The sequence below is a fragment of the Tachypleus tridentatus genome, chromosome 13 (assembly GCF_004210375.1).
Source record: "Tachypleus tridentatus isolate NWPU-2018 chromosome 13, ASM421037v1, whole genome shotgun sequence".
In the NCBI taxonomy this organism is placed as follows: Eukaryota; Metazoa; Arthropoda; class Merostomata; order Xiphosura; family Limulidae; genus Tachypleus; species Tachypleus tridentatus.
In genome coordinates, this window is record NC_134837.1 from 213,352,624 (window position 1) to 214,424,578 (window position 1,071,955).

The 1,071,955-nt window shown below is 34.5% G+C and overlaps 13 protein-coding genes and 4 long non-coding RNA genes across 38 annotated transcripts; 12 read left to right on the top strand and 5 right to left on the bottom strand.

The window, feature by feature from the left end:
- Positions 1–19,716: 19,716 nt before the first annotated feature.
- On the bottom strand, positions 19,717–78,126 carry Cog7 (conserved oligomeric Golgi complex subunit 7). Of its 5 annotated transcripts, none has more exons than XM_076477441.1 (24): positions 77,813–78,126; positions 74,333–74,422; positions 73,428–73,472; positions 66,687–66,742; positions 66,498–66,582; positions 64,206–64,295; positions 62,720–62,788; positions 61,814–61,849; positions 56,124–56,244; positions 52,359–52,441; positions 47,972–48,082; positions 46,644–46,808; positions 46,172–46,226; positions 38,103–38,230; positions 36,698–36,772; positions 35,505–35,570; positions 34,767–34,908; positions 31,958–32,069; positions 31,452–31,546; positions 27,835–27,965; positions 24,517–24,600; positions 23,743–23,857; positions 21,512–21,643; positions 19,717–20,701 (listed from the first exon to the last, which is right to left on the bottom strand). In XM_076477441.1, the coding sequence occupies exons 3-24, from the start codon at positions 73,434–73,436 to the stop codon at positions 20,538–20,540; spliced, it is 2,124 nt and encodes a 707-aa protein (XP_076333556.1). In that variant the 5' UTR covers positions 73,437–73,472; positions 74,333–74,422; positions 77,813–78,126; the 3' UTR covers positions 19,717–20,537. The 5 variants fall into 5 exon arrangements, with proteins under 5 accessions (XP_076333556.1, XP_076333554.1, XP_076333553.1 ...); XM_076477439.1 differs by lacking the exon at positions 77,813–78,126 and adding an exon at positions 77,412–77,579 and having other exon boundaries at positions 31,452–31,543; XM_076477438.1 differs by lacking the exon at positions 77,813–78,126 and adding an exon at positions 77,412–77,579.
- A 3,937-nt stretch (positions 78,127–82,063) lies between these two features.
- LOC143237820 (protein C19orf12 homolog) lies at positions 82,064–83,642 on the top strand. The gene is made up of 3 exons (XM_076477452.1): positions 82,064–82,102; positions 82,210–82,388; positions 82,851–83,642. The coding sequence occupies exons 2-3, from the start codon at positions 82,229–82,231 to the stop codon at positions 83,102–83,104; spliced, it is 414 nt and encodes a 137-aa protein (XP_076333567.1). The 5' UTR covers positions 82,064–82,102; positions 82,210–82,228; the 3' UTR covers positions 83,105–83,642.
- Positions 83,643–91,447: 7,805 nt separating this feature from the next.
- Positions 91,448–98,101, top strand: LOC143237821 (protein C19orf12 homolog). 2 transcript variants are annotated; one of them, XM_076477454.1, is made up of 3 exons: positions 91,448–91,562; positions 94,742–95,152; positions 95,628–98,101. In XM_076477454.1, exons 2-3 carry the CDS (start codon positions 94,993–94,995, stop codon positions 95,888–95,890), a joined length of 423 nt encoding a protein of 140 aa, XP_076333569.1. In that variant the 5' UTR covers positions 91,448–91,562; positions 94,742–94,992; the 3' UTR covers positions 95,891–98,101. The 2 variants fall into 2 exon arrangements, with proteins under 2 accessions (XP_076333569.1, XP_076333568.1); XM_076477453.1 differs by lacking the exon at positions 91,448–91,562 and having other exon boundaries at positions 94,532–95,152.
- Positions 98,102–133,246: 35,145 nt separating this feature from the next.
- Positions 133,247–135,327, top strand: LOC143236458 (uncharacterized). Its single transcript, XM_076474739.1, has 3 exons — positions 133,247–133,533; positions 133,987–134,342; positions 134,433–135,327. The coding sequence occupies exons 1-3, from the start codon at positions 133,356–133,358 to the stop codon at positions 135,294–135,296; spliced, it is 1,398 nt and encodes a 465-aa protein (XP_076330854.1). The 5' UTR covers positions 133,247–133,355; the 3' UTR covers positions 135,297–135,327.
- A 1,131-nt stretch (positions 135,328–136,458) lies between these two features.
- On the top strand, positions 136,459–161,530 carry LOC143240133 (vesicle-associated membrane protein-associated protein A-like). The gene is made up of 7 exons (XM_076482064.1): positions 136,459–136,694; positions 141,235–141,387; positions 153,726–153,829; positions 154,371–154,451; positions 158,061–158,147; positions 158,574–158,672; positions 160,203–161,530. Exons 1-7 carry the CDS (start codon positions 136,634–136,636, stop codon positions 160,419–160,421), a joined length of 804 nt encoding a protein of 267 aa, XP_076338179.1. The 5' UTR covers positions 136,459–136,633; the 3' UTR covers positions 160,422–161,530.
- A 941-nt stretch (positions 161,531–162,471) lies between these two features.
- LOC143240135 (uncharacterized) lies at positions 162,472–162,752 on the top strand. Its single transcript, XR_013021593.1, has 2 exons — positions 162,472–162,606; positions 162,644–162,752. It is a non-coding gene; the product is annotated as an uncharacterized LOC143240135 (long non-coding RNA).
- A 3,311-nt stretch (positions 162,753–166,063) lies between these two features.
- LOC143236459 (uncharacterized) lies at positions 166,064–205,997 on the bottom strand. The gene is made up of 20 exons (XM_076474740.1): positions 205,905–205,997; positions 201,495–201,607; positions 197,912–198,001; positions 197,475–197,615; positions 191,882–191,980; positions 191,461–191,559; positions 186,928–187,014; positions 185,892–185,975; positions 184,802–184,897; positions 182,313–182,429; positions 180,773–180,895; positions 178,148–178,252; positions 176,713–176,781; positions 175,616–175,714; positions 174,340–174,399; positions 172,431–172,556; positions 170,202–170,315; positions 168,138–168,239; positions 166,602–166,685; positions 166,064–166,426 (listed from the first exon to the last, which is right to left on the bottom strand). Exons 2-20 carry the CDS (start codon positions 201,525–201,527, stop codon positions 166,064–166,066), a joined length of 2,091 nt encoding a protein of 696 aa, XP_076330855.1. The 5' UTR covers positions 201,528–201,607; positions 205,905–205,997.
- Positions 205,998–206,504: 507 nt separating this feature from the next.
- Positions 206,505–221,906, top strand: LOC143238218 (mitochondrial import inner membrane translocase subunit Tim21). The gene is made up of 6 exons (XM_076478259.1): positions 206,505–206,672; positions 209,236–209,506; positions 210,315–210,377; positions 210,883–211,054; positions 218,714–218,813; positions 221,414–221,906. Exons 2-6 carry the CDS (start codon positions 209,236–209,238, stop codon positions 221,510–221,512), a joined length of 705 nt encoding a protein of 234 aa, XP_076334374.1. The 5' UTR covers positions 206,505–206,672; the 3' UTR covers positions 221,513–221,906.
- A 6,001-nt stretch (positions 221,907–227,907) lies between these two features.
- Positions 227,908–245,399, top strand: LOC143238749 (uncharacterized). 3 transcript variants are annotated; one of them, XM_076479256.1, is made up of 4 exons: positions 227,908–228,897; positions 235,346–235,434; positions 240,088–240,280; positions 242,896–245,399. In XM_076479256.1, exons 1-4 carry the CDS (start codon positions 228,147–228,149, stop codon positions 243,159–243,161), a joined length of 1,299 nt encoding a protein of 432 aa, XP_076335371.1. In that variant the 5' UTR covers positions 227,908–228,146; the 3' UTR covers positions 243,162–245,399. The 3 variants fall into 3 exon arrangements, with proteins under 3 accessions (XP_076335371.1, XP_076335370.1, XP_076335369.1); XM_076479255.1 differs by having other exon boundaries at positions 227,915–228,897; positions 235,349–235,434; positions 240,085–240,280; XM_076479254.1 differs by having other exon boundaries at positions 227,917–228,897; positions 240,085–240,280.
- A 21,357-nt stretch (positions 245,400–266,756) lies between these two features.
- On the bottom strand, positions 266,757–285,999 carry LOC143238698 (uncharacterized). Its single transcript, XM_076479153.1, has 4 exons — positions 285,097–285,999; positions 280,230–280,318; positions 278,504–278,708; positions 266,757–276,492 (listed from the first exon to the last, which is right to left on the bottom strand). The coding sequence occupies exons 1-4, from the start codon at positions 285,821–285,823 to the stop codon at positions 276,215–276,217; spliced, it is 1,299 nt and encodes a 432-aa protein (XP_076335268.1). The 5' UTR covers positions 285,824–285,999; the 3' UTR covers positions 266,757–276,214.
- A 30,679-nt stretch (positions 286,000–316,678) lies between these two features.
- Positions 316,679–328,884, top strand: LOC143238825 (GTP-binding protein GEM-like). Its single transcript, XM_076479388.1, has 4 exons — positions 316,679–317,572; positions 322,359–322,447; positions 324,346–324,532; positions 327,300–328,884. Exons 2-4 carry the CDS (start codon positions 322,412–322,414, stop codon positions 327,563–327,565), a joined length of 489 nt encoding a protein of 162 aa, XP_076335503.1. The 5' UTR covers positions 316,679–317,572; positions 322,359–322,411; the 3' UTR covers positions 327,566–328,884.
- A 13,553-nt stretch (positions 328,885–342,437) lies between these two features.
- On the top strand, positions 342,438–364,773 carry LOC143238655 (GTP-binding protein REM 1-like). The gene is made up of 4 exons (XM_076479070.1): positions 342,438–344,241; positions 349,316–349,404; positions 361,035–361,233; positions 362,729–364,773. The coding sequence occupies exons 1-4, from the start codon at positions 343,581–343,583 to the stop codon at positions 363,010–363,012; spliced, it is 1,233 nt and encodes a 410-aa protein (XP_076335185.1). The 5' UTR covers positions 342,438–343,580; the 3' UTR covers positions 363,013–364,773.
- A 2,646-nt stretch (positions 364,774–367,419) lies between these two features.
- Positions 367,420–804,238, bottom strand: LOC143237651 (neural-cadherin-like). Its single transcript, XM_076477141.1, has 36 exons — positions 804,103–804,238; positions 800,116–801,404; positions 607,914–608,105; positions 606,314–606,560; positions 601,553–601,769; positions 600,076–600,187; positions 598,466–598,858; positions 596,917–597,155; positions 596,447–596,572; positions 589,353–589,691; positions 588,240–588,430; positions 584,468–584,660; positions 582,329–582,511; positions 580,182–580,368; positions 434,925–435,068; positions 410,010–410,125; positions 403,269–403,433; positions 399,878–400,202; positions 399,148–399,378; positions 394,319–394,578; positions 393,269–393,528; positions 392,767–392,900; positions 391,338–391,586; positions 388,866–389,075; positions 383,664–383,954; positions 383,064–383,311; positions 382,518–382,795; positions 381,032–381,380; positions 379,409–379,651; positions 377,876–378,056; positions 377,254–377,420; positions 376,012–376,315; positions 374,679–374,859; positions 372,860–373,101; positions 372,061–372,306; positions 367,420–371,113 (listed from the first exon to the last, which is right to left on the bottom strand). The coding sequence occupies exons 2-36, from the start codon at positions 801,368–801,370 to the stop codon at positions 370,836–370,838; spliced, it is 8,976 nt and encodes a 2,991-aa protein (XP_076333256.1). The 5' UTR covers positions 801,371–801,404; positions 804,103–804,238; the 3' UTR covers positions 367,420–370,835.
- Positions 690,057–690,965, top strand: LOC143237652 (uncharacterized). Its single transcript, XR_013020182.1, has 2 exons — positions 690,057–690,098; positions 690,389–690,965. It is a non-coding gene; the product is annotated as an uncharacterized LOC143237652 (long non-coding RNA).
- A 28,798-nt stretch (positions 804,239–833,036) lies between the features above and the next one.
- LOC143239055 (uncharacterized) lies at positions 833,037–857,198 on the top strand. 12 transcript variants are annotated; one of them, XR_013021002.1, is made up of 7 exons: positions 833,037–833,244; positions 840,759–840,799; positions 841,764–841,800; positions 845,080–845,183; positions 846,879–846,960; positions 851,517–851,660; positions 856,449–857,196. It is a non-coding gene; the product is annotated as an uncharacterized LOC143239055 (long non-coding RNA). The 12 variants fall into 12 exon arrangements; XR_013021005.1 differs by having other exon boundaries at positions 833,238–833,349; XR_013020996.1 differs by lacking the exon at positions 833,037–833,244 and adding an exon at positions 834,981–835,339 and having other exon boundaries at positions 856,449–857,197.
- A 5,734-nt stretch (positions 857,199–862,932) lies between these two features.
- LOC143237607 (protein tiptop-like) lies at positions 862,933–969,601 on the top strand. Of its 4 annotated transcripts, none has more exons than XM_076477046.1 (2): positions 862,933–863,095; positions 965,698–969,601. In XM_076477046.1, exons 1-2 carry the CDS (start codon positions 863,056–863,058, stop codon positions 968,754–968,756), a joined length of 3,099 nt encoding a protein of 1,032 aa, XP_076333161.1. In that variant the 5' UTR covers positions 862,933–863,055; the 3' UTR covers positions 968,757–969,601. The 4 variants fall into 4 exon arrangements, with proteins under 4 accessions (XP_076333161.1, XP_076333164.1, XP_076333162.1 ...); XM_076477049.1 differs by lacking the exon at positions 862,933–863,095 and adding an exon at positions 905,412–905,492; XM_076477047.1 differs by lacking the exon at positions 862,933–863,095 and adding an exon at positions 919,761–919,903.
- Positions 969,602–975,446: 5,845 nt separating this feature from the next.
- LOC143237608 (uncharacterized) lies at positions 975,447–1,053,365 on the bottom strand. The gene is made up of 3 exons (XR_013020161.1): positions 1,053,190–1,053,365; positions 1,053,072–1,053,103; positions 975,447–975,697 (listed from the first exon to the last, which is right to left on the bottom strand). It is a non-coding gene; the product is annotated as an uncharacterized LOC143237608 (long non-coding RNA).
- Between the last annotated feature and the right edge of the window lie 18,590 nt (positions 1,053,366–1,071,955).

A 1,071,955-nucleotide genomic window follows, 5' to 3' on the forward strand; every position in this document is an offset into this window, starting at 1 on the left:
ATTAAACCACACAAAAATGAAATTAAGAGTAGGAAATGCGGATGACGTCACCATAGGCGTAAGGGAGAGGTATAGGGAAAGGTATTTGAGGATCTGTCATCCCTCTGAGCCCCAACTCAGACAGCATGTTTATGTGTTAAAGTTGGGTGAGTAAATTTGTTTACAGACAAACTACCAGTACCGTAATCCTGTTGAGTTTTAATACTTGCCCCCAGGTTTTGCTAGATGTGTTTCTTACAACATAAATTGATCGGTTTGTGCGGGGCGTCTCAATGACTACGAGATTAGACATATTCCATAACACGTGATAAACACCAAACACCTCTAGTACAAAATACACTTTGAGCCACATGCTCTGATAAAAAATGACAAACCAATTGGTTTGACTTGAATTTCGCGCTAAACTACAAGAGGGCTGTCTGCGTTAGCCGTCCCTAATTTAGTAGTGTAAGACTAGAAAGAAGGCATATAGTCATCGCTACCAGCCGCCAAGTCTTGGATTACTCTTTTACCAGTGAATAATGGGATTGATCGAACAATAGAGCGCCCCCACGGCTAAAAGGGAGAACATGTTTAGTGTGACGGGGATTAGATCCCGCACCCTTCAGATTGCGGCTAAAGCGCCCTAACCACCTGGTCATACCGGACCTCTTATTCAGTCGCTACAGTTGCAAAGGTTGTATGTCAAGGTAGTACCTGGGTCTCAAGTGTTAATTTTGTAAATATTACAAGCGGGCCTATCCGAGTTGGGACTGAGCATACAATTAAACGGGCCCTTTGAAAAGGAGAAACTGCCTCACATACCTGTCCGCTATTGCGGTTGATAAACTTATGTTATAAACCATCCTTACGATACGAAAAACATAAATTACATACGAATGAATCGTGTATTAGCCATATTTCCACATCCATCGATTGACCAATATATATGTATCTGACTTAGACATTTACCTCTGCTGACCCAACGGATTCTGAACAAGTTAAATATATATTTTACACATTTCCATTACAAAACAGTTTCAGAATGGTTCGATATAGTAGTTACTGCGAGAAAATTGTCTGAGCTGCTGTTTTGTCGTGATTCTACAATTTAAGTATGAAAGAAACTACTCTACGACATAAATATGAACTAAGTCGCATCCTTTTGTACCAGCCAGGTAGTTTGATTTACCAAAAAGCGCCTTAATATGAGATATTTGGAGGTTAACTCTTTTCAAGTTTCGAGCCCCCAAACCCCAAACCTATATTCTTCCCACTGATAAACCATTTGATGATAGTTTTCGCGGTGTTTTTATGAAAGAAAGCTGACTACCCCATATAAAAAAAACTGTTTGATTACTGTCTGTTTTGTTTAAATTCTGTGCAAATCTACACGAGGGATATCTGCGCTAGCCATCCCTAATTTAGTAGGGTAAGACCAGGGGAAAGGCAGCTAGTCATCAATATCCACCGCCAAATCTTGGGCTACTCTTTTACCAACGAAAAGTGTGATTTACCATTACATTATAACGCCCCCATCGCTGAAAGGGCGAACATGTTTGGTGTGTTGGGGAATCGAACCCGCGACCTTCAGATTACGAGTCGAGCGACCTAGCCACCTGGTCGCTCGGTTGATTAATGTTTATGACACACAAGTCAGAGACGAATCAATGTTATGTAAATGTAGTGCACAATGTCTATTTGTTATAGAGCATCAGCGAAACGTTTTAATGAAAAATAACACATTTTATTGTCTTTCAATCTTTATACGTTTTACAGTAATTCCTGTATGCTAAATCCGAAAATATGAATTCTTCTCCATCACGTACAGAATTTTCACAAAACGTCATATATACTTTTATATAAGTGAATCATTTTCATTTAAATCAGGTCACATTTTGTTATGCTTAAAATGTTGACAACCACTAGATATAGATTTCTCTAGACCAATCGCAACATGAGACTTGTAGATCGTTCTAGTGTGGCACCTATGCCACCTCGGGCTATCTGTTGTGTCCACAGAGGGGAATCGAACCCCTGATTTTAGCGTTGTAAATCCATAGACTTACAGCTGTCCCAGTGAGGGACCGATCATTTTAAAACCCAATTCTAAAATGATCGGTCCTTCTGCATAATAAAAATGTTCATTGTGGTAAACGAAATAACAATTTAATCTAAGTTTTTTCTTGTCGATTTCTAAAAAAATCTTTGTGATAAAAAAAAAAAAAATTTAAATCTACATAACCGGATGGGCCCCGGATGATTAGGGCGCTCGACTCATATTCAGTCATGTGGGCGTTATAATGTTACGGTCAATCCCATTATTTGTTGGTAAAAGCGTAGCCCAAGATTTGGCGGAGGGTAGTGATGACTAGCTACCCTCCCTCTAGTCTCACACTGCTAAATTATGGTAGGCAAGTGCAGATAGTCCTCGTGTAGCTTTACGTGAAAACTAAAAAAGAAACTAAGCTGAATTCTGAACAATTTTCTCTTAAAAACCAAAACAGCTTTCATGAAGTTTTAATTCGCATGCCTATGTAATCAATGGTTAGATGGTTTTATTATTGTTGTGTATGTTGCTATGGAGGAAAGAAGAAGTTTTTAATTTAAAATAATTATTATTAAGAATGTTTTTTATTTCACCGAGTTTTGTCCTCAATTTTAAACTTCTTTTTGTAAAGTCTAGTTTCGCTACTTCCTTTTTGGTATGTTGCCATAGCGTCTAAATACCAAAGGCACCAAAGACAGCCTTTCAACCAGTTTAATACTATTGATGTTGACGTTTACATATGTAGAAAGTTAAACTGTGTACAGATTATGAAAAGTTTTTGCACTGAATTAATATATATTAAATTTTATGCTCACTACATATATAAACATATTGTTTTCTTCATTGTGGTATAAGGTTCCCTTGCAAGCCAGCCAATCACCTCCACGCACGTTTTTGTACACTGTGAGAGGAAAACCCGTAATATAGGCATATCACAACACGAATAGTTTATAGCAATATAACAAACTTTGAAAATAATTACTGCTAATCATTTAATGTAAGAATTTGCTTTAAACAACAAAACTACGTAGTGGACTCCTTGGTATAAACGTGTAGGAATTTCAAGATTACAAACAAAATGACATCGTTCAAACATAACAACAACAAAACGAGACGACAACAAAAGCTATTGTCCAACGTTGTTTATGCTGATTTGTATTAAGTGGAATACGACATCTTCGCCATAACAAATATATGAGTGGTTATACGTCGGAAGAACTCTGTGAAAAAGAAAGGGTTATACAGTATTAAATTTGTTGGTAATTGAACGAACCTTAAGAGCTACAGTGGACAAAAGGCCCAATATAATCGTTTACACACGGTTCCCAGCGGCAGGCCTCTCGACAAAGATCTGTCTGTTCTTTTAAGTTCAACTAAACATGATAGGTCAGAAAATAGGTCGCTTTCAACAAATTCAAATAGGACTGGTCGCGCGCCGATCGACTGCACCTCATCAATCAAGTACGGGGGAAATTGTTGAAAAGAAATTTGACTTTTGTGGACTCGGTCGGTGCTTGCCAAAAGACATACAGAAAAAAACTTTACATTAATTCTTTCACCCCACATACCTGGGCCGTAATAAAAGATTCTATTAGACTATCACACCTGAAAGCCACAAGGACGGAGGGAAATTCAAGGTTCATTTGTCATCCACAGAAGCAAGCCTGGATAAGTTTCCTCGCTGCATCCATAAAAAGAATCTGTGGTGCATATGTAAAGAAACCAAGCTGTGTGAGGGTCCAAGTAACCACATTTAATGATAGATGGAAACAACCAACCCTAGTGACTCCACAAATATTTCCAGGTGTATTCAAACAAAAAGAAACTTATGTTCTGAAGTTTCAACCTCACCAACAGAGAAAAAAAACAGGGGTTGCCTCAACAGTTTCTCCCGTGTCAGGGAAAAGGACAATATTTACCGCTTTCCTCCACTTTCTTTTGGGAGTAGATTTCATCCGCAATATTTAGTTCGAGGCAGGAAGACATTAATCTTTTTTTTAACAAATGGTCTATTGACAGCAAGTTGATAGGAGATACAGACACGATGAAGTTAATTAATTATGGTGTTAGATCAGGGGTCGTCTCTTTTTAGATTTTTATGGATATTACACGAGTTTTAAAATGTCTTGTTGTAGATTTGGTTTCACTTATCAATCCGTTGCGTTTACTACCAAGTATGCTTTTAATGCCAACACATACAGAACGTTATTTATCACAACCCCCCTTTTAAGCCAGACATATTCACGTATTATATGTTACAAATCTCAACAGTAATTATAGTTACGAAAAAAAAAAAAAACATTGAAGAATCAGTCACGAAGCTAGTAGTATCACCTGAAGAAAATCGAAAAGAATTCAAGACTGGATGCTCTTATTTGTCCGTAGACCCACAATTTTCAAATTCGGGGTTTGATTCACTAAGATGGACAGAGAAAAAGTTTGTTTGCTAGTTTTCACATTTCGCGCAAAGCTACAGGAGGGCTATCACCGCTAGCCGTCCCTAATTTATCAGTGTAAGAATACAGAGTCACCACCACCCACCGCCAACTCTTGAGCTACTCTTTTACCAACGAATAGTGGGATTGACCGTTACTTATAACGCCCCCACGGTTGAAAAGGCGAGCATGTTTGGTGCGACTGGGATTCGAACACGCAACCCTCAGATTACGAGACGAACGCCTTAACCCACCTGGCCAGAGCGAAAGTAGCTCATTGTATGACTTAACTATAAAAACGACTCATTCTTTCCTCACTTTTTACTACACAGAAATAATTCATAAACTCTCTATAACAGTGTTTAAATTATTAAAACAAATATCGTGCATAATGCGAGAATTAGCGGTACTTGAGACTACAACAAAACATCCTGTATTTGCAAAAAAAGTGCACTGTATGTTAATCGGTTTATCCTGTGAAATCTGCGCGTACGCAAATTTCAAATCTGTTTACGTCTTCCGATAAAAGGATAACAAGTCATTCGTGGGAATAGAATTTTTGGCAATTTCACGAAGAAACATTTCACTTGCACAACATAAATATTTAAGGCTTATTCAACTGCACATTAATAAATATTTAAATGGCTCCATCTGTGGTTTACACTGTACAATAAAATGATATGACTTAATGTTTATAGAGATGGCCTGGTTGTCAATATTTCGAGACCAAAATGCTTTCTTTGTATGCCTGATTGACGCAAGAACGTCAAATGCAAGAGCCAAAACACATCTTAAAATCCCATCAGTCTTGCCCCGCCACCTATTGACGGTAATAAGAAAGTTTACACTGTTTCTAGTCAAAGTAGAAAATAAAGATCCAACTACTTTTTAAGTGAACCAACGAAACTACATTCTCACATTTGGGTTTTAAAAAAATGTCTGCATCTCGAGAACAGTTGCGATAAAATATCCCTTCAAAAGACCTTGGTATTTTAAAATGCCAGTTAAAAGTACGTCCCGTTCTGTTGAAATTCATGGATAAAACCTTGTAAGTGGGTTCTCCAGGTACACCATTATTAATCATGTTTGTTTGTTTTATTTTTAAAATTAGCGCAAAACTACACACGGGTTATCTGTGCTAGCTGTCCATAATTTAGCAGGGTATGACTAAAGGGAAGGCAACTAGTCATCACCATCCATCGTCAACTCTTGGGCTACTCTTTTACCAATGAACAGCAGGATTGACCGTAACATTATAACGCCCCCACGGCTGAAAGACCCTCGGATTACGAGTCGAGTGCCTTAACCACCTGACCATGCAAGGCCTATTAATTATGTAAGCACGCTTTCAAACAAAACAATGTTGTTACATTGGGATTTCAAAAGAAGTAGAACCGTTCTGTGGCCCACTTTTCAGTAGCAACATGGATCATAGCTAAGTACAAGAGTTAACATTTACCTCCAGTCAGAAGACCATGGATGATTATAGCTTAAATCTTCAAAAGGCGAAACGCCATTCCGGAACGGTCCGCCCCTATGTAACTACTAGGCCTACAGCAGTAGTTCCCCATTTGTGGATGTCCTTCATGTGGTCCATTGGAAAAATTGCATAATTACGGAAGTGTCTTGGAAGCGTAATGTATAGAACCAAGTTGTGACTCGCGGAAATATAAATGTAAAAATAATAAATTTAAACACCAACAAAATAAAATACAATCATTATCGAACTTTGCTCGTTGCAATTAACCAGACTCCCAATTTACCCCACACGCATGAAACCAAGTCTCAAAAATGATTCACGTTAAAACCGTATAGTTATAAGCGTGCTATGTGCTGTCACTGCCATTGGCTTAAATGTTATTTCAAAAACGACGAATAAAGGAAAATTACAAGTTATTTAGATATCCACGTCACTTAACTAAGTTACACCCCCCTCCAGCGGCACAGCGGAATGTCTGCAGCCTCACAACGCTAGAACCCATGTTTTGATACCTGTTTTAGACAGAGCACAAATAGCCCATTGTGCTTAATTAAAAACAAAATAAGTTACGTGAAACGAATAAAACCCTCAGCTAACCCCAGTTTCCGTTCACTATGCCCTCCAGTGGCACAGCGGTATATCTGGGGGCTCACATCGCTAAAAACCAGGTTTCGATACCAGTGGTGGGCAGAGCACCGATAGCCCATTGTGTAGCTTTGTGCTTAATGCTAAAACGAACCGTTCACTACTGGTGGGGTTTTCAACTTCGCGCAAAGCCACACGAGGGGTATCTGCCCTAGCTGTCCCTAATTTATCAGTGAAAGGGAATGTAATTACCACCAACCACCAGCTCATTTATCAACGAATAATGGGATTGATGGTCACATTATATCGTCCACACGCCTGAAATGGCGACCATTTTTGGTGTCACGGGAATTAGAACCCGCGACCCTAAAGGCTCCGAGTCTAGTGCCCTAACCGACCCTTTTCAATCTTGTAGAAACAAGAAATACATCAAGAGGTTTAACTTGATAGACAATGAAGTTAAAATGTGTGTGTGTATGTATAAACGAAAACATGTTACAGTTATTTTATATGCTGTTATGGTATTTCATATCTTGTGAATTTTTATATAAATAAAAAAAATATGTTACAATGGTGATAACCAGACAGGGTTTTTCGCAATAAAATTCTAACCCCTAAAAAGTTAACGGTTCATACGCTTATGCACTGTCCATAAAAATATTTCCTTTTCCATGCTCTCGTGATTTTACTACTCTTGTTTCACGTTACTCCACAGACTGTCTCTGTTTTATAGCCTGTGTTAGCTCATATTCAAGTTTAGTTTCTGTGCACCGTCACGGGGTTACTTCTGACAATTTTATCAGAGAATGTAGCCTTTATTATCCTAGTGGCGAGTTCGTGAACTAGTGAAACGTGCATTTTTCGGCGAAGCTATAAAGAATAAGTCTTCAAATGGCTTTGAGATGACTCAACAGAAGTTGTTCTAGGAGTTATAAAGATCGTAATATAGAAAAAAAAAAAAGTCCCTTTTTCTAACGTTCATCAATGCTTAGGGAAATTCTTTTTCAAAACGTGTCTTTAAACCACTTTTAATGCAACGACTCGGTTTAATAGCTACTGGAGGAATGGTTATATTAGGCTTTTAATTCAGAAACATCCTGAAACATATAACTGAAAGGGGTTTGCCAAAATAAGTTTACAGAAATTAAACTTTTACTGTTATCGTTACATTCAGTACGCCACCTAACGGTAGACTAGTTCATCATACACGTAACGTGCGAACTGAAGCTAAGGTTTTATGATTCAAACATAAAGCCTTAGAATAAGAATTCATATGAGTATAACGTCAATATGAAAGATTTGTTTTATAGGAACGTCACAGTTTGACGACTTGTCGAATTAAAACGTTGACATCCACGTTTCGGTTGATGACAACACTTTCTATGGACAAAGCAGTATCATGCACTACAAAACTTTGTAGAAATTATTATTAGTTTCCAATTGTTGATATTAGTTGGTTTTTCCAATTCTACTTTCTTTAACTCGCAAATGGGCTACTCTTTTACCAATGACTAGTGGGATTGACTGTAACTTTATAACGCAACTATGACTGAAAGGACGAGCGTGTTCGGTGACCAAGATCTGAATCCGCGAACCTCAGATCATGAGGTGCGCCTCTTACTTGCCAGGTCAGTAACCACTTAGAGACCTTCAGCTCGAGCCACCCCCCCCCCCCCCAAAACAAAACAAACAACAAAACAAAACAAACAAACGATATAAACAAAATATGCAAATTGGAAAATAGTTTCTTCCTGGGAATAAAACATTTTAGTCATAACCTAAAACTCGAAGTGAGTTATCCAGAACACTCGTATCACATGAAGTGGATTAATTCTATGTTATTTGGCCCGGCATGGCCAGCGGGGTTAAGGCGTTCGACTCGTAATCTGAGGGTCGCGGGTTCGAATCCCCGTCACACCAAACATGCTCGCCCTTTCAACTGTGGGGACGTTATAATGTGACGGTCAATCCCACTATTCATTGGTAAAAGAGTAGCCCAAGATGACTAGCTGCCTTTCCTCTAATCTTACACTGCTATATTAGGGACGGCTAACGCAGATAGCCCTTGAGTAGCTTTGTGTGAAATTCAAAACAAACAATCTACGTTATTCCGTATATTTTTTTATAGTTTTGTTGTTGCTATTATGTGATGGTGAGAAGCACCATCTTCAGGGAATAATATTATTACTCCCAGCGGTTCGTGCTTTAAAGGTGAATTTTACAGAAAAACGAAAACTTCGCAGTCAAAAGAATTACTCATACTGACTAATTTTGCAGGTTTACATTTTTTAATAAAAAATATATGCTAATAAATGAAACATAGAACTTGGTGCAGAAAGAGCTATTTCCGAGCGGCAATCCGAATGTTTTAGTTTTTACGTTTGCCGCTAGGAAAAGTACTGTGACGTAATAGTTGCCAAACAAACCGCCAACGCGTTGAATGTAAATAAAGATGGCCAGTGCATATGGAGAAACAGAGGCGGAGTCTGTTTTGACTTTGTGTTCTGAACAGTGTCGAGTAGCACCATATCAATTCAAACCTACTCTGAACGAACCTAGAACAGTTACTTTTGACACAGATCTGACAAGTTCTAGTGATGAGGACAGTTCCACGAGCGAGAGTAGCGGAACTGTGAGTGATACTGATAGCGTCCAGGCCGGTTACGAGTCTGAGAAATAATATTATATATTAAAATAACATGCTTTATGAGGGTTATGAAATTTACATTTAATATGATAATGTCAAAGTACTGTGTTAAGATTAATATTATTATGATGAGTTAAGACAATTTGTTATGGAGTTTATATTTGATTTTCTACAAGTCGACAATTTTTTTTGTTTAAAAATGCATAACATGTACTTGATTACTTCAACATGTTTAAGACATAGTCTTATTTCAATTTATCTTGAAATGTTAAATTTGAAAAATGGAATTCTTCCAGCTTTACCATATTTAAAAATGATACAAAAACGTCTACAGAATGATCTACCAGCTTTTAAACTTTGAATATACTCTATTTGGGATAGATTTGTCCACTGTCTATACTAAGAAATCAAGGTTTCACTGACTTTCAGGTGCCACAAATGCAAAACACACTCATGAATATGAAATGTGTATGTCTAGTTACATTCTTCAAAAAATTGGAATTTTTAAATTATTATATTATACTAGTTATAGTTTATCGCTTTATACTGCACACCTTTAAGTTTATTCTTTTCGTGATGGCTTCAGAGGGGTGGAACCTGTACCCTGCAGGTTGAGATCAGTCCTCAACTCTACACGAGGAAAGATGGTGGGAAAGATCCTGTCTACTGCTGATGGTTTTTTTCAGTCTCAACCTGCCTGGCTTGAAACCCACGGAATCCAAAACAGTGTGATCCGACACAAAACATGAGCGTTCAAAGTGATCTTGACAAAGCTTTGAATAGTGTGAAGGAGTCCAGTTCTTCCTATTGACCATCCGCACCCACTGTCGCCACCTTGCCAGTTCCTTCTCCTTGCATGGAAACGAAAAGAAGCTTTTGCCCGATGCCGAACCGTTTTTACAACCATAAGCAACGCAGTAAACCATGTTATCATAAAACAAACATAAAGTAGCAATATCAAGACAAAAAATAGTCTCACCAAATATGTAATCCGAAAACAGCACCGATAGATTTACATAAAATACCACACTGAAAGGAACAAATTGGTCGGCGCGCAACGAAACGTGTTTGGCAACTATTACGCCATAGTTGTAAAACGTCACGGAAACAGCCGAACGACCGAGAGGAACTTGAGTTCGAGGACCCGCATAATTTGTTTCATTTTTTACTCAAAAACTAAAGTGTTTAAAATTATGGCAACCACACAGGAATTATACCTAACCAAAGTACAGTTTCTAAGGCAATTATTGAATTTGTTGAAAATTCACCTTTAAGAACATAATTTACATTTTTCCCATTTCAATAGTAACAGCAATATTATTCCCTCAATCAGTTGAAAACAGTGAACTGTTGTTTCAGTTGCAAGACGTTATGGCCTAACATACACCTGTTAACTTATGTCTATATTACAGATAAAATAATAGTTTAAGATGCGTTAAACCATTTCTTTACACTTCATTTAATTTTCATACCCCTGATATATTTAATATTTTTAGCCCAACTATTAACATTTATTTCATTAAAGGCACGAAGACGATGCAATTTAGAGAGCCTTTTTGTCCCCCTTCTTTGGATGTTAGAGCAAATTTAACTTGTAGCTATTTTTTAAGCCTATAACTATAGAAGCATAGTTGCTACATATTATAGAAAAACAAAGTATTATCTCCGCTAACTTATGTGGTTCTTTAGATATTTCGGGGAGAAGCCTGATTAGAGAAAATAAGAAAAAAAAACTAATGAAACGTGAAAAACTTAACATTTCTTTGATATACCCAAATGATTTTTAGGCTAGTTTTAAATTCTCTTGAATTTTTGGAATAGCGGGTACTTGTTTACCGAAATTACTGTTCATGCAAATGAATCCTTCCTGTAATTTTATACCTTCTTTACCATCAGTACCAAAAGTCATATCTATGTTACCATCGTTTTTCTTTTCTTTCTTTTTTACTTTTTAAATTATTCTAGTCAGCAGAATATTAACGCGACGTTTAAAGTTCATTCCTATTAATATTTTCCCCTTTCCCAAATACAAGTTTTGATAGCCTTTTAAACTATCGTAAAACTGCTGGCACTTCCTCCATTATCGTAGACTTTTAGACTAGAAAATTAGTAATGACAGTGAAGAAATGTATACTGGATATAAGATTCTACTCATCGTTATTCAAAATATTTTGTAACTATGCAGCCCGCTTCAGTAACTTAACAGTACGATCAGTAACTATGCAGCCCGCTTCAGTAACTTAACAGTACGACAGCACCTTTCAAAATACGTCTGTTTTATCTGAACGATAAATATATTTCACCACCACCCCTCTTGCGAACTGAAACTCAGTCTCTTAGCTTAGGTAAGGATTATATTTTAGTTTTGCTTACTAGGCTGTTATAGTTCCCTGGTGTCAACTACTGCAACTATTTATTTATTTTTACTTATTACAAAAATTCTATACTAATTCATCATTTTCTACATGGAAGGATTTTCATTAAAGATCTTATATAAATATCAGTAACAAATTATTATATTGGCTGGCACAGGACATTTTGTGACGGGTAAAACCAACAGTTTCCACATCCATTTTTCTTGTATTATATCCTGCCTCCTAATTCTTATGAGCTACGCTATTCATAGGGCTATCTGCTGTGTTCACCGAGGGGAATTGAATCCCTGATTGTAGTGTTGCAAATTCGAAGACTTACCGCTGTGAGCCGGGGGAACGCTATTTAATAGACAGTTCTTTAATATTCTTCTTTTAATTACGATCATAGGTATTATTTTAATAGAATTGTAACCAAATATTCCACTATTCAGGGACCTGAATTCATTCTTTGAAATAGTGTCATCCCCCTATTGAGCAATGTAAAGTAAAAAAAACAACAAAAAAAACATTTCGCCAATACACATTACATTTTTTGTAAATAAATTAAGCATAAGAAACACTGTATATTTCTAAATGTAAAACCCGAAGCCCAAGAATAAAGTATTTTCAACGTCTAAACACAAGCTATCTGAACCAACTTGTCACATTCCGTCAATTTCTTTTTATGGATATTTACCGCGCCCGCGTCGCGCTCAACATGCTCGCCCTCCCAGCCGTGGGGTGTATAATGTGACGGTCAATCCCACTATTCGTTGGTAAAAGAGTAGCCCAAGAGTTGGCGGTGGGTGGTGATGACTAGCTGCCTTCCCTCTAGTCTTACACTGCTAAATTAGGGACGGCTAGCACAGATAGCCCTCGAGTAGCTTTGTGCGAAATTCCAAAACAAACAAAACAAAACAAAAGGATATTTACCTAAACCACACAACTATGTGCAGTACAAGTCGTGTTTGATATTTTCTTTCATTTTACCAAGAGCGTTTCCTCGACTACGATATAATTTTCTTGTTATAACTGCCACCTTGGACTTTCGTGGATAATCATCTTATTTTCGAAAAAGGAAACATCAAACTTACTACCACATGTTAATAATATGCCAGTCACTGTATGTAAGTTAATTTTAAGATTTTCTAAATAACCCTATACCATTTCTTCGATATGTTGGCAATACCAAAATTTTTCCAGTTATTTCATAAGTACTTCACACCTCTCCTCTAATTGCTTATTTTATAAATATCCTACACCCTTTCTCCAGTTATTTACTTTGTAAATACCTTATATTTTTTCTTCACTTACATTTTTACACCTAATATCCTTTACTAAAATATTTACTATGTAAATACTTTAATATACTCTTTGGCCCGGCATGGCTAGGTGGGTTAAGGCGTTCGAGTCGTAATCTGAGGGTCGCGGGTTCTAATCATGGTCGTACCAAGCATGCTCGCCCTTTCAACCATGAGGGCGTTATAATGTGACAGTCAATCCCATTATTCGTTGGTTAAAAAGTAGTCCAAGAGTTGGCAGTGGGTGGTGATGACTAGCTGCCTTTCCTTTAGTCTTACACTGCCAAATTAGGGACGGCTAGCACAGATAGCCCTCGTGTAGCTTTGCTCGAAATTCCAAACAATATCCTTTTTTTTTTTTTATTTATTTTATAAATAACTTACACCCCTTCTTCAGTTACTTGGTTTCTAAATACTCTACGTCTTTCCTCTACTTGTTTTGTAAATATCCTGTCATTTTTTGCTAATTACTTCTTTTGTAAATACTCTCTATCCTTCCTCAGATTACTTAATATGTAAATACTATGTATCCTTTCTCGAGGTACACATTTTATTTCTGATAAAATTCCTTCCATATCAATTTTAAGTTTGGTATTAACGTTTTACTTCTGTCATTATGCCACGTTTATAGCAGACTAAATAAAATTTTCTACCTCTTCAAGCCTTGTACGAAAGTCTTCCCAAAACTTGGAGTGTACAAATGAATACATTTTGTGTATAGATAAAACCTTTAACTCGATTAACGAACAAGTATTTTAAAGTAATTAACATACTTTCGTCCCTGGTGTGGTCTCTATAACAAACAAGTTCCACTAACGATTGAGTTGTTACATTTCAGAACATTTGCAAACGTCCTGATATCAACCAGAAGAACCTTGTTCTCTGCCAGTATCATGTTGTTTGATATAGAAGCAGAATTGCAGAAGTAAATAAACAAATATGTCTAAAATAGTTTAAACATTTAATTATAACACATCTGAATTATTCAGTGATAATAATTAGAAACATAGCAGCACAAATAACAAAATAAGAACAGGTCTTATAAAGCTTCTATGATATCCACAACATCTGACAAATTCAGTGGAAATAGAAACACGTGAAAGATAAAAATAATACATTTGCCATAATTTACAAGATACTTTAACAGGTCACAGATGTACTAGTTTCTTGTTACTACTTCCTACTACTGGTTTTTTTTATATACTATTTTGCAATACAATAACAAATCACTAATGATGAATACGATGTTCAATATGTCATAACTGAGATGTAAAGGAAGGTTTAGCATGGGAAATCCATATAACAATAGATATAAAAATAGGCTTAATTGTCACTATTGTAATGCTAGAAGTATAAGAAATAAAACAGATGGTTTCAGGGCACTAGTAAAAATAACAGATTTTAATATAATGGGAATACCTGAAACATGATTTGTTGGTAACAAGCATGTGTTAGTTAATCTTTAAGTTTTTATTCTATGTAGTGAACTATGTGCATGTTTTTGTAACTTTATTCTGAAGATAAATATATATTTCTTAACAGATAAAATTACCTCAGTGCTCCCTTTAATCAGGTTGTCAACTTATGCCAGGACTCACCAGAACTTGGAACTAGTTCTTTGCAGTAATCTAAACTACTTGTATTTTGCAAAGCAAGTAGAGTTCTATTATTTCTTAGTATTCCTTGGCACCTCTGTTTGAATAGTAAATAAATAAGCATTGTTAACTTGCAGAAAAATTGCTATTCCATACATTGTGAGGCCAGGCCCTGCCAATGGTCAGTACCTGTAGTTCTTTAAGGTAAACTTCCCAAATGATTTAAATGATTGAGGCCAAACACATTTGTTCATAAAAACATTATTTGGTTGCTATCCAGCTAACTCATTAATCATTACAACATAGTAATATTTCAATACTTAACTGAGTAAAACATCATAACTTAATTGGAAGTTCACTTCACCTTATTGAAATCACTTACTTAAATCTTTACATTGTTTTTATCTCACTCACTTGTCATTTAAAGCAGTGTTTTATTGTCTTACATCTATACACACATCATAAGAGAATTATTTTGGAAAATATTGCAAAATAGGAAACAGTCAGATAAAGTTTCTCGATTTATTTGGGGAACAAACTTGCAAACAGGATGATGCTTGTTAGTTTCTACTATTTTTTTTACATACTATTTAGCAATGTAATGGATGGTTTACACTTACATAAGAAAGGGTCTGGCATATTTGCAAAGGCTATTAATTCAGCATTAATGACTAAATAGGACTAGATAGCAGTGATGGCAAAAATAAACAAAATTGCAATGTAGAGGAAAGTTTATCACAGTGACTTGATGAAAAAAAAAAATGAGGGTTGTTATAAATGGAGTTAAGTCACACTGGATTAATGTTGTAAGTGGTGAACCTCAGGGCTCAAGTTGTAGAACCACTGTTCGTTTTTATTTACATTGATTACATAGATGAAGAAACAGTCAATAAATTACTTAAATTTGCTGTTAATATTAAGATCTTGGGTGTTGCTGGCTGTGAAGAGGGTCCTGCTAATTTACAAAAGATTTACATCATTTAGAGAATAGGGCAAATAAATGGCAGATGGGTTTTAATTATAACAAATACAAGATAATGCATGTGGATTATTATAATTTGAATTATAAGTATAATTGGGACGGCAATAACCTTTACAGTATCATGAAAGAAAAGGAACTTGGTGTAATGGTTGATCAGTCTCTTAAGACATCCAAGCAGTATAGTGACGCTAGTATAGAGGAAATTGGATTTTAATTTGTATCTACAGAATTATTGAATACAAGTTTAAAGAGGTTATATATCATTGTATAGCCTGCTGGTTAGGCCATTTTTGGAGCATTGTTTTCAGTCATGGGAAAGACACTGAATTGTTGGAAAGGGTTCAAAGAAGGGCTTACAAAAATGGTACCTGGGAGGGAAGGATTGTCATATAAGGAGAGATTAAGACCCTTAAAACTGTTTTTACTTGAAAAAAGAAGAGTTAGAGAGGATCTGGTTGAAGTGTTTAAGATTGTAAATAAACTGATAATGTTAATACATCACTGTTTTTCATACTTAACTGTAGGACAAGAAGACATGAGTATTGATGTAGGTAAGATAAAAATGTCTTCAGCTAAGACAATTTTATTTCTCAAATAGGGTGGTTGGCCTTTGGATATTGTAGAGGCAGTAAGTTTGAGCGAGTTCAAAAGAAAACTTGACAGATATATGAATGATAAGGGCTGTCTTTAATTTTCTTTTAATAGTTTTAGCTTGGCATAGAAGATGGAAAGGCTGATATGTATGAACAGGTTCCTCACTGTGCCTAAAAATTATGTTATATGTATGTATCTATCTAAATATATGTCTATAATAATATAGTACCATCTACTGAAATAGCAACACAAACAAAAATCCATAAAAATGTTCACATTTGGATAATCAAGAAAAATAACTACAGTATGTGCAATAACCATTTCTTTATAACAGAACATTATTTTAAATAAAAGTTTTCTCCTCAGCACAATCACACGACTTTCTCTAGAAATGCACGTGAGAGTTTAATTATATGTTTATTAATTACTTTGTAAATATAGTACCAAAAAAATGAAGTTCTCAAAAAGAAACTGTTATTTTCTCAATAGAGTGCCACTTTTAATATGTAAAAACATTATAGTTTATTTAAGCACAATCCAAACACTTTCCCCATGTTGTACTGTCCAAGAAAAATCCTTTTTAATAAAATGTTCACTTTTTCTAAACTTGTTTCAATGAGGTAGGAATACTATGAACAGTAATTATTAGCACAAACAGTGACCCTTAGGGCTGTGTTTCTTATAGTTTGTTTTAATGATAAAACTGTGATGTAGATAGGATGTTGCATGCAATGATATACAGGATAGTTTTGCAATGATGATACAATAACATATAATGTAAGGTTTTGCAGTGAAGATATAATAATTTATATGATAAAATGTTATACTAACAATGCAACGATACATACGTGGCAGGCTGATTAATCGAATACTTTCAACTAGTCAGTTATTCACACATAAGAATAAAACTTTCTATTTTCAGCTTGACATGGATTTCTGTATAAATTTTTAAAGAACCCTTTGTTTATCACGATAAAACTGCTTTAGGTGAACGATTTACACTTAACTTAACTTTTTAATCATAAAAAGTCTTACATGCAAGTGTATGGTATATAAGAAACAGTATGAAACCTGTTAAAAGCTGAAGACATGACACATACCAATTTGTGGGTTTCTAATAATTATCCTTGGATTTAATGTTTGTTTGTTGTCAAACACAAAGCTACATAATTCTGTACTTTGCCCATTAAAGGAATCAAAACCTGGTTTTTAGCATTACAAGTCTTCACTTTTATTTTTAAGCCACTTAGGGGTTAGATTTTGTGATTAAACTTGTAAAGATTCTTCTCACAATGTATTATAGATAATATATAATTCATGCCAATCCTAGTGAAACAAAAACAGTAGAACATTTAGTATTTGGCAAGAATTTGTGACAATACTCAAAGACCTCTCTGTGGAAATGAAAATAACTTATAAGGTAGAAACTGATATATTACAAAAAATATTAAAATCATGATACCATGAAACATATATTTAATTAGAAATGTTTCAGAATATTTTCCTAATACACTACAGGTATGAAAAACTCAAAAATAAAATTAATTAACATCCTTATAAGTATAGCAACATCACAAGCTGATAAACATGAAAATATTGGTATAATGAAGAAGTTCAGAAAAAATACATTAAAATGATTAATATGTTTACATTGTACATTATAAGCTGTAAAAAAAACAACTGGTAGAAACACAAAGTGTGTGTGCTAAGAACTCTTTAAACAAAGAAGTTAAAGTTTACTGTACTGGGTGGTGTTCAAGCAGTACATTGAAATGGACAGGCTTTGTTTTTCCTTTTTTTGCCATTTCGTATCTCACTAAAGCTGGTCATAATTAAACAGGAATGCTGTTTGTGTAAACAGGTTTAAGAATTAATGGTAACACATACTGTTAAGACTGATATTAGTCCACACCTACTAATTTCTGACATAATTATACGAGCTAGTCATTCACCATTATCCAATCATTACTTATCCTGAGTAACACTGGTTATATTTGTGGCTTGTAAGCAATTTTTAAATTAAAGATACTCTTATTATTCAGATAAACAAGGTAAACATGAACAGCAGGCACCACAGTAACTAGCTACGAAACCATGTAACCAACGTCGATTAGCCACGTCCTAATCTTTAAAGGTTGTGTACAAGTAGTAATCATGAATGTTGTCATGCAGCTGAGCCAGTGGAAGTTGTAACAGCCAATGCTTTGTTTATTTGGATAGTTGGAATAATCAAAACTAGTAACAATTACAAACACTACTTTACACAATGCTAATCAATGTATGTGATTAAACTGATTATGTTTATTAATGGAGTTTACAACCTACTTTCAGTTGAAACCAAAACAACCAACCACCTATGAATCTTAAAAAAAAGAATTGTATCTGTGGAACATTAAGTTCCAGATATGCTAATACCCTTATGTACTTTAAGCTACAGCCTCAAAAATCCACTTGACATGAAGATTTGTAAAATGGGAGAAGTTCCAAACATTAATAAGTTTATTTTAATAATTTAATACTGAAACTTGTACAGTTGTTTAATGAGATGAACTACAAAAAATTACTTCAGGTTTTCTGGCTAAAAAACCAAATTTGCATCTTCTATTACTTATAGGTGATAGCAGAGAATGTAAAAAGGTCTATTCAGAAACATACACACAAATATTATTCAGTAGAGAACTTATAAGTGGTGCAATGGAAGCACAAAGTTCGGTTGAAACCTAAACTTATGATTCTACTTGCATGTAAGCACCAAGACCAGTTGGAACCTGAACTTATGATTCTACTTGCATGTAAGCACCAAGACCAGTTGGAACTTAAACTTATGATTCTACTTGTATGTAAGCACCAAGACCAGTTGGAACCTGAACTTATGATTCTACTTGCATGTAAGCACCAAGACCAGTTGGAACCTAAACTAATGATTCTACTTGCATGTAAACACCAAGACCAGTTGGAACCTGAACTTATGATTCTACTTGCATGTAAGCACCAAGACCAGTTGGAACCTGAACTTATGATTCTACTTGCATGTAAACACCAAGACCAGTTGGAACCTGAACTAATGATTCTACTTGCATGTAAACACCAAGACCAGTTGGAACCTGAACTTATGATTCTACTTGCATGTAAGCACCAGGATCAGTTGAAACCTGAACGTATGATTTGGTGTGTTTCAACCTTTCATATGCTTTTACTTTCTATAAACTGTTCGTTACCTAATTCATTCAGTTGAAGATTTAAAACCGAAGTACTGTACCTGCATTTTAACTTGAATTTGAGTATTCTTAGCCAAACAAACAAAACACAGTTAAATTCATAGCTCTACTCTGTTTATCATACAAACAATAAAGTTTCTGTCTTTAGATTCAATAGGTAAATTTTGAAATACCCAAAAAGCTCCAAAACTGGTATCATTTAGCTAAAGCTAACTGTAACCAGCAAGTGGGTCTGTGGATCAACTAGCACATCAAACAAATGTGGTTTGTTCAACAGAGCCAATTATGATTTTAAGCACTTTCTTATATTAGCTTGTTATCAAACATGCATTTTCATACTTTATTTTCCCTGCAGTTGAATTCCAATCATGTGAATTTCTCTTATTTACTTCAATCTTCCAAATGAAGCCTCTTATATTTGGTGAAGATCCCTGACCTAGTTTTAGACATTATTAGAAATTCCTATAATGTCTGTAATAAAATAAAGGAGATACAATTCAATTGCTCATTTTTATTGTCTTCTACACCCTATACAATCTGCTAAACTAACATCCCAGTACTGTCCTTTTGATCAGTATCAAAATAGTAATTTCATTTTATAGTATACTTTTATCATATGGATTAATATAAATATTACATGTATTTTGAAAGTAATATAATTAGAGTTTTGTTTAATGTTACACATAGCACTGTATTTTTTTTAAATTATTGACATCTGCAATTGGTAAAATGTGGAAATAACTTATCCACACACACGTTCTTAGGGTAGAACAATTAAACCCAGTAACATCCAGTCAGGATTTTTGGAACTTTCTGACCTGCTAACAAATTATTCCAAGATTCACCAATTACTGCCTCTTTTCAACATTTGTTTTTCCTTCCTTCCTTCAACAAAACCTCAACACCACTTAAGAGGTTCAGTTATTTATCAGCATCCATGATATTCTTGTTTCAAAGAATTATCAATTTACAATTAATTATAATATGAAACAAAAAAATGTGAACACATGGGAAACTTTGAAATAAGAAACATTTGTATGTTAATTTCTCTAAAGATACAAACAAACTAAACCTTGATATAATGAACATTTCTCACAATTAACTGTCTCAGTTTCTAGAACATTTCTGACAGATTCTCTTTGAAGTCCAGTCAAATATATGATAGAAATTTCATCACAATTCAATGGCTTTGGAAAATAATTAGTGTCTAAGAGACCATAACAACTCCATGTGCTTATCACCAACATATGTCAGCTGCATTAAGTGGTGTGCTTTTCCAACAAACATTTATTTATACCTTTCTGATGAGACTGTTTATTACTCAATACCCCTCATACTTCTGATGCAACTGACTAGGTGAGCTTGCTTCCCTTGACCAGCAGCAGTGAACCCTGAAGCATCAGCTCGTAGAAGAGTTTTAACATCTTGTAGGTTCTCCAATGGAGAAAGTCCCAAGTCTTCAACCACAGCAATCAGGTACTCTGTAAAAAATGATACAATTACACTGTGAAATTACCAGTAAGCCACTGAAAGAACTAGATCCTCAACTAAAGCAGTTGAGAAATCTGTAGATAATGGCACAAATACACTGTCAAATTACCAGTAAGCCAATAAGATGACTAGATCCTTAACTAAAGCCACTGGGTAATCTGTAGGTAATGGCACAAATACACTGTCAAATTACCAGTAAGCCAATAAGATGACTAGATCCTTAACTAAAGCCACTGGGTAATCTGTAGGCAATGACACAAATACACTGTCAAATTACCAGTAAGCCAATAAGATAACTAGATCCTTAACTAAAGCCACTGGGTGATCTGTAGGTGATGACACAACTACACTGTCAAATTACCAATAAGCCAATAAGATGATTAGATCCTTAACTAAAGCCACTGGGTAATCTGTAGGCAATGACACAAATACACTGTCAAATTACCAGTAAGCCAATAAGATAACTAGATCCTTAACTAAAGCCACTGGGTGATCTGTAGGTGATGACACAACTACACTGTCAAATTACCAATAAGCCAATAAGATGACTAGATCCTTAACTAAAGCCACTGGGTGATCTGTAGGTGATGACACAACTACACTGTCAAATTACCAATAAGGCAATAAAAGTCTGAGGTTATTAACCACATTATTCACATTTGCTATCCATAATTCTTTTAGTTTTGAATAAACTGCAGGTCAAAACAAATCTCTTGAATACACATATGATATAAACTTTAATATTTTTGTTCACAGTATTTTTATTATTTAACTAATTGCACACTGTAAAATGTACTCACCAATATCAATAATAAGTTGCTGAATAGCATGAGGAGTGAGATGAGAGACTTCTAGTATTTTCTCCACATACATTTCCATAGTTCCCCTTGCTAAACATCCAACTAGATAATCAGCTACGTGTTCTACAGTATCTGTATAGTGATTTAATAATCTGTTTTTTACTAAAAAATATCTTACAAGAGAAAGCTTGTTTACAGAACTTTAGTAATAAGCAACAACATTTAAACTAAAACCAAAGTTTACAGCCAGTGCACAAGTGATGTGCAGTAAAATGTGTTTTACCTACTTTTTACCCAACTATACAGTTTAAGTTTTATCAGCTAGGTGCATCTCTGTATGCTTCAGAAAATTTAGTTCCAAACTTAAGATGACACCATATTAGCAGCCAAAACATAAGATAGTTTCTTATTAATAATTAAGAGACTTAAGTGAAGTTGAACGGATAAAACAGAAATAGTTTTAAGTCTTAAAAGACTTCCCTGAAGATGGCACCATACTAGCAATCAAAACATAGGTTAAAAACTAGTTAGTAATTAAAATCTAGTGAAACAGTCAATAACCAGTTTATAGCATTACATAGCATCTGATTCACAACCAAAACCTTTTGCAGTCCAGTTGGTTCCTACAACTATTGCTGAGTTAAGAACAATATGCAAATAGGTAAATGGCTTAGAATGAAAATATTTTTAGTTAAAGTTGCATTAATTTTTCAAAAAGAACTAATATAAATTGAAGTAATTTTCTATAATTTTTTACATTGTGAACCATTGTTTTCAAAAAATGTAAACAAATTCTTCCTTTATTCACATAATTAAAAATTTTTACCATTGATTTAAACTTGAATGATTTGATTGTTTATCACTAAGCACAAAGCTACATGACAGGATATCCAGAGATAACAGTGGATTAGAGAAAAGCAAACAAAAGGTGCAGCAGACCAATACACATTTTTGCCAGGTGTGGGTCATCCTCTCTTAGGGGGTCTGAGGACTTCTCCTCTGGAAAAGTTTTCATAGAATGGAGGTCTCTTCCAAACAAATTGATACTCCATTGTATTTATTTAATAAAATGTTTGTGAAATTTGCTCGTGCACATTTGGCATTAGTATAACTTGTAATTAGTGTCTATTTAGTGAAGCATGGGTTCTGTAGTGCGCCTATCCCCAAACTTGTTGTACGTATGGCACACCAAATTTATTGAAGTACACAAAAATCATCCTACTACTCCCCACAAATCCAGTGAATTCTCAGAGCTAAATCAGGAAAAAAATTGTTTTTAATCAAATGAAAAAACAGACAAATTGAGGAGACAGTGTATTCAAAGTAATCTACATCAAAGTTTACATGAAAATTTGAAAAACTAAGAGTGTTGACCACATTTAGATCAAGTGTGCAAAATGAAAAACAAAGGGCTACATTTGAATGCTATCATGTGGTTAAATGGCTAGTGTACAAGATGAAATGTGGTATACAATGATAAAATGTTCTGTAGAATCAAATTTTAATGTTATTAACAATGGATGGCTCATAAAACATCCAACATTGAACAGATTATTTTCTTGGAAATACCTCTCTAGGTTTATTGACTTGTCCTGGCTCATTATATCTTTCACTACCACAAGTGACAACTAACAGAGCCTCTTACTAGACAGAAGGCTGCCTTTGGCTCGTGTTCACCCAGTCACATTGCATGCTATAAATTTTCATGGGGTAGATTGTTTACAGCCAGATGATGTGACTGAATGGAGTCTGGACATTTCAATAAGGACTCTATCCCCATTTTCTCATGAAATTCCCTCACAAAATAAGTCCTTAACAAGTTTGTTTCTCTGATAGATTGTTCATCACATAAAAGGACTGATGGATCAATGCTGAAATATTAGGAATTGCAAAAAATGAATAACTGTCCTATAATGTACTCATGAAAAGGTGCATTTTAATATATATGTTTTCTACGATTAATCATTTAGAAGATAGGGACAGACATTTGGCTATTATATACAGATGCTTTGAAATGACAAAGACATACCAATTTGAACTTTTATTCCATTGCAAATGGCACGATATAAAATGTATAAAATAGAAAGCCATTAATTTTAAAATGTTTTTCAGTTAAAAACTGTTCAAATAAAATCAGGATTACTATTTTTATTTTAATTTTGTGTCCTGGATACCTAAAAAGTGCTTGATAGTTTCATTCCCCTACAACACAAAGAAAAAATGATGCTTACCATGTTCAGAAGTATATGGTAGTTTACCATGTTTTAAAGCAGTATGGAGAGCTGGATTTTCTTCTAAGGCAAATGGCTCAATATGTTGAGGTAAAGTCATCAAATACTGCCCAATCTAATTATTAAAACAAAAAATGCCAAATAACATAATTATTTCTCAAAAACTGTAAAAATTGGGTTTTAAAAGACCATGTCTATGAAATGAGAAAAAAACTGTTTACACCATCTGCTAATAAAAATGATTTATGTATTAAATAAGAAGCATACAGTTAAATATTTAAAAATAAACTCTATCCAGTAAAATAGAATTGTTTAATTAATTAAATATTTGTTTTTAAATCTAACAATACCGATTCAAAGGAAGTAAGGTAATCAACAATGAACACAAATCTGATTATCAGCCACCTAAGAAAGCATAAATATACATACTCTACTGAACTATTTATTTAAAGTTAATTTTCAGCAAAATTAGGTAAAAATAACAAACTTAAAACATGGAAATTTCCTTAACATCAGTTAAAAAATATTAATTAATAACTTCATTGAAAGAGCAAAGTTAAATTTTGAAACATAAAATGGTTTCTTTCACAAGTTCTCTGTATTTCAATTAATATAAGTTAACAGATTGATTTTAGGTTTTGTTAACACATTTGTTCACATAATACATATATTTTAGTACATGCTAAATTAAATAATGTTTGATAGCAACTAAACTTAATGCAATTTTTGGAAAAATCTAATAAACCAGTAAGAGATAATTTTTGTTTTCAGTACCTGGGTGATATACTCTTGTGGAGATAGACTAAACACTGGCAAGTCCAGAGTTACAGTTCCCCCTGGATTTTCTAACTTCCATATCTACAGAATAGAAAGTATCTTTCTTACAAATATACAAGGCAAAATAACACTTTAGAAAACGTTCTCTACACAGATATCAAGAAACATATCAGTGCTGGTTTAATGGGGTTACTCATCAGCACTAATTTTCTTGTTTGTGACAATTTTTTTATAATAAAATTTATAAGTATAAAACTGAGGAATCCCATAGTTAGGTGGATAAATACATAGGTAAAACATCCATATAAACAAGACAGGTTATAAAATTACTTCTCAATATTTTCATGTATTTTCTCAGGAAAACAACTAAAAGAAAAATCAAGAAAGCTGTATTAATAAGAAACAAACTGACAAACAGTTGTCCTGGTTTTCCACTACATTCATTCAACCGTGGTATTTCAGCCACTTCATTATTTTTGTTTTTCATTTTCCAGTATAGCCACTTTATAAGTTTTAAATCTATTTCTAGTATTCAATCAACCTACTTCTAAATAATCCACAAATTAAAATATCTATACACATACCTTAACATACTCAAAGATTTGTATGAGTGAATCAAGAATCATTTCCATTTTTCTTTTTAGAAAACTGATTTGTGATACAAATTGACAATCATTACTGTAACACCACTCATTAGGGTTATTGTAACACTATTTGTTATGATTATAGTAATTTTATTCATTATTTATTTTAATACTGGTCATTATGATTACTGTAATACCACTGATTAGCAGAATTGTAACAAAAAGCAACTTTTGACTTTTAAAAATTCAGAACACATAAGATTCAAACCTTCCACAGTACTAATTTGTATAATTTATTGTTAACATCACCATAACTATAGTTCATATTTGATTGAAAATCACTTTCATTTTATAGGTAATGCATAAAAAAGAAATAAAACATTTACACACAGCTTTGAAATAGGTTATGAAGAAGAGTAATTGCTTTTTAATATTTTAAATACATACAAGAAAAATGCATGTTGTAATGCACATATTTGATGCAATGTGTGATACTCACATAGTTACATACAATAAGCTGACATTCAAATTCACAGTACTGCAGCCAACTGAAACTACTACAGCTGACTTAGGCAAAATACATCCTCATTTAATGTACACCATTATACACACTGTTTAACATAAAGATAATAATAAATAAACCACAAAACAGAATGGAGTAGTGTTAGCAGTTTCATTAGAAAACAAATACAAATATTCAACTATAATAGAAAATTACAAGATAAAGTGTTATTATCAGTCACATAAAAAAAAACCCATTAATTTATCAAATATACACTTTGAGTAAAAAGATTAATCAAATGAGTAACTTATAATACAAGAAATATCATAAATAAACAATAAAACATTACCAGCTAACATTTACACTGCAGTTAGTAAATAACACTTTTCTTATGTCTCCCAGATTAGGCATTTATTGATGCAATTCAACTAATAGACATACTACACCTTCTTACTCAGCAGCAAGTCCTAGCTGCTATACCACATGTCACAAGGATATTTATTAAACCTTTTAACTCAGCAGCATACCCTAGCTGCTATACCAAATGTGACAAAGATATTTATAAATTAAACCTTCTCACTCAGCAGTATGTCATAGCTGTAATACTAAATGTGACAATGATATTTATTAATTAAACCTTCTCACTCAGCAGTATGTCATAGTTGTAATACTAAATGTGACAAAGATATTTATTAAATCTTCTCACTCAGCAGTATGTCACAGCTGTAATACTAAATGTGACAAAGATATTTATTAAATCTTCTCACTCAGCAGTATGTCATAGCTGTAATACTAAATGTGACAAAGATATTTATTAAATCTTCTCACTCAGCAGTGTGTCCTAGCTGTCATACCAAATGTGACAAAGATATTTATTAAATCTTCTCACTCAGCAGTGTACCCAAGCTGTCATACTAAATGTGACAAAGATATTTATTAAACTTTCTCACTCAGCAGTGTGTCATAGCTGTCATACTAAATGTGACAAAGATATTTATTAAACTTTCTCACTCAGCAGTGTGTCATAGCTGTCATACTAAATGTGACAAAGATATTTATTAAATCTTCTCACTCAGCAGTGTGTCCTAGCTGTCATACCATATGTGACAAAGATATTTATTAAATCTTCTCACTCAGCAGTGTGTCCTAGCTGTCATACTAAATGTGACAAAGATATTTATTAAACCTTCTCACTCAGCAGTGTGTCATAGCTGTCATACTAAATGTGACAAAGATATTTATTAAACCTTCTCACTCAGCAGTATGTCATAGCTGTAATACTAAATGTGACAAAGATATTTATTAAATCTTCTCACTCAGCAGTATGTCATAGCTGTATACTAAATATGACAAAGATATTTATTAAATCTTCTCACTCAGCAGTGTAGCCAAGCTGTCATACTAAATGTGACAAAGACATTTATTAAATCTTCTCACTCAGCAGTGTGTCCAAGCTGTAATACTAAATGTGACAAAGATATTTATTAAACCTTCTTACTCAGCAGTGTGTCATAGCTGTTATACTAAATGTGACAAAGATATTTATTAAACCTTCTTACTCAGCAGTGTGTCCAAGCTGTCATACTAAATGTGACAAAGACATTTATTAAACCTTCTTATTCAGCAGTGTGTCATAGCTGTAATACTAAATGTGACAAAGATATTTATTAAATCTTCTCACTCAGCAGTATGTCATAGCTGTAATACTAAATGTGACAAAGACATTTATTAAACCTTCTTACTCAGCAGTGTGTCATAGCTGTCATACTAAATGTGACAAAGATATTTATTAAATCTTCTCACTCAGCAGTATGTCATAGCTGTCATACTAAATGTGACAAAGATATTTATTAAACCTTCTTATTCAGCAGTATGTCATAGCTGTCATACTAAATGTGACAAAGATATTTATTAAACCTTCTTATTCAGCAGTATGTCATAGCTGTCATACTAAATGTGACAAAGATATTTATTAAACCTTCTTATTCAGCAGTATACCCTAGCTGTCATACTAAATGTGACAAAGATATTTATTAAACCTTCTTACTTAGCAGTGTGTCATAGCTGTTATACTAAATGTGACAAAGATATTTATTAAACCTTCTCACTCAACAGTGTGTCACAGCTGTCACACCACATATAACAAAAGTAATGAGAACCTTTTAAAAATCAGAAAAAACTGCCACTAGATCATAGTTTATACTACATTTTTAAGAAGCAAATTATTACCTCCATTGTTGGAACTGGAGAAAGATGTGATTTAATCTGGTCAAACACAATATCAAAAGCCAGCTGGCCAGCCTGAGCACAGGTGTTCTTTACTCTCTCACAGCTGTCATTGAGGAGGAAAACGTCATCTTCTAAGATATTCAGAATGTCATAAAACATGACTATCAGCACAAATATATAACATAGAACACCTTCTCATGCATCTTTTCTTTTCACATGTTGTCAATCCAACAGCAATTTTCATTTTAAGATAAAGAAAAAAACAATACTTTCTTGCATTGGAAAAGTGTCAAATTTCACATGCAAGATTTTTATAATGTCCAGATAGCCATCAAATAGTTCTTAAGAAAAAAACTTTATATAAAATCTGTTATTTTCACTAATAAATTTCTGTACAGGTTCAATGAATTTCAATGGTCTCGTAACCACAATATAAAATAAGAAATATATATAAATTATGCCTTTTTCATTCTAGAATGATTACAAATTATAACAAGAAAACATGCTTCGACTAAATAGCTTAAATCTTATAACCTTATACGTTTATATTTATTTATTATTTTATTACATTAACTTTTCAGCCCTGCTTGGCTAACAATAAAGAAATTACAGTGACATGGTTTGGCTTGTTTTGAATTTCATACAAAGCTACTCGAGGGCTATCTGCGTTAGCCACCCCTAATTTAGCAGTGTAAGATTAGAGGGAAGGCAGCTAGTCATCACCACCCACTGTCAACTCTTGGGCTACTCTTTTACCAATGAATAATGAGATTGACCGTCACATTATAACACTACCATGGCTGAAAGGGCAAGCATGTTTGGTATGACAGGGATTAGAACCCACGATTCTCAAATTATGAGTTGAGCGCCTTAACCACCTGGCCATGCCAGGTCCAGTGACATGGCACATGTTCATTGATGTTACTATATCCAATAATATAAAACTGACCATTAGTCTTTATAAAGTGACCCATCTTGGCTGTGTTTTAGCAGACTAGTATTTTGTAAAATACAATCCCATTTCAATTATTATATATTATATATGTATATATATTATTACTATTTACAAACAAGTTCTTAAATTTCTCTTTTACAACATAAAACTGAAACTAAAGTAAAGCAAATATATATCTTTACTTGCTACAACATTTGTACTCGACTCCTGCTTGTCATAGTTTGCTAAACCTTAAGGAATTTCACACTTGGAGGATGTGAAATAAAATACTTTTTTATAGGTTTTTCTATAGATAATTATGAATAAAAAAAACAAAAAAACATACATTATTATTTGAATATCATATAATTCCATTATAAATTATCAAGTTTACTAAATAGGCTGTATTTGGGTCTTAAAAAATATGAAATTTCAAACAAGCTAAAGACAGAACTTACTAGGATAAAGGTAACTCTCAAAAAAAGAAATGATGCCCTTATATTTTAAAATGGCTGAGAAACCTACTACAGAGACATTGTGAGCTTTTACTGGTTATTCACATATCATATACAAAAGTAAGTGTATATTAAGGGACTATTTTCCAATAATGGAAAGAAATGAGCTAGGCCACAGTGTTTGATTCAGTATATGAGCAATATCACAGTAAACAGAAAAGAAAAAGAGATTCTTATTTTATATACTAGCTTATTGACAATGAGTTCCTAATTCATACAACTTTGTATTTTGACATCAAACATTTAATTTGAACCAGTGTTGCATTAAACATACCATGTGACATACAAAAAGTTTGTGCTTTGTTTAATATTTACTTTTAAATTTAAAAAAAACTAAATAATGTATAATACAAAAATTTGAATTATAATATACAATTTGATACCACACTTACTTTGTGATTTAAATTCATAAAAATTAGTTGAATAAAATTTTGAATGCAAGTAAAAAAACTCAACTTTACATCCATGACCCTTCTGGAAAGGATTAACAAGACTTTATGTTTAAATAGATAAGGTAATATCTGGAGGCTTTAAGTAACTTAAAAATTGTAGGTTTGGTTTGAATAGGTATTAATTTAATTAAATCTTGGAAAAGGTTGCTTTGGTATTTTTAACCTGAAAGTACCTATGCATCACAGGGATTAAATGACATGACTCAGAAATAGTAATCCATAATTCAAAGCACCTGAGAGGTTAACATTTGAACAGCACACAAAACTTTGAATAACTACTGTTAGCCACATAACTGATTTAACCGATACCTTTGAATCCCCAGTTCAGTACGTTAACTGCCAGACCACTAACAAATGTTATTAAACTAAATGTTGGAAGAGGAAATTTATTTTACTGTTCATGAAGATTTTCTGATTATCTCTGAAGATTGCTATAAAAGTAAACAAAACACTGAAAGAATATAAAATAAGTTATAATGTAACAACTTATTACAATAACTCCCCCATTTATGCTTGGGATGCTTTGCTAGAAAATGCAATGTTAAGGTGGATTAATGTAAAATAGCCACTATTTCCCCACTGACTCACCCTAACAAGGGATTATGCATTTCTTGAGACTAAGTTTAGGGCATCTGGACTTAATTTAACCAATGTCAAGACACAGAAAATTAATAAATCAACACAGAATAATTGTGATTAAGGGTTTGGAAAAGGTTTGGTGCAAAAATAATCCCAGGGTAGACAACACACGATTGAAGCCAAGAGAAGCTTTGACCTAATTCCTAAGAGTTTAAAAATACCTACATTATGCACCTATTTTTCAAGATGCAGAATAGGGGTATACATGAGGTTTCAATTTTTTGTTTTAAGCTGTCAAAAACAATGTTAAACCAGATTTAACCAACTTATTCTGTATATTGTTCCCTAATTACTTGATGCTTTACATCAGACCAATGTAAACAGATATGAAGTGAGACAGTTACAATACAAGAACATTGAAGTGAAAGTAAAAAAAAAATGTAGTAATGTGTAAACCACATTAAATGTGCTATATCCAGTGCCAACAAAACCTTTCACCCATTGTTATAGCTCATTAGGCCAGCAGAAATACAACAGATACAGCTGTGGTTGAAGTGCTACTAACAGGGTCAATTACAGGAATGACAATTATTTCATTGCAAACAAGGTCGTGAACTGTAATTTTCATACACTTTATTTAAGGTGTCACAAGTCATAGTAAGTTTTATGATTTTTATTAACAACAAATTATTTCTCTAACACAAAATTCTTTACTATTATTATTAATATTACTCCAATTAATCTCTCACAAAAATGACACATCATTAAAGAAGTCTGCTTTAGATCAACATATTAATTCTTTCATATTTGTTTGTACAAAATTCTCAACTACTTCATAGCCAATGACATGAAAGAGACATTAGGCATGTAAGCATAGAATTAATCAATTTCTATCTCTAGAGGATTGGACAAGTTTGTGATAAAACAAACACATAAACCCAATATGTACATCTACTTGAGCTTGAAACCAATGTGTACAAAGAAGAGATACCAGTTAATTTTAGCACTTAACCAGTTAGCTTGTAAGGAGTCCGTGCTTTATTATATTTACAAATTAGATGCTCTTGAATTTATAAAACAAATCTGTACAAAGTAATTTCACAACAAGCATAAAAATACACATTTTCTAAGCCTTACGTGATTGTATGGTTGTCACAAGTTCTCGCAATTCGTTCTTCATTGGCGATGTTAGAAACAAATCAACATAGGAATGAAAAGGATTCAAACACCTTCTGAAAGGAGAGACAATACATAAAACACTAACGCTGCAAAATAGTGGAGCATTCTTCTTGCTTGCATCAGAACCATGAAGTACTCCAGACTTTAAAGCATTTTTTACCTTATCCTAACAAAATTCAAAGCATAATGCATTTTCCAGTCTCTCTTTCAAAATGCTTCTTTACAAAACTTGAAACTTTTGTAATTATCTTTCCCTCCTGGCAATGTCCTTGTTCTTAAATATTTTAAAATAAACTTTCAAAATATTTGACAAGTATCTGACAACATTCTCCGAAAGTCAAGACAAAATTAAGAAAGGTATGACGACACTTCCCGATTTAAAACAAAAACAAGAAAGTACTCAAGACTTCAGACAAATTTAAAAGGTGCATAAAGAACTAAAAATAATGTTTTTAGTGTTTTACCTTTCATTCTCTTCTTCTTGCAATGTCAATGAATACCCTAACTTTTTAATGGTTTCTCTTACATGGCTGATTAATGCCTGTTCAAAAGTTTCAAGCTGCAAGAAGAATTCACCTGCAATTCATAGAGATTTTCAACATATCATAGTGTTATTTTAAACAATTATTTAAAAAAAACTATCTAGCTTAATTACATACAAATTTTCCCACAAGCTGGGGATGATCTTTGTGATGAATGGAATTTTCCAAAATGGATATTTAGTTAAAATTATAATGCTGCAAAAAGAAAACACCTGAAGTTTGACAATGTTTTTTTTTTAATTAAATAAAAATAATAAGATTAGAGGCTCAAAATATTTCATGAATGAATTCTAGATCTGGAATATTTGTTAAATTTACAGTTGTGCTAGTCTGATTTAAACTGTGATCAATCTGAAATAGTTAAAGTGGAAATCATACTCAGCACTGTTTTACGTTACAAATGAAAATGGTACCTGTGTCAGAGTCCACATATTAACAGACTCATTTCACAGCTTAACAAAACTGGTTATGTTTGTTTGTTTTTGAAAGCTACACGAGGGTTATCTACACCAGCCTCCCTTATTTAGCAGTGTAAGACCAGAGGGAAGGCAGATAGTCATCACAACCCACCGTGAACTTTTGGGCTACTCTTTTACCAATGAACAGTAGGATTGACTGTCACATAATAATGCACCCACAGCTGAAGGGGCGAGCATGTTTAGTGTGACGGGGATTCTAACCCGCAATCCTCGGATTACAAGTCAACCACTTGGCCATGCCAGGCAAAATAAAAGAGGAAATAAATATAAATTATGGTTCTCTTCATACTAGAATGATGACATGAAAATACAAATGTTTAGTCTCATAATGTTATATATTCATAATTTTTTTATAAAAATGCATGCTGAAAATATCTACATATAATTCATGTTTTTACACACACACACTACTTAACTTTTTGAGCCATTTGAGGATGTACTTAACCCCAAAGAAGGTTCACTTTGTCACTTGGTGTGTTAGGATATGGAAATAATTTATTTACCAAATTTGAAGGAAGCAAAAAATTAGTAGTAAATATATTACAGTCACGTTAACAACTGATGAGCATCTGGAGTCCAACAAAACCTCAAGATGTAATTAAAAAACCAAAATCCAAGTCTCTTTACCATTTCTCTTACTTGAGCAATACATAAAGTTTTAAGTAGTAAGTACAATAATACTGTCATTCTCAGTGGAAACAGAGCTAGAAAAAACTTGCTGAGAGTAGAATATTGAAGATATTGTACAAGGAAGTACGTGAAATTTGTACTTGTGAAAGTGAATCTTTTCTTTCAAAAGTAGCAACAGTTGGTTAGGAAATTATAGATAAAACTTTGCACTATATTTCAGTTAAAAGTTCCTCAAGTGAAGAAAATGAAACTAATACATTAATTAGAAAAGGCAAAGTCAGTTTTCATGAAGTTGAAGACCATCAATAGGAAGAATGAATTCTCCACAAACATCTCAAGATCTAAATAACTTCATATTTCAAATAGGTACTGAATAAGGGGAAAAAGACCAAGTTCAGATGAATACTTGATTTCAAGCACTGAATATATAACGACCTGAACCAGGACGATGCATAAGAATAAGGTGGTGTCTTCTGCCAAACATAAGAAGTTAGAAATCACTATGAATTATAACAAAATGAAAGGTAGAGTACACACCTTGAATAAACTTCTTCACACTTACTCTACTATGCAGATGACCCAACAGTGCCCTTTGGCTGTTTTCTATATTATGTTGGATACTTCTATCATTAGTACTTTCATTATGTTATCTATTAATCCAAATTGGAACAATAAATAAAAAACATATTGAAGATAATTTTTTACTGAACTTGAAACAGAACTTGTGGAGGAGGAGATCAAAACGTGAGGATGTCAACCCTCAAAATGCCTGTCAAGACCATTCTGCATGAAAATTATGGCACAGAAATTGACTGTGCTTATTGTCCTAATTCTGCTTCACTTTACCAAAAACATCATCACAAACTTGTCCCAGATCTAAGGACCATGATATAAAAAAGTTATGCTCTCTTCATTAAGGAAAATAGTTTTTAGTAAGTATACCAGAAATAAATGCTCCAATTGTATATAGTAATAATTATGAAAATTTTTAAATGTTTTTTCAGAGTATCTTTATGTATTATTACCTGGTTTTATCATGTATTATTCTAAGAGAATACAGGGAAATTACAGTGAATTGTAACATCTTATTTCAAAGTGGAATCTCTTGGAACCCAGATGTACCTCATTTTGGGTAGAAAAAGGGTGTGATGAGAAGGGTTAACACGTGCAACTACCACTTTTCACAGGATGAAATCAGTGAGAAAGAATATAATAAAATAACAAAATCTATTTCTTCCAGTTACAAAAACAAAATTAAACTTGAATGATAAGACCATGCAAATGGGATGTGAATACAAATAAGATTTCTTCCAAGATAAACCAGTTAACACTACTGCATTTATTTCTCAAGAGAAAGATTATACATACAGATATTAAGTTTGAAGGTTAATAGATATTTCTTACAGTTCAACTTGCACCACTCATGAAAATGTCAATAGATATTTCTTACAGTTCAAGTTGCATGACTCATGAAAATGTCAATAGATATTTCTTACAGTTCAAGTTGCATGACTCATGAAAATGTCAACAGCTATTTCTTACAGTTCAATTTGTGCCACTCATGAAAATATGAGCAAATACTAGAAATACTAATAAAAGGTTAAAAACAGAAATATTATTACCTATAAACTGTAAAGAATGTAATGTGTGCTGAAACAGCATCCACGAGTCTGTTAGGTACTTGTTTCGGTCTCTATGAGTGTTAGCTGGTTTCAGTTGTTCTAGCATCTTACTCACTTTATTGGTGTAACCAGCAAATAAATCCTAAAAGTACAACAAGAAAAAAAAAAAAAAAAAAGGACTCCAGAAATCATGCTAAAACTTGATTTTTCTAACTCAGCAAGTGTAACATAAAGAGGCAGCACAACACTACCACCTACAGGCATGATATATAAATGTTTTTATTAACAAAAAAAGCATTATCTATAGGAAACAATTTTTCTCTGAAAATTGTAATGAAATAAAAGAACGTCTACAAAGAAAAGAAAATGTTGTGTAACGAATACTCAGATGCATAAATATCTATTTATATATTGTTAATTATAAAAATCTTCAGATACACACACAAAATTATGTAAACATTCCACCTCATGAGGAAGCATGAATTCATACAGAATAATCCTCCTCTAAATCAACAAATTAACTCACATTAAGAAAAACCACGTATTACAACTGTATATGTGATACTAGCAAAAACTGATAAGGTTATATAACAGACTTTCCTACCTTCAAGAGTTGAATCAAGTCAGAATATGTATACCCACATTACTTCTTGTTCAAACCTCTTCTTTTACAGTCAGTTTCCATTATATCAGGCTAAGAAAAACTATATTATGCATTATTCAACCTATCTATCTTACCTTTAAAGACTCGATTAAATCAGGATAGGAACAGCCACGTGTTAAAAACTGACATCGGTTTTCTGCCTATAACATTTCAAAAACCATTAAATTAAATGCAGTAATAAAAAATTGTACATGTTTAGCTACAACTAGTGTCAGTGGTGAACAGATTAATTACTATATAATAACAGTGTAGTTTGAATGACTTCCTATTATTATGTGAAATGAAGAAAATTCATTGAAATGCACTAACAGTCAACCAAGAAATAATGAACACACAAAAATGACTCATTTATTTGTTTATCAAGGATAACAAGTTAACACAAATTAAGTTTCTTTAAAACTATTCCTTTCTGGATTGCTTGCAAATTTATGTTATAATTTTATTTACAGATTTTTGCCATACCATGTCATTTAAAACTTTTGTTAACATTTTTGGAGTTAAAATTAGACTTAGTTTATAAATGATAAAAATAGCATTGAGTACTTGTTGTTTTTCTTCCAAATTTGTCTATTTTGTATTTCAAATAAACAGATGTGTGAAGTTAACATTTCAGACCTATCTTCTATCTTCAGTACAACCTTTTATTTAATACCAGAACTTATCAGTTGGGCTGGAAAATGATAAAATCGTTATCCAGTTTATGTGATTTTTATTGCAAAAGCTAAGACCACCAACTTCCAAAGCCTTACCAGTTATCAGTGTATAAGCTATAACATTTAAAATTAAAGCAAAATTATAAACAATTTTTCATAAAACATTCACATTACTTGACACTTTCTAAAATTATCCTTAAAATTAGAATTGTTAAGTAGCTTTTTAAATTCTGACAAAAGCAAATAACATTCGACACCCGACTCTGTGGTTCATTTTCAAGGAAGAGAAAATAACTGACAAAATAAGTAACACTGCTTGTTTTTTAATTTGGCACAAAACTCCACGAGGGCTATCTGCACTAGTTGTCTTTAATTTAGCAATGTAAGACTAGAGGGAAGACAGCTAGTCATCACCACCTACTGTCAACTCTTGGGCTTCTCTTTTACCAACAAATAGTGGAACTGACCATCACAATATAATGCCCCACGGCTGAAATGGTGAACATGTTTTGTGTGACAGGGATTCGAACCTGCAACAACCCTCAGATTACGAGTTGAGCGTCTTAACCACCTGACCATGCCAAGCTATGTAATGCTGATATACTAACACTTACTTCTTCGGCAAAGTTCAGTATCCTGTTGGTAGATTCTCCAAGTAATTGTACTAAATCCATTAGATCATCTGCTTCCTATAAAGAGAAAAGAAAAACATCTTACCTATAATACCCTAATTTCCTTAGAATATGAAGTAAATACAGGTATTTAAACCTTGGCTCTACTTCATAAAGATCAGCAAAAAAAACTAAAATAAAGCTTAAATTATTTGGTTTAGTTTGTTTAGAATTGCATGCAAAGCTACACAAGAGCTATCTGTGCTGGCCATCCCTAATTTAGCAGAAAAAAGACTAGAAGGAAGGCATCTACTAATCTCCACCCACCTTTAACTCTTGGACTACACTGTTATCAACAAATAGTAGGATTGACCATCATATAATAATGTTCCAATGGCTGAAAGGGTAAAGATGCTTAGTAGAATGGAAGTTCAAACCCTCAACCAATAGATTGTAAATTAAGGACCCTGACCACCTGGGCTGTGCAGGCCTCAACTTATATCATTCATGGTTAAAAAAAAAAACAAGAAATGTTATATATTTGTAGAACCATGCAATGCCCAACTTCAGGGTGACACAGATGTACACATCTGGGGAACAATTCTTACCTCATAACTATGTAGACAGACACACCAGCCCCATGATTATGTAGATAGAGATACCAACTCAAGAACTTAGTAGATAGAAATACCAATCCAATTTCTATGTAGACAAATGCATGGTGGCACATTGCTAACCACATGTTCATGTAATAAGCTATATCTGGGTTACATTTCCAACTTCTTAGGTAGCTTGGTAGGTTAATCAACTTAAAGTCCATGTACATAAAAGTACCTATGTTACAGTTCTAGTCAAAGGGTATATAAATATACATAACAAGATATAAAGTTCAATTTTTAAGGTTACACAGATATATCTCTATGTGAATTCAATTTTTAATACTAGTGTAACATATTAGAAATTAAACACGAGAAACAGACACAGCAGGATATGAGGAAAGAATTTCCAGCAATTAGTCACTGACCAATAACTACTTGTAATTGTGAAATGAAGAAGTAACAAACAAGATTGTAAAAGCCAGCTAAATAATCAGTAATCAATTTTGCAGTGGCAATAAAATAATGCTAAGATTACAAGTCCATATAATACAGGCAATTTCCAATGAAAGCATATATTGGGTAGACTAGCAAACAGCCCTATGCTGAAGGTGTACACTAAAGGTTGGTTAAATTGTTACTGCTCTGGCATACATTTCTTTGTTGAATTGTTTTTCATATCTTGCTTTTTTCTGTTTATTCTACTTTGTCTTGTTTTGACTGCATAGAGTCAAACACTCATCGACCCAGCACATGCTTTTCGACTAGACTTCCACATATGTGCATAAAAAAGAAAAAGAAACAAGTCTTACAAAAGTAATAGTAGAAAGCTTGGAATGTAGTAGTCTTCCTTCCAAACTTGCATACTTCTCCATAAGTGGTCTGTATGGAGCATACAAAGTCTGGGCTAACATTGCTGTGTGAGGTTTCTGGAGATTGTCTGTGAAAATCAGAATAAAACTTAGTAATACTATACTTTCTTTTCACAGGTTAAAACTACAACAGGGTCAAATTTGTGATAGGTCACTTGCCCTAAAAAACCCAAAGTTTTCTGAACTGTGACACTATTTGACAGGGACGTTGGTGCCACGAAAACATTACATTTAACCAAGTTAAATGTCTCTTGGTCAAACAGTTTATATTTTAAAGGTCAATAAATATTCAACCTGTAAATGCTCTCAGGTAAGACTCAGTGACATTGAAGTATCAAGATGGATGACCAAAATCAGGTTGGATACTTAAGTTCACAGTATCCTTTTAATTTATACCAAATATCAGCCTAAGACCTTGATGGGATCAGGAGGTATTCATTCAATACATCACATCATTTTAGTTTTATGGGTGATAAACTTTGGAATGACAGGAAAGGAAAAACAGCTTGTTCAACTCATTCTCTTAATAATGTAATAACATTAGCACAACAAGGGACATGAATAACTGATTCATAAATATAGAAGAAAAGGTGATGTGATAATTTCACAGAAATTGTAAACCTCAGCAGATTATTACAGTCTATAATTACAGCTGATGACCTTTTTGAATACTTCTGAAATTTATTGTACTTTAAGTCATTCCTGTCATACTTGTGGGGATCGCCAACAGGAAAATTTGGTCTGGTCCTACAACTAAAACTGTTTGGATGCTATGAAAATCAAAAACCTCAAGCTATATGGAAAAACTTAGCTCTGACCTCATGACATTCTTGTAAACAAAAACCAGTCATCATCTGCAAATGTGTTCACAGACAACATAGCTACTGATCTCTTCCACTGATCTCTCTCAGGTTCCTAACTTTTACAGTTTTCCATATCTTAGATACAGAAATCTCTCAGAGTTAATTTTAAGAGCTAATCAACAACTGCACAGAAGGAATTGAGTTGCTACGTTCCTGTTTCCAGCACTGTGCATCCAGCTGTACACAAAAAATTTTCTTCTTAGTGTCGTGTTCACTTGCTGTAAGGTATTCAAAATGAAGGCTAAAGAAAGCGTACTCACAGCATTATAAAAGAGCTGTTGGGGGTGAGAATTGAAGTATTTTACCTTCAAAAGACTTGCTTTGACTGCAAATCATTTGGCAATTTCATCAATGTCAACACAGGGTTCTTTATCCAGGTTCATTGCAAAAAAATGTTATTTTGCTAGCTTTCCAAAGTCTTTCTGTTCATATGCAAGTGATTTCTTTTTGGTTCTTGTACTGTGAAACAGTACCATGCAAGAAGTAAAATGGGTATTTCACCTCAATCTTTATTTTAAATACACAAAGAGCCTATTCACAACTAAACTGACAGCAAAGGGACCATTAGTAAGCAGTTTAAAATGACAACATTCAAGTATTATTAAATTTCATACCAGTATTACATTGTAATAGCTATCACTTGAATGCAGTATTAGCACACTGAACTGTTGTAGGCACCAGAGGTGTCCTATACATGTTTCTTACAAACTGACTTAACCCTATACACCATCTACATTGTTTTTCCTTTCTTGTTTTTCCTAAATTTATTATCCATGAAACTACAATGACCAGAAGTCATGAGAGAATACCTCCTTACCCCATACTGATTTTAATATAAATTAAAATAGACGATTTTAAATTACCATATCCAACAATGATTTTAATCATCTAAGTCAGTGTTGACAGTCCAACATTCAAGGTCAAAATTATTTATGTTAAAAAAATTGTGATACTTGGGTGAAGAATAAAAATAAAAACGTTCTTAATACTTTTAGTTCATCAACCTGATCTGAAAACCATTTCAGGTCAAATATTTGGTTACCTCTTCAATAACCATCTGATCAAGAAATATGATACTTGACTAAAATCTGTCACTGTGACATCAACATTCTTACTAACGACCACTACAATTGAAATTACAATCAAAACCCATCCTGAAGTGATTAATTTAACATGCATTGACCTGAAAGTCTTAATTATTTCTTTAACAAAAATATTAAATGTCAATACAAATATTTACGGTAAATTTCACATGCAAGTTACATAAGAATATGATATCATAAGCTTAATTTTCATTCAGTTGGTAATGGTAATTTTGTCAGCTAATAATTAACTTGCTTTCATGTGCATTTCATTAATCTTTCCAATGCTAAAATTTAAGATTTGAAAGAAAAAAAATGCCACAGACAAAAATCAATACAAAAGTTCCAAGGACTATTTATGACAGAGACTAATAATCATAGATATAAACAAATTCTTTAAAGGTATACTAGTCAAAATTATATTCTTTAATTAGTTCACAAAACAAAGTTCAAAATGCTAAAACGTTTCCAGCATTAACTATTAACTATTTCATTTATACAATCACATCAAAACAGTGTAGGATGATCAGACGTCCTGGTTTTGCAGAGAGTCCTGTTTTTTGGTAGTTTGTTCTAGTGTCCTGAAAAAATTCTTAGGAAGCATAAATTGTTCAAGTTTTATATAAAAAAAAAGTCATTAAACTGTTAGACATATTGAAACACAAATTTAACAGGACTACAAGCCTTACTCACTGTTCTAACACATACCCTCCTACCACCAAACTCTCTTGAAAGTTGTTTTTGCACAGTTAGTATCACAATCTGTGCATGGTTTTTAGTCATTATAAGGTCAGTAGATCTACAGCAGTTGATTTATGTTTGATGGATGATTAAACATCAATGGATCTACAGCACTTCATTAATGTTTGGTGGATGATTAAACATCAGTAGATCTACAGCAACTGATTTATGTTTTGGTGGATAATTAAACATCAGTAGATCTACAGTAGTTGATTAATGTTTGGTGGATGATTAAATGTCAGTAGATCTACAGCAGTTGATTAATGTTTGGTAGATGATTACAGGTCAGTAGACCTACAGCAGTTGGTTACTGTTTGGTTGAAGATTAAATGTCAGGGACTGTTCTCTAACATTTTTATTAAAAAGTTCTAACCCATCATTGTGTTAAAAAAAAGTGTTTGTTTTTTCAGATACTGTGAAAGCAAATTGCTCCTTTTAAAAGACAAGTACACTGGATAATGAAGTTCTCAGATTGGACATTCCAAGTCCGACTGGCAAGAAAAAGAACAAGCACCATTCTGAAATGAGAGACAAGGGCTGGACTATCCCAGTTTTGAAATCTCGTATCACTCTAACACAATGTAAAATCCTCACATCTAACAAAAGCTTGAAACTTGCAGTTTTAAGAAAATTACACCCTGATATAGACCAAATCTTTATTCTTTAAGTTTCAACTAAAGTAAAAGTATTTGATATACAAGTTTGTATTTTATTTATATTTAAGTTTTATTTCTTTCATGTTTTCATAACTGGTTTTAACTGTTAGTGATGTTTGTATCCCTACCAAATATCTTATTTATACAGTAATAACAGTTCTTTTGAAACCCCCTTACAACAAGCTTATACTATGTTAAAAGTATTTATAACAGCTAACCTATCTTCAAGCTATCCAAATACAGTCCTAGAAACACAGTCAACAGCTTGTTATAAAATGCTATGGAATTTTTTGTGTATTTTATCAATGATACAACATAGCTGAGGTTGAGAAAGTTTCTACACCCAAAATTAGGATCTACACTTTTTCATTTTTCTTACTTTCCTCCACTTAGTAATTCACAATCTATAAGATTCCCATACTTTTAATTTCCATTCACTTTCATTTTTTATTTTTACAACCATCATACCTATGGCTAGTTAACCCTGTTTCTTTATGCCTTTTTATTTAGAAATATTTTTTTTTGCCTTAATTATTCTTCAATTATATTTTTTCCAAATCATATGGGTTTTCAGGCACTTTTAAGTTTCATTTTGAATTTACTTATGGATAAAGAGCATTTTATTATAATTTACATATTTTTAAATTTTTTTAGAACTAGTTTTTAAAACCAATCTTACTCTAAAAGCTGTAAATTGTAATCAAATATAAATTTTAGGTTTGTTTGAGAGCCATCCTTTGATGAATCTAAACTTCCAGAGTATAATACTCCCTCTTAATGTTTTTTTAGCAGAGCCGTGTTCATCTTTAGTTCTTTCGAGGACACAGAAAAGTTTTAAAACAATGTTTTACAAGCTTTATATGCATTTTGCCTATGATTAGTTTTGGCCTCATAAACACGACCCTTTAGAAATACTTTATGATAAAAAGAGATTATATAAATCACAACAAAGAGCCTGATAACCTGAACATGAGTGAAATATTTCCCTTATTTCATCAAAAGGTACTTATGAATTCATTCTTGAAGAAAAAAAAACTACCTTTTTGTGCTTGTTATAGTCTTCATACTAGAAGTTATAAATTAGTGAGTGTATGCTCACAACATTTAGTAGGTAATCAGTGAATGTTATAAAGCTTTCACACAGAAAATATCAGATTTTTAAATTAAGTCTCAAAATTTGTTAAGCAATGTTTTTCTCGTACTGTTTTCTTTTCGCATGCTGCCTATGCAATGTACAAAATAATTTTTATTTGAAGATTAAAAGTCATTGTATGCATTAGAATATCTTCACATTTCACAAGTAAAATCCTTATAATGGCCAGATAACAACCAAACATTACTTAAGATACACTTTATATCTCTGTATAGGTTCAGTTGATCTGACCGATCTCGTAACCACCATAAAAAAAAAAAAAAGGAAATAAACATAAATTATGCCCTTTTCATTCTAGAATGACTACAAATTATAACAAGAAAACATGTTTAGACTAAACAGCTTCAATCTTCTAACGTTATAAATTTATATTTATTATTTTTATTATATTAACCTGTAAACTGTGCCTGGCTTACAATATGGAAGTTACAATTATGCAGTGCATGTATATTAATGCTATCATAGTCAATAATATAAAACTGATCATTACTTTTTACAAAGTGACCTATCTTGGATGTGTTTTAGTAAACTAATATTAGTAAAACACTGCCAATTTTCAATTATTATACATTATATATGTATATAGATTATTATTTATAAACAAGTTCTTAAACTTTTTAAAACATGGAACAGTAAATAAAGAAATAAAGCAAACAATTATCTGTTAATTATGACCTTTGTACTCAACTGCTGCTTGTCATAGCTTGCTACGCCTTAAGAAATTTCACACTGGGAAGATGTGGAACAAAATTTTTTCAGGTTTTTTTTATATATACATTTAAATAACCAAAAAATCATAACTTACTTCATCAATACCACAGCATTCCATAGTAATTTATCAGATTCAGTAACTAAGTTGTATTTGTACCTTAAAAAATATGAAATTTTGAACAGGCTAGAGACACAACTTACCAGATTGAAAGTTTGTCTCAGAAGAAAGAGAGAACACTATTACGTATGAAAATGCCTGAGAAAGTTACTAAGGGGATATTCTGAGATTTTGATTGGTTATTTAAATATCATATATAGAAGTTAGTGCATGTAAGGGACTGTTTTCAAAAACAGAAAGAAGTGACCTGGGCCAATATGTTTGATTCACTAAATATTATATCTCAGCCACTACAAAAGAGAAAGGCTTTTAATTTAAGTTCTAGCTCTTCAATATTGTTAATTTGAGTTCCTACTGTGTACAAAGCTATAGATTTTGTATTTTGACATCACAAACATCTAATATGAACCAGTTCTGCATTCAACATAACATGTGACACATAAAAAATCAGTATTTTGGTGGTGGTGTTTTTCATATTACTTTTCAGTTAAGAATTTAAATAATGTATAATATAAAAATTTGAATTATAGTCTACAGTTGATAATTACATAAATTCATAAAATAATAGCTCAATAAAATTGTGAATGCGAGTCAACAAACACAATGACATGGCCTTTCACCTATGACCTGTCCTGAAGGTGTTAATCATGATACATTTTTATGTTATACAAGTAACAGTACATTTAACTTCAAGGATTTAATATTTTTTAATATTACTCTAAAATTCTTATTGTTGTTTTTAAAGTTATTTTTTTCTGAAATCTTGTGTTTTTCTAAAGTTAATACCACAATATTTTTTGTTTTTAATATGCATTTTTTTACTAAAAATGTATCTAAAATTATGGATGCACAAACATTTGTCATCACCATCATCTGTAAACTCTTGATTTACTCTTTTATCAAAAAATAATGGGATTGACTATACATTATTACTTCCTCAAGACTGAAAAGACAAGCTTGTTTGGCAGGATGGGAATTTGAACTCACAAACCTATAATTGCATGTTAAGCATCCTAACCACATGGCCATGCACATATGGTAAAAAAACTAAATATCTATTGCTTCTTTTAACAGCCAGTCCAAACTATCTTATCAGGCATATTGTGAATGATGATGCATATGTACTAGAAGTATCACGTTTAAATGGTACGTCTCACTAACTCTATTTCTAAAGCACAAATGATCATTATTTCCTGTTTTCATACATTTTAAGTGTCTTTAAACATTATTCTTAAAGTAAAAGTCTACAATACTCATTTTACTGAAAGGTTGAAAAATTTTAAAATACACAAAACGTGTTAAAAGTTACAGCATGGAAATTTTGAAGGGTAATTGGAGTCAAAAGACTGGTCAAATGAACTGAGCCTGTTTTGAAAGAGTTAAAAAAATTTCTGTTATGAGTTATTAGGTGTATTTAAATAGACCTAACAAAATCAAAATGAGCTTGTCGTCCTGAATTATCAGCCACGGCTACTGTGGCTTTGTTGTGTATTTTTAAATCATTCTTATAAAATCAAAACTGAAAAACTTATGTATGTACACGAAGGAAATGTTTCAGAACAAACTACACGTATCCTGTTGTCACAAAGTTGTTTTAGAGGAATATAACTAATGAACTCCTGTTGTATATAGGTTGTTGAAAAAGTTTACTTGCAAAGATAGAAACCACTAGGGAAAGGTGCAATTAGAGATTACCATTAGAAATACTAACCACAGTATTCATACCCCACTGAAAAGAATTTAGAGAAATAAACATTTTCTAAAAAAGGATTTTTTTGCACTGTAACAATATTTGGATTGTAATGTTTTTATGTATTAAAAGTGGTACCCCTTATTGAGAAAATAACAGTTTCTTTTTAAGAACTCCATTTTCTTAGTACTTTACAAAATACATCAATAAAGATATAACCAAACCCTCATATACAGTCTTGGTAAAAGTCATGTTCTTGTTTTAGGAGAGTACTTCTGTTTAAAATTATGTTCTGTTATAAAGAAATGGTTGTTGCACATATTGTAGATATTTTTATAATTATCTAAATCTTGAATACCCAATGTGAATTTTTTTTATGGATTTTTGTGTTGTCGGTGCTATTCGAAGGTGCTATGTAATATGTATTAATTCAGTTACATACATAAAAGAGCAGATACTACGACTATTATAATATGAATACATGGACACTATCATTCTGGTCATCAAAGTGCTCATTTGATGAGTGTATTTCAAGAGACAAGTTGCATATTATTTAAGATAAGACAAATTTGACTTTTTTCATGAAGATTAGAGCGCATGTTACATTCTTTATAATTTGGACAATAATATATTCAGGAAATTACAGTATACTGTATCAGAATGTGATTATTTTTATTTAGTATAATACTTCTAAAGAAAAAAGGATGGCCCATAATGACTTGAGACAAGAATGATAAGTAACTTTTGTCCAGATACAACGAAGTGCAAATATATGCCAAACTTATTAAGATTCATCTCACTTATACAAAGCTATGGATAAACTGTTAACAGTACACTGATGAAACAATCTAAATTTCACAATTTACATGCTGAAACTTACTAGTACAAGAAAAAAGTTATTTTGAATAAAAGTTATGGCTACTACTGTTTGACTTTAAGGATGAAAATCCTAAAATAAAAACTAAAAAAAACAAACTTAATCAACAAAATCTTACCAGAATCAATGGAGGTAATGGCTAGTTCTATACCTCTAGCAAATCTATCAGTAATCTGAAAAATAAAGTTTTACTGCTGAAATCATTTACAAAATTTAGGTAAGTGGAAACACTTAGTTGTTATTAAAATTTAAAAAAACATCAACAAGAAGTCCATCCAGTTCTCAGTTTAAAAGAAATAAATTGCAAAACAGGAGCATCAGTACACAAGTTTCATAAACCCATTTACTAAATGTATCTTTATTTTCAAACCTTATGCAAGTAACTAATCTCAAAAATGCTTTGATTGAATATATGGTCTACACTGGAAGGAAAAGACAATACTTTTATTGGTTTTGCAACATCCTTTTCAGAATTCTGGAAAAACTGTCACACACCTTGTGATTATTATCCAAAACTGATGAAATTTATTCAATTTTGGTTTGTATTCAAATATAGAAATTTATTATCAAACCCATGTGTGAAGCTTCACCTGTTTAAGGTCAATTAAAAATAGCAATGGATTATCCTGTTGTTTCAGAGCTGCCTTGATACAGAAGTGGAGGCTGGGTTCGAGGCTAGATAGCACATCAACCATCACCTCGGAAAGTATTTCTACAGATGACAGATCCAAGAATACTTGACCTAACCAACTTGTCTGGAAGAAACAATAATTGCCTATTACTCATAAACTGAGCAAGTGTAACTACATTTATTGTTCACAAGACTATAAACTAAAAACTGCAGTATTTACATAACTATTTAACTTGCTTTTAAATGTCTATACTAAAGTAACACTGATCATGAAATATTTCTGCTGTAATTGACACAGAAGCAAAATCAAACAAGAAGATATTGGTATTTGAAATCTAAACAGAAGTGTAAAATTATTTACCCATTACAACACAAACTGAACATAAAATCACATTTCTAACTATGTGGTGACAAAGCACAGAACATTATAAAAAGGTTAAATTATGATACTGTAATAACAGAATACATTATTGAAAAGTGTGTGATTCAACTGTACATGAAATTTAATATGAGTTCTTATAAAGAACTCATGAACTGAAAGATGTTTATCAAAAATGTACTGTAAATAAATAGGCAATAATACTTTCTCTCCTGCAAAGTGGATAATATCTGAGGAAGGTTTTTTGTTGACAGCTCGTCCTGTCTTTGTTAATTTACATTCATACCAAGTCCTTCATAAGGTGAAGAATAAGCTAGAAATATTAACATCAATAAACACAAGAAAAGAGCAGTATATATATATATATATAAAAACGAAAAAAAGAAGACAGAATTCTTAATAGCTAATGGCACTCAAAATTCGTTCAGGCAGGATTAGAGTAAATTAATCTATGAGACCTTTTCTCCTTTTTATCAGCTATATTTTTGTGTATCAGCAATAACAAGTATTAGGATGCACATATACTCAATTTTATTTTATTACCTGTCAATAAAATAATCTGTGAGGCCTTGGGCATGGTCAAATACCTCAGTCAAAAGGGTTTGACCTCATGAGTCCAAAACTGCAATTATATCTCCAATTAGTCAAGAGATGACAGAGCTATTAACTAAATGTTTGTAGCTAAAAAACAAACAAACTCTGAGCCATTATATGAGCTATGGAGAAAAAAACCTTCCTCATATGTTTATCACACAGCCCAGATTTATGTTCAGATAAGAAAAAGTGGATAATATCTGAAAGACAAACTTTACATCAGAATTATGATTTAGTTAATACAAATAAATGTGAACAGCTTGAAAAATTAAAACTAATACAACACTTTTAAACACTGGAAACAACATATTCACCTGTGAATGCCATGTAGAAGACAAGATGTCATAAAAGTTGTTCAACCAATCAGTGATGGTTCCATCAGGATCTATTTCCACAATCTGACGCCATTGTTGTAACAGATGTTCCTTGAGGTGAAGATAAGCATTTAATTAACAATAACTTTTCACTGTGAAAGAAAAACTTCTAACCAAAACAGCCACCATAGTATTTGTCAAAGGGAGCAGATAAATCTTTTTTTTTTATCAATTCAGTTTTATTGTTGGAGTAAACACAGTTATATAGAGTATTATTTAATTAGTGTATTTCTGAAGTTCTTTCCAGTCAAGTACAATATGTTTTTGACAATTATTCCATGGGTTTGAAGAAATAGAGCTGCTACAAACAATTCTAACAATGATGAATTGTCAAGTAAGCAAAAAATGCCAACTAAATGTATAGTGTTACATTTGAATAACGTTCAAGAAGAAAAGGAGTACACTCAATAAGGGTATACCTCTTAACCTAGAAAATAACAGAAGAAAGGGAAAAGGACCTTACATGTCACAGAGATGAGCAAAATGATATCATGAGCAACTGAGCACCTGCACACAAGCAGTTGGTGAGCCAATACGTTTAGTGTGGTTAGGGCACAATCAGACCATATGACATGTGCTCACTTCAACTCTACTGAATACACTAACTGAAGAAAAAGGTCATATTAACTGTTTGATGAATGATCTGCACTGAAAGGACAGTGTTATCATTATCCCATTTCTCATCACTGCTGCAAAAAATAGTGTGAAACTCTCCGAGTGGATTGTGACTGGCTGAACAACCAGAAATGGCAGGAAATGAGAATATCCTCAAAGAACCTCCAGAAGTTCAAATACATTGATGTAGAATGAGTGCATATTCTATATTGGAGTTGGTAAAGGAATACTGGAAGTAGTATTGGCATGATCCAGCCACAATTACAATTCCTCAAGTAAAGAATAGAGGACAATGAAATCCAAGAAAGAATCCCTTAGATCCAAAAGATCTACTGGAGGTGTTGTGTGTATGATCTAAAGGAATGAGACATTCCAAAAAAACCAAAGTCTCCAAAAGTGAAAGAAACCCTTGTACAAGACAAAAACAAGAAGCACAGATTGTGATGACCAGATACTTCATAGCTTGCAGACAAAGAGAAGGCTGAACCTGGCTGAGACAACAGATAAAGAAAATGCCATGATGTACAAAACACTGAGTAGGCATGAGAAAGGAATTAAAGGAATTTGTTGTCTTTACAAGTCAGTCTACAAAGTAGCCTCCTGTAAAAGAAAGAAAAAAGTACATGTGAGAAAAGGATACCATCCAAGAATGGGCAATCAAGAAATGAATCATTCTAAAAAAATAATGACAGGCCTAAGCTGAGAAAATGGTGAGAAAATACCCTGATGATATTAATTAATACAAAAGGGATCATGGCCAGTATTTTTAAAAGGGAAGAGCATGGAACTGGAAAACATGAATTTGGAAAAAGAACCACAAACAGACTTGGAAGGCGAAGAAAAGGAATCGCGAAGAGGAACAAAGAGGAATTGGGAGAAAGACAATGGGTGTGAAAATGAACAGTGTCAGCAGAAACTAAAATCAACTTCTGGGAAAGATGGGTAACCATCAGATAGTCACACTGACAAGAAGAGTGATAAACTAGACGCTGCATAATGGGAAGATGAGAGAAGAGGAAGCATTGGAAGATGGAACAGGAAAGGTAGGGATAGGCTGATCTAGTTAAGATGAATAGGAATGAAAGGACAAGGCAGAGAAAGAAAAAAACCTAGAAAGATAATGAGGACTGAAGTCATGCAACCTCAGGCCAGGTATCCAATAAGAAATTAACATTACCAAAGATGTCCAGGCAAAGAAAGCGAGCCTGACAAAGACCATGAACATGAGGAGGAGGTAGATATACAGTAGAGGAATGTAACTCAACTTATTAAGCCCAAATTGCAAGGTAACTAAGTAAGGATTGTGGAGCAGAAGTGGAAGAGGCTAAGATAGCAAAGAGAAGAGAAAAATATCTATAGAAAACCCATCTGAAGCATGAAGTGTATCAGACAAAAGGTGAAAGGAAGAGAGGGAATAAAGAAGAGTAGTGATAAAAGTATGACACAGATGCAAAATTGGAAACCAGAGAGCAAAACAGAAGCCAAAGGGTCTGATCCCCAAGTAGACTAAATAGATATCAGCAAGGTGTCTAAAAAGGAAAGGAAGAATGGCTGCAAGTCAGGACAAAGGAGTCATGAAAGCAAGGGGCACAAAATATTTGGGTGTAAGTGAGGAGATTTTAGAGAAAAGACAAAACAATCCCAAGATTTTGTTCATGACTAGAAGTACAAGTAATATCAAAGAATGTAAACAAAAGAAAAGGAAATAAGCATACCTGAGAATGAAACCTAGAAGGTTAAAGTTATTCCTCAAACGATTAGTCACTATCCAAAGATAATAAAGTTAAACTTGTAGTCCAATAGACCATTCAAGACTTAGGAGAAAGAAATCTGGCTGAAGGGACAGGGTAGGAGGCCTAGTAATGTAGTAATCCACAACGTGTCGAACAAAATCTGCAAGATCCTCAAAAGTTAAGGCTTCTATAAGCTATAACATATAATGGCCTGTATACCATCACCACTTAAACAGGATCCTATAGAAGGCATCATTATTTAAGAATTCAAGATAGTAATGAACACTTTTGAAACAAAAGCCAGTATAAAACGAAAATAACAGCTCTGTTAATAAACACAAATCACATCAAATTGAACTCAGAAGAGAAACTTGAACATGTCTATTATCCCCAATAACAATGTGCTTCAGATGGAAGGACATTACGTAACTCTCTTCAAATTTCTTTCCAATAGTAAAACCAGTGGATGAATTGTTTGGAACTTGACAGAAACTTTCATAAAAGTATGTAGTTGGAGAACATATTTAATTTGGATTTTTTCTGATATTTATATCAAAAAATTGTTCATTAGCTTTTTGTGCTTGGTATCTAAACAATCCACCTGCAAAATGAAAATCATTTTGAGCATAAAACATTTTTTTTTATCTTATACTTCTCTCATTTCATTTGCATAATTTCTAGAACCTGCTATATAAATACAAAATCTTTTTTTGAGATAAATGTTCATATTATTTTCATTTTTCTCAACCATACCACTACTTCTAGCTACTATCACCAATATACAGTGCAATGAAATGCTTAAAACCAAGAAATAGAAATATGAACATGCCTTTTAAGTCTTCAAAGAATAATCTTAAAATAACTTTCTTGGGTCATATTTCATGTCCTCACCTCTTCACTTATAGTTTATTTTTAATGCTTTATATTCTTTTCCTTATTACTGTTGATTATTTAAGCCAATACACATCAAAGGGTACCCACAGACAACAGAAAGGTATGAATGGTAAATATAACATAGCCACTAACAAAATCTTTTTATATAAGTTTAGTAACAATGAATTTTAAAACACAAAGAACATATAATTAAGTCAATTATAAAAGTAAAATCTAAATACAATTTAAGTGTATATCTAATTATAACATATTTAGGTTAGGTAAGAAACATCTAAAATGCTGCCATGAACAAAGCAACCAACAATAGTGCAAGCAGTTTACATCTACCCAAGGATGACAATTTGGGTCAATTTCAAATTAACTATTGTTGTATTGCAGTGTCAAATGAGCTCTTTCTAACAACTGTAATTACATACATCGAACTTTTAAAGCTCAACATGAAAATAGAAATCAAAACTGTCTGGGATTGACATAAATTTATTCCTTGTTTCAACTGCATTAAGTGAAATAACATTGAAACATATGTGTAAGAAGGTCAAGTAACGATATTTTCATTTAGACTACCTTGTACATGACTACCTCTTTATACTTCAAGATATACTCTCCAAAATTTTGCCAATATTTATAGCCTGTAAGTTATGTGACAAAAGAGAGAGATTTCAATACTGCTTTCAACATTTCTTTTGAAATAGGGGAATAAAAACTAAAATAATAACAAACTTTTAACTATAAAGTACATGATAATAATAACTTTATTGAAATATATTGATAACAAAGTGGTTTGAATAAATTTCAATGTAACTCAGTAATATATGAAGAAAGGGTTTTAAAATGGTGTTGCCATTATGGGGTTGATGACAAGGTAAAGAATTAAGTTATGAAAAGTGCATAGGGGTGCTACTGTGCACAGAAGTTGTGCTATCCTCCTACTGTTTTATAATGACATCAGCATGCACCAGCTTAATGTACTTAAAACACATGAATTTAAGTGGAAGCTAATTCAAGACTAGAGTTGATGTGCATTATCATCTTGAAATTAAAAGATTTCTGATAAATTTTCAAAGCAAGTTCTATCAGTCACATACCTTCTGACATTTATGGTAGCATTTCTGCAATTCAGACAGTCTCTTTATATCCCGAAAGATCTTCACATATGACTGGGCAGCCTCTATCAAAAACATCAGCACAAGCATCATTTCATTAGCCACAACAAATGTTTTACTTATATATAAAAAACAAAATTTCTTTAATTATGTATTTTTACTAAACATTCATCCATTAATACATGAACTCATAGTATATAATGTTCAGAAAGTAAAAAAATTTCTGGTTTAGATTAAAAATACTTTTCTTCATCTGAAAATTGTCAAATCTCATTTGTATAATCTTTAAAATCTCCTAAATGAATTTGAAATTTTTTTCAATAAAACTTTATATTTTATCTGTCACTTTCTCTACAAAACTAGACACATTCAGCTAATCTAAATAGCCTCCATAAAAAAAATCAAAATTACTTTTTCTTTCTGGAATGACAGTGGATTGTAAGAGGTAACAACAGTTGCTTATCCTGAACAGCTTAAAATTGTAACAGTATACACCTGCTTCTATTTAAATTTTACTGTTTTATTGCTTTTTAAACAGTGTCTAACTAATAATTCCACCACAAAAGTTGTAAATCACTAAGCAAATTAATAGCTCATACACATACTTCACGATACTTTTTTTTTGTTATCTTACCTGATCTAACATGATACATTTGTACATTTTATACATTAGTTGTTTTTGTAATATTAAATAAAGAATAAAAATCAAAAACAAAAAGTAAAGCATTTACCCAAGTTCTCTTTTTTTTTTGTTATTGGCTATCAGGAAAAGTTAAGCCTACTTTTTATGTAACTAATTATTTGTACTAGTACATTAAAAATTTTATCTCATTAAAAAATGTACCTGAAAATAAAGAACAACAACATGCATGATGTTCTGTAAGTGTTAAAATTTATCTGCCTTTCTAACTGTGTAATAAGAGCCTTTAACTAATTCAACAAAGGCTTGATAAACTAGACAACTTATGTGACCTCTTTGTACTCTTTTAAAATCTTTATAGCTTTAATAATTTTAAGATTCAGTACAGTGTGTATATATTCAAAAAATTTGGTTGTCTTTCAGTTAATGTATTACAAGTCTTTTACATACAAAAAAAACAATATTTTTGGTGAAATATTTTAATAAACTAAAATAAAAATTTGTCTATTAATACTGAGTATTTGTTTTGAATAGTCTTTGTGCAAGGTAATTTTCATGTTAAGATTAAAATTACTTTTCCTTATCTCAAAAATCTCAAATTTTCTTTGTGTAATCCCTAAAACTTTTTATCTCAACTACCCTAACTCAAAACAGGATTTGTAAATTGGCTGACCTCATAACTACCAAAATAAAATCAAGATATATCTAAATTACCCCTTTTTTCTTTCTACAGGGTGTTTGGAAAGTCACTGTGCAGTTTTGTAATCATATTTTATTCAGTCTATTTCAAGCCAGAAACTGATAGTGATGTTTAGAAACAAAATAAGAAGACTCCAGGCCTGTATTGATGCCAATGGGGGTCACTTTCAACATTGTTTATAATTGTTATTCATATTTACCTCCTGTATTCTATATTGAAACATGTCTGTTAATAAATAGTGCACAGTGACTTTCCAAACACCCTGTAGAATGACTTCAAATTGTAACATGAAACTAGTTTAATTTATCCTAAATAGTTTTAAGCTTGTAACAGTTTACATCTGTTTATAATTAAACGTTATTGTTTTATTGCCCTTTGATCCATGTATAACTCTTATCTACACCATTATAAGTTGTCAATCACACAGAGCACATGCAGCTTACATTACACATGTGCTGCTCATGTAGTAGCCTTGTGAAACATTTTTATTATCATTATTTATTTTACCTAATCTAATCTTACCTAACCTAAAAAGATCCCTATTTGTACATTATAGTTATTTTTAATAATAAATGAAGAATAGCTGTGAAAAACAAAAAAAATAAACTACATAATATTCATTTTTCTTGTCATCAACTGCCAAGGACATTTAAGCCTACTTTTTATAGTGGTAATAAAGCACTAAATTTTTATTTAATAAAATAATGCACCAAAGAACATGGACTAATAACATGCAAAATGTAGACAACTTCCCCCACCCCTCACAATTTTTCTGGCTTTTTAATTGTGCAGCAACAGCCATTACATATTCATCCAAGTTTGTCATTAAATTTCTCATTGGAATGTTGCTTGCACTCTGAGTAAAATTAACTATCATCTATTCAGAACACAGCATTATGCAATATGTCACTTGATAGATTAAAACCTTTTTTATCAGTCATACGTAATATATAATTAAATATTAGAGGAAACTATGAACATGTTCTCAAAAAAAGATGTGAAAAGTGTGTATTGCAGGAAGAGTTTGAGTTTGTACTGATAACTCTGTAACCAAACAAAACTGAAGTCTGAAAGAATTATGATTTGTCTGAGAAATGACATTTCTATAGGAAGTAATTTATGTTTAATTTCTTACTCTTTCAAGGGGTGGTGGAAAAAATAGAGAAGAGAAAATGTGTAGAGAAAATATGTCATGTGTGTCTCACTAGGGGTAATTCAGGATTTTTTAGAACTGTTTGTTTTTTTAATTTTGTGCAAAGCTACACGAGGGCTATCTGCCCTATCAATCACCAGTTAAGCAGTGTAAGACTAGAGGGAAGGCAGCTAGTCATCACCACCCACCACCAACTATTGGGCTACTCTTTTTACCAATGAATAATGGGATTGACCATCACATTATAATATCCTTACGGCTGAAAGAGCGAGCATGTTTGGTGTAACAGGGATTTGAACCCATAACCCTCAGATTACAAATTGAGTGCCTTAACCATCTGGCCATACCAGGCCTGCCTTTTAGAATTAAAAAAGTAAAGCTTATATACTATTAAAAATATGGATTATTAGCTAAGATTTTATGCTACACTAATTGGCATAACATAGACATAAAATAGTTTAACAAAATTTTGAATGCAAGACACTAAAAGTTTCTCTTACACATAATAAAGAATACCTGGGTTGAAAGAGTTAAAAATGTAGCTAAGCCTTTAGATATGAATATTACAAGAGAAATTTTCAAACTACAGGCAAAATAGTCAATATTCTGTACAAAAAGCAACATAGCATAATACATCATTTTTGATATAATAAAACTTTGGCTTTCTACTGGCTAAAATAACATAGTATAAAGGATCACAGAAAACTATTAGTAATTTGTGAAAGATAGAATGTGACAAGTGGCCCAATTTTTTAGTTTATGAATCCATAAACTAATAATATTGAAGGCTATAAAAAGTATGCTTTCCTTTAGTAATATGTATACTATAATGACTAATTTACATTAAATTCCAAATTTCCATAGTAGTGTTAAAAAACTAGAAAAGAGAGAAGACCTGGAAAACAAATGACACGTTTCATACTTTTAACATTAAAATCTGATTTATTAACTATGTTTTAATGCTAAATTTATTCATATATAACTATAATAATATATTGATTATATAGTTTAATAGAACAACTTTATGTGGAAAAGAATAAACTGGAGAAAACTTTACATTCTATTTTTATCACTTCTTCAAACATATTTACACAGTATAAACACAACTTATTCATTTCCCATACTTTTATGTTTATAATTAACAATGCAAGTAAAAAGATACATTTTAGGAATCTGATACTTATTCACAGTATTCTCATTATTTAAAGAGATAAACTCATGTATTATTTCATGTGGTAACATGGAACAACTCACCTACTGACTGAACATTAAATGCTGCAACTAATGGTGGACTCAACATTGCCTCTAGCCTGTTCTTTAGCTCTTCTAGTTGCTGGCATCGTTCCTTGTAATCAGGAACATCCACCAAAATTTCCTGAGAAAGGTATATGTAAAATTAACTAGTCTTATAATATACGTAACTTTCTCAGTGCAAAGCTACACAATTGTTATCTACATTTTGTTCACTGCATGGAATTGAATCCTAGATTTTTAGCACTAAGTCCATAACCTTACTGCTGACCTACCAGAAGACCCTCACAATATGTTCTAAACCTTTACTAGACATCCAGTAGAGATGCGAAGAACAATTAACAGCTTTTAAAGAAATAAAAATTGTATACATTTTTGTATTGAAAATCAAAGTTTATGATGTAATACTTCATTACTTAATTTAAATAAATGTAAATACACAGCTACAAAGTTAGTTATCTGTGTTTTACTCACCACTGGTGTCAAAATGTAATTTTTAAGTCATAATACTACAGACCTATTACAGAACAACTAGGTTACAACTTTTATATATTTGATAATTTTCACACGAATCAAATGTGATTACTACTTTTGAATGAATTCTAAGCTGTCAGTATAGTTTTTATCATTCTTATAAGAAATAGTGCAGAGCCCATAAAGTACTACCACCCTAACCTTGCTTCACATTTCAAAGCTAACCTAAATAAATATATTTTGCAAAATCAAGCTTGACCAACAAAGGTACACAAAAGTACAGTTGAGGCAGCTGAAAGTTGGTAAATTCCTTTGCAAGTCAAACAAAATTAAGATCATTCATGAAATGAAATCATGGTGTATTCATGAAATAATTACATTATGTAACACAAATTTTGTTCCTGGATAGTATGTTATTTCTTAATCGCTTTTGTTGTAAAAGTACAGAAAATGGCCATTAATCTCTTCAAACTTTGCTTTTGTGACCTGGATAATGAAATTTAAAAATTATCCTATTTTCTATGTAAAAACGAGCAAATTTGCACATTTTCATTTACATAAGGTCTGAATAAAACATCATATGAATCAAGATTTACATGTATTTATACTAAAGTTATACAAAAATGTTTAGAAGTGAGTAGTTTTTCGAGATTTACGACTGTAATGTAAATCACTTTCACGTACCAGCCCCCAAATATAGTCTCCAATCATGTTTTTGTTATACACTCTCAGGTCACAAAAGCAAAGTTTGAAGAGAAAAAAATAGGTCTTTTCCATTTTGAAATAAGAAATTGGGAAATAACACTTTCTGGTCAGGAACAATAAAAAGTAAAAATTGTGTTACATAGTGTTATTGGTAAAAACCAGTTAGATTAACAACTTATAATACATAGAAAAGCCACTGCATTTTGGTAACACTACTTTCTAACAATGGGTTTTATGTCATGTTGCTTAGCAACGAAAGTGTGACCTATTATTCTTGTTAGTCTGTGTATTTATGGTATAAAATGAAACGTACAGACAACAACAACCATAAAATATTTTGTTGATTTCTCAAGTAAATAAGTTTGTTTCTTTTATTAAAATCACTAGAGACATAACAGAAAATAGTTTAACTCAGGAATGATTTAAGTTCAACACCATGAGATCCATACATAGTTTTGTACTCTGTTGTATAACACAGATCTTTATAATAATCTTTCAAAAACTGTAATATGTTTGTATTCTTATGTAACATATGAGCTATTTAGGATATAAATTTTGAAATATACTAATAGAAAGTTCATATAGATATACGTGATACTCATTATAACTGATAATTATCATACACATATCTGCAGCTCATTCTAGTAGAGTAGTTACAGATGATAGTGAACTTGGTCTGAACAAAATTTTTTTGGAATGCCAGACATTGAAGTGTTCAGTGTAACACAGGCCTGGCTCTTCAGGGAATTCAGTATAGTAGGTCATCATTACTATATTCCCTGTATATATTCAACAGTTCTTTTGGGGTCCTTTTACTTTTTCGAGAGATGGAATAGACAATAAACCATGGATTGATTTCTCTACTTCACATTTTTATTACCGTCTCTCTTTTGTTTTGCTGTAAGTACTGTATTCTCACCTTTTCAAAGCCACCATTTATGTGGTATGTCAACAGTTTTTTATAACAGTACCAAGATAACCAGAATATTTCAATTTTGTATTTCATGTAATTATTATATTTCTCAACATGATAGGGTACACAGAACTGGGATATTCCTCTAAAATATGTTTTATTCTTTTCAACCAATGTAACTTCATACTTTGTGGCAGTTAGCAGAACATCTTTTTTGTCAATCCATTGCACAGTTAGAATATTATCATACCTTACAAATACACTTCTGAATTTCAGTAGACCTTCTTCAGCAGAGATTTCTTTTGGAGGGATTCTCTTTGGTCTTGCTGTCCCTGTCACATATGTCTTTCTCAAACATAAATACTCAGCTAACCTCAAACTGAAATATCAATTGTTAACAATTATATGTTGTCTTTGGTCAAGTACACTTAGTGCAAAATACACTACAATTCTCTCTGAAACCAAAAGGTTTTGGGACATATCAAACAGCAATTAGTACATGTCCTTTCCATAATATATGCTGAAACTTCAGGTATACCCACATGAATTAATTCTTGTTGGTAGCATAAGGAAAAGTTTCAAATCAAAATATTATCTCTTGGTTTTTATATATTGTCAGAAAGCTAACCTACCCTTCCAAATTACCAAAAATTCATCAACTGCAATGTCTTCCCTTTCATTGACTACATTCTTATATTTTCATGCAAGAGGTTACAGAAAGTTACTATTTGAGTTTAATCATGCTCTCTTTGAACATCTGCAAAATTTGAGAAACAAGAATTTTATGAAAGTAGAGAATCTGTCCCAACTTACAATGTCACTGCAGTAAAAATAAATTTCCCCAAAAACAGAAAAGAGTGATACCAATATTGATAAGGTTGGTTAAACTTACACAATCCACCATATAAAAACAATGCCACAAACACATACCACTCAACAGTAGCAACATCAGGCTACTTGATTTCATAAATTTTGCTCAATGTAATCAGGATTTGTGATGAAATGTTCTCCAACATTTATACATCCACACAAATAATACAATAACTTCTTCACTTAAAAAAAAAGTTTGAAATAATTACTATATTTTTTACTGACCATATTTGTATTGAGGTTTATTATTTCAAATGGCTAGTTCAATGGAGCATTGTCTTTAGGCTTTGCATCAGTAAATAGATTGAAAATTAGTTGTCACTCAGTCAATGTTTACCTTGCAACTGGCACTGGTTCTTTCACCTCAGAAGAGGTGTCACTATCACCTGATGATAAATCCAGTCTGTGGATGAATTACTCACACGTTAGTTCCAAAGTGCACCCATATAAACCAATCATGATTACGAAGAAGAGTTAATTTACCGATGATATCATGACTTTTGTCAGAGGTAGCTAAATGATATGGCAAATTGATAGAAAAGAAAGCAAAATTATATGGCGTTTCTGCTTTTAGCCATAAATGTTATAGTGTGCAAGTATGTACCTATTATGAAAGGTTCAAAATTGACATTTATCATGAAATTAAGTGTATTGATTCAAGTACTTGACTCTAAGCAAGGTGATCCACACTATGTCTTTATTTTAAGCTTATTATACCAACACTTACTACACTTATAAGGTTTCACAGAAACTCTCTTCATGCCCCCTTGCACCCCCATCTCTAAATTCATAATAGGAAGACAGTAATAAAACTATTCTATCTGCATAAATGCATTTTGGCTTTTACAACTCTGAAGCATCACTAAATATCTGGATGCCTCAAATAATTACTTTAATAAACAGGAAGTAATGAAGTTAAGAAAATATATGTATGAATTAATGATGTTTATAGAACAGTGACAGCTCCAAGATCATACCAAAAAAGATGTTGCCATATGATCAAATAATATCTAGTTCATGTAGAACTGACAATGTCAAGGACAATAAAGGAGTATTTTAAACAGAGGTTCAGAGAAAGCCACTGAGAAACATCCACTATTTGTTCAGATTTGAACAGACAGATACTATCAAGGTTAAAAGGGGTTACTCAAGCTATAAAGTAAAGATGAGAAACTGTCCATTGTATGTTTGAGTTGAAGTGAATTGACACTATCGAGGTTAATAGGGGTTAAGAAAAATTGGTGTTGAAACCAAGATGAATCTTGGATGGTAGACTGACACTACAGTATGGGTGATTGTTTTCAAGGGAATGATAAACTAACAAACTTAGAAGTTTGTAAACAAGAAAGAAACCTTTACCATTTGTTAATGCATAAGTATGAACTATTAGTAACTAACTAGCTGAAGAAATCACAAACAAAAAGTCAGCTGACACCATGGTACAAAGATTAGGCTGATAATTCCCCCCTCAGCTAATATAAAAGGTCGTAGAACAAACGTCAGATTATTCAAAATCTAGCAAGCAATCTGACACAAATGATGTCATCATCTAGAAAGCTCAAATCTCAGATCTCATCTTTGTCAGAAGAAAGGAGAGAAGTCAAGAAGAAATCAATGAACAAGTATAGAAGATGTCTCTTGTTGTTAGTAAAAACCAGCCCATTTCATGCCAAAGCTCTCCATAAGTAATTTTAATGCCATTCTTTCTTAAACATCAGTGATCATGTTAATAGAGTTAAAATGATTGCCTGTAATAAACATGAATAAAGATACATATATGTGTGTGTGTGTGAATACTAAGTGTTTGATGACTCAAATAAAAAGTGTTATTGGAAGTCCTAGTCTCAAGTCTCTTCAATTTGTCTTAACTATAAATCCTCAAGTTAGTACCTGTGTGCTCCATTCGCACACTTCATCCTCACCATAAATAAATATTTCATGTAACAACATATAATATTTTTTTAACATTATATCTCAAGTACTCTGTGGCTAAAATAAAACTATTAAAAATCCACCTGAAACAAAAACTTGCATTCAAGCAATATACATTTTTGTTCCTAACTAAATATAATAAGTTTTTGTGTTGGTCACTGCTGGTACGACTCAACATAACATCACAATGAGAAAGTCACTCAATGTAAATATCACACCAACACTAATTGTGGACACCTTCAGTAATTCTAAATTTAAACATTTATCATATTCAAACTACACTTTATTGAATCTTTTACAACAGTTTCTTGGATTTTCTTTAAGATATACTTGAACTTTGACCCTTTTTTACAGAAATCAAAAGAGTGACTCATCTAAATGCAACTTATAATTCATATTACAGGGTATTTGAAGAGTCTCGAACCATAGATGATTTACCACTTTTATTAATTGACATTTTCTCAAGACTGCTTAAGGCATGAGTATACAAAGAGATGATCTGGAACAACATATCAGTGACAAGTGTTGGACCACTGTCATTAATAAAAGTATGCTTCACAATATTCAGAGAACAGAAATACCATCTCCAAACTTGTTTTCAGTTGCAAGGACAGCACGTGAAACATGTTCTATAAATTAACTGAAGTACCTAAAGTTTCAGACACTCTGTGTATTGATTCTTATGAAGATGAATAATTCAATTAACTTATCAAAAATTAAAGTGTGTGCTAGATAACAACAACAGCAAACATGCAAAAAACAACAACACTGATAAGTAAGTTCAGAAAGTAGAACTTACCAGACTATTCTGCATTCCTATTAACTTCCCAGCAATCTATGAAAAGGAAAAAATGAAAATGGTTAAAAATTTCAAAACACAAAAAAAACTAAAAATAATTCAAAAGTTTATTATCTGTGAATGAACAAGATGTTTTATCCATTCCATGTATGTTTTAGAAAAATGTCCCAAATGCATTGCAAAATGATCCTACAATTTGTCTATCTTAATCCCATAAAAACGTTTTACACACACACAGCATCTGAAATATAAAGAATTCTACTAATTACATTTACATAAGGTAGTGTTTTGTTGGAATATATTGTATACCTAAATAAGTTTAAATACGTAAAAGTCCACAGAAAGAAGTCTCAATGTATATTCCATTACCTTAATGCACAGAAAAAGCAGATTTTAATAATAATGCATGTACACACATAATCTAAAATCAGACATCTGTCAATATTAAATCCTGCTGCAGATGACCAAACAGATTCTTTCTTGTCCACAGGTACCTTTTGTAACATAAATTATCAATGTAATTGTATTAATAGTCAAAATGTTTCATCAATACAAACTCCATAATGATGTTTTGTAGATTATTAAAGTGAAACAGAACTTTGATATTTTAAAGTCTTTCTTGACATATAGTACTTGAATTAAAAGTTACATGACGAAATGATATGTGAGAACTACTTATCATCACATCAGATTTAAATTACAAGAGATAATTTTATAACCAGCACATAATCAAGTAATTTTACTATTTAAAAAAACAAACTGGAAAGTGTCTTGCACACAAAACTATGAGAAAGTTATCACGTTTCCAAAACACTATACATTCTTGATTATTTGTAGTCGAGAATGAACTAACGTACATTACAGATTTTTAAAATTAATGTGATCAAAAATAAATAATGCACGTACAGCGCTGACAGCTCCCGACTCAAAAACCTGTTCTACATCAGATGACAAAGTTGTCCAATTGTCAGCTTCCTGTAATAAAAGAAATGATAAATATACAATCAAGGTTATTATTAAATCATTAGTTTGCAAGACCTTTTCTAATGCAATGCATTTCTTATCCATAACACTAACATATTGTGATTTGTAAACATTGTTTTTCCTTCTATATTCAATACATTCCTGAAAAAAAAAGTCCAGAGTTGTAAATGTCTCATTACCAAAATATTTCCCAAACCATGTTCTTGTTTAATTTATCATCACCTTAATATTTGAAGAATAAACTGTTAATAGTGATATCTTGTTAAACATTTTCCAGTCAAATCACTATAACTCCTGTCAGGTATTTGTGTAGCAAAACTAAATACATAATACCACTTAAGACCAACAAATACAACTTATACAAGTGAAGGTATAGCACTTCCTAATAATGTGATTATTTTCTTTCAGAGTTTGATATTCTAGGTGACAGGTCACCTATAAAAACTGACTTGGTGTTTGAGAGATTTCAGTAAATTTTTCATTAAAAAACTTTTTTGCATATACAGTAATATTTGTAATATAATTAAATATCACTGAAAAGACTGTCACACCATATAAAGTTCCAATCAATACAAAAATACTAGAAATAAACTCCAAATTCACAAAATTCTGTACAGACTTTATTTCTTTCATTTAATGTCAGTTAATAAACATAGATGCGTAATAATTATACGTAAAAGATTGTGCAAGTAGTTCAACTTCAAAGCACTGTAAATATGAACTTTCCTCAACAAGTAGTGTGTATGTACATTTTGTTTATGCTTAAATTGCATAACTCACACAAAACTGAAAACTGGGTTTCAAACTTCCCTGCCACTAGCTTAAAAGGAACTGCTCTAGCTCCTGTAGTTTACTGCTCACTTATGACTATCACTGATATTTAACAACCTCTAATCTTTATTAATAGCACATTTAAGATGACTAAAAAAAAGGAATTTTCATCTAATTCTAAACTTGATGACTCACAAAAAAGACATTTTTGAAGTCTTGATTAACTCCTTAAGAAACATTAATCCAATTTTTATTAGATATTGGGAAATGACTTCTATTTAAGTCATGTAATACAATACAGTTACTTCAAAGGGTCTAAAATGAAAATTATAACAAACTGATGAAAGTGTTATTATGCCATAACTTTTTCAAACATTGAACAGTATTTGATGTAACAGTTGTCAGCCTAGAAGAGGATTTATATAGCTTAAGAAAGCATGTCCAAAATCTTAGGTAACAATCAGGTAATACTGGCTTTAAGCTAATACAATCAGTATTAAATGTAAAGGAGCTCTTAAGAAAACACTGACTGAAATAAGCTGTATATTGTTGGAAACACAAGAAGTACTGTGACTAGTAGTCTGGATGTATTTCTCATCTTGTCATTCTTATAACATCATTTACAAGTTAAACTAACTCTTAAAGCTTTGTTTGCTTCCTGCATTCTAGACTTGACAGTATCAATCTTCAGTAGATTCTTCATAGATGTAGTTGAATCTCTTTCCACCTAAACATGAGAGAATAATTTATTTTTGGTTTATCAAATAATACAATCAAATATACATACATGTATGTTTTAAAAAAACAACAACAATTATTCTAAGGCTTAAAAACTAGCTTACAAAACATGACTTTAAGGTTCAAGATAAAAATGAGAAAGATAATTTTTGTTGACAAATTTATTAATAATGATTTCTTTCAGCTTAACTCTCTCACAATAGAATCTGTCAATTTGACAGAAAACATAACTTATTACCCATTCAAAGCCTTTATAGATTTAATAGTTCTAGTGTGTATATCTTCACAAAATTTTAGTCATTCAGTTAACATTATAAGTCTTTCATGTTAAAAAAAATCACATTTTTAGTAAAGTGTATTTTAATAAACTAAGATAAAGATTTGTACATGAATATATTAAGTATTTGTTTTGAATAGTATGTGTGCCAAGTACTTTTCATGTTAAAATTACAAATACTTTTCCTTGTCTCACAATTCCTTCATGTAATCCCTAAAACTACCTAAACATATTTCAAGCTTTGTTTTCACTAAAACTTTAAATTCGATCAGTTATTTTCTCTACCTTATCTAAAAAGGAATCATTAAAGTTCACTGACCTCGTAACAGTGCACCTTTGTTTTATTACCTGTTTGATTGTTCTTTGAACCATGTCTAACTACAACCTGTGCCATTATAAATTACTCAGAGAACATGCAGCTCATATGCATGCTTCTTGAGCCATTTTTATTATACTATTGTTATTTATTTTATAAACATGAAAAACAAGAAATAAAGTACTTACCCAAACCTTTTTCTTGTTGTTGATTGTCAAAAACACATAAGCCTACTATTTTAGAGTAATAGTAGTAATCCATTAAATAATTTTTATTTAATTAAATAATATATTAAAGAACATACACTAACAAAATACAAAAAATAGACAAATTCCCCTAACTAACAAAATTTTTCTGACTTTCTAAGTATGTGGCAAGAGCCATATTCAAGCTAGCTGTTAAGTTTCTAAAGAGTGCACTGTTTGTATTCTGAGTGAAACTGACTCTTAACTGTTTTGAATATAACATTATACAATATGTCATTTGATAGATGGAACCTTGAACTTCTTCTAGTTACAGGTAATACATAATTGTGCACAAAAGAAGTATTAACAAATCCTGAAAGACAGGATGTGACAGGCACAGTAGGAGGATTCTGATTTTCTATTCAATAGCTCTCTGTAAACACCCAACACTGATGGCTATAAAAATTATGATTTGTCTGAGCAATGACAATATTATTGTGAATAATTTAACTTGTACTTATTGGAAGAGCAGTGAATAAATTAGAGAAGAGAAAGCCTAGAGAGAATATATCGCATTTCTCACACAACAGAAAATTCAGGATTTTTTTTAACTATTGTCTTTTAGAATTAGGAACTTAAAACTTAAATACTATTAAAAATATGGATTATTAGCTAAGATTTTATGCTATACTACTTGGTATAACAAAGAAGTTTGATAAAAATTTGGATATGAGACACTAAAACTTTCTGTCATGCTGAGTGAAGGATAGTCATGGCAAAAGGTTTACTTCTTTTGTGGCTTTGACTTGGCTTGTAAATAAATACATCCTGAGATCCCACAGGCTAATGAAGATCCTTAAAATCTGGAATTTATTGAAGAGAATCACAGGGATTTGAAAAATTGTATTAACCCTTTGAGGTTCAGAAAGGTGTCACTGATATCCCATGTATTGTTCTTCTAACACTGGTGATACTCAAACAGATGGAAAGTAAATTTTTACCAATATGTTTTCTTGGTTAATCTTCATTTAAAGCTAACAGGAAGTTGCCTGTACTAAAATCAATTGAAACTATGAATGATGGTGACTTACATAAAAAAAAGGATCTGATTCAAAAGTTTATAATATTAGAGAAGAATTTTAATAATAAAACCATTCAGGTATACATTTGAGGTTGTATCAACCTCCCATCTTATCATCATATTTTGTTACGATAAAATGGAAATGTTATTGCAGGAATTAAATCAATAAAATCCCAGGATTCAGAAAAATCTTTGGGACTGCAACCTCCTCATTCTAAACTGTCATAATACAGTTAATATGTTACACATATTTTCTTCTCTAAGTTTAAACAAGGAAAAATAATAAAGTAGAGGACATTTTTTTAAATCATTCATATTTTTGTTGGTCTTACTTTAATAAAATCCTCCTTTACAGTTTTCATCTGTTCTTGAAGTAGTTGTGCTTCTTGTCTCATTGTTTCCACTTCTCTTAGAACCCTAAAATACACAAATTTTCTCTCGTATATAAATGTCCACATTGCAAGATTCTGTTAAAAAAAAAGTTTTCTAGTTTTCTAATATCCAGTGCATTGATAACTTACCTAGGGAGACTTTGAAGAACTTGTTGAGCTGTGTCTTCTAAAGCACTATTAACTTTCTGAAATCATAAAGAATTTACACATAAAGAAAAGAAAATTCTTACATATTCTAACATAATCACAGTGGTATTATTTGGAAAAACAAGAAATGATATAATTAAATTTATAATGGCATAACACAAAAATAACAAAAATCTAAATATTTTTATCATCCCTTAATGTATTTCAGAGTATTATTTAGTTTAATTTCATTTTTGCTAACATCGACAAACATTTTTTGATCTGTCAACTACAACCTTCTCTCATTAAAGTGAATAATATCAAAACATTTCCCTTAAAACTGTCAGCGAGTGTTCTGAAGCCACACATCAGTGAAGGTACTCAAAATACTGTCCTTGAGTTGTATTAAACTTTTCTTGACTGAAGAGTCAATCACATCTCAATTTTTGTTTATTACCACAAAGAAAATACTTAACCAAATTACACAAAACTTGGTACAAATTAACTTACTGAATAATACCTAATTATCAATTCAAACACATTCCCTTAATTTGATCCATTTTTTTATAATTCTTTTATACTGTGCAATTTCCAAAAGTTTAAGATTGTTTTGAAAAACATTAAAAGTACTCTTTCATATTCAATTTCAGTTTCTTATTCTTGACCAGAGTGTTCTCTATTATATAGACTGTCAATTTCAACATGACTGATGTTGATTGACAGAGATATCCATTCTGATAACTTACTTTGTCAATTGCAATAGGTACAACTTCCAACTCTACACAGTGAAAAACACCATAAAATCTGACAAAGAATTATGGTTACCTGTTCTTTATGAATGCCATTACAATTAATCTTCTAACATCAGGTATGGTCTAAGGTTGGTCATTTTGATTGACCTCATAACCATGTAACTATAAATACAATAACACTTACTATAGCAACAGTATCTTCACAAAATTTGGTAAGCTTTTTTTAACCACTACAACTAACTTGTAAGCAAAAATCATATCTTTTAACCCTTTCACAATGGACTCGATATAACATACAAGTTCGTTTACACATTTACACACTAAGTATTTGCACCATAACGTTTGATACACTATGAGAATCTTCACAAAATTTGGTAGACATTCAACAAATATTTCAAGTATTTTATACACAAAAAATAAGATTTTTTAATGTAATATTTTTATTAAAGATTTGTTTGTGAAAATAGAATCTGTTTCATTGCTAGTCTCAGTGCAAAGTGATTTCATGTTACAATTAACGAAACTATTTGTCCCAAATTCTCAAATATTATTTGCATAATATCTAAAACCTCCTAAATACACTTCATTTGTTTTCAGTAAGAATTTATATTTTATGGTATTTTCTAAACTCTAACAATGTGGTGTCTGTCACTTGACCAATATTGTAACCATCATTAAAAAAAAAGGGAAATATAAATTATGCTTTTCTTGCACAAGAATGACGATGTATTATAAGTTGAAAATACAAATGTTTAGTCTAAGTAGCTTAAGTCTCATAATGTTATGCATTTATAATTTTTATTATAAATAAAAGTCATGCATAGCTAGCATTACACAACTTGCACTGATGAGGTGCACATGCACTCATGTCACTGTAACCAATAGCATATAACTAGCCTTTAGTCTTTCCTGTCTTGACTGTATTTTGATGAACTAGTATTTTGCAATATTCAGTCACCTTTCAATTATTATACATTATATATGTATATAGATTATTGCTATTTAGAAATGAGTTATGAAACATTTTTTACAATATAGAAAAATAAAGTACAGCAAACATTTATCTCTTCTACCTATGACCTTTGAACTCAACTACTGTTGGACACAGATTGCTAAGCCTTTTAAAAGTTTACATGTGGAAGTGAGCAAACAATTTTTTTTTAGGATTTATGTATACAGTTGAATAACCACAAAATCATACACATCTACACTTATACCATCAAATTACACTATAATTTTTAAAGCTTAGTAACTAAGGTTTATTTAGATTTAAAAAAAAAAGAAACTTCAAGCAGACTAAAGACACAAACTCCTGAAAATGTGGATCCAAAGAACATGTAGGCTTTTCACAAATTAAAATAGCTGAGAAAACATTCTGAGGATATCCTAAGCTGTTGATTGGTTATTCACATGTCTTTCACATTAAAGTTTAATTCTTTATACTTGATCAGAATAGTATGGGTATATAAGGGACCATTTCAAAAAATGGAAATAGTTGAACTGGGCCACTGTGTTTGATTAGTACATAAGTAACATCTTGGCAAAATAAAAAATATGAGGTTCTTATTTTATATTCTAGACTGTAAGTATTAGAAATTTGAGTTACTAATTTGTAAGAAGTTATAGACTCAGTATTTTAACATCACAAACATCTAATATCAAACAACACTGCATTCAACATATGATGTAACTCACTAAAATCTATATTTAAATGTGTTCTTTTAAATTACGAAATCAACTCACATAAGTTTGAATTATAATATACAATTTGATTCCAAAATTATTAATATAAATTCATAAAATAGTAGTTAAATAAAATTTTGAATGCAAACCAACAAATAAGATGACATGTCCTTTGAACTACGACCCCCTGCATAAGGGTTCATTAAGTACTTTTACTCGTAACTTGCCTGAAAATGTACACAGTCAGTCTCACAAGTTTACTCAGATTTTATTTGTATAAACTCTACAATCTCCTACAGAATGTCAAATTGTTTTAGTAAAACTATATAGTTTTGAGGTTATTTTCTCTACACTTGAAACTGTATAAATTTAGTCTATTTGATTGAACTGATAAAAACTTCATAAAAATACAATTTTTTTTAGAATGCTTACACACTATTTACTTTTAAAACAAAATTTAACAGATTTTCATTTAGTTTCACTTCTTCTTAGTTGAAGTTAGACCTTTTCAGAGTAGAGTGATAGCTATTTATATCATTGAACATTCTGGGTGTGCATTAAATCCAGTTACCAGCATGAACTTTTCAAATTACACAACACTGCACGTGCTGGGCAGATTTTACCATTCATAACAAGAATTGTTTTTATATGGTTTTATTGAGGTTTTCTTATTTTTACTTGTATAACAATAAAGAATATACTTATACATATATAAATAAAAATAATAATTTAATACTTACAATTTTTATAGTTTTTCTTTCAAGCTTTTCCCCTCATATAATAGAAGTTAACATCAAAGCTTAACCCTAATTCTAAGCAATGCTATTGTCTCAAACATTATTTGTTAAAATTATAATATGCAATTTAGAATATGAAATTATTGTATAATGTACATACACTAGAACATCTTAAAGCTAATATGCTATATCTGGGTTTCTAACTAAGCAGGAAATGGCTTAAATAGTTCCCATATCTGATCAACCATAACTATTGAAAGTAATACACCATTCAAATCTGCTCAGTTCAAGAGCTTGAGATCCCACAAGTGTTAGCAAACTGTTTGCTTTTTTTGCTATAAATATAGCAGATATTAGAGATAATGTATGACACTATTCAAAAGAGGGTTGCTCTATGAATAACTTGGCATATGGTTTTCACTTTACTGTTTACTAGCTGCATTGCCCAAGTTTTTAAAAGAAAAACAACCTGCTTTCTCTGTTTTCCAATTCCATATTTTGATAGTTAAAAAATATTTAGTGAATTTAGGAAGGAAAACCACCTCTGGTCTGATTTTTTTAAAGATAAATAACAACCAGTTTTAAATCAAAGCTTTCTTGTGAATGTTTTATATGCAAGAATAAATACACCTTTATGGAGAATATTTAAATTATCTTATACATGTATGAGTACCCATCCTGGCAAACAGGATAAGCCTAACTTCATCATCCATCATTCCTCCTCAAGTATTAATATTTCAAATTTAAATTTATGAATGTGATACCTTATTCACATTATGACACTGATGTGTGAATTATATTACAAATAAAATTCAATATTGTACTTTACAATGTATCAAAAGAAAAAAAATCCACTTCCAGGTGTCACGACAGCCAGACAGAAAAACAAAACAAAAAACAACATTTGCTGACTTGACTTAAATTTCATTTTACACAGTAAGTTTTGTACATTAAACCTTACTCTTTTCATGCAGTCTATTTTATGGTAGACAATATAATTTTATTTTACAGGCTAAACCTATGTTTTGCTTTTTCACACTAACTATCTAAACTGCCATCACTGGATGTAGTTATCCTTCAGACCAGACCAGTATTTCACATTTTTGGCACAGTGTCCACGACCAGTATTTCACATTTTTGGCACAGTGTCCACATAATTTCTGCTTCCACCACTACACTATCCCTCTACCTTCTCTCTTACTTTCCCTGAGACCTTTTTCTACCCTAGGTTGCTATTTCAACGTTCTTAATGTCCACCTATTATTGGAATACACTGCAACATGCCCAGCTCACTTCCATTTAATTCTCAGAATGAACTTTACTGATCTATTATATTTAATGTTTTTCTTATTCTCTCACTCTCCATTTGTCTTGTAATATTACATAAAGTTGTTTTTTTTACCACAGCTATTTATGTGGTTTCTATCTTTTTCCTTATCTCTTTTGTTAATACCCATGTTTGGTCAACATATATTAAGGTTCATTGTACACATTGATTGGTGATCTCTTTCTTCAAAGTGATGGGGATATCTTCATTCTCTGGAATTTCTTCATAATTCCAAAACTTCACCATCTGGCCTCCATATTTACCATAATTTCTTCCTTGTGTTTTCCATTCTGAAGGTTTGTCCTAAATGTTTGTTCTTCCTCTATTTCTCCACTCTCAATGTTGATGGTATCTGTGTCATAATAGTTTATATATCTGGCTTTTGTCTTATGTACTTTCAATCCTGCTTTATTAGTACTATCATTCAAACTATCTAATATGGCTTCCATTTTTCTTTTGTTAAGTTCATAAAGAGAGCTACATCATCTACAAATCTTAGATCTGTCAATGTATCACCATCTAATATTATACCTTCATTCTGTAACTGAGTTTATCTAAATATTTATTGAAAAGTTGCTGCACACAGATCTGGAAATATTGGATAATTCTGTCTCACCCCTCTCTATCTTTAATTACAGATGATACCCCTTTATCACACATAACATACTAATTCTGCAGACATATTTTTGTGTGTGAAGTTAAATATGATGTATTAATAAATATATAATTAATAATAAATAACTAAACCTGCCTGTCTATTCTAATGGTAATAAAAAAATACAATATCCAGGTTCACCCCATCTTCTGCCTCATATGGGTGCTCTACCAGTTACACTGACTTTAATCTCATTGTACACATATTATAATTTAAGCCTCATTCCTTTGACATAGGCTATTTTATGGCTGATGGCATTATTCTATTTTATGGGTTCAGTCTACTGTTTGTTTTTTAATACATTATCATTCTAATTCTGCGTAAAGAACCCTATAACGCTATATTATAAAATAAATGTTAACTCAAACTTAGCAAAAAGTCACATCTGCACAGAAATGTAATGAATATTAATGATAAAATTACCAGTTCAGGTATCACACGATAGATGGGTGGCATATAAACAAAACAAAAATTGTAATTTCTCTCACCTTCACATGAGGTTAGGGTGACCTATGCAGTGAATGTGACAGAAAAACAAGCAAACAAGCTTACATACACAGAGAGATTTTGAGTTTTTTATACATATGTATCTCCATAAAGCAAAAAGCTTTCTGGGTACAAACTGATGGTTTAATTTAGGAACATGCATAAGTTCAAAATTATAAAGATAGTTAGCAGATTGTATATGGTGCAGAAACAATAAGAAGTGAACAATTTGGAGTAAATAAGTTGTCACGTAATACAGACAAGGGAAGACTAACAAGTTAATATTTCCTTTTGAAATTACAATTTTAAAACTAATGTAACATTAAAATTTAAATTACAAACCACAAATAGTTCATTAATGGTAAAATATCATAATTACATGATGAAACTTCGTAAAATGGACGGCAACTGCCTGTTATGGAGACAGAAGTGTAGAGGACGATGTTTCAAAAGTCTTCCACCTTTCGTATTCAAGTCAGTGTCTGTGTAGGTGCTGACGGTCTTTTACAGTGTCCTGGTGCACTGTGGAGAGCGTGTTGGGATTGGTTGGATTATCATTGTTTCTGTTTGGAGGAGAGATTTCCTGTAGATTCAACCAATGGTAGCCATAGGTTACTCACCTCTAATCCGGAATCTGTCTATGCCGATAATTCTAGTTTTCTCTTAGTTTATTCTGTGTCCAGTTGACGTGGCATGCTCTACAATAGCTGAATTTTGTGTTTTCATGAGTCTTGTACTATTAGTACCTACACACACACTGACCTGAAGACAAAAGGCAGGAAACTTTCGAAGTGTTATCCTCTACACTTGTGTCTCCACAACAGGCATTTGCTGTCCATTCTACAAAGTTTCACCATGAACACTCTGCCTAAGCACTCTATCAAAGAATAGCATAATTACATTTAGGAAGTAACTATGTAAAAAAAAAAACAATGCTTATTATTCACAAGAACTGTTCTTTTTTTTATTAAAAGATAACATAAATAATTTTTTTTTAATTCTAGGATCATTAACAATGTGCAACATATCTTACACATACAAGACACAGACAACTGATATATTTATGTAACAACTAATTTTGGTAACTTAAAATGAAATATGTACCTGAATCATTAGCTGTAGTTTCAGCACTAAGTTAGTGGCATATTGCTAGAAGAAATTAAACAAGTCAATTAATTAATTGTATCAAAATGCAAACTTTTAACAGTTTCATGTGAAAATTGAAAACATATCTCAAACACAATAAAAAAATTCAGATTTACCAACATCAGAATGATGGGAAAAGCAGTGAAATAAAAGTCAATCCTGACATTGGAATCGATTTCAAGAATTAGAATGGAATGCATTTTAAAAAATATCTTTAGTAACTTGAGATCTACAGTAAGATATTCTTTCTAAAAGCTTGATGTTAACTCCTTAAATCCAAGTGGATGCTCCTAGCATCTTGATTTACACATTGGATGGTGACAGCATCTGATAACATTTATGTTCTCTGACTGAAAACTAACCCAAATGATGTTACTTTCCACAAAATTAAAAAATTAGAATTTTATAAAGTATGGTGACACTACAAGAAAATCATGAAAATAATTCTGGCAGAATGCCACCAAAATTACAGATTTAAAGAATTAATGCTTTAGTGTCACACATCATTACATCAACAAGTCATATGTTTTAATTAAATAAACAAAATATATCAGGTATTGAACAACAAACCATATATCAGAGAAAGGTGAGATGTTACAAGACAGATTTAAATTTTATTAAAAACAATAATCTTAATCTTCACTTTCCTCCAAAGCAAAATGTATTTATAAACCAGTTATTACAATACACTGTTTATTCAAGACAGTTAAGTGTAAAAATAAGAAAACAAAGTGATTTGTAAAAAAAATGAAAACTCTTATTCTATGTTTACTTCATATCTTTCTTCTTCGAATAACCACAATAATCTGCAAGTAATAAAAGCTATTTGAAGTACAATTGAATTAGTATAAAAGTTAATACACCTCTTTATTTTTCTGGGCATCAGGTGAATGAAAAGTGGTGTTGATCCACTCTTTAGCATCAAAATTATCATTCGAGAAAGCTGACAAATCCTGAAAAAAAAAAGGCCAATAACCAATAAAAACAGACATCTTAATTTTAACAGTAAATACACAGAATGAATAATTGTAAAAATAAAAAAAATTAAAATAATATTAACTCCACATAAAATTTTTAATTACTTGGTCTCATAATAATCTGTATTTATTGTCAATGACTTTAAACTTGAGTGATGCACACATGAAATTGTTCAAAATATTCCAGTAGTGAAAAAAAATACAGATAATGACCATCCACAACACTGATGACAAATGGCTGTTTTTGCTCTGCAGTAACAACACAAGGACAGGTACCTAGATTTTAAATTCCCTATTCCACTAAAATGGTTACAAGTAGTTTCTGCTTTTACACAGTCTATCAACTATGCAGCAGTTATGGTTTCTAGTGGTCCATTTATGGGATAAAATGGTGTATGACTACCAAAAGATTTCTATCATTATAAAGTTATAGTGTGAACTCCCACATGCAATTGCATGTTAGAGAAATACTGGCATGGTGACTTACATGTGTGGCTGGTTGAATGGGACACTTACTTCACTGGTATTCAGTCTTTATAACAATAATATGCCTTGAAGAAATGTGAGAATCAGTAAATGTGGAGTTCACCTGAGCATTTTTCAAGTTGTGATACTTACCATTAAAACTGTAATCTACAACCAATGTACATTTTTGTGACATGTTTTATACTGTATTTGAAAAGATATAACAAGAATGGCTGATACTTTTACATACCATTTGCAGATAAATATATTATCCAATATGATGATATACTGTCACTTTATATATGCTGAGATTATCTTACTATCAATTGTGCTTTGTGAAAAGCTTTAGAGAATAGCTTGTGAAACCTCTCTTAAATCTGTATATACATCTATACTGATGTAGTTCTAAGTGAGATTCCTATTTCATGTGCAAAAAATGCTGCTTTCATAACTTAACTGTGCTAACAAATTGTTTAAGTTTCTTAATCTATATGTGTAAGATTAACACACTCAGAACCATCTTTGCAGAAGTTATTAAAACATTCTGGCTTGTTCAGGACAGCACAAATTTCAGACGGGTACTTCCAATGGATCAAATCTTCAACAAAAACTGTGCTTTTGTCCCAATTTATAACACTTCTATTCCATCACAAAATATCAGGTACATTGTCTCTTATCTATAGTCAAGGTCAAGACATACCTCTATTATTTATACTTCTGAGTGCACAGAACCCACTAATAATAGTTGCCCTTATCTAAAGTTTAAACTCGTTCATAAAATCAATAACTGTTCTTATTATAATAGTTAGATAACTGATAAGGAAGCAAAAACTATACAAAGTATTTTGATAAAGCCTGTTAATTTTTATACAAATATACTCTTCAAAAAAAGAAATGCAAAAGACAAAATTTGAGACATATTGTTAACAAGTTTATTCTGGGTAGTTCTGTATGACATGTGTGAAACTTTGCACATTCACTGCTGAACATCCAAAGTCTGCAAAGGCGAAGTCCACGCTCACTAGTTGAAGTTTAATGTCACTCAACGTCAGTAACGAGTATGCCCCCCGTGAGCATCAATAACTGCTTGGCATCTCCTGCCCATGGAAGCGATGAGATGACGAATCACATTCTGTGGAATGGCTGTCCACTCAGCCTGCAAAGCTGCTGCAAGCTGAGGTACAGTCTGAGGTTGAGATTGTCGCCGTCGCAGACGTCAGTCCAACTCATCCCAAAGATGTTCGATGGGATTTAAATCTGGTGATCTGGAGGGCCAGGGAAGAACGTTGATGTTGTGGTGTCTCAAGAAGACAGTGGTGAGTGGGGCTGTGTGAGGACGGGCGTTGTCATGTTGAAAACGTCGTTGACGTTCACCACTTGATGTGGTTGCACATGGGGCCTAAGAATCTCGTCGACAGTTGCGTACGGTCTGATTGGAAATCCTACGCAGTCCTGGTATGGTTGAGGCAGTAGACGTCGCAGTGGTGGTCCTATCCTGAAGGTGACGTAACCGGATGTGGCGATCTTGTGCAGGCGTGGTCACACGAGGTCTGCCAGATAGCGGACAGTCACAAGTTGATCCATGTTGTTGGTGACAATTCCATAGCTTTGTGATGGTGCTTGGGTGGACATTCACAGCTCTGGCAACATCTCATCAAGATTCGCCTTCTTCCAAGCGACCAATCGCATTGTTGCATTGTGCTTCAGTCAGTCTTGGCGTAACTGTATTGAGTGACAGTGGCTTAACACTGAGCTATGGAAACCAAGAACCCGTCACTTTTATAGGGATTTTGCACGTTGCACTTGCAGAACATTCAGATCTCTCAAACAAATTTATTGGACACGAATGCGTTTTGGCAAAAAATCTGTTTTCCTCCATTTTCAAAGTGCACAACTTTTATTGTCATTTTGGTCTGACAATCAGTGCCTTAACACGTGTAACATCACATACTCTGAACTTGTAACGTTATTACATATATTTCTCTTTAAAATAACAAAAATATCCCTTTTGCATTTCTTTTTTTGAAGAGTATATAATTACTTCTTTAATAATGGAGATTTCACTCGTATATACAATTACTTCTTTAGATATATTACTATTGCTCTTACTAGTAGTATATGTTTATAATTATACTGTAAACATAGCATTGCTTCCATGGTTTGTGACGTTCATTTAATTGATTTATATATAACTACAAGTAACAATTTTGTCATTTATTAACCAAACAGTATTAGTATTAGGGTTATTAAGTTTTTGAATGTATTCATTACATGTACTGAATTATTTCTTTTGATAATCTGTACTAATCATAATAATACTATTTGAATTAAAGGTTTGCTTAGGTAGATAACTGACAACTAGTCACCACAGTATTTCACAGAGCACAGTAACTCGCATTAACAGTAAACCCTATCGTAGAGTACATGGGGTTTCGAGATGCAAGAGTTAATATCCTTCAAATTTAATGTCCAAAAAAATTAACACGAAAGGAACGTTTACCATATAAGATAAATAAACTTTTCACTGAAACCTAATCTCAAAAGAACAAATTATAAATTAATTGTTCACGTCAGTGAATATTTTAATACCTAAGCTAAACTAGCTACGGTATGATACACTTTACAAGAGATTATGCTACGTGAGAGTTACACCAACTAAACCTTTTCGTTAAATGGACCATTAAGTTATTTTTTATTATTATTTCACAAAATTCGTTAAACCAAATATAACAAACAGAAACAATAATTTTTCCTTCTAAATTTCACAAACAGAAAGTACGTATTATTTCATATTTTATATTTCAATAAAAACGAGTTAGAAAAGCCAAATATATTAATGCGTAACATATATTTTTTATAATGTTTAAATGTATGTAGAAATGAATTTCAACGGTTGCACACCTGGTAATGGCCTAGCGCGTAAGGCGTGCGACTCGTAATCCGAGGGGCGCGGGTTCGCGCCCGCGTCGCGCTAAACACGCTCGCCCTCCCAGCCGTGGGGGCGTTATAATGTGACGGTCAATCCCACTATTCGTTGGTAAAAGAATAGCCCAAGAGTTGGAGGTGGGTGGTGATGACTAGCTGCCTTCCCTCTAGTCTCACACTGCTAAATTAGAAACGGCTAGCACAGATAGCCCTCGAGTAGCTTTGTGCGAAATTCCAAAACAAACAAACAAAGCACATCGTGATTGGTAAACAATCACGAAATTAATACTGAATGCGGATCTAATATTTTCTATGTCAAGTTCTAAATATTAAATACACTATAATGTATATGTTTTGCAAAATTTACTAAAAGAGTTAATTATAAAACAGTTTTAAAAGACACAGGATAAAATTTTAATTGAATTTTTAGCGCAAAGGTACACAATTGGCTACGTATGCTTTGTCAACTGTGAAATGGGTTTACCAATGTATATTTATTTTAATATTCATATTTTAGTTAATTATATATTTAGAAATACATGTAACTTTTCTTGTTAAATGATAAATTACGAAAGTCTCGCCTATTCTCTAAATTTGCAGAAGATTCTTGAGTATAAGAATCAACAATATACATTTTACGAAAGCACAAGAGCACTGATGGCGAATTTATGATACGCGACAAAACTTTTGCTGGGACACCGCATACACCACTACTTCTTGATTCTTTAAACCTTAGAGCTAACCGATAATAAATAAATATACATATAATAATAATTATTATTATTGCCAAATGCAGCAGGAAATGATTTTTTCCAAAGTGGTAGCAGAGAGAAGTGCTTACAGGAGATGTCTCACGCCCTCTTAGTGCCAGCTTTGCTGTTACTGAAACATGTAGGATCGGATGACACGTTTTGCATTCTTGAAAACCCAGTATACACATTAATATTTGTGTCGAAATGGAAGTGAAGTGTTGGCATTGGCTTCGCTCTGCTTACATCTTTTTTATGTTGTTTGTCAGTGAATACTGGATGTTTAGTGATAATAACAATAAATATGCATTTATTCAGGTCGGGTTCATTTCCCGGCATGGGAATGAAAGTTTTGCCCGGCATGGCCAGGTGGGTTAAGGCGTGCGATTCGTAATCCGAGGATCGCGAGTTTTCGCATCCCCGTCGCGCCAATCATGCTTGCCCTTTTAGCCGTGGGGAACGTTATATTGTGACGTTCAATCCCACTATTCGTTGGTAAAAGTGTAGCCCAAGAGTTTGCAGTGGGTGGTGATGACAAGCTGCCTTCCCTTTAGTCTGACACTGTTAAATTATGGCCGGCTAGCGCAAAAGCCCTCGTATAGCTTTGCTCAATGCTCGCCCTCCCAGCCTTGGGGGCGTTATAATGTGACGGTCAATCCCACTTTTCGTTGGTAAAAGAGTAGCCCAAGAGTTGGCGGTGGGTGGTGATGACTAGCTGCCTTTCCTCTAGTCTTACACTGCTAAATTAGGGACGGCCAGCACAGATAGCCCTCGAGTAGCTTTGTGCGAAATTCCAAAAACCAACCAAACCAACCAGCTTTGCTCAAAATTCAAAATAAACCAAAAGAAATCCTTACCCTTAAAAATAGTCCATTATTATTGTTACAAAGTCATTAATTTTATTTCATGTGAATTACTGTAGTTATTAATAACGTGTAACTTCTAAAGCTCTTTCATATTAAATAATTCAGGATAATAATAAATGATAATCTGATGTTAAAAATCACCATAGGCACGCAAGAGAATTTTTTGGAAGGTTATCATCAATTTTCAACCAACTTATAAGGACGTTTGCCATCTCTGCACTAGAGTTTCTTGGAATATTGCTACCAAATCAATTTTCGAGAACATCGCCCTAAAAGTTTATAAACCGACGAACCTGTAGACAGTTTAATATTGTTGGTTTCCTTCAGCTAGTATATTATAAACCTCGGAAACACAAATTGTGGAAAACGCTTATTAAATAAAGAACTACAGATATTTGACCAGGAACGTTTATAGATTCCTAACAGCATAAACTATTCAACGTGAGAGAATTAACTTCAGACGTTAGTATTTCTACGAGGACATTAAATATATTCGTCAATGAAAACTGAGCTTACAAACCGCGTGAGGCTAGCCAACAATAGAGAAAGCTAGTTTTACTTTTAAGAGAAGTGCACATGCGTATTTACATTGAATTAATTCGCTCTCCGTGAACCACCGTTAAAAGACTCAGTATTGTATGTAAGTTTCTAAAACTCTTATATATAAACCATTACTTGTGATAAAGGTTATTACAAATTGTATTGTTGTTTGTATATTAAAATATATTTGTGTTACGAAAGAAAATTGCGAAAAAAGAAAGAAACAATAGAGAAAGCTAGTTTTACTTTTAAGAGAAGTGCACATGCGTATTTACATTGAATTAATTCGCTCTCCGTGAACCACCGTTAAAAGACTCAGTATTGTATGTAAGTTTCTAAAACTCTTATATATAAACCATTACTTGTGATAAAGGTTATTACAAATTGTATTGTTGTTTGTATATTAAAATATATTTGTGTTACGAAAGAAAATTGCGTGTATCAATCTTATTGGTAGATATCATAAAATTTGTAACATATCAACATTGAATTAACTTCTAGATAAAAACTAAAATTGCCGGCTATTTGATATCGTAATGCCTAACAAGACTCGTCTGAAATAAATTACAATTCCTAACAAGATATTATAAAAGCCCAGCACAGCCAGATGGATAAGGCGCTCAACTCGTAATCGGATGATCGCGAGTTCGAATCACTTTCACATTTAACAAGCTCGCACTTTCAGCCGTGGGGGCGTTATAAAGGGACGATCAATCCCACTATTCGTTGGTAAAAGACTAGCTCAAGAGATGGCGGTTGGTGGTGATAAGTAGCTGCTTTCTCTCTAGTCTTACATTGCTAAATTAGGAACGGCTAGTGCAGACGGCTTTCGTGTAACTTTGCACGATATTCAAAGCAAACCAAACCAAAACTGGTTAAACATAACTCATTGTTAACTAAGCGTAGACAGAATAAGTAACGGGTCTAAATGATGAAATTAATATAAATGTTTAAATGTAGAAGAAATTGTGACAACTAACAATCTTCTTGTAAAACTTTGTATTTAAGAGGATCTTGCGCTCTTTTTTAAATCTACAAAATACGGACACAGCACTATTTATTCATTAGTTGATTGTATTGCAACAAAGCCCTTTCAGTAGCGGGGATGTTATTGACCCTGGTTCATCCCACTCTTCGTTAGTGATAGAGAAACCCAAGAGCTGGCGTTGGGTGACGTGACATTACTAGCTGCCTTCCCTCTGGTCTATCATTGCTAACTTAGAGAAGGCTAACTAGGACAGCACTGGTATTACTTCACGCGAAATTCTGAACAAACCAAACCGAAATTCTTCGCAAGTAAATTTGTGTAGTTTGAACTTGAAACTTTGTGTTATATCATTCCATTATGTTTCATCTCATCTTAAGCAAAACAGACATGGTTCTTTTTCCAAATACTCAGAACATAACTTTGGTATTTACAATGTCTTTTGTAAATACAAGTTTTGGAAAAATTTTGTTTGTTTGTCTTGAATTTGGCCCGGAATGGCCAAACGTGTTAAGGCGTGCGACTCGTAATCTGAGAGTCGCGGGTTCGCATCCCCGTCGCGCCAAACATGTTTGCTCTTTCAGCCGTGGGGGCGTTACAATGTGACGGTCAATCCCATTATTCTTTGGTAAAAGAGTAGCCCAAGAGTTGGCGGTGGGTGATGATGACTAGCTGCCTTCTCTCTAGTCTTACACTGCTAAATTAGAGACAGCTAGTACAGATAGCCCTCGAGTAGCTTTGTGCGAAATTTAAAAAACAAACAAAGGAAAACAAAACTTGTCTTGAATTTCGCGCAAAGCTGCACAAGAGCTATCTGCACTAGCTGTGTCTAATTTAGCAGTTTAAGACTAGAGGGAATGCTGCTAGTCATCACCATCCACCGCCTATTCTTGAGCTACTTTTTTACCAAAAAAAACCAGCCTGGTTTTGTTTGAACAACCCAACCTATCATTCAACGTAAATCATTTTGTTTATTGCATGTGTTTTTCTTGTCAACAGTTGATAAGACGTTTTTTCATATCACTGCACACGTTTTTTTCAGATAAATGGTTAAGACTGGAGATAAGTTTCGAAACTGAAACTTTGAAAGGGAAACTGGGCAGTCAGGACCGAAAACGCTCTATAGGTATATAATAGTACTTAGCACTTTCCGGTAATCAAGAGACTTTTAAGTTTAAATTTCTGAATTAAGCTACATTTATATCTATATCTATCTGTATATATATATATCAGAATTAAAGACTTAGTAAAGATGCCTGTCGATACGGACGAGTTAATGAATATTTTGATGATCCTGGCATCAGAGGAAAACCTTAAAGTTACAGTGAATGAATCAGTAAAAGGTGGGCTTCTTACAGGAACATCCGCAGCGCTTGGAGGTTTACTCATGGGTCCAGTTGGTCTTGCAGTTGGTATGTGGGCTTAGCTTTTATTCTTACTTTTTATTTCAGGTATTGTAGTTCGTACACGTGACTAAAACAAATTTTCACATTTACATTTTTACATAAGTACATGGGACGGAAAGTAGTAATAATTCCTTTTTGTGATATTATTAGTAGCATAAGTTCTTGTTCTTTAGTAGTCAATAACAAAACTCCTTATATTCCTATTGACAGAAGGAAGAAAACTTATGAAGTCAGCGATGTACTTTACAAGTAATAAGAAATTTTTTACACAATTGGTTTCCAAGATATAGATTTTCCGCTGTATGTTTATGTGCGAATGTTAACTTAAAGCTTAGTTACATGAAGTACAAACAAGAAGCACTGGAAATATTGGTTTCAAAACCCTTGTTTTAGTAAACTAAAATGTATTATATTTTACTTTTATTTTATATGATTAACTAATTCCCAAATATTAATATATGGTCTTAGGTGGTGCGGTTGGTGGTTGTGCGGCATCTTACATGGCTGCAGACAAGTTTAAACCTGTTGTTGAAGTATTACAAGAAATGTCTTATGATAAGAAGAAAAGGCTTGCACAAGCTGTTAAAAATGTAATATCTAATCTGAATATTACTGATGTGGCTAAATTGGCAGTTTTACTTTCCAGAAATACTGCTGTTAGAAAAATGGTTATTGATGCTGTAATATCATTTCTCAGAAATGAATTAAATTATAAAGTTTGATAATTAGCTTCAGAGTCTGAGTTTACAGTTTCTAAAGATGTATTTTAACAACAATAAATTTACTGTGAGGGGTGAATGGAAACACAGGTCTACTTGAGTGTGTGTGTGTCTTTTCTTATAGCAAAGCCATATTGGGCTATCTGCTGAGTCTATGTCTATTTGAAAAAACTTAATATCTGTTCATACTGTTCATTGCTCTCACTGAATTGTATAAATTTTGCTACATGCTTTACTTGTATGAGATGTCTCATTGGACACAGAAGTACTTTTGCATTATAACTAAAAATTCAAAGATCCCAAACTATGCAATTGAATTTCAACCTGACATTACCATATTGTACAAATTATGTTTCGTTAACTGAGATTTCAAAAACAACTATGAAATCTAACCATTATATCTGAAATGTGGATAATAGACTTAACTAACTTTCTTAATATAAATTGTTTTTGTTTTGTTTTTTGGCTCTAACAGAGCCAAACAGAGTTTATCAGGTATGGTGACAATTATTTGGAAAAAATGAAAATAATTTTAGCAGAATACCCCAAAATTTACAGATTTAAAGATTTAATGCTTTAAAGTCACACATCATAACATCAACAATTTATAATATGCTTTAAATTTAATGAATAAAATGTATCAGATATTGAGCAACAAAACAATATATCAAAGAAAGGTGAAACGTTACAAGACAGATTTATATTTTATTTAAAACTATAATCTTTAATCTTCACTTGCCTCCAGAGCAAAATGTATTTATAAACCAGTTGTTACAATACACTGTTTATTCAAGACAGTTAACTGTAAAAATAAAAAAAAACAAAAAACGAAGTGATATATCAGAAACAAAAAATCTTGTTTCATGTTCACGTTATATCTTTCTTTTATGATATACATCAGAAGGTGTGGTTGTGCTGAACGCTTATTAATCGGGAAACTAAATATATTTGACTAGGAACGTTTATAGATTTCTAACCTTATAAACTGTTCAACGTAAGAGAGTTAGCTTCAGACATTAGTTTTCCATGATGCTTTAAATATTTTCCTCAATGAAAACTGAGCTTACAAACCGCGTGAGGCCAGCCAAAAATAGAGTTAGCTAGTTTTATTTTTAAGAGATGTGCACATGCTTATCGACATAGAATTAATTCGCTCTCCGTGAACCGTCGATAAAAGACTCAGTATTGTTTGTAAGTTTCTAAAACTATTGTATATAAACCATTATTTGTAATAAAGGTTATTATAAATTGTATTGTTGTTTGTATATTAAAATATATTTGTGTCACGAAAGAAAATTGCGTGTATCAATCTTGTTGGTAGATATCATAAAATTTGTTACATATCAACATTGAATTAATTTGTAGACGAAACTTAAAATTGACGGCTATTTGATATCGTAGTACCTAACAAGACTCGTCTGAAATAAATTATAATTCGTAACAACAGTGAACATTATAAAGGCCCAGCACAGCCAGGTGAATAAGGTGCTCGACTCGTAATCGGATGGTCGTGAGGGCGAATCACTTTCACACCAAACATGCTCGCCCTTTCAGCCGTGTCGGTGTTATTATGTACGATCAATCCCGCTATTCGTTGGCAAAAAAGTAGCCCAAGAGTTGGTGGTGGGTGGTGATGACTAGCTGCCTTCCCTCTAGTTTTACACTTGTTAATTAAAGACGGCTAGCGCAGTTAGCCCTCGTGTAACTTTGCGAGATTACGAGTCGAGTGCTTTAATCAATCTTGTTTTGTTTGAACAACTCAATCTATCATTCAACGAAAATCATTTTGTTTATTGCATGCGTTTTTCTTGTCAACAGTTGACAAGACGTTTTTCATATCACTGCACAATTCTTCAGATAAATGGTTAAAACTGGGGATAAGTTTCGAAACTGAAACTTTGAAAGTGAAAGTGGGCAGTCAGAACCGAAAACGCTCCATAGGTATATAATAATACTTAGAACTTTCCAGTAATCAAGAGACTTTTAAGTTTAAAGTTCTGAATTAAGCAATAACAAAATTCCTTATCCTCATACTGACAGAAGGAAGAAAACTTATGAAGTCAGCGATGTACTTTGCAAGTAATAAGAAATTTCTTACACAATTGGTTTCCAAGATATAAATTTTCTGCTGTATGTTTATGTGTGAATGTTAACTTAAAGCTTAGTTACATGAAGTACAAACAAGAATCACTGGCAATATTGGTTTCAAAACCCTTGTTTTAATAAACTAAAATTTATATTTTATTTTTATTTTATATAATTAACTAATTCCCAAATATTAATATAGGATCTTAGGTGGTGCAGTTGGTGGTTGTGCAGCATCTTACATGGCTGCAGACAAGTTTAAACCTGTTGTTGAAGTATTACAAGAAATGTCTTATGATAAGAAGAAAAGATTGGTAGATGCTGTTACAGATGTAACATCCAATCTGAATATTACTGATGTGGCTAAATTGGCAGTTTTACTTTCCAGAAATACTGCTGTTAGAAAAATGGTTATTGATGGTGTAATATCATTTCTCAGAAATGAATTAAATTATGAAGTTTGATAATTAACTCTTGATTCTGAGTTTACAGTTTCTAAAGATGTATTTTAACAACAATAAATTTACTGTGAGGGGTGAATGGAAACACAGGTCTGCTTGAGTGTGTGTGTGTCTTTTGTTATAGCAAAGCCATATTGGGGTATCTGCTAAGTCTATGTCTATTTGAGAAAATTTAATTTCTGTTTGTACTATTCATTGCTCTCACTGAATTGTATAAATTTTGCTACATGCTTTACTTGTATGAGATGTCTCATTGGACACAGAAGTACTTTTGCATTATAACTAAAAATTCAAAGATCCCAAACTATGCAATTGAATTTCAACCTGACATTACCATATTGTACAAATTATGTTTCATTAACTGAGATTTCAAACACAACTATGAAATCTAACCATTATATCTGAAATAATAGACTTGACTAGCTTTCTTAATATAAATTGTTTTTGTTTTGTTTTTCTAACAGAGTCAAACAGATTTTATCAGGTATGGTGACAATTATTAGGAAATCATGAAAATAATTCTGGCAGAATGCCACCAAAATTTACAGATTTAAAGAATTAATGCTTTAGTGTCACACATCATTACATCAACAAGTCATATGTTTTAATTAAATAAACAAAATATATCAGGTATTGAGCAACAAAACAATATATCAGAGAAAGGTAAGACGTTACAAGACAGATTTAAATTTTATTTAAAACAATAATCTTAATCTTCACTTTCCTCCAAAGCAAAATGTATTTATAAACCAGTTATTACAATACACTGTTTATTCAAGACAGTTAACTGTAAAAATAAGAAAAACAAAGTGATTTGTAAAAAAAAATGAAAACTCTTATTCTATGTTTACTTCATATCTTTCTTCTCTAAATAATCATAATAATCTGCAAGTAATAAAAGCTATTTAAAGTACAATTGAATTAGTATAAAAAGTTAATACACCTCTGTATTTTTCTGGTCATCAGAGGAATGAAAAGTGGTGTTGATCCACTCTTTAGCATCAAAATTATCATTTGAGAAATCTGACAAATCCTGAAAAAAAAAAGGCCAATAACCAATAAAAACAGACATCTTAATTGTAACAGTAAATATGCAGAATGAATAATTGTAAAAATCAAAAAATTTAAAATAATATTAACTCCACAGAAAATTTTTAATTACTTGGTCTCATAATAATCTGTATTTATTGTCAATGATTTTAAACTTGAGTGATGCACACATGAAATTGTTCAAAATATTCCAGTAGTGAAAAAAAACACAGATAATGACCATTACAACACTGATGACAAATGGCTGTTTATGCTCTGCAGTAACAACACAAGGACAGGTACCTAGATTTTAAATTCCCTATTCCACTAAAATGGTTACAAGTAGTTTCTGCTTTTACACAGTCTATCAACTATTCAGCAGTTATGATTTCTAGTGGTCCATTTATGAGATAAATTGGTGTATGACCACCAAAAGATTCCTATCATTATAAAGTTATAGTGTGAACTCCCACATGTAATTGCATGTTAAAGAAATACTGGCATGGTGACTTACACGTGTGGCTGGTTGAATGGGACACTTACTTCACTGGTATTCAGTCTTTATAACAATAGTAAGTCTTTATGAACTGTGAGGATCAGAAAATGTGGAGTTTGCCTTGGTATTTTTCTAATTTCCAAGGTGTGATACTTGCCATTAAAACTGTAACCCACAACCAATGTAGATCCTTTATCTAAATATTCAAACTCGTTCATAAAATCAATAACTGTTCTTATTATAATAGTTATATAACTGAGAAGGAAACAAAACCTGTATAAAGTATTTAGGTAAAGAGTGTTAATTTTTATACAGATATAATTACTTCTTTAATAATCAGGATTTGACTCCTATATACAATTACTTCTTTAGATTTATTACTATATGTTTATAATTATACTATAAACATAGCATCGCTTCCATGGTTTGAGACGTGTTATTTTGTTTCTCTGCTGAGCCCACCGAGGGGAATCGAACCCCTGATTTTAGCGTTATAATTCTGAACACATACCGCTGTACTGGCGGGGGGATGGTTTAAGACGTACATTGAATTGATTTGTGTATAACAACAAATGCCAATTTAGTAATTTATTTACCAAACAGTACTAGTATTAGGTTTAGTAAGTTTTTGAATATATTCATTACATATACTGAATTATTATCATTATTTCACAAAATTCGTCAAACCAAATATAACAAATAGAAACAATAATATTTTCTTCTAAATTTCACAAACAGAAAATACGTATTATTTCATATTTTTATAATTTTTAAATGTATCTAGAGATGAATTTCAACGGTTGCACACCTGGTAAACAATCACTGAATGCGGATCCAATATTTTCTATGTCAAATTCTAAATATTAAATACAGTATAATGGTATATATTTTGCAAAATTTACTAAAAGAGTTAATTATAAAACAGTTTTAAAAGACACAGGATAAAATTTTATTTGAATTTTTAGCGCAAAGGTACACAATTGGCTGTGTATGCTTTGTCAACTGTGAAACGGATTTACTTTTGTATCTTTATTTTAATATTCATATTTCAGTTAAATATATATTTAGAAATACATGTAATTTTTTTGTTATATGTGTATTGCGAAACTCTCGCCTATTGTCTAAATTTGTTGAAGATTTTTGAATGTAAGAATCAACAATATATGTTTTACGAAAGCACAAGAGCACTGATGGCGAATTTATGACACTCGAAAAAACTTTTGCTGGCACGCAGCACGCACTATCGCTTCTTGATTCCTTAAACCCTAGCACTATCCGATAATAAATATATATACGAATAAGCGTTATGATTTTTTTCCAACCCAGGAGCAGTGAGAAATGTTCATAGAAGACGTCTCACGCCCTCTTGAGAACAACTGTGCAATTGCGGAAATATGTGACATCGGATGACAATTTAATTCCTTGCAAACCCAGTGTACACACCTGTGTTTAAGTAAAAAAAGAAGTGAAGTGTTGGTATTGGCTTTACTCTACTTATATTTTTCTTTAGTTGTTTGTGAGTGAATACTGGATATTTGTGATAATAATGTTAAATACACATTCATTTTTTCAGAGTTTGTGTGTTTTTATAGCATAGCTACATTGGGCTATCTGCTGAGTCTATCGAGGAGAATCGAACTCCTAATTTTAGCATGGTAAATCCTAAAACTTACTGCTGTATAAGTAGGGGATTTTTTGCAGTAAATATATGAATTGTGTTATTTGGTGTGACACACATATATTTTTGGTTAGTTAGTTAATTATAGATTTATTTTTATATCAATAACAAATTTTGACATGTTATGTTACGGTAAATTAGACTACCGTATTTAAGTTAATTGGTGAGATATGTATGAATTTTATTTACCCCTTTCAGCTTGTCAGAATGTGAGCTCAACCAATAAAGAAATAAAAACGATCAAATGGAAGGAGTATCAGCAGAGATTTTCAAGAATCGCGGACTGAAAGATTTGGCAGAAAGGGTGATAAAGCATTATGTATCTTATACTCTAAAACAGTGGTTTAAAGAGCTTTCTCTGTAAAACGGCATTATTAACCTGTTCATAAATGAGTTTGTGATAAGAATGAGCACGAGCAAAACAACCAAATACAAGTCTAATATAAAATATCTGTCATTATTGGTGCAGCAGCAAAAGTCTCACCAAAGCTCGTCATTTCACAAAATGCTTTCTCTTAATAGTAAAACAATGAATAAACATAAATAAGCAAGAAGACTCCTTCCTTTTTCTTACCCTGCATGGCTAGGTGATTAAGGCACTCGACTCGTAATTCGAGGGTCGCGGGTTTGAATCCTCGTCACATCAAACATGCTCGTCCTTTCAGCCGTGGGGGCGTTATAATATGTTAGCCAAACCCATTATTCGTTGGTAAAAGTGTAGCCCAAGAGTTGGCAGTGGGTGGTGATGACAAGCTGCCTTCCCTTTAGTCTGACACTATTAAATTAGGGCCGACTAGCGCAGAAAGCCCTCGTATAGTTTTGCTCAAAATTCAAAATAAACCAAAAGAAATCGTTACCCTTAAAAATAGTCCATTATTATTGTTACAAAGTCATTAATTTTATTTCTTGTGAATTACTACAGTTATTAATAACGTGTAACTTCTAAAACTCTTTCATATAAAATATTTCAGGATAATAATAAATGATAATCTGATGTTAAAAATCACCATAGGCACGCAAGAGAATTTTTTGTAAGGTTATCATCAATTTTGAACCAACTTTCAAGGACGTTTGCCATCTCTGCACTTGGGTTTCTTGAAATATTGCTACCAAATCAATTTTCGAGAACATCGCCCTAAAAGTTTATAAACCGACGAACTTGTAGACAGTTTAATATTGTTGGTTTCCTTCAGCCAGTATACTATAAACCTCGGAAACTATAATTGAGGAAAACGCTTATTAAATGGTAAACTACATATATTTGACCAGGAACGTTCATAGATTTATAACATTATACACCGTTCAACTTCAGAAAATTATTCTTGACATTGGTATTTCTACAAGGACATTAGATATGTTTTTCAATGAAAACTGGGCTTACAAACAGCTTGAGGCCAGCCAACAATAGAGCAAGGTACCTTTACTTTAAAGAGAAATGCAACTGCGTATCGACATAGAATTAATTCGCTCTCCGTGAACCGTCGATAAAAGATTAAGTTCCGGAACAAGTAAAAGACTCAGCATTTTTTGTAAATTTCTAAAACTCTTGCATATAAACCATTATTTATTATAAAGGTTATTACAAACTGTATTGTTGTTGGTAAATTAAAATATATTTGTGTAAAAAAGGAAAATTGTGTGTATCAATCTTGTTGGCAGATATAAAATTACATATCAACATTGAATAAACTTCTATATCAAAACTAAAATTGGTGGTAATTTGAAATCGTAATACCTAACGAGACTCGTCCGAAAACATTGTATTACCTAACAACTGCGAATATTATAAAAACAGATCTTGTGTCGTAAGACTGTAAACTTACCGCTGACCATAAAAGGGGTTTGTTAGGCATCACAAATACATAGAGTTACCAATGCTTCTTCTGCTACATTAAATATTTTGAATTATTTAACAAAAATAATTCTATACAACCTTAATGAATTGATTTGTTTTTTCAATTATGCTTTCTACATGTTTCATTTATTTCTATGGTTCGGCATGGTCAGGTGGTTAAGGTACTCGACTCGTAATCTGAGGGTCTTTGTTTCGAATCTCTGTCACACAATACATGCTCGCCCTTTCAGCCATGGGGGCGTTATAATGTTACAGTCAATCCCACTATTCGTTGGTAAAATAATAGCTCAAGAGTTGGCAGTGGGTGGTGATGACTAGCTGCCTTCCCTCTAGTCTTAAACTGCTAAATTAGGGACGGCTAGCGCAGATAACCATCGTGTAGCTTTGCGCGAAATTCTTACAAATCATTTACTTGTAAGACTAACTTTCTTGTGACGTAATTGTATAAGTTTCCGGTTAAACATGCTAACTCATTGTTAACTAATGTATAGAGAATGAGGAACAGGGCTAAATGATTGAATTAATATACAATTTTTAAATGAAGAAATTTTTAGAACTCACGTTTTTTATTTGAAACATTGTATTTTAGAATATCATATATTTTTGTAAAATCAACAAAATAGATACATACTATTATTTATTCACTGCTTGTTTGTATTACAACAAAACCCTTTCATTAGAGGGGACGTTATTGAGCTTGGTCCTTCCCACTATTCGATAGTGAAAGAGTAGGCACTGGGTGACGTTGACTTGCTGCCTTTCCTTTGGTCCATCATTGCTAACTTAGAGAAGACTAGCTAAGATAGCGCTGGTGTTGCTTTGCACGAAATTCTGAACAAACCAAACTGACTTTCTTCGTAAGTAAATTTGTGCTTTAAATTTAAAACTTTGTTTTGTATCATTCCAGTATATTTTATCTCACTTTAAGCAAAATAGACATAGTTTTTATTCTAAATACTCAAAACACCAATTTGGAATTTAGAACGTCTTTTGTAAATACAAGTGTTGGAAAAGTTTTGTTTGACTAACCCAACTTATCATCCCACGTCAATTTTTTTTTTGTTTATTGCATTCATTTTTCTTGTGAACAGTTGATAAGAGGTTTTTGATAACACTGTTCACGTTCTTCAGATCAATGTTTTCGACCAGAGATAACTAAGTTTCGAAACTGAAACTTTGAAAGTGAAGGTGTGCAGCCAGGACGAAAAACGCCCAATAAGTATTTAGTACTTTCCGGTAAACCAGAGATTGTTGAGTTAAAAATTTCGAATTAAAATACATTTATATACATATATATGTCAGAATTAAAGACTTTGTAAAGATGCCTGTCGATACGGACGAGTTAATGAATATTTTGAAGATCCTGGCATTAGGAGAAAACACTAAAGTGACAGGTACGAATCAATGATAGATGGCATGATTGCGGGAACGTCCACAAAAGTGGAAGGTATGCTTATTTATGGATCCAGTCGGTCTTGCAATTGGTATATCGGGTCAGTTTTTTTTTCATTTTTATTTTTGTTGTTTGAAGTATTGAACTTTGTACACATGACTTAATTTTATAACACCTTAACAAAAAGATATGCTAAACTTTAAAAGAAATGCTGCAGGTTTTTTTTTTATTATTACTCCAAAAGGACAAAATAAACCTTTCAGTTAAAGGGACCGTTGAATTAATTATTATTTGACAAAACTTGTTAATATAAACGAAATATAACAAACAGAAACAATAATTTATCCTTTTAGATTACACGATAACAGAGTGTGAATTAGTTCACATATTTTGTGCCAATACAAACTAGCCAGAAAAGTCAAATATTTCAATGTGTAACTTTTTTTTTTATACATGTACATTTTAAATATAGGTAGAGAAAAATTAAAGTGGTTACACACCTGGCAAATATCATAAAAGTAATACTGAATGCCGATATAATATTTTTCTGTGCCAAGTTCTAAATATATAATACAGTATAATGGTATGATTTTGCAAAATTTACTTAAAAGGTTAATTATAAAAGAATTTCAAAAGCCACAGTGAAAAGTTTCATTTTATCTTTATCGCAAAGGTACACATTTGGCTGTATATGCTTTGCCCACTGCGGAATTGATTTACTAATGAATATTTATTTTAACATCCATGTTTGTTTCAGTTAAATATATATTTATAAATGCGCGTAATTTAAATACTTAAATGTGTATTGCGAAAGTCCCGCCTTTTCTCTAAATTTCAAGAAGATTCTCGAGTGTAAGAATCAACTATATGTTTTATGAAAACAGTAGCTACCTTCGAATGTTGTTAGTAACTGAACTTTCGAGAATCTCACCTTAAAAATTTATAAATCGACACGCCTGTAAATAGTTTACTATTATTGGTTTGCTACAGGGATTAGACCTTAAGTACCACGTCGGTACAGCGGTAAGTCTGCAGATTTACAATGGTAAAATCAGGAGTTCGATTTCTCTTGGTGGAGTCAGCAAATAGCCCAATGTGGTTTTGCTATAAGAAAACACAAACACACAAATATGTACTATTACCTTGTGTTCTTCTGTTACACGAATTATGTTGGAATATTTAACACAGATATTTTACATAAAGTTAGTGAATTAACTTATTTCTTCAATAACACTTTTTACATGTTTCATTTATTTGTAAGACTGATTTTCTTATAACGTAATTGTACACATTTCCGGTTAAACATGATAACTCATTGTTAACTAAGTAGACAGAATGAGTAACAAGGCTAAATGATTAAATTAATATATAATTTTTAATGCAGAAGAAAAAATTTACAACTCACATTTTTTCTTGTAAAACATTGTATTTTAGAAGATCATACATTTTTGTTAACTCAACAAAATGGGTACAAACAGTTATTTATTCATTGGTTATTTGCATTGCAACAAAGGCCTTTCAGCAGCGGGGACGTTAATAAACTTGGTCCATCCCATTGTTCCTCACTGAAAGAGAAGCCCAAGAGCTGGCGTTGTGTGGCGTTGACTAGTTGCCTTCCCTCTGGTCTATCATTGCTAACTGAAAGAAGGCTAGCTTAGGTAACCCTGAAGTATCTTTGCGTGTGTCTCGGCATGGTCAGGGGGTAAAGGCACTTGACTCGTAATCTCGGAATCGTAGTCGCGAGTTCGAATCCCTATTACACCAAACATGCTCACCCTTTCAGTTCGTAGAGACGCTATTATGCGTCCGCCAATCCAACTCTTAGCTGGTAAAAGAGTAGCCCAAGAGTTGGTGGTGGGTGGTGACGATTAGTTGCTTTCTCTCTTATCTTACACTACTGGCCCGGCATGGCCTAGCGCACTAAGGCGTGCGCTTCGTAATCTGAGGGTCGCGGGTTCGCGCCCGAATCGCGCCAAACATGCTCGCCCTCCTAGCCGTGGGGGCGTTATAATGTGACGGTCAATCCCACTATTCGTTGCTAAAAGAGTAGCCCAAGAGTTGGCGGTGGGTGGTGATGACTAGCTGCCTTCCCTCTAGTCTTACACTGCAAAATTAGGGACGGCTAGCACAGATAGCCCTCGAGTAGCTTTGTGCGAAATTCAAACAAACAAACAAACATAATCTGCTAGATTAGACACGGCTAGCGCAAATAACACTCGTGTAGCTTTGCAAGAAATTCAAAACAAACAAGGTTTGCGCGAAATTTCCAACAAACTGACAGCGGACTTTTTTCGTGAGTATATTTGTGTAGTTTAAATTGGAAAATTCGTGTTATACCATTCCAGTATGTTTTATCCCATTTTAAGCAAAATAAACCTAATTTTTGTATTCTAAATATTCAGCGCTAAATCTACGGATTTACAACGCTAAAATCAAGGTTTGGTTTCCCCTTGGTGGGCACAGCAGATAGCCCGATGTGGCTTTGCCATAAGAAAAACACATACACATGTAAGAAAGCATAAAGTTTGGTATTTACAATGATTTTTGTAAACATCGTTTTAAAAAGAACTTAAAGTAGTCCACCGTGTCCTTCCACGTTTGTCTGTTATTATTATTATTTTGTATTGTCCTTGTTTCTCTTAGCAACAGATGATAAAGAGATTTTTGACACCAGCACTCGGGTGGGAAATAAATTCTCAGGAGAAATGGATAAGACTGAAGAAAACCCGTGCGAAAGTGATACTTGAGCGTTAAACCAGGACGTCAGGAATAAAAACGCCCTATAAGTATATAATAACACTAAGCACTGCCCGGTAATCCAGAGGCTTTTAAGTTTGAAGATTTGAATTAAACTACATTTATTTTTAAATATCATAATTAAAGACTTTGTGGAAATGCCTGTTGATTTAGACGATTTGATGAACATTTTGATGATCCTTGTATCAGAGGAAAACCTTAAAGTCACAGTGACCGAATCACTGAAAGGTGGCATAATTACAGGAACATCCGCAGCGCTTGGAGGTTTACTCATGGGTCCGGTTGGTCTTGCAGTTGGTATGTAGGCTTAGTTTTTATTCTTATTTTTGTGATTTCAGGTATTGTATTTCGTACACATGACTTACACAAATTCTAGCATTGACATTTTTACATAAGTACATGGGACTACTAGTAGTAATACTATTACTAACAGTAATCCTTATAGTAATACTGCTGGTAGTACAAGTTCCACTTTAGTAGTCAATAACAAAATTCCTTATCTTCATATTGACAGAAGGAAGAAAACTTATGAAGTCAGCAATGTACTTTGCAAGTAATTAGAAATTTCTTACACAATTGGTTTCCAAGATATAGATTTTCTGCTGTATGTTTATGTGTGAATCTTAACTTAAAGCTCAGTTACATAAAGTACAAACAAGAATCACTGGCAATATTGGTTTCAAAACCCTTGTTTTAGTAAACTAAAATTTATTATATTTTACTTTTATTTCATATAATTAACTAATTCCCAAATATTAATATATGGTCTTAGGTGGTGCAGTTGGTGGTTGTGCAGCATCTTACATGGCTGCAGACAAGTTTAAACCTGTTGTTGAAGTATTACAAGAAATGTCTTATGATAAGAAGAAAAGACTGGTAGATGCTGTTACAGATGTAACATCCAATCTGAATATTACTGATGTGGCTAAATTGGCAGTTTTACTTTCTGGAAATACTGCAGTGAGAAGAATGGTTATTGATGCTGTAATATCATTTCTCAGAAATGAATTAAATTATAAAGTGTTTGATAATTAGCTTCAGAGTCTGAGTTTACAGTTTCTAAAGATGTATTTTAACAACACAATAAATTTACTGTGAGGAGTGAATAGAAACAGAGGTTTACATGAGAAAATTTAATTTGTATTTATACTGTTCGTTACTCTCACTGAATTCTATAACATTTTCTTTATGCTTTATTTGTGTAATATGTCTCATTAGACATGGAAGTACTTTTGGATTATACTCAGCATTACATTATAACACTGAATGTGAAGATATCATCCTATGCAATTGGATTTCAACTTGATATCTCCATATTCTATGAATAATGTTTCATTAATGGAATATAAAACACAACTATGAAATCTAACCATTATAACTGAAATGTGGAAGATAGACTTGACCAGCTTTCATAATGGAAATTGTTTTTTTTAACAGAGCCAAATATATTTTAATGTAGATATAAAATGATGAGATAAATACATATAATTCAACAAACACAAATTATTATTTAGTGAGAATAGGTTTATTATCGAGAGCCTGATAATGCATTATGGTTTGAATATCAGTTTAAATGGTGCTAAACAACTAAAAAAATAAAATCTCACATTTCTTGTAGTTTTTAGAGAGTAATTTAATCAAACATGAACCATTATATTGTTCTGGTAATGATTTTTCAAAAACATATTTGAAATAGTTTGAAATTCTTGGATTGATGTTGGAAAAACAAAGATGAAAGCTAAAATTTTGATGTTAGGAATTAAAGATTAATGGTGAAACTCTCTATATATGTTCACATTTACAATGACACTTAGAACTCTTACGGTTAGAGATCTTTTATGTCAAGTGACCAAAATGGTGCATTTCATTGTATTTTTATGTATGTGTATATATATATATTACAGAAAAGCTCAATTTAATGTTGTTAGTGCTATTTTTGTATAATGCAGATGTTTAAACTAATTTGTACTTTTCAACTATGTAGCCCTTCTAGTCAGGGTACTTTTAATTTTCCACAAAAATTGTGCAGTTTGAAAGTTAACTATTGAGTAAGAATTTAAAAAAAAAACTGTATATCTTTCATAAATACTTAATATTTACCCTTGAAGCATTAATCAGTACAACTGATTGTTAAAATTCAGTGGTGTTAGAAACAGTAAAGTTAAGGGAATATGAGAAGTATCGATAAGTATTTAAGTAATGAGGACTGGGTGTTAGTTTTTTCTTTAAGTTTAGTTTACTGGATGGAACAGTATTATTATGACTTTAGAAGTTGAGGATGTAAGTGACAGTATGCAATATTTCAATGCCATAAAAGTAGTGTGTTAGTGTTATGTTACACAGAATGTAGTCTCCACATCTTTTTGTCATTTGTGATCTATATATATAATCATGTGTTTTGCTCATTATAAAAATATTCAATAAACTATAATACTTTAGATATTTTTAATTAAAGAGCTTTGATAGAAAATGTTTCATTTCTTATGTGATAGGATGCCATGACTTGCAATCTCTCTGAGGCACAGAATTGAAACCTATCACAAAATGTACTTTTACTTTCAGTCATGGGAGAGTTATAAAGTTATAGTCAATTCCACTGTTCATTGATCAAGTGTATCATAAGAGTTGTTTTGAGTGGTGTTGACAATTAGGCTTCCCTTTAGTCTGTTTTTTTTTATCATAATAAGGAATAGCTAGTGCAGGTAGTTTTTGAGTAGCTTTGTGAAAAATTTAGTCAAGCAATAATAATAGGACAATGTGTTGTATATATGTTAAATTGAGTTTTATCAAATATTCATGGTATTAAAGTGTATGGTTACTATGACCAGTAAATATTTTCTGATCATAGTAATCTATTGTTAGTCATAGTTAAAATTCTGATGATCCTTTTGAATACTGAGAAGTGTGAGAAAAATTTGTGATATATTTTAACAATGTAACGTACCAGAGATTTGTGCTATTCATGATTTGATGAAACTTTTAAAACTTTCTTCATATAAGTTTATTTAGAGCAAATTAGTGATATAAAAATAAAAGTAACAGTACCAGATTGGTTTGATATTGAAAAATTACAAAAGATTATTATCGTTTTGAGAAGCCTATAACAAATGTGTTAAACAGTGTGTTTTAATTTATTGAATATTTTTAGATGAATATGTCTTTTCTTTTAAGTAAGTGAGTTAAATAGAAGTTTAAGAAATTTATTATGATGTTTTTGTGCAGTAAAACATGCTTTGGACAAGCAAATATATCTTTGTAACTTATTTTATTAGAAGTGATATTAAGAAAGTTTTTTACCTTGGTACTACTGAATTAAATCAACATCACACATGCATAACTTCAGTTAGAATAATCAAAGTACTTGCAACAAGTGATTTGAGGTACAGTTAACTTCTGCTGTTCTGGGATGATATTAGATACAATTGTAAAGAGTAAAGATGTAAGAATATAAGATATTACAAGATCTGGAACATTTAATTTATATCTGAGCTAGTTAACCGAATTATATGTGGACACATGTTTTTTTAATAGCTGAAATTTTCAAAATATAAAAATGTTTTTCAAGTATTAAAGCCTTTTATTATCAAGTATAACATATAAACACATCTATAGGACTGGATTATTTTTAAGCAATACATATATAAAGGATAAAATTGGTCACTATTTTGATGTGGCATTAAACTGGAAGTAGAAGCTCTAAACGAAGTAATAAATATATGTATATTTCATCATTTTCTTCACATTTAATGTGTTTTTATAACCTTTTTGAAGTAGATAACACTTGGGTGATAATTTATATTTGAGTCACTAACTTTTCAAGTGGAAATGGTCATTAAGAAATATTTATTGTGCCAGAAAGTATATATATATATTAACAATCCTTGAACAACCAATGAAAACATGTCCTTCTGTGTAGACAATAGGGTCATTCCATGTCAAATCATCCAGGGGGCTGCAGGTTACCCCCACAGAATGCCTTGAAAAATTCACATGTGCTCATCTACCCATATAATGAAAAATTGCCAAAGATTAGATCAATATCTCTAATAGTTTCTGATTTACAGCCCTGTAAAATTTAGTTAATTTTTGTTTAATTTTGGCAAATTCATTTTCAGGCAATTTTGGTTGCTCAAAGCTGCAAGAGTAATGGTGGTAGAAGGCTGAAATTTGCTACACATTGACTGAATTAATCTCACAGAATTCAAAAATGGTCTCAAACCAAGTTTATCTCCCTTAGGATTAGCATAGTGAGGCAGTAAAATCACCTAAAATCCCAAAATTGTAAAAAACATTGGTTTATGTAATAAGCCATTGCTCTAAGACTTAATATGATGCAAAGCTGAATTTTGTCTTCAAATTTTCTATAACATATCAGTTGATAAATCAGCAGTTGTTGTAATTAAAAGTCTATTAGATCTCCTGTAAAAAAATTTAGTTGCATGCAACTTTTTATGATTTATCTAAAAATAGCCCCACGTCAGGCCACAGTTTGATCATGTCACCAGTTATTCAGCCTTTTCAGATTTTTACCATATATTCTTACATCTCTGAATGTGATCTACAAAAAAAATCAGGATTGTGTTCAACCTACTTTTTAGGTTATAATTTTTTTAAAGTATCCTCTGACCATACATTTTTTATTTAAAAACAATTCAGTTCAGGTATACATATGCAAAAATGGCTCGTTTGGGTTGAGAAAATATTTTACATAGAAGAGCGAACAACGTTTCGACCTTCTTCGTCATGTGGGTTTTCTCGACATCACTAATTCAGTTCAGGTGTTACTGTGTGCAAATATATCCATACAATTTTGAAAAATACCTGTCAAAATATTATGAATCCCACTGAAATATTCTAACCAGCCTTTCACAATGTTAAATAATAAAGTTGTAAGAAACAGTAAAGAATTAATTCATTTCTAAACAAGTTTATTGGCATAACTAGTTAGATCACGTGGCAATGTAAATATATTGTGTATGCATTACAGTTATGCAGATATGGCTGAGTTTAAGATTCATAATATAATAAATACAAAGGTAAGTCAGACACAAAAAGAACAGTGCTACAACAGGGGATAACTGAGAAAGATTATAGTCGCACCAAACTGCAATAATCGTGACAATGAAATGTTTCAAAAACTGCTTTGGTGATAAATTAGTCTTAAGAACATCAAATAAAAGTTGCTTTGTTCAGACAACTTGAATAAACTTCTGAAATTCGAGTTTGATTATGTTGAGATCACTTTGACTTAGAACATAGTGGCGAGCACTACTGCCTTGCATGGTAGGTGCACTTATCAGGCAAAGAATATGTTGGAAAGGAATCCAGCTTTCATCTTTACATGACCTTGCAGGCCATGAGAACAGTTCGTTTCTTGATGTTTTCATAAATGACACCAACACATTGGAATGTTCATCTGATCTATCTTTTATGTTTCCCACATACCATTCATGATCATATATGCATGCCACATATTTCCCTGACTGATAATTGTCATTGCTATCATTAGACCTTATTTGAGCTGCTGCAGCATCACTTTCACTGCTACTACCAACAGTTACAACTGTGTACACATCATCATCTGATAGCCTTCTCATATACAATTTGTTGGTAGAATAAAGCTATGATGTGACCTAATACCTGTTAGTTTTACATTTTTCATAGTGCTCAAGTAGATCAAACTTTACACAGTTCTGCAGACTGATTCCTGATTGACAAGAAAGAACTGAATACCCTGCATGTGGTCCTTTGCCCAATGGTACATGTCAGAGACACTTAAAATTTGATAATTTATCATTTTTCACAACCTTGATTTTTTGAAGATCATGTTCAGAGATGTAAGAATATATGGTAAAGGCTGATTAGAATATTTCAATGGGATTCATAAATTATTTCACAATTGTATGGATATATTTGCACACAGTAACACACCTGAATTGAAGTTTTTTTTCAAGTAAACAACGTATGGTCAGAGGATACTTTAAAAAATTATAACTCAAAAAGTAGGTTGAACACCATCTTGATTTTTTTTGTAGATCATATTTAGAGATGAAAGAATATATGGTAAAAATCTGAAAAGGCTGAATAACTGGTGACATGGTCAAACTCTAGCCTGAAGTAGGGCTATTTTTAGCGAAATCATAAAAAGTTGGATGCAACTAAATTTTTTTACAGGAGATCTAATAGACTTTTAATTACAACAATTGCTGATTTATCAACTGATATAAGAAATTTGAAAACAAAATTTAGCTTTGTATCATATTAAGTCTTAGAGCTATGGCTAATTACATAAACCAATGTTTTTTTACAATTTTGGGTTTTCAGGTGATTTTACAGCCTCACTATGCAAATCCTAAGAGAGATAAACTTAGTTTGAGACCATTTTTGAATTCTGTGATATTAATTTAGTCGGTGTAGCAAATTTTAGCCTTCTACCACCATTACTTTTGTAGCTTTAAGCAGCCAAAGTTGCCCAAAAATGAATTTGCAAAAATAAATAAATTAACTAAATTTTCTAGGGCTGTAAATCAGAAACTTTTCGAAATATTGATGTAATCTTTGGCAATTTTTCATTATATGGGTAGATGAGCACATGTGCATTTTTTCCAGGCATTTTGAGGGGGTCATCTGGAAAATTTTCCAAAATCTGGATGATTTGACATAGAATGACCCAATAAGCAGATTTTAGAATGGTGTGTTTTGATAAACAATTATTAAGTCACTCATCTTAAAATAACTGAAAAAAGGCATTAATTGAGAACATCCCTATAGTATGCTTGATGAAAATTTATTCCATGTTTACTAATTAAGTTACTGTCTGAATGCACAAATTGGGGGGCGAGTGGTTAGTGTGCCTGTCTGTAAATTTTACATTTTATGGTTCATGTCCCATTACAATAGAAATGTTCTCCACACACACCTGGTTATATTATAAAATTGATAGTTACATAATTGTTTTTTTGAATAAGAGTATTACAAGTGTTGCTGATATGTGCTGTTAAATGTTAACTAGCTATGTTCCATCTGGCCCATCAGCTCAAATTTAGGTAACCCTTGCCGAACTTTGAACAAATTTGTGGGTGTGAAAGCAAAACAAAGATAAATGTAAGAAAATTCATATTGGTAGATTGTATGACTATACACTGAAACATACCTGACCCCTTGCTGTTGTTGAAAACTGAAAGTGAAATAATCTTAAAAAAATAAGAACTTTCCACCTTTTATGTTATCCAATATTTTATGGCAGTTTATGTACCAGTCAGTGAGTTCAAAAGAATGCTTGAATCTACAATGAAATATTCATTTTCAAAACATTTTATATGAACAATGCATTTCTCAATCTTGTATTGGTTCCTATTAAGAATTTATATTAACAATATTTCTCGAGTTATATTTTGTAAAATGATTTAAAATAACTTTGAGTTTTCTAAAATTGTTATAAGTTGTACCAATAGTAGAATATTTAGACAGTTATGCTGGTGTTGAGTGGTAGTTGAAATATGATATTAAACTGATCACTCACTCTGTACTAGTCATATTATAGGTTTAGTTATTCTCTAAGAGATTACTTTCATTTTTAAAGAAAATATTTTAAGAAATTTACTAAAATATATTGATAGACGATGTGTACTGACAGGAAGCAAAATATATTTTATAATTTGAATGGGGATAACCTTGACAATGTTATGAAAGAAAGGGATCTTGATGTAATATTTGATCAGTCTCTAAAGCTATCTAAGCATTGTGCTTTTCCTGCTTGTAGGGCAAATAGGTTTTTATATTGTATCTACAAAAATATTGAATACAAGTCTAAAGAGGTTATAATTTCATTGTACAGGTCACTTATTAGACCACATTTGGAATAGTGTGTTCAGTCTTAGGCTCCTTATGCTATTAACCTGTTGACCGCCAAGTATTTCAGCTGCTACAATACAACTCTGCCTCTTCATTTTATAACTTTTTTCGTGATGCCATTTTAGATCGCAAGTGAAACAATTTGTAAGTAGGTCAAATGTATGTATGATGCTGACATCTAGCGTTGAAGTTAGGTATTATAGAGAACGAATTAACTCGTCCATGGCACTGTGTTACCGATCGGCATGAACGAGTTATCTCGTCTATGGCACTGAACAGGTTAAAGACATTGGAATGTAGGAAAGGGTGTCTAAGATGGAAGGGGTCATTAAGCAAGGAAGGGATGAATTCTTTCAAATTGTTTTCTCTTGAAAAAAAACAACATTTGAGGTGTGTTTGTGATCTGATTGAGGTGTTAAAGATTGTAAAAGTAATTGCTAGTGTTGATGCATTGTGCTTTTTCTTGTAACAGTAAGAATAGAAAGAGCAGGGGAAACAAGTAAACATTTTGGCAGAATAGGAGTCATATTCAGCAAAGACAATTTTGTTTTTCTAACAGAGTGGTTAGACTTTTGAACTGATTACCTTCAGATGTTAATGGAGACATTAAATTTAATAAAGTTTAAAAGAAAGCTTGGTAAGTATATGAATGACAAGGGCTGGCTGTAATGATCTTTTATTTTATTTATTAATAGTTTTATCTTAGTTAGAAGATGGAACAGCCAAGATGGACTAATACATTCAGTGTTATCTGAAAACATTATATTTATTAAGTAAACATGATGAAATGTATTTTACATATGCATGTTTTAACATCTTAATCTGGTTGAAGCCACAACTAGTGTTGTTCATGCAGTGGCTCAGTTGGAACTTTGCTAATACAATATTCAAATTTAAAGATTGGTTCACTGCATGTGGACAAAGAACTGATATCCCATTGTAAAGCTTTGCACAACAAAAACAATAAGTGTTTGCCCTGTATCAACCAGTCTGCCAAATTCTGGTATGTGGTTGAAATATCGTTACACATTCATCTTTACTTTCATGAATTAAATTATAAAGTGTTTGATAATTAGCTTCAGATTCTGAGTTTACAGTTTCTAAAGATGTATTTTAACAACACAATAAACTTACTGTGAGGAGTGAATGGAAACAGAGGTTTACATGAGAAAATTTAATTTGTATTTATTCTGTTCATTACTCTCACTGAATTCTATAACATTTTCTTCATGCTTTATTTGTGTAAGATGTCTCATTAGACTTGGAAGTACTTTTGGATTATGCTCAGCATTACATTGTAACATTGAATGTGAAGCTATCATCCTATGCAATTGGATTTCTACTTGGCATCTCCATATTCTCAGAGATACCAACCATAACGATTTGAGCATAATCATTACCATTTTGGTGCATACATTACAACTATACGCTTATACAGACAAATATTACGACTTGTTCCAACTCCCAAATTATTATATATTATATAGGCCTTTGCAAAAAAGTGATAAATTGATTCCCAAGGGCTTGAAAAGGGTGAAAAGAAAATTTCTAGTGAGATACAAATAAATTTTGAAAGTAAATAAAAGACATAGTCCAAATGGCTACTTGCGATAATCATGTTTGTGCTTGAAATAATAAAAAAATATTGTATCTCCGACGTCCACCAATAGTTTGAGTGCGGTGCTTCTCCACACTGGGTATGTGGGGGAAGCCATAGTTACGTCATCAGTGTTTGTCAGCCAATCAGCGCTCGCGTAGATGGGTATTTCTCGTTTCCTAAGCGGCAAAGAAACAACAATGCGATCGTTAACAAGATGGAAAAAAGAGAGGCCTCGTTCACCAGATTGTCTTTTTTTTGACAAATCTAAAAGGACTAAAATTGTGAATCAAAAATTTAGGAAAGAGTATAGAGCAAAATATCCTGTGATTGCATCAAAAGTCAGTGACAGTCATGCGTTTTGTACAGTTTGTCACATCGATTTTTCTGTGGCACGTGGCGGGATAAACGATTGTTCCAGACAAACAAAATCGGCATCTCATCAATAAAAGGCTGAGGCGAAGACAAAAACGATGCAGATAACATTTATGAGTAAGAATTCAGAATATGAAACCATAAATGCAGAAGTGATGTTCACGCAATTTTTCATTGCTTATAATTTACCCCAAGCTGTAGCCGATCAAGAATTTTTTAAAAATTTATTTATTAAATACACAAAACACAGTCATAAATGAGCAATCCTTAGCAGTAATAAATAATAATAGTTATAATAATAATATAATAATAAACAGCTCAGTGACATTGATCAGGCCTAGTAGCCGCAAATGATAAAGGGCTGTGTCTACAATCATTAGACTCAGTCATTTGAAATAATTGGCATCTCTGTATTCTATGAATAATGTTTCATTTACTGGGATATAAAACACAACTATGAAATCTAACCATTATAACTGAAATGTGGAGATAGACTTGACCAGCTTTCATAATGGAAATTGTTTTTTTTTAACAGAGCTAAATATATTTTAATGTAAATATAAAATGATGAGATTAATACATATAATTCAACAAACACAAATTATTATTTAGTGAGAATAGGTTTATTATCGAGAACCTGATAATGCATTATTGTTTAAATATCAGTTTAAATGGGGCTAAACAACTAAAAAAATAAAATTCACATTTCTTGTAGTTTTTAGAGAGTAATTTAACCAAACAAGAACCAATATATTGTTCTGGTAATGATTGTTCAAAAACATATTTGAAATAGTTTGAAATTCTTGGATTGATGCTGGAAAACAAAGATGAAAGCTAGAATTTTGATGTTAGGAATTAGAGATTGATGGTGAAACTCACTATATGTTCACATTTACAGCGACACTGAGAACTCTTAAGGTTAGAGATCTTTTATGTCTAGTGATCAAAATGGTGCATTTCATTGTATTTTTATGTATGTGTGTATATATATATATATATATTACAGAAAAGCTCAATTTAATGTTGTTAGTGTTAGTTTTGTATAATGCAGATATTTAAACTTATATATACTTTGTATATGTAGCCTTTCTAGTCAGAGTACTTCTAATTTTCCACAAAAATTGTGCAGTTTGAAAGTTGACTATTTAGTAAGACTTTAAAAAAAACATTGCATATCTTTCATAAATACTTAATATTTACCCTTGAAGCATTAATCAGTACAACTGATTGTTAAAATTCAGTGGTGTTAGAAACACTAAAGTTAAAGGAATATAAGAAGTATCAATAAGTATTTAAGTAATGAGGACTGGGTGTTAGTTTTTTCTTTAAGTTTACTTTACTGGATGGAACAGTATTATTATGACATTAGAAGTTGAGGATATAAGTGACAGTATGCAATATTTCAATGCCATAAAAGTAGTGTGTTAGTGTTATGTTACACAGAATGTAGTCTCCACATCTTTTTGTCATTTGTGATCTATATATATAATCATGTGTTTTGCTCATTATAAAAATATTCAATAAACTATAATACTTTAGATATTTTTAATTAAAGAGCTTTGATAGAAAATGTTTCATTTCTTATGTGATAGGATGCCATGACTTGCAATCTCTCTGAGGCACAGAATTGAAACCTATCACAAAATGTACTTTTACTTTCAGTCATGGGAGAGTTATAAAGTTATAGTCAATTCCACTGTTCATTGATCAAGTGTATCATAAGAGTTGTTTTGAGTGGTGTTGACAATTAGGCTTCCCTTTAGTCTGTTTTTTTTTATCATAATAAGGAATAGCTAGTGCAGGTAGTTTTTGAGTAGCTTTGTGAAAAATTTAGTCAAGCAATAATAACAGGACAATGTGTTGTATATATGTTAAATTGAGTTTTATCAAATATTCATGGTATTAAAGTGTATGGTTACTATGACCAGTAAATATTTTCTGATCATAGTAATCTATTGTTAGTCATAGTTAAAATTCTGATGATCCTTTTGAATACTGAGAAGTGTGAGAAAAATTTGTGATATATTTTAACAATGTAACGTACCAGAGATTTGTGCTATTCATGATTTGATGAAACTTTTAAAACTTTCTTCATATAAGTTTATTTAGAGCAAATTAGTGATATAAAAGTAACAGTACAAGATTGGTTTGATATTGAAAAATTACAAAAGATTATTATCGTTTTGAGAAGCCTATAACAAATGTGTTAAACAGTGTGTTTTAATTTATTGAATATTTTTAGATGAATATGTCTTTTCTTTTAAGTAAGTGAGTTAAATAGAAGTTTAAGAAATTTATTATGATGTTTTTGTGCAGTAAGACATGCTTTGGACATGCAAATATATCTTTGTAACTTATTTTATTAGAAGTGATATTAAGAAAGTGTTTTACCTTGGTACTACTGAATTAAATCAACATTACACATGCATAACTTCAGTTAGAATAATCAAAGTACTTGCAACAAGTGATTTGAGGTACAGTTAACTTCTGCTGTTCTGGGATGATATTAGATACGATTGTAAAGAGTAAAGATGTAAGAATATAAGATATTACAAGATTTGGAACATTTAATTTATATCTGAGCTAGTTAACCGAATTATATGTGGACACATGTTTTTTTAATAGCTGAAATTTTCAAAATATAAAAATGTTTTTCAAGTACTAAAGCCTTTTATTATCAAGTATAACATATAAACACATCTATAGGACTGGATTATTTTTAAGCAATACATATATAAAGGATAAAATTGGTCACTATTTTGATGTGGCATTAAACTGGAAGTAGAAGCTCTAAACGAAGTAATAAATATATGTATATTTCATCATTTTCTTCACATTTAATGTGTTTTTATAACCTTTTTGAAGTAGATAACACTTGGGTGATAATTTATATTTGAGTTACTAACTTTTCAAGTGGAAATGGTCATTAAGAAATATTTATTGTGCCAGAAAGTATATATATAGTAACAATCCTTAAACATCTAAGAAAACATAAGCTTCTGTGAAGACAATAAGCAGATTTTAGAAAGGTGTGTTTTGATAAATAATTATTTAGTCACTCATCTTAAAATAACAGAAAAAAGGCATTAATTGAGAACATCCCTATAGTATGCTTGATGAAAATTTATTCCATGTTTACTAATTAAGTTACTGCCTGAATGAAGGAGTTGGGGGGTTGGTGGTCAGTGTGCGTGTCAAAAGTTATAACAATAGTAGAATATTTAGACAGTTATGCTGGTGTTGAGTGGTAGTTAAAATATGATATTAAACTGATCGTTCACTCTGTACTAGTCATATTATAGGTTTAGTTATTCTCTGAGGGATTACTTTTATTTTTAAAGAAAATATTTTAAGAAATTAAAAAAGAATTGATAGATGACTTGTACTGGCAGGAAGCAAAATGAAATTATATTTTAAAAATATATTTTATAATTTGAATGGGGATAACCTTGACATTGTTATGAAAGAAAGGGATCTTTATGTAATAGTTGATCAGTCTCTAAAGCTATCCAAGGATTGTGCTGGTTGTAAGGCATATGGTATTTGATATTGTGTCTATAAAAATATTGAATACAAGTCTAAAGAGGTTATAATTTCATTGTATAGGTCACTTGTTAGACCACATTTGGAATAGCGTGTTCAGTCTTGAATTATTGGAAAGAGTTGCTGGAATGTTGCCTAAAATGGAAGGGGTCATCATGTGAGGGGAGGCTGAAATCTTTCAAATTGTTTTCTCTTGAAAAAAAAGATTTGGGGGGGTGATCTGATTGAGGTGTTTAAGGCTGTAAAGGTAATTTAATCATAGTTTCAAGTGTTTTACTACAAACAATAAAATTATCACAATAGTTCAGGAGTTAAACATTCCAAATTTGTTAGGTGTGATAATTGCAACAAATGAGTTTTGTCTGGAAACTCTGGACTGCTCTGTACTTTTACTGAAGCTAGCAGTCAGGGTGTTGAATTTATGTACAGTGGTACCTCGATTCTTGAACTTAATCCATTCCAGAAGGCTGTTTGAAAACCGAATCAGTTTTTCCCATAAGAAATACTGTAAATTAAATTAATCCATTACAGACCTCCTAAAATTACGCATTATGAAGCATTTTAAGTAAAAATATTGCTTATTTATACCTGTATAATAATACTTACATTCATAAAGTCAACCACAAAAACTATAAACACAATAAAAAAACAGTAAATGAAAATTTAACTGCACTTTACATGTGCTGAGGAGAACTGATGGCGTAAGTGATAGGTGGTGAGGAATGTGGAGAGTAGGAGGATTATTATTGTTTGGAAGGGGTCACCTTCCATACATAAAACCGAACATAAAAATGTTCAGTAACTCTCCTTCTGGGGTTCTGTCTCTTTGCACGCTACATTCTGGTTGAGACTCACTGGACCTATTTCTCACTAAAAACTTGTCTAATGATGTTTGTTTCTGCCTGCATTTTAAAATGTTTCTGAAGTAAGACATGGCATTGTCATTGAAAATGTTTATGCTGCAGTTTGCTACAGCTTTGTCAGGGTGAAATCTTTCCACAGAACTTTGTAATTCTCCCCATTTTCCACACATTTCCTTGATTAGTGAACTAGGAACATCTTTCCTTCCCTCCTCCTCATCTGAAGACACTTAGTTGCTTTCTTTTGCCTCTTGGTGTGGATTTCTGTACGTGGTGAGGGGACCTCCCAGGGAAGGTTCTGTTCTTTCTGGTTACCTCCTCTGGGATTTAAACCTCTACCCATGTGTTTGCTGTGCATGGAGACCCGTGAAGGGGAGGAAAGGATCCTGGTGGTTGAGGGGTCCAACCCTAACACACCACATTGGCCTTGAATTCCTGTAGACGGGCGGCCTTTGGGTGGCCCCTCTTGAGTCAGTCGGCTAGTCCACTTGGGCAAGAGTCAACCAAGTACCAGTGTTGGAAGTTTTCAGCAGGTGTTGTGGACATTGTGTCTGATGCTGGTGTTTGGGTATAGTGCTCACAAAACCCTGGCATTGCTGCAATGTCCTTGCATGACATTATAGTGCTTCCCCACGTAGGGCTCCATGATGGGTGGGGTCAGTGGGTATCAAAGTTTTCCTTTTTTCCTACGGATCCTCTTACAAAAAATTTAAATAAAATAGTGAAAAAACAGTCAATAGGTAAACGACTATGGCTTGAAAACTCTGAGAAGCAATCTCCAACGTCTGTAACACACGTACCTCATTTTCTTATATTACATTCTCTTTCAGAAAAACATTTAAGGCAAATGCCCCTCTTTTTTATTCAGAAGGGACTAGAGGGACTCGCTGGCTCTCCAAAGTCAGTAAAGAAGCTTCGATCTGGAGACATATTGGTTGAAACATCCACATCCCAACACAGTGAACTCCTCTTGAATTCAAAGGCAATTAGGAATGTACCTATTGAGGTTACCCCTCATGCTACCTTGAATTCATCACGAGGAGTTATTGTTGAGAAGGATTTGAAGAACGTCCCCGAGTCAGAAATTCTTGCTGGTGTCTCCACTTAAGGAGTTTCTGCAGTGAGGCGCATCTCCACTCGCAAAGATGGAATTACACTGCTGACAAATATTCTCCTTTTGATATTTATATCACCACGTGCACCTGCCACCATCAAGGCAGATTATCAAAATTTTCCATTGTCAGAGGTTCGGCCACTCAAAGATGTCATGTCGTGGTTTCCTGACATGTGCTTGTTGTGGTGGCAAGGATCACGATGCTTATGAGTGTGACACAGACTCACATTGTGTCAACTGCAATGGTTCTCACCATTCCTACTTTCATTCTTGCCCAAAATGGTTGGAGGAAAAAGAGGTGCAGCATTTGAAAACAACCCATAACATTAGTTATCTTGAGGCTCGGAAATTGCTGTCCACCACTTCATCTCGGACATATGCTGCTGCACTTCGTTCCACAACTACAGTGGCAGTGCAGACAGATCTCTCTGTGCTTCCAAGAGAATCGTTTTCAAAACATATGAAAAGCCTTTTGCTCTCCATGGTTAAAAAGGTTGATGAATCAATTTCTACACCCATCTCTGTTCCTCCAATACATTTCAACAAACCCCAAGATCCACATCCTTTGGTTTCAAATACAGGCATTTCTTCAGATACATCTTTTTCTCCCACCCCAAGATGCAAAGCAATCATTCGTTTGCATCCTCAGTCACTGGAATCTCCTTCCAACAACGAAGACCTGCCCAATCGACCCAGGGCAGGATCCATCGAGGTTGATAGACCTCCTCCAATTAAGGACAGTAAGGAAAAAAGACGTGGTCATAAACAGAAGGGTTCTCCAGCCACTTCACATACCCATCATTAAAAATGACCACCTTGATACAATGGAACTGTTGAGGTTTACATTATAATCTGGATGATATCAAAACACTGATTGCTTCTTACCATCCTGTATGTCTTTCCTTACAAGAAACATTTCTAAAACCTGCTGATATAGTTACCATTCGGCAGTTTTCTCTATACAGAAATGACAGGCTGTGTGATGGACGAGTACATGGAGGGGTGGCATTATTGGTTGATCAGCATATGCCCACCCTGTCTTTGTCACTCAACACACCCTTGGAGGCCGTAGCCATCCGTGTTTCCTTGGGTCATACCATCACTGTTTGTTCTCTCTACCTGTCCCCTGGAGAGACATATGATCAATCAGACCTTGATGCTCTCGTTGAACAGTTGTCATCTCCATTTCTAATCCTGGGGGACTTTAATGGACATCATTCCCTCTGGGGAAGTGCTGTTATTGATAGGAGGGGTCGCTCTGTAGAGTATATGCTCTCTGATCACAATCTTTCTCTTTTCAATACTGGTTCTTCCACTTATTTTCAGGCACCTAGTCAGTCCTTTACCGCTATTGATCTCTCGGTCTGCTCCCCTTCATTATTTTCCCATTTTTCATGGAGGGTTGACAATAATCCACTATGTAGTGATCATTTTCCTATACTTTTGAGAAAGACTGGCATTAGTCGATGCCACCCTACCCGCGTGCCCCTGTGGAAGCTAGATCAGGTAGACTGGTCCACTTTCACTTCTCTCGCAGAACTTGATCCTGCCATTGTGAATCAGCCATCAATAGACGACTGTGTGACAGCAGTAACTGACTGTATTATACAAGCAGCTGCTCAGTGTATTCCTAAAATCTCGCCACGTTTTCCACGATATCCTCGTCCGTGGTGGAATCCTGCTTGCCACTTGGCACGAAAGGCTCAAAAACGGGCCTGGGATACTTTCCGTAGATATCTCACACTTTCGAACCACATCGCTTTCCAATGGGCCCGTGCATATACTAGGTGGGTAAGACGTCAAAGCCAGAAGGAATCTTCGATTAAATTCACAACTAGCATATCTTCTACCACCAGTTCCAAGATCATATAAGACAGGATTCGAAAGGGCAGTAGGCACGACAAATCTGTCCCCCTTTCCATCTTACTCTCTGATGGCCAAGAGGAAGCTGGTGTCTGGAGCATCGCCGATACTCTAGGTGAAAGCTTTTGCTTGTTCCTCCACCTTCTTGGCCATCAAGCCTCGGGCAGAGCGTTCACCTCGTTTCTTTTGAACTGACTGTCTCTTTGACTATAATTGTCCCTTTACACTGGTGGAACTGAAAATGGCCCTTCATCGGTCTGGCCGTACATCTGTTGGACCTGATGATATACACTATGACATGCTGCGCTATCTCTCTCCTGCTTTTCTTGATATTCTTCTAATTGTTTGTAACCGAATCTACCAGGAGATTGTTTTTTCTGATGCCTGGCACCAGGCTATTATCTTACCTTTCTCTAAACCTGGGAAAGATCCCAAGATTCCTTCACACTACCGTCCAATTGCTTTGACGAGCTGTCTCTGTAAGACCTTAGAGAGGATGGTTGATGCTCGTCTTGTTTGGTTCCTTGAATCAAACAACCTCCTCTCGCCCACCCAGTGTGGGTTCCGACGACAGCATTCCACCACGAACCACCTACTTCGACTTGAAACATCAATCAGAGAAGTCTTTCTCAAACGCCAACATCTTGTATCAATATTCTTTGACATTGAGAAGGCTTATGACACAACATGGTGGTATGGCGTTTTGCGAGACCTCCATACATATGGGTTCCGTGGCCATTTACCCATGCTTGTTAAAATTTTTTTTAAAGGACAGGAGATTTCAAGTTCGCGTGGGTTCAACACTTTCCTGTTCTTTTGTACAGGAACTTGGAGTCCATCAGGGCTGTCTTTTGAGTGTCACACTTTTCAGTATAAAGATAAATGCCATCACTGAACAACTCCCTCTCACTGTTGCGAATAGGCTGTATGTCGACGAATTTCACATCTCGTGTCAGTCGTCAAACATGAGATATATTGAGCGGCAACCACAAACTGCCCTCAATCGTGTACTGAAGTGGACTATGGCGAACGGCTTTAATTTTTTTCTCTCTCTAAAACCGTTTGCGTGCACTTTTGCCATCAATGGGGTATTCACCCTGATCCTGAACTTCATACCGGTGAAGTTTCGCTGCCAGTGGTCCCTGAGTCCAAGTTCTTGGGGCTTATCTTTGACCGTAAGCTGACCTTTATACCACATCCTCTGTGTCCTCTCTACTACCAGTTGGGGAGCAGATCGATGTTCTGTTAAAGGTATATCGTGCTCTTATTCGATCAAAACTCGACTATGGATCAATGGTCTATTGCTCTGCCAGACCTTTGGCCATAAAGATGCTGGACCCCATTCATCACCAAGGACTTCGACTCTGCACTGGGGCTTTCTGCACCTCTCCAGTTCAAAGCTTATCCATTGAATCTCATGAACCTTTTTTGCACCTTTGCCGTTTGCAACTATCTTTACTATATTCTTTTAAACTTCGTTCCTTACCAAAGCATCCCACCTGGGATGTGTTTTCCTTCCTCAGTGGGCTGTACTTTTTCAGAACAGACGATCTGCCATTGCTCCTTTTGGCCTTTGCATCCAGGCGCAATTGGATGAATTGGGTCTGTTTTTGGATAACATTGCAGAATCGACAGGTCAGCCCATCCCACCATGGCTTATTACAGCCCCCAAATGTGACCTTTCTTTCAGTCATTTGAAAAAGGCAGATACTCCAGATTGGAAGTACCGTCTTTTATTTAATGAACATCTTTCAATCAACCATTTCGTTACAATTTATACAGATGGTTCCAAATCAGGTAATTCTGTGGTATCTGCCATGGTTTGCTGCGGTTCGGTGGTTGCGTGCAGAATCTCCTCTACAGCTTCTGTGTTCACTGCTGAACTGTATGCCATATCTCTTGCCCTGGATGATATTGAAGCTGAGCAGTACTCCAACTGCACTATTTATACTGACTCGCTTCGTTCTCTACTGGCCCTGGAATCGCTACACGTTGGCTCACACCCTGTTCTTGCTGATATTCAAATTCGACTGGCCCATTTCTCATTCACTGCTACTTCTATCCAGTTTTTTTTTGATACCAGGCCATGTTGGTATTCGCGGGAACGAGCTTGCAGACACGGCAGCTAAATCTATCTACTCAGGCACTATCACCACTGTGCCTATTCCGTACATGGACTATGGTCCTGTATTCAAGGCTCGGCTCCGTGCCAGCTGGCAGTCCACTTGGAGTGAGCAACGCGACAACAATCTTTTTTTAAATAAAACCCTATATTGGGCTTTGGCCATCTAGCTTCCGTAAGGTTCGGAAGGAGGAAGTTGTTCTAACTAGACTACGCATTGGTCACAGTTTTTTAACTCATCGTTTTCTTTTATCTGGAACTGTTGCACCAGTGTGTAGTTTGTGTAACACTCAAATCACTGTAAGCTACATTTTACTTTCTTGCCATCGTTACGACTCTCAACGACGGCACTATTTTAAACACGTTTTTTCCCAGGGTTTATCTGTAACATTGGACAGTGTTATTGGTGATGGTGACACTGTCCACCTTGATAAAGTTTATAGTTTTTTAATAACCATTAATCTTTTTAATCTCATTTAAGTGTTGGATATTTATTCCTTACATCTTTTTAATTGTGGTTCCCTTTTCAAAGTTTCAATCTGTAGTTCAATTTGAAATTGGAAAATGGCCAGAACATTAAATAAAAACGACACCAGGACTGGAAAGGCCAACTTCAGGTGACTAACGCTGCTGTTTGAACTATCCGTTTGAACTACCCGTTAGTCGTCCTGGCGAGTTGTTATTCCAATTTTGCTGCATGTCTTTTAAACTTTTATTACTTTACCCTTTGGAACTGGCCATAATGATACATAACCCGGAACCAGGACTGGAAAGACCAACTTCAGGTAACTGTCGGTGGTTCTAGTACTTGCCTGTTAGCCTTCCTGGCGGGTTATGATCATTACCATTCTGCTACAGGAAGTCCTTTTCAACTTTATTGATTGGATGTCAACATCGGTTTTATGCAATTTTCTGTTTTTAATTGCTGTTTTGTTTTTATCTTCGTTTACTTTTACAAATTTTACTACATTTGCTTTACTTTTATCTTTTTACTGGACATTTGGCTACTCATTATTACGATTTTGCTATATTTCTTTTAAAACTTCTATTATTTTACATTTTGATAATGGCTGTTATGACACATAACAAGGAACCAGGACTGGAAAGGCCAACTTCAGGTGACTGACGGTGGTTCTTGTACTTACCTGTTAGTCTTCCTGGCAGCTTATGATCATTACCATTTTGCTAGAGTAAATACCTTACAACTTCTTATACTCTGTTTTCTCTCTTAACATTGTAGACTAGGTGTCAACATTGGTTTTATACTTTTTTGTTTTACCTTCATTTCCATTTATGTCTTTTACTACATTTATTTATTTTTACATTTTCACCGGATGTTTGGCGCAGATAGCCTCGCTGCTTTGTGCCATAAAACACTAAATCAATCAATCAATCAATCCTTGACACAATATGAATAGAATAATCTGTGGGGTAAGTAGGAAGAAGAGTTAGATTTTCTACCCTGGGGCACAGGTGAAAGACATAACTGACAGAGCAAAAGATAAAATTAAGGGGACTGGCAATGATATAGATTTTGTTGTGAGCATAGAGGCTAATGATATAAAGAAGAGTAAATCAGACGAGCTAATTAATAAAGACAAAGGGTTGATAGAAGCATTCAAAGATAAATACCATAACTTCATTGTGTCAGAGATACTACCAAGAATTAACTAGGACTGAATGCTAGGCTGAAATTAATATTTAAGGAAAAGCAGATTAGCTGGTCTGACTTGTGAGATCAGTTTAGTGAGTGGAGGGACATTTTTTGAATGGATGGTTTACAATCAAGTAAAAAAAGGTCTGGCATGTTTGCAAGGACCAATAACTCAGTTGTAAGGGAAGTTTTAAAATAGGACTAAATAGTGGTAAGGGCAAAGATAAACTAAATGAAACGTAACTGAGAAAAAGAGAAAAGTTTAGCATAGGAAATATGCCTAAAAGTAGTTATAAGAATAGGCTTAATTGTGACTGCTGTGATGATAGAAGAATAAGAAATAAATTAAATGACTTTAAGACAGTGGCAGGAATAGAAACTTTTGATGTGACAGTAATAACTGAAACATGGTTAAGTGTAGGTGATTTTAATGACAGAAATTTCTTTGAAATACATAACTATAGGTTTTTTAATGGGGAAAGTGTAATAAAGAAAGGAGTAGGAGTAGTTCTGTATGTAAAGTGTGAGTTATAAACTGCTGGCTAAAATCTTAAGGCCAACGAACATAAATAAAAATATGCATTTTGTGTTGTCAGACTCAACCACTTATTTGAATAGAGCTTCGAAAAATGAAAATAAGAAAAGGGGAAAACATCTTTTTTAGCATTTAATAAGGAAAATGTGAACACTATGAAATTAGCCTAAATACTAGCTGGTCAAAAGTTTAAGACCATACCAAAAAGAAGTCCTAAATAGGGTAGGAAATGCTCAACAAGAGGTCTCAGTAGTGAGTTGCATGGCCGTCATTGCGAATAACTTCAAACATTCGCTTTGGCATGGTTGATATAAGCGTTTATAGAAGGCTGGATGGAATTTTATTCAAAGTTGTGAAGGTGACTTCACGAAGATCATGCACTGTTTGGAATTGACGTCCATTTCTATAGACTTTCTTTGCTATCCACCCCAAACATTTTCAATGGGGTTAAGTTTGGGTGAACACGCTGGATTGTCCAAAAGAATCACGTTATTCACCATGAAAAAGTCCTTTGTTCTGCAGACATTGTGGATTGCAGCGTTGTTCTTCTGAAAAATCCAGTCATTTCCACACAAGCGAGGGCCTTCAATCAGTAAGGATGCTCTCTCCAACATGCAAATGTAGCCAGCTGCTGTTTGACGCTCCTGTATAACCGGAAGCTCCATTGTTCCATGGAAAGAGAAAGCACTCCAGATCATGATGGAACCTCCTCCACTGTGTCGTGTAGAAAATGTCTTCGGTGGGATATCCTTATTGTGCAGTAACGTTGGAAGCTATCTGCACCATCTAGGTTAATTTGTTTCTTATGAGAGAACAAAATCTTCTTCCATCTTTCTACGTCCCATGTTTGGTGCTTCTCAGCAAAGTTTACCTGAGCTCTTTCGTGGTGTGGAAGGAGGCGTAGCCTTTGAAGACGTTTACGGTTTTTAAAGCTTTTCTCTCGTAGATGTCGGCTTATTGTTCTTGAGCTGTATTCTGCATCCGTAAGGGCCTTAATCTGGCTCGACAATCGGTTGGTGTCTTCCTGGACAATCCGTCGAATCCTCCTGCTCAATGCCAGCGAAATTTTCTTTGGCCGACCACTTGAAATTCTCGTTCCGTATCCCTCAGGGTCTTTTAAGAAAGTTGCAACAGCAGTTTTACTTCTCCCAATGTCACCAGCGATGGCATGTTGAGAGAGACCTTGCTTTTGCAGCTCGACAATTCTGCCACTTTCCAAACTCTGTCAACTTTTTAGCCTTTGCCATGTTTTTACCCAATGTAACACAGGAGATGTCAGTGGGAGATGTTGACAACGCTAATGCTTGAACACAAATGACTAAATTTCGTTACGTGTTTACCGATTATCGCTTCGTTTCAGTATGGTCTTAAACTTTTGACCAGCGAGTATTTAGACTAATTTTATAGTGTTCACATTTTCTCTATTAAATGCTAAAAAAGTTTTTTATTTTTATCTTCCCTTTTTTTATTTTCATCTTTCGAAACTCTACTCAAATATATGGTTGAGTCTAACAACGCAAAATGCATATTTTTTCTTTATGTTCATTAGCCTTAAGATTTTGGCCAGCAGTGTATCTTGTTGAAGTTGACACCATTAAGGATAATAGCAAGGAGACTGAATTCATTTGGGTTTATGTTTGTTTATAACAAGCGAAAAGGCTCTTAATAGGAATTTTCTTGCAGACCACCATATGAAAATCATGAAATTTGTGAGAAACTTTAGAGTGAGATTGAGATTTCAACTATTAATTAAGTCATAATTATGGGTGATTTTAATTTCAGACATGCTGATTGGGTGAAGCTAGTGTCACACCATGAGGTCAAAAGTGTCTGGAAACTGTTCAAGATGGATTTCTTTATCAATTGCTCAAGAAAACTTCTAACAATAATACTATTTTAGATTTATTTTTAACTTCTAATACAATAATGGTTAAGAGGATGAAAATTGGGGAACACCTAGGTACAAATAATCATTGTTGCATTAATTTGATGTTTAGTTGCATATCAAAATCAGGAATAATGATATTTTGATTCCAAATTATTGGATGGGCCAAGAAAAATGACTGCCACATTTAATGTATTAGATGCGACTTTCATAGCTGAGGGCCTGGCATGGCCAAGCGTGTTAAGGCGTGCGACTTGTAATCTGAGGGTCGCGGGTTCGCATCCCCGTTGCGCCAAACATGCTCGCCCTTTCAGCCGTGGGGGCGTTATAATGTGATGGTCAATCGCACTATTCACTAGTAAAAGAGAAGCCCAAGAGTTGGCGGTGGGTGGTGATGACTAGCTGCCTTCCCTCTAGTCTTACACTACTAAATTAGGGACGGCTAGCACAGATAGCCCTCGAGTAGCTTTGTGCGAAATTCAAAACAAACAAGGCCTGGCATGGCCGAGCGCGATAAGGCATGCGCTCGGAATCTGAGGGTCGCGGGTTCGCATCCGAGTCGCGCTAAACATGCTCGCCCTCCCAGCCGTGGGGGCGTTATAATGTGACGGTCAATCCCACTATTCGTTGGTAAAAGAGTAGCCCAAGAGTTGACGGTGGGTGGTGATGACTAGCTGCCTTCCCTTTAGTCTTACACTACTAAATTAGGGACGGCTAGCACAGATAGCCCTCGAGTAGCTTTGTGCGAATTTCAAAACAAACGAAACAAACAAACAAAACAAACAAACAAATCATAGCTGAGGATCTCTTTTGTTTCAAAACAAGGAACATTACCTAGCTTGCCAGCAGAAAAGATCATTGCTAAACATATTCTGTATGCATAAACATTTGAAAATTGTTGATATTTATTAAGTTGATAGCAAACAAGAAAACAAATGGTAGGTAGTATTAGGTTGTTCAGAAATAAATGCCATTTTTTATCTGCGAAATTTAGAAAAGTATAAATCAGTGTTGTAAAACATGTTTTAATCAAAGTAAGCTTCAACACTTTTTCCAACGTTAAGTTTCTATGGTCAATGAGTTTCCTGAAAACTTCTTTTGCGGCTGTCTGGTTTTGAAAGTTTTTATTGTTGAAAAATTTGTCAAAGTGCTTGAAAAATGAAAATTTGTAAGGGAAATGTTCGGGAATAAGATGGATAAAGCAGCGCCTTGATTTCCAAATTGTTCAATTTTTGGAGCGTCATCCTAAGCAGGTCTCATAACGCCTATTTTGTTGACCTTTAGTCAGCTCGTGTGGGACCCACTTATCCAACTTCTTCCTTTTTCCAATCGCACTCAAATGGTTGACAATGCTTGATTTGCTTGTCCTTAGCTTTTCTGTAATCTCATGTACTGTTGTGCGAGGGCCTGTTTCAACTGTTTCTTTAATGTATTTTTATTTAAGGATGGCTTCCTTCCACGACCTTCGTGGTCTTCAAAACTTTCATCTCCATGTCGAAACCTTTGGAACCAATGCTGAATTGTACGTTCAGTAACAAATCCTTGGCCAAATACTTGATTGATGTTCCGTGTAGTTTCGATAACTTTTTGTCCAAGTTTGAAATCGTAGAGGAAAACCAGACGAAAGCCCTTTTCGTCCATGCTACCTTGGGGTTGCGAAACTTACTCTGTATACAGTTGATACAGCAGATAGTTAAGACATCTTGTAAGCGACAAACGTTGGATTAAACCAACTAAACAATGGTAAGTTACTCATTATTCATCTTCTAAATATTATTGTGAGAATCCCGACATTTATTTCTGGATAACGTTATACATCATTACCATTAGATTTTTAATCTCGCTTCAAGCACACATATATTATCATGTTTACGTTACTTGAGGATTTTAGTTTATTTTTACAGAATAATTCCAGTCCTAATACCAGAGCTGTAATGGTATGTGCTCTTGGGGAGTTTGGTTGATTGGTTGATTGGCAAGCGTTTTATGGCACAAAGCAACTGGGCTATCTGCGCAAAATAACTGATAAAAAATTAAACGTAAAGTTAAATTAATAAAATTCGTGAAAAGGAATCACTTTGAAACAAAGTATAATTTTGAATTAAAACTTAAATAGCGTTAAATCCAACTGTTATATCCAATTTACAGCAATAAGAGAGAAAGTACAGTAACACAAGGTTTAGAAGACTTTCTGTAGCATAGCTTTAATTATCATGACTTGCTAAGATGACTAACGGGTAAGTTCAAACATCAAACATCAGCTTTGGTCACCTGAAGTTGGCCTTTCCTGCCCTGGTTTCGAGTTATTTTATCTCACGACCATTTTCTAATTTCATATTGAACTGATTTTACTTTAATTGATAATAAGGAATCATATTAAAACAAAGTCTAATTTATGAATTAAAAACTTAAATAGCCTTAAAAAGACCAATGGCCTTAAAAAAAAAAAACATTTGTAAGGTGGTCAGTGTCACCAAAGCGTCAGGAATAAACCTAGGGACAGAACATGTCTAAAACATGTTGAGAATCGTAACGACGGCATGACAGTAAAATGTGGACTACTGGGACCTGAGTGTCACACAGACAACACATTGGGGCATCAGCCCCAAATAAAAGAAAATGATGAGTTTAAAAACTCTGATCAATGAATAGTCTAGTTACGATAACTTCCTCTTTCAGAGTGTTAAGGAAACAAGACGGCCAAAGTTCAATAGAGCGTTTTATCTGGAAAAGCTTGTTTTCACGTTGCTTATTCCATGTCGACTGTCAAGTGGAACAGCGCTGAGCTTTGAATACAGGACCATAGTCCATGTATGGAACAGGCACAGCAGTGATAGCACCAAAGCAGACAGACTTAGTTGCGGTGTTGGCGAGCTCGTTCCAGCGAATACCAACGTGTCCTTGTATCCAGAAGAACTGGATTGAAGTAGATGTTAAAAAGAAGTGGGCCAGTTGGTTTTGAATATAGGCAAGAACAGGGTGAGAACTAACGTGAAGTGATTCCAGGGCCAGTAGAGAACTAAGCGAATTGGTATAAATAGTACAATTCAAGTACTTCTCAGCTTCTTTGTGATCCAGGGCAAGAGAAATTGCACACAGTTTGGCAGTGAACACAAAAACTGTAGAGGGGATTCTGTGCACAACCACCGAATCACAACAAACCATAGTAGAATCTACAGAGTCACCTAATTTCGAACCATCTGTAGAAATGGTAATGGAAGGATGGTTCAAAAATGTTCAGCAAATAAAAGACGGCACTTCTAATCGGGGGTATCTGCTTTTCTCAGATGACTTTAAAAAAGGTCATATTTAGGAATGGTAATAAGCCATGGTGGGATGGGCTGACTAGTGGATGAAGTAATGTTATCCAAGGATAGACCTAACTCATCCAACTGCACCTGGATACGAAGGCCAAAAGGTACAATGGCAGATCGTTTGTTCTGAAAAAGCATGACCCACTGAGGAAGGAAAACATCACAAGATGGGATGCTATGGTAAGAATCAAAGTTTTGAAGCATACAGTAAAGACAGTTGCAAATGGCAGAGATATAGAGGAGGTTCATGGTACTCTGTGTACAAACTCTAGACTTAGGATGTATGGAAAGTCCTGGTGCAGAGTCGAAGCTCCTGATGATGAACGAGGTCCAGCACTTTCAAGGTCAAGGTCCTAGCAGAGTCATAGACTAGAGATCCATAGTCCAGTTTTGATCAAGTAAGAGCACAATATATCTTTAGCATAGAACATTGATCAGCTCCCCAAGTGGTGAAAGAGAGGACACAGAGGATGTTCAGTGCTCTTGTATATTTGACTCGTAGCTGCTTGATATGTGGTATCAGCTTATGGTCAAAGATAAGTCTCAGGGACCATGAGTTTAGGATTGGGGTGAAGACCCTGTTGTTCACGTAAGAGAAGTTTAAAGGGTTTGCTTTTAACTGAAGTGGTCCACTTCAGTAAACGACTTAAGGCAGTCTGTAGCTGCTGCTCAATAAACCTCATGTTCGACGACTGACATGAGATGTAGAAGTCATTGACATAGAACTCATTTCCAACAGTAAGAGAGAGTTCTTCAGTGATGGCATTAATCTTTATACTGAAAAGTGTGACACTCAAAATACAGCTCTGAGGGTCTCCAAGTTTCTGTAGGAAAGAATTGGAAAGTGTCGAACCCCCACAGACTTGGAATCGCCTGCTCATTAAACAAATTTAATAAAAATGTACAAATGGCCACGCAACCCATATAAATGGAGGTCTCGCAAAATGCCATACCTCAACGTAGTATCGTAAGCATTCACAAGGTAAAATAATATTAATACAAAATGTTGTCATTTAAGAAAGGCTTCTTTGATCAACGTTTCAAATTGAATCAGGTAGTCCATGGTGGAGCATTATCGTCGGAACCCACACTGGGTGGGCGAGAGGATTTTGTTTGATTCCAGAAACGAAATAAGACGAGCATTAACCATCCTCTTCAAAGTCTTGTAGAGAGAGCTCGTCAATGCAATTGGACAGTAGTTTAAAGAAATTTTGGGAGGCTTCCAAGGCTTAGAGAATGGTAGGATAATAGCCTGGTGCCATGCATCAGGAAAAAATATTTTCCTGCCAGATCTGTTTAACAACAACCAAAAGAATAGCAAGAGAAGTAGGAGATAGATGGCGCAGCATCTCGTAGTGTATATCATCAGGTTCGATTGATGTTCTGCCAGACCAGTGAAGGGCTAGTTTGAGTTACACTAGTGTAAAGGGGCAATTATAGTCATAGAAACTATCAACCCAAAAGGAAAGAGGTGATTGCTCTGCTCGAGTTTTGGTAGCTAAGAAGGTGGAGGATGAAGCAGAAGTGCTAGATATCTGGTAAAAGCTTTCACTGAGAGAGAGACACTGGCCACCAGAGAGCAAGATTGAAAGAGGGACAGAATGATACTGCCTACTGACCTTTTGAATCTTGTTCCATATCACTTTGAAACTGGTGGTAGAAGACATTTTGGTTGTGAATTTGGTCCAATATTCTCTCTGGCTTTGACGCCCTACCTGCCGAGCATGTGCATGGGCCTACTAGAAAATGATGTAGTTCAAGAGTGTGCGATACCTACAGAAGTTATTCCATGCCCTTTTTGAATCTTCCATGCCATGTGGCAGGAAGGATTCCACCACAGATAAGGACATCGTGGAAAACGTGTCACGGTTTTAGGAATACATTGAGCAGCTGCTTGTATAATATAGTCAGTCACTGCTTCTATGCAGTTGTCTATCGACAGCTTACAGATGACGGCATAATCAAGTTCTGCGAGAGCAGTTAAAGAAGACCAGTTGGCTTGACTCAGCTTTCACAGGGACACGCGGATTGGGGGGACATCGATCACAGCCAGTCTCTCTCAAAATGATAGGAAAATGATCACTGCTTCGTGGGTTACTGTCAACCCTCCATGAAAAATGGGAGAATAGTGAAAAGGAAGAAACTGAGAGATCAACAGCAGTAAAAGACTGACTAGATACATGAAAATAGTATAAGAACAAGTCCTGAAAAGAGATTGTGATCTGAGAGCATATTCTCTACAGAGTGAACTCTCCCATCAATATTAGCACCTCCCCAGAGAGGATTATGTCCATTAAAGTCCCCCAGGATTAAAAAGGGAGATGGCAACTGTTCAACAAGAGCATCAAGGTCTAATCGATTATAGCATTCTCCAGAAGACAGGTGGAGGGTACAAACAGTGATGGTACGACCCAAGGAAACATGGATGGCTATGGCTTCCAATGGTGTGTTGAATGGCAAAGAGAAGGTGGGCGCATGCTGATCGACCATCAGTGTCACCTCTCCATGCACTCTTGCATCACACAACCTGTCATTTCTGTACAAAGAAAACTGCCGAAAGATGACTGTATTGGCAGATTTCAGAAATGTTTCCTGTAAGGAAATACATACAGGATGGTAAAAATCAATCAGTACTTTGATGTCATCCCAATTAGAAAGTAAATATCGACAATTCTACTTATCAAAGTGGGCATTTTAGTTTACGTATAGGCAAATTGGGTGGAGAGCTCTTCTGTTTTCGACCACATTTATTTATTTGAGGGAGGTCTATCGACCTCCATAGATCCTGCTTCGGGTCAATTAGGCAAGTTTCTGTTATTGAAAGAAGATTTCAGCAACTGAGGACGTGAACTGATGATCGTTTTGCATCTCGGGGCCGGCCAGATAAGAAGATGGACCAGAGGAAATGTCCACACCAAGAACAAAAGGAAGCAGATCTGGAGGTCTGCAGGAACGAATGGTAGGGACAGAGATGGGTGTTGACGATGATTCATCAACTTTCTTAACCATAGAGGTCAAGAGTCTTTTCATATGGTTTCAGAATGATTCTTTTGGAGGCATGAATAGATCGGTCTGTACTCCCACTGTAGCAGTGGAACGAAGTGCAGCAGCATATGTTTGAGGTGAAGTGGTGGACAGTAACTTTTGAGCCTCAGGGTAATAAATGTTTTGAATCGTTTTCAAATGCTGTACATCTTTTTCTTCCACTCACTTAGGACAGAACGAAATTAAAATGGATGAGAGTCACTACAATTAATGCAATGAGGGTCTGTTCCACACTCATAGACATCATGGTCCTAAGCCCCACAATTAGCACACGTCAAGGATCCACAACATGATTTCTTTGAGTGACCAAACTGCTGATATTGGAAACATCTGAGAGAGTTTCAGAATCTATTACCATACTTTGCAACTCAGATAACTTGCCTTGATGGTGGCAGGTGGATGTGTTGATGTAAATATGAAAATTAGGACATTATTCAGCATCATAATTCCATTTTTTTGCGAGTGGAGGTACGTCTCACTGCAGAAACTCCTTGGGTGGAGAAACCAGCGAGAGTTGCTGACTCGGTGATGCTTTTCAAATCCCTCTCAACAATAGCTCTTTGTGACGTATTCAAAGTAGCATTGGGAGTAACCTCAATGGGTATATTCCCAATTGCCTTCGAATGCAAGAGGAATTAACTGTGTTTAGAAGTAGATGTTTCCACCAATATGTCACCAGAGTGAAGCTTTTTGACTGACTTAGGAGAGCCAGCAAGTCCCTCTAGTCCCTTGTGAATAACAAAGGAGACATTTGCCTTAAAGATTTGTCTGGAAGAGAATATGGAATAAAAAATAAGGTGCAGGTGTTACAAGGGTTGAAGATTGCTGCTTAGAATCTTCAAGACGTGGCCGTTTAGCTATGGACCGTTTTTTCACTATTTTAATTAGATTTTTATTTGGGGGATCCATAATAAAGAAAGAATATTTTGGTGTCCATTGACCCCACGTATCATGGATTCCTACAGTGCCAAACAAGAACATTGTACCAATAACAGGGTTTCATAAGCACTATACCCAAACGTCAACATAAGATACAATGTCCACAACCCATTGAGAACATCCAACATTGGTACTTGGTTGACCCAAGCCCAAGAGAACCAGTCAATTGACCCTGGGGGCCACCCCAAGGCTGTCCATCTACAGGAATTTAAGGCCAAAGTGGTATGTTAGGGTTGGACCCCTCAACTACCAGGATTCTCTTCTCCCCTTCACGGGTCGTCACGCACAGCAAACACGTGGGTGGATGTTTAGATCCCAGAGGAGGTAAACTGAAAGAACAGAACTTTCTCTGGGAGGTGTCCTCACCACATACAGGAATCTACGTCGAGGGGTGGGTAGTTTGTTTTGGATTATTTGGTAAAGAAGTAGTAATACATATTTCATTCCATTTCATAGTTATGAAAACGTTAGCATTCTATATGTTCGATTACAAGTTCTACAAATTACATATTCCAACCTGATATTCAACTTGTAATAAACCCTGACTTCACAAATAACTCTAAAGAGACTTTCTCAGTATTCAAAAAATTGAACTAACTGACCAACTTATTAGACTCATAGAAACAAAATTACTAACAAATTGCTTGACTTAGTAAAAATAATAATAATTGATAATTATGATAATTACTTTAGCCAATAAATAATACTGTGCCAAAACTCTTGAAATGTCTTGATTAAAACATCGATAACAACAATGTAATTACACCATTCAAAATTAGAAACTTGTGTAGTATCAGGAAATATATGCATTTTGTGTCGTTTTGTTTGAGTGTAGAATTTTTCAAACACATCGCTTATTCCATATATTATACAATTCTGATATAACAGATGGTCAAGAAAGTAAAGTTATTTTTGCTTTTGTTACTTCCAGTTCTTTATTTTTCACCTGTGATAACATTTGGTCTCTCCATGGGGAAGATAGATGTAAAGTTGCATTTCACGTACAAAAGTGAACAGAAGTTTTCTCAAATGGTAGAACACGTGACATCTAGAGGTTACAACTAAGAACACATAAAGGCACAGACTATTGGAGCTATAGCCTCATTCATAAACTAAAAAAAAAGAACATTTTATGCCCGTATAAAATATACTTGTCTTAATTCTTAAGAGAAATGATTCATAAAGACTTCTATATTCACTTAATTCACATATCGACATTTAATTACCTTCTAAGTGAAAAGTACAGTTTGACACAGTTTCAGACTATTTGAAATCGTATTACCTAACGAAATAAATTGGGGACTCGCACGAGGTAAATTACAAAATGTACAATACAAAACTTAACGTTCATCCTTACAGACGACCAATATAAAGCCATCAAAAATCTGATTAGAATGCATCCTACGGACGTGGAGAGCTTCACAGAGAAGAAATTGTTTGATCTACTACTCTCTGCAAGACAGGATTAGTTGAAAAAAACCGTCAGAATTCAAGGAATAAAAAATTCTGAGAATGATGTGTGATCAAACTCTAAAATCAACATTCCAAGATGTCCTAAAAACCTCACTGATACGAAAAAATCGAAAACAGAAAAAAAAGATAAACATATTCCACTAAAAATGGCTGATATGAAATAAAGGTTTTAATATTCAGAACGTTTCGGGCCAGGATGCCTTTATTCTGATGATTTTTACAGTTTTAAAATCACTGGAGAAAGAACGTACTAGCCATATCCGTGGTCTAAGTATTCCTTTTTTCCTATTTTTTTATTCCCAAATGTTCTGATAATCTTAAGGATACATATATGCCTCATGTCAAACAATTATTCAGGAAAAAGATTATTTTCGATGCTAAAAAGGGCAAAAAACACACTTCGACTAAATACACTGGTACTTTTGTGCATACGAAATGACTTGTTAGAATTGATTAACACCAAACAGTCCATAAATGCCTTACTACAAAAAGAGCTTGGGAGAAAGCAGTTTAAATAAGTATTGATGACATAATCAACAACTACGTCTGGGCGTATTATGTGAATACTAGTGTGACGCAAGAATTTTTATGTTTGTTTATAAATGTGTTTACGAATTCATGAGTTGTCGAGTTCATGTGTTTATGGTTTCATTCTGTTTGTATGCTACAGATACGGCAAAAAGTGTTCGTACCCTATCGTCGTGAGTAGTGTTTTCCTCATAACTTAAAAAATATCACGATTATAATAATGAAAGTACAGTATATTATAAATATTATACTAACACACATCTACATATATTTTTATGTGAATTAAACGACAAATAAACTGTTTATAAACAAATAACCAAACATAGGAGGGGCAGAAAGTGTTCGTGCGTCCACTTTAATGGTCATTTGTGTGTGTAGCCTTTCAGGTGAATTACTTGGCGCAATCTCTCCTCATAGCCTTTCACGATCATTTTACAGTACTCGACTGGTATTTCCTTCCAGTATTCTTTATAGAAGGCCTTCAACTCTTGCAAGTTTTTCGGATGACGCTGATGAACCTTGGTCTTCAACTCATGCCAAACGTTTTCAATTGGGTTGAGATCGGGTGACTGCGATGGCCACTCCAGAACGCTTATATTGTTCCTCTGCAAGCAGGATTGCATATATTTCGATGTGTGCTTAGGGTCATTGTTGTGCTGGAAGATCCAACGACGCCCAAGCTACAAGTTCCGAGCACCATTTTTGATATTAGTGCCTAATATATCAACGCACTCTTCTTTTTCATGGTTCTGTTGACGCAGAGAAGGCTGTTTACACCAGAAGAGCAGAAGAAACCCCATAGCATGATCGAGCCACCTCCGTGTTTAGCTTTAGGGACGGTCTTCTTTAGAAGATTTCGTTCCCCCTTCTTACAGAATATATAGCGAACATCATTGTGGCCGAAAAGCTCGATTTTAATCTCGTCTGACCAAAGAATACTCTTCCAATAGGTAAAGGGTTTATCTACATGCTTTCTTGCATACCTCAATCGTGCTTCTAAATGAACAGGCTTTAAATATGGAGTTCTACGAGGACGGCATGCTTTGAACCCAGAAGAGCGTAACATGTTCGTAACTGTAGAGGTGCTTACTTCAACCCCAGTTTCTGTATGTCATTATGTGTTAAGCGAGGGTTTCTACTAACTTCTCCGAGAACCTTCCTCTTGGTTCTCTCTGGAATTTTGGTGGGGCATCCGGAACGATGGAGGTTAGCAGTTGATCCTGTAAGCTTAAACTTGCCAATTATGCTTTGAACAGTAGATTTCGGTTTTTTAAATCACTGGGCAGTTGTTTCCTGTTCGCCACAATGACCAAGAAGATAATGACGGAGACGATGCTAAGTTGCCGGAAGTACATTTTTGGCTAAATTCCAATAATTATGAACCCAGTGTCTAGTTCTGGAATGGTATAATGTAGTTTATTCTGCTCCTCCTATTTTTGGTTATTTGTTTATAAACAGTTTATTTGTCGTTTAATTTACATACAAATTCATGTATATGTGTGCTATTATTATATTTATAATGTATTATACTTCTATTAGCCTAATCGTGATACTTTTTAAGTTATGAGCAAAAAAACCACGCGGGACGTATTATGAGTGTGTTCATTTTTAATTAATTAATTCTTTTCATTTGCACTTGCCATAGATTTTATCTAGGTTAAGTATCCGAATCAGGCAAATCCTAGAACCAGAACTGTAGAGTATAAGTTAGCAAAATGGATTGAAGTGTGGCTGGATGGCAGAAAGTAGAGGGAATTCAACCAAACTGTAGGTTACTTCAGGACCTAGTGTTAGGACTTTTAGTCTTTTTTATTTACATCACTGATCTAGATGAAGAGATATTCAACAAATTACTTAAGTTTGCAGATGATATTAGCATCTTGGGTATTTCTAGCTCTGAAAAATATACTGTTGATTTTCAAAAGGATTTAGATGACTTAGTGAGTTGGGCAAATAAATGGCAGATGAATTTTAATTATAATAAATTCAAGACAACACATGTGAATTGTAAGTATAAAATTTGGTTGGAATAACCTTAACAGTGTTAGGAATGAAAAGGATTTTGGTGTAATAGTCGACCAGTCTCTAAAACAATCCAAGCAGTGTGCTGTTGCTACTTGTGGGACATATAGGATTCCAGGTTGCATTTACAGAAATATTGAATATACGTCTGGAGAAGTTATAATTTCCTTGTACAGTTCACTAGTTATACCAAATTCGGAATATTGTATTCAGTCTTGAGCAGGCCCGCAGGGCTGGTTTCCCAACAGGGGAGTCGTTACCCTGACCCCTCCGAAAAAGCAACATCATATCTTTGTTATTAAGAATCATAAAACGTAAACATAAAATTTTCATTGCAGGTAATGTTTTTACTTTTCTAACATATATGATATAAAAACAAATAAAATTCAAATAAGCAATAAGTTTTCACGAATTTTTCTGACGAGCAAACGCATTTATAATTTCTTCCATTTTGTTCTCCATTACAAAATTTGTTATTTTCCTTTCAGTATTCAAAATGGTGACATGAGACAGTTTTTTTCGTCCAATGGTAGAACTTAACTTAGTTTTGATTCGATGTAAAGCAGAGAATGAACTTTTAGCAGAACATAAGTAATGAGATATCATTTTTAGCATCTTATTTTTCTGGTTGCTTCATGACAGAAGAGAGACTGAAAAGAATATCTTGATCATTTTCATCGAAACGAAATCAAATTTGCTCTTTAAAAGCTTGAACAATGGGAGAGAAGATGGCGTCTGTTGCATAAGAGGTTGGACTATAACAATCTGCAGTAGCAGATGCAAATCCAGCTTCTAAGGCACGTTCTGTCGGTATTCGGCGGCGAGGAACGGTCAGTTTTTGAAACTGATATGTTGTTCTTCCTTAATTATTTATTTTATAACTTTCATCAGATTTGTGGCTTTGTTCCATAGCTTCAAAATGTTTTCGTTTATTTCTAGTGATTTAAGGTTTTTGATTGCCGCATCAGCAGATTTTCTCGCCAAAAAGACATCCATCTTTTTCTGGTTGAAGGTAAGTTGACAGAGATGAAGTTTCATGTAAAGTTTTTTCCAAGACTAGGAACGTGAAGATGATTTCTAAGTCACAAATTGAAACTAAAAGGCCTTTATCTGTGGCCAAAGCGCTGGGATCGTTTGAAACAATTTTAAGAAGGACAAGAATTGTAGCATCTCTTCAAGGCTGCCGCTGCGGCCTGTTTTAAGGCCCAGTGAGTCTCAATCTGAGACTGAAGTACAATGACTTTCTCTTTGTGACTTCTTTTAATTTCCTGAAAAGTTTGGTGACACTTGGAACTTCACTCGACAAAAGAATAAATTTAATGCATTGTTTCTATAGTGTTTCTCAGTGATTGAGTTTTTAAAAGGTTTTTGAACGGAAAGATTAAGTAAATGAGCAAAACAATGAACATAATTTGATTTTGGGGCCACTGTTTTGATTTGACTTTGAAGACCCAACTAAAGTTCACCTTTTATGTTACTTGGCTTATTATCAAAGACAGGTTGAGACCCTTTTGCACCAAAGGTTCTGTAATCAATCCAAAAAGGGCTTAGGCTTTCGTTGATTTCACCAAGAATAAGCCTAAAACGTTTCTTTAATAACACCTTCTGAAACGTAGAGAAAGCAGACAGAAAGTTGCTCGTCACAAATGATATCCATGGTTACATCTGCGATGACGGAGAAAAAAACACTGGACTTTACTTAATTGGTTATTAATTTTCTCACATTCATCGCAACCAGATTCAAAATCTCATTTTGAATATTCCAAATAAACCATTGTTTACGTCGGCCAACTAGCTCTGTGAACTTTCCCTTAAACCATGAAAGATCCCTACTCCACAGGTGCAAAAGTTCAAGAAAATTCCCTCGATTTACATCAGTAGGATCACATACATCATGGTCACCTTTAATGGCAATGTATTGTTCGCAAGAAAAACGAATGTTTCTATCACTTTTGAAAGATAAAGTCTGTTCAGTTGTATTTCATTTTCCCTTTGTTTATTGGCTTGAACTAGTACAGAGCTCTGACGAATTTCTGTTACTTTTGAATGGATCCATGCTCTTATTGAATTTTGATGGCTTACACTTTTAGCGTGTTTTTGCAATTTTTCTGGTTTTGACCATTTAACAAATGTAAATATCTTACAAGATTTTGGAGCAAAAGTTTTATGAGGATAACAAGTTGCAGAATAGGAATCTTGATTATAAAATACTCAAGATAATTTTTATACCATTTAGATTTAAATGAAAACGAAACCCATAGATAGGAATTTGGAAAGTTGTGGTTGTTGTGGACCGACAAATTTAAAACCACTAGCTTTTCTGCCGACTGCTCTCTCCGAATAGTTTCATTTTGATCCTCTTCTAAATTGTCACTGGATGAATCAGAATTTATTAGGAGAAGTTCCACCTCTTCCAAAAGAGCTTCATCCTGAAAGTCGTGTGCCTTTTTTGAAACAGTACTTTCGACTTTTGTCAAAACTAAATCAGTCAAACTTTTTTTCTTGAGAGTTTGAATCATTCTTTACTTCTCTTTGTTTGTTTGTTTGGAATTTCGCACAAAGCTACTCGAGGGCTATCTGTGCTAGCCGTCCCTAATTTAGCAGTGTAAGACTAGAGGGAAGGCAGCTAGTCATTACCACCCACCGCCAACTCTTGGGCTACTCTTTTTACCAACGAATAGTGGGATTGACCGTCACATTATACACCTCCACGGCTGGGAGGGCGAGCATGTTTGGCGCGACGCAGGCGCGAACCCGCGACCCTCGGATTACGAGTCGCACGCCTTACGCGCTTGGCCATGCCGGGCCCTCTACTTCTCTTGACTTTTCATTAGTTTTGATTTCCATGAGTGATGAGGTAGATGGAGCTGAAGAAAAACTTTGGCATATATATTTTTTTCGATTTTGATACTATTTCAGAGAACTTTGGACTTCTACCTGTCTTCAACATATCACTGTGGCGGCTTTAAATATGTCTGTTTCTATAGTCATTGTCCATAAAGTTTCTCACATTCTAATCATTTGACACTATGATTATTATTTGCATCTCTTTTTTCAGGCATCATTGTACTTATTACGAAAAAGATCTGAAACTCAAAAAGGTAAAAAGTGATTAGTCCTAAAATGGGGGAAAAAATCAATGAAATGAAAACGGCTCATGTAATCTTAAAAACAAAAAAGTATTCTATATATTCATTATTTAAAAGACATTTCTGACCTCCATGCCCTGGTCAGTCTAAAATACAAAAAAAAGTCCGAAAATTAATGTATTAAATTTTATTAAATTATTCAGAAACTATAAATATATTTTAGATAAAAATAAACATTTAACAATACAATTAAGAAAATAATATTTTTATTATCTAATTAAAATACCAGACTTAAAAAAGTGGTTTTCTTCTAAAAACTTTATTCTCTTTATATATTTTTTGTATATTTATCTCATAAATATTAATTACAAAACAGAAAAAAAATCTTTATATTTATTATTCAACCATAACGAGACGGAAAAGAAAAAAAAAATACAGAATTACGTTGGTCATTCAATTATCTGGCTTGATCCAGTGTTCAGTTTTTTACTGACATGCATAGGCTCGTGCTCCGACGGTGAGGAAATGAGTGAAGAAAAACAAAATTCAAATCTTAATCTCGATATTCTTATAGAGGTTTTGCGTGTGACGTCACTCTTGACCTAGTTACTGCTGACCGCCATGATGGGTGGCACGCTCGGCGTGTTTATATTCCAACACAAGGGTGATTCATAGTCAAAAGTGCGCGATGGTACACTCGTGTTGTGCATTTAACTGTTCAAATCGACATGGACAGGTGGAAAATGTGTCATACTACAGATTTCCTAAAGATCCAGACCGAAGAAGACGATGGATTGCAGCTGTCAATAGGAAAAACTGGACACCCACAGAGCACACCAGACTTTGTAGTAAACATTTTGTGTCAGGTATGTATAATTCATCTATAGCCGGGCTGAATAAATTGAAACTTACATGCATGATATGTGTATAGCAGAACACACTGCAGCACCACTCAAAGAAATTTTTTGCACACTTTTCTTTTACTTTTAAATAACTGAATAGTAAATTTACTGAAGGAACAATATCATTCATGATGAATAGGTTATATAGCAATTTGTACATTAAGACAAAATGTTAATATTCTTAAAGGACCAATTTAAGTGATTCATCAGAAAACCACAACTGGCACAAGATTAAAAAGTGTGCAAATAATTACTTTGTTGGCTGTACATTCAGTTGTTAAACAATGTTCAGCATATTCAGTTATATATATATATATATTCAGTTAAAAGTGTACAGTGTATCTGTTATATATATAAATATTATCTGATGATGCCTGTAGATCTATATCTTAAGTAAATTATTGTACTCTGTTTAAGGGACGAAGAGTGATGATTCCCTATCACCTGACTATGTACCTTCCATATTTCATTTTACACGTTCTCCCCTGAAGAGAAGGAAAGCTGCTGAATTGTGTAAATATGAAAACAGGAAAGAAGTGACCAAAAGGAGAAAAGAACAACAAAAGAGACATGAAGCTGCTGCTGGGCTGCTTGACCTTGCTTTCATAGAATCTGCTGGCACTGCTGCCACTGATAGCAGCTGTACTGATTCTGCTGATGAACTTGAAGCTACATATGATACTTTTGACTTGTGTACATCACAATATACAACTGAGACATGTATGCAGACGGAAATATCATTCACAGACTTAGTTAGACTTGAATCTGAATGCTAACAGTTGCGGAATGAAGTCCTCCATTATAAAAGTGTAGCAAAAGCGAACTGTTTCGAAGATGCTACTTTTGCAAATGACGACGAGTAGGTCAAATACTGTACAGGTCTGCCGTCATATGCAGTGATGATGATCATATTCAACCAAATTTACAGATATTTCCGAGATACACAGTCAGTCTCTAAATTTCAACAATTCATATTGACACTCATGAGACTGCGATTGGATGTGCCACTGCAGCTCTTAGGATACATATTTGGATTGCACACCTCAACAGTATCACGCATATTTCAGGAGGTCATAAATGTCATGAATATTCGACTGGTACCAAAATTTCTTTTCTGGCCTGAGAGAGAGGAACTAAGAATGAGGTTGCCCGTGTCTTTTCGTGAGAAGTTTTCAAAGTGTGCCTGCATCATTGATTGTTTCGAAATATTCATACAGCGGCCGTCAGACCTCCAGGCACGAGCAGACACCTATTCAAGTTACAAGTCCCATAATACTGTCAAATACCTCATAGGTATTGCTCTGCAAGGAGTTGTAATTTTTATCTCAAAGGGATGGGGAGGACGAACAAGTGATGTCCATCTTACCGAAAACTGTGGGTTTTTAGCCAATATAATTCCTGGTGATGTTATACTGGCAGACCGTGGGTTCACTATATCTGAATCTGTTGCTTTCTGTAATGCAGAACTTAAAATACCAGCTTTTACAAAAGGAAAACAACAGCTTAGTGCACTGGATGTTGAAACTTCACGTGTCCTTGCTTCTGCGAGAATACATGTTGAGAGGGTGATCGGCATGGTACGCCAAAAGTATTCTATGCTTGAAAGTACTATTCCAATTACGCTGTTACAAACTGATCAAAGTTGTAATTTAACAACATTAGACAAAATAGTAAGAGTGGCATGTGCTCTAACAAACATCTCTCCATCTGTTGTGCCATTTGATTGACATTGTCCTATATATATTTATTGTACATAAGACACACTTTTATTTTGTTTACATTTCAGTATTCATTCATGGGTGCTTGTTTAAGAGTTACACTTTTGCATAGTTTAAAACTACCTTGTTAAAAAAATTGTACTTCTGGAAATCTTAAATAATACATAATGCATGCTAGAAATTCATATCTTAAATTTTATTTTGCCTGCAAACACGTATGTTGTGAAGCATAATAAACAGCATGAATATCTACATATTGCACTCTGTCTAATTATTTTCATCCATTAATATTTCATATCCTTGGCTAAAAAGGGTGAATATAAATTATAATGTATAGTGACAGCACATTGAGATAAAATACACTGTACTTGTATATAACATCCATGCTAAAGAGGTGAAATTTACATGTGAATAGTACTGAATACAGCAGTTGTTAACTCGTTCAGCCACCCAATATGGCGGTATGTTTACAAACCTCGTTGTGGTCACGTGACACTAATAGGTTCACGCAAAACCTCTATAGTAATTTTCTGTCTCTCTATCCGTATCATATTTCTTCCCTATTCCTTCCATATTTTCTTTCCTTTTCTCCTCTCCTTTTACTTTTCTTTATTTCCCTCCGTGAGTGTATGGTTTTCTCTAAAGTGGGGAGTCAAATGATTTCTCCTGACCTCTTACGATTGTAAGATTGTAAAGGAACAGCATAATAATTTTCATATTTAATAGTCAAAGTAGTATGATTTAGGGCCACATTAATCTTCAGAGGGTGGGAGTCATCTTCAATGGAGATAGTTTCATTTTTGTAATAAGATGGTTAGCCTTTTGAATGGGTTTTCGTGGAGTGGTGAGGAGAAAGTAAACTTAAGTGAGTTAAGAAAACGTTTAATGTGTATATGAATGACAAAGGCTCACTTTAAAGTTTTTATTATTATTATTATTGTAATTTAATATAGAGGATGTAACAGCCGTGAAGAAGCGGTAAATCCTATGTTGTCTCACAAAGTTTTGTTCTGTTAACATTTCGTTGTTTTACTACGTGAATCTTGTAGAGTACTTATTTCTGTAGGTGTGGGGTGTAAAAAAGAAAAAAAAATCCTGTCTAACATTATGGTTGTTTTTCATCCCAAAAAAACAATAAGAAAATCCTCTGTTCATAATTAACTGTCAGGTCTTCAAAAACAACTGAGCATGCGCAATAATGAAATAGTTTAATCTTCAAGGGAAGAAAGTAGGAAAGTTTTTCTCGTCATCAGATTGCCGAAATTGTACATTCTTTACTTTAGTGTTATTTAGTTATTGAAAAAAAATCAAGTACTCACTGTTGAAGGGAGATACAAACACTTGCAATGTCTAAATTGCTAGAGCAAGTTTTGCATTTGGATCCGGATACAGAGTTGCACTTTAAAGGTAGGCCTAAGTTAGGCTTAACAGATCTTTATTCTTGGTGAACATCATACTAATAGTTTATGTTAATTTTAAGCTCAATATATTTGTTAAAGTAAATTTTTAAAGGCTATCTATTAAATAACGTACAGTGATTTTCGTATTTTGCAGTGATATGTTAACGTAAGCTCGAGTTGTAATTCAACATAAGTGCTTATTTTATCACTTTCTCTAAAAAAAAATCAAACTCGAACAATTGAGAATATGAAAATCTGAGAGCTATACATTTATATACAAGTGTCGTTAATATGAAATTTATAATTCTTTTAAATTTGAGCTTTAAGATTTGCGGATTTGAGCAATGTTCAAATTGGAATCAAATAATCCAAGCCAATATTGTATATTATTACATTTTACACTGCAATTCATGATTGCTGACGCATTTATTATAATTTACATTATATATTACAAGTTGCAGTCTCCAAAAATTTTGTTTTATCCTGAAGAATGTCTTAATCTTTTATTAAAAATAAAAAAAAGTGAAGTTTGAAAAATGTTAAACAACATTGAATTGTAAGAAAGCACAGTGATTATTTACATGATAAAATGTACAAAATTCTATAGATTTTAATAAGTAATCAAACTTTGTTGAGCTAGATTTATACTTAATTTAGTCTTTTAGTTTTCCTGATTAAGGATGGCTCAAGTATTAAGGTTGAAGATTAAGACAGCATTAAAGTTTCAAATCAATCTTGTGGCTTTTGTCATTAAATGAGTTGGCTTGGTTGACAAAGGCATATTACAAAGTAACATTTTGTTCAGATGTCTTATATTCTTATTGAATTAAAATATTTAAAATGAGGTCTAAATTAATATTAGGTTTTTAACAACATGTAAGAGTTGAAATAGTATGTTAAGAAAATGTTTACTATTATTAATATATTGTGTGTTTTAATTACCACAATATGAACAAATTAATCAAGACAAAAAACATAACAGCAAGATACCTGGCAAGTGAGAACAACCTTTCAGGTACTAAATAGCTGAAAATTTGAACATTGATTAGCTAAGATAATAATAACTGATAATTACAAAATAATTATATTACCACAAATATAAATGATCATACTGAAATCCTATCAGTATTCATGGTTGTGAAATTATGGAGTACTAGGTATCTACTATTTGGGGGACTATTCCTGGAATCTTGCAGCAAACACACTAAAACAATCCATATTTATTTTTCCAGTGAAAATGTTTTATTCAGATAATTTCATTAAGCTTGAATAGAAATCAGTTTTGTAATTTACTATTACTCATTTTTTGAAGTCAAATGAAAGCTTTGGATAACTGGATATTTGGTATTTTGAAGATTGTTTAGAGCTGCTGTGTATCTAGCCAGTAAAGAATCAAAAATAACTGGCCATAATCTACTTAACTAACCAAATATGGTGAATGACAAGCAAAAATGCAAGATGCTTTTAATCTTATAAACTAAGCTACTAATTTGCTATAATTGTATTGTAGTCCATGTTTTAATTCTTAGTGTTTCTTAAAATGTATATAGTTGTTTAACTGTAAGGAGTTTAACATAACATTGTGGTCATGATCTTATTGTCTGGAATGTTCTCCAAAGTATAGAAAATAATTTAAACTATATTAAAAAAAAAGTAAATTATTTTTAGTTATTTTGTTGGTAAATGAGTAATCAGTGTATGGATTGGTTAGTTTGTCTGTTACTGCAATATTCACTGCTATGAATATTTAATTTGTGCCAGGACAAAGAAAATATAGGAATTTCGCAATTATGTGGAATTTTGGTAATATTCAACGTGAAGTAAAACTTTTTAACAATGGTATCATCATAGGTAGTGTATTTAGTACATTTGAAATTATTCTCCAAGTTAGTAAATAAAATAGTGAAGAAGATAACTATCAGGCATTGATATTTATCTTGTCAAATAATTTGGGGTGTTACACTAGAAAAGTCTTAAGCAGAATTTAGGAGCAGAGGAAGAGTTTAAATTTGGTCAGTTATCTACATGCTTGAAAGAAAATATTAATTGGAATGTAACTAATTCATATATGCTGTAATGAATGACAATATGTATGGAGTATAGTTAATCTAAGTGAATGTCCATCTTTAAAGTAAGCTGTTTCATTCATAATGGACAAAGTATTATTTAAAGTTGCAGACAAAAAAACTAAAAGTACTCTCTCAGAACTATAGAATAGTCATAAGAAATAATGTGGTGGAGGTCTAGAAGAGTTCAGAGGTGTAATTCGACAAATTTTACACAGAAAGGAAGGTTTCATTTATACATTAAAAATGCATATTTCTTGGTACTGTAGAAAAAATCTTTTGGGAAATAAGAACTACTTCCAAAGGATTACAAGAAAAAGAAACTACTGTAAGTTTGGAAAACATGAATATTACATTAAGAATATGATAAATGAACTGTTCATAATAAATCAAGGGGATAATATTTCTCATAGATGAAAATAATCTAGCTACTCTAACTAAAATAAGATGTACAGTGTTTCAATGTTTAAAGAAAGGAGCACAAATCAGTGGTTTCTTTTATGGGAAGCCTTGCAAATTGTTGAATATTTGTTTTAAGGCTACCTTTGTTTGATCTTTGACTTTATGTGGTAATGAATGGTCTGAAGTTGCCTCTAGAGATGAAGCAAGGAAATGGATTGATGCAAACGGCAAGTGGTCCTAAATTTCCAGTAATAAGAAATTTAGAATTTGCCCTCACTGTGGGAAGCTTTTCTGTACAGTGTGATGTGCAGGTAATTGACACTTTTGTAATGGGGAAAAAATTTTTTTTGAAAAGAAACCTGCATTTTGGTATACAATGTACCATGTCACTTTGCCATCTGTAATAATATAAAATCATTCCAAATGATTGGTGACAGCATGGTTTAGTGTTTGTTGTATTATCTTCTTGTAGTCACTTTAGTATTTATACTATAAATTTTGATACGGTATGTGTATTTTCACAAAATCTGGTAGGCTTTTAGTAAAAAAGATAGTTTTATACCAAAAAATCTTTTTTTTTTATGAAGTGTTTTAAGTAAAGATTTGTTTGTAAAATAGTGAGTCTGTTTTGTGACTAGTTCAAGTGCAAAGTGATTTTCATGCCATGATTAAAGAACTATTCATCCCCAAAATCTCAAATATGATTTATGTAATCTCTAAAATATCCTAAATGCATTTCAAATGTTTGCTTTGTGTAAGGTTATATTGTCTTATTTTCTCTACCCTAACTATGCGAGGTCTATAAATTTGACTGACCTTGTGACCACTATAAAAATATTAGGAAATAAATAATTCTTGCTTTTTCATCCAAGAATGACAACAAAATAAGTCATGAAAATACAAATGTTTAGTCTAAGTAGCTTAAGTCTTATGACATTAATTTTTATTATATTGACCTTTTAGTCATACCTGGTGAACATGAGAATTAATTTTTACAAAGTAACCCTCTCCTTTGCTGTGTTTTTGTAAACTATTATTTTGTAATATATAGTTAAATTTAAATTATTATACTTCCATGTATATAGATTACTATTTAAAAACAAGTTATTTAAACTTTTTTCTTAAAACATGGAACAATAAATAAAAAAGTAAGGCAAACAATACTCTCTTCTAGCTATGATCTTTGTAATTGGCTGTTTCCTGAAATAGGTTGCCAAGCCTTTTAAAATTTTGCATGTGGAGGATATTAATTTTTTTTATACATACAGTTGAATAACCAGAAAATAATAATGAATTACTATATTTCTGCTATATATTAGGTCTTAAAAAGTATGGAATTTCAAACAGACTAAAGACTAAACCTACCTCATTGAAATCTTGTTTGAAAAGAACATGGTAGCCTTTTCACAAATTAAAATGGATGAGAAAAAACACTAGCCTTTTAGGCTGTTGATTGGTTATTCACATATCATATATGGAAGTAAGTGTATACAAGAGATCGATTGTGAAAATGTAAAGAGCTGAATGGAACCACTGTTTGATTCAGTTTGTAATCCATATTTCAACAAAATGAAAAGATATGAGATTCCTATTCTATATTTTAGCTTGTCAATATTGATAATTTGAGCTCTTAATTTGTACAAAACTAGACTTAATGTTTGGGATGCCAAAACATTTAATTGGAACCATTGCTGCATTCAACATACCATATTACTCACTAAAATTTATATTTAGGTGTGTTCATTTAATATGCACTTCTGAGAAACACTCTAATATATAATACTAAAGCTTGAATTATAATCTACAATTTGATACCACCCTTATTGACATAAATTCCTAAAATAGTAAGTTGTTCAATAAAATTTTGAATGAGTTGTCAAACATATGACTTTCAGTCATTAACCTGTTGCAATCGGGTTAATTAGATTTGATGTTTGTTGCTTAATGAGTGTGATTGTGTCTTGTATGTGTTAGGAAGTCTAAATTATGATTTACTCTTATTAGTTTAGGCTCTTATCTATTCAATTTGACTTGTGTTATTTATTTAGAGGATAATTTTTTTTTCTTTTCCTTTTTTAGGACCCTTCACAGATGTTGTTACTTCCTACCTAAGTTTGTACAATCCATCAGAACGAAGAGTATGCTTCAAAGTAAAAACAACAGCCCCAAAGAGATATTGTGTACGACCAAATAGTGGATTTATAGAACCAAAAGAAACGATGCATGTAGCAGGTGAATTTGCAGCACATAAGATCCATGTTGGTGTATATTATAAAGTACATTTGATGGCCCAACAGAAAATAGTTATGCCTTAAACAGTGAAAATGAGTGATGGTTATATTACATATATTGCAGTGACCATTTTGTACATCTTTGTCTATTACTTAGAGCTACCCAAATTCTTAGCATAGTGATGTAGTCTAAATTAAATTTGAGCTTCATACTGTTGTAGTTTTTTTATTATACAATGCTAAAAACCAAGATATAAAAAAACAACAAAAACAAATTGAAGAATGTTTTTTTTAAACTGCATGTAAGTTTTTCTTCTCAATTTATTACATTGTCTTTATTACAGTATCAATAACAGTATGTAGGATAAAAATTAAACTAAAAATCATATTCAGCCATGTTGGTGTTAATTATTGGAGAGTTTTGCATCTTATGGGGGGGATATATGACCTTAGAAAAATTGTTTTTTTTCATATTTTTTTAATGTTTGGAATTGATAGTACTGTATTATAAATAGGTTACTAGATTAAACTTTTATATATGGTAGTTGTTTCTGTATATGTTAATTATATAAAGATGAATATGATGCAAGGCTTGACATTAATGGGGCAACTGAGTGATGCATTCAGATTAGTTGTTGATATGTTGCTAGCTTGATTAGGCTAGTGGCTTAATATTGACTTTTTGTTGTATTGAAAAATTTGATTTCTTGCAAAACTGATTTTATAACTTCTCAAAATCAGCATTTGAAAATTGTTTGTTTCAAAGCATGAAAGGAATTTGTTTAAGAGCTAGTCTTTCTTTTTCTGTGTATCTACATCAGTACACTGCTTGGTTTATTTTGAAGATTCTAGATTCACAGTAGTGGGAAAAATTAACAAATTGTCTTTGGATATATATTTTGCATTTACAGTATTTTTATTGTCTATTTATCTATTAAATAGTTTAATTGAAAGTGCAGGATCTTGGTACATTGGACCAACTCAATGCTGGTGAAGGAATATTCACTTTAAGTATGAAACTACTTTGTATGTTTAAATAAAATGTGGCATGCTGTTACTAAAATGTACAAGTTTGTTGTACACAAAAAGTTGCATGATTTATAAGGTTAATCGTACTCAAGATTTGTCTTTGACTGGTAGCATTGATTTAACTCAGACTAACAATTTGAAGTGCAAGGTGATCTACATGTGAAGAATAAAAAATAAGTTTGCTCATTGTAAATTTTGCACATTGCATTTGCATAACATCTAGGATTTTTACAACACTCATCTACAGTTTTTTTACTATTTCTGTGGCTCTTGTTTCTGTTACTTACCTTCCTTTACTTTGAATTATCATTAAACCAGCAATGTAGGGTCTGATGAATAGTTGATAATCTGACATGAAGCACATAACACCATGTTAAATAGCATTCTGTAAAAGGTTATGCTTGTTTTTTTGTTCCACACATGGACATAGGGTTAAACAAAACCATCATTTTAGAGTCCAGTAAAAGGTAAGTGGATAATTTTAAGTATTTAAAAAAAAAATATTATAAAAGAATGTGGCATTTCCTGAATTTTTTTCTTGGGACTTTAACCATATGGAAGTAATGAAGTAAAGAAGAAACTGAATAAAAACAGTTAGTGTAACATTAAAGGCCACAAAATTGCTAAAAGTGTATGTATTATCATAAAATATGTGACGGTAGAGGCTATACTTTTTTCCCCAAATTATTTCCTCCTCTTCATAAATGTTTTCAGTAGTAACACAAGTAAAATATATTCTGCATAATATGGGAGATTGTTTATGTGGTCTCCATTCACTTCAGGAAAATTATTTTTAAAGCATTAAACTATTCTAGTATCAAGAATAAAACTGGCAAATTATCACACATATATTCTATAAGATTTTCAAAACAGTTTTCATTATCACATGGGGAATCAACAATTATTTACTAACTCTCAATTTTTCCACTTTAGTTTGTTGAGTCAGATACACATTTGTAAACTAGCTGTTGTAGCTGAGTGTCATGTGGAGATTATGGGACTTGTAGGCACACGTTAAAAAATTTAGATGAAAACATCTGTACAAGTTACACTTTTCATATAATTGTATTGTTCCTAACATTAGAATATGGTATAAAACATAAGGAATTAACTGCCCTCTGTCTTCTTCCAGTTCTGAATATTTTCATCATTTAGAGGTTGAGTACATTATATTGAAATGATTTTGAAGCTTCACAACATTGGTGCAGTCCATGCTACCACATTAGATGAAATATTAAAACTGAGATGAATAACTATTTTATTCTTAACTTGATAATCAACTTGCATTCATTGGCTCAGAAAAGATTCTGTAAATGTATTGTTAATACTAATAACTAGTTGTAAATTACATTTAATTATCTAATTGGAAATTTTTTGTTTGCATAAAAATATGCAAGTTGCATTACTACTCATTGAACATAAATTATCAATGGATAGGCATGGTCAAGAAATTGTAGATTTTTCTGATAAAGGCACCAACCTTGGAACAGTATTAGTGGTATTTGATATTCTTGTTAGTTCTAAATATGTTGGTGCCCCATTTTGTGGCATTTGTACATGTACGAGTTGGTTTAATATTTTGTTACCTCATATAAAATATGACATCTTACCTTTTCCTTTATCTTCATCAGCCTTTGGAGGAAATCCTCCAATCAAGCATGTGGACCAACCCTAACGTGTTTATCTTCCATTATTCATATAGCATTGTAGTTTTAGCTTCCATGAGGTTTTTGCCTTCCACCTATTATTGTTTTTGAGACTTTGGTGTGAGTCTGACAATGGTCAAGTCTTTATTAACACTTTCTTTTCTTTCAAGGGCCCATTCTTCATACCTTCATACATGGACTCTACTCTGTGGCATGTGGTGCATGCCTGTGTATTCTTTAAATCTTAAATTCATACTGTGCTATTTGCTTCATAAATTGGGCTGTCTTGAATTTTACTGTCAATCAATTTCATGGGTGAATTGGAAGGGAATAGCTGCCTATCTCTGCCATGCCTTATTTGAATAAATCACTGTGGTTCTCTTTTCAAAATAGCATTTCACAGTCACCTATTGCATTGTCTAAGGTTTTGATGCTTCTCCAGACTCTACAACACATTCTCAGCCTACCTTTTTTCAAGTGGAGTACAAGAGTCCTTACCACTTATAACAGTTCCAAGCCACTAGGGTGTTTTAACTATGGAGGTACCCTGCTGGAAGGGTTCCACATAAAATTACTATAGCCATTCAGTTTTGAGTAGGTAGGTGGTGTTCTGCTGATGTAGCAGACATAACGTTCTCTGCAGTTAATCATACAGTGAAGTGAGACGTCAAAAGGTGTTGTCATTGATGTCAATACCCAGAGGGCTAGTTTTGGATTTAGAATGAACTAATCAACATAAGTCCTCACAGGTTTCAGTCTGTTTTTTTCCCTCATTTTCCTCCATCTGTGTACAGGAATATATGGGATTATTTTGGTTTTATTCTTGGCTCTCCCTTGTTTTATTACGTGGTTGATATTGTTTTTGGATGGTTTCAATGTTTCATGGTTGCAGGAGTTGATTGCATGACATAGAGTTCCTTTGGATACCTTATGTCAAATTCTAAGATTGATAACTTAGAGCTAATCCTGTGTCATACCCAGGAATTGGTGTGGTTCTCAATTCCCCAGTTCGTGGGTATGATGTAAAGATGGTATGATCTTTATCCTACCCTTGCATGGATCTTGATACCTCACAAAGATGTTTTGAATGAAGTTTACGTGCAGTCTGCCACATCCTAACCACTCTACCATAGAATGCACCCTTATTTACCCACTTTTTATTGTGGGATTGAGTGACTGTATTTTCCTCCTGTTAGGATCACTTTCCTATCACATTCTCTCCCACAGGAATATGCTTCTTTCATTTTCCACCCTGATTTCTTGCATGTTACACAAATGGGGAATAGTATACCTAGATCAGAAGTGGTGCAGTTCCTTTCTTTGGGTCTTTGGATCTGATTCTTTCATCTATGGAGTTATCCTTGGGGTACTTTTGGGGGGTACATCTGTTTTTCTCTTTCACCAGTTCCTTCTGTTAATCAGTGTGAGATTCTAGCTAATCTTGTGTGAAGAGAGAAGTACCATGTGGGAAGTTGTAATTTTTCTATACTGAAAATTTATTTCTCTTGCACTTTCCACCCTTTCTCCCCCTCCTTTCTAGTACTTCTGTCACCTGTAATCTTTGAAGTGATTATTTGGTAGAAGCACATAGAGGTAGTTACAAGTGTTACATGAGTGTAATATGCTCCTATTGGTGGAAAAGTGACTCATGATGATCTGCATTAGGGACATGTTGTAATCATTCCAACAGAGAGGAGTTTAATGCTTGCAACTTGCATAATAAAAAGATTTGCATATAGAGGGCAGCAACAAACAGAAACTGTTAATCTTATGAGAGGAGAGACGTACCTTACAGAAATACATTTTCAGAATAGGAAAATAACTTTCTACACTTGTTCCTTGGTGTTAGTACTCCAAACACAGTTCTTTAAAGATATCAGTCACTTGTTCATATTCCAGAAAATATTTGAGTGTTGTAAGTACAACAAAGAAATTTCGCATATCTGACTTTTCTAGTGTGAAAATGTAGCAAGAGATGCAGTTTGTTAAATCTGACAAAATATAAAGTGATTAATGTATATAAAATTGTTCTATTTTAAAAGCCATTTACATGCAATGGATTTGTATGTAATTCCATTGCACTAGCACAATGAGGTATGCAGAAGTGGTGACTTAATACACTTACATTGCCTCTCACAACGTTTTGCATCTATATTTGATTAATTTGTATGTGGCCCATGAAGTTTTACTCTGTTGGATTGGGCAAGTCTGAGTTCTTAGAATGTAAAGTTTGCTTTCATACATGAATACCTTGGTATACATTACAATAGATCCATCGAACCAGTGCATCATTTTTAGGGTGGTAATCTTTGTGTGAATCATCCTTGTTTTGTATTTAGAAAAAAAAAATCCATTTGAATTAAATCACATATGTGCATTCACTTGTCCTATCTTGCATGGCAACAAACTTTTCTGGCTCATGAATACACTAATCTGACATGTAATCAGGAGCCTGTTACAGTTCTCAAAAGGTACCAATCACGGATCACAATAAATCATGTCTCAGAAAAATTTCTTTTGTCACAACCTAGAAAAGGAATTGCACAAAGTTGCATAAAAAAAAAAGAAATAAGGGCAAATAACTCGAGACTGAACCGAGGGTGTCTGCAATTGCATGAATAAACAAAAATTTCCCGTTCTTTCCTTTTGTCAGATTGCATCAAAAGTTTAAGATGTATTTGATTAACAATAGGGTTTGCCAACACAACATCTGTGTATGGATCATTATATGTGCTTGAATGCATCTGAGGACTGAAACCCTTTGTTGTGGATTCCTGTATGTGGTGAGGGGACCTCCAAAAGAAGGTTCTGTTCTTACAGTTTACCTCCTCTAGGATCTAAACATCCACCTGTGTGTTTGCCGTGCGTGGTAACTCGTGAAGAGGAGGAGAGAATCCTGGTGGTTGAGGGGTCCAATCCAACACACCACTTTGGCCTTAAATTCCTGTAAATGGGCAGTCTTGGGGTGGCCCCCAGGATCAATCATTTGGGCCAGGGTCAACTGAGTACCAGCATAAGACGTCCACAACGGGTGTTGTGGACATTGTGTCTGACACTGTTGTTCGGGTATAGTGCTCACAAAACCCTGGCATCACTGCAGTGTCCTTCTTTGACATTGTAGTGCATCCCCTTGTAGGGCTCCATGGTGTGTGGGGTCAGTGGGCACCTAAAAATTTTCTATTTATTATGGATACTCCTAAAACAATAAAAATAACAACTTGAAACCATCGAGAAAAACCTGACTACTGCTAAACGACCACACATTGATGAATCTGTACAGCCTAACTCGCACGACCACACATTGATGAATCTGTACAGCCTAACTCGCCACTTGAATCTGTCCTGTGATTTCTAATTTTGCATTCCTTAAGTGACAAACCTCAAGGACAGATGTCTCCATTTTTTATTCAGAAGGGCTTGCTGGCTCCCCTAAATTGGCAAAAAAGCTACATTCGGGAGACATCTTAGAGGAAACATCTTCATCACAGCATTCTAAACTCTTCCTGACATCAAAAGCCTTGGGAGACATACCCATTGAAGTCACTCCTCATTCCACTTTGAAAGTCATAGTTGAAAGAGATTTAAGGACTGTCCCTGAATCGGAGATCCTCACAGGTCTTGCCAGCCAAGGTGTCACAGCAGTGCTCTGAATCTTAACTCAGACGGAATTCTGGAACCAACAAATGTTCTAATACTAACATTTACTGTACCATGTCCTCCCACCACAATAAAAGCAGGATATCTGAATTGTAAAGTGTGACCTTATATTCCTAATCCTGTACGATGTTTCCATTGTCAACAATTTGGTCATTCAAAACAATCTTGCCATGGTTCCTTGACCTGTGCCCATTTTGGTGGTAAAGACTATAATGCCATGGAATGCCAACTCGAACCACATTGTATAAACTGTAATGGTACGCATCCTTCTTATTTTACCTCTTGCCCTAAATGGGTAGAAGAAAAAGAAGTATAACATCTCAAGACAGTTAACAATCTCACTTGCACAGAGGCTTGAAAATTATTATTGCCTATTTCGACCAGAACTTATGCTTCTGTAACCTGTTCTACTACTACAGTAGGAGTCCAAACAGACTTTACCCTATCCCCTGCACAATCTTCACCAGCAAATCTTAATGAAACACTTCTCAAAATTAACACAGTTCACAAATTAGTTTTTCCTTCCATCTCTGTCCTGACCACACCTTCCAGTCATTGCCAAACTTCACCTTTTTCAAGTCAAGATGTTTCTATGGGGTCTCCCTCTCTTGATACCCCAAAAATTAAACAAACAACTCGTCTGTGCCCTCAATCATTAGTACGTGTACCGATAAATTCAGACCCGACCATTCGAGCTAGAGCAGGATCCATAGAGGGCGATAGACCTACATCCAATAAAGAAGAAAACGAGGTTGCAAGGAGAAGGACTTTCTACCGTCTTCTTCTTTGAAATAATTACATATGGCCACACTAATCCAATGGAACTGTTGAGATTTTCAATCAAATGTGACTGACATCAAAGATCTGATTGACTTTTATCATCCCACATGTCTTTCTTTGCAGGAAACATTTCTACAGCTTACAAATACAGTTACTATCTGCCACTATTCATTATACCGGAACGACAGTCTATGCGTAGGATGGGGACATGGAGGAGTTGCATTGCTGGTTGATCAGCATGTGCCCAGTTAGTCCCTGTCATTGACCACACCCTTGGAGGCTGTAGCCATCTGTGTCTCCTTGGGCTGTACCATCACTATTTGCTCTCTATACCTTACACCTGAAGTGCTTTATAATCAATCGGACCTCGATACCCTAATTGAGCAACTGCCTAACCCCTTTTCAATCTTGGGAGATTTCAGTGGGCATAATCCCCTCTGGGGTGGCTCCCGTAGTGATATGAGAGGGCACGCCATAGAGCATATGCTCCTGAACCACAACCTGGCTCTATTCAGTACTGGCTCTTACACACATTTTCATGCACCTAGTCAGTCTTTACAGCTATAGATCTTTCTGTCTGTTCCCCTTTGCTATTCACTCACTTTTCCTGGGAGGTTGATATTAATCCACGAAGTAGTGATCATTTTTCCATCAACTTACGAGAGATTGGCCGTGATCAGTACCACCTGACCCACGTACCTCAGTGGAAGTTGGTCCGGGCCAATTGGCCTTCTTTCGCTATTCTCTTGGAACTTGATCCTGCCATCTTATGTAAATCATCAATAGATGATTGTATAGCAGCAGTAACCAACAGTATTATACAAGCTGCTACTTGATGCATCTTTAAAACCTTGACATGTCCCCTAGGGCATCCTCACCCTTGGTAGAATTCTGCCTGTTCTATAACACAGGGAAAACTCGGAGGCATGCTTGGGATAAATTTTGAAGATACCCCATGCTCTCAAGCCGCATTGCATTTCAGCAAGCTCGTGCACACGCTCGGCAAGTTCAATGTCAAAGCCAGAAGGAATCTTGGATTAAATACACCTCCAGCATTTCTTCAACCACCAGCAGAAAAGTTATATGGGATAAGATCCTGAGGGTGAGTGGAAGATATACTTCTGCCCCCCTCTCTATTTTAATATCTGATGGCTATCAAGTTGCAGATGCACAGAGCATTGCCAATACTCTTGGGGACTTCTCTCGTATCTCTAGCTCTTCAAACTTATCCTCTTCCATTTTAGCCATTAAAACACAGGTGGAGTATCTGCCTCTTTCCTTTTCAACTGACCATTTCTATGACTACAGTCGTTCTCTTACACGTATGGAACTCAAACTTGCTATTAATCGGTCTGGCAATACATTAGTCGGACCTGATAATATACATTATGAGATGTTATGCCATCTTTTCCAGAACTCTCTTACTATTCTCCTAGCTGTCTTTAATCGGATATGGCAGGAAAATGTGTATCCAGATGCTTGGCGACAAGCTATCATACTCCCTATTCTGAAACCTGGGAAGGATGCAATGATTTTTTCAAATTATCTTCCCATTGCTTTGACAAGTTGTCTCAGTAAGATCTTAGAGAGGATAATCAATGCCTGCCTCATTTGGTTTCATGAATCAAACAACCTCCTCTCACCTACTCAGTGTGGGTTCCGTAGACAATGTTCTATGATAGGCCACTTAATTTACCTTGAAACATCAATCAGAGAAGCCTTTTTAAGGTGACAACATTGTTGTCTTGTTGCTGTTTTTTGATTTGGAAAAAGCTTACAATACAACATGGAGATATGGCATTTTACGAGACCTTCACTCATATGGATTGGGTGGAAACTTACCCCTTTTCATCCAGCAATTCTTAATAAAGCACAAATTCCAAGTCTATGTGGGCTCAACACTTTCTCATTTTTTGCCGCAGGAACTTGGAGTCCCTCAGGGCTGTATTCTGAGTGTTACACTTTTCATTATAAAGATTGCCATCACTGAACAGCTAACCCCAACAGTTGCAAAGCCTTTTGTTGATGACTCCCATCTCATGTCACTCATCAAACATGAGGTTTATTGAATGGCAGCTACAAACTGCCATCAATCGGATACTGAAGTGGACCACGGCAAATGGTTTTTCTGCTACAAACAGGGAATCTACCTAGATACAGAACTCTGTCTTGATGATGATGTACTTCCTGTCATCCCTGAGGCAAAGTTCTTAGGACTTCTATTTGATTGTAAATTAAATTTTATATTGCACATCAAGCAACTTCGTATCAAATGTCTAAAAGCATTGAACTTTCTCAGTTTCCTCTCTTCTACTTTTTGGGGAGCAGATCAATAATCCATGCTCAAAATTTATTGTGCTCTCGTTCGATCCAAACTTGACTATTGGTCTGTGGTCTATGGTTCTTTCAGAACCTCAGCACTGAAAATGTTGGGTCCTGTCTATCACCAGGGGCTTCGGCTTTGCATTGGAGCTTTTCGTACTTCTCCTTTGCAAAGTCTGTATGTGGAATCTCATGAACCTCCTCTATATATTTGCTGTTTGCAACTGTCTCTAATGTATGCTTCCAAACTCTGATCTTTACCACAGCATCTTACCTGGAGTTGTGTTTTCCAACCACAATGAACCACACTTTTTAATAACAGAAAATATGCCATTGTTCCTTTTAATCTCCGTATCCAGGCAAATTAGAAGATTTGGATTTATCCTTGAATAACATTGCAGTTTCTTCAAATCAGCCTATTCCATCATGGCAAATTACTGTCCCCAATTGTAACCTATCTTTGAGTCATCTGAGGAAAGCAGATGCACCCGATTGGAAATATCACTCTTTTTTTTGCTGAATATCTTTCATATGATCCATCCATTTCTATATATATATATATATATACAGATGGTTCCAAATCGGGTGACTCAGTGGGCTCAGCATTGGTTTGTGACAGTTCGATTGTGGCACACAGACTCCTCCGACAGTTTCTGTTTTCACTGCCAAATTGTATGCCATCTCTCTTGCCCTAAATCATATTGAAATAATGCAATATACAAATTGTACAATATATACAGACTCACTCAGCTGTCTATTGGCCCTGGAATCATTCCATGATAGTCACCACCCTCTTCTCATCAATATTGAAAACAAACTGGCCCATCTTTCTCTCTCATTTGTCTCTGTCCAATTCTTTTTGAATATTAGGTCATGTTGGTATTTATGGGAATGAGCTGGCCAACAGAGCAGCAAAGTCTGTCTGTTCTGGATCTATCATGCCAGTACCCATTCCATACATGGACTATGGTCCAGTTATCAAATCCAGACTGTACACCAGATGACAGGCAATGTGGAATGAGCAACACAATAACAAGCTTTTTCAAATCAAACTTTCTCTAGGTCTTTGGCCCTCTTGCTTCTGTAAGGATTGAAGAGAGGAGGTTGTTTTGGCAAGGCTACACATTGGTCACAGTTTTTTAACCCACCACTTCGTTTTATCTGGAACTGCTGCACCAATGTGTGGTCTATGTGGCACTCAGATCACAATCATCCACATTTTATTGTCATGCCATCATTACAACCTAGAATGACAACACGACTTTAAAGATATTTGTAAGACGGGTTTGCCCTTGACTTTGACCCATGTTATAGGTGATACTGCCCATCTCACTCATGTTTTTACATTTTTAAGAGCCATTGGTCTTTTACACTTAATTTAAGGTTTTTTATCAGACTATATAGTGTTTTAGCATGATTTCTTTTACACATTTCAATTTTTACTTTGACTTAAACCCAAGACTGGAAAGGCCAACTCAGATGACTGACTGCAAATTTGATCTTGATGCTTCAGTCTTCCTGGCAAGTCTTAATTTTACATGTTTTAGTTTTTCTTTTTCTTTTGAACTGAACCTAGGACTGGAAGGCTAACTTCAGGTGACTGTTGGCAAGGGTGTACTTCTTGCTTCAGTCTTCCTGACAGTTCCTAATTTTACATATTTTACTTTTTACTTTAATAGCCCTATACCTATACTGTACCACATCTTGTCTGGCACAGATAGCCTTAGTTTTGTGCCAATACCTACCTACCTACCTGAGGACTGAACAATTATTTTTGATGTATAGAGAATGTACTTTTTTGTTGTATTCTTCCTGAAAGAATTTAGTTTGACAAATGTAGCACTTAATCTAGTCTATGACTGGTGTAGGCATTCACCTTGAACTACATGGATCTGGGAATTTAACTAATTATGTATTTTACCATTTTATTGACTTAATAAAAGACAATGAATTTTGTTTCAGGGATAAATAATGCTGTATTGTGAGTTTTGTATGAACACACTTTTGAAGTGAAATATGAACAGTCCTTTGAAATGAATAACAGTGCATTTGATGTATTGTAGACCTTGAAATTAAATGATAGTCTAGTTCTTTTGTTTTTAATAAAACAATCTTGCTGTACCTTACAAATGCATAGTCAGTATAGCCCAATTAAACCATTGTAGTAAAAGCAAACACTAGAAATATTGTTAATGCATCTACATGAACTAAACAATTTTTAAAAAATTGCAGTTGTGTAAAACAACACTTTTGAAAACATCATCCAAGGTAAAACTGGTGCATTTAAACCAAAAGTAATAACAGTTGTACTAAATCGGCAGACTATACTTCTAACTACTTGGAAGTGAGATTAAGATATTATGTATGTGTTAGATGCTAGAATTTGTAAACTTTGTATCTGAGATTTTAGTTTTCCAATTGCAACATTTTTGCTTTTATTGTAAAAAATCTCCAGTTCTGGTAAAGTATTGAATTATGTTTCTCTGCAATACAGATGTTATGTGTATTAAGTATAATGTTAGTCTTTTTGGTGTTTTTTTATTTTCTGTTTAGTAATTTATATTTACTACTTTGCAATAGTTTATTTCCTGTTTTGTATTTGGCATCATATAAGAAACCATGTCATTTTTGCAAAATATTAAGATATGGAACTAAAAACAATAAAGGAAAATAAGAGAAATTAACTTTTTAATATGTTGCATGCTTGTAAAGTTTTTAACATAGGTTATGAAAAAATCTTTCATACTTTATTTAGTATAAAAATGGCATTTATGTTTTAAATTTTATTTTCATTAATTTTTTTTAGGACATTTTGGGAGAACAGCAACTAGGTAAAATTTTAATCTTTAAATATGAATGTATTCTTGGAAGTTATAAAAATAATTTACACAATAATTATTTACAGTTATGCTTCAGCCATTTGAATATGATCCACATGAGAAACATAAACACAAATTCATGGTCCAGACAATGTTTGCTCCAAGTGGAGATGTCAGCCTTGAAACTTTGGTACGTTGTGTTATTTATTAGGTGCTAAGCTTCAGATTCTTAGAGAAATCTGCTTGTATTAACAAATTTTATGACTGGGGTTCAATGTGGATAAAGTGGGTTCATGAAACTTTTCAATAATTAGATTCTTAAGAATTGGAAAAATTGTCTTTTGATTTATACTAAAATTCTGTACTTATCTAGTGTTACGGTTTGAAGTGTGGTTGAATTTTTTATCACATCCTGTTAGTTTTGTAACTGTTGTTATTTCAAGTTGTATATTAATCTTCAGGAAATGAGTTCTGTGAATTATAGTGAGACTCAAATTCTGGATATTTAACAAAATTTATACAAACAATTTAAATATAACTTAAATTCTAGAATCTCCAGTTATTTATATGTTGAACATTATTAAGGAATGCTAATGTAAAGAATTTATATTTTTTCCCCAATCATCTCTGGAAATTTTATTAAATTTCTAAGTATATGTAAGTTTATTATAGAATATATAGTTAAAACATATTACTTAAATAAATAATAAAATGAGATTTTGTTGTTCCAGTGGAAAGATGCAAACTCTGAAAACCTTATGGATTCCAAACTAAAATGTGTTTTTGACCCTCCACCTGAGATGACTCCTCAGGTAAATACAATAATGATAAAATTGTCTCGTTCACAGAATACCATAAACTTTTTTTTAAAAAAAAGCTTGCCAAACCATAATGGGATTTGTATACTATGCTGCCTCTTCTTGTTTTTAATTGTGAAACATTTTTATAAACTATCTAAAAGGGAACATCTGGTTTGCAGACTACAGTAGAGAACTACTAAGTGAAACTGTGAGTACCTATATAATTGTAGAAACATTGTATGTCAGTCAGTATGTGCATTTATGCATGCTAGTTTACATGGAAGCCCAATAATTCTATTGGCTAATTATACCTTGGTAATTTTTCATTTATATCAGTGCAGATGTGAACAATATTTAAATGTGCATTGTTTTACATGATTGCAAATTTATGTAGATTATATTTTCAACTTTAAATACAGTTGCTTCTGTCACATAAACATGCAAGGAAAATATTAAGTGAATTCTTTACTTTTGTGTGGTAGGACTTAAATGTTTTGTATGCAAAGCATGAGTTTACGTGCTATATAACTTATAGCTATTAGCTGTAATAGTCACTACTACAATTTCGTTTTTTTTTTATGCTCTACAGTTAATGTATCATGCAAAGTAAAATAATTTACAGGTTTCAGGTGATATACAAGTGTTATTTAGAGACATGTACAGACAAGAAATTTGCAAAAAGAAATATGTTAGTTGATTTTTGTGCTTCTTACCATAATGTAAAGAAGTTCATTAATTTATAATTGCCTTTGAAATTAACTCAATATAGATACCTAAAATTGGCAGTTAGGCCTAAGTGTATCTCAGGACAGCTGGTATGGGTATTAATGCATTCACTAATAAGGCAGAGAATAGTGCTTTGACTTTCTTAGGTCATCTTCAGGTTAACATGAAGAGAGTTTGCAAAAAACCATTGCGATGCACATGTTTCAGGGACAAGAGGGTAAATGGTACGGATTGTAGGGGACATTACAGTTAGATGTTAGGTTATTAATTTGTATGGGTATAAAGGTGTTCCTTCATATCAATTTTAAATTTCTGTTTTAGCTGTATAAGTAGGGCTTCTTTGATTGTGCATTTGTTTCCCTGCTCAGTATCTGTGTGTTTTCTATGGTTGTGTTTGACTTGCAGTGGTCAAAACAGGTGTGAATGTTTTTTTTCTATGAATCTGGTTTCCATTTTTCTACTTGTTTCTTCAATATAGAAGTTGTGGCAGTTATCACATTGTATTTTATAAATTATGTTGGTGTTGTGTTCATCAGTGTAGTTTTTACATAGTATGGACTTGTTTTATACCTGGTTTTTGATACCATTGTCATAGGAAAATTAACAGTAAATGAAAGGGTGACATATAAAGAGTTGATTTTTTTTATAGCTCTTTATACAATAACTTAAAAAATGCACAATTTTATAATACTGTTTTATCAATAAATTGAACATGAAAAAATCTAAGGATCTTAGTGAAATATAGTGATTTAATCATGAAGTCAAAGTGTTTATACAAAACACAGTGTACAGAGATATTTCATTAATAATCATTCCATGGTTTTTTTTTTAAGAAGTAGCAACACACTTTTTAAAATTTGCAGAAGGACTAACTTATATTTTGTACAGAATTTTTTTGTTTTAGCCAGAATGTTTTTTACCAATTTTTTTATTTGTAGCTAACATTTCAGCTTTATAAACAAGGAGTCATCCATAGCCATGTCAATTAAAATTCTTTTAGGCAGGATTAGAGTAAATTAATCAGATGTTTTATAAGCTATACTTTTGTATGCCAGCAATACCAACAAGCATACATGATTTAATTTTATCACTTCTTAGGTATATACCAACCTACCCTCAAATTGAAATTTTTTTTATGTAGGTTTAAAGTAATGTATGAGATCTTGAGTATGGTAAAATGTATCAATTGAATGAGTTTGACCTTCTCAATCCAAAACTGTTATTAGATCTCAAATTGATCAAAAGATGACAGAGCTATGAGCTACAAGTTTATACTTAAAAACATTTGCAGCTATTATGTTCAGTATGGAACAGATATCTATTTATGTACTAGCCTGAACCTTAGGCAACAACCCATAATTTATGCATCTGATGAGATCATAGAGATTTGGAAACAATCACATCTGTGTGTGAATTTGGTCAGTTTTTGTAATGTGACATGGCAGACCTCTGTGGGCTAGTCATTGGAGCTTTACCATTACCACCAGTCACACCAATTGTATATTAAAGTGAGGTATGTTGTTGCAAGTGAAGCACACAAGTCACTAACTCAAGGAATTTACAATTACAAAAAGGATTTGATTTTGAGACTGAGGTTCAGAAAACATTACTTTTTAATAAACTATATCAAGATATTTTATTACATATAGATTACTAAAGTATTTTATACACCTTCAGTATGAAAACTATTAAACTCATCAATTTGAACTGGTAAGTGTTCTCTAATTATACTTTCAATAACATCCATTAAATTACTCAATACTACCAGTAAGTTATCAATTATTATACTGACTGAACTTTGTTCATTCATACATTAACACAACACATCTAATCCTAGCTGTTATTTGATTCAAGAAAGAGGTGGCAATAATTTGTGTGTATTACTCGCATAGAGTTTAAGTAGAAGACATTCAACACATGCAGCGTGGTGAAAGACATGGCTTCTTGTTTAAAGCCTGGAATCTGATAGAGATTAATATTTTGGCCCAAAACAGGTATACTGAATCTTTCAAATGTTCTTGCATATTTCCAAGTGGTGCACACACCTACCTGCTTGTATGTTTGGCACTTGATCAGTTGATTTTTTTTTGTATACTCACTGTGATTCTCAGAACCAAAACCACCTGATCATTGGTTATTGATAAAGATGATAAATTGGTGGTCTGCTTACTTGTGTATCTCCTCTCATTTTTGGTATATATCCTACATTAATGTTTCAGTGATTCCCTTTGTAGTAACTGTGTCCAAGTTAATGTAAACATTACTTGTAGCTTTTATTATACTACAGTGGTGTTGATTTGTTGATAACAATCTTGTTTTCAGTCTCTCTATAAAGAGATTTTCACAAATAAACTCCTGATTCTGGTACCATTGTTTGTAGGTATTGTAAATATCTACTTGGTATTATTGATATACTTTTTATCCTTGGTCAGTTTTCATTATGTAACTTACTTTATGCATTACTTTTTTTCTTCTTATTGCACACTTGTACCTTTTCATAATATGCATATATTCACTTCTTGAAGCATATGAGCTATGGCAAACTACCCAAAATGCTTCATTTTATATGTATTCACATACTGTTGTCTGTAATCACAGTTAATTGATAATTGCCTGATCCAGCTATATATATATAGTTCATAATATTTTATATATGAATTTGTTCTTTTTAAGGACATTGGTATTCTAAACTTTTCTGTTGATAGAATAAATAGCTGTTAAAAAAAAGTTCTTGCCATAAAGGATTTCTCATTGAAAAGTATAAAAAGTTGCATGTTGATTATCTTCCAGAAACAAAATTTAAAATAGTTGTTAATGGAATGAACCCTAATTTCCCTTTCATATGCTGTCTGTAAACTGCTAAAGATAAATGACTTATGGCTTTTCTACTTATAGAATGACTTAGACTCTAATATTGGTGTAGAAGAAAAATCCATATTGATTAAACCATCTACTGACACAGTACTAAAGTCCTCTCCAAAGGTAAGTCTTTCCTGTCCTGTAATTGTTTCTACCTTTTATGTGATTATTTTCATTATGTATTAACACAGTAATGTTTTCAAGTATTCTTAGACTTGAATTAATAGAAAGTATGCAATTTTTTAGTATTTCAGTACCTAAGACATTACTTAAATATAATTACCCAGTACTTTTTGTTTGTGTGAAGGTTATTTGAATGTTGATGACTTTAATGATTTCTATACTTACCAGTACATATAACAACATATTGGTTGTAGTGGAACTAAACTTTTCAGCTTACTTTGTAAAGAGTCTTTGACCCAACCTTTTTTTGGAGTTACATTTAAACCATTGAATATTTTTGCTGTACAACCATGGGGGTAATTAGAATGGTGTATTTTAGAACTGAGGATGTCATGAGCCAGATTTGGTTTATGTTTTTCATTACAGGCTACCAGTGCTGACCAAGAGTTGAAGAAGGTTCAAGAGGAATGTAAAAGGTTAAAGGATGAGCTAGCCCAGCTTCAACAGTTAAACAGCAAGCTTAAGGTAACTAGAAAGAGATCAATTCTTGATCAAACAGTGATGGATTATTTCATTAATCAGGCAATGAAATAATAGTTATCTTCTAAGTCACCAATTTAACTACTGTCATGATTGAAAAAACCAAGCAATCGTGTAGTGGTCATGCTAGACTGCCTTAAAAAAAACTGTTTTCAACCATAGTGCCTATTTTTTGTCATATCAAAATAGGTATTTTCCTGTGTAACATTGTTTCAGGTTTTTATTAAATTAACATATGGGATTCCACAATTAATGGTTTCATTTTCTGACTGGATTCTGCCATTATAGATTTTTGGTTAACATTGTATATCAAAGCAATAACATCTTGTAGTCCTTGCTTTTTGGTTTTAGTTTCACTTAGTTGATCCATGATGGCTTTCTCTTTTTGGACTAAGGTTAGCACTTGAATTTTCTTTTTCGTATCTTCTGGATGCTGTCTGGCTGCTGCTATATTCTCTAGGAGAGCTGATGTTACTTTGAAATTAGACATGCCACCAATTAAATGAATATGCTCTATGCTCTCCTCTGAGCAACTAGAGAAACCTCTTGCATGCTCTCAACTATCTGTCCATGAGATAGAATTAGAAGTTTAAAAAAACCTACTCAAACTGTTAAACTTTGACATGAGCTTTTCTTTCTTACATAATTATTCAGGAATGAATCCACATACTCATTTTTTCAGTGGATCATAATCTTTAAAATAATGACAGCCATAACTAGGTAAGGTTTTTACACTCTCTATAAAGTCATAGTATTCTTCCCTGGCACTTTTGTTTGTCCCTTCATCCAGATGTTGCAGTTCAGTCAGTTTCTCTAACAGAAGTTTGAAGTGATGTTTGCAAACATCTGGCTTATAAACAATATTGTCAGGGTTGAGACAGTTTAGATGTCGAGCAAATGTAAAGATGATCAGTGTTTTCTCAGTTAAATGTTTCACAACAATGTATAAAAATTCTTTTACATTTCATACAAGACTGCATGACTGGTAAGTCTTGCATGTTTTGTAATATAAACTGGGTTACTAAAGTCTTGCACATCTATTTTCAGGAGTTTTATAACACTTGAGGTGACACGATGTAAAATGCTACCTTTTAATAAAGCAAAGAAATATTTAGAAAACATTTGATAATTTTAAACCATTAGGCATTTTCCAACTTTGTTTTATAAACACTATGCTTTTATATATCTTTATTTCCTGCATTTATAAATATAAATGTGACTAATGTTAATGTACAAAAATGTCTCCTCTCAAATTATGGCTACATCAAAGCAAGGTCAGATATTACAATGAAAATAATTTAGAAACTATGTACAACTCTGTAATTGTTTTTATTGTGTTAATTTCCTCACTTTTTTAATTACTTTAAATCTCATTATTTTATTTCTTAACCACAATAATAAAAAAGTTAAAATGAAAGACAAACTGATGAAACACATTTTGTGGTAAAATTCACTACACAATAGTTTGCCATTACAACCTGGTAAATACAGTTAAGATTTTTGTTATTTCTGTAGGAAGAACAACCAAGGCAGCGGACTGCTCATAGAACAACAGAATCCCCGTCTGTTATTGAGAAACATGATTCTTCACATAGTGACAGTATATGGTCAACAAACACCACTGTTCCTTTAGTAGGATTGGAGGAGGTGCAACAGCAAACCTCTATGATGTTTCTCTTTGTTATTGTTGCTGCTTTTGTATTAGGGTTCTTAACAGGCAAGTTTTTACTATAAAGTTGAAAAAGTGCAGTTCATTTTGGCCATTTGTCCTTCTGTCATTCAGTCTGGAAATTTAATAAATCTCTGAGGCTAACTGCCATTCTAATTCTGCTCTATTCTGTTCACTAGTAGAGTGGCTAATGGGGGATAAATATTACTGCTGAGATACGAAGTCAGTGGTGTGCATTCACTGTGGATGAAATGAACAAGTTTAACTTATTAGACTTGAAAGCTTTTATTGTAAAGCCATTAAGTACTGAAAGTTATCATTTGCAGATATGTTATTGGTTTATAAAAATGTGTATATTATTAAAAAAAAAAAGCTTGTATCTTTGACTCTGAAAGGATAAAAATAGCTTGTCTAAAAATAACTTTGAAAGGGGTTTGGTTTGTGGTAAACATTCAGAAGTTTGTTCATTTCTTTAAATCCCTCAACTTCTGATTTTGTGACAAAGTTTCTTATAAGTGTCATTAATTTAAGAGTTAAGGTTGTCATATTATGAAACTTTTTCCCTCGTACTGGATATTATAATTGTAGTGTAAGCCTTAATACATTAATTTGTTGAGGGAAAAAGTTCAAAAGAACTTTCAATATAATTAAAAAAGGTAACACTGTTTTAGGCAACTTTAAAACAAAAAGTATAATACTTCCACCACTATTAGGTCTATTGTATATTTAATGCAATTATTTTAAAATTCAGACCCTTACAGTTTTTGAAGAAAACCCAGTATCCCATACAGAATGTACTTGTTAAAAAATATAATAACCACAATAATTTTGTTTTAATATCATACCAGTTATGATACTTCCATTTGGAGTCAACTTGGAGTGACATCTCTTCAGTGTTGAAGGTTTAAAAGGAATATATTCTTTTGTATTAAAACATACAATATTACTTAATTTTGAGAAGTTACTAACATCACCAAATTATCTAATTTGATATGAGGAAATTTTTTGTAGCATTCTTTTTGATTTCAAGTTTATTATCAGGGAATAAATTTGCTATCATAACTTAGATTGTTAACACATTCACTGTAGCTGGCTTAATAGGATAAACAGTTGTATGTTTAATTAAGAATTGTGTAAAAGCTGAATAAAAAATGAAAAGGATTCACATCTTAAAGTTATCGTTGTATACTTTTTTGGTTACTTCATATACCCAGTTGAAATGTCTACCTTAAGTGAAGTTTGAGATGTATATATAATTGGAATTTATATTTAGATTTTCTCTTGTATTGTAGACATTTTAAATACAAGGCTTTGTATGACAAATTTTGTGTTTAAAATTATATAAGAAGTACACCTATAGTTTTTAGCTTTTATTGCTAAATTAGGTACAGTTAAGCTAGAAATGAATGACTCTCCCATCCCTAGTTTACAAAACTTGTCTGCTGAGCTAATGCTTTGTCTACATTTTAGGGTAAGGTATTTGGTTGAGAAAAGCATTAGATATATATGTTGGGATATTGTTAACAGGCACTTGTTAATTTTTTAAAATCTTTTTAAGCTACAGTGCACAAATTCTAAACCTTGGTAATAAATGTTAAGTGTACTATATTGATTTGAAAGTTACATGCTTTTATGGTGTACATTTATCTTTGTAACTGCAAAAACAAAATGCAAATTTCAAATCCCATTTAACTAAAAACTTCTAAGAGTCTTCAGTCTGTGTATTCCAACACTTACGTTCGTGATCATAAAAACATTATAATTTTGGAATGTTAAAGTGACTTGTACATTGTAAGACTTTACATATCAGCTCTAATTTTTGCAGCAGTAATCTAAATTTGCGATGTCAGAGATTATTTTCAATGCTCGTATCAGAATAACAAGAACATTTTTTTAATTTAAAACCATAAGGGCTAAAACTTTTAAAGGCAACTAAGCCAGGGTTATATTTCTATTAAAGTTCTCTCTTGATTTAGTTAAAACTTAACATTTGTGTGCAGCCTCTGTTGAAAGAAAACATATAATTAAATTCTTTTCATTTGTTTGGTACTGTTAAAAGAATGTTATTAAAAATGGCTGGTTAGCAGATGGTAGAATGAAACTTTTATTATAGGGGTTCATTTCTCCAAGTTAAGCTTTTCAAGCATTTGATTCCTAACAGTTCCATGGTTTAGATCTCATTAATTTTATCAAATTAACTTTTTAACTGGAATAATTTGTGTCAGTATTTTACAGAAGTCATTTTGGTAGGTATGTTCTGAAAACTTGTGGATAATGTGAAATATAGTCTTATTGAACTAATGTAATGTCACCAGATATATGGTTTTTATTACATTGATTAATGTGCTGGACTAGGAAACTCTGTAGACATGTTTGATTTTTTTAAAACTCAACATTACCTGCTGTGGACTTGATTTTTTTGTAATAGTGGAAATGATAAACTTTCTCAGTTCTGTACTGTTGCAGAAATAACTGTGATGAGTTAGTTAACTAAAGTGCATGTACCTTCAACTTTATATAGGGCATTCATACAATTTGAGTAAGAAACAAACATTATAGCAAATTTATATAAAAAAAATCATTCATAAACAAAATACAAAGTTGAAACCATTTTGTCTTAGAATAATTAACTTAAAAAACAATCACTTTAAAAGTAAAGTGTTTTTGGAATTAACATTTTCAATATTTTTTCTTTCTAAAATAATATATTTTTCAAGACATTATTTACATAAATAATATGCAAATTATTACAAGTAAAAGCAAAAAAAGACACATCCTAAGAATAACTTTTCCAGTGGTCTGCTTGAATTAAATCACATAACTTACTGTATGTGTATATGGATGTTATGTATAAGAGATGGGAAACATTCTATCTCATTCTGTTTACACATGAAAATATACAAAAATCAAACATTTTGAAATTCCACAACATATTAATAATAAAGAAAGGATTTTATATAAAATTATTACGATAAACTGTTAATTTACAGAAAATTTGAAGTTACACAAAACATTAGAGTAGAGGTTAATTAACAAACTTAAAATGTGAAATGGTTTGAAAAGCACCATATAAATGACTGGAAGTACCCCACTTCCTTTTTTTGTAAACTTTACTTTTAAGGGAAGGTTCTATTGATATTACCCAGTTTGTTTGTCCTGACTGCTATCCGTTCTGTTGCTTCTCCGATTCATTTGCGATAACAGTTCTGTGAAAAGGCCCTTTAATGGTCCAACTGCAATTCTAGATCAAATGCTGAATATACCTTAAGTGTCATTTAAATTTCTAGAATAACTACACCAATGTAGTTCTTATGATAACCATAAAGTGAAAGTTATGATTCTAAATCCCTTTGCTAATTACACTAGATAGATACTATAATTTCAAATGAGCAAAAATATACAGAAGCTTAAAATCTACTCTAATTTGATCCTCAATTTTAAGATGCAAGTGAAATTTATGAAGGAATATTAAAATTTTGAAACCTGTACTTATCTAACTCATATACACATTATTGATGATGTTTTGCATAAAAACTTCAATTATAATTCCTAATACACCACACCTTTATTGGGTTAACAGTCATTACCACAGTAATAGCTGACTGGAGTTTCAGTAAATTAGAAAAAAAGATAGGATTACACAAGTTTTTCACTCACAGCATAATTACTATTTCACAGTAAATTTAGATATGGCTCATCAATGTAACACAATGGATATTTTGCATTTGTTGCTGGAATTTTGAGTAAAAACAGGCTACTCTTCCTCTATTTTTAATATCTATTTCTGGTTCTTGGTCTGGAGGGGAAGGCTTCAGTTATTTTTAAGAGAAGGAAAAGCATGTATTGGGAATATTCTTGTTTCAATAAACAAAAAGCCAAATGTGCTAGTAACTTACTTTCTACTGTAGTAGTTTTCTTTGCAGTGACTGATATATTATGTTGAAAAGGTTAGCAGTAATATAACTGTCATAAAACTACCATTTTGTTTTGAAGCTTGTTTAACTGGTACTACTAATTGTACTGAAATTCATGTTTTGGGTTTTTACCATAAGCAGTTCTTACTTAGGTAAGGACAGTCATTAACCATTAATTTAAAAGCACAATAAGATGACATTCAGTAAGTTAAAAAATAAAAAAATAACGTTTTAACATCCAGTTTGCAGGCTTATGGGACAGAATTTGTGGGATTGGGTAAGTTACAGAGGGATGTCATGGTTTCCAGTAGTCAGGTTAGAGCCTGAAACAAGTGTACTTTGATAAAGAAATGAATATTTTCATTTTAATAAACTACACTTTATTGCCTAAAGAACTTGACTGTAATGAAGTGGGGTTTGCCAAACTATGTTTCTCTTGAACAAAATGCTAGCAATGTTTATGTTTGACAGGTATTGCACTTAGCCATCTCACAGCAGCAGGTTTGGATAAGCCTTTATTAACCATCTCTAGAGACAATATTCTTGGAAAATAGCTTTAGAAAGATTATGAACCAAATTCTCATATTGTGCAGCCACTGTCACGTGTGGAATTTTAAATGTGTTCCTGTACTTGCAAACTGGATGATACAAATACAAGTATGTTCAAGCACAAACAACAAAACATTCTTACAATTGTGGAACACATTATTCTCTTCAATGGGTTGTATTCCAACACTTTGGTAAATTAAATACTTGGACAACAATTATTTTGAGGTGTAAGTGTACAACGCAATATTGCCCATTATATGCCATCTTCATTACTTGTTGCATCATAACTCTTGAAGATGCTACATGACAATAACTTTTCAAATAGTTCACAAAGTTTATAACAGCAATAATTTAAAAGGAGTTAAAACCATGAAAAAACATATTGCACCTTGATAAGAAACAAAACTATGGACTATATTTAATTTTTTAAGGAGGAACCTCCATTAAATAATACTGACAAAAGTTTGGGTTGCCAGCTTCTGTAATTATTATTAAAAATAAGCAGGGTTACAAGAGTGCATAAACTTCGACTTTACATTGTAAAAATAAAATATATAAAGATGAAAGACATAGTAGGCAGTTCATCCAATTAACTTTTTACATGTTATCTCATTCAGATAATATAAATATCTGTAAAGTACACTTGATGTTAATATAGGATTGCCTCTGACACACTGACTAGACATTAACTCTATAATTCAATTATCATATAAAGTAAATATTAATAACTGGGAAATAACTGCTACTTACAACACATTACTAAAGCATAAAATGACTTTTACACTTAATCGTAATAAATGGCTCTATGTTTTTATTACTAAAATAATAACAATGAAGAACCTTCACTAGTGCCTAGGGAATGATTTTGCCATTATTTAATAATACTAACAGGTATCCTTCCATTACGGATACCATAAAATAGCTTTACAGAATTGGGTAAAAGGATCCATTGATGTACAAATTTACCAAAGGTATCTAATAATAGAATCTGCTTTTGTAGTTAAAACACTGTTAGTAATCATATATTACTCACAAACACCTATCAGAGGATTTTCTAGGAAAGATGAGAAAAACAGTCTGTTAATTATTATTTTAACATTAGGCCCCTAACAACACACTAACTACAATGCCATCTATAAAAATGGGTGTTATGACAAATAAGGTAAAATATACCTTTAAGGCTATTTTCAGCCTGAATTCAGAAAGTATATATTTTTTTCTATAATGTAATACAAGAGTATTATTCAAAGGATAGAACAACGAGCATGATTCAACTCATACTTCTGATTCCATCTTTCACCATATTCTTCTTCTATCTCTCCATCGTCTATCTCTTCCTCAACAACAGGTTCATATGCTACTGGCTGGTATTGCAGAGAGCAGGCATGGCAGGCCGGCCGAAGCCAGCTGTGGTACAAGTAGAAGGGTAGGTTGACGATACTGTGGTAGAAACGTTTGTGGTGAAACAACCCATAGTGAAGGTGCTTGTGATGAGGAGGAAATGTTCTCGGAACAAGCCAATTTGGTCGATGTTGTTCTCTTGGAACATGGTAAAGGAACATTTCTTTGGATACAGCCCAAGGATTGGGTTCAGGGGTGTGATAAGCCTACAACATACATTAAATGAAATAGTTCATGATATCTGGATCTTTTCACAAAGTGTGCAGAAGGAAAAAAAAAGAGTCTAAATTTGATTCTAATAAAAGCACCATGTAACCTTTACTGAATATAATCATAAACAATATGTTTTAATTGAATCAATAAGTAAACCAAATGCTTCACATTACCTTTTCCCAGTCGATTTAATAAGGCTTCCATTAAGGGAGCACCCCGGACTTCAGCAAAATCAATAGGCTCCATTCCATTCTTCATAGAAAAAATAAAAATACACAAGATGAAAAAGAGAGAGAGACCACATATAAGGTAAAACTGCAAAATACGCCCTCAAATAATTTGAGATGAGAATCTTCCTCTAATTGGTATATTTCTAGTTTTTTCAATGTTGACTAAAAGCAAAATATTTTGCTGTTCCAATAACACACTAAGATGAATTTTCATAAATTAAATGTCATATTTTTTCCCACATAACAATAACTAACCAGAATTACAGATATGTTTTCTCCAAGTAACAAAATTGTGTTAATGATGTAGAAAATTCATTGAAAATTTGCATGTTAATTTTAAAAAATGGAATAACTTCAAAAAAATGACAAGATATTATCAAGGAGCAGGAAGAAGTGAGAAAGTGATTGTTCAGCTAAAAGCAAATTTGGTTGAGACTGGCTAGAGAAAGAACTAGAAAACAGAGAATTCATTAAAAGTTGGTTTACCAGGAAGTGTATTATAGATAAACTACATTTCATGTGGTTGCTCTGTAGTTTCTACCCATGAAACTACTACAAAAAAAGATTGAACTGTCAAGTAATAAACAAAATTTGGCTAATTTACAACTGTAAAATTTAAGGGCATCATGTCTGTCAAATATATGTAGAACAATATAGAGAATAATGCACCAAAGAGATTCTTTTAAAACTAACAGTCAGGATATGATAATTAATCAATGTTTCAAACCAATAAAGAAATATATCATCATCTAAATGCAAAAAGGAAAATTTGACACAGACCAAATAAATATTAAGAAAAACAAAATTAGACTGTTAACTTTTTATTTGCTATTAGAAGACATCAGAAAAACCTCTGTGGTCAAATTAGTGTCTTTACCACAACAATACTTTAAATACAGGATTTCTTGACTAATACAAAATAATTCTAATCAGAGACAAATTCTGCAAGCCCACTTGTCTTAAGCCTAATATTAATTAAGCCCTTAAGTACGATCTGTATTTGATAAAGAGATAAATTAACATTATAACTTGTGGATATTTTTTGCTTTAGTTTAGCTAAAGCTAAATGTTATTGTAGTTAATACTACCAATAAATAAACTTAAATGTAATTCTATAACCTAATGTTAGACCTTTTTAAAAACTTTGTCTACTAAAGTATATTTACACCTGCCTTTTGTCTATGTCCATAAAATAAATGCACATGCATTTAGATAGCAAGCTGTGTGTATATTTTCAGAACTGACAAAAACCAAGTATTACTATAATAGGTAAAAAACTTGTAATGCATTACATAAACTCCAAAGTAAATAAATTTACTTGATCTCACTTTCTAAAAAAAATATTTTTTTATCCACAGACAGCCTTATTCATTGTTTAATAAGATTCTGAATAGAACTGTGACAGCATACTTCATCAAAATAACAATAAAACAAGCATCATGTTCTAACAGGTCTGACCCTGATATGCACATACCTTGTCTAACACGTGTTCAGAACAACCATGGTCGAGCAGCTTTCTACGAATCGGTCCAGCTTCAGTCATACCATAAGCATAGTGTAATGCAGTACGATGATACTGCAAGAAAATATATGCTTTTAAATAAAACTTTAACAGTTTAACAGGCCCCTTGTGAGCTAATGGAGGACACTTTTGTTGAAAAAAACCCTACCCAATCCGTTTATAATTGGAATTAGAATTTAAATTTTTGGGCATTTTTATTGGGTAAAAAAAGGCACTTCCTATGTTGTTTTAGCATTAGTGTAGTGATTTGAAGTGGTAAAGTAAATGAAATTCATTGGCACATCGTGAGTTTAACAGCCAAACATAAGATACACGAGAGTCTCCAAATGACACACAGAGATATTCAGGAACCATTAAGAACCAACCTGATTGATAATGTGCAGCAAGCAGAGTACAATATTATAACTGTAACTTGTTTCAAAGTGTTCCTGTCTGCTTATCCTTCTCATTTGACCTTCCCTACTGAATTGTAGAGGAAATCGTTCATATCTCAATTGAAAACTAAACATAGAAAGGTGACAGTAGAAACATGAAAGTTTGGTAGTTGCTTAATTAATAATGCTGAGAATATTGCTTTGTTGGTGTCTGAGAAAGTTATCTTCAAAATCACCCTCTTTGACAGTTTTCAGATTGAACTGAGTTTTAATATTAAATAAATTGTAGTGTGAAGACACCCCTTTGCTCCTGATAGAAATGTTAAAACATTCATAAACTCCTCATACAGAGTTTAAGACTGTTTTTTTTTTCAGAAATTAACACAAAGCGACTCAAGGGGTATTACTGCTAGCCATCCATAATTTTAAACTGATAGACTAAAGGGAGTGTAGCAAGTCAACAGCACCCACTGCCATCTTTTGGGTAACTGTAATTAACTAATTGGATGTGACCATCACTTTTAAACTTACTAATGGCCCTAAAGTAAGAAGCATGATTTTTCTAACTGTAACAGGACATGAATCATGGGCCCATGGATCCATCAGCCACATACAGTCCAGGGAAGATGGAAATAAAAGTGCTATTTTAAATTACAAATATTTTGTATACGTAAAATGTTCTATGATGAGAAATAATTTTAGTTCATGTAAATCCTTCACATCTATATAATAGCTTCCAGTTTCTTTCATACTGACATTATGAACATAAAACTCTCTCTTTTCAAACTGGGATTTTTTTTGGGTGTAAAACAAATTTTTAAGTGAGGTAAATCAAGTACAAAGGTTTAGAAATGATATAACAAATATTTTTAAGCCTAGAAATCACAGAAACCACGTGGCTCATCATTAAAATATATACCACAAGCTGAAATACTGATGGGGAATGTTTAAACTTACTTAAAACAATGTAAATTTATCATTAATCATATCTTTCAATGTAATAACTTTAATACAGACTTTATCTCAAAATTTTAAAATTATAACAAATCTCTTTTCATAAATAAATTTGCAATTTGTTTCCCATCCTCCAACAAATAGATTTTGAGGTGATCTCATCCTTGAACACCCTACACCTCAAAAGGTTGGGAGTAATTAACCAACAGGATTTATAAAACAGAAATAGGATGAAGTTCATTCTTGTCCATCTTAGGTAATTCTCCATAGTTAATAGTGCTTACATACAAAGTTTGGTTGAGATTGGTCCAATATTCTTGGAGAAGTTAGGGTGCAAGGAAACATGCATTTTGTTTCATCTTTATACTGCATATATATGTAAAAACTGTGTAATTCAGTGTCATTTTCAGTGAAAGAACAAAACGAACAAACAAACAAAAAACATAGATATCACATGAACTCCCATGCATACACACAGAAAATAAAAATCAGAGGCTATAATGTACCCCTTGCATTTTATGTCGTTTTCTATTGTGTTTGAAAACATGATCTGTTTTTAATATTTTGATCTTTAATACTTAGTCAAATAAAAAATAACAGACTATAATATACCTTGTATATTTTATGCTGTTTTCCACTACATTAGACTAGATTAACTACATCTAGTATTTTGATCTTTAGTACTCACTTGATCAAACAGAGAGTCTACGGACTCTTCTGAAGGTTTATGGAGTAGGATAGCATTAACAATGAGTTCGTGGTTATGTAGAACTGCACGGTGTAGTAGAGGAAGTCCATCACCCTAAAACATAACTTAGAAATTGAAAAACAGCAATTGAAAACATGCAGTGAAATAAATATTTAATATTGAAGATAAAAATAATACAAGTAAAATACTAATTATTTTTTCTTTCAGCTGTCTATCCAAATGAGATTATTATCTGTAAATATATCAGACCCTCTTTTTCAAGGATGTAACAAATCGTTCAATGTCTAACTAAGCCTTAAAAGAAGAAACTGAAACTAAATAAAATACTGGAGAAATTGTTACTTGAAAATTTGTGTTTATGTTGGACATATTCTGATGCACTGAATTCATCTAACACTGTACTATACCCTGGATCTGTTTGTGTATGTTTCCCATTCAATGTGCTTTGAAAGATGAATAAGCTGTGCCTTAGGCAAATGGTGTGTGATGTGAAATTTAAAAAAAAAAAACAACAACCTAAGTTGTGGTTCACATGAAAAGGTAAAAGGATTTTCACAATTTTGAGATGATTAGTGCTTTAATCTTTGATTTTATACATAACAAACATAAGCTTTGATGAAAAGTAGCTTATTAGTAATAAGCACATTCATGAGACATTTGAGATGTTAATTGTCATCCTCTTAGGGATTCTGTTTATAATTTGAAACTACATACACATCTATCACATCACTAAACCTGACATCATCTGTTACCAGTCACTAGACATGTAAACTTTTATATCCCACATCATTAATCACCAATCACTAGACATGTAAGCTTTTACATTCCATCCATTATCTGTTAGTAAACATCTAAATTTTGATACTCCATATCCTCCATTAAACGTCACTAAACACCTATACTTCGATAATCCACATTGTCCATTACATGTCACTAATAATCTACACTTCGATACTCCACATTGTCCATTACACGTCACTAATAATCTACACTTTGATACTCCACATTGTCCATTACACGTCACTAATAATCTACACTTCGATACTCCACATTGTCCATTACACGTCACTAATAATCTACACTTCTATACTCCACATCATCCATTACATGCCACTAAACATATACACTTTGATACTCCACATCATCCATTACATGCCACTAAACACCTACACTTTGATACTCCACATTGTCCATCACACGTCACTAAACACCTACACTTCGATACTCCACATTGTCCATTACACGTCACTAATAATCTACACTTCTATACTCCACATCGTCCATTACACGTCACTAAACATATACACTTTGATACTCCACATCATCCATTACATGCCACTAAACATATACACTTTGATACTCCACATCATCCATTACATGCCACTAAACACCTGCACTTTGATACTCCACATTGTCCATCACACGTCACTAAACACCTACACTTCGATACTCCACATTGTCCATTACACGTCACTAATAATCTACACTTCTATACTCCACATCGTCCATTACACGTCACTAAACATATACACTTTGATACTCCACATCATCCATTACATGCCACTAAACATATACACTTTGATACTCCACATCATCCATTACATGCCACTAAACACCTACACTTTGATACTCCACATTGTCCATCACACGTCACTAAACACCTACACTTCAATACTCCACATTGTCCATTACACGTCACTAAATACCTACACTTCAATACTCCACATTGTCAATAAACTAAACTTTAACACTCCACATACACTAACCTTTAATACCCCAAATACATTTAATATTATATATCACTAAAAATGCACCCAATACCACATGCCACCAAATATTCTACATATATCAATGTTTTACTCAACATTCATAAACTTTAATAATCCATATACATCAATAATCAATGTACCAGTAAACAATTAAACTTTAATATTATAGATATATCCAAACTTCACAGCTCTGTATACATCCAACTCTACGCACTAACAAACATCCTGACTTCAATACTACACATACATTACCATGTACCTATGCATCAACTCTTTAAATTATCAGTTCATACTATCTAGAAATTATCAATTCTAAGTACAGAGTAACTTTACATATTTGACATAACAGCAAAATTCACCATTTTGAGAGTAAATTACACCTTGGTTTACAATTTTCTTGCTTAATACTAAAAAAATGGAAACATTTTACAAGAGTTACCTTTGGTCTTCCGCCCCAACAAATATTTGGTTCCAATAGATTTGAACTTCTTTCAAACATGCACAATTCTGAAAAGTCTGTAGGGTCCCCTCTTTCAACTGCATCAGCTAATTTAGCTATTTGATTCTAAATCATTCAATGAACCAGCATAAAAACTCAGGACTTAAAATGAATAAAACAGTTCAAGTCAAGACATTCAGGGTGAATTGAGTTTAAAAAAACATGTTTTCTGAGAATTTCATGAACACTCTCCAACTTTTATTCATTTTACATTTGTTGGAATCTGTGTATTATATCAAAATCTCTACTGATTTTTGCTTTATTTACATATAAGTTGAATGTAGACCATTAGTAGAAGGAAAACGATAAAAAAATCAACTTTTAAAGTTAATCCTCTTACAAAAAAAATAGTTTAAATACAAATATTATATAAAAAACAAACAAACCAATAACACGCTTCAGTGATTGTGACACTTTTTCATTGGGTAATTTGTTACATTTTTATTTTCAGTATATAGTAACTTACCAATTTTGTTAAAAAAATAAAATTTAAGCAATATTTGTTATCCCTTGGTATACCAAAAGAAGCACATTATGTACCCAAAGTTTTTAGAACAAGTTACAATGTACACAGTGTGGTTATGATTTCAAGACTGGCTTGCATCGTGCTGTTGTGTTTTTGAGCAATCCATATTACTCCAACAATTTTGGTCTACTCAGTTGTTAGCTGTGTATTAATGTGCAACGGGCTGACATTCAATCCAGGAGAAGTCTATCACCATTGTTATCCACCTCTAACATAAAAAGCTGGAGTTCAGCACTGAATCCTAAGAGCCATCTTGGCATGAGATGGATCTGACTTGTGACAATGTTTACTACAATATACTCACTATGATCTAACATCTTACAAAACATAATCATTATATTACTTTTCCAGACAACCAGAGATACATAACTGAACAGAAACTAATCAAAATTATGGATTTCAATTATTTCAACTATCTAATTAACCAATACATTACCACCAAACTGGTTAGCTTTGTCTTTGCTACGCAGGTTCTGTGCCACTGTCACCAATATTTTAGCTCTTAACTAGAGGAAAGGCAATGAGCTGCCAGCACTTGCCACAAATATTTGTTTTTCACTTTTATGTACCAAGGTTTGATTGCCTGATAAATTAATTGAACATAACTGATTAATGGGGCTGTTGACTAATTTACTAACAAATAGCACTAATGATCAAACTCTAAATCAGTTAAACTGTTACCATACAAATCAACTGCATGCGAGTAACATTTTAGTGGAACCTTAAACTAAAATTGTTATTAAACTATTAAAAATGAAAACCCACAAACTAGGTACATTGTTCAATGATTATTTGTAAAGTGCTTATCCAAAGACACTTCTACACTAACAAATGACCTTCAATGAAACAAGTCTTACTATAATGGATAAAATGTTGAATTAATCTATCATGAAAGTTTCCTATGGATAAATAAATGTGCCCATTTAATTGTGACAAACATTCTCATATGTTACAAATGTTCCCTATATGTTAATAAATGTTACAAAAGGGCCTAATCTATCTAAAATCATTTTCATGTAATTAGCTACAGGACGTAAAACTATTGCAAAGTTAGTTTCCCCATATTTATTATTAAAAGCCAAATTTAATACTATATGTCTAGTTAAAGTATAGTATTAGTAACTGTGTTACATGTTTGTTTTTTTAGTAGAGGTTTTGAGCATAGCCTCCTGTCTCTAGAATGAGTACAACTTCCTATTAACACTACATCAAAGTAATATTTTGAGAAAAACCAATCATGCAGAATAACCAGACATAAACAGAACATGATATATAGATAATACTATCAAGCTATGACCTTGATTACTTCAGCTAAAAACTCACCTGGTAGATAGTAATTTTCTGAGCAAAAATACTTAAGGACGGATCTTCAGTGGGCCCATTCTACGTAACCATGCAATACATAAACAAATATTATTAAAAGGAGAACTTAGTCTACTGTTTATCTATTCTATCCAAGTTGTTTCAGAAATATCTAAACAGTAAACATAAGTTCTGAGAGCACTTCATCTTCTGTTATTTTATATAAAGTCCCAAAATAATTATTACCAGTCTTAACAACTAGTTAAACCAGAAAAATGAAAAACACTTCTTGAAGAACTATTTTAAAATGTAAGTAGGAAAATAAAGCACAGTTACATTAATTGAAGTAACTAGAAAAGTTTGGATAATTTAAGCTAACCTTACCTAACCGGCTGGGCAGTCGTTTAAGTTTTAAGTCTTACAAACCCTGGAGGGCTTGTAAGACAACCTGGGGCACTCAGAAACTTTTGTTTCTCTTCAGCCCCGAATGTCTTGCAACATTAAGCATTATTTTAATTTTGTGGATTACGCATCTGACAAGTTTAAAGTAGGTCTCAAGAATGTTGGGAAGAGCTGTGACAGAAGGCTCGGAGAGGCTCAAAAGAAATGCAGGAGTGATGCTTGCTTGATGGTCTTGGATAAATGCTGATGAAACTAGAAGGGACCCAGGCTGAGATGAAGCATCTAGTTCACATTTTGATTAATTATCCAATGATTTAGTTAACTGGAAAGTATAAGAAGCATGTGGTCTAGATTTAACATTAACTAGAATTCATGCAGAGACACCTTTTCAGGGCACAGTCGTTAGAGCTACAGGCTCTAGGTTAGATTCCAGTATCAAGGTGTACCTGCTTAAGAACCTTGTAAATGTAAATACTAAAGCTTTCCTTCATTGTCTTTTTTCGCTTTTCTTGTCTCCAGCTTGTACGGCTTTCTGCCCTTCTACACAGCTTTACCCGACACTTGTGGAGCCATGTTGAAAAGTAAAATTTATCTGCCTTTCTCTCCCTATCTGTTATTCTCTTAAAAAGAATCCCTAACCTAATTGGATTGGACGAGTTAATCTAAGTTAACCAACTTCTTTATGTACTGCAAAAACTTGAATGGGAACAATTCTTCCAAAAACAACTTTCTTGTGTAATTTAAAGCTTGTTTCAATCATTTCATCTTATAAATAGAATAGGATCTGAAAATGTAAAAAGGTAAGTTTGGTAATCAAACACAAGCTCACTGTCACATCTTTTGCTTGTGTTTACCAGTGTATAATAGTAATTGTAGGAAAAAAAACTGTGTTTACCTCAGGACAAACATCGAGCAAATGATCATAGCCACGAAGAGCCAAAATTTTCCTCTTTTCTGGAAACTTCTTTGGATATTTTATCCACTGGGTAACATACTGAATAGAAGTTATAGTGTTACAACCTTTACTTTATCTGACACATGTCAACAATATTTCTTCATTACTTAACCCACAGGAAAGAAATCAATTGTACATTAACAACTTGGTATCATTTTATCTGTTAATTCAAAATCACTCAGGTTCACAATTTGCACATACTTCTAAATGGTGTATGTAAAACAAAAACATAACTATTTAAAACCATAAAAGACTGTGTGTGTGTGTGTTGGAGGTTAAGGTTGATGCCAGAGTCTTCCATTTTTCTTTACCTTATTGTTTTGTTGGGTGAGGAAGTTGTACTTCTGGGCTCTTGATTTTCAGTCGTTTTAGTATATTTTTCTCATTTTATCTTTATATATGTGTAAAAGTTTACATTTCTGAAGTATGCTTGTTGCTTTTCCAAAACGTATATCTTTTATGTCTTTATCAATTCTGCACTTGAATATTTTGTCGAAAATGTTTACACATACATTCATCATAGATAATGTAACTTGTATAACAAAAGTGTTTCTACAAGTTTCATAATAAATAAAAAGTGATATTTCATCAGTAGCATTCTAAGAACTGTTGGTGAAGAAGACAATTAAAGATTCCAAACAACATTCATAAAGTTTACCAGTAAGATTAAAAATTAAGTTCTACGTCAGTTATAAAAACAAAGCAATAATATTTATCTGTTTAAGCTTAAAGCTGAACAAAGAGCTATCTTTACCATACCAACTACAATGTTGCATTTGTTTTCTCCATGTTCTTCTAATGTAAAACGTTAATTTTTTGGGGGTGGTTGGGTGGTAGGGGGTGGAATAAATCCTCATAAATATAAACTGACAAAATCTTGAAATATATAATGCTCAAATATTAACAGAATGGTTTCTGAGAATTTGTCAGTTAAAAAAATTACAAAATTTATAAAAAATTAATATGTATACATACAACTCATGAGCACATAGGAATATTTATATATGTAACACACATAAACGACAAAAAATATTTACCTTATCAATTATTTTAGCATAAACTTTCTTCCCCACTTTCAGTGCCTGATCACGAACAGTGTAATTATCCTGTTTAAATCAAACATAATAAACTTAACAACAGTAGCAACATAAGTAGACATCAACTACTGTTATTCAGTTCTAAGCTAAAGAGTTTCTCCAATGAGATCCAAATTCTAATAAATAAATAGAGGATCAGAGTTTGAAAAAACAACAACAAAAAACAGAAAAGTTAAAGATAATACATAAAAATGTGTCACTGTTTACATTAATTAATGGAATACTATTTGGATAAGAAACAAAATGTGAACTTGTTTACGTCAAATTCACAATGCCGTGGACTCAATCAGATTTATTGCACTTTAATAGGCATCTTTTGTAATATGTCTTAAATATACAAGAAACTTTTCAAGACTGTAAAAATTAAAGAATCTCTCCATACAGATATCAAGATAAACCATCAAATTTAAGTTTTATGTCTTACAAAAATAACTTTATATTTTATAATCAAAAAATATTAATAGTAAGTAAATTTAAAATTGTCAATGTATAACTAAAAATTACCCTCTCCTGATAAACAGCCAGACACCAGAACCTTGATAAAATAATATAACCATCATAAAATAAAAAAAAAATAATTAAGAGTTTGTAAATACAGAAGTTTATTTATTACATGTACATAAAAACAACTTTTAAAACTAACAACGTTTTTTCATTTTAAACCTACTTACAAAGAAAGTACTGTAATGTCTAAGAGTAAGATTTTAGCCTTTAAAACCCATAATTCCTTTAACTTATTACATGTGAAACAAGGGTTAAAACAGACATGGATTCTCATATAGGCCAGAGAAATCAACCACTCCTGTGTATTCCCGTGGCACTCTTTGTTTAATATAATTACTTGTAGGTATGACACACATATGCCTGGCAAGAGAAACATTTGGGGTACTGAACATTTCTGCACATTTAAAAACAAATCTTTCCCTCTAACTGTTACAATCCATGTGTAATCATAACCAGTGTGAAAGTATACTTGTGGAATAAATCACTAAACAAGCAGATGATTATATTCAAAAGACACAAGTATGAAAAACCAAACCAAACTAACTTGAATTTTTTTTTATTTCAGTAACTTTCTGCAGTGATTCCATTTTGGGAAAAACTACCAGTACATATTTCCAAGCTCATCAAGGAAGCTCATCCAGTGTAATTACTACATTCTCTTGTGAGAACTCTAAATTCCCAAAGAACTGGCATTAGGGTTCAACTGAAATCCTTATTTTGGAGGTACAGTTCAATCAATATATATTTTTATGTTTTATAACTCAAACAAAATATATATAATGTCATCCATTTATTTAAAATGGCACTATCACACACAAACAACCAGTTTACTAATAATGAAATCACTATATTAATTCATCACAACTCCCACCTGGTTCCTGTCAGATACAAGTGTTGGTCCACCTCTTGAAACCAACAGTTCAAAGACTTCAGGCTTCACTGAATTAAGGACAGCTACTTCCAATACAGATTTTCCCTATTTTTCAATGACAATATAAATTTACTTCAGGCTTCACACAATTAAGGACACCTTCTTATACAAATTTTCTCGATTGAAACCGTTTCATTCAATAAAACAAAAAAAGAAAATTATGACAAAGAAATTCAACTTTACCAATAACTAGCATAAAAATAAATTCTGAATTTAATCATTCTCAAACGAGTTTTAATGAAGGGTGGCATTGATCACAAATCAGTGTTTCCTAATTCATGTGATACCTTTTCAGTAACAGGATATTAATTGGTTTGATAATGCATATTTTGAAACAGTTTACTGACATAGTTAAGATGATGTTTTAAAGACAACTCACTCATTTTAACCTACCAAAAGAATAGATGGTTACTCCTTTTCTTTAAAGTATGATTTACATGTTCAATAAAGGATCACTTCTCCTTTTAATACAATGTGGTGTTATTGATACACTAAAAATTCAACCACACCTTTGTAGTACAGATTAAGTAATGCAATAAAAAAACAAATGACACCTTTACAGTACAGATTAAATAATACAATAAAAGACCACTGTCACCTTTATCATATAGATTAAATAATACGATAAAGGATCACTGCTACTTTACAGCATAGATTAAATAATGCAATAAACAATCACTGCTACTTTACTGCATAGATTAAATAATGCAATAAACAATCACTGCTACCTTACGACATAGATTAAATAATGCAATAAACAATCACTGCTACTTTACAGCATAGATTAAATAATGGAATAAACAATCACTGCTACTTTACAGCATAGATTAAATAATGTAATAAACAATCACTGCTACCTTACGACATAGATTAAATAATGCAATAAACAATCACTGATACTTTACAGCATAGATTAAATAATGTAATAAACAATCACTGATACTTTACAGCATAGATTAAATAATGCAATAAACAATCACTGCTACCTTACAACATAGATTAAATAATGGAATAAACAATCACTGCTACTTTACAGCATAGATTAAATAATGTAATAAACAATCACTGCTACCTTACGACATAGATTAAATAATGCAATAAACAATCACTGCTACTTTACAGCATAGATTAAATAATGTAATAAACAATCACTGCTACCTTACGACATAGATTAAATAATGCAATAAACAATCACTGATACTTTACAGCATAGATTAAATAATGTAATAAACAATCACTGCTACTTTACAGCATAGATTAAATAATGTAATAAACAATCACTGCTACTTTACAGCATAGATTAAATAATGCAATAAACAATCACTGCTACTTTACAGCATACATTAAATAATGCAATAAACAATCACTGCTACCTTACGACATAGATTAAATAATGCAATAAACAATCACTGCTACTTTACAGCATAGATTAAATAATGCAATAAAAAATCACTGCTACTTTACAGCATAGATTAAATAATGTAATAAACAATCACTGCTACCTTACGACATAGATTAAATAATGCAATAAACAATCACTGATACTTTACAGCATAGATTAAATAATGTAATAAACAATCACTGCTACTTTACAGCATAGATTAAATAATGCAATAAACAATCACTGCTACTTTACAGCATACATTAAATAATGCAATAAACAATCACTGCTACCTTACTACATAGATTAAATAATGCAATAAACAATCACTGCTACTTTACAGCATAGATTAAATAATGCAATAAACAATCACTGCTACTTTACAGCATAGATTAAATAATGTAATAAACAATCACTGCTACCTTACGACATAGATTAAATAATGCAATAAACAATCACTGATACTTTACAGCATAGATTAAATAATGTAATAAACAATCACTGCTACTTTACAGCATACATTAAATAATGCAATAAACAATCACTGATACTTTACAGCATAGATTAAATAATGCAATAAACAATCACTGCTACCTTACGACATAGATTAAATAATGTAATAAACAATCACTGCTACCTTACGACATAGATTAAATAATGTAATAAACAATCACTGCTACCTTACGACATAGATTAAATAATGTAATAAACAATCACTGACATAGATTAAATAATGCAATAAACAATCACTGCTACTTTACAGCATAGATTAAATAATGTAATAAACAATCACTGCTACCTTACGACATAGATTAAATAATACAATAAACAATCACTGCTACTTTACAGCATAGATTAAATAATGCAATAAACAATCACTGCCACCTTTGTAGTATGGATTAAATAATACAAGAAAGGATTGACTCGACCTTTATACTATGGATTAAAAAATACAATAAAGGACTGAATTAACCTTTACAGTATGGGTTAAATAATACAATAAAGGAATGACTCAACCTTTACTGTATGGATTAAGTAATGCTAATGTTTATTGTCATTCAGTTGACATTATGAGCGTCATAAATGCATGTTGTTACATGTAATTCCTGTTTAAATAAATTTCACTTCAAACAGTTTGCAAATGACAAATTTAATCTTTATGAGAAATTGAGATTGTGTATTACTTTGTGGAGAAGCTTGCTGAGCAGTTCTTCCAATCTGACTGATCGTCCTTCAGGTAGCAAAGCCTGTATTACAGACAGAGGCATATCATCTTGCAAGGCTACAAATAACACAGGCATTTCGTACTGTGAAAACAAAATGAAAAGAAAATTAGGCATTTGGTCACATAAAAGCACAAATAAAAAATAATATATTGTAGAAAATGTGGAAAGTAGTCCAAAAAGTGAAATTACTGCAAGATAACCACATGTGGTTTGGTTTATTTTGAATTTTGTGCAAAACTACAAGAGGGCTATCTGCATCACTAATTTAGCAGTGTAAGTCATTTCCATCCATTGCCAACTCTTGGGCTACTCTTTCAGCAACGAATAATGAGATTGACTGTCAGAACAATGAACACTTATATATATATATATATAAATTGTTTATAGTAGGCTTACAACTTGCATTTGTTGTTTTTTACAATATTAAGAACTTTCACCCTAAATCTTAGTCAGGCTTGTTTGTCTGTATCCATTGTACTTCGTATTCTACATAACTCTGCATTTATGCAAAGCAGACATAAAAAATATTTTATAAAAATGCAAGCCTGCTTCTACCTTATAGTATTTAATGATAAATATTAATTAAATTGTATTTTTGAAAGCCAACAGATCCTTTTTTGTTTCATGAACAGCAAAGACAGCCTATAAAAATATAGTGGTTCTCAAAATGTATAAGCAGTGCTCTCCCTTCCTCTTGTCTGTGGTATCTGACATGGCACATCCATAAACATATAAACAATATTCCACTATTACTATATATTTAAAAATTGTTGTGTGTGCACCACAAATTTAAACACACATCATTTAAGTGTGTTTAAGAGCATACAACAGAAAAACTACTATTTAGTTTTCTTCCAAAGCAACAGGATTTTTTTCTTGTTATTTTATCAATAGTTATGGATCACTTTAAAAATAAATGTAAATAAGTGTAAACACATGTTGTGGATTGATATTATTATGGCAAAATTTCTGCAACAGAGCACAGATATTTATAAAACTGTGGAAAAGTTCATCTGATCTGGAAGCTGATATCAGTTCAATCTGTGGAAAACAATGCAAATTTAGGGAACATGCTCACCCAAAGTGTGGTTAGGCTCAAGAATTTCTAGAAACAAAGTGCTGCCAAAGCCGAAACTGTTGGCAGTGGTTGATTATTATACCCAGTGAATTGTATTAAACATAATCACAATCTAGGTAGGATTAAAATGCTTTAAAATGGTTTCTTTTTTAACTTAGCACTCAAATTTGTGGAGGTTATGTGAATGACATTAGCTTCAAAATCCAATAAAAATATATTTGTTTGCTGTTAGGCACAAAACTGTATATTAGGCTGTCTTCTCTGGTTGTCTCAAATATGGAAAACCAATTTGTGGAGTAATAAGCACCTAAGACTTACAACTGAGCCACCAGATGGTATAAAATATATGTTTTATGATTGTTTCTGAACTGCAAGGAATGTAATCATAGAGATCATGTATCTTAACATGTCTGTACTCACATCATCTTGGTCCCTCATCATAGTGTAAATACGACAGCCATGGTCCACAAATAATCTTACCATCTCAGCATCTTTTTTCTGGAGCACAAAATACAAAATGGGAGCTCCACGGGCACTCTTAAAAATAAAAAAAATTTAAACTCCAAAATGCACCAGCAAATTCTTTGTCTTAAAAGTTTCTTGTGTAAACCTACAATTTGTAAAATCATAATTAGAAATATACAAAATTTTATAACAAAAATATTACAAAAAAGAACCAGAATACTCAACAGCAGATCATTTCAAGCTTTGAAGATCACAATATGCACCATCATGCTCCTTTACTTTATTATTTTATTTGCTCAAAAATGTTAGATATTTGCAATGTATCAAAGACTGTGTGTTCTACCTTTTAATCTCTGCATTTTGTATGTTAAGATGCAAGAAGGATCTCCCATTATTAAAATGGTAACCACTAACATTCACTTTATAACCATGACATTTTACACTTTCAAAACCAATTTTTATATACTCATACAGGACATATAAACACTTACAATACTAATCTGACAAAGTTCCTATATACAAAGTTTACCAACTTTATAATTCAAACAATATAAAATTCAGCTTAATATTTTTTCTTTCCAGAAAAATATTTTTTACAATATGCAACAAAAAAAACACACTTTCAGTTCTAGACGAAGCAATATTCATTTACTGGCCAACAGTCTACTTCTGTCCTTTCATCAAGAGAGGACTAACTACTAGAACAGGAGTATTATAGTTGTGACTTTTGAAAAAGGTGTAAAATGCTATTTAAGATGGTTGCTAAGGTATTTTTATGCAAACATAGCAGTTTGGGATTTAATGGACTGCTCATGCCTGTTTACAGTGTAGAATGACAATTTAAACCTCTACTCTGTGGCATTTTACAAGTCAAGATGTCATCATGCTTTAGGTGTAAGGAGTGGTCCATAAAGCCAACACCCTAAAAAAGTACCAAATAACAAATTAAAACCTTATTTTGAGATCTTGAAGGTTACATACGTTCATTTGTTACCAAATCCAACCAAATTAAAAAAAAACACCATGATTACAATATGTAACAAAAATAACAACTCTGGCTACAATACATTAAATCATTACACCACTTTTCATCAGAGTAATTCACATAATTGTAATCATTAAAGAAATAAAATGAAAAACAATCAGAAAAGATTATACTGTTATTAAACAAGAATATTAAGATAAAATAAGTTTGCTGTGAGATCTTACAAAAAAAATGGGAACACTTTAAATATACGAGTTACTCTATTCTAAGTGTAAGTTCCATCCATAACAATGTGACAAGGTTCCTCTATTTTGGGTGTAAGTTTCATCCATAACAATGTGACAAGGTTACTCTATTCTGAGTGTAAGTTTCATCCATAACAATGTGACAAGGTTACTCTATTCTGAGTGTAAGTTTCATCCATAAAAATGTGACAAGGTTACTCTATTCTGAGTGTAAGTTTCATCCATAACAATGTGACAAGGTTACTCTATTCTGAGTGTAAGTTTCATCCATAACAATGTGACAAGGTTACTCTATTCTGAGTGTAAGTTTCATCCATAACAATGTGACAAGGTTACTCTATTTTGGGTGTAAGTTTCATCCATAAAAATGTGACAAGGTTACTCTATTCTGAGTGTAAGTTTCATCCATAACAATGTGACAAGGTTACTCTATTCTGAGTGTAAGTTTCATCCATAACAATGTGACAAGGTTACTCTATTTTGAGTGTAAGTTTCATCCATAATAATGTGACAAGGTTACTCTATTTTGAGTGTACGTTTCTTCCATAACAATGTGACAAGGATACTCTATTCTGAGTGTAAGTTTCATCCATAACAATGTGACAAGGTTACTCTATTTTGAGTGTACATTTCTTCCATAACAATGTGACAAGGATACTCTATTCTGAGTGTAAGTTTCATCCATAACAATGTGTACATTTCTTCCATAACAATGTGACAAGGATACTCTATTCTGAGTGTAAGTTTCATCCATAACAATGTGACAAGGTTACTCTATTTTGAATGTAAGTTTCATCCATAACAATGTGACAAGGTTACTCTATTTTGAATGTAAGTTTCATCCATAACAATGTGACAAGGATACTCTATTTTGAGTGTACGTTTCTTCCATAACAATGTGACAAGGATACTCTATTCTGAGTGTAAGTTTCATCCATAACAATGTGACAAGGTTACTCTATTTTGAATGCAAGTTCCATCCATAATAATATAAAACTTGTGATATTTTACATTGAGTATTTGTTATAGCATCTGTTTTTACATAAAAGAAAAGTGAAATATTACTTCTCACATTCCAGTTTTGTTTTATGACTTGGTTGTTCAATTTTAGTTTCAAAACAATTTTAACACAGCCATGTCAACAGAATGTAAAATCTCCTTTTGTTTCAGAATTGTTTTTATTAGAAACATGAAGAAACAAAGGTAAAGCTTACTAAATTTCTCAAGTCTAGCTGCAACTTATTTCTGTGGTTTGTTAACATATGTTGAACCCCAAGGACATTTCCAGCAAGAACATGATGCACCAGTCTCTACAGAAAAAATCAAACTTGTCCATTTTTATCACAAACTTTCTGCAGAGTTCATGAGGTCATAAAGTGTACACAGTATTACATAATTACCAAAGATCCTAGCTTTAAGATTTTCAAACCATAATATAACCATTCTTGGCAATTAATAATGGTGCTTAGTGTCTTTCTTAAACTTAGTTCAGTATCTGACCAGTGAGACCAGTAACTCAGTGACTTTCTCACAGGGTAACAACTGACATAAAAAGAAAATAAATTAAAAGTGATTTCACTTTATTCTTCAAATTAAAAAAGCTAAAAAACAGTTGTTTCTCATAAATATTTGAAACACAAGATTAATCATATTTTAAGATAACATGATTAGAACAATATGCTAAATGCCTCATGCTAACAAATTGTTAATAGTATTTTTTAGAAGTGGAAATCATCCTATAAATCTTGAAATGTTTATTACTGTTCATACATTCATTAAAACTTTAGAGCTTTAAAGAGTAGCTAGTAGTTTACAGTAAAAACTAACTAGGTATAACATAATATAATGGTTTGAAACAACATGGGACCTACTGGTTATTTCAGCTGTTCCATCCTCTGAACTAAAACTATTGATAAATAAATTTTGAAAAGGAAAATAAAATATCTTAAAACCAGCCTTTATCATTCAAATACTTATCAAGCTTTCACTTAAATATACTGTCTCTACAGTACCTGCCAGCAACCTATTCCAAAAGCCAGCCACCCTATTAGAAAAATAAAACTTAGCTGAAGATGACTCCTACCATGCCAAAAATAACTAACATTTTTTTGTACTCTTTTAATGACTGGAATTAGTGAATATATATAAAGTATAATGTTGAGGTAAATGTTTTCCAGTTACTAATTTGATAAAATAATATAAATCTTACAAAGGTTAGCAACATAACTAATATAATAGGCTGCATTAAAGACCATTTTAATTTTTTGTTTTAATACAGTACTAGAAAAAAATGTGAAGAACTACCATAGAAAATTCGATGTTGATTATCAAGCCAATAACTTCCTCGTGACCACTTTCCAAGGCCAGATCTCTTAGTGATTTTCCATCCTTCAAAAATATTAATAAGTAAAAATATCAGTACTACATTATGAAATTTTTGATATTTCTAGCAATTAAAAAATATCAGAGTATACTAAACAATAATAGGTTGGCTGACAATGATTTACAAGAATAAGGTGAAGATTTTATTGATGGTGGAACAAACTATTTGACAGATATGTTGTGAAATAAACTAAATCTGTGTTCTGACCAACTGTAAAAAAAATTCAATTTTTCTTTAAAAAACAAAACAATAACAAAAATCCTTTGGAGACCTTATTTTTTTCTGTATTAGAGTCAACGTGACTGTTAAACATCTTTTACAATACTACCAAGTAAAAATGTTTTCTTCATGAAAGTGTTTAATACTTTTTTGAAGAAATTATACTCATGATTTTGACTGAGACCTTTCTAAAACTACAAGGTTCCCCCACTGGGACAGCAGTAAGTCTAATGCTAAAATGAAGGGTTTGATTTCCCTTGGTGGACAGAGCAGATAGCCCAATGTAGCTTTGCTGTAAGAAAACACACACACAAAACCACAAGAAAAATTTCTGAGCATGAATATGCTGATATTTTACCAAGTCAAAATCTAATACGTAGTAATACTTGAAAAAAAACTCTGCAAAGATTCTTCATTTGACAAGTTTTCTAATATGAGTAGCATTACAAACACTGCTGTGATTTTCTCAGTTAGCCTAAAGAGTCCTAGTAATTGGGTGAAAGGTCTCTCTGAAACTGGAAATAGTATATATACTAAATTTGTGATTTAAAAATTAAATCTTTGGTATTTTTAGTAAAAACAATATTTTTACCCAATTATTGTTTACAGCTATTACAATAACATTTTAAAATTTGCTTTTAAGTTTCAAGAATATCACTACTAGTTTTCATTTTATTTCTGAGTACTAATGTAGAAAACAGGAAACTTGTAAAGGTAACATTGCTAGAATTCACTTACTCTATGCAAATCAGTTTTACACCACAGATTTATCAAGCGCCTAACATCTTCAATATTACCCAGGGAAACAGCCCTCCAAAGACCTGGCTGAAAATAAAAGGATGAAGTTATATTAAAGATTAGCTCTTTATGTCTGTTATTCCTTACAAACCAACAATAATTCTTGATGATAAGAAATCCATTTTAAGTAAAAATGTATCTCAGAACAGCTGGTATGGATATTAACAGTTTTATTGACAAGCAGCGAACAACAAGCATAGGAAGGTCAAAACATTGTTCTATGCTTATCAGTAAAAGTGTTAATACCCATACAAGCTGTTCTGAGATACAAATCAACAATAGTACATGAAAATAATTTCAAAAAGTCAATGTTTAATTTCTGTGTAACTTTGCTTCACACACACGAGTTTGTTTTGAGATATTTCTACTAATGTAAATAAAACAACAGTCTATATATACATACATATCTTCATATATGTCTTCAGAATGTACCTTTATTAGCTCACTATTTCACTACTGCAGTTTTCTCAGGAGCTATCATTATCCTACAAGCTCATTACTCCAGTTGAAAAAGAATAAACTCTGGTCACAGAGAAATGTTCAATTTATCTTGATTATAACTGATTGAGTCTTTAAAAGACTGAATAAAATAATACAACTTACATGGATTACACTGTTTTATATTAACATAAATGAGACAAAAAATCTTTGGTTCTATGCATCATAAAATGTTACAAATTATTGTGCTTTTAGAAATATGAAAACATGTCACTCCTTTGCTCAGGTAATCAATTTCTGTAATGCTATTTCAGACTATCATGACATATTTCCCTGACTGATATAAACCAGGAATGTTAGTCTAAAAAAAAAATCAGAATTTGTGCAGAAAATAGAATGATTTCATTTTTCCAGTTACTTTCCCACCATGAGGTTATGAAACCTGCAGAGTAAAATGTATAAAATGCATGATTTTCACTTATTCAAGATGATTTAATACATGGTAATTGGCAACAAATTAAACTCCATATTTATGAACTGTCTCTATTTGGCAAGCATTATGCAACAAGACACAATTTGTAATTGTTGTGGTTTATAATTTTGTGTTATTTTCTGGGTATTGAGTAGCCATTAAAGTTAACATTTTCTTAACCTAAAAATATATTTCTGATAGACACTCAGCTCTTCACACAGACTAGCTTCATTCCTTGTGCATCTGTCTATGAGATTTGTATGTCACTGGCCTTAAGCTAACTTCCACCTAAAAATGACAAAGTGTATCAGTGCATGATGATGTCATCATGCAATAATACTCCTTTACTAACAGGAGGGTGACACAACCTCCTTGAGCAGTAACTTCCCTTCAGCACTGGAACTCAAATTAATTTCAATCTTTAATAAGGCAAGAAGAAAATGCAATGGAGGATGGGTGTATGGAGATAAGTATCTGTTGGATATACATTTTCCGATAAGAAAAATTTTAATTTTAGAAAAGACACTTCTTTTCCTCACTCAAAATACCTAAGTTCCCACATTGAAGTAATGGAGGGACCAGTTCAAAAGTTAAACTTAGGTGATCCCCCTTCAGAAAATTTCAGAAGGGAAAGCCCATGGAGTGTGAGACCCGAAAGAAGGAGTACATACCCATTGGAATATGCATCTTGTCTTAGTCAGGATATACTCTTCACCTGGAAACAACAGACGGAAATGAAAAGAGCTCCAAGTATTATAGGAATGGTCAGAATGAGACCATGACCAACCATCCACCTGCACACAAGTAGTTGGCAAGCCAATAAATATAGTGCAGTTAGGGTCTGATTAGACTGTACAGTGTGTGCTGCTCTCAACTCTACTGGACAGACTCTGGCTGCAGGAGAAAGGCTCATTAGCTGTTTAAATGGTGACCCATACTAAACACACAGTGTCAGCATTGCTTCATTTTTCACTGGTGCTGTGCACAATGGTGAGGAACTCTTTATTGTTCACCTCATAAGTGTCCATAATCTGGTAAGTTACAAGGGTTTCCTGTGTTCCACTTCAAGAAGGGAAGAGAATTCTCACTGGGGAGACATAGAGAAGTACCTGGATCCCCATCAGATGTCCACCAGAAAGGTTTTTTACTGGAGAATTGTGTAGAAATTGGGAATTAGAAAGTGAAACAGAAGTTAGTGGGTTCATTCCCAAGCTGGTAAAATGGTTTTCAAGAGTGTGAATCAGGGCAAGGATAAAAAAGGCATGAACGAGGGGAGAACAAGGCACGTGGGTATGGGAGCATAGAATTAATCAGGTGAAAGAGGAAAAACAAAGCAAGCTTGAGAGTAAGTCTCATGTTGTAAAAAACAGGAGGAATCAAAACACATGGCCAAAAAGAGATACAAAAGAATATATCTGAGAAATATGTCCAGAAAAAAATTAGAAGGTTGAGGATTTGCTTCTAGTGATAAAACAGTACAAAATACAAACCATGGTGGAGGTGGTGAAACAAACAGTTGAAATAAATACCATCATAGTTATACTCAATCTGAGGTAAATGACTATCTACTTATTGGTAGAAGGAGGTCTAGCTTGCATGAGAGAACCCATAACATGGTGAACATATGCAGTAACATTCTCAACAGACAATAGCCTTTCAGGGGCCACAGAATATACAATAAGTAATGCCATCACCATTATGGGATAAGATAGAAGTCACCATAACATGATAATTCACACTGATACTGTTTTTTGATACTCTAGTAATAAAAGAAAAAGTAAACTGGAACAAAATAAAGTTTTGTTAACTCACTGATGGAGGGGTATTGTTGCATGATAATGTCACCATGCACTAGCATAGTGCACATTAAACATGATTTTAAAGTGGGAATTAACTTAAGGCTAGTGGCATGTAAATCTCACAGGTAGATATGCCAGGAATGAACCTATTCTGTGTGTGGAAGTGCTATCTCAAAATTTGGTTACACTTCTTTTGTAGTTTTCTTTGTGTTCCTGATTTTTGTGGTATTTTGGTGGAAGTTGTATCCTCATATGCCAGAGTTTTATACTGAAATCAATTTTTTTTGCATATTTTTAATTTTTGTGGCTGCAGTTGATGCCCCCACCCCTTTACTTCACTTTGTTGGTGTTGGGTAAATAATAAGCTTACATCTAATTTTTCTTTTCAATTTCCTCTGATATGGAACTCTTGTTGTTGTTTTCTTCCTGTGTTTTTTTTGGACACACATTCCTCATTAAATGGCTTTAATTTTAACTTTATTCTGATGAAACAAATATGGCTGTCACAACTTCTGAGTTGGCTAACTATCAATAAGATTTTTAGTTTGTTGATATTATGTTCTGTGTTACATGAAGGCTTTTCAGTCTAGTTTGGGTACAATTGTAGAAGTACAAATGTTTATATGATTATTTTATTCCCATAACAAATTTACTAAATTATGCTACATCTGACCCATAAAATGTAAATAAAAAAATATTCCTGAAATTTAAATTAACAGTTGGATCAGAATAGTATAATCTGTGGTTAAAATTTGGAATGATTCTACCAAAATAGAAATAGTTGTCATCTTAATATTTACATAAAATTGTGGTAGGAGGTATAATGAAACTGAAAGTTGAAACAAAAAGCTTCACAAATATGCAAATAAAGAAAGATGTTGTGAAAATACAATCAAGATGTGAATATATAAATATGCATAAGAAAAAAATGTATACCTACACATTGCCACAATTATATTCATTGTAATGTGATACAAATTACTTAACCTTACAAAAGAAATTGTCTTTCTGAGTTAAATTCTTTTGGTTTCTTTTGAATTTCACTCAAAGCTACACAAGGGCTATCTGTGCTAGCCATCCCTAATTTAACAGTGTAAGACTAAAGGGAAGGCAGTTTGTCATCACCACCCACCATCAACTTTTGGACTACTCTTTTACTAATGAATAGTGGGATTGACTGTTACATTATAACAACCCCATGGCTGAGAGGGCGAGCATGTTTAGTGAGATGGGGATTTGAACTCATGATCCTCAGATTACAAGTTGAGTGCCTTAACCATCTGGTTATGCTGGGCCTCTGAGTTAAAAGAAGGTTGTATTTGTGGGTGGGTAAAATTTTAAGATCTATCCTATCAAAATATCGAGCAGCTGGTAGATAAGTTAACTGAGCTTAATGTAACCAAATTACTTATTAGTTGTTTTTTTTTGGTTAAACATGATGACTGTCTAGGTGACAATAAAAGTATTACTTAAAAAAAATGTCAACTATTTCATTTTAATTTAATTGTCCATCAAACACTTCATGTTTCATTTATCTTCATTGTTTCAGTACATTAAACTAGTAATTTCACAAGTTCTTACTAAAGTTAAAATTTAAATCTTTTGTACTTTTCTAAATTATAGATAATTTTAAAGAAAGTACCAAGTTAACTCACCCTTGTACCTTCTGGACTCATTTCGTACTTGACAAGTTTGAAACTAACAGAATAACACACACAGTTTTGTCTCCCTCGTGCAAGATATTTCTACAAATAACATACTTACAAAATATTTTTCAAAGACCTGAAGCAGTACAATATCTTCTCTTGAGGATCTGTCCACTTGATAAAGCCTATACACTTCTTCAACAAGGGTGATTCCTCCCTAACATGCAAGAATGCTTATATTATAATATGAAACAAGAGCATTAAGGACCAATAGTACATCCAGAGAGCTGTTAAGAACATTATTCTCAATGTTAGCTACATATGCTTACTCACCTGAAACTAGTGGGGAAAAAATCATCCATCTGTACAAAATTACGTTTTTTATTGGGTTTTTTTCATTTAAGCAAAGATAATTCCTATTTCAGGCTGGAATACAGTTTATAGCAATTCTTAACTGCTAATTTAAAAAAAATGTACAATGTTTTAAACAGAACCTGAACTCTACCATGAAGCTTCATGTTTCAGCACTTGTGTCTTACCTCATCCAAAGCATGCATGTCAGCTCCACATTGTAGTAAAGCATCACACAGGGTGTGATCTTTCCCTTCTAATGCATAAAACAGTGGTGTATGGTTAGCCTAGGGATATAAGAATGTATGTTTAAGAGGGTAAAGAACCATACTACATATCAGAAACCAAATACAAGAATGAAGGAAACCTGCATGCAAAGAAAGTAAGTAAATTTAGTTTCTTATATTTAGAGCTTGGACTTGCACACTGCAGTGTTTGATGTAAAGTAATTCTGTTACTAATAGAAATGGGAATAGTGTTTGTGAAAGGTGCAGTTGCACCTCAAAAAAGTTGCTGAAAGAAGCAACTCAGTATTTCAAAATGGTTAACAATGAAAAACCAATGACTTCATTTGTTCAACAACTCACCAAATATTGGTTTTATCAGACCAGAGATACAGAAAATGGGGTGTAGAAGGTTCTGCACCCTCCCTTCCCCCATAGTTTGAGACATGTATATTATCATAAGAAATATCTGAGTTTTATGATTTTTCAAAAACCCCAAATCCAAAATTTTTCTTGTATTTAAGTGTATACTATCCAACAAGTTTAAAAGGATTTAATTATTTTGTTCAGTTGCAGTAAAATATAATGTGTGTGGTAAGGGTATTAAAACTTTAATTAAAATAAAAAACAGAACAGTGTTTCAACCTTCTTGGTCATCTTCAAGGTTAATCTCTTTGTTGTGAAGCACAAAAAAAAACTTTGGTACTTGAAAGCAGAGCACAGACAGCCCATTATGTAACTTTACACCTAACAACAAACAGATATAATAGCAATATTTTGATTACATGGATACTTGGATTAACTGAAAGGGGTATCAATTAGAAACTCTAATTTTGATTAGTTGATTATTATTGTGACAACCAATTTAATCATAATTTCAGTTAATTAAATAACCAAAAACAGTAATAATCAGAAGTTATAATTTCTTTATACTGAAAATTTATTTCTCATAGATACTTCTACTCAAAGGTTAGCTATTATTATTCAGTGCTGCCCTCTATATTCAAACTTTTTCTTTATGCATGCCACAAGCCTTGCACACACTCCTTGTCAGAATTAATACATTCCATCATGTCTCTCAAGCAAATCATCATGTGTCATCTATTAACCAACAGTAGAATGGTATGCTCACAAGACACATGTGACTCTCTCTACACTCCTTTAACCAAACCTTTGCTTCAAAATTGGGCAGAAAATTAGAGAAACAAAGAAATGGGGAGGAAGGTTTGGAAGTATAGCAAAATTATAACTACATATGTTATTACCTCCTATTGTAAGATTAGCTAGAATTCCAGAATGAGGGAGAGGAGAGACTGGTGTGAATGAATAACAGAAGCACCCTTGACAGCATCTGAAGGATACCCCTGACCATAAGAGAAGCAGATCTATAGATCCGAGGAGGGAAGCTGCACCACTTCTGAGCCAGGTATGCTCTTTGTCTGTATGTAAAAATTTGTAAAATACAAGAATGAAAATTTTGAGGTGTAGATTGTATAGGGTGCACCAGACCATGCCTGTCAAGTCAACTGTATCCAAAACCTCCTCTACTGGGAACCAACATCCACGTGAGGAGAGGATGAGGATCAGACTGTCTTCACCTTCAGCTCAAGAATTGGTGATTAAGATTACACCAATTCCTGGGTACTAAACAAGGACTAACACCCTACAGTAATCTGGCACTAGCTGTCCAGCATCAAGAGGATGGATTCATCTTATGTGAGGATCTATGTTGATTGATTCACACAAATGCAGCACCTCAATGCTTGAAACTGACATCCACTGAAGGTAAGATAAGTGCTTCCAATCAAAAGAGGTGAACTTGCTGTGTGACAGATCAACTCCAGGTGTTCTAGAATGTGTAACAGGAAACCTCATCAACCTGAAGGTGATGGATCAACTCATCTGTATATCTAAATGAATAGTAGGAGGCCATGTCAACCAGTTTGATGAACGCCCAATGAACCCCCAAAAATTTGAGAACATTGATATGCAAGATGAGTTTGCATACCAACGGCCATAAGCTTCATGATGACTGATCCAAGCCCCCATCTCTGAAGAGAAGCATTCATGAACAGATAAACATCTGGGCATGGAGAAGGCAGTGGCACTCCTGCTAATGTATTGGCTTTGTTGAGCCATCACAGAAGAAAAGGTGGAAGAGAAATGGTAGTGGAAAGAGGAACCTGTGCAAGGCTCCATCATTTGTGAAGTATCCATTGCAGAGATATCATTTGGGCATAACCAAGGAGAACCAATGTGTTCATTGAAGACCACATCCTCAAAAGGAAAAAAAACATCTAGAGCAGTAAATAACAAAGCAGAGAGGGCAGAGTGAACTAAAAGTTCCATAGAGCTAAGGCATAAAGAGAAGGGAGAGCTAAATTGATATTGGTGTTGACAAAACCCCCCAAATGCACCAAATATTGGATGGGTCAAAGGACTGATTTCTCCAATTTTATTAACCAGCCCACTCGGGTTGCCACACAAAAGAATTCATAAGTGTGATTGGTTAGTTCCTGTTCATTATGAGATAGAAGTAGCCAGTCATCTATGTAAAGATGAAACTCCAACCAGAGAGTATAAATATGATGAGTAGAGGCTTGAATTATATGATAAAACACATAAGGAGCCAAGATACGTCTGAAGGGAAGAGCTGAAAGGGAAGAGTGAAGGGCTATTAGGATGTTTAGATAGGCATTGGAGACATCCATTTTTGTTATTCATGATCCCAGGGATAATGCCTATTTCAAAATGAGAAAGGACTCCATAGTGAACTTAGGGAGCTCAGTGAAATGGTTGAGGCATGACAAATAGATGACTGATTGGCAATCCTCAGCTTTCTTGGGGATCATAAAAAGATGGGAATAAAATTCCTCCTAAGGTTGGTAAATTGGTTTAATAGCCCACTGAAAAAACAAATCTTGAACTACCTCTGACAAATGCTGGTGAGTCACAGTGTGAGAAGAAATGGGAAGTGGGAAAAGAAAAATTAGAACAAGTCTCCATGAAAGAAATTTTGTAACCCATTGATCCTTGACATAGTCAGTGAGAGAGAAAATCCTACAATCTAGCTCCAACTGACCCCTACCAGTCAGTTACAGGATATGACAGACAATACGTTGCCAATGATCTTGATGAAAGAAAGTACCCAGATTGGAAGGCAAAGGTAAAGGTTGGGAGGCAGAATAGGATGTAAGGAAAGCTCAGATCAAGACAAATTAACCATAGAAGTTAAAGGGGTGGACTGTTGTTGGGTAGACATTACTTGAGGCTAAATATTGTCAGAGACAGTGTCAAAGACTTAATGTCAAAGAAAAGAAGAGAGACAAAAATCTCTGAAATAAGTGGAGGACAAATTAACTAAAGCCAGAATGGAATTCCTACCTGTAGAGTCCTAACAACAAAGAAACCATGTATGTAACAACAGAGGTGAGGTGGAAATAGGAGTCAAAGTGGAAGAGAGAAGGTGAAGGATTCTGGCAGAAAATCCCTAAGAATTTCTGTGGAGAGCCTTTGAGAGGAGATGTATAGAAGACAGATACCAGAGGAAAGTAATAAGGGTAACACAAAAACAAGAGTACTGAGCATGTGTGCAGTTAACATTAGATTCAGAAGTCACTGCCTGAAGAGGCAACAAGGAACTCAACTGGAGGTCCAAAAACAAAAATACAACCTGATGGTAAGTTAGCATGTACTGATCAAGAGGCTCTTGAGGGAATGGCATACTTATTCTGTTACCTAACTGCTCCCAGAAAGTGTTCAGTGTGGACCTAAATATCAGGAGAGGTAGGAAAAACCAAAAAGGCTTAAGAAGAATGTTCATGCAATAAGGAAGGATGACGAACATAAGAAATGGGAAAAAGGAAAAACAAACAAACCTGATGTACAAAATCTATAAATGCCAGAAAAGGCCTTCTGGAATCTTCAAGCTGAAACTAGGAAGAAAGAGCATACTGAAGAACATCAGCTGAATCTGAAGAAGCACAAGTGACTTCAGTGGATAAAGGATGACCCAAGTATCATTCAATCTCCTGATGGACCAAATCGGAAAGATCCACTATCGAGTCACCTGCATTAGGCCTGACACAGATCTGTTATCAGTGTGACCCCTGAAGTGGTAAGGTTGACTTTGGAATTCATAACTTATAATAATATAATATAAAATGCATAAAAAACTAGCACAGAAAAATGACAACAATAAACTGGGAGAAAAGTGGTAATGTATAACCAAAAAAATTAAACTTCTTTGAATGAAAATCAAAAGTATATCACATGGGAGTTGCGAAGCACAAAACTTTTGTATTCAAAAGATGAAAAACAAGAAGTGGAGGCTTGATAGAGGTGTTTAGAGAGAGTTACATGCATCATAAGAGCATACTATGCTACTACCAGTTAAAAGATGATGAATGAAAAACTTGTTGGAATGTACTAATTCCAACACAGGGGGTTTGCAAGGCTTGTAGCATGCACAAAGAAAGCGATTGCATATAGAAAGCAGCACTGAATGAGAATACCTAAACTTGTGAATAGATGTAAGTAGTGTATTGAAAACCTTCACTTTACTTAATTGATTATATTTGTGATACATGACTTTAACAAAACTTTGATCATTGATTTTCTTAATATTGGAAAACAGTTGCAATTGAAAATAATAATTTTAATTAGTTGATTATTTTCATAACTAGTGATATAATTGTGATTTTTATTAACTGAAAGTTGTCCTAAGCAGAATCATTGATTTCAATTTATCTATTTAATCATTAGTTTAATAAATCAGTTAATTTCCATGACACTAATCAATATAATGAATTAAATCACCAGAATCCACAAACTGGCAAAAAAAAATCAAAGAAAGAAAAAAGGAGCAAAGTTTGTGGAAAATAGTATTGTACATAAAGCATAATTTTATAACCTAACCCTAAAAAATAAAGAAAAGAAACAATGGCAATATTTGATATAAAGTTTAATTTAAATATTCTCAATTGTTTTAATATTTTAACTGCTCTATGAAACTACCTGAAAAATTCTATGAAAGTAAGAAAAAAATGTGGGTAGAGAAGAAAGGAAAATTCTTTGAGCATTAACTACTAAACCTTTCAAGTAAGGTGATAGTGAGCTAATTATCTAGTCAGACCTTTGAATAGCAAATTTATCAACTGTTGTCAAAACATAATTCTCTTTCAAAACATGACTGCTTTTGAAATAAAATAAAATTTTATTTTTGTAAACTATCATATTTTTCATGAAAAGATTCTTAACAATAAACAAAATACATCAAATCACAGAATTATTAATCAAGGCTTAAGACAAATCTCTTAACCTTTAAAAGAAAAATGAAGTGAAATAACTTGTGAAAAAAATAATATATTTTAAGCATAAATTCCTACCAAAATTCTTCACATTATCAACATGACATTTTTTAAACATTATATATTACTTAACAAAAAATAATATTTGTGTGTACTCTTTGGTTTTTGTTCAATTAAGTTCGAAGAATGAAACCTGTAGAACTCGAATAATTTTATGCTTATTTTTTTATATGAAAAAGCAAACTTACATTGTCTCGTATTTCTGTTCCTGCGCCAGCATCAGTTAGCATGAATACTATTTCTTGTCTACATTTGTCAAATGCTTTATTTGGTTTTTCATCAACAAAAGGCCTGTGGCAAGCTAACACATGAAGCAAGCTTTCACGATCCTAAGCAATTAGTTAAGTTTCTTTTAGTAGGTTTATAAACTATAAAGCATTCATAAATTTCATTCTTTAATAAATAAGTACCTATTAATAAAAATTCGATTATGTATTATCATATATTCTCTCACCTTTTCTCCAAGAAACAAAACAGGAAAGTTAAAAACCTTGATTATTAAATATATGTTCTGGTTGCAAAAGTTTCAAACTTCAAACTTAATTATTGATTAGATGATTTATGAAGCTTGTATAAATAAAGATTTATAAAATAAAGCTAATAAATAGGAAAAAAGACAACTGACCTCTTTCACAAAGTGTGGAGATACACCTTCATCTAGTAGTTTTCTCACATTAGTAGCATTACATTCCAAAACTGCATGATACAGCTCTCTCTGTAGTTGTAAAACATGTTTATATACTTTTGTTACCTGATAATTATGTCCACTTTCATAAAAGATCCAGATATACAATGTCTGTACTCATTTTTGTTTTTTTAAATACTATTAACTGTTTAACACCTACTTGTTATGGTTAGTTTGTACTTGTTGCTATACATGGGCATGTAATTGGTTTTTCTACCTTCTCTAGTAATACCCAAATACTCAAAACTATTTCTTATCACTGTCACAGCAGCAACAGATAGCAGATACAGTTGCCAGCACTGCTTTCTTCAAGTTGCTTTATCCATAGTTCTGTAGTAAGTAATATTACCTCTTCTAACAAGAAAGTTTCAGTATTCTAATTAATTTGCTGACTATAACACTCATTAATGATGTGTGAGAACATAAGTCATGAGATGGCACTGTTCAATGTACGAAGAAAGCAAGTTAATATTTTGAACCTATGCACACTTTATCAGTTCAATTCTCCATTAGATGACCAATAAGAAGGACCTACTCTCTTCTGAGAGATCTTTGTGTTCGGTATCAGTGTTCAATCTCGAGAGAAAGAAAGCAACAAGACTGAACACCAACTGTGGGTTTGTGTGATAGTCATCTTTTCATTGTTTAAATAAAGATTTTATTTGTTTGTTCAAAGTGTTGTACACTAAAAAGAAGACATAGTAGTATTACCTCTGTCACACAGTTCTTGCAAATATCCCAGGCAAACTCTGCCTTTATTGAGAAACTTTATCTGATACCTGTCAGAGAATTATTCCCATCCATGAATACCACATTGCTATATCAGTAGTTTCAACCATCAATTTCTTTTATAAATGCAAATTTGGTACATTTAATTAAAATGAGCCACTAACTCTATGGTGTTTCATGTGCAAGTAATGCTAATGAAACTGTATTGTTATTTCTCTTTTATCTAATGCTGATATAGTTGAGAAATAGTATGTTACACCATGCCATTTCCTTTACTGCCCTTGTTGCACAGCTTCCAACCACACAGTGCCCATTGTAATGTATAATTCTGCAATTATGGTACCAAGACGGATGTCATGTTTTAAATACAGTATGCAAGTAAGTATATGTAGTGACATATGTTTCCTAACACACACATTAAATAATGTTTTCACATTATAAAGCTTAAGCCTAACAAAATTTTTAAAATTAATTAAACCTTAGGGTTGCACTCCTTCACTAGTAAAGTAGTCAATGTATGTATCAGTGTCACAACCTATTGCAACATAACGTCAAGAGTTTGCCAGTGTCCAAACAACATATAATGGTCAGTTGACAGCATTATACAATGTCCACACCACAACTTCAGAAACCAAATCTTACATTCAGCTAGAATGGAATCCCAAATACAAAACATGCAATACAGAAATGCTCCCTCCCCTTCTTCACTAAAGTAGTGACCCCATCTGTAAGATAGGTAGCATTGTTAATCTTAACTAACAACACATTTAAGTTAAAACAATGTTTTCTAAGTACATGTTGCCTACACTGTACACCACTGTTACTCTTTTTATTTTATACTTTTAAACTGGTTGAACCAAAGAAACAAGCATGTCAAAAATATGGCATAAATACATTCTACAGTCCAAAAGAAATATTAAATTGCCTTAGAATAAATAGAATTAAAATATAAAGACCTATTAGTTTTATCACTGTTATTATACTCAACTTATCTCTTTTTTACTTCACTACTTCATGATAAAAACAACACAAGCAGTATAATAAGATATATAATAAAATATATAATTTTAATGTTTACAAAACAATAATCAAATTTATGGTAATTTATAATGTAAAATTGATTTTACTTAAAACTACAGAAATTTATTTAAAAGTTTCATTATGTTTTTGTTGTACCTCAGAATGTTCATAACATGTTTAATTTTTCTTTCATCATATGTTAAAGACAGAGTACATAAAAATATTTTGGAAACAAATGTACACACATTTGTTTTGAATAAAAAATGTATAATATTTGATAATACCTACTATTAATGTAGATTTCTAGCTTTCAACCTGTGGTTGTCTGCAGATGCATTAAGAGTACATAACGGTAAGGATCAAGTTTCCATATTAAGATAAAATAAAAAGAATTTATGTTTGATTAATGTTTTTTGTTTTCTTATAGCAAAGCCACATCAGGCGATCTGCTGTTTGATTAAACAAAAAGGATTTACAATTTTCAATGAATTACATGTTTAGTTAGGCCAGTGTCGCATCTACATTGCAGAATGTGTAAGATTGTTTTCTGAAGAGGTACATGTTGAAAAAAAAAAAAGGTTTGAGAACCACTAATGTAATAACTGCAAGTGCTTGCAACATATAAAGTAAAATAAAACACAAGTTTTTTTGAAAGAATGAGTGTTATGTATAATATACTAAAATTGGCAAAGCAATTATGCAAATAAAAATGCAGTATTATAAATCAATGAAAGATTACAAAAGTGTAGATTTAGTTTGAAAGGAACATGCTTTACTGGAGACTGACTAAAAAATAACTTTAAACCAATGTGGCTAATTGTATAAACCTACAAGGGACATTTAAGAAAAACAGAGAAAACTTCTGATGTGCCTGTAATTTATATAAGTGTAGCCACAATTTAAAAATATAAACTTCTTTGAGTGCACTATGTTCTGAGAGGCATCTATTTATTACTGACATACAAAACATGTTAACAGTGACCTTTGGAGAACTTGTGTCTCTTAAGTAGACAGTGAGAAACAATTTAGCCAAAGCATTTTAAAGAAACTTTTCAATGTTACTCAGTAGATCTAGTCTTAATGTTTTCCTGCAAGTAAAAATATTCACAGTGTGTATATTATTATTTAATTCATCAATAGAATATTCTGGTGCATTCAAAATCAAAAGTTTTAAACAGAATTTAATCACAAGGGAAAAAACTTGTACCATTAACAACTGGTAAATACTGAAATCTTTTGAAACAGAAATAGTTTTTTTATCAAAACTTAAGAAAAAAGTTTTTCCTTTTAACAACCTGTTTTTTTAAGTATTTAATCATAACTGCAGTTACTATGTTTGTTATGCTATTTATGATGTCCTTAATATATTGTAAATACAAGAAAAATTAAGAAAGTCAAATTATATAAAATTAATATAAAAGCTGGATTTTCTAGTAATAACTTTCTCGGTAACATGAAAGGGATTATTTTATATTTTACTACAATACACTTAACTAAGAAGTTTTTTCAGAGTTTTCATTATTGTCAGAGGAAAAATAAAAACAACACCAACAATCTGAAATGTCCAAAAAAGTTAACTGACACATAATAAACTATTCGTAAAACAAGTAAGAAAATATATAGAAAATAAGTGTATTTTATATGCTGAATGACATTATAAAACATTGTTATGCAGTTCATAATATAATAAGCAAGTTTAACATCTAAATATTATACTTTATGTGCTACCAGTGAGCATGGCTAATGAAATAAGATTACTGAACAATTAACTTACCTTTCTATGAATATCTGCCTCAGCACTATCCATACCTTAGAAATACCTATTACAGATGTTCTCATTACATTAACTGTCCACGTTGTGATACTCAACCACTCTAAATATGTGTTCTATCAAGAAAAATTAAAAATAATTAGATAATAGTCATAAACTGACTAATGATTACACAACAGTAAACTGATATATTCTCAATTTTTGTCGACTGGATTAACTGGAAGTCATTTTCCATGAATAGACACAAAACATACTATTCACACACATACTTAAAAGTTGATAAATTGTATAAAAACAAATTATTGTGAAAGTGGTGTCTACTAGGACTTGACTTTTAAATACCATACAGTGAATTATTTATTTCATGTATTCTTAGTTTATGAATATCTATTATTAAATTTAACTACTTTGAATAGTGTCATTTAAAAAAAAAAAAAAAAACTGTTCTACTTTTATAATTACATGTAATTCTTTTCCCATCTGGTAAACAAGTTATCTGTCATCAAGCTGAACATTATTTATTGATTTAAAACAACATTTTAAAAAATGAAGACATAAAAATGGTAAGTTTAAAATCACTAAAGGTACCTATGTATTGTCTTAACAACTATGTTGTTAAAGATGTTCTTTCGCAATACTGTGCACACATTCAACTTTTTTTTTCTACACTGTTAAAAACAAATTTAATATCACTATTTCTTACTTTCAGGTTATATAATCCACACACACACACACAAAATGAACAAATTACAAACTTCAGACATAAATGAAGTTCAGCTTTTATTGTTTTATTGTTAAATTTGAAAGTTTTCTTCACCTTAATAAAACCTAATGGTTTCTTAATTTCTCATATTCCAATACAGAAAATAACATGTTAAAAAGATAATCTACCTTTACACATGATTCCCATATACACACACATGCATAACTACTCCAGATTTGTACTCATTTCCATAAGTGAACTAACAAGTTACAAAGACGTTTTTTCTAACTGTCAGGTTGATACATATGAAATGTTAGATTTTTAAAGGAAAATGCAAAACAAGTACATATTTTTGCTTTTTAATTTATTTCATGGAAATAAGATCCTTTGGACTCAATACACTTCTGGCATTGACTTGTAAGTTTATAAATGCCATCTTTAAAGAACTGGATATCCTTTGATGCATTGAAGTCTTCAAAGGCACTTTCAAAAAATGTAAAAATGTTTAAAAAGTTAATTTCTACAGGAATGATCTTGTGAACATGGTGGATGAGAAAATACTACTGATGATCAGGATATCCAATTAATTAAACAGTATATTCTAATCACTTGAATTAAGAATGCACAAAAAGTATACTAGCTCTATTTTTAATTACTAAATTAATCTTTAGTTCTGATTTTTGTTGGCAGCCTGTTTTGTTCAGAAGTTAATTAAATACAAGTACACACTAGTTTTCACTCTGTACAACTGTCTTCTTTGCAATACACTCTCAGTATGCTGAGAAGTTCTTGTGAAAGTGATGACAAGAAACCCACTTGAAGTAAAATGTACCTCAATACGGCTGGTATGAATAGTAAAACTTTTATTAGAAGAAAGGAGAGAACCACATTTTGACCTTCTTGATTCATCTTTAGGTTAACAGTCTAGCACTTTGATATATATTATACAATATTTGTTTAGAAATGAGAGCAAGGTACTTTCAACAACTTAAACTATAACATCAGTTACTGTCAACCACATTTGTCTTTAAAAAAAGATATATAAAAATACAGGAAAGCAGCAAATTTTAAACTATGGAAAAGTTAAATTATTCAAAGTAACTGTTGACAAGTAAACAGAAACAGTTACATTTCTTTTAACTTTTTTTTTCTGTATCAATTTCTGCAAGTGCACTGAAGTAATACATACTAAAAAAAAATACTAGTAGTATAATTCTGTACAACATTTTCAATGCTAATTTACTATATATCAACAAATTACAGGCAAACAAAATAGCACACAACAGTATAGCAATTTTCTTTTATAAGTTAAAAACAAAATGAGCACACTCAAATACTTGTGTTTTTAACTTGTATATCACACTAACAATTTTTCTGATGTCCTAACTATCTTTTTTGTAAATTTAATAACGAGAAAGAAGGAACTAATAACAATGAAATATAATAAACAACATTTTTCAAAATTAATTTTTTCCACTTCACACTCTACAATTTGGCCAAGCAAATATCCAAATGTTATTACTTGTACCAGTGATGGCCATTCTTAGTTGTGGGCCCTTGTACAGAATATATTCTGGCCCCATTTGAACCCCTTCTCAAGACAAACTTTGTTATATAACTATATACTTTAGAATACTGGAACATGTCTGGATTAGGGCTTGGTGGGCCCCTATGTACTGCACAGTCTGCACAAACTGTAGTACAACTGATATGTACTCCAGATAATCTAATGCACATATTTACTTAGTGTATTCATCGGAAATATTTTGCACAAGTTTGTCATTACAAAATAGGTACACGGTATTAACTGTTATAAAGTGTTCTTACGTTATTTCTGCCGTGTTAGACTACTTTTGATTACCCTTTATATTCCACTTAAATCTTTGATTTTCAAACTCGATGTACGGCTGCATATGCTTAATTCCTTTGTCTCATTATATTATAAAACAAGATAATGTAATGGTTTAATTGAATACTATTCTGTACTGTAATTATACAATGTAGCTTTTTTCTTTTCACCGATTTTCTCTTTTAAACCTACAACAATAAATTGTAATTCTTTTGTAGCAGTCCTAAAGTTAAGACCATGAAAATAAAGTTGTCTTAAAAATTTTATTCTTCAAGCAGTTTTGTAAAAATGTGCTTAGCATCTGAGTACTATGTAAAACCACATAAAACAGCAGATATTCTGATAAACTCCCATGTTAATGAATGTCATCTCGCTCTTTTAAACAGTTCATGGTGAACTTTTCCCCTTTCATATGCTTATAAACTACAAGTTATTTATATTAAAACTTGTATGACTTTAAACAAAAGATCTCTCATAACTGACTTAACTAGCTAAGAAAACCTTTTTATTTAATTATGTTGCTTTTTCATATTTTATATATGCATTTAATTTATTTTTACAATGACAGAATTTTAAGTCACATAGCAAATTTAATAAATTTATTAGTGCTTTCCTAAAACAATATTTTCTCTATGTGATAAAATGCAAAATATGATTTTCAAGAAAAAATATTTTTAAACATGGAACCTTTCCACTTAAAATATTTTTTTGTAGTTCCTGACAATTAAACATGAAGACCAAAATTATATTAATAAGCTCAAAAAATTGCAACAAAATAGATAAAAATGTTTTCTACATATCAATAAATCAACATATTATGCAATATTTCAGTCTTATGCCTACTTCAGAAAAAGAACAAAATATAACTGACTATAGCATCACCGTAGAGAGTTAGTTTGAATGTATATGTTTAATTTGAGTAGGTTATTAGTCACAACTATCAATTAGATAAGTGACTAACTGTGCAATTTCATCAGCCTCCCATTTGTTTAATTAACTTGCAGTAGAAATTACTTTGCTGTAAATTAAATGGATAATATATTTCAAAACTCTTCATGAACAAAAACATAAATGTGCTAATAATTTCTATTTTCCAGTGAAGTGGTTTTTCATTCTTAATGTATCAAGTGCTTTCAAATCAACACATACAAAAATGCAATTGATAAAACACTTACTGTTTTAAAGTTTAACTGAAAAACAAATAAACAAACTTGCATCAAACAACTTATGATTCAAATTTCTAGTTTAACTGTAAAAGTCCATGGAAATGTACTGTCACTGTTACATACATCACAGAGATAATTTATCTAATCATATTAACTATTTTGTTTGCTTTAGACTTATTACCGATTTTTAGTTTTGCAAAAATAATGCAAAAGGTATTGAAATGTATTTATAATTTAAACAAGTACAGTGACTTTACCTTAGTTTCTACCACGTTTATATATTTTTTTAAATTTTACTATTTTATGAAGAAATTAAGGATTTTATTTGTTATTGTACTTTTTATTCTTACTTTAATTATTTTATTAATTATGAGGTTAGAAATATAACTGCTTAATTATAAAATTCTTGTTTGGTGGAAGAAAATTTATGTGGAACTGTGATAGTCCCATCTCGGAAAACAAAAAACAACGTTATGACTTTTATAGTTTTCATATGTATAAATCGCATTTGCAGCAACTGTAGGCTTAACTTTAGAACTTATCTTTAGCGTTATCATTTATATAATTCTATTTGCATATAAAAAAGCTTACTCTGTTACTAAATTTTCTCCTTAGGGCTGTTATTAGAAAGAAACAGTTACATATGAAATGTTATAATAATAATAATGGATATAAAATACGTCATATTATCATACCTTTGGAAACTTGATACAAAAAAGTACTGAAACTTTATTCTGCCATCTATTGGTTCAACAGTGGAATCTTACACGCTTCTAAATAGTTCTCTTGTTACTATGATATTTAATGGATAAGATAGATGAAATAATATTTAAATTTGTAACCATTTAATTAATGAAGTTACCTCACGTCAAGTTCGAACTTAGATTTTTTTTTGTTTATCACGTATTTCAATTCTTGACAAGCAGCTCCAAATTTCTTGATGTTGAATGTAAAAAAAGAAGTCAGTATGACATTTATTCAATATCTTGTGTTATTGTACATAAAAGCAAACACGTTTATTTGATTACAAGTGTCTCAAACTTGTTTATTGATGGAAACGTCGTAAATTGTACGAAAAATATTTTTAAATTATTTCGCATGACACATTAAAATAAGAAAACTGAAGTATAAGGAAACTACAGTTTTATTATTTTGTTAAAGCTTGAAATTTTACAATATATATATATATTTAATATTCAGTACAACTATATTAAATTCCGTAATCGAAGGTTTTCTACATTTTAAGTTTTCCAAAAGCGAATTCTACAAAAAATAAAATGGTGTGAAAGTTTAATTAATAGAGATGGCGCTAGTTGCTATTATAAGAAAATTTGGGTGGTCAAAGTGAAAAGAGTTTTTAATAAGTTTAAAATTGTCGTTGTAGTTTCCAAATTAAGATAATGTTTATTATTTAACTTTCAAAACATTTTTAGGATTTTGTTTTAAGTATCGTGATTGTCACAGTAAGTAAACTAACACTGATATATGCCAGTTTTATTATATGATTGAATGTTTAAACTACTAATACTAGTACTATTGAACCCTGTAGTAGTACAAATTGTACATTTATAGTTAATTTGTACTTTTTACCTGTTATAGCAGTGAAAGTGCTAATAATGCTAGTTATGATCATTTTTTAGTTTCAAAGATTTATAAAGTGCTATAGTAATTTTTAGTAGTATACTAGTTATTACTATCATACAAAAAAGTGTAATTGTAAACTGCAGTAATAAGTTAATGTAAATAACATCCCAACACAGAACCTTTTCGCTTCATAGATGAGTTAAATCTAAGATTTTTTAATTAAGTCTGTGAGTTAGAGAGCTTGGATAAGCTGTAGAATGTATTGTATCTTACAATATTGAACTTTAACTGTTCAAGTTAGAAAAAAAACTACTTTGGTAAATGGCTTGGGAAAAGTCACTTTAGTGATAGAAGAACTGATTATTAATAACAGTGTTCAACTATGAAGATGTTAAGTTTAAGGGGTTTGCAAGACTGCATTCCTTTTGCACAAAATTGTACTATTATGTATTGGTAGAAGTGCTTATGTTTAGTCAAATACCATACACAACCAAGTGGCAGATTTAAGGTTGTGTGGACCCATGGGCTAATAATTATTGTGGGCCTTCATCTCATTTAATTTTACGTAGAATAAACTTACCAAAGGACCCTGATGCTGGGTCCCATCTAGCCCCTACCTAAATACACTACTTACAACCTATTTACACTGTTGCACCTTATAGCAAAAAGTAAGCATGGTTGAGACTTTCTTGTCTATTTTTGTCAACAGAACTCAGAAAAACTGTGGAGAAAATGTCATTATTACCAATAATATTAGTTTATTTAGCTGAAGAACCAGATTTCATTTTGGATGTGGTGTGAGTTTCACTCTCTCATATCCTTGAAATTATTTATGTTTGGCCAGACTGGTGGTTAATTCAGATTCTAGATACTGCAGGAAGCTCAAACCTATAATTTAAAAGGAAGAGAGTACTAGAAAGCTTTGGAATCAATTCTTTAAATATCTTTCCCCTGATGCACTTGCAGACTGGGTGTTAAGTAAGTGGAGAGAAGTTTTACATTAGTAAAAAGAAAGAGTCATTCTTGGTCTTGTTACCTGTATGATGTAGTTTAGTATAGAGTTTGACCTGATAAGTTGTACAGGTCCTAATATTAGCTAAATAGCAGGAATTCAGCAAATTTTAGTAATTATATATAGACGTAAACAGGTAACTTATGAGTCTTACCCCCAAGTGATACATAAAAGAAAAAGAGATCAGGCCGAAAGAAAATAAATATTATTATGTGTTATAAGTACTTTATTACTTAGTTCAGAAGTCATCATTTAAATATAGTCTAAATCCAAATATTATTTTATGAAGTTTTTAGTGGAAAATCAAACCTTTCTTTGATTTATATATCCATTTGGCTGTAGTTCTAATTATTAAGTGTTATTATAATGTCAGTAATGTTAGTAGCACACAAATTTATATACACTCTGGAAGTTTTTGTTGGAATAATCCATAAATTGTATTCATTTTTATTTAGGCCTGCTTTTATACATAAAGTTTACTGAAATACTTAACATTAATCTCTAGGTCATCATTTATTGTAACTGAAAGCCATCTGCAACACATTTCCTACATAATCTAAATTTTGTTGCAAAGGACCATAATTTTCATGACAACCAGCAACAGCCAGGATTTATAATGTTATCATCAAATTTAAGATGTGTTGTCCAATCCTTCAGCTGTATTATTGGTATAAATCAAAAAGTAGCAAAGGTTTTAACATTGAGCCTTAAAGCACCCCACTTGTGTAATTAATCCAGTTTGGCTAAACCCCATTTCTATCAAACTTCTACATCCTTTTATCCAGACATACTAAGATCCATCAAGACAACTTATCCTCCACTCCTGTAGAGATAATTTTAATTATTATTTTGTGTGGCACCTTAACAGCTGCTTTCTTACCTACATATACATAAGCAGTAATTGTTTCAAAGAGTGTAAAAAGGATTAAAGAGGCAATGTTTTCCCTCTTGTAAACAGTGTCAACTAATGTAACTATTCCAGGAAAACTGTAAACTTTATGAAATTATGTTGCAAATAATCTTTTATAAGACTTTCAAAATGTTTTCCTATCATTGATATAAGACTGATAGTTACCTGAACAATATCTGTCACGTCTGATCATTTTTATCATCCAACCATTGAAAATCAGTACATTCTAAGCATTATAAGTTTTTGGTTTTTGATACTGCATACATCTAAATAGTTCACTCTATTAACCACATTGATCATTGGACTAATTTTTAATTTTGACATAAGTAACTTGCTTTAATCAGAAATGATTGATAAATATTGATTATTCAGGTAAATACTTACTGATGCACAAAATACTTTACCACAAAAAAAAAACCAACAAACTCCTTCACATTAGGACTATAACATTATAATTATATTTTTCTGGTATAATTGTAATATATCTTTAATTTACAATGATTTCTTTTATGCTTTCTAGATGAAGAATATGCCATTACCTTCAAGATTTCAGCTTGATGTCTTGAAAAGAATTTGGCAAAAAAATTGTCTCACTCATTACAGTGAAACTATTCACACTGTACTTTGTTCTTGTTTGATACAAAACAATATTAATATGATGGCATCCAGGTGTATGGTAACAACAAAAGGTTTATATCAAGTTTCTAAAACTGATGATACAGAAAAAGAAAAATCTGCTATTGCAAAAGTAAGGGAAAGCCCTTATGCTCATTTAACATTTGGTCAGAAAGGTATGATTTCATTTATTTGTAAGTTTTAAACACCTATGTTTTTTTTTTAATGATCCCAATGCTGAAAAATCAGAATGTTTAAGAAAAAACTAAATAGTTTATAACAAAAAATGTTAAACTTTTTAAAACTATTTCAAATTACACACATGTAATTGATATGGATGTGAAAATGTTTTTATATTCAGCTAGTAGAAATGAAGATAGTATTTGGGGTTTGAACTTGCACTATTACTAACATGGGGGAATTTTTTTTGTATGAATTCAATGATGCTACTTAAATCTTTTAAGGAGATGTGTTATAAAAGTTGTGAGGAAAACATACGTTTAATACAGAGTGGAATTATAAATACAGTTATGTAAACTCATTTTAAAGAGGATACAAATTAATTGTGGAAAAAATGTGTGGATTTATTATTTTATGAAAGAGTTAGTGAAAATTTTTGCACTGATATTGGTTATTGAACATTGGCTATTTTTAGTTTGTTTAAAATGCCATTCAGATGCTAATGTCATTTACTTGATATGTTGTGCAATTTCAAAATGTTTTTGAAATTATTTTTATATCTCTCAATGTTAAATATATGGAAAAATTAAATATGTGTCTGAAAGTTTCCTTGAAAAAAAATGAACACAAGTTTCTTTTTCCAGTGCATAAAAAAGTAGTATTTTTCAGAAGTTTAGAAGTAAACAAAAATCTATTTTATGTGATACATATTTGGACTTATATGATGTTTATTGATATCTTTGAGAATATGTTTTGTGAATGGTTTCTAGTAAAGCACTGGTAATGCTTTGTTTTCCTGTTAAGTGAAAGAAACAACCAAAGATGCAAGCTATTTGGGAGTTATCATTGCTGGTATTGGCATAACAGGTAAGAAATTATTTGTCAGCCCACAGTTAAACTAACTGTTGAATACTGTATTTTAGAACAGCTGGTATGGGACTTTCTTAGGTCATTTTCAGGTTAAGAAAAAGAGAATTTGAACATGACTTTTGATAGACACATGTCTTAGGGATGAGAGTATAAACAGGTACGGGATTGTAGGGGGTGTTGAAGCTGGATGTCAGGTTATTAATTAGTATAGGTATAAAGGTATTCCTTTATATTGGTTTTAGTTGCTGTGTAAGAAGGGTTGAATATTGTGAACAAAGTATATTGTGTTTTAAGTTTGGTTGAATGACAGTAATTGTGATTCCCAGTGAATGTGTTAACAAACTGACAAGAAGAAATATATTTCCCATCAAATATATAAAAGCTGGGTTTTATAAATGTGTTTTTTCACACAGTACCACAAAAATTACTGTTGTGTGTAGCTGTGTAAGTCTTGAGTGTTATTCTGATTCTTTTGTTTATCTACCCATTTTTCGTCCAATAGGAATAATGTTTTATACAATATTTCGGGAACTTTTTTCTGGACATAGCCCAAATTCTGTTTATTCTGATGCCTTGCAACTGTGTAGAGCAGATCCTTTAATTGTCCAGAAGCTGGGAGAACCTATCAAGGGCTATGGTGAACGAACATCCCGTGGGAGAAGAAGACATGTAAGGTACATCAAAATAGGTTAAAAATCAAATTTCTTTTTTTCTTTTTTGCAATAATTCTCTGACTAATGTATTAATCAAAGTTGAGTATGTGAAAACCTGAAAAATGCTCTAGGCAAAAACAACTTATAACCAAATAAAACTTTACATTGATTATCTCCAAAACAGTCTACTCTTCTATCATCCAAAGCTATTTTGATTCTGGATTGCCCTTTAAATATTGCTAACATTTCTCACTAACAGGGCATTAGTCTTTTATACCCAATCAGCTTAATGTCATTTCAGAATATGTGCTAATCTTCTGACTATCGTCCATCAATCATACTGCATCCTCTATATTAGTGCAGCTTGCTTCCACTAGTATTTCAAAGCAGTCCTCACTTTCTTGATTGTAGAGAATTGTTTTAACTCACTCTCCACATGACTACAACATTTTAATTATGCTCGATCACAGATTTATAAAGTTTAAAGTTCTGAATTGTTGTGTTTGATTTTTGGTGTTTGTTTTCTAAATTATAATTTATTTATGTGTTTGAGATTTAATATGACAGATGATGAAATCACCATGACAGTAGACTCTAGTTCCAATAATAGTCCTTAGGTCTTAGGGTTAGCAGTGGCTGCTGGTGAAGTACAGGCTATGGTTTGTAAGCAGTTTGTGTCTTACATTCAGCTGATAATTTCTTCCTGTCACATTAAGATTTTTGAATGGATATAAATACCGAGTGGAAATTATTTTCTACTGCACCTTCTACCTGTCACCACACCTCCATTTAATTTTCTGGATTAGGTTTGTTTTTTGTTTTTTTCCCAAGAGATCTGTAATAAGTCATTTAGAGTGTATTTCTTATTCCCTGTAGATAAATCCCTATTTAGTGAGTTTGTATGAGCTAGTTAGGTTTAACTTATTTTCCTCACAAGATAATTTAGGTTTTTCATGTATTTTCTGCTCCATGTTTAGTAAGTTAGATTTTTATAATTCTTTTACCATCTTAACTACTCGAGTTCAAATTTGCATTAGAGTTTAATTATTACTTTATTGTTGTTTAATATTTGGTATGAGTTTTTGTATAACAGTAATGTTTGAGTAATTGTAACTTCAGCTAGTTTTGTGACTTTATATTTTCTTTTGCTGTTTGTTAGTTAGTTTGTATGTTTCTTTCTCTTTCTTTACTGCTAGTCACATATAATTGAGAATTAGTTTTGAGTACAATTTTGTTATTGTTAATTGGGTGCATTTCCATTCTCATATTTGTGAGGGTAAGTTTTACTTTTATATCCTTTGCTTTATAAGTTTTTTTAATAAACTTATTAATTCTATATTTACATGTATTTAAACTTGTAAGTTCCTTTAATGGATTGTAATTTAGGTGTTGCTTATAGTTATGTTTTGGGTCAAATTTCATAGTTTTGCAAGTTTGTTATTTGTATGTGTTTTATAGACTACAAACTTCTAGGTTTTATTAGTTCATCACTTGGGAGTACTTTCTTTATGTATGATTCATTTGTATTTCTTTGTATACTTTTAATGACAGTCTATTGGTTCTGTTTAAAGGCTTTTGCCTTCAGTTTCATTCCCTCTCATCTGCTTCCCAGATCTCTTTGGGATTGTACCTCTTTCAGTCATTTTGCCCAGTCTTTTCATCTAGGAGGTTCACATCTTCCAGTTGTGGATGCTGCTATTCAATCCTTTTTTGGTTCTGTTTTTTTTTTCAAGTGGTATGCTTTTTTACCCATCATTTCCACTTATTGGGTCTTCAAACCCTTCTTTTCATGAATGGTTGGCTCCTGCTCACGTCTTTTTGTACCCCATCAGTCAATCATGTCTATTTACTTCATAACGTAGGATTTTTTTATGAAGTTGGAGAAGTCTTGTTTCCTCCACATAGTGTCTTGTTCATTTGGGAGCTTTCTTCAATTTCCATTTTCGTCAGGCCTAGCTTTTTCCCTTTTGGATCTGGGTTAAGGAATGAGCGGTTACAAAAGCCCTATCTTCTTCTTCTCTCTTTACACATGAGATTTTATCTCTGTAGGGAATGTGGGCTTTCTTGGGTTGGGTGCACATGTTCCCATCAGTGGATAGTTCTTGACCAGTGTTACTTCTCTCACAATATCTTGGACCATCCCTGGGATTAGGGTCAATCTTTCCTGATGGTTTGACAGAAACTTGACCTTAGTAAGGATTTCCATTCTTTTGCCTTGTCCTGAGTCTCATCTCTCCGTCTTTGCTTTCTTGATGTATTGGGAGACTTTCCCTAATTTCTAAGAGATTTCTTGTTAGTGGTCAGTTGAGGAGGCTATTCTGTATGTCAACATTCTAAAACTTTTAGCAGTTTGTTGGGTTCTGTTTCATTTCCTCCCGCTCCTGTGGAGACAGGTGGTTCTAATTCATTCATACAATTCCCTTGTCCTCAGCTAGATCACCAAGAAAGGAGGTAACAATTCCAGATCTATGTATTTTCAGACTCTGTATCTAGTGTATTGGGGCAATGACCATGACATGACAGTTCTGGCATGTCATATTTGTGGAATTATGTATTTTGTGACAAGATTGCTTATCTCACCCCCACCAGGTTCTCATCATAGAGTAGTCCCTTCATTCTCAGGTATTTTAATAGGTGTGTTCTTAACTGGGCAACCACACATAGAATTGTTACCAGCCATTGGAATGTCAAACTTCTTTTCTTTTGGTATCTTGTTCCATACCCCTCAGCTCTAGGTGTGAATGCATTCAGTCAAGATTGGAGGGGTCTTCCAGAATAATTTTTCTTATCCAGACCATAACTTGCCCTGTAGTATTCATTGCCTCATGTTGGCTGGCTCATACATGGTTTCCTCTGTTCTGGCCCTTACTGGAGCAGTAGCCACTATCTTTTCCTCCATCCTAACAACCATGATCTGATGTATTTCACCCAAACATCAGCATATTTGAGCATGGCTTTTGTCTGGTAATTATCCTAGCTCAGGGATTTACCCCTAATGTAGTGCCTTTCCTTGCTGTTACCTGTGATCTTCTTCATTGTCTTTGTACCAGTGACATTGGTCTTTCCCTTGGGTCCATTTATAGTGGCTTCTTCCCATCCTATTCTTCTGTTACTCATCTGTCCCAGTTCTTCACCTGGTTATATGATCAAGAGTTTTTCCATATCAGCTATTGCAAATTATAAGGCTGCTCTGCTGAATGTTTTTCAAAATGCATTCTTCTCCCAGGTTATTTCTGTTCTTGTTTGTTTTTTTTGTCTAGTTCATCCACCGCATGACTTTGTTCTGCTTGATTGGGATCTCCTTGTTGTCCTTTATGTCCTGTCTTGTTGTCCCTTTGAATCCTTTGCAATATGTTTCTTGTCCTATCTTTCCCTTCAAATCTATCTCCTCCTCCTTCTGGCCCATCCTTGTTCTGATATTCATTTATGCACTTACTGTTTCCTACATCCTTTACTATTCCTCCTATGTTGTTTTCTATCTAGATCAGGCCTTTCTTCCCAGAACATCAGCTGCTTAGGTTGTTCAGTTTTTTTTTCTCCTCTTTCCTTGTCTTCCATTTTCTATTGATATTCCCATTTGAATCTGTATCAACTACTTTATCCACTTCATTCCCTGCTCTGTTATGTGGCTCATATTGCCTCCTTCCTGTCTATTTGTTCAATGGAATACCTCTGTTTCTAGAGGTCTATCACCTGTTGCACTCACTGGTGGTGCTCATCAGTTCATACAACTGGCATATTCTAGCTTGTCCATTGAAGATTACTATTTATGTAATGTTTCTTCATACCACAATCATCATCTAACTATGTCTTTAGCTGCTTGAATCCACCATCCATTGGAAGAGATTTTTCTGGCTGGTATATGGGCAGTTACCTATACATTTGTTGCAATGATCTACCTGTGTCTTCTTTGGGCAGGTATCATCTTCCTCCCATGGTGATTCTACATATATCTGTTTGCCTTTAAGTAGGGTACAATGACACATTATGATTTTTTATCTTATTTAATTTATTTACAATATAATTCAGGATCCCTTAAACTAGTGGGTATTACTTGGTTAGGTATTCTTAATATTGCATTAACACTAAATCTGTAAACTTTAATGTTTACTATTGAGATGGGGTGTATCGGTAAGACCAGCAGCCACTTGTCCAGTGCATGAATGTGTGTGTGTATATATATAATTGCTGTTTCATATACATGAAAAACTGTGACTCATGGAATTCCTAATTAAAAGATATGGAGATTTCTTCCCTTTCCACTGACCTTTGAATCTTCCAGTTGGGGTTTTTCTACTTTTCAGAATAGGGAATTACAAATACACATTTCACTTTCTTTGGTGTGTCATTCCTCCATACTTTCCAATGCATATTGTCCCCTCTTGTATTCTAATGGAGCATGAGAGTCTTTGCCACTTCTGTTTCCCAGTTGCTGGAGTGGTGGACCGAGGAGGTTTCTTGCTGAATGAGTTTTATATAACAAATATAGACTTTACATAATTGAATACTCACTCAGCAAGAAGATGTCTCTCAGTGTCACACCCATTACTGAACAATGATTATACAACAACATAATATTAAAAATCCAAGTGCACTTTCTTTAGATGTTTTCTGCCCACATGGACTATACTTGGCATAGTTAATGTTTTTTTGCCCAGATGAATTGGATTTGGCATAATTTGACATATCCCATGGTGTTTTAGCCTAGGCAGAGGACACCTGGCCATATTATTGAATATTGTGTATCTGAGGCACTTTTGGATGTTTTTTGCTCAGTTGGACCACACTTATTGATCTCACATGCTTATACAGGGTGCTTTCACTTGATGTTTTTGGCCTGGATGGACCACACTTTGCCTATTTATATACATTTTATATCCCTTCATCCATAGCCACATATAATTATTTCATTTTTTATGGCACCACACTATGACTAGTTATAACTATGTTTGGTTCTATGGCATGCTACCTGTGTGGATGATGTATAAAGTAACAGACTGGTTATAAAAACTCTGATGATAATGTTAACACATGCCTGTAATTATTATTTCTTAGTCCTATGTACCTAAGTTGCTTCCATTGGATGTTTTGCCTTGGTATATCAAATGTGCCATACTCTGATGTAACATAAGGCACTACCCTTATCACTTTATACAGGCCTGTTGTTGCTTCTGTACTAGACTTTCCTTGTTTTTCAACACCCAGCTGTTTCAAGTCATGGTTATACAGCCCTTTCCACTGATTTGGTATTGTATGTTTTTGTTTTGTTTTTTAATGAATACATTGGTGCCTGGTGACTCAGTTCTGCCCCCTTTGTCTTCCTGTGTTAATTGCTAGGTGAAGCAAATATCTGTTCCAGAAGTAGTGCTCTACCCCACTGGTGTGCTTTCTTTTCATATTCTTGCACACCAATTCTTTCAGTACAGTTGATAGAATAGTAGAGGAAGCTAGCTTGCTAGTATAGAGATCACAATAAGATTGGTGGAAGGTAGTCACATGATTAGCACATGTACTGGAATAGTGTTAAACTGGTGTGTTATAAAAGACTGGTGCATTTGTAATGAAAAAATTTAGCAGTGCTTAGAGGGCAGTCCAGGATTAAGATAGCTTGAGGTAAGTACTTATTGGAAGTGCATTTTCAGCATTAAAAAAATTTAACTTTTAGTTAAGCAGTTTGAACAAAGTAAACTGTGGTAAAAAGTGCTCACTTTAAAATTAGGAGAATGTATTGGGTTGAGCCAGTAGTTAGCTTCTGAAAATGAAAAGTGTTACCATCAGAAACAAACATGTATTGTCTTTAAACACTTATTGACACATGAATATTCTGTAAACCATGTGAACCCCCATTATTCCAGTTGACAAAACATTAATTGCAGGTATCTGAATGCTTAATTAACCATACTGTTATTTTTGATGAGTCGCTAACAGTGTTTGTAAATAGGGCTGTCAGTTATTGTGCTGTTCTGTATACAGGTAAGTTTAAAATAGGCATTAGAATTGGGTTATACAGGTTTTCCAAGGATAATACTTGAAAAAAAAATTTAGATAAATACAATTAAGTGACAGTCTATTTTAGATTTGAAGTCATGGGAACCATCGGGCTACAACAATAATTTTTGTGGGAACTATTATGTTACAGATATTTAAATTTTGCTGCAGTTTGTATTATTATATTGAATATTTTCAAAAGAAGATATATTAACAAAATGAGTGTTTGACATCACTCACTTAAACGTAACATAGGCCAAGCAAGATAGAATTTTTTTCTGGTAGATAATTGGTGGGCAGAGTGCGATACATGTAGTACGTTATATATAGTGTAAATTAATATATTACATGTAGTACGTTATATATAGTGTAAATTAATATATTACACCTCACCCACAAACAACCAACATACATGTAGTACGTTATATATAGTGTAAATTAATATATTACACCTCACCCACAAACAACCAACATACATGTAGTATGTTATATATAGTGTAAATTAATATATTACATGTAGTACGTTATATATAGTGTAAATTTATATTACATGTAGTGTAAATTAATATATTACACCTCACCCACAAACAACCAACATACATATATAGTGTAAATTAATATATTACACCTCACCCACAAACAACCAACATACATCCAGTTTAAATTAATAAGTGATACATGTAGTACGTTATATATAGTGTAAATTTATATATTACACCTCACCCACAAACAACCAACATACATCCAGTTTAAATTAATAAGTGATTTGCCCTTATTGATGTAGGTCTTCACTGACCCTCCGGTATAAATGCTAATCAGATAATTTAGAACAAATTGGGCCAGCTTATAATATCATTTTATTGGGCATCAAGGAACAAGAAGCAGGAAGGTCAGTCGTTCTTAATATCTAGGTTTATCTAAGCTTTGAAAATGACTAGCTTTCCTTGCCGTAATACTTACTTTGTAATTGATTATTGTGGTTATGGAAATTTCCTTTCCCAACCAGTAATCTGCATGTGCCATAAGAAACAATAAAACTCACCTGTAAACATAACCTTGTTTATAAATCAGTATGTTTTGTTTAATAAACTGTTCATGAAACCTGAACAGAAAGTTGGAAATTTAGAAAGTTGGAAATCTAGAGTTAGAGTAGGATGGCGTGACTGTAAGTTAGAGTAGGATGGCGTGACTGTAAGTTAGAATAGGATGGTGTGACTGTAAGTTAGAGTAGGATGGCGTGACTGTAAGTTAGAGTAGGATGGCGTGACTGTAAGTTAGAGTAGGATGGCGTGACTGTAAGTTAGAGTAGGATGGCGTGACTGTAAGTTAGAGTAGGACAGTGTGACTGTAAGTTAGAGTAGGACAACGTGACTGTAAGTTAGAGTAGGACAGTGTGACTGTAAGTCAACTTGTGTTTATCTGTCTTGAATAGGTTAGGATATACAAATTGTATCTTAGCAGGTTTGTAGAAAAACAGTAAATGAATTGATATTAGATGCTTTTACTAACATCTTTTTTCTTGTCAGCTCCTCAACTATTTTTAATGTGCTACAATATTTTTTAAAGAACAAGGGGGGAGGTATACAACATTCTTGTTTGGTTGGTATGAAAAAAAATTCTAATGCATAGTTTTTCCAAAAAAATTAATTAAGCGTTGAGGTTTATTGCAAAGTTTATGCTTTGTCTTTTCAGCCATTATGAGTATAAAAAGGATGGTATTAATTACATGAGAATGAAGTTCTACATTGAAGGAAGTCACAGAAAGGGAACTGTTCATTTAGAAGTAAAGGAAGTAAGTTTGTTATAAGATTTAATGAATGCGGTTTAGAAAGAATAATTATTGAAATCTGTAAGGTGCTCCAAATAAGTTAGTTATTAAACATTATTTTGAGGTATTGTTACAAATACAACAGTTTATGTAGTTTTACATTGTTACTTCAAAGATTTTGTTGTTTTATTTGGTTAATTTTTAAGCATGTGCTGATATGAATTTTATCAGTTTATGTTGTTTGTTGTACTCTGTGTTTGTTCATGATTATAGTTTATTAAAGACTTTTAAATTGTACGTGATAGTGAATGTACAATTACATCAATATACATGACTACATATAAATTAATGTATATTTGTATATTATTACTTTTAAAACATATTTATATGCATCTGTACTGATAAATATCACTGTTTATGTATGTAAAACACAAAAGTGTATTATACATTTTGTATATATGTGCACAACTGAATCTTTATACATAACTGTATGTACATAACATACACATAATATATTATACATTTTCTACAAATATATACGCAACTGTCTCAACATACATAACACACACAAATATACAAGAAACAATACACAATTTGAAACAGAAATCCACCAAAAAATTACCCATACTGGACTATACATTCTTTGGGACTCAGCACATGAAACAAAACAAAAACTAGACATACTAAGAAATCAAATAAACACAGCCATAAAACTATCATCACCAGATAAAATTAACGATAAATTAGACAAAATAAAACAATACTTCATCAACATCAATAAGTGTCCTCCACAAACTGTAGAAAACATTATACGCACACACCCAGACAAAAAGCAAAATCATCTAACAAAAGTAAATATATCTCGCAAATTAATAAATCACGAAACCATATACTTGCTGCATACCATATATTCCCGACATGAGCAGAAAAATAACCAACATTTGGTAAAAACTAGCAAGAAAATATGACATTCCAGTTAGTACCAAATTTATTCAAAAATCAGGCACAAAACTGAGATCTATACTATGTAAAAACTACACTGACAAACACCACACCAACATTATTTATAAAATATAATGTGATAACTGCTATGACTTCTATATTGGAGAAACAAGTAGAAAAATAAAAACCAGATTCAAAGAACATAAAAACTTACCTTCACACGTTTTCGAACACTGCAAATCAAATAAACACAACATAACCACAGAAAACACCCAAATACTAAATAAAGAAACAAACACAAAATTAAAGAAGTCTTACTTATACAACAACTCAAGAGCAAAATAAACCAATACAAAGGAACACCTTTATACCTAGATTAATAAATATATCCAACATCTAAGCACGTCCTCTACATTCCTACACTCAGTTACACAACTACCTTCAAACATGTGGTCAGCTACCGGTCAGTAACCCTTTCTTTCTTTGTGAACCTAATGATGACCGAAGAAGTCGAAACCTTGTTTGCTCCTCTAGTAGTGCTTTCTCTACCAATACCAGCTGTTTTTAAATATATAAAATGTCTAAAATGTTGCCGTTGTTCAGTTTGAAATTTTGGATTGAAAGAATCAGTTGACATTATAATATTTTAAAATGGCTGAGAAAGTTAGGGGTAAGCATCTTTAATAATAAAGGTATAGGGTTAAGGAACCTTGTGTAAATCCTAAATGTTAGCTTGCCCACTCTGTTATTATTAGAAATAGAATGTATACACACGTGTCTTGTCTGAAGAATAAACAGTTATTTGTTTTGTAAAGGTGTGCTGTTGTTGTACTATGATAGATTCAGACAAATGATTGGGATATTTATTGTTTTTCAGAATTTATAGTGCATGGTCAAGGGATATAGACATTTTGACAACAACAAAAAATTTTTTCTCTCCAGATAATAATAATAAAATTTTCTACTTCACACAATGTTTTGCCATCACAACTTCAGAACTGTTCTTATAATATTAACCTGTAGTGGTGAAATGTTGTCCAAAATAATCCTTTTTTTTTTCTTTTTTTTCTTAATTTGTATCCAACTATATACAAAGGTTTACTGTTATTGTGGTTTTTTATTTTGTTTCTTTTTTTTAAAAGCTAGTTATGCATTCCTTTTATTTTACAATACGATTATCTAATGGATTTGATTTTCATTTTTTGATGTGATAAAATGTTATATTGTACTTTAGTAACATTATGGTTTATTTTTCAGAAAATGTTATTTGAAGAAAAATAACAGAGAAATAAACTATTTTTTAAAAATGTTGTATTTTCTGTGCCCTTGTTCATAGGATTAAGCTGATTAAAAGTGAAGTTCAATTGAAATTTGTGTTTATGGATGGAGGATTTCTGCATTTTTAACTGCATTATTAACTTAGTAAAAATATGGGTGACTCAAACACCAAATAGAGCATTTGGATGTAAAGCTAATAATTTCTCTGATTGTTTAACCACTCATTTCTTGTTGGTATTTTTGTATCAGTTTGTAATGTATGTTGTGTTTGTCTCTTTGAAGATGTCACATGTCTGAAACTTTGGTATTTAGACATTAGCTGTTCTATTTATTATTCACTATAAGAACCGCTTTTTTTATTTATGTGTCTCCACCTTGATTTGTGCATCATTTTTCTCCCACAGAACAAGCAAGGAAAGTATGACTATCGATACCTACTGGTAGATTTAGAAGGCTATCCACCTGATTCAGTCATCCTTCAGGATAATAGATCATTTATGTGAACATCTGCAGAGAAAGAAGTTAAGATAGAAAACTAAAACAAAAACGTTTTGCTGTTTGACTAAGATGGTTGAAAAGTTTAAGGAAAAAAATTACATTTTATTCACAGTAATTGTTAGAACAGAATGTTTAGTTTTATATTTTTTTAAATAACATAGGTTAGCCATTGTAATCATCACAGCAATTGTCATCAGAACTGTCAAAAATATTTGTGTACTGAGTTAACATGTACTGTATGGGCAACAGGAGGCTTAAAGTGATCATTATTCTGTTGTCTTTAGACACCAGAAATAATGAAGACTAAACATTGAATAGACTAAAAATAGTTTGTTGTTCCTTAAAATTATTAATTGAAGTTGAGAAAGATTCTACAGTAATAAAAGTGTTTCTTTTGCTGTCGTGTGTATTTCAGATGGTTCTTCTTTGTCACATAAAGAACTAGTAAAGCAGCATCTGAGAAAATACAGACTTCATGAAAATGTTTTTGAACAACTGTTCCACTTGATAAATGCATTTACTCAAACTTTACACTAATTAAAATGTTTCCAAGTCTTACTTTTATATAAATCATAAAAATTCTGTCATTTTAAGTGTTCACTTCCATAAATCACAACAATGTTTTACTCAGTTGCTACACTTCTATAAATCACAAGAATGTGTTTTTTAAGCAAGTGTTACACTTCCATGAATCAGAAAAATGTTTTAAGCAAGTGTTACTTTTCCAGTAATCACAAGAATGTTTTACTAAAATGCTACATTTCCAGAACTCAAAATAATGTTTTCTTCGAATGCTACACTTCCAGAAATCACTGTAATGTTTTTCCTTAAGTGTTACAGTAATGTTTAACACAAGTGCTACACTGACATAAGTCACTGTAATGTTTTTCCTCAAGTGTTACAGTAATGTTTAACACAAGTGCTACACTGACATAAATCACTGTAATGTTTTCCTCAAGTGTTACATTTCCAGAAGACACAAGAATTCCTTTCTTTTAATCACTTCCAAATTAGGGACAACGATCGCAATTGTGCAAAATTCAAACCAATTTCCACTGCCACTAGATTGTTGTATAAAAAAGGGTTAATATACTGATTGCATTTGGAATGTGTTAGGGATGGTATAGTACACACACACACACACACACACACACACAATTAACTACATCTCAAAACACAGAAAAAGGGACATCAATTATAAATATACATATATATCTAAACTAAAATGCTCAAATTATTTCTAAACATTTTATGTCATTTTCCGTGTATGACAGTATCGTTGGCAAGTAATGAAATTAAGCGAAATCAGTAAACTGACTGTATGTGAGATTAATAATTTTATTATAATTAGAGGTAGTAAGTTTGAAAATCATGAGTAACTCGATCAGATAGTTAAGTCCGATGAAGTGCGGAATACGTCTTAACTTTAGCAGTAAAAGAAAAAAAGTTATATTATGTCATCAAAAGATGGCGTTACGTGTAAGAGGTCATACTTTTAAATTTCAAGAAGATGCTAGTACTGGATAGTTATTTGTTCTGACAAATGAGGAAGTAAAAGAGAATCAACCTAAATCAAAGATGTAAATAAATTGCTGTGATATATATATCCAAGTTAATACAATATATTGAATCTTTACATGGGTTAGACGGGCATATCAGAATTCCACAAAGTTCAAGTATGATGATTTCTAATTTTGATGTAATCATTATCATAACTGATTTACCTTTAGCAGACAATTATCTGCCATTATGAGTTCTTCGCACTACAGCGGTAAGTGTCTACAGATTCACAACGCTAAAAGCAGGGGTTCGATTCTCCTCGGTGGACTCAGCAGATAATCATCATGATCCGAATAACAGCACTGATTTTCATTTTTATAGTGGTCCAAGCGAGGCTCAATGGTTAGCGAGTCAGTATGTGGGTTTTACGGATAAAGCGTTCTTACGTTGGGTAATGCTGACTGGTTGCCCCTGTCCTTGTAATATAACATTTCAACATTAGAACGAATAACCAACTTGGATTTTGGGTAGCTTTAAGCAAACACTTTTATTACAAGCTTACAAAAGAAAATGTCGAAAGTGTATATCGGCAAGACGTCTCGAACTCTGGACTCTTTTGAAATGCTGCTCAACTTGCTATACGTGAGGATTACTTAATCTCTATAAGAAAACACGTCAGGATAAGTTCAGTTTTTATTCACCTGATTAATAAATTTGTATCACATGTTAATACGTACACAGTCACGTTGTTAATGCGAACAGAGTCACGTAAATGCTTAATCTCTCTGTAGTTTCTTGGTTACTTAATCATCTGCAGTCACCTAATTACGAAATTCGTCCCTCTTAACGTGACTGCTAAATCCCTTTTTTGTTACCTATAGACGCCATCCTTTCATAGGTGAATCTCAATGGTTCAGTGGTAAATTTAAAAGCTTATATCACTAAACTCCATATTTCGATTCTTAAGGTAGGCACTACACATGTGGTTTTGCACTTAACAACAAACAAACCCTTTAAAGTTACTTAAATATTTTATTCCCTGTTATTAAGTGATCAGGACGTTCGACTCACAATCTGAGGGTCGTGGATTCGAATTCCCGTCACCCTAACTACGCTCGCCCTTTCAGGCGTGGGGGCGATATAACATGATGGTCAATCTTACTATTCCTTGGTAAAACAGTAGCTCAAGAGTTGGCGGTGGATGGTAATGACTAACTGCCTTCCTTCTAGTCTTACACTGCAAAATTAAAGACGGCTAGCACAGATAGACCTCGTGTAGTTTTGCGCGAAATTCATGAAACAAACAATCCATGTAGCTATACAACTACTCAATTTGCTGATGTCATCTGGATATTAATATCTGGGGCTCCTTCACTATCTAATTCTTTGTAATCCTCTTATATCATAGGTACGTAATACAGAGCATTTCTTACAAATAACTTGAATAATACGTTGCTAAAAACAACTAATACAAAATACAAATTTACTACTACAATAGCAGGGCTACAAGATAATTTTCGTTTTTTTTTAATTTTAGAAACTTGTAATAGCTTTCCTAGACGGTGAAGCTAAGTTTGAAAGTTTATAGCCCTATAAATTTGGTTTCGATACCAGCGGTGGACAGAGCACATAACCCATTACGTAGCCCTGTGTTTACCTACAAAGAGACATAACTCTTTTTCTATTGTTGTTATTGTTGTTGCAGTACGATTCTCAAGGTAGTTGTTAATGCAGTCTGTGAGCAGCACTTGTTTCATTGTTTATAAACGGTTTCTAGATCCTTCGAAATTTCATACCCATCTGACTATCTACGTTAAGCTGCTCTCTAGTCAGTACGTGTTAATCTGGGTTAAAGACGAGATGCTAGTTACTGTAATTTCCACTTGGCAATATGAACGAGGTTTTTGAAAACAAGTAAATATCGCATGAAGTTAAACTTATTATGTGTGTTAAGTTTCTGCAAACTAAGAGAAACTGTATCCGCAAGCGCTGTGAACTATCGTATGAAAAATGATGGAGGTATGTAAAAGATACGCGCACTATGACATCTCCAGTGTTTTATATGGAAAAAAAGAAGGTTTGCTCCAGAAATTGGATCTCTTGTAAGTTGGATCACCTTTCTAATCCGTTTATTTAGAGAACTTCGAAATTTAGCAAACCCTTTTCACTCACGTATTTCTTTAACAAAAAATAGTGCTATTAACAGTTAACTAAAGAAAGCAACACTACAGCAACCGAAGCGTGCTATACTTTAAGGTGTTTAAACAGTTTCTTTGATCTATGGAGATTTTCGAAATGAAAACAGCCAGGTCAGAGACCCCTACGATCCAAAAGTATCTGTCTCTAATTTTGAACTGTTGACCTAATAGCTGGTGCTTTTCGTACGCGCGAAATGTGTCCAGTACCTTAACATCTCGAATCCCAGACCTGCAGGTTCACAGCTCTACTCATTAATAGCTACGTCCGCCCCATATAATATCTAATATAACTGAGTGTTAATAGAAAGTTGTATTGGTGGCGAATGGTTTTTGTGACACTTAAAAAACCTATATATTTTTGTTTATTCACTAATATACACACCACTCGTTTTCTACCCACTATCTGGCTCGACTCGTAATCTAAGGATGGCGGGTTTGAATCCCCGTCACACCACACATGCTCGCCTTCTCGGCCGTGGGAGCGTTATTACGTGACGGTCAACCTCACTATACGTTGGTAAAAATAGTAACCCAAGAGTTGGCGGTAGGTGGTGATGATTAGCTGCCTTCTTTTTAATTTTACACTGTTAAATTCGGGATGATAGCTCTCTTGTAACTTTGCGTGAAATTCGAAACAAACTCTCCTACTGACTCAAACATGAATATATATATATACCGTACCTTTTCTACCCACCCTAATATACATATTTCATCTTTTTTACCCACCCTAATATATACTCTACACCTTTCCTATTCTACCCTAATATACACGCCACACCTTTCTTTTCTACCCTAATATACACGAATTATAGTTTCTATTTTCAGGTCATCTTTCATGATATTTTGTTTTTGCTTCTTTTAATGAACGCATCGGCAAGTGGTTAAGGCACTCGACTCGTAATGTGAGGGTCGCGGGTTCGAATCCCTGTCACACCAAACATGCTCACCCTTTCAGCGGTGGGGGTGTTATAATGTTATAGTCAATTCGTTGGTAAAAGAGTAGCCCAAGAATCGGCGGTTGGTGGTGTTGGTTAGCTGCCTTCCCTCTAGTCTTACAGTGCTAAATTAGGGACGGCGAACGTGAATAGCCTTCGAATAGCTTTGCACGAAATTCAAAACAAACACAAATTTATAATGAAAATGTATGTATTAACTATTTTTACTGAAGCTGTTTTGTTATAATTTTCGTCAAGTATAAACTTGTACCTCATAGCTCCATCATTTCTTAACCAATTTGAGATGTAACTATAGCTTTAGACTTAGAAGGTGTCATAGATCAAGTTACTCTAATCCTACTTTAAAGAATTTCAATTTGACGGTAGGCTGGTAAAGGCTCTGATAAGAAATAAAATTAAACCAGTTATACGCGCGCCACAAGCTTGGTATTGTTGGTGTACAAAAACATAGCTAATAGAAAGGGTAAAAAGGTCTCATAGATTATTTAATCTAATTTACTACTATGAGACAATAGGTCTCATAGATTATTTAATATAATCCTGCCTACAAAAAGTTCAAGTGCCGCGGATATTGAGGATTACCTCTGTTTTTTTCCCCTAGAGCTCGTAAAGTAGTAAGAGGTATATAGAATTAGAATTTAACCTACTTTTCTATGCCTATTTAACCCAGGCGCCTTTGATGGCTCAAGGATAAGTCCGAAGGCTTGTAGCGCTAAATGTCGGGTTTCGATACTCTCGGTACAGATACTTCGTTCTGTAGCTATACACTTAACGACAAGACAAAGCTAACACTGTCACGTTGGGTCTCCTCTGAACCCAACAAGCGTCAGCCGTGTTTGAATCCTGGTATATTATGTTTAACATATCCAATTAAGCATGATACAATTACTAATATTGTTTTGTTTTGACAAGTGAAATAATTACGTTTGCTATAAATTAACTTCACTCACTTTAAAACTGAAATCCACAAAAAAGCTAACCATCTTTATTTCTGAAATATAGTGACTTTCAACCCATCACAGCGTAACGTGTATATTCGTTCTTATTGGTACCTCTGATGCGACACTACTAGATAAATACCCGCAGGGTCTCCGAAAGTGTTCTGTTTCGAGAGTAAATAAATCCAAAATTAAGAGTAACAAATATGTTTTATTTCTTGCTTTTGAAGTTCATATGTCATGCTGTAGTGTAGCCCACAGAATGTATGGCACTTTTCGCGATTCATAGCATACGCATGTTCTACTGACATTACCACAATGTACATTGCAACGTTACATGTATCTTATGTGACGTTATTTCAGTGTCTACATACTGACTAACAACTCATTATTGTACAGTGGTGCGAATTTTTATAACAGGTGACCCCTCCAGCTGGCCTTCGGCCCCATTTTGGGAAAATTGTATATTTAAAACTAGGACATTCCGTCCATATTGAAGTGTCAAGACTAGCGTAAGTTCCAGAGTTATTGCTTAACGTTTTAATTATAAGTATAAAATAAGATAAAAATAGTCCACTTATGAACTTGTTTTGTTGTTGTTGTTTCGGTTCCTTTGAATATTTTCCCTAACACGCTTCTTTTTTCTGTAAGTGTTACATTTGACAAGCATTTTAAGAACGACGGAACCTTTGAGCTCAAAATATATGAAATGTTTGCAACCATTTCTCTAGTTTAGACATTTGGGAGTTTACAGTGTGTCACTTTGAGTGTACCAGAGACTAAATACGCAAGCAAACTATTAGGCTGCGCATGTGTGACGTTATGACGTGCGAGGCGTTTTGTGAACGGATAAAACCACGCTGTCTCGTGAGGTCGAAAGATACTCGTTGTTGATATCATGAAGGAAACGTGGTTAAGGAATACGGAAAACTTCTTGCAAATGTTGCGTAATTAAAATACTTTATAAAGAACTTGTTACTTACAAAATAACCCGCTGTTTTTTGGTCAGTTTAATCTTATCGTATTATCTGGAAGTGACCAGGAATCATGACCTTGGAAGAAAGTTTGGAAGGAGACACTGATGTGAGCCCCCCTATTCCTAGAGCTACTTTGTTGGGCCATGTCTCTCACCTACGGAGTACTCCTAATCTTCTCAAACTAAACCAGCACGAAGCCACATGCCGTCGCGATCGTGGAGGGTCACTTAGCGTCGGTCCAGGAACAAAGTTAACAGTGTCACGAGCCAGCAGTCCTCAGCTTAGGAGCACAAGCCGAAGCTCTCTGAAGCAAGATAACACAGTTGGTCGGTCCCAGTCCATGAGAACAGCCCAAAGACCGAGGTCTTTGGAGCCCAGTAGCCGTTTTCGGCAAAGAATCGCCAGTATTCCAGTTGACATGGCTCTTCAACTAGACCGCAATCTAACCACCCGGTCCTCGTCTGATCAAACCCTACTCTTGCCAGTCGAGATGAGTGACTTGGAGAGACTAAGAAACTTTTCCGTAACATCCAAGGGAGTGATAAACCGAGGGGACTCTTTCCGCTCCAAGTCTTGGAGCAATCACAGTATCTCGTCTGTCGGATCTCAGCCTCCTCCTGGCAATAACACACCACCATCTACTCCCAACTTGTCATCGGTAGCTTTGCCTGGTGTTGAGACCCCGGATGTGCCTCCCGTTATTATCACCGAGAGCGTTCGATACCGAGTGTTAATATCTGGCAGTCCAGCTGTCGGGATATCCTCTCTTACGTCCCAGTTCCTGACATCTGAGTACATCTGTGCTTATGAAACCTCTCAAGGTATGTATTTATGCAACAAATGTTTGTTACAGAATAGTTGTGAATATTATGGGCAATTTAGTCAGTGAAGATTCCTGAGCAACACGTGAGAAACACAACACTTTACACCCCTTAACTGTGTGTCCAGCGAGGGGGATCAAACCCTTGATTTTATAAAGTGTTGTAAATCTGAAGAGTTACTGCTATTCCACCGGTGGACCATCTGCTAACCCTGACACTGCAAGTGAAAGGTACTCGAGTTTGTAAAGAATAGTATGACTGAAATAAAAGAAATGGAACCTGTTTAGCTGATATGACGGGTCAAATCTGCACGATAATTGATAACATAGTTCGTTGCTTACAATAAGAATTCACCAACGTGAGCAAGTTAAGTCCAAGCAATATGTATGACATATGTGCATTAGACAATATGGTGACATCATGTAACGTTTTACAAGATAAACGTTATAACTATCTCTATCCAAATATTCAGAGATGTCGAGCACAGCTGGTTGATTAATGGTAAGAATTGATATTGATCATTAAATGGCAAAAATATATTCTGGTCACTAGTTGGCAAAGATATTACTGATTAAAAATGGTGAAAACAATACAAGTCACTTAGTAACAAAAATAAAACACAATCACCAGATAACGAAAGTATTACTAGCCACTAGGTGGCTAAAATTGCACTAGTTACTCGGTGGCGAAAATAATAAAGCCGCGAAGGAGCGAGAGTAATAAGGCCACCTGATGGGTAAAAATAGTACCAATCACTAGGTTGTTGGAATTATTAGAGTCCCGTTGAAAATTTTCCAGGTGGGCAAAGTAATGTGAAATTTTGAATTGAATAAAGAAAATATTGTGTTGTTCATTTTCCAGATGAGGGCAAGTGGCTCCTTCCAATATACCAAGGATACAACAACTGACGTTCAGTTAAGAAAGAAAATAAAACTGATCGGAGGGTGGCGGAGAGAGAAACATATCACTTAATTGTGAAAACTATTCAATTTTCTGTATTTCGTAAGAAAATTTCAATGCTCACTTTGAAAGAAATTCCTTATTAACATGGTTGTTAAAGGGAAAGCCACAGTGGGCTATCTACAGTGGCTGCCGCGGGGAATCGAGTTCTGGACTTCAGTGTTATAAGTCCGTAAGAGACTCCAAGCTTCAGTGACCTTTGGCTACCACTTCAGTAATCTAGTGAACCCTTTCCCTGGCCAAGTACTTGTAACGTTTTAGCCTAACGTGGCCAAATAAACACGTCCCTTTTGACGATCTTTGATAATGGTGTCATTCGCCGGATTAATAAACGAACAAAATCGCACCTAGAACGGTTTCTATTCAAAATGATTTTAATTATCGAATCGACTGTTGAAATATTTTCAAGACAGTGACATAGCCATGTTTTACATTCGAAGAGGATGGGGGTAGAAAGTTTTAAGGGAGACCAATAAATTAGAAACCTGAAATTGATCTAAGTTGTTAATAAAATGGTCGTTAAAACAGTCAACTGCAATAAGTGTTTATAGAGGTTTCATTTATCTTTTATTAAATGATACAAAACGAGTTTATTATTTACAAAAGCTGAGTGATCGGTATGCCTAGATTTATTCAGGAGCCCTTATTTGGTTACGCCTCCGTTTAAGAAGTAAGGCACTAGTAATAGTTTTCTTTGATCAATATAAATAAATATAAACCGAAGTTGATTTTCTATAAGGTCTTCCATCGAGATCATTTGTGAATATACATATATATAGTTATAATTTTCAAGCTAAAGCCTTGTTTTTTAAATCTTAAGTTTTCAAGTCTTTTTATTTTAACACTGAAGTTTGATCATGTTTTTTTCAGATCTTTCATTTCAACATTAAAGTTTTTTCATTTTTTTCAGCTCTTTTCATTTTAACACTGAAGTTTGATTATGTTTTTTCCCTCAATAATTTCAGGGAAAAGAAGACGTTTTCTCAAACGCAAAATAAAAACAACATTTATATTCTTCGGCATATTTTGATTCGAGTTGAATTTTATTTCACATAAAAGGATTTTAAGGTATTCCGATTTTCTTTACCTTTCCTAAATTGTTGAGTGAAAAGAAGAAAATCGCTCTTTTGCTGGGAACCCCTTAAGGGTAACATATATCTCGTATTACGGATAATTGTTCTAGCTATTTAGTTAAAAGGGCTAAGAAGACTTATGCAGGCGTGAAAACTTTTCAAACTGTGGTTCTGTCGTCTTCGTAGAAGACTATTTAAAACGTGTTTTCCTGTTGAAAACTTACTAGTAGGTGGGTTGTTTATTAATAACGGTTTTCTGATTCCTCTCCATACCTTACCAGTCCATAACTGAAGGTCTGTATTCAGTTGTTGGCCTGAGTCGTAGTTGAAGGTTTTCATTCAGTTGTTGGCTTGAGTTACTTTGTATTCGCAACCGTCGTTTACTGATTGTTTTGGTCATGACATAGTCTTGTCGCTAGGGCACGAGGTGTCGTGGGATCTAACTCCATTACAGAAAATGCTCATCTCTTTTAACAGTGTGATCATTATTATGCGATTGTCAATCCCACTAGTCATTGGTAAGTCACTTGAAAATTAGCGCAGATAGCCCTTGACTAGCTTTGCACGAAATTCAACAAACAACTAAACAATACTAAATACTTTTGGTATTCAGTATTTGCTAAATACTTTTGGTGCTATGTTTCTCGTCGTTACAAAAATTTCTCAACTCCACTTGTAAGATAAGATACAACAACAGATAAGATACAACAACCGTAGATGTGAATGTATAAAAGTACTGAAAATGTTAGATTCTCAAATAATCACGTTACTTTGTAATTTATAATGAGTTACTTATTTCAATATCTCAGGTCGTCATATTGACTGCTCATAGCTATTTTGATGTTTTGAATACTAAATTAGATAATAAATAACTATTAAATCAAAAAGAGTAATTAAAGAGAGATTACATACGCTCGACCCGTCGCTCCTTTTCGAGAATGCCTGCGTTTATAGTGGATAACATCAAATTTCAGCTTCGTAAGCTACAGAAGATCTATCTCAGATCGAGAGTGATCAAAGATCCAGATAATGATTTTTAGTGGGGAAGTATCTGAACCTTTATCTGCCCAAGAGATACCGTGTTTCTCCGATAATAAGACCTACCCATAAAATAAGACCTAGTGTGATTTTTGGGGATAGTTTTAATATAAGCCCTACCCTTAAAATAAGCCCTAGTTAAGAGTGGCAGGAAGAGGAAAGAAATAAAAAAAATTAATTTATTAATTAGTTTAATAGTTAGTTAATTAGTTTGTTTAATTATTAATCAGTTCGTTTAATAGTTTAATAATAGTTTATTTTAAATGGTTAGTTTAATAGTTTTACTTTGTAACTTCATTTTTTTAGTATATCAAAATAAGACATCCCCCGAAAATAAGCCCTAGTGTCATATTTTGGAGTGAAAATTAATATAAGCCCTGTCTTATTTTCGGAGAAACACGGTATGATACAAATATGATCTACACTTTACAGAAAAACAAAGAAAGCATGGTAATCTGTTTATTGAAACAATTTAGCAAACTGACCTGAAGTATCCATTCTGATGACCCGTTTCAATAATGAATTAAACATCTTGTAACCAACCGTATTGTTACCGCGTGTTGCTTTACTGAAGCAAACTACAATATTTATATTAAGTGTCCTAGATTTCGCTTTCTTAAAACTTGACTCAGAGATTAATTATTGATATGTTAAAAAAAATAAGGCTTAGTTCTTTCGATTACGAAAAGTTTATCGAGGAATATTGAAAATGGAAAGAGATATTATTATCGTACAGAACAAAAACAAACAAAAAACACGCAAGTCTCTTATTCGAAATTAATGGCTTGTTTGTGAATTTCGCGCAAAGCTGCACTAGGGCTATCTGCGCTAGCTGTCCGTAATTTAGCAGTGTACGACTAGAGGGAAGTCAGGTAGTCATCACCACCCACTGCCGCCTATTTTTGGGCTACTCTTTTACCAACGAATAGTGGAATTGACCGTCACATTATAACGCTCCCATGACTGAAAGAGCGAGTATGTTTAGTGTAACGGGAATTCGAATCCACGATACTCAGACTGCAAGTCGAGCACTCTAACAACCTGGCCATACCGGATCAAAATGAATGGATTTCGTGATTTCCTTCTTTTCGTTCGGTAAAAAAGAAACTGTCGGGAATTTGATTCATTGCTGATTAATATGAAGCTTTTAATTTATTACATATTGACATCTCTGTTTCTCCGTAACAAATTATACAAAATAACATAAATAAACGACCTTAAAAAAACTAAATAAATTAAAGGCGCGGCATGACCAGGCAGTTAGGGAGCTCGACTCGTAATATGAGGGTCGCGGGTTCGAATCCCGTCGCACCACACATGTTTACCCTTAAGTCACAGAGCGTTATAATGTGACGGTCACTCCCACTATTCGTTGGTAAGAGAATAGCCCAAGAGTTGGCAGTGGGTGGTGATGACTAGCTGCCTTTTCTCTAGTCTTACATTGCTAAATTAGGGACGGCTAGCGCAGATAGTCCTCGTGTAGCTTTGGGCGAAATTCAAAAATAAACAAAAAATTAACTAGATAACGATAAACATATTGTTTGAGAGGAAGAATTCGTAATAATTCTTTCTGTTAAAAGTGCAACTATTTTCGGTTCGTATAATTAGTTAAAAATAGTCCTAACGCTATTTGTCAGAAACTGCAGCCCAATTCTTTATTTATTTTCAAAACAAAAGTAAAGAAAGTAAGAAGAACAGCGAAAAGGAATTGTATATTTGTGAAAGCAGATCGTGGATGTCCTAGATAAGAACTGGGTTGATTATGAAGGTGGTATTCCCTACTCACGTTTAGAGATAGACACACACACGTGGCACCATCTTGGTTTAGTTTCCGAGATCATAAAAGGAAACTTGAAAAAGAGATCTTCAATATTCGTTCAGTTCAGTTATGATGTTTTGTGAGTCCAGTAAGCCCGAAAAAAACATTAATTAATACTATCAGCTCACCAGTCTTGTATAATTTTTAAGTTGTCAACTGCATTTATTGTGTTCAAATAGTTAAGCATGAGGGCTATTCTCAAAACCTTATGCTCTCTCTCAAGCCTAAAGATCGGCAGATTGGTATTAAAGTAACATTGACCTTTATTCCTCACTAAAGTCCTAATTGCAGGATTTTATATAGCGTAATTAATATGATGTTATGAGTTTAATCATAGACCCGGCATGGCCAGGTGGGTTAAGGCGTTCGACTCCTAATCCGAGGGTTGTGGGTTTGAATTCCGGTCACACCAAACACACTCGCCCTTTCAGCCGTGGGGGCGTTATAATATTACGGTCAATTCCACTATTTGTTGGTAAAGGAGCAGCCCAAGAGTTGGTGGTGAGTGGTGATGACTTGCTGCCTTCCCTCTAGTCTTACTCTGGAAAATTAGGGACGGCTAGCGCAGATAGCCCTTGTGTAGCTTTGCGCGAAATTAAAACACAAAATAGTTTAATCACGATTATATTTCAATGGAGCAACGAGAAAACAAAAGTAAATCAATCAACTGGTGATAATGTGTCGATTCGTTAAAGTGAACATTCAAACAATATGAACAACCAGAAACATTCTTAGTTTTTAAATTAAACTTTACAAAGATGCTATTAATATTTCAATAATGTTTGTTTTATTGCACCTTAATTTGAACCTTCAATGATTATTTTCCCGAATAAAAGTACTTAAATCGTATTAATCTAATTCAATTAAAGCGATAATAAATCCATAGAGTTAGTTTGTTCGTCTGTTTTTGAATTCGCGCAAAGCTACACGAGGGTTATCTGCGCTAGCCGTTCGTAATTTATCAGTGAAAGACCAGAAGAAAGACAGATAGTCATCACTACCCACCGCCAGCTTTTGGGCTACTCTTTTACCAACAAGTAGTAGGATCGACCGTCACATTATATTACCTCCATGATTGAAAGGGCGAGCATGTTTTGATGTAATGGGGATTCGAACCCGTGACCCACAAATTACCAAAAGAACGGAGATAACACACTCTACATATCACTTATTTATTATTATTGGAGGAAACAAATGTGTTTATTACTGTAAACTTAAGAGCCTTATCTACTGACACTGTATTGTACTTCCTTATTTTTCTTATTTGATAAAAATAAAAGTATTTTATCAAATGGTTAGTTCATGTAGTGTTGCTGCATGCAAGTCAAAGTTGAAACACACTCTGTCATCGTTGGAGTTGTCGACTAAAGTAAAACTATCGAATCGTTATGATCATGGAATTATACTATAATAAAATATTTCATCATGAAAATTACAATTAAATACGACCTCAAATATCGCCATCTTAATTATGGTTGACTATAGCGGGACGATTTTGAACACATTTGGAGTTAAGCCTTGTTATAGTTAACCTTGTTTTTTTTTTCTACACTAACAGCAGAAGTGAACGAGAAGTCAGTGACTATAGTTCTGAATGGACAAGAGACAGAGTTGCTTTTTGTGGAACATTCTCTTCTGGATAACATGGTAAGGGAAATAAAAACTTTAGTAAAATAATATGAATCTCCGTTTTCAGCCTAGCATGGCCTAATCCATGGGGCACTCGATTTGCAACCCGAGGGTCACTGATTCGGATCTAATCCCCAAATATGCTTGTCTTTTTAGCCGTGAGGATGTTACAGTAAGACGGATAACCGCACTATTCTTGGTGAAGAGTTTTCGATAGATTGTGTTGACCAGCTGCTTTCACTCTTGTTTATCACTTCAAAATTGGGGCTGGCTATCACAGATAACTCTTGAATAGCTTTGAGCGAAATTCAAATGAGCAAACACTATTTTCACTATCAATATACTCCATAGTTATACAAACATGGAGACGTTAACCGATGGATTCCTACATAATTTACCATATTATTTCATGAAACATTGGTACAAGAATGACTTGCTATAGACCTTCAGTGGAAGAGCGGTATATCTGCGGACTCATACTGCTAAAACCTGGGTTCCGATACCCGTAGTGGGCAAAGCACAGATAGCCCATTGTGTAGCTTTGTACTTAATACAAAAAACAAACATACTTACAATACGAACCTTATCGTTACTGCATACATTACGAAGATAGCTCTAAGTATATATACAAATGTAAGGAATAAAAATAAAGCAACGCCACCTAACGCTAGTCTACTAATTATCATTAGTTTTAATTTCCTGTGACAGTAAATGCTCTTGTCAATAAGAGGTATAGAGTTGATCGAAATAAGACCTAATAACAGGGCGTGAATGGATCCACGATCAAGCGAGCGCTTATGGGTGGATTCTGGAGTTATACTGGTTTACTATACTTCCCTCCTCTCCGAAGGAATTATATTACCAAATGAATGAATAACCAAAGATGGGCATGATGAGGCTGCAGTTACATAAATAGACATTTGCACAAAGAAAGTTTTTATTGTGGCCAAAAAGGGAGGCCCCATGGGTCCTTAGCCCCCTCTGAATCCGTCACTGGTCGTAGGAATTTACAATTAATGACAAATGTGAAATACGTCTTGCAGTCTTCGCGAAGTGTAGAACTTTGCACAAACGGATGAAGCGAAAATGTGTTTAACATTGATATTATTATAATTACCACTTGGACATAGCCTTGAAAGTGAGGGCGTCAACTAGCTAATCTCTGGCCTCCTTGTGTTAAGTAAACTAACGTAAACTAACATTCATCATTTACTTGGGGGAGGGGGGGAGAAAGAAGTCATATGAACCTGACACTCACAGGTGTACAAGATCTAAAGTCCGATGCCTACAAGAGAGTTATAACCTATTTTTAAAACTTCAAAGTAATTTCTAAAAATATTCGTTTCAGTTAATAGATAAGTGACAGTTTCAGCTATGACTACCATGGTGATATGTTTGTGGATATATACCACAAGAACTCGGGTTTCAATACCCATGATGAGAAGAGCACAGCTAGCCGTTTGTTTAGCTTTTTGTCTTAATAACAATCAACAATAAATTGAAATAATTATAAATAATAAATTAAAGACTTTATTCATCGTTGTTGCCATTGTACATTTAACTTATGTTTATAAAAAATTCACATTTTAAAAATTAATTGTTAAAAAATATAATGTATGATGAAAAATATGTTTTTCTTGTGTTTTAAGTCGGCATCATATTCTAAATAGTAAAAACAATGAAAAATTCAGTAATATCTTTAGGACTTTTATTTTAAAATATTTTCCATTAGAAATTTGAAGTTTACACAAATACATTTATTCTTTCGATTGTTTGTTTGTTTGTTTTCAATTTCGCGCAAAGCTATTCAAGGGCTATCTGTGCTAGCCGTCCCTAATTTAGCAGTGTAAGACTAGAGGAAAGGCAGATAGTCATCACCACCCACCGCCAACTCTTGTGCTACTCTTTTACCAACGAATAATGGGACTGACCGTAACATTATAACGCACCCACGTCTGAAAGGGCGAGCATGTTTGATGTGACGGAGACTAGAACCCGCAACCCTCAGATTACGAGTCGAGTGCCTTAACCACCTGGCATTTATTCTTTCGTGAAATTAATTTGTAGCTGTGGCATAAGGGCTCATAGAATGCCTCTGAGTTGTTTTGTTGTTGATGTTTTCCTTCAAGTATAAACTTTTAGCTTACAGTTCTGCCATGTCTTGATCGATTTGAGATCTAATAATTACAATTTTGGTCTCGGGACCTCAAATTCTTTCAATTGATGTATTTAACTACGCCCAAGGTCTCATATACCAATTAACTTTAATCCTACCTGACCGAATTTCAATTTGAGGGTTGGAGGGTTAAAGATCCCGATAAGTAATAAAATTAAATCAGGTATACCCTTTGGAAGTATATTAGTTCGCTCAAAACAAAACTATAGGAAAAGTTATTATTATTTCACAGTTCGATGTGAACAGACATCGAAAGAAGCGCAGTCAATATGTAAACAAACAGCAAAGCAAAACAGGGATGTACCTGTAATCTTTTAAAGGATAATTTTAACACTAAGTGGTTGCGCCTATAACGACGCACAATTTTTTACATCTTTCAGAAATGACTCATGGGTAATGTTCGTCACATTGATAAAGAATATTTACATTTATACCTGCTCACTGTTCTTTTTTCACAGATTAAAACCAAAATAAGGCTACTTATGGGCATAATTTACTTACGAGAGGGACATATACCCTCTTTTGTTTTTCAGTAATGGGAGATTGTCAGTAATAGCTATCGATATATCTAATTCTTCATTTTGGAACCAGAATTATGCGCGTGAGGCTAATTTAATCAATAATGTTTATGATATTAAGTTGGGTAAACAACTTGTGTAATATAATTAATTTGCTATACTGTACAGCTCATTTAAACACATGAAAAATAATTTCTATGTGAGAATTGGAAAATAGTAAACAGTTTCAATATTCACAGACTTCAAATAATTCATTGGAAAGAAAGTTACTAGAATTCATGACAAACATTGTACTAGTAAGTACTGTTGTTGGAGTATTAAGGAGATTCATTCGAGCAAAACATTACTCGGATTCATGACAAATATTACACTAGGAAGCGTTTTTGAAAAGCTGCATTACCATAGCAATTACGCGTTAACTCTGATGTTCTGCCATCGAGAGTATTAAAACTATACATAATATACCACGCTTTAGAAAGAATCACAAAGGGAGAATATGATGTTCAACAACATTTTTTTAAATCTTTTAGTTGCGGATTTGTACTTTGAAGCCCGTAGTTCTTAAGTTATAACTCAAAGGAAAAATGCTTTTAGGTCACTTTTGGAATTCTAGTAATTTCAGTGTTATTCCTACCTTAAACTAAAAATAAAAAGATTGAAATGAATTAGGTGTAGCCTAGTGTGCTACAACTACGAATCTGAAGGTTCGTGGCGCTACCCCATTGCCTCAAAATACGCTCAGCGCTTTGGGTTAATGTATGCGTTAGAAGAGATACAGTCAAAGCCCACTATTTGTTTGTTTCTTGTTAAACGTAGAGCTACGCCATGAGCTTCCTATGATACGCTCACCACAGGTATCAAAACCTGTTTTTAGGGTTACAATTCTCCAGACTTACCGATGAGCCACCATAGGACTTGTCAATAATAACTACAGAAATAGTGGTCAGTGGTATTGGCTAGCTGTTGTCACTCTGATCCATCAGCTCAAAATTAGGGAAATCTCTGAGTATAACTATGTGTTTAAAAAAAAGTCCAAATTCTTAAAATGAATGAGAATACAAATAATTTATTTTGGGAAGAATCTTTATATTGTGAGATTTCATTTAAATAACACTGCTCGTGAACGATTTTCTTAAAAACAAACACTTATGAGCGAACGTCAAGAGAAATATTCAAAGCGTATTAACACATCATATAAATGAATGAATGGAATTTTTAACTTTGGTACTTTCATATTTAGTTTTTCGCATACACAAGTTAAATTTATTATGTTACACCATCCATTTAAAATGTCGTTTCCATTTGATAATAATATTTCAGTTATACCAAGAAATCTGTTATATTAAAATATCCAGAATGTTTGTATTTACATTTGTTAGTTTATGTTTAAACGCAAAGCTGCACAAGGGTCACCTGCTTTTTGACCACCGCAGGTTTTGAATCAGGATTTTAACTCTATAAGTCCTCTGTTTTACTGCCTAACTTGATTTTATTTGAACTAGGGGGTATTTTCTAAAATGTAAAAGCTATTCAACGTAGTAAAAAGAGGTTAAATATTTTTTTTACTCGGACGAAACGTTTCGTGTAAATCATGTTGTATAGAAACACGTTAAAAATATGTATAATGAACATGTAAATGGAACAGACAATTTTTACGATTTCAAGACGAATTTCCGAGTAAAAGTAAATGAATTACAAAAATAAGTGATGTTAAGCCTAGTCGTTTCTGCTATCATTATTATACATTTTAGTGAAATGTTATAATTTAACAAATACGTATATAGTCTTTCTTTTTATCCCTTCTTACCATTTTCGTTCATTTTTTACTTTCAAAGAACATTTATTTGATTTAATATAATATTTTCAGTAGCTACACAATGTGTACGTACGGTATTTAGGCCTAATGTAATTTTTTTTATACACACGTTTATATATATATATATACATACACAAATAAATATATTTTGTTTTTAGCAGCCGCAGGTACTTCCGGAAACTTCTACCTTTGATGCTTTTGCTGTCATTTATTCTGTAACCAACAAACATAGCTTTCAGCACGCTAAAAACTTACTTCAGCAGATCCGTGACACCGTGAGCATCAACAGTAAAGCTGTTATCCTCGTCGGCAACAAGAGTGACCTAGTTAGATTGAGAGTAGTGACAAGTGACGGTACGATTGTTTCTGTTTATATTGTGTGTGTGTGTTTGTCCGTGACTATAAGGGAAGAGGAAGGTGTCGAAACATCGCAAGAATTATTTGAAACATTTTTTTTTAATTAGAGATAAAAGGTGCCACTTAATTTCATGTTGGCAATTTATATATTTTTTCTCAATTGTTGAAATTTTCAATCTGGCTGAGCGTTACCCAAGCATATCGAAATCAGAGATACCCTTGGGCTCAAGTGTTATGTATCCCTAATTGTTAACGACAGCAGGAAGCAAAGACAGCCAACAGCCTTCTATGTCATAATAGACTTTGAAACTGATTGATGAGAGTGACTGTTAATATCATGATAAATTATAGTCGAAACTACGGAGCATATTCAGAGGAATGATGTCTCGAATCTCGGACCTTTCGTCCGTCCCCTCATAAGCTAAAAATTAGACCATATACGACCACTTTCTCATCAAACCTAACTATAGAGGGACGCCATTTGTGGAGGGGCAACTGCTCTCTCTCTCCTAGAATAATAAAAGAACCTGGTAATAAAGCATCAGTTTACCGTCTTTATGTGCTGTTAAGCTCCATCAGTTCGTCCCCACCCCTCAAATCTCCATTGTTCTTGTTACTATCTTACTTAGCTCTAACTGACTACTCCAACTAACCCATATTTACTTATTAAATGTTACAATGCTTCTCAACAGTTCTTTATTCCACATCCATTGCTTGTAAGTTATTTGTTTTGAGTCATTGCCAGGTAGCAAAGTGTTAATGAGAGCGAAAAAAGAAAAAAAAACTATGGAGGGCGCTTTAGTAGAAATATATAAGTAATATAAAATTGGCAAAAAAAAAACGTTTTACTAAACGACAATGCTTGGAAATAAAACCAAAATAAGTCACTACGACACGATTATTCTGTAGTTAAAACTAAGCTACACTTAACCTAAAAACAAGTTTGTTTTTTTGCTTTAAGTAAATACAGCTATGGCTTAGGTTTGTTTTGAATTTTCGCGCAAAGCTACTCGAGGGTTATCTGCGCTAGCGACCCTCGGATTGCGAGTCGAGTGCCTTAACTACATTGCCAAAAGTTTTGGAACGAGACATAGTTAAAAACTTTAATACAAACGTGGTATGGGTCTTTTCTGTAGCATCATTTAATGAAACAATATGCAAAGTGACGTCACAAGAGTCTACCGTAAACCATAACGGTAATTTGCAGTACATTCCACGATTTTCCAAAGCTTCCATAGTTCTTGGCCCGGTCAGGGAGCTTGGTACTTAATCTGAGAGTCAAGGGTTCGAATCCCCGTACCCCCAAACATGCTTACCCTTTCAGCCTTGGGGGGCGTTATAATGTTGTGACCAATCCCACTATCCATTCACAGTGGGTGGTGATGACTATCTGCCTTCCCTCTAGTCTTACACTACTAAATAAGAGACGGTTGGAGAACATCCCTCGAGTAGCTTTGCGCGAAATTTGAAACAAACCAAACCACTGAAGAACTCAATGAGACGCTGAAGGGGTAAAGTTATACTTCAGTTTCTACCATGCAACCTTCAATCGTAACTATATGCAGCAAGATTCATCCGAAGTAGCATTGGATAATTCTAGAGTTATCCAAAAAAAATTATCATAGCTACATGTATTAAAGAGCAATAGTTACTCTAAGACACTTTAATACCAACAAAACATTTCAATATATTATTTCAGAGCACAATGGTTTTGTACCTTATTTCATAGCGTAACATTTCAGTATCTTTATTTGTGTAGCATAATGTTTTCGGTACCTTATTTTACAGCATTTGGTAGAACAGGTTTTTTTTCTGAAAATAATGAATAATTCTGAGAAACTACGTCTTGAAAACCAAATGAGCTTTAAATACCAAAAAAAAAAAGAGAAAAAATATAATTAACGTTTTGGTTCTTTTTGTAATAAAACGTCCTTTGAATGATACTGGTAGTTGTTTTTCATGATGACGAGAAACCCACTTGAAGTAAAAATGTATTCTAAAGATGTCTCGTAAGGGTGTTAAAACGTTGATTAAAATAAAGTACAGAACAACGTTTCGACTTTAAAGAGGTTAAAAAAAACTCCTATTTCTTAACCTGAAGACGACCTAAAAAGATTGAAACGTTTTTTTGTATTTTATTTTAATTAAAGTGTTAATACCCGTACCAGCCATACCATATCATACCAGCCGTCTTTAAAATGTATTGGTAGCCGTTTTGTTTACAGAGTATTTTATGCTCTGTGTGGAACAAGCTGTATATTATAGTTTGTTAAATATATGTATAATATACACGTGTTACATTATTTTCGTATTGTTTGCTTGGTAAGTGGACTTAGAATCGACCTTAATTTCTGAAATTAGTTAATTCTCGTGAGATATTACAGGGATTACGGTCGAAAATATGATTAAAAACAATGCCACGAAATGATAAATCGATATCATTATAATCTTTTGTTATTGCATTATCTGCTTTTGTTAGACTGGTGTATGAAATTAACTAAATTATTTACTGATTTTTTTTTTTCATACTTATTCATGTAATTAGCTTTGAGATCAGGAGTTACTGATAATTTTCTTAAGTTTGTTTTTCTATTTTTCTTTTTCACCTCTAGAGGGCCGAGCCGCAGCGATATATTTTAACTGTAAGTTTATAGAGACTTCAGCAGGAATAAACCATCACGTGGACGAGCTTCTGGTAGGTATTCTTACCCAGATCCGGTTAAAACTGCAGCATCCGGAGAAAGTAAATGAAAAGAAGGAAAAGTCCAAAAGTCGCTCGTCACTAGTGTGCCCCGAAAGAGCTAGAGGTTTTATCAAACGGATTCTGCGTAGGTCTTCAACCAAGTCGAGATTGTGTGACAATTTAAATGTTTTGTAAAGAGAAATTAATCGAACTTCGCAAATGCTTTTAAAAAATTATTGTGGCTGTTTGTCTGTCAAGATCTTTGACGATTATAATATACTGAGTACGCTGAACGTGGCCGTCTCTAAAGCAAAGATTTGATTATAAGTTGTAATAATCGGATCTTTTTAACTCGTTAAATGCACGTGTAACTAGGTGTTGCCATAATGTTTGGAGTAAATCCTTGGAGATATTCAGAAATAATTTTCAACAAAACAGAGGCATAGCCGGGAAGTGGAGCATAGCTCACTGAAAAATCGGGGCATATTTATTATATATAATTTTTTTCAGATTTTATATATAATAAAAACTGGTTTTGTATCAAGTAAATAAAAAATAAAACTTCCATAAACATTATTATTATTATATTAATTTTGATTTGTTTTAATGATAACTTTATTAAAAATTTATATAAATTTAAGCTTTTAATTTATTTTCCCCTTACACTGGATATGTCACTGCAATATATTCAATGTTGGCTTAACGTGTTGGCTTAACATGTAGGGGTGTCTAGAAAATTACATTTTTTATTTCACGAGGTTAAAGTTGGATCACTTTCAGTGCTTCATTTCTAGAGAAAACAGAAAGGTATTAATTTTGGTTTATTTTACTGAATTTCGCGTAAAGCTACACGAGAGCTATTTACGCTCGCCGTCCCTAATTTAGCAATGCAAGTCAAGAGAGAAGGCAGCCAGTCATCAGCACCCACCGCTAACAACTTTTGGGCTACTGTTTCACCAAAGAATGATGGTATTGACCGTCACATTATAATGCTCCCAAGGTTGAAAAAGCGAGAATGTTTAGTGGGACGAGGATTTAAACCAGCGACCCTCAGATTGGGCCAAAAAGTAATGGACCCTTGTTGACCAGTGGAGAAGGAATTTTGAGTTGTTTTAAATAGTTTAATTTAGATTCAATTGAAGCCACTAGGATATGGAACTGCAGTGGAATAATGTAGCTGAGTGCGTTAATTAGATATAAACTCGCAATGCAACTGAGGCAGATTCAAAATTATAGTGTTTATATCTTTAAGCTAAAATGAGCAGTATCAATATAGGTTCCAGATATCGGTTTGTTTGTTGTAAAATTTCGCGCAAAGCCACACGAGGACTGCACTAGCCGTCTTTAATCTAACAATGTTAGACTAGAGGGAAGGCAGCTGGTCATCACTACCCAACCGCCAACTATTGGGCTACTCTTATACCAACGAATAGTGGGGTTGATCGTAATATTATAACGTCCCCACGACAGAGATTCGAAAATGTAACCTATATTAAAGTTAATTATTGAAACGATGTCTATAATTGTTTCTAAACACAACAAATAAATGATGGACACGCTATCCATTTATTCCTTTTTTTTTATGGCAGTGTCACCCCCCAAACATTTTGTTCTTATTTCGTAAAAGGTGGGATTAGTAAGTAGAATATTTAGTTTGCTTTAAATAATTCCGAAATGCAGAGAAAAATGCTCTTGGCCTCGACTCATCGTCATGACCTAGCTTGGAATCGAACTCTTCCGAAAAGAGAAGCCCGCGAGCAGAATGTCTACTGACTTACAACGCCAGAAGTCAGTATTCAATATCCCATTGTACTGCTTTGTGCTTAACTTCCAACAAAGAAACCGAAAAGAGAAAAAACACGTGAGAATTATTCACACGAGTGTTGTCACGTGATTTGTATAACGAGCTTAAACTAGATTTCTTCTAGGCATGTATAATATATTTTAATTTTTTTTAAGTATAAGGTATATTATTTAACTGTGTTCCACAGCTCAGAGAGATTACAGGTCTTCCAAGATATGCATGTTTGAATACGATGGTTCTACGTACAGTTCTACCGTACAGACCTTTCTGTATATGCAATGATTAACTTTTATCTAATTTTTTTTTAAATCTCGTTAGTTTAACGTATTCGGTTAAAACCTGACTGGAAATAATTTTTACTGAGAAGTGTTCTTTACGTCACAGCTAGTTTGACTTATGTTTAAAACACTTTTTAAATTTTGCAACAATAATACGTTTGATAAAGTAGGATTACTCCATGAAAACTGTTTTCGAACGCTTTGTGTGGAATTTACAGCTCATAATGTTCACTGTCTTCCCGTTTTCTCGATTTTTTAGTATATTTTGTTTGTAATAGTCAGTCAGTTGGCTGTACTGTCAAGGTGATGTTATAATCACGGAAATAAAACGCTTGTCTCTTGAACTTGTACTTGGAAATAAATGGAAAAATGTCTCTGATGATTTCTTTTTGCCATACATCATAATTTAACTATATTATATTTAACTACATTTTAAATTTTAGTGTGAATTAAAACTTGCTATTTCATACTTTCAACGCTAAAAACACGTTGATAGAGCATGGATAGCCCACTGTGTACCTTTGCGGTTAATTACAAACAAACAAAACATTTCTATGTCTTATGGAGCTTTTGTTCAAATGTAATTTTTATGCTTAATGATTTTTTTCACATTTGCTTTCAGCCGTATTGCATTTTTTTCTTGAGCCTTATGGCATTTTTTTTTTTTGTTCCTACATGTCTTGTGCAGGTTTTCGTTAACGCACAGAATTCTAGTATCTTATTCTACATTGGCATTTGACTTTGGATGTTTTTGGAGACCACCATATGCTTTTTAAAAATGTTCAGAACGAAATTATATGGAAGATCCTAATCTGTACAGTAAATTTTAAAACAAAATGATGAACTTTACTTATAAATGTATTCTGTTATGTTCAAAAAGTGAATTATATTTACTAGACACACCAACCTAGTTTATCAAACCATAATAAGTAAATATAGCCATTATTGTTAAAAATCAAGAAGAATATTTGATAAGCTAATAGCAAGATTTCAACGGAATTTTTCTAGTAAATAACTGCTTTTGGTAATTTTAAGTTATTCTTCAACTATGTTACATTTGTTACGCCATCTAGCAGTTTATTTGAACACATAAAGTAGGTTAATTGCCAATAGGACTTAATTGTATCTCCATCAGTGGCGTAACTACGGTGCAGCAGAGACATCAAAGCGAGAAGGACGGGGAACTTAGGGGGCCGACGATAGATAGACAATATGACAAATTTATTCCTTGTCCATATTGTTTTTGGGAGGGAAACAAAAAGTTAATTACGCCACTGATTTTCATTGAACGTAAAAATGAAAAAAAAATTAACATTTCGTATTTTTGCACCCTCTCCTGAAGTCTTTGGTAATCCTGTTGGAGATCGCGACTCACAATTTGGGAACTCTCTTATGTCTTATCAGAATTTAGGTCTATTTAAGAAATTTTGAAGGATCAGTGTGAGACGCCTTTTCTCTTTCTCGACCAGTTTTGGGAACGCTTGGTAACTAAATTGAAGTTGCACACCAAAAACAATTTCCAAATGTTGTCCTTAAACTATCTAAACTTAAATTTCCTTAAATTTTTGTTGAGATAACTAATGTATTTGAATATTTAAAAAAAGACAATTTTAATTCAAGTGGTTTCTAACATACAAAAATAACGTGGATAAATTACTTTCAATATCAAAAAACCTACTGTCGAATGAGGAACCTATGAGATCGTAACAGCTCGTATTATCCATTTAACTAATTTTTGTAGTTTGAAAATAAAAAACGCGGTAACAACTATTTTAACAGTAGAAGGACAATTTCTAATTAACACGAAGACGACAATATACACATGTCATCAAACATAATGATGTGAAGTTGTGCACAAGAGATTTATTGAATTTTGTAAAAGCTACAACTTAAATATTACAGGATAGATGGCGCTATGTGTCATATGCTTCTGGAAGTTCAGCCAGAGTGAACGATATGTTTTTGGTTGTCCTTTTTGTTAGATTACATGTTTTACCAGTAATGGAATATTAGAGACATGTTTAATAAAACTTGATACTGAGTAGGAATGACAGCATGGTGTGGCTAATTAATTTTTGACACATATCTCTATCTACTGACGCCCATGTTTATAATAGAACATCAAACCTGACATGGGAATTAAAAAAAACAACAATCCTGCCAGTCTTTCAGTGGTGAATTATTTTTCTCTGATGATTGGATAAACTCGAAGAATAATTTTCACGAAAATTTGGGGGTCATAGTGAAAGACAAAACAACCGTGACTAAATTATGTGCGAAATATATATTTTGAACTTGCTATTTTGAGCCTAAATGCCACTGTATGCAAACCTTCAACTAAACGGCCGGGTCAAAGTCTCCTAACTTGTAACCACTGATCAGAAATAGAGCAGCCAATCAGTAGCTTCCGCTACCACAAAAGTCTTGTCCGATTTCTGTCACTTTAAGAACGTATCCAAGGTTGAAAGTGCGAAGATTGATTAGTTGCATTACAGCTCGAACGTCGGATCCTACGACACGCAGCCCGAAACGTTAACCACTAGGCCGTGTTTGATTGATTATAGAAGGCGTCTTTGAATTGACCAGTACTGTTTTTTTAATGTTTCTTATACTTTACTTGTTAAAAACAGGAAAACAAAAACAAACAAATAAACAAGAACTAAAGGAACTACGTTAATTCTATGCTTGATAAGAAATTATAATAAACACTGTGTCACATGATATACACAAATACATTGTTCATTCTGTATTTACGAGATGCAGCGTTGTATATACGAATAGTACATACGTCACGCCTTGTCTGAACCATTTTTTTGTAAATTTTTATGTTATTTGTGCTTTTTAGAATAAATCTCCTACGTAAACAAACCTCACCAGGCAAGACTTTAAGTCACCTTAACTTAAAAAGTTTCATTCTAAGTGATTTACGGCCTGCGTATTTTAACATCCATCTCTCTGTCTACTGACAGAACGTAACTAAGACAGTTGTCTCTTCTATAGAAAGTCGTATATATGTCTCTTTCTACACTTTGTTATTCGTTTCATTGATACCTCAGGTTTGTTTATTGTTTTCAAGCGCAAAGCTACACAGTGGATTATCTGTGCTGTGCCAACCACGGGTGTTAAAACCCGGTTTCTACCGTTATAAATCTTCAGACTTACCGCTGAGGCAGGACTAATATTATAAGAGCAAATAAAGGAGACACACTTAAAAACATATAGCGTAAAACTATCGCTACCTGGTGACGAGCGTGACAACAACTTTTTTTTTCGTGCTACATGCAAAAGACAAATTGTCTTTAAAGTCATTATCCATGAATACGCAAAGCAATTTGATCCGATGTGTTTTTTTACTTATTGTTTCATAGGCACATGGTGTAACTAACGCCCGCGACCTCTATGTTGTGGAGTTGTGCCAAAATAATTTTAAAAAATAACCCCGCCTCGTGCTATCTTTTATCCTCATACATTTAAACAACGCTTGAATACAGACCTGAGTGAAGTGAATCCGGTTTCTGTGGGTGGTTGTGAGAAAATGTCCACACAACTCCATCATCCCGGCAACGGTTCCCTTTGCCGAGAGAAAAAAAAATGACCTAGTTTTGTTTATACTGTTATAGTAGGTCACCCTCGTGGAACGGCTAAAATTAAACGTTCATTCGGGTCATGCATGGTATAGTTTCTAGTTAAAAATCCTCATCAAGTGTCTAACTATTTCGCTTTCTTCATTAATCGTTTTCACCAAACTACTATGAAAACAAAGCATACTTTGTATTCCCAAGTAAACAGTATGATAACCTAGTGTACATTACTATTCCAATTGCAGTGGATTATCATACTGTTTACTTGGGAGAACGATGTGCACTGGATTATCGTAGAGTCGGGTTTATAGTGTACATTTGGCTGTAATGTGAACTTGGTGTTATGATGTATGCTAGGCTACATTGTGCATGCATGATAAAAGCGCACTCAGGGTTTTGATGTACACTGGTTTAGCGTGCATTTGAGGTTATAATGTATACTGTGATATAATGTGTACTTAGGGTTATAATGTACACTGTGATATGTGTGCAAACAGGATAATACTATACACGGGATTACAGTGCATTCAGGATTATAATGTAAGCTGGACTAGTGCAATGGAAATTATAATGTGAACTTGGGATTGTGAAGTACATTAGGTCATGGTCTGCAGTCGAAGTTATAATGTAGTTATAGTATATTGGCTTAAGTAACCACTGAGTTATAATGTATGTACACTGTGTTATACTGAACTTGCGGTTATAACGTACACTGAGTTATAGTGACATTTTTTTTGGTTATAATGTACACTGGGTTATAGTGACCTTTTGGTTATAACCTACACTGGGTTATAGTAATCTTTTGGTTATAATGTACACTGGGTTATGCTTTACTTTGTGTTACAATGAACTTCGTACTTTGGGTTAATGTACATTTAATTATGGTATATTCCATACGATAATGTAAATGTAGTAATAGTGAACTCATGGTTATAATTTACACTAGGACCTAATGTATACTTAGAGTTATAATATATATTTAATGCATCCTGGGCTACTACGTACACAGGGTTATGTTCCCTTCACTGTTATAGTGTGGTTTGGGTTATATTGGACTCTGACGGTATGTATTTTCTGTAATTTAGGGTTATGTAAATATTGTTTTGCAGAGTAGTAGATGTGTATTGATATATATCATATATATACACTAGCTTATGTGTGCTTAAACTGACATGCTCACCACAAAGACACGTTCTATTAGTTTTAAAGAAGAAATTTGATCCTTTTAAACATTTAATGTTTTAATTTAACAGTTCCTTAACATTTAACTTACGGACACCTATATAATGACAGATTGACAGCTGTTAAAATACCTTACGTTATCACAACTAGATTGAGGATTATTAGAAACCTTACGATAAGACAAGTGGTAAAGCCAGTTTCCATCGATTGTCGTGCCCACCTAAAGGTCACAACTATAAACTTCATTGTGGTGAGAGTTGTGCGTATCTTGGGCGTTTCCTCTTTTAAAAGTATATTCGATTAGCTTGTGCAAGATAAGACTCAAGCAGGATCCGTTCCGACTATATATATAACTTGACATTTCAGATAAGACTCAAGCAGGATCCGTTCCGACTATATATATAACTTGACATTTCAGATAAGACTCAAGCAGGATCCGTTCCGACTATATATATAACTTGACATTTCAGATAAGACTCAAGCAGGATCCGTTCCGACTATATATATAACTTGACATTTCAGATAAGACTCAAACAGGATCCGTTCCGACTATATATATAACTTGACATTTCAGATAAGACTCAAGCAGCATCCGTTCCGACTATATATATAACTTGACATTTCCCTATTACTCTTTCCACTTAATACTAAAATATACCAAAACATTGACCCGACATTTGGCGAAAGTTTTATATAGTAAGGAAGGTCAACATTATTATTTCATTATAAAGTTTCATAACAAAGAAAACTGGATGTCTGTAAAAATAGTTTCAGCGAAATATACGGTACCACGGAATTCAGTATTTTTGTGTTTTAATAGCTCATATTATCTTACTTATCTGTTAAATATGAATCAGTGACTTTAAAATATTTTTGCTATTTCAAGAAAAAATAACAAACAAAGTAGGAGGCGCTTGTTTTTCAGAAAGGTTTGTCTGTTTTGGAATTAAGCATAAAGCTACACAAAGGGCTATCAGTGTTTTCCTCACCACGGTTAACTAATGCTTTGCTTAGAAACCTTTAATGTGATACGTGAGAGATAATCGATGTTATTGCAGTGTTTTTTTTTTAACCATGTTCAGTTGTCTGACGTCGTATAACACTGAAAATAAGATTCAATACCTCCAGTGGACAGAACACAGATAACCCACTTCGAAGTTCAATGCTTAACGACAAAAATGTATTTTAAGTTTTAAATTCGCATTTTCCAAAATGTAACTTGTTTAAGTAATTGAAATTATACATATTTTTGTTCTTTTGATAAACTTTTCTCGCTATATATCTCTAATGTTAATTAATAAATTAATAAAAATGTTATTTCTTGTTTTGTTTTGAATTTTGCGCAAAGTCACAGAAGAGCTATCTGCGCTAACCGTTCCTAAGACTAGAGGGAAAGCAGCCAGTCATTACCACCCACTGCTAACTCTTGGGCTACTCTTTTACCAAAAAGGGCGAGCATGTTCGGTGTTATGGTGATTCGAACCCGCGGATTGTTATTTCTTGATGATGGAAGCCTTATACTTCATGTATTCTTTAACAAATTAACATTATAAATGTATAACTTGGTTACATTTGTTATACCGCCTTAATAATTAGGTGCTTGTTAACATTGTAACGTAAATCATATCATTTTCTCAGCTGTAAAGTTCGTCAGCAGTTTTGAAATGTCTGAGTTGAAGTGTTTTAAGTACGTTCTGTCCCAGATGTGTTTGTGTTTTCTTATTGCAAAGCCACAATTCTATCTTCTGAGTCCACCGAGGGTGATCGAACCCTGATTTTAGCGTTGTAAATCCGTAGACATTTCGTTGTACTAGGGATGGGCTGTCCCAGATAAATGATTGTAACAGTGTTATGGAAGCAAAAAAATAACTTGAAAAAGCTAAAGCCGTAAATCGACGAAACAAAAATAAATATTTGTAAATTAGTGATGATTTATAGAAAGTAAGTCTTCTATCAGAAAAATAGTAATGTGATAAAAAGAGAAAATAATGAAACACTATGTGATAAAAAAATGTCTTAGATATAATATGACGTCAGATTCAAGTTATTATAATATAGTGCTTCCATCTTATGTCAAACGAGTGAACTAGCCTCAAATGTTGAGTAATGATTTGTTTGGCTTCGTTCATGTAGCGCAAAAAACAAAACATTAATACAGACAAAGTACTCGTATTTTAAGCCTAAGGTTTGGGAATACCCAATAAATTAAAAAAATCATTATTATTTTCCTTTATCTCCTAACGGTCTAAACATAAAAAGCAAGTTTGGTGTGAAGTCCAGAGAGAGAGAGAGAAAGTGTGTGTTTTCTTATAATAAAGCTTCGTCGGGATATCTGCTGTGTACACCGAGGGAGATCGTTGTAAATCTGAAGACTTACCAAGAGAGAGAGAGAATATTGAAGTTTCATATTGTTTAACTTACATGAATATTTAATAAAGGATTAATTACACAAAGCCACATGATTGGGTAATGAACATTACAAAATCGTGTTTTTAACTATTTCTGTTTACAGTGGTCGACTTTCTTAAAGACCAAGCCTTATCTTGCATTAAATTTTAAATTACAAAACGATCACAAATTTAGAAATTATTATAAGAAAAACACGTGTTTAAAAATTAGTTTATATTTGCTTTGAAATCTCTTACTGAGTTTTGTAGAATATTACTTATCGTTGATTAAATTTTGAGTTAGGGAAATAAACTGTTTTAAATAAATTTAAGGGGTGTTTTTAAAAATAAATTGTTTTAAATAAGTTTAAGGGGTGTTTTTAAAAACAAACTGTTTTAAATACGTGTAAGGGGTGTTTTTTAAAAATAAACTGTTTTAAATAAGTTTAAGTGATGTTTTTAAAAATAAACTGTTTTAAATAAGTTTAAGTGGTGTTTTTAAAAATAAATTGTTTTAAATACGTTTAAGGGGTGTTTTTAAAAATAAACTGTTTTAAATAAGTTTAATGGGTGTTTTTTAAAATAAACTGTTTTAAATAAGGGGTGGTTTTAAAAATTGTCTATTAAGTTGTAATTGGTTAATTCTGTACTTTATTCGCAAATAAAAAACATTACGATGCAATTATTAAGTAGCGTTATCAGATGTGTGTGTTGTTTTTATAGCAAAACCACAAGTCATGTCATGAGTCCACCGAGGAGAATAGAAAGCCTGATTTTAGTATTGCAAATCCATAGACATACCGCTGTACCAGCGGAGGGCATTATCAGATACGTCCCACGGTGTAACGTTTTATGTTTGTTTGTATGTTTTATTAATTTTTAACATTTCCTTCCTACTAGATGGTACATGCTTTGTATAAGCATTCTCTGTTTTGTTTTGTATCCTCTTCGTATACTATATCGAATGTAGTTTAGAATATCAGTTATTTAGAACACATTGCTTTATATAATATGTAAGTAAAATTGAATTTTTATTTATTTATTTGTAATTAAGCACAATGGGCTATCTGTGCTCTGCCACCAGGGATATCGATTGGATATCTGCGTTAGTTGTCCCTAATTTAGCAGTGTAAAGCAGCTAGTTATCACCACCCACCGCCAACTCTTGGGCTACTCTTTCACCAACGCATAGTGGGATTGACCATCACATTATAACACACTCACGGCTGAAAAGGTTAGCATGTTTGGTACGACGGGGATTTGAACCCGCGATCCTCAGATTACGAGTCGTACGCCTTAACCCACCTGGCCATGCCGGGCCGTCCAGTTATATCGAAAGTAGGTTTCTAGCGTTGTAAGTCCGCAGATGCACCGCTGTGACACTAGGTGGAAGATTAAAAGTGAATTGAATCGTATTAGCCTCGTTGATTTCTGAACTATTAAATTGCATGATATTTTAAATTAATATTTCAGAGAAATCGAACGATACTTAATTTATAAACGATCTATGCTTATAGAAAGTTGTTCTTGTAGCTTTGTTTTATCACTCTGAAGAGGCCCGGCATGACCAGGTGGTTAAGGCACTGAGGCCCGGCATGGCCAGGTGGCTAAAGCACTCGACTCGCAATCTGATGGTCGCGGGTTCGACTCCCTATCGCGCCAAACATGCTCGCCATTTCAGCCGTGGGGTCGTTATAATGTGATGGTCAATCTCACTACTCGTTGGTAAAAGAGTAGCCTAAGAGTTGGCGGTGGGTGGTGATGACTAGCTGCCTTCCCTCTAGTCTCACACTACTAAATTAGGGACGGCTAGCACAGATAGCTCTCGTGTAGCTTTGTGTGAAATTAAAAAAAATGTTTGTCTAAAGAATTAATAAATAACTTAGTATAAACTGTCTTCGTTTTTTTAGCAGTAGCAACTGTATAAAACCAACCGTATAATACCAACTGTATAATACTAACTGTATAAAACCAATTGTACCTTTTGTTTTGATTTTTTCTTATTTTCATCCACGTGTTCAGTTGAATGTATCACGTACAATATAAAGAGAAAATGCTTCCCGCACCTGGAACATAAAGCAGAAACAACAACAATATTTCTATTAGTTTCTATTTAATATTTGACCAGAAGCCAAATTGAACCGTTGTCATGGATACGGGATTGTTCTGAGTACCGCTCTACCAAACCCGTACGTGGGTGGTGGTTGGAGTGAAGTATTAGTGATTAAAAAAAATATATGTATATAACTTTCTGATAGTTGTATCTCAGCCATACTGCTGACCTCTGTTATTGAATGAAATGCATTGTCAGTTTGTTTGTTTTGAATTTCGCGCAAAGCTACACGAAAGTTATCTGCGCGAGACGTCCTTAATTTGGCAAATAGAGCAAAAGAAACTGTTCATCACCCCCCTTAACTTTTCGACTACTCCTTTACTAACAAATAATAGGAATGACTGTAAGTTTATAACGCAGTCACGGCTGAAATGGCGAGCATGTTTGGAGTGATGGGGATTCGAACCCGCGACCCTCATATTACGAGTTGAACGCCCAAACCACCTGGACATATCAGGCCACGCGTCGTCAGCAAATGGATATTGCGGACATAGTGATTAGAAACTCTATCACATTCTGTTCAGCTTGGAGAAACCTAACAGACCAAATACAGAATTTGGTGTTCAAAGCAAACAAAAATGTACAATAAGCCTAACAGTGGCGTTGAATGATAAATATAAATGATGAACGCTGTGATGTGACAACCACAAGAATGGAACACCGAATTTTAGAGTTATAGGTCCTCAAACGTATCGCTGAGCCCCGGGGATTATCAAACCCCTAAAGTTAGCGGAATTTTGAGTTATAAGTCCGAAAATTTATCTCTGTCACGCCAGAAGACACTATTATTGATTTATAAACTGTGAAAAAACGAACTGTTTTCAGGCCTGCACATTTCATTTTAGACTATATTAGTGATACATACATCTGTTGTCTTTTGTTTGTTTTCGAATTTCGCGCAAAGCTACACAAGGACTATCTGCGTTACTCGTCCCTAATTTAGCAGTGTAAGACTAGAGGGAAGTCACCACCACCCATCTCCAACTTTTAGGTTACTCTTTTACCAAAGAATAGTGGGATTGACCGTACCATTATAATGCCCCCACTGCTGAAAGAGCGAGCATATTTGGTGTGACGGGGCTGTTGTTGCTAGTTTTGTTTCTTTTTTCTGTTGTCAGAAAATATTTGGTCAACATTAAATTGACAGTATATATATATACCAACAGGGGGCGCAAATGATATCACGTTAATTAATTTTATATTTTATTCCGTTAAAAGATATAATGTAAATAATTTGTCAGAGATTTCGAAAAATTGCTTTTTTGGTTTACGACTGTAAATGCAGTAGAAACCTCAGCATTTATTACAATATAGTCCTGTTTTGGTTTCCGTAAGTCTTTTATGTAAGACTCGTATTTTATTAGGAACTCTTGATCTGACAAATTCATGAGCCTGCGACCAAGTTTGCACGTAAACAGTTTTAGAAAACGTGTTTGACAGACAATGTGGTCACTAGATATATGATTAAAATAATCGTGTTTGATGTTTTTAGATACTTTATATTCCTGTTGAAGGTAGTTTGGAGGTAATAGAAATTATATATAAATTCTGAAACTGTCATTGAAACTTAAGTATGCTATACGAAGTTGTATTTCTATCAGCCAATTAGACACTCTCAACGATACCAGGTAGTAACAGATGCCATAAGTTGTAAAGACATCCTATGGTTCGATATTAAAACTCTAAATACATAAATATTAATTTCTTTTTACAAGAATTATATCCTACCTGTCTTGAACGGGTTCGAAACCCGCCACTGAAATGTTCTTGTTTGGAATCGTGGTTGGCGTTATATTGTGATAGTTAATCTATCTTTTCATTTTTAAAAGACAAGCTAAACGTTGGCGGTGTATGATGTTGACTAGACGCCTTTCTTCTGCAGTCTATCACTGGTAAATTATGGATGTCTAGTGGATATAGTCCTCGAATACCTTTTCGTGAAATTTTAAAAAATGAAAGAAACAAATTGTTTGTGGCGTCCTCAGTTGCACTGATTTTCATTAAAGTTATCGATTGGCCCGGCATGGCCAAGCGTGTCAAGGCGTTCGACTCGTAATCCGAGGGTCGCGGGTTCGAATCGCGGTCGCACCAAACATGCTCGGCCTTTCAGCCGTGGGGGCATTATAATGTGACGGTCAATCCCACTATTCGTTGGTAAAAGAGTAGCCCAAGAGTTGGCGATGGGTGATGTTGACTAGCTGCCTTCCCTCTAGTATTACACTGCTAAATTAGGGACGGCTAGCGCAGATAGCCCTCGTGTAGCTTTGCGCGAAATTCAAAACAAACAAACAAAAGTTATCGATCAGGGTCCGTATATTTATTAGTGGTTAGTTATTGAGAGTAAATCTGAAATTTGCTGGTTTTTTTCTCATTTATAAAAGAAAGAAACTGCGCGTAGTATACAAATGTATAAAACCTTTTTTTAAATATCAAATGCAATCATAAGATAGAACTAAGCGTATTTACGTTGTCTTGACTGGAAGTTTGAAAGCTTTCAATGAAGAAGTATATCAGGTTTTAAGTATCTTTAAAATAACCTGTTTAGATCGAGAATATATGGCATATATATATATATATATATATATACAGAAGAATAATGTTGTTTTTTCTCTGAGCGCTTGCTCTTCCCATTGAAAAATAAGAGAGGTTGTAATCTTAAGGTATCGAATAACTTGTCAGTGAAAGAGATCATTGTTTATTTTCCTATCCTATGCTCTACTTCAGTAATGCATTTTTCTCCACAAGAAGGTTCGCGTGATACCCAAGGTGAATGAGCCAATTCCATAGGTAACTAGGGTAACAGGAAGTTAGCTACTTTCTTGACTAACCTTCAACAGTTAAAAATAAATTCACTTACACGCATTAACATTACAAAAATGTAAATACAAACTTTATAATTAAATAAGGAGTTAAAAACACGTAATGAACTACAAGTCTATCATGCACTGTTTGTGATACTCCAAGGTAAACACGTGTTATATAATATTTACAGCTATTTGCCCATAAGGTAATATTACTGCCACCTTGAGTTATAACGTGGAAACCAAATTTATAAATAGAATTATTACAATATACAAAAAACTTTACCGTTCACTTTAGCAAAACGAAGTGCTTGTGTAACATAGAAAAGTTGTTACCATGGAGACTGAAATATTTGAAGGTGAATCCTTATTCGTTGGTGTTGGCGTGTCAAATAAAGATGTCTGATGCTAAAATTATCTCAGAAGCTCGTAACGTTGCTACGTAACTTTTTTTTTCTGATATGATAATTCCAGATGTCAGTGTTTACACTGGCAATGTGAGTTTCAGCCCTATCAAGTGGTTTTAAAAACCAGCTTCAGAAGAGGTAGAAAATAAGCCTAGAATGGAAGAGAAACGTATGTTATGGAAATACGTACAGAGCTCAGAGTGTATTACAAATAGACATCGGCAAAAGGGTCAAATTATTTAATGTGTCATAATTAACTGACCCGATCACTTTGGAATTCAACGTACAGACACTTATGAGTATGAAATTCTATGATATTGAAGTTTTTATAGTGTTTTTATTTATTTAACGGGGATCTAGAAACCAGTAATCACTTCTTGCTGGCTATGTCAGAACGATGAGGTGAAGAACATGAAGTAGTTCAGGAGTTAAAAATTATGAGTCACAAAACCCGCTTATAGTTATAATAGTAGAATGTTATACAAGTATTTATATGTAATCTTGACAAAGTAAAAACAACACTCTCATATCTGATTAAAAAATAAAATAATTTAATTGTTTTTGAATTTGGCGCAAAGCTACACGAGGGCTGTCTGTACTAGTCGTTCCTAATTTAGTAGCGTAAGATTAGAGGGAAGGCAGCTAGTCATCACTACCCACCGCCAACTCTTGGGCTACTCTTTTACCAAAGAAAGGTGGGGCCGATCGTAACATTATAACGCTCCAATGATTGAAAGGGCGAGCATGTTTGGTGCGACGGGAATTCAAACTCGTGACCGTCGGATTATGGGTCGAGTGTTTTAACCATCTGGCCATGCCGTACCTCGTATCGTTTTTAACAACACTGGTAACAAATTTTACAGTTTGGTGCTTAATAAAAAAAACAAATGTTATGACTTCAAATCTTCACAACAAGTAAATTGGTCTAAAGAAGGTAAACCATTAAAAATAATTATTTCTGTCTTGCTCTGAAACTTAATCTCGTTTCTGAGCTTTTAATTAGATTAATGATTGCTTGGTTGTTTTTGAATTTCGCGCAAAGATATACTAGGACTATCTGCGCTAGTTATCCCTAATTTAGCAGTGTAAGACTAAATGGAAAGCAGCTAGCCATCACTATCCACCGCTAATACTTGGACTACTTTTTTACAAGGAATAGTGGGATTGAGTGTACGTTTATAACCCCTTCATGGCTGAAAGGGTGAGCATAATTACTGGGACGGGAATTCGTAGCTGCGATCCTCATATTACGAGTCGAGCGTCGTAACCACCTGTCCATGCTGAGTCTAGATGTAGTGAAAGAAACCTTCTAACATCATGTTTATATCTGTTTACAACTGATCTTGTTTACTGAAACCATAGATATTTTACTAATGATTTTAATCCATGTTTCTCTATCTTAAAAACTATGAATTTAATTTAGGTTAGTAGTGTCCTATTTTCTGTAATGCAAATCTGATGACACACCTTGGAAATCATCAGTTTATCAAATTTTAGATGGGTGACGATGCTGGGTGCTCAGTTCCCTAGTGAAAACGACCTGTACAATACTTCCTCATAATCGGCGAGTGTTTTAACTCAATTTGGTAAATCTCGATCTCTTTACAAACTATAATTTCTACAGATTGCAACTTTTTAAATTATGATTACGTTCATTTTCATTAATTTTACTGATTTTTATCATTTTATAATTGTTTATACTTTTTTTAATGACTCCCAATGTCTCAGTGGTAAGGCTTGGGTCTTATAGTGCTAGAAATCGGGTTTCGATAACTGCGAGTGGTTGGGGCAGAGTATAGATTACATTTTAAACTTTTAGTTTAAGAGTAAACAAAATTATGTTGGGTAAAAAAATTATTTTGCTGTACATTTCTTTCGTGGTTCCATCTCTCAGATAATTATTAGCTTCTTATCTTTTCACAAAAAGGGAAGTTTTCCAGCTTGAGAAGTGTTATCACCGAATTTCGTGAGTTAATTTTGAACTCAAATCGAATCCTCAGTTTCTCCACATTCTCATTTCAACTAGCTATCATATAATTCTTATCATTCTTCAACCTCTCATCGTCTTCATCTCAACTAGTTATTAAATAATTCTTATCATTTTTCAACCTCTCATCGTCTTCATCTCAACTAGTTATTATATGATTCTTGTCATTCTTCAACCTCTCATCGTCTTCATCTCAACTAGTTGTCATATAATTCTTGTCATTTTTCAACCTCTCATCGTCTTCATCTCAACTAGTTATTATATGATTCTTATCATTCTTCAACCTCTCATCGTCTTCATCTCAACTAGTTATCATATAATTCTTATCATTCTTCAACCTCTCATCGTCTTCATCTCAACTAGTTATCATATAATTCTTATCATTCTTCAACCTCCCATCGTCTTCATTTCAACTAGCTATCATATGATTCTTATCATTCTTCAACCTCTCATCGTCTTCATCTCAACTAGTTATCATATAATTCTCATCATTCTTCAACCTCTCATTGTCTTCATCTGAACTAGCTATCATATAATTCTTATCATTTTTCAACCTCTCATTGTCTTCATCTCAACTAGTTATTATATAATTCTTATCATTCTTCAACCTCTCATCGTCTTCATCTCAACTAGTTGTCATATAATTCTTATCATTTTTCAACCTCTCATCGTCTTCATCCCAACTAGTTATTATATGATTCTTATCATTCTTCAACCTCTCATCGTCTTCATCTCAACTAGTTATTATATGATTCTTATCATTCTTCAACCTCCCATCGTCATCTCAACTAGTTATCATATAATTCTCATCATTCTTCAACCTCTCATCGTCTTCATTTCAACTAGTTATCATATAATTCTTATCATTCTTCAACCTCTCATCGTCTTCATCTCAACTAGTTATTATATGATTCTTATCATTCTTCAACCTCTCATCGTCTTCATTTCAACTAGTTATCATATGATTCTTATCATTCTTCAACCTCTCATCGTCTTCATCTCAACTAGTTATTATATGATTCTTATCATTCTTCAACCTCTCATCGTCTTCATTTCAACTAGCTATCATATAATTCTTATCATTTTTCAACCTCTCATTGTCTTCATCTCAACTAGCTATCATATAATTCTTATCATTTTTCAACCTCTCATCGTCTTCATTTCAACTAGCTATCATATAATTCTTATCATTTTTCAACCTCCCATCGTCTTCATATCAACTAGTTATCATATAATTCTCATCATTCTTCAACCTCTGATCGTCTTCATTTCAACTAGCTATCATATAATTCTCATCATTCTTCAACCTCTCATCGTCTTCATTTCAATTAGTATCATATAATTCTTATCATTCTTCAACCTCTCATCGTCTTCATCTCAACTAGTTATTATATGATTCTTATCATTCTTCAACCTCTCATCGTCTTCATTTCAACTAGTTATCATATAATTCTCATCATTCTTCAACCTCTCATCGTCTTCATTTCAACTAGCTATCATATAATTCTTATCATTTTTCAACCTCTCATCGTCTTCATCTCAACTAGTTATGATATAATTATTATCATTCTTCAACCTCTCATCGTCTTTATTTCAACTAGCTGTCATATAATTCTTATCGTTTTTCAACCTCTCATCGTCTTCATTTCAACTAGCTGTCATATAATTCTTATCATTTTTCAACCTCTCATCGTCTTCATCTCAACTAGTTATGATATAATTCTTATCATTTTTCAACCTCTCATCGTCTTCATTTCAACTAGCTATCATATAATTCTTATCATTTTTCAACCTCCCATCGTCTTCATCTCAACTAGTTATCATATAATTCTCATCATTCTTCAACCTCTCATCGTCTTCATTTCAACTAGCTATCATATAATTCTTATCATTCTTCAACCTCTCATCGTCTTCATTTCAACTAGTTATCATATAATTCTTATCATTCTTCAACCTCTCATCGTCTTCATTTCAACTAGTTATCATATAATTCTTATCATTTTTCAACCTCTCATCGTCTTCATTTCAACTAGTTATCATATAATTCTTATCATTCTTCAACCTCTCATCGTCTTCATCTCAACTAGCTATCATATAATTCTTATCATTTTTCAACCTCTCATCGTCTTCATCTCAACTATTCTTATCATATCAAATTCTTATTATTTTTCAACCTCTCATCGTCTTCATTTCAACTAGCTATCATATAATTCTTATCGTTTTTCAACCTCTCATCGTCTTCATCTCAACTAGTTATGATCATATAATTCAACCTCTCATCGTCTTCATTTCAACTAGCTGTCTCATTCATTCATCGTCTTCATCTCAACTAGTTATCATATGATTCTTATCATTCTTCAACCTCTCATCGTCTTCATTTCAACTAGTTATCATATATAATTCTTATCGTTGTTCAACTTGTTCTCATATGTCTTCATCTTCAACCTCTAGTTATTATATAATTCTTATCATTCTTTAACCTCTCATCGTCTTCATCTCAACTAGTTGTCATATAATTCTTATCATTTTTCAACCTCTCATCGTCTTCATTTCAACTAGTTATCATATAATTCTTATCATTCTTCAACCTCTCATCGTCTTCATCTCAACTAGCTATCATATAATTCTTATCATTTTTCAACCTCTCATTGTCTTCATCTCAACTAGCTATCATATAATTCTTATCATTTTTCAACCTCTCATCGTCTTCATTTCAACTAGTTATCATATAATTCTTATCATTCTTCAACCTCTCATCGTCTTCATCTCAACTAGTTATCATATAATTCTTATCATTTTTCAACCTCTCATCGTCTTCATCTCAACTAGTTATCATATAATTATAATCAATCTTCATTCCCAGCTTGTGTAGCTTTGCGCGAAATTCAAAACAAAGAAACAAAATCTAGATTGACTACTTATCACATAATTCTTATGAAAGAAAGTTGTTTTAATTATCAGGTTTTGACCTTTACTTTGAATATGGTAGCACTATTACTAGCAGTTTATCAGGAAGATAAAATTTCGAAACTGCAATCAGTGTAATTAACATTTCATTGAACATAATATCAGTAAAGTCACTATACGTTTCACTCGTATCAAAACCAATTTAATTCTGTAAGGAATATAAACAAGCGTTTTAAATAAATTAATTTTAAATTAATTAAGAACGAAATGAACAGAACATCCCGTGAAAGGCCTATTTTTGAAATACTCCAATTTCAAAGCTGATTTGATGATTCCATATCTGAGAACAACAACAATGGCACACTTAACTCCTTACGTTCAAGTGTGACATTTATATTTGGGTGTTCATTCTATGAAGTTCCTTCATGTGATCTTGTAACTGTTAAAAGTAAACTCTTGTATAAGTAAAATCTGTAAATAAATCTCCTATGGTAAATGGTTTAAACTGAGGAGGTAATTCTTTCAACCATTGTTTTGAACTATTCCTCATGAATAAGCTCACCATAGCATGTTTTAATGTTTGTCTAAGTTGTGAATCCTAAAAATGGTTAATTTTTATGTTAAGATAGTTATTGCATTGTTACTTGTTTTAAATGTATGTCATTGACAAACTTAAGTTATGATGTTTGTGTGCTAAGTAATCAGGTTCCATTTACTTTAAATGTGGTTTTGAAACAGAAGTTTAGTGATAAAGCTAAACTCAGTTTATCAGCTTTAATTTATTTCTGAATGGACGTGGCAAGCGTGTCGAGCTGCTGATACTAGGGTTCAAGTTGTAATGACGCTACTTAAAATGTGAACACGTTAGATAGGTTGTAGACAACCTTATTTTTCGGTTTAAAATAGCTGCCTTCTGGTACGTCAGTAGTTTAGAATTAGAGATTGTATACCTGAATCAAAATGATCTTTGACCTGGCCATCTAGCGGTCGGTAGTTCCCAACCGAGACTGTTCCTCAGTTTCAGTCATCTGAAGTACATAATGTTCCATTTAGACTAAGTTCGTAACACCATAATTTATTTCTCCATGTTATAATTTTCCTAATTAACATTTTTATCTATTTATTAGCAAACCAGGCTATTGCGAACTGATTTAATTATCGCTTATGCTCGAAATTATCATGTATGAATTGAAAATGTGAACAGAAAGGCTTATTACAATGTTGCTTTGTTAGTTTAGAATTTCATACCAACCTATTTCAGGGCCATTTGCGATAACAGTATCTAATTTTGAAACGATAAACCAGAGAGAAGGAAAGAAATCAACAACACCCACCACCAACTCTTGGACTACGAATAGTGGGATTGACCATCACATTGTAACGCACCAACAGATGAAAGGACGAGCATATTCTGGGAGAGGATTCAAACCCGCAACACTTAAATGCCAGGACCCGTCGTTAAAATTTATATCTTTAAGCAGGTTTTAAACCAGTTTATTTCGCAACACTTTTTAAGTACTTGTTTATGGTTATATATTAGATAGTAAAATATTTTATCTGCCTTAGCCGAACTTCTGAAAAATAAACAAAAAACAACCCATTTTATTATTTATTTATATAATCAGTTGATACGTCGAGACTGGTCTGTGAGTACGAAGATTCATGGTTTGCGGCGTGTTGCCTTAAACGTTTGAGGCTGTAAATAAATTACAAGAATGACAATTAAATCATTTATTTTATTGTAGTATCCCAAGAGTTGGCAGTGAGTCTTGTTGACTATTATAGTATCCCAAGAATTGACAGTGGGTCTTGTTGACTATTATAGTATCCCAAGAGTTGGCAGTGGGTCTTGTTGACTATTATAGTATCCCAAGAATTGACAGTGGGTCTTGTTGACTATTATAGTATCCCAATAATTGACAGTGGGTCTTGTTGACTATTATAGTATCCCAAGAGTTGGCAGTGGGTCTTGTTGACTATTATAGTATCCCAAGAGGTGGTAGTGGGTCTTGTTGACTATTATAGTATCCCAAGAGTTGGCAGTGGGTCTTGTTGACTATTATAGTATCCCAAGAGTTGGCAGTGGGTCTTGTTGACTATTATAGTATCCCAAGAGTTGGCAGTGGGTCTTGTTGACTATCTGCTCTATCGGTTTGAAATGAGGGCGACAGTTATGTGCAAATAATCTTCCTGTAGCTTTGCGCGAAAATTTTTGAAACAAAATAACAAAGATATGGACGAAAAACCTTATTAAATTGTAAACTGTGGAAAACGTCCATCTGTATATTAATATTTTATTCATGTACAATCTCTGAAGCACAGTATGCCTTTACATATCAATTCATGGATTTTGAGTTCAGTTTCTATGCACCTAACCTATGCATTAGAAGTCATACATTGTCTGCTTTTTATAGCCATAACTCAGGAAAGAAACCTTATATAATATTCCAGGAAGAACTAAAACCCCTCACCAAGCTTCGACATCACATTAAGCCACAATTAAACTAAATAAAGAGGAGGGGAAGATGACGTTATACAGTTGGAGTGTCGTGATAAGTTTTATCTAGTAAAGTGCAGAGAACAAGGTTTCAAACAAATATACATCAATCAACAACAATGGTTCGGAACAAGAGTTAGCGTTAGTATGTTCCCTAAATATGGCTTGCAATTTCGTGCATTTATCGTTTCTTTCATTAATATTACTGTTTATTTTACTTAGCAAATCGGGAATAATTACTTTAATTTTATTTATCGTTTTTTATTATTATACTTTTATTTTTTTAAAAGGCAATTTGTCATGAATAGTTACAAATTTGTATTTAGGGATAACCTAAAATTCTTAAGCTGGTCGAACCTTGTAAGATATTATTGGGATTACGGCCGAAAATGTCTTTGTCAATAAGAGTAATTAAGAGATGAAACAATGCATTTCGATGTTTCTTATTGAAAACGCAGTAAAAAGTATAAGTTATCAGCTATATATATGGACAGGTGTGATATTTAATTTTGCTCTATGCTTGTAGCTTACTGTGCTTAGAAATTATTATTACTATATAGTAATTTTGAATAAAGGGAATTATGTTAAGATGACCAACCATACGCAAGATGACAGCAGGAAATTTGTGAAGAAAATTAAGTAACTAATACTTACAAAACAAACAAAAGTTACCAAGATATTTGTCACAGTCTAAGAAGTTCAAAATTATATCTGGGAGTTTTTACAGTGAAAATTGTTCAGTGTGCGATTTGTCTAAAGTTCATAAAATAGCTCTAAAACAAGTAGTTCTAACTCTTGTTACGTACTGTAACAGATTATGGAATTTTGTAGTATGCATGGGTATGTTTTTTTTTTAGCAAAACCTCAGCGGGCTATCTGCTGTATCCACCGAAGGTAATCGAACCCCTGAGTTTAGCGTTGTATTGTAGTATGCAAGTAATAACTTTGTTACTGAAATAATATTAACTTTGTTAGCATCTACTGAATTTTACATTTAACAAAGACGTGTATAATGCTAATTATGACAGTTCTTTTCGTCCTCCAGTGACACAGTGGTATTTCTGCGTACTTACAACGTTAGAACCTGGGTTTCGATACCTCTGGTGGGCAGAGCACAGATAGTCCACTCGGTTGTTTTGTGCTTAGCTTCAAAACTTCAAACAAACACTTTTTCGTCTCGGCATAGCGGCTCATAGTATGGTTTCTGGGTGTTGTTGGCTCCCCCCCCCCCAAGTACAAACTTTTAGTTCGTAGCTCCGTCATCTCTTGACCGATTTTAGATCTAATTACAGTTTTGGACTCAGGATGTCAAAAACTTTCAATTGATGTATTTGAACACGCCCAACGTCTTATAGATTAATTTACTTTAATCCTACCTAAAGTAATTTCAGTTTGAGGGTTGGTTGGTAGAGATCCTGATGAGTAATAGAATTGAATCTGGTATACGCACGCCCCTCGTTTGGTATTGCTGGCGCACAAAAATATATCTAACAAAAAGGGAAAAAATCACTTAAATTAATTTACTCTAACCCTGCCTAAAAGTATTTCATTTGCTGCGGCTACTAAGGATTCCCTCTTGTTTCTTTATACCAATGTTCCGTTGCAATGTTTTCTATTTTTATTTTCGGACATAATAAATGAGATTTGTAAGGAATCAGATTTTGTGTTACTAAAAACTTATGATAAACTTGATACTATGACCACGGTCAATTTGTTGTTGAGTTGATATGGACGAAAACCAACTATATTAAGGAGCTCATTATACATTTGGAAACATTGTTGACCAGTCGTGACCTATTAAATAGTTTTATAGCAAAATAACAAACAAAAACACCTGGTTTACCAAACATTTATTGAGTTAACAAATAAATAAAAATACGTGAACTTTGTATCTATTATCAAAGTCTGTTCAAGACCTTTTCACATACTCTGATGAACCACGGGCTAATAAAACCCTTTTTTAACCCATTTTACTATGGAAGGTAAGTATTTGGCTCAATTTATCGTTTCTCGGTATCAAATCCATGTTGAAACGATTTCTCAAAGCATTTTAAAAGTATACTTCCAAATATAAAGTTTGTCATTGAGTATGAACAATAATACAGTTTGTCATTTTGGATACTTAGATGTATAATTATTAACATTTTTGGATACTTTGGTATTTGGTTATCAACATATTTGGATACTTATATATTTAATCATCAAAATGTTTGATACATTGGTACTTAATTATCAACGTTTGTGGATACTTTAATACTTAATAATCAAGATAATTTTAAAATGGGTGTCTCTCAGAAACAAATCTTTCCAGAAATTTATGGTCGTGTCGTAAAAATTGAATTTAGTTAAAATCCTTGTTGATAATATTTACAGCATTGTAAGCAATTAATCGTTTTTACGTGATAGAGGAACTCGTCAACTCATTTCTTTTGCGTAACGACCAATAGTAATCTGGATAATTACGTTAAATGTTACAATAACTATATTGCTGCACTTTCATAGATGTATACAGAAAAATAATTTAAAATGCTAAGATTCTAAGTGATAGGGACGAACCATTCATCTTAGATAAACAGATATATTTGTAATCTCATCCTGATACACATCCCAGTGGTACAGCGAAGTTATGACGCTATAAACCAGGTTTCGATACCCGTGATGGGCAGAGCACAAGTAGCCCCCTGTTTAGCTTTGTGCTTAACTATAAACAATCAAACCATCCTGATACAACTGTTTTCTTTACATCTACTACTTCGTACACTTTACAACTGGCTCATGCGTATGTCAGTAAACCCATGTATTTTAATAGAGATATACAAGTACAAGCACTTTCCCCCAGCTGGCTTTCTCTGCACATGTTAACAACTTTCATATATCTAGCTCAATCCAAACACTGTAAACAGACATATCTGCCTGAGCTGCCCACATAACTGAAGTCAACACAGCTTTGTGTCCAACTTATCTAATCTATGGGGATTTGTAATGAAAATAAACCTGAGTTCCTGTTTTATTTAGCCTCTCCTTTTAAAGTGATTTGAGTGTTCCTGTTTTATTAAAACGTCACGTGTTTAACACTTGGCATAAAAAAATAGCTTCCCAGGATTTTCATTGTGGATTATTTTTTGAATTTCTTTTCCACACGTAAAACATGTTCACAACAAACTTGTGGTGTTTTACCACATACGTTTTGTTTCTGTTAGAGGAAATTCAGTATCTCACTATTTAGGGTTAAAATGTAGATGTTGTTCTCATAGTTCCACTCATACGATCCCCGAGGGGATCCGGTAAGTCTACAAATTTCTGTCTATTGTTTTTGAATTTCGCGCAAAGCTGCACGGGGGCTATCTGCGCTAGCCGTCCCTAATTTAGCAGTGTAAAACTAGAGGAAAGGAAGCTAGTCATCACCACCCACCGCCAACTCTTGGGCTACTCTGTTACCAACGAATAGGTGGGATTGACCGCACATTATAACGCCCCCACGGCTGAAAGGGCGAGCATGTTTGGTGTGACAGAGATTCGAACCTGAGATCCTCGCATTATGAGTCGAGTGCCTTAACCACCTGGTCATGCCAGGCCTGTCTATGGACTTGAACGCTAAAATATGTGGACCGAATCCCCACGGTGGACACGGTAGATAGCCCAATGTGGCTTTTCACTTATAAACAATCTACGAACATATTTCACAAGATCTGACGCTATATAAATTATACTATGTGTTTGCTTGTTTTTTCGGTATTAATGGCGAAGCTCTTAACACACGTTTCCGAATTTGTAATCATTTCTCTATTGAAGGACTGGTTTCACTTGAGACTAATATTTAAACACTTGTGGCTTTTATTTTAGACTGGTAACTCTCAGCAAACACAAATTTAGAAAATTTATAATTCCTTTTGAAAAGGAATAATAATCAAATTTACCTACCTCCCTTACCGCACCTGGTGGCTCAGCGGTAAGCTTGAGGGTTTATAACGACAATAGGATTTAGGTATTCACGATGACATGTAGTTTTGCATAAAAACATTAAGTGGCAAATGCTAACTCTTTTTCTTTGTAGTATGTGTGTTTTCTTATAGCAAAGCCACATCGGGCTATCTGTTGGGTCTACCGAAGGACATCGAACCCCTGATTTTATCATCGTAAATCAGTAGACTTACACTCTATATTATAATAACACAAATTTAATCCAGTCAAACAGTTCTGTTTGTTGAACATTTTCCTTTGCTATTAGCTCTTAATTCTTTCCTACAAACATACCATAAGCCACTAAAACATTTTCTTCTATAATCGCAACAGCCACTACGGGTATCGAAGTCTTGTTTATAGCGTTGTAATTTCGCAGACATACCGTTGTGTCACTTGTGGGCGCGATATGAATTTGACATTAAAAGCAAAACTGGTTATAAAGAAAATCACCCATAAATCAGCCTTTATTTACTACAATATTCGATAAAGTTTTCTTAACACATACAATCTGAGGGTCACGAATTTAAATCACCGTTCAACCAAACATGCTCGCCCTTTCAGCAGTGTGGGCATTATAATGTTATTATCAATACCACTAATCGTTGGTAAAAGAGTAGTCCAAGAGTTGGTGGTGGGTAGTGATGACTAGCTGCCTTTTCTCTAATTTTGTACTGCTAAATTAGACACGTCTAGCGCAGATAGCTCTTGTGTCGCTTCTAATTAAGCACAAAGCTACACAATTGGCTATCTGGCTCTGATTATCATGGGTATTAAAACTCGGTTTCTAGCCTTGTAAGTCCGTAGATACACAGCATTGCTCCTGTGAGCCAGTAGAGTAAGAAAGAGGCAGTGATACGTAATTCAGTTAGAGAGAGGGCGCTTAGTAACAACCGAAAAAAGTTCGAAGTTTAATTGAAAAAAAAAAGACAGAATATATTTGCGAAACTAAAACCTATTTTAACACAATACCTGTTAATTTAGTGGATTACTCTGGGGTAGGGGTACGATTCCCCTCGGTAGACTCAGCAGATAGTCCAATGTGGCTTTGTTATAAGAAAACACACATTACTCTGGGGTAGATACCATGAGAGTAGCATGTATCGCAACAGATCAGGAAAAGTCATCAGGAAAATTATCTTAAAATTAGGTAAATTATGCACAATTGTTTATTTATTACGATATAACTTATTAACTGATGTGGCTTGGCATGGCCAGGTTGTTAAGGCACTCGTCTCGTAAACCGAAGGCCACGGTTTCCAATCCCCATCACACCAAACATGTTCGCCTTTTCAGCCGTGGGGACGTTATAATGTGACGATCAATCCCACTATTCGTTGGTAAAAGAGTAGCCAAAGAGTCGGCGGTGAGTGGTGATGACTAGCTGCCTTTTCTCTAGTCTTACAGTGCTAAATTACGGACGGCTAGCGCAGATAGCAGTCGAGTAGCTTTCCGCAAAATTTCAAACAAACCATTAGTAGTTGTTAAAATATAGTTGAGATGTTACAAAACCAGCAAATGAAGTCGTTAGTTGTTTTTCTACAAACTTCCAGCATTAAAATATTTTAATTCTTCATTCAACTACTTGACCATTTATAGATTAAGCTTAAAACCATAAAAACATTGCATTATAACTAATTGTATAGACAATGTTCATACAACCATCTTCAGGATAGAATTTAAACTTTTAAGACGTTGAATTATAAGCAATCTTAAAGACTATATCGACACAACCCGTTGGACTATCACCAATTTTGTAAACAACACTGACATAACCGTCTTCAGATTATAATTTAAACCTCCAAAGTGTTTAATTATTATCAGTCTTATAAACAATATTGACGCACAACTATCCCCATATTAAACTTAAAACCTTTAATACAGTGAATTATCCATAATATGATAGACAGTATTGACTCAACCATCATCAGATTATAATTTAAGCTCTAAATGGTTGGATTAACATCAGTTTTATAAACAATACTGACATAACCTGTTAGATTATCGCCACTCGTTCAGACAGTATTGAAACAATCATTTCCAGATTAGATTTTAAAGCACTAAAAGGTTGGATTATGAACAATATTGACATAACTGTCTCCACATTAGGAGTTAAACCTGTCAAATGTTGGATTATCACGAATATAGAAAACAAATCAAGGTGAGTTGAATGCTATCTCTGAAACTATTAGTCCGAAGTAGTAATGCAACAACTATAGAACAGGAATTCTCCAACATTTCAGACCTGCGGAGCTTCACATTAGAAAGAAAAAATATTCCAGAGCCTTAATAAAAGAAATACACTAAAAATAGAAACAATCGGTCACTAGCACCAGATGAAGATTACTTCAAACTTTTAGAATATAAATTTATTAAAAATATTAATATTTAAAGAAAATATTTTACTTATACTTAACTTGTTCATTAATTTCTGCTCACAAAATTTATATCGGTAAAAGTACAGAGTACTTATTTATTTATTAGTGGCTTGGATGGGCTTGCTTTTGTTCACAAAGTAGTTCAATATTTAGAGTTATGGTTGTTACCCGTAAGCGCAAATCATCTTCAATATTTAGTCTGTTTCTATATTTGGTCTTTGTAGCTGTATACAATGAAAATGTTTGCTCACAAACATATGTTATTGGAAAACGCATCAAAAGTTTCAAAGCTCTGTTACTTATTTCAGGGTATTTCATGGCCATTTGAATCCAAAATTGTGTAATTTCTTCCTGCTGAAGTTTTGTTTTTAGGGTGCAATCAGTTGAAATTTCTAAAAGCTGTTCTTTCTCTTTCAAAGGCAAATCGTTGGTATTTGCAGAGTCAACAATTTTGAATCAACAGTAATTTTTTTAAATGAGGAGGAAAGTAATCTTCATTATTTGTACACAAATCAGATATGTGCTGCATGACTGAAACTTTTGCATTTTCACTTAAGGAACTTTCATTCATAAGTAAAAAAAAACTACTGAGATTTTCGAAGCAATCAAGTTATTCCATGAGTATGTATTCACCCCAAAGGTTTTAGCTTACGTTGAATCGCTTCTATTTTACTCTGAACTATGAAGTACGTTACCTTGTAGTATTCACTTCATTTAGATAGACAAATACGTCCAAAAGGTAAGACACTTTCTGTATCCAGCATTTGTCCCTTAATTTGTATGCAAGTTCAAAATGGCATTCAAATTAAAAGAAATCTATTTCCTCACGCAGTTCGCAAAACCGAGCAAGCACTTTTTCCTGAAAAAGTCATCTGACTTCAATATGAAGCAACAAATTTTTATGCAAACTACCCATATTCTCACAGAGTAAACTAAAGATCCTCACATTGAGTAGTCTTGATTTTATAAAATTAATTATTTTTATGACATCATCCAATACCTCTTTTAAGTATTCTGGCATTCGTTTAATTGCAAGTGCACGACAATGAAGACAGCAGTGGATACTCTCGATGTCCAGGTTTTTTTTTTTTATTAGTGCATCTGAAAACTTTTCAATCATAGTTGCAGTCCCATCAGTGCAAATACTTGAGCAAAGCTGCCATTAGATCTCATGTTCTTCTATAAATAAATCGAGCAGTTTAAATATTTCTTCTCCTGTTGTTTGAGTCGCCAAAGGTTTGCAAATTAGCATGTCTTCTTCAAAACCAGCTTCGTGAATATAGCGAACAAACACAAGCAACATCGCATAATCTGTGACATCTATTGATTTATCCATATGAAGCGAAAAAGTTGAATTTGCTTTTACTCGTCTTATTAACTCCATTAAGCAATTTGCTGATATATCCTTGATTTTTCGAGAAACTGAGTTGTTAGAAAGGGTCACAGAGTTAATGTTTTTAAGAAATCTCTCATCAATCGTGCACTTTACCAAATCTTTTGCGCATGGTTTTATCAAATCTGCAATTGTATGAGCTTCATCTGCTTTTACAATACGGTAACTAATACGATATGAAGCAATAAGTGCATCTTTGTTGTCCTTATGGACAAACGAATGAAATGTAGCTTTTCTTGGATTTAATTGTAAATACTTTATTTTGAAATACTCGGAAGCTGGATTTTTTTAATTGGGAGTGTTTGGTTTCGAGATGTCGTTTTAACTTTGTTGGATGTAAACTACTGTTACTCAACACTGTTCTACATTCAACACACAATCCACTAAGTTCATCTTCATCACCTGTCCATGTAAAGCCATACTCATTTAAACTTTCATCATACTTTATTTTCTTTCTTGTTTCTGTACTTCTTGCATCATCCTGCATTAAAGTGCTTGTACACGATGATAACGCCGATAAATTCGTATTAGGCCTAGCCCTGGGAAGGTTTTTACTCGTATCAGATTTATTACTTATATTCAGCCACTTATCCATTATAAGGGTGTCAACTAATTATTAATTTGTCTAAAAACGTATTCTTATATCTTCGGCACTTCAAAAGTATTTTCACGGACACAAATTAGCTTCTTAATAAAAGCTCTCTAGCTCAAGCACTTGCGTTTTATCACCACACAATGACAAGCTGATCTGAGATCAGTGTTGTCAAAACGAAGTCAGAAATAAACATTTGTGGACAAAAGGCTAGGCCACTAGGACAATATATTTTTCTAAATGAAAAGGGTAACCTATTGTTTTTACATCTTTTTTTAACAGAAATTTTTAAGCCAAACAACAAAATCTTAAGCCACATCTGACGTGCGTCAAAATCTCGAACGAAATGAAACATGACGTCATAGAGCTCTCTGGTACCAAGTGTGTCTAATTTAACTGCAACGAATCTAACCTAACCTAACAATTACCAATTATAATTTCTATAAATATAATTATACTTCATATAAATATACTTTGAAATTGAAACAAGTGATACTGCATCGAATCCGTGATGACGATAAAACCCACTTGTAGAGAAAATTATATGTTTAAAAACAGCTGGTATGGGTAGAGAAGGCACTAGTAGAGAATCGAACAACGTTTCGACCTTCTTCTGTCATCGTCAGGTTCACAAAGATAGAAAGAGGTAATGATTTCTTTCTTTGTGAACTTACTAGTGCTTTCTCTACCCATACCAGCCATTTTTAAACATATAATGATACTGCATCTAATTGTATCACAATGTTTTAAATTTGGACAAGTTTTAGCTATGACGTCATGTTTCATTTTGTTTCATTTCTTTCGAGATTCAGCCGCTAATCCATATCTGGCTTTTAAATAACAGTTGGCATCACTACCCAGGGTTGGTTGATGTTTCATACGAAAATTACTAGGCTATCTTGCATCTCCAATGACGCATGCGATCTTGAGATGGAGCCATACGTACTCGCACTCAGTGGCACCACTGTCGAAGTTAATTGATTTTGTATTAACACCTTCACCGCAAGAACTTCCCCTACGCTAAATAAAATCATCTGGCGTTAGGCAGCATTAAATATTAAAAGGCCTAATACGCGATAAACGTGTTATATTAAAGATATATTTTACTTCTTTGTACAGCGTATTCTGATTCAATTTTATAGTTTGAGAAAAAAATATTAACATTCTGAAATTTCTTCGCGGGGCCCCAGATAACTATGGCGGAGCCCAAGAGCTCCACGGAGCATAGCTTGGAAAACCATGCTGTAGAGCATAATAATGTATTACCCTAGACTCTTTCTTTTTCTTATGCGTTTCGCACACATTTGCACAGTTTCTAAAAATCGAAAATATTTCAATTTCACACAGGAGTGGGGGACTTGCAAATAATGACTTGTAAATAATGCTGATTTATGCAAACCAACATTTGGCAACTTCCCTTTAATTCTTTTGGAACTTACTCCATGTTTCTATAGCCACTTTACATACCATGGCCATCTTCATGTACTGTCCCCTATAAAGTGGTATAAATATAATAAGTTACAACCCACAGAAGCAATGATTCACAAAACATGACACAGAACGCTAATGAAGAATGTATTGACACAGTGTTACTCTATGCATAATGCCAACATAATGCTGTAGCAGCAAGTAGAATTTGTGAAGCAAAATTTTCTGGACATCGAAATTCAAAACGTGTCCTGAGTTTTATGCATTGTTTGCTGTCTTCAAGAAATAGGCGCTACAAACCAGTACAACAGTCAGATCGGTCAGAGATAGCCATACATCCTCGTGATCATATCATACATAGTTGTACTTGTTTCAATTGTTTTTATATATCCACACTCATAAGCCCAAGAATTATTGATTTAGGAAGTGACCATTGCCAAAGATTAGTAGTACGTTTGCTGTATTACCACAAGTTTCATCCTCACCATGTCCATTGTCAGCAAGGTCTTTAAGAAGAAGACTGTAACCCTCAAGTAAAATTTTGTAAGTGGTTCATTACAATGTTGGATGAAGATCCACAGTTTCTGTCGTGGGTCATGTGGTCAGTTATCGCAAAATGGCGTGGTCAACACCCATAATATAGAATTAACTTGATTTGACCTTTATAACATGATCCTCCCAATCTGCATAAACACCCTAAGTTTTCGATTTTATACATCTACTTCACAACAATAAAAAATCCACCCTGTATATGTATACCTCTCGTGCTTACCTATAAGGTTTGTATATGATAAATTAAGTTGTAGGTTGTATGGTTCTCCAACCCCTTATGCAACCCCATCTTAATTCATACAAATATCTTTAACGTATATATTTCCGAACAACAGTAAATATATATATTTATATATACAGTGGGTGAACAGAAAGAAACACCCCATCAAAAAGTTGTTAATTTATTATAGCTATAACTTGTTATATTTGGGCTAATTCAATGGTCCTTATATTTGTTTTAACACTTTGTTCTGAATTCACTGTTTCAACCAAACTTACTTTCAATCAAATCACGATATAGTACAAAGAACCGTTGACAAGAAATCGATTTTAAAGTTTTAAAGCTTTTAGTTGTAAAGATTTTCCACTTCTTTCAGGGGATTGGTGCACGAACCATTTACACGTCTGCCTCAGAAGAGAGAAAAAAACAAACTGATAAAACTTAGGAGTTTTTACTTTTTAAAAGGAAATCACACCTATTGTTTTAACTTTTAAATAAGTTCATTTTTGTTTATACAGCTATTGTAAAATACATCCTATTAGAAGGAGGTGTTGTTACCTTTTGATGAACACTATGGGCATCACTGCTTTTCATTTGAACCAACACTGAAAGGTGAAAATAGGTGCCGTAGTAGGTGTCTTCCGGACGAGGGTCGTTTTAATTATTAAGTAAAGTTAACCCTAGTAATTTTTATGCAACTTATGCTTTCGGGGTTCTCGCCTTCAAAGGCGAAGTCGATTTGTTTAGTTTTATTCATCGTTATAATAGTTCACAAAGTATTTTACAAAACCTGCAGATTGTCACAGGATCTTGTCTTCAGCACAGCTTTATCTAGAATCCTTTTTAAACAAACCTTAGGCTTGGAACCGGACCAGAACGAGAACATTCCTGGGACTGTTAGGGTTACCAATTCTTGCTGTTTCTTTAGTTTCTTCTGGTATTGCCATTTTAATCGGATCTGACTGAGGATTCCCACCAATAGGTCATCCACTTGGTGGTTTATTCCTGTTGATGTTTCAATAAATTTCCAGTTATGTGCTGTTGCTATGGCTTGTCCCTCTACCGGAATATAAAAGGTAAAATAATTTAAAATGTATATAGCTAATTTCATCACCCTTTGACGATTGGCATAAAACAACAAGTTTAGTTTAAAACATATATTGACAACTGTCGTATTGAGATAAAGGACTTTTCCTAGCTTCTTCTGTACCAACCACAGGTGTGAAAATTACTCGGTTGTAAAACATACAATTTTCATTCACCGACGAATTGATCTTATAAAAACTTCACAATTAATAATCTGCCTTTTAAAACGGCACCCTGGACCAAATTAATAACAGAAATAAGAGTAGGACAACTGGCGAGATACAGCTCCCAAAACGTTTGCCGCAATCTGCTAATTGTTTGTTTGTTTTTGAATTTCGCAGATAGCACTCGTGTAGCTTTGCGCTTCCCTCTAAGACTAGAGGGAAGGCAGCTAATCACCTCCACACATCGCCAACTCTTGGGCTACTCTTTTACCAACGAACAGTGGGATTGACCGTCACATTATAACGTCCCCACGGCTGAGAGGGCAAACATGTTTGGGGCGACAGGGATTCGAACTCGCGACTCTCAGATTACGAGTCGAACGCCTTAACCCACCTGGCCATGCCGGGCAAAATAGCTAATAACTAAAATAAATAAGTAAATAATTCAATTTACACATGTTTGGAACGTTTATAAAGTAGACCAATCAAACGTGGAATAAAATAACAGTGTACATTAATACCAATCAAACGTGGAATAAAATAACAGTGTACATTAATATTTGAATAAATATAAAAACTTATGTTCTAATTCAACTCGGTCTCATCTGATGTTGCCACGTGAACTTGGTTAAACGTTGCGAACACAATAAACAAAAGTTTTACAAAGTGAAACCGGTAAAAAACTTATTAATATTTAATAATTATTATGGTTTAAACGCCTTTTATAAGCTTGTGTCGTATGATCATAATTATATTTTTGATAATACTGCACAACAGAGTTTTTGCTTCTTGAACACTGTTGGGTGTTCCTTATAAATTTTTGGCTGCTGATCACGAAAATCGCATCCAAATTTACCCATCACGTACCGTTTCATAGAAATCTTCAGTTTCACTAGGACATTGCTACAATGTAAAAACGATATCAGGGCAACTGGAATCTGTCAATTCTTGCTGACTACTGTTGGACACTGCAACGTGATGCATCGGACATTGAATACAAACGAAAATCAGAAGCAAAACACTTTTAATTATGTTGAACTTAAAAGCGTATTAGAAACATAAACGCAATTAAATACGTCATTGCTGGTAAACAGTTAACTGTCTATTTATCAGAGTTCCTATGTGACGAAGCAAAACCAAAACTATATTTGTGCATACCCACCAGGTACCTGTCACAATCATCAAAAACTTTTCAGGAAGCAAAACTTTTAAAAAAATTGTTGTGCCGTGTAATTCATTGATATTTTATCAATAGTATTCTGGTCAGTACTGTGTTTATCGTATCCCATCTAGTTTAATGAGCTCCGTATTGAGCAAAACGCGTCGTGGCAAAAAAATACGACGGATATAGTGTGGTTAATAAACAACAACAACAAAACCCGTAGGGAACTGAACAAAGAATTTAGTATTAAAATATAATAGGCATAATATTAATAATAATTAATACTAAATAATATTAATTTCTTAGGACAAGTATAGAAATGAACAAAAACTCTATAACCCGAGTGATTTCGAAAGGTGGACCTTTCTTCTTTAGGGACAAATTAGGACAAGTATAGTTATTTATAATCATGGTTCACCAGCGTTCACACCATAACGACCGTTGTAGTAGCAGATGGCTTAGATAAATATTGTTACAACCATATCTTTTTTTTTTATAGTCTAAACCAGTGTATCGTAAGTACAGCAGTGGCAGAAATTTATTAAAATAACAACTGTTATGACGTGACGCCATGACAGTTGCTTGCACTGCATTCTCTAGCATCCTGTTGGACTTTACACTTTTAGTCAGATATCTACGGCAAATGTTTAATACCAACCTTTTCTAGTAACTTTCCGTATTCTTGCCAGGTCTGTCTTGTTTCCAACTAAGATTGCAGCTTTGTTACTATTGGATGTTTCTGAAGTTACAATAAGATTAATGATTTCTTTGCTTTTCCGGAAGCTTCTCTTATCTGTGACAGAATATACTACCATGTAGGCGTCCAAGCGTATGGCTGAGCTCGAATGGTCTTTCATTTGGTCCTAAGAAAACAAAAAGAAAACAAAGAAAAAACAAATAACAGTTAGCTTGTTTTTTGTATTCACAGAACACTAGATTAAATTAAGCTTGTAACAATTGCTTCACGTAGCTACTAAAAAACAGTTTTGCAATTTCAGGGAGTAAAACAACTCCAACACATAAAAAAGAGGTAGATAAACGGAATAGAGAACTTATGCAAGCCATAACGCTACGTTTAGTTACATCCTTTGTGGAGTCTTGCTTAAAGAACAGTGTTTTGTATGCGTTAAGTCTGTTTTTCAATGAAACTTTAGGCAGGGTAAACATACCAGGTTTGAGAACTTTAATGGGTTGTATCAGCCTTTTGAGCAAAAAGAAGACAACGTTTCGGCTTCTATATTGAGACCGCAGTATAGAAGCCGAAACGTCGTCCTCTGTTCACTCAAAAGGCAGATACAGTCCATTAAAGTTCTCAGAGTTTGGACTGCTTTACTTATACATCGAGGGATGTTTGGGTAAACAAAAGAGGGACTAAGCATTTCATGTTTTCAGTTATGTTTTTTAGTCACTAATTTCCTGACACCTCAGGAAAAAAAAGTGCGTCTTATACACCGAAAAATACGGCATTTAACCAGAAGTTTATTAAATAGAATTTTCCAAAATATGCAATTAAAACAAAGTCAAACAATTTAGAAAAAAAAAGAAAAGAGTGTTAATGAATAAGTCTTGAACCCACTTTTCACAAGGGAAGTGGATAATAAAATTGTGTAAGTATAAATAATGATTAAGAGGCAACACTATTTTGTCTACTTCGGAGAATATTTCAAGACGTCGATTTTGAAATATCATTAAAGTGGTATTAGCTCACAACCCGTTAAGTATTAATTAATAAATTATATTTGTCAGTAATTTTCTATGTCATTGTATTGATATTTTCGAATAAAACTGTAACTCATGTGACAAGTTAGGCAGTCTCCACTGGGGCTCAGGTACAGTCGTTCAGTCGTTTGAAGGACTGCTTAAAGGTTTGTTTTGTTTTGTTTTAAATTTCGCGCAAAGCTAGACGAGAGCTATCTGAGATATTACGATCAATCCCACTATTCGTTAGTAACTTTATAACACCCTTACAACTGAAAAGGCGAGCATGTTTAGTGTGAAGAGGATTCGAATCCTCGACTTTCAGATTATGAGTCAAGCGCGTTAATCCCGTGGCTATGCTGGATTACTGATTAAAGTGACAGCATTAATTAACAACTGTTGTAACCGAATAAAGGAATTCGACGCCATCTTTAAAATGCGCTCAAGATGAAAGAGAGGAACATGCGCAGCGGCCTCGAGATGTGAACTTGGACTTTAGATATACAGTTTAACACGTGAAACTCCAGACCACACCCGTTTCATTTACACGTACGAATAATTTTATTTTATAACACAAGTCACTAAGAACTTGCTTGTTTTCTTATTTTAGATGATTAAAAAGTTCTATAGATTTAACAGGTTTTTCAACACAGAAATTGTATTTATTAATAAAAGTCTAAACATACCAAAAATTTGTCTGCTGTGCATTCCACAAAAACTAGCTCTGATTCCTCTTCATTTAATACAACAGTCACAGATTTTTCGTTCTCACTTTCTGAAAAGTAAAGCGACATCTTAATATAAAATTCACATGTTTATTCCTCTCACCATCTATAAAGTACAGTTAGATCACATGTAGAAGCGTCAAAAGTGTATCGTTCTTATCACGTGGAAAATATATTTAGATCATAGATATAAAAGCCACAGATTTCTCATTCCCACAAAGTAGAAAGTACAGCTATGTCATACAGACATAAACAAATGGTTAGATGATGCTAAGTACAACAGTCACCATCTTTAATTTCTAAAGAACGAGAAATTTTGTCTTATCGTGTACTAATTAATTAGTTACTTCGAACAATAAACTTATAAATGCAGAATAAGAAACACACTATTTGGCTTACTAAATGTGTACGTGTGCATTTTTTCCTTTCAAGTCTGTTTGGAAAAGAAAAGGCTTACTTGGTGATTTTAGTATCGAATGGATTTAGTTCATCGTTTTCAAGAAATCGTTTCATGATAAAGTTAGATCTCATTGATTGAAATAGTTTCTTATCATATTAGTTCCATTGAATACATAAAGAATGTGTTTTTTTGTTCACCATCTTCCACTTTAGATATTCGAAACATTACGTTTAAACTAGAAAACAAAAAACTGGATTAAAGTTGATTTGCAGCAATTTTCATTCATCCATTTGATAAAATATTTAATTTTCAGTTTATTGTACAATGTTTCCCGTCGACTCAGAGAAAAGCTTATGGATTTATGACATTAAACACCGGAATTCGACACCCGCAATTGGCATTACGCAAGTAAACAAATACCTAATATTTTGCAATGCATAAACAAAAAATATGGATAAAAACACTCAATATACAGCCCGTGGTTCAGCGGTAAGCCTGGAAACTAATCATGATAGAATTCGGAGTCCGATCCATGCGATGGGCGCATCGCATACAGCCAGTTATATGTTTGCGCTTAACAACACAAAACGAAATAACTCCCCTACCTTCAGTGACACCGCGGAATGTCCGCGACGCTACAAACCAGGTTTAGATATACGTGATGGGAAGAGCACAAGTAGCCCCCTGTTTAGCTTTGTGCTTAACTATAAACAATCAAACCATCCTGATACAACTATTTTCTTTACATCTACTACTTCGTACACTTTACAACTGGCTCATGCGTATGTCAGTAAACCCATGTATTTTAATAGAGATATACAAGTACAAGCACTTTCTCCCAGCTGGCTTTCTCTGTACATGTTAACAACTTTCATATATCTAGCTCAATCCAAACACTGTAAACAGACATATCTGCCTGAGCTGCCCACATAACTGAAGTCAACACAGCTTTGTGTCCAACTTATGCAATCTATGGGGATTTGTAATGAAAATAAACCTGAGTTCCTGTTTTATTTAGCCTCTCCTTTTAAAGTGATTTGAATGTTCCTTTTTTATTAAAACGTCACGTGTTAAACACTTGGCATAAAAAAAATAGCTTCCCAGGATTTTCATTGTGGATTATTTTTTGAATTTCTTTTCCACACGTAAAACATGTTCACAACAAACTTGTGGTGTTTTACCACATACGTTTTGTTTCTGTTAGAGGAAATTCAGTATCTCACTATTTAGGGTTAAAATGTAGATGTTGTTCTCATAGTTCCACTCATACGACCCCGAGGGGATCCGGTAAGTCACGGACTTACAACACCCATTGTGTTGGTTTGCGCTTAACTTCAAACAAACAAGTAAATTGAAAACACAGTGCTTTGAAATGGAGTGAAATTCGATAAGACATTTTTTAATGGTTAAACTGATTAAGTAATCAAAACCATTAGATCTTCAAATGTCATTGAATTTACAACTTTTTTTTTGTATTCACTCATTTCCAGTCAAGGTAAAAAAAGAAAAGTTGCTGCTTTGTCGCAAAGGAGCCAAACCGTCAGTCCTATAAAAACCAACAAAGAAAAACGTAACTCGAACTAATAGAATGACTCCCACATCTGTCCTCTTCTCAGCATCTCAGAAGCCTGACGTTTTCTTCCTGTGAGCTAGTTGTGTAATTTGATTTGAATTTCGCGCAAAGCTACACGGGGGCTATCTGCATTAGCCGTCCCTAACTTAGCAATGTAAGACTAGCAGGAAGGCAGTTAGTCATCACCACTCACCGCCAACTCTTGGGTTACTCTTTTACCACTGACCCTCACATTATAACGCCCTCACGGCTGATAGGGCGAGCATCTTTGGAGTTAGGGGGGATTCGAACTGGACACCCTCAGAGTAGGAGGTGAGTGCCTTGACCACCTGACCATATTGGATTGTAGGTTTAAGGTCTATTTACGAATATCACGTTTCTTTTTTCTATCTTTCATGGTTATATTCTTCCACAAAATAAATCGAATTTTTAGGGATTTTCTTAAACTTTAAAAGTTTATCATCCTGTTGGTTTTGTTGCTGAATTACGTTTTATAGTTTTAAATAAACCAGATTTACTGTTTTTGCTATGGGACAATAAGTAATGAGTGTTATAAACATTAAGGAAGTTTAAGTTTCTGTGTACATAACCAATACAGCGTCAGCTTAAGCGTAATAACATATCTGATCAACCACAGAATCAGAAAACACAGTTTTTGTACAATTTTGTTGTGTGAAAAAACCTGGAGACATAACATGTATTATTTTAACGTTTTCTATTATTGAGAATGGAGGATCTTTGGATTGTTTGGTGAATATGAAGTAACAGTTTAATGATAAGAAAAATATCTGTCTTCTTAGCTCACAGTTTCATGAGCTAACGGTAGGTCTAACTTCACAAAGAACGCCAACCAACAATCACTTACCCGCGGTTTGTTTATTATGTCTGGTATTTCTCGCATGTTCACTACTTCCTTCAAATACTTTTTTATATTCATGAAACTGAAGTAACAGACGAGATGACTGACAAATTCACTATCTTACTAATGAAATCAATTATATTAACAGACTCGCACAGTAATCTGTCTAATCTCGCCTAACTCATTTAGTATTTTCGAGAAAATTCCGTGTATTAAGCCACGCGCTCTCCACGTGACATCAATATTCCCTCTGGCGAAATAACGATGTGAAAGTCTGGATAAAGAACAAAACAAAACCTTAAACAGTATTTTGTATAGATGTTTGATCTGTAATCCCTGATTCGCAATTACTTTGACTTACTGACTTCCATTAGCTTGATTCTTCATTTCTTCTCCAATCTTATTTTTTTCAGAAATACCAAGATGCATCTACTCTCCTTGAATTTAATTAAGTTGTTTAGTTTGTTTTGAATTTCGCGCAAAGCTACTCGAGGGCTATCTGCGCTAGCCGTCTATAATTTAGCAGTGTATGACTAGAGGGAAAGCAGCTAGTCATCACCACCCACCGCTAACTCTTGGGCTACTCCTTTACCAACGAATAGTGGGATTGACCGTCACATTATAACGCCCCAATGGTTGAGAGGGCAAACATGTTTGGTGTGACGGGGATTCGAACCTGCGACCCTAAGATTACGCACGAGTCGAGTGCCTTAACCACCTGGCCATGCCTGGCCTAGTTGTTTAGAGTCGGGCACAAAGCACCACAACGGGCTATCTGTGCTTTGCCCACCATGGGTATCGAAACCCGATTTCAAGCAGTGTAAGTCCATTTCTTATATTTCTAAAGCATTGCTATCACACATTGTATTCGAAGTGTAGATCCACATGACGCATTTTTGTATAATAGAAGCATATTCAGTTATATATGTATATGTATATATGGTTTGGGTTTGTTAGAGATAAGCCGCATTGGGCTATCTGCTTTGTTCACCGCGGGGAATCTAATCCCGGATTTTTGGTGTTGTAAATGCGTAAATTTACCGTTGTTCCACGGAGAGGCAGATATATATATATACATATAAATAATACTTATAATACAGAGTTATTTTTATGAATTGGCTGTGCTTCCTGCATTAGTTAGGCTGCCTGAATTCTCCGTTTTGTTTTGCTTGGTGCTGAATCATATGTAGTGACGCAGTCTGAAGTTCGGGGTGACGTAAGTAGAAATAGACGCATTTGTTTCATTCAAACAATTAGCTGTGACATTTGAGAAATTTACTTCTAGTTTACTTTTATTCTTTAAAGTAATTAAATTCTTTAATTAAAAGAAGAAAGTGGAAAAATACAAAAACATTGCTTTACTTCTTTTCACCTGATATACTACATTTATTATACTCGATTTTTTAGTCTGGTGTTTCTTACAATTACAGGGTAAATGTCACATTATTTGTGTTTAAAAGTAAGAGACAGAAAAACAATAGCTTTCCTCACTTTAGAACTTTAAAATGAAGAGTTTTGACTTAAAGTTTCAAATTTCGACAGCACTTTTACCCATATTTCACAGAGCACTTTCTTAGGTTTCCATGTGTTGTACATAATTATGTTAAGGACTAGACCTGAACTAGTTCAGGATTGACCGTCATCTTTCTAAATTCGAATTAGCTAAACAGAATCATTGTCACAAATTTATATTAAAAACCAAAACTGGATACTTTACTAATATTTTGCCAAAATTTGTTTTTGTTTTGTATAGAAATACATAATTGTTGTTTACGTGTTTCATTATTTTTATGTTCATACGTATTGATTCACAGAATGATTACAGAATCTTATGGCGAAGAAAACACAAAACGAATGAGATTCGAACCCACGGTCCTGCAAAGCGAACAAGTCGTCTGATTATCTCATTTATAATATTTTGTTTAGTTTGGTTAGGGGCATGAGTTCGAATCCCTCCTTGAAGTACAGAATGACACCATACTTTTTAAACTCTTACCATGTGAAATATCATAAGCACAGATGTACTCGGAGGTTGTAAACTGGGTTATTAAAGACGACTTCCCAACTTCTGATGCCCCCACAACTAGCACTCTGAACCTTTCCGTATCCGTGACGACTACGGGGAGGAATTCTGGAGGTTCATGAGGAGGGAGTTGAATACTGGGGGATCTGGGAGGAGTTACGCCAATAAAATACTCTGCTCCCACGGACGAGACACTGTGCGTGCTGCGAGACCTGGAACGAAAGGAGTCCCCTCGATTGACGATACCCTTAGACGTTACCGAGAAATTTCGGAGTCGCTGGAAGTCATCTTCATCGTCTGGTGATGAAAGCGAATGACTGGACGATGATCGAAAGGGGGTTAAATTATTAGGAAGCAAGCTACATTTTCCGGAAGTGCTAGCGATCCTCCGCCGGAAACTACTCGACGGAAAAGCCGTTTCAGGCTTCTTGTGATCCCGTAGGGACTGAGACCTATTCATGCCTTTACATATGTTATTGGCCTGTGGCATGTTCCCTTGAGATATAGGAGAATGCTGATCTGAGGTATCAGACGTCTCATTGTCCTTATCCCCCGTCAAGGAAATAGTGGGGACCAGAAATACCCCACTTTTATCCTGGTCATTTAGCGTTCTTAAATCGGGCGCGCTTCTTGGGGAATAATTAGTCAGCTGTCGTGGACTTAGCAAGCTGTTAAGGAAGTCTTGCGTGAGAACTGGCATTTTTTTACAGTTTAAATTCAATCAACGTATAGTCTACTGTAAAACGGAGGTTTGGTTTTAATATCTGCTATCTTTACTTCCTCTGGTTAGTACCCGAATTCAAAATTTCACTATTATTAACTTCAAAATCAAACACAAATATAACGTGATACTCAACATTCAACCTGAAACGTTCTGTCTCCGTTCGCAACAGCCGCAGAGTTAGATATTTATTAGTCAGAGAAATCACGTGGTCATGGCTGTGACGTCACTGTAAGAGGCACGAGCTTATGACCATGGCCACTGTTTTCAAATAGACCAGCACTCCTAGTGGCTCAGCAGCAAATCTGCAGATTACGAGAGTAAAAAAGGGGATTTCAACAATCTTAGTTACCAAAACACAGTATTTCATATGTGCACTGAACAGTAACTAAAGCAATCAAATAGAACAAGCTTACACAGTGAAGACAAAAAAAACAACAACAAATAAAAAAATACAAACTACATTTTAATTTTTCTCAAAAACAGCCAAATTAAAATTTGCTTATCAAGGTATGCTTATTGCTTTTAAACACAAAGCTACACAGTGGGAATTAATCTCCCAAGATTTCCACACGGGGAAGTGGGGAGAGTACTAGTTAAAAAGAAAGACAAATAAATGTACCTCCCACCTCCAGTGGCACAACTGTATGTCTGCAAAATTGCAAGACTATAAACCACGTTTCGATACCCGTGGTGGCCAGAGCACCGATAGCCCATTCTGTAGCTTTGTGCTTAACTTTAAACAAACAAAACAATGCGATAAATGTAAGATTGGATATAAATTAATTTGTACACACTTCATTCTATGACGTGAATAGTTTCAAATAGTAAGTTTATTTTAATGTCTAATTTTTTTTTGGTAATAAAAGTTAATAGTGAGAAAAGTTCCTTCTATCGATCTTGTTTAAAAAATATTTTTTATATGAACTTGGTCATAAATTCATGGTTAAATTCATCATATTTCATAAAGTTTAGTAACTGGTATTTCTTGTCCTCCCAAATGATAGGGCCAGCATGGTCAGGTGGATAAGGCACTCAACTCGTAATCCGAGGGTCGCGGGTTCTAATCACTGTCGTACCAAACATGCTCAGCCGTGGGGGCGTTATAAAATGACGATCAATCCCATCTATTAGTTGGTAAAAGAGTAGCCCAAGAAGTGGCGGTGGATGGTTATGATTAGCTGCCTTTCCTCTAGCCTTACGCTACTAACTTAGGGACGGCTAACGCAGATAGCCCTTGTGTAGCTTTGCGCGAAATTCAAAACAAACCAAACCCCAATGATAGACAATATATAAAGAAAGAAATTTATCGAAAAGTAAAAGATGGCGACGCTTTTAGTTGTGGTTTTCAAATTTATTCAATCATAAAATCAACAGAAACTTCAGGATATCCAACAAATAATGTCGTTCCCCTCACTCCCCCGTGATTCAGCTTCAAGCTCAAGAGTTTATAACGCTAAAACTCGAGTTTCGATCTCTGCGGTGGGAACAATGCTCAATGTGCAATTGTACACTTAAGAACAATCCAGCAAACAATGGAGGATACATTTAAAAATGCATGTATCGTTTACCAAACGTTTTCGTATGTGTGTGTTTTTTGTCCTTTTTTGTTTACAGTCGATTAACGAGTTCTTGTTTATTTAGATAAATTTAGATAACGGGCTATTTTCACTTATTTGTCCTAGTCAACAGCATCCAGCCTTGTTGGAATTAACCGTCACTCTTATGACGCATCCACGGTTCCAAATACGGAGTGCGTTTTAAAGGAAGCAGGCCAGGCATTGTACAATCTATAGACCACGCTTCAACACATCTTGAATAATCAATTTTACACAGACGTGACATGATAATCGTTATCAAATAATAAGGAAAGAGGAACTCGATATATGAATTTTTGACGCCTTTACTCACTGCTCAAGAAACCGTTTTCAGATGATCTCAAATAGATTTCTAAGACTTGACGTTCATGAAGTAAAATATATAAATGTATTGACGTCTGTCCTTGTTCTGGTATTGAAAATCTTGGCTTATGACTTGAGTTAATTGGGTACTTCTCATATCAAACTAAAGTGTACTGGATTATGACGAAAAGAGAAAACTAATTGTAATCCAGCTAATGCTTCATGTAGTGACGCCCTTGGCCACGCCCTACGCCCTAGTGTCTTGCAAAGTTCAGTTTGTTCCATGGAATAATAAGTTTTTTAAGTTCTTGAAATTGTCTCTGTTTATTAAACAGTAAAGAAACTAAAGGTAGACGTGTGTGTTTTTCTTATGGCAAAGTCACGTGGTTATCTGCCGAGTTCACCAAGGGGAATCGAACCCCTGATTTTAGCGTTGTAAAACTTAGACTTAACGCTATATTAGCGGGGACAAAGGTAGAAGTAGAGACACAATCATGTTACTATTAGAAAACCCTATAAGATTAAAGTTGAATTACAGAAAAACCATGAAATTTGATACCAGAAGGGTAACAAAGGATCGAAATCCTGAAGGCATTTCCAATACGTGACAATTTTTTTTTTTCAAATATTTGATATCCTTTTTGTCCTATGAAACTAATGCACATGAAAACACATCTCTAACATATAGCTTGAAATTTTACTTTCATAAGTACTGTTATGAAAAATCCAAACTAGAAATGCGAATTTAAAATGATTACAATTTGAAGTAATAGAAATAATGGACTTTGTGGGTCTGATGTGACAACTTTTTAGAAAAAAGTAATAAAACATGTGTTTTTCAACCAGTTTTTTTTATTATTTTGCTAAATGTGTTATATGTTTGGCTATTATGGCTCTTCATTTTTATAAATTACTTTCTCCTTCAGTTGAACTGAACGGAGTGAGAATTAGTGAAATCATGATTCCTAGCCAGTTTCCACAGAACACCTTCCACCACGTCCAACACAAACAGCAAAGTTTCTTGTATAATAAGTGTCCTATTTAAAACACAAACAATAAAGTTTCTTGTATAATAGAAATCTTATTTAACACAGGAACAACAAAATTTTTGTAGCATAATAATCCTCTTGTAAAACACAAATAATAAATATTTTGTTACATAATAACCCTATTCTAAGTGACAAACAATAAATTTTTATCGAGAGTAATTTTCTCATTCGAAACTGATGAAGAATATTTTATTAAAAATTCCCTTAAACTAGATTTATTCAAGGCCTCAAAATACGACATTAGAAACCCAAGTTTACGATATTAACGAGTTACCTCTGTTATTACGAGTGTTTGTTCGTTGCTGTTAAGCACAAAGCTGTAAAATGGGCTTTTTGTGCTATGCCCACTGTGGATGATCCAAAGCTGATTTTTATCTTCATAAACCCTCTAACTTATCACTAAGTCATCGGAGGGCGTTATGAATGAGAAATCTCTTATAATTATAGATCACCAAGTTAACTTTTGGCCTTTGGACTCCAAGTTATCAAAGTTTAAAACATAAACAGTGGTGTCCCAAACAGTGGAAAAGGTAAAGAGACGGCCTGAATGTTTGCTCGTTTGTGTATGTGGGTGCAAAGCTGCAAAAGAGTTATTTGCGCCATGCTTAACCCTACACGGCCTGGGTGTTTTGGATTTTATAGATTTGAATTATATAGTGTAAAGTCTTCACCACTAACAAAAAATTCGAACTGTTCTTAAAAATTACTTTAATGTGTGTAAAAACATTGAAATTCAATACTTTTAATTACAAATTACAAGTGAAATCTTATGTTGGAAGGTCCAAATCGCACCTGTTGTAACATTCATCTTTCTCATTTTCTACTGATTATGTTAAGTCTTCCTGTCTTCATGATTGAAGCATTATAAGTCAATGCAGACCTAAATATCACCCTTAGGTACTTTACTACTAGATGATTTTATTTGCATACTTTAAAGTCTGACAGAATTGTAAAATACGTTCAAATGTGGTTCTCCCAGGTGGGACAGTGGTAACTACAAGGCTAACTTTAAGTATTGGTTTCTCCGAGAGAGACAACATTAAAACACATATACAGTTTTTACCATAACTATAAAAACTTACATAGTAAATAAATGATGGACATTAAAACTGTGCTTGAAACTTGGCGCCACAGGTAGAAATAATGGTTGGAATGTACGTCGTTATGTTCGAATGAAATTAGGGTTAATAAGGCTAGTTGTTATTCCAATTGCGATTCGATGTTTGTTGCTGTTGATCATAGGGGTAGGATGTGACTAGAAACCTAATGGTTAATACAAACACACGGTATTTTCAACCTCAACAGTATCTTATGTTATATGCGACAAAAGCAGTCAGGTCATTGACTCCAACGTTCAAGTACAGTAGTCCATGAATAAAAACAACTCACCAATGGAAGTGCAACCAGTTAAAATCATTCGCTACTTTTAACGTAAAAGCAGAATTAACTATTACGTTTATAACGTTCCCATAATTAAACACGCGGAGCGTGTCAGTGGCTTAAGTTCGAACCTTGGACCTTTTGATACGCAGCTGGATTCCATAAACACTCTCATATAATTATGTTTATCCATAAATAAATGTCTTCTGCTACTTTGTATCTGTTGTTAGTGTTATATTTGGGTTTGGTTTGGTTTGAATTTCACCCAAAGATACACTAAGGCTATCTTCGCTAGCCGTTCCTAATTTAGCAGTGTAAAACAAGGGTGAAGGCAGCTAGTAATCACCACCCACCGCCAACTCTTGGACTACTCTTTTACTAACAAATAGTGGGACTGATCGTAACATTATAACGTCCTCACGGTTGAAAGGACGAGCGTGTTTGGTGCGACGGGGATTCGAACTCATGACCCTCAGATTGCGAGTCGAGCGCCCTAACCACCTGGTTATGTCGGGCCTCGATAGAGGGCACTGAACTGTTTGTTCTTATTCTATTGATCTTTCACAATTCGACATTAACAAGTTCATGCGGTGCATTCATCTATACATCTGTCTTTACACGCACGCACTGTATGGGTATTTATTTATACGTAGACGTGTGTGCGCGTGCATTTATGTCGATACGTGTATATGTATGTGTATATCTCCATCTACTGACTGTTACCGCGATGTTAAATGACAAAAGCTCGAGGCAGCCTAAATTACTTAAAGCTAACGTCAGTGAGAAGCCTTTGAAGCAGATTTTTTTTGTTTTAGTCGCGGCATAGTGGCTCATAGAATGGCTCTGAGTTTATAGCTCCATCTCTTGGTTGATTCGAGATTTAATTACAGCCGCGGCTATTGGGAATTCTCAAATCTTAAAATGGGCGAAGGAAGAGTTTATTGAGTAAATGAAAGGAGCATCAAAAAACAAAATATGTTTTAAAATCATGAAAAATATTCTGAATCATTTGCAATAATAAATGAAAAATTAATCGAGTGATGAATAGAAAATTTTGATGATTCAAACTTTGTATGTGTTGACTTCTTGTCTCTAGTTTCACACATTTTGTACGCGGTTAGAAATCCTTTGTAATTAAATGAACTGTTGGAAAACAAAAATAAATAAAAGAAAAAATAGGTAAGCCAAGATTTTTAGACAGAAAAACATTAATAATAGAAACATAGGTACTGCGCTGTTTAGTTTTTGTTAATTAAGCACAAAGTTATACGATGGGCTATTTGTTGTGCCTGCCACCTGTATTTGAACCTATTTATTAACATGGTAAGTCCATTACTGTTGAATCACAGAATCAAATACAAATTCTAGAGAAATAACAACTTGTTTACCTTCAAGAATAAAATGCAGTCTCTCAAATACGCCCCTCAGTTGCACGATGTAATGTCTGTGGACTTACAAAACTAGAATCCAGGTTTCGATACCCGTGCTGGGCAGAACACAGATACCCCATTGTGTTTAACTATACAAAAACAAGTAAACTCAAAACTTTCAAACACACGTCCATCCACAAGACTCAAATAAAATCTACCGATATAGATTGGTTATTATGGTCTTGAGTAACTTAAACTGAAATTTCTGTGTAAGGCGAGGCGTAATGGAGTTAAATATAAGTTTCTAACAATAAAATTATATTCCTATATCTCCATAAACAAGTAAGAATATAGTACAAGGTTGTTGTTTTTTTAGTGAAAATTTACACAATAGTATATATGCACTTTGTCCATAGCTCCGAATTTTAAGCATTGTAAGCCTCCTAATTCACCGGGGACAGTATTGTTTGTACACTGTCCCTGGTCGTTAAGGCAGTATGAAAATTAAAATGGCGCTAAAATTAATATTTTGCGACTTAATAGTAATTTATTTAGAGGATTAAAAGCTTTTGAAAATTAACATTCCAAATGAGTTCATTATTATTTCAAACATGTTTTTAATTCCTTTTTGATGCTCCGTCTGAATTATTAGTGTTTTTGGCTCATGGATTCCCATTTTAAAGCAATTACATCTCTAAATGTTTCTAATCCCCACTGCTAAACATTTGAACCTTTTAACGATTTTAACTTTGACTGAAAATTGTACTATATTTTATAGTTGTTGAGAATAGCTAAGAAAAAAACAAACAAAAACTTTCTGGAGGCTTAGTAACTTATATTCCGAAGATGATAAATGTTAGGCATAGAAATACTTCAACAACAAATCTAATTTTGTTTTTTTAGGTTTCTATCATGTAAAGTACACACACAACAATTTAGATTTGCACAAACACACACACAAATGTTTAAATTGAAGGCTGAAAAGTTAGGTTTGACAAATATACATGTCAGTGTTACAAACAGTTTCTGTTATAGCTATATTGGAATCTAGTAAAGGGGTGTTTATCATTTCAAGTATATTAATACAAAGTAATTCTTTCTATTGTATATAAAAAATCAGATTTGTTTAAAAAGTTTCTTTAGGTTCTGACAACTGAATATTGGTCCGGTATGGCCAGGTGGTTAAGGCACTGGACTCGTAATCCTAGAGTCGCAGGTTCGAATCCCCGTCACACCAAACATGCTTGTCCTTTCAGCCGTGAAATGTGACGGTCAATCCCACTATTCGTTGGTAAAAAGGGTAGCCCACGAGTTGGTGATGGGTGGTAGTAATTAGGCTGCCTTCCCTTTAGTCTTACACTGCTATATTAGGGACGGCTAGCGCAGATAGCCATCGTGTAGCTTTGCGAGAAATCCAAACCAAACCAACTGAATATTAAAGAACAAAACTGAAAAAAATCTCCCTCTCTCTCTTTTTTCCTGACACGGCGACCTTCTAATAAACTTAATTATTTTCAGCAAGAGCTGTACTACTTCTTTGAGGCTCTAATCCGATCCGCAGCCCTGAGACAAACAGAGAAAAGACATGAGTTGGAAAAAAAATCAAAAGATCTTGGGACCAGAATTCTCTTGACGCTAGAACTTTAGTGAAGTTATTATTATGTTAGCGAGAATATTTTCCTTTGGCAGAACAATATGTGGATAGATGGCTGGATAGATAGCTAGACAAATAGATAATATAAAAACTGTAAATTGCAGTTGGTTCCACAATGACATAGCTGTTCTATTTCTGTAGTTCAAATCGATAATTTTCTAATTTGTAGTCGATTTCATCGTCACGCACTTGCTATCTCATCATACAATTTGAACGGCTGTCCACAACGAGAAGGTGTTAGAAATAAATATCCCCATTAATTATTCTCAGAGGAAATTATTGCGTTGAATGCAACGTTCGCTGGCAAATAATTACTTGACTAACTCGTTAACATTCTTAAATACAACATGAAAGTCATTACAGCACATATCATTCAATGCTTGCCTTTTCAGATACTATTTTTGAAGGAATTGGACCTAATGGCTAGTGTGCCGAGCTTCGGATTGGAAGGCCGATGGTTGGAGCCTGCACTATGTCACTGAGCATGCGCCGTACTTTGATTTATGAGCGTTTGACGAAAGTGACAAACCAATCTCGCTACTTTGTTAAGATTAGATCTGTATGGAGCGCTGATGTAGTTCACTGGTTTTCCTCCTTTCGGTGGGAAATTCTAATGTAGAAATAGTTATGCCTGAAATTGTGTAGTCTTCAGATTCAAAATACTAAGATACTAGATGTGTAAAGGAGGTTGTCACACGTGAGGTGTTATGTGGAAATAATTAAATAACTCTAAATATTTTGAAAAAATCAGATAAGATAGAATGAGTGTCCTAATTTTTATAATAACTTGTAATTTGTGAAGACATTATACCAGCTACAATCAAGTACAATTCTACGACAAATAGGACCTGGTAAAGGTATCAGAGGAAGTAGTGTACCTTTTAAGTTTTACAATAAATTAAGCCTTATAAAAACACCAGAGAAGATCACATCTAGCTGCTGTGTTCAGCAGTATACATTTTCAAAATACATACAATTCACAGAATAATTACATTAACTTTTGTTGGAAATTATACGCTGCTAAAATATGTCTATATGTGAATAATATGTTTGTTTAGAATTAAGCACAAAGCTCCGCAATGGGCTATCTGTGCTCTATCCACCACGTGTGTCGAAACCCGGTTTTAGTGGTGTAAGTCGGCAGACATACCACTGTGCCACAAGGGGAAGGGCGTGAATAATATAGATTATTGTATTATTCTAACATTTGAGCATTCCAATTTTGTAATGTGTGTTGTTTTTCTGTATGGACCCTAATTGAGAACTAACTAACAACAACAAGTTGGTAATTTTGAATTTAATGATTTATCTTGTATCATATATCATCTTTTCATTTAATTAAGTGTTGCTATTACAATTTACGTTAGCGTCGACGTAAGAAAAGTTTCATGACTCTCACCAGTGGTGCCCTCCAGTGGCACAACGACACGTCTGCGAACTCACACCGCTAGAACACAGATAGCCCATTGCGTAGTTTTGTGCTTAATTCCAAAAACAACGTAATAAACAAACTCACCAGTGACTGCTTACATATGTCTTGACTGTTGACCAAAAGCAGTCAAATAGTCAGTGTTTCGGTTTGCGTATTCGAGGTTCATTTGGTTCCAGCACCATTACTGCCGAAATAAAATTACACTCCGCTCATTGGGTTTGTGAACGTTTTTGTAAGCCAAATCCCAATATTTTATTAGAATGCCCATAAGTTGGAGATGGATGGTGTTGACTAGCTGCCTTCTTTCTAGTCTATCACTTCAAAATTAGAGACAGTTAATGCTGAGAGCTCTCGAATAAGTTTGTGCGAAATTCAAAAAGAACAACAACCCAGATTTCCAGAAAAAATTATAGATGATTGTGAACTGGCTATTACATCCTTAAAGTTGTCCAGTATTGCAAACTATTTTTCGCACGCACAAAATTCATAATAAAAGTGTGGTTTTATGTATATAAACATGTTTAACAAATGGGTTGTATAATTGATTGTACAACTGTTGTATTCAGTATCTTTAACAGTACTAACGCGTTCTCTTGGAACTTACTTTCAGTCATCCTCTAAATACATTTTATAAAGTTAGGATAACTGTCAATAGATGGCAATAAAATTCGAAACAATTGGCAGTAGTTTATTGAGTTAAAAATTATTGTTTTATATTTATTATCATATTCTTGCGGTGGTTTCTGAGATCAGAGATTCGGATGTATACATTTTAAACTCCATTATAATAGGATTCTTGGACTATAATATCTTGAATTTTCTTTGTTTTAGAGCAAAGCCACATTCGACTCTCTGCTGTGTCCATCGCTGGAAAAGAAATCGAACCTCGAGTTTTAGCGTTATAAGACCTTAGAACTATCGTTATATCACCAGCAGACATTATATCTTATAACATTTTCTTCCGTAAGATCCTGGATTAGTTTCTCATAAAGTATTTACTTATCTTACTGACTATTACAAGGTGTACAGGCCCGGCATGGCCAGGTGGTTAAGGTACTCGACTTGTAATCTGAAAGTTGCTGGTTTGAATCTCCATCACACCAAAGATGCTCGTCCTTTCATCCATGGGGGCATTGTAATATGATGGTCAATTCAACTATTTGTTGACAAAAGATTTAGCGGTGAGTGGTGATGACTAGCTGTTTTCTCTCTAGTCTTATACTACTAAATTAGGGACGGCTAGCGCAGATAGACCTCGAGTAGCTTTGCGCGAAATTCAAGAAACAAACAGACAAGGTGTACAAAGAGAATGTCTCTCGGTGGCACAACGGTATATCTGTGGGTTTATAAACGTCAAAATAGTTGTTGTTTGTAGTTAAGCACAAAGCTACACAATGAGCTATATGTGCTCTGCTCACCACGTGTATCAAGATCTGGTTCCTAGCAGTATAAGTCTGCAGACATATCGCTGCGTCACTGGAGTAGGAGGCTATAACGCTATAAATCGGGTTTCAGTACCCGAGATGGACAGAACACAGTTAGTTCATTGTCTAGATTTATGCTTAACTATAAACAAACCAAGAGAATTTTCAGTTGGTGGTCGTTGTACGTAATCCTAAAATGGATTCCCTATTGAAATTATGATAAAATGTTCGCGGAACATGCTCGCCTTTGGAGCTATGAAGGCATTATAGTGTAATGGTCCATCCCATTTTCCGGCACCATAGCAAAAATTTTTTGTCACCCGCCCCCTATTCGCTAAGTGACATTTCTTTCACAGATTTTATAAGTTCATTACTTTGATTTCACATGGGTAGGTTCTGTTATAAATTTCATCGTTGATAAAGGTTTGTATAGTATGATATAGGGTTAATTTGGTACTGGTCGAAGAAATAAGTTTTGGTCTTCTTCAAAGTTGACACTTGGTGATTTAACAGAGAGACACAACAGTAGATTGCGTAAGATTTATTCATGCATAAAAGAAAGGTGGTAGAAAGTACTGAAAATAGTAAGAAATCTTTTCAAAATATTCATATTTCTTAAAGAAATATATTTTCATATCCTGTTGATCATGCATATATTTAAAAGGATTACAGGGGAAAAATGTAATATTTTATTGAAGACAAACAATATTTAAAAAACAAACACTAGCAGTACTAGATATACATCGGCAGGATCGTCGAAGAACGAGTAACAAATGTTTTTATTTCTTGCTTTTGAAGTTAATGTGTCATGCTGTGTTATAGCCTACAAAGAGCACAATTTTTCTCGTGATTCACGGCATGCACACGTTTTACTGACGTTACGACAATACAAACTGCAAAGTTAAACTTCCCTTATGCGACATCATTTTAGCGTCTGCTGACTGACTGAGAGATATCACATACCGTATTCTAGCGCGACTGGTTATAAGAAATTATTCCTCTAGGCGGGGCCCGACATGACCAGGTGGTTAAGGCACTCGATTCGTAACCCGAAAGTCGCGGATTCGAATCCCCGTCACACCAAACATGCTCGCCCTTTCAGCCGTGGGGGCCTTTATAATGTTACGGTCAATCCCACTATTTGTTGGTAAAAGAGTAACCCAAGAGTTGGCAATGGGTGGTGACGACTAGCCGTCTTCCCTCTAGTCTTACATTGCTAAATCAGGGACGGCTAGCGCAGATAGCAGTCAGTAGCTTTGTGCGAAATTCAAATCAAACCAAAACCTCCAGGCGGCCATTAGTCCCTTGTTGGAGGAATAAATACTTAGAATGTAAAAAAAGCAAGGTTTAATATCTTACATTTGTGATATAATTCTGGTCATTATGAACATCCGCAGGCTGCAGTGTTAGCTATAAAAATCCGATAGTAGGAATATTTTAAAAGAATTTGCATCTAATATCGGTGAGAAAGGAAAAAGAGAATCGATAAATTTTCGAGTATCTCGGATTTTGTAATTAATTTAATTTCGTTGAAAACACTTAGTATACATGCCAAACAGTTATACAGTTTCTTAAAATCTAAAAAAACAAAAACAAAAACTGTTTAGTCTCAGCAGTAAAATCAGAAATAATTTAGAGCGATAATGTACTGACGAAAAACACTTGACCAAAAAATTTTAAACTACATAAAAGAGGCTACTGTTGTCTTCCATTTACAAATGGCAAGTCCGTTGTTTACAAGAAAACCGTTTTAGTCTCTTTTAGGATACGTTTGTTTGTTGTTAAGCGTAAAGCTACAAAATGAACTATCGGTGTTGTACTCACCACAGGTGTTGAAACTCGGTTTTTAGCGACATAAACCTTCATATTTGTCGCTGGGCCATTATTGGAGCTTTTTCGGATAGGAGAAATATGATTAAAATTTGTGTATATGTTGAATTTCTTTTTAAATTTCTCCTTCTAAATGTGGTTAATTTCGTATTACATAACTGTATTTTTACGGGAAGGAGGTAGGCTAAATGTTAAGTGTGGCTTCTGTTGACGAAACGTTACAAAAATATACATCTGTTGTGCAGATCGTATTAGAATGTAGCTAAACCTTGAGTTCGTAGATTGGTTCTTTAAATACAGAGCTTTTATTACAAAAATAACATTAAAATATGACTATAGTGTTCCGCGCGATGATGGAATACTCCCAGAATGCGCAATGCATTATGGAAATAGAGTCGAACTCCCATTAGTCAATTCACTTAAAAATTGTGTTTTATACAACATTATAAAGTATTATATTACTGCATTCTAAAGTGAAGCGGCTTTGGAGCTCCAGTTGATGATTGTTTTTGTTTGTAGTTCCTTTCTCATCTGACATCAATCTTATGTTTTAAGACTAGTGTTTTTTTAAGGCATACCAGTTTTCTTCGACAAAAGTATGAGATTTATTAATGTTCGTATAAGAATACGTTTTTTTTTCTTCCTCTTATGATACACCACTAACTCTAGTGTTATATCTTAGATGCTTACATGGCACATCTACTTAAAACAGACAAGATTCCAAAGTGGTGTTGAGATTTCGAAATTCCAGCGATGCATTCTGCGAATATGGCAACATCGCATTGAAATAACCATCAAATATCCTGACTGCTATCTGCTCCAAAGTCTTCTACGTCAACGAATTTTATTTGATTGTCGTTATAACGTCCTGTTAGTCGCTTTCTACATAAATGTTCACACACCATTTTGCTATTATTTTTCACGATGGTCAAACAAGCCCTTTCGATAACATGTTTTTCCCTTATTCTTTCAATAAGGTTCTCAAAATAAAAACGTACGTGCAGGAACACAAAATATCTTTAATACATCAAGAACATAAACTCTATTTAAATTTAAGTAAAAAAATTCTCCTAGCAACAGATTATATTAGGTTTCTGTGTTGAAGCTACTTTTATAGGAAAATGTGATTTACTATGACAGATTTATCATTAGATGAGAGTTGTTGACATTATCAGGCACGTGCTCTGGAGGTTTTACTACACGTGGGCGGTGTTTATTCAGAAGCATCAGATTCTTTCCTGATTTTCTGGAGGCGAGAGCTGGCCTTGTGGCAGAGCTCTAGTTTAAGGAGAAGGGTTTGGGTTTGCATGTGTGCGATACAACACAATACTTCCCGCACCTTAATCCATGGTGCGTCATAAGAATGATAGCCAATCCTGTTAAGATGGATGTTTTAGGCGCTGGTTACTGGTTGGCTTACCTTTTGTTAGTGGTTCAAAATTAGGAACAACGGCAGATGGCTTCCGTAGCTTTGCAGTTTTTTAATTTGTTTGTGAATAACAGTTTATAACAAAAGCCACCGCTGGATGGCTAAACCATACAGAATCCTTTCTTTTGACGTGTGTTAAGCCTAAAATCACACTTATGCTTTCGTCTTAAGTAAATTCAAATAGACTAGTGTTTTATAAGCTCATTGGTTACTGTCTGCTTATCTAAGATAATGAAGTGCGGCCGCCTTTGGTGGCGGTCTCTTTTATTTAAACATAATACGTTATCATTTAAAATTATTGGCGAAGGAGACTTCTTTCGTCACTTGTGAGCCCAGCATGACCAGGTGGTTAGAGCACTCAATTTGTAATCTGAGGGTCACGGGTTCAAATCTTATCACACCAAACACGCTCACCCTTTCAGCGGTGGGTCGTTATAGTGGTACGATCAATCCCACTATTCAATGGTAAAAGAGTAACCCAAGAGTTGGCGGTGGATGGTGATGACTAGTTGCTTTCTCTCGAGCCTTAAACTGCTAAATTAGTGACGGCTAGCGCAGATAGTCCTCGTGTAGCTTTGCGCGAAATTCAAAACAAACTAAACCAAAAACAAACAATAGCTGGTGGAGCAATGGAACCCAACGATGTTGTTACTAATCACGTAAACTGCAGATTTATTTTTTTCACATATTCTTCTTAACTTGTCCAATTGATATACCAAATAAAAGATGTTTAATAATAGATTTTCAGATCTACCTTTTGGCTCCAACGAGTCACTATCCAAGATGCCTTTTGTTAAAAAAAAGAACTCGTCAGATAGGTTGAGCAATAACCCGCAATCCTCGGATTACGAGTAGAGTGCATTAACCACCTGGCCATGCCAGGCTGAACGATAAGAGACACAAGTTCTTTCGAATCCGAAATGAGCCTGGCCCGGCATGGCCAAACGTGTTAAGGCGTGCGACTCGTAATCTGAGGGTCGCGGGTTCGCATCCCCATCGCGCCAAACATGCTCGTCCTTTCAGCCGTGGGAGCGTTATAATGTTTCGATCAATCCCACTATTTGTTGGGAAAAACAATTCCACTATTTGTTGGTAAAAAGAGTAGCCCAAGAGTTAGCGGTGGGTGGTGATGACTAGCTGCCTTCCCTCTAGTCTTACACTGCAAAATTAGAAACGGCTAGCACAGATAGCCGTCGAGTAGCTTTGTGCGAAATTAAAACAAACAAACAAACAAACATAACTTGTTAGTTAATATAAGGTATGAAAAACATTAATTTTATTAGTAACAATTAAGGGGGCCTGGCATGGCCTAGCGCGTTAAGGCGTGCGCTTCGTAATCTGAGGGTCGCGGGTTCGCGCCCGCGTCGCGCTAAATATGCTCGCCCTCCCAGCCGTGGGAGTGTATAATGTGACGGTCAATCCCACTATTCGTTGGTAAAAGAGTAGCCCAAGAGTTGGCGGTGGGTGGTGATGACTAGCTGCCTTCCCTCTAGTCTTACACTGCTAAATTAGGGACGGCTAGCACAGATAGCCCTCGAGTAGCTTTGTGCGAAATTCCCAAACAAACAAACAAACTATTATCATAATTAAACAAACAAACAATTAAACTATTATCATAATTAAATAACATCAAATATTATTGGACATATAATTATGAGTTGTGAAGCCGTACTTAGAACACCATATATATTTAATTTTTGAAGAACAAACAAATGTCACACGTTGTCTTATGGAGAAACGCCTTTAATTCATTTTATTGTAGCTTTTTTAAAGAGATAATACGAAGATGCGCCATCTATACAACATACGTTTGCTGACCTAAGAATATGTTTTAAATCATGTTGAATACTATGTGTGTGTAGACTCTGTACTAACTGAACCGGAAAACATTTTTAGCAAAGGTTTTACCTCACTTTACTGTTAGATACTAACACATTTTAATGCAATAATTGCAATTCATTCTTTTAGTATCGAAAAGCCAAAATGAACTTTAACCTCTTTGATGATTTTTGACTGACACAGCTTTTCTGCAGCTTTTGTCCCCTATAGGCTGTTGTTGTCGTTTTCTTAGAGCAAAGCTAACAATAAGCCATTTGTACCTTGTTAACCGCAGGGAATCAAACCCTAGAATTTACGTTGTAAGTCCTTAAAATTACCGCTGATTTGATGGAACACAGGTTATTTCATGTAATATTCAATCATTAAACATTTTGCAGAATTAGAGTGGACAAAATACACTATTAGAAATCTTGAATAAATATAACTGTATTTAAAATTAAGGTTCTGAAAGCGGATTTTTGGTTTCTTCGGAACATTTCTGTAAATGTAGAAGTTGGTAAGCTATGTTGGTATTACTTTGTTATAGTACATATATTGTACATAAATAATGTTTTGCACGTGTTTATCTTTTTCATAGTATTAACTTTTCATATAAAATAATAATGTACAAATGTATATTTTCACCAGATGACAGCGTTGTGAATTATATCCAAGAAAAAATACCCTTAGAAATTTCATAATACGCTTACCTATTCGTTGGTAAAAGAGTAGCCCAAGAGTTGGCGGTAGGTGGTGATGACTAGCTGCCTTTCCTCTAGTCTTACACTGCTAAATTAGGGACGGCTAGCGCAGATAGCTCTCGAGTAGCTTTGCGCGAAATTAAACCAAACAAAAACCACACGATTATAAATTTAATTTAACTAACAATGTTTTGAAACTCTGTATTCACTAACAATTACGATTTGCAAATCTCTTTTTTATGCAGGGCGTATATGTTTACGTATTGTAAACTGATCAACTGTACCATATGTTGTTCTTCAATCTTGTAACTTTATTTATTGATTTAACATATTATATTATAAAAACCACTAGTTGTCTAGAATGTTTCTTGGGCAGTAATTTGAATTTTTCACCTCTGATGATGGACAATGATTATGTCTGAAACAAGTAAGGTAAATTTCGTTATGTCTTACTAAAAGTACAAAAAAGTACAAACAACAGTCGTTTTTTGCACAATAAAAGGAAATATATATTATTAATTACAGCTGACTAATTATGGTAATACACCATCAGTGAAAGGTAGATACATTATTAATTACAGCTGATTAGTAATGGTAATAGAGTTGACATCAGTGAAAGATAAACATATTATTAATTACAACTGACTAGTTACGGTAACACAATCACCATAAATGAAAGGTAGATATATAATAAATTATAGGTGACTAGTTGTGGTAACACAGATACAATGATTAGGGTTACAATTTTTATTTTTCTTGACATTAAACTGGTACTAAAATTCTTCATTACATCATGCCTCCTTCCCTCAGTGACACAGGGGTATGTCTGCAGACTTCCAACGCCACCTGGTTTCAGATAGCCCATTGTGTAACGTTGTGCTTAATTGTTGTTATTTTTTGCAAGCAAGCAAGCATAAAGCTACAGGATGGACTCTCTGTGCTCTGCTCGCTTTAGGTATCGAAACCAGGTTTATAGCTTTGTAAGTCTGCCGTCACTAATTTAAGAGTGTAAGACAAGAGAGAAGGCAGCTACTAGTTACCACCCACCGCCAATACTTGAGCTTCTTTTTATCAACGAATAGTGGGAGTGACCATAACATTATAACGTCCCAACGGCTGAAAGAATGAGCGTGTTTGGTGTGACAGAGGTTCAAACTTGGGACCCTCGGAAGTAATAAAATTAAGGGTATATATATATGTGCGTGTGTGTGTATAAGATATTATCAATATAGTGAGCACTTTAGTTGAATTTATGATGTTACCTTTGTTAACCATTTATAATTCCATTGTTGTTAGCTGTTTAATGTTTTTGTTTTTTTAACTTTAATTCGTACTGAAATATTTTTGTTTAAAAATATAACCATATTTTAGTGGCACACGGATTAGATAAAAGGTAGAATTCTTGATATCTGAGCTCACGATTAGATTCTTTTCCACTCCATACCGTAAAATAATCCCCCACAATTTAAGTTGTAGGTAGATTACAAGAGTGACAGTCAATCTTTTAGCTTGAAGGTGGGTGGTAGAGCACTGCTGGATGTCTGCTTCCTTCTGGTCATTAGTTCAAAATTAGCGACGGTTGCACGTTGCCATAATAGCTTTGCCATAAATACAGAAAACATATCATTATAGCCAAAACGTATATGATTTTTCCTTGCCTATCACTTGACCTTGCTAGCAAGAGAGTCTAATATCTTCATAACACTATTCAGAGAGTCTGTTCATATACAAAACAAAGAAGAAACACATACATGTTCATGAACATAGACATAGCTTTAAGGGGACCAGATGTATTGGTTTAGTATTGGCTATTTTTAAACCCAAAATATACAATGGGTTATTTATACTCTGCTCATCACGAGTATACAAATCCATTTTTAGGATCGTAAGTCTGCAGACTTGCCTCTGAACCACTTGATAGTAAATGACTAGACGTGACCTGGTACTTAGCGTGTCTGAGAGTGGAATAGTCAGATTTCGAGATGTGATGCTGTAGGCGCGTCATAAAAGCAACAGTCAATTTTATTACTCAATTCAACGAACAGGGCGGCAGATGCTCTGATACTTTTCTTCTGGACAATGGTTCAAAATTAAGAAACTTAGTGGCTATCTATCTTGTGGCTTCGAGCTGAAAATTCTAGTTCTTTTCTAAAAATTGTGTTAAATTTATCCTCATCAGAGCCTAGCGGAGGTTTAGTGGTTAGTGTTAAGAAATTATTACATGAGTTTCCGTGGTTCGTGACTGTTTACTGCAAAAATAACAGTAATCATAATAATGAAAGCACTATAAGATTGATAGTCAAATCCTACTATTCAGGTCTGACAAAAGTAGTCCAAAAATTGTTTGTGGATGGTGTTATATTTTCTGAAGTTTTAATACTTTAAAATCTGGAAAGCATAGCGCAGTAAGCCCTCTAGTAACTTTGCGCGAAGTTCATCAAAGAAACAAATTGACATTGGTGTTTGTTTGTTTTAGAATTTCGCGCAAAGCTACACCATGGCTATCAGGGCTACTAGGAAAAGCAGCTAGTAATCACCACCCATCACCAACTCTTGGGCTATTCTTTTATCAACGAATAGTGAAATTGACAGTAACTTTATAACGCCCTCACGGCTGAAAGAACAAACAAGAGTGTGACGGGGATTCGAATCCGCGACCCTCGGATTACGATTTGAGTGCCTTAACCATCTGGCAATGCCGCGCCTCTCAGCGACAAGCCCGAGGATTTATAATGCTCCCCCCTCTCCCCAGTGGCTCAAGGGCAAGCTTCAAGACTGAAAACAGGGTTTCGATATCCACTGTGGGCACAGAACAAATAGCTCATTGTAAAGCTTTGTGCTTAACAAGAAACAAACTGTAGTTTCTGGTTATGTAAATACTACACGGTTTTATCCTTACTTAAAAAAATATGTTAAACTGTGAAGTAAACATAATGGAATACTCAAGAGCCGCGGAATTTAATTATTTTAGGCAGGATTAGAGTAAATTAATCTACGATACCCTTGTTTTCGTTTTTATTAGGTAGGTTTTTGTGCTCCAGTGATACCAAGCTTGGAGCGCGCGTATACCCAATTTGATTTTATTACTCATCACGATCTTTACCAGCTACCCTCATACTGAAAATTGTTTAGTCAGGTTTAGAGTAAATTAATCTATGAAACTTTGGGTAGATATATCATTCAAAATGGTTTAACCTCCTGAGTCCAAAACTGTAATCAGATCTCAAATCGGACAAGAGGTGACTGAGCTATGACCTAAACGTTTGTACTTGAAAACAACAACAACATACATAAAGGAAAAATACAGAGCCGTTTTCCCGCAGCTAAAAAATAGCGTCTTAAAAACTATTTGACTGCTACAAGAAATAAAATATTGACTTTTAATACATCTCTTTTCAGCAAAATTTAGTTTTAGCTCGAAACTTTTGTGGAAAACCTAGTCACACCCACTCAAAAACATAACCCCTGTTGGAAACATTCAGTTTCAAATGATAAGTTTGTTTGGTTTTTATTAAGAGCAAAGGTACACAATGAGCTACTTGTGCTTCGGCCGCCACGTCTATATAAACCCGAATTTTAGTGCTGTAAGACTAATGCTCAACTATGAACTCACTATGAAAATATTTCTTAGGCTAAAACTTCTCTATTTGATTGAGTTAACGTCAACTGAACTAGTGTTGCAAGCCTTTTTATAAACCTAACGTATCAGGGCTTGCGAAACAGTTTTTCAGGATTCTATGACCAAACATAAATAAATAAATAATCGATGATAGAAATAAATAAATATTATTGTGTTATTAATTATTACAATAGAAAATTAACTTGGAGTGCAAACTATATTTGTCATATCCAAGCCGGCCTGTTGAGACCTGGTATGGACGAAAGGCCTCGCTGGCACTGGATATGGCAGATGTTACGTGGGCATTGTTTACATGTTGAAATCATGTTGCGCTGACCTAAAATTCACGACTCAGTTTAGTAAACATGTAAACATTTCTTAATAATTTTAATTGGTGGCAGTCAATTGTAACTGTTTGTTTTTGTTGTCATATGCTGATATTTAATTCGTTGATATGAACAAAGCAAATCGAAGGAAATAAATAACTTTTGATCTGATATGACCGATATATGGTTGGTTTGATGTTTTATGGCGCAAAGCAACTAGGCTATCTGCGGCAAGTGACCGATATATTCCTTACTGGTTTACACTCTGTAGTCTTGTTTACATTAAACGAGCTCATATCACAGCTACATCATCTTCCTGAAAGCTGAAATAGTTAATTCCGCTGTTGATGTAAAAAAAAAAAAGTATGATGTTTTCATTGATTCAAATTCTTAATATTGTTGCATTTAGCTATTGTTATTGACTGCCTATTACGAAACATTTTGGTTTCTGTTTCCATTAGTGTTGTGTATTTAATATCAGACGACAAAACGGAACTAAATTATTTTATCTACTTGAGTTTGTTTGTTTGTTTTGAATTTCGCGCAAAGCTATTCGAGGGCTATCTGCGCTAGCCGTCTCTAATTTAGCAGTGTAAGACTAGAGGAAAGGAAGCTAGTCATCACCACCCACCGCCAACTCTTGGGCTACTCTTTTATCAACGAATAGTGGGATTGACCGTCACATTATAACGCCCCCACGGCTGAAAGGGGGAGCATGTTTGGTGCGACCGGGATTGGAACCCGCGACCCTCAGATTACGAGTCGTACGCCTTAACACGTTTGGCCATGCCGGGCCATCTACTTCAGAAAATATAGAATTTCCAGGGAAGTGAACTGACGTCATTTCAACAACGTCACTGTTGTTGTTGTTTTTACTACAGAAGATTTTGTAGGTTACGAAAATCAATATTTATTATTTTGCTGGTTAAAGTAATATTAAGTGACGTAATTATTATTTGTGCTATAGAGCAACGATTTCGAAACTGTGATTTTTCGCGGACTTCCTAAATTGTTTTTCTTTGAAGGGGAGGACGAAGCGTGTGTGTTTCTTTATATCAAAGCCACATTTGGCTATCTGCTGAGTCCAACGAGGGGAATCAAACCCCTGATTTTAGTGTTGTAACTCCGTATATTTACTGCTTTACCGCGGGGAAGGGGAGGAATCAGTGACCCCCATAATAACAGTATAATTTAACAAAACATAATAAGTACGTATAAATCACTAGAACGTCAATATTTATCACAGACTTAACATTCTAAATTTAATACTATAGATGCACTTGTTTTTGTAAACAAAGTTTTGCGATCTTTGGCGTAATATTTCTCAGCTTGAATCCCAAGTCGGGTTTAGCCTTCCTGTTTGGATTTCAGGGTCGTAAGAGATCCTGTCTCGCAAATAGCACCAGAAAACGAACTGATATATTTCAAGTTCTGGGTATTCTCCAGTTCCCTGAATCCAGAACTATAATAGAGGATTTCTTTTAATATCTCGATCTTAATATTCCGTTCCAAGAAACTTCCAACAAGAACTCTTTGAAGTTTTATGGAGAAACAAGCGGGCGGGTCATTATTTCACGTTGCGCAAAAATTCATGAATAGAGAATATTTTCTCTCTTTAATTTAAAAGCCGTATGATGTGGAATTTTAGTCTTTTCCGCTTAACTTATACGTATTCATCCAACTTGTATACCTGAATTTTCAAACCTCATGTTTTGAGTTTGTCCAGGGAGCTTTTTTTTTTTTACATAATTAAGAAACATTTCTGGATAACATCTGAAGAGCGATCACGCACTAAAGTTTCAGATCTTCTGCTATCGAGTTACCAGTAATTTAATTGGAAAACATGCCTTTCCCTTTTGTTGACTTATTAGTTTTTTCGCTGTTGTTTTTTGAGCGCTTTCATCAAGATGGAAATATTTCCAATTGTACAGCTCTGTGCAAAATGGATAACGTTTTGTGTGTTTGTTTTTCGTATTGCAAAGCCACAAAGGGTTATCTCCTCAGTCCACCGAGGGAAATCTAACCGCTGATTTTAGCGTTGTAAATCCGGAGACATACAGCTGTACTAGTGGGGGTCATGAAAAGTTAATTTTATTTTATAAATTTCGTACAGAGCTACATGAGGGCTATCTGCTCTAGTCTTTTCTGAATTAAGAATGGTAAACTAGAGGGAAGAAGCTACTGAATATCACTCACCGCCAACTCTACTAACCCGTATCAATGAAAAGTGGATTAATCATTCTATTATAACGAAATGTTTAGTGCAATATTAATGTCATAGCGCTGGCAAGCAAGTAATATGTGAGAGATGGTGACTTTAGTACCATTTAACTCGTACATTGGTTGGTCCTCCCTTTTCAAATATCTGCCACAAAACTAAGGCTAATGAGAAAACGTATTAGAACAAGTTCCTCTTTTTGATCTGATAACTGTGGAAACCACTTTCACAAGGTACGAGAGAGAAAACTTGGTAAGAGAAGACGCTAGAATTAAATAAAACTTTAAAATAAGTTATTCCTACGACTATAGTACTAGTTTACTTCTATTGCTGTAAGTTCTAAGAAAACAGTAAATTAAGAATATTAGATAAAAAACTTAATAGTCCCACATCTAATTCTACTTTGTTTCTACTACTATTATGCTTAGGAAAAGTTTCTGTATAAAAGCATTAAACTTATGGGATGAATTTCAAGATTTAGTTCTGCCTCTGTTTATATTACTAATTTGTTTTCATATTGGTGTTAGGCCTAATCAGTCAAAGCAATACCAAATACTCTAAAAACCTTACTTAAATACTAATTTAAGTGTATTGAATGTCTAGAATTTTTAAAATGTTCTCTAATAATTTATTAATCTATAAACACATATGTGTAGGTTGCTAAATGAAACTAAATCCCTTGATAAGACGTACAAAACAAGGTTCTCTTTTTGATTCAATAAACGTAGAAACCACTTTCGTAAACCATTATGCGTTATGTAAATGTACTTACATCACCATCGAACATAAATCCAGCACAAAGGCTGTCTGTTGTTATTGATTGTTGCTGTGGCAACATGAAAGACCCTCATCGGCCGACATTTTTAGCTTGTTGATATAAAGTGTACGTGAAATGGGAAGCGCTTAACAATAACACACGCTGCAAATACATTACGCCATAAATTATATGTATTACTTTGAATAAAAACTTTAATGTAATTATTTATAACTCCAATACTCAAAATCTTATGTGAAATAAATTTAACTTTATTGATTACTATGTGGACGAAATGGATTTGCTAAGAAATTCATTTCCAGATTTATATATGATCAACTTACATTTCCATTACTATGTTTGTCTTGTAAAAGTTAATATAATTCGGTTATCGTTTTGTTTTGCAGGGATACCATACGTTTTCTATCCTATTAATTCATATATATACAGTCCCCCGCTGGGACAGCGGTAAGTCTATTGATTTACAACGCTAAAGTCAGGGATTCGATGTGGCTTTGCTGTAAGAAAAAAGACGCACGCACTCACATATAATTCAGTTATATCTTTGAAATGCTGTTTGTTTTTCAATTTCGCGCAAAGCTACATGAGGGCTACCAGCGCTAGTCGTTCCTAATTTAGCAGTGTAAGACTAGAAGGAATGCAGCTAATCATCACCACCTAACGCCAACTCTTGGACTCTTCTTTTACCAATGAATAATGGGATTGATCGTAACACTATAACGTCCCAACGGCTGAAAGGGTGCGCATGTTTTGTGTGATGAGGGTTCGAATCCGTGACATGCAGGTTATAAGTCGAGCGCCCTAATCACTTGGCCATGTGTTGGTAAAAGAGTAGTCCTAGAGTTGGCGGTGGGTGGTGATGACTAGCTGCCTTCTCTCTAGTCTTACACTGCTAAATTAGGGACGGCTAGCGCAAATAGCCCTCTTGTAGCTTTGCGCGAAACTCAAACCAAACCAAACCAAAATGATTATTTTTTACGAAGATAATTTTTATAATACAGTAAATATTTTGACAAAAGAATGACTGTATTGGTTAGATATAAGAACCGCAGAGACTACGATGAAGTTCAATATTTCAATAAGTCAGTTAAGCCTACATTAGAGAAACAACTGCATTGTTACAAACGTTTACCAAGTCATCCTGAAGAGAAAATATCTGTGGTTTTAGTGATCCATTTTTCAAACTGTATTTAAAAATAAACTTTCTTCGACATTCACACAATTTTTTTATGGTTGTACATATTAAAACTTTCGTTTATATTTGTACACAAGGTTTAATCAGTTTAGCTGGCGTCATCAGGTGAGATAGATATGAGAACTGAACTTAACAGAAATTAATTGTATAAAAAGTATTTATCGGTCGGAAGTTAACCAGAGAGCTGCAGAATGAGCTATCTGTGCTCTGGTCATCATGGATCTCGAAATCCCGTTTCTAGTGTTGTAAGTCTGCAGACATTCCGCTGTGCCACTAGGGGAGGGAGCATGTGTGATGTTTGTGTTTTACTCACATCGGGCTATCTGCTATGCCCACCGAACCCCTGATTTTAGCATTGTAAATCCGTAGACTTACCGCTGTTCCACAGGGGCACATAAAACAAAAAAGGAATCACGTGAGAATCTATAACGATATAAATCTACAAGGGTGTGGTTAGCCTAAAATTTTTATTTCGTATTTCGTCAGCCAATAGAAATCGTTTTGCCCATGCAAACAAGTTAATTTCTCTTGTCGTCATCCAAAACTGTTTAACAGTTTCTGATGATTCCTATCGAGACTAGCGTAAAAAAGATACAGGAACCATACATTTACTCATTTATTAGTGTGATCCAAATTAACATATATTAAGAACAGTGTGAATCACTGAAGGCTTAAGTAGCTCATGAGAATACAATAATTAAATATATTTTGTAATGTAAGTTTGTGAACAAAAGTAGTGTATAATGGTCTTACAATGACGTCAGGGTCAAAACTTATTTTGCCATATTGGACGTCAAGTGCTTAATTTCGTCTTTAGTAAACATGACTAATTTGTATCTTAATATCACGTTATCTGACGCTGTAGAGCATCTCAATGTTATGATAAATAGATATATCAAGAAACTGAAGAGCCGTAGAACGTTTGATCCGTATCTTTTGTCATGTATTGATATCGATCGCTGATTATTGATAGAAGGAAAAGTCCGACGTCCAATCCGACGACGTTGAATGAAACAGGATATTATTATGAGCAAGACGTCAATAGAACCTTCAATATTGTTCTTATTAGTAAACGTCAGAAAGCTCTACACTGGGCTGAATACATTTAATTTAGACTGATATTTTATTTATGCATAATTCTGACTTTTTTCTGCAAAATTGTCCATTCATTTCTCTAATTTGTTTTAATGTTTTTGGCCTATTACTGTGTCATTTTACCCAGGTTGCTTATTGATTTTTGTTTGTTTCTTTTTGAATTTCGCACAAAGCTACACGAGAACTATCTGCGCTAGCCATCCCTAACTTAGCAGTGTAAGACTAGAGGGAAGGCAGCTAGTCATGATCACCCACCACTAACTCTTGGGCTACTCGTTTACCAACTAAAAGTGGGATTGACCGTAACATTATAACGCCCCCACGGCTAAAGGGAGCATGTTTGGTGTGACGGGGATTCGAACCCGCAACCCTCGGATTACGAGTCGAGTGCCTTAACCACCTGGCCATGCCGGGCCAGGCTTTGTAATAAGATTATGGTTTTTGCAATACTAAATCCAAGGGTTCGATTTTCGCGGTAGACAGAATGAAAAGTATCTTTTTACTGGGAAAACAACAACGACTATCGTTATCTTTCATAAGATCAGAACCATCACTTTGTTATTTGTTTCTGAGTAGCTTCATTTTATGAACCATCTGAAATTGCTCCTAGCCTGAGGCTTTTGAAGAAAAACATTCACTATTTTTTCCACTTAAAACAAGGCAATTAAAAATTGTTAATTTAAAAAGAGGAACAGGAACTACTGAAACGAGTGTGTTTGTGTGTTTTTCTTATAGCAAAGCCACATCGGGCTATCTGCTCAGCCCACCGATGGAAATCGAACCCCTGATTTTAGCGTTGTAAATCCGGAGACATACCGCTGTACTAGCGAGGGGCCTGCTGAAACGAATTGAATCAAAATGCAAAGATTTATATTTTAAAACTCATAACTAGAAACTCGAATGTTCTTTTTTAAATTGGCTGAAAATAGTGTGTACGTTATTTTCTCAAGCTATGAATCCACATTTTGACTTTAGTACAATTGATAAGTACTGTAGACATGGAGTCAAAATAAGGAGTTGAGAAAATAATGTGGACTATTTTCAACCTATTCTGTTTACTATTTTAGAGTATCTAGTTGTAGATTTGAAAATATAATATTTACATTTTGTTTCAACTTGTTTATGTATATAATTGATGATCTCCCATTTTAAATATCTTGTTGTTTAATATTTTCATGTCCATTTAAGAAGAATAAAATTCAAGTTACATTCGTACATTTACCATCAGTTGAATATTGCATGTTTTCCAACACTACTGCAAGCATTGGCTTCCATTCCATTCAACTATTATTTACTGAGTCAGATGGGTTTGTGCCTGAGGTTATTGTAAACATACGCTTAACAAGCGTCGAGTACAAAGAAAGCCGCTCACAACAACATCATATATATTATGTATTTATAGTCACGTAAATCAACGTTCAAGGCAAAAATTATAAACTTTTTAAGTTGGCCATAAACATTCCCATTGTTGGTGTAATATGCTCAGCCGATTTTGCTCTAAGACTATGAAACAGAAATATGAAATAATAAAATAATACTAAAATATGCACTCACAATTTCTGCAAAGTACGAAAATTTGTAGAATAAATCACCATTCACAAGAGTAGAAAAATCTACTGTGGTAATCAGTAAAATAGTCGGAAAAACCATGTAGAGAAAACAGCGAACTTGAAATGTGATGAACGCTCAGTGAAAAAGTTTTCAGTTAATGTGCTGTAAGTAACACAGTTTATTTTCCAGTTAATGCGCATTAGTTAAACACAGGATTTTTTTTTCAATGGCAGGAAAGCAAAGGACTCAGAAAATATTTTCCGGGCGAAAAACGAAGTCGCTTGAATTAATTTCAAACTACATTCATTACTGCGTTCATCAATGTTGTCCAGGTTTCAGTAAAATACTTGTAACCATTTTCTTTTTCTGTAGTGGTTCATAAAACTATAATCAATAATAATAAAGCTGGAGATACTGTTATAATCTCTCATTAACACAGTCTGCGGACTTATGATAATATAAACCAGATTTCGATATCCGCGGTGAGAAGAGCACAGATTGCCCTTTGCATAACTTTTTGTTTTATAATAAACAACAACAAACAATGATCCAACTAGTATACAATGGAGCATTTCTGACTGGTATAACAATGCTTAAATGGCTTTGAAGACCTCGTGTTGATAGCAAAGAAAGTAGAATATTTTAGAAAGTGGAAATCTCGACTTTCAATAATTAACTTAAACACAGCGCTACATCCTTCGCGGTAGTTTGTTTAGTGGCAGCGCATAGATGTTGACGCTGTATGCCTAGTCGCTTTTACTGTAGGCTTCGACGCTTAAATGGCCGGTAGCGATGAAACAATTTATAAAATATCTCCTTCTCTCTCAAGAATTAATATGAAAATTGTCCTATAATCTGTGCATGAATCGTTTTTTATTAGGTTTGCCCAGATTTAATAAATATTCATAGTCATTTTTTGTAGGATTGTGAAACAATAATAATAATAAGAACAAATGGATGTTATTTTGAATTTTGTCTAACAATCGGAAAATCGAATTTTTTTGCTGTTATCGATATTTTAGCAGCCTCAGCCATTGGGATAGAAGGTCTTAAGCATTGTTTCAAAGACAAGTCTGTTTTTAAGATGGTTTTGGTTTGTATATTCTAAATTAATTATTATGAAATTCCTGGACGATCTATATTGTGAACCACAACAGTGATTTATGATAAGAGCTTTGCTTACTTAACTTTAATTAGTCGATCAAATGCAGTACATAAACTTACCACTGGAAGGGTATGTGTTTGTTAAGCACGAAGCTACACAATGTGGTATCTGCATTGCAACCACCACAAGTATCAAATCCCACTTTTTTAGCGTTATAAATCTTCAGGCTTACCCCTTGGCCACCGAGGGGTCCACTAGAGGGGATTTCTGAAAGACACTGCTCAACTATTTCACCAAATACTTTTTATACATCCTGTATGTGTAATGGTGCCATAGTTAAAGCTACACAAGCGCTACATATGCACAACTAATCCTAATTTTGAACTGATGGACTAGAAGAAAGACAGTCAACAGCATACACTTTCAACTCTTGTTTGATTGGATAGTGAAATTTTAATTTTACTCATAAGCGCACAATTATGGTTGCAAAATGCGGCTTTGGGACGCAAATCATGAGCCGTTAAATTCACAATCCAGACGCACTAATCACTAAACCACGATTAACTCAGGATATCATTGTAACTTATTCGATGACAATGATTACAGGACTGTTTAGCTTAGCAGTTATTATTTAATCCATTTAGTGATTCCACATTTAATGAATATTTAGTTTTCATAATAAGAGTGTTAAAAGTTAATTATAATAAAAGTAATAGTTATGATAAATTTCGTTACGTAACTCGATATGAGTGGTGTAATTCAGTTGTTGTAGTACTGTTGACGTCATCTTTCGCAAAACCTCTTAAGTTTTCTTGTTATGTGAGTATTTTTACATCAAAGCGTCATAAAGTTTATAGAAAGTTCAAGGCTTTAGTTGAGTAAGATATATATATATAGGTGACCAAGTGAAGTTCAGTCAAACATAGATAGAAAACGTGAAGGAGTTATCTGGCGTGTGAGTGATTAACCTTAACGGGTGATATCTTAAAGCGAGTTTCACAGTTCAACAGAAGTAAGAAGAATAATTTGTCTTTTTAAAGAATGCGCTAAAGTAACTGAACTAATCTCTGCGGGCTTTGAAGAAAAGGAGATAATTATTTAAAATTCTGAATACAACTGTGGTAGCCTACGGAGTAACGTAACTGAATCTATAGCAGATTGTACAGTAGGAAAAAGAGCAGAGAAAAATAATTTGATTTGTCAGCTGGATTCTAAAGTAATTGAATCATTGCGTGTGGACTTTCGAGAAGAAAAGTGAATTATTTAGAATTTTAGATAAGACTGTGATTCCCTACAATGTAAAGAATTTTTGTACATACATTTGACATGTTTTGAATGTATATTATTTTTTTACAAGGGAATAATGTGCTTGTCGTTTATTGTCTAAATTTGTCGCTAACAAGTCACAGGTACCTACTGTAGATGAATCTCAGCCCAGTCTTATTTAAAAAAACTGGTAGAATCAAATTTAAATTGGCCATTGTTGATGAGCATTAAACCTAAGAACAGATTAGCGGATAAATTGGAAAAAATTACATTATATAATACTTTAAAAGAAAAAATAATTAGTTATAGATAAAAACTAAAGATTAGCAGAAGACAGGGTTTCACATTAACATCAAAATACGTATAAGTGACGTTATAATTCCGATTTCAATACCTTCAGTGAGAAAAAGTACAGGCATCCCAATGTATAGTTTTGTGCTTGACCAAAAACAAGCTCTTTGCTTATTTTATTGTTCGTTTAAGATATAATTTTGTTTATGGAAGGAAAGTTTCCAAAATTTAATCTAGCAACACCGACGTTGTTTGAAGAATTATAAACAAACAAATCTAATACTTTTTGAATTCCTTTTATTTCCAGTTTTGTAATTTCAAGTAAATCCGGTTTTAGTCCAAAACCAGATATAGATTTTTGAAAAAAATTATTAAGTTTAGCACAGTTGGCAATAAGGCTGTGAAATGTCTGATGTTTAGTTTGGTAATGATTCTTGTCAAAATTTGTCAGTTAGAATATATTACTTTGCAATAATTATGCTTAGAATAGAACTATATTTAACAAAAACACATTAGCTTACAAACTGTTTTTTAATTTGTAAGTGATAAACTTGAGGACGTATAACCTACAAATCCAGATTCGATACAAGTGATGGGCACAAAGCAGATATTCTATCCAAACGATGCTGACATCAGGCACGAGCATGCACATCAAAAGAAAACTTCTAAGCTTCAAAATAAGGATTGTATTGAAACGTATTAGTGGTTACCAGCGTCTAAAATATCTGAAGTCTCATTTGGGAGAAAGACGTATTGTTTTCATGGAAAAAATAATACGAATAAAAATTAGCCTGTAAATATTTGATTGTCTGAAACCTTCAGATTGCTATTGTTGAATTAAAACGGCTTACCTTCAAAACTAACTGCTTTTCTAAAATCTACTCCAAAGGTAATATGAAACAGATTGGGAGGTGTGATAGTATAGGTTAATCCCACTATTCTTTGGTAAAAGATTTGGCGATAGGTGGTGATGACTAGCTGCCTTCCCTCTAGTCTTGTACTGTTAAATTAGAGACGGTTGCCGCAGATAGCCCTCGTGTAGTTTTGCTGGAAATTAAAAAAACAAACAAACATGAACAACAATGAACATCTATTTCCTTGATAAAAAGATAATGCTTGTATATTTTTTATGATATATCTTCCAAATACATGTTATTTCGTATTTTCATTTTTAATGTGATATAGTTTTAAAATGTAAATAATACTTAAAAAAACTTTTTGAACTATTTTCTCGATCAATTATTTCTTTTAAAAGTTACTTTTATTTCCTACAATCATTAGCCTTCCCTCACCAAATATTATCGTATAAATTTCTTTTTAGTAAAACACAAATAGGGCTTTGTCTTCGATAGGCTTCCTAACGTCCTACGCTAAGTTACGATAAACCGTCTGATTGGCGGTGACAGTAACGTTCTCATCTGACCGTGCGCACTGCTAGAAAAGTTAACATTTGTTGTGACGTTACTTTATACCTCATGTGAAGATCGTTGAATATACATTATATATATATATTTTATAAACCTCACTTTTAACTATAATAGTTTCGGAGTAGACTAGCTCTAGACACGCAGAAAACGTTTTTAAGTTTAATCGCAGAAATCATCTGATATAGAAAGTTGGCCATGATTTAGATCCACAAATTTGGAAAGAACAGGAAAGACTTGACCATGGCTTCTCGGATTCCACAAAGTGCACCGGACTTGCGACGCTTCTCATGTCATGAGGTCTCACACCACAGTAAAAGACGTTCTTTGACACCTGCAATGGACAATCTAACGCACGTTCCAAATACTTCTTCTGCCACCATCGTTCGTCGAAGTAGTAAACAACGGCCTTTGGAAGATCCCGCCTTCTTCCAGAAGAAAAACACGGAACCAAAGAAAACAAGGCGATCGTATTCCATGCACAGTTGGGATTTAATTAGATCTTCCCCATTCCAAAAGAGATTCTCAAGTTATCCAATCGAAGACAGCTTCATACAACAAAACGGCACAATTTTCAACCCTAGTGAAGGCAAAGGATTCTATCAAATGTTAAGAAACTTTTTTAACATCCCAAGGTGTAATAAACCAAGGTGATTCTTTCCGCTCCCATAAGGTGAGATTATCAACTGAAAACCTCCAACTTCACCAGATTTTTATAAACACTGACATCGTGTGCCCACTTTCTGCCCGAAAGAACAACATTTCTGATACCTCGTATAAGATTACAATCAGCGGAAGCCTCGATGTTGGCAAGTCTCTTCTAGCCCGTCAGTTTACAACATCTGAGTGCATCTACACTTACAATAGTTTGAAGGGTTAGTCCTCTCACTTTTAGTATTGTTTTATTACAGCTAGTTATATATCGTCCTATCTTCTATTTCAAATTCTTTATCGCCATAAGATAATAACCCGAAAAAGTTTCTTTAGAGCAGTGAGGATATAGCTCTGTTAAGTAAGATGTATAAGTAACTAAAGATCAGCTATAATGGTGTAAAATAAGAATCACTGCATTAATATATATTAAAGAGTGATCAAAAATAAAAAATAATTTATAACTTTATTTTGTGGTGATGTGTTCGTCAGATTAATAGAATAAAAAAAGAGAGAAGGAAGGTAGATAGATAGCTGGTATTTGAGTAATCTCTTTAAGAGAGTAAACTGTTAATCACGTTCAAAGTAGTATTATATGTACATCAAGCATCCATAAAATAAACGAGCATTTAAATGTTTACTATATCTAATGGAGAACTAAAGTAAGATTTTTTAATGTATCAAATGTATTTTTATAAATATATCTTATTAGAATGAGACCCCTCGTAGACTTGGGTTCTATCTAACCTATAAAAATGTATAATCACAAAGGGTTGAAAAATATTTATTATTAATTACAATTCAAGTGGTTTTAATCGTTAGATTAGAGACATGGCTATATACTCGGCGAAATTTGTGGAAATACGGCCATTAGGAGAGTCTGATTGTTCTTTCTGTGAACCCCATTTCCAAGCTGACAAAACATTGTTATAATTAATTACATCTGTCATAGGACATCCGAATTAAGTCTATTATATTTTTAACACCGCATTTTTAGTTAATTCCTTAGGAATTTTCAAGATTTATAAGAATGTATAATAACAGTGTTCCAACCACACCATGGTCTCCATTTCACACGACATATCTCGTTCAATGAAAAGCTCATCAGAACAGCTGGAAAACAGAAAAAACAACAACAAGAAACAACAGAACAGCGCCCAAAGATCTATTTATATAAGTTATTTGTTACAACAACAATTGCTGCGGTTTGAGTGAAACGCGTCGTTGTTGATGAATATGGTGAACGTAGAGTTGTTGGGATACTATTATTATACACTATTCGATTTTTGAATGTCCTTTAGAAGCTAAATAAAAAAATTCAGTGTCAAAAAGTATAGTAGGCATAATACTACCTTTTTATTCTTCCTGTTTAGTATTTAGAAATACAAAATAGAAATGGGCAATTATTTGACCTATTGAATAACTTACATAGTAAGTAGTGTTAAACCAATAAGCTATGCAATGTTGTAGTTACTCAGTTTTTTGTTTTCAATATATGATGGCCAGCTTAGTAACGTTTCATTTAATCACTTCACTTAAGTTTTATATCTAATTTACTCGATCTGTATGAAGTGATGCAGTGCGATTTCCTATGCATTATTGGTAATTATGTCCAAAGTACCTTAATTGCTGTATTTTAACCATGATAACTACAATGTAAACTGTGTTGATACATGTACGTGAAATAAAGTCATAGTGTAATAATACTGAACATATATCATTAATGAAGTCTTTGAACAGAACGTTTATATAATATTTATAGATGGAAATACATATTATCACCAATTTCTTCAGTGTATTAAAATGTGTGTGTGCGTGCGTGTCGGGGGGTCTTGTTTCTGGCCTAAAGATTTCTGTCGGTGGAACTGTATGTAAGCAGAACCTATTTAAGTTTCTGACCAAAGACACGTACAATACTCTGGCATTGTATTGTATGTAACAACTGTATCAAAAAATTAGTACTTCATATATTATTCCAGCCAAGTTCCTCGTTTTATGCCCATTATGGGCATAAGACATTGTTCAGAAGAGCAAACAAATTAAAAGTTTTTCTTATGATATATAAAAAAGATTGTAGCCAGTAGTTTCAGTAGGAAAACTTGACACAGCTTCTTCTGGGCTAGGCTCGGCATAGCCAAGTGGTTAAGGCACTCTACTCGTAATCCGAGAGTCGCAGGTTCGAATTCCTGTCACACCAAACATGCTCGCCCTATGAGCCGTGGGGGCGTTATAATGTAACGGTCAATCCCACTATTCGTTGGTAAAAGAGTAGCCCAAGAGTTGGCGGTGGGTAGTGATGACTAGCTGCCTTCCCTCCAGTCTTACACTGCTAAATTAGAGACTGTTAGCGTAGATAGCCCTCGTGTAGCTTTGCGCGAAATTCAAAATAAATCAAACCAATCTTCTGGGCTATTCCTGGTAACGTAATCATTGTTTTGAAGTTAGTTTCAATGTTCTGGTGTTCAGATTGTAATGCATCCCAGCTGATCCTGGTTCCCTTTTCGAAAAGTAATCTTTGGGCTACATTGAAACAAATTACATCAAACTTAGCTGAAACCTTCTGAGCGAATGAATTAAGTTTCATCCTTTCTGTATATGATATTCTACTATTTAAAGTTCTCAAAATTAAAGTTTCTCATATCTTTTGTTATTAAAGTCTATAGGAATATACTTTTTTTTTAAAATTCGCACAAAGCTACTCGAGGGCTATCTGTGCTAGCCGTCCCTAATTTAATAGTGTAAGACTAGAGGGAAGGCAGCTAGTCATCACCACCCACCGCCAACTCTTGGGCTACTCTTTTAACAACGAATAGTGGAATTGAACGTCACATTATAACGCTCCCACGGCTGAAAGGGTGAGCATGTTTGGCGCGACGGGAATGAGAACCCGCGACCCTCAGATTACGAGTCGCACGTCTTAACACGCTTGGCCATGCCGAGCCTCTATAGGTATATACACATATAATTTAAGAACAACAATTGCCATGTTGCATTATCTAATCCTTTCTATCCACTTAACTGAACTTTAAAATAAAATATTCATAGACAGTCTTTATCATTCAAATGTTTATCAGGTTAATCTCTTTAAATTGGCCCGGCATGGCCTAGCGCGTAAGGCGTGCGACTCGTAATCCGAGGGTCGCGGGTTCGCGCCCGCGTCGCGCTAAACATGCTCGCCCTCCCAGCCGTGGGGGTGTATAATGTGATGGTCAATCCCACTATTCGTTGGTAAAGAGTAGCCCAAGAGTTGGCGGTGGGTGGTGATGACTAGCTGCCTTCCTTCTAGTCTTACACTGCTAAATTAGGGACGGCTAGCACAGATAGCCCTCGAGTAGCTTTGTGCGAAATTTCCAAACAAACAAACAAACAAACAAACAAAACTCGTTAAATTAACTGTACCCACCATATCTGAAGGGAACTGATTACAAAGGCCAACCACTCTGTTAGAAAAATAAAGCTGTTTAAAATGAAGACGACTCCTACTCTTCCAGAATTTATATTTGTGTCCTATCGTTCTACCAGTCTCACCATTAAGTACGAAAAAAGATGGTGCATCAACTATAAATTCTCTTCTCAATCTTAAACACCGAAATTATATCCCTTTTAACTCTTCTCTCCAATTAATTCAGTCACCCAATTCACAACAGATAAGTTATCGTTGATGCAATTCAAAAAGAGGAAAGATCCTGACAGTGAGCCCTAAGGGACCCCTCCTATTGATATTAATCCAGTTTGATTAAGCTCTATTTATAACAATTTACAACACTTTCTTCTACCTAGCCAGTTTCCTGTCTAATGAAACAATCTACCCGTCAGATCTAGAGAAATGGCTTTTTATGCAAGTATAATGTTGGTCACCTTGTCGAATACTTTATGAAAATCCAACTACACCAAATCCACGCCCGTACCCTCATCATCGTAAGCAGTAATCTCTTTAAATAATGTCAAAAGATTTCTAAGGCTAGATTTTCTCCCAGTGTAACCATATAAGTTTGAATATATTTTAATTTCGCTTGTAAATGTGTGATACGGCTCATTTTTGAATAAGGAAGAGTTATGAAATGGCCTATTACTATGCAAGCTATTTCAAAATATTTTTCTAGTTAACACTGATGATTAATATAGCACATCTTAAACTATTTTATGCTGTTTAATAACACTTAAATAAATTTATCGTAAACTATCAAAACATATTTGTATAAAACATACAATATAACATTACAAATAAATAAAAATTAGTACAGGAAATAAAAACACGAAAAGTCATTTCCACCAATGTCTTTCGTGCACAACGTCCTCAGGCGGCATCGCCGTAAACGTAACGAATCATAGCACTAAAAATCGGGTTTCGATACTTGCGTGGACAGAACATAGAAAACTTATTATTCATTTTTATGTTTAACAACAAACAAACAAAAAATATCAAAACATTTTCTCTCCGGCGGATCATCGGTAAGTTCATGACCTAAAACTCCAAAATCCGGAGTTCGATTATCCGTAGTGGACCGCCCAGAAATGTGTGTTTTCATATAGCAAAGCCATCTCGGGCTATCTGCTGAGTCCACCGAGGGGAACCGAACTCTTGATTTTAGCGTTGTAAATTCGTAGACTTACCGCTGTACTAGTGGGGGAACCGTGCGGAAGTAGCCCAATGTTTAGCTTTGCGCTGGAAGAGAACATGAGTATCGCAAAGTGGCGATGAGTTCTTTCTAAATATTGAGTAAAAAAATAAAGCATGATTTGTTTATTATATAGATAGCTTATATGGATTTGTACTCTTCATAAATCTAAACTACTTCCAATTTTGTACACCACTTTGATACGAGAAACAAGATAGAAGCTACAGTGTGTAGGTTGTTTAGAATGTAGATTGTAAAGGAAAAACGTTATATGTTTTACTATTGCTCAAATTTTTATGCATTCACTTTTATCCTCTAAAAACAATTGATTTTCTGTAAGTTAAATTAAAATGTGATAGTTAATTTTCTTCTTTTGTTAACGTTTCTCTAGATGATGGAGATGATATATCAGTGAATGTTGTATTAAAGCAAGATGAATCCAAGATGGTTTTTTCAGAGCGAAACCTGGAGGATGATAAGGTAAAAAAGATTCTTCTTTCAGGTTTTTATTACATTTTTGAGCTAAACAGGTGGTTTTTGGTTTCATATTATTTATAAAATTTCCGTAAAGATCTCAGATGTCAAAAATTAGCGGTGACCAATAATTACTGTTAAAATATATCTCTGAAAGTTAATGTCTCGTGATTAACTATTCACTGTTGAAGGATTCCAATTTTGAAATTCTGATTCTCTGTAACTTTATTTGTGAAAAAACAACGTTGATTTCACATAAGAATAACATATACACAACCTACTGCTTTTAGAATTAAGACATATTAATCACAAATCAAAAGTGGAAAGTTTTTATTTAAATATATTTTAGAGTAATTAAAAACAAAAAAAATCGTAGGTGACATTGACAACAGTGAAAATCCAAAGTTTTCTTTGAATTTATATGTGCTATTAGAAGTAAAAATATGTAGTTTACTTGTAAATCGAAAACAATGCTTGTTTTCATGTTGCACCGTGTCATTTTAAACCACCACTATTTTTTTTTGCATTTTGAAAACTAATATCAGATTAACAGGTTGTCTTAGAAACGAACTAAAATTGTTATTATCGACAGAGCGTTCTGTAATTCCAATTATGATTCCATTAGAAATGGACACTGCTTTTGTTTCAGCTCTGTGTAATTACTCAAGTATCGGTAACAATAAAAACATTTAATGAATTGAGGCAAAATAATTGCAAGGTTATGATTATTGCTAAAAATAAATTATGTGGTTTTGTTTATTATTTAACATCAAGATTGCTTTCTGATGAAGCTTTCAGAGTGCAGTTGTTCAGAAGCGCCATTTTAGGTTTGTGTGACACGCTGTTGGATGCAAATAACATCAGTTAATTAAATGAAAGATTGTTTACAATACACGAAATCACACGAAGAAACAAAAGCTTTAACAAGATGGCTTTCCTTCTCCTAGAACTCTTGTTTAATTATAAAAAGCAAATAAAAAGAAGGTATTTTGTATATACTGAACGTGACACGCGCATAAGATTTATATGATTTAAACAAAATTCAAAGGCTTTTTACTTTAGTGCTGTTTAGATATATATAGGTAGATGAAAACTTAGTACTGTACTTGGTATATTCAACCCGAGAAGCACCTAATATGAAAAATGGATTAAATGGTTAGGTGAAAAATCATACTTTAAGAATAGTCATACCTAATTTAGAAATGTTGACTAGAGAAAGGACAACCAGTCAGCAGCTATAGGCATGTTCAGCGGCTCGAACCGTGGACTTCTCGATTCGCTTCCTGGAACGCTAACGCCTCAGCCTCGTCAAATATATATGTTAACAATCGAGAATCATTTAGTATAATTGTATAAATTTGTGAGAAAAAAGAAAAGAAATCCAGTATTCTTCAACTTTTTGTAGTTTAACTCAACATCCTTGTACTGTATTGTCCATTTTACTGGTTAATGATAGGACTTTTGTTTTCAGTTTTGTTTATTGTACAATTTTAGAAGCTGAAATGGGTATAGAGAACGTATAAATCAAAGTCACCGTCTGTATCAACTTGTTCAACCCTGTTTGTGCACAGAAAGGGAAAACAGAGAGATATGAAACTAGATTATCAGGAAATGTTATTATTGTTATTTTATTTTATAAATGGAGTTCAATAACACATAGGTTAAAATTTAATTTTAAAATTTAATTGAAATATATACAGTATTTAATATTTTACCTCGAGCTCCAAATTTTAGCGTTATGTGTTTGTAAACTTAACAGCGGACTCACCTAGGGAGGGGCACGTTTCTTACTATTTTTGTATATATTTTAATTTGGTGTTGGGTAAGAGTATTCGCGAATAAATGAACATTACCGAGTAATTTTGTCACTTGCTACGTAATATATCACTTCTTTCCTTTAACAGTGTCCGGAATTGCTTTGTACCATGCGCAGTGCAGATGCTCACGTGATCGTCTATTCTATAGCAGATTATTCAAGCTTTCAGTACGCCACACGTTTTTTAAAACGACTATCAGCTAGGGTAATTAAACCGACTATCTTGGTGGGAAACAAAACTGACCTGGTTCGTCTGCGTACAGTAACTACAAGTGGTAAGTATTGGTTTAGAAATAACACGCCTTATCATACACTTTAAATATAGGGTGTTACGAATGTTGAAAAAGAGGGATCCATTTAGTTTATACAGATATTTTAATCGTAGGGTGTTGCGTAACTTTAGATGGAATGTGTTATCCTCAACATCGAACTCTAAGCATCACTTGTTGTCAGGTAACTTTAAAAGGATGATGACATTACGTATTTCAAAGTGAGTATAACTTATTCTTAACGTTGTTTAGCGCAAACTCGGGCTTAACATGAGTCATATCTATAAAGCTAAGTAAAATGACATCTTACATTCTCCAGAATGTAACTTTATTAGTTCAGAGTTAGTATTAAAATGACCCTTACTTTAAATAGCTTTATCTGCCTTAGAAGTCAATATAAATTCACTCCAAACACGGGAAAACCGTTATAATTTACATTTGTTATGCAGGCAGAAATCTATAAACAGAAGTTGTTTCGTAACTGTAAATGGAACGCATTACTTAATTTCAGTCATAGCATGTCACTTATCTTAAACAGGTGTTATGTAGATACATAAAACTTTATGAAGAAAAGAAATAAGTGGCGAAGCCATAGTGGGGATCAGAGGTGGGCCCCCAGAAAGATTGGGTAATCTTGTAAATGGTGCATTTTGATGGTATAATTATCTCATTTTTAATATTTTAAATATGTTTTATACAAATGTGGGTACAATGAAAGGTATACGATCGCATGCGTTACAAAAAGTGTTTTACTATATATTTGTTTGAAACTAGGGTTACTAAGCTCGACAGATTCCACAGAACAACTGTCATAATATTAGCTTAAAACACATGTACACAAGCTCCAACTATTATATTGAAACACAAGTACTCCAGTTTCAACTACTATATTGAAACATGTATTCTCCCACTTCAAATACTATATTGAAAGACGTATACTCCAGCTTAGACCACTATACTGAAACACATATATTCCACTCCAACCACTATAGTTAAACACGTATATTCCAGCTTCAACTACTATATTGAAATACGCATTCTCTAGCTTCAACTACTATATTGAAACATACGTACTCCAGCTTGAACTACTATATTGAAACATGTATACTCCAGCTTAGACCACTATACTGAAACACATATATTCCACTCCAACCACTATAGTTAAACACGTATATTCCAGCTTCAACTACTATATTGAAATACGCATTCTCTAGCTTCAACTACTATATTGAAACATACGTACTCCAGCTTGAACTACTATATTGAAACATGTATACTCCAGCTTAGACCACTATACTGAAACACATATATTCCACTCCAACCACTATAGTTAAACGCGTATATTCCAGCTTCAACTACTATATTGAAACACGCATTCTCTAGCTTCAACTACTATATTGAAACATACGTACTCCAGCTTCAACTACTATATTGAAACACGCATTCTCTAGCTTCAACTACTATATTGAAACATACGTACTCCAGCTTCAACTACTATATTGAAACACGCATTCTCTAGCTTCAACTACTATATTGAAACATTCGTACTCCAGCTTCAACTACTATATTGAAACACGCATTCTCTAGCTTCAACTACTATATTGAAACATACGTACTCCAGCTTGAACTACTATATTGAAACTTGTATACTCCATGTTCAACTACTATATTGAAATATACGTACTCCAGTTTCAACTACTATTTTAAAACATGTATTCTCCAACTTCAAATACTATATTGAAACACGTATACTCCAGCTCAGACTACTATACTGAAACACATATATTCCACTCCAACCACTATAGTGAAACACATATACTCCAGCTTCAACTACTATACTGTAACATATATTCTCCAGATTCAACTACTATATAGGAACACACGTACTCCAGCTTGAACTACTATATTGAAACATGTAAACTCCAGGTTCAACTACTATATTGAAACACGCATTCTCTAGCTTCAACTACTATATTGAAACATACGTACTCCAGCTTGAACTACTATATTGAAACTTGTATACTCCATGTTCAACTACTATATTGAAATATACGTACTCCAGTTTCAACTACTATTTTAAAACATGTATTTTCCAACTTCAAATACTATATTGAAACACGTATACTCCAGCTCAGACTACTATACTGAAACACATATATTCCACTCCAACCACTATAGTGAAACACATATACTCCAGCTTCAACTATTATACTGTAACATATATTCTCCAGATTCAACTACTATATAGAAACACACGTACTCCAGCTTGAACTACTATATTGAAACATGTAAACTCCAGGTTCAACTACTATATTGAAACATATGTACTCCTGCTTCAACGACTATATTGTACAGTATTTTTATGTATTTATAATAAAATAAAACAAACAAACTGTACAACCCAGATATACTCTACAGAGCCCATTAATTTGTATTCCAGTAACTTTGTTTGTAGTTAAACAAAAACTGTACAATGGGCTACATGTTTTGTGCCCACCACAGTTATCGAAACCCGTTTTTTGTGTTATACGCCTTCAGACATACTGCTTAACCATTCGGTGAAACTGGATTTGTAGCTCGAGTTTCATTATGCGTTTCTTAATATATTATATTTTTATCTGTAAGATATAAGTTTAGTTTTAAATATTTATTCTATAATTATTTTGTTTATGTAGCTAAAGTTATTTTGTGATGTGTAAGTTCTAGTGTATTAATAAAAAAGTGTTGTTTACGTTTTTCTATACCAAAACATTGTATCTTGTTGTCTCACCAGAGGGTTGTAGCTTGGCGAGGCAACACGGCTGCAAATTTATAGAAACATCGGCTTGTTTGAACTATCACGTAGATGATCTTCTTGTTGGGGTCCTGACTCAAATTCGACTAAACAATTGTGGTGGAAAACAATATCAGGAAAAACCAACATCCATTAGTCTGAAAATGGAGTGGAAAGCTGCGTATTCCAGAAGAAAAGAAACTTTTTCACGCGCATTCTTGAAAAGTTGTTTAAACAGTCACGAAGGTGTGAAAATTTATACGTGATCTGATGAAAAGGTTAAAGGTGATATAAACTTACTTTACACCGTCTTACTGAAACAACAATCTTTTCTAAAGACGAGATTCTAATGAAATGCCCATCAACTCTAGCCGGACAGCTATTTAGTGACTTTTCACCAGTTTCAAGGACAATACCTTAGAAGACACTTGTGTGAATGTAGACTAGAATTAATGTGCATTTTAGAGGATCCCTTGTATTTGAATGTATGACGAAACATTTTTCTGGTGAAACCGATTTGGACATTTTCTGGTTCACATTTTCGTTGGCAATGGTACTTAGATGTGGTTAAAAAGGTTCGTTTCAGGTTTGGAAAGTAGTGTTAATGATTGTAAGCAGAATCACAGAGATTGCTTAAAAGATTCATAACAAGATATATGTACAATTCAAGTGGTGATACATACATACATATGTATGTGTTAAAATGTATTAAGTCATTTAATTATGTAATATTCATGTGTATTCATATACATATATATATTATAAATGTGTTAGATGTTTAAAATGTGGAAATTTGTGTATATACATATATGAGCGGCTCGTAGAATGGCTCTGTGTGTGTATTTTTTTCAAGTACAAACTTTTAGTTCATTGTTCCGTCATCTCTAGACCGATCTGACATCTAATTATAACTTTCAACTCAGGAGGCCAATTCCTTTCCATTGATACATTTGACCACGCATAATCTCTTAGAAACTAATTCATTCTAATCCTGCTTAAAGTAATTTTAATTAGATGGGAGGCTCGTAGGTATCCTTATGAGTAATATAATCGAATGAGAGGTAAGCGCGCGCTCCACGCTTGGTAATGCTGGCGCACAAAAATTTAGCTAATAGAAAAGGACACAAAGGTCTCATGGACTAATTTGCTGTAATTAGATCTCAAATCGGTCAAGAGATAGAGCTGTGAGCTAAACGTTTGTACTTGAAAAATAAAAAGGAATCCTCAGTAGCCATAGCATTTCAAATTGTTTTAGGGAAGGTTAGAGCAAATTAGTCCAAAGGGACTCCTGAAAAATCACTTGACGACTTAGTGTCTTTTGCGTTGTGTTTCTTACCCATGTGCTTAGTTTCTCCTTTTTCTTTGTATGATAATAAGTTTATTTGTGTTTGGACGAAGTTTCGGGAAGATCTGAGTTGTGGCTACTAATGGCTGTGTGTATGCGTTATCTATCATAAATATTTTGAAACGTAAGAATAATAAGTCAGATTTCCATGTTTTGACTCTGATTTGTTGAAAAATCGAAGTTAGTTATTTTTCATGTAACAAAACGTTGACGTTTTCCCTATAAGATACAACTTACCTCTTTCAATCTTTATGCTTCTCACAGTTTATTTAGTTTTTAAAGCAAAAAAAAAAAAATTCATGAAAAGTTCACTTGATATAACTAGAACAAAACACCAGCTTTTAATGAGCTCAAGCTTTCCGGTACGTAACCAGTTTTAGTAAACTCGATACCATAGTTTGATACAAAATCTTTTAATAAACTCGGGAATGCTGCTACGCAAATAGATTTTGTCAAGATTGTAATTTCATAAATTAGCTTTTAATGAACCTAAGATTTCCGGTACGTAATCAGTTTTAATAAGCTCAGGAATGTCAGTACTAAGATTATAAGAAAGTGACATCCAGTGAAAGGTTTGAACATAATGCTTTCATCAGCTATAGTATTTTTCAGAAAACAAGAATTTACTATATCTCTTTCTTCATGTTTACAACAGGAAGAGTTTTCATCACTTCTGTTTGGAATATGTATTTCATCAGAGGCCACTAGAGTATTGGTTTAAATCTGAGGGACATAGTAATATAGAAAGGGGAGATCACAGGCTTTCTATAAATAAACTACTCACCTGAGAAAACTGCACTTTTATAGTTACCAACAGTCATGGTGAAAAAAATGGACTGATCGTATTGGTGCGAAGAAAGATTGTTACACTTGGGCGGATGGGGGGTGCATAATGGTACAATTTGGGAACCACTGCTCTTGGATTTATACAATGTTTAGAAATGAAACAGATATGTATTTTCTAGCAACAACTACAACACTTCAGTGGTGAACCCCCCCCCCCAATAAAAAACAAACAAAAAAACAAAAAAAAACCTTTACACCAATTAAGAAAGACTATTATTGAGAACCAATCATGTTTAGGGACGTATTCCTCTATATCTTTATCGATGCTGAATGGTACTTGTAACACAAATTACAGTAAATATATAAATGAACTGGTGAAAACAAAAGAACAATGGAAAATTAAATACCTTATAACCAGAAAGATTAACTCACAGAGATGAATAACTATAGCTTGCCTGTGAATACAGATAACACTGAAGAAATCAGATTGTAACAATAATAAACAAATATATATCATAGAAAGTGAAAAGATGAAATAGTATAATTTACACATTACAATCAAAAAATTATATAATAAACGAACTAGAAAGCAGTTATACTCTGACAATAGTATTGTTTGTTTAGAATTAAACAACAAAGCTAAACAATGAACTATCTGTACTATGCCCACCACAGGACAAACTGCTGTACCACTGGGGAACGTGACAATATTAAACAAATATTATAAGTGACAAGTAAGAACAGTGTAATTTATGTTTCTTAGTTAATATACTACATAATAAATATAAATTAGATGACATTCATATCCTAACAATAGTAAACAAATATATACTACATAAAGTGACAAATAGTGTAATAACAGTATAATTTACACATTAATAAATTATTACTCAAATATCAAAACGTAATTGTACCTGATGCCTGTGTCTGGTGGAAGGTAAAACAACATTCACTGTAGAAGTTGCTAACCCTCACTTATCCACTATTCTTTTCTTCTGTGTTATTTAACTCAATAAGCAACGTCTCAGAACCTTAAAATATCTACAGCTATGATATATTCTCGCTTGTACCCGAAAATAAAGCATAAACGAAATATATGGTAAAATAATTGTTGCGTGATGTAATCTGGTGGAGAAAACCAAAAATAGACTTGTATTTTCAAGACGGCCGGTTTGGGTATTAGCACTTGAATTAAAATAAAGTACAGAATAATGTTTCGACCTTCTTAGGTCATCTTCAGATTAACAAAAAAGAAAAAAACACACCTTAAAAATAAATAATTTTTATCAACCTTGAAATAACTCCCGCTGAACGTCATTAGGCTTAAGAAATCAAAACATGTGAGAGTTATATTCGCCTTAACAGAAAAGAAGTATTCCAGACAGCCAAAATTACCAGAGGTGAAGACAAAATTCACGAGATTGTAAACTTTACTAACCGTTTTTGGCAGTTATGTTTGATAACGAAGGGCAGTTGAAATGAGTCATGGCCACTTACCTTTCTCTTTGTTGTTTATTATACAGTTAGAAATAAAAAGACAAAGACATGGATATTTAATGAAAATGTTCAGTCAAACTTGTAACCACAGTTCAAAACCAAACTGGTTAAAACTTGCAGGTTATTCCACTTTGGACAACACAGAATTCGTGGATACAATGAAAATAAAACTAAACTTGTATACAGTAACATTAAATTTGAAGTCTTCAAGAAAGTAGTATAGTTAAAACTAATATAAAATATACTGAGTCTATGGAAGAAACTGGTGATAATATGAAAGCATATTTTGTTGTTTAAAAAATGTGGATTTCACTCTGTTGGCCCAGCATGTCCAGGTGGTTAAAGTGTTCAACTCACAATTTGCAGGTTGTGGGTTCGAAACCTCATTCCACCAAACATGCTCTCCATTTCAATTATAATGTACGGTCAGTTCCACTATTCGTTGGTAAAAGAGTAACCCAACATTTGACTGTGGATGATGATGAAGACTAGTTACCTCCTCTTTAGTCTTTTACTGCTAAATTAAAGACGGCTGGCACAGATAGCCCTCGTAAAGTTTTGCGCGAAATTCATCGTGTCATCCGTAGGAAATTATGAACAATTTCACGAGTTGGATGCTGTGCTAAGTTTTATTATCTTTTGGAAAAAAATCCTGAGTAAATCAGTGGTAAGTTTATAGGTTTGCAATGTTAAAATGGGAGGTTCGATTCCCACAGGTGGACAGAGCGTAGATAGCCTATTGTGTAGCCTTGCGCTAACACAAACAAACAAACCTTTACGTAAAAATTTATAAGGAAAAAGAATGTTAAAAATGACACCTACGAAATAAGTCAGGTAACACGAGTAATTGCCACTTTTGTTAAAATGCACAAAGATTCAGTATATTAGAGTTTAGATTCTATCATGTCCGATCGTAATTGATACGATTTTATAATCTTTTGCCTTATTCGTTTTGACAACATTCTTGTAACAATAATATATTTTTCAAAACGGATTTAAATAGCGATTGAAGTGAAAGATTCGGTATGGCCAAAACCTCCATGAAAGAAACGGCTTGTACAAAGTACCAGGTGTCGTTTCTGGTGCCCAAATATATATATGTTATAATTATTATTAGAATTTTTGAACAAAACTACAAAAAGGTTTTTCCCACATATCTATTCCGTAATTTTGTAAGGAAAGATAAGAGAAAGGGCAGCTAGTCAACAGCATCCACCGTTAATTTTGGAGCCGATATTATTTAACCCAATAATGGAATTTGACTGTCACCCTTATAATGCATTCATGACCCCAAAATCTGAAATGCTTTTTGCTTTTTATAGACAACGAGACACAAGCCATGATCTTTAGAACTGACAGTCCGAAAATTCTGACATTTAAACCACGTTATGCTCTTCAAAGCTTTTGAATTGGCCTATATGAAAAATAAATTTATTGACGTTTTCGTAGTATCGATTTTCCCGGAGTTATATGTAACGAATTTCACGTCATCTGTTATTAGCATAAAACGTATCAGTTGAAGTTCATTCTTAGGTTTTAGACACCATCTTGTAAAGGTATGCATGTTAAATTATAGTAGCAGAAAGGTAAGCACTGAAATCCCACTTTTAGTAGGAAATAAATTAATATTCAGATAGCTATTTTCTTACCATTTGGAAGTACATCATTATTTCGACGGTACCTGAAAACAAACTAGTTGATATCGATCAAGACGCATTTCCTTGGAGCAGGAGCAACTAAAACTATCAGAATGACGTTTCGCCCACTCTGCTCATGAAAAATTAATGAAGTGCTCACCTGCATAGATCAAACTCCAAATTCTGGCGTAAAGCATACCGCTGAGTGATCAGGATCTTAAATTACTAATTACGAAATTGTAGTAATTATCTGTTGCTTTGATTCTTCGAATAACGTTAATAAACAGTAACAAAGGGTCTGCTGGATAAAACAGATCTGCCCTTTAGCAATGTTATAAATGCTTGTAACATAAATAAATAAGTTTTATTAGGATTACTCGTTCCGCTACATTCTTAATGAGCCCATATGTCGTACTAAGAAAGTATTATACACTGAGGCTTGAGAGAAGCAGAAATGTTTGCCATCATCTTTAAATGTTAAAAAACAAATAAAACACATGTTACGGAAAGAGGGGAAAACCAACTGAATACAAGTTTTTTCAAACTGATTATGCAACAGTTGTTTGTTTGTTTTGAATTTCGTGCAAAGCTACACGAGAACTATCTGAAATAGCCATCCATAACATAGCAGTGAAAGACTAGAGAGGGGGCAGCTAGTTATCACCACCTGCCGTCAACTCTTGGGTCACTATTTTACCATTGAATAGTGGGACTGACCGATAAATTATAACGTCTCAACGGTTGATATGGGAAGCATGTTTGGGGGGGGGGGGTGATGGCGATTCGAAGCCGCAATCTCCTTGATTTAAGTTTAGTAAGATTACATTAAATCCCTTTCTCAAAATCTTAGGTTTGGAGAATGGTAATGATGTATGGTTGTATTTCAACCTCACAGAATTGGCTATTGTTACCACGTGTTCGAAGGTTCTTTTAGAAATACCTTCGAGACTAAATTATAACATATCAGCTTATGAAGATTAACCCTGAACTGTTTGATGAAACAGAAGCAAAGATAACACTGGTCAACAAAATTTTTGTTGCATTTATATCAAACAATTGGTATTACATAATTTCTTGCCCTGATTTCAGATCTGAAGTTAGTTTTTTCCTCAGTGCTCTACTTTTTTTGCAATCAAGGTATTTGAAAATCTCAAAATTTCGTCATCATCACATTGACGTCGTAGTCTATCATGAAAAATATGTGATAAAATATGTTATAAAACTCTTTAATATAGCTGGGCAATAAAAAAGAAAATGCAAGATAGTATAAATGTATTCAAGTTATTTATATTAATTCAATTTATTTATATAAAACTGATTAGTAGATAAGACATTTGCTACTATGAGGAGGGAAAGCTCAATTGCAGTCTACTCAGGCATGAATTTCCGCTTGTAGCTCTTGCGTTTGTGGACTGTCTCAGGGCATTCTCGTTTAATGCTCCAGCAGTAATCTGCCATCATATGTTTGTCCCATCTCCCTTGGTAACGCTCTTCCATGGTCTTGAGGTCCTGATGGAACCGCTTGCCTTGCTCGTCACTTATAGCTCCTGGGTTCTCAGGGAATCTATCAAGATGACTGTACAGGTAATGGAGTTTGACACTCATGTTACATCCAAGGTCGCGAAAAGCTGACAACATATTCGTTACAAGGGTTTCATAGTTGTCAGCTTTTTTATTACCGAGAAAGTTTGCCATCACCGCCACAAATGAAAGCCATGCAGTCCTTTCCTTGTCGTTCATCTTTCTGGCAAATTCTTGATCACGCACAAGTGCACGAATCTGTGGTCCATCAAAAACACCTGTCTTGATCTTCTCGAAGGACAAACCAGGGAGCACAGAAAATATGTGTTGGAAGCATTCACCGTCAGTATTCAACGCCTTCATAAACTTTATATGCAAAACGGCTCGTTTGGGTTGAGAAAATATTTTACACAAACTGTTTCATCAAGCCCAGCATGATATGGAGAGGAGGAAATATGATCTTTTCCTCAAATGACAGACAATTGGATCGTTGACAATATTTGGCATACCTGCCTTCAGAGTCTCACGTATGGGCCACTCCTTCTGGTTCCAGTGCTTTTCTCGAGCTCGGCTGTCCCACATGCAAAGATAGCAGGGGTACTTTGTAAATCCTCTTTGTTGACCTAGGAGGAAAGTAACCATTTTGAGGTCCACACAAATTGTCCAGTTGTGCTCGTGGTATTTTAGTAGGTCAGTCACAGTCTTAATGACATTATATTCCTCTCGTAAATACACAGAGTGTCCAATTGGAACAGCTGCATAGACATTGTCATTATGAAGTAGAACGCACTTCAAACTTTGCTTAGAACAATCTAGAAATAATCGCCAGTCATTTGGATGGTATACTGGCATCCCTAATTCCTGGAGAAGACCTGAGATATTATGACAATAAACAAACATATTCTCCTCTGTAAAATATGGCACAAAAGCCTGCTCCCGATTTCGGAAGTATGACACTTTAGTTGTATGGCTCAGCTGATTCTTTTCTTGCATCCTGGAAGCTAACACTTCAGCTGCATTTTGGAGAGACCCAAATCACGCACAAGGTCATTCAACTCTGGCTGGCTAAACTGTTGAGGAGTTAATGACTGTGGGGTCTCATAAGAAGGATCGCCAGATTCTGAAAGTATTTCTTGAGTTTCATCAGCAGTCTCTTGCTCTTGGTCACTACCCACATCTTCAGATGGAAGAAATCCTTTAAAAACTGGGATTGGGAGCTCATCAGAGTGCAGAGTAGGTCGGATTGCTGAGGGGATACTAGGATATGAGATTTTGTGTCTGTTTTTCTTGCCAATGCCCTTTGTATTGACCAGACAAAATAGTAGTCAGTTGTGTGGTCCATCGGTTCTCGCCAGGTCATGGGAATTCCGAAAGGTAAACCCTTACGTTTCCCTTTTGTCCAGTCACGCAGCATTTCCTCGCAGTTATGACACACAATATGTGGGGCCCATTTCTTGTCTTGGTCACCAAGAGCAAGTCCAAAGTACGCTTTATAAGCACGCCTCAGAAATGATGTTATATTACGCCTTTGACGAATAAGCGTGAAGCATCCACAAATATAACAGAAAGCGTCCGGCTTGTTCTCACATTGACGTCTCCTTGTAGCCATGATCAGATCTGAAACAAAATCTAAACAATTTTAATATCTCTGTTGATAACATAAACGTGTAAGTAATTAACACGTTTCCTGCGATGGGACCCACCGGTGTCCCACTATTGTCTTACCTTTAACTAAGTTGCAGGCAAGAGACAAGTGTAACGACAACCTCACGTTATCATAGCTCATGCAGCACTGAAGCTGACAGATGTACAAGAGCATCGCAGCAGTTGCCGGTTTGCCAATATAGGCATCGCAGGAAACGTGTTAATTTGACCACAAACGGCTAGAATGAAAAAACTTAAAATTGCATTAAAACTAGAGCATGTAGAGCTGAACCGTTTTCATATTTGAATTTAGCAGGTCACAAAGGGTAAGAATAAGTAAAAAAATCTTATGCAACTGAGATTTCGAAAAAATTTGTTGACCTGTGTAATACGAAAGAAAATTAATGGCTTTACGGGTAACGGAATAATGCTTAAAACAAGTTCAGTAAAACTTGCGCACAATTTTAAAACAAAATATTTCACGTTTTCTACCTTCTTGGTATGGCACGTCCTAGAAGTTATCATGTAGAAATATAAATCCGAATATAAAATGTCATTCTACATTTTAGGTTCGAAGAAGGGATAACAAGGAAACCCCACGATTTATAGAAAAGAATACTGATGAACTAAAGAAAAACAATTATTATTTTTTCGTTGCTGGTGTTGTCGAATAAATAAGTGATTGGTTTAAGTGAATTAAATTAACAGTTGAATTTTTGATAGGTTTCTTGTGAAATATATCTTATTACAGTGTTTTGATGCCTTAAACACAAAACACACTTTAAAAGAAATATTTATTTTTATAGATATATTCGATAACTGGAAAGTTTGATTTCTTCGTTTAACGCAAAAAACACTCAGTGCATTATTTGAGCAAAGTCTTTTGTTTGGATCCATCTTTGAAATATAGCGTTATAAGTTTTTGTGTTTACCACTGAGCCAGGGTCGCAGGTTCGAATTCCCGTCACACCAAACATGTTCGCCTTTTCAGCCATAAGGATGTTATAATGTGACGGTCAGTCGCACTATTCGTTGGCAAAATAGTACCCCAAGAGTTGGCGGTGGGTGGTGAGGACTAGCTGCCTTCCCTCTAGTCTTACATTGCTAAATTAGGGAAGACTAGCGCAGTTAACCCTCGTGTAGCTTTGCGTGAAATAAAAAAAACAACTGAGCCAACGCGGATTTCCATTCATTAAGGTCTTACCTGTCTATTAATTTGTAAAAAACCCTCCACTTCAGTGGCACAAGGGTATTTCTGTGGACTTACAACGCTAGAAATTAGGTGTCGATACCTGCGGTGGGCAGAGCACAGATGACCCATTGTTTAGTTTTGTGCTTAATATTAAACAAACAAACATACAGAGTTTGTATATAAATGTATATATATTTCCATATTTCGTCTGTGATGAATTAGTGTACAAGTATAGTGTTAACCCGCAAGAAAAGTTACGTAAAAATGCCACCGTTACCATCTGACGCTACTGTGTGACGTGTTCACGGGCTCTACTAATTTTGGCTTGTTTATCTCTTCCTTTTCGTATTTTATGCATTTTAGCAAAAGAAGTAAAGCAAAGCAAAAAGTATTTATAGGAAAAAAGTTACCACTTATACCTAATTCGTTGCTTGTTTCCATTTATTAAATTACTCCAGGTAATGACGTAATGATCGGTTATCTTTAAGAGGAGACAGCTGTTAAAATACAGAAATACTACTAAACATATATCCGTAACTGTTTTTGGAGTGTATCAAACATGACTTTGATGGCTGTCATCAATAAGCGTTGATGTTCTTGAGAACGTCTCTAAAAGCAGATTGTACGTTGCACCCATGGCAACAACTCAATGTACACTAGATCCGCGTAAACGCTTACGTATACAGGACGAGAATGAAGAAAACTCCATATTTCAACATTTCAAAATAGGATTCTCCACTGTAGAGATAAAAATAACAAAATTTAAATCTTCAAAAATTACTCTTAATGACAAACAATATTAACAATAAAATAATGGAAAATTACGTGTTCCCCCCTAGAAAAAAAATGAGACTGACCGTTATTCCAGCTTAAAATCTGCCTGTTCTAAGGAAGTAAACTTTCACCAGAGGCTCATATGAATTCGTCAGAGTTTGGATATCACAGAATGTCTTAGCCCATGTTGCCCTGTGTTCCTAAATGAACTTTCTTACAATTTATCATTGCTCCCATATCTTTCTTTTTGAACACGAGAGTTATTCGTGTCAGCTTGCAGAATATTTAGTACCAATGAACGCTGCTCAGAACAGGCCCGGCATGGCAATGTGGTTAAGGAGCACGACTCGCAATCTGAAGATCGTGAGTTTGAATCCTGGTTCCACCAAATATGTTCGCTCTTTCAGCCGTGGGGACGTTATAAAGGTACGATCAACCCCACTATTCGTTGGCAAAAGAGTAGCCCAAGAGTCAATCCCACTATTCGTTGGTAAAAGAGTAGCCCAAGAGTCAGCGGTGGGTGATGGTAACTAGTTGCCTTCCATTTAGTCTTACACTGCTAAGTTAGGGACGGCTAACGCAGAGAGTCCTCGCGTAGCTTTGCGTGAAAGTCAAAAACAAAGAAACAAACTGTCCAGAACATGTTGTCTGTATAAAGCAGCTTCTTTTAAGGATGTGTTGAGATGAGAATGAAGAAAAGCACAGTGAGCATCTTTGATCAGAAGTTTTAAAACATCTGGACTGTGTTCATATTTTCTTAGATAATACTTATTTTGCGTGTTAAGACACGGATCACGATATAAGAACACTTTTTTTTATAATATACTCTTATTAAATGGGGGTTTCCTTTATTATCACGCTACATGTAAGAATACTGCAGTGGCTGGCATATATTCTTAATGGCAGAATAATATCAGACGTTTAATATGGAAACTACAATTATAATTATTACTTTGTTTTGTAATCTGGCTTGGAATAAAAAAATGCTTGTTCTTTCAAGCATGGAGCGTTGTAATGTTACGATTAATCCCATTATTCATTGGTAAAAATTAGCCAAAGAGTTGGTGGTGAGTTTTTATTTACTAGCTACCTTCCCTCCAGTACAGTGGTTCCCAACCAGGGTGCGAGATAACATTTGTTTTGGCCACCTTCACCTTTATTCTTAAATAAATAATTACTGTGAGGGGTGCGAGAACATATTAAACTTTTAGGGCATAAAAGGTTGGGAACCACTGGTCTAGTATAACATTAGGGATGGTTAACGTAGGTAGCCAAGTGTAAAACTGCACGAAATAAAAACAAACAATTAATAATTTATAACCATTTATATATATTGTCTAATCCATAACACAGTGCTTTAAAATGTATTACATGACAACAACAGTCATAAAATTCCAAATGACAAAGAACTGTTAACCCCTTCTTTTCCTTTTCCATGGTAGTTTTGGGATTTAAACTTTAAATTTAAGAATTTAACGTTTACAATAACCGGAGATGTTCAGAAACAACTATTTCTCTTTATCTCGTCCAAGGTTATATATAGATCGATACTTCTTGAAAGAGTAAACAAACAAATAAAAAACGTGACAATTATGATAACACTATTCATGACCATGTTGAATTGAGCCAACATAAGCGACTGGAAATGAAAAAAGGTCGAGAAAAGCATTAAGTCAACCCTTAAGTTACTTTTTATATCCTTTTACAAACAGTAGGGTCTATATATTGCAACATATTGATTAACGTTTAGTTTTGGCAGTAAGAATACTCAGTGTAAAAAAACTGACAAAACATGGATGAAATCACCTATTTTCTAGATAAGATATGTTAATAACCTATTAGTTATCGTTAAGATTAATTGCAAAATCAGCATTACTTTTTCTGTCACTTTATATGACGATACTTTATATGTAATTAAGGAACTTGTAACCATCAGAGTCATGGATTCATAAACAATTTCTTACATAATTGGTTTGTTGGTTGCGGTTAAACACAAAGCCACACAGTGGGCTGTGTTGTGTCAATCACGGATGTGAAACCCCTATTTTAATCGTTGTTAGCCTGTAGATTTCGTACATTGGTAGTTAACTGGTTGTATGTAAAGGCAAGGCTACCCAATTAATTGCCTGTGCTGTGCCATCTAGGGGTATCGAACCCCGATTTTAAGCGTTGTAAACTTGCATTGATGGTGGTAGGACATATAATTAATGACGAACAATGTATGTGAAAAGCTACTGATGGTGATACGGACACTCCCGATAATTCTGGGTTTAATGTTTCTGACATTTCTTCCACACTTAGTTCCTCAAACAACAAAATATTGAACATTTATGGTAAATAATAATACAAAGAAATGTACTCATCAATATCCTTAAATTATGATTACATTCTCAGATCATAATTTATTCTACGGTGTTAGAATGTTCTTCATTTTCGGATCCGGCACGGCTAGGTGGTTAAGACATTCGACTCGTAATCTGAGGGCTGCGGATTCGAGCCCCCGTCATACCTAACATGCTCACCCTTTCAGCCATGGAAGTTATAATGTTACAGTCAATCCCACTATTCGCTGGTAAAAGAGTAGCCCAAGAGTTGGCGGTGAGTGGTGATGACTAGTTGCCTTCCCTTTAGTGTTAAACTGCTAAATTAGGGACGGCTAGCGCAGATAGCCCTAGTGTAGCTTTGCGAGAAATTCAAACCTTAATTTTTAATTCGTGTCGTAGTGCAATCAATTTTTGGTTTCCCCGTTAATTTTCTTAATTATTATGAGTTATTTCCTTAAACGTTTGACATTTCTATTTACGTCTTTCACAATATTTAAGTTACACCCCGTTTACTTTTCAAAACTAATTTCTTAATTAATTGGATAAATTATTATTTTTTTCAGTGGAATTTTCTTTCTTAATACCTTTCTTAATGCCCCCCGCTAGTACAGCGGTATGTCTACTGATTTACAACGCTAAAATCAGGGGGTTGATTTCCCTCGGTAGGCTTAGTAGATAGCCCGATGTGGCTTTGCTATAAGAAAACATACACTTCATGCCTGCGAACCTTTACTGTTTTAACCGTTTCTCTTTCATTCTTGCCTTTATTTGTATTAAAATGCTAAATGCTCGTTATTCATGGCAGTTTTCATTAAACAAAGAACCTTTTTTTATAATTCCTTGAATGTAACCTACTTTTGGTAAAGTGGTAAATCCACCACTTCTAACGAAAGAGATAATTCTTGTAGAAAGCATCGATGCCACTATTTCGGAGCTACTGAGAAATATTTAAGTGGAGAAGAAACATTTTAAGCCAGAAACCAAAAAGTGCAAGTAAACAAACGAAAGTCAGAAACTTCAAAGGGTCAAGATAATTCGTTTTCTAAGCAAGCACGTGCTGTTACTGACTCCTTCCTTGAAAAACAATTAAAAGAATATACTAAGTAAAAATCTGTATTTGAACATTCTTTATGTACCAGTCACATAAATACTGTTGATCATCAAATATCCAACGTTAAAGATAATAAGCCAGTTAAAACCATACCCCATATTTATAGACGAGGTTTCGTGCAAGAGTTTCAAAATAGTCTTTTTATATCAGGAACAGAAGAAATACGTGGTTTTTAGAGACGTGAAAGAAAGACGATATATATAAATATATGGGGCACTTTCTTAATTTCATTATAGAAAGTTAAAACTTTTTTTAATGAAATGTTTTATCCAATGAAAGCAGGTTGCTGGAGAGATTTTCTTTGTTTTTTGGATACCTGTGTAACGCTACTTAAGAGTTGTACGTGCAAACCGTTTATAATTTTAAAGTTTTAGACTGGCCATATTGCGCACAAATAGTTAAGAGCATATACAGCCAAATCGTGTATGACTAAATAGTAGAATTTCATGGTCACTCTTGTAGTGCACTCATAGCCTTAAAGTGCAGAGTGCAGCCTCCCTCCTGGCACAGCGGCGTGTCTGCGGACTTACAACGCTAGAAACCGGTTTTCGATACCCTTGGTGGGCAGAGCACAAATAACTCATTGTGCAGCTCGGTGCTTAAGTACAGAAAAGCAAGCATTCCCAGTAACGATAGACCTGTAGGTCCACAATATGGAATTATAGCCACTAAACCATTTAGTGGAACGTAACAGTAAAATGGATTCAAAAGGCTCTGGAAGTTATAAAAGAAATGATATTATTCAAGACTGAAAACAGGTAGTTGTGTTTACTTTTCAGAAATTCGATTAAATTTCTTTGACAAAAAAAAAAGATGATAAACTTTCGTTGCTTTCCACCATATTGTTTTCTCCCTATTTTGTTTAAGATCTCGACTAAGTTGTAGTTATATTTTAGATGTGGATGAAGACATGTTCTATAATGAAAAACGCTACATGTTCGTCATATCATCATGTAATATATGTTCCTTCTTCCTACTGTTAAATATACTCCTGACATCGAATCCAACTGAACTTACCGAACATTTTGCTGTTGCACATACGATGCTACAGATTGAGCAGAACCCGAACACATGGAGGAAGGCAGAGTACAGGAACTTATTCTGGAAATTCAGGTGAATCCGGATAGTTTTGATTAATTGGTCTACTTTGCCGCTTTAGTTGTATAAAACGCAATAAACCATAGGGCTCATTTTTTCTTTAAGAACTAACTTTTCCTAAAATCCTTCTTTTTATAGGAAAAAAGTGGTGTCTTCATCAAGGTTAAAGATATCGGAAATATTTCCGGAAAAGGAAGTAAAATCCCTCGAAAAAAAAATTTTGACATCTACAATTCATTGTATCTTGCTATCTTGTCCATCTAATAAAACTTATCTCATAAATTCATACTTACAGCTATAATTAAGAATTTTGCTGATAAGAAGGTAAGGGGAATATTTTAAAATTACCTTGCTGCGCTACTCTTCCCGTTGAATAATTTCAGATGCCAAAACACTGAGTATCGCGCAGAGGTTTAGGCTGGATTTTAAGCCTCGAGGATCTTTTCTTCTGAAGCTTTCCTTCAGTAAAGTCTCCACAAGATGTATCACGATAATATTATCGATACATTCACTAATTTTTAGTCCATTGAAATTGTGTGACAATTAGCTTTCTTCTGGTTAAGAATTGGTTTTCTTAGCTTAAAGGCAAGAAATTACGACATTATGAAGAATGAAGAAGAAACTGGAGGTATACATAACATCACATTCAAATAGACAGTGGATGATAATATAGTTATTCAGCAGTATGGTGATATTACCTTTCGTCCATAGTTCTGAATTGTGTTTTTATATGAGAAAGAACACGTGTAATTCTGCCCTTTTTGACAGTACTTTGATATTCACTCTCATCCATCTTTTGAATTCAGTTCTCATTCGTCTTCTTAGTTCAAGAGTTTACACTATTCTCTGTCACCAATCTTTCTGAATCTAGTTGTTACATGTATTCTTACTGATACACGTATTTAATAGCATTCTGATATTTATTGACCCTGTTCCTGCTTATTCCATTTTTACCCTAAACCATGCAGTTTTTGCCTTGCTTTAATAAATGAAACACTTTTTTGATCAGCGTCAGTTTGCAGCTCGTGAAATTAACTTTGTTTATAACATTCAAAGAAGTGATGAAAATACGTTTCTGCGTATGAGGGGGCTGCGATACATCCAGGTAACGTTTAGAGTTATTTACATAAGTTCTGAACTCAGGAGTATTAACGTCATCGAATCACGTGGTGGCAAGTCGCCAGGATAAAATGGCTCATAAAATATACATCCTCCGAATCGTAATGCATGATGAAGGGATCTTTGTAAAAGCAGAGTGAGGAATCGAAGACCTCTTCTCTTCAGGACTAGCTCGACAGTTGACAAAACAGTTCAACTACCTGTACCATCTAGGGAAAGCCACTAACCTGGCCATGTCTGGAAACAAATTGGATGACAGGATTTTTGAATATCCGAAACAATCAGTGTTGTATAAACTCTTTCCTAAAAGCACACCTGATCTTCATCGACTAGTTCCATCTGTACCAGTTACTTCCAGACAGTATTCTGTTCCTTCCACATCAGAAACGCGAAGAATAAACTGTGCTAATGATCTAGAGGTGCCCCAAAGAATGTGTAATCAGCCAGATGAAATTCAGAAGGCCAAATATGACACAAAACAGAATATCAAAAAAATTAATAGAACACGTACTTTAGAAATTCCACCAGAAAAATACTGCGTTGAAACAAATCGTAATTTTCATCGTCAACGTGTAGCCAGTGTACCTGACAACAGTATGATGAGCAAGGAAATTCATCCATTCTTCTCTAACGACGACTTGGCTTTTCAGCGACTTCGAAACTTCTCAATCGAGTCCAAACGAGTGATCAATAAAGGGGACTCTTTTCGTTTCAAAGAGGAACTTGCCCCTAAAACGTTAGATGTCCCACACCTCCCTGGTCAGTCAGTGTTACAAGTCTGTAAAAAGAGCAGCTACGAGGTCGTTGTTACAGGCTCTACCGAGGTTGGCAAATCGTCTTTGATATGCCAGTTCACTACCTCTGAATATATTTGTAGTTATGACGAAACTCAAGGTATGTATCAAATTCTTAGCAGGAAAGAACTAATTAATTAATTAATTACTAAAGAACTAATTTGTATCAATATTACCATTATTAAAAAATTAGGAGCTACTTCTGTAGGCCTTCTCCCTCAGAGGCACAGAGGAATATCTGCGGACTCACACCACAAGAAACTGCATTTCGATACCCGTGGTGGGCAGAGCACAAATAGCCCATAGTGTAGCTTTGTGCTTAATTTCAAACAAACAAACACTCTTGCAGAGAAATGATTAAGATCACTCAGCACTGGATAAAATAATGTTTTGCAATTCAGGTTTCTGTAATATTTTAAATTAATTTATTACGGTTTAATTTTAATAAAAAGGTGAAAACTGAGACTGAACCGAACCCTAACTCGGTTTCAGTTCTTTCTAGATGTTAATGTTATATTTCATTTCCGATCGAAACATTTATTTTTGCTTTTGCATCTGCACGAGTTCTTAAACAAGTCACGATGATTTCGTTTTTATATCTTATTCTGATTTCCGTATACGAACATTTAAAATCAAAACCACAAAACAGTCAAGAATGTTCCATAAACTTAATAAACAAAGAACAATGAATACAAAAATGAAAATCAGAAATATATATTAATTACAGAAAGCTGTAAAAAGTAGACAATTTCATTAACCCCTCATCCGAAAAAATTCATCACAGCGGTTCTCAAACTTTAGTGTCCGCCGGTGGGACAGCGTCAAGTCTTGGAACTTACAACGCTAAAATCAAGGGGTTCGATTCCTCTTGGTGGATAGAGCAGACAGCCCGATGTGGCTTTGCTATAAGAAAACACTTAAACTTTAGCAACTCAAGAACCACTTTTTATTATCCTGAATAAAAAAAGACTCCATATAAACGGAAAACTGTATTGCAGAATTAAATGTTTTGTCCCCCGCTAGTGCAGCGGTATGTCTACGGATTTACAACCCTAAAATAAGGTGTTCGATTCCCCTAGGTGAGCTCAGCAGATAGCCTGATGTGGCTTTGCTATAAGAAAAACACACACACATTAAATGCCTTAAATCGTATAAACATTTTTATTAGTTATTTTCCAAATGTTGGTGAAGAATCAGTATCAGAAATGTTTGTTTGTTTGTTTTTGAATTTCGCACAAAGCTACTCGAGGGCTATCTGTGCTAGCCGTCCCTAATTTTGCAGTGTAAGACTAGAGGAGAGGCAGCTAGTCATCACCACCCACCGCCAACTCTTGGGCTACTCTTTTACCAACGAATAGTGGGATTGACCGTCACACTATAACACCCCACGGCTGAAAGGGCGAGCATGTTTGGCGCGACAGGGATGCGAACCCGCGACCCTTAGATTACGAGTCGCACGCCTTAACACGCTTGGCCATGCCGGGCCAGTATCAGCAATACAAAACAAATTAAATGGAGTGGAGGAGGGGGCATATACTTATTCACAATCTTTCAAATGATACTACCAGCGGGGATCAGGAAATCATCTTTCATGGTGACAAATAACTGCAAAAACAGAAACGGGTGTGCTTGAAACTTATGTTACTGACTTGGTCATTTAGTCAATGTGTCACATGAGACGCCGTACTGATCTAATTATTTAGCCCACGTATCACAAGAAATGTTGTAGTGATCAGGTCATTTAGTTATGTTTTGCATGAGATGCCATTCAGGCTAAAATATCAAGTCATAATAAGAAATAAGTTGAAATTTCAACAGTATGATTATAATGAAATTTCACAGGGTTTGTTTGTTGTTTTTTTAAAATTAAGCACAAAGCTGCACAGTGGGTGTTCTGCCCACCACGGGTATCGAAACCCGGTTTTTAGCGTTGTAAGGGTTTGTTTGAAGACAGATTATATTGTTTGTGTCCCTCACTGGAACAGCAGTAATTCTTAAGATTTAAAACGCTCAAATCAGGGGTTCGATTCCCCTCGGTGGACACAGCAGATAGCCTGATGTGACTTTGCTATAAGAAATATATAAACACAAATATATATGTTTTTTTATTTATGGTAAACTTACTAACGCTATTTTCTGCTGTCCCTAATCAGAAGGAAAACAATTGGTCAGCAGCATCACACAATCCACTAAGAAAACTAAGGAACCGACTGCAATTTTTATAACGCATCCATAAGTTAAAGTGCAAAAATGATTCGAACCCGGCTAACTAGTTCAGAAATCCTGAGATATTCCAGAGGCTCAATATCAACGCCCGTTTGAAGATAGACTTTTGAAAACAATAAAATTATCAAATTTACAGAAACTACGAAACGTAGGGCTATTTAAATTACCTTTTTTTTATTTGTATTATACTGTCGGTATGTTATCTGCTTGTCAGGAGCGGTTATCCACACGTTGGGAGATGTTGGATAACTTCAAACTATTTTGATGAGTAATTAAGCAATTTATATGCACATCCAGGCTATGAACGTATAGCTTTAGGCGATTGGGCTAGTTTTATTTTCTCAACTTGATTTTTCAATTAAAATGTAAATTTAGGGTTTATAAAGGTGGTTCATTTGGTGTTGTGTCAGAATTTTTTGGTTTAAACATTTGGGTATACCATTCCCTATCCTTTTTTAATATTATAAGCTGCCTTTTTCTTCTAAGCCCCTCTAGTACAGTTCTACCTCTCCCAGTTCTCTGTACTTTGTTATTGTTTTTGTTTTACTCTGGCAATGTGTATTTATTTATACACTGATAAATACAAATGTGTAGACAAAAAATAAATAAAACACGCTAATGTCATCCCATTTTTGTATTCTTAAACTGGTCACCTGGATGACTTCTATTCAAATTACTGCAGCAAACATTAAAAATATTTGTAGTATGTTGTTTTATAGGCAAGGGCGCATTAACTTATAGGCTTTCAAAGCTTGGGTCTAAAGCGCCACATCTTAGTGAAAAAATCGAAATGGTTTTAATTTTTCTCAATTTTAAAATATTAAAAACATTTCTTAAGATGCGCCCCTTAAATTTTTGAATTTTGTAATACCTTCCTCCACATTTATACTTTTTCTCTCTGTTTCCTCTCACCTTTGTTATTTGATGTATTTTATAAAATCGAAACTTATAATAAAAACAAATTTTCATTAATTTTTGCATTTTAATTTACTGTTGTTGTCGTGTTGATTGATAGCCTTGTTGATGAGTCATTCGAGAAGAAAATGGCACCTTTCAAATAGTAGTTTTTAGAGCGTCAGTTAACCTCAATATGCCCCTGTTTATAGGCTCACATTTTCAGACTGTTTCACAGTATAAAATTGGATTCCAACACACAAGCATGTTAATGGTAAAAAACAAAATACGACATTGTTGGTATAATAAAATTAATTATTATTCTTATTAGATATTTCAGCTATTTAGTTTCAATAACACAATTATCATCATCAGGCACTGTGACTACAATACAGGCTAAGCTTACACTGCATTTACTAACCCTGATGACGTTAAAAGAAATTATACGACCACGTACTGAAAAACGACATAGATATATAGGCTCATATTTTGTTTACCCAGAGAATATACAACAGTTTCCTAACGTGGCTAGTTTAATTACTAATCAATCCATAAGCCAGAATATTTGATAAAACAAAAATGTTTTGGTTGTTGTGAAGCTCAAAAGTTTTCAATGGGTTATCTGTGATCTGCCCGTCACGGGTATCGAAGCCCCAGTTGTATCGTCGTAAGCCTGCAGACTTAGTGCTGAGCCACTGAAGAGCAACAAAAACTGATACAGTTTGAATTACGCCAAATATGAAGATTTTATCTCTCTTTTTTTTTAAAAAAAAACTGCTGTGAATGATTAAAGAACAATCCCATCAAAAATATTTAGACTGTATTAATCCAGGCAGGTTATTTGCAAAACGTCTATTATAACTTGTTTTATATAAAAAAATCTGTCTCTTCATATATGCAATACAGCAGTTCTAAACATATGTTTAATGCTTGGTATTTTACAAAAATTAAAAATTAGGAAGATAAAAATAGACTTTTTGGCTGCTAAAAGACCACAGAAACACAAACACGCATATATTTTATATATATATAAAACACTATAGCATTTCTTTCACTGTATCCACCCATTGATGTAAACCCAAACATTTATTTTGGTTTGGTTATTATTAAGTACAAGACTACACAGTGGATTACCTGTGCTTTGTCCTCTACGGGTATCGAAATCCAAATATATAGCTTCGTGAGACTACGGAGTTACCACTGAGCCGCTTACGTGCCAAACATTTGGTAGTCATCCAAAACTATATAAATTCAACACTTTCCTAAATATAACTATCTATTAGAGACCCATATAATACTTGGATAAAATAATCTGTTTTCGTTTTGTAACAGGAGAATTTTCAATCACGTATTAATGATTTCTTTATATTATATGTTTATCAAAAATCTTTTTTCTCTGAATTTTTCTTTGTTGGAACCTTTATATAACACCTTTCGCAGGTTACTCAGACAAGTGGGCCGAACGCAACCTATTGGTTAGAATGATATACTTCGGATGTGATGTTCGCGCCTGTTACCTCCGAAAAAACAAAAAATCGTAAAATAAATCGCGTCCCACAATTTAGAAGTTTGGGCGCATTATACAAGTGATGGTCAAATCCCACTATTTGTTCTGACAAGAGTAAACCCAACAGGTGAAGGTGAGTGGAGATGACTAGCAACTTTCCATCTAGTCTATTATTTCCAAATTAGCACAGAAAACCCTCGTATAGTTTGCGCGAAAATCAACGAAACAAACCTAACAATCAGGACATATTTGTTTCCATGTGTCCTTGCAAATCTCGCTCTGATTGGATCAACGTCTTCAATTCAACCAAGAGCTGCTGTTTAAAATAAAACTTTCTCTCACTGGATGAAAAAATCACATTTATATACACGAGGATAGGGGTTGAGATAAAAATGAAATCGTTTTTGTTGTTATTTTTCTAAAGGATTAATAAGTCTATAAAAACAATTCTGTTTCATGTAATATTTCTAATAAGAGTCAAGTAGGTCCAATAGACAGAAGAAAATGCTCGTTTATCAATGTTTTATTTCGTTTTTTTTCTTTCTAGAAGAAGGAGATGAAAAACTGGTAACAGTCATTTTAAACGGAGAAGAATTCGATCTTTTGTTTATTGAACAAACACTGAGGGAAAGAAAGGTATTTCATTTGGAAGCAAAAAAGAAAAATCAATTAATATATAGTTTGTGAATTTATTGTTCGTTTGTTTGTTTTTTAATTTCGCGCAAAGCTACACGAGGGCTATCTACGCTAGCCGTTCCTAGTTCAGCAGCGTTATAATATGACGGTCAATCCTACTATTCGTTGGTAAGAGAGTAGCCCAAGAGTTGGCGATGGGTGGTGATGACTTGCTGCCATCCCTCTAGTGCAGATAGAACTCATGTAGCTTTGCGCGAAATTCAAAACAAACAAACATTCACTTGGTTAATGTCATTTTTTATATAAATTTTATCAAAGTATTGAAATGAGCAACTTAGGAATCTGTGTTTTATTGGTTTAACGTTGGTACATTTATGAATTAAATTGGTATTTGTTGATCTAGGTTCCCTGAAAGCTGTAAAGATTATTCCGTTTTTTATTGCTATAATATCTTAATGTGTTCCAGTGCTACATTAGTCCAAGTAGAACAGGCATATTAACTGGTCTAATGAGCCCGGCATGGCCAAGCGTGTTAAGGCGTGCGATCTCGTAATCTGAGGGTCGCGGGTTCGCATCTCCGTCGCACCAAACATGCTTGCCCTTTCAGCCATGGGGGCGTTATAATGTGACGGTCATTCCTACTATTCGTTGGTAAAAAAGTAGCCCAAGAGTTGGCGGTGGGTGGTGATGACTAGCTGCCTTTCCTCTAGTCTTACACTGCTAAATTAGGAACGGCTAGCACAGATATCCCTCGAGTAGCTTTGTGGGAAATTCAAAAAAACAAAACTGGTCTAATGTACTGTTTGTATATTTTAATTATGTTTTCTCATTGCCATGTCTTATTTCAGATTTAAGTGGTATGGTTATTCCACGTTTATTTTAGGATCATGCTTTTGCCGATGGATGTGAGGATATTTAGAAAAGCTGAGTTTAAGTGCGTTGAAGGAGGTTTTTTTTTTCAGTATTTTAATCGGTTTTGAAAACAGAACAAGTTTTGTTTTAGGGTCATTTATTTTCATCCTGTGTTTCGACAATTTGATTCAGACCAGGTTGTAAATTTATAGTTGCAATTGAGGGCGTTGCAGAGCTTTTCCAGATCGCCACAACGTCTGACGTTAAATTAAAATTTGGATCATTTAATGGTATATCACATACATGAAGAAAAGGATAAGACTAACTATCTCTACCTGGAACGCCTGCCTCAGGAGTAAAATATTCTGAATTGGTGGTTCACATTTACTATACATTTTCCATTTTCTAAAAAGTTAGGAAACCAGTGAATAACACCTATTGGTAATTTCCACCGTTTGAGTTTAAGACTCAAACCATTATGCCATACAGTGCTGAGTGCTTTTTATATATCAAGAAAACGGGCAGTAATGCATTTTTTATTATTAAAACTATCTACCATTGTTTCAGTTAACCTAACCAAATGATCTCTTGTTTGCCGAAATTTTCTGAAACCATTTTAAACTTTAGTTAATTTTGATGTGACCTCCAGAAAAGTGGAAATCTTACTGCTAATAATCCTACAGAACTGATCAGACTAATTGATCGGTAGCTTACCGGTTTATTCGCTGGTTTGTCTTACTTTGGAAACATAAAGACATTAGCTTGCTTCCAAGAGGTTGGGGTATAACCAGAGTTAATGGAAAGGTCAAAGAATGCTATTAAGGGTCAAACAATTTTTGAGTACTCTTTATTTTAGAAAAATGGCTTTGTATTCCATTCTCAGCTGGAACTTTATTTTAGGTTTGTTTTCTAGAGATAATGTTTTTTGTTTTTGTTATTGTCTATGTTACTTTACTTGTATAATTATTGTTGCTTAAAATTTGTGGGTTTGTTGCAGTTACTTGGAAATTTAGTGGTAGCCCGTAAGTCCCTACTCATCCATATGTTATTATGTTATATTCAATAATACTAATGATGAGTTGAAGGCAGCTGTTACCGCGGCATTTGGAACAATAACCCCTGCTATGTTGAGGAAAATGTCTCACAGAACATGGCGTCGCATAATATTATGCAGCGAGAATGAGGGACAGCACGCAGATACACTGGATACATAAGATATATGGATGGGTAGGAACTTACGGGCCATCCTGTATATAGTCACTTACTGTGTTACAATAACGTAAGTCTACATCTGGTTCTTTGTGTGTTTTAAAGAGTTTCCTTAGCTGCTTTTTTAAAAACTCCAGATTTTTGATGGTTTGTAAGACTGAATATGTTTTACACCCATATGTAAATCACTTCAGATGTGGCCAAAAGTTTTAGGATCTTTATTTACCTTTGAACAATTGCCACACTTATAGTGTTTAAACTGTTATATTTCGTTTCTTATTTGGTTTCTCAGATTGTTTATTTTAGTTTTCATGTATGGATCTCTTGTACTGATCTATCAACTTCTCAGGTGATGACGTTATTTCACAATGTGAAAAATCACACCATTTGGATGTGATGTTTCCATTCATTTTGAGTATTCTTTGTGCTACAACTTTGGTAAGGCACTCAGTAATTGTTTAATAATCAACAATATCAGATAAACTATCTGATATATTTATTGTTGTTTTTGGTAATAACTGATCTGGGAAATTTAAATATTCTTCTCAGTTGGCTTTTTTTTTTGTAATTTAGATTTTCTTATGGGTTAGCTTATTGTTATGAATACGAAATCAAAAATATGTTAATTAGTAAATTATCACAATCACTGTTAAATCCAACATTAAAATTTGAACATTTATTACTAACATTTGATGAACTTATACACAGATTTAATGTATTGAAAGATAGTGTGTGTTGGAGTCGTAGCATTCAACATCACATATACACTACTTTCTAGAAATTCCAACTACTTTCTTCCAGTCGCTGTGGTTTTCTTAATCTAAAATATTTATGTTTGTTATTCAGATCTGCAATAATTATTACGTTATTATTATTTTGACTTAGGTTATTTAATAAACTAATACCCTTTTTTTAGGGTGGAGAACAATAAATATATACCTGTTATTGTTACTATAATTATTTAATATATGCATATCTATTGCTATACATTCGTTGATAATTTTAACCTCTATCTCTGTTACAGGGCGCAGATAGCCTAGTTGCTTTGCACCAATAAACGTCAACTAACCTTGTTACATACAGATGGGGTTGTCTTGTAAATTACAGTAATACTTTTATTTGGTTAAGTTTTATTTACTCTGTATTTTCTTATTGAATTATAACTTACTAATTTTAAAGTACTATAAGTTTTTAACATAGTTTCTGTTATAACTAAAGCATCAATATATGCATGTACTAATATATTCTTGATCTGGTGTATCTTGGAAGCAAGACTACCTTAGATATGTATATGTTATACAAAGAGTGAAGTTTTAAGACACGAATTGTAAGTGTGACATGATTAGTATAATGTGATTTTTCGCTCTTGTAACTATAAGCTTTAAGCAACCTTTTTATTATTTTGAGGCTTTTGAAGTTATTTAACAAAGTGATAGAAAGCGTGTTCAGTTGCTTCCATTATTGGATTTTTTAAAATATATTTTGGTATAACAATTGTATTCGTTAGTTAGTTCATTCATTGAGTTTGTTTCACATTTTCCCTTATTTTATGGTTGTGACTTCTTTGAATGCTTGTAACTAGTTTTGGTGAGAAGTGCTTTTGTGTTTGTGTTTCAGGTGTAGGTAGAAGAAGTGTTTCATATGGTGTTTGTTTTGTTTCCTGTCAGTTTGGTCCAGTTATACTGCAGTTAATATTATGTATTCTTGTATTTTACAATTACAATAAAATGAATTTCGTTGTTCTCTCTTGGATTGAGTAATGTGATGTTTCCCACCACAGTCCACGCAGCATGGGAGGAAATTAAAGGCCGCTTCTACATGGCCGTACAGTTGACAATTGTATCATAGTGTTAGAACTACTGAGGGCACCTCAATTTCTTCTACTTGAAATCTCTAATACCAGAGAATGATTTCATTTGATATAAAATTCTGGACAGCTTATGCGTATTCTGTATAAACTTCGATTATGTTTGTGTGTTCCTGTGTTTTTGTTGATGAAATTCTTTGAACCTTTGTAAAAGATATGTTGTTTTGTGTTAATTATTCTTCTATTTGTTGTGTTTAGCTGTTTTAATGAATTCCTCTGATTACAAAGCATTGTGTTTGTGGTTTCATCACTGTTAAGTGTAAAGAAATATTTCAAGATTTGAAAGCATCTTTGGGGGAATTTCGAAGTAGTATGTTTAGTTCAGACGGGTCTGTACTTCTGATTAAAACGCCATCTTTAGTTAAGCGTTTGATGGCTATTTGTTTAGTATTTGGCTTATATATCCTAACTTCCAGGGGCGTAGATTTTTTACAACTAATGAGGGGGATGATTTTTGCAACCACTTATGTGGACTGTTCAATTTGCAAATTGGTAATCTCTGATTACGTGTACATGAAAGCTGTAAACATGCAGTAACACAGTAATCTTGTTGCCACGATACTTCAAAGTTTCCATGTAGGTTTGTATAAGTGAGGTGTTGTGAACATTTTCAAAATGTTAATAGAATAAAGACAAATGTGTCACAAATTAACTGCCACATGAATTTATTCCTGCACACTGCAGAGTATAAAAGATAGCCATTATATTTGACAAGGTTACTAATAATTATCATTGCATGAATTACGTTTTCAAATATCAATAAAATTAGTAATTACCCTTGATAAGTTTATATCTACTGAAAAACTGTTCATGTTGTTTGATAAAAATAATTAAAATGTCTTTGCGAACTCTTGAAAATTGAGTCCAGTCAGTGCATCAAGTATAGTCGAGGATATTGTTTCACCAGTTGTATTGGAAACACTGTACAAACCAAGAAATGTCTCATGGACGTAAAGGTTCTCATCTACGTATCGTACACATATTGCTTCCTGTTCGGGACCTGTAACATCTTGAGTGCCATCAACCATTAATGTAAAGATTTTACTTTGCTGCACTTCGTGTGCTATGTTCCTCAGTATTTGATGGCTGAACATCTCCATTATTTCACTCTGAGCCTGGAATGATGTGAATGTGGTTTTCTTTGACAAGTAGCCGTCAACTCAGGATCTTCCTCTTCCAGGAGCTTCATTAACTGCAGGAAGTTCCCTTCCGTATCAGTATGTCCACGTAATGCTAAACCTTGACGCAGTAAGAAACGTAAACTTCTGAATATTTTGGCTAGACTTCTTTTGCATTCTTCCTGCTGCTTCTATTTTCCATCATGTAGCTGGACAGTCACTGGAGTTACATCAAGTGAACCTTCTGGAGATATAGCGAATCTGTGCTGAGAGGAGGATTGGTGTTCGTTGAATTTCTGTTTTGCCTTTTTGCAGTTACAAAAACCGGTGGATATGAAGGTGTACTCCACTGGCCTCTCCAATGTCCCTGTAAAAAGTCCTCTACTTTCCGCCTTGGCACAACGAAAGCATATGACTTTTTGAGTCTGATTGTCGAAGTGCAGCCATGGGAACTCATTAAATCACTTGCCCTAGAAGTTGATATTTTGAGATTTTGCTTTCTGTTGTGGTATTAGTTGTACGTCTGGATCATATGGTTTTCCACACTGTATCTGTGGAGTGTCAGATTTTTCATTACTGCACAAACTTGTTTCACAACTATCTGGTGGTTCATGATGTGCAATAATTGCACAAGCATTTTCAGACTCATCCTCTGACGAACATGGTATTTCCTCTGTATGGCAAGTTTCTATTCCTTTGCTTGAGGTTGTTGGATTATCTGCATCTGCAGTGTCACTTGTAGTACTAGTAACTGGCTTGCAGAACTGTCTAATATTGAAAAGTTTCAAACACTTGCTTGTCATAATTGGAATCTGTTTCCCAGATGACTCAACAAGCTAAAATACAGTCTTTATTGAAAAACTCTAACGTACAACGAACGAAGACAGAATAAAATTGAAGTAGGACTGAACTGTACAATGTATTTTAGGCGAATGCGCGAACCTCACAGTGACTACCAAGCCGACTGACCGCCTGGGCATCGCTGGAACAATACTGTGTGCTAGTTACATCACAAGTAACTGCAAGTTTCTCGAAAAATACTTAAACAATCGCAAATATATTATATTCCTGTTAAAGCTCATCAAAAGGCAAACGCGTTGTGATATAATGTCTATAAGCATGTCTATTGAATAAAAACATCTAAACAAAAACTAGCAATACAATTCAAGTAGAGGCTTCAGGCCTTTGAAATCGGTCCTTTTGTGTTCTGATTATACAAGAAAATACAATATTTTTACTATCTATGATAAGAGAATATATTGTTCTTTTATCATAAAGCACCAGCACTTTATTAGAGGGCGGTGATAATCTGAAATTTCATGGATTAATGAGGGCCACAAACACAGGTTTAATGGTCAGTGGCTTCGGCAGCTGAGGAGAGTAAGGCGTTCGACAATAAAACCGGCTAGACATGAATAAGAACAAATGGCGTAGGAAAACCGCACAATATACACATAAGATTGATGCAGCTATAAGCTACAAATGGCCTGCCAGATCTCGATCACAGAAGTTTACGCTTGGGAGTAATATTTTCGAATTTCATGCTTTGTTCAAGCTGTTGTGATGAAAATGTTACTTAATCTTACACTACATACAAGACGTAGGTAGATTCTGTGATAGTGCTTGTAAACCTTGCATGTATGCTTAGGCCTACTGACTGATACTTACGAACTATCGCTTAGAAGCACGCCTATATTAAAGATGTACATTTCGGCTACTGAAAAAGCCTACATCTAGGCCTAATTATGTAATTCTATTGGTAAGAACACGAAAATCACAAGAACAAAGACAAAATTTGTAGGCCTGTGATGCAATAAAACAATTCAACAGACCAAACTGTAGGGAGGATGATTGTATGCACCATACCCCCACCTAAAATGAAGGGGGAATGTATCCCCCATCCCCCCAGGATCTATGCCCCTGCTATCTTCAACCACTAATTTTAGTTCTTCATATAACTTAATACATCTTCGTTTATTACGACATATTCTGGGGTTCTTTTGTTGTTTGTTTTACTTGTGGTTGTTTCGAAATCGCGTTTGTTTTACGTTCCTTACTGGTTACGAGTGTGAAACTGTCACTTGTTATTTTAGTGTAGAATTATACAGGGCGTATTTCAGTATGGTTTCTCAGCAACATTATGAGTTGTATCCATTTCTTTTTCACTATTTCATGGTCCAGAGAGCTAGCGATGGCCTTCTGTAGAAATAGTGTTAAGTTCATTCTTAGCAACTAAAATTAGGTTGTCCAAGTTTGTTTTACTGTTACTAAAGGCGCCATGTACACAAGACTTACTGTATAAGTTGCTTCTTCAGTTACAGGTATACTTATAGAATCGGGGACTCTAGTTCTTGTATTCGTAGTTGATTTCATTGCTGAATCCTTCAGGATAAAATGCGCACAACGACCACACGCTTTCCACAGATTTCTTTGTTGTATTTATTTGTTTTGACTTTTGTCCTGTCGATGACGTACCTATATATTAGTAGAAAGCTGTTTCGTTGCCACTGCTTCTTTAAGAGATTGTCGTGTGTATATGTCCAAGCGTAGCAAAGATCGCCATTTTTCTGAATTAGGCTTAATGTGATGTCCGTTTAAAACGGTTTTATCTCAACCTAAAATATATATGTCTTACTACTTCAAGCGCTCAAATCAGAATCTTCAAACATGCACACTGTCTAGATCCTTTCTATCGATCTGGGAGGGCCAGATATTATCTTAGTAGCTTGCATACCGTAAATGAAAATTTTAGATTCTAATATTCTTTTCATGATTCTTATCTGATTATTGGTATTATATAGTCTGGATATGGACAATAATTTGCTTCATAATATTCTGTATTTGTGACTTGTGGGATTTGAATTATGAAGTTACATAATTAGGTGGATTACATCTGGTATTACTGGAGTAAAGCGTTGTTTGACAATTGCTATGTATCGGGTGATGCAATCTTCTCGATTTTGTAGGTTTTGATACTGTCAAGAAAGTATTTTTTACTGCTTCTATAATTAAGTTTACTGTTTATTCTTGGGTCGTTTAGGTTGAATGAAGGTTAAAATATACTTTCGTTAACGCCAAATTTTATTTGGTATATATTTTCGCTAATGAAAAACATTTTCATAAAAATAACGAATGACGGACAGTGTGCGAAACTTCTAACGCACGATGACGCCAGTATCGATGCAGTCCTAACACTGTACCTGCATGCTTCGGTCAATAAGTCCGTTTGAGCAGTACATGAATTTCATTCAAAAACATGATAATTATTTCATCAATTCCACTAAAATTGGTGATAAATGTGAAAATTGCAATTTTAATATGACTAAGACGGAAGTCAAATGCAGTAAAGTTTAACCTATTGGCAGAAAAACAACATAATAGCCCTGGCATGGCAAGGTAGTTAGAGCGCTGGACTCGCAATTTGAGGCTCGCATCGAATCCCCTTCCCACCAAACATGCTTGCCGTTTCAGCCGTGGGGACGTATATAATGTAACAATCAATTCCATTATTCGTTGGTAAATGAGTAGCCAAAGAGTTGATGATGACTAGCTGTTTTCTCTCTAGTTTTAAACTGTTAAATTAGAGACGGCTAGTGCAGATAGCCCTTGTGTAGCTTTGTGCGACCGTCACTCCAAAGAAGTTAATGTTCTAAGTGGTGTGTTCAAACAACAAAATAATATATATTATGTATATACATTACTTTTATAATATCTACTAACAACCACTTCCCAGACCTACTATAGATTTTAACATACATCGTAAGTATTATAAAAATATTACTATCTATCAAGTATCATGCGTTACATAAGCCTCGTCATAGGCCTATAAAATGATTTTTTTTTACAATAGGCTTAGCTGAATGGGACGTGGTGGGGAGAGTATATTAGTTCTCTAATTTGTACAAAATTGTGCAGGCCTCTTTTATGAAGTCAATAAACAGGATATTAGTAGTCAGAGATATGAATACTTTTCGTCCAGTTTCATCAAAGGTAGAATTGAAATAGTTCGTGATGTAGTGGGCTAATATTTCTTTGATTGGCTCCACTCACTGCTGTGTGCTGTAGTTTCGCTTATTGAAGACTCATCAGCACAGCTCGAGATGGCAAATCAAAGAAATGCATGTAGGCTTCTCCTAACGGTGATCTGTATACAACAGCAATGGATTTCTAAGCCTTAAGTTACTTCACTGGTGATTGAAAATGACTTAAAAACCCATTAAGGATATTAGTAGGCCTAACGGGCCAATAAGAACGTAGATCTAAATATATATAGGCCTGTATATAAGCCTATTATATAGGCTATATGACATTTTGCGATTTTACGAAATATGATTTACACATAACAGCTTGAGCCTCTTAAAGAATTATGATTGGGTATATTTAAGCCATGACATAGAAATTATGTACACAAGATCATATATAATTTCAAAAGGCCATGGAAATAAGACTGTTAGTAATTGTTGATACATTATGACAGTAGAACCTAGGTCTAGTATTATCGCTTACCTCTAAATACACTCTGTTTTTATGCGTTTCGTTTTGAACCCTCTTTGCTTCAGTTCTTTTCTCATTTTGGATAAGAATCTATGCTTCGAATCTGCCAGCAGAGAAACGGGTCTCTCATATTCTGTATCGTACAATCGGCAACCTGTATACATGAAATAATTTAACAGACGACAGAGATAGGGACCACTTGATTTTATTGCCATCTAGTGAGTACTTCCTGCAATGATCCTCATTATATTTGTACTCTCGTAAAAAGCAGTTTCTATAGCACGCCGCTCACAGTTACTAAGGCCTAACTTTCATCTTTTCTTTCAGACGCTCTCTTGCACTATTGCTTGCAGGTAAAATAACTTAAGAATTTAAATCCAAAATTGTAAGATTATACAAATGTTTCTCAAACTCTTTTATCATATTCTATAATGTTTGAGAAGTAATTAATACAGAATCACCTACATGATTCTTGCAAATATGAAATAAATAACTCTTATTTCAGGATCCGGCATGGCCAGGTGGCTTAGGCACTCGGCTTGCAGTCTAAGGGTCATGGGTTCAAATCCCCGTCGCACCAAACATGTTTTCTCTCTCAGCCATGGAGTCGTTATAATGTTACGGTCAATCCCACTATTCATTGGTAAAAGAGAAGCTCAAGAGTTGGCGGTAGGTGGTGACGACTAGCTGCCTTCTCTCTAATCTTACATTACTCAATTAGGGACGGCTAGCGCAGATAGCTCTTGAGTAGCTTTGCGCGGAATTCACAATAAGAAAAATAACTCTTATTTAAAATTTGTTGAACTGTATTACAATGTTTCCAAATATATTAACATTGGCATTATTTTGAATAAATTTCAACTATTTTTCTTGAAGATACACACAAATTAAATGAACAAAAAATAGTCAAACTACATACCCAAAAAATATTTAACTATTCACTTTATCCAATTCATCTCAAAATACACTACTTCATACCTAAATTTATTTAAGAATCGATAACATTTTCAAACGTACTACTTTTGTTTTGCTTCTGGCATTATTTAAATTTTTGACTTTTTTTTTTAATTTCAAGCAAAGCTACACAATAGTCATCTGCACCATCCAGCATCACTTATGTAACGAAAAACATTATATTTTCGAACATTATAACTATTGATTCGAATTTTGCACATGTAATTTCCCTGCATTACAAAGTTATATTAAATACATTGTTGTCAGCCATTGTTACTACCAAACATGCTCGCACTTTCAACTATGGGAGAATTACAATTTTACAGTCAATCCCACAATTCGATGGTAAAAGAGTAGCCCAAGAGTTGGCTGTGGGTGGTGATGACTAGCCACCTCCTCTCTAGTTTTCACTTCTAAATTAGAGATATCTAGCGCAAATAGCCCTCGTGTTGCTTTGCACGAAATTTCAAAACAAGCCATTATTATGTAAACAGAACTTTTATCATGATAAGTTAGTTAGCTGTTTATTGTATTACAATTAACACATTCATACAAAAGTTCCGAATTAAATGTATGAAGTAATATATATATATCAAAATCAAACAAATATAAAAAGTGTTATAAATAAAAAAAATAGTTTGGTTTCAATTTCGCGCAAAGCTACACGAGGGATATCCGGACTAGCCGTCCCTAATTTAGCAATGTAAGGCTAGAAGGAAGACAGCTGGTCATCACCACCCAACGCCAACTCTTAGGCTACTGTTTTACCAATGAATAATGGGATTGACCGTTACATATAACGCCCTCACGGCTGAAAGGGAGAGCATGTTTGTTGTGAAGGGGATTCGAACCCGCGACCCTCGGATTACGAGTCGAGTGCCTTAACCACCGATCCCATAAAAAAAGAGATAGGCTATCGACACTTTTATTTTAACTTTTTGTAATTTATTTAAATAAAGACCTTTATCTTATTTTTTTGTAATTTTTCCAAGCATAAAAATTATCACCATTATTTATTTTCTAATAAGTGTATTTATGACACACAAAATAAATTGTTTAATATTATTATAATATTCATCGTAAGAGTCATATTATTTTCAGTGCTAAATCATTTTTCTTTAACGTATTCTTACCAGACAGACATGGATCTTACCTTACCAACTGATAACGCTGATGCCTACGTGGTTGTATATTCAGTAACAAATAGAGAAAGCTTCCACCGAGCCAAAAACATTTTAAACTACATCAAAAAACAAAATGATGAAGACAAGAAAGCCATTATTTTAGTTGGAAACAAGACGGACTTAGCACGGTTAAGGACCGTTGGAACTAATGGTAAGAGATGCAGCTTAATTGGTTGTTATAGTTAGTAGTTATTGTCATCAGAAATTTTGTTGATATCTTCTTCACATAATTTTGATTTCTTCCACTGCTCCAACACTTTGAACACTTGAGAATTCTTGTTCTTTGGTCACTTTTACTGTTGTAGCCACTTTATTCCTGTTCGAAAATTTTGACGTAAAAAGATAAAAGTAAAGTCAGGCTTTACTATGTTAATTTTCGGGGATACAAACATGGACGTATGCATAAAGTTTTCCAGGATGGGGGAACAAAGTAGTGTGAAATTGTGAATTGAATTGAACAAATCATGTAAGTATGCTGAATGAATCAGTAAAAAGGATTATGTTCCTCATTTTTCAGATTGGGTAAAGTACTCCTCTTGCCTCCTCCCCTGGCTTCATATTACACTACAAAATTGACATTTCTCCAGTTCAAATCAAAAGAAATTTAATTCTCCTTTTGATGTATTTTTCTCTCACTACAGGAGCAAGTTCACCGACAGGAATCGAACACCTGATTTTAGCATTGTAAATCTGAAGAGTTAACGCTGTCCCACCAGGAGACATTATTATGCTCTAAGGACGTTACAAATTTAAAAAAAGATTTATATATATTTTTTTATTTCGCGCAAAGCTACATGATGGCTATCTGCGCTAACCCTCTCTAATTTAGCAGTGTAACACTAAAGAGAAGGCAGCTAGCCATCACTACCCACCTCCCACTCTTGGGTTACTCTTTTATCAACAAATAGTAGGATTGACTGTCACATTATAACGTCTCCACGGCTGAAAGGGCGAGCATGTTTGGTGGGATAGGGATTCGAACCCGCAACCCTCGGATTACGAGTTGAGTGTCTTAACCACCTGGCCATGTCGGGCCCAACAATAAGCTATTCTTACAGTATTTGGTGATTCTATCCACTCGTTTATATTACGTGAACAACAACAAAAATGATTGACATTTCTATTTAATACAACAGTGAAGCACAAGTAACCTGAAAATATGATACAATCGTGCTCTCTGTCCACGTAACTACTTCGCAGGGTGTGGATGGATCTTCATCAAATTTTGTATGGTTCATTAGGCCCATATGAGGATACACAGAAATTTTCATCTTTCCATTTTGCAGTTTTTATGGGCGTTTTTTCCAGTTCTTCAACCCGTGTTGAAACAACTTTACTACATTTGACACAGAGGTTTGCAGAATCAAGGCACATACATCAAAATTTGCAGTTACACATTTTGTGCTTAGCTTTTTTTTTTTTCTCAATTACATATAAAGGAAGCAACTTTTCATATCCTAAGATAACCTTTCATTAATCATGGATTTACATAACTTCCGTCCATTGAACGGGTACTCCCACTAGTTATGCAATAATTAAATACATTTTGCATATCCACAACAGAAGAAAGGTTATTACTAATAGGATTTTGTTCTAAAGTTACATCTATTATAAACATTCTTTCTCACTTTTTTTTTCTCTTTCAGCTGGCAGAGATTTGGCAACATCTCAGAGATGTAAATTCATTGAAACTTCAACAGGCATCAATTTTAATGTCGACGAACTACTGGTTGGAATACTCAGTCAAATTCGGTTGAAGCGCTCTCATGCAGACAGATGCGAAAAGCAGCGCAATTCAGTGAGTTTGGACACAACCATAGGTCTATCATTAAGAGCAGACAGTTCCTTTAGAGTCAAGGGTAGGGTCATACAGTTCTTTCAAAAAACCTGTTGCAAATCGAAGTCTTGTGTGAATCTACAAATTATATAAGAACAAATCAAGTTAAGAGGAACATAAAGAAAAGCATAACAAAAAACATTATCTACACTTTACATGATTTGTATCACAAATGTTAGACCTCTTGTTTTCTAATGCTTCCATAGCTTATGATATTTAAACCATTACACGGTTTATACCGTTTAAAGTGTTTTAGGAAGTTATTACTGTTGTTAGATAATCTCACGACCGGGATATATAAAGATTTACTTTATTTGGTGCAAACGATTAACAAATTCTGATCAAAAGTAAGCCACGTAGTTAAGAATTAGATTAATTTTATAAATAATTTATAAAATAATAAAGTCGATACTGCATAACAAATCACTTGGAAACAGTTTATATCATAAATCACAACACCAGGAAATTGAATATATGATTATAAGAATGCACTGAAGTAATGCTGATCATATTTTCGGGCGTAATTCCAAATGCGTCACGTGTTATAGTAAAACCACTTGGGGCTATCTGCTGTGTCCACCGAGGGAAATCGAACCCCCGAATTTAGTATTATAAATTCGAAGACTTGCCGCTGTCCCAACGTGGGACAGGTCACGTTTTGAACGTTTTTATAATGTATACTACAGTGCAACCTATTTTTCTTAATTATATTTAATATTTTTCATAAAAAGAATTGCTAAGATGAAGGTCAAAGGAAATTAAAATTAATTGTAAATAAAGTGTTCTCAATAAAGCTGAACATTTTTATAGGTCAATATTGCTGAACACTTCTATAGATACTAAATAAACACACAATTCTGCATTACTTTGAATTAATTGAAGCCAGGTTTTTTTATACGTTTTATAGATTTCATTCCTTTAAGAGAAATCTCCAATTCTGTGATTTAATGGAATTAAAATGTTTTGTTAAATCTGTTTGTTATTGGGCCAATCGGTATAATGTTATACTTTGTTAGTTGTACTGCTCTTTAAGTTCATGATACAAAAATATCTTTATTTTTCTTATTACGTTTAGAAAGAAGACATGTAAAATAATCCATTAATTTATCTGCTCGTGCATGTAAATTAAATATTACATTAAGTATTATTAGATGATATTTTACATATTACAAGTTATGAGCTGTCTTCAGTATTATATTTTAAAGTTGCTGTAACAAAACTCTAAGTTACAATTTAAACACCAGATGGCGCAAGATTTTAAAGAATGGTATATGTTGTAAACATACAGTACATTATTTCTTATTTGGTCAAATAACTTGATCATTAGTTTAGGCAAATAAATAAAGAATGTTAACTGACAGGTTTTTCTAAAGCATGAGACTGTGAAACAGAATTTTATAAATTTCTTAAACGGAATCAAATATGCAAATTGATATTCCAAATTACTAAGTTAATAAAAGTTATCACTTTTCCTTACGCCCTCCACCCAAATACTGCAAATAAACAGTCTATAAATATTAACAAAGTGTAAAGGCAATACATTAAATTTATTTCACTTTTTTCATGACGAAGTACTGGCATGTACAATGGACTAGTTTTAATATAAAAAATCTACATGAAACAATGCAACATCAAACAATGCCTTTCTTCATTTTAATACAGCAGAATCACAATTAATTCAACAAGTACTACTGAGGTTTCAGAATTTTTATTTTTAAGGTATTATTTCACACCCACAGTTTAAGTGAAAATAAAACTATTTTATTTCTTCAATAACAAACGTTTGCCACTTGCCTATTCCAAAATTTACTTCAAGCAACTGCGCTATCGTGTTGTACATGTAAGACCGTAACAAAAAATGCTAAATTTTTATTAAACAAAAGTTAAAAATGATCATCAAACAACATAAAAACTTTATATACTTGGAGAATAAACCCCTTATCTAATTTTTAACCACAATCAAGTCTGACACTACGGTGATCAGACTTGGGTATTAATAACTCTGAAGAAGCTGTAATAACTTTTCGCTGCACGTGGCACCCTCTCTGCAAGATATGAAAGATCATCCATGAGGAAAGGAGGAATTATTTGTTTTCTTATAGCAAAGCCACATCGGGCTATCTGCTGGGAATGGAGGGAAGGAAAAAAAACAACTTTCTATTTAATAGAGCCAGTCGATTTATTATGTTGTTGGACAACTTTTATCAACGCAATCTGTAAGTTGTGAGTGTCAGTGATTTAATTATCAAATTACTTATGTATAAACAGATCCTAAATTGTGATGTGAAATCTTAAATTCCGCCATATTTTCAAGAATATCTATGTTAAGTGTACGTTTCAGGAATTAAGATGGGTTCTAAAATCACAGTCATCTGGCTTGAAGAAGAATTATCTAAGACACCTAAGTAATTTATCACCACTCTTCATATGATTGGTTGTTACGAAAGTTGTGTCATGATGACGTCACGTTCATGTAATCAAAATAATTATGATCTACAGCGACAGTTTTGTCGAATGAATGTTTCATAGTGATTAAGGCTTGTCATAACACCCCAGGTTCTACAAAACATTCGACTGTTGTAATACAAAAAAAAAAAAAAGACAGTTAACGATTATCTTTAAGAGAGAGAGAGATATTCGTCACATTTATATAGTTTTATTTAACATTTATTAACTGTCACACTTAACATATTTTCGACATATGAAGCTATCATATAAATTTAAAAGCAAATCAATCAGTAACGTTGAAATTTGGCGTGGAAGATATCAGATAACTCCAAATACCAGTAAACTGTTTATTTATTAAACTACTACCACAAACACTTTATTGACTCTAATTACATTTGTTTTGTTTTATTGTTTTAGCACAGAGCAACAAAATAGGTTATCTGCGATCTATCCATTGATTGTAGAGAACCCCGAATTCTAGCGTTATGAGCCCCTGCAGCTTAAGTATGAGTAGTTAAGTGTGTGTGTGAGTTCTAATAACGAAATTCAAAATACATGAGCACCCGAGTGGCACAGCAGCAAGCCTGATGTTTTATAACGTGTTTTGATACCTGTGGTGGGCATAACATATATATATATATATATCTAATTCTACAGCTTGGTGTTTAACAACAAACAAAGCTTATAAACAGTTTTTAATATTTTGTTTGCTTGTTTCGAATATTCGCGCAAAGTTACACAAAACACTCCTTAATTTTGAGCTGAATAGACTAGAAGGAAGGCAGCTAGTCAACAATTCTCACCGCAAACTCTTAGGCGACTTTAATATAATCCTGGAATTCGAGCTTTACTCTTACAATGGACTTATTGGTCACGAATTCTGGAATTCACGGTTCAGTACCCAAATGTTATTGGATGAGACCTAGAATTACCGCTTTATGACTGACGGGACCTGTTAGGGTTAACTTTGATATTTCATAAATCATGGGTAACGTAATGATTAATACCTTAACGACTTTAGCATCCGGTTTACTATCATGATACAGTCATATGAACCAAAACCATAGTCGGATAGTTTTCCTTTAAACATAAATTTGTACTGTGGCTGTCAGTGTTGTCTACTCCATAAGTCGAGCCCTGAAAGTTAATTTACAGCCCTCTAGCTTATTTTTGAGCTACCAATTAATAGAACGAATGTACACAAAATTATCTTTTATGTTTTTTTTAATTTCGCACAAAGCTACTCGAGGTCTATCTGTGCTAGCCGTCCCTAATTTAGCAGTGTAAGACTAGAGGGAAGGCAGCTAGTCATCACCACCCACCGCCAACTCTTGAGCTACTCTTTTACCAATGAATAGTGGGATTGATAGTCACATTATAACGCCCCCACGGCTGAAAGGGCGAGCATGTTTAGCACGACGGGGATGCGAACCCGCGACCCTCAGATTACGAGTCGCACGCCTTAACACGCTTGGCCATGCCGGGCCTATCTTTTATGAAAACTAATAATTCACGAAATTTACAGAGGGAGTGTCACCTTTAAAAAGCTTTTAAACGATCAGTAAATTTGTTTAAAAATTAACTGAATTCTAACTTATACTTTTTAAATCCTAAGTACGCTAACAAACACACACAAGCACATGTAAAACAACGCAAAATTAACGAATGTTAGCCTGCAGTTATTAAACTTAACACTAAATGACTGTGTTCTAACTCTGTTGAAGGAGATTACTTAATAATATTTCTAAATAACTTCTAAACAAAAGCTCAAGGTTTTATAACGCCAAAACTTTGGTGTTTCTCACGAAGTAGGTAGGTCGTTGTAATATAAAAGAAACATTTCTTTCATCAAATGTGCAATAATAAGGAAGTACTAGTATCATTGGCCTGGCATGGCCAAGTGCGTAAGGCGTGCGACTCCTAATCCGAGGGTCGCGGGTTCGCGCCCGCGTCGCGCCAAACATGCTCGCCCTCCCAGCCGTGGGGGCGTTATAATGTTACGATCAATCCCACTATTCGTTGTTAAAAAGTAGCCCAAGAGTTGGCGGTGGGTGGTGATGACTATCTGCCTTCCCTCTAGTCTTACACTGCTAAATTAGGGACGGCTCGGTGCAGTGGGCTAACAACCTACTCACTTAAATACTTGTTGAAGAATCCGCAAGCGATTGCGGCCCTATGTTCCTAGATGGAATCTAATGGTGATAACTAACTAACTAGTATCATTAATATATTTATTAAGTCCTCTAGTGGTCAACATTAAGCTCAAAGACTTATAACGCCAAAAGTTTGGTGTTCGATCCTTGTCATTTTGTTAGAAAGCAGATAGCGAGTTGCGATATAACAAAGTCATTTATTTTATGAAGTGCGTACGTGAAGGGGCGGCTGACAATTAAGACATCCATGTAAATAATGACTATCTTATGTTTCATAAACCTATCATTGTCAGTCATCCTTTTGGTATTTTAAGCAAATCAAAAATGTCAAATAAAATTGTATTACTATCAACCAAAATGTTTAAAAATCTCATTGGAGGTTCTAAAAAAAGTGAAGAAAGCATCTGTCTCAATTCGTTAAGTCAAGTGATGTTTCAAAGCGCTCCCTGGTAGTTAGAGATTGCAAATTAGAGTTAAAAACAAGTAGAACGCAATAGAACATTTTGTAATGTTGTACACATGTCAAATATTTCTTTAATAAATAAATTTATATAGTCATTAAACAGTTGGTCCAATGTATGTCATGGCATTATTCACATACCTAAACTAGTTTAGGTTAAAATGTAGTGAAGTAAAACAGCCTCAAAACCCTATAGATATTTTGAAATATCTTTCTTTTGGGTAAATTACATTTAAAATATTCTATAGTTCACACTAAACCAAGAAAATGACAAATACATACTCTGAAACAAATAAAGTTTAGAATTATATATAAATATATATATACTTTTTTTGAAGAATGTAAAAATTAAAGGTCATACCATTCTGTATACTCACTATTTGTACCAACAGCTTGGTGTAGGAAACTTTCCATCTATATAAAATTTAACAAGTACATTCAGGAACCTAATTTCATAAAATATTAAAAACTGAAAAGGAAAATACAAATTTCTTGTAAAAAAACAAACATGTAAACAAAACATTTATATGAACTGACAAAATTATATGGAATGAAATATGTACAATGCCTTTAAATTAAAGTTATATATTCTGCAAATATACAACTCTTACAAATGAACGATACATAATCTTGGAAATATACACAACTCTTACAAATTAAAGTCACGCAATCTTCAAAATGTACAATGGTAACAAATTAAAGTTATACAACCAACAAAATATTATAAATGAAAATATCACAAGTAATTAATAAATTGAGTAATTTAGTTATAAAAACAAACGTTTGTGACAAAATTTTGTGAACCATTCAAGGGGCTTTTGTTCTTAATTTGTCATTTCTGTAAAATATGCATTTTATTTCTTTAAAGACAAGGGTAGCAAGACTTAGAAATGAAGTTGTTTTTTTTAAGGAAATAAGAAAAATACCTTGAGTCAAATGACATTTTATATATTACTTTGTAGTAACTGACCCTTTAGTAAGTCAAATTATAATGAGGATGAGGTATAAAACAGAAGCAATTTATTTGAAATAGTTTATAAAGTCACAAAATCAAAAACATAACTTGTGTAAAAACAACAGCAAAAACTAGTTAACAAACATTTGGTTCTTGATAGTGATGTAGTTTTGATGAATGAGAAAAAATTGTTTAAAAATTAAAATAATTTTGTAGTATACTACGAATGGTGGAACAACAACCAAATTATAAATTGCTGTTTATGTTAGAAACTTTACACTAATCACATCTTTAAAAACAAAGACACCAAAATCTAATCTTCCAACATTTCATATTGGCAAAAACATGTTTACAAAATTCTGGTGTCTTATTTCGTGTTTCTATGTAACTAAAAATAATTCTTGATCCACGTTGAACAAAAACAAAAGCTAGAATTAAAGAAACTTTTTCTTAATTTATAAAACAAAGAGGAGGATTCAACCATCAAAGTAGAACAGTGTTGCACGTAAACATTAAAAGTACTGGATGCAGCATGTCTTAGTGATTAGTGCTTTGTACTCTTAGTTGAAGAGTTGCTGACTTGAGACTAATCCATGCTATGTCATTTACTCCTTGGGCAAGATTATTTACCTCAAGTAGTTCAGTTGATCCAACTGTATAATGGAGGTTAAATTCTGATGGACTAACATCCCATTCTTACACTTACAGAAAAGAACTTAGGCATCTGCCTTTTAGGCACAAATAGGGTTAACTTCCTTAGTTAATTATATTAATGAGTATACTTAACACAGACAGTCAACATGGTTAGTAAGAGGTGTAGGCATATTGTGTTAAAAGAAACGCACGTGTTCCTACAAACAAATTATAGCTATTTTAGGAGCAGAAATTATTAGTTCCATGTTTCACTTCCAAAAGATTGTTATTAAAGTTATTCTTTTCTATAATACTTGATACCTTTACAAGAGTTATTTTTACAATTCATTCATATATATCATTACAGTGGACTTGCTTATTGAATCATTTTAGTCTAAAATTATTTTATAGTCTCCAAGTATCAGATGGATATAGCCATTTGAAATGGTGCACTATATTTCTTGAGCATGCTGGTTATTGATAACTATTGTTATTATTATCTTTTGCTTTTGTTTCAAAACATTTTTCTTTTTATTATGCTTAAAAAATTCACAGCATCTAAAATATGAAAGTGAAAGCCAAGAAATTAAATATGAAATAAATATTAATATTTCATTAGATTTATTCTTATTTCATTACATTTTGAACAAAGCCCATTACGATATGGACAATGAATAAAGGTTTTTTTTAAATTTTGGTAGATGAAATCATTGCAACAAATTTATGGTATCTTCTATAAACAAAAATAGAAGAAAATTATTTGCACAATAACAATTCTGTGATAAATTGCATTGCTTTCCATTTACATAAAAAAGTTTGTTCAGCTGTCGAAGTTTCAGTTCAAGGGAATAAAACAGTTACCTCAATATTGAGCTCAAATTGTGAGACCTCATGATTTATTCATACGTACTGACTTCTCATAAACATGTACCAGTTAAATTAAGCCATTTAGGAAGAGTTGTAGTCAGACATCGAGATTTAAATAAAGTTTCAAGTAACTTAAGGCTGCCTAAAATTAAAATAATCAAATTATTTGCAGTATGAACAAACCTCAGATTTCAGACAGACTTTGTCTTCTTAAAAACATTTACTACTTACAAACAAATCTTATTCTAAAAAGTTCTGAGATGACACACAATATCAACATTGTATCATCTTGATCTTCTTCCTGCTTCATACTGATGAACACTGGAGGGGCAGAATGACATAAAATCTTATTAAATGGCATCGATTGGTAACCAAAACTCGTGCATTAAAAATACAGACATTATTCTTTGTCACTTTCACCTTGTCCATACATGTCAGCTAATTTGGAAAATCGTGGTCCCCAGTCTGTAAGATAATCAAAATCTTGCTCATTGTCCTCGGTAGTAGATGCTAGAGAACTCAATGAGCCACCAGAGCTGCCACTTCCTTCGTATGCATAGTTCCTAAAATCATCGTAAGGTGGAGCACTGGGATCACTGTCTGTCTTTTGTAGCCTATCAAATAATAATTCTTCACCTGAGATGGGATACTTACCATAATGAACTTGTGGAAGTTGATCTGAATAATAACAAAAAAACAAAAAAAACATTGCTCAACCAATCTAAATTAAAAACACTTTGAACAAATTACTAAAGACTTTAATATATTAATATTGATGTTAGAATGTTACTAGATAGTTTTAATTTAATATACTTTTGAATAAAAAAAGAATTGAAATTTTATGCCAATCATTTTGAACTGTATAATTACACTTTAATAGTAACAGTAAATGAAAAACAACTGTTTTGAATTTCGTGCACAGCTACTCTAGGGCTATCTGCACTAGCCATCTCTAATTTAGCAGTGTAATATTAGAGGGAAGGCAGCTAGTCATTGCCACCCACAGCCAACTCTTGGGCTACTCTTTTACCAACGAATAGAGGGATTACTGTCACATTATAATGCCCCCACGGCTGAAAGGGCAAACATGTTTGGTGTGATGGGGAGTCGAAACCCGTGATCCTCAGATTACAAGTCGAGTGCTTTAACCACCTTGCTATGCTGGACTGAATGAAAAACAACTGCAAGAATATATACTGCAAAGTGTGCATATGTTCAATCCTATCAAAAACAAACTAAAAAAATCTTTTTTTGGCAGTGTATTATAATTTATATTTTCTGAAAATATTTACTGTTCTGATTTTCCTTATAAAGAACTACTTCATTTGATAAATTCCTGTCCATTTCAGATAAAGCTGCTTAATTACTGTTGTGTTAAATATAGAAATTTACTGGAAAAATTAAACATTTTTGAAGCCAGAATAGGCAATAAAGTAAACTTAAAACATGTAACATTGAAGTAATGATTAAACTAAGAGAATACTTAATATGTCTTTATACTGTTGCTAAATCAATTTACTTCTAATCAGGTCAGGCTTGGCTGTAAGTAAATGCTTTTACTAATGCAAAAACAAGAACTGTTGTAAAACTTTGACTTATGTTTAATAAAACCTCTGATGATTAACCTTTTCTTTCATCTTCTTGTGGTTGGATAATATGAGGCACAGAAACAAGAGAGACATCTGGTTGTGTAACATTGGGATCCACTGGAACTTTCAATATATTTCTGTTAAAGCCAATCATGTCCTCTTCGCCTCCTCCTTCATCAGCATAGGTGATGACATTCTCTCTGGTGTCATCTCTTATGTATGAATTAATTTTTTCTTTTGGTTTATGATTCTTGGTATACACCACAATGATGAGTACTAAAACTAAAAAAAAGAAACTTTCTATTGTCTTAAAAATGAAGGTTAAACAATTGTCAGATTTTTTATATGAACCAAAAGCTCCTAATACCTTTTCATTGTTATGGGTTGACTTCCTTATAACCAATGTGTAAACAAAAATGCCACTTCTGGGTTTTAGTTCACAAGGTAAAGATGATAATGAAGTCTCTTTCTGTGTTTATGTTTGCAGTGGGTTATTTTGTTCTATAGAAAATTTCAGCAATACATAACATAATACCTATATGTAGAATGTGTGAAAGTTGTGGTGGAAGTTTAAATTTGCAAGTTACATTCTGATTTCATTCATTATGCTATCATATTAAAAGTTTTATTACTTTTGATTTGAAAGGGATAAAACCATCATTTATCACTTCAGTTGTAAAAAAACAAGACAAATCTTTACCAAAAAATATACATTTAGTAGTTTAAGATTTTAGAAACAGTCCTTCACTTAACTCACTTTTTTCAAATATATCACATAAGCGACAACAAAGCTGTACAGTGTCCTAAAAACCTATTTTACCAAGAAAATACCCACCTAAGATAAACAACAAGCAGACCAGAATGGCTGCTAAGGCACCCATGCTAAGTTTAATGGCATTGGCTTCCACAAGTATTTTACAGTTAACACCAGTGTATCCATCAGAGCATAAACAGTAGAAACCTTTTCCATCCGGTAGATCCACACAACTTCCACCATTATAGCAGGGATCAAAAAAACATTCATCAGCATCTGTGCAGTTTTGTCCGTCTGGGGTCTTCACAAATCCATCAGGACACCTAGAGGATTCAGTAAGAAATGACATCACATAACAAAATAGTTTTGACAAGTAAAGGGTAGATGTAGTTAAGCTGAATGAAAATATGCCAAAGATTTCTACAGGAATGTGGTAAAACTATCTATTCTGACCTTTGGAAACTGTAACTTTCCACATTTAATGAGAACAAATAAAAATTGTTAACACTTTTTATTGATAAGCAGAGAACAACATTTTGACCTTCCTAGATCATCTTCTTTGTTAACCTGAAGATGACCCAGGAAGGTCAAAACACTGTTCTCAACTTATCAATAAAAGGTTAATACCCATTCCAGCCATTCTAAGATACATTTTTATTTCAAGTGAGTTTCTTGTCATCAAAAAATAAAGGTTCTGTTAAAGGATGGGATGGGTGATATAGACCACTAGGTCCCATGTTGTCCCAAAACATTATGTTATGTTATCTGTAAAACCTTTGAAGAGAGTTCTGTTTGATTAGTGTTCTTCTTATAGCAAAGCCACATCATGCTATCTGCTGAGTCCACTGAGGGGAATCAAACCCCTGATTTTAGCACTGTAATTCTGTAAACTTACCACTGTACCAGCAGGGGACGGTTTGATTAGAAAGAGTTTTTAGTTGTTTATAGTAAACTCTGCAGTAAAAGTACCTTGAACATCTTTGATAATGCTTACACACACAGCAATCATGCTCTTATGTTGATGTCTATGAGGATAAAAAGGCAGAAAAATGGAACTTCTGACTTTGCAGTAGATAGCAACATAACATCAATAATAGTACATTACTGGTATATTGTATTGCTGAAAGATATGGGGATTAGAGAATACACAATGAAAATACACTACTTTAAACTTTGTTAGAGTTCCAGTTGAACTTTAATGAGTTGTTAAATCACACACTTTTGAAGTTTTACCAAAACATTGATTCACAGATTAAGAACTGGAAGAACTAACCTAAATAAACATTAGCAAAATGCACATGTGTGTTTTAAAATGACATTTTAACAGGATACCAAAATTGAAATAACATTCACTATAAGGAAACAATAAATGTTTTTATATTAATGGTTGTTTGGTGTAAGTGTTTCCAGTTCCAGTTTCAAGACTAAACAAAATGTAGAAGTGAATTTAAAAAACAACAACAAATTTTTATAAATATTTAACTTAGCACTCTAATTAACTATTATTCAATCTTTTCTTTCTAAACAGCTACAGAATTTATGTAGAAAGACAAGTTATAAATACTAAAATATTCAACTTTGGTACTAACTGCCTCATTAATAAAACAACAACAACTGGAATAAAAAATATTTGAGACTAATGATGATGGTAATGACACAAAGTTCCAATGCAATGAGTCACTTACAAAGTTACACAAGTTTTAATACGAAATTTAAATGTTATGTGTTGTTCTTTCACACTTTATTCTTAAAAACTTAATATGAAAATTGCAATTTTAATGGGTCATATAAATAACTAATTTTCACAAATTAACCCTCACATTTACTGAAACACCAACACTTTCACTAATAGATGGACACATGTAACAGGATGACATGAAGTAAATTAAAATAAATGAACCCGCATTCGTGAAGTAGCCAAATATCTCTACAGATGAAGGGAGGTGGACAGATGACCCCTTTACATGGGTAGTTAGACGGACATCCATGAATCAAGTTGTTCCACTCTATTACTGCAGCATTCTCGGAGCCATTCTCCATGGGCAGGAAACGTTTGTTTAGCCGAATATCACTTATGCAACCTAAATCATACAGGGTATTCAGAAAATGTAGAAATTACATTTTTCTCATAAACCACAAAATATTCTTGCTAACAAAACAATCATACTAAAAAAAACAAAATGCCTACTGTATGCATATTGCAGGAGCCAGCAGCATCTAGTCACATTCTAGAATAAATCTGTATTCAAATTTTATAAAAATGATAAAAAAATACTTCAAAGGATAATATAAAAATGTTTTTTTCTAGAAAAATCTTGTAAAATATGAAATATGTTCAAGACATTTTAAAAATACAATAATTGAACATTGGATCCTGGATTAAACAGTTGGATCAAACATGCCCAATAATGATGATTCCAAGACAGATATATCGTTGGATGTGCTAATAATGCTTATCTTTAATTAATTATTACATACAATTTAAAATGGCTATCAGATGAGCTGTTAAATACTGACTACTGTTAATCCAGGACTGAAACAATAGTAGATCCTGGTTATATATGTTTGTTAGATATGCAAATCTGACTTCTTTGATACTGAGAGGAGTATCATGTTCTCTAAACTTCTCTTCAGCATGTGTCTGAATTAAACAGAATATGTGAACAATTTTTGAAGTTCTACAAAAAATAGGTTCTTTTATTACAGAACCTGAAACCTAATGCAATGTTTAATCATTGATTCAAAGACTAAAATACTGAACCTCAATAGCTTTTTTTTATCTTGCAAAAAAGTTTTTTAATGTTGGATCAAGTTGTCTTTCAATTTATGTTTAAACAGAAATCTGCACAAAATATTATATGTGTTGTACTTACTGTATGTTAAACCCAGATATTTAGCATCATAAACCATATACTTACTTCTGAGTCATCAGTGGTCATCAGATCTTTAAAATCTGAATAATCTGCTAATGAATACTTATTTTAAGCTATGTGAGGCCTTGTATTATAACAGAAATTAGGCTTTATAGAAAACAAGTGACATACTTTATAAGGATGAAAAAGCACCAGACCTTCAGAAAAACCTTTAGTGCAAAAATAAGAACTCGAACAGTTTATCTAGTTTAAGATCCAAGAATACCCTAATTTCCACAGAACTTCAAGGACTCCCTCTAATGGATGTTCAGTTGATAATAAGAAAATAACAGATAGAGATTGTTTGGAAAAATTACAAACCTTCCTGAAAATCGTTATCCACTAAAGTTACACCTGGACCAACGTATTGAACATCGCCTCCAGCAACAACATTTTGTTTTTCAATCTCCATTTCCTGGTGTTGATTCTCATAATTTAACAGCTCATTGTAACGACGTCCACCTCCACCATCAAGAGTGATACTGGCTGTGCTCCCATGTCTCAAAACTAATACTGAATGCCACTGACCATCACTGACCATAACATGAGGTAGCCAAATCTCCCTTTCATCTGTTGTTCTATAGGGATTCAGGTTGAATCGAAGTCGAAGTTTTTTGTCTCTGATCTGGAAACAAAAAAGACATATAGACAGTGAGATTTGAAATAAAACACAATAAATAATTTGTCACAAAAACCTATAGATAAATAAACATCAGAAAAGCATAACACTTTATTTCAACAACAAATTAAGAAATAACTAAAAATCAGAGACCTCAATAATATGCATAAACATCACACAGAAATTATTCATTATATCAAACCTGTAAACAGGAGTCAATGATGTTTCCACAGTAACAATTACTTTAAAACAGTTTTATTAAAATTATATATACAACCAATCAGGTTATAAATTCATTAAAGTGGTGGTTTCAAGGGGTTAGGACAATGTACATTTCAACCATTAAGAAATGCTAATATAAACTGCACATTAGAAACCTTTGTAATCTGTTCTGATGTGTTCATAACTTCAAAACACAGACTGTAATATACCCAGAATTTTCAAAATCTAATTACATTAACAATACAATAGAGTGTTTGTAGTAATATATTCTGTGGTTTTAAGGACTTTCTTTTTTCTGCATTGAATCTAGCACTAAAATAAAAGTGTGTATGGAATTGTCAATGTTATTGTGTCAAAAGTATACATAATACAATACTCTAGTAAAATGTATATGTTTCTCAGATTATTCAACCAAATTTATCTTTTAATTCATTACCTATTTGGTTTTTAACAAATAAACAACAAAAATATCTGTAAATAAAGTATTTTTATTGTTGAACATAAAAGCATTGGAAACTATGAAAGAAATACCAAGAAAGTGAAGTTAACACTGTTACAATCTTGTGAATTTATAAAATATACCAGCAGCTTATTGTGAAGAGAATTGTTTTTATACTTATACAAATCTCTTTTAAACACACACATCAGAATGTTTAAATGTGTTATATCAAGAGTGGAAAGCAGTTTAAAACAAATTTTAAAATATACAGCACCATACTTACTTCTAGGATAAAATATTCACGACTGTGCTTGCTGGTAGCTCTGAAAAGTTCACCATGCTTTTGTCGGGTTCGAAACTGCAGCTGAATGTCTGTTTTATATGGGTTTGGTGTGAAGGAAAGGGCATATTTAATGTAGCTGCTTTGCTGAAACATTTTGGACTGAGTTGCTGAAAAAAACAAAAGATTTGTCTTAACTTGCTTTTTTACACACTTGTTAAACATAAAGCTAATGCTTTTACTAAATTAGATTCCAAACAAAACTTATAAATAAGTTAAGAATCAAGATAAATCACAACTAAATTCTTTTAAACTATGATTTAATATAAAGTGCAGGATTTTCTTTCAAGCAAACCAAGAGTCATTCCTACTAGAATTATAAACTCATGTTTTTCACACTAGAAATCCCTCTAATCATGAGTCACTCATGCATACTTACGTTCATCACAGTTACAAACCTTGTCAACCAAATAACATTCATCACATTAAGGACCTTGCAAACCCAAGTGAGATATGTGTATTTATCAAGGCCAGGACTATGTTAGGCAAGTGAATGCTCACTTAAGTTTATTTTGTACTACAGCAAGAACTTTGCAATTAAGCTGATCAACAAAAATGAACTTACGCTTATCACAGCGAGGACCTTGCCATCCAGGGTGACAGATACAGAAAGCCATATAATATGATGCTTCACAATAGCCATGTTCACAATTTGATGTGATATTGTTGTCAAAACATTTCCTATCAGCTGGTGAGCATCCAGCCTGGCTTCCTGCTGAGCTTCCAGGAGAAGCCAGGTCATAAAACTAGAAAACAATTGTATGAAATTACACATGTCATATACCCCACATAGTTGTTCTTAATTAAGTTTTTTCTCAAAAATAATTATTTATCAGTTGTAAAATAAATGCATTTTCTATACTAGATATTGTGTGTCAGTCACTGCAAGTTCTTTATGTTTTAAAGTTTATAATTTATACTCAATATTTGTTTTTTGTTAACCACCAAGCTTCATGATAGATTACTTGTGCTGTGCCCATCATAGGATTTTGGCATTATAAGCTCACTGATCTACCCCTAAGCTAGGGAGGGGTGTGCAGACTCAATAAATGTGTGGGCAAAGCTAGAAGTAAATAAATCACAGAGAAAAACCTATGTTCAGGGAAGCATGCTTCCCTCATCCACTTCAAATCTTTATAATCAGAGCAGAAATTTGGGCTTGTTGTGATACAGTGGAGGTTAAAGATATGATGGAGATTATGAAAAGAAATACATAAGAAATTAATGTGAACATACAATTACTTGAGGTAAATTTAACAAAATGTAAACTATTAAAGTGTAAAGTATATGTTTATATCAATAATTTTGCCCCTCAGGGACACAGAGGTATATCTGCAGACTTACAATGTAAGAAACTGGGTTCTGATACTTTTGGGTATCTTTGTGCTCAATTGCAAACAAACAAACAAAATCAATAATTTGAACACATTTAAAATTGTCTTTCAATTAATTGATTATCTTATTACTTACAACCTTACAGTTATTTTATTTACTACCAGAAACTACATCCACACAATTTATTGAAAATATTATCAAATTCATAGATGTTAGAAATAAAATGTTTATGTGAGCAAAGTTAGAAGTAATTTACAGAGAGAAGCTATGTTCAAGGAAGAATGATTCTCTCACCCACTCCAAATTTATACAACTAGAATGGCAATTTTGGCTTGTTTTGTTGCAGTGGAGATTAATGATATGACAGAGATTATGAAAAAAAAAAACACATGAGAAATTATTGTGAAAGTGAGCATTTTAATAACTATCTTACATTATATTATATATCTCTTTTATACAACTTTCAGGCTAGTGTAAGCATACCTGTACATCTGAAACATTTAATGACTAATAAATAATAAGATTGCTTATTTTAAACATTTTAATGATTAGGGATCTGGTGGTGGGTTACTAAATTATACTATAATTATTCAATATGTAAGTGTTGATAAAAATTGAAGATTTTTAATAAAGCAATCAAAAATACAAAGGAAAACATTACATACAAAATTTGTTCAAGGGTTGCATTATACAGACTGACAATAAATGTGAGTTTAAAATTTATTTCTTACCATACTATTGTGAAAGTTTTGTTGTTTCTTACCACACTATTGTGAATGACATTTCTAATACATCCTTCAAATCCACTGCGCATATGCTGATATTTCCATTTAAAGTTTAGAATTTTATGATGGACTCCTCCAAGCTGTAAGGGGCCATTTACATTAAGAAATTCATTAAATGGAGATATTGTTCCAGTCCCTTCACACCTGGACCTGTCAGTGGTTGGTGGGTCTGTGTTCTTATGGTGAGAATCAATGCAATGGTCTATCATCATGCGCACATTCTGGAAATGATAAGAAAGGAATGAAACTAGTGTTACTGCTTAGAGGTACACCAGTTTGGGCTCTTGTTTATATGTTTAGAATTAAATGCATATTATTCTTCTAAATACACCATCTATTTTACCCAATAACTTATAATTCTATAAAAGTATCTCAAATAAAGTTTTTACTCTGGAGAATTTCAATAACGATTTCATTCTTCAGATATATTGTTGTTACCAATTAACATCTTCACAAGTAAACTGAATGATCTTCTTCAGAAAGTTTTCATAATTTTCTTTCTTTCTTTCTTTTATCCTCTATACTCTTATTTATTCTACTAACACTCATAAATATTTTTCAAGACCCTCAATGAGTACTAGCAATAAAGTTCAAAATATGATAAAAAATAGAAATTGTAATAAAATAACCTACAACAACAACAACTAACATAAATTCTACAGTGAACTGCTACTAAAATGTTCATGTAACTACAGTTTTTCATGTTGACTATGATGTTTGGAATAACAACAGAAACTTGGCCATTATATTTAAATCGTCCTATCCAAATTCTTCAAGGCACAGAAATCATTTCCTAAGAATGGATTATGTTAATTTATACTTCAGTATTTAAAATTCTTCTCGTACTTATTCAAGTTTTTATCCAAGTGATTATTTTATCCATGATTATTATATTGAGACCTCTTCAGTTTTTTTAGTACTCTCAAACAGTATGCATGAACAGAAGTTATGAAGATATTAATATGTACAGTAAAATTTTGGTTTTTAGGTTCAATAGCTGATGGTAAACATAAAAAATAACACTTAGTAAATGTGAAGTGACATTAAAGAATAGATTTTTTATTTTATTATTTTAATTGTATTTTTTAGTTACAAAGTCTAGACAGAATGATAGTTAGGGAACTAAACTTTTACCTCTGCTGTTATTAGAGACTGTTGAGTAACATTTTAACCATTAGCTTAACTCTCAAATTGTCAATCTGTTTTTATATCATTTACACTCAGAGTGGGCCCACATGTCTCATACCGAACAATAATTTCATATTTTTCAACTGTTACAGAACATAGTGAACTCCAACTGCAATTCATATGATTAAGTGCAATACATGTGTTTACATTTTTTTGTGTGGTTTATGCACTGTTAGGGATCCTGTAATCAACAGTCATGGACCTATTAGCACCTTTCTGAGTAAATAGTTTAGAAAAAAAACGTGTTTAGTATTATCTATATTTAATCTTGAGAATCCTATTTTCTTAACCACAAAGTTGTAAAAATATTCATTTCTGTAAATGAATACAATCCCGTTTATTTACACATTCTGTTGAAGAGTTCACATTAAAGACAAAGTACACGTGTAAAAAATACAGTAAAACATCATTACCTCTCTATCCCAGAATATGTCCAGTTGGTGCCAGGACCCATCATTTAAGGGTTTTAATGTGTTAACTATTACTTGTGTAGTACCAGAACCAAAATCAATGAGCAATCTTGGCCTTCCTTTCCTAAGTTCTAGTGACACGAAATCTTGAATACCTTCTTCTCCATTGTCAGGCTCAGAAATAGGTCCATTATAGAGAAGTAACCCATTTTCTGACTTAGTCATAAACTCTATACTGAGGTGAGAATTTTCACACTGCTCCAGTGGAGGGAACCAAGCCCATCCATTTCCATTGAAAAAACGAGTTGTTTGCTGACACTGTGGACCTCTGAATCCTTGTGGGCAGTGACATCTATGATATTAAAACTCAAGTTATGATGTGAGTTATATCTACACATGTGCTCCCTTTATCTGTTTTCTTTCACACACATCAGTGTTTAAATTTAATGTTCAACTGAAATAAAAAAAAAAAAAACAATACAGATATAGATATTAAAGTCAGTACTATGCCACTCTCACCAAAACCATTGTTTTACCAGTGTTAGATTTATCAAATGAGCTGAACCAAATAACTGATAGAATTTTACACTGAATAAAACTACAATATGTGAATGTTTGTGTGTGTAAGGAAAGAACAGTACTGATGAAGTGTTCCATTATTGTATTTACTTAGACAATGATGCTCATATCAAGAACTACAAAATGGATATTTATTTCCATCTATGTCTAATTCAGATAAGTCAGGTATTCTAAATGACTCTGTTAACATTATTCCAGAAGCTATAATTGATCTGTGAGGTACTAAGAGCACCTTTAATGGTTCTTTACCATACCAGAACAAGGCATGTATATAAGAAAAAGGAACCATTTCATGGCTGACCACTACTATTACAAGCTATATGCAAGGAATAGGAACCATTTCTTAACTGATCTCACACCTCATTTTACACTATGGATTACACTTAATAAACAGGAGTACAGCACCTTCATACAATTAAAAAAGTAATTTTTAATACAGAGATCCCTTTCACCAACAGTTAGTTTCCAGTTATCATACTAGATAGGTTTACAATAATGAATGCAGATTTCTTATGCTAGTAAATAATTATTTGAAGTGAAAGTACATGAAATTATGGTAAAGCTACTGAGGCTAACTGTTGACCAAAGCAAAGGCAGCCAGTCAGCAGCATCATATTAGTAAATCCAAGTTATAAGTCTTAAAGTGTTTCAAATGCTAAAAAATATTTTGTTATACTGTATGGATTCAAGTGCACCTCACAGGTTTCAGAATACAAACCTCTACCATGAGGTTACCTCTGCTTCAAATATAAAAAACAAAGAAACATTCATTATGAATTTTTTGAATGACAAATATTAAATTAAAAAGTATAAAAATTTAAACTACTGGAAAATTCCAATTTTTTCTTATACAATTTTTGATAAAATTCTTAAATCAAAACTATGAATAAAATCCATTACAGTTACTCACTTTATGCCACTTCCAATGACTGCACACCTTCCACCATTGAGACAAGTTGGAGGATACTTTTGACAAGTTTCAGGCTCCGAGAATTCTCGAGCTCCACACACACACTGAGGTTTTACCCAACTATTGATTCCAACGAATGCAGTTTTATTGGCATTTACGATGATTGGGTGCTTCTCCACCATAAGTTTGCTGGTACAGCTACCTTCACAGTTAACATTTTCATATAAACACTCATCAATTCCTACCATGATGATGTTTATGCCTACAGATTGTTCAATCTGGAAGAAAAAAAGTTCCAAAGTATTTGTCATTTCCTACTTAATATTCATGCCCATATTTTTTTAACCTGGAAATAAGAAGGTATAAGGCATTCATAAATTTGTCCTGTAATGTTTATACTTAGTGAATGTTCAAAATGAACAGACTAAATTATATAAAGTTAACAAAGAATCTGTCCTTAATAATAATTAAGATTAAAAATTAAAACTTGATATCTTTTTATTAGATAAGGCAATCTTATAAAATATTATAAAGGTTTTAACTTACCAGTTCCCTGTTTAAGTCCACTGCTCCATTCAACATACTGGCTTTGTAGTATGGAGAACCATGTGCAGCAAACCTTAAGTCAGCTATAGGAGGCCGTTCCTGTTTTGGATACACAGTAAAAATATTGATGTTTTTGCGATCTATTTTTAAGATCCTTGCCAATGTGTCTCTGAACTTGTTAAACTTGCTCTTCTTGACTACTTGGCTCTTCCAATCCAAAACACGCACAAAGTCCTCAGCAGAAGTTCCTAAAGAAGTTTGAGAGTTATTAGCTGTTGAGTGATTTTGATGCTTATTAGAAAAATAAAAAGAAGCATGACATACACAAGGAATTTTTCTACTGATATTTTCCATGAAATGCAAGTTTACTCTCAGTCAATACATAATTTAATATTCTACAAGCAAGGATGAATTCAACTCATATACACATAAAGAGTGACAATGAAATCTTTTTTAAGTTAGGTTCATTTTTACAAACACCTCAACTGTCAATACTACTTTTAGTACTAGGATAAGAGCAGTTTAGGTTCTTTTTTTTTCATGTTACAAGTTTAACTGTATTTAAAAAATAAACTTAGAAATGCTAGGTCTCACACTTACCAAGGATTCTGACAGATCCAGAATTATAGATGGCTTCCTCTGGAATTTCTTGCACTGTTACATCTACTGTGGCAGAAACTGATTTTGTGTGTTGACGATCAAATATATCAAAGGAAAGAGAATATTTGCCACCAGGTGTTACTTCTTTCATGAAAAGAGTTCCAGTTTCTGGATCCAACTGAAAGTTGGGATGGGGTACATTATTATCCCAAGCAAAGACCTTATCCAGCAAATCCCAGTCATCCAAATCGCTAACATGTACACGTCCAATGGGTGTGCTGGAAGCTTGCCCTAAAGTTTAAACATAGCCATATTAAAAATTTTCAGATTTATCAGCCTTATATTTGTCTTTAGAACTAACAGAAATAGCCATTAATGTCTAAAAATATCCAATTTTTATGGCCACTATATACACTGGTCCAAAGATTTAAGGCTTGAAATTTATTCTTCTAATTTTGAACAAAAGGCTAGTGGTGGAAAATATATTAATGTGTTTTTTTATTTGCTTCTATACACTTTATTTTAAATGCAATGTATGTAAATGAATTATCAAGTTTCTATAGTTGTACTCAAATATGCACCGTTTTTACAACATTAAGATTCTACAGATTAAAATTTTAACAAGTAATTCTCACCAGAATAAATTCTTTTATGGGTTTGAGACCCTGTTCCAACAACACTTTGTGATTCTCTTTATAAAATAATTCTGAAAGTTTTACCTTAGCTAAAATCCTAAGTTTGTTTATCTTTATATGAGTTATTTTTTAGTTATACTACCTAGGCTATTGCATTTGTAACTTTAATCTTTGAATTGAGTTGTGTAGCTACTGGTTACTGAGAAAGATATTTTATTTTCACCATAGAACCTGGAGAATTTATGCTAATATACAGTACTGATATTGCCTAAAACGTTTTGTTTTTAATCAGTATTCTGTTTTTAGGATTTACTATGCACCAATTATTAAATCAGTATTGTTATCAGATGACAGTACAATATCAGAAGTTCTCAACAGTGGTATTCTACCTGTAAATGTATAAAGGAAAATGTGATTTGCATTCAGGTTTAAAAATCAGATATATGCCCATTATTTACTTTGTATCAGTAGTGCCACTATTAGCAAATATCTATATCAATGAGTTTGATCACCATGGATACAAATAATGGAAAATGAATTTGTTAATTTGAAAAGTATCAACTTTTTCTTGTTTTTGGCAAATGTTCAAATTTATGTTGGAATGGCAAAAATTTAATTCATTTTGAAAAGATTATTGTTCAGTAGCCAGATGCAAATATGTCAGAAAAATTGTATGGGTGCATCTCTTCTATTTCTTTGTATTAAGAATGCTAACTTGAGCTATATATTTAAAGTGACATTTAGTACTGAATTAATAAAAACATTAGAAGGATGATACTATTAATCTTTTTGTGGTCTTCGTTTTAGTGCAAGTTCTTTCCTGATAAACCTACCAACCAATGTTATCAAGAAAGAAACCAAATACTGCTAAATATCCTCCTGATCAGAATAGCAAGTTAGTATCAAATAAACTTCCACAAAGAAAAAAAATAAGACCAGAAATGAGTCTATCAACTCAATGTTGAAGGCTTATCTAAAGAAAAGGGAAACTTACTTTTGAAATAATTCTGTAACAACAACAACGTGAACATTGTTCTCTTACAAGAAGCCCATCTAGAAATCCATTGAAACCACAGAAGTCACATTCCTGGATACTGTCTTTTTATGAGAAGAGGTCACAAAAAATATGAAACAGCAACGTACATCAAGAGTGGTCTCACAAACAATGCTGAAGCTGTTCCAACAATGACCTTTTCTTCAATCCACCAAAGTCCATGATCTGAAGGTCATCAATGTATACACAGACTTCCACAAGTATTAAGGTCATCCTGGTATTCACTGATGTAAAGTGTTTAGCAATACTTACCAGAGACTTCAACAGTCATGAACATATGTGAGACTCTGTCAGCAATAATACTGCTGGAGAACAACATGTACATTGAGTAAAAAATCTCACTTTCCTGTAGGGTGTGAAACAACTTAGCTAGATAGACAAAAGAACTATACTCCTGGCTTCTGTTTCAATTCCTGCATCAGCAAAGGTACAAATCTTACCTATTCATTAAAAAACCTCCAAGGTTTTCTCATATCCCAAAGTCAACTTAGCCTTCTCTACATCAATAGTGAAATTCCAGTGGTTACATCAAGGCCAAAATCATGTTAGAACTTTTGAAAAGGCAAGTGAGAGTAATGTACAAGGGATGTTAAAAGGGAAGGACCTTAATGATGAAAAAGGGTGGTTTTCAAGCAGCATAAGGTGAGCATGTTTTTCTTCAAAAGATAGGGGATGTTATAGGATATTATGGGGACCATGGGTTGCTTCTGATACACATGGCATAAGATTCTCAGAAACAAACAGATCCTCTTTTATTCCCATACACTTAGTTTTAGTTTTAGAAAGTAAAAGTATTTATTAGACAAAGTAGTGAATTACTGCATAGTAACACATAATAGCATATCAAAATTATTTTTTACAATAAAAACTTGCAAGTCCTTACATGTCATTCATTTTAATGCTTGCAGCTACAAAATTAGGGAAAGCAGCATCTAGTGTCAATGGCATTTACTAGGAGTTTCTGATGGAACTTGGACCAAGGGGATGGGCATGGTTGGCAAATCCATGTACTAGAATTCTGCACACTTGAAACATTCTTGCAGATAAAAATCATTGTAATTATGAAACCAGAGAAGTATCTCAAGGATGATCAAAGCTACTGACCAAATTCCTTACCCTCACTTAGATACAAGATCCTTGAATACCTCATTTTAAACAGAACTGACCTTATCCTTCACTTCACTATGTCTCCATTTCAAGTCTGATACTGGAAAGGTAAAAGCTGTTCTGAGCAGACCTTTGCTCTTAAATTCACAAACAGATGGCACTAATAGCAACAGATGAAGATTGATATCATTTTAGTAGACCTTTAATGTGTTTATGATACACTATGCTCCTTAAACTGTTAAAATTAATTAGATGTGTGAAAACACTGCACTTATAATACCAAAGATCAGCAATGGACTGTTCAAAATACATTTTGGGAAGAAATGTTGTGTTCCTACCTTGAACAATGGGACACCACAGAGGTCAGTACTTGATTCAGCCTTTTTAACACCTACACAGCAGATCTTTTCTAAACAAGATCAATGATGGTTGCTTACACAGACAATCTTGCTCTTACAGCCTGGTTGTAAGACTTTCACAAGATTGAAATACACCTTACACAATACATTAAGCTCCATGAAGCTTACTTCTTGAAATGGTTGATTCACTTAAATCTTACAAAGACAATCATCACATTCTTTTACATGAGCAACTTACTTGCTAAATGTGAACCTGATGTCTGTTTATGTGAGTGTTCTTTGGAACACTCTTTAACATTGAAATATCTAGGCCTAGCCTTAGATTGTTCAGTAACCTACCACCTCCTGAACACTAGAGCAAAGATCAAATCCATAGTGAACCTGATATCAAAACTATAGCATAAAAGTAAACACTTTAAAAAGTGCTACACTTTCATCAGTCATTTCAGCAGAAAGTTACAGTTGCTTGACATGAGCAAACAAGTATTACATTGATATCCACTTAAAATCATCTGTAAAAGTAATAACTAGAGCCCTAAAACTAATGTAAAATGAATGGCTTCCTGCACTAACACATTAATTCATCATCAGTTCTCTGTGAGAGAAGCATTATCAAAGCATAAGATTGATTTATATGAAATCCTGTAATTGCAATAACAAAGACTTGCAGAACCCGTGTCACAGCTGACTCTACTGGTTCATCATAAGAAGCTTCATATCTTGGTATCACTCTTCTATAATTCGTTCAAAAGACTCATGGATTAAAAGTGATGTTAGAAACCAACACCATATTCAAAACACATAAAAAAGACATACCAGAGAGAGTTTGCAACTTGTACCTGGCAACAGTCAGTTGCAAACTCTCTCTCTGTTAACCAGAAGATGACTTTGGAAGGTTGAAATGTTGTTCTCTGCTTATTAAAAAATATGTGAATAATATTTTTGCCAGCCATTATGGGATACATTGTTATTTCAAGTGGGTTTTTCATCATCAAGGAATGAAAACAATGAGTTGCAAAACTTCATCAACTGTCGTGTGAGTTAGTTCACAACACAGATGTTTGTTGTTCAACATAATTTACAATTTAAACAATGGGTTGCCAATCATGAGTATAAAAATTTGATTTTTAGCATTATAAGTATTCCCTTCAGATTTACCACTGAGACACAAGGTAAATACTGATAGGTAAATTATTTGTGTGAAATGAGTAAAAAATGTAGACAAGAAACTAAGGATATTCAGGAAAACAGCAAGGACCATACCATACCAATAAAAGCATTAGCAGACAAATATGTCAGTTAAAGATATCCTCAAGTACAAATGACTTTCTGAAAGGGCAGAGGTTACTCATATATCACAGTTACTCTCTAACCTGTGAAAGGTAACATTTTCTTACTCTTAAAATATGAAAGGTAACATTTTCTTACTCTTAAAATATATTCCCAACAGATGCTTACCTCCTTTTATCCTGGAATGCCCTCAAAGTATTGATATAATTTGTTGCTAACAGTGCACCAGTCTCTTATACCCTAACAGTTTCATGTCATTTTAGAACATATGCTGGTCATGTGGCTACTCTCCTACAGTTGTACTGCAGCCTCTATACTAGTGGCAAATCAGTGGGGAGGAAGAGTGGGAAGATGGGAACACATTTTCATTGTAAGAAAATTTTATTTATGAAATGTTCTTACATTTCTCTCACCCAAAGCTAGAGTCCCACACTGCAAAGGCTACTTTTCTAATCTGTGAAAATTGCAATGCCTAACTTTCCACTATTTATACATTTTTAATGTGATCATACATCCTAATTGGCTTTTTGTTATTTTGTAATTTTTCTAAAGCTTAGAGAAACACACACATACACATTATTTCAAATTTCATCTTTAAACATGGCCCAAGAACTGATGACTTATCAAGAATACCTTAGCAGACATTTTGTCAGTTACAATAGGCTGAAATATGAGGAAGTGATGGGAGTATGAGAAACGTTATGAACTTTAAACATACATTGCAGTTACCATAATTTTAACAACAGTGAAAACACACCTTTAAATGTATAGACAAAAATTTCTTTCCGATCTGGAAGCATAAGATTGTCATTTTCATCACCAATTATCACAGTTAAAGTACTAGTGCCAGTCATTGATAGTGCTCCACTGTCCTTAATTAGAATGGGTACATGGTATTCCTTTTTCTCCTCTCGGTCAAATTCTACTTTAGACCTTACTATTGCCATCCCATCTCCATCAGCACCATCTGGAAAATGTAAAAAAAATATATTTGTTAAAAATACAGTTTGCACTACAGAGCAGAATATTTTGAATGTAAGTGATGATGTATGTGATTTCAATCTACTTACAGTTACTGCTACCAGTAGTCATTTAGCTTTTTTTTTAATCACCAACAGTAATAAATTTATTGAAGGTGGGTAAAATTAGGGTTCATTTCTAACTGTACATATGTGTGTTTAATACTATTTATTTAAAGTTCATTAACAGATGTTTTTCCAAATTTTGCAAAACCTAAGATTTACAAACAAAATGTATTAGAATGAAATAAACAATCTATCTTTTTACTCCTAAAACTATTGTTCCTCTAAAAAAAAATTCACTGTTTTTTCAAAGAATGAAAGCAATTCAAATTAGGTTAGATTTTTAGGTAAAATTAACAAAAAAGTGAATGTATAAATTGTTACCTTTACTTTGTATTATTAATTATATGCAGCTATAGGTAGAAGACATTAAAACAAATATAAAACCAGATAAAGATACTTTGATCATGATGTCTAAAAACACGTAGGTTCAAGAAGTCTTGATACAAAATGATGAAAACCCTAAAACCTGATTGTTTTTGAAAGGTGGACCTTTTTTCTTTAGGGCAAACTGGGAATGTTAGTGCAATTGACTGAATGTTTTACAAAGAGAGTTGTGTGGATGTCATTTAGGTCATCCAGTTTTCCAGGAAATGTTTAGTATATTTTTCCACATACCATTGTATCTCATTTCTGATACAATGTAGCTGATTATGAGAGCATCATATAAAAAGGTGATAAGGATATTTTGCTTCAGAAATATATATATATACTTATACATATATAAAATTATATTTAAGTATCTAAGTAAAATAAAGGTAACAGCCAGAGACTGGTTGATAAAAACTATGTTCAGCTTATTAAATTTATACAAACAAGTAAGAAAAATTTATTTTAAACAAAGAGTAAGTTTTAGGAGAGTTAGAGGTCACATTACATGAAAGAAATAAGCAAAGAACAAAAATGATTTTTCTGACAGAGATGAAAAAAATAATCAGAGATCACTGATTCCAAGAACTAGATTAACTCAAAAAGGTTAAACAATGTTTAGTTTTGCAATTCAATAAGATTCTTTAATTTCCATATATATATAATTTTTTTCAGCCAATACTAAAGCAATATATCTCTAACAAATTTTTACATAACACTGTTGCCACCGGCTATATTGTATTGGAAATGTGACACTTACAATAGTACAGAGAAAAATATACAAAACATTTCATGGAAAACCAGTTGAGCTTCATAATGTCTTATAAACTCTCTAAATATCACTCACATGATTACACAACCATTCCCAATTTGACCCTTAAGAAGAAAGGTCCACCTTTTAAAAGTGCTCAGGTTATATGGTTCTTCTCATTTTGTATCAATAAATATTTATTTTTTGCAAAAACTTATATTTATATGTTACTAATTGTATCCTCAAATACTTTTTCTTCCCATCAGGTTTGCATAAGAATGTAAGCAGATGATGTGCTTTAACTAAGAAGAGGTGATTTGTATTTAGAGTACTTGTGAAAAGCTACATCTGTGTATAGGCATTTCTAATTTTAAACTGAAAAAACTATGGAAAATAGAGAGAGAACAAATATTCAACAACTTCCACAGCCAACTATTAGGCTACTAACATCTGATTGAATAACAGGATTTGATAACAACTTTTATAGTTCACCTAAATTCCCAGTGAGTAGTGTGCAGTGCAATAAGATGCAAACAGTAAACCTTGACGTTTGCAGTCTATTAACACTAACTAGGCTATGACTGGCTCCATAAAGCTATGGTAAAATTCAAATACAATGATCAAAAGATTATTTAGCAAAACCTAAAAATCAAATCATTTTGAAATGAAATAATTTCACATGGAAAAACGTAACAGCTCATTAATTACTGTGTCTCAAAACATTATTCAAATCATAAATTACCTCGTACTGGAAATACAATAAAAAATGAAGTATCAAAGAAAATATACATGCAAGTTCTCTTCTTTTATTACATTATTATCTCACTTTATTACATGCACATTGCAACTGCATAGACTGCTCTTAACACTTCCACTATAAAAGAAATACAAATCACTTTCTTCAGAAGCTGTCTAAAAATATGTTTTTACTTTATGCCAAAATTTTACCACGTGGCCACTTTTTTTGATTTTTTAAAATTATGTATATTCTAATACTATAGAGCATGTGATTAATTTTGTTACTTACCAGCATCATTTTCAACTTCAAAGAAGCTTTTTATTGCTGGTGGGGCATTGAAGTCCATACGAAATGTAAAAGGAGGGCCATTGTTTTTTGATCTATCATCATCATCTGTTGCTCTGATTTCTACAACTTTTTGTGGTGGTTTGTTTTCATAGACCACTGGGCGGTAATCTTTAAGAAACCTTGGAGCATTGTCATTTACATCATCCACAGTTACTGTAAGTGTGGCAGTAGCAGTGAGAGCAGGAGTTCCTAGAAACATGTACTTTATTTGATCAACTTTTAAGAAAAATAAAACAAGATGAAGTTTGAGAACAATGATACAGAGTATTAAATACATGAATTTTCTTAACAGTTTTTACATATATATAAGTGAATATATAATCTGAACTTTGATCATTTGATAATTTAGCTACTCATTGTTATGTATGACTATCAACCAAGTGGAATCATTTGGCTTCACTCCCCTACCAAAAAAATATTTAAAATTAATTGATTTAAGCTTTGTGAGATACACTCACACAACAACAGAAACAATAAAATGTACTTTTTCCGATTCCAGTGACACAGCTATAGAACCAAGTGTCAACGTCTTATCAAATTGGAAACAATCCATGTAACTGTATCAGAAACAATAATACAAAATGTAGCAATATAATACATTTTACTCAAATCCCTACACTAAAACTAGTTCAAGCATTAAGTGTCTTTCTTATTTTGTGTGTCATTTTCTTAGAAAATATTTCATTAAAAATTTTAGAAATTCTTCTTAAACTAACAGAAATATTCAAGAAATGTGTTGTAACGAAAGTTTCTTCCAGGAGCTTAAAAGTTGTTTCATAGCAAAATCAGGCGAAGATAATAAGTTCATAGCAACTCCTTAACTACTGTTTTAAGGAGAATTCAACCAATAACAGTATTCCTGGAATTACACTAATGGACTTAAATTGCCTAGCAGAGTTACCGAAGAAATACATCTCAGTGTTAAAAACTCATTCTGAAGATTAAATCCTTTATTACAGTAATTCACAAAGTGGCTTTAGCTCCCAAATCCAAAACATTACTGCAAGCAAATACAATGGACTTTATGCAGAAAAAGTTAATTAACTTAATATTAAGTAAGTGTTACAAAATACTTAGCTGCAACATTATAGCAGTAAATAATAAACTGTTAATTTTAATGTTGTATTAAGCCAATAATTTAAAATGTACTTCCATTTATTATTAATTAAAGATACTCAAATTAAGCAAAAATACTCAAATACTTAGATTTATTTATGTTCAGTATCTGCTAATTCATTTCTTTAATTATTAAAATAAATCAGTCAACTTATTATACCAACAACGTTTTAAGAAGTCATATATACCTGACATATATATACATAAAATTTAGGCTTGATGTATATGTAATGTAAACTGCATCATTTCTTACCATCATCTATTGCCAACACCTTAATTTCGTACCGTGGGATATCTTCTCGATCCAACTGTCTCTGTACTCGAACTTCTCCTTGTTGGTCGATGTTGAACTGTCTCCTCCTATCTGATGCTCGTTCAATAGCATAACTATAAAACATGACCAGTTATGAAGTCATACATATAAAATGACTCTAGAACAGTAGCTGGACACATTCAAAGAAATTTAAACATTTCTGTCTATTAGTGTGATCATAAACACAAATTTAAAATATCAAAGAAAATTTGATATGCTACCTTAATCTCATCTTCAGAAGATAAATCTTTCAGAATATCTAGCTCAATTGTTAGCCAAACATTTTTATTTTCCAATGCATGGATATTTTTGTATTAATTTACATTAACTTTAAATATAATTACTATACATTTTTGCAAAACAATGTATGCAAAAGTACCTTAAAATGTACAAGTTTTAAGACACAGACTTAATAGTAATGTCATTCTTTAGAATACTGTACCTGACTTTTGATGTGCCTGCTTTTTCAGGATCTACAGCTGTAAATTTTGTTACACCCCTGCCAATTTCTGCATCCTCTGGGATGATCTCATGTATATTAGCCTTTAAAAACTTTGGTGAATTGTCATTAATATCTCGGATGCGCACCTGTATTTGAGCTCGATCTATGTGTCGTGGGTCTAATGACTGGCCACCATCATCGCTGACTTGTATGGTTATGTTGAAGCCATATCTCTGATTAATATCTTCAAAGTCGAGAGGCTATATAGAAAAAAACAAAACATAGTTGAAGATATTAAAATGTTTTCTTTAAAAGCAATATACATTAATGCAAAATTTTTTATAAAAAAGTTGAGAACATAATTTGGTAAAAAATTATCTTTAAAGGTTTGATTTAATTATCATACATGGTTAAGGCAAGAAGCTTTAAAACTTTAAAAATATTTTTTGTCATACATAATACAACACATACACAGTGTTCCAAAATTATTTCTAAAAAAATACAACATTGTAAAATAAAATATTGCAAAATTACAAAAGCAAATATGTTGACACTTTGTATAATTTGAAATAATTATATCAAGTTTCTCATCACCAGGTGGCAGTCACTAATACCAATAAAGCCTGAAGTTGTTCAATATAAATATTTTCTTATAATTATCTGGAGTGTAAAGGCAGTTTTATTTGTATACCTTTATTATCAGAATTTGTTCATTATTAATTCCAAAAGAAAACCATCTACATTTTAATGTGCATACCTATTGAATAATCATAATAAAATGTTCTTCAGTAACTGAAGTATATATTTTGTAAAAATAAACATGTTTACAATAGCCAACTCTTTCATGATAGCTGAGCAAAAATTGTCTGTAATTAAAAACTAGAATCTGCAACAATAAAAACAAAATGATTCCTATCAAAATTTTAAAATTATTATTACTAAAGCATAGCTTATATAAATGTGTATATACACATGCTACTAATACTTATGCATCTGAATAAAACTCATAGCCCTGCATTTGTTGTAGTTAAATGTGATAAGTTTAAGTACCTTGGTTATTTTAAGAGAGCCAGTTCCATCAGGGTTAGTGAGCATCGTAAATTTATCAGAACCAAAAGCAGTCTCAAGAACTTCATAACTGAAACGGTTAGTTTCCAGTAGATCTTTATCGTTAACTGACACAACGAGAATAGACTCCTGGGGGATATTGTCTCCATCAGTCTCATCTACCTCCACATTCCAAATACTTTTGGTAAACCTTGGGGGCATATCATTGATGTCCTTCACTTTAATAGTAGCTGTACCTGTTCCTGTGGTACAGAAATAGGTAATTCTTTTGAATAAATACATCCTGTTTGAAAAAAACTTTAAAACAGCCAGATGAGCTAATAAAAATGTATTACCTTCAGAAAGAAAAATGTCTGTTACAATTAAGTTTTCTTTTTTCTCTTTGACCCTATAAAATATTTCATATACTCAAGTATACTCCAGCTAAATAAGGAGCTGAATATTTGTGCTATGCCCATTGCAGTTACTAAAACTCAATATTTATCATTACAAAACATAAGATTCATCATTAAGCAATCAGGGATGATAACTAAGGTTAGAAACAGTACTAGTTATTGTTTCTTAAATAAGTGTGCAACATACAAAAATCACAAAAAAAACCTTGTTTTAAAAATATTATTATGAATAACAAGTTAGTGGTAAAGAAATAGAATACTGAAAAAATGAAGAAAAAAGAAACAAACAAAACAAAAATAAGACTGATTCAACAAATCTAAAAATTCAAAATTTATTTAGATCTAAAAACTGATCAACTATACCAATGTCATTTCAAATTGTGTATAAATACAAAGGTAGTGGCTGTAATCCCGCTTTCATTGGAAAGGCAACATGCCAATTACACTTGCAAACACATAGGAGTACCAGTCAAAATAAGAGAGCTGTCAAGTCCTTCAGATTTTAACTTTCACTCATAGTGAAAATATTAACCATCCCATTCTGATTAAAGCTTTGAAAATCATCTAATCTCGACAATCAAATAATGAATTATTAATTAAAAGAGTAGTAATCTTTTTCAAATTAGCTCTTAATTATGACTTAACTTGCTTTTAATTTATTTAATTATTTTACCTTGGACTTCTTCTTTATGAAATATCAAAAACTAAGAAGTGTCAAAATCTTTGTATTTAACATTTTACCTTTTTTAATAAAACTTAATGAGGAAATATTAATAATTCAAGAAGTTTAAGTACTCAGTCTGTTGCCATTTTGTAAGTGTCACAGTCTGTTTATCTTGCTAGCAAACATTTAGTCAACATTAAACTTTGATTCCTATCTAATGAATCTGTTACTATGAATAATATTTTCCTAATACAGCAGTGTTCTTGCTGTCGCTTCAACACAAAGTTACACAATAAACTACCTGCACTCAGTTTGTAATAGAGAATTGAACCCTGGAGTTTAACATTGTAAGTCTAGAAACTTATCGCTGACTGGCATGGGTGACAGTAGAGTTCTTAGCAGATTCTGTCCTATAGTTCCTAGCTTTTATTCTATTTAATAGCCACAAAGAACAAATGTATGGATCCATAATACAGTTTAAATTTGTTTCCCAAAACGGAAAATAACAAATCTTTAATTGTGTTGATTTGCATGCAATAATTCACATGCATTGTACTTATCCTAAATGTTAGAAATAATCAATAATATAATTTTAGTAGCGGGCAAATTATATGTATGCATCTGCTTATTTTTTTTTCTCTTTCCGTGATTAGTTTCAAAAGGACCAGTAACGCTATTTATTGTGCACAAATAATTACAAAATGTGCAGATAGATGGCGATAATAATATTGTGGGTTATCTGTTTGTTGTTAAATGTGAAACTACACAATAGGCTGTCTGTGCTGTGCTCACTCTGGGGTATAAAAACTCACTTTATAGCGCTGTAAGAACCCCGTGATTTACCACGGAGCATTTTCGATTGACATGTTATTATAAGTATCATAGCTTTTGTAAACTCACATCAAAAATTAAAATGCTTAACTTTCTACTATTTTCAAGAAACTACACATACATGCATTGCTGATAGCATGTACATCGATGAATAAAGTCCTGCTGCACGAGTGATCCGACAGATTGTTTGTTATATAGTGTTTGTTGGAAGATAGGAAACTAAGAAATGGCAACAGTACATGAATATTGAATTCTGTGGTTCAGCGTCCAGGCACACTAATCAGTGCTATACACCTGATCCAATAATAAGAGAAATATTACCTTTCCAATAATAACCAATCTAACTAGGTAAACACTTAAGTACTGTAAACAGTTACATGACAGTGATGGTACATATAAAGTTTTGTAATCGGTATCTTCAATTTCGGCAGTAATTTATGTATCCGTGGGCAAAACACTTGGAATAAGGATCTCAAATGTTTAGACTTAACCATTCGTAATTTTGAACTATTAACCAGAGAAAGAACAGCCACTGCCAAAAGGGCTTTGTCCAGTTTTGAAGCAATTAATGAAACTGACTGTCACTTTTAAAATCTGCCCATGGTTCAAAGTGTGAGATGTGTTCGACAGCATCATGGCAAAACTTGGGCCTCTGACCATAGTCTGGTATGCTAACCACTAGGTTACATACAATCTTCTTGAGAAATAATTTTTTTCTTCCCATTACAGGAGAAGAGAAGTAATATAACATCATAATTAAAGTCTTACACAAAAATAATGAATTATACAAAAATTAGTGTTTCTGTTAAGGTATTATGGGAACAGTCCAATAATAAATCCCTTCCCTTTGAAGTGATTTTACATTCCAACATATCCTAGGGCCTCCCACTGTACCATGATCATGTAACAGTGAGATAAGGTATAGGCTAAGTTGTTCAGTGAATGTGATATTTTCTAACATGTACTCATTCCATAATACTTTCCACAGAGAATGAAAACAAAAAACGTGCATACAAAACTTTCTGAATTTAATAAAAGGTCCTTATTCATAGTACAGCAGGAGTACAGAATGTAGATGGCCTACTGTGTAGCTTTCCACAAAAGAAAAATAACAAACAAAATTATTGATGAATGTTATATATATTTTGTACTCTGAAGACAATGATAGCCATATACAATATAGAGGGGAAAGTAGTACTTTTTTTTTTTAATAGAACAACACCTTACCTTTGATACAGAGTATTCAAGTAATACAATAGGATAACAACATACCTTTAATATGGAGTACTTGATACATACCACAGAATAGCCCCTTGCCTTTGATGCAGACTATTGATAAATACTACAGGATAGAACCTTACCTCTGGTGTGGAATATTCTATAAATATTACAGGATAGCACCTTACCTTTGATGCAGAGTATTGATAAATACCACAGGATAGAACCTTACCTTTGATGTAGAGTATTCAATAAGTATGACAGGACAGAACCTTACCTTTGTTATAGAGTATTTAATAAATATTATAGGATAGCACCTTATCTTTGATGTGGATTATTCAATAAATATTACAGGACAGTACGTTACCTTTGATATGGAGTATTCAATAAATATCATAGGATAGCAACTTTCCTATGACATGGAGTATTCTATAGAATACCAAAGGATAGTAACTTACCTTTAATTTTCTTCCTGCTAGCTACAGCTCCTTTATTTTCAAATGTCATACATTTAAACTTGTATGCACTTTCAGTCAATATAACTAACACTACCGATATGCTCCCATGTAGAAACAGTGAAGGTAGCTTACTAACCATTTTATGCACATGAGCAATAAACTACATTGAATGCTTGTTTATAATTAATACACAAACATTTTTAAATTTTTGTTTTAAACTGTAAGAAAGACATCAGACATTGAGTCTGATTTTTGAACATGTTTGTAGAGTCACAACTTCCATAAAAACTAAGCAATCCTAATAAATAAATAGGCCACGAAATATTACTCTTAAGTAAATAAAAAGATCTTTACAACTAATTAGAAAATATAAAAGAAAAGAGTCTGTTGACTAAAATATGTCAATATTTGATAACTATAAAAAATATTCTACAACGAGTTAATGTGCAAAACTTTCACTTATAACACTGATAACTTTACAAGTTAGGGTTAAAAAATGTTTACTTTTTTGAGCAAGATATTTCATGCTGTCTCAGTTATTTTTATAAAGCTTTAAAGATTACAGGAGTGCAATAACTACAACAAAAAAGATCGTACATTCACACATTGGATTCAGGGGTGATTATGGGGTTGTAGTCCTCCCATTTCTGATGGATTATTAAACAAACAAAATGTGAACTTTTTCCAAAATGTTTAATGATCTGGTAGGAAAACAGTATACACTTCAAAAACATAATAACCCTGGATCCAGCTTCTAATGGTATGTAGTGGCACTTTTTTCCTGTTATAAAATGAAACAAAAATGTTTTTAACTTGAAGTGAAAAACAAAGAGTGCATACATGTCTTAAGAGATGATGGTCATTTGGCTGATATATGAATGACAGGTTCTCCGTTTTTAAGATTTTTTAAAAAACAATTTTAAGTCCGTAAGTGAATTTTTTGTTTTGTTTTATTGTGTATTTTGGACTGTTATCAACAATAAAAGATCATTTGGAAGCATTTTAATAACAAAAAAAAACATTATATAATCACAACACAGTCCCAAAATCAATTACCTTTCTCTGCATGCTTAAAGGGCTTTTCTTTTGTAATCTAAAAGTAAATAACTTGACAATAAGTGACAAGTAGTCTGGGTAAAATGTGACAAATAACAGAAATACAGCTCAGGTAAAGTATTTAAGACAACATACAGTTCAGATGTGAAATACAATACATATAATACTTATTCATTCATTCCATCTTACCTGAAAGCCTTCCTCCATCTGTAGCAACGACTTTAATAGTATACTCAGGGTTTGTCTCCCTGTCAAGACAGCACACTGCTGTAGAGATAACCCCTGTATCTTTGTCAATCATAAAGATCAGCTCTCCATTTTCATTCACAGGATTCTGTTCGATGGAATAAGTTAACCTAGCATTCTCACCTTCTTCTGTATCATCATAATCCGTAGCTGTCATAGTCATTACAGTCATGCCTTAAAATATATATAAAGTATCACCCTAGAGTGTATCACTATAAACGATGGGCAGTGATGCATTAATTTGGTTCAATTAAAAACTGAGTATCTTATCATTCTGACAGTTTCTTCTTTATTTGTGGTATACTTGATATTTTTAAGTTATGTGACAACATTAACTAGATTTTCTTGCATTTAGCCATTGTTAATTTAGAACTGCTTACAAGTAAAAACAACTAGTAAACAGCAGTCTCCCCCTACATGATTACTTTTAATCAGACAGTGGGATTGACTGTCACACTTATAACACCCAAAGCTAAAACAGAGTGGAACATGTATGGCAGTATATCACAGTTCAATCCTTATCTTTGGAAACTTTGTTAGTAACATTAACACATGTTAATTAATAGGTCACACGGGGTCCTTTGTTAACTATTTGGTAAAACAGGTTTTTTTTATTTTTAAAACACTAAGTCTTCTATTTTAAAATCGTTTGCAAGCTTCTAGGTTATCTCACCTGCTGGTCCGTCCTCCGTTACGTTTCCAACATAGATAGATGATGGAAAGAAGGGAGAGTTATCATTAATATCCTTGAGATTCACAAGCACATCTGCATATCCAACCAACCCATTTCCACCCTCATCTTCGGCGAAAACAGTAAATCGCCAATGTGAACGGCCACGCGGCCGATCACGATCTAACGGTTTAAGAACGTAGATCTCTCCAGTCGAGCTGTTGATTGCAAATTTGTTCTGAGCTGGATTATCGTCTTCAATTCCTTGGCCCGTCAGGAAATACACAATAGCCTGGGGGCGGTCTCGATCACCATCCGTGGCTGTGACCTATGGAAACACGTTCTTTATATCAATGTTGCTTTTTGTTATTATCATTGTTTGTTATTTTTCAATTAGACATCTTAATGACATCCAATGCAAAGCTAAGCGGCTAAATTAATGGAGGTCACTGCAGGAGTAAGTTTTTGAAGATTCTAAAACACAGGCAGGCATATGTTGTTGAAACACAAGTTACCGTCAACCTTGTAACACAGACATTTGTTTTTGGAACACAAGTTGCCATCAACCATGGAACACGGGCATTTGTTGTTGTAACACAAGTTACTATCAACAATGAAATACGGATAGTTGTTGTTGGAACACAACTTACCGTCAGCCATGGAACACAAGTTACCATCAACCATGGAACACGGGCATTTGTTGATAGAACTTGACTTATCATTCAGCTGTTGCATGGCAGATGATAATTTAGTCCATAGATATAGTAGCCTTTCCAAACACAATTGACTTTATTTAGATATCCTCAGAACCAAAAACTAAGAGGGTAATCGAATAGCATATAGCTCTGTTGTAGAGTGGAGAGCCTTGTTTAGCTATGACGTTATCATAATGTTGATATAAAGCGTGCTAGTTAAAAACACTCACTGCCAGCTCTTGCGCTACTAAGTTATAATCGAATAATGGAATTTCAATGCCACCGTTGTTGTGCATTCATGACACTAAAGTGACGGAAACGGGTCACGAACCATGAATCCGCAGTCCGGATAGGTTTACTTCTAGGCCACGCTTAGCCCAACACGTCAAGGAACTGCAGTGACGTAACTTGAGTTTCAGAAGTGTATGTGCGTGGCGTATGACAGTAGAGGTGGTAAAAAGCAATGTATTTCGCTCTGTGTGTGTGCGTGCGTGTGTATTAGTTTGTTATAACTTAAAGAACAAGCCGAAACAAAAATAAATTACAGAAATTACGCTGCATTAATATAAAAGATCCCAAGGTACAAACTATAATGTGCAGAGTTTTTGTTTATTTTTATTTCGGCTTGTTGTTTAAGTTATAACAAACTAATATAATTTGTTAGAGGTTTGGATTTGCTGTTTTTAACGCAGACCATTACATACACACACACATACATATATGTAATGTACTTCATACAAACCATAAAAAACGGTTTACTGCCTGAGTTGCCCGTGATAACTGAACATTTTACTGACCAGTTGCTATAACAGTAATTTACTGCATTGTGAAGAGGACATTTCCCATCCTTGAAAAACGAGGGGAGGATATATTCCCGTGAAAACTACGCATGTGCATTCGCAAGGGGGAAAGGGGAAGTTGCCTTCCCTTGGATTACCAATTTTGCTTTTCCCTGGTTATAGCTTCGATATCATTTTCTCATATTGCGCCCTCTGTAATATGTCCTGTATGGAACCACATGTAGTACGCATATCAGAAATCGTCTTGACGAATGAGGAGTTATTCTTATTATTTTTGAATTTTGGGCAAAGCTACACGAGTGCTATCTGTACTAGCCGTCCTTTAGTTAGCAGTGAACGACTAGAGGGAAGGTAGGTAGTTATCACCACCCACCTCTTACCAACAAATAGTGGGACTGACCGTCGTCATGGACGTGCCTGTCTTTACAGAGTATTACAAGGGAAAGCACTATACAACCTTTGGTTCTGCCTTTGATAGAACGACATTAACCACGTATTAATTTGAAATATGGGCCATAGACGTGCCTCTCACTATAGAATATTACTAGGCAACACAATATATAACCTTGTGTGTGTGTGTGTGTTTTTTTTTTGGGGGGGAGGGAGGGAGATCTTTAAAAGCAAAATATTAACTACATATTGGTTCGAAACTTTGTACCACCGCGAAGAAAGGGCATTACCCTTCAAACTTCCTCAAGTTTACCAGTTTCATATAAGTAATGACATTAAAGAAAACATCTCTTTGTTTTCACTGTGTATTTAAAAATACACCTGGCAACAGGAAAGTTGTTTATGTACGTGGCAACGAAAGGGTTATGTAAATACACACACACACAGTTGCAAGAATTACTAAACAAAAGAAACTAAAACACACAAGAAATGGGAACTGAGAAGCTAACCCTTGCTATGTATTCATTACAAACGACTACGGCTTAGAAAAATCTTAAAGTAATTAATATTTTTGCAGCATCAACTAAAGCAACGTAAGCAAAAGTCAACTTATAATGTTCATATTCTCCCAAAATAAAGATTTAAATAGTAATATTAATAATAATATCAGGTCGAATGCAACAAGCAAACGAAAAGAGAAAAGATACAAGTACAAAAATGTTTTTTGTTTTTTTTAAATTAATAGGTTGTACAATAGTGGTTTTTAGTTTGTTAAACTTTTACATTAGAAACAATGTGCACACTGGAATGGTTGGAATTAGAAGTTGATTGTGAATGGATTCAAAATTTTGAAAATAAATTGCCTGGACATGAAGATAGAAGTAACAACAACAACAAAATTCATGCTCTACAGACATTTGTCAACACTACATATCTTATTCTATAATATGAACGAGCAAGGCGATCACAGCATGCTAAAAACAAATATATATTTATCAGTGATGTCGAGAAAACCCACTGGTAGAGAAATATATATGCAAAAACGGCTCGTTTGGGTTGAGAAAATATTTTACGTAGAAGAGCGAACAACCTTTCGACCTTCGGTCATCGTCAGGTTCACAAAGAAAGAAAGAGGTAACTGACCGGAAGCTGACCAGATGTTTGGAAGGGGTTGTGTAACTGAGTGTCGGAATGTAGAGGGCGGTGTTAGATGTTTGAATATATAATTTTATAATAAAATTATATATTATATATAACCCCTTCCAAACATGTGATCAGCTTCCGGTCAGTTACCTCTTTCTTTCTTTGTGAACCTGACGATGACCGAAGAAGGTCGAAACGTTGTTCGCTCTTCTAAGTAAAATATTTTCTCAACCCAAACGAGCCGTTTTTGCATAAATATATATTTAGTAGGAAGTGTGGGAGAACCAATCAGAAAACAGGCTCAGAAACTAAAAACAAATATATATTCAGCATGAAGTGGGAGATCCAATAAGAAAAGAGGCTGACCTGTAACACACGTTTCGGAAGGTTCCTATTATCCTCCTCAGTAATCTGCGTTTCGTAGGTGGGTCGGTCGAAGACGGGGGGGTTATCATTCACATCCTTAATGTGGATAACCACGGTGGTATAGTTCTCGTTCAAGTTATCCGACGCCACCAAACGGAGCTTGTACTACAAAAACAAACAAAAAACAAACCCATCGTTAAGGAAACATCGGAGATCTATAGCTCCGCTGACTCGAGGCTGAGGAATTGCGATCTACAAAACAAATAGGTACTTTAATTAGTTGCAGCAAAATAGAACACTCTGTCGTGTTTACTTCTACTGGTCTGTGGAAATGAAGTGAGAAGATGGTACTCTTCGAAAAATAGACTGCAAAACTAGAGTAACTGAGAGACTAATGATCATTCATTGACATAAAAACATTGATTTTCAATCATAAAAAAGGATATCTATCTGATCACCCATTTGTCCACTTAAACATACATCCACTCATCAAAACTCTGTTTCTAAATATTTCTTAAAAGTCAATACTTTCTAAATACAAATTATTTACTGCGTGTTATCAAACGAAAACAAAAAAACTGTAGTAAAATCAATCGTTGACTTGAGCAGTTGTAGCTACACATATCTGATGTATTAATTTGAATAATTCACAATGAGTTACGTGATTGACAGTGATTATATCGACAGTTTGAATTTCTTTCTTTTCGTCACTCCGAGTTATTTCCAGATCACAAAGTTTTGGTTGTAGATTCGTTCTTTTGTTTCCCCCTACTGCTTCTTTTCTTGTCTGTGCTCTCCAATGGTTCTGAACAATTCGAATGTTCTTTATCACAGCGAACACTGGACACAACTCTTTATCACAGCGAACACTGGACATAACTCTTTATCACAGCGAACACTGGACACAACTTTTTTTCACAGTGAACACATGTTAGACAAGGCCAAAATATTAATGTTAAAAAAAAAGCAACACTGGACCTTTAGCATACTCGACTGCATAATATACGAGTTTCATTAAGGTTAATTTAGTACGATTTATTAATATTTAACACTGTATGTAAAACAGATTTAGAACCAGTACTTTTATATATATAATTAAAATAAGTACTTATGTTAACTTTAGCAAGCACGCTAATACAACAAGAATAATTAATATGCTGTAATTATTCACAAAGTGAGATTTTTTTTCTGTGGTACTCTACATGGTGACATCATAGAATATCACACAGTATAATACATCAAGGACATATATATATATCATTATATTTTCCTGCGAATGTGATTAATGCTTCGATAACTAACGATTTAATCAATAACTATTTTTTTGTTAATTGTACATTAATTACCAAGCTTTTAAAGTTATCCATCAACCTGGTTAACTTTAATTGGTGGTTTATAATTGTCTTGTGTTTGTTAACTGCTTTTTAATGTTAATGATGCTCAATAATCATTGGATAAAAATAGATCATTCAATATTCTATGTTTATTCTCATAACTACAACGATACTCAGCGAGATTTAATGAAATGAATGAAAAAAGTATGGAATAATATATTTTTTTAAATTGTCAAATCTCGAATTAGTAAGAGTTATGGAAATAACAAACAAGTATTCCATCAAGGCGAAAGTACAACCTTTCGTACAACATGCTAGATAAATTTTAAACCAATCACTGTAAAACACCAGAGTTAATCAAAGCAGAGACTACAGAACAATAAATAGACAATTTCACTACTCTTATAGACTCCATTAATACAAAAACACATCAGTGTAATGGAACATCTGAAAAAGCTATCGATCCCAAATGAGATTTTAATCCACGTATCAAACAAATCAGATGGACGGTTTACCTTGCTGGCTTTATTTCAGTCGGTATAACAACTTCAATATAATTACTGAAGTTTAGATTAAGTTCGAATCGGTGGAGACATCCCAGCTGACTTTACAAACTCCAGTAGAGCATATCTAATACGTAAACGTCAACAGTCAAGCTTTAAGGAAACATTTATTTAGTCAAGATTCCAGTTACCATATTTTAAGCTGTGTTTTATTGTTTTTTTTACAAATTAGGTTTCTTTCAAATCTTGAGCAAAGCTACACTAGGGCTATCTACGCTAACCTTCCCTAATTTAGCACTAAAAGACTAAAGAAAAGGCAGCTCGTCATTACCACCCACCGCCAACTCTTGGACTACTCTTTTACTAAGGAGTTGTGGGATTGACTGTCCCATTAAAACGCCACCATGACTAAAAGAGCGAGCATGTTCGGCTTGACGAGGATTCAAACCAGCGACTCTCAGATGGCGAGTCGAGTGTTTTAATTACCTGGCCATCCCGGACCCGTTAAAACGTTCAAAAGTCTATTAACTAAACAAGACCAAAAACCTTGTGATATGAAGTGATGAAAACTCTCTAATCCGAGAGGTAAACCTTTCTTCTTCAGGTCCCTTTGAAATATAAAGGTAGACTTTCGAAAGCGCTCACGTTACAGGGTGTTTATTGTTTTACATCCAGAGTTCTTGAATCTCCGTGTTTCTCTAACATAACGAAACAACAAATCAAGAAGTCAACAATACGTATAAAGTGGTGATGGCTCATTGGGTCAGCACTACTAACAACATGCTGAAAATCTGTCAACACGACAATATCAAAAACACGTTGTTGGTTTGTCAAAACAACAATATCAATAACACATTGTTATTTCTCGACACGACAGTATCAATAACACGTTGTTTATTTGTGAAAATAAAAATAGCAACAACAAACTGATATTCTGTCAACACGACAGTATCAATAACACGTTGACAGTTTGTCAACAAAATAAGACGAATAACGAACTGATACTTTGTCAACACAACATCAACAACACGTTGTTAGTTTGTCAACACAATAAGACAAATAACGAATTGATACTTTGTCAACACAACAATATCAACAACACATTGTTAGTTTGTCTACACAAGAATAAATTGTAACTAGTTTTATTACTTCACTTACTAAAAATGTCCAACAGATTTGTTCTGTTGTAACAAACACAATATTATTTGTTGAACAATTTGACAATTCACAAAAATCAAGAACAGAAGATTTTACATATATTTCAGATAATGGTGTCAGCTCTTTCTCTTTAGAAACCAGGGCGATTTATTGGAGGCGTTATTTCGGTTTGAGCTCTCTCCAGTTCCCGTTTCTTGCGTTACAAAGATTGCTATGTATTTACGCCTAACTTAAATTCTTAATGGCCACTTAAAGTGAGTTAGTATTCCTTTTAAATTTTCGAACGGTTTTCAATTGGTATTTTATGGGATTTGTAAGAAATCAAGCAGAATTCTTCATATGTACTGTTATCATTCCTCAAGGAATAGGTTCTGATTTTATTACAAGTTCAATGAAACGTAAACCAAGTTAAACTCTTCTGTTTTTTTTATCCACGCACGTGTAACTGCATACACGATCAAGAAAGTGTAGAATAACCTGAAACATTTATCCCTAGTCATTCATATACTTTGACTAATATTTCAAGCTTTAAATTTCCAGTTTTAACGTCCAAATAGTCATCGTTTGAGCTTGTGTTAGGTTGCGCTATGTCTGCGGACTTAGAACGTGGTGGGTAGACCAAAGATGGCCTATTGTGCAGCTTAGTGCTTCACTTCAAACAAACAAGGTGGTAGATGTTTTTGGAGCGTCAAACATGCCTGACTAAGGCGAATAAACTGTTACTAGCACAGAATAAAGTCAGTTTACAATTTTTATTTTCTTACCAAGAAGCACCATCTGGTGAGTTCCACTGGAACTTACAAAGAAGAACAAGCACTCACTCTAAATGTTGTACAAATAATGGTTAAAACCTATTAATAGAGCTAAAAATGCATTTAAAAATAAACAGTTTTATAAATTGAAATGTAAACAAATCTTATTTAATTTAGAACGGACTTACAGTTCGTTCCTTAAATATTAATATTAACGTTACTCATGGAACCTTTAGTATGTAAACCTTTTATATACTTCACATTATCAATACTCTTAGCTAAGGAATACAGCTGCTTGGTTCTGTTTTGTTAGGCCCCGGCATGGCCAGGTGCTTAAGGCACTCGACTCATAATCCGAGGGTCGCGGGTTCGAATACCCATCACACTAAACATGCTCGTCCTTTCAGCCATGGTGGCGTTAAAATTTACGATCAATCACACTATTCGTTGTTAAATGAGTAGCCAAAGAGTTGGCGGTGGGTGGTGATGACTAGCTGTCTTCCCTTTAACCTTACACTGCTAAATTAGGGACGGCTAGCGCAGATACCCCTCGTGTAGTTTTGTGCAAAATTCAAACCAAACCAAACCTGTTTTGTTGTATAAACTTTGTATTAGATTTATGGGCGGTTCTATAGTTTCTCAAAGCAGTAGATTATGTCAGTTTGTTCGAAGTGATGGAAGGCAGCTAGTCAGTTAATACCACCTTCAGCTAACTCGTTACAATGAACAGTGGGATGTGACCGTCAGTCTGAATGGCTTTTCATGTTAATACACAAGTTGTTCACTATGTTACTTTGGTAAAAATTACATGTAACATATTTGTTGCGACAGTTGACTTCACTCGTTTACACATTTTTTGTTGCGACAACTGATTTCACTCGTTTACACATTTTTTGTTGCGACAGCTGACTTTACTCATTTACACATTTTTTGTTGCTACAGCTGACTTCACTCGTTTACACATTTTTTATCTCCGAATGTTTTTAGAACTTTATATTACGTAAACTTTTAACATGGAAATATATTCACTCACGTTTCCAAAAGCAGTTCTGTGTTCTTATTGCCAGAAAATATGAGATAACAAACGCATCATGTTTTTTGTGAAATCCCAGTAGGTGGCTCTTTCCTCTGGTTTCCAAATTATTTGATGGTTTAGTATGCTGCTATTGGGTTGCCAGAATTCTATCTTACCTGTTCGAACGAGAGTTCCGACAAAGTTTTAAGATTATTCCGTGTGGAATAAATTACTCTTTCGCTTTGTAGCAACAACGAATTTTTCCCACTGGAATTTTTTTTCCTCTTTTTTGCGTCACGTAATTTCCTTGCGTCTGTACTTGCGAATATTAGGGTTCCTTAGAAGTAATCCACGTGGTGAGATGTTCGGATGTTTGCTTATACAACCTTCATGCACGCAGAATGTTCAAGTGTACTTAGGATTACAAATTAAGAGAATGATAGAGTTAGGCTTAACATTTATAGTACGTATCAAAATATTTACGCAACAATTGCTTTAGGGATAGAAACTGAGAACAAGTAAACAATTTAGCTTATTGCAAAAATTGCGAATTTCAACAACTATAATAAATTACAAATGTTAGTGTAAAAAACCGACAAAGTACATACAGATGTGTGGTTTGTTAAACTGTAAACTTCATATATATTTTGAATCATATTTAAACTACAATATTTGGTAACACTTTCTTTAAAAACTACAGATGCAATAGAAACCCGCCTCAAGAAACTGTATTAGTTGTTGTTTTTTTTTTTTTTTTTTGGAAGAACTGGAAGCTAGTTAAATATTTCAAGTCGATGAGAGCTGAGTCCTCACAAAGAATCAAATCACCATGGATACAGAAGTAACTAATTACTGTTAATTTTTTGTTCAGGAAGAGAACCAATTTATACAAGTTTAACGACAACATACACTACAGTTTAGAGAGCTTTTTGTAATCTTTTAACGTGTTTCTTCAGGCAATTCAATATAAGTAGCAACAATGTGTTCATACTTTACAACCATTGTAAACAAGAGTGAAACAGAAGGTAAGCAGTTCATGAGGGAAAACACTTGACAATCGTCTCTAAACATATTTAAGTATGCATTTCACCTGATAAACCATATGTGCAGTCAGCATGTCACTGGAATTAGAGACAAACAATTACAGTTATGGAGGTAGGGTAACAAATATTGTATACGTAGGTGAACATATTGTTTATAACTTACACAATAACACCGTAACATAGAGATGTATAAACTACAAACTCGTACAAAAACACATATAATGCACAGTCTTTGCTTCTTTTAAAAAGAAAATACGTTATTCATAGTTAGGTTTGAATTTCGCGTAAAGCTATAGAAGGGAAATCTGCGCTAGCCGCCTCTAAATTTGCAGTGAAAAACCAGAGGGAAGGCAGCTATTCATCACCCTTCGCCGTCAAATCTTGGGCTGCTCTTTCACCAACGAAAAGAAGGATTGACCGTCACATTATAATGCCTCCACGGCTGAAAGGGTGAGCACGTTTGGTGTGACGGAGATTCGAACCCGCGACCCTCAGATTACGAGTCGAACGTCTTATTTGTTTGTTTTTCTTGTAGAAAAGCCACATCGAACTATCTGCTGAGCCCACCGAGAGGAATTGAACCCCTGATTTTAGTGTTGTAAATCCGGAGACATACCGCTCTACTAGCGGGGGGCGTCGAACGTCTTAACCCACCTGGCCATGCCGAGCCCTTTGAAAAGGAATAAGGTTGACAAACTGACAGAAAAAGAAACTTTATCCCTTTACAGACAAACTATATAAACAACATTTTTATATTAATCCAGTCAAAGTAAATACTAATGAATCATTTAAAAAATTAACGTAAATAAATCATCAGATTTTAAATCATGCGTTAAACTCCCAATTCATAATAATTTTTTTTTTTCCGGATAGGCTAAAAGATGTTAATTATAAATAGTCACACAAATATTGTGCTTTCTTTTAATAATATCTCACCTCTTGCCGAGTTTCGTAGTCTAAAGGTCCAGCAACATAGATAGCACCGGTTTCATTTTTAACTGCAAACGCGCCACCTATGTTTCCTTGGGTGATTTCATATCGGATTTTCGAAGCTGCAAGAAAAAACTCATTAAACCGCAAAAATACTGATTTTACAACGGTACAAATTAAAGGAAAACAAGCTTTACATAAATACATATTATTTCAATTACTAATTTTCCAGTTGGCAGATGAGAGATTACAGATTCAGTACTATTGTTTCAATTTGTAACTGAACCAAAAACAATTACAGTGAAAAAACACCCAAAAACTATATAATGGTTTCTATTAAGTAGAATTTAAAATAAAAAAAATTTAAAGTGCACTAAGATTTGTTTGTCTGTACAAAGCTACATAATGAAGGTTGTTTGTGCTGTGCCAACCACAGATATCGAAATATGGTGTTTAGCGTTATAAGTTTTCAGATTTACTGTGGATTTGGTTTGTTTTGTTTTGAATTTCGCGCAAAGCTATACGAGGGCTATCTACGCTAGCTGTCCCTAATTTAGCAGTATAAGACTAGAGGGAAACCAACTAGTCATCACCACCCACATCACATTATAACGCCCCTATGGCTGAAAGGGCGAGCACGTTTGGTATGACGGGGATTCGAACTCGCGACCCTCAAATTACGAGTCGAGTGCCTTAACCACCTGGCCATGCTGGGCCTTTACCGTGACGCCAGTGAGGAGCTAGAAACTGAGAATCATAAATTTTGATCACCATATTGACTTCCGTTTATTTTATTTCTCTTCTTCAACAGTACATAAGTGTTGATTTGAATACAAATGAGCATCAATAAACGTTGCCTTGAGTAAAATGATGTTCGAGGATACTTTATATTTAAGGATGGGTATAATATGCCGAAGAAAATAAGAGAAAACATGTTAAACAACGTAGGTGAAAGTTTACGAAACACACTGTACCACCTTTAAGTTCTTCCTGAATATAACTAATGATCCTTAGTGTGCTATTAGTAAAAATGAGTTCACGTAAAAACAATTAGTTTATAAGCAACAAGCTGAGGTACCCGTATGTGGGTGGATGCTATGATGAATAACATAAAAGTAATAAAGTAGTGGCGGTAGGTGTGCTTTTTGTTACCCAATTTCAACACCCAGTTTTAAATATCCTTCCACAGTCCCTTACGTGATTGATTAATTTACGGCCATTGGCCATAGAGGTATGTTAGAGACCGAAGTAGAAAGTTTACTGATCAAATTAAGAAATAGGTAAAATTCAAGAAATGACTCTTTATATCAGCCTTATGATGGCTGTTGTGGTAGAACTTCACTCGAGTTTATGTATTATTGAAACAGTAACGGCCATTTTCTCATTGCATTCCTCCATAGACAGCGCTAACGCACTCTTTATGTGTGCCTTCCACCATATTGTGTGAATGTTGTGTTATAAGAATGTAATGCCATCTATGAATATAGTTAACGTTGACTTATGTAAAATATAATAATAGCTCAACAACAGCAATAACGGGGTACAGGAGTTGTGAACAACCCAGTAACATGACCATTGTTCCAAACTATCATTCCACAAAGACTGTTTGAGATTGATCCAGTGACGTAGTAGTAGTTAAAGAAAGGATAAACAGACAGACAAATAAATTTGTGTACTTTATATATACAGGTAACGAATGACTTTAAATATTTTCTTTTTTTATAACCACTGACAGTGTAAAGGAGACACTCTGAGGACGAACTTCGTTATTTGTAATAATAAGAGAAAAACAACCATTGTTTTTGTTTTTTGTTTTTTCACAAAAGGATTTGGCATGGCCAGGTGGTTAGAGCGTTTGACTTGCAAACTGGGAGTCGCGGGTTCGAATTCCCGTTCCACCAAACATTTTCGCCCTTACGTCCGTGGGGACGTTATAATGTGTTAATCAGTCCCACTATTTCTCGGTAAAGGAGTAGCCTAATATTTGGTGGTGGGTGGTGATGACTAGCTCCCTTCTCTATCGTCTGTCATTGCTAAATGAGGGACGGCTAGCGCAAGTAGCCCTTGTGTAGCTTTTCGCGAAATTCAACTCAATATACTTCTTCCAAAAGAAAGAGTTGAAATTATTTTGGCTTCCTCTCTTTATCTCCAGAATAACAAATGAATGGATGAACTCAAGCTCTGTATTTTCAAACGTACACTGGAGTTCGAGCTCAAAATTTAGAGGTTTAACTTCACAGTCATTCACGATGTAGCTAAGTGAATACTGTGTCGGGCAGCGGATAGGGGTTTCGGTGTCGAATAAGTTTGGTTTGGTTTGTTTTGAATTTCGCGCAAAGCTACACAAGGCCTATTTGCACTAGCCATTCTTAATTTAGCAGTGTAAGACTAGAAGGAAGGCAGCTAGTCATCACCACCCACCGCCACCTCTTGGGCTACTCTTTTACCAACGAAGAGTGAGACTAACCGTGGCGTTATAACGCTCCATGGCTGAAAGGGCGAACATGTTTGGTGTGACAGGGATTCGAGTCCGCGACCCTCAGTTTACGAGTCGAGTGCCTTAACCACTTGGCCGTAACGGGCCGTGTCTAGTGAGAAGGCCACATATACATGTGATTAGTGATCATAAGATACTTGTTCACCACAACAAAATGAAGCAGTATTAACCCATATCTAGTTACCACGCAATAGTGTTGTTTCTATGTTTTAGTAGGAATAAAAGAAAAAGCACAATTAGTTGAGCGCAAAAAAGGGGTCAATCGTTATTAAATACAAAAGAAATGAGGTTTTCTTGTCTGTACGAAGTGTCTGTTATTTTTATTTCCCCTTAAAGCCGAAATTGCCTCAGTATTTTGTTTTGCATAGTCTCACGGCGGGTTTAACTCTAATGCTGTTTCAAACTACCAATAAATCCATCACCTGCACGAAATTAAAATGATATAAAACCAAACTCAACAGGCAGATGCAGTTCCAAAAAATCCCAAAACGACGGATATCTTCGCTATCCATCCTTAAGTTAATAGTGACGAATTATAGGAAAGGTCATCATCATCTACTGTCAACTCTCGGACTACTATTTCAACAACGAATAGTGGGATTGACCATAACATTATAACGCTCCCAAGGATGATAGGGAGAATATGTTCCAACCCGTGATCCCCAGACTGTGAATCGAGTGCCATAACCACTAAGACATGCCAGGGCACCTGTTGAGGGAAGAGGAAACAACGTTTCAGTTTCTATACTCAGGCCTCAATAGTTCTCATGTTTCCACTAAAATATTTTCAACCTGAACAAAGCCTTATAGTTACACTTGCAAAGCAGTCAGCTTATAAAATCCTTAGAAAAGCTGAAACGTTGTATCCTCTTTTCCTGCAGTTCATTAAAGTTCTCACATCTAACAACGTTTTTTTTTTACTGCAGTTCTATTGAACGCACATCACCAATCTGAAAAAACAAAACAAACAACAACAAAAAACTTTCATGTCAGTGGAAATCACAAAGTGGGGATAATTTACAAGTGTTAAAATACTGTCAACGGTATCTGTCTACAAGAGAGCAGTAAATACATGTATTTAATTATTGCAAGATATCTAAAGAGATCAGAAGTGCATATTGAGAATTCCCCTAATGACACATAACGTTCTTAGTGTTTCTGGTTAAGTTTTAAGACTAAAAGCAATCACTTGATTTTACGATGTAATATTAGTTTGGTTTACAACAACTTTAGCCCAAGATAAACCAATAAAAAGGAACACCTTTATACCAATATTAATAAGTATAATCAAACATCTAAGCACGCCCTCTACATTCCTACACTCAATTACACAACCCCCTTCAAACATGTGGTCAGATATCGGTCAGTTACCTCTTTCTTTGTGAACCTGACGATGACCGAAGAAGGTCGAAACGTTGTTCGCTCCTTTACATAAAATTTTCTCAATCCATACCAGCCGTTTTTAAATATATAGTTTGGTTTACAGTTTCACACGCTGCAAAGTGCACATGTCTGCTCTATAAATGATAAAACGAGATGCCACCAACACATTTCTATCAATTCCTTTTGTCTGGAATACAATCGATATTATTTTTGTTGACATTAGCTGTAATGACAATTCTAGTGACATTTTCATTATTTCGAAGAAGGTTGAATTGAACAATATGAGAAAGATAGAGAGAGAAGATGACGTAACGTTCCAAAGAAAAAAATTCAAAAGCTATGGATTTTCTTTGTTATCAAGCACAAAGCTACACAATGGGTAATTGTACTGTGTCCACCAATGGTATCAAAACCCAATTTTCTAGAGTTATAGACTTTCAGATTGGTTGTTGAGACAACAGCAGGAGTGATGGCAACAGTTAAGGAAAGAAATTCATTGGAAAAATCATATCAATCCACAAAGCACGAGGTAAAATTACATAAAATGTAATGAAATTATGGGTGTGTGTGTGATCTGCAATATTATACAATGAGAATTGTTTATAGGGAATAAATGTAGGGGCAGGGCGTAGTATTTAGCGATCTCTTACAGCAAATCCTAGGATTCGCGGCCCGCTACCGCAAAACTTCCCTCCACACTTTGGGACCGTTGGTGCTTTATATGAGTGATGGTGAATACCCACTATTCGATCAGTCAAGAACAGCCAAAAAGTTTTCGGCGGATGCTGTTAACAAGCAGCCTTACTTCTAATCTATAAGGTTAAACATTAAGAATGGCTGTGTGTGTATAGCTCTTGTGTAGGCGAGTGCAAAAAGAGTCAATTCGAATAAAATAACATATTTCACTCAAATATTTATAAACAAGTATAACATCTGTGAAAATTCATAGCATACAACAACTACGCTAACTAATCTTTCAAACGTTATTTTGAACGACTGTTTACAGTTTTCAAGTCAGTGTTGTAATAAACTCCGAAAAAGCCCTCGATAAAACCTCTCGCCATTCATACAACTTGTTGTATTTGTTTGATTGTTTGTTTTTTAATTTCGCGCAAAGCTACACGAGAGCTATCTGCGCTAGCTATCATTAATTTAGTAATGTTAGACTAGAGGGAAGGCAGCTAGTCATCACAATCCACTGCCAACTCTTGAGCTATTCTTTTACCAACGAACAGTGGGATTGATCGTGACTTTATAACGCCCCCACGGCTGAAAGAGCGAGCTTGTTTGGTGTAACGGGGATTTGAACCCGCGACCCTGGGATTAAGGGTCGAGTGTCTTAACCACGTGGCCATGCCGGGCCTTGTTGTTTGAAATTCAGCACAAAGTTACACAATGGGCTACCTGTGCTTTGCCCACCACGAGTATCGACATCCGGTTGCTAGCGTTGTAAGTCCACAAACATATCGCTGTGCCACTGAGGTGGGGGCTGCATATCAGAGACAAAATTTTCTGAATATAAAGAAAGCTAATCCTGAGACCCTCTCCTTGATGGGTTCTCAACTTCTGAACCGTGTTATGAAAAATTTAAACCTAAATGGAGATATTTAAGTTGGACGGTCCATAAAGAGATCATGGATCCTAGTCTGCGAGTCTTTAAAATACCTTTTCTCCATTGCGAGAACACTATATAGAAAATTTCCAGAATTAAAATGGTTGTTGGAAATCGCTCCTCATACGCTAATACCACATTTTCAAATAAATTAGTGGAACCTGAAAACCCAAAAATATATTTGATCGACCACTTTTGGGACTGCTTATGACTCTCTCTAACATTTTGTCTCCGTTTATATTCTTTGCGGTGAAAAGCGAACGTGCAGAGGTTATGAAGTGTTTTTTCCCAGGATCTGTGGAACGAGTTCAAAGATGATGTGTGTATCGGAAAGTTGTGAAAACTAGACAATAGGGTTTGGTTATTTTTTCTTAAGTGCTCAATTTGATTTTAATGTTGCTCAATAAAGGATATCATTAATCTGCCCATACCGAGACTTTTTTTTTCGTTATTACCCCCCCCCCCAGCTTTACTGATGAGCTACCGGGGAACTATTCTATGGTTATTTGCGTTAGCTACCCTTAATTTTCAGCTGATAGACTAAAAAAGAAAGGCAACTAGTCAACAGCTCACACTGAAAATTCATGGTATATTCAAATCAAATAGTAGGAATTGACCATCACTCCTATAACGCACATACAGCCCCAAAGGGCGAAACGCGTTTTGCGACAAACGAAACGCAAAACGTGGAAACTTAGATTCACGGTCGGGAATGCGAACTACCACGCTACCCCTGTCCCTAAGTGTCACGTGTACGGGTAAAAATTGAAATTTACTGCACACACACACAGACATACTCTCTCGAAAATGCAAAAGTAAATAAAAAAAAACGCACGTGCCAAAAAAAAACAAAACGGATGGACGAAGAAAATTGCTAATTAGCCTTTATGAAATGGTAGTTTAATCTGTGAAACGCAAATTTTACGAAGTTTAGAAGCCCATGTACTAGATCTAAAGACTCTTCTGTTGATAGCCAAGGTTTGACAATTCACTGTGCCGAGCACTCAAAGTTTTATCTGCATCTCTCAAAAATGGTGCACAGATTTTGACGTAATGTCTCGTCAGCACGTGACTGTGATGTCACAATATGTTAGTGTAGGCTGTTTATTATATGCTTTAACTTCTCTTACAAAGAAAAATAACTGAAATGTGTGAAAGGTAAATATTAAGCACCTTATATGTGTAATAAAATCTCAGACGCAATTTGTTGTTCGCGACCAGACTTCCTGATTTTCAAGTCGCTTTAATTCTTAATAGCATTTCGTTATCTACACTTCCAGTTATTTCAAACAGATTTTTGGAAATTAAAATATCGCATTTCACGAGAGCACGTGTTGAACAAGTAGTTAATTTGTTGTGAATTTTAGTATTTATTTGTTCTTTTTTCCTTTTTACTCTCGTCTTCTTAGTGTGGAACCGATGTAAGCGCTCTCACACTAGCCGGCGAAAATAATTAACTACAAAACTTCCGTGTTAAGGACTAGTTCTATTTTCAACTGGGAACTGATTTTGAAGTCTCGCGGAAGATTTGAACTCACGTTGTAATTTGACTTGTGGAAAAGTCTTTCTATTACTCTTTCTTCATGATCTGAATAAATTAAACAGCATAAAATGTAAGCGACAATTATAAATACTTACATTTTAGAGGCGTCGAATTTCGTAACTAGGGTTAGTACGTTATCGCAGCAGTTTCTCAATATTTATGTTAACAAATTGCTTTGGAAAACAGTTCCTACTTAACATTTTTCCAGTTTATCCAGTTCTTCTAATAGAAGCCCGTATCATCTAGAATTCCTAGCAGATGTCTTGTAGGTCGTTCTCGTAGTGTTACCAACATGCCTGAGTTCAAATCTTCCGTGAGACTTCAAAATCAGTTCCCAGTTAAAGATAGAACTAGTCCTTAACGCGGAAGTCGTGTAGTTGATTATTTTCGCTGGCTAAAGGTGTAAGGGCACTTACATCGTTTCCACATCAAGAAGACGAGAAGAAAAAGGATAAAAGAACAAATAAATACTAAAATTCACAACAAATTAACTACTTGTTCAACACGTGCTCTCATGAAATGCGATATTTCAATTTCCAAAAATCTGTTCAAATTAACTAGAAGTGCAGATAACGAGATGCTATTAAGAATTAGAGCGACTTGTAAATCAGAAAAATAACTCTGTTCCCTAACAACACTCTACAGCTAAGCACGTAGAAGACACTTCACGTGAAAATCTACAAACGTAAATTATGATCTTACCAACAAAATAAAAGATACTATGCGTGTTTGTAACGAGCATATTACATTAATTGACACATTGGATTTTGCATCGGATCGCTTAAATTTATATGAAGATCATAATACATACAACAATAAGACGACAAGCGTTTCATCTAATAGAGGAAGACACACACCTAATGATTATAAAACAAAGAAACAATTACGAGAAGAGCGCCTACTCTGACTATGATACTCAGCACTTTCTGTATATGTAAGGCGGAACATAAATTAAGGCTACGAGATGTTAACGGTACAGTTAATATCATTTTCTGCATTAAACCTGTCGCTACATTTAAAAAATATAGCACAACATATCACCATATTAGCGTCATATGAGCGTTCCTTTCTGGTGGAACACCACAAAGAAATTAGGCAAAAATATTGTTACCATAAGCGCTAATGATTTTGAACAGATACCGGTCATCATTTGTCTAATGCTGTCCTCTCCACTGATTGTAATCAAACGCTAGAGCCAACGATATTCCCAGGAAAATGCTACTTGTGGTATTTTAATTTGTCTAGTTTCAGGTTTCTGACAACTTTTAGTTGTCAGTGTGTGAAGTTCATGTCGTAATCAGTGAACTTTGAATAATCATAATCTTACGAAACAGTAATAACAAGCATAACAAAATTAAAATTGGCATGAACCGAGGATCCGATGATGCTAATAATATAATGTTAGCAATCTGGTCCTCACGTTAGAATCAAACAGTGCTAATAATACAAAATTAACAATGTGGCTGTCAACTGAAAAATCAAATAAAGTTAAAAATGCTGCTCTCAACTGAGAATCGAATTATATTAATAACACGGTTCTTAACATAAGGTCAGTCAGTTTCTAATTGGTAAATACAGAAGTCACTGAACCTACGGATTACTTAACTAACGAGACGTCAAAAAAGTATCAACATTTCATTCGCAAAATATTTTTTTATATATTAGATGATTTGGTTTGTTTTGAATTTCGCGCAAAGCTACTCGAGGGCTATCTGTGCTAGCCGTCCCTAATTTAGCAGTGTGTAAGACTATAAGAAAGGTAGCTAGTTATCACCACCCAACGCCAACTCTTGAGCAACTCTTTTACCAACAAATAGTGGGATTGTCCGTCACTTTATAACGCCTCCACGGCTGAAAGGGCGAGCATGTTTGGTGTGACGGGGATTCGAACCCGCGACCCTCGGATTACGAATCGAGTGCCTTAACCACCTGGCCATACCGGGCTATGTCAGATGGTCACAGTATCATTTAACCGAATGTCTTCTGGGAATATACGCTGTCTTCTCGCCCCGATTTTTAACAGCTAGATTATGTGTTGAAAAAAAAAAAGCCTTTTAAGTATTTAAAAATCCTGAGAATGGAAACATAAGTAGCCAACTCAGGTTTCATTATCCCTAGATCTTTGGAAAGCCGACCGTGGCATTATTAAATTCAACTGATGATTGTATATGTTGTTTTGTAAAATTAGTAAATGATATTAGTTTCGATTATATTAAACTGTTACTGTGTTTAGAAAATAAAATATTACTAAGTTCATAACATCATAAACCAATGTCATGTTTAGTAGATAAAACAGTGTCCATTTCGTATGATCATAAACCATTAACAAATTTATAAGATAAAACAGTACGCCCTTCAGTGAATCATAAACCACTATCATTTTAAAAGAAACTTTATTCGGGTTATAAACAAAATGATTAAAAAACGTTTCGCTAGATTTCATCTTCATCAATTGACCGTCTGATAAGAAAGCAGTAAAATAATAATGATAAAGTATCATCCAAGAAGTTTGTTTATAGTCGAACACAAAACTACACAATGGGCGACCTGTGCTCTGCCCACAATAGGTATCGAAACCCGGTTTAAGTGTTGCAAGTCCATAGACATACCGCTGTATCACTGAGAGGCTCTCATCCAAGAAACCAGTAAAGTAGAAAAATATACATCTCATTCGTTTGTAAAAATAATAAAATAACGTTCCTCTCTTTTGGCAAATAATTTTACAGCTTAAGTATACATATAACAGTTTTTATTAACATATAGACTCGGTATTTACTAATGTTTCATGTGACACGTCGGTTAAACGATTTAGATACAGCTGTCTTTAATTTAGAATTACTTACGAGAAGGACAATGTGTAAGCAGGATCCACCGCCTATTATCACTTTTATAAAGAGGTCACAGCTGAAATTGCGAAATCTTTTCATTAACATGCTATGAACTCGAACCTTGGACCTTTTAATTTACAGCCACTCACGCTAATGAATTCTGAGGCCACATTTATACACTGTTAAGGCTTTCTTTATTTGACGAATTACTAAGTCTACAACAGGTTAAGTTCAGTCACCTCATCAGGTTTGTGCAAACATTTCTTACCTAGTAATTAACGAAGAGAGTTCCTCACGTTGATGAATCATGTATTTTAACTGGTGATGAAAATCGTATGCTTTCATGATAGGGCAACCAATAACAGTGAGTTTATAAATGTTTTATTGTACAAATAAGAAGAGGTATATTCAAACTTAAAATCTATAGTTCTCTTTAATGTTTATGACATGAAGCAGTGAAGTATCATACATCTTTGTTTTCTTCTAGTAGTAATATACCACACGTTCAGAAGTATCCATAACACAAAGTTTATCTTCTGAAATATTAGGTCAAAACTAATGCGAGGGCATAAACTCCCATAGTGCCATTCGAACAACAATAACAATGCAATGTTTCATTTGAGTTATAAATTAATATCGTGAGCACGAAGGCCCTGCTGAAAGTCCTGATAATCCGTCGGTCACTCTGGCTTTCAGACCATAATGGATCTCTGGCTTTGGGGTTACCCATTTGTGACGACATCTAATCATATAGATTCATGTGGGAATAAATCATTCTTAGGGTTATAATTTAAGTCAGCTACGTGGTCTATTGGGTTTTTACTGAATTCAAAGTGTTTCAAAATCGATGAAGATCAAGCGAATGGAAACCCTCTCTGTAATAGGTTGTCGAAAGTGCTCAAAATTGATGCCATCTATGATTTATACACATCGCATAGTTAAACAAAAACAAAATAATTTTATTATAAATAACGACCACTTTAACTACAAAAATAGATCACAGACAGTAGGCTATCCGAAACTCTAAATAACGGTGTCTTTCTAATTTATTTATTTTTTTATCTTTCTTTACAACAAAGATTATTGCCAGCTGCTCACCAGAACACCAAAAGTTTTCTTGGCTCTATGACACGAAGATAATTCATAACAATTCCAAAACTGACCCAGAATAATCCTTTTCTAACGTGACCGTTTCCTATAAAATGACCTATTATTCATCACCGTTTTTACGACAATTTTCCCATTGCTAGAAACAAAAAGGCGCTAAAAGCAACTTATCTCGAAAAGAACGATTATTCTAGTGACGCACGTGAAGGATATCCGTGCCTCCTGTTTCGTATCATGCTCATGAAAGCACAAACTCTGCAACCTGCTGCACGAAAGAAAAAGAAAATTCCAGAAGACGAGCGCTAGCCTTATTCATTCTTATCGCCTTGAACAGCAGGCTTTAAAACTTACCAAGATTCTTACTCTGTTCACACAGTGTCGCTTATTAGTCTAACTTTGTTATATCAGTGTAACTTTCTATAACTTACTTAACACACTAGTTCACACTAACACAAGTGTAAGTTAATTTTAATGCGTCACAAGGAATACGTTTAATAAAAAAAAAGGTTTAGTGGTAGATAAAACAATGATATTTTGCGACAAGATTCAGTTGTTAGCTCGTAATTATTGAATGTACTAATTTCTAAGCAGTTAAAGACCCAATGTTTGTTTTCTTGTTAAGTCCAAAGTTAAGCGGTAGATTATTCGTTCTGTTTCTACAGCAGGGATTGTATCTAGAATTTTAACGATATAAATCCTCATGTTTGTAATTGCTGAGCAGTTGGGGTGGGACTGAAAGTAGGAATCTGCACTTTTTTCCTTTTAAAAATGAAAAATTCTAAAATGGTCATAAATACATTACACCTCATTGTAACCTGAGTTTTGGAAAAATTGCAACACAGAAAAATTCCTGATAAAACGTACCATACCTTGATTGAAATCAACAGCGTCTTTAAACACGTGAACATAGCAATGTTTCAGCCCTATGTTGTTTTACTTTTACAATGATTAACCTCCTACCATTAATAAATGAATTAGGCTCTTAAAACCTTGATCTAAATTTAAGCACACCAGATTGAAAACTGGTGGTTAATCTACTAATACTAAAACCTAATAACCTTATATTAGGGTTTCAAATGCAACATACTGTTTGTTGATAACACGATGCCCCCCGCTAAATCTATAGACAACCCTAAAATTAGGGGTTCGATTCCCTTCGGTGGACTCAGCAGATAGCCTGATGTGGCTATGCTATAAGGAAGCACACACGTTAGTAACAAGATTTATATTTTACAGCCTGTTATGTTTTGGGAAAAGTCTTTCTGTTTGTTCTGAAAGTTTCGTGCAAAAAAAAAAAAAAACAGAAGAAGAAGAAAAAGTGAACACGTGGAGAGAAAAGAGGTTCATAATTTTGAGACGATTGAATTAAAGCAGAATGTGAAGAGGGCGCAATTCTTAAAGACATGCGCGAAAAAGAGGGGAAACAAAAAGAACTTCCGAAGACAGGTTTAGTTTTGTTTATTTTGAATTTCGCGCAAAGCTACACGAGGGCTATCTGTGCTAGCCGTCCCTAATTTAACAGTGAAAGACTAGAGGGAAGGCAGCTAGTCATTACCACCCACCGCCAACTCTTGGTTACACTTTTACCAATGAATGGTGCGACTGACTGCCACATTATCAATGCCCTAGGACTGAAAGGGCGAGCATGTTTGGTGTGACGGGGATTCGAACTCGCCACGCTCAGCTGGGTCAGAAACGAAAATCTCGTACTCTTAAAAGCAATCTTGATGTTGGTTCTTGTATTTCAAAAGTTAATTCTGACAACGATGGGGTTACGCCTGGTAATGTTCAATCTCTTCACGTCGAACGTGCCTTTGGTTGCTGAAAATAATTACTGTGAAAAGAAAAACAACCTAAAAATATAATCATACAAACGTGGAAAATAAGTAGCAGCAAAAAAAACTATTTTGGACAATGTCTTAAAACAGGTATCAACAAATAGGATATTCAGAGAAACGTTAAAAGAAACTTGAAGGAGGACTGGTTGTTAGCGAACATTATTCGTCGCAGTTTATAAAAGTTTAATTACAAAATGATGGACCTGTCCCCAAAACAAGTAAAACATTGGTTGAGAACTCGAGGCAGTGAGGGTCTTCAGTCATGTTTTATTTTCCACAGGTGATCAAATAAGTAAAGGGACGTAAATAATTTCATGGTCTTCACGTGGATGACGAGATGGCGTGCATGTACCTTTTTTTTCGCCAACATTAATGCAAGAGAAAAGAGAATTGAAGCGGCTGTAAAAACTCCTGAAAATTAGAAAATGGATAAATCTTGGAGTCTGAGAATCCCTTTGGGATTATCCGAGAAAACCTGTGGTCAGAAGTCGAGAAGCTGAAAAGATTTTGTCACGGACAGACGGATCCCAGTCGTTTCAGAACAGAAACGACAGACATGTAAGATGTTTGGTTTCAGTATTTCCTAATAGAAAAAAAAAGTCCAAAACTGTCACCAAAAAAACAAACAGTTTCGATCTGGTTGAGGTAAGAAATCAACGTTTCTGAAAATGCAAGTTTTGAAATCGAATTTTACGGCTTAAAATGACAGCGACATCTAAAGAGTTAGCAAATACTTAAGTGAGTAATAATTCGTTGAGAAACAGCCATATTGGGTCTGTATCCATGTTGACATGGTTATAAATATATGTATACATATATAGATTTTCTGACTAACGTTACAATGATAAAGGGTCCTTCTGATGCACTGTATGTTTTTTTTTTCTTTTCTTAAAACTCAATTTACCTAAATTGCTTGCTAGTCATTTATCTAGCTGCTGTCTATTTGTATCTTTCCAAACTTCAAGCTGTATTTTGTATTATCGGTTAAACTACATGTCCACCTACTATCTTTGTTTATCTATCAGTTTGCTCGAATTTCACATAATTCATCTATCTTTGTTTTTCTCATAACTTTTTAACTCTTCTGCTATCAATCTACCTTCCCTCTCTCTCTGTATATTTTGTCTATAGAGAAAATTTGGAATTGTCCGTTTTCCTATGGCCTCAATTCTTCCTTCATCCATTTTTCCCTCACTCGTTTGTGTTAATCTTTAAAACACTGTCAAAAACACACTATGTTATTATATTATTCCAATATTTCTTCACTAAGAACACAAATTCGTTTCTACTAGAATACTTCCGACTGTGCATAATGATAGACAACTAAGTTTGCTTAGGAATTTAAACATTATGAAACAGGATGAGTTTCTCCCGTGCATGTGAAATGCCTACACACACACATATATATATATATATATATATATATATCGAAAAACAGTCTGTGTATTACGACATAATATCAAGTAATTAATGAAACGTATTCACGAAGTTCCATACTGTTGCCATAGGGTTAAATTAAACAGAGTAATTTTCTAGTAATTTCTAACAAATACTGTAGAGGTAATATATATAACTTGACAGTTGTAATCTGGAAAATGCATACACTAGCATATTGTATTCGTCAAACGTCAACTCTTTAGAGCAAGTCAGTTGCTAGAGTTATTCTCGAGATTACTATAAATGGATCTAAGTTTTCATTAAATGATCTATCCAAGAAAAGACTACAAAAGCAAATATCATAACGTATATACGTGTGGTTTCCACATCAACAACGTTTCGTTTGCAATGGAATTTGCCATTTTGACTTGAATTGTATGAGAGTCAAAGGTCCTAAATCTAAAGTTTTGTTTGTTTTTGAATTTTCGTGCAAAGCTACACAAGTGTTATTTGCGTTAGCCATCCCTAAATTAGCAGTATAAGGCTAAAGGGAAAGTAGTTAGTATCATCACCCATTGCCAACTCTTGGGTTACTCTTATACCAACGAATAGTAGGATTGGCCGAAACTTTATAACGCCCTCAGGCTGAAAGGACGAGTATATTTGGTGTGAAGGCGATTCGAGCCCGCGAAAATCGAAAGTAAACATTTAATTGTATATGTGACATATAAAAATAACAGTCTTAGACTAACGCATGCTATCTGTTAAGAGATAAAATTCAATAATAAAATTGTTTGTTTCGAATTTGTCGCAAAGCTACATGAGGGCTATCTGCGCTAGCCGTCCCTAATTCAGCAGTGTAAGACTAGAGGGAGGGCAGCTAGTCTTCACCACCCACCGCCAACTCTTGGGCTACTCTTTTACCAACGAAGAGTAGGATTGACCAGCACTTTATAACGCTCCCACGACTGAAATGACGAGCATGTTTGATGTGATGGGGATTCGAACCCGTGAACCACGGATTACGAGTCGAGTACCTTAACCACCTGGCCATGCCAGGCCAATAATGAAATACATTTATTTTTTATGCACGTGCTTTTCAGAGAACTTAAAACAACAAACAGATTAGAGAGTAAAAATACGCATGCGCCACGTGCTACTTGAAGCTTATCGTATGGATCTGAGGAAGAAACCGATAGTTTTCAGAACAACAAGTGACATTATTCCGCAATACAGATTAGCTTGCAATTCTTTCTCATTATCAGTATTTCAGATAATTAATAGGTCCCTTAATATACGGTCCACTGCATCAATACATCATTTACAAAAGAATGGAGTTACGAGTTCGAACAATTATTTCTCATACAGATTACAACACGACACTGGTGCCGTCTATAAGGATTTTGCAAATGAAGACGCTGAGTGCCTCAACTCCTAGAATTTGGCAAGCCTTGAATCAATTTCATATGTTCACGTATTCGAAAAGACAGCCTTACATTTAGAGGGATAACAGCTTCAAACCCCATTATGTTCAGCACTACTTTATACCCAGGTCTTTAATTATATTGTTATAATTAGTGACGTCATGACTGGAAGGCTATTAAACAAAAAAACAAACTTCCTTACTCATTCTGATAAATAATTTACTAACGTTTCACTAATCATAAACACACACATATAATTTCATCACATTCACATCTAAAGATGTGATTTGTTGTTTTCATTACCTGACGCATACAGCTAATGGTGACACACTCTGGAGGTTAATAAAATTATAAATGTGAGGATGAAGAAATGTGTACACTTATTGTTACGAACAACAGGAATAAACCAGAGAAGTGGGTCGTATTTGAAGAATCGACCACACGATGTTCTATTCATGTCGGACAAACAGTGTATATATATATTATTATCCAATAGCATTTCAGGATCAGTAATTGATATGTTCGGAGAAAATGAAGTTTCTGAATAAAACGGATAACGATACTTAAGATAAACAACATTGCTAATTATAACAGAACGGAACACAAATAAACGTTTCGGAATTCTACATATTCCAACTTCAGAACTTAAAGTAAAATAAAATAATTACATTATTTCTCAGTAAATAACTAAAATACATTGACTGTAATAACGATAATTTAATAAAAACTAAAACATATAGAAAGTGTTGTTTGTTTGGCAGTATGAATTTCGCGCAAAACTACACGAGAGCTACATGCGCTAGACGTCGCTAGTTTAGCAGTGAAAGAACTGGAGGGAAGGCAGCTAGTCATTACCACCTACCACCAACTCTTGGGCTACTCTTTTATCAAAGAATAGTGGGATTAACAGTAACCCTATAATGTCCTCCAAGGATGTTTGACAGGACGAGGATTTGAACCCGCGACTTTTAGGTTGCGAGTTGAGTGTCCCCTAACCTCCTGGCCATTGTAACAAATAAAAGTATTGCACATATTAAAAATATGCGGTTTGAAAGAAGACTGCCTGCTGTTCAGTATTGATGAAAGTTGTTGATGTAACATGTTCAGCGGCATTACGTCTCCGACCATATGATACGCAGCCCGAGACACGAATCACTACAAGCCTCACTCAGCTATATTTTCGGTTTACGGAAACACGAGATGCTGTGAAAAACTATAGCAAACTAACTGCTTATTTGTTTATGTAGTTCATACCCGAATCACAACATAAAATAAAACACAAGGCAACTATTGATACTTTCAAAGATTTTTACGACAAAGCTGCGTTGTAATAAAAAGCAATTCTAGAGGTGTCGCGTGCTATGAAATCGTCAGGCTTTGTTTAAGGGTTAACGGGCCAGGCTGGTTTAACTGGTTAATGTGCACGCGGTAATACAAATTAGTTTTCTTGTTTGTAATTGTTATTTTAAGTTCGTTTTCGTAAATTAAATAAGGAATTCAATCACCACAGTATAGTAATGCAAAAGAGAAAATGTTAAACAATAGTGATTCCAAGGTTATGACAAAAGTAAGTGAAAAAATTCCGGAATCGATGACAGAGTTAATTTCTCCCCTTCTGTCACTTTTTTTTCTCTCTCTCCGTAAACTGCAGATAAAAATATGAAACGTTGCTCAAATCTACCACTTGACTTTCGACCAATTGCAAGTAAACAACTTTATATTTTGACCAATCAGATTTTACGATTAGCTGTAGCCACTGTTGGCCATGGTTGTGAATCGCATCAGTATCATGGTTGTACACCAAAAAAAGATTAAAGTTTTTTTTTCTACCCATGGAAACGTATCATAACATTAAATTAGAGCACTAAATGTGACTAAAAACCTTGTTTGTGTTTGTTGGACTTTATTCAAGTCTCTTCAAGAGATATTCACTTTAACCATGAGTAACTCTGAATTCCTAGACTACAGAGAAGGCATCTGGTCAACACCATTCATCTAAATGAACAGTGGGATTTGGCCGTCACTCTCATAAAGCATCCAGGGCCCAAAAGTCTTTAATTTTTGTTATTTGGGTTATTAGTTATCACAAAAGAAAAATATAAGTGCTTGAAATCGTTTCCAGCAGCACGAATTGTAAACTGCATTGAGTAGCACTAAAGTACTTTTTTGAAGAATTCTCATCTTTGACACATTTTTTTCTTTTTATATGGTCATTGCTTATATCGTCATGACAATTGGACTTAGGAGGAAGTGACTTGTATTAGATTTTGGATTTCCTGCAGACGGTGTAGCCTCACGTTCTGCAGAGCGAGAGAGCAACTGTTAAACGGCCTCTAGGTAAAACAATTGAACGCCAGAGAACATTGATTTCTGACATCTGCAGTTCTTCTACTTATCAGTGAAGTCACGTTGCAACAACATAACTTGTACCCGTGTTCATTCCACCAATGTTCGAAACAGACATTATTCTTTTAAAGCGAAAACATATTTCTTTCAGTTGTTGATTTTAGGAAATACTGAACTTAAGAATTATCCATTCTTCTATCCTTTCATCTAGGGACCCGGGATGGCCACATGGTTAGGGCGCTTGACTCGCAGTCTGAGGGTCGCGGTTTCGAATCCCAGTCTCATCAAACATGCTTGTCATTCACTCCCGTGAATGTGTTACACTGTTTCGATCAATCCAACTATTTATTGGTAAAATAGTATCCTAAGAGTTAGCGGCGTGTAGTGATGATTAGCTGCCTTCCCTCTAGTCTTACATTGCTAACTTTGGGGCGGCTGGCGCAGATAACTCTATCTATCTATGTGTAGATTTGCGTGCAATTAAAAAAACAACAACAAAAATTCTCCATCCACGGTTCGTCAAAAATTATTCTTGAATACAGACGAACATTTAAAATTCTTCCCCACCACACACACACATATATATATATATTTATTTTCTTTATGTTTACTTTAAGACAGCCCTGATTATATGTCATTACTGTCTGTATTTTATCAACTTAAAATGGTGTATTTATTATTTAAAAATTATTAAAGTTTCTACATTATTTACTACTTTTTTTCTTATTTTCTGCAAAGGGAGTCCGATTCTGAGTTGCAAAACGTGTATGCTTTTCCCGAGGAAAGGGTCATTCTCACCACAATTCCTTTTACCATCCCCCCATTCAATTTACTGCCCCTTGTAACTTAGCGCTCTAGGCTGTTGCCTACATTGCCTACTCCATTTTGAGCGGAACATGATGATAGAAAAAAAAAGAATCAAGTTTGAAATGGACAAAACAATTAAAAGTTTACATTTACTGGGTCAGCAGACAACTGACCTTTACAGCGGCATCCATCCAGACTCAGCAGTTTACCCTCTACATAGCTAAAAGATAATGATTTCCCATTTGTTTTCTATATGACTTCTCTTCGGCAATTGAGGCCTGACATGACCTGGTGATTAGAGATCTCGACTCGCAATCTGCCGATCGCGGGTTCAAATCCCCCTCACCAAACATACCAACCCTTTAAGCTGAAATAACATTCTCATGTGATGGTCTATCCCTTATTCGATAGTAACTGAGTAGCCCAAGAGATGGCGGTGGGTGATGCTTATTGCCTTCCCTCTTGTCTATCGGTTCTAAATTAGTGACAGGTTGCGCAGGTAATTCTAGAGTAGTTTTGCGCGAAATTCAAAACAAATTCAACTCTTTAGAAAGTTCCAGAGTCAATTTATCATCGTGTAAGAAAACCATAAGAACTTCTGTGGCCCACCCTCTCTCTCACACATACACAACATGTTTTAAAAATGGAAACATAAAGCTTGAATCTACTGAGGTACGTTAAAGTTCATACCAATTTGTACATGATTCCGTTCCACTGTTATATGTGACCGTATAAAATACCAAGTACGAACTACCATTTCTGTTAAATAGTCATGATGGTAGTGGTTTGGTTTGAATTTCGCGCAAAGCTTCAAGAGGGCTATCTGCGCTAGCCGTTCCTAATTTAGCACTTTAAGACTAGAGGGAAGGCAGCTAGTCATCACCACCCACTACCAATTCTTAGGCTACTTTTTTACCAACGAATAGTGGGACTAACCGCACATTATAACGTTCTCACGGCTGAAAGAGCGACCACGTTTTCTGTGAGGGGAATTTGAACGCGCGACTCTCAGATTTCGAGTAAAGCCGCTATAACCACTTGGCCATGTTCTTACAATGCTCCCATGACCCCAAAATGAAGACAGCGACTTCTTTTTTTCCCGGTAAGAACACGAACCATGGATTTAAAATTTGGAACATCTGGATAAAATACCTGATAGTTCTTTAACTTTTCATTACAATAAGGGCTAAATATTTTAAGATTCAAAATTTCTTGGCTTTTTTCCTGTGGGGAGGGGATAGCGTAAACCTTGCCAAATGCTATTTGAGAGAGTGGTCCCCAATTTTTAACTGAAGGATTACAGTGAGAGGGCAGCTAGTTAAGATCACCTACCATCAACGCTTGAGCTCATCTTGTGTAGCCGAAGATTGGAACCTGACTGCCACTACTATAATGTCTCCACGGCCCCAAAGTCCGGAGAACGATTTTTGTTTTCGGCGGTAACGGGACGCGAGCCACGGAACATCAACCGTACAGTTAGTTTAGTTAACAACTGGGCCACATTCGGCTCTCGAGATATATATAAAAATTAATGCGGTTAAACCTTACCCAAGATACCGACATACGATTTATTGAAGAGAAAAATCACTAGTTGGTTAAAGCAACTGCTAGAAAATTATGTCTAGCTGATATGACTTTATGTAAAGTACGAGTTCGACCACAGGTATTCATTACAGAAAATTATAAAAATTCAGTTATAAAGCTGTATTTGTTATTTCGGATTGAAGTTTTAAACCTATAATGCCCCTCATTCAATGCATGGGCACCTACGATTGTGTACGAGACCCAGCCATAACAACTGTTACCACGAAAGAGGTCAAGTGCTCACCGGGACCCGCCACCTAGATGACTGTTATGGACATAAATTATTCACAAAAGAAAGTGCCAAACGCGTTCAGTAGAATATGGCAACTCGTACCTTGGACCTTTCGAACCGCTTCCTGACGAGTTAACCACAAAGTTGTACTATTTTAATAAAGACAGCCGTTTTGTATTACGTGGAAAGTTGTGCACTCTTTCATTGTAACTCCTCAATACTTACACGTGGTTGATTTATGTAATATAGTTTTTCTCCAATTAAGAATACAATCCCGCACACTCTCTCAAATATCGTCACTCCAGAAGTAATACAAAAGAAAGAACCACTAAAACAAGCAAAATTAAAGCAGGTGGAATGATAAAAAAGTTATGACGAAGTTGGTTCTATTTTCGTTTCGTGAGATATCTATCAAAGCACGTTTCTCTATGTAAATACCGAAATGTGTTTCATCAGTACCTTCAGCTCTCTTGAGTTCAATAAAAGGATTTGTCCATACACAGAATGTTTGAAGGAGTGCTACAAGAATATAATGAACATTTCGTGGATGTTCATCACAAGGGTTTGTGTAACTGAGTCAGATTTCAGAGCTCATTAGTTGGCTTACTTAACAAATACAATCTGAACGGTTCGCACGTGGTTACGGACTGTTAGACAACCCTGGGTAAAAGACTTAATGACACACACTTAGAGAGATTCTTGGCACTTAAAGCTTTAATTTGAGTCATACCGAGCCGTCCTTTTTTCCAGTTTAATAAGCAGACGGTGTATGCATCCCCAAGGAAAAAAAAAGGACCGTTTAAAACAACTGGTGTCATTTCTCCGAAACGTAATTTAAGTCAGCAGAAAACTGCACGAGAAAATACGTTTTAAATTCAACTATGATACTTTAGAAATACCACACAAAGTCTACAATTTATTTATTTGCCTTCTTCACTGATCTGATTTGATTTAATGTTCTTCTTTAATGAGGGCTTCTAAGGATGTGTGATTTAACAACCAATAAACAAATATCGTATGGCTATATATGAGGATATTCTTAATTAATAACCTAGTAAAAATAGAACCAAAACTTGCTCTGTAATAGCGATACCTCTAATATTTCACTTTGAGTCCTGTCATAACTTGGTGGTTTATTTATTCTAACGTGTTGACGTGTAGGCCCGGCATGGTCAGGAGGTTAGGGCGTTCGACTCGTTGTCTGAAGATCGCAGTTTTCAAACACCGTTACACAAGATATGCTCGTCCTTTCAGTCGTGAGGGTGTTATAATGTTACGGCCAATCCCACTATTCATTGGTAAAAGAGCAGTTCAAGAGTTGGCGGTGAGTGGTGACGACTAGTTGTCTTCCATCTACACTGTTAAATTAGGGACGGCTAAAGCAGATAGCCCTCGTGTAGATTTGCGCGAAATTGAAAAACAAAATATTTTGAGGTGTATATGTCAAAACTTGTATATTTATAGTATTTATATATCTATATTTATAGCGAAACTACTTATGTTATTTGCCGTCAACCCTAAATTTGGAGTACTGACCAGAGGGAACATAGTCAGCCAGCCAGCCCCAGCCTAGCTCTCACCACACACCTATAGCTCATCCATAGTTTAAAACTCAAAGAATATTTCGTGGTATTACAAAGATTCAAACTCGCCTCGCCAACTCTAATATCCAACACGATACGACAAGTCAAATCCTTGCCCTTTTCTGCTGAGTATGACTATCTTTAAGACAGATTATTAGCCAAGCCTATAATAAGTATAAAACTTTTATGTTAATAGTTCCAAAAGGTTTATGTAGCACGTTTGTTTATCTTTATAATTTGTTGAGGAGATTGACAAAACTGCATTTAACACGTTATGAAGGATATAAATATTAGAAAATATTATGGCACATTGGCGTATTTGAACAGCGTTTACGACAGTATCTACTATAAATTGCGGGTCCCAGGAACATCATGGAGACTTAGTGAAAGTCATAAACAAATACAGGGTACCACAGCTATATAACCATGTTAAATCTTTTCCATATCATCTATTATTTTCGAAATGTGTTTCTCAATTACAGATCTGGTGCCACTGATGTTCACTACAAAACTACATCACTGCTGATGGCTTGAATTACTAAGACAACAGGTGAATGATTAAATTATAGTCATAGTATCTAGTGAAAACCAAAAAGCTAATTTTGGTAATTTACTTAATAAAGCAAGCATACTGTAGGAGTTACTGTAGAAATCATTACAGATGAATGTTTGTTTGTTGATAAGTGCAAGGCTGCACAATCTGCTGTCTAAAGCTGTGTTGTCCACCGCAGGGATCGAACTACGAACTTGTACTTTACAATCCATCACCACTGAGCAACAGGGTATCTGTCATTATATTGATTGTAACTACAGCACACGATTGAAACGTTTGTTTGTACATATAGTTTCACTTGCATTTACTTGTAGAACTCTGTGGGGCCTGCAACGGAGACAACATTCATAAATTAGAGCGAATGCATTTGGTCTTCCTAAGTAACCAGAACACATTTTAGATCATTAAAACTGGGTGCATAGGAACCGTTCATTATGCCCCAATAAAGTACGACGGTGCAATTTCATATTTTATAAGTTAAACAGTTCCATTGGACGCAAAAAAAAGTCTATATAACGAAGTCAAAGCAAAGTGGTGTGAAAATAAATTCTATTTTACAACTTAAGTTTGTTTAAGCCTAACTTTGAAAGCCTTAACGTGTTCAAATGTTACACGAACTTGAGAAATGCGATACTAAGTACTGGTACTAATTGAATCCAGCATAGCATGACGGATAAAGAATGAATAAAAAGATAAAAAATGAAACAGAATTATTGAGAAAGAAAGCAAGAATAACTGAGAAAAAAGAAAAGGGATCTTTTTTCCCGGGAAAGCAAAAACAACACAAAGCCAGAAGTGAAAACAAAAACAACACAAAGCCAGAAGTGAAAACAAAAATAACACAAAGCCGGAAGTGAAAACAAAAACAACACAAAGCCGGAAATGAAAACAAAAACAACACAAAGCCGGAAATGAAAACAAAAACAACACAAAGCCGGAAGTGAAAACAAAAACAACACAAAGCCAGAAGTGAAAACAAAAACAACACAAAGCCAGAAGTGAAAACAAAAACAACACAAAGCCGGAAGTGAAAACAAAAATTTCCCCAGTTATCTTTATTTTTTGCAAGTTCTGTTTTTTTTTAATATTCACACAAAGATACACAACGAATATCTGCGCATGTGTATCCTGAATTTTGAACTGACATACTAAAGAAGCCTCCCAACTCTAAATGAGCCACTATAGTCTGAAAGATTTGACCTTTATTCTTATAACGCATCTACGGCTCCAAATGCAGCAAGAGGAATATAAACACGTAACTAACTAAGTGATACAAAGTCCGATCACGCTAACAACTAGGTCACTTTCCGATCTCTTCAAATGTGCAAAAATAACAACACTAAAAAACTCTCTTACTTGAAAGAACGATTTTTTACGTTAATACTATTAAATAATGAGAAACTTCATTGTTCATTTTCCCCTGTAATTAGTGTGTTAAACGTGTGAAAAACGAATGCATTAAATCACCACATTACTACTGTTTAACAACGAGAAACTTTATTATACTTGTTTCTCCTGTAATTATTGTGTTAAACGTGTGAAAAACGAATGCATTAAATCATTACATTACTACTGTTTAACAACGAGAAACTTTATTATACTTGTTTTCCTGTAATTAGTGTGTTAAACGTGTGAAAAACGAATGCATTAAATCATTACATTACTACTGTTTAACAACGAGAAACTTTATTATACTTGTTTTCCCGTGTAATTAGTGTGTTAAACGTGTGAAAAACGAATGCATTAAATCATTACATTACTACTGTTTAACAACGAGAAACTTTATTATACTTGTTTCTCCTGTAATTATTGTGTTAAACGTGTGAAAAACGAATGCATTAAATCATTACATTACTACTGTTTAACAATGAGAAACTTTATTATACTTGTTTCTCCTATAATTATTGCGTTGAATGCGTGAAAAAAACAAATGCATTAAATAATTTTTGATATTCATTTTACCTTTGTTTGATTCTATTGTTACAGTTATCACTGTTGACTGTATTTACAAAACAAGCGTCTGAATAAAAATAGAAGACAGTTCCAACTTAAATGACAATACTGTCTTCACCCTCGACTGTATCTATATTCTCTGATTACTGATTCTGTGAACGAAGAAATTTGCTCAAAGTCACCTACTAACACTGATTTTATCCTCACTGTTACCGTTTTTAATGAATGTTAATTAATTATCTTTTTTAACTTACATTCGTCCTTGTCTTTGGCCGTCACTGTTATCACCGTGTGCTGAATATCCTCGTCTTCGTTCACCTCTGCCTCATACAAGACCTGGTCAAAGTAAGGCGGATTGTCGTTCTTGTCGCCTATGCCAATTCGAATGTATTTGGTAACTGTAATTAAACAGGCAATTAAAAACATGACAGAACCTGAACAACAGATAAAAAGATGTGACAAACAAAGAAGCAACTGTTAATGAAAATTTGATGTTTGTTTAACAAAGATTTCAAGACAAAGATCAACTCCAAAGGATCTCTCTCTTTCTTAAACATCAGGTTCCTGGTTTGGCTTCTGTTGACTTGTTTTATTTTAATATGTTACTGAGATAACGTACAGTTTACGTATTGTATCTAAAATAACGACCAAACATTTAACACAACCAATCAGAACTAAACATTCAAATTAATTGTATAATTAGCAGAAAAACATACAATACTGCACGTTAAAATCACAAAGTGATCACCAAAATTCTTATAACTTTGTTGAATTATTCCATAAAGATAATATATACATGTACTAGAGAAGTCCACTAATTTAATGGTAATATATACATATACTAAAGAAATCCACTGAGTTAATGTTAATATATACATATACTACACAAGCCCATTGAGTTAATAGTAATACATACATATACTAGACGAAGTCCAGTAAGTGAAAGGTAGTGTGTACATATGATAGAAGAAATTCAATAAATTGAAAGGTAATACATAATTATACTAATAAATGGACATACTAGTATAAATCCATCAATTTAAAGGTAATACACGTATATATTAAAAGATATCGAGTAAATTAATGGTAATATACACTACAAGAAATCCAATTAGTTAAAGGTAATGCATAATTATATCAGCAAATAGATATAGTAGTATAAATCCACCAATTTAAAGGTAATATACACATGTAATAGAAGAAATCCACTAAGATGTAATTTGAAATGTTATTATTTAAGTTTTTGTTTGCAAAAAAACATTTGGCACACGCTATTTTCCGGTTCAACACAGTATCGAACTTCAGCCTTTTTAATAATGTATGAGAGATAACGTTATTTGTTGAACCATAATATAATGTTCGTGTGTTGATATAGATACTGTAAATAACAAAATAAGAAATTTTGTTACGTTGGTATATTCAACCCAGGATTAAAGCATAGCCAAGTTGAAGTCCAGGGTTTCACACTAAATAGGGGACCTCAAGCTATGACAATAAATGTATTGCACGTAGAGGTTCTATCTCGAGGGGGCCTCTTATAAGTTGAAAAGCCTAAAGCAAAAATATAAACAAACTTTAATCCGGCATTGGGTATATTTAATTCTTAATCATAAGTTAGGAATATGTCTATCTTGTTTCTTACAGGTATTTTAAACTTAAAATACGCCTTATGAAGCAAGATGACTAAACGACCATGTCAGAAACAACAATAAAGAAGTCCATAGAGTCATATAGTCGTTCGTCCCTATATTTTAAATACTGAGATAGTTTATTTGTTTTGAATTTTGCACAAAGGCTATCTGCGCTAGCCGTCCCTAATTTAGCAGTGTAAGACTAGAGAGAAGGCAGCTGCTCATCACCATCCACTGCCAACTCTTGAGCTATTCTTTTACAAACGAACAGTGAAATTGACTGTCATATTATTACGCCACCATGGCTGAAAAGGCGAGTACGTTTGGTTGACGGGGATTCGAACCTACGATCCTGAGATTACGAGTCGAACGCGCTAACAACCTGGTCATGCCGGGCCTGCTGACAACCAGTTACAAGTACTACATGATTACTCTTATCCAAATAGCGAAGTTTGTAGGCGGCGTACAGAGGTACAAACTTGGAATTTCTGTTCCACATCCGCTGTTGCAATCTCACCCCCCTCGCCGAAAAAAAAGAAGAAAGGGAAGGTTCTGTCGAGTAAAGACGTTTATTAAAATAATAATAAAAAAATAACAAAAGTGTCTTTCTTTTCTATTTTGTGATAACAATAAGATGTTTGTTGTGTAATGTTTATATCTATGGAAACTGAAGCACTTCGTTTATTTACACACACACAGTTGTCCTCTCGCCACAGTTTCGTTTACGCAACTTTTAGCCCCCACCCCTAATGAGTCAGCAGTAACGTTACAGACTTATAAAGTCAAGATAAGGGGTTCGAATCTCTGCAGTGGACAGCAGGGAATTATTCTATTGCGTAGCTTTACTTTAAGAACAAACAAGCAAACCATAAATTTTTAATCGATTTTTTCAAATTTTTAGCATGAATATTTTACTTTTAACTTGATATATATATATATACATACATACACACACCTGCGTACACAACGTCTGGTCAAGCTACATATACAGGAGTTTACACCGTTCTGTTTAATTTACCCATAGCAACTTTTATGTACACAAATAAGTGGGGTTTTAATTACGTGATTTTTGTTTTGTTTTTACTTTTCATTATGCACGCGGAAGATAAACATTTCAGTAAAGATAACTGTGTACTATATATATATATATATATATATATATATATATATAAAGGTGAAATTGTTTTTTGCATCCTAACTCCTTCAAGCCTTTTGGATGTAAACGCTAAAAACTATAGAGAATGTCCTAAGGGATTAACATTAAACTTAACCCTACTTATATTTTGTAAAACCTGTTGGTTAATTTATTTTAGTCTATTTAATTAATCTCCAACATTCTTGGTAGGTTGATAATTTGGATAATGTTAAATAGTCTAAAGCGGTTGAGGCTCAAAATATGAAAGTTACTGTACTGATTCTCAAACAACCATGATTATCATGGTCAGTTAGATGTAGGATGGTCAAGGGAAGGATCACTTCAAAATCTTTATTTTTGGTGGATGGAAAGTAAACTGTAAAAGTTGTTTGTGAATAATCTTTGTTATTATTTTAAAATGTTGAGGTAAAGTTTATATTCAATTTATTGCTTTGAAATATTCAATTGATGTTAAACTTACGTTGCTTTAATTAAGTTCAAACATTCCTTGTCAGGTGACGGGTATTTCAGCTTGTTATTGATATAAGGAAAATAACTGAAGGAGGTTTTAATGATGGAGATGTCAGATTTACTTAGCTTTCGGCCGAACTCCCTAGCGACAAAATTAATGTTCAGTTGAAGCTTTTGAGAAAATTATTTCTATATACGAACACAAACAAGCACGCTCAACAGAATGATTCTCATTTGTTACAAACACTAAAACTAATAATTATAAACACATATATCTAATTAGCTTGATTCCTTTTCATTCAAATAGCTGGAAGATAAATAAGTATGAAACAAACACGAATTCTCCTAACCTGAATAACCATAAATCGCGAAACAAGAAAAACTTCTATATTGGCTAATTTACTTACACTCGTGAAACAAGACATCCCTATTGGTTCAACGACTTATAAATATCAAACACGAAAAACATTCACATTGGCTTAATGACTTATATTCATGAAACAAAAACGTCTCCATTGGTTGAACAATTTATAATCGTGAAACAAGAAAAATTAAATCCGTTGGTTGATTGACTCATGATTGTGAAACAAACCATATCCCCATTGGTTATATGAATTATAATTGTTAAACAAAGCAAAAAAAAAACATCCCCATTGGTTAATTGACTCAAAGCTGTAGAACAAAAAAAATCAATCTCATTAGCTGAACGACCTACATTCTTGAAACAAAAACCATCCGCATTGGTTGAATGATTTATAATCATCAAACAAGGAAACAACTCTCATTGGTTAAATAATGTATAATCGTGAATGGAAGAAACTCGTCCCAACTCATTTTCACTAAACAAAACTCTGTCGACATGTTCAGAGTTTACCCATCAAATACCACTCAATAACAACGACAGTTTCCTCGACCAGACGCACGTTATTTAAGCTAGATAACTTGGTAAAGGTTCTGTTAAATAGCAGATGTAGATCAAGAGAAGACGAGGGCATATGATAAGTGATGAAAGTCGCACATAGAGTACGAACAGTTTCATCTCTACAACCGTGTGACTTAATAGGAAGTAAGCTATTCTATACCACTCATTTGTTAAACGTTTGTTCAAGCTTTTTCATGTAGACTACGATATTTGACCTTTTATTGGATATTTCTACACTCATTAATTACGTGCGAATTCTGAGATAAAAAACAAAACAAAACACAATGACATCACATATAACACAAGTTTATATCTTCTGGTAGAATATCCTCGAGAAACATATCCTGTTAATGTCTCTTTTCATACCCGAAGTAAGAAAGTTTCCTCCAAAGAACCCTCGGGTTATCAAGTTTAGTATTTCACAGGGAACTCAAATGGACATCTTGACACATGTCACCAATTATCACTCGCTTGAAATCGTTGCGCGTTTAATAAAAAAAAAAGTGTTTTGACATATAATGCGAAAGATGGGTCACCAAGACCAGGTGAGCAAAACTATTCCTGGGTTAACTTCAGTGATAAACATACCCGTACGATGTACAACTTAGTGAAAATAATCCATTTACGTCAAATTGTAATCCAACTCTAGGTATACTTCCAGGAGTCTCAATCCGAACATTTTAAGGTACAGAATAAATAGTGTAAATATACACACAATATTAACACCATTACTATTACCATTAGTATAAGGTGCCGTTTCGTTCGCAGTATTCCTTCAATTTTGACTCTTAAATAGAAGCACAGTAATACCTCACGTAACTAAGTTAATTAAACTGCACTACCATAACTTCAACATTGATTTAACTCAACGTAATGCTTGAGTCACTCCTACGTCAGTAATGAACACTACAACAATGTATCATAATTATCTTGAACCTTAACAAACACCACCACAATAATCATGAATTGAAAAGAAAACTGACTGTTTACTACAATATTACTGACTGAAAAAATAGTTACTTGAACCTTAATAATAATTTGACACCATAATAATAACAAAGCCGTTTCACTTTTAATTGTGAATAATGCAACTATAATTGTTAACTCGCTTAAAAGTTGATGTTTAAAGAGCTCATAACTCAACTGTTTTACTAATTTGTTCAAGAGCTAACAATAAAACATTTGTCTTAATGTTAGAACTTAATCAAATACATTTTACTGGCAAAAAATAGGTCTTTATTAGCATTACACATAACTTCAATTGTTGGTCTTAAATAACTTTGCTAAAATACAGTGATCCTCTTTGAAAGCAATACATAAATTATGAATTACCTCAATAATTATCTTAGATCATTGTTTTTAACCATATGTCCGTCACAATCAACTTTCAGGTTCGTAGAATTCCACAAAAACAAACAAACAAATAAAGAAAACAACAACAATGAAAACACAAAATATCCACATGTAAATAGTAATGTTCTTCCTATGACAGGTCTAGAAGGCAGCGAACCAGCCCTTGGGGTCAACGAGCTTGAGAAACGTCTTCTTAGAGGACTCCTACTTATGTTTTAACCAAATCGATTCAGCACCTGGCCATTTGTACACTAAATCGTATTTAACAGGTTCTGAAGCGCACTATATATATGGATAAGATATAACATTTCACAAATTACAAACACATTGTTACAATGAGGTGCAGTTTACCACAAGTCTCGTTACACAAACGTTTCTGGGAACCTCACTGTTTCACTGGTTATGTGATTGTATAAGAAGAAATCATTGCTTTTTGCTTTCATAACATACATTCTAGAATCTAGACAATCTCCTGTCAGTAACTAAATATACAAAGTCTGTTTCTCTATAAAAGGAATAAGACTCAAACAAATGTATTCAAATAGTCAAGGTTCATTCATACAAAAATTGTGAACAACAAATCTATCTACAGCTGGTTCCAGCTAAATTCAATAAAACTCAAGAACTATTACTATATAGTTCTAATACTCTAACATGATTAATTCAACATGAAATCTTTCCATTGGCAATTAACTCAATTATGATAACCTAACACTATAGTGTCTATAATATAATCATAGTACTTAAGTGTGGAAAATTTATCTCATGAAGCGAGAATTTATATTAAAATGTTAATAATCGGGTATTAGCAAAACAAAATTGTACTTAAAGTCTAACATTCCATTAAAACAAAACTTAACACAGATGGCTGATCTAGTTCACTCTATTACTAGTTAAGAATAATTCACTGAACATTGTAATACACAAGGATGATGAATCTATAGTATTATTACTCAAGAACAATCAATTTAACATACTAATACAGAACAGTGGTTAATGTACAGTATTATTACTCAACAACAACTCACTTAACATACTAATACAGAACAGTGGTTAATGTACAGTATTATTACTCAACAACAACTCACTTAACATACTAACTCAGACACACTTTCTTACATAAAACTCAAATAGTGGAATGTTCTATAATCTAGCTATCTGTTTCAGAGGCTTGTGTAAAGTTACTACAGAAGGGCTGTATTCGCTGGCTGTTTTGAAATTTGTACTGACAGAGAAGGCGTTACGCCATCGCATTCGTCGCCAGATCTTGTGCTACATTAACGGAATAGTTGAATTTGACTCTAATAACGCACTCATGATTCCAAAGTATAAATAACGATTTTGAGGGAACGGAGCCCGAACCACGAATCTTAAGAACCATAGTTCTGAAAGGTAAACAGTAAGTTACGTTACATATCTATATAGCAAAAAAAAAAAAGAAATATTCGTGTTCCAAAACAAGTGTAAGTGACACTAACTGGATAAATGCTTTTCTGTACAGGTGTTAGGCCTTATTCTTGCTCTGGTACTATATATAAGTATCGTTTTATGTTAATTTATTTTAGGATTCAAATCAGTCTACCACCGCAGATAAAAATAAGAAAATTCCTTATTTAATTGCTATGGTGCTACTTGTGTATAGAAGATATTTTAATAGTAGTAATTGACGATCTAATAACGCTTGATGTTTTTCACACCGGACACTCAATGCTACGGTTTGTTTTTTCATTGAAACGCTCTTGAAGAAACTGTTATAAATTCGTTTATTTCTGGTATTAAGAATAAGAAAATGCTGAAACTAATTGAGTTTATAGGTAAGGTTGTGTAGTTTGACTTAGTTCATTTATCAAACGAATATTTTTATTAACATAGAAAAGTTTAGGACACAACAAACTACTTAGTGGAACGAACTCGTGATAAGTAGAACGTAATTAAGTTACATCAATTCACTTCGAGTATCCTCGCAACTAAAGTACCCTGTCTTAGTTTGTTTACTTCATACCATCATCTTCTCGCTGCTAAGGTGTTCCATTTACTTAGTATTGTCATGTTATCGCTGATAAGGTATTTCGTTTAGATGTATTGCTTAGTTTTGTCGTGTTATCGCTGCTAAGGCATTTCGTTTAGATGTTTTGCTTAGTTTTGTCGTGTTATCGCTGCTGAGGTATTCCGTTTAAATGTATTGTTTAGTATTGTCATATTCTCGCTGCTAAGGGATTTCGTTAAGATACATTGTTTAATATTGTCGTGTTCTCGCTGCTAAGGGATTCAGTTTAGATACATTGTTTAGTATTGTCGTGTTCTCGCTGCTAAGGAATTCCGTTTAGATGCATTGTTTAGTATTACCGTGCTTTTGCTGCTAAGATATTCCGTTTAAATGTATTGTTTAGTATTGTCGTGTTCTCGCTGCTAAGATATTCCGTTTAAATGTATTGTTTAGTATTGTTGTGTTCTCGCTGCTAAGATATCCTACAGAATATCGCCATGCTTTATTATGCGGTCACGTCAAGCAAACGCAAAAGGGATGGTGTGTGTGCGTGTATTTCATACCCCAGAAAAATCACTATTCCTATTGCACACTGATTACCAAGGATAGAGAGAAAATGTAAGAATAAACGTTAGTCGCAAATGGAGAAATGAATAAACAAAATTAAATTAGCATTTAGCAATAAAAAATTTGAATCTTTTTCAAAGTGGAAAATAACTGCGGTTCTATATAGTGAAGTTTATGAGTAGCCGAATTCGGCAAATAATAAATTTTTGTTTTTGTTTTATTGTTGTGACAGACTATTTAACCAGAAGCTCTGTGTTGATATACATACAAATACCCTAATAAATACCCTGAAGTTCTATAAAAAAAAGTTAAAGATCTATTCATAATCAGATATATTTTACAGATGTTATTGATCTGAACAATGGATAGAATGGGATAAACAGCTAGATGAGAGACCCTCATATCTATCTGAGGACCAGAGATAAGGGAACTAGTCGGCAGTACCCATTGTTTGAGGAGGTTACTTTTGACTGAATAGCGAGATTGACTGTCACTCCTATAACTTACTCATTCTAACTGTTGACCAGATGGGAAAGAAACCAGTAGGTAGCACTCACTGCCTGAAAAGGTTACTCATAAACAATTACTAAGATTGGCTTTCATTCGTATAATTTACCCATGACACCATGTCTCGAACCTGTAACCCTCGGAACCCCCTTTTTCAATCGCTACAAAAAAAGAGAAAATGTACTTGGTTCTAAATAAAATGTGAACGTAGATAATCTTCTAAAACAAGTTTACATCGGTAGCTCAATAAATAAGAAGTCATCGTTGAACTTTCGCATGACTTTATGAAATATCTGTTTACTACACCCTTAATGCTCGTAAATAGAATAACGAACCTAAAGAAAAAAAAATTACGCGGAAAAAAAGTAATGTTACTAAACCATCTGATCTCTTCAACCCTTCTGTAAGCCTATTCATCTTCCAAATGTGAGGTTTGTATTGATTGATATCAGCACTTCATGACTGGGATACCACGTACTCACACTACTTTAATAAACTATAAACCACTATTACCAAACATTAAATTATTTAGTATTAAAAGGCTTGGAGTTTACCTTAAGTATTTAAAACCTTCTTTTATTGCTGCAAATCTGGGAAAGCTATTGAGTGTCATATATTCTGTGTCTTGAACTACTGGTGAAGTTACTGAGTACCATGAATTTGCTGTCATGAAATGATGGCAAAACTCTCGAGTACTATATACTTGCTGTCCTAAACTATTGGTGAAGCTACCTAATTCAAATATTTGTTTTCCTGAACTACTGACGAAGTTAACCAGTATTAAATATTTGTTGTCTTGAACTACTGGTAAAGCTACCGAGTACCATATATTTGCTGTCCTGAACTAGTGACGAAGCTACTGAGTACCATGTATTTGCTGCCCTGAACTACTGACGAAGCTACTGAGAACCGAATATTTGCTGTCCTGAACTACTGATGAAGTTACTGAGTACTATATATTTGCTGTCCTGAACTAGTGACGAAGCTACTGAGAACCGAATGTATGCTGTCCAGAACACAGGCGAAAGTTTTGAAAACCAAATGTAATTAAGTCTTGCTGCGTTCGTCAAAATAAATGTTTATAACAAACAGATTGCATTTTAGGAACGTGCTTCTGGTGTAGATTTAACGCCAGATTGTTTCTTCGAAAGCAAAATTTTCACAAATACTTTAAATCCACTTAGTGTGAATGCCACGCTGACAAAATCTCTTACTACTCATTGCGGGATGTATTTTATTTTTTTACCATGTTCAACGTCTTACACCTCTTTCAAGTGTATAAAGTTTAAAGTATTAGTTCTAAGTATTGTACGGTCCAACTTCTTAATAGATAAACATTTTTGTTAAAAGATATAACTATCTCAACACGCCGTGAAAAACAGCAGCTGAAAAATAAAAATCCTGTCTATCCATCTGAACGATATTTCGATCAATAGTGGACATGAACATCTACTATCGTATAAGTACATACACGTGTACCGAAAACTGACTGTTCTCCTAAGAAGCTGACTAATCGATTCCAAATCAATTTGTTGAAAAGCTCTATCACTTCAATCTTGACACACTGTTTTAGTGAAGCCCATGTATGCACACCTTCTCGGAGTATTTCATGCCACATTGAAGCTCAGATCAGCCAGTTTATTTAGAAGTATATACGTTTTCAATGAAAATAAAAAAAAGTAAAATGAAAATAAAAACCATCGAAACAAAAAGTTTATTAATAAGAAACATTGGAACGTCCTCTAATAGGCCCGTAGACGTACACTGTTTAATAGCTCCGAATTTACACTGATTTCAATTGAACAATTTCTGTTTTTTGTTATCATTCAGATTTGCTCTTATCTTGAGAAAAACCTTCAATGTCATCAATAGTTAGTAAAGTTTTATTCTTAGTCGAATAATAGTGAATAAACTGGTTGTTTATTATTATTATATATAAAAAAAATTGACGCCCGTTTTGGACAAACATGAATCAAACCGTCACTAATACAAACAGGATTCTTCTGTTTGGTAGAAACTTTACTCCATCATTTTCAACTTTTTTTCAAGGTATTATAACTAGAGATTAGAGCAACAACTGTGTTGAAAATGTTATTACGAATCGCCGTAGATACAAGGTTTTTAGTTTGGGATAAGTAGAAAACTCTTTACCTTGCAAAATGATTGAAAAAAAAGCCAGAGACAATAACAAAAAAAACGATTTCTCGTTTTAGTTTGTTGCCAGTAAAAATACTATATCCTCTATGATAGAAGCTCGATAAGACGGAGACGTAGGTATGGTTGGTGATTCTGGAGCGAGAAGTTACTTCAAGCTGACAGAAGAGAAGTACTAGTGCTATTAATAAGAATTATAACAAAAATACATCGGACCTGAAAATCATTTGTGATAACCATCAAATAAAACTTCCAACAAACACGCATCTGAACTAATAATTATTTGTGATGTGATGAACGTCTAACTGAACTTCCAACAAACACACATCTGAACTAATAATTATTTGTGATGTGATGAACGTCTAACTGAACTTCCAACAAACACACATCTGATGATAATTGGTTTAGAATAGAAGGAAGTAATCAAAGAGAAGTTATGAAATATCGAACAAACTTTCACTGTAAACTTAAGAATTAGCTATAATCAACGCTGATTTTGTTTTATTCGTATAATTATGCACTTAGTATAAATTGTTACGATTTGAACGTCTTTTGTGAGCTGATAAAGCACGATATTGACCAATTATATTTGTCATAAAATATTAGTATTATCCTTATTGTAATCTTAGGATCTATAATGTAACAAATAACTTACATATATATATTGTTTCGACCACTACTGTGGTCTCTAATATTCCAACCGCCCTGATGAGATCTGAATTGAGCAAATCGCGTCGTCGGCAATAGAAGTGATGAATATAGTGTGGTCGGAATACAATTATTATTTCCTCTTCTAATTCTCGAAAATTCTCAGGGGGCTAAATATAGAATTTAGTGTTTAAAAGTATAGTAACTCTAATACTAATTAATGTCTTATGACAAGTATAATCGTTTAGTACAAATGTTAGCTGCTGTCTTGCAAGACAATTTCTCATTCTGCAGTTCAGGATTCTTCTTTATATTCAATATTAAATTATATTCTGGTCAGTTACGCATTTTCTCTAATGAAATAAACAAAAATACTCTTCAGTAATACTTCTGATGGTATTTGTAAAAAACAACTAATAGATGTTATTTCATTCTCACACAAGACTGATAACAGGTACTCATTATAAGATATACCCGGTGTGCGGATATTTCGTGCTAGCACGAATAATACGTACATATAGATGCTAAGCAGATATAACCGACTATTTCAATTGTATATTCATTATTATTACCATTATCAAGAGTACCTATATAGATCAGAACTAAAAAATAACCATTTAATTAGCAAATATTATTTGATATGTCGCTTGTTTTGTTTGTTTTGGAATTTCGCACAAGGCTACTCGAGGGCTATCTGTGCTAGCCGTCCCTAATTTAGCAGTGTAAGACTAGAGGGAAGGCAGCTAGTCATCACCACCCACCGCCAACTCTTGGGCTACTCTTTTACCAACGAATAGTGGGATTAACCGCCACATTATAACGCGCCCACGGCTGAAAGGGCGAGCATGTTTGGCACGACCGGGATGCGAACCCGCGACCCTCAGATTACGAGTCGCACGCCTTAACACGCTTGGCCATGCCGGGCCAGTGATATGTCGCTCTAAGAAGGTGTATGCTACACTATCATCAGATGGGTGTATTTTCTCTATTGTTTGTTTATCTATTATTACTGAGCCGTCGTACAGTTAAAACATTTTTACAGGGGCTCATCGCAATCATTGTCATCTTTAAAAAGATAAATAAATTACAGCTACCACTTTCTTCTTTTCAGATTCTCGTTGTAATCTTCAAAAAAATCTGCCAGCATCTCAATACATCTGGGATCTAGTAAATTAAAGTTTGAAAAATAACAATATAGTTTTGATTAACGATTATTGGCAAAAATATGGCTAAAAGCAAGCAGTGCCCAACTGATGCAACATCGCATTATAACCTTTCTATTAGGAAGAATAATATATTTAATTAGTAATACTCTTTGCAACAGTCTAAAACGCACACGCTACTACAATTAAGGTTCAACAACAACAATTTATTCCCAATAACAACACTTGGAAATAAATTCAACAATTATCAAAACACAATCAACAAACAAGTGCTCAGCCAGGCCTTTACACCAATATTAATAAACAATATGTCATAAATATTATTACAAATAATGGAATGAGGAAAAATAACCAGGAAGACAAAACATAATCCCTTCTTCCAATTAAAAATACAACAAATACAATATTCCAAAAAGACGTTTCAATATCAATATCAAGTGACAGACAGCAAAATCGATGTCCTTCAAAAACTATCTCGTGACTCTCTCTATTAGTAAAGCTTCTTGGCGGGATATTTATTCACTGAGTAGATCACGAGATTACATCCTAATGTGACCATAAATTTACATAGTCTTCTGATACATTAACAGTATCTGTACGTCATCGCTTGGGAAGCTGGTGTCAGTTTCATTATACACACATATATGTTTACTTAAAATACAGTTGATTAAGTAGAAGGTGAGTTAGCGTTTAAATGCAATTAAGAATTTGTAGATAAACTAAACGATAAAATGAAATAATAAATGAACGATAAACACAACCATAATCATAAAAACAACAGATTAGCTATCTCACATCTTATTAGATTGATTTTAGTTGTGATCTATGTGAGCAATTTTCTTTTTATCATAAGACTAAGTTAACAATTTAAAGTAACTCTAATGACATTTAATATAATTATATAACTTGATATAAACATTCTAACCAATACCGTGGATATATTAAACTTACACCATTTCCGAGATATACTTCAATTTATATAATCTGCGCTCGACTCACAACTTGAGGGTCGTGGGTTCGAATTCCCGTCACACCAAACATGCTCGCCCTTTCAGCCATGTGGGCGTTATAATGTTACGATCAATCCCACTATTTGTTGGTAAAAGAGCGGTCTAAGAGTTGGCAGTGGGTGGTGATGACTAGCTGCCATCCTTCTAATCTACCATTGGAAAATTAGGGACGGCTGGCAGAGATAGCAAATTCAAACAAACAAAAACAAAAATATACTCCATTATACATCTTTAACAGGGTACATTTGAGGTACTTTAGTTTAGATGTAGCCCTTCATTCGATTTATTAAGCACAAAGGTACATAAAGGGCGAGCTGTGTTCTAACCACCATGGGTATCGAAACCTGGTTTGTTGCAGTATAAATCTGTAGACATACCACTATATCACTGGGAAAATTAAACATTTTGGATCACATGTAATGTAACATCTAAATTAAAAATCCATTATAACAAAGCAGACTAACTGGCTATTTATTTGTTAATAAATATATTTAAAAACTCAAACTTGTTACATTCCACCACTATATTAGGCTTACTGAATTCATTTGGTTCGTTCTTCAAAGTGCTTTGTTTGTTTGATTTTTAAATGGTTTTACCAGTAGCACGGCAAGAAAAAAAAACTGATGTAAGGTAACCACAGTCTTACATACATAATAACAAATTGTTTATGAAGGCAACACAGCGCGACTTTAAAACGTCCTGTTCGATGAAAGAACCCCTGCTGGTTCGCAGCAATATCAGTGTTGCGTTACACATCTGCAACAAATTAAAACAGAAGCAAATTAATGGCTCGCTTTACTGCGACTAAATATTAGATCGATATTGAAAACTATGTTTTTTAAATCTCGAGCAAAGCTGCACGAGGACTATCTGTGCTAGCCACCTTTCATTAATTTAGCAGTGTAAGAATACAGGGAAGGCAGCTAGTCATCACCACCCACCGTCAACCATTGGGCTAATCTTTAACCAACGAATAGTGGGATTGATCGTACATTACAACGACCCCACGGCTGAACGGGTGAGCATGTTTGGTGTGATGGAGATTCGAACCCGCGACCCTCAGATTACAAGTCGAGTACCTTAGCCATCCTGCCATGCCGAAGAGAGCAAGGAAGGCTTGGTTTGTTTTGAATTTCGCACAAACCTTCACGTGAGATCTCAGCGCTCGCTGTCCACAATTTAGCAGTATAAGAACACAGGGAAGAAAGTTAGTCATTACCACCCATCGCCAACTATTGAGCTAATATTTTGCCAACGAATAATGGGATTGTCAGTCACATTATAAAGTTCCCACGGCTGAAAGGGCGAGCATGATTGGTGTGACGGGGATTCGAACCCACGACTCTCAGATTGCGTGTCGATGCCGGGCCATTATGTAATGGATAAGGGAAAGTTATGATTAAGTTTCAAACTCAAAATGTTTATAGAGTGAAAACAATATTTCTATTAATCCTTTTTTAAATTCTAATTTTAATTTAAAAGTTTTATTGACTTCAGTCTTTCAAAGACTTCCTTTGGATAAACGCATGCTTATTTGATAAGCACTGAGATTCTTTTTCCTTTTACATGTTAGTAACAATCCTAAATGATTGATTTTGCGCCATGTAACATTACTGAGTTTTTGAAATTGCTTATAAAAAGTGTGTGTATATGTACATACACATGCAATTTGTGCGAACAGATTGGAAAGTGAAATATTTCCAAAAGCTAAAAGAAAATAGCATCTCAACAACATGACTAAAAAACATATTTGATTCGTAGATTAAATACGTTTAATATGAAACTTTTGGCGTTTTTTAAAATCAATCAAGCGATATAGTTAATATCCAGGTTGATAAAAACAACAAGAATCCCAAAATACCGATTAAGAAGCATCCTCTTTTTAAGACATAATAAATTCCGTATGTATCAATACATTTAATTAATAATTAAATTAATAACTCCAAATCAAACCTTGAATTTTGACACATCACAAAAATTTATTAAATATCAAAACAGCAATGTTTATAATCTGTTGTTTCGTGATGACTTCAAGCACTATAAACATATCAAAACAGCAATGTTAATAATCTGTTGTTTCGTGATGACTTCAAGCACTATAAACATATCAAAACAGCAATGTTAATAATCTGTTGTTTCGTGATGACTTCAAGCACTATAAACATATCAAAACAGCAATGTTAATAATCTGTTGTTTCGTGATGACTTCAAGCACTATAATATTTCCTATTTACTTAAGAATATTAAGCACAAAGCTATACAATGATTTATCTGGTTTTGTTCCCAACACGGATATTGAAAGGCGGTTTTAAGCGTTAATAAGTCTTGAGACGTTTCGCTGAGCCAGTGCGACCATAGCAAAATTTGATGTTAGTTGTGGTTATGCACAATAGATGATATGTGCTCTATCCACCACTGCCATTAGCGAGGAGTTGGGGTTTTCAAGTTATGGTGTTATCTATATTGTCGTTTTAGATGACAAAATTTTTACAGTAGGTGCCTATGATTTGCTGGTGATAAATTTCAACAACAAACAGAATGCACAAAATTCATTTGTCTTAAAATAATGTGTTCAAAAACAAATCAATTTTTTATGTACAAAAATTCGCTATATTATTTGCTATTCCCTTGTATCCAGTTTTAAGTCATTGTCTCATTTTAATCAAAATCCGCACAGGCGGATTCACTTACTTTAGAACACCCTTTAACAAGACAACTTCTTCTTTATCTCTGTTATTATAATACAAGCTGTGATACTTTCAATTTAGAAATCACCGCAATAAGCTCTTTATGGCTGAACTCACAATTATTAAACTTCACTTTTTTTACTTTCACTAATTTACTTAATATTACTTCCTAACTTGATCGCCTACAAATATATATTGCACAACAAAGTTCTAGAACTCAGAGATGCTACTGCGTAACAACACTCACTTAAAACAAAGAGAAAAATTCAGAATCTTCGAGTAACGTGACATTAACTTACAATAAATGAAGGTCGCGGGTTCGAATCCCCGTCACACCAAACATGTTAGTCTTTTCAGCCATGGGGGCGTTATAATGTGAATGTCAATCCCACTATTCATTTGTAAAAAAGTAGCCCAAGAGTTGGTGGTGGGTAGTGATGACTAGTTGCCTTTCCTTTAGTCTTATACTGCTAAATAAGTACGATTAGCGCAAATAGCCCTCGTGTAGCTTTGCGCTAAATTCAAAACAAAACAAACCACAACAAATGATTCATAAACACAAGCAAATCTGCCATAAATTACCGTTTCCAAAAATACTAAATTCAACACTTGCTTTATAACTATCTAAATCATAACTTTCGTATTAGAAATTAAATGAAACATTCATGTATATCTAACACGTACTGAGCCAACTGCAAGGACAGAACTCTCAGATTTGACCATTACAAACTCTTAAGCTTACTATTGAGAAACTAGTTGAGTTTCAAACAGAGATAATAATAACAACAGACTTTTCATTCTGTTTACAACTAACAATACGTTTCTTTGAAAATGCAAAAGGAAGTTCTGGCAATTCTCAAATTTTTAAAGCACCTATAATTTTGATGTAATGAAGAAGTTGCTTACTCAGTTGATGGAATAAAAATATTATCCTCCAAATGTAATGAAATAAAAGCTAAAAAATAGTTCGTTAATTATAGTTGCTTGTTTGCCGTTAAGCACAAACTATACAACGGATTATCGGTGCTCTGACCACCACAGATATTGAAACGAGATTATTTGTTTAGCGTTTTGAGCAACCAGACTTCAGACTAAAAACAAAAGTGCTCAACTGTTTCGGGAGATATTTTTTTATATTTAAAAAATATAAGGGCGTCACTGTTCTTGTCTTTTTAAAGATTTTCACACAAAGCTAAAGCTACAAAGACGCTTATCCATACAACTATCCCTAACTTTGAATTGATGGACAAGAGAAAAGACAGTCACCAGCATCCATTTTCAGTTTACAATTTAGCGTTATAATATACCAGGGTATCTGATAAGCCACCACGGGGAGGGGAGTCGTTAAAAATACTTAAATAACAGTGGCTAATTAACAGTTTTAGTTCATAAAGAATATGAATTATACATATATATATATTGAAACATGCAGACAGATGTCAGTTTCTTTATGAGTAATTTTGTAACATCTTCCAAATATTGTACAGTATTTTCCTCATGTATATTTGATAATTTGTATCTATAGTAAGGCTACTAATTCCATCTGCCGCCTTCCAATAATTTCAAATACTGACCATAGGTGGCCAGTCAGCTAAAGGATCATTGGTTACTCTTATAATGTAGCCTCACCTTAAATTGTGAGGAATATTATGAGACCTTACATGGACTCGAACCACGCTCGTCAGCTCTATCACAGGACCAACTCTCGTTCATCTATGATTAAACGATAAATCACAGATGACGCATCTCAAAAATAGAAAACTGTAAAGTAAGATTGAAAGTATAGAGCCCAAAGAAAACTTCCCAGAGAAGAAACTTTAACAGTATCTTCCTTCCAATGTTTAAATTGTAAATATAATCTTATTACAATGGTTTCTGAAAAACATTCGAAGAACTGGCTTGTTTGTGTGAAATTTTGCAAAAAGCTACTTCACGACTATCAGCGGTAGCCATTTCTAATTTAGAAGTGACAGCCTAGAGTAAGGACAACTGTTCAAAACCCCACACCGCCAACTCTTGAGTTGCTTTTACCAACTAATAGTTGGATTGATCGTCACATTACCAGATCCCCACAGTTGAACGAGTAAGTTGGGTGATGGGATTCGAACCCGTAATTCTCAAAATGTGAGACAAACGCTCTAACAGCCAATTCATGTATGAAAGTAAAGGAGCGTACGGATTATCTTTGATGAATATTTTCTTATATGTCAAGGCTCAAAACCTTCAGGGCTTCCTTTCTCAAGACCTGAACAATTCGATATCTGCTAATATTTTCTTCATCGTGATTAGGATAAATATAAAAGTATTTGTTTTGAATGTTTGTGTGCGACAAACAGCTATCTTATTTTAATTACAAAGTTAATTAAACTTCGGTACATGCTTTCAAATGCGAAGTATTGTGAGAAACTATATAAATGTTTCTTGACTTTTTTTTTTTTTTCAGTTTCTTTATACCGGAAACTAAGGATTCTTAACTAAACCCTGTACAGATTTATATAGAACAACAATCCGGTTGGACGACCGTACCGTATTTGTTACGTCATCATAAGAAAACATATATACACATGATGAACCACGTTTTTATACAACACAATCTGTATAAAGAACTTCTTTGCTTCACAACACAAAAAAAGAGACAAGTTTAGCTGACAAAAAATACTGCTAGGTTTAATCTGTTTACCAAAATGTACATACATTCATCGAAGGACATTGTCGCATGCACGTTCTTAAACTGAAAAGAATGACGACAGGTTTTATATTTGTTAACAAAATGGAATGCCACAGTTAACTAGTAAACAAGCTAACTGATATCAGCTTTAGATCTGTTAATAAAATGGAATGCCACAGTTAACTAGTAAACAGACTAACTGATATCAGCTTTAAATCCATTAACAAAATGGAATGCCACAGTTAACTAATAAACAAGCTAAGTGATATCAGCTTTAGATCTGTTAAAAAAATGGAATGCCACAGTTAACTAGTAAACAGGCTAACTGATATCAGCTTTAGATCTGTTAATAAAATGGATTGCCACAGTTAACTAGGGAAAACTAAGTTATGCTATTTTAAATATCCTAATAAAATCTGTTAATAAAATAGAATGCCATGGTTGAGAGGTATAGAAGCTAAGTAATGCAGGTTTTAGATCTGTTAATAAAATCAAATGGCATTGTTAACTACTAAAAAGTGAGTTTTAAATTTTTTAATATTCTGGATTATGTAAGATTCGATATTTTTTTAAGATAGAAAATATTGTTATTTAAAAAATATGAAAATTTCAAGCCCATGACTCTGCGAATTTTATATTAATCAATAACACAGCCAGCCAGACAGACAAGGACATTAAATTTTATCTCTTACACATCACTACTGATGTGACCATCAACATTCCATAAGTATTCAGTTTAAGGACAATAATGTCATTACTTAGCTCGGACATCATGCGGTTCTACTGTTATATCATAGAACACTAGGTCTATCTCGTCTCGTACAAAGAATGGAGGAATGGCACGTTAGCTCGTGACGACGTGAGCGTTATTATAAAAGTTTTCACAACAGAAGGAATCACACCATGACGATAGGGGGGATAATGCGCAAGATTATAAACGATTTTAGCAGTAGTGCGGCAAGAAAAAAGTTCTGACGTAACATACCACAGCCTTACATACATAATAACGAATTGTTTATGAAGGCAACACAGCGTGACTTTAAAATGTCCTGTTCGATGAAAGAACCCCTTCTGGTTCGCAGCAATACCAAACGTTTCGTTACACATATCCAAGAAATTAAAACAGAAGCAAAAGAATGATTCACCTTACCGCGGTGAAATATTAGATTGGTATTGAAAAGAAGAACTGATAAGGGCGTTGTCTAAAAACAGTGACAAACTAAAACAAACCTTTTGAAAAGATACGTTTCACAAATCATATTCAGAGTCGTGTGCTTTAATGTATAAATAAATAAATTCCAACAACTAACTTGAATCTATAATAATTACTTCTGTTTTACTTGCACACACTTGCAGCCCCAAAATGGTCTTCGTGCATGTATTTATCTTCTGAACCATTTAAATAAATTATCTGTAATTACATGAATCAGATTCGATAATTCAAAGTCCACAAAAATTTCTCAGAGCGTTATCGATATTCCTGTTAGAACAAAACGTCCAATTTGTAATTATTACAGCATTTGACATAACTTACTGTTACACCTATAACTGCTACTGCATGCGTTAGAAGGAAACGTTTCATCTATAATTATTGTAGCATGCGTTAGGACCAAACGCTCCATTTAATCTATAATAGCAGGTGGTAGAACGAAACACTCATCTATATATGCTATATTCTACGTTAAAAATAAACGCTTCATCTAACTATTACAGCCAACGTTGAACGATTTACACTTATTACATCAAAACCAAACGCTCTATGTAAACTTAGTACATCACTTTATAAAACTAAACACTTCCTCTATAACTACTGCAGGGTTAAAACGAAGCGCTCAATTTATAATTATTACAATACAAATTCGATGAAAGCGCATTAAAGCGAAACGCCCAAACAGCAAGTCGTAAACGAAACAATCTATGTTTCATTGTGAAGCACTATTATTATACTACGTAGAACGTAAACATTTTACGAAATTCGTTCTTTTCTAAAGAGAACTTTAAAATATTTCATAGTTCTCCAAGTAGGGGCTTAGCATGCCCTGGTGGTTAGGGCGCTCGACTTGCGACTTGCAGTTATAAGATCAATGCCCGTCACCAAACACGTTTTTCAATCGTAGACGAGTTAAAATGTAACGGTCAATCTCATTTTAGTTGATACACAGCAGCCCAACAGTTGGTGATTCTGGGCATAGGTTAGCTACCATTTTCTCTCTGGTCTCTATCACTCTAAAATTAGGGAAGGCTAGCTAGCACAGATAGCCCGAGGGTAGCTTTTCGCGAAATTCAAAAACAAACTTCTCCAAGTTAATAATTACCGTTAGTTTTAACTCGCACTGGAATGTTAGCTTATACTCCTCAAGAAAGTTGATACTAGAAACTCACCCACGTCCAGTGACTGACACTACCATAATTACCACACGTTCAATAATTGACACTACCATAGCTAACACACGTTCAATAATTGACACTATCATAACTCACCGACTTTCAATAATTGATACTACTATAACTCACCCACGCCCAGTGATTGACACTACCATAACTCACGCACGTTTGGTAATTGACCGCAGGTTCGACTCCCCGTCACACCAAACATGCTCGCCCTTTCAGCAATGGGGGCGTTATAATGTGACGGTCAATCCCACTATTCATTGGTGAAAAAGTAGCCAAAAAGTTGGCAGTAGATGGTGATGACTAGCTGCCTTCCCTCTAGTCTTACATTACTAAATTAGGGACGGCTAGCGTAGATAGTCCTCGTGTAGCTTTGCGCGAAATTCAAAACAAACCAATCAATAATTGACACTACCATAATTTAATCACGTCCAGTGATTGATACTACCATAACTTACCCTCAATATTACTATAAAATAATGAGTTCAGTCTTAGCGACAACATCATAATGAGAACCCCCAGCCTCACCTGTAACTCATGACTCTCTCAATGTAACTTGAAAAAGATTTCTAATACCTCACTGGACAAAACAAAACAACAACCCTATTTATTGATTTACAATAATATTTTGAACAAACACCAAGGAATTCTTTACAAACTGGAAAACTATCCGGTCATTTTCATACCAACATCTCACAGTCACGATCATCTTTCCAATTTATTTTCTAGAGAAAAAACTAAAAAGAATGACAATAAACTGGAGATTCGGATGCACTGAAGAAGACTGGTTTGAACGAGATCCTGGTAGAATATTTGTAGCTCTCAAACACCCGGAATGTCAACTTATACCTTCCACACGACTTGAATAAATACCCTTATTCTGTAAAGGAATGAACTGGATATATTTCATTTTTGCTTTAGATGTATCTCAACTTGATTATATGGAAAACGAATCTCCGCGCTATTTGTACAAGACTGAGAGAAAATTTAATATTGTATTATCCAAACCAATCCACGTTGTGTCCTGTGTCTGAATGTGATATTTATTACTGTATTCAGTTCACCCTAGCTGTAAAGGAACTGCTTACATTATAAAGGCACGTTGTGATGGAGCAATAATATAAATAATTATTAAAAAACAAACAATTCATGTCGGCTTAATTTTGGTAAAGACTGGTTATGCTTGTTTTATATTACCAATACGATAAGATAATTAATATTCTTTTGGGTGTTATAAAACGTATGTGGTTAGGTTTGGTTACCAATTTGTGCAAGTTAGGGTTCATTAGTTATAATAATCACGAAATGTTTCGCTTATGTAATAATGCTTTTTATGATTCTTCAATACAATTGAAAGTTAACTTTGTGGATTATATATATATAACTGATACACTTCCATAGGGTCCCCGAAAGTTTTCTGTTTCGAGAGTAAAGGAAATTAAAATTAAGATTAACAAATATTTTTGTTTCTTGCTTTTGTAAAGTTCATATGTCGTGATGTGCTCTAGCCTGCAGAGTGCATAATTCTTCTCATGATCAACGGCATGCGTACGTGTTACGTCACAACAATACAATCTGTAGCGTTAAGCGTTCCTTTTGCGACGTCATTTTAGTATCTACTGATTGCCTGACTGACAGACAGCATACTACTGTATTGTAGCGCGAGTGGATAAAACGGGTGATCTCTCCAGGCAGCCTTGGTCCCCTTTTGGAGAAATTATATGGTTCAGACGTGGTTAAGCCAATACTATATTTCAGCTTCGTGAGTGCAAAATGCTGCTAAACTTTCTTTGCACTTTCAATTTTGAGCTCGTTTTAAAAGTAGAAGTTAACCACTGTGGTCAGCAGTTTGAGCTAAGATATGGCTACGGCTGAAACTTCGGGTCTCAGACTATGGCGATTTTTTCCAACACACAAAAACATGAATAATTAAGTGTTGACGCTATAACTTCAAGCATGTAGCGTCATTATTTCGGCTATAAAGGATTTAGAACGTTAAAACGACTTTGAATATTTGAACATGGATCTGCCAACAAGTCAACCTTATCTGTGGAAAGCACAATGTGGTGTTTTCTAACAGACGAGAATCCACAAACATAAAGTGTCCACGTACCACAGGCATCATAATGCACTGCAATTAAAAAGAATCTCCGTCTGTAAACGAAGCCACCAAGTTATGCGTTCACCATTACAAGATTTCCAGTCATACTTAAGTTTTAACCATTGCATACCTCACACAGCTGTAAATAGAACGGATATTCATACTATTCCCAACTAAGATATACCAGTAAAGACGCCACAAGTAACGTCTATGGATATCTGTGTGATCTCGTTATTAAAACTAGTGTACTCGTACACGAGATGGATTATAAAAAGAATGCAAGAACGGGTGACGTATGTTGGACAAGCAGCCTAACAACGGAGCCTTTTACGATGGAAACTACGCTACAGAACTATTTGCAAATGATATAGTTGTCAATTACAGCGTGGTCAGATGTGGTAACGTGTACTTTAACGAAGTGGTGAGGCTTCCACATCGTTTTAACACACACTCAATGCTGTGTACTGTTGAAGCTCTCTGTAATTTTACCTCAAACTGAGAAAAAAAAATAATTATGTTTTAAAATGTTGTAGTCTACTCTTTAGAATACATGGTACACGTGTACGAAAAAGACATCACATTAATTACCTCATATTGCACTGCTCATACGAGTCACATTGCATTATGAGCCCCGTTTACAATAGCTTTTCTAACAAACGAGTAAGACTAAACGAATAAACATTTATCATAACATTACATGGTTTAAACAAACGTATCTGATGGAAGATAAACAGAATAAAATACTTTGAAATATCCGATTAAAAGAGCCAACAGCAACAGAAGATGACTGTAAAGACGTTCAGTGTAAGCTCGGTTAATATACTTCTTACCTATTTGTCGTTAAGCGCAAAGCTACATAATGGGGCATCTGTGTTCTGCCCACTGAGGGTATCTAAACCTGGTTCTCAGTGATATAAATCCTCAGACTTACTGCAAAACAACCGGAAAACAATAAGACTTCCATACTTATTAACACAACTAACAACTTTAAACCAGATGAAGTTTTGTATTTCTCTAATAACAAGTTAGCAATTTCTTTAATGTGTGTATTGATAGCGATGTATATGAACTGTAGTCATAGAGAGGTGGGTGCGTACGAATGACACAAACACCGCCGAATATTTCAGAATTTCACGAGGAGATAAACAAGGGATTTCTATCCTTAATGTTGAACTAACAAGCTACATGAATGGCAGCTAATCTATAGCACCCTCTCCAACTCTTTCATGGGCTACTTTAGCCTGACCACCACTCTTATAAATCACCCATGGTAATGGGGTTACGAACCACGAATCTATGGATTCACAATCCGAGCACACTAACCACTATCAAACAATTGTCTTTGAAAACTCGAAACGACTGATGCTCTATCCAAGTACCTTGATACGTAATTACATAGCTAAACGCATTTCTAACAGTGAATATGAAAACATTTACGTCTCTCTGTATATATACATGTATGACCATAAACATAACATCAAATACATTCGAACAATGCTACTTAACATGGCTAATAATGCGTATAATGCCTGATTATACACTTATCTGTAAATCACCATATGAACGGGATCAGGCCCGGCGTGGCCAGGTGGTTAAGGCACTCGACTCGTAATCTGAAAGTCGCGGGTTCGAATCCTCGTCACACCAAACATGCTCGCCCTTTGAGCCGTGGGGGTGTTATAATGTGACGTATAATCTCCCTATTCGTTGGTAAAAGAGTAGTCCAAGAGTTGGCGATTGGTGGTGATGACTAGCTGCCTTCCCTCTAAGTCTTACACTGCTAAGTTTAGGGCGGCTAGCGCAGATAGCCCTCGTGTAGCTTTGCGCAAATTAAAAAAACAAACAAACAAACATCAATGGAATTATGTTTATAATAAAACATACCGAAAGAGATATAAGAACACATTGTGCATTGTTAGGGTTAAGAAGGGTAGCATATATAAAAACAAAACGATCGGAAAAAAAGAAGAAAACGGTAAAGCGTAAAAAAACAAAAAACAAAAACAAGTGTATTTAAACGTGTTTTATACGATACCAGGGAAGACAGAAAATACCAAGAACGCACTTTTACCAAATTTTCAGTGAAATGCATTTATTCTTTGAATATGATCTTGGTTTCAGTTGTTTGTTTTAAATTCCGTGCATAACTACACCAGGGCTATCTGCGCTGGCCGTCCCTGATTTAGTAGTGTAAAACTAGAGGGAAGACAGTTAGTCATCACCATCCACTGCTAATTCTTGGGCTACTCTTATACCAACTAACAGTGGAATTGACCGAACATTATAACGCCCCCACGGCTGAAAGGACGAGCATGTTTGGTGCGACGAGGATCCGAACCCACGACCCTCGGATTACGAGTCGAGTGCCTTAACCACCTGGCTATACTGGGCCTATCCAGTTCTTTTCTTTCTTGTTATTTAGCACACATCTACACAGTAGGTTATATGTGTAGTGTAGGAATCGAACCCTCAAATCTTAGTGTTATACAGTAATCCTAAGTTAAACACTTCGTTTCTTTTTCTTTATAATTCCTGTAAACATTCAGTAAGAAAAATGTTTCATATCACAAGCATGTCTCTAATACTTTTTAAATATACTTGTGTTTCAAAGAAACACTTGCCAAATTATTTCTTTCACTCATGAACTAACTTAATCTTTCAGTCTGTACACTTAGCATCGGATATAATCAGCTGATCACTAAATCATTAACCTCCGAAGACAGCTTCTTTCGATTAAACTAAAATGTTTAATGTTTCTTTTAAACGCCAAGCTGCACAAAGAGCTATCTTCGTTGTGTCCTTCGCAGATTACATTCAAGAGTTTTAGCAATACAAATCCTGAAGCTTAGTCAAAAACAACTAATGCACTTCACGAAAAGAAAAATAAAACCCAGTACGAAGTCAATAGTTTTTACGCTCCAAAGAAATCTCTATCAAAAACCTAAACAAAGTACCAGTGTTTGTAAAATACACAAAACCTTAAATGGAAACAATGAAATGGCATTGTTCTACTACAGAAATGTCGAACAAAACATAAATAACTTGAAATTCCATAAACGCTAAGACGATTGTTTGTTTCAGAAATTCGCGCAAAGCTACACGAGGGCTATCCGTGCTAGCTGTCGCTAATTTAAAAGAGTAATACCATAGGGAAAGCAGCTAGTCATCACCACCCACCGCCAACTATTGGGCAACTCTTTTGCCAACGAATAGTGAGATTGACCGAAACATTTTAACGTCCTCACGGCTGAAAGGGAGAGCATGTTTGGTGCAACGGGGATTCGAACCCGCATTCCTCAGATTACGAGTCGAGCGCCTTTAACACCTGGTCATGCTGGGCCAAATTTTATTTTATTATACTTTATGGAGTAGGATGGAAAAAGTGTGGTGTTAGCTAACTGAAGAAGAATCTTACGTGTCAGTTAATTAGTAACTTCAGTCAAGTTTTTGTATAAGTTTGTGATACAGTTAATTATTTAAGTATGAATAACATACAACTCATATACATATACACGCGTGTCTGTTTATGCATCTCTGCTAAATTAGGGCGGTATGAAGCACAGCTGCTATATTTGTACTGCAACATCAGTACAATACAAAATGCTTAAGTAATTCCTACCATCAAGTCCCCAACTCTATTTATAATGAGAGACTCTGAACAACACCTTATGTGCACCTGGGCTAAACAGCTTGTTCAAAAACTGTGTAGAGTTCGGGCAAAGCCTTGCCAAACATGTAATAACTATCGGAGGAAAGAAATCTTGGGAATGAACTGACTGTCACTTTCATAACGCATCAACAGCTGTAAGTATGAAGCATATTGCCCGGCATTGCCAGGTGGTTAAGGCACTCGACTCGTAATCCGAGGATCGCGGGTTCGAATCCCCATCACACTAAATATACTCGCCTTTTCAGACATAAGGGCGTTGTGATGTGATGATGGTAAAAGAGTAGCCCAAGACTTGGCGGTGGGCTGTGATTACTAGCTGCCTTCCCTCTAGTCTTACACTGCTAAATTAGGGAGGGCTCTTGTAGTTTTGCGCGAAATTCAAAACAAACAAACGAAGCGTATTTGGAGACATCTCGTGTCCAAAATTGAACCTTACGATCAACAGACGAATGCACTTCATTATAGGCTACTAATGAGCATTACATCTGCAAGGCTTTGTGGTAAATATTTCTGCAATTTATACTTTTAAAGAAATTATACCTTTGTTAGTTTTTACAAGTAATATAACGTTTTTTTTTCTCTTTCTCCTTGCCTGTAATGTCGGTGAAGGAATATATAACTTTTATAACCTTCTAACGCTGATGGCACAAATGCTATCAAAAAATCGAACGACGCTGTATAGTTTTACGTGGGCTTTGTATAACGTTGAGTTGTTTTACGGCATCTGTAAGACCCTACGCAAAGTACTTTTAAAATGAGGAAAAAAAGAAAAAGAAAAAAACGTAAACATTTTCTTTCTAAATCTCTGATGCATACTTTTGTAATCCTCTGTTTGCACAGCGAAATAAAAATACACGAATCCCCCAGCGGTAGTCATTTGAATCTAATGGCTGCCTAGATTTTTTTTATTCTTATAAAATTAAATGCAACTATGCAATAAAACGTGAAAAGCCTATTTGATAAACAAATATATATATTCACACTATGATTACTGCTACTAATGTGATAAAACTTTAAAACCTTAAAACTTTTGTTAACGTCACTTATAAGCACTGACTTTCTTTAACATTAACGTGAAATGTCACGTGCTTTTTTCCCTCAAACTCAAACTCAAACAATTTTAAAATATGCAGACAAACTCGAAAATAAACTAAAGAAAGTTTGAATTTCGTGCAAAGCAACACGATGGCTATCTATGCTAGTCATTCCAAATTTGGTTGTGAAAGACTTAAGAAAGCAGCTAGTCAGTAGCACCCACCGCCTGCCTTTTGGCTACTATTTTACCAACATATTGTGGAATTGACCGCCATATTATAACGCCCCCATGACTGACACGACAAACCCATTACCTGCAGACTGCAAGTCGAGCGCCCAAACCAACAGACCATGCCAGGTTCTAATAACTAGGCCTATTAATGCCAGATATCAAGTCATCTCATAAGTAATGTCCGAAAATTTAATACAGAAAGGGCATCATCATTTCTGTTTTTGTAGAAGGTTTTAATGACTAAAATATGTAGTAGGACGTGTATAAAAATGTTCAGACAAATAAAAAAAACTAACCCAAATCTACTTTTTCAGATCATTAATCAAATAAACTCTTATAAAGATGGATGTGTCTGAGGAACACATTAGGTATATAATAGTTTATGAGTATAAAAAAGGCAATAGAGCAGCAGAAACTACACGAAATATTCAAGGTGTTTATGGTGCGGAGTCTCTCAATGAAAGAAAATGTCGAGGTCATCCTGTTGTGTTTAATGATGACTTGCTGCCGGCTGCACTTGATGAAGATAATGCTGTAACAATTTAAGAACTAACACAGAAGCTTATTTCAACCCATTCAACAGTTCACCGCCATATGCATAGTTTGGAAAGGTATTAAAACTTGGAAAATGGGTCTCCCATGATTTGACAGAAACCGATCTTAGAGCAAGAGTAGACACTTTCACTTCTCTGCACTCTCATGAACGTGATAGGCTGAAAAGGTTAGTGACTGGAGATGAAAAATGGATATTTTATTAGTGTTAAATGCCGCTCAGTGCAGGTAAACTGGCTAAAGCACAGCCCAAAATGGACCTCCACCCTAGGAAAGTCTTGTTAAGTGTTTGGTGGGATATTGTTGGTGTGATCTAGTTTGAGTTGCTGTCACTCAATCAATGTAACGATTACATCAGATTTATATTGTCAACAGTTAGAGCGTTTGAATGTTGCACTGAAAGAAAAGAGGCCTGTTTTGATCAATTGTAAAGGTCTTGTGTTACACCAGGATAATGCACGGCCCCATACAGCAAGGATCACATCTGTAAAGATTGAAGAGCTAGACTGGAAAAACTTCCACATCCTCCTTATTTTCCAGATCTTGTCCCATATGACTATCATCTATTCCAAAGTTTGCAGAACTATCTTGATAGGAAAAAGCTTGGTACACATGAAGTTGTCAAAACTACCCTCTCTACATTCTTTTCTTCCAAACCCCATGAATTTTATAGAAGTGGCATTCAGAAGCTTGTGAATCGTTGGCAGGAAGTAATTAATAATAATGGAACATACATTATTGATTAAATAACATTAAAAGCGTTTAAAATCCTTTCTCTTTTTCTGGACCTAAAATCAGACATTACTTAATAGATAACCTGATATATATTATAAAAGGAAAAAGAGACACTTAAATTTTAATTTATGCCTGTTTATCAAATACATCTTTGTTTATCTATTTATTAATGTGAGTTTGCAATGTTTGTTCGAGAGTTTCGTCCAAAGAGCTGTGTAATGACTATCTATAGATGGCTCCTCCTAATTATGACTTAAAGTAAGTAGCAACCATCGAAAACCTTTCGACTCATCTCGTATGACTGAAAAGTAGGATTTGATTCCCACTCTTGTAGCGCAGTCCACAGCCCCAAAGTGCGGAGCGCGTTTTTGGAGGCAACGGATCGCGAATATTTAATCCCACGACTTACGGTCCAAACACGCTATTCACTCGATCACAGTCGATCCTAACGTGTCAAATAACACGTGCACTGATACCAGTGATCACCTGTTGCATGCACTAACATTAAACGTCACTCCAGTTCACATGACTAGTACAAAAATATCGCTCATTTATTCCAAAGCAAGCCGCCACAGCAGAATTCTTACAAAAAGTAAATTAAAAGTTAAAAGTATTTTACGTACACAGAAAGGTAGATGGTTGTTACAAAGTGATGAGACGGAGGGTTAACAATAGGTTTTGTTGATAGTTAGTTACGAAAGGTGTTAAAATTTTTGGAACAAATATACCACTTCAGGTAAAAAAGTTGCGACCTACTTAGGTCATCTTCAGGTTAACAAAGGTTCTGTACTTTATTTTAATACCCATACCAGCCGTCTTGAGAATACATAAATATCATACCAGATCTTTTATCCCTGAAGAAGAAAGGTAACCTCTCGAAAGCGCTCGAGTTATTAGGTTTTTATCGTTTGATATTACGACTTCTTGAACCTTTGTGCTTTTCTGACATCATGATTGTGGGTTACGAAAGGGAGGGGGGTGATGAAGTTATTTCTTCCGTTCAAAAATTTCTAATAATAAACAAAAACTTCAAATGCGAAGAGAGAGAATTTTTACGAAAAAAAAGATGATACAGTAAAACCGGAAACTTGACAAGTAACAAAGAAATGTCGTCCGAACATTTGAAATAAGTATTTTACGGGTTCAAAAATCTTTCCAATCTTCTGATACCTCATTCTGAACAGCCTCATTCTACACGTTCACTTGTTTAACTTCCATTAACACATTCATATCTGCACGAGTTGCAGAACAGTCGCTACCCTTAAAAGTTAAAATGCTAGAACTGGAGATGAAAAACAGAAGAACTTAATCTTTCTGTTGTTTCATAAAAAAGTCCTCCATTTGCTTTTGAACTATCGTAGGTGCATGTGTATAATATTTGATAAAAATAGCGCAAGTGTACAGAACATCATGCATTATTAGATAATGAAACTTGTACAGAACATCATGCATTATTAGATAATGAAACTTGTACAGAACATCATGCATTATTAGATAATGAAACTTGTACAGAACATTATGCAATATTAGATAATGAAACTTGTACAGAACATCATACATTATTAGATAATGAAACTTGTACAGAACATCATACATTATTAGATAATGAAACTTGTACAGAACATTATGCAATATTAGATAATGAAACTTGTACAGAACATCATACAATATTAGATAATGAAACTTGTACAGAACATCATGCATTATTAGATAATGAAACTTGTACAGAACTTCATACAATATTAGATAATGAAACTTGTACAGAATATCATACAATATTAGATAATGAAACTTGTACAGAACATCATACAATATTAGATAATGAAACTTATACAGAACATCATGCATTATTAGATAATGAAACTTGTACAGAACTTCATACAATATTAGATAATGAAACTTGTACAGAATATCATGCATTATTAGATAATGAAACTTGTACAGAATATCATGCATTATTAGATAATGAAACTTGTACAGAATATCATACAATGTTAGATAATGAAACTTGTACAGAACATCATACAATATTAGATAATGAAACTTGTACAGAATATCATACAATGTTAGATAATGAAACTTGTACAGAACATCATGCATTATTAGATAATGAAACTTGTACAGAATATCATACAATGTTAGATAATGAAACTTGTACAGAACATCATACAATATTAGATAATGAAACTTGTACAGAATATCATACAATATTAGATAATGAAACTTGTACAGAACATCATGCATTATTAGATAATGAAACTTGTACAGAATATCATACAATGTTAGATAATGAAACTTGTACAGAACATCATACAATATTAGATAATGAAACTTGTACAGAATATCATACAATGTTAGATAATGAAACTTGTACAGAACATCATACAATATTAGATAATGAAACTTGTACAGAATATCATACAATGTTAGATAATGAAACTTGTACAGAACATCATGCATTATTAGATAATGAAACTTGTACAGAATATCATACAATGTTAGATAATGAAACTTGTACAGAACATCATACAATATTAGATAATGAAACTTGTACAGAATATCATACAATATTAGATAATGAAACTTGTACAGAACATCATGCATTATTAGATAATGAAACTTGTACAGAACATCATACAATATTAGATAATGAAACTTGTACAGAATATCATACAATGTTAGATAATGAAACTTGTACAGAACATCATACAATATTAGATAATGAAACTTGTACAGAATATCATGCATTATTAGATAATGAAACTTGTACAGAATATCATACAATGTTAGATAATGAAACTTGTACAGAACATCATGCATTATTAGATAATGAAACTTGTACAGAATATCATACAATATTAGATAATGAAACTTGTAGAGAACATCATACAATGTTAGATAATGAAACTTGTACAGAACATCATGCATTATTAGATAATGAAACTTGTACAGAATATCATACAATATTAGATAATGAAACTTGTAGAGAACCTCATACAATGTTAGATAATGAAACTTGTACAAAATATCATGCATTATTAGATAATGAAACTTGTACAGAATATCATACAATGTTAGATAATGAAACTTGTACAGAACATCATATAGTATTATAGATAACGAAACTTGTACAAGTCTACAAAACAACAACATTTGCATGAAATACCCATAAAATGAAACAGATCAAGAAAGTCTGTTCCCTTGGAAACAATAAAGCTATAGAATAAGGAAAATTTGAGCTGTTAGTGCTTTTATCAGCGGGAGTAAAAACTCATTTAACTAGTTTTGTCAACATGACGCCTGGACAAGATTTAAACACGAGAGACAGCTGGCGCTGAACCTCCTCCCAATGTATTTAACAACACTGTATGTCATCAATACAATTTATATGACAGAATTGTGCTAGGTGTTGTATACAGTCTGTCTTTGTTCTTTGTAAACAACCGCCAAACTTTTAAAACCAACAAGAAAACCAAGGTTATCTAACGGAAATGTAACAGTATTAATCAATGAAATTCAGTCCAACGATTTCACTCAGTATCTTTAAAACTCATCAAATTATTCTTTTTAACAAGAAAAAACATTTTATAAATTAAAAGTCATGAAATGAACAAATACTAAGGTCGCATTGGTTTATCTTGTCGATAGGTTTAGGTTTATATCTAATATGCGTTAGTACGTTTTATTGCATGTTTAGTCCTAGGAGCTTTCAGTTTATTCTTAATATTTTATCAAACTTGAACCTTGGCAGTATTATCAAAATACCTTTACAACTACTATGCAACTTGGACCTTGGCAGTATTATCAAGACACCTTTACAACCACTGTGCAACTTGGACCTTGGCAGTATTATCAAAATACCTTTACAACTACTGTGCAACTTGGACCTTGGCAATATCATCAAAATACCTTTACAACTACTGTGCAACTTGGACCTTGGCAGTATGATTAAAATACTTGTATAATTTTATTTAAACTAGAGCCTTTGCAATGCTGTAAAAATACACCTCTATGATATCTATAGCAAAAAAACCTGTTAATGTGAAAAAACTCCAGTTATAAAAGAGTTGAGCTACATTAATTAGAAATAAGTAGAGATACCAGACATACAAGCCAAGTTGGAAGAAAGAACTAATACAGCCTTGCAATCTATTACTATTTTATTATTATTAGTCGTAGAACTTATATTATAATCAAAATACAGTAGATTGTGCTCCGCCAGTGGCACAACGATATGTCTGTGGATTTCCACTGCTAGAAATCTAGTTTCAATACCATGGTGGGCAGAGCACAGAGAGCCCATTGTGTAGCTTTGTGCTTAATTCGAACCCACCACAGTAGATGGCAACGTTGCCTGAACTATTGCTTCAAACTGTTTTTGTATGTTTGATTCCAGTGGATGAAGAGTTTGTGCCTGTACATTGTTAGACATCTTATATTAAGGTTAATAATTCTACTATTAATAATAAAGGTAACAGTATATTATGGGGTTAGTTCTGTGTCTCGTCTGACTTGCATGTAGGTACTTCAGATATCACCACTTTATATAGCCGGTCACTTTTTATAACTTCAAGTTTGTTTGTCTTTTGTATGTTGACACTATTTTTGTTTTGAATTTCGCGCACAGCTACACGAGGGGTATTTGTGCTAGCCGTCCCTAATTTAGCAGTGGAAGACTAGAGGGAAGACAGCTAGTCATCACCATCCGTGGCCAACTCTTGGGCTACTCTTTCACCAACGAATAGTGGAATTGAACGTCACATATAACGCTACCACGGCTGAAAGGGTGAGCATGTTTGGCGCGACGGGGATGCGAACCCGCGACCCTCAGATTACGAGTCGAGTGCCTTAACCACCTGGCCATGCCGGGACATATATTTTTGTTATGGATATTACTTCCTTTTCACTTGTATATAGTCCTACCTGAACTGTGTGTTCAACGCAATTGGTTGTGGCTATTTTTAGCTGTTGAAGCCACTGTGTAGTTGCACTAACTCTTTGAAAGAAAAAACAACAAAGATAAATAATGAGGTACTATTCAGTTTTAACAAAGTGAATAAAGAATGCGACTGGCAATTCGAACGTCAGCGGTTAATCACGAAATAGTAAAATGCCTGACTGATCATGGATAACAAAGATTAAAGAGAGGGAAGATAACAATGTAGGATACAACTGACGTTAAGTGTGTAACGAATATAAAAACAGTAATAGAAACACACAGAGAGGAACATTTAGTTGTGTCGCAAATAACAAAAAAAGTAGAGGGAAAGTGCACGGACGTTTGATGTCTAGGACAAAGTCTAGTATGGACACAAGAATGTCTAATAGTTTTTTTCATCTGTTCCAGGAATTCATTCTGACTACGACAATAGCTTGTGCATGTGGAATTACAAAGCATCTTAAAATTTGTGAAAAGTTAAGTTTGTCCCTCGGTGGGACAGCGGAATGGTGAGAGACTTACAACCTTGTAATTCGGAATGGACGAAACAACAGCAGAATGTGGTTTTGCTGTAAAACAAACAAAGTGTGACGTAAGTTCAGACACGAAAAGTAACTCAATGGAGTTGTGTAAGAAGTCGTGATTTAGGAAATAAAAAACCACAAGGAAAAAACAGTGGCAAAATACTGGATGACCCAATCCAGTTTTCTTAATGTGGACACCCTAATCTTTGCAACTCTGCAAAACATATCTGTATGACTTCTGTGAAACTTGGACTTTGGTACCACTTTCAAGATACCTGTATGTTATCTGTGACAAAAAAGAACTTCGTGTAAAAATAAAATGACAGTTAAAAAATAGTTCTGCCATAAAAAGTAAAACTATCAGACACAGAAGCCAAGTGAGAAGAAACAACTGAGGCAATTTTGTGATATACTATACTCTTCAAAAAAAGAAATGCAAAAGGCAAAATTTAAGACAAATTGTTAACAAGTTTATTCCGGGTAGTTCTGTATGACATGTGTGAAACTTTGCACATTCACTGCTGAACATCCAAAGTCTGCAAAGCCGAAGTCCACGCTCACTAGTTGAAGTTTAACGTCACTCAACGTCAATAATGAGTATGCCCCCAGTGAGCATCAATAACTGCTTGGCATCTCCTGCCCATGGAAGCAATGAGATGACGAATCACATTCTGTGGAATGGCTGTCCACTCAGCCTGCAAAGCTGCTAGAAGCTGAGGTAAAGTCTGCGGTTGAGGTTGTCGCCGTCGCAGACGTCGGTCCAACTTGTCCCAAAAATGTTAGATGGGGTTTAAATCTGATGATCTGAAGGGCCAGGGAAGAACGTTGATGTTGTGAAGTCGGGCTGTGTGAGGACGGGCGTTGTCATGTTGAAAAACGTCGTCGACGTTCACCATGATGGGTTGCACATGGGGCCTAAGAATCTCATCGGCGGTTGCGTACGGTCTGATCGGAAATCCTACGCATCCCTGGTATGGTTGAGGCAGTAGACGTCGCAGTGGTGGTCCTATCCCGAAGGTGACGTAACGGGATGTAGCGATCTTGTGCGGGCGTGGTCACACGAGGTCTGCCAGATTGTGGACTGTCACGAGTTGATCCATGTTGTTGGTGACGATTCCATAGCCTTGTGATGGTGCTTGGGTGGACATTCACAGCTCTGGCAACATCTGATCGAGATTCGCCTGCTTCCAAGCGACCAATGGCGATGTTGCGTTGTGCTTCAGTCAGTCTTGGCGTAACTGTAATGCGTGTCGGTGGCTTAACACTGATCTATGGAAACTGAGAACCCGTCACTTTTATAGGGATTTTGCACATGTTGCTCTTGCAGAACATGCAGATCTCTCAAACAAATTTATTGGACACAAATGCATTTTGGCGACAAATCCAATGTTTTCCTCCGTTTTCAAAGTGCACAACTTTTATTGTAATTTTGGTCTGACAATCAGTGCCTTAACACGTGTAACATCACATATTCTGAGCTTGTAACGTAATTACATATATTTCTCTTTAAAATAACAAAAATATCCCTTTTGCGTTTCTTTTTTTGAAGAGTATATTATCTTTATTATATTAATTCTACTGCTAATAATAAAAGTAATAGTAAATCACAGAGTTACTTCAGTGTTTTTCCTACGTTGTCTTGTACGTGTTTTGTTTGTTCATTTTAGCTAGTTGATACCTTTTTGGCTTTCATATTCACAATATTTTTCTACAGGTATCATTTACCTTTACACATACATTTAGGGCTACTTGAATAGTGCCTTCAATATCATTGGTTTCGTCTGTCGTCTCTCAATATAATGATAACATTATCTTGTGCAGCTACGACTGCCGACTTCTCTACAAACAAAGCCACATTATACAGATAATGAAGACTATGTTCAGAAGCACGTTTTGTATGCAACTTGAAGTAAGCCTCGTAATAAAGGTCACAATATAATATACATAGGATTAGAGGATCGATTTTACTTTAGGGCACACTGTTTTATATGTTTGTTTTCATTTTGTACGAGCTAATATTTTGTTTCAAAACACAGATAAATAATTTAATATAAATGATGCAAATGCGACAATAGACTGTAATTATTTTGTTTTTGACGAAAAAGTGGAATGCAACGGAAATCTCGATGACGTGTAATGCGCATGCGTTGTTTCAAAAGTAATTGGGGCTCGGCATGGGCAAGTGGTTAGAGTGCTCGACCCCTAATCTGAGGGTCTGGAGTTCGAATCCCCGTCGCACCATACGTACTCGCTATTTCAGCCGTGGAGGCGATATGATGATGCGGTCAATCCAACTGTTCGTTGGTAAAAGAGATGCCCAAGAATTGTCGATGGGTGGTGATGACTAACTGTCTTTTAGTTATTAGTAATGCGTTTAATAAATTGTTATTTTTAAAACATAAAACATGCTTTTGTATCACGTAATATTTTTTCTCATAAAATTACTTAAGGAAGGCAGTAGTAATTTAGGCCCAGTATGGCCAGGTGATTAAGGCACTCGAATCTAAGGGTCACAGGTTTGAATCTCCGTTGCACCAAATATGCTCGCTCTTTCAGTCGTAGGGGGTTATATAATATGACGATCAATCCCACTATTCGTTGGTAAAAGAGTAGCCCAAGAGTTGACGGTGGGTGGCTATGACTAGCTGCCTTCCCTATACTCTTACACTGGTAAGTTAAGGACGGCTAGTGCAGATAGCCCTCGTGTAGCTTTACGCCAAATTAAAAAAATTTGTGCACCAGTCACAAGTATCGTTCCATTGGGTATGCAATTTGAAACTATCTTGGGTCACATGTGCAGTTTAGGTGTGTAAATACCACCAGAAACAGCAAAAACTACGTGTCATCCCTACTGTTAAACAATAAATTTTATTTGAAAACATACTATTCCTTGTAAATGTTTTGACGAGGTGAGTTCCGCACGTAAAGACTGGTTACATCAAGATGGCCGATGAAAGTCTAGTGGTTAAAGAGCCCGTCACGCCACTGTGTGGTTCTATTGACTTTTGGGAAATACGAAGATAAATAATGATATACTATTCAGTTTTAACGAAGTGAATAAAGAATGCGACTGGCAAATCAAACATCAGCGATTAATCACGAAATAGTAAAATGCCTGACTGATCATGGATAACAGACTAAAGAGAGGGAAGATAACAACGTAGGATGCAACAGACGTTGAGTGTGTAACGAATATAAAAACAGTAATAGAAACACACAGAGAGAAACATTTAGTTGTGTCGCAAATAACAGAAAAAAGTGGAGGGAAAGTGCACGCACGTTTGATATCTAGGACAAAGTCTAGTATGGACACAAGTACGTCTAATCGTTTTTCTCATTTCGTTATGATGAGAAACCCACTTGAAATAAAAATATATCTCAGGACGGCTGGTACGGGTATTAACACGTTTACTTATAAAGCAGAGAACAATGTTTCGACCTTCTTAGGTCGTCTTCAGGTGAACAAAAAAAATGTTGTTCTCCGTTGAGATATCATTTTTTCATTTGTTCATAGATTCACACTGACTGCGACTATGGCTTGTACATATAAATTTACAAAGCATCTTAGAATATGTGAAAAGTCAAACGTGTCTGTCGTTGGGATAGCGGAAGTTTAAGGCCTCACAACCTTATAAAACAAAGTTCGCTTCCCAGCGATGGAAAGAGCAGATAGAACAAAATGACTTTACTCTGAAACAAACAAACCAAGTTAGAATAGGTTCAAACAGAAACTCACTGGAGCTGTGTAAGGAGTTTATGACTTCGGAAAAAAACACAACAAGGAATAGAGTAGTAAAATAGTGGACGACACAATCCAGTTTCCATATCCACACTAAGAAATAAACACACCAACTGAAATGTCGATTCTCACATACGAAGAGTACCGACACAGAAACTTTGTTTAATCACTTTATCTTTAGCTCCTGAACATGCTCACAAGACTTTACAATAATATGACGTGTTCCTATCGCAAAATTAGGTGTGAAAATATATACTGCTTAAAGAAAGGTGTGGCAAACGGCCACTTTCACTCTGAATGTTTTTTTTTCTCCAATTAAAACTAATTTCACGAAAAGATAGTAAGTTATGAAAGGGACTCCATTTTATTGTAAATTTCATTTTTAGTTAAAATAAAGAATGGCCAGACACTTATATATATATTGAGAAACGCATTTCATGTCTTTCATCACATTTTACCTTTAAAATTAGATAAAACAGACCCCGTCTAAATTATAGTAAGTGCAATTTAAAATACGTTCGTATTTACAAGTTACAGATGAATCACTTAAATCATTATTTATATGTTCCCGGCAGGTGTCGGAAGGTCGTGCACTTTGCGCAAGATGAACAATATCTTTCACACACAAAAAAAAGAACAATGACGAACATTGCTACAGAAGTTTACGCAAATTGTGTATAAAAATAACAATAAGATGCCACGTGAGGGATCGATCTTAGCTCTTTATTTAAGCTGTTCATAAAGTAATTGTATATTATAAAAAATACAACTGGACCCGGCCGTCACTGTTTATGTAGGGGATCGTGTGGAAAATTAGTTAAACGTCATAACTAATGGCCATTTCACCGAAGGGGGCCCGTCTCATCTCAACTTCCCGCACGTGTTATCACACAATAAATTCATGAAGAAAAAAAAAAAACACAAGAGTGGACGATTAGAACTTAGGTTCAAAATAATTTGAAAATGAAGTTTTCAGAATCTTAATTTACGTGTCTAGCTTGAGAGTTTAAAAAAATTAATACACAGCTTGATACAAACAAAGATTTATAACCGACGATCAAACTGATTAACACCAAGCCTTGTAAATTTATATTATACAACTTTGCTCTGTAATGCGTTACAAGTATCTTAGCCATTACTTTTCCCCCGTAGTTTACAAGGTTACTACAAATAAACATGCTGAAGGCTCGTGGCCATTTCTTTTAATTCATTTCATATTATTGCTTTCTCTTTTTCATATATTTGCAAATAACATTTTTTAAAAATCCTTAGATTGACCATTAGAGTTAAAATGAAAAGCAAAACCACTTTCTTCATACGCTTACACTTTTTCCTTTTCTAAATATATTTAATAAGCTTACAGGTAGAAGAATGCGGTTGTTCATGCTAAAGTGATTATTTTGACAGTTAATAAGGTGAAAACTAAAAACAGCGTAACATGTTATGATATAGTAATGAAACTAAAGTACAAAATAAAACGTGGAAAGAGTAAAATACAGCTCATACAGTAACGTATTTGGTACATAGTGTATCAGATATAATATCTCAATTATCAAGTTTCAAAACATAATACTAGATCAAATACGGATGTTTAGGCCGAAGTCACACATTAAATTATTTCTCACCATCTGCAGTCAGATGTAGGAATTTCTTTTTCATATATTAAGCACAAGGTTACATCATTAGCTGCCTTTGACCATTGTGGGCATCTGAACCAGATTTTTAGCGTTATAAGGACTCAGTCTTACCGTTGAGCCACGGTTGAAAGCATTCGGGTAAAATAGAAGCTGCTACCGAAATAGAATAACATTACAACTACTAGTTGATAAATAAAACAGGTTCCTTCAACTGGTGACTAAGAGTGATTGGTAGATACTTTTCGAAGTTGTCATTCCCGTAATGGTTAACTGCCTATTAATTAATCTGACGGACGCGGGTTCAAATTCCTGTCACACCAAATATGCTCGCCCTTTCAGCCGTGGGGACGTTATAATGTGACGTTCAATCCCACTATTCGTTAGTAAAAGACTAGCCCAAGAGTTGGCGGTGGGTGGTAATGGCTAGCCGCTTTCCCTCTAGTCTTACAACGCAGGTAGCCCTCGTGTAGCTTTGCGCGAAATTCAAGAACAAACCTATTAATCTTATAAACAACATAATAAAGCCTAAGATATTATCTATTAATATTATATAATATTATTATATTATAAAATGAGCAAACATAATTTCCCTTCTAAATTTCATAGATAGTAAAAGAAAGAGAGACACAAAGACAGTTTATTAGTTTTCGCAAAAAGCTATATGAGGACTATGTGTTAGCCGTCCCTAATTTAGGAGTGTAAGACTAGAAAGAAGGCGTATAGTCATTATCAACCACCGCCATCTCTTGGGCTGCTCTGTCTACCAACGAACAATGGATTGACCATCGCGTTATAGTGCCTCCCCCCCCCGCTATAAGAGAGCGAGAATGTGACTGAAATTCGAACCCACGACCCTCAGATTACGAGTCGAGTGCCTGGGCCAAGAGTAAAGGAAAGACAGCTGGACATCACTATCCACCGCTAACTCTTGGGCTATGCTTTTAACAATGAACAGTAGGATTATTCGTAAATTATAACGCATCCACGATTAAAAGATCTAGCATGTTTGATGCGATGGGGATTCGAACCAGCGACCTTCGGATTACGAGTAGAACGCCTTAACCCACCTGGCCATGCCGGGCACTACTAAAACGAAATAATCAATGTTTGTTCATACATAGTAGAATTTAAAGCTCAACAATGGGCCAACTGAACTGTATCCATTCCAAGTATCGAATCTATCTATCCTTTTGGTGTTATGAGCTTTCGAACTTATCGTTGAACCACTAGGGGGACGAAGAATTAATGAAATCTGAGGTGTAAACGACAAACGGCAATTTTTAGATGCTCCCCATGAATGTTTGTTTTTGAATTTCGCACAAAGCTACTCGAGGGCTATCTGTGCTAGCCGTTCCTAATTTAGCAGTGTAAGACTAGAGGGAAGGCAGCTAGTCATCACCACTCACCGCCAACTCTTGGGCTACTCTTTTACCAACGAATAGTGGGATTAACCGTAACATTATAATGCCCCCATGGCTGAAAGGGCGAGCATGTTTGGCGCGACCGGGATGCGAACCCGCAACCCTCAGATTACGAGTCGCACGCCTTAACACGCTTGGCCATGCCGGGCCGCTCCCCATGATATCCACATCTTCTTTTTAATTTCTAATTTTTATACCCCTCATAAATTTGGCAAATAGAGGTTATATCTCATAGACAGCGAGTCCTTGCATCTGCGTGGGTTCTATTTTTGCAGATGCCGCTCTAAGGTATTTTATCTTTCCTAGATTGTCATTTGTATTAATTATCTTATAGGTGTAACAATTTTTGTTTCTGGCCTTACAATCGAGAAAGAAGAGTAAGCAATCTTAAAGTTACATATATAGTACATCAAAACAGTATAGCAACAACTGTAACGTTACATATATGGTACATCAAAACAGTATAGCAACAACTGTAACGTTACATATATAGTACATTAAAACAGTATAGCAACAACTGTAACGTTACATATATAGTACATCAAAACAGTATAGCAACAACTGTAACGTTACATATATGGTACATCAAAACAGTATAGCAACAACTGTAACGTTACATATATAGTACATCAAAACAGTATAGCAACAACTGTAACGTTACATATATGGTACATCAAAACAGTATAGCAACAACTGTAACGTTACATATATGGTACATCAAAACAGTATAGCAACAACTGTAACGTTACATATATAGTACATCAAAACAGTATAGCAACAACTGTAACGTTACAAATATAGTACATCAAAACAGTATAGCAACAACTGTAACGTTACAAATATAGTACATCAAAACAGTATAGCAACAACTGTAACGTTACAAATATGGTACATCAAAACAGTATAGCAACAACTGTAACGTTACAAATATGGTACATCAAAACAGTATAGCAACAACTGTAACGTTACAAATATAGTACATCAAAACAGTATAGCAACAACTGTAACGTTACATATATGGTACATCAAAACAGTATAGCAACAACTGTAACGTTACATATATGGTACATCAAAACAGTATAGCAACAACTGTAACGTTACAAATATAGTACATCAAAACAGTATAGCAACAACTGTAACGTTACAAATATGGAACATCAAAACAGTATAGCAACAAGTGTAACGTTACAAATATGGTACATCAAAACAGTATAGCAACAACTGTAACGTTACATATATGGTACATCAAAACAGTATAGCAACAACTGTAACGTTACATATATAGTACATCAAAACAGTATAGCAACAACTGTAACGTTACATATATAGTACATCAAAACAGTATAGCAACAACTGTAACGTTACATATATGGTACATCAAAACAGTATAGCAACAACTGTAACGTTACAAATATAGTACATCAAAACAGTATGGCAACAACTGTAACGTTACAAATATGGAACATCAAAACAGTATAGCAACAAGTGTAACGTTACAAATATGGTACATCAAAACAGTATAGCAACAACTGTAACGTTACATATATAGTACATCAAAACAGTATAGCAACAACTGTAACGTTACATATATAGTACATCAAAACAGTATAGCAACAACTGTAACGTTACATATATAGTACATCAAAACAGTATAGCAACAACTGTAACGTTACATATATGGTACATCAAAACAGTATAGCAACAACTGTAACGTTACAAATATAGTACATCAAAACAGTATAGCAACAACTGTAACGTTACATATATGGTACATCAAAACAGTATAGCAACAACTGTAACGTTACATATATGGTACATCAAAACAGTATAGCAACAACTGTAACGTTACATATATGGTACATCAAAACAGTATAGCAACAACTGTAACGTTACATATATGGTACATCAAAACAGTATAGCAACAACTGTAACGTTACATATATGGTACATCAATACAGTATAGCAACAACTGTAACGTTACATATATAGTACATCAAAACAGTATAGCAACAACTGTAACGTTACATATATGGTACATCAAAACAGTATGGCAACAACTGTAACGTTACATATATGGTACATCAAAACAGTATAGCAACAACTGTAACGTTACATATATGGTACATCAAAACAGTATAGCAACAACTGTAACGTTACAAATATAGTACATCAAAACAGTATAGCAACAACTGTAACGTTACATATATGGTACATCAAAACAGTATAGCAACAACTGTAACGTTACATATATAGTACATCAAAACAGTATGGCAACAACTGTAACGTTACAAATATGGTACATCAAAACAGTATAGCAACAACTGTAACGTTACAAATATAGTATATCAAAACAGTATAGCAACAACTGTAACGTTACAAATATAGTACATCAAAACAGTATAGCAACAACTGTAACGTTACATATATAGTACATCAAAACAGTATAGCAACAACTGTAACGTTACATATATGGTACATCAAAACAGTATAGCAACAACTGTAACGTTACATATATGGTACATCAAAACAGTATAGCAACAACTGTAACGTTACATATATAGTACATCAAAACAGTATAGCAACAACTGTAACGTTGCATATATAGTACATCAAAACAGTATAGCAACAACTGTAACGTTACAAATATAGTACATCAAAACAGTATAGCAACAACTGTAACGTTACAAATATAGTACATTAAAACAGTATAGCAACAACTGTAACGTTACAAAGATGGTACATCAAAACAGTATAGCAACAACTGTAACGTTACATATATGGTACATCAAAACAGTATAGCAACAACTGTAACGTTACAAATATAGTACATCAAAACAGTATAGCAACAACTGTAACGTTACATATATGGTACATCAAAACAGTATGGCAACAACTGTAACGTTACATATATGGTACATCAAAACAGTATAGCAACAACTGTAACGTTACAAATATAGTACATCAAAACAGTATAGCAACAACTGTAACGTTACAACATCAAAACAGTATAGCAACAACTGTAACGTTACATATATGGTACATCAAAACAGTATAGCAACAACTGTAACGTTACATATATGGTACATCAAAACAGTATGGCAACAACTGTAACGTTACATATATGGTACATCAAAACAGTATAGCAACAACTGTAACGTTACATATATAGTACATCAAAACAGTATAGCAACAACTGTAACGTTACATATATGGTACATCAAAACAGTATAGCAACAACTGTAACGTTACATATATAGTACATCAAAACAGTATGGCAACAACTGTACCGTTACATATATAGTACATCAAAACAGTATAGCAACAACTGTAACGTTACAAATATAGTACATCAAAACAGTATAGCAACAACTGTAACGTTACAAATATAGTACATCAAAACAGTATAGCAACAACTGTAACGTTACAAATATAGTACATCAAAACAGTATAGCAACAACTGTAACGTTACAAAATATAGTACATCAAAACAGTATAACGTTACAAATATGTACATCAAAACAGTATAGCAACAACTGTAACGTTATATAGTACATCAATACAGTATAGCAACAACTGTAACGTTACATATATAGTACATCAAAACAGTATGGCAACAACTGTAACGTTACATATATGGTACATCAAAACAGTATGGCAACAACTGTAACGTTACATATATGGTACATCAAAACAGTATAGCAACAACTGTAACGTTACAAATATAGTACATCAAAACAGTATAGCAACAACTGTAACGTTACATATATGGTACATCAAAACAGTATAGCAACAACTGTAACGTTACATATATAGTACATCAAAACAGTATGGCAACAACTGTACCGTTACATATATAGTACATCATAACAGTATAGCAACAACTGTAACGTTACAAATATAGTACATCAAAACAGTATAGCAACAACTGTAACGTTACATATATAGTACATCAAAACAGTATAGCAACAACTGTAACGTTACAAATATAGTACATCAAAACAGTATAGCAACAACTGTAACGTTACATATATGGTACATCAAAACAGTATGGCAACAACTGTAACGTTACATATATGGTACATCAAAACAGTATAACAACAACTGTAACGTTACATATATAGTATATCAAAACAGTATAGCAACAACTGTAAGTAGACAATCTAAATCAGAAGTATAAACCAATGAAAAGAATGAACTTAAAGTACCTGTTTACCTTTAATTCATTGTTAGTTGCTAACCACCTTGTGTTTGTCTCAATGCTCTTGATGCACTAGTGCAAATACCGCAAAGATTGCACGCCATCTTTAGAACAACGTTATAAATATGGTAGAGGTTGTTTTTTCTTAAATAAAAGATGAATATAAGTTATTTCGTTAAGGGGTTACTGTCATGCCTACAACAAGACACGGGAAGCGAGTTTCTAGTTGGACACTGGACTCTAACTAAAGCACCCATTCTACCACAAAACTGATTGCTGATTGCAAATACCTTCGTTTTGCATCAAAGTGTTCTTGGTAAACAAGTAAAACCAAAGGATATCATCACCAGTGTTTGGATGAGCTTACACAGTTGTCCACAACAACACAAACTGTAGTTTCTATTTGTACAATTGGTATAATCTTTACTTTTTATTAGCGGTATTAAATATTAAATCACAAAGTTATATTGGTATTTGGAAATAAGATAATCTTAGTAAAACAGAATAAAATTAAAATAAACACTTAATGAAAGATATAGTCTCTTTCAACCGGACACTACGAGTTATTAGAAGTACCTTTTCACAGCTGGCAATAATGGTTAAATGAACCTAAATGAACAACATAATAAAGTCCAATTTACTATCCAGGTAAAACACTATTTCTGGGAGAGTTTGTTTGCTTGAAGTTAAGCACAAAGCTACATAGTGGGCTATCTGTGCTCTGTCCACCACGGGTATAAAAATCCGGTTTATAGCGTTGTAAATCCGCGGACATATCACTCTGCCACTGGAGGAGCTCATACGATAAAGAAAGAGTGTATGTGTTTCGTGATGACGAGAAATGCACTTGAAGTAAAAATGTATCTCAAGACAGCTGGTATGGGTATTAAACTTTTATTACAATGAAGTAGAGAGCAATGTTTCGACCTGCTTAGGTCATCTTCAGGTTATCAATGAATGTTAACCTTTTAATGTTACGACCTTCTCAGGTTATCTCCAGGTTAACATTCTTTGTTAACCTGAAGTTGACCTAAGAAGCTCGAAACATTGTTCTTTACTTTATGTTAACAAAGGATTTAATACCCATACCTGCGTACGTGTTTGTGTGTGTCCAGTTAATGAACCACAGCCCGTCAGCCATAATACGTATACAGATATTTGTATATTGATTTAAAGATTAAACGCAGTTTTATTTTAGTAGCTGACCAATCTCAAGACGTTAGCATCAGCCATTGGTATTTCTGAATCGCACGGTTCCAGTTTATTCCTCATTCAATATGGGATTTCTCCATTAATTTTGGTCAAAATAACTCGAAATAGAGAACTTGATTAATATTTACAGATCGTCAACAATCTTAAGTTTGTTTGATCATGCGCACAGGCGTTATAGAAAACAAGCCTACTGGTTGCAAAAAGTTACTTTACGTAATCAATATAGTACGGAAACGCACACATTAGAACGATTCTTCTAGGTTTGATGATGCACAGTTTTACTCTAATAGAAAAACAAAAACAAGAAGGAATACGCTCTAAAGGAATACGACGCTTTCGCTTCGATTAATACGATGAATGTTTTGAATTTCTCACAATGCTTCGGTTGAAGAGATGGATTTGTTGGCACGTGAACAACTCACATATGTGATAGTGAATGAGAAGATGCAAATTATGCTAAGGAAGGTAGATGCACATCTTCGAAGGAAGTTCTTTAGTTGGTAATGGGAGATAGATAATTTAAACTTTATCATTAACACCTAAGATGCCATCGAGGAATTATGGAATTGTTACTTCAAGTGGAGTTGAAAGAGTAACTCCCTTTGATATTAGAAAACAGTCAAAGGATTCATTCAACGCTTGTTACTCAGAATGTCAAAGGTCAGAAACAAGACAGTAGATACTGTCACCCACTGGCTCAGCAATAGCCATGAAGTCTTAAGATGATAAAAACAGAGTGCTAATACATTATATGTAGTTCCGTGCTTAACAACATAAAGTGTTTCAACTGCAAATCTAAAGGCCTGCTCACAAAAGTCTATAATAAATCATTTCTCTAAATTTAACCTCAAAGCCATTAGGAGTCCAATGTATGTTTGTTCAGTTGAATTTTGTGCAAAGCTAGTCGAGGGCTGTCCTCGCTAGTCGTCCTTAATTTAAAGTGATAGACTAGAAGGATGGCACCTAATCAAAGCCATCCACAGCCAACTCTGTGACTGACTGTCGCATTATAAGTACCCATACAACTGAAAGGTTGAGCACGTTCAGTGTTACGGGAATTCGAACCAACGACTCTTAAATTGCGTGTTGAGCGATCTAACCACGAGGTCACGCAGGCCTAACACACGACTACAAGTGTATACAGGAGACAGAAACCGAGAAAAAAAGTATACCAGTTTTAAAGTAAATTTTAATTAGTATGCAAGTTTTATGGTTGTGTTACCCAAACGTACCTCAAATTTTAGCAGTACATTCTGGTCAGGTATAAAGAGAACTCAGAGGATTGTTCAAAATATACACAAGAGAGCGCATCAAAGTTTCTTATCTTGTACATTAGCCCAAGCAGTGTACTAGCAGTACACAATAGTTCGATTGAACGTATTGATTTGTTTTAATCCGACAGTCGGCAGTAGCCAACCCAAAAGTTTTTTCACCTCCGGCTGGGTTGCCGAGAACGTAATTGTTAGAACACAATTATTGTTCACGTTGCTTGAAAATAATAATAATAATAAAAAAGAATAAATTGGATATTCGCTAAAACTTCCAAAAAGAAGTCGCAAAATGAAACTTTCTGAAAGTCAGAGTCAAGTAATCTAATTCACCGGTTCCACACGGCAGTATGTTAGCTTACATTGTTTGTTTTCTATAGTCAGGTAAAGTTATCATAGGCCTATTTACGGTAGCCGTTCCTAATGTTGAACCGATAGACTAAAAGAAACATACCCGTCGCCACCTCCCAATCGAATATTGGGATTTGATTGTCACACTTATAACGCACTCTACGGTCTAAAAATGCGGAACGCTATTTTGTTTTTTTGTAACGGAGTGTGAATTATGGATCTACAGATTCACAGTCCGGCACGCCACTCATTGGACCACACTCGGCCAGTGATACTTAACTTGACATTCGAAAGTTGCTTTTCGTTCTGTGAAAGCAATCAGCTTTGTCTATTATAGCTAATAAGCCTGTGTTGTTTAGTTCTATAAGCGATTAATTACATGTTAACAGCCCACCGAGGGACTCAGCAGCAAGTTTGAAGACTTATAACACTAAAAACTGGGTTTCGATGCATAGACAGTCCATAGTATAACTCTACGTTTAATAATAAAAATAATGTTTGTGCAGAAAAATTATTTTATTTATAGTCTTATTCTAAATCAGAAAAAATGACTTTTTACCAACATACAAACTACAGTGAAGGACAAAACCAGGAATGTGTGAAAAGTATTCCCGAAGTGATTCTGAACCAGGTATGTGTGAACTATACTCCGTAAATGACGCTGAATCAAAAAATGTGTGAACTGTAGTTCCGAAGTGATTCCGAAACGGGAATGTGTGAACTGTACTCCCGAAGTGATTCCGAAACGGAATTGTGTGAACTGTACTCCTGAAGCCATTCTGAACCTGGAATGGTGTGAACAGTACTCCTGAAGCCATTCTGAACCTGGAATGGTGTGAACAGTACTCTCGGTCATTCCTAACCACTTCATACAAATTATACTCCAGAACTCGTGTCTTGGGAAACATTTTCTACTTCGTACCAATTCTGGTCTAGCACCATGTAATTTCCAAGGCCACCTTTATGTAGACCAGATGCATAAATGCACAGGGAGTTGATAGAAAAATCCCCCCCTGAAACTGTTTTTAATTTGTTACATCTTTTATCAGATAAAAGAAAAAATATATAAAACTATATGTTTTCAGAAAACACTGTTAAAATATAATATTAAGTCCTGATTTTAACACTGGCTTTCATAAATACCTGAAAGTTTTATGATTTCAGTTTCATTTTATCATAAAAAGTGTTGTGAACCTGCTGTAGTTTCTTAGATCCTATTATTCCAATTAGTCTATGAAATGATCAAACAAGATTCTCTGCAATAATCGAACGTTAAAAATGAAACTCAAAAGAACACAAATGAGCACAAGTTCATATTTAGTTTGCATTCCCTTGTATTTCAGTACTGCTTCACATAGACGTGGCATGCTTTCAATGAGTTTGTACAGACATTCCTGAGTAATTGACTGCCGTCCTTCTTTGAGTACATCAAAAAGTTCATCTTTCGTGTTTGGCTTGCGATCTCTCATTAATCGGCTTAATTTAGCCCATAGATTTTCAATCAGACTGATATCAGGTGATTGACCTGTCCATTCCCTAATAACACTCATCTTATTTCTAAGATATTTTTAACGACTCTACAATTTGAGTGCGCTCTGCTTTGCGAGTTGTTTTTTTTCTCAATTCTATGGAATATATTAAAGGCTTCCTTCTTCTAAGGCTCGGCATGGGCAGGTGGTTAGGGCGCTCGACTTCTAATTTAAGGGTTGCGGGTTCGAATCTCCGTCACACCAAACATGCTCGCCTTTTCAACCGTGGAGGTGTTATAACGTTACAGTAAATCCGAATATTCGTTGGTAAAGAGTAGCCTAAGAGTTGGTGGTGGGTGGTGATAACTAGCTGCCTTTCCTCCAGTCTTATAATAATAGGGACAGCTGGGGCAGATATCCCTCGTGTAGCTTTGCACGAAATTAAAAAAGCAAACAATCTACACCCTTATTCTTTCTACACAAGTGACATTCGCCAGAAAAGGCATGGCAGGCACCTAGAAACACACACAACACGAAAAGCATCGTACGAGAAGTGCACTAACGCCATATAAAGAATTCTCAGTGTTTAATGCAACAACATGGTAAACATTTGATAAACCAAGGCTTTAAGGGACTTCTGTGCACAAACATTAAAACTCCTAAGTTGGTATAGACTTTTTTCTTAAGTTCCTCATCTCAGTTTCGTGAAGAACTTGAGGGTTCAACACTTGTCTTCACTACTTGAAAAAGTTAGTGAGTAATTCTGGTTGTCTTACTCTGATAGACTATTCGCCAGCTAGTTTGCATACTATCAGAAAAGTTTAACTATCAAGATTATTTTTACGTTAGCGTTACATTCGGATAATTCCACACCGTGTCTTCGATGATGTGCGTGAAATTTCCGATTAAGTAGCACAGAAGTTAAGTCTGCGATTTATAACGCTAGAAACTGGGTTTCGATACCCGTGATGGGCACAGTACAGATAGCCCATTGTGCTTACCTGGAAACAAACAAATTTTTAAACGACAGTTATTCAACATCACTTTTGAACTACTCTAATTACGTAGTTGGATCTGATCGTCACTCTTATAATTCACTCACAGCTACAAAGTGCGAAATTCTAGTTTTATTATTTTCTTCTTTTGCGATAAGGGAATTGAAACCACAGAACTCAGACCAACAGTTTGACACACTAATAGAGCCTGACAATATGGTGCTAAATAGGTATAAAGTAATTGCTTGTTGTGAAGACACAAGTGTGGAGGACGACGTTTCGAAAGTCTTCTGCTTTGTGTCGCCATGACAGGTAGTTGCCGTCCATTCTACAAAGTTTCATCATGAATCCTTTGCCAAAACAATCATCTATCAAAATTATGAAGTACTTCCAATGTAACCTATAATGATAAGTTTTCCTGATAAACACTTATCTGCCTGTCCATTCATCTCTCAGGCTACTTAATACTACAGATTGAAATATTTTGTTATATTTGACAAAATCTCAAGGAAGAAACATCACTAAAGCTGTAAGTCTTGAATGGGCCATGACGAAAATTTTATTACTTGTTTAGTTTGTTTGGTTTAAATTTCGTGGGAAGCTACACTTAGGTTATCTGCCTAGTCGTTCCTAATTTAGCAGTGTAAGACTAGAGGGAAAGCAAGTAGTCATCACCACCCAACGCCAATTCTTGGACTATTCTTTTACCACAACATTATAACGCCACCACGGTTTAAAAGGCGGGAACGTTTGGTACGACTCGGATTCGAACCCACAATCCTAAGATTGCGACTCAAGCGCCCTAACTACTTGTCCATGCCAGGCCCATTTTTGTTACTCCTATAACATAATAACAAAGGTACAACCTTTCGGGTACATGAAAAAAAAACTTTTAAAACTATAACGTTAAACGTATAATAAAGTTTTTTTTTAGTTACCTATTCAAACGATTTATTGTGTATTTGTTTTAAAACAAAGCCACATCGTGCTATCTGCAATATTCATAGGGTGGGGGGGGTGGGGAATGAAACCCCGGATTTTAGTGCTATAAGTTCGTAAATTTACTGCTGTCCTACCGTGGACTTGTTAGCCACTTTTTATTTGGGAAAAAAAAGATCTTAAGAGGTCCCTCCCAAAACAGTGGGGGGACATATTTGTTTTAAAAAAACAGTAAATGCCCAATTCTGTTTTCTTAATTTAAACTCAAATATTTTGGACATGTTTATTGGCTAAAAGGAATGTATTTCCCACGCTCTTTTGGCAATGTGCTGCGAGAAGTGATTTGAAGTGGTGACTGAAATCAAACAGTGCATCTCAAGCTTAACAGCCAACCATAAGAAACATGAAACTCTCTAAATGACGTATAGAGGTATTCAGGAACTGTTTAGAAACACCTTGGTAGGTACTGTGCAGCAAGCTGAGTACAATATTATACCTATAGCTGCTTTCAAAGTGTTTCCGTCTGCTTATCCCACTGCTTACTATCGTGATGCTTCTATCTTCCTTATCGAATCGCAGGTAAAATGGCTGGCATCACAATTGAAAGTTAAACATAAAGAGATGAAAATAGAGGCACAAAATGTTGGCAATTGCTAAGTTAAGATGATGAAAATGTAGCTTTACTGATATATAATGAATTTACTCCCGCGGATAGACTTTATTACTAGCTAGTATGGAGGCTTTAGAATACTGAATTTCACATAAACATTCATCAGTTAACAGACAAATATTGTGTTTAAAAGATAGTCCAAAACCACTTAATTTTCATATTTAACAAACTGTAGTGTAAAGACACCCCTTGCACCTGAGGAACGTTTTAAATGTTATATTAAGGTGGAATTCTGTGTGTTTCCTTATATACCTAGCAAAGCCACATCGGGCTATCTCTGTTGTGTCCACTGGAAGGAGTGGAGTATGGGCTATACACTCCCACTTTTTCTGTTCTATTTTGGAATAGGAGAAGTCATGAAAAAGCGTAATAATTATTGGTCCACTGTCTATCAGTCGATTTTCTTCTAAATATCCAGGGTTTGTTTCCCAGTGGTGAATACAGAAGTTTGTTTTCTGGGATTTCATGCAGCACTACAAGATAGCTATCTGCGCTAGCCACCTCTAATTCAGCAGCGTAAGACTAGAGGGAAAGCAGTTAGTCATCACCACCCACTAACAGCTATTTTTTTTACCAACGAATAGAGGGATTTACAGTCACATTATAATACCCCCACGCTTAAAAGGACGAGCATCTTTGGTGTGAAGGGAATTCGAACCCGCGACCCTCAGATTACGAATCGAGTGCCTGAAACACCTGGCCATGCCGGGCCACACAAAAGTTGGCCGAATGTGGTTATGCTCTAATACGTAAAAACAAACGAAAAACAAAACAAACCTTTTTTTTTTTTCGTAGAAAAATATTTTAAATGTAATATTAAGGCGGAGCTCAGACTAACTCTCTCACTTTCTCTGTTTTATTTTAGAACAGAAGAAGCCACAGATGATAACGCTATCGCTATTGGTCAATCAAAAATCTTAGGATACTTTTGATGTCCAATAAATAAACAATAGTGTTGCCTGTGTGCGAGGTCTTATCGATTTAAGGATATCGGAGAAGTTAATTTTCTCACTTAGAAACATAAGCAAAAAAGTAGTTACTGTGTTTTTTCACGTTACGGAAAATGGCGCGAAATAAATAGATACTGTCCCCCTACTGGAACAGTGGTAACGGTAAGTCTTTGGATTTACAACAGTAAAATCAAGGGTTCGATTCTCCTCAGTGGACAACCCCAAGCAGATAGTCAGATGTTGCTTTGTTATAAGAAAAAAAACACACACATTAAATAGTATCTCGATTTCAAGACAAAAATGAATAAAATCGAAATATATAGTAGCCAGATATATCAGAAAATGTCACCACAACTTATGTTTTAATACACAGTTTGGCTCCTACGATAAACAAGCAGATTATAACTAGTTTGGTTTCTTTTGAATTTCACGAAAATCTACACGAGGGATATCTACGCCAGCCGTTCCAAATTTAGCAGTTTAAAACTAGAGGGAAGGCAGTTAGTCTTCACCACCCATCGCCAATTCTTGGTCTACCCTTTTACCAACGAATAGTGAGATTGACTGTCACATTATAATGCCCCCACTGCTGAAAGGGCGAGCATGTTTGCTGTGACAGGGATTCGAACTCGTTACTTTCGGATTATTAGTCGAGTGCGTCAACCACTGCAGGCCGGCTGGGTGTTGTTGCTGTTATAGTTAACCCTAATCATCGTAACCACGTGCTCATCAGAGCTATATACCAATTACTCTTGCACTAAACTTCTGGTGAAACGTCCACATAGCTTTATCTCATGGCAATTCTATTATGTATAATATTTCAAATTTATTTCTCAGATAAATGAAACATATATATAATGAGTGAATACACAGATTTCGAGAATGTGTGTAAATGCAAGTTGATGGCAAGTAATTTTAGCAAGTATTAAAATAAAGATAAACAGTGAATTCTGTCTGAGTTCTAAACATTAAGATACCCTGTACGTGGCCCGCCATGGCCAGATGGTTAAGGTACTCGACTCGTAATCCGAGAGTCGCGAGTTCGAATCCCCGTCACACTAAACATGCTCGCCCTTTCAGCCGTGGGGGGTTATAATGTGCCAGTCAATCCCACTATTCTTTGGTAAAAGAGCACCCCAAGAGTTGGTGATGACTAACTGCCTTCCCTCTTGTCTTATACTGATAAATTAGGGACGGTTTGCGCAGATAGGCATCGAGTAGCTTTGCGCTAAATTAAAAACAAACCAAACCTTATATGTTAACTATGATCGAACACAAGTGTGCTGCTTGAAATATTAGTTGTTAATAACTTACCATACATTTCACACAAAATAGTATTTCATTGGTAATATCAGTTCACTGTAGACATACAAAATAAGGCAGTAATAAAGTCATATATACTTATACGTACGCATGGTGTGTTTCAGTTGTATTTTTACTCACCACAGCGAACCTATATTTGTATAGGATTTGAACATTATCCTGTACTAATATAATACACACTACAGTATTTGGAACCTAGTCTTGTACTTTCAATTTGCCTCTCCTCAGGTTCTCTGAAGAAGACCGAGATTCCATGACGCTGGTACAAATCGGTGACAAATAGTGAATCAACCGATAGATTGGACTTCATATTTATTTTGACAATTTAAGTAAACTCTTTACACAAACCTAACACAGTACAGCTTTTCAGATAAAACAGTAAATTGCGTGTTCATTTTAGTGCTCTTTCGTGATGTTCAAACAAGTTACTCAGCTAAGTTCTATACGCTAGTCTCCACGTACTCCATTGATCATATAATAATGGTCCGGTTCTTAGGCCTATCGAAGAAACGTTGAAAGCAGTAAAATGAAGAATATATAAGAGCGCAATATGTGACGTCATATAGTTATTATGTTTCATCAATTCCTTTGTATCATTAATTTTTTTTCCATTTATTAAACTATTTTTACATACAATATATTGATGTGAATGATATGACTAACGATATTTCACCAATGTTGTAGTTCAAGAAAAATCTAGAAAAACCACGAAAATTGATAGTAATTATAGATGGATGATTACCTGGTAAAAACAAAATTAATGATTAGTTATTTCCAGTCTTTGTTGTTTTTAACTTTGAGATACCATGTGTACCAAAACGTGGTTCAGTATAACTGGACGAATCACAGTGCTTTACAGAAACCAAGTGTAAATGGTGGATCCTACAAAACTTTAAGGCCCAGCATGTCTAGGTAGTCAGAGTGCTTGACTCGTAATCTGTGGGTCGCGGATTAGAATCCCCGTCGCATCAAATATGCTCGCCCTTTCAGCCGTGGGGGTGTTATAATGTTACGGTTAATCCAACTATTCATTGGTAAAAGTGTAGCCCAAGAGTTGGCGGTGGGTAGTGATGACTAGCTGCCTTCCTCTAGTCTCACACAGCTAAATTAGGAACGGCTAGCGCAGATAGCCTTCGTGTAGCTTTGCACGAAATTCAAAATAAACATACAAACGAAAGTTTAAAGAGTATTTCTCCATTTATGTATACATTTAAATATATAAATGTGGGGAGAGGGAAAGAGATGGGTGTGTGAGTGATATACACCGCAGAAGGTTAGGACTGGCATAGTAAAAGTAAAGCAACACCAGGGATTTTTAGCTAACGGCCAACAGACCTAGGAAAATCCATTAAGGTTTGGTTTGTTTTAAATTTCGCGATACACAAAGAAGCGGAAACAAAGGCTATCTTTCAGTATTAAAATAACCAGTCTATGGTGACAAACAATCACAGTGTGTATCAGACAAAACTTCATGTCTTATATTATGTTTAAACAAATTTTAAATGAGACAAAGGAATAACATTTAAATGAAAGCGTAACACTGTCTAAAAGAAGAAACTACTTTTAGAATGAAGTGTATGTAAAACGTTATAATAGAGGGCTAGTATTACAAGGAAGGGTATACCAAAGAAGGGTTAGTACTAGTTAAATAGAAAAGCGTACACAAAGCTTGTTCCACTGATTTCTATAAGCCACGATTATTAAATTATAAGCTAAGTTGGCCCAGTACAAGATACGGTTCTTTAAATGTGAAATACAAAATTACCAGTCCTCAGCTGCTTATAGAATTCGTAAAACGTTCTCTCCAATTGCTTATCAAATACATACAACGCTCTTGTCAAATGACAACAGAATATAAAACGCACTTATCAAGTGACAACAGAACACACAAAATGTTCTCATCAACTGCCAACATAACACTAAACACGTTCTCGTGAATTGCCAAAAGAATACATAAATGTTTCTCGCCCATAGAATATATGAAACATTTTCGTCAAATGACAATGCAATACATAAACCACTAACAGTATAAATAAAACGTTCTCAGACAATGTCGACAAGACGTATAAAATCAAAACTACTTGAGTTAACAGAAAGTTAATGCTTTGATATTTTAATTAATTGAAAGTCCACAGAACTTTACTAAATTTCAAACAAACGTGATTCGACAGTCGTGTATTTAAACGAAATGTATTCCTTGATGATATTTTCTGAGAGCGAAAATATTTTTGTTCCATTAAATCGGCGGCCCGGCATGGCCAGGTGGTTATGGCACTCGACCCGTAATATGAGGGTTGCAGGTTCGAATCTCCGTCACACCAAACATGCTCGCCCTTTCAGCCGTGGGGCGTTATAAAGTTACGGTCAATTCCACTATTTGCTGGTAAAATAGTAGTCCAAGAGTTGGCAATGACTAACTGCCTTCCCTCTAGTCTTATACTGCTAAATTAGGGACGACTAGCGCAGATAGCCTTCGTGTAGCTTTGCGCAAAATTCAAACGAAACCATTAAATTGGCCGTAATATTAAAATATATTTTTTCCGTTAGGAGATAGATGTTTATATTGTGTGGGATAGCAGAATTCAGTGCTTAATATTAGCGCTTTCTGTATCGAGACAGAAGTGGACGGATGGAATTCATACGAACTATAATAAAAGAAAACATTATTATAGGTTCTTAAGATACATAAAAAAGTCTTCGTACACACATCGCTGCTAGATTTCCGCTGGATTTCAAGTAGAAATTATGTCATTCCATGTCACATATAACGAAAGCGAAAATCCCATCACTTTCCACTTATGCTTCCACTGATAAGGTAAAATGTTCGTTTCAGAACGTCTTAGACTCCCTAGAGCCTCAGGGGTAGGGGAGCTTTTCACTTGTATGAACAATAGCGCTCTGCAGCTAACAAGATAACACACCCACGGTGAATTAAAAAAATGGAATAGCTATTCGCGTCTCTATATTCATATTTCGCATTGATGACAAGGCATATAAGACTATCTGTCGTACTCGCTAAATTTAATTTACTGAATAGATAGAAGGTAGTCAATGAGCAACATTATATCACCCACAATATAGAACTGACTGTCATTCTTGTAACACTTAAACAGCATAAAGTGCGAGGAATACTTTGTGATATCGCACGGATTCGAACCGTCCTCTCCAGTTCCAAAATCAAGAGCTCAACCACAAGGTGTTTCTTACCCTTCCACGATATACTGATGCCATAAAAATGGCTGAAAAACATAAAACAAACTCGAAAAAGTAAGAAACAAACACTTTTCACATAAAAACTAATTTGTAAAAAAATGAACCAGACTTATACGACCATTACAAATAAAAACAACAACAACATTATTATTACTATAAACTGAGCCAGAGTTATACGGCCATTACAAGTAAAACCAACAACATTATTATTACTATAAACTGAGCCAGAGTTATACGGCCATTACAAGTAAAACCAACAACATTATTATTACACAAAACACGTAAAATTAATGTTATTGTTAAATCACTCGTTCATTTGCGATTGTCCGCCAGTCTTCTGGCAAAACTAACCTTGAATTTACTTAAATTTTGCTTTTGTAATCAAACTGAACCTGTGAAAGAGACACGAGTTGCATACAACAATAAACACATTTGAGAGAAATGAAATTTCAGTTGGAACTACAACAGCTGGCACATATCTCTCGTACACGATGTCATGCACACGTATACCATTCACTGAAGTGTTTTTCACCAAAATTAATCCTTCAAAGTTGTTCTTGGTTCAAGCAAGTTAAGACGGATGGTGTTCTATTTCTTCTCTCTCCGAACCAGCTCTTGATGAGAGATGAGAATGATCTTCTAAGAACTTCGCTCTGTGGGGACATATAAGGGGTTGTTTGGTTGTTTTTAAGTTTTACACAGCGGAAATGACGAGCATGTTTGGTGTGACGGGGATTCGAGCTCGCGATTCTCGGACTGAGAATCGAGTGCCCTAGCCACCTGGCCGCGCCAATCCTGAGTCCATAAATATTCCATTTATATGTGATAGCAATGATATTAACGTAGGATGATAAAACAAGCGAAAAAATGTTATTCAAAGATAGTAGTTTTAGCTTAGTTATACATCTTGCAATAAACAAGAATGTTCTAGAAAAACCAGTACAAGCTACACAATATCAAGTATTTAGAGGTATTAGTATTCCCATTTAATTTCCTGCATAGGCAGGGTACGTGTGGACAAGTGGTTAGCAAGCTTTTATAGCAACAGGACGCAAACTATGGATTCTCTATCCACAATCAAGCAATCTAACCACTAGACCAGGCCCCAGCCCGAAAAGAAGTGTTAACAGTCTAACATTCGTCATACAAAACTCATGATAGAGATTTTAAAAAAATTAAATACAATATAATAACAATAATCGTCCCTCAGTGGGATATCAGCAAGACTGTGGACTTGCAACGCTAAAATAAGGTGTTCAATTTCGTGCAATAAGCGAAGTTGGCTTTCGTCACAAACGCAAGTAAATCGATTATTATGTTTTACTTCTACGAACCGTTTTCTCAGATTTGGAGCTTCCCACACCATACTTAGGTAAATAAATCCTACCACTTAATAATGCAAATTTCTATGGTTTATACTCCCCTAGATATTGAAAATAATTTGAGATCGCACTACTATACAGGTTGGATTACACAGCAGAATGTCTATGGACTTACACCGCTAGAAACCGGGTTTCGATACCGGTGGGGATTTAGTTTGAATTTCGCGCAAAGCTACTCGAGGGCTATCTGCGCTAGCCGTCCCTAATTTAGCAGTGTAAGACGAGAGGGAAAGCAGCTGGTCATCACCACCCACCGACAACTCTTGGGCCATTCTTTTACCAACTAATAGTGGAATTGACCGTCACTTATAACGTCCCCACAACTGAAAGGGCGAGCATGTTTGGTGTGATGGGAATTCGAACTCGTTGTCCATGCAGGCCACCCACTGCGTAGTTCTTCGCTTAATTTAAAAAAAACGAAATCACATTTTACGTTTGTAGAACTCGAAGAAAAGTTCCATGAATAAATAAACTGATGAAAGAAATTTAAGTTATTTTAACCTTTAGCGAAATCAAACTAATTTTAATCCTTTTTCAGTTAAACAGTTTTTACTACACTAGCCTAGCGGTTATTATACTTCCTCAGCACAAACCATCCTGACTGACGCCTAATTAATCTAAAGAAACTGTACACCTCATATTACTCCCCCCGAAACTTTCCTTCAGCCCTATCAGAGGTCCGCGGTTCCTTGAAACTATTCTTCCTTCAAAGTGTATGTTAACCTAGAGGTTCAAGCACGAAAAAGAAGTCAAAATCTCATTGCGATGAAATATATAAAAGTTTGGTTCAATGTTCTACGAAGCACCGAAGTTACATGGAAGACGTAAGGAAAAGGACGAATGTTATATCTTTCGTGATGATGAGAAACCAACTTGAAATAAAAATGTATTTCAGGACGGCTGGCATGGGTATTAACACTTTTACTAATAAAGCAGAGAGCAACGTTTCGACCTTCTTTAGGTTAACAAAGAGAACCTGAAGATGACCTAAGAAAGTCGAAACGTTGTTCTCTGCCTTATTCTGGCACAAAAATATCTAAAGCGCAAAATAACAAGGCTCGTTGACCCCGATAAATCGCTTTTCCCGGCAGCTCACGGCATACTGTTAATAAAATGAATCACGATTATTAAAACCTGACTACTGAGATCGCTCAAACAAAATTACACGCGCTGTTTAACAAACAAACTGGTGGTTGCTTTAAAAAAACATCATATTTTCAATCACGGGGAATATTTAACCTTTTCAAAGTGCAATGACACTAAAATAGTTTCATTTGTGTCGGGATTGGCTTGGACAGGTGGTTAAAGTACTCGAATCGTATTCTGTGAGTTGCAGGCTCGAATCCCCATCACACCAAATATGCTCGCCCTTTCAGCCATGAGGACGTTATAATGTTACAGTCAGTTCCGATATTCGTTGGTACAAAAAGTAGCCCAAGAGTTAGCAGTGGGTGATGATGGCTACCTGCCTTCTCTCTAGCCTTACATTGCTAAATTAGGGGCGGCTAGCACAGATAACCCTCGTGTAGCTTTTCGCGAAATTCAAAACAAACCAAAACCATTTGTGCTCAACCCTAGTACTACATAATCGGTTATCTCAGCTGTGCCTATCGTAGGTACTGAACTCTGATTTTTTGCGGTATAATCCCTCAAAATCTTACCATTAAGTTCATGAATTTCGCTAGGGAGAACTTACTGAGACCTACAAAAAGTCTTTCTGACAAAGAATACTCAAACGCACACCGTTATTTCTCCACGTTCCCTGAAAATTCATTTTGTGACGCATGTACATTTTATAAAAAGATAGTTCGGAAGATATGTTTCAAGAAAAGATCAAAAACTGAAATCCATAACGGCTAATACTTCATTCTGAGTTAGAATCAGAACCACGCTTTTGTGTCCATGTGATAACATCGTAAAATAAAAAAAAGAAGAGATAATTAGCGGAAAAAGAATGTAGATGGAGACATTACTGAAAATAAATTAAACCCTTTTGTTTTAGGGCATAATTGTATTTTTGGGCATTTAGCGTAAAATTCCATTTTCTGTGTGTGTGTTTTTTTCCTTCTCTCCGTTAGAGGATCATTCGGACATTATAATGGAATGATTTGTGGGAACTCGGACATATGGCACCTACAACGTCCTCGGAACAGCAAAAATACTTTGTCTCATTCGTTCCTTCTATGTGGTCCAAATATTCATAATCAATAGCTGCTTGTGTTCTCAGGGGCTAATTTAATGTCAAACGAGTACTTGCTTTGTGCAAATTAACCTCAGACAAAATTCACAAAATATTAACCTCATACGGGATACACGAAATATTTTTATACTGATATCTGCATACATAAATTTAATATACTACGGAAATTGGGTGTGAAATACGGAATGTATGCTGAAGACCGTATATATTTAAAACACACTTATATATATATATATATATATATATAATCCTATGCCTTAGCGGCTTCTACACAGCACCGATGTGGAAGCTGATTGGACATTTAACTATATGCACTAATAAATAATTTTCATAAAATATGATAAAGTTGTGTACTTATAAAATGTTATTAATTACATTTACTGTGTTGGTGTTACTTTGTATCATAAGCTGCTACTGCTCGTTCTGTCTGTCTGTTTTTAAATTTCGCGTAAAGCTACACGAGGACTATCTCATCTAGCCATACCTGATTTAGCAATGCAAGACTAGAGAGAAAGCAGATAGTCATCATCACCAACCGTCAACTCTTCAGCTACTCTTTTACCAACGAATAGTTGGATTAACCGTCACATTATATTGTCCCCACGGCTGAAAGAGCGAACACGTTCGGTGCGACGGGGATCCTCAGATTACGATTCGAGTGCCTTAACCACCTGGCCATACCGGGCCTAAATTGCTACTGTCTTGCTTTAAGTAATTTTTATGAGAAAAATATTAAGTAGTTCAAAAACGTGTTTTGTGTTTTAAAAATAACAAATTATTAAACGTATTAATAATAACCAAAATATAACGAAACAAGAAAAAACAAACAAAAACAGATGGATGCGTAGTAGACAAACATACTGATGAAATAATAGATAAACTTGAAATTGTGTATTTATCGCATACCTGAAAGTTATCCGGTGTTGACCCTAGTTTTCAACTACTGACTGCGCTATCTGTGATGTGCCAACTATAGGTATCGAAACCTGGTTTTTATCGCTTTAAGAGGAGCCACTGGTGGTGATGGGGTGGGGGCTGAAGGCAGGAAGAACAGTTCAACAGTTTAGATACTGTTTAAAGATAGAACACATTTTATATTAAAAGTTTTATAATGAAAACTTAGGTGTGGTTCCAATGAAGCCAAAAACGCCCATAAACGCAGAACAATTCCACCCCAAAGAAAAAGTTAATTCTAATTTCTATAAAATAAACTAACATCCGGTTAGTCACCCTTTATTAAAATGACTTGCATGTTATGCTTATCCTGTGGCGCGAGGCTAAGGGCGGCATAATCAGCGCCTATATATTTGGTCGATTTCCTGGCCATTCTCCAGTGCAATACCGCCACGGATAGACCTATGTACAGAGATGAAAGCATTATTTACGAGAAATATTCAAACAAAGAGAAAGAGCGCGTAATTACTCGCTCATTCGCAAAGAGGTTTATAGTTCTGAAAGTCAAAACATTCATTCAAGAAAGCCAATGTGAAGAATCTGGCATATCTCTTGGTAGAGTTCACAAGGTAATCAATCGATGAGGATTTGAAATTGACCAATGAAAGTACGAAAGCCAAACTTTTGCAAGATTCAAGCTGCAATTTGAAATAAACGGTTGTTTTCACGAAAAAGATGAAAGGGTAGTCATGTGCCACAAGAAGTTCCTCGTTATGACTTCAGTGAACATTTGTGGGTTTGGTCTACTGAACTCTTTAACTGCAGTTGACATCATACAATGCGAGGATTTTACGCAAAACATTATGAATGGCCCGCCATAAAAATCTTTACGCATGGTTCAGATTTACACAAGCCACAAATGAAGGGTTAAACATGGTTTTAGAAGACCCTGTGCCACTAGGGGGAATATATTAATCTAGGATACACTAAAACTGATCCTTTTTAAAAGCACCTATTGCAAAAACAAAAACATGAACAAAAACATCCGGTGTTCAGCTTAATAAAACACATTTGTTCCAGAATATGAGCAAAGTTTTCAGTTTAGAATATTTATTGGATTTCATAGATTAAGTCATAACGGAACACTGGTTATTTCACAACCAATTGTGATATATTCAAGTCCCATGAAAAGCAAAATTTTGTTTGTTTAGGATATTTGAGTTGGCAGACTAGATGATTGGCAGTGGTCAACAGCACCCGCCTTCAGAGCTTATGGTACTTTAATCGAATAGTTAGATTTGACTGTAATTTATATAACGTCCCCAAATCGTGAGCACGGTTTTGCGACGAGGTAAAGGAAATCACAGATTCTTAGGTTCACAAACTAGCGTGCTAATCAAAAGCCCACATCCAACCCACACTGCAAAGAATTAAAAAAGAAGAAGAAACAGGGTTCTCAGATATCTTTATACATCTACTCATAATTTCATTGCATCCGGTACACACCTATATATATATATATATATAAATGTATTCATGTACTGATAGAAACATTTGTTTGTTTTGAATTTCGCGCAAAGATACACGAAGGCTATCTGCGCTAGCCGTACCTAATTTAGCAGTGTAAGACAGCTAGTGGAAGGCAGCTCGTCATCACCACCCACCGCCAACTCTTGAGCTACTGTTTTACCAACGAATAATGGTATTGACAGTCACATTATAACGCCCCTGCGACTGAAAGGGCGAGCATGTTTGGTGGGATTCGAACCCGAGACCCTCGGATTATGAGTCGAGTGCCTTAACCACCTGGCCACGCCAGGTGTTCATATTCAAATTATCTAAGTGTATAATTTAACACGAATAATTTTCTAGACTATATTTCTTTTTCTTCAGCATATAGAATATTCAAATTCTCTCTTTTCATAAAATAAGTTTATTTATAATGTAAGGAAGAATATTTCCATTCAGTAATTACTTTTTTCTAATGAAATATTATAACAGAACTGCAAATTACCTCGTTAACAAAATAACAGTCCAAAAAATATAACATCAAGGCAGTCAATTACATATATACCTTAAGACACTAAAAGTCTTAGTACTGTAACCTGACGCTAGCTAGTTGTAACCTTCACTTATTGACTTAGCAACAACCGAGAGCAATGCCATAATAAAACCAAATAGTTGTAATCGTACTCTAACACAATAGCAGTCTAAAAGTAGTTAAAAATGTCATTAACATAAACAATTTGCAACCTCTTTAGTTAACAAAATAGTAGTTAAAAATAATATCTAAGATGTCATCAACACGAACTATTTATAACCGTCGTTTGTTAATATAACAGTATTTAAAAATGTCATTTAACACAAGCCACTCATAACTATTTATTATTGACATATCAGATTAAAATGGCATTTAAAACAAATTGTAACCATTCCATGTTAGCACAATAATATTCCGAAAATTTAATATGATACCAACTAAGTACAACTGTACCTTGTTAAGTAACACAGTAAATCATTTTTTAACTAAACAGTAACAAGTTCTAACCATATCTTTTTAACATAATAATATTTGGTAGAATAACAGTATTCTACCTGATGAAGATGAATTAACCTACACTGAGCAAAGCGTCAGAATGAGGTTTAATACAATCCACTGGCTACCAATTACATTTTTTGTTGATAATACCCATATTGGAGTTTAAACACCAAATACCCAGGTGTACGTGTGTGTATATATTTCTCTTCATAAGAATTTATTTACTTTCTCGTCGGATACAAATATTTTGCTTCTTTGTTTGTGTGTTTTCTTATAGCAAAGCCACATCAGGCTATTTGCTGAGTCTACAGAGGGGAATCGAACCCCTGATTTTAGCGTTGTAAATCCGTAGAGTTACCGCTGTACCAGCGGAAAACTATTTTGTAATTAAGCACAACGGGCTATCTGTGTTCTGTCTCCCATGAACATCGAAACCCGGATTCTGGCGTTGTAAGTTTGCCACTGGGGGGCATATATAAATTTAGTTACTAAAGGAAGAAGTTCCCGGATTTAGAGTGTAGTTAAAATAATCATGTCAGAAATAAACATACACTGTGGTAATTTTAATATCAGTATCTCATAATTCACAAAACAAAAACTACACAAGTTTATTCTCTTCTTTTCCCACTCGACTTCGTTGTTTGCTGTTTACATAATTCTTAGAATGTTCAATTTGAAAATAACACAGATATTTCATCATCTCCTCACAGTTCTACCAAATTTATACCTTTTTATCTTCGGATCAGATTACAAAGGGGTAATGAGAACTCCCGATTTTCAAAAAACATAGAAAATTGACGACATAAAAATTTCAATTGTTACTTTCGAAAACTAATTTGCAATTAACCTATCATAAAATATAATGAAATCGACAATTATCACGTGATAGTAAAACAGAGAGTAAGTGACCAGTATTACACTGAGATCTATATCACTACTGAACAAAAATTCGTGGGCGGGACGTGGTTTGGATCTGAGCTCCTTTCCTATGCTAACTACAGAGGCTACTATGTCTTCCCTCTTTCCAATGCATTGAACAAGCATGCTAGCTAGCATAATTACAACAACTAACACAACTAATTTTCCTCCAACTTTTACAGGCTTTGATGTAATTATTCAACTCACCCCGGTTTCTTTAACACCTATTTTAAAATAATTTAAAACTTTTAAACTGAATATAATTAGTTTTAGAGGAATCAACTAATGCATGCTAAATGTTCGTGTTTTGTTGCATAATTTTGAATAAGGCTACATAGGGCTAATCGCTCTCAGCCACTCCCCATTTTCAATCGATCAAATAGTGGCCAGAAAACAGTCTTGCGCTATTCTAATTGAATATTGAGATATGATCAGAATCCATAACGCACCCATGACCTGGCAGTACGGACGTGAACCATGAATCATATGATTCACAGTCCAATCCATTATTTACTTAAGAGACACGAAGCTACTGCTATTCATATACAATAGACATTAAACAACAACAATAAACGAACGGTACGAAATGGCCAATATACATTAAACAAATAATAATAAACGGAAAATACGAAATGGCCGATAGACATTAAATAAACAGTGCGAAATGGCCGAAAAACATTAAACAATAACACCAAACAAATAATGAAAAACAGCCGTATTACTGTTGTATATTTTCCCCGAATACTGTGTTAATTCGTGGATTTCAAAAGACAATGAACCACATATAATATACCCTTATTGATATTTTCATAGCCAGTATCTACTTCATCGTGGAAACATTATATAGCTGTTCACAAAATGATATATTTTAGGTTTATGTTGTATATGATAAGAGATTCTTTCTCCTCGGAGCAAGCACTTAATGGGAAGATTTTATTGTTAAAGTACTAACGACATATATGATAATACATGAAATACCTTTATGATTTTCTATTATCTTCAAATAAACAGAATTCCATAGATTCAAACAAGAGATGCTACAAACAACAACGTACAATTACGTATTTTACAACTCCTTAAAGTTTACAGTACTATCAGACCTTACCTAAATATGTGCTAGCTTCAGTCAGCACAACACCTTAAAGTTTACAGTACTATCAGACCTTACCTAAATATGTGCTAGCTTCAGTCAGCACAACACCTTAAAGTTTACAGTACTATCAGACCTTACCTAAATATGTGCTAGCTTCAGTCAGCACAACACCTTAAAGTTTACAGTACTATCAGACCTTACCTAAATATGTGCTAGCTTCAGTCAGCACAACACCTTAAAGTTTACAGCACTATCAGACCTTACCTAAATATGTGCTAGCTTCAGTCAGCACAACACCTTAAAGTTTACAGCACTATCAGACCTTACCTAAATATGTGCTAGCTTCAGTCAGCACAACACCTTAAAGTTTACAGTACTATCAGACCTTACCTAAATATGTGCTAGCTTCAGTCAGCACAACACCTTAAAGTTTACAGCACTATCAGACCTTACCTAAATGTGTGCTAGCTTCAGTCAGCACAACACCTTAAAGTTTACAGCACTATCAGACCTTACCTAAATATGTGCTAGCTTCAGTCAGCACAACACCTTAAAGTTTACAGCACTATCAGACCTTACCTAAATATGTGCTAGCTTCAGTCAGCACAACACCTTAAAGTTTACAGCACTATCAGACCTTACCTAAATATGTGCTAGCTTCAGTCAGCACAACACCTTAAAGTTTACAGCACTATCAGACCTTACCTAAATATGTGCTAGCTTCAGTCAGCACAACACCTTAAAGTTTACAGCACTATCAGACCTTACCTAAATATGTGCTAGCTTCAGTCAGCACAACACCTTAAAGTTTACAGCACTATCAGACCTTACCTAAATATGTGCTAGCTTCAGTCAGCACAACACCTTAAAGTTTACAGCACTATCAGACCTTACCTAAATATGTGCTAGCTTCAGTCAGCACAACACCTTAAAGTTTACAGCACTATCAGACCTTACCTAAATATGTGCTAGCTTCAGTCAGCACAACACCTTAAAGTTTACAGCACTATCAGACCTTACCTAAATATGTGCTAGCTTCAGTCAGCACAACACCTTAAAGTTTACAGCACTATCAGACCTTACCTAAATATGTGCTAGCTCCTGTCAGCACGAAAAGTACTTTCAACGCATCTAGCATTGGCAGGCACAACCAAGACCAAAACTTCCACCCGAGAAAGAAGAGATTAGCGAAGAGACTTCACCTCAGGACCATTTCACAGGCGACGCCAGGTTCTCCTGACACAGCAGAAGAGCATATGTCGTTAGGGTCATAGTTCATAAGGCAGCGATTATACCTCAAATGCTTTACACTTCTGTCCACTTTATTTTCTATTATTTTACCGTGTGCTTGGTTAGGCCTGTCCACAGCGTGATACTAATTAGTAAAGAACTGCTTCAACTGAATATTCTCTTATCGTGTGGAAAGAGATAACTTTTCTTTTATCTCCCACGAACGACAGCGAGATCGAAGCGGCTAGAGAAGCCTAATGACAGCCACCGACGAACAAACTGTACGACTGGAGAGAAATCAAATACACTGTTTCATTTACCTTATCTGTTCAGAACTACGGACAATTCGAAGGAACTGAGAAGACAACGTAACTGGCGGGTTGGAGTCCGAGCGTTGTATGTCCAATGCAGGTGCCGGAATGTGAACTTATTCGAGATCAATAGACGGATGATATCCACTCCGGAGCAACCACACAACGTCCAACGCGCGTGCACAAGCCACAGAAATAAAGCAGCCAAACGACCAGCATATTGAAATTGTAAGAACATCGCTCTAGAAAAAAAAAAGACATATCGAACTCCAGGTTTTATAAAGTCCGTAAACTTAACACCGTCTCGCCAGATTTATTAAGATATCTATGGTACACAAATTTATCTAAAATTACACTTTTAATTTGATGCGTATCTTAAAATACTTCTGCATGTTAAGATTCGGAATTCGGCACGTGATCAAAATGAAGTTTCCAACTGCGTCTGAGTGTCAGTTTGTTTTTGAATTTCGCGCAAAGTTACAAGAGCGCTATCTGTACAAGCCGTCCCTAATTTAGCAATGTTAGACTAGAGAGAAAGCAGCTAGTCATCATTCCCCATCGCAAACTCTTGGGCTACTCTTTTAACAACGCACTTGTAACGCCCCCACGGCTGAAAGAGCGAGCATTTTTGGTGGGACGGGTATCCGAACACGAGACCCTCGGTGTACACTGTTTCAAATTTCAACACCCACACAAGATTGAAACTTTAAGTATCATTTTTTGTCCATCTTAACCCATCCTTTAATCAGGTGAATCTCAAAACAAACACTAATTATTCCAAGCCTTAAGCTCTCAAGTAATTTTAAAGTAGTTAAATCAAGCAAGTTTCTTTTAACCACACTGTTATGTAAACAAGGATGATAAGGGGGGCATCCCTCTTTAACAGCCATCAAGTTTTTCCAAATTGTAATCAAAATCACAAAATTTGTACAATGGCATCCAGTATTTAAGCACTGGAAGAGACAGCATCACATTCCCGCCTACGTATACCCCCCAAAAAAAAAAAAAAAAAGAGGCCCTAGACTTGTCTCCGGATGTAAACACATTTTTCATTATTATACGAATGAGTTCAGTTTTGTGTTACTTCATAGAAACTGAAATAAATATTCTCAGCTGCCAAAGTGTTGATGTAATTTCTAGACTGAATTATTGAGCCGCCACTGTACATTGTTTTGAAATACTTTTTTCGAGTTTCTTCGATTCTCATGAGTTATTTTAACGACCAAATTAAAATGGCGTCACTAGGGAATCAGTACGATTACAAATCATTAGGCACTTTAGCTCCTAATGCAAATCTGAAGTAAAAAAAGCTCGAAATGTCACGAAGAAATTAAAAATCAAAACCTTGATACAAAGATTCATACTGTATAAACTGTCTTCCACGCAACGTCCTCCAAGCCAACGATGTTAACTGTGTGATTAAACCCTAAGGTTCAGTCATAGAAATGTAAACTTTGTATAAACATTGTTTCATTCTAATTATTAACAACAGAACAACAAAAATGGCGAACAATAATAATAAGGAAATTAGGAAAATCTGTAATAAGGAAATTCCTACAACATTTACACAACAATAAGTTAATATAAATGTCGAAAACGAACGAATATACGAAATTCTTTTAACATTCATATTGTTTTTTACAGCTATTGTGTTGTATTCGTGTAGATGGAAGATGTATTTCCTTATAGATACATTACATACACACATACATCATATATACAAGACCTTCAACAAATCATTTTAATAACTCTAGGATCTGAATCAGCGATGTGTGTAAACACTATGTTTTATGTTGAACCTTACGTTAAACTATTCTACGACTAATCGCTCTAAGTCCGTTCCCAGGTTTAAAGCCACAGACTAAAGAATTATTTAATATCAGCTGAATGACACCATCAACAATACCTGCCGCCAACTCTTAGGCTACTCTTATGTGATCTAATCAATTTTATGACAACAAGCTGTGAAGTATGAACTCACAGTCTGAGCACCTCTAACCACAAAAACTCGCCTGACCGGTAAGAAATTAATGTAGAAGTTTAAAACTTGCTATGCTGAAGATTAAATAATACCGCAATAGGTTGCTATATAACACATTACAATATTCTCATAGGCTGATATATAATACATTAAAATATTCCAGTGGGTTGGTATATTATACACTACACTACCTTGTCCCAGTGGCTTATATGTCATGCATTACAATATTTTAGTGGGCTAGTTTATTCAGGCTATTTCAAGCCAGCAACTGATAGCGGTGTTTAGAAACAGAATAAGAAGAATCCAGGATCCCTTTCAACATTGTTTATAATTGTCATTCATATTTACCTCCTGCATTCTATATTGAAACATGTCTATTAATAAATATATAAGTGCACAGTGACTTTCCGAACACCCTGTATAATAAATTACAATATTCCACTGGTGTTTCATATTATACATTATTATATTTTAGAGAGCTGGTATATCATGGACATATACATATAACGTATTACTACATTCTAGTGGGCTGGTAAATAACACATTACAATAACTTACTGGACTGGTACGTCATATATTACAATATTCCAGTGTCTTATCATTCATTACTATATTCTAGTGAGCTCGTATATCGTATATTACAATACATATTAATGTATGATGTTAATATTTTAGTTTATCGGTATATATTTAATTATACGATTGCATATATCGATCAGTATATACATATTTAATTGACATGGCCAGGTAGTTAGGGTGCTTGACTCACCATCCGAGTGTTGCGAGTTCGAACCCCCGTCACACAAAACATGCCCATTCTTTCAGCCAGGAGTTACGTCGATCCTACTGTTCGTTTGTAAAAAGAGCGTTGGCGGAGAGTATTTATGACTAACTGCCTTCCCTCTAATCTTAAACTGCTAAATTAGGGACGGTTAGCGCATATAGCCCGTGTGTAGCTTTGCGCGAAATTGAAACCAAACCACTACATTTAATTTTGTTTATTATACAATTAGCTATTAGTGCTGCGCCCTCTACAGGAATCGAAACCTGGTTTGTAATACCATAAACTGCCAGACTTATTGCTTAGCCACTGGGAAAGAATACTTAATTCATATTCCAGTGAGCTAATTTATCATACATTATTATATGTTATACAATACTATATTCTGGTACATAATACTTATTAATATCTATTATCATTTCTATGTGCCTGTACGTAATACTTATTGATATTTCTGTCCGCTATATTATGTTTAGTAATATTTTATTTAGCATTATATAATATCTATTAATATTTCGGTGTTAAGAACTTACGTTTTTATTCTATATATTAAAGTAACTATTAATATACGTGTGTGTTGGACTAAGAATTCTTCTACAGTACACCCTTGTGCAAATTAATTGAAACAAATGGTCATTTTACAATATTTTCAGCATGGCGGCCGGTGTAGGCTCGCTGGACCCGCTGATTTCCTTTAATAGTCATTTTTTTCTCACACAGACGGTATCATTAGCTGTGTTTTGCAGTACGGTCGATCTATTTTTGGGATATATGCCAAAATTTGAGGAATATTACGTCATTCGAAATTGTGTTAGAAGGGCAAGGGACCAGTCAAAAAACAACTTCTTACCAACTCAACGAAGAAAAAACGGTATCAATGGGGTCTGAAATTCAAGAACTGGAAGCAAGAACAATGAAGGAAGTTGTTATTCAGTGATGAGACTCATTTCTTCGTACAGGGTCAAAGAAGTCTGCATGTTCGCAGGTCTCCAGGTGAGAAACTTCGAATATCTCACATCATTCAGTTCGTAAAACATCCCTTGAAGAAGATGTTTTGGGGTTTTTTCAGCTACTATGACATCGTAGGCTTACATATCGTAGAAGGTATGATGCGAGGACCACAGTACATCTCAGTTTTGCAGAGAAGAGTTGTTCCAGAATTGAAAAAGAGATTTCCAGATGGATCTGGCATTTTTCAGCAAGATCTGGCTCCGTGCCACACATCGAAACTTGTGAAGAATTTTATGACTACAACGCGAATAAAGGTGCTGGTCTGGACTGGTAACTATCCGGCTTAAATCCTATTGAAAACCTTTGGGCGATTTGTAAAGAAAGACTTCGGGGAAAAGACTGTACTACGAAAGATAAGCTAATTGAGACCATAATTGGAGGTGTGGTACCGCGATCCAAAAATTAGTAAAGATTGCAGTCAAATCGTGGACTCGATGTCAAAGCGGATTAATGATCTTCTGAAAAATAAAAGCGGTCATATCATGTATTAATTTGCGAGTAATTTTTGGATCCTCAGAAATAACGCAAAAAATTGAAAAAATCGTAATTTTTCGTCTTGTTTCAATTAATTTGCACAAGGGTGTAGGTATCTGTAACTTGTTGGCGATAAATTTTACAATAAACGAACTGCACGCACTCCAGTTTTTTTTTAAAAATTATATATATGTATATAAAACAAGTTAAACGTATATATAAACATTCTTCACATTATGGAGATGGAGATCGTAGTTGTATCTTAAACACTATACAGTTTTCTGCTTGTAAAAAGTCCACTTAGGTCTATTCGTTTATTTCAAAATTCAGTCGACAACCCAAATTATTTTTCTATATATATATCGATATTATCCCTATGAAATTTACTAATGCTGTAGCATTTTATACAGTATTGGTTAATATGCATAATATGTTCATTTGTATTATTTTTCATGTATTTATACTATACATTACTAATTTCAAGTAGTAGCCCTATAGCTTAGACGGTAAATTTATGACTAACATCAGTCGTCTAATATGATATAACCTCGTTAGATATTGTCAGGATTACGACCGAAAACACCAATAACAAAGAGTTCGATTCCTGTATTGGACACAGCAGATAGCTAAACGTGGCTTTGCTTTCAAGAAAAAACAAACAATTAGCGAGAGTACCCACATCTTGAATAAATGCATTCTAATCATTGGAAGTTCTGATATTACGATGAATATATCTGGAAGATAGCTATTTATTATTCTTTATAAATTCAAACTCTTGTCTGAGATGCGTTTTCAACATTGACCTTTATGTTATGTTGTTTAGCAACAAAAGTATAACCTTATATTGTTGTTAGTCTATGTACAGAAAGTATAAAAGGAAATCTTAATTTTTTTCTTTTTCTTTTTTCACCAGAGGTGAAATTCAAGAGAGGATTTGTGACGTAGAAGCTTACTTCATTATCCAATTGGCTGTACCCTCTGTTGCGGATTACAGTTTCGCCTGTTGAACTCTCATCAACACAGCTTGGATCAACAAACTAAAGTAACAGAGCCTCTTATAATGGTGATGTGTATATAATATCTGTGGGGTTAAAACACACCCAGAGCCTCATATATATATTATTAAATGAAATGTCCAGGCAGCAAAAGTGGAAAACGGTTTGTCGTGCGGAGAGGAAACCCGCTATGCATTTTAAATAAAAATGCAGTTATGGTTTTAGAGTGGATTGCTTATTTTAATTTTTTGTTTGACTTTATTACAACGTATGTTGATTTCTTAAGCCAGTGTCTCCGTTGATTAAAAAAGTTCGTCTGTTTTTGTTGTTGTTTTTCATATATATTAAAAAAAACTAGGATTGGTTGAAAAGTAGACTTTAAAAATCCACTTTGGTCAATTAGATATGTTTGTTGTTGCAGTTGCTTTACCTGATCTATCAAAAACATGACAGGTTGAAGTTTTGTGAAGAAACAAAAACCATGACTCCTCCTTTCCTTCAGCACAATATTTAAATTACAAAATAAAAATGTATAGCATTAGGTCGTAGGATAATATTATTAGTTTCTTTATTGGTTGTTTGTTTGTTGTAAATGTCGCCCAAAGCTACACGAGGGACATCTGCACTAGTCGTCCATAATTTAACAATGAAAGATTAGAGAGAAGGCATGTAGTCATCGCCGCTAGCTCTTAGGATACTATTTCACCAACGAATAGTGGGATTAACCAAAACAGTCTAATGCCCTCATGGGGGTAAAGGGCGAGCATGTTTAGTGAAATGGGGATTCGAACCCGCGGCCATCAGACTGCGAGTCGAGTGCCTTAACCACCTGGCCGTACTGTTGCCTATACAGGCGAGAAGCAGGACGGTATAGACATAACAACAATAAAAACAACAATTCATTTCATTAATATCCAAATTTACAAGTTGAATGAACAACAGTCTAATGCGATAATTAGTAAAGATATTAATAGTCTAATTACAATAACCATATTGGATGTTCTAAATATAAAGATAATTTAATAAATGTACTTCGAGTCGTGTCTTACACACTAATTAATTTTTATCCTACGAACACACGTTGTTAATTTACAGAACGGGCAAACAGTAGTAATAAAAACTAGTCGAAATACCTAAGTGATAATAGGCTCAGAATGGTTGTTGTAATAAAAGGACTTGAAAAGAAGTAACAGCAGCGGTAAATATACGAGAAAGTCGAAATACATAAGTGATAACAAGACATGAGGTTTACCAGAGTAATAAAAAGACTCGATCAAACAAAGAAAAAAAAACAATTATGAATAAAACAATGAAAATAATTAACAGAAATTCAAGTAAATTAAACCAAAGATGTAAGGTTATAATCCAGAAAGAGTTGCTATGCAACTCGTATTAACTGAAATTAAAACTATGATCACCTGAAAGCAGCGTTTCCCAAATGTTTGTCATCCACCCACCCCTTTAATAAATATCCTGTACGCGCTCCCTATTTTTTAAAGCATGAAAAATGAATTAACTGACGAAATACGATGGAGGGAGACACATTAAAATGCTATACGCGTTTTAGTAATTACTTATTTTCTTTAATAAAATATATTAAAACAACTAATTCTGCATAACTGCACTACTGACTCTACCCTAAACGTTAACGTCCCAATCCCCCTACTTTGGGAAATTCTGTCTTAAAGAATTAGTTTAAAAAATTAAGGTATAGTTTCAAAAAAGGTCATTGTATTCTGTAAAATTATTAAACCTATAATCAGCGTCAAGACGTTGCCCGGCATGACCAGGTGATTAAGGGCGCTCGTCTAATAATCTGAGGGTCGCGGATTCGAATCCCCATTACACCAAACATATATGCCCTTTCAACCATGGGGGCGTTAGTATTTAACATTCAATCCCACTATTTGTTGGTAAAAGAGTAGCCCAAGAGTTGGCGGTGGATGGTGCTGACTGGCTGCCTTCCCTTTAGTCTTAGGCTGCTAAATTAGGGAAAATTAGCGCAGATAATTCTCGTGTAGTTTTGCGCGATATTTTACGAAAGAGAGCCAAGACCTCTATTGAATTTTGCCACAAAACCGAATCAATTTAATGTTCGCTAAGAAACAGTTTGTGAAAAATTAGAGCGAGCTCATGGGGTCTTTTGCACGATATACCAGCCCACTACAATATTGTAAAGCATGGTGTATGAGCACCATGAAATTTGAAATATATGATAAAATATCAGAATGAAATAGTAATGAACTAAATAATAATAATAAAGAATAATAGCAAGGGATTTTTAAAACGAAAACATACATTACAAACGAAAATGTTCACACTCAAATAGTACAGTAAAAAAGGGTAGAAACTGATTATTCTGCCACAAAGATATTGCACTCATAACTTAATCAAAGCAAATTCTAAAGTAAAACTGCAAGCAGTGCGACTTTCTTAATATTTACTACTAGTAGTATCTGAATGGACCAAATTCGATCGAACTTTGAAATAGAAGACGTGTTTCATATACAACTAGCCTGTGGCGTCAGTGCATTAGATTTAAGTGTAACATATTCTTGACGTCATATCTATATCCTGAGTTGACGAAAAATAAAGTTCTCCGTGGCGGAAAACAGAAAAATCGTAACCCTTATTGCAAATCTACATGCATACATGATAAACATTTCGCGAAGTTGGGTGTGCACATCGCGTAATAAAAATGTTTTTCCAGTAGCATATAAGCAAGAGTTTCATTATAGTTTTATGATGTATCATATATGATACAAAGAAGACGTGAAATACAAAAATATTTTTTTTAATTGGTCGGATTCTCTGTAGTCACAACCACCGAAGACAGTGCCACCTCGACTACACATTGCAAGCACTGACGCTGTTTGGATCAAACGCAGTTTAAGTACGAGAAACCTTATTTTAAAGCTATATTCGAATAAAAACTCTGTCGGCGTTTCCTAAAAAAAAATCAAAAAAATCAGAGTTTCCAGTAACTCTGATAGTGTAAAAAACAAGTAATTATAACTGATATGGTGAATTGGTTACATATACACTTCAACTATTCCTGACCGTCAGTGACCGCCAAGATATCGAATTTAGCACAATTCACAGCTGGATACATCTTGTTAACATAAAGCTTATAATTAAGAGAGGAAAACCTTTATTGAAATCTTTAGAATGTTACAACGAATACTTTCTTCCATAAACATATTTTTACTTACTAAATTATGAAAAGATTACAGCAATGTTATCTGCGTATTACTTGCTTATGTTATTTTAAGTGTGAAAAAAAAAACTGTAGCTCGTTACACAGACTGAGAACTTTCGATTTCTACTTTCAACTATCTCTACTACACTTTATTACTAACCCTATTTTTATACAATAATACTACTTGCAACCTTATCTACTCCAAAGATTTGGCGTGTTTTCAAAAAAGTGCAGCAACTAACTCGATACCATATCATTACCTGACTTTACTTACATCGTTAACTTTACGAATTTTCTCTAACAGTCACAACTAGGAGACGACCATTAAAGAGAAAAACAGCTAAACACAATATGACACTAATTGGCAAGCATAAGGCTTAACAGACGTTAAAAATGCTTTGTTTTAAGCCACCATTTGATTGTGAAAAACAATTCAATTTACAAGCAATCTTAGTACATTCTTCTTTTCTCAATATTTACATAAACACATAAACATTATAGGTATGCACATAAAGATACAAACCCTAAGGCTTAACTGAAAGATATCTGTACACTTTTACACATAATTCATTCTACGTGTTTTTCTCTCTCTCCGTTTTGTAACATGTACAGTCGTCGTTTCAGAAATCAAAATTATCCGTCTCCCCCACCAGTGGCACAGTCTGCGGTCTTATAATGCTAAAAACCGACTTTCATTACCCGTCGTGGGTAGAGCACAGACAGCCCATTGCGTTGTTTTGCGTTTAACTTCAAACAAACAAACTTTTCTTCCCAAAAGTACGCTTTATACTTCAGAGGCAAAACATTTTAGTATAAAAACGTGTAATTTGAAAGGATGTACGTTATAAAGGATTTATTAAGAATTCGTAACTACGTAATTTAAACACACAAGAACCCCTGATAGACTGTGTGAAGTGATGACAGATAATTATAAGATTTGTTATAATTGGGTATGCAAAGTTAAGATTAACAGATAATCAGGGTTTTACTCGACTTCGAATTTTTTGAGATCCAAGAAGTATGTTACGTTTATCATACAAAAAATAAAGAAAAAGGATGGACCATCAGCATTTTAATTAAACTGTATGAAAAAATAAGGGAAAAACAGAAGAAAGAGAAATGATTTGTATACTCGAGAAGAAATAAAAAAGAAACGAAGGAGTTCTTTCGGATTTTCAATAAAAGAAGATTTGGAATAATCTGTAAAAATTTAATTTGGAATTTGCACGTTTTATTTCGTAGCAGCAAGTCAAAACAAATAAAATCCATACTAATCTCATTTATTCCTAAGGACTGGAGTGTATTCACAAATATGTTATACAATCATAGGGGGGGGAAGGCAATTTAAAGCACTTATACGACAAGGAACGTGTACGTTTGTTGGACTTAGAGAAAGAAAAAGTGTACTTAATTATACACAGAACTTGTTCCAGGTGCCTAAAGCTATGCACCACTTTTCGAATTAATTATTTTTCTTTGCAACTGTAAGAAATTAAAACATAACAAATGGGGAAAAAACTACTTCTATGAAAAAGAATTAAAATGTTAAACACATTCTGATGGCAACCAATTAATCCGCTAATTAAAAAAAAAATATATATATATTTAGCTATTTATTAATTTCATTTTTACACTAAAAATACTAGAGCACGCGCATGATCTAATCTTGAACAAAGATTATTAAACAGATTAAAAACTGATATTCAAAAATAAAACTAATCATACAGTAAGTTTGAGTCAAAAGAAAACCTATACTATTTACAAATGTAAAAGTTAAAAAATTTATAATAACGTCAAACATGAGACAGAAAAACTTTAGTGAGTAAAAATTAATCATATGGATTCGAGAAATTTAGACCGCACTTTTACTGTTAACACCCTTCATGTTCATAAGTTGTTACGCCCTTTGTTAACTCAAAATTAGGCTTAATATTCACATGCTGTTAACTTTCTTTTGTAACTTAAAATTAAGCTTAATGTTCCTTTGTGAAAATAAAATTAGGCTGAGTTTTAAAAAACTTTTTTTTTGAATAAAGGCAGATGAGGTAGACATTTTAACACAGTTACAAAATAGGTACAAGTAACTAATATCTAGTTTTAAAGAGCTGCCACAATGTGTCAAAACGCCAATATGGCAGCTTTGTTGTCAATACTAGCTGTTGTTTTGGGCCCGTCTGCATAGCGGCTATAGGTAGGTGATCCTATAGTACGCAGCCGCTACATATATTAGCATCATCTATGTGCAGGTTTACGTTTATTTGGGAATTACATGGCATAAAACCTGCCACCAGGTGACACTCTCCACACATTAAGACCATATTAAACTGTTCTTCAAATGAATACTGTACCATTATCTAAAATCATCAAGGGGTAGCTGTAGCTTATTGTTTGTGAGCTACTTTAAGAGTAGGACTTTTAATATTTTTAAACCTTTTGGGCCCTTCAAAGGTACATTAGCTTGTTTATGAAAAATTCTGACATGGTACCTCATATCTACGTTTGTTTAAGAACCCTTCGTCTGGTCAGTTTTCGAAATTCTGTGACACAACATCATATGAATGGAAGGAGTGCAGTGGTGCTTCTAACTGTTGTTACAGAAGAATGATTTTAGTATATGACTTTTTAAATAAATATGCTTATGACCTTTGATGGCCTCAGTGGTAATGTTGGAGAGTCGACCCACGACACTTCATTTCATATCATTAATATTTACTTTTATATGCCTATCCATATATAAATTGCTTAGCTGTTAATGGGCTTCCATGTAATATGGAAGATCTACTACATATTTATTTTAATATTTTAAACGATTTTCTCAAACTTAAGATATTCTTATAAGGACTTATAGCACTGGTCATCTTTAGAATGGCGAAAGAATGGGTAACCTAAAGCTTCCTTTATCAGCTCTACTGTGCTACTGATTGCCGACGTTTTGCTATTTTAGCTTGAATCTCGGCACATGTTCAGATAGGATAAAAAACCAAGTCAAAAACCCCTACAATTCAGTTATTGTCCTATCTAGTTTTGAAGTACTGACCAAAGGAAAGAGCATCCAGTCAGATACACTAGTCGTTACAACGGTTTTATGCGATTATAAAAAAAAAAGAGAAAATAATGCGATTGGCTGTCACTCTTATCATGCACCACAGCTGAAAGAGCGAAAAACTGTTTCACAGCACTGAGGCTAAGACCTTGGACCTTCTCCCACACATCCCAATACATTAACTTTAAGCTACTCCTGGGCCCGACAGGTGTGAGAAATTGTAGCAATGAGATGACATGATAGTAAACAATGTGTCTTTATAACATAACTGAAGAAAACATATACAAAATTATATAAAATATTTTTTTAAAAAGTTGCTGTCAATAACGACTGACGTGAGTCACTGATTCTAAATCTTATATGAGACAAAATTGAGTCAGATTTCTTTGTTCTGAATTTTGCCTGATAACTGTGCTTGCAGTCCTAAATCCTAGAGGGAAAGCAGCTAATCAATACTACCCACCCACAGTCCACTTCAGAGCTATCCTAATTGTTATAACTGTGACAGTCAATCTCGCTGTTTGGTTAAGAGTAGCTGGATGTCACTGACTAGTTACCCATCCTCTGTTCAGTAGTTCTAGCCTAACCATTCAGCCCACGTGTCACAAAAGGTGGCGTTTAAGTTGAAAAATACCTTTATATACACGCATTCAAACATCAATAAATATATTTTCCTCACATATACACTAATTCTAGTAAATATTCGACAAAATATATAAAGTTGGTGTATTTCACTCAATTTTTCTTAGTTACCCACAAAAAGTCAAATATTTCTCATACAAAACAAGCTATTTCTAAAAGTTCTTTTAAAATTAAAAGCTATTTCTGACTTTTATTTTTCATCTCTATTCATGCCCTTGTTAAATAATACAACAACTTCAAACCAATCCTCCTACAAAGTCCTGAATTTACCATCTATATCTTTGAACTTAATTTTTATAACTCAACAAAACAATGAATTTGTAACATGTTTTAAAAATTATGCGGTAAATCCATTCACAACACACAGAGCCCGACATGGCCAAGTGGTTAAGGCACTCGACTCGTAATCTGAGGGTCGCGGGCTCGAATCCCTGTCACACAAAACATGTTCGCACTTTCAGTCGTGGGAGCTTCATAATGTGACGGTCAATCCCACTGTTCGTTGGTAAAAAAGTAGCTCAAGAGTTGGCGGTAGGTGGTGATGACTAGCTCCCTTCCCACTAGACTTACACTGCAAATTTAGGGACGGCTAAGGCAGATAGTCCTCGTGTAGCTTTGCGCGAATTTCAAAACAAACGAAATCAAAACACACATGCACACAAAATATGTTCTAACGCGCTTACTGCGTGCGTAATTTTTTAGAATATAAAAATGTGACATATGTTTTAGATAAAACAACTTAAACGATACTCCGAAAGTTGGACTTAAAAAAACAAAACAATTCTGTTACAGCATTAAATGAAAATGATCGTCTAAAAATCACGCAAAAAATCAGTAAAAGATTTCTTGCTACACGCCAGAAAAATATGCATCCATAACAGTTGTTCTTAGAGAACTATCGAATTAATATAAGAAAAGTTGTCTACGAAACTTTCTTGTGAGCATAGTTTTCAATATTTTTACCTTCAGGGACATTTTTAAGCGATCAAACGATCGTTCCCTGAACGGAGGTACGTAAAGCTAACCGCGAGAAACAATTTGGCTCAGCTGAGTGCAACTCCAAAGGACAGATATTCGTTTTCCCATATTATATGTAAGATACATAAAACATGCTCATTGCTAGATATAAATTCACTTACGTGTGAGTAAGTAATAAAGGGAGAGCTTTGTAAATTACTACAATTCAGTGAATCTAAGATGTCATACAAAAATATAAATCGTCGAAACTGTTTGCTACAGGCCGGCATGAATGAATAAAAACTCGATTTTTCAAATTTTATTATTTCCACCATCAAATTTTTAACTTTAATCCTATTTAGTAAAATAAATTTTGGAATACAGCCTTTCAAACTCTCCTCCAATAAACGGTTCCTCTACCGTTTACTCTTGTCGAATGGGGTAACAATAAGATTTTTTTTCTGCTGTTTTACACAATGTGTACCGAGATCAGTTTGTCGTGGAAATCGACGTCTTATGACGTGGCAGTGAAAGCGACAAATAAATCAGGTTCTAGAGATGATATAAAAAAAATTCTACTGTGATGGTAATGACACACGTATTTATTTCATAAAAATACAGATATCCAGCAAGGTATCCTCTGTGATGGTAATGACGCATGTATTTATTTCATAAGAATACAGATATCCAGGAAGGATCCCACTGTGATGGTAATGATGCATGTATTTATTTCTTAAGAATACAGATATCCAGCAAGGATCCCACTGTGATGGCAATGATGCATGTATTTATTTCATAAGAATACAGATATCCAGCAAGGATCCCACTGTGATGGTAATGATGCATGTATTTATTTCATAAGAATACGGATATCCAGCAAGAATTCCTTTGTGATGGTAATGACGCATGTATTTATTTCACAAGAATACAGATATCCAGCAAGGATCCCTCTGTGATGGTATTGACGCATGTATTTATTTCATAAGAATACAGATATCCAGCAAAGAACCCATTGTGGTGGTAATGGCACACGTATTTATTTCACAAGAATACAGATGTCCAGCACAATGCTGCACTGGACCCAAACTTCAGTGTTGTAAAGACTGTAGTTCATTTATATGACGTATGTGAGGGCAGTGGCGTTGCCGCAGTGTGTGACATAACGCTGGAGTACTAACGATCATCAACTGTCCACTTTCATCCTTGTTCCGGTTGGAAAGCAATTTTACACACACAGAAATAAATATAGACACAAAAACTACGCGAACAGGATAATCAACTAACTTACGAAACTATAACGTATACAGAATAATCAACCTTGGTTGAATTAATTTATGAGATTGTATAGCCTAAAGGATAATCAACCTTGGTTGACTTAATTTATGAGATTGTATAGCCTAAAGGATAATCAACCTTGGTTGACTTAATTTATGAGATTGTATAGTCTAAAGAATAGTCTATCTCGGTTGACTTAATTTATGAGATTGTACAGCCTAAAGGATAGCCTACCTTGGTTGACTTAATTTATGAGATTGTATAGTCTAAAGAATAGTCTATCTCGGTTGACTTAATTTATGAGATTGTATAGCCTAAAGGATAGCCTACCTCGGTTGACTTAATTTATGAGATTGTATAGCCTAAAGGATAATCTACCTTGGTTGACTTAATTTATGAGATTGTATAGCCTAAAGGATAATCTACCTTGGTTGACTTAATTTTTGAGATTGTATAGTCTAAAGGATAATCAATCTTGGTTAAATAACTTATGAGATTGTATAGTCTAAAGGATAATCAACCTTGATTAAATACCTTATAAGATTGTATAGTATAAAGGATAATCAACCTTCGTCGAATAACTTATAAGATTGTATAGTCTAAAGCATAATCAATCTTGATTAAATAACTTATGAGATTGCATAGTCTAAAGGATAATCAATCTTGGTTAAATAACTCATGAGATTGTATAGTCTAAAGGATAATCTACCTCGGTTGACTTAATTTATGAGATTGTATAGTCTAAAGCATAATCAATCTTGGTTAAATAACTTATGAGATTGCATAGTCTAAAGGATAATCAATCTTGGTTAAATAACTTGAGATTGCATAGTCTAAAGGATAATCAACCTTGATTAAATAACTTATGAGATTGCATAGTCTAAAGGATAATCAATCTTGGTTAAATAACTCATGAGATTGTATAGTCTAAAGGATAATCTACCTCGGTTGACTTAATTTATGAGATTGTATAGTCTAAAGCATAATCAATTTTGGTTAAATAACTTATGAGATTGCATAGTCTAAAGGATAATCAATCTTGGTTAAATAACTTGAGATTGCATAGTCTAAAGGATAATCAACCTTGATTAAATAACTTATGAGATTGCATAGTCTAAAGGATAATCAATCTTGGTTAAATAACTCATGAGATTGTATAGTCTAAAGGATAATCTACCTCGGTTGACTTAATTTATGAGATTGTATAGTCTAAAGGATAATCTACCTCGGTTGACTTAATTTATGAGATTGTATAGTCTAAAGCATAATCAATCTTGGTTAAATAACTTATGAGATTGCATAGTCTAAAGGATAATCAATCTTGGTTAAATAACTTGAGATTGTATAGTATAAAGGATAATCAACCTTCGTCGAATAACTTATAAGATTGTATAGTCTAAAGGATAATCAACCTTGGTTGACTGACTTACGAGACTGGTTACTTTAAATTAACGTTAGTAAAGTTACTTTACGACTATATGGTAAATACTGACCAATCAACAATACTGAATTGTTATAGGTGAAACTTCTTCTTTTATGTAAAAAAAAATTAAAATCTGTCTACGATGCTACATAGTTAACTTTTTACAAAGTTAACTGGTATCATGCCAATCACTGTAAATATGAAATATTATTGAAGCAAACACAAAGTTGTGCATTGCAGTTACGTATTAAAACAGCAGTACTATGGTATCTGAATTACATTGTTGTCACGTATTAAAACAATAGTGTTGTGATATCTGAATTTCACCGTTGTTACGTATGAAAACAATAGTGCTATGGTATCAGAATTGTACTGTTGTTAGGTATCAAAACAATAGTTATAATATCCAAATAAACGTTCTAATTATATTCAAAATTATATTTTTCAAAACTGTATATGATCAGGAACCCAGAAGTAATCTGATATGATTCGTTACAGGGCACGTAATTACACAAGTCACAAATAAAATAACAAATACATACTTTACACCGAAAATATGTCCCTTCGCCCATTTTTATCCGTTCTCTCCCTGAATGCTGTAAAAAGCAAAAACAATGTTTCTCAATACGATCCAACATATGGCCGTCACTTGTAGCAAATGGCGTAAAAATGGTCATATACGTGTTAAATATACCCACAAGAGCCACAAAAAAACAATGAAACGGAGACAATCTTGCCAAAGAACAAAGGAAACGCCAAAGTAAAAACACATGTGCCCTTCCCACATTCGGCATTCTCGCCGCTAGTCGTATTTTCGGCCAAGTTCCAAAAATAACTCAAAACGTTTTGACAGCTTAGGAGATTTAGGTAGGTTTTGAAACACCATACAAAACTAGTGATGCTAGATAATCCGTATAACAATAGAATATACATAACAAAATGGTATTAATAGATATACTAAACATTTTAACCAGAAGTGTTTATAAAATCAACAATCAACAAAACTTACTGTACTTGACAACAATTGATTTAAACCTATAATGGAAGTACATCTTAAGTTCGTTGTTAAGTACTACCAACGTCTACTCTTTTCAATAATATCACGTTTCCCGAACACAGTCACTACATTGCTTCGCATAGAACTGGATATTTCTTTAGACAATGAACCAACAGTTTAAAAAATAATACAATACTGCTCATTTTTTCTGTTCCACCATAATTGAAGTTATGGAATATAACGTTCAACAGAATAAATGACTAAGTATATTTGAAAGTTCCTTATCAAAATATTATATAAAAAAGGATTTCTTCCTTTACTCGTCAAATTATTAGAAAACATATCACGTTTCTGCCCACCTCTCAAAGAAAACAACAAGTTCTTCAACGTGGAATTCGTCAATCTTAAAATTCTTTTAATAAAACTATTTCAGCATTTGTTTCTCATAAAACTACCACATTTGACATTAAATAACCCTCACATTTCTTCTTACTTAAAGATAACTTTTTAGTTTCTATTGGAATTGGTTTCTGGATAAGGTTGCTCGATTTAGAGAAATTGTTATTTTTCTGTTGACATACAATAAAGAGCGCCCTTCTAACTGAAGGACTTTTAACCAGGTACGGTGATCGGTTTGTTTGTTTGTTCTTGAATTTCGCACAAAGCTTCTCGAGGGCTATCTGTGCTAGCCGTCCCTAATTTAGCAGTGTAAGACTAGAGGGAAGGCAGATAGTCATCACCACTCACCGCCAACTGTTGGGCTACTTTTTTTACCAACGAACAGTGGGATTGACTACACTTATAACACTCCCACAGCTGATAGGGCAATCATGTTTGATGTGACGGGGGTTCGAATTCGCGACCTTCAGATTACGAATCCAGAGTCCCAACCATCTGACCATCCTTATGTTAGTCAGAGTTATAAAATTCGAATAAAAGGAACACATTTTCGATTAAAGATAATATAAAAACTCCCGTGCAGAGAGAAACATTGTGTTTATAATAGTGTAGTGGAACCTCCATTTTCATTTTAACATTTAGACCCCAACATTTTCTTTTATTTGAAATGAATGATTTTTGAGTAGTTCAAAAATAATAAAATGAAAATTACTGGTTTACTGGTATTTTCATTTGTATTTCATATTTATAGCAACGCTATCTGTAGTTGTCCCTAAATTTGAACTAATGATCAAAGGGAAGGTAGTCATTCAGCGACTTCCAACTACCTACCATCCATATTAAGGAATTTACTGTCACTCTTATAACGAACTCACAGATTAATATGCGGGAGACATTTTGTAGGTATAGCACAGATTCAAATCCGGTTCACCAGCTCCGAAAGCCAGAATTCTACCACAGAAATAATCTGTGCTCTATTTTAGTTTGTGATAGAACACAAAAATCGGAGCGACCTCTCACTCCTTGTCTAATGAATGTGTTTATTTATATACATACATGCGCTGCAACAGTTTCGATGTCTTTCTCAAACTTCAACTAAACATCCCGTATACTTAGTTAAATCTGAAATGACTACCCTAAGCTTTCCAGCACTACATTCCTGAAGCGAATGTAAAAAGATGCTAAATAACTTCCTGTTGTGTATTTATATAAATATACATGTCTGTGAATTATTCGTAAAAGGAACTTGTTTTTTTTTTGCTTTATGTGCAATACATTACTTCGAACGACTCTGCCTGTTAACAGCAAACACAAAGAAACGTAAAATCAATTTGAATACTGGTTTGGCACATGACATATAACCCTAAGAAGCAAATTCATCGGAACAAAAACTAAAACCAGTGTTTCCTCTAATGCCCACACCAAAGTCTTAAACGTAATTGTTCAAGCATACTATGAAATGCCAAGTTCACAAAGAAGCGAATACTGTCATTAACGTGAAATCTAACAACTGGAATAATTGTTTAATTAGAGTCTTCGCCCTTAAGTGTAGCATCAGACCATTCTTTAATTAACACTTACAGAAGCGAACATTTAGGACTAATTGATATTTAAGTGAAGCTACATCTATCATATGATTTCATTATCAAATCACAGGAAACACAGTCATAAGACATGTTCATTAGGTTTACAACATATATTCTCGTATAAAAAAACACTGCATCGGGTATCTCGCACTATTTTGTAAACATGGTCAGTTATATAATAAAGTACTGACTGCTGATTTTGTAAATGGGTCATAAACACGTCCAATTATTGATCAAATATATTACTGTTTGTCAATCTACAATTATAAACCTGACCTATGACAATGCTTAGAAGAAACTATGTTATTTAAAACATTTTAAAGTACATAACCAGCGAGGTTTTGTAAAAAGTCAAGATCAACCATTTCATATCTAGAATGTTAATGCGATATTTTAACTTTGCTGACATTTAAGTCTTATTAAATATATTGTACTTTTTTCTAACATGTTATGCTCTTCACTGAAAAATATCTACAATAAAACAGCTGGTAAATAAAAGAGGCCTCACCTTGAGTTCTCTATGACGCAACATCTACCATGAAACTGCGTTTGGTAGATATATAGGCCTTGAGTTCTCCAATGAAATAATATATAAACAGAAATTGCATTTAGTAGTTGTATATATATATATATATATATAGGCTTTATCTCAAGTTCTCCATGGCGCAATACGTAGAAAACAAATTTACATAGTGGGTATAGACATATTTTATATAAAGTTTCCCATAACACTTCTTGATGTTGTTTGTGATTAAGCACAAACCAATACCATTTGCCCACCATGGGTATCGAAATCCGGGTTTTAGCGTTGTAAGTCCGCATGCATGCTGCTGTGCCAATGGGGGGCCCTCCATGACACTGTGTGTATATTTATGCTATATACAAAAACTTGCACGATACAAACAAGATAAAGGGCTAAATGCAGAATTCTAATAATAAAAAAAGCACATTTGATGGAGTTTTAAACTATTCTCCCATTTTTTAAAACTCTTATTGAAATTATTTTAATTTTCGATTCTGTTATGGTGTTTCTGTTTCGAGGGGGGTGCATATATTTATATTTTAATTGTGTCACTTTCCAAGATGAGACAGGATATATATAAGAAGTGAGAGAAATAGATACAAGTTATACTTTGCAGAAGAAAAGTATCGACCTGCTAGACGTAGTGACATTAAACTATACGTAGATGCAAGCACTCTGCTTCTCAGGATTACCCTACAAGTCTCTTTGTTTCTAAATTTCGCGCAAAGCTACACGAGAGCTACCTGCGCTAGCCGTTCCTAATTTAGCAGTGTAAGACTAGAGGGAAGGCAGCTGGTTATCACCACCCATCGCCACCTCTTGGGCTGCTCTTTTTCCAAGTTATAGTGGGATTGATCGCAACATCATAATGCCCCCACAGCTGAAAGGGCGAGCATGTTTGGTGCGAAGAGGATTCGAACCCACGACCCTCAGATTGCGAGTCGAGCGCCCTCTAGCCACTTGGCCATTATTCTATAAATACATATTCTTCATGCATAAACATGAGGGGAATGAGGGATTTAATAACATTATTTCAGTCTGCCTTACGAAGTTTTGTCCTACACTCTTTGTCTCAGCGATAGGTTCATCCAAAAAGCTGAGAGGTCCTTGACCCTGAATCAAATGGAGTAGTCATTTTCTTTTTATATCACAGCACATAAACATACATTCTTCATTCTATGTACAAATGAAGGGTGAGAGGTTATTTTGCTTGTTATTAAATTATACGTGAAATTAATAGTTTCGTTATATTATTGATGTTTATTTTGTACTCTGTCGTTGGAATGCGAATGTGTGTTATTCACAATATACATTATACGGCCCAGCATCTAAGTATTGCTTGTGTTATTATTTTGTACGGCCCGGCATAGTTAGGGTCAAGAGTTCAAATTCTATCACATCAGACATGTTCGCCATTTAAGCCGTGAGGGTATTGTAATGTTATAATCAATCCCACTATTAGTTGGTGCAATCTAGTCTTACACAGCTAAATTAGAAATGGCTAGCATAGATAGCCCTCGTGAAGCTTTCGCGATATTAAAAAAACAAAAACAAGAACCAATCAAACAAGCAATTATTTTGTACTGGCCTTCAAGATGCCTTATTTACATCATTTGCAATTATCCCAAACTACTGGAGAAAGGTCTTGTTGTTCTAACGCAAAGCTATACAATGGATTATCTGTGCTCTGTTCACTGTGAAGAATCGAGCCCCGGATTTTAATATTTTTAGTCTGTAAGCTTACCGTGACACACAAGGAAATAAAACGAGACAAAGAAAAAAAAAAGACAAATATGTGAAACCAGAATTGCTAACTGAATCTACGCGACTTATGTTCTTTTCGAAACTTTTTAAAAAATTCTCATATTAATATGAGAATTTGACTTCGCTCAAATCCACAATTTCTTTTCACCCGGAAAATACAACTATCCAATCTAGAGCCAACTTTCTAAGAAAGCAGGATGTAAAACAAATATATTTTGAAGAGTGTTCAATATGAAACATTTAAAACGTATATGTTCTGAACCATTTAAAATGGAAGATTTATTCTGAAACTTTTTGCTTTCCGATGCTTTTACAATAGAGATGTTTTCATGATCTTAACGTAAGAACAATTTTCCCAAGTTGCCGCTAACAGTTTGTTCCTATGCATAAGCAACACAAATTAAGCTTCAATATTTTTTTGTCAATGTGTCTATGTAAAAATAAATACTGCTACACCTAACTTGCGCACGTAGAATGGCTGCACGTGTGCAAGTTTTATAACATCACAGTGTAAACTGCTGCTATTGGTTTGGTCCTGTGCGTAAGCAAGACGTAGGTCGAGCTAACATATTTTTTGTTAATGTATCTGTATCAAAACGTATACTGTTAAGCCTAACTTTGCGCACGTAGAATGGCTGCACAGCTGCAAGTTTTATGACATCACAGTGTTACGTACTACAGAATAAATAAGCTATTGTTAACCATCAGACAGATGTTAGACATGCCTAGTGGTAAAACTTTCAAACTCTGTGTTCTTACTTTAAACCATTTAATGTTAAGATATTCCTGTCCTCGAAAGAATCATCACGAAGTAAGAAACGAATTTCGTCACCACCTGAACTCCCGTGAAGAGTTATGGAAGATAGTGACAGATGGCTACATTCAATTGCTTCATGTCATAGGAGACAGAGGGCCTCGACACAGTTCAATACTCAGTTAAATATAATTGGATGCTCCCTCATCGATGTTTCATCTTATATTAGATCCGGGTATCAATTCACTTAGCTCAAACTTGACAGACGTTAGAGGAAGTAATTTACGTGCATTCTTCTGTCTGATAGCTTTAATTAAACTATATTATAACCTCGGTTTGGTGTGTTTTGAATTTCACGCAAACCTACACGAAGGTTACCTGCGCTAGCCGTCCATGATTTATCATTGATAGACTAGATGGAAGATAGTTAATCAGCATACCACCACCATCAAATCATGAGCAACTCTTTCTACCAGTGAATAGTATGATTGATCGTTACATAACAAGGCTTCCACGGCTGAAAGGGCGAACACAATTAGTGACGTAGATTCGAACCTGCGACCATCAGAGTGCGAGCCGACTACTTTAAAAATGCTAGGCCTATTATAATCACAGATGAAATAAGAAAAAAACAACACGACATCAAGTACTTTGACCCAAAATAAGTTTGGTTTGTTTTGAATTTCGCGCAGAGCTACTTGAGGACTATCTGCGCTAGCCGTCTCTAATTTAGCAGTGTAAGACTAGAGGTGACGCAACTAGTCATAGCCACCCACCGCCAACTCTTGGGCTACTCTATTACCAACGAATAGTGGGACTGACCGTCACATTATAACGCCCCCACGGCTGAGAGAGCGAGCATGTTCGGTGTGACACGGATTCGAACCCGCGACCCTCAGATCCGACCCAAATTAAAAGATCGCTTGAAACTGTAACAGGTTCGAATAACAATGAATATATAAACAAACGATGTTGCGAGAGAGTTCCCTGTTCATTTCGACACAGAATATACACAGATGCGTAGAAATGTGTTTAAAATATTAAACCTGTTTTCTTACTATTTGTAAAAGCTGTCTTTACCATACTACTTCAACCTATATAGAACAGTGTTAATAAAACGTATGAGAAGTTTTTGTGTTTGCTTATTTTCTAAAAGCTTCAAGATTATGATGTATTGGTCAGCTTTATTTTTTGTGTTTATGGAATGGTTTGTGCATTTTCACCAGTTCTCCATACCAGTCACGTGTGTCCCTATAGAGAAGAATCTTAAAAGTTCCCAAGAGTGGTTTTTGGATACTTTCTTGTTTGATATCAATTAAAGGAACGACTCGGTGCAAACACGAACTGGAACTTTATGAACGGGTAATAAAATACCAAACATTTTCATGTGTATTGTATAAAAGTTTAAAGGAGATGAGTGTGTGAACTTTTTAATAGCAAAGCCACATCCGGCCATCTGCTGAGCCCACTAATGGGTATCGAACCCCTGATTTTAGCGTTGTAAATCCGTAGATATACCGCTGTACCAGCAAGGGGCGAAGGAGATGAGCAAGTAAGCTCAGAAGTTTCTTAATATGCTGTCTGCGCACGAGTGTTTTCATTTTTCAACTGCACGTTGAGGAATAAGTCATTACAGATAATCCATCTTCTTCCTCTGACATACCAGCATGTGGTGACAGCTCGAAAGTTGGGCTGCACGTGCGATCTAAATGAGGGGGGGGGGTTGATATATCTTGTAGAGAATCTTCATAAGGTTCACAGTGCACGTGGTTTGTTACACGTTTTATCCGATACGTCCCTAGGGTAAGATTTGACTCAAGGAAGACGTCATGACAATTGGGCACAACAATGACGACGACACAAACAAGTTAAAATCAACCCGTCTCGAATTAGTCAGTGTTGTGAAGCTGCTTTACTATACCTTATTTGGACATTCATATACACTTAGATTAAGATAAATGTATAACATTCATATGCACATCGAGGTAAATGTTTCACATGCACATAAATAAAGGTAAACGAGGAAAAGAAATACAATAACTAACAAATTACCAAAGTGCTAAAGAAACATTCAAAAGTCATATCAGTACGATATTTTGTGAGTTATGCATAGTACTAATAGTATTATGTTTTGAGCTGAGGTTGTTACTAAAACTATAAACTGTCCTAATTAAACCAGGCTCCGTTCAGTCTCTTCCCATCTACACCACGGAGGGAAACAATTAACGTCTACCTACACAAGCAACTGTGGTTGTCCTTCGAGTCAGGAATTACAACCACATATGTTGTTATTATTAATTTTTTTTATATATATTATTGACGCCTACAGTTCCAAAAATACAGTTGACGGTTCGGTCACCCTGACAAGTTATGAGAGGAAAAGTGTGATAACGACTCGACAACTAAACACCTGCAATGACTGATTGATAACCATTCGATAGCTAACAACACGTTCACCAATAATTATAACAAACAGATACATAAACAAAACTTGCATCAAAAATGAAACGACTCAACATCTAAATAACAATAATGACAACGGCCCGTTATTTAAACAAGACGTGTAACAATAATGACAACGACTCGTTATTTAAACAACACGTGTAACAATAATGGTAACGGTTCGTTATTTAAACACGTGTAACAATAATGACAATAATTTAGTACCTAAAAACCCCTACAAAGATAGTAATGGTTTTCAGGAGAAGAAGAATGAATTGTTGAAAAGCACTCAATATTTGGATCTCGTTTTAGAACCATTACAATTTTGTTATGTGATCGTTTGTGCTAACTACTTAATCAGAACTTACACCAGTAAAGTAATAACCATTTAGAGTTATGATAAACCGATGACTAGAAATCACTTGCACTAATCTAGGAAAACGTGCAGAAATGAAGCGATAATAACGCGATACCAACCAACTTGCACCAGCACTATGATGCTACTGACCCAATATCTGAACAACACTTGTCCGAACAGAGAAAGCGAATCGATACCTGAGTAATACTAAAAGCGAAAATGAGTTGATATATACGGAATACCAATATGATTAGGTCTAATAACCAAATAGCACGTGCCAACTTCGAACGAGTCTAATCTCTATGAAAAGATGTTTTTTACTTGTTTTTAAGTAATACCTCAGAGGGAACACCTTGAAGGTTCCGTACTTCAAAATGTTAACCATTTGGTTCTAGGTTACTTAATAAATTCATTGTATACCAACAGCCTCCGTCGTAAAAAAGGCTGTGAGATATTCCTTCACTCAAAGGCGCCTACGCTGACAGCATTACACTGTCGTATGACAATGAATTTACCTCGATTCACGTATACAGATCCTAAACCTATCGCCAATGACACTGCGACACAAACAGTTCGTTCATTTAAACTGTGTTAAATCCTCTGCTATTCTAATTATATATACAGGTATGTTATTTCCCGAAATACTGTGTGTTGTAACGCTGTATCCGCTAATAAAATGTTTATAAGAGTTATGCAACCTATAATACTACCATTTTAAATAATAATAATAATAAAAGAAATTTCACGTCTCTTACTTTTAATTTCTATAAAACCAAATAAAAGCAACATGATAATCACGATGTCTTTCACAAATATGAACTTTCTTTAATTTCACTTCTGTAAACGAAAAAGTCAATGCACATAAATACTGGCCCGGCATGGCCAAGTGTCTTAAGGCGTTCGACTCGTAATCCGAGGGTCGCGGGTTCGAATCCCAGTCGCACCAAACATGTTCACCCTTTCAGCCGTGGGGGCGTTATTATGTGACGGTCAATCCCACTATTCGTTGGTAAAAGAGTAGCCCAAGGGTTGGCGATGGGTGGTGATGACTAGCTGCCTTCCATCTAGTCTTACACTGCTAAATTAGGGACGACTAGCGCAGATAGCCCTGAAGTAGCTTTGCGCGAAATTCACAAAACAAACATATATACAAATCAATATAAGTAGGGCAATTGCCATTATTACTGCTTTTTCGTTATCAGTATAACTGTTATAGATAAGTCTTTCAATACAATACCCGGTAGTTAGGGCGCTTGACTCGCAATTTGAGTGTCGGAGGTTCGAGTCCCCGTCCCACCAAACATGATTGCCCTTTAACTGTGGGGATGTTATTATGAAACGATCATCCCACTATTTCTTGGTAAAATAATTGTCCATGTGTTGGCGGTAGGTGATGTGTTGACTAGCTGTTTTCCATCTAGTCTATCAATGTTAAATTCGGGACTGCAAGCGCAAAAAACCATCGTCTAGTTTTGCGCGAAATTCAAAACTAACTCTCGTTAGTGAATATTTTCTAATTAGATTTCAATACATGTTACTGACTGTTGCAAATATTACTTTTTCAGTGTTTCATATTGTTACATATTCTGTAAAACGTTTGACGGACGTCAAAGGTTTGTATGAAATCTAAACTTTGTATTTCGTAAGCAGGCCCAACAACGAGATTCTTTCTTGTTTCTATTACTCAGATGTCTCTGAGAGTTAGACATGATAAAATTTAAGAGCTAGCTCATCTTACAAGTTTCAGTTTAAGAAAAAGGAATCGCTTTCAAATGATGATCCCTTGGAAGAGTGAAAATAAACTATTTGAAGAAAAAGCATTGAATCCCTAGGTAAATTTTGATACAAAATTGAAGTTCTACGACGAAAAGGCTTTGTCGGTTCGCACATCCCATCAACTTTATTGATTAAGAGAAAGAACTTCAAAATATCTCAAGTGAAAAGCCTAAAAATTCCAACAGGCCGATATTCAAACGATTTGGTTTTATATGTTAGGGAAGGAAATTGGTTTCATTCAAATAAGCGCGAAAAACTTTCAGAAGTAAGAAGTATGTTATTTAAAGTGATCGCATCCAGTCCTAAGGGGCAACACTGATAAACTAAAAACTAAATGGAATTATGCCAGTCAAATTATATGAGTTTCACACGCCGTTTAGAATATTTTGATTGATTTAAAAATTTTTATTACTATATACAGTTCTCTCTTATATTAATAATTCGCTACAAGTCTAGAAGTTGTAAACAGGAAAAAACTGCTCACAGTAAGAAGATATAAATAATTTATAGTTGTCCAAAGGAGGTTTCTCCACCTTTTAAACTCTTTTAATTTAATCAAAATTTTTATGATTGGTTTGGTTAGTTTTGAATTTCGCACAAAGCTACACGAAGGCTATCTGCGCGAGCTGTCCTTAATTTAGCAGTGTAAGACTGGAGGAAAGGCAGCTAGACAATACCACCCAATGCCAACTGTTAGGCTACCCTTTTATCAACGAATAGTAGAACTGACCGTAAACTTATAATGCCCCCACGGCTGAAAGGACGAGCATGTTTGGTGTGACGGGGTTTCGAACCCGCGACCCTCGGATTACGAGTCGAGTGCCTTAACCACCTGCCCATGCCGGCCCCAAAAATATTTATGAACCTTGCTGAGACGTTACCACAACTATTTGGTTCCAAAAGTTACTGACAATGCATTTTCACGATTTAGGCCTCTTCAACGTCCTCGTACATAGACTGTTTCCCACGCGAGCCTTGTTTATTACCAAACACTTTATGACTTAAATTATATTCACTCGAATTGTGTACAGGTTTTAAAAAATCCATCAACTTCAAATTCCACTTTGAACCCTGAAAAACTTATCATTATTTTACAATCGAATTATTCTTCCTATTTCTTGAAGGTTCTATTTCTTCATAAGATTCTGACAAAATAACAAATGCCGTTTAAACTAGTCTTTCAGAAATAGCCTAAAGATTTCCTTTTCTTCACTGGTCAAGAAAAAATAATGATTAAACATCATTAACTACACATATTAGTACTTAAATATCACGTTGAATAACTATGTTCTAGTCTTGACAGGTCACCATGAAATCTTGAAGAAATGTCAAGAATCATAAAAATCAGCCCTCAAGGAATACATTAAAACTTTCATAGCCTTGACTAGTCATCAGGATAACTGAACTGGACACAACTATAAATGCAAGTAATTTAATTACAACTTGAAGCTTTTTTCATCATTAACCCTCCCGCTGTAACAGTGGTAAGTCTTCGGGCTTAAAAAGCTAAAATAAGGGGTTCGATTTCCCTTGGTGGACACAGCATATAACCCGATATGATTTTGCTATAAGAAACACCCAAACATTCCTTATCATTATTAGTCAAAATAATATCCAAATGAATATTAACAGCCATACAAACCACTTCTTAGAGCTAAAAATTTCAATCTCAACGGCATTTAATAAACGACCAGACAAAAGAATCATATGCGGTTCAAATAGTTCTTATATATCTGAACAACTGGTTAAGAGGGCAAACAGCCAGCAACATCTGGTGCCAAAAGGTCTTTATCCTGCCTATGGAATGAAAACAAAAATTGCATGTCACTTTTGTAATGCGTCGACAGTTAGTTAAATGTGTGGAACCTGTTCAGCGCCATCACGTCTAAACTCGGAGCCTCTGATCAGCAGCCAGTAATGCTAATCACAAGAGCATTCCGGCTCAAACCGATTTTTAATAATTTAACATACTTGTTCCCTAAAACTATACAAATTCTTCCCATGTCTGATCTGTTCACAAAAGAAGGACTTCTTTATAATTATTAGCTTTGATTTTTCCATGCAATATTTCATATATTATAGTGATATATATATATATACTTTGGTTTCTTTACTACTCCACTCACATTATTTAGCCATATTCTGATAAAATTCATTCATTTCTTAATTAACCAGTAGAAACGCAAGCATGTCTGGAGGCAAATATACGTGAAACAGCCATCAAGTTCATTAGGTTCTTGTCACGTGTTTTCAGTTTCTTTCTTCTTTTTTTTTTTGTCTTTCGTCTTTCCACATGTTCTACAAAAACAATTATTTGAATTTCTTTCTCTTTAATGGATTTAACCTTTCTTGGTACTCGCTTTCTTTTTCAAAACTTAATGAAATGACATTAATGATCTACAATAAACCAAGAGTTGCCAAGGCCTTTTGTTTCTCGCTATTCATTCTCGTCGAATCAAGTATCACTTTCCATCTAATATCTTCTTTAACAAAGATGTTCCTACACTACAAACGGGCTATGTTTCATCTTAATTTTAGGGTTCACTTTCCCGGGAAGCAGAGTTGTTTGTTATAAGAAATTAATTACACGGAATTATAGACGACAATCACAGTTAAAATAAACAAACGTTTCCAGTTCCCTCTCGAAGTATACTGTTATCGATTATTCTAAACCTTCATTTGTATATCTCTCCTTTATACAAAGTCGACAGGGTTTCAGTTTCAACATGCCCTGTAATTGCTATTTATTATTCTCTCGTTGTTGCCAATAATTCAGCTTCCGACATTGTGGATTGCTTATATCTGAATTCGATTGTTCTAGCGCAGAGCTGCATCCGTTGTGAGGATCAAACCCCGAATTTGAGCGTTATAAGCCGTGAAGCTCAATACTGAGGCGCTGAGGGACAACTGCTTGATAAAAATTACAGTTTTCACATCTCAACATTAAGAACCCACAAACAGCTCTTCCTGGAGCATTCCCTTAGTTCGAATGGCCACACATATCTTACAGATTTTAAAAAACTCAACCAACGTTTTTACTCGGCAAGTATCGTGTCACTATGGTAAGCTTACTATACTTATTTCTGTTTAAACTGAAACATGTCATCAGTTTCAGGTGAATTCTAAAATACTTAACATATAAAAGACGAGGTAGAACCGTTACACTAAGGATTAGCACGTTGTGACCAATTAGCGCTGAAAAAATGCGTATCTTAAAATATAACAACCATTTTTATTGTTTGGTTTATTTTGAATTTGGCTCAAATCTATACGAGAGCTATCTGCGCTAGCTATCCATAATTTATAAGAGTAAGACTAGACGGAAGACAGCTAGTCATCCCTACCTACCACCAACTCTTGGGCTACTCTTTTACAAATGAACAGTAGAATTAGCTGTAATATTATAACGCCCCTACGGCTGAAAAAGCGAGCATATTTTGTGTGACAGGGATTCGAACCCACAACCCTCAGATTACGTGTCGAGTACCTATAACCACCTGGCCATGCCGGGTCTCTGATTTTTATTAACTACAAATAATATTTGGTAAGAAAGGAAGATAGATCTCTTGGTCCACTTCAGAATAACAGACCTGCTTCCCAGGTCCTTCACAATTGTAACTTCATTCTCTAATAGCGTTTAGAAAACAATAATAATAAGTACGGCTGAGGAATAACATACAAGTTTGGGTATGGCCAGGATGGTTTAATCATTTCGCAATATACTGGAATTTTTGCTACATTTTAATTTTTTTGAAAACTTAACTAAAAAGACAATAAAAAATAAACTAAACCATAGCAGAATGAATACCTAAATCCCTAGGATTCCACGAAAGAATAGTTAAAAAATGGCATACGGCTGATATATATAAAATATATACGGCTGAAATAAAGATAACTACGTCTAATGAAAGAGTTTATTCACATCTGAAAATAATCAAAAAGCGTTTAGTTGAATATTAGACAAAAAAAAAAAGCCAGTAACAACAGTTTCACCCTCCATATACCGGAATAAATAGCCCGGTCAGAGACCTCTTGACAGCTGTACCAGTCACCACACGGACTTTGTCCAGATTTCAACCAAAATAACGGTACCAGCTGTCATTTTTGTAGTATGCCTATAACTGATAGCGTAGAGCGTGGTCATACAAGTTCGAATCTTTGCCCTTCTGATTCGCAGTCTTACACGAAAACTAATAGGGCCACACCCGACCCATTAAGATTCGATATTTTCAGTCTCAGAATATCGTGTTAGTTGTTTGAAGTTTTTGAAGCCAGTTCTATGTTAATAAACATTTCAAGCTTAGCTTTAAAATTACACCCAACAGTTTTAAACATTTTGTTTGTTTTTTGAATTTTGTGCAAAGCTACATGAAGGCTATCTTCGCTAGCCATCGCTCATTTAGAAGTGAGACTAAAAGGAAGGCAGCTAATCAACACCACCATCAATTCTTGGGCTACTGGGATTACCGTAATACTTTGAAACCCTCACGGCTGGAAGGTTAAGCACGTTCAACTACGGGTATTCGAACACGCGACTCACATATTGCGAGTCGACAGTCCTAACCACTAGGCCATGCCAGTTTGGGTTGGTTTGAATTTCGCGCAAAGCTACTTGAGGGCTATCTGCGTTAGCCGTCCCTAATTTAGCAGTGTAAGACAAGAGAGAAGGCAGCTAGTCATCACCACCCATCGCCAACGCCTGGAATACTTTTTTTTTTTACTAACGAACAGTTGGATTGGCTGTCACATTATAGCGCCCCCACGGCTGAAAGGGCGAGCATGTTTGGTGTGTCAGGGATTCGAATCCGCGACTCTCACATTACGAATCGAGTACTTTAACCTCCTCTCCGAGCCGGTTCTAATTTCAAATAAAGAAGATAGTTGATTTTAAAACATCATTTCTTTAGGTTTACGTCGCAGAAACTGAAAACCAACAAATCAGTAACTTGGACTTAGAACGTTCTCTGTCCAGTTAAAGCTAATAATTAAACAAGTCATGATCTTGCTATAAGTTTCACAACTCTTTAATTTTTACTTTTAAACCAACCACGCCATTAAGTTGAAAAGTTATCCGTATAACTTCCAAACACTCTGCTTATACAGTTACTAACTTCAGTTAAAACCTGTTAGTAAGGTTAAAAGTTCTCAGTAAAACCGCCAAAAATATCACTTGTGGTTTTTGGTTAAAAATACCACAAATCCTTTGAAAAATGGAAGCTATTTTTTAACAAGGTTGTTAAAATGCAAGTAGATAGAACAATAATAACTAAACAAAACTTATAAAGATAAAACAGATGTCAGTCTTCGTTAAAAGACAGGAATTAATATTAATTGGAATAAAAAAAACCAATAATTTTCGGGTATTATTAGGGCCCACCCCACTTCTAACACTTACCAATTCTTAAATAAAACCAAACAACGTTTTCCGGAATATCGAATATCTGTTAGTATAGAAGACCGACCACTTTCACTTCTAACACTTACTGAGTAATAAACTAAACAACAACAACAAAACCGTTTTCAGAGGTTTCGATTGACAATTATTACTGGAATCGAATTCAACTTTATTACTGATCTAATATTAAATTTAAATGAACAACAAAGCTTTTCTGGGTCTCTCATTTCTAAGGGATCAACGGGGGCCTTCTAAATGATTTTGATATTGTTATTTTCAATCTGAATAGCATTATATGCAACATGCCCGATAACTCTTCAGATCAGTGACCCTTAAAGTTCGGGAAAAGCTGTCTCATCATGAACTTCGAATAACTGTCACAGAACTACTCTTACAATAAATGATAAAATTGAATTTCTAGGTAATAATGCTCCTAAAGCTGAACGTTTATAGCATGTTTATCAGCGTATCATGACTCGAACCTCGGATCTTAGTACAAAGCACCGAACGATAACGACTCAGCCACGACCTGCCTCACAAGTTGTTACACTTATTGAATATTAAATCTACATAATTAACAATAATTCGGAGGTGTAGATCCTACAGGATCAGTGGAGGAGGGCTCATATTTAATACTAACAATACTTCGGAGGTGTAGATCCTACGGGATCAGTGGAGGGGGCTCACATTTACTACTAACAATACTTCGGAGGTGTAGATCCTACGGGATCAGTGGAGGGGGCTCACATTTACTACTAACAATACTTCGGAGGTGTAGATCCTACGGGATCAGTGGAAGGAGCTCACATTTAATACTAACAATATTTAGATACTGGAAACAATACTTACTTCGGAGGTGTAGATCCTACGGGATCAGTGGAAGGAGCTCACATTTAATACTAACAATACTTCGGAGGTGTAGATCCTACGGGATCAGTGGAAGGAGCTCACATTTAATACTAACAATACTTCGGAGGTGTAGATCCTACGAGATCAGTGGAGGGAGCTCACATACTAACAATACTTCGAAGGTGTAGATCCTACGGGATCAGTGGAGGAGGGCTCATATTTAATACTAACAATACTTCGGAGGTGTAGATCCTACGGGATCAGTGGAAGGAGCTCACATTTACTACTAACAATACTTCGGAGGTGTAGATCCTACGGGATCAGTGGAAGGAGCTCACATTTAATACTAACAATACTAACAATACGGAGGTGTAGATCCTACGGGATCAGTGGAAGGAGCTCACATTTAATACTAACAATACTTCGGAGGTGTAGATCCTACGAGATCAGTGGAGGGAGCTCACATACTAACAATACTTCGAAGGTGTAGATCCTACGGGATCAGTGGAGGAGGGCTCATATTTAATACTAACAATACTTCGGAGGTGTACAGTGGAGGGAGCTCACATACTAACAATACTTCGGAGGTGTAGATCCTACGGGATCAGTGGAGGGGGCTCACATTTACTACTAACAATACTTCGGAGGTGTAGATCCTACGGGATCAGTGGAAGGGCTCACATTTAATACTAACAATACTTCGGAGGTGTAGATCCTACGGGATCAGTGGAGGGGGCTCACATTTAATACTAACAAAACATTAAATTAAATCAAGCAATAATGATTTTCGACGTATCATTTATAAGCTGTCAGTGGATGACTTTTCCGCTTTTAACACTGACCAAATATAAAAGCAAATTACATAAATATTTTCGAAATGCTGTTTCTGTAAGTTTAGCGAATAAGATTGAAAGTCAGTTAAATGTGGAATCTTAAATTAGTAATGAAAGAAAAACAAAGCAGAATTCTTATATTTTTCCTGAAATTCGTTTCCCTAACGTTTCAGATGAGATTATTTCCAGACCTGCACACGTGCGTTACGATACAATGGCAGTTTTACTTTTCCTAACAATTCCATCTAATTAACGCCATTTGATCTTGTAATCTAGTTTTAAAATGGTAATAAAACCTTAACAACACACTTACGTACATCAGACTATAGTACTACACAAAAAGGTCTTCAAACAAAGTCACTTGATGGTAGGCAGTAAACCAAGGTTAAAATACACCAACACTGACATCAGTAACCAGGTTAGGTAAAAAGGGGCAACTTTGCCTTTCACGTTTGTGGCTAACTGTTCAACTTGTGTTTTTAACCATTTTGTCTACTATGAAGGTTTTCATTTATCAATTTGATTGAAATGAAAATAAACAAATTTATTTACCCTTAACTAAGTAATGAATTCACATACAAACAGTGTTTACCAGTTTTCGGAGCTAGTGTAGCCCAATGGTTAGCATGCTGCAGAAAAACGTTGCTTCACCCTTTGGGTTGGATTTGCTTTGAATTTCGCGCAAAGCTAAACGAGGGCTATCTGCGCTAGCCGTTCCTAGTTTAGCAGTGTAAGACTAGAGGGAAGACAGCTAGTCATTACTACCCATCGCCAACTCTTGGACTACTCTTTTACCAACGAATAGTGAGATTAACCATCACATTATAACGTCCCAACGGCTGAAATGGAGAGCATGTTTGGTGTGATGGGAATTCGAACTCGAGAACTTCAGATTACGAGTCGAGTGCCTTAACCACCTGGCCATGCCGGGGCCACCTTTGGAGCGAGTAGTGTTGGTTAAGTGCCTCTAATCTATCACTTCAAAATTACGGATTACTAACACATATAACCCTAGAGTAGCTTTGCTTTCAAAGACGCCATACTAACACTAGGGACATATGAGTGAAAGCAAAGATTAATATTACTATAACAAACGTAAGGCACACACACATACATATGTATGTATGTATGTGGCCAAAATAATTAATACAATGTGGCTTAATTTACTGAATGATACCACAAACAAAACTCTATAACGAAATTTCACACTTTGGGTATTCAAAATTCAGACAAGTAGATAAACAACAACCACTTCTTTCTAAAATAATTTTAAACAGAAGTTTTCTCTTCATAACAAGAACACGACTTTCACCGGGCTGTAGTGAGAGTTTGATTACATCTTTACTCATGTAATTTGTAAATATAGTACAAAAAATGGAGTTCTTAAAAAGAAACTGTTATTTTCTCAATAAAGGGTACCACTTTAATACATAAAAAACATTACAGTTTATATCAGCACCATCCGAACACTCTTCCCGTGTAGTACGTCCCAGAAAAATTATATTCTAGAAAATGGTCACTTTTGATCAATTTTTTTTTCAACATAGTATGAATACTACGATTAATAATTACTAGCATAACACAGACACTCTTAGGGCGACGTTTCTACCAGTATGTAGTAATACGTGAACCACACTGTATCTGTCATATTCAGTACTGACGAAGCCTTTTGTCCAATATCAGAACTCATTATTCTGGATGGTTTACGACAGATATAGTATTGGTCTAAAAGCGTTTTTAATAATCAGGTATATGAACAACAAATGTTATGATGTGAACCTGATGAAAATGAAGTGTCATTATTACCATTTTTTATTTAGTCACTTCCAGATCAGTCTCAGGTTAAGTACTGATATTATTATTTATTTTACTTTTAGCACCAATTACTCAGTGTTATTTATTGCTCTGAATAACTTTATTATTATTTAAAAACACAAAAACACCTGAGAAACAGCAAAACAATAAACCAACAAAATTATATTACCAACCAAAGTCTATACATGTACCATTGAATAACACTTATTACGCTTAGTTTGAATTTATTTATCAGAGGCATTTATTCTTTTTTTCTTTTGTTAACGACTCAACAAGTAACACACTTCACTTAGTTTTGTTCTGGGCCATTTTCTCTCTCTTATATTAAATAACTAATTTAAAATTTTGGTAATGCTCTAACATGTCATTGTTGTAGCTGTAATTACAGAGTTACAGGTACTAAGAGAATCACGTTTTTAGCCAAGCTAGAAAACTTTAATTAGATCTGAAACTCAAAAGTTCAGTTAGTCAGCGATAATTATTCGCAGTAAATCCACATTCGACGTGCAATTACAAGAAATGAAAAATGAGACTACATTGTGATACTTATTAAAGACGTCTCAACAGTTTGTCGTGAACTACATTGTAAGCAATGTGATAAGGTAAAAAAAAATTACACTCACTAAATTAGGGTAAATACAAGTGATCTCCAATTACAGATAAAGATTTAAAGTTTGTACAGAACAACGACAACGTATGTTGAGCAAAAGGAAAGTATGCCATAAATCGTATTTTGTAATTCACTAGTATCACAACCACTAGATACATTTAATGTAACTCACTAGCATCACAACCACTAGATATATTTGTCGTAATTCATTAGCATCATAGCCACTAGATACATTTAATGTAACTCACTGGTATCGCAACTACGAAATATATTTATTGAAACCCACTAGCATCACAACCACTAGATACATTTCTTGTAACTTGCTGATGTCACAACCACTAGATACATTTGTTGTAACTTGCTGGTATCACAACCATTAGATACATTTGTTGTAACTTGATAGCATCAGAACTGAGATATATTTATTTCCCATTTGCTTCTTTCTTAGCTTCGCACAAAACAACACAAGATTGTTGAGATTCACAGCACGGAAACGCTAATCAATAAGCCATGATCGGCCCATTTTGTTTGTTATAGCAAAATAGGACATGGCAAAATTCTGAAGTTGACATTTAAAATACAGTATTAACATCTACACCTATATAGAATAACTACACATACATCCATGTGTCAAGTATTAGACTTCAAGGAATAACTATACATATAATTAAGTGTCAGGTATTTCTTGTTTAGAAGTTTAATTACAAATACAAGCCAATTACCCGTGCCGCAAGTGACGGATTCATGGCGTCATATCTAAGCCCTGAGAATTTAGAAAAATAAAGTTCTTTGTACCAGGAAATGGAGATGAAACAGGAAAATCGTGACCCTTTTGCAAATTTACATACACACAGGATAAAAATTTAGCGAAGTTGGGAGTTGCACTTCGCGTAATAAAAACGTTTTTTTCGGTATCATATAAGCAAGAATTCCATTATAGTATGGTAATAATTTGTAAATCATTTATATTTTATCGATAATTTGGAAATCAGATCATTTTATTGAAGTTCTGAAGTTTTGCGATCAACTTAATTAGTACCAAAATTTATATATGAATATCTATTTTATCTTTGTAACCCCTGAATAGGAAGTTGAACGTACGAGAAGTCAGTGGCTGTTTCGCTTATCACAATACCTTGCAAACAATAAAACGCATTAAATGTGCAATTTAAAAACAATTGTTTTTGTTGTGTTTTTTTTTTTAATTTCGAACAGTACAACTTCTATGCTCATTGGTTCATTCTTACACGAAAATCTTCATTTGAAAACAAATTATTTTCTTATTTACGATACATAAAATTATGGTGAAAGTCCGTTGTATTTTAATATATATTTATAGAACTAAAATAGTCAATTTTTATTTGGAGAAAGTGTGAAAGTCACGTTTGCCCTAATTCTAGTTTTTACAACGCTAAAATCAGGGGTTCGATTCCCCTCGGTGGGGTGAGCAGATAGCCCGATGTGGCTTTGCTATTAGAAAAACACACACACTAATTCTTGTTCCAAGTGCAAGAATAGATGTGATGTTTACATGAAATTAAACACGTTGTGGATGCAGCTACGGTTGTACGAGATCGTATTCCTGTTGAAGTGAAACATTCAGAAAGAAGACTTGTCTAAAAATTTTAAATACAAGAGGATGAGAAGAGAAGGAATAGATAGAATAAGATATTTTGTATTTTTCTCTGTTACTAATTTCACTGTTTTAGATCGTAAGGTGATCGACAAACCTAAATAAACTCATAAGAAAGACAATAATATTTATTATTGTTTATACTAAGTCATATACGTCAGGAATATTTTGGAATTAATTATTGTTCAAAGTTGCCACCAAAACATGTAAATACATACATTAAAAAAATTACTCAATGTTTTGTGGTTAACTCATATAATTGTTTGTTTTTTGAATTCCGCGCAAAGCAACATGGGGGCTATCTGCGCTAGACGTCCCTGATTTAGCAATGTTAAGTCTGGAGTGAAGGCAGCTAGTCATCAAAAACAACCGCCAATTCTTGGGCTACTATTTTACCAACGAACAGTGGGATTGACCGTCACACTGTAACGCCTCGACGGCTGAAAGAGCGAGAATGTTTGGTGTGACGGAGATTCGAATCCGCGACCCTCAGATAACAAGTCTAGCGTTCTAACCACCTGAGTATGTCAGGCAAAAATTTACGTTTAGTATGCAGTTAAATATCGAAAATCCCTAAACAGTAGTTGAAATATCGCTTTAAATTAAAAATAAAACGTGTTTAAAAGACTTGACACATAAATTAACTAACCAGTAAAGTTTCAGCTGAATCTGCACTTGTGTAAGTATATTATAAATAAGTATGAGAATGAACATGCAATATATTTACAGTAATAACAAACGTGAATTGGAACCTAGATGGTTAGAGTTAATGATATGGTACAAGATATTATTATAAAAACATTCAAGAAATGAAATAAATATTACATACGCTATTTGTATGATTTCTTTTTGCTTAAACCATTACATATTTTTTTCATGATGCCATATAGTTTATTAATGCATTAATATTACTCAAAACATCTCGTATTATTCTCCACAATTCATTACAAGTGTTTGGTGTGATTTTAGTCTTCTCAATTTTTATAAGAGCCTATATATTCTCAATTGTTTGTGATGACGAGAAACCCACTTGAAGTAAATATGGTATAGATATTAAAATTTTTATTAACATAAAATACAGAACAACGTTTCGACCTTCTTAGGTCTTATTCGGGTTAACAAAGATACATTCTCAACTGCTGTGAAGGTTAAATTGACCTCTTTATCCTCGAAAGATCAATATGGGAATAGCATGTTGGATCAAAATGTATCTGTACCAGTCTGCAGTCAGGTTGCCATCAACCTTGTTTAGTTCGTCGGGATTGTTAGCTCAGATGCAACCACAGTTTTGTACTGTTTCTTCACCATGCTTCTCAGACGATGTTGCACATTGGTTACGATACAGTTTCCTCGTCAAGAGCCGGAGAAATGGTCGTTGATTGTTGCCGAAAATGCGAACATACAGTAATTGGTAAAGAACACGCTTTGCTAGTTTTGCTTTTCCCTCTGTTTGTAATATCATGCTCACTGACACCCTTTGGTTTAGTAACATTTTCTCGAAAAGTTTTTAAGCAGTCACGTGCCCACTAAAACCACTTCTTGCTGAAGTACACTTCAATTATGCTTCGCAAAATCTTCAACCGCCTATCACCCATCTCGTAAACAGCATACACCGAGATATCTAATATTACCACTATTCAAAAGATTCAGTTGTTGTTTTCTCGACTACTTCTATGTTATCAATGTACCAACTGCACTTATTTCTTCAGAGTGTTGCTTACAGCCCATACAAAAACACATAGTTTTGTTACACGATATGGAGTAACCTTCGCTAACTAAAACTTCATTTCTATATACTTGTTAGGCGCTAATTCAGTCCTGGGGTCCATTACTGGATATACTATTACTAATACGCACAGTATGACCACCTGTGTTATTTATAATAGCCTTTACATTGGTGTGGCACTTTCAGATTGATTGAATGACAGCCAATTAGTGTAAACTATCAGCACGTGACTGAATTCTGGTGCAGTTAGTTTCCACAGGATAAAAGATTTACGTTCCCATAATATTTGCTTGTTTATCCTTTTTCATCATCGTTTCCATAATTATTTCTAAGACTTCAAATTTATATTAACGATATGATTTAAATATATCTTCCTAACTGTCCTTGTAAAGAGAACGTTAGGCCTTTTACTCTTGATCTTATTGCTTTTCCTTTCTGATTTTCAGTTCATTGTTTTCATTCAGTACTTTACTCGATTCTCATCTGCCTTTCCATTAAGCTTTAAGTCCCTATTTCCTAATGTAGAACTTTCCTTACTCGTTCTACATGAAGTAATTCAACGCGAAATTCTGTTGAGGTTTGTCCCCAATTTTCTGGGAAATATATTATTCATGTTTACTACAGAAGGGTGACTAAGAGAAATCGATAACGAAATATTTCTCGTGTAATAATGAACATTCTACACGCCTACTCATCAAACGTCGTATTAATTGGATTTTTCTTCCTTTTCCTGTTGTTAGTTGAATTTCGTACAAAGCTACTCGAAGACTAAGAACACTAGTCATCCCTAATTTTGAAATTATAGATTAAAGGGAACTCAGATAGTCAACACAATCCACCGCCAACCCATAGTCCACTCTAATCGCATGGTGGGATTAGAAAGTCACTCTTCTAACGCACTCACAACTCCAAAGTGACGAGCGCGAACCATAGCTCCTCGGATGTACAGCCTAATATACTGTACATTAAAATTATAATGTCAAGTCTCAGCTCTGGTTCGGAATTTATACGTTTACTATTCCTGAGACTCGACATTATGATTTTAACGTGTTATTGTCCTTTTAACGTAAAGCCTAACTGAACTATCTGCGCTCTGCCCACCATGGGGAATCGAACTCCTGAACTTAGAAAATCGTGAACGTATTACTGAACCGGGCAAATTTTAATACAGCAACTGACTTTTGGTAATTCGTTTGCTATAAAAAAAAAAATTCGATTTAGAAAAGATATGTTATTAATTGTTTTTCGTTTGATTCCGCGCAAAGCTACACCAGGGTCATCTCGGCTAGCCGTCTCTAATTTAGCAGTGTAAGGCTAGAGGGAAAGCAGCTAGTCATCACCACCCACCACCAACTCTTGGCTACTCTTTTACCAACGAATAGTGGAATTTACCGTCATATTATAACGTCCCCACGGCTGAAAGGGCGAGCATGTTTGGTGCGACGGTGATTCGAACCCCCGTCCCTCAGATTACGAGTCGAGCGGAGCCAAATTTGTTTTTATTACACAGTAGGTTATATGTGTACTGTAGGAATCGAACCCTCAAATCTCAACGTTATATAGTAATCCTAAGTTAAACACTTCGTTTCTTTTTCTTTATAATTCCTGTAAACATTCAGTAAGAAAAATGTTTCATATCACAAGCATGTCTCTAATACTTTTTAAATATATTTGTGTTTCAAAGAAACACTTGCCAAATTATTTCTTTCACTCATGAACTAACTTAATCTTTCAGTCTGTAGACTTAGCATCGGAGATAATCAGCTGATCACTAAATCATTAATCTCCGAAGACAGCTTCTTTCGATTAAACTAAAATGTTTAAAGTTTCTTTTAAACGCCAAGTTGCACAAAGAGCTATCTTCGTTGTGTCCTTCGCAGATCACACTCAAGAGTTTAAGCAATACAAATCCTAAAGCTTAGTCAAAAACAACTAATGCACTTTACGAAAATAAAAATAAAAACAGGTACGAAGTCAATAGTTTTTATGCTCCAAAGAAAACTCTATCAAAAACCTAAACAAAGTACCAGTGTTTGTAAAATTCACAAAAACTTAAATGAAAACAATGAAATGGCATTGTTCCACTACAGAAATGTCGAACGAAATATAAATAACTTGAAACTCCATAAACGCTAAGACGATTGTTTGTTTCAGAAATTCGCGCAAAGCCACACGAGGACTATCTGCACTAGCCGTCCCTAATTTTGCAGTGTAAGTCTAGAGGGAAAGCAACTAGTCAACACCACTCACCGCCAACTCTTTGGCTACTCTTTCGCCAACGAATATTGGGATTGACCGTCACTTATAATGTCTCCACGGCTGAAAGGGTGAGCATGTTTGGTGTGACGGTGATTCGAACTCACAACCCTCGTATTACGAGTCGAGTGCCTTATCCACCTGGCCATACCGTTATTCATTGTAAAGGAGAGAGAAGGAAACCTGAAAATATGAACTACATATACGTTAGTTATAACTCCTCCCCCCGTTTTACATTTGAACTATAATACAATTACTCAACCTCAGCTGGTGATCTAACCTTGCTGGAAACTTTACTTTTTAATCCTTCTTGACAATGGAATCGAATACAGTTTCCAAGGGAAGAACTCACAAGTCGAAAGGCTATTAAAACAACACCAATATATACTTCAATACGTGACTATACACGAGATGGATACAATAACGTGAATATATACATCAGATGAATACAGTTAGAGAAATATAAACAGAAAGAATACTGTGAGTATACAAAACTAATACCTCAATGTGAAAAAACACGGGATGGATTGATACGGTAAAGTGAATAAGCGCTGGATGGGTAAAGCAACGCGAATATATACATATGGAATGCCCTGCTATATCCATTAAGTAATGTCCGAAAATTTAATACAGAAAGTGCATCATCATTTCTGTCTTTGTAGAAGTTTTTAATGACTAAAATATGTAGTAGGACGTGTATAAAAATGTTCAGACAAATAAAAAAACTAACCCAAATCTACTTTTTCAGATCATTAATCAAATAAACTCTTATAAAGATGGATGTGTCTGAGGAGCACATTAGGCATACAATGCTTTATGAGTTTAAAAAAGGTAATAGTGCAGCAGAAACTACACGAAACATTCAAGGTGTTTATGGTGCGGAGTCACTCAATGAAAGAAAATCTCGAAGGTGATTTCGTAAGTTCAGATCAGATGACTACCGCTTAAGTTTAGGTCGTCATGTGGAGTTTAATGACGACTTGCTGCTGGCTGCACATGATGAAGATTGTGATGTAACAGTTGAATAAGTAGCACAGAAGCTTAATTCAACCCATTCAACAGTTCACCGTCATCTACACCAGTTTGGAAATGTGTCAAAACATGGACAATGGTACCCCATGATTTGACAGATGCCGACCTTAGAGCAAGACTGGACATTTACACTTCTCCGCACTCTCGTGAACGTAACTCACCTTTTTTGGACAGACTAGTGACTGGAGATGAAAAATGGATATTTAATAATAATGTTAAGTGCCGCAGACAATGGCTCAGTGCAGGTAAACTGGCTAAAGAACAGCCCAAAATGGACCTCCACCCAAGGAAAATCTTGTTAAGCGTTTGGTGGGATATTGTTGGTGTGATCTAGTTTGAGTTGCTGTCACTCAATCAATGTAACGATTACATCAGATTTCTATTGTCAACAGTTAGAGTGTTTGAATGTTGCACTGAAAGAAAAGAGGCCTGTTTTGATCAGTTGTAAAGGTGTTGTATTACATCAGGATAATGCACGGCCCCATACAGCAAGGATCACATCTGCAAAGATTGAAGAGCCAGAGTGGAAAAACTTCCACATTCTCCTTATTCTACAGAATTTGCCCCATCTGATTATCATATATTCCGAAGTTTGCAGAACTATCTTGATGGAAAAGAGCTTGGAACACATGAAGATGTCAAAACTACCCTCTCTACATTCTTTTCCTCCAAACCCCAAGAATTTTATAGAAGTGGCATTTAGAAGCTTGCGAATTTAGAAGTAATTAAAACGTTTTAAATCCTTTATCTTTTTCTGAACCTAAAATAGGACATTACTTAAGGGATGACCTGATAGTTAACATAAACACGATGGATACAATTACATCAATATATACATGACGGATATAGTTACGTCAATGTACACAGGACAGACACAGTTACGTGAATGCACACAAGAGGTATATATTTATTTAAGCTGTTTTGTAGGTTTTTAACAAGTAAACGTGAAGACAGCGAGGCCGTCTTTTCGCACTAACTCTCAATAATTCACTTTAGAAAGATGATTTGTCGTAATGGACAATTTTCTATCGTTTTGTTTTCTGATGACATTAAAGGAGTTCTTCTATAATGGCCTTTTCTACAGGAAGAAAAAGAGTCATCGATGACCGGGAGTGTGACCGTCAATTTCCATCCATCAGTATTCGTGGAACAAATTAGAAGCAACAAGGGACTTCATCTGAAACCGAACGTCGGCATAGAAGGACGAGTGAGTCTTACAAACATATTCTAGAATCCATCAAGAACTGATAGACAGACGCATCATTGAATAAACTGATAGACAGACTCATCATTGAATAACCAACCATTTCATGGTTTTTATTCTGTCGTGATGAAAACTGCAATTTTTTTCTTCACGCACAAAAACAGTAGGAAGAAAAAAAAGTCTAAAACAAGTATTTAAAAAAAGGTTAAAAATACTAAATAATTTCGATTTTTTTCTTTAACCCCTGGCTGGATACAATACATTAAAACAACAACTGAAAAATAAACAGCGACTCCTAACGAACGGGCCAATAAAGATGGATGGACAGATGGATGGGTAAATGAAAGCTGAAGATAATTCGAGCTACATCGGGGAAATTGATCGTTACCTTTGTTGACAAATGACAGAAAGCACTAATTGTAGTTCCACAATGACAGTAAAGACTGGATGGACATAAAAGCGTGTACATAACATTAATGAAGTTAAGACATGTGACTTATGGCGTCGGCTAAGGAAAACCATTCTTCTAGCGTGAAACTGACATGCTGATGGAGGAATAATTCGTGTGACTCTTTAGTTCATCAAACACCATACTTTTATTTGTAACTGGCCGGATTACTTTACACGAACACAGCAAGGAAGGTTGTGTAATTAGATTCGTATACAATGAGTAAAAGATGAATTTTCCGCTTTTCTCCATTTAATATTCACACAAACTTGTTACTGCTACTACAACCACTTGGAGAGGAGGGCGATTAACATGACATACGGTCTACGAGGCGCATAAATTAGGTTGCAACTCATCAGAATTTAAATTATGATTTTTTCTTCTTTCAGAAGAGGCTTACACAAAACGACTCTACGCAAATTTCAGCTTGTTTGTTGTTGTTCGTTTTTTTTTTGTTACCTTATTGTCGACGCACCCAGCAAAGCCGGGCTTAAAAATTAATGCTACAAAAGAGGGCGTGAGCCACCTCTTCCCATTATTTTGAGCCGTAGCACACAAACAGTTAAGCTGACTCAAAGTACCCGTAACTACGTGCGGAATTAAATACCACTTTCCTTTGGTGTTGGGTTTTGTGTATTATGCTACCGACTTACTTCCTAATTGAGCCCTCATTAAAAGTACAGTTGATGCATTAAAAATAGCCCCGCGTTGTACTCTCTGTCGAAATAGAATAAGTTCGACTTTGTACCCAACCCTTTCTGTTCACCCAAGTACAATTAATAAAAGTACATTACAGAGAAAAAGTTACCAAATTTAATCAAAGTTGTTTCAGAGAGAGAAATGAGCAAAAAAACTCAACTTTATATATTTTATAGATATGTGTGTGTGTGTGTGTTTAGAGAGAGATACAGACAGTCTGGCCAGTCCTCAATCGCACGGATCTATCTTTTCATTGCGAGACTTTGAGTTACATGGACAAAGACAAGCATCTTTTTTACAACTTATCTACTGCTAAGTTTTATAGATTTCATCCTCGAAGCGGTCGATTATGGTAATGTTATCCTCTTATCATACTTATTATTATTCTATTTCTCTCGCATGGTCGACCAGCTTTTTGTTGTATGTTTTTTAAATCTTATGATGTGTCTTTTTTACCACTCTCTTTATTTTCCACCCGTTTCTTTAGCACTTTTTTTCATCTACCATCTAAAACAACTTAGAACGGGTGACACTCCTTGTTTGTTGATTTAATTGGTTCTTTCAGTTTTTATTTCTAGTCCTTCTGTTTTCCCAACCAAAACTTTTCATCCAAAACTACTTAAATCATTAGCTCTTCCTGCTTCTTTTCAATTTCCTTTGTTTATTTTCTTTTCATCTACTTAATGTATCTTATACACATTTAGAGGCACAGTTATTTTTGCTACTGTCTCAAACTCTCCTTCACGATTTAATATCGTGTAGGTTTCTCAGTTTCAGCTTGTCGTATCTTGAATATTTCTCGTCATGTTTCGTATATGTATTTATATTTACATCACAACTCCTTTAAAAAAGATACGACAACTACACTAAGTGGTTTGCACTTTTTTTTTTTGAATGGTCACTCGCACGTTCTTGTAAGTTTTCAAACAAATCCTGGCAGTTATCTGCCTGACAGCAATTCCCACCTCAAAACAGTACATGTTTCAGTCAATTTTATGGTGAAAGTACAGAAACCTTTACTCTTCATTTGTGGGCTCAATATGAAAATTTATAAAATATAAACGCACACAGCGATTTTGAACAAGACCTAATATGCTTCATGTATCTCGATCCGGCCCAGCACAACCAGGTGCTTAAGACACTCTACTTGTAACCCGAGCGTCGCGGGTTCGAATCCCCGTCGCACCAAAAATACTCGCCCTTTCAGCCATGGGGGCATTATAATGTGACGGTCAATCCTACTATTCGTTGGTAAAAGAGTAAGTAGCCCAAAAGTTGGGGATGGGCAGTGATAACCAGCTAGCTGCCTTCCTTCTAGTCTTACACTGCTAAATTAGGGACGGCCAGAGCAGATAGCTCTCGTGTAGCTTTACGCGAAATTAAAACAAACCAAACTATTATCTCCATCTAGTTCTGAGAGTATTCAAAAGCCCTTGACTTACATTGGGGTGGAGGGGGGAGGGACTCTCAATCTTCAATCTCTCCAGAATCCAAATTTAGATTACAGGTTAACACCAATTTGGACCCCTACTCCCCCTTCTTGATTACCCCCACGATTAAATTACATTTGTCTCTTTCATTTATATCCTGTGGAGCCGTGTGGAATATTCGAACCTATGGAGTTCTATACGCACGTGTGCTAAATGGTCTACGGTCGTACATAGTTCTCTCTAACCTTTAACTACTAGCCAAGGCAGAGACAGCTAGACAGAGGACTCCGTCGTCATAATTGCCTTTATCGATGCTTAGAACCGAACAACAGATTCACTATTACTTTTAAAACATGCCCACAAATAAAAAAGCAAAGCATGTGCAGCAGAACACGAACGTCGGATTTTCTCCCCGCAGCCCCACACGTTAACGCAAAAGGCCACACTTAGCATACAACAACAGAGAAAGGTATAAAAAAAATTTCATCTTTGTGCTTGACAATAAAATTAGTAAGATTAAAGCTACACAACAGTTTATCTGTTTTGTGCCTGGTTTTAGCTATTACTTTGTTACAATGAACTTATTTTACAGTGCCATAAAACTTCTATATGACTCTCACCTTAACACTACTTTACTTCCAAAGACCCCTCCTCATATTGGAAGTAATTTGCACATCTGCATTACATTAATACATCCAACAAATTAAGCTTTACTGTAAAAACAAGAACGGTGAATGCTCCAGACTTACAGTTATTGTGTAGTTGAGCCTAGCAGCTAAGCGTCGTGATACTGGTTTCCTAAAACGTTAATATAAAACAATATCATCTGATATCAATCTCTTATTCGTTACGATGAGATATATTAAGTTTCATACAGAAGATGGTTACGTATTTTCAGAAAAATGAAAAAATAACATTATAGTGAAGTCATAACGGAACAAAACATAACAGACAGAGAATTGTCATTCAAACAAGACATCTAAATTACAGGAGTGCAACTAATTTGCATATTTCTATTAAAAACTAATGAGTACAAAATGAAGTTTAAATTAATTTATCTTCTTTTGGTATGTTTACTTGTTTTGATGAATTTCGCGCAAAGCTAGGGCTGTCTCCGCTAGCCTAACCTAATTTTAACACTCCTACGAAAAGTGGGGCCTAATAGGCCCCAGAGCAACTTGAAAGGTTATTATTAGGCTAATAATTTTGTATTTAAATGAAATTGCCATTTAAATCCATTAATGAATGGATTAACTAGATTTCCACTGTCTCTATCTACTATCTAGCGAAACTACAGCCAGGGGAACGGGCTTGGAGAAATCAGGACTAGAAACATCTTTTCGTGGAAGTGTTAAAGTGATTGGAATGAGGGGAAGAGTTGCCAGTCAGCACCATCTACTGCCAAAAAACAAAACAAAAGAACCAGACAGTATCAGTTATACCGCCAAGTTCGAGTCGAATATGACCAAGCGGTTAGCTTGCTCAGCTGCAATTTCGAGGTACAAGGTTTGGGCTGTGATACTTCGTGACACTCGGGGCTCTTATAACCATGACAATCTCGTCTGTGTAGGTGGTGCTCTCAAACCTCGGATCGTAATATTGTGAGGAGTAGCGGAGGACATAAAAACGGACCGGAAAGAGTTGGAAAGGTGCAAGTAATTGCTCTGATTTATACATATAACCTTATACATTCACAGTGTTGCTTCATCTTTTCAACCTTTTTGCTGTTGGTTGTGCTGGACGGCATCTTTTTTATTATTAATTAATTTCTTTATCATGTTCACACAAAGCAACGAAAGAGTTATCTGTGCATGGTCGGCCCTAATTTGGGCTGACGAATCAAAAGCAATAGTTAATCAACAATGTCCATCCCAACCTCTTCAGCAACTTCGACCTGATTAAATAATGAAATTTGACAGTCATACTTACAGCGAGACCGTGACTCCAACGGGAAGCGAGCCATAAACACTTAGATTCACAAGCTGGACACACTAATCACTGGGCTACCAAAGCCCGCCTTTTTTTTCAATGTTCTACAAGTTTTGTGGTTTTTTTTTTTTAAGATCTCGAATAATTTAACCTTTAAACAGCGGGACTGTTGTAGGTAGAACCATCAACTGATGACATCCGCAGTTTAAGGGTTAAAAGTAAACCTTATGTGTACAGCTGGACTCGTAATCTTAGGGTCGCGAGTTCGAATCCCCGTCCCACCAAACATGGGGGCGTTATTATGTAACAGTCAGTTTCATTATTCCTTGATAAAAAGAGTATCCCAAAAATTGACGGTGGATGGTGATAACTAGCCGCCTTCCCTCTAGTCTTTCACTGCTAAGTGAGAGGATTATAACGCCTCAACGGTTGAAAGGGCGAGCATATTTGGTGTGATGGAGATTCGAACTCGCGACCCTCAGATTACGAGTCGAGTGCCTTAACCACCTGGTCGTGATGATTTTAAAAACTACATATTCTTATTTTACATCACAGAGATATCTATTTTTGGATATTCTACCATTTAATAAGTAAATACACTACATAAGTCTGTTAACCCTAACATTTAAAGCTATATAACGCCCATTAAAAATATTAAAACAATACCTTATGTATTGTGGTAGTGCCCAAAGGTTCTTACATTACACATTAATCACTTTTAACATTTCGTTCTTTTCTTTCTTTTATGCAGTTCTCTCCTTTTATAATCTCGCAACACAATTTGTCGCCCTCATAAAGAGTTAAACATTTTAAACAATTCTGTTTACATCACCACAACTCTAATGTCCCATGGTATACACATAACTAGATCGGGCTGAAGATTTGATGGACTGTATTATGGTCATGTACTTACTGTAAGTGAAGACTTAATATAGAGTATTTAATGTATGTCACGTCAGGACGATGGATTTTAACTGGAATTCAAAAATTTGAAATTTGCACGCGCATTATCCTTTAAAGATAAAGACGATAATATGATTAAGAATGCTGTAGCCCCATGGGGCGGAGGAACATGATTACATCGGAAATTAAACACGTTATGTAAAAATTATGCGCGGGCAGAAATGTAAAAAGAGAAATTGGCTTGGATATTTTCAACATAGTATACAGCATGCATTCAAACCGAGCGGTTCTTCTACAAGTGCTTAATCTCGTTGGTACACGCTTAGTCGAACTCACACTACAATTTACCGGTTCATTTGGTATAGTAATGTATTCTCTTCTTCTACACATGCTACCAGACGGAGCGAGTTTTCTTTATACATTACCATTCCACTTATTCGCGTGTCAGGGAAGTGAGAGTATATGATTATATTCCACAAAAGCCTTTAAATTTGCAAAGACTTTCTTCTCCACAAAACAGTGGAATTCAGAGCAGTCATCCATTCGTCTACTGGCGATTCGCCCAATCATTAAGTACGCGTAGGCTTAATGTTTGTTTCTTTATTATAAAGCACAAAGCTACGCAATGGGCTACTCTGCGATCTAGCCAGAGTGAGTATCTGAACTGAGTTTTTAGACAAGTTAGCTTATAAATTTACTATCGAGCCACTTTAATATTTTAATAGCTTAGTTGAACCTAAAATGTGTTTAACAGATCTGACCATGAGGGTGAAAAGTGATAGTATTTTAAACAAATGTAGCCATAGGGAGAAGGTGTGGTTATTGTTAAAGGATCTGACAATAGGGAGAAGGTGTGGTTATTGTTAAAGGATCTGACAATAGGGAAAAAGTGTGGTTATTGTTAAAGGATCTGACAGTAGGGAGAAGGTGTGGTTATTGTTAAAGGATCTGACAATAGGGTGAAGGGTTTTTTTTCAACGCAACTTTATGATGAATATTATTTTGGGAAGTTATAATAAAAAAATTACCACTTTCTTTCGAGTTCAAATTGAGTTATTTGATAGATGTAATTCATAACGTTGGCTAATTATTTAGTTAATAATATCTATAGCTGGACGATCCAATGGGTTTGTAACCAAGACAACAACAACGACGACGACTGATATTTGATTTCCACAACCTTATCGTAAATACTAAATTAAACAAAAACCTATGACATTTGTTTATTCTATAAGTCAGTATGATGATAGTGCGTCGTTCTTAACAGTTGTCCTAAAGAAGAATGTATTAAAGTAGGTAGAATATCTCTTGCAACAGCGAAAAATTACTCTCCGTTAATATTTTTCAGCTTCAGAAATACACATACATATAACATACTGATCAATATACATCTACCATTCATAATACTCCTTTATGTGAAACAAGTTAGGTATGGACTTTCTGCCCTAAAGGGTATGGTCATTGTTATCACTTCTTCTTGTGTGACACAAACTGTGTTTACAATGGCTTTCAATCACTCTTTTAGGCCGAGTTCCCGGATGGAGTATTGCAATTTGTATATACCATTCCAACATAATACAACTTTCGTGAACTGACGGAGGCTTGCAATGTGCTCTAATTGCATTGTTGGAGGCTTGCAATGTGCTCTAATTGCATTGTTGGAGGCTTGCAATGTGCTCTAATTGCATTGTTGGAGGCTTGCAATGTGCTCTAATTGCATTGTTGGAGGCTTGCGATGTGCTCTAATTGCATTGTTGGAGGCTTGCAATGTGCTCTAATTGCATTGTTGGATGTGCTCTAATTGCATTGTTGGAGGCTTGCGATGTGCTCTAATTGCATTGTTGGAGGCTTGCAATGTGCTCTAATTGCATTGTTGGAGGCTTGCGATGTGCTCTAATTGCATTGTTGGAGGCTTGCAATGTGCTCTAATTGCATTGTTGGAGGCTTGCAATGTGCTCTAATTGCATTGTTGGAGGCTTGCAATGTGCTCTAATTGCATTGTTGGAGGCTTGCAATGTGCTCTAATTGCATTGTTGGAGGCTTGCAATGTGCTCTAATTGCATTGTTGGAGGCTTGCGATGTGCTCTAATTGCATTGTTGGAGGCTTGCGATGTGCTCTAATTGCATTGTTGGAGGCTTGCGATGTGCTCTAATTGCATTGTTGGAGGCTTGCGATGTGCTCTAATTGCATTGTTGGAGGCTTGCAATGTGCTCTAATTGCATTGTTGGAGGCTTGCGATGTGCTCTAATTGCATTGTTGGAGGCTTGCAATGTGCTCTAATTGCATTGTTGGAGGCTTGCAATGTGCTCTAATTGCATTGTTGGAGGCTTGCAATGTGCTCTAATTGCATTGTTGGAGGCTTGCAATGTGCTCTAATTGCATTGTTGGAGGCTTGCGATGTGCTCTAATTGCATTGTTGGAGGCTTGCAATGTGCTCTAATTGCATTGTTGGAGGCTTGCGATGTGCTCTAATTGCATTGTTGGAGGCTTGCGATGTGCTCTAATTGCATTGTTGGAGGCTTGCAATGTGCTCTAATTGCATTGTTGGAGGCTTGCGATGTGTCATAATAGCATAGCTCCTTATTCTGACTTGAAAGTGTCTTTCCTCATTCAAACTAAAGGCGAGACTAGACTAGAACCAGTTTTAGGGCGTTTTTAAACAGACTGCGTTACGAACATAACGGTATTCCACATCAGTATGCGTGGCTTTCATTATGACGCTCACTCTTTCACTCGCGTTTACATAAAATGCCCGAGATGAAAAAGCGAGTATATTAAATGCCATAGAAAAACAACAACAAAAAGTTCATATCTGCAGCAACAAAATCACGACAAGCGGAACCATCCGAGTAAGTATGTTCTTCACACAGTAACTCAATAACAACACGACTAACAACTAATGGTTGACTAGACTTTTAAAATCATACATGTATTTACTTCGGTTGGAAAAAAAGAAGTCCACTACACAGAACACCCGATGACCTTTCAAGTGAAGAATAAAACGACTACGACTCTCAGGAATCGAGGTCATCTGTGCACAAATTATGTCCAAACCTCTTTCCTGAAGTAAACAGGAAACGGTAAAACCTTACACTGCAAAAATAATAAAACAATAATAAATTTACATGTTTATTTGTTTCTTCTTAAGCCCTTTGCCAACGGCGGGCGTCGAACTCGGAATTTAAACGACATAGTAGACTTGTGTACAAAAATGACTTTTTTTTTACATACATTTTCACGAATTTTGTGGTTACCAAATTTTGTATCTGTTTCCAATGTAATGTTTTAAACTGTAGCAGTGACATTCAGTAGATTTAGGAAACAAATTAAATATTTACTTTGTATCAAATGACTTTTAATTGGTCTCATTTTGAACTTACATAATGGGGTTGTTTAAATGTTTTCCATGAAGTGTGATAGATGGAAACTGATGTTAAAAAGTCAAGTTTGCATTTTTATAAGCACCTCAGTAATAATCTTTTATTATTTTTCTCCTGCGTAGTGGTCCCCCGCTGGTAGAGCAGTAAGTCTACAGATTTACAACACTAAAATCAGAGGTATGATTACCCTTGGTGGACTCAGCAGATAGCTTTTATTATTAATTTCTGTAACGGTGTGAAAAGATTGAGGAAATGAATAATAAAACAAAAATCTACATCAATAATTGTTCTAATTTTTTGCATTAAGTTTCCCTCCCCCAGTAATACAGCAGTACAATTACAGACTTACAACGCTAAAATCCGTGGCCCGATTACTGGACACAGTAGATAGCCCATTCAGGCTTTGCAATGAAAGAAACAACCTTCCCACACAAACACTAATATTTGATTGTTTGTTTGTTTGTTTGTTTGGAATTAAGCACAAAGCTACAGAATAGGGTACCTGTGCTCTGCCCACCACTGATATTGAAATCCGGTTTCTAGCGGTGAGAAACCGAAGACTTATTGCTGTGCCACAGGAGGGCACAAACACTAAAGTCGATTTTGTTTCAATACAGCGGTGCGATTAGCCGGTTTGGTTTAATTGTTGTTAAGTGCGGAGCCTCACAAGAGGCTATATGTACTCTTCCCCCCATGGGTATCGAAACCCGTTTTTAGCGTCGTACGTTTGTTTTTGAATTTCGAGCAAAGCTACACAGGGCTATCTACGATAGCTGCTCCTAATTTAGCAGTGTACGACTAGAGAGCAAGCAGCTAGTCATCACCACCCACCACCAACTCTTGGGCTACTCTTTTACCAATGAATAGTGGGACTGAACATAACATTCTAACGCTACCACGTCTGAAAGGGTGAGCATGTTTGGTGTGACAGGGATTGAAACTCCCCCACCCTTAGATTGCGAGTCGAGCGCCCTAACGACCTGGCTATTCCGGGCCTCTCAATTTAATGTACCTCTTAATAAAAACTATTAATAAATTAGTTGTATTTCTTTAACGGAGATTGGTTGAACATGAATGTTTCAGTTAGGGCACCGTTGACACAACTATATGATGTATAATATATATTTAATCTACGACAAAAATTACTAATATCATATCCCGCCGTTCAAACTTTTGAGCTACTGACTAGAGAGAAGTCAGCCAGTCAGTCAGTGGCACCCCCTAGCGACTAAGCTAAAAGACCGACTGTCAGCTTTATAATGCACCCACAGCTTAAAGTGTGGGGAGTATTTTGTGGTTCATGGCAGATTCTAACCGGCTAGATCGTTCCGAAATCTAGAACTCTACTACAGCGTCACCTTACACACAAAGAGCAAACTAAAAATATTCTTGTCTAACAAAATCGAAACATCTCAATATATCTCAATATTATTTTAGGAAAGCTACACTGAGCCTAAATCACTTCACACTGAAGTTGAAGGATATAACTACGATGCTAGGGGATTGCTCCTTTGTTTCTTGACAAGCACAAAACTACACAATGCGCTATTTGTTCTGTGCTCACAGCGGGTATCGAAACCTAATTTTTAGTGTTAATGGCTTTCAGAATTATCGCTGAAGTAATGAACAGCTAAGAGCATGCTACTTTTATAAGTCAAAACAAACGTGATATATCACCATGTAAAAGACCGATATGCAATATCTCCCACAGACTGCCAAAACCACAAAAAAATCAGAAGTCTGTTCTACTGCACAACTACCTTAGGTTTTCTTACAGTAATCCAACGAACAATCTTTGCTCTCCTACAAAAAAATAGGCTTTTTTTCTTGATGCTATTATCTACGAACGGTTTATATCTACAGAGTGCTTCAAGCCTCACGTCCGTATAGAATTCTCTGCGATAATATTGTGTATGTTTATACACACGTGGTGAGAAAGTGCGATAGTAGTTCATGACAAAATTTCACTGTATAAACTGAAATTTTTCAAAGTCTAACAACGCTTTTTCCTTAAGCCTTTTTTTCTTTCATTTTTTTCTAAACTTAAAGCTGTTATCACGAAACACGGTGCAAAATGTACGCGCATGCGTTCTAGTGCAAAACTTGATGTAGAAAGAAGGCAATTATTGATCTCTTTTAAAATTGTGTACATATGCGGCAATATGATTTCCATAATAACCATCTACGCATACATTAGTCTAAAAACAAAGTTAAGAGATTCGCCGCATGTAATTAAGAGTTCTCCCACTAGGCTCTGATGCACTAAAAAGGTGCATTACACCGTTTTTAAACAAACAAATAAAGCGCATTACAGCATCGCATTACAAGAGATAAGAATAAGATGAACAAACGTTAACTATACAGAAGCACTTTTTAAAAGAGCTATGAGATCCCAAGTCTCCCAGCATTTATTCTTTGTTGAGAGGAAATAAACCTCTTTACGAGCGATGATGTATTGAACTCTGTGGTTGTTAATTTTCTGTAGTTTTAAGATGAAATTCGCGGAGTGATACGGCGAAGCAGCAGCGATGATAAATAACTTGGTAGTTAATTTTTGAAATCCAGTCAGTCCTAAGTCATTCTACCCTTTGTGATCAATCACGGAATAATATTACTGTAATTATTACTCAGTTCGTCTTTATCTGTTCGAAAAGAACGGTAACATTTTAAATCATCCATCTAATGTAATGACTGTTTGTTTTTTTATTATGTAAACAAGATAAATAAAAATCGGGAATTTAAAAACCTGCACGTAACGATTACAAAAAGTAAGTACACAAGGCTGGATATACCGCAGACATTATTTATAGCATATCGCTATTTTGGCTCTATGCTGTTATCTAGAATGACATTTGGTGAAACCCAATCAGGGATTTCTAGTTTAAGTAAATAATGCCTACAGTATCCCTAGTGTTGTTCCTTACCTTTTTAGCAGTCCCCCTTCCAGTATAGCGGTACATATACGGATTTACAACGCTAAAATCAGGGATTCGTTCCCCTCGGTGGATTCAGGAGATAACCCAATGTGACTTTGCTATAAGAACACACACACCTTTTTAGCGATACCTATTTGCAGATTTTTAAATTCCCAGTTTTTTATCTTATTTGCTGGCTTTTTTTACGCTAAACTATGGGTAAAGAATTATTTGTTACGGTAGCTAACTGTATACATTGTAATAAACATGGGTAGTAGCTAGATGATACGGTTCATGATGATTTACTATAGCTACTGACTATTTTATCTCATTAGTTCGAGATATAAAATGAGAATGTCGTCGTGGAGATTTGTTTCAAAATATAATGAGCATTTATACTTTCTGCTCAAATAAATTCGCTATATATAATGCATAGCAATGGGCAAATATATGCTCAGATAAAGACACAACCATCACAGAGCGCGTATAAAATTCTATCATTAAAAACTGTTTGGGTTGTTTTGAATTTCGCACAAAGCTACACGTAGGCTATCTGCGCTAGCCGTCCCTAATTTAGCAGTGTAAGACTAGAGGGAAAGCAGCTAGTTATCACTACCCACAGCCTACTCTTGGGCTACTCTTTTACCAACGAACAGTGGGATTGGCCATAAATTATAACGACCCCATGACTGAAAAAGCGAAAATGTTTGGTGTGACAGAAATTCGAATCCGCGACTCTCGGATTACGAGTCGAGTGCCTTAGCCACTTGGCCATGCCGGGCCCTATCATTAGAAAGAAGCCTTTTTTAAATAAAACATATATGTCTAAAACATTACTTTAAACAAACCCTCATATCTTTTAAAATAATTATTCAACAAATGCATGTGGAATGAAATTTAACATTACGTGTATTGATTTCTAACTCCGTCACTTCACACATAATATAGAGGTTGGCTCCCTAAAGACACCGATCATATAGTTTACATAGCATTAAGTACGTATACATTACAGACACCTAATGCTCATCTATTATATGGATCGTAATCCTTATTTCATCGTGTACTTAAGCTTTTTAAATGAGCACCATCTGTGTGTAATAAAGTTAACTTCTAGGAATAATGCTTTTTAGCTTATATCAAATATAGAAGAAACAAAGAAACTTTTCAATACTTCTATGACATCTGTAAAACCTTATTCAGTATACTACAAAATGTTTGTGTACAATATACCAAACCCTGTTTGCTGTAGGCTGGTAAGAGTATAGTAAGAATTACAAACGGGCCATTCTGAGAAGATTTTCTTTTTCTTGTAAGCCTAACATGTAAATTTTAATATGTGTACAGCATTAGCAGTCAACAGTAAAGGTTTTAAAAGTGTTGTTTGAACAGAATCTTTATTGTTTAAGGTACATTCTATTACGCCTTGTTCAATTCCTCGCGATCTTTATTATGAACTACTATCGTGGGCGTGTGATATTAAAATGTGTGTGTTGAGTTCTGTAGAAGTGGACTTTTTCTATATATTGCATGTCAGGACAGCTTCTGATAATCAACCTCGGAAGATTAGATTTTTTAAAGCACATCGTCGGCTAAATGTCTAGAAAAAAAACAACACGGAATACGCTTCTTTAAAAGTAGAACTGTTCGATTGAACACTCCATGGAAAGTGAAAGCAAAGTCTGGTAAATATAATTAAAAATAGAGAAAATAAAATAGTCCAAAAAACGACTTTAACAAACAAGGGATAAGTAGTGTAAAAAAAAAAGTAAAACCAAATGTATACTGTCTGTCTTGTCCGATATACATTGAGATTAACCCACTCAATGATTGTACTCGGATTGATTTTCGAGACGGCGGAGATTTCATCCTCACACAGCGGGGAAGAATGCTAGCAACATTGGGGCGCTAAGGTTCTTTCGGCTACTCAAACACGATATGGTTTTTCGTTGACGATTTATGGCTGGAGAAGTCAAGCCACACGAGACGATACGTCATCTCTCGTCAACTACTTGCATGATGTACGTCGCCATGGGAACTGTTCTTCAAAGTACTTACCCGCAAACGGTCTCGATTTAAACAACAATCTTAAAAAAAGGACCGAGCAAACGGAGTTTTTGGCACTTCCATACATACAGAACTAGTACACAATTGTAACAGCACAAATACATACATACGTATAACAAAATTTGATCTTTTTTTCCCATACAAACTGTTCTTTGTTACATTTATTTTTTAAAATCTATTTCGTTACACCACAGGCTACTCTTCAGAGTGTAAAAGTCAGAATGATTAATAAAATTTAAGTTTAAAAACATATTTTAAAAGTAAAACGTACTCCCTCTATTTTTAAATTTATTTTTAAGCTCTGGTTTTAAAATAAACTATCTTATTACTTTCAATTTAGAATCAAAACCTAATCAAAGTGAATCGTTTAGTTAAAATCAGTATTAAACGATCCGTATCATTAACTGTAAGTTACTACAATACAGTACACAAATTCTGTGCGTTACCGATATACTTATTTAAATATTCCACTCGCTTCGTTATGAGCAAACTAAACGTTTCTTCAAAGTTATTCAGAGTATACTATGGTATATCAAGTACGCGCCCAAATCTCTGGGCTTCCTTTAACGAAAAACTTTACTTCGGCTTAGTGGTTATTACACATGAATTTCAAACTGCGAGTCACGTGATCGAACACCGTCACCAAACAAGCTGCTGGCCTTTTCTGCTATAGCTATTTTATAAGGTAACAAACAAATCCGCTTTTCGTTTCTAAAAGATTAGTTCAAGGGTGGCATTAGGTTTATCCAACTACCTTCCCTTTCATCTACCACTTCAAGATTCGAAACAGCTAGCTCGACTAGCTTTGCGCGAAGTTCAACAAAACAGATGCACATTTGAATTCCTATTGGCAATAAACACATTATTAAGACCAAATAAAACAATAGACTGGAGCACTCATCAACTGATAAAAAATACACCAGTAACGGAAGTACTAATAGCCATCAAAAACACAAAAACAAAGCACCTGGAGAAGATGGTATACAAGCCATCCTCCTAAAAAATGGTACTCAGAAATTATATGAACACCTAACAGTTCTATTTGACATATCATTTACAGATGGATGTACCCCTGTTTCTTGGAAGCAAGCCGTAATTTTAACGTTCCAGAAATAAGAAAAGCCAACAAATAAACCAAACAATTACCCTCCGATTAGTCTAACCAGCTGCATAGGAAAAATATTAGAAAGAATAATTAGAAACCGACTATCTATATACTTAGAAGCAAATTCAAAATTACCCGAAATTCAAAATGGATTTACAAAATATAGATAGACAAACTACAGACCACCTAATCAGATTAACCGAAACAATTACAGACAGTTTTAACAAGAACGAATGCACTGTAGTTTGCTTTCTCGAAATTGAGAAAGCATTCGACACGGTTTAGCATAACGGATTACGTCACCGGTTAACTGAAATGGATTTACCCCAGGGAATTATTCGCTGGCTATCTAACTTTCTGGACAATAGAACGTGTAAAGTAGATGCGAATGGGGCCTATTCAGGGTCTTTTTCACCTGAGGCAGGAGTCCCACAGGGAGGGTTAGTTAGCCCTATCTTATTTATTATGTATATGAGTAATATGCCAATATTAGACCTAAACTTGGTTTAGCATCACGATTTGCTGACGATGTAGCGGTCTGAAAAAGCGCCCCCACTCCTTCAATAGCAGCAACAAACCTCCAACCAGTCCTGAATAATTTAGAAGAATACTGCCAGAAATATAGAATAAAAATAAATATTCCGAAAAACCAAATAATACTACTCACAATTTAAATAAACCGAAAAAAGATCCACCAAAGTTATACATGAACGGATCACTTTTACACACTGCTACTTCTGCTAAATTTTTAGGATTAACTTACGACACCAAATTAATGTGGATAGAGCATACTAACAATATCCTGACTAGAATCTGGAAAAGAGCAAAGTATGCAAGAAGCCTATCGGGTAAAAATCACGGCACATCACCTGATAATATAATAAAGATCTGCAAAACATACATTAGACCTATAACAGAATACGCATGTCCAGCCTGGATAAATATAACACAAAAACAATTATACAAACTACAAAAAATACAAAATTCAATCTTAACTTCAGCCTATAAAGTACCAGGTAGCACATCATCCACATTCATGCACAAGTATGCAAACATAGAGACAGTACCTGATTAGACTCGCATAATGTACTAAATTATTTTAATAAAAATTGGTATAAAAATGATTTATTGTGTGATCTACGTACATGATGTAGATAGTCCTCACCTATGAATATATATTTAAGAATTATAAATCAAGCTGGCCACCTAGCACTAGACTTTTAGAACCAGTATAATATTCATAGCTTATTCTTTTTCTTTTGTTAAATATACATACATACATATATACATACATACATACATATATATATATAGAATTTAAAAAAAATAATAATAAAAAATATAAAAGAATAACATAAAAAATATATATATTAATAAAAAAGGCAACTCACAACAGTATATGGACACATTGTCCTGAAAAGGACCGGAATACTGTGAGATACTCTAGCCCTAAAGCACTACAACATAGTAGTAGATGACATGAAAGTTAGGGATAGAGAAAGAGGCCTTTTGTACCTGACCCTCCTGGGTATCTAAAATCCAACATACCCAAATACCCACATCAAAATGGTAAATAATAGCGCTTTTTAAGTAATTTTTTCATTACAATTCCAAAATGGAGGGGAAAAAAAAACATTGGAAGAAAAAGGTTCATTCCATCCGTTAGAGTAATTACAATTACAGAAATACAAATGTTTATTACCAGTAGGGGATAGTTTTTCAGATTTCTAAGGTAATGCCTATGGAAATTGACTCTTAATCTCATATTATTAGTTCCTCAACACACAATTCTCCACAAATATAATATTTTAAAACGTAACTTACATTTTTAGGATTACGGTCTAAAAAGCCTCTTGCCTTAAACACTTCCTACCCAGCTACATAAAGGGCCATCTGTGATCTGACAACCACGGGTATCCAAACTCGGTTTTTATCGGATACGAAAGTTTGATTGTTTCAAATAAATAAAACAGAACTTAGGCGTTTAATTTTCAACCTTTGATGCAGATAAAAACACAAGAAAAACGAAGGCTGTGTCAAGAGGTAGGTGTGACTTACATTTTTAATTCTGCTTTTCATTAAACTATGCAGCCTGTCGGTAGAATAGCTTTCTCGATAAAATAGATGCTTTACTAACAGACGAATATAAAGATAGATAGATAGAATGTACACGACCAGCAGATTTTAATGAATTCGACAATTAGAACCTGGGATAAACGAAACTACTGCAATACCAATGTACATACGACGTTTTTCTCTGAAAAAAAAAATTCTTCGTTAATATATCAAGCCAAAAGTTGGTGTGTCTTTCCCTAGGTATGGCAAAGTATATTAATTATTTAATGTTATCTCTAATAGCATTGTTGGTTAGACTGTTTAAAATATCTAATATTATAGTTACTTGTTTCATTATAATACTTTCATTGCAAAGACTGTCCCGCATTGCTAGCTAACCTGAATTTCATAAGCTGACTGAAGTAGATATTATTGGGATTGTGGTCGATAATATCGTTAACATCCGAACACCTAACTGGTGTAAGAAGTATTCTAATATCATAAGAAAAAGGAAACATGTATTTAGTTACGAAGTTTGATTGTCAGTCTAAGTAGGTAGCTTACTCTGATCAGAAGTTAATATGAATTACAATTTCGAAATGAAGTGCTGTGAGAAATAAGAAATTCCCATACAGGTTGTGTACTGTGTTCCCTCTCACTTGCGCAACAACCTATCAAAAGCAACGCACCTAATTATTCCAACCGCACATATCCTCAGTAATGGTAAGAAGTCTCAACATGTTGACGGCCTTAATGACCCTGGCAGTCGATAGGCCTAAAGTTCCTAAAATAACCAACTGGTAGGTAGCATTACACAGCATTCTAATGATTCAGTAGGGTCGACGGTTTAAAAATATCACCTATCCCCCCCCACCAAAAAAAAGGTGCACGTGAAAAAATTCATTCCGTATATGGATGAAAAAATCAGAGGGAAGATGGATTGTTTAAGGCAGAATTCAAATTATTTTTTGAGGTATGTGTAGGAAAGCTTCGGTCATTAACAACTTGTTAAAAACAAAGTTCGATAAGACACAACAGTGATCAACTCATAACGGATGACGTCAAAATATTTTCTTGGGGGTAGAGAAAGTTCTGGTTAACAAGTTATCTGCACAAGACAGGATTTCGATCACAGGTTTCGGAAAAGCTAAAAATGCGAACTTCAATAAATTATTTCCATTAACTACGACTTCAGGTTTAATAGTATATTCTGGCTGCATATTTTGAGAATATACGAACAAACCTAACCACCGAAAGATAATAGTATTCATTATCTACGAATTATGGACAAACGAAACGCTGTTAGGTATAGGTTGAAAACACGGCCATCTTTGGTCAGTTGAACTGAAAATCATTTAGGAACAACAGGTTTCTCAACCGAACATATTACTTCATAGTAACAAGTATTGTGTATGGTAATTCATCATAATCCAGAGTCCATAATGTATACACTGTACATAATCAGTGATGACGAGAAACCCACTTGTTGAGAAATTTATATGCAAAAACGGCTCGTTTGGGCTAGAAGGTCGAAACGTTGTTCGCTCTTCAATGTAAAGTGTTTTCTCAGCGCAAACGAGCCGTTTTTGCATATAAAATTATACACTGTACAGTTACTTAAGAATGCTATAATTAGGCCACATATTAAACAGCAGCGCTATCGCTCGTATAAAACAAGTAAATTAAAAAAAAAAAATTACGGACTCAGTAGTTCCATTGTAATAAAAACAAAAGGCCCGTCACACCAAACATGTTCGTCCTTTCAGCCGTGGGGGAGTTATAAAGTTACGCTCAATACCACTATCTTTGGTAAAAGATTAACCCAAGAGTTAGTGGTGGGTGGTGGTGACTAGCTGCCTTCCCTCTAGTCTTGCACTGCTAAATTAGGGACGGCTAGCGCAGATAGTACTCGTGTAGCTTTGCGCGAAATTCCAAACAAATCTACTGAAAATAAGAAAGTCAAGTAAAGGAAGAGTTGCGCTGGGGAACTCTACGTAATAAGCACGTTGTTAGGAATGGTTTCGTATTAAACTAACTACGAACTAAGGAGCGATTATTATTATTCTGTTACTTGCCATAAAACTAACGACGTTTGGAAAAAAATGACAGGCAAACGATATGAACAGTTCACAAGTAATAATAATACACGGGATTTTTTTTACCTTCTTCTCGTTTAGCTTAATCTCATATAAGGTATAACGAATGGTAATAAATCATGTACTACGAGGTATTTTAAAATTACATTTAATTTTAGGGAACGGTTTCGCCCAAAATATCAAAAACCACACACAGTGTTAGTTCAACGTGGAACTAACCCCATCTACGAGTTACTCATAAAATATAATATTTTCATTCAGGTGTACTGAGAACGTACGGTAAATGCATGATAAACCTCATTCGTGAAATACTCAGGTTCCTTAAGGGGTTTGATGGAAGATTTTACCCAGGGGCCGAGACGATTCGCGTGATACCATTTAGAAGTCGGTGCAACCAGCCGTTAATTAAGGTGTTACGTGACACACACAGACACTAAAGTTTTCAGATACAGTGGAGCCCCTCACTAACGACTTCAAAAATGCCTCGACAAAAAGGTCGTTAATGAGGGGGAGTCGTTAGTGAGGGGTAGATACCCAATTCGTTACCAAGATTTAAATTACGTACGCCTTTATAATAGGCAAAGTGTTCAAATACTGACTGGATATACGATCGTAAACTAAAGAAATCATTAATGTTCATGCAGACTTAAAATACGATCATAAAAGACATTTTCTTAAATCACTAATGCTCATGCAGACTTAAAATGCGATGATAAAATACATTTTTATAAAGAAATCACCATAGAAGAAATGCTACACACGCACAAAAATGATCAAATACAGACTTAAAATACGATAAGAAACTACATTTTCTTAAAGAAATCACTAATTTTTGTTTGTTTTTCTTCGAAAATTGTACAGTTTCAATGTCTTTGCTCACTGCTACCATGCAATCTACAATGTCCATTTTGCCGTGTTTGAGACCAAACTGTAAACGTTTTTCTGCATATGACATTGCAGTGGCACAGTCAATTGGCTCGAAAGACTCTACAGTTGTGTCGTCACATTCTTCACCATCATCAGTCTCGATTTCTTCAGGACACGCGATAATATTGTCAGAAACTGAATCATCACAAACTGGAGTTTCGTTGTCGAAGTTGACATATTCGCCAAGAGTTACACCATTCAAGACAGGCCTGAAGTCGGGGTCAGATTGGTTTTCTGAAACATTGTCCTCACTTTCGTTTGACACTTCGCCTAAACAGAAGTTAAAGCAGCATTTCAAGAAACACTTTTGAATTGTGGAAGTCTTAACTCGAAGCCAAGCGATGCGTAACCACACAATTGCGTTCAGAAGAGTGATTTTTTGCACAACTCGGGACCTGTAGCCGTCTGGTCGTTATCCATGTGAAACAAAAGTTGTCTCAAGAATGTTTTGCGATACAGCAGTTTGACGGTTTGTATAACTCCGGCGTCACAAGGCTGTAGCTTAGAAGTTGCATTAGGAGGAAGTAAAACGATTTTTACATTAGATAGAGGGATTGCAACATGGGCAGTGCAGTTGTCGATAAAAAGCAGAACATTGCGTTTCTGAAGTTTCATTTTGTTGTTAAATTTTTTTGCCCATTCGGTAAATATGGGAATTGTCATCCAGGCTTTTCGGTTGTAATAATAATCTACACCCAATGAATTCATATCAGAATTACGAAAGCAACGCGGCTTAGCACTATGACCAATAACAAGTGGCCGAATTTTCTCTCCCGACATGCTACAGCAAAGCATTACTGTAACTCTTTCTTTCGAAACTTTTACACCGGATGTCGTTTCTCCCTTCTTGACCATTGATTTCGTTGGAAGTGATCTGTATTGTATCCCAATCTCATCAGGGGAATAGCCTTCACAGATGGATGGGAGACGATTAGTCCAATCTTCAACTGCTTCTTGAGAAACTTCAGCACTTTCGCCACAGAGAATAGCTGCTTTGATATTATGCCTTTTTACGAATCTATCTAACCATCCATTGCTAGCAGAGAAGCCTTCATTGCCAAGCTGAGACGCCAATATTAATGCTTTTTCTTGAATTAGTTTCCCGGTAATTGGTAGATTCCTGGATCTTGTATTCACAAACCACTGCCACACCTCATCCAACTCGTCGTATAGGCATCTTCTCTTGTTCTGCTTTTTTCTGGATTTTCGCCTGTTAATTTTTTCTTTCTCTTTAATGATTATCTGAATTTGGGTTTTACCAACTCCAAGATCCGTGGCGATTTTTATTGCAGTTTCCCCTTTGTCGTGTCGTTTAATGACGGAAACTCTCTCTTCTAAGTTAAGCAACTTTCTCTTCGACATTCTGGTGAAAAATGAGTCTGTGTTATGAGGAATCTTCATATTATGCACACTAATCCTGTCTGGTAAATAATCCGATTTAGTGTTCATAATTCATTATGTACTATAGAATAAGCGCACTGAGTGCATTGAGAATAAGATTAATTTACCAATGAAAATTAATCTTCTTTTCGATTCGACGCACTGGAAATAGATTTATTGTTGAAGTAGATTACATAATACTGTTTAACTACGGAATAATTAAACTCATTTGTAATATGCCATAAATGAGAAGGCAGACCGCTATGTAACTTCACAGAATATGCCAAATAATAATGTCACTTAGTCGTTAGTGAGAGGTAAAATAATCAAAATTGTTCAATTTGGTAGGTCGTTAGTCGCGTTTGAGGGAAAGTCGTCCACGAGGGATCAATTTAATGCAAACAGGGTACCGTCAAAAATTTTCCGGTCGTATGACAGGGGAAGTCGTTAGTGAGGGGCTCCACTGTACTTGCAAACTTTTGTCAAAACAAAAACTGATACATACAGTACACTGAGCTAACTAACTAATTAGCTGAGAGTAAGAGAAACTGACTGAACCGTGTAATGGCTAATAAATTAGCTATTGAATAGCCATTTCTTAATTTACCCAACTTGAAATATACCATAATATAGTAATACTATCGTTTTTAAAATTAGTAGGTAAATTCGGGATATTTCGGGATATCGAACCGAACACACAAGTTACGATGACCATTTTTATTTCAAAATTTCGCGCAAGGTTGAACGTATAAACTATAGGAAAGGCAGCTGTCACTTAACGTTACCCACTGCCATCTCTCTTAGGTTACACTAATTGAATAGTCGAATATGATCATCACTCTTATAACGCACCAACAGCGATAAAGGGACGTGAGCCAGTAACACTCGGATTCACAGTCCGGGGAGCTTACCACTGGACCACGCTCAGCCCATGAAAACGATGTATTCCACGAATTATAAACTACGTTTTTCTAACTTTTGTGATCTTTAGGGTTCACTAATTAATATGCTACTGCTAATCTAATCTTTTTTAAACTTCTCCATTGATGAAACTCCACTCAAAGAAACTAACTTATAATGGGCTGAGCAGATAGCCCTTTGTGGCTTTGTTATAAGAAAAACACACACTAACTTATAAAATTAAACGATGGAAATAATGTTACATCGACGTAAAAATTCTGTAAATTAAACAGTTGCATCCTTTACAACGCTAAGTACTACAACTAATTATGTCTCCGCAGAGAGACACACTCTTTCTTTTTCCAAATTCGACTGTCATTTATTCATTTCTTTGTGGATTGACTTGAAACTTGGTATATTTTGAATTAATACGCCCAGGAACTTCTCAATTTCTTTTATTTATCCTTTTTTTAAGATTGTACAGGAACAAAGATCGAACAATCCAAAAATTTATATTATGGGCTCACATTTATAGCAATCAAGATGGAACTTGGCACAAACATACATATTCATGCCCTCAAGAAAAAGAAAAAAATGTAGACTTGCCCATTTTTAGTCTTTTCTCCTGGGGAGGGAGGAGATCTCACACGGGATTTGGCACACAGATACTTTTCTACAGATCCCAAACATTGTTATAGAAGTAATGTGGAAAGTGTTTTATTTTACTGTGTATTTCACAACTTTTCTAGTGTCAAAATTGACGATGTTGGTATTATGACGGAGATATGCTGTTTTTTTGTTTGTTTGAATTTCGCGCGAAGCTACACGAGGTCTATCTGCACCAGCCGTCCCTAATTTAGCAGTATAAGACTAGAGGGAAGGCAGTTAGTCATCGCCACCCAGTGCCAACTCTTGACCTACTCTTTTACCAACGAATAGTGGGATTGACCGTAAAATATAATACCACAACGACAGAAGGGGCGAGCAGCATGTTTGGTGTGACAGATATTTGAACCCGTGATCCTCAAATTACGAGCCGAGTTCCTTAATTAACCACCTGGCCATGTCGGCCCGAGACATGTTGCGTTCGCGTATGAACGGTGGCCTCTTTAATTCAATGCTACAACAACATTAAAAATCAGTAAATTAAACTGTTATGCATTCCAAAATAACGTGAATTTATCCTCTGCAACGCCGAATATTATAATCATTGTAACCATTCAATCTTTACGTACACTCGACTCAAATAAAAACTCGTTAATTCTGTGAAAAATTTATTTTCTGCAAATGTTATAACATCTAACAATTGAAGTGCTAATTTGCTCAACATTAAAAAACTCTTTCACAAACATGCACACTTTCATATCTGATACTTCCATTTCAATGCAAGCGTTAGAATGGGTCTAAATTGCGGCAAACATGTTTATATTAACTACAGAGATACGGAAGTGGAAATGGGTTCCTATCGCCATCTATTGGAATACAAAACCACTATTGTTAATTTCTAAACAGTTATACGATAACCTGTATCAAGTAGTCATGATTTTACTATAGCTCGTCTCTTTAATCATTTTGATACAAAGGTATACTGAAGTTAAGCACAAAGTCGTACAAAGGCTATCTGGACTGTTCCTACCACGAGCATCGGAAATCCAGTTGTTATTGTTGTAAACAATCCTTCAGACTTACTGCTGATCTATTGACGAACTTAACTGTAGCCAAAAAAGGGTAGAAGTAGACAGAAAGAAACCAGCATAACTGATGGAAATATACTCAAAGTTAACTTGTTTGTCGCAATTTACCTGAAACTTATGCGACGCTCTCTCTCTATCTCGGGATCTGGGTGATATTATGTACCCTGGAGGGTCAGGTGTGCTTTGACCTCTTCCTCCTTTCTTTACTTTCATGATCATGCAGTATAGGTTGGTATGGCTACTGCTTTAGGGTCAGAGTTTATTCCGACCCTTTTCAAAGCAATGTCCATGTACTAGTTTCGTACATTTATCGATATTATTTGCCCTATCGGTAGGGATCTAGTTTGATGATGGCCTTCCCCGCCCCCCTTATATATATTATTTATTATTAATATTTCATTTTTATTTATTTTTGTGTTTAAAACATGTTGATCGGAGAGAGATGTTTAGAACCATCCTCATCATGTATGTGGTACCTATCTAGTTCGCGTAATAATTCATTTTCATCCAATTTTTAGCAAAGTACGTTATTGTACAATGTAGGAGTCTATCTGGTATGGTTTTGGCATGACGCGTCTTTTTTTTTTTAATTTCGCAACAGTCATCCCTAATTTAGCACTGTAAGACTAGAGAGAAGGCAGCTAGCTAGTCATCACCACCCAGTGCCAACTCTTGAGCTACTCTTATACTGACTAATAGTGGGATTGACCGTAACATTATAACGCACGACTGAAAGGGCAAACATGTTTGGTGTGACGGAGATTCAAACCAGCGACTTTACGAGTCGAGCGCCTTAACCACCTGGCCATGCCGGGCTATTATGAAATGTATTCAACCGTTATTCGATCGGTTTTGTACTCCATCTAACAGACTTGTATTCAACGGTGGATTACACTTTCAGGTAAAACACCCACTGGTCAGGCATGGTCGTTGGTAAGTAAATGTGGCCTGCGAATTAGAAGGTCTAAGGTTCGAGTCTACAATATCCCAATATAAAAAAAAACTTTTTAGCTGAGAGCGCGTTACAAAAGTGACAGTAATTTCCACCACCAAATGAAAAGTAGCCGTCTCACAACTAACCTTTCCTCGAGTTAGGCTTTATTTTCATGTGCACTGAATAAATAAACAAAGCAAGTGTCCATGACTTTTATTAGTGTATAAAACTATTTAGAGAAATAGCATCTTCAGTATATTTACCAGGAAGTGTGGTACGAAACGCCGTCTGTTCCAGGACATTATTTGGATCCAATTAATTTCGTCTGTTCGTAATATCAACCACTGAATAGTTAATAGCTTTACCACGTTCGTACATAAGTAAAAGTCCTACGAGAAATGAGAAGGGCTATCTATAAATTAAATTTTACGCAAATGTTCTTCTGTCAATTTTTGTTTGGGGTGGGGGGGGGAGAGAAGGATAAATAATTACAGTAACATTCAACTCCAGGAATCGTACGGTGGAAATCCACCCACCGCCAACTCTTGGGCTACTTTTTTTTTTAATTAACGAACAGTGGGATTGACCGTTACATTATAACGCTCCCACAGCTGAATGGGCGAGCATGTTTAGTGTGACGGGGATTCGAACCCGCGATCCTCATATTACGAGTTGAGTGCCTGAACCACCTGGCCATGCTGGGACCACTTATTATGAATGCACAACGTCTAACTGTTCGAAATTGTATGAATATTTCACACACCCTTACTCAGTCATGGCTCTTATCAACAAATTTCATTTCACACAGACACATCAACACGTGAAGCGTACAACGAGCTCCTCATTACGCCTTCTTTAAGTAAAATTACAGACAGAAGACTAACATCAGTGATTTAATGATTTGGTGTTAAATGTAATAATAACAAATAAAAAATGCCTTACTTGTTTTGTAAGTGACCTTACACTCAAAGTGTGGCATAAAAATCTTGTGTTGCCAAATTGACGGGCTCCATGTACTACTGAACAAAGTTAAACCTAGAACAGGCAAATGCTGCTACATCAGTTTCATTTTTATCATACGTTTGTAAGCTACTGGCTTGCACTTGGTGGAAGTAATTTATTAAAGTTTAGCCTCTAGATTTCCCACAAGACTGTGATCTGAATCCTTAAGAGTAAATCCTATGGATAACTGTGAAAATTACTAAAAACTAGATGTGAAGATCAATCTATCACTAGATTCCCAATTTGTCATACAGCTTTAGGGATTTCCACTCCACATCAACGTGTCTAGGGTTTGTTAAATAAGTACGTGGACACATACTGTCTGAGAGCCTGGATTCTGTAGAAACCACTGTGTAAAGATCTGAGAAGTAAAAATTTACCATCTTTAGAAACATTCACGTCAAATATTTATAAGTGCATCAGTACTGTCTTAAACAGTATCTGGGTACGGTCTTGACACTGAAAATGTACTGTTTTAAACACTGTCTGGGCACAGTCTTGAGATTGAAAACCTACTGTCTTAAACAGCGTCTGAACACAGTCTTGACATTGAATACGTACTGTCCTAAACAGCGTCTGAACACAGTCTTGACATTGAATACTACCGTCTTAAACAGCGTCTGGGCACAGTCTTGACATTGAATACGTACTGTCTTAAACAGCGTCTGGGCACAGTCTTGACATTGAATACGTACTGTCCTAAACAGCGTCTGGGCACAGTCTTGACATTGAATACGTACTGTCTTAAACAGCGTCTGGGCACAGTCTTGACATTGAATACGTACTGTCTTAAACAGCGTCTGGGAACAGTCTTGACATTGAATACGTACTGTCTTAAACAGCGTCTGGGCACAGTCTTGACATTGAATACGTACTGTCTTAAACAGCGTCTGGGAACAGTCTTGACACTGAATACTAGCGTCATAAACACCGTCTGGGCACAGTCTTGACATTGAATACGTACTGTCTTAAACAGCGTCTGGGAACAGTCTTGACATTGAATACGTACTGTCTTAAACAGCGTCTGGGCACAGTCTTGACATTGAATACGTACTGTCTTAAACAGCGTCTGGGAACAGTCTTGACACTGAATACTAGCGTCATAAACACCGTCTGGGCACAGTCTTGACATTGAATACGTACTGTCTTAAACAGCGTCTGGGCACAGTCTTGACATTGAATACGCACTGTCTTAAACAGCGTCTGAGCACAGTCTTCACACTGAATACGTACTGTCTTAAACAGCGTCTGGGCACAGTCTTGAAACTGAATACGTACTGTCTTAAACAGCGTCTGGGCACAGTCTTGAAACTGAATACGTACTGCCTTAAACAGCGTCTGGGCACAGTCTTGAAACTGAATACGTACTGTCTTAAACAGAGTCTGGGCACAGTCTTGAAACTGAATACGTACTTTCTTAAACAGCGTCTGGGCACAGTCTTGACATTGAATACGTACTGTCTAAAACAGCGTCTGGGCACAGTCTTGACATTGAATACGTACTGTCTTAAACAGAGTCTGGGCACAGTCTTGAAACTGAATACGCACTGTCTTAAACAGCGTCTGGGCACAGTCTTGACATTGAATAAGTACTGTTTTAAACAAAGTCTGGGCACAGTCTTGAAACTGAATACGTACTGTCTTAAACAGCGTCTGGGCACAGTCTTGAAACTGAATACGTACTGCCTTAAACAGCGTCTGCACACAGTCTTGACACTAAATACGTACTTTCTTAAACAGCGTCTGCACACAGTCTTGACACTAAATACGTACTTTCTTAAACAGCGTCTGGGCACAGTCTTGACATTGAATACGTACTGTCTAAAACAGCGTCTGGGCACAGTCTTGACATTGAATACGTACTGTCTTAAACAGAGTCTGGGCACAGTCTTGAAACTGAATACGCACTGTCTTAAACAGCGTCTGGGCACAGTCTTGACATTGAATAAGTACTGTTTTAAACAAAGTCTGGGCACAGTCTTGACACTGAATACGTATTGTCTTAAACAGCGTCTGGGCACAGTCTTGACATTGAATACGTACGGTCTTAAACAGCGTCTGGGCACAGTCTTGACATTGAATACGTACGGTCTTAAACAGCGTCTGGGCACAGTCTTGACATTGAATACTACCGTCTTAAACAGCGTCTGAACATAGTCTTGACACTGAATACGTACGGTCTTAAACAGCGTCTGGGCACAGTCTTGACACTGAATACCTATTGTCTTAAACAGCGTCTGGGCACAGTCTTGACACTGAATACCTATTGTCTTAAACAGCGTCTGGGCACAGTCTTGACACTGAATACTACCGTCTTAAACAGCGTCTGAGCACAGTCTTGACACTGAATACTACCGTCGTAAACAGCGTCTGAGCACAGTCTTGACACTGAATACGTACTGTCTTAAACAGCGTCTGGGCACAGTCTTGAAACTGAATACTACCGTCGTAAACAGCGTCTGGGCACAGTCTTGACACTGAATACTACCGTCGTAAACAGCGTCTGGGCACAGTCGTGACACTGAATACTACCGTCGTAAACAGCGTCTGGGCACAGTCTTGACACTGAATACTACCGTCTTAAACAGCGTCTGGGCACAGTCTTGACACTGAATACTACCGTCGTAAACAGTGTCTGGGCACAGTCTTGACACTGAATACATACTGTCATAAACAGCGTCTGGGCACAGTCTTGACACTGAATACATACTGTCATAAACAGCGTCTGGGCACAGTCTTGACACTGAATACATACTGTCATAAACAGCGTCTGGGCACAGTCTTGACACTGAATACGTACTATCTTAAACAGTGTCTGGGCACAGTCTTGACACTGAATATATACTCTTCTAGAAGAGTCCCTACAATCTTCTGTTATACTTGTTTTCGTCTACAAAAGCGGTTTATGTAACTCTAGTTTAAGCAACCCAAGAGGGTTTCTGCTATAAAACATGTTCAAGCTCTTACAATAAGCCATCTTAGCACAATTTTATAAATTATCAGTGATTACAAATAAACACAGTTAGAAAGAGTTACACAGTCTAAACAGGACAGGAAGCAGGTTGTTTCAAAGTTCTTTGTAATTCACTAATTTTGTATGAGTTACAAATACTTTTTATCATTAAACAAACAACTTACTCATGGAAAAATTAACTGATAATGTCTGTAGAGTTGAAAACAGTTTAGCAATAAACTATGATTGTAATTTACTTCATTCAATTATTTTTATGTGTTTCATGAATCTATCTAAATTTATGGAAACATATATATTTTAAGTAATACAAGTTCATTTACTCTATGGAACATTGAATTAAAATACAAAAGAAAGCACTAATTCTATACTGAAACAATCTCTTCTTCAATTCTGTATAAAAATTCCTTTTCCTTACTTCCAGAAGACAAACATACACATAACCAAACTAATAATTTTCAGACCCAGATCTTTCAAAATTCTTGGAATATGGCGATATATCACTAAGAAGACCATAGACCAGCAGATACACCAGAAATTCACAACAATTTGAAGATGACACACCCAATACTCTCTCCAGGCCATTATAAATATTTAAATAAATGTGGGGCTCATGCCTTTTGGTCGTGTTTTATCACTCTTGTTAACCATGCATGATTGATGTGTTTATAATTTTATCAAATTTCTCATGTGATTACAGGTGAAAATGATATATTTCATATATTCCAATACTATATAGGTTTTTTTTTTTATATCATATATTCCAATGCAATATAATTTTTTTCTGTACCATATATTCCAATTCATTTTTAATGTAATATTTATAATTAATGTTAACTTAGGCCACTCAAGTTACTTAGGAGACCTAGCTTCCATGCACTGGAGATTCAGAAACACTCTGTTACATGTTGGTAAAATTAACGTTTTCTTCTATATACTTGTAAACTTACACTGTCAGTAACTGTATGCCTAACTAGTTTACAGACATTTCCTGTCACACTTAACAAAATGCATTTGTGGATTTGATATCATATATTATTTAGATAATAATACTTTGGAAGGAAAACTTTTTTAGAATGCAACAATCCATTTGAAAATTAGCTTTAACCATGCAGTAGTGTTTCAGTAAAGTTACTTTGTAAACACTGGCACCGCCAGATGGAAGCACATGTTTGTTGTTCTCAGTAGCTTTAGTATATAGCTAGTTTGTATTAAATTATTACACATAGTTTTAAGTGGTAGATAAGAAAAGTTGTACTGTTCAATGTTCATTCATTAATTAATAAAGAAAAATATTTTAAGTGTAGGTGATTTCTATTTCCAAAATTACAGTTTATTGTTACTTAAATATTTTAAAATTAATTGTTTATGCTCAGAGACCAGAGGGAGTGACTATGAAATTTTATTTATATATTTTCTTTTCATTTACAGAAGACTAATGCAGGGTTAATCATAGAGAAAAACCTCACACTGCTAATTTTTATTAATTTATATACTATAAAAATAATATAAATTTTTATTAATAAACAGGATCACAATAAAAAATATCTTAAAATATTACTATGTTCCCTTTCTATTCCTGATTTTAAGTGAAAGCTTTATGACTTATTACAGATATATATATTACTGCTGTTATAGGTTTTCTAACTCTAAAATTAGGGGTAAAATCAATGGACATTGCATTGTTTTATGTTATACTGTCATGTTAGCTTAACTGCTTACATTCATTATAGATTTGTTATAATTTTTTCATTCATTTTTCAGTAGGATTCCAGGAAGCTAAAATTGTAACTATATATTTATAGTTACAACTGATATTTATTTCCATTAATCATGCCTGCCTTTCTGAAGGTACCATAAAAGCACGGTAAAAGTTGCCCACATGTAATTCTGCAATGCTACATTTAGTCCAAAATAACCCAGAGTCTAAAGGAGTTAGACCTCTATAACTGATTAACATTTGTTTAATATAGCTTAAAGCACAATTCACAGAAAATCACTACATGTCAAGCTATACACAGTTATGAATAGTTTCCACCATCGAAATTAATGTTCCCAGCTGTCAATAAGCATTCGTTTCATCATAACTGTGTGTTTTTAGGCTCACCAACAGTTGAGTCATGTATAAATACAAAACAATCATCTGACTTGAAAGCATATTGTATATCACAGTCAATATACTACATTCTTTCTGAACACTAATGCACATGTATAATATGAATATTCAATACATGAACCAGCCTAGTTTTGTTCTTCAAAACTGTTCGAAAGCTACTAATCTACTTGTGTTACTAAACACTGCAATTAAAATCACATACATTTCAGTTGCATTTACTGAAACAAGTCATTCTTATGTTCTGTCAATTTCACCATGTGATTAAGTGAGAATAGTAATACAGTTAGTCTGATTTAAAAGGAAGAAACATTAAAATGGTTCAGTTTAATTTACTAAAAAGCTACCTATTCAACAAATCAGCTTGTTTTCTACATTGGAACTACCTAATGTTCTCTTTTATGTATATAGAACTCCTCTAAATATCTAGCTAACCTCATACTTATTACATTCTAAGGAAAAATTACAAAGGAACCAATATTTATTATACAACTTTTTTGGGACACTAAATACCACCTACATCAGATTTAAGGGCTATATCTTCACAGCAGATGTTTAAGTGTAGTTATTTTATTGATTTTAACACTAGAAATGTTTAAAATTATCTTTAATTTCATTTTTCTGATTAGATGATGCATGAATAGTAATTAATAGATATATAGTAGAATATTAAAATACTATACTTCAATCTTTGGTTAGTACATAGGGTGTTTTTAATTCATGGTTACAAAACACAAAAACTTTGGAAATATAAAATGAATGTGCTGGATAGTTTGGTAAAACTTGTGTTCCTGTTGGAAGGTTTGGTGAAACTTGTGTCTGTTTTAGAAGATTTGGAAAACTTTTATTTGTCACACCAAACTGTTTTCCTCATTTTTAAATGCTATAAATTTCAGTATGAGGAATTTGTTTGATAAAGAATATAAAATTTAAACAATACGTAAGACATTCAGTTTCATGATTCACAACATACTGCAAATGAAAAAAATGAAACGCAAAAAGAAAAATGGGTTTGATACGTGAAAATTGTGTATCTTGAAGTTATAAACATCTTGAAGTTATAAACATCTTGAAGTTATAAACATCTTGAAGTTATAAACATCTTGAAGTTATAAACATCTTGAAGTTATAAACATCTTGAAGTTATAAACATCTTGAAGTTATAAACATCTTGAAGTTATAAACATCTTGAAGTTATAAACATCTTGAAGTTATAAACATCTTGAAGTTATAAACATCTTGAAGTTATAAACATCTTGAAGTTATAAACATCTTGAAGTTATAAACATCTTGAAGTTATATAGTCACACAAAGAAAAAAATTCAGCATTAAAACATTTCTCTCCCCCAGAAAAAAAGATTACAAATATTAATTCTTAAGACTACTAAAACTATTAATTTGAGGATTTCCAAACAAAGCATGTCTGTCAATAATTGATTATAATGAAATCAAAGTCTGACAGTAAGAAAAATACTATTCTTTCCATTTGTCTAATATTAAAAGTCAGCTAATGCTTTAAATGGTAATTCATCTGAAGCTACCTTTTTATTTCACTTAAGCTTTGGTCTCAAGAATGTTTTTAGGAAGTAATGATATATATTTGACCCTAAACAATACAAGTTTCTGCAATTACCAAAAAACTGTAAAAAACATCTCGTACTTAATAAGACGAAACAAATAATCACAATGATTTTGTTTTGTGGAAAAATTCATATTGCTGCATATGACTTAGTAAATTTTACACAAAGTTTCACTAGAACTTTAAATTATTAACAACAAATTTATCAGAAATGCTGACCTTTGTTTGGTTTTGGGATTCCAAATTTCTCATGAGGCCGGTCAGAAAGAGCTCCATCTTCAGCTGAAACTTTAATAGCATAAGCTTGCTTTTCTTCACGGTCAAACTCAACTCTTGTGAAAATAGTTCCAGTTTCTTTGTCTATGCTGAAATACCTATCACCACCTTCTTCAATTTTATAATAAACCTAGAAGTAATAGCAACATGACTAACTTCAACACTGTTTACAGAGCTACGCATCTTTTATAATAAACCTAGATGTAATAGCAACATGACTAACTTCAACACTGTTTACAGAGCTACACATCTTTTATAATAAACCTAAAAGTAATAGCAACATGACTAACTTCAACACTGTTTACAGAGCTACATATCTTTCCAAGATTTAAACTCACTTCTCAAACTACAAGTAAATGGTTTGAAATAGATTTAACTTAAAAAAATACTTTTATTTGTACAATGTTGTTTGTTTTTTGTAAAGAAACTAAATTTTTATTATTTCTTGATCCTTGAAAACGTGACCTTGACTAACCTGTTAACATAAGAACCAACAGAGTTCTTCCCTATGCCCAAGATAAGTGACCTTGAAAGTTTAATTAAACCCTGCTATTTATAAGTGTAGTCATTATGTAGAAAGTGGATGTCTACAGATGGACGGATAGCATCATTATACACTCCCTGAACCTTTTCAGTCGGGAGGAATAAAAACAAATGTTCTTTCCCAATAAAAGGCAAAACAAGATTATTTCTTTTGTATAAAGAATAATACACAGTTATCTAAGATTCCTGTCCAGTCTAAATTTATTCAACCATTTAAAAATATAGACATGTTAGCCTATGGAATTCAGAGGTTTTTGATTCATAAAAACAAAAACAATTGTAATAAAATTAACAAGTACGTCTGATGAAACGTAAACTATGCACAAAACACTAAAAAACAATAACTTTATAAATTAATTAATGAATATAATTCTCAACAAGAAACTCACTAGATTTTCAGCCACAGTAAAAAATAATTGTCTGCCTTGTCTTGTTCTTTGGATCAAAGCTACACAATGGATTATCTGCACTCTATTGACTGCAGGTATAAAACCTCAAATTTTACCATTTGCTTAGCTAACAGTTTACAATAAATAGCCTTCTTAGTTAGAAATATTCACTTAAAATTTTGAAAATCTTTTTAAGCATTATAGCCCTTAATACTTATAGTAACTAAGTACAAAGATGTCTCTCCCAACTAGCAACACACAGTAATAACAAAGAAAGAACAAGTCTTTATGGCCAGGTGGTTAAGGCAATCGACTTGTAATCTGAGGGTCATGGGTTCGAATCCACATATCACCCAACATGCTTGTCCATTCAGCCATGGGGCATTATAAAGTTATGGTCAATCCCACTATTCATTGATAAAAGAGTAACCCAAGAGTTGGTGGTGGGTGGCAATAACTAGTTGCCTTTCTTCTAGTCTTACACCACTAAATTAGGGATGGATAGCGCAGATAGCCCTCATGTAGATTTGTGCAAAATTCAAAACAAACAAACAAAGAAAAAGTCCTTCTTGAGAACTTGGTTTAGGCACAGAACTAAGTACAAGATTTTTAATACTATTTTGTTTCTGCAAAATTTTGTAGAAATGCAAGCTCTACTACCATGAATGAATTTTAAATTTAAATCTATGACAGCTGATAATTTTAATAAAATATTACTCAAGTATTAGATTATGAGTATATAAAATCAGGTTCAAATGCATCCCAAAATTCTTTGAATTGTGAAGACTTATTTGATTTTTATATATGTACTCCAGTAGAAATTGTTTTTACTCAGAAATAAATGTGTGCTAACTTGGATAACATATTTTTTGAAAAAACTAAATAATGTAGGAGTTTTATGGAAGGAAAGAAAACTTAAGAAAACCTCCTATGGCTTATAATTAACTATTAAAATATTATAAAAACATATACAATATCTGTCTGATGATGATTACAAAAATCATTTTCAAATCAATCAACAGAGGCCAGCACTTACAATAACAGTTGTCGAGTGTAAATAAGCAAGTTTTTTAAAATAAATAAATCATTGACTAGACAGATGCCATGTAGTTGAATTACTGGAAAACTAAGGTAACAGACACATAAACACATCACTACCTTATTATTTGGATAAGTTCCATCCTTATCAACAGCTGTCACAGTAGTCACTTTTGTCATTGGTGGCATGCCTTCTAGAACTGTTTCTTGCTCAGTTTCAATAAATAGTGGAATTTCATCATTCACATCTTCCAACACAATATAAATGGTACATTCTGCTGCTAACACGTTCACACCATTGTTCTGAAATATATTATTATGAGTTAAAGAAAAATCCAATATTACATAAATCATGCCACATATACTATAATCAGTACCTAAAAGGCCTTTCACCCAGTACCAGGGCTCATCAGGTTACCTCAGATACAGTAGACATAACAATGGTGCATAATGTAACCTTGCATGGAAATAGCAAAGAGTTAGCATTAGAACACCATGATAAATTTCAGTACAGCCTCAACCTTCCAACTTTTTAAAACTTCTTATTACTATATGATTGCCAGAATTCACATGTATGAAAAATATACAATCATGTGTTCATTAGGCCCGAGCTCAACATTGCAAAGCTTTTCCAACATGAGTTAGACCACACTAACTGATAGACAACTTTTGAACAGACAAAACCAGTACAGATCCTTTCAACTTAGGCAGCAAATTACATGCCCATGAATTAAACATTCAAGGTAGAGATCCTTAGCACTCAAATACAGCTATCACTAATGTTGAGCTACAAATCAGAGGGAAGGCAGAACATCTGTCCCCATAAGAGCTTTGTCCTATTTGAAACAGACAATGGCATTGACTACTATCATTATAACACACTTACAGCTGAAAGTGTGAAGCATGTTCAACAGCACTCTGATGTAAACCCTGGCCTTCCAATCTACAGCACAACCCTACAAATAAATTTAACATAATTTTCAGACACCAAGCATATGTGTGTAATATTTATGCACAAATAATACCAAATACTGGTTCCTATCCACAACCGGAGACTTACTTAACACTTAAATATCTGAAAGACATACATTAATTCTTTAGGTACTAGAATTTTGAATACATTGAAAGCAAAGTGTATAGATGTACAGTAAAAAACAAGAAGGAAGAGACAGATTTGGCTGGTGTAGTAATGTATTATAGCAAAAAACTTTTCAGTTCCAAAACTCTAATAAAGACAAATGAAAGTAACATTATAATAAAGATCTATAAATTTTATTCCATGACCACTAATGTCACAGCTTTTTTATACCCCACTATAAATTCCACTTATATTCTTTGTACCCCTCTCTCTCTCTCTCTCCCCCTCTTATATAAATTATTTTAGGAAATTTAAACTAAACCATTTACTAACACAGAAAGGTTTAAAAGGTATCCTCTAATGAAAATTAATCTTTAAAAAAAATACAAAAAGGCAATAAGAATTTTTAAAAGTTAAGAGTAACAGACATTGCCTATAAGGAAGCCTGAGATATAGATAGTTATCAGTAAGATAATGAAAATTAGAATTATGTTTACATTTATGAGCTTTAAAAATTTAGATACAAGTTCTTTTTTACATAATGTATTTTCATGAATTACACTTTTAAAAGTGTTTTAATACATAAAAAACTACAAATTACACTATGTAGTAAAATTTTTACTTTTTCTTGTTTCTGGGCAGAAAGTGTTATTTTCTAACTGCTTATATCTAAAGTAAATGGAAAAGACCTATTCTTTTCAAACTTTGCTTTTGTGACCTGGGAGCATATAATGAAAACATGATGGGAAATTATATTTGGGGGCTGATATGTGAAAGTGATTTACATTACAGCTGCAAACCTCGAAAAACTACTCACTTTTAAACATTTTTGTATAACTTCAGTATAAATACATGTAAATATTGATTCATATGTTGTTTTATTCAGACCTTATGTAAATGAAAATGTGCAAATTTGCCTGTTTTTGCATAGAAAATAGGTTAATTTCTAAATTTCATTATCCAAGTAACAAATGCAAAGTTTGAAGGAAATAATGGCCATTTTCTGTACTTTTACAACATAAGCAATTAAGAAATAACACATACTATCCAAACACAATTTGTGTTATGTAGTGTAATCTAGGGTCTGTCTTTTTTCATGTTTTGGCTTGTAAAATCACTAAAGAGAAAAGGCAGAATATTTTTTCAATAGATGTTTTGGTGAGATAAAGAGGATCACCCACTTCAACTCGGACAGTCAGGTTGTACTGTTGAAGCTTCTCGTAGTCTAAAGGATAGTTAACCATGATGTCAGCCCACATATCCCCATTACTTTCTGGTCGAGGTGCCAGGTAGAATGTATCTTTGCTGTTAGTTTGCTCATTACTTCCTTTCATCAGTGTGTAAAAAACAGCTGGATCATTTGGAATCCCTGATCTGACGAGAAAAAACAAAACAAAAAACAATATCCAACATGTCAAATGTGATATTTCAGTAAGGAACTAAAGGAGGAGTGGAAGGGTGAGCTGTAATATTTCATCTTCTGACTTAGTTTGGTTCTGGCACAACTAGACTAGCAATACTATATGATAGAGGTAGTAGTTAATTCTGTGGGAAAAGCCTCAAAATACGAAAAAATATTTGAAAAACTAAGTGAAATATAGTCAGGTGAATGATGTTTGAAATGTATCATGGCATTACAACATAAACTGCCTGCACATTTTTAAATAAGAGAAAAACGTTACACCAGAATATACAAACTGTGTGCGTGTGTATGTGTATACAAGTGCACGTATGGATAAATATTATTTCAATAGTTAAGTAGGTATTAACATCAAAAGGAAGCACTGAGTTAAGAACACCAAGATCAAATGTGAATAAAAATATTTGAATCAAGTAGGCAAGCCTCAACAGCTACAACAGAAATGCTGCATTTATCTAAAAGATCACCAGAGCACATGTTATAACGTTTTAAATGTGCCCAGTGCAAGTAAAAATTTAATTATCCACACTTCATCAGGATTTTTCTCTGATCTGTATAATCCAGAAAAAAAATTTAAATTCTGATCTTTTCAAACAAATTAAAACAATTAAGATTGTGCTGATGTCCAAGAGGTCATAGCTACCAGTCACTTCTGATTTATAAGGTATAAGGTTATGCATCTTTGTGGTACTTCTTCAAACTACTTCAACTAACTTGATAGACATCACATAAGCATACTAAACTCATGGTTACAAAAGAAAACATCAGGCCTCTCAACAAGGTTTCAAAAGTATGTAGAACAAACACAGGCACACTTCTAACCCAAATACAGGAAGAAAACGATTAGAGGTATTTTTAGGGCAACGAGAAGGACTATTTTAAACCATAAATGCTGCACGCTGTCATTAATACTTTGAGAAATACAAATTATACCTTACATTCCTGCCACCAGTGGTTAGTCTTTTGTACATCATATCTACTTAGCTTATATCAGATCACTTTTCATATTACTCCTTATCTTGCATGACACCCTTAAAAAACAAAAACTTTACTGACATTAATTCTTAATAAACAAATAAACTATATGTGTGTAAAAGATAACTTGTGCAATATGAGTTATATGATAATCATAAATTGACACATAGTGTTTACATACATTGACAAAAATTATGAATATAAATCACATGATCTTAGTACCCTACATCCAGTTTTGTAAGACCACAATAACAATTATTGAACCACCATTACATGACACATAAACAAGATTAGACCTAATGACTTGTAGTGTATTATAATTCTTACAATAGTTGACAAACTTACAAATTTACAGGAGTTGACAAAAAATATTTAAAACCATATGTTTTATAACACACTTGATGACCTCTATTAAAATATGATATCAAGTCCTACTTTTAACACTGGCTTTCATAAATACCTGAATTTTCGTGATTTTAGTTACATTTTCTCAAAAACTGTTGTGCACCTGCTGTAGTTTCTTAGATCTTATTTCAGTTAGTCTACAAGTGATCAAACATGTTTCTCTGCAATAATCAAATATTAAAAACCAGTTTCACATGGCACCTATTTAGTTTGCATGCTCTTGAATTTCAGTACTGCTTCACATTAACCTGTTGACTGCCAAGTATTTTGGCTGCTACAATACAACTCTAATGCTTCTTCATTTGTAACTTTTTTCGTGACGCCATTTTGGATTGAAAGTGAAACAATTTGTAAGTAAGTCAAATGCATGTATGGTGCTGACATCTAGCGTTGAAGTCAGGTATCATTGAGAACGAATTAACTCGTCCGTTGCACTGTGTTACCGATTGGCTTGGACGAGTTATCTCGTCTGTGGCACTGAACAGGTTAATGTGGCAAGGTTTCAGTGAGTTTGTATAGATATTTCTAAGTGACTGACTGCCACCCTTCTTATAGTACTTCAAAAAGATCATCTTCCATGTTTTGCTTGTGATCTTTCATTAATTAGTTTAACTCAGCGTATAAACTTTCAATCAGATTAATATGAGGCGACTGACTTGGCTATTCTATAATGTTAATTGTCTTACTTCAAAGATATCTTTTAACAGTTCCATAAATGATGGTGTTTACATTTTTTAAAATTTGAATTTGTTTAGCTAGATGATTCAGAGGATAATATTTCAAGAATCCCTGGTTTGACTCCCTCTGCTGCCAAACTGACTCTTTCTGTCTTTTGAGGAACATTGTGCTACTTGACTAATTAAATATAAACAATTAAATGATGGTCCCTTAGTAAATTATATTTGGTTAATCAGTTAGTAAATACCACTAATCATTCATATCTAATTACAAAGTGGTGGAAATGTGTACGACTAGGACATGGCATACTAAATAAAATAATAAAATATAAGCTGTGTGTTTCTTACAACCATATACTTCATGCCACACCCATTCCCTCATTTCTTGTTATTGCAGATAAAACTTCTAATACAGAAGCTGTAACATTTGACGTATGCTTCCTTTTTTTTTTGCAATAAATATTTGAATTTGTTCAACTCACGAAAAAATGTATGGCACTAGATGGGCATTGCACAAAATTTTATAGATTGCAAAGACCTCAGGGTACTGCAGGACCTGTAAAACTTACTGAAACACACAACTGTAAAATTAAGGAAGTAGATTTATAGTAGTATAGTTAAACAAAATCACTTGTGATATAGAAATATATTCGATAACATGCAGCATTCCTACTCAACAAAATGTGATTCACAACAAACATTTTGGTTTACTGATCACAAAGATACTGAGCAAAAACACAGAAAATATAGGAAAGTTTATAAGAATTCACAAGAATTACTGGATACCTGAGAGGCCTGAAACCTGAACAGATGCATGTATCAAATTTGCTAAACATTGCCTTGGGTAATGCTAGCCTACAAGCTGACCTAACACAAAAATATTACAACAAAAAGCTAAGAAAGTAAGTAGATTTCTATAGCTGTAAAACTGTACAAACTAAAATGCAATTCAAAAACCTCATAACTGAAAACCAAGTAAAACTCTACTACATCCAGTACTGATGAGGCCTTCTGCCAGTACTAGAGCTCATCAGGCTAGCTGGAATGCGACACAAGATAGTGGTTCAGATTCTATTTAGATCATCAAACTGAACAAACAACTGTTATGGTGCAAACTAGATTACAGTGGTAAAGTGTAATTCCATCAATTATATTTAAGTAACTCACTGAAAAATCAGAATTAGGGCAAGGATTAATAATGCACAGTTGGTTTATTTTAACACCAATTATGTTTCTATTATTATTATTACTTATTTTTACAATAACTAATTTTAATTACCCTTCAGAAGAACTGGTGAATCAACAAGCAAGGTTTAAGTTTAGTAACTTCTCATATTTCTTTAACTTAACTTTAACGTTACAACTGTACATCACATTATCATTACAGCATTTAGTAATCTATGTTACTGATCTCCCGAGTTACTGTATATTTAAAAGAAGGTTATAAGCAATTACTACAAAATATCCATAGTTTACCTGGCTTTGATGCTTGTGACCACTTCTCCCCGTCCAAGGTTCTCTTTGATCATTATGGGTCCATAGATGGGTTGGTCCCACACTGGAGGGTTACTGTCTCTGTCTACTACTTCTATTATTAGTTCTACTGTGGTTCGATGTTGTGGCTTCCCTTTATCTAAAGCAACAGCTCGCAGATGGAACTGTTGTCGCTAAGTGCCATAAAAATAACTTGTTAATATCCATAAACTATTAATGTCTATACTGAATTTTATGAAACTCAACAAACAAAATTAATAAAGGTAGTAATACATGTGAAATTGTGTTCCTGCCAAATCTGGGTAACTCCTTATATTATAGTTTACACTTTGTTTCCCTCATCATATTTACTATTATTAAGTTTTTATTAATAGAAATAAACATGTGCAGAACTAGAAAGCAATAAAAATTAAATCAGCAAGATAAGACTTCCACTACAAGCAAATTAAACTAAGAAAACATTTCAACAAATTAAAACCCAATCAAACAGATTGGCATCATCAGTATTCTTCTAATTGTTCAGTGACTGTCAAATTACGTTTTGTAGATAAACATTAGAATCATTAAATGCATACACATTGTTATTACAATATGTTTTTTTATCTTGTCTTAAATTCAATCATGCAACACTTAAAATAGAAATATATGTAAGCATTTGTATTTTCAATGTTTACCAATAGATATTTTAATGGAAAAGCTTGTTTTCAATCTGTAATTCACATTTAGCAACATAAAGGAACAACTAATTACTGAATAAATATAAAAAAATAAAAGTCTATCACAGATTACACTTACAAAAAAAGAAGATCTGGAGAGATTTTAATCAAAAAAATTAAAACATTGAAATAAATTAGTTATTTATTTTTGTACGAACAGATGAAAAACGTTCAAATCATACTCCAATTACCAAAAAATCTTTAACAATCTGTTCACATTATAACAAGTCTTTACCTAAGCAAGAGAGCTCTCAAATATATTTCACTTATTTATTTTATGAATTGTAATTTGGTTACTTATATTACTAATCATATTCTTGTTTTATCTACATTATTCACAAGTTGTGCTGATAGAAACAATTAAAAAAATAACACACACATCCAATGGTTTCTGAAGAATAACCCAGCCAGAATCAGGGTTGACTTTAAAGTAGGTGACATCAGATGGATCGTATGGAGCAGACAAGTTGTACATTACAGCTCCATTATCGTCAGCATCTTCATCTGAAGCCGATACACGTAGGATGTTTGTTCCAACGGGTGTGTCTTGCTTTACGTGCTCTTTATACTCCTGTCGGTCAAAAAGAGGTGGGTTGTCGTTGATATCTGTTATCTCAACCTTAAAGGAACAAGCTCCTTCTAAGGGAGGGTTTCCTCTGTCAGTAGCTTTGACTGTGACACTTACAAACCGACCATCTTCTCCTTCTCTGTCAAACACCTGTAATCAGTTATATTTACATGTTCTTCAAACTTCTCTTTAAGCCTGGTATATAAATTAAGACTCACAGAAGTTAAAGAATGAGAGATATACTTAACACCGGAGTGATGCTTAACCTAAACAGAAGAAATTTGGCACACTAGAGTAGGTGCTTCCAAACTGAGACCTGTGTGAAAGCATCAAGGGACTGTAGGAAATACATAAAATACTTGTAAATATTGTTAGCATACTCTATATTCATTGGGTGGAGGGAGCATCAACCATAATGCAGAATTTTCTGAGCGGACATGTGCTGAGAAAGTTTTGGAGAACAGTGTCACCTTTGATACAATAATATATTAATTTTAGTCAGTAGTTTGTTATTAGTACCCAAAGTTATAATTTTCCTATACTGAAAATGTACTTCCAATAGGTTCTTACCTCTATCACAAGATTAGCTATTTTCATTCAATGCTGCCCTTTACAGGCAAGGTTTTTCTTTATGTATGTCACAAGCCTTCTGCTCCCCCCTGTTGGAATTAGGACGTTTCAATATGTCTCTCATGCATATCATCATGTGACACTTCTCAACTAATAGGAAAATGCCATGCTCATGTGACACACAACCTTCTCTACTGAACATTCACTTTGAAGTGTAGTAAAAGATGTGAGCACAGAAGTGAGGGGAGGCAAGTACCTATCTGAAATACATTTTTAGTATAGCAGAATTATAACTTCTGATACAGTTCTTGCTCCCTTTCACAAGATTAGCTAGAATCCCATGTTGAGAAGGAGGAAAGACCAGTGTAAGAGAACAACAGAAGCACTCCTGGAAGAGTCTGAACGATACTCTTAACCATGAGAAAAGCAGATCTGGAGATCAGAGTTGGGGAACTGCACAACTTTTGAGCCAGGTATAGAAATTCATAAAAGCTCATGGGTTTGATATCACAAAGTGTAGAGTGTTCAGGGCATGTCAGACCATACTTGGCAAATCAAGTACATTCAAAATCTCCTCTATGGAGTACCAGCATACACAGGAGGACAGGATGAAAATGAAACCACCTACAACCAATAAATTGGGGACTAAGATCTGCACCAATATCTTGGTCAACACAAGGATCAACACCCTACAGCAATCTGAGACTGGCCATCTGGCATCAAAAGGATGGATTTAACTTGTGAGAGGACTTATGTCAGTTGGTTCACTCAAATACAATACCTCAATACTTTGGAACCTATATCCTTGGAGGTAAGGAATGTGTAAGAGGAGGCCATGTCAATCTTAAGCTGATCACATATAAAGTATCAGGAGGTTATATCAACAGGTAGCAAATGGATAAACTCCTCTGACTGAATAAATAGTATCAGGAGGCCACAGAGCACCACTTGTGTGAAAGAGAGGGAATAAACAAAAACCTCTGAAAAAGATGAAAAGGAACAAAACTTACCAGTTAAAGTTACACCATCATCTGTAGTATGGCCACTGATAGAGGATGAAATCCTGATGTGGATGAAAGCATGGAAGAATGGGACATAATGTGAGTGCTCAACATATCAACTTGGAGAATCTCCTTCAACAGGAACCAAGGGAAAATATGAGGTGACAAAGCTGATGAGCAGATACATGTAACATGGTACAAGAGGAAGTAGGCAGAGAGAGGTAGGTCAAATGAATACAATAGGTAAAAGGTAGAAAGGGAAAGTTCATGAATGGAGTAGAACTGCCAGTGAGTGAAAGGATGACATACTCTGAAGGGCAGATGTACATGCAATTTAAAACTACGGGATCCTGATGGGACACTACAATCTATCAAGGTCCAAACAAGAGTGAAGATGGGGGGTAGATCGCAAGAAAATAGGAGAAACAACCATTTCAAGCCACCACAGTCTTAGGAAGCAAGGAATTATCAGAATAAAATAAAAGACACATAGAATAATAAAGAGTATGTGAAAAAGAAATGGCAAATAAACCATATTGGTGAGATCTACAGGCCAAAAGGAAAAGGAAATAGGTCTTAAGGCACAAATCACACTAGAAGCAAGAATAAAGTTGTTCAAATGGAAATAAATTCAGGGCATGGAGAACCACATTAATATCCCACTCCAGAAGAACTGGTCACCTGGGAGACCTCTTAATCCAGAAGGAACACATGAGCATAGTGAGAACAGGTAAACTGAAAACACTATAGTATCTGGAGAAATACATGGTATTGGAAAGGGCTGCTCAATAACCAGAAATTGAAAAGACCAAAGATCCACAGTTGAAGAGTTAGGAGAGTAATTTTGTCACTTGATTCATCAAAGGCTTGGTGGCAGAAGACCTTCCACTTGTGTTGATAAACTTTCATGGAAGATGGACAAATGAAAACAGCTAACAGGGAGGCAACTCAATGATTGAAGCTGGGAAACAACATAACAGGGACAGGAAGTGAAAGTAGTAGACATTGGAGCCTCAAAAAACAGGGCTGTGCTGGGCAACAGGATGCAGTCAGTACGACCTGACAAAGAATGGAGCATACCAGAGAAATCACCCAAAGAAGTAAACAGACTGAAGATAGAGTAAAGAGCTTAAAGATGTTAGACAAGTGACAAAAAGAGAGGCAACCTGCTATTGAAGCCTGTAACAAATGCATCCAAATGAGGGAGACCCCAAAGGAGACAAAGGTCTCTGAAAATGAGTGAATCTAATGACCATTTAATGGGAAAGATTGGGTTTGTACATGAAAGACAATCCACTTAAAAAATGAAAACACTCGGCACATGACATTCCAGAAGACAAAGGTGATGTGCCTGGACCAAGTATAGAAAATTCATGGTCCAGCAACAAAGATCTCTGGACTGGGTGCCCCATGGTTGATATAAATTACAACAATAGTTGTTGTTGAAATAAACCATCATCAGACAGTGAGAGAAACAAAAATGAGATAATGATAGACAAACCACCAACTCACAAAGGTTTGTGGTGACCAACCCAAACCTTCTATCTCTGATGGGAAGCTTCTGTGAAAAGACAGGCATCTAGACATGTGGGAGGAAGTGGCATACCCACCAATATATGAACTGTGTTAAGTCATCACAGCAGATCAACTCTCAGGGAAGGAAGAAGGTAAATGGTGGCAGAAGAAAACTAATGCAGTCATAGAAAACTACATTCCTGAAAGCTGAGAAAGCATGGCAAACTAAATTATCCACAGAACTAAGGCATAAAGGAGAAGGAAGAGCTTGCTTGATGTTAGTGTTGAAGAACACCTCCAACTGTACCAAATACTGCATGGATCAAAGGATTGCCTTAACCAATTTAATCATCAAGTCCACTCAGGCAACCACAGAAAGGTGGTGGAATGTAATTGATTGATTCCTGCTCTTAATGGACTAGAAGTAGCCAGCTGTCCATGTAATAAGTAAATCACAATCCCAGAGTATGAATATGAAAAGCAAAGGCTCAAACTTACCAACAAAGCACGTATGGAGCCAAGGAAAATCCAAAGGGGAGAGCCCTAAATTGGTATACCATCCCGAGATGAACAAACCAAAGATAACATTTGAATTAACTGTATATCAGGATGTATAGATAGACATTCGAGGCATCCATCTATTTCATCCACAATCCTGGAGAAAACACACATCTTAGGGTGCAAAAGGACTCCACAGAGAACTTCAGGAGCAAAATGAAGTGGCTGAAGCACAACAAACTGATGGCTAGTCATCAATCTCCAGTTTTCTTGGGATCACAAAAAGATGGGAGTAAACACCTTCTAATGGCTGGTAATAGCCTGTTACAAAAGCAATTCCTAAACCATCTTTTACAGACACTAGTGAGTCATAAAATTCAGAAGAGGAAGAAACGAAATGAGGTAGGGAAATAACAGTAAGAAGAAGTCCCTCTGATAAAACCTTTGTCACCCTACTGGAACTCAACAAAAGGAAGAAACCCAACAGTGAAGCTCCCACTGGGTAGTCACAATGATACCAGAGATGATGAATGATACATCAGCAATAGCCTTAATGAGAATAAGTACCCAGATTTGGAGGAATGGGAAAAGAATGAAGAACAGGAGAGAGGAAAATGAGCCATGGAAGGCTCAAGTTGAAACAAATGGAATGGACTGTTGTTAGGCAGGTGCTACTCATGGCTCGATATTACCAAGGACTATATCAAAGACATAATGTTAGATAATAGGAGCAAGATGTAAGACTCTGAGATAAGTGGAGGGCCAATCAACTTGAACCAAAATATAGCTCATATCTATAAGCTCCCAAGAATAAAGAGTCAAAAATAATGAAGGTGAAGGTTATTATCAGAAAATCACTAGAGGTTTCTGTGGAGAGCCTCCAAGAAGAGATGGATGAAAGACAGATATTGAAGGATAGTGAGAAAAGTAACAAGAAGCTGAGAATATTGAGCATGGGTACAGGTAACATTAGATTTGGAAGACAACCTCCAAACATGTAAAAAAGAAACCCAACAACTGATGATCCAAAAATATATATTCCACCTGATGATAAGCTAGGGTGTGCTGATCTGAGGCTCACGGAAGGCATAGCATACTGGTCCCTTGAGCTAACTGGAAAAGAAGGTAAACAGCATGAACCCGATTATCAGAAGAGGGAGGAAAACCAATAAGGAATGAGAAGAATGCTCATGTAACAAAGAAGGACAAGAAAGGAATAAGAAATAGAAAACAAAGCATCACAAACCTTGGATACAAAATCCATTAATGCCAAAAAAGGCCTTCTGAAATCTTCAGGCTGAAACCCCCCAAAAAAGAACACTATACTTTGAAAGAAGAAAAATAAAAGATCAAAATTGTCACTCCTTTGAAGAATGTTAGCTGATTGAAAAGGAGCAACAGAATCTTCAAGGTGCAAAGAGTGGCCCAAGTAGTATTGAATATCCCAATGGATAAATTTAGAAAGATCCACTATCAGGTTGCTTGCACCCAAGGCTTGAGACAGAAGATATGTCATCAGCACGATCTACGAAGTCATAACATTGACTCTGGAATTCCTATTTTACGAAACTGCACAAAGAAAACTAGTGTAGAAAAGCAACTAATATGAACTTGATAGGTTAAAGGTAACATACAACCAAAGTTCAAGATCACTTTAAATGAAAGTCAAAATATGTCACAAAAGAAATCACAAAGCACAAATAAAAATGCCTGAACTCAAAAGCAGCCAAAAATGAAGTGAAGGTTCAGTAAAGGAGTGTACAGGAAGTCAATCGTGCCACGTGAAAATGTCATGCTCCTATTGGTTAAGAAGTGATGTGCAATGATTTGTATGAGTGAAACACGTTGGGTGGGAAGAAGACTTTTGGCATATATAAAGAACGCATTTGCACACTGATGGCAGCACTGTACATAAACAGTTAATCTTGTGAGAGGAAGGTAAGTACCATATTAGAAGTGTTTTTTAAAAATTTTGAACTTTTCAAACTAAACTGCAATATAAAACTTAAATGCTGCATATGGCCAGTGAAGACTTCACAATATAATTGTTGAATATCTCTTAATCCTTTGGTTGCTATAATTAGATTTATCTGATTAGACATTTATAGCCATTTGGTGTGACAAGTCGATTTGCCCACAATGTTGCAAACATTTTCCCTCATAGTGTGACAATTGGGATACTCACGTATCTTTGAATTTCCTGCCCAGTACTGCATGTGCATACTTCACTAGTTGCACTTTTTCTCAGTGTGTGTTTGTACATCAATGAGTAAAAAAGCCCAACTAGTGGATTTTGATATTGAAAAAAGTACTTAAAAATGTGAAATTCTAAATTTCATTTGTTAATGGATAACTGACACTTTTTGAGAATCCACCCAAAATTTAATTATGCATTCAAATGTTTACAATTCAGTACTATATTTTGGAAATTTCTAGACTGCAACATTTAGATTGAAGTACAGGTTATTATGGCATTTAATGTGATACCTTAGTTTTAAGTTTGAAACAACAGAACTAGTTGTCATCTGGTTGCTTGTTAAAGAAGTAATTTGTAAGTCTTGGAATTTCATGATATTTTCCTTCAACAAAATCAAAATAGTGTTTCAAACACAAAGGCATGTTATTTAAGTTTAATAACACATTGTTTTCTATTGGGTTGAGGAATAATTCGTGAGTGTTTTTTCAAGTTAAAAAAATATATTCATAAATGAAACGCTTTTGCAAAATATTTCATGTCATTTGGTAGATATTTTTTTGCTCTAATAGATGGTGTGTTTGATTTTCATATGTCTTTAATTTTTGCTTTCATTTTCAGCTCATTAAATGGAATGTCAAGTGGACAAAATGGAGCATTTTCGACACCATCTGCTTTTCGCATTTAATTTCTTGCAATTTCGTTTAAAACAATGCATACTATATACCTAGGTATTACATGAAATAAAGTATCATAATAAATGTTTGGGTGTAATGTGTTCATGCATTGAAGTATTGTATAGTCTTGCATGTAATGCTTGAATGAAATTATTTAAAAACGCTCATGAATTATTCCTCAACCTAATAATATTGTTCATGAACATTATTTGTTCACATACAGTTTTGTTGTTCCTTTATTGTAAGAAGTTTATCTTTTGTATATTAATGCAAGGATGTTCACCAACCACATTCTACAGTGACAAAAACAAGAGAAATGTACCAAGGCTTTTTGTCTTTACACTTCTGAGATTTTATGCAAAACTTTTGTACTTATATCTCTTGAGTACGTCCTTGACATGCCGGTTGTAGTTTTTGTACCATACACCTACAACATATATTTTTTCTAACCTTGTTTGTCTTCACATCCCCAGAGATTTCATCAACAAGGAATTTGGTTCCTTTCTGATTAGGTTGCTGCACAATGCTATAGTGAACCAATCCATTATGTCCTTTATCCTGATCATTAGCTTTAACCTGTAAAGAGGACCAGAGGAAGAGTACAGCAGCAAGATCAACTTGTCTTGTTTTTATAAGAGATTTATAATACAATGCAAATGAACATCAAACCTTGTATTCTTAGATACATCAGGTTTTAAGCAGAATCAGAAATTAGGTAAAAAAACTGTGTATTAGTCTAAAGTAATGGTGCAAAAACAAGTTGACTAATCACTATAAAACTCTTTTATAGTTTGTCTTCAAACTTACAGATTTCTTCATTGAGAGTTTCTTTCCAGTTAAAACATTGCTTTATTCACATGAAAAGAATCAGTGAACATAATTAAAAACACACTTAAATCCACGAGGTAAGAGACACCTACAGTGATGATAATAGTGCCACTTGGTGCTCCCTCCTCAACAGTTGGTAAATAGTTATCACATTCCTCAAATTCTGGTTTGTTATCATTAACATCAGTAATAAACACAACAACTAAGGCTGTACTTGTGTGTGGTGTTAAGCTGCCATCTTTGCAGCATGACCCGTCATCCTGGGCAGTGACATTTAACTCATACTTGTCTTTGTCTAACTGGATGTGCCCATTAATCAGACGTATTACACCTGAAAAGAAACAATCAAACTAAAGATACTGAAACAACAACAAAAGCAGATTCATTTTTATGTAAAAAACAAAACAAAAAGGAATATTAGGATGGCTATAACAGAGAGACACTGTTATTTAAAAGACAGTATTGATGCTTTCTTTCCCAAACTTATTACTTGCTTAAAACATGTTGGAGCTCATAAAAGTTCAATCTGTAGAAACCAAATCTATAATGATTTTCATATATTTAATATTCCTTTTTTAAATTGGATTTTACTTTCAGAGGTTAAATATCAAACATGTAAGGAAACAGAGACAAAAGAAACCATAAATTATTTAGAAACTATAAAAACATTATGAACATACAAGGATTAAACCATGTTTATTCTCAAAGGTATCATTAATGAACAAAACGAAGAGTCGTCAAAAACTAGCGGAAACCAGGTTTAAAGAACAAAAGTAATAAGTGCTTTCTTTCTGTCATTATATTTGATTTTATTCTGTTTTCACTCAGGTTTGACATTTTCTCTTCTGGGAGAAATGTAATTTTCTCTATTGCTGGAAAGTAATACAGTTGTAAAGCACTTACTAACACTAATGTAATCACAATTCATTAAAATCTCCAACTGAAGTAAAAAAAACAAAAACAATAATAGAATGCATGATGAATAATTGTAATATAATAAACTGTAAGAGTTGAACTAGAAAACAATTTTCAACTGTGTGTAAAAATTATATACTCCAGTTAACATTACAAATGGGATTAACATGTAATGCATTTGCAATTATTTTTGAAAATGCCTGCAAGTCAATTACATTTAGTCTATAAGCGTGTGTTAAAATTGAACAGGTGAGAAAAAATCATTCTAAAAGCTCTCCTTCTCCAACAGTATTAATGTTACTTTACAATATGATTTTAACAATAATCAATCACATTTCTAAATGCAAAATGCTTATGGCTAACATGACTTTTCAGTTTTACAGTTAACTAAATTTCTCACCACAGAGAGAAAACAAAACTGAATTCTCATTTTGTTCTACACTTTCATTAGTAAACAGGTAATAAATAAATGTCATCCAAAAGGTTTTGTAATCCATGGATATTGTATTAAAGAGGTTTAACTAAGTCCTGTCCTAGTTGTGAGATTTTGTTAACACATATCTAATAACTCCACACTATTCATCAAGTTTTATATTTAATATACATTAAGATCAAGAAATTTTCATCATTTTGATTAATTTAATAACTAACAACTTCATACTGGAGAGAATGTTTTGCATTCACTGCACATTTATATCAGAAAAAAATATCCATGACAGAGACTACCTGTACGTTCTTCAATCTGAAACATGCCAGACACAGTTCCACCTCCAACAAAGCCAAAGTGGATATTATCCCCATCCTTATCACTAGCCACAACTGTGGTCACTAAGGTGTTAGGTCCTGCATTTTCATCCACATTTGGGGTGTAAACATCTTGACTGAACTTGGGGAACTCATCGTTCTTGTTTTCTGTGTAGATCCGCACAGTAGCAGTTCCAGTGAGCTGGGGATCCCCATGGTCAGTGGCCTCCACCGTAAGCTCATAGGTATTGTTTACATCTGCATCTAACCGCTTATTAGAATATATGATTCCTCTATTGTCAATTGTGAAGTCTACACTTTGAATGGTGTACATTATTTCAGCATTTTCATAGGCATCCAAATCTGAAGCAGATACTAAAGGAAAATGGAACATCTCAAAATACATCCAGAAACATAAAATGGAGGAGTCAAATTACTCACTTTTAATTAATTTACAGCTATAGCTCTTACATAAATACTGGTCAAATAACTTAAATATTAAAGTAAATACCAAAGTACTAGCTATGGCTTTTTAATTAATTTCTAGGCCTAAAATTTACCTTTCTCATTGTACACAGATGAATTTTGGAATTACATCCCTATTATCAGACTTCTAAATAATTAAGTTTTTCAACTTTTCAATAGACAATAAAAATCTCTATTTATTGTGATAGCCTTATATTTCTTACATTTTAACATATCTTGTAAATATTATATCAGTATTAATATAACATTAATTTAATGGTTTTATGCTCTTAACGCAATGATTCCATCAAAGGTGAGTGGCAATATAGTTGTTTTTTGTAGCCAAGAGTAAGGATTTTTACAAACAAAATTAATATAATGGCTTCTAAAATAATATGGAGAAGAGCAATAGTGTATTATTTATTTTTTTATTTTAATGTAATTAAGCCTCAGTATCTTCAGTTCAGATAATAGCATTGACAAATAAATATGACCATATTTAACCAATTTTTGACTGTTCATAAACCCAACTCTCATTCTGTAAACAGACTGTTGACAGCTCACTTCAAAAGTTTTTAATCACAAAAGAAAATGAGACCAAAGTTTTTTGACAAACTTGCATAAATCTACCTATAGATATAGGTGTGTGTGTGTGTGTTATTGCACAATGTTTACACATATTTGGTGTGGCTACATCACTATTAAAGCAGTATTACTTTTAATTCCATACATAGAAAATCAAGTTCCAATATCTGATGAAAATTGACTTTAAATATTTCAACAGCATCTCCACTTTATTAATGACTTCTCTACAGGTTGTGTATCATAACATAAAACCAAAGGAAGAATTATACAATTACATTTCTTCAATATAGTAAATACACATTCCACCCAAGTATTAAGCAGAGTCTCACAAAAACAGTATTACACTATAAATAAACCATACACTAAACAAACTAAATTTAGTGACCACATCATAAAAGACTGTGTCTAACTGAAAGATAAGTAGCTGATGAAAGGATGAACGGAAAGGTAAACAATAGAAGGTATAACTCTCTAACATAAAAATTATGTCCAATTTCCATATATATATATATATTTGTATGTTCACAACTAGTTATTCATACCTTGTAGAATTGAAGTTCCAGGTGGAATGTCTTCATCTATATTATGAGCCTGATAATCAGGCAGCTCAAAGCGTGGGGAGTTGTCATTTACATCATTAACTGTAATTGTTAACTAAAATTATAAGAAAAATAAATCTCATTTAAGTCTCACCAAACCATTCACTATCTTTATTCCAATACAAGAACAGTAAGAAACTCTTCTATTAAATTCATGACTGTGAATTACATCTCTGTTAAAACTAAAACTCAATTTTAAATCCAGAACAATTTTATGCATTGAATTATGCATGCATGCTCATATTTTGTACTTTCCTGTTTATAGAACCATATTCTTTTCAGACCCATTTTCCAATCTACTTCACAATAACAGCATAATAGAGAGATATATATATACTTTATTTTCATGTTAAATTTATAACTAAACTATTCCATGGTCACCTTTAATGGAATTTACTGACTGCATAAGCAATTGCAACCTGAAACAAAATTTAATTTAATGATCTGATTTTCAATTTCTCTTATAGGGGATAGTTTACGACACAAAATGACTTGAACATTCCAGAAATGTTATACTTTATTGTCTTGACCGTAAAATCAGTAAAAGGTCTGACCAGTTGGTAATAGTAATGTTATTGTGCTTCAATACTTAACTTTTTTTCATATCTTAGTCCACTTTTAACTCAACACCACAATCTCTATTATCTTATCTGCTCAGTATATTTAACATATATAAGTACTTTTTACACACAATGGTTTAAAAGATGAAGCAACAGCACACCTAAATGATGAACATTATATGTGATTTCTCTATTGCACATTAATAAGTTGTCAGCAAAATATTAAAAAAGGGTTCATACCAATCTTTGTTAAGTCCATGAGAAAAGACATTAGTGAATCCTTTTTAAATACTTTCTAGTAAAACAATTAATGCTTAAATGTATTTTATGGACATAAAAGAAATTATTTGAGATCCCTTTTTCAATATTTTCTGAATCATGTTGCTTTTCTACTGGATCCCTGTTTTATTGGACACTCCAGAACAGAAGCATTTATAAATTTATTAATCTTTTGAACAAAACATTCACACTTACTATAAAACCTAAATAAATAAAAAGGAAAGTTGATATTAATTTTTTAAAAAAACTTAAAACTGGTCTACCTTATAAATGATAAATTTAATGTGTTTTTTTTCATGCTTTTCCAAGCTTAGGAATCTTGAAAAAAAAAATTCCTTAATATATGTTGCTATGATTAACATAGAAAGGAAGCAAAAGCATTAAGTAGAAAGTTGGTTTGAAATGAAGTTAAAAATTGAAAATAGTTATATGACTGGTGAATTAATAGAATGATCACTACAAGAATGTACATTTTTTTTTTACCCAGCTATTTTTCATTCAAAACAAATAAGGTTTCTGAGAAAACTTCTTTTGATAACTATATTAGAGATGAGTACTTACACGTAGTGGTTTTTACTTACATCAACAGATGTTGAAAATCCTCCAGAGTCTTCTGTTGCCGTAACAACCAGGGAGTATTTTTTTGGCTGACGGAGATCTTCATAATCTAAATCTTTAGCCAATTTGACAATACCAATACTAGGTTCAATGTTAAAAGTTCCTGCTCCAGATCCTTTAGCACGTAAAGTATATCGAATCTGTCGGTCTGCAAATGACTTAGCTTTCACCTCAATAACACTGCAAGAAAAATTGTCTGATTTCCAGCTAATATTTTTCAATAGAATTACAAATGTTGCACCATACATTAACAGTAAAAAGTTAAACTTGAACTTAATATTTAATTAGCTGTAATCACAAAGTTCTGAAACCAATCTTAAGAGTTTTTAACCTACCTTCCTTTGAAATGAACTTTCTTTTAGTTGTTGTTCTACACACACATAAGTTACCACAATCCCAATTATATTGGTGGTGCATGTAGGGTCTAATGATATAGAGTAAGGTAGATCAGAGGAGCTAATTAGTAAGTACAAGTTGATGATACAGACATTCAAAGAAAAAGCCATAACTTAAATTACCATCCAGAATTAATTGTGAGGATGAAGTTATAAGTAGGTCGCTAGGACTAAATGCTTGTTTTAGATAAGTATTTAAGGATGAGCAGGTAGGCTGGTTGGATTTATTGGACCAGTTTAGTGAAAGAAAGAAGTGTTTAAGAATGGATGATTCACATTTACATAGCTGGCTTGTTAGCTAAGGCTATTAACTCAGCTGTAAGGGAAGTTTTAAACAAGGACAAGACAATAGTGAGGATAAGGAAATCTAAATTAAAAAAAAATAAGAGGCAGAGAAAAGATTAGCATAGGAAATGAGTAAAGAAACAGTTATAAGGACAGGCTCAATTGTTACTGTTCTAATGTTAGAAGTACAAGAAATATAATACTTTAGAGCATTAATATGAATGGTGGATTCTGATGTGATGGAAATATCTGAAACATGCTTAAACATAGATGATTTTGACAACATAAATTTCTTTGAAATACAGGGTTATTAGATAATAGTAATAGGGATAGAGTATCAAAGAGCGGGGATGACTTTATACGCAAAATGCGAGTTAATTCGTGCTAACTTGAGGATATCACAAATAACAACAAAAAGGGTAAATACATTTGGGTTTATAAAAGGAAAAGGTTTTTATTGGGAATTTGTTATGGATCACAAAAAAATACTGATGAAATTAGTGAGAAAATCTACAATGTTATTAAGATTTCAGCTGTTTGTAAGATCATAATTATGGACAATTTTAATTTCAGACATACAGATTATGAAATGGTAGAGTCAAACCATGAGTTAAAAAGGTTTTGGGAAACTGTTCAAGATGACTTTTTCCACCAATCAGTCAAGGAACATACTAGAAACAATGCTATTTTAGATTTATTGTTAACTTCAAATACAGAAATGATTCAGAGAGTGAAAATGTGAGACATCTGGGTACAAGTGATCATTGCTATATTATGTTTGATGTGTTGCTACATGGGTGCAAGTGATCATTGCTCTATTATGTTTGATGTGTTGCTACATGGGTGCAAGTGATCATTGCTATATTATGTTTGATGTGTTGCTACATGGGTGCAAGTGATCATTGCTATATTATGTTTGATGTGTTGCTACATGGGTGCAAGTGATCATTGCTATATTATGTTTGATGTGTTGCTACATGGGTGCAAGAGATCATTGCTCTATTATGTTTGATGTGTTGCTACATAAGTGAAAGTGATCATTGCTATATTATGTTTGATGTGTTGCTCCATGGGTGCAAGTGATCATTGCTCTATTATGTTTGATATGTTGCTACATGGGTGCAAGTGATCATTGCTCTATTATGTTTGATGTGTTGCTACATGGGTGCAAGTGATCATTGCTATATTATGTTTGATGTGTTGCTACATGGGTGCAAGTGATCATTGCTATATTATGTTTGATGTGTTGCTACATGGGTGCAAGTGATCATTGCTCTATTATGTTTGATATGTTGCTACATGGGTGCAAGTGATCATTGCTATATTATGTTTGATGTGTTGCTACATGGGTGCAAGTGATCATTGCTATATTATGTTTGATGTGTTGCTACATGGGTGCAAGTGATCATTGCTCTATTATGTTTGATGTGTTGCTACATGGGTGCAAGTGATCATTGCTATATTATGTTTGATGTGTTGCTACATGGGTGCAAGTGATCATTGCTATATTATGTTTGATGTGTTGCTACATGGGTGCAAGTGCTCATTGCTATATTATGTTTGATGTGTTGCTACATGGGTGCAAGTGATCATTGCTATATTATGTTTGATGTGTTGCTACATGGGTGCAAGAAATCATTGCTCTATTATGTTTGATGTGTTGCTACATAAGTGCAAGTGATCATTGATATATTATGTTTGATGTGTTGCTACATGGGTGCAAGTGATCATTGCTATATTATGTTTGATGTGTTGCTACATGGGTGCAAGTGATCATTGCTATATTATGTTTGATGTGTTGCTACATGGGTGCAAGTGATCATTGCTATATTATGTTTGATGTGTTGCTACATGGGTGCAAGTGATCATTGCTCTATTATGTTTGATATGTTGCTACATGGGTGCAAGTGATCATTGCTCTATTATGTTTGATGTGTTGCTACATGGGTGCAAGTGATCATTGCTATATTATGTTTGATGTGTTGCTACATGGGTGCAAGTGATCATTGCTATATTATGTTTGATGTGTTGCTCCATGGGTGCAAGTGATCATTGCTCTATTATGTTTGATATGTTGCTACATGGGTGCAAGTGATCATTGCTCTATTATGTTTGATGTGTTGCTACATGGGTGCAAGTGATCATTGCTCTATTATGTTTGATGTGTTGCTACATGGGTGCAAGTGATCATTGCTATATTATGTTTGATATGTTGCTACATGGGTGCAAGTGATCATTGCTATATTATGTTTGATGTGTTGCTACATGGGTGCAAGTGATCATTGCTATATTATGTTTGATGTGTTGCTACATGGGTGCAAGTGATCATTGCTATATTATGTTTGATGTGTTGCTACATGGGTGCAAGTGATCATTGCTATATTATGTTTGATGTGTTGCTACATGGGTGCAAGTGATCATTGCTCTATTATGTTTGATGTGTTGCTACATGGGTGCAAGTGATCATTGCTATATTATGTTTGATGTGTTGCTACATGGGTGCAAGTGATCATTGCTATATTATGTTTGATATGTTGCTACATGGGTGCAAGTGATCATTGCTATTTATGTTTGATGTGTTGCTACATGGGTGCAAGTGATCATTGCTATATTATGTTTGATGTGTTGCTACATGGGTGCAAGTGATCATTGCTATATTATGTTTGATGTGTTGCTACATGGGTACAAGTGGTCATTGCTATATTATGTTTGATGTGTTGCTACATGGGTGCAAGTGATCATTGCTATATTATGTTTGATATGTTGCTGCATGGGTGCAAGTGATCATTGCTCTATTATGTTTGATGTGTTGCTACATGGGTGCAAGTGATCATTGCTCTATTATGTTTGATGTGTTGCTACATGGGTGCAAGTGATCATTGCTATATTATGTTTGATGTGTTGCTACATGGGTGCAAGTGATCATTGCTATATTATGCTTGATGTGTCACTACATGGGTGCAAGTGATCATTGCTATATTATGTTTGATGTGTTGCTACATGGGTGCAAGTGATCATTGCTCTATTATGTTGATGTGTTGCTACATGGGTACAAGTGGTCATTGCTATATTATGTTTGATGTGTTGCTACATGGGTACAAGTGGTCATTGCTATATTATGTTTGATGTGTTGCTACATATGGAGATAAGGAATAATGACACTTTGGTTTCAACTTTGAAACTTAGATGTTTATTGGTTAGTCAACATGGTTTCACTAAAGTAAAAATCTTGCATTACAAATCTTTTAACATGCTTTAAAAAGGTTACTACTTATGTAGAAGAGAGTAAGGGTGTAGGTTTGGTGTAGCTGGATTTTCAGAAAGCATTTGTTGAGGTACCACATAAAAAAGCTGGTTAAAAAAAAGAAAAAATTGTCTCTGCAGAGGATAAATTAGCAAATTGGAGAAAAGAGTGGCTAGATGGAAAAAAGCAGAGGGTTGTTACAAATTCAGTCACACTCGATTAATGCCATAAGTGGCATTAAAACGAGTTTTACAAAAAAATTAATAAATAAATGAATGATAAGAGTTACTAAGTTCATTTTAAAATTAATTTAGTTTGAAGTGTGAAACAGTCAAGATGTCCCCAAAAAGTTATATTACACGAGTCAAAATTCTCCCTTCTTTTTTACTTCTTGGAAATCATCAACTCTAGTTGTATAGTTATAGTAATATTTTCAACATTTTAGCCTAATATGTGTGTTTTCTTATTAAAAACTTCCAATTAAAATTCATGTTTTTAAAAGTGTGTGTGTGTGTGTTTGTGTTTTTATTGTAGCAAAGCCACATCAGGCTATCTGTTGTGTCCACTAAGGGAACTGAAACCCTGATTTTAGCTTTGTTATTCCATAGAGGTACAGCTGTTCCAGTTGGGACTTTTAAAAGAAAATTCTTGGGAAGTTTCCAATGTCTACATTTTCATAAATAGTGTTAAATATGAACACAAATTGTAAAAAAAATACAATATTAATTACTTTATACAACAACTAATCACTGACATCTATTAGTGGCTGCAACAATGATTTTATTTATTTTTTTACTCACTCTGAATCTTTTCTCTGGTTCTCTGGAATGTTAGTTTCATATCTTTCCATATAGAATTGAGGGGCACGTTTCCCTCCCATGATAGATAGTCTCATCTCCGAGGTGGACTGATATTCATGCTTGTTTACTTTTCCATTGCGATCTTCTGCTTTCACATACAAGACATACTCTTTGTCCAACATGAATGGCTCTTTTCCTCGAGTTCTAACCTCACCGGATCGCTCGTCCACTTCAAATCTGCCACCAGCTAAGAAATATTGAATATTCACAGTCCTTAGTTATAATCACGTACACTTGCATTTTAACAAAAGCAAACCCAGTTATTTAAATAAAAGGATGGTGATTTTTCTCCAAAAGAGATTTAATAAATTCGATAATTTTTTGTTACAGTTTATGTAATTTTATTTAATTTTTAAGTAACCTAGAGATTATTAGTACTAATCAAACATTCAGTTAGTTTATTAAAGCAAGAACTGTTCTCATAAAATCTTCTGAAAACAAGACTATAAAAATAATCTTAATATTACATATATTAACGTTTTTCTATAAAGCATGAATAAACTTTAAAAACGTTTTCAGAAACATTTACTTAACTTGCATTTTGTTTGTTTTCTCAACCAAAAGTTCAGTTTTAACCAAATATATTGACTTGTTATGTAATGATAATGATCAGCTATAATTTTCAATATAATAATTGAAATGTTAATTTTGGTTACATTGGGAACCCAAGGTGTATGTGACCTTAATGGGTGAATCTCATATTTCCCAAAAATAAAACTATGCAAAGTATGCATCCAAAAATCTACTTTTAATCTGTGATGTTTTTACAATCTTTAATAATGATCAGGTATCATAAAATGATCTAACAACTACTTATTATAGGTTTTCTAATCTCCAGTGTTTTTATCGTACTATAAAACCAGTTGATGAAAAAATAAAATTGAAAATTAATAGTTAGATTCACCATGCTCTCTTTCCAAGTCTTTTGCTTAAAATTTAGAGGACCATGGGGGAAAAAACAGCTATTTTTACAGTAAACTAAAAAAAATATGTACAGTAATCACACTGTAAATAAAATTGCTTTCCAGTTTTGATGACTGTCAATCTTATGAATGATTAGAAAACCTTTCACCTGAAGGGTCAAAATGTGGATTAAAAATGCATTTCTACCTTCAAGTCAACAGAAAGTCAGTTAATTTAATCAACTAATCTCCCCTAAATTAACATGATGTTTAGGTAAGTTTATAAATTTTACATTTTCTTTCCTTTTCACTCTGGTAAAAATATGTCCTTATATAAGTTTTGATATATTTTAATGTGTTTACAATGTGTTTATTTCCCATTCCCATTCGAACATCATTTACATTCTGTGAGGTCTTATGGTGTGAAGCCAATAGAACACATATAAAATTATTAACTCAACATGATTATCTTGTTGGAGTAATTTCTTTAGATTTCAGACAGTTTCAAAATGTTTCACTGAAAATCTATTGCAATTATAACATTATTAAGATACCTTTTTGTATGTGAATAAAATACCAAACATTTCAATTGTAAAATTAATACTTTCAATAGACTGTATAACAAAAGACTATCTTACTTCTATCTCGAACTAAAACATAATGGATATTGTGATCAGTATCAGGATCTCGAGCCTGAAGCTTAAAAACAGGTGTACCAGGTGCAGCATTGAGTTGGACCACAGACTGCATTGGTAATGGACGATTGATGAAGTAAGGTGGTTCATCGTTAACATCACGGATGTGAATAATAATTCTCTGTCTTTCAGGTTCTGCAAGGTTTAATAAACTCTCAGTCACAAATTATACAAATGGCATGTCTGTCTATTTGACATCAAACCACAAAAGTCTAGCATGGAAAATTTACAATCATAAATGAAATATTAGTTTCAGTTTAACAGTTTTATTATTTCTAATACAATCATCACTTTCCTGTGGATCTTAAATCTTAAACTGTTCATCATTTACTATTGAAATTCTATAATAATACACATACAACTTGCAAAAAAAACTGATTTATAAACAGATGGTAACAAATAACGTTTCAATTTTATGTATTAAGTGACTTTAATAATTTTATGTTAGATCAATTTCACTTGTTTCACAAGTACCTTTAATAGCACGTTAGCAACCAAATCAGTACTTTTCTTTTATCTTATTAACACTATAAAGGTATATTTATTCTTTAAAGAAAATTCACTCTCCGAATATTTAGTGCTGAGCAAAGTAATTACATGCTAATTTTTTTAAATAATATATTTTTAAAACTTAATAGTTTTTCAACGAAACATAATGTTTGCAATACAATTCAAATATTTTAAGCATCACATATAATGCATTATCTACATAAACAACTATTTCTAATTATACACATTTACAAAACTTGGCATTAATTAGCCTCCTGACACTTCTCTCAATATCCTGTGCTAGTAGAACTACAAAATATAAAAATAAATCATTTAACACGTTAATATATTACGAGATTATAAATTTCAAAATTTTAAAATCACCAACACACTTCCATTTATTAACGTTTCACTATAAAACGTACGTCATTCAAAATATAAACATACAAAACGATATTGAACTTCACTTTGCCCAAAGATAAACTATATCACATGAAGTTTCTCTTTGACGTGAGCCCTATAGCAGATACTGCTTTTTCTTTATCTTTTTACAATTCAAGCTGTCCAACTTCGTTCAGGTTAAATTTTTTTAAGCTTTTCTCCCTCTGTAGACCCATAAAACATGTCATTCATCACTGCCGGGCCCAGGTGCTTTTTATCAAATATCGAAGAATAAAGTTTATCATCAGAACAAAACAAGAAGAATTGTTTGTAAAGTGCACATCAATCTGATTTTGTGTTGTGGGACCATTCGCCAATTTACAAATACTTAGATTGGCACAAAATCCATAAATCTCTTTCTCACTTTCTATTTTTTCTTCTTATCAACAAAGGAATGTTATACGGTAGTTGTTTTTTTTTTATTATCGACATCGGTTTGGTATAAACAATACGTAGAAGTTGCTCATAAAACTATTTTTTATCAAATCACATCATTTTAGTTGTTTCACTGTACATAAAAGCATAAACAAAACACAACACACCTTCCCCCCATCTCCATCTTGAAGCAAAATATTACAAAATGGTAATCTAAATACCTTTCTTCTGGAAAAATTCTAAGTCTTAGCTCTCGTCCTTCTGTTATGTGGAAACAAAGGCATTAATTTTATTCTAGTTTTCCTTGGAGATTTTTTTTTTGTCGAGATAGTCGACAGTGAATTTCACATACGTAACTTTTATAGATGTCAGCCTTTAAGAAAGTTTTCGAAATTTGTGCCGAGATACACTTTGACAGAGCAGAAAATATATATATAATCTGCAAACTTGGTATTGTGGTTTATCGAAAAGATATCAGAGTAGTATTTTGACTTAAGAATAAAACAAATAATTGTATATTACTATTAACATTTTTTTTAATCCCACACGAAATGTATTTTAATAATTAATAGAAAATCTCAAATTATTTCCCTTTTTACAATTTTGACTAAAATATTAGTTTTGTAGTTAATCAACTGTAATTCTGTAGCTTTCAAGTGTCCACCAGTGACACAGAAGAATATCTGCCGACTTACAACGCCAGAAACTGAGTTTCGACACTCGCGGTAAACAGAGCACTTATAGCCCATTATCTAGTTTTGTGCTTAATTGCAAATTTACAGTTAGTTTAGAAATTACGTTCATAAAAGTTATTTGTGCGAATATATATTTCCAGTTGTTTATAACATAAGTAAATGTACCAATATTTTTTTCTTAATTCGTTTACTGTAAAGTGAAAAAACAGACGCATAAAATCTGCAGAACTCGACCTATTAGTGAAAGGGTTATTTCAAGACAAACTGGCGCGTAACCATGGCACGAAACTATCAAGTATACAGAGAAAAATGGAGTATAAAATCCTTAGGGTTAGCTAATAACAAAGAGCTTATTTTAAACAAATACAACTTATTTTCAAGGGTTTAAAAGTCTCAAACATAAATATTCGATCGTAACTTTTCGTTAATTAGAAAATATTTAACCAAAACATTTCTAAGCTTATAAAAATGAGGTTTGTGTCATGCAATATCACTATAATGTTTACAGGTTTTATTTCATCTCGAAAAGTAGGAGCGAATCCATAAATATAGGTTTACGATAACAGGTTACAACCGATGCTTAACTTCTTTAAAACAAAAAGTACTGGATCATTGTTGTATTTGGGACGCGAGGATGAGTGAGAAGTGGGCATTTTTGAAAATTTTCAATCTAAGCGTTGTTTTTTTGATTAAAAACGAAACAAAACAGATTACAAATTTCAGATCAGTTCCAGACAGGTTTAAAACGAGATGTTTAGTTTACCGCTAAGGATAATAATAGCGAGATGAGGTTTGAGTTTCGCGCAAAGCTACACAAGGGTTGTCTGCACTAGCCGTTCCTAGTTTAGCAGTGTGAGACTAGAGGGAAAGTAGCTCCTCATGACCATCCACGGCCAACTTTTGGGCTACTCTTTTACCAACGAATATTGGGATTGACCATCACACATCACTTTATAACACCCCCACGGTTGTAAAAAGGGTAAGCATGTTTAGCGTGACCGGGATTCGAACCCGCGACACTCAGATTATGAGTCGAGTGCCTTAACCACCTGGCCATGCCAGGCTCGTTAGATAAGTGTGGCAAAAAAAACAAAAACAGAAGGTCTAAGTTGTCATTTGCCAATCAGGAAAATTATCGGTGATTGTGCAGAATACGTTTCCAAAAATGGTTTAATCGTGTGAAAAACTAAATAAATAATAATAAATTATTGTATATAAAATCTTGTCGTAGTTCAGCCGTATGATCATGGTTACCGAATAAAGTTATATACTTTATATTTTTCTTGTGCCCAGTTCGAATGAAGAAAGGAATGGAATCGATTCTGTAAAACTGGTTTCTACACACGAGTTGATTCTGGTTAAGTGACGACAGACATTACCTTTGATTTTTAGAAACCACTAATTAATGATCGAACTACATCAACTGTAAAAAATTCGCAAACGTTAGGGAACACGAACTTAGTCACATATTTATATCATCGATAAATTGTGAAATGAAAAAGTATCTTCAAAAACAAAACAAAACAAAACAAAATATATGTAATGTCTTGGATTTCACACAGTAAAACTTTTACTTTTGTCTGGAATACTGGGAGTTACGTTTTCTGAAAATACTCATTAAAACATACAGACATTCATGGAACGGGTAACAGTTTTTGGGTTTAGTTTAGTTTTAATCCCTAAACTGTTAAAGAGTTTCAACTATTCATTTTAAAGCGGCCTGAGGCATGGCCAGATGGTTAAGGTACTCGACTCGTATTCCGAGGGTCGCAAATTCGAATCGCTGTCACACCAAAAATGCTTGCCCTTTCAGCCGCGGGCTCGAATCACCGCCATACTAAACATGTTCGCCTTTTCGGCCAATAGGGCATTATAATGTGACGGTCAACTCCATTATTGGCGGTGGATAGTGATGACAATCTGTCCTACCTCTAGTCTTACAATGCTAAAGTGAGACAGCCAGTGCAGATAGCCCTCGTGTAGCTTAGCGCGATATTAAAAACAAACAAACAAATATATTTTTAATTCACTTATCTGCCTGTGTTTAGTAAAATCACTATATTTACTTTATCGACAAATGATAATTTCGCGAAGGATTCGTCCTACTTTTTAAAAAAATCTGAAATGTGTTTAATCTGTAACTAGGAGTTATATTATGATAGTATACTTTATACATACAGTCTTTGCCAAAATGTTCCCATATTTTGTAACAAATAATATCATTATCATTGAGATAGAAGAAAAATATACTTACTGCTGTCAAACTAAGAGATGTATGTTGTATTAAACATCTACATATTGTGTGTATAATGAGACAGGTGTTATGGACATCATGAGCGGTTTATTAGAACATCAAACAATTTTACTAGACACCTGTAGAAAGATGTATAATTCAGCATTTCACCTATCACAACAAAGGATTATCAAAACGTATATAATGATAAATTATAGCTTCAAGTTATTATAAATAGCGTCTGTAACCTTATATTATTTCATCTTAATCATTCAGTACTTGGTTGTACGCTAATAACCTTCACAAGATGACGTGACATGCTATCGATAAAGTTATTGATGCAATCCACTGTGATTTCATCCCAACTTGTCACTAGAAAGTGCTGTAACTCAGTTATAGTAGCTGCCTTAAGGTCGTGGTTAGCAATTTTCCGGCTCAGTGCTGCCCAACAGTTCTCATTGGGATTACAATCTGGAGACTATGTTGGCCATGCTAATCTAGTAACGTCCTTCTAGTGGAGATAATCCGGTAAAATACGTGCATTATGGATAGTATCACTGTCATATGTAGTTATAGTTAAAATCTTACTCTAGCATATGACAGAAATGTCGACTCCATGTAATGTCTATAGGAGATACCATTGACCTTTCCTGGGAGGATGTGAACAACAGTTTTTCCATCTTGATGAATAGTTACCCAAATATGTACTGCACCACCTCGTGCGTATTCCCTGTGAGAAAGACAGTTACCCTCATTTGTTTTCTGGACAAGCGATGAAAAATAATCCTAATATCAGCTTTAAAAGATGACACGTCACCAGTACCCCATTGTAAATTGGCACACTGTCTTACCCAACTAACTCAGTGACGACGATAAATTCTAATTAATATCGGTTTGCAGATAGTCCTTCTAGCAAAATAGCCTTGTTTGGTCAGTCTGTTGTTTACTATTCTTCTTGATATCCAGGAATGAATGCACTCATACCTTTCCTTTTGTAAGATGTTTCAAGACTTCTTTCGACCATGACGTTTTAATCTGATCAAAACACGGTCATCTCGGGCAATATGTTTTCGGCTTTTACCAGCAGTCTTCCCTGGAACAAAGTTTCTCGCAGGTCCACGACATTTCAGGAATCTGGATACAGTATACCGCGGGTACCCTACTGTTCTGACAATGTACGTTTGTTTCATACCATTTCTGGACAGTCGAACAATCTGAAGACCTATAACTTCTGACACGTGACCAATTACAGAGAAATTGCTTGATCAAAGCAATGATTTGTTTCGACAAAAAAGCACGTTCTTTTATACAAAACAGTAGTGTATAAGTGCTTTGAAGAACAAAAGCTTAAACTTATTCAGACCACAATAGCAACACGTACATGTTTGTCCGACAAAAGGCTATTTTCTCTGTTACTACTCGGAAATTTAATCAATAAATACTTCGTGCACGTAGATAATAACATCAATGTATAGCAGGACGTAAACATTTGGGTCAAAATTGTATAAAATCTACAAATTCATTTTTAGAAATTTTGCACAAAACTACACAACAAATATTTGCATCTAATCAACCTTAATTCTGGCCTGATAGACCAGGTGGAAAACAACTAGTCAATCGGGGCCACCACTAATTCCTGAGCAACCTTACCTGATCTAACAGTGAAATTTGACTCTTACACCTACAGTACATCGGAGATCACAGAGTGTGCAGAGCTTTTTTGTAGCCTCAAGCTGTGAACCATGAAACTCTGATTCACAATCCAAACACGCTACTTTTTAGACCCCGCCTTTCTAAATTTAAACATCAATTGCTATATGAAATGTATTATCACACAACAGGCAACAAAACTCACTCCACTGCCAGTGAGGACTGAAGTTTCATGCCAGCCTTGTCGCTTATCGGAGAAGATATTATTGACTAGATTGTACATGAATATTTGGATCAATTCAACAATTATGAGAACTACTTGCATGCACTAATGTAGTAGCGTGTCGTCGCAGCTGCATGTTTGGATCCCCCGCTGAAACAACGGTAAGTCTTCGGATTTAACGCTAAAATCAGGGACTCGATTTCCCTTAGTGGACACAGCAAATAGCCCAATGCGGCTTTTCTACAAGAAAAAACACATAAGACACTCTGCAAGCGTTGGTGAAGGGTGATATGGTGAACACCGTAAATCAGGAAAAAGCCCTTATCAATAAATTGAAGGTAACAGTTAAGAAAGAGACTTCATCAACCTAAAACACACACATTGTAATGAAGCTTTTCGAAGGATTTGAAGTCGATGAAGGCTCGAAAGTGAAAGGTCTTAGGATAACTGGATCATCTCGAAATAAATGACTAGCTTCACGAGAAATTCGACCCAAGAACTTGGAAGTGATTCCAATCAAATAGATACCTGTAAAGTCCTCAGATGTAATTATAACAGTTGTTTGTGATTTGGGTCTGCTTAAACGGAGGTCTTGAAAACCTAAGACCGTATGGAGTGGAAGGTCTATATAAAGTCAGTAAAAAATGTGTGGTCTGAGTTTGACTTGTCATTCTTCGCAGAACATTAAAAGTTCTAGGGTCAATAAGTAAAACTTAATCATGACTATCAGGTCGTGCATATCAGAGTACTTATTTATATATCTCAGAACGGCTGGTACAGGTATTAACACTTTTACTGATAAGGAGAAAACAACGTTTCGACCTTCTTAGGTCGTCTTCAGGTTTTTGTTAAATTGAAGATTATCTAAAAAAGTAAAAGTGTTAATACCCATACCAGCCGTTCTGAGGTATATTTTTATTTCAAGTGGGTTTCTCGTCATCAAGAAAGGGTACTTACGCCCTTGTGCAAATTAATTGAAACAAGACGGAAATTACGATTTTTTCAATTTCTTGCGTTTTATTTCTGAGAATCCAAAAATTACTCACAAATTAATACATGATATGACCGCCTTTATTTTTCAGAAGATCATTAATCCACTTTGACATCGTGTCCACGAGTTGACTGCAATCTTTACTAATTTTTGGATCGCGGTATGACACCTCAATTATAGCTTCAATCAGCTTACCTTTCGTAGTACAGTCTTTTTCCGAAGTCTTTCTTTACAAATCGCCCAAATATTTTCAATAGGATTTATGTCCGGAAAGTTTCCAGGCCAGTCCAGCACCTTTATTCGCGTCGTAGTCATAAAATTCTTCACAAGTTTCGATGTGTGGCACGGATCCAGATCTTGCTGATAAATGCCAGATTCATTTGGAAATCTCTTTTTCAATTATGGAATGACTCTTCTCTGCAAAACTTCGATGTACTGTGGTCCTCGCATCATAACTTCTAAGATATGTAAGCCTCCGATGCCACAGTAGCTGAAAAAGCCCCAAAACATCTTCTTCAAGGAATGTTTTACAAACTGATTGATGTGAGATTCTCGAAGTTTCTCACCTGGAGATCTGCAAACATGCAGACTTCTTTGACCCTGTACGAAGAAATGAGTCTCGTCACTGAATAACACCTTCCTCCATTGTTCTTGCGTCCAGTTCTTGTATTTCAGACCCCATTGATACCGTTTTTTCTTCATTGAGTTGGTAAGACGTTGTTTTCTGACTGGTCTCCTTGCCCTTCTAACGCAATTTCGAATGACGTAATATTCCTCAAATTTTGGCATATATCCCAAAAATAGATCGACCGTACTGCAAAACAGAGCTAATGATGCCGTCTGTGTGACAAAAAATGATTATTAAAGGAAATCAGCGGGTCCAGCGAGCCTACACCGGCCACCATGCTGAAAATATTGTAAAATTACCATTTGTTTCAATTAAGTTGCACAAGGGTGTACTTGTTTTGGATGTTCACACAAGGGATAACTACACCAGCTGTTACTAATTTCGAACTGCTAAATTAGAGGGAAAGTGGCTAGTCGACAACATCCACCGTCAACTCATGGGGTACTCTAATAATATAGTGGGATTTGACCGTTATTCTGATAAAGGAATACAATTTTGAAATATCTGGACCAGAACAGAGATCCTTGAATTCCTAGTATGGTACAAAGACAGAGAAATGAGTTCCAAAAAGGACTTGGCAATTAAACATTGGTTTTAAAGGTTCTATTAGTTCGCAGTGCATGGTTAATACATACGAAAATGAGTTAGTTTGTAAGTAAGAGCAAAGCTACACCATGGGTATAGAAATCCGGTTTATAGGGTTGTAAGCTCGCAGGCATATCGCTGTTCCACTGGGTGGTAATGAACTGTGATAATGCCATGGATTATATTAAGTATATTGTGTGCCCATTATTATAGTCCATCATATCATCATAAGCGTAGTCACAACACTGTAGTAATATGCTACTATTAAAATGTAATAACAATGTATTATGCAAGTATCAAAGAAGTCCATCATGTGGCTATGACAATAGTCCATCATAACTCGGGCAGAAGTACATAAAGATAAGTTGTAATTATTTTTATAGAAATCTCAAGAGAGTAATCAAAGGTCGTTATTTACTTATAACAGCAAGACAGCATGGGCTTACTATAAAATGTATATAGCACAGTTGTTTCTTCATGACCTCATGATAAAAGTCCAGCACGTATCAACAATAAAAACAATCTATCATGATATGTTATGAAGTCCATAATGATTGTCCATAATGTGCTCGTAACCATGTATTAACGTTGTAGATCTGGTACGGCCTGCTGATTACGGAGTTCTAATTGCAATGTATGGATCGCGGGTTCGAATCCCCATCAACCAACATGCTCGCCCGTTAAGTCATGTGGAGGAGGTTATGATGTTACGGTCAATCTCACTATTCGTTAGCAAAATAATAGCTTAAGAACCAGCAGTGGGTTGTTTTAGTTAACCGTTATTCTTCTAGATTATTGCCCCTCCACTGGCTCGGCGGTATGTCTGCGAACTTACAACGCTAAAAACCGGGTTTCGATACCCGTGGTTGGGAGAGCACAGATGGCCCATTGTGTAGCTTTGTGCTTAATTCAAAACAACAACAACAATATATATTATTACTAAATTAGGGACAGCTACTGGCAGACAACCCTCGTGTATAATTGCGCGAAATTCAAAACAAACAAATACATAAGTTTTTTGGCGGCAAGTCTATGAGTTATAACTGTTGCTTAATGGACTATTATATATCTGCCAATATGTATTTGCCAATGCATTAAGAGCGTTATTACGCAATGGGCAACAAAACTTGAACACACCTATTTATACTCGTTGAAACATCGATTAAAGCCTATTGACTCAGAGGAGTCAGAACCGGAGGAGTTGTAGTTTTCCTACTTCTACATATTTGACTTATAATTATATATTGTGGGGACATGCTCCCCAGACTCCTATAGATTAAAAAAACCTCTCTATACACTTATCGAGTTCTGAGAAAAGACAACTTTAGGAGACATTTCCTATAAAAAATCTTCCTGAGACAACTTAGATGTGCTAGATGGAGGTGGCTGTGGGAAATGTGGACTAGCTGCCCCTCCCTCCTCTACATCACTACTAAATCACGGACAGATAGCACAGATAGGTCACATGTAGGTTTGCGCGAAATTCAAAACAAACCAAGCCATTTCGTGATGACGAGAAACCCACTTGAAATAAAAATATATCTCAAAACGGCTGGTATGGGTATTAACACTTTTAATAATAAAGCAGAGAACAACGTTTCGACCTTCTTAGGTCATCTTCAGGTTAACAAAAAACCTGTTATAACTGTTGCTTTGAAAATGAGATACATTTAAACCAAGCCAATCAACGTTACAGACCACCAAGTAACGTAAGAAAATTTCGTTTCGTAAAAAAGAATAAATTTCGACTACGTATTCTTAAAGATTTCATTACATGTACCCAGTTGAATTTCTCACATAGACAAAGAGGAGGCAGGCTTCTGTGGTTGTAGATAACGTGGTGAGAACGACCCCTTTCTATTCTTGGATAAACCAATAGAACAAAAATACGGAATTACGTATGCTGCGTCATTGGCGAAAACTTGGAACAGTGTATTTGTAAATTAAAAGAGAAACTTAGTTGTCGAGGATCGTTAATTATTAAATAAATTCTACAGTACGTTTCTCAGTTATTTCTCATTTTCGATATCAAGACAGAATATCGCTGAAAAAAGTATCGAATTTCCCCTGGGAAGAAGGAATGAGCTTCTGTTATTACGAGATGAAGAAGCTTTCTAACAAATTAACTATCCTTTCACGTCAAAGGAACCTAGTTAATTAACGATCTTATTCAGTATTTCAAAATGTTGGATAGCAGTAGCGTCGTACCCCGCAGGCTACTTACTGGTGGGCATGGGATCCCCAAGTGCTTTCCACACACGAAATCCACGTATAAGTGTTGGATTAAAATGTTTCACAATGTTTGTTTGTATTAGAAAGTAATAATCTGACGAAGGTAACAATGGATATTTGATAATATGCAGAAATGTAGGAAACAAAGGAAAAGTCGATGACCCTAAGGTTTACATGACCGAGGGAAACAACAAAATGCGCGCCACAGGAACACCCACTACGGATGGGGTCAAGAATTAGCCTTGGTTCTCTGGAGGCTTTTGGATCCTAGATTAACTTTTTTGTATTTTTCCTGAGAATAATTGTCCTATTTTCGACACAGTTTTACCGGACAACTTGAAAAATGGGGTTGGGTTGGGGCAAGTACCCCCGCTTCCTACTCCACTGGTATGAGAAGTAAAACGCACATTACTGATTATTATTTGTACTATTATTATTAACTCATCATTTATAAAAGAAAAAATGTTTTCTGACTATACACCTACCCCACCCACCCCCAAAAAATAGCTACATTAAATCCACGTGGAAAGAGAAGATATTGTTAGACATGATTTAAATAAACATGTCAGTAATATTTTTTGTTAGTAATATTATATTTGTGTGTGTACGTTACAGGGTTTCCGGTAGACTAGTGGTGAGTTTTCGAACTTACAATGGTGTTCGACTATTTGTTATGGACAAGGTCCAGCATGGCCAGGTGGTTAAGGCACTTGACTCGTATTCCGAGGGTCGCGGGTTCGAATCCTCGTCACACCAAACACGCTCGCACTTTCAGCCGTGGGAGCGTTATAAAGTTGTGGTCAAGCCCACTATTCGTTGATAAAAGAGTAGCCCAAAAGTTGGCGGTGGGTGGTGATGACTAGCTGCCTTCTCTCTAGTCTTACACTGCAAAATTAGGGGCGGTTAGCGCAGATAGCCCTCGTGTATCTTTGCTCGAAAATTCAAAACAAACCAAACCGTTGTGAACAAAGCGCAGGTGGACTGTTGTGTAGCTTAGTAATGAAAGACCACAAACAACACAAGCGATTCTGCAGGAGAAAAAAAGAACATTTAACTAAAAATTGAAACATGGTTATCATTTGATAAGCTCTAAATCACTTGAAAGTGAATAAACATTTATCTTAATTTACGAAAAATTTAAATTGTCTACCAACAAAATTTTGTTTTAGAAAGAACACCATACATCCGACTACATGTGCTCTATCCAGACCTGAATTTTAGCTCTGTAGGTCCATATAAATAAAGTATTTTCATTCAAAATGCATAGCACCTACTCATTGAGAAAATGATTACAAAAATTATTATATTCAAATTAAACTTACCATAAAGCTGTTGTGTTGAGTAAAACACAAAAAAACAAAACAATAGCTTGGTATAATGTATTTGGTACTCCGACCTGAACGATACCTCAGGTGACACACGGGTTAAACGGTCAGGTCAGAAATCCGAGCGTGGTTCATGCATAGTATTACCCTGTTTTTGAACTACCGATCACAGGAAGTGCTACCAGTCAGCGAGATCCGCCTCCTATACAGTTACTGTGTGTGTTTTTCTTATAGAAAGGCCACTTTGAGCTATCTAGTGAGCTCACCGAGGAGAATCGAACCCCTAGCATTAGCGTTGTAAATCGGTAGACCTACCGCTGGAATAGCGGGGAGCTTATACAATTATTCTTTATCGACTAGCACCATTGACCGTCACAACGTTTTAAGGTCCTTAAAGCCCATAACACAAAGAGTGTTCAGCGGCACATCGTGGCTCGAATCTTGGACTTCGGATATACAGTATGGCACATTAATCACGAGGCAAAGACTTACCTAAAACAACAAAAGTGTCAAAAAAATAGCGGCAGGGATATAACATTTAAAGGAAAGAAACTTCCCTAGGGGCCGTTCAGGGATGTTAGCATCACCCTCCCCTTTTTCCTGCTCGTGGTAACTTATTAGTTAGAAATGCAATGAATTTTAAATGTAATTACATAGAATATACAGATATTGTTTTAAGACGAATACGACGCCATTATAAATGTTCAGAAGGCTCGGTGGCAGAGAAACAAGAATAAGTCTGACGGCATCGATGATGATGACGAGAAATGACGAGGCGAAAGACCTTCAACAAAACATAATGCAACACGGTCACAGTGTAGTAAAGTGACTATTTCAATTCTTATTAGGCTTAAGCATGGACTCAAGACGTCAGGAAGAGTAATAAACAGCTGTTGTTGAAGATTTTGATATTTAAATATACGGTTGGGCTGCTTTGTAGATTTTGTAATTAGGTTTCATCGTATGTTTTGAATTTCGCGCAAAGCTACACAAGCTAGCTGTCCCTAATTTCGCAGTGTAAGACTAGAGGAAAAGCAGCTAGTCATCACCACCCACCACCAACTCTTGGGCTACACTTTTACCAACGAATAGTGGGATTGACCATCACATAAGAACGCCCCACGGCTGAAAGGGCGAGCATGTTTGATGTAACATGGGTTCGAACCCGCGACCCTCAGATTACGAGTCGAGTGTTGTAATTTTGTAATGAATAAAAAAAACGCTTTGAAGTTTATACTTTGAAAGCTTACATACAAATATATATACTTAACCTCAGGAAGACGTCATGAGGCAGAAAAAGGTTTAATAACCCATTTTGTTCATTCAAGAATAAAAGCTGATTTTTACGTTAAATAAACATTAAAATCAGTTTCAGCCAAAATTTTAGATTTTATGATAATACTAACTGCCCTGCTCGTTTTCCACGAAGCCCGGCATAGTCAGGTGATTAAGGCACTCGACTTGTAATCTGAGGGTTGCGGGTTCGAATCCCCGTCACACCAAACATGCTCGCCCTTTCAACGGTGGGGGGTGCTATAATGTAACGTCCAATCCCACTATTCGTTGGTAAGAGAGTAACCCAAGAGTTGGCGGTGGGTGGTAATGACTAGCTGCCTTCCCTCTAGTCTTACACTGCTAAATTAGGGACGGCTAGGACATATAGCCCTCGTGTAGCTTTGCGCGAAATTCAGAAACAAACAAATAAACATCTTCCACGATTTAAACACGAAGGTGATCAAATTTAAACAGTCCTTTGGAGAGCCTCAATAGAATTATAAAGTGAACCTTAAAACAAATCAGGACGTTTTCAGTTAGTTGGCAAATAAACATTATACACGTGGGAGAATAAAAACGGTTGATTCTGAAGCAACGTGGCTTTCATCAGTCGAAATAGAGGGTAAGAAGCTTTAAAGTTTTGAGCAAGTTAATGTGCGCAAAATGTATATATATATATAACAGATCCTAATGTAATCAGTTTGAGTCTCATCTGGAACTGAAAGATTGATAACGTTGATTCAATACAAAGCTTGGAGAAAGAAGTAAAGTCAACAGAGCAAACAAAAAGAATGTCAATTTTGTAAAGATTGAACTTTGTGTCTTTCAAATCGATAAGCTTAGGAATCTTAATAGACTTTAAAATGAAAGAAATGAAACGTCCACAAGATAATGGTTTCCGATAATCGAGCTGGAAAAATCGAATGTCGAAAGCTGTCTGTAGTTTCATACCCTTGCTTAACATACAGCTCCCTGCTCTTTCCAGACAGCTGCATTTATACATCTAATTTTGAGAGTAAATAATAATAACATTAAGAAAAACCTGAAGTCTAAGTCCTAAATGAAGGCGTGTAAAGTTTCTTTGACAAACCTGGACTGTTTGTACATAAAAAACAAACAAAAAACACTGACACGGAAAAGAGTAGAACAAATATAAAAAATTTATATATCCACATTTAAGTACAATAATTTTCATTCACAAAATATTTCATTTTCCATGCATATATCATTTGTCTGATTGAGGATTTCTGTATAAAAAGAGATCGCAGTTTCTTGGCGCTTAATTAAAAGAAGAGGAGAGTGCTGGTCATACATAATACTGAGAAAAAAACTGCGTTGAATTAAGACAGAAATTTACTTTATTTCTCAATAAAACTTTACTATAATATTAATTAATTTAAGCACAAAGCTATTTTTTTTTGCTGTGCCCACAACTGGTATTGAAAATTGCTTTTTATGTTTTTTTAGTGTTATAAGTCAATTTGTTGCTTATTTCCAAAATTTTCATCAGTTGTTATTAATTATATTTCATAGACAGAATATACCCAATAACTGTCTGTGATATGTTCGCAGACATTTTAACTTTAAACTGACTCCACTTATAAGTATAATTTCACGCTGTTCTGTTACAGTTTTACCGACGCGTACATCTGTAATGAAAACGTTATATTTTCAAACAAGGGAGAATCCTCAATAGCCGCAGATGCAATAAGATCTCTAATCGGTCAAAAGATGGCGCTATGAGCTAATTGTTTGTAATTGAAAACAAAAAACCCAGCAACAACAACAACAAATAACTCAGACCATTCTTTCAGCCGATATGCCGCAGTTAAACATGATTTCATGAGGACTGTGCAGAGCTGAGTAATCGCTTCTATGTAATTGTGAAATACATACATAAGCATATAACAAGGGAATGCAGTTACAAAGAAACATGAAATTAACCTAACGTTCATGCATGTTCATTCACTCAACTTTCGTTTTTTTAAGATATGCAATCTTATAGAATCTCAGTTAGAAAATATAATTTCTTTTTTGTCCAAACAAAGACATTCTCGTGTCATTAAAAACGCTGCTAGAATTCTGTGTGTTTTGTTTTTATGTTCGCGCGTTATTTGCCTTTAGCAAGAAGGAAAAGGGGATAATGCTAACTGTGAGTAAGGCCTAATCTGAAAAAGGCTTTATTAAAATCTGCACGAGTTATATTTCCATGGCATTTATGGCATAACGATTTAAAATTTTATTACGTAAAATGAGTGAAAATGATTCTCGAGGTAAACATAAACAGTGGACGAGCAGATTTAAGTTCCACGTGGAATATATACAAGTAACTGTTAAAAAACACTTTAAGACGAATCTCCTCGACACTTCCTTCGCTTTCACGTACATTTATTTTTGTTTTAATCACTGTGAATAGCCTGTAAGATTTTCTTGTATCCCCGTATGCGAGTCTCTAATGATCAATGCTTCCGAAACTCGTCGTCTAGGAAATCGTTCTGTTGACTACGTATCACCATGGGGGACATATCTAAAAACATTTTTAAAAACTGCCGAATATATCCTCTAATATTTCCTCCGAAGATGAACACAGTGTAAGTAGTTATGTATCAAATAATTGTTTGTATTATTTCTTTTAGTTATATGTGTTTTTGAATTTCATGGTAAAACTACCGAAGCGCTACCTGACGTAGACCCTAACTCGAGCTACTAACCAATCAGCAGCACTTTGCCGTCTACCATACATGTTAATAAATATACTATCATTCCTATAACTCAGCGACAGATTAAAGCGCACGGAAATATTTTATAGCATTGCACTGATTTTAACTCGACTTGCTAACACGGAACTCCAAAAATGTATTTTCAGGACGGCTGGTATGGATGTTAAAACTATAATTAAAATAAAGTACAGAACAACGTTTCGACCTTCTCAGGTTATCTTCAAGTTAACAAAGATTGTGGTGTCATTTAAACGTTATTGGTCGTGTTGTCCTTGGTCTTGTTTACACGTACATATTTATACTCTGTTGTAGCAAAGAGGTTTGTCTATCCATCTCTAATTTTTACCAGCACCCACCGCCAACTCTTGGGCTACCCTAATTGAATATTGCTAATTGATCGTCGCTCTTAAAACGCACTCACGGCCCCAAAGCGAGGAATACGATTTTGTGGCAATGGGGCACGAACCATAAACTGTTCCACTGATAATCCTGACACATTACCCACTGGTCACGCTCAGCCCTTTTGAAGATAAATTCAATATTTAGTACTCAGCTCAGGTTTCTGTTAACCGTGTCAAAATTTGAAACATGTTTGCTTAACATGAATAACAAACTCCTCTACCAAGATAGCTAGTGCTGTATCATTTTCCACAAGCCCAGCCTAATTAATAATTATATCCAAATGGATCTTCTATGTCTGCGGATGTAGGAAATAACTTGCTGCGCACGGCAAGGCCAGGTGGTTAAGGCACTCGACTCGTAATCCAAGGGTCGCTGGTTCGAGTCCCCGTCACACCAAACATGCTTGCCCTTTCAGCCGTGGAGGCGTCATAATTTGACAGTTAATCCCACTATTCGTTGATAAAAGAGTAACCCAAGAGTTGGCGGTTGGTGGTAATGACTAGCTGTCATTCCTCTAGTCTTAAACTGCTAAATTATGAACGGTTAGCGCAGACAGCCCTCGTGTAGCTTTGCGCAAAATTCTAAAACAAACAACTTGGTGCCTATTTTCTTTATACTCATAACTTCTGAGATTTTCTAACATTAAAACTTGATTTTTCTACGATATTTTCCATCTAACAATATCCGATTACTAGCATCACTGATAGGCTTTTAAATAGGATCACATGTAACTTGTTTTTACTATCAACGTTTCCTAGCAAGTTTCTTCACGTGGAGTGGTTGTTACGTTAACATTTCAAGTATCTAAGCCTTTCTTAAGTTCTGATCTTATTTCTGGTACCAAAGTACGTGATGTAAGATACGCTCATTAGGGTATTTCAAGAGTCCGTTAGATGATGAACTCTTTTCTTTTTCTTTGCGTACGTTTGTTGTTTTACTAGATAGTATACTTTTGAACTTTTGGTAAGGTCATATCTAAACTAGCAAGCAAATCGGTGAGATGAACATGTTGGGCTGAGGATCAAAAGTTTCACGGTTCGAGCCGTGCCTTGATCATGACGAGAATAACAATTTTAGAGTTGTAAGTCTGTAGACATTCCACTCTGTCAACGACGAACAAGAATAACTAGGACACTACATTTATAAAAGACAAATTAACTTGTTAAAATGTGATAATGTTATATTTTGCTACACCAAATTCAGTCATATTGAAAAGACTTCAATACCGAAGAGTGTCCTGACATTTGAAGAACAGACAACACCAAAGCAGATAGTTTGTAGCTTGAAATGTTATGAGGTTATTTGTCATTGTATTAAACATCCCTGAAATGTTTTATACTCAACATGTCTGCTCCTTAGGGGCACAGCTGCATGTCTGCGAACTCACACCGCTAAGCTTGGCATGGCCAGAGGGATGCGGTTTCGAATTCCTGTCACACCAATCATGCTCGCCCTTTCAACAGTCGTGGGGGTGTTATAATATGACGGTCAATCCCACTATTCGTTGGTAAAAGAGTAGCCCAAGAGTTGGTGGTGGGTGGTGATGACTAGCTGCCTTTCCTCTAGTCTTACACTGCTAAATTACGGACGGCTAGCGCAGATAGCACTCATGTAGCTTTACGCGAAATTCAAACCAAAGCCTTTCGTTATGAAGAGCTGACAGTAAAACATTCTTGTTAAAGCAAAGTATTAAGATTTTATTATTAATTTGTCACTCGCACATAACCATGCGCCACCTGTATTTCTTAAATTATGACAAGAGCTACATTGTTTTAATCCATCAAAAAATTGCTGAATATTTTGTTCATTTAAGGGCGTTGTTTTTTTAATTTCAGTTATTATTAAACGAATTTTTCAATGATTTGACAATCTATTCGGAAAATATTACATTTATTCGAGGAAAATGCATCTAAAACAAATGTAACGAGAAACCACTCTATACAGAAAAGCTTAATTTATAATTAACCCATTCTTTGATTGAGCACATGAGAAAAAGTTGAGATTTGCCAATTATGTATTTAAGAGAATACTAAATAATGAATTACTGATTAATAACACCTATAAATATAATATCTAAACATGAGATATGTGGATATTGGTAATGTCTAATTTAATTCAACAATACGGCATCGAATGGGCACAGGCAAGGAACATGTCCTTGTCTTTCTGCCCTCTGGTGGCAGTAGTTTCGTGTGCACACATTTGTCTATAGGAGGAGGTAAAGTGGTGTTATAGTCAAGGTATTACAGAAAACTAAAGGAAAATATTATAATTATTTGTTTGTTTTTAGTTTCAAACATATTGATTGAAATGTAATTAGGATTAGATCGTCTACACCAAATAATACATGTTCTTTCTTAACCTGAAGATGACCTAGGAAGGTCGAAACGTTGTTCTCTCTTTATCAGTAAAAGTGTTAATACCCATACCAGCCGTTCTGAGATACATGTTTGAAAAGTTTATCTGTAACTCGGCCTCGGTTATTAATGTATTTTAACTATTATATTCACGATATAAAACCCAAAGTGGCACAACGATGTATCTGTGGACTTACAAGGCTATAAACCGGTTTTCGATACCCATGGTGGGCAGATCACAGCTCATCTATTTTATATCTTTTTTGCTTAATTCTAAACGAAAACCATGAAATAAAAAACAAATATTTTTATTTTTAGTATCATATGGACAGCAAAGTACTAAATCTCGAGTTATACTACAAAATAATCATAAGCCTAATGTCTTTACATAATAATACAAATGTTTCGATATGCAAATCAGCAATTCGTGTGACAACCACAGCAATACAAAGTCGTTGTGAAATATACCAGGACTGCACTTTGACATTGTTTGTCATTTCGCAGGCAGTGTGATGTCACCGAAAATTGACCACTTTGAAAACAGTACGTAACAGCCCTTTCTGACACAAGATATCTAATATTTGGATCATAAATACGTGTTCAGATAAATATGGATTAACCTGAAGCCCCAGGAACACCAGAAAAGAGACCTGCAACAAGTCGTATCGCAGTCGTGGCAAGCAAGGTATGGCATCTTGTAACTAGTGAGAATCTACAAAATTATTAGAGAAATATTATGTTTAAGAGCAAAGTCGCATTGAGTTATCTGCTGTGTCCACGAATGGGAATCGAACCTCGGATGTTAATGTTGTATGTCCGTAAAATTACCGCTGTCCCATCGCAGGTCGGGTATTCACGAACACAATGGTCAGTGATAAAAGATACGTTCGTCCATAGCCACAAGAAACAGTACATAACATAACCATTTTTCTGTCTGAAAATAGACAGAATAACCTATGTATTCTGTGTGATTGGATTGTTGAAACAGGTGCTGTGAAACCGTCGCCTTCGTACACTAAATGGATCCTAGCCAGTAGGGAAGTGTGACGTGCTTTGGACGTGACAGTTTTATTAATTCCATCGTGATGTTGACGTGTCTCATGGGAAAATTAAGTGTGCGGCATTGCCGTTCAAAATAAGCTCAAAATACGAAACAAGCAGCCCTGCTTTCGAAATAAGCCTAAGACATACGTCACTGAATTTAAAAACTACTGTTTTGAGGCTTAACCCTGAAAACGGCGATTTACGCTGTTTAAATGGTTTGTTTTGTTTGGAATCAAGCGTAAAACTATACAATAGACCATCTGTGCTCTGCTCGACATAGATATAAAAAACCACTAGGAGTAGGGGCAAGCTTAATTTGTGTATAGAACACGTCAATTGGGCGTCACGACCCGGCATGGCCAGGTGGTTATGGCACTCGACTCGTAATCCGAAGGTCGCGGGTTCAAATCCCCTTCATACTAAATATGCTCGCCCACCCAGCCATGTGGGCGTTATAATGTTATGGTTAATCCCACTATTCGTTGGTAAAAGAGTAGCCCAAGAGTTGGCGGTGGGTGGTGATGACTAGATGCCTTCCCTTTAGTCTTACACAAGAGACGGCTAGCGCAGATAACCAACTCTTGGACTACTCTCTTATAACGCCCCCAAATCTGAAAGGGCAAGCATGTTTGGTGCGACGTGGAGTCGAACGGCTTAACCCAGCTGGCTATGCCGGGCATAAAGTTAAGTACGCTATGGATAAGATTTAAAAGTATAATTCATACTAAAAAAAATCATTACCATCTTACTGATATCACAAAATATGAATATAACGGTCAAAATACTAAGACAACGAGAATACTACATCTGAGCACCAGAAAACACTGATTGTAATACTGTGAGTATTATGATACAGTAAATATTACAAAATAACAATAGAGTAACTAAGTACAAGAGTAATACTTGTACAACTCTCTCTCAGCGACAACAATAGCCTAGTTTTAAATGTCCTCTTGTGGACTTACAACGCTAAAATGTGAGATTCGATTTTCTGCGATGGACACAATCAATACCTCAGTGTGGTTTTGTTCTAAAGCAAATAATATTGTTAAAATATTCTGAATGTAAAATGGATACGGTATCAGCTCCTGTAAAATAATAATGTTATATAAACATTAATATTATTATTGACAGCATTCATAGAGCACAAGTAGTATAATTAATAACAGTGAGTACAATTGTCGGTAATTCATGTACCACATTACAAAAAATAACTTTAAGATCACGTTGTGTGAAAGCAGTGATAAATACAGCTATTACTCGGCCCTATTACTATCCAGACACTTCAGTTCGCCTGTCATTCATTGATTCATTACGATTCACACACATAAAACGAAAGTTATCTGTTTCGTAATTACATACTGTTATTTAAATATCAGAATCAGTAAGTAAACCATAACGAATAATTTTGTATTTCGAAGAAACAACCTTACAATCCCATATTATTATATTCTATACACAATGTTTTGTTTACCACTCTACTGGGAAACATAAGTCAATTTAAATTTTTATGTTTTTTTTGCACACTTCATAAAGCTGACAACAGGTGGCGATAGCTTTCACAAATCAGATTTCTATCCAAACCGTTGGAAAGGTTCGCATTCGAAGCTCACATGATCGTAGATATCTATATAATGTAAAAACCGTATTTATCAAAAAGCGAAGTGTATCAAAGCTTATAACTTATTTACCGCTGACAAAAACTGGGTAGTTTGTTGAATATTGACTCGAAGTCCTTGCGTGATGAGCCATAATTTCAGTAAAATATGTACAGATAGAAAGTGTTGCATGCACTGACGGGAGAAAAAGGTAGATAAAAAAAAAACAAATAAAGTCGATAGAAATAACGTTCCTTTACATACCACGATTTCTCAGTTCGAGGTTTTTTTTTTTCTAGACGGAAAAACAAACCGCATTTGAAGTCTGAATGAATAATAACAAACTTTATTTTATCGAAGCTAACTCATTGTTTGGAAAAAAAACATCTCTTTCTGGTTTCGTATGAAACTTTGCATACATAACGTTTATTTAAAAAAAAACAACTTCCAGACAATTTTTGTTGTTGTTTTTTACTGCACGTGAAGCATGACTCGTTCTCAGTTTCTTTGTTTACAATAATTATATCTTTTTCAACAACCAGGTTTCTAAACAAGTAATAGGCATTTCACTGGGAGATAACTATTCTACTCGAGTGTTTGAATTTCGCGCAAAACTACACAAGGGTTATTTGCGCTAGCCGTCCAAATTTAGCAACGTAAGACTAAAGGGTTTGTTTGTTTGTTTTGGAATTTCGCACAAAGCTATTCGAGAGCTATCTGTGCTAGCCGTCCCTAATTTAGCAGTGTAAGACTAGAGGGAAGGCAGCTAGTCATCACCACCCACCGCCAACTCTTGGGCTACTCTTTTACCAACGAATAGTGGGATTGACCGTCACATTATACACCCCCACGGCTGGGAGGGCGAGCATGTTTAGCGCGACGCGGGCGCGAATCCGCGACCCTCGGATTACGAGTCGCACGCCTTACGCGTTTAGCCATGCCAGGCCAAGACTAAAGGGAAAGCAGCTAGTCATCACCATCCATTGCCAACTCTTGGGCTACTCTTTAACTAACGAATAGTGTGATTGACCGTCACAATATAACGCTCTTACGGCTGAGAGAGCGAGCATGTTTGGCGCGACGGGGATTCGAGTCCGCAACCCTCATATTACGAGTCCAGTGCCTTAATCACCTCTATTATGAAAATATATTTATTGAAAACTACACAAATCCAGATATTTTTACCTTAATTTACAGATGATTTAATTAGTATAAATATTCCTGAAATAAATAATGTTATTAACATCATTAGAATTATAGAAAGAGAAATTAAAAATACTTGAACATCTAATACAGAAGCAAATTATTTATATTGGGAAATTCAAATAATTGATAAGGATATCAATATAAATATTTTTGGTTTACCCTCTTTAAGTAGTTATGCACCATACCCTTCTGCTATAAATATTATAACTTTGCAGTCATTCAGATATTGTGAAATTTGTAATAAATTACAATATTTTATCAGTAATGTTGAAATATTGATACAAGATTAATATTAAATTAATTTAATAAAGAAACTTTTTAAATTTTGTTTCTGTTTTTTTTTTTGTTATAACAAACTGTGTGGATATATTCACATACAGACACATATATATATATAAAGATCAGTTATTATACGACAACTTAGTGACATAGTTATACATGATATCCGCCACAACTCTTGTTTGGAGTTGTTGAATGTTGTCGACTTTTGGCGCATAACTACGCAATGGATAATCTGCGTATCTTCTCTTTGGTGAATCAAGTTCCAGACTTGAGCATCTATTTGATCTTATCTAAAAGCATCCACCACAAAGTTACGGAAACTTCCAATAAATGTAGCTCATCTTAGAATGCTGGAAATATTTAAATATATTTTATCTCTGTTGCTTATTATTAGTGATACACGTTGTTGTATTATAATAATTCTTCGGTAAAATAACAAAAAAAAAGACTTGCAAAAAACGAACGGTATGATAAAATATTTAATATTACGAATATAATTTCATATCGGATCTGAAAACGCATACAACTTAAACTAACTGCCCTCACACGTTTGGCACCAGCTGGCTTCTTCTGGAACAAACAACCTGAACGTCTGTCGTTTTCAACTTTTGCTTTCAGATCGGCGAGTCTCGAGTTTTAGATTGAATTATTTGTTCTTTCTCGACGAAATTTCTTTTTAACCCCAAAATTCTCATAATATATTTATTAAATATCATATTACATAGAGTAAACTTTTTCATAATACAAATTTGTTCATAAATGACACTAAAAAAATGTCACCCTGTCTAGAATTTGTAATATTACTTTTGTAATGTTATTAATAGTTAAGGTTGTTTTTGTATTGTATTTCTACAGAGTGAAATACTAAATCAGGCACATAAGTCAACTATTGAAGTAGATAAACCTTGTGTATTTCATGCTTAATAAGACGTATCAATTAATTACTGCGTTAAATATACTTTTACCATGAACTGATTGTCGGCCTGACATGCTCTGGTGGTTAGAATGCTTTGTTCACAATTTGAGGGTCAGGGGTTCGTGTCCCCATCAGCGAATATGCTTGCCTTTTTTCCAACCGTGGGAGATTTATAATGTTTCGGTCATTCCCACTTTTCGTTGTGGAGAGTAACCTAAGAGCTGGTGGTGCTGACTAGATGTTTTCCTTCTAGTCTATCACTTTTAAACTAGGGTCGGCTAGCGCAGAGAGTTTACGAGTAGTTTTTTGCGCAAAATTAAAAAACACGTGTCATTATGGTCATAACGACTAGTTTAACACTGAAGTTATACAAGTTAATTTCAGAAAGAATAGAAAGGTCGCAATAGGTGACTGTCTACAAGATTGCATCATAGATTTATATTTTTTTATTAATTGCTATTTCTTTCAGATATTCGTAAAAATCTACAAAAAGTTTGTTTGTTTATTTCTGAACTTTGCACAAAGCTACATGAGGTCTATCTGCGTTAGCTATCTGTAATTTAGCACTAGACTAGAGGGAAGGCAGCTAGTAATCACCACCAACTTTCGGGCTACTCTTTTACCAACGAATAGTGGGATTGAATGTTACATTACAACACCCCCAATGCTGAAAGAGGGAACATGTTTGGTGTGACGGGTATTCGAACCCGCGATCCTCAGATTGCGAGTCGAGTGCCTTAACCACGTGGCCATGCCGGATCGCTACAGAAGGACAATGTACACCAACAGTCCATCATTTTCATCTCACAGGCCGCTAATCAACAACACCTACCGCCGACTCTTAGTCTATTCTGTGTGATCAAGTAGTAGGATTTTACCACCACTTTTATAGCACGTTCGCGTCTCCGACGTACAAGGTGCCTTTTGCAATAACAAGACGCGAACCATATAGTCTTGGATCTATAACATAACACTGGAGCTACCAGACTACACACGATGGCGAAATGATATAAATATATATCTTTTCACTTTTGTCTTCAAAAATTTTCAAATAACATAATAAATGTATAACGTGTAATTACGCATTTTACTGCAAAACACAATTTAGTTATTGTAAATGAGTTGATTTCGACAACGTCATCGCGCATGCACAATTCACGTACCTGTAGTTCTCGGTCTCCAGTTGCACGGTAAACATCGCTGCAGACAATGTTTTAAATAAGAAAGTCAGTGTTGGTTGCACGTAAGTACCTGAGCATGCAATAGGCTTAGAGCAACATGCTTGCTCTTTCAAAGTATCACGTAAAGCAATGTCTTTAACAGCTTCCAGTCATGTCAAAATATTTAGTCTCTTGAATCTCGCATTACACGATAAAGCGAGTGATTTTATTAATAGGCGTGTCTACACTTTGGAGAGAACGACAACAACAAATAACTTTCATCAATGTTAGTGTAGTAAAGGCACACAGTGTAGTAGAACGTTAACATATAAAAATAGGATAAACTAAACTCAATTATGAATGGTTATATATATTGTTACATGTCAGTTCTTACCTTGCTATTTTGTAGAGGTGATGCAAACGCCCAGTGGCGGATTTAAGGTTGTGTGGGCCTAGGGGCTAATAATTTTTGGCGGCCCTACATCCCATCTAATTTTACATAGACTAAAATTATCAATGGCCCCATTAAGATCATGAGCTCTGGGGCTAAATACGCCATCCCATATGTAAGCTGTTCAAGAAGAAAGCTAACTTCAAGGGGTAATAATGACATTTTTTACAAACTAGAATTCTGATTTTTTAAATTACTACTAGTTCTTAGTAATACTTATAAAAACTGATACTCTCTTTGAAACTACGTCAACCGGTTGACATCATTGTTTTGGTTTTGAGATGTCGTGTAATAAGAGAAACAGAAGAAAGAGGATCAACAAATTCAAACATTTTTCTATAATATTTACAGACATTATCAGAACTTGTGACTTAGTTATTACATAGATACTGTTATAAAAGGTAACACTGTATAGTATTGTAAAGTTATGATGATCTATTATGGAGATATTTAAAATACCTTTTCAATGAATAATCTGACCCATCCCTGCATAAACAACGCTAATGCCTGCCTGGTACAAGGCTGCCATCAAGTTATAGTTTAAAAAGATATTGTTAAACAAGATGTAACAGATACTCAAAACAACAATAGCCGTAGCTTAATTTTACACAATAGTTCAATACACACTATAGTTAAAACTCAGAGTAAATATCAGTAGTAGATTTTTGTCAGTAGACACAGTTAAACGTATGTGTATAATATATATATAATATTTTAGACATAATACTGAATACGTAACCTGTGCCTTCCAAGTATTGGCGCTCAAATATCTTTTGATTGTGGACTACTTGCATATTATATATCTCGAAGGAACACAAAATGACTCATGTACTTCATTTCCGTAATTACGTAACCTTTCCAGGAAGCCCTATGATTACAGAATGAGTACTGCTGTTATAATAGGTTAGTAATATCGGTATAATTTAGATTTTATCACCAGAATTAGTTAAATATGTTAATACACGTAATATTAACTGTCGCTTTACAAGGTAAATAAGCACTATACCAGATCCAAAATGTTCGGTTGATCTGAAGTTACGCCTTTTTAAGATAATATAATGCAAAATGTATATTAATGTTCGTTGTTTTTCTCATAACTTACAAAAGTGATAACTAAATATACACGTACAGACACTATGAGGAGGGTGTGTGTTTTTTAAATCAGGTAGACTTGCAAACCATTTGGCACATATCGTTTTAGTAAATTCCCCGTTGTTTTCACCTCTGTGATAACTTCTTTCGGTCGTCTACAAAATTCTCCACTCTTTTCAAGGGCCGTCGAGAGCCAACATGAGATCCAGGAAGGAAGACCAACTCCTCCCAAATTAAAATGTTTGCGCATTCCGTACACAGTATTTGTTCCTCTCATAGGCCCTCCTAATGGGTAGTGGGCCTCGATGAAATATTCCACTTCCCTCCATCTGAACCCTTTACAACACTTACAAACGGAACAGGTTAGATGGCATGACCGAAAACTGCTTAGGTTCTTCACAACACACATGCTGTCTGTTATGAAATCTGTTATTCACATCACCGGACGATCGAATTCCTGAATAAAGTGTGGAGTCATGTGAAACCGACCTTTATGGATAATTTTGGTCAGGAAGTTAAAGTGTACAAATGTTGTTAAATGTATCGAAACCTTAATTTTACACTACCAAAGCCGGTAAACGAACACCTTTCCTTGTGAATTGAAAACTGCCACAAAACAGCCTAATAAGGGTACCGAAATTTTCAAATTATCTTTCTAATGTAGTTGAGTTCGAAAATATTGATAACATTTCTGGTTTGAATGAGAAGTTTCATAAATTCCTCGCTTAAAATATGTTTTAACACACTGCTCACGTAAATGGTAACAGAGTGACACATTGCTCACATAAACTGTAACACAGTGACACAATGTTCACGTGAAAAGTAACAGAATGATACGTTGCTCGCGTGAATGGTAACGAAGTAACACAATGTTCACGTCAAAGGTAACAGAATGACACATTGCTCACGTGAATGGTAACAGGATGACACATTGTTCACGTGAAAGGTAACAGAATGACACATTGCTCACATAAATGGGAACAGAGTGACACAATGTTCACGTGAAAGGTAACAGAATGATACATTTCTCACGCGTTGGGTAACAATGACACAATGTTCACGTGAATGGTAACAAAACGACACATTTCTCATATGACAACTGAATAACATACTGTTCACATACAACCAGTAACTGACACGTTGTTCACATATTGTTTACGCAACAGGTAACTGAATATCAGGTTCCTCATGCGACTACTGAGATACATTGTTTACACAATCATATGACTGAACGGAATACGTTTCACTGATTCATATGTCAATTGTAGATCACATTGTTTACTGCACAATCATATAACTAAACAGAATACGTTTCACTGGTACACATGTCAATTGTAGATCACATTGTTTAGACAATCATATAACTAAACAGAATACGTTTCATTGGTACACGTCAATTGTAGATTACATTGTTTACACAATCATATGACTAAACAGAATACGTTTCACTGGTAAACATATCAATTGTAGATCACATTGTTTACACAATCATATGACTAAACAGAATACGTTTCACTGGTAAACATATCAATTGTAGATCACAACATTGTTTACACAATCATATAACTGAACGAAATACGTTTCACTGGTTCACATGTAAATTGTAGATCACATTGTTTACACGACCGGTAACTCAACCTCACGTGGTTCACATGACAAATGAACGTCAAATTGTGACTGAGCGGAATGTGGCTTACATATTAATTGAGTGCTACATTGTTCACATGGCCATGTTTCTTAGTTTTAAGTAACATCTTTGTATCGAATTGTTCTCTTCCCGAAAAAGAATCGATGCTGTAAGTTAGTAAGTATAGTTTGTCTTTATTGGTAAAGGAAAAGTTCAACTGAAAGTTCACTAACACGTGTACCTTGATATAATATAATGTAACGTAAGAACATATTACATTTTGTAATGGTAATCGACAATTGTAGACTAGATTTTTTCTCTTGATATCCATCTTCCTCCAAAGTTACATTTCAATAGAATCACGCACACAATTTTGAGTTTAATTTTCTTGTCAGCAGGTGTGCTACGTTCTCTCGTGTATCCAACGTACACACTAATTTTTTATTCAATGTGTTGCATATTACTTAATTTAGTTACAAACTAATATAACTGCACTTGTTAAACTTTGACATCACTGGATTTTGGTACCGGTGTCCACTACTTAGTTCCCCATCAATAGAATTTAGTTCCTGTTTCCACTAATAACTTTCTTATTAGTAAATTTTGGTTACAGTTTCAACTACTGTCTTCATCATCCATAGATTTTAGTTCCGGTTTCCACTCCTGATATTATCATCAATAAATCTTAGTTCCAGTTTCAAGTACGGACGTCCTCAAAAATATATTTTAGTTCCGGTTTGCACTACTGACTTGCTCATTAATATACTTTGGTTCCTGTTTCTACCACTGACTTCTTCAAAAGTAGAATTTCGTTCTGGTTTCCACTCCCGACTTCCTCATCAATGGACGTTGGTTCTGGATTTTACTACTGAAATATGATACTTTATCATATTTTTAATTCATCTCAACAATGGGTACTTATACCATTAGTAACGTGAAGTAAATACAGACAAAATATTTCTAAATATAGAGACTCTGTTCATTTCTCACCTTGAATATTTTCGTATTAAGGATCTCTGTAAGGCCTAAGTTTCATTCCATAGCTGCACTATCTCTTGTGATCAAGTTTATTGGTCTTTAATTTTTTTAGCATTACGTAATTAAAAACAAATTTTCATCAAACTCTGCTGGATTTAAAAGGCGTGGTTTGGAGTAGCCATTTAATCAAACAACTTCTGGGGTGTGGTCAGTGTGAATTACTACACATTCATCTAGGCCTATGCCCATTATCAGCCGTGGTACCTCTATACAGTTTAATAGCTGTAGAGTGCAGGATTGTGGAAATAAGTTATCATTTGGAAACTCTTGTTAGAAAGAAACAAAGAAGTTGTCATTACACGAAACCTAAATGACAAATGCCCTATGAATGCATCGTCAATAAGATGTGCGCGTGAATGAATGAGTTAGACGATCATCTTAAATCAACTTTCAGAGATGTCTAAGAATGCATTTGTATTTGTGACAAAGCTACCAAGGTAGTCTGTCGCAGTCCCTAATTTTGAATTATTGGCTGGGGGGTTGTAGGTAGTCAACAGCGCCCCATACAATCCACTCTAATGGATTAACTGTTACTTTTATAATATACCCATAGATTTAAAAGGGATGCGAATATTTTGTGATAACTTCGAACTCGGCTCGTCAGACTTGCAAAGGCCCGGCACGGTCAGGTGGATAAGACACTCGACTCGTAATCCGAGGATCGCGGGTTCAAATCCCCGTCACACCAAACATGCTCGCCCTTTCAGCACGAAAGCACTTGGGGGGGGGATTAAGCTTCAGCAAACTTTAGTTCAGTTTAAAGAAAATTAATACAACCTATTTCCATATGAAGTACTAATTCTGTATATCTTTACAGGTTACAAAGACTATTTATTAGCAATAAAATAGACTTTTTAAACAAAGGCAATGAAGTCTAGTAAAAATTATATATATACATAAAACGATATTATTTAGCAACATTTGATATTTCTTATTTGATACGTAGAGTTTGTTGAATGAAATAGTCTGACGGAAAATTAAATAATTTAAGACCCTGTGTTGATTGCTAGAACATAAATTTCAGTGTTTTTTTTTTTTGTCCTATTTGTGTAAATGTTTTGGATATCATTATAAACACGGCTTTGCAGCAAAAAATTATATATGATTTTCTACAAACACTTGTAGTACTATAATGAAAAACATTTGTATACTTTTGGATACAGGAATTCTCGAACCTTATTCCGAGGAGTGTATCGTACCTGCAAACTTCAGATCAGACCTAGATACTTTTTATTTCCAGCTAAAGTAATTGATTTCGTATATTCATTCCCCTTTCTTTTGTTCTCTATTCTATCAGCACGTTTTCCTGCCTTCTTTTCAAGAAACATTTCAATTTTACCTACAGCACAAACTTATCGGGGAAAAGCGAACAACAAAAATTTTCTTCCTAGCTTAAGGCTTTCCACTTAAGTCAGTTCTCTGTAAATATATGGATAGGAAAGAGTCAGATTTTGTCTTTGTTCCATAAAGCAGGTGGACACGAAACTTTTGCATCAATTAAAGTTCCTCGACTCCATGAGTTTCTTGTACAGACTAGCACCGGCATCAATCATCCCTGGCTAAATATAGACAGGATGCAGGTTCTCTGCATTCGGTGGAAAGAAATAAAAAGTTCGAAAAGATAAATTAAATCAATCATCAAGCGAATGTTCTTTTTATGCTTGCCAACGGGGAATTGAGAAGTCTTGTAAGTCTGGCCACAACAATCAGTTAAGTTTTTACCCAAGAAAATATAAGAACTGTTCTAACAACGGAATAAACCTCACAGACACAGATCCCTGCAGAGCATATTTCTTAAGTTCAGTTCAATCGTCACTTACCATTAAACGTTTGATAGATTCATAATTTCTCTCGACTTGAACCAAAATTGTGAAAAAACTTTATAAGATAAAAAAACAATAAAAACAGTTGTACAGTTTCAAGCTAAGCAATACATCTTCATAAAAAATCATTAAAACTAAATAAATGCTAGGATAGAATGTTTAAGTAATTCGTTTATCATGCATCATATCTGGATGTTTTTATGTTTATTCAAAATGAAGATAACTGGTTTGAATGATAAATAAAGCTCGATAAATTATAATGGAATGAGAAAAGAAGATAAAAACCAATCCTTCACTAAGCCTAAATTGTCAGTTTGTAACTGTATATTTGACAATCAGAGAAGACATGAAGATTACTAGCAAATAAAAGATGATATTTCATAATAGTCCAACAACACTACATCTGTCATATCTTGTACCAACAAGGCTTTTCGTACACTCCTAGGTTAGCTGGAATATCACAAACATCGTAACACTCAAAGCACTATGTATATATATATATATATATCAAGTTTTATTACCGTTATGGTGACAACTGGATTGAACAGGTGGATTGTAATTATTTAAGTTTTTTTATAAATCAGATTTTAAGGTAAGAATTATTAACAATGTTATTTAAAAAATAACTGACAGAACCTCACAACACGAGCGTAACAGTTAATATTTGCTAACTATCCCTCTCTGTAATAAACATGCTTATAAAAAAAAAAAAAAAAGCAAGACAATTTTATTCGCCTTTGAATTTTCAGTGATCGATTGCTGAACATCTAGAAGAACTTGTGATAACTGTAAAAATAATTTGTTTAAATTATATCATACAAAATACCTATTTGTCAAAAAAAAAAAAGAAATTGCTTATGCACCAGCAATTTAAGTTTCAGACAATCTTGGACCGTGAACATGCTTGGTTTATGGTTTATAAGTAAGGTAGCAGAGAACAAATAATTTCTTGCTCATTTAAACAGGAGAAAATTTATAATATTGATGTGTTATATATAATTTTTCTTGAAAATAACAACTGAACTTTATTTATATTTATATATAGATATACACACACACATAGAGGTTGTAAGTGTATTATGGTAAAATGATTTAGAAGCCCCATGCGTCGTTACAGTACATGTCGCCACGTCCATTCGTACTCTATCCAACGACCATAGTTTCCATTGCTAAAGGCATTGTTGTTAGACTGTCTTGTTCAAAGCACACCCTCCTCCCTATCGGATGACGATGATTTCCTGGCGTCCATATCAACAGGCTAAACATCCAGAAATCCATAAGTGCTGCGTCTGAAACTTGACCGGTATGTCTTTGTATGGAATAGGGTGAATACACGTTTAATTTTTCTACTGCTTGGAGTGTGTGATTTCGAATGGGAGGTATGAGTGAAAGTCCTAAATTAATGTATCCACACCCTGTTGTCCTTTCCTCCACATGAAGATCATTTTCAATTATATTACACACTGTTTCTTGGGGCACATGGAAGGCTTTTGCAACTGACCATTGAGTTCGAGGATTATCCTCTGTTACAATACGCCTCACTTTGCTAATCATGGCTGGTGTACAGCACGATGCAAGTTTTTTTTCTGGATGGTTCTGGCGCCCCAAGTTAATCCATATTCTTCTGTTTTCTAATATCATTAAGTATAAGGGATATCTTCAGCTTGAACATTTTTCATCCTCAATCTCAAGACATCTTTATGTTTTGAGCGTATGAATATGTTACACAGGAAAACATTTTTACATACTTTTTCCGAAAGGAGTTAGTTTTTGGTGCAATAGTACTACCTAACATCTGCCAATCGGTGTAAAAATATAATTCTGGTACATTACATTTCTCTGCGACTTTATATCGGTTGTCACGTGACTTGCTCAAGACTGTTTTAATATAATACACTTAACTCTCTGTACAAGGAGACGGACTGGACTATAAAATTTTACCGGGAAAAATAACAGAGTAATCCAGAATTTTCTCACAAAAATAACAAACATACATACTTAAGATGGTGGTCTGGCATGGCCAGGTGGTTAAGGCATTCAACTAGTAATCTGAGTGTCGCGGGTTCGAATCCCCGTCATACCGAACATACTCTTGGGCTACTCTTTTACCAGTGGATAGTGATGATTAGCTACCTTTCCTTTATTTTTACACTGCTAAATTAGGGATGACAAGCACAGATAGCCCTCATGTAGCTTTGCGCGAAATTCAAAAACAATTATGCATGACTAATGCATAATTGACATGATCAGTAGTTTTGAAAATACAGAGAAATCCTTCCCAAGACATTAGGTAATGTCTTCACTAGAAGTGGGGTCAATTAAATTATTTCCCCATGCACTTCATTCCTGGCTGAATTAGCGCGCATGTTAATTTAAATGTTAATGTCATGGCAATACACAAATAACCGTTTCTCTATAGCCGTGAAAGAAAATTAATCTATTTTTACTTACTTGTATAAAGGGGCTGCCGGGATTTTCTCCAGTGTCCCGTGAACCTGATCTGTTTGTGCTCCTTTACATGGAAATAGGTGGCATCAAAATTAACATATCGTTGAGTCAAGCATATTAAAAAGATCAGTTGAAGTAAAACACAAACACACAAGAACAACTGAATCACTGAACTTCCCGTTCTCTAGTGGCTCAACGGTAAGTCTGCCTGCTTACAACGCTAAGAATCGCGTTTAGATACCAGTAGTTGGAAGAGCACGGATACTCCAGTTGCAGACTCTCTTTGTTAACTTGAACGTTGTTCTATCCTTTACTTTAAGTAAAGTTTTAATTGTTTGTTTTTGTGAATTTCGCACAAAGCTATTCGAAGGCTATTTTTGCTAGCCGTCCCTAATTTAGCAGTGTAAGACTAGAGGGAAGGCAGCTAGTCATTACCACCCACCGCCAACTCTTGGGCTACTCTTTTACCAACGAATAGTGGGATTGACCGTTACATTATAACGCCCCCACGGCTGAAAGGTCGAGCATGTTTGGCGCGACGAGGATGCGAACCCGCGACCCTCAAATTACGAGTCGCACGCCTTAACACGTTTGGTCATACCGGGCCTTTTATAGTAATATATTATATCAGAAAGTTTTAATACCCATACTAGACGTCTTGAGGATACAAGAGCACAGGCAGCCCATTGTGTAGATCAGTGCTTAAAAATACCACACCAATAAGAAGAACGATAAATTACCCCACAATAATGTGATACTTATCATGGGGTAATTCATTGAAGTTTCTAAACAGCTCCCTCTTGTCAGTGTTAGTTAACGTGTCTCACTCATACCCACACATACAGGCAAACGAATCCAATATAACCAAACAGTAAAACTGTGATGCACCTTAAGTACAGCCATGCATATAAGTGTAAAGTACGTTTTATGTGTGAAACTGCTTATATTGCTTAACTGTTGGTGGGACGAATACACCTGATTGTTAAAGCATAACGTTTCTTGGTGTGAAGAATATATCCGATTTTAGAACATCGCGTTTCTTGGTGAGAAGAATGCATCTGATTATTAGAGCAGAGCGTTTCTTGGTGTGAAGAATACACCTGATTATTAGAACACAGCCTTACTTAGTGTGAAGAATATATCTGATTATTAGAGCATAGCGTTTCCTAGTGTGAAGAATGCACCTGGTTATTAGAGCATAGTTTCTTGGTGTGAAGAGTAACTCTGATTTAATAGAGCATAGCATTTCCATCTGGGGCTTGGTAAACAGCAAATCATACAAGAGATGTGCAAGGACTTTATCCAGTAACACGTGGGTTTATGAAGGCGACCAATCGTGTATACAGCGCCATCTTGATATTTTGACGTGCCAAGAGGAACCAGCAGTAAAATGTGCTTTTCTTTACCGTCACATATAAAGAAGTGTGCGGTAATTCTTCATGTTTAATTTTTCATGAAACTTTTCACGATCCCCTTTCAAGATAGGTTGCGCGTCTCACCCCTTCAGTTTTGAAACCAATGATACAATTACAGACAGCATAAAACACTTATATAAAATTCACTATTAAATCCTGAATGAAGAACGCAAAATAATGGAACCTCGTACAGCAATGAGATTTACAACTTTATTCACTTTGAGGAATGAAAGAAACGCATAGAAGCTGGTACTTACCAGTGACGTGGCAAGAAGTACGGCTGATGCTAAATAAAAAAACTTTTCATTATACTGCAATTAGAACTAACAGAGATAAGCCTAACGTCATATAACTAGCCCTATCAATAAAAGTCGTTATACAAGTAAGTGCAATGTGAAGTTTCTTTTATAATTGCACTACAGGACCATTCAATGACTGTTCCTTGTTTCTTACCTTTATCACAAGTATATGAAACACTATACTGATGATGGTTGATTATTTTTATGAAGTTCGGTGTAAGATGACATCTGCTTAAAGTAGAAAGAGTTGGAGAAAGCGGCCGGCCTTGTGTAACTTCCTAAGGATTTATAGGATTATGGTACTCGAATTAATTACAAAATGGTTAGAGTGAACGGATGCGGCAGCCGCAGCCGATATTATTATGAAACGTCATAATTTGAGATTCGGGAAACGGATGAAGCGTCATAGAAAAGGAACCGGTTTAGTGTGAGTTTGAGAAATGAACATAAAATGCAAAAGTTTAAAAAAAGAAAAAAAGAGAAGGCCAGGAAATATGTGTGAGAGAGAAAGAACGTAGCTAAAAGAAGCGAAGGAGGAAATGATACATCACCAGTTAGAAGCTAAAACCTTTTTCTAGCTTTATGTGTTGATAATTATTACTAGTAATAAAACGCAGTTTGTTGTGTTTCCATTGGTATGAGCAAATCATTGATAGCAGTAGGTAAATCCTAAATAAGGTTGAGGTAGATGAGAAGAGAAAGCAAAGTTTAAAGTCCGAGTATAGCATGATCGTAATAAGTATATGACGCATAACATTTAGATGTTGCGACCTTTGACCTCTTCTCCTATCCAACATCAGAAACCTGTTGGTTCAATCCTTAGTGTTATTCAACCTTTCTGCCTCTTCATGTTCCATCAAACAGAACTACTGAAAGACACAAAAAAGAAAAACACGAAGAGAGCTATAAGTTATGACCCTCTCGACGACTTTAGAAGCGAAGTATAATAAGTACATAAAAACGTGACGGACGACAATGATCGTTACAACTCGACCAGACGAGTTCTAAATGCGATCTTTACATTGTTACCAGCTAACGTATCCGCTCAATATACGTTTTCCGAGGAGTATAAGTCAACTGGTTTTGTTTTGTTGTGTTTTTACACAAGTGAAAGAATGAACTGATTGGCCTTAAACGTTTTACAAAGCTTAAAACAAATTCGTTGAAAGAGTATACATGTATATATATAAACACGCCTGGAGTTAAACTTGTCATCGCACGTTGTTTAATACGACAGTAAAACCTCTCGTGTCCCAACAGTTTAGGATGACGAGGACAGTTTGACATCCCCGCTAATCGAACTGCTTGTTTATAAAACAAAAGATAATAAAGTAAACTAGTAAACGTGGCGACGAAAGTTTTGGTGACATATCACAAGGTGACAAAATCTCACAAATCACTTCTAAAGGAAACTTCATTACTATCAAAAGGTGTGCAGGCTCTCTCAGAGGTTTAGAAAGGCCTCGGACCATTTCCAGATTTGGATACCTTAATAAAGACACACACACAAAAAGACACAGGCAAAAAAAAAAAAAAAGGCCCGACAAAGGGGTGAAATTTAATTTGAAAGGAGGCACATGAAAAAGAAATCGCTAAACTTAATAAATGCCAAAACAAAAGCAATAACGAGTGTCTAAATTTGAAGCCCTCTTTGCGTACCAGACCAAATGGCCCCTCTGGTCTCCCACCTGATTGGCCTTGAAGACGTGACAATTTGTGAAAACCTTTCACTTCTATACAGATTAATATAGGTATAGAATTTTCTGATTGTTACACATAACCGGTGAAGTGAGTAATGACACTATGTAATACAAATTTTGTTTCTGGATAGTACGTATTATTTCTTAATTGTTTATGTTGTAAGAGTACAGAAAATGTCCATTATTCTCTTCAAACTTTGCTTTTGTGACACGGATAATGAAATTTAGAAATTAACCTATTTTCTATGCAAAAACGGGCACATTTTCACATTTTCATTTACATAAGGTCTGAATAAAACAACATATGAATCAAGATTTACATGCATTTGTACTGAAGTTATACAAAAATGTTTAAAAGTGAGTAGTTTTTCGAAATTTGCGACTGTAATGTAAATCACTTTCACATATCAGCCGCCAAATATAGTCTCCCATCATGCTTTCGTTATACGCTCTCAGGTCACAAAAGCAAAGTTTGAAAATAATAGGTCTTTTCCATTTACTTTAAATATAAGCAATTGGAAAATAACACTTTCTGCCCAGAAACAAGAAAAAGTAAAAATTTTATTACATAGTGTTATTAGTAGTTTTTTTATGTATTAAAACACTTTTAAAAGTGTAATTCATGAAACTACATTATGTAAAAAAGAACTGGTATCTAAATTTTTAAAGCTCATAAATGTAAACATAATTCTAATTTTCATTATCTTACTGATAACTATCTATATCTCAGGCTTCCTTATAGGCAATGTCTGTTACTCTTAACTTTTTAAAAAATTCTTATTGCCTTTTTGTATTTTTTTTAAAGATTAATTTTCATTAGAGGATACCTTTTAAACCTTTCTGTGTTAGTAAATGGTTTAGTTTAAATTTCCTAAAATAATTTATATAAGAGGGGGAGAGAGAGAGAGAGAGAGGTACAAAGAATATAAGTGGAATTTATAGTGGGGTATAAAAAAGCTGTGACATTAGTGGTCATGGAATAAAATTTATAGATCTTTATTATAATGTTACTTTCATTTGTCTTTATTAGAGTTTTGGAACTGAAAAGTTTTTTGCTATAATACATTACTACACCAGCCAAATCTGTCTCTTCCTTCTTGTTTTTTACTGTACATCTATACACTTTGCTTTCAGTGTATTCAAAATTCTAGTACCTAAAGAATTAATGTATGTCTTTCAGATATTTAAGTGTTAAGTAAGTCTCCGGTTGTGGATAGAAACCAGTATTTGGTATTATTTGTGCATAAATATTACACACATGTGATACTTTCACGTATCAGCAGCCCCAAAATATAGTCTCTCATCATGTTTTCGTTATACGCTACTTGGTAGCTGCGTTCAAAGTCCAGTATATCTTCGTGGAAGCGCTTGTCTTGCTCCTCTGTTCTCTGCTTCCATGTTCTCCTTGAACTTATCAAGATGAGCGTCAAGGATATGAATTTTCAGGGACATCCTGCAGTCCATTTTGCCGTAGTAGTTCTTCACCAGAGCCTCAACCAGTTCTACATACGTTTTGGCCCCGAACCACTGCGGCAAAGCTGCCCCAAGCTTTTTCTTCCTTCTTACTGAGCTTTTTGAGGAATTCTGTGCACTTCAGGATCTTCTTTATTTGTGGCCCAACGAAGACACCAGCTTTGACCTTTGCTTCAGACAGCTTAGGGAAGAAGTCTCAAAGACACTTGAAAGTTGCAGACTCCTTGTCAAGAGCTGTGACAAATTGCTTCATAAGACCCAAGGTTATGTTCAACGGTGGAAACAACACCTTCTGGAGGTCCACTAGTGGCTCACACTTCACATTGTTCCTCCCCACAGAGAACTCGGTTCGTTGTGGCCAGTGCTTCCTGTTGTAGTGCGTTGCTGTGTCCCTGCTGTCCCAAAGGCAAAGATAACAGAAAAACTTGGTAAAGCCTCCTTGGAGACCCATCAGGAATGTCACCATTTTGAAGTCTCCGATAACCTCTCAGCTATACTCATCATACTTCAAGACTTCTAGCAAGATCCTGACGCTGTTGTATTCCTCTTTGAGGTGCACCGAATGAGCCAGGGGAAGAGATGGATACTTATTTCCGTTATAGAGCAGCACAGCTCTGAGGCTTTTGGATGAGCTATCAATGAAGAGGCGCCGCTCGTTTGGGTTACAGGCAATTCCAATTGCCTCGCACAGACCGGATACACTGTGGCAAAAGCAGAGCCCATCTTAACGAGTGAAGTTCTACAACATTCTATACAGTTCTTGAAAATTCTCGTAAGTTCGAGAAAATCCTCTATAAGCTACTCAGCAGTGAATCTAACTGATATGTTCTGGAAAATGGGTAAATTTGAAAATTTCATTACCCAGGTCACAAAAGTAAAGGTTGAAGAGAAAAATAGGTCTTTTTCATTTACTTTAGGCATAAGCAATTGGAAAATAACACTTTCTGCCCACGAACAAGAAAAAGTAAAAATTTTGTTACATAGTGTTATTGGTCGAACCAGTGGAGAAATCACATTACTGGCTCGCTTGCTCTGAAAATTCCGACCTCCCTTACTTTTACTGCGTCATAACTGTTACGTGACTGTAGTATACATTATTAGAATGACACAAAACAACAGTTACGCTTTAACACTTACATGATTTTAGGCTCACAGTACGGAAATGACGTAGCTCTAAAACGGAAGTAAAGATGTTTAATGACTTAAAAACAAATTTTCATAAAATTTTCCAAAATTTACAACCTTCACACAATAAAAGTACTGAAACAAACTATATAACTCATGATGACGAGAAACCCACTTGAAATTAAAATGTCTCTCAGAATGGTTGATATGGGCATTAACACTTTTATTGATAAACAGAGAACAACGTTTCGACCTTCCTAGGCCATTTTTAGGTCAACAAAGAGAGTGCAACTGACCGTTGGCGAGCACTCGTCTTAGGAACGAGAGTATAAACGGGTACCAGATTGTATAGGACGTTGCAGTTGGATATAAGGATATTAATTAGTATAGGTATAAAAGTGTTCCTTTATATTAGTTTAATTTTGGTTTTAGTTGCTGTATAAGTAGGGCTTCTTTGATTTTGCGTTTGTTTATATTTGTTTCTCTACTCAGTATTTGGGAGTTTTCTATGGTTATGTTGTGTTTATTTGATTTGCAGTGTCCAAAAATGTGTGAAGGTGTTTTTTGAATCTAGTTTCCATTATCCTGCTTGTTTCTTCAATATAGAAGTCGACAGTCCGGCTTGGTGTTCCATATGTCTCTGTCACATGTCTGATAAAAACGGTTAAAACCATATTTTTTTTAGACTTGTAAAAATTACACGCGAAGGTTTCCAGTTTATCATGAATTTCGATTCAGGTCTTCTGTATCACAGTCCGTATTTTATCAGAGATTATTACTTTGAAAATAATTCAATTAGATGTTTTTTTTTATTTCATATTCTGTTTTCTTGTCCATTTCGGCTCAGAATGAAGGTGTGAAAAATACCATTTCAATTCTATTTCTTCTTTCTTGTGTGGTCCACAGGTCACTGCCTAATAAGCCTTTTCGTTCGATATCAAAACTCACAGAACTTTCTATGAAAAGCTATGTAATCCAATATTTTTGAAACAAAACTACAGTCTAAACGCCGAAAACCGAGAAAAATATTAAAAATCTAGTAATTAGACCTGAAAGGCTATTTTCTACATACCTCTGATTTCGAAACGCAATGGAGAAACTAAAACGAATATGAAGGGGGGAATATTTTGTTAACTTGTTCTTTATGAGAAATTTTAGGTCTATTGTTTTTCCAAAATTTCACAGGATTTCGTCATTTAAACTATCGGCAAACACTAGTTTTTGCTTAAAACGCTTGCATTTTGCTATTGTTGTTTTGAATTAAGCACAAAGCTACACAATGGGCTATGTGTGCTCTGCCCACCATGGGTATCGAAACCCAGTTTTTAGCGTTGTAAGTCTGCAGACATACCGCTGAGCCACTGGGGGGTGCATTTTGCTATCTCACTTTTATGTACAGCACTGCTGTGCTGTCTGTGGGTACCTTCATATGAAGAAAATTTAATTCTTTGGCACACAATAGCCTTGTTACAGTGCAAGATGTAGCATTTCTTATGCTTCCACTTTTCCAGAATTTGAACAGGAATGTTCGTCGATGACTTTGATGTTTTGTTTTAACTGTATTTATATAATCACTCGGGATTGGTTGAGGGAATGATGCCCATGACTGACTTAATTTTTATACCTCTTAAGATAACTATTCCTGGCAAAAATATTTGGTAAGCTGTCATTGCAAGAACTTACCTGCATTCGAATCCTCTTGCTGATGCTAACTGAGTTAAGGATTTAATTGAAAATTACCTCAAGTATGGTTTGGTTTGTTTTGAATTTCGCGCAAAGCTACACAAGGGTTATTTGTGCCGACCATCCCTAATTTAGCAGTGTAAGACTAACGGGAAAGCAGCTAGCCATCACCACCCATCACCAACTCTTGGGCTACTCTTTTACCAACGAAGAGTGGGATTGACCGTAACACTATAACGCCCCTATGGCTGAAAGGGCGAGGATGTTTGGTGTGACGAGGATTCGAACCAGTGACCCTCAGATAACGAGTCGAGTGTCTTAACCGCCTGGCCATGTCGGGCCAAATAAAAGTTTAGAGGCTTAAATTTCACATCACACGTTATATAGGGAAGTGCTTAGTGGCATATGACAATAAGTATACTGCCTGAAATTACTGACACTTAATGACGAACATAATATCGAAAGTGCTGATACGTACATAATGATAAAAATGTTGGCACTCGATGTAATGACTTCAATATGCTGCAGTATATACATTTTATAAATGAAACATAATGAAATAACGTGCTGACATTTGAATTTAGGGATGAAATAAGTTCATATCATATGATAATTGAAATATGCTGTTACTTGACAACGGAAAAACTGACGGAATTTATTGATACTTGACGAAGAACGTGATATTAATTAACATGAAATGCGTTGATATTTGATGATTGAAAAAACTAACGGAACGTGCTGACACCTGGTGTGGGTCAAGAGATGAAGATACATCGCAAGGACTCATTTATTCACGTTATTTTTTTAAATTCAAACACTAGTACATACTTTAATTAAGCTAATATATCCATAAACAATAATTTAGGCTACATCTATCCATTAAGAGACACTAACTACAATTAGCCGTTTAATTACTTTAAAATTCCACGAAGTTCTTGACCCATCGGTGACAGAACATCTAACACTACTGAGTTATACATATATATTTGAATTATTTTAAATGAAATTTTATTTAAAACGAGTGCAGTCCACGTGCTCTTCTACATCACGCGAAATTTAAGATGCTGTGTAACTATTTCTCCACCGTTCTGTTAAAATTCCCGAGAAAATTGCCTCGTAAACAAGGCCATTAAGCCGACACGTGTCTTTCTAATGACTGCCAAGTTTAACATATATAAAACAGGCTAGAACTCTATCATTGGAAGACTATAATTGACTTCATAAGTCTAATGCTAATATAATTGAAACGGAGGATGTTACAAGGAAGCATATTAAGTTTACATGCGCCCATTACGTTTGATTAAGCCCCCTACCATATAATTTTACATATATATATGTGTACATAAGAATCTTACTAAGATAGACAATGAACAGTAACGGTTCACGTCACGAATATTTAGTTTCTGTGTTTGTTGAATACTTTGCTATTTGTTGTCATCAATAATTTTAATGAACAAAAAGTAAACTGCTTGAGTTGTCTAGGCTCCACAGGTTTACTTTCTTTCTTTATTTTACTTTTATTATAATTACTTAGCTGTTTATCTAAGGTTCTACTTTAAACGTTGCAGAAAGTAAAGCTACATAACTGATTTTCTAGCTTATTACATTGTGTTAAGAGAAACGGTATTAAGTGAATAGCTTTTCTTAAAACACGGCGAGGAGTTCTGTATGTGATAAGTCGTATGACTTACCATATATATAACATTTTCTATCGAAGACGTTATTAACTTTGATATCTTAGTACAGGAAAGCTCTGTGAAAGAGAGGCTAGCGCAGGAACGGTAATACACACGGTGTTTCAGAAGTCACCTAACTAACAGGATCCAATTCTGTACTTGATTTAATAACACGAACAGAAACAGATAAGGGTGTTTTAGACTCAGAATTTCGAAATCTGTAAGTGTCAGTCAAGGCGACACATTAACAATTACGTATCAATTTCGTATTTAAATCCCTTGCTTAAGTTTATGATGGAGCATTCTATGTACATTAACAAGTGTCTTTACTGCTCTTTCTTACAGATTATGTGTGTTTTACAATTGTCTGTACTGCATTTTAGGCCTTTTCCTACAGATTACTTATGCGTATGCTCTACGTATGTCTCATCTATATTTACTTAATAACTTCCACCAGAAGAGCTGGTAAAACTCTAGAACAGTAATTACAATAAATGATAAACAGTTTTAACTATAATATGTACCAGAAAATAAAACCAAAAATCTTCCATGATCACTCTACCCAAGGCAAACAATTCGAAAACCTTTTGTTCTCTACTAATGTTAAGTATGCTGTTCATATTTTTCCTCTGTATGTTGTGTCTTTTCCTATAGATTGTGTTTGTGCACTCTTCATGTCTCTACCGAATGTTGAGCCTTAAACCTTTTCTTATACCTTCTGTATTATCCCTCTCACGTTGAGTACCTCATACATTCGCTATGTTCTAAATGTCTTTACTTATGCTGAGCTTTTTAACTGGTTTTAATACTCTACTCATGTCGCACAAGACGTTGAGCTCTTTATTACAGATCCTCGGTGCTCCACGTATGTTTCTTCTGGAGTTGAGCCTTTTCTTATATATTTTCTGGGCTCCACGTATGTTTCCTCTGGAGTTGAGCCTTTTCCTGTATATTTTCGGTGCTCCACGTATGTTTCCCCTGGACGTTGAGCCTTTTCTTGTATATTTTCGGTGCTCCACGTATGTTTCCTCTAAAGTTGAGCCTTTTCTTGTATATTTTCTGTGCTCCACGTATGTTTCCTCTGGAGTTGAGCCTTTTCTTGTATATTTTCTGTGCTCCACGTATGTTTCTTCTGGAGTTGAGCCTTTTCTTGTATACTTTCTGTGCTCCACGTATGTTTCCTCTGGAGTTAAGCCTTTTTTGTATATTTTCTGTGCTCTTCGTATGTTTCCTCTGGAATTGAGCCTTTTCTTGTATATTTTCTGTGCTCCACGTATGTTTACTCTGGAGTTGAGCCTTTGTTTGTATATTTTCTGTGCTCCACGTATGTTTCCTCTGGACGTTGAGCCTTTTCTTGTATATTTTCTGTGCTCCACGTATGTTTCCTCTGGACGTTGAGCATTTTCTTGTATATTTTCTGTGCTCCACGTATGTTTCCTCTGGACGTTGAGCCTTTTCTTATATATTTTCTGTGTTCCACGTTCATATACTCAATATTTGACCCCTTTAATATACAAGTAAGTATCAGGAATGTTTGCAATTAAACAAACGATTACAACGTAGGACTGGCTACTAAACTTAGAAAAATAAGGTTGACTCGACTCTACATGGAGAATAGAATAGAATTCCTACATTACTGGTTTACTTACTTTATCTAACAAAATATTTTATGACTCTTTTTACAAAAAAGTAACATTTCACGATTCGAGATACTGGTTGTATTCATTTTGCCAGTGAAAATTATTCTAGATACTCGTGAAAGACAGTCAATTATTAACAAGTAACCGGCACAATAACAGACTATTCCATATAGTACCGAATCGTTTATGAAACCCTAATAAATTTTCTTCTATTGCCCTGTTCTTCACCCTTTAAAATTTTGAGCCAACACTGTGTTAGATTTGACTTCACCCAATTAATTAATCTGTGCTCTTGAGTTGTAAAATAGGGTGGAAAGTGGCTCAAAACCCTCAGATTGGGACTTTCTGAATAGTGGTTAAAGAGTCCTTCTGTGGACAAATGAGAGTGGATACAGCAATTATGAGTGTAAGACGTGCTCCAACTTCTTGGTTCAATGTAGCAAAACCTAGTTTTTTATCATGCAGAGCGGAGAAAACAAAAAGAACACATATAGTATTTTCAACGGAGCACCGTGACGTCACATACATTCTGAAGAAGAATGTGGTCTTTTACTTTTAAAGATTCCGACAAACGTTGCACGAGATTTGTATAATGTCCTCCTCAAGCAGACATTCGGGATGTTCGGAGTACTCGCTCACACGATAAATTATCCATCCATTTGTTTGTCCATGTGAGTTTAACCGTTTGTTTGTCTCTATCTGTGTGAGCCTGTTTGTCTGCCCGGTAGCCGGTCTCTCTACCTGTCTTTCTGTTTATATGAATTTGTCTGCTTGTCTTTCTACCTGTCTCTCTGTTCGTGTTAATTTGTCTGCTTGTCTTTCTACCTGTCTCTCTGTTCGTGTTAATTTGTCTGCTTGTCTTTCTACCTGTCTCTCTGTTCGTGTTAATTTGTCTGCTTATCTTTCTACCTGTCTCTCTGTTCGTGTAAATTTGTCTGCTTATCTTTCTACCTGTCTCTCTGTTCGTGTTAATTTGTCTGCTTTCTACCTGTCTCTCTGTTCGTGTTAATTTGTCTGCTTGTCTTTCTACCTGTCTCTCTGTTCGTGTTAATTTGTCTGCTTATCTTTCTACCTGTATCTTTGTCTGTCTGCCGTCTTTCCTGTCTACTTTTTCTTTTTCTCTGTCTCCATTTACATTTTTCTGTCTTTTCGTCAAGTTATCTGTCTGTCTGTCTGTGTTAGATTCACAAAGACAGACAAAAAGGAAATAAACTATCCTGTCAATCTGTTTGTCTGCCCGATTGCCTGTCTTTTTACGTGTTTCTCTATCTACTTGTGTGAGTTTGTCTGCTTATCTTTCTACCTGTCTCTCTATATGTCTGCCCATTTGTTTGTGTACTTTTATTTCTGTATGTCTCCATTTCTGTTCGTCTATCTACCTATCTGAACGTTTATGTACACGTGTACTTTTGTAGAATGTTGAGAAACTAGTTCATCCGTATACACGAAACATCTACAGACAAATTTACAAGTAGCGTTAGTTGCTAGAAACAATAGGATTTATAATTCTTCCATCAAGTGTACTTCACCTTTTGTTTTACTTCTGTCACGTGTTTCTAAATGCAGACAAATCAAACAACGCAAGAGACGAACGGAGTCGTTGCTTGGTAAAGAAATCTAGGTTCAATTATCTTTGGTCGGAGGTAATTTCGCATGAAGTTCTATCTTATACGTGCAATATTCGTTACTGAATACAGAATTCCAGTTCGATATAGAAGGAAGAAAAAACACAGCGAGACGAAATTAAAACAGAGTCGTGTACGCTGTATTCAAAACAGGACCTAGTAATATCATTTGATGAGATCTTTTATCTGAACACACAAAGAGACAAACTGAAGATTCGCAGTAAAGAAATTTTTTCCATGTTTCTTCTTATATATTCAAAAAATTATTTCATATGTGTAATATTCGCATGTAAAGAACTTTTATATGAATTTATTTCCATATAATAAAGTCCGTGATCCAGTTGTCATACAGTCATAATTTTATAAATTAGATGCTTACTGGATATGTAATGAAAGTTTAAAATATGCAGAGTTTGAGTCACCTTTTTTATACTTTGAGAAACGTAGGAAAGGTTTGGAAACGCGAATGTCTTGTTGGCACATTCGTAATGGGTTTGAACTTTCTCATGATCGTTGTCACAGAGAAATTACAAAAACTTATAATTTGCTTCATTTGATGACACATCTCGAAAGTGCTTTTTTTACTTTGCAAAATTAAGGAAAAAATGGGGCTGAAAGGTCTCGTGTGTGCGTGTTTTGTTTGTCAAAATTAACAGAAAAATAAGAATTTATGAAAGTGTCTTTAAAAAAGTGTTTCTGATTAAAGTTAGTATTGAATCTTCTTATGTAGCCTGAGAAAGAAACCATAACTCCATACTAAACTGGGTGTGTCACCAAAATAGAATTGCGTCATCGTACAGCAATCGTCAAACGTGAAAGATAAACGATAATGAAGCACTTAACCAACTCACAGTCTCATGACACTTTTAATATAATCACGGTTTTACGACAATTTAAACCTAATCACAGTCTTATGACGCTTTTAATATAATCACGGTTTTACGACACTTTAAACCTAATCACAGTCTTATGACGCTTTTAATATAATAACAGTTTTACGACACTTTAAACCTAATCACAGTCTTATGACACTTTTAATATAATCACGGTTTTATGACACTTTAAACCTAATCACAGTCTTATGACGCTTTTAATATAATCAGTTTTACGACACTTTAAACCTAATCACACTCTTATGACGCTTTTAATATAATCACAGTTTTACGACACTTTAAACCTAATCACAGTCTTATGACGCTTTTAATATAATAACAGTTTTACGACACTTTTAATATAACCACAGTTTTACGATACTTTAAACCTAATCACACTCTTATGACACTTTTAATATAATCACAATTTTACGACTCTTTAAACCTAATTACAGTGTTATGACACTTTTAATATAATCACAGTTTTACGACACTTTAAACTTAATCAGTCTAATGACACTTTAAATCTAATCACAGTTTTACGACACTTTAAACCTAATCACTGTCTTATGACACTTATTAAAGTGACGAATCATTAATTCTTCTTCGGAATCAGTTTCATCCTTTCCTGACACAGCAAAACATTTGTTTCTTACGATCATTATAACAGATTTCTGTCCATGAAAAGTGGCCAGTCATATCTGAACGATAGGAAGTCCTGTAGGTGACTGAACAACCACAGGAAACTAGCAATTTGTTTGTTTGTTTTGAATTTCGCGTAAAGCTACACGAGAGCTATCTGTGCTAGCCGTCCTTAATTTAGTAGTGTCATACTAGAGGGAAGGCAGCTAGTCTTCACCATCACCGCCAACTCTTGAGCTACTCTTTTACCAATGAATAATGTGATTGACTGTCACATTATAATGCCCCCAGGACTTAAAGAGCGAGCATGTGTGGTGCGACCGGGATTCGAACCCGTGACCCTCAGATTACGAGTCGAACGCCTTAACCCACATGGCTAGCAGCTTGTAACAGTAACGTTTCGTTACATGTAACAACCAGTTCCAGTTCGGTGGAACTGGAGAACTGAGAATGATACTCCTCATTGTAGCTCGGAACGTAACCTAGAGAATCTTGGGTTAGTGACAATTTATGGATTCGTGTGTTAGTAGACTTGCAGAATATTTCATTGTTGTTTTGGAATTAAATAGAAAGCTGCACAGTGGGCTATCTGTGCTCTGCCCACCACGGGTATCGAAACCTGATTTCTAGCAATGTGAGTTCGCATACACTGAGAGGGGCGGAAGATTTTTTACACTATTATCATTACTTAACGTTGATGCAAACTTGCGCCAAGAAGACCTTTATCTATGTAATTCTCGCCACCTCCACAAGGGGCAGTGCTTCAACGTTCTACAGTAAACTCACTGATGTCATCTTTACAGTCCTCCTCGGTGGACACAGCAGATAAAATAATCTAAAGTGGCTTTGCTGTGAAAACACACACACACACACACGAAATTCTGCTGCACTTCTGGAAGCTTCCCAACTTCGCCGTGATTTAAAATAACATCAGCGCGTGGTTGGTTAGTTGGCTGATTTGGTGTTTTATGGCACAAGGCAACTAGGCTATCTGTGCCAAACGCGTTGGTGACACAGACATTTTGAAAAATCCTGTCTTTTTTATACATGTGTTTTGCTTTTGGTTTGACCCAAGATCTGTGTTAAACTTCGCTATTACTAGATTCAACGCGCACCTATAAGCACGAAATACTGCAAGCGACATGAAGCATAGAAACCTCTACTGAAATGAAATCATCAGTAGCTCATTGTTGCCACCAGGGGATGCACGTGGTTATCTACTGGTCCACAAGCCGGTGCGCAAAACACGTATATTAATGTTTGAGTTACGGTAATAAATACATAATCTCGAATTAGTCAAGTGATGTGCTAAAATTACACGTTCTTCAATCAGTAATTATGGAAAATATCCGTGTATAATCAATTACTTTTTAACACTTGGGTTTGCTGATATAACTAAACAGCTCAAGTTTTAATAATTTTTTTGCAGAGATTTGTGTCAAAATTGGCAAATAGTCCGTCTTCCATTTTAATAGATGCTATTTGTTAGAATGGACACAAATAGTGTAAACACTGCATTGAAATTTTTATAGTTTAGTTTAACTCTGATGATTGTTATACGTGGTTTATCAGCTAACCTGAAACCTCCAGTATGCCTGTAGAACAGTTCATGAGTCTATTAGTTCACTCAGAAATACGAACTGGAAACAAACAGATGCGGAACCTATAGAATTTCAACTGTAATTTGCTACAGATAAACCGTAGTACGTGCAGAGAAACCAATAATTCTAGATTCTGCCTCATGGGCTATTATAACGGTACCTGCAACTTTAGCGGCTTTTATTTCCATTTTTGAGCGATAAGTCAATTTCAGAGCCAAAAAAAAACAAACATTACTTACTAAAAAAAGAATTGCCTAAAAATTGGAATAAGATGATTTAATTTTTTTTACTAAAACTGAAAGAGAACTTATTGTATGCTATCTACTGTATATTGGAGTGCCACATGATTAACATGGTTTTACGTGTCTCCTTTAACGAAGGTAGAGGTGTTAAGGTGGTTAGATAGCTTTGATATTAATGATGTAAACTATTTCAGCAAGTCACGCACCGAGATTTCAGTGATGTATCTTATCATATGTGTGTGGGTGACTGTTACATACATACATATATATATATATATATATAATTCATGTCTATATAAATCTCACGCTATTGAAATACATGTGATTGTTAACTTCCACAAATCCGTGTTTGTGGAGATAACCCTAATGGATCTTGACGGGTTGTCACGAATGTTAAAACATGCCATAAATAACCTGCCTATGTAAACACACCCTTTGTAAACTGTTTAACTCTGTTGTAAAAACTAGAGCATTAAAATAAAACTTAGTGGATTTAAACAAATTTCTTGGAAAGGCATAACTTGCATTCTCAAACAGAATATGTAAATAAATTTAACAGACTTTACTTCGAAGTAACAACAAAATAACACATGTAAATTCAGTGGTTAAGCAGAAATATATCATATGTAAATTCATCATATTTTAAACACTTGTAGAATGTTTATGTAAAGTTAGAATTTTCATAATAAAAAACCAAACAATTACTGTTTAAATCTATATAAATATAGCAGCAGTGTCTGTTGTCCAGGGGCGTAAATCCTAGGGGGATGGGTATACACCCCCTTCATTTCAGGACGGGGTATAGCGCAATACAATCATCCCCCTACAGTTTGGTCTGTTGAATTGTTTTATTGCATCACAGGCCTACAAATTGTGTATTTACTCTTGAGATTCTCGTGTTCTTACCAATCGAATTACATAATTAGGCCTAGACGTAGGCTTCTTCAGTAGCCGAAATGTACATCTTTAATACAGGCGTGCTTCTCAGCTTTTCGACCTAAGCGATAGTTTGTAAGTATCAGTCAGTAGGTCTAAGTATACATGCAAGTATCGTAGCAACAAGATTACTCTGTAACTGCATGTTTACAGCTTTCAGGTTTACGTAATCAGAGATTACCAATTTGCAAATTGAACAGTCCACGTGAGTGGTTGAAAAATCATCCATCCCATCAGGTGTAAAAAATCTACGGCCCTGCTGTTGTCTGTCCACTTAACTGCTTCGCAGGGTGGGGACAGATCTTTACGGTATTGAGATTCATTAGAAGTGTGTGTGGTTTCGTATAGCAAAACCACATTGGGTTATCTGCTAAGTCCACCGAGAGAGATCGAACCCCTGATTTTAGCGTTGTAAATCAGTAGACTTACCACTGTACCAGCGGGGGACGATTCATTAGGTCCATGCAGGGTACATACAACTTTTCAGTTTTCACTTTGTGTTTTGCAATTTTTATGGACGTTTTTGCTGTGTTTGCGCTTATTGTTGTTTTGTTAGGTTACATATAAGGGACGTAACTTTTCACATCTTAAAATAACCTTTCATTAATCACGAAGTTACATAACTTGAGTTCAGGGGACGTGTGCTCCAGCTTGTTATTTTAAGATTGCCACATACAAGTCTATGCATGTATAGGTGGATTGACAGAAGTGTTAAGAGAAATAGAATTTCTGTCAACGTTGTAACAAACAGACTTGGGGCCGAAATCGTTAAGATAGAAAATACTTTAGTGTACTTATAGCAATAAAACTAACGTTGTGTGAAAGGCTAGAGAAACAAGTCTAAACCTCCCCAGCCATGCACTATACACTTTCTTCAAGCAACGTGTGTTACTATAGGTCCACTGAACGCAGTCAATATCCAGCGCAGGATATCATGTTATGTTCTCCTTACGTATCTTGTTGAATGCAACTGACATGCTTTCCTGATAGATAAGACGAATGGTTTTATGAAGACGATAGACACAAGGTTGATAGTTATACAACAAAGGGCAGGTGTCTACTGTGTTGGATTTGGAATTGTTATATGACTCGTACACAAACCATTCGCTCTTGTATTAACGTGTAACGTATAAAAACTACTTCCCGGCTCCAAATCACATGGGGGAAATATATAATTTTCAGAGCATTCGAACTTGTATATCTTTTAGGCCCCTTTGTTTTACAATTTGTATGATCGTTCACCAGCTAATCACAATGAAGAATATGCGTCTGTGTGATAACTCTTAAATGACGTATGTATGTAAGTTTTCTCACCTGTTCCCACACCATTTAATAAAAAAAAACTGAACTTTGCATGTAGGTTTCTGATATCCGTTAGAATATAAATGAATGAGAAAAAAATCCGAATCGTGAAAAGGACTGAAAAATGAGTAATCAAGATGATTTGGAATTCGTCTAGTTTGAGTGAATCGATATGTTCGCAAGTTTGACATCTTAAAGTCTCAGAAGCCGCAGACCTAAGCAACAATCTCAGTCCAGCTGTCACAAATTTTTCAGGTTGGGGTTTACCACGTGGAGATCACAGGATTGGCTACACAGACCTGCTTCAATATCGAAAAATAACATCTAAATGGTCGCTCAAACCAAAGTGCTCCAAATTTTGACGCAGTTGTTGTCGTCTCTGAAGTTTCACGGATAATTTACTAGTTTGATTGTGTCTCAGTGAAACATTTTGCAGGTATACCTATATAAAGATGATAGTACTGTCTGTTGTATGTCCATGTAACTACTTTGCAAGGTGTAGACGGATTTTCACGAAAATTGTTATGTTGGTTCATTAGGTCAAAGAAAAGATAGAGACAAATTTTCATTTTTACATTTTTTTAACCACTGCTTCGCCCCTGTAAATGGATCTTCACCATATTTCACATGAAGGTTTGTTGGATCCACACGGAGAAACATGCTAAGACATTTTGTGTTTTGCAATGTTTTTCTTTATGGACGTTTTTTTTTTTTTTTTTTTTTACAATTACACATAAGGGAAGCAACTTTTCACGTCCTAAGATAACTTTCATAAATCATGAATTTGTGGGCCTGGCATGGCCAAGCGCGTGAGGCGTGCGACTCGTAATCCGAGGGTCACGGGTTCGCGCCTGCGTCGCGCCAAACATGCTCGCTCTCCCAGCCGTAGGGGCGTTATAATGTGACGGTCAATCCCACTATTCGTTGGTAAAAGAGTAGCCCAAGAGTTGGCGGTGGGTGGTGATGACTGGCTGCCTTTCCTCTAGTCTTACCCTGCTAAATTAGGGACGGCTAGCACAGATATCCCTCGAGTAGCTTTGTGCGAAATTCCAAAACAAACAAACAAACATGAACTTGTTCCCCACTGGTACAGCGGTAAATCTACAGATTTACGATGCTAAAATCAGGGGTTCAATTCCCCTCGGTGAACTCATCAGATAGCCCGATGTGGCTTTGCTATAACAAAACATACAGACACATATCATGAATTTACATAACTTCCGCCTAGTGGAAGGATACACTCCAGTTAGTACATAATGTGGGTGTGTGTTTTCTTATAGCAAAGCCACATCGGACGATCTGCTGAGTCCACTGAGGGTAATCGAACTCCCGATTTTAACGTTATTAGTAGATAATAATCTTCAATATAAATATCATGTCACATGAAATCTTTTGTTGTCCTATGTTACTACAATCATTATTCAGTATTCACTATTGGCTATGGATTATATTCATTTGCTACAGGAAGTAGCAAATGAATATAATCCATAGCCAATAGCGAATACTGAACAAAACACTTCTGATTTAAGTTTGCAGTCACAAGTCAATGAGCAAATGCAAGTGGTTTTGTAAATTTTAAAGAAGTCTATTACTTTTTTCTCACTAATGTGTGCCACTTGTCTGTCTCTTTTGTTTATCTCCCTTCGTGTGTTTCCTTGGTTACAGAAAGATTAGTTCCAGTGACACTCACGGCAAAACATATTAGACCTGTATTGTAATAAGTTGTTTCTAGAAGCGTTGTAAGCAAACTTCTCTCTTCCTGTCTTCAAAGGGATCAATTATTATCGATTCAGTGATGTCGAGAAAACCCACTTGTAGAGAAAAATATATATGTAAAAACGGCTTGTTTGGGTTAAGAAAATATTTTACGTAGAGGAGCGAACAATGTTTCGACCTTCTTTTATGAACCTGACGATGACCGAAGAAGGTCGTAATGTTGTTCGCTCCTCCACACAAAATATTTTCTCAACCCAAACGAGCCGTTTTTACATATATAATTATTATCGATTGTTTTCGTTTTGAATTTCGCGCAAAGCTACACGAGAACTATGTGGGCTAGCTGTTCCCTAACTTAGCAGTGAAATATTATAAGGAAGGCAGCTAATCGTTACCACCTAGTGCCAACTCTTGGCTACTTGATTAATCAATGAATAGTGGGATTAATCGTTACATTATAGCGCCCCTACGGCTGAAATGGGATGGGATTGGGATTCGGGCTCGCGGCCCTCAGATTGCGAGAAGAGTACCCTCACCACCTGGCAATGAAAATCAATATTCTATTTGGATACAAAATGAATTTCAGTAGAATTTCGCGATAATATTTTATAAAACGTTGTTTTCAAACAGCAAGTTCTCAGGTAGTGTAGGTTATTATATGATCATGGGGAGTTTATTCTGTGATCTTTAATTTAGGTCAGAGTGTATATATTACGAAAGGTCTGTATAAATAAAACAAAGATAACCAATTTTCAGTTACTTTGAGGGATTAAGTTTTCCTGCCTTGCTAGTTGTTTCTATTGTTAACCAATGCATAACACATACTGGATGATCAACAATAGAAGTCATTCTAAGTAATGCAACACTAATGATATTTATTATTATTACTGTGGCTTCGTATCTCTCATTTCTAGTGTGTGTTTTACAGAAATCTGGTGTAATAATTTAATGGTCACCCTGCATGGTTTGGTTTGATTTGTTTCAAATTTTGCGCAAAGCTACACGAGGACTATCTAGTGTAAGACTAGAGGGAAGACAGCTACTCATCACCACCCACCGTTAACTCTTGGGCTACACTTTTACCAACGAATAGTGGGATTGACCGTCACATTATAACGTCTCCACGGCTGAAAAGGCGAGTACATTTGGCGTGACGGGGAATCGAACTTACGACCCTCAAATTACTAGTCGAGTTCCTTAACCACCTGGCCATGCCGGGCCCGATGATAGGGGAGCAAACCACATTCTTGTTTGTTGAAAGTTTTTAAAAGTGAGACTTTGATTCACTTTTCTGGAAATTTCTTAACTTTTTTCATGTTTTATGTGAACTGTCATATTACTTTAATGATAATTAGTGCTTCTCATTGACGTCGATATTTATAATCGCACTACTTGTACAAACTCGTCCATAATTTCCTGGTCACTGATAAAAACAACAAAGTTTGTTCTAGTAATCACCATTACCACACTCGTCAATGTAGGCCCATAATATTCAGTAATAATAACAATAATACAAATTTGTATCGATAAATAAGCACTACATTAAATTCAATAACATGGAACGTGCACACGTGGATAGACACTTACCAACCGCCTTGTATTTGCAGAATAGGCCTGGCATGGCAAGGTGGTTAAGGCACTCGACTCGAAATATGGGGGTCGCGGGTTCGGATCCTCGTCACCTCAAAAATTGGTAAAAAAGTAGCCCAAGAGTTGGCAGTAGGTGGTGATGACTAACTGCCTTTCCGATAGTCTTATTCTGCTCAATTAGGGACGGCTAGCGCAGATAGCCCTCGAGTAGGTTTACGCGAAATTCAAAGCAAACCAAACCAATTGGTAGAATAACGTAATGTACTGTAGCTTGGTTTCTCGACATTGAGAAAGCATTCGACACGATTTGGCATAAGAGATTACGTCACCGGTTAACGGAAATGGATTTACCCCAAGGAATTATTCGCTAACTATCTAACTTTCTGGACAATAGAACGTGTAAAGTAGATGCGGATGGGGCCTATTCAGGGTCTTTTTCACCTGAGGCAGGAGTCCCACAGGGAGGGTTAGTTAGCCCTATCTTATTTATCATGTATATGAGTAATATGCCACTGTCAGACCTAAACTTGGTTTAGCATCACGATTTGCTGACGATGTAGCGGTCTGAAAAAGCGCCCCCACTCCTTCAATAGCAGCAACAAACCTCCAACCAGTCCTGAATAATTTAGAAGAATACTGCCAGAAATATAGAATAAAAATAAATATTCCGAAAAACCAAATAATACTACTCACAATTTAAATAAACCGAAAAAAGATCCACCAAAGTTATACATGAACGGATCACTTTTACACACTGCTACTTCTGCTAAATGTTTAGGATTAACTTACGACACCAAATTAATGTGGATAGAGCACACTAACAATATCCTGACTAGAATCTGGAAAAGAGAAAAGTATGCAAGAAGCCTATCGGGTAAAAATCACGGCACATCTCCTATCCAGCCTAGATAAACATAACACAAAAACAATTACACAAACTACAAAAAATAAAAATTCTATTTTAACCTCACCTTATAAAGTACCCCGCAGTACTTCATCAACATTTATGCACAAGCATGCAAGACCCCTAGTGGCTCAGCGGTATGTCTGCGGACTTACAAGGCTGAAAACCGGGTTTCAACAGCGGTGGTGGGCAGAGAACAGCTAGCCCATTGTGTAGCTTTGTGCTTCATTCAAAACAAGTATTCAAACATAGACACAGTATCTGGTAGACTCTTGCATAATGCACAAAATTATTTTAATAAAGATTGGCATAAAAATGATTTATTGTGTGATCTACATACATGATGTAGATAGTCCTAAGTATCTCTCTCCTATGAATATATATTTAAGAAATATAAATCAAGCTGGCCACCTAGCACTAGACGTTTAGAACCAGTATAATATTCATAGTTGTTTTTTAATTATTTTTTATTTTTCCTCCTTTCTTTCTTTCTTTCTCTTTTTCGTTAAATATACATAACTAGATTTAAAAAATAAATAATGGTAGTGATGGAAAACTATATAAAAGAAGAAAATAAAAAAAATATATACATACACATATAAATAAAAAAGGCAACTCACGACAGTATATGGACACATTGTCCTGAAAAGGACCGGAGTACTGTGGGTTACTCTAGCTCTAAAGCACTACAACAACAACATAGTAGTAGATGACAAGAAAGTTAGGGATAGAGGAAGAGGCCTTTTGTACCTGACCCTCCTGGGTATCTAAAATCCAACATACCCAAATACCCACAAAGAAGAAAGAAAGCAAGAATAACGTACTTGTTTTCTGGGCGCTTTAAAGATTTCTAAAGACGAGAATTTTTATTGAAGGAAAGAGTTCCGCTCGTTCACCAAGATGGAACAGTAGTTCTGCCAGACCATTACAATAAAACATTGATCGTTGAACAATCCGTTTATCTTCCATTTAACGTTAAAGAAGATACTGTTTTGGAAGCGATTCCAAATTGCTTAGAATTTTGCGGTGCATGCTGTAACGCAATCTGATGGTCGCGGGTTCGAAAAAAAAAAATCCGTCACACCAAACATGCATGCCTTTTCAGCCGTGGGGGCGTAATAGGGTGACCATTAATTCCATTATACGTTGGTGAAAAAGTAACTCAAGAGCTGGCAGTGGGTGGTGATGACTAGCTGCCTTCATTATAGTTTTACGCTTCTAAATTTGGGACGGCAAAATTCAAAAACAAACACAAACAGATAACCTTCGGATAAAAGGAGGAAGAGGTAAAAAAGAACTTGATCCTCCAGGGTAGGAACATATCATACCCAAACCCCGAGAGAGAGCGTCGGATAAATACACAGTTGCTAGGATCTGTCTTGAGAGTTATAACTGTCTGATAATCACAGCTTGCAATCAGAATGCACATGAGTTTCTCCACCAAATTTTGTCGCAAATAGTTAAACAATTTCCTTGCATAAATTTATGACGTCAAGATACCAGACAGATACTTGTGTGTTTTTGAATTTCGCACAAAGCTACACGAGGGCTATCTGTGCTAGCCGTCCCTAATTTTGCAGTGTAAGACTACAGGGAAGACAGCTAGTCATCACCACCCACCGCCAACTCTTGGGCTACTCTTTTACCAACTAATAGTGGGATTGACCGTCACATTATAACGCTTCCAAATTTTGTGAATATCGAAAGTATGTTAACCTTTTAGTGGAAAATATTTCTGAAACATCTTGAAAAGTATAACTTGAAATAACAGCTAGCATCTTCTGGGACTATAAATATCTGGCAATGTGTTGTGTAAAGGTTATAATCGTCTGCTTGTTCCCAAGTTTCTTGAAGTGTCGTGGTGTAAAAACCATGTGGTAGATACTTTGTTTCCAAACCTATCGAGGAGATATAACTGTGTGCTGGCAACCTGTTTGCTAAGAATGTTTGATAATTACTTTACTTTTAGAATTGTCTGGGGATCATAAGGGCTGTGGTAGTGATCTAGTTTCTAGAAATACCTGAGGATTCTAACTGCCTGATAATCACACAGTTTCTACCAACTGTCTTGGAATCCCAACTCACTTCCAGAATGTGTCCTTGGGAAATTATACCAGAATCTCCAACCCTTACAGCTTTGTTAGGGTTATAAAAAGGAAACATGTAATTTCTATACATATCTGAATGTTATGTGTGTTTGGTAATAATTCAACCTCTGGTTAAGCTATGTGTCTTCCTGTGTTAGATCTTCTAAATGATAACTTTTACATTAATTTGAAAATTATAAATATTTTTAAACATAAAAAAAATGATTGAAATATCCTAGAGTTATAGATACAACGGTGAATTTTCTGTCTTGGAATTATAATGTTACAACTTTTATTGATAGAAATTGGCCTAGCATGGCCAGAAGGCTAGAGCGCTCGCTTTTTCGGCCGTGGTAACGTTACAATGTAACGATCAATTCCACTATTCACTTGCAGCAGTTGGCAGTGGATGGTGGCGACTAACTAGATAACTGCCAAATTACGGGCGTTTACTGCAAATAGCCCTCATACAGCATAACGTGAAATTCAAAACATGACATACTGAAGGAAACATCAGGAAAATCATCAAGATAGATATAGTTTTCTGATGTTTCCTTCAGTATGTCATGTTTTGAATTTCCAACTCTCATTACGGTGATATCTTTTCATGGGAGGGAATTATAAATTAACCAGTTTTACTAATGGAAATATCTGAGAGTTGGAGCTACGGTGATGTCTTTTTATGTCTAGAAATCATAAGATTACCTCATTTAATGGTGGAAATATCCGAAAGTTGGAGCTACGACGTCTTCTTAAGGGAGGATGTCATAAAATTAACATTTTTACTGAGGGAAATATCCAAGAGTTGGAGGTACGGTGATGTCTTTTTAATGGAGGGTATAATAAAATTACCACTTTTACTGAGGGAAATATCTGAGAGTTACAACTGCATTGGTGACTTATCTATTTATCAAGTCTTCCACAGTTCAGATGATAAAAGAGGAAACAAAATTTGCTTGTTTGACAAAAAACTTAATACAAATTATAAGTTCATATAACTTGAAGTCCATTTGAAATGTTATTTAAAAAGGATGCAGCTTTGAAGGTTAATGAAAGTTTACTGTTACTAACAATCAATGGACAGCTGTCATTTACATACATAATAAGCAACTTTTCAACACGCTTGGAAGATCGCACATGGACATCAATTACAAAGATAAATGCTATGTCACAGTGTAAGAAACTTGGTGGTTCTTGTGTCCTCACTAATGATTTTAACGTCATCTACTCATACGTTAACTGTTTATCATGAATACATATGCATATATATTTATATACATATATATATGCATCACACCTTTGAAATATTACGTTTTAAAAATCGAATAATTTGACGGTTGGTTAATAAAGCTATTAATATGATAAACATATTTATATCACTCCAAACACCATTTCTATTGCTCTAGATGAGTTCTTTTAAACGCAGTAAATATTGGCAAGCAATTACCATTTGAAACAATCTACCCTCTGGGGAATTCATCAAACATTCTAAGGCGGTTGATATAATATTAAAAACCTTTCATCTCGATATCAGAGGTAGTATAACTTACGAACAAAATCGTAAAAGTTCGCGGATAAACATAGGAGATAAAACACTCCGCTACAAATTTTCTACTTTATCTTAAGGCATGAGAAGTGTTTATATATACATATTTATTTATATACCTATATCATATTTACAGTATCTCCTTAGTAATGACAAAGATACGCATGAGAAAGGAAGCAAACTTTATCGCTAAAACGGTTCATTGAATATAATGAGACCACTGGCTGTTGATGTAGTTTCTCAACGCTTTAGATTAGAGAAACAGGATATATACACATACAAACGAACCAAGAACGAGTCTCGTGCCTTTTCATCACAGAGGTGCATTTACATCCAACCCACAGGGGAAAATTATCCAAATCAGCTTCATTGTCGGACTCTGAAATCTAGAGATTTACCGAAACACGCAATCTCTAATTGAAATGTGTGTGTGTAATGAGTAGCAGTCATTTACAAATGCCACACAAAAAAAGTTCAAAACTCATATGCAACGTCATCAGTCAAAGCAGATTTTGTGCGATGCTTGCAGTGAGTTTTTTTTAAAGTTCGATGAAACTAAAGTCATATATATAACATAACTTTCACTCTTTGTTTTTTCTTATAAGAACTATGACGTGCTATGGTCACGCGATGTGCGTATAGCATATTACAAAAAATGTTTAATATTAACAAAACATTGTATCATCCTATGATAAAGTGAATATTTCAATCACACATAAATATATCGATATACTAAAACTGGGAAGTTAAATAGCTTCTCCCGTGGTTGGCGTTCTGTAATTCCTTTTAGTTTAAGCTGACACTCGACAGTTCGCCACATATATGTTACTTGTTATTTGGTTACCGTGAAAAAAGACAAAATTCGTGCTACGCCTTCAACTTCTATTTGTGTTTTAACTCGTGAATGGTTACCACCTAACAATCAAAACTTGTCCTACATCTTGATGTTCTGTGATATGAAAAGTAATGATGACTTACTGTATTTTTACATCATGAGTGATTTTCATGACCTTGGCTGTATCAGTGATTGACGACTACACCTAATAAAATTTATCAAACATTTGTAAGAGGTAACCTTCAAGTTCTAATGAAACTATACAGCTTTAAAAATCTTCAAAAGTTAGCGGTAGTTTCATTACTGAAACGAAAATAAAACACAGTGAAAAAATACCTTTATATGCTTTTCCCTTCGAGTGAAAGTTCTCTTTTTCCATAGAATTTACCACTTTAAACTTTCCTCCGTCAAAATATCTGTTCGAAACCTTCCGTGGTCTTTTAAGGCATCTCTTATTATGAATAATTACAACAATAACTTACGTGTCCGTATAATTAAAACAATTCCAACTACACCTTAATCCGACTTTCTTTCCTTAACCAGAGAACTGCCTCAGTTATCCAAGATATTTCTGATTTGTTCTTTTTTTATTATATTTACTTTTTAAAAGTGTTTGTTATTTACAAGCGATTGGTTTTTATACTTTTATATATGTCATTTTTCAGAACATCCTCGTAAAGCTACAAAAAAAAAGTTACGCACAGCATCTGAGACTGATAATTGACAGCTAATCAGCACCTCCTACCGCTAACTCTTGTGCAACCAAATGGTGGAACTTGATCGTCACCAAAGCTACTGCTTGAAAAAGCAAAAGGCGTTTTTTGCGGTAACGAGTCGCGAACCATGGATTAGTTTGGTTTTGAATTTCTCGCAAAGCTACACGAGTGCTATCTGCGCTAAACGTTCCTAATTTTGCTATGTAAGATCAGAGAAAAGGCAGTTAGTGATCACCACTCATCACCAACTCTTGGGCTACTCTTTTACTAACGAATGGTGATATTGACCGTCACATTTTAACCCCCTCACGGCTGAAAGGGCATGTTTTGGTGTGACGAGGATTCGAACCTGCGACAATCGGGTTACGAGTCGAGTGCCTTAAAGCGAACCATAGAACCTCAGAACTATATCCCAGTTATTCTAATCACTAGGTCACACTCAAACAATATATTTTCTGAATAATTCCATACTATCGATAGAATTATTTTATTCACTTCTTTCTCTAATTTAAATATTTACTTTGGTAAAGTTTTTTTTTTCAATTTTGAAATAATGAAAAGGGGTCATGACAGAGTTCTCCCTTAAATAAAGGTTACAGTCCAACCTTTTTAAGTGATGACCCATAAAAGCATTCGTATTTTCTCTTATACTCTATACTTGTCAGTTGCTTTGGTACCATTCGTATTACTTCTCTGCACGGCCAGATGGTTAGTGCGTTTCACTCTCACTCTAAGATTCGCGAGTTCGAATCCCTGTACTCCCAACCATGCTCACTATTTGAACTGTCTTGGAATCCCCACCTCAGCTCCAGAATGTGTCTTTGGGGACATAATTATATCTTAATCTCCAACTCTTACAACTGTGTCAGGATTATAACTAGGAATCATCTGATTTCTATATATATCCGAACATTACGTATGGTTGGTAATTATTCGACCTCGGGAAAAGTTATGTGTCTTTCTCTGTTGGCTTTTCTAAATTATAAAGCCCTCTGGTGGTATAAATATCCACTGATATTTACATTTTTTTGTGGTAGCGAATGATTCTCTAGTTCAGTGACGTCGCATATATTTTTCATGTATATTTTTACGTTTTGCAAAAATATGTTGTTGTTGTTGAATTAAGCACAAAGCTACACAATGGGCTATCTGTGCTCTGCTCACCACGGGTATCGAAACCCGGTTTTTAGCGTTGTAAGACCGCAGACATACCGCTGAGCCACTGGGGGGCTTTGCAAAAAGAAAGAAAGAAAGAAACGAGAAACATAATATCTGTTTGAGTGAAAACATTGAAATAACACCGAGCTATAACTTGTGACGTCATATATCCTTCTTGTCTAATCAATAACAATAGTTTACCCTTTTTGTTGAAACATTAGTAAAGCAGTATTTCGAGAAATCGTTACTGTGACAATATGTTTGTCCTCCTTACTAAAAGAAACATTTTGGATTGAAACTGAAAATAATACGATTATGATATATAAAATCAACCGAACAAGATATTTCATTACGATTTCTACCAACATGGATTGTGGAAATATTTACTTGTTTGCTAAGTTTCGTGAAAATCTACTCAAAGGCTAACTACGCTGACCGTCCGTAATTTGGGAGTGATGGACCAGGGGAGGTAGGTAATCAACACTACCCACTGCCAACTATTGGGCAACTCTTGTATTAACGAAAAATAAGATTGACCGTCACATTATAACACCGCAAAGATGAAAATACGAAAATATTCGGTGGCTGGAATCGAACCTTCGACGCCAGATTGTGTCTCGTGTGCCTAAACCACTAGGCCTAACGAGACTATTGTTATTGTTATTTAAATGCGAAGATACACAAAGGGCTGTTTGTGCTCTGCCCATCACGGGTATCAAAACCCGGTTTTTTAGCAGTATAAGTCCGCAAAGCTATTACTGTATCACTGGGGGTGGGCTGTTAAAAATGAATATAAAACTGTTTGACATAAAATTTTCTGGCGACAGTCAGTAGTAAAATCTGTATAAATTAATTAAAAATCTATTGATCCATGCATTCTACGCACCACTAACACATGCATAAGCTTATTAAATGGAATCCATTCTGAACAGAACAAAATCTATAACATAATACTTTACGAATTTTGCTGGCGTCAAAGGTACCACTATTGATAACAACGCACCATGAAAGTTCTTGTATGACAAGCGAGTTCGATTGTTTTTTTTAAGCATTTGCCCCATAGCATGCTTAGGAATTGGTATATCAGTCCATATAAGTAACACGTTTGCCTTCCTTTAAGACATTTTGTTAACGCCCCCAAACAATGCAGGAAAAAAATACAAATTATTTCATCTAATATCATCTTACGGAAAAGTTTAGTCGCTGAAAATTAGAATACTGTTCTGTGTTGTTGGTTTGTTTTCCATTCAATTAACTTCTATATACATATATTAACAATTTAAAATCAACAACTGTAAATGGAGGAATCTGGAAATCGTTTGTGCTATTCATTGTATATGATGGATAACTATGCAAATAAATATAAAAAGCCTACTCTACCTTTTTTTTTTCTTGTCTACGCTGTTTTATAATTTAACAGCGTAGCAAGTGTTGCAATAATTGAAGTGCTCTGAAGTGGCCACTGTATTTTATTCCCTTGGTGCTTTGAACGGGCACACCATATAGTATTGTTACATATGACGCCCACAGAACTTGGTACAAAAATGTTAAGCTTCTGAAACCATTCTGAGCGTCAGTCAGTGTCAAGTGCTTAAATTCTTTTTTGACTATAACTGATATAGACTTTTCCAAATACACGAAAAAAAAGAAATTCCGGCAAAACTCTCCCTCCAAAATTCATTTTCCATTCGTTTCATAGAAGAAAAATTACAAACATCAGAGATGATTAACCATATTGTTGAAAATATTGTAGATTTTCTTGAACAACAGAAATTATCTAGAATTAAACATACTGTTTAAAAGACTGTGGAGTTTCTTGAACAGCATAATTTACCTAAGATTAACCACATCGCATGATGGACTATGGAGTTTGCTCCCCGTTTACCAGACTATGAGAAAAGCTAAACCTAAAACTTTCCTTTTTCTTAAGATAACATAAAAGAGCTATAACAGCTGTATAATTTTGTGTAACCTATTTTACGTTGTCGTTTTTACAACATGTTTAGTACGAAAGAAAAATGAAACGACATGTTACACAAGAAGACAGTCTGGGTAGCAGATTTTCCCACTATCTGTATTTATTTTCATCTGTTTCTCTATCCTTCTAGTATATAAATATATCTGTCTTCCCAGGTATCTATCTGCCTGTCTTTCTTACAATCCGCCTATCTATCTATTAGGTTGAGGAATAATTCGTGAGCGTTTTTAAATAATTTCATTCAAGCATTACATGCAAGACTATACAATACTTCAATGCATGAACACATTACACCCAAAACACTTATTATGATACTTTATTTCATGTAATACCTAGGTATATATTATGCATTGTTGTAAACGAAATTGCAAGAAATTAAATGCGAAAAGCAGATGGTGTCGAAAACGCTCGATTTTGTCCACTTGACATTCCATTTAATGAGCTGAAAATGAAAGCAAAAATTAAAGACATATGAAAATCAAACACACCATCTATTAGAGCAAAAAATTATCAACCAAATGACATGAAATATTTTGCGAAAGCATTTCATTTATGAATATATTTTTTTAACTTGAAAAAACGCTCACGAATTATTCCTCAACCCAATAGATGTTCATCCGGAACTTTCGTCTATCCGCTCGTTCATACTTCTTTCTGTCTGCTGGGTGACTACTTCGTGTGTGATTGTTTATCTGTTTACTTGGCTCTCTATCATTTATTTTTCTCACCTGTTTTCTATTGTTCTGTCCATCACCTGTTCATTCACACTCACGGCTCCTCGCCCACCTTGTCGTGTTTCAACTCCCCCTCCGTTTCCAAACAATGAAGCTGTTTCTCATTAGTTAATTATGTAGTTGTTACTGATTCAGTTTTTATCCTTAATTAAAAACTTAATCCTTAATTAAGTGTATCCCACACTTTTCATGACTAGTCTGACTTTCTTTGTCCTTGTTATACACATTTCTATCGAAAGCTTTCGCTTTTTGTAATGCACGAATCAAAGATCTTTGCCAAAAACGATTACTCAACATGAATCAATTTTAACAAAAGATTTTAATAGCATTCAGTTTTGAAAAAAGAGATAATATCTTTTACCTCTTTGTCAAACGTGTATTTGAAATCCATGATGATTACCTGATAAATGAGTAAGTTACCATCCAAACACGAACCTCACATTTCTATAGCAGATGATCCCAAACAGTTACGATTTGATAGATACCAGACTCAAGATGCTTTTTCTTCTCTATATAAACTCAGTTCAATTTGAGCTGCTTTATAATGAGATACCTCTACTAACCTACCCCCCGCTACAGAAGAAAAAGTGGGTGAAAAATCAATAAGACTGGACGAACTATTTTGTCTGTAAATGAATACAGCAAGTAATGGGTATTCGTATCAATATGCCTTCCAACCTGGCTGCGATTCTGAAAATAATTCATTCGATGTTCAAGAACAAACACACATAAACTTCTAATTAGGAGGCTTACAGTGAAGGTAATAAGTTGGCTTTTTCGTTATAGGTATATACGTATGACGTATATGTGGTTTATACTCTCAACAAGGGTACGCAAACATTTACACACATATGTTACGACACTGGATAACCGTAAGCCTAATTAATTCGGTTATAACGAGTTGAATTCAATTCCACTGTTGACTAAATAATAGAACGAAAAACAACAACAAATTCTAAGGCCTCATAAAAAAACAAAAAGAAACTGAAAACCTATCTCCACAAAGTAAAATAATAGAAAATAGTCAGAAATAACAAATTATATGATACTTATGTCTTACGGAAAAACCCAACGATACATTTGAGTGCTTATAATGCTAAAAATCGGATTTCGATACCCACCATGGGCAGATCACAGATAGTCCACCGTGTAGCTCTGTACTTAACAACAAACTGGTAAATACGGATAAAGAACAGATGTGAGGAACTGACATCTCACGTAAAAAACAAAAACCAATTGAATGAAACATCAGTTTTTGCAAAAGAAATAAGCGCACCAAGCATCATATTACATACAAGTAGGAGACAAGAAACATCGCAAGATATTAAACCAAAAGTTGGAGCTTACATACTAGTAGTTACAATTTGTCAAACCTAAACTTGAAGTTCACTACCAGTTACAATTTGCTAAACCTAAACTTGGAGCTTACTCACTATCAGTTACAATTTGCTAAGCCTAAACTTGCAGCTCACTTACTACCAGTTACACTTTGCAAAACTAAACTTGTAACTTACTTACTATCAGTTACAATTTGCTAAACCTGTACTTGAAGTTCACCACCCAAACTTGGAGCTTACTTGTAATCAATTACAAGCAGTTAAACTCAAAATCAGTGGTTATTATTATTATTTAAAAACAGCCAAATCCAAATTCGGAGCTTACTTTATAATAGCTACAAGTTGTTAAAATAAAGCTCAAAGGTTACTTATTATTAGTTACAAGTTTTAGTTTGTTTGTTTCTGAATTTCGCATAAAGCTACACGAGAGCTATCTGCGCTAACCGTCCCTAATTTAGCAGTGTAAGACCAGAGGGAAGGCAGCTAGTCATCACTACCCACCACCATCTTTTGGGTTACTCTTTTATCAACGAATAGTGGGATTGACCGTAACATTATAACGCCCCCACGGCTGGAAGGGCGAGCATGTTTGGTGTGACTGGGAATTGAGCCTGCGACCCTCGAATTACTATTCAAGTGCCTTAACCACCTGGCCATGCCGGACCCACAAGTTTTAGTACAGATATTTCCTGTTATAACACTGGTCAGGGCTAAATAAGTTGTGCTATATTTAGAGAAGCACCCATGATCTTGAAGATATTGTGTAAGTTATGTTTACACGAACCAGTGAAGAGCTGAAAATCAAAGCTCGAAGTAAGAATTCGGAGGAAAAATAGTTAAATTAATATTGAAGTTGGTTGAATACAATTAGAAGAGTCCTTGCAAGAAATACAATTATAAAAATTAGTTAGTCCAAGTTTAGAGTCATAATACCATATAATGTATTAAAACTGCAAAACGTTAAATTTAAAGAAATATTCTCACGTAAAGTAGTAAAATCGCACAACGTTAAATTTAAAGTAATAATCCCATGTAAAGTAGTAAAACCGCACAACATTAAGGTTAAAGTAATAGTCCCAAGTAAACTAGTAAAACCGCACAACGTTAAGGTTAAAGTAATAGTCCCAAGTAAACTAGTAAAACCGCACAATGTTAAGGTTAAAGTGAAGCGACAAGTAAAAGATGGCACACTTCTGGAGATTATTGTAAAAAGCATATCGGTTACTAGGACAACAAAATACAAAGAAATTAAGAATATAACTTTAAATAATTTTATCTATGCGAATTACCAACCTGTATTATCTCTTGCGCATGGTTATATAAGACTCGGGGAACCATATAGATATATAATACCTCTCTCTGTACTTTGGAAATTAATTTTATATTGAATGAAATCCTAAAACTCGTTTCACACTTCTTTGGGTCATGTTACTGTTCAGTTTACAGGATATAGAAGAAACGTTCTCAGACATTTTTCATTTATTTCTGTTCTAGCGAAATGTTACACAATGGACTATCTTGGCTTTGTAACTACTAATGATATCCACCAAGGAAAAGATATAAATATCATTTGAATACTAGTTATTGTTGTTGTTTTTCGTGTGAAAAAAAGTGATTTTACGAAACCCATTTTTTGCAGCTTATGTCTAATTTTCTATCTCAACCACAGCTTCATGAAATAAAATACCAAGTGAGATGGCGTTTACCTTAGTTCCAAGATAAATAAATAAGAAATACTCTATTTTTATCATTTTATGGTTATTGTATTGAGTGTTTCAAATACGCTTATAACTTTAGACTTCAGATAAAAGGTTTTATTTCGCTGGTGATTGTGTTTGGTACCTTTATCAAAGAGCTGCAGTTCACACGCATGTTTTTAGAAGGAAAAGTGTGTGGTGTGTTTTTATAACAAAAAAAAAGCCATTTTGGGATATCTATTGTATCCACCGAGGGGAATCGAATGAAAGGTACAGATTGATTGATGGTTAATACTGTTGTGGTTCTGTTCTCTAAAATTATATATTAATAGATTTACATCTTTGTAAGTTATTGTCGTCAAAATGACACCAGAGAAAATATAAACTTTGTAAACTAATACCGTCCATGTAGCATCAGACGGTGGAGAAAACACCACCATGGTAAACTATTATTGTTCACGTAGTGCCATAAAATAGAAAAAAAAATCTTCTTTGTACATTATTATTTTTCATGTGGCATCAAAATATAGAGACCAGCTTGATAAACTATTGTCGTGTGTGTGGCACCATAAAGTTTGTTTGTTATGGAATTTCGCACAAAGCTATTCGAGGGCCATCTGTGCTAGCCGTCTCTAATTTAGCAGTGTAAGACTACAGGGAAGGCAGCTAGTCATCACCACCCACCGCCAACTCTTGGGCTGCTCTTTTACCAACGAATAATGGGATTGACCGTCACATTATACACCCCCACGGCTGGGAGGGCGAACATGTTTAGCGCGACGCTGGCGCGAACCCGCGACCCTCGGATTACGAAGCGCACGCCTTACGCGCTTGGCCATGCCAGGCCCCACCATAAAGTAGAGAAAATTATAAATACTGTTCCTATTTATATCAACTTATCAGTAATCAATAAAAGCCTTATATATTAATAGAAAAATGTCCGTGGTTTTTAATATGGAGTTGTTTTTATACAGTTATTTACATTTTAGACAATGGTAACATATATTCGTTTAACCTCGAACTCGGGTTTAAATCTAAAGAAGAATTTCAATAATTTACTTTCTTAACTTACACACAAATAACCAATATATAAATATTCGATCGTCTCAAAAACTTATCGTGACGTATCCCGTTTTTACTGCTTTGGTATCCCATTATTCAACTGAATTTTAAATTACTGGTTACGTGTATCTTGAATAAAACAATTCCCATTAACTTCATTGCTATTATAAAGGGTATTAACATAACAGTAAACTCTGCAAATAATGGTATGATGTTGAATATACTATTTATTTCACTTTCGGCTTAATTTTGTTTAAAATTCACCAGAGCATTTGGTCGCGAAAACGTTACTGTAGAAACAGCACAAAGAAAATTGGATTTTTGGGTCCATATTATTACTGTGTCAAAAGGGTTTATTGTAAGAACAAAATTAAACCTTAACGTGTATATAGATTTATAATATAAAATATACCCAGTACCTATATACACAGACAAAAATAATTTAAAATATCTTAAAGATATTTCTGGGGGAAAAATAGCTGAGAAAAATCCCAGTAAAACGAATAATAAAGAAGTTATTACGAGAGAGTGTAGTCTGATGAAAGCAGTTAGGTTTGCATACCGTGTATACCAAAGCGAATATCGACTATCAGTGAGCTTTAAAACTCCTAGAATGCGCTATTTCTTTTGCGGCGCTCCATAAAAAGAGTGTTAACTTCGCTATCTTCTTAGCATGTTTGAAATCTCTTCAAAGATTCGTTTTTGTTGGTTTTTTTGTAGCTATATACATACAAACTATAACCAACAAACTCTCTTAGGCTCGTTTTAACTCAAGAGTTTGTTTGTTCGTTCGTTTTGATTCTCGCACAAAACTACTCGACGGGTATCTGCGATAACTATCCTTAATTTAGCAGTGATAGGCTAGAGGGAAGACAGTACCCACCACTAGCTCTTGGGATATCTTTTACCAACGAATAGTGGAATTGACTGTCACTTTATAACGCCCTACGGCTAAAATGACGATCATGTACGGTGGCGGGAATTCCAATCTTCGACTCGCAGGTTTTTAGCTTTTAACTCAAGAGAAACATAAAAGTGACGAGTTTCGGCTACTCAACTGTTTTTTTTTTTTTTTTTTTTACAAAATTAGGTTCGACACTTAGCAAAACAATCTTAGTCAATGCTTATGTAGCACAAATTTAACAACGAAATATATCTCATGTTCGTTCAATGTGGCACAAATAAAACAGTGAAACATAACCCAACTGATGTTTTTTTCATTGTTTATGTAGCACAAGTAGAACAATGAAATATAAATCATTTTAGTTCGATGTTTTTCTGGCACAGAGAGAAAAAATTTGGAAAAAAATATATCTGTTTAAACATAAAATAAAGAAATACCGGAGATATCACCCGCCAGACATCCAATATAAAAATCTCGTTTGGAGCAACTAATGTACCTGAACATCCAGATAAAAATAAACATTTATTCTGCCCAAAGGCATAGTGAGGCTACTTTGAACTCGAGCATAGTAGGCCTCCACATATTGGTCAGGCCCGGCATAGCCAGATGGTTAAGGCACTCGACTCGTAATCCAAGGGTCGCAGGTACGAATCCTCGTCGCACCACACATGCTCGCCCTTTCAGCCGCGGGAGCGATATAATATGACAGTCAATCTCACTATTCGTTGGTAAAAGAGTAGCCCAAGAGTTAGCGGTGGGTGACGATGACTAGCTGCCTTTCCTCTAGCCTTACACTGCTAAATTAGTGACGACTAGTGCTAATAACCCTCGTGTAGCTTTGCGCGAATTTCAAAAATAAACATGTTGGTTAGAATGCACGGAAAATAAGCTTGCTCTTTCTCTCTTTGTTCATTTGTTTATCTGTAGTTTCCAGAGAGGTACTTAAAGTTTAATGATACCTGGAGGTTTTTACTAATTGTTTCGACAAGGGTAGTACTTGTATATAAGTAACCGACAGTTGCAGTAATGACCTCCTTCGATCGACCACATTTCTCGAAAATCTTATTTTGTTCTACAACTATATATTTTTTCATCACTTGCTATGAACTTCATTCACTTACGCTAACTTTAATTCTTTGCTATCGATATACCAAATTATGAAGGCGAGCAATAGAAAAACAAGATTGATTAGGTAACCTGAGTGTTTCCCTGTTCTTGAGTTTGATGTGAACAAATTAACAAATAGCTCGACACACTACCTTATTATCTTTTATCCTTACCATAGAATCAAATCCATCTGCACTACGTACACCGTATGGAATCGAACCATGGATTTTAGCATTGTAAAAATGCAAACATACCGGTAACCCACCGGTGGACGCGACACACAATTTGTGATGACGCAATACGAAAATGACTTTTGGAAGTGTTACAACTTTACATTATTGAGGTAAGTGAATTCTCTTCACCCGTCTTTTACGTAACTTTCAGCTTTGTATGGTACTTGAAAATCTTTTAAAATCAGCGTTATGACATAAATCCGTTATACTTAGGAAAGTGGCATCGTCTCGTTGTTTGTGCTGTAATATACAAAAGTTGAGTTTCTTTTTGAATTCGCGCAAAGCTACACGAGGACTATCTGCGCTAGCCGTCCCCATTTTAGCAGTGTAAGACTAGAATGAAGGTAGCTAGTCATCACCACCTACCGCCAACTCTTGGGCCACTATTTTATCAACAAATGGTGGGATTAATCGTCACAGTTTTAACGGTTGAAAGGTAGCATGTTTCTGTGACGGGGATTCGAACCCGCGACCCTCAGATTGCGCAGTCGAGCGCCTTAATCACCTGGCCATGCCGGACCCGCTGTATATTGCTTAACAGAGCTGAGATTCGACTTTTAGCAGATCTCTTTGTATATAATTCTGGTGTCCCAACCATATTCCTTTGTTTGCCATTGCTATTTAATAGAAGGGTCATCCCCGTCAAGAAAATTCTAAACTCTGGTTTTAAAACATCTTTATTATATGACAGTATCGATACCTTGTGTAGGAAAGGGTTATTGTATACTCTTTCCAAATGTACTCAATTTTTTGTGGCATCACATTCTCTACGAAACGCAAAGCCAAACAATGTCAAAATGTAATTCTGATACATTCCGTTCTACCGCAACTTTACGTTATATTGTAGGTTAAAATTATTTTTCTTTGCTTCAAATGTGTGATTTTTCCTTACTTCTGTATGAAACAATTGACGTTACATTGTATTTTCACAATTTACTCTCTTTCGAAAGTATCTTACTAATGGGAAGTTTATTACAGCCATTAATAGGTTAGTTAGGGACTATCGCCAATAACTTAAACTACTTATATGAATTCTTTAAATTTTCTTCTTTGTCTATATAAACATATATATATTCTACTTGTTATGTTACCTTTTAATGTTATCGCGTGAAAGTGAGTGAGACACGTGCACCAGTAAGTCACTATGAAGTTTCGTTGCGCGTCGTAAACCTGTTTGACACTCAATGGTTAATGTGATGTTCATGGTTGATAGCATTTTAACATGAAAGCATTATCCTGTTCCTGCTAATTACGTAGATAGTCTAGTAAGTCCAGTTAACACTTAGAACTATGAACTAGACGACACAGAATAATCAAGCAGACGCTTTTATGTTACCATAATACGTGTGTATATGTATATACCTCCCAAAACCGGTTAGTAGTATAATATTTAATTAAGATACAGTTTACATTACAATACCACATGTGTATATTCCTTACAAAACCGGTTGTTAGTAGTATAATATTTCATTAAGATACTGTTTATGTTACAATACCACGTGTGAATTTACTTCACAAAACCGCTTGTTTGTAGTATAATATTTCATTAAGATACTGTTTATGTTACAATACCACGTGTGAATTTACTTCACAAAACCGCTTGTTTGTAGTATAATATTTCATTAAGATACTGTTTATGTTACAATACCACGTGTGAATTTACTTCACAAAACCGCTTGTTTGTAGTATAATATTTCATTAAGACACTGTTTAGGGTTTAAGTTACAATAAGACGTGTGTATTTACTTCACGAAACCGGTTGTTTTTTGTTAACTTGCAGAAACTGATTTAATGATATTTTGTTAAACCTGCATTATAACTTATTCATTTGTAAAAACTTACTTCCCTAAAATTTATTCCTTTAAGTCAACACGTTCTTTCAATTTTTCGGATTCAATTTGATAAGCAAGTTTATTTTTATGTTGTATGACCTTTCGTAGGAGGTAAGTCATTTAAAAAGTATCAGGATGTAAAGAAAATAAACACCTACCCCTTAAAGTATGAGGATATAAAGAAAACAAACACCTTCCCTTGGAGTATCAGGACATACATAAACTAAATACCTTCCCCTTGAAGTATCAGGTTATAAACAAAATAAACACATCCCCCTTGAAGTATCAAGATGTAAAGAAACTAAATACCTTCCCCTTGAAATATCAGGATGTAAATAAAATAAACACCTTTCCCTTAAAGTATCAGAATATAAAAAAAATAAACACCTTCGCCTTGAAGTATCAGGATATAAACAAAATAAACACATTCCCCTTGAAATATCAGGATGTAAAGAAAATAAACACCTTCTCCTTAAAGTATCAGGATGTAAACAAAATAAACACTTTTCCCTTAAAGTATCAGGATATAAAGAAAATAAACACCTTCTCCTTAAAGTATCAGGATGTAAACAAAATAAACACTTTTCCCTTAAAGTATCAGGATATAAAGAAAACAAACACCTTTCCTTTTCTCCTAAATATAAAGCTAGAAGTATTCTTGGAGTGACTTATCTATACGTCTTCTGGTCCATAACAAGGTGAAAACTCATGTATTTTTTAAACTAAAAATAAATGCTAGCGACTATTTAAATGAAGTATTTTTTGTAAAATAAGGCTAACTTTCCATGTAAAAATAAAGTAATTTCCTAAGTCAAAAAGTGCCTGATATGTCAAACAAACAAACATTAGCAAAGACTCAAAACTTTCTTTTATGAAAAAAAAACAAAAAACGTTAGCAATGGGAAGTGATAGGCTGATCAGATAGTGTTAACATTTTAACAAGGATGAAATATATATATATAAATACAAACTAAAATAAAACTAAACTCACTAGTTGGATTGCTTTCACAGTTCTGTTTATTACAAATCTTCTAAATCACCGGTGTTCTGAATAAGAACATCGCTTCCTCAAAAAAACAAAACAACAAAAAAAAATAGTTTTTGCTATGTGCTCACGTTCCGTGCGTCAATCTAATTAGTGTTGTCTTCGTTGTCTATACAGGTACTCCACTCGTGAAAAGTTTTAGTTCAATTTCATAGCGATTGCAGCAAATGTGATCGGCTTCGCTCTAGAAGAAAAGTTTCTAAATAATGCATATCACACCCGTGCTGCATGCAAACCGACGGAAAACTAAAACAGAAAATTCCTTCTCCTCCTCAAACGTTTTTAACGCCTGAGCGAAACATTTTTGCCCTCGCTACTTTAGATAGATAGATAAACAGATAGACAGATAGGTGGAAGATTGCTTGGAGAGTTTAAATAAAAATAGAATCAACTTTGTTAATAAAAATTTGTAATTCAAACAATTAGATAACTTGATAAGTGTTTTGGTCACTCATTACTATTTAACCTCTACGAAGTCTTATGTTTTCACAAAACCACTCGCTGTATTAATAATTTTATAGATGAAATCGTAATACTTTGTTTCTTCCAATCACTCATCATCAATGATGAGGTTATGGGATTTTTTAACAGAACAGTCGATCTGATTACTGTTACACTTAACAGTTAACTTGCTATTCTAGGTAACTACTTTAATTATTTGGGGTATGAATAGGAACCTGATGTTGATTAATCCATAGCCCGCTGGCCTCGTTTACGGACGGAATTCTTCATAATTATAAAGCATACCGCTGTCTTGTACATATAGTCAGTTTTTTCTACTATTTTGGGTCCGTGAATTCTTCCCTCTTACAACATTACACACCCAGTAAGGCTGAGTTCCGACTTGTTGCAAAGTCGTTTTCTTGCTAGTCCTGGAAATCGAGATTGATTCATATATATTTGTCTTCCCATGCCATTAAGTATAAGAAATATTCCTGGTTTAAAAGCTCTACGTCCTCAATCTGAGCACATATTTATGACTTTAGTGTTACATATCATTTTAGAAATCACTCAGTCTTAAGTGGCATTACACTAATTAGTCCGAATATTTTTCGTTTCACTGTTACTTTATGTCAGCTGGGGTTGTCATGCTTCTTGCTGATATGTGTATTCAAAATTTGATATAACGTATTACGCCCTGTATTCACATTAGTATGACAATTAATGTTCAGAAAATGTTATTTTTAAATTTTTAGTAGTAGGTAATTTAACCCAAGATATAAAAATAAACAGTTTTGGTAGCTACTCCCTGTTTAATGTTGTACAACGCTATCTTGTGAATTCTTTGTCAACTTATTATTATGTTATTTCTATGCAATACATTTAACGTAATCCTTGTCAGAAAGTAGCTGACTGGTGGCATTTGTACGTGAATGAAATTATAAAAGGGTGAAACACACTTTCACAACGATATGTATGTTATGCAACAGGAGGTTAATGTTTTTTGATGGCATTAGAATTTTATATATATATATCATTAAAAATCAACGTGGTAATTTGTTCTTTCTTTGCTTTGTAATTATTTTCTTTTCAAAAGTCCCATGTTTAAAACATTACTAACTTATTGTTTACATACATATTACTTTTAGACACTATAAACAATAAAGGTAAGGAGTAATAACTGATTGTAGCTAATGAAACGTGAAATAAAAATGGTTGGCTTCTTTTGTTTTTTACACAAACTCTGTTTTCTTCTCTTAGAAAATAAGAGGTTAGGACTTTTTAACTTAGAAAACTTAAAATAAAAAAAATGTTAGCTGGTTTTGTATACATAAAAATTATACTATTTTTTGTCTTGGGATATAAAAGGGCAAAGGTTCTTTTAGTTTTCCAGTAAAATGTAGCACTCAGATTCTGTCCTAGTCTCCCTACTGTGGAAAGATCATAAAATCGTGCACGCAAAGAAACAGAAATCAAAACAAAATTCTTTTCGCGGGTTATAAGAACCTCCACTGTGTGACATTTACTATTGTACAAGTTAGGCCTACAAGAATTGATATTACTTCGTTCGAAATCATAGTCTGAACTTTTGTCAGTTTATAAATATGTCAAATAAATATATATATTTGGGTAGTCCGTTAAAGTAACCAACAATGATGTGCCACATGGAATCGTGTTGATCGTACAAAAGAAAGTGTAACTTATAAAAATATTTCAAAAACAATACTTATTACATTAATAAATCAAGGATTAGAAAGGTAGAAGTTCATCCATTGTGCTGAAAATACTGCCACTTGGTGAAAATGGACATGTAATTCATTCAGTGCACCAAATTTACTGCTACGGAATGCTAAGGAACGTAAAAAACTTTGTACTGTATTTAATGTCATGTGGTGCTAAGGAAAGTATTATATTTTGTAATGGACGTGTTGATAAGGAACGTATAAGATTTAGAATTCACTTGTTGTACTAGATACCTGCCATGCTATGCTAAGAACACATAATACTTTGTACTTGCATATAATGTCATGCGGTGCTGAGGAACGTATGGTACTTTATTACGGATGTGCTGGTAAAGAACCGATAAGACTTAGGATTCACCCATTTACTGGATATCTGCCATCTTGTGCTAAAAACATATATTACTTTGTGTTGGATATATTGACGTGTGGTGTGAAGATGTGCAGCATATCAAGAAATGCAGGAGGGGGAGGTTGCTGTATTTGAGAAATTTTCGGACTTGGAAATTTCAATACAAAACACTATTTTACAACATGATGCTGCTACAAATGAAATATATTTCCATGAGCACAAATTAAGTTTTTATTTATACTTAGAACTGTGTTTGTTAACCATACGATAAGTAAATGATTTTCATTCACTAATTTCCGTCAAATGTTTACAACACCAACAGCAATTGCAAAATGAAAATTAAAAAATAAACAAGTATTGTCCAGTCTCTTATACATCACTAAAAACATCACGGAGAAGAATAAACGCTGTAACATATTTTAAAAAAAAATAACTGCCCAGTCTATTGTATAACTCACGGAGAAGATTAAACACTGTAGACTCTTCACAATAGCAACAACAACAGTTCAGCCTATTATATAAATAACTCACGGACACGATTAAACACTGTGGACCCTTAACAAGAGCAACAATAACTCTCCAGCCTATTATATAACTCAGGGAGAAGATAAAACACTGGTAGACCTTTAACAAGAGCAACGATAACTGCGAGTCTATTATATAACTCACGGAGAAAATAAAACACTGGTAGACCCTTAACAAGAGCAACAATAATTATCCAGTCTATTATATCACTCACGGAGAAGAATAAACACCAGTAGACCCTTAACAAGAGCAACAATAACTGTCCAGTCTATTATATAACTCACGGAGAAAATAAAACACTGGTAGACCCTTAACGGCAACAATAAAATCCAGTCTATTATACACTGGTAGACCCTTAACAAGAGCAACAATAACTGTCCAGTCTATTATATAACTCACGGAGAAAATAAAACACTGGTAGACCCTTAACAAGAGCAACGATAACTGCGAGTCTATTATATAACTCACGGAGAAGATTAAACACTGGTTGACCCTTAACAAGAGCAACGATAACTGCGAGTCTATTATATAACTCACGGAGAAGATTAAATACTGGTACACCCTTAACAAGAGCAACAATAACTGCCTAGTCTAGAATATAACTCACGAAGAAGATTAAACACTGGTAGACCCTTATCAAGAGCAACAATAACTGCGAGTCTATTATATAACTCACGGAGAAGATTAAACACTGGTTGACCCTTAACAAGAGCAACGATAACTGCGAGTCTATTATATAACTCACGGAGAAGATTAAACACTGGTTGACCCCTAACAAGAGCAACGATAACTGCGACTCTATTATATAACTCACGGAGAGTTATATAATAACAAGAGCAACAATAACTGCCTAGTCTAAAATATAACTCACGAAGAAGATTAAACACTGGTTGACCCTTAACAAGAGCAACGATAACTGCGAGTCTATTATATAACTCACGGAGAAGATTAAACACTGGTTGACCCCTAACAAGAGCAACGATAACTGCGACTCTATTATATAACTCACGGAGAGTTATATAATAACAAGAGCAACAATAACTGCCTAGTCTAGAATATAACTCACGGAGAAGATTAAACACTGGTTGACCCTTAACAAGAGCAACGATAACTGCGAGTCTATTATATAACTCACGGAGAAGATTAAACACTGGTTGACCCCTAACAAGAGCAACGATAACTGCGACTCTATTATATAACTCACGGAGAGTTATATAATAACAAGAGCAACAATAACTGCCTAGTCTAGAATATAACTCACGAAGAAGATTAAACACTGTGTAGACCCTTATCAAGAGCAACAATAACTGCGAGTCTATTATATAACTCACGGAAGATTAAACACTGTAGATCCTTAACAAGGGCAACAATAGCTGTCCAGTTTATTACATACATAATGCAGAAGAATAAACGTTGTGGCGTTTTTAACAATAAAAACCAGAACTGTCCACGCTATTATATACTTCATGTACAAGAATAAACGCTACGATGTCTTTAACAAGAAACACAGGAATTGTTCTTTATTTTATACATTATTAAGAATAATAATCAATAACTTCATACCATATCCGTATCTTATCTTATTGTCTAGAATCCCTCTAACTCAAAATAACAAAGCGTATTTTTGTTCCCTTAAAACAGTTCTGTTCATCTCCGGAGATAGCTGTGATCTAAGATAACGTCTTCTCATTGATCAGAAAATTGAAACGTGAAATTACGACAACATTATCGCCCCTGTTCCCAAATATATTTGGTGATAAAACCTGTTTTGAAATGACTGTAAAGTTAAGCCAAACTTCTTCGATTTGTTTTTCTGCTTAACTCTATTCATAGCCATCTTCATTATTCTTTGTTTGTTTGTTTTTGAATTTCGCACAAAGCTACTCGAGGGCTATCTGTGCTAGCCGTCCCTAATTTAGCAGTGTAAGACTAGAGGGAAGGCAGCTAGTCATCACCACCCACCTCCAACTCTTGGGCTACTCTTTTACCAACGTATAGTGGGATTGAACGTCACATTATAACGCCCCCACGGCTGGGAGGGCAAGCATGTTTGGCGCGACGGGAATACGAAACCGCGACCCTCAAATTACGAGTCGCACGCCTTAACACGCTTGGCCATGCCGAGCCTCTTCATTATTACTATTATTATTTGCCCGATAATACTTTACTAATGTGTTACTATTCATAGAAGCATTATATTAGTAAAAAAAATTATAGTTTGGAAACATGACTTGATATTGTTATACCATTTTGTTTTTGTTGGTGGGTTTTTAAAATTATCTAGTGAAAATAACTCAATGTTATTCCATATTATAACAACAAATTAACTTTCACTTTGTCCTTAACACGCTTGCACTCTTGTAACTTGCTCTAGGCCTACGTAATACGAGTATAATATGAGTACGGTGTTTTGTTATTACTGTATTACTAATGTAACATTTTCTTTCCTGGGCGGTGACAATACGTTATTGTTCAGTCCACGTGAAGAGAAGAAATTACTTCATTTACTTCTTTAACGTTTCAACAGGCTTGAACACTTGTACAGTGACGTAGCTTGTTGTAAGCCTACTTTACAAATGAGGTTAATGAACGAAAAACCAATCAACTTCTAATAAAAGTAACTCAAAAGCACGATAGTAAACACAGTTTCAAATACTTTACGAAAAGATACTGACTGATTGATCCCTCAATCTTGCAAAAAAAAAATCACTGTTTTAATCATATCTTTCTGATGCTGAAGGGAATTTTTTCTTTACTCCAGAAATAAAATGCGTTTAAACAAGGAGCAAATTTTGAAGGAACAATAGAGAACGTGAATACTTGAGTATTTCGAATTAAAATGCTATTTTCGAAATGCTCTTTTTTCCTAAAGTAAAGTGAAATAAAAAGCAACTACAGACATCAAGGCTTAAGACGTTTTAGTGCTAATGAAAAGAAGTTTTTTTTCAACCTTAAATCAGGCCTATTTCTGCTCCAAAAGAACTTTAAAAAAGGATTATCACCAAAACTTGTACAGAAAATTCTTGGGGTTTTATTGACTTCAACATCATGCGGCCTCCAGCTAATATCTATATTAAACAAAATATAAAATTTACAGCTTTTATAGTAAGGAAAAATCTATTGAGAACTGGTGCAATGGCAACGCCATAGCTGTTTTAAATATATTCCTTTTTACTGTAAAAAGATGTAACTCGTGATATAATGATATTTACAAGTAAACTCAAAACTATTATTAAACTATTAAAATACAACATTATAAATATGTCTTATAATAAAATAATAATAGAATAATGTATAAAAGTGATCATTAAAGTGCTAAACAATTGCAGTGTTTTACCTAATTCGTTCTATATGCAGTAGGCCCGGCATGATCAGACGATTAGGGCGCTTGTATCGTAATCTGAGGGCTGGGGGTTCGAACTCCTGTAACACTAAACTTACTCGCCCTTCCAGCTCTGCAAGTGTTATAAGTGACGGTCATTATATTCCCTTATAAACGAATAACCAAAGAGATGGCTCTTATACTGTTAAATAAGAGACGACTAGCGCAGATACCTCTGGTGTAGCTTTGCGCGAGAATTCAAAACAAACACACTGTTTCCGCCCCGTGAGCTTGTGCTTTCTTTATTGTGATTCGTGTTCGTGTCATACATCTTATTTCTCCTAAACGACTTTCTATCCCCAGCCTATGCTACCCTTACCGCCTTGTTTTCTTAGCCTAGTTGTCGAATTTTCAATATCACAAGCACATGTAAATATAGTGGGTTACTATATTATTTTATATAGATTTCCATATACATGTCAAGCTTACGTGTTTATTCTCACCTAAAGGAGCTCTTAACTCATCAAAACTAAAATAAAAACTTTCTGTTTGGTTTATTATAGCATGAAACTGAAAGCTTTTATTTTATATTCGCCCAACTGGGATGTTTGTTAAGTATTTTTACTTCCGGTAGAAAAGTAAATTAGAAAACGATTTCTAACTATTTCTCAACATATCAATAAATAAAAAGATTTATCAAGCTTTTGTTTACTCCATGGCTTTCAGATGGCCATGTTCAAGTGAATAATAGGGTAACAAACGTTGAGAATATAATTTTAAATGTGTTATGTATGGTGATGTCACGTGTGATGCACAAACATGTAAACTAGTTTGGAGATAATTGATTAGTGTTCATGAGATAACACTGATGACAAATGTGTAAGAGTAAGTTTCGTTTGGTTTGGGTTGTTTTGAATTTCGCCCAAAGCTACACGAGGGCTATCCGCGCTAGCCGTCCCTAATTTAGCAGTGTAAGACCAGAGGGAAGGGAGCTAGTCATCACCACCCGCCGCCAACTCTTGGGCTACTCTTTTACCAACGAATAGTGGGATTGACCCCACTGCTGAAAAGGCAAGCATGTGTAAGTTTGGTAACAAGCAATTATTCTTAAAATTGTGTGTCAATACAGGAAAAGTTTGTTTGATAAAAAGTTGTTAGTTTTCAGCACATTATGTGTAGTGACATAATTTAAATAGTTGATTTAGTGGCATTTATGTTATAATGCGTTGTACTACAAGTTCAGTAACTTGTCTGCGGTATAAAGCTAAAAATAAATAACGAGTGGTAATGTCAACCTGATAATCATTTGTCAACAGTAAGTCTTCAGGCTTAAGACACTAAAAATCGAGTTTCGATATCCATGGTGGCAGAGCTCAGATAACCCACTCTGTACCCTTGTGCTTAATAACAATAAATCAAGCTATAAATAACCCGAGAACCGGTTCCTGTTTCTATATCATTTTTAATTTTTATTAAAATACATACGTATAGTACTGAAATATATACGTGTGTGTGTGTAAACGGTGAAATAAAGTAGTGAAAATACTACGTGAATGACACTCCTACGCTAGAGTACAATGACGTCTTGATAGCTTACACCGTGATTAGTGCTCATCCATCCAATCAGAAAAAGCGACGTCGGTATAATGCTTATAAATGTACAGACAACCATATTACGTAGAATAGAAGTAAAAAATCCGAGTGAAAAAAGACAACAAGGCTCTGAAGAGGGTAAGTAGAAGTGGCACAGTTAATAACATACATTGTCGAGGTAAAAACGTTTCTTAGAGTATGTTATTTATGAGATACACGACGATCAAATACGCATATAGCCTATGTCATAAATACAGGTGTCAATTTTCTATCGAATAAGATTCGAATTAGCACGAAATGGTTTTAATGAAAGTGTAACTGCTCGAAACTGTTACCAAGAAAATGTAATCACACCAGAAGGTTGATGTTATGAGCATCGGACCACAAAAAATAAAATAAATAATGTTTGAGCCCTGATTTCTTTACAGATGAAATCAAGCTCAAATTGGCTGGAAGCGATCAGATAGTTTCTTCGACAGTCGAGAGGAGAACAGTGTCATAATCAATAAATAACACCTACAGTGAAGCGTGGAGGAGGATTACTACAAGTTCAGGGTGCATCTCAGCCAAGGTTGTTCGTGAACTACACATAATTGATGGCACATTGACTGCTGACACGAACAGGCAAGTTCTGATTTATCATACCTTTCCCTGAGGAACCAAACTCACTGGGCGAGGATTTATTTATCTTCCAGAAAGAAAATTAACCCTATCACGCAGTGAATGTGTTAAAACGATATATTAGCATTGAGCTGCCCAATATAAACATTCTTGAGATGCAAAGCTCTATCAAAAAGAAAAGAAAAATGAAAAGTCAAAGGGTGACCAAGAAACTTAGCTTTATTGCGAGGCCTAATACAAGGCATTTTGAGTAGTATTTCAAAACTGAAAATTGATAAACTAATCGGTCTACGTGAGCACATGAATTGTGTAGCTCATCCACTTTTCTTCTGTACTGCAATGATAATGTTTTGTACCATTAATAAACGTACTATCTAATTCGTATTTCACGTTTTTTGTGACTTGTATACGAATACTGTCTGTGTGTTTCCACAAATAGTTTCACTACTGTACTACAATAGATAAGTTTTGTTTATAACATCAAGTGATATCTTTTAATAACGCTTTTTAATTTTTTATTTATTTGTGTTTCGTCCCTTTCATTATAAACAACCACATTTTCGAATGCAGATAATTAGTGTTGGTTTTAGACTTGGAATGTCATGGGATTAAGTACTTACACATCTACAACAGTTTCATTTCACCTACGTTGATATTTTTCATCTGATAGATGTCTATGTGCACGATATTTTACTAACACTCTTTTCGATGATTAGTTCTACTGTACCCAGTCAATATTTGAACATTATTATTCATTTCTCTGTTCTTCACATGTGACAATGTTAGCTGTTAGCCTACTTGTTCCAATTTATATGAACACGTGTGTGCGAAAAGTGGTGAAAGTGTACCTTGGAGTGAATGTCACATACTAAAAAAATGTCTCAGGCTTAACTGAGACAAATAACTACTTACTTAATGGATTGAGTAAGATGTCTGCAATTTTTGGTCGTTTTACACTGTTGAATTGTTAATTTTAATCAATGTTATCATCTCGTGGAACTTAAGTTTATTTGTCAGATTAACCTTAATAGTATCTATACTTCTTCCCCCACTTCACATCTGTACAACAAATACATGTTAATTTGTTAGGTTAGCCTTAACAATATCTATACTTCTTCCCCTACTTCACATCTGTACAACAAATACATGTTTATTTGTTAGATTAGCCTTAACAATATCTATACTTCTTCCCCTACTTCACATCTGTACAACAAATACATGTTTATTTGTTAGATTAGCCTTAACAATATCTATACTTCTTCCCCTACTTCACATCTGTACAACAAATACATGTTTATTTGTTAGATTACCCTTAACAATATCTATACTTCTTCCGCTACTTCACATCTGTACAACGAATACAGAAGTTTATTTGTTAGATTAGCCTTAACAATATCTATACTTCTTCCGCTACTTCACATCTGTACAACGAATACAGAAGTTTATTTGTTAGATTAGCCTTAACAATATCTATACTTCTTCCGCTACTTCACATCTGTACAACAAATACATAAGTTTATTTGTTAGGTTAGCCTTAACAATATCTATACTTCTTCCGCTACTTCACATCTGTACAACAAATACATAAGTTTATTTGTTAGGTTAGCCTTAACAATATCTATACTTCTTCCGCTACTTCACATCTGTACAATGAAAACTTTAGTATTAAAAACTGTTCAGTGAATAGCCTATTACGTGACGTCACTGTTATGATACAAAAGCTTCAAAACTTAATTACATAAACTACTTATTTTCGTAACTACACGTTATATCAAGTAGGTTCCATAGAAACATTAGCATGACTAACACTAAAAACTTGTTTCTTTGTTATGAATCCAATTTGATGATACTACTAAGTTTTATCTATTGGTCTAACATGCCTATATATACAATTTTTTATCTACTTTACTCATCTCGAAACTTTAACGGTAAATAATATAAAAACACGTGCTTTAAGTATATCTCTTGTAAAGAAAACAGTTTTGTTATTATAGTTTGTACCGAGTTGCTCTGCACCATAAAAAAACAAACAAAACAGAACTTCGTTGCTTCATTCCAACTAATAGACTCTGAGCATTCACTTTGCCTGAAAGACAGAAACCGGGAATTGTTTACCCTGGCTAAATAGGATTGTCAAACTTCGTTCAGTTACCATATGGTTAATGACGACATTTATGGCAGTCAGAAACACGTGCTAACGAAAATTTGTCGTTTTCACTTCGGGTCATTTTCGTCATGCTGCGAAAACTCCACTGCGAAGAAACAGCAGTTATTGAATTTTCATCAAGACATTAAAAAAGCTGTCAAGGAAGGCCCGGAAAAAACAACACGAAAAAACAAACAACTCCACATTAAAGAACGTATCGCTCTGCTCCTTATTTTACAAACATTAGAACTCTTTCCATTAAAACAAGTGGAATAACTTGTTTATAATAAGGGGAAAAAAAGTTTCTTGTTTATTCCTATCCACAACTTTAAAAACGCTGTGTTTTAATAAATAAGTTGATCTTCAAACAAGACAAAACAACTGGAAAATGGCCAACGAGTGAAGCTATCCCACGGTAATTGTTAATTTTATTATTTTCTTACTGGTAAATGACCGTGATAAACGCAATCTTTCGTTGAATTCTTCGGTAGCTTGAAACCATCTGGCAATAAGTACAATAGCTACTTTGAAATACTAAAGTATTAATCCAGGCCACCAGGAGAGTTTAACAAACTTATCCTGATGTTCGCTCGCTTCTTCTTTGTGGGAATTTGGGTATGTTGAATTTTAAATACCCAGGAGGGTCAGGTGCACAAGACCTCTTCTTCCTTCCCTAACTTTCATGTCGGCTACAACTATGTTACTATGTTATTGTTGTAGTGCATTTGGGCCAGAGTAACCCACAGTACTCCATCCCTTTTCAGGGCAATGTCCATGTATTTTCTTGATTTGCCCTTTTTATTTGTTTTTTTCATTATTACTTTTTATTTTATTTTATTTTTTTACTTTATTATATATATACACATATATTTAACGGAAAAGTAGAATGAGAAACAAACAAACATCATAATACACACAAAAGAACATTATACTAGTTTTAAGCGTCTAGTGCATGGTGGCCAGCTTGGTTGATATTTCTTAAATATATATTCATAGGAGAGTAAGGATATTTACCTACTATGGTACGTAGTTTCAATATACTGATGTTGTTGTAGTTATAAGTTAACCTTCAAATTAGACTTACACTTTACGTAGTTCACTACTTGTGGGCGCCCATGTCTTGTATCGTAGTAAATAATTCTATCATTCTTCCCTGTTGCAACACTTGCTAAATAAATCACAGAAAATAGGTGAAATGAATAATTTCTTTGGGTAAAATACGTGGAAAATCCTAGGAGTAACAAACAGGATTGACTTGCATAATTGAAAGTGTTTTTGTTGCCGTTTGACTGAACCACAGACTCATGTACTACTTTGAAAATGTGACAAAATTGCCAATGAAGTTGATATGAACTTGTACAACCCGACATGGCCAGGTGGTTTATGGCACTCGATTCGTAATCCGAGGGTCACGGATTTGAATCCCCATCACACCGAACATGCTTGTCCTTTCAGTCGTAGGGTCGTTATAAAGCGACGGCCAATCCCATTATTCGTTGGTAAAAGAGTAGCCCAAGGGTTGGCGATGGGCGGTGATGACTAGCTATCTTCTCTCTAGTCTTACACTGCTAAATTTGGAACGGCTAACGCAGATAGCCCTCATGTAGGTTTGCGCAAAGTTTAGAACAAACCAAATTATTGCCTCAAAAACACCCTTAAAAGAGTAACAGTCAAATCCTGGTATTAGATCGGACAAGGTAGATCATGATTTTAGAGTGGTTCCTTCCCTCTATTCACAGGCCTGGCATGGCCTAGCGCGTAAGGCGTGCGACTCGTAATCCGAGGGTCGCGGGTTCGCACCCGCGTCGCGCCAAACATGCTCGCCCTCCCAGCCGTGGGGGCGTTATAATGTGACGGTCAATCCCACTATTCGTTGGTAAAAGAGTAGCCCAAGAGTTGGCGGTGGGTGGTGATGACTAGCTGCCTTCCCTCTAGTCTTACACTGCTAAATTAGGGACGGCTAGCACAGATAGCCCTCGAGTAGCTTTGTGCGAAATTCCAAAACTAACAAACAAACCCTCTATTCAGACGAGTATCGTGCATCTTTGAGCGAAATATTGAAAAAAAAACCTACCAAAAAACAGAAACATTTCAACAGCATGAGCATTTATGTGGTCTATTTGAGATGTCACACGAGTGACTTATTGAGGAGCAATAAACCCCCTTCATATAAAAACTGTCGTAATTTTTATACGTTGATGAAGTAAAATAAACTTCATTCCTTCTTCGCAATCATAACAGTTTAATGTAGGTATTTCATAAAGTATTTTGTATTTATGGCAAAGCTTGTTAGGCTATCTGCCGCTGTTCCTAATTTTGAGGTAATGACCAGAGGGAAGGCAGTCCAGCCACCATTCTTTTATGATAAGGTGTATTTACTGCCACTTTTATAACGCACCAAAGCTTACAGGGAATATTTTGCAATATGGAAAAACTTCGAAGTCGGGTCTAAGTCCAGAGTAGTAGACTAACCTGCGTCTTTAATAATATGATTAATACAGTATTGTAGTATTTAAACTTAAAAGAAATTTCAGTAGCCCGTGAACAGTTCACTCTCTTTACCTGGTTATTTGACGTGATGAAACAAAACACAGAAATATGATTAGTAGTATACAGACACTGTTTTGCATTTATATTTAGCTTTAGAATTACCAGTGAAAGTTCATTGTTTGTTTGTTTTTGAATTTTGCGCAAAGCTACACAAGGGCTATCTGCGCTAGCCGTCCCTAATTTAGCAGTGTAAGACTAGAGGGAAGGCAGCTAGTCATCCCCCCCAACCGCCAACCCTTGGGCTACTCTTTTACCAACGAATAGTGGGATTGACGGTAACATTATAACGACCCTACGACTAAAAGGGCGAGCATGTTCGGTTTGACGGGAATTCGAGCCCGTGACCCTCGGATTACGAGTCGAGTGCCTTAACCACCTGGCCATACCAGGCCTTGGGGTAATGGATATGGAATCATGAATTCTCAGACTCAAAGTCCAGGAACGCTATCCATTAAGCCACGCCAGGCACAGTTGATGAAGGCAACATATACTAACGCCTCTGATGTCGTGCACTTCCAAGTTTTCCCTCGTGTTTTTAAATATGAGAAAAAACAGTGGACTTGAGAGAAGCTAATAATTCATAGATTCCTAGTTTTTTGAAATTGTTTTCGTGCTTGTTTGTTAAAAGTATGTCATAGCTAGCCGATTTATTGGAAAAATCTAAAATTATTCTGGTTATGGCTCAGATGTGAGACCTCTGCTAAAGAAACGGTTCGTGTTGAAACTTAATAGTGCACAAAAATGATTGGAAAAAAATGTAGTTAAACAGTAATAAGAAATACTATGAAATTCAAGCCGTCAGGAGAATTTAACAAACGTACGCTGATGCAGCTGGTATAATACGTTAACCTTCAAGTTACAGACGTATTTATTTAGTTCACTATTGGTGAGGGACTGCGTATTGTATCATAGCAAATAACATTGTGTTACAAATTTTGTTTCTGGATAGTACGTATTATTTCTTAATTGTTTATGTTGTAAGAGTACAGAAAATGTCCATTATTCTCTTCAAACTTTGCTTTTGTGACACGGATAATGAAATTTAGAAATTAACCTATTTTCTATGCAAAAACGGGCACATTTTCACATTTTCATTTACATAAGGTCTGAATAAAACAACATATGAATCAAGATTTACATGTATTTGTACTAAAGTTATACAAAAATGTTTAAAAGTGAGTAGTTTTTCGAGGTTTGCAGCTGTAATGTAAATCACTTTCACGTATCAGCCCCAAATATAGTCTCCCATCATGCTTTCGTTATACGCTCCCAGGTCACAAAAGCAAAATTAAAGAGAAAAATAGGTCTTTTCCATTTACTTTAGGCATAAGAAATTGGGAAATAACACTTTCTTCCCAGGAACAAGAAAAAGTAAAAATTTTTAACATAGTGTAATTTTAATATGCTTCCTCATTTCAACACTCGGTAAAATAAGTCACAAAAATTAATATTTGAGAGTAAGAATCAGTGTTGTATTTTTAACTTGTAAATGCAGCCTTAGATTACTGCTATAAGGTGTCTGATTTTCCTTACTTACGTCAGAAAATATTGATTCATCTACTGTACAATTACCATTTCTTTCTACACGATTTCCGTTTCTCATAGTAGCATAAAGTACTATTGGTCAAATTTAAAAGTTTTGGACTAGAATAAGAGTTCTACTAGCCTTCACACCTCTAACATCTACAAGTAATAAGTTTTAAAACTTAGTCTTCCCCGAAAACAATAACTATTGAAACAGACGTTGATTGAGGCACAGTACGAGAAATTACAATGCGAGACTGTTTCTCTTCCTTTCTTAAGGCCTGACTTTCTAACTCAGAATTTTCTGTATTTATTAATCAAATAATCTTCCTTTTAAGTTACATAAGGCCCAGTCATGTTTAGAATAAAGTGAGTGTTTTCATACGGAAATCATTCCTTTACACTGATTGGATCGAAAAAATTTAAGATATTCTTAAACCTTAACGACGTATAATTATTGTAAACATCACTAAGGACGAAGTAACTTCACGAGAAAAAGGTCAAAGTTAGAACTTGACAGCACACACCTATTAGAACATTAGATTCCTTATGAATCTTCACATAGAGTCTGTCTGATTACGCGGCCCTATATTTAAAGAAGTAAGAGGTGTTTTTCTTAGCGAGTTCGATATACCTTTCCCGAACACACTCGAGCGTTAACCCTTTATAAATGAGGTTTCCAAGCGTAGAGCAGCAGACCGTGAGGAAGAATGGTTTGTTTGTATACTTATCCCATTCTGTGGCTCCATAGAAACCATCATGATGACATCAAAGATGCGATGAGAAATCTCACATACAATAGCTGAAGAGACAAGCGAAGGATACCAACCAAAATGGATTAACTGGAATATAATAGACATTTGAATATAAAAACATGACCCTAAACGTGTCTTTACTTTAATACGAAGTTCGCAAAAGCAAAACATAAAGACTTCTGAAGATATTATGAAATAATACATATCTTAAATCATCATGCCCTGGGATTTCAAGTGTGCTTGAATAACATTCTTTTTCTTTGAGTTTCTGAAGTCTTACAAAAAGATATTTCCTTTTCAGTAAGTGTGGAGTGTTTTGTCTGTTACAGTAACCAGAAGCAGTTATCATAAAATTGAGTAAGAAAGAAAAAAACATGAATAGGAAAAGTCGCCAACCACTTTGTGAAAATATGGAGAGTCATCCATCATTTACCCAAACGTTTCTGCGCTTTCAATGAATGTGGCTTCTATAGGCTAGCTACATACATCTAAACCCAATGGTATATCAACTAACTATATAGTCCTAAATTTTGTTTCAGAAAAACGAAAACAAAAAACAAAACCAGTGTGGACATAGATATACCTTCAAAATGTCCAGTCTTTGATAGAAAAAAAAACGTATTCTAGTTCTAATGAGAGAACACATATTATTTTAACTTAAATTTGAGTTGTTTTCCCAGTATTTGATTTAGGCGAATATTCGACATAAAGAAAGAAAATGTTCTATAAACGTAAGATAGAAATATTTCCGTCCCAGTAGGTTTTTGTTTTACAGAAAAGCTCTGTCCACAACGAGGCTTTATAAGAACCTCGAATTTCTTGCTAACCTATTGGGGATGACCCTTCCAGTATTCAAGTGTCTTTAGACAAATATTAGAAGGAAATAGTTCTGTCCTTAAATTGAGCGTCTTCTCCACTTTTTCGGAGTCTTTAGATAAATATTTCAGGGCAACATGCTTTAACCTTAAGTTTAGGTACCCATCCAGTGTTAAAGTCTTTAAAAGGATATTGGAGTAAAAGAATCAGTCGTAATTTTATCTTATACTTGTAAAGGTAGCCTTAGACTGTCGCTATAAAATGTCTGATTTTCTTTACATGATCAGAAAATAATGACTAATTTACTACAGAAAAATTTCTGAACAATTTTCGTTGCTCATAGTAACATAAAATAGTTTTGGCTAAATTCGAAACTTTGGGCTAGAAGAATAGTTCCGCAAACCTATACACCTATACTATCTCCAAGTAATACGTTTACATTACAGAATTCTAATCTTCAATTTCTAAAGACACCTGTATACAAGTCCTTTACAATCAAGTTTTTTTTTTCACTTTACCTAGCCCTCTCGCTCGCCAGTAGCATAGAGGTATGACTGCAGATTTACAACGCTAGAATCCGGGTTCTGATATGGTTGGGCAGAGCACGAATAGCCCATTGTGTAGATTTGTGCTTGTGCAAAAATTAGCATCAGCTCTTCGTATCTTGTTTGAGTTTACCCTTGCAATTCGCAAAACAATAGTAAGTCAAATAGTATGGAACATAAGCACATGGATGACGAGTTATCTTTGCCAATAGAAGTTTATTTCTAGTCCACGTATTGTATTGCAGGATCAATATAACACTGTATTAAACCAGGTACTTTCACATCTAAATGGGTCAGAATTTCGTGGACATTCACTTGAGAAATTTCTATATTTAGATTTTCCCCTTGGATACGAACAAGGTTTACTTGACCCTGAATCACCGTCTAATCATAGAGCTTTCCTCCAAAGGGACCCCAATTTGTGATATAATTGAGAACAGATAGACATGAGCTGCTGAAAGCAAGATCCGTTAATTTCAGGAGCTGAAAAGAAAAACAACGTGAACACTATTTACACCCATTCTAAACAGTTTAAGGAAGAGCTTAACCTGTATATAAATCGAGGTAAATGCAAGTAGAAACATCTTGTTTTACAAACCTATAAAGACTTGAAAAAGATTTACGGCGATAACTAAATTATTCAGGTGAAATTTTCAAACACTCTGCTAATCTATTTCATGTTTTTTCACTGTTGTATCTCAATGTTAAAGAAATTTGTTTGTTGACTCAACGTTTTGCGATGTTTACAGTCTTTGTTCTTAGAACGACACTTAGAATTAACGTCATGTTTTGTCGTTTTCATGTTGCTTATTTGGATTTATAATTGGCCATTAATCTTTGATGTTATATTTTGAATTTCGCGCAAAGCTACACGAGAGCTATCTGCGCTAGCCGTCCCTAATTTAGCAGTGTAAGACTAGAGGGTAGGTACTAGTCATCACCATCCACCGCCAACTCTCGTGCTACTCTTTTACTAACGAATAGTTGGATGGACCGTAACATTATAACGCCCCCACGACTGAAATGGGCGAGCATGTTTGGTGAGACGGGGATTCGAATTCGCGACCCTCGGATTACGAGTCGAGTGCCTTAACCACCTGGCCAAGCTAGGCCTAATCTTTGAAAATCTGGCAGGTCCAGAATATGTGGATTCAGCGCTTTTATTTTCTGAATTAAATTTCAAATTAAAGCTCCCAAAATAACTGCAAACGCTTGTGGCTATGAAACCTCACGTTGACTACATTTTCCTAGGTTGTTAACGAGTCAAGTAAATAATCTTGGTTGTATATGCCATTCTTGTCTGAAGGTTTATTTAAGTACTACAGCACTATATTACCACGATTGTCTTTCGTTGATATCATACTTATATAACCTCGTCACGATCTCAAGAACCTGCATAGAAAAGGAAATAGTTGATTCCGCTATTGATGGTTGACAAACGTTTCACTGATATGACACCCCTTATCAAAAGAAAATTGGTACCAGCCCGTCAATATCCGCTCAATACAGAATACAACGCATAGAATAAGGCGTAATGTTGGCTCAGCATTGAAGCTATATTGTTCTTTTTGCGCTTGCGCAAAAGTCACGAAATTTTAAGCGATTTTTAGAAAGCAAACAAAAGAAGAAAAAAAAAACTAATAAGCGCGATAAAGGTTCTCTCAAATACATAATTCACGGTTTATAAAATCGTTACAGGGGTGATATGATGAAAAGGTAACAGTAAAATACAAAAAAAAAAGGGGTGGGAACGAACTTACTGTTTTAGATTTAGAGACGAGGGGTGGGAACGAACTCACTGTTTTAGATTTAGAGACGAGGGGTGGGAACGAACTTACTGTTTTAGATTTAGAGACGAGGGGTGGGAACGAACTTACTGTTTCAGATGTAGAGACGAGGGGTGGGAACGAACTTACTGTTTTAGATTTAGAGACGAGGGGTGGGAACGAACTTGCTGTTTGAGATTTAAGAGACGAGGGGTGGGAACGAACTTGCTGTTTTAGATTTAGAGACGAGGGGTGGGAACGAACTTACTGTTTTAGATTTAGAGACGAGGGGAATGAACGAACTTACTGTTTTAGATTTAGAGACGAGGTTGAAACTAAAGGTACCATAATTTGTGTGGGTTCTTTGGAATCGTCGTTTTCCTTTTCCAATTCTCAAACGTTATCTTTCTTAATCATCTATATAACACCATCGTGAATCACACTTATCTACTTCACTCACCCACAACTCTTCTTGCGAGAATATTGTGTTAGGTAAAACAAAAGCAGCAACAAACGTAGCCTTGGGTTCTATAGTTAAAGTCGTTTGGATCTTTTGGTGTTATACATACAGTTTATTATTAAATTTTTCATATCACTCGTCATACAAACCTTATCAAACTATTGACTATCCAATCAGATAAAACTTTACTTCCATATAATAAGTGATGGTGCACGATAAATAATTAGAGCTTTAGGGTATTCTTTGGTTTTTAAATTTTATTTCTCTGTCACTAAAATATTGAGACAACTTGCTTCAGTACTAAATGTTTTGATTTGTTCTTAAAGAAACGGTTGAAGTTTTTCCCTGGAATAATTCTCACTCTTGACACATGCGTACATGACTGAAATGAACGGATTTTTCACTTTCACATGTTTAAGAACTACCAGATTTTCATCTTCACACGTGTTAAAATTACCAAATTTTCACCTTCGTATGTTTTAGAATTACCAAGCTTTCACCTTCACCTGAACACATCTTCACACGTTAAAATTATCAGACCTTCACTTCCAAGTGTTTTAGAATAATTAGATTTTCACCTTCAAGTGTTAAAACTACCAAAGTTTCACCTTTACGTGTGTCAAAGCTACCATGTTTTCACTTTTATCAGAAACGAGTTCTCGACGATCATTGCTCGGACATAACTGTTTGTTTGTTCAAAATCGTGCAAAGCTAATACAGAGCAATAACAGGTGGTATATTAGAGGAACGACACTCAGTCAACACCACCTACCGCCAACTCTTGGGGTGTTCTTCTAACTCTTGTCACGCATCCAAAGAGCAGAGCACGATTTGTTTCGGTGGTATTGGGATGCGAACTACTAAACCTCCGATCCGCAGTCTCGTATGCTAACCACTTGTAAACTGTGCTATCTACTGTGAAGACCTCAGACGAGAGAACAGCAAACCAATATTCCCTTCAAGAAGACCCAGGGTCAAAACCCAGTTATAGAAATAACCCTTCTCAACAATTATCTTAAGATAATGTTACATTACAAAATATATGATTAAAAACTTTCTTGCAATTAAAATAAAGTAACAACTATCTAATTATTGAATTTAGACCAGTGTTTGTCAAACAATTGTGATCATAAACTACCTTATTTGATTATTAAATTAAAGTAACAATCTAATTATTGAATTTAGACCAGTCTTTGTCAAACAATTGTGATCATAAACTACTTTGTTTGATAATTAAAATAAAGTAACAACTATCTAATTATTGAATTTAAACCAGTGTTTGTCAAACAATTGTGATCATAAACTACTTTGTTTGATAATTAAAATAAAGTAACAACTATCTAATTATTAAATTTAAACCAGTCTTTGTCAAACAATTGTGATCATAAACTACTTTGTTTGATAATTAAAATAAAGTAACAACTATCTAATTATTGAATTTAGACCAGTCTTTGTCAAACAATTGTGATCATAAACTACTTTGTTTGATAATTAAAATAAAGTAACAACTATCTAATTATTGAATTTAAACCAGTGTTTGTCAAACAATTGTGATCATAAACTACTTTGTTTGATAATTAAAATAAAGTAACAACTATCTAATTATTGAATTTAAACCAGTGTTTGTCAAACAATTGTGATCATAAACTACTTTGTTTGATAATTAAAATAAAGTAACAACTATCTAATTATTGAATTTAAACCAGTGTTTGTCAAACAATTGTGATCATAAACTACTTTGTTTGATAATTAAAATAAAGTAACAACTATCTAATTATTGAATTTAAACCAGTGTTTGTCAAACAATTGTGATCATAAACTACTTTGTTTGATAATTAAAATAAAGTAACAACTATCTAATTATTGAATTTAAACCAGTGTTTGTCAAACAATTGTGATCATAAACTACCTTATTTGATTATTAAATTAAAGTAACAATCTAATTATTGAATTTAGACCAGTCTTTGTCAAACAATTGTGATCATAAACTACTTTGTTTGATAATTAAAATAAAGTAACAAATATCTAATTATTGAATTTAAACCAGTGTTTGTCAAACAATTGTGATCATAAACTACTTTGTTTGATAATTAAAATAAAGTAACAACTATCTAATTATTGAATTTAGACCAGTCTTTGTCAAACAATTGTGATCATAAACTACTTTGTTTGATAATTAAAATAAAGTAACAACTATCTAATTATTGAATTTAGACCAGTCTTTGTCAAACAATTGTGATCATAAACTACTTTGTTTGATAATTAAAATAAAGTAACAACTATCTAATTATTGAATTTAAACCAGTGTTTGTCAAACAATTGTGATCATAAACTACTTTGTTTGATAATTAAAATAAAGTAACAACTATCTAATTATTGAATTTAGACCAGTGTTTTTCAAACAATTGTGATCATAAACTACCTTATTTGATTATTAAATTAAAGTAACAATCTAATTATTGAATTTAGACCAGTCTTTGTCAAACAATTGTGATCATAAACTACTTTGTTTGATAATTAAAATAAAGTAACAACTATCTAATTATTAAATTTAGACCAGTCTTTGTCAAACAATTGTGATCATAAACTACTTTGTTTGATAATTAAAATAAAGTAACAACTATCTAATTATTGAATTTAGACCAGTCTTTGTCAAACAATTGTGATCATAAACTACCTTATTTGATTATTAAATTAAAGTAACAATCTAATTATTGAATTTAGACCAGTCTTTGTCAAACAATTGTGATCATAAACTACTTTGTTTGATAATTAAAATAAAGTAACAACTATCTAATTATTGAATTTAGACTAGTGTTTGTCAAACAATTGTGATCATAAACTACCTTATTTGATAATTATGTGGTAAAAGCATATGTTATATATATATATATGTTATTGTCTTGTAGTGGTTATATATATTTAATTTTCTAATTCTAAGCTTTGAATCATACAAAAACTTTATAAAACTTAGTAAAATATTATTGTACTCTTCTATTTCTCAGACGGGGATGGATCCTAAATTCAATACTAAACAATAATTTTTTCTCACAATCAAACAGACTGAGAAAAACACGACCATTAAATTTTTAGTTTAACGAGCCGCAAAGATGTAGCACGTAGAAAGTATCTAAAAGATATTTTATTTCACTCGTTGTATTGTTTGTTTGTTTGTTTTTGAATTTCGCGCAAAGCTACTCAAGAACTATCTGCGCTAGTCGTCCCTAATTTAGCAGTGTAAGACTTGAGGGTAGGTACTAGTCATCATCATCCACCGCCAACTCTTGGGATACTCTTTTACCAACGAATAGTGGGATTGACCGTACATTATAACGCCCCCACTTTTTGTATTGTTGCTCGTTTGTAAAAACCCGGCATGGACAGGTGGTTGAAACATTCGACTAGAAATTTGAGGGTCGCGGGTCCGAATCCACGTCACACCCAACATGCTCGCCCGTTCAGCCATGAGGGCGTTATAATTTGACGGTCAATCCCAATGTTCATTGGTAAAAGCGTAGTCTTAGAGTTGGCGGTGGGTGGCGAAGACTAGCTGCCTTTCCTCTAGTCTTAAACTGGTAAATTATGGACGGCTAGCGTAAATAACTCTCGCGTAGCTTTGTGCGAAATTCAAAAACAAACAAACAATCGTTTGTAAAACAATATTAAATAAGAGATAAATGTAAAATTCATTAGCAGTTTGTTCACTGAGTCATTACAGGTAACATGTACAACAGCGCATGAGTTCCACTTTATATATAGGAATTACCACATTCTCAGTGTTGATAGCAACAGATCTAGGTTTTATTTTTCGAATAGAAACTTATTGTTCTAACAAAGAACTTTGTTTAAAAAAATTAAAATCTAAGAGTAGCGTCCTCTATACTTCACAGACTGTTTTAATGGGCTTTTATACAAGAAAGGACACATCAGTGTTGAAGCAAAGTGAAGGCAAAGCCCAGCTGTGGCCGCTTCAAGCGGAAGTTGTGTCGTTTCTTAAGCAGCGAGTAATCAATATTAATAAACTTATGTAAAATAAGGCATTTACACATATGGGAACTTAAGCAGTTGTTGTAGCTGTTCGGATAGGCACAGATCTTGGAGAGCTAATATTACGTTCTGATATATCACCAATAATAAGCTATTTTAATTCACTTATACAAAAACGTTACAAGCACTGACATGTTTATCTCATCAAACATAGCATGTTTCGCAGTGATAAAGTAGGAAAAGAATGCAAAATAGGATTACTCCAAGCTCAGCGCGATTCAAGCTCTAATTATACTTTGGTTACGCACAGTTCGGCCTTTTAACAAGGAAATACCTCCTCAAAAGAGCACGCAATTTGTACAGTCGCGAGAGATACGTTGGTAGAGTCACTCACAAAAGTTTGGAAGCAACAGTTTGACGTAAAAAAAACGCTGTGATAATAGGTATGTGAAAAAAAATGTTCTAGGAAATATAGATAAATTTAGAATGTATAAAAACAGTCTGAAAAAAGAATCCACTGTTGCGATTGGTTGTACGTAATGGATGTATAGGATAAAAATAAATTTGAAATTCAATCCATATTTCGATTCACCTAGTTACACTGGTTTCGGATAATTTCTTTCTTTGTCTGTAACCGTGAACAAAGGAAAACTTAAAGAACAAAGGCAGGCATTATATAATGGTGATGTATATAATGAAGAACCATATGTAAAAAAACATGTTTAGTACGACATAACACAGAACACTAAAATGCATTTTTATACCTGTGTTTATCAGAACTATGGCATGGCATTAAAACACATTTTTAAATGTTGTTATTGTTTTACCTTCATGTTCACTTTGTAGTTTCTGTGAATTTATTCACATGTAAATTCCCTGAATTATACTTCAATCTATTTGATCGCTTATCTATCAATAACGAAAATAAGAAGTAAAATTGCAAGTACCGTTTCACCCTGTAAATCTAAAATTTATAACGTAGAGAAGGACTAGACATACAGATACTGGTTTCATCCTATCGGTCTGAAATCTATAACATAGACAAGAACTAGAAATACAGACACCGGTTTCACCCCATCAGTCTGAAATATATAACGTAGGAAATAGCTAGAAAAAAGACACTGATTTTACCCTGTTAGTCTGTATACGACGAAAATAAGAACTAGTATATCATATAAGGATTTCTTCACTTGTGTAAGTAGCTTAGACAAGGACTAGCGAGAGAGATACCGATTTATTGTCTCGTGTCTGAAACGTAAACAATGACCAAAAGTCCAGCTGCCGGTTTCTTGATTTCTGTCTATAACATAGACAAGAAGTCACCTTACAGTTACCATTTTTTTTACTTTTGTCTATAAAGTAAACAAAAATCACACAGTGCAGATACAAGTTTTTGTACTTCTGTCTATAACTAAGGACTAGTTGTAAGATACCGGTTTCTTCCTTATTACACACATATTTTATTACAACAGTGTATTTAAACGACTATATTCACACCGAAGTGGGTTAATTTTTTTAAACTAGAAGTCATCGTATTTAAACGACTTTATTCACACTAAAGTGGGTTAAAATTGTTAAAACTAGAAATTACCAACGCCATCTTTTTTCGGTACCTCAAACAGAAGTTGAGAACTAAAAATGACACGTGTGTCATGCTGACCTAAGAAAAATCAGACTGTACGAAAACAAACCCGAGATAAGCATTCTGTTCTTAAAGAGATGTATAAGTGGTAAAATAAAGTTTGTTCAACTAAAAGAAACAAAAAACTGTAATCTACCTGGAGCTTGTAAGTAACACAGTGTAGTATAAGATCTCGCTCTCAAATAAAACAAAAAAAGGTGTTCCCGAGGGACATAAAGACGTTAAAAGACAATTTTAATTAAAAAAACCTTTATGCTGTTATGGGTATTTTTTAAAATTATATTACAAAACTTTATTTGATAATGAAATAATGTAAGTATTCTGGTTACAAAATCAGTCTTAGATTGGAATTTTGTGTATACAGGCTTCAATTATTTTCAACGTACAAGTAAAAATAAATATTTAACCTGAGGGTGAAAACATTTGATATCACAATGATTTATCACTACAGCAGTAGTTTTTTTTTGATTTACCACAAATAACGAATGCCCACAAATAAAACTAACACAGGAAAAAAACAAAAACAACAGATGTGATTTATAAAAATTTTAACACTCAAATAAGCTTTGTATTCTTCTAAATCCCGAGAATTTTGTAAAAGTTTGTTCCGGAATTCTCACTTAAAAACTACACAAATGGCTATCTATGTATTGCCGTCCATATTTTTAAGGTTACAGAATAAAAGGAACGGGGTTGGGAGGTGAGGTAACTAGTTACCAGCACCTAGTGTTAACATTTCATTGTTCTCGTCTGGTGGAAGATTGGAATTTTATTGTCACTCTTATAACACACCCTCAAATTGCGGAGCATGTTTTTGTCGCAAAGTGTTGTGAACCAGGAATCTTTGAATTTGAAGTCTGACCACGCCCGGATTTTTAGTCATAGTAGTAAACACACTTTTGGAATGTCCCATGGAAAAACCTTGGATCACAATGTACATAAATATTTTATTTTTGTCTATACAAGCAGTTAAAAAATAATAAAAAACACTATAAGGGCGTTACCAACAAGTCAAGCGTTATTTTGATAATAAGACGTAGCTTGCATTATTATAACCTTCAACAAAAGTTAAATTGCCTTTGAAAGAAAAGATTGGCTTTGAACAGGCAACGCTGCTAAAAGAAAGTAGAAATCAAATTTTCTACCTAAACAATCTTTCTATGCACATGTGAGCCAAGCGGCCGGGTCAGAGAACCTTATAATTCAGGTATAGCGTTTCCTAATTTTAAACTACTGACCAGAGAGAAGGTCAGCAACTAACAACACTCGCCGTCACATGAGCTTTGTCATCTCTTTGAAACGAACAGCTTAATCGACAGTAAGTTTTATAATGCAACCACTGTTGAAAGTGCAGGGTTTATTCCGTGGCACCACACCCGAGCTTCTGATCTGCAGCCCAACTCGCTGACCACTAGAGCCAACTAACTTAATTCCAACCCAAAAATTAGCAATACATAATTAAACAACAACATTAGAGGTGTGAAACTACATAAAAATAAATACGCATATTGACTAGGTTATACGAGAGTTGCAATGTTGTTGATATTGTTATTTGGTTTCCTTTTGTTTTCACTCCACGTGAATTGAAAGAAGCATCTCGAGCTAGCGCCTGATGCCATATGTTCAGAAGTGTCCTACTGGTTCCTAGGGATGTGTAGGCAGCAAGGTAGGTCTTATGGGATTACTAAGAATCACATTAAATATCGCTCCCTTCAGCTCACCACCCTCGTCGAACTGGCCATCTTATAAATTTTTCAAAGATGTTTTCAATGCCAGATATTCTGTTTTATATTATTCAGTGTGTTAAAAGCTCTATGGAATATAAGAATAACATATAACTCCCCCAAGTATCTTCTTTTACTATAATAAAGCGCTAAGAAACGTGTGCTTCAGATTGTGTGCCTTCTTTCATTTACTGTGCACTTTTCGCAGATTTGGAAGCTATTTCTTCAAAAGTATGAATGGGTTTTTATGTCTTATGCAATGGTTTTTAATCATTTATGAGTAACAAACGTTTAAACGTAAAGATATGATGTTTTCACAACTCAGAGATAAAGTTCGTGAAAAAATCTCAAAAATGGAGGAAAATATATATTTGTTTTTTGGCTTAATTTAACTGAAATTCATGCAAAAACACGTCGCCACTAATCATGTATGTTGAGGTGGATACGTAGAAGTTCATTTGAGAACAGAGGGCAACGAATTAATTTGCGCAAATATCTTGTGAATTCAGTCATCTTTCAAGTTAATATTTGCCGTTATTTTTACTGTTGTGGAAATAATAACTAAAGTATTACTAATCGTACAGTAAATGTTTAATAATTATTTGACATCGTTTGACGACACATATGCTATATTAAGGTATAATAAAAACCCTTTAGAAGATTCATCTATACAGACAGTAGTAATAAGTTCGGAGGTGCGTGGTGTGTCTGTTCTTTCTTGTTTAAATATGAAAACCTTCTTAAGAGTGAATCACTGCAATTTTAAAACTATTTTAATGACAGAGAATACAGGATGTGAGTGACAGTATTAGATCTGGGATTTTATTTAACGACACAGAGTATAAGATATGAGTAGCAGTGTTGGATCTGGGATTTATTTTAATGGCAGAAAGTTAAAGACGCGAGTAGCAGGGTAGGATCTGAGAAGTCGCTACGAAGCACTAGAGTGACGAACGCACATAGATATCTACGTACATACAGAAATGCTGGCGAGCGGATTGACACTCGTACAAAAACACCTAGTTGTTGTTTAGTCTCATGTTAACTCTTGCAGTGGTAAAACTTTCACAATATAGAATTTGTACCTTCGCGTACAATGAACCTAGAATATATTTTAAAGTGCTGGGGATAACAAAATGTATATGCATGTAAACCACAGGTCAAACGAATGGCACAGGAAAGTGTCTGTGTTATATCTTCATCCTTGGTGTGTAATTCCTTTATTTGGAAGTTAAGGCTTAGGAAGCCAAACCAAATGGAAATTATCCATATTTTTCTGGAATTCCTTCGTAGTTAAAAAAGCAAATGCAAAGGAGAAGCAAGCAGAAAAACGCAACGTTTTACAGAAAATAACAAAACTAAAGAAACTATATTGAGGGATGTTTTATGCAGAAAATGCATTTTATGTTTCTACATACAGGAAAAGCTTTGCAGGTTTCTTGCTGCAGGAAACTGAGTGTAGGTTTCTTTATGTATTTTTTTTTACGTAGGAAAGGTTTTCAGGTTTATCTAAGCAGGAAATGATCTGTAGGTTTTATGCAGGGAATACTTTGCAGTTTTTTATGTGTAAAATGCTTTACAGATTTATTTGTGCAAGAAAATACTTTATATGTTTTTATGCGGGAAATTCTTTTCAAGTTTATTTATGCACGAAATGCTTGGTAGGTTTTTATGCATGCTTGTTTGTTTGTTTTTGAATCTCGAGCAGCTACACGAGGGCTATCTGCGCTAGCCGTCCCTAATTTAGCAGTGTAATATTAGAGGGAAGACAGTTAGTCATCTCCACCCACCGCCAATTCTTGGGCTACTCTTTTACCAACGAATAGTGGAATTGACCGTCACATTATAACCCACCTACGGTTGAAAGGGAGAGCATATTTGGTGCGACGCGTGATTCGAACCTGTGACCCTCATATTACAAGTCGAGCGCCTTAACCACCTGGCCATGCCGGGCTAATTCTTATCGATTGCATGTTTCTTCTGTATACTAGAAATTTAAAGAAATTAATTTTATGGTTATTTTAGTTGTCTTCGAGCATTAAACTGTGACAGGCTCTAATATAATACAGTTAAGTATGTTGAATTTCGTTAAATTATTTTTTAGTGAAAAAAAATAAAGTCAGAAGGATAATGATCAACAATTTTGCAACGCCCTAGAAATATCTAATGTTGCTTCAAATGAAACCTGCTCAATAGTTCTACGTTTAAAGTTTAAAGGCCGTAAGGTTGATACGCCCTTTCAACATATTATTAAGAAATAAAATAATGAAAATCAAAGTTTTGGTTTGAATGTCGCGGGTTCGAATCCCCGTCACACCAAACATGCTCGCCCTTTCAGCCGTGGAAGCTTTATATTGTGACGGTCAATCCCACTATTCGTTGGTAAAGCAGTAGGCAAAGAGTTGGCGGTGGTGGTGATGACTAGCTGCCTTCCCTCTAGCTTTACACTGCTAAATAAGGAACGGCTAGCGCAGATAGCTCTCGTGTTGCTTTGCGCGAAATTCAAAACTACCCAATACTTTACATCATCACGTTGGTTTTGTACCATTGAGTCGAAGTGGGAACCATTACTTACGATCTGTACGAATTATAAATATACAAGTTTTTTAATCCAGTGAAGTTGATGTTTTTCGAAATTTTGAACAGGACGCTCGTGTAGGCTTCATGTATCAGTTTGTTGTGAAAAAAGTTTATAAACGAGAAATGGAGAAAGAAATACATACAGATAAAAATAGAAATAGACGCACAGTCTGGTACGTGAAAAACATATCGAGGAGGAAAAGTAGTAGAGATTTGAATATGTTCAAAGCATGAAACTGTAGAGTGGAAATCAAATATGAAAAACGAAGAGCATTCGTAGAACCGATGACAGAGAAAATAGGGACTGAAAAAAAACTGCTCGAAAAATTCATAAGTCTGATAACAAGTAAACTTCCAAAGTCTGTTTAGTTTAAGACAAAATGAAATTTATTTTAATGTGACGAACCTTTTCCGGCTGGCTAATTTAAAGTATAACACGCAATACTGGGAAAGCACGAACGATGTGGGAGTGTTTGTTTCCGTTGATATGAATTTCTTACTGAGAAATGAGGAAAAAAAATCAACTAAGGTACAACAATGGAGGAAAAAAAACGTACATTAAGAAAGGTTTGTGAAAAATAACAGAAATGTTCGCGTAAACTTAATCAAAGGGACGCAAATGTTAAAAATTCGGTTATCTCATTTTGCTCAACTAGTCGTAAGATAATGGTGTCACAAAATAAAAGTAATTGAAGAAGTTTTGGTTTGTTTTGAATTTCGCACAAAGCTACACCAGGGCTATCTGCGCTAGCCGTCCCTAATTTAGCAGTGTAAGACTAGAGGGAAGGCAGCTAGTCATCACCACCCACCGCAAACTCTTGGGCTACTCTTTTACCAACGAATAGTGGGATTGACCGCCGAATTATAACGCTCCCACGCCTGAAAGGGTGAGCATGTTTGGTGTGACGGGGATTTGAACCCGCGACCCGCGGATTACGAGTCGAGTACTTTAACCACCTGGCAGTGCCGGCCGAATTGTATGAAACATGTAACTTAGAAATGTTATCTGTGATCGGCTTTCTCTTTACGAAACTAACACAGTATTTTGAAAAACATTGTTACACATTTTTAATATAGTATAATCCCATGGAAACGCGGATATTTGGGAAAGAAAGTTTTATGATATATTCATCCAAACCAAAGTTGTTTTTTAATTTTTTAAAGAAAAGTGTTTCATGATAAGTCAGCGGTGAGTTAACCGATTTTCAGTGCTAAAAGATGGGGTTCGATTTCATGTGATGGACAAAACGCAGATAGCTTATTTTTTGGCTTTGTCAAAAAAAAAAAAACTACATCAAAACACAAGATGAAACTTCAGAAATCGAAGTGCTTCTGAATTGTAATCTTAACGTAAAATAATGCCATGTATTTAGAACTCAACACAGTATCGTTTTTGTTTTTGTTTTTAGAGCACAGAGGTATAAAAAATTCCTAACGGATGTAGGCATGTTTAGAGAATGATATTGTCCACTTTAGAGACTTTGTATTTCTCTGGATGTTGAGTCATTAAGTCAAATTTTATGAATGTGAAATTCAACTTGAAAGGGGGCTACACTCTGACATAAGGAAAATAAATGAATGTTTTTGTATGTAAAAACTCTTCTTCTAGAGTTTATTTGTTAATTACTTCAGTTGAATTTATAATAAAGTCTCGATTACGGTGATCCGGATTGTTTATTTTTTAATTTCGCGAGAGCTACATGAGAGCTATCTGTGCTAGCCATCCCTAATTTAGCAGTGTAAGAGTTGAGGGAAGGCAACTAGTCAACACCACCCACCGCCAACTCTTGGGTTACTCTTTTACTAACGATAGTGGATTGACCGTCGCTTTATAAAGCCCCCCCCCCAGTGGCTCAGCGGTATGTCTGCGGACTTACAATGCTAAAAACCGGGTTTCGATACCCGTAGTGGGCAGAGCACAGATAGCCCATTGTGTAGTCTTTGTGCTTAATTCAAAACAACAACGCTTTATAAAGCCTCCACGACTGAAAGGTCGAGCATGTTTGGTGCGACAGGTATTCGAACCTACGGCCCTCAGATTATGAGTTGAGCGCCTTAACTACCTGTCCATGCTGAACCTATTCTAGATTAGCATTTGCACCACTAACACATGAACTGCTCTCAGTACTTGGAAGTGTAAAATTATTATTCAATTACTGATTCCTTCTCGTTCATTAGAAATTGACTGCTGGAAACTTATGTACTACATATGTTATGTTCGATCTTGTTGTTAAGGTTTAATTTGGACTCTCAGGAGAGTCGATTGTCCATTTCTAAGGGCACAGAAAACATTTAGACCAATTGACAATTCTATTCTTTTAAATTCTCGTTTGGAAACAGATTCAAGAAACTGTCTCTTTACGCATCAAATTTTGGTAAGCTAGTCAGTTGACTCGTAAAATAGGTGTACTTTTTCGATATTCATTAGAACTTTCACCTTATGTGAAAAAATCACATTAGTTTCTATTCCATCAAAAGGCAAGTCTGGTCAGTTTTTTTTTTTTATTTTCTTAAGAACCTCACGCTCGATCATCCTACTAATATTATTCTAATTTTCCTGAAATCTTTATTCGTTGATTTTGATTGACTTTTGATGTTCTTAAGATGCAAAAGTTGAACGTTTAGTTATGCGTCTTTCACCTTTTATCAGTAAAAATCACCCTTCAAAATAAACTAGAAATTATTTAGTTGCGCTTGTACGAAGTATGTCTCAGTGGCAGAGACCATGCATAGAAAGTGAAAATATTACACACTAAAACTAGACACCGCTACTGAATTTCAACCAAACTATGAAGCACAGAGGGTCGCGGGTTCGAAATTCCGTCACAACAAACATGCTCGCCCTTTCAGCCGTGGGGGTGTTATAATGTGACTATCAATCCTACTATTCGTTGGTAAAAGACTATCCTAAGAAGCGGTGGTGATGACTAGCTGCCTTCCCTCTAGTCTTACATTGCTAAATTAGGATTGGCTAGCGCAGATAACCTTTGTGTAGCTTTGCATGAAATTCAAAAAACATAGTCCAAGAAATAATCAGAGTTAAGCCTAACGTTTCTCGTTTTCCTAAGGTAACCGTAATGAACATCTGGTTTTTAGAAGCATTATTTAAAATGTTGTTTCTAGAAACATCATTTTAGGATGTACAGGATCTAGGAGCAAATTTTGGAGGTGTATAGTTTTTAGAACCAACTTATATAAGATACAATATCTAGAACCAATTTTTGGAGTGCACAGTTTCTAGGGTAAACCTTTTAGAATGCACAGTTTCTAGAACGAATGTTTCATTTCCAGTTAATAGTTTCGGATGTACTTGAGATTCCGATTTACATGATGTGTAACCTTTAAAAAACTTCTTTTATAATATCATAATAAAACTCAGTTTTTATCTGTCTTGAAAATAGGTACGCACTTTTCTATCTAATGTGCTGGCGCATGCACTTAAACGGATGTAAATATACTTTGGTAAACATTTTGTACAACATATTAAAAGCTTATCAAAGTTTTTAAAAAGATCTAAAAATAAGGTACTTGAATAACGTTATAAGTTAATTTATTGATAGTATTATGTACGATAAAGTTTAGCCCTAATTAAATTAAAGCCAAAAACGTACACAAGTCAGAGTTAATTTATACCTTAAAAAAATATAGGCCATACTTAATAAAGCTTAATTAATATTAGGCGTAAGACAAGTGGATTTACAGAATTTGTGTCTGATTAGAATTATTTTGTATTATTCTATAAATACTGGGTTTAAAGAAGTATTGTTGTGGTAAAGATACTAATTTGACCTCAAATGTTTTACTAGTCTCTCTGATGGTTTTTTCATATTGTTAGGAGACTGCTTCATTTCTCCTAACTTATGAAAATCATTAAAAATATAAAAACTCAATTATTTCAATTTGTTATTCGAAGAAATAATTTTTAAGAAGGATTTTTTTTATATGAAACGAAACTTCTTTTGTTTTTAATTTCGCGCAAAGCTACTCAAGGGTTATCTGCGCGTCCCTAATTTAGCAGTGTAGGACTAAAGGGAAGGCAGCTAGTCATTACCACTCACCACCAACTCTTTGGCTACTTTTTACCAACAAATAGTGTAATTGACCGTCACATTATAATGCCCCCACGGCTGAAAGGGCGAGCATGTTTGGTGCGACGGGAATTCGAACCCGCGACCCTCAGATTACAAATAGAACGCTTTAACCCACCGGGCCTTCTCTTCTTTAATACGAAGAAGAACAACACCCGACAAAATCATCATATGAAGAAACAAACAGCCACTGAGATTATTCAACAGATGAAACATTGCATCCTAATCTAAGAACTTAAGAACGCAACAAAAGTACACTTAATTAAATATACCGATTACTGTCTCTCGATGGCACAGCGATAAGTCTGTGGAATCACACTGCTAGAAACCGGGTTTCGATAACCGTGGTGGGCAGATCACAGATAGCCCATTGCGTAGTTTTGTGCTTAATTTCAAACAAATACTCATTACTAATTTGATGTTTAGATTTAAGCTGTTTTTTTTATCAGAAGCTAATACTAATGTAAGTACACCAGTTATCTATTGTCTAGACACTATTGATGTACGTACACCAGTAATCTCTTGTCCAGACACTATGAATGCTTTATTTGTTTCTGGTGACATTATGTGAGATCACTGTTATTGGAATTTCAGATCGCATTTTGTTCGAACACAAATTCAGGTTGATAACGCGCATGAACAGTGGGTTGACGAGTTTTGAAAGTTAACATGAGGCGCTAGTTTTGTTTGTTTAGTTCCCGTATTCATAAGTAGATCAAGCTCTGTTGTTTAAACGAATAGTGCTTTGTAGTCGTCCCTGGGAGGATTATTGGCAAGTTCACAGACTTACCATGTTAGCATCAGGGGTTCGAATTCATCTAGCCTATTGTCGAGCTTTACACTACGAAAATAGCAACTTTATTTTAGCTGAAAGATAAAAGATAAAAGAAAAACGCTGAGAAAATACTTATGTCATCATAACAAGAACCACAAACGCGAAAATCCTGTATTCGATTCCTCTTGGCAGACAGATCGCAAATAGCTTATTTTGTTGATAGAAGAAGCAAAAAGAAAAGAAACAGAATAAGATATCACTAGAATAAAATATAAAAAAGACAATACATCAATTTTCAATAACAAAATGCCTACGTCTACTTGCTTTAATGCATAGAACCGAAGCTAACTTCTAGATTACAGTTTTACACAGTGTGATTGGTAACAAGATCCCTAGTACTGCTTTTTTTTTTTAGTACATCACAATGATTATTACATTTTCTGACGTATCAATACCCTCGCCGCGTAAAGTTACAGGTGAAGCTAGCCTGCTAGCTAGATTATTTTGTTACCATGGAAGGTTAGCCAGGATAACTAGATTATCTAGTCATTATAATGAAATGTAGATTCATATAATTAGACTGTCAACATATTATTGCGTTCCTATGGCAACAATCCTTCACTGAGAATTTGAATAACGGGAGACTCCTGAGCTCAAAGCGCCCGAATTTTTTATAAATGATACCTAACCAGAAATATTGTTTCTCTGAGTCGGAGTGAATTACACATTCTCTTAAAACGAAAAAATAAAATATTATTTTAGGCTTATTACTTTGAACAAAAAAAAACATTAATTTAATCCGTTAAAATAATTAATAAAATTACATAAATAAAAATGCATACTTACATTTAAAAGTAGTAAGTTAGAAGCATATAAGTTCAAATTATCTTGTAAGAACTAAATGCTTTTGGTTTTCTCAACTTTTCAAATCTTAGCATGATTCACGAAAGTTCTGTTTATTTTATTTTAGTACCAACTAGAAGTTTGTGGACCGTTATTTGCATGAAATATAATCGTTTCTGTTCGTATGAGTCAATGATAAAATCTTTTAAAATTATAAGTTATGATTGAGATGACAAGATAATATGCCTTTTTTGTACATAATATGTCCACAGGGAAGTGAGCTACTTTTATCGTAGCATATTAAATCAACCGACGTTTCATTCTTTATATTATCGAAGATTAAGGAGTGAGGTCCACCACGGACAGTTACAAATATTTAACTTCTGATCTTCCTTATTTTTTACAATGACAATTCTCTGTCTACCCCTTTCTGATGGTTAGAGCTTTGACCAAAATAAACGCAAGCGTATATATTTCACCCAGAAATTTGGTGCAATTTATAACAATGGCTCCACCTTTTCGACAACGGAGAAGCCTGCACAATACTATCTATACATGCTTTTTCTGGAGTATTATTAAAAGCAGGGTTGATATGGCCTGGTGGTTGAGGCACTCGCAAACTAAGATTCGCGAGTGCGAATCCTCGTTACTCAACGTACTCCTCCTACATGGTTGTTAAACAGGTCAGTCACTTGGGTGTTAGAGCTTTTGGCTTACAAAGATATGGGCCAACCCCAAATTAAATAGGATTAAAGTCAAATGGAATTTGGAAATTAATGAAATAAAGACGTACAAACCAGAACACAATCAAATGCTTTGATTTTAATTACTTTTAATAATCAGTATTTTGAAGGCTCTATATCTTTATTTTTCACCGACTAATAAAGATTCACATTCAAACCGATGATTTACGAAGCACTGGCGCAGAGGATAAACTTAGGGTTATCTACATTAAAAAGAATTAGAACACAACCAAAAGCACAAATAGAAACGATGACATAACGAGTTGTACCAAAGGAAAAATATGGATGGAAAGAGTTTTTGATTTGTAAAAAACAAAAAGTTTTGTTTGAAGTTCAAACATAAAGCTACAAATTTATTTATCTGTGCTATGCCCACAACATGTATCGAACTCCGGTTTATAACGTTGTACGACTACTGACGTGCCGCTGTGACACTGTGGAGCTTTAACAAAAAAAAAGCAAAAAAAAATAAGAAATAAATAAAGCATCCTTGCATAAAACAAGAAAATGTATGTTCTGTGTTTCAAGGGGTAAGTTCTTTGTCTGAAAGGGCAAGTTATGTGTTTTGTGTACCAAAAAATGTTTTCATTTATTTTAAAACAAAAAAAGAAAAACGGTAATGGATGTTAAGAAACAATACACAAGTCACATCAATACGTTTTGCAACAACGTAAGGAGTTAAATCTCTCTTCTTATGTTTGTTTTCAAGTGTGAAGAATTTAGATTTAACTCTTAGAGCTCTAACAAGTGAAGAGTTATCTAAACGAGATAAGAGGTTTGACATTCGATCTGGAGATTAACCAAACTTAGATTGGTTGGGGACCAGTAAGAGGATTACGAAATTCTTCAATTTTTTTTTCTTATTTTATGGGATAAAGAACTGTGTTCGAATTCTAAAAAGATTTCATAATTTTCAATCTTTCATTGTTCATATATGATGGTATTTATCTGGGGTTTGTTTCAGTGAATAATCGATAAAAAACACATAAAATAAAAGATAAAATGGCCGAATGAAAAGAAAAAAGTGATCCATCACAATTTTCTTTTACTATCAGGAAAACTCTCAAGGATGTGCTAATTCTTTTTTTTTCTTACTATTTCTTAGCTTCTCTGTCGAACGTGACACATCAGATAAGAAATAAGGACAAATCGATGTAAGCAAAAGAAGTGTCAATGGACACTTTACCCATGCACGTTACCCACAGCAATGATGACGTAGAACTTAAAATAATGAACATTAGTATAAATATTATACCGATAAACTTTAACGTAAATTTTCCTTTTTCTGCCTCGTTTATGCGCTTATCTATTGATAACTTACGAATATTTTTTTTATGAACTGTTTACTACTTTCAGAAGCGTGAAGTCTGTTGACGGCTTCAAGACATTATTTTATGAACACCAACTATCAGAGATAGAGAGAAAGTTTGATCTTATAAAACATATTGTTTTTTTTATCTTTTCATACAACTCCAACAGAAAAACGAAAGTGCTAATAATCGTCAGTTTTCGATCAATCCTGATTAATTTATGACTGAATGGCTTGCGTGTGTTCGATTGACAACATTGTTCGTGGAATCATCACTCCGGGTACGTGTGATGTTTCGGAGTGATCGAAGAATCTGAGCTCAGTTCGTGGAAAACATGGCGAGCGTTGGGTTTGGGGAAAAAAAAAACCCACAAAAAACGATAAAGGTGCTTTGGTAAAGTATACCTGAATATAGACTGGCTTCAAATTAAAGAAGTGTTGTCGTTTTTTATTGGTAATTTATTCCTACAGACACAGTAACTTGATAAAAGCCAATTAATCTCCCTCTGAGCTCTTACAAAACACTGTGAGAAACTACGCAGTAGTCTTAGAAAGACCACTGTACTTGGAAATAATCCAAACCATTAACCCAATCACATACTCAAGATCACCACCAGATGGAGATAAATCCTTCTTTTCTACAAGAGTACGTGGGACACAGAGATCTAATGTGGCTAAATGCCTCTTTAATCGACGAAGCCTGTACTTAAGAAAACCTACTAATAAATTAATGGTTAGGGAATGAAAGACTATTTAGAAGGTTTCTTTGGTTGGACGTTTTTGGTGACCCATACGACAAAAAAAAAAGCCAAATATTTTATACACACTCAGACGATGGATATCAGTCGGTGGTGCAGCGTCCAGTGGTAGGGAGGTATGTCTGCAGACTTATGCAACTAGAATCTGGGTTTCGATACCCGTAGTGGGAAGAGCACAGATAATCCTTTGTGTAGCATCGTGCTTAATAACAGACAACAAATTTCTCTTCTTGAAAATCTTGAAGTAGCTGATTTTGAAACCAATTTCAAATTATCCACATATGATAATTTGCTTTTGTTCTTAAATTTAAATTATATTAACCTTCATTATCTTTAAAATAAAAAAATATTCTTATAAATTAGTGTTTAAGAATAACATGAAACTAAGGAAAAGTATACATATAAAAATCTAAAGTTTACTCCTACACATATAAACAGAAAAAAAAATTGATATGTTTAAAACCAAATTACTACTATAAGAACACGACTGTAATAATTATTGGATACTTGTCTTGAAGTTCTAAACAAAAACAGTGAAAAGTGTAACACTAAAGCTAAAAACAACAACTTTTGACAATTTTTACTTATTCTAAAAGGCAATTATATGTGTGTGTGTGTGTATATATATATATATGTATGTATTTATATCTTCGGGTTTTTAAATGAGCCTTAAAGGTCGTAAAAATGTCATATACCAAAAGCAACTGTTACTATTTTTTGTTTGTTTGTTTGTTTTGAATTTCGCGTAAAGCTACTCGAGGGCTATCTGCGCTAGCCGTCCCTAATTTAGCAGTGTAAGACTAGAGGGAAGGCAGCTAGTTATCACCACCCACCGCCAACTCTTGAGCTACTCGTTTACCAACGAATAGTGGGATTGATCGCAAATTATAACGCCCCCACGGCTGAAAAGGCGAGCATGTTTAGTGAGACCGGGATTCGAACCCGCGACCCTCAAATTACGAGTCGAACGCCTTAACACGTTTGGCCATGCCGGGCCACAACTGCTACTCCATGTACAAACAACATGTGTACCGAAGCATGTCCGTAAGACCGTGCAGCAGCCGGACCAATATGTTGCCACAGTAACTATGGGACCTTGCACTTCAAAAATCGTTCTTAGGTAAATAGATAAATTTATATTTATGAATCAGTATAACAATCTATATAAATATAATAGTACTGTCTGTGATATGTCCGTGTAACTACTTATCCATATAAATATAATAGTTTTGTCAGTTGTATGTCCACGTAACTACTTATCTATGTGAATATACTAGTACTGTCTAATGTATGTCCATGTAACAACTTATCTATATATAGATACTAGTACTGTCTTTTGTATGTCAATGTAACTACTTTTCTGTATAAATATAATAGTAGTGTCTGTCGTATGTCCATGTAACTACTTATCTATATAAATATTATAGTACTCACTGCTGAATGTCAATGTAACTACTTATAAATATATGATATAATATACTCTTCAAAAAAAGAAACGCAAAAGGCAAAATTTGAGACATATTGTTAACAAATTTATTCCGGGTAGTTCTGTATGACATGTGTGAAACTTTGCACATTCACTGCTGAACATCCAAAGTCTGCAAAGGCGAAGTCCACGCTCACTAGTTGAAGTTTAACGTCACTCAACGTCAATAACGAGTATGCCCCCCGTGAGCATCAATACCTGCTTGGCATCTCCTGCCCATGGAAGCGATGAGATGACGAATCACATCCTGTGGAATGACTGTCCACTCAGCCTGCAAAGCTGCTGCAAGCTGAGGTAGAGCCTGCGGTTGAGGTTGTCGCCGTCGCAGACGTCGGTCCAACTTGTCCCAAAGATGTTCGATGGGGTTTAAATCTGGTAATCTGGAGGGCCAGGGAAGAACGTTGATGTTGTGGTGTCTCAAAAAGACAGTGGTGAGTCGGGCTGTCTGAGGACGGGCGTTGTCATGTTGAAAAACGTCGTTGACGTTCACCATGATGGGTTGCACATGGGGCCTAAGAATCTCATCGACGGTTGCGTACGGTCTGATCGGAAATCCTACGCAGCCCTGGTATGGTTGAGGCAGTAGACGTCGCAGTGGTGGTCCTATCCCGAAGGTGACGTAACCAGATGTAGCGATCTTGTGCGGGCGTGGTCACACGAGGTCTGACAGATCATGGACGGTCACAAGTTGATCCATGTTGTTGGTGACGATTCCATAGCTTTGTGATGGTGCTTGGGTGGACATTCACAGCTCTGGCAACATCTGATCGAGATTCGCCTGCTTCTAACGATCAATGGCGTTGTTGCGTTGTGCTTCAGTCAGTCTTGGCGTAACTGTATTGCGTGTCGGTGGCTTAACACTGAGCTATGGAAACCGAGAACCCGTCACTTTTATAGGGATTTTGCACATGTTGCACTTGCAGAACAGGCAGATCTCTCAAACAAATTTATTGGACACGAATGCGTTTTGGCGAAAAATCCGATGTTTTCCTCCGCTTTCAAAGTGCACAACTTTTATTGTCATTTTGGTCTGACAATCAGTGCCTTAACACGTATAACATCACATATTCTGAGCTTGTAACGTAATTACATATATTTCTCTTTAAAATAACAAAAATATCCCTTTTGCGTTTCTTTTTTTGAATAGTATAGTATTGTCTCTCGTATGTTCACGTATCTACTTATCTATATAAATATACTAGTACTGTCTGTGGTATGTCCATGTAACTACTTATCTATATAAATACAATAGTTCTGTCTGTTGTATCTCTATTGTATGTCCATGTAACTACTTCACAGGGTGTGGATGGATTTTCACCAAAGCTTTGATGGAGGTTCATTAGGTCTATGCGGGGATATGTGCAAGTTTTCAGTTTTGGTTTTAATGGGCATTTTTTATCACTACTTCGCTCCTGTTGTTAGACCCTTCACCTAATTTAACATGAAGGTTCAACGGGTGCATTCGGAGATGCATGCAAATTTGCGGTTTCATATTTTGTGTTGTGCAATTTCTTACAATTACATACAAGGAAAGCAATTATTCAAGTCCTAAGAAAAACCCTTCATTAATCATGAATTAACATACCTTCCGTTCAGAGAACAGGTGCTACAGTGAGTATATAATAAATAACATATGTGATTTACAGATGCTTCCTCGTGCTTAAGTGCCAGTGAACACCTATTTTTGTGAATAATAAAGAAATGCTTATACATAATTAATACTTTGGCTACGCATGGCCAGGTGGCAAAGGCGTTCTACTGGCGATCTGAAGATCGCGGATTCGAATCCCCGCCACACCAAACATGCTCGCCTTTTCAGCCTTGGGAGCATTATAATATAGGTCAATTTCTGTATTCGTTGGTAAAAGAGTAGCCCAAGAGTTGGCGGTAGGTGATGATGACTAGCTGCCTTCCTACTAGCCTTACATTGCTACATTAGGGACGGCTAGTGCAGATAACTCTCGTTTAGCTTTGCAGGAAATTCCAAAACAAACAAACAAAGTTAATACTTTTAATAAGTTATATTGAAATTAGTACAAAATTCAACGTCAGAGCACCTAATTTTCAAAGTTATCCTGAGGTCATGCCCTCAGGCCACTATAGCACTAGCATGTTCTGCACACTATTCTGAGTTGCGTAACCAATCAAAAATTGCTTTCTCCACCCCTCTGTGTTAAAGAATGATATACATTTTAAAAATATATCAGTAAATCAAGTCGATTTATAACAATGCCTTCACGTCTCGCTGAATCTCATTAGCGTGCGTGATTTTTTTATGAGTATATTATCAGTACATGCAGAAAACATGTAATAAAATTAAGAAAAAAGAAAAGGGAAATATGTAAATTAGGATAACCAGTAATGAAAGACAGATACACGAGTTTCAAATCTTTGAAGTACTTTTTCTTATTGACGGACAGTTCAGCGCCTGATTGATGTCATAATACAGTGTAATTACCAAAAGAGCAAAGTTAAATAGGAATCATGTTCAGATTTTGTGAAACACCTGTAATATAAGGAGAAAATAAGAGCATAGCAAATAAATAAACCTGGAAATAAAAAGATGGTTACATGAGTTAGGCCTAATGAACTGGGTGTATAGATCTAATGATTCTAGTGTACAATAGTCCTAAAATTAACGTATTAGGCTTAATTAGCTGTTGACACTCCTATGCCTTGAAATTTAGAACTTCTAATATAGGGCTACCAGGACTACCAAAGTAACATCTCCAGAGCAGATTCTGTTTTACTTGTTCTTTACCTGACACCCACCCTCTCAGAACAGCTTGAATTAATATAACGAACTTCCTAATGAATGGAACAAGGATAGATTAATGTATCAGTGACAGTATAGTTGCTTGTTTTCTAGAATTGTCGCGCAAAGCTACACAAGCACTATCTGCATATAACTGTATTTAGTATTCAATTGTTTTGAATTTCGCGCAAAGCTACACGAGGGCTATCTGCGCTAGCCATCCCTAATTTAGCAGTGTAAGACTTGAGGGTAGGTACTAGTCATCATCATCCACCGCCAACTCTTGGGCTGCTCTTTTACTAACGAATAGTTGGATGGACCGTAACATTATAACGCCCTCACGGCTGAAAGGGCGAGCATGTTTGGTGTGACGAAGATTCGAACCCATGACCCTCGGATTACGAGTCGAGAGCCTTAACCACCTGGCCATGCCGGGCCGATTTAGTATTGTCCAGTATCACGCTGTATACATTCATGAAATCTAATAATGAAACTTTAATATATATAAGAATACTTATTACCTTCATAGATTACTAATGGCCAATATCATACTTTAATTATATGTTCTATTGTATTTCACGAGCAGTAACTTAATAATGATGAATTAATGTTATATGTAATATTATGAAAGAATAAAACATGAATACATATATATTACAGGAAATAGTTTAACAAATATTACCGCCAATAAGCTGATTTATTGAAATCGGCGTTGGAAATTAACTTTTTGAGTATCTTAAATTTATTACGAAAACATTATTATTTACATAACTAATATTGGAGTGTTAATCATTTTGTATTCTTATAATCAAATGTGAATAAGTTACCTAATGTATCAAAGGCAGCTAGTTAATATTATTATTGTAATGGTACCTAGTTCACAATGTTCCTCGTAATAGCATAATATCTAATTTGGCAAGATTGCATATTACAATATCTTTTTTTTTTCAAAGCTTGTTTGATTCTCCTTGTTTCGTAGAGCCGGAATTATATGTTTGATGGAAACGTCCAAACCAACGCACAATAAATTATTTTAATGAATTCAAGTTAAGCTAAAAAACGAACCTGTGCGTGCTTCAAAATCCGATACGTAATGGATAGTGTCGTTTCATAAGCGTGTTCAGCCGTGGAAAACCGGTTTCGTACACAACACCAATATTGATAACCTTTAAGATATTATTTGAGTTTCTACGTATTGAGGTACCAGTTTATAATTTAAGGATCACTTACCGTCTTCATATCTGATAATAAATGGTATCACTCTAATAAATATGGGGGGAAGGGCACTAAATCGTTGTCTTGTTACGAAGAGGCGAATATTGGATAATGTCGCATCATCTGTGAACAGACAACTTAGTCTTTAGGCTTAGTTTCAATAATGGGTATATGGTATTGTTTTTGACATTAATGTTTCTAACTTCAAACTTTCCTAAAAAAAGATGTCTTCCTTTCGGGATTCGAATTTGTTGTTTTGTGCGAGTTAAATACGATTTTCTTGTTTGTTATTCAACACAAAGCTACACAAAGGATTATCTGTTCTCTGCCCACCACGGGAATCGAAACCCGGTTTCTAGCAGTGTAAATCCGCAGACATATCGCTGTGTTACTGGTGGGCAAGAGTTAGATACGAACATACAAACCAATTGAGTGCTGAGAAACGTTTAACATGCATATAAAAGTTATTGAAATGATGAAATCAAAATTAATACATTTTGTAAGTTATTAAATACAATTTTATCAACATAGCAATTTTAAATTTGTGTTTAAAGTGTTTTTTTTTCTTCTGGTGATTTATACTAGGGTGAACTCCGTAACTTAAGTTTTTAGATACCTGATAATATATATAGATATATATATACAGAGAGAGAGATACGTTTAATTTAATATTAGGGTTACACCAATGAGGCATTTTTTTATTATTTACGTACGTGTTAGATCGATGATGTTAGTTTTGTTGAGTTTCTGATGACTTCTTTTTGGGTTAGATCGATCACGTCGGTTTTCTCGGGTTTCTGATGACTTTATTAGGGTTAGGATGATGATTAAACACATTAGTCCAGTAAAAATTAGATGCACTCTCTAGGGGCTTAAAACGCAATGGCTCGATGTTTACCTCTAACGTTGGTTTTAAGAACATCTGTTCGTCTAGGGATAGATAATTTGGAAGGAATAAAACTTTTCTTTTTCCACACAGACACAATGACTGCAGAAGTTAACTGCATGAGGTTAGTGCTGCTGTGTGGGACTGACGAAACCAACAACACTCATGAAAATCAACACAACGTAGAAGAATCTTGCAGATAATGATGTGGAAAAAAAGCTCCAAATGAAGACACGTTGTCTTCGTCTCTTGCTCCCCGTTAGTACAGCTGTAAGTCTACGGATTTACAACGCTAAAATGAGTTGTTCGATTCCTCTCGGAGGGCTCAGAAGATAGCCCAATGTGGCTTGGCTATAAGAAAACACACACACATCAATCCAAACATGCTCACCCTTTCATCCGTGAGTGCGTGTTATAATTTAACTGTTAATCCCACTATTCGTTGGTAAAAGAGTAGCCAAAGAGTTGGAGGTGGATAGTGATGACTTGCTGTCTTCCCTCCATCCTTACACTGTTAAATTCGTCTCTGCAAGTATGATAACACTTTTTTCTCTTTTTTTTTTAGAGCCAATCATCGGTTTGTGATAAGCTAACTAGTTCATTATTTAATTCTGCCCTAACGCCTTTTTTCTAACTGAAGATCCCTCTTCTTTAATTTAATATTCTTGAGAATATAGTGATTAAGGAAAATAAGCCATCAAGTCTTATAAACAGGAGTTTCTGTTAGTTTTCAAACCAAAGTTAAAAAACTTGGAGTACTCCATTCTTAAATTATTTTTCAATGGGTAGAACAGTTTCTGAAAACGTCGGAAAGATGTTACCGTTCAGACAAAAAGTCATGTAGCTTTAGAAGAATGTGAGTGTATTTGTTCATGTGTTTATTGTTGTTGTTTTTTTAGTTTCGCGCAAAGCTACATAAGGGCTATCTAAGCTAGCCGTCCCTAATTTAACAGTGTAAGGCTAGAGGGAAGACAGTTAGTCATCACCACCCACCTCCAACTCTTTGGCTACTCTTTTACCAACGAATAGTGAAATTATAACGCACCCACGGATGAAAGGGCGAGCATGTTTGGTTTGACTTGGATTCGAACCCTCGTCCCTCAGATTACGAGTCGAGCGCCTTAACCACCTGACCATGCTAAGCCTTGACCGGTCTGTACCCAGTAAGGAAGGAAATGACAAGAGATATATAACATCAGGTTCTCTGTAATATGACTTTTGGTGGAAACGTACGTATCGTTTGAATTTAGCTCAAAGCAACACGAGGGCTAATTTAACAGTGAAACACTAGAGAAAAGGCAGCTTGTCATCATCATACACCGCCAATTCTTGGGCCACTCTTTTACAAACAAATAGGGATTGACCGTCACATTATAATGCCCCCAGAGCTGAAAGTGCGAAAATGTTTGGTGAAACGGAGATTTGTGTGAGCCGTAGATTGCGAGTCAAGCATCATAACCGTATGGTCATGATCCAGGTCTCCTTTCAAGGCGCATGACAGGTCTGATGAACTCTGGATTGGGAGGAACGCGTCGTCGGCAATTGATACAGTGGATAGTGTAATTGAAATACTATTATACGCTCTTCTAAATCTTGAAAAGCCCTAAGGATATTAATGAATAATTGTTTGTTTTGTTAATAAATAAGCCATCCAATAGGCTGTCTGAGCTGTGCCTACAAGGGGTATCGAAACTCACTTTTTTAGGACTATCAACCTTCAGGCTTACTGCTAAGCCGATATAGTGTGGGCCTAATAGAAGCTATAGTATCAAAAGTATAATAGATGTAATACCAATGTCATCTGTCAAATGTGGTTAATAGATGGAATAACAAATGATGATTTAGTTCTACGGTGGCCCGACATGGCTAGGTGGGTTAAGGCGTTCGACTCGTAATTCTAGGATCGCGGGTTCGAATCCCCATCACACCAATCATGCTCGCCCTTTCAGCAGTGGGGGAGTTATAATGTGCGGTCAATCCCACTATTCGTCAGTAAAATAGTAGCCAAAGAGTTGGCGGTGGGTGGTGATGACTAGCTGCCTTCCCTCTAGTCTTACGCTGCAAAATTAGGGACGACTAGCGCATATAGCCGTTGTGTAGCTTTGCGCGAAATTCCAAAACAAACAAACAGTTCTACGATGAGTTTTTTCACATTTGGTTTAAGATCGTCGAGATAGAATACCAACATTTGAAGAGTTTAAAAACACCAAAATTTAACCAGAAATCACAAACCAAAATATTCTGGGAAGCGTTAAGGCAATTTGTATCTTTTCAGCTTTAATAATCTCGTAAACATTCCAGTGTCAAGTTATGGTTGGCGCGCCCTCTATGCCAGCATCATTTCTCCGAGTTAATTAAAATTGTTTGGCAGTAGAATTCATGTAATGTTATTCTAGAATTTATAATGGTTAAGATAATGTTACATGATTAATTAATTTTGTCAGTAGTGTTAAGAATGGATACCATTTTTTTTCTTACAGGCTATATTTCAACATCCTCTCTGAGCTATAACTTTCTAGCTAACCCTTACGTTTAACGACTCATACGGTAGAAATCTCATCGTCCGAAAACTGCGAATGTACATAACAGTGGTCACTAGAGGCATGAATAATTACTTTATGACCCCTCAACAAACGTCATAACCTAAATCCCGAATCTATTAACTACCTTGTTTTAGCTCAGTAACTTTAACTAGATGTAGCAACTGGAGCGATAAATTCTAAATGTATTTTGATTCAGATTTAAAAGTGTAGATGACGCTTTCTTTGTCTGTGATCGATCAAATCAGTTTGTTCACTTCCACCCCTAACGGCTATTTATTTGAAGAAGCCAATTAGAGATTAGTTTTTCAATATATATGTTAATTGTATTGTAAATCAATAGAAGTTTGAAATTAAAAAAAACTTTTCTGTTTGTAGAGAATAAAAGTAACAGCTGTTTCGAATATTTAGTTCCAGAATTTTGATTTTTACAAACGACCGTCAAATTAGGATACAAAAACAACTTATTCTTGGAATTAATGTTTATTTACGATATAATATTTAACTATGTTTTCTTTTTTAAATAATGCTCACAGTTGTCCTGTCAAAGAGTGACTTTCATTTACAGCGATTGACAAAACCTGTGTGTTACCCTCGGATTATTAAATGTTTCTTCATAAAGTCGAAAAAAGTCTGTTAAATAAAAAGTACTATATTCACACTGAAAATATGAAACACTACTATCATGGCTTTCAATACACATTTGTATAGTTTTTTTTTCGCAGTTTCTTTGATTAAATGATGTTAAATAGACGATATATATTATATTAAGATATATATTTTAATTATATCTAACTTTTGAAATTCTGGAATGGTGTAAAAGATTTTCTACAACTGTGAAATTATAGTTTATTTTTTAGAATTTTAGCGCAAAGTTACACGAGGAAACTGTCATTCCTAATTTAGAATTGTTAGACTATATGGAATGCAGTTGGTCAAAGCACTCACGGTCAACTCAACTTCTCGTGTCTGACCGAACAATGATATTTGATCACCATTCTTACAAAACACTGCCGCCTTCCCGAGTGTTGTGTCTGCAAACTTACAACGCTAGAAACCGGGTTTCTATACCCGTGGTGGACAGATCACAGTGTAGCATTGTACTTAACTACAAACAACAACATATAGAACAAGTATAGCCCCAAAGTACGGATCGTGCTTTTATGGCAAAGAGACACGGACTAAAATAATTGGATCTATGGTACGGGCTCATTGACCACTAGGCCAGACCTTTGTCCATAAAAATAAAGAACATTATCGCGTCGATTTCAATCACAAAGTCACTATAATGTTGTTGGTTATCCCTCACTTCTCTTTGAAATATTTGGCTTTAATCAAATTTCTTTCGTTAGAAGCTGTTTCAGATATAAAATAAGTAAATTATTATAAAGCAAAAAGTTGTATAAGTGAAAACGTCGTTATGACCTCATATAAAATACACTAAACATTAGCTCAATTGTAACGCTGAATGCTTAGAGCATCAAAAACAGGTTTTGATACAACGGTGGGCAAAGAGAACAACAAACATTAAAAGTTCATGAACAACAGAGACGAAAATCGATTACATTTTAGGTGCATTGTTTATTTAATGAGTGTAAGCAAACAATTATTTATAGCCAGGTGAGACATACTGGCCTGGGTGCTAGGCTGTGTATCACAAGGTCTAAGGTCATGTTGTGATATGTTGCTCTATAAAGTTCGCATTTTCAGCGTTATAACTGTGACAGTCAATTCTGCTATTCAATTATGAGTAGCCGGATATATCAAGGATAGTGCTGACTAGTAGTTTCGGTTTGTTTGTTTTGAATTTCACGCAAAACTACACGAGGGCTATCTGCATTAGCAGTCCCTAATTTTCTAGTGTAAAACTAGACGGAAGGCACCCAGTCATCACTACCCACCGTCAACTCTTGGGTTCTAGCAGCTTTGTATACGTAATAAATAATAAATAAGAGATGGCTATAACAGTCCATTTGTTATCTCTGACCTGAAAGTTAGGCCTATGTACTGAATACAATGCCATGCAGGTTTAAAATATTAAATGTAGTTATTTTGATTTTTCTTCTGGAATATTCTAAGTTGTATAAAATTTAATTTTCTCTAGAAAAAACAACAACATTCAAGTCTCTTTTTAAACTTTTTTTTTTACTATGGTGCATAATAATATCACATATATAATGTCCTCTATTCCAATGAAGAGCTCTGTACATGTTCGATATTTTTTTTCTCGGAAACACCACCAGTTCCCTGATGCTGTTATATTCAAATTATAGATTGAAAGAAAATTTATCATAGTTAAAAATAGAGGGCGCCTTGTAGCCCCATGGGCAAAAAAATATATAAAAAATCGACAACATTGTTAAAAGCACTATTAAATCTATAACATGCTCTCACTTCAGTCTTGTATGTAATAGCTTAAAAATGTTCGATTCACCCGAAAAGAACAAAAATATAACATATAATATTTGAAAATGGCTTACATTTTACTTACGTTAGAGAGCTACAACAATATAGGAAACCAATACGCACAAGGTAAAAGCCTTCTAGAAACCGATTGTAAGTTGGACAGCTGGCCTCAAGGACTTAGATGTCCATTTATTTATTTTTCGTTGTCCACTACAAAGGACGAATTGGACCAGAGAATATTGAGTTGTTATTTTTATGTAGTTGGTACTATTAATTCTGTTCTTTTATGCGCTAATATGTCGATAAAGTAACAATAATTGGTACTTACGTATTATCAGGGACCATTAAAATCACTTGAATGTACGAGAAATTTAAAATATATTAGTACAATATTAAATGTATACGGTTTATTTAGATTAATGTATATTTTTTTCTTTTAACAACAACAACAAAACACTTAATAAGAAAGCATTAGATTCATACATACTACACAGAAGAAACAGTTGTTTCTGGAGGCCAAAAATGTTTGATAGCATTAAGAATGGAACTGACTGGATCTTATTAATGTAGGGACTGTCTCCACATAAATTCAGCTAAATACGAGTCTAGACGATAAAACGTGGCTTAACTAGAAAATTAAAAAAAAAAGTTACGTTAAATTTAATCACATTATATTAAATCTGTTAAAAAAAATTAAGAAATTAATGCCCCCGCCCCGTTGATACATGAGTATCCAATAATTTTACATTGGAAACAGGACACATCAATTAATTTATGATTCTTAGTTTCAAAATGTTTTTTTTTGATGAAGATATATTTCATTAAAAGAAAATGTGCAGTTGTTATTATGAGTTAACACTGGCAACTTTAATTTTTTTGGTCCTTTAAATTCGAAGACGGAACCTCTAATTGATAGACGATAGCTTTCTGTCTTTCTGTTGCAAGTGCTATCAGCACAGAATTTAATGGAACTGACAGAAACTTTGCTACCAATTAGTTCACATCAGGGCATCGCTGTTATTATTACTTTTTACAGAACCAACCAAAGGTCGCTTAAGAAATTTCGAAGGCGTGCTCTGATGAGCTTCCCGTACTCAGGAATGAAATGAAGAAGAAATGAGAAGAGATATTTCAACACTGACCACAAACGAATGCTTACTGAAATTTTTATATACCTTTTCTCGTAAAATCAAAACATTTTAATTCTTTCACTGTTACATTTATAAATGAAAAACTCTCCTAGGGCCACGGTTTTATTTAGATACACGATATAATATACCTAGAGCACATTTTATATCCCATGTTATACCCTGGGGATTTTTTTCCAATGAGTGCAGCGTTTCTTGGTTATTATTTTTTAACTTGTTTTTGTTTCGGCTTGTTTTTAGGTTATAACAAACTAATATAATTAGTCAAAGGTTTGGATTTGCTGTTTTTAACGCAGTCCTTCCTTTTGATTTTGTTTACTTAACTTTATCAGTATTAATTTTCTATAAATAAATATATATATATATAAAGACACGTGGTTTAATATTTAAGTACTTGCCTGCAACATTAAATCGATGAACTTTTGAAAGTTTGAAGGCGAATACCTTCTTTCTCAAGGTGACACAAAACTCCCGGCCCGACATGGCCAAGCGTGTTAAGACGTTCGACTCGTAATCCGAGGGTCGCGGGTTCGAATCCCGGTAGCACCAAACATGTTCGTCATCCCAGCCGTGGGGGCTTTATAATGTGACGGTCAATCCCACTATTCATTGGTAAAAGAGTTGGCGGTGGATGGTGATGACTAGCTGCCTTCCCTCTAGTTTTACACTGCTAAATTAGGGACGGCTAGCGCAGATAGCCCTCGAGTAACTTTGCACGAAATTCAAAAACAACAAACACAAAATTCAAAACTCCTAGGGCAGTCAGTGTTGAAGGAGAGGATTTATATATGTACATCCACACATGGAAGTGAAAGAGCTAAACATTATGCCGTGGTCCTGCTTACGCTTCAGAGCCTTTGATCGTTAGTTATGTACCCTGAACACCCAAGAAAAATATACTTGGTAACTGTGTAATTACATCAGTTACTCAAGGGTGCGACCTGAGCTTATTTCACTTCGCACCTGAAAACCATGCACTTTTTTTCATCTTCTCCTTGATTTAGCAGCTGAAGAAAAACGTGCTGAGCTCAAGAGTTTAATCAATTAGAAAATTAAGCTTTGGCTGACATTTGGAACGAACTAGCTTTTAGAATGTTAGAGCTTGTTTATGACAATATTAATAGAAAATAGTAGTTTCTTTAAAAAGAAAACGAAAGAACAGCAAACCAACGCTTATGTAAATTGAGATTAATAGCGCTACCATGCTAATTTTGTTTCAAATAATAGCTGTTATTTGATACGCGTACAAGAAATTTAGTTACGTTTATTTTGAATAAAAAATGTAGCCGCAGCTGTATATGTGGTTTTTGAAATAACTGCTCACATGAACTAAACAAAGGAATAACACCGTGTCTTAATAAGATCGTACACAAATTCATAACAATAGCTAATAAAACTAAAGTTGTAACGTACTAATTCTATTTTCTCGATATTTTAATAAAAATATAATATGAATACAGTAATACTAATGACGAATAAAAATATAAAAATCCAAATAAATTGTTAAATGGCTTTAGAATAAAAAAAACGGAATTAATTCAATTTTTTTTTAGGTAAACGACTTTCCTATCTCAATCCCAATAAAGATGGTTTGGCCAATATGCTAACCACATAATTATTCTTAAGATAGGGACAGGTGTGACCTATTTTCAGCGATCCTGGAATGCGAATTTGTGTGCTTCAAAAGAGCTCCGCGAGCACTTTTGGACCGTGATTACATTATAAAAATGACAGCCCAATCTCACTTTTTTATCCAGACAGCAGAAGCCTAAAAGTTGGAGATGGTTGCCTTTGTCTGGTTACGTTTTTCTCAGCTACCAGTTCAAACTAGAAACGACTAGGTGCACTTGTAGATTTATGGGAAAATTCTCAACAGAGCAAACCTTAAAGCGATATTAACCATTTCTTCCGTACAGTTAATACCAAGAAAGCCAAAATTTAGTGAAATAATTTTCTGTAACGTAAACTTACGACACAACTTTCGCAACGCGTTTGCCAAAATTTTCTGACAAAATTCAGCGCCCCACTGCTATGCATTCAAATGTAGTATAATACAGCGAGTAAAAAAAAATGGTAAAAAAAAACGGACGTGCTTCCCATCCAGGTAGGATTTTAACTTTATAAACACCTCCGTTTTTCTATTAAAATTCTAAGAGTCTACGCAGAAGTAAATTGGTATTTTCTAACTCATATATATTATTTGATTTATGGTTTAATACGACAGCCTTTTGTATTCACGATTCCAAAACTCATCTATGTTAGCCTTTTTTCTGTGCGTAACAACTTGGTCGTTTACTGACACGAAAGAGTACGAACCACGTGAGTCTCTTCTATTACCTTGTTATTCTACATAACACACGAGAAATCGATTGTCTCTTAGCGCCCTTGACGAGTTGAAACTGCGTGTTTCAAATTTGAAAGTTAATAATGCTACCTGTAAAATTCAGTTGTATACAGACAAAATAAAATTCGTGACAAAGTAACGTCTATCGCAGGTTTCAAAGTAAGCTCTCACACACACTTGTATGTATGGGTTGATAGTTACATATCCTGTGCCGGTAGTAGACACGTCGACATACATTTGTGGGTTTATGCTAATAAAAATATATTGTCAGTGTGAAGGGTGCAAACATTTCCAAAGAATATTACATGAATAATTTTGTACCCTAACTGACGTATCTTTTTTCAATCGAAATACTCTCGCAAGTGCTTTAGGTCATCCATACACGAAACAAAAAGACTATTGATTCCATGACGAGAAAGGGGTTTCCGCCGGAAATGAACTAGAAAGCACATGCTTACTAAACGTCATCAAGTGTTTCGAGCGAAACCTGGGTTTTTACTGATACTGACCCATGATCAGGTTTTGTTGTTAAAGAAATTAAAATGAGTCGATATATTATTACATCAGGAAATTTAACGTTAAATTTAATGTGTGTTTTCTAGGACTAAATGCTAAGGTGGCGCTGGTTTAGCTTTATCGTTCTTGACTGGTTAAGTTTAAGATGGAAGCATTTTTGGACTTAAATAATTGTGTGCTTAATAGTTTAATAAATCTTTCGATTAATTTTGCTCTACAATGTAGAACGTAGCTCATAAAATTCTTTGTCTTTACAGGAAAAAGAAATTCTCAATAGATAGAGAGTTTTCAAAAGACAACAGTTTGACGCTGGTCTGTCGTCAACGGCTACAGACTTCCAAAACAATCAGTACAACTGATCTGTTGAATGCGTTTTCTTATAGCAAAGCCACATAGGGCTACCTGCTGAATCCACTGACGAGAATTGAACCCCTGATTTTAGCGTTATAAATCCGAAGACTTACCGCTGTACCAGCGGGGAACTAATCTGTTGAATTGGTATAAATATTACCAGGCAAGCTGCTATAACGTTTTGCCTTCTGTTTTTCAAATGTACGCAAACATTTCTATACCCTACTCGTATGATTCGTGACGTCATGCTCCACTTGGCCATCATTAGCTGCGGCTGATCACGTCACATTATTTAGCCTTAATATCTGTGCTGCAGGGAACTTCGTGCGCTTAGCAGTCGACTTGTGACTGTAGTAATCGTGCGTCATTTGTGATTTTTTTCCTGATCTTTCACTTCCTTCATACTAACTATGTCCAGCAAAAACAGAAAGTAGTGGGACGAACACGTACAATATGGATTCACGTGTATAACGGAACATGATGGGAGTCAGCGTCCTCGATGCATGATTTGCAATGCCAAGTTGAGCATTCTAGTCTAGCACTGGGAAAACTAAGAGAACACTCCCTAAAGCTGCATGGAGATAAAAAAATACAAGAACACAACGCTTGCTGAATTCAAGGTAAAGAGAGCTAGGTTCGATGAAAAGGCCACTTTGCCTGTTCTCGGCTTTGTACCCATCGACAAACCGATCCTCACAGCATCGTACGAAGTTGCGTACTTGATCGCAAAGCAGAGCAAACCACACACCATTGGTGAAGCACTCGTAAAACCAGCTGCGTTGAAGATGGCGAATATCATGCCAGAAAAGTTGCTGAAAATAAGTTATCCCAAATTCCTCTTTCAAATGACACCATCAGCAGCAGAATAGATGACATCTTGGCTCAAGTAGTTGCAGATCTGATTTCAAGCCCAGCAAAATTCAGCCTACAACTCGACGAGAACACAGACGTTTCCAATCTAAGCCAGCTTGTTGTATTCGTGCGCTATGTGAAGAACGACGAGATAAAATATTTTTTTTTATTTTGTAAGCCTCTTACAACAACAACTAAGGCAGCTGACGTGAAGAAACTTGTGGATGACTTCTTTAGAGACAACGATCTTTCGTGGGATATGGTTTCTGCAGTTTGTTCGGACGGAGCTCCAGTCATGCTGGGATGAAACTCTGGTTTTGGTGCGCTGGTGAAAGCCGATGCACCACACATCATTGTAACGCACTGTGTTCTGCACAGGCATGCATTGGCAACAAAAACATTGCCTTCAAAACTGGCAGAAGTATTGAAAATTGTAGTGGAATGTGTGAACTTTGTGCAAAATAGTGCCCTGAAGCACTGCATCTTCAAAGAGCTGTGTAATGAAATGGGCTCTGAATTCAAGGTACTTCTGTACCATTCTAACGTTCGGTGGTTATCCCTGGGAAAGGTGCTGAATCGTGTTTTTGCCGTGCGCGTGGAATTAGCCCTGTTTTTGCGAGAGCACCAACATTGTCATGCAGATTGCTTCGAAAAATCTGAGTTCATTCTTATTTTGGCGTACATGGCCGATATCTTCAATGTTCTCAATCATCTCAATCAACAGATGCAATCGAAGCGGAAGAAAACCTGAAGACTTTTCAAAAAAAGCTACCGTTATGGAAACGACGAACAGAAAATAATAACTTCGTAAACTTTCCCCTGCTGGACGACTGTGTAAGTAAGATCGAAGATGTGTCTAAAATCGGAGACATTTCTGTACCCGGGGAACTGAAGCAAGCAATTGCCACGCACTTAGATGAGCTCACAAAGTCTCTCGACGGATACTTCCCCACCAGAGAGTCATATCCAGCATGGGTGAGACAGCCGTTCACGTTTAATGTTGTGATAGCAGATGTCAATGATGAATACCTCGACGAAATCATTGAACTTCAGCAGAGCCAGGTTCAACAGCAACTTTCAGAACAACAACGCTCTCAACGTTTTGGTGTCACCAAATCGTAGCGTACCCTCTTAATGCTAAGAAAGCCCTTGAGATACTCATACCGTTTGTTACAACGTATCTTTGCGAGCAATTCTTGTCTGGGATGGTAGACATAAAAATGAAGAAAAGGAACAGACTTTGTTGCGAAAATGATATAAGTGTGGCACTTGCCAAGGTGAAGCCGCGCATTTCTGAACTTGTCTCTGAAAGGCAACAGCAAAAGTCACACTGATTTGCAGTAAATATTCATTGAGTTATGTTTTTCTGTGAAATTCATGTTTTGTTGGTTTTGTTCTTTGAACACAGTGATATTGTGTGCAACTGATGCATGGTTCATTTTGTGCACTAATAACATACCTATTTATGTTTTGAATTTGAAAAAATCATATTTTATTTTTCCAATTACGAAGGGTTCAGTGAATGCAAGTACGGAACTTCCGGGGTTCAGCACCTCCAACAAGGTTAAGAACCACTGCACTAGAGGGAAGGTAGCTGGTCATCAACACCCACCGGTTACTCTTGAGCTACTTAAAATGCCTACTACGATACTTGTACCAATACCCACTTCCTCCGCTAATTATTTAATACTAATTATTACATCATATATAACCAAATCACGGACTTTATCTACAATATCTTCTCTGATCGTTGTCGTGGCTCGACCTCACTTCGAATTATATCCACATGATTGTATGCTGCGCTTAAAGTCAGCACACCCTTTCTTCACTGTTTAATATACCGGAGCGCCTTCTCTTAATGTTACTTCCATGTCCTGGTAGGTTTCTTGCAAGGTAAATTTCTTTTAACAAAATATTTGATGTCGGGTCGAGGTTCATTCCTTTCCGTGATGTTTAACACTGCTCACTTCTTTTAAAAACTTGCAACACACAAAAAAAGCTCGTTGCATGTTATGTATTGTTTACTCAAAAAAGGTTCAACCTTAATAGCAGAGATGCCAACTATTTCAAATGACTGAGCGTAATGATTGTAGACAGAGCCCTTTATCATTTGCATCTACTATGCCTGACCAATGTCTCTAAGCTGTTTATTATTATAACTATTATTATTTATTACTGCTACAGATTGCTCATTTATGAGTGTGTTTTGTGTATTTAATAAATAAATATTTAAAGAATTATTTTGAAATTATGTCTTTTATTTAGTTCAGAGTAACACACATACTGGTAAAACAACATTGAACATGAACAAACAATAAGCAGAAAATCCTTTGTGTAAGGACTAGTTTATATCATGTTTATGACACTTATTGTAACAGTTTTGCAGCTGTTACAGCCTTTGCTTTCATGAGAATGTCTCTGAATGGTTGGGAGTTATAACAACATTGTCCATTTGACTGCATACACATCTTGTGTGTTATAATACTGCTCAAAACATAGGCGCTCAAGTTTAGTCTGAACTTGCTTTGTTTTTAGTCACTAAAATAAATATCCTTTCACTGTCAGCATTAGAATGGAAGATTGTAAAAATTCCAAGCATAACCCTACACAGAATGTCATACTTCTGGTTGCCATTTCCATCCTTAACTGTAGACAACTGAACCCAAAACTTGTCAACATTCAACCGAAGGACAGTTTCTGAGAAAGTAGCAATTTGATAGTTCAAATATTGCCCTTCCAACTTGTCAGTAGTGTCGTGCTCATGTGTATTGACAAGGACAGGATACCTGTCTGTGAAGAAGCGTAGAGAAGAGAAATCTTTGCTGACTTTCAGTTTTGGATCAGCAACCTCTGCGTGAATCAGAAGTTCATCATTTAGAAGGAAATGTTTCATCATGTAATTTGTGGCTGCAATATAGTATTTCTTGACACTGGTGTAGAAACTGATCAGGTCCAGGTCCTTTTCATATTTAACAATGTATTCCTTGGCAGCATTTCCAATAGAAACTGCCTCATCAGATTTGTGTAAGGATTCATTGTTGTAGTCAAGTTCAGTGATGTTGCCTTCAAGATATTCTGGCTTGATGTATCTGACAAGTATATTTTTAACTTGTGTAATCACAGTTCTATGCCTAATGTGTATGCAAGGTTCTTCTCTTTGCAATATCAAATTGGCTTGCTCAAATAGAGGAATTGCAGACTGAAGAAAAAGACAAATAACAAGTTCAATTTGTTATCCAAGAAAACTGTTAACTTATCTAACTTGCTCTGTGCATAACTTTTCCTGGTTACTTCCTTGCTAACTATCGTTTTCTTCTATTTTTTCATTGACTGTCTCTTATTTAGTTCAAGGTCAGACTGCCTAAACATATATTGAGTTATATCAAATGTTTCTTTGTCTGCTTTTGGAAACTGTTGTCTTGTGTCCCTGTGTGGCTGAGAGGATGTCTTGACTGTGTCCCTGTGTGGCTGAGAGGATATCCTGACTGTTAAAGTCTTGCTGTCTGACTGAGTTGCACGTTTAGATCCTTTTGAATCTAGTGTTTCCTTTTCACAGTGAAAATACTTCTTCAATGGCTTCCACATGTCTAATATTCTGAGGCACACCCCAAGTGATAGCCATCTTGTGTTAACAAGTTGTAGAATTTTTCTTGTTTCTTTGTCATACAATCCTATCAATATATCAGAAACTGGGCAGGGCAGGTCTCTGGAAGCTTTCTGGGCAGCAATATTCATGAGGTGACAGGCACAGCCCATGAAGTAAATGCTAGACTGTCGTCTTGAGATGCGTCCCATCACACCTTCACCTATATCAGACATAATTGAGGCATTGTCTGAAGAAAAAGTAAGACAGTTTTCCCACGGAAGTTTCATTTTTGTCAGTTCGTGGTCCAAAAGCTTGAAAATATTCTCTCCAATTGAAGCTTCTTTCCATTCCATCATTGTCAAAAGAGAACAAACGATTTTTCCAAGCAAAGGGTCAAGATATCGTACAACAACTGGATACAGTTTTGAGTCACTTATGTCTGTGGATCCATCTGTGGCTAAACTGTAAACACTGTTAGTAAGTATGCTTGAAATCATTTTGTCATCTTCACAACCCAACATTTGTACAATGGCTGTAGTTTTGCTTCTAGCACAGCCATATTTTTTCGCTATATCAGACTCTGGGAACATTTTTCTGAATAGATGTCCTGCATGATCAGCTACAGCTAGGGGTAAATTATGAGCAATGACGAATTGCGTGAACATCACTTTTGCATTTATGGTTTCATATTCTGAATCTTACTTATAAATGTCGTTATCTGCATCGTTTTTGTCTTCGCCTCAGCCTTTTGTTGGTGAGATGCCGATTTTGTATGTCTGGAACAATCGTTTGTCCCGCCATGCGCCACAGGAAAATCGATGTGACAAACTGTACAAAACGCATGACTGTCATTGACTTTTGATGCAATGACCGAATATTTTGCACTATACTCTTTCCTAAATTTTTGATTCACAGTTTTAGTCCTTTTAAATTTGCCAGAAACAAGACAATCTGGTGAACAAATCCTCTTTTTTTCCACCTTGTGAACGATCACATTGGTGTTTCTATGCTGCTTAGAAAACGAGAAATACCCATCAACGCGAGCGCTGATTGGCTGACAAGCACTGATGACGTAACTATAGATTCCCCCACGTACCCAGTATGGAGAAGCACCGCACTCAAACTATTGGCAGATGTCGGAGATACAAATATTTTTTATTATTTCAAGTGGCCTGGCATGGCAAAGCGTGTTAAGGCGTGCGACTCGTAATCTGAGGGTCGCGGGTTCGCATCCTCGTCGCGTCAAACATGCTCGACCTTTCAGCCGTGGGGCGTTATAATGTTACGGTCAATCCCACTATTCGTTGGTAAAAGAGTAGCCCAAGAGTTGGCGGTGGGTGGTGATGACTAGCTGCCTTCCCTATAGTTTTACACTGCTAAATTAGGGACGGCTACTACAGATAGCCTTCGAGTAGCTTTGTGCGAAATTCAAAAACAACCAATTATTTCAAGCACAAACATGATTATCGCAAGTAGCCATTTGGGCTATGTCTTTTATTTATTATAAAAATTTATTTGTATCTCACTAGAAATTTTCTTTTCACCCCTTTCAAGCCCTGGGGGAACAATTTATCACTTTATTGTATATTCCTATATAATATATTATAATTTGGGAGTTGCAACAAGCCGTAATATTTGTCTGTATGAGTGTATAGCCGTAATGTATACACCAAAATCGTAATGATTACGCTCAAATCATAATGGTTGGCATCTCTGTTAATAGTTATCAGAGAAAATCACACCTTCCTTTTTTTAAGGTCGAGCTACAAACTTTTCGAAAAATTCTCCTACGTTACTTTTTAAAATGGTAAAATCAATAAACCTCACTCCAAAAAATTCTCGATTACAAAATATCTACTGATACTCTGTTGTGTAATACATTTTATTTTAAAAGCTCTTTGTTTTTCAGGTAGCTCGAGGGTGTCTTGGTCTTTAACGTAACGAGCGATCTAACTATTCAAGACAAGGTAATATAAAATTCGTTTCGCACTTTTGAGTGTATTATAAAAGTGACATCAGTTCTACTGTTCGGTTAAAAATAGCCACCACCACTTGCCTCCTTTTTGGTCATCACTTTAAAATCAGATACTGTTATACTTGAACTACAAGGGATGTGTGACTTGTATTTTAACTTATTGCGTGGATAAAGTATTCTTCAATTGAACAAACACACTATTTATAAGTTTTTCTTGCCCTAATTTCTAGTTTAAATCTTTAAAACATTGTTGTCTGTTGACGTGTAAAAATTTATTGATGGGAAATGTCCTATTTGTTCTTATTTAGTGAAAGCAAACAATATGATTTAACAAAAAAATCCTGGACAACTAATTCCTAATGAAAACAATCACATTTTCTCATATACGATGAACTCAATTAATTATACGAGAAATCTATAAGCTTTTTTTACAATGTTTTAATACAAAATGTTAACAAGCGCAGGCAAAAGATATATAAAAGATGAATAAATAGTCTCGAATATATTTTTTCAAAGTTTCTGATGGTTTCTGTAAGCGTGGAACTACTTACGTTATGATACGCTACTCATTTAAACATCATAAAAAATCTTCTGATTAATATAAACTGGTATTTTTCTTTTAAAAATCTGGATATCTGTAATAAAATACTAAAGAGCTAGGCCTTAAAAGTCCTTCTAACCGTAAATATCTAACTTATTAGGCTTAATGATGTAACGGATACGAAGTATTTTTTATCACCTATTATCATAAGTGTTTAGAATACTCGTAGAAGCTTTGACTTTCTGGCAATATTTTAATGGTGGTTACTTTTAATATGAATAAGAATGAAATAAGAATAACCATACGTAAAATACTCTAAATTAATTTTACCTGGTAAAAAAAATCAGCTGCCAAACACTCACCGTTTATTGTTTGATATGTCTTTCTAATTTAGTCATTTAACACAGGTGGCTCTGTACAGACTAATTATGTCTCAGAGTTGAAAACTGTAGCAACCGAAAAATAAACGTGACTTTAGAGTAAACAGTGAAAAAGATAAAACAGGTTAGTGTGAAACATTCAATATGTCTCTGGGTGTTTTTCTATTTATTTATTAAAATAAACAGTATTACTGGAAAAAAGCTCTGGAAATTATACGTTTTATTTAATGAGTAATGACAATAATACATATATACGAAGATATGTATTATTCACGAATTATAACAAAAGGGTAAACGGCAACTATTCCCTCTAGTATCAAAATATCATTAAGTCGTGTATATCAAACTCGGTAAAAAGGTATAAAAACAATCATCATATATAGGTAGAAGTAAAAGTACGTGTCAGGAGAAACGTCATTAAATGTGTAAAAAATACAGATTAGCAACCATTAAGAAATAATTTTGGATCCTTTGCAACATACATATACTAATACAGTATTAAATAGTCAGGGTTGAAGTGTGTGTTAATTGTATAGAGAGGAGGGACTATATGATATTACACAATGTTCTGTGAAATTTACAGTCGACATTATAAAATACAAGGGTGTTAGGCTTCAGAGTTTCACACAAAACTACGCAACCGTTGACAACCGATTGGTTCCAGCAGTCAGGGTTGACAAACAAGCAAATTCTAGCAGCTAACATTGACAACCAGTTAGCTGCGACAATAAAAAACTCACAGATGTTTAAAACGAACAGCCAAAACTGGCAATGAATTAAAATAATTAGTCAGCTGACAATCCGTTAATTCCTGTGCTCAACACTAACAAATATTTAATTCCAGCAGTCAAAACTAGCTATAAGTTAAAACAATTAGCATGAAATGACAAATATTTATATCCAGCAGTCAAAACTGGCTATAAGTTAAAACTATTAATATGAAATGACAAATATTTATATCCAGCAGGCAAAAGCGGCTATAAGTTAAAACTATTAATATGAAATGACAAATATTTAATTCCAGCAGTCAAAACTGGCTATAAGTTAAAACAATTAGTGTGAAATGACAAATATTTATATCCAGCAGTCAAAACTGGCTATAAATTAAAACTATTAATATGAAATGACAAATATTTATATCCAGCAGGCAAAAGTGGCTATAAGTTAAAACAATTGGTATGAACTAACAAATATTTAATTCTAGCTGTCAAAACTGGCTATAAGTTAAAACAATCAATTAGAACTGACAATCGGTTCATTCCTGTGATCAGACGACGACTGGTTACTAACCAAGGCTGAGAACTAGTTATTTCCAGCAGTCAAAACTAGCAATCAGCTTTCTACAATAGTTTGACGATAGATTGACAACTGTTCATTTTCACTAGCAATGACTGATAAACTAGTTAGTTTTACTAGCCCTAACTGACAGCAAATTAATTGCAGTGACCAGAATTCAGAACTAGTTAATTCCAGCAGTAATAATTAACAAACACTTACACTAATCCGAGCTAGCAAGTAATTAATTCCACCAGTCAGACTTGCAGTCAGTTAAATTTCTCCCTATCCTCCAAAAATCGGGAATGACAACCAGTTTAATTCCATCATCAGGGATTACATACAATTAACTGCATTTGCCAAGGCTCACAACCACTTAATTCTGCAATAAAGATATATATTCATTTAGTTCTAGCGATTAGGGCTGGCAACCAGTTAACTCTACGAAATCATGGCTGAAGATCAGTAAATGCTTCATAAGAAATTTCTCTTTATATAATCAAATAATTTTAATAGTAAAACTTGATCATTTCTTCAACACGACAAATGAAACACGATCGAAATCAATAAAGAATTGCAAAGTGCACGGTAGTCTAACAAAGCTAAAATTCGGGGTTCAATTTTTCACGGTGGACTGAGTGCAAGTAGTCCATTTTCAAGCTTTGCGCAAAAACAACAACAGTTTATTTATTACTAAGCACAAAGCTAAACAATGAGCTATCTGTGCTGTGTCTTCTCAGACTTACTTGCTGCTGATACTCCAGGGAGAGAAAACCTGAAAAATATCATGTACAAATAATCCTAAACAATTTTACATGGAATCGTAAAGAATTGTCTTTAAAATCCTAACCAAATATATATATATACACTAGGATGTAGCCCATCAAAAATGACGGAGCACGGACTACCACCCCTATCAGATAGAATACTCTAATCTAACATTTCACAGCTAACTCAAATAATTAAATTTTGTTGAACCAAGCTTGACTAATAAAGAGGCAGAAAAGTGCAGTTATGACAGTTAAGCGTCGGTAAATTCCTTTGCGAGTCAATCAAAATTAAGATCGTTCATGAAACAAATTAATGGTGTGTTCATAGAATATTTCTTGATAAAAATCAGATTCACAACTTCTAAGATATATAAGAGCCAAAGTGTTTTGGTACACTATTTTCCAGAAATGGCTTTTGTGTCATGTTGCTTAGCAACAAAAGTATAACCTCATATTGTTGTTACTATAAAGTGAAATGTATAGACAACAAAACTGGAAAAAAATATTTGTTAATTTCTTAACTTAGAGTCCCTGTTGATTAAAAGAGGTTATCTTTTTATATTAAAACCTTTGACGATATTACTGAAAGCAACTTATTTCGAAAACGATTTAAGTTTAAAATTGAATCGATATTTTTACTTTCAAGTTAAATTTTATGTACTTGGCTCTAGGCTAGGCGATCTTACACTACGTTTTTACTTTCGGCTTATTATACCAGCACTCACACTATACACGTATATAAGGTTCCACGACACCTCCCTCTTTATGGTTCTCTTGTATCCCTTTCACTAAAATCGTAATGTTCGTACAGTGTGTATGTGTATGTGTATATTTTAATATAGCAAAGCCACATGGGGCTATCTACTGAGTTCACCGAGGGGAACCTAACCCTACCGTAATCGAACTATTCGATGTGAACAAATACATTTTCACTTTTATGATTCCTCCTATTTTGAGAAATCAAGCGTGATGTGACGTGACACACAGTGGCTTTTAAATAAGTAAGATATGTATATATAATTCTGATAATCTTGAATGTTTTTATACAAAATTATGATAGAAAAATTAGATTTCTCCAATGAAGAACTTATAGAAAAGTCTTCATATAAGGTGTGTTTTTATTTCGTGCAAAGTTGCACGATAGCTATCTGCGCTAGCTGTTTCTAATTTAACAGTTAAAGACTAGAGGGAAGGCAGTTAATCATTACCGCCTACTCTTGGGCTACTCTTCCAACAACATCCCCCGCTGTGACACCGGTAAATCTTCGGATTTAACATGCTAAAATCAGGGTTTCGATTCCCTTCGGTGGACATAGCAGATAGCCCGATGTGGCTTTGCGATAAGAAAGATACACTTGTACCAACGAGCGTGTTTAGTATGACGGTGACAAAACCCCACTAAGTCTTTAAATCTAGCAGAAAGGGACAATCATAACTTTAATAACTGTATGTCAACGAAAGACTTATTATAAAATACATCCCATGTACAACAGTATGGACACCAAAAAATTCATCTCACATAAAGTATAAATATGTGTATAACAGCCGAAAGAGAATTAATGCCATCTGGTGTGAAAAGCGGGCTCAAACTAGAATAACAACAGCTAAAAAGCATCGTATTAATGTATGAAATCATTAGTTTTATTTCAATAAAACGATAAAATTTTGCACAAAAAAAAAGCGATTTCGCGTATGAAATGTACGAACTAAGTTGTTGGCATCACTGTAAAAACAAGAACCCAATTTTAGGTGCCAGATTGCACCTTAAAACAATTATGTATTTCTTATAGAGTAAAAAAAAATAATCTCATGATGGAGAAAAATATTTTGCTTTTCTAACTAATTAATAATGGTGAGCCATAGCGCGCACTTTGAAAATTATTCTTCCGTTAATGATACGTTTCAAAAAATAAACAAGCGTTTTATGATCAATGTAATTGTTTTGTTTTGTTTTGTTAATAAATAAATACATATTTATTGGTTTGGCTTGGTTTTGAAATTCGCCTAAAGCTACATGAGGGCTGTCTGCGCTAGCCGTCCCTAATTTAGCAGTGTAAGACTAAAGGGAAGGCAGCTACTCATCACAACCCACCGCCAACTCTTGGGCTACTCTTTTATCAACCAATAGTAGGATTGAACGTCACATTATAACGCCCCATGGCTGAAAGGGCGAGCTTGTTTGATGTGACAATTTGTTTGTTTCTAACTTTGCGCAAAGCTATACAAAAGCTATCTGCGTTAGCCATCCCTAATTTAGCAGTGTAAGACTTTAAACTTAATCACAGTCTAATGACACTTAATCTAATCACAGTTTTACGACACTTTAAACCTAATCATAGTCTTATGACACTTATTAAAGTGACGAATCATTAGATTCTTCTTCGAAATCAGTTTCATCCTTTCCTGACACAGCAAAACATTTGTTTCTTACGATCATTAGCATAACAACAGATTTCTGTCCATGAAAAGTGGCCAGTCATACCTGAACGATAGAAAGTCCTGTAGGTGACTGAACAACCACAGAAAACTAGCAACTTGTTTGTTTGTTTTGAATTTCGCGTAAAGCTACTCGAGGGCTATCTGTGCTAGCCGTCCCTAATTTGGCAGTGTAAGACTAGATGGAAGGCAGCTAGTCTTCACCACCCACCGCCAACTCTTGGGCTACTTTTTTACCAACGAATAGTGGGATTGACTGTTACATTATAACGCCTCCACGGCTGAAAGGGCGAACGTGTTTGTTGTGACGGAGATTCAAACCCGTAACCTTCGGATTACGAGTCCAGTCATACTTATTGGCTTTACGGTGTTTCATTTATTCACGCACGAGAACAATTTGTTTGTTTGCTTCTGAAGTTTTGCACACCGTTGTTTGTTTTGTTGAATTTAGCACAAAGCTGTAACACGGCTGTAGCACTAGCCGCTCATAATTTCAAACCGATAGCGCCAGCCGCCAACTTTTGTGCTACTCGTGGCTAGCTAAATTATGTAATTATTCTATATCGCATCTACTGCTTCGTAGTTTTATCGAGAAAAGATCGTGAGTTATTGAACGCCCAGATCAAGTGACCACAATGTAGTAAAAACATTTTTAAATTGCTTTGTCTTTCTATTCGTCGTTAACTGAGATGGAGCGTAAGATAGACCATGTAATTTTTCCTCACATGGTTACTTGGCTGGAGGTTGTTTTTTTTTTTTTTTTGTTGTTGTTGGGGTGACCATAAGCACTCGTTCAAAATCACGTCATGTGTAGTCACCGAGCACTCGCACACTATCAAAGAAATGTCTTGATTTAGGAATATTTGGACTGTCAGTAATAGATATGGAATATCTTGCACGTGCCTCAATGTACGTTATGACTCCAGGGTTTTAGTCGCCCATATTAGATTTAAGCTAGCTAGCTGTATTCGTTTGCAACATGTTCTCGAAAATTCCTATGTGATTTACGAGTGGCTAACTTTTCCTGCTTCCATTGATTAGTTGTTGTTTTTTGTTTCTGTGAATAAAAATATTTATGTATGTACAATACTACAATAATTAAATGAATTATACGTGAGTTATGTTATCAATTTTAGAGATTCAATAATATGAAGTACAAATACACATATAGAAATATATATATATATCAAGATAACACAGTACTTCATTTAATTATGTATATACGAGTAAGGTTGTCAACATGAGCCACTGAAGAGTGAACAGTATTTATACTAGTGTGTATAAATATATGAATACATATGTTTATATATATTAATGCATGGTATGCATATATATATATATATATACTATTTAGCCTATTATTATAATGTTACCTATCAAACCAATTTTACTATTGTTTTCGTCACCTAATGTGTTTAGGAGCAGATTAAATAGGCTTTCTGTGACGTTATACTCTATAAAGTCAGCATTTCGACTTTTACTGCTGGTATTCAAATAGGTGTTATTTACATGTGAACACTTTTAAATACAAAAACACACGCTTCCAACACTTCATTTATTTATATCAACACGTGCGTGTGTGTTTGTAAGCATTTGGAGGTCGTTAGGTGCATCTGTTAGTCTGTGTGTGTATTTATTATCTATTTAATACGGCTGAAGAGTCAACTGATTAGAGCGCTCGACTACTAATATAATAGTCTCGGGTTCAAATCTCAATCACATCAATTCTCCTTGCCCTTTTAGCTATGGGTAAGTGGGAAGGGGGCGTTATAAGTTACGGCCGATCCAACTATTTTTTTTAGTAAAAGAATAACACAAGAGTGGGTGGCGATGATCAGCCCCTTTCCCTCTGCAGAATAAGGGATGGCTGACGTATATAACCGACGTGTAGCTTTGCGCGAAATTAAAAAAAGAAACAAACAAAGAAGCCATTTAATTTTATAAATGCATTCTGATAGGGATTAGTTCCTACAAAAGTGTCCTGAAATAATTAAATCCGCCAGAACAGCACCAAATTATTATAACTTAATTGTCAAAAGAAACCGAAGTTATGTACTTTATCTAATTTTTTTATTGCATCTGATCTTCAAGATTTGAGAAGTTCATTATAACAAACGCTAACGTCACTTATCTCGTTAGACAAAGTCGAGCTAATTCCTAGACTGTTTGTAAGTGGTTCAACGTCAGGTACGTTACTGACAATGAAATTACTGATAGCGTTTATCTTCTCAATAAATCATGGAATCACCCAACATATAAAACACATTATAAGGCTATTCACGCAAAATTCTGTTTTTCATTATTTTTTTATTTATTACTGTGATCCAAATTTAAAAAAAAAACTTTATTGGAGATTATACACGAACCTTACACCTTGTCGTGTTCACGTATTGAAAATACGATACATATTTTTTTTCCTGTTTTGTAGTTTTTAACAGTTTGTAGAGTTAGTTTTATTGTTAGGTTTTGTTCTTCCCAGTATTATTTCCTGGACAGAAAGGGTTTGAAATGTTTGGGAAAAATGACGAACAACAAGTGTGGTTCTCACAGTCCCTCGACTACAAATGATCTCTGCGAGTGACTGTCAGTACAGTTCCTGTTCCACATAATGACAGAAGTTCAAATTTAAAAACGACTGGCTTGTGTTCCTGGTACGTGCCCGGCTGGTTTCCAATCACAGGTTTTCTTTCCTTAGAGATATCTTTACAGAATCGAAGTTCATAAAAAAAATTCCCCTAGGAGAGGGACTTGTGTGTGTGTGTGTGTGTGCACTTACATCAAAGAATGAATTTGGTTTGGTTTTTGAATTTCGCGCAAACCTACACGAGGGCTATTTGCGCTAGTTGTCCCTAATTTACCTAATTGTAAGACTAAAGGGAAAGCAGCTAGTCATCACCACCCATCGCCGATTCTTTTACTAACGAATAGTGGGATTGGCCATCACATTATAACGCACCCATGGTTCAAATAGCAAGCATGTTTAGTGTGATGGGGAGAGAAGGAGGAAGAAATAATTAACTTTCGCATTTTTTTAATTTCTAAAAGTAATGTAAGTACTTGGATAGAAAAAAACTCTTTGTATTTGTAATTGCTCTTTGGTTGGTTGGTTGTTCTCTTGGAGCAAAGCCACATTGGGCTATCTGCTGAGCACATCAAGGGGGAATCGAACCGCTTATTGTAACGTTGTAAATCCGCAGACATACCGCTGTTCTATTGAGGGACTGCTCTTTGGTAGTGACTCCATGGTTCAGGGATTACATTGTTAGAAACTGGGTTCCGTCACTCGTGGTAGATACAGTACATATAGCCCCTTGAAAAACTTATCAATACAGATCTTAATTTAGAAAAATTGGTTGGATGAAGTAACTTTCCATCTAACGATGTCTTGGGTTTGAATCTTAACCTGATCTGAAACATGTCATTAGAAACTGGGTGTCCCATGCGTTTGTAACGTATTTAAAATATATTTCAAAGAACATGGAAATGTAAGAAAGTAAATGGCGAAATATTTCAGCTATGAATTTTCTTGATAGGTTCCAAAAAATCTGTCATTTTCTGAAATGTTAACAGCAATCTTGGGCTGTTAAATACATATATATATATATTAATACTGATTACCCTAAAAGTGAAGTTATACTGGAATAACAATAAAAAAAAACTCTACTTTGTATTCTATCGCTTCTTTTCAAGAGCTTAGCTTTAAGCGAAATTCAAAACAATCCAAACCTTTTCCCGCTAAACTACCGAAGTAGTTTGATAAAAGTACCTTTTTCTACTTGTTAGTCACTCCATGTGTGCATGCATTTCTACACACCCCTCTATCTGGTTGAGTGTTTTCTATTCTCTCCCAATTAATCGAAATTATTTTAGACATTTTTAGGCTTGAGCTCCTTTTTATATTCAGAAATTGTGTACATTAATTGGGTTTTTTAAAAAAAGGAAACCAAATAAAATGTTGTATTTACATAGGTTCAACTGAAATCTGATCTTGCCCAGAAAATCTGTGTGTGTGTGTTTTGAATTATAACCAATATTTGTAAAAAGAAAAGAGTTACGCTTTCAGAAACTGGAATGACCAACGTTTAATAGTAAGGAACTCTTAGAAAAGCAACTGCAGTAAAATCGAAACGCTTAAATCTCTAATTGATCTTTTAGACCGCCCTCTACGGACTGAAATTGTCTGGCTTTTAAATAAGTAAAATAACCTTCGCAGCCAGTATTGCAGATTGCACGTGATAAGAACAAAATGGCTTTCTTAACTCAGAGGATCCATAAGGGAAACCTTTTAAATAATAAGTCCTATAGAGAGTGCTTAACTTAAGCAGTAATAGCCCACATGGACGGTTACTAAAGAAGGATAAAACGAAAATAGTAAACCAATAATATCATAAGTCAAACAAGCGACTTATTTTTCACCGTTAAACTTTTTTCTTGGATTTCAGCTAAACATTTTAAATGAATCTGACTATATTCTGACTTATCACATGTTTGCATTGAAAATTTATCTTCCTTGTCAGCTGAAATTAATACTGTAACAGATAACAGAAGTCCTGTTTGACTTATAATCCCAAGAACAGTAATTAATTATGGATATACTTACAAGCACCCTTTGGTTCAGTCGAAGTCTGTAGGCTTATAACACTAAAAACCGATTTTTGACACCTGTAGTGGGCACAGTTCCTATAGCCCATTGTGTAGCTTTGCGCTTAACAACAAACAAACATATACTTTCAAAGATGACAAACAATATTCTAACAAGTATGTGATTGGTTAATCAACTATATTAACTAATGAAAAAAAGGAAATATAATGGTGAAAGATGGAACAGTCAGAACTGCAAAACTGGAGTAAACCCAACCATTTGGCTGACGTTTTTGGCACGTCAGATTAATTCTGCATCCACCATCACCCCAAGTTATTCAGTGGTAAATCTGTGTGTTAAAATTCCAGGTTCAATTCTTGTGGTGAGCACAGCACAGGAACCATATTGTGCAAACAAGCAAACGTTTGAACGACGGAGCGAGTTATTCTCTGTCAGAATATTTAAATGTGAAAGTAAATAGTAGTAAATAATATAGTAACATCAAATATTTTCAAAGTGATTTTTGATGTTCTCAAAATTCAAACTTAATAACCAGATGAATTAAAGTGATGAAAGAAAATAATGATGAAGTGTTTTTGTTTTTTCTTCTTTACTTAAGTATAGTATTTTGGTGTATCGCGTTATATGAGATGTTTATACTGTACTAAACATCCATCCAACCAGTAACCAATATATATATATATTGTGCTCGGTGGATGTGCACTCACGCAAAATGAAACCTCAGCAGCCTAAATGTTTACATCAATAGCTCCCAAGATACATGAAAAACATCATTTATATTTGAAACTGTGAAAAAGTAAGTTTGTTGATAGTTTAGCAAGTGTTCAGCACATTTCTTTCTGGAGTCAATATGCATTTGTATAACATACATCTATTGATGAGCGAGTGTATGTATGTGGCGTATACATAAATACACGGCCCGGCATAGCAAGTTGGTTAAGGCACTCGACTCGCAACCCGAGGATCGCGGGTTCAAATCCCCGTCCCGCTAAATATGTTTACCCCTTCAGCCGTGGGGTCATTATAATGTTACGATCAATCCCACTATTCGTTGGTAAAAGAGTAGCTCAAGACTTGGCGATGGGTGGTGGTGACTAGCTTCCTTCCCTCTAGTCTTACACTACTAAATTAGGGACGGCTAACGCAGATAGCCTTCGTGTAGCTTTACGCGAAATTCAAAACAAACCAAACGTAAATACACACGTATCATTTGATCATGTAACACAGTTCTCTTGTATGTATATGGTCTTTGTGTAAAGTATTAAGTGATTTATCACACGTAAAAGTATGTTTAACATTTCACAAACATTCGGGAAATGAAATTGAAGAGAATGAAATAACAGCTTGGTAGGGCTACACAAGTTCGTGCACCTTCATTATTTACCCAACTTTCGTTTGGAACTGAAAACATAGCCTTATTTGTTGACGAATTCTTAACTGTAATGAGAGCGGTCATTGTTGATTAAATAACAGGGAAAACTCGAGGACTGTTTTTTTTCAACTATATTGGTTCTAATACCATGAAATTGAGTTAGGTAGAAAAGCATACTATGTTACGATGCACTAATTGCTACGGTTTCCATAGTTACAAATATGAAAAATCGGAAAGCCCACGAGCGGATTTCATGCTCGTTAGCATTCTGAGTAAATAAAAGCTCATAATACGTTTAGTTTGTTTTTTTTTCCCGAAGAAAACCAAACATTCTTGAATTTTTAGTTTTGATTATATGGGTAATTGCTTGGTCTAATAAGAAATTTTAGCGGCTAAAGATAATGTGAAATATCAAATTTTGATTTAAAAAAAATAACCAATAGAGAAACATATAATATTAACCATTTAACTTTGCATTATATTCGTTGCCCCCTAGTGGCAAAGCCGAATCTCGCTACAATTACATTTGTTTGGGAGCCGGGTGTGCATGTTATCTTGTGACTTTAAAAAACTGAGAAAATAAATACTTAGGAATGTAATGCGTATGTTTCTTTGTTTGAAGTTAAGCACAAAGGTACACAATGGGCTATCTGTACTCTGCCAACCACGAATATCGAAATCCGGTTTTTAGCATTGTAAGTCCGTCGACATTCCACTGTGCCACTAGGGGACGTGATGAATATGAAGTAGTATTGTAATTTCTTACGTTGATATATACAGAACGTATGATATCAATAAATGCTCATATAAGTAATGCTATAGTATAATGAATTGCTCTATAAGTTTCTACACTACACTAAATGTTAATGTTATCAGCTGCCACTAGGTGGCACCATAACGTCATAACAATTATTGGTTTTAATTCTACAATTAATGAGCCAAACATGGATTGTTTTGCTTTTACACGTCATTTCAAACTACAGAGTTCAAGCTAGAAAGTTAAAAACACCAACTGAATCATTCAATAATATGTAAATGTGTACAAGATAAGCAGCTAGTACAAAATAGATAGGCTTAAGAAGAATTGATAGAATGTTTATATTTATACTGTAGAAGGTAACCGAATGCACAATGAAACAACTTATTAATGTAGTAACACCACAAGTTGTATTGTCCATTTCATGTATTGGTATAAAGTTACACTATATTTACACACACACAAACACACAAAAAATGACTAACTAAATAGTTTTTGTACTTGTAGTTGAATTTAGTGATTTTAAGGTTCTTTGGTTCTTGTTAAACGCAAAAGCTAAACCATGGGATATTGCGATGTGCCAAGCGCGGATATCGAAACCAGATTTATAGGGTTACAAGCCATTGAACTTACTTCAGAGCCACCTGGATAGACAGAGTCTAATTATTACTCTTGTTGTTTTGACGCACTTTACCTCTGCCGGGAAATCGAACCTCAGATTTTAGTATTTCACGTCCGTACACTTACCGAGCGGAGGGGACTATTGATTTTTAAAAAGACGCTGACTTGAGCAGTAACTCATAACTTTAAATATTAAATAATGTACATTGTTAGTTTTACATGACGGCTAACGCCCCTATCCATTCATTACTCATTCATACCAGTGAAAGGATGCATACATAGTTCGCGTAGTTGAGACTGGTTCTATGTAAGTCAAACAGATGATTGATGTCTTAGAGGTGGGCTACTAGAGATTTCTTCAAAAGGTTCAGAGTTCCACCTCGTGAAAAAGGAAAATGGGGTGATGTATATACTTAAGCCTATTTCCTATTAATATAATGATCTATTTCAATAACATCATATTAAAAACTTACGGAAAACTTGTCAGTTTTTTTAATTACAATGGACTTTAAGAATAGCGCCTTTTTAGGAAAGATTTTGTTGTTGTTAGGTTTGTTTGTTTTTTTCAGTTTATTCTTAGTTTCAGCCAACAAGTAAAACCTGTCACAGCATCGTTGAGTTAATATATTTATCGGTCCCGATGTCTTAAAATCGAATTATCTGCTGATCATTTTTTGTCGTTCGATGAGAGGGGGTGGTACCATAGGTCGCGAGGTCACACTAGGCGGTGTTTATTTCTGGAAGTCTCAGAACTTGGCTTAATGAGGACGTGAGTGCTGTTAACCACACGTGTAACAGGAGGTTAATTAAAAACAAATCACTTATCAGGTGATAAAATTGTAAACAGAAATTACTCATTGCAGCGAAAGCAGTGTTTGCTACAAAAAGGTTCTTCGGGTTTTTAAACATATCTGTTTAATCAAAGATGCAGAGTATAACCATTTCTCGGGAACCCCCCAAAAAATTGGGTATTGAAAAACAATTTTATTTTGATAATCTTAAAGCAACAAAATGTATAACAGCTGATTAAAATTAGCTAATCACGTACTACGTTTCTTCGATGTAGAATTGTTCCTTTAAGAGAGGTACGTTGAGGGAAAACGGAATAAATTGACACCTACTACTACGTGTAGTCCATTTCAAGCGGCCCGGAATGACCAGGTGGGTTAAGGCGTTCGACTCGCAATCTGAGAATCACGGGTTCGAATCCCTGTCGCACCAAACATGCTCGTTCTTTCAGCCGTGGGGGCATTATAATTTGATGATCAATCCCACTATTCGTTGGTAAAAGAGTAGCACAAGATTTGGCGGTGGGTGGTGATGACTAGCTGCCTCCCCTCTATTCTTACACTGCTAAATTAGGGATGGCTAGTGCAGGTAGCCCTGGTGTAGATTTGCGCGAAATCCAAAAACAAACCCTTTCAAGCTTTTCTGAAGAGGGCAGCAGGAACTTTGTTTATTTTATGTTAAAGCGGAAAGCTACACACTGAGCTATTTGTGCTATTGGTATCGAAATCCGTTTTTTTACGCTATAAGCATCTAAGCTTACCGCTGAGCCACTGGGGGGGAGAGACTACAGAAATGTATTCAATATGCAGTGATACAAAAAAACCTAACTAATTAATAATTAAATTTAAGTGCCTAATCGTGACAAGGACTGGTATTCATTCGCCACAGAATATAGGACTCACTCCATAGGACCTTAAGGTATTTTACTGAGCTATAAGAATACTGGTTCGCTAAGTACGAAATTAGACAATGGTTGCATATTTCTACTAGTGTGAAAACAAAACTTAAACCAAGGAATGTCCGAATATGCCCTGTAACTAGAGTATGATACTTTAAACACGCAACACCTGAAGTTCCTGACTGTCGGAATTTCAGAAAGATGTGCATGTATTTTAATACATCGTTTCTGTCAATGGTGAATGAAGTAAAGCGTTTGATGTACCTTTGCGCGAAATTCAAAAATAAACAAATAAACAAACATTTCTCATGATTATAATTTGTTGGTTTTTTTTTATTATATGTGGCATTAAAACTAGTGATAACTGCAGATGATATATATATATATAAAGACTGGTACCCCGGTATGTCCATGTGGTTAGGGCGCTTAACTCGCAATCTGAGAATCGCATATTCGAATCTTAATTCCACTAAATATGCTCGCCCTTTTAGCCGTGGGGGCGTTATAGTATGCGGTGAATATCACTACTTGTTGGTAAAAGAATAGCCCAAGAGTTGGCGGTGGGTGTTGATGACTACCTGCCTTCCCTCTAGTTTTACACTGCTAAATTAGGGATGGCTAGTGCAAATAGCCCTCATGTACCTTTGCGCGAAATTTAAAACGAAACAATAAATACTGGTCAGTAGGAAGCAGCAAGAAGAGGTTGAATGTACCTGACCGTCCCAGCTCTTCAACGATCTCAAAACCCGATGCTGAAACATGAGTGAGAATTTTGATTCTTTGACAGAGAGCAAAATAAAGAATTATTTTTTGCTCAGTAATTGTGATAAGTCTCAACACGTTGACGTCTTTAACTACTCTGGTAGTCGATGAGCCTAGAGTCCAAATAACCAACTGGAAGCATTGAATAGTCACCTAATAATCTGATGAGATCAATGGTCTAAAAATACCCCACCAAAAAAAACAAACAAAAATTTCCGTACATCTGTACAATGCCTTGATACTGGTGGACATAATAAAATTCATTCCGTACATTAAAATTAGCGGGAACATTGATAATAAGGTTTTTATTTGTTTTTGTTTTCTTTTTTGTCTCTCTCTCTTTCTGAAAAAGGGAAAGACATAGTTCTAGAAGCCATTCGGGTTATCAGGTTTATTTTTCTCAGAAGAAAAAAGAAAAGTCTACCTTCCGAAAACACTCGGGCTTTCTCGGATTTCTTCTTCCCCAAAGATGGGAGGTATGCTTTTCGAACATTATAGTGGGTTATCAGGTTTGTGAATTTTGTTTTATCTACGTTTTTCATCTTACGAGACTATCGGTGCTATGAATGAACTTTTCTTAAAAGTCTGTAGTCTTAATTTAATATTTTTTAACAATATCCAGAGAACTTGTCTTTAAGAGCTATAATGATCGACATTGATAACTGTTTTTAACAAACGACAATGTTTTTATAATAATAAAAGTAGTTCATTCGCTGTTCCAATAACATTAATCTCTTTCATAAGTTCAGACCTGAAGTTAACGTTATTTGAGCAGCAGATAAATGACTTTTATTAATGATTAAGATCTTGGTAATGAGTCAATTTAGTTTTGTAGCAATAATTAATCTAATATTTTTTAACATAAAGACTTTCACGTTTCATATCGTCCATTCTTTACTCATTATTACACATAAACGAATCGATCTCTGCACATTGTTTGTAAACCTATACAACAATTAACACAAATTAAAAATCAAACGAGGCCCGGCATGGCCAGATAGTTAAGGCACTCGACTCGTAATCCTGGGGTCTTCGGTTCCAATCCCCATCGTACCAAACATGATCGCCTTTTCAGCCGTGGGATCGTTATAAGGTTACAGTCAATCCCACTATTCAATGGTAAAAGAGAAGCCCAAGAGTTGGCGATGGGTGGTGATGTTTAGCTGCCTTCCCTCTAGTCTTACGTTGCTAAGATAGGGACAGCTATCGCAGATAGCCCTCGTGTAGTTCTGCGCGAAATTGAAAAACAAACAAACCCTCACGTGATGCTCTATTTTACTTGAATGTCTATAGTATATGTTTCTGATTTCGGTTTTGCCCACACCGGATGCTGACCAACACTCACTTCTCGTATTGACCTACATATATCAGCTAGTCACATATCAAGGGCTGACCACTGAAATTGTTACCAGTAGATGCAAATTACCTTGCGAACGCGTACAACCTTATTGATAACAACTAAAATACTGTTGTTTTACTCACTGTTCTCAAGGTATTATCTGAAATACAATTAGATTTAATCATGAACCCTTTATGTCTACCACTTCTCGCAGTCAATTTCAGCGTAGAAAAGCAACAGACCGTCAATAGATTAAAGAGGACGTTTAATATTCATTTGTGACGTTACGGTTTCTTACACTTTGCAGAAATAGGATTTAAAAAGACAATTCTGTAAGTTTGATGTAATATTTTTAAATAATGTTTGTTTAAACAAACTTATTTAAATATTATTATTTACATGCATAAAAATACAATAAAAACGTAAAAGCAGAAGAAAACCATAAATTTGATCTCATAATAGTAAATTATTTTTGAGAAGTATAGGAATACTTTTATCTAAGTCGTGAATTTTCTTTTTTATATTCTCCGTACGTAGAGTGATGGATATGGGACGTAATGCATTATTTCATCTCACGTGACGTTAAGCTGGAATAACATTCTCATGTAGTGTTTTCAGGAAACTAAACATCTGACATATTAAATGGAAAGTTTCGCTTCACTGATGTGTTTCATTCCTTCTTCTCGTTGTTACTGGTCTCTATTTGACCACCTGCAGGTACCAAATTTATTACTTACTGAGCAATAATTAATTGCCGTCTTTAACATGCTTGTACCAAATCTACGAAACGCACTTTAACGTGTTGCTGAAAAAAATAATTAATGCAGAAAGTATAATAAGCCAATTGTAGTTCTCGATAAACTGAAGTAAAAATTATCACCCATTACCACAAAAACGTGCTTTACGCTTTGGAGTCATTGGTGCCCTTGTAAGCGCAACGACTAAATCGCACCTTATTCCGTGCTGATAATATTTAAATTGATTCCTTTCCCTCCAGTCTATCAGCTTAAACTGAGAGGCCGTTATACGCAGATAGTCCTTGTATAGCTTTCGGGTAAATTCTGAAAGCAAAACCACATGTGTGTAATATGAATTTCAAAACAGATAAAACGTCAGGACAACTTTTTTTTTCCAATGTTTAAAAAGACACGAAAGGGTAAAAAAAAATTCAGTTTTATTGAGTTGAAGCGTTGGTAATGTTAGTACTTTTTCTGAGGTAATAATAAGCGTTGTCCTGAAAATTATTGGTAAGTTAGTCAGTCTAATGTCGTAACTCAAAGTTTTCGATATGTGGATGAATTTAAAATCATTGCTAACCTTAAGTGTTCCTGATACAACCTTCTTTGTTTGTTTGTCGCTAAGCGCAAAGCTACACAGTGGGCTATCGGTGCTCTGCAGAAATCGAAATCTGATTTTGAGATTTGTAAACCCTCCAGACTCACGGATAAGCCACCGGGACGCTACTAATATAGACCTTATTTAAAATAACAGCTGTAACCTTTAAACATAGAAAAGTGTTTATTATCAAGCTCATTGAGCGTTTGTTTGTTTGGTTTGTTTTTGAATTTCGTGCAAAGCTACACAAGGACTACTTGCTCTAGCCGTCCATAATTTAGCAGTGTAAGACTAGAGGGAAGGCAGCTAGTCATCACCACCCACCTCCAACTCTTGGACTACTCTTTTACCAATGAATAGCGGAATTGACCGTAATATTATGACGCCTCCACGACTGAAATGGCGAGTATGTTTGGTGTGACGGGGATTCGAACTCACAACCCTCGTATTACGAGTCGAGTGCCTTAACCACGTGTCCATGTTGGGCCACTCATTGAACGTAGCCTTTTGATGATCATTTCCTACCTAGAGGTGCTAAGATGTTAGAAACTTTATAAATCGACTGTAACCAATGGTTCGAGTTACATCATAATAGATGAAGCATTGTTAGAGAGTCCAGAATGTGAATTCAAAGACTTATGGTTCGCGACCCGTTGTTTCTAAAACACTTTCCACACTCCGTAAGTGTTGGTGCGTTTCTTGGATCACCCTACACGATTAGAATACCACAGGAGTTAGGGGTTGGTGGCGATGACTAGTTATCTTCCTTACAATATGTCACTTCCAAATTATAGACAGATAACTTTGCACAAAATTCAACAAACAAGAAACTTCTAGTTATCAACTCAAAATAATAGACGTCTATGCGTAGATAGCCTTTGGGCAAATTGGTACGACATTCTAAAACACAAAACTGACATCAAAACTATTTAAAAAAACAACAAAGAACAATCAGGGTTAGAATAAAACATGTTACTGAATTGCATTGAAATAGCTCAAATCATTGCGACTGAAATATTTTTTTTAGTAATCTATTTTTTATGGTATATAATAAAAACGATTTTTATGGTACACAAGAAAAAACAATGAGTTAACCTTTATCTTATTGCCATTTTTTTATGGCGAACACTATATCTTTCGAAGGTTTTGTTAGAAATAAACCGAATTTTAGACAGTCAACAACTTAATGTCTGTCTGCCCATGGGATTGTATCGACTCGAATTGTACTACTATCAATTTGAGTTAAAGCAACTGCGTACGAGTAAGCATCTCAAGGAACTTTTATCAAAAACTAAATTGTATAGAAACACTTTTTATATGTAAAACTGTCTATACACGAGACTACACGTTTTTGTTGTCAGTTGTTATAATGTGCACGTTTTTTCACATCAGTATCACGCACGTTGATTGCGCACGCGACTACTATAAAGTGTCATACACATGTAGTTTATGTGCGATTTACACTTTGGAGTTTAACTTATAGATCATGATAAAACATGTGCAGTATTTATAAATATATTACGTAGTTATACGTGTAATTTATTTGAAATCAACAAAGCAGAACAGACCATTGTCACCATGGTATTATTATTATTTTCATTAAAGGACAAATATAGCAATCTTGGTGAACTATTGAGAGAAGAAAATATATATTAAGAAAAAAAAATTAATTTGTAATTTTAGAAAAGAAACTATCTCCTTGTTTTAAGGAATGTCCACAGCTCGAATTTTATTGGACCATACGTTAAACCATAGAAACATCGCCTTACGCGATATCTGTGTTACAAATTTACAATACTAAGTAACGGATAAATTTGGCTCAAATGAATTTCAAAAAACTTAACTTCCATTTCATTAAGATCCATTTCTCTAAATCAGACTGGCTTGAGGCAATGAAACCCAAATTTTAAAGCTGTCAGTTGGGCTGATCTGAAGCAAAGGACTTCAATGAAATATTTCTAGAAAATGGGCTAAAATAAAAGGCAAATAAAAAAAAATATTTTTTTATCTGTTTAACTGCTTGACTCTCTCTCTCTTCCCTCTCTGCCTCTCTGTCTATCTCCACCTCTGTGTATTTATCTATCTTTATTACAACATATATCTGTATTTATTCATCCGTTTTCTGTGTCTATTTATCTATCTATACCTCTCTCCCTATCTATGTTTACTTGTACGTCTGTGTCAGTATCTACTACTTTTACCTACTTACATCTTGTTGTCTGTCTATCTATATCAACTTTATTTATTTATCTAATTTACTTGTATATTCATCTATATCTAATCTACTTATCTCTTTGTGGCCCGGTACAGCTAGGTGAGTTAAGGCGTGCGAATCGTAATCTGAGGGTCGTAGGTTCGTATCCTCGTCGCAACAAACAAGCTCGCCATTGGCGGTGGGTGGTGATGACTAGCTGCCCTCCCTCTAGTTTTACACTGCTAAATTAGGGACGGCTAGCGCAGATGGCCCTCTAGTAGCTTTGCGTAAAATTCAAAACAAACTTGTCTATTTATCTATATCTAATCTACGAACAAAGCTTTTGTGTATTTCGAAATTATTTGACACTTTGTATATTTTGCGAAAACTACAAATTGTTATATAGACACGTATATATGTTACATTAAACCTTAAGAACGGTTATAAAATACATCGGTGTGTGTGTGTGTGTGTGTGTCGTAAAGAACTCCACACTGTCACACATGTGCTTACCTGTCATGAAGAGCTCCAAATCGTTGCATTTATGTTTGTGTGTGTCGTGACGAACCTCACATTAAGGCCCTGCATGGCCAGGTGATTAAGCACTCGACTCGTAATCCGAGGATCGCGGGTTCAAATTCCCGTCACATCAAACATGTTCGCCCTTTCAGCCATGGGTGCGTTATAATGTGATGTGTTATGGTCAATCCCACTATTCTTTGGTAAAAGAGAAGTCCAAGAGTTGAGGTGGGTGATGATGACTAGCTGTCTTCCCTCTAGTCTTACACTGCAAAATTAGTGACGGCTAGCGCATATAACCCTCGTGTAGCTTTGCGCGAAATTCAAAAACAAACAAACAAACCCTTTGTGAAGCTTTGTGCTTAATAACAAACAACATTTCTAATTTATTTTCTCTTTGAGCTATGTCAGTCACACATATATTCAGGCTCGTTAATCATTATACACTAGCAAGAGTACACGGCTTCGCTCGGGATACTAGTATAATTTATTCTAGATGACTACGTCAGTGTGTTTGTGTGTGTATTCTGAACCCATTTTGGTATAAAAGGATAATATAACCTGTATACTTTAAGGGATGTGATCTATTTACAAAAGTAATATTCCTTCTGGCTTGTTCTCCAATCTTAAACTTAAATAATAGAAACAAATACTGAAAACAAACCCTTTTAAATAGTGGAGCCTCTAAATTGAAAAACAACTTTTTTTCAATTTTGGAGTTTAACATTTCATTTTATAGTTTCAACATATAGCTTCTTAACAAATGTATTAGGTTCTACCTTTATTGCTAAGCAACATGATATAAAAACCATTATTGGAACGCAGTAATTTTTCAATATGTTAGAAGTTGTTATATAAGGAACTACTTCTTTTTCTATGTGTGTTTTTTTTGCTAGACTGCCGCATTAAAAAGATGTGCATGCGTGCAGGCACGTGAATAAGATAAGTAGTAATACCTAGATACACACCCTCAGGGTCCACATAGCATGGGTGCAAAATTTGAAGTTTCTAAATTATTTTGTCTTGGAACTATGGTGGTCAAATTTTGTTTCTTTATGTTTTTTCTCACAAAAAGATGCGCATGCGCGACAGCACGTAGATAAGTAATAATACCCAGTTGCAAAACTTTAGGTTTCTAGGTTCTTTCCTCTTGGAGTGATGTTGATCACACATATACAGATACGAATGTGCGCACGCATATACGTGTGTGTCTGTCTGTATTTTCTATTCGTAAAATAAGGAGCCACTTCTTTTTTGTGTGGATTTTCGCATAAAACGATGCGTAAATAAGTAATAATACATGGTCGTATACCCTCATGATCCACTTAGTATTGGTCCAAAATTTCAGGATTCTAGGCTCTTTTTTCTTGGAATTATGGCGATCACATAGAGACCCACAGATACGCCTTTTCATTGCTATAGGTTATTCAGCATATTAATCAGACTTTTACGTCTTTCACAGACACTTTCTTTTCTTCACTGAAATTACACGTTTTGATGAGGCAAAAAGAAATGTACAAATAAAATTGCAATATATTACATATAAGCATGGATGTTTTGTAAAAAATTATAAGTTGTTATATATCTGTATGGATGTGTGTGGCGTAGAAACTGCAAATTGTTACATGTATATAGATGTGAGTACCGTGAAAACTGCAAATCGTTACTTACAAACACGTGCGCGTGTCGTGAAAACCGAATATTGTTACGTACGTACGTGGATGTGCATCGTGAAAATTGTTACATATGTAGATTAGAGGTCGTGAAAACTACATATTACCGCGTTTGTAAACTGGGGCTGTGAAACCGGTATATTATCACGTATGTAAATTGGGTATCGTGACGGTTGTATCTTGTTACGTATGTAGTTTGCGGTCGTAAAACCTGCAAGTTACCGCAGCACATACCCTATTGGTATGTGTTTGTACATGTGATATAATCAGTGATACTGTTAAATTTGCGAGGAAATATGCTTAATATATGCAGTCACAGTAACCAGATTTTAACGGTTTTAAACATCCGTTTATCGCGTTAATTTTTCGAACACGCCATTGCTCACTTTGCTTCTGCAGAACTAGACACGTGTAGATCTACTCTCGTGTAGTAACGGTTTACACATAAGAATTTCATGTTGGCCCACAGCTAATTTTTACTTTAATTTGACTCTCATGTGACGAAATGGCAGAGTGCACTGACTGAAATATAGAATAACTGATTTATGACACTGTTTCAGGAAACAGGCACGTGGTTGGAGTACGAGGTGTATGACGTAGAGAACATAAAGTTGGAGTGTATGTGTAATGTATATAGAATACTACATACATTTGTGTATGTGTGTTTTAAACGCATGCAAATTATTCCCTATGTACCTTAGTGAATGTATGAGGCCAACAACACAGGTAGCAAGCCTCCACATCGATACCTGCGTAAAATTCGATTGGACTATGGTTTTTTAGTTCAGTATGACGACTCACTGTGAAGGAATTCTAAAAAATCTTTTGTAGGTAGAAATAGAGTTGAAAGAAAAGACGAATATTTTAAGAAAAAAGCATAACAATTTCCTTTATGTGTGTTTTTATTACCCTGATTTTCAACAACGTTTGGCTCCCACTTCATCCAAATATGCCCAAAATACTATCGTAATTGTAAAATCTTTAGTGGGGAACACAAACACACACACACACACACACACACAAAGTCTCTAGTTTCTGTCCAGCTTCAACAGGCTCACTTTTGACAAGTTTGAGTCACTCCCAGCTTTGGCTTTTGATACATTTTTTTTCTGCCCCATTGTAATGCTTTTTCCACTACCACTACACTGAATAGTGTATTTCAGGATAACCTGAAGCACCAAACATAAACCTGTAGTGTATTATCACACTTAGACATAAGAAGAAATTACACAGACGTGTTAAATATGTAGTGGATTATCTTACTTAAACATTACAAGAAGTTACAAAGACATTTTCATCAAATACGTAGATTTTTGTCACTTAAACATAAAAGATGTTATACAGACGTGTTAAATATATAGTGGCTTATCTTAATTAAACATAACAAAAAGTTTTACAAAGATGTGTTAAACGCGTTATGGATTTTCTTATTTAAACATGACATGAAGTTATACGGACGTTTGTGTTCACTTCCTAGTGGAGTAATTTTGGTTGTGAAACGTCAACGAAACGATATTATTTTGTTTCGTTTAACTAAACACGTTTGAAAAACGGAAATGTAGGTTCATATGGTTGTATACGTGCACACAGTTGTTTTTGTAACTTTTGTCTTAAGTGCGTATTAACGAAATTACTGTCATTGTTAATTAAATGAACTAAAAGAAATATTCATGTTAGGTACAAACTTATATTTGTAACTTTCTCCATCAATACCAAACCAGTACAATAACTTATCATGGACGTTATAGATCTCAGATTCCAGAAACAACGCATAATCCGTGTATGCTGTGCCTTTGGACTGGACTCCTAGTGAAAAATTAATGGGTGTGCGTCAGAAACCTGATCAATATGAGTTGCGTGATGCACGTATGCACAGTTCGAGAGTTGCACATTTTCTACTCTCCGCTCTCCTGTTCTTCTTTGTGATGATCTAGTTTGTCTCCCACTCAGCTTTAATTGTGAAATTTGGTTATTTTATTAGTTTAACTAACTCACGCTTTTTCTAATGTGTGTGATAATCTAAAATACATGCTCGTTAACTCGGAGTTGCATACGAATGCGCAGATATCCTCTGGTATCCTCCACAACATCGTGTCTTTGTTGTTTTTTAAATTTTTAATAGATCCTGTTGGAAAAGTACAACAATATTGCTCCATCCTTAATCCAACATCTCCATTCGCTTTAAAAGTTACATGAAGAATTTGATGTACCCACTTTAACAATCGATGGTGTCATAGTACCGAGGGCCAACACCCTCCCAATGTCACTTCCCAGAGGTCATTAAAGTTTGATGATAATGGGTTCAGCGGTTCACCATTTATAAGCAGACAGACAGACAGATAAAGACAACACTTCTACATATCTATGAGTCAAATTACTTCTATAGAGAGTAAGCAACTACTTTATATACAATTCAAACTAAATTTTATGATTAATCTTGAAAAAAAAATTAAATAAACCATAACCAAAACCTACTGAGTAGTCGTTTTGCATTACAAACAAACGCGCAATCTTTTCTACCCTCATATATTTTATTTGTTGTTGTTTGCTCGTTTAGAGTGTCAATGCCCCAACGCTTAACAGAAAAGATGACATACATAAGTCTTACTGCGTATTATGAGTGCCCTGTGAATCGATATAATTGTATATTTATTTGTGGTTTGAGAGACGTGGTTTAACGAAGATGGAAAGGTTAGAATTTGATAAACGAACCCGTAGTTGCCAGTGGCTAAAGACACACACACACACATTCATTTCTGTGTATTATATTATTATGAAGTAATCGATAGTACATCGTTATAGATTAGTACATCTCTGGATCACGTGCAAGGGCTACGAGAGGGTTCTAATTGGCTGGCTGTGATGGTATACATCTGTGTGTTCACGTGTCAGTCAGTAACTTCTGGGCATATACGCATTTCAATTAACAATGATAGTCGGACAACTATCTGGCGTGGAAGGAGGGTCGAAGAGACTAGAGACTTGTCCAGGTAACAGCTTGTGCCTAAGAAGTGTGGATTACATCTAAATTTATGGCAAATTTATTTACAGAAGATACGAGTATTATACCAATATACGGAGCTATATTATCTTGGTGTTGATGATTTTGTTGTTGTTGTTCTTTTTTAACTCTTAACCACTTGTTGTTGTTGTTTTTTTAAAAGTACCTTCGGTGGACTCAGAAGATAGCCCAATTGGGCTTTGCTATATGAAAACATTATTTACAGTATTCTCATTTGGATTTCACACCGTGTATAACAATACCATTAGAATGAAACGCCCACTTTAATACTTAAAATACCACCTCGTGACGTAAACCGCCATCGTAAACATTGCATACCAAGTCTGTATTTACAAATCGTAGATTATAATTGGATGATATTTCCTTATCGGTAATCGATATTCATCGTGTTAAACTGGATTTTCTTTCAAAGACGGTTCTGCTTTTAAACACGAATGTTAATCAGGGTTTAATTTGAAACGGCGAATTAGTTGTTACTATGACAATCGATATCTGCCTCTAGAAAATGGAAGCTACTTTTTAACATGATGTTGATCAGCGTTTATTTTGAAACGGTGTATCAGTTGTTACTGTGACAATCGATGTTTGTATCTAAAACATGGGAGCTACTTTTTAACGTGAATGGTTATTAGTATTTGCTTTCATCAGTACTGTTATTAGTATTTCACTTGCTACAGGGTTTTAACGTTTAACATAGTAAGTTACACGTCTTGATTACCATGATAACTTGTACATGTGTTACCAATAGTTGTTATGACTGATAAAATAACGTTATTTGGTTTGTTTTTAAATTTCGCGCAAAGCTACACAAAGGCTATCTCCACTAGCCGTCCCTAATTTAGCAGTGTAAGACTAGAGGGAAAGCAGGTAGTCACCACCACCCACCGCTAATTCTTGGGCTACTCTTTTACCAACGAATAGTGGGATTGACTATCACATTATAACGCCCCCACGCCTGAAAGGGCGAGCATGCTTGGTGTGACGGGATTCGAACTCGCGAACCTCAGATTACGAGTCGAGTGCCTTATCCGCTTGGCCACGCTGGGACTCGAAAACAAATCCTTGTATATAGGCTAGTTTCAAAACTCCATTTATTTATAACAGACTCTTATAGTTAACGTTCTTTACGTAGAAAACGAATTGCCTTAGATTTTAAGAATTCATTCAGTTGTCAGCGCGAATGTAATTTCAATTTTTTACTTGTTACCACAGAATGTAAATGTCCAAAGAATGAAGAAGTTAAAGTTCCTCAGTGAAGAAAAGATATAACTGTAACACAAAGCTTTTACTCAGGGATTTTAGATGTTTCATATACAACATATTAATATGTTGGATCAGAATGCTCATAAATCCATTTGTTCTAAGAGATTGAATAACTTCTCCATAAGATTGTTCGAGCTTTTAACATCAGACAGGTATATTAAAAAATACCGACAAAGGGCGGTTAAAACCAAATTCATTAATACTAATAAATTAAATACTAGTTGTCTAAACACCTTAGGTATTTTTTTTCTGAATAAGACAATACCTTAGAGTTGTGTTTATACTGTAGTTACGACTAATTATTACAAAATTATACATCCATTATCTGTAACTTTGTTCGTCAAAAATTGTAGTGATGTTGTGCAAAAAGGAGGACCGCATGTGACATGGTTGCATGCTCCGACTGTAAGCCCGAAGATTCTATGTTAGCGTCACGTTACTTTGAGATCAAAGGTACGCTGTAATAATTAGCAAATTCCATTTCTCAATCAGACAAGAGTAACCTAAGCGTTGGCGGCGAGTGGCATTGATTAAGTGCCTTCGCTATAGTCTATTAACTCAAAATTAGGGACGCCTGCGTGCAGGTAACCCTTGTGTAGATTTGCACGAAAATTGTAAAAGATAACAAACAAAAAAGGCCAGAAAATTAATGAAAATGTCTCCTCAAGGTTGATGTTGGAAAGTGTTATTACAAAATCACTGTACTAAAACTAGTTATATGTGGGTTCGCTAGGTTGGTATGCGTGTTAGTAAACACAAATCCATATCAATATAGACCTTCAGTTAGTAACGGACAGACAGAAACAGAAGCCAGAAGAACTTGTAAGTGATAGATATGCAAATCGCTATAGCACATGTGAGTTGCAGGCTCACGTCTAATTTCAGCATGTCACAGTACGTTGCACATAAACTTCTCAAATGTTTCCACCTGCTTTGATTCATGTCAGAAATGTTAATCAGAATTTTAGATTTAACATTTCTGAGAACAGGAACATTGCTAATTTTCTGAACCACTGGTTTTGACTGGGATCTGTCCCAATATTTATATCATTCTTCATGAATCGTATTCTTCAGAATCCCTATTCCAAGTGACCCATGCTACTCATGATGGTTATTGTAAATGGCCCATGTCACTCAGAATAGCTGTTCTAAATGGTTCATGTTACTCAGAATAGCTATTCTAAATGATCCATGTTACTTAGAACGCCTATTCTAAATTATCCGTGTTACTCAAAATGGCTATAAACCACGTCAAGCAGACAAAGTAATTAAATATATGTAGATTTTTATCTGTAGTGTATGCGGATACTGTTTGTGTCACGTATGGAACAGATGACTTGAGCTGAGTGAAAGATCAGTGACGTGACAATAATACGTTATAGTAAGAAAGGGAATGATGATATAAAGTAGTGCAAAGAAGTAGAAGAAAACTAAACACGTGCAGCAAAGTGCGACGTAATACATTTTGCAACAAAGAAAAACAACAATAAAATAGATGGCGCAATGCAGGGATCACCTAGTAAAGAGGAGACATGTATACTTGTGAACTTTATGACGCTCATGAAAGCGGTAACGTTGTTCTATTTTTATACATCATTGGAAACCATGTCTCTATGAAGCTGGCCTACTATTTAATGGCTTGGATATCTACCTATCCAGAAAGATTATAGATACATGTATGATCGCCATACACAACGACGTTTACCCCTCCCCACCCACACCTAAACTTCGGACGAAAAAAAAAGTAACATTTCTTCACTCAATTTGTGATTTTAAACTAAATCCAAGTCGTTACAAAATCTCAAACATAGTCATCAAAATAGTGTTAAATATTATTTAATAGCCATCTGAGCAACACAATTGACTAATTCTTTCATTCGGTCTAAAGATATATATAAACCAAAAGAAAAGTATAAATACATCAGTATCCGCAAAATATGTATATAGCTGTTCATTTTTATCAAAAACAAGTAACATAATCCTATACAGTAACTAAACCAGGCACACACATATCCGTATCTGTAATGACATCACTATATTTTATTTAGAGGAAACTAAAACCGAAATATATTTAAGACCTTTATAAAAAGTAAAATATTAGCATTTGCAATCACCAGAGGATGTACGAACGCAGACTATTATTCCCAAGTTAACAATAAAAAAAACCCATTATATTTCTCTTCCTTTACGTCCTGTAGAAACGCATTACATATATTCTTATTTTCTCTTTTATTCGCACTACAATTCCAGGTACACTTGTAGTTCTTCTGCACCGTTTGGAAACTAAATCATCCCTTGGATTTGTGTACGGAGATCTGTACTAAACACTTCCTTGAAATATCGAATGCTCTTGTTTGTTTGTTGTTGGCGGTAGGTAACGCCTGAAATTTCGCCGAACAAAATTGCGCTATCAGTTCAAACAAAGCTACACATCGATTTACACAACCAATCCACCGAACGTTTCCTTTAGCTGTAATTTTTTATACAGAACGTTTTTCCTTGGTAGTTTAACGACTGTTTGTCGTTTCCACAAACCTTATATTATTTGTGAATGAGTATCTATACAAAAACAGCACTACAATATACATGTATACACACGTTTCAAAATAAATAAAGATATATACATACATATACACACACACATTAAAATAAAGATATATATGCACCTATATACACTGCTGGCTAAAATCTTAAGACTAATGAACATGCGTTGTTGGACTCAACCACTTATTTGAGTAGAGCTTCAAAAAACGAAACTAAAAAAAGGGAAAATAAAAAACTTTTTTTAACATTTAATAGGTAAAATGTGAACACTATGAAATTAGCCTAAATACTAGCTGGTCAAAAGTTTAAGACCATACCAAAAAGAAGTCCTAAACAGGGTAGGAAATGCCCAACAAGGGTCTCAGTAATGAGTTGTACGGCCGTTATTGCGAATAACTGCAAACATTCGCTTTGGCATGGTCGATATAAGCGTTTACAGAAAGCTGGCTGAAATGTTATTCCAAATGGTGAAGATGGCTTCACGAAGATCATGCACTGTTTGGAATTGCCGTCAATTTCTATTGACTTCCCTTGCCATCCACTCCGAAATATTTTCAATGGGGTTCAGTTCGGGCGAACACGCTGAATGGTCCAAAAGAACCACGTTATTCACCTTGAAAAAGTCCTTTGTCCTGCGGACATTGTGGATTGCAACGTTGTCCTGCTGAAAGATCCAATCACTTCCACACAAGCGAGGGCCTTCAGTCAATAAGGATGCTCTCTTCAACATGCAAATGTAGCCAGCTGTTGTTTGACGCCCCTGTATAACCTAAAGTTCCATTGTTCCATGGAAAGAGAAAGCACTCCAGATCATGATGGAACCTCCTCCACTGTGTCGTGCAGAAAATGTCTTTGGTGGGATATCCTTATTGTGCAGTAACGTTGGAAGCCATCTGCACCATCCAGGTTAATTTGTTTCTCATCAGAGAACAAAATCTTCGTCCACTTTTCTACGTCCCATGTTTGGTACTTTTCAGCAAAGTTCAACCGAGCTGTTTCGTGGTGTGGAAGGAGGTGTGATCTTTGAAGACGTTTACGGTTTTTAAAGACTTTCTCTCGTAGATGCCGTCTTATTGTTCTTGAGCTGCATTCAGCGTCCGTAAGGGCCTTAATCTGGTTCTACAATCGACTGGTGTCTTGATGGGCAACCTGTCGAATCCTCCTGCTCAACGCCGGCGAAATTTTCTTGGGTCGGCCACTTGACATTCTCGTTCCGTATCCCTTAGGGTCTTTTAAGAAATTTGCAACAGCCGTTTTACTACGCCCAATCTCACCAGCGATGTCACGTTGAGAGAGACTTTGCTTTTGCAGCTCGACAATTCTGCCACGTTCAAACTCTGTCAACTTTTTAGCCTTTGCCATGTTTTTACCCAATGTAACACAGAAGATGTCAGTGGGAGATGTTGACAACGCTAATGCTTGAACACAAATGACTAAATTTTCCTTACGTGTTTACCGATTAACGCTTCGTTTCAGTATGGTCTTAAACCTTTGACCAGCTAGTATTTAGGTTAATTTGGTAGTGTTCACATTTTATTTTTTAAATGCTGAAAAGTTTTTATTTTTATTTTCCCTTTTATTATTTTCATCTTTCGAAGCTCTACGCAAATAAGTGGTTGAGTCTAACAACGCAAAATGCATATTTTCTCTTTGGGTACATTGGTTTTAAGATTTTGGCCAGCAGTGTGTGTGTATACACACACACACACACATTAAAATAAATAAAGACATGTGGTATGTCTGCAAGTTTATAACGTTAAAAATCGTGTTTCATTATATAGGTCTAAAACGAATTTTAAATTTCGGAAACTTCAGGAATATCTATTTTCATTTTATAATTTTAATTTCAGAAATATATATGTATGTACATGTATATATATTCCAACAATATAAGTAGTTTACTGTAAGTTGGATTTTATATAAACAAGAATTGTAAGCATATTTATAATTATTTTAATATAGATAACAAGAGGGTAGTTATATTAAAAAAAAACACTTGTTTAAAACGATCATTCATGAAAAACACCTTGTTTTAATGGAATGAAATTTCACCACATTAAGGCCCTAAAGTTTTGTTCTGCAAAGTGTGGAGAAGCTGCCACAGATGTTGGATCGTCATGTAAATGTTGTGTATCTGAAACGTAAGCATCATTTGTTGTGGATTGGGTTCGTTGATCCTTGAAATATCCTTCACCACTCGCGCATTTTATTCAAACTACTACGAATCTTGTATTGTTGAAAAAGGAAAAAAAACTGTTGGTTTGCGACGAATACAATACAATAAAATACAATACAATACAATATGATATTATAAGGTTTAGAAAAAAAACAAACCGAACCGATCCCAAACGTTTTTGGATGAAAGTTGTGAATCTAAATGAAATTTTGTGCGAGTAGTTTTAAAGACATCGTCTCATTCGGCGTATTTGCTGATTTAATAACATATAGACACTCTACCGGTGAGGAATGACATTATTTAAAATTAATAAACGTTAACTGTGAGGGGAAAAAAAACAAAAACAAAACGGGAGTATTGTTATTTGTTTATCAGTCTGTGTATCTATCAATCCATCTATCTATCACACTTATATATGTGATAACGATCACTGAATAGTTGAAAAATCATGGAGCAATATTTTTTGGTTTTTAAAAGCGTACAAGTTCTGTCTGGTTCGTAATGTAATCTAAATATATATCATATATAATATCATAGAAGTGAAAATGCATATATTTATTTAAATACAGAGAGAGAAACTCATGTTAAGACTTTTGTGAAAGATGGTTTTAACTACTTCTGTTAAAAATAATTTATAATATATATTTAACATGTGTATATACACTGCTGGCTAAAATGTTAAGGCCAATGAACAAAAAGAAAAAAATATGCATTTTGCGTTGTTAGAGTCAACCACTTATTTGAATAGAGCTTCGAAAGATGAAAATAAGAAAAGGGAAAATAAAAATAAAATACTTTTTAGCATTTAATAGGAAAAATGTAAACACTACGAAATTAGCCTAAATATTAGCTGGTCAAAGGTTTAAGACCATACTGAAACGAAGCGTTAATCGGTAAACACGTAACGAAAATTTAGTCATTTGTGTTCAAGCATTACCGTTGTCAACATCTCCCACTGACATCTCCTGTGTTACATTGGGTAAAAACATTGCAAAGGCTAAAATGTTGACAGAGTTTGAACGTGGCAGAATTGTCGAGCTGCAAAAGCAAGGTCTCTCTCAACGTGCCATCGCTGGTGAAATTGGGTGTAGTAAAACTGCTGTTGCAAATTTCTTAAAAGACCCTGAGAGTTTGATTGTTTGTTTGTTTGTTTGGAATTTCGCACACAGCTACTCGAGGGCTATCTGTGCTAGCCGTCTCTAATTTAGCAGTGCAAGACTAGAGGGAAGGCAGCTAGTCATCACCACCCACCGCCAACTCTTGGGCTACTCTTTCACCAACGAATAGTGGGATTGACTGTCACATTATAACGCCCCCACGGCTGAAAGGGCGAGCATGTTTGGCGCTACCGGGATGCGAACCCGCGACCCTCAGATTACGAGTCGCACGCCTTAACTAGCTTGGCCATGGACCCTGAGGGATACGGAACGAGAATGTCAAGTGGCCGACCCAAGAAAATTTCGCCGGTGTTGAGCAGGAGGATTCGACAGGTTGCCCATCAAGGCATCAGTCGATCGTCGAACCAGATTAAGGCCCTTACGGACGCCGAATGCAGCTCAAGAACAATAAAACGGCATCTACGAGAGAAAGTCTTTAAAAACCGTAAACGTCTTCAAAGATCACACCTCCTTCCACACCACGAAACAGCTCGGTGAACTTTGCTGAGAAGCACCAAACATGGGACGCAGAAAAGTGGACAAATATTTTGTTCTCTAATGAGAAACAAATTAACCTGTATGGTGCAGATGGCTTCCAACGTTACTGCATAATAAGGATATCCCACCGAAGACATTTTCTATACGACACAGTGGAGGAGGTTCCATCATGATCTGGGGTGCTTTCTCTTTCCATGGAACAATGGAGCTTCCGGTTATACAGGGGCGTCAAACAGCAGCTGGCTACATTTGCATGTTGGAGAGAGCATCCTTACTGATTGAAGGCCCTCGCTTGTGTGGAAATGACTGGATTTTTCAGAAGGACAACGCTGCAATCCACAATGCCCGCAGGACAAAGGACTTTTTCATGGCGAATAACGTGATTTTTTTTTACCATTCAGCCGTTCGCCCGAACTGAACCCCATTGAAAATATATGGGGATGGATGGCAAGGAAAGTCTATAGAAATGGACGTCAATTCCAAACAGTGCATGATCTTCGTGAAGCCATCTTCACCACTTGGAATAACATTCCAGCCAGCTTTCTGCAAACGCTTATATCGACCATGCCAAAGCGATTTTTGTAGTTATTCGCAATGACGGCAGTGCAACTCACTACTGAGACCTCTTGTTGGGCATTTCCTACCCTGTTTAGGACTTCTTTTTGGTATGGTCATAAGCTTTTGACCAGCTCGTATTAGGCTAATTTCATAGTGTTCACATTTTCCCTATTAAATGCTAAAAAAGTTTTTTATTTTGTCTTTTCTTATTTTCATCTAACAACGCAAAATGGATATTTTTTCTTTTCGTTCATTGGGCTTAAAATTTTGGCCGGCAATCTATTTGTATATATAAATATATATACACACATATACACATATCCCGTACTGAAGTGGAAAGAGAAGGAAGTCTGTAAATTTTACGTTTATTTTTTTATAGTTTAATACTTACATCGAATTATACACAAGTTATACAAAAAGTACTAAAGATTTATACAGGGTCTGGCCACTTTATTGGGAACTATAACTAACAATTATTTGGGCCATCTTTTACCCCAATAATAGCCATAATATGACTTGCCATAGAATCTACAAGATGCTAGAAATTTTCTTGAGGATTTTCCACTGTCCTGTTCATCTATTATTATTTTACGCAGTTCACGGAGCTAGGAAGTCAGATGATTGTGATGACCAGGTGTCTTTCATCTCTCAGAGACCCGGCATGTTAAGGTGGGTTAAGGCGTTCGACTCGTAATCTGAGGGTCGCAGGTTTGAATCTCCGTTACACCAAACGTGCTCTCCCTTTCAGCCGTGGGAGCGTTATAATGTGACGATCAATCCCACTATTCGTTGGTAAAAGAGTAGCCCAAGAGTTGGCAGTGGATAATGATGACTAGCTGTCTTCCCTCCAGCTTTACACTGCTAAATTAGGGATGGCTTGCGCAAATAACCTTCGTGTAGCTTTACGCGAAATTAAAAAAAAATATATCTCAGATGATGATAGGATTTAGAACCAAGAATTTGTTGGCCACGTGAGATACCCGCAATTTCCTCCATGTTTTATAATGCATGCATATACAATTTGGACGCGGTGGATGGATAGAAGCGGTGTAGTCTTTGAAGTAGTTGATAACCCACAGTCAGGATATAAATGAAGCATCCTTGGATGAATTCATCAGGAGGTATACTGAGGTAAGGTGTGGTACTCATTCTGCCTTTAAAGGGACCAAAGAACCCAGAGTATGCCAAAAAAAACATGCTCCAAAACCATGACTTCACACCAGAGATCTGGACATTTGGGACCTTTTCCAAAATATGTCATCTTCCATCTGTGCAAAAAAATAAAAAAGATAATTCGGGAATTAACGGATCTCATCATGTTTCACTACTCTTTATTAGTCCCATTTCTGTGCTCTTTACACCAATCAAGGCATTTTTCTTGTTTTTAGCTGAGTCCAGTGGATGGTAAAATGGTCTACTGTTACTATCCATATTCTATTTTTTGCAACGTTTTCTATCCTACTGCCATAATCCATTTGTTACAATGTTTTCTTCGAGGTACATAGCTGGAGATGGTTGTGGATCACCCTGATTTGAAAGCTTATCAGTTGGTCTATCATTTGATCATTGTTGAAATTTATTACATCGGCTTTAAAATGAATCCATAATACTTCACGCCTACTCCACAAAAAAAATGCTCTTTAAAGGAAGGCTTTCTCAAGAAACCGAGCATGAATTAATGGTTAGCTTGCAGAAATGCGTCTCTGTGTGTTCGCGTTCGCGTTTCGCTATCACAACAAAAAACAAAAAACAATTATACTAAACACTTTATAGCCATAAGGGTAAACATCAAAATACAGAATTCGGTCAGGTAAAAGTAACTTAAAAGTTTGCGGCGAGTGCTATTAATTCGTCGCCTTTCGCCTTTCCTTTAGTCTTTCACTGCAAATTTAAGGACGGCTAGAGCAGATAGCCTTCAAAAAGCTTTGCGCGAAATTCAAAACAGACTGTGTGTAACACCATCGTTGCAGACGGAAGGAACATTCAGACTGCTAAATCCGACTCGCACTTTCTTCGATGGCTTTTTCTCTGAAACACATGCGCTAATTCATAACAAAAAAAATAGCTTTCCACTGCATCTCAAACCATCCACGCGGGCTGCAATGGCGCGTCCAGTCCTGTTGAAAACAAAGAGAACTATTTGTGTTTTGTTTGTTTTTGAAATTTGTGCATAGCTACACAAGGGCTATCTGCACTAGTCGTCCATAATTTAAAAATGTAAGATTAGAAGGAGGGTAGCTAGTAATTAACACCCACCGCCAACTCTGGGCTACTCTTTTACCAATGAATAGTGGAATTAACTGTCACATAATAACGCCCCTACGTCTGAAAGGGTATCTATGTTTGGTGTGACGGAGATTCGAACTCGCGACCCTCGGATTAACTCGAGTGCCTTAACCCACCTGGCCATGCCGGGCCCCAAGAGTAATTGGTTTTGGAACGATATAGCAAGACACGAATAGACAAAAGGAAAGCAAAAACTAGGAAACAAGTCTTTGAGTTCACGTGGTGCATTTGGTTTTGTCAAAAACAAAGGTACACAATGGAGTATCTGTGTTTTGCCTACTGTGGGTATCGAAACCTGGTCATTTAGTGTCATACCCCTGCAGAGATACGGTTAAGCCACTGGGTGCTGTTGAGTTAAATCTGTTGTTGTTGTTGTTTACAATTTTTTGTTTGTCTTTAATAAAGTTGTTATTAAGAACTATGCTATAGTACGCACGTTTTTAACTTCCAGCTCTTGTGGTATAAAATAGGTTCCCCACACCCCCTTCTAATAAACAAGCAAAACTTTAAACGGTAACTGGTAGTAATAACTAGTCAAAGATCACCTAACTGAAGATATCTACACCTACCACTTCTTTACTCAATACTGTTTGTACCACCCCTTGGTATTTAAGTATCCAATAATGTTTGTACTACACACCTACTGCTTGCCACTTCACTATTCAATACTATTTGCATCACCACTTGGTATTTCAGTATTCAATACTGTTTGTACCACCGCTTGGTTTTTAAGTATCCAATACTGTTTGTACTACCACTCGGCACTTCAGTATCCAATACTTTTGTACTACCACTTGGCACTTCAGGATTCGATACTGCTTGTACTACCACTTGATACTTCAGTATTCAATATTGTTTGTACTATCACTTGATACTTCAGTATTCAATATTGTTTGTACTATCACTTGGCACTTCACTATTCAGTACTGTCTGTACATAGGTTTTATGAATTTAAACAAGTAGTCATTTGATGCGTTTTCTTAACCTTTTTATTCAGGCAAATTTACAAAACGGGCTAAATTTTAGCGATTTATGTCCTTAAACTTGCCTCTGATCCACAAGAGGGAGATTTTGAAACTATAAACACAGTAAAAGTGTGGTATCGAAATTTCCTTTAAACGATGGTAGTGAAGAAAGTAAGATTATTTTTCATCTTGTGCTGGTCACCATAGAAATGATTAAATCTCGAATGGATCACCAACACTTCATAACTGGCAGAAGATATTATTTCTACTCTGTATGTTCTATTCTCGTTAGGCCTAGGCGAACTCTCTGCCCAGTAATTATCAACGAAGTTTTTCTTTTCTTTTGCTAAATGATAAAATTATTTCTTCTTTTCCTTTTATCTGATTAATTTTTCTGTAATAAAATTACGTGTTTTTATTATTGTTATTATTCCAGCATTACTTCACTTTCAGGGTGATCAGTATTAATATATACATATGTACTTTATAGGCCAAGGTTGCTGTTGACGTTTCAGAAAATTCCCATTTCTTTTACTTGAAATTTATCAAAAGAATTCATAAATGAAATATTTCCCCGCTTAATTTCTCACATTTTCATGTTCTTTAAAAGACATTTTGAATACCTTGCGAACGAGTAAGCATAGAATTTATAATGACAGAAATGTTTCAGACCAGGTTAGGATTCAAACTCAAGACGTAGTTAGATGGAAAGTAAAATCACCCAGCCAAGTTTTGTTAATTAAGATCTGTATTCATAAGTTGTTGGTGTTTGAAATTAAGCACAAAGCTACACAATGAGTTATGTGTGCTCTGCTCACCACATCTATCTAAACCTGGTTGTCCGCAGACATTTGAAATATTTTACTTATTCGCTTTTCTACAAAGTTTATGAAACCAGAAAAACTTGAAGTTTAGAGCCTTGAAATGCACACCTAATAGCCGTACTATTCCTTCTTATACAGACTGATTATCATTTTTAAAAGATATCCTCCGAGTTCAGGAGTTTCGTTCAGAACGCGATTTTTTCCATCCTCTCTCTATTCGTTACTATCAAATGAAGTCTTATATATCGCTGACATAAATATTGAACAACACAAAATTACAATTAAGAATGTGTGAAACTAGAAATCCAATTTATGGTCATAAGCTCTGTGTACTAAAAAGAGTCTAATTTCTCATATATGATTTCAGATAATTTTTTTTTCTTTAACAGAAATAGCATAACAACAAAAATATTAAAGAAAAAACACAAAGCTACACAATTGGCTATATGTGCTCTGCCCACTCAATTTCTAGCATTGTAAATCCCCAGACATGCCGCTGTGCCACGGAGTTGGAGAACAAATTTTAAGTTTTCGAATAAGATATTTTTTGCAGCTATGAGTAAGAAGGCATTACATAAAAATTCCACCTAAAACTACTGAGACTAATGTTTCTTTAATTAGTTAGAAAATACAGACATCAGATTAAATAAGTTTTGGTAGTAGGAGTAGGCCTAAGAAAGTTTCTATAAACTTCTGAATTGAAATTCTGAAGTCCGGAAACATTACTGTGGCAAAGAATTGCAAATATTTGTATAGGCAAAACCTCTCGTGTAACCATTGTTTGATAACTGGTCTTCTGTGCCATTAAACTAATTACTCAGATGGGGAAACTTCTATTTCTCTTTCGGTTATAAAAACACTCTAAAAGTGTCAACAAGGCATCTACGAGCGTTTCTCCTAGCCTGAAGCACGACTTGACACCCGACGTTCTAATTAATTTCCATTGTTTAGGAGATTTATTTAAGTTCACTTTTTAAATTGTTTATGTCACATAAAATATGATCCAATCAAAAAATGTAGAGACATATTTTTAATACACATTACGAAAGGTGGATGTATTGAGTGTTCACTATTTCATGACAGGTGTGGGTGTATTGAGTGTTCACTATTTCATGACAGGTGTGGATGTATTGAGTGTTCACTATTTCATGACAGGTGTGGGTGTATTGAGTGCTCACTATTTCATGACAGGTGTGGATGTATTGAGTGTTCACTATTTCATGACAGGTGTGGGTGTATTGAGTGTTCACTATTTCATGACAGGTGTGGGTGTATTGAGTGCTCACTATTTCATGACAGGTGTGGGTGTATTGAGTGTTCACTATTTCATGACAGGTGTGGGTGTATTGAGTGTTCACTATTTCATGACAGGTGTGGGTGTATTGAGTGTTCACTATTTCATGACAGGTGTGGGTGTATTGAGTGTTCACTATTTCATGACAGGTGTGGATGTATTGAGTGTTCACTATTTCATGACAGGTGTGGGTGTATTGAGTGCTCACTATTTCATGACAGGTAAACTATTTCTGAGTTTTCACAGTGTTGTCTAAAAAATTTTCGTCCAAAATAATAAGAATGGGAAAAAACGACTCACGTTTAAATCCCGTATTCCTGGTTTAAGATAACTTTTGCTCCTTTCTGTGTAACGTAATACGCAAAAAAAGAATTTTCTAAAACCATACATGTATTTCTGATAGATTTACGGTAAAATGAAATTAATTACGATATACTACAGATAAGTCTCAAATTCAGTGCCAGTTTTCCGCTGTTTATCTGGCTTTAGAAGACGAATAATTTATACTTTGAAGTTTCTAGTCACAGAAGGGGTGATAAAACACATAGAATTCAAAACAAAGATTAAATGTAATCCAGTTTGTGAATAAAACCACGCATATTTACTAAAGTGCTCACCTAATTCTGTTAAAACCAACACTTTTTAACAGCGTGGAAATGAGCATCATAACGCAAAAAGTAAAGCAAATGGAGCTGCAGTTTACGCGTAACTTTCCAATTACCTATTTAGGAGTGTTCATATATTGAGTTTTTTTCCATATGTTACTAAGAGTTCTGTCACCAACAAAATCATGGGATCAAAAGAAAGTCGGTGCATGAATTGTTTAACAAAGCATTCTGATTTTTTTTTTACCCAACTCTGACGAATAATTCTATAAAAAACCGTAGCGCATTCATTCTGAATTTTAAGCAAAAAGAAACCTATCGTTGCAGTTCAAATCTGAACAGCGTCTGGACAAATAACTTTTTTTTTCATGAAAGACCCTTTCTGAATAAGCCTTGTTGATACTCTATGTAGGCCTAGTAATGGTTAAGATAACAATTGGAGAATTCGTATATGTTTGCCATAGAATTACACCACCACAGGTTCTAAGGTGGGCATTCGGTACACTCATTATTTTGGGTATTAGATTTTGTTATATCTTTATTCGCCATACATTTCAACCGTTTCATCACTGTCAGTGACACTGTCGTCTTCTTCGATGTATCGTTGTCTAGGGTTACTGACAAAGAGTGGAATTCCTCGAAACCGATCTAACTTAGTGGCGTGTGACGAGTTCGATAATATACTTAGTCTCAAAATGTCGTTTTGCTGAATACGTACAAATCTGGTGACAAGACAGAAAGATAAAACACTCTGCAGAGGTTTTGCTTTTTTGTTCAAAACGTATTATTTTCTGTGTCCTGACTTTGTAACACTGACCTTCCTTAAATTCCACGTAACTTAGCAGATGCTAAATTGCGTATGTGTTTTTTTTTCTTGTTTAAACGATTTTTTTATTAAAGATTCTAATATTACGGAAAAGGAGGCTCAAAGGATTTGATTAACGGTGTTTAACGTGATAAAAGACACAGAGAACAGGAGAAAAACACGTAGTTTGTTAAAACAAAAGAAGGCATTTTAAGTATGGAGTAAGTTAAGATAAAACAAGTCACAACTGCGTAAAAAATTGAAAATAAATGAATTATTGAAAATTATAAAAAATAACAGTTGAAATAAGGTAAAAATGTAAAACATATTACCGACACTGCAGGACTTCACTAAAAAAATTATAATACCAAAATCACTTCTGGGTAACGCTGTTCTTTTGACCTTTTACTTGTGACTAACTTCATACTTCCCACCTACCTGAAAGATGGTACTTACTTGAGCTTATTTTAATACATGATGTCCAAACATTCAGTTACCGTTGTAACTCTGAGGAAAACATCATTGTTTTTGTTCTTAAATACTGACACTAAGCATTGAAGAAGACCCAGCATGGTCAGGTGGTCAAGGCGCTTAACTCGTAATCTGCTCGCCCTTTCAGCCGTGGAGACGTTATAATGTAACTGTCAATCCCACTATTCGTTGGTAAAAGAGTAGCCCAAGAGTTGGCGATAACTAGCTGCCTTCCCTCTAGTCTTATACTGCTAAATTCGGGACGGCTAGCGCAAATAGCCCTCGTGTAACTTTGGGCGAAATTCAAAACAAACATACAAGCGTTGAAGAAGGTAGGAAGGTCATATGGGTTGAACGTCTTCAATTCTGGATCGCTTGTGAAAATGAACATTATCAGCGTATTAAGTGGTGACATCCTTTCAGACAAACATGGATAATTACGAATCACACGACAATCATGTCGAACACTCCACAAAGTCACTGAATCCCAATAACCAATGAAAAAACAGAGAGTTTGTATGTTTGATTTTGAATTTCAAATCCCAGTCATACCAAACATGCTCTCCTTTTCAGCCGTTGTAACGTTCAATCCCGCTATTCGTTGGTAAAAAAGTCGCCCATGAGTTGACAGTGAGTGGTGATGACTAGCTGCTTTCCCTCTAGACTTTTACTGCTAATTTAGGAACGGCTAGTGCAGATAGCTATCGTTAGCTTTGCGCGAAAATAAAAAAAACAAAAACTAAAAGTAAGACAAAATATCTAGATTGCAGGTGACTCTCCCACAAGACCCAGACACCAACACCAGAGAACCCAAATACCGACAATTAGAAAGTGAGGCAAATATATTCAACTGACCATTCGTGTCATATGTAGTTAGCACTGATTATAAGTTAATATAAACGTGTGGATTTGCAACTAATAAATGAATGGATGTGATTGAAGATCTATGCACTTGGTGATTACTTTCTTTCTTTGCAAAAACTGGACTATAACTGTAAATGATCTGAACGTGCTGTTTCTTTGATTTATAAGAGACATTTTCTTTCTCTTTTTTTGTACAGTTAGATAACAGTAGTAAGCATGTGGTAAGAAAAGCTTTCAAGTAAAACGATTAGTTTGTTCGTTGTTAACGCAAAGCTACGCAATGGGATACCTATGTTGTGCCTACAACTGGTATCGAAACCCAATTGTTAGTGTTTTAAGCCTTCAGACTTATCGCTTAAGGCCTGGCATGGCCTCATGCCAAATGCACACAACTCACAATCTGATGATTGCGGATTTAGTTAATTACTGATAAAGTAGGGACAGCTATCGCTGATAGCCCTCGTGTAGCTTTGCGTGAACCCCCCAATGGCACAGTGGTATGTCTGTGAACTTACACATTAAAACCGGTTTTCGATACCCGCGGTGGGCAGAGCACAGATAGCTCGTTGTGTAGCTTTGTGCTTCATTCAAAACAAACAAACAAACAAGCTTTGCGTGAAATTGAAAACAAACCAAAACATACTGCTGAGCTATCGGAAGCAAGAGCCATTGGTTTGGTGGAACTGACCGACATATTATAACACCTCTTTGACTGAAATGGAAAGCGTGTTCAGCAACAGGTTTTAGAAACCTCGATCCATAGATTACGAATCAAGCACCCTCGCTATCAGTTCATATCAGATCCAGGACAATGGTTTGTTTGTTTGTTTTGAATTTCGCGCAAAGCTACACGAGGGCTATCTGCGCTAGCCGTCCCTAATTTATCAGTGTAAGGCTAGAGGGAAGACAACTAGTAATCACCACCCACCACTAACTCTTAGACTACTCTTTCACCAACAAAGAGTGGGATTAACAGTTAAATTATAACACGCACTCACGGATGAAAGGGTGAGCATGTTTAGTATGAGGAGGATTCGAACCCTCGACCCTCAGATTACGAGTACACTTCAGTGTAGACCACCGAAATGTCGTTTCCTCTCGGCGGATTCAGCAGATACCAGATTGCTATAAGAAAACACATACACACGCATCGTTTTCGATAAAGCTCGGAGCATAAAGTGTTTTGTGTTATCAAAAACCTTTTTGTTTTAGTTTGTTATCGAGGGTATATCTTAATAGATATTAAATAATCATCCGTTTAATTCTGTAGTTTTAACAAGAAATAAAAATACGATAATCTTATGTTTGCCAAGCTCTACTTTAAATGTTCCTGCAGTACCCATGCGCCCTCTGCAATGGTAAAACTTGGTAAAGTTACCAAAACAATGGTAAATGGTAAAGTTTAGCGAACGTGTTGACCATCAGAAATCTTTTGTGTCTCTATGCTGTTTGTTATTAAACATAAGGCTGTACAAAGTGATGTTTATTTTCGCCCACCACGAGTAGTAAAAGCCAGTTTTAACTTGTATAAGTCCCCAGATATACAACTGTGCCACTTGGGGAAGGGTCAGAAATGAAAAATTCAAATTACAGTCCAAGAACAATTCTAGACACCTAGTGGTTCTTATAATATAATATAAAACACATGACAGAACTATCAGTTTACAATATTTAAACATGTACACCCTGTATAAATATGAGATTAGGAAACTGTAATGATTAGTTTATACAGAATTGCAAAACTTTGTTAGTTAAATTAACTTTACAATACTGAATGCTCAGAACATCATGTTTATCATAAACAAACAAGCATTTTAAATGATGGTAAAATATTTTTAGGCCCGGCATGGCCAAGCATGTTAAGGCGTGCGACGAGTAATCTGAGGGTCGCAGGTTCGCATCCCGGTCGCGCCAAACATGCTCACCCTCCCAGCCGTGGGGGCGTTATAATGTTACAGTCAATCCCACTATTCGTTGGTAAAAGAGTAACCCAAGAGTCGGCGGTGGGTGGTGAAGACTAGCTGCCTTCCCTCTAGTCTTACACTGCTAAATTAGGGACGGCTAGCACAGATAGCCCTCGAGTAGCTTTGTGCGAAATTTAAAAACAAACAAAATAATTTTAATTTTGAATAGCAGTAAATAAATAGTTTTTATGTTAATATATTTTCGAAATACCTCACTCGGTTTTGTATTAGCACTAACTACGTATAAGTTAAATGCAATTTAATTTTGGTTTGGACAAACAGCATTAGTTCCGTCTTTGATGAAGCCATCGGCGGGTCTTTGTATCTCTTCAAAGCCATTTCGACTACTTTATCATCATACCTCCATCCTTTACAATATCTTTAATAATTTTAGTTTTTCGGAAGAGATAATAATCAGAACAACAACTTTTAAGGGCTCTATAAACGGTTATATAGAAAGCCAAAGTTTTATCTGAAACAAAAACCGTTACCAGTATATGTGGCGGAAAGTGACAAAGAAATGTTTCCGGTAAACAGTAGCTGAGACAGTGATAAGTCTACGGATTTACAAGACTAAAATCAGAAATTCGATTCCCCTCGGTAGACTCAGGAGATGATTGCCAGATGTGGCTTTGCTATAAGAAAACACAATCATACACAAAGAGTAGTTGAAATGTTTTCATTTTCGTCTCAAACGACAAGGACGTTAGGAATCCGTATTTTAGCACGGAAACTATCATAATTACAACGTGGGAAGAGTTTAGATACTCTAGAAAGTTCATCACAGTTCCATTACTAACTCTCCACATATACATGGTTCCTGAATGGCCTCATTGAATATTCCAGTTTTTAGACTATTCATAAACACTTAACACATAGAATCGGAAAAAGCGAGCTTGCAGCCAGACCACATTTTCATTTATAATATTTACACTTAACCTCAAAAGGAGTATACGGTTTTTTTTAATTTTATCAAAGTTAATGATAAAAAAAATCAGTTCATCCAAAGATTCCCTCAGTGGCACAGCGGAGTTTCACCGCTATAAACCGGATTTCGATACCCGTGGTGGGCAGAGAAAAGGTAGCCCCTCTGTAATTTTGTGCTTAATTTCAAGCAAAAAGAAAAAAAAAACTCAGCCAGAGAATATGTTTCTTTCGTGAAAATATTTGATAGCCTTGTTGACAAGAACATTTGTAAATAAAAGAATGAATGAATATATCCATTGGCTCTTTATGTAGATCCCATGGTTAATTAACGAAAGCTTAAACTCTGTATTCAATAATAATCAGAATTCTATGATCCCATGTTGGATACAGACTCTACGCGTTTGTGTATCTTGGAATGATAACTTATATTTTGTTTTTCCTGTCACCTTTCAATTATATTTATTTATTTGAAACTGTTAAACCCGTTAGGTCTCTAGAATTATTTCTAAGCTTATATAAAAATTTTCACCTCTGATAATGGACTTGTATGTGAAGTTAACTTGTTTATCTCACTTGGTAATAAGCTTATATTAAAATATTTGTTTTCACCGAAGAAAACGTTACCAAATAATTTGAATTTATAATGCCTATGTTCCAGACTTCACGTGAGATCTTACAGTTTCGTAATATAAGCAAAAAGAAGAAAGAGACTTAGAATTAAAGTTCTTCTTTGCAGCGAAACACGTTGCGTTATAATTTACTTTTAGAGTTTAGCACGAGGTATTTATGCAGAGGTTGAAATCTATATGTATATTACACAAGTTTTCTTAACACGCACACACGCATACACACACACGTATATATATATATATCATTGTTCTTAACGTTTTTAAAGCAAACTGGAGTTTATTACAAGTCAACCAGTTTAGTAAACTTGTAGGTTATCGGTAGCTACTGACGAAACTGTAGTGACGAAATACTGAGCTAATAAAGGTAAAATCCTGAGATATAGGTCATTATTTTGTTTGAAATCACAGAAATGTATAGGTATGCATGATTTAAACAGACTTAACAAGTGTATGTATATGTATATATATATATATAGTGCCTAAACTTACTAAACAAATGAATAAATATCTGTTGTTTGAGCTTACTGGACAAACGTATCAATATTTATTGTTATGTAATCTTAAACAATAAACATCTATACGTTTCTTACATAAGTGTGAAGAGTATGTACATTTAAACATACTTAATAGCCGTATAGATACATGTTGTTTAAGCTTAAACTTACCTAACAATGTATATTTGACTATTTATAGTTTCAAGTTTGCTTACTGATTGAGTATATTTTATTACAAGTTACAGATTTTACAGAAAGTAAGACTTCAATTTCGAACAGGTACAAATAATGTCTTTGTTTAGCCTACCAAACGGTATATACATTAGAAACTTCGTTTCGATAACCGTGATGGGCAGAAGGCAGAGAACCCTTTGTATAGCTTTGCGCTTAGCAACAAACAAACTAGTCAGTAACTAAGTTACTGGTTCTGTATTTGGAAATTAAATTCTTTAACTATCAAAATCTAGTTACATACAACAGAGACAACAAATCTACACTCAACATTGTTTGCACACACACTCATGCACGGAAAGTTAGACGTTCGACGCTCGTAAACGCACGCACGTTCTAGTCAAAGTACAATGTTTTTCTTCTGTTAGTTTTCTTTGACGCATCGACATCTGAGTATTTACCGAACACAAGCAACCATGTATCGAGATAAGTTGAACTTTTGTCGTCACTTTTGCCCCAGTGTTTTATTTTCGCTCCAAAAAGCAGCAAGAGAGAGAGAGAAAACCCAGGTATTGGTACCTCAAACAGCTTTCGATATCCTTATCCAAAAGCATGACGAAATAAATAGCTAATGGTCAGTGGCACACACACACGTGGTACCAGACTAGACGATAATGCCGGGTTTAAGAAAATAACGCTATAAAGGAGAACATGGACCATACTCCTATAAATGTCACTTTCGTTTGACGTCGGTTCTTATATTTTGCTACCGACTTCATCATATAGCTGTCTTCATTAGCGGCATTGAAACGGTAAGATTAAAATAGACAGCAGACTTGAACCTTTCGTGAGATTGCTTAGCCACTTCTGCCCCCCTCCCCAGTAGCACAGTTGTAAATCTGTGATGGACCCAGAACAGATAGCTAGCTCATTGTGTAGCTTTGTGCTTAACTTCAAAAAACATAACAAACGTTGAAACTTGAATTTATAGGAGCACACACGAGTTACTCAGTAGACATTTTTCTCCGAAATTAGTTTAGCAACAGTACGTTAAAATAAACTGTGATACTCCCTGTTTTGTTTTAACCATTCACACCTCTGTACAGAAGCGTTGTCTGTCAGTCAGTCAATAGACACTAAAATGACGTCACATAAGGAACACTTAACGTCCACACTGTCGTGAAGTCATTAATACATGCGCATGCCATAAATCGTGAGCAGACTCATGCACTCTGTAGGCTGCAACACAGTATGTCACATGAACTTCAAGCCAGATGATTAAGGCGCTTGTCTCGTAATCTGAGAGTCACGGGTTCGAATCCCGTCACACCAAACATTTTGCCCTTTCAGCCGTGGGGGCGTTATGAAATTACAGTCAATCTGACTATTCATTAGCAAAAAAGTAGTCCAAGAGTTGGCTGTGGATGGTGACGGTTAGCTGCCTTCCCTCTAATCTCAAATTAGGGACAGCTAGCGCAAATAGTTCTCGTGTAGCTTTACCCGAAATGCAAAACAAACAAACATATGAGCTTCAAAGCAAGAAATAAAATATTTGTTGCTCTTAATTTTATTTACCCTCGAAAGAAAGCAATGTCGTGGAAGCTACAGAAGTATACATAGTAGATTAATGTATATCACAACACTTACTATCACAAACATAATCTCGAAAACAAAAGAGAAGAACTCTCACACTAAGATAACATGTCGAATCCGCAAAATTGTCATTAGATATGCTTAATAAAGATAGCTCAACAATATCTTTCCGGCTAAATAGTAAAGGTCAACTGAATGACTAGTGGTCGGTTGATATTTCTCCGCTTTATAATTAGAATTAGTGCCATGTATAATTCAGCTTAATAAATCTATTAAAATAATACTTGCCGCCATCCGTAAAACCTTTAAGGTAATTTTTATGCCCTTCGTTTCAATTCCCCTTATTATCTCATTTCCACGCACGTAATTTAAGTTACACTTACTCGCATGGATTATGAGTTAGATCAATAAATACTGGTTTATTTGAAGAGAATATAAACGTGGTCAGAGAAACAAACCCATGTAGACGTAACTTTGTTTAATAAAACTAGACGTAAACAATAAAGTAAAGTAATGGTGTTTATAATAGTATACAGAGGGTGAAACAGTCATGGATGTTTAGCGTATGACAGGGTTGTACTTGTTGAGACAAAGAAAAATAAAACACGTTGTAAAGATTAAAGTAGTTACAAAGTGTTTAAACCAGTCTATGAAGCGAAACAAAGCTAAATTAATGCAAAGTAAAGTAAATGTGAAGTTGTCACGAAGGCAAACTTGCCTGGATATACAGAAACTTCTGAATGCGTGTTTAAAAAGTGATAAGTGTATGGTTTTGAACGAACTTCGCATGCGTGTTTTAGACCTAAATAAGTCGAGAAAGCCCATAGTAATTGTATTTAGTTTAATTTTTAGGTTTTTTAGGAGCTTACATGCGGTGTGAGTGTTGTTTGTGTGAAATACTTTACAAATAAAAGCTAGAGTTGAAATCGAAACCAGTCATCACATAAAAACATTGTACCATTCATTGTCTTCTATACTCCTAGCACTGAAAGGTTTGACTAAACCAAAAAACATGTAAGGTGATTCTATATACAAAACCAGTATGTAATCAGCACTCCTCGGACAAAGACTTTTCTAACAATAAGAATTTGTAGCGTTTGATCGAGAAATTTGCGCACAAAGTTCCGTACAAAGAAACGCAAGTGTGATATTTTTATAGAATCAGTTTTGTTTGTCCTGAAAATGCGCGTGCACCTTAGTATTTAAATGCGCATGTGCCCTCACCTCACGGATGTAAACAAAACGTGGATGTAGGTGTACTTCAACCGACATTTTGAACAACCATATATATTAAAAACTTATAAAAGCTTTTAAAAGGGTCTAACGTTAGATCGTATAATTAACAATATAAGTATACTTTAGCCCTAACTAAACTAAAGGTACAGTGTTAATTTATTGCTTTATCGAACCTAGGTTGTACTTAATAAAGGCTTAACTACTGTTAGGCCTAATGCAAGTGGACTTGCAAATTATGGTATCTGTGATTAAAATTTTTTGTATTATTTTAGAAACCATGTATTTAATCTTGTATTAAAAATCAATTTAACTTACAAAAAAGCACAAAATGATTAATTCTATAATACCCACGAAAATGATTAGCTAAACAAAGTGAATTCATAAGGAAGAAATTTTTATAGAGCTCAATCGATTATAAATGTTATTAGTTATCTTGACCTGTCAATAAGTAAGCTAGTATTTTGATATAGATAAACATTTCAGAAGCCACTCAATTAACTTTGGCACTCAAAAATTAAGTCATCATTTTAAAAGAGCTTTGTTTGCTTTGAATTTCGCGCAAAGCTCTATCAGGACTATCTATGCTAGCAGTCCCTAATTTAGAGGTGTAAAACTAGAAGGTAAGCAGCTAATAATCACCACCTACCGCAAACGGTTGGGCCCCTCTTTTACCAATGAATATTGAGATTGAACGGTACATTATAACGCCCTTATGGCTGAAATGGCGAGCGTAATTGGTGCTATAAGGATTCGAACCTGCGATCTTCAGATTACGAGTCAAGTGCCCTAACCACCTGGCCATGCCAAACCATTTTAAAAAGATATTAAAGCTATGTAGTAATTTTGGCCACCCGTAGACAATAATAACCCAAATCTCTTTTATTATTTACCGATTCACATTATTTATCTCCTTGATTGACTTCTAGAAAATACCCCGAACCTATTGTTAAGTTCCTTACTGCCTTCTAGAAAATACTACTGAATCCACTATTATCTACCGAGTGACGCTAATAATTCTCTTATTGTAGTTCAAGAAAACAATACCGAAAATTTACTGACTTAACTAACATATTTTTATAACGTTTTCAGTTTTCATTAAACATTACATTTTGCTAAGTTTACCTAACATAAGCAGGTGGATACAACCTAGCGAAAAATAATGTTTATTGAACATTAAAAACGCTTTAAATATATATATATATATATTTCAATTCGTTAACAAAACTATAAGTTTTTATTTTAATTTACTGACTCGTAAGATACGTTGTGTGGCATCGTAGACCTGTTAACAAAATTTCGAAATAGAAATTCAGTAAAATGTGGCCCAGAAAATATTCAGTAATTTGCTACACAGCATATCTTACGAGTTGGAGTCTGTGCGAGGTCAGATGTTTTCTCTTTGTCATTGAAAGTGAAATTGCAAGAAGTAATAATGGATGTTACAGCAGTAAAATAACTTCTAGATGTGTCCACATACCCGCAGCTACTTCCTTCGTGGTTTATATGAGATACAAATTGAACCTTACAACGTAGGAACTTTCTCTCTTGTATGGAGTTTACTCTGATGTTTTTTTTTTAAATATTGTTAACGAATTTCGAGTGAGTGAACTGCTAAACAGTGCAAAGAATGGACTGAGACCCAGAATGTAGGAACTTGCTCTCTTGTACCGAGTTTACTCTGATGTAGTTTATATTTAAAACACCAGGTGTTAACTTGTGAAAGCTCTAATGGTTCTTAGTTTTCTGCTTCATGGCATTAAACTCGTCAGAAAATTATCCACAATACACGTGTATTGTGTCTTGAGAAAAGTACGACAGACGTTGGTGCAATACTGTATTAAGCAAATGATTCTACGTGAAAGATAAAAAAAAGGTGTAAAACGTTTACGTCTCCATGAACCAGCGAGAGAGACAAAAAAAAAAGTGATTTTATGGCATTAACTTTAGTATTAATATATCTCAGGACGGCTCACTTTTACTAATAAAGCAAAGAACAACATTTTGGCCTTCTTAGGAGAAACGTTGTTCTCTGCTTTATTAGTGAAAGTGTTAATATCCGTAAGAGCCGTCCTGTGATATATTTTTACTTCAAGTGTGTTTCTTGTAATCACGAATAACTTTAGCATTCATTGAAATTTTCATATTTTCAAATATAATGAAAAATCATTCAATATTGTTTGTAAAACAATTCTTGCAGGTTTTCCTTTTCTGTTTAATGTTTTGTTTTGTTCTTAGTTAAGAGAAAAACTACACAATTAACTGTCTGCTCTGTGCCTCCCAGCAGAAGTCGAACCCTTAATTTTAACAGTCCTTTAAAAAAAAAAAAAGAGAACACGCCCTCCTTCAAGTTAAAAGTATTTGTTTAAAAATCTCACAAAAAGCGTTTATTATTCGAATAAAATAAATTAGAGTTTATTTTCTTTTAGTTATAAATTATTCTCCTGTGTTTCAACCTTAAACGACAGCTTTTTTTCTTCTTTGTCTTAGCTGTGAACTAGTGTCAGTTTTTGATTTGTTTATGGACTTGCATTGTTAATTTGGAAATGTATATATATAACACGTAAGAGAAAATTTTCCAAAATGTAGATAAGCACTTCACTTTCATGGACTAACATTTTATCTGAGAATCTGATTAAAAATCTCCGGTTTGAATTTATATTTTCTAGCGAAGTATATTCTCTCCCCACTTATGAGAAATAACGTACAGGTTTGATACAACGTCACAAATACATTACTGATACGGAATAAACAAACTCGCAACGCTTCTCGCGCGTGTAAAATTAAAGATATAAATTATTGATACAGGTAGACAAGAACCAGAGTCATGTCTGTTAAAAAGCATTATAAAGAAAGTCTTCTAGATCGATGGGAAAAACTTACCACGCGCTATAATGGTAAGTGATATCCCGAGGTATTTCGTTACTAGCGCAAATGCAACCATAAGGCAATGTTTCTTCTACAAATGATAGAAGATACATAATATAAGAATAAGTACTAGCTTGTAATGAAACCCGTAAGTGCAATAAGGATGTTTTAATTGCAGTGGTTTCACGTACTTGTAATGCATTTACAGGATGTCGTGTACAATAATTTATGATATGAATACAATTAGACTTTGTGTGATTAGAAACAAATTGTATAATCCTTGTTTATCTGTTGTAAAACACAAAGTTACACAAATGTCTACCTATGTTATGGTTACCGCAGGTATCTAAACCCGAATTTTAGCGTTATAAGCCCACTGACTTTCATAAGGATGTGTGTATGTTTGTATAAATGTGTATTTATATATATATTTATATATACATATATTTCAAAACAGTCACTGTATCTACAGTGAATTGTTATGATATATTTCAAAACAGTCGCTGTTTTGTTATGATATATTTTAATCTGATTAGTTACGTGTCTTAACTGCCGTTTTCGTTACATTCCTTGCTTTTTTCAACAAAGTGATTTGCTTTTGTGTTTCTTTAAACTTGTGGACACTTTTAAAGAAAAACCTGAAGTGTTAATTTTTTTAATTTTTTTTCTTTAAAAGATTAACAGTTTACTAATAAATCTTTCGGATAAATAGGCGGAAAGCGTATAATTTGAAACGTATACAAGACTCGCACGTGCTAAGAGCACGCTCGAACGAGATACATATATCACACTAACGAGGTTATCCAACATCCAGCGGCTGTACAGAGTCGTGTTGTTCATCGATGTAATTGGTGAGGTAACACACTACTGCTACACATAAGTTGACAAAAAAAACTCTTTTAGTAACAAAAATGATAGTGGATTTTCCATTACAAATCGAATGAATTCCAATGACAAGGAAGCGATTCGTATAACAACGTAGCTTGATAAAATCTTAATATAGATCAGTAATTATACCTTTGTAGCTTTTCAAAAAGTATAGAAAAATAGTCTTTTTTTTTAAATTAATGACTGTCATTAATAATTCTATTAATTATTCTGTCTAGAGTGCATATGATTGGTTAAAAAAAAAGAGGGCGTGGGAAAGAAAATTAATACAAGTTAACAAATATTATAAGGAGAGGAATGTCTAAATATTATAAGGAGAGGAATGTCTAAAGTGCTACAATGTTTTCGTTTACTAATTGAATACCTGGGCTCGGCATGGCAAAGCTGTTAAAGCACTCGGCTTGTAATCTGAGGGTCGTGGGTTCGAATTCTCATCTCACCAAATATGTTCGCCCTTCCAGCCGTGGGAGCGTTATAAAGTTTCGATCAATCCTACTATTCATTGGTAAAAGAGTAGTCCAAGAGTTGGCGATGAATGGTGACGGCTGGCTGCCTTCCCTCTAGCCTTACACTGCTAAATTAAGGGCGGCTAGTGCAGATAGCCCTCGTGTAGCTTTGCGCGAAATTCAAAAGCAAACAAACAAACGGTTGAATTACCTCTTAAACTACGGATTTCACACAAACTGATGGTTAGATTCATTTCACATTGCTGGGTTGTATTTCCACAATATTACTATCTGCCTAGAGGGTAATGTTAGAGGAAAGCTAAAGATAGGGATTATTTATAGATTAGACTGCTGTTGGATTTAGATAGCTAATTGATGAATAATATTATTGACTCTCACTAGACTTTGTCGGTAATCCGATAGAAAGTTGATTTGTTTGTCGAATATCGCGCAACGCCACACGAAGGCCATCTACTCTAGCTATCACTAATTTTGATGTGATAGACTAGAGAAAAGGCAGCAAGTCAACGACACTCACCGAAGACTCTTGTTCCACTGTTTAACGACAAATTGTGGGATTGAACATCACATTATAACGTTCCCACGGCTGAAAGGTCTAACATGTTCAGCGATGGGTTTCAATCTCATGACTTGCAGGTTGTGAGTCGAGCGCCCTACTCGCTAAGTCATGGGGTGAAAGAAAGTAGGGCTTTAAGAGTTGTTCAGGTGTAATAAAGACATAAGCATCTGTTGTTAATTTGTTTTGGAAAACAGTGTGATATTAAACCATTGTTTATAAACAGTTTACCATATTGGTTCCTTAAACAAAATTAATGAAACCGCTGTTTATAAACAGTTGACCATATTGGTTCCTTAAACAAAGTGAATAAAACTATTATTTATAAACAGTTTTACCACATCGGTTCCTTAAACAAAGTGAATAAATCTATTGTTCATAAATAGTTTTTACCACATTAGTTCATGAAACAAAATGAATAAAACTGTTGTTTATAAACTGTTTACCATATTGATTCCTCAAACAAAGTAAATAAAACTATTATTTATAAACAGTTTTACCACATCGGTTCCTTAAACAAAGTGAATAAATCTATTGTTCATAAATACTTTTTACCACACCAGTTCATGAAGCAAAATGAATAAAATTTTTGTTTAGAAACACTCTTACCACATCGGTTCCTTAAGCAAAATGAATGAAACCATTGTTTATAAACAGTTTTACCACATTGGTTTCTTAAACAAAATAAAGAAATAAAAAAAAAGCTAACTTACGTGAAACTGTAGTCTTATTTTATTTAGAGAATCTATAAATATAGATATAAGTGTATATATGTGTGTGTGTGTGTTTATATGTATGTAGTAAATCCAACTTATGTTTATTCATATCAAAATACGTTTATTATATGTCTATACTTATTTAAATGGCTATATGCTAAGTGTTTGTGTGTGTGTGCTCATATGAAAATATAGTAGTGTGGTATATGGGTTAGTGAGTTAGTTAGTCAGGTATCACCATTATATTCCATCTAGGAACATAGGGCCGCAATCGCTTGCAAATTCTTCAACAAGTATTTAAGTGAGCAGGTTGTTAGCCCACTGCACCGAGCCGTCCTTAATTTAGCAGTGTAAGACTAGAGAGAAGGCAGCTAGTCATCACCACCCACCGCCAACTCTTGGGCTACTCTTGTACCAACGAATAGTGGGATTGACCGTCACATTATAACGCCCCCACGGCTGGGAGGGCGGGCATGTTTGGCGCGACGCGGGCGCGAACCCGCGACCCTCGGATAACGAGTCGCACGCCTTACGCGCTTGGCCATGCCAGGCCGTGGTATGTGGGTGTTTTTTAAAATGGCTCTATGCTATGTATGCAAGTATTAAAATTCTTAACGCTGTTTAGGTATTAAAGATAGCCTTATGTTATGCATGCAAATATTAAACAAATCTTACACTATCTTTACCAGCATTTTGCATAACGGCTTTACAATATAAATATTTATGTTTTTGCTAAAAGTATGATATGCGTGGTTAAAGCAAACCAAATGTGAACTTGGTAATCCTGGGGAAAGTTTTGGCGCCATTTAGGTGGTTGAAACACAGTAGTACACCATCTACAGGGCAATAAAAAAACCCAATAGAACGCGTGTAATCCTCAACTTAGTGCTTTGCTGACATGATTAACTTGGAAGGTGTAATAAAGGAAGCACGTTTTCCAATTTTCAGTTGCAATTCAGCGCTAAGAATATTGAAGAGAACCCTCATCTAGTCAGTGATCGAAACTCTTGGAATGTTGTAATCCACGTGCTTTATATGTATATCTATCCGTATATGCACATTTAATATTCATATTGAATAAGTGTGAACAGTGTTCGATAAAATCGTCGTATTATTGAAAAAAAAACGATTCTAATGCTTCTTAAAACTGGACGTAACTTGTAATAATACCAGATTTTTTTTTCTCCAGGGGCAATGTAGCAAAGGATTGTTTGTTATATTAACTGAGATCACAGTAAATTAAGAAACTGTATATTCAATTAGTAAAACACCACTTTATTACAATGTTTTTATAACGCTTTTGATACGTATTTTCATACAAAAATACGCGCTTTTAATGTGTCTATTGAGTATCTGTTTGTTGATAGTAAAGTGCATGGGGTAAGTTGCTATGTTCAGCTGTCTCAGAGCTCGGCATGGTTAGGGCTCTCGACTTGTAATTTGAGGGTCGCGAATTCGAATTCCCTTCACACCGAACACACTCGCCCTATCAGCCATTGGAACGTTAAAAAGTACGGTCAATCCCATTATTCGTTGGTAAAAGAGTATCCTAAGAATCGGTAATGGGTGATGATGACTAGTTACCTTCCCTTTAGTCTTAAACTGGTAAATTAGAGATGGTTAGCGCAGATAGCCCTCGCGCAGCTTTGCGCCATTTTAAAAACAAGAACGAACAAAGTTTTCTCGGTTCTAACCTTACGTACGGCTCTAACCAAGGAAGAAGAAACAAAGTCGGATTAAAAGTTTCAATATATGTTAATACGAGCTAATATATTACCAACACATAACAGAAGTAATAATTACAAGTAAAAAGTTAAAATTACTTCTTGTAAACCGATGTTTATTCTAACAGTGTTTTGTTTTTTGTTTTTGATTAACTCAGCAAATAACAGGTAGCGTTTTCAATGCGGATGTCTCGTGGCCAGTGGCTGGAATGAATCACGTTTTGATAATATATCATTAACCAGTATGACTGATATGAATGTATCTATAAGACACCTAAGGTATTTATTGAGGATAAAAAGGTAGTTTACCACAGTGTCACGTATTATTTTTTAGGGTTTTATATATACCTATTAGAGCTTCATCCGTATAGTTTTCGCGCAACCTACGTTGGACAATAACTTATACTTAGCGTTATAAATCACTGAAAAATATGTGTTAATCTCTTGTTATATTATTTTCTTTTCTATTTCGTCAGAACTTTAAAAAAATATTTTTATAGACTGTTAGCATTATACTTTTACATGACAGCGGAGCTCATTAAAAACTATATTATTTTCGGACAAATATAATAAAAAATGTGTTAATGATTATATATTGATGTACTTGATAATTTATTTTAACAGTAGACTAATTTAAGTTACTAATTACTAAGTTATTACTTACGTTATTACGTAATACATAAAAAATACTTGTAACCAGGAGTGTAGTGTTAGCAACAATGAATAAAGTTTGATTTGAATTTCGCGCAAAGCTACACGAGGGCTATCTGCGCTAGCCGTCCCTAATTCAGCAGTATAAGACTAGAGGAAAGGCAGTTAGTCATCACCACCCACTCTTGGGCTACTCTTTTACCAAATAATAGTGGGATTGATCGTCACATTATAACGCCCCCACGGCTGAGAGGACAAGCATGATTGGTGTGACGGGGATTCGAACCCGCGACCCTCGAATTACGAGGCGAATGCCTTAATTACCTAGCCATGCCGGAACCCATGAATAAAGATTGAATCTGTTATAATATTAAGAACAAACACGAATTTTCCGAACATTTTACGTAAGATATCGACAATGTTATGAATACTTTACACACATGTAAAATATGTAAACATACAAAACAGCTTACAATTTTTTATCCTGATAGTTTATTAACATTTATCCATTAAGATGTTTTAATTGGCTAACTTCATGTGTATGTGTGTGCACGTGCATTGATGTTCCGTGGAATCTACTTATAGCAAAAAAACAAAAAAATACTTATTGCGTAAAAATATTTTATATTTGTTATAAGGTTAAATTCGTGATTTGTTCTATTTTTGGAATAGTTTGGGTTAGGTAAAGGTATGCTACCAGTGGCTAGTGCAGTACAACCATCGTAATTAAACTTGGTCACATCATAATACGTCCCTGGTGTTGGGATACAATACCTGGACGTTCCTGGTGCTAGGATATTTATTATAACATCCACGTCTCCTGGCGCTATTGATTGTGTCTTAATACAATATATTTTAATGATTCATATAAATGAATACAACTAGTTCTACACAGGAAAAAAGTTTAAAGCATTTAGAAGCATATAAATCAGCGAAAAGCCTGTTTCCAATAAATCACTAAGTCGGTTTACATTCTAAAATAAACCTATGCTTCTTTCCTCACATTATTACAAAATTATCCAAATTGACAATACCTTCTTTCTTTCCAATGTTTGACAGTCTTCAGGACCTTTATGTTCAGGCTCTGTTTGTGAAATTTTGATATGGGATACGATTTGCTATAAATCACTTTGTCACTTTCCAACATTTATAGGCAATCGAAATACCTTACTCCTGAGTTTAGAAAATCTGATCACATTTACATACGACTGAGATTCACGTGGATTTTGTGTAAGATCTATATTTATAAGTCAGGAAACTGTGAAATTCATGTACGTAAGACTATAAATCCGTTTTCTACACCACACTTTAAAAGAGATTAAACAGTTGTTATGGAACCTAAATGTATATATTACGAAACGGCTATAGATGTATGATAGAAGAAAAAGAAAAGTTATATACATAGGCATTACAAAACCCATTTCTAAAGATAATGAAGTCAGAGCATAGTCCATTATGCCAGCTGGACAAATAACTTGTCACTTCTGTTGATTAACACGTAGTACTTTAGTTAATAGTCATTAATTTGGGCAGATTTCCTGGATTATTCAAACGTCAGCATTTATTAACGGTCTTCACTTCTCTGAGATATTTAATGATGTACATTACGTATTTCGACGACTGATATTTGCAATTATTTTATACGGAGAAGAAAGAACACGCTCTACGTTTTGAATTAATTCATTACTGCAGGGTGCCAACTAATATTAATACTGCTGTGTAATTTACAGAAATCTTTCTTACTTACACAAACATTCGACTTGCTGAACACATGAACTTTTCCGTATGAGAGAAGTTTAAAAAAGATAACAAACTCGTTAAAAATAGTACAAAAACAATAGTGTTCAAAATTTTGTTTGTAAATTAAATTTTCACATGAAACCTTGACACTGTAGATACGCCAAAATAGGCCTAATTATATAAAAGTTAATATTTAAAAATAACCTTAAAAACGAACGAAATCTTATGCTGAACATATAATCTTACCTGGAACACCTGGTCTAGACACGAAAACCCAAAAGTCAATAGTCTTCTCCTTTCCAAGCTGTTCATAATTCCAAGGCTCTTTCACTCTGATGACACCCAATCTGTCTACTTGAACCCATTGATTGGAACTTTCGACTTGGAATATCTCTTGGGGATCTCTTTTCCCTAGTTGGAACATAGTTTGTCCTATAATACTTCCATCACTTTCCTTGTATTCATAGCTTTTTGTTGGTCTTACAGACCTTTTCGGTCGTACCAAAGACTTTGTGTCGTATTCTATTAAATCAAATAAAGGTTCTTTTTCAAAAACTCGTTCCGGTGAGAACGCCGTGACAAATAGGGAAACGTCTTGGCTGTATAATCGAGGACTACGATTATCATGGCTTCGAATACATAACTGGTACGTTTCTGGCTCAAGAATTCCGGTCAGAAAAATCTGGCCACTTTTAGGTACGATGATAAACTTTGAATGACGAGTGCAGAAATGATAAACAGGGTGGTCGCCATCTTTGTCTATGGCAGTGACATTTCCAATTAAAGAAAATGGTTCCGTTTCCGTTGGTATTTGGAAATCGTAGAAGTCCTTTTCTAAAATTGGTACATTGTCATTGACATCCAGTATATCAACATGGAGTACAGCTTCAGCGCTATCGACCTCGAATTCATCAACTACACGCAACACTAACTCGTATGAGGCTAACTGTTCTCGATCCAAAGGGTGATTAGTCACGACAGCGGCAGCTGTTGTCCCGTTGAGGGAAGATGGAGTGATTTTGAAAGAATTGTTATCATTTCCTGATAAGATGTGAAAAGTAACGTCACTAGTTACTCCTCCGAAAGCGATTATGTTTTCCATACCAAGGACCGTAGCTCCACGAGGAAGATTCTCGAATATGCTTCCTGAATATAAGGCTTTGTCGAACCTTAAGATATTGTTCCTGTATCTAACGTGTATCACAAGATTATCCTTTATTGTGACGTTAGGATACTCTTCCTTGACGACAAGGAGAATCGGATGTCCTACTCTATGAGAAACATCCGATGTTAACATGAGGACACCGCTATTTAGAACAACAAAGTTCTCCGGAGCGTTGGTGTCCAGTATTCCAAAGGTTTGTCCGTTAAATGAGTACTTTTTGACAGAATAACCAGGATAAGCATCGTGAGGAATTAGAATTTTTTCACTTTTTGACACAATTCCATCAGACAGAGCTGACAGAAGAAATGGCAGTCCTAGGACGTTCCACACTTTCATCTTGAAAATTATCCGCCTTTTTCTGCTCTTTACCCTGAAAGTTTCCAAAATTACTTTTTCGCTAAGTATGTTAGTTCTTCTAAACATTGTGAACAAATACAACACTTTGAACTTTCTGAATGTCAACAAGTAAACAGTATACTCGATATTTCATAAGAATATTTAGGGTAATAAAAATACACAATTCTATTGTTCAAAAATATTTATATATAGATCCAGCCACTGAGAAAATTTATAAAGTAATGTCGTACTTCAAAATAAGTGTAAATAGCTGATCTTTATAAGAGATGCTATAGGTGGAAAGGCGGAGATTTTAAAACCTTGTAGCACTTTTAATGTAGACAACGTATTTCAATGTCTTTCGAAAGTAAAAAAAAAAAAAAAATCAATTGTTTAAGAGGGGTCTGAAAAAGAAAAGAAAATTGAGCTGAAATGTTATATTGAGTATGGCATTAGTTGTCTGATAAGAAAGTACACTGCCTCATAAAATTGCTTGTTTGTAAATACATAAGCCCAATATTAGCTGTTTCCTAGTGCAACGTCTGAACGTAACATAAGCTGACTGATGGAAAAGGTACAGTTCTAATAACACGTTGCTTGTTTCACACAACATAGAAACATCTGAATAATAAATTAGGCAATGAGAAAAATACAATACATGATAACACATACTACTTGTTTCATACAATAACATTACATCTTAATGAGTTTTTGTTAGATGAATAACATTTGAATGAGGCATTTCATTTAAACACTTACAAAAGACACAACACTTGGAAAAAATAACCTCAAACGTTATTCTCGTTGAGGAACAAAGCATTAAAAGGATGTAATTATTTTGGAATATCTTGTGTATCAAGCTTTCACCGTTTTTATTGTTGTTTCTAAAAGTATAATATTTAAATACCTTATTACTGTTTTTATAAAACATTGTTTTAAATGCTGTATTATTGCTTTTAAGAAATATTGTTATTTCACTATTGTGTTATTGTTGGCTTGGTTTTTTTAAACACTCCTCATGACACTTTAAAGAAAAACAAACTTCTTTGAATTTGAGGTAAATTATGGGAAGATCTTTAAAAACCATCGACCACAGTTTGTAGATAAAAAGATAACAAGGAAAGGATAGCTAGCAGCTAAAATGTAATTTCAAGAGACAAGTGTTTCTGAAGAAAAGAAAATATGAACACCTAGTGTTGATTGTAAAAATTGAAATGGAAAGAAACCTAAAAAAGGAAATACTTTGAAGAAACTTTCTACAACAGCATCTATAACGTAAAAATAATGTATCAAGTTAATGGTATCAGTACAAATGGATATTTAAAAGAACTGAACAGATTACCGCTTCATCCTTCTATTTAAATGAGCAAAAAGTTTGAAAAGGAATATCTAAATTCACTCACTAAAGAATTAAAATTAAAAATGCAAACAGAAAAACAACTCTAAGTTATACATAGATGTTTTATGATAACCAGTTTAACTTAGTGGTTAACGTAATAGAAACAATTAGAGAAACAGAGACAAAAAATAATGCATACTTTCTCCATTTCGCCCACATTTTTATCTGTAGTTTGTACATTATTAAACTCGCTTTCCACTTTGGCCGCACACTGTTAATATATATATATCATGATTGCTTTACTACCATCTTAACGTCTCCCGTTTCGACAGCGGCAAGTCTACGGACTTATGACGCAATAATCCGGTGTTCGGTTTGACTCAGCGTGGCTTTGCTTTAAAACAAATATTCTCCCATCCCGTCTCCCACTCTGAACTATAAAATAATCACAACCTCACTTTCATTTTCAGCTTTGTTCACCTTAGCTTCACCACCTGTCCAAAGTGAGCTACAAAATGCGTGAGCTTTCTTCAACCCTTGAGTAAAATTCTGGGGTTAAGAAAGGTTAGCAGACGACGATGTAAACTCTTCGCATGCCTAACCCGAAGTTTGTTTTTTCTTTCTGTATATCAATCAAAAGTTGTGAATAATCTTATCATTTTCCAGCTAATTTGATTGGTCCAACTACTGGCTGAAAATTTCCGTCGGCACTAGATGTTGAAAATGTAGTACAACTAACACATTATAACATACTCTCCTTTGCTTGTAGTTGTGGGTCCTCATAATTAATAAATGAATTGGTAAAAAGTGCGTGAGACTAAACTAAAGCCGCTTTTTGTTTAAAGTAAATATTGTTTGATTTGTTATTGCCAACAAAAGTGGAGTTATTTTTCTCTATCGCATCAAATAAAATGTCAAATACTCCGATTTTTTTTCCATAGAACTATATTTTTATATAGCCAAGAAAGCTAAATTGGGTTTAGAGTAATTAATTATTTAATCTGCGTTGTACAAGACCCCCCTTTAACAGTAACTGAACTAGTGCTTTAAATTGTTTCGTGTGCTGTAATTTGCATTGCTAAGCGGTTAATCAAGTTCCAAGTACATATTGATTGTTTCAAACCCACTCATCATGTATAATATCCTACATATTATTTTAACGTTATATGGCAATAAATATTATACTTAATACACTAATCACAAGCTGTATTTCTGCGTCTGTTTCTGAAGGCACGTCGATATTTGCTGTTTGCCTTCCTATTCCTTAATATAAACTAGATAACTTCCTGGCGGTTCATTTCTCTCTCTGGTTTCACATTTATAAGTTCGTTTACTATCCTCACACCTGGGTTATAGTGAAATATTTCTAAAATTTTTAAATCGAAAACCTTACCTTTATACATTATAAGACAACATTTTCTGTAATCCACTTTGTTGGCGGATGTTTCATTAGAATGGTAGGTTTCTTAACTTTAAACACATGACCGTTATTGAGTCAGTGTATTTCGAGCTTTCTGACCCACCGATCCATCCACCTTGATAAACCAACCAACACACGCTACCTTCGTTATGTATTACAAATTTATCCGATAGAGGGCGTTTGATTTTCCTGCCATCTATTGATACTATAGAGCACTATGTAACTATATATAAGTATAAAAATCGTATACGATACGGTTAAATACCTGTATTATATGCTACACAAATAAATAAAGAATATTACCAGTACGTTACAATATTGTTTCATGATAAGATTTTGGCGATTTTAAGCAGTAGGAATTAAATCAATACGATAGTTTGAATTAATAAGTTAGAGCTTGTGTTTAATATTGTTGTGTGGGTGTGTTTTATATTGTTTTAAATATGCTTATTCCAAAAATCGGGAGTCGATTGTACAGAAATTAGTGACTTTTTCGTCATAACAATATCCAGAAAACAATAAATATAATTAAAATTGTCTTTCAATGGTAATATGGTATTCGAGATTTCTAACACTACATATGCTCGCCACATCTTGCAGAGAAAGTTTCATTTTTAAAAAAAATTTCTAACTTCCTTTCTTTCAAGATTTTTTGTGAAATTCTATTGACTCTAACAAAATAATTTATTTATACAAGACCTGTTTTTAGTACTTGATTAGTTAATGTACATGAATGTTCAAAAGTAATGTTTACCCGAGTCTTATGCACATACACACATATATATATATATATGCCTCCCGCTAGTACAGTGGTATGTCTATGTATTTACAACCCTAAAATCAGAGGTTTGCTTCTCCTCACTGGCCTCAGCAGATAGCCTAATGTGGCTTTACTATAAGAAAACACACACACACATGCGTTGCTGGCCAAAATCTTAAGGCCAATGAACATAAAGAAAAAATATACATTTTGCGTTGTTAGACTCAACCACTTGGCCTGGCATGGCCAAGCGCGTAAGGCGTGCGACTCGTAATCCGAGGGTCGCACTAAACATGCTCGCCCCACAGCCGTGGGGGTGTATAATGTGATGGTCAATCCCACTATTCGTTGGTAAAAGAGTAGCCCAAGAGTTGGCGGTGGGTGGTGATGACTAGCTGCCTTCCCTCTAGTCTTACACTGCTAAATTAGGGACGGCTAGCACAGATAGCCCTCGAGTAGCTTTGTGCGAAATTCCAAAAAAACAAACAAACAAAACTCAACCACTTATTTGAGAAAGCTTCGAAAAATGAAAATACGAAAATGGAAAATAAAAAAACTTTTCTAGCATTTAATAGGGAAAATGCGAACACTATGAAATTAGCCTAAATACTAGCTGATCAAAAGTTTAAGACCATACTGAAACGAAGCGTTAATCGGTAAACACGTAACGAAAATTTAGTCATTTGTGTTCAAGCATTAGCGTTGTCAACATCTCCTGTGTTACATTGGGTAAAAACATGGCAAAGGCTAAAAAGTTGACAGAGTTTGAACGTGGCAGAATTTTCGAGCTGCAAAAGCAAGGTCTCTCTCAACGTGCCATCACTGGTGAGATTGGGCGTAATAAAACTACTGTTGCAACTTTCTTTGAAAGTCCTTGAGGGATACGGAACGAGAATTTCAAGTGGTCGGCCCAAGAAAATTTCGCCGGCGTTGAGCAGGAGGATTTAACGGGTTGCCCGGCAAGACACCAGCCGATCGTCGAACCAGATCTTGGCCCTTACGAACGCCGAATGCAGCTCAAGAACAATAAGACGACATCTACGAGAGAAAGGCTTTAAAAACCGTAAACGTCTTCAAAGGCCACGCCTCCTTCCACACCACGAAACAGCTCGGTTAAATTTTGTTGAGAAGCACCAAACATGGGACGTAGAAAAGTGGACGAAGATTTTGTTCTCTCATGAGAAACAAATTAACCTAGATGGTGCAGATAGCTTCCAACGTTACTGCACAATAAGGATATCCCACCGAAGACATTTTCTACACGACACAGTGGAGGAGGTTCCATCATGATCTGGAGTGCTTTCTCTTTCCATGGAACAATGGAGCTTCCGGTTATACAGGAGCGTCAAACAGCAGCTGGCTACATTTGCATGTTGGAGAGAGCATCCTTACTGATTGAAGGCCCTCGCTTGTGTGGAAATGACTGGATTTTTCAGAAGAACAACGCTGCAATCCACAATGTCTGCAGAACAAAGGACTTTTTCATGGCGAATAATGTGGTTCTTTTGGACCATCCAGCGTGTTCGCCCGAACTAATCCCCATTGAAAATGTTTGGGGGTGGATGGCAAGGGAAGTCTATAGAAATGGACGTCAATTACAAACAGTGCATAATCTTCGTGAAGCCATCTTCACCACTTGAAATAACATTCCAGCCAGCCTTCTGCAAGCGCTTATGCCGACCATGCCAAAGCGAAAGTTTGCAGTTATTCGCAAAGACAACCATGCAACTCACTAATGAGATCTCTTGTTGGGCATTTTCTACCCTGTTTAGAACTTTTTTTTTGGTATGATCTTGAACTTTTGACCTGCTAGTATTTAGGCTAATTTCATAGTGTTTACATTTTCCCTATTAAATGCTAGAAAAGTTTTTTTATTCTTATTTTCCATTTTCTTATTTTCATTTTTCGAAGCTCGACTCAAATAAATGATTGAGTATAAAAACGCAAAGTGTGTGTTTTTCTTTATGTTCATTGGCCTTACGATTTGACCAGCAGTGTATATAAACATATATATTTACAATTAAAAGAAGTACAATATTTAAATAATTCCACAACCATAAGGAAAGAAAACATAGAAGAATGTAGTTTTCTTTTTTGCAGGGCTGATTCCCGTATTTAATAAATCAATTATTGTGCAATTACTTTAACTTAGTACACCTTTAATTATATATGTTTATATGAATTACAGATATTTTTGGTGATGAGGTTAAAGCACTCATAAAGAAAAAGATCGTCCAAAAACATTAGTTCCAACTGAGAAGCAGAAGGAATAGCAAGAAAAAGATAGTTTGTTTTTCTCGTTCTAATTATTTGACAAACCTAAACCAACGTTCGTTATAGTTTTTACTAAATGTGTAAAATGTCCTAGAAGTCATGGATGTGTAAAACTCTGGTCTTACAGCGTAACTTTAGATCAAAATGGAATGATCCCGAGCGAAAGTGGGTTCGAATCTCCATCACACCAAACATCCTCGCCTTTTCATCCGTAGGGGCATTATAATGTGACACTCAATCCCACTATTCGTTGGTAAAAGAGTAAGTAGCCCAAGAGTTGGCTATGGGTGGTGATGACTAGCTACTGCCTTCCCTCTAGTCTTACACTGCTAAATGAGGGACGGCTATCGCAGATAGCCCTCGTGTAGCTTTGCGCGAAATTCAAAAACAAACCAAACCCGAGCGAAAGTAGCCTTGCTTTGGAAACACTTTTTGACAACACCAATTCAACACGTTGGGAATTTCATTAGGATTTTCAAAAGAAAAAATGAACTTAAGTTTATGCATATGTTTGTACTACATATTTCTAACAAATTTTCCCTTGTGCTAAATTTCCTCCAAAAAATAGCAATTTCTGTATGGTCAAACCTCTATTTTAGAGATGATAAAGACATATTAAAACGATGCGTACTGCTATAGAAATATGTTTTTCTTTACGTTTTAGGAGAGTTAGAAATTTTAGTAATTAATGAGTTTTAAGCTTTTGCAGTCTTTGTTTTGCTCTTTAGTATAGTAATGTTTTTCTGACATGTTTATACGTTAGCATTATTTTTTTTCTGCAAACTAGGCTACAGTATCGAGTAAATTAAAGAAAATGTAATCTTCTTTGGATTCATCAGGCTGAGAAAAAATATGTAAATAATGCCCTTAAGTATGTATTAAGTCGCACAGGAAAGTGTCGAGCGGTCGTAGTTGATCAACAAATGATACAATACTGTTAATTAATGTATTTACAGACTCGCTGGGTAGCATGTCTTAATTAGAGTGTAGAATATTCTTGATGGGGGGGGGAGCGTGTTTGAGAACTCCTGCCTTTGAGGAATCTGTTTCACCTGTGGGTCAACGGTAAGTTTGCGAACTTTATAATGCTACCTTCGCTATCTATTACAGATTTATCCGGCAAGGGTCGTCTGAATGTCCTGCCATCTAATGACTCTGTAAAGCACTACGGAACTGTGGCTTTGTGCTCAGAACAACAATTCAGAATATTATTTGTTTTAACACAAAACCACACTATAGGCTACCTGCACACTTTCTATCACATGGAATCAAACCACGAATGTTAGTTTTATAAGTGGGGAATACAATTTAAAATTTATTATTTCTTTTCGTATTACTATCACATCTCATGAGTTTAAAATGTATTGAAACATAGAAAGTCTACAATGATAAAATTGGGGTTCGAATACCTCGGTGAACAGATCGCAGATAGCCAATTGTGTAATTTTCGCTAAAAAATAAACAAGGAAAAGTACAGATGACTAAAAACTGTGCATGTTTATTTCTTGCAAACGAATGTAAGGGATACGTCTGAAGAAGTATTTGTAAAACAGTTTCTACTACCGATAGATTGTGGTTCACAGGAACTGTGATACGACTATCGAAAAGAAGTTGAATTGACTAGGTTGGATTATTTCTGTGTGTGGCTTCTGCGCTTAAATAGTAATTGAATTCACATAACCATGAATTAGGAACATAGAAAAACATATTTAATAACTATTCTATGTGTACTAGTATTACTACATAATTACCACAATTATGAGGTTTCAGCAGTAAAATAAACATAGACATTGGAAGCAAAATATATTGGTGACAACCAGGGGCGTAAATCTTGGAGGGATGGGGGTATACATCCTCTCTTCATTTTAGGTGGGGGTATGGTGCATACAATCATCCCCCCTACAGTTTGGTCTGTTGAATTGTTTTATTGCATCAAAGGCATACAAATTATGTGTTTGTTCTTGTAATTCTCGTGTTCTTACCAATCGAATTACATAATTAGGCCTAGATGTAGGCTTTTTCAGTAGCCGAAATGTACATCTTTAATATAGGCGTGCTTCTAAGCTTTTCGATCTAAGCGATAGTTCGTAAATATCAGTCAGTAGGCCTAAGTATACATGCAAGTATCGTGGCAACAAGATTACTCTGTGACTGTATGTTTACAGCTTTCAGGTTCACATAATCAGAGATTACCAATTTGCAAATTGAACAGTCCACATAAGTGGTTGCAAAAATCATCCTTCCCATCGGGTGTAAAAAGTCTACGCCCCTGGTGACAACGTTTTAAGTGAATCAAATTTATCAGAATTGCGCCTTCTGAAATCAGATAGCAACTAGAATAGTCGATTTCATGCTCCCCGAAAAAGTTTTACAATTAGAGTGGCAGTTTGGGCATACTTTGGTGTAATAGAAGTCAAGAAAAAAAAAGTAAAATGAATGCGAAAAGAAAAAGTTTAATGACGAACTTTCATTATTATATTTTACATTGATTTTATTATATTCCATTTTCGTTCCTTTACCTCCAGGTGTCAAAATCATTTTTGAATAATTATCTGTTTAGAGTGAGCCACTACTTGGAAGAAACACATAATTGAAAGTGGGGATATTATAAACTTATCAAAATTTAGAGGGGGAGAGTGAAGTGAGTATTGGACCATCATGCGCTGGTGGTCCTCCGTGTACCGATGTCTTTCATGAGTATTTCTTCTTGTCGGACCCACGACTTGTGTTTCATTACAACATTTCTTTTATGATGATTAGAAACCTCTCATGAGCAGACTGAAATCAAAGTAAATCAAAGTTTCTGTTTCAAATTAAGTTAACTTTTGGATGCTTGCACGTATAACTTATCGCATAGTATGTGATGAAGTCATCGCAACAAAAAAGAGACACAGAAACTTATTAGGCTAAGTTAATAAACGTCTACTCAACGAAAGTTGAATAAAAGTCAAGTTTGCACCACTCATTTTGACATTTATGATTAATGTCTTCGTATTCAAATATTCACTTCTCCTGCCAAATGTCTTGCAGTGTTCAGAGCATAGATTAAGCTGTGTGAGTTCTTTCCTAGAGTGATAAACTCTCCGAGTGCCATTTGATAGGTTTATAATAGACTCTATTCCAGCTGTCAAGTGCGATGATAAAATATGTCATGAAAGAAGAACAAAGAATTCTAAAAATTAATATAAAACACCTGAAGTATCTCAGGAAAGCAACTGAGAATGTATATTCTTAGCCCATTACTTATGTCAGGATGATATTACTACAGAAGTTTAATGTGCATCAATGTTTGTTTCAGGCACAAGCTATTTTGTCTTCAATTATAAAAATTAAGCTCATGTTTCTAATACACTGTCGTTCTCATTAGACTTATATCAAATTGTGTTAATAAAACAATTTAGGGTATATTTCTTCCTTACTAGCGCTTTATTAGTTGTAGGCCACATAGTATTCAACTTCAAAAAATAGGCTCGTGTTTATAAATAACTGGCGCTCTTATCAGGCTTAGACCAAATTGTCTTCAACTAGAAAAAACAAACTAGGATCTGTTTCTTTATTACTAGTTATAAGCCAAATTGTACTCAACTTCAAAACTAGGCCAGTGTTTCTAAATCACTGGCGATGGGTCTTATTAGGCTTAAATCATTTTCTTTATCAAATGGAAAAAAAACAACAACAACTAGAAACTGGTAATTTTTAATCTTTATTTTATTTTATTATTTTTTCGTCAACTGGAAAAATTAGGCCTATGTTTCAAACTCGCTAGTAATGTAATTATATTTCAGCGGAAAATATATTTTCATAAACAACCTTAACTTAAGCGGGAAAAACGTTTCATGTGCACTCATAAAATATTTCGAAACTAAAAATATATTGAAATATTTATAGATTTATGTTTGCGTATGCTTATTAAATTTCTCATTTCTAAAGTTTCGTTACAAGTATCTCGTCGTTATGTTGTGTTTCGTTAGAAAATCATTAAGTTGAAATTTCTAAATCTCTTGAGTTTTCAGTTTTCCAGTTGGTGGTTACGCTCGTATTTCTAGTTAATATGGACTTCGAATATCAAATCTTTTATAAACTAAAACTGTATTAAACTTTGTTATATTTCTGATTTTGAGTTTTTTTCTTATTAAATTTTCCATGAATTTATCTATTTGATGAATCAATTGAACTTCCATGCCCTTATGGCAAACTTATGATAAAGACCTAAGGTTTTGGGTTTTTTATTAATTTTTTAAAGTTCACTTTGAATGGTTTTGAAGTTTCAGAAAAAATGATTACAGCTTTCAAAACAGCTCGAAACTAAATTAAATCTTTTTTTTTAAACTCAATCTTTAGAAAACACCAAACTAGTAAAAGATCTTTCGTTTAATCAAGGCTTAGCTCGTTTTCGTACTTCGCTACTTCGTGCTACTGATGTCAAATTACTTTATATTAAAAAAAGAAGAAAAAATTTATGACGCTAAGGTCTACATTTGTAGTGTTCACGAATCAGCTACTTTCTCGACCTCAAAGGTAAAGAATGAGCCTATATCTAGAGAGAGATGATTAAATGGTTTGTTTGTTTGGAATTTCGCACAAAGCTACTCGAGGGCTATCTGTGCTAGCCGTCCCTAATTTAGCAGTGTAAGACTAGAGGGAAGGCAGCTAGTCATCACCATTTACCGCCAACCTTTGGGCTACTCTTTTACCAACGAAAAGTGGGATTGACCGTAACATTATAACGCCCCCAAGGATGGGAGGTCGACCATGTTTGGTGCGTCGCGGGCGCGAACCCGCAACCCTCGGATTACGAGTCACGCGCCTTACGCGCTTGGCCATGCCGGGCCCATGATTAAATGGAGTAAAGAAAAATATTTCAACATAAAACTTAGCACTCTTTCGAAAAATCTTGTTGAATTACTCGTACGCAATACCTTATCATGTTTTTATCTACGAAGGTGGAGATGCCAAGTTAGCCCAGCTGTGTGGTAGTCGTTAAACTAGCCATTTCATATCTATTTCTTACAGTATGCTCCTTTTTAGTTTATTTGTTTTTTATTTAAGAAAATACATTTAGGAAGTAAAAAAACATACTTTTTCATTACATATTTGACACGTGTCATATAAACATTTACAAGAACAATCTCAAAAGAATCGAAAACACTTTTTGTGCTTACCATTTGTCTTTTCCCTTCCCTAAAATCCAGTAGAACGCTTTGATTACTAAGCTGTATTTTGTTTTTGTTTCATTTAAATTGCCTCTTTGCGCGCCCTCCTAGAATACATAATATTTTTATTGGTTTCTTGCTTTGTTTGTTTGCCTTCCTTTCCGCAGGTAACTAGTTGTTTTCTTCTTGCTTTGTTGTTTCAAATAATTATATATACATGTTCTGTTCAAGCAATTGGCTTTTTTCGTTTCAATATCAACAAAAATTTTAAAGAATATTTGAGGGGATGTATAAGATACATTTCTGTAGAAAATTATTATAGATTTGCCAAATAATATAAATAATTTGACTGGACCAACATGCAAAACCATAACTATTTCAATCTTCGAGACATATACCAAGAAACCTAGTTCTTTGTTTCGCTTTAACTGCAGATAAATACCAAATTCTTCATTTAATTCACGAGATATTACAGCACAGAGACTTGTATGTTAAACATTCTTTTTCATGGTCCGGTTGGTTTCGAGCTACAGCTCAATTTTTGTTTCAACAAATCGTATAAATCCCGCGTGACATGCTATTTTAACTCCTGTAATCTGTCGATAAACCTCTTCATTACATGAGAATTTATTCTTCGTGAAACCAAATCAATATTATAGAAATTCCAATGATATTTCGAAAAGTTATCTAGATAAAGTTTTCCTACTTCTAGCACTGAGCTGAAATTCATGCTGCATCTTAAAAGAATACACTGATTAGATTGATTTTATTTGAAAGTCTTAAGTCAACATGAAACTAGTAATACTTTATGTTTCAAGACGTAATTAAGGTATTTAACCCAGAGGTTACATGTGTGTGTAACATTAATGAGTTCAGTCTAAGACCGTAACACATGATGACAAACCGTGCATTCCTATACCCATGACGAGCGGCGTGTAAAATTCAACAAATTTAACTAAAAATTACAAAAACTAATATCACCTGAGGTAGTACTGTTCAAGAAACTAAGAAAGAATTGTGGACATTAAGAGCACAGGAGGGATGACTATAGAACGGAAAAGAAATAACAAAAACCACTATAATGGTTCATAATAAGGATCCCAAGGAATTATACAAAGCCCTAGTAGAATGTTTGGGCAAAAATGTATTCTAACAGTAAAGATTCAGTTCAAACAGCACTTTAAAATCTTTACTATTGACTACTAAAACTGTACTCATATACAAAATGCACAAATAATTACGCATAGTAGGCTTACAAGGAAAATAAAGTCCTATTAATACGGCCAGTTTGTAATTCATATTATTATTCTCTTGCCAGCTTACAACAAACATGGTTTGGTATACTGTACACAAACATTTTGTAGAATACTAAATTCCGTAGTGAGAAGGTCGTAGGGGTATTAAAAAGTCGATAAATTTCTTTTATATTTTACACTAGCTGAACACGTTAGCCCTTGAAGTTAGATTTTTTACACAAACCTCGTTTTCCTTTAAAAACTATTAAGAACAAAACTAACAGTCAATAATGGATAAACATGTAGATCCTCAGTGCTTTGGTGTCTTTAGAGACCCTATATTACGTATGAAGTGAAGAAGTAACAAAAGAAACCAATACACATAATATTAAATTTTATTATACACATTCATAAAATAATTACTTTAAAAGGCACTAAGATTTATTTATAGCAATGTTTTAGATGCATATGTTGTATTTGAAAAGGCTGCCTTTCTACTGGTAAAGTTTTATACAACGGTGGTTGTGTCTTAGTCTAAGCAAATATTTGCCGATTGCTATATATTACTTATAGAGAATTTAGTTACACAGAAGCTATAAATGATCACTATATTCTCAAACAAATCTCCAGCTCAAATGCAACATGACACTTTATATCTCGAACTAATGCGATCAAATAGTCAATAGCTACAGTAAATCATCATGTACAGTATAAGCTAGTTACTAGCTATGTTTATTATCGTTACAATGTATAAAGTTAGCTACCGTATTAAGTAATCCTTAAAAACCAGCAAAGAAGATAAAGATAAATAAAACACAGGGAATTTGGAAACTTGCATATAGGGATCTAGAGATCATGAAAAAAAAAGGTAAGGAAACAAAGATGAAGATACGGCAAACATTATGTACTTAAACTACAAATCTTTATTCTGATTCCAACAAATGTAATTCTATGTAAGAGAGAATAGAGTCAAAATAAGGATTAGCAAATAATGCCTACAGTATCTACAGCCTTGTTTCCTTACTTTATGTTACGATCTGTATTTGCATGTTTATAAATTCCCAATTTTTTAGCTATCCTATCATGAACACTAAAAACAAATGAGGAAATAAAAAATTAAGAAAGAATTTCGAATATTTGGAACAAATAAAATTCCCAAATAAATGAATAAAGGATATGATTACATCTGTATTGTTTGCATGTCTTATGGTTTGTGTATTTGTTTGTCTGCTTCTTGTATATTTTGTGCATTTTCAAACATTCTGGATGCGAGGGTAATTTGACACTAAACCGATTTTACTCCTCAGCATTAAGTTTGAGGGCCCGTAAAGCGTCCTCTGGTGAATTGGCAGTGAGTTTACAGACTTTAACGATATAAAATCCTGCGTTCTGTTGCTCACGATGACCAGACCATAAATATTCACTTTCCACTAAAAACACGCAGTCATATACACATTTCTTTTTTGTGGTCTGCCACGGTCTAGTGGTTAACGAATTCGATACGTAAGTTCATCACGCCACCGAATATCTCGCCCTTTCAGCAGAGAGAGGGGGGTGTTATAAGTTACAATCAATCCCATTTTATGACGGTAAAGAGTAGCCCACAAGCTGGAGGTTTGGAGTGATGTTGATTACTTGCCTTCCTAGAATTCTGAGTTCGATCTCCGCATATTTACGTGCGTTTTGTGTAAAAAAAATTATAAATATCGAGGCTGTTGTTGTTTGACAAAAATTAATGTCATATTCAAGCAAATAATTTCATATCGTACAGATGATGCAATTATACTGAGATAGTTAAGTCTGTTTATCATATTTTGAAATACATGCGGTTCAAAATTGATCAATACTTCTGTGAATTTTGTTGTTTTTTGCCTTGTTCGTAAAAAATTCCTGGTGAGTGAACGTTTTCGCATTTTCTTGTATTCAAGTTTAAATAAGATAGTTGAATTATAAAAGAGACAAAAGCAACTTAATATTTCACTTCCTGATTCTTTTAAGTAAAGCTGTTTGTATACCTTTGAAAAGTTTAGATGTCCAAAATGGAATATGTCACTTAAAAACTAGCAAACTGTATTAACTCTTCCAAAATGTCATTACGTCTCTCGCCGCCAGGTGTTATTTTAACGATTCTGCATGGAGGTAAAGGATTAAAATATTTTTGCTTGTTCGAATGAAAAATAACTTGAGCAGATCTGAACTGAATATAAATATACCATCATTCGAATAAACACGGATAAAAATGTACCGTCTTTGTTACAAGCCTGGATAAAAATATACCATCATTCGAGTAAAAAAAAACACCAGAAGAGAAACATTACCCAATAAACAACACCTAGACAAAACTGTACCGCCCCTTAATAAACGTACAACTGCGACTTAACAATGATTCTCTAAAGAACAATAGAGAGGCCGATTCTGATTGGCCTATTACACTTCTATCGTGCTGTAGTTTCTATCAGACATCGTAAGATAGTTTTTTATGCGTGAGCATTCCTCGCGTTACTGCAAAAATAATCTGAAACGCCCTCTGGACAGCAATGATCACTTTACGTGATGATCTGTCAATCTTTTAGTTCGTCATTAGTCAAAACCCATTAGAGACATTTAAGATAACACTATAATGGTGGAGCCGGTAATGTTGGAAGGAATTTAGTTATCCTTAAGAAGGTGACTTTGTTAACAGAATTCGAAACACGAATAAAAAAAAGTGTTATAGCTTCAGTCACGAAAACTTAGCATTTGATAAGCTTTAATTAAAGTCCTGGTCACGTTTGGCTGAGCCACGAGAAAATTACTGACATTTCATTTTACAGTCTGGTTATTTATTTTTATACAAGTGACTTAGTATGTTGTTAGCCATAAGCAACAACGATAAATAAAAAAAAATGTTTTTAAATGTGTTCTAAATGTATAAAATGGCTCAGTACAATTTCTGACTAGAAAACTTAACATGAATTTAAAACCACTGATTTCAGAGTTACCATCGCCCGTATGTTTCCTATTTGGTTTATGCAACTGACTTTTAGGTTTTTCTTATTTCTTCGTCTTCATCTTGTCCTCTGTTTCTAGCTTTCCTCCACATATATCTTTCTTCGTACACTTTTCCATTTTCCATTTCTCTATCCAAACTTTTTTCTGTAATACAAATTTCATGATCTTTCTGTGTGTGTGTGTGAAATGATTTAAAAGTCTTCTCAACCATATCTAAACATGACGTTGATAAAACGAATGATTTCTGAAAAGTTGGAAGAGAAGAGATAAATGATGCTAGGACAGAATAAACAGTATCTTTATCGTGCGATAAAGCTAAAGGATTAGAGAAGAAGAGAAGAGCCTTAGAACGGTGACTGATAAAGCCACCTAAGCTACAGTTGTATCAAACGGTCCTTAGAACGGTGACTGATAAAGCCACCTTAGCTACAGTTGTATAAAACGGTCCTTAGAACGGTGACTGATAAAGCCACCTAAGCTACAGTTGTATCAAACGGTCCTTAGAACGGTGACTGATAAAGCCACCTAAGCTACAGTTGTATCAAACGGTCTTTATGGAAAAACAAACAAACAAACAAACATATATATAAATATATATTGTTTAGTTTTTCTGTTGAAAAAGGTGGCGTAAAATTTCTATTCGCGAAATAAAGTGAGCGGAGATATTAATACACCTTACAATGTGAGTTTGTCAATGTCCGAGCTTTCGTAAAATAATAACTTGTTATATTTTATCACGATTATAATAGGTGCCTTTGGGATATAATAACATAATCCACGCGCCACTAACGATCATTAAAATTTGTATAAATGACTAAATCCCGAAACTTTTTCCCGTTTACGTCCATATAGGGATGTGATTCTTGTTTAGGTACCTTTCATATGCAATTGGGTCAAACTGTTTTAATTTCAACGTTTGTTTGGGTTTTCACAACCAAGAACTGAATAAAATATAAGTAAAAAATAATTTTTCTGGTACTCTTTTCTTATGACAAAATTTCATTGAGTATTTTCATGACTATTTTATAACCGAATTACCGACTTGTATAGTATTACAATTAAACCCGTTACATCCCATCCGTAACAGAGAATCACCTAGTGGATGGCGTGCCCGACATTTGGGCTGAGATTCCGTGGTTTGCGTCCCATATCTCCCCCTCCAAACAAGTTAGTAATTGTTTGTAATTAAACATAAAGCTACAGAATGGGCTATCTGTGCTCTACTCACCACGCGTATCGAAACACGGATTTTAGCGTTGTAAGTCCGCAGACATATCATTGTACCATTAGGGGCCTCCAAAAAAAAGAAAATTCCTTCCGCACTTTGAGGCTAAGGGTGCTTTATAAAATTTATGATTAAACCTCACTATTCTGTCTCACAAGAGCACCCAAAAGTTGGAGATGGGATGGCTGGCGCAGATAGCCCCTCTTGTAAGTGTGCACGAGATCCAACAAACAATGTATTTCACCTGTGTCGTCTTTAAAAGTGCCTCCATTGCTACAAATTCATGTTATTATGATAAAAAGCCGCCTCACTTGTGGGTTTGTTGTTTTCTCAGGTATATCTTGCACTGACGTGAATACATTTCGGTAAAAAGAATAAAATTATTTTTACTTACAAATGACACCCTACGGTTTACTGTGTTATGGGGTAGAAAAAGGTGAAGATAATGTGTTGTTTAATAACTAGCAAAGATGTTGCGAAATTAAACAGATAAAGAAACAAGCTTAATAACTTGCTGCTTATCAAAATGAAACAAGCCTCGGCTGGACGTAACCTACTGATTAGAGTGCTGGACTGCGGGTTTGGACTCCAAGATTCGAGTCGCATAGAGGAAGTGCCCTGACTAGTTGCTCTCCATCTGATCAGCACATCCAAGTTAGTGGTAGTTATAACTGGGCCCTGGAGTCTGTAACCGTTTATCTAATGTGTCGCAGAAGCTGATGTTCCTGGTTCAAATTGGCAACTCTAAACAAAATGTATACGTGGGAGGACACAACAGGAACGACGTGTAAAAACTTGTAAAATTGCATTTAAAACCTTAGCGTTGTGTTCAATATGCGTTAACCAGTCGTCTGTGGATTTAAAGAAGGAAGAAAAACTAAAAAAGGCTGGTGTTTCAAAGCGTCGTCAAAGAGAAACACTTCTTAAAGGCATTAAAATAATATTTATGTTCTGCCTATTAAGCTTACGGAATGCGGTCGTTTTCACAGATTAGCTATGATGCCATTACAAACTTTATTTTCGTTCTGCGTTGGAATGATTACACTGTACTAAAATATGTGCGATTCTATTGGGCATTCCTGTCTGTTCATTATATTGTATCCTTTTTCCTACACAAAGCACGTCACGTTATACTAATGGGCACAAAACGACCAGGACGTGTTTGTTTTCTGTCCACTGTCATTTTCTGGTAGCACAGTGGAAGGATAACACTTAACAATGAGGATCTCGCAGGATTAGGGACAAACCATGGTTTATAGATTTAAAATAAGTCCAACTTAATCTACGTTTCTTTTTAGTAACACGTAACATTTATAACGTTGTCAGTTAAAGTCTCATAGATTCAAAAATGCTGCGACTGAAACAATATTTATCTCTTAGTGATGACGAGGAAACCCACTTGCAGAGAAAAATATATATGTGAAAACGGTTCCACATAAAGATTTTCTCAACCCAAACGAGCTGTTTTTATGTAAATATTTATCTCTATAGTGAATTGAATTGAAAAATAAATAAAATCATATTTTATGTACTACAGCAGAGGTAATCTAATCGATTAAGACCATTAATTGTTGTGGAGATAATGTAATTCAGGTAGTTTCACATGTGGAAGTAATGTAACTAGTGTAATATCACTTGTTGATGTAATGTAAGTAATGTAATATCACATATTGAGGTAATGTAATTTACGTGATATCAGATATGGAGGTATTGTAAGTAATCTAATATCACATATGGAGGTAATGTAACTAGTATAATATCATTTATGGAGGTAACGTAATATCGCATATGTACGTAACGTAACTAATATGATATCACACATGGAGTAATGTAACTAATGTATTATCTCACGTGTGGAGGTAATGTAATAAAGTAATATCAGTTGTGGGGTAATGTGACCGATTAAGGTCATTATGGTATAATATGCCTGATTGATGTCATACGTAGTAATGTAACTGATTAGAGTCATTATATAATAATGTAACTGATTGCTATCATTATGTAGTAATGTAACTGAATAAGGTCGTTACTACATGTAATAATGCCACAGAATGAGAGTACATCGTAGTCATTCAATAAAACTTGTCACTGCAACAACGCTGTGAAGCTTTCAAGAAATATTTTCATACAAATATAATGACGCTGATTGGTTCAAAATTTGAACTTTGGTAAATATATTAATTTATTGACATTTATTTCTGGATATACCTTTTACTATTTCTACTTTATTATTATAAACTTATGATTTAGAAATTTAGTGAGCTATACCTATAAATAGTTCTATTTATTTTCATACAGGCTCGGCTTGGCTGCCTGTTGAGGTGCTCGACTCGTTCTCTGAAGGTCGCGGGTTCGAATCCACGTCGTACCAACTGTGTTCGCCCTTCCAGCCGTGGGGGCGTTTATAATGTGAGGGTCAACCCCATTATTCGTTGGTAAAAGAGTAGCCCAAGAATTGGCGGTGGGTGGCGATGACTAGTTGCCTTCCCTCTTGTCTTACATTGCTAAATTAGGGACGGCTAGCACAGATAGCCCTCGAGTAGCTTCGCGAGAAATTCAAAAACAATAAAACATTTTCATACATCCATGTGTTTTCTAAAGAATCTGAACAGAAAACGTTTATAACTATTTTTTCCTTTGCATTGACGTATACTTAATATAAAATAAACAGGTGTTTTTTTAAAACAAAGTGTAATATCGTGTACTTACCGTTAATATCATTTTACATTTACATTGACATACACTTAATATAAAATTAGCAATGCTTTTTTAAACAAAACGTAGTATTATAAGCTCAGTATCGCTGTTTAAAAATAAATTACTCTTTTATATAGGGTTACCATAAGTAGGAGAAAGTAACATCACAGCCAAACCCAATTATCTTTAAATACCCATATATTTGAAAACTGAACCGTTTTAAAGATTATCAACGTTCGTCGTTTATTAACCAACTTTAAAAAAGTGTTTTTTTCCTTAAGACTCACGAGATAGATACTAAGGAAGAAGAAGGAAAATAGACATAGAAACTTTGTCAATAGAATGGAAGGCTAAATGGCAAAAACTCTTGTGTTTCGATTGGCAAACCCATACTCTCTCTCCCATCCTGTCTCGTGATCGAACATCAAACATCCCAGGATTCGAGAAAACGGCCGAACTTCGATTTAGTTTATTGCTCAAGGTTTTTTTGTTTGTTTTTTTTTTCGTTTCACGAGGATAATCGAACATTCTCGTTGATCATTCAACAAAATAAGAGAAACTCCACGAGTCATAGGAAACCTCAATCGATAGAAAAGCGAGTGTACATTTGGCGTAAAACGGTTAAGATATATCAGTGTTATATACTAATAAATGACATTTGGTTTTGAAGGAAGTTAGAAGACGGATATGAAAGATTCTTACACGTTCACTGAGAGAAGAGAACGATCACAAAATAACTAAAAGAATCCGTGGTAAATGACAAGAGGTTAAAACAACTGATTCTCTGAAATAAGTAAGAAATCTCTCATGGACGAGAAATACGTGTGTTAACAAATAAAGAGTGACCATTCACTAGAAATTATTTACTTGAAAGTCGCCGTTTTGCTTACAAACGATATGTTGTATACGTATACGCAAAAATAACTGATTTTCCGCGCTCTTCCAAACAAATCAGTCAAAATAAGTCACAAAGAAATGATTACACTGAAATATTTATTTTTTCAAATCATTTCACTTATTCAAGAAAGAATGAATATTATGCGTGTGGAAACATGAAAGTCGTGGGACCGGAGTCAGGTATCTGAGATAGTTGATATTAAAGTGTGTATATGTATGTATGTGTTTTTCTTATAGCTAAGCCAAGTCGAGCTATCTGCTGTGTCCACTGAGACGAATCGACTCGTGATTTTAGCGTTGTAAATCCGAAGACTTAACGCTGTCCCACAAGAGGACAGTTGAGACTAGCTGGCAAAATATTTTTGGTACGAATCTTTTTCACTTAAAAATAAATCCATTAAAGTAGCACTTCTAAATGAAATACCGTACATTACAGAAACTTAACTCTCTGCATTACCCGAAGTTGTTTCAGTAGGCAAAGAAAAGAAAAGAAGAAAGACGGACGGGAGAGAAGAAGGTATTACTCTGAGTAAAAGAATAAATAATAAAAATCACCAAATAAAAACTGAAACACGAAACACTAAAATAACTTGTTAGAGTGTAGCTTTTATCTCCAAAATGTTTTTTTTAATGACTAGCGTGTTTTTAATCTTTATTTTCCACATATATAATCACCGAAAATGTTTAAGGAAAAAGGGTCGTTGGTGTGAAGTGTTTCGTGTTTCTACACAGCTCTTCAAGTTTAAAATATAACATTCGTTATTAATTGTTTCGCTAGCAGATCAGGTCTAGTAATTAGTGTGCCCAGGTTGTGAATCTTAAGGTTCATGGTTTGCTCTTCGTCTTCATAAAAAGGCAACCCTCGCTTGTGGAAAAGTAACTTAAGAACCTGTCAGTTCCAAGTTACTCCGGATTTACAACGCTAAAATCAGGGGTTCGATTCTTTCGGTGGGCTGAGCAGATAGCCCTTTGTGGCTTTGCCATTCGAAAAACAAAGAAACAAACAGTTCCAAATTAAAGACGACTATATGTGAAGACAACTGTAGTGTAGCTCTACACAAATATTCTAAGCAAACGAACACTGGAAATATAGCCTGAACTTCAAAAAAAGTGTTGTTGTTTTTTTCGTGTTCGTTTTAAAACATCGTCAAATAATAAAACATATATACACTTTTTAGTACACTTAAAAAAGATGTATAAGTAAAGGAGAAAAATTGATTCAGCATCATAGTTTCTGCAAATATAATTTAAGTACACGTTTTTAACTAATTTTTCAAATCTCTAACAAGTTGTTAAGGAGACGCTGCTGAAACCACTACCAAGATTAAGTTATTTTTTCTCAAAGTTAGCAATTTTGATAATTGAAAGAAAAAAACACGTTGTACCATAAACTGATAAAAAGAAAGTGCAACCGATTATATCTATGTATATATATATCTGTGTGTGCTCACGCGCGCTCGTGTTTGTGTGTGTAACAATTAGTTCAGAAGAAGAAACAAAGACATAAACGTCGTTGTTGGTTTTGTTTTTGTCTTTTGTCATCTTGTACTGATAAAAAGTGAAGAAGTTTCTGACCTTCTAAGAGGTGTTAGAAGATGTCTTTGGGCAGACTAAACTTATTCAGGTTTAAATTATATATGTAAAAAACGGCTGGCATGAATAGAGAAAGCACTATGTGGAGGAGCGAACAACGTTTCGAAACATAGTGCTTTCTCTACCCATACCAGCCGTTTTTTACATATATAATTTTCTCTACAAGTGGGTTTTCTTCTCATTACAGATCATTCAGGTTTAATAAAACCCTTAGTGAATATAAGTAGATGCCAGGTCCGCATGCCTATAAACGATGTTTACTTTCGTGAATTGACAAAAATGCATAGGTAGATAATAAACAAATTGTTTGTAATAAATAGTGATTTATAGTTATCGCAATTATATAAGTTTTATTGAGTTTTACGCATATTTGTAATCATATAGGAGTTACCATAAAAATCTGTACCTCGGTTATCGTTAACCAGTCAGAACACACACTCTATGTACACAGGGTTATAACTAGCCAATTATCATTATGCACGCTTAACCGTCCCGGATACAGTTAGCTAATTGTAATCAGAACAAACACCTAAATGACGTTTGGTGGCAATTTTTATTTTAGGAAGAAAAGACTTAAGGAGTATCACTGAAATTCAAACACAGAAATATTTCAAAATAATTAGAAAGAAATGAAAAAGCGCCAATGAACACGTGATATACAACAAATATTTTAATATTGGCAAAGCATTTTCACAAGTCTGCGGGTAAACACGAAAATGTTTAAACTCAGAATTACCAAAGGGACGTTTATAAGGTCCCTAGGCCTGGTATGGCCAGATGGTTAAAGCACTCGACTTCTAATCTGAATAGTGCAGGTTCGAATCCTGTCACACCAAACATGCTCGTCCTTTCAGCCATGGAGACGTTATAACGTTACGGTCAATCCCACTATTCGTGTAGTTTTGCGCGAAATTCAAAACAAACCAAACCTTTATGGTCCCTACTAGCTTTCTGAAGACATTTTTTTCCTAATAACCTATGAGTCACTCATAGAAACTTAACAATACATTCAATAATGCAATTAATTCCATTAGTAACTCCTAGGTTCCCCTATGTAATTTAAATAGGATATTGGTGATTTGACTCAATGTTTTTGGCTCATTTCAGAGACGGTTGTAACGAGTCAAAACATGAATTACCTCAACCTGACCCAATAATTGAAACGGTATGAAATTAGTCGATAAATTGAGGATTGATCATAACGGCTAACTCTAAAGATCTCTATTTAATAATAATTTTTGTTAATAGAATCTATTTTTTGATATTTGTTGTTATTCGATTTGGTCGTATGCTATTTATAAACAATGTTACAGATATTCTAAAGACACGTTACAAAAATTTCCAAACATCCATGCAGAAATCAAACGGAATAGACGTGTTTGTTTAGTCTTTATAATGCCAGCTTTGTAACAACTCTTATTTTGCCCTTTTAACGATAGAATATATTCAGACTAACTTCTCTAACGATTACTATACTAATATGTATAATCGTTCTAAAAGCGAAAGTACAGGGAAAGGGGTTAGTGTGTAGGGTTGTGTTACGGGTCTTGTGTCCAGCTGTTAGCGCATTATGAAAGTACTTGTTCAAAGAGTCGAACAGAGCGGGTATGGAGGCGGAAGTTGATGGATGGACACAAGCACTACAAAATTAGGGACAGCTACACCTGAATCTAACGAGTCTCTGACCTGACCGCTTAACCCCTGCACATGCGCATGAGGCAACATTCAAGTTGAACATATCGATTCCTAAAACGAGCGATGCTACAGGAATGTTACATATGACAGAAAATACTGACCTCACAATGTGACACATGATTAATCTTTAACCTTCATGACCTTAGACTTATTTCTTTTGGTACGTTTTGGTTCTTCAGTTTAAGCAAAGTCGCAATATAAATCGAAAGCGCGCCAATTTTCATTGTTTCTAACATAAAGAAAGAAATTTAATGCTATTATTTTTCTCCCATCTCCCAGTCCCCCGCGAGTGCAGCGGTAAGTCTATGTATTTACAAGGCTAAAATCAGATCGTTCGATTAACCTCGGTGGACTCAGCAGATAGCCCAATGTGGCTTTGCTATAAGAACCCACTCCACTTTCCAATGGCACAGTGGTATGCCCGCGGACTTACAACGCTAGAAACCGGCTTTCGATATCCGAATGAGCATATCACGGCAAGCCCATTGTGCAGCTTTGTGGATAACTAAGAAACAGATACTATTATTTTGGTGATGATAATTAAACTTTCAGCAGCTGGAAGCTTTTCGTAGATGCCAAAGGTTAAAGGTCAACTTTCGTCGATTTGTTTAGAGACGTGATTAATATTTACATACAGAATATGATCGTCAGAATGAATTCTTCACACGCTTTGGTTAGGGTTAGCAGAGACAACAAGCAGCTACGTATCGCATTTGTGTTCAGTTAGTATTCAGGCTTTGGTTTGGACTAGCAGAGTTTGTTTGTTTGTTTTGAATTTCGCGTAAAGCTACTCGAGGGCTATCTGTGCTAGCCGTCCCTAATTTAGCAGTGTAAGACTAGAGGGAAGGCAGCTAGTCATCACCACCCACCGCCAACTCTTGGGCTACTCTTTTACCAACGAATAGTGGGATTGACCGTCACATTATAACGCCCCACGGCTGGGAGGGCGAGTATGTTTGACGCGACTCGGGCGCGAACCCGCGACCCTCAGATTACGAAGCGCACGCCTTAACGCGCTAGGCCATGCCAGGCCCCTACTAGCAGAGAGAACAAGCAGCTACATGTCATATTTGTATTCAAATATCAAGTTAATACATTTATGAATAAATGTATTTTTTTTAAAAAAAGCTATTGTTTTGCACTTTTTCTAAAATCAATAAATGGCCAAAGTTACAATTATATTTCAACTGTAGATATCAATTTTTCGTAATACAATTTAAATCCTAGTTTATCGGAACTAAATGGCCCTCCCCACAATATTTTTTATAGCTATACGGGTCTACACCTAGAAGATTACTGGATATGGGGGGGCGTCATATAAAGGGGAAAATATAATAATAACAGGCACTTCCTAGAGACTGAAAGATTTTCTTTAGAGAAATAAAACTAGGAAATATGTTTTTCCGAAGAAAATAGATGTATATAGAGAGACAGACAGACTGACAGAGAGACAAAGAACTCCCCCCTACTATCACCACTCCTGTGAAAGTTTCTGAGTTAATCAGGGATTTTAAGTCCAGAAAGTGTGATTTTTTTTCTGACCTAATTCATTTTGTCTTTTTCTTGAAATAAACAAAAGGGAACCTTCAATAGCCGCGGCGTTTGATATTCATTTACGCAAAATTAGAGTAAATTAATCTACAAGATCTTTTTTTTTTCTTTTCATTAGCTACAAGTTAGGATACCCGACTTAGTAAGCCTCACACTTTACTGTCCAAAGGAATCCGCCTCATGATGATTGGCTGCCTCAAGAAAGGGGGATAAAGGTTGATGTCATCAAAGATGACGAATTCATAGTTCCAAACGTTGTCACCAGAAGACGGGATTTTTTTTGACGCGTTGCTGGGCCGCCCATAACGGTCGGCCATGAATCATACAATACATGTCTCATAATGTCGTTAATTAATTAGTTAGAATGTCCTAAAAGGGTGTTTAACACTAATTAATTTATAATTAGTTAGTTAAATTATTTAAAATTAAATCAGACCAAAAAGGACAGTTCGAATCCTCGTCACATAAACTAAGATTGCCTAAATATTAAATTATCATAACTGAACTAGGGTAATTTGGTGTTCATTTAAATTAACTCCAAGAAGAAATAATATTCGGTATCATTAAGAACAGGGAGTTACAAATTCTGTGAGATTTTTATTAAATCTATGGAATAACGTTTGATTCTTTTCTCGCGAGGTTCTTTCGAATTTAAAAAAACAACAAAATAAATAAACGGAAATGGTTCAACCGATGATAATTTATTTTCTAATACAAGAAAATTGGAAGAAAAAGACCAACTTTTAGATGGGTTGAGATGAGTTCAGTCTGCCTACACTTGTTAAAACTTTCCAGATCACCTTTCGTGTCCTATACATTACTTCTCTGCTATTACTATTGTCGACTATAAGAAATAATAGTTCAAGTACAAAGTATCAAATGTGTACTGATTGATATATTTGTATGATATTTTTACAATAATTAATTAAATTCAGCAATGCCCCCTGATGCTAAGTGGTAAGCTTGAAATCTTGTACCATTAAAATTCAGAGTGCGATTGCTGTGGTAGGCACAGCACAAATTATTCATTATGAGCTTTGCAGCTGAAAATAAAATAAACAAAAGGTAAACAAAGTTATTTCTTGTAGTTGGGGCACTTCAAATATAGCTATTGAATAACATGGATTTTTTTAAGTATGGGTTTCAGTAGTGTAGTCGTAGAATTTTTGTTTTTTGTTCTTGAAATTGTTTTAAAACTTTAACAGTTAATTTGTAAAAAAAAACCTTTTAAAAGGCCAAAAGGCCATATTATCTTCAGTTTAACGATAGGCCTTTATCAGATCTTCGCGTTTTATGCTAAACAAATCTCCTAAACCATTTTGTTTTTGGCAAATAATTTTATTTCTTCTTGGAGCATGAACTTTAATTGGATGTATGTTTCATATATACGATATCAAAATAAACTGTTTTGTTTAAAGATTAATAAAACAGCGCTATGGGTGTTATGTGAAGAACAGCCTCCCCAGTGATGCAGGGATATGCCTGTGGACTCGTAACACTGGAAACTGGTTTCAGATACGAGTGATGAGAAGAACACAGCACATTGTGTAGTTTTTGCTAAACTTGAAAAAACAAAAATTAAATAAGAAAAAACAAGAAAAACAATATTAGATTTACTTTCTCTCTCTTTTCTTTGTTTATTTTTTAATTTCACGCAAAGCTACACAATGGATATCTGCGCAAGCTGTCCTTAATTAAGTAGCGTAAGCGAAGGCAGTTACACATCAAAACCTACGGCCAAGTCTTAGAGTATTCTTTTACCAAAAATTGACCGTCAGATTATAAAGTTCCCATGAACGAAAGAGCGAGGATTTACGTTTGGCGTAATATGGATTCGAACCCCCAACGCTCAGACTACGAGTCGTGTGTTCTAACCACTCAGCCCTGCCAAGGCCATTTCTTTTTTTTTTAAATATTTATGAACAATGTAAAATATTCAGTTTAACTTAAAGTTTATTGGTGTTATAAGATAGTCGAAAGCCTGGTTTGAAAATAAAAAAACACACGAAAAGATAAAACAGGAAATTGGAATTTACCTGTTATAAGAAAATTGCCTTGAGTGAATCATCGAAACCGCCGTGCGCATTTTCTATCTACGTTTCTTTCATGAAACAAGCATACTTATCCCAGCAAAATTCGGCCCGGCATGGCCAGTTGGTTAAGGCACTCGACTCGTAATCTGAGGGTCACGGGTTTGAATCCCTGTCACCTCCTTAGCCGTGGGGTCGTTATTATGTTACGCTCAATCCCACTATTCGTTGGTAGAAGAGTAGCCCAATAGTTGGCGGTGGGACGTAATGACTAGCTGCCTTCCCTTTAGTCTTACACTGCTAAATTAGGGACGGTTAGCGCAGATATCCCTCGCGTAGCTTTGCGTGAAATTCAAAACAAACCAAACTCTGTGAAATTACCCATAGGAAAAATCCATACTCACCCATAAGTCCGCCTCTCTCAAGACTATTAACTCTCTGAAATAGTAATATCTTCATGAATTGCGCTAGTAATTAAACAACCGTTACAGCTGCGGAGCACGAAACAATTTGTCATGTACGATCGGTTCGTTTTAGTACGTAATCTGTAACAATATTTGTAAAACATGGGGGGGATATTATGGTTGGAATCAATACGAGAAGCAAGAAGCATAACCCTTCTTGACATACAAGAGACGTTGAACTACGCTACTCAAAGTCAACTTTCAAAAGTTAACTTTTTTCTTTCGAAAGTAGCACTGAAAAGACCAAATTTTAGGTGAGGGTTGGTGAGTTCAGTCTGTCTACAATTGTTAAAACTTTCTATTTTACCTTTCGTAACATATTAATTCTCTGCTATTAGTATTCTCAACTATCGAGGCTTATCTATGGATAAATTATTTATTTTATTTTTTTTATATTTTATTACTGGCCAACTACCTTACCATAATAGGATGTAGAGACTGAATGTTGAGATTGGTTCAGGATGTTTTGCATTCAAGCACTTGAACTTCACGCTTTAATAACTTCAGGTGCTATTCTATCTGTTGTTTTTCAGTAGTTTTTTACTTACGTCGATGTATAACTGAGGAGACCAACTATCTTCAACGATGTTTGAATGTCAGTAAGCAGTCATACGCCACTCGAGACTTGACTGCACAGGCTTGGGGCGTGTCTTGTCTTTACGTTTCTGGATTACTTTTTAAGATATTTTAATTGTTTTGTGAATGCTGTCAACTTTCACTCAGGTGATGACGTTAAGTTTTCATTTTATAACTGTGTACTTATTATTACTATATTATATACGTCTATCAACTGGATGCTCAGTGGTAAGTCTTAGGGCTTATCAAATTAGAAATCGAGTTTCTATAATAATGGTGGACAGAGCGTAGATATCCTGTTGTACAGCTTTAGACTTAACAACAGAGAGCTTGCATATCTGATATCACAAGTTGTATTCAGGGTTTATCTGCATCAAATCCACTAAAATTTGGAAGAGAGACTCAGGTGGACTCCTCAAAGATTGAATTTAAATAGATAAGCAGTTGAACGAACGGTTCGAGTTTGGAAGCCATTCCCATTTCACTGCCTTAATTCCACGAATGAGGGCTCAGCTGTAAGAGGTCGATAGCAAAATACGTGAAACCGAAGCCATACGAATGCGATATTTAATGCCACACGTATATCATTTAACGAAGAGTTCGCGTGACATAGCTCAAAATAGTTAAAAATGGGTGGTTCATGCCACATTTATTGCATTATGTTTTTGCTGTTATGCATATATTTAAGTTATGTGTTGTTAGACAAGCTTTGTTTGTCACATAAATTGAAAGGATGGCAGTTAATGTTTTGTGGTAACTTCAACGTTAAACACAAACTTAAGTGTCACGTGCATTTTTAAGCAAACTAATAAATGCAAAAATAATATGACGTAAGTTACTCCTTAAAACTTCTTTCTTCATGTATAATTTCTATACTCGGGTTCCTGGGCTTCCTGCCTGTAAAATATTTGACTTTGATGATACACGATTTCTTAGGATCATGAAAATCATTACAGTACACAAAATATAAGTCACAGAAAAGTTAATGAACTGGCTTCTACACTCACAATTCAAAAGTCTGAGATTAATTGGTTGGCTTACAATTTGGGGCCGAATGTAATCTGATAGTTAGCGTCTTCATTTGTGGATTAGTATCCATGATTCGAGACTAGATTAAATTTTTCCACATGTGAGGGCAATATTAAAGTGACAGATAACTTCACAATTCAGATAAAACAGCTGGAGGAAGTCCTCGTGACAATGGGTGATGCTGAATAGTTGCCCTTGCTCTGATCAACAGTCCCTTTCCAAATTAGGAACAGATTTAGAGATTTTGTGACGTCAGTAAACTTTCTGTCACATTTAAAGCCATCATATTGGTCGTCAAAATGAGGTATATTATATTATTTATTTAGTGTTACTTTCATTCACAATATTTATTGTACTATTTAATAAAATAAATATCATTACCTTTTATTCTGGTTTATATTTTATTATCATACTTTTTATTACAAATATTGTTTTGCACTGTTAGCTTAATATATGTATTTCGGACTAGCCCATTAGTCATTACTTTCAGGTACCATATTATTGGAAAAATAACACCTTGTATTATTTAAAATGCGCAAAATATAAACTAGTACAGTTATGAAGTACTAACGTCCGTTTAAATACATAAAAAACCCGGCATGGCCAAGTGGTTAGGACGCTCGACTCGCAATCTAAGGGGCGCGGGTTTGAATCCCCGTTACACCATTCATGCTCACCCTTTCAGCCGTGGGGGTGTTAAAATGTTACAGTCAATCCCACTATTCGTTGGTAAAAGAGTTGGCGGTGGGTAGTGATGACTAACTGCATCTCCTTTAGTCTTACACTGCTAAATTAGACACGCTTAGCGCAGATGGCCCTCGTGTAGCTTTGCGCAAAATTAAAAAAACAACACAAAAAGAAAACAAGAAACAAATATATATACATTTCAATTGGCAAAAGAAGCACCACGCCTCCTAGTGGCACAGTGAGATATCTGCTAACATACACCGTAGGAAATCAGGTTTCGATATCGGTAGTGGACAGAACACAGATAGACCATTGTGATTAACTACAAACAAACAAAGAAGAAGCACCACATAGAGTAGAGTCAAGTTTAAAGCCATAGGGCAGGCAATTCAGCACGTGGTCATTTTCTGTTTCTTTGATCAATGGGATTGGTTGGGTTTGCTCGGATTTCTGCCAGAAATGATGTCTCGCGAGGGGAGATCTAAATACAGTATCTGTCTTTCTTTCGTATGTAATTACCCAGAATTAAAAATCAAAATATAGAAAAGATATACATATGTTGTAAATTTATTTTTCGAAGCTACAATACGAGCAACACCTACTCATTCAAACCATTTAGTTATTAAGAAAACATATATAGACCTACATCCGAGTAACTCCTTACTTGCTGCCATATTATGTGTCAAGCTATCGATAATCTAGCTACTGAAGTCAGCGAGACGTAAAGTAATGTAAACGAACTAATTATGTCCATGTTGAGGCCCTCGGAGTGTAACTTTAACGTAAAAACATTTATGATGATACAACTAAAGAGTTTGGTTTGGTTTGTTTTCAATTTCGCGCAAAGCTACTCAAGAGCTATCTGCACTAACCGTCCCTAATTTAGCCGTGTAAGACTAGAGGGAAGGCAACTAATCATCACCACCAATAGCCAACTCTTGGGTTACTCTTTTACCAACGAATAATGGTTTTGATCGTCACATTATAACGCCCCCACGGCTGAAAAGGTGAACATGTTTGGTGTGACAGGGATTCGTGGGGGTGTTATAATGTCACGATTTATTTCACTTTTCGTTGGTAAAAGAGTAACCCAAGAGTTGGCTATTGGTGATGATGATTAGTTGCCTTCCCTCTAGTCTGACACTGTTAAATTAGGGCCGGCTAGCGCAGATAGCCCTCGTGTAGCTTTGAGCGAAATTCAAACAATCCTTCTACATTAGTCGATTCCAGGAGGTGAAAATACCTGTAGCGACTAGTGCTGCTGACTTGCTGTGCTCCTTCTTGTCAATAGTTCAAAAGTATGTTGTATGTTTTGTTAAGGGTCTTTGTCTTCACATTAAAGCTCAAAAGTATTCTTGATCCTGTTACTAATTACTTCTATAAACAAAAGAATTACGAAAAATAACCAGTAAAGAAAAAAACAGCGAATTCCAAAATAACAATACTTCTTATTTACACAACTACGAAATCAATAATAACATGGATTAATAATCACCAGCAACACCTACTAGCTATGTTTCGTCATCTAAGTTATCTAAGCTCATGATTGGATCTTGTTAATTTGTATACTCTTTTGCAACATTAATAATATCTGAACAACACCGTTAAGGACAGTAGTATGGAGAGCTTAGGGCTTTAAATGTAACTAAAATTTCTTAGCGATAACTAAACGATAGAAGGAATAATAAATGAACAGTAAGGAAAGAAATAATGAAATAAAAACAGAATTTGCTACCTCACAGCAGTCCCACGCTGGGGCAGCGTTAAGTTTTCGGATTTACAATGCTAAAATCAGGGTTCCGATTTCCCTCGGTGGACTCAGCAAACAGTTAGATGTGGTTTTTCTATAAGAATAAACACACAAAAACACCTCATAGCATTATTTCATACGTTATATAAGAATTATTGGTATAACCTTCAGGGTATAATTTTTGAAATAATAACAGAACTTTTATTACCACAGAAACGTAAAAAAAAATATAAAAAGATGACAGATGACGAACATTTACTTCGGCTATAATATTCTGCAATAATTTTCTTTGCAAGAATTTCGAAACTATTAAAAGAGTAATTATGAAAGCATAATTATGTAAAATTATAGAAAATGTTATTTTCATACTGAACAATGGTGGTATTAACTTAAAACGTGTAATTGCTAGCTAGCAAACCCGTTTAGCGTAGATGACGTGAGGGCGCCACGAGAGAAGGTTGCATCTGAACATCGATCCTCTGTGTTACTTCCTCAGGGAACCCTCAAGGTACATATCTGGTTTTGTATCAACTGGGCCAGCGATTACCAGCTGTAAGCTCACACATACACACCAACAGACTTCTGATAAACAAGCGTAGCTCTAGAGTTGGCGGTTGGTACTGTTGACTATTTTCCTTCGGTTTATTCTGTAAGTTCAAATAAGGATCGATTATGAGCAGGAAGCCCCTCCTCGTGTAGTTTTGCTCAAGACTAAACAACAATCAAACTCGAAATTAGATTATGCTTGCTTGTTCAAGTTGCTGTAAAACACAAAGCTGTACAATGGATTATGCAGTTATCGAAACTCGATTTTTAGCATTATAAGCTCATTGACTTTCCGATGGGCTTTAAAAATAAGATTCCAACGAGTACTAAAAAGTATATTATAATTTCTTATCACTCGAACTATAATTAATGCAGATGGCAAATATTTTATATAGATGCTTGAACTGAATTAAAATACTAAATATTTAGAAACGCCATTTATAAGTATTCCTTCTTGGGTTGCATGGCCACTTTGTTAGCACTTGACTCGCGGATTTGAAGATCCGTTACACCAAACTTATTCGTCGTTTTACCCGGGAGTCAATCCCACTATTCGTTAGCGTTGTTTGGTAATAACTTGCTGCCTTCCCTCTAGTCTTTTACGACCAAATTAGAGCGAGTAACCTATATAGCTCCCGTGTAGCTTTATACGAAAATTAGAAACCGAACTTTATTAAGTCAACAGTATGTTTAGCTAAATATTGTATTATGACTATTAGGAAAATTTGTTTAGCCAAAAATATCCATTTAAATCTGTTGTCATTTTATAAGGGTGAGTTAAAAAAGAAAATAAGTTTTGATTATTCCAGGTATGTTATTCGTAATGATGTTCATTCCTTCTTTCAATTTTATTCTGAACTTGTTCGTCCTTGTTCACAACGTTACATTATTGTGTGTCCTTTAATATGAGCAATTACAGATAGTATTCAGTGCATTCAATTGTATATAACTGTGTATTTGATTTTTGTACTTGTTTTGTATGTAATATATGTGATTATGAAGCCTCTTCAAGAGGTTTGTAAATAATAAAAAAAAAACAGTTTGTTTACAGTCTAAAAGCCGGAATTTAATTTTACGCGATGGGCAGAGCGTTAAAATAAACTGCTTATATATTACTTTTGTTTTAGAATATTCAACTTTAGAATTTAATAGCAACCACAAAACCTTATTTCATTTTATATAACAGATTATCAGCATTCACAAACTTTATAAGGAATGATGCGTAACTGAATGATAAATATAAATTTGAGATAAGTCAAAAACATATTTTCCGAGAGTATCAATTATAATGTTTTGGTAAATGCAAAAATACTTAAAGCTAAATTACACATCAAAATGGATACGAGTTAGAATGCATGCCGTTATTAATTATTCAAAAATAAACTGTTGACATTTTAGTTTTTCGAATTCTGTCTAATCTCTTGTGTCGTTTTATGTTTTGTGGTATATTTTTCATTTGATTTTGTGCTTTTCCCCAATTACAAAATTAACTGGGAGTGGAAAGCATGCTGTGACTGAGTGTACAATAACAATAAGAGAAATTTCGAAATTAATAATCGTAAAAGTATTTTTTTCTTTATAACGTTAACAACCTTATAGTAATTAATTATGGAAATAAAGTTAAGTGCATATTTATGTGAACTTGTTAAATTTACAGTAGTTATAGGTTTGTTCTATGGTAAAAAAAAAAAAGAGAGAGTAAAACTAACCTTAACAATAGTAATCTTGCTTAATATTTTGTTTTATTAACGAAATAATTCTAATTTACTACTTTTAATATTTATGGTACGCTAATAGTAGATAATTTTGACATCTCTACTATCTCATTTTAGGAAGTGTTCTTCTTTTTTTTTTTTTGAGGTGACTAAAGTTTAGTGGTCTTTTCAACTTTCTGTCACAATTCCAGATGATTGTGTCTGGTGGCAGTAGTCCGTTTGGTGTTCTGAATGTTTATCCCCTCTGTTCATTTTGTGGAACACAGAAGACCACTTCCCCAGTCCCAAGCTTTCAGGGATATTGATATAAAGAGTTTCCTCTGTGAGTGGTGCCTTCCCTTGGTATGATCCTATTGGTTTGCATTTATTTATTTGGAAATACTAAATAATTTGAAAGGAGAAAACAAAATGTTTATTATTCTCACATTTTGATTAAAACAGATGAAAGATGATATTTGCAGTAAAATACATTTAGGTCTACAAAAAATCAATTAAAATGGGTTGTGCAAATTTTATTTTCCAAGGTTACTCTTGTAGTAAACACTATGTCATTTGATTCTGACCACCAGAGAGGTAAAGATCTGGGAGACAAAAACAGACAAACCTGCTTTTAGATTTTTGCTTTTCTGACTTGTATTTGCAAGATTTTAATGTATTAAAATACTTTTGAAACATTCATTAAAAAATGAATAATGTAATATGTATTCAATATTTTGAGTGTTTTCATAATTTGGCCACTTGAAATTTGTTGGCAGATTAAAGTACTTATTTTGAATGTCTTCCAAGGTGAAATATGCATGAACAGAAATATTTTTAATAATATATTTTGGAAGAGAAGAATACTTTAGTCATTGAAAACTCTTTAAAAGCACCAATGTGAAGCCTCATAATTGAAAATGGAACTGGTATATTACACAATTTTCAAGTAGAAATAGGGGAATCAAACAGAATTTTTGTAGTATGTAAGGTTTATTTGAATTTGACATGTTTCTGTTGACACACGTGTTTAAAGCTGTTACTTTGAGTTATACGGCTTCATGGAAACTTGAAGTTTTCAGATAGCCCTGTTTTTTTTTTCCTGGCATACTTCCTGGAATTGTTAAAGACATGCAACTAAACCATACTACTGCATATCTGTAGCCTAGTACTTATCAACAGGAGTAACTGATGCTACATCAGTGGTGTATCCCTTTGAGTTTTATTGAAAATAGTACAAATATATGATCTCAAATTATATTTAATATACAAGATGGATTTTGCTAGATTTTGTAACAGTAAACAAATGAAGACAAATGTAGTTTTACAAACACACACACACACACACACAGACAAAAAAACAAAAATAAAAAATATCTGATTGACCTTAAATATAATTTGTATTTTTCTCCATTAGTGGAACTTTACATTGACAGATTGTACATGTGGATTTTTTATCTGTACAATAAACATTTATGAAAAATGTATTTCTTGCATTGTTTGAAAAAAAAATGTTTGTGCCAATGAAAAACTTTTTTAATAAATAATTATTTTCTAGTTATTTGTTACCATTAAACTATGGTACCTTTTCTCTCTGTTCATTGTTTGCCATATAATTTGTCATTTAATTGCTCTGTATGTTTAAGTGTTGCATTGCTTTTGTTCCCACATGTTCAAGTGTTACATTGTGTCTGTTGTTGTATGATTAGGTTTTACATTGTTTCTGTTACTTTCTCCACTCAGGGCCAGATTATTTATTAGGCACAATAGGCTCAGTGCCTAGGGCCTGAAAAATTTATATATCTATATTTATATAATTTATATATCTATAATTTATCTAACTTTTGGCTTTACTTATGTGGCTGGTAGGGTTCACAAACAAAAGGTTCCTAGGCCCTACAGTTGTCTTGATGCAGCACTGCCTCTACCCCCACCCATCTTATTTCTCTGATTTACTGGACTTAAGTGTTACATACCATTATGTTGCTCTCTCTCAAGAAGTAATGGTTTATTTATTGTTTCTAAATAGATCTTGTTTTCAGTGATGACAAGAAAACCTACTTGAAGAGAAATATATATGTAAAAACGGCTGGTTTGGGTTGAGAAACTTTTATGTAAAATTTTTAATGTAAAAATTTTCTTAATCCAAACCAGCTGTTTTTACATACATAGATCTCGTTTTAATGCATAATTTTCAGACCAGTTAATAGCTGACTAGTGTAGTTTATGTAACAATTAAAAAATGTTCTAAATGCAAACATTTATCTTTCATTATAAGATACTGCTTTGAAAAAAACAAACTGTACACTAAGTTACTATAGCAATTTTTAGCCACTTCCTGACAAAGTTTTATTAGCAACCATAAGCAGGTGTGTTGGGGATGTTACACAAGTGATGAGTGTGGATACTGATATGGAAGGTATATTTTAGTCTGTGTTGCTACATTTTTGTGTTTTATAATCTTCCTTTGAGTCTAAAATTTGTTGAGGTGACATTAATCAAATTTTGTAAAGCAATATTACATAGTTGTTAATAAAGGACAAAATATAACCCCACAGTTCAAGGTTGTACTAAGATCAAACTGTCAGGTCAAACCTATAATGAATGGCCAAAATAACAAAGTGTCAAAGCCACACTAATGCTACATTGTCACCACAGTTGATCAAATATTTATCTCATTTGAACATAAACATCAGCTTAAGAGGGCTAATAGTGAAGATCACAAAGAGCTATTGTGATATAATTGCTCATTTCTTGATAAATTTTATCCAACTGTTTGGTTAAGGCAACTTGTATCAGTTGTAAAGGTTACACAAAGGTCAAGTTGGCTAGAGTACCTGCTGAAGATCATGCCTTTAAGTCAGTTGTAAAGATCAAGTTACATACTTATACACTGGTGAACATCATGCCCTTAAGTCTGTTGTAAAGGTCATATGAAGGTCAAGTTGGCAAGAGACCGTGGTGAAGGTCATGCCCTTAAGTTGTTGTAAAGTTTACACAAAGACCAAGTTTGCTAGAGTTGCTGGAAAAGATTACACAAGAACTACTGTTACATAATTGTTTATCTAGAAACACATTTCTGTATAAATATTAAGGCTTATAATGAAATTGATGATTCTAAAATTTCATTTTAATGACTTTAATCAACTATTATATACACTTGACTGGATGTAACCCAGATATTGCAGAAATGTGCAGGTTATTCCACATGTCACAAACTTGTTTAGAAAGATTTCATTTGGCCAAATGATAAGTCTAACATGCTAGCTGTGTAAACGTTAAAGGTGACATAGACGTTAAGTAAGTTAATTTTAGTTTAGTAGCTACCATATTTACATAATATTTATATCATGACCTTTTATTCAATATTCATACTAGGTCCTAAAAGTACATCAAAATATGATTAGCAAATGTTTAAAGATTCAGTTTTATTGTTGTCTAACATAGGTGAAGTTTAAAGTTTTACTTTTGTGCCTGTAGTTGAAAGATGTGCCATGTTTGTTGGAATTATTTTATTAAGCAAGAAAATGTGCTATGCACAAAATAGACTTTCTAGGCATTTTTGCAGTGTGGAAGACATGCTTTGAGTTCTAAGCTTTATTTTAAACCAAAATTTTATAAGTAATCTTTAGTTTTATTAATTTTGATGACTTAGTAAGATAATGTTTTGTGTATTTCAGTTTCTTTATTGGTTTATATATATCACATCAGGTAGAAAATTACATTAAGATGTGTACAGTAAAGAGTGTGTTTATTTTGGGGTTATTTGGAATCAAAGCATTAAATTACTTTGGATATTAAAACAGAGAATGAAAGATGGAGTTGCCATATGACTAAATATTGATTATATATTACTATTATTATATAATAATTGTTAATATTAATGGTTTATAACATTTTTTTAAAATATTATTAAACGTGCTTTAGAACGGCTTTTATAAGCAAAAACTTCACGATAATTTTAGACAATGTATGTTTTGTATGTCATTTTGATTATAAGATCATAGTTCATGGTGTAAAGCAAGCTATAATAGGCTGTTATATTTCCTTATATAGTTGTATTTTGATATATTTTAAACAAAACGTGTGGTTTGTTATTTGGGAATGTCTAAGTATGTGGACATACACACATTTTCTTCTTAGGAATTCGTTAGATAACAAGGTGCATAGAAAATAATTGACAGTCTAATTTGTTTATTGCTGGTCTACTCTTATAGATAGCTGAATGCAGTTTTGTTGGAGATCTTGTTAGATTTGTGGGTTGAAACTTCTGATACCAGATATCCTTATCCCTTTCAGGCATGGGGTATATTGCAACAGTCAGCCCCACTATTAGGTGATAAAAGAGTAATGCAATAGTTATGAGTGAATGGTGTAGGTTAACTGCTCTCTCTTGAGTAGCTTTGTGCAGAAGGGAAAAACAGCACTATGTTAGATAATCATGAATTATTGAAATGTGCGTACAAAGTTATGTATACTTAAAAAGTAAAATATTTGTGTATATCTTACGTTTTTAAATAAAAACTTGAGTATCGTGTACTAAAGAGCTGAAATACTAAAACTGTTTTTATGAGCAAGTGATTGTGATCTATCAGAATATTTTAAAGACTTGTGCATTTTTGTAAACATTTTTGGCAATCTTGATAAAACTAATAAAGAGAAATTGTGTAAAAAATGCTGTCACACTCTCATAAGATTTTGGAAATGTTTAACACTTCCACTGCTAAGCTTGTAGATAAACAGGTTTCACACTACTGGGTATATTTTAAGATACACAGTAAAAAACACATAGACCCCTTTTATTGTATTATTACTTATATGGTAATTTTGGGAAACTTGAAAAAAGAACACTTTATTTGTATGGCAGTATTCTAGATGGAGATTATATGTTCCCATGGCAGTGAAAGATTTAATATCCCCACTTTTCTTTCACTTTTATTGCTAGTTTAACTTAAGGTATCAAAGCAACTTACGAGAATTATGTGTTTTTAATTTCAAAACGTTTATAGCTGTGTGCAAATGTTTATGATTTAAGAAATAATTAATACAAAAAAACCATGAAGTTGGTGGTTCTCAAAATTTAAAAATAAGTAAACTGTATATTTTGTATTGAGAAACCATTACTATTTTGTTGTATGAAAAATAAAAATTATTTAATTTCACATTTTTTAAATTAAGACATTTGTTACTATTACACAATGTTTCTGGTCAGTTTTTACTGTTCAGTGTAGTTATTTTATGAAACTGTTTGTTTCTTGTTTAATGACAGCATAATCCTACCTAACCTTCTGTGCATAAGTGAGGTCAGAGTGTATAGTATTACATTCAAAATGTAAACATTTTTATTATTAATGTGTTTCATCAAATATGGTATCAAAATTTAGTTTATAATCCATATACTAATATTATATGAGTTTTAATTTTAAAGGAGAGTATTTACATAAATCCTCAATCTTCTCTGTATTATGTGACATGTGCTCTGAATTGTTTTTTTTAATCCCTGTATGGTATTCTGACTTAGGCATGAATTTCACACTTATTGTATAGATATTGCCAAGACATAAAGTTATATCCTTCAACTTTCTGACTTTACTGAGATATAAACCAGGAAGTCAAACCCACACGTCATGCCCTCTTGTCACATCTTGTATTATAAATACTGTCGGTAGTTCTCTCTACATTTGCTGTTGGATTATTTATAGCCATTATAAAGAAATCCTAATTTAATGATTTATGTATAGTGTCAAGCTGTTCATACAACAATTTTGAATTGTTCTGTTTACAGTTTCAATCTGACTATTGCTGGGAGCACCTCAGTTGCATATGGTAATTATTTTAATGCACTTACAGTTTAGTTAGAAAGCCAGTATAATTGTAGCAATTATAAATCACTGTGCATGTTGTTCATGTTATTATTTTATATTTTAAAATGAATATTTGAATTAAATCAAAATAAGTATAGTACTAACAACAACACCAATAAAAACTAGAATTAACTTTCATTGAGACTTAATGTAAAACTTAGAAATTTATTAAATAAGACAAAATATAACAAGAAAACAAATTGAAGAAATCATTTCTCTACCAGAAATATCCTTTCTCCTCTTTCGTGGTGTAATTCAGTGGTTTGTTTGAAATAACATAACACTGAGCTGTTGCTGAGTGATTTATTGCTGTGTTAGAGGGCTGAAGATATTAGCATCTATAAATGTGATTGTTTGCAACAATATGTTGTCATTCTAGACAGAAAAATGCATATTTTAAATAATTTAAATTTTTTGTTGTTGTTGTTGCATAATTAAATTGTCTAAGTAATCAATTCCATTTACAGTTAATGTCAGGGTAAAACAAATGTAATGTATAAAATATAAACATTTTACAATGAAAAGAACACTGCTATTCACACAAGAAATTCTAGAATTTATGTAAATGAAATATGACAACACTGAAATGACAAAAGTATTTTTTTTATTCTTTACACAATGATCACAATGTTGTCAAACTAGCAAAGAGTGATTCGGTAAATTAACAGATAAGTAGAAACACTTTATTTAAAATTCTGGTTTTTGTGTACAACCTGCTTTTAATGTTTATGAAAACTTTACTAAATCTGATGAAGATAAATAAATTTTAAATTTTAATGCTCTAATTTTCCAATACGTATTCAGTCCAGTGCACTAACCCCATGCACATGGGGTTAAACAAGACTTACTGTTTGTGTATTTTTGTAAAACTGTTTTGGACACAAATTTATTAATACTATTTTTTTTTTTTTCTTTATTGCATTGAGGAGAGAATTCATTTAAGAATTCCCAGTCATGCCACAAGTAAGCAGAAATAAGAGATTTGGTAGTTGGAAATTAATTTGAACCAGTAAATGTATTAAAAACATTTAATGGTATAAAATCAAAATCTGAAAGGTATGTGTTTTTGTTTACTTCTCTTTAACCCTCTAAACTGCTTTCTATGCAAGTTACTGAGTTGCATTCAAACTTTTATTAAATCACTTTATTGTCAATGTATCTCAATGAAATTAACATTGTAATTTATAATAATAAAATGGCATGTCTGTGTGTGTTTGACCAAATAACTCCAGAGAAATTAACCTAGAAACCTGAAATTTTGCACCCATACTAAGTGTGCCCTCAGGGTGTGCACCTGTGTATTGTTACTTATGCATGTGCACATCTTCTTATGTGGCAAGCTAGCAATAAACCACATAGAAAAGAAGTGGTTTCTTATATTTAAACTAAAAACAGATGCATGTGTGTGTGTGCATGTTTTTAATGAAGCAAGCTTGATAAAAACCACATATAAAGAAGTAATTCCTTATATGTGTCTCAAAACAGCTGGTATGGGTATTAAAATTTTTATTAAAACAAAGTAGAGAACAACATTTTGACCTTCTTAGGTCATCTTCAGGTTAACAAAGAGGGTTTGCACTTCATCATCATGGTATATATGTTATTGTTTGCATTATTCTTGAAAATTTTAGAAGAATACTACATGCACTATTTGAGTACTGATACCCTTCTACTGTATTGAGCTACTCATAGGAGGCTTGGGGACTTTCTTTGTTAATCTGAAGATGACCTAAGAAGGTCGAAATGTTGTTTTCTACCTTATTTTAATAAAAGTTTTAATACTGATACCAACTGTCATAAGATACATTGTTACTTTAAGTGGGTTTCTTGTCATCATGGGTATATAATAACTTCTAATTTATATAGAAAAGCCAGTTTGCATTTTGGCAACATTGCATTCCAACAATGTTTTTTTTTTCTTAAATTTCTTGATCAACAGAGACTCCAAATTGTTTTATTATTCTAATTCAAAATTAGATTAATATTTTTACTTTCATGATACATTTTATGTACTTGGCTCTAGGCTAGGTTATCTCTCATTATTCACTTTAGGCTTATTTATCAATTTCTTTAGTTCATATCGGCATTCCCTATGTTTACAAGGTTTCACAGCCCTCTTGCGCCCCTGTTACTAAATTCATAATGGGCAGACATTAATCAAACTGTAAACCTCTGTAATAGATTCTGAGAAAATATGATAGAAATTTGTGGTATAAAATATAAATGTGAAGTATTTAGTGCACTGGGAAAGTTCATTGATGACAAACAATACTTAACTTATTATACTTTATAACTTCTAGGAAGGAAGTTTGTAAAAGACAAGGTTGAATTCACATGGGCATTTTTCTAGTCCTCATGATAACATAGAAAACTATTGGCTATTTTTGGAAAGTTAAACCATTTCCTCTTGAATGTAAGTGGCTAGAAACCTGTCCTTTACAAATGTTACATTGGTAATGTGTTATTCCTGTTTTGAAAACCAAATCACATTTCCAAGTTCCTTTCTTAACTTAATTCACAACTGAACTTGACATCAGGATTACTAAAGAAGATAAACATTTATCATAAAAGAACTATTCTTTTTTCTCGTACACCAATTACTGTAGTCTTATCTTCACTTTCCTAAAGCATAACATGATTAAATCATTGTTAAACAGAATTTTTAACCTTTGTCATAATCATTTTATTTTACACAAATAAATTACCCTTCTAGATAAACAGATGCTAAATAATGGTTATCCAACTGATTTTCTAATGAAGATTACTCTCAATTTACTAAACAACCAATTTCAACCACCAGCCAATGTACACACCATTCCCAGATTTTCCATTCCTTTTATGGATTCACAATCTCGACCAATTCAAAAACAGTTTTCTTCCCTAATAAAAAAAACCTTCTACCCTCAAAATTCAACTTAGAATAATATACAGACTTAACCTCTGCACTAAACACGTATTTCAGTACAAAGATCAAGTATCTGAAGCTTCTATGTTTGTGTCGTATAAATACACGTGTAGTGAATGTAACATTTAGGAGTATCTAACAGAACCAAATATTTGCTTCTTAAAACCATCCACTTACCCATTTGTTCACATTCTGAATCCATAGGCCACAATATTTCATTTAATGATTCCTCTATTATCACCATGGGATCTTCAGATCTTGACCTTTGCATTAAAGAAAATCTACTTATAGCTAAAAACTGCCAAACCCTTTATAATTCACAAAAATCTTTAGATTTAAAATTATTGAATATATTCACACTCACTCAGCTGTTGTGTAATGCATATAAACATTGTTTTATCCATCCATTTACTGCTTTTACTAATAACTAAGTATATTAATAATTGTGTTATTATACAACAAATAATATAAATAATAATATTAAAAATAGTATTATTTTAGTAGTAATCATCTTTGTAACATGATTTTGAGATTTGGCTGATGATGGAACAAGTTATTCTGAAATGTTCAAACCTTGTAAATAAAATGTTTTATCAGTTGTCTTCATCTTCATAATGAAATATACTTTTTGTATGATTCTGCTTATAAATAATAGAATGCATTGTTTCACCAACTGGATACCCTCATTATTAGTAACATTTTTATTGTAACTTAAATAATGCATTATTGAAATATGGCTAGCTTGGGAGATTTAGTTTAGTCCTAAAAACATATATTGAGCTAATAGTGTAGAACAGTTGCAGTAATAAAAGTATAACAATAAAAAGTGATAATAAAAAGTAATGAATTTGATATAATAAACAGTATATAAATACTATAGTACATCTTATTCAGGAAACACTAACCCTAGATTTTGGCTTTAATTACTGTTACAGAAATTCTTTGCTCTATTATAACATCGCACATATTTATTTTAAGCCTAGAAAACCCTACTGTGTTCTTTACAGTATTTTTAAATACTTTCAGAAAAAGTCTCAAGAACTATCTTTCTTAGCAATTTTCAAACTGTAGTCCAGAAAGTTTTATTTAAGTAATTGTTTCTATCTGTCATTTCATGTTTCCAGTTTTAACTTTTTTTCATAGGTTTTGTGTATTAGTTTGCATGTATGCACTTTCTTCAAAGCAATGCATCAGTGTTTGATTATTTGTGGTGGTGAAGCTATTGAAAACTAAGAGATTAGAATATTATAATTTGAAATTTATATTTTCTAGTTATTTTGTGTAGAAATAAAGTTTACAGAGAAACTAAACTTTTTTTTTTTCTGATAATAAAAAAGTGGCTACCAGTGGACTCTTCAGTGATAGTGAAAATGAAGGATGACAAATGATGGAACCAAAAAATATGAAAATTGTAACCAGATCTCTGTTCATTTGGTCACATGTAAGTGTGTGTGTGTATAATTAATACCTAAACAGTGAAGCAAAATAAAGTCAAAAGGAGGAACTCCATTAAAAACAGAAAATTCAGACCTGTGATAAATGACATTTTAATGAACAAAACAAGTCCAAACAAAATTGAATAAAAATGCTGCATAAATTGGAATGATCCTTGGGGTACAGGTTGTAATGTGGGATATAAAATGTACCTTGAGTTTTGGAGGTGACTGCAGAAGTAGGACCCACATTGCAGTAGGGATACTACACAGTTTATCAATTGTAACCTCAGTATGGAAAAATATACAACCTTCTGTATTTTCTTTTATGTCTTTTTATTACAGTAAACTAGCATTTGTATAGATTGTAAGTGCTTATGAATTATAATAGGGTTAGTTTTTTGTGTTGTTTTAATTCCATTGTTAGCTTCTTGTAAGTGAATTATTTGTTAATAACGAACAGAAAAAAGTTAGTAACTAATAAGTAATTAGAATTCATATAGGCTACTAACCACAAGTGATATACACTTACTGTGCAGAAGATACTAATATAAATCAAAACTCATTGAAAAAATTTCTTAAAAATTTTATAAGATAGCAAATAACATGAAGTTTGTTAAGGATGGTGTACATTTATTAATGCAAGTATCACAAATAAAAATAATGCATGGAAGACAGAGGTGTTCTGGAGACTTATTAAATTTGTAAATTTTTCTCAAATTTCTTTAAAAAAATGTAAGTGTGTAAGAGTTCAAAGCAATGTAATTACCTGATAAATAGTAAACATGTTTTAATTGCATCAGAAACAGTAATTTTGATTTTGTTTTTAGTTTTCATTGTTTATTTAGTTTATTTCAAATATGAAATGTGTTAAGTGTTATTACACAATAAAGGTAATAACCTTATGGATATCAATAAAATATACTGTTACACAAACTAGTTAAAGGAAGTACTTGTGTTTGTTTATTTTTTTCTGTATAAATGTAAAACATTTTTGTGAGATGCGGATGTTTTCTGTTAACAGGGTTGTATGTGATAAGTAATATTTAAAACCAAGTTTGTTGTTGTTAATTTACTTATTTCTTAGAGGGTGTCATTTGCTTTTCTTTTTCTTTTCCAAATGAAAATTTTTTCTAAATAACTATTGTTGTTTTTCTGTTATGGCAGTCTGATGACAAAAGAAGGTATGATGCCCAGAATGGTTCCCATTTTGAAATGAAAATATGATATTTCCTTATTTATGAATGTTATTTTGTTATTTAGGCTCACTTTTCTTAATCACCAGTTTCAGTATTTTTGGGGATCAGCTCTGACAGCAGGAAATAAATCATCAGCTTTCTTTTTTTTTACAACATGATATATTTTTAACTATATTTTCCAGTTTTGTGTTCAGTGACATTTTGTATGTAACTGAAGACAAATTTCTGACAATGGAACTTTAGATAGTATTTGTGAGTAAAGGTAAGTATCTATCAGAAATATATTCATGATGTCAATAAAACACTTGGGTTCAAGAAGACTTGCTACAAAATGATAAAAAATACATTATTAGTGTAGGAAAATGTTAACACAGCATATCATACACATTTTATTTTTATTGTGATATAACCGTAGTGCTTGATTTTTGTTTTTTTTACTATTAACAAACCAGTGCATGAGAAGGGACAAATTTTTGAATTTTGCCTTTCATTTTGTCAAAACAGGTTGATTCAGTGCTAGCAGCTCTAAAGCATCTTACTAGTAAAGAGCAGATGAACATATACAAACAATAAAACAAAACCAGAGGTAAGTTACTTAGAGATTTGAGAAACCTTTTACAATTAAGAAAGATTTATACTTTTAGTCTTGTATCATTCAGTGAGTTGTGCATAAAACAAGGCTTATTAGTTTTACTGTAAGCTTTTCTTTGAGAGCACAACTATCTCAATATAACTTTAAAGAAAATATTTCATTAATTTAAAGAAAAACAAAATTGTTGGAACTAATTTCAACCTTTCAAAAACAAAATGCCAAATAGAATATGGAAGACAGTTTTGTTAAATATGTGTGACACAAGACGATAGTTATTTCTTTTCTACTATATTTGAATCAAATAATTTAGTTATTAGAATACATTTTGTTCAAGTGAATAATGAGTTAATAAATAATACAAAAGTTTAATAACTGGAGGCTTTTCCTGATGATCTTAACAGTTTGTTTAAAGATTTGTGTTTTGATTTTTCATACATTTTGGTTTTATTTCTACAGTCTTAATTTCTGTACAAAGGAAGAACAACTAAAAATATAAAATAGATATTTAAACATTGATCAAGGATATTGAAAATAGTTTACTAAAAGTACATATTCATACTTTCTGGGACTCTCATCTCCTCTTCATCATCTTTGTTTGGACATACAAGCATACAGAAATATGTGCATGTGGTTGGCTTAATGGGACACATCTCTATTCTTGTGTGCTATACAATGTATTACAGAATCTTATGGCTAGAGGTAGCCCAAATCTATGGGTAAAAAATGTGTGAGATTTTATATATATGTTTTTGAAAAAACACTCTGTGATTCTGCAAAGCATATTCTGTATGTAATATTTTTAGTAATAATGTCATAAAAATTGAGTTGACATAATAGTATCAAACAATTGACAGATAAAGTAATGACTATTTAAATTAGCAAACATTTTGTCAGCTAATTAAAATGAAAAATACAGAAATGTGATTTATCTATATATTACAAATAATGATTGGTCTTTCATATTTATTTTGCACAAATCATTTCTTTCTTTATGTCCACTATTACAATCAAACAATTTTCATTCTTATCTTGTGCTTAACCCCCAACCTTTTATCAACTTTAGCTTGTTCTAACTTTCCTTTGTTTGTCCCATACATGGATCTCTATAATAAAAAACTTATTTATAAATATATATATTTTAGTGAAAATAATTACATTTTAATGAAGTTAAATAATAAAATAAGTAAAATCATAAGGAAGGACTGCATTAAAAAAGAGCAAATCTAAACCTCTGACTGATTATATAATTTGTTATAACTCAAAAACAAGCCAAAACAAAATAAAAATGTTGCATCAACTGAAAAGATCCCAAGGTACAAGGTACAATGTGGGATTATAAAATGTACTCTAGGTTTTGGAGGTGACTGATGAAGTAGAGCCCACATAGCAGTGGGGATACACCATCTATCAATCTTAATCTCCATTCACCAGTCTCACATAAGAAATAAAGAATAGCAATAGATATAAAATTATAAATAGAAATTAGGAGAGCGAGATGTGGGTACTCAAGCCCACAATGTCCCACATCTATATTACGCTTCACTGCCTGTAGACAGTTGTGAGAAGATGACTGCTCTTCCAAGTAAAGAATTAATTGAAATAAAAATAAAGAAATGAGGAAGTAAGGTAATAGAGCAGTGATCACAAATAATTTCTATCGAATAACAGAGGTTCTTTTTTAAGACTCGTAACATATATCAGTATTCCACAGATAAATCAGTTTGTATTACTTGGTACACTGTTGCTTACTGAAGTCTCTGGTAAGAGAGTCAAAATCTCATAAAAATAGTTTAACACAGAGAAATATCCATGTATAATTCTAAGCAAGACTATTAGTTACTGTTGTTTTCTGTGTAACTGCTTTTCAGCAGATCTTAACTGATTCACGTTTCTAATTAAACTTGAGAGAAAGCTATTAATGGTAGGTAAATTCAATTGATTCTGTGTCATGAACAAGTTGTTTATTGGTTATGCACATAAAAAAAAACATAGATTTCAGGTGTTAACAAGGAACTTTGTTTTGAACAAAGCTTTTCCCCTTTTATTGAATATGTTATCTACTTTTATTTCTTATCACTTTAACACAGAATTTTTATGGGTTGTCAAATTGGCACTATAACAATAGTAAAACAAATCTGTTTACATTATGTATTAAGAGTACTTCAATTACTTTCATTGTTAATAGACTTCAATTGAACCAAAACAATAAATCAGTAGTTGAGAGATGTGCCCTTCCTGTTGGTTACTCACAAGTTGTTGATGGGATTTTTCCCTTATACTATAAGTCATTAATCTTTAGAGCCAAAATGTGTATGTTATTACCTTCCTCAGAGTTATATTAAAAATGTAATCAGATGGCATCAGAATGTAGTTTACAGTTCAACTTTGAACATTTATACAACCTTTAATTTCTCAATTTCACAAAGAATTGTTTAGATAAATTCCAAGTCTTTATTTATCCATATCATGTGACATTTGTTCACATCAGATTCCTCTTTTTAGATTTTTGTCTGCTCCTGTGTGACCTCATAACTTTCCATGTAATGTACACGTATCTCTGTAGCAATGTTGCTCTTTTGCTTTATGGATCATATGAGTAATAGACTGTAGGTCACATGCCAAGTTCCTTTGAAGTACAACCCCCATTTAAAAACATATGCCATTAATTCTCTCAGATATTAGCTATTGGATTATTTGTAACCTTTAGAAAGAGAATATTTCAATTAAAGAATGTAAACCATGATGTAAAGCTACTGAGATAAACTGAACATGTTTACTATTGTTTTCTCTGTTTGTCAGAATGGAAGTTTGCTTGACCAGGTAGATGCATTATTTAATCAACTTGTAGCTTAAATGTTATTAGTTTTAAAATGTTTTATTTTATACTGGTGACAATATTTTGTATTCTAAATTTCATGTTAGCATTGAATAAAATTATTTCTGAGACCACACAGTCATTGCTATGATCTAGATATAGAGTTTCATGTAGGCTTCTGTTATACAAGAGCTTCAGAAAGACAAGATTTTAGAAATTAGTATTAAATTTCTTCTTTTTTTTAAGGTTTATTCTTGTTGTAAAAGAAACGAAAATGTAAATATTAAACATACTAGGGTAGACAACAAAACCAAAATAAACAATCCTCATGTAGTACAGGCTCAGCATAAACAGGATTGTATAATTCAACATACACATGCCAGCAACTTTGTCTGATTGTGTGATTCAACATACACATGCTGATAACTTGATCTGATTGTGTGATTCAACATACATATGCCAGCAACTCTGTCTGATTGTGTGATTCAACATACACATGCTAATTATTTGATCTGATTGTGTAATTCAACATACATGTGCTGATTATTTGATCTGATTGTGTAATTCAACATGTACTGATAACTCGATCTAATTGTGAGATTCAACATACACGTGCTGATAACTTGATCTGATTTTGTGATTCAACATACATGTGCTGATAACTTGATCTGGTTGTGTGATTCAACATACACGTGCTGATAACTTGATCTGATTTTGTGATTCAATATGTGCTGATAACTTTATCTGGTTGTGTGATTCAACATACACGTGCTGATAACTTGATACTTGTTCTGGGTCTGTAATTCGACATACATGTGCTGTTAACGTGATCTGATTGTGTAATTGACATGCGTGTGCAGATAATATGACTGTTTGTTATAAAAAAAATCTGCATAATGAATAGATACTTGCATATTTTGAGAGGTTGAATGCAACTGTAAAGAAATAAAACTAAAATGAATATTCGTTGGCTTTGTCTTTTAAAATAAATAACATGTAATTATCTGTTCCAATGTGCTGTCATTCTTCTGGGTGTTTGAAAAGTCTGGAATCTTAAGCAGTTCTGCAAATTTTACAGATTGTGTTCTGTATACCATCCTTGTAATATTAAAGAAACTTGTGTTAATAGCAGTATTAATTCTACCTTTTTGTGCTTTGACAGTGCCATAATGAATCATATAGCTGAAATTAAACTGTAAATTATGAACAGATACTTTGAAGTGAAAGAAAGGAGTAATTTAAATTAATTTCATCATTTTTTCTCTTTAAAATTTTTTTTAATATGGTGGTTACAAGGTTGGTTTAGTAAGTATTTATGTTGAAAGAAAAACATAAATATAAGGCTTACTGATAAACACTTTTAAAATGCATTACAAAGCATTCTAGAGGTTATACAGGTGAAATATGAAACCTGTTAGATTAAAATAACCAAGCAATTGGGCAACAAGTTGGAGACTAAGTCAGACTTACAGAAGTAACTTCAATGACACGTCCTTCATAGAAATACTTTATTAAGAATTGTATTTTATTTTTTATGATGTACAACATCTAATATTTACTATAGCTCACAAAATTTCATGAAAATACAGTAAGTAAATTTGTAATTATAGTGAACAACTTTTCCAGTGCAGGTTTAATCATCCAATGTACGAACCCTGTGCACATGGGGATTAAGAGTAGATAGTGCTGTTTGTATGCCAGTGTATACTTCTAAAATTTGATTTCTGTTCTTTAGCTTCTTATAGTAGAATGAAGCATCTTGGAGAATCTACTTTGGTTTTTGTCCATCATCTCGAAAGATTCATTTGTGAAAGAATCTGAGGATACAGGAAAGTAGCGAAATTGACAGAATATTCTGTCAACTCAGATCTTTCAAGAGGTAAACATTGCTAATGTCATTTACAGTATAAAGTGTATATGGACATATACTTTTATGTATGCAAAAGTTTTAAACTGTTAGATTGAAATGGATTTATGGCATGAATATTATAACATTTCATCAAATGGTAAAGAAACTTGATTAAATATTTACATGATCAGTTTCACTTTAAATGAAAATATTTTGCATTTTAATTTAATCACATCAGCCATTTGTTTTTGTTTTAAGCATCTTTTTGGGAAACTCTGATATCCAGCAGTTATGTTTTAATCTAATAAAAATGTTTTGTTACTCCCACAGATTTTCTGTCTCAAAAAGTTTGGAGCAAATAAAGTTCATACAGATTTTTTGACAGTGATGATAATTTTACTGAAACAGTTCAGTTTTTTTTTTAGATTACTTTTCTACAACTTCAAAATTAGCCATATTTTATTATCAGTTTTTCACTGATAACGATTAACTGATGCTGGTAAACCTTCATGTTATTTTTATTTTTGATGACAGTTGTTTTTATTGTTTTAGATCAAATATTTTGAAATTATAAGGTTTAAAACTAGTTTTTCCTCCTTTATGTCATATATCTAAGAATTGTAAATTATGTACAACAAACCTCAGGTAAATATATCAGTTTTATAATATTTTATTTATTTCTTTATTTGTGTTGACATACAAGTGGAAATGTGCAGTGTATTAGCAAAATCTAGAATGGTCTTAGAAATGTATACCTTCCTACTAGAGTTTATATTTCAGATTTTAGGTTATATAATCTGAAATTATCAAGATAAGTTAGTTTGTTTATTTTAAATTTTAATAGTATCTGATTACACTGGGGAACACTCATTTTGTTGCATTTAAAAAAAGACCTTTCTATAGTCAATTTGAGTGTATTGATTTCAAATATGAAGTCGGTTTTTGTCTGCAAGCTACAGATTTTATGCAATTTGACATTTTTATTTATTTTTTAATTTTTCGTTATTATAGGAAATTATAGGAATAGCTTATAAATTTGTTTGTGTATTTTATTCAGGTAGGAATTTGCGTTTGTAACTTTTGTGTTTGTACACTTCATCTGGACAATCTCGTTTAATGCTCCAGCAGTAGTCAGCCATCATACTTTTGTCCCAGCGCCCTTGGTAGCGTTCTTCCATGACCTTTAAGTCTTGGTGGAATCATTCTCCTTGTTCGTCACTCACAGCCCCCAGGTTGTCAGGAAACTTATCAAGGTGGCTGTTCAAAAAATGAAGCTTGATGCTCATGTTGCACCCGAGATCATGAAAAGCGAGGAGCATTCTGTTCACAAGTTCACTGTAGTTCTTCGCCTTATTGTTTCCAAGGAAGTTCTGAACGACTGCCACAAAGGATAACCATGCTGCCTTTTCTAAAGCGGTCATCTTAGCAACAAACTGATCATCACGAATTAGGGTTCGAATCTGTGGGCCATCAAACACGCCTGCTTTGATCTTCTCAAATGATAACCCTGGTAAAGCTGTGATGATGTGTTGGAAACATTCACCTTCGGTTTCCAGTGCCTTGACAAATTGCTTCATCAAACCTAATTTGATATGAAGAGGAGGAAAGATGATCTTATCTCTGCTTACAATTTGGTCTTGTATGATATTTGGCATGCCTGCTTCAAGGGTGTCACGAATAGGCCAGTCCTTCTGGACCCAATGTCTGTCTCGTGCTCGGCTGTCCCACATACAGAGGAAACATGGAAACTTAGTGAAACCTTTCTGTTGTCCAAGAAGAAAGTTGACCATCTTTAAGTCTACACAAATGATCCAATTGTGCTCATGATATTTTAATAAGTCCATGACCATTCTCATATCATCATAGTCTTCCCGCAAATGCACTGAGTGACCGACAGGTACTGCTCCATAAACATTCCCATTATGTAAAAGAACACACTTTAGACTGTGTTTTGAACTGTCTAAAAAGAGTCTCCATTCAGCAGGACTATAGTTAGGTACACCCAGTTCTTTGAGAAGCCCTTGGATGTCATGGCAGTAAACAAACTGTCTCTCTTCTGAAAAGAAGGTCACTAAAAGCTGGTCACGCTTTCTGAAATATGATACTTTAACAGAGTGATCAACAAGATTTCTGCCTTGTAATCTTGATGCCAAAAGCTCTGCTGCTTTCTTTGAAAGACCTAAATCCCGCACTAAATCATTCAGTTCAGCCTGGGGAAGAGGCTTGGGGATGGGGAAAGGTTCAGTGTCTGAAGAACAGTTCTCCGAATGTGTACACTTTTCTGACAATTCACTGTCACAACTGTCTTGTTCGCTTGTATCATGTCCAATGTCTTTATCGTCCAATGAAGGCAAGGCTTTGAAAACTGGAACAGGAACTTCTTCAGAGTGCGGAGCAGGCCGAATAGCTGAGGGAATGTTCGGATACGTAATCTTATGTCGGTTTTTCTTCCCAACACCCGTTGTGTTTACCATGCAGAAATAACAGTCAGTTACATGGTTGGTGGGTTCGCGCCAAATCATTGGAACACCAAAAGGCAGACCATTGCGTTTTCCTTTGGTCCAGTCTAGAAGCATTTCCTCACAATTGTGGCACACAACATGAGGAGCCCATTGCTTGTCTTGATCACCAAGATGAACTTCAAAATATGCCTTGTAGGCACGCTTGACGAACGAGGATATGTTACGTCTCTGACGATTGAGTGTGTAGCATCCACATATGTAGCAGAAGGCATCAGGCTTGTTTCTGCAATGATATCTATTTTTTGGAAGCCATGTTTGATCTGAAACAAAAGAAGAATGATCAAAATATTAGAAGCTATCTATATATATATGGACGTGAAAATGCTTATACATGGTTTACGCAAGTTCACATTTGTACAATTTCATTAACCTCAAATTGCATACAAACTAGAGCTTGTAGAGAAAAACTAATTTCATATTTGAAATCAGCGCCTAAAACTCCTTCAGAATCAGTTAAAATATCTAATGCAACTCAAAGTTACTGAAAAAGTGTTCCCCAGTGTTATCGTATGGCTAATAATTTTCTCCCTGTCATTTCATTTTACTCTTAATGTCTTGACGTATTCTGTGTTGCTAAAATATATGTTAATTTTGGTCACTGTCTTCAATCAGTCTGTATTCAGGATTCATATAAAGTTTCTTGCCATGTCAAAACATCAGTCTATAATTAATATAGCTATGTTAAATGTTTGATAGTTGTTGTTTTTATCAGTTTTTAGTGGTGGCTGTGTTCAGGGTTCTTTTGAAATTTCTTGGCATTTCAAAGTATCAATATCTGATTAATGTAGCAATGTTAAATACTGAATATTGATTAAGTTTGTTTTGGTTACTGTCTTCATTCAGCATTCTTGTAAATTTCTTGGCACATTCAAACATCATTCTAAAATAAATGTAGCCATACTGAATAGTAGATAACTTTGTTCAGCTTTATATCACTTTATATCAAGACTGCAGGCAATTTTTTACACAAATGGAGGTCATATTGAGCAGATATTAACCACATGTGACTACAGGTTTATTTGTGTAACCTCTGTTCTCATTGGTAATACCCACCAAAACATATTACTCTGTAATGAGTAGTTCTAGTTTTATTGATGTTTTAACATTTCACGGAACCTCATATATATTTGTATATTACCTTAGTTGCAGGCCTTTTAAACATCATCACTTTTAACATTTTTATTGGTATGGTATTTTTAATATGATAATAATCTAAGATGGTTTTAATAGTATAACTAAATACACATTTTTGTAATAAAGTTTGAAGTATACATGAATGTATTGGTTTTGTTTTCAATTATGATAATAATAAATTTGTATTGTCTTTTTTTTCTTGCATTGAAGCACTATTTTTGTTTGATACTAATGAAAGTAAGCTTTTGTCAACTAAAAATGAGCTTTTTTGACTAGGACAGCAATGAACAGATGGCAAGCTATTCTCAATGTTCAGATGTTTTTAGAAATCAAGGTACTTCTATTTGTAGGTTATACAGACTTAATTTTTATTAAGATTACATTTAATCAAAACAAAAACAGATTCAGATGTAAGAAACTACAAAAGCAAATATCTCTCCTAAATAAGAATAGTTTTCACTAAGCCAGAATTTTCAGAACACCATAGATGAAAAAAAATAAATATGAACACATTTAACATCCTTCAGTTAGTAAAGTCACTTACAAGTAAAACTAACGAGGTTGGACGAGAAGCTTGAAGATGAGCACTTTGTCATCAACATGTTTGTTCTGTATTTTTAGGCCTCAGGCACATCTTTCATTTAAATTTATCTGTCAACTGCAGACTAAAAACCCGATAGTTCAATAATAAGGAACAAGAACAGTTGTGGCTTGTAAATAAAAGTATTGCAAACAGATTTTTATTTTGCTGTGGTTTTACATAGCAGTACCTTCTGTAAAAAAAAAAAATGGTTTCTATCATTGGTGGCCTGGCCTGGCCAGGTGGGTTAAGGCATTTGACTAGTAATCTGAGGGTCGCGGGTTCAAATCCCCACTGCACCGAACATGCTCACCCTTTCAGCCGTGGGGATGTTCTAATGTGACAGTCAATCTGACAATTCATTGGTAAAAGAAGTAGCCCAAGAGTTGGCAGTGGTGGTGATGACTAGTTGCCTTCCTTCTAGTCTTACACTGCTAAATTAGGGACAGCTAGCTCAGATAGCCCTTGAGTAGCTTTGTGCAAAATCCCAAACAAATTCTATCATTGGTTTAGGAATGTAAGGTTGTTTTGACATTAATTTAGATGTATGTAGTAATAGTTTTGAAAAATACTTTTTTTCAGTGCAGAAAGAATCTGTCAAAAGTCATTATGTAACAGGCATACATGAGCTGTAGTGTTGGCTGGTTATGCTGTGATGACTGCACTGTATCTTCAGATACTGAGACACAACTTCTTTGCTGCAGTCCATCCGTGGTTCCTTATCCTTTGCTTTACTGTTGTTTGGACACTGTCCAGCCAGGAGTCATCACAAAATGAACCTTTTCACTGAAGTTACTTTTGTTAATTAACCACTTTCAAAATTAACTTATGTTGATATTCATTGTAAAGTCTGGATGATTCAGTTTTAATAAGGTGTCTTAAGTAGAGAGTACATCTTGTCAAGTACATTAACGAATCAAAACATTGTTGTTGAATCCAAATCTGTAGGAATATTTGTAGTTCTTCATTAAAAATACATATCATTGCTATCCATAAAAGTGTTAATTACCAGATACTATCACAGAAGAAAACCTTTATGTGCCTAAAGAGATAAAAAATATTTTCTATAAGTGTTGAGTGAACCATGTATCAGTAACATTTTTTGTACTTGTGATTTTTATTTTAATTTGTGCAGGTTTTAAACGATTTATTTAGAAATGTATCATATTCCTCTAAACATTAATATGTAATGGGTTTTAACATATGATGCATCAAGGGTAAACAGGTTATTTTATAGTTTTCATCATTCTTGTTGTAAATGTGATTTATATTCTGTCATGACCTTTTTTTAATAAATAAAACTGGTTTAATACGTCTGTTTCTCTTGTCTATGTCCCAGTGATGATTGTCACAAACACTTCCTGTCAAAGAATTCATTGTGCTTGTTCCTAAGCTTAAACCTTTTTTTATTTCAGAAGGTGAAAAAAACACACCAAAACACACAAGCTTCATTTCAGTATGAACAGCACTACAAATATTCTCTGATGTTTATTGGCTGTACTGTATAACATTAGTTAATTATGTTAAATTGTTCTAAGTTTCTCATGAATAAAAGAGAAGTTCTATTATATATAACACTACCATTTAATGCACTGAGTTATACAAATAGGAATGACAACTTCTGTGTGTATGACTTTGTGCTAGCTAGTTAAGTTGTTTGTTTAAGAGAACTGGACTTATAGTTATAATACTGTCAATTTTATTCATGAGTAAAAGTTAACAAGATGGTGGAAGGGTCCTCGTTAATGGTAATGTTATTTTCTGAGCTATACGTCTTTCTGTTAACTGATGCTTTATCTTCATTGTCTTGGTATCTATTTGCCTAATTATATGTTATTCCAGTACTTGTAAGCAATAGATACTGTCCATGCAAATGCATTAAAGAGGCAACAGGTTTCAGAAAAATTTAATATTTCACCTGTAGTTTATTAGAATAGGATTCATAGGTGATAGTTTTGCTTACTCAATATTTGGGGGATTACTACTACCTTTTTGATTTTCCAGTTAAACAAAAACTGATCAGAAGCAAAAGATTTATTAATATATATTAGAAGTGACTCATGAATTGATATGAACAAAAATAAAACTCCTTTAAAATTTAGTATTGTAATCTAGCCATGTTAAAGTCTACCAAATCTGGTTAGTATACAATGGTAAGAACTTTATTCATGCACATGATAAATCAAATTTTCTATTATAGAAGCACTAAAGGCAAAGTATACACAAACAGTATACTTCAGCTGTAGCTATTGTGACTAATACATACAAATGTAGACACTGTAACTCAAGAGATATGCTGCAGTTTCGTTCTTTTAAAGTGTTTGCTTTTTAATTGTAATATGGTGAGAAGAAATTGTCCAAGAAACAAAATTTTCAGTTTCTTATACATTAATCTGTTTTATAAAGTATTCATATGGTGTTTGATTATATGTTATTACTATGATGATCTGACCATTTTTACTTTAAATTTGTGGAGGATAGACATGGTGTTATATCATCAAAAAGGTAAATAATAGTTAACCTAAGTGTGGATGAATGAGACATAAGAAAGAAACCTCTTCATATTAAACCCATATTAGACAATACAATTTGGAAGAGTACTTTCTTTGTATCTTACAAGTTTAAAAATTGCAGTTTTCTGAAATAGATTGTTACTGTATTCCTAATACTTAAGATGGTAATGTATGTATTATTGAGAAAAGGCATGAATAACAGGTTTAAGTAACTACTACCAGTAGTACAACATTTTTATAGCAGTTCACTAATATGTTCGACAAGAAGTATAAGTAACTAAATTTAACTTTCTTCTCTGCACATAAACGTGGAAAAGTTGGTTGTACAAGAATAACCTCTTACAAGGTTTTATCACATTTTCCCTATTATCTGTGGGTTATATTGAAAAGATTCTGATGTTACAAATATTGTAGTTTCTCTGTTAATTATAATTTCCATTAGAAATTGGTCAGTTTTTTTGAATTTTTAAAGTTATCATAATTAAAGAACACCTCGTTACCAAACAAAAATGGGTATTCAATAATTTAACTTCTTACTAAAATTTAAGTTTGTGAATAAAAAGATTTTTAACCAAATTTTAATCAAAATATTATTTTCCACTATTTCTTGTGTTATTTCCATGATTTCAAATAGAAATGTGATAACAACATGATAATCCTTAGATCCAGATTTCAAACACTGACACAAACCTGGTTTCTTTACAATTTAGATACTTACTTAAGTTTTTTATTTTTGTATATGGAAAAGAATATATTTTTTGGCAGCATAGACCATTCTACTGTGTAATATTCCAATAACATCACATTCTTAGACTTCTTATGTGGATTTATATTAGAGTTACTTAAAGATTTCTTTAATGTTGTTTTATTAAAAAGGACATTATATGTGTAAATAAGGAATATTCCTGTGTCCTGCTTCTTCCATCTGATATTCTTACTGCCACAGTGACCATCAAAAACTAGTATACCAGATCTGTCCAGCAGTGGTTAGGGTGCTTGACTTGTAATCTGAGAGTTGCAGGTTCGAGTACCTGTCACACCAAACATAGTCACCCTTTTGGCCATGGGGACATTATAATGTGATGGTCAATCTCACTATTCATTGATAAAAGAGTAGTCCAAAAACTGGCAGTCGATGGTGATGACTAGCTACTTTTCCTCTACACTCTTACCTTGCTAAATTAAGAATGGCTAGTGCAAATAGCTTTCGTGGTTTTGTGCAAAAGTCAAAACAAACAAAAAATCCATCTATGAATCAGTCATAAGCCATATAAAAAAAAATTCCCCACTGTTATTCATGCAATATTTTAGAACAAAAATGAATTCCAACAAAAATTCTATTCCACTCCTATCTTCTAAGGAAGGAACCATGTTAAAAGTCATGTAACTTAAGAGCTATTAAATAAAATCTTAAAGCTTAAGAACTATGCAATCACTAAGATGAAAGTGTTTATGAGAAAGGAAGAATAACCTTGTTGAAATAGTTCCTAATAAGGTGGACTTCTTAACCTTTTCAACAAAGTAATTTCTATTATAATGTGTGTTAGTAAACCAGAATTGCTAATGCATTTAACATGTAAATAATGATTTAAGTTTGAATAATATGGTAAACTGTATCAGTTCTTAAGTTCATTTAACCAGTATTTCCTGTGAACTTTAAAGAATTGTAGAACTTTTAAATTTAGTCATATTAGATGTTTGTACGTCCACATTTGGTTTGTTTTTTTTAAGCATATATTTCATTAAATCTCATAGTTTCTCTGATGGAGAGTGTATATTTTTGTGTATGAATTTTGTGCTCTTGGGAAACAAACAAGCAGATCTAAATATTTATAATGACTCATTGTTATTTTATTTTTTGTTAATGGTTGTTTCATTTGGAAGTTTAATAACTACATGTACTTGATAGATCTATACATTTGGGAATAATTCAGCTAAGTAGGCTTTTATTAAATGAAAATATATAAATTTTCAAAAAATATGAAAATATTTTAAGTATTGTTTTTGTGCACATTAATTGAGTTGTTTTGGTTTACTTAACCCTATTAATTCAGATCCTTGTTTTAAAGAAATGAAAATAAAAAAAGAGAAAATGAAGTTAACATATGAACTATCAGTTAGTTTCTGTCTAGACTTTAAAAAAAAAAATCATAATTTTGTTATGTAAATTATAAAGTATACTCTTCCTCCAACGAAATTTTTAAGAGCTTAATATGTACTCTAATTTAAATAAATATAAATCTATTACACAGCACACTTTAATAAGAAAATTTGGATTAATAGGTCTATAAGGACAGAAAATACCGAAAATTAAAAATATATGTATGTTTATAAAGTACTGGAAAATAAGTTAGAAGCTCAAAAATGACATATAATTAAGGTACCTTAGCCCTTAAATTACTGACAGGACTCTGACAGTGCTTTGTAACACATTTTTTTCAAACAAGCTTTTCATCAAATTGCTTAGGACTCCAGGACTTTGTTAGCTACGAGGTCAATTATAAGTGGTCACAGAAGCAAAAATGCGGTGAATATTACAAGTCTACACCTTACTTCTGGGATTTCCTATATAATTTCACATAGAGCGATTTTACCCAAATGTTTAGGCCAATGAGTATGATAGAATAATAGGTCTTAATCAAGTTGGTAATTCAAAGGTTATTATAAGTTTGAAAGGATTTTGAACAGTTTCTAAAACGTGGGAATGGATGACAGTAATATTTATGATCACCTCTCAAAACAGTAAAATGAAGACATGCGTGAGAAATACCTCATTGACCTACCATGAAGTATTACGTACGTTGGAAATGAACATGGCACCAAATCTTCAGTACATTGTCATGACTGGAATTACTTTACAATATTTCATGTAACTTAAAAACTGCACAGAAGATTTCATAAAGGACATAAACCTTTAACAAGATTGCTGTTATTCAAAATTTTATTTTCAATTTGTAAATTTGGAAGCAAACAACATCTAAGTAACATAAGTTTGTATTTGGCGGTTCTCGTATTGATAAAAGGTTTAAAAAATAACAATAACTTAGTGCCCTTCATTATTAAAAATATACCTGATTACTTGCAAACATTTTGTACAGATGATATCTGCTCGAAGGGGTTTAAGCCATTGAAATAAAAAATAATAACTAGATACTTTAGTATTGTTGTTCTCTTCAAATATTTTTGCACACTTATTTTTACATTTTTCAAAAACTTTGACCAAATATGCTCACCCTTTCAGCTGTGGGGGCGTTATAATGTTACGGTCAATCCCAATATTCGTTGGTAAAATAGTAGCCCAAGAGTTGGCGGTGGGTGGTGGTGACTAGCTGCATTCCCTCTAGTCTTACACTACTAAATTAGGGACGGCTAGCAAAGATGACCCTCGAGAAGCTTTGCGCGAAATTCAAAACAAACAAACAAAAACTTTGATAATTCTAAGATAAAAGAGAATGCAACGATTATTCATCTGTAGAAACACATTAATACTGTCAAAAACAGATACGATAAGTCACAATTGAGTAAAGTAATGGATTATTGTAACAACAGATAATACTGTCACAGCGATAGAGCATAAAGAACAAAGTTCACTGGCTCAACGGTTGGGGGCTTAGAACGCTAAAAATATGGGTTCGATAGCAGCAGCGAGTACAGAGCAGATGATCCATTGCATATCTTTGCGCTTTAACAAAAGTTTTCTAGTGACTCTCAAGGGTAAAAGTTCTGAGGCTTATAAGGCAGTCATTTTGGGTTCGTTTCCTGTGAATACCAGTAAGACTACCAGAGAGAAGAGTTATAGATGTTTACAGATTTTTAAAACATTCAAACTGTGATTATAGTGTAGTATTCTCAATTATATTTGTTGAAATTCAAGAGTTTGTTCTTAACATTTTATTTTTTAAATCTGTGGTCCACAACCACGGGTTTTGTAGTGGTGAAATATATGTTCACCGATACGCTTCCCCACTCCCCAACTAGGGTCAATTAGCCCGAGCCTAAAGCTCAAAGGGTGCCTTAGCCTTAAAGTTAAATTTATATTTTTGCATTTGTTAAATTTCTTGACTTATTTTTATGTACCTCCTACTCAGACGAAAATGTGACTTACACTCTCAGCTTACAGTTGCAAATTACATATATAAGTTAAATATTTAAACTGTTTCACTTTTCTTTAGGGCTAATGATTGTCATATTTTGTTTTCGTGTGCCACCTTTTTTTGCTTTTGGTTGTTTATTTATTGTAACGTCTCAGAGGACCTGCCCCCAACTTATATTGATTATGCTGAATTTGTTAATTTTCGAGTTTCTTATATATCTCGTGGTTTCGCCCATCTCACGCACTTTAAAAATCTTAATTAATTATCATTAATTAGGTGCAAGGTTTTGTTTTTAACCGAACGTAATTAATACGTCAAGTAATTGGATGTAGCTGCGATCATAAGAACATTAATAATAGTCACTAGATGGCGTAGTACTCTGAAAACGTCATAGATCCGCCCTCAGGGGCTGGGAGTTCCCATGATGCCAAGTGCAGTTCATGACGTCAGAATATCTGAGCTTACTGAATGGTAAGTCGACAGCGTGAAGTGCGCTGCGTGTGATCACACCTTTCTGGAGCGCTTTTCAGTGTAAACGCCTGTCACTCCTATAACCGGAATTGTACGACACACCGTCGAAACATGCCGAGACGTAAACAAGATTGGCCGAAGAGAATGAAATGTAAGTATTCCAAATTTTAGTTTCGCGAGAATTCTTCAGTGTAACGTAGTTCTACAAAAATGTCTGAGAGTTAGCACTGAAGATTCAGAGTATGGCAATGTGCGTGAGACAATTTTTTTTTGTCTTAGAGATTAACGTCTCTTCGCTGACGTTGTTCGTTAGTTTCGATGTTGGACGTTTTGCGGAAGACTTTACAGGACTTTCTAAATCGTTCAGACCTTACCAAGAAAGGGCGGGATTAGAAATTAACAAGAACAGGATATACGAACCATCTGTTATTTATTCATTTCCATCAATCATAGCACTGTGGCGTGGATGTCACGTTTCTCCTGTACACCACTTTATAATCCCTCGTCTATCCAACACTGAGTAGTTATAAAACAAATCGAAAAAGCATTTTAGAGAAGAAATGACAACCCAACGTTTCTTTAGAAGAATTGTAATATATTTTTTAAAATTTTACACGTTCTTTCACTGACGTATCTGGGGAACTTTTCGTGGATAGTCAATCTTTGTTTGAGAAGAATATGGTAAGGGTTTCTTCTTACAGTTTCGTGGCCATGGAAACTAAGAGCAATATGCAATGATGTAACTATACCAAAAGAAGTATATAATGTTTTATTTATATCTCCGTTTCTCTTTTTTTTTTTCCACGGAAAGTGTAAAAACTTAATTTCTCAGAGCACTGTACAAATTCATTATTTATATTATTTTCTACGTGATTCCCGTTTCGGCCGTAACACGTGTGTTTGATGAATAATTTCCTCTCAAGAGATGACTTATCATATCTTCGAGGATAAAATATATTTTTAACTGCGCCCTCTAATAACGTGACTTTTACAAACTGATTCATGCTTTAACTAAATACGGAAAGAATGTAGTGACCAAGGTCTTGAAGAGCTAGTTTATCAGATGGCTCATGTGATAGTGAACTGACTGACTCGTGTTGTTTTTTTCAAATTCAAAGTATCATTCTTACGTTGTTGTGAAGTGGCTTTAATAATGGAAGTACATTCATGTTCCAGTAATCTTTGATCATTTAAGTCCAAATTTTAAAACTAAAACCCACCTTCCCTGTGTTGTTACGAAACAGTAAATATTGATCCAAGTCAACATAAACTAGTTTCAACTGATAGTACTGCTACTAGTATATTTTTATACGAGAAAAGTGATTATACCTGGACTTCATTTTACTGTGTTGGCTAATAACGTTTAGTTGTAATGCGCGGCCAGGCCTCAGAGTTCTGAGCACAAGCACTTTGTAGATCTGAAAATAAAAACAATTAAATAAATGATATTTTGGTATTAATTCTCAGCCTAAAATTTTGATTTCAACTTCTTTTTTAAAATAAAATGGATGAAAATTAGGATTCGCATATTTGATCTAGTTCACATCATAACAGTTAGTCATGAAAGTTGATGATACCAGCAGTGCTAGACCATTATTATGTCTGTCGTATCCCAGCTGACTTGATGAACCCAAGTACTGAGCGAAAGACTTCGTCGGTATTGGATGTGGTAGATGTAGTTTGGTTGACGTGTTATAATTTAGTCTTAACTTTCATTCATAAGTTCATGAAATTTCTCTTGTCTGTTTTAGTGTTCTAACATAATTTCTATAAGGAATAATTATCACGTATGAGAAACTTTTACCGAGTATTGGGAATTTTGGTGTTATAAGAAGACAAGCAAATGCTATTCGTACATATTTATTAGGCTCCATCTAATCTTTTTTTGTGTGACTAAATTGGTAAATCTTCAATTTGGACGCAATATTATCATTTATTGCACATATTTCTCAGCAGAGTTGACTTATGTTTTTAATAATAAATCACACTTTAGCTTATCTATTTTAAATTTTTTCTTTTAGATCTTTCTAACTTAGTTTAACATTAGTGTTATGTTTTTATCTCTTGTAGTTGTAGCTTGGATAAACCAGGTAACTTGTGTTATACTGCTATGTGTTTTCAAGATGGTGGTTAGAGTATTTTGAGGTTTATGTCACAAATGTCAGTGAAAGGTGTATAAATTTGATCAGATCTTTGGGTTTCATCTGGTTTTCAACAAATGAGTAATATTGAAACGAATATTCTTATTTTAAAAAAACCAACGATTTATTACACCACAATAATCGTTTTTATAAGATTCTTTTTGGTCTCAAAGATACAATAAAATAGTTAATAACTTATTATACAGGATAAAAAAAACACGATAAAAGTGTGTAACACAGACTGATTAGATTTTTTTACTTGTGTAGTCACTTATTCAATATTTTATTGTATTTTTGAGATTGGGAAGAGATTCATTTTAAAAAATATTTTGACTTTGAGCATATGTATAAATTACCCGGCATGGCCAGGTGATTAAGGCACTCGACTCGTAATCTGAGGTTCGCAGGTTCGAATCTCCATCGCACTAAATATACTCGCCCTTTCAGTAGTGGGGTCATTATAATGTTACGGTCAGTTCCACTCTTCACTGGTAAAAAGTAGCCCAAGAGTTGGCGGTGGGTGGTGATGAGTAGCTGCCTATCCTCTAGTTTTACACTGCTAAATGAGGGATGGTTAGCGTAGATAGCCCTTGTGTAGCTTTGAGCGAAATTCAAAACAAATTTTATATATATATATATATACACTCAAACAAGTACTGCTTAAATATCAAAATGAGTAGTGTATTAAAAATCACCATTGAACATTTATAATTTTTGACAGGTCAATAAATAGAAACACGATTTTATTGGATTGTTTTCTATATTACATATATCATTTTTTAAACAGTTTAAGCACTTAATAGGTTATTGTCGAAACATTTCGTATAGTTGGAATCGCAATATTATACGGGTATATTTCATTCTATCCTTGGATATAACTTCACTCCACTTGTACACCGCCCAGGGCCGTAGGAAGTAGTAAAGCCAGTCGGGTCATGACCAAGACACCTTTTTTTTTTTCATGGCACGTACAGCTACAACGTGTGTATTAAAACATGCTTATTTTAATTCAATACGCTGCACAATGTCTATTCAACGTTCGTAATTAAAATGGCTTATGATTCCATTTCATATCATTAAATTTTCAAACACTTTCTGGGGGGGGCATATCTCCAGACCACCCTAGAAATAGCACTGTGGCAGTGGTCTGATTATAAAAAATGCCTTTATATATGTGATTTATAAATTTGTATAAACTACAATAACAGCTCATATTTAGAGCTTACAACTGTGTCACAAAACGATGTGTTTCTCCAGTGTTATGTACAGCTAACTTGTCCTTTCTATAACCGTTATTTTATTGAAGTGTATATGGTAATTTACTTTTTAATTCTGTTTATATGTTTTGAAATACGGAAGACTCGATTTGATAATTTTATTCATATATATTTGAGGGTGTGAAAGACTTCCATTTATGACATTTTTTTCTCTGGAGATGTTGAAGGTTTACATGTATTTCAGAATGCGAAGTGCATGTAGCCCTCCTGCAGCTTTGCACGAAATTTGAAACAAACCAAATCAGATTCCCATTATAGTTCCAGAGATTAACGGCTTTTTCCACCTGCTTTTATTCAGCGTGAAACATTTAACGTGTATTCAGAAAATGAAATCACATATGTAAAAGGCTTCCGATTCTAAGTTCGATCCTCACTGTGGATGCAGCATTAATAGTCCATTATATGGATTTACGCTAAAGGATGAGAAAACCACGTGAGTTAGATGGCTTATCGTTGCTAATTGCAACTGAATGAAAGTGTAACACATAGTAATAATTATGACACTCACACTATAGAGCCAGCGATGCCATTCGCCCAATAACGAGGTTTTCCAAGCTACCTCAGATACAACGGACATAGTAACAGTGCTTGACATGGTATTTATGTTGGTAGATTGCGTGACAAGTGTTACGGCGTGAACTGGATTAATATGGTGAAATATTTTCAACAGTGCTACTTGTGTCACATCACATGAGAATTAGGGAACAGGTAATTTAACATTATATTATTTTCACGACTTAACCTGCTCGTTATTGAGAAGAAATAACGAAATTTACCACAGAAAACGAAACTTTCAACAACCATTGAGGGAAATTGCCCCATAGTGGCACAACGGTAAACTTGAGGACTTATAACACTAAAATTCAAGATTCTATCTTTGTATTAAATACAGCGCAAAATATCCCATTGTACGGTCTTGCACTAAAACCATTTTTAAGTGTGTGATATGTAGGAAAGGTTTAAAAACTTTATCATAGAAAACAATTCCCCTTCCCTGGTGTTTTAATATGTTAAAAATCGAGTTTCAATACCCGCGATGGGCAGAGCACAGATAGCCCATTGTGTAATTTTGTACCGAATATAAAAACATAAAAAGAAACGGTTTGATTTGGTTTGAATTTCATGCAAACTACACGAGGACTATCTGTGCTAGCCGTCCCAAACTGAGCAGTGAAAGACTTCAGGGAAGGCAGCTTATCATCGCCACCTACCGCCAACTCTTGGGCTACTCTTTTACCAAATAACAGAGTGATTGAACGTCACATTATAACGTCCCTACAGCTGAAAGGGCAAGCATATTTGAGTGGACGGGGATTCGAACCCGCGATCCTCAAATTGCAAGTCAAACAAGTAAATAACTGTTATTTTCACTACATAAAACGCAAAGAGATTAAAAAAATGGTTCAGATGCATCTAAGAATGAAAGTAATTGAAGAAAATTATGGCTGAGAGAAAGGAGAAACACAAAACAAACTTAGGCCTATCTTGAAACTGTTATATACCGGATACGTTCTGCTGTGTACGGTTGTTCAAGATATAAGTTTAATTTATAACAGTGACTGATAAGAAGTTTGAAATCAACACATATAAGTTTTAAATGCGCCCCTACAACACCTTTATTGTTATTGGAATAATGTATTTCATAAAAATGGTACAAATATATCCAGTTCAGTAATGCACTGTTATCTATATCTTAGAAATAATTTTGTGACTACTAACAAAGCGTAAAATATTTTGGCCGAAAACAACAACAATAATAATAATAAAAAGAGCGGCGAATCAAATACAAGTCTTTCATTGAGGTGTCATTTTCATCAAGTCATCGCAATCACGTAGTTTAACTTTCAAATTACCGACCTTTTGTTAAACTGTCAACCGCTCGTGAGGAGTACATGTTGCATAGGATTGAGCAATGTTCAGTGTAAAAATAATAATAAATATTACGTTAAATCATCTATTTTTTAGTAATTCTAGATGTGAATTGTAATATTAATGGTATTTTTACTAACATTTTTGTGACTGATATATCATTAGGAACTCCGTAACCAAGAAAGCCATAGACCAACCCACAAGCAGTTTAGTGTATAATAGCTAGGGGAAAAAGTGTTCGAAAAGACGAATGGTTTCCATCTGGTTGATGTAGAAATAATGTTGGACAATTACGTAGTCAAGATAGATTTATGACCAGTAGATATAACGTGTTATAGCCAAGTCTGTGTATTTACGTAGTTTACTTCTTCGACTGTTTGTAAATGCTTTTTTACTTAACAAAAGAACCAACCATACAAAGAACTAATCATACAAAGACTTTTAGTTTGTATTCTCAAATCTTTGAGACATTTGACACGTTGTGTACATCGCCTTCTGTTATTGCACAATGACCGAGGAAACTTTAGGAGCTAAAATCGCTCTTACATAAGCTTATATCATATGAATCAGGAGCGTAGGTCAGCGCCAATACACTTTCTATATACCACACTGTTGGAGAATGACACCACGTGACAAGACAGGGCGAATTCAAATAGTGTAGAGACAAATGACTAGCTCTGAATACGCCACCACCCACGGCGTTAATAAGGTGATCTACATTCCACGTGTGACTGGCCAAGTGGGATCTGAAACCCGTGTGATTTATGTAGCTTTACGAATTCTTAGCAGAACTGCTGATCCTTTCCATATTTTTGAGACCTTACTGTCAATGGTCAAGATTTATTTCGGATTATGAGGGTGACTCCCGCAGGAAATGTGAGCCTCGTAAAGTACCTGTAATGTAAGTCCCTTGACAGCTGTATGAGTTGATAGGTTGCTGCTTTATGTACCTCTAACAGGAGCCACCTCCCTCTGCTAGAACGTGAACTGACTTCATACACTTGATAGTAGGTTTCGCTTAAATTTCCTTCTGATCAGATCTCTGATCGGATGTATTGGATTATGCCATCCTACATGTATACACACTTTCGCCTCTGATCTGTTTACTGCCATCCTGTCTACGTTGAATGTGTATTTATCCTGCCTTAACAGCTTCGTTTTTCTTCACTATCATTCCATCTCAGTATGCTTCCTCTTAATAAGAATATATTAGTGCTTTTTTACATACGTTTGGGTGTTTTCGTTTATGTATAGCATCGTCTGATAGAGGAACTAGTTTCTTTGTTATTATATAAAACTAAAGTCGGAAAAACCTTACAATACCGAATGCATTCCAATCGTCCCTCGAACCAGAGCACTAATCGAAACAACACGTCAATAAAAAAATCAAAAGTTAAACTTCCTAATTCTCTTCGTGAATATCGAAAGTTTTTTTTTTCTTTTAATGTCAGAAATTATGTCACATCGTAACGTACCACAAACTGTTACTATCATTGTATTATGGGATTCGAACAACCGAGATCAACAGTGAAAGGAAGAGTTGCTTTACCAAGTGAACTATCAGTTTTCACTTCTCTGTGGGCTCATGAAGCTAAAATCCGGAGTTCGATTTTTCATGATGGGGGCCCAGTATGGATAGTTTTGCATTTAAAACTAAATGCAAAGTGTGTTTTTTCTCTCTTTGTTTTTTAAGTGAGAAGTTTTTGTTATCGAGACATGCAAAAGAATGCTAGATATTTTAGGTAACAGGTGGTAAGTAAAGTACAAGATAAACTGGTGCTCAACATAAGAGACTTAAGTTGTGTAACTGCGCAAACTGACTAAGTTTCTACAAGTGTAGCGACAGACGATTGAACTCGACGTTTCAGGTAACTTCCGATGTTTCCTGCACTCGCTAAGTTTAATTAGCTATATTAAGGGAAGCAAAATAAACACGTGGAACACAAACTGTGATGCAGAAAAAATTCTATAGAACAAGATCCAGGTAACCATTTAACGTGTCGTACAGCCGAGTGTTTACATTGTTTTTTGTTTTTGAATTTCGCGCAAAGCTACACGAGGGCTATCTGCGTTAGCCGTCGCTAATTTAGCAGTGTAAGACTAGAGGGAAGGCAGCTAGTCATCACCACCCACCGCCAACTCTTGGGCTACTCTTTTGCCAATGAATAGTGGGATTGACCGTAACATTATAACGGCCCCATAGCTGAAAGGGCGGGCATGTTTGGTGTGACGGGGATTCGAGCCCGGGATCCTCAGAATACGAATCGAGTGCCCTAACCATCTGGCCATGCCAGGCCACCAAGTGTTTGAAAAACACGTGAATAACATGTTCACCATAGTGCCGCATGAATATAGAGCAAACTGTTTATTGTTGTTATTATTAATACAAAAACAGCATTTGCTAATAAAGGCTGAATTTAACACCTTGCATTAAACCAAAAAGTTTCACTGGGCTTCTTAAAAAATTATTTACCAAACTTTTCTGACTCTACTTGTCTTTTACTATACTTGTTAATTAAAACGTTAATATATGCTGAACAAGTTAGAGCTATTTGCTCTGAGCCTACCGCGGAATATCGGACCCCGGATTTTAGCCTCATGAGCCCACAGACTTAAAACGCTGAGCCACCGTAAAGAAGTGACTATGTGTAATTAAAGAAAAGTTTTTTCTTTCTCTCTCTCTTTTTTACGTCAGGTTACACTAATTAATTACTATACATAAAGTTTTATGATCAGTAGTTGTCAACGGTAAGTCTCTGAGCTAACATTGCAAAATCTGGGGTTCAATTCCCCACGGTAGGCAGAATGCAGATAGACCCTTGGCATTGTTAGGACGTTTGATTCGCACTTTGCGGGTCACGGGTTCGAATCTCCATTAGTGAACATTATCAACCATTAAGCCATGAAAGCGTTATAATGTTACGATCAGTCCCTGTATTATGCGGTAAAAAAAGTAGTCGAAATGTTGGCGGTTGATGGTATTGACTAGCTGCCTTTCCTTTAGTCTATCACTGCTAACTTAGGAGCGGCCAGTTTAGATAGCCCTCAAAATTTCAAAAACATCAAAAAACCTCTGTCCTATCAACTAGGACAGCTGTAAGTCTTCGGATTTGCGACGCTAAAATCTGGGGTTCGATTCCCACCGGTGGACACAGCAGATAGCTTGTAATTAGGGACATCTATGTGCAGGTTTTTGCTTCAGCTGAAGTGTGCGCAAAGCTACTCGAGCGCTATCTGTACTAACCGTCCTTACTTAATTGTGGAGTGATAGACTATAGTGAAGGCAGCTAGTCAACGTTACCCACCGCCAACACGTTGGCTACTCTAATCGAATAATGAGACTTGACTGTCACTCTTGTAACGCATCTACGTCCCCAAATTGCAAAGATGAATTTATGTTTTTTATTTTATTTTTACGGTGGTAATATGAATTCTCAGTTCGAAGCTGCACACACAAAATGCTGGTCCGAGACCAACCAACTATACGTAGTTAGTTAGGACTTGTGTAGATTTGCGCAGAAAACTGGAACGTTCAAGTTAATAGTGGAAAACGTCTGTATTGCGCATACACTTACTATTTTGTATATGTTCTAGGGTAAAATTTATAATAATAAAAATACGGAATATTTCCCAAACACAATATAAGTTTTCATACTTGGTTCAACATCACTATAAACAGCTCCATAACATTTATTATTTGTTGTCTTATTTATAAAATAATACAAAAAGGGAAGAAACCAAGTGGTTTTACTACTTACTGTCCCCCACTAGAACAGTGGTAAGTTTAATAATTTACAACGCTAAGATCAGGGGTTCGATTCCCCTTGGTGGGTACAGCAAATAACCCGATGTGGCTTTGCTGTAGGAAGATCACAGTTGTAGTTACTTTTCTGAAGTTCAGCAACAAGCTTCTTGTGCCATATAATAATTTTGACAGTGGAAGACAAAAACATACATTGACACGATCTTATGGCCCAGAGCCCAGTAACAAATTTCTTGTTATGTATTTTCTCTTTGAAAACATGGCCAGGTGTGGCACTTCTCTCGTAATTTGAGGGTCGCGAGCTTGAATCATTGTCTCATTAAACGTGCTTGCCCTTTACGGTCAGTCTCACTACTCGTTGTTAAAAGAGTAGCCCAACAGTTAGCAGTGTTTGGTGATTAATAACTCCATTCCCTTTAGTCTTACACTGCTAAATTAGTGACGGCTAGTGCAGATAGCCCTCGTGTAGCTTTGCATGAAAATAACAAACAAACAAACAAACAAACACAGTCAACTTATCACAAAAATCAACAAAGCATAGGAGACATTTAGTTTGATTCGAGTGGATAACAGAATGATCTACGATCGAATTTGGATTCTGAACCACAACAGAAGACTTTTCTGGAGAACTGTAGTATATTAGAAGCCGAAACGTAGGATAAGAATTAATTAGTGATTAATTCCTAGTAATAATATAGTAGTAATTAATTAAGAAGTAAACTTATGTAATAATATACTGATTTTTGAACACATTACGTTAAATGATTTTAATAAGGAAATCAGCAAATCGGTGACAGCAGTACTTGATGCAAATTTGTGGTGAAGCGATATGTATTAGAACTATAACACTATGTAACAAAATTTTTACTTTTTCTTGTTCCTGGGCAGAAAGTGTTATTTCCCAATTGCTTATGCCTAAAGTAAATGGAAAAGACCTATTTTTATTTCAAACTTTGCTTTTGTGACCTGGGAGCGTAAAACGAAAAGATGATGGGAGACTATATTTGGGGACTGATACGTGGAAGTGATTTACATTACAATCGCAAATCTCGAAAAACTACTCACTTCTAAACATTTTTGTATAACTTTAGTATAAATACATGTAAATCTTGATCCATATGTTGTTTTATTCAGACCTTATGTAAATGAAAATGTGTAAATTTGCTCGTTTTTACATAGATAGAAATTAGGTTAAATCTAATTTTCATTATCCAAGTCACAAAAACAAAGTTTGAAGGGAATAATGGCCATTTTCTGTACTTTTACAACAAAAGCAATTAAAAATAACACATACTATCCAAGAACAAAATTTATGTTACATAGTGTAATTTAATATTGTTTAGTATTTCGTAGGTACAATGGCGTCATCAAAAACTGATCACCTAAGAAAACGTTATGTAGCAGCTTTTGGTTTTACAAAAAATATTCCTACACTCAGATCACAAAGATGTGTTCCGATTGGGGATTTAGAACTTGACAAGATGCACGGCCGTCAGATAGAACATGACCAGTTAGTAATCTACTAACCATGATTACATTTAGGCATTTAACAGTGGTTTGTTGTGTTATGGTCTACTGATTCTTAACAATGTCAGTTGTTTTGGTAGTAAACAAATATTTACCATAAATGCTTTAAAAGCGCACAAAAACAAAACTGCACAACATTTACACACTGTGTGCAAGAGATTGAACTTGGAAATCATTAGCTTAATTATTTTAGCAAAGCAAATTTTCGAGAAATAGTATTATAAGAAGTTGTTTGTTTTGAATTTCGCGCAAAGTTACACGAGGGCTATCTGCGCTATCGCCCCCAATTTAGAAGTGTAAGACTAGAGGGAAGGCAGCTAGTCATCACTACCCACCGCCAACTCTTGGGCTACTCTTTTACCAACGAATAGTGGGATTGACCTTCACATTATAACGCCCCCACGGCTGAAAGGGTGGGCATGTTTGGTGTGACGGGGATTCGAATCCGCGACCCTCATGTTACGAGTCGAACATCTCAACACACCTGGCCATGACGGGCCATTATAAGAAAAATAAGTAAATCTAAAAGGCTTTTACTCTGTACGTCGTAGGTCTACTATCTATGCTGTGCCAATCTCAAAAGTGCCTCCCGCTAGTACAACAGTAAGTTTATGGATTTACAATGCTAAAATCAGGGGTTCGATTCACCTCGGTGGGGTCAGCAGATAGACCGATGCGGCTTTGCTATAAGAAACACACACAATCACAAGAATCGAACACCGAATGTTAACGTTGAGTCTTCGCGCTTACCTTTGATATATAGAAGAGAAACGACCTCGTATCAGAACGAGTTAAAATTTGCAACTAACATAGTCAACGTAACCCAAAGCGTTTCAGGAAAACAATCTATACTGATTTATTCTTTTTCTTTTTGTACATGTACGTGTGTGTGTGTGTTTCAATTTTACTATGATAAAAATCACAATTATTTATTTTAGTCTGTTGGGATTGTTTTTACGACATTCAACTAATTACATAGAAACGGTAGGTTTTACTACAGACTATTTAAAATGCCAAAAGGGACAAGGTAAACTTTGGTATTTTTTCTGTTCTACGTAGATAAGTGAAAACGACGAGTCATTCACTTATATTTATCCAAAAATCCTTTCTTAAAATAATAGTAATAAGGTTTTTATAGATAAGGTAAGTTAGTTGCTATAACAGTGGTGAGTAGAGTTTGCTGAAATATCCATAATGACTCTGGCTAGATTATCATTAGGCCTAATTCGAACACCTTTCTAGCGGTAAACCTGGTAAATGACATTTACTGTTCTTGCTTAAACGCCTAAGGGAAAATATAGCCAGGGTCCTATCTTTCAAGTAATATAAAAATCTGTTAATGTTTATTATACTTATTAAACTCTAATGTTACATCATAATAATTCTTACACAGTTTTAATGTTTCTCCTTAGGCATCAGGTATCCTTAATTTTTCCCGACGAAGATTTAAAAACACGATTATAGTTAATGTTACACATTATCTAAGGTACCACGTCTGCTGCTGTTGATTAAAAATGTGGTGTTTGTTACCGGTATGTTACTCAACTGATCCAGGCCTAGAAACAAACATTCAGGTTTCCGAAAATGACCGACATTGTAATACAGGTTTACTTCTAATTTAGTGTCATTATGCTGATGTAAAAGAAAAAGAAAAGATGGTTTGTTGATGATAGAAATTTTGTAGTTGGGATTTTTTGTTTTTAAATCATCAGTATTTTGTGATATGACTCGCGTTTACGTGTTTCATAAATGAGTTATTTTGTTTTGTTTTTAATGTTATTTTCATTAAAAATATTGGTTGCAATATTTAACATATTTATTTATTTTATGTTTGTTTATTATATGCATAGATTATCTTGAAATGTTAACTTGTTAAAATTAATCTGAATCTTATTAGCCGGCCGACCATTGAAAGATGTTGTTAGGATTATGGCCGAAAATGTTGATAACAGAAAAAAATACCCAAAAGTGCATTTTAATGTGTGTATGTAAGAGAATTAGAACAGTATATTTAATTAGTTACATTCATTATTGGGTGGCTTTTTAGTTCTCATCTATGCAGATTGATTGTTTCGATCAGAAATTAAAATTAACCTTCATCGAAGTAAACGATTGGGTTGCAATAACAGAACAAGCATGTGTACAACTCATTGTTATTTATATATACACATACACAGATACAATACAGAGAAACGAGGTGAGAATGGTATAAAAACATGTGCTAACTTCAATTTTTTCAGCTAATTCTCACACTTTCAGTAATCTGTGTTTGTTTGTTGGTAGTAAACCACAAAAGTAAACAGTTGGCTTTCTGTGCTGTGCCCACCATGGGTATCGAAACTCTATTTCTAGTGCTATAAATCTAGTAGCAGCTCAGGAGGGTAAAAATTAAAGCTGTTGTGGCTGGTTTACACAGACTGTCATACAACGTGTAACTTATTAGTGATGCTTTGAAATGTAAGTTATGTAACAACTGCTTTGTAGAGAAACATGATCATTCTAAAACAAAGCAGTAAAATGAAACCTGAACAGATGTGACGACAGATATAATTATCTCATGTAAACCTCGAAATGCTTAACTTATTAAAGTTCTTGTATAATACTGTATAGCAAGATGTACTGATATTTAATCTTCTGTGGACACTGTCTGTCTGAAAACCTAAGGTTTTCAGCTTTTTGGTGTTCAGGTAATAATGGCACTGGTAACATAAACTACGGTAATAGTGTTAGTTGTAACAAATAATCTGGTGTTAATGATACTGATAACATAGACTACGGTAATAATGTTAGTAGTAACAAATAATCTGGTGTTAATGATACTGATAACATAGACTACGGTAATAGTGTTAGTTGTAACAAATAATCTGGTGTTAATGATACTGATAACATAGACTACGGTAATAGTGTTAGTTGTAACAAATAATCTGGTGTTAATGATACTGATAACATAGACTACGGTAATAGTGTTAGTAGTAACAAATAATCTGGTGTTAATGATACTGATAACATAGACTACGGTAATAGTGTTAGTTGTAACAAATAATCTGGTGTTAATGATACTGATAACATAGACTACGGTAATAGTGTTAGTAGTAACAAATAATCTGGTGTTAATGATACTGATAACATAGACTACGGTAATAGTGTTAGTAGTAACAAATAATCTGGTGTTAATGATACTGATAACATAGACTACGGTAATAGTGTTAGTAGTAACAAATAATCTGGTGTTAATGATACTGATAACATAGACTACGGTAATAGTGTTAGTAGTAACAAATAATCTGGTGTTAATGATACTGATAACATAGACTACGGTAATAGTGTTAGTAGTAACAAATAATCTGGTGTTAATGATACTGATAACATAGACTACGGTAATAGTGTTAGTTGTAACAAATAATCTGGTGTTAATGATACCGATAACATAGACTACGGTAATAGTGTTAGTAGTAACAAATAATCTGTTGTTAATGATACTGATAACATAGACTACGGTAATAGTGTTAGTTGTAACAAATAATCTGGTGTTAATGATACTGATAACATAGACTACGGTAATAGTGTTAGTTGTAACAAATAATCTGGTGTTAATGATACTGATAACATAGACTACGGTAATAGTGTTAGTTGTAACAAATAATCTGGTGTTAATGATACTGATAACATAGACCACGGTAATAGTGTTAGTAGTAACAAATAATCTGGTGTTAATGATACTGATAACATAGACTACGGTAATAGTGTTAGTAGTAACAAATAATCTGGTGTTAATGATACTGATAACATAGACTACGGTAATAGTGTTAGTAGTAACAAATAATCTGGTGTTAATGATACTGATAACATAGACTACGGTAATAGTGTTAGTTGTAACAAATAATCTGGTGTTAATGATACTGATAACATAGACTACGGTAATAGTGTTAGTAGTAACAAATAATCTGGTGTTAATGATACTGATAACATAGACTACGGTAATAGTGTTAGTAGTAACAAATAATCTGGTGTTAATTATACTGATAACATAGACTACGGTAATAGTGTTAGTAGTAACAAATAATCTGGTGTTAATTATACTGATAACATAGACTACGGTAATAGTGTTAGTTGTAACAAATTATCTGGTGTTAATTATACTGATAACATAGACTTCGGTAATAGTGTTAGTAGTAACAAATAATCTGGTGTTAATGATACTGATAACATAGACTACGGTAATAGTGTTAGTTGTAACAAATAATCTGGTGTTAATGACGCTGGTAACATAGGCAACGGTAATAGTGTTAGTAGTGACAAATAATCTGGTGTTAATGATACTGATAACATAGACTACGGTAATAGTGTTAGTAGTAACAAATAATCTGTTGTTAATGATACTGATAACATAGACTACGGTAATAGTGTTAGTAGTGACAAATAATCTGGTGTTAATGATACTGATAACATAGACTACGGTAATAGTGTTAGTAGTAACAAATAATCTGGTGTTAATGATACTGATAACATAGAGTACGGTAATAGTGTTAGTTATGACAAATAATCTGGTGTTAATGATACTGATAACATAGACTACGGTAATAGCGTTAGTAGTAACAAATAATCTTGTGTTAATGATACTGATAACAAGGACTACGGTAATAGCGTTAGTAGTAACAAATAATCTGGTGTTAATGATACTGATAACAAGGACTACGGTAATAGTGTTAGTAGTAACAAATTATCTGGTGTTAATTATACTGATAACATAGACTTCGGTAATAGTGTTAGTAGTAACAAATAATCTGTTGTTAATGATACTGATAACATAGGCAACGGTAATAATGTTAGTAGTAACAAATTATCTGGTGTTAATTATACTGATAACATAGACTTCGGTAATAGTGTTAGTAGTAACAAATAATCTGTTGTTAATGATACTGATAACATAGACTACGGTAATAGTGTTAGTAGTAACAAATAATCTGGTGTTAATGACGCTGGTAACATAGGCAACGGTAATAGTGTTAGTAGTGACAAATAATCTGGTGTTAATGATACTGATAACATAGACTACGGTAATAGTGTTAGTAGTAACAAATAATCTGGTGTTAATGATACTGATAACATAGAGTACGGTAATAGTGTTGGTAGTAACAAATAATCTGGTGTTAATGATACTGATAACCTAGACTACGGTAATAGTGTTAGTAGTGACAAATAATCTGGTGTTAATGATACTGATAACATAGACTACGGTAATAGTGTTAGTAGTAACAAATAATCTGGTGTTAATGATACTGATAACATAGAGTACGGTAATAGTGTTAGTTATAACAAATAATCTGGTGTTAATGATACTGATAACATAGACTACGGTAATAGCGTTAGTAGTAACAAATAATCTGGTGTTAATGATACTGATAACAAGGACTACGGTAATAGTGTTAGTAGTAACAAATAATCTGGTGTTAATGATACTGATAACAAGGACTACGGTAATAGCGTTAGTAGTAACAAATTATCTGGTGTTAATGACGCTGGTAACATAGGCAACGGTAATAGTGTTAGTAGTAACAAATAATCTGGTGTTAATGATACTGATAACATAGACTACGGTAATAGCGTTAGTAGTAACAAATAATCTGGTGTTAATGATACTGATAACAAGGACTACGGTAATAGTGTTAGTAGTAACAAATAATCTGGTGTTAATGATACTGATAACAAGGACTACGGTAATAGCGTTAGTAGTAACAAATTATCTGGTGTTAATGACGCTGGTAACATAGGCAACGGTAATAGTGTTAGTAGTAACAAATAATCTGGTGTTAATGATACTGATAACATAGGCAACGGTAATAGTGTTAGTAGTAACAAATAATCTGGTGTTAATGATACTGATAACATAGACTACGGTAATAGTGTTAGTAGTAACAAATAATCTGGTGTTAATGACGCTGGTAACATAGGCAACGGTAATAGTGTTAGTAGTGACAAATAATCTGGTGTTAATGATACTGATAACATAGACTACGGTAATAGTGTTAGTAGTAACAAATAATCTGGTGTTAATGATACTGATAACATAGAGTACGGTAATAGTGTTGGTAGTAACAAATAATCTGGTGTTAATGATACTGATAACCTAGACTACAATGTTAACGTCAGTGACAAAAACTTATGTCCGTAATAATATAAAGAGGGACATTTTTTATCGTATAACATTCATAAAAAATAAAGTCTTCTCTGTGTTATCGGGTGTTTCAAAAATGAAGCTTCGTGAGCTACCTCTTGAAATACAGTTGGTTGACATGGGAAACGTGTAAAATAAGCTTGTATTGTATAAATGATTGACGAATCTTGGTTGAAATAGAAGAAATAATGATTTATATAACTTTAATGACGTGTCCAGTAACAATCATAAGTTTAATCTATTGTTAAAAATATCTGGTGAAAAAAATGTTGTAAGTGACGTGTAAAAGAAGTTCATACAATATAGAATTTGTATCAAGACAAAGTTATACAAAGAGTTTTTTGGAAGGTTATAAACATCTGGTTTGTTAATGAGGAAAATTTAGACAGGATTTTAGAAAGATTCTTTATGAAACAGTATGACATCGACTATTGTTAGTCCTAGTTTCAGTGTTATATTGCTAGCGTTATGATAAGGACTATTGTTTCCGGCTGGATCTTCGGATTTGCAATGCTAAAATCAGGAGTTCGATTCTTCTCGGTGGACACAGCAAATCGCCCTATGGGGCTTTGCTTTTTGAAAAAAACACAGACATAACGACTATTTTTGGTGCTAATTTCAATGTTATACTGTTAGTGTTATGATATTGAATACTTCCAGTGCTTGTTTCAGGTTTATTCTGTACTTAATAGTTAGTAAATTTGTTTATTTTATAGGAAAGCCACAGTAGGCGGGGAATCGAACCCTGGATTTTAGTGTTGTAAGTACGTAAACTTATCACTGTCCCCCAGTGGGGTACTATACTGTTTGTGTTGACCTGGTATAAGCTACGAAACCAATAAGAATATGTTTTCATGCCTTATGGTTTGTTACCAGTTGTTTACATAAGATAGTTGAATCCCCAAATTAATTATTACCATATTCCTGAGCCTGAATTCACAAATCTATTATCTTATGCACTCACGAACAAATAATAGAGGTGTGGGAGACAAATTAAAAGCGAAGGGGCAAGGTTTATTTGACCAATCAAAGCGACGGAATGCATGGCTTAACCACACCCATTACGCCCGGAGTCTAGAGCTAACTTAGAACCCTGAAAGCGTTCGTGTTCTGGATTAAATTGCACGCGTTCATTTGCTTTACCTGGAAGTAATTTTCCCAATTTTGATGCATTTTCTTTGGAACAGATTAAAAAAAATTGTGGGGTTTCTTCCTACGCCATCGAATTTAGTCATTATTAACGTATGTGTGTTACAAATTACTTACACTTATCTATCTACAGCAAATATAAAGATAATAAATACTACGTACATGCGTTACTTGTTAGGAATATATGTTAAAATAATTATATTTTTACTGTAAAGAACAAACAATATTGTGAGTTTATTCATTTTTGGTGTTCAAATGCCCTTTTATTTGCTTATCTCTAAGTATTCTTACTTATACGTTTATTAATTAACGCATTATTGTGTGAATGGGTAAAACTGGAAACAATAATTAAGTTATATGAGTAAGAAAACAACTGATTCGATGTACAGTTGTGTGTAAAGAGCCAATTACCGAGTATCTCTTCTCCGCTGATTATCCTAGCCTAACGACCGAATCGTGTATTACCGTACATTGTCTTAGTCTAACGACAGAAACATTTAATAGAACTATTGTCTTAGCCTAACGACCGAATCATGTTTTACCAGACGATTGTCCTGGCCTAACGACTGAATCATGTTTTACCAGACGATTGTCCTGGCCAAACGACCGAATCGTGTTTAACGGAACGATTGTCCTAGCCTAACGACAGAGCTTTGGTCTTCTGAAAACTAGACATTTAGAATATACATTAAACATCATTGTTTTCACAAGTCTCAAACAAACGAAAAAAAATACTGTCTTACTCGGTTCATTATTTTTGTCGTAAGTCCATTTCTAGTGTACTAAGTTTAAATGGTCCCTGACACTGTGTGGAGTATTAAAATGCAGAGTATTGTTTTTTTATCAACATTTATTGTCTGGACAATGACAAAATGTAACTTGATGGGTAAACTCTTGACTAGAGCAGGATATAATGGATTCTTGATGATGAGAAACCCACATGAAATAAAAATGTATCTCAGAACGGCTGGTATGGGTATTAACACTTTTATTGATAAGCAGAGAACAACGTTTCGACCGTCCTTGTTAACCTGAAAATGACCTAGAAAGGTCAAAACGTTGTTCTCTGCTTATCAATAAAAGTGTTAATACCCATACCAGCCGTTCTGAGATACAGGATACAGTGGAATACAAAATTAATGAGGAAGCCCTTGAAACTGGGGTGTTCTCAGGTTTGACTGAACTGGTTTACTTGGAAATTGGTGTTAAGATGTAAGTCAGAACAAAAGTCTAAAATCAATTTTAAATTCTAATAAGGGGAAAACAGGTATTTTGAAGAGGGATACTTTTTTTTTATTTCGCTCAAAGCTACTCAAGAGTTGTCTGCGCTGGCCGTCCCTAATTTAGCTGTGTATGACTAGAGGGAAGACAACTAGTCATGACTACCCACCGCCGACACTAGGGCTACTCTTTTACAAACGAATAGTCACATAATAACGCCCCTACGGCTGAAAGAGCAAGCATGTTTGGTGTGACGGGGATTCGAATCCGCGACCTTCCGATTACGAGTCGAGTGCCTTAACCACCTGGACATGCCGGGCCTCACCGAAAGGGGGGATACATACTGCATTCTTTTTTTTATAAAATGTATGATCAAGTAAAAAAAAAAGATAATATTATTAATCAACAAAGACGAAAAATAAAAGTTATAATAATTAGAATACATGGATGTATTAGTTGGGTGCCCGCATTATTCACAACATTTTCAGTTATGCGTGAAGTTATGTATCAATAGTTATCTTGCACGGTTCGTGAGTTTTCGTTTTCAGGTGTGTGTTTTTTTTTTTCACAAAGTGCTTGATGTATAATCATTTCTAATACTTCTATGTAAAGATACGATATATTTTCAGGAAGTTTACCCTTTTGCTGCAAACTGAAACTAAACGTAATGATTTCTTCTGCAATTCCTCAAAATATATACCGCTAGAGGACACTACCGTAGATAATTTGCTACATACAAGTGGACATTTTCTAAATTTGTTGAGAACACTTCTAACTGTGTGGGCTCTATTGGAGAACAGGTGTTTTTCAACCAGCGGGAGACGGTAGATTAGATCAAAGTGTTAACAGTTGGAAGCAAGGTTACATCTACTGTTTTCCTCCTCTGTTGGTGACGAATGGGGAACACCTTCTGTGGTTTATCCCATAATGGTTCGATGACATCTTTAAACAATGCTACTTGTCAAATATTCTCACGCGTCTAGACGTGCAATTTTGGCCCCATAATTTTTTTGTTGTCGTTTTATTGTATATTACAGATAAGACGAAACGCATAAAAAAATAAAAAAATGTGTATAATATATATAAGCACTTTTTAACGTCATAAAGCATGGTTATACTATATCCTGGTGCTTGGTTTGCTTGGTTTGGAATTTTTCCGCAACGTTTCACAACTGTTATCTGTGTATAGTTGTCCCTAATTTTGAACTGATGGGATAGAAAAACACACCGCCAACTGTTGGGCTACTCCTATTTGATTGAATAATGGTATTTGACCTTCGCTTTTATGGATTGTTAGTGGTATTTTCAACATCATGCAATACGTATATTAAATAGCTAGATTCGAGGGTTCATTGTGTAATATCCAACGTACAGTTGGATTTTGTATATAATATTTTTTTCACTTCTGTCCCTGTAAAATCCAAGGGTCGCGGGTTCGAATCCCAATCACACCAAACATGCTTGCTCTTTCAGTGACGGTTAATCCCATTATTCGTTGGTAAAAGAGTAGCCAAAGAGTTGGCGGTGGGTGGTGATAACTAGCTGTCTTTCCTCTAGTTTTATACTGATAAATTAGGGGCAGCTAGCGCAGATGGCCTTTATGTAGCTTTGCGCGAAATAAAAAAAAAACCCTGTAAAATCTGAACTTTTGTTGTCAGTATTTTTATCACTAGTAACTGACTTTATAAAATATAGCGAATTAGCAGAGGGCTTTATCACATACTGGGGGCTCTTTTATTGAAATATTTTTCTTTTTATAAGCTAGCAAACACTGTTTTTTCTTTTCTTTTCTTTTTTTTCATCAGTGGCATATCTGAACTGAAAATTTGGACTTTCAGATTCGCAGTCGGATACGTAAACAACGAGGCCACCACCTGTCCTGTGATGCTCTTATTGTCAACGTGTTACTATATTATCTATATCCTTGTAAATACTCTTGGATATTAATACATAGAAGTAAGCCTGTCTTCAGAACCTGTAATAAGTTTGAGAGCTAACCACGGTAAAAACTGGGTTTCGCTACCCGAGGTGGATACAACAAAGAAAGCCCATTTTTCGCTTAACAACAAACAGCAAAGAGCTAAAATAATAACTGATTTTTCTCATATATATTGTGGCGATTCCTTGTTATTGCAAAAACTAAGTCTTCTGGTGGCACATTAGAAAGTTGCGAGTTTATATAGCTAAAATCCGGGTTTCGATACCAGTGATGGGCACAGCAAAGATAGTCAATTGTGTAGCTTGGTGCTGAACTGCAAACAAACAAAATCGTTGTAGCTTAAATGGTTTATTACTTTTATTAAGCTAAAATAATATGTTATGATGACGTATAGTGACGTCATGTTGAATTTCGTTTGTTGTTTTTTTTCTTTACTAGTTTTTTTCTGTCAATGACTCAAGCAAACATTTATGCGTAATCATCACCCCATTACTTCTATCAACTCGTTCTCCACAGTTTTTAACAAACTACATTTCCGACTGATGTTTCTTTGTTTTGTTTTGCCTAATAGAAATTACTAAATAATTAATTATAAAGCATTTTCTGACACGTAAATTTTTCGGAAAAAGTAAAAATTGAGAACGTGGGTATTTACGATGTATGATCTTGTTTAACAAGTAGTTAATCTGTCTGATCTTTAGGTAAATCAAATTCTGATACGGTAAGTTAAGCCTAGTAATCTGGGCAAGTTTCGTGTTCTTCATTAAAACAAACAAGGTGTAAACACTTTGACACTCGTACCCTTTCATTTAAACATTAGAACAAGAATATGGCTTTCAGTCCCATTCGGTTTGAGGTAATATTTCTCTCCAAAATTTAATAATAAAACAAAGCCATATAGGAAGATTTGTTCTGAATTTCGCTCAAGGCTACACGAGGGCTATCTGCGCCATCTATCCCTAATTTAGCAGTGTAAGACTAGAGGGAAGGCAACTAATCATCACCATCCACCGCCAACTCTTGAACTACTTTTTTACTAACGAATAACGGGATTGACCGTCACGTTATATCGTCCCAACGGCTGAAATAGCAAGCATGTTTGGTGTGACGGGGATTCGAACCCGCAACTTTCAGGTTACGAGTTGAGTGCCTTAACCATCTGGCCATGCCAGGCCAAGCCAAAAAAGGACGAACTGCTACGCTCAGCAATTATGCTTTCCAAATAAGTCTCGTTTGGTGCATAACGGTAGAGATTTATTTGTTTGTTTGTTTTGTAGCAAAATAGTATTAGGCTATCTGCTGTGTCCACCGCGGTTAACTAAACCTGGAGTTTAGCGTCTAAGTTCCTAGACTACCTGCTGTCCCACAGGGATACAATGGTAGAAGTAACCATTAAAAAAAATAACCTGAAACGAATTGAGAAAAGAGAGTAAGATTATAACATATTTTAATATTTAGTTTCGTACTTTATAACCATTAAAACACCGAGAATATTAACGAATGTATTCAATACAAATTGTATGCAAAATGTTCATGACTTATGCAAACCAAAATCAGTCAATCTTGTAAGTATAATAGAGTTAAGAGTCAGGATGTTAGTACTTCAGTACCCTTTGGTTCCCCTCCCCCCAAGTAGCGCAACGGTATGTTTGTGGATTTACTACGCTAGAAACCGGGTTTCGAGATCCGTGGTGGGAAGAGCACGGATAGTTCATTGTGTTGCTTTGTGCTCAACTTCAACAAACAAACGTAAAAAAACAAACTTTTAGTTTGTAAATGAGGTTTTAACACTTCATTACTGATTGTGTTATTAACGAGATTTTAACATGTCATTACTGATTTAGGTGGTTAAAGCACTCGACTCGTAATCAGAGGATCGCGGGTTCTAATCCCCGTCACACCAAACATGTTTGCCCTTTCAGCCGTGATTTGGTTATAACAAACCAAATAAATCCCATTATTCGTTGGTAAAAGAGTAGCCCAAGAGTTGGCGTGGGTGGTGATTACCAGCTGTCTACCCTCCAATCTTACACTGCAAAATTAGGGATGGCTAACGCAGATAGCCCTCGAGTAGCTTTGCTCGAAATTCAAACCAAACCCACTATTCGTTGTTAAAGGAGTAGCCTTAGAGTTGGCGGTGGGTGATGATGACTAGCAGCCTTTCCTCTAGTCTTACGCTGCTATATTAGGGGCGGCTAGCGCAGATAGCCCTCGTGAAGCTTTGCGCGAAATTCAAAACAAACATTACTGATTTATCAATGAAAATTTTAGAATCCAATAAACAAACAAAACATAGAAACTATAGAAATAGTTAGATATTAGATTTATTAACGACTACTGTATTAATAACGGATATACATAGTTGATGGTAGAACAAGCTTCTAATGTTTTACTTCGTGTTTTTTTCCTTATTCTTTACTTTCCTTGAGATCTAACACTAAAATTACCAGTTCTAAGATAGGCAGATCCACGTAAAACATTGGGAGAGCATTTTGAAATATCAACTTTTAGCTGTTTTTATGTTGTATTTTATTTTACTTTATTAAAGGCATAATATGTTTTAAGAGACATATGAAGAGTTCGTACCAAACATTTTCATAAAACATGATCAGAACAATTCAGCCGGTTTTCCACAATCAATCTTCTCTTCGTCAAAATCATTCCACCAAGGTTCGTGTTTTAAGGCAAACGTCAGCATCATTTGTACACATATCTCTTTCTAGTTTTATGAGAAAAGTGTCGTATGACTTCCACTTCAATAACCCCGTAAAGCCGAATAGAAAACTCAGTGTTGCAATATGAAGCATACAAGCTTGCAACAGTTAAACAATTAATAGACAGATGAGAACCACATCATCTTAATTGATTCATTAGGTAATCATTCGGAAATGATATACGATGCATTTCTTAAAACTATTATTGTATAGAAGTTTATCTCTCTCGGCATTAATCTAAATGTTTATCTACGCTGTAAACATCGCACGTTTTCGTATATTTCAACCTTCATTTGTTCGTTTATCTCATTTTTAGCCGCGGCATACCGGCTGACAGGTAGGCTCTAAGTTTGTTGGGTTTTTTTTTCAAGTACAAACGTTTAACTTCTAGCCCCATCTCTTGACCGATTTGAGATCTAATTATAGCCGCGGCTATTGATGACTCCCTTTTATTTAACGATAAAAGCTACACAGTGGATTATCTACATTCTGTCCATCACGAGGAATCGAATTATAACTATAATTCCAAAAAAATTACCGCAGGCCCACTGAAAGAAGTTAGGTTTCGATAATGCACTTAGTATGGTTCGGTTCAACGTGTATTTTAGGACAGAATTTAATTTATTAAAGTGTGACATATTTTCCGATATCAGTATATTTATAGAAATATCTAGGTGACCAATGACAGAGTATAATTGTTGTTAAAGAAATCCCAGAAGCTTGAAATTCACTCATATGTATTCATCTGTCTGTTAATTTATTAAAATATTTCACCTTGAAAAAACAATGTGGCCATTCACTTGTCATCCACCCTCCCCTTTTAATATTTATGGATTCTTTCTTGCCCCCCCCTCCTTTTGTTAATTAAGTGAGAGAATGGGTTAAGTGACGACATGTAGTACAGGGATACACATTAAGATACTATCTGTTGAAGTAATTATTATTTATTTTCATTAATTAAAAATATACGAAAACACTTAATTTTGCATAATTGCTCTATCGACTTCACAGTAATCCCTCGTGCCCCAGTATATCGTTTGCGCCTTTTTGAGGGGGTACCTCACACCTTGGGAAACGCTGGCATATATATAGAAATAGATAAGTTATTCAAAACACGCCCGTAATCCTTGAAAGAAAAGTGTAAGTCTTGTATTGTTGTAGGTTTGTTTTAATAGTAAATTTATTTCTTCTGGACTGTCTTGAAATTAAGCTCTTGTTAAAAGTCTGGTTGTAGACGTTTTGTTTTTTCTTTAAAAACGATACAAGAAATGACAAAAAGACAGGATAGAGAAAACCTGTCATATCTGAAAAACTGACGACAGGCTTCGACTGCAGCCAGAGAGGCTAAACCTCTCAACAACATGGTGGGGATCATGGCTTCGTAATTCTCCAGTGAAGCCTTCACGTTACGTCAAGCTGTTCAGCGGTGACGTCTGAATGACAAATCTTTGATTCGACTTCGTCGAAAGGTGTATCTGCCAGTTTTTTCCACAGCGGTGAGGTCTTTGATTGTATCTTCTAGAGCTCCTTGTGTTGGCACTTGCTGACGGTAGTATTTCACCAGTCGCCTTGAACGACTACTAACACTGTCACAGGTCGCATTTTGAACTACAAGTACAAGCACCACGCGCTCGAACAAAAATTCGTGGGTTTGTAAGCGCCACTGTTGAAGATAAATACGCTGCAAAAGAGTCCACGTTAGTGTTACTTTTATTTAAAACTCTTCCACGTTTTAGTAATATTAACAGCTGCAGGTTTTAGTCGTGGTTAGGACTTTAATTCCGTGTATTATCTTCGCTTATCATATTGCAAATCAAGCAATACGCAGCTTCTTTTAAATAAACACATTTTTATTGGTTTGGTCTAACTCAAACGAATTTACGTGTATGGTTCCTTCTAAACAAACATTTAATGTTCGTTATTAGCGTCCCTGGTGAGAATTAAATTAACAATTAACCATTTCAACTTGAATTATATTTTTGTGAAAATATTTCATGTTACAGCACAAACTAAATATCCGACTATCATTATCTCATATTTTTACTGTAGCGACCTCTATATGATTATTCTCATTTTGATGACGAGAAACCCACTTGAAATAAAAATGAATCTCAGAAAGGGCTGGTATGGTTATTAACACTTTTATTGATAAGGAGAGATCAACGTTTCGACCTTCCCAGGTCATAGGTCATCTTCAGGTTAATCTGAGATACATGTTAATAAATTACATTGATCTTACCATTGGCTTGAACTGCAAGGGCTGACATGATATAAACTTTACTTAAATACTGATAGAGTGCTGAAAATTCATATTTATAGTACTCATTGGGAGAGGGTGTCAAAGTGTGATTTTGGATTACTGAGGCAACAAGGTTCAGAAAAAGAAAGGAGAACCTACAGTGGCTGCGGCATTTGAAATTACTTTAGCAAGGAGTAGAGTAAATTAATCTATGACACCTTTGCTTCCCTTTTTATTAGCTTTATTTTTGTACGCTAGCAGTGCGAAGCTTGGGGTGCGAGTATATCCAATTCAATTTTATTATTCATCAGAATCTTTGCCAGCCTCCCCTCAAATTGGAATTCTTTTAGACAAGATAAGAATAAAATAATCTATGATACCTTAGATGTTGTCAAATAATCAATCGAAAGAGTTTGACCTCCTGAGCCCGAAATTGTAATTAGGTCTCAAATCTGTCAAGAGATGACGAAGCTATGAACTAAACGTTCGTACTTGAAAAACAAACAACAATAATAGAAGAATAACAAATGTTATAATATATCAATCGCACTATTTGTGCTTTATCCACTGCCTATAAGGCCTGTTGCCCAAAACCAATCCTCTTAAGGTCAGCTGTGATACGAGGCAAATAATTGTGTAACCACTATGTATATGTCAATAGTTTTCATAAAGAACTGTTATGTTTGGTGTGACGGGGATGCGAACCCGAAACTCTCAGGTTACGAGTCTAGTGCCTTAACCATCTAGCTATGCCGGGCAATACTACTTCGTAAATCAAATTTGTTTGGGGGATATTCCCCCTCTCTCTGTGTTCTGAGCTTAATTTCAGATCATCTTGTGTACGTCCATAATTAAAATGTTACTAACATTGTTGTAACTAATCTAAAACGTGGCTAAAAAGAAAAACAAAACAAAATGATCAATGGATATTAAGCATTCTGGATTTTCAAAATCGTCTAAATGTAATTAACTAATATAAACTAAAGAAAACAAGTAATTCCAAATGTTATCTATACTAACACTGCTTATGTAATCTTTTGTGAAAACCATGCTATATCAGGCTTACAAGAAATGTTCTTTAAATAGCGTGTATAAAATGAATATAATATCTATCGATTCTGTATTCTTATCTGCCTATCATGGCTTAGATTGTTCGTGGTGTTTTTTGTTGTTGTTGTTTTTTTTATAAAAGAGAGGCAGAAAACTTTGCGGTTCAATCACAAGCCAGAACTGGAGGTAATAACTTGAGACTGGAAAGAGAAGAGGCAGCGTGCCAGTGTTCTATTGTAGTGAAAAACACGTGTGGTGTACGTTTCATTTCTACATGATTCTTTAAGTTGTTTGAAAGTAGGAAGTCGCTCGACATTCAACCAAGATAAATCCACATTTATAGAAGAGAAAGAAACGTACGACGACGTATGGAAGTTTAGCCTGCTTAGCGTATCGATTTTCATAGAAACGTTCGATAGCCTACAGTCACATGGAACAAATGTACAACTCGATTCTTTTATAACTCACAAAACGAGATCACTCGAAGTTTAAATACCAGTCGTTGATGTTGGGTTTGTTTATTGTTGTTGTTGTTGTTGTTTTTTTGAGGGGGGGGGGGTATCATGCCGATTGCATAGAAAAATAATAAATAAAAATAGTCGTCAGCAAAATATTGGGGAGAAGAGAATGTATTTATTGGGAACACGTGCCCCCCTCAGTTCCGACGTGTATGTTTTATGGTATTACTCCACGTTATCACAGTTCTCTCTATCCTGTTTATTATTATATAAATTAATTTAATCGTTTTCGTCAGACAAAAAACAACACTGATGATTTTTAACACTAACATCTTCCACTAATAGATTTGCCACGCCCCTTCCTTGGAAACGTAAGCGACAACAAATTATTACATTAGGTTAAGATGAAGTGTCATTTTTTGAACTTAGTTTATTTACGCAGGTATTATCAATTGAAACTTGCCGTACGACTGCTTTATATATTATATTTCTTATCATAAGTACGTATGTTACGGCTTTTCTCACATTTATATCATAAATATACGTTCTCGATAACGGGGTTTATGTTGCGCGTGTATGTACGCGACAAACGTAAATGACGCAACTTCCAGAAAGCGCTCACTTTTCGTGGAGTTTTTCTCAAGCTTTAACCGTTTCTTTTGTATAATTACTGATGCCAATTTCCGAAATATAATTACCACGCCCCCTTGAATTTAATATACTAACTACGTTGATGAAACTGAAATAACAGTCAGTTTCAAATTATGTAAATTTTAGTTGGTATCCAAGTCGCTTTTCCGATATTTTGTGTGTGTGTTTGTGTGGTTAATTAACTGTGGAATCTGTAAGACGTTTGCGTTCGTTCTGGGCGTGCAACGATACCCACAAGCGAAGAATGATATTAAAATGCTAATATTCTTACTATATAGTTTCACATCACAAGTACCTCTACCGTTAGCCACAAAATGTGTTATGACAGAAATGGCTTGTACCTACACATACATAAAGAAGTAATTCTTACTTTTGTCGAGATATTTAAACAAGTTTCAACGTCTCTGTTGCATTATGTGTTTCCTGCACGTGCATGTATCTAAATACAGATGATTAAACAGATATGTGACTGACTGATAGATGTATGAATGAATGTGTGTGTTTTTCTTATAACAAAGCCACCTCGGGCTATCTGCTGAGCCCACCGAGGAGAATCGAACCCCTGATTTTAGAGTTGTAAATCCTTAGACTTACCGTTGTACTAGCGGGTGGCTGAATGAATAGGCTGATAAAAACATACACAGTTTCTGACACAGACAAATTTTGTCTCAGTAAACTCCATTTTTAAATAACATTTAGCTTCCTTTTACTTCCAGCATGGTCAGGTGGTTAGGGCGTTCAACTTGCAATCTGAGGGTCGTGGATCCGAATTCCCGTTCTACCAAACATGTTCGCTTTTTTTTAGCCGTGTGGGCGTTATTATGTCATGGTAAATCTCACGATAAAACGTGGTAAACGAGTATTCCAATATTTGGCGGTTGGTGGCGATGACTAGCTGTTTTCCTTTTAGCCTTTCACTGCTGAATTAGAGATAGCTAGCGCAGATATCTCTCATGGAACTTTGTGAGAAATTCAACAAACAAAACAAACGCTTCCAGCTTTATTAATTTTAGCGCTAGTTTCTTCTTGCATTTAACGACTGATCCGAATTGATTTCCATTAGCGTCCATCTTCTTTATCGATGTTCAATAACTTTCAAAGGCCTCAAGGCCTTCCCAGTGGCACAGCGACAGGTCTTTGGACTCTATAACCCTAAAATCGGGTTTCACTACTGTAGTGGGCAGAGCACAAATAGCCCAGCAAACAAATAAGGCTTCAGGACGTCTCCTTAATTGTTACCATATTTTGTAACTGAAATTCTCAACCTGAACGGTACCTCGTGCGACACAGGGACCTCAAGAGATAAGCGTAGTCGTATGTGAAGTCCGCAGCCTGCATCGATACGTTATTATACACAATTCAAATATTTATTATTACGCCCCTCACGCGTAATACTAATTCCTAATAAAATGCGTAAACGTATGTTGAAACTTTGTTCCACAGTAGTTTATTCCACAATAAAGGGTGTGTAAGTTTTGGAATACATGTGGATGGGAAACAAGACGATGCTTAGGTACCGTTAAAAATGACTTACTAGTACGTGCCAATGGGTTTAACCCCCTGGCTTATGACAGGACTCGAGCCTTAAATCCGAGTTAATGATATATATATTATAAAAATAAACCAAGCCAGTATTAATTAAGCCAAGAACGCAATTGTAATGTTCATTTTAAAGTTTTAAAAGATAGAAAGAGATTAAAAACTGTGGTTTAGCAGGATAAAAAATAAAGTGTTAAGGTGTCTTAGGTTGCTATAGTGATTTGTGAATAAATACAAGATATTCGTTTCCAAGTAACGTCTAGATTTTGGCTACTGAGTATAACATGAAATATATTTAGTGAGACTATTGTTATCGTCAGTGTAACACATCACATATAAGTGATTTGATTACAAGTAAATTTTAAGATTATGTGAGAAAAGTGACACATGATATTTTTTCCTCCATAATGTTCTTGCTTAAATGCTTTTATTAATTACGAATGTAAGTAGTTACTGTGAAATCCTGCTCGTTTTATTGTTTCATTTTTCATCCAATTATTTTTGTTTTCATCCTTCAAAACTACTGTTGGAAAATGGAGAACAGATAAAACAATCACTAACCTCGTTTTTTCTCTTTGTTACCCCCAAGCTAGGAGTTTCCACTTATCCACATTGTTTAGCGGAACTCAAGCTAACAACGTGACGTCGTTTATTCGATCTATCACTTTAACTATATATAATCACTATTAGTTGTCATAGTTACTTGTGCAGTTTGAGGGCGTTCACCCGGTACAGATTCAAACGACTGTGCAAAGAATAATTGTTTTGACTAATGAAACAAGCACAGCACTTTGTAAGAACCTGAGCGCCTTTTTTTTTGTGACATGATCACGTGACCTGTAGCTTTTTTTGTTTTGTTTTTCTGACAGTCACGTATTGAAGAAAAGCAATCAGTGTGTAAAGTGCCAATTCATGGACCAAAACCGTAGGATGTACGTGGCCTAAAATCTGCTATCTTACCATTATGAAGTAAGAACGCAATTATCGTAAATACCATTCTTGAAAAAACCTAATTGCACGTTTCTGTCGTTTCGGTGTCACACCTAGATATTTGATGAACTAAAGACCGCAAAGTATACACCTTTAATCATCTGTTGTTTGTTGTTGTTTTTTTGTCTATTATCGTACATGAATTGTGGTTTTCCTGCGCAAGTGTTCGATATGTCAACCAAAAAAAAAAATTGTCGTAGTTACTTGATTTGTTTCTGTATTTCTAATTCTGTGTCCAGTAAACGTGGACTGGGCGTGATCTAGCATTTATTGAGCCTAGATTGTGAATCGAGAGATTTTGTGGTTCGCAACCATTTGCAGAATGAATGCGCTCAAATACCTCTATATAGTCAGACAAAAATAACCTAAGAGATCACGGTAGGTGTTGCTCATTAGCCACAGTTCCCCTACGTTATCAGTTCATAGAACGAAAGACAAAGTTAGTGACCAGAAATCAGTATCAAGAGTAAGTATTTTACTAGCATTTCATTGATACCAATCGGATCAATAGAATCAATATGATGGACAAATACCCTCTATCTATAGATGATGATGTCGTGTTAAAAAACAAACAAAACTTTCGAATACAAATAATTATGAAAAGTAATTCAAGCATATTTGTTTGTTTGTTTTTGAATTTCGTGCAAAGCTACACGAGGGATATCTGCGCTAGCTATCCCTAATTTAGCAGAGTAAGACTAGAGGGAAGGCAGCTAGTCGTCACCACCCACCGCCAACTCTTGGGCTACTCTTTTACCAGCGAATAATGGGATTGACCGTCACGTATAAAGTCCCCACTGCTCAAAGTTCGAGCATGTTTGGTGCGACGGAGATTCGAATCCGTGACCTTCAGGTTACGAGTCAAGCGCCTTAACCACCTGGCCATGCCGTGCCTAGCATATTAGTTCACTTAACTACATGTCTTTGGAATAAATAAAATCAATAAATAGACTTGTTTCAAATCCATTATAATAATAAAAAACTTACGAAAAAGAAATGATAAGTAAAAAGTAAACTCAGATTATGCCAATAATAAAGTGGTCATTCAGAATGTTTTTGATATCCTCATTGACTTGAAATTAGTATCACAAATTCCATTTTTTTTCTATTTATTTTAATGAGATACTACTTCAATACCAACTCTTATGCTAACTTTTAAACGGTCATCTTTACAGTTCTTCTTTTGGACAGCATGTGAATATTTTCGATCAGAAAATTGTGGATGTCCAACAAAAATTAATTTCAGGTATAAAGTTTTTGGCTCATTAACAAACTTCCATAATACGAGTAAAAGAAAATGCAGACACATGTTTCTGAATTTCAACGATGATTTGAAAAACGTTTCATTCTTTCCACTGCAAAAAACAAATATGGGAAAGACAAGGACGGCAAAAGTAAACAGCATCTAGTCTGGTTGTCATCCCTTGATCTAGTACCCTCCAAAATCAACTAAAGTTAACGAATCAGTATCCACTTCTATCTCTGTCCCTACCACATCTTTCAGTCATTGCCCAACTTCACCTTGTTCCAGCCCAGGTGTTTCCATGGGGTCTTCCTCTCTTGACACCCCCAAAATTAAACAACCTATTCGTTCACGTCCTCAATCACTGGAACGTATGTCTACAAACTCCGACCTGCCTACTCATTCCATAGCAGGATCACCAGAGAGTGACCAACCAACATCCAGTAAAGAGAAAAAAGCGTGGTCGCAAGCAGAAGGTCTCCGTGTCACATTCTTCTCCAAAATGAAGAAAAATGGCCATGCTAATCCAATGGAACTGTTGAGGTTTTCAATCAAATGTGAATGACATCAAGGATTTTATTGACTTTTATTATCCCAAGTGTCTTTCATTTCAGGAAACATTTTTAAAACCTACTAACACAGTCACAATTCGACAATACTCCTTATACCGAAATGACAGGTCGTGCGTAGGACAAAGACAGGTGGGAGTAGCACTGCTGGTTGATCAACATGTGCCTTCCCGGTCTTTGTCATTGAATACGCCCTTGGAGCCTGTAGCCATCCGTATCTCCTTGGGTCATACCATCACTGTTTGCTCTCTGCACCTTACCTCTGGAAAAAATTATCATCCTTCAGATCTTGATGCCCTCAATGAGCAACTGCTAACCCCTTTTTTACTTTTGGGGGATTTTAATGGGCATAATTCCCTCTGGATGGTTCTAGTATTGATGTGAGGGATGTGCTATAGAGCATATGCTCCTGAATCACAACCTGCCTCTCTTCAATACTGGCTCTTACACTTATTTTCATGCACCCAGTCAATTATTTACTGCTATAGATTTTTCTATCTGCTTCCCTTCGCTTTTCACTTGCTTTTCTTGGGAGGTTGACATCAATCCAAGGGATAGTGATCATTTTCCCATCACATTAAAGAGATTGGCCATGGTCAGTGCCACCTGACCCGTGTGCCTTAGTGAAAGTTGGACCAGGCCAACTGGCCCTCTCTCACTGCTCTCTCGGAACTTGATCTGCCGTCTTATGTAAATCATCGATAGATTATTGTGTAGCAGCAGTAACTAACTTTATTGTCCAAGCGGCTGCTCAGTGCATCCCTAAAACCTCGACATGTTTTCCACGGCATCCCCGCCCTTGGTGGAATCCTACTTGTTCTATGACATGGAAAGCTCAGAAACATGCTTGAGATAAATTTCGTATCTATCCCACGCTTCAAACTTCATTGCATTTCAACAAGCCCGTGCACAGGCTCGTCAAGTTAAACGTCAAAGTCAGAAGGAATCTTAGATTAAATACACCTCCGGCATTTCTTCAACGACCAGTTCACAAGCCATATGGGACAAAATCCGGAAGATGAGTGGACAATGTACTTCTACCCACCTCGCTATCTTAATATTCAAAGGCCAAGAACTTGCTGAAGCTCAGAGCATTGCCAGTACTTTTGGTGAACGTTTCTCTTATGTATCTAGCTCTTCAAACATATCCCCTTCCTTCTTAGCTATTAAAACACAAGTTGAACATTTGCCTCTTTCCTTTTTGACTGATCATCCTTATGACTACAATCGCTCTCTTACAGTGGTGGAACTCAAACTTGCGCTTCATCGGTCTGGCAGTACATCAGTTGGACCTGATGATATACATTATGAGATGCTACGCTACCTTTCTCTTGCCTCTCTTACTATTCTCCTAGCTGTCTTTAACTGGATATGGCAGGAGAATGTCTTTCCTGATGCTTGACGCCAAGCTATTGTACTTCCTATTCTTAAACCTGGGAAAGATCCAAAGATTCCTTCGAATTACCATTCCATTGATTTAACGAGTCGTCTCAGTGAGACCTTAGAAAGGATGATTAATGTTCGTCTTGCTTAGTTCCTTGAATCAAACAACCTTTCCTCACCCACTCAGTGTAGGTTCCGAAGACAACACTCCATGATAGACCACTTAATTCGCCTTGAAACATCAGTCAGGGAAGACTTTTTGAAGCGACAACATCTTGTTTATTTATTTATTTTTATTTAGAGAAAGCTTATTATACAACATGGAGATATGGCATCTTGCGAGACCTGCACTCATACGGATTGCATGGCAATATGCCACTTTTTATTAAGCATTTTTAATGAACTGCCAATTCAAGGCCAGTGTGGGCTCAACATCTTCCAGGTTTTTCCCACAGGGACTTGGAGTTTCTCAGGGTTGTGTTTTGAGTGTCACACTTTTCATTATTAAGATTAATACCATCAGTGAACAGCTACCACCTACAGTTGCAAATGGTCTTTTCGTTGATGAGTTTCACATCTCATGTCAGTCATCAAACATGAGGTTTATTGAGCGGCAGCTACAAACTGCAATGAATTATATACTTAAGTGGACCACAGCAAATGGTTTTCAACTTTCTCTCTCTAAAACTATTTGTGTACATTTCTGCCGCTAACGGAGTATTCATCCAGATCCAGAACTTTTATTGATGATCTTATACTTCATGTTGTCCCTGAGTCAAAGTTCTTAGGTCTTATATTTGACTGTAAACTAAACTTTATTGCCCATATCAAGCAACTTTGAGTCAAATGTATAAGAGTACTGAACACCCTCTATGTCCTCACTTTCATCTCTTGGGGAGCAGATCGATTCTTCACGTTTAAAATTTATCGTGCCCTTTTCCGATCCAAACTTGACTATGAGTCTGTAGTTTATGGTTCTACCAGAACCTCAGCAGTGAAAATGCTGAATCCTATCCACCATCAGGGGCTTCGGCTTTACACTGGGGCCTTTCGTACTTCTCCAGTCCAAAGTTTGTATTTCGAGTCCCATGAACCCACTCTGTATATTCGCCGTTTGCAACTGTTTCTTATGTATGGTTCCAAACTTCTCTCTTTACCACAATATCCTACTTGGGTTTTTTTTTCCAACCTCAGTGGGCCACACTTTTTTATACTAGAAAATCTGCCATTGTTTTTTTTAGCCTTCGTATCCGGGCATAATCAGAAAAATTGGATCAATCATTGAATAGCATAGCAGAATAAACAGATCGGCCTCTTCCACCATGGCTAATTACTATTCCCAACTGTGATCTATCTTTCAGTCATCTGAGGAAGGCCGGTACTCCTGATTGAAAATATCACTCTTTATTTGCTGAACATCTTTCAAACTATCCATCCATTCCCATATATACAGATGGTTCAAAATCAGGTGACTCTGTAGGCTCTGCCATGGTTTCTTACAGTTCGGTTGTGTACACAGAATCCCTTCTACAGCTTCTGTGTTCACTGTCGAATTGTATGCCATTTCTCTTGCCCTGAATCATATTGAAACTATGTAATATAGGAATTGTATGATCTATACTGATTCACTCAGCTGTCTATTGGTCCTGACATCATTCCATGTTAGTTACCATCCTATTCTTATCAATATTCAAAACAAACTGGCCCATCCCTCTCTACCATCTATCTCTGTCCAGTTTGTTTTTTTATATACCAGGTCATGTGGGTATTCGTGGGAATGAGCTAGCTGACAGAGCGATTAAGTCCATCTGCTCTAGCTCTATCACCACCGTACCTATTCCATACACGGACTATGATCCAGTTATCAAAATCCGACTAGACACCAATTGGCAGTCGATCTGGAGTGAGCAACGAAATAATAAGCTTTTTCAAATCAAGTCTTCTTTAGCTCTTTGGCCATCTTGGCTGGACTACACATTGGTCACAGTTTTTTAACTCACCACTTTCTTTTATCTGGTACTGATGCCCCAATGTGTGGTCTGTGTGGCACTCAGGTCATAATCATACATATTTTATTATCATGCCGTCGTTACAACCAAGAATGACGCCATTTTAAACATATTTTTAACGTAGGTTTGCCCTTGATATTAGCCAATGTCATGTATGATACTGGCTGCCCCACTCATGTTTTTGCATTTTTAAGAGCCATTGATCTTTTTAATTTAACTTAAGATTTTTATTGGACTATACACTGTTATAACATGATTTCTTTTACACATTTTAATTTTATTTGAACCTGAAACCAGGACTGGAAAACCAACTTCAAACAACAAGTTTGAACTTAATGCTTCAGTCTTCCTAGCGGGTTTTAATTTTACATATTTTTACCTTAATTTCCATATAACATTAGAATATACTATCTTTTGTATGGCACATATAGCCTAGTTGCAGGCCCGGCATGGCCAAGCGTGTTAAAACGTGCGACTCGTAATCTGAGGGTCGCGGGTTCGCATCCCCATCGCGCCAAACATGCTCGCCCTTTCAGCCGTGGGGGCGTTATAATGTGACGGTCAATCTCACTATTCGTTGGTAAAAGAGTAGCCCAAGAGTTGGCGGTGGGTGGTGATGACTAGCTGCCTTCCCTATAGTCTTACACTGCTAAATTAGGGACGGCTAGCACAGATAGCCCTCGAGTAGCTTTGTGCGAAATTCAAAAACAAACAAACAAACAAGCCTAGTTGCTTTGTGCCAATAAACATGCAATACCTACCTACCTACCTGGTTGTCATCTCGCTCCAAAACTATTTTGATATGGTTGATTATAATCATTTATAATATAAATATTAAAAAACAGATACACAAAAATAAAATATTAAACGTGAGAGATCTCTTCAGTTATAATATTTATCATACAGTGATATTGTAATAACATACTCTTAACTTTTTTACATTTTTAACTTTCCATAGGATTTTGTCATAAAATGATCTCATGACCTCCTAAACACACTTAACCGTATTGTCTTGCGACCTTATTACCTCCTAAATGATCGTGAACCTATCATGACCCTAGCCTCATAACCTCTTAAACACTTAACCTCATTATAATACTGACCTCATCGCTTCCCAAAAACGTTTGACCTTATCATAACGTTATCACTTCTTAACCTCCCAAATAACCGTTTCTCGTTATCATAACCTAATAATCTGCGAAATGGTCTTTTCATATAACTTTGACCTTGCAGGTTCCTAAATTACCTTCATTCTTAATTACCAAAATACTTGAAAAGACAATGGTTTTGATTTTTTCTTTATGTGACTGACCACTAAACAGCTAATCACGCGCTTTAAATTTTAAGAGATTTGGAAAATGATTGTAGAAAAACAAACCAACTATATTCTTGGAACTCCATTAAATGTTTAAATATGATCACAATTTGCTGTTTACACCAAACACTCGTGGTGTCTTTGTGTTTATTACAATCATGTCTAAAGTTTATAATAACCTCTAAAATGCAACTCAGGGAAGATAATAACGTTTTTCACCGATAAATCAATGACGTGGTGTTTTCGTATTTACATCTAACAACTTTTTATTTACATCAGCCAACCTCCGATTCGATACATTTTCCACAACCCTGTGTGTGGACGTATTCGTGGTTTTGAATAGGTTAGTTAGTCTTGAAGATTTTGAGAGAAAAAAACAAAACAAAGCAATAACTTTATTAACATACGAATATATATATGGTTCGTTTTGTGTATATGTGTGTTCTTATAGTAAAGCCACATGGGGCTATCTTTTGAGTCCAGTGAGGGGATCGAACTCCTGGTTTTAACGTTGTAAATCCGTAGACTTACCGCCCGTATCAGCGGAGGACGATTCGTTTTGTTTCTTAAGGTTCTTATTGACAATCACTTAATATAAACAATAACGTCAAGATATCGCTGATGAGAGGCAACTATTTTTATCATTTTATCTAAAAATAAATATTTGAAGAAAAAGCGATGACATCTCGTGTTATTTTTTATTTTTCATTCAACAGTAAATCTATAAAAATCTTGACATGCGCTGTTTGGTTACTATGGCTTTTCTGCGAGTTCCAATCATCTACAGGTAACGTTAACATCTAACAGGGCTCTAGCAAGAAACAGATAACTGTTGTTTGTTTGTTGTGAATTTCGCGCAAAACTACACGAGAGCTGTCTATGCTAGCCGTCCTTAATTTAGCAGTGTAAGGCAAAAGGGAAGACAGATAGTCATCACCTTATCACCAACCACCGCAAATTCGTGGGATACTTTTTTACTAACAAATAGCGGAATTTTCCGACGTATTATAACTTGGACTTGATTAGACGGAGATTCGATTCAGCGACCCGCATCGTGGGAGTCAAGCCCCCCTAGCGACCTAGCTATGTCGGGTCAATTCAGAAAACTGTTTTTAGTACATTTTTTGCAGTTAACAGGGCTGAGTTTTTATGTGTTTGTCAACGTATTTTTGGAATACGAGAACGTGGAACGTTTAGTAGAAGAAATGTGGTTCTCTCTCTGGAACAAAGACGGGCGTAATTTTATTTAGTTGTTTTTGAATTTCGCGCAAAGCTACACCAGGGCTTTCTGCGCTAGCCGTTCTTTATTTAGCAGTGTAAGACTAGAGGGAAGGCAGCTAGTCATCACCACTCACCGCTAACTCTTGGGCTACTCCTTTACCAACTAATAGTGGGATTGAGCGTCACATTATAACGCCCCCACTGCTGAAAGGGTGAGCATGTTTGGTGTGACGGGGATTCGAACCCGCAACCCTCAGATTACGAGTCGAGTGGTTTAACCACCTGGCCATGCCTTCAGGAAAATAAAAACAATATTTTTGTAGAACAAAGTAAGTATACTTGATTCTTCAAACTCATGACTGACGATTTTTGGTTTGTTTTGAATTTCGCGCAAAACTACATGAAGACTGTCTGCGCTAGCCGTCCTTTCCTTAATTTAGCAGTGTAAGACTAGAGGGAAGGCAGATAGTCAACAATACTCACCGCCAACTCTTGGGCTGTTTTTTAACAGCGAATATTTGGGTTAACTGTTACATTACAATGCCTCCACAGCTGCAAAGGCGAGCATGTTATTAAACGGCATTTGAACCTGCAACCCTCGGGTTATGAGTCAATGTCTCAACTATCAGGCTAAGAAGCTAAAAGAAGGCTGTTAAAGTTTGTTGTTATTGTTGTTATCAACTAGACTGGGTTGAATAAAATGTTTACAATTAAACTATTTCATACCTGCAATTAGTTATTATAACAGTAGGGTTACCAACATGCATGATAGGTCAGTGATATGGTTACGGATCCATGACGCTAAAACCCAGTGTCTGATAAACTGCGGTGGACAGAGTACTCATAGCTAATTGTGTAGCTTTGAGATAAAAATTAAACAACAACCAAAAAGTTTATAAATCAAGCAACGCCCATCTCACTGTTCGAAGTTTCGTGGGAAGTCAGCCAGTTTTCTGTATACAAAATCGTTTGTTCGTAAACTCGTTTCTAAAACATTAAATGGGAGTGTGTGTGTGTGTGTATGAGTGTGTGTTTTCTTATAGCAAAGCCACATCGAGCTATCTGCTGAGTCCACCGAGGGGAATCGAATCCCTGATTTTAGTAAATCCGTAGACTTATCGCTGTACCAGCAGTGGACTGACTGGGAGTAAAGCTTTCCTTTGAAATTTTTGAAAGTAGTAACACATTTCCTTCCATGAATATAAATTATTTGAGAGTGTGAAAATGTTTTAATATTTATTCTGGTTACCATAATTGCACTTGGTAACTATAATGTATTTTTAAATAAAGGCTATTTATGGCATGTTCAAGCTAATTTGATGTTAATCTATATTCAAAAATACGATAACGTAACACTTACCTATCATCTAAACGTAACACTATTAACAACCCAACTCCATCATTAAAACACAACATTTATACCGTATTCCAATTTTACCGTTTTAACCTTATCGTCAAAACATAACATTATATTTTACTTTTATCATTCTAAATGTATTTTAAACAACCTTCTAGTCTGTTCCTATCGCGCTAACATTAATATTTTGTTGTCTCGGAACATAAAAGTCGAGGTTTTGTAACTGGTCCTGAAAGAGGGGTCTTTATATTTCTCATATGCTATTATATAATGTATGGTCAGATTAAAATAGCCATTGGATTATGACCTCCTGGCTTCAAAAAGTAAGTTCATCTTAAAGCTGAGTTCTAGTGTAGTAGTTCAGACTTCTTCAAGCGAAAAGATGATAAAAAAAAGCAAACGCGTTTAATCTTCATCTAATGACTATGAGTTTTTCTTTACATAGTAACCACAGTAACGTGTAGGTTGTAAAGTATCGTGAAATTTTTATTTGTCTAAATTTTATATACTAACTTGCAGGTTATTATATATCATGCAAAACATGATATATCTAAACTTTAACTATGTTAAAGTTAACGTAAGTTAAAGATACAAACTAGGACATTCCAAACAAGCACGAATTTGCTGGGCGCGTAATAACACTGACTTTTTACACTAGAAATATTTAATAATTTGTGTCAAGTAGCGCCACTAGGCTCAACGTATTACTGCAAAAATCATATAATATGTTTTGATATTTTCTGTTAGACGCCTGACAATATTCTGCCTTAAGCTTTTCCAAATTTTATATATACTTGAGTTTCTGGGTGGTATTCCCTTAAGGAGCATTGAGCATTTCAGTCCACGTTTGATGGACACTTTCAGCGCCACCTACTGTGAATAAGCCCTCATATCTGGCAAACGTTATTTAATTTTACATTTTATTGTTATAACAGAATGCTATATATATATACAATTAAAATATTTGTTTGTAGCCAAGCACAAGACTACACAAGGGATTATTTATGCTGTGCTTCTAACGGGTATTGAAACCTGGTTTTAGTGTTGTACGCTTTTATGGACGACTCACTGATGGACATGAAATATGAATCTAGTTTTTTAAAATATTTTTTTACCGTTTAACACGTTGTTGAAATGCGTGGCAACTTTTCTCTAGTGACTCGACTGTTTCCGTACAATTTGTATTAATTACACACCAGGCAGTTGTTCAGTTTCTATAGTCATTGTTCCCTCCTTGTTTATGACACACTAAACGAAATCAACTGGAAAGTTTGTTTCAATTTCTTAAAACCTAAATAAATTCCATCAATTCGCTTAATGTATCTAAGGTGTAAGCTGATGCACAGTCATAGTCAAATATGTCTGTGTATTCAAGTTTCCAAAACGTCCAACGACTTGTTGAATAAACTTGCTGACGACCAGAACTGTAAATCAGTGACGACCTTTGTGAACAATAGACACGCTGTTGACCGGCGATCTTAGACAACTGTTGACTGCCAGAAGGCAAGGATGGCACTAATGGATTAGGCAATGGTCTATCTTGTAAAGGGCTTATTGCCTTAAAGCCAACCGGAAACTGGAAAGCAGCAATCACTATTATAAAAGTTGCTAATAGTGGTGCTTTAGATTGCGATCTTTGGACTCATAAAAAAGGACATCAGGGTTGATTTGCGTCGACAACAAAGTGATGCTGTAACTCTATCGTATTTCAAAACAAAGATAATGTATATAAGTTATTTAAAGAAATGATTGCGTTAAAAACAAACTATATTTCATGCTAATGAAGACATTTGAATAGGTTCATTGTGTGTCGTGAATACCTTTGAGAAGTCGTGTCTTGCACTAGAACCGAGGGTTTTTAATATCTTCATTGTGTTTCTGTCTAAGCATCTATCTATATATATTTTTGTCTTTTTTTTTGTATTCCATTACTTTCAGCTAGTTCCTTACTCTCGTTGTCACCTTACATAGTTTCAATTGGAAATCAAACTATTTTGACGAATTTCTTATCAGTTTGTTTAGAACAAAAAACATTTTAAAGATAATCGTTTTTTTTCTTTATTGCTAGAAGTTGGATTGAAATGTAGTTTGTCTTACTGTTTAACGCTCATCTCGAGTCATCGGATCTTCTGTTATCTTATAAACTATGTTTTCTGTTTCCGTTGTGTTTAAAGCTCAAAAATTTTTAATGTCCTTTCGAAATCTTACAAAATATTCAGATTGGTCCTTGTAAAAACAAACAAACAAAACAAAAACAACACATTTATGAAATACCACTTTTCCTCTGAACATACAAACTGGAAAACATTTTGGGACAAGAATAAAATAACATAAAGGCTGCACAAGATTGGTAAGCATACAGAACATGTCCTGTTGATTGGACACAAAATAGACCGAACTATTTATACACATTGATTCAGATACATTCTAGAAAACAAGAAAAAATCAAAGAATCATTCTACGTCAACACGATGACTTCATCTAAACAGAGATAAAAGACTTAAAATCAATAGTTTGTGGTTACCATTGGTCGAATCATTACTCATTTCACCAATTGCATTGCAAGAAACACGAGCCAATTGCGTCGAGAGTACTACACACCACCCCTGGTTTATTTAATCAGAAATATTTGTAAGGTTTCGGTTGGTTTGAATGTCGCACAAAGCTACGCGAGTGCAAAGAGAAATTTCTTTATCTACGAATAGATGGGTTATTGTATGAAGTGGAGAATTACTTAACTCCTGTGCAAGTAGGTTTGTTGTTTTGTTTATTTTGTGCAATTTCAAAGACTATCTATGCTATTCGTTCCTAATTTTGAAGTGATAGACGAGAAGGAAGGCAGTCAGTCAATACCACCCAACGCCACTTCTTAGGGTACACTTTATCAACGAGGCCCGGCATGACCAGGTGGTTAAGGCACTCGACTTGTAATCTGAAGGTCGCGGGTTCGAATCCCCGTCACACCAAACATGGCCGCCCTTACAGCCGCGGGGGCGTGATAACGAAACGGTCAATCCTTTTATTTGTTGGTAAAAGAGTAGCTCAAAAGTTGGCGGTTGGTGGTGATGAATAGATGCCTTCTCTCTCGTATTACACTGCTAAATAAGGGATAGCCAGCGCAGATAGCGCTCGTGTAGCTTTACGCGAAATTTAAAAGAAACAAAAAAGTTATTTATTTAATGTAGCTAAACTGATATTTGTTTGTTGAAACTGGCCCAAGCTTCTCGAGTGCTATCAGTTCTAGTGGGATAGACCAGTGGGAACACCACCCATTGCCAACTCTTGGGCTATCCTTCACCAATGAATAGTGCCAGCGTTATAGTTACGTTAGAGTAAAGACTGTACTTAAATTGAAGAAAATGATCAAATAAGCTCACACTTAATGACTTAGTATGTGCCCCATAAAGCTAAGTGTAACAAAATCATTCTTATAGGAAACGACCTAATAACAACGACCAGAAACCAGTAAACGTTCTCCGTTGTTGTAGGTAACTCTAAGTGTTGTGATTATTGCTTTCATTACGTTACTAGAAATACTCAGCCTATATCTCTGGTACTCATGCTCGCCCTTTCAGCCGTGGGGGCGTTATAATGTGACGCTCAATCGCACTATTCGTTGGTAAAAGAGTAGCCCAAGAGTTAGCGGTGGGTGGTGATGACTAGCTGCCTTCCCTCTAGTCTTACACTGCAAAATTAGGGACGGCTAGCACAGATAGTTGCTCCACGCTAGTACAGCGGTATGTCTCCGGATTTACAACACTAAAATCAGGCGTTCGATTCCCCTCCGTGGGCTGAGCAGATAGCCCTTTGTGGCTTTGCTATACAAAAAACACAAACACAGATACCCTCGAGTAGCTTTGTGCGAAATTCAAAAACCAAAAAACAACAATCTCTGGTACTTTTCTGATCTATAGATGTTTTTAGTCGCGACATAACGATTACTGGTACTGCTCTGAGTTTGTTTGTTTTGTACCTTTTTAGTATAAACTTTTAGCTCATGGCTCTATTTCTTGATGTCTCCTGATAGAACAGCGTTGAGTCTTGCGATTTAAAACGCGAAAATCAAGGGTTCGATTTCCCTCGGTGAACATAGCAGATAGCCCGATGTGGCTTTGTTATAAAAAAAAACATCCCCTCGGTGGACATAGCATATAGCCCGATGTGGCTTTGTTTTAAGAAAAAAACACACACACACCATCTCTTGACCCATTTGAGATCTAATTACAGCCGTGACTATTATGGATTTCATCTTATTTGTTTTATAAACTGCTTCTATATTTGTGTGAAAATCAACTATAACAAAAAAAAAAGGAAAAAAAGATTTGGCATTTGCAGGGTTAGCATCGTTACAGATTGATTGTGTTTTTACAGATCATATACACTGTTTGAAATGGATTTAGATTCGATATATAATGATTAAAAGGTGACAATGTCAAACCGCATAAATTAGAAAGTTTATAACTGATATAAAATATTTCGGTAATCCCCGGTTTGCCGTCATTGGTGCCCTGATAATTGTAAGCCAGGGCTAACTCTACGTGTGTACATGATAATTGTAAAGCCAGGGCTAACTCTACGTGTGTACATGATAATTGTAATCCAGGGCTAACTCTACGTGTGTACATGATAATTGTAAAGCCAGGGCTAACTCTACGTGTGTACATGATAATTGTAAGCCAGGGCTAACTCTACGTGTGTACATGATAATTGTAAAGCCAGGGCTAACTCTACGTGTGTACATGATAATTGTAAGCCAGGGCTAACTCTACGTGTGTACATGATAATTGTAAGCCAGGGCTAACTCTACGTGTGTACATGATAATTGTAAGCCAGGGCTAACTCTACGTGTGTACATGATAATTGTAAGCCAGGGCTACCTATACGTGTGTACATTTGAATATTTTTAATGCACGCAGTGTCTCCCCTTTTTTATATTGTTTCATATGGACTTTACCATGACTTAAGACCTCCGTACATGCATTTCCTTAGACCCAACATTACCTGGAGGCTAAAGGTGCTCTATTTATAATACTCGTCAACGAACAGGCCTTTAAGCCGTGGTGAAAGGCGTTTTAATCTGAGGGCCAATAGCGTTATTCGTTGGTAAAACGAGTAGTCCAAGAGATGACAGTGGGTGATGTTGACTATCTACTTCCCCATTGGTATGTCACTATTAAATTAAGGACGAATAATTCAGTTATTCCTCGTATAACTTTGTGCGAAATTCAAGACAAATGGAATACTCCCCCCTTTTTGGTTTATAAATTAGCTTTTTTCTGAGCTTTGAAGAACAGAAACACGTTGTACTACAGCTGCGATACAGTTAACACTATATGGTTTGTGCAGCTCGTATCGTACGTTTTTTACTATATAAAATGTAACAAAGACAAATGAAACCAATTTAATTACCCTTTGCTCCTGAGTAAGTCGTCAGAAATCAAAGTATGTTCTGTATGAACTAATTGTAGTCATTTTAGTCCCATCCTGTATGTAATAGTAACATTAGCACATTCGTTTTTGTTTTAGTGTGAAGAAAAGTGGAACTCGTTGAAACTTCTTACAACAATATTTTATAGAATGTTTACAACATTTTATAGAATGTTTGTTCTTGAGACATCTAATAAAAGAGGCACTTTGAACAATGTGTTATAGAATGTTTGTTCTAGAGACGTCCAATAAAAGAAGCACTTTACGCGAAATTCAAAAACAAACAAATTATACGCCATTTATAACGTGTTAAGCAACCCACCATATGCATACGAATATTTTACAGAGTAGTGTTATTATCAAAATAGATAAATAAATAACCTGAACAAGAAATGGATTATAGATTATGAGCACGTTAAGGTGTGGGATAATAAAGACGAGAATTTGAAGTAAAGAAACATAATACAGTCTTATCTGTTTAATAAAGTTACCGATAAAACTTGTTTCATTTACAATTTCAATAAATAATAGTGTAAAACTCTCTCTCTCTCGGGGTTTGGGTATAACATGTACGTACCCTGGAGGGTCAGGTTCTCTTTGACCTCTTCCTCCTTCCTGTACTTGTGTGGTCGTGCAGTGTTTGATGGTGGTAGTTACTGCATTTAGTGTAAAACTGTAATATTTAGTTTGGTTGATTTGAATTCCGCGCAAAGCTACACGAGGGCTATCTGTGATAGCCGTCCCTAATTTAGCAGTATAAGGCTGGAGGGAATGCAACTAGTCACCACCACCCATCGACAACTCTTGGGTTACTTTTTTACCTACGAATAGTGGAATTTACCTTCACATTATAACACTCCCAGGACTGAAAGAGCGAGAATGTTTTGTGTGCCACTAGGGGCGTCTGTACTAACAAAAGCAGTTTTAATTGTTTGTATGTTTTGGAATTTCGCGCATAGCTATACGGAGGCTATCTACGCTAGCTGTCTTTAATTTATCAGTGTAAGGCTAGACAGAAGGCAGTTAGGCATCACCACCCATCGCCAACTCTCGGGCTACTCTTTTACCAACGAATAGTGGGATTGACCGTAACATAACAATGCTCCTATAGCTGACAGGACGAGCATGTTTGGTGTGATAGGGATTCGAACCCTTAACCCACAGATTGGGGGTCAAGTGTTCTAAACACCTGGCCATCCTAGACCAGGTACTTTTGACAAAACTCAGAAAGATTTCAAGTCAACTCTGTTTTATCTCTTCATCTACATACAATTCTGTCGAAACTGTTAACCTATAAATAAATATTAAACAAAATGATCTTAGAAGATGGCACCAAGATAAAGAAATCAAAGTTTCTTAATGTGATTTATTAGACTTTCATACTCAGTCTGATAAACACCACCAACTGCCAATTTCGATGCTATCATACATACCTGAATCTTGGCGTACATTTAATGGAGCAGATGACTAATGTATTATATATATGTACACACACAAGTATATAACATTTTCACATGTGTACTTTTATATACTAATGTGTGAAACGTACATTTTAGTCCTCAGGATTTAAAGTGGTGCTTCATATTTAATTTCCTTCTCTCTTGTCATCCATCACTGTGCAAAGAAATGTGCATATTCAGTTCTTCCGACGTTAAAAATCGAAAAGGCCGTTGTTGCTTAGTAACGTTATCTTTCGTGTTGAGAATTAATATTAAATTAACTTCTTCAACTGTTCTCTCCTCTACCCTGGTTTCATGTTTTTTAGTCATCTTACTTTTGTTTCTCAACGTGCACTTTTTCTCTACTTATTGTTCAGTTCCATTGGTCATATATCCTGACGTAACTGTTCAGATATGATAGATATTTTTCCAAGCACAAAACTTGTCACATAGACAAAAACAGGAGAAATAATCTGTCAAATTAAAATAAAACAAGTTTATCTTTGTCAACTAAAAAAAAGCGAATGTTTTGTGTACGTTTTGACATTTCTCTGAATCGTTTTTTTCGACAAAGTTTCATGTATACCATACAAGTACTTCTCCAATGTAATCCTTCTTACCTTTGTCGTCAAATAATCATAGTTTCAAACAAGATATGACGTGTAAACATTTCTTATCAGCATATTTAAATCCACTTGATATTCTAACATACGTCTTACATCTGTCCATCCACCTCTCTTTTATCAACGTCTGCAACTGTTTTTCTCAAGAAAATACTCGTTTTATTAAACATGTTTTATCTGTAGATGTCGTCTCAATCGGGAAGAGTGGTGAACCAGAACTCGCTGTTTTCTGCTTCAGCTAGCGTGCAATTTATTTTTTTCGCGATAAGTAGTAGGGGGGTGAGAGACAAATTTCGAGAAGAAATAAATCTTTTTCAATTTGTCAGCATATGAAGGGTTTTTGTGTATGTTACAAACAGTAAAGTTTATTCAGTTTAAAAATGAAGTTTTATTTTTTGAACGTTAGACTAAATTTTGCAACACATGGAGCAGTAGATTTGTGTTTGCAAATTTTTTATATAAAACAATCATACCAACTTTCCAGATATTTGTTTATTGACCTAATATATTTCTCTTCTCTGGTTAAGGGGAGAATGTTACCATTTATGTATTCTAATTTTCGATAACTGTCTCCTTACAGCTCTTCAACTAGGTCAGTTGTAACAGAAAATACTAGCACGGTTCTAATGACCACTAACTTCATCCTTGAAATGATAAAAATGCACCTGTCTTATTTCTAAATCCGTCCACTAAACGTCTTTATGTTGGTCATTCTTATCGATGGTTTTTCAATACCACTTCATAATTACTGATTCTGTAAAACAAAAAGGAAATATTTACTAATGGTTATTTGGTACAGCCAGTGTTGTCCAATGATGTTTGTGTAAAATCAGTATTTTCTTATGACTATGAAAAACAGACAGGATTTTTCAATGACTATGTTTGTTTGTTTTTGAATTTCGCGCAAAGCTACTCGAGGACAATCTGCGCTAGCAGTCCCTAATTTAGCAGTGTAAGACTAGATGGAAGGCAGCTAGTCATCACCACCCACCGCCAACTCTTGTACTACTCTTTTACTAACGAATAGTGGGATTGACAGTAACATTAAAACGCCCCCACGGTTGAAAGGGCGAACATGTTTGGTGCGATGGGGATGCGAATTCGCGCCCTCAGGTTACGAGTCGAACGCTTTAACCCCCTCCCCCCCAATGAATATGTAATATAGATGTTCCTTTAATGACCGTGTAGCAGAGATGTTCTTTCAATAATCACATATTAGAGATTGTAATGTCTGAGGATTATGTGGTACAGAAAATATTTTAAAATTACTATGTAGTACAAATATCATGTTTTAATGATTATGTAGTACAAATATCATGTTTTAATGATTATGTAGTACAAATATCATGTTTTAATGATCATGTAATACAAATATCATGTTTTAATGACCATGTAATACAGACAGTATTTTTTCAATGATCATGTTTTTCAAATATTATGGTTTAATGATCCAATGGTATAGATTGTAGTGTCTAAAGATTATGGATGACAAAACATGCTGCAAGTGTAATAATGTTTCGAAACCAAAGTTTTTGATATCTGACTGTTAGGTTGATATTTGACATTTATTTGAGCAAGACAACTGTTGTTTCTACCCGACGCCCTCAAGCCCACCCCCGCTACTTACACTCCTACCCAGAAGTGTTACAAGTTTCTAACTACATGTGAAAACGAAATTAATGTTTTAATTTCGAACGTTTCTCTCATAATAATATTTTAAAGATACACTTTGACCTTTATCTATGTACAAGAGTTTGAATCTGAAGAACGAATGGCGCATACAAACAGACGAATCATCCTAGTTTGTTGTAGACACGACTCTATATCTAATTCATTTTAAATGCTAATAATACTGTTCTGAGAGTGAAACTACGTAACCAGAGCCCACCCCCCCTTCCCAACACACACACAGACAGTGGCACAATGGTATATCTGTGGACTCATACTGCTCGAAACTAGGTTTTGGTACCTGTGATGGGCAGAGCACAGATAGCTCTTTGTTCCTAGTAACAAACAACAACTCTGTAATAAGAAGTAAGAGGACCTTTGTGAGATTTGTTATAAAAAGCACCTGCTGATCAAAAGTGAGATTTTGGCAAAACTGCCATCAGTCATGTCTATGTTACTTTCATATTATTTCGGATCTTATCTTTACAGTTCACATTCTTTGATCAGAACGATTTGGTTTGGTTTTTTTTTTTTTTAATTTCGCGCAAAGCTACAGGAGGATTATATGCGCCAGATGTTCCTAACTTAGCAGTGTAAGACTAAAAGGAAGACAGCTAATCATTACCACCCATCGCCGACTCTTGGGCTACTCCTATACCAACGAATAATGGGATTGAGCGTAACGTTATAACGCCCCCACGGCTGAAAGGGTGAGCATGTTTGGTGTGACGGGGATTCGAACCCGCGACCCTCAGATTGCGAGTCGAGGATCAGAACGGATTTCTTGGTAATTCCTACCGTGACCTCAAATGACCTTGAACCTGCTTGTGTGCTTTCAGCACGACGTATTTCTTACTTTACAACATTTCGATTTTACATTACTGAAAGTGTTCGTATAAGCGTCCTTTCACACACACACACACACACACAACGAAGTGAAATCGATATTTGTGCCGCTTCTCGAGGGACTTTAAAATTTTTTTCATCGCATGAGCCGTCAAGTTGTGTAATTTAATTATATAAGTGGCTTTAAACCAAGGTGACAAAAGGAAAGCACTTAGAAGCGGAGTTTTATCCTAAAATTACCTGTTGGGTCTATGGACCCTGCCGGGTTTTCAATTACATTTTTCTAAATTATTTTCACACCTGATTTCTTATTTTGTTGGCTTTAATAACATGTAAAAGCAAGAAAATAAAACGTGTGTTTTCTTATAACAACAGGCTATCTGCTGAGCCCACCGAGGGGAATCGAACCCCTGATTAAAGCATTCTAAATCCGTAGACTTTCGGCTGTACTAGTAGGGAGCACGAAATGAACTACTACTAATATTGCAATTCATCTCTCTAGCCACAGCTGTGAGTTTCGAGTGTATTTTACACACAAAAAAATTGAGTACTTTTACCTATTGGTTTTAAACAGTTCTTTACATCGAAAGTTATTACAGTTGCGAAAACGTAAAAGTTCTCAGTATATTGCATCATATAACTCAAAACCGAGATGGATGAACGATGTTTGTTTGTTTTTTGAATTTCGCGCAAAGTTGCACGAGAGTTATCTACGCCATTTGGATAGTCCTTAATTTAGCAGTGTAAGACGAGAGGGATGGCAGCTAGTCATCATCACCCACCGCCAACTCTTGAGCTACTCTTTTACCAACGAATAGTGGGATTGACCGTCACATTATAGCGCTCCCACGGCTGAAAGGACGAGCACGTTTGGTGTGACGGGGATTTGAACCCGGGACCCTCGGATTACGGGTCGAATGCCTTAACACACCAGGTAATACCGAGCCTATGAACGATGTAGAAAACGCATCGATAGTTTGAGAATTGAAGTTTTTCATTAAATAAAAAGAAAAGCTTTTAATAAACTCCAGTGAAAACAGGGAACAGGTACGTTATGTTGAAAAGTTACATTATTTTCATATGTGGAGAAAATAATAAAAGGTTTTGAAGATCTGTGCAGGACCCCGAGGACATCCGACTAGTAAAGCCCTTATATTTTGTTATCCAATGCTTCTGCTTTATGGCTATAAACAACCTCTAATAATATTATCGTCTCGGTACGGTTTTTATGACATCTATAACATAGAGCATGTGGTATTATAAGGTTCAGAAATACAATAGAGAACGTTCTAGTACTCGCAACCAGCTGCACATATTCGATGCTGAAAGCAAATACGGATACAGTCCACAGAAAAATGTTATAAAACGATAAATGCAAGCCACAAACATTGGTCAGGAATGTTGAGCCATGATTATTTCTTGCGCTCCATTTTTATCCTACTTCCGTGAGATCTAAGTGTTCGAACTTTCTCTTTGATGAGGGTAAAAATTTTAGATTTTTCTATAATATATCTAGGCCCAGTATGGCCGAATGATTATGACGTTCCACTCGTAATGTGAGCATTGAGGGTTCGAATTCTCGTGGTACCAAACATGCTTGTTCTTTTAGCCGTGGGTGCGTTATAGTGTGACGGTCAATCCCATTATTCGTTGGTAAAAGAGTAGCCCAACAGTTGGCAGTGGGTGGTGATGACTAGCTGCCTTCCCACTAGTCTTACACTGCTAAATTAGGACGGCTAGCGCAGATAGCCCTCGTGTAGCTTGGCGCAAAATCTATAAACAAACAAACAAAACAAACCATATTATATCTAAGCTGTTCACTAGTTTAATTTATAGGGTTTTTTTTTTCTCGGAAAGTTTCCAAATAAAAGCGACTAAGTCGTTAGTCTTATTTAATTTTTGACCAAGAATATTTTACTTGTAGTCTTTATTTGGAACAAAAGTGAGAGAATTAAAATAAATTATATTCCAAGACAAAAATTCTCACGACACCAACTTGTTGGATTTAATTTTTAGTAATATAGAAAAAAAAAAAAAACTTAAATGAAATGTACAGGAAGCTCTTTTTGGCCTCTATGGCGTAGCGGTAAGCTTGAGGGCTTATAACGCTAAGATTTGGGGCTCTATCCTTGTGATAGATATTATGTAGATACTCAAACGAAGAGAAGGGGAAATTCGTCTGGTTGTGCACTTGAAATGTTTGTTTTTGTAATTTCGCACAAAGCTACATAAGGGCTATCTGCGCTAGCCGTCTCTAATTCAGAAATGTAAGACTAGAGGGAAGGCAGCTAGTCATCACTACCCACCGCCAACTCTTGAGCTACTCTTTTACAAAAAAAAAAAAAAACAACAACAACTAGGGCTGTTAAAACATTTTGTGTCTCATCACACAACAACAACCAGGGCTGTTTAAAACATTTTATATCTCATCACACAACAACAACCAGGGCTGTTTAAAACATTTTGTATCTCATCACACAACAACAACCAGGGCTGTTAAAAACATTTTGTGTCTCATCGCACAACAACAACCAGGGCTGTTTAAAACATTTTGTGTCTCATCACACAAATTTCTTTTGGGATAATTTTAGTGCTGTACAAGATTAATAAATGTTAAACATTTTTTTATTTGGCTTTTTAAAGTTTCATCATTTTTGTGATTAGCGTGTCAGATCTTGGATCTGAAAATCCAAGGTTCGAGCCTGAGTTATACCAGTGAAGTAGCTATGTCGGCAGCATAATCTTATTACTAGTTAATTGTCTTGCTTCTGTTCATCAATTCTAAATTACGAAAGTCTCAAGTAGTTTAGCTTCTGTTCCGTGTAAGATGCTGTTAGGGTTGAAAATATGAAACACCGAACATTTTAGCGTTGTTTAAAGTTTTACTTCGTGTCATGACCTATTATTTTGATAACTGACTAATGAATAAAAGGTTTCACATAGTGTGTAGAACAACCCCTAGTAACTTAGAAAAAAACTCTAACATAAAACATTTTTTGTCAGATTTTCTATAAAAGAATACACATCTATTCCATAGCCTTTTATAAATAATAACATTTCGGCCTTTGACTTCATAGAATAATTATACTTGAAAACATTAATAATGGTTTTGTTTTACTTTTCATAATCGAATGTAAGAGAATATTTGAGTTATTTTATTGCTTTTTGTTGTTGTTACTTCTTTTGTATCACAATTATTTTATTTAATAGCATAGTACCAATAAACTTCAGTTACAAATATGTTGATTTTTAAATTTAAAATTACGCAAGCGTTGTGTTCATTTAGCCAACCCTAAGTTTCAATGCTGGAGAGGTTAACGGCACCACCAATCTTGGGATACTCTTGTCTGACTGTGTGTGTGTGTTTTTTTTTTTTTGAAGCAAAGATATATCGGGCTATCTACTGAGTCCACCAAGGGGAATCGAACCCCTGATTTTAGCGATGTATATCCGAAGGCGTGCCGCTATCCCAGCTGGGAACTTGGCTGACTGAAAAGTAGGATTTAACCTACTATTTAAATAAAAGAAAGAAAGAAACCCTTCTATGTATGTTCTTGGGAATTACTGATTTTTGATTAAGAGACTTAAAAACTTTATGTTCTATTCTGTTTAGGATTGGTACAGAAAATGTTTATATTTTATTTTGAACTAAAAATGTATTGTTTAAGAATATTTTTTCAGTTCATTAACGTAATCAAAATTTTCTATTATAACCATTTTGTCCACCTGTATTTTTTCGTCTCTTTAACCATATTTTAGATAGTTTTGTGTGAAATGGTTGTTCTCAGCGTCTTATTGTTCCAGTGAGAACGCCCTCAGTAATTAGTCTTAGCGTAATAATTTCTTCGATTATCGTAAATATGAGAAGCTATGCATCGACGTCTGGGGTCCTTCCAAGTACGTTTATTTCTTGTTTCCTGCGCCCCCTGTAATTAGCGGCTTTAAAGTTTATGAGGCCACTCTGTACGTGCAAGACACTGCCAGCAGTCATCCAAACGATCCATGTATTTACCGATTACAAAGATAAATTTGACTGTCATCTTTCTTTGTCACGGATAGACGCGGTCTGCCGGAATCTCCGTACTGGGCGGAATAAGTTGCAAAGAACTCTGGGAAGGTTCCCAAAGGGGTTCAAGGCAGTAAGTAGCTTAGGACAGCAAGCCGGGTGTAGTAGAAAATACAAGCTTACAGCGGCACACCATGATTTATAGGTACTGTCTATCTTGCAATCTACACTGTCTCATTATCAGCCGCTAGCGTCGCGTAACGGACGTTGCCATGGCAACACCGATCTTCGCTTTCGCCTACACGCTTCTTCTTATAAACGTGTGTTATAAACTTTGTCACTATAATTTATATATTTCCCACAGGGTGTCACTGCTTGTAATGATTCTCACACGTTCAAAAATTTCTAAAAATAAAATCAATACAAACTGGTGATTTTGAAAATTTAAGTTAGATAAAAAAAATCTCTTTTTGTGTAATCAAGTTATAACAACCGAAAAAAATTGGTGAATTTCCGTATTCTATCTGAAAATAGTATATTTTTATAATAATTTTTTATCTGTAGTATTTACTTCTTCCAAATTATAAGAGGCCCAACATGGTCAAAAGGGTTAAGGCGTTCGTTCGACTCGTAATCTGAGGGTCGTGGCTTCGAATTTCCGTCACACCAAACATGCTCGCCCTTTCAGCTGTGGGGGTGTTGTAATGTGACGATCGATCCCCCTATTCATTGGTAAAAGAGTAGCCCAAGAGTTGGTAGTTGGTGGTGATGACTAGCTGCCTTCCCTCTAGTCTTACACTGCTAAATTAGGAATAGCTAGCGCAGATAGCCCTAATGTAGCTTTACACGAAATTAACAAAAAATTATGAACAATTTTGAAATATGCACATAAATGAAAAAAAAAGGAAAAGTTATCCATTCTACATGTCATTGTATTCAATATTTCTGTTATATTTTTATAAGTGAAAAGTTTGGAAAAGAAAATCTAATTATACGAGAAATTTGGTTATTATGTTTTATTTATAAATATTAAGTTAGAAGTATTGTTTGTTTTTGAATTTCGCACAAAGCTACACGAGAGCTATATACGCTAGCCATCATATAATAACGCCCCCACGGCTGAAATGACGAGCATGTTTGGTGCAACAGGGATTCGAACCCGCAACCCTCAGATTAACCACCTGGCCATGCCGAGGCTAACGTGAAAGTAAATAAGCCTAATTACGTTAGAAGAACAATACCCTTAATATTAAGTTAAAAGCAAATGTAGAAAGATATACTAACCCAAACAAAGTTTGTTTGTTTTAGGATGCTTGCTCAAAGATACTGAATGGCTATTTGCGCTAGCCGCCAATAATTTTGAGCTGATGAGTTTTAGGGAAGGCAGCTAGTCGACAGCACTCATCGTCAACTGTTTGGACACTCTTGTCTCACTAAAAAATGGGGCTTTTCAATCATTCTTATAATGCACTACTGATCCCAAAGTGCGATGTGGAATCTAGCTATGCATATGTGTATATATTCTTTTTATTATTATTTGGCGGTAATTGGATACGAATGATTGACTCACAGCTAAATAAACCGGGACTCTAACTCCTGGGCCACGCTCAGTTCCAAACGAAGCTACATTAAGCTAAGAAACAATTAGTCCTTTATGATAATGTATTGTTTGTTGTTTTTTTTTTTTTTGTTTAAAGCTCTGGAACTTTGCATCTCATATTTACAGCGTTAGTGTGCATTAAACAAGATAAGTGAAAAAAATAACCTAACAAAAGTGAAACACGAATACATATACCTTTACCACTATGAGGTATAAAATAGCCGATTGAAAAATATTGTAATAAAAAAATAAATGTTATTGAATAACACACTAGAAAGTGCATACAGTTGTAACGAGGTCATAGAATTATTATAAGTGGGACTGTACAAATACGCAGCCAGTTAATTGTATACTAAGGTAGTATTTCTCAGCTTTTCAATACCAGTGACCTGCTTGCTGCCTTCCTTTCACAGATCACTAAGATGTAAGCACTGCAAAAAACAACACGAATGAATTAATAAGAGTGGAGATAATCAAATAATAGTGGTACATTGTGTTTCGCTTAGTGCTAAATTATACAGGGTGAAAACGCCCTTTCTAATCAGATTATTTATTACTCACAAAACGACAAAATGTTTATATTATCAATAAATTGTGATTAAACAAGACTATCTACAGAAATCAGGGCTAAATATTAACATATTAAATAATCAGATTTCAAAACTAACCCACCAAATAACGCACTTACAATATACTGATTAAAATGCACTGATTCATCAGTTGGGCACTCTCCATATTTCCAACAATTTCAATAATATAACTACTTACACGATATAAAAATTAGTGGTTAGCTTCATACAATATCAATGATTTTTTATATACAATCTAGTACGGTGTATATAAAGCCAGAACATGCATGTCTATAAAATGAGTCCTTTGTATTCTGTTATCAACTTTAACAACTAATTGGATATGTATGTATATAATGAATGGTTGTTGACATATTTCATTTTGGCTTTTTATTGTGAAGGGTGTTTAAGAATATAATAGTTCACTCAGATCATAAGGATGTGTTCAATCGTGCATTTAGAGCTTTCAAGATGAGGATATCTATTTTGCTTAAAAACATTGTAAAACAAAGGAATGTGGATTAATTTGGAAACAAAGAACCATCGAAAAGAGACCTGCAAGAAGTCATACTCTGTCCGTGATAAGCAAAATTCGATATTTTGTAACAGATGAGATTCCACAAATACAAATTCAGCGGAAATAACTATCTATGTCTCAGGTAACAAAATCCAACATAATCAAGAAATATCTCCTCCTGGAAAAGCAACACGAATCTCGTAGACACAAATTGCATCTACGACACATCAATTCAACTGTGTTATGCCTGAAGCACTTATAGATTAAACAGGTAATCATGCTATTCCATTCGTAGATGCAGTATCTACCATTGTCCTCGTACACTGGCGGAGTATAGAGAGCATACAGGGAGTAGTGATGTGCTTCTGACGTGGCAGTCTTACAATAGACTTCTTTGACATGGAAATTTCGCTGAAGAACAAGTGTCAAGATGTACGATTGTCAGATGGAGCATGGTCGTACGTGGTGAGGTTCCAAAATCGTTTTAATTAATATAACGTTTGTTTGCTATTAAACACAAAGTTACACAATGGGCTATCTGTGCTGTACCCACCACGTGTATTGAAATCCAACTTTTAGTGCTATAAGCTTTCAGACTTATCACTGAGCTACTGGGGGCTAATATTACATGCTTTACTTCTGTAGAAAGATTACAAACGAAACATTATCGTCACGTTTCATCGGGGTTGACTGGCGTTTATCGTGATGTAAGTAATAACAATCACCATAATAACCATGTCACATTCAACTTATTCCAAGTAGTAATGTAGATGATGTCATTTGTTGAAACAACTTTATAATATTAACTAAAATTAGGTTAATCGCTGAACACACACACAGTTCGCGTGACAGTTTGGTTGTTCAGAATTTTCACGCAAAGTTAAACGGAGGAGGACTACCGCGCATAACCATCTGTATTTCTAAGTTTATAGAGTAAAGGGAAAGCAACAACCCAGGAACACCCACCGCCAACTTACCCCACTAGGAATGAAAGGTTTAAAAAACATAAAGCTTCTCTATAGGATGCAACATGTGGACCCCACTGGTAGTTAGCGTTATAAAAATAGGTCAACAGCTGAAGGGGTCAGACATGGCTTAAGAGAAAATCTTTCAGTCGTTGATAAATACACATTTTCCAACTGTTACAATTTACGTTTGTGAATAAGACGGACTGGGGGTGATATGTGTGTGTGTTTTCTTATAGCAAATTTACATTGGGCTATCTTCTGAGTCCACCGAGGGGAATCGAATCCCTGATTTTAGCGTTGTAAATCCTGCGGGGGACTAGAGGTGATATGTGATTATTACTATAATATTATGAATAATAATAATAAAAAAAACAGTTATCTCTTCCAATCTCTCTGTCTGTCTGTCCGTGAAATAACATCACAATTTAAAGCTCTTATCTACTTCGTCTCGGTATCGTCACTTACTGAAGATCTTATAACAAACATTTATTGACTGAATTCAAGTGCTATCAAACAAGCATAAGGGGCCCATAAGCTTCTGCGTATAGTACAGTTATATTCAGTGACGTAGCCAGGCCTTCTACTTGGAGGGGGAAGAGAAAAATTTAAGGGAGTTTGTTTTTGAATTTTGCGCAAAACTACACGGAAGGCAGCTAATCATCACCACCCACTGCAGACACTTGGGCTACACTTTTATCAACGAATAGTGGGATTGACCGTAACTTTATAATGCCCCACGGCTGAAAGGACAGGCATGTTTGGTGTGACGGGAATTCGAACTTGCGACCCTCGGATTACAAGTCGAGCGCTTTAAGGGAGGTCAATAAATTAAAAAAACAAACAAACTGAAACTGATCTAATTCTTTTTTAATAAAATGGTCATTAAAACAAATCAAATCTAATGCAGTAGTGCATATATATTTTTTTATTAAATGATACTAAACGAGTTGATTATATATAAAAGATGAAAAATAATATCTGATTAATATGCTTATATTTTCAGGGGGCTGGGCTCCCTTGGTTACCCCACGACCACATTTCTGTAGTATATAGAGATATATAGTATAGTCAAAACATTCTGGCTCTCAATTTACAAACGATTTATTAGTTTGTAAATAAATATTCACGATGTTCCGTTTAGTAGACTCAGGTCGGGGGGAGGGGCGCAGATAGCCTCGTTGCTTTGCGCCATAAAACGTCAAACCAACCAACCAAACAGTTCAGGGGGAGATATTTGTCGAGAATATATTTTTGACCAAAAAAGCAAAGAATTTGAACTATTGCTCATTGTGTTAGATCTCGATTCGGATTAAGGGAAATGTGTGGGCTTTAATAAACAAGATAAATCAGTTGTTTTTCTTTAGTTCACAATAAATGTTTTGTGAAAATGCAAACACCAAAAGTTGGTGAAGTATTAGAAAATAAATACGCCCAAAATTTGTAATGAAAATCAGGTTAACTGCAGGCAGATATTGTTTTTCTTTCTTTGTTTTTACTTTTCTTTTAAGTTTATCTGAAGTCGAATTGTTGGCGAGTCAACTTCCAATCCTTTTGTTATTTTGTGTTATGTCATATTTGAGCCTAGTTTTAGTTCTCGACTAAATGACCTTTATCAACTCTAAAACTGACCTTCACTCATCTTCTCTTCTCTGTTAGTCCTGACGTTACCTATCGATTAGCATGCCGAGCTGCAGATCTAAAAGTCTGAGGTTCGAGCTCGCGATATGTTGCTAAACATGTTGCCCACTTTCAACTGTAAACGTATTATAACTGTGATAACCAGTATCGATATTTGATCTTTTGTTGATTCTAGCTGGTCTAGATTGGTTCATTGTTTTGATTATTCGCGCAAATTTACGCGAGTTCTGTTTGGGTTAGCCGTCCTAAAATTTGAATTAATAGACTGAAAGGAAAGCAACTAGTCAACGACACCCACCGTCATCAGCTCTTTGGCTACTCTTATCGAATAGTGGGATTTGACCGTCACCCTTATAACACACGCATACGGACCCCATACCGAGTTATAGCAGTCAACGAGTCGCTATCATAGATCTGTGATTCCACAATCCAGCACGCTAACCACTTGGTCACGCTCAGCCTCCACTATATCGAGTAGTTTTATGTTTTGTCTTATGTACATTAGCAATAATTAGTGACATCAACGAAAAGAGCAATGCTGAGGCTATTTCGTCAAGAGTGTGTGTGTATCTTGTACGTTGTAAGTAATCCACTCATAAGCAATTTGATTCTTAAATATTTTCGTAAAGCCTATTTAAGAGACCGATGGAGGTGCATATCTCACAGGTAATTCCAGGTTTACGAAGAAAATACTTTCTAAAGAAGCAATTGTAGTAATGTTTGAACTGAAGCCTAACTTGACTGGGATGCTGGTAACCAACCGGTTATTTTTACTTTGTTCTGTAAGTCTCACGCAACATGCTGGGATTTTATTTGTCCAAGTCCCTGGACTAATTTGTTTAACCAGGTGCAACATCCGCTAGGAGAATAAGTATAATACAACAGGCTTTTTCTAAATGGTATCTTGACCCTTTTGCTAATTTCCGCGAAGGGTTTGTTCGCTTTCAGATTGTATTAACGTTATAGATACAAGATGCTTTGCGCCCGTTAATTAACTCATTTTTACCGGTGATATAGACTATGTGTGCATTCTGCTTATACATTTCTGAAATAAATATTGGACATGATAATAATTACCATTGTTAATTAATGAATGGCCTCTTAATTACACATTCCATACTTGAAAGAACGTGATTTATTCTAATTCTAAGCCAACTTGGTTATGTTTGATCAATTTAAAAATTGACAATTAATCAGACAGTTAGCTGTCATCAGCCCTCTAGTGGCTCATTGGTAATCTAGAGGTTTATAACGCTTAAGGCCGGGTTTCAATACCCGTTATGTGGCTTTGCTTAGCTTTAGCAGGAACAATGGCAACAACCGAGTTCTCTAGTAGTATTTTACATAGTAAGTTCCAGATATTAATGGAAGAATGATAAAAAGCTGATATTTCAGTAAAGTGGTTTACTAGTTCTGGTAATTGTTAAGTGTTAAGACAGTAGGCTGTATGTGTTCTGCCCACCATGGGCATCCAAACCCGCTTGTGTATTATTTATTTATTTATTTCTAGTATCGTAAACTTGCAGACTTGCTGTTGAGCCATTAGGGGTCTCAGTAGAATGAATAAAATAATGTTTAGGCTGTAATAACCGGCCATAGACAGAAGTACAAACAAACCGAAACAGTATTGCTTTGTCTTGTTGAGGATTAAAAAAAATAGAACAAGTGGATCTTTATTAAATTAATTAAAAAGAAATTCTCAGTGTGAAATCAGAGAAAATTCAGTGCTCTAAACGTTTTAAGGAAAATATGTATGTTTGTATGTACTTTTAAATGCGTTTCATATCAGTCAAACACAGTCCCTGAAAACTGAAACTGTTTCCTCTATGTTGTTTCATATAAATGCGATTGTCTTCATTGACTTCCGCAATTTAAAGTGCACGATATCGTTAAACAAATAATTTGTTTATGACTAAATAAAACAAAAACAGACGTCGCATGACATACCTTACTTCGTCTAACAATGTTACTCATAGAGTCACTTACCACGTGCTTCTCAAAATAATGAAATTACGCATGAAGATAAAAATGTGGCATACGTCACGTCACTAGTCTTAATACGATTGCGTAAGTCATAAAATTTTTCTCTATATATTTTTTAAAGGTACAGACTATCGCATTAAACATTTTGTCGCATTAGCCTTTCTGGTTGGCATGTTTTATTTTGCCAGTAATTTTAAAAGATATATTCTATCTTTTTTTCACATCACTCACGTTTTTAAAGTTCTGAGCTTTAATGTTCATTTATTAGATCCTGCCGTTAACTGCAATACCGAGCGAGTTTCAGCTAAGCTTTAAAAATTATTTTTAGAAACATATCTATCGATTTCTTTCATTTTAACTAAAAGTTTAGTTCACCGTTTCACCAGGTGTAACTTCCCCAGGGTTCTCGAAAGTACTCTGTTTCAAGAGTAAATAAAACCAAAAATAAAGTAACAAATATTTTTATTTCTTGCTTTCCAAGTTTATATATCGTGCTGTGTTGCAGCCTACAGAATGTATAATGTATCTCGTGATTCATGGTATGCGCACGTTTTATTGACGTCACAACACTACAAGTGACAACATTAAACTTCTATTAGGCAACGTAATTTTAGTGTCTACTGACTAACAGACAGACAACACTTTGCTTTATATTGGTGCGATTGTTAAAACATATCATCCCTCCAGGCGGTGCCCCGGCATGATCAGCTAGTTAAGGCACTCGACTCGTAATCCGAGGGTCGTGGGTTCGAATCCCCGTCGCACCAAACACGCACGCCCTTTCAGCTGTAGGGGCGTTATAATGTGATGGTCAATGTCACTATTCCTTGGTAAATTGGTAGCTCAAGAGTTGGCGGTGGGTGGTGATGACTAGCTGTAGTTGTGGAAGAAGACCGTAGCAAGAATGGAACCATACAACAACCCTTTGAGGTGTCACAAATGTTTCAAGCCAGTTTCTTGTTACATCATTCTTCTGGTTTAACTGGTCTTCAAACTTCCTCTTCTTTGAAGAAAATTAGTCACATTTCTAGTAAATGTTTTTATCATAAACTTCTTACATCTTACTGATCTAGGTCAACGGTTTGAACAGTTTTATTTAAATGAAACCTAATCACTTTCCTTTAGAGAATACCGTACCAGTAAAAACGTCGCGATACGCAGACTCAAAGAACTTGGAGAATGGAAGCTACTACTAAATGAAATAGTGCTCAACTGAATCGATGGTTATCTATGACATGAAAAAACTTGAAGTTCTGTTTTGGTTTTGTTTTTTCTTATTAGCTATCCGAGCACTCATATACATTTCTTAGATATTCCTTGTGTAGTTTGGTTAACAGCCAATGATGGACAACGAAACATTGTTCTAATATACTTTTAACATCTCCAACCGAAGTGTACTTTATTTCTCGTTTATTCGTTTACGACACATACACACGTTTCTGCAATAAGCACGTGCTAGAAGCAGCATCACTAATAAAATAAGTGAATCAATGTGGAGACGCACGTGCACTGCAGATGTTGCCTGTAAAGTTGTCTGGGCCACCTACAGAGGATTGACGAAACTTGTAGAAACTTTGTCAGTGGACATTAGGTAGAAGAATTCATGAACTTGGCTTATCATAAAATTAACATTTCTTTTATTTCTCGTTGTTTTGAAGTCACGCGCAAAGCCACATGGAGGCTATCTTCGAACGGCTGGTATGGGTATTAGCACTTTTATTGATAAGCAAGAACAAAGTTTCGACCTTCCTTCTTTGTTAACGTAAAGATGATCTAGGAAGGTCGACACGTTGTTCTCTGCTTATCAATAAAAATGCTAATACCCATACCAGTCGTTTTGAGATATATTTTTATTTCAAGTGGGTTTCTCGTCATCAAGAAGGGCTATCTTCGCTAGCCGTCCCTAATTTAGCAGTGTAAGATTGGAGAAAAGGCAGCTAGTCATTACTACCCACCGCCAACTCTTGAGCTACTCTTTTACCAACGAATTGACCGTCACGTTATAATGCCCCCACAGCTGAAAAGGCGAGCATGTTTAGTGCGACGGGGATTCCAACCGACGATCCTCAGATTTCGTCTCGAGCGCCCTAACCACCTGGCCATGCCGGGGCGGTTGTTTAGCCGCCATAGCGATACTTATTATAATTATATCTTGTTTAAGCCACCTGGTGTTAAACTACAGTAACAGTCGAGGCAGATATTAAGTTGCTTCTTGTTTCCTCTATATACCCGTCAGCAACTTCTATCGATCGTAACAAACAAAGGCATTATTTAAGATCAAGAAAGAAAAAATAGTTTGTACGTTTGTTGTAAGGTTTTTTTCAATTTCGCCCAAAGCTACACGAGGGTTATCTGCACTAGCTGTCTCTAATTTAGCAGTGTAAGACTAAAGGGAACGCAGCTAATTATCACCACTTACAGCCAACTCTTCAGCTATTCTTTTAATAACGAAGGGTGAGGGTATTCGGTGACAGGACTAAAATTCGCGACTTCAATATTACAGTAGGTTATCTGCTGTATTCTGTCTATCACTTTGGATCGCACCCCGGATTTTAGTGTTGTAAGTCCGGTGAACTTACCGTTGACCCTCTGGAGGATCTTTCAATACGATTAGGTATAACGTAATTTCAGAGGATATTCTGTTTGTTACCGAATTTCAAGCAAAGCTACAGTAAAAAAAAAAAAAAATGTTTTTTATCATCCTTGACTTGGAACTGATAACTAGACCAGAAGTACGACAGCCAGTCAACAGCATCAACCAGCGACTTTCGGGCTATTTTATTACACGATAGGATATTAGGATTCATATTCACTCTTAGAAAGTACTCGTGCCTGAATAAAAGTGACATGCATTTTTACGGCAATGGGCCTCGAATATTTTGACCCTAAGATTCATAGCTGCGTATGGTAACCAGTAGATCACCCCTGGCCCCAGGGACGTTTTAAGACAATCACTTTGAAAGATATAAAAATTTGATATTGATTTTTAAAATCTTATTTTACATACTTTGAGTTGCTATTATCGGTAAGTCTTCTGGTGGGACAGTTATAAATGTACGGACTTACAACCTTAAAATTAGGGGTTCGATTCCCCCGGTAGATAGCCCAATGTGGCTTTGTTTTGTTTTTTAACAATTATTTAAAATTAAATCTGAATAAAAATCTCCAACTCAAGCCCGTCGTGCCTAAAATCGATCACTTGAGGCTGGTTAACTTAAACCTTGATAGCGTGGATTCCTGACAAATAATTAATTCGAAAATCTACAGAAGTGTGAATGAAAAACTAATACGCGATAAGCATTTCAATCCGATAATATAGTGAACTGTTAATTTTTATTTGTCACAAAACCACTTCTGCTCGTCTGTATACCTCGATACTTTCTAATTAGGTTGCTTATAAACCATTTTTGTTTGTCTGGATATTTTCTCACTTTCTAATTAGATTGTTTTAAACTATTTCTGTTTGTCTAGATATTTCCATTTTTTCTTATTAGTCTGCCTATAAGCCAGCAGTAAGTATTCGGATTTACGATGCTAAAGTTATGGGTTCGATTTTCCTCGGTGGACACAGTAGATAGCCTGATGTGACTTTGCCATAAGCCATTTTTGTTTGTCTGGATATTTTGATATTTTCTGATTCGGTTTCTTATAAACCATTTTTGTTTGTCACGTTCGACACTTTTTAGTTTTGTTTATTTGAACATAAATAATTGTGATGACAGAAATCAAACCTTGAATTTTAGTATTACAAACCTTTAAACTTAACACTTTGCCACCAGCGGTATTTTGATTGCGTAAAAAAACATAAAATTAAAAATACGATAATAGGCCTACACCCACCCCTCCTTCTGAGAATATTTCAAATGTCGAAAATTACCAACAGTGTGTGTGTGTGTGTGTGTGTTTCTTACAGTAAAGCCACATCGGGCTATCTGCTGAGTCCACCGAGCGGAATCAAATCCCTGATTTTAGCGTTGTAAATCCGTAGACTTTCCGCTGTATTAGCGGGGGACATTATCAACAGTCCTTGCTGATCTCCAAATTCTGGTTTAATATTTCTTATTTAAATGTACCATCGAAGGTAAGAAATAAATAACATTTCTTGTCGAAGTCAAACATTTAGATTTCATAGCTAGCTAGCGCTGAAATGTTTAATACGCCATATGTTATTTCTATGGTTTGGAATTCGCTTTATTGTAGTAAATTAATCACGCCCCTAGCAGTAAAAAGTTAGAAAGTGATGGGGTAACGGTGGAGGGGTAAGCAATAGGTACACGTGTGTATAGAACAATCTTAATTCATGGTGTTTAAATAATGGCTGGTGAGGGACACTGTTCAGGCCTAGATCACATCAAGACAGGGGCTGAATTTCACCACTCCCCACACCTACGTTGATTGGTTGATAAGGTGACTTTAATGTGGGCCAAAGATTTTGATGAGCCATGTGAATGTTAAATTATGCATGGAATTAAAAGATGAACGTAAAATACGAGCCTTCGAGACAAGCGTTGGAAAGCAGGAGAAACGTTGGATGTAACGAGAGGGCCCATATCGGTACGGGGGGTATACAGTTTGTCGCTCACTAGGGGGCCAGGATACAGCATCTAAAATTTGCATCAAAAAAGTTATGAGGTCACCAGTCGAGATTACGAAATGAGCGTTTATATAAGGAATTAGTGGAACTGTTTGTTATGAGTGTATGATTGATGAAAAATAGCTTCACTTGCGCTAAGTGGTATTTTGCCTAAGGTTATTTTAAAAATTACCGTTTCTTTCTGGGTTTTTCAATGATGATAATTTACCTTCTCAAGTGATATTTTGGAATAAAAGAACTTTTATTTCGTTGACTCTTGTCTAAAATGTAATAATGTAAGTGACAGTGCGGGGGAAAACCGTGTTGTTGTGTTGATTTCCATTTTTATCTTTTCCTCTTCATTTTCCTTCCCTTACTTTCTCGTGAGTTTTCCTTTCCTGATGCAGCTTCCCCCTCTCTCTAAATAAAATTATTTTAATTTTCTTTTTCTCCATATATATTTGTTTCTTTTCCCTCTACTAAATCCCTTCGCTTCTACCTATTCCCGCTTTGTTATCCGCTCCACCTGGTTCCTTCTACCTTTTCCCGCTTTGTTATCCGCTCCACCTGGTTCCTTGTTTCTTTTGCTCTTCTTTCAATTTGGCCCCGACATGGGCAGGTGGGTTAAGGCGTTCGACTCGTAATCTGAGGGTCGCGGGTTCGAATCCCGGTCGCACCAAATATGCTCGCCTTTTCAACCGTGTATGCGTTATAATGTGACGGTCAATCCCACTATTCGTTGCTAAAAGAGTAGCCCAAGAGTTGGCGGGGGTGGTGATGACTAGCTGTATTCCTTCTAGTCATACATTGCTAAATTAGAGACGACTAGCTCAGTTAACTCTCGAGTAGCTTTGCGCGAAATTCAAAAACAAACAAACAAACTTTCAATTCTTCTTTTACTGGATCAATTTTAATTTATCATCGATATCTTGCTTTTTCTCACTTCTGCTTTAAATGTTTGTTAACCTGTTTTTTAAATAATATTTTCATCTGTATTTATTTGAATAATGTTCTCTGTGTTGATTCTTTCTTGCCATCTTCTGCTACATTACCAATGCCCTTCCTCACCTACTAATATCCAAAGAACTACATCACTAAATCACGTTGTTTGGAAGTGAAAATATAGTTTGAGCGCGACTGACAGGACGCAACGAACAAAACATAAACATATCTTTGTTTCGTGAATATACTCTATATTTGTCTGTACAGAACAGTAACTTTTACATTGTAATATCTGATGAAAAGAATGCACCAGGTTTATTTAACCACTAAGCACGAACATTTTTCACATATATGGACAAGCTCTCATTGTACTGGTATCCATACACCACTAACCATTTTCACGCGGAAGATTGCTCTCTTTCCATTATCACCTAAAAACAATTAATTGGGCGTATGTCATTTAAAATTAATTTGTTTTTACCAAAATACTAACCTCGATTCCACATAAAAGTACGATATCCCGTGACCCGAGCGCTTTCGATAAAGTGTACCTGTCTTCTTTAGGGACAAATAAGAAAGAATCACCTTTCAAAAACTGATTTCTTGAACCTACATATTTTTCTAACATCAAGAACTAATGTCGATTTAAATAGAAGTAACAAAGAGTATTTTCTAAATCTGAATGATTTAGTGTCGCCTTCTGAAATTTTCAACATATGTTTATTTACGGAGGCTGTAACAGCTCTGCATTGACAGGTGGTTAGGGTGCTCGACTCGTAATCTGAGGGTCGGAGGTTTGAAAGCCCTTCGCACCAAAACATGTTTGCCCTCTTAGCTGTGAGGGTGTTATAATGGTACGGTAAATTCGTTGGTAAAAGAGTAGCCCAAGAGTTGGCGGTGAGTGGTGATTCAAACCAACCCAAAAAGCTTCGTTTATTTATATTGAATTTCGCGCAAAGCTACGCAAGAGTTATCTGCGCTAGCCGTTCCTAATTTAGCAGTTTTCCCTCTAAGGCTAGAGGGAAGGCAGCTAGCTAGTCATCCCCACCCACCGCCAACTCGAAGACTACTCTTTTACCAACGAATTGTGGGGTTGACCGTTACATTATAACGCCTCGGATTACGAGTCGAGTTCCTTAACCATCTGGCCATGCCGGACCTTTGAGTTAATTACTATGCTTGTGTATCCAACTATTGTTTGTCTTTCTAGTGCAGTGCTTCATGAACCTTTTCACTTCGCGGCACACTTTTGTCCCAAACTTTTTTGTCGTACGTGTAAATAAGTCCACATGGAAAGGCAGTAATTACTGGTATACTATGTATCGAGGAGGAAAAATAAAAATTAAGTTTAAAAATTTATTAAATTAAAAATAATTTTAGATTATTAAATAAATAATCACAAAATAACTAACAAAATTCCGCGAGATACTTGAGACCATGTGGCACACAGTTTGGGAAGCACTGTTCTTGTGAATCGTAATTATAGGACGACCCCTCCTTAAAGCAAGCTGCCCCTGTAGGTTGAAAAACTGTAGTACATCGATCAGTGTTCGTTGTTATTTATTTTAAAACAAATAGTGTTTACACACCAACAATTCTACAAATAAGTGCAGACGAATCCTGTTATCTCGACTTGTTTGCTCTTTATCATATAAAATAAATTTCTACTGTTTCCAATCAATGATGCAAACACAATGAAAATATTGATACCCATAAGTTGTCACTAATAAGAAAGGTGTTTGTGTTTTCCTTATAGCAAAGCTACATCGCGCTATCTACCTAGTACACCGAGGAGAATCGAACCGCTGATTTTAGCGCTGTACTAGGCGGGGGACAATAAGTTTATTTGTTTGTTTTGAATTTCGTGCAAAACTACCCGAGGGCTATATGCGCTAGCCGTCCCTAATTTAGTAGTGTAAAACTGGACGGAAGGCAGCTAGTTATCACTACCCACCGCCAGCTCGTGGGTTACTCTTTTGCTAATTTTACTGGGATTGACTGCAACATTATAACGTTCCACAGTTGAAAGGTCAAGCAGGTTTAGTGTGAAACAGATTCGAACCCAAGACCCTCGAAATATGAGTCGAACGCCTTAACCCACTTAACTATGGGACAATAAGAAAGATGTGTGTATACATTGACTCCTCTTCCAAGTTTGAACCTTATTAAAGTTCCTTTGGTTTTAAAAGCAGATTTTTGATAATTCAACTTTTCAGCTTTTGAAAACAATATTCATTTTCTGATATCACGTTGGGACATTTTTCTTTTTTTTACAAATTGGGGAGAGAAAGAAAAAAATCACTTACTGAGATGAAATTTACCACAAATATAACAGAATATGTTTGGGCCATTTACAAATCCTTTTGTTGCCATAGAAACGAATACATAATATTGGAAAGAAAAATTAATGTCAAAGTGCACACACAAACAAACACTTTCCATAAATGACTCGTCATGGGTTTGTTAACCGTTTATATATTAGTGGTGTGTTTCTCGTGGGTCCTAAAATGATAAATAAGACTCTCTCGTCTCGATTGGTCTTGAGAACTCTATAGCCAGTGATTATAAATATTTTAAGCATAACAAAATGTGAACTGCTTCCAATGAAAATGAATCACTTGTGTAAAAGTTCATGTGACGTTTCGTGAAAAGTCTGTACGTGATGGAAAAAAACAACAAAGGATATCATTTTCGAATTCAAGGTACATGTATTACTGTTTAACATGATAAAATTTCAATACAATAAAACCAACTCAGGCCTATGTATTTTGTACCTGTTTTAGGCCAGGTTAAAAACAATTTTTCGGAATATTCAAGCCTCTGTTGTTACATGATTTGATCTTGTGTTTATGACGTAATCAGTAGTTATTGAAAGCGAAATTAATTAACGATTATGATAATATTTTAACTGCCGAATAATTTTTAACTTTATTCAGCTGAAAAGGTGATAAAATGTGTTCACTGATTTTCTGTCTTCACTTCTTACAGTTTACTATACAGATTATAAAGAATTATAACCAAACAGTAATGAAGAAGTTACATTAAAACCGAGCTGAATGTATTCTATAGTTAACGTACCAGGCTGCGTACCATAACTGCATTTTGCCGTTTCACATGCTCCACACATTCGTCTTCTGAGGGTTTATGACTGCGGCAGTTAATTCTGCTATTTAGTTAAGAATAATCGTGTAGCCGACAGATGCTACGCCGTGCCTTAAAGTCTGTAACCTGACCATTTAGCCTAAACATCTAATACAACGTGATAAAATCACGCATTTTAGCTCATTTTGTTTTTTACAGCTTTATAAATTATTTAAATCCCACCCCTTTATTTTTTATATAGGTTTTAGATGTTTCTAATTTCCTACCTGAACCACACCTTACGCAACACTTGGGTTAAACGGAGATCCCAATATTCAGACATACTTATATAAATGTATGTGTGTATATATTAAAACTATACCTAATTTAGAACTGAGTCGTGAAAGAAAGGTTTACCACTAAGCAGCGGACGCCACGTACCCGCTACTCTTAATCCAATAGCATAACTGGCACTCACTTTTGTAACACACTCACAGCTGAGCATTTTCAACAGTATATCACCAGTTCGATATTTGGACATTACAGTATCCAGACTGGCACGCTAAGTCAAGCCCTTCTTCATTGATACAGGAGAGCGAGTTGTCACAAAGTATCACATTAACTGAAGTTAATTTCAATAGGAAATTATCATCTTTTTTATCTTTTCTACGAAGTCATAAAATCGCAGTGCTTATGCTATAATAATCTGTCGTACAGTCACAATGATTAGGCTACAATAATCTGTCGTACAGTCACAATGTTTACGCTATAATAATCTGTCGTACAGTCACAATGCTTATGCTATAATAATATGTCGTAGAGTCACAATGTTTATGTTATAATAATCTGTCATACAGTCACAATGATTAGGCTACAATAATCTGTCGTACAGTCACAATGCTTATGCTATAATAATTTATCGTAGAGTCACAATGCTTATGCTATAAAAATTTGTCGTAGAGTTACAATGTTTATGCCATAATAATCTGTCATACAGTCACAATGCTTATGCTATAATAATCTGTCGTAGAGTCATAATGTTTATGCTATAATAATCGGTTGTACAGTCACAATGTTAATGCAATAATAATCGGTTGTACAGTCACAATGTTAATGCAATAATAATCTGTCGTAGAGTCACAATGTTTGTTCTATAATAATCTATTTTAACAGATTTCGCATCGGACGATAAATCTCGGTGACACTGTATGTGCACATGAAGTGTGGTTGACATGTGGTAGTATATTTTTCTCTGCTTTCACTCATACATTCTTAGAATTCTTTGAAATAAAAATAAACTTTGGAAATAATTAAGAAGAATGATCTACGAACTTAATTCTAATTTTTATCAGTACTGCAATCGAAAGCTCTGTGTGCGAACTATAATTACAGTTTTCCCTTAAACATTTAAATCGATAGTATGAATATATATATATATATGCTTGTGTATAGTGGAAATATTCTAACGTAATTTATTTCAAATAATGAAACATGACAACAACAAAGTAAAAATTTAAAGTTGTGACAAGTGGTAATTAATACTTTGAAAATTACAAAGGTTTTCTAAAACAACTGAGAGAGATATGTTCTAATATTGACGACGATCCGTTTGTTAATTTTAACGTGTACGTATAGAAGTGAGCTGCAAGTGGGCTTATAACGTCAATTCGTAATGTGATTGTTTTCTTATAGCTAAGTCACATCGGGCTATCTGCTGAGCCCACCGAGGGGAATTGAACCCCTGATTTTAGTGTTGTAAATATGTAGACATACCGCTGTACTAGCGGGGGGGGGCAATTCGTAATGTCAATTTTTAAAACGACTTTTAAAAACTATGTTTACTTTCTAACGGGGCCCAGCATGGCAAGATGGTTAAAGCACTCGACTCGTAATCCGAGGCGAGGGTCGCGGGTTCGAATCCTCGTCACACAACACATGCTCACCCTTTTAACCGTAGGAGCATTATAATGTGACGTTCAGTCCCACTATTCGTTCGTAAAAGAGTAGCCCTAGAGTTGGCGGTGGTGGTGATGACTAGCTGCCTTCTCTCTAGTCTTACACTGCTATATTAGGGGCGGCTAGCGCAGATAGCCCTCGTGAAGCTTTGCGCGAAATTCAAAAACAAACAAAACTTTTCAGAGGTTTCTGCATTAATCTTTTTTTTTTTTTTATGCGTGTACTCTATATAAAATACATGCGCAAATAGCATAATAAAACAATACAAGATACGCCATTAAAGGAAATTTTAATTATGTATATACACAAAGAAGAGGCGATGAATGCTTTAACTTTCACAGAGGTTCTACATTTTGAAACACGTGTTCGAGTTCTCAGGGATTAAAATAAACTGATAGATGAATATTCCTTTTTATTTCCATTAAAACAATTAAATGCATACATACTTACCTGACACAAATCTTTTTTTCTTCTGTTTTATCTGAAGATTAAATACATAATATAAAACGCAGTAGATAAAAGAAACATTTAATGTTTTAGAAATGCAACACCTGAGGATGCTGCCAGTCCGGTTTTAACCACTCAGAAAACAAAAACAAAGATAGATAAATGGCTTACAGTGTACTTTTTGACTTCTTAAAACCCATTTACGTTGTTTTATGGATCTCAAAAATTCAATATGTTTATAAGGCAGTCAGTTAAAAATAAACACACGTTGCAACCTGTCAAACTATAGATGGATTCGGAGCGTTAAGAAAAATGACTAAATTCAAACTTGAAGGTGTTAAAAACTCTCCCCGATTAATTAAAGCTTTGAGATGGTTAGTTTTGATTTTGTTTCGTGATCAGGGGGAAAGCCATTGTTAGTGGGACAAATGGATCCCTCAGTAACACCGGCCAGTGAGTGCAATACAGACAGACAGACAGACACATTGCCTGGTCAGGATCGTTTGAAGCGTGTGTATATAATGGCCTCGATTGCAGAAGAACGTAGATGAAACTAAACGACTACCAATAAATCAAGTTTCTGCACAAAGCAAGCATTTGGCAAGCGCTGTTTTCAGAACATAGAGAAGCAGTTACACTCACTCGCACGACCCAACCATCGGCTACGCGGTCTGCAAAGGCACGTACCCGTTTTGGGACTCATTTGCCACACGGATAACATTTTGTGTCTTACACAGTTTCTGAGCTGATTGTTCCTTAATACACTGAATCATCATTACTTTCGATTTCTTGAAGTTGCCGCAGACAAAAAGTAGTCCGGCCCCTCTACTGTGCAAAACACCACAGGGTGGTTTTGGACCATCAGAATAGCTATCTTATTGAAGGGGTGGAGTTCTGTAATAGGCTACATAGTGCGTTTAATTTGTTTGAAAGAAAAGACGGTCAGCAACGTTCCTTGTAATTTATCCAAGTGAATTAAATACATATCTTATTCGATTTCTTATATCAAATGAAAAATTTAGAAATCATATAAAGCATATAATTACGAGTTTAGACATGTTTTTACACATAAAAAATAATACGAGTGTAAGCTTATCTCTTTCAGCTGATCTGTGATATAAATTTGAAACGTGTTTTATCCAATAGCATACAACTTTTATCACAAACTCTCCGTGTTTGATGAAGAAGGAATAACTGAACTTAGAAACACAGTTATCACTTTACAAAAAAAAAGTACCCAGTTTGAAAGTAGTATAGAATGTTGTATCCAAAAATAACTAACATGTTTATTCTCTCTAATTTCAAATATTTTTTATAAGTTCGATATAATTTAGAAAGAACGTTATATTAAATAAAAATGATTAAGTATTTCCCATTGGGCCTAGCATGGCCAGGTGGTTAAGGCACTGGACTTGTAATCGGAGGGTTGCGGGTTCGAATCCTCGTCACAACAAACATGCTCGCCCTTTCTGCTGTAGGGGCGTTGTAATGTGACGGCCAATCCCATTATTCGTTGGTAAAAGAGTTGGCGGTGGGTGGTGATGCCTTGTTGCCTTCTCTCTAGTCTTACACTGCTAAATTAGGGACCGCTAGCGCAGATAGAACTCGTGTAGCTTTGCGCGAAATTAAAATATAAAAAACAAACAAGTCTTTCTCATTGTCTATGACACAGTTTTCTTCGAATTTTGAATAAAGCTGTAATTATAAACTCTATTTTTAATTATTTGGAAGTGGATAGATATAATACCTTTAAAGAATTATATTGTTGTTATCATCATAAACATTACAGTGGGTTTTATTTGCGTTTCATTGTACTTTTACAATTTAAAGAAGGGCTTAATCTTAATTAAAGGAGGGCCTAATCTTAATCAAAGAAAGGCTTAATTAAAGAAGGCCCTAACTTTAATTATAAAAGAACCTAATATTAATCAAAGAAACGTTTAATTAAAGAAGGACATATTTTTCTTCTGATCGAACAGTGGGACTTAACCTTCTGTTTTAGAGCGCACCCTATGGCCCGAAAGCGCAGATTGTCTTTTTGCGATAAATGGTCGCACACCATGAATTCTCCGATTTACAGTCTGGGTACGCTAACCACTAAGGTCACGCCTAGCCCTGCTAGTAGAACAAAACTGAAATAGTGCTGTCCCATGAAAAAGGTATGAATACGTTTGTTTACAAATTATGCTATGCTTGTAGTTAAACACAATAAGCTATCGACGTTGTGCCCTCCACGGATATCAAATTCTGATTGTTAAGGTCATAAGCCTGAAGATTTATCAATGAGCTACTAGGAATTTGCTATAAACGAAACCCGGTTTATGCACAAATGAAATATATGGTGAGTTATGGAGGCAAGATAAAACAGAACGAATTTGTCAAAAACTCCTTCGACCAGAAAATATGTTTAAATATTACAAAAAATAGTTTTGCAAGAATAAATATATTTGAAAAACAAATACAAATTTAATATACAAAACTTAGACACAGTTGCCAGGTTTTAACTGATTCGGTTCTAATAGTGAATACTTGTTTGTTTGTTTTTGAAATTCGCACAAAGCTACTCAAGGGCTAGCCGTCCCTAATTTAGCAGTGTAAGACTAGAGGGAAGGCAGCTAGTTATCACCACACACCGCCAACTCTTGGGCTACTCTTTTACCAATGAATAGTGGGATTGATCGTCACATTATAACGCCCCTACGGCTGAAATGGCGAGCATGTTTGGCACGACGGAGATACGAACCCGCGACCCTGAGAGTAGGAGTCGCACGCCTTAACACGCTTGGCCATGCCGGGTCTAATAGTGAATACAATTATTTGTGTTTATGTTTTATCTCTTGTCATGAATCACTCAGAATAAACAGTCATCTTCTTTTGTACTTTATGGAGAAAGGATGATACACTGATGTTTAGAATACCTGAAAAGTCTAAACTATCTTGATATGTTAGCATTCATGAGGCTACATGGCGTATAAAGGTTTGTTTTGACTTTCGCGTAAAGCTACACCAGGGCTATCTGCGCTAGCCAGCCCTAATTTAGCAGTGTAAGACTAGAGGGAAGTCAGCTTGTCATCACCACCCACTGCTAACTCTTGGGCTACTCTTTTACCAACGAATAGTAGGATTGACCGTCATTTTTTAACGCTTCCATCGCTGAAAGGACGAGGATGTTTGGTGTGACGGGGATTCGAACCTCAGAACACCTGGCCATGCCAAATCTTAATTATTAAATGTCCCAGGCTTTCTGTATTATATTTTCTACCTAAGATACATAAACCAACCTATCCTGGCAGACGCATACTTTCAACATGCAGCTGTCCTCTAGTTACCTTGATTCCATCCTAACTCCCTTAGCTCATCAACTCCCCTACTTAAATTAAAGACAACAATGACCCCTTACAAAAAAATACGAATTTTAAGTCAAAGTCAAAACCCATTATTTTATTCACACTTGACATAACGATGTCGTTTACCTCCATTTCACATGAAAATAGACTCAAGGCCCTAAAACACTACCCTGACTATTAGATTAGCTGAATTAGTTTTGTCGTTAAATGTCTTTTCTTTTGACATCAAATTTTATATATATAAAAAAAAAGGTGGAGGGTTTAGCCATGGGAACCAAAACGGATCTCTTCTACACTAACCTCTTTGCAGGTTACATTGTAAATTGTATATTTCTTAACAATACAAGTACCATCCCTGCCTTATATTGTATATATATTGATGATGTTTTCAGTGTAGCTATATGCACTATTGGTGAACTCGGTTTCTTTGTTTATTTTGTTCAATCCTTCCATCCATCACACCAATACACGTCTTCTGTTTCTCACTAAACCATTTCATTTCTTGGCATAAATATTTCCGTGACTGATGATGGCAATCTCGCGATGTCTGTATATTACAACTACACATAGCTACTTACCTTTTCACTTCTTCGATCCTCAATACGTAAAGAGAAACAATCCCAAATCCCAACTCACCAGATTACGTAGGTTCGGCAATAACGACCAAGATAACAATAGCAAATCTATCAACATGCTCCACTTTTTGGAAAAACGTGGCTGTCCTAATTCGTAATCACCCTAAAAATAACCTACATACTTACAATAAACGTCCAAATTCAGCTGTCCAGAACTTGCTTAGCCTAAATCGTATTAGTAACTATAACAACAACATCGTAGACAATTCTAAACTTCTAATTACCCCCGTCCAACCTCGCTTCAACCTTTCACTCATCATCAACATTGTCTTCTTACCCTTATGCGTTTCCCATTCAGCACACAAACAACATGTATATTGATTGACAACGTGCACATAACATTACATAACAATACCATGAGTCACATGTTCCCTAATAAACCTCTAATTTATCATAAACCAAACACTAAAATTAAATATTTACTTGTCCATAGTCAACTTCCAAACAACATACAGCTATCATCTGATACTCATGTTGGCGCGTACAGTTGTCAGAAAAACTGATGCAACACTTGCCTTTACACTCATTTATCATAGAACATCTGTTAGAGGCCCTAAATCAAAGTATTCTATGAATAGCCATTTCGCCTGTACATCTATGTAATTTATTTATAACAACTGTGACCAAATTAAAGATCAAGATAAACCTGTAGCCCAGCACTTCAACACAGCTGATCATTCTCTTTAGCACGTTAAAGTGTTTGCCTTACGTCATGCCCCCTCTAAAACCAATAAAATAACCACAATCGAAAACAAAATTTAAATTGGGTTGTTTAAGTCCTGTGGGTATTAAAGAATGGTTCACTTGTTTGAGTCCTGTGGGTATTAAAGAACGGTTCACTTGTTTAAGTCCTGTGGGTATTAAAGAATGGTTCACTTGTTTGAGTCCTGTGGGTATTAAAGAACGGTTCACTTGTTTAAGTCCTGTGGGTATTAAAGAACGGTTCAGCTGTTTAAGTTCCGTGGGTATTAAAGAACGGTTCAGCTGTTTAAGTCCCGTGGGTATTAAAGAACGGTTCAGCTGTTTAAATCCTGTGGGTATTAAAGAACGGTTCAGCTGTTTAAATCCTGTGGGTATTAAAGAACGGTTCAGCTGTTTAACTCCTGTGGGTATTAAAGAACGGTTCAGCTGTTTAAATCCTGTGGGTATTAAAAAACGGTTCAGCTGTTTAACTCCTGTGGTTATTAAAGAACGGTTCACTTGTTTGAGTCCTGTGGGTATTAAAGAACGGTTCACTTGTTTAAGTCCTGTGGGTATTAAAGAATGGTTCACTTGTTTGAGTCCTGTGGGTATTAAAGAACGGTTCACTTGTTTAAGTCCTGTGGGTATTAAAGAACGGTTCAGCTGTTTAAGTTCCGTGGGTATTAAAGAACGGTTCAGCTGTTTAAGTCCCGTGGGTATTAAAGAACGGTTCAGCTGTTTAAATCCTGTGGGTATTAAAGAACGGTTCAGCTGTTTAAATCCTGTGGGTATTAAAGAACGGTTCAGCTGTTTAACTCCTGTGGGTATTAAAGAACGGTTCAGCTGTTTAAATCCTGTGGGTATTAAAAAACGGTTCAGCTGTTTAACTCCTGTGGTTATTAAAGAACGGTTCAGCTGTTTAAATCCTGTGGGTATTAAAGAACGGTTCAGCTGTTTAAATCCTGTTGGTATTAAAATTGGTTCAGTTTTTTATAATTTTTAATTCTCCTTCTTTTATTATCACCAAATGTTTTCACAGTAAAGAAAGAGATAACTTGAAGATATCTATATTTCTAAAAGTTTTAACACTTTTTTTAATCACCAGCTCTAGTATATCGTGTTTACTATAGTGTTTAATTTCTCAATTTTATCTTGCGTTACATTCTGTTTTGCGCATTGTTCCAACACAAAACATTACTGTAATTGTCATTAACCAACAAAATTGTTTTTGGCTGGGAAAAAAATGTTTGCTCAAAAAGTCACCATATTTTCTCACCCCTACCCATCTAACTTTCTGTCAACCAGTGTATGTAAATGAGGTTATACTTGCTGTTTTTTGCTTATCTGTATAAGTTGGGTTTCAAATGAAGGGACCAAAGAAGGTTAAAACAGATTGTTTCAAGGGCTCAGACAAGAACTTTTATTATTGTATTACGTATTTCCGTCGGTAATATCAGAAAAAGGGTAGCGTAAATGCCTCCATTTCTGTCAGAAACATTGATTTTTGTGGCCATTTTGCGTGCTCAAAGGAAAACGATTTGTGAGCTCCGTTTACCGTGTTTTCAACAACTTTCTATCATGTTTTGCCTCGAAATTTTAAAATTTACTGTGCTGTCGTTTATGAGTCAAGACAACCAACATTTTCAACCCCTCGAACGAATATATCAAACGCTTTTCTCAAACTGGCCTTCAATATTACGTAAATTTAATCTTTAAATAAGAGGATACTCCAAAATAATAAATTTAATGCATAATAAAAAAAATCGATATTTTGTAGACATCCATGAAGAAAGCCTCTTTCTTGGAGCGAAAGGAGTTGATTCATTTATTCCTGTCGTTAAACGTGTAGAATTTTATTGTTGTCTTTAAATCGTCCTTGCATGCCATGCCATTCAGCCAGACCTAAATTACGTTTCAGATAAAGCTGGCTGCAAAGTTTTAAACTTACTTAAATTACTATTCTTTTCTGTCCAAGTCCTACTTCGGTTACGCTTCCAGTAATTCCTCTTTCTCAGAAAACGCATTAAGTTTTTTTCATAATATTACCACTATTTTATTCCTGAACACCTGGTAGCTCACATGACCTAGTCAACCAATGGTATTCATTCTGTTTCACATAAAACCGATTAAAGTTTCTTTAAGACGGCGTCCGGTCACGAAATCCAATTGGGATAGACACGTAGAGATCGGTGTAGGTAGATCGTTTGCTGGGATAGCGCCCTCGAGTGGTATAATTCAAAAACTGTAAATTTATTAACTAAAATTGTTTACATTTACGCACTGGTGTTCCTAAATTAAATAGGGAAATCTTTTAAACAACATATGTAAACAGTGGGGTATTGATTCCAAACTTGGACTTATGTTTTATATCACATACCGATAAAAGTTCTTTTCATAAATATATCATAAGTGATTATGAAGTGAAAACTTACAAACTTGTTTTGAGTAACAAAACGAGAGGCACAGTTTCGAACGTTGTCATTTTTCAGCAGCTCACCTGCGAAACTTGTCACCGCGTGAAGAGTTTTATTATACAAGAACTTATTTTATGTTCCCATATCACATTTCTCCCCATCCAGAAATGAAGGACAAAACACAAAAACTGACTGCTAAATTAACTAGAATAGCTCCAGTTTCTCCGGCTTTCATAATGAAACGTCCGAGGACTTTTTATTTTCAAACTACACCAAAAGGTGTTCTTAGACGAAAGGCCTCGGACGGCAAATGTAGTGCAGTAGATATACTATAATACATTCTTTTTTGTTTTAACACAAACTGTTCCCATACTGTGGGTTGCAGAAAAAGACCTTGTAAAACATAAATATATTTATATTTTAAATTTATTTATAAAATAATGATCTTAAAGTGTTTCAGAACAAAAGCAAAAACAACAATAGCACGTAACAGAAACTAATGGTTACGCTACCCCCACAATTAAGCACAGGTCCCAGTAAATGGCTCTAATTACTCAGATGAGTCGTGACTTTGGAATGTTTAGAAACTTCTTGCTTAAAAGTTTGTTAGTAACACTTATACTACAGTGCAGAATGCCCGGAATGATCAGCTGGTTAAGGCACTCGACACGTAATCTGAAGGTCGTAGGTTCGAATTCCCCTCAAACCAAACATGTTTGCCCTTTCAGCTGACCAAAGCTGAAAGAGAAAGAAGCAGCTAACCATCATTACTTACCGCCAACTTTTGGGCTACTTTTTCACCAACGAATAGTGGGATTGATCGTGACATTATAACGTCCCACGTCTGAAAGGGGCGAGCATGGTTGGTGTGACGCGGGATCGAACCCGAGACTCATTCAAAATCAAGATTCAATACCCGTAGTGGGAGCTGATCACAGATAGTCCATTGTATAGTTTTGTACTTTACAAAAAACAAACCAAAACTTTCTTTAGTCATCCTTTCATTGAGTTATCAAAGTAGCTAGATCTTAAAGATAGATAATGGTATGAATTATTTTTAATAATTAATAATTATTTTTATATTTATATTAATGTATATACGATTTATTTCGTTTGCATTCTTTCTTAATGCACGTAGAAAAAAATGACACATATATAAGAATCCTATAAAACATAAGGGTATGATGGAGCAAGATACGATCTACTATCTGATCACTTTTAAAATGTTGAAAATTAAACATTAAATGATTAATGTTTAAAACTATTAAAATTAAAATAATGCACAGAGAGATAGGCGCAACCACGTGCATAAGTAATACTCTCTAGAACCTGAGTTACATCGAGTTTCCTTCAAGCTAAACCCCTCCGAGAAACATCAAAATTTTCTGGGTTAAGAGTTATTTATTGACCGCTACCTATGTCAAGCAGGACAAGTGTTTGAGAAACGTTGAGACATGAAATCAATAATGCACTGTCAACCAGGAAGCGCGTGGAGGTGAAACCGGTGAGCCAGACTTGAACATCACACACACATTCAAAAGTAGATGAGCCAACTGTGGGTCACAGTGTGACACAAGATTCACTGGAGTTAAGCGAGCTAGACCTGACTATCGCACAGTTAGCACATCTACTATTTCCCATCCTACTATATGGTTACCATAGGCTTACGTCTTAAACTAGCATTAAAAGTGATTTTTCGCGAAATCAGTGAGGTAAGTAGAATGTTATTTTTCCCCAGTTTCTTTTCCCTTAGTTTATAAACCTAATCGATTAATTTATTTCATGCAGTTCAATTCAACACGCTTTCCTGGTTGAGTGTTTATTTAGTAGTCAATTTATACACCATGTGGTTTTGTAAGCTTTAAATCCGGTAATGATAAGAAATTCAGATAAGTTGATTTTTTTGTTATTGTTTTTGTTTCAAACCTTTTATTCAAACTGTGTCCTTTTCTATTAATAGGGAAGAACCCAAGTTTTGAAACTGAGACAATTAAAATTGACATTTTAATTAGCTTTTAACATTACGATGCACGTAAAGGACCTTTGGTTAATATTCCAGATTTTCTAAACATTTTCTATTGGTGAAGCCCTGCCACACAGTAGCAATATGTCTGCGGACTTAAAACGCGACAAATATGTTTTCGATACCCGTTGTGGGCAGAGCATAGATAGCCCATTGTGTAGTTTTTGTGCTCAATTCAAATAAACAAAAACTCTTCGTCAGGAATTCGTATTTCTATGATGATGAACAAAGCTTGTTTAGTTTATTTTTATATAAATTCGTTATTCACCAAAATAATCTTATTTATTATTATTTTGTATTCAACTCTTCTTAATGTGATCGTCACTTTCTCCTTTAGGCCCGGCATGACCAGGTGGTTAAAACGCTTGTCTCGTAATCTGAGGGTCGGGGGCTCGAATCCCCGTCACACCAAATATGTTCGCCCTTTTAGCCGTGGTGGTGTTATAATGTTGTGGTCAATCCCATAATTCGTTGGTAAAAGAGTAGCCCAAGATGACTAGCTTCCTTCCCTCTAGTCTTACACTGCTAAATTAGGGACGGCTAACGCAGATAGCCCTCGTGTAGCTTGCGGTTTTTTCTGCACGACTGAGATAAGTTTTGGCGAAAGAACAGCTAATTTTCATTTAATAATAAGATACGTTCGTTTCTGATAGACAAGTTTATCGTCTCTCACTTGTGAGTTACTGAAGTTCTTGAAACTTCTGTTAATGTTTGTTTTAGAATTTCGAATAAAACTGCATGTTGCTAAAAACAGTGAAGGAAGCCAGTAAACAGCACCTATCAAATTTGTGAGTCACTTTTTGTTTGCGAGTATAGTTGGGTTTGATCGTAATTTGTATAAGGAGACCCGGCATGGCTAGGTGGTTAGAGCGCTTCATTTACGATCTTAGACGCCGCGGGTTTGAATCTCCGTCCCACCAAACATGTTATACCCCGCTGGTACAGCGGTAAATCTACGGATTTACAACGCTAAAATCAGGGCCTCGATTTCCCTCGATGGACTCAGCATATAGCCTGATGTGGCTTTGCTGTAAGGAAACATACCAAACATGATCTACCTTTTAGCCGTGGATTGTTTGTTTTTGAATTTCGCACAAAGCCACTCGAGGGCTATCTGTGCTAGCCGTCCCTAATTTTGCAGTGTAAGACTAGAGGGAAGGCAGCTAGTCATCACCACCCACCGCCAACTCTTGGGCTACTCTTTTACTAACGAATAGTGGGATTGACCGTCACGTCATAACGCCCCCACGGTTTAGCCGTGGAAGTATTATAATGTTTGCGGCCCAAGAGTTGACGGTGAGTGGTGTTGACTATCTGACTTCTCTCTAGCCTTACACCGCTAAATTAGGAACGTGTAGCTTTGCACGAAATTCAAACCAAACTTATAACGAATTCGAGACCCCAAAGTTTGAAACGCCTTTTTTCTTTATGCAATAACAAGACTCTAACCATAAATTATTTGATTCCCAGTCGATTTAACCTATTTCGCTTCCATTTCCGACAGGACGTCCTGGTTGTTTTTTTTACTGGTTTAACTTATTGAATTTATCATTTCTTCATTGTGTCAATTTGTTTTTCGGCGTTGATGAACAAATGTAATGTTAATGGAATATTTTAACTTCTTCATATGTTGAAATATAACTTTTCTCCAGTTACGATATCAAAAGGGATCCCAAACTTGTAAATGAGATTGGTCGGTGTAAGAAATGTCTGCGGTTTGTGTGTTGATCTCTCTGTAAAACTTGACACCAGATCACGTATGTAATGACTACCATGCCTGAATATTTATTTCTACTGTGTGATTCGGTTAGTGTATGAATGCATCTGTTTTAGCGAAGGTCTGCAAGTTGTTTGATGTCAGCCTTTGTAAGTTACGATTTTAAAATATCATCACGTCGTCTAGACATTAAAAAAAAACAGCATCTCATAATAAGCCTTGCATGTGACCCTGTTTCTTACATGTTTATGAGTTAGGGCGTGTAGGTTTTGCTTTCTTTGCTTAAGCACACAAACCTTCTACGTGTGACAACCTCCGTGTTAATCTAAGATAGCTTAAAAGCTGGTGTTTCAGAGAACATGAACCTGTTTTCGATTGCTCCTCCACTTAATGACCTCTGACTTATCAAAACTACTAAGCCTTAAACTTATGTTTAGAAAGTTAATGAGTTGACCTGGACGATTTCTTTTAGGTTTTATTAGACTGCCAAAGAGAACTACAGTACAAGGTACTGTGTTCGTTCGTTACGTTGTACATATTGTTACTTCATAACTATTTGACGGATTACATCAAGGGATTACCTGGATTACCGATTCTTGATTTAAAGATCACCACAAGTCCAGAAGATGTGTCATTTTTTAAACATGTTAGCAAATCATTAGCTTCTATAGTTTATTTTAACGTAATCCATAACCAAACCTGAATTTGGAGACCAATTAGAATTCTAAAATAACAATATTGTGGTTCTTCTGCTCTAGACCACCAGCCGCAGGAGGGAAACGGGGGGAGGGAGTTTCTGGGATCATGCTGACATCTGACTTGATGGATGGGCACACAATCAATGGGTTAATAGATGGAAGCAGTTAAGGCAAACAGCGAAATAATAAATCACTGGACTAACTATTTTGGATACACTACTGCCAACCGTATCTATCTTGATGCAACACCAACAAGTAATCTTTTAAGCAGTGTAGTTATCAAAGAATCTTCTTTATATCACCTTTGGTGTTTAATTGGCAAGGTCAAAGTGATCGTGTTTGCCTCCAATAACTTTCCCCTGCAGGCCACACCATCTCCAGTCTGAATGAAGAAAAAAAAAGGTTATAAATGGAAAGACACCAGGACTTAATGACCAAACGAATTTTTAGCCATTGGATTTAAATCTAAATATTTTATATAGATATATCAGCCTCTATGGTTCTTTTAGGTTTTTTTATTTATTTAATATTTGTAACATCTGGCTTGTAGTTGGTTACTCTAGGCATTTGATGTTTGATTGCCCTAGGTACTTGGTTACCATAGGTATATTGGCGAATTATTTGTTCTGACGGTTCTAAGTGTCACCCATCAAGCGATTTTCATATATATTATTATTATTATTCTTACACGATGTCAGTGACTACTGAAGTTTGGCAGTGAATAAGTAACTAAGAAAAACATGTTTCTCCCTATTATATTCATATTACTGTTTGCTCCGGCTCGAGTGATAAAAAGAGGGAATCAGATTCTTTTGCTCTGTTTTTCCTGTTTAACTTGCTCTCTTTTTACACAGCATATTTATTGGATTTACCGTTTCACGTTTTTTTCTTATTACATTTTTATATGGCTCGTCCTTTTTATTCCAGCTTGGCTGTTGTTTGACATGTAAGTTGTTTTGAACAGATGAAATTTGTTCGTTAATCAGATTAAATAAGTTTATTAAGAAACACGCTTGAAATTATTTCACGAAAAATAACCAATCTTTAAACGTAAATCGGCCATTTGTTGTTTTTTTTAATTCTATTTTTGGACGTTAATCTCCTACAAATAAGTTACCTCAGGTTACTGTATAGTGAAACCAGTAGCCAGTTTTTTATCATTATCTCTGACTTGTCGTTATGTGACTGTTTATATTTGATGCTATCCGTTTTGATAATATCCTGTTTTGGTCTGACCTAAAAATGCGATCACAACTTACAATCTTAATGCGCATGCGTGTGTACTTTTTTTTTTTTTTTTTGAACGAATGAAAACAAAAAGTGAATACTTTAGTAGATATTTTGTAATGATAAATGTCTAATATTATGGCGTATAATAATATAAATTTATTTACTCACGGTATTAAGTACTGTAAGGTTTGTTTGTTGTTGTTTTTTTTAATTTCGCGCAAAACTACACGAGGGCTATATGCGCTAGCCGTCCCTTGGTTAGCAGTGTAAGACTAGAAGGAAGGAAGCTAGTCATCATCACTCACCGCCAACTCGAGGGCTACTTTTTTAGCAACGAATAATGAGATTAACCGTCACATTATAATGCTCCCACGGCTGAAAGGGCGAGCATGTTTGGTGCGACTTGGATTCGAACCCCCGCCCCTTGGCTTACGAGTCGAACGCCTTAACACACTTGGCCATGCCGGGCCTACACATAAGTACATGAATTATTGTTAATTTATCTCTTTATCAAGTATAAGCTGTACTTAGTAATTTGCTTAATATTAGGCCTTTAATATTAAGATAGGTAAATTTATAGAGTTGTCTTCGATTAGAATTATTTTGCATTATTCTAAAAATCTCCTATTTAAAGAAGTATTATTGCTATAAAAATACAAATTTGATGACAAATGTTTTGCTGGTCTCTGATTTGTTCATGAGTATTTTTAAACTATTTTTCAGCTTTCTTTGAATCCGGTACTAAATGGAAAACAGGTTAAAAGTTAAAGTATTTCTGTTTCGATGAACCACGATAAGTCAACATCTTAGTTTTTATTATTCCATATAGTTACCAACCAAAATTAACACGTTTACCTTTGACCATATGTACAGTCAACCTATTAGGCTTAATCCAAATATAGAGGTAACAAACATTTGATTAGTCTTCACTGACCAGTAAAGTTTACTAATCTGTTAGCCTTTTTTATTATTATTAATGAAATGCTGACATAATGTTTATTTGTTGCAAGTTACACTAGCTTGGACACGATGTAGAGATAGCCTACCGGGCTTCATCCTTTGGTTTAGGTGGTAGAATAACTATTTATCGAGTGAGAGATTACGGGTTCGATCCCAGTTCCGAGAAATACAATTACGTGATCTAAATATTTATATTGAAGTTCAGTTATAAGATAATAACTTCGCTTCGGTACATTTCCACCAGCAGTAGCCTTGTTGATAGCGTGTCTAGACTGTTAAGTCAAGGATTCCAAGTTTTAAGTCCTCTACCGAGAAACGCTTTTTCGAATTTCGGGGCTGAAGAGAGGCTCTGAGAGTAACGGTAGAATTCCATTATTTGGCAAGACAAGAATATCCTAAAATCAATTATCTGCCTTTTCTATAATCTGTAAGTTCAAACTATGAGCAGATAACCTTATATGTTACTTTATCCAACACTTCTAGAAGGAACGTTTTTAGTGGAGGGGTTTCTACTGACCAAGTTATAGCGAGTATTACCTTGAAAATTTATACCAAACGCCACTTTTAGCAGAATAGTACAAAATTATGAAAAATACACTTGTAGAGTTTTTTTTCTTCTTTTCTTTGGGGGGGGGGTAATATTCTCCAGATAAAGCAAAATTAGCAGAAGACTATATATTTAAACCTTATAAAAGCAAAACACATTTCTATCATGATTAGATGGTTAAAGCAAACTATATTTAAAAACGCATTGTTTAACTGACCAGTTTCCTTAATTTTGTTATTTTAAATTGCACACTAACAAATGGCTAAAGGTACCACCTGTCTGACGCACTAACTTTCGCTAAATAAATGACTGTAGTCAGCTGAGTGTAATCTTATTATGTTCAGTAAAATAAATGATACATTTATTATCCAAATAGTGAAAGTAATTTCATATGCTTCGTTTGGTGGATTTAGCATACCTGTTTCTAATGTCAGATGCCTTCATTCATAAAATACCATAATCTGATGATCATTTCTATCACAGCAAACTGAAGCAGATAAGATTGCGCATATGAGACTTCATAATTTATGACGGGAAAACAAAACTTCTCACACCAGTGTCTTACTGATTAAGCTTCCTGAAAGCGTAACTGCCTGTTACAACTTTTCATTACATTTTTGTTTCTGGGTTTTTCTTTTTCATCTAGTGCTGGTTGGAGAACATCATCTGACACCGTTCTTTGTCTGACAATCTTACAAGTCGGTTATGATGCAAAAGGAGTCAAACATAGATGTTTTATAAAAACAACAACAATTCTTCTGTCGATATCCTATCATATCATTCTCTTGTGACACACTGATTTTCATAGTGAATCGGTTCACTATAAGTAAAAGACTGGTAACGTGAACCTTGAGATAAAACTAAACCTCAGAGGCGCCACCTGTAGATAGTTTCCCTGTTTTTTATTTCGCGCAAAACTACACGAAGGCTATCTGCGCTAAATTAGGGACGACTAGCGCAGACAGCCCTCGTGTAGCTTTGCGCGAAGTTCAAAACAAACCAAACCCTAATTTAGCAGTGTAAGACTTGAGGGAAGATGGCTAGTCATCACCACCCACCGTCAACTCTTTGGCTACTATTTTTACCAATGAATAGTAGGGTTGACCATCACATAATAATGCCCTCGTGAACATACATGAATCAATAAGTCTTAAGATATTTAATATTCTGTAACACTTTTCTTCTTGTCGATAGTTTGTATGTTTATTTGCTGTAAAGCGTAAAGATGCACGTTGAGCTTTGTTGTGATACTTCGAGATAGAACCCCGAATTTCAGCTTGATTCATTGGTTAATTAAATTTCCTTGTGTCCTGAAAGGATGACATTAAAACGTACTCTTTTAATTATCAATCAAGTGTTTTCCATGACATGATCTAGTTTATAATGTAACATTATCCCATCATAATTTATTGCATGTTTTCAGTATAAACTTACAGACATGTATTTTGTGTATTGTAAAAATGTATATAATTAACTCATCACTATGGATTTCTTTATGTTAAAATTCATTATTTGTTATAATAATTATAATAAATGAGTTATTTACTGTTTTTGTCCGCTTTCTATATAGCCATTGACCACTGATAAACAAAATTAGTGAAAGTATGGTATAAATAACTTCTTCAATGTCCTGTAGAGCATTTAGTGTTTCACAAATCCTACGTAATCATTAATCGTCCTACAACTAAATATAATAAATGAACTAGTTACTGATTACTAATATTAAGAAAACAAAACTTTCAAATTGTCTGTCACGAAACATGCACATACAAATTTCTAAACGTCGTTTTTTATTATACAATCACAAGACTAACTAATGGTGGTCTGTTTAACTTTACTTCACACGTAAGAAATGATTGTGACAGCACGTGATCAAATGTAAATCTTTCTTAAATACTGACATCACCAACACGCAGTTTATAAAGGGTGAATCATTCAAAGGTCGGTTCTGAGTTGACCAAGTCTATGTGGTTAGTGGAGTACTGTGTTGCAATGTAGAAGTGGAACAGAATTTGACGAAAACACACCAGCTCATGATGAAGTATAGCGTAACAGTCAAAAGTGTTTAACATTTAATCCCACAGACCATCTTGATTAAGAAAATATACAAAATTAGAAGAACTCTGGCCAGCTAGTTCAAGGACTAAATAATTTAAATTTTTATAATGATTTAGTGTTTGTCATATATTATTATAAACATCAGCTACTGTAATATTTTATAATACTAAACTCTACATAACATTCATTTTTGCAGATTGCTAAATGCATTCAATTACTTAGTTACCTTACAATCAGGCCTAACATGACCAGGTGGTTAAGGCACTCGACTCCTAATCTGATGGTTGCAGGTTCGAATCCCCACCACACCAAACATGCTCACCATTTCAGCCATGGGGGCATTATGATGTTACAGTAACTCCTACTATTCGTTGGTAAAAGAGTAACCCAAGAATTGGCGGTGGGTGGTGATGTCTAGCTGCCTTCCCTTTAGTCTTACACTGCTAAATTAGGGCCTGTTAGTGCAGATAACCCTCGTGTAGCTTTGCACGAAATTCCAAACAAACCCAAAACAAAAGCCTTACGATCTACCCTCAGTGTGCAAGTAGAGACTTGTGAAGTGTCACAAAAGTGTTGTAGGAAAAACCCATATTATAATTTTGTAATACTTCAACCGGTCCATAAACCAAGTAATTAAAGTGTTGATAATAATAAAGTGTTTATAATACAAAACATCTGTTACTATGATCATAAACTATTTAATATTCACTTTACACAAGTAATCAAAGTTTACTTTATTTCAGAAATTATATAAAACTTTTGAAAGCTTCTCGAACTCTCATATTTGCTGTTTAAATATAACGCAATAAAGTGCGATACATAATCTTAACGTTTTGAAGATTTAATCATTTAAAACATGCAGAGAAATATTGTACATCTTGCAGTTTTATCTGACAGCATAAAGTCCTGAAATATGTATTGATTAAATTAGTTTTCACTCGTGTTAATGTACATTTTTTGTTACACTTCTGTTGTTAATTAGTAAAATCAATCTGCTTAAAATAAAATTGAAGTTGAATTTTATTTAAATGTGTGAACGTTTAAAGAACTATTTTAGTACCCAGCATAATTATTATATAACGAACAGGAAAAAGTGTTTCAGTCCACTTAGGGCACTCGACTCGTAATGTAAGGGTCGCGAGTTTGAATCCCCGCCACACCAAGCATACTTGTTCTTTCAGTCGTGGAAGCGTTATAATGTGACGGTCAATCCACTATTCGTTGGTAAAAGAGTAACCCAAGAGATGGCGGTGGGTGGTGATGACTGGCTGCTTTCTCTCTAGTCTTACACTGTTAAATTAGGGATGACTAACGCAGATAGCCCTCATGTAGCTTTGCTTGAAATTGGAAACAAACAGTCCACTTAGAGCAAAACGAAATTTCTGTTCTACTTAAACATGTGACATTTATAATGTTATTAATATGTACAGAAAAGTTTATCAAAATAAAAGTTAAGTATAACACATTGTTACTATCTACGCATTTACAATAGATTTAATATTTACAGAAAAGTTTATCAAAATAAAAGTTAATTATAATACGCTGTTGCTGTCAGTGTGTTTACAATGTATTTAAAATAGATGGTTCGCTTTATAAAACTGTAAATATGTATAGACACGTAACAGTTAAATATATTTTTGCATTTAATTAAACTGCACGTTTCTAAGATGTAATTGTCAAGGATGGAACGTTGCCGCTAACTAAAGAACTTAACTACATAATTGTACTGAACACTAGCTGTATATTCTTAATACAAAAGCGGTGTAAAAAGTGTAATTCTTGCTAAAAGTAATTTTAAGTCGGAATTAATTAACTAAAAAATTAGAGTTAAGTGTCCTTTTTAGGATGCCTTAATGAATGATTAATTATCGACAAGATGAGACGTATTCTATGAGTCATAGCTACCTATAACACATTCGATATTTTATGATACTATTACATAATCATCCATAACAACCGCCTGTTTTTGGAACTATGACATCATCATCTTTGATGGTGCTTACCCTCTTCCTGAGGCAGCCAATCAGCACGAAGTAGCATCCTTTAAATGCTGAAATAGAGTCTTACTACTAGTGATAGAGACGTTTAGCATTGTGTAGAAACTGTGCAAGAGACATTCAACAGAAGACAGAAAGTGTTTGTGAAGATTGGCTGTATAACTTAGTACGAGAATGATTTAGCATGAGGAAGAAACTGTGATTAAAAATTTGCTAAATATTTAGATTGTAATATATATAATCAAATAAAGAGGAGGAGTCAGGAAGATTAAACGATATTATTTAAGTAACTGTAAGAACTTACGAGTAAATGTAAGTAAGAATATAATTATATGCTACTGTATCTGTTATATCCAGTGCAGACTAGGTCTTTCGCCCAAGACTGAATAAACTTTTGGTTCTTGATCTTGGAAAGAAGAGTAGGTTAACATGTTTTACAAGGAAATTTAACGTATTAGATTAACATGTTTTACAAGTATTTAACAACAGGCGAGGGAACCAGAGCGCCAGAGAGAGCGTAATTTATGAAGTAAGTTAGATATATGAACAACTGCAGGTTAATGTTTAGGATAATATAATACATAAAACTAATCTATAAATGTAGCTCTAAACTGATCTTGGTATCTTGAACTTAAACTTCTCGTGGCTCGACACATGAACCAAACTATAAGGTTCAGGCAGAGCTGTAGTTAACTTGTAATTACGGCTATCCATAACAGCGAACCAAACTATAAGGTTCAGGCAAAGCTGTAGTTAATTTGTAATTACAGCTCTCTATAACAGCATAACTGATCATGTTGTTACTCTTATAACGCCCTCCTACTCACCTCACACACACATACAACTGCAAGTGCAGCATAACTTGGATTGAACTTTGGATCTTACGATAAGCAGACCGACACGCTACTCATACTAAATCAGGCTTACCCTCAAAGTTGTGTTGGCAAAAGTCTTATCCCATATTGATTTGTAAAAACCAAAAGGACTAATTTTTTTTTCTGTTTAAGACTCTTCCAATTTTTTTTTAGTCGCAGCGTAACGACACGTAGAACAGATCTGAGGTTGTTGTTATTTTTTTAAGTACATACTTTTAGCTCAGAGCTCCATCATTTATTGACCGATTTGAGATCTAATTACAGTTTTAGACTCAGCAGGCCAAGCTCTTTGAATTGACGTATTTGACAACGCCAAAGTTATAATAGTTGATTTACTGTAATCCTGCCTTATAGAATTTCAGTTTGAGGGCAGGCTAGTAAAGTTCTTGATGAGCAATAAAACTGGATTGGGTATAAGCGCCCCCTAAGCTAAGTACTGCTGGTGCTCAAAATTATAGCTAAAATTAATATTTTTGTGACATAGTAATATATTATACAGAATTATTTATTTTATAACTTACCACCAAAAGTTGGTGCTCTTAACTGATTTGAAGTTTAAAAAGTATGAAATGAGTTGGAAAAGGTCATAATTTTATGTAGTTTCTCCACTTTTGTTTATTTTTTAATTTCGGTCAGAACTACCCGAGGCCTATCTACTCCAGCCGTCTCTAATTTAGAAGTGTAAGACTAGAGAGAAGAGCTAGTCACCAACACCCACCGCCTACTCTTGAGCTATTCTTTTACCAAAGAATAGTGTGATTGAACGTAACTTTATAACACTTCCATGGCTGAAAGGGCGAGCATGTTTGGTATAACGGATTCATTTTTAATACATATAGTGCAAAATATTTGTAAATTTCTGAACAGATATGCAGATCGTAATCGCTTTCATTCTGTTAGATTATTAAATTGTTTAATAAGTGGTCTGTAATAGCTTCAGTCTAATTTTGAAGTCAGAATTAAAGATTATAATTAATCGTTCTTTCGTTTGAAATCAAATACACTAAAACCTTATGATTATAGCTTAAATGATACCAAGCTATTATTATTTTGTTTGGGTATTTTTGTTTGTTTAAATTTTCGTGCGAAGCTACACGAGGGCTTTTTGCGATTGCTGTCTCTAATTTAGTAGTGATAGACCAGAGGGAAGACATATAGTCATCACCAACCAGCGCCGACCCTTTGGCTACTCTTCTATCAACAAATAGTAGGATTGACCGTCACATTATAATGCCCCTACGGCTGAAAGGGCAAACATGTTTGATGTGTCGGAGATTCGAACCTGCGACTCTCAAATTACGAATCGAAAGGCCCTAACCATCTGGCTATTCTGGGCCTAAACTGAGTATTATCGACACATATAATTATCAGAAATCAAATGTTTTTTGTTTGCTTTCTTTTAGTGCAAAGCTACAAAACAAGCCTGTCTGTGCTCTATTCATCTTAAAGAAGCGAATGCTAAAGTGTAACATTTTAAGTTCATAAACTTACTACTGATATACTGAGGTCCATGTGACGAATAGATAAATATCATACTGTAATAGAACTCTTGCTTGAATGATACTGGAAAACGTTTTTATTACGCGATGTGCAATTCCCTACTTCGCGAAATCTTTATCCTGTGTGCATGTTTATTTCCAAAAAGGCTCAAATTTACTCGTTTCGCCTCCGTTTCCTGCCACAGAGACCTTTATTTTTCTTCATTCTTAGCGTGCAGATATGACGTCATGAATATACATCACACGCAAATCTAATGCACTGGTACTACCTATATAAAAATATTTGTACTGTTTGTTGTATGTCCATGTAAATACTTCGCAGGGTATGGATGGATGTTCACCAAAATTTGGCTCATTAGGTCCATAGGAAATTTCATACAAATTTTAAATTTTACTTTTTGCGATTTTTACGAGTGTTTTTGCGTGTGTTCATTTTACCACTACATTGCCCCTGTTGATGGATCTTCACCGAATTTGGCATGAAGGTTTGTTACGTGCATGTAGAGATACATTGAAATTTATAGTTTCATATTTTGTGTTTTGCTGTTTTTATGGGCGATTTGGTTTGTGTTTTTTAAAATTATATATAAAGGATAGAACTTTTCATGTCCTAAGATAACCTTTCATTAATCATGAATTTACATAACTTCCGTCCAGGGTACAGGTATCCCAGCTAGTATTGATAAAGTAAATATGAAACAGACATCCAGATAATACAAATTAAGCTCAGATAATAGGTGAAACTGATCAAAGATTTAACTTGAGATTGGCTTTATGAACCTGTCCACTTTCTGGTACATGTACAGTAACTAAATAGATTTACAATGCTAAAATACGGAGATTCCCGCTGCGTAGAAAGTGCTGATGGACCATTGTGTAGCCTCGCACTAAAAATATAAGAACTGCAGCAGCAATAAAATTTCCTTACTTCGATTATGACAATATACATTTTAGATCATTTCATCATTCATTCATTCACCATTATATTCCATCAAGGAACATAGGTCCGCAATCGCTTGCGGATTCTTCAACAGGTATTTAAGTGAGTATATTGTTAGCCCGCTGCACCGAGCCGTCCCTAATTTAGTAGTGTAAGACTAGAGGGAAGGCAACTAGTCATCACCACCCACCGCCAACTCTTGGGCTACTCTTTTACCAACGAATAGTGGGATTGACCGTACATTATAACGCCCCCACGGCTGGGAGGGCCAGCATGTTTGGCGCGACCCTCGGATAACGAGTCGCACGCCTTACGCACTTGGCCATGCCGGGCCATACATTTTAGATAAAATTTATAATTTCTTTGCCAGTTCGATCACCAGCTCAAATCTATTCATTACTAAATTTTTACGACTGCACTATACACGGAAGCCAATTAAAAACTACAATTCAATTTACTGGAGAAACGCGATATTCAGATTTCGTGTTTAACCCTACTACACACACTCAAAAAAATTACGTTGCCCACACTGGGGGTCATTTTTGACCCCCACCAAAAATATTTAAAAAAAAATTATTTTCATATAAGCAAAGTATAAATTTGGACAAAATATTTATTCTATACAATTTATGCATACACTCTGGGTAACTTTATGGTCATTGCAAGCCATTTTACTACATTTGATACACTTTGAAGAAGTTTTTTTCCTTGAATCACGTGCGCATATTTGACACCATTTCCTAACGTTCTCTTCAGCAACTTTGTGTCTTTTTGGAGGGATCACTTCATTTGTATCGTCTTCAGGCAGTAATTCATCAGTAAGCAACTTCAGAAATTCACGTCTTGCTCTTTTTTGGTACTTTGATGCGAATTCTGGATGGCGCTGGCGATAGAGAAGGTAAGCATTGTATGCGGCAGCATCAAGAATGTTATAAAATAGTGCCATGGGCCACCTTCTGGTCTTTCTTTTTGTGGAAAAGAATCTAACTATTTGGTCTAGTGTATCGACTCCTCCTTTGGTGGAGTTATAGTATGATATTATTTCAGGTTTTCCTGATTCATCATCGATTAAGGGCTCTCTATGCAACGTAGATAAGAATATTCTAGAATGCTCGAGAACATTTATAGAGTGTTCTAGAATGTTCTAGAACACAAAATTTCATATCAATATATTATTTGATTGTTTACCAGAAATGTAATTGAGTTTTTTAAACGGGGTCAAAAAATGACCCCCAATGTTGAAAACGTGAATTTCGACATTAGACAAGGGGTGTAATACCCCATTTGCATAAAATACATGTTAAACGTATTAGTATAGTATGTTATTAGTATAGATTAAATTAGGTATTTAAATTTAATCCCTAAATTTAAATTTAGGGATTAAATTTTTAGGCCCGAAAGTCACACCTCTGATATTTCTATAACAACTTAAACACAAGTGGGCCCATTTTTGACCCCCACCGTGTGTATGAGGGTTAAGAATGAATAACGATTATGACTTGAAAAAGAATCTGATAGTAACCTGGATCACACCACAACATGTTTCATGAAAGTTAGTAAAGTTTGTGGCACCTACACCATACTATATCTGTCGTACACAGCTGGTCTGATGAGGCCTAGCATTGACGAAGGGGCTCTCGTCAGCACCAGTCCTCCAGGCCCGGCATGGCCAAGCGTGTTAAGCTTAGCGTTCGACTCGTAATCCGAAGGTCGCGGGTTCGAATCCTTGTCGCACCAAACATGCTCGCCCTTTCAGCCGTGGGGGCATTATAATGTGACTGTCAATCCCACTATTCGTTGGTAAAAGAGTAAACTAAGAGTTGGCGGGGAGTGGTGATGACTAGCTGCCTTCCTTCTGGTCTTACACTACTAAATTAGAGACGGCTAGCGCAAATAGCCCTCGAGTAGCTTTGCGCGAAATTCAAAATCAAAACAAAAGAAACCAGTCCTCCAATAGCACAACAGTATATTCGAGGGCTTACAATGCTAGAAATCAGGTTTCGATACCCGTCGATAGCCCATTGTGTAACTTTGTGCTTAATTACAAAAAAACTAAACTAGGTCGTCAGCACCGATATGGCAGGTGTATTGTGGTTAACATGCTATATTTTCCTTGGCTTTCAATCAAGGGTTCTTAGAATTTACGAGTGACTTTATTTTATATTCTTGCTGACGCAGTACTTGCTTGATCCACTTTCAGGAACAAAACTAACTTGACCCTCTCAGGAACAGAACTAATTTGTTGTTTTGCAACAATAAATTTAAATAAATATATAATTGATGTTAGAATTGAAAAATAAAATAATGATGTGTTATTAGGTTTTACTGTAAAAATCTAATAAACAAAGTACTTAAAATGAACTGGGTAGTAATTACGATTTACTTGTTTTATCTGGTTTACGTCATTACATTCGTTTTCCATGAAAACGACTGGGTAGGACAAAAATAATAACGCTTCGACAGCTATTATTTTTGTCTTACCCAGCCAGTTTCATAAGCTATGGTAATGAGCGAAAAGCCCCGTTAGCATTGGATATAGCAGACATAATGTGCTTAATTCATTGCTACATATTATCTTTTGCTTTCATTCATGAATTCTTAGAATTCAAATGCCAGTTTACTGCGTACAGACAAACGGGGAGACAGAGAATTACGTTTCAAGACGACGTGTGTCTGTACGTAGAGTTTTTCTTTCCTTGTATCAAACCTGTTCATTTCAGACAGATAAAATAGTCATCCTTATTCAAGAAAAATTGAGATGGCATATCGTCTTTTTTAATCCATAGGAATTACCTTATTTTTTATTTATGTAATTCACTGAAATACCTATCTCGCCCCCTCTCTGGCTATTCCCATCACCTCTATGGTTAAAAGTTTCTCCTTGTTGTTTTGTATACAAAAATAAAACATAAATGAAGAAGCTTCATGTTAAAACTGTTGAGTTGTGCCACTCGCTTTGGTAGTAAGTCCTCAAGTAGTTCTATTTCACATTCTTTGACAAATGGCGGAAAAAAAAGGATCCTACCCACCTGACCTTTAACATAGACACCTGACCTTTAACATAGATCAACATACCACCCTTCTTTTGGCCTGAAGCTGAAAGAGGAGGTGATTGTGCATGGCTTAGCCAACACGTTTTATTTTATTTTGTGTTATTTTTGTCGTTGTGGAGTTTGGAATCGTAAACACACTTTTTAAAATGAAACTTGCCCTCAGCCGGGTGGTGTAAAATATGTTACATTATACACTTGACTGGTGTAAAGATGGAAATTCACTGTCGAAACGATTATTCTTTTCAGCAGAGGATGTGCTCAATAGGCGTTTATAAAACATAAATTATGTGCTCGTTCGACATTAACTTGAAAACAAATGATTGAAGTGAGAACTTCTCTGAGAAGTCCTTCGATGAGTGTTTAAAGGAAGGGAAAACCTTATAGGTTTTATATCTATCGCTGCTAATGTGGAATCTCATTGTGAAAGCAAGGGTTTTGTTAACAGAAAACTTCATAATGACTGTTTATATAATACTATAAGTCACACGTTTTCCTTTGTTAACATGGATACTCGCTGTCAAAGTAAGTTAACCGAAAATGTCCCGAGTGGCTGCTAATGAAATATTATAAATGATTCGTTTTTGCTGTTAACCTGGAAACGTACGATCAAAGTGACTTATCATTTTGACCCTGAACGCGTCCAATGAACAGTGATGATGTATTACAAATTATATACCAGGCGGACATTGTTGGACTGACTTGTTTAAGATAAATTTTCTTCGATTCCGAAAATTCCTATTATCGGCTTCTTGAAACGGGAAAAAAAAGTATTAAGAAACGTTAGCCTAATTTAAGCTTCAGAAGGTAGAATATTAAGGATCATTCTCTATACAACCCTATTAAAATTGAATACATTTCGATATGGAACCGAGGCATGACTTAGTATTTAATTTGCCCATAATTACAAATACGAGAAGTCATGGTTCACAACCCATTGCCGCATAACGCTTTGGAAACGTGAGTTATAAAAATTATGCTAAAAACAGTTGTCCAAGAGTTGACGGTTGATGCTTTTCTCCGACATATGTAGTAACAACAGAAAAACTGCCATAAACGTAAATCAGTAATAAAATTAAAATACGATTTATTTTTCATTTTACTGGCGTCCACTACCTGTACATAATAAATCTCCCCAAGTCTACGAGTAAAAAAAATGAAACACAGCTCTGCGCAAATCGCCCCTGTAAAGCTTTTTGCAAAAATTCTGAAGCAAAACAAACAAATAAGATGGTTATCACGGAAACAGAAATGATTTGTGAGTGGTCAGAAGCGAAGGGTATTGTTAAACTAAGGATTAAAATTTTCAAGGTAGATTAGGTCTAGAAATTAGGCTTTGCGACAGTTAAAGCAAGAAAAGATTAATAAAACGCATTTGAAAATGTTTAAGAAAGCAACGGAAATATATTGATATTTCTTAAGAATGATTTAAATACTGAAATGTATTACTAAAATATATTAAAATATACTAAATATATTACTAAAATATATTAAAATACATTAAAATATATTACTAAAATAAAGCCACAGGTAGGAAAACAAATAAACATGGAACCTCTTTTAAATCCGATAAAATATTGCTGTCGCTCAGATTCGTTATTGTATTGTTTAAACTAATAAATGATTATGAACTACAACTACAGCAGATGTTCAAGGTAATGCATTGCGCTCTTTGTTATTCACTATAGCAAACAGCAAACTTGGTGACTTTTGTCCCTACCGTCATTACTTTCAAACTTAGCCTTTTTTGGTAATGAAAATTTGTGAATTTTAATCTTTCCCTTAATAACTGCGCCCTTGAATCAGGTTATTATTGATTATAAGTCGTTTTCTATGGTTTGGTTGGTTACAAAGCGGTTACTCGTTCATCAAAGATTTACCCTACAACCAGAGGTCACGTAACCTGTTACAGGCGATTGGAGAGAAGAACACCTGGTTGGTTGTTAGTGTAATTCATTTTTAAGCTAATGGCTGCTTCATTATAAATAAGAAAATTACGTGCCTACTGTTGTTTAATTGTAAATCATAGAATTATAGGATTATGCTGTCACTGTCTCTTGTCGGTCCTGTTGTTGTTTTTATCTTGTTGTGTCGAATGGTTAGATAATTTCACCTTTTTGCTCATAGAATATTCCAACAGTCACTTAGTAAAAGGCTTAATTTGAACATAAAAATTCAAGATCTAAATTATTTTTAACGTCATGTGTTTTGACGCTTGTGTTACATAAAAAAAATCACCACATAAAAGTACACTAGTTTGCGTTTCCAATTCCATTTATATTTAGTTAATATAACTGTTTTTTCTTTTGGCCCTGAGAGAAAAAGCAACAACCTGTTTATGAATTTTTATACACCTGTTTAACTTACCGTCTAGACATTTATCTATTCCTAAAGCCGATTGTATCTGATTTTGTTTGTTCACTTTTTTGGTTAATTTTTTCGTTTTTTCTTCGCGTTTCTTTTTTTATCTCTCTTATTACTACGTTTCTGACATTCATATTTGTATTTATGTGTCCTCTCTGGTTGTCAGTTTCTCGATCATTGAATATCTAATTTTCAGTCAGGCCGCCTTTATCTGTATTCATACATTGGGTTATGTTTTGTTTTATAATTAATATGTTTAAACTGAAAAAAACCGCAAAAAAATATAATCATTATTCTATACATTTAAAATGATTACGAAAATAAGGAAGACAAAATTCGTTATTCAAAGTCAGTGGCGTATGTAGGTGGGGGCTAGAGGGAGACTCATGGTCTTCATGGGGGCCCATTGATAATTTTATTCTATGTAAAATTACATGGGATGTAGGACCCACAAAAAGTATTATCCTCTGGACTCACACACTCTTAAATCCGTTACTGTACAAAGCAACAAAAAGTGATAGCGCTAATAACGTAAACTGACAATTTATGCGTCAAGGGTTCGCAAGGCTGTTAGAACATCATTCTATTTTCTTCACATTGCTAGAGAAGCTCGTTCAGAGCAGGCCCAGCATGGCCAGGTGGTTAAGGCACTCGGCTCGTAATCCGAGAGTCGTGGATTCGAATCCCCGTCACACCGAACATGCTCGCCCTCTCAGCCATTGAGAAGTTATAATGTGACGGGCACTCCCACTATTCGTTGGTGAAAGAGTAGCCCAAGAGTTGGCGGTGGGTGGTGATGACTAGTTGCTTTCCCTCTAGTATTACACTGCAAATTAGGGACAGCTAGCGCAGATAGCCCTCGAGTAGCTTTGCACGAAATTCAAAACAAACAAAAGAATCCTCATGCCAATTAATACACCCCTAGTTACGGTTATATTGACATCAGAGTGAAAAAGCTAGGATGTAATGTACTTTGTTCAGGTACTATTTAGTGAATACTACATTACTTAGATTATAATTAGCTGCTTTTACTGTGACGATTAAGGCCCATTTAAAACGCAATATAGGAGCAGTTAATAAAACAATTATTGGTCCTTGATGTTTGTGTTTTTCATGAAAAATAATTCATTTAAAATTCATAATCTTAAACATGTAAAAAAGGGTTCAGACATTTAAACATATGACTGTATTCTGATAATTCTTTCGTCCGTATAATTATGATTAACTGACATACGTTACAAGAGTTTCGTTTTTAAAAGTTGGTATGTACATCGGAACCAATCTTCACGCTTTTAACATGCTAATAAGGATAAGCGCTTGTCAATTAACAACGGACTATTACCATATTTCACGGACTTGCCGATAGGGGTTTCGGAGTGTGTGCTGTTCATGTGAAGAGACCAACGTTGGGTGTATTCTCCTGTTAAACACATGACAGAGGAAATACAATCTTATTGGCCCTTGTGATGACCTGGCGCCTCCTAGCGGTAGGGATGCGGGGATCTATCTGTTGTCGGCTATAGATTATTTATAATGATATTTTCTACGACCACGTTTTCTGAGGGCAATTTTGACTATTTCTCTTGAATTTGTTTGTAGGTGTTTCACGTGATTAGTTCTTTTTTGTAAAAATCCGCTCTGAGAGGCTACGAACCATCTATTTGTTGTCAACTTTTATTCATGGTTAAAAACCTATGTACATCTTAATGTCTTACCCAAACTCATTCATTTTGTTAACGAAATTTTACTGCAGTTTAATTCAGGCCAAACCATTCAGGCGAAACTATAGCACTGTAACATAACGTTGCGACAAGGCTGTTATTGGTTTAAAACATCTGTTATTCGTAATGTGAATTGAAGTGATAGACTAAAGGGGAGGCAATTACTGTGGTGATTTTGGTACGTTTGTCAGACCAAATAGTGGGATTTGACCGTTACTTTTATAACGCACCTATAGTCTCAAAGAGCGCGATTCTTTTTTTTTTTTTTTTGGCAGTAACAGGATACGAACCTTGAAACCTCAGCACCAGAGTCCGACGCGGCCACTTTGCACACTTTGTGGGCACGTTTTGTTTTTTTGCCCTACAGCAAGTCAGTGTACAAGCATGGCCAAATGATTGCCTACCGGGCTGTGAATTCGATGTTTTGGAGTTGGTATCTCGTTTCAAACAATTAATTCCGTACTCTTAATAAAACCAGGGGAAACTACCTCAATTACTAGTTTTCATGACAGACACGGTGATTTCATGAGTCACTTTCACCTCTCTTCGGTTTCGATTGAGGTTTAACTTGTTAAAGACAATTAGTGTCACTAGTAATTAGCCGTGTGCTATATATAGTAAGGTAAACATCTTCAGTATAATAATAAGATATACTTTTGAGCTAACAAGATTAATAAACATTCGTATCTATAGTTCAATAACATTTCAGATTATTACCTGTATTAAAGTATGTGCTTCTGTGTGTTTTCTTATACGAAAGCCACATCGGGCTATCTTCTGAGTCCACTGAGGGGAATCGAGCCACTGATTTTAGCGTTGTAAATCCGTAGACTTACCGGTGTACCAGCGAGGGGCGTATTGAAGTAAATATATTGTTAATTTGTTTTAAGCACAAAGCTACACAATGGACTATATCACCATGAGTATCGATATTCGGTTTTTAGCTTTATTTAAAAAACAAATTCAGACTTTTTTAGGCTAATTTGTTACAAAAAAAAAGTTTTAGAATTCAGCTACGCTTGTTTTGAATAAACTTAAATTTGTTGTGATATTTGTTATTTTGTTCATAAAATACCATATCTGAAAAAGTTAAGTCCCCCTCCCAAAATAACGACATAATATCTCCGTAATATTTTACCTTGATTTTAAGCCTGACTTTCTGTTCTTTAACAGCTTGAGGTGATAGAACTACTAAGAGCTGTCAAAACATTGGTGCTGCAAACTTTTATCATAAAAGTGATGTTTAAGTGACTCCTGCATGGGTTAAGAATGGTTTATGGCTCTACACAGATGGTACATCTTAAATCAACAGAACAAGAAAGTCTGATGCTTGCGAATGTTATTTAAGAGTGGATAAATTTTGAGCAGATCCGGCACGGCCAGGTGGTTAAAGCACTCGACTCGTAATCTGAAAGCGCGGGTTCGAATCCTCCTCCCACCAAACATGCTCGCTCTTTCGGCCTTGAGAGTAATATACGGTCACTTTCACTATTCTTTGGTATAAGAGTAACCCAAGAGTTGGCGATGAGTCGTGATAACTGGCTGCCTTCCCTCTAGCCTTTCACGGCTAAATTAAGGACGGCTACCACAGATAGCTTTCGTGTAGTCTTGCGCGAAAATTCAAAGGAATCCAAATGGCTCTTTATTTCCATATAAACAAACACATCATAAATGGATTCCATCATTCATTTACAAGCAATTTTAAAATAGCAGTAAAAACTAAAGAATTGGATGTTAACTCTTAACACTGTTCAAACTGTCATATAATTCAAGCAGCAGAAATGTTTTACAAGATTACTAAAGGTTGTTTAAAGTAAGTCTTATTTTAAAAGCTAGGCCTTTTTAAAGCAAAATTAAAAATATTGTAAAGATGGCGCGTCTAATAACTTCTGCTTTTTTTGCTTGTTTGTTTCAGGGGACGATAGTGAGACAAGAAAGACGCCAGAAAGGGAAGACCCTTCTTCTGACTACGATTCAGATGAAGAGCACAATAATATTAAGGAAGAAATAGCTAAACAGGCGGTCACAGACGAACAACATTCAACCATTCCCATTGACACCACCTTGGTCCAATCAACCCGTAGAACCCCCGATGAACATGGACGGGATGAAACCAATGGTTGTGATTATTCGTCGAAAGAATCCAGCCTTGATTCTACTGCACTCTTAACGAGTACTCAGCAATCAAATATTTCACATTTTATTTATTGCAATTACTTGGCAACTGGGACAATGATGAATGACGGACCTATTGACTTCAGTTGTCGAAATCAGAACCAACATTCATCATTAACCTCTATTTTGTCATCTGGACCCTCAGTTAATGGAATACCATCTGGATCACAAAACGAACCCCTTGATCTCTCCGTCCCCCACAGAAGAAAAAGCGTAGAAAAATGTCCAAAGGAATTAAAGTTCATTCGGATAGACACCACTTCACCCAAATCGTCTTCAGCTCGGAAAATTATACCGCCAAGTGTTTCTTCAGGTGTTGTAGCCTGGAATGGAAATATATCACTTTTAGATAGTTCAAAGATATCTGAGGACACTTCGACATCATCGTATAGTCCTACGTCTAAATCTTTTGTAAATTTTCAGCACGAATCAGCTATTCAAAATCAGCTACTTAATCCCACCGTCGTTTCTTCCAACATGACAAGCGCTCTCCAAAAAATCAATGCATTGTGCCATACAGTTACAAAATCACAAGGATATCGAACAGGAAGTCGGCAAAATCCATGGCAAAACCATTGGATTAATAAAAGTGAGGAACAAGCTAAAGATGTCTTTACTTGTGTTTGGTGTAAAGAATCTTTTAAGAGTCTAGCTGAAATGACTATTCATATGCAAAAAAGCCCAAAATGTGTAATGGCAGGGATGCGAGCATCCATGCCATCAACTTCTTCAAGTATCATTGACTCCTCAGATGAATTACCTTCAGTTTCAAAATGCTCAACGTCCAATGTTGGAAGCAACCTTTTAATGAAAGAGAGCGTGGTGGTTCCCCGAAAATTGGTTAGAGGGCAAGATGTTTGGTTAGGTAAAGGTGCCGAGCAAACTCGTCAGATTCTGAAATGCATGTGGTGTGGTCAGTCGTTCAAGACTCTGGCAGAGATGACCAATCACATGAGAGTCACTCAACACTATAATAATATCATTAGTCAAGAACAGATCGTATCTTGGAAAGTCCCAGCTGACAAAATGACGTCACAGTCTCATCTAAATGCTGTCTTAACGTGTAAGGTGTGCAGTCAAGTGTTTGGTAGCCTGAAAGAGCTCAGTTGTCACATGATGAAAAAGGAACACATTATACGTTCCATCTCAGAAAGTGGAGGAAGATGCAAACAAACTAGAGAAAGAAGGAAGAAGTCCTTGCCCGTTAAAAAGCTTCTTGAATTAGAGAGACTGGAAACGAATAAACTGAATGCGTCGAAAGAAGGAAATGTGCCGTCTGTATCCAGGAGCGAAAATGTTAGTGGTAAAATCACGTGTGAAGAATGTGCTGAGAAAGTAGATGCCAAAGATTTTGTAACGCATATAAAAAATTGTACTCAGAACTCTAAATCGCAACACCTTTTGAAACATTCCTTTCTTTCAGATACCTCTGGAGATCAAATAAGAAAGGAGACAAAGGTAAAAACTTGTGTGAATAGAGTGAATGATGAAACGGCAAATAACTCGGAAAGAACTCGTGTGACAAAATCTCCACTATCTAAAAACTCCGAAAATGATGTTTTAAAAAAGCAAATACGGAGAAACTTGTTATGTGAAAAAATAAATGAAGGGAGTGACTCCACTTCTGTACTGAACGCAATTGAGAAACTGATAGAGAAAAGCTTTGAAAATAGAAGCAAAATTAGCGGGAATGGTTCAACAGGCATTTTACAAAGATTAGGAATCGATGAGGATATAAATTCGCCTTGGCACTCCCCTGGAAAGGGGGGAAGCGATTCATCTTCTCCATCTGGAATGTTGGGAAAAAAATCAATAGACGTTAAAAATGTGTTACCCAGACCACCAGACGTTTCTGACGACAAGAGGAAGCAAAAATATAGTTCTTCAGATAATAACCATAAAGAGCAGCCATCTTCACAATCGATTAGATCAGAAACTAGTGTCAGTTCTGATTTCACGAACACTTCCAACACTGAACAGTCGCTTTCGCTTGTACAAGATTCATTTAATAAAGTTGATGAAAAGCATTTCCATGATTACCGCTCTGCGAGAGGACAAGATGAAGAAAGTATATTGGGGTCTGTACGGTCAAAAAGTCCAGAAAGCGATCATGCTGACGATTCTATAGACGTTTATTCTGAAATTGAGCAAACGAATGGTGAATCTAGTGAAATAGGTGAAGAAATGTGTGACGTAAACCATTCTTTAAGCCAGACGAACGTCTTCAAACGTCTTCAAGAAGCCGCTTCACCTTGTGATGCTCTTCAAGATAAAGGTAAATCAAGCCCTTCGTCATTAAGTAATTCTTCGAAATTATCGTCAACCGATCTGAACCACGAGTTAGATAAAAATCACTCACAAATCTCCGAAAATGTTGATATGCCGTTTACAGGCCATCCTCTTCGAGAACTTCAGAAACTGTTGGACAAAACAGATGTTAACGCGTCATGTTCTGGTGTCCAGACTCACCCAGGATCGATTCTGGCGTTTAGCTGGGGATGCAGCGACGCTACAAAGTCAGATTCCTTAACGAAGTGTGCCTTTTGTGACACCCATTTTATTAGTAAAGGTGTGTACAAGCACCATCTGAGTAAAACACATTTTGTAAAAGACGTAAACATTCCCGAAGTTTCCTTTTGTGAAGGTTTTTCTCCCTCTTATGGAAAAATATTGAATGAACCTTATTTAGCAACAAAAGAATCTCCGCCACCTTCAGGTCTACCAACAGAAGAGGGACCTCATTCAAAGTTTTTAAAATACACTAAACTAGCAAAAGAGCTATCCAATAAATACGTGTGATGTAAATGAAAACTTGTTAGCTCTCCTGTACATAAAAAACAATATTCAAATATATTTAAATTATATAAATACGAGATGTAAATGTCTTAAGGTTGTATTTTTTTCCTAGTTCCTTACGATTGCTTATACACTTGTGTTTTAGTTTTTTCCTCTCTTGGACTTGTATTTATGATATTGTTATAGACTTTTCTTTATTTTGTACAGAAAAAAAAATTTTCTAGTTATGTTGTCGATTTTTTTTACTTTAGAGACACAACTAAATCTGTCTGAAGACATATATCCTCCAGCTTAACACTGAGGTGAAACAAGATTGAAAATAGCAGAGAATCAATATTATACAACAATTAAAGACACGAATAGTGTTCTATTGTTAAAATTAAGAATATTTATTAATGCTTGTTCTATAGAATTTAAAAAAAAAATTCCGTATACATTTTTGGATGGTATTTATTTTGCTTCTGTACTTACGAATGCCATATTAAGATTAATAGAGAATATTCTATTGAAGTGTTTGTACTTGGTATATATAAATTTCTCTGAATTCACAAAAAATTGACTCTTCAGACTACTGAACTTGTTTGTATAGAATGTGCCAGGGACATCTCTAACGACTTCTCTTAACTTTCAAGCTAACAGGCTCAATATTGCTAAATTAGTATAATTTCTTTACGATTTAGCCAAATACTGTGCCTTGTCATTTGCTTACAGTTTTTTAATAAACATACATTTGAAATAACGATGTCGTCAGTTCGAATAACAGTTGTTGTGACTGTAATTATTTTTCTGTTTTCTTTGGCCTACACTGTAAACCCTGAAACCCAGAAATAAATATACATGTGTAGAACAAGTCTGTTTTCTTTTGTTTTTGTTGTTTTTAGATTTTAGAGTAAACGAATTGTGATTAAGGGGATAGATTTCAGACTAATCCAGCTTTCTTCTTGTAACGTTTCAATCAAACTTAGTTAATTAAACTGTATACTTCTTATAACAGTCGTAAAATTTCAGGCCTTACTATCACGGAGCATTTTAATTAATAGATAAGTCACAAAAATGAATTTTACGTTCCAAAAATATAATATTAGAAGTAAGCATTTTTTTGTTTTATTAATTATTATTAAGTAACTGGGTCCAGCATGACTATATGGTTAGAGGGCGCTCGACTCGCAATCTGAGGATCGCGGAATCGAAACTTCGTCACACCAAATATGTTCGTTGGTAAAAGAATAGTGCAAGAGATGGAGATGGATGGTGATGACTAGCTGCTTTATCTCTAGTTATACACTGTCAAATTAGAGACAACTGGTGTAGATGGCCCTCGTTTAGCTTTGCGCAAAATTCCAAAACAAACGATTAAGTAACAACACATAACAATATAAATAGTAGTTTATTTTAACTGTTGAATGAAAGACAGCTGTAAACGTTAAAACCGTGATTAATGATATTTGACCTTGAACATCATTCAAAAGCATAAACTTACAATTTCGAATAGAGAAAAAACGGGTAAGTCAGCTGACATTTCGTCTTTCAAAAAAAACAAGTCAATAACATCAAGAATTTAAGAAATAAAGAACAGCAAGTTAAACACCACTTTTATTATTGATGTTTGTGCTGTTTTACAGGCAAAATGTGATAATATTTGTCTTTGATCAGATTGTTTTGGTACTGCTCCTCAGGTTAGTTGTGTCAGTAATGAACGTAACAGCTAGTTCTAATTATTGTACTTCTGGTGTGTTTGTCTAACACTAGGTCTCTGATGATGCGTTAAGTGGTTCTAGTTATTGTACTCCTGATGTGCTGATCTAACACTAAGTCTCTGATGATGTGTTAAGTGGTTATGATTATTGTACTTGTGGTATTGTGATCTAAAACTAGTTCTCTGATGACAATTTAGGTGGTTCTGGTCGTTTTTCTAATAATATATTAATCTAACATTGAGTCGTTGACGTGTTAAAAGGTCAGATCGCTGTACTGATGGTATGTTGTGATTTAAAATTGTTTTTCTGATAACAAAATATCAAGTGATTCTGCTGGCATGTTGATCTAAAACCGTTCATAAAGATGTACTAATTGTTTATTGTTCATTGTTCTAGTGAATTGTTGAACTAAAACTGTGTATTTTATAATTTATTAATTGGTTCTGGTCCACTGTTTTGATGGCACGTTGAGTTACAAATGTATATATAATGAAGTATTATATAGTCCTGGTTTATTTTTCGGATAATATGTCGCTAGAAATATCTGGTCTTAGCGCAAAAGTAAAACAATAGATTAATTGTGCTCTGATTATCCTGTGAAATCGAACCTCGAGTGTTAGCGTTGTAAGTCCGTAAACTCACTGCTGTCCCAGTGAGGAGAATGGTGTGACTGTTGTTCTGTTTTTACATATGTTCATGGTTACGGTGTAGAAACGAACTGTCGAATAGCACACAATGTTTTATACAGTTTATGGATTTTCAAAGTAAAATCTTTTTTCTTCTCTCTCTTCTAATAAATATTAAACAACAAAAAGAAATCATTAGTAAGTCTGCAGAAAGAATCACAACGCTAAAATTCGGAGCTCGTGGAAGGAGTGAGGATGATCCGTTGTATAGCTTTGAACTAAGAAAACAACAATAAGAATTATCCCCCCCAAGTGGTATAGCTGTATGTCTGAAGACTCACACAGCTAGAACCGGGTTTCGATACCTGTGATGAGCAGAGCACAGATAACCCTTTGTGTATCTTTTTTTGCTTAACTTTCAAACACACAAAGAAAACGAACAACAGTTAACCTCTAAACAAAGTCCATCTTAAAATTAGGCGTTTTTTTTTGTCTGTAACGTACAGCTGGGTTTGCAGTGTAAGGTTTCCAAACTTGTTTTATTTATCTTTGTAGCATACAAGTATATACTAAATAAATTTGTATGGTTCTTACTTCATACTTTCCACTAATAATGTTTTTATCTTATGACGCTTAACTTCCAGTAATGATTTCAGATTTGACGTAAATGTAAAAACAAAACAATAATGTTGAAATGAAGTTACAACAGAAGGACTTGCAATTTACTGCGGACACGTTTTCCTCTTGATTTTATTTACGTTACTTTATAATAACACTTTAAAACTGTTCAAGTTTCTATTCTCGCTTAAAGAACGTTGTCTAGTCTTTATTATTTAAGTTTGTTTTTGTATAATGGCGAAAAAAGACGTTGGAAGTTTAAAACACGTAAACTTTACTGGCGATTATCAGAATAACAATGATGAGAAAGTCATCACGACATAATTATGACTCCAGTAATTTAACTATAACAATAATTTGGTGGATTTTAAATTATTATTAAGTTTCTAAGCATTTTCTTTATGTAAATTTTAATATGCCCAATTTACTCTTTTGTCGGTTTTTTCAACTCAAATATTCTGAAAATACGTCGATTAATAACACCAAACCTTTTGACATATTTATAAGAATTACTGTTCAGTTTGCAACTCGTGTATAAAAGTAAATCGATACAAAAAACACAATAATTTAGTTTTAAAATCAATCTGTCTTTCACATTTTCTTTAAATATAATCTCAAAAATGGGCCGGCATGGCAAAGCGTGTTAAGGCTTTCGACTCGTAATCCGAGGGTCGCGAGTTTGAATCACGCTCGCACCAAACATGCTCGCCCTTCCAGCCGTGGGAGCATTATAATCTGCGGTAAATCCCACTATTCGTTGGTAAAAGAGTAGCCCAAGAGTTGGCAGTGGGTGGTGATGACTAGTTGCCCTCCCTCTAATCTTACACTGCTAAATTAGGGATGGCTAGCGCAGATAGCCCTCGAGTAGCTTTGCGCAAAATTCAAAAAACAAACAAACAAACTGGTCAAAGAACGTACCACTTTAATTACTATTATTGAAACAAAGAAATGTTAATTAATATCTTGTGCAGAAATCTGAGATTTTTCAGTCCGAGATATGTTGTCTCTACAATTCTTCATTACTTATATTCCAACTCTGTCCAAAAAGTGTTGAATTTCCCAAGAATTGGGGCAAACATTTATTCGTCTAGAGGACTGGGATGGGACAAACGCGCTTCTTTTGAGGTTGATATTCAACCTTTCATATCTTTCTTCGAGAGATGGTTATCTCCACCATGAGAAAAATTATTGCAAAAATGATTATTGATTACTTCGACAATCACTGCATATTACAATACAATTATTAAATCTGGCGAACGATTCTTTTCTGTTATAGTTTTAGGGCAAAACTCTAATTTTTGTAAGTAATGTAATTCTTTCGACATAACTTCTCAACTTATAGAAACATTTTCAAGCTAACTCTTTAAAAAAAAAAAGAAAGTTGGATATACTTGATGGAACATTGCACTGTCTAACTTATATTTAAAGGTTTGATATCAAACTATTAACTCTGAAACTAAGCGATTTTTTTCCGCTTTCGCCAACGTTAAAGAAAATCAATATTGATAAATTAAAAAGGAACTTTTTGATATCCAAACATACGTTCTAAAAAATGCTTTATTTTTATAAAAACTGAAAGAATTTATTTCTTATTTTCGAAATATGTTTATGCAACTAAACCTTGGATTGAAAACGCTTCTATGTTTCAGGCGACTGAAATTAATAATATATCCAAATCGTATCTTCCAATTGCTTTTTTTTTTTTTTGGAATTTTGCACAAAGCTACTCAAGGGCTATCTGTGCTAGCCGTCCCTAATTTAGCAGTGTAAGACTAGAGGGAAGGCAGCTAGTCATCACCACTCACCGCCAACTCTTGGGCTTCTCCTTTACCAACGAATAATGGGATTGACCGTCACATTATACGCCCCCACGGCTGGGAGGGCGAGCATGTTTAGCGCGACGCGGGCGCGAACCCGCGACCCTCGGATTACAAGTCGCACGCCTTACGCGCTAGGCCATGCCGGGCCCAAATGTTACTAACGTGACGAGTTAGTTTCCTTGGCGTTTTGTAACATCGTGGATAACAGCACTTCCAGATAGTCGGTATAAAGTTTTGATCAGGATATTTCTTGATCGTACTGTACAAAAAGATACAGTTGTACTTCTGATGTCAGAAACGGAGATACATCTTTGAAGTTAAACAACGATTTTGTTTTTATATTAACAAAAAAATTTTGGGAAAGATCGTGAGTTTAGAAAGAATGAAGCAAACACATCCGCAATATGTCGACAATCCGTTCTTTAAATACGTGGAATAGATGTATTGCATTTTAAGTGAAATATTCGAAATTACTAATTTGTGTTACATATTTTGAATAAATACAGTTATTCTGCTCTATTTATGTGAGAATAAATTATCTATATCGTATTATATGATCTTTTAACGTTTCGTTTTTGTTTTTTCTCCATTTTTAATTTACTTATGTAACCCCAGTTTCGAAACTCAGTCTAAATTGAAGAATATCAAACAATTAGCTGAAGGTTTGAATTTAGTGTAAGGTGAGTTTCCTGAAGAACACGATGCTGACTGATTCACTGATAATACCAATGTATTCTGCAGTACATGATGTACTTATAATGCCAAGATATTCTGAAGAACATGACATACTGTTAGTGTCAAAGTATCTTGGAGTACATGAGGTACTTATTGTGCCAATGTGTCCTGTAGTATATGATCTACTTATAGTACTTTTGTATTCTGTCGTAAATGATGTACTTGTAGCACCAATATATTTTGTAGTACACGATGTACTTATAATACCAATGTATTCTGTCGTACATGATGTATTTATAGTACAAGGGTATCTTGGAGTGCTTGATGTATTTTATACTACCGATGTATCGTGTAATACGTGATGAACCGATAGCACCAGTGCATCTGTGATACGTGATATATCGATAGTGTCAATGTATCTTCTGATACGTGATGTATTGATAGAACCTAGTGTATCCTAGATCTTGGTATATTCCGATAGTAACAGTGTGTTCTATGATACGTTATGTACTGATAGTACCTATGTACATTTGAATATATTATCTATTGATAGCATCTCTGTTTAGTTGAGCATATTATGTACTGATAATATCTATGCACTTTTGAATGTTTAATGTACTGATTGCGTATAATGTAGTCGTACCAATAGTGTCATAATACCGTTAAGTATGATGCAATGTTAAGTACCAATTACACATCTTCGTATCATAAGTGACAGAAACGAATAGTACCTCTCCATTTGAGGTCCGTGAAAGAACTGGATAAAACCTCCAAAGTGCTTCCATCTTGTACCCTTAGTTTCCACTGTATATATACATACAGTCATGGTTTTAAAATGTATATAATTATTATTATTTACAGGCTTTGTCCATTTGTAATTCTTTTATTTACGTAGATTGCTTGAACAATAAAGGACTGTTCTAATTTTTTACCGTTTGACTTCTTATGAATTCTTAGTATGGTTCAATAGTTTTGTAAGCAAGTTACATCTGAAATTGGAAGTTTTGCAACAATAATTTTGAGAAAAACAAACGAACTTCATTTATAAAGAGATATATCTCAAAAACAGTTCATCAAGAGTTACAGACACACACAGCGATTGAAATCTACAGATAAACAGATGCCGGTTAATTTGCAATTACTTTCTGGAAACATGAGAATTAACTACTGCTAGTAATTTTTTTTTCCACCTCTGAAAAACCGTAATTTATTTATAAACAACCATCCTTCAAAAATAAAGAAGATAATGCCGTGACGTTTCAAAATTTTTAGGAAGGCCAATCACTGGCGTCTTCTATTGTTTATCAAGAAAGTTTTCCGTTGAAGCTTGAGGCTTTGTCATTTCTGTCAAAAGACTGTTGTCTTTTGTTTGGTACAAACGTTAGTAGACGTGACACGGCGTTAATAGCAGGACTCACTTCCAGCAGCAAGATATCAATGCTAGCTATTCCAGTTGTTACAATACGTCATAAATATGGCCGGTTTCGTCTTTCACAAGGCTGCTGATTCTGAGAAGTATGGAGAAAAGAATAATAAAAAATTGCACACTTTATAATTATCACAAAAACAATTTTAAAAAAAGGTGTAATATATAAAAAAACGAGAACAATAATTTAATATTTCTATTTCATTAAATAATTATGTTTATCTTAAATAAGTCTCTTTAATTATTTTTATTTTGATTACAATATGTAACAAATTTTGTTCCTGGATAGTATATGTTATTTCTTAATTGCTTATGTTATAAAAGTACAGAAAATGACCATTATTCCCTTCAAACTTTGATTTTGTGACCTGGATAATGAAAATTAACCTATATTCTATGTAAAAACGGGCAAATTTGCACATTGCCATTCACATAAGGTCTGAATAAAACAACATATGAATCAAGATTTACATGTATTTAAACTAAAGTTAAACAAAAGTGAACAAAAATGTTTAGAAGTGCGTAGTTGAGACTGTAATGTAAATCACTTCTACGTATCAACTCCTAAATATAGTCTCCCATCATGTTTTCGTTATAATCTTCCAGGTCACAAATGCAAAGTTTCAAGAGAAAATATACGTCTTTTTCATTTACTTTATGCATAAGCAATTGGGAAATAACACTTTTTGTCCAGGAACAAGAAACAATAAAATTTGTTACATAGTGTTATTAATGGAACACTCCAGTGGTTCAGAGGTAAAGCCAAACGCTTATTACCCTAGAATTCGAGGCTCGATCCCGCGGCGAATACCATGCATAAGTCCATTGTGTAGCTTTGCATTAAAACAAATATTATTACATCAGATTACGAATAGAGGTTTTAATAAACTTTACGTCTAGTTAATAATCTCTAGCTTCACTGATTTGTCGGGAAAGTACAAACGTTAATAGAATATATACATGAATAGTGACATATTCTATGGATTATCTGTAAAGATATGTTTTGTTGTACATCGTCTTCATTGTTCTTGTCTGCGATTCAGTGTCTCTTATTACTTTTTTCTCTTCTTGTTCTTTTGCTCTTAAAAACGTGGCCTGGCGTGGCCAGGTAGTTAGGGGGCGCCTGACTCGCAATCTGAGGGTCGCGGGTTCGAATTCCCGCCACATCAAACATGCTTGCCCTTTCAGCCGTGGGAGCGTTATAAGTGATGTCCAATCCCACTGTTCGTTGGTAGAAGGAATAGCCCAAATGTTGGCGGTGGGTGGTGATTACTAGCTGCCTTCCCTCTCGTCTATCACTGCTAAATTCTAAATACGTATTAATACATCATAATAGTCAAAAGGTATAATATTAGAGTGTGCACTAATAGTATTTGTGTTCCTTTTGGTACGTGTAGTACTGAAAGTTCCTGTGGTTACATAACTTATTGATATATAGTACCAATATATCTTAGCGTATATCACGCACATACTTATGTATGTATGTAAGTGTAACCTAAACATATTTTCAATCCGATTACATTCTCTTGTTCTGAATCTCTAGAAGTTCAGCGAAAGAAAAACAAAACAAAAAAACCTTTCAACAGTTTTGAATTATACCTATCGCTTGGATGTTTGTTATTTTCTTAACACTAGATTCTCAAAGAATACCATTCTTTTCAGTATTTTGGAAATGGAAAATTCAATTTTCGTTGTAGTATCAATTCAGTTCCAGATGTATAGTTATAAGAACTTACTAGTGAAAAAAAAAAGAGTGCCTAATGATATGACAACCACACTTCAGATGCAATATCTAGAGCCGATGAGGCCTTCGTGCTATACTAAGGCTAAACAGGCCGGGTGGCATACGACAGACGCCTTTATGTTTACCACTTCATACATAGCAACTATTATATTATGGTGTAAACAAAGTTAAGTGAGTGAATTGTAATTATTATTACTCAGTACGGTAGTGCTTAGAAAAAATGTCTGTGGCATTTATATGATGCTATCAAAACTATGTATGATAGAATGATTATTATACAAACTGTGAAACACTCGGTAATGGATATAAAAAAGAAAACTACTATATTATAGTGAGTTTACTTTATAAACATATATTATTTCCTTGTTTCGTAAATAAAAGTTTTTATTTCTGATTGCTAGATTGCACTACAAATCGTTCTTATATAACGAACGTTTGTAACTTTTCATTTCAAAAACATGATATATGCCAAAACAATAAATGAATAAAGAGAAAATGATCTAGATTAATACTCAAGGTGTCAAGAAAGTCAAGTATTTATATGGCTGAGGTGTTTTTAAATCATAAAAACAATACATTATACAGTGATATACGTTTCTTCAAAATTTCAGTGCAGCCGAATCTTGTAGCTACGGGTATGTGTGTATGTGTTGTACCATATTTCATGGCCTTCAATCTGTATGATCTACTTCTTATTAATCGATAGGATTTTAGCAGGTGGTAGAGTAAAATGTATGCACATGATAGTTAGGGTGGATGCAAAAGGCGTGGGTTCTCTAAGTATCCCATTAACGTAGGTCTAGTGCTCTGAGGTATTTGTTCTATCCTAAACGAACTGTTTCATCTTCACTGGATACCACTGTAAACCACTATTTAAAGAAACTAACAAAACCTATATGGTATTAAAAGTATATATTACAATGGTATTATAAAAGTAAAGCAAATATTCACTTATCAACTTACTTCAATAAAATTATTTTAAAAAGGAAGAGAAATAGGTAATAAAAGAAGCACCAAATTTAAGTAGGATTTAAAGATGGCGCTACGAAAAATTACAAAAGCAATCTAGGGATTAATACACAAAAAACATACCAAAGATCCTACTAAGTTAGTCTGAGTCAGTCTTACATGGTTATAAGTCACTGTAAGAATGTATGGCAATATTCGGTTTAAATGATTTTATTCCAACCTGAATTAACGCATCTGACGCGAATTCAACATTCAGTTGTAGATCAAATACATCTTAGAAATATTTGTGTAATTTTGTTATGACTTTTGTATGGTTTTGTGTATTCATTATTGTCCTGCTTCTATACATTTTGGTATTGTCATCCCTAGCTCATACTTAACTTTCATAAAACAATTTTTAATTATTTTAAGCTATTTACAAACTGAATTAGGGTAAGAATTAATAACACAATATTGTTTATTTTACACACCAGTTGTTAATTATTATTATTCTATAACAGGTGTTCGCTACATTGATACATATTTTCCCTCTGTGTGTTATATACAAGTCGTTTTCAACACATCGAAAAGAAATCCGTATTTCACCATTATCGATTGATCATCAAAATACAGAAAGATGAAGAAATAAAAGAAAGAAACTATATTATAGCAAGTTTTGTTGATCAGTCACTTTAACGTCATATGCTAAATAGATTATTCTTGCAACGCTTATGGGTAAATGCAATTTCTGGTTTGTAAATCATTCTCGCACGAAATGTATATCATGATATATTACGTATACTTAATGCAACTTGCATACGACAAGTAACACAAAGAGTTAACGATACTAAATTGTGTTCCAGGCCACTTTTCTGTATATTCAATAATATAAACATATACATATGTGTATGTGCCTATACTAGATGTGTTTTATCATTTTAAGTTCATTTTTCTGTTTCTTTCGTTTCCTTCCACGCTATATCTATAAACATTTTGTACCATGCAAAAGCTAGACTATTCATGCAAATCAAATGTTTATGAAAATTATACACGGTACTCGCATGGGAAATTACCACTGCAAACGATTTCTGACTTTGTTTTATGCAAATGTGTTTAAGTAGGGTCTGCATGCCGTTTTGTTGATATTTTGTTTTATGCAATTTGATGAACGAAAATAACCTTCTGGACTGGCTGTAACTGAGAACTTGACTTGTAACACGTCCTTGCGAATCTCGTGTGTTAGAAAGTTGGTTTGTTTGGAACTTCGCGGAAAGCTACACGAGGGCTATCGGCGCTAGCCATCCCTAATTTAGCAGTGTAAGGCTAGATAGAAAGCAGCCAGTTATCACCACCCACCGCCAACACTTGGGCTGCTCTTTTACCAACGAATAGAAGGATTGACCGCGCATTATAATGACCCCACGGCTGAAAGAGCGAGCATGTTTGGTGTGACGGGGATTCGAACACGCGGTATTCCGATTACGAGTCGAGTGCCCTAACCACCTGGCCATACCGAACCCTCAGTAAGTTACTCAAATTTTTCGACGACAAAGAAGTGCCATATTTGAGACAGCTTGTAAATAAAACTGGAAGAAGTTCAAAATGAAATTATCATCCATTTAGCTTGTAAAAACTTGTCAGAAAGAAATATAAGGATAGAAGAAATTAGTAGTGTTGTTTCTTACCACATTAAAAATTAATTCTCTATCTTTTATTTTCTCAATGAAACTGTGTGCAATAACATGCTCGATTCTCATGGTGGACGTAGCACAGATACTTTTTTATACTGTTTTTTACTGTATCATACAAAGTAACTCAGTGCAATAAAACTAGAAAAATATGCATGTTTTCTGTGTTTTGATCATTGATTCTTGAAAAGAGAATTATAGTTTCCTCTTTCCGTTTACTTAGTTGTTGTTGTTTTTTACCGGTTTATTTTTAAGATTCAGTTCAGTTAATGAAATCTCCTAGCAACCATTGAACGTTGGTTTTGGTGACTGGCCAGCTCAGTTAATTACACAACCACTGACTTCATTTTGTACCATAAAGCTACCAAAACTTACTGAGTTTCAAGGTGCACGCGATATGTGACAGCCCGTTTTTATCTGATTTTGTATGAATGGTGAAAAGATCTGACACAGCTTGAATATGAATAAATAAAGTCCTTAAACCTGTTTGGTCTGTTTTGAATTTCACGCCAAGCTACATGAGAGCTATCTGCGCTAGTCGTCCCTAATAGTCAACTAGTCGTCACCACTCACCGCCAACTCTTAAGCTACTATTTTTCTAGTGACTAATGAGATTAATCGTCCCAAGGGCATGAATGTTTGGTGGGACAAGGATTCGAACCCATGACCCTCAGATTGCGAATCAATTGCCAATCCACCTGTCTTTACCGAGCTTGTGAGCCACGACAGCCTGACTTATAAAAGAGAATTACTTCATATTTATTTTTTTTTTCGTATCAAGTTCTTCTTTAAAATGGCTAGGTGTGCCGTGCCGAGAATCGGGAGGTCTAAGGTTCGTACTGTGATGTTCTTCAACACGGTCCACACTTTCAGATGTGATCGCGTTATACAAACAAGAGTCCATCACATTTTTTGGTCCAAAATATTAAAAAAGCCCTTGAAACGATGTATCAGTAGCTCAAAATTAGGGATAGCTATCCCTGAGCTCTGGAGACCTTATTTTTATAGCAAGTATGTCGCGATAGGTTGGAAATAGAATTATAGACTCGACATCTCTTTCTGCAAAATTAGTTTGTTTGTAATTAAAGACAAAGTTACACAATGGGCTAATTGTGCTTTGTCTATGACGAGTATTAAAACCCGGTTTGTAGCGTCGTAAATTCGTAGACATACCGCTGTGCCACTGGGAGAGCGGGGCTACAAAGCTAGAAACATTTGTATTGGGGCAGAAAATTGTGGGCAAGTGTTCTGAAGTTCATTGTATTGGGGCAGAAAATTGTGGGTAAGCGTTCTGAAGTTCATCGAATTACGTTTTTCTCTCTCTCAACACGACACTAATTTTAAAATCGATTTTCGCGCACTTGAGAAACGCGAGTTTTTAATTAACTTGAGTTTTATTTTTTCTGTTTTAGGTAATTCTATGTCCAGATCACACAAGTTGATCTAAATTACTGATGATTATAATATGTATAATATTAGACATATTATTTTGACTGAATCCTTTCTAAATAAACGTTTTTCGGAACCTCGAATAAAAAATCGAGAGAAGTATAATTTACACCATTTTGTGTTTTTCTTATAGCAAAGCCACAGCGAGCTATCTGCTGAGCCCACCGAGGGGAATCGAACCCCTAATTTTAGCGTCGTAACTCCGGAGATTAACCGTTGAACTAGCGGAGAGCACGCCATTTTGAAAACAACAGAAAAAAAAACTTTAATGTGAGTTCAAATAAACTATAGGTTTCGAGGTAGCTAAAAGACTTACAGTCAACGTAGTTACGAGGTAGTTCATATGCCGATACATATATATGTAAGATACACAACCATTAAGCGATTACAGTTCTTTTTTATTTCTTTTTTAAACAAAGAACAGCGAACCAAACTAGAACGTGGAACATTCCAATCAATCACGTGCGTTTGACGCGCCGAGTAGAGGAATAAAATATTTACGAAGAGAAAGTGACAAGCAAAAAAAGACGTTTGACGTTGGGTTGTTAGTGTCTGTTTGACCATGAATAACAGAGAGACACAAAGCCAGTATCCGTCCAGTTTATGCATTTTTTAAGTTACAGAGTTCACAATTGAAAGCTTCAGACATACACCTCAAGTTTCCATGGTCCTGGCTCTAGCGGACATTTTAGCTACTAGACTTAGGTCTTTATAGATTAGTACTATTAATTTTGTTATATTTCTTCATCTTCTTCGAGTTCAATAACCCGAGGCTTTTTTAGCGATTTGTTTATGCACAGAGTGTATAACTAAATATATAGTTCAAGGATTGAAGCGAAATCTAAATAACTTTTCAGATTGCACAATTTCGTGAACAATGAATGGTGATGTTGTCCTCAAACAATTACGTAGAAAGTTGCACGTAAAGTAAAATCATCTACTTACAACCTTTTGTTTTCCTTCTTTCGTGCAAATTATGGCATAGGTGTTTGTTTATTTGGTTTGGATTTCGCGCAAACCTACTTGAGAGTTCTCTGTGCTAGCCGCCTTTAATTTTGCAATGAAGTAGCAGAGGGAAGGCAACTAACTCTTGGGTTACTCTTTAGTGAGATTGCTCGAAACATTATAAAGCCCCACGGCCGAAAGGGAGGACATGTTTAATGAGACGGGGATTCGAACCCCCATATTACGAATCACGCGCACTAACCACCTGCCACCCCAGGCCTTGGAGCGAAGATACCAGTACCAAAATGATGATAGGTCCAGCATGGCCAAGTGTCTTAAGGCGTTCGACTTGTAATTCGAGGGTCGCGTGTTCGCATCTCTGTCGCGCCAAACATGCTCGCTTTTTCAGCCGTGGGGGCGTTTTAATGTGACGGTCAATCCCACTATTCGTTGGTAAAAGAGTAGCCCAAGAGTTGGCGGTAGGTGGTGATAACTAGCTGCCTTCCCTCTAGTCTTACACTGCTAAATTAGGGACGGCTAGCGCAGGTAGCCCTCGAGTAGCTTTGTGCGAAATTAAAAAAAACCAAAAAAATCAAACCAAAATGATAAAGTTAAATAAGACACCCCACGGTTGGAAGGGTGAGCATGTTTAGCGTGACGGGGATGCGAAGCCGCGACCGTCAGATTACGAGTCACACGTCTTAACACGCTTGGCCATGCCGGGCCTCAAAAATGATAAAGTTATTGTTTAATGTTTAGCACAAACTTATACCAATGAACTATCTTTGATGCACCCACTGCAAAAATTGAAACCCAAATTTTAGTTCTATACGCCCTCTAACAGAAAAACATCTGAGAAACACTTTTTAATAAAATAAACCTTAATTTTTGCAGTACTCGAGAAACTCGTGCTGTAAAAATTCACCCAACTAGAACACAGCTGAAAATAAGAAATAAGCTTCAGTTGACATTCAACGGAGGATGGAACAAATTGGATTTTCGTATCCCAGACATTAAAATCGCATTCGGATGCTACGAGCGTGACATTCGATGTAAACACTTAAAGTGGCAACGCCGTTGTTTGATCTACTGGCAGATACTTGTATAAAATAATAAGGTATTTCTATATAAAGTGGCATGTTGTGGTTCTAAAACATGATAATTGAACAGGATCAAACTCTTATAATCCACCAGTGATTAGTTTTACTAATCATACGAAATCACTATTAAATTTTGAATAAAGCTACATGTACTGATTTTTCTGTCTCCAGCTTTTTTGTTCTTGTTTTGTTTTTATATAAAAAATTCTATCCTGGCGCATCTTTTTTTGAAGAGGGAAGCGGAAACAGCATGAAGTAAAATTTAGAGCTGGCGACCTGTGTTCGAATCCGTGCGATACCACAAAATATTCCTTGCACTTTTATTGGTTTGTTGGTGCGGATAATTCATGTTAATCAGCAGATTGTTCAATGTAGCTTTGCTATGAGAAAAAAAACAACACAATTTGAGTTAGAGGGTCCTAACTAAATTTCTTCACCCTGGTCACAAGTTTAACATTCAGTGCGGCAGCGGACGGTATGTCTCTTATTCTCTTTTCCAAGAGAAGATTATTTTAAAGGCAAATAAATAATTAAAATGCAGTTATTCGTATTTACATAATTAAAAGTATAATAAAGCCATCAACGGCTTTCACATAAAAACGCGCGTGTTACACATTTCGTCCCACTTTTACGCCGGGTTTAACTGCAAGACAGTTGGCCCGGCATGGCCAGGTGGCTAAAGCACTCGACTCGTAATATGAGGGTCAAATCCACGTCACACCAAACATACTTGTCCTTTTAGACATGGGGGTGATATAATGTAACGGTCAATCCCCGTAATCGTTGATAAAAAAGTAGCCCAAGAGTTGGCGGTGGGTGGTGATGACTAGCTGCCTTCGCTCTACTCTTACACTGCTAAATTACGGACGGCTAGCGCGAAATCCAAAAAAACAAACAATACAGTTGATACATTCTACATCTTACGAGATATTACATTTCAAAGTTATTTACATAAATCACTGCTCAAAATTTACAATATGTCATGTCGCACATGTTAAACGACTTGATGGCTCTTTATCCCAATTTTGTAGTTATTTTCTTTTTAATTTTTATTATTCTCAATCTTTCTTAAATGTTCAAAGCCGTAATTGGTTTAGTTTGTTTATTTCAAATTTCGCGCAAAGCTACACGAGGGCTATCTGCGCTAGCCGTCCCTAATTTAGCATTGTAAGACTAGAGGGAAGGAAGCTAGTCATCTTGGGCTGCTCTTTTACCAACGAATAGTGGGATTGATCGTCACATTATAACGTCCCCACTGCTGAAAGAGCAAGCATGTTTGGTGTGACGGGGACTCGAACAGACGACCCTCGGATTACGAGTTGAGTGTCTTAACCACCTGACCATGCCGGGCCTCAAAGCGATAATAGTATTTGGTCGAGCTAATATTTAGTTTTGTCCCATATAACTGCGAGTGACGTTATTTCACGTGCTCTGCTATAGTTTATGTTTCTATTTTGTTGCTGTGGGTTTGGACAGGGTAGCCACCCGGTTTTTATATTGTTTAAAAAATAAGTAACATTTTTAAAAATGTGTTTCTCATGGGTTTAAACATGGGATAAAAATGTTGTTATTTCTTTAAAACATTGAATAATTTTCCGATTATCCTGAAATATGAAGAAAACTTACAGTTTATTCTTCAATTTTATCATAAACAAATTTCAACATGGTAGTTTTAACTAACATTAATAAATTTATTAAATACTATTGGATGAAAATCCCATTTAAACCGCTATTTAATTAGCACCAATTCATTATTTAAGCTAAACATATGTATAATATGCAGAACGTTTTGTGTTTCTTATCACATGAATTCCTGTTCCACGATTTTACCAAATTGCCTTCTGTATATTTTTGTCAATTATACCTATTAAAGGTTAAAAGCTGTTTACTAAAACCTAAAAAGAAAGTGAAAAAGGAGGTTTATCCTATATTTAACCCTATGAATAAGGTAAAGGAGATGTTGGAAAATACTAAGGATAAAAATAGAGATAAAATACAAGAGTGGGACTTATTAAATAGAAGGTGAATAAGAAACAACAGAATAGAAACATTAGCTCTCGAAGAAAACATACAAATCATACAATATACTTCTGTGGGATAAAGCTACAGCTTTAGCTCAGTCTAATAATATTACACCTTTGAATATCAAAGAAGTACTGGAAGTAATAAAATATATAGAAGACAAACAAACATCAGCTTGAAATGAAAGGTCATCAAGTCGCTTACTGATTTATGGCATAACATATTGTAAACTCTGAAATGTAATAATGCGTCGTAACATACAAAAAGAATAAACTGTCTTGTAAATAACTCCTGAAGACGACCCAGGAAAAAGTGTAATGGAGCGTTGCCAGCTTTATTTAACTTTCAGTTGTGTAAATACGAAACGTTCTATTTAAATTTCTTATTTGGTTTTAAGCTTTACATAATTATCGATCATGTCATTTATGTTTAAGATTATTTCACTTTTCAAAGAGTACCTCTCATCTCATGTATCAAGCTACAGTTGAAGTTTTTTTTTCCAAGGGTACCTCTCATCTCCTGTTTCCAGTTACACTGCACGTTTTACTTTTCCAAGAGTACCTCTCGCCTCCTGTTTCTAGCTACAGTTGAAGTTTTACATTTCCAAGAGAACCACTCATATTTTGTTTCTAGCTACAGTTGAAGTTTAACTTTCCAAGGATACCTCTCATCTCCTGTTGCCAGCTACAGTTAAAGTTATACTTTTCGAAAATTACCACTCTTCTATATCAATCTAGCAATAGCTGAAGTTTTGTATTTATAAGAGTACCACTCATCATTCGTTTCTAACTACGGAAATGTTTTACTTTTCAAAGGGTACCACTCATCTCTTGTTTTTAGCTATAGTTAAAGTTTCGCTTTTATAATGTTACAACTAATCACCTGTTTCCAGCTACAGTTAAAATTTTACTTTTTCAAGAGTACCTCTCATCTCCTGTTTCCATCTACAATTGAAGTTTTGCTTTTCAAATGGTACCACTTATCTCCTGTTTCCAGCTACAGTTGAAGTTTTCCTTTTCAAAGGTACCTGTTTCAGTAAGAGTTGAAGTTTTACTTTGCAAGAGTACCTCTCATCCTCTGTTTTTAGTTACAGTTGAAGTTTTACTTTTCCAAGCTATCACTCATCTTCTGCTTGAAGCTACAGTTGAAGTTTTACTTTTCAAAGGGTAGCTGTTTCAGCTACATTTGAAGTTTTGCTTTTTTAAGGGTATCTCTCATCTCCTGTTTCCACCTATACCTGAATAACAATTTATGAATATTGACAAGAAATTGTAGAATGTCAATATTAATGAAAGTGATAAAGTGGCATCGTAATCATAAGTAAAGCAGTCATTTTCAGGTTGTCTAATTACAGAAATATTTATACGTGTAAAATGTTTATTGTCCATCTCTACACAACTCTACAAGATATACGTGAGAAGCAGACACATACATATCAGCATACATTTGGTCGTTCCTACTTTTTAATTCTTTTATTTCTTGAATTTGGAAGGAATTCTAACGAAGTCATCATGATACTTTTCATCAGATGCGTCTTAGCTGTTTGACCAATTTGATCCAATTTTCAAGTATGAAAGGCCAATTAGGCTTAGTTCCTGTTTACTCACACTTGATGTATAATACTGGTATGAATAGAGCCCCCGTCCCCTCTTTTTAGTCTTCGAGTGATTTAAGCTTAAAGACAGCAAATATTTCACGAATTTTTTGCCATAAATCGATCCTGTTCTAGCCCTTTTGTCAGTATCTGCTTAAGATTGTTTTGTTTTTGACTTTCGCGTAAAGCTACATGAAGGGTATCTGCGCTATCCGTCCCTAATTTAGCAGTGTAAGTCTAGAAGGAATGCAGCTAGTCATCGCCACCCATCGCCAACTCTTGGGCTATTCCTTTTATCAACGAATAGTGGGATTGACTATCACCTTATAACGCCCCTACGGCTGAAAGGGCGAGCATGGTTGGTGCGACGGAGGATTCGAACCCGCGAGCCTCAGATTACGAGGCGAGAGCCTTAACCACATGGCCATGCAGAGCCTACCTGGCTAAAAGATAAACAGTTTGTCAGTAAACATTTTTGCTGGAGACGTTAATCGTTTTGTTTTGCGGTCGTTTTATTTATTTCTAGTCAACGACCCTTTCGTGCACACTTGCGTTGCCTTAATTAAACATTAATGCAATACAAATATTTTTCAGTATACAGGTGTAATGTTCCGAAAGTTTGCGAAGTGCGTTAAACGAGAACCATAAACGTGAGGGCTACATGGTTATTGTATTAATATTTTATCTAAGCTTAAACAGCGGAAGATCGTTACCAGAGTAAGTACTGCCAGATGGTTAGGGGGCGCTTGACTCGCAGTCTGAAGGTCGCAGGTTCGAACCTGCTATCACATTAAACACGCTCGCCCTAAAATCTATGGGGCCGTTATAAGTGAAAATCAATCCTAATATTCATTAATAAAAAATAATAGCCCAAGAGTTGGCGGTGGACGGTGATGACTAACTGGCTTCCTTCCCTCTAGTCTTACTCTGCTAAATTAGGGACGACTAGAGCAAAGAATTTTTTCTTTGCTGGAAAAAAAGCTTTCCTTTATTAATATATTACCTAAAACTGCTTGAAAAAGAACCTTGTTCTATTTTTATTAGTATTGTCCATAGGAAAGGGCAACTCCAAATTCTCAAATGGATCTTTTGTTTTGTTTCTTGCTTCCCCGTTATTACACAAACTCAAAAACAAAAAGAAAGAAAAAATCGTTAATTAAACTAGCAAGTAACTTACATTTAAAAGAAATACCATCAGCGTTAGTTGATTAAGGTGAAAGGTCACGTTATTAATTAAAAAGACTTGCTTACATTAACAGAGTATCAAAAGTAAAACTAAAGTGTAATCTCTCGTGCACCACACGTGATGGAAGTATGAATTAGATGTATATATTCATATATAATATGCTTTATTTGATAAATAATTAAAAATTATATGAAAAAGGGGTGAAGAGATTAGTGCTATTCTAATTTATATATTTCTCCCTCTGTTTCATTGGTGGCGTTGGCAGTCGAAATCAATGCTCGGTTTCTGGAAATGTTACATATAACATGTACAGATTAAAAAATATATATATATAGACTGATTGAATGCTATTTTAGTTAATATATCTAATTTGACTGTTCTTAAGTGTGTTTTTTTCTTTGTCACGTTTTTAGACTGAGTGTTGTTCTTCTGTGTCACGTATCTAGTTTGAGTGTTGTTCTATGTCACGTTTCTAGATTTAGTGCTGCTCTTCTGTGTCACGTATCTATTTTGATGGTGTTTTCGGTATAAGGTTTGAGTGTTGTTATGTACAACATATTTAATTTGACTGAAAAGTTTACCTGTAACATGTCTAGTTTGAGTGTTGTTTTGTGTCACGTTTCTAGATTGAGTGCTGTTCTTCTTTGCCACATATCTATTTTGAGCGGTGTTTTCGGTATCACATGTACGGGTTGAGTGTTGTTATGTGCGACATATTTAATTTGACTGTTGTTTTAATCTAGTTTTAGTGTTGTTTCTCGATATGATATTTACAGTTTGAATGATATTTTGTGTTATACGCTTAATTTAAGTATCTTTTTTTCTAAGTTATCTAATTCGAATAATATTTTGTAAGTTATCTAGTTTCAGCGACGTTCGGGGATTATTTAGTGAATATCAATGTTGCACTGTGTTTAATGAAACATAGCATATTCGTGTTGGTCTTTTTACTTTAACTTCTGTGACAAAAACGTTTTTGGTTTTTATTGATCTGGACTCTTTGATAAAAACTGGTTCAGCAATTAACGATTGAAGTTCAGCCGCTGTTTCAATTAAAGAACTTCTTATAAAACAAGTTGACAAACAGAGCAGAAGTAAGATGTTTGGGCAACGTACGTTGTGTGTTAAGTAAGGACTAGATAGTTAGTGACACTACAGTATGACTGCGGACTTACAACTAGCGCGAGAAACTTAGTATACAGTAAAAACAAAAACCAGAAAAAAACGACAACAACAAAAAACGAAATCAATGAACATATACAACGAAGACAAGAATATAACACAACGAAAACGAAAAAAAAAAACATCTACTGTGTGAAAAGTAAAATAATACGGGTTATAAAAAGCATAGTATATATTTGTCAAGAGTATAAAGCAACTCGAGACTTCCAGCAGTTGCGTGCGAAGTTACTGTTACTCTACAAAAGAAGCTTCGAGAAATTCCTGACGGACCTTTAACACCAGCGCACTGCTTTCTACCTCCCGGTATCTCATCATCCGGGTGATTCCCAATTGTGCCATTCCACAAGCCCCTCCATTTCAGCTTTAATAATTACTATCGGAAGGTGGTAAAGGCCGCCTTTCTAGTTATTCGACGTTAGAGTGTTTTTTTCTCTCTTTCTCTTTTATTTAGTCCTCCAGAGACTCGGAACTCTTGTATCTCCAGTTCTCTGATATTCATTTCATCTGTTAAACGTGTATATGAGTAGCTTACTTTAATAATACAAAGAAGATCAAACTCTCTAGTCTAATTTTACGAATATAAACTTTACTTTTAGAGGACAAAAAATCGTCTTTGGACAAGTAAGAAAATTTAGAGTTGTTTAAGAAGGCACTATGGAATTACAGACAATAGAGGAACAACACAAAACTGGATTGTAATAGGTTTATTTTATAAGTATCGTCAGGGTTGTAAAATGTTATAACAATTTCTGCAAATAATAGGTACTTTCAAACGTGTTTATTTAAATCTTTTACTACGTCACCGAAATGTATCTACATGGAAAATCAAATTTACAGTGGTAGGGTATTGTGGGAAATCAAAATAACAATAGTAAAGCATTGTGAGAAACTCGCTGTAGTTCAGCTGTAAGTTAACACATCCACATTGTAGTATAGCGATCTATTGTCAGGCAAAAAATGTTATAATTATTTCTAGGTTATAAAGTCACACTAGGTTTCAAAATGTGGAAGAAAAAGTTTATTTTTTCCACTATGTACGACACATTTAATTATTTAGATTATGTTATGTTAGATTAATGAAACTAGATTAATAATATAAGTGAAACTATTAGATATATTTTAATACATTAATATGCTACTATATAATATAGTGGTCTATGGTTAGGCCCATACAATGAAACGACCAAAATTGAAGATGTAAAGTTACATACTTGGATATTTTTTTCATTGTCATTGGTACTCCGCACTCTAATTGTGTTGCAATTCTGTATCTACAAAATATATATAAATATTTTGTGTGTGTGAAAAATGTGTTTGTGTATGTTTTCTTATAGCAAAGCCACATCGAACTCTCTGCTGTGTCCACCTAGGGAAATCGAACCTCTCATTTTAGCGTTGTAAATCCATAGACTTACCGCTGTCCCAGCGAGGGACTATGTGGAAAGAAAAGTCATTTTACGGATTGAACACGTAAGGCCTCATTGAATCCTGTTGAACATGGAAGTACTATACCAGACAGCAGGAGAAAAAGCATCATAAACCATGATTCTCTTATACGGCTGAGCCAGAACCAAGAGATAGATGTTCCATATGATCCTGATGTATTCAGCCAAATTTTCTACTGAAAATTTCTTAAACAGATGTTGTATAAAAAACGAAAGAGTGTTTGTTGTCTTTTATCATTGTATCTCTTCATCATTATCTTAACAAAGATTTTCTGTTCCAATAGTCTTTTGTTTTTGTGTTTAAATCAAAGATACACAATAGGCTGTCTGAGTTGTGCCCACCACAGGCATTAAACCCTCATTGGTAGGCGTATAAGCCTTTGAATTTAGTGTTAAGCTAATGAGGAGCATCACAATACCAAAGTTAACATTTTTCTAACATGAATTTTTCAAAATACGTTACATTTTAACCCGGTTTTAGGGTTTACTATAACTAGCACGTGCACTAATGTTTGTATAAGATAGGTCAAATGTGAATTCTTTGTTTTTAGAGTAAAAGCACGATGGCTGGTATGGGTGTTCAAACTTTTATCGAAATAGAGAACAACGCTTCGACCTCTTAGGTCAGCTTCAGGTTAACAAAAAGAGTTTGTAACTATCTTGTAAACCTAAAGACGGCTTAAGAGTTCGAAAGACTGTTTTATGCTTTATTTTGACCAATTTTGATACCACCCCCCCCAAAAAAAGATGAAAAACACAGGAAATTATAGAACTGTTTATATTGCTACTTAGTACCTGCAAAAAGGTGTCTTTATATCAAATCCCATTTAAATTGGTCGAAATATGGCAAAGTAATTGTCAACTAAAATCTTAAAATTATGATTTTTAGTGGTATTCTAAACCTCTCTAATTACTAAAAATGAGCAAGTCCACTATTTTTGTTTCCCAATGTGTGAAACCCATGTACGGTGGTCAAAATATGGCTTAGTAATTGACCTCATACCTCAAAACCATGCTTTTTAATGGCTTCTGACCCCTCCCTAAAAGACTCAAAATGGGTAAAACCAACGTTTTTGTATGTCAGTGTGTTGGGCGCATAAAAATTTGTGTGCTAGTTTTCATCTTGATAGCTGTAAGTATGGCCCCACAGAAGCCCCTATAGTTGTAAGTATGACCCCACAGAAGCCCCTAATATACATTTTTGGGTTGTTTGAGTTTATACTCCATAAAATCCTTAAACAAACTGAAATAAAAAGTGAAAAATCAGCAAGTTGGACATATTTAACCAGGGCATGACCTTATCAAGTGAGGAAATGGCGGTCAATTGACAAGTATTTGGAAGACGAATACACAATAGAAAAACAGTAACCGAGTAGATAGTGAATTGTGCATATAATTACAAAACAAATATCTTCACAGGATATATTAGATTTCAAGCGTAATATGGCACAACTCTACCACTCTAACCCGATATGGCCAGGTGGTTAGGGTGTTCGATTCGTAATCTGAGAATCACGGGTTCGAATCCCCCATCATCGTGGGGGTGTTATAATGTGAAGGTCAATCCCACTATTCGTTGGCAAAAGAGTAGCCCAAGAGTTGGCGATGGGATGACTAGGTGTCTTCTCTGTAGCCTTACACTGCGAACATAGCCGTCATGTAGCTTTGCGCGAAATTCAAAATACAAACAAACAATCTACCACGCATGGCAATGTATCCAAGAACTTGTACTGTATGGAAAAGTATAAATGTGGTGTTCAAACCATTCTCACTAAGAAAGATAATCCAGTGCCCTTGCGAAGACTCGTCAAAATAAATGTGTAAAAAGAGAAAACCTCAGCAAGCAGAAGTAGCAAAATGACATTATGTACTCACCCAAATTTAGCGGGACATAATAACTTTGTTTATCTAATGCGAAAATTATTTATTAATACTAGCTCATCTTTCAGCTCGCGCTGCACGAGAGTGTGAAAAAGAATAAGCACGTGATAAAACTCGTAAGAAAACCTGTTAACTAAGAAAACAACACTTTTTTCCAACAAACTCAAAGAACGCAACAAATGTAAATTTCAGTTGTAAAATTTATTAGTTCATTTAATAATATAATTTTTTTTTTGCAAGTTAAGATTGGACAGGAATTGTTAAAGTTTTTTTTTTGACAAAATACTTTCGTTTTTAACTATTTTAAAAAAATAATACAAAAACTTCTAGAATATTCATGGAACCATTCATGTCTTGTGACAATTATAATTGTTGTTATATTAACTAGCCTATAAAATGCCGTTCAGGCCACTACTGCGTTTGTTGTGTCGGAAAGCAGAGCTCTGGATTTAGTGAAATGCGCCGTCGGCAATGGATATGACAAATATAGTGTGGTTGGAATACTAATATTATACACTATTCCCATTTTTGAAAATCCTTTAAAACCAGATAAAAATAATAGAGTATTTAAATATGTAATAAAGCTAGTATTATAATAATTATAATTTATAGTTTATTTGTAAACTGAAAAAATTCTGTGTCCTAATTAAAATTACAAAAACGAATATATCAAAATACCTGACACTTGTTGTTTTGAATTAAGCACAAAGCTACACAATGGGCTATCTGTGCTCTGCCCACCACGGGTATCGAAACATGGATTTTCGCATGTAAGTCCGCAGACATACAGCTGAGCCACTAGGGGGCGTATCTAAACCCCCTTTATTTAAATAATGTTTCATTGTACGAAATATAAGTTGTATAACCTTTGTTATAATAAACAAGTAAAACGTTTTCAATCATGTTGTAATTATTTGGAGATGTTTAAAAGGGCCCGGCATGGCCACGCGTGTTAGGGCGTGCGACTCGTAATCTGAGGGTCGCGGGTTCGCATCCCCGTCGCGCCAAACATGTTCGCCATCCTAGCCGTGGGGGCGTTATAATGTGACGGTCAATCCCACTATTCGTTGGTAAAAGAGTAATCATAAGAGTTGGCGGTGGGTGGTGATGACTAGCTACCTTCCCTCTGGTCTTACACTGCTAAATTAGGGACAGCTAGTGCAGATAGCCCTCGAGTAGCTTTGTGCGAAATTCAAAAAGAAAACAAAAAATATGTTTAAAAATCTAGTTAGCAAATGTTAAGATGTTTTACGAAATGAAACCTGCATTATTGTAATTGCCTTAATAATCAGAGTACACGTGGTAGGCAAAGTATAGATAGACCATGTTGTAGCTTTGTCTTTAACTTCAAATAAACTAGTTGCTCCTGTTGTTTTCAAAAAACAACACGTTGTTTGTTGCTGAGGTTGTTTGTTATTAAGCACGTGGCAACCTGGCCATGCTGAGCATCTTGTTAGTGAAAGAAACTTTTGAAGTTTTTTCTAAGAATTTGATTCTTTACGAAATGAAAAGGTTTCGAAATGTAGGGAAAGAATTTCTGTGTTAAATAAACAGCACCACTTGTGTTCTAAGGAAAACAAATCTGATGGTTGAATAACACAAGTTTAAGTTTAAGTTTAATAAAGCACAGTCATTGTGGGGATAAGAAAACAGGTAACAAATATGTTGGCTGATGCAGAGTATTCTCTTTGTAAAGTGTAAAACGGGTAACACGATATAGCTATGTATTGAAATAAATATCATAACACGATTGTGAATTAAGATATTCTAGCCATTTGTGTTGCTAGACAAAATACGAGCCTTTTACGTTTACGTTTCTACAACGATTAGTTATGTTATAGTCCATACAAGTCCATGTTTAGGGAATACCAGTTGTGTTGTTTAGGGTGCTTGACTCGTAATCTGAGGGTCGCGGGTTCGAATTCTCATCACATCAAAAGATGCTCGCCGTCTCAGCTGTGGGGTGTTATAGTGTTATAGTTAATCACACTATTTGTTGGCAAAAGATTAGCCCAAGGGTTGGCGATGGGTGGTGATGACTAGCAGCCTTTCTTCTAGTGTTTACCCTGCTATATTAGGGACGGCTAGTGCAGATAGCCCTTGTGTAGCTTTGGCGAAATAAAAAAAAACAACAACAAACAAAAGCAAACAATTTGTTTTGTCGTGAAATAACATAATGTTTTGTTTTCGTTAGTTTACAGGGCAACGTTGTACAGTCTAGTATAAAAATTTATCTCCATAAAGAAGATAAACTCGTATGGTTCGTCTGATGCAATGAAATTCCTGTAAACTGAGATAAGTTAAAAAATCGAAACATAATGATAAAAATAAATAATAAGAAAAGTAAGTGATAAGCGCTTTAGATAAAAACCCTTAGAAGATTACTAACCAGAAAAAACAGGATGATGATAATTGATATTAGTCTTACAAACACGTAAAATAACGAGCTTATTTTGTGAAATATCATTTAACACTAATGATTTAGTTTTTTTAATTAATACAGGGTTGAGAGTTTTTGTAATGCCCAAGACATCCTTTTGATATAATGATAGGTATTATATTTAATTCACTTATACAGCCTCTTGGGACATTTCGTATGCTAATGTAATATTAATGTTAATGACATTTCAATAAGTTTAAGTAAGTCTTCTTAATTTGCAGTAAGTCTTCGTATTTAAGACGCTAAAATCATGGGTTCGATTTCCCTCGGTTAACACAGTAGGATGTGGCTTTGCAATACGAAAACATACTCACACTCCTCTTGATTGATGTCTGTTGCTAAATAAACTGCACAATTTTAAAAACAAAACTGATATTAAGTATGTTATCTTAGTTTTAATCTTAATTAGTTATTACAACCGATAAATATTCGAACACAATGATCCTATTAATTATTAATTATGTTGTTGTTGTTTTTTTCTCAGCTTGAGTTTTGAATGTAAATCTTGATAAAGGTAACATTGACATTTTTAGCGTATTTTAAAATGTCAACTATTTTGACGACTGCTCAACGGCTCGATGGTTTGTAACACTAACAATTGGGTTTCAATATACGGAATGAACAGTACAATAAACAGCGTGTAACTTTGTGCTTAATAACAAGCAAGCAAGTTTTTTCGTATGTATTCAGGTTAGAAATAAATACTTTCAACGTAATACGATCCAAATTACCATTAAACAATGGTTTGTTCATTTGTTGGGTTATTAACCGCTAGGGCTCTAGCTCCTAATTATAGCGTTTTAAGACCGTTCTCCTGGGGGACACTAATCAAGAACTGTTAAGCCCAGGAGTTGGAAAATAAAATTACGAAGATTTGTCGTCACAAAATATGACAATACGACAACGGTGGGCAGAGCACACATAGCCCATCGTGTTACTTTGCGTTTAACAACAATCGAACGAAATCATCAGTAATCCAGGGTTAAACTAGAAGTTTGGTAAATAAAAAGTTAAGAGTTTTTCAGTAGAAATTATGTGTAAAATCAGTGAAACAAGACAAATTAAATCATCCATAATCCAGATTTAAACCAAAAATCTGGTGTAAATGAAGCGTTAGAAGATTTTTACGATAGAAGTTGTATGTAAAATAAATGAAACCTTGTTAACAGTAAACAGGTATTAACAAATCCATATTAATTAAATGGTAGGATAATTCTATTTAAAACTGAAATTTATGTTAACTTTTAACAATAATCACATTAATCAGTTAAAAATAAAGAGAGAAAAATATTTCAAGAAAAGAAATAAAATTCTTAAGCCGTCTCAAAGGTCATAACGAGTGTCCGAAAGAACTGTGACACATATTTCTTGAAGGCAGTATTTGTTCTGGAAGAACCACTTAACATGAAAAACGAGGTTTGAGACCACTGCTCATTCCAGGGATCGATATTCTTAATGTTTTAATGTTGATGCAATCCCGGGATTGTATAAAACTGTTCATTTTACGGTGTAACTAAAGTTTAGAATAAAGAAAAAAAAAGGTTTAGCTTTTTATTCGCCTACAGATGACGCTACCTTTGGAGCTCATGTTGTTTACCTTGAACTGAATGCTTAATTATATATGATGTCATTATTTATTGTCCTCATACAAACTCTTATTAGAGAGTCTAGGCTTATATTCTTAACTGAACGAATTACGAAGATACTAACTCATAAACTATGCTTACACATTTTATGAGTTAATTATTTGGTACAGAAGAAACAGGTACAATGGAATCTATGTACGTCCATCTCGTGATTGTCTCTTCGAGCAGAACGTCCTCTACGGGTGCAGTTTGCAGAAACAAACAGCAACTTGTAATTGTCAACAATTCTTGTTACTCAGCTCGCTGGTTCATTTTTTCGATACAGCTCCTATACACTATTTGATTCAGGTTACTTGTGTGTAAATATCCTGTTTTCTTATTAAAGATATAAAGTTAATGTACCTATTTTACGTATTCTTAATATATTCTAGCGGGATAGGGAAGTGAGGAAGTCTTTATTGTGCCTTTACGTTTCGTTATTCTAGATGGAGGAAAAAATCAACACATGCATTTTGCTTATTTATAGAGAACACAGTTTGTTTTCTAAAACACTTTATACTTTTCTTGCCTGTTAGTTTTTTAAATTGGTTCATAAATCTTATATCACTCACGTGTAAGTAGGCTTAAATAATTTTATAAGCTTGGGTATTTAGCTATCAACCGTAATTTCATTTTTAGTTTATTTAGAATAGAGTGAATATTATTACAGGAGCCATAATGTTTTCTGCTCTTATTATTACGGCCCTTAGTGGCACAGCGGTATGTCTGTGAATGTAAAACGCCAGCAATCGGGCTTCGATACTTTTGGTGAGCAGAACATAGCTAGCCCATTGCGTAGCTTTAGGCTTAACCTGAAACAATTAAATGTATTTCTATGTTTCCCGGTTTTTGTCGATCTGTGTGAAAACTGAACTTTTCCTTACCGTCTCTTACATGTAAACAATTAAAATATATGTACTGAGTAATATATATATCTATCCGTATATCTGTTATCGCTAAGCCTTATCGTAGTTGCTCTTAAATAATTGGTTTCACATGTGCATTTTAAATATATATTATTTTTAATGTCTACGTAACGTGTGGTCAAAATCTTGTTGTTGTTGTTTTCTTTTTAATACGTTATTATTTTCGCCATAAACACGCAAACAAATTCTTTCGTGTTAAGCCTACATATTCTATTTCGTTTTTGTGGATTTACTAATGGCGTTAAAGAAAAATAAGAACATATAAATGTATATATATATAATAACATATTTTTCTTTTCTTTCTTTTTGCTTTGGCTGCCAGGATATTTTTCTCTATAATATAACATTTAAATTCCAAAGTTCCGGTTCGGTTGTTTTAGCGTGTTATGTATGTGTTGTTTGGAGCTGTTAGTAAAGTGTTCACAAAATATTCGACAGTATTCTTTTAAAAAATTCTAATCACCTGCATACGTCATTTACAATTATTATCAAAAACGAATTATTATATTTTAATTAGGAAAAATCTAATTATAAAGCCCTCTTCCTGACTTCTGCACCAGAGAATCGAACATTAAGCCAAAGCTAACATAGCTATCTTTTTGGCTCTTACAAGTTACATCTATAAGATTCCATCCAGCCTAGTGGCGCTGCTATCGTTTGTTAGAAAACTGGAATGAGTTATCATGACAATCACAGACAGCTAGATATCCGTAATTAACACCTTTTCTTAATAGCGTTTTGACTTCGGCTTGGAGTTGAAGTGTAAACAAGCAAAATTCCATTCGCTTGATCATTAAGACCAAAGGTTAGACCTGCCCAGGGTCGTAGATGGAGATGAAGATTTGAAGCATGTGAACCCCCAAAAAAATTTCTTCCGTCTGGACAAAATAAAAAGTGAGAAGAAGAAGAGAAGGAGGGAAAGCAAAGACAACAAAAAAAACAAAACAAAAACCCAATACTTACATGATATACATATTTATTATGCATTTGTTTTACATATAATATATTTTACTATATTACCACATTGTTTTGAAGAAGACTTTTGTAATGGAGTTTTGCTGGAGTGGCAAACCCTAGCTACGATACCGGATATATTTTCAGTTATAGATACTGCAGACTGTAGTGAATTATTAAAACAAAGACTTCGAAGTACGGAGAGCAGTTAGAAGTTAAGCTTAGCTAGTAATTGAGCAAAATAAATGTCCGAGTTTCTCTTTACCTCCATATGTCCAAATGTCCGAGTTTCTCTTTACCTCCATATGTCCAAATGTCCGAGTTTCTCTTTACCTCCATATGTCCAAATGTCCGAGTTTCTCTTTACCTCCATATGTCCAAATGTCCGAGTTTCTCTTTTACCTCCATATGTCCAAATGTCCGAGTTTCTCTTTACCTCCATATGCTACACAATGAGCTTTTAACTTCTATCCAATCATTGGAACAAAATCAGCATTTCGATTTCTGCGTCAGCTACACTAACTAAATGCAAGCCGAAAGTTTCGAAGCTATTAGTGGAACGATTTTGCTCGCATTTGTTTGATTCTAAAATCTACTCCCAGCTTTACGTGTTTTGAAGGTAAGTTTCTTCTAAAAATCGATTCTCAAAACACGAAATTGAAACCTTAACAAAATATCTAGATTTTGTTTCTTTGTTCTTTTCATTTCTATATTTAAGTTACCTAAGTTGCTTCCCCCTAGTGGCACGGCTCTAAAAATCGGGTTTCGATATCCGTGATGGACAGAGCACAAATAGCCCATTGTACAGCTTTCTGCTTAATGCCAAACAATCAATCACTTAACTTGCTCTTAAACGTATCGAGATAAACCTGAGATTCTGAAAGAATTTCATGCAATTAGTTTCAATAATATTTACAATTTCTCAAATTATGTAAATAGCAATAAAAATGGTTATTCCAAAACAAACAAACAAAGACAAACAAACAACAGTTGACTGTGATATCTCTCTACGGTATCGTAACAACGAACCGATTCATAAATTCAAATCTTCAACTTTGACAGCACCTTGTGGTCACTCGTCAAATTACCAAGTAAGACATCTTTGAGACCTACACTTTGACCATCTGAGCTTCTTAGCAAAGGCAAGATAGCCAGAAGTACTAGTTATTTTAATGGGACTGGTGCCACGTTTATAACGTGACTATAGCTAAATATAAAATTTTCTACAATGTAACGTCTAGGATCTTCTGTACGCAACCCGACACGCTAGTCACTAGGCCACGCACGGTTCAACAAATCGACTTACAATGATACAGTTAGGTATCCTTCTAAGATGATATCAATTAACTCTTGTAAAAAACGGAGAAGAGACGCCACTAACAAACACATATTTAAAGTGGTTGTCTCTGTACAAAACGTGTTTTCTACAATCTCGACCAATAAAGAAAAGCATTGAAATCCGTCCAATACGTTGCAAATAAATTTTGCATCAAAGCAAAACTTTTCCTTTTACATCGCATAAAACTGCACGCGTCGATGGTTTTGACAATTTATTTTCTTCAATACCCGAGGGGCAAAGAGACAAAATATTGCATTGTTTTTCCTTTAATTATTCTTTGCGGATAAAGCACTTACTTATCTGCAGTAGATATTTGTCCTTCAAATTTCTTTGTTTTGAACTTTACTCAAAGATATTCGAGGGCTACCTGTACCAGCTCTCTCTAATTTCCAAGTGATGGACCAAAGAAAAGGTGTGTGTGTTTTCTTCTAGCAAAGCCAATCAGGCTATCTGTTGAGTCCACCGATGAGAATCAAACCTCTGATTTTAGCGTTGTAAATCCGTAGACTTACCGCTGTATCAGCGAGGGACTAAAGGAAATGTAGCTAATCAACACCGTCCACTGATAACTCTTCGACTCTCGAATAGTGGGATTGACCGTAATATTATAACGCCCCACGGCTAAAATGTCGAGCATGTTTGGTGCGACCTGGATTTGAACCCGCGATCGTCAGATTACGAGTTGAGCACCTTAATCACCTGACCAGCCGGGTCCGTAAAATAAAGAAATGAACTTTAAAAAAAACAAACTATAATCGTAATATTATAACGCCCCCACGACTGAAAGGGCGAGCGTGTTTGGTCCGACGGGAATTCAAACCCTCGACCCTCAGATAACGAGTCGAGTGTATTAACCACCTGACAATTCCGGGCATTATTTACTGATGTTGGTTAAATACGGAGCAATCGAAATCTCAAACCTAAAATCTAGATAGTAAATTTGAAACACTTCCCTTGTTGTATTAGAAAATCTGATATGATATATTATTCTGCGTTTTATCTTTATGATATAAGCGTCATTTAGACCAAACAAGATGTCAAACAAATATATAGAGAAAGATCAGAATCTGATAAGTTGTTGATTATAAACTGATATATAGACAGCTTAAATTATTCAATAAAATTACCTATTGAAATATGGTTCTGATGAATTTAAACCGAATATCTTTACTGGCACAACTCACCATTTAGTAGACCCAATTACGCTTCTCCACATAAATAATAATTCATTTATTGTAATATAATATTATACTGAAGGACTGTTTTTACTAAGACAAATTTAAGGTGTGTGAAATCATTTCTACGATTAACACACACTGCTGGCCAAAATCTTAAGGCCAATGAATATAAAGAAAAAATACACATTTTGCGTTGTTAGACTCAACCACTTATTTGAGAAGAGCTTCGAAAGATGAAAATAAGAAAATAAAAAATAAAAATAAAAAACTTTTTTACGATTTAATAGGGAAAATGTATACACTATGAAATTAGCCTAAATACTAGCTGATCAAAAGTTTAAGACCATACCAAAAAGAAGTCCTAAACAGGGTAGAAAATGCCCAACAAGAGGTCTCAGTAGTAAGTTGCACGGCCGTCATTGCGAATAATTACAAACATTCGCGTTGGCATGGTCGATATAAGCGTTTGCAGAAAGCTGGCTGGAATGTTATTTCAAGTGGTGAAGATGGCTTCACGAAGATCATGCATTGTTTGAAATTGACGCTCTTTCTATAGACTTCCATTGCTATCCACCCCTAACATTTTCAATCGAGTTCAGTTCGGGTGAACACGCTGGATGGTCCAAAAGAATCACGTTATTCGCCATGAAAAAGTCCTTTGTCCTGTTGGCATTGTGGATTGCAGCGTTGTCCTTCTGAAAGATCCGGTCACTTCCGCACAAGCGAGGGCCTTCAGTCAATAAGGATGCTCTCTCCAACATACCAATGTAACCAGCTGCTGTTTGACGCCCCTGTATAACCTGAGGCTCTATTGTTCCATGGAAGGAGAAAGCGCCCAAGATCATGATGGTACCTCCTCTACTGTGTCGTGTAGAAAATGTCTCTGGTGGGATATCCTTATCGTGCCAGTAACGTTGGAAGCTATCTGGACCATCCAGGTTAAATTTTTTTCTCATCAGAAAATAAAACCTTCGTCCACTTTTCTACGTCCAATTTTTGGTGCTTCTCAGCAAAGTTTAACTGAGCTCTTTCGTGGTGTGGAAGGAAGCATGGCCTTTAAAGACGTCTACAGTTTTTAAAGCCTTTCCTTCGTAGATGCCGTCTTATTATTCTTGAGATACATTCAGCGTCCGTAAGGGTCTTAATTTGGTTCGACGATCGGCGGGTGTCTTGCCGGACAAACCATCGAACCCTCCTGCTCAACGCCGGCGTAATTTTCTTGGGCTGACCACTTGAAATTCTCGTTCCGTATCCCTCAGGATCTTTTAAGAAATTTGCAACAGCAGTTTTACTACGCCCAATCTCACCAGCGATGGCACGTTGAGAGAGACCTTGCTTTTGCAGCTTTTGCTTTTAGGCTAATTTCCTAGTATTCACATTTTCCCTATTAAACACCAAAAATATTTTTATTTTCCCTTTTCTTATTTTCATCTTTCGAAGCTCTACTCAAATAAATGGTTGAGTCTAACAACGTAAAATGCATATTTTTTCTTTGTGTTCATTGGCCTTAAGATTTTAGCCAGCAGTGTATATCTGTGGAAAATATACTTTTTGAACTTCTGCTGAGAAATCTTGCGACGTTAATCAAACATTAATAAATGTTGTGGGGTAAATTTCGATGCGTTTTGCATACGGTAGTTGTCGTATGGTCGAAAACGTCAAGATAAAACATTCGGGTTGGTTCATTAGATGTTTGTCAATTTCATCTTGAACGGCAAGTCATGCGACCAGACGGTCAGATAAAATACTTCAAGTTTTAGACAAAACTGCCTCTGGTGACAAGGAGAGCAACCACTTAGTAACATATAAGTCTTAACAAGCTGATTGCCATTTCCATAAAATAGAATGTCTTCAACGACACGTTGTGGATTCGAACCTTGAACCTACCGATTCGGCATACTTGGTATGCACTGTGTTATTGAAAACAATAATACATCAATAGAGAAGACGGACATTTATGCGGCAAGTGTTAAATTCATGCGAATTAAGAGAAATATTGCGTTTTTTAAAGTGTGTTAAAACCCTTATAATTTTATTACTGATCTACCCGAAACAAATAACAAAAAAAGATATTTGTAAAATCTGTAACTGTATTCTCAAGACGGCTGGTACGGGCATTAAAATTTTATTTAAAATAAAATTTGAATACCCATATCAGCCGTCTTGAGAATACGTTTTTACTTCAAGTGGACTTCTCGTCATTACGAAGAACCTGAAACTGTTGATGTGGAAGTCCCCATCTCTACGAACTAGTAAGTTGCATTTCATAGAGTAATACATATCTAGAATTTGGAATCCCATTTTGTAAAGTAATACATATTTAGAATTTGGAATCCCATTTTGTAAAGTAATACATATTCAGAATCCGAAATTGGTATTTTAAGCAAATATACATTTTTCCTGTTAAAATATTTTCGCCTTTTAATGGCTTAGAGGAAGTACAAATATCGGAATTCGATACCCGCAATGCTTACAAGCCTATTGTGTAGCAGCATCGCCCTCATAAATGAACACAATGGTAAACTTGCGGGCTTATAAGGCTACAAACTGAGGTTTGATATTCTCAGTGAGCGCATCACAAATCGTCCATTCTGTGGTTTTGTGCTTAGAATAAACAACAAAACAAAATATATTTTTAAAAAAATAATTGTGTTTCAAACCGTCAGAGTTTAGTGGTGATTAAATATACGTAAAAGTCAACAACAACAACAAAGTATTAAATATTTTATCCAGAAAGTGGGTCACACCAAACATTGAGCATGTTATTTATTTCAAGTGTCTTGACGGCGTTTAGGAATGGTGACACTTGTCACTCTAACTTGCACATTTTTGTCAGTGATAATATCAATGCCCACCAGAAAATGACACAAGCTTGTACCGACAGACATGAGTAGAGAGAAAGAGAAGCCGCCTTAGAAACCTTGAGTTTAGTAAATATAACAACAATAAAAAGTACCGTTACCACAAAGATAACGACACTAATTTGTATTCACTGCAATGACAATAGCATACTACTATTGACATAACACAGGTAAACTTGAATGGTCTTGTTTCAGTTTCCGTACTGATGACAAGTACTTTTAAAACAAGTAAAAATATTCATTTAAACAGGTAAAATGTTACGTTTGCTGATGCAATCATTCTCGTGTACGGTAAAAATATCATTACAATTAAATCACCATTCAATAATATAACAGTGTACTTACATTAACATTGAATAATATAATTGTATTCAAATCAACATTCAATAACACAATAGGCCCGGCATGGCCAAGCGTGTTAAGGCGTGCGACTCGTAATCTGAGAGTCGCGGGTTCGCCAAACATGCTCGCCCTTTCAGCCCTGGGGCGTTATAATGTTACGACCAATCCCACTATTCGTTGGTAAAAGAGTAGCCCAAGAGTTGGCGGTGGGTGATGATGACTAGCTGCCTTCCCTCTAGTCTTACACTGCTAAATTAGGGACGGCTAGCACAGATAGCCCTCGAGTAGCTTTGTGCGAATTTCAAAAACAAGAAAACAAAGCTTTGTGCGAAATTCAAAAACAAACAAACAATAACATAATAATGTATTTAAATCAATATTCAATAGTATAACAATGTATATAATTTAGAATTGGCAATGGACAGGTGTCTTTTAGTACCAAAAAATGAAACTGTTAAGTTTGGACTTTAGAGATGTTTGCACATAAACCAATCAGGAAGACCAAAAATTTACCTTTTACTTAAAGTCCATACGTTTTCTTATACCACAACTTGGTTAATTGTTCAGTTGGATCGCGGAACGTCGTGTATCCAAAATAAGCACCCAATTAAAAAAACAAAACAAAAAACAAATCATATTTCTTACAACAATTATATAGTTCAGAGTTTTAACAGTAACACTGTTATGCGTAGCTTTAATGTCGGGTAAACCTATTTCCTCAAACCCATTGTCGGTAGTCAACATAACCTAGTGCAGACATTATTTTACAAAATCAAAAAAGGATAACCAGTGTAAAACAAGAAAACCTAATCAAACTGTTACACATAACTACATTTGTGTAATTTTAGTACAAAAACTTCTTGAAATTAAATTTGATTTACCATAGGAAACCTATTACCGCGTTTGTTTATTTTGTTTGTTTATTGAATTTCGCCCAAAGCTACTCGAGGGCTATTTGCGCTATCCGTCCCTAATTTAGCAGTGTAAGACTAGAGGGAAGGCAGCTAATCATCACCACCCACCACCAACGCTTGGGTTACTCTTCTACCAAATAATAGTGGGATTGACCGTCACATTATAACGCCTGCACGGCTGAAAAGGCAAGCATATTTGGTGCGACGGGGATGCGAACCCGTGACCCTCAGATTACAAGTCGCACGCCTTAACCCATCTGGCCATGACGGGCCTCTATGGCCACGTTGTCTGGCCACATCACGAATAACAAAATACCATAATAACTTTACATATAAGCTTGTAGATAGGAAGATAACGTTTTTTATGGCTTTTCTAGTCTAGATGGACAAAGAAAATCCCTTCAATACCTAAAAAACCAACACAAAAACATACATTTTACGGTTGAAAATGAAAATAAAAGTACAACATTTTAAACGTTAACATCGCTCGAGCTTCCCAAGACTTCGCGAATGTTTGTAGACAAAAATAAGACATGCAGGAAATTGAAGAAACCTGTTTTCTAATCATGTAACCTACTCGTAACTGGACTCGCTGAAAAGTATCCTAAATAAAACTTAGAATATATGCAATATAAAAAATATCGATGACAAACTTACATACTCAACTCAAAGCTTTTCTAACTTATACCAATCTATTGTTATACAAAAAAAAAGAACTGTTTGTTTGTTTGTCTGCGAACTATTTCTTTGTTTTTGGATCAACTTCAACCAAATTTGGAAGAACGATACTTTCGATCAAAAAACATGGAATAGAGTGGTTATTATCCGGCCACGACCGCAGTAAAAATACGTTTTTTTTCAGCTAATGATTAGAGTGTTGGACCAATTTTTATTTCTAAATGTTTTATTTGATTTCGATTTGTTTCTGTATTTTTCTTTACACTGAAAATTTTAAGTTATTTCATTAAAAGTTTTATGCATTCAAATTTTTTTTTTAAAAAAGGCAACCAAAGGGAACCTTAAATACTTAGAATTACGTCTGGAAACTTTTCACTTGGTCATCTTTATGTTTGATATTCAAGGATAGGATCACCAAGAAATATGTTTTTTTGTCCATGAAGAAATTCTAATGTGGTCCATCAACAAGCACTCAAAGTACCAATAAACATCCAGACTGCAGAGTGAGGTTTGTAAAAATAATGAATGGAAACAAAGTAAAGTAATTTTAACGGCATTTTTGTAATGTGGAATAAAATATGTGTAAATAGAGTAGTTCTAAAGTGAATTATGTGAGAAATACATCACACATACAAATACAAGTTACTGATTTAATTTATTAGTTCAAAGCTTATATTCGGTCCTTCTAACCCCGGACTCAGGAAAGGTACCTCAGCTTGCGCTTCAACAATTTCAAAAACGTCATTCATTAAAAAATTCATCAACTATTTTAGAATCGAGTTTGAACGAGCTTTTACGTACGAAACAGTTTAATGGAAGTTGAATATATTTGTATCTCTTTTCAACAACGTACTTTGGTTTAGGCACATAATCTTTCTACGCACTAGGCCAATTACTCTGTGGTGTTGATTTTGATGAGTCGAGAAAGAGACATAGTTAATAACATTAAATCAGAGAGTTGTATAATTAATTATAAATAAAAAGTATGTTAAATAGTGAAATATTGAGTGATTCCTAAAGTCATTATGGTTTCTCTGTATTTTATATTTTCTGTTATTTTCTTGACTGCAATCAGAATGTTGACGACATGGACGTTGTACAGTTCTAACAACATTCCTGACAATATTTTGTCTGATTTATAAAACAGAGAAAAACAAGTACATATATTGTTGGAGAGCAAAATATACAATGACTTCTTAATCCTAACACAGTAGTAACAACAGTGTATAAATCCTGTCGTGAGAATTATTTTTAACATTTTAATTTATATGTTTGTTGTTATAGAGAGCGTGTCATGAAACTATCTTTAAATTTTATGATGGAAGTTGGAAATCTAGACGTTTTATGTAGTTAGTATAAAACGAGAAATTATATAAGTTTCATTTTGTACACCAGTTAATCCTGTAAAGTAATCAATGAGTCAGTCAATAAGCGAACCAGATTAGTGCCTGTCAGTGAGCTATTAATTCTGTAATTCAGTTAATAAGGTAAACAATGAGTTAATTATCAGGTTTTATCGATTGATTAGCGAATGGAAATATAACAAATTAACTGTGTATTAGGCATAACATAATAAGCCAAACAATTTCTGCTCAAAGACTGTTTCTATAATCAGGCCTACAAATGAAAGTAGCCTATAGCAAAACGTAAAGAAGAAATGAGCTAATTTTTACCGTTATGTACACCAGACTTGTCATTACATTATTAAATAATTCAAAATAACACAATAGAATATGGTACAACAACATATCAAAGTGTAAATAAAACATTTCTACCAGAAACTATAGCAAGGACGGTGTATGATTATATATATATATACTACTGAATAGAGAGTACATAAGTTTGATTTCGTTGTTGTTAAGTGTAAAGCTACGCAATGGGCTAGCAGTGCTCTGTCAACTACGGTTATCAAAATCCGATATTTAGTGTCGTAAGCCTGAAGACTTGCCATTGTGCCATTAGAGGGAGATGGGGAGCCCCAAGGTCTTAAACACCAGCTACTTACTTCAGGAAACGTTACTGATACAGTAGACCAACCAAGATCTCACACATAAACTACTCCAGGAAACGTTACTGATACAGTAGACCAACCAAGAACTCACACATAAACTACTCCAGGAAACGTTACTGATACAGTAGACCAACCAAGATCTCACACATAAACTACTCCAGGAAACGTTACTGATACAGTAGACCAACCAAGATCTCACACATAACCTACTCCAGGAAACGTTACTGATACAATAGACCAACCAAGATCTCACACATAAACTACTCCAGGAAATATTACTGATACAATAAACAAATCAAAATCATACACATAAACTACTCCAGGAAACATTACTGATACAGTAAAGCAGGGGTCACCAAACGTTTTTCATAGGGGGATTATGGGAACGAGCAGCACGGGCCACATGATCATTATGTTCAATACTCATAAGCCAGAACGAAAGCTCTCTGTAAAAGACTTAACACTAAGTTTAGGATGCCACATTAGCCATGTGGGAGTAGCATGCAATACACACATATAATAAAAAAACAAACATAAATACAACCAACATTTTCATTTATCTAAAAGGTTATCAAAGAAGGTGACATTAGCAAAAACAATTGTCACATAGCACATAGTGAGTACATATCTGAATTTCACTAAGCCATAGAAAAGTTAGTGAGATTTATGAAGCTGGCGTTTGGCTTTCAAATTATCTTCAATGTTCGGTTTTGAATTGCTGCATCAATCATTAGAATTGCTTTCAAATGTTTATCAGTCAATCTTGATCAATGTACCGACTTCACATACTTCATTTTTGAAAATGCTTGTTCATAGACATAAGTTGTTCCGAAGATTGATGCCATACCAGATGCGAACTGCTTCAGCTTTGGAAAATCATCTTCAGATATGCAGCTGTAAAATTCAATAAGTTGCCCCTCTCTGTGTTTTGCTTTCAACAAGTCATTTCCTTGCAAATCGATGACCTCCAGCTGAAGTTCCACTGGCACGTCATCAATGACACAATCAAAAGGATTCTAAAAAAGGAGAATGTCACTTTAGGTTCTGTCGAGATCCAAAAATCTCTCTAAAAATGTTTATTTAAATCACCAATAATCTTTTTCTGAAAATCCATCTTGACATCTTCTGTGATTCCAGCATGAAACTCATTGAAACACTGAAAATGAGTGAGGGTTCCTCTTTCCAAATGTGCTTCAAACAATGACAGCTTTCTCCGAAATCCTTTAGTGATTCTATAGAGATCACAGACAAGGTTATTCTTGCCCTGAAGTTTCAAGTTCAATTCATTCATGTGGGATGTGATGTTAACCAAAAATGACAACTTTGACAACCAGGTTAGATCCTTCAAAAGTGGATCGGCTCTATATTTCTCGATAAGAAATATATCTATTTCTCTTCTCAGCTTATAAAAACGAGACAAGACTTTGCCGCAGCTAAGCCACCTTACTACCATGTGATAAGGCAAGTCACAGAAATCCGAATCAGTTTCTTCAAGAAACGCCTTGAACTGGCGATGATTAAGTGCATGACCCCGAATGAAGTTCACTGCAGAAATTACTGGTTTCAGTACGCAAGAAATATCTAAGTCTTTTCCACAGAGTGCTTGCTGATGTATGATGCAGTGTATGAACAGAACGCTTGGGAGTTGAAGATCTTCCAACTGTTTCCTGATCAGCCCCACCTTCTTTACTCCAGCCATGTTTTTTTCCTCCATCAACTGTTACACCTCTAAGCTTATTTCACTGAAGGTTATAGTCTTGCAAAGTTTTATGCACTTCCATGAAAATGTCTTCTCCAGTTGTTCTTCCGTGCATGCTGCAAACTGATGCCAATTTTTCTGTGATCTGAAAGTCCAAATTAACTCCACGAATAAACACGAGAAGTTGTGACGTACTCGAGAGAACAGTAGACTCATCCAGTGCCAGAAAATACCATAGGAAGTTTCTAGCTTTTTGACGTATCTGTAATGCAATGTTCTCTCCAAGTTCTTCTGCTCTCCGTACAACTGAAGTTGCTGAAAGGCTGATACTTTCAAAGAAATTGGCTTTTTCAGGACACAGCTCATTTGCTGCTTCCATCATACACTCTTTGATGGAGTTACAGTCACTAAAGGTTTTCCTCGCTCTGCCATCCTATGCACTATTTTGTAAGTTGTACGAGTGACAGATTCATTTTCAGCAAACTTTCTAGTGAAGAGATTCTTTTGAGATTCAAAAACACGTTTCATGGATTCAAATTTCTCAGAACGGGACTTTCCTGAAAATTTCAAATATGTTGATAGATGTTTTGTTTCATAGTGACGCCGAAGATTGTACTCTTTCAAAACGGCAACACTTCCAGAACATATCACAAAAGCAGCTTTCTAGTTTTTTATTTCCACAAAGAAGTACTTTTCTCCCCATTTTCATTGAAAACACGACACTCAGAGTCCACTTTTCTTCTTTTAAAAGCAGCCATAACGATGGGTGAAAAAAAAACAAGATCTGAAAATGAAAAACACAGAATGCTGTGAGAAAAGTATTGTACAGGGCCAAGAACGCACAAAAAAAATATATTGAAACGTACGTTTGCCACGACACTTACCTAAGAACGAGTTACGAAAAGCGCATAACCCGACTACTAAAGAAATGAGCTTGCTGAAGCGGTAACCCTAGGCCGCTGAATTTACAAGACGAGTCGATAGGACGAGGGTTAAGTCTGTACTTGTTTTCGAAATCCTAATGCTTTCATAGATACGTGCCTCGATATAAATAAACAGGCAGCAAGAACGAAAGAAGAATTTTCCTATTGGTTAAAAATGCGCGTAACAGCCTTGTTTCTTTTTATCATAACGTCTTGTGTTTGCCAGCTTAAAACAACCATCAGTGTGATTTATTTTGTTATGACAGTCGGACATTTGATGAAATGTCACTTTTTGTTCCCAAGAGGCTTGCTGCTGGCGGGCCGGACAAAATGACCTCGAGGGCAGTAGTTTGGTAACCCCTGCAGTAGACCAACGAAAATCATACACATAAACTACTCCAGGAAACATTACTGATACAGTAGACCAATGAAAATCCTACAACTACACTTATGTTTGCTTATTTTATAGTTTAGTAATAACTACTCAGTTTAATGTCCTCGATCTTTTAATACACAAGTTCTTCTTTGTTTTTCACTGATAGTTCTCAATAGATAAACCAGTTTTTCTTCTTCTGGTGCTGTCATTAACTCAATTGATAAAAGCGTGCTTTAGAAAATCACATTGTTTACAGATAGGTGGGGAAACTCGTAATGGAGTCTCCGAGATTGAAAATAAAGTTGTAGTTCCTGTTTTGATATCAAATGATAATTTTTTGTAATTGGTATTTGACCAAAATATAGCATCAAGGCAAACTTTATTGACAGGTACCGTCTTTCTTCACTTTTATCAAGTATTGTGGATCAGGTTCCGTCTTTCTTTACTTTGATCAAGTATTGCGGATCAGGTTCCGTCTTTCTTTACTTTGATCAAGTATTGCGGATCAGGTTCCGTCTTTCTTTACTTTTATCAAGTATTGCGGATCAGGCTCCGTCTTTCTTTACTTTTATCACGTATTGTGGATCAGGTTCCGTCTTTCGTTACTTGATCAAGTATAGCGGAGCAGGTTCCGTCTTTCGTTACTTTGATCAAGTATTGCGGATCAAGCTACGTCTTTCTTTACTTTGATCAAGTATTGCGTTGCGTTAGGGCGAAATAAATTCTTAACCCAAAAATTAAGATTACGAAAATAAGAGCTTTTGATACGAATATCCAAAACATCTCTTTTTTTTTTTATATATATTTAACTTGCTGATGATACACCACAAAATTACGCAGTTGAACCCCTTTTTATAACACTAAAATCTGTCTAAGCTGGAAATATCAAAATTTTGAAATATTATCTTCAGATTTCTCATATAGAAGACCCTCTAAATGGCGTAACGCGGACGAAAAATTATCTTTTACCTAATCAGCGATGACGAGAAAAACCACTTGTAGAGAAAAATATATATGTAAAAACGGCTGGTTTGGGTTGAGAATTTTTTTTTTTTTTTTTTATGTAGAGGAGCGAACAACGTTTCGACCTTCTTCAGTCATCGTCAGGTTCACAAAGAAAGAAAGAGGTAACTGACCGATAGCTGACCACATGTTTGAAAGGAGTTGTGTAACTGAGTGTAGAAATGTAGAGGGCGTGCTTAAATGTTTGATTATATTTATTGATACAGGTATAAAAATGTTCCTTTGTATTGGTTTATTTTGGGCTTGAGTTGTTGTATAAGTAAGACTTTTTTTCATTTTACGTTTGTTTATGTTTGTTTCTTTATTTAGTGTTTGAGTGTTTTCTATGGTTATTTGATTTGCAGTGTTCGAAAAGTTTGAAGGTGACTTTTTGTGTTCTTTGAATCTGGTTTCCATTTTTCTACTTGTTTCTTCATTATAAAAGTCGTGGCAGTTATCACATTGTATTTTATAAATAATGTTGGTGTGGTGTTTGTCAGTATAGTTTTTACACAGTATAGACCTTAGTTTTGTGCCTGGTTTTTGAATAAATTTGGTATTAACTGGAATGTCATATTTTGTTACTAGTTTTTGCCAAATAGACATTCCCAGCAACTAATTAGCATCCTTCGTAGAATTCACCACGATGAAGCTAAACTTCATGTTCAACAACCACAACAAAATACAAACAAATGGTCTAAGCATGGACAACCCAGTATCACCAGTTTTAGCCAATATTTTTATGACACAAGTTGAAACACAAGCAATTAACACAGCATTACATCCACCACTATACTGGTACAGATATGTAGATGACACGGTTGCGGGATTCAAATCGACAGAACACATACTTAATTTTTTCAATCACATTAACTCTATACATCCCAACATTAACTTCGCATGTGAACAGGAAGAAAACAATCAAATAACATTTCTTAACCTCAAAATTACAAGAACCGATACACAATTTAAAACAGAAATCCACCAAAAAATCACCCATACCGGACTATACATTCCTTGGGACTCAGCACATGAAACAAAACAAAAACTCAGCATACTAAGAAACCAAATAAATACAGCCATAAAACTATGCTCACCAGATAAAATTAACGATGAATTAGACAAAATAAAACAATACTTCATCAACATCAATACGTTTCCTCCACAAACTGTAGAAAATATCATACGCACACATTTAGACAAACAGTTAAATCAAACAGTAAAGTCAAATAAACACAACATAACCATAGAAAACACTCAAATACTAAATAAAGAAACAAACATAAACAAACGCAAAATTAAAGAAGCCTTACTTATACAACAACTCAAGCCCAAAATACACCAATAAAAACCAAAATAAACCAATACAAAGGAACATCTTTATACCTGTATTAATAAATATAATCAAACATCTAAGCACGCCCTCTTCATTCCTACACTCAGTTACACAACCCCCTTCAAACATGTGGTCAGTTATCGGTCATTTACCTCTTCCTTTTTTTTTGTGAACCTGACGATGACCGAAGAAGGTTGAAACGATGTTCGCTCCTCTACATAAAAAAAAAAAAAATTCTCGACCCAATCCAGCCGTTTTTACATATATATTTATCTTTTACCTACCTCATCTATCAACATGTAGGATTAGAACCTGAGTAAGGCGAAAAACAATGTTTTTAATTAAATATTAATTTCTTATTTAATTAATGATTTATTTAAATATTAATAAAAATTCTCGGGCATTTTATTTCAGTAAGTATTGATTAAATATATTCTGTTCTTTTTTCTGCCGTAATTATTCCGGAGGTTGCTATCCGAAAGAACCATAAACTGCACTTTTTATCGCATTTACTGATGGAAAATTAGAGAAACCATAGGTAACAGGTAAAAGCGAAAATCCGCGCAGTTTCAAAAATTTAAGGAAGAATCAACTTTTTGTGGAATTCGAGGAATTTTTGAACAAATTAAACAAAAGAATGGAACAAGAAAATAGGAATATTCTACATTTCCTCGGTAATTCAACTTGTCACCAAAAGTTCAACTTTTAAATGCTCGTTTAGTCTTTCTACCTCTATGTACAACATCAGTTCCACAGCCACTAGATAATGGAATTATACATTGTATAAAATTGAAATACAGAAAATTGATGCTTCAGCATGTTACTGCAAACATGGACGACTGTAAGAGAGCATCTGAAATGACCATGAAAATTGACATGTTAGATACAATTGCATTTTTAAATCATTCAATCAAATGCGTAAAAGATGAATGTGTAATAAAGTGCTTTTAAAAAGGAATATTTATTTTTGATAATGGCGGAGATTGTGGAGAAGTTGTTTGTTATGACGATTCTAGTGAAATCCAAACTCTGATTGAGAAGATTGATGCAGATGATTCTGCGAACGCTGAAAGTTTTGTGAACGTTGACAAGAATGTTTTAGCAGAAACTGATGAAACTGTTTTAAAATGTATAATAGAATCGCAAGATGGTAACAGTTTGAGAGATTCAGAAGATGAACAAAGTGGAAAAGATAGTGAGGAAACAGAAATTCCTACTTCATCTGAAGTGTTAAGTTATATTAACGCTATAAAATTGTATACAAAAATAAAGGAGGAAAATAAACTTCGTGAAAAGGCCGTAGAATTGACGTTCTCTTTTAACCGCATGAAAAGTCCATTAAATTTGATTAAGATTTTGTGTATTTATGTATATTTTCAATGTTTGTTGTGTACTTATTCTAATAAATATAGCATAAACAGTATAATAACTTTATTAACAAACGTCTTACTTCCCTTGAGTCAAGCAAGTATAACGTTCCGTTCAAAAATTATATATAATTAAGGAAATGCACGTTCACTGTCTAGGCCTGAAAACCTGCTTAAACCGAAAATTTCACTCGGTCCGTGGCAGGTTTTACTGTATAAGGTTTGGTTTGAATTTCGCCTAAAGCTACTCGAAAGCTATCAGCGCTAGCTGTCTCTAGATTATTAGCAGTGATAGATTAGAAGGATGACATTTGATTAGCTGCTAACTCTTGGACTACACTTTCACCAATGAAAAATTTGACTGACCGTCACGTTATAACAACCCGTGGTTGATAGGGCGAGCATACCCGCGACCCTCAGATTGCAAGTTGAATACCCTAACAACTAGGTCATGGTCGTTATACTAGAGATTTGCTTGTTTGTTTGTTTGAATTAGCACAAAGCTACACAATTGGCTATCTGTGTTCTGCCTACCACGGGTATCGAAACCTGGTTTTTAGCGTTGTAAGTCCGCAGATATACCGCTGAGCCACTGGGAGGCCAGAGATTTGCTATTTACATACATTGATGAAATGTCCAAACACAAGTAATACCAGGAATGGTTTCATATGTAGGTAACTCAACTGATACATCTATATAAATGAACGTCAATATATGTGTGCATCTGTTCCTTATACGTTTACGCAATTCTTGACCAGTCAGCGCCAAACTTGACACAATAAGACAGAATGACGCGAGGAAGGTCATGAGGGGGAGTTAAACTAAATCTAATTTAAGGTTAACAGAGTTCTTGTAAACAGTATGATCTTCTTTTCAGTATTGGTACCTTTATACATTTTCAACGTTTGTTATGCTAAGAAAGAAATAGAAGCAGAATTTCCTATCTTGTGTTGTAAACGAGTTATTTCACTCTCTTTTGGTGTTTGTGTATATATATTTGTATACCCAGGAGGGTCAGGTACACTAGACCTCTTCCTCCTTCCATTACTTTGTTGGAGTGGCTTGATTAATACATTCAGAGTAAATACTGAATGGCTGAAGTAATAGCATAACTTTAAATTTGGTCCTTTTCAGGGCAATGTCCATTTATATTGTTCTATCATTTTTATAATAGGTCTAGAACGTAGGTGGCCTGTTTTATTTTAGCTTTATTCTATTATTACTATTATTATTATTTTAAGTGATTTTGTCTTAATGATCTGATGTACAAATTTAACAAGGAGAGGTGTTTAGATCTCTCTTCATCATATATGCAATATCTGTCTAGTTCGCATAACAACTCATTTTTTCGCCAATTTTTATCAAAAATATTTTATTGTACTATGTAGAAGTCTATCTGTTATTGACTGTGTATTTGAGTAATTGTGCATGAACTTTGAGGAAGTGGTTTTAGGTACTCTGTATGTTGATGTAATTAGTGTATTCTGTAATGTTTGGAGTTTGGTTTGTATTTGTTTTTCACTTACATTGATCCATGCAGCAGTTGCATAGTCTATTACTGGTCTAATGTATATCTTGTATATTTTTAATCCAATGATTTGTTTGTTTTGAATTTCGCACCCCACGGCTGAAAGGGCAAGCATGTTTGGTTTGACGGGGATTTGAACCTGCGACTCTCAGATTACAAGACGAATGCCTGAAAAACCTGGCCATACCGGGTCCCCGTCCAATGGACGAATATTCCAGCTAGTGGATAATAAATATCACAAACGCATTAAAAGACTTTGTTACCAATCCTGTTGCCTGTAATATTTTAATTTATTAAACGATTACAACGTTTATTTTTTTATCACAATGTAGATTTTTTTTCCAGATTTTGTAAGAATTGAGGGTACTTTTTAAATTTTGTACCCAGGCCGGACAACAAAACATTTATAACTGCAATGAAAAACAAATACAAACACGTTATGATAGCCGTACGTAGACAGAAAACTCTCTATCCGTGTCGGCCCGGCATGGGCAGATGGTTAAGGCGTTCGACTCGCAATCTGAGGGTCGCGAGTTCGAATCCCAGTCACACCAAACATTCTTGCCCTTTCAGCCGTAAGGCGTAATAATGTGACAGTCACTTCTACCATTCGTTTGTAAAAGAGTGGTGGATGTGATGACTAGCTACCTTCCCTCTAGTCTTACACTGCTAAATTAAGGGGTGGCTAGCGCAGATAGCTCTCGTGTACCTTTGCGCGAAATTCAAAGCAAACACACAAAGTACACATATAAGGCGATCTAGTTATTTGAGAGCTTGAAAACAATCAGGGTTAACCTATATACTAAATTCCAGTTCCAACAACGGGGATAATGCGGTTCAACGTCCATCATCGGCGTTGACAACCGAGGTCCCAGTAGAATAAAGTAAAGGCTTCGTCCGATAAAAGACATATTTCAAATTACTCACTAGGTTGTGACAGGTTCGGGTCGTATATTATCTATTGTTGGAAGCTGACTTGGCGTTTGAAAGCTGGAACGTTTTATTTCGGTAACTCTGTAGAGAGTTGACATTGGTGACTTACAGTACCTCCTGATGAGGTTATCTTTCTATCTGTACGTCAGTCAGGTCTTCTGTCAATCCAAATTCATTGGTCCATACATCTACCCATCTATAAGTCACTCAGGTTATCCGTTCATCCAGATTTATCTATCCCTCACTCTATCTCTAAGTCAGTCAAACAGTCGGCCATCTAAACCTATCTTTCCATCCGTCCATCTGTCTACAAGTAATAAAAATAATTTAAAAAACTACGTCAGTACGTATGGCAAAGACAAAAAGTACAAAAGCAAGGTGGAGATGAATACACAAGTATCCAAATATTACCAAGAGCAAAACTTTCATTTGCATGAATTAGGTTGGAATAAAACCATTTAACCTGAATAATGCTATGAAGCCTTAGAGTTATTCCTATAAGCTTGTTACTCTGATTCAGTGGTTACTTATGTAGTGATTTATGTATGGTTTTCGCATCTCTAGACCATCCTTATTTTTTATTACTTCTCTACCCACTATTTTTAAACAATAAATATTAACGAATGACAGTCGTTATGAAAGCAACAGTTTTAGCCTGGTGTGATGAGTTGTCTTGATAGACACCATGTGTTGAAGTTAGTAAAACACTATACTGTTTCTACACTCTCCAAGTTAAAATGCAACATCTTGGTGTGTAAATGATCACAATAATTTCAACCATTGGTGAGCTAGCCCCACTGTTGCTACAATCAGAATAATCAACAGAACATTTTGTTGTTATACTATTCGTCGGTTGTATAACATTGATAATATTTTTGGCTGAACAAGAGGTCTTCTCTTCTATTGCTATAATCAGAATAATAAACAGAATATTCGGTTATTACAATACTCACTTGTTCTCTATTTTAGTGCCCTCCAGTGGCACAGCGGAATATCTGCAGATTTACACCGCCAGAAACAGGTTTCGATATCCGTGGTGGGCAGAGCAGATAGTCCATTGTATGGCTTTGTGGTTAATTCCAAACAAACTATATTTTAGCGACATTTTCGGCTATTGTCAGGTAATATTTCAGAATATTTTACCTAAAATCCAAATTACGTGTTAATAAAAGTCTCTTAGATAATTATAAGAGAGACTTGAGACAGTGATGAGCAATACATAATACGAGGCAGCCATTTCTTCCAAGACCATCTCTACATACTAAGTGCTTCGAGATAAGTCCGTCAAACCATCTTTACATTCAAAGTTATCTATTCATCCTTCTACCTATCTATTTGTAAATTATTTTAATGGGTCATATGGAAGGAGGAGAAACGTTAGGAATATTCTACAACTCTGGTTTGGAAGATCGGATGAGTTGGAATCAAGACACGTTTTAAGGAATCTCTTTTATTAAGTTCTTATTTACTGGATAACGTCTGTAACAATATTTATTTATTCATCCATCTGTCTATCCGTAAGTCAGTCAGTCCATCTGTCCATGTTCATTTATTCACCTATTTATCTGTATGTTAGTTAGGTTATTGATTCATCTATCCATCTATCTGTATCAGTCAGAGCATCAGTCCATTCAAAGCGTGGTATCAATATATCTGTACGCCAGCCAGACTATCCATTCATCCGCCTATATGATTATTTATGTATCTATCAGTAAGTCAGTAAGACCACGAGTTAAAATGAAGTTTATTTATTCATCCATCTACTCATATATCTGTCTGTTCTCAATAAAAATGACATTTTTCTCTACATAATAGGTTGCTACTTTAAGGAGTTGACAAGCTGCCTCGATTTATCTCAGGCCAAGAAGAATCGAGACGAAATACTAAATTATATTCGTACACCAAGGAGTATAATTGATAAAATCCGGAATAAGAAATCTTGAAAATGTGAAACGTTTAGAGACATGAACTACAAAATAAAACGTTTATGGAAAGACCAAAGCCTCGTAATCTAAATTTGTACGGAAAGTTAATACAGAATACCATTAGGAGAAATAACAGTGCTTATTCAAGAGAGCCCCGCGTGTCCTGTTGACTTTGAAAACTTAATAAAATGATAGACTAATCACGGCAAGGAGAGGATAATTTATTATATACACACACAAGAGAAATTACAACACACATGCAGAAGAAACTGTATTATAGAAAGATGACTGTCAGAATTATTAGGTTTAAAAATACGTGTTCGAATGTATCAATTCGCCAAACACGAAACGAAAGAAACACTAGCTTACATTTTCTTAATGACACCCCAGAAGGCGAAATGGGAATTATTGCCTTTTGAGGGGAATTTTTCATCCTCCAACGTGCATACACTTTGGGGTTGAGCCACCGATTGCAAAAGAGCATGCTCAGAAACAAATGCGCATCGCTTGAATTTAGTTTGTGAAAATACTGGAACGTTTTCCCTCGCTGCAGTAATTGAAGCGTAAAGAAACGACTCACTGCCGATCGCCACAGTTTGACGTGAGTGTTTACGACTTATATACGTTACGCCTTTTGGGAACTGTTTGTAATTATCAGAACAATACAAGTTAAAAACTGTGCTTTATGACAAAAGCCATGAAAACTTTTAGGACCTTCAAAATATCTCAGTGAAGGCGATAACGACCCTGCTCATTTGCATTTGGAAGGTTATCGTTTCCAGGCTGTTAAATGTGTCCCTCTTTCTCTCATATACCACAATAAAAATCCTTGCGCATGTAATGATGTTTGAGAACAAAATTTCAAAGGGTGACAAATAATGTAACGACATATAACCCTTCACTATTTTTAGAGAAATTAAACATTATAGCGACTGTACTTCTTGTAAAAAAATACTTTTTGGTTCAGCCGTCTTTGATCACATTTTACTCTTATACGTATATTTTTATTGTTGTTTTTCTGTAGGCAGTAAAGTAAAATCAAACCTCGTAAACCACCGATAACTGTGATCATAAATTACTGCCGACAGTTACTGTTACAGGAAACTATAAAGAAATGAAACCGCGTTGATAATTAAAAAAATAGAGTGCTATTAACAGATAAGATGATATAATACTGCTGACAGTCAAGATGAAATAATACTATTGACACTTAAGGAAACTGAAAACTACGGACAAAAGACATAACACTATTAACAACTAAACTGACTGAAGATTATTGAAACTAATATAACATTATTAACAGATGAGATTTAACAACACTATTGACAGTTAAGAGAACTGAAAACTCCTGAAGAAGACATAACACTATTAACAACTAAAGTGACTGAATATTATTGAAACTAATATAACATTATTAACAGATGAGATTTAACAACACTATTGACAGTTAAGAGAATTGAAAACTACTGAAAGAAGAAATAACGTTATTAACAACTAAAGTGACTGAAAACTATTGAAGTTAATATAACATTATTAACAGATGAGATTTAACAACACTATTGACAGTTAAGGGAACTAAATCTACTTACAGAAGACATGATGTTATTAACAACTAAAGTGACCGAAAACTATTGAAGTTAATATAACATTATTAACAGATGAGATTTAACAACACTATTGACAGTTAAGAGAACTAAATCTACTTACAGAAGACATGATGTTATTAACAACTAAAGTGACTGAAGACTATTGAAGTTAATATAACATTATTAACAGATGAGATTTAACAAGATTATTGACAATTAATAGAACTGAAGACTATTGACAGTTAATATGATATTACCACAGACAAAACGAAATAGCACTATTGACAGTTAAGGTAAAGGTTAAAATGATAAAAAGAAATCTGTCCTTGCAGATGAGTATTTGTGTGTTTTTCTTATAGCAAAGCCCCATCGGGCTATCTGCTCAGCCCACCGAGGGGAATCGAACCCCTGATTTTAGCGTTGTAAATCCGGAGACATACTACTAGCGGGGGACTCTTCCAGATGAAGAACAATGAGTGATAGTTCAGTAATGACGGACAATAAGCTGAAAATACGACACTAGGTGGTTATCGCTGGAAATTTACACGTGTAATTATATATGGTTTTTTGCATATTTTTCTATATAAATTATATATGATCATACTTAGTTAATTATAGCTTCAATAAAATTTATTTACCAATACATAATTTATACCTTAACACTCGAACCACCAAACCTTTACCCAAAATTCAAAAGATATATTACCATTAAATAATTAATGTTTCTGGTTGGGTTATCCAGTCTTTGTAGTGCTACCACTACATGTTTAACCTTCCTGAGTTCTCTGTTGCATTACTACTACACACTTAATAGTTCTCGGTTATCCAATCTCTGTAGTATTATCACTACATATTCAATTAATAGCCCTGGGTTATCCAGTCTCTGTAGTATTACTACTACACACTTAATAGTCGTTGGTTATCCAAATTCTGTAGTGTTACCACAACATACTTAACGTTCTTGTTTGGGTTTTTAGTCTCTGTAGCATGCCATTACATACTTAATAGTCCTGAGTTATCCTGTCTCTGTAGAATTAGCACTACACACTTAATAGTCCTGAGTAATCCATTCTCTGTGACATTACCACTACATATTTAACGTTCCTGGTTGGGTTATCCAGTCTACCTTGCATTACCACTACATATTTAACGTTCCTGGTTGGGTTATCCAGTCTACCTAGCATTACCACTACATATTTAACGTTCCTGGTTGGGTAATACATTAAGTCTCTTTAGTAATTAACAACCTATAATTGACTTGAACAACTATCCTAATACTTCTTAACTAGTACATACGTAACTATCCCGAAACATTAAGTTAGCTTAGTAATTAATAACCCATACTTAACTTGAATAACCATCCTGGTAGTGAAACTTATCATTATACACATTGAGGAATCAAGATAAAAATTTTGTGTTATTTTTCCGCACAACCAGTGATACATTTTGTGTTGTCTTTCTGTACAATCAGTGATGTATTTTGTGTTATCTTTCCATAAAACTAGTGATATATTTTGTGTTATCTTTCTGTACAATCAGTGATATATTTTGTATTATCTTTCCAGAAAACTAGTGATGTATTTTGTATTATCTTTCCATAAAACTAGTGATATATTTTGTGTTATCTTTCTGTACAATCAGTGATATATTTTGTATTATCTTTCCATAAAACTAGTGATATATTTTGTGTTATCTTTCTGTACAATCAGTGATATATTTTGTATTATCTTTCCATAAAACTAGTGATATATTTTGTGTTATCTTTCTGTACAATCAGTGATATATTTTGTATTATCTTTCCATAAAACTAGTGATATATTTTGTGTTATCTTTCTGTACAATCAGTGATATATTTTGTCTTATTTGTTTGTACAACTAGTCATATGTTTTGTATTATTTTTCCGTAGAACCATTAATATATTTTGTAGTTTCTTTGTACAACCAGTGATATGTTTTGAAGATACCTAGAGGTCTGTCACAGTGAGCTTGGATATATATTGCTATAAAGAAATTCCTGGATATACAGTACAGATCATATCTAAGTTTAGAAACTCATATGTTTAACTCAAAATTTGTTTTCTCTATTCCAAAAATACGAGTTCCGAAACTAAGGTGTGCTTCAAAAACCTTCAGTGTTGATAATTTCTCGTTGCTGTTGTGTTGTGATTGCTAAAATAACACTATTAGGCTCATTTACCGAAGAGATGTGAAAATATTTTGTATACAAGAAAGGTTATCTCGTATATAACAAAATAATGATTTTCATAAATTACAGTGTACTAATATGTATATATTATATATACATACATAGGTTTTACTTTTTATTGGTCTGACAATTCGCATTCTATTATTATTGCTAACTCCTAGATAGTCCTAACTCTTCAACATCTAAATGAACGTTCAGTGGCCACAGTCGTAATTCAGCGCAAATGCAAATGAAAGCACGCTAGCAAGATCGAATTTATCCTACACTCGTAAAGAACTCGTGCAATTTAGCTCTAAAGTGACGTCGGCGCACCATGCAGAATGTTTCTTTGTGTCATAAATACTGTTTCAGCTCTAACCGACTGCCAAGTTAATGTTGAAATATCTGTACACAGGACATTAGCAGCAAGCCAAGCGACTTCCATCAAAACTACAGGACGTTCTTCAAGGTTTGGCTGAACACACACTCAGACTTTCTATGGCAGAGAAATTATTCTGCAACACGAAGAACAGTTTAAAAGTGTTTAGTGAATCCGTTCAAAATGGTTTTATAATTTGATTAAAGAATTATTTATGAATCGTATTAAAGAATTTACGATTTTCCTCAAAACAATGTGGCGTGATTAGAAGGGCCTACATAGTCGCTAAGTCATGATTGCTATGTCTGCACAGGCCGTAAAACAATGAAAGATAAATCGCTTTTCTAAGAAAACACGTTTGAACATAAAAACTCCAGAATTAGTAAACATTTCGACAGGGACGCCACTATCGACAGTTAAGTGAATAAATCGAGTAAATTTTTATTGTACATTTAAATACACATTAACTTTCTACTTAATATTTTATATATTAATATGTTTTTCATTTAAGCATTATAAATATGTTTCATGAACTTTGAAAACGTTAGATACTATTCATCACAGAGGACTAGGGTATAACTCGTCAAAAGTGACATTTCATAGCAAATTGAAACGAATACATTTTGCAAGATCAAGCTTGACCAATAAAGAAGCAGTATAAGCACAGTCGAGGCAGTTAGACATCGGTAAGTAACTTTGTGAACCAATCAAAATGAAGATCATTCATGAAATGAATTCGTGGCACATTCGTGAAATAATTATTGGGAAAAAATCAGTTAGATTAACAACTTCTAATATATAGAAAAGCCAGTGCCATTTGGTAACACTAACACTACGTTCCATAAATAGCTTTTATACGGTGTCGCTTAGCAACAAAATAATAATTTAATATTGTTGTTTGCATATGCACTGAAAGTATAAAATAAAATGTATTGTTGTTTTGAATTAAGCTCAAAGGTACACAATGAACCGGGCTTTTAGCGTTGTAAGTCCACAGACATACCGCTGAGCTAAAATGTTTAGATAATAAACGTGGAAAAATATTTGTTGATTTTTTAATTTAGTATCTCCTTAAGTAAGTAATTAAAGAGGTTTGTCTTTTTTCATTATTAAAAACGATGGTGATATAACAGAAAATAAGATAATTCAGAGACGATTTAAGTTTAAAACTGAAACTATATTTTTACTTTCATGATAAATTTTGTTTATTGGCTCTAGACAAAGTGATCACACAACTACGTCTTGACTTTAGCCTTATTATATCAATATTCGCAACACTTATAAGGTTTCACGACATTACACACCCTTAAGGGGTCCTTGCATCTCATCACTGAAATTGTACTGGGCATACAGTAATCAAATTCTTCTATCTGGATAAATACATTTTAGCTTTTATGGCTTCTCCTATTTCGAGAAATAAAGCGTGACGTGACGTGGCACACATTTGCTTTTATATAAGTTATATTAGTTACATTTTGTAAGACCAATGATGCAGGCGAATTTCTAATTATTCGACATTCTTATGTCATCACAGATAGTCGTATGAATGGAACGGCATTTATTGAACCAAATAATAGAATATTTTAAAGAAGAGACTCTTCAACAATCTCCATGGAAACATAAAAACTTACGAATTATTCAGTGGATATATATAAATATAAAAATTATTTTAATTTGGTAATGTTACCCAAGTATAAAACAATAAATAAGGTGCGACAATTACAGTTTCTAAATTCACTTAACAGAGGGCGCTTTTTACTATTTAAGTAATAAAGAAAAGTTTAGTGTTTTCAAAGGAAAGCCTGCCCAGCATGGCACTCGACTCATAATCTGAAGGTCGCGGGTTCGAATCCCCGTCGCACCAAATAAGCTCGCCCTTTCAGTGGGGAGGGCGTTATAATGTGACGAAAAATCCCACTATTCGTTGGTAAAAGAGTAGCCCAAGAGTTGGCGGTGAGTGGTGATGACTAACTGCCTTCTCTTTAGTCTTTCACTACTGAATTAGGGACGGCTAGCACAGATAGCCCTCGTGTAGTTTTACGTGAAATTCAAAAACAAACAAAGATAAAGCCTCATTGAACTTCATGTGTGTTCGAATCTCGGATTTTAGCGTTGCAAGTCCGTAGACTTACCACTGTCTCACCATGGAATAAAAGTGCGTTAAGGCGACGGTTTCACCATTCGTTCACATTTTCGACCATAATGTTTTCTGAATTCGCTTTTACCTACCAGTTAGAAGTGTATTGGTTTGGTTTGGTTTGAATTTCGCGCCTAGCTACTCGAGGGCTATCTGCGCTAGCCGTCCCTAATTTAGCAGTGTAAGACTAGAGGGAAAGCAGCTAATCATCACCACCCACCGCCAACTCTTGGGTTACTCTCTTACCAACGAATAGTGGGATTGAACGTTACATTATAACATCCTCACTGCTGAAAGGGCGAGCATGTTTAGTGTGACGGAGATTCGAACCCACCACCCTTGAGTGCCTTAAAGCAAGGCCAGGCCGGGCCTTCATGGAAAAGAAGAAAGAATAGAAAGCAAGCACACAACTAAAATGAAAAGAAAACAGAGAAATAGACAAATAAACATGACTACTTATCAGGTTATTAAAAGTTCTAACCAAAAATATATTTAAAAATGTATAATTGTAGAATTATAAACTAACTTGAATACCCGTCGCCTGAAGAGTAGTTATGTAAATTCATGATTAATGAGGTTATATCAGGATATTAAAAAAGTTGATTCCTTTATATATAATTCTAAAAAAAAGACAATAAAAACGCAAAAATGTCCTTAAAAATTACAAAACACAAAATGAAAAACTGAAAATTTATATGTATCTCCCCATGTATTTAATAAACCTTCACACCAGATTTGGTGATTTTCACATATAGGGGTCGAAGTTGCTGTAAACAATCCTGAAACGCCCATAAAAAACGGCATAATTGAAAATGGATCTAATGAACTTCCATATCAGTTTCAGTGAAAATCCATCAAAACCATGCGAAGTAGTTACATGAACATGCAACAAAGAGTACTAGTATATTTACATAGATAAGTAGTTACATGGACATCAAAGGCAATACTAGTATAACAGACAGTACTACTATATTTATATAGATAAGTAGTTACATGGTCATACAACAAACAATACTAGTATATTTATATAGATAAGTAGTTACATGGGCATACAACAGACAATACTATTATATTTTTTATTGATAAGTAGTGACGTGGGCATACAACAAACAGTACTAGTATATTTATATAGATTAGTAGTTACATAGACATACAACAGAGAGAGTATTGAATATATTTATGTATAGTAAATTAACTAAGAAAACACTTGATGATGTTGATTGGTTTCAGTGCATTATGCGGATCAGACTCCGGATTTTAGCGTTTAAGTCCGCAAACGTACCTTTGACCAACAGAGAGACACGCCATAAATCATCACTCCATAAACATTGAATCATCACTTCAGTAGTTTCACTGTTAATAGTATTTTCGGCCAGAATTCTAGTAATACTTCATAATTTGCGTTTAGCTTAGAAGACTTAGGTTAAACTAAAAATTACTATATGAAAACGGTAATGTTCAACTGATCTTTATGAAGTCATATCAGCTAAAATAAACTATTAAAATATCACTTATGGCTTATAATAAGACCCAATGATATTAACTGTAAAGAAAACTAAACAATTTATTGTTCACAATAAAAGAAGAAATAAAGAACGACACAGTAACGACTAATTTTCAGTGTCTCAAGATCCCTTCTTAAGAAGCATGTTAGGAGATCATTCAGTCGTGGGCCCGGCATGGCCTAGCGCGTTAAGGCGTGCACTTCGTAATCTGAGGGTCGCGGGTTCGCGCCCGAGTCGCGCCAAACATGCTCGCCCTCCCAGCCGTGGGGGCGTTATAATGTGACGGTCAATCCCACTATTCGTTGGTAAAAGAGTAGCCCAAGAGTTGGCGGTGGGTGGTGATGACTAGCTGCCTTCCTCTAGTCTTACACTGCTAAATTAGGGACGGCTAGCACAGATAGTCCTCGAGTAGCTGTGTGCAAAATTCCAAAAAAACAAACAAATCATTCAGTCGTGTACTAAGTGACATCTTTCCTTTCCCCCCTACACTTTAAAGCTCCGTACAACGTGTCTGTGAAAGCTCTACTGACAAACACATTGTTTAACTACACTTTGTTTTCATTTATTCTCTTTATTTTTGTAAGAGAGACCTCTAAAAGTTTAATTATCTGCTTTGGTAATTCAAAATGTGTTTATTGCATGCTTTCTCATTCCACCTTTCAAAATTATTGAAATTTACTTCCTTCTTGATTTTTACCCTTGAGTCAATAATTATTAGAGATTCTGGGATAAAGGATTTCTAGTTTTTATGGCTGAGTGGAGAGTGCTGTCGGAAAAAAAGTGTTTGCATACACTAATGATTTTTTACACAATAGATGTTTGAAAAAGTATAAACTAGGAGCGATTTTGGAAAAGACAAGACATAACTATGATTTACTTTCATGTAAAAACATATTAGAAACAGTTTATACAAAGCATGGCCGTTATTTGTACATCTACAGAGGTTAAATACGCTATTTTTAAATGATTCTGGAGCTTCGCCACGTCCTGTCTTGTTCTCTCTGACGACAGTGCATCTTGACCATATACAAGACATACTCCCTTTTCTCTGTGTCTTCCCTAAGATATCTAGAGTAGGTTTATTTGTTGGCAATTAAGCAGGAAAGCTATACAATAGGCTTTTTGTGCTCTGCCCACCACGGGTATCAAAACCTGATTCCTATCGGTTTAAATCTGAAGACATACCGCTGTACCTCTAGGAGGCATCTAGCGTAGGAGAACGACAATTATACAGTTTCAATTTTAACAGTTCGATCACACAGACACCCTCAGACGACTCAGTTGGTATGTCTCTGTATGGAATACTAGCATGAATCCCCTTTTCATGCTTCAGGTATATAACGGTTGAACGAATACGTCGTGAAAGCAGCTTGTGTACACGCGACTTGTGCCGTTTCTCGAAACAGATACTCTTCTTGATTACTTGTTTATGTTGTGAACTTATATCAGTGATGTTTGTCATGTGTTTGCTTTGTTTTAATTTCGCGCAAAGCTGTTGTATCTTTAGTAAACTGAGTAATATATAACTCATCGGCCAAAATATCCAACTACTTAAATTTCAACAGACATTGTAAATTAAGAGCCAGTCATATCTTCATGAAAGCAGTTTATATTAGCAGATTATATCTTAATATTTAAAATAACTTATCGACTTTGTAAAGTAAAATGAAATTAGTGAAGATTTTTTTTACGTGTTTAAATATAGTCAACAATTATATTATCAAAATGATAAGTTAAGGCTAGTTACACGGATAACACGTGTGAAAATGAATGCCTAATTCATTTGTAATTATGTAAATAAAATATATTTAAGCCTAAGCCATCTGACATTACGAGATACGCTCTTTCTAGAGCCGAGTTGGACGGACAAAAGCACTGGTGAGAAAGTGTCACTCGAAAGACAAGCAAAACTTGTCCAATAAGCAAAATAGTACATCAAATTAATCATAATTTCTAGGCGCATTTAATTAGACTTTGTCAGACCTAGTGAGTAGAAGGCACTGACAAGCTCCAGCGATGTGTAGAGTGGAGCTCGTGTCTTCGCAGTCCTCAGTGTCTTAGAAAAACACAGAACTGTCACTTTCATCCGCGAGTTGCACGAGCAAAATGTCAGTGTGATGGAAGTTGGAGGAACAGTCGTGTCACTTGCACATTGTACTGAAGGATTAGACGCGCATGGCGAATGACAGCACTCTTCAGGGTAGAGAGGGTAAGTTGTGAAATCATATAAAAGAACAGTATATTTACCTCTTTTAGACACTTGCTACTTAATAACGTATCAAGCCGATAATCTGACAAGTTCGTTGAAGAAAGAAAGTAGAAGAAGTACACAGCTGAGGATAAGGAAACGGATCGTTAACTCTGTTGCTATAGATTTGTTACTTATGTAATTTTTAGTTATGGCGTAGCAGCTCACGTAACGACTCCGAATCTGTTTGTTTTTAGTGTGTTTTTTATTTTTGTTATTGTTTTCAAGTGCAAACGTTTATATTATAGCTCCGTCAACTCTTAACCGATTTGAGATCTAATTACAGTTTTGGATTCGAAAGGTCAAACCTTTTGGTTTGTGTATTTAATAAGGTCTTATAGATTAATTTACTTTAGTTCTGCCTAAAAGAATTTCAAGTGCCGCGGCTACTGAGGATTCCCTTTTGTTTTAATTAACGTAAGAATACACAGTTTTATCGCTTTAAAAGGTTAATTTCTTGATTTTTATACAAAAAATAACAACAATGAATAACAAATCACGTATCAGACAAATACTTAAGTTATAGATGTCGCATTTGTATTTTAAAATAAAAAGAGAAATTTTACGTGTGTCTTCAAAATTAAACGGAAATAAATAAGATTTTTTTTGAAATTTTTGTTTTTATTGATATAAAGTTTACAATCATTATGAAATAGCTTTAAAATCCTGTGTTTAATTTGAACATTTTTGTCGCAGTTTCCTTTTTTGTTTTTAAGCACAAGCCGACTTAAGAGATTATAGTGCTCTGCTCATCACAGGTATCGAACACCACTTTTTATGTTGTAAACCATTAAACTTACCGTTAAGTTTGGATTACAAACCATCTCATGTTACGTAATCATGAAATAATTTCTTAGATTAATGTGCATTATGATAGGCCTAGTTATCCAGTTTCATTAAGAGTACATACGTAATAGTTTCTGTTTTAGTGGCATATTGATACCTGAACACGTGTCAAAAGTTTAGTTTGGGTTTTGGATATTGCGCAAAGTTACACGAGGGCTATCTGTACTAGTTGTTCCTAATTTAGTAGTATAAGACTAGAGGAAAAGCAGCTAGTCATCACCACCCACCGCCAACTCTTGGGCTACTCTTTTACCAATAAATAGTGGGATTGATCGTAACTTTAGACCGTCCCCACGGCTGAAAGGACGAACATGTTTAGAGTTACGGAGATTCGAGCCCGCAATCCTCGGATTACGAGCCGAGTGCCTTAACCACGTGACCATACCGGGCCGGGTGCCAAAGATAATACAGTTATGAATAGAATGCAAGTATAGAAAAGTTTATGGGGTTTTATTTTAACAAAGCCAGAGCCTACTCTATGCGAACAAAATTTTCAGAAAAAATATAGAAAATATTCAAGTGGTCCCCTTCTTTAAAAACAAAATATCGCGTACAACGTGGAGCTCATGATTTACGCAATGGAACATCAGGAGTGTACAGTTCGTAAACAAGGCCCAACATTGTTGTGTTTTACATCAACGACAATACTGAATCAACGTTTACTGTGCAGTGATGAAAAACAAAACACACATACACACACAAACAGTTGTGACGGAAACCCGACGGCTTAGAAACGGAGACATCTGAGCATGTCGCTTGATGGTAGTTTTATCTGCAGTGTGCATAAGGGGTACGCCTCTGCCGACAAAAACTATAAATCAAATTGAAGTTTTAAAATGTTTTCCTCCTTAACTCGGTCGGGTAAGCAAAGTAACTACACCTCGTAAAGGAGTGTGAGAGACCGAAACATTGCGCACGAACAATATGGTCAATTCTTAGTATGTCTCGGGCAATGTTTATACACTTTTAACATTAACATGGCAACTGATATATAGTTTTGTTCTTCTCTCATGTTTTACTGCTCGCTCTTAAAATCCATTTACGACAGAGTGGTATGAATTAAACTTCGAAATTATATATTTTATGGCATCATAAAAAAATATAGACCCACGCAGAAACTAAACACGTGGTCGCATAAGGAGTGTTTGAACATAACAGAGAAGAAACAAAGGTTATTTATGCTATTTCGTTATTTGTTTTCAGAAGAAACAAGTACTCTAGAAAATAGGAACTGTCATACTGAAACTGTCAACCATTTTATTTTCTTTGACTATTTTTGTTTTGCATAGTATCAACAATTAACTTTACTTTTTCTAAATCTTACCTTTAGTAAGTTATAACTGTATTTGAACCACAATATAATGCAATAAAAATTTTATGTATTCTTACAAAAGATTTGGTTTGTTATTAGCCGTCCCTAATTTTGCAGTTTAAATCTAGAGGGAAGGCAGTTTAGTCATCACCACCCACTGCCAATTCTTGGGCTACTCTTTTACCAACGAATAGTGGAATTGACCCTCACTATATAACGCCTCCGCGGCTGAAAGGGCGAGCATGTTTGGTGTGACGATTTGTTTGTTTTTAATTTCGCGCAAAGCTACACTAGAACTATCTGCGTTAGCCATTCCTAATTTAGCAGTATGAGACTAGAGGGAAGGTAGCTAATCATCACCACACACTGCCAACTCTTGGGCTTCTCTTTTAACAACAAATAATGGGATTGATCATAACATAATAACGCCCCCACTGTCTTCATTCGTTATTCTTCTAATAACACTGAAGAGGTAAAAGTTGGCTGGAAACACGCTTTCTTTCTTGTTATATAAAGACCGGCATGGCCAGGTGGGTTAAGGTGCTCAACTCGTAATCTGAGGGGGCACGGGTTCGAATCCCCGTCGCACCAAACGTGCTCGCCTTTTCAACCGTGGGGGCGTTATAATGTGTCTATCAATCCCACTATTCTTTAGTAAAATAGTAGCCCAAGAGTTGGCGGTGGTGGAGATGACTATCTGCCTTCCCTCTAGTCTTGCACTACTAAATTAGGGACGGCTAGCGTAGATAGCCCTCGTGTAGCTTTGCGCGAAATTAAAACAAACAAACAAACTTTTCATATAATATGCTCATAGAAAAAAACACAGAACACCTGCTTCTCCTTTATCCGTCTTTATTCTGAATAAAATAATATTCAATAAAAGACGGTAAACAAATAATTTCTGTTCTTAATAACAGCTATCTTACACTGAAAATATTTTCATTATAAATTACGGCTGCAACACTTAAAAGAAGTTAAAAAGAAAATAAACTGAGTTATTCTTTGCATGGTTTATTTAAGATTCTTTACTTATTAACGACTACTTTTACCACAAGAGGGCGACGCTGTTCTTCTCATGTCACGTGGGTATAAAAGATTATTTCCTCAAATACTAACAGAGGGCGTTCAATAATGCTAAGTTTGTTTTGTTATTTTTATTGCATGTAAATATTTCTTTAATAAGTTCCGAAAGTGTTTAAACTAGGTCCATTTCCATACAAATTAAATTTTATAAAGTGTATAGTAAGTTTATTTTAATATATATGGAATTAGGTCCGCATGGAAGTGTGCTTTATTCTAATGCGTTATATTTTCAGTTTTACAATGAACCTCTAACTGTATAAAAAACAAACTTTACCTGTCATTGCGATAACACCTTCTTTCTCCCATTCCTCTGTATACTGTAGATTTATATGGTGTAAATCTCTGGGGAAAAAATGAAGTAAAGAGAGGAAGGTGTATTATGTGACGAACTTCTACAGGAAAGTAATATAATTTAATTATAACTTCACTCTCAAATGTCAACTACCCCATTGAGAAATTGGTTCGTCTACATGTTTGTAACGCTAAAATCTGCGGTTCGATCCCCGAGGTGAACACGGCAGATAGCCCATTATGGCTTTGTTATAAAATAAACTAACAATTGTTTGTTTATTTGTTTTATAGCGAAGCCATATTGGTTACTCGCTGTGTCCACCGTGAGGAATCGAACTCAGGATTTTAGTGTAATAAGTCCGAAGGCCTACTGTTGTCACACGTTTTATTAAAGAGTACTACCCAAGTGTACGTGTTGTATAAAACTGACAAAATATCATACCAGGTGTCAGTTTTTATAATACATTAAACCTCTATTCTACTCTAATACATTGTGTTGTACTTCTGAAAATATCCTGAAATGTTCCTTTTTTCTTTCACTACCGATCCATCAAATGTTCAGTAAAAGAACCATAGTTGTGTTGTATATCCCTAAACTTGTTACATTTCTCTCCCTTCTGACAACAGATGTTTCAAACTGCTTCACATCTGTATACATTATCCTTGTTTCGAAATCATCATACGGTTGTCACATTTGTCTTAAACAGGGTATTGTTTTACTGGTTCCAAAAGCATACCACATTCTTCCCCTTTCATAAATATGGTCCGTCCTCGAACCTGAAACCAAACATGACAATTAGAAGATCACCTCTTTTCATTTATTTCGCTCGTAAATGGGATCAAACCCGGAACCGCTAGCTTTGTCATTTATTTTGCTCATAAATGGGATCAAACCCGGAACCGCTAGCTTTGTTAATGAGTTTAACGTAACCGTTTGCAAATACTATATACAAGGCATTTCTAACAACTCAAGTTATAAAAACTACAATACAATTATTAAGTTTGTTTCGAAATTGCTAAACTTCATAGTCGTTATTCTCTAGTTGTTCTCTGACTTATTTTCTTGGTTTTGACCAAAATCGTACTTATTTGTGTTTATATTCTATATTTATGCCAATACCAAAGGATCGACTCTCTTATAACGCATCCGCAGGTTAAAGTGCACAGAATATTTTGTGGCATCGCATGGATTCAAATGCTCTGTTCTGAAACCAGTATCAACTATATGACAATTTTTGAAACACAGTCTAATTATTTTTACGAAATACACGTGTTCAAATATTATAGTTTTCTCTTCTATTTAAATTGAAAAAAAATCAGCAAATGTTTGTTTCTTTTGTCCATCAATTAACTTATGCCTTTTTTTTTAAAATAAAAAAAATAACTGCTTATTGTTACGACAAGCGTGATCTAGTTTTTAAGGCCCGGCATGGCCAGGCGTTTAAGGCACTCGACTCGTAATCTGAGGGTCGCGGTTTCGAATCCTCGTCACACCAAATATGCTAGCCTTTTCAGCTGTGGGAGCGTTAATGTGATGGTCAATCCCACTATTTGTTGGAAATGTTGAAAATCCTAAGTATTGTATTTTACACATTGGAAGACGCGCCCTAATTTTCGAAAGACAATTGTAAGAAAAAATATTTTGACTCAGCAACCATCACCTTGATGTAACCTTGACGTTTTTCCAACCTACTGAATAAATACAGTCAAATGCATCATATTCTTCACAGTATATCGACAATGTTAGTTAAACTGAATGTTTTATGTTATTGAAAATACTTGTAATTGGTAAGTAATGAGATTACGATCTGTATAAGAGGCCGTTTTCAGTAGACCTTAAGATAACCTCTTGTCTTAACCCATCACTTTTGTCTTGGAAGATGCATAGGGATTTTTCAAGGTATTTTTAAAGGAAAAGTGCGTATTAAAAGGCGTAAAATACGGTACCCAATTTTTACATAGTGTTCTCATCGTTTTAAGCGCAAGGCTACGCAATGAATTATTTGCGTACTGTCCGCTAGAAGGAATCGAACCCCGGATTTTAACGATGCACAACCTAATGTACAGAATATCGTAGGGGTTGTCGATATACTAGTGAAAACTCGACGAAGTCGTAGCGTGTTTCAGTGTTTGTTCTACCCAGTTAAACAGTGTAAAATTATCGGCAGTGTAGACTCGTGAAAGACGTGATTTTTCTTTTTGTAGCACGTTGTGTTCCGGTTCACGACTAAGCTCCAGTTCTCAAGATTGACGTTCCTTTCCGGAGAGACTGACAGAAACGCCTCCTGCAGAGGGATGTCATATTTACATCCCCTGCGCTTCTGTCTTCATCGAGAAAACAACAGGTCGATATTTGAAGTGAGTACCATAAAGTTAGGCTTTTCGAAGTTAACTGTATATTTCACATGGCTTTTCTCACGTGCGGTCTTGTTCTTATCTCTTGATTTAATTTTTCGCTGAAGTCAAGAATATAGCCTTTCAATACCCTGGGTAAGCTACTTGTCAAACACACGTCACTTGGAACGTAACAAGGAAGAAAGTGTTACGGAGATAACCCGAGGACTTGCGAGCCAGAAAAGAACGTACGCCCTTGAAGACAAAATATTTCATCTGAACTTACATAAATACAAGCCGTCAACGGAGTTGGTGGCAGATACTTCAGATTGCTAGATCCCGCCCGTATATTGATTCTATAAAATACTGCCATATAAAAATTTCTTATAGATGTTTCTGTAGCTTCTAATTATCCATATATCAAGTCATTTTCGAACAGTGTGCCGAAATTTTTGGTTTTCTTTATTAAAACAAAATTACCTTTTCCCATCGGACAAGACATATCGTATATATTTAAGCGAGCAAACAACAAAACAAAATTAATCATATAGACTTACATAGAATATACCGGTTTTATCCGTTTCAGAGAACGGCCCAGCATGGGTAGGTGGTTATGACACTCGACTCGTAATCCGAGGGTCGATGGTTCAAATCCCCGTCACACTAAATATGTTAACACTTTCAGCCATGGGGACGTTATAATATGACGATCAATCCCACTATTAGGTGGTGAAAGAGTAACCTAAGAGAAGATGGTAATGAGTAGTTAGTTTCGCTCTAATCTTATACTGATAAATTAGGGACGGCTAGTGCAGTTTGCGAGAAAACCAAATCCGTTTACAACAAGATGATATGATATATAATAGGTGAATGTTGTCCCTCTCTTAGGGTAGAAGACCTCATGTAGAATCGGAAACCACGCCCCAGACTGTACACCTGTATGAAATAATACAATGTAGATGTCACGATAGTCATCCTTTAAATTATCACGAAATGTTTTATGGCGAGATTGAATAAAACTGGTACGTCCTGTTCTAATAACATACTGAAAGTAACAACAGTATATAGAGATGTGCATTTACATGAAGGGTGTAGAAAATGTTCACAAATTGCGTTTTATCTTGGCGTCTGTAAAACAATTAAAAAGTTTATATTTTTTATTTTAATCTACCAGCTATCGTACAAAGTAGTATGTTCGCGTTTTTATTTTCTTTTTCTAAATCTGTGCAACTCATCAGATAAAATTCGAACAAAAATAGAAAATCATGAATAAGGGCTAACGTACTATTCTATTAAATATTCTTTAACCAAAAGGGTCTTCATCAATCCAAATTTATAAACTTAATTCGTAGTTCGTGGTGATAAGAAACCCACTTGAAGTAAATATGTGTTCTCAAGACGGCCAGTATGGGTATTAGCGCTTTAATTAAAGTGAAGTACAGAACAGGTTAACCTGAAGATGACCTAAGAAGGTCGAAATGTTGTTCTGTGCTTTATTTTAATTTAGGTTTTAACGCCCATACCACCCGTCTTGAGAATAGGTTCTTAGTTCACAGTGTTTTCTATCTAGACTGGAAAACAAAAAAATGTATAAACCGGACTTTCAAAACAAAACAGTTAACTCACGCTGAAATAACATGAAATAACAAAAAAAAAAAAAAAAGCGGGTGGCAAGTTTAGTATTTAAATACCTGACACGTTTTCGTACCCCGATCAACAGGATGTCGATTTGACGTGACTTTGGGTACTTTATACATAGAAATTAGCAATCATGGCAACTAAACCATAGACCATAAACATTGGTTTATGTCAGTGGAAAAAAAAACCCAGCAAATTCTCGACAGTGAATCTAAGGCCGTCCTTAAGTGCATTTACGGTTAGTGCAAATAACCTTCTTGTAGCTTTGTGCGAAATTCTAAAAATAAACAAATAAACAACCAAAATACAGGATTAACTTGTAGCACAGCTTCCCTATTTCATTAATTTGTTTTTTGTTTTTTAATTTGTTCTCTCATCCATTACCTGTCATCTACAACTGAAGAGCCAACTGAAATATTTCAGAAATGAACCGGTTACAAAACAACATCACAACTAGCGCCTCCATATCTTCCTGATAACGACCAGAATTTTAGAGATTTCTCTCAAACAAAATAGATTATAGCATCCGTGCTAAAAAAAACTTTGACAATTAACCATAAAAAAGATACTTAAAGTGTTTTCGTGATCCTATTATATTAGGTTGAGGAATAATTCGTGAGCGTTTTTAAATAATTTCATTCAAGCATTACATGCAAGACTATACAATACTTCAATGCATGAACACATTACACCCAAAACATTTATTATGATACTTTATTTCATGTAATACCTAGGTATATAGTATGCATTGTTGTAAACGAAATTGCAAGAAATTAAATGCGAAAAGCAGATGGTGTCGAAAACGCTCGATTTTGTCCACTTGACATTCCATTTAATGAGCTGAAAATGAAAGCAAAAATTAAAGACATATGAAAATCAAACACACCATCTATTAGAGCAAAAAATTATCTACCAAATGACATGAAATATTTTGCGAAAGCGTTTCATTTATGAATATATTTTTTAACTTGAAAAAACGCTCACGAATTATTCCTCAACCCAATATATAAAACTACTTATATAATTAACTAGGAATGGAGTGTGAAATAGCGAACATTTAACGAACTAAACGTAAGGAGTTAAAAAAAAGGCCAAAGATAATGAAACAATCACATTTTAAAACAAAAAGTTATTCGTTGGTAAAAGAGTAACCCAAGAGTTGATGGTAGGTAGTGATGATTATCTGGCGTAGTGTTTTTATATAAATTTATTTGTTTCTTGATAAGTAATATGAAAGTATTAAAAGAAGCTTAAATAGAGAATCGATACTAAACAGTTTATTTATATTCAGTTACTTGTGTTGTTGTGTACAAATTACCCCACAGAGAAATACATGATAGGTTCACTTTTACTCTTAGGGAATATGTTTGACCTTTCACCCGTGGAAACATTATAATTCGACGGTCAATCCCAGAATTCGTTGACAAAAGAGCAGTCCCAGAGTTGGCGGTGACTGGTGATGACGAACTGTCTACCCTTTTGTTTTTACTACTAAAGTAGGGACGGTTAACACAGATAGCTCTCGTGTATTTTTGGGCGAAATTCATATAAGATCAATTGTCCTTTTGGCCATGGTTGCGTTATAATATGAGGGTGATTTTTTATTTACTCTAACATTGTAATGTGACGCTCAATCCAACTATTCGTTGGTAAAAGAGTAGCTCAAGAGATGGAGGTGGGTGGTGATGATTATTTTCTTTCCATCTAGTCTTACACTGCTGAATTATGGGCGGTTAACACAGATAACTTTCGTGTTGTTCAGGGCAAAATTAAAAAAAAAAAACATCTAGAATTTCATGCTGCGCTCACACACACATCCTCTCATTGATAAGTTAAACGCGTTATGCGTTTTCTGTTAATTTATTTAGAGTGGAAGTTTAGGAAATATGTGATTTAATAAGTTTACGTGTTAGTCAAGAAAGTCAAGATTAACTGTAATTTAAGATAATTACTGGAAATTACGAGGAAAGCGGATTTCGCTTACACTTAAATATAAGTTTTATAAACACAAAATTAGGTTTTAAGTGCGGTTAGCAACATTGAAAATAAAATATTTTAAAATCTCACACTAACTTGGATTTTGGGGGTTTATGCTGTTTAAATAATAATTTAATAATTAAATGGATTCTAAGATATTTTGTGGGGGGTGCTAAGATTATCGTTTACCTGCACTGAACATTAATGTAGTAGGATAATTTAAATACGATTACGAATGACAAGGATATCAGTTCAATTTATCGTAAAGTACTGATATTACTTTATGTAATGAGAATTGTCAAAACATTGCTAACCTACGATCTCTCTCTCTCTTTTTTTTTTTTTCATTTGAGCCTCATCCTGAACAAGAGGAAGTCGTTTCGCCATAAATATAACACATAACCACCTCATGGTCTAATGTTCAGTCAATATCACGTACGAGCATAACAAAAAGACATTAAATGGCCTAGCTTCGATATTCAAGACATGATCTTAATTCTTAACTTACCGGTTTAGCCTAATTAAACATGAACATTGTTTATTAAATCTGAAGAAAAAAAGATAGAAACACGCTAATGTTTTCGCAGAATTGTTTTTATATATTCTACTCTTATTCTTATTACAGTCCACTTATTGTGCGTTTTGTGCGCAGATCGTCGGAAATGTAAAACTTTCAAAACAGAATATAAAGTTAAATAAAACAGTTATGTGTTTCTAACTGTAATAAAACCATTCATTGCAGTTACCGAATTCTCTTTAAACATTATTTGACTTTTTTGTTTTGTTTTAGAATTACACACAAAGCTATACAATGGGTTATCTGTGCTCTGCTGACCACGTGTATCGAAAACAGGTTTTAGCGGTGTGAATCAGGAGACAAACCGCTGTGCCACTGGGGGCATTTTACTTTTTAAACGCATATATAAGTAAAACCGTTTGATGTTAATATATAGCCCGTGGTGTCCTGGTAATCGAGAGGACCAGACTTCACTTCTTGTAATAGATTTTGTGAACAATCGTTCAGAGGATCAACAGTAACGTTCAACACTAAAAACCGGGGTTTGATCCCATGCGGTTGACACAGCAGACAGCCCAGTTCGCCTTTACTCTTAAAAAACAAACAAATACTTTTTTGAATGAAAAGTATATTTGTTTTTGAATTTTGTGCAAAGCTATCTGCGTTAGCTGTTCCTAATTTAGCAGACTAGAAGGAAGGAAGCTAGTCATCACCACACATCGCCAACTCTTGGGCTACTTTTTTACCAATTAATAGTGGGATTGACCGTAAAATTATAGCGCTCCCACGGTTGGAAGAGCGAGGGTGTGACGGAGATTAGAACCTCTGATCCTCAGAATGCGAGTCTAGCGCACTAATCTCCTGACCATGCTGATTCCGTAAAATCTATGCACATAAATAACGTTTTATGATGTAAACATGCTAAATAGACTACATAAATATATCAATTATACTTGTAACACCACGTATGTCGGTTGGTTATCTAAACGTAACTGATAATTAACTGGTAATTATAAATTCATAAAATTTTAAATGGACAAAAAGGAGTTAATTAACCCATCAGGAATGTCCCTTCCAGCTCACACCTATAACCCAGCATGGCCAGGTGGTTAAGACACTCGACTCGTAATTCGAGGTTCGCGGGTTTGAATCCTTATTGCACCAAACATGCTCGCCTTTTCAGCCGTGGGGACGTTATAATGTTACGGTCCATCCCACTATTCGTTGGTAAAAAAGTAGCCCAAGAGTTGGCGGTGAGTGGTGATGACTAGCTGCCTTCCCTCTAGTCTTGCACTACTAAATTAGGGACGGCTATCACAGGTAGCCCTCGAGTAGCTTTGTGCGAAAGTCAAAAACAAACAAACAAACAAAACAAACAATCTAGACACCCTGGAATGAGCGTGTTCGTGCTATACCTGTCATAAAGTGTTGCAAGACTTTATTTCACCTTCACCTGTTAACCTGGTCACAACACGGTCGTCTTGGATAGTAGACTTTCCTGGAACAACGTTTCCTTCACTCCAATGACGTTTAGGATTCTGAATATTGTACAGTGGTGGTGCAGTATGGTTCTAACAATGTCCGTTTTTTTTCATACTGTTGTTAAACAGTCGAATAATTTGATATCCTATAATTACTGGTATGTGGCCAAACATGACACTACACCAAGTAAAAAAAAACTGTCTGTACAAAGTGTTGAACAATTTCGAAAATATTATTCCAAGATTATATTCTTTTATATAAAGCAGTGGTGTATATGTGTTTTGATGAAATAAATGTTCAAAACAACTTATAACGACCAGAATAATAACTAGTACATGTTTGTCCAATCATACGCTGCCGTTTTTGTTACTGTTCGGGTGCCCAAATGTAGCAAAATGGTATGTGTGTTGTCACGTATTATAATTTATTCCGGACGTGTTTCCGATTTATTACGTTACGTTTCACAATTTGAAATAGCTTGAAACTGAGTTAAACTGTAATTTGGATTTAGAAAAGAAGTAAATACCGATATGTATTCAATTTATAATATTTACCAACAAGATTGATACACATAGTTTTCTTTGTTAACACAAATGTGTTTTCACATAGAACCAATAATACAGTTTACAACGGTTATTACAAATGATTATTATTAAAAATAATGATTTATATACAAAAGTTTTACAAGTGTATTTATTTTCGTATAGCAAAGCCACATTGGGTTATCTGCTGAGCCAACCGAGGGCAATCGAACCCCCTGACTTTAGCGTAGTAAATCCGTTGACTTACCGCCGTACTAGCGAGGAGCAAGTTTTACAAATTTACAAACAATTTCGAGTCTCCTATCTGGTCTGCAACTGAATATTTTATCGAAGGTTCACGATGAGCGAATAAATTTCGAGTTGACATGGATGGGTACATTTCACTGAACGGGAACTGCCCGGCATGGCAAGGTGGTTAGGACGCTCAACTCGTAATCTGAGAGTCGTGGGTTCGAATTCCTGTCACATCAAACATGCTCGCCTTTTCAGCCGTGGGGGCGTTATAATGTAATGGTCTATCCCACTGTTCGTTGGTAAAAAAGTGGCCCAAAAGTTGGCGGTGGGTGGTGATGACTAGCTGCCTTCCCTTTAGTCTTGCACTGCAAAATTAGGGGCAGCTAGCGCATATAGTTCTTGTGTAGCTCTCCAAGAAATTCAAAAACAAACAAACAAATACTTAACGGGTAGTTAGCTAGCTCTCTTTTCTTGGCTGGTCTTACGCCGTTTACAAGTTAACTTTTCACCGACGAGGATATCTAATGTCCTCATGGAAATACTAACTTCCAAAGATAATTCTCTAAAGTTAAATGATTTATAATGTCCGAAATATATAAATGCTCCTGGTCAAATATTTATAGTTTTCAAATTCATAAGAGTTTATCACAGTTATAGCTTCAGAGATTTCCAGAAAACTAACTGTAGCAAACCAACAACGTAAAAGTGTCTTTTGGCACGTCAGTTTATAAACTTTAGGCGACGGTCTCAAAAGCTTACTTGACAACAATAATGACAATCACTAGTATTTTACACACACACACAAACACAGTATATTGTTGATTCTTGCACTCGAGAATCCTCTACAAATTTAGTAAATAGACAGAAATTTTGCAATAGACATTTAACAGTATAAGTTACATTCATTTCTAATTATAAATATGACTAAAACAAACATCAATATCAAAATAAATCCGTTAAACTGTGGAGTTACAGTGCTAGAAACCGGGTTTCGATACCCGTAGTGGGCAGAGCACAGACAGCCCTTTGTATAGCTTTCTTCCTAACTATAAACAAACAAATAAATAATTCGGGTATTTACTCAATAATTATTCTACTCATGCAGACAATAATATAAGAAAAGATGTTTTAAATTGAGCAGGAAGCTACACAATGGACTATCTGTGCTTTGCCAACCACCGGTATCGAAACCAGGATTTTTGTGTTGTAAGTCTACAGACATACCGCTAAGCCACTGGGGGGCTATCTAAGAAAAAAACGGTTTTCAACTGATCTCTTTGCTTTAGTATATTCAACTGCTAATAAAGCTAATTAAAACTGTTTATATAGCTCGTGCATAAATATGTATACATTTTCTGACTGTTCGCGCAGTTACATTTCTACTCCGATACCTGAGTTTGAAAGTGTTGAAATGCTATTACATATTAATTAGCTGTTTGCACCATTTTGTTTGGTCAGTCACTTGTTATTGTTTTTTTTAAGTTTCTTTGACAGCAGTTTCTCATGTTTGTCATACACGCGTTATTGCTCTAGTTATCGACAAATCACTTTTGTTTGTTTTATATTATACCTGTCTCTACCGATCGTTCAAGTGTCTTAAGTTCATCAGTGGCAAGTCCAGTTTTATAAAGTCAAAACCAACGAGTGGCTCGGCGTGGCCAAGCGTGTTAAGGCTTGCGACCTCGTAATCTGAGGCTCGCGGGTTCGCATCCCCGTCGCGCCAAACATGCTCGCCCTTTCAGCCGCGGATGCGTTATAATGTGACGGTCAATTCCACTATTCGTTGGTTAAAGAGTAGCTCAAGAGTTGGCGGTGGGTGGTGATGACTAGCTGGCTTCACTCTAGTCTTTCACTGCTAAATTAGGGAATATAGCACAGATAGCCCTCGAGTAGCTTTGTGAGAAATTCAAAAAACAAACAAACAAACAAAACCAACGAATCAGCTACTGTTTGGAAATATTAAACGAATACTAACCAGGAAAAATGAAAATAACAAATAAGAAATATAAGATATCATGTTTACACTAGGCAATCGGTATGTCTGGAATGAAAACAGCTTTGTTAGATTAGGCTAGTGGTAGGACTAGAATGAGACAACACGAATGATTTTCAGCAACGTGTTTTAGAGCATGGATGAAAGACATTGGTCATTGGTTTATTAATATATATATACTTGTTGTATAGGCGAAACTATATAGGTAAGGCCAATCAAAGAAAGCATTAGGCCTCTACGTCATAGATTCTCTTTTAAATTTCGCATATATACAAGCTGAAATACCCGTCAACTAACGGGGAATGTTTGAACCGAGTTAAAACAATGTACTTTTAACTGTAATCATATATTTCAAAATAAATCCTTGAACATGAACTTTATCTCAAGATTTTAAAACAATAACAGTCACGAGCTACTGTGTTGCCCATTATCGCGTACTATGCGAGACACTTTTAACACAACAAATACAACAGTGTATAACATCAACTCAGGTATCAGGAAGCACAAATAATCCATTAGATTTTCGATATTCTGAAAACTTTTATTGGAAAGACACCTGAAGGTATATTGGTAGCAGATAAAACACTAAGATGGTTCAGTAGTTTAACATACAGACCAACGGATAAGTTGATCAGTTTTCGTTTAGTATATGTCGAAGGATTTTATCTGATGTTATCAAATCTGGTTTAATTAGAAATAAACTTTGGTTTATTTTGAATTTCTCGCAAAGCCACACGAGGGCTATCTGCGCTAGCCGTCCTTAATTTAGCAGTGTAAAATTAGAGGGAAGGCAGCTAGTCATCACCACCCACTGCCAACTCTTGGCTACTCTTTTACCAACGAATAATGGGATTGACCGCACATTATAACGCCCCTACGGCTAAAAGAGCGAGCATGTTTGGTTTGATGGGGATTCGAACCCGCGACCCTCGGATTACGAGTCAAGTGTCTTAACCATCTGGCCAGGCCGGGCCATTAATTTGAAATAACACTGCTTGAAACCATGGATACTTGCTTTGGATGTACTTAAAAAGCGCTCGTTACTGTGGTAACCTGATATTCGTCTTTGTATGATCTGAATACGTTGTTAGGTTTAGTGTTTACATATATTTATATATATATATATTACCTGCCTTCCGCATGCCTAAATAATATATGTAACTGTGGTAACTTAAGTTCTGCTGTATATAACATGAGTAAGTTGTTAGGTTTATTGTCTACACTCTACAGTGTTTGTATATGTGTTAAAAGTGATGAAAGACTGTTGTACCGTTGAGATAAAAATTATGATTTCGTTGAAAGAAACGAAAAGGTATTAGGTCATTGTTTTCGAACATTTTCATTACAGGAAACATAACAAATGTTGTGACATCTCTTCTGAAAGTACCTCCTCCCCAGTTGACACACAGAAACGTCTGCTGGCTTATAATGATAGATACCAGCTAGTGAGCAGAGCACAGATAGCCCATTGTATAGCTTAACAAGAAACAAACATTTTTGAAAGTCATCGAGGTCCATTCAGTGTTACTATGAATCCTAACAAACGTCTTTAGTTGTTCATCAATGTAGCTTGGGTCACTACAGAAAAGAAGTAAAAACGAAATGGTTTATTTGTATTTAAGCACAAAACGACACAATCGACTCTGTGTCAACCGAGAATACCGAACTCCGAGTTTTAACTTTCTTTTAACATTATTGGCCCTTGAGCTTGTTCCTAAGCTAGCGCGGGTAGGTTAGGGCGTCAACAAAGATTTAATCCCAAACGAGAAATGTAATGTTTGGGATACAGTTCAACTATATGGATAAAGAATGTGTTTCTAAATAATTATTTTTGTTATATAAATGTCAAACAAATTATCTAACTTGGAATACCGTTCTCAGCCATTTGAAGATTGGTTTTATTTAACTTGAAATACCGTTCTCAGCCATTTGAAGAATGTTTTTTTTTTATATAACTTGGAATACCGTTCTCAGCCATTTGAAAATTGGTTTTTTTAACATTTCTCCACGATTTAACTAGCTAGCGTTTGTTTAGTTTTTTAATGATTCTTTGTTTTATTGGAAATAAGCATAATGACTAATGAGCTATATGTGCTGAGCCATGCCAGGCCTACGTGTATTGAAAACCCGGTTTTTAGTGATGCGAGTCCGCAGACATACAGCTGTACCACTGGAGGTGCGGGTTTTTAATTTAGTTAATAAAATTAGATGCTTTTCTGTGTGTTCGATAATCTCTTCAGTTTATCGGAACTTCATCCTGCGGTTTCTCAAGTCACGTGGTCGAGGAAGAGATCTAAAAACATTTAATCTCCTCCCATTTGTACCAATACAGAAAATAAACAATCAATTATGTTCGCAGAGATGATCCGTTATGATACTGCACTCAGCATGTTTTGAAGAGTAACTTTGTTTGTTTGTTTTTTTTAATTTCGCGCAAAGAATTAGATTACGCGACCCTCAGATTACGAGTCGAGTGTCTTAACCACCTGGCCATGCCGGGCCTTTAAAGAGTAACAAAAAATAATAATAATAACAGGTATTGTTACATCAAACAGACCGCTATTCCAGTTTGTGGAGGGAGAGGGGTGGAATTCCACTTCAGGATTTTTTAGGTTTATTTTTAAATTTCACGCATAGCTAATTCGAGAACCAACAGTGCCTAATTTTGAAAAGGTAGACTGAAGGGAAAACAGCTAGTCAACACCACCCGCCGCCAACTCTTGGGCTACTCTTTTATTGTAAGTTTTAAATTTCGTGCAAAACTACATCTACACTGGCCGTCTCTAATTTAGCAGTCAAAGACTAGAGAAAAGACAACTAGTCATCAATATATATCATCAACTCTTGGGCTACTCTTTCACCAATGGATATACTCGACTTGTAATCCGAGGGTCGCGAGTTTGAATCCCCGTCACACAAAACATGTTCGCCCTTTCAACCGTGGGGGCGTTATATAGTGAAGGTCAATCCCACTATTTGTTAATAAAAAAGCAGTCCAAGAGTTAGCGGTGGGTAGCGATGACTAGCTGCCTTCCCTCTAGACTTACACTGCAAAATTAGGGACGGCTAGCGCAGATAGTCCTCGTGTAGCCTTGCACGAAATTCAAAAACAAACAAACAAATAAATGAATAATGGGACTGACTGTCACATTATAGCACTCCCACCGCTGAAAGGTTGAGCATGTTTGGTGGGATGTGAATTCAAACCCTCAATCCTTAGACTGCGAGTCAAGCGCTCTAACCACCTGGCCATGCCAGGCCTACTCTTTTTACCAAAGTAAATAAAAAATCACCCTCATATTATAACGCAACCATGGCCAAAAGGACAATTGATCTGATATGAATTTCGCCCAAAAATACACGAGGGCTATCTGTGCTAACCGTCCCTACTTTAGCAGTAAAAACAAAAGGGTAGACAGCTCGTCATCACCAGTCACCGCCAACTCTAGGACTACTCTTTTGCCAACGAATTCTGGGATTGACCGTCGAATTATAATGTCTCCACAGCTGAAAGGTCAAACATATTCCCTAAGAGTAAAAGTGAACCTATCATGTATTTCTCTGTGGGGTAATTTGTACACAACAACACAAGTAACTGACTATAAATAAATTGTAAAGTATCGATTCTCTATTTAAGCTTCTTTTAATACTTTCATATTACTTATCAAGAAACCAATAAATTTATATAAAAACACTACGCCAGATAATCATCACTACCTACCATCAATTCTTGGGTTACTCTTTTACCAACGAATAACTTTTTGTTTTAAAATGTGATTGTTTCATTATCTTTGGCCTTTTTTTTAACTCCTTACGTTTAGTTCGTTAAATGTTCGCTATTTCACACTCCATTCCTATTTAATTATATAAGTAGTTTTATATTTAATGGGATCACGAAAACACTTTAAGTATCTTTTTTATGGTTAATTGTCAAAGTTTTTTTTTAGCACGGATGCTATAATCTATTTTGTTTGAGAGAAATCTGCAAAATTCTGGTCGTTATCAGGAAGATATGGAGGCGCTAGTTGTCATGTTGCTTTGTAACCGGTTCATTTCTGAGATATTTCAGTTGGCTCTTCATTCGTAGCTGACAGGTAATGGATGGGGCGTATAAAAAATTCACCTTAGGACACAAAAGGCCCGGATGTATGGCTATCAAGAGGGACACCATTACTGCCTCGAGGGATCTATAATTTCAACACCTTTGCTTTTTGACTAGTACGTTGTCATAGTAACAAGTAATGTTTTTTGTTTTGTTTTTGCAACAAGATTCATGAATAGGGCAATGTTTGTGGGCGGACCCCCAAGGGATGAAAATCTCAACCAGGTAGGGCTTACGTATATACATCATGAGATGATGGCCACGATTCTGTGGATTAGTTATTGTAATGAGAGGTGTCGGTAAACCCTAGAGGAGGCGGTTCAAACTTCGTCCGGGGCTTATGTCTTCTCACAATAGACGATCGTTCGTCATTGTCGGCAAATGTTCTATTTGAATGTAAAACGCTGAGCGGGTTGTAATTTTGCTCGCCACGGAAAACCTTTCGTAATGAACGCTTTGGCCATTGTGCTCAGATGCCAGCGATCTATCACCGATGACACTGACTCAACGTACTTTGGCCGTCTGGCCCCAAACAAGCAAACACAAAGGGCATTGTATTTATTAGAGGATATCACTGGTTAGTTTGGACTAATAGAAGAATCTCAATTGTTAAAGATACATTAAACATACAAACCTGGCGAAACAAACCAAAACTATATTCTTGTTAAATTACCTAACGACTAACGCTGCTATAAAAAATAATTACAAACACACAACACATACGTGAAACATTGAATTGACTGAGGTTTTTCAAATAATCTAAAAATACTAATTTACAAAAATATTTGTCACAATTAGTTGTAGCACATGACGCACGAGAAACAAGTCGTATTCAAAACGAAATTAAACAGTTTTTTTTCATCTACGCTTTTATCTAATCGAAACAAAAAGGACTGTATTTCTATTTTGCTTTTCTTGAAACAAAAAATACAAATTATACAGTTAACAATATCCAATTTCAGCTCAGAGCATACGTAAGACATTTCTAACAAGTACGGGTTTAGTTTGATTGTTTTGAACAAAGCTACATTAGGCTATCCTCCGTGTCCATTGCGGGGAATCGAACCGCAAATTTTATCGTGTAAGTCCGTAGGCTTAGTATTGTCCAGCAAAGGACATTGTTTTCTTGTAGTTAAGCACAAAGCTAAACAATAGTCTACTCGTGTTATGCCTACCACGTGTATCGAAACACTTTTTATTGTTATAGCTTTCAGCTGTGTCACTGGGGGACAGAGAAGAACAGCTAATAAAGTTAGTAATCAGTGATGTCGAGAAACCCACTTGTTGAGAAATTTATATGCAAAAACGGCTCGTTTGGGTTGAGAAAATATTTTACATAGAAGAGCGAACAACGTTTCGACCTTCTTTGGTCATCGTCAGGTTCACAAAGAAAAAGATAACTGACCGGAAGCTGACCACATGTTTGAAAGGGGTTGTGTAACTGTGTGTCGAAATGTAGAGGGCGGTATTAGATGTTTGAATATATAATTTTATTTATTATATTAATATAGGTATAAAGGCGTTCCTTTATATTGGTTTATTTTGGGTTTAAGTTGTTGTATAAGTAAGGCTTTTTTTAATTTTGCGTTTGTTTATGTTTGTTTCTTTATTTAGTATTTGAGTGTTTTCTATGGTTATGTTGTGTTTATTTGACTTGCAGTGTTCGAAAACGTGTGAAGGTGACTTTTTATGTTCTTTGAATCTGGTTTCCATTTTCTACTTGTTTCTCAATATAGAAGTCGTGGCAGTTATCACATTGTATTTTATAAATAATGTTGGTGTGGTGTTTGTCAGTGTAGTTTTTACATAGTATAGACCTCAGTTTTGTGCCTGGTTTTTGAATAAATTTGGTATTAACTGGAATGTCATATTTTTTTACTATTTTTTGCCAAATGTTGGTTATTTGTTTGCTGATGTCAGGAATATATGGTATACAGCAGTATATGGTTTCGTGGTTTTTTGATTCGTGAGCTGTATTTACTTTAGTTGGTTGATTTTGCTTTCTGTCTAGGTGTGTGCGTATAATGTTTTCTACGGTTTGTGAAGGAAACTTATTGATGTTGATGAAGTATTGTTTTATTTTGTCTAATTCATCGTTAATTTTATCTGGTGAGCATAGTTTTGTGGCTGTGTTTTATTTGGTTTATATAGAGTTCTAAGGCTATCTTTGAGGTTTCAGTGGTTGGAACTTCTGTAAAGAGGGATATGACATCGAAACTGGCCATTAGGGCTTTATGATTAAGTTGATTTAGATTAGACTTGAAATTAAAAGAGTCTTTGATGAATGAGCTGGCTGATGTTACATATTTGGAGAATGCAGATGCTATGTATTTACCAAGATTGTAATTAAACGATTCATTTGTGGACATTATTGGTCGTAATGGACAATCTGGTTTATGAGGTTTGGGGATGCCGTATATTTGCGGTGTGCGTGAGTCGGTTTTACGTAGGTAGGAATAAAGTGTTTGTGAAATTGTGTTGGCTTTTTTCATTTGTAGTAGTAATTTGTTCAGTTGCGTCTCGTGTGTCTTTGTTTGATTTGTGTGTATTGGTTTAAATTTGTTCGTGTCTGATAGGATGTATTCATTCGTGTTCATTATGACTATAGCGTTACCTTTATCTGCTTTTAGAATTTTATGTTTTTGTCTTGTTTTAGGTTTTTAATGGAATTAATGTCTCTTTTTGTAAGATTGTTTTTTAGTTTTCTGTTTTGTGAAATTATGTTGATGGTTTTGTGAGAAAATTCTTTGAAAAAATCGTTTAAGATGTTGTTTTTAGGTGTTTCTGGAAAATATAAATTTGTAATTCTGTAATTCTGTAATTTTCAAGTCTAATCTAAATCAACTTAATCATAAAGCCTTAATGGCCAGTTTCGATGTTATATCCCTCTTTACAGAAGTTTTAACCACTGAAGCCTGCAAGATAGCCTTAGAACTTTATATCCGAGACCCTAACCCAACTATAGAAATTCCCAGTAACCAGTTAGCAATCCTCATAGAATTTACCACGATAAAGACAAACTTCATGTTCAACAACCAAAACTATATACAAACAAATGGCCTAAGCATGGGCAACCCAGTATCACCAGTTTTAGCCAATATTTTTTATGACACAAGTTGAAACACAAGCAATTAACACAGCATTACATCCACCACTATACTGGTACAGATATGTAGATGACATGGTTGCGGGATTCAAATCTACAGAACATATACTTAATTTTTTCAATCACATTAACTCTATACATCCCAACATTAACTTCACATGTAAACAGGAAGAAAGCAATCAAATATAATTTCTTAACCTCAAAATTACAAGAACTGACACACAATTCAAAACAGAAATCCACCGAAAAATCACCCATACTGGACTATACATTCCTTGGGACTCAGCACATGAAACAAAACAAAAACTCAACATACTAAGAAACCAAATAAACACAGCCATAAAACTATGCTCACCAGATAAAATTAACGATGAATTAGACAAAATAAAACAATACTTCATCAACATCAATAGGTGTCCTCCTCAAACCGTAGAAAACATTATACGCACACACCTAGACAGAAAGCAAAATCAACCAACTAAAGTAAATACAGCTCACGAAAAAAACCACGAAACCATATACTGCTGTATACCATATATTCCTGACATCAGCAAACAAATAACCAACATTTGGCAAAATTAGTAAAAAAATATGACATTCCAGTTAATACCGAATTTATTCAAAAACCAGCACAAAACTGAGGTCTATACTATGTAAAACTACACTGATAAATACCACACCAACATTATTTATAAAATACAATGTGATAACTGCCACGACTTCTATATTGGAGAAACAAGTAGAAAAATGGAAACCAGATTCAAAGAACATAAAAGTCACCTTCACACGTTTTCGAACGCTGCAAGTCAAATAAACACAACATAACCATAGAAAACACTCAAATACTAAATAAAGAAACAAACATAAACAAACGCAAAATTAAAGAAGCCTTACTTATACAACAACTTAAACCCAAAATAAACCAATATAAAGGAACGCCTTTATACCTATATTAATATAATAAATAAAATTATATATTCAAACATCTAATACCGCCCTCTACATTTCGACACACAGTTACACAACCCCTTTCAAACATGTGGTCAGCTTCCGGTCAGTTACCTCTTTCTTTGTGAACCTGACGATGACCGAAGAAGGTCGAAACGTTGTTCGCTCTTCTATGTGAAATATTTTCTCAACCCAAACGAGCCGTTTTTGCATATAAATAGCTAATAAAGTTAGATATTGTTTTTGTGTACAAAGTTCATTTTAATGTTTTGTTTTCTCCAGTTGAGATAGTCCTTGAAAATAATTACAAAATTACTCATTGTCTCTCATCTCAAGAAATATTTTCTTCATGTGACGTATATGATAGTACCTGTACTGCTTATAAGTTATGCTTTCTTCATGTGACGTATATGATAGTATCTACACTAATTATAAGTTATGTTTGCTTGACGTGGTGTATATGGTAGCATTTATACTGCTTTTTAACTTTGTAACGGTCTAAAATAGCACTTCGATTCACCTCGGTAGATTTAGCAAATAGCCAGATGTGGCTTTGCTATAAGAAAACACATAGAAATACATACAAAACAACACACCTCTATAACCAGGAATTCAACCAAAAAGCAATTTATTAAAGTGCAACAACACTTACAATAAACTTTAGTACTTATTAACAACATAAACAAACACATGTCTGGCCAGCACTTGATAGTATTATTAACGAACAATAAAACATAAATATCAATATTTATTAGTTCATTGTTTGTTTTTTTGTTTGTTTGTTTTTGAATTTCGCACAAAGCTACTCGAGGGCTATCTGTGCTAGCCGTCCCTAATTTAGCAGTGTAAGACTAGAGGGAAGGCAGCTAGTCATCACCACCCACCGCCAACTCTTGGGCTACTCTTTTACCAACAAATAGTGGGATTGACCGTCACATTATAACGCCCCCACGGCTGAAAGGGCGAGCATGTTTGGCGCGACCGGGATGCGAACCCGCGACCCTCAGATTACGAGTCGCACGCCTCAACATGCTTGGCCACGCCGGGCCATTTATTAATTCAAATAATCGAATTAGGAAAAAAAAAAGAGAGCCTGGCATGGCCAGGTTGTTAAGACCCTCCACTCGTTTTCTGAGGGTCGCAGGTTCGAATCTCCGTCGCTCCAAACGTGCTCGCCCTTTCAGTCGTGGGGGCGTTATAATGTGATGATTAATCCCAATATTCGTTGGTTAAAGAGGTAGCCCGAGAGTTGGCGATTGGTGGTGATGAGTAGCTGCCTTACATTACTAAATTAAGGACGGCTAGCGTAGATAGCCCTCTTGTAGCTTTCTGCGAAATTAAGAAAACAAACAAACTGGTATGTTTTTATTTGCTTGTTGTAAAATGCAAAGCCACAGAAAGAGTTATTTGTTGTCTGCCCATTGTAGGTATCTAAACTCAGTTTTTAGTGTTATAAAACCACATCCTTACCTTTGAGTCGCCTGAGATGGGGAAGCGCCAATCTATCGGAAAGAAACAAGATTTCAGTTAATTAATTCCTAGTTCCACTACAATACCATCAGATTACGTTAGTCGACCGTATTTGTACCTGAAGATTGATTTCTTCATTCGCACTATAAAATAGACTTTTGATCTACTGCTTTTATAAAATTCATTTCCATCGGTACAGGTAGAGTTCAACAACAACAAAACACTTAGAAATATCAGTATTAAGATCGAGTGACAAACAAACAAACTCTCTCTCTCTCTCTTCTTGAAGCTTCTGGCAGGATATTTGTTCACTGAATAGATCACGAGATTACATCCTCATGTGATCATAAATTTACATAGTCTTCTACTACATTAATAGTATCCGTACGTCACTTCTTACGTCAGGAAGCTGGTGTCAATTTCATCTTACACACACATATATTTCTTTAAAATACAGTTGATTAAGTAGAATGTGAGTTAGCGTTTAAATGCAACTAAGAATTTAATTACTAATGCAACTAAGAAATATAATTTGCTATTTAATAAGGCCCGGCATGGCCAAGCGTGTTAAGGCGTGCGACTCATAATCTGAGGGTCGCGGATTCGCATCTCCGTCGCGCCAAACATGCTCGCCCTTTCAGCCTCAATCCCACTATTCGTTGGTAAAAGAGTAGCCCAAGAGTTGGCGGTGGGTGGTGATGACTAGCTGCCTTCCCTCTAGTCTTACACTGCTAAATTAGGGACGGCTAGCACAGATAGCCCTTGAGTAGCTTTATGCAAAATTAAAAAAACAAACAAAAACAAAGCTATTTAATAACCTTTTTCTGTGTAAACAGACAAATCTCGTAGCGAAGTGTTTAGGAAAATATTTTTCAGACGTTTTATTTTAACATATTACGAATACCAAAAGAAGAAACTTTCTGTTTAATATCTTCCTTTTTCAAAATAATTATTTGACCTTTAGTACTTAGTAAATTATTGTGCTTTTAGTATTGCATTGACGGATCAAATTATCAACCTTTTTTCTTCGTTTCAATTATTTGTTCAATATTTTTCCAAGAAGGGTATTTTTGGAAACAACATCACAGAAGAAGAATTTCGATTAGGTAAAATTTTATATTCCTCATTTCAACAGATAACGTCAGTTTCATAACTTTATCAAGAATTTAGAAAAAAGGACCAATGACGTCAACCCACTTTTTCCTCCCTCTTCCCCTTGTACCTCGGTGGTAGATTTGAAGGTTTATGACGCTAAAGTCCTCAGGTGAATCATTGGTAATGCTACGAACTTACGACGCCAAAGTCCAGGATTCGATTCTCACGGTAGACTTAGCAAATACCTCAATGTTGTTTTCCTCTAAAACAAACTAAAAGTCCATAATACTAAAAGTAAGATTTCGATTCTCGTGAAAGATTTTGATTCCAGAGCATTGTATAAAATTGTGTTTAATAACAAACCATTCCTTTTTTATATTTCTTTAATTAGGTGAAAATGAACACCTATTTTACAAAACCTAATTTGTTGATAACGTTTGTGCGCTTGTAAGTTCCTATAGCTCTAAACTAAAATATTTCACTGTTACGATGAATTTAACTAAGAACTTCAAGACGTCTAACTCCGGGTGATAAATTTTTCTTACATTTTATATCCATCTAATTTCCAATCTTTGTTCTTTTAAACACAATATTAACAAATAGTGATCTTCATATCAATAAATTTCATTTGAAACTAAAACATGCACATTGCTCACTATTTGTAACCGAAAATTATTTTGCAATTACCCATTTTTCAACAAATTTCTTGAAAAATTACTAACATTATAGTAGTTCTCTTTCACTAATTTTAGCATCATAATAATTATTTTCAGTGGTATATGTAAGAATTTTAAGTCATACGAGTAGGTAAAATGTTGAAGTGTGGAGAACACGTAGCTTCCTCATAATGTGTTGCCATCTAGTAACAGAAATCAAAATAAAATATTGTTCAAGTTGTTTTGTTTGTCAGTTATTTTTACGTTTATTTAAAAGACATTACTTTATTCAAACGCAATAAGTATATTTTCCTTTTAATCAATTAGTGGGAAAACACATTTGTTGAAGAAATGTTAGTTCTTTAACTTTCAAATCTAGTTGCAAATGCTTTCAAAAGGGGTTTAATACTGAGTAAAGAAGTGTGTGTGTATGTGTGTGAATTTCGCGCAAAGCTACATGAGGACTATCTGCGCTAGCCGTCCCTAATTTTGCAGTGTAAGACTAGAGGGAAAGCAACTAGTCATCACCACCCACTGCCAACTTTTGGGCTACTCTTTTACCAATGAACATTTGGATTGACTGTTACATTATAACGCCCCCACGGCTGGAAGGATAAACATCTTTGATGAGACTGGGATTCGAACCCGCGACTTTCAGATTACGAGTCGAGTGCTTTAACCACCTAACCATGCCGTGCCGTGAGTAAAGAAAAATAACAAAATGAGGTACATTTTTATTTGTGTAATTAAACATTTTGGTACTTAATTAAGACTAAACGTTTCACGTCTCCAGGTGTCTCCATGCAAGCAACGCTAAAATTCTGCGAGCGACGTAGCGCAGACATCCGATTGTTTAACTTCTTGCTAAAAAACACAAGAAAAAGACAATGTAATTGGAAAGTCAATAACTTCACAAATCACTTAAGGTTTCCTACAGTAATATATTTTCATCATTAGGGTTTAAATCGATTAGAGATAGGGCTATGACTAATGGAATAACGTTATCGGGTCATTATTTATGAGAGATTATTAATTACAGAAAGTCATCTAATGTCTCGAAGATTGTATGTTGTAGTCATTATCGTACTAGAAATAATGATGAAAACGGTTTAATAATAAAAAAAATCGAAATTCGTAAGTGACATTTCAAACAAATTCACACATCAACAGATCAACACTTACTAATAAATGTCTACATCTGAGGTTCACGAAACGAAACGTTCAAGTGCACGTTCTACACAGTTCCTTTTAGAGAATTACCTGCATTTAGCAAAAGTGAGATTTTATTTCATTAGTGCTACTGTCACATTAATTTACTCTATTTATGTGTGGTTTGACCTGGTGGTTAAGGGCACTTGACTTGTAATTTGATGGTCGTGGTTACAATCCCATTCCGACCATATTTTAGTATCTTAACTGTGTTATAATGTGGCGGTCGGTTGGTAATGGGACATTTTGTAATATATTGTTTGCTGAATAAGGGAATGTTTATTTATAAAGACGAGGTAAGAGTAGCCCAAGGGATGGGGTGGGGGGTTCCGTCAAGTAGTCGCCTTCCCTCTTGTTTATCATTTGTGAATTAAGGACGTCTAGTCCACACAGCCTTCGAGTAGATTTGGGTAGTCCTCAGGTGGGAAAGTGGTAAGCTTTTAGACTTACAACCTTAAACTCAAGGGTTCGATTCACCGCGGTGGTCGCAGCAGATAGCCTAATGTGACTTTGCTATATAGCAAACAAAAGCAAGCTTTCAGTGAAGGTACACGAAACAAACAAAAGTGCAACTTTTATAGCTAACCAACCTCTGAGTCGAATGGACAAAAAAAAAAAAAAAACCAAAGAAACTCGTGTTTTAATATTTCATTACTTATCTAAGACTTGAATCTTTTAAACTTACCCTTTCAAAGTGGTAGTATGGCACGAAATTTCAAACTCTTATCACATTGTTAAAAAAAAAGAGGGGCCGCACACGTCGCCATGACAGTGAAATAGTTAATACAAGAATGGAGTGCCCGTATCACAATACAGATTGTAATAACAGATATTCAAGTAACATCGTTTGATAAAGTGTAGCATAGACTCACATTGCTAAGCAGTTTTAATGTTGTTTGTTTGTACTTGTAGAAATTTACCCGAGTTTGGTGTTGTTTTACCATAGTTTATTTTTGGGTTCACATAATTGTTGTAACCAACGTTCTAATAATAAAGAAGAAGAATGTTATACTGTCACAGAGTTAAAAAAATATATATTTATATAACTTAGTTTTAATAACTGACATTAATCTTGGAGCGTCCTCTAGTGACTATTATTGGAGACATTTATTCTATTTTTATTCTATCACTACGCGCTATGAGGAAGTAATTAATATCACAAGTATTCTGTTTACATTTTTAAAAGAGGCGAATTCTTTAGTTTACAATATCGATTATTTCACAATTGTTCAAAAGTTTAGTCTGCAGATGTGAGGATTCCCCCTCTCAAGCTCTGTCCTCCGAACCTATACGACCAAAGGATGGAAATGATGAAATTGATAGCAGACCACGAGAGACAGTTCTTCATCAGCTAAATCATTAATCGTGATGATGGGCAGACGACAAATATGTTGATGGGTAAATCGTTCTTTGAAACGCCTTTGTGTTTAGCTGTGTGATGGTAGACTGGTAATAAATCTGAGAACTGTTTCAATATACCACGTCCTTTCACACTTCCGCCTTGTTATATTAAACAGTTTACCATTCTCAATTTTGAAACAGCTTTAACATTCAGAAACGGTAAAGGCTTATAAACCAGTTATAAACATACATGCACGTAAAATTTTTAGAGAGAAATAGACTCATTAGGCAAGAATGGAAGTTTTATATTATACAAAAAACATCGCGAGTACATGAAAAAACGTTTCTCTAATGGGTCGTTTTGATTGAATGTTTTGGAGTAAAGCACAAAGCTATACAAAGTGCTACCCGTGCTCTGTTCACCACAGGTATCGAAACCCGGGTTCTAGATGTATAAGTCCGTAGACATGCCGCTGTGCCACTGGGGTGGGGGCACGTTTCTGAATGTGCATATTGCATCATAAATTCCGTTATGTCCAATTAAGAAAAAACAATGCTTATTGCTATTAGTGTGGTGTTTATATTTGTTAACATTTTCATACTTTTGATGTTTCGGAGTTGCTTGTTAACATTTCAGTAACAACACACTTAAATTTTACACATGGTTTCTCCCAGTTTTGATATATCTGTATTGCATTTTTTAATTGTTGTTGTATGTTAGAAACGCGTGATATTTTCGGTTAACAGTTATATCTCTCGATATAATTTCGTTTCTCTATTCAAAAACAGGATGCAAAGTTCAACCTTCGTGTCGTATCTTGTGCACTGGTCTTGCGCAAAATCCCTGACGCATTGTGAATCACAAGGCCTGGCATGGCTAAGTGGTAAGGCACTCGATTCTTAATCTGAGGGTCGCGGGTTCGAATCCCCGTCGCACCAAACATGTTCGTCCTTTCAGCCGTGGGGGCGTTATAATGTACGGTCAATCCCACTATTCGTTGGTAAAAGAGTAGCCCAAGAGTTGGCGGTGGGTGGTGATGGCTAGCTGCCTTCCCTCTAGTCTTTCACTGCTAAAATTAGGGACGGCTAGCGCAGATAGCCCTCGTGTAGCTTTGCGCGAAATTCAAAACAAACCAAAAACGCATTGTGAATCACAGAGTCTGATTGTGTCGGTTTAAGTCTAATTAATGTAGCTTTTCTCGTGATGATTGAGAGTCTAACGTCTGTCGGCATGGGACTGGTCTGAGGACTGATTGAATTATTGAGAGCAGCAGAAAAAAAGAAGTCCGTGCAAACTGCCTCATGAGATGGAAGATACTAATCATAATACTGACAGCTGAACGGACGTTGAAGGACGTATTTCATATTAATCCTTCTCAGGAAGTTCAGTTGCACGTGGGGTATAATCACAAACGATTAAGTCGATTCAAAAATTCAATCGCGCACAAAACGCCTGGATTAATAATTACGTTTCTATATGTTACTGTTGGGTACATTTACTTAGCCTGTCGAGCTTGCGTACGACACGTGACAACAAAGTAACCTCCGTAAGCATTACGGCGGGTTGCAAATTAACATGTTAACCCTCACTAAACGTGCTTAGTGTAACACGTGTTGAAATTACGATGGAAGGTTAGTTCTGTGGAGAAAAAGTATATTTAAATAAAATAAGAGTAATTTAAGACGATATGAAGAAAACAAAGTGCAAACTCCAAATTATTCAGATGTACAACACCAACCCAAGGAGCTTAGAAAACTCAGAACCTGGAAATAAAAACAGAATCATTCATACTGGAATGTGCATTCATTATATTAGTACAGACTCGAAGATTCTAAACGTATGGAGGTGAAAGTGTGACTGACAGACGGATGGTCGAATATTTTTTTTTAAAGAATAAGTTTGGAGGGGAGGGAATGTATAAAAAATAAATTAACAAGTTTTAACTGCTAACCAGGGATTGGATAAAGATTTATTAAGCAGGGCTGTCTTTGTGGACAGTTGCGTAGTAACTGAAGGCATTATATTCCGGGAGACGTATTTTTTTCCCCTGCTTTTCATCAGTGAAAATACTTGGAAAGGGAGAAGGGGAGACAGACATTTCAGGGGTGACTGGCGCCACCCCTCGCCTCCTCTTGGCTTCGTCTATAGAATATTTATCCATCCATCTACCTATTTACTCATCTATTGGTCTATTATTTGAATGTTTAGTTTAGACTGATATAGAAGCTTCGTACGTAAAGATAACCTTATCCTTCGAGGTATCAATTTTCCTTAGGTTCACTGGAACTGGAAAGCTGCACCTGTGTTTCCATGAAAAATCTTTAATATTTGATAATTCGCGATAATCTTCAGGTTTAATACAATAGAAAAAAGGAAAACTTTAAACGTTAAAAACCTGAGCACTATTTAAATGTGGTTTTAACATCACAACAGAACAAGGCAAAACTTTAAACGTTAAAAAACCTGAGCACTATTTAAATGTGGTTTTAACATCAGAAAAGGACAAGGCAAAACTTTAAACGTTAAAAAACCTGAGCACAATGTAAATGTGATTTTAACATCATATAAAGTTCAGATGATTTATTGCGTGTAAGTCATTGTTAGATACCTTAAGAAATTAAACAATGTCCTTAGAATATTGCAGGGTGTCTAGTAAATATGTTTTCCACATACTAAGGTGTTCAGTACTCATAGTTTCCATACATTCTTGTGACTAGCGAGTATACTTTCAATATACGAGAGTATTCTCAACGTATACTTTCATAAACTAAGGTATTTAGAAGGTGTACTTCCCAGATACTTGTATGTCTAGCACGTAAACATTCCACATACTATGGTGTCCAGTAAGTATGATTTCTCTATACTGGGGTGTTTAGCATGTTAGATACCTTGGTGAATTGTTGGTACTCTTTTCTCTGAAGATATCACTGTTTTATATTTCAGTCTTTCCGAAAAGATATCACTGTTCTATATTTTATTTTCCCGTAAAAATATCGCTGTTCTATATTTTATTTTCCAGTGAAGATATCGCTGTTCCATATTTTAGTTTTCCCGTGAACATATCACTGTTCTATATTTTAGTTTCCCGTGAAGATATCACTGTTATATATTTTAGTTTTCCTGTGAAGAAATCACGGTTTTATATTTTAGTTTTCCCGTGAAGATATTACTGTTCTATATTTTAGTTTTACCGTAATGTTATCACTGTTAAATATTTTAGTTTTCTCGTGAAGATATCACTATTCTATATTTTAGTGTTCCCGAAAAGATATCACTGTTCTATATTTTAGTTTTCCCGAAGAGATATCATTGTTCTATATTTTAGTTTACCAAAGAAGATATCACTGTCCTAAATTTTAGTTTACTGGTGAAGATATCACTATTATATATTTTAGTTTACTAGTGAAGATATTGCTGTTCTATATTTTAGTTTTACCGTAATGTTATCACTGATCTATATTTTAGTTTTCACGTAAAGATATTACTGTTCTATATTTTAGTTTTCTCGTGAAGATATTACTCTTCTATATTTTAGTTTTACCGTAATGTTATCACTGATCTCTATTTTAGTTTTCACCTGAAAATATTACTGTTGTATATTTTAGTTTTCCCGTGAAGATATTACTGGTCTACATTTTAGTTAAGTAGTGAAAATATCACTATTCTATATTTTAGTTTTCCCGAGAAGATAACACTGTTCTATATTTTAGTTTTCCCGATAAGATATCAAAGTTCTATGTTTTAGTTTATTAGTGAAGATATCACTGTTCTATATTTTAGTTTTCCCGTGAAGATATTGCTGTTCTATTTTTAGTTTTACCGTAATGTTACCACTGTTCTATATTTTAGTTTACTAGTGAAGATATCACTATTATATATTTTAGTTTACTAGTGAAGATATAACTGTTCTATATTTAAGATTTCCTGTGAAAATATTACTCTTTTACACTTTAATTTACCAGTAAAGATATCACTGTTCTATATTTTAGTTTAATAGTGAAGAAATAACTGTTCTATATTTTAGTTTTCACGTGAAGATATAACTGTTCTATATATTAGTTTTCCTGTGAAGATATCACTATTCTATACTTTAGTTTTCCCAAGAAGTTGCCACTGTTCTATATTTCAGTTTTCCCGTGAAAATATCACTGTTCTATATTTTAGTTTTTCCGTGAAAATATCACTGTTATATATTTTAGTTTTCCCGTAAAGATATTGGTGTTCTATATTTTAGTTTTACCGTAATGTTATCACAGTTCTATATTTTAGTTTTCACGTGAATATATTACTGTTCTATATTTTATTTTCCCGTGAAGATATTACTGTTCTACATTTTAGCTAACTAATGAAAATATCACTGTTCTATATTTTAGTTTTAACGTGAAGATATCACTGTTCTATATTTTAGTTTTCCCGAGAAGATATCACTGTTCTATATTTTGGTTTTACCGTGAAGATATTGCTGTTCTATATTTTAGTTTTACCGTAATGTTATCACTGTTCTATATTTTAGTTTTCTCGTAAAGATATCACTGTTCTATATTTTAGTTTTCCCGAGGAAAAACCATTGTTCTATATTTTAATTTACCAGTAAAGATATCACTGTTCTAAATTTTAGTTTACTAGTGAAGATATCACTGTTCTATATTTTAGATTTCCTGTGAAAATATTACTGTTTTACTCTTTGATTTACCAGTGAAGATATTATTGTTCTACATTTTAGTTCACAAGTGAAGATATTACTGTTCTATATTTTACTTTTGAGTGAAGATATCGGTGTTCTATATTTAATTTGCAAGTGAATATATTACTGTTCTATATTTTAGTTTACAAGTGAAGATATCACTGTTCTATATTTTAGTTTTCCCGTGAAGATATCACTGTTCTATATTTTAGCTTTCCTGTAAAGATATTACTGTTCTACATTTTAGTTTACAAGTGAATATATTACTGTTCTATATTTTAGTTTACAAGTAAAGATATTACTGTTCTATATTTTACTTTTCCGTGAAGATATCGATGTTCTATATTTTAATTTACAAGTGAAGATATCGGTGTTTTATATTTAAATTTTCTCGTGAAGATATTACTGTTCTATATATTAGTTTTCCTGTGAAGATATCACTATTCTATACTTTAGTTTTCCCAAGAAGTTGCCACTGTTCTATATTTCAGTTTTCCCGTGAAAATATCACTGTTCTATATTTTAGTTTTCCGTGAAAATATCACTGTTATATATTTTAGTTTTCCCGTAAAGATATTGGTGTTCTATATTTTAGTTTTACCGTAATGTTATCACTGTTCTATATTTTAGTTTTCACGTGAATATAGTACTGTTCTATATTTTATTTTCCCGTGAAGATATTACTGTTCTACATTTTAGCTAACTAATGAAAATATCACTGTTCTATATTTTAGTTTTCCCGAGAAGATATCACTGTTCTATATTTTGGTTTTACCGTGAAGATATTGCTGTTCTATATTTTAGTTTTACCGTAATGATATCACTGTTCTATATTTTAGTTTTCTCGTAAAGATATCACTGTTCTATATTTTAGTTTTCCCAGGAAAATATCATTGTTCTATATTTTAATTTACCAGTAAAGATATCACTGTTCTATATTTTTGATTTCCTGTGAAAATATTACTGTTTTTCTCTTTGATTTACCAGTGAAGATATTATTGTTCTATATTTTAGTTCACAAGTGAAGATATTACTGTTCTATATTTTACTTTTGAGTGAAGATATCACTGTTCTATATTTTAGTTTACAAGTGAAGATATTACTGTTCTATATTTTAGTTTACAAGTGAAGATATCACTGTTCTATATTTTAGTTTTCCCGTGAAGATATCACTGTTCTATATTTTAGTTTTCCTGTAAAGATATTACTGTTCTACATTTTAGTTTACAAGTGAATATATTACTGTTCTATATTTTAGTTTACAAGTAAAGATATTACTGTTCTATATTTTACTTTTCCGTGAAGATATCGATGTTCTATATTTTAATTTACAAGTGAAGATATCGGTGTTTTATATTTAAATTTTCTCGTGAAGATATTACTGTTCTATATTTTAGTTTACCCGTGAAGATATTACTGTTCTACATTTTAGTTAACCAGTGAAGATATCAATGTTTTATATTTTAGTTTTCCCGTGAAGATATCACTGTTCTATATTTCAGATTTCCCGTGAAAATATCACTGTTCTATATTTTAATTTTTCCATGAAAATATCACTGTTCTATATTTTAGTATTCCCGTGAAGATATTGCTGTTCTATATTTTAGTTTTACCGTAATGTTATCACTGTTCTATATTTTAGTTTTCACGTGAAGATATTACTGTTCTATATTTTAGTTTTCTCGTGAAGATATTACTGTTCTATATTTTACTTTTCCGTGAAGATATCGATGTTCTATATTTTAATTTACCAGTGAAGATATCACTGTTCTATATTTTAATTTTCCCGTGAAGATATCACTGTTCTATATTTTAGTTTTCCCGTGAAGATATTGCTGTTCTATATTTTAGATTTACCGTAATCTAATCATTGTTCTATATTTAAGTTTACAAGTGAATATATTACTGTTCTATATTTTAGTTTACAAGTGAAGATATTACTGTTCTACATTTTAGTTAACCAGTGAAGATATCACTGTTTTATATTTTTGTTTTCCCGTGAAGATATCACTGTTCTATATTTTAGTTTTCCCGTGAAAATATCACTGTTCTATATTTTAATTTTTCCGTGAAAATATCACTGTTCTATATTTTAATTTTACCGTAAAGATATCACTGTTCTATATTTTAGTTTTCACGTGAAGATATTACTGTTCTACATTTTAATTTACAAGTGAAGATATTACTGTTCTACATTTTAGTTTACTAGTGAAGATATCACTGTTCTATATTTTAGTTTTCTCGTGAAGATATCATTGTTCTATATTTTAGTTTTCCAGAGAAGATATCACTGTTCTATATTTTAGTTTTCCCGAGGAAATATCATTGTTCTATATTTTAGTTTACCAATGAAGATATCACTGTTCTATATTTTAGTTTTCCGAAGAAGATATCATTGTTCTATATTTTAGTTTTCCCGAGAAGATATCACTGTTCTATATTTTAGTTTTCCCGAGGAAATATCACTGTTCTATATTTTAGATTTCCTGTGAAAGATATTACTGTTTTACACTTTAATTTATCAGTGAAGATATCACTGTTCTATATTTTAGTTTATTAGTGAAGATATCACTGTTCTATATTTTAGTTTTCGTGTGAAGATATCACTGTTCTATATTTTAGTTTTCCCGTGAAGATATCACTGTTCTATATTTTAGTTTTCCCGTGAAATATCACTGTTCTATATTTTAATTTTTCCGTGAAAATATCACTGTTCTATATTTTAGTTTTCCCGTGAAGATATTACTGTTCTATATTTTAGTTAACTCGTGAAGATATCACTGTTCTATATTTTAGTTTTCTAGTGAAGATATCACTGTTCTATATTTTAGTTTTCCGAGAAGATATCACTGTTCTATATTTTAGTTTTCCCGAGGAAATATTATTGTTCTATATTTTAGTTTACAAGTGAAGATATTACTGTTCTATATTTTAGTTTTCCTGTGAAGATATCACTGTTCTATATTTTAGTTTTCCCAAGAAGATATCACTGTTCTATATTTTAGTTTTCCCGTGAAAATATCACTGTTCTATATTTTAGTTTTTCCGTGAAAATATCACTGTTCTATATTTTAGTTTTCCCGTAAAGATATTACTGTTCTATATTTTAGTTTTACCGTAATGTTATCACTGTTCTATATTTTAGTTTTCACGTGAATATATTACTGTTCTATATTTTATTTTCCCGTGAAGATATTACTGTTCTACATTTTAGCTAACTAATGAAAATATCACTGTTCTATATTTTAGTTTTAACGTAAAGATATCACTCTTCTATACTTTAGTTTTCCCGAGAAGATATTACTGTTCTATATTTTAGTTTTCCCGAGAAGATATCACTGTTTTATATTATAGTTTATCAGTAAATATATATCTGTCCTATATTTCAGTTTACCCGTGAAGATATTGCTGTTCTATATTTTAGTTTTACCGTAATGTTATCACTGTTCCATATTTTAGTTTTCTCGTGAAGATATCACTGTTCTATATTTTAGTTTACCCGAGAAGATATCACTGTTCTATATTTTAGTTTTCCAATGAAGATATCACTGTTCTATATATTTTGTTTTCCCGAGAAAATATCATTGTTCTATATTTTAGTTTACCAGTGAAGATATCACTGTTCTATATTTTAGTTTACTAGTGAAGATATCACTGTTCTATATTTTAGATTTCTTGTGAAAATATTACTGTTTTACACTTTAATTTACCAGTAAAGATATCACTGTTCTATATTTTAGTTTACAAGTGAAGATATCACTGTTCTATATTTTAGTTTTCTCGTGAAGATATCACTGTTCTATATTTTAGTTTTCCCGTGAAAATATCACTGTTCTATATTTTAATTTTTCCGTGAAAATATCACTGTTCTATATTTTAGTTTTCCCGTGAAGATATTGCTGTTCTATATTTTAGTTTTACCGTAAAGATATCACTGTTCTATATTTTAGTTTTCCAGTGAAGATATTACTGTTCTATATTTTAGTTTTCCCGTGAAGATATTACTGTTCTACATTTTAGTTAACTAGTGAAGATATCACTGTTCTATATTTTAGTTTTAACGTGAAGATATCACTGTTCTATATTTTAGTTTTCCCGAGAAGATATCACTGTTCTATATTTTGGTTTTACCGTGAAGATATTGCTGTTCTATATTTTAGTTTTACCGTAAAGATATCACTGTTCTATATTTTAGTTTTCTCGTAAAGATATCACTGTTCTATATTTTAGTTTTCCCGAGGAAATATCATTGTTCTATATTTTAGTTTACCAGTGAAGATATCACTGTTCTATATTTTAGTTTACTAGTGAAGATATCACTGTTCTATATTTTAGATTTCCTGTGAAAATATTACTGTTTTACACTTTGATTTACCAGTGAAGATATCACTGTTCTATATTTTAGTTTACTAGTGAAGATATCACTGTTCTATATTTTAGTTTTGAGTGAAGATATCACTGTTCTATATTTAATTTTCAAGTGAAGATATTACTGTTCTATATTTTAGTTTACTAGTGAAGATATCACTGTTCTATATTTTAGTTTTCCTGTGAAGATATCACTGTTCTATATTTTAGCTTTCCTGTAAAGATATTACTGTTCTACATTTTAGTTTACAAGTGAAGATATTACTGTTCTACATTTTAGTTTACTAGTGAAGATATTACTGTTCTATATTTTACTTTTCCGTGAAGATATCGATGTTCTATATTTTAATTTACCAGTGAAGATATCACTGTTCTATATTTTAAATTTTCTCGTGAAGATATTACTGTTCTATATTTTAGTTTACCCGTGAAGATATTACTGTTCTATATTTTAGTTTTTACCAGTGAAGATATCACTGTTCTATATTTTAGTTTTCCCGTGAAGATATCACTGTTCTATATTTTAGTTTACCCGTTTTCCCGTGAAAATATCACTGTTCTATATTTTAATTTTTCCGTGAAAATATCACTGTTCTATATTTTAGTATTCCCGTGAAGATATTGCTGTTCTATATTTTAGTTTTACCGTAAAGATATCACTGTTCTATATTTTAGTTTTCACGTGAAGATATTACTGTTCTATATTTTAGTTTTCTCGTGAAGATATTACTGTTCTATATTTTAGTTTACAAGTGAAGATATCACTGTTCTATATTTTAGTTTTCCGTGAAGATATCACTGTTCTATATTTTAGTTTTCCAGTGAAGATATCACTGTTCTATATTTTAATTTTTCCCGTGAAGATATCACTGTTCTATATTTTAGTTTTCATGTGAAGATATCACTGTTCTATATTTTAGTTTTCCCGTGAAGATATTACTGTTCTATATTTTAGTTTTACCGTAATGTTATCACTGTTCTATATTTTAGTTTACAAGTGAATATATTACTGTTCTATATTTTAGTTTACAAGTGAAGATATTACTGTTCTATATTTTACTTTTCCGTGAAGATATCGATGTTCTATATTTTAATTTTCTCGTGAAGATATTACTGTTCTATATTTTAGTTTACTTGTGAAGATATTACTGTTCTACATTTTAGTTAACCAGTGAAGATATCACTGTTTTATATTTTTGTTTTCCCGTGAAGATATCACTGTTCTATATTTCAGTTTTCCAGTGAAAATATCACTGTTCTATATTTTAATTTTTCCGTGAAAATATCACTGTTCTATATTTTAGTTTTCCCGTGAAGATATTGCTGTTCTATATTTTAGTTTACCGTAATGTTATCACTGTTCTATATTTTAGTTTTCCCGTGAAGATATTACTGTTCTATATTTTAGTTTTACAAGTGAAGATATTACTGTTCTACATTTTAGTTTACTAGTGAAGATATCACTGTTCTATATTTTAGTTTTCTCGTGAAGATATCACTGTTCTATATTTTAGTTTTCCAAAGAAGATATCACTGTTCTATATTTTAGTTTTCCCGAAGAAGATATCATTGTTCTATATTTTAGTTTACCAATGAAAATATCACTGTTCTATATTTTAGTTTTCCCGAAGAGATATCATTGTTCTATATTTTAGTTTTCCCGAGAAGATATCACAGTTCTATATTTTAGTTTTCCCGAGGAAATATCACTGTTCTATATTTTAGATTTCCTGTGAAAGATATTACTGTTTTACACTTTAATTTATCAGTGAAGATATCACTGTTCTATATTTTAGTTTATTAGTGAAGATATCACTGTTATATATTTTAGTTTTCGTGTGAAGATATCACTGTTCTGTATTTCAGTTTTCCCGTGAAGATGTTCACTGTTCTATATTTCAGTTTTCCCGTGAAATATCACTGTTCTATATTTTAATTTTTCCGTGAAAATATCACTGTTCTATATTTTAGTTTTCCCGTGAAGATATTACTGTTCTACACTTTAGTTAACTCGTGAAGATATCACTGTTCTATATTTTAGTTTTCTAGTTAAGATATCACATTTCTATATTTTAGTTTTCCCTAGAAGATACCACTGTTCTATATTTTAGTTTTCCCGAGGAAATATTATTGTTCTATATTTTAGTTTACAAGTGAAGATATTACTGTTCTACATTTTAGTTTACTAGTAAAGATATTATTGTTCTATATTTTACTTTTCCCGTGAAGATATCGATGTTCTATATTTTAATTTACCAGTGAAGATATCACTGTTCTATATTTTAATTTTCCCGTGAAGATATCACTGTTCTATATTTTAGTTTTCCCGTGAAGATATTACTGTTCTATATTTTAGTTTACCCGTGAAAATATTACTGTTCTACATTTTAGTTAACTAGTGAAGATATCACTGTTCTATATTTTAGTTTTCCCGTGAAGATATTGCTGTTCTATATTTTAGTTTTACCGTAATGATATCACTGTTCTATATTTTAGTTTTCTGAAGATAAGATATCACTGTTCTATATTTTAGATTTCCTGTGAAAATATTACTGTTTTACACTTTAATTTACCAGTGAAGATATCACTGTTCTATATTTTAGTTTACTAGTGAAGATATCACTGTTATATATTTTAGTTTTCGTGTGAAGATATCACTGTTTTATATTTCAGTTTTCCCGTGAAGATATTACTGTTCTACACTTTGGTTAACTAGTGAAGATATCACTGTTCTATATTTTAGTTTTCTCGTGAAGATATCACATTTCTATATTTTAGTTTTCCCGAGAAGATATCACTGTTCTATATTTTAGTTTTCCCGAAGAAATATTATTGTTCTATATTTTAGTTTACCAGTGAAGATATCATTGTTCTAAATTTTAGTTTATTAGTGAAGATATCACTGTTCTATATTTTAGATTACCTGTGAAAATATTACTGTTTTACTCTTTGATTTACCAGTGAAGATATCACTGTTCTATATTTTAGTTTACTAGTGAAGATATCACTGTTCTATATTTTAGTTTTCCTGTGAAGATATCACTGTTCTATATTTTAGCTTTCCTGTAAAGATATTACTGTTCTACATTTTAATTTACAAGTGAAGATATACTGTTCTACATTTTAGTTTACTAGTGAAGATATTACTGTTCTATATTTTACTTTTCCCGTGAAGATATCGATGTTCTATATTTTAATTTACCAGTGAAGATATCACTGTTCTATATTTTAATTTTCCAGTGAAGATATCACTGTTCTATATTTTAGTTTTCCCGTGAAGATATTACTGTTCTATATTTTAGATTTACCGTAATCTAATCACTGTTCTATATTTTAGTTTTCACGTGAAGATATTACTGTTCTATATTTTAGTTTACCCGTGAAGATATTACTGTTCTACATTTTAGTTAACTAGTGAAGATATCACTGTTTTATATTTTAGTTTTCCGTGAAGATATCAATGTTCTATATTTCAATTTTCCCGTGAAAATATCACTGTTCTATATTTTAATTTTTCCATGTAAATATCACTGTTCTATATTTTAGTATTCGTGTGAAGATATTGCTGTTCTATATTTTAGTTTTCACGTGAAGATATTACTGTTCTATATTTTAGTTTTCCCGTGAAGATATTACTGTTCTACATTTTAGTTAACTAGTGAAGATATCACTGTTCTATATTTTAGTTTTCTCGTAAAGATATCACTGTTCTATATTTTAGTTTTCCAGAAGATATCACTGTTCTATATTTTAGTTTTCCGAGTGAAAATATCATTGTTCTATATTTTAGTTTACCAGTGAAGATATCACTGTTCTATATTTTAGTTTTCCCGTGAAGATATCACTGTTCTATATTTTAGTTTTAGTTTTCTAGTGAAGATATCACTGTTCTATATTTTAGTTTTCTCGTGAAGATATCACTGTTCTATATTTTAGTTTTCCCGAGAAGATATCACTGTTCTATATTTTAGTTTTCCGAGGAAATATCATTGTTCTATATTTTAGTTATACCAGTGAAGATATCACTGTTCTAAATTTTAGTTTAGTAGTGAAGATATTACTGTTCTACATTTTAGTTTCCTAGTGAAGATATTACTGTTCTATATTTTACTTTTCCCGTGAAGATATCGATGTTCTATATTTTAATTTACCAGTGAAGATATCACTGTTCTATATTTTAATTTTCCCGTGAAGATATCACTGTTCTATATTTTAGTTTTCCCGTGAAGATATTGCTGTTCTATATTTTAGTTTTACCGTGAAGATATCACTGTTCTATATTTTAGTTTACAAGTGAAGATATTACTGTTCTATATTTTACTTTTCCGTGAAAATATCGCTTTTCTATATTTAAATTTTCTCGTGAAGATATTACTGTTCTACATTTTAGTTAACCAGTGAAGATATCACTGTTCTATATTTTAGTTTTCCCGTGAAGATATCACTGTTCTATATTTTAGTTTTCCCGTGAAAATATCACTGTTCTATATTTTAGTTTTCCCGTAAAGATATTGCTGTTCTATATTTTAGTTTTACCGTAATGTTATCACTGTTCTATATTTTAGTTTTCCGTGAAGATATCACTGTTCTATATTTTAGTTTACCCGTGAAGATATCACTGTTCTACATTTTAGTTAACTAGTGAAGATATCACTGTTCTATATTTTAGTTTTCCGTGAAGATATTGCTGTTCTATATTTTAGTTTTACCGTAAGATATCACTGTTCTATATTTTAGTTTTCCCAGTGAAGATATCACTGTTCTATATTTTAGATTTCCTGTGAAAATATTACTGTTTTACACTTTAATTTACCAGTGAAGATATCACTGTTCTATATTTTAGTTTTACTAGAGAAGATATCACTGTTCTATATTTTAGTTTTCTAGTGAAGATATCACTGTTCTATATTTTAGTTTTCCCGTGAAGATATTACTGTTCTACACTTTGGTTAACTAGTGAAGATATCACTGTTCTATATATTTTAGTTTTCTCGTGAAGATATCACATTTTGATATTTTAATTTTCCTGAGAAGATACCACAGTTTTATATTTTAGTTTTCCCGTGAAGATATATTTTACTGTTTGTTCTATATTTTAGTTTACCAGTGAAGATATCATTGTTCTAAATTTTAGTTTATTAGTGAAGATATCACTGTTCTATATTTTAGATTACCTGTGAAAATATTACTGTTTTACTCTTTTATTTACCAGTGAAGATATCACTGTTCTATATTTTAGTTTACTAGTGAAGATATCACTGTTCTATATTTTAGCTTTCCTGTGAAGATATCACTGTTCTATATTTTAGCTTTCCTGTAAAGATATTACTGTTCTATATTTTAATTTACAAGTGAAGATATACTGTTCTACATTTTAGTTTACTAGTGAAGATATTACTGTTCTATATTTTACTTTTCCCGTGAAGATATCGATGTTCTATATTTTAGTTTACCAGTGAAGATATCGCTGTTCTATATTTTAATTTTCCCGTCAATATATCACTGTTCTATATTTTAGTTTTCCCGTGAA

Coding starts and splice junctions, on each gene's coding strand:
- Cog7 (XM_076477438.1), bottom strand. Junction 61,850..62,719: donor AGTCGGGAGCTGTCAGCGCT/GTACGTGCATTA, acceptor TCCTTTTCATAG/ATTGCTGGGAAGTTAATAGG. Junction 38,231..46,171: donor CATTACCTCCATTGATTCTG/GTAAGATTTTGT, acceptor TGATTTTCACAG/ACAATCTCCAGAAACCTCAC.
- LOC143237820 (XM_076477452.1), top strand. CDS start 82,229: ATGCCTGTCGATACGGACGAGTTAATGAATATTTTGATGATCCTGGCA. Junction 82,389..82,850: donor TCCAGTTGGTCTTGCAGTTG/GTATGTGGGCTT, acceptor ATATGGTCTTAG/GTGGTGCGGTTGGTGGTTGT.
- LOC143237821 (XM_076477454.1), top strand. CDS start 94,993: ATGCCTGTTGATTTAGACGATTTGATGAACATTTTGATGATCCTTGTA. Junction 95,153..95,627: donor TCCGGTTGGTCTTGCAGTTG/GTATGTAGGCTT, acceptor ATATGGTCTTAG/GTGGTGCAGTTGGTGGTTGT.
- LOC143236458 (XM_076474739.1), top strand. CDS start 133,356: ATGGTACACTCGTGTTGTGCATTTAACTGTTCAAATCGACATGGACAG. Junction 133,534..133,986: donor TAGTAAACATTTTGTGTCAG/GTATGTATAATT, acceptor ACTCTGTTTAAG/GGACGAAGAGTGATGATTCC. Junction 134,343..134,432: donor TTAGACTTGAATCTGAATGC/TAACAGTTGCGG, acceptor GACGACGAGTAG/GTCAAATACTGTACAGGTCT.
- LOC143240133 (XM_076482064.1), top strand. CDS start 136,634: ATGTCTAAATTGCTAGAGCAAGTTTTGCATTTGGATCCGGATACAGAG. Junction 158,148..158,573: donor TACTAAAGTCCTCTCCAAAG/GTAAGTCTTTCC, acceptor TTTTCATTACAG/GCTACCAGTGCTGACCAAGA. Junction 158,673..160,202: donor AGTTAAACAGCAAGCTTAAG/GTAACTAGAAAG, acceptor TTATTTCTGTAG/GAAGAACAACCAAGGCAGCG.
- LOC143236459 (XM_076474740.1), bottom strand. CDS start 201,527: ATGGATAGTGCTGAGGCAGATATTCATAGAAAG. Junction 182,430..184,801: donor AGCTAGACTTGAGAAATTTA/GTAAGCTTTACC, acceptor TTTATTTTTAAG/AGTGCCCGTGGAGCTCCCAT. Junction 175,715..176,712: donor ATGCTAAAATAATTGATAAG/GTAAATATTTTT, acceptor ACTTCTATTCAG/TATGTTACCCAGTGGATAAA.
- LOC143238218 (XM_076478259.1), top strand. CDS start 209,236: ATGAAGAATATGCCATTACCTTCAAGATTTCAGCTTGATGTCTTGAAA. Junction 209,507..210,314: donor TTTAACATTTGGTCAGAAAG/GTATGATTTCAT, acceptor TTTCCTGTTAAG/TGAAAGAAACAACCAAAGAT. Junction 210,378..210,882: donor TGCTGGTATTGGCATAACAG/GTAAGAAATTAT, acceptor TTCGTCCAATAG/GAATAATGTTTTATACAATA.
- LOC143238749 (XM_076479254.1), top strand. CDS start 228,147: ATGACCTTGGAAGAAAGTTTGGAAGGAGACACTGATGTGAGCCCCCCT. Junction 228,898..235,345: donor TGCTTATGAAACCTCTCAAG/GTATGTATTTAT, acceptor CTACACTAACAG/CAGAAGTGAACGAGAAGTCA. Junction 235,435..240,084: donor ATTCTCTTCTGGATAACATG/GTAAGGGAAATA, acceptor TTTTGTTTTTAG/CAGCCGCAGGTACTTCCGGA.
- LOC143238698 (XM_076479153.1), bottom strand. CDS start 285,823: ATGCCAGTTCTCACGCAAGACTTCCTTAACAGCTTGCTAAGTCCACGA. Junction 280,319..285,096: donor TGCTTATGATATTTCACATG/GTAAGAGTTTAA, acceptor TTTACTTTTCAG/AAAGTGAGAACGAAAAATCT. Junction 278,709..280,229: donor GCACAGCAGACAAATTTTTG/GTATGTTTAGAC, acceptor TTGTTTTCTTAG/GACCAAATGAAAGACCATTC.
- LOC143238825 (XM_076479388.1), top strand. CDS start 322,412: ATGGTTTTTTCAGAGCGAAACCTGGAGGATGATAAG. Junction 322,448..324,345: donor GAAACCTGGAGGATGATAAG/GTAAAAAAGATT, acceptor TTCCTTTAACAG/TGTCCGGAATTGCTTTGTAC. Junction 324,533..327,299: donor GCGTACAGTAACTACAAGTG/GTAAGTATTGGT, acceptor TTGTCTCACCAG/AGGGTTGTAGCTTGGCGAGG.
- LOC143238655 (XM_076479070.1), top strand. CDS start 343,581: ATGTCTGGAAACAAATTGGATGACAGGATTTTTGAATATCCGAAACAA. Junction 344,242..349,315: donor TAGTTATGACGAAACTCAAG/GTATGTATCAAA, acceptor TTTTCTTTCTAG/AAGAAGGAGATGAAAAACTG. Junction 349,405..361,034: donor AAACACTGAGGGAAAGAAAG/GTATTTCATTTG, acceptor TATTCTTACCAG/ACAGACATGGATCTTACCTT.
- LOC143237651 (XM_076477141.1), bottom strand. CDS start 801,370: ATGAAAGTGTGGAACGTCCTAGGACTGCCATTTCTTCTGTCAGCTCTG. Junction 403,434..410,009: donor ACTACGAAACTCGGCAAGAG/GTGAGATATTAT, acceptor TTGTTTTTGTAG/TACAAGCTCCGTTTGGTGGC. Junction 389,076..391,337: donor TGAAGTTGAAAATGATGCTG/GTAAGTAACAAA, acceptor TACATTTTCCAG/ATGGTGCTGATGGAGATGGG.
- LOC143237607 (XM_076477046.1), top strand. CDS start 863,056: ATGCCGAGACGTAAACAAGATTGGCCGAAGAGAATGAAAT. Junction 863,096..965,697: donor TTGGCCGAAGAGAATGAAAT/GTAAGTATTCCA, acceptor TGTTTGTTTCAG/GGGACGATAGTGAGACAAGA.